At 39.7% G+C, this 1153433-nt stretch overlaps 1 protein-coding gene and 2 long non-coding RNA genes across 26 annotated transcripts; 1 reads left to right on the forward strand and 2 right to left on the reverse strand.

Annotated features, from left to right (window-relative positions):
- Window positions 1-32682: 32682 nt before the first annotated feature.
- Window positions 32683-768369, reverse strand: CELF2 (CUGBP Elav-like family member 2). Of its 20 annotated transcripts, XM_073229334.1 has the most exons (15): window positions 768109-768368; window positions 591836-591874; window positions 397034-397069; window positions 175912-176108; window positions 131865-131947; window positions 96672-96720; window positions 87902-88036; window positions 79782-79861; window positions 75644-75802; window positions 72031-72094; window positions 65145-65279; window positions 50429-50548; window positions 44948-45145; window positions 41287-41430; window positions 32683-38124 (listed from the first exon to the last, which is right to left on the reverse strand). In XM_073229334.1, exons 4-15 carry the CDS (start codon window positions 176087-176089, stop codon window positions 37997-37999), a joined length of 1473 nt encoding a protein of 490 aa, XP_073085435.1. In that variant the 5' UTR covers window positions 176090-176108; window positions 397034-397069; window positions 591836-591874; window positions 768109-768368; the 3' UTR covers window positions 32683-37996. The 20 variants fall into 20 exon arrangements, with proteins under 20 accessions (XP_073085435.1, XP_073085440.1, XP_036857130.2 ...); XM_073229339.1 differs by lacking the exon at window positions 131865-131947 and having other exon boundaries at window positions 768109-768369; XM_037001235.2 differs by lacking the exons at window positions 591836-591874; window positions 768109-768368 and adding an exon at window positions 506199-506402.
- LOC140847861 (uncharacterized) lies at window positions 459471-465189 on the reverse strand. The gene is made up of 2 exons (XR_012128114.1): window positions 463164-465189; window positions 459471-463076 (listed from the first exon to the last, which is right to left on the reverse strand). It is a non-coding gene; the product is annotated as an uncharacterized lncRNA (long non-coding RNA).
- On the forward strand, window positions 571592-601546 carry LOC140847860 (uncharacterized). 5 transcript variants are annotated; one of them, XR_012128113.1, is made up of 6 exons: window positions 571592-578345; window positions 587192-587308; window positions 596395-596519; window positions 596859-597399; window positions 598362-599888; window positions 600926-601546. It is a non-coding gene; the product is annotated as an uncharacterized lncRNA (long non-coding RNA). The 5 variants fall into 5 exon arrangements; XR_012128110.1 differs by having other exon boundaries at window positions 598362-599003; window positions 599707-601546; XR_012128112.1 differs by having other exon boundaries at window positions 598362-598436; window positions 599707-601546.
- Window positions 768370-1153433: the final 385064 nt, after the last annotated feature.

A 1153433-nucleotide genomic window follows, 5' to 3' on the forward strand; every position in this document is an offset into this window, starting at 1 on the left:
TTCACATATTTAGAAGCACCTGTATTGGGTGCATAAATTTTATAATGGTTATATTCTCTTGTTAGACTGATCCCTTTATCATAATGTAATGCCCTTCTTTGTTTCTTGTTAGTTTTTATTTTGAAATCTATATTGTCTGATACCAGTAGTGCTACTCCTGCATTTTTCTCCCTATTATTTGCATGTGATATCTTTCTCCATCCCTTCACTTTTAGTCTGTGTATGTCTTTAGGTTTGAAGTGAGTCTCTTGTAGGCAGAAAAGATGGATCTTGTTTGTTTATCTATCCTGTAACTCTATGTCTTTTGATTGGTGCATTCCACCCATTTACATTTAGGGTGATTATTGATAGATACATACTTATTGCCATTGCAGGCTTTAGATTCGTGGTTACCAAAGGTTCAAGAGCAGCTTGTTTACTATCTAATAGTCTAACTCGCTTATTATGCTATTTCAAATACAATCTAAAGGTTCTTTTTTTTCCCTCACTTCTTTTTCTTTCTCCTCCACTCTTTATTTATTACATATTGTATTCTGTACTCTTTGTGTGTCCCTCAATTGACTTTGTGGGTAGGTGATATAATTTTGCATTTGCTTAGTAATTAGTCTACTTCTTTTACTGTGGTTTTATTTTCTCTGGTGACAGCTAGTTAGCCTTTGGAGCACTTCCATCTAGAGCAGTGCCTCCAAAATTGGAGACAGTTTGTGGGATGTAAATTCCCTCAACTTTTGCTTATCTGGAAATTGTTCAATTCGTGCTTCAAATTTAAGTCATAATCTTTTGGGTAGAATATTCTTGGCTTGAAGCCCTTCTGTTTCATTACTTTAAATATATCATGCCACTCCCTTCTGGCCTGTAAGATTTCTGCTGAGAAGTCTGATGATAGCCTGATGGGCTTTCCTTTGTATGTGATCTTTTTTCTTTCTCTGGCTGCTTTTAATACTCTCTCCTTATCCTTGATCATTGCCATTTTAATTATATCTTGGTGTTGCCTTGCTAGGATCCCTTGTGTTGGGAGATCTCTGCACTTCCATGACCTGAGAGATTATTTCTTTCCCAAGGTCAGGGAAATTTTCAGAAATTATTTCCTCAAAGAAATTTTCTGTCTCTTTTTTTCCCTCTTCTTCTGGTATACCTATAATGTGAATATTGTTCTGCTTGGATTGGTCACACAATTCTCTTATTATTCTTTCATTCCTAGAGATCCTTTCTTCTCTCTGTGCCTCAGTTTCTTTGTTTTCCTGTTCTGTAATTTCTATTTCATTTACCATCTCTTCTACCTCAGGTATTCTACTTTTAAATCCCTCCATTGTATGTTTCATTTTAGATTATGTATTCTTTAAAGTTTCTATTTGTTCCCTGAAGTCCTCCCTAATATCTTTCACTATTTTTTTGTAGCTCCATGAGCATGTTTATGATTTTTATTTTGAAGTCTTTATCAAGAAGACTGGTGACTTCTGTTTCACTTAGCCTTCTTTCTAGTATTTGAATTCTTGTTTGTACAAAATTTTTTTGCAATTTCATTCTACTGATTCCTATGGAATAATAACTTTGTGTAGGTGGTTACCTCTCAGGCCCAGAAACTTTACTCTCTGGAGCTGCAGATCAATGGCAGGGGTCACAGGCAAGTGCTACCAGTGCCTGCTGAAAGGAAAGAGCTCTTTCTTGCTTTACTGCTGCAATGCCTGCCTCCACTGTCAGGTCCAGTGTGCAGAGCCTCTGTGTTATGCCCCTGTAGCTGCCAGAGGCATGGCCACCCTCTGGTTGACCTGGTGTGATGGTAGGGACATCAGATGTGCAGACCAGTGCCTGCTGAGAGGAAGAAGAGGCAGGACGTGTATCACAGTGGGGGCCCTCAGTGCTGCACTGCCAGCCAGGGGGATGGAGCATCTGAAGCTCCTGAAATTTCCTAACCTGCTAGGCTGAGTGTGCCAGGACTCTTTTGTCCATCTGTCCTTTCTCCTGAGGGGCCAGCTCTGTGTAATCTTTGCCCCTTTAGCACCCCTCTTGCTCTTGAGAAGTATTTCAAAATGCCTGCTTTTCTTTTGTCCTGGAGCAGCCAGTTATGCATACCTGTTCTCCACAGTGGCTGGAATCTCAGTCTCTCTGAGTATTCTACCTGTCTTTGCTTTCCAACCCCACTAATATCCAGAGCACCATGTAGTGTGGGTTTGTGCTCCCAGAGCAGATCTTCAGGGCTGGGTGTTTAGCATTCCTGGGCTTCTACTCCTTCCCTGCTCCATTTCTCTTCCTTCTGCCTATGAGCTGGGGTCAGGGGAGGGCTTGGGTTCCACCAATCGCAGCTTTGCTACTTTACTCTTTTCTGTGAGTCTTGTCTTTTCCCCAGATGTAGGCAGTCTGTTCTGCCATCTTTTGGTCTCTCTTTCAGGATTAGTTGTATTTGCTTTATTTTCATTTTATATATAGTTTTGGAAGGAGGTTTCTGCCTCACTTCTCTTGCCTTCTTCCCAGAGTCCTTCCTTCCTCTTCTTAAATATAATGGAAAGTCTGGAGGTAGACAGTCAGGGATGTTCTGTCTTCCTGTTCTGCCATGCTAGTGTATGACTTTGGTCTTCCTGATGAAGAGATGGCTGCTGCAGCTCCAGGATCTCATCTTATATTTCAGCTAGGAGGGAAGAAGAGTGAAGTTAAAGGTAGGAGCCAAAGACTCACTGATTTTGAGAACTGGCCTCTGTGTAGGTTCTGGAGGGGAGGGGGTGTGGAAGGGAATCCCTCTATGGTGTTGAACCTCCATTGCAATGACCAAACTGTCACATGACCAATCCTAGCCTTAAAGGAGGCTGGAATTGTAGTTATTTATAGATTCAATTGTAGAGAAAGACAAGGAAGAAGGCTTCTGGAATGGTATATAAACCATCCTCAGAGTTCATCTGCCACAGTGTATGTATGAATAGAGCTCTTGGAGAGATTCCTATAACTGGATTTTGTTTTAATTTCCAGGTGTTGTTCCTGGTATTCAAGGCTGATGATCTAGAGCCTTGTCTCATTCTTTCCTACATGACTCTCTTGGCTTAACACACCCAGTTTCCTGGTTCCCCATCCTCTCTGAGGCTCACCTCTGGCTTACACCTTCCTGAGGCATTCCCTGACCAACTCAGGTGGGCAAACATCTTTTTCCTAGATAATCTCTGCCATCCTCGCCACCAAATGGAGATCATGTTTTTGCTCAGTCCCCTTCCCCTCCCAGTCTTTCCTAGAATTATAGCCAGGGGTCTGTTTGCCTGAGTAAATAAGGAGGAAAAAAAAATCTGCAGAGAAAAGAGGATCATGGTCTCAGACTAGATTCAGAGACAAGGCCTGCCACTTGGAAACAGGTGGCACCTGTTTTCAATTAAGGCCTCACGGAATTGTGCCCACATTCTGGAAAAGGTGGGGCACAAGTTGAAGGTGGGGAAGCAATTTCGCTGAATCTCTGAAGGGCACTGGGAAACTAGGTGGCCTTGGGGGTGGTGAGAAACCTGTTCCATGCTGGTTCACTGCTGGACCTAGAGAAGCAGGGGAGAAAATCACCTGCAGGAGCCAGAGGCTGCTCATGCCAGTGGGCTGGCACATGGAGGTTTGTGAACAACAGTGACTTTGACACAAACACAGGAACCTTTGGCTGCAGCAGGAGTGGGAGTGCTAGGTAGAGAGTAACCAGTCAGTGGTGGCAGGAAGATGGCATTGCTAGAGGATGGCACTGCTGAGCTCCCAGGAGAGGTCAGAGGTCAGGGGTGGGATAGGGCAGGCGGGTGCTGGGTTGCGAAGGTCCTGGGATGCAAGGTGGGTGGAGCCAGAGAAATCCTGCTTTATAACTCATATGTTGACTCCTGCTTTAAATGAAAGGCTCAGAAGTTGTCCACAGGTCTAGACAGTAAGTCCCATGGGGCCTTACCCTGTGGTCCTCCTCACCAGCTCACTTGCCTTCCTTGTTACTTCACCTGCATTTTGTCCTGGAGTCAGTGCCAGTCTACAGGCACCTGGTTTGCATGGTCTGGAACCGTCATTTGAGTAGTTGTGCCTGCAGCTTTTTCCTTGCTGAAATGATTGCATTTCTGTTCTCTGGAGTGAAAATTTGGAGTTTCTGCATTATATCATATTCCAAATTATTTTCTAAGGAAAGTTGGCCTTTCTTTTTTCCCTGTTCCTGGTAATTTTTCTTCCCTCCTACCTCCTATTGTGCTGTCTTCCTTCCACAGGCATTTCTTGAGCACACAGTCATCAGGAGGGAAGGTGTCAGACTGGAAGCAGAGACTGGTTTCCCATTGACTAGGCGTCAACACTGGGGGGCTACTTTCCCTCTTTGTCCCTTGGTTGTCTCATCTGTTTTATAGGGGACAACAGTCATATCTGTCTCAGGGGATGCTAGCAGAATTAAATGGTTTACTACAACTACATGTGAAATGCTTAGAATTGGTGACTGTACACAGTAAATGGTAAATAACAACCCTGCTAGCTGTTACCGAGCATGGCCGGTATGGTGGTGAGGGCTAAGTGGGCATAATCAGCATGACCTCTGCCTTCATGGAGCTTACAGTCTGGTGCTTCAGGGTATGTCCTCAGTTCATCACCTTAGCTGATTGTGAGAATATAGGAGTCCTGCTTTACTGATACGTCAATGGCAGAACCCTAGGAAATGTAACTGTGAATTGACCACCATTTAATATATTTCGTGTGTGGCTGAGACACATTATATTTTTCGATCAATTATTTTATTTGAGTAAATCATGTACATACTCAAACAAGTTAATACTAGAAAGCTGAATCAGAAATAAAGGAGTCTTCTAGCCCCTATTTCCATTTTATCTCCCTCCCTAAAGAATACTTGTCATTCTTACTTTTTCCTAGTATTTAATGCCATACTCTTAAATAGTAAGTATTCTGTATAGTGATTCATCAGTTTTCTGGAAGATGAACATTTTTGCTTATGCCTATCTTTTTTTCTGTTTACCCACTATGGTTAAATCACACATTTTATTAGATCCCTTTTCCATATTTTCTATTATGACTCCATGAATATTGTTCATTGCAGACAGAGCAGGATTTGATCCCAGGCAGTCTCTTAATATACCAGTCAAGTAATATATCATGACAATGTCTTATTTCTTGTTCAACTTTTATTTTTCTTGGTATTAATAACTGCATTCTTTTGTTACCTGTTTAGATTTTTCTTTATGCAGTTGAGGATATCATATACAGACAGTTCTTTTTCCCCTAAGTTGTATTCATTGAAATTTCTGTTTTCCCCAACTTTTTTGTTTCTGTTTTTAAGTCTCAGGACACTAGGTGAATTTACATTGCTGCTACCATCAACACCATCCACCCGTACAATTTTCATCTTGCAAAACTGAAACTCTGTACCTGTTAAACACCTAGTTCCTCATGACCTGTCCACAGCCACTGGTAACCACTACTCTACTTTCTGTCTCTGTGAATTTGACTGCTTGAGATACCTTGTAAGTGGAATCAGACAATATGTGTCCTTTTGTGAGTGGCTTATTTCACATAGCATAGTGTCCTCAAAGCTCATCCATTTTGTAGCAGGTGGCAGAACGACCCTCCTTTTCTAGGTTGAATAATATCCCATTATACGGGTATACCACATCTTATTTAACCATTCATGTTTACACCTCTTGGCTGTTGTAAGTCCTGCTGCTGTGAGCATGTGTAAACACACATCTCTTCCTATGTTGTCCTTTTACAAGAACACATGCCTCTGTCTGTCCCCAACTCTTCATTAAGCAACCATTGATCTACTCTTTGTTTCTGTCATGTCATCTCAACAGTGTTGTATAAATGCAGTCATACAGCATATAACCTTTTGGGATTGGCTTGTTTCACTCTGTAGTTCCTTAGAGATTCATCCAGTGATTGTGGATACCAATAGCTTGCTTTTTTTTATTGCTGAGTAAGTCCGCTTTTTCCAGTACACACATTGGATCACCTTGTTCCATGGCTTACATGGCTCCAGCTTTGGAGCAAACCCTAACTTCCTGCCATGACTTGAGTCCTGTTGCAGTCTGGCCCCTGCCTGACTCTCCAATGTTGATGCTATCCATCCTCTGCCTTGCCTCTCTCCCTCTGCTTCAGTCACGTGGGTTTCTTGCTAGTCTGTGGAAACACAGAAGCTCTTCTGCCCATCATTTTTTCCTGTCACCCTGCCTTTGAGTTTACTGTTTCCTCTGCCTAGCATATAAATAATAGCAAACATTCATCTAGCCATCACCATGTGCCAGGCATAGTTCTGATTCATAGACATCAACCCACTTAATCCTCACTGCTTTCCTGTAAGGGTAACGACTGTTCTTAGGCTGTTTTAGATCAGAGGAAACTGAGGCACAGAGGGGTTATATAACTTGCCCAGGGTACACAGTGCTAAAGTGGCAGACAGAGTGGGATTTGATCCCAGGCAGTCTCTCAGTCTCAGGCTGTGAGCACCCAGTGCTCCTGCCCCTTCTTGCACGCAGCCCTTTCCTGACGTCCCTCATTTCCTCAGAAAGTCTTCTTAAACCATCAGGTCTAAACCAGTGCCATCTTTTATGTCACTGTTTTTCCTTTTCTTTCCACTCTGTTTTTTCTACAGTGCTACACATGTGGATTCATATATGTTATCTGTTCTTTTTCAGGTTTTTAAACTTGATGTAAATGGTATCTTACTATGTGTATCATTCTGCAGCTTGGTTTTTGCTCAACAGTGTTTGTGAAATTTGTATATGTTGAAGATGTTGATGTATTTATCTTAACCACTGAAGAGTATTTCATTTTATAATTACATACCCATAACCCATCTATTCTCTCATTTGTAAACATTTAGATTGTTCCTATTTTTTTCTGCTATAAAAATAAACAATATAATAATAATTTCTGCTATAATCATAATACTACTACTAGAATGAAGTCTTAGACATGTTTCCTTGGAGACGTGGGCAGAAGTATCTAGACTCAAGAAAGCAGTGCCTGGGTCTCAGGGCCTGAGGATATTCACTAGATACTACCAAGTTTCTCTCCAAGGAAGAGCCTACCAGTTTATTCTCCCACTGGCAATTTGGGAGTTTCTTTTCTCCACATAAAAGGATCAGATTTTTGTTCTGAAACAATCAGTCAGTCTGGTTGCAAAGTAAAGAGTGAGCTGGATGAGTCCTGGGGACCTGAGCACGTGGGAACCAAGAGCCAAGCCGGCCGAGTTTCCTCAGCTAAACTCCTGTAGTGGAGAACTTTGCACACCGCAGAGGCTCTGCTGCCTGTTCGCACTCTCCCTAGTATCATCGGGCTGGCATGCACAGAATGATCTGCTTCTCAAGTGTTATCAATCAAATAGCAAACTGTGTGGGCAACCAAACTGCTATTCTGTGTAGGAAATTATTATTTATTTTTTACTTAACAAAACTCAGGGCTGAGAGGATGCTCCATTGTGCCCTTCTGTGGTTTTCGTGTTTTCTCTGCTTTGGCTCAGCCTGGGTTGTTTATTATGCATGTGTTGCATTGCAAATGTGGAACAAATGAAGCTGAGATATCAAATTAATACTGTGATCTGTTTTTCTGTTTTGTTGCCATAACAATCTGTGGCTCCTGAAGCAAGGAGAAAATTAGAATTGTATTAAAGGTGTTTACACCATGTACACTCCATCCTGCATTATTATTTATTGCTATAATAAGTGTATTTAACATTTGCGTACCGAGGGTTAACTGCTACCTTTTTTTTGCCTGATGTTTTTCTGCTCATCCCTCCAACCTGGTTTTGCTTTTGACCTTGGCTTTTTCTGTAGATCTGAGCAAAAAGGAAGAGGGAGTTTTAGTCAGATGCCTAATAACCTCATGATTCCTTCTACTTAGCCCTCCTCTCCATTCCCCAAACCATGGAGTACTTTTAAGTCAAGAGTCTTAGAAACAAAACAGGAGCTGGAGTAAGCCTTCCTCCTTCTTTGCCCCATTCCTGTCCTGATCCTGAATAGGAGGTCCCACATCCTTCGGGAGAGATGAAGAGAAGCTGACAAATGGAAGAAGGGAGAATAGGGGGAATTTATGTCACAGGAGAAGTGGCATGAAAATCAGTACGGCAAATGGTGAATGAGGGTGCTGGGGCCCTAGGATCTCCCTCCATTTGTTTCTATTTCCAAGGCCAAGCACTCACCTGCTCAGAACCTTCTTTGACTAAGGTCCTTACTGCCCCAACCATCGCAGGCTATCATCTGCTGGGCCACAAGGTGGCTGAACTGGTGGGGCTGGTGTGGTGGAAGCCCCCCTACTAAGTAGACAAATTTGCCATGTGGATGCCATGGGACTATCTGGTGTTGTCTGGTCTCTAAAGGCAGGTGCTATTCCTGCTCCATTTATCAGCCTGTAATTCCTGAAATAATGCTGGGCACACATGAGGAACTAAAGAACTTCATTCACAATTGTTTGGGTCATTTTGGTAAAGTATCTAAAGAATATCCTGATATTTCAGGAAGATTATTTTAAAACACACAACACTGGCAAGTTATGCCCATTTTGGAGTGTCTGTGACTCCAGAGACAATAGAATGAAATGGAATACTTCTAACACTCCTTAGGAGAGTCCTCCAGGCTGTGTCTGTGCATCTGTTTTCTTCTCCATTGGGGAAGAACATGGACAGAGTGTGGGTGTGGGGAACCTCTGCCTAGTGACTCTCTATACAAGAAGATCAGAGCCACAGAGGCCCTAGGTGATGGCAGATTTTTAGAATGTCCTACTGTTGTCCTTTACTGATGAGGGGACCTTGAGTCAGGTCTAAAGCCCAGGGCAGATGCAGGCCCTTTCTTGTGTGAGTCTCCTTTTGAGCATAATAGGCTCAAACCTATGATGCTCCCTGGTTATGTCAGCAATACAGGCGAAAAAAGCCATTGGTGCTAAGAAATAGCAACCTTTCTCTCCAGGCCAAAGTTGTTTTTCTTACTTAAATTCTTGTATAGGGGTGCACCACCCCCATCCCCCCAAAAAAGAAAGGACAGAGTTCAAAAATGGGTTTGGAGGTCCAGGCTGGCGTGTGAGTGGTCACAGTATTATCACACAGGAGGCAGCTGCTTGTGACTGTGGCAGCTTTGATCCCGAGGGAGAGGTGTGGAATGGAAGGAATGCTCATCAGGGTGGTGGAGGGAAGATGCTGGGGAGAAGGAGTGGCCAAGTGGGAGAGGCGGGACGGCCTAAGATGGTGGGTAGGGTGGGCCCTGGATGTACCTTTGGAAAAAGCACTTCATCTTTTAGGTCTTCCCTGTCTTGCTGTGAGCCCCTCTTTTCTGCCCAGATGCCCATCCCAAGTCCTAGGGCAGAGGTCCCTCTAGAATGAGGGATGTGGTAGGCAAAAGACAAACGCGAGGCAAGGTGAGGTCATTCCCAAACACAGGCTTCTGCTTTTATGAATAACCTGTTTGGAAAGTTCATTGTAGCCTGAGTGACCACAGTTAATTTTTTTGTCTCAGTGGATTTATATTACTTAGAAAGTGTCATATGCACTACTTCAGTTCGGTCACCAATTCTGACTATAAGAGTTAGTATAACAGTGTGTTTATTTTCCTGCCAGGCCCTTCTCTGAGGTGAAGAGATGTGAAGTAACTTGTCCGGGTTCACCAAAGAGTAAACGGCTGACCTCAGAGCACTTTGCAGTTCTGCTTGCTCAAGCCAGCATCGTGTTTATGTGTGTGACAAGGGACCACTGGAGCCCTGCTGGATTTTATTTGGTTGAATGCCCTTGTGTCTACATGGTCTGAACGTCAGTGACTGAGACACAGCTTCAAGGCAGCAGGTTGCAGTAACTGTGCTTACAGGGACATTTGGTTCCTACCTTACATAATACATGAGGGTTTTATTTGTCCAAATACATTCCTGACAGTATCCATCTCCATGGCTTCCACTGATAAAATGCCTTATTATGCTTCCTTTTAAAACGTTCATGAAATGTGTGCATTTTTATTTGAGTGGGAAAATATTATGAAATATCAACAATCCCCCGCCACACAAGGACACACACACACACACACGCACACACACGCACACACTCACTTTTTACCCATGGCACTACCCTGATTGAGGGTACCAGAAAATAAGCCTCTGCTTTCCCGAGGTAGGATTGTCAGACTTAGCAAATAAATTTATGGGATGGGCAGTTAAATCTGAATCAGATAAACAAGAAATAATTTTTAGTGTTAAGTATATCCTATGCAGTGTTTGGGCCATATGTGTACTAAAAAAATTATTTGTCATTTATCTGACATTCAAATGTAACTGTCTTGTATTTTCTCTGGCAACCCTATCCCAAAAGGGAGTGAAATCAAAGAATGAAAGCAACAAATACTTGGCTTTTAAGTTTAAAAACTGTAGCCTAGTGCAAAATAGAAATACTAAGAAGACTACTATGCTGAGTCAGTTTTATTTTCTGTATGGGAAGGAAGCTCTGGCGTGGGGAGGGGGCGGAGGGCTGGGCAGAAAGAGGCAGTGCTGACTGCAGCCTTGTCCTGTGCCTGCTTTGCTCCTCAGACAGCCACAGCCCCCCCGACACCCGGGGGCCCAGGAGCCGCCCCTCCCGCGGGAAGGGCGCAGCTGTTCCCGGGAGCGGCGGCGTGCCGCACCCCTGCTGCGCACCCAGCCTGCTGCACGGTAGGAACCGGATGGCCTGGGGCTCCTGGGCTCCTCGAGGCCTGCAGGTAGGCCTGGCGGGGAGGAGGTGTGTGCCACCTCCAAGGTGGCCGCAGGCCCGGGGGCACCAACAGGGCTGCAGCCGGGGTCAGGGACCGACTATGGAGAAGGCCCACCAGGGTCCTGCGGACGCGGGGCTGGGCGCCTGCCGCAGGGAGCCTCCCTCCTGGCCTGCCACCAGGTAAGCCGGCGCCGTTGCACGTGGCTGCCTGGTACCTGCATTTGCCCGGAAAACCTCAAGCTGCCTACTTTCTAGGTGAAAAGGAGATCAAATGAGAGGTTGTGCGCAGAAAAAATAATTGCGGTTCGTGTGCACCAGAATTCTTGCTCGGGGACGTTGGTACCCCCTTACTGAGATGGCCGTGGGAACCATGCTGGCGTGAGGAGGCCAGAACGAGTTCATGCCTGCCAAGGGTTTCAGCGTCGCAAGGGTGTTTCAGGGGTGTTTGAGGCTGGGGTCTCGTGACGCGTAGGCCAAGGTAGGCAGATACATGGCCGTGGCCCCGGCCCCCAAACACACCACAGCAGTACTCCATTGCCCTTGACAGGGAACTGTGTCCCAGTGGCCGCCAGGGCTCCTCCAGTGGGCAGTGGGAATGAAACACACTTGTTCTCCGGATCCACGGTTTTACCACCTGTGTGTCCAGGTGGTGGTCAGGGAAACCACAGAGCATAATTATTGCATGGTTTACTGGCTGTTTGGCCTTAGACAAATACTTGGCAACTGAAACTCAGTTTACTTACCTATAAAATGGAACCAGACACGTTGGCAGGGCTGCAAGGCTGCAGGAGAGCAGAGCAGAGGCTGGAGTGGTGGCAGCGCCGAGGACAGAGGCCCACAGGATGGCTGTGCGGGACAACTGTGCAGAGAGGCCTGGAGGACGGCTGTGTGGAACAACTGTGCAGAGAGGCCCAGAGGATGGCTATGCAGACAGAGGAGCCCAGAGGCAGAGACTGGCTTGCTGCATGCAGACTCACTCTGAGTGAATGGGATTTTAGTGACTGACCTGCCACCTGGAAATAAACTTGGGTATAACCCTTTCACCCCGAGAACGTTTTGCTGTCAATTTCTTTGGTCACATTGAATCCATAGCGAACTTGCCAGGGGCTGAAACCCATGGGCAAGACAATAGCACAATGCTGGGAACTGGTCTGGGCCCTGCTCCTGGCATCAGGTGATGCTGTAGTGTCTCCATCAACTGACTGGGAGGTGCCTGGGTGCTAGGAGCTGGCATGCAAAACTCCAAACTGTGACCCTGTGGACTTTCAGGGTCATACTTTAGCAGATGTCTATTCTTGGCTGGGGCAATTAGCCTCAAAGTGGAGAGTCAGCAGGAAGAGAACAGGGCCTTCATGCAGGGAGCAGCAGGAGTGATGTGCATTTGGTGTAGTTTTCAGAACAAAGGCAGCTAATTGGATGAACTAATACTACCTGGGGATTCCTGCTGATCCAGGTGGGGCTTGAAGGAATCATAGCTCAAGACAGGAAATTTTGCTGTGGTGGTTTTGAGGGATCCCTTCTGACACAGGCATGGCAAAAAGAAAAAAAAGTGTTTTTATTCCCAAGTAATAGGCAGTCATTGCAACCCCTTAACCCTTCGTGAACTTAATCCTTACTTCTGAGCTTCATTCAGGGGTACACTTAAGCCAAGGATGGGATAAGGATATGAAGGCATCAGGCATAGGGTGAGAGGTTTTGAACATAATAGCCAGTAATAAAATGTTGAAAATGTATATAGGCTTATAAGTTTAGCTATGCCAGTATTTTCCTGGGTCAAGTAGCCAGACTTGCATGAATGAGCTTGGAGCTTTGCAATGACCAGGGGATTGGAAGAGGGAGAAGGTACTAAAACTGTGTCCATCTGATCAAAATTGCAGCTTCTGTCATCAAGTGGGGAGAAGAGGCAAAAGTGGGCTCTTGAATGGAATACAGCCTCAAGATGTCACCTCCCAGCCTTCTGAGACTACCCACACTGATCTCCTCTGGGAGAAGTAAAACCCTGTCCTGCCTCAGTCAGCGCAGGCTCTGTGCCCCCCTGTTGGCACTTGCATAGGCTGAGCCCAACCAGTCCCATGACGCTAATGCCTGCCCATTACTTACCTCTCCCACATCTGTTTCCCGCCTGAAATCAAGACCAGGAGAGATTTCACCTGATGTGAATCCATTATGTGAAAACCCAGTCCCGGGATGTGCTTCTAGTCCTCCTGAATCCACCTGAAGGAGAATTGCTATCTACATCAGTCTTTCTTATCCCTCGACTTGAATATTGTCCTGTTTTTTTATTGGCTTATTTTTTTTGCCACTTTTTAAAAATGTCACTCTGGATATCTTCTGCTATGTTTGAAATACTTTAAACCTGTTTTCCCCTTCTCTAGTCAGACTGCTCCCTTTTCTCTGCTTATCTGAACCATTATAACGTCCTTGAGTCTAGTGTTTTCCTCTTCTATTCACTTCCGCACTGATCCTCTGATCCTTCCCTGGTTGATTGGTTATTTTTAGTGGTTGTGCCCCTTAATTCCTGTAGAGGAAACCCCAAGGTCCCTAGTTGGGCATAACGGAACCTTAACAATTTAATGTCAACCTCATTTCCAGTCCATCCCCCCATCTTCCAACCACATTGCACTCTAGTCAAATCAGGCTACTCACTGTTTTCCAGCTAGCCCAGGGCTTTGCTGCTACCATTCTCCACTTTTGTGCTTAGTGAAATCCTACCTGTATGTTGAGATATCTGTCAGTTTGTAGATTCTTTCCTGAAACCTCCTTCACCATTAGAAACATTATTCCTTCCCTTCAGGACTTAATATATTGTGTGGTGATTATATACCACCTCTCCAACTAGTCTGTAATCACAGAGAGATGGGAGCCCCAGGATTCTGAAGGGCTAGATTCTCTATAGTGTTTCCCAAAGTGTGTCAAGAATACTGGTTCTGCTGGGTGTTAATCAACACTTAAATAGTGCTTCTGGTGTTATAAATACTGTTATAAATACTTTGCATGTAGGTGGGTACTGTTATTATTGTCATATCCACTTTATAGATGAGGAAACTAATAGAAACTAAGTGACAGAGCCAGCCAGGATTCAAATGCACACAATACTGTTCCAAAAGCCATGCTCTTAAAGGACGTGCCATATTGCCCCTCAGGTTAACAGTTTGTATATGATACAAAGTTTCAGGAAAGAATGCCCAATCTAATAAACACTGAATTAAACAAAATCAAATAGTTTTTGCTGAGGGGTGCAGAGACTTCTCAGAGCTTTTCATATGTTAATGCACATTGTGCATTTCCAAGGGTAGGGTATATGTCTTGCCAATGGGTTTCAGCCCCGGACAAGTTTGCTATGGATTCAATGTGACCAAAGATAACTGACAGCAGAATGCTCTTTGGGGTGAAAAGGTTATACCCAACTTTATTTCCAGGTGGCAGGTCAGTCACTAGAATCCCATTCACTCAGAGCAAGTCTGTATGCAGCAAGCCAGTCTCTGCTTCTGGGCCCGTCTGTCTGCACAGCTCTCCTCTGGGCTTCTCTGCACAGCCATCCCGGACAGCTGTCCTTTGGGCCTCTCTGCACAGTTGTCCTGGACAGCCGCCCTCTGGGCCTCTGTCCTCGGTGCTGTCACCACTACAGCCTCTGCTCTATTCTCCTGCAGCCTTGCAGCCCTGCCACTGTGTCGTGCCCAGAGTACTGGGCGGAGCTCTTTATATAGAGTCAACAGCCATGTATTGCCCACAGGTGTGCATGAGCTAGTCAACCAGGGCCAGGTGAGAATCCTGGCCACAGGAACTCTCATTTTATCCACAGTATACTTTACAGCATTTCTCACATCTTCTTGGCTATCAAATCCTATTTTTTCCCATAGATTATCTTACAGGTTAATAATGTCTGTGGAATATAATTTGGAAAACATTGCTTCAGATAAGTTTTTTCAAATTCATACCACACAATAAGTTAATAAGTGTTTCCAAATTCATACCACACAATAAGTTAATAAATTATCCAAATTTTAAACCAGATGGTTGTAATTATATATGTATGTATTTATATTTATTATATTCTTTTTCCCCAGTTTTTTTTAGATATAAGTGGCATATATCACTGTATAGGTTTAAGGTGTACAGCATGATGGTTTGACTTATGTATATTGTGCAATAGCTACCACAGTAGGTTTAGTTAGCATCCATCATTTCCTGTAGATACAATGACAAGTAAAAGCAAAACAAAAGAAAAAAATTTTTTTTCTTTGTGGTGAGAATTGTAAGGATTTTCTCTCAATGACTGTCCTATGTATTATGCCACAGTGTTAACTATATCACATCCCTAGTACTTGTTTATAACTGGAGGTTTGTATTTTTTGACCACCTTCCTCCAATCCTGCCTGCCCCAACCACAAATCTGATCTCTTTTTCCATAAAGCTGTTTTGTTTGTTTCCATATATAAGATCAGGCAGTACTTGTCTTTCTCTGATTTATTTCCCTTAGCATTATGCTCTTAAGGTCCATCCAGGTTGTTGCAAAAGGTAGGAGGATTTCCTTATTTTTATGGCTGAATAATTTTCCATTGTATATATACCATAACTTTTTAAACCATTCATCCACTGATGGACATTTAGGTTGTTACCAAGTCTTGATTATTGTAAATAATGCTGCAGTGAACATAGGGTTCCAGAAATCTTTCTGAGTTAGTGTTTTCATTTCCTTTGGATATAGTCCCAGGAGTGGAATTGCTTGATCAGATGGTAGTTCTATTTTAAGTTTTAGGATCCTACAAGCTGTTTTCTGCAGTGGCTATACCAGTTTACAATCCCACTAACAGTGCACAGGGTTCCCTTTTCTCCAGATACTTGCCATCATTTATCTCTTGCTTTTTTGATAAAAGCCATTCTAACAGTTGTTAGGTGATACCTCACTGTGGTTTTGATATGTATTTCCCTAATGACTAGTGATGTTTAGCATCTTTTTATGCACCTGTGGGCCATTAGTATGCTGTCTTCAGAAAAATGTCTGTTCAGGTCTTTTGCCCATTTTTAAGTATATTATTTGTTTCTTGCTGTGGAGTTGTATGAATGATGTATATATTTTGAATATTAACCCCTTATCAGATATATGGCTTGTAAATATATTTTCCCTTTCTGTAGGTTGCCTTTTGACTGTCATTTCTTTGTGTATGCAGAACCTGTTTACTTTGCTATAGTCCCACTTCTTTATTTTTTATTTTGTCGTGTGTGTTGTAGGTGTGAGGATATAGGAACTCATTGCCAAACCTTGTGTCAGGAAGCCTTTTTTCCTATGTTTCCTTCTAGGGGTTTCATGGCTTCAGGTCTTCACTTTTATTCTTTAATCCACTTTGAGTTAATTTTTGTAAGTGGTGTAAGATAGGCATCTAGTTTCACTCTTTTGCATATGAATATACAATTTTCCCAACACCATTTTATTGAAGAGACCATTTATCTCCTTTTCTCCATTGAGTATTCTTGCCTCCCTTATCAAATATTAGTTAACCCTATATGTGTTTATTTCTGATCTCTCAGTTCTGTTCCATATAGTTTTGATTTTTATAGCTCCAGAATATAGCTTGAAATCAGGAAATGTGATGTCTCTTGTTTTGTTCTTTCTCAGCATGGCTTTCACTATTTGGGGTCTTTTGAGGTGCCATATATATTTTAGGATTTTTTTTTCTGCTTCTCTAAAAAATGCCATTGGAGTTGAATGTATAGATGACTTTTGGTAGTATTGACATTTTTCCAATATTCTTCCAGTCACCTCTCCATTTATTTGTGTCTTCTATATCTTTCATCAATGTCTTGTAGGTTTTAAAGATTTTTCACTTCCTTAGTTAAGTTTATTCCTGAGTATTTTTGTTATTTCTGATGCTATTTTAAATGGTATTGTTTTCTTTGTTTCTTCTCAGATAATTTGTCATTAGTGTGTAGAAACGCTACTGATTTTCTTTAATTGGGATATAGTTTATATATAATATTGGTTTTAGATGAACAACTTAGTGATCCATCAATTATATACGTTACTAAATGCTCACCATGATAAATGTAGTTACCCTCTGTCACCAAAGATATTGCAGTATTAGCTGTATTCCCAATGCTATCCTTCATCCCTGTGACAAAATTATTTTATCTTTTGAAGTTTTTACCTCTTTATCCCCTTCATCTATTTCACCCCCAATGGTGACCAACTGTCTATTCTCTGTTCATGATTTTATTTCTGCTTTGTTTTGTTTTTCAGATTCCACATCTAAGTTGAGTACTTATATCAGTAAGTGATCAGACAGTACTCATCTTTTTTTGACTTATTTCAGTTAGCATAATAGCCTCTAGGTCCATCCATGTTGTCACAAATACCAGTTTTTTTAATGGCTAAATAATATTCCATTGTATATATGTACCACATTTTCTTTATCCATTCATTTGTTGGTTGACACTTTGGTTGCTTCCCCATTTTGGCTATTTAAATAATGATGCAGTAAGCAGGGGTACATATGTTTTTCCAATTAATGATTTTGTTTTCTTTTGGTAGATACCCATAAGTGGAATTGTTGGGTAATATTGTGTTCTATTTTTAGTTTTATGTGAAACCTCTACTGCTTTCCGTAGTGGCTGCACCAATTTGCAATCCCACCAACAGTGTACAAGGGTCCCCTTTTTACTGCATCCTTGCCAGCACATATTTCTTGTTTTGTTGATACTAGCCATTCTGACTGGTATGAGGTGATATCTCATTGTAGTTTTGATTAGCATTTCCCTGATTATTACTGATGTTGAGCATCTTTTCACATGTCTGTTGGCCATCTGTATGTCATCTTTGGAAAAATGTCTGTTCAGGTCCTCTGCCCATTTTGCAATTGGATTATTTGTTTTTTTCTTGGTGTCAAGTTGTATGAGTTCTTTATATGTGTTGAATGTTAGCTCCTTATTTGATATATCATTTGCAAATATATTCTTCCATACAGCAGGTTGCTTTTTCATTTTGTTGATAGTTTGCTGTGCAGAAGAAGCTTTTTAGTTTGATATAGTCCAATTGTTTGTTTTTTCTTTTGTTTACCTTGCCTGGGGAGACATACCAGAAAAAAGTTTCTAAGGTTGATGTTAGAGAATTACAGCCTATGTTTTCTTCTTGGAGTTTTATAGTTTCAGGCATAGGTCTTTAATCCATTTTGAGTTTATTTTTGTGTATGGTATAAGACAGTGATCAGTTTAATTCTTTTGCATGTACCTGTCCAGTTTTCCCAACATCATTTTTTGAAGAGACTGTCTTTTCCCCATTGTATATTCTTGCCTTCTTTGTCATATTAATTGACCATGTAGACATGGGTTTATTTGAGGGCTCTCTACTGTGTTTCATTAGTTTATGTATCTATTTTTGTTTTAATATCATACCGTTTTGATTACTCTAGCTTTGAGCTTGAAATCAGGGATCATGATACTTCCAGCTTTGTTCTTTCTCAAGATTATTTTGCCTATTTGGGGTCTTTTTGTTGTTCCATACAAATTTTCAGATTATTCTCTCTAGTTCAGTGAAAAATGGCATTGGTATTTTGATACGGATTTGCATTGAATCTGTAAATTGCTTTTGGCAGTATGGCCATTTTATGGATGTTAAATCTTCCTATCCATGAACGTGGAATAGCTTTCCATTTATTTGTGTTGTCTTCAGTTTCTTTCATCAGTGTTTTATAGTTTCCAGAGTATAGGCCTTTCACCTCCTTGGTTAAATTTATTCCTAGGTGTTTTAATTTTTTGATGCAATTATAAATGGATTGCTTTCTTATTTCTTTTTCTGCTTGTTCATTATTTGTGTATAAAAGTGCAACAATTTCTATACATTGATTTTGTATCCTGCAACTTAACTGAATTCATTTATTCTAATAGTTTTTATGATGGGATTTTTAGGCCTTTCTATGTATAGTATCATGTCATCTGCAAAGAGTGACAATTTTACTTCTTCCTTATTGATTTGGATTTTTCTTTTCCTGGTCTGATTGCTGTGGCTAGGACTTAAAAGGCTATGTTGAAAAAAAGTGTTGAAAGAGCAGGCATCCTTGTCTTGTTTCTGATCTTGGAGGGAAGGCTTTCAGCTTTTGCCATTGAGGGGTTCTAGACCACTGCGGTTACTCAATGGTGTTAGCTGTAAGTTTGTTATATGTGGCTTTGTTATGTTGAGGAATGTTCCACCTATATGCATCCACTTTGTTGAGAGTTTTTATTATGAATGGATGTTGAACTTTGTTAGATGCTTTTTCAGCATCTATTGAGGTGATCTTATGGTTTTATCCTTCCTTTTGTTAACGTGGTGTATCACATTGATTTGTGGATATTGAACTATCCTTGTATTCTGGGGATAAATCCTACTTGATCCTAGTAAATGATCTTTTGAATGTATTTTTGAATTCAGTTGGCTAATATTCTGTTGAGGATTTTTTTTGCATCTCATGAGGAATATTGTGTAATTTTCTTTTTTTGTAGTGTCCTTGACTGGTTTTGCTGCCAGGGTGATGCAAGTCTCATAGAATGGATTTGGAAGCTTTCCTTCCTCTTCAAGTTTTTGGAATAGTATGAGTAGGAAAGGTATCAACTCTTGGTTTGGTAAAATTCACCTGTGAAGCCATCTTGTCACAGGAGTTTGTTGGGAGGTTTTTGATCATTGATTCAATTTCATTACTAGCAATTGGTCTTTTCAGGTTTTCTATTTCTTCCTGGTTCAGTCTTGGATGATTGTGTTTCTAGGAATTTATCCATTTCTTCTAAGTTGTCCACTTTGTTGGCATATAGTTTTTCATAATACTCTTTTAAAATCATTTGTATTTCTATGATATCAGTTATAATCTCTCTTCTTTCATTTCTGATTTTATTGTTTGAGTCCTCTCTTTTTTTCTTGGAGTCTAGCTAAGGTTTATCAATTTTGGTAATTTTTTCAAAGAATCGGCTTTTAGTTTCATTGATCTTTTGTGTTTTTCAGTCTCTGTTTCACTTATTTCCCCTCTGATCTTTGCTGTTTCCTTTCTTCTACTAACTTGGGGCTTTGTTCTTTTTCTAGTTCCTTTAGGTGTCGAGCTGGATTGTTGGAGATGTTTTGTGCTCCTTGAGGTAGTCCTGTATTGCTGTAGACTTCCCTTTTAGGACTTTTCTTTCATCCCAAAGATTCTGGATGATTGTATTTCTATTTTCATAGGTTGTTTATTTGGGATCTTTGTTCATTCTTAATGTAGACATTTATAGGCATACCTTGGAGATATTGGGGGTTCTAGACCACTGCAGTAAAGTGATTATCACAATAAAGTGAGTTAAATGAGGTTTTTTTGGTTTCCCAGAGCATGTAATATTTATGTTCACACTACCTTAGTATGCAATAGCATTATTGTAGAAAAATAACATACATACCTTAATTAAAAGATACTTTATTGCTAAAAAATGATAACCATCATTTGCACTCTCAGTAAATAGTAATCTTTGCTGGTGGAAGGTCTTGCCTTAATGTTGATGGTTGCCGACTGATCAGACTGGTGGTTGCTGAAGCTGGGTGTGTGGCAATATCTTAAGCAATACAGCAATGACAGTTGCTACATTGATTGGCTCTTCCTTTCACAAATGATTCTCTATATTCTCTATAGCATGAAATACTGTTTGATAGCATTTTACCCACATTAGAACTTTTTTCAAAATTGGAGTCAGCTTTCTCAAATCCTGCCACTGCTTTATCAACTAAGTTTATATAATATTCTGAATCCTTTGTTGTCATATCAGCAATCTTCACAGCATCTTTACCAAGAGTAGATTCCATCTCAAGAAACTACTTCCTTTGCTGATCCATAAGAAGCAATTCCTTGTCTGTTAAAGTTTTATTATGAGATTGCAGCATTTCAGTCACATCACCTATTTCTAGTTGTCTTGCTGTTTTCACCACATATATGGTTACTTCCTCCATTGAAGTCTTGAGCCCCTGTAAGGGTTGGAAGCAACTTCTTCCAAACTCCTGTTCATGTTGGAATTTTGACCTCTTCTTAATGGCATTTAGAATAGTGAATCCTTTCCAGAAGATTTCAGTTTACTCTGCCGAGATCCATCAGAGAAATCACCATGACAGTCATAGCCTTATGGAGTGTATTTCTTAAATAACAAGACTTGAAAAGAATTACTCCTTGATCCATGGGCTGCAGAATGGATGCAGTGTTAGCAGGCATGAAAACAAAATGAATCTTGTTACACATCTGCATCAGAGCTCTTGAGTGACAAGGTGGGTTGTTATTGACAGTAGTATTTTGAAAGGGGTCCTTTTTTTCCTGAGCTGTAGGTCTCAAAAGTGTGCTTAAAATATTCATTAAAACATGTTATATACAGATGTGCCATCAGCCAGGCTTTGTTGTTCCATTTATGAAGCACAGGCAGAGTAGATGTGGCATAACTTTTAAGAATCACAGGACTTTTTGAATGGTAAATGAGCATTGGCTTAAAAAAAGGGGGGGTGGGTACCAGCTGCCATTAGCTTCTAACAAGAGAGTCAGAGTATCCTTTGAAACTTTGAAGCCAGGTGTTGACTTCTCCTCTCTAGCTATGAAAAGGCCAGGATGGCGTCTTCTTCCAATATAAAGCAGTTTTGTGTACTTTGAAAATCTGTTGTTTAGTGTAGCTATCTTTTATTAATGATCTTAGCTAGATCTGCTAGATGCCTTGCTGCAGCATCTACATCAGCACTTGTAGAAAAGGAGACAGCTTTTTCCCCTTAAACCTTATGAACCAGTCTATGCTAACTTAGAACATTTCTTTTGCAGCTTTTTTTTAGCTCTCAGCATTTATAGAATTGAAGAGAAGAAAGTTAGATCTTTGCTTTAGACTAGGCTTTGACTTAAGGGAATGCTGCAGCTGGTTTGATTGTCTATCCAGATCACTAAAACATTCTCCATATCAGCAAGAAAGCTATTTCATATTCTTATTCATGTGTTCATTGGAATGGCACTTACAGTTTCCTTCAGGAACTTTACCTTTGCAGTTAGCTAACTGGTGCAAGAGGCCTAGATTTTGGCTTACATCAGCCTTCAACATGCCTTCCTCACTGAGCTTAATCATTTCTAGCTTTTGATTTAAAGTGAGAGACGTGTGACTCGTCCTTTCACTTGAACACTTAGCGGACATTGTAGGATCATTAACTGGCTAATATTAATGTTGTCATGTCTCATGGAACAGGGAGGCCTGAGGAAAGGGAGAGAGGTGAAAAAGGTCAGTTGGTGCAGCAGTCAGAACACACACACGTTTATTAAGTTCGCTATCTTACATGGTTGTGGTTCCAGGTGCCCCAGTTACACTGGTAACATCAGAGATCACTGATCAAAGGTCACAATAAGAAGTATAATAATAATGAAAAAGTTTGAAATGTTGTGTGAATTACTGAAATGAGACAGAGACACAAAGTGGAAAATGCTGTTAGAAAAATGGTACCAATAAAACTTGCTCAAGGTAGGGTTGTCATAGACCTTCAATTTGTCACACATTGTTTGCAAAGTGCAGTAAAGCAAAGTGCAATAAATAAAGCAAAGTGCAATAAAATGAGGTATGCCTGTACTGCTATGACCTTCCTTCTTAGAACTGCTTTTTCTGCATCCCTTAAGTTCTGGTATATTGTGGTTGCTTTTTTGTTTTATTTCCCCTTTAATTTCTTCTGTGATCCATTGGTTTTTCAGGAGAGTTTAATTTCCATGTATTTGTGAATTTTCCAGTTTTGTTCTTGTTGACTATGTCATATCATTTTGGTCAGAGAAGATATTCAGTATGATTTCAGTGTTCTTGAATTTTCTGAGCTTGTTCTGTGGCCTAATATGTGGTCCATCCTAGAAAATGTTCTGTCTGCACTTGAGAAGCATATGTATTCTGTTGTGGTTAGATAGAATGTTCCGTATATGTCTGTTAGGTACACTTGGTCTGTAGCATTGTTCAAACCCACTGTTTCCATATTGCTTCTCTATCTGGATGATCTATCTATTGTTGAGAGTAGGATATTAAAGTCTCCAACTATTATTGTATTACTCTTCATTTTCCTTTAGCTCTTTTGGTTTTTGCTTTATGTATGTAGGTCCTCCGATATTGGGCATGCAAATATTTAAAGTTTTGTATCTTGTTGAAATATTGCTTCATTTATCATAATATAAAGACATTCTTTGTTTTGGCCACTTTTAAAGTCTATTTTGTCTGATAAAAGTATGGCTACACTTGCTTTTTATTTTGGTTACTATTTGATTGAAATATCTTTTTCCATCCATTCACTCTCAGTCTATGTTTGTCTTTAAGGTTAAAGTGAGACTTTTGTAGCCAGCATTATCTTGGATCTTTTTATCCACTCAGCCATTCTGTGTCTTTTGACAGACTTTTATGTGTTTATGTTTAAAATAATTATTGATACGTAAGGGCTTATTGTTGTCATTCTGTTATTTCTGTTGGTTCTGTTGATCAGTTGTTCCTTGTTTCATATCCTGCTGATGTGTGTGTGTGTGTGTTTTGATGTCTTGTGGTTTCAGTGTGCTTTGACTTCTTCGTCATGTTCTTTTGCATCATTACTACAGTTTTCTTTTCCCTTGCCATAACCATGAGGCTTTCATAAATATCTTAACATTATATACCTTATTTTTAACTAATAACTTCAATAGAATTCCTATGTTTCCCACATTTATTTCTCCATCCCTCTCACATTTTAGGTTATTGATGTTACAAGTTAACATTTTTTATATTTCATAACTTACAGCAGATTATTATAGTTATTTTTATTATGTTTGTTTTTTAACTTTTAAAGAGTTGTAAGTGAATTATGCATTGCCGTTATCATATTACAGAATCTAACTTTGACTATATATTTACCATTGCCGGTGAGCTTTACACTGCTGTCTTATGTTTTCATGATGTTAACTAGCCTTCTTCTGTTTGCACTCAAAGAACTACCTTTAGCATTTCTTACAAGGTAGGTTTCATGGTGAGGTTTTCCTTAGCTTTTGTTTGGGAAACTCTTTATCCCTTCTTCATTTCTGAAGGACAGCTTTGCCAGGTATAGTATTCTTGGCTAACAGTTTTTCTGTTAAGTGTTTTCCATATGTCATCCCATTATCTTCTGGGCTGAAAAGGTTCTGTTAAGAAACCTGCCAGTAGTCTTATGGGGGTTTCCATTTATGTAACTTCTCTCCTGCTGCTTTTAAAATTCTTTGTCATTGACTTCTGACAATTGAGTCCTTCATGTCTCTTGGATATGCATGTCTGTTATTCTCTCCATGCCTGGGAAGTTTTCAGCCATTATTGCTTTAAATCTACTTTGTGTTCTTTTCTCTTTCTCTTCTGCAATTCCCATAATGGGAATATTGTTTCTTGTCATTTTCTCCTGTAAGTCTTAGAATTTCTAAGTTCCATAGACTTTCTTCAGTTTTTTTTCATCCTTATTTCTTTTTTACTCCTTTAACTGGATAATTTCTAATGTCATATTTTTCAGGTCACTGATTCTTTCATCTGCATGGACAAGACTGCTTTTGAAGCTCTCTGTTGAATTATTTCGTTCATTTATTGTATTTTTTAGCCCTAGGATTTTGTTTCGATGGTTTCTATTTGTTGAACTTGTTTTGTTAATGCATTGTTTTCCTGATTTTGTTTAGTTGTCTGTGTTTTCTTGTAGTTTATTAAACTTCTTTAAGAGGATAATTCTGAATTCTTTGACAGTTCATAGATGTTCATTTCTTTAGAGTCACTTATTAGAGATCAATTAAGTTCCTTTGGTTGTTTTCTGTTTACCTTGTTTTTTGTGATCCTTGATTCGTTTTATTGTTATTTACGTATTTGAGTAAATGGTCTCTTCAATCAGGCTCTCCATCCAGGTTTGCTTTGGCAGAGATGGTTCTTCAGCAGTCACCAGTTTGGATTTCTGGGTGTGTCTGCTGGTAATGTCCTTGGGTATTTGGGGACTGCTGTTAGGGCCTGTTTTTGGGCACTGCAACTGCTTGAGCTCTGAGGTTAGGGATGGGGTGGGTGCCACTGGCTGAGAACAGCTGGATAGGACTGCTGGCATAGTTCTCTGCCCAGGTGAGGCTATAGTATGGGCAGCTGAGGCTCCCGTGAAGCAACTTGCAGTGCTGGGTGGGGGGGTTGGATGTTTCCTTTGGGCTCTCATAGGTTGTTTGTACTCTGTAGTCAGGCTTGCTGGATGTTAGGGATGGGGTACTATATGGAGCAGCGGTGGGGCTCTGAATTAGCCTCTGTGCTGTTTGGGAGCCAAATCAGGCAAGAGCACGCACTGAATATCCTGTTCAGGTGAGGCCACTGGTTTTGCTCTGTAGGCAGGGCTGTGCTTTCTGTTCAAGTGCCACTGTAAGCAGGGCTTTTGGATGGGCTGTGAGGCTTCTTGTGTGGACAAGCCAAAGGCTATATTCAGTAAGAAGTGGGACTACCAATTATTTTCCCTGCCTGGGATGGCAGGAGAAGCAGCTCCAAGGCCTCTACGGCTCTTTGTTTGTCTTGACTCAAGCCTACCCATGCCCTAGGTTTCTTGGCCAAACAGGGCTCCTGGCTTTGCTCTGGGGTGGTCAGCTCTGCCTATCCACCTCTCAGCTTTGAGTGTTGCTGTGTTATGCAGCAGCTTCCAGGTGTTCTCACCAGCTCTTCCTATCAGATAGGGGTTGGGTTCTTGCTTTGCACAGGTATGTCTGTGACTCAGCTCCCCTGCCTGGGTGGGACTGTGAGGCCCACTTTAGATAGCTCCCAAACCTTCGCAGACAGGCCTTTTGGTTGGGAAGAGCTTCATGTGCAGCAGGTAAAGCTGACTCAGCTCTTCTGCCAGGCTGTGAGAAGACCAGGCCCTAGGGCTGGCAGAACTTCTCATTGGAGGATCTGAATCAGGCAGACCTCCATCCCACACAAGTTCCCTGGTAAGATTGAGCCCGACTTGGTTCTGCAGATGAGCGAAATTGCTACTGAGAATACTGCTTGGACTCTGCAGGTAGGAACTCTGCCTGCCAAGATCTGAGTGCCAGTTGTGGCAAGCCCCTCCCTCCTTTGCCACAGGCAGATTACCAGTGGTCAAGTCCTTCAGATTTCCCTGTGTTCCTTGTGTGCGTGAAACCAGAGCAGAGGCTCCCATGAGGCACCTTGCAGTGCTGGGGCTGGCTGGGTGTCACCTTTGGGCTCTCCCCACTGGAGGAATTGTGGGCTCACAGGAGACTCCTTGGCCTGCTCTGTGCTGGCCTAGGGGAGAGGTGTGGTCAGTGTGTAGCCATTCCTCTGACCCTTCTCATATGGTCTGTCTTGGTTTCTGTGGTCCATCCAGGGTGGGTACCTCAGCCTCACACCCATGCTCTAGGATTCTCTCAGTGGTGTTTTGTCCACGAGGAGATGCTAGTTCTTGTGGGAGGGAGTGAAGTCAGGAATGACCTATGATGCCATCTTGGGGACAGTTAGTTCTCCCATCACATTCTTCCATGACACAGTCCCCAGCACTTTCTTTGTGGTTAGTTTTAGCCAACCCAAGGGGCCTTCCTTCCTCACTTTTTCTTCCCATGCACAGGGAAGCCAAATTGAAAAACTTGCCTTCTCTGATGTCTGCTCCATGGAGGGTGGGACACCAGGCAAAGCTGGCAGATGTGATCAACATTTTATTGCCGCTGGGCTGAAGTTTATACTAGGAATAGAGATGTACTTAGCCTTGTAGGGGAAACTGCATGGGGCACCTGGAGGGTGGAGTATACACAGTGGGACGGGAAGGTAGGCAGGGTGGGAAGTGGAGAGAGAGCAAGCTTGTGGATGCGGGTCTCTGGAGTTACAGGGGGATGGTGCCTGCACTGTCAGCTCTGCAGGATATCTTTTTGTGCCATAGCTCACATCCTTCAGTTCTGCTGAGGCTTTGTATCCCATTACCAGTCCCCTCCTAACCTCACTGTACTCTTTAATGGGAAGGCTCCCATGGGTTTCAGGTCATAGCATCTAAAGAGGTGAAGTCATTGGATGGAACACATTCTACCATTCATAGGAAGGTACCACAGTCAGCTAGTTGGGAAACACAACTCTTGAGCATGTAAGGCGTCTTTGCTCACCTCTCCCTTGGTAGGTGGCCCCATGTGGTAGAGGGCCCATTATGAATAGAGGGTATTTTGCCTGAACCATCCATACTTACTGGTTTGAAGGGTTTCTCCAATATGCTAATTATGGCAAAGCCCTAAAGGCAAGATCATGTATTACTTTGCACTCCCAGTCCCTACCAGAGTGCCTTGTAGAGGGTAGCTGCTAATACATGTCTTTTTAACAAAAGGATGATTCATGGATTATGCATTATCCCTGTGGTAGCTGTTGACAAGTTAGGACACATTACTGGATTCAAGTATATTTCCTGGATGTTGGGAGCTAAGCGGTATCCCAGCAGAAGCCTGGACTATTTGCTCTTCCAAGGCTGTTCTAAAAACAGTTGTACTCTACTGCTTGTGGGCTGTCTAGGTCCTGTCCTCCTGCACGTACTCAGTGTGGCTGGTACTCTCTCCTTGCAACTGGGAAAGAAGGTGAAAGAACTAACCTGCTTCTCAGGAATGTCTTAGAATTCATAGTTTTCTATTGATTTGTATTCCGTTCTTTGGCTTTTCTGGTCTCTTAGATGTCAAAAGTCTATCTACGGACAGTCCATAGATATAATATGTTCTTCAGAGGGTGCATAATTTAGCTGAAAAAGATGACAGACACCTAAGGTACATTGACCTAATTGCAGAAATGTCCTTCCATTCAAGGACCCTCATAGCTAATTAGCTCTGTGGTAATAAGGTAAAACCTGCATATTTGGGACTCAAAAGCAGAAGAGTGTTGTTCTTCATCTTTTCCTGTGTCCCATGCCTCCATAGTGGCTCCTGACTTTGGCCAAGAGACCTCATCCCAGACCAAAGTCAGACCTCTCTCCACAGGTATTTTCCAAGTTGTCCATTTAATAAGGAATGCTTTTCTCTAGCCCCAGCAATCCACCCTTCCACCCATCCATCCATTCTTCTACTCATCCATCCATTCACTTATCTATCCTTCTGTCCATCTGTCCACCCACCCACCCACCCAGCCACCCGCCCATCCAGCATTTTTGAACACTTGCTATGTGTGAGGCACTGGGAATGCAGTAATGAATGAGACACAGTCACTTCCTTCAGAGAGCTAAAGTCTAGCTAGGAAGACAGACATAAACAACATGTAAACAGTACATAATAAATAATGACCTAGGATGAATTGCAGACAAAGAACTGTGGAAATATGGAAGGGTAGATAGATATAAAGAAGAGAGAAAGAGAGAATGACTCTGAAGACAATAAATATTTGTCACAAGGCCTGGGTAATGATGGGTCTGTCACAGAGCTACCCTCTTCTAAAGCAGTGGTTTTAAATCTTTGTGCTTTTAGGAGCAAAATGGGTTTTCTAAGTAAAATTATACATGGATCACCAATAGATATGCAAAAGCAGAGCACCTTTGGCTGAATTTGGGGTGGGGTAAAGATGGGTGTGGAGGTCTAGAGAGAGCTCTGCTTGGCTACATGCAGATATCTGACCCCTGACCCCTGCTCTTCCCAGTGTGGTCAAAGACGTTTGGGGTTTGGGTTTGGCTGCTGCCGAGGGCCCAGCTTTGCCTTGGAAGGGCATGGGAGCTACAGGCTTGTTACGGGCACACCTCTAGGTGATTTGGTCATTCCCACCTAGGACCCAAGCTAGACAGCTAGGCTCTTGGGGAAGAGACTCCTAAATGTGGTACTTAGAGGTAGAGAGAGGTAGATTGAGTGAGGCATCAATTTCCTTTCCTGATCATGGCTTAGGGCATGGCTGTGCAGGTGTGCTATCCATTACGGCAAGCCCTCCTTTAGTGTAGTTTGTCAGGTGGTGGGAAATAGTCTGTTTTGGAACTTGTTTTTGCAGAGATCTCTTGCTGGAAACGCTATGGTTTCTGGTTGGACCTTGTCCATAGTTGTGCAGGCACCCTAGGGAGCTCCATGGGACCTTCTGGGGATGGCTGAGAGGATCCCTGGTAGGAAGTAGTACTAGCCTAGGCCAGCAGAGGGGAGCTTAGCTGACCATGTCACTAGATTCTACTGCCACCGCCACTAGCTCATTGGCCTGGGTTCTTACAGTGTGGTGGACCCTAGTCTGAGTGTTTTGCATGTGTTGGCTTACTTCTCATAACAACTCCATGCAACAGGTATTATTTGTATCTCTAGTTGCCAGTCAGGAAATTAAGCGCAGAGAGGCCACCTGGGTAATTAGAGGTAGAGCCAGCATTCAAAGGGAGTCGGCCAGGCTCCCCAGGGAGTCCTCAGTATTTCCTGCACCTTAAACACCAGCTTGGGGATTCATGTTTGGAGTTTTAACTAATTGACGAGTTGCAGAGCACAAGATGTCTTTTATATTTATGTATTTAGTATATATTTATACATTTACTGATTTTTTAAAAACATCCTCTGGATATAGCCTGTTCCTAAGTTGGTGGCTGGCTGCTTTGCTGCCCAGTAGAGAAAGGTTAAAAGAAATGTCACATTCCTCCAAAGCAGCTCCTGCCTGACAGCCCCTGAAGCTGTCACTCTAAGTTGGGTCTGTCCGCATGGCAGCTGCTGGCTGGTGTGGTGGGGCCTACTGAGTCCAGGGTGCGCACTGAGAGGGGATATGGTGGTTTTCATTCTCTCTTCCCTGATTGAAGCTCAGAGCTCTCCTACCTGCCTTGGATGCATTCTCTTTCAAAGGAAGCAGCTTTCTAGCTGTGTGACCTAGGATGAATTGCATGTGTGACTAATGCTCAAGGCAAAACTGGAGAAGCACTTCCAGGGCACCTCCCTGTGCGCGAGCACAGCTCCTTGAGACTCATGTTAAACTTCTGAAAAGCGGAGCCTCTCTCCTCAGCCCCAAACGGCACGGCTCCAGCCAGTGCAGTCTGTCTAGGCCCTTTGATTTTGTTACCCTTGGCTATTACTCTGATCCCTCACTTTCAGTAGTTTTGTTTTTGAGGACAAGCTTCTGAGGAGGTTTGGGTTGGAGGAGGCAGAGACTGGAGAAATAATTTTGGATTCTCTATGGATTTTTTTTCATGAACAATGTTCTGTCTGTCTCTCATTATCAGGGATAAGATTTGTTTTATAAAGGATTAGGATGCCTGTGCCATTTTGCAAGTAGAAATTTAGGCGTTTTTCATAGTTTTTTCTTGCTTGATATTTGATTCTAACATAAAATGCCATTCTGTTCAGACTAACAGCCTGTAGGAGAAATTTCAAAAGTATTCCTTCAAGAGGCCAAGCAGCAGGCTTCCACCTTTAAGGTTTGCAACTATTATAAGGTATCTCCCTCACATATTGCTTTGAAATTTTACCCTTCTCATCCTGAATGATCAAACACCTTCTCTTGGTTTCTCTCATTTTGAGAGAAAGGTCCTGAATGGAGCTGACATTGCTTCCAGCAGGCATAGTTTTAGTGTCACATCATTTGGAAATGCATCGCCACAGACCAGCATTCTCCTTGGAGCTGCCTTTTTTGTCCTCTTTCTTTTGGCCCTGAAGAGATCACATTCAGAAAGGCCTTTGGGTTTTCTAAGGTAGGACAGAAACTGGATGCTTTCCAGGGGTTCTTTTGGCAGGGAAGGGATTGTTCTCTTCTGTCCCCCCACAGAGCCCTGGGGGGGTTTGCCACGGTCACCTGGGAGGCCATGCTTTTCCAGATATCTTGCTGAAAGGCACTCAGAAGAACTCCCCCCACTCCATTTTGTTTCCAAAGGTAATTTATTGAATATTAAGTCATAAAGTCAGTGATATCATTTTAATGAAAAGTATCCTGTATCACTCAAGACTTGAACAGAAATACTTTAGAAACACTGCTTTGAAAAATAATCACATTAACTTTACACACAAGAGTCCTTTCTTAAGTTTTATTTAAGAAATCGAGTACTATATAGTTCAATATATATAAGACACATCCAGTATTGTGTTCCTGATAGCAAGTGCATAGATTTTGTTAAGATATCATTTTCACTTGATATAAACGTTTCATGGTCACATGAAGATAATATTCCCAGTGATTTTGCCCACGTATGAGAGAAGAAAACAGAACACAGCAAAAATAGTGAACTACAACAAAGATGAAAAACAAAAACAGCAAATTAGCAGAACAGTCGATTCCTGATAAGTGAATAAGCTGATTGTTTGCTCACAATGTTTTATTCACTTATCAGGAATGATTCACAGAACATTTAAGTTCACTGTTTCCTAGCCTGCCAGCTAAGAGTTCCAACCTGTGGATTGCTTTTAACTGCTGTGGGCTTGGGCAGATGTGTGGCTTCCATCAGCATGGTAAACATGATGGTTCTGTAATTCCCAAGGTGGTCTGTGAGTGGCAAACATACACCTTGCTGACACTGCAGCAGTGTTTTACAGAATCAAAGTGATCGGTGTGAATTTTAGCAGGGACAAACTTTACAGTTGTAAGTACTAAAGAAACTAGCATTTTTCTCCCCTTCTTTGAAGAATTATTGTTTTTCTAAAACAACAAAGAAGCTGGCTTTGTTGTTCCCTTCTTTTACATAGCATGACTATTTTGCTTTGTGCCAAATGGTGGATGTATATATGTGTGTATATGCTTATATTACTTTTTATTTTAAAAATAAATGCTTGCATCTTGGAAAGAACTGATCACTCTCTTTACCCTTTCTCCCCTCCCTAACATACCCCACCCCCTCCCAAAAAAGAGCAGTCACCCCCATAGCCATCTTTCCCCACTAATGTAAGCAGTGGATTTTCAGAGGCAAACCACTGGAGGCTATGTTGAGATGTAAAGTGTAAGAGTTGGCAGGCAGTCAGCCCCCTTCTGGGCAGGTGTGGAGCTGGTGGAAGTCACTTGACTGAGGGGGTTGGTCTGTGGGGAGAGTCCCCCGCTCCACCTCCCCAGGCTCCTTTGTCATTCAGTCTAAGGGCCAGAAGGGCTGCTGAAACCGGAGGGTGTAGGGCCTGAGCACCTGCAGGGAAAATCTCCCCAGCAGCCAGAGGAAGGCTGCGTGCTGCCGGGTGGCCTAGTCAGCAAAGCGTGTGCATCTGCAAAGTTGGAAGGAGAGAGGAGGGCGGCAAAACATCAATGGAATCGTTTAAGAGCACTTGGAAAGCAGTCAGATTCCTGAGCATCAGAGATGGGCAGAAAAGGGGGAGGGCCTAGGGCCTCTCTTTTAGAGAACTGGGGTTGGATAGTGGGAGACAAGGTTTTTAAAAAAATAAGTGTTCATTCAAGAGGGAGTGTGTGGACGTGTATGGCATTCTTGGCGTTCATTTGGAAAAGGATGTGTATTATGGATACGTGAGTAGGAGAAACTACCTCCCCCACTCCCGCCCCACCAGACTGAGCACCGCTTCCATTTGAGCACTTGGAAATACTTTTCCATTAGTTTTAATAATTAAAGCTCCTCCTGGATTCAATTAACTCTTAAATAATTTAAATCAGTTTTCTATACATATCTACTGATTGATGGCAACACATAAACGTAAGTTCAACCCTTTCATACTCCTGTTCAGGTAAGTTTATTTTTTCTTCTCTGTGAGAACTCACCTTTTACAAGTGTGGTTAGTTTCTAAGAGGAGGTTGGCTGTAACTAACAATATGCCTTCAGACTCATGGATAGACAAGAAACTTAACAAGTAGGAGCCAGCAGAGCAGCAGCCGTCTTTAGTCAGGAACTGCATCCCTCCATCCATGAGAGGAGTGAGCAGGAGAGGAGAGAAAGCGGGAGTTACTGGTGTGGCCAAAAGATCCTAACAGGTCCTTGTCAGCAGGTATGTAGCTGAACCATAGAAATGCATCTAAGTCTTGGACGCAGTGGTTAAAATGGGCTGCTGCTATACAGAAATCAGAGGTGGCTGGCTTGTGTTTTCCTCTTTTCCCAAATCAGATATTCACTTAGGTGGAATCGACTGTATCTTTTTACACAACATATAGAAAAAAAAAGATACGTGAAACAGTGAGGTGTGTAGATGTATCACCAACATATAATGACTACCAACAATACAACACGCAGAGAGAGAAACAAGTATTAGGAAAATGGTTTAATATTGGAGACAGAAGCAAAAAACTGCATCACACAATAACATACATTACAAAAATAAGTCTGACTGTTTCAACTACACGGTTATGTTCACAATGAGGACAGAAGAATCAGAAAAAACTTTGCTCTAAACAGCAAAAAAGCAAACCCCTAAAGTTTTAACTAATACATTTATCCACTTAAAGTGACTGAGTACTTCTAAATCTAATTACCTTATTGTGTAACTGCACAATACAGAATAAAAAGTGAAACTTACCGCTGTATTTTAAGACAAAATTCTAGTGCTAGATATAAGCAAAGGGAAAAAAGAAATCAAGCCAAAGTTTTTAATTCTTAAAAGAAAAGCAACTTTCTTTCTGTCAACCAGAAATCAAACTTGAAATCAGTCATTGTCATGGGGCCCACTAGAGTAAGCCACGAAAATTTCCATTTTTTTTAATCTCCAGTATAAAAAGTTCCACTGGTACAAAATGCGTTAAGTACAATCAGTTGTAGAAATAGGAAAGCCTGCATTTTTTTTTTTTGGCTCAAATTCCATCAAACAACAAAATCCAAATGCATCAATAAAACAAACAATACTCAAATGGTCTTACAGTTTCCACTAGGTTGCATTAACTTTGGCTTTTCTCAGACAATATTTAAAAACTATTTTGTAATTCTAAACAAAATGGTATTATTAATCTACAAACAACAATTCTCACAGCACAAAAAAACACAAATACATTTTTTTTGTATGACATTATTCAAAAAGGTAATGAAACTACAGGTTTTTTTAAAATTTTATTTCTTGTTAATTAGCACTTAAGATAATAAAAACAAACAGTAAAATGAGTCCAGAGTAGCACAAGCCAAAGAACTATAACCCCTATGGTGAAAGAAAGATGAACTTGTTACACCTTTGAGGACTGCCATTATATCGCAATTCTCTAATTTAGTTTAAAAATGACTATTCTCTACACTTGATTTTTTTTAAAAAAGCAGTTTCCCTGTGTGTTTTTTATTCTGGCACAGGCCCATTGCACCCTTGCAGCCTTTTCCTTTTGATATTAAAAGTTAAAGTGAATAAAAGGACAGCTGTCTCTGAGAAGGGTTAAACAATGAAATGTGAAAAAAAAAAAAAGGACTCCCCCATCCCCCACCGCCCACTGCATGGTCTTGGTTGCCTGCAAAATAAAACACTCAAAGTGCCCACCCAGAGCCTCTTGTCACCTGCACCCAGTTCCTCGGGGCAAGATGCCGGTGGCTGAAAGGAAAAGCGGACAGGAGGAGGGTGGTTTGCTTCAGTTTAGAAATCAGAAAAAATTGTTTTTGATGTATAATTGAGATTCTGAATGAAACAGTCTGAGAAATCCAAATGGTGTTCTTATGTACCTACACACCACCAAAAATACGTATGTGAGAGACATGTGCGAGAACTTTTGTTATTAAGTGAATTGCTGCAGGAAGTACAAAATAGCCCTCAAAGGATGAAGGAAGGCCCCAGCAGTAGTAAACACATGTGAGGATAATACAAATCATTTCATTGTTAAGTGCATGTGCTATAAGAAGGAAACTTTTTTTTTCTTTTTTTTGCATCCTTTAGAGGCTAGTCCTTTCCATCCCAGGGCTATCACATCCACACACATTAAACCAGACAGTGGTGAGCGGGAAGAGGAGGAAGGCAGGGAAGCCAGCAGTTTCTGAGCTCCGTTAGAGACAGGCAGGCTTCCAGGGCGGCAGGAGTTGTGTCGGGGCTGTAAGGATGACACAGGTTTGTCCAGACAGCAAGAGATCTGTTCACATGAAGTCAAAGTAACATGGCACTTTAAAAAGTGGCAGCAGGAACTGGTATTTGGTCAGTAACTGATGAAGAACTGAGTTTTACTTGTATGGTCAGTCACTTTTAATGTGTTCAATTAAAAAAAAAGAAAGGGAAAGGACATGAGCTTCTAACTCCAGACACCTTGCTTATTCAGAGGTATCTGCTGGGATCCTAAAATCCCCAGCACAATGGCTGATTAGAAACATTAATTAGGAGTATTTAAGAAATAAAAGCAAAAATCCCTCAAAAGGCTACCCTACTATAAAGTCGTTAAACTGGAAGGTATATGAAAATAGTCTAAATTGGAACATACCACTAAACCTCATCTCAAAAACATATAGAATATAAGTGCTGAATCTACCATTTCCCTTAGAAGGTTTAACCAATTAACTGTTCTTAATTAAAACTGAAGATGGAATTCCAGCAGCATATTAAGAATTCTTGAAAAAATGAATCTGAAAAAAGAAAAAAATAGGGGAAAAAATTTGGAGAGGCTAAAGTTATATTTTTTTTCATTTCGATATACCTTGTTTTTTTTTTTTTCCTCTTTTGGGTCTCAACCAAAGGATAAAAAAGTAGTAAAGACAAAACAACAACTCAGAGGATATGTGCAGAAATAAAATTCAAATTAGAAACATCCCAAAACAAGCTAAAATGATGACAGTATAAAAAGTAATCAACGTTCCAGATAGCTCTGGGTAGAAAGGGTTAAAAGTTCAAAACTTTCTCACCTTAGAGGTTTCCATATATTATGAAGAAAATACATTGTGAGGTTGCTGTCACAGCATTGATGTGCAGAGAGAGTGGTTAAAAAAGTGAGACATGGGCACTTATACAATGTCTTACAAAAAACATCATAGAGAAATAACAAACAATAACAATTTCAGGCAACAAGACCACAGGATAGCAAGTTAACAAACTTTTTAACCTCTTTTTTTTGTTTTTTGTTTTTTAAATATTAGGGATTTATACAAAACACATAATAAAATACCCATGGTATCAAATTACTTCTCACAAGAAACACACTGAAGCTCTAGGAAGGAAGTACCTTTGGAATTTGGCACTATATATTTTCACTTTTTTTCTTTAAAAGAAAAAAAAAATCACATTTTGCTGAACACAAACACATCTAAATAGTCCACGATAAAAAAGGAAAGACATCAATGCTTTACAAGCCAACACAAATCTTATTCTGGAATAGGTTTTTTTGTTTTTTTCCCCTCACATGAAAAATTTTTTTAAGCAAACTTTTTTTTGAAATTCTTTTTTGTTCTAAGTAAACCAATCCTAAACTTGTCTTATCAACAAAGAACATTAAGACCATAAGACTCATGATGAAACCACAACTTAATTCACAGAAGCACCAACATAACACAGTTTACAGTAACCTTTCTCCTGTACATTGAAACAGTATAAAATATAGGTAATTTCATGTGCATTAAACCATGGATTGTCTAACTGTGAGTCAGTTCAGCAAAAGGTGACACAAATAGGTAGCATTTGCCCCCAAAACAGGGTAAATATTTTTCTTATACTAATCTACAAAAAGTGGTTCTATATATATATCTTAATGAGAAAGTGAGCCACCTAAAATGGCCTTATCAAAAAACTTTACACTGCCTGAAAAATGTAAAAACTATTACAGACCTCTAGAGACTTAAAATCAGACAGTTTTTTTCTCAAACTGTTTTTGGAAGTAGTCTGTTAGAAACCAACATTCTGTGTCCCTGGACACATATTGCTATTGTTACCAGTGACCGGGAAGAATGCCAATCCCTGTATAATACTTTCAAGTCTGTTTTATGAAAAGAAAAAAAAAAATAAGAAACGTTTTTGCCACAGGTTTTTTTTTTTCTATAATTTGTCTAAGAATAAATTTCAGTCTTGCATGAATGCAGCAATGTTTTTCACATTGACTTCCCAGAATTCATAGCTAGATGAGGTCACATGCAAATTTCAAAGGTCAAACTAGATCAAAGGTCAGTAGGAGAACCAAATATGATGTGAGGTCAGAAAGACATCAGAAACAATGACGGGACGATGAAACTTTTTTTTTTTGAGACGCCACAGGGACATGCTAGGCAAACGGTGAGCTAACGGGCATGAAGATGTCTAGGGAGAAAACAAGGGAGAGTAAAAGGTTACACAGAGTCTACGAGCAGCAACACAATCACTGTTAAGGGCACAGATCTTAGGTGGTCAGGGAGCCTAGGAGCGGCCGCATTTCTGCATGTCTTACAATCGCTATCCACAGCACAATGGGCCCCAAGAGAATCCATCCAGAGAGAGAAAGGGGATGGATTCCGGGCTTTAGGGGTGGCGGCTGGCAAGGGACAGGGGAGAGGATCCAGTTTCAACGAATGTAACATATGGGGGAAGCCAGACGACTGAACTGTAAACTAGGTGATGGAAGTTACGAACAGAACCATCAGACATACAAACAACGAGGATAAAGCATGAACTTTAGGCCTAGGGTTCAACGGTGAGAAAAGCCCATTCCTAGAAGGATTCCTCTAGAGACTACTTCAGAAGGATCTAGCTAGCATAGAGAACTGCTCTTTAGGTACCCAATAAGTTAACAATAGGCAATAAATAACTTCCATTATTTCTGAGGCAGTAAAAATTTTGTACAAAAATAGAAATGCTTTTTTTACAAATAAAATTTACAGGCCTGTGGCTTTCTTTTTTATTTATGTATTATTTATGTATTTATTTACTTATTAAATTTATCTTTCAAGAAACATCAAGTATTTTCACTCATTTTTATTTTATTTTTAAACCCTGTAGCTTTAAGAAACAGATCTCTAAATCTTTTTTTTACATTAATCCTTTCTAAAAACTAAAATAAAACAGTAACAAAATAGACAACCAGTGTAATAATCTGACCAATAAATGTCATGTTTTTTTTGAACCCTAAAATAAAATCCTACTTATTAAAACAAACCAAATGTAGTGGAAAGACATTTTGTATTGTTTTAAGTGCTTCTCCTGGCTTCTCTCTTGTGCTAGGCCACCGCCTTAAGCTCTAAACAGCTGGTACCCTCCTAGGGGATGGGCGCCCACAGGAGGGGTGGATTTTCCAGGCAGTGCTCTCAGGGCACCAGGGGTCTCAGAGTTAGAATTGCACATTAGCCTTTGTTTGCCTTTTAAGTTCTCAAGATGTCATTTATTTGTGATGTGTGTTTTTCTTTAAAAAAGCAATAATGAAAACAACAAACTGAAATGAAAAAAGGTAAAAGGAGAGTCAAATTGCAAAACAAAGGAGAATACAGTGGCACAACTGGAGGAGTTGACTCGCTAGAAACAAGGTAGCCCAAGTTTTAATTATGGCGAACTGGGTGGGGGAGGGGGAAATGGAGGCCTTATTGTAAAAATAACTGTCTCTCTTGGTAAAAGTTGGCAATGTGGTCCTCCGTGCCTTTCCTGTTGAGAACAGGCTGGCATGTGGGACTTACCCTAAGAAAGCTAAAATAAGAGCAGGGAGCCTCGGGGGTTAGGATCAGTAGGGTTTGCTGTCGTTTTTGGAGCGCTTCAGCTGGACCTTCAAGCGTTTCATGCCAATCTGAAAGCCATTCATAGCCTGGATAGCAGCTTGCGCAGAGACTGGATTGTCGTAGCTAACAAAACCTGGAAAACACAAGGGGAAGGAGCGTGGGAATCAAGATGGGAGAAGCAGCAGAATGGACGGGGGGCCGGGCGTCATGGGAGGGCTGGGTGTGCAGTTGCGAAGAGTAGCAACGTGTGCCCATCCTGCAGGCTCAGTTCATTGGCTGTTTTAGGGACAACAGTGGACATGTCCACTGAGAAGCAGTGACAAAGCTGGCTGGATTGGTGATTTGGTATTATCAGAACAGCACCCCTCACAAAATGCTATAAATCTCAAACTCTGTTGTTTCAGTGAATTTTAGTATGTTTACTGATTTCAGTCAAATCCATTTGTATTCAAGAATCCCTCTGAAAGAACCGCCGGTACGTAAGTATGTGCTGCTCATATTAGTATATTAATGGTCTAAGTATGAGCTCATATCAGTGGCCTAAATATGACAGGGCTCGAGGGGCCACCAGAGGCTCACCTGTCTCAACAATGTGAGGTTGAAAGGGAGGCAAATTAAGGAGAGGTTGGTTACCAAGATCTGTTGCCCAGCACCCACCCTGCCTCTCATTTCAGTTCTCCATCTGTAGTCACAGAGCGCACACCTGTTCAGCTGTAGGATGGAGTCAGTGAATTAACTCTAGAATCATTTATACTTGATTTTTTTTTAACAGTTTGGAGTTATGACCGAGAGGAACCTAGGGATCCAGGAGAAACGCAGGGCCCTTCTCCTCGTATCAACTTCTATCTTCAAATCTCCACTGAATTGAACAGAATGGAAACTGCTACCTTGTGTTCTTTAGAGTTTTGGGGGATAGTCTGAACAGCTCAGGGCTTCACAGCTATCAGAACAGACTTCCCACTATTTTTCTCTGTACCAACACTCACCACTGAGTGGAGGTGATGGGAGGTCTGCTTGTTTAAAAGAACCAGTGGTGCTCTGTGAAGACACAGAAACAGAATTCTGGTCAGTATGATCTGACTTTGGGGGCTGGGGGAGGCACCCACAAAGCTTTCTTTCAGTTAATGCTGATGCAGGAGTGCTGAGCTCGTGCTGCCCCTCTTTACTTTGGATGTTGAAAGGAAGCTATTTTACTGCTTGAATATTAGTCCTGAACATCAGCTGTTTAGAAGGTTCTATACTAAGCTTCTCCATCTCTCTACTACTAAAGCATACAGCTGAAGTTCCTTTACAAACTAGAGGAGGAAGAAGAGATTGCAAATATACATGTACTTCTGCAGAGTTCCAGCTGATAAAAATGAGCATATGGTCTAAGGCAGAAGAGCTTCTCATAGGCAGGCTGTATTGTAAAATATTGTAAAATGGTGGGGTTTAAAGTTTTATGAAATCTGATTCTCAGTAAATATGATCTTGAGTCCAAGATTTTTCTACTTTCCTTCTAGGTCTTTATCCAGAAGTAGCAAGATGATTAAAGAATGGAATTGGGTCAAGGATGAAGTAGATAATGAAATCTAGACAAGTGGTTAGAATGAAAGAATGGGACACCACATTGCAACTAGTCATCTGGGACCCCAAGAAATTGGGTAGCTGAGAAATCAGGTATGGGTGCAACAGCTTCTAATAAAATTGAAAACACAGTACATAATGCTAAATACAATTGTGAGCTGATACCTCTTTTTGGGCAGTAAATACTTTATCAAAATCAAGGCACAATCCCTTTCCAACCTCCAAATAAGCCCAGGACATTGTGTAGCAATGAATAATCTGAAAGTCTGGCTCAAAACTTCGTACAAGGAAGCTCCCCACAGTAAGCTCACACTGCAACATGCACACCCTGTTAAACAACTTCCTTTCCATTTCACTCTCTCGGGAACCATTGCGAGGGGGTGGACTTGCCACAGCAGTCTCACAATGGGCTCATGCTGACAGCTTTTCCACTGGAGTGAAAACAGTGACTTTAAATGATTGACCTACTAATTCTCCTAACAACAGAGGCGTCAGACCTTCCTGGGTGATGGCACAGAAGTGAGAAAGTCGTTATGATAATGGAATTTTAGAAGCCAAAGCATTCTCTTCTGACTGGTTGCCCATTCTCAGTCAGCCAGATACAAAGTTTGGATTTCTGGCTGTTTGGGAACCACCCCTATCTTTGTACATACAATTCTTGTTCGTATTTCCTCTGGCCCATATCTATTTTGCTTATATTCTGTTTTGTATTACTATTACTACCTACTACCCACATGAATTATTAAACTGGAGGAGTGATTGAAGTGAATGTCCTGTCTCCACCTGGGTGGGAACCTGCCAAGAAAGTCATTTACCCTCTGAACATTCTACTTTGGGAACCAAAAGGCTTTGAAAAATGAAACAAAAATTGACTTAATGACTGCTGTCCTCCTGTTATCAAACAGCACGCAATGAGCATACCTTTTTCTCTCAGGTAGCAAAGCTCACCCTGGCAGTGCAGAGTCCCGACTGCTTGAGGAAGGAGGGCAGGACAGCTCTGCCACTGAGGAGCTGGATTTTCCACTGTCCTGAGAATACCTGCATCTTCTGAGCTCTCCATCCACTCAGGCAGGTCCTAGCTTCCCGCTTTCTGGCTCCTGAACCCCAGTGTAGTGCAGTGTTTGCTGAGACCATGAGGTGCATCCACCACCCGCCCCTGCGCTCATGTTAGCCTGGCCACACCATGGCTGAGAAGGTGACTGCATTTGTGACTACGTGTATGTAGAGCAAGGAGCTGAACAACAAGCCACTGACGCACTGTGCCGTCCACAGTCATAGTGTCTGAGTCATGTGGAACCTGGACGGGTATGGAATTCCTGGCAAAGTGCCTGCAGTGCCACCCTGTAATCAGGACAGCCTAAATCCCACTTCAGTCTGTTACCTACATTTCCCATCTGGTAAAGTTTGTGGTTCAAACTATAGGGCTTAAGTAAACTGCTGCTGCCCTACAATGGAAGATTATTAGATATATGTAGTCAGACACTTTAATAGTACAGTATGCAACATTATGTAATATATGGGCACCTAGTTTAGTTTCCCAGATCCTTCTTCCTATTTGGATCAAATGTCTTTGCCCAGTCTGCTTACATGGATCCAGAAGAGCAGGAAACACCCCTACACAGGAAAGGCCCTATCCTGATTTCTAAAATATTTGCCATTTACATTTTCCTTCCCACGATTCATCACTTGGAAATGTACTGTAATAGTCTAGCTTGGTTTCTTTGCATACCAAAGCACTTGCTCAGATTGGTCTGTTTGTCAATGAAGACTTTAGCAGAGATAACATTTCCAAAAGGCATGAACATCTGCAGAATGTCCTGGTCTCCAAACTCCTGTGGAAGGTGGTAAATAAAGAGATTTGCACCCTCTGGACCTAAAGAGGAGAAAAAAATCAAGAGTAAGGTATTCTTAGCTTCTTAGTTCCCAAAATCTCTTCTTAGGAATGCTTTAACACAAATAGGGTAAGCATCTGGCTTTCTCTCCCACTCAAAGAGAATGAAATATAGGTGGGTAAGTATCAAGTGCTTGTATGTCTTTTATGTCAGGAATCATCCTTCAGATTTTCCTGATTTTCAGTGGATTGCCAGTGGTAAGAATGGCTTCCTTTTCACTGATCATCTTCTGTGGGTCATATTTGCTCAAGCACATGAGCCCATTTTCAATCTCCTCTTCATGGGGGTGAAGGTACAGTCATGAATAAAATAGGGGAGGAATTGCAGGCGTGGGTTTTTCCTGAGTGTGTTTTTTTTTTTTGTAGAATGTATATACTACCTCTTGGAGGAGAGAATGTTCTGTGTATTCTAAGCAAATTGCAGCAGTTTGGAGTAATGGGTATAGCAGTAATGCTGCTTGGATTTCTCAATTATCCATCCAGTTTTGATTTGCCAAATCTCTTAATATGCAGTCTAATAATCATTTTTATTAGAAATGACTGGCAATGAATCAAGGTAGAGAAAAATAGGTAGTCAGAGTTTCAGAACTGTGATAGGAATTATGCCACTGGGAACTGGCCTTGGAAATGAATGCATGAGGTTCAGAGGCTAGTCAAAGACTAAGCTAAGCCAGGCTCTCCACTTTAAACCATCACTTTTCAGAAATACAAGAAACAAGGGCAAAAATAGGGAAGATCTTCCTAAGCTATACTGGTTGGAGAGGTAAGCTCTCTCACATTCTTCTCCATGTCATTTTCCTAGCTCTCTAGCCACCCTCATGAGAATTGTCTGAAGGTTGAAAATAGAAAGAAGGAAGGGATCCAAATGACCTGATGGAGGGTAATGATATGCTAATATGTTAACAGGCACAAACGCTTTCCAGGTCAAAGGGTGCTGGAGTGGGCCCAGGCCTAAATGCCTCTAGGATGTTCTATGTTCTGGGCATGTTGTGTGGGTGAGAAGAGAGTTCACAAAACTGGTGAAGTCACCTCTGCCGCTGGTTCATGGCACCTTAACTGGCATTCACAGAGGAGGGACTGGGGCTGCCTGCCCTGGGGGTAGGGGTACGTATCCCATACCTACACATGGGCAGGTTGAAGAAAAGTAAAACTGGGGTAAAAAAGAACTTTGTAGAAATGAGATAAAATACCTTTGCAAAGAAAAGTCAAATCAGATTTCTTCTCACAAAATATAAGTCTTCCTGAGGCAAATTTCTAAAGTCACAAAGATAGGAAGCATTTTTCCTTATTTAAGTACCAACACGACCACTTCAGCTTCCTATACCCCTCACAGTTTCCATGGACATACATGAATATTCCAGTGCAAGGGAGGCAGTGTGTATTTAAAGGGAACATAATTACAGGGCTTACATCGCCCAATGTTTCCTGGTTTAAAAAAAAAAAAAAACTTGAAAAACCCAAACTTAATATGAGTAGATGCAAAACCAACACATTGGAAATGGATGTTGTGAGTTGCTTCTGTGCCACGCACACCTTTTGCGGTATGTATATCAGGCAAATCTGGTACTACCCAGATTTATTCTTCCTTCTAAAGATATGGGACTCAATTTGAATTGTGAAGTCATTTCACCTCCTGAAGCCTGGGGAGAAAATGCAGTTTTAATGCACTATTACTGGTTATGCCTGGATGGCCATGGCATTCTAGAAGGCTGTATATTCTCAGTGTATCTGCGCCAGATAAGGGGACACAGAAAATATGAAGAAGAATTAAAATTAAGTTAGTTTTAAACTAATACTAAGATGGTGTAACTATTTGGAGAACATGCTGACTGGTCCAGAAGGTGATCAGAAGACAGGTATGAGAAGGTGGGAGATATTAAAGAACTGAGAAAACCAAAAACCACCAACATCAAAAATAATCTAACATTAAACCATGCTACTGGTAGCCCACATACCTAGAGAGAAATAATGTGGAGGTGTTACTAGTTATCTCAAACTCTTTCACATGAATCCCAGAGGGTTAATCACTTGAGAGCAATCCTTAGAGCTCAAGGCCTGGAGATGTAGGGCATTGGGCTGGGCTGAAAAATACTGTTCAGGGCCCAGACTTAATCCCTGAACCACTACGTTTGAGTCTGCTGGCGACTTTCCTCAGAGACACAGGTTACATGGTGTGGTCTATGGCCCTGCAGCAGGTGGCAGAGAAGCGAACACCATTCCCTGAAACACGTGCAGGAACTGGCTTGTAGGTCCCTTGTGAGGACGTCATGATCTTACAAGACCCCTCCTGTTGCCATTATTGGTCACCATGGTAGTCAGAACCCAGACAAAGGGACCTCAGTACAGGGAAGTCCTGGCATTTATGACAGAGGGTTTCCACATGTCTGGGAACACAGTCATCTGAACAGTTTCACATGTTTTAAAAATCTACATGAACAGCCACAGCTGAGAGTAAAGGGAAAGCTGGAATAATGAAAAATAAAAGTGAGACATACAAAAATCTAAGTTAATGATTTCTGTTATTTACATGAGTATTTTTAAAGTTGTGTTCCCTTTAAAGTTCACAACTTTACACATTCAAACTTTAAAACTACTGTATTTCTTATAAAACACTATCTTTAAAGTCAAAGTATTCTGACTGAAACAGTGTGGAACTACACAGTGATGGCAAGGAAATGAAAAGAAACTCCCAGCAGTACTTCCCTATTCTAGCTGCTTTTCCCGAGCTCTAAAGGAGAGGAGAGAGAACACCACGCTGCAGATTGTGCCTTACAGCAACTTCAATTGAGGAGGAAGAAAACAAAAGGAAGTGAGAAAAAGTCCCTTTTTGGATTAGCTCATGAACTATTTTGTAATCAGCTTTAATTTATTCTTAGCATTAACTTCCTGACACTTACTTCGCCTTATTGGCAGAGAAGCAGGGCAGTCAGTCACCTATTTGCTTCCCCAGAAGTCCCCCTATTAAACAAAGACCATGTCAACTCTACTGGTAGATTTCATCTTTAATCTTGAAATTGTTGCCTATTAAGAGGCAAGCCACACAATCACAGGGTATGTGGACTCCATGAAACCCGGGCCAGGCCAGAGAGCACTGCACCCACAGAAGCTCTGTCAAGTCCATCCCTTCACTAACAAGCGGTTCTCTGTAAGGGAAGAAGTCATAGATGCTCCATGCTGATGTGGCAAGAGGCAGGTAGGGGGGCTGGCAATTTTTTGATGGCAGCAACTACTAGTTGTAAGAGTGCAGAGGGTGAGAAATCCATCTTAAGAGGTAGATGAAAAATTAAAAGATAAATTTTAGACTGACTAGGAAAGAAGATTGAAACAAATGGCTTAAGCTGGTCAGGTTTCTTAAATAACACAACGTGCAAAGCAGAACTAAAACAATCACTGTCTCTTATGAAGCTGGCTCACTCCAGTTTCTCTGCAACCTGTGTTGAAGGTGAACGCTGCCCTTGGGCTGGCCGCAGCGGGCTGCCCTGGGCCGGGGCAGGCCTACCTTCCTTCTGGCTGCCCGCGGCGCTCTGCTGTTGCAGCAGGCTCTGGCTGTACAGCGTGGGCAGTGCCGCGGCCGCGTACTGTTGAATCCCTGAGTAGGCCTGGGTGAGGGCGTCCATGGTGCCCGCCGTGCCATTCGTCAAGCCTGTGGCGCCAAGTCCTCCATTCAGAGCCGCCATACCTGAGAGCATTTGAGCAACTTTACAAAAAACCCAACAATAGAGAAGAGAAATAGCACTTTTCATTAGTGCTTTCCAAAGGAAGTTAGAGAATCATTTGACACAAGTACAACAAATGCATGCAGCTAACACACCAATTAAACTGACATGGAATGAAAAACGAGACTATGAAGTAGTACATCATAATGGTGCACGTACAAACAACAACCAGAAACCCCTGAGCAATGATAACCCTCACTCCCTAGGCCAGTGATCAAAATTCCCTGAGACATACAGGTAGACAGTACATCTTAATTCCATGCAATATGCTACTGGCAAGGACTGTTATCTTTTTGAAATAAAAGCTTTCTGCGTAGAGCTTAGAAGCATGTAAAAAAAAACATTAGTGGCAGAGGCCTGTAACATCTGTATACTTAAACCCATTTTCTGGGCTCTCTGAGGAGCCATTGGATGGCTGAAGGGACTGAGGAGAAAGGATAAAACACAACTTTTCTCTCTTACTTTGGTAAGGAGATGGCAGAGAAGGCCAGCCGTACACTCAGTAACCCAGGGGATCAGCCGCCCCATTTCCCACAAACTGGCCTTCTTGCACAACTGAAGGATGAGTCAGGGACTAGGACCTCAGGACTAGCCTAGCTGATGAGGGTTTGAGGTGCGGGAGGAAATGCGGGCCTTTCCTCTAATTCCAGAGAACTGGATCTGTTTGTTCAGGATGAAAGGCTAGATGTGGAGAGGGGCCATTCTCAGCGCCAACAGTCAACACACGCGCGAGGAGCGGTCAGTGCCCAGATATGGGGAGTTTCTGCCGGTGAGAGTGCTCCACATATTCTTCAGTCAACTGATGTGACAGACAGCATGTGAGCGAGCTGGATCTCAGCTATTTGCTGATGTGAACTGGATGCTGGTCAGCACACTTTTTTGGCCTTTCCCTTGTATCCTGGCTGCTCTTTTGCTCTCATATGGTTGCTGACTGTGTCACATTTTCCCTTAGTACTGAGTCAAAACAAGCCATACTTTAAAAGTGTCGGTTTTCATCTGAACTCAGGAAATGGAAGAGGTGACATCATAATTGCTTTTGGTACCCTTTACGATTAAAACAATTAGCGAAAAAGATGTGTTTTGGGGAAGAATTTACTGAAGACATTAATGAAAATCTTGAAGGGAGTAGGGCTACTCATTAGGTGGGGATATTAAAATAGCAAACATGCTCTAACTGGAAAACATTGGTAAGAAGTCTAAAAGAGGACAGCTAAGACTGGGATGCTTAGGAACTGTGGAGGGGAATCAAAACCAGAAGTGCCTCAACCCTCCTATCACTGTCTTGCTTGCTGTGCACAGGAACTAGAGGAGGCGGGCAATGTTCTGCCTGTTCCATGCATGCTTCTGTTGTTTTACAGTGTTTGATCAGAAGCAGTACACACAAGGTGTGAAATAGACTGTGGCTTAACAGTAGAGGCATCTCAGTGCCTCAGGGCTGGTATTCTACCTGGGGACTTCGTGTGAAGTTATGGAGTATGGTCTCCCTGGGGCAGGGACAGGCCCGGGAAGCCTGGGGGCCAGGGGACTGCGGCCACAAGCCTCCTGAGAGAGGAAAGACTTCAAGCGGATGTGCACAGGTACAAACGGAAGCTGAGCAGGTGTTGGCCAGCAGAGGTCCTGCTGCCTCTGCTTTGTTTCTTATCATGAAGGGGTCTATTCTTTCATTTTTTTTGGTCATGCCCATAAGTGCTGTTAAATAGCTTGGAAATGGTGTGTGTCCACCTGACTGCACAGTCCCACAGGCCAGTGAGTTGCCGCACCTCACGCCTCTCTACTCCTCCTCTGTCCCTGGGGTTCAGCTGCTGACGGGGGAGAGGGCAGTCACTTCTTTTCCCTTCTTGGTCATATGTCATCGTCACCTCACAGTATTTTGAGAATGCAAAGAAACATCAGTGCTTCTTAGAGAGGTGAGAGGAAGCTGTGAAATCACTCGGGGAGAGCCAGGCACATTTGGTAAGTGCTGCTGGCTTCACTTTTGTCAGGCTGTTAATAGGGGCCAGGGATACAGGTGGTCTTGTTGTGGCTCAGCCTTCTGGAAAGTCGTGGTCCTGTGAGGGAAGAGCTTCTGGCTGGAGAGTGAGCAGTGCCTTGCCACTCTACTTATAGCCCCAGCGTAAGGTTCTAGGCACGTGGTGGCCTGCACAGCTGCTGGGGCCCAGCCTCCTGACAGAAGCAGCTCGCCGAAGAATGTCTCGGAATCACCCTGCCGCCAGCAGAGGGGGAGCACTGCATCTCTGTGCCCTGGTGCCTCGTCTGCTAAAGGCCTCGCCCAGATGGCCCCCTGGAGTGTCTTGTCAGCTGTAGCTTCCATCACCCGGCTTCCTGAGTGGGCTAGACACACAGGTGGTGGTCAATTGCTGTGGTTGTTGCTGCCCCTGACTTCCTTCCCTCTGCTACGTGGCCTTTCTCTATTGTCTAGGTCAGGAGAAGTCTCTTCTAGGTCTTCTGCCCCTTTTGCCAATTTTTGTTTTTCTCTTGAAACAGCAGCAGAATGAACTTCCTGCTCCCAGAAGACTGGCTGGCTGTTTCAGGACTGAGTCCTTGTGAGGCTCGCAGCTCTAGCAGGTGGCATTCCTCCATATCACCACATTCTGCCTGCCTGTGCATCACAGCAGTTGGCTGTGTTTTCGGATTAAGTCAGGGCAGATGCGCTTTCTGAAGGGTTCTGCTTTCTTCAGCTGGTCCCATGTCTGTGGGGAGACCATCGTGGCTGGCCTTTCCTCCCTCGGGTGGGGAGGGAGATGGTAGAAGAGGCTCCACATAAAGCAGGTGTTGATGCCAAAAGAGAGACTGGTCAGGGCCTCTCCAGCCAGGGCTTTCCTCCTCCATGGCCTAACCATCCTTTTAAGCACAAAATAAGGGTAAAGATTCTAATAGGTACAAGTACATTTAGAATATTTAAAACCAAAATGATCCTGAAAAGTCTGGGATGTGTGCTTGCCAAAGTCAAGGTAGAATAGGAACGGATTACCTGGTAGAAGTTGAAGAACCATCAAAGGAAGATTTCAACTCTTGAGAGTTATCCCTGTGAATTATCTAGTGGTAGTCTATATTAAATAATCATATCAAAGATAAAACTTGTCAGTTCATTTGATGGTATCTGGTTACATCTAAAAACTTTGGACAACAAAACAGAGCTTTGAAAAAGTTGAATTAAATGTTTCCCCTTGAAAGAATAGGGCTTTTGTGTGAAAAGGCTGAATGGATTGATCATTTAATCCCATTTAATCTAGATTCCCATGCATGCTATTTGGATGAGGAAGGCTGAAAGAAAATGACAGGTGTGACAAAATGCAAAAAAAGAAGGAATATCTTTTGTGCAAATGGTTTATCAGTAAGTCCGTTGTCCTTGCCAGAAGCAGAATTTGTGTAACACTGACCCCACACAAGAACTAGTCATGGGTTCCCTGCTACTCAACCAAATCTCTCTTCAGTCCCTCAAGAAAATGATGGGAAAATCCCAGCAAAGTACAACAGAATAGGAGGGAGAGAGACAAAACCACACACACAAGGGAACAGACAAAACACAGCAGTCATGAGCACGTGCTGAGGAGGACAGCCATTCCCACTGGCCTGTTACTTTGCAGACCAAGGACAGGCAGGCGATCAAATCAAAGTCCTTGTTTTAGGGGAACTAGGTCCTGGGGCAGGAGAAGCAGCATGAAGTGATGTGTGCAAACACACATAGCTGCAACCGAGGGGAAGGACAAGTGGGCTGGAGTGTCTGCAGAACCAGGTCAGAAACAGGAGTCAAGGCAATGGGAGCTTCTCCTGGGCTGCTGGAAAGTGGGGAGCTGGAGGCAGTGCTACTGGAAGAAAACATTCTGCTGTCAGATGGAGACCACCTCACACAGTGTTTGTTAATGAAGAGCCATCATATCTAGAAGGGACCATCTTTTTCCTTTCTTTTTTTTTTTTTGGCTTATGGTCAGGTAAAACTCAGTCCAAATTTTTGTTTTCCCAGAGCATCTGAATAGGATTTAATAAAACCGGAAAATGTTCTGAACCTCTAAATATAAGATTTATTGCATCAGGATTATAAAATTTAGTCTTCATTTGGATAATTTCTAGATCCTTTTATACCAAATAAATCGAAAGTATTCTCTTTGAGATTTTCAAGTATAGAATTATTAAGATTCATTGCTTTAAAAAACATGGTCTAATCATCCTTTAAAATTGTTGACTTACTGAATTATGGTTTACAATAAGGCAGTTTGCTGAAGACCCCTTTCTTAAAGCTTAAAATGGTCAGGTGTTGGGCTGCTTGAGCTGCATGGCAAGTAACTGGGTCCCCAAATCAGAATCTCTTTACATTGTCATGGGTGTGCTGGGCTTGGCTACTCCCAGGGACTTGGGGTGGGCGTGGGGACTGAACCAAGGGAGAGGCAAATAAGGCTTCCCCTCCATGGGCTGAGGATCACTTTCAGCCAGTGGAGGAATCGGGGGCAAGCATGAGCCTAAAATATGACTTATTCTCTGGCCAGGCATATTCTCCCACCTGTGATTAAAACTCCAAAAATGGGTAGGCTGTGTAGGAGAGAACCTACACTTGCTGGTGTGTTCCTAATCTCAGGATGAAGTAATTCTGTAAGCAACTTGCTGCACTCTGTGCTTGGCTGCCCTGGTGGGGCGATGCTGCTTGGGAGATGCACTGTGGTAGCCTGGCCCATGCCTACAGGCTCTTCTCCACTCTGCTTTAGTCCCTTCTAAGCCCTCATTTTTTCTCCTATATAATTGTCATGGGTCTTTGGATTTTAGAGCTGGGGGACACCTTTAAGGTTATCTGAGCTAAAATTTTCAATCTTCAAATGCGACTCTGAAGCCCAGGGTGGGGACAGTGACTTGCCTAAGATTTTTGCAGATTGGCAGCAGATTTGGAACAGGTCCCAGGCATCTTGATTTCTAGTCCATTACTTTTTCTGTTATAACACACTATCTCTCAGAAGAATGGAACAAAACCAGAAACAAACCAGACCAAAATCAAACCCCTCGAAACCTGTAAATATCTGTGAACCACAGAAATGTATGGATGAATACGCACCCCACAGATTAGAAAAGACTCTGGGGGTTGTGAGAATTGGCTATTTTTTAAGAGAAAATGAACGTAGGTAGCATTTGCCTGTTCTAGCACATGCTCCTCCATCCCATATTTTAATTTTCCCAGTTATATAGCCTTTTCAGATCATCCCTGGCTGACCATTTTCTGTGCAGAATTTGGGGGAAGGCTGTCCGCCAGAGCAGCAAATACTCACTGTTTATAGTACCTGCTAGTGCATTAATATTATTCAATCCAACAGTGGCTCCTGCCAATCCTTGCAGAGTCCCAAGAGAGGTCAAAGAATTCATGGCTGCACCAGCAGTGGAGTTGGGGGTTGAAGCAGCCACTAAAAACAAGGAAGACAGAGGAAGAGGGGAGAGAAAGCACAACATGAGTAAAACCAACTGGCCTGGAAAGTAATTGTCCTCAACATAGCAGGTAGAGCCAGAAGTCGTTCCTGTCATCTGAAATCTGGGAGCCCTGTGTATTTAGGTGTGAAAAACATATGGGATTGTATTTGTGTCAGTTTTGACAAGTAGTTTGGCGATTAAAAAAAAAATCATCACAGCTTTTTTTGCCAGCCAGAAAATACTACTAATTGCTGGTTTGCTGTAAATCGGAGGCCAGTGTCCTGGGCAGACCGCTCCTTCGTGAGCCCCATTCTAAGGACCAGGGCCTCAGTCCTCCACCTGCCTTCTCATCCAGGTGAAGGAATTCATGGCACAGAAAGGGGAAGCGTCGGGGAGTAACATGGCAAGGATTTATCATTTCAGCTTCAGGCTTAGCATTTTCTCAATGAAGTTTTGAAAAATAGTCATCCATCTCCCTGAGTGTGACAGGATGACTCAGGCTCCTAGTGGTGGTGGGGATAGAGGGGAGAGAAAACCCTCTACCCATTTAAAATCAAAGCTTTATTGGGATATAATTCATGTACTGTAAGATTTATCCTTCTAAAGTATACAGTTTGGTGGTTTTTAGTAATTGAGAGAGTTGTATAAGCAGCAGGACATTTTTATTACCTCTGAAATAAACCTATGCCCATTAGCACTCACTCCTCCCTCTTTCAATCTGGCAACCACTGAACATGTGTGTGTGTGTGTGTGTGTGTGTGTGTGTGTGTGTGTGTGTAGCAGGGAGAGGAGGGAAGGAAGGAGCTGATAGCTGTGACAGGCATCTAATACATAGTCCAATTCCATTTTACCTGCTGGTCATGATACCTGATATTCCTGGAGGGCTTACCATGTGCCCCTCACATGCAGTAGCACACTTAATCACTGATAATCATCCTGTGAAGTAAACTTAACAGGCAGTAGGTCACACAGCTCTCACTTGTAGATTGCATAGATTTCTAGCTCTATCCCTTCCAGCTGTAAGACATCAGGCAATTTACCCACCTTAGCTGAGGCTTAGTATTGATCTGCAAAATGGGAATAATGTGACTCTCCTTTGAGAGTGACATGATAATCAAAATGGTCAAGTGAGGTGACACTGACGTCTGCTACATAGCAGTTGATTGGCAAAAGCTGTTGACAGTGTCAATCCAAAGGATGAGAATCTGGTTATTCAGTCTTCCAAAAGAGGAATTACATTCTTTTCACATCATTTTTCTAACACTTGACATGAAGATTGAGCTTTTCCCCACCAGCGAGGCCTCTGCATAGGTGATGACTAATTCTGCAGCCTTTGGCATCAGCCTGGTGATAGGGACACTCAGTCTGTGTGCATACCTCTGAGAGTACGGGAAAGAGAGGGATCAGGCCAGAATGCTGAGTTGAGTCAGAAACAGTTGATGAAAAGGTGTAATTCAGCCTACAGAGGAGCAGACTAAAGGAAGAAACAGTCTGTGGTCTGGACATGTGGAAGATGTATTTTGTAGCTTAGGAGACCAGAATGAGGGTTGTGGGTGAGAGGTATAAGGAGGCAGCTTAGACATCAAGAGGATGGTCTACAGTTAGGAGTCTCCCAGAGGAAGCTGAGCTGTGTGTGCCAAAATGCAAGCAGGTCGCCAGAGAGTCAGGTGTTGGTTGGCTCTGCAGGGGGGCTCTAGACCCCAAGGCTAAGGGGGACTCTAGACCCCAAGGCTAGGCCTGACGGCCTCGGAGGCCCAAGGAACGAAGTTTTGAAAAGCTCTTTATTATTTCTACTAGTGCCAAGCACATGCTGGCTGCACCTCTGCCAGGGAGAATGAGGACCCCAAGAAGACAGAATCCTACTGGTTTCAGGCAGAACTCTGGGGAGGGTTCCCCTGTCACTGCCACAGCATGACTGTGACTGACAATGCCCAGCCTACGGCAGCCTGCAGCCAAAGGGACGTGCGCGAAGGCCAGCTCATCAGGCTTATGGCCTCCTCTGCCAGGAGCAGCAGCTGCCCCACGGAGCACTCCCGGCCCACATCTTAGGTGGCCAAATCATGAGAAAGTGACCACTAAGAGAAAGGCCTGGTATTTGTGGCATGAACTCCCTCTAGCTCTTGGCCCAGGGCTGCTGAGATGCTGTTGGCCGTTCGGTCAGTTCTGTTAGTCCGCACTGCCCTTGGAGGGCACAGTAACCATACACACGCTTAACAGAGAAGTCATTTAAAGTTTGTGTCTAGGATGTCCTGCATCAGAATCACCTGGAAGTTACCTTAGACACGCTGAACTGAAATCTCTGCCGTGGGGCTCAGGACTCTGCTTTAACACGCCCTCTAGGTGTGTGTGCTGCTCACTCAAGTCTGAGAACCACTGGTTGTTGGCACCTGAGTGTAGCAGCCCCAAATTCACTCCAGGCTGGGTATACAATTTAGTTTGGGGCATGAGAAGATAAAAGGTTATGGGCGGGAGTTGGGTGGGGGGGTAAGGCTTGGTTTGGGATAGGAAACGGGGACAGATGCTGGGAGGCAGGAACCCAGGAATAAAAAGTTTAAGAGTCCTGAGTCAGGTTCTGTCTTCCATAGAAAAATGCCCCCCAGGAGACAGGATTACTGAAGAACAGGAGTTCTGCATGTCCTATTTCCTAGAACTGTCGAGAGAAGCTGATATGCAGTAGGCATCCAAGAAGTATGTGCTGAGTGAATGAACAGATGACAGCCCCACTGAAGGTGGAGCCATGCATACTGGGCTTCAGATCCCATGCTGTCAGGACGAGGCCCACCTCAGGGCTGAAGGACTGGGTGAAAGCATTCCGTTCCACCTACGCTGCCACCTCAGAGGTCTCTCATCATGCACTGGAACCTATGATGTGATGGGACTTCGTGCTCATAAGCCAGAGGAGAGTGGGGTTTTAAAAAAAGAGCTTCTTCAAAGCTGGCTGCTGCCTTGGACATCAGGACAGGAGCAGAGATGCCTTAATTCCTCTGGGGAACAGACGCCAACTCTCGGTTTTCCAAGCTGTGATTTCTGTAGACTTCCTCTGCGGAGGCGGGAGCACATACTTGGCCAAGTTCAAGGGCTGGCCTTGATAACCTCACACCCGCCTTTCCCTTCACGTGGAATCAAGGTCACACAAGCTCATGCAGGTACTTTCTCAGTCCTTGTAGAGGGCAGGATGATGAACCAGAGTCCCTGCTAGGGGGCAGTTGGCTGAATGAAGGGAACTTGGCCATTCCCCATCTTCTCACAGATTCCACATACACCAAAAAAAGGAGAAAGACTGCCAATGAGGGTTTGGTAGTTACTACTTTTTCAACTCCATTTACCACTTCTCCACCTAAAACATTCTTCCTACATGGACACTGCCATGTTGCCCCCTCCTTGTCTTTGGTGTATTGGCAGGTCATGTCTAGTCTAAGTTTATCCAATATAAGAGTGCCTTCTAGGAACTGCATGCATCCGTTTCCTCATTTTAACCCTCCTCGCCTCTTTTCCTGGATATCAAGAGTTTTTTGTTTAAGTTACAATGAAACAAAACAAGAATCTGCCTTCACTGCATTCATTAAACACTTTGCATAGAACAATTAGATCACAAAAGCATCTAACTTTGTGGTTTAGGAAATAAAACAATTGCAGACACAAAGAAAATTGCCAGAATTGACCAAACATATTCAGAACACTGGAACCTGTGGTTGCTGTTCTGCCTCAAACCAGCTCATAAGTGGTATCCAGACAGTCTGGAAGACTGCAAGGGGCTAGAATAATTAAGCAGTGACACCCAGCACCATCATGATTAGCTAATCACACCCATCACACCCCTAGGGCATCAACAGAAGACAAGAGTGTCTCTTCTCCCATGGGGGTCTAATCATTCTACAATAACCACACCTCTTATTTTAACTTGTTCCCTAAAATAATTTTTGTGGGGGTGGGTGGGGAGAAAAGGTATGACAGGAAGAGGCTGTGTTAGAAAGAAAGTGGTGTTAAAAGGTTCAGAGGTGTTCCAGTCCTCTACTTGGCAACGTGTGACAGGCATGTCTTTAACCCCATCAACACCTGTAGTACTTTCTTCTTTGAATGCAACCACTTTCAACTCACAAGGAGACTAGATGACTACTTGGCTGGGGAGCACTGAGCCAGAGGAGGCCTTGCTGATTCTCCAGATGGGTAAGGGGAACCCTCAGAGTTTAAAGGATGAGATGAAGAAAGTTCCCTGTTTGTGCTCTGAACTGCTTCTGAGGCATGAGTCTATGAGAGGAGACCTTTTGGGAAGTGAGAAAGGGTGCAGAGGCTGATGTGGGCAGCAGTATACTTGGTGTGCAACTCGTCCAACTGTTTCCTTCCCATTATTTCTCATTTTCCAATGCTTGCTGGAGTTCTTGTTAGTTAACACTTCTAAGGAAGAAGTCTGCTTCATTAATTGTCAGTATACCTGGTGCCTTCTTACCTGCCTTATTTCTAGTACCTTCCCCATGCCCATGAAGACTGACACTTAAGACTGAAGATGTAATTTGGGGTCACCAGTTTGAAAAAGGCCACTTATATAAACTCGGTGGATATGGATCTAACAAGAACGGAGCACAGGAAAGAGCACTTTGAGCCTGTTCCCCGTCCCTGTAGTATTTTGCCTGTGACATACCATAATGAAAGGGCCTGTCTCCCCTAGCTGTCCCGGAGGTTTGTTTTCATAGATAGTCATGGACACAGATTGAAAAAGAAAGAAGGTGGCGACTTCCTTATAAAGCCGAGAACACTTGTAGGGAGCAAGTACATGGCAGCGGGAGGTTCCTGGAAGCCTGCCTACGGGCTGCTGAGTCCTTGGAAAGGGGGCAGGTTTGCCCTGATGGATCAGATACTTATTTCTAGGAGGCAGACCTTCCTTTGGGTAATAGGACACTGGCTGCCAAGGGTTGAGAACCCACCCAGCAGAGTCTAGCTTTGGAAAGCTGGGATCTGCAGCTGAGTCCGTGCTCAGCAGGACGCTGCCTTTGTAGGTAGCCGCCCAAGGAGCATAGATGCTGTATGTGGGGTGCCTGACAGGACCGACCCCCCATGCTTCAGTTCTTGACTCGAAGTGGTGACAGCTCCCAGGAAATGCAGCCCGCTCCCAGTCACTGTGCTCTGTGCTGTCCAGGTGTGTCATTTTGTCTTTGATAGTATGATGTGTGGGCTCTACGACCTCAAGTCAGAGCTGAGGTACTGTGGGAAACTCAGCAACAACTTGTTCAGCTGAGACTCAGAGCAGAAAGTAGGAGACAGTCTGCTCTCTGCTTTTATAGTCTATTATTTGAGGAAGGGTGAGAAGATACTCCTTTCCCAAAGGCAAGAGGTTCAGAGAAAAAATATCAGTGGATCTCATCCCAATTTTAACCTAGTTTTTTTTGTCCAGAGAACTTAGTATCCCTCCAAAAAAATTAAAATGTTTCCTATATGATACTTTACTGTTGTCTTAAAGAAAAAAGCAACAGTATGCATTATATATAGAGATTAACCTTGCTATTTCAATATGTAAAACTGAACAATTCTTTTTTAAAACCAAGAAAGCTAAGGATAGATCAGATGACCTGCTCCAAATCAGTCTTCCCACTCTTGGTTAAGATGGCCTCACATTCTAGAAAGAAAATGAAATTAAAATTCTTCTATTATATTCTCTAGATTATCAATTTTTTGTGTGTATGTCTGGCCCTAACTATGTAAGTTCTTGACCAATATGTGATGTAAATGTCTGTCTCAAAGTCTTTCCATCTTCATAAAATTCTTTCTGCTCATGTTTTGGGGGGAAGACATCTGTTTCTCAGCACATATGAGGGGTTAAGCTGCGTCACATGTGTTAGCACGTACACTGATGCTGGGGACCACGGCACAGCAGGGGGTGCTGCCCTTTTCCAGGCGGTAGGTGGCATGGGTTGGCCCTGCGTGCAGCAACGGCAACAAGAGGGTCATGCCCATCCCACCAACCTCTGACTTAAGTGGTCCAATTTTCAACTCTCCTTGGCCTCTTCTCCTTTGCTGTGGCTCCTTCTCTTTTGCCTAGAAATATGTTCTCTTTTTCAAAAATATCTTTTGCCTAAGAAATATTTTAAACTTACTCCTTCTATTGACCCTGCTACTTTTAATCAGGAAACTTCATGAAACTGGCGGATTTAAATCCAATATACAATTTTCACCTCTGGTCCTACATCCGCTCTGTCTACAGAACTATGAAATTCACCTCAACACTGTAGTTAACTGGCCACTCAGCCACCTCATTTTTGGCTAAATACAAATGCCTCTCCTCTGCTCTCACCTTTATCATCTCCCTGTTTGAAACTCTCCTGCTGGGCTTCCCTGTCACCATGTGACTTTGGCGGCTCCCTCTGCACTGCCTGGTTTGGCCTGTCAGTCCCACAAACAGTCATTAGTCATGGCTGTACACACCATCCCCTTCTCTGCTTTGTTTGGTGATTCTAGTTTAATGATCTTACCCATCCCCAAGCTTACATCAGCCGCGTTACCTCTGCCATTAGTTTTCAATCCGCTGTTCTAGCTCCATTCTCCCTGATAAAACTGATGGTCATGTATCCAACTGCTTGTTGGAGATATCTAAATGAAAGGCCTGTTTGCATGTGCTTCAGCTCACCATGAGCAAAATCAGGTCTCCTTCCACTAGGAGCTTCTCCTCTTGAACCCCCTCTCTGTGATGAAAACTCAGTGCCACTGGGCCCCCAAACTAAACATGCTTCTGCTTCTTCAGCCGCTTCCCTTTGTCCTTCCTTCCTTCCAGGGCGACCTGAGTCCCAATACTGACATTCATGTATTCTCGGTCTTTAAATGGCTCTTTACTGCCTGTGGGGAAGGTTCTGGCTCCCCAGCCATGGCTTTCAGGGCCCTCTTGGGTTACTGTTTTCCATACAAATCATGCTTGTGAAAAATGAGGTGAATTTTCATTTGCTAAATGCTTTTTCTTTATTTTCTCATGTTTGATGCATTTGTACATCTCCCATTCCATTTCTACTTCTCAAAATCCTACCTAGTCTCTAAATTTTGCCTCAATTGTCAGCTCATCTATTAAACATTTCTCCCATTTCCTCAAGATAGACTCTCTCCTGTCACTCGTACCTAGTACCTTATGACTTTCTGCTCTTCAACTAGACCATCTAGGTTGGTGTGTTTTGCTTATGTTTTGCCTGAGGCCACTGCATGGAGTTTATAGTTGTTCATGGGATTAGGCCATGATGTATTAACTAAACATTTCTGTTTTGTTGCTTTCAAGTCTTAAAACATGGACCTTAGATCATAAATCTCTAGGAATTTGTGACTAGAAAAAAGTTCTGTTGCTTCCCCATCTAATACAGAATGCAATTAAGTATTTAATCCATGCTTTCTACCAGCACTAGCAGTGATAACATGTCATCAGGCAGCAATATGGGTAATTTAGTGGGAGAAAATTTCACTGGGGGGTTGTGCTATACAGAAAACACACCACAGAGTGCATACGTACAGCACAAGGGGATGCGCTGTGGATTTGCCCCACAGTGTAGGAGACTGCAGAGCGACAGAGACTTACTAACACTTGGACAGCACAGACGGCAGAGCCACTAAAAGCACACACACAAAAGAACCAGAGCCAATATCTAAAAGTATTAAAAAGTGCACCCCAAACAAAGCAAGAACACAGCACTGAGTGGCGGCCCTAAGAACACATGGCAGGGTCTGCCTGCCCACTGGCGAGTGGGGCAACAAGCGGTGCTTAAGGAACAGGTAGAATCAGCCCAAGTGTGGGCTCTGTGGTGAACCGTAAGTATTGCTGCCCCCTCTGCTGGGCAGCTTTATTAAGCTTTAAATTAGTTAAGGACTATTAAAGAGATTCTGGTCTGCTCTAGGTCAGGGGCATCTCATGAACTGCACAGGCTGCCCATCCACCGTGCAAAGCCGTTCTGATGGCATGAGGTAAGAACACTCTGGCAGATCAGGACACTAGAATGAGTTAGAGAACTAGCTGTGGTTCTGACTATTTGGATGAGCACACTTCTCTTGTTCTTGATGATGAAATTCAAAGGCAATTCACATTAAAACATCTAATGCAGGAGCCATCAAACTCCCCTAACAGTTGGAAGATAACTGCATGCTTTTTTTTTCATAATCCTAGAAGCAGGATAATCAATGCCAAATAAAGAACCATTTACTAGACAGACCACTCTCCCCAGTATTTTTTTCAAAAATGTTTTAAATGCCAAAGAACTTTTGAAGTATTTGGTTTTATGAGATGCTTCTGTTGAGAAGCCATGTATACTACTTTTTTCTGATTTTCCACTTACCAAATTTACTGTAATGGTGACTACTACTCTCAGAGCTCTCTGCTGCATTAAATGTTTAGAAAAATGGTACAATTTACAGAAAGAGGAAGAAAGTTGACAAGATTCACTCCTCTCCCCACCTTAGCTTAATTCATAAAATTTTAACGTTGTTACACAAAAAAAATGGTTAAACTTTTTTCAAAGGGTGTAGAAGTTATAGTTTACATTTAAAGGCTAACCAAATCATTTACAATAATGGGCATTTAGCTAAATAGGTTTTTTAAAAAACTAATACTAGAATATAAACTATGTGAGAGCAAGGATTTTTGTCACCTTTGCCCAATGATGTGTTCCGATGCCTAGAACAGACTCAGGTATATAGTAGATGCTCAATGAATGTTTCATGACTGAATGAAAAAATATCAGGAAATTATAGGCACTATAGTGACATTTTATTGATGGAACATTTTACATAATGTTCAACTCCATTAACATTGATGAAAATAAACTTAAGCCCTACAATGTCAAGAACAAGTTAGCATGTGGGATCCTAGAAAATAAGCACAAAGTGTTGAAATTTATAGGAAATGAGCCAAGAATGAGACATCAGTTCTGTTTCTGTAGCAGTAGGTTGTAGAGCTGTTTGATTCAACCCCACAAATAGCTAATCTTAACAAGTGACTCGACTCTACCTAAAATGCTTGAAAATGTAGCTCATAAAGGAAAAAATGGACTATTTTGAGATTCACTTCTTTTTCTTGATATTAAGCAATGAAAAAACATAGACTTAAGGAGAAAATAGGAGGTTAACAGATCCAGGTAATCTTAAAAAAAATTTTTTTTTAATTAAAGTGTGGTTAATATACAATTTTATGTTGGTTTCAAATGTATATCACAGTGGTTCAACAGTCCTTGTGATCAACTTATAATATTGTGATTGCAAATTATTGTGCCCCTTTATTCCCCTTCCCCTCCCCTGCTGCACCTGTCCCAACCCCTCCTCCTTGGTAACCATTAGTCACTTCTCAGTGTCTATGAGTCTATGGCTGTTTTGTTCCATCTGTTTTGCTTTGTTTTTATTTTCTACAAATAAGTGAAATCATATGGTATTTGTCTTTCTTTGCCTGGCTTATTTCTCTGAGCATAATACCCTCTAGATCCATCCATGTTGTCACAAATGGCAGGATTTCTTTTCTTTTTATGGTTGAATAATATTGCATTGTGTATATGTAGTACCACATCTTCTTTATCCATTCGTCTACTGATAGACACTTAGGTTGCTTCTATATCTTGTCTTGGCTATTGTAAATAGTGCTGTGATAACCATAGGGGTACATATGTCTTTTTGAATCAGGGATTTTGGAGACCCAGATAATCTTGAGATGAGTAACTGATCACTCAGTTAATGCAACATTCAAGTACAGTATACTAGGAAGTACCCTGAAATGTTACGTGGGATCTTGTTTATCTAACCAGCGTAGGCCTATTGAGAACTACCTGGAGTTAGGAAAGCATGCATGATTACAGAGTGCTTACAAAAGCCTCCATTAGAGTAGATGGCTCTTTAGGAAATGAAATGCCTTTATTTGATATGAGACTCTTACTTATTCTATGTTACAACATGATAACCTTTTGAAAGTCAATCTTCATAAAATTATTGGAGTAAAACTGCTTTTTATGACTTTGTGCCAATGAAAGTTAGTACTGATTCATTCTTCAGAAACCTGTCAGACCTGAATAGTCACCTGTAAGGTGTGGCTATTTCTCAGAACCAAATCCTGGGTCATGAGTGGGTGTATTGATCCTGTCAGATGTTACCATAAGGAACTCTGGTGCCTTCTCAGAGGTGTTTGTGCACTGTACTGGGCTAAATAAATGGCTTTGGAACACTTAGAACATTTTCACTTTGCTATTCAGATGAATTAATAAGTAGCATTTGAAGGCCTGGATGTGAGGTATGGCTCCAAATGCAAGGGGATTACAAGTAAATGAGCTGTGCCTACTTTGAAAGAACTCACTGTAAGAACTCACTGTCTAGAAGATGAAAGACAGGGATGTGCCCACAAAGAACACATGTCAGGTGTCTCAGGAGAAGTATGAAGAATGTACTTTGGTAGAACAGAAGGGTAGATGTCGTTTATACAGTGCGACTTTCTTACTCGACGCTTCAGCTTTCCCTCTGTCTCTGCCCTTAAAGGCCTCTTGATAAAGCTCATTATAAAGAGTCTGCATTTGACCCAGGTTTAGAATTAGTTAAGTATTTATGTTAGAAATAGCATGTGGAAGTGATTAATTCTTCCCAGAAGGCTTCATGGTAGAAGTGGCATTTGTAGCAATTCTTAAAATATTAGAGTATTAAATGCAATTTATTAATTACTGTAAAACAATTTGACTGCAGTTTAATTTACAGAAGTAATAGAAACTATACTTTTTACAAGTGCATAAAAACACCAGTTGTATCTTGGCGCACTGATTTCCCCAAGCACTGGCTGAAATACTTTAGTGATAGAGGATTCTCAGGGGAGGAATTCAGGGTGAAGCACTGTGGGCAGGGAAGCCAGCGGGCGTGAAGGCATGAAGGCCTACAGGGTGTGGGGGGCGGGGGGTGCTGGGGCCGTGACAGCTCTGCGTGATGGGGAGCAGGGCAGGAGCACCCTGGGCACTGTGCTGAGCCCACATGGACCACAGGGCAAATAGCTGGGCGGGGCTGTCCTGTCTGCCAAAAGGGCAAACTGGACAGAGGGCAAGGGTGGAGCTGGAAGCTGATCTGCCGGTACAAAGGGGGTGAGGACATGGGCTTTGTTCAGGGCATTTGGAATGGGAAAAAGATGTTTCAGAGACAGAACCAGAAAGGCATGGTGTGGCTGACCTGCAGGGGGCTCTGGGCGGGGGGAGGGCAGAGTGGGAGGGGCGTGGGCCAGCGGCAGAAGAGGGCACGAGTAGGTGTGGGGACTTTACTGTCAGGGCTCAGGAGGCCTTGGGATCCCACGTCCCTTGTCTGTCTGTCTGTCTCTGTCCCTGGCCCCCTCACACTCCACCGGGCGTTACTGTCCCTTGCATGTGACAGCTTTCAAGAAGGCAGACAACATCTTGAAGATGGGGAAAAAAATATTGCCTAGAATTTAAAGTGAAAAGTATTTGAGGAGCTAAAGGCGGGAGTGGAAAAATGCTTCCTAGAATTTAAAATGCCTTACACTATCAAAAGAAATGATCCATTATCCTGAAGTGTGCACTTGATTGAGTGTACTTACAGAAGCATTTGGAGAATTCTAAAACACTAAAGAAAAAAAAAAGGAAAGTAGAGGAAGGTTGGTGGAATAATGTGGTACATGAACACAATACTATGCTTTAGAAAGAAACTGCCAAAGAAATGTTTGTATGAGGTAATAATAATGTGCCCTCCTAAGCTCTTAGAATTATGAGACAAACAAATCTACTAGCTGGGTAGGAGACAAATATTATCATCATGCTTTAAGACCCAGCTGCACACCCTATAGACAATTTTGCCCCTTTATACCAACACAGAGACACATTCCTCAAAAACAGGTTCAAAACTGGGTAAGAAGAAATGACCCAATAATTAATTAACTAAATAGAAGACTGAGGTAAACAAAGGAAGAGTTATTTTATCAAAAGACAAGAAACATGATTAAATGAAGCTTCAAAAGACCCACAAGGAACTCGTAAAAGGCATAATATGCATTTACCTGGTTTTTATTCTTTCATGATTTAATTTCTAATTTTATTCACTACCATCTGATAATTTCATGAAACACTTATTCTAACCATGGGCAATTTAAACTATTTTAATTTTTATTTCAAGGCCTTGAGACAAAGGAACCTATTTGTTGCCTAAGGGAGTTTTTTTTTTAACAAAAAATTAAAGCTTAATCTTTCATGTTTTAGAGCACAGACTGTTTAAAGTCATTTATAATAATGCTCTAGGGAGACTGTTCCTGGGTATGCAAAATTGAAATGATAAATTTACAATTATTAAGCAAAATTAATAGTTTGGGGGTATTGGATTGTTCCTTCCCTTTGTAGATGGATTTGTCTGAAGCAGAAGAGCCAGGGTGAGCCAGGGCCTAGCTGGGCACTGCCGTGTGTCTTCAGCGTGCTTCACGGTTTGACTGGACTTGATGATGATAGTAAGCCCTGTTTTTTATTATTTAAAAATTAATAATGGCATTGGCTGTGGGAACTGCTTTCTATTCCTTTATTTCATAGGAAGTTGCTCTGATGACATGGAGGGTCATGAATTTTACTAACTATGCTTTGTGACTTTGAAAAGTCCCTGATGGAAATTAGACAAATAATTTACTTACACTTAAATAGCAGATTTTTTAGTTATACTTAAGAAAAATAATTGAGATGTAGATTTAAATTGTTTCTGCTGCTGCACTTCAGGATTCTAATGAAATACATTCAGCCATTATGCAAAGCATCCCTCATTGGAGAAGAGAAAAATCACTTCCTGTGGTACCTCCATTATTAGCAGAACATGTGAAGGTCAGGATGCTGCTTCAGAACAAAGGGGAGGATGCTGCTGGTAGCGGGAGAAAGGAAGCAGCTCAGCACACACTTCCTCTTTCTCTAAGGTATCAGGGAAAACCTGAATGTGGCCAAATCTATTTAAAGTTCCTCAAATTCTTAGGCCATCTTCCTCAGTTGTTTGAGTACCTGGCATTTTAAAAAGGTCACGACATACTGGTGCTGGTGGCCGTCCAGGGCAGATGGGTGGGGGTTGCGGGCAGACCGCACTGCTTTGCACCTGGCTTTCCTGCTGGGGTGTCACTGCCACCCTCCTGCCTGGCTTGGCCGCACACTGCTGTGGCCCTGCCGAGGCCCCGTCACCCCTCTGGCTCCCTGCCTCACCCCCTCTGGCCTCTCTTCACAGCATTTGCCTGTCACATGAGGGACACACGCTGATTTCATGTCCTCCCAGTTCCTGTCCTAGATGGGGAGACTCCTGAGAGCAGGGAGCATGTCTGTCCTGTTCAAGCCTATGTCCCCAGCCTGGAGACGGCCACATGGTAAGTTTTATCCATCAGTTAGGTTGTCCACCTGATCAGCTCACGCCCTCACTGTCACTTAGCTTCTTAAACTGACAAGTCCCCTTTTAAAGGAGAGTGAAAGGTTTGACTTCTAATTCTGATGCCCTGGAACCAAGGAACATTCCAACCCAGGTCTCACAATGGATGAATGCATTTTAATAAAAAATAGTCACATGAAGCTTCAACAAGCAAACAGACCACATGCCTTTAACCAAGTGTTCATTTACAATAACAGTCTGCATTTGGAAGGGCAAAATAAATTTGATGCAACTGCAATATTAAATATTTTTGAAGACATTTTAGAGAATGAAGTCAGTGCTCCTATGTACTGTTGTTATGAGATTATTACACATTAAGGATAAATCCCCTGGCTTCTCCTAAATATCTCTTCAATTTCTCCCTCCAAAGTATCCAGAGGGAAATATATTAGATACCCAAATGTTTCATAAACAAACCAAGGCTACTTTTGAGCAGCCACAGGCTTCACTGCTCCCTGAAGTCAGACACCCTAAGAAAGTTGGGGTGTAGTGTGCTGATGCTTTCATTTTGCACTTTTCTGAAAGAAGATCCCCCACTATTACAGGAACATTTTTTCCAACACTTAGCCAATCTTTGGGCAATAGCTGATAGAGGGTGATGGAATTTTTAGTTAGAAAGGGGCTTGGAGACTGTCCAGGCCAAGTCCTCCATGCACCAGAGGAGGAGGTGAGGTCATCTATCAAGGTCTAGAAAATTCAGAAGGAAGACAAGCCAGCAAAACATCTTTTAAAAAACAAATCATGGTATCTAAGCAACCACATTATGTCTGGCATGAATGAAAAGAAAAAATGGCATCTGCTTTTGAATAAGGCAACAAAATTTCTGAGGAAAAAGACTTTAAATCACACAGTCCAGAACACGACCGCCAACTAAAAAAGTTGGTCCTCTCCAGACCAGGCATTTTAAAACCAAGCGTGAAGGGTGGAGCTGGTATCACATCCAGCACTGGAATAATTATGGATTTTAAGATTTCACAGAAAATTCTTAAATTGTGAAGGAAAAAGAGAATAAAAGCATGAGTAAGGGACAGACAGGTTTTTCATAATGGTGAAAACAACAAAACCTTTTCTCACTTTATCCTTGGAAAATACAAACACACATATTCAAACTTTACGTCTCTTTGCAAAAAGAGTGAAGTTCATACCCGTGCCCAGTACAAGTTCCCTGGCTCTGTGTGATAGCACCCCTTGCCCTTGGCCCCGGGCGCATGCCATCCCCCTTACCGGGACTTGTGAGGGCTCCCAGGGCACTGCTCGTGGTGGACAGAGGGTTTGCATTTGTTGTGGTGGCTGAGGTCTGGGCTGCGGCTGCAGCCGCAGCCAGAGTTGCCAGATTCTGCAACTGAAGAGCATTCATGCCTGTGGAGGGAAGAGAAACGCAACTTTAGCAACAGGCCCACTTGGCCAGGCTCCAACTTAGAGAGGGCAGAGGCCCCAGGCACTAGGCCCTGTGATGGCAGACCCGGCCCCAGCTGTCTCAGCGATTCATGTGCCACCCCGCTTCTTGGCAGAGTCACCTCGCTGTGTTGCTGTGTGCTCTCACCCCACATGCGCTTCCCACACGTCTCCTCTTGGGGCTGGAGAGGTCATCAGAAAAGGTAAGAGGGATTTCTGCGTGGACTGGCCACAGCAGGGCTCCCACCATGGAGGTCTGGGCACGGACCCTCTGGAGGAAGGGCCTCAGGGCAAACTGACTTCTAACTGTGCCAGCTGCACAGGAGGCACTACAGACGGAGTGACTTCACTGGCCGAGGCCTCCTGCTCTGATGTTGAGCTGATGGGGCTTCCTGGCTTGGCCATTGTGCCAGCTGGGCACTCTGGGCACATTACTTATCCTCTCCATTTCTTGCTTAGTGAGTGGCGGTGTTAACTGTCCCTTTGCTCATGAGGTTGTAATCAGATTACATAAGATGATGAATGCAAGTTACTTAGCTTAGTGACTAGTAAGATGTAAGTGCCCAATAATTGTCAGTACCTATTGTTACTGCTACCACTACTGAACTTCTCTCTCCAGATGTATTTTAACTGTGTGTGCTCTAAAATGTGTGCATAATAGGAATTCAAATACTATTTGATGAATAAAAGAATAAAAATGTCAGTGGTGTAACATTTTTACTTATATTTGCATTTTCAAGTTATTTGTATTTTAAAGAGGACTGCTGTTCACTACAATGAATCTCAGTTTAGTGAAAAGTAGGGAAAGAACAGCAGAGAGAAATGATGCTTGGCAAGGCCAGGAGGGAGCAGCAGAGATCTGGGGGCGATCTGTGGTGGGGAAGCAGGCGGTGCCTGAGTGGTGCTTGGGCCAGGAGTCTTTGCTGTCTGCTCCCTGCTTCGGTTTCCAGAAGTTCTCTGAAAATCCAGTCTTTCTCCATGATTCACGTCACACTAATGTACATTCAAGAAGAAGAAACAGTGGTTCTCTTCCTATATAAAATTCCTCATATAAGAAGATACTGGAGTTAAGTAGTTAGCTTAATTTTACCTTCTCATGTCTGAAATTCATGTACTTAATCCAGGTGTATTGAGCAAATTTAATCTGCTTTAGAGAGAGGCACCTGTTTACAGCCTCCATATGTTGGGGGAGGGAGTGGAGGGAGGGGCAGGAGAATGTTCTAGCAATACCTGCAAAAACTGCAGATACTGTGTGGCTCAGAGTACAGCTGCTAGGTTCACTTATGCTGCCCCTTTATCCTGGTTGCTTCCACCAGGACTTAACTTCTACTCAGAAAAAGAGTCCCTGATGCCTTTGCAGCAAAACAGCTTCTTATTTTGCTCAAAATGGTACTCTGTATTCCTCCACGGGACACCCAACACCGTTGGCTTAGGGTGAAGGACAAGCACCTGTTTTTCAAAATGTCGTAGTTCCTGGGGATGCTGAGAAGCAGGACACAAGTGTTTGTGGAGCCCTGTGAATTTCTATAAGAAAAGTGCTGACTTTGGCAACCGTGCTTTCTCCATCAAATGCAAGTGAACAGGCCTCCACATGTCCCAGCTGCCGCCTGACCTGGGGCAGTTGCCTTTTCCAGGATCAGCATGGCCCCCAGGGGCGATGATCAGTGTGACTGGCAGGCACATGCTGAGATATGCTGTATGACATCGAGTGTGCCACTTTTCTGTGCTTCTCTCTCATCGCATCCCCTGGCCACTGCCTCCCACATGGTGCGCATGGCATGGGCCCCAGGCTGCTGCCCTCAGTACTGCGGCACCAACAGGAGGCTTTCATCTGGGTGCTCCTCCCCTTCCAGCCAGGGGCAGTGATCTGGGTGGCTAGAAAGGCAAAACGCTGAGATACACTGTATGAAATCCAACATTGTGCCAAGATCAAGATGGCAAAGAGAGTCGGAATACCAGACTCAACTTCTCATCCATCACTTGGGTAAAGGAAAAACCTCAGAATGAAGAAATGATGTACCAAACAGATGCACAATATGCCTACTTGAAACTTAAGATTAAAAAAAAATTATTTCTAAGGAGAAGGGCATGAAAATTTAATTTAATGTTCACCTTAGGTAATTTTGTGTCTTATTGTTCATAGAAATTACCATAAATCTGCATATCAATAAGCGAGAACAGATGTCAGTTGTTACAAGTGCTTGCCAATCAGGTCTGTTAAAAAGTGACAGATGGGTGGTTATGGAACATTCTCATAAGGCCTATTAGCACATTCGCAGGAAGTGTCTGTAGTGCAGGGGCTGGGAGACTGAGCTTTAGGAAGGATGGGATCTTTGTGGGTCCACAATGTACACCTCATGACTCGAGTGTCTCCAAGGCAAGCTTCTGATGTACTTTTTGCAAGTATCTTCCCCGTTTTCCACTTGCTACAGACATTCTAAGACCATCTTCTGTGGGAATGAGCTGCAAATTGATGGAAGAATGGCTGGTTGTTTTAACCAAAATACTGGTGTTTTGCAATGTTATTGTTACTTTTAAAACTTGGACTGGAATTCTGGAAGAGAATTACCACCACCTTTACTGAGTATCAGAAGTGAAGTGAATCAGTTTTTGCATGTTTATCAACAGATAAAACTCTTCTTCATCATAGCTTCATAATCTCTGTAATTCCTTTTATTCCTCATTCAAGAAAAAAAAAATTCCCTGAACAAAAAGCAGCCCAGTCCTGATACATTTGAAATGAGGTCCAGAATGAAGCGAGGCAGTTTTCCTATGACGTCTCTGAATTGCTTCTTTTTGAACAGTTTTGGGGCACTCTCTGCATTGTTTATCCACAGGTTGGATTTGTTTGTGCTTTGTCAAGTTAGACTGCCTGTGTAGGCGAGTCAGGCAGCCCACGTTCATGCAGACAGAACTGCTTCGACCCTCCTGGGGTGCTGCTCTACAAGCTTCCTGGCAGCGGAGAGCTCAGGGGCTCGATACACTTGGAATTCAGACCTGCTACTTACCAGCTTAGCTACTTTGGCCAAGTTTGTTAATTACCTTCTCTAGCCTCAGTTGCATCACTGTAAAAACGGGATGCTGGTGGTCCCCACCTCACACAGTTGTGGTATCTAGGACTTCTGTATCTTGATCCATTCTGTGGCACTCACTGATGTGGCACTTTGGCATGGCAATTTAACCGCTTTGTGTGTCTGTTTTTCCAGTTGTAGCGTGGTAACAAAATGGTGGTTTTGTTCTTGATATGCTGTGAGTGTAAACTCCACGAGTATTCCAAGTAGCTTTTTTAAAAGCAAAACTGGAAAATACCCTAGTTTTTCTAACATGATGCTTTTTTTGAAATGATGACCATTTCAATATTAGAGATGACTGAAAAGCCACTTTTCCCTTATTCCTTTCTCTTCAGGAAAAAAATCCATATTCGTAGCTCAAAATCAGAGCCCAGGTTTCTCAGATTTCAGAAATTTGTGCAATGAATACCACAGTTGGGTGAGAAATGGAGTTTTTACTGGAAGTTTTAAGAGGGGAAAATAAAATCAGTCAACTTGAAGGATGCACAAAAAATGTAGACCTAAAAGCACTCATCTTATAAAGATTTGATCCTAATTTCTTCTGCTTTTATATTCCATATTTAGTAAAGGTCCATTTTATAAAGTCATTGAACACATTTGAAGTTATTTTTAGTTAAAAGGAAAATGTAAGTTTACTTGAAGAAATAAGTATAGTTGATGCCTCATTCTATTTTATTGGCGTAACTACTTAGGAACTTGTCACCTAAACTTTTCTTAGTGTTTCTTTTTTTTTTTTTGGCTTGATTTTCTCTTCAAACAGAAAGTGTTTTACTCCTTCAAATGAGACATTTTAGACTCTGGTGATAAATCTCAATCTCCTGAAGGATAGACCTTTGATTTGAGAGTTGTTTACAACAAGCTATCATTGGCTACAAAAATGATATTACCCCATCTCGGTGATGGTGTTCCAAGCTTGACTACCTGAATTTTTTACATAGAATTTATTATCTGGCACTGTAAGACACGCACACTGCCCCTGAACTCTGCAGGTGACCACTACCCTATGCCACAAACTCAGTCACCTGACAAGCATTTTAACTCAGGTGAGGTTTGCAAGGAATTTCCATATGTTGCTTCTACTCCATGTGCCGTGTGTTATGCGTTCTGCAGCATGTTTGATATTGTGCATGCTATTTCCAAATCCTCAGTACCTCTCCCATGAAGATACTGTCATTCATTTATATGTTTTTGGTGATGTAAGGCTAAAGTCATATTTCTTCACTAAAACACTGGGCCTCTAACTTAGGCTCCACTGGGAATGTATCCAAAACAAATTTGCATTTGATGATTTGTAAATGTATTCACCCATTCACTCAAACATACTCAGGAGCACCTCCTAGAGCACTGAGGACCGAGTTCACCGGCCCAGGCCGTGCCCTCTGGGAGCCCAGCTGACTGGGGAGTGTTCAGAGCCATGGGGGAGGGAGGTCGGGAGACTTTAGAGGTCCGTGGAAGAGGGGCATGGGCAGCCCTCCCCCAGGGGCAGGTGGGGAAGCTGCCTCTAGAGAGTTACCTCTGTTACCAATCCTCCAAGTCACATGTTAATACTTATTTAGATGGCTGGCGAAACAAAAGTTAAGCCCTACTTTGGGGAGAAAATGAGAGAGCAGGTGGTCACATAACTTGACTTTATTGGGAATAAAAATATCCCAAAACACAATGCTTTAAATACTCAGGAAAAGGAGACTTGATCATCTATTTGAATGAAGGGCAGCCTGTATGGAACTCGCCAGACAGAGCCTCGACCTCTGCATCCTTGACACTCTAAATATTCAAGGTGTGGGTAGTAATGGACCACTCAGCATTTGATTTTACAGCCTGGAGAGACTCAGTGTGCTGCATTTTGTGTTGAAGGTTCAAGAAAGGGGTATTTTGGAGAGCCCAGAGCACTTGCAGAAGGACTTTAAGTTAGCCACCTGCGCCATGCACCTTCTAAGGTGACCCTCAGAAACCCTAGTTTTTAAATGAGCATACAGAGCATGTCAGTGCTACCATTCTGACCTGTAGTTGGCAAGGTGGAGGAGCACACAGCCTAATGAAAACTGACAGGGCTCTCTGTCCACCTGGGCACGGGCACTGGAGGTAGCCCAGGGACCCAGGGACCTTCTCTGCATTATTCAGCTGTGGTAAGGGGAAAGCCTGGGGCTTCCTCTGAGGACAGACCTTAATTTGGGATCTGGGTGGGTTCACACTATTGGAAGGAAAACAAATCTTGCACTGGCTGAAAATATGACAAATGTTGGCACTTGTTTCAAAGCTTGCAATCTGCAGGTTTTCTCTTTATAAAACCCAGAAAATGCCCGGAATATTTTACTTATGTCTCCCCAATTCCCTTCACAGAACTAAAAGTATATTAACCATTCAATGTGATTCTTAGCTCCAATGCCAGCTTCCCAAACTGTATTCATAAAGGTATGACTGTATGATTTAACTACTTATCATTTTAACATATGTTTTTCCTAATAATCCAAAACCTATATTACAACAGGGCAAGCTGTCAGTGTCAGTAGATTTAAAGCCCAACAAATAATTCAGCAGTATTTTACCTTAGGCTAATATATCCTACCAGACAACAAGGTACCCTTAGCCCAGGAGGCCACACTGGAAGGTTGGGCTAATATCAGAACCCACAGGAGGGGAAACCTATGGATGATCATCAACAGTCTTTCCAGACCTAGTCAAAGTGAAACAAGAAAAATCCCTGAAGGATATGCATTTGGGAAAAAAAAGAAATGAGAAAAAAGGAGTTTTCATAGCAATAAGGAAGTCTGGCTGGCACTCCATACACTCAGGTTTCATTCATTGACTCAGGGTTTCCTTGATTAGAACAAATGGTGCTTGATGCCAATGTGCCAAAACTTGGTTCTTTTCCTTGCCTTCTCTCCCCTACCTTTTGGGAATCAAACAAGGAACAAACTTCCTCACTGTTCCTCAAGGCAGGCTCCTGGCACCTGTGCCCTCATGCATTGTGCCGGCTGCCTTTCCTCCCCCATGCTGGGTTAGGACATCAGCCTGGAGGGTGACATGCTAGGAGTGACCTTTTCCTAATCGTCACACCTCAGTTAGTACTGACACAGCTCATTATAGAAAGCAGTTCTCCATGAGCTGGCTTTCTTATCCAGCCACACTTTGATTTTCTTGAGAACAAAGATTATACTTCCACATGAAAGCTCCTGATGCACAATTCTGTCGACCACGGTACCAAAGCAAGGAAGGCACCCTGTTAATTGTCTGTGGTTATCAAGGGATGCAGACTGTATCAAAGACAGGCTTGCAATCTTGGCTTTCATTATGGAGGTCAGAACATTTTTATTGACAGCTGCTTATTAAAATTTTAGAGGAATGTCAATCATTCTGGCTGCCCTGGATACAGGAATCTTGTTGGGAATTCCCCAATAATCCATCCCATTAAAAAACAACTCTGGACTGGACTCTGCAGAAATTCTCAGCCCTCTCATATTATGACTGTTGGAAATGCCAGACACAGGGGAGCTACTTCCCAGTAACACCTCAGCCAGAAACTGAAGAGGAATGGCAATTACTCTTTGTTCTTCTTTTTCCCTGTTTCTTCTCTTTGCCCTCTGAACCCACCCCAAATTCAGAAAACAGCCTGGTCACAAGGAAAGATACGGCCCAAGACTTACCAGCCATTTGCTGGATGCCGCTGAATGCACCCAGGTTGCTGGAGGAGGTTGCCTGCTGCAGAAGCTGCAAAGGAAGGCAGAAGTATGCTGTCAGGGTGAGGCAGATGAGGACACGGGGACTCCGAACTCAACTGGGGCTCGGCCCAGTCCCTTTCCATTAGGTAGTTGGTTGCTGTGGCCTATTAATGGATTGAAGGTTCCCAGAGCTGGGCTGTAAATCCATATTAATGTCTAATCTCTGTTAAGGAACCCAGGCACTGGGGAAACTCAATAACATTGCTGCCTTAAAACAATCCATTTACTCTTTTTAACAACCAGGTGTTAAATCTATTGAAATCAACATGGCGTGACTAATGCTAGTTCTCTGTAGCCTAGTAGTTACTCATCTCTGCCAACCAAGGTCCATCCTCTCTCTCTTCCATGCCACAGCTCAGTTTCCTTGATCCTTTATGAGAAGCACATGGATTCACTGACTCTTGGGCCAACAGAGAAATCATCACAATAACTACAGATATAAATGTGTCTCTTCACAGATGCACACTTACAGATTTGAGTCGGTGACCAAGATATCAGTCAGCCATGTAAATATGGTCTTCACTGGCAGAAAGAAACATACTCTTTGTCAAGACTTAGTAGTGTCTGGTGTGGTGTACATTGATGTTGCACATTATAAATGTCAGCGTATTTTTAAAAAGAAATGAGCGTATTTATGAAAAGGTCTCTGCATTTTTCCCTAGAGCTTTTAAGAACACGTTTCCCCCCCACGTAGACTAAGTGGGTACCACAACACATAAAGGCCTGTGGTGACGGTCCTAGAGCCGTCCTTTAATTTGTCCATTTCAGCTGAATTACAGGTTAGCAGGTGCTGTACTCAGTGTTTGATGAGATTTATTGATGTTTTCTTTTTGGTAAGGTAAGTGAATAAAAACAAAGTTTGTATGTGAGTGCAAGCATATAGTTATCTCCTATATTCAGATGTATATGGATTCCAAAAAACATAGATTCACCAAATATACTATCGATAAGTTGTTATGATACTATGTGCTTAGGAGAAAAGATATATTTACTACTTAAAAAACAGCTCCCCAAATTTATTTGGCACTCTGCAAAACACAGAATAGAGCACTGTCATTCCTTTGGGCAAGTATGAGACTCTTCAATAAGAAAAGAACTCTATAATTGGATACGACTCAAAAATGGGCATTTATCAATTTACTTATAAGCACCAAGTGGGGTGGAGTATCAGTGGCTGATAAACTTAAGTCTTAGTTACAGTGATGTCACGGGGATGGACACTAACAGTTGCCAGAAAAATGTAGTGTTCATTTGTTCCTCTGGACTTGTTGGACTGACTGCACTACCTAGGTATTTTACACACACACACACACACACACACACACACAAATGAAGTGAGGAAGGGGGAAGAGAAGCTGGGGATTATACATTTTGATAAAGAGATATCCCCAATTTTGGTTTGATTTCTTGGGGTTCCCATTCTCATGGTTGTAAGTTCTGAATTCCTCTTCCTATTATCTATTAAAAAAAATTAAAGTAAGTTAAGTTAGCTTTGAAGATATTTTGAGGAATCATTAATACTTACTGAGGGAGATGGAAATACCTGAAATGTCATTAAACTATTACCAAGAATTCTTCCCACAGATAACACAGTCATTCTCTGGTGAGCCAGGGTCAGAATCTACTGAACACAGTGGCCTGGAATACCTTTAAGGCAAGAGCCCTTCACAGCAGTGGACTTTGAATTTAAAGGGGTAGAACCAACATTAGCTGAGAAAGAATGGAAGCCCACAGTAGGAAAAAAACATAGTTAAGAGCATAAAAAAGTGTGGTTTTATAAATGAGGCTGAGGTTAATTCTGTTTCAGGGTACAGAAATCATTTGCAGATGTGATCAAAGAAACATGTGCCAGAGATTTCTGTAAGCTGTGGGGCATGGGGGATGTGCCAGAAGATGGGACACATGTGTCTTCGGGTCCAGAAATGGTGGATTGGGAAGCTAGATTCTTAGAAATTATGAAAAGGTGAGCTTCACATCAATCTCTGATAACAAATGCTCATGTATACACAATTAGGCAGATGGTCTATGAACAACTGAAAAGCACAAAGTTGTAAAAAACAAATTACTAAGCTGGGCTCATCTCATTTTTCATAAAATTCTAGACTGACAGACCAAGAAAAAGGGTGGAGCTTATATAGTGTTTAACAAGACATCTGATAAAATGTCTCATGGTCTGTGTGGATGTGATAGAGAAATGGCTGCCTGGGGACAGTAAACTCAGGGCTGCCTGTAAAGACTCAGGTGAAGACAGGAGATGTGTGTTCCTCCTTCGTAAGAGACAGGTACTGAATAGCTGTTACATGGCAGACTGCACTGGGGAAGGGGGTAAAAGAGGAACAGGAGCCATATCTGCACACAGAGGCATAGCAACATGGGGGGCATGCCAAGGGCTGAAATCCTACCCAGCTGCCAGCAGCATGCCCCCGGGCACGCTTACAGAGCCTCCCTGGGCCTCCCTTTCTCCATCTGTACAGTGATCTCACTTTTTAAGGTCACAGTGGGGACTGTTTTTCAAAATAGTACAGGTTCTGTACAAGGTAAGGCTAATGGACCACGTAATCCCGAGGGGCTGTTAAAATGTCAAATGACAGAATTAGGCCCTGGCGTACATGTTCATGTGCACACACACACACACGCATGTGTGCATACACACTGACAGAAACTAGGATACAAAGCCCAAACACACAAGATGAAATTATAATAATACCTGTGAAATCCAGCATTTAAAGTCTCCAAAACAGAGGAATGGCACAGAGCAGTGTGGGTTAGAAGTTCAAGTAAAAATAAATGAACACTTACAGGCGTGTTGGTTGCCTCCATCTTGTGTGTGACGTGGTTAGTACTAATGGCACTCTAAGCTGCATTAAGATATTTTAAAGTCCACACTAGGGGTCACTGCTCTGTGCAGTTCACACCATCTGTGGGGAACTGCCTTTGGTTCTGGTCACTGCATTTGAATGAAGACACTGACAGAGTGAGGGTAGTTTAAAATAAAAACAAGGAAATTGAGAATCAGTGAAATGTAAAGGATAGCTCAGATACTTAGGTTTCTGTGGTCTGAAACCGGGTTGAGGTTTTTAAGTAGAAGAAACATTCGATTTTGTCAGCCTAGCTCCACTGGGAAGACAGGATCACTGGAAAGAAGTTCCAAGAGGATTTCATTTCCAAGCGAATGTGGAGTGGATTAACCCCTGGGTGGTGGACATTTCCAACCCCATCTGCCTCTGTATCATTAAACAGTCATCTATCAAGGGTACTGTGCCCCTTCTAAGGCAGGATATCATCATGTCTCTGAAACACACGGTAGAAATTTAGCCTTGTGGACTTTGCTCAGATGGTATCAGGCAAGAATTAAAGTCGAGTCCCTACACTAATCAATTTGAGAAAATATTCTCCATTAATGTGCATTTCAATAATGTCCTGAGCTTTAGAATGTCCCCCGAATGAATTCTTTAGTGTACTTAGGGGACAGGCAGGTTCTTGGAGTGACAGTGGGTGTCCTTCTGGCCTGGGGACCGCGCTGGTGCTCTGCACTTACCGCCAGGTACTGTGGGGTGAGGCCGCCCAGCCCCGTCAGGTTGCCCCAGGTGGCAGTGTTGAGCTGCTGCATCTGCTGTGCCAGCTGCTGTTGGAGGCGCCTTTGCTCTTTGTCCTTCTGGGTGTCAGCGAACTTCACCACGATGGGTGAAGAGCAGCCCTGTGGTCAGACACAGCGGAAAGTGGAGAGGGAGTTACAGCCTGTCAGACCCTCTCATGACCCTCATTCAGAATGGCATTTAGCTTTCTTAACTATCTTGTAGCACATGGAATGGTCTGGAATGGTTTTACAATGGTTTGATAGTCCTTCTTCGTCTCTGAATAGCACCATCCACAGAAAATTCCAGCTACTGTCATTGGTTTCTTTGGGGATCTGGTGGTCGGTGAAGCCGTTTGCTTTCTTGCTCTGCTTAGTAAACTGCCTCTCCTTCTCTCTTCATGTGTCTTCCTTCAACCTTCCCAGGACCTCCTCAGAGACAAGAGACCTTATCAATGCTCTTTAATCAAGCTTCATGGTTAGTGTGTCTGAAAGGCAGTCTTGCCTCTGTGTGTCTGCCTGTCTCCACATGTAAGCAGGGGATAGAGATGGGGATTAGCAGTAAGGGGATGAAAATGTCTCTCATTTATTTATTTTTTCACTCTTTCCAACGATCAGTTATACATTTTGGAACTTTGAGATTGTGGGAATCCTAATGACCCGACAGGGAGAAGGGGGCTTTGTTTTAGGAAGGTGGATGAAGGAAGGGGCTATTTAGAGGACAAAGGCATCGACCAGTGCAAAGCTCACATGCGTTCAGAGAGGCCTCTCTTCCTTCTGTGCGGCCTCTACTCTGCCCGCAACCCCAGAACTACTGCAACCCCATCAGAAGCATAAGCTGGTCAAGGGCGATGCATCCTATATGGCAAGAGGAGATTACTTGGCTTCTTTTCCTATTGAATCTCACCATTTTCCCAGCTTTCTTCCATTGTCATTTCCTTTAAAAGGCAGGGGTGGTGAGTGAGCAGTGGCCTAGGGTTATGTTATGTTTGAGAGAGAGAAAGTCCTCGGGGGACATGAGGCCCTGACACCTCAAGTAGGAAGCTCCCTTCCAGAGCCCCTGGAAACCCTGGCCCCCCAGGCGGGCCTCAGCAGAGTCCCCTGTCCCCTCCCTCCCCCCTCATTCTCCTTTTGGTGTGCCTTCCTATGCATTTCATCACAATCAAAGCTGTTAAATATTGCTGAGGTAAAAGGTAATTCTATCCAAGTGATTAAAAAAAACAAACTGTTACTGGAACTCGGTGTGTTTACAGACTGCTTTCTCCCCTCAGAAATTTTATCTTCTTATTTTCCCTACCCTTTGGGTCATGTTTCTTTCTCTACTAGAAAACAACCTTGCATTTTTTTCCTTATCACCTTGGGTAGTTTTGGGATGTGGCTAAGAATACATGAGGCTTTTGTGTCTGTTATTACCCAAAACACATGAGGGAAATGAGACGGCTGTTCCATGTTGACTTCAGCATGTCTACGGGTCTTCAGCTCGGGAGCCACAGTCACAGGACAGAATGTCTAGTGTCAGTCAATTGCATAAAAATAATATTTCCACCATTAAAAAATCTACACTTCATTTTTCTTCTTCTGCTCCATATTTCAGCACTTCATCTCTTTAAAGAGAGCAAAATACTCTGAAGATGGAAATTATACAGAGAAAGGGTTTTGCATGGAAAAGGGCTGTTACTGTTGCATCAAATTTGTTCCATAACAAATCAGAGCATCTCCTCCTAACAGTACATTTACTGTTGTTTTTTTCTTCCTTAAATACCAAAAAATGACATAAAAGCAGAAAATTAGGCCAATGGATTATAGCTCAGAAATAACTTGTTTAAATCACGACAGGGAAAAAGGGGATGGGGACAGATTGAAGGAATAGAAAGTACACTATAAAAATGAATTATTTTAAAGAATGTGCTCTCTTGAACTTCAACATTCACATCATTTTGAATTCTAATCTCTTAGATAATACATCTTGGTTAAAGATGTGAGCCAGAGTCCTGAAAATAATATGATTAGTTTAAAAAAACATATACCACACACGAGAAACTTCAGTTGTACCACTATAATGTGACCGCATAGTATATAGTCTTCCATTTGAATGACAATAGATTTGAACAAGAAATTTAAGTGTTTGAGGGCCCCTTTGTTGAGGCGTGGACGTCTAGATTTAAACACAAGTGCACCAAATTTGAATTTTCAGGAGAGATATTAATAAGAAAGGATCAGGGATATCCTAAGAATAAACATGCCTCCTCTCTCTAGCAGGTTCTTGTCCTGCTGAAAGCCTAGTATTCCTTGGTCCAGGTTCATACCCAGGCTGGCTCCATGTCCTCGCACTCTCCCCCCGCAGAAACAGGAGAGCGCAGACCCCACACCAGCACTCTGTGGCTCTACTGGGGGGCCCTGAGGGAAGGAATTGGGAGGCAGTGTTTCTAACAGATCTCAAAGAATTCAGGGTAAAACATTCAGGGTAAGGTGAGAACAATTTAGGTACCGATCACTAAATCACAGGAAATAAAAATAGCTAAAAATGAAACACATATATCAAAGATAATAAATACAGGCAAAGATTTTTTGGGTTAACATTTCTCCCACTTTAATCTCCAAACTGAAATGTGACTGGAAATCAGACTGACCCACAGTATTGGAGCAGCCTAAGTTAACAGGAAGGGGGACACAGGAGCACTTGTGTAACTGCATGTGGTACAAGACAGGACCCTAGATATGTCAAATCTTCCTAATTATCTCCTAGCATGGCCGATTTTCACCTGAGCTTGCCTTCAGGTAAAGGGGGTGTGTCTTAAAAATGCATTGCACTGAAAGGAAAACACAGTGATTATATTAAAGATATGTTAGGAATATCAAAGTCAAAATGAAGTTTGAGAAAGACAATAGACTTTGCAATGCTGATATCAAAACTCAGAGAAGTACAGTAAACACTTAGTGACAATGCCATGCACACCCCTTTCCACCCACCTTGGCTCACTATGAAAAAGTTGCCCACAAAACTGGACATGTAATGATTGCTTAGCTCCCAGCATGCTTTGGGAGATGCAGCATTGCAAAAAAAACAAAACAAACAAACAAAAAATAAAACCCCCAAAAATGGAGGCAAAAAAGCTCAATCAGTAAAGAAATATTTGCACATTAAATAAAATTGAAAATATTTTGTGTTTCAAAAAGTTGAAAACATAATTTCAGATAACACCAAGAGGCCACCTCCAGAAAAGATTACCCATACATAAAGATACAGTATACATAATACAGCAGAACATGCACTCCCAAATGATTCTATCAGACAATACAGGATAAGTAACAGCATATCACTCTTGGAATGCTTTTGTGCAAAATTCTGAAAGGCCATGACCCAAATCACAGACTAAATGTGCAGAGCCATCTATCTACATTTATGGGTGAACACCCACACCAGCATATTTATCTTCCCCTAAAGCCACTATCTCTCATTAGGAGAACAAATTTGAGCCTTTATGTTTCTTTTATTGTTCATTTTTTAGTAAGGAGACAAATCTAATTTTTCAGGGGACTCCCATATATTAACATTTGCACTGGGTAAATGAAGTGGGAGAACTATTAACTTTCTCCAACATTTTTGATGCAAAAACAATTCCATTAGGCTAGATTAAAGATAACTTGATCCCACATTTAAAAAAAAAGAATCCTGTGATTTAGCACAGGACAAGCTGAAGTTTGGAGTGGGGGCAGTTTACGCCCCCTCCATACCAGCCCTGGGTAGGGGAGCAAGCACCCTTGGTCCCTTCAGTAGAGGACGGTTCTTGTCTGTAATTGCATCGTGACTTTACATTGCATGACCTGGGCCACTGCAATAAAAGGCTCAAAAAATAATGTAGAGCAAGTGGAAGGTTTTACTAAATACATTTCCAGTCATTAGGGGAAAAATTCAGAGACAGAGAGAGAAAAAGAGAGGGAGGGGGAGAGAGGGAGAGAGAGAATGAATATGAATGAATGAAGAGGTGGTGAAAGAGTAAGTCTGTGATTGTCATGTGAACAGTCCGCACAGGAGAGAGCTGCTTTACCATTCCCCATCATTTGCACAAAGAAAACAAAGAAAGGGCAGATGATACAGTACCTCCATGGTCTGAGACTGATGCATGGCTTTGATTGCATTCTGTGCCATTGCCCTTGTAGAAAATGTGACAAACGCACAGCCTGTGGGAAACAAGGGGACAGGGAGCAGGAAAGACAAAAAACAACAAGACAAAAGGGTTGGACGCTTGTTAAACCAACACAGTCTACGAGAACCGCCACAAGACGACACTGTTCTCAGTAGTACAGAAGAGTCAACAACTTCGCTCTCTGGTTTTATCTTATTTTGCTTTTGACGCACAGTGCTGACTTGCTAATCTGACCAAAGCAGAAAGATTTATCGATTGATTAGTTTATTTTTTTAAATGGAGAGAAGGGGAAGTTGAGTACATTTTTTTTAGCCATGGGGGTTTGAAATTAGCAAGATCTAGTTTGCATTTTCTAAAATAAAAAGTTGCTATTTACATTTTTTCCTTGGCTGGTTATCTTTACTTAGGGCATCCATACATTTAGGGCTTTACATTTTGAATTTTTGCATTTCTAAGTAGCACATAAAATCCTCACAACAAGGGCAAATTAATTGTAGGAGTTTGAAATGTCAGCAAATAAATATATTTACTTGGGGGGGGTCTAAAATATATATCTGTAAATATACATTGAAACTATACAAATGCAAACAAATATACCATTATTCTATACAAACTATGTAGTAATTATCAATTATGAACAAAAACAAATGCCCTACCACTCTGAGAACATTCAACAGTGCATATAAAGTGAAATTTAAAGATTTGCATTGGATTCCTTATTTGTATAAAATCTTCATGACTTAGGATATCTATCATAGAGTGGACCTAAAGTCTGACATACACAAGACAATGTACATTTCTCTGAATGTCTCCTGTGAGACCCATCAAACTTTCTGTGGCGATTTTTTTCTTGGCTAGACCCTACAGTGACTATTCTGGCTTCTTGTGGCAGTGTTGCCACCATGCGGGTCACCGCTCCAAATACACAGCTCATTGCCCTTTTCACTAATAAAAACACTGCTTTCTGAAATTTACATTTTATTCATCATGCACCCTTGGGCTTCTCAGAGAAAAAGGCTGTGAAATTAATGCAGATTCAGGCTGATTTTATAATAATACCACAGCACACTAAAAGCTTAGCTAAAGCAATTCAGACTTATTTCACTTATGATCTCTAATGACTTTAAAAGTGCATTGATTTTCAGCTTCTTTAGCCTTGCACAGTTTGAACTTAGGTATCAGAGAATAATTCAGTGTTCCACTCAATTTCCTCAAAACATTATTATTACTACTTAAAAGATTTCCAAATGAAGCAGATCTAAACACTGAGAGGCTGCAGCCTGTTGTCATCTCAGAGTGAACACATAAAAGCAGAATTCTGGCATCAACAATGTGAGGTTTTTGTCCCTGTGGCCAGTAAGCCAAATGGAACGTCCTACATCCAAACAAGCAGCACATTGTTTGGTTTATGTAAATTGAGTTATGAGCCATAAAAGATACTTTCTTCTTTTGCTCTGAATGTGTACCTGGTGAGATTATCAAGTCAATACTGTAATGGCACCTTTTAATCAAACAGCAGTAAGAGAAAGAAACGCCTGCCCATCACCCCCAAAGCACAACACATCCAATCATGAAAATAAGTCAATGCATTTTTTTTTCATCAGGCTATAATTTTTAATACAAAAAAACTCTCAGTACATGGGAGATTCGTCTTACATTCACTTCTCAGTTAAGTTGGCCTTACGGGCTTTGCAGTCTAGCTCACTACAAATGTGGGCCTGTTCTGTCGAGTTCTCTTGACATCCCAGCAGCTAGTGAAGCTCACTGGTAATCACGCTGACTGTACCTGTACTGGCTGTAGCTTTTGTCTATATCAATAAAGGCAATTTGGCGGCCTTCTCTAAGGCATCTCACAATGGGTATAAGAGAGTGGGGGCAGAAGCCAGTACCTCTGCTGCTTCTGTACTGATACTCAGTTCTACAATGATAGTGTCCCGAAGTTACCAGCTATTTCAAAGTAATTTCTCTTCAAAGACACTGTGATTAGCACCAACATTATTAACAGAGGAAATAACATTAAGAGATTTTTTCTTCCATTTCTTGAGACTACAATGGAGGCAAAAGTAAATAATCAAATGGTAATATATGTGAAACCATGCAAAGCCTGGACTAACTCTGCTTTTAAACATCAAGATTGTTTCATTCACTCCATTTGCTATTATTAGCCAGGAATATGTGCCAACTGACAGTTTCCAAATGGAGGTTAAGAATGCATAAAAAACAAGTAAAATGTCAACAAAAATCAATAAGGCACACTTTATGCATTTACCACAATTTCAGAACAAGCAGAACTTTTGTAAATAACTTAGTGAGAAATATACAACAATTAACAGGTCTCAAAAGAAAAGTATTAGCAATAGAACAATAAAATGATCTCTCTATAAACTCGAACCATTGCCCTTCCCTCTTTGGAAGCTGCAATTAAAACTTGACTCATGAATCTAATTTACACAATCCTCCTCACATCCAAAAAATAGATCTGACAAATCTGTTGACTTCTTTAACCTTTCTACTCTATTGGCGGTGGTGCAGCAAGACAGAACTTGTCTCTTTAGGGGCTCTGTCAAGTTCTGTACTGTGTGCTGTGTTCAATTACTTAAGAAAGAAAATTACTGTCATTTATGAAGTAAGAGTGCATGTTGAAAAATTTCGCTCTGTGCCACTCTGAAGTTAAGCAACTTCAGAACCAAATGTTTCATGGATTGGTAGCTTGTTAACCTTTGCAATTTCTGTAAAACAAGAGGTCATGGTAGTCCTATGGCTAGATTTTAATTTTCTTTTTGACACCACTGAAAACTTCATGGTGGATTTTGGATTGGACCACAAACCTGTTTTCACCAATACAGGGTCACCTAAGTCCTTCTGGAGGTTGGCTGCCAAATTCTTTTACAAGCCCACCAGACGACTTCTCATTGGACAGAAATAACCTAGGTCAACTGTCTCCCTCTTTTACTAAAAGTGAGCTTCTGAGAGCAGTGGGGTTCACGGGGTCTTGACATGACAACCACTCTGACTTTGGAGGGTCAGCCCTTCACTGTTCTAGACTGCTGTATGTGCTGTCTCAGCAGTCAGTTCTCTGGCCACCGACCAACATGCAGGATGAAGTCTGCTGGGGGAAAAAGATACAGGTACCAAAAAATGAAGCTCTCTTTTTTGGAGGGAATTGGGGAGGGTTAGGTAAGACAGCCTTAAGGCCTCCAAATACGTAAGAGCAAATAAATAAATAAATAAAATAAAAGCCACCTGTAAATGTGGTCAACCTGTAATTTACCTTGCAATTATTTATCGTCTCTGCTTTCAGAATGTCAGAGATTGCTAAGAGAAATGAAAGAGGTTGAAACCTACTTATTTCAGTTAGGTTGCCCTAAAGCTGATAAGTGACTGACAGAGGAAAAGTTTCTCAAAGTAATTTCCTCCTACACACAGGATCTAAAGAATGCACGTAGCTCTGTCACAGAGAAGATTTTGGAACACATCTATTACACTTGTCATTTCAATTGAAAGGGTATCTTAACTCAGGCGTTCTACCTTTTCTCTCAGCTACGTGAGAATTTTGAGAGAGTTAGATGAATTCTTGCTCTGTACCACCCCTCTACCCCCCTCCAAAACAGGCACTCTCAAAAGCCGGTACAAAGCCAGCAAGGACCTCTTGTTTTTCTGCTGCTGCTTTGCCAGAGGAGCAGCCGTCTGCTACATTTCAAAGGAAGGAAGCATAATTTAAAATAACTTGAGCAGCACAAAAGAACTTTCAACCTACGGAAAACTTGTTTATACATTCCCATTTGGCAGCAGAAAGGTCTAAATGTAGCCCATTTTCCTTGTTGGGTCTTTCTAGCACTGGCAAGGCTTATTAAATGTATGCCATCAGTCTGATATTAGAGCATCACCATTAATACTATAATGAACCATCCTCCAGGACTGGGTTAGTTGATTTAAAATTGCCATGGGCAGATTATTTGTTTATGGCATGTGAGGCTAAGTGCAGACTAGGACTTAACAGGAGGCAGGATCTCACCCTTGAGAAGAGACCCCACACATCTGAATGTTTAGGCACTGTAGGCAAGACTAAAATGTCCTCACCAAAACTGAGTCCTCTCTGTATACATGATTTAAAAGTCAAAGCCCTATCCTAATATCCTGATCAGATATAACAAAAACAAATGAGGAGTTAATGGCTGAATCCAGTCTGTGCTCGCCAACATCCCTGAAAATATTGCCAATTCATTGTCAAGGGTTTTGGCAGAATGTTGGAACACCATAAACACAGCTGGGATATTCTTAAACAAGCGTAAAGTTACCTTAAATGGCAGTGAAGGTATGACTGCAAGTTCATGGAAAGAAAAATGAAATAAATTCCTTCATTGTCTCTGAGTTACAGATACTCAGTTCTCAGGTGGAGAACCCTACAGCCTGGACCCAGATCGTCCACTCTGACTGTGGGACTATGGGTAAGTAAGAACCTGTGTATCTTAGGGAAGCATCATGCCAAGGTGATCCTGAGAAATACTGCATTGGCTTAGAAGCCTCAAGCTTGGATTCTGACAGCAAACGTCTCACGTGACTTGCTATATGAGGGCTTGTGGTATCCTGCCTGCCTTCTCAGAGAAGGCTGATAGAAGTTGCTCTGTGATGGCAGAAGGACCAAGTATCAAAGGCTGGAAAGCATCTCAAACCAGGGTTTCCAAATCAGAAAAGAGGGCAGAATGGGTTGCTACCTCTGAAGGGGGGATGCACGTTTAGATGCATGTGGGCATATGTGCGAAGGAGACGGTCCTGATGGGTGCTGAGTGCTCGGCTTGCTTGGCAGGAGCTAGACCATGTCCAAGGACAATCATGAACTTCCTGGAATGGGGCTCTGCTCTGGATGCTGGAGTAACAATGGGACTTCTGAAGCTGTCTTTCTTGACAGTACATAGATCATGACTTTTTTTTAACTGCAAGTTGAGCAGCTCTTGAAAGGTATGCCATTGTGGGTCCTGACAGCACATGACCGACTCAGGGAGGGCAACTGAGTCAACCAGCCAGGAGAAACTTCATCTTAATGCCTATCAGAGACGACTTTACACACTGATGTGGCAGGGGAGCTGTGACTTAAGACACCTGTGGGGGAGGGGGTACTCTTGCTTCCTTCATCTGTACTCTTAGCTGAATGGGGCAAAAGCAAAAAAAGGAAAGGGAATCACCCATCATTCATCATAGTGAAATGGTGTATTTTTTTATTGACTAGCTTATACCCTGGTTTAGTATTAGCATGTACTTTTTTGAGCAGCCAAGCTTTTATTTCACTGAATTTTTATTTAGTTATTTTTAAGCAGCTGAGCCCATCAACAGGCATTGAGAGCAGAAACACTGAGCATCCTTCATCTGCAGGGCCACTAATGGGAGACACTTACTAATACTTGATTGAAAACTACAATTCTTTAATAAAAGAAAGCCAAACAGTAGCATGAAAGAGAATTGTTCTTTTAACAAATACACTGATTCAGGCGTAGCCCCCTGGATTTGGGGGTCTCTGGGTCTTGCTAATTGAAAAGCCTACCACTGTCTGGCTTTATGATTCAGGACAAATGGTTATAAAGGAGTATTTTCTTTTTTGCCAAAGGGAGTTCTCATCATTTCACCAGAAATTACTTTTCTGTTGGAAAAAAAAAAGGGGGGCAGGGTGGAGTGTCCTACTCCTCAACACTAAGCCAGCAGCTGCATTAAATACGACCAAGAGTGCTCCCCTAACTTGTTCCAGAAAGATGCTGCTTCTGGAGGCGTGTGCTTGGCTCTCCAAACGGCAGATCAAATTAGCCAAGTTCTCTTGCCAAGTACTGCATCCTGCCTTTCCTAGCAAAGTGTTGGCTGCTTCAAAGTCCTGTCAGCAGAAATAACGCACAGGCTCTCAAGAAGCACTAGCGGCTGCAGGCATAGTGCTCCTTGCACTGTCCCCCCACTGGACAGAGGGAGCAGGTGGGAGCGCGTCACTGTATGGTCAGTCCAGTGCAGTGGCGGGGGGCACGTCAAGCATTTCTACTTCAGCCAAGGTCTCTGCCTGACCACACAGATGGTGTGCTTGTCCCAAGACTCCACCACACCTATGAAATGAGCAGGGCAGGTGTCTGACTGCTGCCATTTATGAATGGGGCAACTGAGGGGCAGAGGCAGCCACACAGACTGACTCTGGTGACGGCTCATGTCAGAGTTCCGGGACTGGGCCTTGGAGTCACTAGCCTCTGAGCCATGGCACATTTCTTTATGACTGTGTTCAGGGCCTTTCTTTCTGTACTTTCTGTGGGCTGCCTTGGTGAATGAAAAATGCAATGCTAACTCAGAAGTGGGGCTGAGAGAAAGAGCAGAAGAGGGCAGGGGTTCTAATTACCAAAGTTGCAGAAAAGGGCTGCAAGATATTACCCTGGGTTTCCTCCATATGTTACTCCTCATGTAGCCACTCGCCGCTTCCCATGGTAGTCTCTCTTCGGCTCTGGCTGCCAACCTGGGCAAGTGGGTGTCACGACCGCAGCAGAATCAGACAGTGTGATTCGAGGCTCAGAGGGAGCTAGTGGGGAAATCCTAGTATCCCTCTGCTTGTGAGGTGGTAGAGGAGCAGAGGTTGTGAGGGTCACTAGAGCCATACCTTGAATGCTACTGGTAACAGCACATCAGGGAAGCTGCCCATCAGCCTGAGGCACTGGCTCTGCTCGTCAGGGTTCACACCCAGTGGCGAGTCTTGTTCAGCTTTCGGAAGGGCACATCTTTTGAGGAATGCTCCATCACGGAGCTTCAGAATTTCTGTGCCTCCCTCCTTCCCTTTTTAAAACCACCTTGGGAAGAAAACAGGGTGGCAAGCTTGGAGCATTTCTACCTCCTCCTGGTTTGCCTCCAGACTACCTCCACTTGGGGCTCTGGAGGCGGATGTAGGCGGAAGGCTTTGTTCTTTGTGCCTCCCACTCTAGCAGCTGTCATCATGAAGCTTTGTGTCTAAAGTCAAAGAACCAACATGCTTCCTTTACTTGGTGCTGAATTTAGGTAAAGCTAAGGAGATGGGTGGGAATTAGTGCTTTGATACTTCAGACCCAACCTTTCCTTTCAATGTGCAATCTGGGATGGCAGTGTTGCCCTGGAACCGGCCAGTGGGATGACCAGAAGTTTCTAATGAGTCCCAAGGAAATTACACTGAAAATTGCATAAACAGAATGGAATTTTCTTCATGTTGAAACATGTATTTCTTAGAAGAACTGAAAAATATGTTGTGCATATACATGTTCCCTCTGGCCTCCCTGGACTGAGTCAGGACACTGCCATCAGATAAGTGTTAACATTCGGTGACAATCCTTATAAGTGGTTTAAGGAAGGAGGCGTGTGGCACTGTCAAGGGGGAGGCAGATGGAGAGGGAACAGTCATTTCCAGCTGCTTTGGATAGCTCCTTGCAAAAATACTGGTTTTTATCAATGTGCGGAGAAACAGCCTTTGCCTCTTATTGTGGTGACAAAGAGGAGCCTAAAATTGTGTGGATGAAGTCATTTCTGTCACTTAATGGACTTCGTGGGCTCAGGCATCTAGGAGTTTTGTTCTTTGAAATAAAATCCTAATACCCCAAGACGGGCCCAGTTACTATGTGCCCCTGTCTGCTCTGCACTGTGTGGGGACATCGATGTTTTTCTTGGTTTGTATCACTGTCAGGAGCCCCATACCCTTACCATTTCTCTCAGGTACAAGCAGAAAGCCAGAACACTAGGAGGTAAACAACAGAGACTCTCACCCTCCAAGTATCTCTCACACCCCCACCCCAAAAAAGTCTACTCCAGTTTGAGACTGAAAAGGGATGTGTAACAACAGGGTGCCTGTTGGCTTCCCATCTGGCAATGATAACTTGAGCTAATATGTTGGCACCAAGACCTTCTGGACCTGAGAAATAAAAGGAGATCATTCAGCTATGGTGAAAAGTTCAGGCTGGAAAGCGCTGTCACATGGGATGCCTGACAGAGCAACCTCTTGCTCCGTACCATGCGGTGGCTGCATCTACCTCGCCTGTGATACAGAGCTCCGGTTAGCGCTTACGGGCAGAGACATTATAGATGGCGCCCTCACCTCGACTCAGCCCGTCGGGTCCCCGGAGAATCCGGCATTCTTCTATCTGGCCAAATGGAGAAAACATCACCCTGATATCATTCTCATTGCATTTCTTCGAAACCATTCCTATGAACAATTTTCTGTCTTCCACAGCTAGGAGATAAAAATAAGGAATGAGCAAAAGCTATTGTCTTTTTTCTTGTAATCAGTGCTTCATTCCCACACCAAACCAGGTCCTGGTCCCAAGACTGAGCCCTGGTCCGCAGGCTAAGTCTTCAGGCTTCCAGGCAGCCCTCCTCCTCCACACACACCACTTTGCCTCTGCTCTCCCACCTGGCCCTTCCTGAACAGGGCACCTCTCTGGGAGCTGCTGCTTCACAGGGTGCCATCCGCAGGGGACACGGAGCCAGCAAAGTCCTTGTCCCCCTTTGGAAGCTCACAGAGCTGTGTTTACCAATATGTTAAAGTTCTGTGTAATTGCTATACCCTACCATTCCACACAGATTTCTGGATGGAGATTTTAATTTGGGTATTTTTGGAGATGTTCTCTTAAGTTGAGCAACAGGGAAAGACAAAGGCCGGGAGAGGCAAAACAACAGGGAGATGTGGTGCAGGAGGGTACACAACTTAATAAGAAAGCATTCAGTGGGATGGAAGATTCTCCCCACCCAAATTCAAATAGCTTCTTTCACACTGATCCAGACAAGAATGAGAGAGAAGAGAGAGATGCCCGTGTCTCCGGCTGGCTGGAAACGACCTTCTCTCTGCAGCACAGGCTCTCTGGCCCTCACCAGGGCAGCACACAGTCTGTCTGCCAGACCAAAGTGGAAGGCAGTGTGGGGAGGGGAATGGACCTGCGGCTCCTGAGACTCACATCTGGATGGCCCGTGCTCTTGGAGACGCACACAGAAACAAAAGAACGAGGCAGGAACGGCGCTGTTCTACCCACTTGGTGTACGATTCTTGATGAACAGAAATTCATTTTGGGTATCATAACAGGCTAACTGAGCACCGGTCCCCACTCTAACTTGGAAACTGACAGGGGTGAAGATTAGAGAAGGTTTATTTGTGGTGACCTGGAGATTTTCCTCAAAACCTACCAGCCTGTGCTCTGTATAAATGGCTTACATTCAGCCTCAAAGGCACAATTATAACTGATTTCAGGATAGAGTTTGGAGCCTTTTTTAGGAGAGAGGAAAAGACCGTCATAGTAGCCTCTGGGGAGAAGTCTTGCTTATTTCCCATTTCTTCTCAATCCATTTCTTAGAATTATAAAAAAGGATAGCTGGCTGCACCAGTGCTCTGACAGTCCTGCTTAGGGGAAGGACCCTGCCATCCACATCTGTGCAGAGACCTGTGTTTTGTATCTGAATTATAATCTTGTCATTGTTATTTAATTGGCTTTTATACTTTCCCTGGACAGGACAGCTCTCATTTTCATTTAATGGATAAGTATGTATCCTAGACTTTCTAGGGCCAGTTGCTTTTGGAACCCAAGCCAAACTACATGGCCTGTGCCCTCTGGGAGCTGTTTGTGAAGCAGTCCTGCAGCACAGGGTGGTTCTCTCAGAAGTGATGCTGTCCAGGAGAACTCGGCAGGAAGGGAGAAGCTCTGTGATGTCCACTGCTGTTGCTAAGACCACATGTGGCTCCTGAGCTCTTGAAAAGTGGCTAGTGTGACGGAGAAAGTGAATCTTTACTGCTATTTAATTTCAACTAGTTTGAATTTTAAAAGCCACATGTGATTATTGTGTTAGACAGCTAAGCACTCCTAGTCATAGAAACTCCTACTGAAAGTGAGAGATGGGAAAGGGGTTTCATCCGACTCTAACACAGATCCTTAGGGACCGGTGTGGGCGAGGCGTTGTCCGAGGTCTTTCAGCAAACAGGAGCCTAACTTGGGCTCTTCTCACTTGACTGGGTTTCCTCCAAGTCCAGAGGAAGCAGAGAAGGCATGGGGAGGGAGCAACTCAGGATTCAGGAGACCGAGGTTCTAGTTCCAACTCTGATGTTAGTGACATGTGACCTTGGAGAATGAGCTGACCTATGTGGACTTCAGTCTTGTCATCTATAAAATGGAGGCTGAATTCTCTTCTCTTTCCTGATTCTCAACAGAGTGAAGGTGTCTCAGCTACAGGCTGGGGGAATGTGGGGGCAATACTGGAGCTCAGAGTCCCACCCTCTCTCCTCACTCATGACAGCTCTGCAGACGAGGCAGAGATGCTAGGCTATAAGGATGAAAATCACAACTCCACAACATTATAAGCTGTAAACTGTGCACAAAAGGGTTTAAGAAAGCTTGAAGGAAGTTGTGAGATGTAAGCCAGCCCTGAAAGCACAGACAGTGTCTAGACAGACTGGTAGCAGGATGGGGGGCACCGTGATAACTGGGTTGGGTACAGAGGAAGGAAACAAGGATACTCTGGGTACATGGAGGGAAGCAGCCTGACTTTAATATAAGGTGGACCATTTTCTGCTGTGCCTGTGGAGAGGGGTTTGAGGTCTAAGAAGAGGAACAGAGGGTCTGAGGCCACCATCCATGCTGAGACTCATTCACATGAGATGCGAGCAATGGGTGTTCCTAGTGTGAGGCAGTGGAGGACCTGCCTACCTCAAGTAGGTGAAAAAAAATTTAGATTTAAGTTCCTTTCTCTCCCATCAGAGAAGGTGAAGTTCTAGTGGTCTGCTGGGCACCGGTGGGAGCTGGTGCGTCTCCAACACCAGGCAGCCCCTGCGAGCTGGACCCCTTCCTGTGGGCTCTATCGTGGGTCTGAGAGGATGCGGCGCTCCCCCAGCGGAAGGAACTCACTGACTTGGGCGGGGGGAAGGCCGACTTCAGCTCTAGTTGTCTGTCTATGCTTTTCCTGTCATCTGGGATCCCCGCCCCAAGGAAACCATGGCAAATCTAGGGCCGTGACAAAGAATTCTTGTTGCAGTTCTTATCCTGAAGAGTTTGGTTTTGGCTCTTTTAAACAAGAGCAAATGATAAATTCCCAGTTGGTCCTTGGTTTCTCTGGCCCACTGGTAATTAGGGCAGTCAGTGCAAACACTTTGCAGGCTTTGAGCTTCAGGGCGATGCTGCAGTAAACTGAGTATGCTGCCCCTGAGTAAGCTAAAGCTGGATTTTTTCCTGAGGTGAAAAACGTAAAGTGGAAACTACTTATAAGGAAATTCTGACTTCCTAGGCATCATGAAGGGTAAACTCAGGCAGGAAGATGGAAGATAACTCTTACTTTTTTCAGTAACAAGTATTAGCTAAGAAAAAAATTTAGAACCTACACCATCCATATGCTACTCAAGATGCAGATTTCCTCGCACGTGCACTCGTGTGTGTGTGTGTGTTGGTGCATATGTGCACATATAAAGGCAGCTGATGTTGGTGAACTTTCGCTAGCTGAAGTAGCTGGGTGGTTTTGTCTATCTCTTTGGATGAGGCCCATCCACACTGGGTAGGGCAATCTGCTTTATTCATCCACTAATTAAAATTTAATCTCATCCAGAAACAACCTCACAGACACCCAGAAGTAGTGATTAACCAAATATCTGGGTACCCCATGACCCAATCAAGTTGACACATAAATTAACCATCATGAACAGTAAATTCTATGTTATGTATATTTTACCACAATAAAAAACAAATCCATGGGTTTAACTTCCAGTTCTGGTCAAAAGGTAGTAACTGGGACCAGATTATCCATCTGCTACCCCCTCCCCGCCACCAAAAAAACCCCCAAACCAGACAAATACATGAAACAATGATTTTTCAAGACACCAGACATAAGACAATAAAGGACAGTGATGCCTGAAAGATAGGACTGAGCTGGGTGCTGACGGTGCCACAGCCCATGTGAGGTGAGGTTTCCAGGCTGCAGCCTGGGGAGGGGAGGCGGGGCCCACAGACTGAGCTGAGGAGATGCAGCCTGGGGTCAGGGCGACCAGGGCAGCTAGTTCCTAGGACAGACCACCAGGGGAGAGCTCTGTGCCAGAGAGCTGCCCGGACGCGCCAGAGTGGGGGTGCCCATGGGAGGGACACCTGACCCCGGGAAAGAGCCACTGGGGCTGCATGCTTCACCAGCTGGGGCATGGCTGCTTCCATGGTGGCATGGGGGCACCTGCACAGAACAGCTGTCTTCTCCCTATGCTTTTCCTGCTGGACCAGTGAAAGTTTAGTCATAAAAGTTATTCCTGGGGTTCCCATTCTCAGGATTCCCAAAACACCTTTGTCAGCATTTTAAACAAACATACTTATTTTGAATTCATTTAACGTCTTCATCGACTTTTGATGAATTTCTTGAGGGGTTTTTCTAAGTATTCATAGGTAGTAAGAGTCTCATGTTTTTCAATCCACAAAAATGCCAATTGTTTAAACAAACCTGTGTGCCCATAGTATTCTGCTAAATGCTTTAGGGGAATTAAAAAAAAAAAGAAAAGACAGGGTTGCTGCCCTCTAGAAAATATCTGTGTTCCTTTAGGATAACCAGTGAAGGAGGAGAAACACGTTTTTATACAAAATGTGATACAGATGGGATTACCTCCATCACTTAGAATAATAGAACCAAAAGGTGTTGCATGCCAGCGACTGTTTCAAGTTCTTCCATGGTATGAGAAGGGGTTAATATTATAAATGGGGACTTTTTTAAGTTTGAGGAATAGAACCTTCATTTTTTAAAAATCTCAAATTGTAAGTCTGTGCTAACACCCTGGTCTACAATCTGTCAAAGTCACACCTGGATTTGGGGCAGACTGAATTAATTAACAACTTTTCAATGTGTTAGTGCTAACATATGGCATTTAATTACTGCCTCCAAATACGTGAGTCTTTCCGCTTGAATTTCAAAATTATTCATCTTCCAGTAAAGCAGAAAGTGACTGGCTGGGGATGTGCCATGACCCCTGTCTTTACTGGAGGCCTACAAGTCTGCACCCTACCCTGACAGTAATTAGTCAGCTCGACTCCTGTGAGCCCTGAACTTGACACATGGCCACTCAGGGTTTCAGACACCTTGAGAAAAGAGGGAGTTTAAAGGCATTTCTGGATTTGAGGCCTAGGACCCCAACAAGCTGTGGGGTCACAGGGCTAAAGCAGGCTGGATTTATGCTCTGCCTACAGAGTATATCAGCCCCCTTGACCTGGAGCATGGAGTGAGAGTCAACAGTGGCTCCAGCCACTGAGACCCTGAGTGCAGACCCAGAGCCAACCTCTCTGCTTGTCTCTACTGGACAACTTTAGATCCAGCAACTGCACTGGATTCTCAGTCTTGCACAGCTGGTACGATAGTGATGGAGATTAAAAGTTGGAAAACAGGCCCTCTGATGTAGATAGAATGGAAGCAACTATGTTTGTGCAAGCGTATGCTGGGACCTGAAGTCCACACCTCAAACACCCAGCCTGTGCCATCACTGAACTATATGCAATGGGAAAAATAACAAAAGAATTTAGATTCTGCTGAAATTCAGGTATTTATTCAGTGTGTTCTTCTTAAGGGCCCCAACATTTTACTGCTAATCCAGAGTGGGATTTTTTTTTCTTTTGTGTGACATGTGGCCCAGTAGGAGCCCCTGGGCAAGGGTGTTGTGCTGACTTTGCATGAATGTGCTAGAGGCTGTAGCTTGAATCCAAGCCGGCTGACAGGGTAGGCCACAGGGAGCCGTGCAGATTCCAGAAGCCTGTTCAGTGGAATACTGAAGTGCAGGGCGGATCTTAGAGCAGCCTAACACGTCTGGGCTCACCACAGAAGTTTCCTTTGTCAGAATCTTTAGATAGATTGCTTGCTTCTGAAGAGTGATTGCTTTTCAGGAATTCATTTGCCCATCACTAATTAGTTTGTGATTAGCAGCCCCTTCTTGCTCAGCAAATAGAAAGTTTTAGAACCCTGACCATAGCAACACTGAAGACTGCAGCAGTCTAACACAAGGAGCACTTTGTGCTGCCCATAAATGTCAGCAAGCTCACTAAGAGTGCAGCGAGAGCTTGCTACACTTCTTGCATAACCACAGGAACTATTCAGAGCATCTGAGTCAAAGAAATCTTTGTGCTCTTTGAGCTTTGGAAACTATGCTTACCTGTCAAAACTACCATGTGGAATAAGAAAAGGCTTATGACTTTTATCACTTGCTTTAGAAAATTATACTTTTCTCCCAATTCCTCAGATACAAGGAGAACCTCAAAACTGGTTCATGCCTTTGCCAGGTGAGGCTCATTTGAGCCTCCATAAAGAAGAGCACTATAAAGGAGCTTTCTGTCCATTTATACTTCTTGACATTTTTTACTGGAAATTCAGAAAATGAAGGTCAGTCTACCAAGCAAAGAAGAAATGACCCAACAAGAAGGTTTGGGGGGGGGGGGCCTTTCTTTCATGTGACCAGATCTGTGCTTTGGTATGAACAGCCCAGCCTCTGCTGCTCAAAATGTACCAAAGGGCTGCTGCAGCTGATCTGCACTGGGCCATAACTCAGCAGAGAGCCTGTCTACCATGTGCCAGGTCTCCTAAGTTTTTTGCAGAAGTCACCTTCTTCACTCCCCAGCCAGCCTTGTAAGGCAGGCGTTACAAGAGGAGTGCAGCTGACTGAGCATGGCTGCCCTCTCTTATAGATGGGCACAGAGGCTGGCGAGGCTGGGGAACCTGCCCAGGGACACGGCCAACAACCGTGGGGTCAGGGGTCAAGTCCGGGCTCCTCAAAATAGTTTTAACTGCTACCCCAAGTTGCTTCCTGAAAAATGGCATTTTAGATATTTTCTCATCTTAGTAATAAAGGGCTTAATCCTGCTTGGCTTTTGAAATTGTGTAAAACGGTATACTGAGGGCACTTTGGCCCTGTTGCTGCGGCTCTGGACCCAAAGCACACATCCCCCTCAGTGTTCAGTGTAGGCCCTGGACAGCAAGGGCAGCCCCCATTCTGAGACGTGCCACAGCTAGCCCATGGGGAGGCTCCACCAAGGTGGCTTTGTGCCTGCACAGTGGGAAATGCAAAAGACGACACCCTTTCATGGTTCCACTGTCTGGGTCCTTGGAGTCAAATGTTTCCAACTCAGTTCTCTAATTCACCACAGTTTTCTAACTATGACCTAAGGTTCAGAAATAAGACAAACCCTTCTCTACAGACTTTCATTCTGTGGACCTTGTCCTGACACAGTTTATAGAATTATGGGGCCAAAGGACAGGGAGCACATCTTAGTGGCCAGAAGCTCCAAAATGACCTTCACGGACAGGACCCATCCCTCTTCTCTCTTCTCTCCCACAAGGAACAGAACAGACTGCAGACATGCACTTCTTAGTCAAGAAAGCTCAAGGGATTGGTATAGTATGTGGCTTCTGCATGGGTAAACATGCTCAATGCAGAACCCTGGAAGGCCAGGGAAGAATCTGGCTGATAACAATCACCTATATTTTATAGAAGTGCTCTATCATTTACAAAGCATGGTTACAAATATTTTATATGAGTCTGAAAAGAAAAAAGTCAATGTATACAAGGCAGCTCTGATTATTCCCATTTTATGAAAAGGGGATTAAATTTTGTCTCAGTGACTACTATATGCAGTAGATCAGTAGACTGAATGTAAGTAGTTCCATGAGGGCAAGGCAGTGTCTTTTGTATTATTGCCTTCTTAAAATTCATTGCTGCAGCTCCAGCCCCTAGCAACATGTTGGCACACAGTAAGAAATCAATGACTACTTGCTGATTGCAGGAATCAAGTGACTTGGCCAAGGCCCTCCAACAAAGCAGCAGCAGGTCTTACACCCTCTGACACTGAATGCCACATCTGTGATAAAGCAGCGGAGGGGAGAGAGAATCAACTCTCAGGCTGTGTGGCTGATGAGCAGCTGGTGGACAGAGCACCCAAGGCTACTCCCCGCCAGACAAATAAGTGCCAGCACCACAACAGACTCAGAATTGTCTTCAAAACTTTCTAGTCTGTGAAGGAGCCAGAAAATGGGATGTGGCACAATTAGCAAAAAGTACCTTGTGGAGAGATTTAGAGCCCAATCATAATTTACATTTGCAGATATGCAGATCTCTCAGTGCATGGCTTCTGCCCTGATTACTAATTAATGAGGTGCCAAGCTGCCTGTGGAAGCAAACAGTACTGATTATGTCAGTCTTGTGGGACAGGGACGTCTGAGGTATGAGAAGGTAGAAAATCCCTTTAACACACATTTCACTAAAATTCAAAGAAAAAAACAGGAACAGAAGGCTGTTGAAAATGGAAGCAAAAACTTAAGAGAGAAATGTGGCTATCAACCCTCTTGTGTCTTAGAGAGGCAAATCTCGAATTATTTCATGGACCTCATCAAATGCATATTTTTGCACAGAGCGTACATTTATTTAATCAGCAGACTGAATTCTGAATGAACTGGGATGCAAATGCATCAGGACAACTTAGAGAAGAGTACAGTAAGCCAGTTTCCAGGCCAAAGAGGAAGAAACTGAAGGGAGAAAAAAGCCAGCCTGCTTCTTTGTGAGCAACCCCTCTTCCCCCAGCTTCTCTGTACCGTGGAAGGTCCCGCCTCCCCATCAGGAGTGCTGTGCTGCTCTGCAGGAGGCAGCAAACCAGAGCCTAAGCCACGGGGTCACCACACAGAGCAAGTCCCAAACAGACGGACACGGAAACCACATCTTGTAATATCTCCAAGAGACTCCCAGGCAGCAGAGTGAGGCCTGTGTAACTGGGAGCAGATCGCTCTGCCTTCCCAAGAGAAAGCGACTGGGCCTGGCTGCTCCTTCCCTCCCACTCGCACCTCTTCACTGAAATAAACAGTGTTAGATGAGACAGTTGATCAACACCTACCGTTGGACTTTTCACTGTCTGCAGGTTTCATCTGAATGGGATGATGCATCTAAAAACACAAAAGTGAGAAAGTAAAGGCAGATTGAACAACTGTAGGAACACTCAAAAATCCCAGACTAGTCAACATGAAAGTTACTAAAGCTGTTGTAAGGGCACACACGTAACAATCCCAGCTAAAAGTAACCACATTAAAATGACATCCTGGGCTTTATGTTCAGGAATAGAATCCTTTTAAGTCATGGGGCACTGTGACACAGCATCTAAAAGCCTGGCCTTTGCAGTCAGACCTGAGTTTGAAACCTGGTTCTGCTATTTAATATAGCTTCTGTCTTTATCTTACAGGTAGTTTGGGTTCTACCACTCGAGATAGCTATGTGATCCTGGGCAAATGTCTTAAATGCTCTGAGCTTCAGTTTTCTCATCTGCAAAATGGAGGTAACACCTGCATAGCAGGGCCTAGAGAATTAAATGAGAAAATGCAAGTGAAGTGCTTAGTTAACAGGGCATAGGATGTGGTAAAAAAATTCGCCTGTTATTATTTTGTATTATTACAAATTTCATTGCAGTCTGTCTGCGTCTCTTCTGGGCATTCTGTCTGCTGAACGGATTTTTTAGGTCTCAGAGTTATGAGTCATTTGAAGGTCTAATGATTGATTGATTTAGGCACCATTATGTAATCTTTGTTAAATATAAAATATGGAAATGGAATGCAGAGCTACTGAAATAATGGAGAGAGTTAGGGAGGGCAGGAGGGAAGCACAGACCTTATGACTGTGTTCGTTTAGCCCATGTGGAGTAGAAAGAACCTGCAAGAAAGTGGTGCCAAGACTCCGGATCACGGCAGAACTGGGGGCCTAAGGCTCATCAAGCAATGCCCATCACACCCCTGTGCCCAATCCACAGAGCTCACTCCAAGCACAGAATGCCGCCCCCTTTTCCAATTAAAATAAATTCCTCAAGCTACTTCCAAAGGTCCTCTTACTTCATATTTCATCATACCCCAAGGAACATGGAAGCCACAGGGTAGATAGAATCACTGGCTGTGCAAATGCTTTTATTATAATGGGTCCCGTTCTCTCTGAACCTTTAATTTCCCCAGTGGACTTCCATCACTTGCAGGCCACAGCTCTGGGCTTTATCTAATTTAAATGAAAGGGAAATGGTACTTGGCTCTGGCACTTATATGATGGGCAATTATTATCAGGCAGGCAGGACCACACTCAGCTCATGCTTGCCAGGGTCTCCAAAACACAAGAGGAAGAGGAAAGAGGGTGTACTGTCAAGGGACAAGAGGCTAAATAATTCAGAGCTGCTCCATTTGTTCTAAAAGGCAAGGTGCTCTTATGCATAGAACATAGGCCTTGAGATGTGGGATCTATGCATATTCCTATAACACTTACTGACAATCCAATTTTGGAGGAGAGACTGACAAAGGAGTATTGAGGGGTAAGTAGATCAGTCTTTTCAGAAAAGACTGGAATATATACCTAAAAAGCAGGCAGAAGTAAACTGGAAACTATGATGTGGACTAAGGAGTATTGCTTCTATCCTATAGGGAATGGAGGGAAGGATCCTGTTAGAGGGAGGTGGACCGAGTGCTGTGAGTACCTAGATGCCTTCATCACCTGTTTGCTGAGCATGAGGTGCTCACTGGGTCTCAGTGTCTGGCCAAAGGGTTTCAGCCCCAGACAAGTTCACTATGGGTTCAATATAACCAAAGAAATGACAGTAGAACATTCTTGGGGTGAAAGAACTCCCCTAACTTTATTTCCAACAGCGGCAGGTCAATTACTAGAATCTTATCCACTTAGAGTGAGTCTGCATGCAGCAAGCCGGTCCCTGCCTCTGGGCCTCTCTACCCCTGCAGCCATCTCAGTCTCTGTCCTCCATTCCAGCCTCTGCTCTGCTCTCTTGCAGCCTTGTAGCCACGCCACCATGTTCCCCAGAGCACTGGGAAGGGCTCTTTATATAGAGTTAATAATGACGTATTGCCCACACATGTGTAGTGAGCTAGGTGATCAGTGCCAGGTGAGAATCCTGGACACAGGAATCTTCACTGTATCCACACCCAGGCTTGAGGGAAAGATGTGGGGAACAAAGCTGAGAGAAGAAAGAGGATTCTAAAAAGGACAGAGCAAAGGGCAGTAGAGAAGCAGAGGCAGGAGCAGCCAGTCCCATAGAGCCACTTGGGGAGTTACAAAAACAGGTAGTGGTCAGATTAAGTGCTGTCAGATGCTGTGATGACAATACCCAAGTATCCTTCTTGATCAGCCACAAAAATGCTTTAGGGAATTTATCAAAGCAGTCTCTGTGCTGTGGTGGGGGCCAGATGGCAAATAGGAGAAAGTTGGGAGATAATAGGGAAGATGAATGTAGATACGGTAAGTGGAGATAACTATTTCATCAAGATGGCTGTAAGGGAAGAACTCCAGGGAGCTGATGAAGGAGCAGGTAGAGGGTGGGAGGTAGAGTCTCTTTTCTACACAGCAAAGGCTTATATAAGTTAATACGCTGAAACAACTCAGATGAGATTCACAGGCTACAGGTGCAGGAGGGAGGCGATGCCTACATGAGGTATGGATGTGAATGAAATGAACAGCACTCTTGCCCTCAGGGAGCTTGTGATCCATCACAGGGGCTGATGTGCACATATAATAAAGAAAAAACAGCACCCACATCAGAACAGGAGCATAGACAGAGCACTGTGAGCATTCAGATAATATGCAGTGTGCATGGAGCTATGGAGGAGGAAATCTGGGAGCTGTGACTCTGTGAGGACTCAGAATCGTTCTGCTCCAAGAAAGTCTGGGCCCTGGGAATCAGTCCAGTGTGCTCAATTTACAGGTCTGAAGGGAGTGGGTGACTTCACTGAGGATGCCTAACTGGTCAATGACAGAGTTGGGTTCAGAAATCTAAGCGCTGCACTCCTACTTTGGTGCTGAGTCCCCCAGTCACAATTCCTGTCTGCAAAATGCCCAACAGGAGACCTGGACATGGAACCACAAGTGGTGCCACTGACAGCACCTGCAGTATCCCGTCAGGTGAAAGTAATTTTCCTGCCTCCAAGCTCCACAAAAATTTGATCCATGCAGCTTATGACCAACATCATGCTAAGACTTGACTCTAGGTTTTCTGGCAGCTGCTGAGAGATTAGTGGTAACAGAGTGGCTACTGCCACTGTAGACTTGAACTTTGTTTTAGCCTTTCCCAGAGCTGGAGGGGAAAAGAGTCAGTTTCACAGAGCTCTGGACTGTGGGACCATGGAGAATTCTGAATGGGTGGTCACCCTACTTCAGGTATATTTGGAAGACAATTTAGACTGTATGTAAAGCACTGTGACCTTCTTGGAGAGAGGTGTTGACTCAGTACTATATTAAAAAATGGTTCATTATAACAAACAGTTCATTTGAGTTGACAAATTTCTGATCAGATACAGGCTGTAAATGTCAAGGAAGACCAAGAAAAAAGGTTTGGCAGAGTTGTTCTCATAATGTTGTTTCACTTTCTCAAAATCTCATGAGGCCAAAGACCTTTCTTTGGGAGATCTGCTGAATAGAGAAGTTATCACAAAGGAGTGAGCATTCTAACTAAAGTTTCAAATTGTAATAAGGGGATTTTTTTTCTTGAACAGAAAATGGTTGTGAAGACTTGGCCCAGGAGACTAGGACCTACTCGCTTACTCATTTCTGCTTTTACCAGACACTCTTAGATGCTGGGAATACAAGACTGGAAAGTAGTGGCAGAGACAGACACACTGCCACTTCCACAGCATGATGTGCACTGTGCCGACACACAGGAACTCAGAGATGCCCCACACATACCCCCGGGGCCAGGCTAGGGGGTCTGTGCCAGAGCAGTGTTGGTTCTGTCTTGAAGGAACTCTAATTATAAGCAGGACATGAGTGAAGGATGTTTCATAGACAAGAACAACATATTTGAAGGCAGAGAGTAAGAGAAAAGGGTCATACTGTGTCTTGCCAATGGGTTTCAGCCCCCAGCAAGTTTGCTATGGATTCAATGTGTCCAAAGAAAATGACAGCAAACATTCTTTGGGGTGAAAGGGTTTATTACCTGGCTTGTTCTCCCGGTGGTAGGTCAAGCACTAGTGACTCTGCCTCTGCCCAGGACACTGGGCCGAGCTCTCTATATAGTGCAATAACAGCTTTTGCCTAAAGGTGGGGAAGCAGTAGCTTAGCAACAGACCAGTTACATCACCAGGTGATTTAAGTTCAGTGAGGATTCTGGCCATAGGAAGCCTAACTTCCCCACACTCCACCCCTCCAGAATTCTCGCCTTACAATCTATACACTTTCAATCTTCTGCAATGGTCCCTGTGCGAGAACGCTGGAGTACTGCAACCAGATTCCACAACAGCAACAGAGGAAAACAACAACTTAGAGACAATAACAAGAATTTAGATACAACAAGATTTTGATACAAGTGACAAAAATTATAATAATCCTCAAGCCAGAGGAGGTTCCTAATAACAAAAATTATAATAATCCTCAAGCCAGAGGACATTCCCAATCCACAGAGACTGTAGGGACAATAAGATACACGTTTTAATGACACCAACATAGGCAAATCTTGTCCATCAGGTAGGATGCATTCAAGAAAGTGGTCCTGTGATAGGACTGTAGCAGGAAGGGGGTCCCTTCCAGGTCTAGTATACCATACTTTTACTCCTTTCCCCATGGGGATTACTGAAGGGCCTATATATAGTGCTACTAGAGGTGCATGCACTGGCCATAATGAAAAAACAAAATTCCCTGGGTAAGATGCTCCTACCTTCCTGCCATTCAGGGTATACTACTGTGACCTTTGGGGGCCACTCTGCTGTTATCCCAGGAATACAGAGGAGGCCAGCTTCCAGGTTTTGTCTCCAAGGTGCCAGGAGAGCCAGCCATGGTCGGTCCATGTGTTGAAAGGTCCAAGGCCACGTCCACTCAATGGAGTCTCCGGGGTTCAGTGCAGTTGGTGTTGGCAGCAAGATGTTATTCTGGTGGTCAAACCTCGGCTTCAGTGATTCTTCCTTGGTTTTTACTTGCAGTTGTATAGGGGAGGCAGCCATATGTGTTAACATGTCTATGGGGCTCAGGTCTCCCTTTCGGGGGCCTCTTGTTCAAATGCCGTAGCACGGTCCATAAGCGGACTGACCATCCCCACAGACTATCGGTATCTGACTTTAGTCCAGATTTTGACAAGCCACTGTGCCTCTCCATCATGCCTGCCGTGGTAGGATTGTAGGACACATGAAACTTCCATTTGATTCCCAGCTGTGGCACCCATTCTTGAAGTGTATGTCCAGTAAAATGGGCGCTCTGATCACTCTCAATTACCTGTGGTCAGCCATAGGTGGCAAAGATATGCTCCAGGCCTCTTTTGGTCATCTGCTGGTCTGCACAATGGGTAGGAAAAGCAACCAGAAGTCCAGTAGTTGTGTCCACACAAGTCATGGCATACTGATATCCTTCTGACACAGGTAGAGGCCCAATATAGTCTATGTGCCACCTGATGAGGGGTACAGGCCCCTTAGCTATTGTGCCATGTTTCTGTGGAACTCAGTGTAAGTCCCTTTTGGAGCACACAACACACTTCTGCCAGGCTCTACTAACTTCTTCAAAGTTCAAAGGCAAGCCCCACTGATGGGCTACAAACCACATTGTCTTTTGCACTGCATGCAACAAACGCTGATGTAGCCATTGGGCTATGTCAGACGCAGGCTTTCCTTCTAACCAACATATCTGGGCCAATTTATCTGCCTCATAATTTCCTGGGGATGCCAGTGGCAAATGACTTGTCACATGGCATACTATAATTATTTTAGTCTGACTATAGGTCCTTAAGTCTTGCCACAATTCTCACTCCCAAAGGACTCAGTGACAAACCAGCCAGTTGGCATGGTACCAGGTTGGTAGCCACAGGGTCAAGCCCCGAAAGACAGCCCAGCTGTCAGTGCAGACAACTATAGGGGAGGCCTCCTGGCTGATCACAGGCCACACAGCCTGTAACTCTGCCCATTGGCTGCTCTTCCCCTCACCATCTTCCATCCATATTGTCTCAGTCTTAGGATGGAAAGCTATGGCCCTCCATTTTGGGGGCTGCCCACGGCTGGAGCCATCTGTGTACCATGCATCTTCGGGTATAGGGGCTCTTCCCTCTGATAGGGACTCTCTGCTACTAATGGTTCAAAAGCAAGTTCTTCCTGCTTTTCACTGGTATATGTCACCAGCCTCAATAAGTGTTGGGAAATCTTCACTCACGGGGCTACTAGAGAGGGCACTACGCTGCTGTAGGTAAGCACCCCACTTGGCCAGTGTGGGCCTTTGTGCCACACCACTCCTTGGCTTTTGGGTCCACTCTTGTACCCACCCAAAGATGGGATAGATGGGTGGTTATTACCTTTACTGGGGCCATTCCAGTGATAGGTTCGGTAGCCAGCAAGGCGATACACGGCAGCCAGTTGTTTTTCTACCAAAGTGTATTGTACCTCTGCCCTTTTCCAGAGTTGTGATCAGAATCCAATAGGTTGGCAAGTTCATTCAAGCCGCTGCCAGAGACCCCAGCCATAACAGTTTTCAGTCATATGAACATTCAGCTCATAGGGCCTTGATGGGTCTATCACACTCAAGGCCTGCATGGCCTTGACTGTCCATTTTGCTGTAGTAAAGGCAGATGCACATGTCTCATCCCAGTCCCACCTGTCACCCTTTTGTACCAACCAGTCTAAAGGCTTCAGAATTTATGCCAAGTGTGGGATAAACACTCTCCAGTAGCCTAGAAGACCCAAAAGCTCCTGTAGCAATGCTACAGTTGTAGGGGTAGGAAAGGCTTGGATTTTATCTATAACTGCTTCTGGTATAACTTTGGTCTTACCCGACCAGAAGACCCCAAGAATTTGACAGACAAACCAGATCCCTGAACCTTGGTATTGTTCACAGCCCATCCTTTCTCCTGTAGATGTTGCAACAATCTAGGTGCTGCACCTTCTAGATCTGAAAGAGAATCGGATGTGAGCATGATATCATCAATATAATGGTACAGTTGCACCATTGGCAGTTTCTCCCATGTAGCCAAGACCTGGGCTACAAGTCCGTGACAGATGGTGGGGCTGTGGAGGTATTCCTGTGGAAGGATGGTGAAAGTCCATTGCCATCCTTCCCACATGAAGGCAAACTGTTCCTGACTTTCCTGCTCAATGTCAATGGAAAAGAAGGCATTACCAAGATCTACCACCTAATGGTATGTTCATGGGTCATGGCTGAGGGTATCCATCAGGCCTGCAATAGAGGGGACAGCAGCAGGCATAGGGGGTAATACACAGACACATTCTAGGAGCCATCTGCCTTTTTTACTGGCCACACTGCGGAATTGAAAGGACTATGGGTGGGCTTTATAATATCCACCTTTTCCAGCTCCCGGAGAGTTTCTCCAATCTCTCTGCCCTCCAGGCAGTTTGTATTGTTTGGTATTAGTCACCTGCAGAAGCACAGGCAAAGATATGGGCAGGTGCATACCATGTCACCTCAGAAGAGCCTTTTACCACACGTACTCTCAGTCTGAACTCACCTGCAGTAGTCTGCAACCATACACCCTGCAGGATATCAGTCTCCAAAATATACTTAGGGATAGGAGATATATACACAGTATATTCTTTTGGGGGTATTCCCAAAGGGTTTGGGCTTGTTTCACTCTGATAGACTTACCCCCGTATCCACCTATGATAGTGGGGGTCCCAGGGAACTGCTCAGGGTTTCCATGAATCAGTGAACATTCAGTCCCTGTGTCCACCAGAGCCAGGACACATTGTATTTTCACTGGGGACCAATGGATAGCTATTTCAACATGTGGCCTCTGGTCACCCCCCCTGTTCCCTCAGGGCAGATACCTCAACCTTCCCCTCAGTCAAACCATGTTCCCCAATCACCTTCCTGTGTGGGCTCGAGTGAGGTTGGCTCACTCTCCAGCAGGAAGTCTTACAAACACACAGGCCAGACTTGTGGCTCTGGCTCTGACCCTCTGCCTCTTTGGTCTTAATGGCTGGAACTGCTGCTCTGGTTTCAGTTGTTGCCATAGCTCTAGCAAAATCCTATTTGATGTCCCATCTAATTTGCTTCCATCTGGGTCCTCGTAACCTTCATGGGGCCCTTTAAAATCTTCTTGTGAGTAGCAGACCTTAATTCTTTCTGTGTTCTCATTGCTTCAGTCTCTCCTAAGTCTGCTACTGTACATGTCACCTTGCTTATGGGTTGCCCTAAGTGAGGGGAAAGAATGGCAACTAGAGACCCAGAGAGGGATGTGGGAGCCATTTGAAGCACAATATTTCTCATCCCAGTAGTGAAAATCTCTTCATCTGGGCCATAACTCTCTGGACTATTGATGGCATTTCTTATGCCCAGCTCTCGTAACACCTGTTAGAGCTCAGCATATGTCTGCCATCTAACAGGAGAGGATGGCAGATCACCACACAGAATGAAGTGTGGCAATAAGCCAATCAAGGAGGGAGTGATTCCCTGGGGTCTGATGTGCCCCTTGTAGATGCTGCCTCAAGGCAGGCTGAACCATCAGGGAAGCCAGCTTTCCCATCTCTCATCCCGACAGAACAATTCCATCCACCCCTAAGTCCCACAGATGCAGGAGCCAAGCTGATATTGACTCTGAGGGCTTCTGCCTAAACTGGGAACCCAAATCCACCAGCTCGGCATGAGTATAGGGGCAGACCTTAGAGGGCTCCACGACCTGGGGAGGGGGCTGCTCCTCTCCTTGGGGAACTCTTGGCTGCTGGGTCTTTATTTTCTTTACAACCATTGGTGGGTGCTTTCAATAGAGGAGGGGTCAGTGACTCCGGCACCACCCCTTCATCCTTCCCCAGCTCCTCCATTTCTGGGGCTGATGGCACCTTTCTCTCCCCTCCCCCGAGCGCCTCTTCTGCTACAACCTTTACTTTTTCTACCATGCCTTGCAGCAATACCAGCTCAGTCTTCAACAGCTCTCTTACCTTCACCTCAATGCTTCGCAGCTAGTGTTCTTGCCTGTGCTTCCCTCAGGAGTTCGTCTTTTTCCTTGAAGGTGTTTTCCTCCTTCAGAGCACTTGGCAGCACTGCCATCTCATTCTGTAAAGAATCGTTTACCTCCTCAATGGCACCTTGCTGCCAGCATTCTTGTACTGCCTCCTCTCGCATCAATGCCATTTCCTTCTTCAGGGAATCCACAGAAGTTTGCAGCTTGTGTTCTTGTGCCCTCATTTCTTGGGTCTTTTTCAGGAGCATGTCCTTCTCTTCTGTAGACTTTTTTAATACTGTGAGAAGCAGCCAACCCACAGTCCCTGCTGCCTCATGGGCACTCTGTCTCTCAAAAGACCTACTTACTATTCCAAGGGCTACCCCTACTGCCGCAGGTGTCACCTCCACCTGCCTCCAGTCCTGGGGTGGGGCCCAGTACTCTAGGAGGCAAGCCACCTCAGACCACATACCACTGGGGGACAATCCACTGTCTCCCCATTCACAGGGGCAGCCCGCAGAAGCATCCCTCCCAAGGGCAGCCTGTCTTTTTCCTTGGTCAATAATGAACCCTGCCAACTTCACCAATTGTTTTGCCAATGGGTTTCAGCCCCCCAGCAAGTTCAGTATGGATTCAATGTGACCAAAGAAAATGACAGCAAACTTTCTTTGGGGTGGAAGGGTTTATTACCCAGCTTGTTCTGGCAGTAGGTCAAGCACTAGGAGTCTCTGCCTCCACCCAGGGCTCTGGGCCGAGCTCTTTATATAGCACAATAATACCTTATTGCCAGAGGTGTGGACGCGGCAGCCCAGCAACAGGCCAGTTACAACATCAGGTGGTTTAAGTTCAGTGAGGATCCTGGCCATAGGAACCCCAACTTCTCCACACGCTGTTACCAAGTAATGTTGATATGACCCTTTAAAACCAACAGAGGAAGCTATAAAAGATGCCAAGCAAGATGGTCCAAATATAAAATACCTAAAGCTCAAGACTAACAGCGGAGACATATTCACGGATGGGAGAATTTCAAGTATGATGAAAACAATGTGCGTCTGTTCAACCCTGAATTAAAATTGTTCTAGAAACTAGACTCGGCACCCAGGAGCCACAAGAAGATGAGCCCCATGGTGTCAGCATTGCTGTTTCTACTTGAGCTACGGCCGCACAGCTGCCAGGGGTGGCAGTGGAGGCTGGAGCTCCCCACGGCGCACTGCCCTTGGAGGTCCCCATGGGCAGCAGCAACCAGAGGATGGGCCAGAGAACCTGGTGGCTACACTTTCCATCCCCGAGTCAGGGCTAGGGCTACTGCCCGGGGGGCTCCCTCCTCCTGTCTGTGGCCAGTGTGCACACTTCTAGAACTTTTGCAGGAAGTTTCCCAAAAGACATGTGCTACACTGAGGCCACATCGCCATAACCATATGCGCTGGCCGTGTCTGAAAAACCTGCAGGGGACTGCGTGGTCATGATGTGTCTGTGCAGCTGGAGGAGCCTAGGAATTCTGTCAACACCAGCCTGGGACATTCAAAGCGTGGTTCTCCTGCGGAAACAGTAGCAGCAAGTCTATTACTTGTTTTCAAGTCAGCTGCCCTTGGGGCAAACTCAGTCCACAGGAGGGTTCTGGCTGGGTTAAACCAGGCTCCCTGTTGGCAGGGGCTTGTCCCAGGGAAATGGCAAGATTTGGAAATAGATCGTGGTTTGTTGGCAGTAAATTTGATTTAACATATTTCATCAAGTTTCCATCTCTATGAACAATGCCTTCTAAATCCAGTTTTTGGAAGATTTCTTTGACTGAATATGAATTTATCATTATATTGCAGAACATTTTGCTTCACTATAAATTCAGGTATTGGTTAACATCCTAGTCTCTATTTCACCCTGTTTGTTTATAAACAAATGAAATCTAACAAAAGGGGAGATTTTAAGAGCTCTCTCCCTCCCTCCCTCCCTCCCTCCCTCCTGCAGGGAGAAGGGATTGGAGCCAAGTATGTTCCTTGGAAATTGGTTGTTTAATTTCTGTTACACCTATTTAGGAAGCATTACATCACATGCCCTGCAGGGCACTGGGCTGCCATTTCTTCTGGGTCTGATTAGGTTTTCAGTAGCTTGGAGCTTCTTGAGGACAAGCACCGTATCTCATGGTCTCTCTATACCAAACCCAAGCAGGGCCCCATGGTGACGTGAAGGCCACTGCTCTCGTGGGGCACAGGTGCTGCCATGTGCCTGCACTCCTGTGGGCAGCTGCTGTGTTGGAGCACGCTGGCCTCTGGAAGCCTCACCCTTTTTCCTGGTGAGTGGGCAGCATTTGACCCTCCCTCTTCTGACCCCCCACATCCACACACGGCCTCAGATGTGGGTTTTCAAATCCTGGCCTTCAGGATGGCACACCTGATGGAACCTGATGCTCTTCACTCCTGAATGTGTCACCCTGATCAGGCACAGAGGAGCCCAGCTCTGGGTCATCACAGTGGCAGTGAGGCCACAACCTTGGAGCAAAGCCATCACCAAAAGCTGTGGGGTAACTGCGTGTGCAGGGTACTGTGCATAACCCCGGTGACAGTTGTCACTGCCTGCTTTATGAGTCCTGCATTATGTGCAACAGTGACAGAGATGTGGCTGGGCTGCAAAGCACCAGCATTCTCTAACTGTACTCTGGAGCGCCTATCATATATGAAGTCGGTGTATGTCTCCAAACCTCTCTCCCTTACTCCTGTGCTGATTAAGGAGAAGATCCTGAGTTTAAGTAGCCAGTGTTAATGCAGGCTAAGTGTGGAAGACAGAGGACCTGGGGAAGGAAATGGACTGTGGGGAAGCTGAGTGGCTGGCTTCTCACACGTTGGGAGAACTCATGCTGAAACTTGTTTAACCCGACCCATCACCGGTTGATGAGGTAACCACCTTTAACATGAGATTCAATAAAACATGCCATTTTTAACCTGAAATGGGTTTTACAGAGTCGCTGTTATGCATTTCATTATTGAACCCATCCTGACCCATTGAGAGCATAGACGCGATGGTACATGTTATAAGCTTACTGCCCATAAAATATTTAAAGGGAGAAAAAGGGAGGGAAAGAAGGGAATTCACCAAAGAGCTATGTGCCAAATGAGAAAATTAAAGGATTCCAGCCAGTAAAGACAAACTGGAATTTTTTTTCACTCCATGGTGCACAAATATGATATGCATACAAAACACTTTCTATCTTGTACAGTAGACTATGAAATATCTAGATCACCTGTACTTTGAGTTTTTCTGAAGAAGTTTCATAAATGTCAAGAATAAGTTTCAAAAGAATTGCCACCAGCTGGAGGCATGCCACCCCCAACATGTGAGGGACTATGTGTATTTCAAGGGACCTTCTATTATACTCCTTTTATACTTCTATGTACTGTTATTATAATGAGGTGTCCCCAAAGCCACAGAGCCTTCCCCATCTCTTTAGCAGGCAGTTTTGCCATTTGAGTTCCTGTTATATGAGGCTCTGCAAAAGGGAGGCTGGGAAGAAACAAAGGTAACTTTAGGAATGCTGACTCATCCATCAGAAGAACTTTTTAAAATTTCTGATTAAAAAAAAAATAGTAACAGGATGGTAAACGTGCTAAGGTATCTTTAATAGAATGATTCCTCTGCGAGAATATAGATGACAAAAATAATCAGTCAAAACTAGCTTTTATCCTTGGGACAAAGTCAGGTTTGGAGCCCATAGCCTCGCTTGTTAAGTGCAGAATTTAGGTAATTGTGGAAATGTTGGAAATATTCCCTTGGCCCTCAATTTTCCAGTGGCAAGCACTGCTGTAGGCACTTTATGTCTGTTAACTGATTGAATTCTCCAGGAACCCTGAGAGAGGAATGAATGAGCGGCTGAGGGGAAGGGAGAGAAGGAGGTGTTAAGTAATTTGGCCAGCCATAGAACAGGCCAATGGGGAGCCGGGATGCAAACTTGAGATTCTTTCTGGCTGGAGCACAAGCCCCCTACCAGTCCTCTGAGGCATTCCCAGCATAAATTCTAACAGGCGTGGTGCAAGTGAATTTGGGGTCTCTAATAACCCATAAAATAACCATAATTCCCCTTTTCCACACTAGATATAAAGACTCATAAAGATTCCCTCAACCTGTAGGTTTCTTCCTAATTAGAAACATATGTGAATATGTGTAATAGCATGTGTATATGTACGTGTGTGTGTATATTTCACATGCTCATATAAAATGTTCTAAGTTAGCCTCAGAGCAAGAATTAATATCTGGGCTTTCTCCATGAAAAAGGCAGGGAAGAAAGCTTGGCAGACTGCAGTGACTGAGACACCATCGCCAGAGCCCTGCAGCCCGCTAGGAGAGAACAGCCTCAATGGACATGCATCTGACTGTGCAGGGACTAGGGGATGTCAGCCAGGGCTTCGATGCTAGGTTGTCTGCAGTCCCTTCAGGCCCTTCTGAATAAGGGCCTGAATAAGGGCCTGAATATACAAGATGGAATTAAGACTCAGGTTTGCTCCATGGGCCAAGCCATCTGAAATATTCCGTACCTATGTGGTGAAAAGCAAACTGATGATGAGTGAGATTAGCTATCTGTTACTCTGGGAGAGGAAAGTAATAGTTTTGAATCCCTGACGTTAACTGGTCCTATATTTTGTGCTTTCTTCAAAAACTGATGGTATAAGAAAGTTCATTGGAGTCCATCAAACAAACCAGTGTTTGTTGGATAAGCCACCATTTACACCAGAAGGCGCTGATATCTGACTCTATGTTAACTGATGGAATAATATAATGCCTGTTCATTTGAATACTCCTTTAGACATTCTGGAGAAAACAGAGTGCACAGGTGCCCTCTGAAGGGGCAGATTCCTTGGTGGAAGCAGAGTGAGTGGAATTCAACTAAACTTTGAGACACAGTGCTATTCCAAATTGCTGTTTTGTGCATGGCCATTAACTGAGTTAACACAGCAGGTGTGTAGAAAACTTTCAACCATTATTTGCTGACACAGATTTTATAAAAGTGACCTAAGCCACAGAGAAGGGAATCTGAGAATGATAACAAAGAAACCTAAGTTATCCTTCTCTTCCTGTGGCAAATCACAACCAGACGACAAAACCCATAGTAGAAATTAATTACTATTTCTAATAACCGCTGATATGTCTTAAGTGCTTCAAGCAATGACTGAATGATAAGTGCCAAATAAAGTTTTCATTATCATTGTTGTTTTATACAGTATAAGAGTTTCCTTGAGGGAAAGAGGAAAAGGTCTCATTTGAAAGCTAAGAGAACATACTAGAATGACCTTCACTGGCCAACTGGGAAGTACACAGCTAGTATTGTTCGCTCTCCCACTTCTTCAAAAATACTAATAATCCAGTGAGGGAGAAAAACCTAGAACCCTAATTATAGCAGGCTTCCAGGCAGCCCGTTTTGCTGTAATGATACTACCTATTTGAATTTCTGTTGCAATCATGTGGTTTACAAGAGGGGAAAACAAGCAGTGTAAACATTTAGCCCTGGCAAAAAATAAAAGAAAATTAAAAAGAAATAAAATATTGCAGGAAAATTAGATTACTCAGGGTGGAATTCTCCAAGGGAGTTTGGAGTCTGTTACGGTGATTACGTCGTCATTTCTGACAGATTACTCTAATCGGCTGTCAAGTAACATTCCATGATCCCATCTGTAACTTGGCGCCCCAGTTACTCAGCCTTTGTTGCCTTCTGTATATAAAATATATACAAATTGGAGGAGGTACAGCCTGGCATTTATTATACTCATTAGCTATGATTAGATTCTGTTTTCATGCTAAATAACACCACAAGCTTTCATTTTGCTTTATTTATTCTTAAAATTAGAAGAAAAATGAGAGGCTCAGAATGGGAGGAATGGCCTGTGAATGAAAAATATCTGTTCCCGCATAGTGCAGGTGTAATGCTTTTTGTAGCGTGGCTATTCAAGAAGAATGGTAATTCTTTCTTAGTTTAATTTTTCTTGGGACTATAATGGCATATTACTTAGAGAGGTAAATCTACAGGCCTTTTAACCCCTCTTATCACATGTGGTGCCTGGTGAGCTGTTACTTCAGTGGGAGGGATGGTCACTGTGGGTGGCAATGTCCTGGGACCAGGATGCAGTTTCTTCTCTGTTCTTCCCCTCTAGTACTGCATCTTTGGGATGTCAACAGCAATTCATCCAAGCAGCTGAGTTCCCAAGAAAATTTGGTGAAAAGCAAAGCAAAACTGGTTGTAACTGTGAGACTGTACCTAGGTTTGTCTAGAATTTGTTGTTTAGATGTGTGTGTGTGTTTTTTTTTTTTGAGAGGGCATCTCTCATATTTATGGATCAAATGGTTGTTAACAACAATAAAATTCAGTATAGGGGGGTCAATGCTCAATGTACAATCATTAATCCATCTCAAACCTAATTCTTGTCAGTCTCCAATCTTCTGAAGCATAACGAACAAGTTCTTACAATGGTGAACGAATTCTTACATAGTGAATAAATTCTTACACGGTGAACAGTACAAGGGCATTCATCACAGAAACTTTCGGTTTTGATCACGCATTATGACCTATAAACAATCAGGTCAAATATGAATATTCATTTTATTTTTGTACTTCATTTATATGTTGATCCCACATTTCTCCCTCTATTATTATTATTATTTTTATTTTTAATAAAATGCTGAAGTGGTAGGTAGATGCAAGATAAAGGTAGAAAACATAGTTTAGTGCTGTAAGAGGGCAAATGTAGATGATCAGGTGTGTGCCTATGGACTAAGTATTAATCCAGGCTAGACAAGGGCAGCAAGACATCCACGGATGCAGAAGATTTCTCTCAAAGCAGGGGGGGTGAGGTTCTGAGCCTCACCTCTGTTGATCCCCAAATTCTCACCTGATGGCCCCCCTGCGACTGTGCCTGTCTTAGGTTGTTCCTCCCTTGAGGAATCTTACCCGTCTCTGGCTAACCAGTCATCTTTCGGGGCCATACAGGGAAATGTAAAGTTGGTAAGTGAGAGAGAAGCCATATTGTTTGAAAAGGTTAGCTTTTTACTTCTTTGCAGATTTATGCCCTGGATGTGTGTGTTTTAATGACAAAAATACTGGAGGGGGTGAAAATTTGGAAACAGAGAGAGGTGGACAGACTTCACTAAGAAAAGGCTTGTAGGGTTACAGTGCTGCGGAAGCAATACTGTGATAGGATCACAGACAGAAGATCACATGAGGATTGTGTGGGACTGTTGGATGACCAGAGTCACTACTGATTAATGAGCCAACATTAAGAGAAAGGTAATAATTTGCCCTTATCACTAGGTGGGGAATATACAGATGTCCTTTCCAACCACGTTTGCTTTCTGACTGTGGAATTGTCTTCCCAGATCAACAGCGGATGCTCCCAAGTTGTTCTTCCAGATGTTACCCAGATGCTAAATTAGACATGCTGCCTCATTGAACCATGCAAGACACACACTGAAATCGTAATGCCAGCCTGGCCATTAAGGAGTGGTTAATGACCAGGTGGCTCATTTACGTTTCCAATACTATGATACTACATGCCACAACCCCAGTACGATTTCATATTTTAAGACCAATGAGTCTGGTATAAATTGTCCTTTGACATCAGCCTCTGCCTGAATGACCATCTTTGGGCTCAGTTCTCACACATCCTTGGGATAAAGGAGAACTGGCTGGCTAGGCTCGTGGCAGCTCCTTCCCCCAAAAGCTGTGCTCAGATTGCTCGCTCTTACACAGTTGAACCAGGTGAACCAGGCCCTTGTGCCAGTGAGCGGCTGGCCCTGTGCCTGCCCTGCTGCCCTCACACCATGTGGGGACACTGTTCTGCTGAACAGCCCCTTCTCCTGGGTCTGCAGTGCCTTTTCCTCCCTGGGGTCAGAGTCTGAGCCAGACTGGGAGCTCATCTCCTCCCCTGGACTGCCTGTGCCTTCTTCCAGGGCTCGACTCTGTTACTTATAATCCCTGGTATGGCTTCCCAGAATTAGCTTTACTCAGGCTACTTCAGCCACATGTTGCCTAATCTCCATAAAAAATGGCCTTTGGACAGTGAAACCTGCCTGTCTGCACTTGAATTCTGGTCCCTTCCTGGACACTTGCAGTGCTGGACTGAAGTGGCTACACATGGTGCATCAGCCTGGGAGGGTGTTTTCCCAGACCTCTCACCTAACACTCTGACATGGCCTTGAGCGTGCTTGGAATTCTCAGTTTAGATCTGTCTCCACCAAATTTCTTTTTTCTTTGATACTTCTATTTCTATTGCAGCTACCTATGTTAGTTCTGCCTTCCTGCTCACTCAGATTCCTGGAATGGCCAGCCCAACACTGCTGTGCCTTGCCTTCCAAACCACCTTGTACACCACTGCCTTGTGAATCTGTCTAGAAACTCAGGTCTAACAGTTTCTCTCCCCTGCTCCAACACTTGCAATTATCTGCCAGATTAAATTCCAGCTCCTTGGCCTGTCATCCAAAGAACTCCATGCTTTGACCTCCAATTACCTTTACAGGCTGGTTTCCCACATTGCTTTAGATTTTTCTTCCATTCTAGTCAAACTGGACAGCTTCTAATTGCAATTGCTGCCACATGCTCACCCAGAAAAGGGATAAGGATCCACTTGTGCATGAGAACACAGTATATCCTTTGCCAGGATAACTTATGTAATGCCCACATGTTAAGTCGAATCATATGAAATTGCCATTTTTGTAGATTAAATGGTTAAATAGTGGCAATTTCACGTGATGCCACCTCATACGCTGCATAGCAGAAGAACTGCATTACCTTCTTTTCAGATGATTCATAAAAAGCCCCCAAAGTTCAATTCATGTAGGCTTTCTCCTTGGCAAGGTTCAGAGAACAGTGCAGTAATTCATCGGCAATTTGTGCAAGCTGTATGAGTTAAATATTACCTCGGTGGGTACAAAACAATGCTACCTCTAAACCAGCCATGGAACCGATGGGGTTTTGTGTGCAATACAAGCAACCTTTACCCACTTGTTAGCGGTTTTGATGCTGTGTTAAGATTAGTGATGTTTTATCCAGTAATCTCCAGCTTCTTTTCAACTTCAAGGCAAACTAAAGCCACCGCAAGAGTACTCTTCAAACAAGCAAATCTTTAAAACCTCAAGCTCAGAACTAACTTGGAAAACTTAAGCCAACTGTATTTTATCTTGAACCTTCTGACAGGGTATAGGCATTTCATCAAATCAACAGAAGAGCACGACTGAATTTAGTATTCTAATGATCTTTCCAGAGCTGAACTTCTGAGTCCTGGATTATTGGAGTTGCTTTGCCAGTCACGCTTATTAATTAGTGTCTAACATTTCCATCTCTCTGCAAGTTGCAACCTCTCATAAAAAATGCATGATTTGATTGGCTTAGGAATGACGACTTCATTTACAACAGACAAATAAATAATATACCTCACCTAGCAGTCTTTTCCCATTTATTTATTTAACTATCTCCATGGTCTTTGGGACTTATACTAAGTGAATGAAAATAGGTAACTAGTGTAATTCTCCTTTCTTAATAGTGTTTAAGCAAAAACGATTAAATATTTTTTTTAAAAACGGTCTGGCTAAAAAAAAATTATCCTTTACTAAACATAGAGGGCAACTTTGAAAAAATGCCTTAAGGGTTATTTCATATTTCATATTACCCATGTTTAAAATGCAAATCCATTAAACATCTGAGCAAGCCATCTGATACTGTTTTGAGCCACTATATTTATTCATCTCATCTTCTGCAGTAGCACTAAACTTTGGTCCACATTTTGCCGGATGAAGATCTGTCTCCACTGCTGCTAATTCTTTATGAGTTTAATTTCATGGTCTCATTGTGATTTCCACATTCTCTAACGTGAGAGATCATTTACTAACTTTGGAAATTACTTGTTGGCAGAGCTTAGGGATATTATGATGGTTCAGTTTTTCTATAAATACCCTTACCCTGAATCTCAGTCTTCTAAAGATCAAATTCAAGGCTTGGGGCCTCCAAATATATGACACATAATCAAAATGTAAATGGCCAAGGTAAATTTAGAAAGGGGACACATGAGCCAAGAATATGGAGATCTTTATATTAAGGAAATAGAGAAAGACCCTCACTGATGGCACTTCACCTGCAAAGACAGATTTGCTATTCTGATGGTTTCTTACTTCTGTGATTTCGGTACTGGAAGGCTCCTTGGAAAACATGGGCTGCTTCCTGTTTTGTATGGAAAGAGCATCACAGAATCATAAGGTCTGGGTTTGAATCTCGCTTTGCTAGTTTCAAGGACTTGCAGTCAGTTACTTGACCTCTTCAAGCATTTGTAAAGTCATACTTCAAGTGAGCATCATATTAGAAGCTGCCCTGCATGGCAGTGAGGATCACATTGCATGGCATCTTTGTACCTAACACTGTAGGGCACTATGTAAGTTCTTATTTCCTTAATTTGTTTAGCTATTACAATTAGAGTAAAAAGTGCTTTGTGACCATACATGTTTGGGTCTCACCTTGTGCCTCTAGTTTGTAGAGTAGGGTCTACCTCACCAAAAGGACTGCAATGGGACATAAAAGTATTGAGACCATCCTCCCACCCCACCATTAAAGAGCTATGGAGATTTTTTATATGGAGGGAGCGTCTATGAACAAAACACTTGCTGAGCAGCAGCTCCTACGGTATGAGGCATCATGTTGGGCTCTGGGAATGTTTCTGCTCTTCAAGGAATCTGGAACTTAATATGGGAGGCCGAGCTGTGAATAACTGGGGGTAACAAAGTACAGCAGTGACAGGATGAATCTCAGCACATGACAGGGAATTAGGGGTTACAATGAAGGAACAGTCAACTCTGCCTTCCTGTAAGTGTGAGCCCGTGCAGTGTCCCATGGCTGGAATGAAGTGGGCAAGCATGTCACAGGAGATGGAGAGAAAGGAGGGGCCCTGGATAGAGGCTGGATATCATCCTGAAGATTCAGCAGCTGCATCCATTCTTTTCCGCCACTGGACACAACACAACCAGGCTCACACACTGCCACTGCATGCCGAGGGTGTAACGCCTGGGATCCTGACTGAAATTCCATGCCATCCTGACCCATCCAAGAATGCGCTGGGAAGACTAATGAGTGCTGTTATTACAGGGATAATTTCATAAATCCCCTAATCCCTTCTGTGCTTTTATTAGCTGGGATGACAACTGCAAGTCCCGGCTGATGAAGAGGCAGAATCCTGGGGATGCAACTAAGGGAAGAACACAGATTTCCTTACTGATCAGAAACAGGGGGTGAAGGGGAAGGGACAGGAAGAGGAAAGGCTGAGGATGATTTCTGGCTTTTTTCTTGGTTGGAACACCTGTCCGCTCCGACAACAATTCAGGAAGAGGCCTGCTTGGTGGTGGGAAGATGACTGCTTCACAGTGGGAATTTCCTGCACACCATTTGGCTAGACCTTTCCTGTAACAGGTATGGGATATCAGAAAGGCCTGATTTCAAGATCAGATCTGGGGGTCGGCAGCCCACAGGAGGTAGAGGAAGGCATGAGAATAAATGGCAGAGCCCTAGGGTAATCGTACAGCTGAGAACAAGGCAGAACCAAGTGGTGAAAGCAGACCCTGACAGCATACTGATGCCCAAGGCCTGGCTCTCTGCTTTCAGTCCTTGCAAAAATCTCACATTCCTTTTATTGGGAGGAAGTATGTGCTACTGTGGGGAAGCTGGGGTTCCTATGGCCTGAAACCCATTGGCAAGACAGTTATTAATTCCTTTTTGTTGTGTAATGAAGGCACTGAGAAGGCTCATGGCTCAAAATGTCTTTCCAGGGTCTCTGCACCCAGCTCTGCTCCGGCCTGGCTTCTGCAGCGTTCCAAGCCAGGGGCCAAATCCACCTTCTCTCTCCCACAGATAAATGCCAGGCCTGAGGAGATGGTAGATTTTTTCTCTCATACTGTAGAATTTTGTTAAAGTCTAAGATAGATTTTCTCTTTCCCAGTAAGGCTTTTGAGAGTTACCCCTGGGAACAGTTGATATCAACATTACCACAAAACTAGAACTGCATCTCCTGTTGAGAGAAGAGTCAAGAGAAAACACAAATGGACACACCCAGAGGATCTGCACTAACTTGTGTCCAGTCAAATGCTGCCAAAAGGACGGAGGTCGTGGCTCATATGACACTTGGGGATGCTCTTCTGGGAAGCAGGTTTGGGCACAGATGCCTTTGAGAGACCCACCTAACATGAGATCCCTGCCTTGTGTGCAAAGCATCCTTCCATTTTCCATTTCCCATCCATGATGTGAGTGGCTGTCATCTCCTGTGAAGCAAGTTACACAGAAATGTGACACAGGTGTGCCCTTAAATTCAGGACAGTGTGGACCTGCTTAGCCAGCGTCAGCAGGGCGCCTCTCAGGAGGTGTCAGCAAAGACTTCTATGAGGATGAGCTCCTGTGCTGATGGCGACCACTGGACCCTGTGGCCGCTGGAGTTGATTTCTGATTCTTTCCAAGACAGAGCGAGAGGGGGCTCAACTCTTATGACTCATGGGCACAGCAAGCAGGGCTTAAGAAACAGAATCTTCTTAATGCATAATTAAAAAACAGAAGCTACTTTTTAGTCCACATCTATGAATTTAGCTCTCATCAGATGCTGAAGTGTAGAAATGGGTAGAAAAATGTGTCAGCTGATACCTTCCATCCTCACAAATCTCTCAAGTGTCTGATTGAAGCCTGCTCTTCCCTCAGCACAAGGTAGAATCTGGTGGGGCTGTGAGTTGATGGTAATCTAGCAGGATGCAGCATGAGTGACGAAGCCAGACTTGCAAGGCGAATCCACAGGTCTCGTGGCACACTCCAGCTCGGCTGACAGGCTGATGTGACACCACGCACCTTCAAGAGGTCGTCATTTGGTTGTGATAAGCAAAACAGACACAAGTTGGAACGTGCTAAAGTTCCAAAGTTTCTCTCTCCTGTTCTGTGTACTCTTCCTGAATCCCTCTTTCCATTCAGACCCAACACCCCACCAGCAGGGATTTCTCCCTGAAGCTGTTCTCTCTGTATACACATCTCTCTCTTTCTGCCTCATTTGCTTCCTTTTCTGCCCGGTTCTTCTCACTTTCTGCTTCTTATTTGGTCAACTGGCTGCAGTCCTGCTTTGATGCTGGTCTGATAAGCAACAGCTGTGACTTAGGCAAATGACAGCCATGCTAAGTTTTAGTTTCAGGTGGCAACAAATGATTCTGTGCCTAGAGACTGCTACACAGAATGTTATGTTGTACTTCAATTAGGAGCAACCCAAAACGTGAAAAAAATCTCCAGATCCACAAGAAGTATGAATGGAAAGCAAGTTCAATTAGGAGCAACCCGAAATGTGACAAAAATCTCCAGATCCATAAGAAGTATGAATGGAAAGCAAGGACCCACTCAAGGGGAAATCTACTTAGGGCAGATGACATTCCTTTTCAGCCTTCCAAATTGCAGAAACGTATATAATTAAAACATCCTCTATTAGGAGATAGCATAATCTAGCCCAGCATTCAGATGGTAAATTTTCTTTGTCCACAGAAGCCTCTCTCAAGCTGTGGATATCAAGAGAAAACAGGATAAGAAGTGCTTTGCTTTCCTGGTAAGGAATTTCGAGTCTGTGAAAGTACATGCCTGGTTTCTGAAGGTGGGACTGGCTGCTGAGAATTACAGATTAACACTTTGTGCCAGAAAATTGTTCCTCTTGCTTAGTCTGGCCAGAAAAACTGTACTGAAGATAGATAGCATCAAGTCCATCCATACTCTTACAGACTGGGACGTATCAGCTCTATGTAATTAACATTCATGTGAGTTTCCAGCAGGTCTTACAGTGTTGATGGGACGGAATAATACAGCTGCCCATGTAAAGACACTGGAAGACATATGCACTTGTACCTCTGTACCTCCCTTCTTGACCTGCCCTGCTGGTCTGGCCACACCAGTGCACCTACCGAATGTTACAAGGAAGTCAGGGAAGACACAGCATCTCCAGCTATAGAGGGGCTCTGCCCTCTTGAGCACGTGGGTGAGGGAACACCCTGAAGTGCTGGTTTCCGCAGGTGTGGATGCACATACACGCAGAGCTGGGGTCAGGTGAACTGGGAGAGATCCTGGAGAAGGACCCGGGGAGGCCTGCTCCTCTGGGTGGGCGCACTACACTTACTGTGCACCTGTAGCTCCCAGGAGCTGAGACTCAGGTCTTGGGGGGTGTTGGAGAGTTGGCATTTCTGACATTCCTGGGCAATGCCAGAACTGCTGGTACAGGGACCACACTTTGAGTAGCTGCGGGAGGGTCATCAGCAGGCAAGGGCACGCCCGTGCATCCAGATGAACAGCAGAAGGAGACATGTTAATTGCTATCACCTGACCCTTGGGGTTGATGATTTGTTCTCCCAAAAGTAGTTCTCAAACTTGCCTGAAAACTGGAATCACTCAGGATGCTTTAAAAATACTGATGCCAGGCTTGTACCAGTATTTTTAATTTGCTGGAGAGCGGCCAGGGCATACGTTGTTCCTATAGCTCCCCAGGTGCGGCAGTCGTGCAGTCAGAGCTGTGAAGCGCTGCCCTGGCTGTCGCTGCAAATGGACTCAATATTGAGGTTTGTTTCTGTTTCTTCATCCATTCTTTATAAGCTGATTAACTTCACATACCATTTTGGGTAAATGTTATTTTAAGAAGAATGTTTCTGTTATCTATCTGGGTCTTTCTCAGAGAATGGAAGAGGCGCAGGGGCTCACCATGTCCCCCTGTCTCCCATCACAGAGTGTGATGCTGCAGACAGATGGCAAACGGGGCTCTGAATTTCTGATTCTATAAAACGACATGCTTGGCATAATCTTGTGGAGACACTGCAGGGGCATGATGTGCTCCAACAGCAACAGGCTCAAAGTTGGGTGACACAAGCTGTTCTGCCTTCATCATGAGGTGGCTGGGTGACCCACAGCACCTTATCCAACCTCTCTGGGCTTCAATGCCTCATCTATAATATGAGGGGGTCGGCCAGTATTATTTCTAAAAACATGCTCAGCCTCTGTGGCTGGTGCTCTGTGGTGAGCCCTGGCCTGTTTTCCTCCATCTGCCCTCTCTACCTCCGCTGATCCAGAGAACAACATTTGATTGAACAGAGACTTATAGAAATCAGTCATGGGATTTCCTAGTTTGTGACTCTTTTATTTAGTTTTTGTTAATGACCTCCAGGGATTTAATATCTGAGCAACTCCAGCTCAGGACAGATTTGTGGAACTTAGTGACTGAGATGAGTGACAATGAGTAAGTAACTCATTGTTATGAGGTTTTTTTTAAGGAGTTGTAACTTCAGCTAATGTCTCCAGCACTGGCAGAAGAAATGTAAAAAGACTTATCAAAATATATGCTAAAATTCCTCCTCCTATTTAAATGATAGCTTATAAATATTACTAAACCACAAATCAGATATTGGCAATGGATTAGGAGGATAGGGTGAAGTGAACCTGACTTGGTGAACAGATGCCTTTCATATCATATTTGTATTTAATTGGAGGAGGTCAATTATCAGCTGTAAGCTAATACAAACTCTCATTAGAGAGTTTCTCTACTAGTCATAGATACTTAACTCTCTTGGGCTTAGACTTCTAGTTGCAAACACAATCAGAGTGGGGAAACACATTATCACTATTTCATTATTTCCCTAGGATTTTGTCCTTTACTTGTGCTCCGGTTTATATATAACCCTTGGCACAGTGCTCAAGACAGAGTAAGTGCTCCAAAAATATTAACTATTAGTCTTAGTTCTACTAACTGAACATTTTTTGTTATTTGGTTAAAATTACCTAAATTCTGAAAGCACTGAAAAAAATCAGTCATGTAGACAAAATGTTTACAGAACCAGAATTTGCTAGAAACCTACTTTGCATGAAGTCCTGTCACTACCATCCTGCCTTCATGCTCAGTGTGTAACATACATGCAGGGACAGCGATTCATTGACTGCCTCCTGAACGGGACATGGTGACAGTTGTCTACTGTGTGCTGGACCCCACATACCACTTAATACAAAACACCTGACGCAGTTTCCTGGTATTTATTGAAACATAATAAACCTGAAGAAATTATAAAACTACATATGTGCAGGCAAGTGCATAAAGTGAGGGACTTCACAGACTGCAATATACCCTGATCAGCAGGCACTCGATTTGATCACCCAGGGGTGGAGGTGAGTTTCCAGGGAAACTTTTCTTCCCTTTTCCTTGATTCTTCCGTCCCTTAAGAAGGACAGTAATGTAGGAAGTGGTGGCCTAGAGATCACTGAGCTCCTGGTTTAAACCACTTGCCAGTGGCCACAGAACACCCCAGCACCTCATCCCATAGCCAAGACAGCGGCAGAGATGACACGAGTCTGTGCTGCTACAAATCCACCCATCTACACTCCCATCAGCACAGAAATCACACTGTGGTGACCAGACAGAATTAACCACACAACACACCCTGACATCCTACTCAGGGCTCAGCCTTCAGAGTGAATTCCCTTCTTGACACAGGGGGTGGGGAGAGCAGGTGGTGGCTGGATGGAGACAGAGAGAGAAGGAACACTTTATTTCCTGGACTCCAGGTAAAGCATCCCTGCCCACCCAGTCCCCTGCCCTTGACCTCATGGGGAAGAGCAGCAGTCGCTGTTTGGGGCAGCTGCAGAGGGGCTGGGTCCAAGGCTGTACGTGGTGTTTGCTGTGTGCTTCCCACTGCCCTAGTTTGTGGTGGGGGATTCTGGCCCCTCCTTCCCCGAAGCAGAGGATTCAAATCCTTAGATGGTCAAGCAGATGGTCACTGCCCTGACCCTAGTGTCCTCATCGATAAATAGGGGGGCAGACCTCATTCTCTAAAGGTCCTGCCCTCTTCAGGATAGTGGGGCAGGGTGGGTGCAGCATGGGCTGACTGCTGGTTTTCTTTCCAAACTCAGTCCACAGTGCAGCCTGCTTGTGGCCCTGCTGCTTCATCTTCCAAGATGAAGAGACGAGCCCCAGCCTCCAGCTCTCCCTCCCCTATGGACACAGAACTGAGAGATGGAATGGGGGCAGCTGCATGGAGATGGGACATTAGAATGCAGATGTGGACTGGGCCCAAGAGCCTGTGGATGCAGATCAAGAGAGGCACCCTAATAACATGAATGCTAATGAGATGACGTTGCTACAGCTCCACTCCTCTGCAGAGAGGTGTTGCATTTACAATCATTCTTGCAAAGCAGCTCCTCTTCATAATGACTGCCTTTGATCTGGAGCTTCCTCTTAGAGAACCTGGCATGACTGACCTTGTATCAATGTCCCAGGCAAACACCTGGCCTCACCCACCCAGTGTTTTCAGTGACTGCTGCCTGGGTCAGACAGCACAGCTTCCCATCTTGGAAAAAGCCGCATGCCACAGTGCGCCAAACTCATGTGGTAGCAGGACTGGCTCGTGGGGGAGGGTGCCAGCTGATTTCTAGGTAGGCCTACTTAGTGAAGCACCAGGGCTGGGATGCTCTGCCCCTCGGATGAGCTCACCATGTGATACCACTAAGTGGTAAATAATGCAAGAGCTGAGGATTCAGATCTATTTCAGGACAGCTAAAAGAGAGCAAACGTGGTCATTCTGAACTTATCAATGCAATGACTTGAGTACCAGAGGAGCGCTCCCTGCTGGAGGTCTGAAACGGGGCTAAGCAGTGGCTGGGACCTGCATTCTGCCCCTGACAGAGGAGTGGAAACGCCCAGGTGAAGCAGGCCTGGCTGGGAAGCTGGTTTCAACTTGACTGCCTGTCAACGCAGTGACCAGCTGTACAGCCCCGACAAGTCAGTCCTTTTGAGGTCAGCTTCCTCACTAGTACACGGGACTGTTCGACAACATGCCTTGTGGAGCTGTCATGACCATTCAGTGTGCTGTAGCCACAAGCCTCCAAATCGCCCCTGACTCACGGGCATTCAACGAACAGTCACTTTTGTGGTGATTTTTCCTGTGCACTGTCGTCTCCTGAGTCCTGCTCTCTGCTCCCTGAGATGCGGTGAACATCAGGCCAAAACCCTGTCAGGAGGCCACGCTGCTGGGGCTCCTCAGTCTAGTTCTGCCACTGCTTTGGTAGGGGAGGCCAGGGAAGTTAATTTAATCCCCCAAAGCCTCAGTGTTCTCCGTACAAGGTGAATGCTATCAATATATCACAATATTTTTAGAAGGGATAACAATATCATAAAGCCATCTACAAGCACAGGTGGCTCATTTATCCATGTTAACTGGGGACAGGAATCAAACAGATAGAAGAAATCCACCAATAATCCTGAAGCCTCATTAGCTGAAACTTGCCAAACCAAGACTACAAGCAAGGAATTAGACAGACTTGTTAAAGTTCCTCACCTTCCCATTCCTTTCATTGTTTCCTGGCAGAAAAATTCTGAGGACTAAGCTCTCCATTGGTTCTCAGTCAGAGGGGAGAGGGAAGCAGGTACCCAGAGAATCAAAGAACAGAGCCAAACCTTGGATGGTCCAGATTTGTCTACACAAAATACTCTACACATAACCAACCAGTAACAAGCACGTCACCTACTGGCTGCCTACATGTTTGTCATTAAATATGACATGGCTGTAGACAGTGCATGGAAATGAACAACAGTTTTTTAAGACTGAAAAGGATTCTAAAAATCATTTAGCCCAGCCACTTCACTTTTCAGGTGAGGGAAGGAAGGCCTTTCAAGTGCTAGTGGCGGGGGGATGACTGCAAATGTGTGTCCAGGGTACAGATGGGAAGTGGCAAAAGTCAGGAACAGTAAAGAAGAGACGAGAACATTGGTCAGCACTGGGCCTTGCAGTCTCCTGCAGGTGCGGGTTAGGGCTTACCCTTTCAGCTTCGTGGCTTGTGGGTACTGAGAGCATAATGATATGGCCCTAAAACATGGCTTTGTTCTCAAAACAACTTTAACAGCTTGTGTCATAATACTAATGAGATATCCTGAGCACCTGTGTACAGTGAGTCTATGGCTCAAACAGGCCAAGGACACAAGAGACTCCTTTTCCGCCTCCCCCACTTGCAGGGGCCCAGCTGCCTCCCTTGTACTCAGCCAGCCCAGATTGGGCACAGCAGGGATTTCTAAGGTTCCCTTCCCCCAGCTGAGCTGCTCTCTATTCTTGGTGGGTGGGGAAGAACCATGGGGCTCCCAGGAGCCTACCTACCCATACCTACCCATGTCATACACTTTTTTTGTGGCCGAGAGTTTGAGTCTATCAACTGGCCAGCCCACTTCTACAGGACATAGTCTCCTGGGCTGAGCCCAGCCCACTTGTGAAAAATACAAGTTCTGTCCAGTACAACACTACTATTTTCGGGTGATGAATTCTCATGGAGACTGAATACTCTAAAGACAGAATTTGGACTATTTTCCAACTAGAAAAATTTCCCCCTTTCCTTTGACTGTCAAAACCCCTTCCTCTGTAATTCTAACCAGACCATTAATCAAATTCATGTATTCCCCCCACCACTTCTTTTGGTATCTTACATCTCTTGGGAACTGAGATCTATACAACTGAACTTAATTTTCCCAATTTAATCTTGAGGAATCATAGAGAAATGATTCTCTCTGAAATCTGCTGCCTCATTTTGCCATTGTGCCATCCCACCATGCCCTCATGTGGTAACAATGTGATACCAGTATTGCTCAGTGGCACAGGGTGGTTTTGCACATCTGGCCAGGCATCTGTACTAGGCCCTCTGCACACATGCTCTCACAGGCCCCACAACACCCTTGTTAATTAGGTCTGTAGTTGACACTATGCTGTTTGCAAAGCACAGCAGAAGGCCCTCCACTGAATTCTATTACCAAAAAGTGCTGGAGCCACTCCTGGCTGAGCCCTGTGCTGGCTGGCCTGCTGAGCTCAGTCATTTTCAACTTTTCACCACCAAGCACCCCTCAATTTTCTCTCATAGACTTCCTTGAGTGGACCATATTTTTAAAGTAACTAGCTTTTCATTTTAATCAGTCATATGCCAGTAAGGGCCAATCAAAGTTACTAAACTGACTGCCAGACCAAAGCAAAAGGCTCCTCTACTTAGGTGGCATGTAAAACTTTATAGTGGGTGAAATAGACCATTTCCAGTGGCCTTTTATGAAGTATTAAAATATGCTTTCCCAGGCCCCTTGGGATTGACCTGTAGACTGTAGACACCAGGCCAGTTTCTTTCACCTTCCAACTTCCTCTGTCAGGTCTGAACTGATGAGCTGGCCACCAACGCTGCCACCTGCTGGGGGCCCACTTGCGGCAGGCTATCTGCCTGAAGCCCTTCTCCTCTCACTGGTGTGGCTCCTGGGGTGGGCAGGGCCTCCTGCATCCCCAGATGGGCTCCTCCACAGCCACACCATGGCATTCTTCACAGTCCTTTAAAAGTCATCTTAAAGAGATAACAAAAGGCCTTCCTTTCTGTTAAGCTTCTATTTCTGCAGGACTTTGTGTTATACTGAAACATGGGCAAAGGGAGGGCAGCTGTTTTGGGGCAGTCTTACAAGGCCAAAGATTTCTGCCCAAGCCCAATTCTGCGAATGTACAGCTGCAGAAGGTGTACGAACTGCATGTCCTGATTTGTACCTTCCACGGCAAGAACACTTTACATGCTGGGCTGCTACTCCTGAAGAGTTCACACCTACGGAAATTGTCAAGTAGAAACAATGCCCGATAAGAACATTTCTTCAGGGGCTCAGAAAACTTTACATCTATTATCTCATTCAGCACCTGCTCCTCTGTTAAGTAGGCGGCAGGCAAGGATTATCATCATTAAATGGCAGTTCTCAACTACCCTCGCACATGCACTGTCAATTAGCCATGATCCTGATTCAAGCAAACACCACCAAACAGACAAACAACCCTAAAACCATATAGTCCATGAAGACTGATGCAAGGAAGTGGACTACACAGTGATTAAGAGTATGTTGGCAGGTCAAACAGAAAATGGGACTTTAAGCCATATCTTCCTGTATGTATTTGACTGAAGTAATATCCACATGGGAATGTGTGTGAATGTCTGTCTATGCATAGGCATATAGAGATATACATAAATACGCGGGCCTGTGTATTTAAATTATTTCATTATACACCCTTGGGTAAAGCAAATTTACATTCACTTTATGTTTGGAGCACCTGGAATATTTATGGGCAAAATGATAATTTCTGGAATAAAATCTGTCTCCTCTGGAAATATTTGGGGCATTAAATAACCAAGAGCTATTTCTTGGACATTAACCATATACAGGCATGGTGGCTGGCTTTGTTTTTGGGTGATTCAGTTATAAAAAACCTGGTTGCTATGGTTTTCCCTGGTACCTAGAACAGTGCCTGATGAACAATAAAAATTCTATGAATATTTGTTGAATGAATATATGAATGTTCTGTGTGTTCTACATGACACATGATGCTGAGGACTCAAGCCTGTTTGTAGGGATGTTCTGGCTGTTTTCTCCTAAAAATTTTCAATAAAAGCCTTGGCCTAGCTAGGCTTTGATTCAAATAGGATGGTTTTGGGGGAAATTTCCATGATAGGATGAGAAGGGGTTTGAGAGATTTTGTGACAGACATAATAATGATTATGATAATGATAAGATAATCACCATGACTCTGAGAACAAAGGCATTAAATACATATTAATAACTAGAAGAGGTGGTTCAAAGGAAACAGAGTACCTCAAAATGCATTACAATGGGCAAACTGAATTTGGTCCCAGTGAGGTCCAAGCTGTTCAGCTGAAAGAATATTAAACCCTAGCATTCTACCCTTAAAGGACACAGGGGGACAATGCTACAGAGAGTTGTGTTCAAGGCCACCAGGGAGGAAAGTGCCTACCCATAAAGGTAACCTCTCTCTTCCCAGGCAGGCTGAGGGGATAGTCACCTCATGTGGGTGAACACACTCCCAGAAGGCCATGTTACAGGCAGCTGCTTCCCACCGGCTCCAGTTCATCTGCTCTGATATCCTGAGTCTACATTAGTCCTTTCTCACATCTTGTGCTATTTTAAAACACCTTTCAGTATGCCACCTTGAAAATGGAGTTCTCTAAACAAATGTTCTCTGAGTGAAATAACTCCTTAATATAAACTGCATTTAATAAAACTGGTAGTGATTCTAAGAAGAAAGGAGTAAGGCATATTCAGAGAAAATGTCTGGAAGAAATTTGCAATTAATATTTTACAAGACGTTTAGATTCCGATTCCTCCTTGCTATGAAAATGTAAGGGCTTTTTCCACACTGTATTCCTCTCTGTTATTACATCCTTAATTAAATTAATTTATACAGTGAATGCTCTGATGATACTGCAATCAAAATGCCTTACTGCTGGAGACAATATGTGTTCAGATCTTGAAGAAAGAATGGTGTAAGGCACAATGCCATCACGGGCAGAGGGATATTTGGCCTTGACAACTGATAATTGAAAAGATCGTGGTAGTTTTTCTGTGCCTCAATTAAGGTCTTTATTTTATTTTTTAATCATGCTAAATTAGGCCAGTGAAAATAAATTGAATCTTGCAGGTTGCTTTTACAAGGAATTTCTCTTTGGGAACTGCAGTGGCAGACGGTGACATTTGTATCGGGTAATTCTACCAGTTAGGTCATACCTACCTTAAACGCTAACAAAGGAGGCTATCTCTCAGCCTGATTTGCTGTATCGTCAGAGAAGAGACAAACAAAATTTGTCCAAGAACACAAATCATTCGGCTGTGGAAAAAGTTAGGCTCAACAATTTTGGACCAAGCTCAGTGACTCACCAAATAGCCCCTGCCTGAACAGACATGGCCCTGGTATTGTGTTCGGGCTGTGGAAGCATTACTCACCAGGGATCTCAAGCGTACATGTGTGTGTGCGTGACTACTGGGGCTTAGCGCTGGCACACAGTAGGCACTCAGTCATCATGAGTGACTTGTTGACCTAATGAAATATCAGTGATAAATGAGGCACTGTGCCTACGAGTGGATCTGTTGCTTAAGTGTCATGCTGCCATTCATAGAGGAGAACATGATCAAACCTGGGAAGCGACCCCAGATGCTCATTCCTTGCTCTCTTTATTGAGCTGTTGAATCTGCTCCCTTCTTTTCTAATACAGAGTCCCTAGGATTTATGTGGAGCATTTCAGAGGATGTAAGTGACGTTCTCAGTCACATGGTAGGAGACAGGTCTGAGAAATGTGTCCTTAATGACTTTGCACTGCTGAGAAAGGCCCTGGAACCCACCGCCCTCCTCACAAACAGACAAGTAATGTGGGTCACTATGATCCACAGGCGACATGAAGGGAAGGGTGCTTTTTCAATAAAAATCTAAATGCAGACATGTTCAACTACATAAAAGACACTCCCATTAGCATTTTTTAGCTCTTCCATGCTAACTAGGTTCCTTGTTTCTTTACAGAACAAAAGATCGTCCCTAAACATTAATACAGTTTGGTTGCATGATACAAGTTCCAAATGATACAAAACATCAACCGGAGAAGAAAATTAAATGGGAAAAAAAGCCACCTAGCATTATTTGATCTTGTTTGAAATGGAAAGTTTTGGACACTTTAGAAAAAAAGGCAGCAAGTATCTTTTTAATGGATTTTATCTGCAGGAAAAATTATTATAACCAGAAAAGCTTTTAAAGCATCAATCAGTTGGTGATGTATTTTTCCTTATCCCTTTTATTTTTATTCAGAAATAAATTGAAGGCATATGGCAAAGTGCATCATTAATTTCTTATTAATTTCATAATATGAAGGCAACCAGTTAAAATAGTAGTGCTACAACTTTAAATTACTGAACTCACTTGGTATTTAATGAGAGGTTTAGCACAGCAGGGTTTCTGTTAAATTAAGTTGTGCCTTCACATCACAGTGGGAAAACAGGTGTATATTGGTTTAGAATTATGGAAATGTTGACTAATTCCAAGGCTTGTAATCAAACAGCAAGCCACCCTGTAATATTTTCTCCCCACGAATATGCATTAATCTTTTATGTCTGGTCCCATTTCTTCCTGTTCCCCAAAAGCTCACACCTGAAATGAAACTACTTTCATGTTTCTTTCTGTAGCTGTTAGGGGTGATGTTTACCAGATAAAGCTTCACATGAATGCAAGATGTGGAATTCTATTCCCAGTTACCTAATCTGAAACAGCAAATGTAGCTACAGTGTGTGCACTGTGAGGGCTACCAGCCTACAAACCAGACCTGACTTCTCAAAGTTTTCATTTAAGCCTTGTCAAGTAAATGAGGGTACGAAATTGAACTGGAACAAAAGACAACCAAGAACAATCCACAAACCATCTCTTCCCACCCCAGAATTATTGTCTTTAGTAATCAGTCTCCAAAATCACCATCTTTGATTTCTACACAAGGAATGTTTTAAGAAGAGAGAGACACACGCAACAATTGCTTGTTTTAAATACAGAAGATGCTATTTTTTTCATAAGTGTGCTAAGAAAAGGGCCAGAGTAAGATGTTCCCAACAGAAGCACGCTTGTCAGCCACTTTCCAACGTGGCACATTCATCTTCTTGACTTGGGGGTTCTTGAGACTCTCCTCACGTAGGCAGATGGCATGTTGGGGGCTGTGTTTCCGGTGGGGGGTGGGGGGACAAATCCAAATTAACCAAGCTTGGCATGAATTTAAAACAGGATGTGGCTTGGCATCAATATGCCCTAAATGCTAAATAACAAGTTCAACATCTCAAGTATTTTTTTAAAAACATACCTAGAAGGGATTTTGTGTGCTAATTACTCTGAAGTATTTCTTTTTAAGAGGAAGAATACAAAGTGGTCTCTGGATTTGATTAGGAGCCTGGGAAATAAAACTTTTTTTTCCCCTATGGTTGGCAGAGCCCATACATCTTTGCTCTGGTTGCTTCATTTGATAATACTACTGAACTGTACTGTCCTAGCACTTACATTGGAAAAATTCTATTTACATGGAAAATGAAGCTGAAATAATGCTTTCTGCTTTAATTCATCGAGCAAAGCGCTCAGACCCACCAAAAGCTGTCTTAGTAACATCACCTTAAAAGTTTCAGGGAGAGCTAACTTGGGAGGGAGAATTCTGGTGCCACATGCTTGCTCTTCTGAACCTGGTCTTTGATAGGCTCAAAGGAACAGGGGAAAACCAAAGTGGTAGGATTCGAGACCAAGGTTCTCAATTCATTACTTTTGGGTGATTAAGAAGCTACTATTTTGAAAACGTTTTGTTGAGTATCTTGCCACTACAAATGGAAAATTTTCAATGGGTCTAATGTGAAAGAAACATATGCTATCTTTTCTGGGAGGGGTGGGGTATAAAATGTATGTGTGTGCATATGTTTGTGGGCACACACAGGTGTTCTGTGTACGCCCACAGCTAAATGTCCCAGTTAGAATTACACCATGAAAACATTAGGGGTGTTATCTTACATTTTCATCAAACCAGGTTTCAATTAAATCATTATCACCATACTGCTTACCGCAGGCTCTTCGTCGTAACCTATAACCGAGGCACATCATTATGACACTGAATTAACTCATCACTGATATTTGGGGTCAATGGGGAAAATATCCAAACAGCAAAGGGAAATTTATACCAGCATGCAGCACATAAGATAGCCCCCAAGCCCCAGAAATGATGTATTCTGATGAAGCAGCTGAATACGACATCAGTTCATTTCTAGTGAACTGTACTAATCATCAAATATCACTGGCAAGGAAATGGGGAGAAAATGGTAAACTTTGTATTTTCTGTTCTCTGTTAAGCCACAAATTGGGCATTAAAACATGGACTTTGTTAACCACCACTGACTGTTTAGAAACCATTAGGAGGTTTAATATTATGGCTATACAGGGTCCATTTTGTCCTTTCAAAAGAAAATCTAAAGACTAAATTTGAAAAGGGGCTCATGGTGAGTAAAAGCTTTTCCCTTTCCATTTGCTTCTCTTGAGTGTGTTGGGTTTTTTCCCCCCTTTAAAAATCTCAGCCCACCCAACACTGTTTGGCAGCTGCTGCTCCCCAGTGGGGTCACTGATTTGCCAGCCAGAGGATGTACTAGTTGAGAGCTCTTCCCATCAGCGCTAATGCCAGGGCTTCCTTCCAGGCCGGCCAGCTCAAGTGGCTGCTGCTGGGGAACAGAGGGTCAGCTCACGCTCCTCAAAGACCAAAGTAATTTTTGGCACTAACAGCCCATAACTAGAACCTTCAGTTGAAAGGACCATTTTCAAGCAATAAAGTGATTTTGGTACAAAAGTAAACCGACTCACCCCAGGTAAAGTTTTAATATTGTGCAGTGCATTCTGGGCCTCAAGTGCAGCTTTTCTTGTATAAAATGTTACGAAACAACAACCTACAGAGAGAAATGAAAAGGTTTTAGAAATTTCTGTGAATGCTTTGCTCAGATATAATGGAGACTGTGGCGAACAAATAATCTACTTAAAAGGATGCACAATTTAAAAATAATAAAGTGCATGAGAACAGCAATAACAACATCTCAAGCATTTACACAGCACCTTTCACCTTAAATCATACTTATTAGCTTTAACCCAATGGAGATCAGTTTATAACTGCACCAGCTACCTGGGATACAGCACTTCAGGACGGGTGGGAGAGGGTGGGTGAGCTGTTAATGGGACTTGCTTTATAGCAACTACATAAAGAGATGTGTTTAATCTCAATAACAATAGCAGAAACTCCCATTAACCATAATTTCTTTAAAAGAGATCTCTAGAACATCATGCTTTTAAAACACTTTCTAAACTCTGTGGTTTAGACAACCAGATAATGAGTTTCTTAAAAGCTTGAGAGCTTGAGGTAGTACTTATTCTTTTTTTCTCCACCATGGTATATAATGCAAAGGTCCATACATGAATACTCAGTATTTGTTTGCTGAAAGACTCTATTTTAATGGTTTAGAAATTAAGTTACAATACAGATGGGCACATGCCCAAACAGATGTTTGCACACTCCGTCCCATGTACAAAATATGGCTGTAGCTTATCAAATGGCAGCCTCTTGATTCCTTATTTCCAAGAGCTGATGAGAGTCTAGGCTGAATGCCCCTCTAGGAGAGACCAGCATGTACCCTCTTCCCAACTAACTCCCTCCCCCAAAGAAAAGGGTGTTGAAATCATAGGCCATTCCTTCTGCATTCTGAAGGATGGCCAACCCCTTCTTTAACCTGTAGCTAAAGACACTGGCTAACATATCTGGAAAGACACCTGTTAACCTGTTAATTAGCGTGCAGTTTTTTAGCATCACCAAGTTTGGATAAGGCGGGTGAACAAAACTTGAGACATTTAAAGAAAAAAGATGCTGCCTCTGACCTGGGCTGTCTTAGGTAAATAGGGCTGAGAAGAAAAACAAAGGTAGAGAGATGCACTCACAAGACTGTATATATTTAACCCTGAGTTTACTAGAGGATCCTAATGCCTGGAGCCAGAGAGCTGGGGAAAGCTTTGAGAAGTATGCATATATCCAACAGCAAGCAGCATTAGACAAATTCCTGGCACTCAGGCATTAATATCAGTTTTACTCAGGGGAGTGGTGTAAATAAGACCAAAAGCATTGAAGAGTGGTGCAGCTGGAGAGCAGGAAGCTGGCACCACGAGCCATGAGAGGTTTAGAGTCATAAAGCATTCCATCCCAAAATTCATTCAATGGAGTAGGGGAAAATAAAGTGCGATACCATTCAACGATTCTAATCTAAGAATCCTAATGTAAGGTTTAGAATCCTAATTCTAAACATCTACGATGCTTCTTTTTGTTTGGAAAAGAAATTTGGAAGCTTGTCACCTATTTGATTTTGTTGGATTCTACCAAGATTCAATGGGCCAAACCTTCACCTTTTGGACAGAGTATGCTCACAAATGGTCACACAATCACTTAAAAAACTCCATGCATCCAAGGATCAGAAACTCAAAGTATATCATTGGCATGATGGAAGAAATAGGAAACTAGAATGTTTTTTAAAGAGTCACAGATGGACAGACTGGCCATTTTCATATGGGCTTTTTACCTCGGCTACTTTGGTTTCTTTGACCAGAGTTCACCTGGCCATGCTGCTGGATGGTAGATTTTTTTTTAAAGAGCTCTTTTTAGCTTCCTTGGTGTAATGTATGTGCAAGAAAAGCTATAGGAATTACTTCAAATCAAGGAATAAGTTTAAATAGGAAAGTTAAGTCCCAACTTTCAGTAACCTATTATAATCCTCTTAGAAGAAGAAGAAGAAGAAAAAAAGGCCAGCTGCCCTCCTCTAGGCTTGGTATAGAAAGGAAAGCAGGAAAAGGCAATCTTTTCTAACAGACTCTCAGTAAGGTCCCTCCCCTCTCCTGGGCTTAGGGGGTCAGCATGAAGGGAAGGAAACGACAGGAAACACAGAACTTCAACCACAAGGACCAAACCTTGAAAAACAGGCAGAATCTGATACTTTCAAGCAGGTGGATTTTAGGGGTGTGATACTGAAAAGAAGATTCAGGGATGGAGCAGAAGTTACAGGCAGTTTGCTTGCCTGCAAAGAAGGCAGTCAAGGAAGATGGGAAACAAATGGCTGCCTGGCCATGCTCAGAGCTAAGAATGCAAAGGACAGCGGCATGACGGGAACTGCACATGGAGAGCAGACACAATGGTAAGGGAAAAGCGGCAAGGAGCGAGGATGATGGGCACTGAGGGCACTGTGGGCGAGGGGCCCGCCTGAAGAGCGGGGACCAGCACGCAGGGGTCTTCGGACTAAAGAAGGCCCTTCCCACTGTGAACATGGAAACCGAGTCCCTCCTGTTTGCCATGGCCTGGAATCCACTAGGAGGTGTTCATTTCCCATTTAAGTATGAAAATGCTACCCCTTGGGGATGGTAACATTTAATTGTTACTAGCTATTTACATCTTAGTATAAATTTGGCTAAAGCTTTCTGCTTGAACACCATTCTTCATGAATAGAAGGTTGTTTGTGTAGGGTGTTTTGTTTTGAGAAAGGGCAGGTTGAAGCTGATGTCTGAGCAGTGAAGATGGGAAAGGAATTAAGAGAAGCATTTAATGTACAGAAGGGGAGACAGGGACATACCCCACATCTCACTCTTCCCCATTTCCTCCAGGGTCCACTCTGTGCAACTAATATGGGGAAGGCAGGAATGTATCACTACAGAGCCTATTCCAACTACATGCTGCTCTTTACCCTTTACTCTATACCCATGTGAACAAGGTGTTTAGGCAGTATGCCCTGATAAGCTCCAGGTCTGGTTGTGATACAGAGAATTTCCTGGGTGACAGGGGTAACAAGCTTCACTCACTGCCTAGCAGCTTAGCTTCAAAGATGTTGTGCTTGGCAAGTAGACCCGGCACCTTTGCAAAGGTGTCACATGTGTGGTAGGGAAGGTCCCTGGATTGGTGAGTGGAGCCCAGGCTGAGTTTCTGCCTTGACTGTGGCCTCAGCTGGGCTCCCTCCTGCAGTGACCAACTGGCACAAACTTGGGAGTGCTGGGGAAGATGATCTGATTGGGAGTGTCACCCAGCACCGTCTTTTGGTTTCATATGCTTGATTCCTGAGTGGTTCAGGGGAAATGTCTTAGTTCCTTTGCACCTCAATTACTTCGGTTTCATCATCCCTAAATCAGTGAATAAGAACCATGTCTGCCTCAAATCCTTCCCCAAACTGCATGGATACATGTAACAAAAACATTTTATTTAGAATGCATGTTTAAAAAGTCAAAATTATTCTTCACTTTTCTTGGGCTAAAAATGCCTTGCACTTCCTTGAGCATGCATACTAATTCACTTAATAAAACTAGTATTTGATTAAGTTATCTTGAACTTTGCAGTATACATACAGAACTACAAATTTAAATGGTCACCTTGAATGCAGCAATTTGTCTTTCCCCTTCATGGGACTGTAGTCTCTACACTTCTGGGATAAGCATGTGTCCGAAGCCCTCTTTTTCCTGTGAGTGCTCTCCCAGCTAACAACCACAGCCAGTTTTAGCCATCTATCACTTAATGTGCTCACTTAAAATCTTAGATGAATTGACCTGCAGAGATTATCCCAAAAAAGTAAGGGAGGAATCTCATTATTTGTCCTGATATGGTAATTATCATGGCAAAAGGTCAGGGAACTACCAGAGATCCCAGAAAACCCATATTGAACCATGAAGTTTCAATGAGGTGGAATTTTCTTTCTTGCCTACCCTCACTGGAAGTGCAGCTGTTAAGGGAACCACTGGTCTCTTAGATTTCCCCGACCCAGCTGTAACAGGTCTGATATTTGCTGGATTGTTTTCAGGTCAGCCATAATACCAGATGGCTCAGCAATCTGACTAGGGCAGAGGCCCTCTCCTTCATCAGGTTCTGCTTCAAACATCCCTGTCAGGTGGGTGGTTAACCATCGGCAACATGCCCAGGTGCTCTTTGCTGGTCTGGCAGCACCAGGCCCTCAAGGACACACCTGCCTGGTGCAGTACCAGCCTTGGATGCCCTGCTGCCCATGGGGCGCACAGGAAGGTTCTGCTCCACGCTGAGATGGGACACGAGCTGCCTGGGGACCCCAGCAGAGTCAGGTGTCCCACAAGTCTCAGCTCTCGAATTTCTGCAGAATGCCACTAACTTCTGCTGCTTTACATTTTTCTATTTTGCCCATTTGACAACGTGTAAGCAGCACTTGCACTTTACTATTCTTGTCACTTTTATCCCTCATTCAGGAGTTTCTGCATGCCAGCAGCCAGCTTAGAAATGATAGACAACATGTTCCATACCCATGTTACTTTATGGCATCCCACTGCTCAGCGGTTTCAATGGTTCACTGTATCAATCAGAGCTCTGGGTTTTGGAGGAAAAATTAGAGATCCATCTTTTGCATGTCTAGTTTATTAATCCTAACCTATTACACCAGACCAAGGCTTCTTAAATCCATAGGTGACATAGGTTTGGTGGTAAAACTTGAGAGATGATTTTAGAAGCAAACAGCAGTCTCTCAGGCCTACACAGAACCTAACATGTCCCCTGTGGATGACTCCTCTACTGATCACCGAGAGCTACTTCTGTGTCTGTACATACCTTACCGGGCCACCCATGCAAGTGTACTGACCACTAACCCCTCCCTGTGAATTCATTTTGCTGCTTAACTTTGAACATTGAGCGTAACCCCTTAAAAAGGCAACAATAAGACCAATCAGATCATGTTGATAGTAGGGAAGGTCTACAGAGAAAGATCCTGGGATGCAGAGGCTGGCGTGAAGGCCAGCCAGTGCAGGGCCTCACTGTGAGCATGTCTGGGTGGTGAGCAAGCATCAAGTGGACACTGGGCCCAGAGGAAATGAGTCAGGGGTCTGAGACCCTTTGCCTAGATTCCCACAAGTTGGCGCACATGCAATCCAGTTGCATAGATTCAGTTTGTAAAGCCCTGTCATCAGCATTGCCATGGTGTGATACGATGTGACCATCTTGTACCAAAGTTGAGATTGGCAATTCCCAGGGAAGCTAAGGGCTATGTCCTCCAAATAGGTTGGCTTGTGTCTAACCATCTCTTCACAAGTAGTTTCTGTTGTCATAAAGAGTTCTCTCAGGTATTTGCCGGCTTAATTGCTGGATAATTTGAGACCCTGTTATGAGGTATTTGCTGTTTCTCTTGAAAATCTTTCCTTAGAAACTCTTGGTAATAATACAGGAAAAAAAAAGCACTGTGCACATACAGATGATCTGTTTCTATCAGGCTTACCCTTAGGCAGACAGCACTTTATTTACATTCTTCAGTGTGGAGGACAGTGTAGACAGGCCTAGAGAATGGTGCTAAAGATCAGATTTTGAAATCAGTTCTCAACTTAAGAAAACTGACTCCATGCTCTTAAAGAAACTTTGTCTGAGGTCTCTCAACCATACCAACTTGGTCTAGAAAGGGAACTGAAGTGTGATGTTGGAGACACCATTTAAAAGAAGAAGCTTTCTTTACATCTTTGATTCTAAAATATGGACAAGGCAGTTTTTACTCTGTGTGTTTCTTTTAAAGAATCCAGGTATAAAGATGGAGGTCAGTGACTTGGTGGTCTTCAATTTTTGAAATAGTCACTTGTCAGCTGTAGGGTAGAAATTTCAGACCATGTGCCAACATTTCATTCTCTCAATGGTGCAGGAAGCCAGCCCTGGGCGTGGCTGGTCTAGTGAGTCATTCCTCACGACTCTCCTGGGAGCACCAGCCTAGACGGAGGGTAGATTCTCCTGGGAAGGTGCTCTTATCAATGTGAGAATTGGCCTCTTTGGAATGTTCTAGTCCTAATTGCTAATTCTTTTTCTGATACTATCCTTCAGTAATACCTTAACGTGGGAAAGTGTAGGACATTTTCGGAAATACATGGTTTTCCCACAACTCCATGGCTAAGCTGGTAAATACAAGAATTTCAGGTTTGGAGCTTACAGTGTTGTGTATGTGTGTCCCCAGTGAACTCCCCACAGTGGGTTGTCCATGTCAAGGCCGTTCAACAACTTAAACGTAAGAAGTCTATGTTACTCTCTAAATTTCAGCAAATAAAATGCATGAAGACAGCCATATAATGATCATTTGGTGACTGACCTCCATATTTCTTTCTTTTAAAAACAAAGGCATAATCCTGGCAAATTCAATTCAAGATACATTTGAATTCAGGACATCAACAAAGTCATCATGTTGTGAACTGAAAATTCCTTTAAAGGCAGCCTTTGAATTCTAAAGGGCTGAAAGATCAAGGGACAGAGGCCCTGGAAGGCTAACTGAGCAAACCCACTATGGTTTTCTCTTTCTGTGAATGAAGCTCTCTTTTGTACGCACAACGCACATTTGCAAGCAAAGCAGGTGCCTGCTTTACACAAGTTGAATTGCAACTGGGATCTTGGCTTCTTGTCAAATCAGCAGCACACAGGCCAGTTTAAGTCAAAGAAGGACACACTCCTCATACAGATTCCCCATATAATCTATTTTCTCCCTCATCTTAGCCATTACACAGAGCATTTATGCTTTTTTCAGAGTCCAAAGGTTGTTGATCTAAGTGGTACATTTTGCACTTAAGTGAATCTCCGATACACGAAGGTTTTGACCATTAGTCACTGGCCTCGCCCCTGCGAATACCCTTGAGTTTCAGTTTCTACAAAGCAGTTAAGGGTTCAAAACTTCCCATCAAAAATCCTCTGAATTAAATTTTCAAAGAAAACTTAAAAAATTGACCTTAAAAAAGGCATTGACCTTAAAAAATAAGGAGTTTTCCAGTGGTCTAGAAGGTGTCCCTCAGCAACATGAGGAAAAAGACGATGACAAAATGCAGTTCTTCCAAAGTGCACAGCTGCTTCAGGAGGGAACTGCACCCTGGAGAGGCTGATGGACCCCTTCCTCAGGCCCAAGCCTGGAGGAGCTGGCTATGCCTGATAAAACTATAGCAGATGCACTATTATTAGCTCATGGTCTGCACAGTTCTGGGTGTTTATTCCTTCTACTGTGTCCTCAAAACATGGCTTGTTTTCCAGGAGCTCAAGGTGGGACTTCACAAGCAATGTTGCCGTTTTCACAAGCTACATTTAAAAGTCAGCCCCCTTGCTGTGGGACACCTTGATATGTCCCTGCATACGACTTCCTTAGGGTGGTTTCTCTGCGCCTGGAAGCAGCCATCCGTGGTGCAGTGACACTGCCTGAGAGACAGGAAGGGAAGGAAGGGGAAGGCGGAAATCCCGAGACCATCGGCCAGCTATGGGGAGCACCTGCAAGATGAAAGGCTTTGTACCTCCTGCTCTTTTTCTGCTTTAAACTCAAAACTAAGAAAAAATAAGCTAGAGAAAGTCACTGTTGCATAGCATTCTCTTGACTTCTGTGCCCCCTTGGGTAGAATCACAGAATTTTACAGTGAGTTTTATACCCCCTCCAATAGGACGTCAGCACACTGCATACCGCCACTTGAGCAGCTCGCAGCAAAGGCATAACATCACACTGACCAGGCATAACATTCCACCCAAGGCCTCCAGCCTCTCAGAACCAACACCTACCATAGGAGGACATGCCAAGAAAGCCTCCGACAGCTTCCACCAAACCCTGAGAGATCCCTGGAACTGCGTCAACCTCCTTTCATGTCACCAAAAACACCTTTTCATAACCTAAACCTCTCTTGTTCTAAATGTCTAATGGTCTCCTAAGACAAACATTTTTTTAAAATCTAGTTTTGGGATTTGCATTGCTACAGTAACAGCTACCAATACAAATGCCATATCCTGTAGAATCAACTTTTAATGAAACTGGATCCAATTAGCTCAGTTTTATAGAGTTTGATGTAATTGGCACCCTGATGTAAAAAGTATTAGCTTCTGGCCACTGGGTAGGAAGCAGAGACACAGTGCTGCCATTCTGCTCTCAGTGCCTGAATTACGTGGATGCCACTGCTTGGATTACCGTGTGCAACCCTCTGAGGGAATCCCCTGGGAATTTCACTGACAAAGCAGGAGGTACTCCCGGCTGCCTGGGGCCCTGATCCTCCATTGCTCTGAGAACCCTGAGAGTCATGTGCCCAGCTCGTATGCTGCAAATCTGAGCCAAGTTTCCAACCCAGGAGAGAACACTGGTCTCATGGCACTCCGGACAGCCCTGCACCTGATACCGTGGCCACCAGGCCTAGGCTGCTGCCTGTTTCCTGCTGCCCTGCGGACCGCTCTGCCAGGAACCATGTCCTGATACTTCCATAGCCCTGTCAAGACAGACATGCTTTCTAAATCTTCTGCCAGGAAAACTGAGTTTTGTTTCTTTTTCTTTTCCTTTTTATTGACCTAGATTAAATCTACTGCATTTTCTTTTCAGGCCTTTTGGGAGAGCAACTGGGGCTGAACATGCACAGCTCTGTGTGCAGGCAACACTTCCTCACCCATTGTTATGTAAATTCCAACAAGAGCAGGACACAGATAGAAGAGATATGGAGGGCAACACTGCTGATCCCCCTCCCTGGGCCTCAGAAATAAGCCACTTATGTTAAACTGTTTCAAATGTCTAATAGCTGTAAAAGTTTCTGAAGAATTTTAATGTCATCCTTTCCCCTGATAGGACAATCATTGCATTTAGCTGTTTCCTGAACATTCTCTCTCTGCTCTAAGCATCTGGAGGTGAGTTTATGGGAGACACACGAGTCTGTCAAGGAGCCACGGGGGAACAGAAGGAAGCCAGCAGTTTCCTTTGTTACAGAAAATGTCATTTGACCTTTGCAATGCAAGGCAATAAGCAAACTGTGGATTTGATTATGTTTTAATTTTCTAATACTAATTTTAGAGTTGGAAGGAAGACAAATATCTTTTCTCTAGAGGTAAGAACAAATAACTTTATTTTAGGTTGAACATGACAAGCCGACTGGAAAGCCAGGTTGGGCAGTTCCCCTAAAGGTGATGTGGCTGGCCCAACTGCCTGGGCTTCGCAGTCTCCAAGGACTGTTGGTGGCGAGGCAGAGATGGGCATGCAGGTGCCTAGGAGGCTGCTCCTGCTCTAAGGGCCCATCACCTCAAGCAGGGCTTCGGGCTGAGTTAGCCAAGGGTACGTCACATAGATTAAGGAAGGCATCCCAGAGTTAAATATGGTGGAAGGTAGTTCTATCTTGAATCCAATTAAAAAGGACTTAGTGTCTAATGTACTGAGGGACCTCATTAAAAGGAAGTTTCTATTATAAGGTTATTTCATAGTATGCATTCTCTTGGGGCTAGGACGGCATTGTAATTAGGAAACTCGTGGCAATGAGAGTAGGTTAAAATCATATCTTACTTTCCTATGATTCTCACTTCAGCACACTGAGCTGTTTGATGCTTCCCAGCCAGACCAGTCTTCACAGTCCTGCTTCAATAGTGTGGCAGCTTGCGTTCACCGAGGCTATGGATACAGGCCCTTTTTTGTCAGCCTGAATAAAACACAGCTCAGCTCTGTACCTGAGCACACAGCAGTGCCAACTTTTTTTTGGCCTGTTCTAGGTGGGGCTGAACTCTTGTATGAAGCAGTTCAATCCAGAGTAGAATTCCAGGTTTTTTCCTGGAATTGGAGTGAGGAAAGTCCTATCTATTTCCTCCCTCTGGTCTGCACAGTTTAGCGAAACGCTAAGGCAAACCCTTTGGCTACAGAAAATGAAGTGAAGATGTGTACCTGTCTCAGCCTGTTTCCTGTGGCGTCTGACTCTAGAGAGCTGATATTCATGGCCACCACAACCGCCTCGCCCCCTCCCATGACGATGGAGTCATCTTTCTTGTATATGTAGATCAGGAAGGCAGATCATTTTACAAATTGCCTGGAAAGGCCCCACTCATACAAGAAAGGCACTTTTGCAGCCAAGTGTACATTGACATTCAGGGATGCAAGGCGTGCAAGCATCCTCACAGCAGAGACCAAGACGGTTTTCCAGTGAGTTTGGGTATTTCCTGCTTCATTCATAAAGCTTCGTGGTGAGTAAAGGAGCCACCCGTCATTAGCATTTCAGGCCAACTCGGTGTCTGGCAAACCTCTTCACCTCTTTAACACTCTGTTTCGTCATTTATAAAATGGGGATAGTAATAGCAGCTAATATCACAGGATTACAATAATAAACAAGAGAGTTTATGAAAACGTGTAACACAGCTCCTGACATCTACACCAAAGTGCTTAACAAGTATTCACCTCAAATGTGTTATGTTCTCCCAAAAGGCTCCAAGCCCAAAGAGCCCCTGTGCACAGGAGGGACAGGCAACATGACCTGATGTGGTAACAAAAACAGGTAGGCCCAGGGGACGCCTGGCCACGCCCGGCACAGTATCGCACCCACCACTGCCTGCTGGTCTCTGGATGACGGGGTGGGGGTGGGGGTTGGGGAGGGAGATGGGGGAGCCTCTTTGGTAAGTGATGACCACTCACACTTTAATAGGGTTTGGAATTGATTTTGTTGTCTTGCTTTCTGAAGTAATTACTTGGAACTAGCTAAGTTCACCCATTTGCATGGCCTTTGAGTACTCTGAACATCCATTTACATGGCCTCTAAGCAGCCAATCAATTTTAATGGAATCATTTTGAAGACTTTCCTATTCAGGGTACAACAAAATTTTCCCCAATTGTATGCCTGATGGTACTCCCCCAAGAGGCAAAAATTCTCTAAAACAGTTATTTAAAATAAAACCTGTTGCTGTCTAATGAGCACACCTGGGTTTCACTGCTGTAAAAGGAGCTTAGCCACACATTTGTCACTTCCCTTTAATTCAGCAACAACAGAGGAGGGGAAAAAGCAGTCACCCTGGGCTTCAAATGAAGAGGTGGCACCCTCAATGTCTAGGACCAGAAGAAGGGAGGGAAATGTCAGGAGGGGGAGTGGGGTACATGCCCCCAAAGTGTCAAGGAACCCCCTGAAAAAAGGGGTCTCAGTGGCTGGATTTCATTTTGAGAGTTACTGTCACACAATGATAAGACAAAAAGCCATCACCGACTGCTGATAAATGGCTGTCTCTTATCTTAGTTCCACTTTTGCTTTATTATCATCATTCTATCTAAGGACCATCAAAGCTCTTTGAGGGCAGGGGCCATGTGAAAAAGCTCCTGTCTCCTTCACAGGCATTGCACAGTGCTAGGCATTTGGGTGCTTTTAAAATACTTATTGATTGTCTCCCATATGCTCGCCCCAGAGCACCACGGCTTTCTTTTGGACTCCATGAGCCACCAGCCTTTCTGGTTTGGGCTCCCTGTGGTGAAAACAGTCCGTGCAACCCTCCTTAGCCCATTTCCCAGGAAATGACTCTGGTAGAGCTGAGCAGTTCCTGGCCTCAGCTAGGTCTGGCTCAATGGTTAGTGAGAGATTTGATTCCATCTATTTGGTAAGATAATATATACACAGTGCCCGACTCAGCATCTGGCACACAAACCACTGGGTAAAGGGCAGCTTTTCTTCCTTTTACTGTATGAGGTGATTTTAGGGGTACCATGAAGACTCCTCCTTTATTCAAGGTGATCAAGCAGTCCATCATCTCAGTGGGGATGCTTTGGAAAGGGGAAAGGAGTAGCATCAGCAGTTATTCTGGGACGACAGACAAAAACCAGGGCCATCGCAGGCAAACCTGCACACACCCTTCTCCACCGTCTCCCCCCAGTCCTTACTCTCCTCCTCTGATCTTCATCCTTTTAGCTTGAAGCTCAGATTTATGATAACAAGTTCTCAGAAGAAATAACACTGTGATGTATTTTTCCAGTCATTTACACTGTAGTATAAATAAATCTAGGACTATAGGCTTTGATAAGAGTTTACACAGTGGGAATGTAGATGCTGGGGCATGGGGCAGTGTCACAAAAGAGTAAAAAAGGTCAGAACAGAATTGCTGGAGGGGAAAAAACTTCATTCATATCATAATTTAGCTGAGGGCTGGTTGTGCTGGGATCTTGACAGAGTTGACTCTGGTTACTGACAAAGCCCGGACCCCAAACCACTTACTCAGACTCCCTCTGCCAGACCACTGTGTTTCTTCACTGTTCTAAATTTCAACCCAGATATCTACTGAGCATGGCTTTCCATTTTTGAGGAAATAAGTGTAACTGCTTATAGAGACAAGAAAAATATAACACATGTCCTTACCCTTGATGTGTTTAATATTTAGCTTCAGAGTTAACTGCTCATTCTTTAGCAGGTGGAGAGAAGATTCATCTTTGCCACAGAATCTCTCCCTAGAAAACCTCAGAGGGAAAAATGAAACATTTCCTTGATCTTAAGACTACAGAAAATTCTACATGCTACATACTGATTAGCAGCCATTTGGTTTCAGCTGAGAACATGCCATCTATCAGCCTTCCTCACACTGCACGCACACACACAAGATTTGATCTAAAAACTTTCATTTTTCTCAATCACTGCCTATGATACTTCTTCTTCTGTTAAGCCTTTGGAAAAAAGAGAGAAGAAATACCCCATAGCCTCTCATTCCCTTAACAGATGACTGGATGAAGATAGACTGCCAAGTCTTTAGCGCTTCTGGACTTCAGGGCCACTGCTGGTTTGGATTTCAAACACACATATAGGATTATTAAGATGGGGATGGGAAGAAAGGCACATCGTAAAACACTGCAATGAGCGGAAAGGCTCTAGGCAGCAAAGACCATTTATATGGCAGAGCCTCTGCTGTACTCTATTGCTTCCTAATTGCACAGATAACAAATGATAATGATACTTCTTTGTAGTTAAAAGACATGTTCTCCCACCATAAAGCATCTCACAGTTAGTGCTAAATTTGATTCAATCACAAGAAGATCAATGACTCAGGTGATCTCAAACAGTGGACACTGTAAATACCTTTTCAGTGTCTCCTGGAGTACTTTTTCTGTTACTGAGAGGAAGAGTTACCTTCCTAAATATAATTATCTTAGGCTAATATTAAAGTTGGTCTGAATTCCCTGAGCACATTTCAATTTGTCCAGAGGGATGTGGTCTGTGCATCTTTAGGGTAGCACAGAGAAAGCAGCCTAGGATTCATATGTGCTGCGAAGGGCACTGAATGGAATTCCACACATCTCATGTCACTCTGCTATGCTCAGAAGGCCAGGAGGGGCATCTCTGTACCCTTCATTTTTGGACCGAGGTTACTGATAAATAATTCAACCACTCTTCATCTTATATATTTACGCTTTTCATTTCCATGATGGTAGCTATGTAAAGGATTCAACATTATGATAGGAGGGAGAAAAACTCCTTAGATTTCATTCCTGATCAATCTTTAGACTGATTGGTGTATGAAAGAGCTGTCTTAAGTGGATATATTCTAGGTATCTGAAGTCATAAAATAACCCTATGTCCACATGACTGGTAAAATTTAGTCAAGTAAATGAAGCAATCAACTGATTTAAAGAAAAATTTAGGTTTGGGCAGATGTAACAGTGTTACATGGTAGAGTCACACTATGATTGTGTCTCTACTATAAGGCCTGTAGTCAAATTCTAAGACTGAAGATAGTTAAACAGGGTGCCAGGAGATAAGATTTCATCCACTTACTTTGCCACCATTCCTTACAACATAGGATTCTCAGCAGAAAGTGGTAGCAAACATACAAACACCTTTCCACAATCTAATCACATCTTGAAACAATGTTTCTTAAACTTTCTTAAAGATGATAACCACAGATTCTCGGAACTAAGCAAGGGTCCTATTGTATCAGAACTTTTAGGGCAAAGGCCTGGCAATCTGTATAAGTGTCCAGAAATTCCTACCCTCTAGGAAGTCTGGGAATCAGTACAACAAAGGGCATCTGTGGCAGATACACCAGCTACCCACCCAAATCCGTCCTGTTGTCCCACGGTGCCTGGATTGCAGCAGTGCACATGTTGGCTAGCCTCTTGCCATGTGACTATATACAGTCTAAGGGAATGTGAGTGGAAATGAGATTTGCTGCTGTAGGGCTAGGGCTTTTAATAGAGCAGAAGAGTAACTTCTGTATTTTCCTTCCTTTTCTTCTAGATGGATGCAGGTGGCAGAAAAAAAAAGTCCTAGGGGGAGGCAGAGCCACAGGATTAAGAAGGCTGGGCCCCTGTGTTATCACATGGAAGAAAGCTGCCCATCAACCAAGAACCCCCCGAAGGATTATTGACATGGGCAAGAAAGAACCTTGTGCTGTGTTTGAAGTTTCTAACACATTTTTGGATCTATTTCTAACAGTTTAGCCTATCCTGATAACTACAACACCTTGTAGTTAAAAAACACAAAAAATGTACTAGGAATAATGACAAATGCCCCTCATCTGCAGGACATTTTTGGGGTACTGCCCAAATGGCTATACTACACACCAGAACGACCAAAGTAAATATATCTTGGAATTTGGTTTCAGAAAATTAGAAGTTGGTGGATGGCCACAGAGAAATCAGGCAGATAAAGTGAGTGATGCATTTAAATGCATATTTAACAGTTTTGTGGTGAGAATATCCTCTCTGTTTTAAACAAACCACTTGGTTTTGACTAGTTTGAGAAAAGGATGTAATTCTTGATGGGCAAATCTAACACTTCAATTCTCACTGATAATTCTTAATGTTCTTTGCTCATATGGTGGAATTGAATCCAAGTTAACATATTTCAAAGTGCTGATTCTGTAATTCAGGCTTATGGCTGCCCCTTCCTCTACAGCCCCTCTAACCTTTAGCATTTACCCATGAGTCTGGGGCCCAGCTGGAAGGCTGTGCTGGTGGCAAAGGAGAGAGGCATCATCCTGCACCATTTTCCCGGCAGTGGTGCCTTCAAGTGCTTTTGGTATCCAGGTAGTTCTGAAATTGTTTTCAATCCTCCCCAAGAATTCATGAAAATAAGCACATGCCCCAGTATAACAGAGTGCATGAGAACTCAAGGTGCTATGAAAAACTAGGGAACACGGATTTCAAACATATAATAAATTCACATCTTTTCTTTATCCTCCTTGACTGGGATTTCATGGAAACCCAAACGAGTAGGCAGAATACTAAGTAATTCTGCTCTAAGAAGATGCTGTTAGTCTCTTAGCAATGTGATATAGGATCAGAGAAAAATAAATATTTGGAATGAAGATAAGGGTCAGGTTGAATATGAGATACCCACGGACAAACGTGACCCCTAAACAGTTTGTAGACAGAATGGAAAACATACAGGATAACTTGTTCTGGCAAACTATTTGTAAAACTTCTATAGTGGCCTCCAAAGGTTATTACTTCCCTCCAATGTCTCATGACAGCTGGAAAGTCAGGTGAACTGGAACATTTTTTGTTCTCCAACCACACCTAGAAATCTGGAAGGCCTGTCAAAAATCTGTCCCTGGAAAATTCTGCCCTAAATTATATTCTCTCAAACACACCTCCCACGACCCAGTTTTCCGACATTGATGCTGGGGCATCTCTAGGTGCTGGCTGCACTGGAAAACTCCCGAGTGAGAAATTCAGGCCACACAATCAGGACACATCTAGGTTATCTCAAGCCTGAAGACTCTGACTGGTTTTATCTCATTAGTCTTCATCACTTCCCTTGTTCTATGTTAAGCCTCCTTCAGTACTGCTTTAGAGCAGCAATGAATATATTTCATAGGGAGTTTTAAAAAAATTCTAAATTCCCTGCCATCAAGGCTAACTTCTTGCCTGTCAGCAGCTTTTAAAATATTGATGGTTTTTTCCTCCTAACAGACAAGCTGAATGGAGTCCGGAGGGCCTGCTCTTAACTGCGACTAGAAATGGGCTCCATGTAATTAAATATATTTTTCAAGAGAAGGCAGACTCAGAAAGGGGGGGCAACATCCATCAATGCCCCCTTCTAGGCCTGATCTATCTAGTCTGGACTCCAGACAGTGTGATAATAAGTGGGCCTGCTCTGCTGAGCAGCCAGACATCTACTGACACACCTACTGGGGCAGCAGTATGAGCAGGGCCCGTGTTCAAGTAATGACACAAGTGTTTGGCTGGAGGGACAGAAGTCTGTTTGGAAGTAACTTCCTATATATTCAAGAGGGAAAGAAAAATGACTAGTCTCTGAATCAGAGTGTAAAATGTCACAGAAACAAATAGAAGAGCATCTCCTACTATCTTTTGAATCAAATGACTGCCCACTAGTCTCTAATTAATGATGTGGTGCCAGAGATCATGTCCCTGGGTCCTAATAAAACTATCATTTCTTTCTGGATAATCTCTCAGCTGTGAAAAATAATTGCACAACTGTATATCATCCTATGCCCAGCTCTACAAACCCCTGTTGATAGGCATCCCTCAGTACCCAATAGATAACCTCCTCTTGGTCCACAAGACAACTGCCCCATGATACAATTCATTACTTTCGTACTTCCTATGAATTGAACAAGTTACATTCTACTTGGAGGTCCAAAGCCAAGTTGTGAAATCTAATGCACAGACCCTTACACAAAAGATTTTATTCTGAGACTCGGGTCTTCCTTGAGATATCAGTAGGCCATCCATGATTATTGCTAATGTCTCTGTAAACAGGAACAGTGATCCCCAGAGACAACATAGTTTATGAAAAAAAACACATGATGCTTTTCCTCCAAACGAGCTTTGTAGGAAATGCTGAGGCTGAAGCAGACCAAATGACCTCGTCTTCCTTTCAGGCCTTTCTCAATAGCTGGCTATGAAAGGAGAATGTTAAAAAGTCAATACTGGTCTAGAATTTTTGGGTCAAATTCATATAACTTTAGTTATCTTTTGATTGCTTCCAGAACAAAAGAAAATGCTAAGCATCAGCACCCTTATTCCCAAGGGGCCTACTGATGTCCAGAGGAGCGGGTGAAAGTCTTGTCTAATAAAGTTTATCTAAAAACAGAAGATCAAAGGTAGAAAAAGACATTGACAACAGATTAAGTGTCCATCTTCCAGGCCTTGCCCTAGGCTTTCAGGCTCCTAGGAGGCCTGACCATCACAACTTGTGTGTTCCCTCTAAGAAGATAACAAAATAAAACTATCCAATTTGGGGAAAAGACTGCTGAATGCAGTTTTTATCACTTGCTGCATTCAGCTCCCACGTTTAAACTACAGCAGAGTAATTATTTTTGAGATCGTACACTGCCACACAGAATAAGCTATACCTCTAAGAGATAACTGACTGATTATACAGCCATCTTTTAAACATTTCAACAGTCTTAGAACAGCAGATAAAACAACTATTTCATGTGTACCAGCAGGTTCCAGATTAACCCTGCAGAGTTAAAAACTGTGGAACCAAATATGAGCTGATTCCAATTTAAAGCAGTAAGTCACTGGCAGTACTGACAGAGTTACATGGGCCCGGTTACCAGGTGCCATTTCCTGTACATTTTATTCCAACTTTCACATTAAAAAAAAAAAGAAGTATTTTGCAATGGCCTCAAAGCTGCAGCTACAATGCATTTTTAAAAGACTAATAAAAAACATAAAGAAATATCCTTAGTAAAACTGTCAGCTTCAGAAAAGATACAGAAAGTTCCTCAAAGACATGAATTATTATCAGCAGTAAATACACACCAATAAGCCAAGCATGCAGGATTTGGAACTAATTTTGTCCATATGCACCTAAATAGCAGATACCCATTTGGGAATAAAGATTTAAGAGATGCTTCTCCCTCCTGCGCCACTGGCCATGCAAGGCAGACAGAAGTGAGGTTCTCCTCGGCGTGTCAAGCACGGCTGTCCAAAGGCCGGTCTGTGTCAGTCCCACTGCTCACTGTTCAACAGTAAAGTGGCTCATTGAGGGATGGCCAGCCAATGCTGCCCTGCTTTCCTGGGGGTATTGGGCAACCTGGGCACTGAACTGTAGTCTGGACAGAACCAGAATTTTTGTTCCTTTTCCCTGGTGACATTTGATAAGGAGCCCTTTGTACCCCAACATCTGTTGATTTTGTGGGAACTGAAACTTGAGATGGGAGTCGATGCTACTGAAGCCACGAGGCCTTTCAGTCCCACATACGTGGGCAGGCAGGGTGCCCGCCCCACCCTGGAAGGACCTCGGATTGAGCAGTCCCCTTGGCGACCAGAAGGGCACTGGCCTGAGCCCTGGAGGGTGGCGTGGTCCCAGGTCTTCTGACATGGGTCACGGACCTCCTTCAACAGATTCCTGGTCCGTGTAGGATGAAGATGCTGCCCCAGGAGCCTGCGCACGGGACGGGGCGTGAGGGCGGCAGTGTGAAGGATCTGCAGCCAGACGCAGTGACCAAACAGGGCATCAGAACCCGAGGTGAGAGACCTGGACTGGCTGTGGCAGAAGCTGAGTGGCTTTTGGCAAAGTACTCTCATTTCCTCTCTTCCTCTAGGAAGAGGCTGACTGTGCTCATGGGCTTCACAGGCTTACTGTGGGATGACTGTCTAAAGGACTCAGAACTACATATTCATGGGTCTGTATGATAATTTAGCTCTAACCAATAAAACTAGGCCAACTATGAATTCAAACTATACAACAGTGTAGAGAAGTCATTTTCAAGGGGCTGATTTTTTCCCATGAGGTGCTGGTACCCCATGGGCGTGGATAAAAGGGTTCAAATGTAGACTGTTTTGCTGTGTTTAAGAAAGTGCTTTAATGTCTTATGTGACTGCATCTGTGAATGAAGACATTCAAAAAGCCATTATGTTTTCACCATAGGTTAATAATAAGGCTATTTTTCCACCCACTCTGTGGTACAGCTGTAATGTTCTTGGCCTCAAGTGGGAGGCAACGTGGAACAAGGCAACCGAAGATAAATGACACACAGCACGCCAGTGCCAGTTCACAGCAAATACTGCCAGATTGGAAATGGCTGTTTATTGTTTTAGTGACTAGGACTCCTTTTCCCCTTCTTTTGCAGCAAATGTAGTTGTGGCGCCAAGGCCTGTCGATAGAGCTTGGTTTACAATACCTAGCTAATGGTAGACTAATTTTTGTCCTAATTGCAATCAGATGCTAGCCAAAACTTTAAGCACAATTGATTTCCTGCCCTGTTTTCTTTGGTGACACTGCTTTCTGTAAGCATGGCTGCTGACCTGGATGTGACAGCTGAAGAAGCAAGTCTGTTGATTAGGGAAAGGTGAGGGGGAGAAAGAAATGATACTTGGGCAGGCCTATCAGGACTTAAAGATCCACAGTAGAAAATCATAGGCACCGGCATCAGGGAATGCCAATACGGACTCTGCCGTTCTGAACCAACTACTTGCTGCTCTCTAAATCTCCTCTTGGTGCCTGGTGGGTTTCTGTCCTCTCTAGTACAGAAAAATGAGCCAAATAGCAGTTATCACTCTCAGAGAGCACTTTGGGGACATTCTAGGAAGAGGACAGTAGAAGTGCCGAGTGTGACATTACTGTGCTATAGCAGAAGGAGAAATATTATCACACCTGAAGGTGTGATAGGAGGTGAGTTTAAGTTCATAGTGGAACACTGACAATAAACATAGATTTCTATAGCTTCCAAAAGGGCACTTCAGAAGCTCCTTCTGAACTACGCAAGGGAAAGCCAATATTGTCCGCATTATACTGAGAGGCGGCTAGGGCTCCAGGGTGCCTAAAAGTGGCCTGGTGAAGATTCTAATGGAGACCAGAGGCCATAGAGATCAAAGCTCACCTCCATTCTTTCCTGAGATTATGCCTTGTCCAGGGAACAGCCATCAGTATTTTGGAAACCTATATGGCACTATAAAACATGATGGTTTATTGTTTTCTGTGTACTAGACAGCAAATAAAAACCAAGTTGAACTTCTCCATGGTAAATAATACCTATGAGTATTTGCAACCAATGTCACTTTCTTCCAGGCTCAGAAACTGACTCTCTGAGTATTTCTTAAAATTTAACATTCTGTTCCTTGTAAAATAGCCTATGTTAACATGCCACTGGTCTTTGCTAATAAGAACAAAGGGTGGGGTTGGGAGAAGTTTACTTTACACTCCAGGCAGTTTCTCTCAATGTAGTTCGCATCCTTTTGCCCCCTGACCTTCTGTGATCAATCTGGACTTCGACTGTCCAGGGTACCCCTTACAGAAAATAACTTAATGATTCTAAAGAGCTAGATGAAGGCAAAGGTACAGGTATATTTTGGTTACAAAGGTCAATCCTCTCATTCCAAAAATCTCAATTTTTTCATTTCAAAATGAAAACAATTTAAAAATCTTTACTTTTTAATGTTCAGAGCAGGAAAGAATGTGACAAGTAATAAAATAGTGAAAGCACCAAAATGAGAGTCTTAAGGTCATGACTTTCGTCCCCAAATGAGCAAATTCCTAGCTATGTGACCGTTATTGAAACTGTAAATCTATGTTCTTAGCCACAAAATGAGGATGGCTAGAGCCCTCAGCTGCCTTCCTAGGACTGTACTGACAGCTAATACTTCATACATCTGTAAACATGGTGCCCCGGGTAGGCACATATTTGTAGCATTTCTTGGAAAAGCGATTCTATTAACAAAGTAATACAAACATGCCTACAATCTAACAGTGCCTTTAAAGATATTCTTTCAGCTAAAGCCAGATTATTTTTTTCTCTCAACAAAAACTATATTGGGTCCCAGAAGGTGTTATATTTCCCACTAAAAATTCACCATTTGGTGGTTTGATTCAGCCCACCCCGTGGGTCCAACACACAGGAGTGCTTTGCCAGACAGACCACATAGCACTAGCAGAACACAGAGCTGAATGTTAATTCAGTTATACTTCTCTGTAGAAAACCTTCTTTAGTTAATGCAGCAGTTTGTGTTGAAATTTCCTTCTGTGCTCATTTAAATATAATTACTGCACTTATCTTGTCACTGTGAAACTTTTGAGTTGTTCTCTTCTGTTCACACAAACCTGTGATTTCCTGAAGACCATCAGTTGTAAGATTTTGAGACTGAAATTAACTTCCTTATCGGTTAGAACTTTTCTCCTCCCCTCCCACTTCTGTTTGGCACCTGTCTCTCTGAAGGAGCCAAGAGGTTTACAACCAGGAAGCAATTATTGTCACCTGATGTCCAACACCCAGAAGGGCACCCTGGCTTCTCACAGTCCACTGTCAAATCACATTCTCCCAGGGAAAGGCTATTAGGATTTTCAATGGAAAAACCACTGCAAGCCCAGTGAAGGTCTCAAAATTTGAGGGTGTTCATATTCAGGGCACTGAACTAACAGGCCTAATTCACTCAAAGTGGCCTGTGGTGGGTGTTGAAAGCAATGTTAAGAAAAACAAAACAAGGTCATGAACAACTGTAATGCCTTTACATTAGCTGGGTTAAAATTCCTATACATCACCAAAAGGAGTGGAAAATATAATGACTATTACCAAACTAAGTGTATTCAGCGCCTTCACACGTTCTCTGAGTGTTCCTGTCTTGTCTCTCCTGGTCCTTCTGAGCTCTGGCTGCACATTTGAATCCTCCAAAGACCTTCAGCCAGCTGCCTGGGCCTCCTGCAGAGGCATCAGGTCAGCATTCCTGAGGGTGGAGACCAAGCACTGGTATTTTTGTTTTTACATTTTTCTTGGTGATTCTAATGCACAGACAGGGCTGGCAGCCACTGCATCTTGTTCCAATCTCATTAGCTTTGTGAACGGCACTCTGAGAGGGTGGGCAACGTACTCCTGCTCCCAGAGGAGATTATTCTAAGTCTGAACTAGAGCTCCAAGTCCCTGACTTCTTTTTCAAAATTACAGAGTCACCTGTAACAAACAGACATCACAGGGGCAGCTGTGCTGTCAGGGCTGGGTGGAGAGCAGAGACGACTTCATGGAATACCAGCTCCCCCAAACCTATTAGAGCTGACATAGTCTCCCCTCCAATGGTCTCTCGCACGGTGGCAGGGCCAGCAGGACTGCACAGCACTGCTGTCTCAAGGCTGCAAGCATGTGACAAATGCTTGCTAGGTATCAAAAAAAGCTGGTGCCCTGCACTGCCATTAGGGTAAAGGAAGCTTCATGGTTGGTGCTAAGTAATGGCATCATTTTGTCACCTCCAACCTTGCAGAGACAAGGGAGTCCTAGTCTAGGGGCTGGTGCTTCCTCAGTGCTGGAGGAGCCCCTCTAAGCCATGCCTGGGCTCTGGCACCCTGCTTAATGCCAGGGAATTTGACAAGAGCGCAGCCGTGGGGCTGCCCAGCTGTGCACATGGGCCAGCTGGCTTCCTCAATCTGATGGACGTGCTTACACGTGAGGCCAGAGACACGCAGATGACAATCCTTCACTGCTAATTGGCTCTTCTGGGCAAGGCCTGTCGATATGAAATGACGATGGCTCCAAACCTCCCCAGGAAAATTCCCTGCACTGCCAAGTTTCTAGGAAGTCAAAGCAGCACAGGGAATAGGAACCTGCACGTGGGAGGTGAGGGTGGGGGGAGCGATATAAACCAGGGTGACGGAATCTGCACACCCGCCCTCTCTACCTTCTTATTTGAGATATCTCTACATTCATACTTTGGGATAATCACTTTGCTTAGAAAACTAAACAGAAATGAAACCACCATTAACTTTTTTATTCACAAAAGAAGTCTGATGATTTGGAAAAGATCTAAGCTCAGAAAGCGAGGATGCTTAGGGGTTTATATCCTGGCCAGCCCACACCAAATGAAATATAGGGCAGGCAGAGGGTCACCCTAGTTCTCATTTCCCCTACTGTTCAGCGACTGAGATTTCAAGGCAGGGTTTCCATTTTGTGGCCCGTGATGGGTCACTTTCCAGAGACCAAGAGGTCCAGAGATCTCTGCCAGGGTGACAACAGGAACTGGAACACTTTGGGAGCCTCCCTGCAGATAGACACTTCCTAGGACTAGTCTCAGGGTTCCCGTGGTATGTTTTAGCCTCTTAAAAGCAGGAAGACAGGTTGAGCTAAGCTAAACACTGCTCTTTCCCGAGCCACCAATCTTGCCCCTTCACTCTCTAAGCCCACACCTGGGTGGGATTTTCAAAGTAAGAATACATTCACTTTACAGCTGAAATGGGAAGAACAGAATGGAGATTAATCAGTGCCCACTATGTTACAGGCACTGGGCCAGGTTCTTCTGAATATATTAGGCCCCATTTATAGATGAGAAAACAGGTTCAGAGAGGATAAGCAGCTTACCCAATGTCACACAGCTCTCAAGTATTGGCACTGGAACTGAAACCCAGATTTACCTGCATTCCGATTAACATGACCAGGACTTCAAAGGCTTTTCTTTTTTATTGTTGTAAAATACATAAATGTAATAAATGTATTTATAAATAAAAATAAATTTACCACTGCAACCATTTTGAAGAGTGCTGTGTTCAGCAGCATTAAGTACATTCACATTGTTGTAAAACCATCATCAACTAGAACTTTTCATCCTCCCAAAGTGAAACTCCACATCCATTAAGCTCAAATCTCTGTTTCTCCTCCCTCCAAGCCCGGGATCCCACCATCCTGCTTTCTGTCTCTCAGAATCTGAGTACACTAGGTGCCTCACATAAGAGGAATAGTTTCAGTGGATTTTTAAAAAGAAGGACAGAAAACCCAGGAACTCAGAATTTAGTTTTATGCTTTCTCCTTCCTTGAATGCTTTTGGTATTTCAGACAGATTTTGGAAGACAAAAGCTCTCCTTACCATATCACTGGTCCAGTCCACTTTGTGCTTTTTTTTTTTATTTTAAAGAATAATTTTTTGGAGAGGACCTCCAGTGGAGAGTTACCACTGTGATTAAAGAGCTATATCTGGAATCAGGTACAGTACTGGGATGTGGGAATAAAAAGACAGCAGTACAAAAATTCTTGCTTTTAGAATCATTCTAAGGGACAATGTCAGTTCCCATTTGCTAATTGAGGAACAGAGAATAAATAGGAGATGTATCAGCTAAGTCAGGCATAAGACTGAAATATCTGTAGACAATAATCTCTCTAGTGACTTCTGGTCTAGGATATTCTTTATCGTTGAGCTAAAATTTTATCATTATCTATTCAGTGTTGACTTCAAATAAATGTGTATGGAATGGATGTGTATGGTTGGCTTTAATATGTACATGTTCTATATTTCTAAGGGCATCTGAATGAGACATGAATACTGTCTTCCAGGTATTTATAGAGGAGCTAAGACATGTGCATGAATAAAATGATACATGGCAGAAGGGGATAGGTTTAATAAAAGAAGCACATGTAAGTCTTTATAGGAATTTGGAGAAAAGAAGTGATTGTAGGAAATGATAGGCCTTGAAGAAAGGAAGGCTGTTCAGAAATGGATGCAGTACAGGAATTGCATCTTACGAAACAGAGATCTAAAGAGATGGAGATTGTGAATGGGATTACAAGAAACAGAAGGTAAGTGGAAGATATGGAAAACATCTAACTGGACAATCTTACAGCCTGAAAATAGCTGACTGCCCTAATGGGCTTTCAGGCCATAGGATGGGGACAGGAAAGATGGGTGAAACCTGGCATACATTCTAAGGTGAGGATTTGGAGGCAGGAGAGTTGGAATTTGTAGAAAAGAGTCCTGGAGGGGAAAGAGCCACATAGAGAAAACCTCAGGGGGGAGGGTCCCTCTAGAGTATTTGGTAGAGTACTGATTGGTGCATGTGAGTAAAAAACTACCAAAAAACCAGGGGATGGTGGTGGGGTGGGGGTGGGGGGAAACCATCCAGAAGGAGTAAAGGCTAAGAATAATGTTGTTCCCACTAGTCAGACTAGAAAATGCCTAACTCATGGAACACTGGGTGAAGAACTCAGAAGGATCTTACCTTAGAAGTAGGAAATAAATAGCCCTAGACTGGGTACTGTTTCAGACCTGCCTAACACCTCAAAAGAGAAAGACTCAAAAAGACCAAACTGCTTGCAAGTATTTTAACTGAGTTGCTGAGCAAAGCTCAAAAAATTTTAGAGAAATACAAAAATGTTCAGCAGCTAAGATGAAATTCATAATATCTGGTATCTTGGTAATTAAGGTTTCAAGGCATGCAAGGAAGCAGGAAAACAGGGTCTATAGTGAGAAAAATCAACTGAAACCAACCCCAAACTAATACATATGTTAGAATTAGCAGACAAGGACATTAAAATAGTTATTATTTGTGTATTTAGTATGTTCCAAAAGGTAAGTATAGACTTGGAAGAAATAAAAAAGATCCCAAATGTACGTCTAGAGATTAAAAACTATAATGTCTGAGATGAAAAAGATAGTGGATGGATTAAGAGCTGATTCAATATTGCAAAAGTAAAGATTAGTAAACTGTGTTTCAAAATGAAACAGAAGTATTGAAAAATAAAAAAATTAAAAAAAAAGGAAGAAAAACACATTAGTGAGTCACAGGACAACTTCAAATGGCTGAATATGGGAGCAACTGGAGCCCTTGAAGTAGAGGAGAAAGGGACTGAAAAAAATACCTGAACAAAGTAAGGACTGAAAATTTTCCAGTTATGATAAAAACTATAAATGTAGATCCAAGAAGCTCAAAAAAGCCCAAGTACAAGAAATATGAAGAAAACAAAATCAAGATACTTTATAATCAAATTGCTCACACCCAGTAAATAAACAGAAAATCTTAAAAGCAGACTGAGGAAAAAAGACTCATATATGGAAAAACAAAGACAAGGATGACATCAAATTTCTTACTAGGAATAATACAAGTGAGAAGACAGTGCATCTTTACATACTGAAAGAAATAGACTCACAGATACAGAAAACAGATTGGTGGTTCCCAGAGGTTGGGACTACGGGGTAGGTCAAATGGGTAAAGAGGGTCAAAGATAAAAACTTCCAGTTATAAGACAAGTAAGTCCTGGAGATGTAATATACAGCATGGTGGCTATAGTTAATCATACTGTATTGCATATTTAAAAGTTGTTAAGAGCAAATCTTAAAAGTTCTTATCACAAGAAAAAAATTTGTAACTATGTGTGGTGATAGATCTTAGCTAGGCTTACAGTAGTGATCATTTCATAATATACACATATGTTAAATCATCATGTACATGTAAAACTAATACAATGCTATATGTCAATTAAACCTCAACAGAAAAAAATAAAAATAATACTGAAAAAAACCCCACATCAACCCAGAATTCTATATCCAGTGAAATTCTATATTTCAAACACAAAGACAAAATTAATGTTTTTAGACATACAAAAGGGTTAAAGAATTTACCAACAGATGACATATCCTATAAGATATATTAATGGAAGTCCTTCATCAGAAGGCAATTGATACCAGAAGGAAACAGGAGTCTGTACTGTACAAAGGAATGGAGGGCACCAGAAATAGTAACTACATGGGTAAATATGCAAGATATTTTTATTTAAATCTCTTTATAAGAAATCTGACCATCTAAGCAAAAATTAAAACTATGTATTGTGGGGTTTAAAACATATGTAACAGTTAAATGTATCACAATAATAGCATAAAATCTGGGAGGGGAAAAAATGGAAGTACACTATTGTAAGATTCTCAAGTTGTATATTACCGGGTAAATGGCAATAGGGTAAACATAATACTATAAACCCTAAGACAATACCTAGAATAACAAAACAAAGAGTTTTATAGCTAATAGGCCAACAAAGCAGATGATTAATCCTAAGAAGAGGCATAAATAGAAGAAAAAGAGAATAAAGAACAGATGGGAGAAATCAAAAGCTAACAGTGAAATGACAGTCCTACTTCCAAGTTTATCAACAATCACATTACATGTTAACTGTAAATACTTCAATTATAAGGTAGAACTCATCACAGAAACTTAAAAAGAAGCAAGGCCCAACTGTTTGCTGTCTACAAGAAATTCACTTTAAATATAAAAATATAAATAGTTTCAAGTGAAAGAATGGAAAAAGACATGCCATTTTTAACAGTAATTAAAAGAAAACTTGAGTGGCTATATTAACATCAGTCAAAGCAGATTAAAAAAAAAAGAATACCAGAAATAAAGAAGGTCATTTCAAAACAATAAAGAGGTCAGTTCAATAAGAGGGCATAAAAATCTAAACATTTATGCACTCAGTAACAGAACTTTAAAACACAGGAAGCAAAATATGGTAGAATGCAAGGATAAATAGCAAAATACACAATAATTGGAGATTAAAATAACCTTTCCCAACAATTGAGAACAAGTATATAGAAAACCAGTAATGATATAAAAGATTTGAATATTATCAGCCAAACTGACATTTGGAGAATACTCAGCCCAAGAACAGCAGGATATATATTTTCATGTACACACAGAACACTTACTAAAATAAGGCATATTATGGGGCATCAAAACTTTTCAATACATTTATAAGTCTTCAAGCCATTCAAAGTATGTCACGTTCCCTGATTATAACAAAATTAAATTATAAATCTAAAATAAAACAGTCTCTGAAAAATCTTCAAAATTTAGAAACTAAATGACACACTTTGAATAACCATGGATCAAAGAAGATATCAAAAGAGAAATTAGAAAGTATTTTGAACTGAATGAAAATGAAACCACAACATATCAAAATTTGTGGCATATAGGTAAAACAGTACTTAGGGGGAATATATACCATTAAATGCACTCATTAGGAAAGAAGAAAGATTTCACGTCAGTGACCTCAGCTTCCACCTTAAAAAACTAGAAAAATGAGAGCTTAAACCCAAAGAAAACAAAAGAGTAAAAAATCAAAATAGAAATCAATTAAATAGAGAAAACAAAAACAATAAAGAATCAATAAAGCCAAAGTCTAGTTCTTTGAACAAATAAAATCAGACACTTCCAGCCAGATGAAGGAAAAGAGAGAAAGCATAAATTATCCAAATGAGGAATGAAAGAAATGACATCACTAAAGAGGCTATAGATACTAAGAATAAAAGAAGAATATTATATATGGCTTTATGGCAATAAATTTGACAACTTAGATGAAACAGATATATTCTCTGCAGGAGAAAGTCAATAAGAAATATATCACCTGAAAAGACCTTTAGGTACATACAGAGGTGTGTGTGCATACAGTTTTATATGTACTAATGAAATTGAATTTGTGCTTTTAAAAAACCTTCTCACAAAGGAAACTCCAGCCCCACATGACATATATGATGAATTCTATGAACATTTAGGAAATAATAATACAAGTTAATATAAACTTTTCTAGGAAATTGAAGAGGAGGGAACAGTTCCCAACTCAATCATGAGGCCAGGATTACATTAAACTAAAATCAGCCAAAGAAATTAGAAGAAAGCTACATAACAATACTTCTGAAAACAGATGGAAAAATTCTAAATAAAACTTGAACACACAGAATCCAAAAACATAAGGACTGCACATCATGATAATGTGGGGTTTATCTCCCTTTAATACAAGGCTTCTTTACATTAAAAAATCAATGTGATTCATCCTATTTACAAACTAACAGAGGAAAGCATATGATCATAACAATAGATTCAGAAAAAGCATTTGACAAAACAATATACATTCTTGATAATAATTCTCAGCAAAATAGGAATAGCAAAAAAGGTTCTCAGATTGATAGAGGGCATCTGTGAAAAACCTACAGCTTACATCATACTTAATGGTAAAAGACAGAATGTTTCTAATATTTCTTCTGTGAAGAGCATGATAATGATGTCTACTCTTACCACTTTTATTCAACCTGGAGGTTTTAGCCACTGCAAGAAGGCAAGAAAAAAAAAGAAGCCTATATTGGAAAGAAAGTTAAAATTGTCTTTTCTTTGTGAATTAGGTTTTCTTCAATAGTAAACTAAAAAAGTCCAATCAGTAAAAGAACAAATTACTAAGACTTCATCAAAATTTAAAATATCTGCTTTTTGACAGACACTTGAAAGAATGGAAAAACAAGACTGGTAGCAAGTATTTGCACAACACACACCTGATAAAGGGCTTGCATATGCAGTAAGTACCTTAGGGATTCTCAAAACCCAATAAAAAGGAAAAGCTCCTTGCTGGAAGAAAGCCTGGAGGAGTTCCACTGACCTACAAGTGACCTTCAGGGGATTCCTAGCATCACACCCAAAGGTAAAACCTATCGGGTCCTTATCTCCCAGTTCTAAAACTGCACTCAGTGAAGCAGGCCTTTCATAGCCTCATAAAAAGGTTGTTTAAGTGTTGGCACTTGGTGCAGAAAGTGATGTATGAAAACTTGAAGGAAAAGACAATGTGCTTGACAGGCTCTAAGAAAAGAGAAATGGGTAAGACCCATGAAGTCATTTCTGTTTGCAGCCACACTCCCTGTGTGGTCCTGCCAGCACGGGTCTGTTCCTGAGGGCTGCAGCGTGCCTCTGCACTCCGGGGCCAAAGGAAACATCTGTAAGTCTGGCGGGGTTGCAGGTGAGCCTGCTGCTCAGAGGGCTCAGAGCCTTTACTGGCAGAGACTCCAACCATACGGCGAACTGCTTTTCTCCTTCCTTGTACTTTAAATGTCAAAGCTTTTCACACTATAGTGACACCCTAAAATGATTCTCTTACTTCCGTTGCTTCAGTTGAAACAATATTTTTTCAGGCTCCACAGAGTGTCCACCGGCTGATTCAAAACCAGAAATGCAATGGTGCTCTATTTCAACATGCCACAAAAATAAAAAGAAGACAAGAAGGTAGAAGAAGCTGGTGGGAAAAAACAGCCCTTTCTCCCGAGTGCTTTGCATTCACTCAGTCACTGTTTAGTACAGTTTGAAGGCACTGTGTGAAGTTCTCTGAGGTTCTATAAGGTGTACCAGTGGACTAAAATAGCCACAAAAGCTTCAAATCTGATAAGACCAGTGCCTGGCCAACTGTAGCATGGCCCAGAAATCACTGTGCATGGTGGGGGGACACGATGCCATAGGACTTTCAATGGAGTGGATATGATTCTTTGATGGGGTGTCCAGAAGTATCCTTTATGGAGGAAATAGCATTTGCATTAGACTTTGATAGGCCAGGATATTAACAATCAGAATTGGGAAGAAGAAAACACACACTGTGGTAAGTGGTAGGCACAGAGGTATCTGAGACAATGCACACTTCAGAGGCATATGCACTCTGAAAAGAACCAATGTCAGTGGAGTAACCATAAATGCTGGGGATGGAGAAGCCCCCAGAGGGCCACAGGAAGGCCAGGGCGGGCAGGGCCGGCTGGCGCAGGGATGCTTGAGACATTACTACTTACGTTCAAATTCCATGCCTGCCACTTCTTTAGATGTATTTATTTTCTAAGTTTCACTTTTCTCAGCTGTAAAATGGGTGTAAGAAATAGTATTTGCCTCATAGATGGTTCTAAGGATATATGTCTTAAGAAGATATCGTATATTAAGCCCTTAGTGTGGGACCTGGCATGTAGCAAGTGTTCTATAAATGTGGGCTGTTATTACTACTACTGAGAACTGACCCTGCCTTTACAGAAAGGCCCATTTGTTTCTGACATGCTGAAAGGCTGTATGCAGAGGTGCTGCTAGGAGATGAAGTTGTGGTAATAGCTCCTTAGCTCAGTTCCCTCACCCACAGTGAACTGGGAAAATAACGGCTTACTGCCTGCCAGACATGGTTCTCCGTGTTCTCTATAGACAACCTCACTGCATCTGTATAACAACCCCGTTCATTTTGCAGATGAGGACATTGTGGTGTGGAGATGTCCAGTAATTGCTTTAGGTCACAAGCAAGAAGGTTGGAGAGGCGGATCAGAAACAAGGCACTTCATTGCCCCAGCCTGTTCTTAGCCACACTGCCATTTGGTTCTGCCACCGTGCAATTCCGTCAGTGTTTTATGGGAAGCTGGCATTGTATTTGGTAGGCAAAGGGTCAACATGGCATGGAGATTACCCAAAACCAGGAAAAGCATGTACCTAAGTGTCACACCTCACCTTTGTATGGAGTTTAACAATGTATAAAATGCTTTCACACACTTGGACTATTTATTTTTTCCTCTGGGCTCAAATTACTGAGGACCTCAAACAGACTAATAGAGATTCGTGTTCGTGTAAGAAGATCTCACGTGCTGATGATGATGACTTGGGGAGTTAGCCTTGGGAAACTGAATGAAATCAGAAAAGTGCCCCCCTTGCGTACCCTACCCCCAAAAGACTCTGAGTACCCTGCAGACATGGGCCACACCTTTTGTCTTTGTATCTCTGGTACACTGCACACTGCCTGGCACCAGTAAGCCTCGCAAAACATATCCTAAGAGGGAATGAGCCTCTTTCTGCTTCTCAGCAGTAACTGTAACCGCAGGGACCACTTCATTAACTCAATCTGCAGCTGATTTTGAATGCCTATTCCAAGCCAGGCATGCCAGGCACTGAGCTAGGCACACGAATTTCAGAGACACAAAAGACACAGTCTTCTGGCAAGCCATTTAAGCTAGTTGTTCTAAAGGATACCTTTGAAAATAAGTGTTATAAATTCTAGAAGATTTTCAAAGTGTGCCTGGAGCTTTGATTTTTATAGTACAGTATTATGTCCCTTTTTTTATTTGAGTGAATGCCAGGAAAGTAAATGGGAGACCAAGTTGTCTTTTGAACTCCATAGACCATATTAAGGCTTAGACTTAAGGTCATATGGAACCCACATGCTGTAGGTATAAAAGAAGTTGAAGCATTATAAAAATTACTCTGAAGGATGTATTTGATTTTAGGACTAGATCAGCAATTTTCCCTGGCATTATCAGCTTTGCTCAAAGTATCACTTAATCTTTGTCTCAAGTTCCTCTTCTATAAAATGGGGGCAATTTTCCGGGGGGTGGGTGAAGGAAGGGGCTGGAGAGCAGGGGAGGATGTGATGTGGTTTAACGGCTTCCTCACTTTGAAGTGTTCTAAAAATACAGCATTTTCATTGCAAACATGCAATGGAATATGTGTCAACACAGCGTTTTGTGTTGCGAGGGCTGTCCAATCAATAGTGATGAACATGCTTATGCAGCTCTTCAGCTAATGCAGGAGGAGGGAAAGCCACAGAGAGGTAGGCTCTTCTCTTACCTTCTGAGCCGTCTGAGTATGACAGAGAATATGTGAAAACATGGGGCAGGCCCTCCAACTCCTGATCAGCCTGGGCCTCAGCAATCACACTCTGTCATCTGATGCAGACTCTTCCTTTGCCTCCTAAACTGCCACAGTTTTATTCGCCTTGGAGTTTAGTCTGTGGCATAAAAGCCTGACATGTCCCATTTAAAAACTGTGCGCCTAACTATAGATTAAAACCAATTAGGTGGAGAGAAAAACTCAAAAGACCTAAAAAAAATGTGTCTTTAATTTATTCATTACCTTTTCTTTAGTTTTCCTTCAAGGAGATTAGGGCCAAGCCCAGGTACTTGGGGCGCTGTGTCTTCAGGGACTGGTGGAAGAAGCCCATCAGTTTTCCACCTCAGAGTGGAACCCAACCCATATTGGACTTGCAAAACAGCTAAAACCCATCACCATCTGGCAGCTGTATGGTGGCCCATGTAAAATGAACTGGTGGTCACAGTCCAGTTCCCATTAGACAGATGTCCACTTCACAAAGAGAGCATCACACTCAGCAGCCTGCTTGGCAAAGAGGAGAGAGAACCGGGCCCGTTTGCGTGTGCCTGTTTTGCTGAACCATGTTGCTTACTCAGTGGTGCTTAAGCAAGCTGGAGGGATTAGGGCAGGTAGGGTGGCAGTGGGCCGAGAGGGCAGCTTTGTTAGTGATTCGTCTAACCCCTTCAAAACACCTCTCAGAGGCCTCTCATTTATCCTACTGAGAAGCAATGTTTTTCAAAATGTGGTTTTGGCTTTTAGAGCCTATTGTCTTCCAGGACCACCATCAGGACATACTGATTCCCCTTGGCACTGGATGAAGATTGTAACTGCCCAGAGATTCTCATGAACTTCTGTTGCTGTCTTTGGGGGATGCTTGGGCTCAGGGAAGACAGATGAAGGGCTGCTTTCACCTTTCCTGGGCTAATCAGTATTCTTGCCCCAAATGAACAAGTCACTGTGAAATCCTAAAGAGGATCGGGCAAAAGCAATGGTCCTTTATCTCAAAACGTCTCATCTACCTGGACAACTTGTGAACATATACAGGAGATTTAAAAAAACAAAAGCCCATCTGACTTAGTATTGAGTGAAACTAAGTTGGTCTGTTTCTTCCCAGTCTAACGGAATTGTGAAGGAAAGGGATGTCTCCAGCACAGCACAAATGTACAAATTAAAGCAAAGCTTTTCACTGATTTTTCTTGCCTAATGCAGTTTGGTTCACATCCTCTTTTTTGTAACTTAAAATTCTTTTCAAAATATTTACACACTGAAACATAAACAAAAAACAAACACCTAACTAAATAAGCACCAACTAACCTGACTTGAAGGAGAATCTTTGAGAAGCAACAGAAAGTGAAAAATGAGAAGTTTACCACCAAATTAGGTTACATTAACTGTGTAGTATGCTAAAAACACCTATTCAGAATTGGTATTAGTTACTACAATGTTTCCCTACTAAACACAATGTAAGTCCCGTGTAAGGAATGCCTTAGTAATAAAATTTTCTTAGGGAGCGATGTTAATGGGTATGAAAGTTAATGTTAATATACTTATTTCCTTTTCAAAGTTATGACTCTTCTAATAATTATCTTAAGTAGGATAGCCTAAGAACTAGCCTCTGTGAAAATGATCTTTTTGGAGATGGTTAGGTCAGGATGCCTTGAGATTCCTACAACAAAGGCAGACAGAATGCCACCATAGTGCCAATCAACCATCTTCAACACTGAGTGCAGCTGGTAGTGAGAGGTCAAATAAGAGAGTGAAGGATGGTGATAAGTGTGGAAAAATAATTCAGAAGTTACACGTTGGTAATTGTAGTTTAGTCGAAATGTCAAATTTGAACAAATCATACAGAAAAGCCTGTGTGCCAAAAACAAGACCAAATCAAACTTGAAAACCCTCAAACAGTAAGTCACAACAGCAAACAACAATGTACCAAGCAATATCATATAAGGTCTATAATTATTATACAATGTCCATGGAAATTTGGACCAAAGTAAGATAATCAGACATGTAATTATTCTGAAAGAGTCTGCTGTCTTTAAGACCAAGGACATTAGGATCAAGAATTCTGAATAATTACTTAGGTTTGGAATTTATAGGAGGCCCTCTATGGATTTGATTCTAAGTTCCAAATATTTGTTTTGCCAACTTTTATACTCTTTGCCCAGAGATCACTGATTTTTATTGAGTACCTTTCCCCTGCCTCATTCTACCATGTCCTTCTCCAAATAATGCTGATTTAAATTGTCTATAACAGTTTCTAGCAGACTAGTAGAGAAAGAAGCATTAGGTTTCCATGTAAAAGTTATTAAAAACCCTTACATATAGTTTACAAAATCAAGATCCCATTGCTGCTGCTATGTTTTCATCACTGCCTTCTACTCTATCCGCTATATACTACTCACTATCCTTCATTTAGTTCTCACCATATGTCTGGCACTGCATGAGGCAATTTACATTCAATATTCTACCAGTAATTTCTTCCTCAGGAGTCTACTGTATAGGCAATGACACACGCATTTGAAGGAAGGGTATTCAAAGAAATAAATGAACTTTGAGCTACCACAGTTTAAAACAAATGTGTGTGTGTCATACACATGTACAAACACATAAACACACAAATCTCCTGTAAGGGTCAAGGTTATTTGTCACTCTTCAGCATCAACTGGGTGTAGAACCATCAGGGAGGGGCCAGATGGTCTTGTCAAGGACCCTGTATAAACAGCGTTACCCAGAAAGAGGGTATGGAGAGCCATTAGATGCATGACCCACATCTCAGGTATCCCATCAGGATGACTGCATATGGCAAAGCCCTGGATTTGATGGAGAACCCTCAGAAAGCTGCTTTTAGTGCACCTTTAGACTCTTCTTGCCCTAAAATCCTTACAGGGAGGAGAGAAGAAGGAAAGTTAAAAATAAAGAGAAAGAAAGGGGAAGAAGAGATAAGGGCTATGTTATTGAAGAGAAAATGGTCAGACTCCTCCATCACATGCCCTTGGGATCCCATGCTCTCCCACTCCACCTTTATTCTAAGAACAGCACAGGGTTCTCTGCCACAGGACCTCTGGAGTGCATTTTCCAAAAGAAACAACATATGTACACATGTGCATATATACATGAACACACATACACACATACACATGTACATATACATGCACACATATACACATGCACAAAATGGACATCATACTCCAAAGCTGGCTCTATGTTTCCAAAGAATTTATGGCAGTCCTGTCTCTAATACCAGCCAATTCCTTCTCTCCTTTTGGGGAAAGGACATGGCCTGTTGACCTTTATATTCTCAGCACTAAATATAATGCTTTGCACACGATAGACACCAATAAATGTTGGCCGTGTGACTGGTACTTTGGTAAATATTTTGTTAGCTTTCCGGGCTACATCTCATATCTTTTCTATTCTACATTAATTTCAACAGAAAATGGGACCCAGGGCTTTCAAGACCCGAAATATTTGTTACAAAGAAGGTAGACATTAGCCCCATGAGAGCTCTGGACAGAGGTCCACTCCTGGGGAACTGTGAGCTAGCTGTCCCCATTATCTCCTGAATGTTCAGCATGTCCTCTAAGTTCACCACCTCTTCTGTGTCTAAGTTTGCCTTGAGCTCTACCCTTGGCCTGCCATTCTGACATTTTCAGTCTAAGCAGCAGAACCCTGGGGTTTAGCATTAATTCAAAGAGGAGCTTATGTCTATATAGCCTTGCTCTGCACTCTAGTGTCTTTAAAGCCTCAATCACATTCTTTTTTTTGAGAACACAATCCCCCCTTTTTTGTTTTGCTCTGTCCTTTCCCCCTTTTCCATTCTCATGACTCAATGCTCTCAGGTCTTTTAAGTTAACCTACTAGACCTTTCCGCATGGGCTCACCTTCCTGGGCCTGGGGACTCATGCTGCTCTCTGTTGGAATGCCTGCATCTCCTTGATCTATCTTCAATAACATTTCCTAACATTGGGCACAGTGGCCTATATAGGAGCAAAAAGGCTCTTTGTGGAAAGTGGTGAATTACCTGCTCCTTCACACTTGGTGTCTGGTGTCTTCATTGGTCATGTTTAGCATTTTGGGGGCCATTTTGACCATTAACTTGCTGGAGGCCTTCTTCCCTGTACCCCTCACCTTCCCTGTTATTTAATCTCTCTATGATCTATGATGCAGTTTCCATTACACTATAGGAGATTGGGAAGCTTTTTCCTGCCCCCCACCCCCACCCAGAACTAGAAAGAAGGCAACAGAGGAGCAGCAACTCATGGCCTTAGCTGGCCAGAGGCCCTGCCCACCGCCCCACAGGACACTGTGCAGGGCCCGGGCTCACTCCGCAGGCAGGGCAGGCTGCAGACCTGGGGCCACATGGACTTAAGGCCTAACACACCCCAAATATTTTATGATGACTGAATGCTGGGTCAATTAAACAGTGTGATGAGTGGCTCTTCTTTTTCAATCTTTTAATTCATTTCTCTAATTCCAATCTATGATCCTCTAATGGAAATAGAGAAGTTTTATTCCTTTATTCTTCCAAGTGATCACTGTCCAAAGTATATTTCCCCAATTGTGTTTCTCCAATTTGAATTAATGCCAGAACAGGGATACTGGATTAGGGGCATCTTTCTCAGTCATTTACATAGAGAGTGAAAAAATATTGATCCTAATATCAATTCCTGTGGTGTTTCAATTGCCATCCCATCCCTATTCTCCCAGATCCATTAGTTTTTACCACTATAAACTGCCCCTGTACAGCTAATGAGTTCCCTTTTCCATTTATAGCATAACCTGCCTCTTTGCTTGCGACCTATGTGTCTACATGACTCTGTGAAAAAGAGGTCTTGCAAAATCCATGCACATCATGACCCATCATGCCGCACGTGCCTTTTCCCTGTGTGCCTGCCTTTCTCCATCCCATGTACTCATCAAAGCAGATTTGAAAATATCCTCAGACATCTGAAGATCCTGATTCTTTAACTGGTCTACTTCACTGCAAATTACTCTAGTGTGATGCCTAAGGTATCATTGAGATACCTAATGCCTAACTGATTTTCTGCTGAATTTCACAGTATGGGTGAGAACATTTCCAAGACTCTTGACCAACTGTCCTGAAAGTCAATACACGAGCATCCCTCATTTCTGTTACCAGAGAACGGAAACCCTTAACAAGCTGAAGCTAAATAATCTTATTTAGCTTTTTCTCATTTGGCCAATTCTCTTTTTGCCCCTTTTTAGTTTCCAATGGTTTTGAAGATCTAAATGACTGTTCTGCACTTATTCATGGTGGCACATTCGGGCACACTTGTGTGTGAGAGAGTTGTTCTAAGAGGGGCTTTGGGGAAACAAAGCACAAGGATGGACAGTCTTGGGATCAGTGAAATTTGGACAGGGAATAAAGCTCCCAAGACTTTCTGCCTAAATCTTGTTAGCATCTGGGGCCATATGTCTGAGGATGAAAATTCTCTTTTTTAAGAATCTACAAACACAAGATAAGAAAAAGGGTACTCATTGTATTAGCAGCTTTGGGCATTTTATCATGGTTGGAATTATTAAATATAATAAACATTTTCACAAGGTATGGAATGGTTTTATTTATACTTTTAATGCTAGCATTCTGAACACTTCTAAAATATAACTATGGTTAATTTTGCATTTTAATTAGCAGCAAAGTGTGAAGGAGGAAGAAAGTAAAGCTGTCAACCTGACTGTCTAATTGCCTGGAATCTTTGGAGTAAAAATGGGTAGGAGAGGGTAGGTTATGTGAAACACACTCCCAGGTGATGAATATGGGTTTCAGAGTAACTAACAGCATTGTCCTATTGAAAGCACTTTTCTTTCTGGCTAGGAAACTGGACTTTTCATTTCCAAAGACTGGTTTCATAATGACCTACAGTATGGTAAGCCAGAATGGGACAATTGTGTAACTGATGTCAAAGCACCTCTAATATATAGCAATCTTGCTGGGTGTAAATAGGGCCTCTAGGCAGGCACACTGCAAATGCACTCAACACGAAATGCAAGCTAGCTAGACCTAGCTGCTTCAGGCTGCCTGTAACACATGTTGGAGGGCTTCCTGCGGATGTAAGCCATGAAATTTGCTCATGTCAAATTTCTTCTGAAAACATCCACTCTCCTTTTGTCCAAAGCCTATTTTCTTTATTCTTCTGCTACTTTAATTCCACATATGCAAATCTACTAGGGACTGGACAACTGGGGACCAACAGATATCCAGACAGTGAAGAAGAAAATAAAATAGACAGAAGCAGCATTAAGTAGCTTCCTTTCTTCTTGGATATTGGCCCTCTCTGTGTGTCCTCTGTATCTCTGTCTTTCCCTTCATCTTTTTCTATCCAGCAATGTAAGGATAAAAATGTGCCCAGGGTAGATATTATCTGCCAGGTAGAAGCTGCCCTTTGATATAAACCATGGAAGTTCAGTGCTGTGCTGCACAGCCCCAGTCCAGGTCTCAGCACCAGTAGGCAGGGTATTTAAAGGGGCTTCTGCTCACCATGACCTAAAGGAGGGCTTTATTTATTTAACACTTCTTTATTTAACATTATTTATTTAGTGCTTCTCTTGCTTATCTTGATCAGTTTTACGGGTAAGTCAAAATAATTAAAAACTCTGCTTCAAACAAAATGAATTGCTAAATCTTTTAATATAACTACACAACTAATGAATCCATCTCTCACAAGGATAAGGATTCCCACCTGCATGAATATAAACATTCGGACTGCATTTAATGTTTATCCTATAGAGCCTCAGCCAACAATGAAAGGAAGTCACAGTCAGTTATACAGTGACTTCTGTTAACATAAAACTAATTCAGAATGGAAGCATCCTTCCTGTGGGCCACTGAGGCAGCACCATCAAAACCAGGGCTGTCCCTGAAAATCCAGGGCAAAAACCCTCGTTTTCAAGAAATTTAGGGCAGAAATCCTGTCCCCTACTTGTGTACACTAAAATGTAAAACTGGCTCAATCTTCCTGTATTTTGAATTCTTTCTCAGTTACTGATTTCGAGATGACATCATGTAAACAGACTGGCTCCAAGTCCACTTCTGTTACTTAAGGGATGTTTCTGACAGTATTTCTAGGAAGAAAGGGAAGGTGTGAACATGGAATTGAACCTCTCAGCTGCCACACCACTCCTCTACTACAATCCCTTTGGTAAAAAGGTTGATGGTGTTATTTACGAACCCTTCACATCTTTAAGAAGAAATGAATAAAGTTTGTAAGACTGTCAACTCTCTTCAGCCTAAGCTAGCAGCATTCACTCAGGTTTTTTACTGAGGCAGGTACCATGGCCACCGTAGGGACCAGGCAGTGCAGTGTGTTCTCTAAGCTAGCTTGATAAATTCCAGTTGTGATCCTGGCCTGAGGTCAGCAGAGGAGGGTGACTGTCACATCACCCAGGATGAGCTGTTGTCCAGCCCAGCCCAGCCCCTGGCAGCCCCCTACCTACAACCTGACCATCAGGAAAGTGGAGTGGCCCCAGCATCACAACCGCCACGAACACTGCTCTTTTCAAATTTCCCTTCCTGGAGGAGCCACGGACTTGATTTCTGTTCCACCCAGAACACTCTGGGCTCTAAGCTGGATGGGCTGCTGCTGTGTGGCAGCTTTGCCATATGACCTTTGATCACATTTCAAGATAAAAGGAAGTTTTGTTCTTCAGGCCTGTGGCACACAGTGAGAGTCGACACAAGCCACTTCCCGTTTCTAGTTCTCTTTTGCCTGCAAAGTTGCCAAGAGAGAGAGACCATGAGATCAGTGAGGCACGGGGCTGGGACTCGGGGTCTGTCTCCACCTTCCTGTCGCAAATGCTAACTGGTTTCATTCTAGTCTAGCCCTTCCTCTGAAGCACTCTCTAGTCCTCCCAACCACCAGACCCAATGGCTGTCCTTGGCCTGCATCCTCATCCTTCCTGACTCTTGTGTGGCAACTTTGACTCAACACAATCAAACTGGACTTCATATTCCTCTCCGTCCTGTTCCCACCTGCTGACTGCTTCCCTATTTCTTCCAGTTAAGCCAAAACCTCCTGGTCTTCATGGCTCCACCTCCTTCTCCATGGTGGCGTGGTCATGTCGGCATCACTCGGTCCCCACCTTTGCCACTACAGCTCCGGGCACTTCAGCCAACACACTGCATGGTCTCCCGGCTTCTTGTCCTTTGGCTGAAAGACCCTTCACAAGCACTGACTTTCTAACATATAAAGTGCAAATATTTCAGCATGAGAGTCAAGGCTCTCTAAGAACCGGCCCTGGGCTGTATTTCTAGAACCCAGGAACTCCCTCTTCCAACTCATTCTATGTATTTTTGAATTTCCTCTGAGCCCTGGCAGAGTTCACAGATTCCAGAACCAGAATGTGCACTGCATTTGTTACCTCCATGCCTGAACCAGGCCAGTCTATCCACTTGTAATGTTCAACACTCTCTTTACTTACTGAACTCTAGTATTTTTCTTTCAAGATTTGGTAAAGATTCCATCTTTTCTATTTCCCCAGCTGCAAGCTAGTCATTCCCCCTCTGAACTTCCCAAGTTCACATATGCTCCTCTCTTTCATACTTACCTCATGTCATTCTGTATTATAGTTACTTGTGTACCAGCCTCATTATCCCTATTAGATTCCAAGTTCTTGGGGACAGTGATGTAATAATTGTAATACCAGCCACCACCACAACAAATGAGCTGCCCTGATATCCCAGCTCTGTGCAAAGCTTGGAACTCTACCCCAGCAACTTGATGACGACTATCTCTACTCTCAGATGGGTTCAGTGACATGCCCAAGGCCAATATCCAGGAAATGGTAGAGCCAGAAACTGAATTTAGACTTGCCTGACTTCAAAAGCCATGCTGTTATCTACAGTGTGGTATTTCTCACCATCCACACACTCAACCAATAACTGCTGCATAAAATGTCTTCTCCGTAAGTCCTAGAAGGTGCGATGGGTTTCTTAGCCAGGTTCCCCAGAGTTACAGAGCATCCTTGTTCAACATATACATTTATAGAGAGAAGAGCTGGGTGGCTTAGGCTCTAACTCTTAAAGGATGATTTCAAAAACAGAACTTTTTATGACTCAAGACTCAACAGAACATTAGATTCAAAGTGAGTGTAAACCCTGAGTCACCTGGATTAGGTATTAGCCTAATTTTGCCTCTTTCTTTGGACTCGCTGATGTTGTAAGGCAATGAATCAAGGTCACTTCAAAAATCTTATTTAGATAATTTAAACCATTTTTAGATAGATGGCCCAAAGCTCAGATTTTGAAGCTCTGACATCAGCCCTAGGAAAACATACTTGTACTCTGCTGACAGACAGGACCAATATAAATGTGAGGCTCTATTTTCTGTAGAAACAGGCAAACAGCACATGGCACACACAGGTATCCATGTAAAAGAAAGTGGTGGTTTCTGCTGCTCTACATGTAAGTGGCTAAGGGCTGTAATTCTCCGAGGGGAATGCCATTATACTGCTCAAATCCCATCACAACAAATACCCTTACAACAGAGATGTCTGTATAACAAAAACCCTTTCAAGCTTTGGCTGGCAGCCCACGTACTGCAAGCAATATTTGATGTGAGATTTGGAGTTCACAGTAATGGGAATTGACCTATATTTCCAAAGGTAAGATTTGAATGATTTCATCTGTAACTTCTATCCCATGATACCAGGAGTTGGAATGATGTACAATCTAAACCCGTGAGTATAAAAACTAAGCACAAAGACAGAAGCAAAATCAATCCTGCTCTTAAAGGGCAAAATGCCTTCCTTTTACTTGGGGGACACTCAGGGAAAGGAGAAGGCCAGCCCTGAAATGGGGCAGAAGAAGTATGGTTTTTGGCCTCATCTAACGGAGGGGCACGATGGTAGCATACAGGAAGAGAGATGGACTGTGCACAAATTTCTACTCTGCCACTTACCAGCGGGTAAACTGGGCTACACTTCTTAAATTTTTCTAAGCTTCAGTTTCCTTATGAGTAAAATGTGACTAGTACTACCCACATTCAGGATTTCAGCAAGAACTGAGACAGCATATGTAAAGCTCCTAATAATATAGGGACTGGTACATAGCATATATGTAAAAAATGTTGGCTCCCTCTTTGGGCCTCTGCTTCCCTCCAAGATTCTGGCCTTATGCAAATTATTATAATGAAGTTAGTTAGAAGACCTGGTGAGTAAAGTTAACAAAATGTATAAATGTATAGTCTCATATATAGCCTGGCAAAGGCACTGCTCAGAGGAACACCAGGGAAGATAAACTAGGAGAACTAGGGCTGTGCACAAGTATTTGCTTGACTGACAGAAAGGCCCTTTTGGTTAAGGCAACATATGTGTAATCAAAAGCTAAAATGCAAGTAATCAGGCAACATAAACGAGCCCCAGTTATTATGTCAGAGGTTATTCTGAAAAACGCTGAATAAACTGAAATTGGGAGGCACGTTTCCCTGGACAAGGGCACACCGTGGTTGCTGCTCTGAAGCACTAGTTTGCTGCCTCTGGCCTAGTTTTCTGTTCTAGTTGGTGGGAGGCCCTTACTGGGTGGTTCCTCAGTTCCGGTCCAGTGCCTCATATTCTCTTTACCTCGTAGGATAGTATGAAAATAAAGTATTAAAACAAATTCTGGTCTTCTCCTTTTGGGACATATGTAGGCAAATAGTTTAGGAATATGATCAATAAAGGTTTTCAACACTGCCCATGAGGGATGTTTTTAATCCTACTGATACATGGATATCTGAATTTCTGTTTTTCAAATTTTGGGACAATCAAGTTTGTGGGGACAAAATTCTATATAACTTCTTTAGAAAAGACTCTTGGCATGATGTAATATGTTCGGGATAGAAAATGAGAGTTTTATGAGCATAATCTTAAGGCATATTTGTTCACTTTAATAAAATGAGTATTAGCTAGGGGCTTTTATATTCCTTAAAAGGCTCCCAAAAGTCCTATCAGACCTCAGCAACTACAGGGAACAGGAGCAGGCCCACCATTTCTCAGTGTTGCAGAATGTCAGCATCTTAACAATTACTTAGCCCTATCTCTTCACCTGGACAGTAAGGAAGAGGCTGAGATAAAAGTATGTGCTGATGTGCATGTGCTCAGTGGACGTGTATGTAAAGGCAAATGATGAACTTGCAGGAGCTCTAGGTGAGCCAACAGAGAAATAAAATAACAGGCCAGACAGAAATACCAAAGTACAGAGAAAAAGAAGCAGAGATCCAAAGAAAGACAGGGAGCCCCGGGTAGAAAGACCAAGAGTTCAAGAACAGAGAAAAACCAAATGACTAAATCAAGGTTAAAACATCGACAGGGGCCAAGTGGTGGCCGTAGAGATATTTTAAATTCAGCCTGCAGGGAACTTAAAAAGGATGACTCCAATGCACAGAAGCTTCACCTGCTACAGAGGTTTCTGGCCTGTTTTAGTGACTGCACCCCACCCCCACTCCCATCACCCTCAAAATGGAGGCAGTAACACCACCAGATGGTACACTTGAATCTTACCACTGGCAAGGGGTAAGCCCCAAGCATCAGCGAAGTTGTGCTAACTATCTCAGGCCACTAGGGTGCTGCTTTCCCCAGCCCAGAAAAGGCACACTTCACGTACTGATCCCCGTTTAGACCCCAAGAACTGAGGACCCTTTTAGAAGTGAATCAACCCTCCATCCCCTATGCCAATGGTATCACATGAACAGTTTATAAGGCATTTCAGGATCTGCACAGGCTATGGATAAGTGAAATGCAATTGTAATTATACGGATAGTACTAGGAGAGCATGGGTATAAAGAGTAGGCTCCTGAAATGCAAGGCTGAGGAACGCTGTTCCTTGGAGAGGCAGCCACTGCGCCCAGGAGAGCCTGCGCCGCCTGGAAAGTGGCCTCGGAGAGTCATCTCGGCGGACAGGGCGCCGGCCCTCCCTCCCTGCGCCCCGCCCTTGCCGCTGCCTCACCAGCCGGTCCACCTGTCCCACGGCGGCGGGGTGCGGGGAGGGGCCGGCTGCGGGCACAGGGCAGGGCGCGGGCGCCCCACGCCCAGGGATGCCCGACCCCGCGTGCCCCGCGCTCTGTACCTTTACTCTGGGGAGGGTTCTGACTCCGGTCCCGGAGGACGTTGATCTGGTAGACGGCTCCGTAAGGCTCAAAAAGTTCTTTGAGCTCCTTTTCCGACCAGGACCGGGGGATCTGTCCGACAAACATCTTAATGGCATCTGGGTCTGGTTGGTCTGAGTGATCCAAAGCGCCGTTCATCTTGTTGGCTGTGCCGTTACTGTCAAAAAGGGAACCGGGAGCCAGAGTTAGGGCTGCGCGGTGAGCGACAGGAAGAAAAAAGCAGAGGGTGGGGGCGGGGAGGCGGAAGAGGAGGAAGAGGGGCGCGGGGCAAAGTGCCTAATGAGTCGTGGAAATTTGATGAACTAAAACAAAGCGCGGGCACCATTAGGTTGCTCCTCAGCCGCGGCTGCGGGCTCAATGCAGGCTGCTGTTCAGCATCGTCGCCTGAGCCCAGGGTAGCGCCCCGCTGGCTGTCACCCGGGGCGTGGACATCTTGAAACCCGGCTTGGGAGGCAGCTGCAAGTTAAGTGCAGGTCTCGCTCTGCAAGGCTGCCATCAATGCATCTGCAGCGTTATCAGCCCCGCACTGGCTCTCGTGTGCAAAGAAAGGCAGGGCTGGCTTTCTGCTGGATCTCCCCCTTCCTCTCCCTCCCCCCACATCCTCCCCGCCCTGCCTTTGGAGGTTTTTGGAAGAGAGGAGAGAGGTGGTAATAATAAAGTCACATGAAAAGAAAATGAAACACTTGGCAGTCCGTCAGATGACTAATGCAAGATGCTGGCGATGGATTCGCAGAGCGCGCGAGGCATCCATGTGTACATCAAATTAGTACGTTGTTGATGCTCAGAATGGAAAGTGCCCCAGCAATGCGGCTGGGTGCAGCCCATTGGCTGCCCACGCTGGAGCAAAGGGCTGGGCGGGGAGGGGGCTCCCGTTTAAAAAGCACATTGTTTATGGGCCCTGGCCACAAAGGCTTTAATTCAGAGAGGCAAAGGCGATCTTAGAATTGCCGGCTTTGTGCTGGGGGAAAAAAATGCAGCCCCAGAAAGTTGAGTTCCTGATAAAGGACACTGAATATTTCAAATCTTTCACACTCCATAAATTGCTCTCTGTATATCTGACTTCCAGATGTTGCACTTGAGTTCTAAACAATCACACGTTTGGGAGAGAAGAGAGGGAAGTCTGCCTTTCTTCTCCTAGCTTCAGTAAATATTTGGGGCTGATACAAAGAGCGAGACCATAAAGCTTTTACATTAATCGTCTTTAACACTGTTTTCCAAAACCCTTATTTGGATGAGAGAACACTTGTTTAGAACCTGCAATTCTAGTCCCCATAATGTAATATGATGATGAAAAAGGCATTCATTTTTCACTTGGATCCCCCTATTTCTTTTCAGCTATGGTAAATAATAAAGCAAAACCACATACTCTCTTCCTTCCCCCTCTTAATGTACCCTAAACCTACCTACTTGGCCAGGTGGCAAGGCTGAATGCCCTGAGCAGCATTCATTTGCATACTGTGCTCTTAGTTAAGCATCTAGCCTGTGAAAATAAAATGTACCTGAACAAGTATGAACTTGGTAGACAGAGCATCTACAGAGCCAAGTCCATAACTGTCCCCCAGCCCATGAGGCAGAAAGGTAAAAAATCGGCCGCAGGATCTCAAAGTTCACTACAACAGCAGGTGCCACTCACTGTAGCCTTGGGGTAATCAGAGAGTATTCAAATATTTCAGGCAGGATTCCTTATCTGGTTATAACAGTCAAAAAACACCAGAGCACCTTAAATCTGCTGTGGACTTAGGCTAGTCCTGAGTTCCTTGAAAGAAAAGGCAATGATGGCTAACCACCACCAGCAAACATATGAAAAGGAGAACTCATAAATTGAATTTAATCCAGAGAGGAGAGTGATGGCAAATACTCATCACTAGGTCCTGGCTTCAATTTCTGCTTCTTATCCATCTATTTTACCATTTTTAAAAAATCCTTGAGCTAAACAATCAGACTGACTTGAAGCATGTTCAGAGCTTTCTCTAATCAACCTTATTGTTATTAAAAAACACTGTACTGAATGAAATACTGAGCAGAAAATCTTTCAGCAATTTGGGAGTAATGTAATATGTGTTTATATTAGAGGTTGATCACTTGTCTTGTTCCTATGCACCTACACTTCTTCTCAAGTCACCCTCTGAGAATTCAAAAAACACTTTAACCTGTGGAGCTGACTTCGGCAGGGTGGAGGTGGCAAAGCCCCACACAAAACAGAATATAGTTTTCACAGCTTGTTGAGAGTTGAGAGTGTGGCAAGACTTATTTCTGTGACAGGAAGGACTTGTGGTTACTGCTCTTGACAATCAGCTAGAATGAAAAGAGGAAGGCATTGCCACAGGTCTCAGCTAACAGAAACGGAAGTTCAAAAAATGAGGCTGTGGCATGTTGCCTATACAGAGCATAATTAACACAATGGAGAAGTTAAGTGACAGTATACTCATCCTGATATCTAAACTGGGAATTCCAGAGCAAGCATTCCTTACTGCCTTCCCAAATGGGGGGACATTTTCTACTTTCTCAAAAACTACACACTCCCTGAAGCACATAAAGGTGGACTGAGATGAGGGCTTGTACCTTCTACCTGTGGTCTTTACATTGTGAGTGTGAGTCCATTTCTTCTCCCCTCAGCCATCCTTCACAGATGCCTTATCAGTTTATCATCCTGAAGCAGCAGGACATCAGAGCCCAGACTCTTATACCTCTACCTCCTAACTGGGCTGCTCTGGGTCTCAGACTCTTCATCTGTAAGGTGGGAATAAGAGACGCCATCTCACAGTGTCATGTGCTTGGTATAGGACAGGGCCCAGTCTAATAAATGTTAGTTATTTCTAGTGTTAATCTCTTCTTTACACTTGAAACTAGTGAGCATCATTAGTCTACTTTCCAATCCAAAATTTTTCATAGTATACACTTAATACAATTCATATCCTAAATAATAATAATGTGTCTTTTAGTGAGCACTTATTTATACACATACTGTGCTTTACATGTGTTATTTTTAATCCTTATTAACAATCCTATGAGAAAGTATTCTTTTCCAGACACAAAGATCTAAGAAATGAAGTTTCTTTCCTAAGATCATCAGCTCATAAACTGTAAAAGCAGAAATCAAACTTAGGCCCAGGGGGCTCCTAAGCACAAAACATTTCTAATTCATCATGTGGTGAAATGTCACATCGGGTCTGCCATGGGCTGAGGGTGAACAGCTCGTGGTAAATCTATGAGAAGACAAGGGTTCCTGGATGAACAAAAGGCAACACTGAGGGAACTGCACACACCTGTGCTCCACCTGTGGGAGGAGGGGGCAAAGTGCTGAACTTGAGAGTAGCTTTGGTCTTTGCTGTGGTGAGTACGTATTAATACTCCGTCTCCCATCAGCCATTCTTCACAGGTGCCCAGAGACCTCTTGCCATCCTGAGGGCATGATGTTAGGGCTCAGGGCCTGATAATACTTTTAAAATCCACATTTTCTCAATAATCACATAATGGTGTCTCCATGTCCACCAGTTCTCTTTCTCCTTATTCCCACAGGAGCACACCAGTGAACACCCCTCATCCACCTCTCTGTCCTTTTACCAAACACTTATCATTTTGGAAGCAACTGTTCCAAAGAGTTATATAAGGTCCTGTGCAGGGCAGGTGTCCTACCTCTCCAAACCCCCATGAGGCTGCATCCCTTGTCCCGGATCCTGATGATGCCCAAGACAGCCTGGTTAACTTCATTCCAATGCAAGCAAACTCCTCCTCCTTTGGACTCTCACCTTTCTTCCTGGCCAATGTTCATTTTTAGTGGAGACTTACTGATTTATTCTGTCCCCCTGGGGCTCTAAGTGATGATACCTCTAAGGAAGCCAGAAATCATGTGCACAATAGTCAAAACTCTCGGGGTACTTGCCAGAGGCCATGGAGAGCGAATGCCCTCTTCACAGAGGGTAATAATGGGAAGAAATACCCCAAATCTCAGTAAGATCTTCTGTTTACTAGAATTTGACCTCAGGTTTAGAAAACTAGTTAAGCATGCTCCTCTGCACTCCCAAGCTATCCTCGCACCCAGAGCAGTGCAGGAGTTAGATTCAAATTCAAATATTTATTGAGAGCCTGGTCTTTGCCAGGAAACTTTGCCAGATACTTGACATACAATATCACAACAGCTCCACAACTGAATTGAAATTATCATCCCCATTTTGGAAATGATGCCATGGAGAGTCATGGAGTAAAGTGACTTTCCCAGTGTCATGCTCCCAAGGAGAGGGGGCTGCAGAATCTGGATATGTTAAGATGTAAAGGCCAACTGTGGTTGCTTAATATTCCACAACTGGGTTTCTCTGGGGTGATGTTTCCCATGACCTCAGTTGTCACAGGCATGGGCACCCACCTCTCTGGCACTCCACTTACAAACTCCAATGAGATACCCAGTGCCAATTCAGCTTTCGCTCTTGGCAAGGAGCCAACGGTAAGGTTCCTCTAGGATAGATGCCATATGGAATCAGACCACAAGTTAGAGAGCACTATGCCAGCAGGCATTGGTGGGATCAGCCTCGCAGCCAAGACAAAAATACAATGTGACATTTGGAAAAACAATGATATGTTACTTTTGCTTTTAGCACAGGCACTGTCCTACTTCCTCACTCTATTTTTGAGTAAAGAGAACGATATCAACAGATAATAGGTGAAATCTTCTGAGGTTCCTCTAAGCAGTAAAATATAATAAGAGTTTTAATAATTGATTCTACGCACTATTATCATTGTTATTAATCCTGGGACAACACACTTTTGTAAGGACCACTCAATTGCAGATTTCCTTTTGGAGAAGGCAAACACAAGAACTGATATTTCTATTCTTTCATCTTGTCCTTTTGATAGCAACTTTCTGCATCCCATCTTTTTTATCTATATAGAAGGATAAGCAACCAACTTATAAAATGGGCTTGGGAAAAATCAAGTGGCTATAAGTAATTATATTAATCCTGGGGGTAAAAAGATATAAAATGCCACCTTCTGAAGTTGTACCAACCCAAAAACAACACAAAAAAGATGCCTAGTCTTGGAGAAATTTTTTGTTAAGATAGCTAATTTCCCTGGTAGTTTTCAGTAATCTTACTATTCCCATGCTTTGTATTTGTCTTACTTTTCTGGGTCCCTGGCATATCTTGCATCAGTGCATCCAACTTTGTGCTGCAGTGGAAATGCTGTGCACAATCCAACATGGTGGCCACTAGTCACAGGTGTCTGCCAAACACTTGAAATGGGGCTAGAGCAACTAAGAAACTCAATAAAAAATTTTATGTAATGTTAAATAATTGAAGCAAACGTAAATACGGATTTAAAAAAAATTGGAGTTGAGATTCACCAAAATGTATTATTTTGTCAGGAGGTTGTTTTGCAAAGACTTGAATGAGGGGCCAGGAACATGACCCTAATGCTTGAGTCACTCAGCAGCAAGCCAGGGGGACAGTGGGCAGCTTGACCTAGTTCTTGTCTTGGCTCAGCATTCAATTAACTGTGGGATCCCAGGCGAATCACGTAACTGCTTTGTACCTCAGTTTCCTCACTCATAAAACTAAGAGAACAGTTCTTATCCGGCCCTTAATTTCTCTAAGAGTGCAGGTCTGGTTTGGACCCTGGAGGTGAGGTAGGGGGAAGACAATTTAGATAATATGACCAGCTGCCCGAAGCCCTGGGGTGACTCCCTGTCTGTGCCCACTGGGGTGCCCCCGGGGCTTGCAGGTGGCTAAGGCATGGCTGGGGAGCTGATGGGGCATCATTTGCACTCAGGCTCAGGCAGAGCTGCTGCTCGGCTGGGGGCTGGGAACTGTAGCCAACACACCCCTCCCTACCATTTGTGCCAGTTTTTCCTAATATCCCATTGCTGTCCATCATTCCAGTCAGCTGAGAGGCCACTCTTTCCAGGGGCCCAGGAATCATTTTTTCAGATCACTTATACTTAAGTAATAGTACGTGAAGAAGTGAGCTTTGTCTGGTCATCAAAGGAAATTGTCCGAGACTAAACTGCATGAGGCGAGAGCCTGAAGTAGCTGGTGATGGGCCTGGTGCCTCCTGGTGAGCCACAGGTTGGGCGCCAGATTCAGGAATATCGACAATCTCCTGCACTGCCCACGTGGTTGTTGCTCACTATTTATGAACAGAATTCTCTCCTTAACAGGTGGGCAGTATGGTGCCAGTGCACAGTACCAGGTCTTTTTCACACCACCCTGGGGAGTTACCAGCCTCTACTTGAAGCTTACGGCAGCCTCTCAGTTTAGGAAAAGCAACCAGCTGTCACCCAACTGCCAGCATGGAAGCTGCATCTCTCTTTGAAAATCTGCCACTTCAGAGTCACCAGGCAGAAAACCGCCATTGCCTGTGACTGCCTTGTGACAAAGCATCTTCGTCATTGGCCTGACACAGCCCCATCTCAGCTGTAGCAGGATCGTGGGGGTGCTGAGTGATTCTGGTAAACTTAAACCTCTGGATATCAGTTTTCTTACTAAGAATAAGATGAACCCAGTGATACTCCTCTATTTACCTGGAAGGTATCATTACCCTTTATCACATGCAGCCACAGCTTTGGGAGTCATGGCCACACCAATCACAGCACAGAACCCCAAATCTCTGAAGGGAGACATCTGCACTTTGCTGAACTCAGAGAAGGGGCACTGGAGCAAATGAATACCCTAAGCAGCTGAAGGAGGCAAAGGGTCTAACTGTAAATGAATGTATGCTCTTCTGAAGAAAAGCTCAAGTCTCCTGTACGACATGTGATATGTTCATCCCAGTGCTTTAGGCAAATTTTGAAAAAAATATAATTTACTAAGAATGTAGAGCACATTGATTTCATTCAAAAGATGATTTCATTCAACAAAGAACACATCTGTGAGGGGCGTTCTGCTGAACTGCTGGCTGAATGGTATCTGGACAGAGGTTGAAAAGCTATCTGCTTGTTTACCAGGGTGAAATGTAACACTGACTTGTAGGAAACAATTTCTGCAGAAAAGGCCACACAACAGAGGCAGTTGGACTTGCCAAGTAAAAAGGGAACCTTATTACCTTATCTCAACTTGACTGCTAGTAAAACGCAGAAAGCCGGAAAACCCCCACAAAGAAGTAAATGTGGAGGCATGTTGGGGGTACATGGAGTCTGGATGTACTCTAACACTCGCTGGGGGGGCAGGGAGGTGCCCAGGGACTTGATTCATTCTACAATTTGTCAGAAGCAGCTGAGTGGCCTTCAGAGCAGGGCAGGAGGTGTGTGCACAGGGGGGGGCTTTCAGATGAACTTTCAGAAACGGCAACAGGGAAATCATAGGTGCAGAGAAGATTTATATTGGGCTTCACACTTTCAAAGTTCTGCAGGAGCTCAGATTAATTAATCCTGCCCCCACAGCTGAGATCAGATTACTGCCCCCCACTTCATAGATGAGGAAATAAGGGGGGTGGCTGGCTGTGGGTGCACACCCCTTTGGGGGCTCCCCTCCCTGCCCACGGCTCAATGCTGCAGAAGTCATCTGTTTGCTTGGGCAAGTAACTGTAAATGGCCCTTCTGGATGGTGGAAAATAAACTGGTTTGGACCCTATCAATTCACTGAGATGTGAATGGTTTTGAAATGGAGACTTATGGGGTGTGTGGGGAGCCAGTGCTGGTCCAAACTTCCCACAGTGAAGCCTGCTTTTTACAAACAATGTCTTCCTTACTCATATTCCAGCAGCAAATGATGAAAGTAAGGGAAGTTTGCCGAGATTGGCCAATGACAGGGACACAGTGCCTGGTAACTGGTACCTCGGTTTTAGAAACTGTGCTTCTCAAAGCAAGGGGCTCCTGCCCTCGCCACAAGCTAAACTACTCCGCCAGGACTTACTGCGGCAAAAGGAAGCCAGGAGCACACTCACAGCGCTCTCCGCTCCTCGGAGAAACACTCCCAGGCAGTAAGGGCGGACGTTGACACCCATGCCGGACTTCGGACCCACCTGAGGCTTATTCTCATGCCAAGTCCCCCGCCTTCCTCAGTATTACAGTTATTACAGACCCGCTTCATGTCAGGCACTGGGCTAGCTTTGAAGGAGAGAGGTAAAAATATACTTCATCCCTGCCCAGAAACCACTCGTAGCCATTGAGAAGAGAGAAGACTCATGCACAATAAAAAACCAAGGTTCAGAGAGGGAAGGCCCAGAGCAACGCGGGACGGAGGGGCCTGCGGGAAGTGGGCAGCAAGTAACCCATTCCACCATGGGAACTGGCACCCAGCATTCTGCTCCACATTCCATTCCTGTGGTCAAGTTTTAAAATGGAATCTGAAAAAATCAGAGGCAAAAGAGGATAAGCTGTACCATTTCCCTGAGTTGATGAGATTGCAGGAAAAGGCTGTAACAAGTGTGCTGAGACCTGCCTGAGAGCAGTCCCTCCCACCCAGGGCAGCCCCTGCTGTCTGCCTCTACCTGACGCTCTAGACCGAATGCTTGGAGGTTACCATGCTCTCACGTTTCTGCCGTTCGCTACCATGCAATGAAATCACTTTCCTGGTCTTGTTCATTCAACCCTCCCATCTGATGTAGAGCCACAGCCCACTCAGAAGGCTCTAGCATCACCTCAAACTTGGCACATCCACTGTCTTATTTACCCCCAGTTAGGTTTCATGTTGAACTTCCCAGTTTTCCTTACTGGCTCATACTGCCCCCACCCACTCCAAATCTGAAAACAGGAACAATGTCTGATACAGAACACACACTTATGGTATAGACTGACCAGGACCTCTCCCCTCCTCTGACTGCGGAGCCTACAAAACACAGTAATTAACTGAGCCCCTAATAGGACATGTGGTGAGACTGAGAAATTCTTGATGGCAGGGATGTCTAAATCATTAATTTAGTAACTATTTATGAAGTGGGCTCACCATCCAGGCATTATTCAAGGTGCTGGGCATACAGCAGTAAAAAAAATGAGGTAAAAATGTCTTGATGGAGCTTCTATTCTACAGAGGGGCATAAAATGAGCAAAATAAGTAAATCTGCTAAGAGCCTAGAAAGAGATCAGTTCAACGGAAAAATAAAGCAGGGTAGGGGAACAAAGCTGCAGTTCTAAACAAGGTGTCCCAAGAGGGCCTCATCTGGGAGGTGAGCACTGTACCTTGAATTCAGGCTCAGTATATCTTCAACACATTTTCTGAATGGATAGATTTAATATGGCGAGAAGTCTTCAAAGTTGTAAAAACTACCATGCACATATGCAATTAGTCACCACTATTACAATGAACCATGTGATGCCATCTGGCACTGTGCTATTGAATCCGAAGGTCGATACACCTATTACCAATGAGTGACTGAGTCAGGACTATTTTTTTCTAAATGCCCGCTGGGTCTACTTGTCCCAGCCCAGCCAATGTCCTGATTCTGGCTCTCCTGAGACAAATCATTGAAAACCATTCTGGGGCTCTCCAACTTTGGAAAGACAAAGACTTCACTGACCTTTGTGCTTGCCTGGCATTCAGAAGTCTATCTACTCTTCTGTTAAATATTGATTATTTGTCCATTCATTATTCATTTTATCATTTATCAATGGCAAAATTTAATCTCAGCCTGGTGCCTCCTCAGCCTGCTCTTGGCCTCCCTTCCTTGGTCATAAATGATGTGTAATCAAGGAATACAACTTAAATTGAACGCCAGCCTAGGGGATGCAGCCAGTAGTTTAAAGTTTGGTATAAACGCACTGGAGATTAGTAATGCCACTGTTTCCTTCCACTGATCTGGAAAATCAAAAGTTGACAGTAAATAGGGACTAATTATGTCATATTAATGACAGTAGTTTAGATCAGAAAGCAATCCATTTGTGAAACTAGATACGCATTTCTGTGGACTAGCAATTTATGAGGTTCAGATGATTTTTTTTCTGATAATACCTTCAAACCTATGTTTGTGAAATGCCAGCAATAGAATGAAGAATAAAAGGACCCTGTGAAGATATAATAATGTGGGTAACTGGTGAACCACTGTGCTGTATACTTGAAATCAATATAATATGCATTTCAACTATACTACAATTAAAGAGAAACACAAACAAAAAGGACCTCAAAGCAATCAAAACGTATGTCACAAAGTTCCTGCTCCAGGTTCATGCCATTTAAGCCCTTTGCAGAGCTTCTCAAATCCATTACTCAAAGACTTCTTTTTATGTTGGTTTTTCATGTCCTTGATCATCTGCCTTTCAAACCCATAGGAGATGACAAGTAGCAAATGAGAGGGTTTACAGTTGGTGGAGTGACCGTCCACAGACACGAGAACTGGAAAGCCCACTCCTAGTTGGGGCCAACAATCACCAGGAGTTCCCCAAGACAGCAGCAGAAAGAAGAGCACATTTGCATAATGACAATCTTGTGTCATCTAAAGGATCACATTATGCTCAATAAGATCTGTTTAAAAAGGCAGGGATATATATAATTTATTGTGAAGAATTCTTTCAAAATGAGACAATAAAGAAAATTAGTGCATTGAAGGGTAAACTTTCAACTCTACTGCAAGACTACCTAATAAGACTGACTCACTCCCTACCACCCCAGGTTCTGAGATTTTACTTTCTCATTCTAATACTACCATGAGCATCAAAATTCAAGATTTGTATACCATCTAATTTGCTGTCATTAAATCCAGCAGCTGATTTTGCTGAGATTCATCAGCATGTATGGGGTTAATTTTTACCATCTAAGTATTCTGCTCTATTTTTATCTGCCTGATTTATTGTTCTTTTGTTGTTTGGTTGGGAGAAGTGAGGGAGGTGGGTGGGGACCTGGGGAGAGATGAGTTGTTCCCTTTTGGGAATTTGTTTGTTCAAAGTAAATTCTGTTTGTTCACTGATCAAGAAGTAAACTCTAATTGTCTTCAAGACATCTCAGAAGATGATGTTTGAGGTCCGAAAACTGGAAATAAAAGGCTCATAATAGATAACTGTGATAGTATCCAAGGGACTAATCATGAATTTTCTAGAATCTTTCTGCCCCATCATAAGAGGCAAGGGGAGGTTCTACAGTGATCACATTAAATTCCTAGATAGCAATCCAAACATTTGCCTCTCTGATAGTTGGCTTAAAGAAATTTGCAAAAGTAATGGAAAAAGAACACTACCAAACTCATAGAATTACTCAAAGATGACTTCCAGAATTCTATGGATGTCACATCATGGTGTATGTTTCCCTATGATACAAACATGCTAGTCTGTCATGCAACAAAACTATATATCAAAAGGCAAAGTCCAAGTGACATTCTACTTTGCTAGTTTTTAAATCCCTAAATCTTAAGATGAAATCAATACCAAACAGTACATTTTGATTAGGCAATCTATAGTCCCTTTCTTTCTCTGCATGTCAGAAATTCCAGTTAGCATCTTAAATCACCAATTAAAATAAGCAAATTAAATGTCAAGGCCTATTTCCTAAAAACACACCATCAGATCTAACCCCCTAAACAAATAAGAATAAAAATAGGATTATGTGCTAAATTATAATGGCTGTTATTCTAAGAGGCTGAATATCATTATATCAAAATTTCCCATAGTTGATTTTTTTAAAGCCATTTCTTCATTTTTTGACACTACATCTGGCACAATGAATACAGATGATCATTTGTTTATATATCTGTCTAACTGCCTTTCCCAAACACAGCCAGATGGAGTCTTTCAGAATCAAATTAATTTCAGATTAATTCACTCTGGACCCACTCCAGTTTCATGGCTCTTCCCTTTGAGGCGCCAACCAAACTGATGGGAAGCCATGAACTTAAAAAGAGCACAGGTTCCTCAATATCAAGCAGGGGGAAGATCGTACAATTCTGTGGTTGTTCTCCTTGCCCAGAAAAGAATCCATTCAGGCACCATGAGTGACCAGTTTAAGTGTCCTAACATTTCAGTGTCCAAATCATCCAGGAAGAATTTTCTTTTGGATCCAAATAGGATCACAGTTAATTTTACATCCAATATTCATAATGCCTTGAGACGATTCCAGTAAAAATGAGTGACCTAATTACTAACACCAGAACCAAAGATGTTATGGTAAACCTGCCATACCCAGAGTCAGGAATAACACGTGACACAAGTGAGTTAATTCTAAACACCCAAAGTGCATCTTCTCTCTCTCTAGCTGTAGCTACTGAAGGAGCTATAAACAAAGTAACCAGGTTTTGCATGCTGTCATTCTCAGTGGATGCCTTTATTATCGTACTTGTTTCAATTGCAATTTGGGTTTCCATGGAGACACAACAGTCAGCTCTAGAAAATTATAAGATAAATGTCAGGTGGTGATAACGGTGTTAATGAAGCTTTGGTGACAAGCAGCTCTGTGCTTCAAATAATAAGCTTATTTCTATTAGCATATGCATAACCTGTCAAAAAACCTGGAAGAGAATATTAAAAATTAAATATCTATCTATCTATCTCTGTCTGAGAGAGAGGGGAGAGACCCTTCTGTTGTGGCTTAAATTTGGTAGGTCAACCTGAACAAGAAAAAAAAGTAATTGCTGGCTTCTTGGGTAGAGAAAGGCACCAACCATGGCTCTCAACAATGCTTTAACTGACATCCAGAAATGCCTAAGAATTCTCCCAGTAATGGATAATTCCTTTTTCTTGTAAGGTGGTTAAGATAATCTCATTTGTTTCTGGAAGATAAGAGCTCAATTCCCTAAGTCTGATCATGGCAGACTATTAGCTTTGGAGAAATAAATGCTACAGCCACCCATATGGTAACTGGATTTATGCAAACCACATCCTCTCTCTCTGAGTTGTTGGAAAACTATCATCAGATTGCTGGAATCCAGAATCTAGAACCACCCTTGTCTAGTGTACAGATAAATAGGAAACAGAATTTTTTTTTTACCAGGGTATCTGTTAGGTCAAAAAATGGACAGCTATGAATTGATGTAAGTTTGATGGATTCTGAATGCACAGGTTCAAAGTGTGGAATTGTGAAATACAGTGCCGGTCAAGAGAAGAATCTACAGAAAGAAATTCAAGAAAAAAACAAGTTTCTTATTATTTGGAAAAGATGATTTAGGAATGGAATAAAACTTCCGTTTTCATTGTGGATAGTTAAAAGGCTGAAAAGTTAAAAGGCTGATGATTCTGCCAAAGTCTCTCCAGAAAGGCAGGTCCACATGAACTCCTCCTTCACAGTTAAGGCTTTAACCTTGCCACAGTGACCATTACTAATTCATGTACTCCACCATATTTTTTCCTTCATTTAACAATTGTTTATTGAGTGCCAGGCACTCTGCTCAGAACACAATCATGAGTAGACACTGTCACTGCCCTTATATTTTTCATTGCTTAGTAGCTTACACAACAGAATATCCAAGGTCTTGAACAGGTGTCACAATGTTCCTTTTTTTTCTGTCCAAAGTGTGGTGCCTTTTAAGTGACTACTTGACTGTGTTTTTCTAGGGCAAGGCGATGCTTCTTGCTACACTCTGCAATGGGAACAGCTAGTGCTCAGATCGTCTTCCACCCATCCTTTGTCCAGATGATTGTAACAAAAATGCCATAAATTGGGTGGCTTATAAACAACAAACATTTATTTTTCACATCTGCAGAGACGGCTGCAGAGTTCAGAACTGCAGGGAATATATCCTTACCTCAACATGAAATAAAACGATACAAACCAACCCCCAAACTATCCCTACCCCCAATAGCCTGTGATATTATCCCATACTCTCATGCCCCCAGTCTCTTTCCCTGTTATCACCCATGGAAAAGGTCTGGAGGGAAAAACAATTCAAGAGCGCACAAAACCTGGGACACAAGCAATGCTGATTCACCGACAGAGGCAACGCGGTGCTCTGAATCCCGGGAACAAACAGCAAAAGTCATGAGGTGTAAGTTTAGTCACTCCACTTGGACTGTGGGATTTGGGATTAAAAACCTTCCAATTCTATAGCAAGCCCTCATACTATGCTACTAAGACTGAGCAAGGACTCATCTGTGGTTGTGGAAACCAAGAGATTATAAACAGCACGTCTTTGTCTAATTGGTTAGGTATCCTCACCCACTTAGGAGCTTCCTTTTGATCAGTCCTCCTCATTTAGAACTTTTCACAGTTTCACATCACCGTTGAAAGGTGTTGAGGAGTCAAATATTGAATCTGAAAAGTCATCTGCAATTGTTATTTTTAAATTATTGAAATAATTACTGTTATCTTTAATAACAATGACACAAAGCATATTAGGATAGTTCTTCAATTTTTAAATGACAGCTCCAAACTGGGGCAACCAAAATTACAATCATAATTTTCCAGAATTGACAATATTTGCTAAATAGACTCCTTGAAGAGAAGGAGGGTATACACGTGGGAAATAAATAAGAGACTATAATTTAAGTGTGGCACACTTTTAACGGTGCATTCAAAAATGAAAGCCGAAAACACACTGCTGCCTGGGTTGTTTTCTGCTTGTATGTCTAGAGGTTTGCTGACACTTAGGCAGCTCAGCCTCTGCTGACGTGCAAGCCAGGGTAGGCGCCATCACGATCTGAGCAGAAACGCCCCCTCTTTGAAACGCATTACAAATATCTTTCAGATTTTACGTCTGTATGTTTGTTTTTAATAGACAATGTTATTAAGTGCAATCACACCCAATAAACTGAGGAAGGATTCCCGCATCAATGGACTCATTAAGATTCAACTATGCGACATGCCCTTCCAAAATGATGCAGACTGGACTGTAAATCCTCTAGGGCCAGGAACGACGGGGGGGTCACTTTTATATGGAAAGGGTCACACTGAGTTCACTGCAAAGAGCAGCAGACAGTTCTACCTACGGCAAAAACAATAAAGGTATAAACTCCAGGAAGTGGGATACCTGTGAGCTTGCCTCTGGCTCTGGGTTTACTTTGAAAATTGCGGATCTTCTTGTTTTTCTAGATGGCTGACCGAGGGGACGCAAAACTACTTGGAAAGATTTATATCATATGTTATTGAAAACAGCAATGAAAAAGAAACACTGCCAATGATAAAACCCAAAAAGTCACCAAGGACAGGGTGTTAGAGAAATATTAAAAACAACAACCCAAATCGCTATGAAAATGATTTTAAATTCCCTCCCAAGGTCATATGGTATCAATTTTGGAAACCACATTTCCTCTGGGAAATATAAGTGGGTGAGGTTGATTGTGTCCACAGTATTATGAGTATATTTAACAGTAGAAAGGCATTTGGATTTTGGATGCCTGATGACTAGAGGGCACACCTGGGTGCATGAATCCCTTAGGACAACGTATATTCCTTTGGGAGAGAATCCAGGATCATGAGGTAATTTCCTAATCTCCTACCAATAATGACACACATCATTTGGGATCAGCCTGCTGTCAAGGTTTCCACACAGAAGTTTCATTAGCAACCCAAAGCACCATGATCTCTGTGGATAGCTTGGCAACCTTCCACCTTGGCACACAGGGACCATGAGTGCAGAGCACAAAAAGATCTAGAAATAACAGGAATGCCAGATGTGTCTGGAAGCCACACTAGAAAGTATAGCCCCTTGGTGTTTATTTCGGACATTGCTTCTGCAAGGTCCACCTTCTTTGGCCATGAGGCTTCTAGTCATGTGTATTATATTTACAGAAAGGATTTGTTCTTAGGGAATTTTCACCTAGATGACATAAACCTAAAGATCTGTGGGCTCAGCTGTGTGGGAAAAGCAAACTGCATCACATGCTGAAGGCAGGGGATCTCCTTAATACACACGTTAATAATTTAGTTATGGGAGGGGGGGATTGGGCGTAAATCAGTGAAAAGTTCCTCTCCTAAATGGGTTCCTCATGATAAATAGATTCTAGCTAAAGGCAGTTCACTTGTGAACCTGGAATGATGAGATTTACTGAGGCGATTTTTAATTCACTCGCTGGCCATTACTGACAGGCTCCTAGGGTTGTTTTTGGTTTGTTTTCAAGACAACAATCATGACAAGGGCACCTAGTTTGGCTGACTGGACGGAGGGATTGCCTTTTTTTTTTCCTCCTTAATTAACAATAACACTCAAAACCCTGACAGAGAATAATGGTGACATAAATTATGGAACCACTTATGTATGAAACTATACATTATTAAAACTACTCTGAATGGGTCCTTAATCTAAATAAAGATGGTCATTTTAGGAAGCCAAGCATCTCAAGAATTAGAAAGGACACACTGCTATCCTGACCCCAGATATAAAAGGTGCGTCACTTGGCCAGCCAGACAGAGCAGCCACTGTCCTTGATGTCTGTTAGAATCCCTATGTATCCCTACCACTGGATGGGCCTCCATTTATTTACAGCCCCATGTGCTGGTGGTTAAAGACAGGAGGGAGAAGCACAGTGAGCAAAGTTCACTGCTAAAATCTAGACTTTGCCTGTGCTAGGAAGCCAGCAACAGCAATCTGTCAGTTCTGTGCTGTGTAAAGCAACACACAGCACACCTTTGGCAAAATCTGAATGGTGCACAACCGTCACATCATAGTTTAGGATTCTCGGCTACAAATACCCATTTTCAGGTGGTTGGAATACCTTTTAGTCTACCAGTTTTAACACAAGGGATCTTAGTGAACAAAGGACAGTACAGGAGCCCCTGATTCCTGATTAAACCAAGATCTTGCCATACAGGTTCCATTTTCGCTGCTGTCTGGCTTACACAACAAACAAAAACATGGCTCTTCATGGTGTTACCAATGGTGCTATGCTCTAGAACTACCTCAATGTGAAGTTAACTTTAACCTAACATATGTATACTATTTCTGACACCATCAGGCCAACTGCCATTCTGATGTGTGGCTGCCCACAGGAGAGAGAACTCCCTTTGCTGCCACTGTGGCCACTGCCCCTACTGGGAGGAAGGAAATCTCACCATGTGGGAAACTGAGGCATGGCTCTCCTTGGCAGTTCTGCACACGTATGGTCAGGTCTGTTTATATGTCCATAAACAGGCATTTGTAAGTCACACAGTGACTTGAAATGTCTATTGCACGCCATGGAAATAATTATCAGAGCCATTTCGCCCTAATAAAATCAGCAAACAGTGATTATGTGTGTTTCTGTAACTTACAGGCTACATTTATTCAATCCAAGAGAAATCCACTCACCTCTCATCCATTGCCATGTGATTATGAAATGCTGAGCTCTGTCATTCTAACAGGCTTACCCTACTTAACAAAGACATCCTGGTTTGTATGCATGGGGGCCACACTCAGAAAGGCTTATGGGGACAAGCTTTGCACAAGCATTTTATTTTTTAATGACTACAGAAACTCTTGGGGCTTATATTAAAAGACACAAAAAAGGCAGGAAGGAGCAGTGGTTTTTAATTACTTCTACCTCTGAAGCTAACAATCTTAATATGAGAATTCTTTAAACATTCAGAAACCAACTAACTTGGCCATACGTCAACACCACTCCTGACATCACGACAGTTCCTCACTGAGAAGACATTCCAGAACAAATGGAAAGACGTTATTTCTCACAAAAACAGGTCTTGTCCTTCACTAAAATGAAAACTCCCAAATCCCAAGCACAAGTTCCACTTGAATCCATCACCTCCTGTCCATTCCGATAGTCATCAGCTTAGGGCATCTCTGTTTCTATGCAGAGAGCCTGGCACACACAGGGGTAGGTGGGACAGGGAGATAGATAAATAGGACACAGTAGTCTCAGTTCAGGGACTGACCTGAAATTCTAATGACTCCTCTTAACTATTATTAACGCACCATTCAATCTGAACACTGATTTGTAAAACTATATTCACCATTTTGGCTCCATCCTTTTCTTTTAAATAACCATCCATTGTGATCTACTTCTGTCCTGTGTGCCATGGTCTTGGGCTGGCTCCTCAACTGCCCATTCCTTCACCCAAGAGGTGTCAGGGAGATCAAAGGCAACACAGTGTGGTTGAGCACATGGGGACATGGCTCTGGGCTGTAAGTGGAAGATGAGCTATCCCATGACATGGCGAGTCAAGGTGCCTGGAGACTCAAAAACAATCCTGAAAAGATCTCGTGGGTGACAGGAGAGATTCCATTACTTAGGGATGTGGATAGCAGCAATTCACACACAGCATGTAAGCATGTGGCCATCAGGGAATGACGGAATGTGGTTCTGTGATCCACTGATATACTTCTCCAGTCCAATTTGCATGTGATTTCCTTCATCCAGCTAAGTATGAGTAGCCTCACTGGCCATACAAGGGATAATAAAAAAGCAGCAAAAGACACGGTTTTTTGCTTAGAAGTAACAAAAATGCCTCCTTTATTTTTTATTATGAAGGTTTGGTTGTTCAGACCACCTTGTACACCTTAAACTTACACAGTTAAAGGTCAATTATATGTCCATAAAGCTGGAAAAATAAAAGTTTTTTCAGACCTGAAACATAACTGTGTTTATTATTTTCCATGTAATTTTTTTTCACAGTATGTAGAGAGACACAGACACATTCCTTATGTTAAAAAAAGATACTCTTTTAAGAAGCTTGATCATTACGTTAAGTCACAGAAAACTTCATGTAAATGCATGTAAAATACTACTAACAAGGAACCATTATTTGAATCAATCACTTATTCATTCAGTATTTACTGAGTGTCTATAAAATACTACAAAGTATTTCCAGGAAGGGTAGCGAATGGAAAAGAAGAAGGTTTTGATGCTAGCCAGACCCTAGTTCAAATCCCAGCTTTGCTGTGGTCTTGCTATACAATCCTGGGCAAATTAGTCTTAAACCCTTTAGCTAGAGAACAGCACAAGGGGGCCTGTCTCTATGCTGCTGTGAGAATTAAATGAGATATTCTAAATGTCTCATGGCACTTGGCGAGAGAATAGGTGTTCTCACAGTATTCCTTGATATTTGAGTAAATAACCTCTGAAAACTGGGGAGGAAAGCTGCATAAATAAGGAAGGGAAACTGTCTCTCAAAAAAGATAAGCAGCAGTATATAAAAGCCACATTTTAAATGGAGGTCACATGGCCAAATGTGATCCCATGCACCTAGAATGTAAACAAAGCTTGCCTAATATTCATAATGATGCTAAGGGAAGAGAAGGAAATGAGGCCCCTTCTTCTGAAGCACAGAGGCTGGGCTGGATTTCCTGGTCCCTGCTTGGATAATGTGCAGTCTTTCTGCATTCGGGGTGAGGAAAGGCAGCTGCTCCCCACTGTCTCTGTAGGGCCACCACACACCCATCCACAGCTCACTCCCTTTAAATGCTCCCTGCCCCAGCATTTCTCACCCTTCTTCTGCAGCTGACTTAAGAACAAGATTCCCAGCAATTTGTTCTGTGCAGTTTTACCTGATTCTCATACTAAATGTAATCACTCACCGGGCACTCATGTTTCCAGACGTGGGACTCCTACACACAACCTGCTATTATTTGCTTGGTCAGCACAAAACACTTTCAGAGCTGCTTAAGAATCTTGATGTCCTGGCAAACCTAATGAAGTGCAGCCAGCTTTGTCAATGACACATAAAAGTATCTCTGTCACACAGATGCCTGAGACTCATTTATAGACCAATGGCAAGACTGGAGTAGCAGCAATGTTTTACATAGATTCTGTTTGTATTTTCAGCCCTGGCTTTTTCCTTTCATGGATTATGGTAAATACAACATTTGCTTCCAGAATGTGGGACTTGCTGGAATCATAAAGGAAAGTGCCTAACAAGCAGATTACCTTTCACTATTGCATTATAGGGATGCAGAGAGTCACGCTAAATGACTGCATTTAGTCATATTCAAATTCCCTTAAGCTGCCTTGCTTTCAATATCAAAATAAACAAGTGAGCCTTAGCGTGCGGTCTATTTTCAACTCCTGGACCCCAGTCAGCATATCCTGTGAGCACTTTGCTGTGGAGAAGGAGAAGGCTCTTTAAGATAAAAAAAAAAAATAGTCTGTTTCCGTAAATGTCTTCTTGAAGTTTCTTTATTAACATTTTGTGATCTGCTTTCTCAATATCAAGTTAACAAAGGAGTTTGGAGAGCAAAGTAAAAGCAGCCTTATAATTTCATCAGCAACTATATGCCATCCATTTTCTAGGGCCAAATATCAAACATTTTGCACATAGCACTCTGTTCTGTCCTGAGCAATGACATTCCTTATGACTTTATATATCCCATGGCTAAACCTATTAATACCACATCAAACTACAATTTGTATATTTTGCCTAATTGCCCATCTACACAAATCATTATGAGCATGAGGGACAGATATTTTTCCTTCTCTCACAAGCCTGCTGCTTTTCTGACCTTGTCATAAATTAGTGAGATACTGAGTTGTAAATGTAGAGCTGTGGATGTCTTTCAGAGGCAATTACCATGAAACTTTGTTCCAACATTATGAAATGTGGCATTTTCACTACATAATGTCCATATTAAACACAGCAACCAGAGGCCTAGAGAGTGAACCTGAAAACAAAAAGGAAATGTAGCATGGGGCCAACCATTAACTGTGGAAATGCTGCAAGATGCTCTCAGCCAAACAGGGGTGCGTGCCACAGACACACGGCAGGGCTGTGAATATATTATTTAAAGAGCTGTGTCCAGCAAGGCTGTGCATTTTACTTAATGGTTTCCCTTTTGGAGGAATAAAGTGAAGATATTTCATCTCACTGAAAAACAATTTTTTTTAAGGTCGGGTGTAAATGATGTCTGTGAAGCTTTGAAGAGAAATACATTTTAATAAATGATGACTGTAAGTGGAAAGAGACTGTCCTCATGGACAGAGATGTTTGGTAGAGCACTGAACAGGTTTCTGCAAGGCCTAGGCTAAGACAGGTGCCTTGGTAGGGATTTTGAGATGGGGAATAGACAGCATAAAATATTGCAGAGCATGTTAACCTGTGTGTGGGACTAAAGTCACCAATGTGAGGTATGCAAGGGAAGGAGAGAAAAACAATAACACGCATTAAAAAAAAGCCCAACTAATTCACCTGGGGGGGAATCATTCCCAATATTGTAGCAGCCAGAAATATCTGGCATGAGGGTAGGGAGGCCAGGCCAAGTCATAACATGACGTGCAAGGAAAACCAAGCCCTGAAATCTGCAGCTGCAGGGGCAGAGTCCTTGGGACCTACAGAGAAGTGAACATCTATTTTTCTGCAAATCTCTGGCCTTGTCATGGGTTTGAAGATTTTCAATATGTGGGAATCATGATTACTGAAGATCAGTAAAGATTTCCACAGGATCATGAAAAAGTGACAGAAGACCTTAGGAATTGGTGGGCTGAAGGGAGATACCATCTCAAACACCTAATGGGCTGTGGCATGCCAGTGTGACAGAGCCACTCAGAGCAGAACCCTCAGAAGCAAGGAAGAGGCTGCCTATTCTCCCAGGGGAGGGAGCCCTTGGCTTTACTGGAATCACTTCTAGCTGACTTGGCTTCACATCTCTCCTCTCCGCTCATTCCACGTACTATCCCTGAGTTCTTTCTTCTAAGCATGTATTTCTAAGGTCCTGTGGTCACCACTCTCTCCAGGGTAGCCTAAGAACTTTATATCTTAACATTCAAACTCTTCACTGTTGGTTCCAACTGGTGACTCCAGTTCCTTCCCTACATCCCCTACGAGAACCCTTGGGCTTAAGCCTTTATATCCTGTTTTCTGCCCCTGCATTTCTTCGATCATTTCTGTACCCTAGAATTAGCTTCCTACTTCATCAAGAAGCAAATTACCATTCAAGTACAGAGAGTGATTCTTTTCCAAACCAATAATTCTTGTCTATATAAGCCATGGGATAAGTAATCACATTTTGTGTAATCTCATATATTTTTATCTTTTAGTTACCTAACTGTTAAATTATTCAACAAGTAGGGCAGTGCAGTATAGTGGCAAGATCTCATGCCTAGGAGTCCAAAGACCTTGGCTGGAGTCGCAGCTCCATTGTGTACAAAGAGGACCACAGAACATGGATAAATCAGGGGTATAGTCTTTCATTAATAAAATGACAGCTGTACTAACATGATGTATCACAGTTGTTTTAAGGATCAAAAGAGATATTGTATATGAAAGTACTCTGCAAGCATTAATACACCATACACTATATGTTATGTTTTTATCTTTCTTCCCAATTAGACTCTAAATGTCTTGAGGTCAGATCTACCAGTCCTGTGGATTCTCAACATCATCTATCAAGATACATCAGGACCTATATAAATATACAAGGATTCATTATTTTGGACTTCAAAGTCAACAGCAGAGGGCCTGAGTAACAGGCCTGCTGCTTGTGTATTCCGTGCACTCGAGAGCTGTCTCATCTAGACCCCCTGATTCATTTTCCACAGGGCTCCCAGAGGAAACTTTCAAAAATGTAGACCTCCCTCTGTTGCTTCAACTCCTTTAGACAGCCTACAAACTTTTCAAGGTTTTTTTAGGAGCCAGCCTGAGGCTAATTTCATAGGCTCACTTTAATCACTTTGCCCTCATAGTCCCTGCTCCAGACTTACTGGTTCCAGAATGGATGGAACTCATTTTTACCCACCCTCCAGTGGGGTCCGCCTCCCAGCTCCATTCATTTGGCCACATCCTATGTGACCTCGAAACGCTCCTCGGGAGCTCTTCTCTCCCATGCCAGTCCCTAACTCCAGAATAGGCTGGGAAGCACCGTGCTGAGCACAGAAGCATCATAATGTGACTTAGATGGCAGGCTTCCTGACAGAGGGGTCATGCCTTCAGATTTTCATTCCTGGAGCCTGGCACAGTGGGCTGAGTGCTTAAAATCTGCACTGAAGGAATGACTCTACGGATGAATTGAAAAACAAAACAAAACAAAACAAAACACAAAGTTAGCAACTCTATTTTTAATACAAATAAATGATGGGCATTATTTCAGAAAATTATTGTATTTAACAAATGTGAAGACAAATCTCAAAGAGCTAAATTTATGAGCCAAACAGAACTCAGAATTTTTTTGTACACTTGTCAACATACAAACATATTTTTTTCATTATTAAAAGTATGTTCTGGTCAAATAAATGAATCTTGTCAGAGCAAATACAACCAGCAAAGAAGGGGTGCCTGAGGCTGAAAGGCAGAGCAGGCAGAATGGAAGATGATCCCACCTCCTCAGTATTTCAGAGACAAGCCCTGGCTGCAGCAGGCCACTTAACTATGAACAGATGACGTCTAAAAACAATTTCTGCCCTTTTGGGAGCCTGTAACTTGATGAGAGTGAAAAATCAACCAGCTAGATTTCTTTTAAGGCAAGTTTCATTACTGTTGGTGTTCTGATGATGCTTTCCAAGGTACAGTGTTGAGCTCACCATCCCATACAAACTGGAAATGCCCACTTTCATTTTGAAGTGAAATCCTAAGACGCTGTTTCAGACTTTACCCTCCAAGAAATAATGCAAAAGAAAAATTGAGAGGGTCAAGAGTGTGACAGTGATGCTGCACAGAAGTGACATAATTAGGGGCAAAACAGAGGGTTTTACTGAGTGTTGCATATATGATTCAAGCATGTATTTGCTGAACACAACATAACTGAATGTTGAGGCCTAATTTAGGGGTAGGGAAAGCACAGGTGTTTGAGGAACTAGAATTTATGGGATAAGTCAGGTAACTGGATGTGGGGGACAGGGGAAGAGAGATTGACAGGTTTTGTAGCCTAGAAGACCCAGAGGATTCCTCTAGTTCTCTGACAGAGTCATGCACCCAAAGGAAGAAACTAGAATAGCAGCAGGAAAACATATATATTAATTGAACTGAAGTACCTCACAAACTTTGGTGAGGGGAACTTCTCTATAGGTTTCACTTTTACATAAAATTCACATAAGCTGCATGAATGTTTCACCCCAAAAAGGACTGAAATATTTATAAGGAAATATTAATATAGCCCCTTTTAGCACATAATGCCGTTAATATTAATGTAGGATTTTTAGTCATTTAAAACATTCCTCAAAAAGTAGATCAATGGTTCAAAAACAGTCTTGAATTTTAACAGGATATCTTTTCTTACTCTTTTAAAACTATTTTAAGCTATATTTTACAAAGATAAGCCTTTTTAAAATATAGCTTTTATCATTGCATTTTTATCATTTAAAAATGTACAATTATAACTAACATGTGAAGATTCATAAAATATGTAAAAGGATTTAAAGATAACAACCTACACAATTCTGTTTTTTCCCCCCACTGTTTAAAACTAGTGATTTTAGTACAAACTCAGCATTTACTCATTTCAGTTTCTCTACAAACAATATACTTAAAAGCCCTACTGTTTCTATAGATACTGTATACAGAATGGTTGAGAAAGTCTCGATGTGATGATGGTAATTCATTTTCATGACTTAAGTAATTGAGCCTATCTTTAGAGTTATTAATTATAATTACATTATACTGTATTTCCAAAGGAAAACAGAATAAATGGAATATAATCACTACAACCACACTGTAAGAAACAGTAATTACATATTAACTCTCATCAGTTAAGTCACATACCACTGCGCTTAATGCCTTCAACACTTTCCAGGCTCAAGTTATGTGATAAGACCTGACTTTCTCTCCTAGACCTGTTAATTAAAGGCCTTTTCGAAGCACAGCACCAAAATTCTATCTTAAATCGTCATCAGCTGTTTAGAAGGGAGAACACAGCTCTGTTTAACATACTCAAGAGATAGTCTCCTATTGAACACAGGCCATGCATACTGGTGTCCTGGTTTCCTAAAAGGAAACAAGGTCGGACAGATGTTCTGCAAAGGCAGTTCATGACGCCTGCCCACACCTTGTTAGAAGTTTGGCAGCAGGAATTGAGGCTCATCTGTTAAGAGTATAAACTCTTTGAGGGTTAGGTTCGTTTTGGTGACCACCCAGCACAATTGTGCACATTCCCCAATCACATGTGGGCTCAGCAGGTTACAGTTGTGTTGCTTTTAACAGTGCTGGCTGCTCAGATGTTCCCTGTGCTTCAGCAGGATGTGGGGCCTGGGCAGTTCAGAGCCACAGGCAGAATGCTTCGGATATGCTGTCCAGCAGAGCCGGGTCCCCTCTGGGGCCTTGGGCCTTAGCTTTGGGGCAAAGGTAATTCTATCTTGTGTGTCAGTTTATTTTTTTTAGAAACATTCTAATATTTAATATGCAAACAGCTCCAAGAAACAAGAACTGCTGGGAAAATTCCATAATCATTACTGTCAATATTTCATTACTGCCAGTATTTTAAGGCCTCTTTTATGGGAATTGTCATAATCTGCTTCAGTACAGTTTCACATTGCACTAATTTTGTTCAAATTATTTTTGCCATCCTAAATTAAGCATATACCAGTTGGTATATATATGCACTATGAATTACTTAATAATGCATTTGTAAATTCCTACCATCCTTTGGGTATATATCACAAGGAAGCAATGTGAAGGATTCCAAGATTACAGACAATTGAAAGAATACAGATAATTCTATTAAGAAAAGTTTACCTATGTGTTGAAATACATGTAGAAATGGTTGCTGAAAAAGGCCACTAAGTTATTTTGAAGAGCATAATTCATCTTAATTTTTAGGGAAAGGCAAGTAAATAAATATATAGTGGGGTCCTCTAATAAACAATAATGATGATAATAAGCAGAGCTGTTTATTGAGAACTTATTTTATACCAAGTCTTTGGATAAGTGCTTAACATCTCTTAACTTGTTTAATATGTTCTATGTCCTTATTAGGTGAGCACTATTATTTGGGCCATTTTATAAATGAGGAAACTGAGTCTAGGAATTAAAAGTGAGAGTGTCAGGACATGAATACAAAGCTCTGGTGTCTAGCACTGTAGTGATGTGGCCTCCACCTTCTGGGATTTATAAGCATCCAATTCCCAAGAAATCCCAGGAGAGTTACTAGAGAGTCATACATTTCCAACCACGCTCAGCTATTGCCCTCTTCAAAGTTTCAAGAAGAGGATAATATTCCAGTCTTCTCTGTAAAGCCAACCTGCAGCAATCTCTAATATCTCAAATGACCAAAAAAGTTCCTATATCATAACTTTTAGTTGGATTACTATATTCTGGAATTGTTAATCATGTCTTCTTTTCCCTTAGATTTTTCATATATATGTGTAATATACATAGGTTTGTACACACACACTCATACATACATATGCTATATATGTGTATGTGTCTACATACAGACATGTCTTCAGACGAGGTAGCATTTTCAGAATGAAAAGAAATGCCTATTTTATCTGAATATACAGACATAATCAGGTAGCTAACCTTTGCATATATGGCTGGATGACACTAAGTGAGGAGAATGCTAGGCTCTTTGACACCGGAGGTGGCCTCTGTTTAAAATTTTCCAAATATTCTATAATGCAATGTGGGATATTTTATACATTCTACAATTTTAAAAAAATTCTATAAGTAGGATAAACTGAGCATAGCTATTATTTGTACACTCAGCAATTAATCATGTGGTAGACCTGGTTTTCCTGCTGTGGTACTGAATTATTTGACTCCTCTACTATTATACAACTTTTCCTGTACTATTTCCCCAACCAGACTCAAAGATCTTTGGAACCTGGGAAGCATGTTGTGTTCTCTATCATCTCAAGAGCTTGGCACAGTGCCTTTCTCCTAGGAACTGAATAAATACTGGTTAATTGGCTGATTGATTGAAAATGTCAGCCCCGGGTTTTCAGGCCTCTCTCTGAAGCTCACCATCCAAGGCTGAGTCACATTTCTGAACAAGGGTAAAGCGCACATTCACACTCCACATCTGTTATTGGGCATCTCTCCATTCCCAGCATCCAGTGAAGCACCTGTACATTACAGCCCATAGTAAGTATTTGTTCAATGGATGCAACTATTCTCAAAGGACCAAGAATCATCTGGAAGCTTGGCAGAAGTCCAGGATCCCAGGCTCCACCTACTGAGAGGCTGGTTCTGCTTGTTAAGGGAGAGGCCCTGGCATTTGCATTGCCTCCCTGTGGGGAGGAGGAGAGCACTGGCACTCCCAGACCTATGGCCACACTTTGACAAGCACAAACCTTACCCACCATCTGCCACCAGGACTCCTGGGCAAGGTCAGCAGCCCAGGCTACTTAACCAAAATGCCAAGGACAAGTACTGACACATTTTATAAAGGTAAGACAAAGGAGAAAAGTAGGAAGTGCACAGCAGCTAGGAGTATCTTTGTTTATGACCCAAAGTTTATCATCTCTTGAGAAGAAGAGAAAAATGAGGATTATGGAATATTTCTTAGAAAGGCAAGGACCTTTCTTATAGCATATTTTATCGGCATTGATAAAATTAGTTTCATTTTCAGAAAATCTGTTCACTAAGTCTTGAATTATAGTGGACACAAGTTAATGTATTTTTAATAGATGCGAGTTAAAATTTTTTTTTTAATGAACCCAAAGAAACCTAATGTACCAGCCACACACTTGGTCCTGACCTCCACTATTTCATGTCATGTACCAAAGAGAAAGACATATCAGGGAAGGGAGAAATTGCTACAAAGAGGTGTGCAGGTTAATATAGAGGCTGCATATAAATTATTTTAAAACAAGTACTGAGACATCCGTGGCACTGTGGGAGAAAAATGAGGCTGTATTTTAAGTGAAGAGAGGGCATAAAATAATGTCACAGTTCCTTGTACCAGAACCGGTTGGTGTAGGTGATTTCTTGTGAAAAGTGCATGGAAGTCAAGAAGTCAGGACCAGAGACCCCAGTCTTCCTTGCAATGTCACTCGCTTCCTAAAGCATGAGTTAATATAAACACCTAACAGTTGAGAACTCTGTACAGTGGCAGAAATTGGCATTTAAGGATTGAGTGAGAACCTAGGATTCCCAGCAGCACTGACGCTAGACACTGTGATTGGGTTCTGTCCCTTAATGCCACTGGTTAGAGCTGTTTCAATGTTTTAAAAGGAAAATATTTCAATTCAAATTACAGTTGACCTTGAACACCATGGGCTTGAAGTGCGCAGTCCATTTATATGCAGATTTTTTTGCCAATAAATACAGTGCAGCACTGTAAATGTATTTTTTCATCCTTATGATTTTCTCAACATTTCCTTTTCTCTAGATTTAGTGTAAGAATACAGTATATAATATATAACCTACAAAATATGTGTTAATTGACCATTTAATGTTATTGGTAAGGCTTCCAGTCCATGGTAGACTATTAGTTAAGTCCTGGGGAGTCAAAAAATCATATGCTCATTGTTGACTGTCCGGGTCTGTGCCCCTGATCCCCATGCTGGTCAGGGGTCAGCTGTATGAACATGGCCCTCGGGTTGCCTCCTCTGGCCAGCTGGGGCCTCCACCGAGAAAGCCAGCTGCCCAGGGATTCTGCTCTCCTCTGTCACATTCCAGGTCTTGCTGCCCAGGGGACAGTAACACTCAGACACAAGTTTTTGGGCTGTCAGTGCTCAGCAGGCACTCACTGCAGGTCTGTGACAGGTGGGCCCTCTGGTTTTGGGGAAGTGGAGGTACACAGTCCCTACCTGCAAGGAGTACTGGGCTCGCCCACAGGTAGGCCTGACAAGGGGGGTACGGGGAGGAAAAGTCCACGTTATGGCCAATTTAACCAAGTCGCCTACCTGCGACCAGGTAGAAACCGGCTCCAGTTACAGCCTTCCTTGTGGTTATCTCCAGTTCCCAGGGAGGTGCCTCTCTTGGGCGGACACCTGACCATCTGCTCTTTCATCCCTGGTGCCCTTAGAGCTTGCAGCAGCAAGTCCACCAGGCCTGCCAACTATGAACAAGCAGAACCGTGGGGTTGACATGGCTCTCTGAATAGTGACTTCAGACTCCCAGCAAAGCAGGTGAAGCACAGGTTTTGGTATGGAGCACCTATTCAGCTAGCTGCAATGTTTAGCTTCACTGCAATGTGCCTTCCTATTCAGGCAGGAGAGGAGAGGGCTGAGTTCCTCTCTCTTTAAAGAGTGTCATGACATCCTTAGAAGCACATATGCAAGTATTGCCATGCTAGTAATTCTACACTTTAAGGGATATATCCAATAGCAGACTATTCTAACCAAAAAATACACACAGAGAACATATTTGGGGTGGAGGAAAGGCTAATTGTGAAACATTGAAATCTGTTGCCCATATAGCATTCTTCAGCCTCTGTTTAACACTCTGTTTAACATTTAAAGAATACGAGCATTCTTTAAAGGTTTCAAAGGCCTTTGAAGGTTCATTCCTAAGGAATTACTACTTTTCTTCAACGAGGGTGCTGTGTCCTTTTACTTGGACTTCTAAGGAAAAGACTGGGCGAGGGAGACTGGAAAGTCGGTCAATGAGATTCTACAGGGTGGCAACCAGTGTCTGGCACAGGAGCTACTTGGCCCTTTTGAGATTCAGATTTTTTCCATAAAGCAAGATTAATGATACTTACTGGATTATAGTGAGGATTAAATAAGATGATATGAATGTGTCTTAGCTGAATGCACATTATTTCCCATTGGTTTGTAAAGAATGTTTGCCCTTTTTTTTTAAGACAATAACAACACATTCCCTGTGTTACACATACATGAACCAGACTTCCCTTCTACGATGGTCATTCCTGTTACTACCACTGTGTTATCACTGCACAAGCCTCTAAACTGGGAATTGTGAAGAACCCTGTATTTTTATTGTTCCTCTTGGTTCCAAAACCGAAGCTGTTGGATCAAAGAGCCAGTATTTCAATGGAAAGAAAGGTCAACATTTGAATGAGAGAATCAATATTTCAAAGGTGGGAATCAATATTTGAATGGGGTGCAATTAATGGTGCTAGCTTTCTTGATTCTGTTTAAAGAATCTTGATATGAGGTAAGAAATCCAGGTCCTTGACAGCAGTTGATTTGAGGCTCCACACTCCATTATTTTACCTGACTGCTCTTTCCTTTAATAACTTCCTGTGCTCTCAAGGATCTCTTTAGGAGAAACTAGGTGTGTTCTTTCCTAGACTTTTCCTATTTTCCTGTGTAATGATGGAAAGCTTGCTGGACTTCTAGAGTAGAATACTCATGCTGCCCAGCTTTCTTCTTCTGGCTGCTTATAGTTTTATACTTTCACGTGTAACAGCATTTTCATTATTCACATTTGGCCCAGCATTTCTGCCATCATTTTTACAATACTGTAGCTTTTGATACAAATAACCACTAGTACTGCTTCTTAGATGATTCCAGTCCTTACTTGTCTTGTTTTGAGGCTGAACACAGAAAATTTCCCCACACAAATGACCAGTGTGCTGGATGCATGATTAACAGGTCCAGTTGGTGGACCTGATCTTCCATATTTTGTAACACCCTTCGGACATGTGACCAGGTTACACCGTGTCAGTTTTTCTCCCAGGCAGGCATTTAGCACTGCTTTTCATTTAAGTCTTTGGTGGTGGAGTGATTTTGCTGTCAGACTGCATTATGGATATTAGATCTTGAATGAGCTGTAACTTTCTGCAATTGAAAATTTATAACACAAAGATGGTTTCTTTGGGCTTCTGTCACTGTTTAATCCACTGTCCCTTGAGTATTCAGGATCACGTGGGTTTCTAAGATACCACCACTACTGCCCACACTGGCTGACTTATGAAGGTGGCTAATTTTCATTCCTTGGTCAGACTCTTGAGCAGATTCGGCTTCACTGTGATGGAAGTATTTCCGTATTTTCTTTTCTTAGTATTCTACCCTCTTGAACATCAGGCTTTTGACCTCTTAAAAGCAAAACCAGCTAGTGAAACTGGTATGAATGAGAGATGAGATGATAATTTCAATCTGCCTGGAAGCTCATTTTAAATCTTTGCTCCTTAGTAAGAAGTAAATCTTTTGCAAGGAGCAACATGGGTGTATTTCTTTCCTCTTTCTTATTCTTGAGTATACATTGATGGGCATGATTAAATGGTAGTGAAATTTGTAAACAGTAAAGGAGGGAGGAAAGCAAGGGCTTCGGATAAAACAACAGGATAACCGGAGATCACTATAATGAACTCATGTTTACACACAGATATAAACTGTACCCTCTGTGAAAAAAACGTTTGAATGATCACAAGCCTTCCACTTGTTCTTAAAAATTAGTTTAATCGATGAATGCAAGACTTAAAACTCAATATCCACCAAAATATTATTCAAAATCTGCTATGAATTTTTCTATGAATTAGCAGAAAACCAAATTTTTTATTAAGACTGTAATTCACGAGTATTGGCTTTCACGTCTAACCAGCTGCAAAACTAGATCCCTGGGAAAATGTAAATGATCTCTCTTTCACCATGGATTCCTGTCTTTCACCAAAGAAATCATCAAGGCCATCTTACTACTGAACAGCAACTGGCTGCAAAGTGCATGATGTGCAGCACTTCGCCCTGTGTCAGCCTACTGGCTGCTTCACTGATGTAGCTTCACTGTAACACAGCACAGGGGAGGAGGCCAGGGCCTCTAGAACAGTAAAACATTCTTTATCACAAATGTGTGGCGGTTGCTATTTGGTATCTTTACAAACTGGTTATGAAGATTTGGGATCAAAACCAGCTTTCAGAACAGATCTATCAAGTCCAACAAAACTCCCAGGAGCTCACTGAAACCTTTCTCAGCCGAGATGATGAGTCTCAGGGCTGCAACTGGGCAATGGAAGTCCTGAAAAAACATCATTGCACTTTTTGTTTAGTGACCAACATACAATGTCCATTCTGAGCTGCAGGGGTTCTCTGCTTCTAGCTGCAGTGTATCCCCCACACAACCAAACGCATGCAAGCTGGCTTCCTTTACGATGGACTTCAAGGGCGCTGCAGTCTTAGAAACTGTCTTCTTGTCATTAGGCATGGTGTCTACATTATCTTTGGACTCACTGACTCACATACTGTCCAGCCGCATTTTTGAAGAAGTCAAATATTCAAACTTTCAAGCTATTTCATTGTGAACTGCTTACAGTAGAACTGCAATTTGATGCAAGTTACTTTATTTTATGGTATTTTGGGTTAAAAACCACAACTTTCATGAAACAATGGCTGAGTTTATCTTGGATGCTCAATGATCATGTCTGTTAATAAGTAAATACACCAAAATGCAGTTTTGTGTGGGGTGCCCATATTTCTAACCCTGGCCGGATCACCTTTCTCTGAGTTTCAACATGTAGTTGTGTATCAACGAGTAGAAAAAAGGCAGAGCAAGAAGAAAGAGAATCACCAACATTCAGTGGACTAGTAACAGGCGAGGCTCCAGTAACGCTCGTTCACCCGACCAGCATTTGTTTAGCGTTTACAGGTACAAATGCACCTTTACAGCTGCACACACATATACACAAATGCAGACATGCATGTGAATACACTGTTACAATGCAGGTACATATACAAACATGAAAGATTATGTTACAGGCTCTCTGAGGAATAAATACATTGTGCTCTCAAAAATATGTAGTCTGGTTGGAAATATGGAAAACATTTGTACTTAGGAAATCAGGGCCAGTAATATGAATATATATATGCACACACACACATTGCACTTCAGGTCTCAGTACTTTTAATTCAAAGAGAGTGATAAATGTCTTTGAAGAATAAAGTGCTATGGAACATCAGAGGAGGAAAACAAAAAACTTCACTGTAGCAGGGGAGGAGGTAAGAGGTGCCATCTCATGAGACAATTTTGTACCCCTATGGGTTTAGTATTAGGTAAGTTTTGGGCTGTAACAATGCTGGCATAAAGTAGGTGTTGAATGAATGGTTGAAGATACGAATAGCAGAGACTGACAGCGAGCATGTTTCTGGGGGTTTGTAATATACTGTGAAGGCAGAAGCTCTGATTATTACCAGGCAATAGGAAATATAGAATGTTAACCACTAGAAACAAGTATATCATGACATTTACCATATCAAAGACTCCCTCTATGTCCACAGAATTTGGCTGTCTTGTGTTCTTTTACCAATAGAGTACACTTTGTGTCTCGGTGGCATAGCTTTAGACACAAACTCTGGGAACAGTGTTCATTAGTGGCAACCAGAGTTACCCAAGAGAAAGGCAATTTTTAAAAAAACATACACCATCAATGCTTCAAAGTGTTTTAGAAAGGTGATCCATATATTTGATGTAACTACCAATACCTAAATACAGGTGTGTGTGTTGTCGTGTACGTATAATGCTATCACGGAAATTTCTGGAGCTATGTCAAGACTCCTTTCTTACTTGTACTTTGTTGAATCTTCTAATTCACTGTAAGGGCTGTACTGATATTCTTTTAAGTGAACTGGTCCCTGGTGAGAGAAAAAGCAAGAACTTCAGAGATTCAGGGGTGACATGGATTCTGAAGGATTCAAGATTTCTTGGTTATTATGGAAAAAGCTGTGAAAGATGCTGGAAATAAATAGGAAAAGGAGAATTGGAAACTTAGGTATAGGTATTGCTCTAAGACACTGGTCATCATGTATGAATCATCCTTATGTAGGAGTCACTGTTTCCTAGACAGCACATTCTGGTTACTCAAAGGAGCGTGAAGTGGATCAAGCCGCCAGTGTCACAGGTTTTAATATTTTCTGTCAAATGGACAGAAAGATCTTATTCTGAATGATGGAAAGAAAATGTGAAGAAATATACTGAAAATTTTAGGCGGGTGTTGACAGAGGAGTGAGATGGATGGTGTACATGGGTGGAAGACACAGAAACCCAAAGGCTGTGGTTTTAAAGACAGGAAATTAGAGTAAGCACAGAGTATTACTCTGTTTGAAAAATAGCAGACATATAAATTAAGTTGCCAAGAAAGACATCAAAAACAAACAGTATAAATGAGTTTTAGGAGACAAGTAGACACTTTAATGGGGGCAGAAGGGATTTAAGGCTGTAGTGACAAAGTAAGGAGGTGGAGCAGCGAAACTGAGAGGTGACAGGCAGTGTGACAAAACGTTACCATCACGATTTTAATAGCATCAGTTCCAGACCACTGTGCCAGCTCAGGGCGACTTAAAATGAAGAAGGCATATTATTAGGTAATAGATCATCAGTTTATTAAAAACAGGAGTGAATGAAGGAAGACTATTTTCAAAATTTTGTTGTGAAGGTTGAGTTATCCTTTCTGAGATATTTAGTTGTTGGTGTGAAACTCTCATTTTTTTAAACCAAATTTCCCATCCTTAGCCTGCCTCTCCATATCAATGTGTCACCCTCAAGAGCTTTTTTCTTATGGCCACATCACAAATAACACAGAATAACATTGAATCATCCCAATTCCTGGCTCACAGAAGTTTAGATTTATATCTAAGCAAATTAATTTTATAGCCAACAAGAGAAATGACTCTTCTTCTCTGCCCTGAGCCCAGATGTATGACTGCTCAGGAGCTGGGTTGGCACAGGACCTGCTGTTTAAGGAGCTGACCCTCAGCTGGGGCCCAGAGCCGCTACCATGACTTTGGTGTAAGTTCTTGGCCATTTCCGCCCCAGCTCAGGTCAATTTCAAGACAAAGCCTGGTGAACCCGAAATCATCATCCTTAATGGTCCAGCTAAGTGGGCACCATCAGAAGTGATTGAAGTAATTTGTAAGACAATGTCATGCATTGGGGGTTTTCATGTGCAAGAGAGAAAATCCTGTTGTGTGCCTATTTGTGATCTCCCTGTTGTTCTAAGAAAGTGTCAGTCAGTGTTTCCCCGCCATCCTCATCTACAAGAAGCCATTTCATGTTTTCTTTTAAAATGGGCATATGTGCATCAGAGTGAAATATTCTGTTGTCCACAAGAATTGTAATTATTAGAAGAATTTATGAATATATCCCAAAGAAATTTTCAATCTGCTGAACATCTTTTGAAAGTTCATGTATCATGACAAACTGTAAGCTCCATGAGGGGAAGATTCAGAATGTCATTATGCAAACCCAGAGCTTATCACAGTGCTGGCACAGAGCAGACGCCAGCAAAACAGAGGTTGAATAAATGATGATGCTGTATTAAACTTCCTATTTGTCGGATATAAATGAGCACTAAATTTTGAAAAATTTTAAACACTGCCATTTAATGTTACATCTGAAAATGCTGAATCAGGTATGAAAAACACCATGTGAATTAACATGCATATATGTATCACAATTATTTTCAACTGAGCAACCTTTATCCCAATCCATTTCCATCTTTATTAGGAATAAGGCTAAGTGATATTATCCTTTCTCAAACAGGCGCAAAACAATTGGAACCCATCTCATTTCACAGGAAAGTCATCTAGACAAGCATAGCCACATTAAGTGTGTATAGGTGTGTATATACATATAAATCTCTCATCTTTCAGCCCTGAGAGAGAGAGAGAGAAGAGAGATGGAGAGAAGGCACAGGTTGTGGTTGGGTGCAGGAGCTTTATAACTGTTCCTGGGTCTTCCAGCTTTGCGGAAGTCCTCACCAGAGTTTAAGCTCTGGTAGAAATACGTCCAGGCTGTGGTCTACCCATGTCCTCATCCCTGGAGAAGGCTGGCTGCTACGGCATGATACGAGCAGCTAATTCTTCCCCAGTGAAGGACAAGAATCCCACACTATTAAGGAATTGCTCCATATGTTTTCAGCATCAGAGACTTTACGTACATTACAAAGTCTCACCACCAAGCTCTTACCCTTTGCCACCTGCCAAAGTCCTAAGAACTGGGCTCCCCAAACACTACCAGGTGTTTTTAGACTTGCAGCTGAGTTTTCATGTGTCTATTACTCTGAACTTCCTTTTTTGACCTTAAAAACATTCTATAGTGGCTAAGTGACACGAATAGTTAGTGTTAGAAATGCTCCCCGTAAACACGGTTCACGAAGCCTGGGCAGTTTGTACAGTGGGGTGCGGCTATAGGATGTCTGCTTCACGTACCTGAAGGTGGTCTTTCAGCACGTCCTCAGAGACAAGGACACTTTGGAGACCACAGACCTTCCTGGTTGTGGAGGATGCCTCCTCCCTTCATTTCACAGAGCTGCAATGGGAGTCTGAGGGGCCAGGACAAAATGTGAGACTCCAGAGGGCAACTTCATCTGCCCCTGTTTTCCTCAGCCACTTGAGGGAGACTGATATTCAAAGTGGTAAATTCTGGCCCCAGATATTGCAAGTATGCTGCAAGGACTTGGGACAGATGCTGTCCCTGCACCTCCAGGGAGCTTACCTCTGTCCCCAGTCCCACCTTGCAGAGGACAGGGACCCCTGCTCCCAGTCCCATAGATCTGTTACTACTTCCAGGACAAACAATTCAGACTCTAAAATAGCTATCTGTATTCGTGTCCAAGATATTGTTTCCTGAGGACAAAAATTCTATTCTGTTAGTCACTGAATGTGGCCATCACCAGTTCTTGAAATACATCAGTAAGACTTTAGCAGATCTACAAGAGATAACTTTTTCCAATGACTTCTTGCTTTTTAGAGGCTCATTCTTCCTCATTTTAAAGGAGTGAATGTAACAGGAGGGAAAAGGGGGCTCACTCCCACACACACATATTATCAAGTGAGGAAGGTTTCAGATTACTATATAAGAAAGGATACTTTCTGAAGACCTTTGGAATGACCACCAATTGGTGGCTTTCTGCAGGCCCTCTTTGAAGGGCACAGCTGGTTGGAAACTGGCACACAGAGTCAATTGATTTTACCATCAGGTTTTTTTTGACTTTGTCTAACAGGCAGTTTCTGCACATCATAAAAGCCTTCTTAATTTGGCTTCATATTGTGTAAGGCAGATGTCCTCGGTTGCTAAATTGATTAGTAAGTGGTTTATATTATTCTAATGGTTGCCATCGTTATGGCCAAGAAAAAAATAGTTGAGTAAGGCTGCAAAGCAAGGCTGTTCGTTCTGCACAGTATCAGGGAGGACAGGATGTCAATATTCAGGAAGGACCAGGTATGCAGCCAAAAGGCCTCAGTGCACAGATCAAGTTCAGAAAGCACTGGTACAGCTGCTCAGCAGTGCTGTGCATTTAAAAAATGAATGCTCCTTTCAGTGGCTGCTTAAAAACTACGATGGACAGCAGGAGAGAAACCAAAGGTGCCATAACCACCTGAAGGATTTCACCCCAGATCTGGTACACCAGACCTTTTAAAAAGGGCTCATATTCAGCCATCATTCTAGGCTGTACAATTATCTGGCAGGTGGACAAGTTTCCCCCTGCCCCCATCATACCAGGCCTGCCTTAAGAAGTCAATTTCCTCATAAAATGCATGATAATTTCCATGAAAGACATAAGAATCTTTCCTCTCCTGTCTTCAGAGCACTTCTCTCGGCATACTGGTATGTACAGACTCAGAACAAGACTTCACGACAGACAGTATCAGCAAACAGCCCTGCAGGAGGAGCATTCTGCATTGAGAAATGCACAGCAAAACCATTTCCGCAAGTGAAAAGCTGAAGGTGGCCATGGAAGCCAAAGCCTTCTCAACACTGAGTGCATTTTCCTCATTGCACCAATCAAATCTATGTTTATTTTCGTGATTAGTGGGCTACTATCTGCTTCCTCTATTGGCCATCAACTCCAGGAGAGCATGAACCAGGTTTGTTTCTGTGGATTACTGTAGCCCTAGTATGACATGGAGTCTGGTACTCAGTAGGGCCTCAAATATTTATTGAGGAAGGAAGGGAAGCAAGAAGGGGAGGGGAGAGAGTGACAGCAAGTGGAGAGCAAGGAAATAAGAGTGATGCCAAAGAGACAATGCTGCTCAATGGTTTGGCATTACAAGGATTTGCTTAATTTCTTTCATGCAAATCAACCAGACATATAGAAACTCCAGCATCTTATATGTGCTATATATTTATAAGCTCTGAAGGAGGCTAGCCTCAGAAAACACTAAGATAAATCTTAAAATTTTGTATCATCTATGCAATTGGGCCCATCAAAGGAGAAATTGGTTTTCTATGCCTGGGAATTAGTGGGAATTTTATTATTTCTGAATTTGAAAACAGCATTCAGTGGAAAAGTCCAATCAACTTCTCAGGTGTGGGTCAGATCTGGGTCTAAGTTGGTGATGTACATACCTGACAGGAGCATGCCTTGGGGGCTGGGGCAGGGGGACCTCTATGCCCTGAGCTCATTGATAGTCTGCACATCCTCCTGCAAGTTCTCAATACCTCTGCAGATGGCCATGCTTGAAAGCTGTTGATTCGAGAGGCACTGGTCGGTCAATGAGAGCGCTCTTTGAACTGCAAGTGCAGTGATTCTGTACTTTAAGGACGGTAGGGTGCAGGCAGGAGACCCGGTGGAGTACCTGTGAGAGCCGCTGAGCTACCTCTAGTGCTCCTGCAGGTCTCCCTACGGCCCTTCGCCTCTTCCAGAGAGCCATCTAGGAAGTCAAGGGCCCCCAGCAAACACCACACCCCACCACACCCTGGAGGGGCTGGACAGGCTGGAGGATAAGTCAAGAGGCCCCAGATGCAAGAAAGTGAAAGCAAGCCTCCGCCAGAGTCTCAGGGCTGAAAGGAGCCTTCCCTTGCCCCTTCAGATTCCTGAAAAGCAAGAGGGCTCCGTGAGGGGAACGAAGCTGATACTTGGAGGTGGGTCTCTGGATAATGCTTGCTATTTATAGGAATTGCAATTTCAAAGATGGTTAGGGGGTTGGCCTGTCTTTACATCATATGAAGTAAGCTTTAAGTCTGGTTTCTTCTTCATAAATTTTCTTTTTCCACAATGATGCAAACAGTTGAAATGAGATCCTGTTAGAACATTAAGAACCTAGGAACAAATTGACTATTCAGGAACTATTTGCTCCCTGGTACTGACAAGCAGGTACCCTTGGTTTCTTCAGTGTGTAAATGAATAGCTAAATTTGCACACTTTCTGTCTGCATCTGCCTGTGCTTCCTAGTACAGAAGTTAGCTGAAGTCAGTATTCCCTGTAGCTGGCACACAACAGGTGCTCAGAGCATGTGTGCTGGCTAAAGTGAACCTCTCCCTTCACCCATAGAGTCAGGGCTGTATTTGCCTCCCACCAAGTTCCTGCAAGTGTCAGGAAAACTAAAAGGTGGGAAATTGAAGCATAAAAATGGAGCACAATAAATTGTGGTGGTGGTATGTAATTACCAAAATGCATCAAACTGTACACAGAAAGCAGAATTCTACTGTATGTAAATAGTAACTTAATAAACAAAAAAGACGAGGTATCCAATAACTAAGTTGCCATCAGGATTTGAACCCAGATATCTGCCCACCCTCTGCCCATTGGAATGCTTCAGTCCCTTTGATTGTTGTGGAGCAAGGCTACAGATACCTACATGTGTGTACTAGCAAGTTGTGGGTCTTCTGTAGAAAGCCTATTTGTATCCCTGACCCATTTCTTTATTGGGGTTTTGAACTTTAGAATATAATTTGAAAAAGATTTAAAAATATTAACATATATTAACTTTTTCAATAAAAAGAACATAAAGTGGTACCAACATGACATTTCTGAAAGAGACATTTCTCCTGAATTTTTTTTGATAGAGTGCGTTATTAAATGGTTACACTATGTTTAGAGGGAACCATAAATTTGGTGCAGGAATATAAATTTTTTCTCTTAAAAAGTTTTTTTAATGCTACCAAAGGGTCTGTGAAAGGAGTGCATGTCACATGCTTTAACAAGAAATTATGTTTGCTATCCTACATCAAAGGGAAATTCCTACTTGCTCTCAGGTAGTTGGCTGACACTCACTGTTGCTCAGCCAAGATGGATGATAGAAAAGTGAAATATAATCTTTAGGAAGCATGCCTACTGAATTTCACCAACTCAATTTATTGCTCTATTTTATCTAATCCTCCAAAATTTGTCTGCTCAAGTTTACTCAAGAAATCTAATGTTTTGGGGGGTGGAGGAAATCATGCATCTGGGCCATCACACCTTCATTAATGCAGGCAGACAGGTTAACACTGGCTTTCAGGCACACTTTCTTATTGAAAAGTCATCAGCCTTCATGAAGCCCCAGCCCAGTTTATGTATCTGGTCAACCTGATGGTGACTGGGAAGGTGCCTTCAGCTGTGCATCCTGAGCATCTCCACTCTCCTCTCCTTCTGAAGTCACCCTGTGACACAGGTAGGAAACCAGTTCCTCCATACTCATTTCATAGAGTGGCAGAGGAGTTAAGTGACTTGTGAAAGGTCAAACAACCAGTCATTGGTCAGGACCAAAATAGAATCAGGGTTTGCTGACCTCCTTGTCTCCTGCCTGGATGATTCAAGGACAGGAGAAGTGATTCCTGAGCTGTAAAATAACACTACAGCTATCTGCTTTTCTCATCCTTGAACAGGATGGGTGAAGGCCTATACCTGGCTTAACATTTCTCTTGGACATACAAACAAGAGGTGATAGGACTGGTAGGGAAAACTGAAGGCCAAGAATCCCAAAGTCAATAACTTCAGTGTTTCCAGTGAGTAGCTCTAACCTTATCCAAGGTATCTGAAGCTGCTGGGCCTCAGCTTTTCTCTCCATGAAATGGAGGCATTTTTAACTATGACTTGAATATACTAACCTTTCAATAGAAGTAAAATATCTTCAAATATTGTTACTCAGAGCTATAAATATGGTTTTTGATCAAGCCACTTATAATGGAAACAAGAATGAGGAGGAGGCGAGATCCTGAAAATACTACATTGCACACCGTGGATCAGGACCATGAGAACCGGGATGATGAATAAACATTTAACTGGAGTTTATTACATGCAATGGTGCAAGGAGCCCTCAATTTGGCACAAATGAAACATATCACCTTTGCTGTGCTAGTCAGGCTGACAGAGGGCCTTATTTAATTCACAGACATGCTTACACTGCTGCAAAACTGCAAAAAGAGCTTTTAATTACTATTTGTAGAGCATCTAAGACAATTAAATGCTTCTGATTACCCTTTTGTTTTTTAAAAACATAGAAGCCGAGGGTAAACATTGCTGCACAGCCATTAGCGCAAAGTGCCTTTTGAGACAGAATGCTTTGGCTACATTCTGCTTAGAGAAAAGTGTATAAGGGATGGCAGAGCGAATGGCTGTGAGGCGTGACATGGCCTTATCTGTTGTGCACGCATAAACTTTCACAAGATTAGACCCACAAGCTAAGATGAATGCTGTTCAGCATAAGCCTGAGGCTCTGGAAGTTCACATCACAATGCTGGGGGTCAGGGTCAGAGCCACTCAAAGGCACCCTCTCTGGAGCGTTATGCATTTCAAAAGCATTTGGGTGAGCATGTTATCATCTGGAGTGGACACTCTCTTCTTCAATGTGATGCAAACAGAGGTCAGGGGCAAGCTGTGATGCCATTCCACCTGTGGCTGCTGTTTTTATCCCAAATATTAAACAGTTAAACATAAACCCCGAATGGATAATACAGCATGACCCCGATCAGGTTAGATCCACGTCTAGACATGGTGTCCAGAGCACTTGCATGGAGGAATGGGAAGCTGGACCTGCAAGAAGACCGCAAGGCCCTTCTGGGCATTCGCATCATGCAGAGCCACTGGTCTCTCTGAATGATGCCTGACCAATTTCTCAAGTGTTGTACATTTTGCAGAACATTATGACTTTTGGGATATTGACAGGATTTATATCATTATACCCAACTGGCAATGAAAGCAACTCAGAAAGCCGACTCTTCTAAAGTCACACAGCTAGTAAATGTCAGAATTCAAAGACAGGTCTTTTAAACCAGCACACCTGGCATTGAACAAACTCAATGGCCTTAAAGGATGTGAGTGGGGAGACAGGATATGAAGGAATGAAATACATTAGGTTAGAGAGGCCCTTTATCACTGGCTGTCAATATGATTTACAAATTGTGCCTTGTATCACCTGGCACAGTGGTTTGAGCTGGGGTCGTGGGCCAACCACCCACATCCAGATCTGAGAGTTGACATGGCCAGCTGTGTGATCTGGACAGGTTGCTTACCTCTCTGTGCCTTAGAGTCCTTATCTTTAAAATGAGGGTGATAACAGAACTGACCTCATGTGATTATTATGCAGATCAAATGACTAAATATTGTGAAGCATTTAGAATAGTATCTGCCATTAATAAGTGCGTCATAAGCCTTGGTTAAATGAATGTGCAAGTCATCTCTTCTACTGTGACGCTGAGAATTGTTCTCCGACTGGCATAAACAACTTGCTGATGGATTTTTAATAAGTAGCCATCACCTCACTGATCATCTTAAAAGTGTCTTTTGACTGATCCTGATACTTTACCATGGCCAGTAGGAACAGAGGTGGGCCTTTTCTCTCACTGACTTTTAAAAACAAAGCACCCACTCCTGGACATCCAACCTCTCCCTGGGACTCCACTGGGTTACTCTTCTCTCCACGGCTGGAAAGCCACTGACTGATTTTACCAAATAATTACATGGATTGACCCAAGAAAGAAATGTGTTGAGCCAAAGGGGTACCACTCCCACCTGGACCACAGTGGCCCACAGCCCCGCCGGCCAGTGTTACGTCAGTCCCCAGGCCTCGAAGGGTGCACACGTACAGCACGTATGTGTGTGAACACAGACTTCTCCAGGAACATGCCCATAAACTCCTCAGAGGAAAACGCTGCCTCTTAAAAATCATTACGTCTAAAAAACAAAGTCAGAGAAGAGTGCTGAAAAGGATCTACTTTAGAGGCTCTACTTCGGGTAAGACCTGACCACTTACTGCTCATTATAAGCGCCTATGCCTTGGTCTTTTGATCTTCTGAATAATAATCTGTCAGTTTCTGTGGTTGAGAGTTCTCACAGAGAAGCAATTCAAATACATTAATTTATAGCATTAAAAGGTTTTTTCCTTAGAAATTACTAATACCATCCCACAGGATTATGGCCATTTAAAAGAGTCATTGGTATTTTTCTGCCTTTATCATTTGGAAACCAGGATATTCTAGCACCATGCGGGCCACTCTAGGGAGAAAGTCCTTCATGCTTTGCCTTCACATTCCAATGTCAAAGCATAAATGTCAGCTATGTTTCAAAGGAGGGTGGTACAAGATGTAAAAAGTCAACCAATTATTCGCTCCGTGATAGGGTGAAGAGACAAACATAAAATCGATTCCCGTGAAAATTATATTTTCATACCACTGACAACTACCAGCACCAAGATAGATTAGCAGGGGTGATGAGTAACTTGAACCTACCTACATTTTCATCCCACATTTCAGTATTTTGTTTCTCAGGTCTATTGTTTTTCCTCTGCAGCTCAGTCAAGTGTCATCTATGACTTTTTGAGTAGCTTTGAGTAATGGTATCAGCTAATGTTCTGTACATGAAGAAATTCCGTATCATTTGCTTCTCTAAAAATACTGTTGCCTGCCACTGGAGCCAATAAACAGTGATGAATAGCTAAAGTGACAAGTAGGTCTCTAAATTTATTTCCTATCTGATAGCCCTTCCACAGATATGGATAATGGATCCCTGTGACTCACAAATGTACCACCCTCCTACTACAAGCAAGCCCTTTCTTTGCCATGGAAGAAAGGGCACAATTCTTAATGACCCAATACATTCTTGCTTTCGCCTTTTCAACAACCCAACAAAAACTTGTTAAACTCTTATAGGATGATGTTCTATGCAGCTGCTGGGCTGGATATATGAGGGTGAACAAAATACAACTTTTAACCTATTAAAAATCCATTAATAGCAGCTTATGGATCTATCTAAATTAATGCTACAAATCAAAATGAAGCTAAAAAATTGAATTTGTATTTATATACATTCTACTGCTCTGCTCACTGACCTCTAGATACTCAAATGGTTAATGTGAGTGGGACAATTTGCAATAAGTAGACATCCACACATTTATATAGGGCCAATTTCATTCTCTAAGTGTAATTTGCATTCATCCATTCAACAACATTTATTAAGCAATAGTATGTGCTATACGCTACGTGTTCGGTACCTGGTGGTGATCAAACTGGACAGAAATGCATAAAGTCATTTACCTACTGAACAAAACATAATTTTGATTTGTTGGTTGTATGTTTTGGCTGATTAGAGTTTAATATGATATGATTATACTAAAATGATAACATTTTCTACTGTGGTGTTTACATAAGGCAAGGGTCTTTCCAGAGCACAAACATCTTTGTGAGGTCTAAGACCTTGGGATGCATTTAAATTTCTCAAGTTGAAAGAATTAAAGGGGCTTCATCATCCCATTATGACTAGATAATCAATAAATAAGACCCTTTGCTTTTCAAAATCCACCACTGTCAACCATTCACTTAACCTTGCACAAAGAGCACTGTTTGATTGTGTTGAAATTCCATCCATGCATCTTTCCTAACTTCAAGTTCTCTTTCGTTAGCCTCTATGAGAGAACAGCCAAGTCAGAGTGTTGGCTAATTTCAAATAGAGAAAGTTGCTTGTCACAAATCCATATTTGGTGTTATCCAAGGATCGGATATAATATCTAAAACTGTCCAGTTTTCTTCAACATAATGTATTTTTACTATCAGTTTTTCTCATTAATACCACACATGATCTGTTTTAACCTGACGTTTTACATAAATACTATTGGCCTAATATTTTTATGGATATTAAGAAATTATTATTTTCATGTTCAAACACTTTAAAGGTCTTTTTAATTATCATTCACTCTCATTGGATTTACTGTTTTTACTCTCAGTCTGTTCTAAGCACCAGGCCCTTTGCTAGGCTCTAGGATGAGAAAGACAAATGATAAATGGGGATTCTTTAATTGAGCTATTACAGCACTTAAAAAAAAAACTAAGCAGGAGAAATAGGGAGGAACATAATAATCAACGTGTAGAAGCATTTCCCAGAATTGGATTTGTTATGAGCTGTTTTTGCCCAATTACTACTTTAATGGAACCATCTATAATTCCTTCCACTTATATTTTTAGTCCAGAGGAAGCCAGATATAAGATGTTACACATGAAGCCATTTTCTGACAGCAGAGACTCCTGAAAGGCTACCAAAATCACTGGAAGAAAGAAAAAAATCAAGGAATGATGGTCCTAGAAAATGACACCCTGAAAACTCAGAGCCTTGACTTCATTTCTTATGATCCTGGGTTGGCTGCAAGGAGGGCAAGCCAGGATCCCAACTCAGGCACCTTTGCACTGGGGATCTACTAGAGAACCAGGTCAAGGCTGACTGGCATGGTTAATGAGGGAGGCTCAAGAAGCCAGCTCCACCAGGCTGGGAAGGGCCCTCTCCACTTCTGACAGAAGGAGCGCTGGCATCTGATCCAGGACATTTATAACGCATACAACGTGGCTCACCTACTTCAGCATTCCATGTGTATTTGTAGGTGCACATGGACAACAGCCTCTCCCGCCACAGCTGTCTCCACCACTCTATCTCCAGCATGATTTTAATTAATGAGAAAAAATCCATTGGATGTTACTATCTCCTTTCCTCTATCTTCTGATTCATTTCTATATTCTCATAACAGGCAATTAGTTAGAGCAATGCAGGAGAGCGGATCCTGTAACACTTGGTGCCCCCAATTCCCCAGGCACCATCTAGTGGTGATGAAAAATATATTAACTGTAATGATGCCGAGGATGGTGTTCTCAGTGAATTAGAACACCTAAAAAGGCCATCTTAATGGGAGTGGAATGGAATCTTGGTTTCTTTTTGGAAACATTTCCCAAAAAACACAAAGTGTTCTTATTACCTTGACAAGAATCACCATGGCCTCTAGGTTAGAATATAAGCTAAAGCCATCTGTATTTTAAAATGAGACAATATTGATTTACTGAGCAACTGAAAATTGCACTTCCCTGATTGTTGTTGGCTTTCTAAATACTGGCAGCAAGACAATGCAATGTTTTTGAAGTTGGGACATAAGCTTCAGAAATGGGCTTTACATGTGGGAATGCAAAGTTTTTACTTATTATCACTCAGTTTCAAACTACCTTTCATCATAGTTTCATTTTTACCTGCCATGTTTGTCTACAAATCATTTTTGTTAACTGAACTTCTCCTGCCCCACAGATGCCCATCTGAGAACTGATAATTATGGGTGCTTCCCCCTAAATAAATACTAGGGTCCCTAGCTTTTATTGCCACTTGAATTCCTTCTCCTTAAATAAACATAAAGGCATCTCTCTAGCTATTCACATCTATTTCTTCCCTTGTTAAGAAACACATGAACAACAACAACAACAAAAAAATCATAAATAAAGCCCAGTCTGAGTCCTTCACTTCCATTAGCACTTAGAGAATCAGTGAAGCAGTAGTGGTTCTGCCAACGGCTCCAGTTCCTCTCATTTAAACATGTGGGTATAAAATCACAGCAAGGGATGCACATGTGCATACATGTGATATAGAGGCACTTCACCAGGAATATCGACATGGCCTCATCTTTCTTGAACTCCCACAGTTTCTGATTCTATTTTCCATATCAAATAAGCCATAATCTCAAATTTTGTGTGTGTCCATACTTAAAGATCTGATCCTGCTTTCTACTTTCCGCAATACCTCTCAAAGACACAAAAGCTCACTATCCCCAAAGGCTGAGAGGAAGAATAACATAGAAAAGCCTACAAAGCAAGATTTTGTTGAAAAGACATGAGCAGCCAATATAAACGTGGCATGTAGAAGAGTGTCAGCTCAGAATCTGTACCAACAGAGGGCATTCTAAAGTTCTGCTTTAGTATTCCATGTCCATTCAAAGGCAAAAACATGGAAGAGGTCCCCTTGAGAGCCAAAAATGGATACAAGCAATAAACAGGGATGGGGACTTCACAAGTAGCTTCTCTGGGGCATCCCCCAGATTCTTAAGTGTGTTTCCTATTCAAAAACCAGGCCTATTGCACAGGCTGTGTTGACTCTTCTGTCAGAGACTAGGTATCTCCAACCTCAAATACTTGATTATTGTAAGTTAATCTTAACATGCAGCCTCCACTGCTTTATATGAGAGGTCTCTTTCTGAAATGTGTTACTGTCTGATGTATTGATTTGTGCTCAAATTGCTTGTGGAAACCCGCTGAGTTTCAATGTTTCCACCATAAACTCAGGGCATTTTGCCTGTATACAGACACACAGCACAGGAAGACTTAATCATATCATTTTCATCTATAACCTCTATGACATAAGGGCAAATTGCTTAGTTAAACAGAGAATGCTTTCACATCAGACAGACAAGCATTTAGAATTCTCTTCAATCCATAAACCAAGAACAGTTTCCCATTTAAAGAAAGAGGAAATAAATCCTCTTTATAATTGAAAATTGTTTTCCTCTACAACTCTGTTAGGCATTGCTGGGAAAAAAAAAAATTTAGTTTATGAGGCAGATTTCAATGAATGCGGATCAAAAAAACCACTAAGCTTATTCTTCCTATGAATCCATCTTAACTACATTGACAAATGCTCATCATTTACAAAAGTATTAAAATACTGCATCTACTCTCTGTAGCTACTTTCTTTTTGGGTATCACTAGGTGACTTTCTTAGCGGGTAAGTTGTTCAACAGTCATGTTTTTTGGTCACCGTGTCCATCTTTAACATGGATGTTTAAGAAATAAACAAAATACCTGACAGAAAGATGAAGATTAACATTAGGAGGCCCAGGAGGTTTTTGAGCCTGAGTAAAACAAAAAATAAATTCCATTAGTAGATGCTATGTATTATCATTTCATCAAAGGATTTCAACTCACTGCCAAATGACAGTTCCCCTTCAGAGGCGGACAGCAGCGTGAGAACGTGGAAGGGCACATGCTTCACACATGCTCCACAGGGGGGACAGGCTGGCTGACTGTCCTCCCAGGGGCCAGCACCTCTCCCAGCATGCCTTGCTGCACATACATGCTGTTACGCAGTTTTTAAAATATGTAAAACATAGGTTGTTGTGCTGCATTCCCAAGGGTTTTCCACCCTGTGGGTGCTGGTCATGTGTCCAAACTCTCAAGAGGTTGATGGTGAGGTGGTTAAGGTCAGGCTTGCAGAATCTAGACATTAGTGTGAATGGCCACTAGGTGGGCCTTCTTTGGCCGGCTTTGCTCTGATATTTCTGCAGTAGTGGCCCTGTGCTGGTGCACTGGGAATGGCAATGACCTCAGAGAACACCATCAAGGTCACATTGCCTGCCTGCCTCCCACACCAGACAGCAAACAAGCCACTATGCCTCCCTTCTTGTCTCTCATCTCTGATTCTCTGCCTTGGGATGCTGCCTCTGACTGAGGTCTTGTGCTTCATGAATGAATGTACTCATAAACTTAGCAGTGTCCTGACCAAGTCAAGCATTGATGCAGGAGGCCAGGCAGGACCTGGCCCAGACTGAGGTAGAAGATGGGAAAAGATGCAGGGGTTAGAATGGCTTCTTGAAACATAATTCCTTCCGTTCCCCAACACTTTTTTCTGTTCCACTCAATGAGAGAGAGAGAGAGAGAGAGAAAGAAAATGACAGGCAGGTTTTCACAGAGAGGAACATATCCTTGTAATGCATCTGAACATATCTTTGTAATGATATCTAAACACATCTTTGTGATGTAGCCATATAATGCATCAAGGAAGGAATAACGGTAGATTAATTTTTCTGGGACATGTATCAAAGTACAAAGCATCGAGACGCCATTCCTGTCATCTTGTTTTCCAGCCTGCCTTGACTCCCACCTACTTGCTAGACTGGTACCAATAAATTCCCCTTTGCTGCCAAGGGAGGAAGGGAGGAAGGGGAAAAGATAGGGCAGAAAAACACAAAACACCTGCACCCAGTAGTTAAGGAAAATAACGGGCCTAAATAGCAAAAAAAAGTTGATTACTGAAGTCACTACAAACCAACAAAACCATGACAGGCAAGAGCAGAAATGTGGCTGGCCACCACCCTGCTTTGCCCTGGAGAGGAGGCATCCTGTCTGTCTAGGGTAACTTGGAGAACCACGGTCTGCACTGGAGGAAACCTGGGTGCAGCCATGCATCTGTCTCTGGCATGCGACTCTGAGCCCTTCAATGTCTCTAAATCTCAGAACCCTCATGTAAAAATGAGAGCACAAAGTACATTATACTGAAAGACCTTTTCAGCTTTAAAATTCTGGATAGAAACTTCTGGAGTCCACTCACTAGGTATATGAGGCTCTAGGGGTCCCTGGTACCTAGGATGCCCAAGTCTGTTTGCTGTTCTAGAAATGGAAGCAGAGTCCTAAGACAGATCCATGGGTATGTGACAACTTGTTACATGATAAAGGAGGCAACACCATTTAGTAGGAAACAGATGGATTATTTAGAAGATATTATAAAAACTAGCTAGCTATGGAGAGAAAATGTTGGATCAACACCTCACCACCATAAAATCAAAACAAATCCTTGAAACCTCCACTTCAAGTGCTGTAAAGGTCTAAGTTTGAAGTATAACTATGAAGCTAACAGATATATTTATATATCCAATTTTTCTTTGTCTAAATATTTCTCATGCTTCACTGAAGGTAAACAGCGACCCACCATAAATATCATAACTTGGCTTTCTTACATTTTAGGAGAGGTTAAATTTAGGAGTCATTACATTTCACTTATTCAAACTTTAAAATACTCAATAACTTTAGCCTTCTGACCTCAGTAACAACATCATGTCTTAGAAGAGTTTTTATTTTAATCTCTGGGACTACCAAACTACTTTCATATGCAAATTCACCCACTTGTTATTTATTCATTGAATATAAACTGGGCTTCTACCAACCAGTTATGGGAACCCATAACCTTGAGGGAAAGACAAATAAAACCACCATCACAGATATGTGCCAGGCACAGTGTTTAATATGCCACATGCTCTACATAGCTTGTCTCAGGTAACTATTACAACCCTTTGAGAAATACCTATTATTCCCATTTTACAGCTGAGAAAAGTAAGGTTCAGAGAGTTAAAATAACTTGATTTTCATTGTTCATAGTGAAATCAGGTTTCAAACTCAGGTTTACCTGACTTAAAATCCTGTACTTTTAAAGAAAGCACTGGGCTACATTGCTTCCTATAAAATGTCAATGAAAATGTGCAGAAAAGGAATTCACTATAAGCAAATTGGATATCAATATGGATAACAATATCGTGGAAATAGATAAAGGGAAAAATTTAGCCCTGTATGTGCAGGAAGCCGTCGGGACATTCCATCTGAGTTGAATCTTGAATGTGGACTAGAAACTCAAAGATGGAAGCATGGTGTGGTTGGGCTGTGACCAGACATAGATATTTTCTAACACTGATACATGGTTTTGGACATCTGGGTTAAGAGCATATCCAAGCTGCTGACTGAAAGGCTGGAAAAAAGCAAGCTGGAGCCACACTGTGAGGCACCCTTAGGAAATGCTAAGAGGTTGAAACTTTGTCCCATAGGCAAAGGGGAGGCCCTGGAGAATTCCAAATAGGAGGTGACATGATGGGACATGGGTTTTAGGAAAATGAGTGACTCCAGTGTAGAGGCAGGGAGAGATGGTCTGTCGCTGCAAGATGAAGAGAAGGGTACTGGTTTTTAAAAAATGTATTTAGCAAGAAAAAAACAGGACTAGGGGTCTTATGGGCTGCGGGGTGAGGGAGAGAAGGGGTTAAGCATGATTTTGATGCATTGCTTGGGTGATTTTTGTTAAGACTTCCATGGAGAAGCAATGTTTAGAGGGTGGAGCTCCATTTTACATGGAATTTGGCTGCCTATGGGGCACTCAAGTAGAGAATTCCAACAGCAAAATTACTGAAATTCAAGAACAAAGTGGGGCTTGATATAAAGGATTGGAAGTCACCACAGTGTCGATGATGTCTAAAGGCACAGCAGGACTGAACTTGGTACTTGGGTGAGCTAAGTGGGCCCAGGGGGATCTAAGTTGTTTCAGGAAAAACACAGGGCCTCACAAAAGTTATAGGCCACCATCTCCTTAAAGCCAAAAGAGTATCCATGTATTTAAAATATTTGAAGACTCTTCAGCATAAAACCCAATTCAGAGTAAGAGCTGAACTTGCCAACAGAATCAAGAGTATATGCATTTGTTCTCTCTTTGACTACAGGAGAAATTGTTTATACAGGAAAGTAAAGTTACTTCATGAACTGAGAACTACTTAAATACTTAAATTTTTTGTGACCTCATACCCACAAAAAGAACCAGTTAGTGTTGTTTATTTTAAATTGGTGATTTTAAAAGAGGCATAGTGGGGAAAATATCTTGTAATCTATTAGAGCTCTATTTTTGTCATGGACTGTAAAGCTTAAGTAAACAGCAATTACTATTTCTATGAATTTATTTCCATTTATGCAGTGGATTCACTGGATTACAGCCTGACTAATAAATAGTAAGTGTCAGACGTGGACTGAAATTTCAGTGGGTTAAGTAAAACTGAGAGGGGACATTCTCTCTCTATTATCCAGCTACAGTAGCTCTATCAAGAACTCTATCATTATGATCAGTTCAATAAAGGACTCCCCTGCTTCTATGTAGATGAAAAAAACACCTTTAAAAATACATTTATTAAGCTTGGACTATACTTTATTATGGGAGTCTGATGCTTTCTCCCAGGAAACTGCTCTAAACCAGGATACCTCAGCAGTAATGACATTTTCCTATCATTACCCAAATTGTCAACAAAAGGGAAGATCATTATGATCCCATATAAGATAGAATGGAGCAATAAACTAGATACATTTCCCACAGGATGATATTAAAACAAAATTATACCAGGCAAGGGAGAAATGATGCTCGGTACATAGAGGTTGGAAGCTTTCTGTTGTGCCACAGAAAAGATACCAGTTAGCCATCAGAAGGGGTGAGTCTCTGCTGTTTAGAAAGCATAGCTGATTTGCTACAAAGAAGTTTGGATTATGCTGTTGCAACATCTGACTATGCCTGAATTAATGGAGAAAGCCACATGTTTTATCATCTAGGCTGTAAATTTCTCTGATCTTGAAATGCTCTCATGCATTGGTTTCTATGTTATATCCTATCCTGGAGCTTTCCCTACTTCATGGGCTACTCCCTCTGTATCTCTTATCAGCTCATGAGTCCATAAGCAATCTCATTCACACTCCTGACTGAAATTATTCCTATAACACACAGTCACAATTTATCTCTTCACCCAGGCCTTTCCTATGCAGTCCAAATCTGTACATCCAATTTTTTACTTGATGTTTTCACTTGGATATCTCAAAGTATTGCAGCTTGCTCTACATATCTAAACCCTAACAGTTCTGATCATTTTCCTCCAAACCTGGCTCCCTCCCAGGGACTAGCTTGCTACTGGACCACTGCAGCATTCATACAAGCACACAGGAAACCCTGAAACCATCGTTTATGTCTCTCTCCCACCCTCCATATACAATCCATTGCCATGTGCTATTGATTTCCCTATCTAAGTATCTTTCCAATGCCTAAAAAGAAATATAGGATTCAGAAATGAAATATTTTAGAAACAACCATCAGGTCTCAAGATCTAACTAGAGAGCACCAAAGGTATTTAGTGGAACAAGCTCCTTCTTTGCCTGGCATTTTGATATTTTGCCATCTGCATTTGAATGTGGATTTTTTTTTCATTGAAGAAGGCTTCCAGTTTATAAAAGAGAAGAAAACTAGACAGTTGATATAGGAGACCTCCCATTAAAACAGTGAAGGGCAGTTAGCTTTTTCTGCCTCCCCCAAAGTACCTGTTCACTGGGTTTGAATGCATATGTGTATGCTAGCAACTTTTACTCTCCAATGTCTCATGACATAAAATGCTATGGGACCTCTTTCTGGACAGGAACATTCATATTAATATATTCATGAACTTGATTTAATGTTTCACTGGGGTGGAATATAAAGAAGGAAAGACTGGGTTGACTGTCCTTCTTTCTTTCAGGTGTAAGAATGAGTTTCATGGACTTGTAGAAGTTTTCATTTTTTCCTTTCCTACATGGTCTAATCCATCTGTATTTATTAGAAACTCATGTGTGATGCTGCATGAGGGCCCCATGTCACTTATGAATAGTGTGTTTTGGGGAATGGAAAAGGGAGAAGAGAGTTCCTACAATTACCATCACCTTTGGCTGTTTTTCTCCAGCACCAAGTTGTTGGCCCTGAGTGATTAAGCAGTTTAAATATAAACTGTATTCATAAAAAGTACGGACAGGGAGTTTCCAGTAATTGGTGTAAATATATAGTACTAAGCTCAGAATTCTACCTCTAAAAATGGTAGCAAACTACTATTTTATAACAAAGACTATAATTTACAGAGCAGTGAATAGAAATAAAATATTCTACTAAGAAAAACCAAATATACAGGGGTACTAACAAAGGAATGTACTGAGAAATAATTTACCTGATCACAGGTAACACTGACTATAAAATTTCAGTAAAATTTAATTGATTATATTGGTATTAACTCCATCACCTCTAACCAAAAGCAGAAAGAAACCTAGAATCTTACACCCATGCGCTGGTTTTTTTACTCTGTCTCTGAAACGTATTTGTCTTAGCAGAAACCCAGTAAAACGTCAATGAACAGAAAAAAAAAATCAACCCCAAGACAATTTTAAACGAGAAATAAAATCTGAAGGGAAGTTATGCCAGAATTTATTGAAAAACAGATTTTTCTCCTTCAAAAATGTTATTAAAAAATACGCATGTTTTTGTGACTTATTGCCAAGTGCATTTTATAAGCTCTCTGCTACTCAAATGTATCTCCTGTACAGAGTGATGGATGGGGGCTATTCATCATTTTTCCTGAAGAGGGAGTGGCCTGTGCTGCATCCTGGTGCTGAATGGTGAGGGTGCTTGAGTTCGTTTGTTTCCTCATCAAGTCTCATTTCACATATTCTTGGTTTCAAGTAATTCCTCCATCTGACTCACTTACTCTGCATGTCCTGAAAGGTGAGCAGGCTGGTGGTCAAGGGTATCACACTGCTGAGGAGGACAGCCCTGATTCCCTGGCTAAACTTTCAGCTGAACCATCCTGCTTGGGAGGGCACAGCCCTATCTGCCTTTCTGTCCCTCACCTGCACATCAAACAGACGCGGTTTTGCGTGTTCCCTTCCTGGACTGCACTCAAGCTGAGCAGAGGACAAGCTCAGGGCAGCGCCATCAGCCCACAGAAACGAAACGCACTGATGCAGGACGGGAGGCCCCATCTACAGGAGGGAGATCACACAGACTACGGGCCGTGTGGCCCACGATATTTTCACAGAGGAACTACACACTCCTCATACACGTCTGTTCATGTCATGGATTATATATGTCTTAAACAGAAAAACACGAGAGGAAGCATATTATAAATAAGCTTTCTAAAGAGAAAGTGATTGCAGTGTGCATCGTCTCCTCCTTCACTCTCTACCAACCCACTGTATTCTCTCTCCTCCCCTAAGCCCTCCTTCTGCTGTAATTCCTTCCAAAGCCAGCATCTTCATTCTTCTCCAGCACACTGGGGTCTGTGCTGATGTCTGGCTCCCGCTGACCCGGGTCAGTGGGGCAGAGCAGATATGTCCCTCTACTTGCTAAGTAAGGCCCATACACCTGCCTCCACTGCTCCTGCTGAACCAGAGCCAACAACACATGGGACCCTGATCCTGCACAGGAGAAGGTGATGGCTCCTGAGGGCAGAGGACACCCTACTCACCAGCTTCTTTATCCCAGCCCTGCTTGGTTCAGTCAATCCAAAATATGGACATAGAAAAAAAACACTTCACCCTTCAGAAAGACAAAACTCTGTGCTTTCAAAGACTCTGACTTTCTTTGCATGATTATCTTGAATCTGCTTTCCTGGTTAGTGCCAGGACCTGTGCAGGCCACTGCCAAGACCATAAGGCCTCTGGTGACTGTCCACTGCTTGTCAGATTATAAGGCTTGAAGCACTTCCACAGTGCAGCCCTAGCTTTACATGACTCCCCGTGAATTCCATGCAGTTGGTGGCAGGATGGGTTAAATTGCAGGAGGCCAGAGCCTAGAGACCAACCTTTGCCAGCTGGGAAGGCCCTGATTATAGGTGATCATGGTGGCAGAGTTTCTCCACTGATGAGAGAGACCCACCACTTGGGGGTGTCCCTAGAAGTGAGAGCAGGTTTAGAAAACTGCACAGAAACTCAGGTACCCAGAAGAATCCTAGAAGCAGTAATAGAGACTACTGGGTGCCTAGTCACAACGGAAAGGGGCAGATTCATTCCAGAGTTGAGGCAGAAGGTCCAAGACAGACAGGAAAGGAGACTTGAGACCTCGCTACTGGATGGGAACACCAGACGCCTGAAATTCTCTAGTCCAGGAGTTCAGAGAAGAATAGAATCCTACTATAGTGGGAGACACATGTTTCCAGGTAAAGGAATTGAAGCAAGTAGGTTATTTTATTGGGTATTTTAACTTTCCAAGACCAGATTTCCATCTCCATTTCCATCTTTTATAAACCCTCCAACTCAGAAATTTACTTTAAAACCTTCTGAACTTTCTTTATATATATCAAGTGAGACAAAGCACTTGGAAAGCAAATGGAACAACTTTTATGGATTATCTAGTTAAAGCGAAGAGATGTAAATGTTTTTTTTTAAAGACAGGTTTCTTACATTAACAGTTCAATGAAATAGTTCTGCCTTCGCTTTCTGGATTTTTATTCCAATATCCACAGACACACCACGAAAATGAATGGGAAGGTCAGCTCTACTATCATTGGGATACTTAAGGGAAATATTAGAAATTACTAACTGGTACTAGATGGAAAAATATGTAAATTGTCATGGTAAAGCATGGTCAGGAGAATTTTGTGAGGAACAACAGTATTTCTCAGACCACGTTTTTTTGAACCAGTGATTAAAAATTTCATTGTTGACTTTAACATCTAGTAGATTGACATGCATTTGAAGACATAAGGAACTAGCATTAAGAAATACAAGGGGCAGAAGGAGGATTTGATTAGTAATAAGCTTATTTCAGACCTCTTCAGATTAAGGTCAAGTTTTAAATTCTCTCATTAGTTTCCAGTTTATTTAAATTTGGGCTGCAGTGATTTGAAAGTCACCTCCATCATTCCTGGCTAAGCGGGAAAGTATATGAGTAGGTAAGTCCACAGAGACTAACAGAAGGAGCTATCCCTAAGACTAAGAACCTAATCTTCTTCAGTTTTTGTTTTAAAAATCATTTTGTTCAAATTCTTTGAAAAGAGGTTCCATGGAGAGAAGCTTTTCCTACCCCACATTTGGCCGGCCCTCCAAATTGAGGCTGGCTTCAATTAGCGCATGAAACAGACTTGAGAGATGGCAGCATTTTCCCTCTTTGATTGTTAACTGCTTTTATTTTCCATTTTATTTAAGATACTTAATTTGTTTTTAGTGATTTACTCTTCTTTGTAATTAGATGTAGCGATTAGCGAGCATCTTTTCCTTGGCAAAGCAGTTTCCCTTGGACAGAAATGAGCTTAAGTCAACATTACAGTTGTCACTACCAAGTAAAAGGATTTGTAAAGAGGAAAATCACCAACCAGATTCCCTCTCTTCCGCTGAAGTAATGCAAATTGGAGGTAAGACAAAGAAAGAAGTAATTAGTAGGAGAGAGGCAACAAAATGGATATTTTAAATGCAGAATCCATTCATAACTGAACACTTCTCGAGAGAGCTGTTCTAATAGATTAACCTGCTGAAATGCATTATTTAAGCCTTAGTTGTTTAGAGCTAGAAATAAATGCATCTCCTCTGCATTTGGTGCATAATACCTTTTGAATAAATGCAGGTCAATATGAGGCTCCTTATTTGTCTTTGCAAAATTAGATCTGGTATCAGTACAAAAGCCAAAGGGGTGATTACTATCCAATAAATAAAATGAGGCAGATGTCTAAACATACTTCCATGATGACACAGAATAAATATGGCAAAATGTTACAACAAATTGTGAACTCCAAGGACATAGTAAAAAATAGTTTTTTACTCTACAAACTATTTTTTACTCTACAAACCAGCTAAAATAAATGCATCCTCTTCCACAAGGGAGTTGCACAAGGGGGACTCAGCACTTTCTTCCTGATTCTAAGGGCTGGTCTCCTATTTTGTAAGAGTTTCATTTCAAAGTCTGTCCTGTCGTTAATGATGAATGCTGGTGCCCTGCTACTCCTACTGGGGAGTATCACATGTCAGCCCCTGTCATTCTCTCTTCCTGGTCTCTGAACAAGAAGTCCACCACCACTTCTCTTGAGTCAAAAGGCAATAAGGCTTTTTCCCAAGCTGAGAAGCTGTTTCCAAGTGACAACTCCTTGTCACAGTTAAAATGAGAGCAGAAGACATGGAGGTTTACATGCCTCTGATAACCTCAGCCACCCTGACCCTCTGCAGGTCATGGATTAAAACATTCCCAGGGCTGCACCCTGGTTACAGGTAAACCATCACAGGCAAATGGAGCAAATAAGCCAAACACCGGAGAGCTGAAACATGGGTCTCTCTGGGTCAGCGCTGGAAGATTTCCTCCCAAGTGACATACTCTTGAATTATGCACAGACAACTGGACAGTTTGCTACCTCCAAACAAAGTGAGGATTCTCATTTTAATTAAGTCACAAACTCTGGTTACAAGGTCCATGTGCACAGGCTTCTCTTACAATAGGGATTCTCAAAGCATTTTGCTAACGAGCAATGGAAGAAAATTGGTTTTAAATTCCCTGCACAAAGTGTCATTGAGCAATGTGTCAGCGACAGTGCTATCTCAGTGCATTGTTAAAAAGAAAAAACAGGAACCCAACATAGCTACAATTAAAAAGGATGGATGATTGATAGGAATAATAAATAACTTGCAAGATCAAAAGCAAATCGAATCCAGTTATTACTCCACCAAAAATATCAAAATGTAATTATACTGTTTTCACACATCATTATTTGCCGTTTTGGGAAATGAGAATGGACACATTAATTAATGTACAGAATGATATTCAATTAAAACAAGTGCAGTGTACCCTTCCAGGGTTGCACGAGAATTCTTGCCAACATCCCCTACTGGAGTTTATACCAAGGAGTCTCACACATGTTTATCTGATGATTAAGGTCTATCTGCCAGGGACATATTCTTTCTCGTGAAGATTCAGAAACCAAATAACAGACACTCTGGCATGGACACAGTGGAGGCAAGCCTTTCCCACAGTGCTTGAAATGCTCCCTTCTTTACCTTTAAAAATAAATCAGCAAATGTATTTAACATAGAGATGTGGCTCTTGCTTTCCTTTTGCTCTTCTCCCTTACCCGAGAAAATGCTTTCAGGATAAGGCTGGTTGCTATGGAAGCTTTATTGTGGACCACTTCAGTATTAGAAGGTTGGAAAACATTCAACCATTTCAAGTCACCTGATCTACTAAACATTCCCAAGTTCATTATAATACGAATGAGGAAGAGACAGACAAGGTGATTTCAAAAAACAATGCAGCTCGCTGTGCCTAAATGGATTGCATAGCTTAGTAACTAGAATCCTGATAGCAGTGGCTGAGTCTGACACACTTTCCTTCCAAAGCTACTTTTACAAATGATGGCATTTTAGAAAAATAACAGATTCTCAGATTTCTAAAATAACACAGTCCTTGTCAATGTTATGTACTTAGTGTAAAGTTAATGCCTTGCAATTCAATTCAGTCAGGCAGCGAGGTCTCCAGCAAGATAATTTGCCATGAAGACACGTTTTCATAAACATGAGTACAAATACAGACTGGAATCCACAAAATGTCATTTCCCGAATCGCCTGAAAATGGAATGGCTTCCAATCTACCATGTGGACACCAGTCTCTGAGAACTCATGTAGACTGTCATGTGGTCGATAGGACCTCTTCCTAATACCATTAGCAGAAATGAACTGTAACCAATTGTAAGTGGCTACTAATTGCCCATGACAATGATGGAAAATACCAACTCAACCTCAGAAGAGTTAATTTAGTCTGAGTGGTAGAGATACAGTCAGAGGCTATCATAATTATATCATAAGTTGACCTCATTAATTAGCCATTCTGGGGTTCTAGCTGTAAAACAGAGATCTCATGTGAGTGGTAAGCTGTGATCACATAGACAATCTAGGACAAGTGAACTGAATTGACCGGCTGATTCAGGTGGAAAAAAGGGCTTGGAGAATGCAAGTTAAGAAAGCACTTGTACCCTGGTTCAATCCAAAATTGCTTGATTATTTTGTGTGTGTAGATTATTATTAGTATCATGTTTGTTTAAAGGTTTGCTTAACTTATCGGAACAGTTTCACTGTGATGCCCAATTTGATGACATTAAGGTAGAGATTCCCTCAAATTGTGAAACTGGGATGTGCATTGTGGCTATTGTTTTGATACTGTAACACCTCTCATACTCCTCTTCCCCAATGCCCCTCTCCACATCCCTAGTTTATAAGGCATGTATTTACTTTGAACACTGATATAAAATTGGTACTAGCTTGAATTTCACAGTACCTTTAAACAACGGGTTCAAATCAGTGGTTTTGAAGGTTAAAACAATGCTGGTCATCAGGACTTTGAAGACTATGCTCCAATCCTGGGAACTGTCCCCTGAAACCTGCACACCAACTAATCCCCAAACACCCAACTGTTGCCACATGATAAGCTCCCTCTGAAGAGGCACAGGCCAAGTGTCCCACAAAATGACTGACAGCAGCATTAACTCCTTCTTCTGTCAAGGAAATCAGCAGACAAGGGAGGCAAAAAAGCTACAGCAGACAATTACAAGTGACTGTGGCATTTTGCATCTATTGGCATGCTAATTCTCTGACAGAATAGGAAATTAAGACTGATGCCAATCACCAAGCACTGCCTCCTGTCACACCCACTGGAAGGGATGGACTGGGCTGGGCAGCAACCAAAATGCCAGGAAATGCGGCTCCTCTTCAACAGAGAAGTGCAAAGAAGAGGGATGTTGCAAATGCAGAGAAGCCTACAAAATACAGTGTCCAGGCCCTGCACAGGCAGCTGTGAGCTTGAGTATTCATTTATCAGTCCAAGATGCCATGGCCTGAAATTAGGGTGCAAAAGGATGAAGCAGCAGCCACAATATCCTCTTGCAAGAGCCAGGCTCTGGTCGTCACTGTTACCACCCCAGTGAAGGGAGCTGAAAGCTGTATTATGTTTCTTAAAACTTGTTGAAAAGTGTAGGAGAAAACATTTGAATATCGCGTGGTAGAAGAAAAAAATTGTCTAAAATTTACAAGTAAGACAGGTGGGGGGTAATACAGCATTTCTTTACATTGTAATGCTGGGCATTATTAAACAGGTCTGTCCAAGGATTAGTTAATTCTCCAGAATGTACCTAAACTTGCTATTCAGTATTTGATTAGAAGCTACAGGTTAACGTTTAGATAAATGTCCACTTGAACAGAGAACTCTAAAGATGGTTTAATCACTCTCTACGACATTAAGTAGTTTTATATAAAATCAAGAAATTTTATTCTAAAATTCTTTGCTAAATGCCTATAAATGCCCATTTCCTTAAATGATCTGGAAACCCATCTTGCCCCCTCAGGAGTTTCCCCACTGATGAATTAGATAAAACTTTGACACTTGCTCATTCTGTATTCGGCTGAGAGTCTCACTGGACTATTTCTGAGACAATGCTGACAGTGGGAAGCCCATTTTTGGTCACTGAGGAAATTCTATTGCTGACCTTCCTCCATGTTTCTCTGAGTTAAGTTTTTCTGCAGGATAAGTCTTACAAAATGAGTTCAGAAGCCACTGGGCTGATGGAAATAATTTTTAGGTTTTCTTCCATCTTTGATTTAATCTTTCCTCAAGTCACTCTGCCATCAGCGGAGAACACATTCATGTGACTGCAGACAACTGCACTCCAGTATTCTTCACAAGCACAGTTGGGCTACTTAAAAAAAAAAAAAGGCTAGGAAAGGCATTCAAAAAAAGGCAGAGCACATTAATGTTCTCAGAGGGGCTGTCTCATGTGTCCATGGCCTCATTTCTAGCACATCCTGGGCATGTGGGTCAGTATTCTCTCAAGGCCAAAACAGGCTGATTAACTTCTATAAAGGAGGCCATGATTCTCACAAATTCGTCATTCCTTCGCTGGAGAGTTCCCCAGGGACCTCTGCTTTACCCACCATCTCCCAAGCGGCAAGCAGTGTCTTGTCATGCCTTCAAGTGCCCTGACTCCACAGTCTACTTTCTTGTTCAAAAGATGAACCTTGAATCTGGAGGTGAGGGAAGGCATGTGCCCTGGAGCCACATTGCTTTAGGAGGCTAGTGGGACAGAAGGTAGAATCAGACATTCATACTGTGGGCTCAGTGCTTTTTATCTTTTCCCTAAGAAGTCATCCTATCTGTTAGGAATTAAGTTTCAGAAGGGAACTCAGGTGTTTGATAAAGTTTACACATGACCTTCCACATATTAACCATGGGTTATAAAACCAAGAATGATGTTGAATGTAACAATTACATTACATAAAATGTAGGTAATGAAAAGAAAACATATAGCCTCATTCTAACATAACCACCATTAGTGTTTTGATGTATTTACAGCCTGCTTGTAAAGTTTTTTACGTGTATACATGCATATGATTTTTCACTTAGATTATATCAATTTATCATCTGTAAATTGCTGAGAATAAAGCCTAACCCTCATAGAACTGTGAAGTTCTACTAGATCATTTATATTTTAGCCAAGTTCTGGCCAACAGAAAATAACAAATAATAGTCATTTTTCCTAATTCTCAGTCTGATTTCAAGTGGCTATAAAACATGTCATTAAATAGAGATGCCATAATGCCTTTGGCTCTTTTCTTATTGGATATTTAGGTGGTTCCTAATTTTTCATGCTCATATATAATGCTGTAACTTCATTACCTACATTTGTAAGTTACAGGTCCACCTTTTGGTATTCTCTGAGGTAAGCCTGTTAAGATATCTGAGTAATGTAAACTAGAAGATATTTCTTCTTTAATTATTAGATACCAAAACTAACACAAAAGTTCATTTCATCTTTTTTGTAACTGAAATGGGGGAAGAGAAATTTAGAAAGAGGAATATCCAGGATCGGACACGATTTGCTCTATATTCTCCAAAGGTCATGAACAGTAACTCTCTCCATCTGGAAAGAAAATGTTATTTATTCTTTTAAATACATACAGGTATAAAAATCTTCCCTTTATCCTGTTCAGCCTCTAAAATACCCCTCTTGCTCCTTTCTCCCTACTTCAGCAGAGGGAAATGTTCTTCAGTGCACCTTCGGCTGCTTCTGCCTTCTCACGGGCTCCCTGCTCCTCAAGCTTTAGCCATCTGATTTCCTTCTCTACGACTGAAACTACTCTTCTCAAGGTCACACTCCACCACTCTTTTTTAAAACTCTCCCTTCCTCCCCTTCCAGGACTATACTCTCCTGTGTCTCCTGCCCCCTGTCTGGGGCTCCTCCTCTTGCACCTCAAGACGTGGGTGCCTGGAAGAGCCACACTTGTCCTTGACCTCCTGGGTATGTGCCCACTTTCCTGAAACCTTTCACTCTCTCTCGATTGGCCTAGAATTCCTCTAATTTCAGTTACTATATCCTTTACACCTCCAAAGTCCTAGGGTACCTCAAACCCACCAAGTCCAAGACTTAGTTACCCTGCTGCTGCCAACGGCCAGCTCTACCGTGGCAGACTGTGTTTCCCCAAGGCAGCTGTAGTGCTCATCCCGGTCCCACACATTCTTCTGCAAAGTGACCTTGCCATGCACCCCCTCTTGAGGGTGGGAGTCCAGTTTTCTCCCCTTGAAACTGGGCTGGCATTAAGGATTCTCCTGTAACCAATATCATGAGGCAGATACAGCACCGCTGGACTCGTGAGGATGGTCAGACAGCAGATTCGCCAGGTTCTGCCAGAAGGGTCCCCCACAGAAGCTCCCTCTGGAAACCTGGCGGCTGCACTGCAAGAAACCCAACAGACAAGGAAAGACTGTGTATGTGCTCCACTCTCCAGCTCCGGCTGAGCCTGGTGTTCTAGAAATCCCATCCCAGCGTCAGATGACCCAGATCTCCCTTAACCAAACTTTAGCCGGGCTCCTCTGCACCCTTTCTCCTCTAGGCCTCACCTTGGCCTAAAATCTTAGAACTTACATGCTTTCTAACAGCTCCATCCTTAGGATAACCCTGGTCCCCCTCAAAGTATCTTCCTGGGAAAGGCTCAAGGCTGCCACAAGGATTTACCCTTTGTTCCAGCCAACACCTGAAGAGAGTCCCTGAGGGAGGGCAGAAGCCTAATTTCATAAGCGCCGGCTAAGAAACCGAGATGGGCTCATATGCACCAAACCCTCCTTCCTGGCCTGTGTAATTTTTCACTTTCCTGACTCTACTGAGCCCCCTTCCTCATTCTCCCTTTAAAATGCCCAGTACAAATCAAAGATGAGTTAGGTTCACACTGGATTCTTCCCTACTGAAGCAGTCTTATTACCGATTAAACTCTGTCCTGACCACTTTAACTGGTGCTGAGCAGTTTATCTGCTACACAGACGTCTGAGTAAGGAAGCTGCAGAGTACCCTGGTCCTCAGCCTGCTGACTCACTGCTAGTCATCTGAATCCTTCCGGCTGAGTACCCAGGTGTCATGGAGCAGTGACAAGCCATCATTGTTATACCCTGTCCCAATTCCTGACCCTCCATAATGATGCTATTGTTTTATGCCAAGAAGTTTGGGAGGATTTGTTATGCAGAAGGGGACAACCGCTACCCGCAACAAAACCACCAGTTCTTCCTGGTTCCCCCCCACACCCGCCCAAGCCATTTGTCTTCACATGTCCATCTGTGCACCTGAGGCAGACCATTTTAAGAGCCTAGGTGAGCAGAAATATGCACATTGGTTCTGCTTCTAGGCTCTTCCTCTGATAATTCAATCTGCATATTGCTGAATTAATCTTTTTAAGCCATAGGTCTAACCTGGTCATTCCCCTGCCACAAACCCTTTAAGAGATCTCCAATGCCTATGGAAAAAAGTCCAAACTTGTTAGCCTGGGATACAGAGTGCTCTATAATTTGGCTTATATTTGCACTCTTTGCCTTATCTTCCATTTTGCACTGCCCGTTCTAACCCAACTGGATCAGTCACGTCTCTCCAGACATGTCCACACTTTTCCCATGCCTCTGCCTTGCTCGTGCTGTCACTCTGCCTCAGCTATCTCTTCCTCTCATAGCCAGAGGCCTGCACTTCCTTTAACGCCCAGCTCTGCCTCACCTGACCATCCTCGGCACTTAAGTACCTTCATTGTGACATGCTCCACCTTTTGTCTTGTACAGATATGTGATTTTGCATCTTGTCTGCTCTACCAGACTAGCAACTCCTTAAGAACACAGATCGTGGCTGGGATGTCTTTCTGTCCCAATACACTGTCTTGCACATAAAGGGCATTCAGTGTTCTGTCATTGCTGAGAATGTATCAGACAGACAGACCTCATTATCTGGAAAAAAGTTCAATCACCTGGTCTGCAAATCCTTAACCTTAACATTTAATAAATATGAATGAAGCGCAAGGCCATGGGAAGGACCACCTTCAGGTCCTCCTCTGGACTTTCAGGGAAAGCAAAACTGCTGCATTCTAGGTAAAAAAGAGAAGCAGAGAGTGAAATTTTAACTTTGGGTGCCTGGAGAAGGGGGCCTGCTAAAGGACAGACTTTCACTAGTGCTGTGTAATAATGTAGCTGGCTTAAAAGGTGGGCATTAACCCTTGTCTAGCCTGGATTAATACTTAGTCCATAGGCACACACCTGATCATCTGATCATCTACATTTGCCTTCTTACAGCACTAAACTATGTTTTCTACCTTTATCTTGCATCTACCTACCACTTCAGCATTTTATTAAAAATAAAAATAATAATAATAATAGGAGAAATGTGGGATCAACATATAAATCAAGTACAAAAATCAAATGAATATTCATATTTGACCTGATGGTTTATAGGTCATATTGCATGATCAAAACCGAAAGTTTCTGTGATGAATGCCCTTGTACTGTTCACCATGTAAGAATTTATTCACTCTGTAAGAATTCGTTCACCATGTAAGAACTTGTTCGTTATGCTTCAGAAGATTGGAGACTGACGAGAATTAGGCTTGAGATGGATTAATGATTGTACATTGAGCATTGACCCCCCTATACTGAATTTTATTGTTGTTAACAACCATTTGATCAATAAATATGAGAGATGCCCTCTCAAAAAAAAAAAAAAAAAAAAAAAGGTGGGCATTAAAAGACCCTGTTTCTGTGGCTATGAGCTGTTGTGATAGGCCAATTATTCCTCCTGATGGAGTAATGTGGAGTCGAATTCGTGATGGTAAATGTGATGCATCTCATTCCGGGCACTGGCATTTGATAAAGTGATGATGGACAGGACGGCTTGCTGTTGTATGATAACAAAGCCATTTCCCATGTCAACTGTGATGCCTTTGGAAAGGCATCATTTAGGGAGGGAAGCTGGCTGCTAATTTCTTTCCCCTGGGCACCTTTAGTTAGCATGCTTTCCAACATTCAGCAGGACATGTGCTTCGGCCCTTGCAAAAGGAGCTGGGAATTTTTAGTTTAAGATAATGTAGTACCTACCACCTGTTCAAAACACACTTCTCCATATGCTATCCAGACATCTAGGAAACACATCTCATCACCTACAAACCCTTCTTTTGTTGTGAATTCATTGTTTGGTAGCTGGCATCTGAAGAGCATTCCAGAGGTAATCTACATATGCTGGGAAGAAAAATGAACTCACCAAACTGAGCAAAAATTCTGAACTCCAAATGCCAGCTTTATAGATACAAGATACCCCTGACATCCCAAAGTATTCTTCCTAAACTCCTAGAGACTGGAACTGCACAATTCTCTTGTCTCATGGGCCCCAAAGTCTCTCAAACCCACTTCACAACAACACAGTGACATGCAAGCCAGCCAGTGCTGCCAAGAAAATCAAACACACCTAATTCTTTTAAAAAACACAATCCTTGAGGATCAACTTCTCTTTCAGTCCATCTCCTCCTACTCCTTTATAAAAGGGCAGAAAACACCCTTCTCTGGAGTGGGTTTGAGGGACTTTGGGGCCCAGGAGACAACGGAATTGTGCAGTTCCAGTCTCTAGAGTTTAGAAATTTTATTTTGGTCTCACTATTCAGGAAGCGATTACCCGTCCGTTATCTTTATGTGCGTGATTAGGAATAATAGCTGATTTGTGAAGTTATCTATTACGTGAAATAATCAAGATTAATGAGCCCTGTGGCACTTGCTGAATGCCTCAGGAGATTTATTGCTCAGGCTGTGCATTTCTCCTGGTGGTTTTGGTGCTGTCAGTTTTCTCACAAATGCAAATGGAGACATGTATTAACTGCAGAAGAGGAAAAAGCTCTTTCAGTGTTATCAAGTACTGTGGACTGCTCAGTCCCACCCCTCCCAATGATGCTGTTTTATAGAATGATGTTGGCATCTAGTCCTCATCTTGCTTTAGACCCAGGTATGAAGTTTAGCTCACACCCTCTCTGGTAGGTCAACTCGCGAGTCCTTTCTCTAAGTCGAGACTTACGTTAGCTGGACAGAAAAATATGCTTGTTCTCGCAGCCACTGCCAACGGTGTTTCAATCACTCATTCAGCCCAGCGAGGGGCTGCCTTCTCTTCTGTGGAGCTGCCCTGCAGCTCTAGGGCTGCTGCAGAGAGTGAAGCCATGGCCGACGTGCAGATGTGCCTCTGCTCTGAGCGTCTGGCCTGATTCAGGGCAATGCTGCATCCTGTGTATCCCCGGAAACAGAACATGGCCCAGGGCTCAAATGAAAACTTTGCCACTAGTGCCTCTGAACTGTACCAACTGTGTAGTTAACATGAAATTCCAAAGAAGGCTTCTGACACAAGGCAGATGGGAAAGGGGGATAAAAAGCTCCTCAGGACCAGATCCCATTGGGGGAAGCCAAATAAGGAGCTGAGTATGGGCAAAGGGTTCTTTGCCTGACTGTGTTTGAGTGAAATTCTGCAAAGTCAAACTCCTTTCTCCCCTAATATGCAAACTTTTTGTACCTTAATGGCTCATCTGTAAACTGGGGAAAATAACAATGCTAATATCCCAAGGTTGTTGGGATGGGTTAAATGAATTAATACATGTACCAATGCTTAAGGAAACTGCATTAATGTGAGTTATTATTTTCTTAAATAACAATTTGTCAGTCGAAATGTACGTGCAATTTCTTGGGTTCCTCATCCGTGGTGTTCCAACATGTGGGTTCAAATCTGTAAATTCTCAGTTTTTTCAATGGACAAAATGAGGGTGTAATGGATGAACCCCAAACTAGGAGTTAAAAAGTCAGGTTTCTAGTTAAGTTGGCTAGGTCAAACACTAACCAATGGTATGACTTTGGTCGAGGATTTTTGTATCTTTGGGTTTAGTTTTCCTATTGAAAATTATAAATTTTTCTTGGATGTCTTCAAGGATGGTACTGCACAGACCTTGAGGTTCTTTCTGTTAATGCAGGAGGGAAACAGCACCAGGAGTGTATGTGAAACCAGGGCAACATGCCTGGAATTTGATAGGAATGAGCAGAAACCCTAACAAAGGTACATTTGAACACTTTGAAGATCGTTGTGTATAAATATCACAGGGCATTTATTTGTAGAAATTTGAAGAAGTCAAAGCCTCTAAAAATTACAGAAGACGGGAATAGCAAAGCATCCCAGTAGGATACTTTAATGTGCCTGTGCTTGCATTTCCATAATGGTATTAAAAGGACCGCTGGGTTTATTTAAAGGCATATATACTGATGACCTTAGCACTTAGACGATAATGGCCTTCTTGTTGAAGGGGTTTATACTCTCTAGACCAGAATTTTCACATTCTTTTGGCAGAACTTGGAAACTAATACTGGTTTGTTTTTTTCTCTTATCCTTTCCCCAGAGACTTAACTAATTATCAGGTAGAGACTGAGATTTCTACACCAATAGCAAATTGGCTAGTTTTGTAAGCAGCATGTTTATTTTCCATCACTTGTAAATTCAAGAGTCTGATTTCTTCCTTTCTTTGTCCCAATTCTACTCTTAACTCTGCCTGTTAACATACTGTGTTAGTGCCTGTTTTAGGCCCTAGTCAAATTCCAAGATGTCGTCTTCAGCATTTCCAAAATGATGCCCATTTCTCCCTTCTCAGTGCCTGCAAAGCCTCCTCCATTTCTGGTGTAGGATTTCCCACATCACCCACTGTGTGCTGCTGCATTCCATTACTCAGTCCAGAAAGGCCCTGCAGACAGGGCCACCTGTGATCTATATTTACTCAGAGATGCAGTCGGTCGTGTGTCTGCGCGCTCCTCTACCAGTCCCACATGATAAAAACTACAAGTGACTGTGTCTTAACTAATGTCTGTTTCCACCAGTTTCTGGTACATACCATCCTTAAAGCCACTGCTCAGTTTAACTTGTAGAATTAAATAATTTCACTTCTTGGGGTTATGGCCAATCAGAGAGCAAGAAAGTGCATTTTTCTGGATTATTCCCTTTTCTGGAGGGAAATGAATTCTCCAAGAGGTGGTTTCCTTTCTTTGCCAAAACATTATTTGCTCAGGCTACTGACAGTGTGGACTGGATCCTCACAGTGGGCTGGTAACTGCCATGAACTCCTGATTACTGGGTTCAGTCCACTGGATTGAAAGAATGGTAAAAAACAGTCTAAAACAGCCCATATGCTGGTGGCTGAGATTGGCAGTGGGAAGCATGGAGTGAAGATGTATATGTGACAAATCACAGGCTCTGTTCCAAAGCCCTCTCCAGCCATTCTCTGACTTAATCCTCCCTACCACTAAATGAGAAAAGCATTATTTACCCCCTTTTAAAGATGAAGAAACAGAGGCACAGAGGAGTTAAACGGCTTGCCCAATTAAGTGATGGAACCAAGATTCCAATCTGAGCTGACCCCAGAGTCCTCACTCTCAGCCACTGAATTCTGCTGGAGGAGTCAGATGACACACACATTTCTCACCTATGGCAGGAAAAGGGAATCAGGCCTATGGGAAGGAGAAGACGAGGAAAAACAGAGGCTGGAGCTGAGATTTTAGAGAGGGAGCAGGCCACTACCTCAGCGAAAGCTTCCATGGAAAGCCTGAGCTACCTGCCATCACTCAGTGGCTGGTCATGGGGCACAGGCTCACTCATGTCAACAGTAGGAAGAAATGTACCTGGTGGTCACCAAACTACCTGCAGCCCTGGTCTCCAGTGGCTTCCCCACCTCTGTTAAATTCAGTTACACCTAAGTTCAAGGCTTCCTACAAGCCACTCACAGAGCTAGTCAAGAAGTTGAAATACACATTTGTTTCCTATTATTAGGAATTTACCAGCTGGCATCGCCCCCCATAATGGGCATCTGTCAAAGTGATAACAGTCCTTGCACCAGCTCGATTCACTTTCCCAACAGAGGTGTCGGCTGTCAACAGATTCCGTGGTATGAACAGAAGGGTCATTATGACCTCTGACATCACTGCCAGTCAGGATGGAATAAAAATCACAGCTAAAGGAAATGATGCCTATTATAGGGGACTGGGGTCAGGAGCCATCCTCACAGGCTCTTCTGTGAAGGGAAAATAGGAATATTTTTTCCTCGCATAAATGAAATTCTTTATCTGGCATCTATTTGGAGATATTAGTATAATGTGAACCTCCTCCAGTTCTAGATAATATTAAGACACTAGAGATTTTGTAACAGCTAATTATTGCATGCAGAGGGACTGCTGACACATACCTGCTTAGTCTGAAGGACAGCAAAGCTCCAGTGGATCTGCTTGGAGGCTCTGGCTTCCTTCGCCATCTACACCAAGCACCTCAGAGTCAGGAGGCTCATTCCACCACGGAGGAGCCAACCGAGTCACAAACCGTGGAGCTCTTCATAGATATCCACATGCTTCAAGCCAAGAGTGGAAATCATGTTGTTTTCAGCTTAAATTTAGAAATGTGAAATACTGGTTCTAGAGGCTGGTAATCAGAAAATCACAGCCTTTTTAGCACTGGAAGGGATCTCAGAGCTCATCTCAGTAATCCCTTCATTTTACAGATGAGAGACTAGAAAGACAGGCAGGAGGAGTGATTGGTTTACAGTTACTCAGCTGCTGGCAGCAAAGTGCTCTCTGGAACCACGTTTCCTGACACCAAGGCCACCATGCTGCCCATGCGCAGGGAAACCCAGCACACTGTCTTGTCCGCATCAGCCACCAATGCTTTGCTGAATAAATAACTGAGTGATCTGGAAACCTAGAAAAGCTGGAGGGGATTGAGTTCAGAATGGAATATCACCACCTGGGCTAGGTCACGGGACACCTCTTTCCCTTGAATTCAACAAAACATATGAGCTCAGCCAGTGGCTGCGACTGGACAGATTTGCTTTAGGGTCGGTCCTCTGTTGGAAGGAGCTCAAGGCTGGATATTATTTTGGGGTGGCTGTGGCGGGTGGGCAGGGTTGGGAGGGAGGGGACAGGACTGGAGTCCCACGACTGTGTTACCTTCTTCACTCTTCTCCGCAGAACCCTGGCTGCAACTTGGAGCAAGGATCCCATGACCCCAGTCCCCAGCCCACTGGAATACTGACCATCCTGTAAAAAAATGGCCAAAGTTACAGGCAAATTTGAAAGTTCTTCTGGGAACTTAGAAAAAACTTCAGGCCAGGATGGTGTGACATTAGCCCCACAATAAAACTTGTTTTGTTTTCTTCTAAGTTAAAAAAGACCTTTGAGAAAAAGCAGCAATGGGAAAACTATTGTCCGGGGAAAATGCATCAGGAAATGACCAGGGTGCCCCCAAAGTCTTTTCTTTATAAGAAAAAGAATAAAACATGAGAAACTTTTTAGCAATACTGATTTACCAGAGTGGGCACGAATGTGTGACAAACACTTCAGAGAAAAAAATCCTTATCAAGCAAAATTCCCTAGTTCAAATTTTCATCTACTTCTGAATGAATCCATCTATAAGAACCTTTAGTGGTTCCAAAGTGTTAAGTTTAAGGGCTTCTCTTTTTTTCTATTTCATGTCTCCAGATTCTGGCTGGTATTTGAACCTGTGCTGCCAAAATAATAAAGCAGGGTCCTGACTTAGAATTTCCATCTTTCCTGGGCACAAATTCTATCAGAAATGCAAAGTCTCTTGTCCTGACATTTTTTTTGCCAGGTTTTAAAACTCAAATTGTTCTGGGTGTGACTCTGATGTAAATCCAGATAGTTAACCTGGCTGCTAATTAAACATGAAATTTCAAGAGGTACTCATTCAATCATGATATTGAGATTGGGACATATACCCTTGAGATTTCTTCTCCCTTTACCCCACTTGTCAACTTAGTAAACAGGATGTCACTTGATAAAAGTTAGCTTCTTCAAAGCATCCCACTTTCTAGCTGAGGCTACTAACATGAGACCAGGTCCCATTATGTGATAAGTCCTACCTGTAAAAAGAACAGGTCAATTAGTCATTCTTTACTTTCCTAAAGAATTTACTCCAAGTTGAAGATATCCCCTCCTCCAAAATAGGCACCTTTTCATTTAAGTAATGATTTAAAGTTTGATTTCTATGAAATGGATGCTCAAGCACCATTTTAGAAATTCAACAAACACCTATTTTCTCAAATATTAAACTAACTTAATCTACTTGGAAACTGAAAATGGAAGCAGCCGAAGCAGCTGTAGTCCACCTGCTACTAGGAACTGCAGCTGGCTAAATTAATTCATGACAATAGACATGGACCAAGTCACCATGCATACAATTTCCTTTTCATCAAGTGGACTTTTCCTCAATTAGGATTCTGATTCAGATTGAACACTGTCCAAGTGAACACTGTGCACCATTCTCCTCTATCTTCAGAATGTGCCTCCTCCTCCTTAACATGTAAGTTTTAAATTAAGCACAATGGAAAGACCCTTCAATATCTGACTCTGTGCTGTGTACAAATTATATTTTCACAAAATGAACATTTGACAGGAAGGTGATGGTTCATACATAAAGAAACTTTCAAGTAATGGTTCATACATATATAATCTTTCAAGTTTAATACTGGCTTTGCCTGAAATTTACTGAGTCTATACACTGATAGATGCCCATGTAGGCAGTGAATCCATTTTTTGAGTAATCTTGGGTAAGCTTCAAACTCAATGTTCCTTGCTTAATAGAGGAAATAATAATAGCCACATTCCACTAAGTGCACGCAATCATTCACTTACTCATTTCATGAACATGTACTAAGCCATCAGGATAGGCTAGTACTTGGGATTTGACTAAGTAATCCATTAGCGATGGTATAAGACTTCTCATTATGCACACTTATTTAAGCAAAGAGAGAAAAAGTAAGAGGACCTAACATTAATAGGGCCCCTACCTGAACCTTTTCTACATTACCCCTCTTAATTTTCATCATGAGCCTTTTACTTTTTAGAAGAAGAAATTAAGGCACTGAAAGGTTAAATGACTTGCTTAAGGTGACTCTTAGTAGCAAAGCAAGCATTGGAACTAGTGTCTGCCAAGTGCAAACCACTTTCCATTTGAACTACTAGCTCTAATATGGCTAAACCATTTACAAACCAGGGAGAAACTGATGGCAGTTTATAATCTTCATTATTCAGCCAGAATAAATTTTTCTTAGTGAGTCATACAAATGGGTAGTAACTAACAGATCCCAGAGTCATGTTTTTTATTACTAAATACTATTGCTGTCTGTACCGGTTTGTGGTAATTCTGATCACACACATTGATACAGCCTGGTGACAGCAAAAGCCAGCCCAAGAGAAAAGACTGAGTGACAGCTTCTCTTTCTATTTTCAAAAGCTAAATTCCATCCATCTGCTTTTTCCCATTTTTGTCGAGATGATAGCCATACATCAAGCCAAAAGCTGGATATATGCTAAAGCTAAGGTCTACAGATGGAATGTAAAGAAATTGTGAGAAAAGAGATCATTTAGTTGTTAGGGTTGTATTTTAAATAGGTCCTAAAAACTTTAAGAAATTGATATGCTTTTCAGATGTCACCCCCACTACCCCCAGTCCCTCTCACAAGTTTAAGAATGGTTTCACTTTTACTACTAGGCCAATAGATGCAAAGAGTACCTTTAAAATGATACAGAGGGCAGATAAAACAGAGGAGGGTGCTTGGTACAAAGCACATGAAGGACACACACTATTACACCTCAGCTGTATGCTCAGATGTAAACAGGAGCTGAAAGGAGTTGGCATTCTGCTCAAGTGGATTAATCAATCATAAAACTAATCTCTTTTGGTCCAAAAGTATGTGCTTACTTAATACTTTAATCATATCACATTTAAACCAAAGATGGGAGGAGATTCACTGAAGGAAATAGACATACCCAAGAGCTTCTTATCTACTCTGACAAGAGCAGTCAAGGGTTTGAGAATCTTTCCTGCAGAGGTCAAGAACAGGGACAAAAATGAAGACTTGCTGCCTTGGATGATTTTTGCAGTTTCTGTTGGTAATCCATGAAGAGACAGGCCCATCCACACTTCTGTGATCTGCCATAATTATTCATCCAGCCTTGAATGAGTGTATAATAACACTACATGGTGTTGCATTGGATGGAGGAAGCACATTTTCACTGAGCTTTGTGATACTAAGTTTGTAAAGGTGTATGGATAGATTTTGGAAGATGGAGGAATTGAAAAGGAAGAGGGTTCAAGATAAATGAAAGTGGCAATGCGAGAAATGGGTCAGGCACTAAAGTGAGGCCAGGGAAAAATACATTTAGGGAATCTTTCTCTTGCAGCACTTGGAACCAGGCTATTCTCTAAGGGCCCCTTTATTATGGGCAGAACTTGCTCAACTCTGGAAAAACGTTCCCTTTGTAACTCGTCCACTCTGTAATCATTTCCTCTGAACAAAGCTTAGGTTTACGAAAGGTGAAATTTGTAGCACCCAAGAGAGAAATGCTGGTGAACTCTGTTTCCCATTGCATACATTCTGCACAAACTGCTTTTAGGATAATACAATAAAGAGCAATTCTGTAGACACTGGAAGAGGAAGTTAAAATAAAATTTAGGCTGGATGTCTTCAAGAAGCACTCAAATGCCTCTGTTTGGCTGTGGAATTGCCCTCGAAGGTAACGCATTCCAAACTTAGATGAAACAAAGTCCTGCAAGGGAGAACAACCTTGAACTAGCAGAAGGTGGTCTGCTTTTGTCTACCTGAGTAGATCATTTCCCAAGACTAATTTGTACTCTTCATCTCCTTTGGTGTGCTTTTCTCAAGGATTATTGTGGGCTTTAGTCGCCAAACTCCAAATGTACTTTTTAACTATTACTTGTATCAAAATCCTGATGTAGTGTTTTGAAAATGAGACTATTGTCGTCCTCCTACATATTTTTCTTCTACTTATACAATTTCTAGAGCTACAGGACCAGACTCCATAAAAGGGAAATTAATTGCATGTTTATGTATGCTGTAGGGTTAAGAATATGGGTGAATCCTTCCTGATGTATCTGTTAAGAGCCTCACCCTATGCTTCACTGTATCGCAGAACATCAGAATGTTTAACATACCCAGCAATAATTAACTGACTTTGAAAATGATGACTTCCTAGTTTCAGTTCTAAATTTTACTAACAGAATTAATATTACATATTTTGATATGGTCCAGAACACCTGCATCATTTTCCAGGAGACAGAGGAACACATATTGAGACTGTTTTTGGAAGACAGATGTTTCTAATGCCAACAAGTTGATCTCTTCACTTTTGTTGTTCTGTTCGCATTTATGGCTTCAAGTCTCTAGTTATAAAAGCCTTGTAAGAACCCCTTAAAAACTGGACTAATGGGGACTAAACCACTTGGGCTTATTCAGTATTTTTTTACAGTGTGGTATTTCCCTACTTCATCTGCATTTGGCTTTAAGAAGAAAGAAGACAAGATTAGCAATCATAGTCATTATAAAAACTTGAATCAGAGCAGAACAAGAGAATGAGAAGCCTTTTGCTATGGTGTGTCCTGCCATGGGACACACCCCCTTTCACATACTGTTCCTACAACCACTGTGCAAACTGAAAATCTGGCATTTATAATGACAACCCCAGGTATTGTATGCACTACAGTCACCATGGAGACATTAACTTGTCTCAGAGTTAATGGTTTTTAAAACTGCAAAGGACTTCGGAAATTACTATTTTATAGGGGAGGAGATTGAGGCCCAAAAAAATAAACTCACTCACCTAAGGTCATTGAGCATTAAATGACAGAGTAAGGATTCCGAGCTGGATCTTACCTCCAGGTTTAATGCTTCTTCCCATAGCCTTTCTCCCTTACTATCCCATTTTCTGTAAAGCTACATGAGATCAATAGTTAAGTTAGATCTGCAAGGCAACCTTCTCCACTGGCCAATCCCCTTCTAAGCCCGAAATTCTACTATTGACTACCAATGCCTCGATGCGTACAGCTTCAACAGGTCACTTAAATGTTCCTCCAGCTTGAGAAGATGAAACAATAGTAAAGATAATGACCACAATCCAAGTGACACGTCTTGGCCCATTGACTTTTACGTAATGAATCCATATCATTTTAGGCTACACCAAGAGAGAGACCCACCACACTATTACAGCTGGAGCCAGTGCTTTTCAGAGAGAACGTTAGGTGCTCCATGTGACACTGCTAACAAACTCCCCTTGTTATCAATTACTACTTAGCTTAATTCTGGGTTGAAGAACATTCTTATAAGGTTCGCTTATGAAACATCCAGCAGAGAAAAGGAGCCCGATCTAGATCTGTCCACAGATAATAAAGCGAGCAGTGCACACTGAAAGCCCTCCTGCCACACCTGTTCCCCTCCTGCTTTTCACTACAAGTAGCCTACCTTCCTGCAATGCAAACGCTTCATCCCAGCACCTGCCTTTTCTTTTCACTGTCTAAAGGAAAACCCCTGTCCCTTTTTTGCTAAATCTTCAGTCTCTGACTATCACCTAGGATTCTAAGATAAAGGCCCCATAATGCATGCTCTTTAGGCTCCATGGGATTCCTCAATCAGGAGTAGTTTGCTTTACTTCAGTTTGGCATCTGTCCACCTATTGTTAACAAGCTTCCTCAGTCTAAGACAAAAACTTTTCATCTAAAACTTCTCTCTGCTTTTTTAAGTCTACCAGCAATCTCATGGACTTTTTTTTTTTTAAACAAGGGACCATGACTTAATGACTTTTATTTCTGAAGAGTTCAAACGATTAAAAAACCTACTAGTGTTCTAAAATAATCAGTGTTTCCTCCCCAAACGCTGTGCTGGTGTATCATTTTTAAAAAGCTTTCAACAAAAACAGGAAGAAAAAGAAAAGTTTTTTGATTTGATCAGTCTACATAATGTTAGCAGCAAATGAAAGATTTCAGTTAATTGAGACTTTGCTCTAATACTAGCAATTTTTTTCTTCCCTAAAAAGTTTCCAACCATCATTGCATAGTATTTCCTTGTCTGGGTCCTTTATGAATATCACTCTTCACTCCTAAGAATTCTTACAGCTTCTCACTCCCCTTCTCATTCTTGCCAATGGATGCCACCCGCTTTCCTGCAGATATTTTATCCCCCAAAAGACAGGTCTCCAGGAAATGCTAAACCAAATGGAAACAAAGGAGAGAGAACACAGATCCACTTTTTAGACCCTGGACACTTCAGTTAATTGACTATATTCCATAGCCACTTTCTTTTAAGCTTCTTTTAGGCCTTTAAATATAGAATAAAACACTTCCCATGTGCTGGTGTTGAGGATCAAATTACCATCTCTTGATCACATCTCTCCTATCTGTGTACTAGGACTCCACACTCTTGCTGCTATCTGTGTACTAGGTACTGTATGGAACCTAATCTTGTTACTGGGAAACTCCCACACTCATTTTCACCTACTTATTTCCTATTTTGAAAAAAGTGCGTGTGAGTTGTGCGTGTGTGAGTGATGAGCCAGCAGACAGCTGGAGGGCTGAGGAGGGCACCACGCTTCCACCATTTTGTAACAGAAATACAAACATGCCTTCAGACGACTTATGACATCCCTTACAAATGAAGATCCACACAGTGGGGGTTCCTCCGAGCCTCTGCCACTCAGAAATAGTTACAAAGGAGGGTGGGGACAATCACATGGCATTTGAAGAGAGCATTCACGTACAGGGCTGAGGGATCCAGGACAGAGGACCATCTTCCCACAGTTATGGCAGCATTATAGACTGTCAAAAACATTATTCTGTTTCAAAGACTTCTGAGTCTAAGAGGTTTTTTTTTAGCCCAATTGGGAATTTACATTTCAACTATGTTTATGAGAAAATGAGTTTCAAAATTCAAATATATGACTTAAAATGAACTTTTGCCTAAATTTTGTCAGGTATAGAGACCCTCAAATTGTTTTGCTTTAGATAGAAGAACATCAGAATAACCCACAGTTTCTGTGGCTTGGCAAGGTCACCACCAGTGAGTCTTTACTGGAGAAATGGATATTCTCCTAGGCAGAGGTTCAAACAGAACTTTCCCCACTTGATCATTCAGATGAGTAATGCATGGTTCTCACTTTTTGTGGAATTCAGAACTACCACTGCTCTTTCAATTGCATTTGATATATTTTTGGACCACAGTTTTTGTCTCTGCTTATACAGGTGTTGCCAATAACACATGTTTGGGTTTGAAAAGGGACTGCAGGTGATGGAGGGCATCTTTTAGCATGTTTCAAAGAATAATAGGTAATGTATTTCATGCTGAATAGTGATTAGGGAAACCAAAGACCAGCAACCACACATGTGCTAGAAATCTTTTCCTTTAATTCTAAGTGGCTTCCAAGGCAGTGCTAAGATATTTTGAGAATGGAGGTATTCATTTCAATGAAAAAATTTTACCTTAGAAGAAGCTGACATACTTTCTAAGACTGGAGAACTAGGCTAAAGGCAAAGTCATTATTTTCCAATCCTTGGCTATTTTTTAAAAACTCCCTTGAAAGTAACTTCCACTCTTTATGAAATCTTTTTTGATTTAGCCCCTCATGTGGTGATAATTGACCTTTTGGCACTGGATGACTGAGAATATATAAAGGAATACAGAGTTATGCTGAATTCAGTAATTTATTTCAAAAGTATATTTTACTGATCAAAACAGCAAAATAGACCCAACAAGTGTTATAACACACATGCCCACATATACTTATGTGAGTCATGTAAGTCCACAGCCAATGCCTGATGTGTTTAAGGATTTGAGGATCTCTGGCAGTAACTGCAGTCCCCTCAGGGGTCTCGGACATGAAGGCTGGAGGCAGTTTCTCTAAAACAGTTAGTTCCTCAAATCCCAAACTTTCAAGTTCTGGGTCTCTTATGAAAATATTCTATTACTTAGTTCACATTTGAAAACACTGTGAAAATATTTTATTTTTAAATAATTTGACAAAATAATGAATGTAAAGAATCCTGAAATCAGTCATAACTTTGCCTCACAAAACAATGTAATTCACACAAGTACACTTGTTTTCTTCATGCCACCACTCTACGTCTGTCACCAACTACCTACATGTAGGGCAGGTCCCGCTTCTTCTGCAAGGTGGGTGTTACTAAGATCAGCAGGATGCAAGGCTAAAGGCCATTTGCAGACCAGGACAATCACCCTAACCAGTGAGCCATAGCTGAGTCAAATATAAAAATCATTCCACTTGAGACCAAATAGTCTGCATATAAAGGGTTTAGGCACAGAGCCTGATATACATAGGCAGTGCCAGCAAATTTGGTTGGTCTTATAACCATCCCAAGCAAGTATCTCATTAAACTTGGATATTGTGAAAAACAAGATAAGCCCAGAATGGAATTGCTTATGCTAAGCCCTATGTCACCAAGTGGAGACTTGACTTAATTGTAGCTTTGGCTCTCCAGAAATGGAATCCGCAGCCAGTCGTTCAGGAATCACCTGGTGAGCCCTAGGTAGGGCATCTTCCTGACAGACCCCTGCCCCTCCTAAAGGAAAGCAACTGTGCAATAACCACCCTGCTTTTTTGTCTGGTATACTTCCTTGTTTCCATTCCTTCTGCTCCTAAGGGTCTTTCATTTTATATGGCTCCTTGGCGCTCCTGTCTATCAGTTAGATTGGACACTACCTGATTCACAAATTGTTGAATAAAGCCAACAAGCCCTTTAAAATTACTAAGTTGAATTTTGTTTAACAATATATACTAAATTCTAGAAAACTTCTCGTGCTGACACAGGTTGCAGAGATTCCTAAAAGCTCACTGGAATACTTCAGTTCCCTGCATCTAACTACTATACCACCATCCTAAAATAAATGTATCAATACTCCTAGTAACAGTTGTTTTATAAGACAAAATAATGAGAGGGGGGGGAACACCTCCCCCACAGAAAAAAACCTTCCTAGAGGAAAATGCTAGTTTGAGACAAAACGGTTAAAGCTCAAGGGATGGCTCTGTGCCCAGCGAGAGCAGTCCCTGAGGCACACTGAGTCACAGGGGGCGAGCCGTGTCCCATAGTCTACCTTTCAAGATTTTAAAATGTTTTATAGTTTAAGTGTTATGGCTATGATGTGGTATGTTTTAGTTAAGTATATTAATTATTTTTATTATAGAATATGTATATTTATATAACTAGTAAAATATATAACATAATCTATAATTTGTATATATTTTGTAGAATATATTGAGTACTATTATTCATATAATTTGTCTATGTATATTAATATAGTTTAGCATGACATTTTACTATATTTAAATTTTCTTCCCTACATTTTAAAATGAATTTTTATTTTAATACTGAATTTAATATTTCAGGGACATCTGCTTCCACCCCCAGTTAATTGGAAAGTGTAATTATAATGGGAAAACAAAATTCACCTAAAAGAATTATCAACCAAGTGGATAGTCCCATGCAACAGTGATCACCTGTGAACTCCCTCTGGGTAGAAAACCATCCTGTGTATCTATCTGTGTTAGGGACTGACTCTTTCCAGATCTTTGTTTTAATGATCAGGGGAAGGGCAGATCAGGCTCAGGAAGCAACATCCTGTGCATCCCGCCCCAAGACTGCACCGCTACCCAGGGTGGGGCTGGGAGGCTGGGAAGAAGGGCGGGGGGCTGTGGCTCTCCTCCAGCCTCCCAGGAGAGGGCAGGTGTTAGAAGTTTCTTTTCTGGTCATGTTCTGGGCAACCTGCGGGAAACAAAAGCCTAACCCTTAACATTTACTGTGGTGTGACACCAAAATCTCCCAGTCAGGACAAAGAAATACCATGTCACATGCACTTAGCAGAGGTTCTGTAAATGATGTTAGAGGGATGCTGAGAGGCAACCAAACTCTAGGAAAGAAAAATGCGCAATCTTTTCACAGTAGTGCCTTCCATCGCTGATGCTAGGTACTTAACAGGAACTTTGATCCTGAAGAAAAACCAGCAAAAGCGCAGAAGAATGCTACTGCTCTACTTTGCCTCCATCAACCCTTTCTTCCATTTTACCTGAAAACGGGTAACCCAGCTGGGTGCACCCTTGGTGGTGAGATCATAGCAATATAACGTGTGAGCCCACCTCGAAGCCCATGGCTGTCATATCCTCGCCATTTCTATTTCAATGCAGGCTCAGCATGCCATCATAATGACGCTGGTTATGGCTTATGTTCATTCGTGGTTTTCTTCGATAGATGTCAAAACATGTTACCAATATGACCCCATTTACTCAGGACTAAACAGGGGTGAGATGTGCCAGGATTTCAGACCAGGCGTTTTCCTACCTTGGGGTTGTAGATAAAGTGCTGAGATAATAGGCTCTGGAGTGTGAGGAAAGTGATCACAGATCCTATACCTTTACAGTTGCCAGAGACTTGGAGAGGTAAATTCATTTACTATTTTCACTCTTCAGAAGGACTAATTCCAGCACCACAGCAATGAACACGTGTGAGCAAACAGTGGGGAGGAAGGACTAATTTTGAGTTGGCTCTGTATCAACCTGTTGTATAAATACATTCCAAAGAACGATAGAAAGAACTCCACGAATCTGGGTTTTGCTTTGAAGAATCTCTTGTGAGAGGCAGTCTGTTACTGTAACTGAGAATGTTATCCTGGGAAGAAGACAAATCAGGAAATGGGCAGTGGGGTTTCAATCCTGGTGCTCCCTTTTCCTAGATATTTGATCATGGCAGGGAGTCATTCTGACCCTCAATTTCATCATCTGTGAAATGTACCAGCCTCATACGGATGTTCTGGGGAATGAGACTGAGATAACACGTTGGTCCAACAGAGCAGCATTCCTTTCACAGCATGAGGACAAGATGTTGCACATGCCCGGCCGGGAGCTAAAAAACAAAACCCCCCAAAGAGCCAGACGGAATTCAAAGAAACTCTTGACAACTCAAAAATATTACAGGCTTTCAAGGCCTTTAAGAAAGGTAGAACACTTTGATGTAAATTAGAGCAGAATCAGCCTTGATAAGTAAAAACTAAACAAGAATGCAAGGAATTAGTTCACAGTTGTATTTATCCTCTGGCCACTTGAGCCTGTCTGTCTTTTCTCTCTGCTCTCCTTCTAACATTCATATTTCTCAAAAGTTATCCCTGCTGCCCATTTCCTCACCTCCCACTCCATAGCTAGGTTTAAGTCGGCCTCGTAACTTCATCACTTTACTGAAGAAGCTCACTAAGGTTACCCAAAAACCTCAGTGTTGCTGAATTCAAAAACAACTTTTTAAAGTAGTTATTTGACCCTCTTATTTGACTCTCCAGCAGCAATCAGCGCTATGGACCCTCACTCACATGACATCCAACTGCTCTGTCTTCCTGCCTCCCTCATTAAGCACTGACCAGGTTTTCTTCTCTGCCGCTGTCCTCCCCTCTGTCTCCCTTATAAGTTCATCTTTCTCTTCAGGGCCAACATTACTGGCCACCCCAGAGACTGAGTCCTGGGTCTTTTCTCTTTAAATCCTCTCCTCTGGCTGATTCCACACTTGTCCAAGATTGTAATAACCAAAGATCTTTCACTGAAATAAATGTTGATGAATCACAATTTTAAATTTCCAACCCAGACATCTCTTATGAGATCCAGTCCCACGTGTCCAATTGCCTATTTGGTATCTCACCTTGGGTACTTCAAACATTACCTCAAATGCAACAATCTTTCTTTGAAATGCAAGTGTGATAAGGCTGGTCCTCTGCTTCAAAACCCTTGTTGGCTTCCCTTGCTCTAAGGATTAAGATAAAAGTCCTCAGCAGGCCTACAAAAGCATATACTAAAGTGCCCACTCTGTCCCTAGCCTCATTCCACAGCAGGCTCCCTGCTGTCCCTTATTCCAGCCAGAGGCACCAACATTAGGTCCTAAAACAAGCCATTCTTTCCTCCTACCAAAGGGCTTCAGCACATGCTGTTCCCTCCACCTGAGTTTCTCTTCCCACACACTTGGCCTGCTGACCCCCCTGTATTACAAAAAAAAAATCACCATTCAACATTGTGTCCAGTGGGCCCTTCACATTTTTAAAAAACTTTTTGAGAATGATTTTAATGAATAATACACAAATAAAGGGAGAGTAGAAACTTCATTATAATTGTTAATGAGAACTTAAACGGCAAACCAAATTTGTATTTCATATTTTCCTGGCTTTAAATGTACAGATACCAAAATGGCCAACACTCTTTTAATGACACTGAATGCTCAGCAGGGGTGTTGAATGAACCTGGAACATACGTGTCTGGCAAATGCTGATCCCAGGTTTCAAACAGACATCTCTGTGAAGTTGTAGTTCATCACTACTTTGGCCTCTTCTGACAGCTGCATCAGCAAAACACTGTATGATTGAACATTTTGATGGCTCATAATTTTGCTGATAAGAGGACAGTCATTTCATGTCTTAGCAACTGCAGAATGTTTTCATTTCTATATTTTATCATGCCCATGAATTGACGATCCAGTGATTTTTTTTTTCAATTTTACACCATCTATTTCTTCCGATCACCTTTGTGTACCCACCACATTGTCTACTTATCAACCATATGAAGTAAAGTTCTGGTGCATAAACATCTTAAAAGATGAAACAATACTGTCAAATATCCTTTCACCAAAGTGGAATGGTCTAAGTTTTTGTTGCAAAATGTATGATGAAATACTTCCTATTACTGGGTATGAATACCCCATGTCCTTTTTGTCCTTTGAAATGTATTGTTGATTCAAGGATCCCTGAGCTGGGGAAAAATTCATCTAGGATATCTTTACCTGAAGATTCAGCCTGAGATTTCACTTAGATAATCAATTTCACCATCATTAGAGTCTATAGAGTACTTCTATACATATCTTTTTGCATGTACCTTCTTAATTATGTCATAAGCATGAGATGCTTTCCTTTGTTGATCTTTTTCTCTTCACTACATGAGAGAAAATGTAAAATTCTGAATGCTCAACTATGTTCAATTAAAGATTCTTTAAAAATAGGTACAACGATGATGTCTCTAGACTTCTTTTAAATCTTCTTAGAGATGATGCTGAACTGTAGGTGATGCAATAAGAAAATTTAAGGATAATAGTGAGCATTTATCTCACCACTGTAGCATCTTATAGATGATTCCATCATCCTTTGCCTTTCCATTTTTACTATTTTAGTCTATTTTTTAGCGTGGTTGCAAATAATTGATGAGTCAGGATAAACTCATTCTCAGATGATGAAATAGCAACATGCTTCAAGATATAGGAAAGATAAGATCACTACAGCCCTATAAGGCATCTTAGACGTAGAAAAGTCAAGTGGAACATAGGGTAATGGTAAGATAGAATGAGTTTTCTGCTTTAAAATAGGTAGATTTACTCTTTGTTCCTTGGTAAACCTTTAAGAACGATGGAATTTATGAAGTAGCAAACTGTAAAAACAGTTAAGGCTGCTCAAAAAATAAATCCCCAAACCGAAATGGGATCTGATGGACTCCTGAGGGTACACTGAGGGTCGAGGGCACTTACTCACATTTAAGGTGTCAGTATCATTGCTATTTTGTTTGGGAAAAAGTTTCTGGAACTTCCTAAAAACATCAAATTGCCCTTATACACCTTAATGTCATTTTTCTCTTTCATAGCACTAAACACAGACCAAGGATATTGGTCTGATTAGTATGGATATTTTCTCAGTGTCTGCTCACAAAACTGTCAAGATTATGAAGGCAGAGACAATTCACAATTCTGATCCCCAGTGTATTCTCAGCCCCTGGAATTGGGCATGGCACATAGTAGGTTCTCAGGAAGGATCTTAGGGAAATGGGCCCAAATTCAGCTGTTTTTATCTCCATGCTATGTGTAATAACTGCAGTTGCCCATTATTGCTTTGTAATTTTTCCCCTTAAGATGACTGTATCTTTTCACCTCCCCTGCCCCCAGCAGCATGATCCTTGACAACAGTGAAGAAAATACATGTTAAGTGCCTAATGAGGCCAGGTGATTTACATTTATTGTTTTGGCTTTAAAGGCTTAAAATCATACAAAGTGAATATTATATTATTCTCATTTTGCAGATGAGAGATTGGGATTTTAAAAGGTTAACTAAGTTGCCCAAGGTCAGAGAACCAATAAACAGGAAAAATGAGATTCAGATTTGCGCTGGTATGACTCTGACCTGTGCTACTTCCATTCTATCACTGAAACATACATTGGGGAAATGTACCGTTCTGTTTTCTTTTTTTAAACAACTACCAGAAACATGGAGTTTCTGGTGTGAGAAACAATGGATAGGAGATGGTGTTGCCTAAAGAGAGAGGATTCATTTAAAGCAATATTAGGTGTGTGGTTTAATTGCATGGGTTTTTTGTTTTTAATTATTGGCCTTGCCTCGTGTGTGGTATCTTATTTGAAAGTGAACTATACGCCACACTGACACTGAGCAGCACTTTCGTTTTCCATGGAAAACAAAGTCGTCTCCGATGTATCGATACCAGCAATGTGCTCTCAATGCTACACATCCATGAGGAAGTTTTCCTCAGCAAATTCAGAGTTCCCCAGTGACAGATTTGCCTTTTATCAGCACCTCAAGAATGCATTTCCATTGGCTATCATAATGCTTATTTCCATAAAATATGATGACTTAAAGCCGGCCCACTGTTTTTGAACCTGTCAAGCACATAAACATTCACACACTCCTATGGGAGACTAATGGTTCCCTCCTCGGAACTCAGCTCCCTCACACATCTCTATTAGGCACTCAGGTTCTTCCTTCCAAGATGAAAAAACAAATTCAAATTCATGAGACATCATCGTTAGCAGCCATGAAAAGGTTAGAGTGACATAAAGTGACTAACATCTGGATGGAGGAGAGAACTGAGAGTGGAGCCACAGAGGTGAATTCACGTCCCTCACTGTAATTCCTGCCTGCAGGCAAGAGTCCCGATCATGCCATTGCAACGCGCACTGCAGCCCCAAGGACGCTGCCACCCTGCCTATTCTGCTTACAGCCCGGGGTTCATCTACACTGGGGACTCAGACGGCAGGGGTCCCAGCATCTGCGGGGTTCTCTGTGCCCTCAACTTCCAGGCACACAGGAGACTGTGCTAGAACAGGGAGGCTATAATTTGATAGAAGCCCGCTGACAACTGAGCCATGAGCACCGTGCCCCTTCCGCCTCGGCAGACACACGTGGGTCCACTGGGTGCAGCCCACGCGCACCTCAGCCCCTCCGTCGGCCAGCCGGGTCGCGGCTGAGACTCGGCCCCAGGGCCCCAGCCGGGCCCAGTGATGAGCAGCTTACCCCTGACAGCAAGTGTTAGCTATCCCTGTTATAATCTATGGAGAGGTAAAAATGAAGGAGAGTGTGTGCAGTTTCAGAAAAGAAACGAAATTTACAGGAACAAGAAGTGTTCACCAGCATCTGACGGGCCAAGACGCACGGGGAAGCTGCCGAGTCCTCCCACTGCTCAAACGCTCCAGCAGCTTCCTCCGCTGCTGAGTCAGGCCTAAAGCCTACGAGGCCCACCAGGCCCTGTGTGGTCTGGACATCTTCACCTCTGGGACCCGATCACCAGCTACTCCCCACCTCGGCCCTCCCACACTGGCCTCTGCCTCGTCCTCCCACCCGGCAGGTACACTGGCATTTCTGTCCGACGCACCTTCTGCCTGGATGCTGACCCCACACGCCACTTGGTGAAAGCCCTCATCTCCTTCCTATTTTGTCCCTGTACCTTCTTGAAGAAGCCCACCTTGACATCTAATTTAAAACTGCAACTCTAAAATAAACAAAAACAAAAACAAAAACAAACAAACAAAAAAGACAAAACAAAACAAAAAGCTGCGACCCTTCCCTGACTGGGTCTGACACGCCCAGATCCTGACTCTGCTTTCCCTTCCCTCACAGAACTCACCACCTCCTAAAACCACTGTTATACTCAGAACCTATTTTCTATTTCCCCCGGGGATTGTGTGCTTCAAAAGGGAGAGGGGGGCCGATCTGTCTTCTTCACCGATGCTCTATAAACATGTGTTGAACTTAATACTTTAGATTTCCTTTAACACTTTCCCCTTTGGTTCCAAGAGGAAAATCTCATTCTTGCCATTTCCTGCATTTTGCCAAGGAAACATAAAAAATGACCACTAAACCCCCTTAAGATAAAAATGAGCCATATAACATCTAACCATCACACCACCACATGTTCTCTGGGCAGTAAACTAACTTGTGTATTGAATTTATTTCTAGTTATCTCTTCCTAAAAAGAATTTGTGATTGTTTCATGGCAAGGAATTTGCCTTCCCTTCAGCCATACAGGAAGAAACCGGAAGTGAACAAAGCAATCCTCTCGTGTTTTTTTGCAAAAAAGAATTATTATGACTAAGAAAGAACACACTCGCACACACAACATAGGGCATTAGCTTCTGGGACAGGTACAGACGCTCTGGCAATGGCTGTTCACAAAGAACACACTCACACACACAACATAGGGCTTTAGCTTCTAGGACAGGAACAGACGCTCTGGCAATGGCTGTTAGCCTTGTGGACACCCCAAAATCCCAGCACACAGCGTCCCTCTCCACCGAGGAAGCCTTCTTTAATAGGTGTGGTTGCCAAGCTCTGAAGAGAAAACCAGCCTTAAAGTACATAAATGACTGAATTGTTCCATCCTTTGATACCAGGCACTTCACGCTAATAAAGATGAGCTTTAGAAGAATTACCAGGGATAGACCAGGTGACAAATTATACACATATCTTGAGAAAGAAATACTCCTGGAATGAGACCAGGCCTGCAATGCATTTACAGTATTTCTGTGCCGGGTATAAATTGAGTCAATTCGCTGACCACTGGAGAGCCTGCACTACGACAGATTTTCCCTGCTTCACACAACAGATTTTCATCTCTATGACTGCAGGTCACATTATCGCATGAATGAACTGCTATTTAGGTCAGCAAAGAGTCCCTGCTTAATTGAATGCGTGTTTTATCCCTGGTATACATGCTCTATATATCAAGATTTTAGATAGTTACTTGGTGGGTGGGGAAGAGATTAAATATTGGGATGATTATACTTGGTTTGAAGCTGACCAATTAAAAATACCTAAATAAGTTAAAAGTATTTCATTCTTGAATATTGCGTTTTCTTTTAAACTGAATCACTAGCATTTAATTCACATTACTTACTTACCTACGACTTCTTCCACAATATTAAAAACCTTTTTAAACTAAGAAATAATGCTTGATTCTAACTTCAATGCTTACGATTCCAGAAAAAAGCAGGGTACTACTCTTTGTTTCTTAATAACAGGCAAACAACAATGGTTGTATGACCCCCCTGAGCTCTGTGAGGTGCACACAGTAGGGAGTGATATGCTAAAATAGTGAACTGACCAAAATACCAAATGTGGCTGTGGAAAGACAAAATCCAGAAGTCAGAAAAAGCATCAGTCATGATGAAGTGACTCTGATGACCTAGGTCAGACCTGAGAATTAAGTTAAGTCTATCAATGGAATGAAATGATCCTGTTAGTGGTTATATTCAGACTTTGAAAAGGCTCAATAAATAACCTTTTGCCAAAACTAAGATATATAAACTCCAAGAGGGGATCAAGTCTCTCTCTAGCTGGTGCTGGAGATTGGCTGTCACACAGTAGACCCTTAAGGCATTTTTGGAGCAGACTCCTAAATGAAGAGTTTCCTGTAGTTCACTTGAGTGACTGTAACTCCACTGAATGAACTTTGTTCCTTGGCTACAATAGGTTGTCAATATACAATGCAAAAGGCACAAATCTTCTCCCCAGAACAAAAATGTTCAGGTTCCACTTTCCAGAAAATCTAAATTAATGGTTCAGAGTGGGACCCAAGCATCTCTGCTGTTAAAGAATCAGCCAGGTGATTCTACTGTGTAGCTGAAAATAAAAACTATAATCAAGTTCTCAAAATGTTCTCAAAACATTTTTATATGATGTTTGTCTATACTGACAAGCAAAAAAAAAAGTGTCTTTTAAAGACATCTGCTACACTCCTATAACACTTTGAAAGAATCTGAATATTTGAATTTAAAATGTGTATGTATATTCCAAGAATATTTTATTTCACATCCATCAAAAAAATAAACCTTATATCCCTGATACTTTAACTAAAATGTGATCCCCAGTTACTATGAAAAAGGAATGCTACACACAGTGCCTTGGACACAGTGGTGCTTTCCAATAAAAATTGGTAAGCAAAATTTTATAGTTTAAATATTGACATGTACCCATTTCTGAGCCTAGATTTTATAGATAAATCACAAGTCTTGTTGTAGCTTCTTGCCCATGTCAAATCAGCATTTTTCATTAGTGATTTCAGATCAGTTGACAAGACAGCAAATGGGGGGCAAATATATACAATCTTCTCCACTTAGCATGTTTCTAAATATTCTATCTCAAAGTACAAAGAAGGGTGGCCCTCCAACTCTAGAAGGGCAATGCAGAAAGCTCAAGGCAACAGATCTGAGGCTATGAAACGCAGAGAACATTATAAGACTAAGCACCTCCACTATATAAAATGCTACAAGTTGTACTTGTCCTGTACTTTCCTGACGGCAATGATCAAATCTGGCCTAGGGGTGCCTCCCTCCTCAGGAGGAGCACAAGGTCTTGTGGACCACAAGGCTCAGCTCACTCACTGCACGGGGTTCCCAGGGCAGCCACAGCCCATCCTGGAGCAGTTGTGAGCAAGGTCCACTCAGGACTTCCAGGCCAATTCAACCACAAGGGGTATGGGAAGATGGTAACCCCCCATGGTACCTCAGAGGTTCTGAGGCTGTTCAGTGACTGAGGCAAACTGCAATCTGGCTCCTCAAACACTGTGCTCTGTTCCTGGGCAGCCTAAAGCCCCCTATTCCCAAACTGGACTTGCTCTGTCCTCTTCCTCCTCCACTGTGAGCACAAACCTCTTAACACAAAAATGAGGGTTTCAGATAAGCTTTTAATGGAAGAGAATCCAAAAAACAGAACTATGGTCCCCTGTATCTCCTCCATACCAAGCATCTGAAGACTGAAACTCTACTTCAGCAGATAAACTCAATAATTATCTAAACTATTTAAATGCAAAGGTTCTATGCCCTCACTGAGGCATACTGTCAGAAGATGGAAACACTGCACTTTTGGAGTTTCTGATCTTCAGCGAACTGGGTTTGGAGGGCCTTAAAGAGTTTGAAGTTTCCAGAAGTGCCAGTACCACCCTGGTCCCACCCAGAGCCGGAGGCCCAGTTTCCCTCTGGCTGACACAATTCACCGCATGTTGCCTGCTCTGCCCTCGCTGCTGCTTTCTGCTTTGTGCGGCTACCTGCTCATGGCAGGTGCACACTCTTTTCTTTGGACTCCTTGCCTTCTCTTCAAGCTTTAAAATCCCTGATGCAGCAAACGAAAGCAGTCACGTGAGAGATGTTTTCACCAATACACCTGAATTCTCCTTCAAACAGGCTCAGCTCTGAGGACTTGCTGTGTAAACACTGCTTTTCCTCATGGTGTGCAAAGGACTCACTTTCCTGATGACCTGTTTAGTAAGGGCTCTTCATAAGTGCTTTCCACTTGGGTGAAATGGCTCAAACCTCCCCAAATTCTTATGAGGCAGGCCGAATTATTAAGCCCACTGTGAACACAACCTCAAGCTCTGTATCTGCATTCTGAAATAGACATCAGATGCAAATCAAACCAGGAAGTCAGGGACTAAGGATCAAAATACCTATTATTTTAGCTGACTCATTAAAACAGCATCATCATGCGGTGAAAAGCCACGTGATACAGGGAAAAAGTGGTAAGTGAGGATCTGGACACCCGTATCCTAGTGGGGTTTTTTTTTTTTGCTCGCTGGTGTCATACCCTGGAAGCATCATTTCACATGTATCTTCTTACATATAAAATATAGAAGGCAATACCTCACCCAACTGGCTCATTGGGGTAGTTGAAAAATAAGGGTTGATCCTTTAATACAACATAGTAAAGCACAGCTCACAAATACCATATGATTTTCCTTACATGTGGAATCTAAAAAAAAATAAACAAATGAAAAAACACAACAGAAACAGACTCATAAATACAGAGAACAAACTGGTAGTTGCCATAGGGGAGAGGGGATGGGGGGCATGAGTAAAATAGGTGGAGGGGATGAAGAGGTACAGGCTTTCAGTTATAAAATAAATCACGGGGATGAAAAGTAGAGCATAGGGAATATGGTCAGTAATCTTGTAATCATTTGGTATGGGGCCAGATGGTAACTATACTTAACTATGGTGAACATTTTGTAATGTATATAATTGTCAAATCACAATGTTATACACCTGAAACCAGTATTGTCTATCAACTGTACTTCAATAAAAAAAAGGAAAGCATTACACAATGAAAAATAGCGCTCTTATAGTCAGTAGAAGTGGGAAGCAAATAGAGTGTAACTCCTTGCAATGTCCTTTAAAATTTCTCATCAAAGAAACACAGAGGAGAGCAGCTGCAGATGAATGCACCCCACCAATAAACAGCACCCAAAATGTTATCACATGGCTGAGCATGACTGTTTGGACTGTCTTGGACTGTTTTATTTATCCTCTTTTGCAATACATTCAAATACCAAAACCTAACCGGGGCATGCCGAATTTTCCAGAGGCTCTAGGATAGAGGTTTTAACATTTGATTTTCCGTAGATAATATATTCCCATTTGGTTGGGAATGAAGTATTTTCATTTTGTGTGGCCTCCTTTTTATTTCCAGGCAATCTAGAACCTAGCCTCACAAGAAAAAAAAAAGGGAAAAATTTCATTTAATTTAACATGTGTCTTGCTAATGGTAAAAAGTAGAATGAGTCTCCCTACTTGTCACTGTTCCTTGTGGCAGGCTGCTAGCACATGTCAGAATCTTGTTGGGTGTAATATTTTAAGATGCATCTTTCCAATAACATGGTGGAAAGGAATGATACTGGGTTTGAGGAAAAAGGCTAAGCAAAACACTTTGTGTTTCCTGAATTCCCCATGTTAATATCCTGACAGTCACACTTAAAAGGAGCAATATAGTGGCTTTAAGTATATAATTAGTGTTTGTATCCATAAAGGCCGGGTATTCTTAGATTAATGCTCTACCCCCCAGGTCTGCTTGGGTTTCAGAGTTCCATGGTGAATAGTTGGTTATCATACTGTAATATGTTTTCCCTTTTCTGTCTTGTTCTCTCTATAGATTAACATTTAGCAAAATGAAAATTTCCTCCAGTAATCACCTGGCTGTGTTGCAAAGCATTCACGAAAATCACTGTTCCCCCTGGTAAAGGATCCTGTTCATAGAGCATCAGAATTAGGGCAGCACATTTGGAGCTCACTCTGCCTCACCTTCCCAGGCAGGTGGCCCTCGGCCACACCGTCCTAGGCCCAGGGCTTATTGCTCCTGTAGCAGAGTGCTCAAGAAGTGCTGGGACCACTTGTTCTTTCAGGGGCTGCATTTACTGCTTCTTGAGATGGACTTTCCATCAGGGCAGACTGCTTCCTATCATACAGATGGCTTCAGAGACTACTGGTGGTTGCTTGCTAATCACCCTCAGCCTCTACTAGGCATGCTGCACGGATTAGGTGAGGGCAGGGGACGGGGTTCCCACCCAGCTGGCTCTGACCCCGTCCTCCTGGGGGAGGCCCCCAGAGCATGTGGTGAGGAGTCTAGCCCTGGGACCGGAGTTTCCTCCTATGAGTTTCACTCTTCCCTGTGCATAAAATCCCCCTAGTCCTAGGATGTTGGGGATTTTGTCGGGGTTTCTGGTCTAAGTTTACAGAGTCATTTCTAAAGTTGGTGCCCTTTCAAATCTCTAATTTGTTTTCTTTAATTGGAATGCCCTGATGGATCAAAGTGATTGGCTTCTATCCCCTGCTTTTAGTGTCTTCCTCACTTCTTTTTATGAAAAGAAATGTTCCAACCCCATTTCTCCTCAGATGTTTTGTGATGCTTCTATTAAGAAATAAATCAGCACTCTTGGTAAACATTTCATTCTCATGCGTAAAATTTATAACCCTTGACCCTCTTCTTTTACAATTCAAATACCTTCTCTTCTTGCAAAAGGGATCCGCAAAGATCCAATTACATCCCCTTTCTCCCTCTCTGTGTCTGCCGTGCTCTCATTTTGCATCGTGAGTGCATTTTATGGAATTTATGCTTACAGTTGCATTCTATACTTCTCTTTATCTTGTACAGACATTGTCACAGGATCAAGAAGCTTGTACAAGTATAATAAACCATTATTCCTTGATTAATTACAAACTACACGGCATACTATCAGTCACCTATTCCTAGCTATGTGCATTAGGAAAGGCGGATCTAATCATTCATTCTAGCTATTCGCATCCTAAAGGAAGAGCAAACCCTCATCTTTGGAACAGCCCAAAAAAAAACATGGAGTGTGAAGGACATAAGCTATCCACAGGATGAATTATTTATATGGTTATAAAAAGCATTTTAAATAGTTTTAGAGGCTCAGGGAATATAAGGCACCACGGTGCACCTCTATTTCTACCTGTAACCAAAATCTCCAGTTTCCTTCAGAGATTTTATTTTTTAATCTGCATAAGAGCTCAGTATTCTCCATTTTCAATGGACGAATGTGCTGAAAGCAATTCTGCTTAAAACAAACAAAAACTCCTTCTAAATGCATTTCTTGGATTTAGGCCATTGTCACAAAATCACTCCTCTTCTGTGTGGCTCCCCTGGCTGCTTTTAAAGCTTTGTTTTCAAATACAAAAGCAGATTTGAGCATTGCTCCTAGTGAGTGCTGTAGATGGGATTTAAATAATACAGCAGTTGGGACTGAAAGGAACCTTTAGAAATGTCTAGATAGGGGATAGACCAGATGGGGAGAGGAAAGGAAGTAAACACTGAACACAAGAGCTTTCAAGATGGTGGTTGGTCTCTGCACTGGTGTCTGGAATCTGCCCTGCTTTCTAAGTATTACTAAGAGCATGGGTGAGCAACTGGGATCAAAACTAGATTACGTTTAGCAAAATAACTTTGTTTTTCCTCTTCAGAACCCATTCCACAGACTATCAGGGTTAGAACACATTTCAAAAACTGTCTAAGACCAGCACATCTTTCCCACTCGGGAGCATGTAAGGTATAAGGACATGTGGAGACAAAGAAAATTTTAGAAGGAGAAAATGCACTTACGTGAGCTGGAATTATCTGTATTTCTGTAAAAACTATTCTGTATAAACTGATTCTATGTTGTCAGGCAAATAATTCTCTTTATTGTTCTTTCTTTCAGTTCTTCTAATTCAGAAACTTGGTAGAAACAGGAGTTTGTCCTATTCACAAAGTGCTTGGTTTATGATGAAATTGTAGTACTAACAACAGAATAAGAATGGATATCAACTTGGACTTTTAAAGGCATTCTATAAATGTGTAGTCAACCTACCTGTTTAGTGTGAATGTGTGGGTGTCTTTAGCCACATTCCCTCTGCACTGAGAAATACATAGGGAGGTAAGAACAGATGAAATATGAATTAACACCTTTGCCCCTCATCATTTTTTTCCAGTTGTTTGGGCAACTGGAAATTTGCATAAATGATATATAAGACATGGAATAAAGATTATGGACCATATGGTAATATCCATAATTCAATCAATCAATGTTCACCATCTCCTACAAGCTAGCTCATGGGTTTATATTGCAGAATATGCTAGAAAATGGAGCTTACAGTCTTCCTTCAATAGCATCTTCACTCTCTTGTCTTGACCTTCATTTGACCTTTACTTTTCACCCAAGCAGTCCCTGTCCAGAGTTTCTTTCAGTCCACTGCGAAATGAGATCAAGAAGGACAACAAAGTAGACTTTTCTTAAATTCAAATTATTTGTTAAACATTAGTCCTATTACTACACACTGAAATTTTTTCCTGCTTCTTTTAAAAATTATGGTGAAAGCCAATGATAGATTTTTTTAATGTGCCTCCTAGTTAAAGTGCAGTCTTAGTACCTTATGCATGTCTCTTCAAGCCTAAGAATTACTCTCCTAAATATCAACCAGCTCTTCCTAACAACACTGCAGTAACTATGGGGTGGTAAAATAAGACAAGGAAAGATGAAGATCGAAGCACTGGTGAAGGAGAAGCATAGTGGAATGAAAGTCATGGCTGTGACCACCACTTTAAAAATATACACCAGCTTTGCAGGAATCATCACAGAGAGTGTTCACTGTGTACTGTCCACATGCCAGATTCTGCATCAATTGCTTTATGCACTTTATCTCAGCACTCCTTACAACTTGAGGACTTGAGCTCAAGAATCTGTTGCTTTCTAAAAATATTAGCCATTATACATCAAAATCAATTGTGACTACATTTGGGCAGTATCAAAGTGGGATATTTACTTTCATTGTCCAAATTATCCAATGTAGTTCCGTTATTTATAATAGCATCATTAGAAGGTACAAACAAAACTGCCATTTTATTCAAGATGAGCTAGTACAGAGACATCAGAGTATGTATGAATGCTCAAATAAATTGGTTCAGTCTCTTTTAAGCATGTGTTTCTTGGAACAAAAAGTGACAGAAATTTGTTGATGCAAAAGAAAAAAAAGTTATTTTCAACTGCAAATGGGAGAGAAAAAAGGAAAAGATAACAGCTTGAGATATTTCCTCCTAATCCAGCCACCACACAAAGTTGAAATTGATTTTGAATGTGTTTGAATGCATTTTCTTTCTCTGGATGTCTCTCAGGTGAAAGAAAAGACCAGCCACGATTTTAAGGAAAGGACCTGTGCACTAGAAAATCCTGAACAAGACCATAGCATCTTTTTGCTCAACTGAAGAGATGGTCTATTGGAGAAAAACTAATTAACAGTTTATCCAAGGAAAAAAAGAATGCTCTTGTGTGACATTTTGTTGGGGAAGTGACTGCAATAATAATAATAATAATAAATGTCCAGAGACTGTGTCACATAATTACAGTGTTTATAGTAGATAATTTAAAGGCACAGATGAACTGGAGTTTTCTGAAGGACTCCTCTAACCCCTGAGAATGCAACTTATTGTGCTATGACCTTGATTTTCCATAAAAGAAAAACCTTTGAAATAATGAACCCAATACTACAAATAATACTGACAAAGAAAATATACTTTTAGAAAATAAAAAGTATTTTATTTCCTCTGGCTCCAGTCAGGAGTAAAGTTAAATAGGATTACATGGGATTTCACTCTAAGGACAGTAACAAACTCTCCAGATTTAGCATGGAGCAGCTGTGTGTCGAGAAAAATACTAGATGTTGACGTTTTAAGACCTCTGCTATGTGATTTTGCCGGAGCTCCAGAATCCCCTGACTACTCCCCTGGGCTAGCGTTTCCTTCTGTAAATCCCACTGTAATAACAGGACTGTCAGATTCACAAGGTTATTGCTTGGGTCAAACAGATACAGGTCTACAGACCATCTTTAGCAAAGCAGAATGTACCACTAAATACACACACCAACATACACACCACACATGAGAACAAATCAACAGCCTAGGAAGCAGTTAGGGTCACTAAATTACAGTAGTCCTATATAGGTGGGGCACCCCCAATTAAATCAAATCCCTTGTGTATATACATCTTAAAATAGTTTGTAATTATATATTTGTATGATTCTTTGATATCTGTCTTCCTTTTGAGCGTAAGCTCCTTGGAAGCAGGCACACAGTTTGGCATTTGTCACTTAGGAGGTGTTTGATACACAATGAATGAATAAATCAAATGTAGTACCTGACTGGGGAGGCATTAGTGGGGCCTAAGAAACACACAGTGCTAAATTAGGTTATATGTTTTATCTAAGCCAGCTGAGCTGGAGAGGTAACCCCAAAGAATTCAGGCTAGGCTACTGACCCTGCCATATTTACTTATTTTCCATAAGTAACAAGAGGATCACTGAAAGCGAGCTGTATATGTTTCAATTGTTTTTAATATTTGAAATATAAGTGAGCATTTCATGCAAAATGCAATGAGAAAAGATGCTTTCAAGGTAGCATCCATATCATTGTATATCCAAGCCAATACAAGTTCTCTTCCAAGAATCTCAAAGGCTTTTTTAGGAATGACTAGAAACCAAAGACTATGCAGACTGAGCTCCAAGACCTTACACCTCCCCAGACCCCAGGCATGTAGGAATGTCCTGAGCTTTAAAGCAGATAGCACCCAATCCGTGTACTTGTCCAGCTCTGTCTGTCTAGAGCCAGCCGCTGAGAGCAGACAGAGGGCTGTGAAACAGGGAGGGGCTTTGTTTGGCTCCCCTCTCTCACCACTTGGAGCTTCATGCACAGGGAGTCCCCACCACAGAAGCAGTCAGGCCCAGCAGGGAGGCAGCAATGCTCGCTGGTCTGGTGGGGGAGGGGGCACTGACAGAGCTGAACTTGAGCGCCAGGGAAGGAGGGCAGCCCTACACTCTGACCCAGGTGCGGCCCTAACGGGATGGCCTGGATGGTGGCTCTGGCCATGATGGTGGAAGGCAGGAGGGGGAGCTGGGAGGGGCCCAAAGGTTGGGGCACAGGGTAGCCATGTTGGGACAGAGAAGTGAGGGCTGAGAGACCCAGAATCTGTGCAACCAAGTGCTCAACCCAATACAAAAGAAAAGACCAGCGGTGGGAGAGACCATGTGCCACCCGTCTGCCCAGAGCTAGGCTTTGGTGAGAATGGCCACCAGCAACTGATCCCTACCAGCAGAACCCTGGGCTCAAGGTGGGCCAAGTTCTGATAACACTAACGTCTCTTGTACGTCATAGCGTCTGCCTCTCCATAGTGTGAAGCTTCTCCTGAATGTCCTAGAAATACCTCAAACCCGAGATCACCATTATGACCAAACAATGGGCTGTAATGGTTTTTAAATGTTACATTTTAATTTACCATTCAGAAGAGATCCAACATAAGCAGGATGTGTTGAAGCCCGTTACACTGGATTTTCTCTCTGAAACCTGCAGGGATAAAGGGTTCGGGACAGGCAACCTGTTCTCTGATAACCACATTCTCTGTGGCTCATTAACTCCTCCCTTTGTCATTTGGTTCCCTACCCTTAGCAGGGGCCAGTCTGTCAGGCAACCCTGAGGCAGCCAGAGAACTGTATCCCCGACTGAGCTGCAGAGCCCGTGAAGCCTCTGTGGCCCTGGGACTCCTGCCCCACAGGGGGCATGCGGGACCAGCTCTGAGGTGGCCCAGGGCAGCCAAGACCAAGGGGAAATCACCAGTGCTCTATGTTAGTCACATTCTCCCCAGATCTGCTTAGGACAATCTTTTCTCCTCCCCACTGTGAGGAGAGCTGGTGGAGACTGTCACACGTAGCATTTTCTTCCTCTTCATATCCAGAGTGCATCTACCCTCTACCCTCTAATCAAAGTAAAAACCCAACCACTGGAAGGAGGCAGGCAGACGCTGCGAGGAGCAGAGTCTCTAAGGACCTTTCTATTCCACAACCCCTGAGTCCAAGGACATACTATAAATATGGGAAATATAAATATGCTTAAAAGGAGAGATGCAGAAACAAAATGATAAAGCAAGTCTTAATCATTTAGAATGAAGAGATCAGAGCTAAAGCAAAGGAGAGACAAAAGAAAAAAAAATCCATGGTGGAAGGAAAAAGGAAAGGGAATGAAAAGCACCAAATAAAGGCAATTTATTGAGTGATTCAGGCCAGGGAACATCAGAGGTCCAGCTCACAGTGTTTTCATAGACTGTGTCCTTAGCCTCCCCCTGTCTATTTTTGCCATAAAATCATTAGAAACAAGAAGGGCGTCCATGCCAGCATAATCCTGTTGACGTCAGGATGCAGTAGTGAAGCCACAATGGAACCCAGCATACTTGAACACACTGTAATCTTTCAAATAATAGAACTATTGCTAAAAGTCAAGATACTGAGACTCTTGGCCCAGGCTCACTTCTGTAATCCAACACTTAGGAAGTTGTAGGGGGAAAGAAAGCATACAAAGAAATGAGGTTCCAAAAAAATAAAAATGGTACACAAATAGGCACAGCTATCAAAAACAAGGCTCAAGTTGTTTTTTTGTTTTGTTTTTTCCCCCAGCAAGAAAGTGAAGACTTTTTACAAACAGAACAGTTTGTTCAAGGTTACATAAAAACATGCAGAAAACAAGACGTCATTTCCTTCTTGCCAATTTTTCATGGTAATAGGTTACACCCAAGATCACACTCAATTCTGTACATATTCTGCAGTTCCTTCTGGCTTCTAATACATGAAGGCAACATGTAGAGACAGAGGGCTGTAAAACACCTAATTTCTGTTTCCTGACAATTTCAATGATGTTGTGTTCCCTGTCATTCATTTAAATTAGGTATTTGTACTCAGAACATTAACACGCAACACGTTATGTGTGTGTGTGTTTTGGGGGTTTTAACCAACTAATTCATACACCTACACTTACAATTACAGTCAGTGAATAAGAACCAGATTGGCTAAAACAGAAAATGACAGTGCTCTGTAATATATTACATTAAAAAGTTTGGATTGCCCCTCAAGTAGAGGAAGAAAACAGTTTCTTAAATTCTACCTTCAATGTTTATGGAAGTGTTTTCACAGCTTAATGGATCTTAACAGGCATCACACCACTGTCAATGAGGGTGATCTAACTCCTTCCCAATGCCAATATTCCTCATGTAGTGGGTGGAGGTGGAATTAGAAAACGAGGCTTGGTCTGAAACACTCACCATCACAAATAACCACTCTGATCTAAAAGTCAAATTGCACAACGTAGCTGAGCATGCCCTGCCTTCAGAAAGCTAACAATCTCTTAGAAGGAGTGTCTGGTTTCATCTCTCACCGCTTTTTCATATGCAGTACTGAAACAGCTAAAAATGCATATTCTGTTGATTGCCGATTTTTAAAAAGTAGCAATAGCCCCAAAGCAGAAGGAAAGAAAAGTCAACTTTTCTATTGCCGGTAGTGCTAATAACCTACAGTTAGGACTCCACTCTCTCCTTTGACACTGACTCAGAGATTAATGGTGTCCAGCAACTCCAGCTACACTTCCTTGGCCTTTTCTGGTGGCTGGAGAAAAGCAACCTGAGCAGAGTATTGCTGACCCAAATACGGCCTTAGGGGTGGCGGCCGAGGGGAACCGGGAGAGCAAAGAATCTTGAAAGTGCAAACTCCCAGCAGCAATTCTGCCGTGGATACAGGCCTTCAAGGACTTGCTTAACTGATGAATCAATGAGTTTTAAATTAATATTAATTGAACTTTTCCCTAATTTTGAAAGCTGATATCTGTAAGGGGGAAAAAAAACACAACTTATGACCTTTCTGCAGCATTTCACCCTAAAAGTATATTTAGCAATAGAATGCTGAATTAGGTAGGGACATTCTGTCTAAATGGAAACAATAGAGAACAAAGATTTCTATATTCCAGAAAAATTTAACCAGAAACCAGCACTCAGGACAGACACTGAGGCCTTATATAATGACTCTTTAAATACTGAATTACTTATAATAATATATATATTAAGAAATACTTACTGATTTAAATCATGAGTTACTTAAATAGTGAATTACTGATAAACAGAATCTCTAGTACTTTAAATTTCCTAAAAAGAATTTTTTTCTGCTTCAAAAAGAACCAACATTGGTGGCAACTGCCTGCACAGGAAAGCACAGAATTCTCTATCCAGTGTCTCTGAGGCTTCTTTAGGAATCAAAGATGATGGTAGCAAGCAAGGATTTTTACACAGTTCCTCCCAATGTCTGTTTGCAGTGATACCACAAGATACTATGCCCAAAGATCCCCTGGACATGGACACTAAAGTAAACTCCCCTCCCTTCTATGTCCCCAGTGCCTAAGAGCCATACTAAAGATCCTGACAGTTCTGAATTAAAGAATTAAAGATACCACCTTAATTTTGTTTAAGCTATGTCTGTAAGCTTCCATATTTTTTTTTGGCCACCAAATCCTTGTCATCCATTCAACATCCTCCTGGTGTTCCATGGAACCTACTTTGGAAAAACCCTAATCTGAAAACTGAACTTATGTGTTGGCTGAGAGTCAAGAGTGAAAGTTATACTCAGAAACTCAATGGAAAAGATATTTAAAGCTCTTTTATACCTTGGCTTAGAAGGCTCCCTTGTAAGTGGCGAAGGGTCAGCGGAAACATTTTCTTTTTCTATCTTAATGAAGGAAAAAACACCACTTTTCTCTAAAATTTGTTGTTCAAATCAGAAGAGTTTAAAAGATGTGCAAAAACAACATCCCCACCCACTCCCCCAAGCCCTCTCCCACTAGCCAAATTCTTTTCTGGTGAAGAAATACTCAAGTGCTCACACTCAGAAAAATGTGAGGGAAATAAATCTGGCAACAAAGTTCCTCCAAACTATCCATCCGCTACAAGTGCAATTTGTTTTGTATCACTTTCCCATAAAATTTTTTCTTCTTTGGCATGACTCAATCAAATGTTGGCTTAGTGAAGGCAATTTCAATCAAATTTGAAATTTTAGAAAATTAAGCAATAAGCCAAGGGCTCTGGCTTCATGTTAATGCGGTGGAGAGACAGTGAAATGAAATTAATGCGTAGGGAGGTGTAAAAACTCTTTGGGAGGTACAAGAATCCTCATTCAACATTAGTCCTGAGGGTTCTGTTGGCTATTATTAGTCTTATGCCTAAAATGCATCAGGAAAGGAAGAGCGTGTAAAGACGACCTCGGAGTAGATGAAAATGACAGCACATGGGGGACACAGAAGCCATGAAAATTAGCACTGAGCCCACATACCCAGGACATAAAAGAAATCAGGACAGCCTTAATGAGAATCAGGCAGAGAGCCTAATGAGAACCTTAATATACTTTATCTTCCCTTTATATTTCATTTTGGTGTCATTAGACTCACTGAGTATGTACTCTGTGCTCAGCCCCGGGGCCTGTGCTCTGGGGAGATCTCAAATTGCATGCAGCAATGGTTTGCAATGTCTGATTTCCTGACCAGCAGTGGCAGAATCAACTGGGAATGCGTTAGAAATGTGTTCTCAGCCCCACCTTGTACCCACTGAATCAGAAAGCTGGGATAGGCCTGGCATTCAGGGTTTTCAGCAAGCCCTGCACTGACTCTGATGTGCAGTGATGTTTGAGAAGCACTGGCCTGCCGTCTAGTTGGACGCATGAGACCATTAAACAGCAGCTGATGACAACAGCAGTGGAAAAGTCTGTAGTGCTCAGCGAATTGCACTGAACACACAAAGTCTTTATGATCAAGTCATTGTCTTGAAAAACAAACCCAGGGCCTTTTAAATTGTATTTTCTTTCTCTCACCTCCACCCCCAGAGGCCTGGATGAAGAGAGGAAAGAATGTAAACTCTGACAGCAACAACTAAAGGACCACACAAGCTAATGGGTATTCTGAGCATCTTGGCCAGAATAAATGCTAGAGAAAGATAAATTTTTGTTCTTTTAATAGGCTAAACATGTATATGGTATCTTAAGGGGGTCTCTAGCTGCGTTATATTTGTTATTTTCAATGAGCTGAAGGAGATGCAGTTCTGCGGGAAAAAAAGCAACGGGAATATGGGTGCCTTTTTATTGGCTACTTAAAAGCCCTTTTACTCCTCTTTACCTGATGGCCATTCCAGCACCTCTTTGCTAAGAGCATGTTTTCTCACACAGTGCAGAAATGTTTTAAGAAAATAATAGTAGTGATAATTGCAGCTAACATTTCTTGAGAATTTTATTATGTGCTAGGTATGTGCTATGAATCAATTCATTCAAGCCACACCCAACCTGTAGTTATCTAGTCCACTGTACAGGTGGGGCAATAGAAGAGTAGAGAAAGTCTCACACAAAGAGTAAAGCTAAGATTCACATGCAGGTGAACCTGACTACAGAGAGTGAGTTCTTAATCACTGCATCATATTCTCTTGAATTATTTAGTGTACTGGAAGGCACCAGAATATGATCTCCACCTAAGTTAATATTAGTCTCTCTTATTTTTGGCAATTGAATAAAATTGGAGTAAACAGACAAGAGTCAGGTTGGAAGGCACTGGAACAATCTGGAGGTTTAGGTAACAATGTGCAACATAGCAAAGAATTAAACTGGGAATGTACAATGTAAATATATGGTCCTACTTTGCCAATAACCCTTTTGATAATGTATCTTATGTTTTGGATAACATTTTCAACAGCAGATTCTTACCCTTTGATATTTATTATAAAATTACTAGAGCTCTATGTGTATATAAGTGAGATCCTTATTAGAACCACAGTAATAAGATATTACTACATTACAATATTATATCCTTGGGTATTATAATACAAGGCTATTATCACGTACTTGGTAATAGGGTCCATACTGTTATAATGTATTAAAACCAAATTGAGTAATAAAAATGACAGTAGAATCATAATCTTTGGTACTTGGGGAAAAACAGTTTTCAGACAAGGTCTCAAAGCACCTGCCTAGCATTGTTGCAAATTTATATGTGCAGAAACTATGTCACAGGAATGCTTCAAAAAATGTATACATAAATATTCAGAAGTCTCTTGCAAACTGTAGGAAAGATTAAAAGCTTACCCAATACAGGTTGGCAGCAAAAAGATTCTGAGTGATGCCAGGAAGAGGCACCAAAGAACCTGCTCATTCACAGTAATTTACCAAGTGCCCAGCATGTGCTGAGCATGCCTAGGTGATGAGAAGACCTCAGTAAACGGAAGACACAAAGCCTCTGCTATCTGGGAGCTTACATCCCAGTAAATGAGTCAGAAAATAAGCAAATATATACTATATTGTCAAAGAGTGAGAAATGACCTGCAGGGAGATGAGGCAGGGTGAGAGCATAGCAAGCGATGGGGCTGCTGTTTTTGATAATGGGAGTCAGGAACAGTCTTCAAGCAGACATGTAAAGGAAGTAAGGGTGCAAGCCAGTGCAAACCATCCGGGGGAAGAAGGTTCTGGACAGACAGGACAGCAAGTGCAAAGTACCTCAGCAAAGAGTGGAGCAAGTGGGAACTGGCAAGAATAGGAATTGAGGGCAGGGCAGCCAGGGGATTCAGGACCATTAAGACAGATTTCTTTCTAGGTTTGAAAGCAATTGGGAGGTTTTCGCAGGAAACTGGCACATCTGAACTCCAGTGAGAGATGATGTCCAAGTGACATGATTAGGACTATGTCTTGGGTAGTGAGAAAGAAGTGGCCGAATAGGAGTGAGACCGTGATGAGCACAGAACCACAGGATCTGTGGATGGGCTGCATGTGGAGACTGAGAGGAGAAATTAAAAATTTACTGAGGTTTTTTTCCCTGAGAGGCAGCAGGCTGTGAGATGGGCACAGGAAGTAGGAAGGGATCAGAGTTTGGTTTGGGACAAGTAAATTTGAGATGCCTCAGATACATCCAACAGGAGACAGGCGAGGAGGCCTGGCTATTCAAGTGTGGTGTGGAGGGCAAAGGCTGAGGCTGAGACTCCTCATCGCCTAGGCATGCTCAGCACATGCTGGGCGCTTGGTAAATTACTGTGGAATGAGCAGGTTCTTTGGTGCCTCTTCCTGGCATCACCCAGAATCTTTTTGCTGTCGACCTGTATTGGGTGAGCTTTTAATTTTTCCTATAGTTTGCAAGAGACTTCTGCATATTCATGTATAAATTTGTGGAAGCATTTCTGTGGCACAGTTTCTTCACATATAAATTGGCAATAATAATGGTTGTACAACCTACTAAATACATGAAAATCCTAGAATTGTACACTTTAGGAGGGTGACTCTGATGGTGTCAGTTCTAGCTCAATTAAATAAAAAGCCAAAGAACTAAACTGATATTGGGGAGAAAGACTGCTAGTCAGTTTCTTGGATAAAAATGTCATCACAGGTCATGAAGAAATACCACACTCTCTTCTTATGATAATAGATAATTCCAGAACAATTTGTTTTTCATTTTTTTCTCACTCAGTTTCCTGGAAACACAGTGTGGCAGAAAGAACAGTGAGTGTGATCAGGAGACATGAACTCTATCCCTGGAACTCTGGGCTCACCTTCCAGACCCTCCCTTCTCACCTACAAGATAAACGTGACTGAGTACAATTCTGTGACAGACAATAACCAGGACTGGCGAGGATGTGGGGAAAGCGGCCAGGCAGCATGAGGCATTCGCTGTGGAAAACAGTTTGGCAGGTCCTCAAAAAGTTGAACATGGAATTACTGTAGGGCCCAGAAAATCTGCTCTGAAGCATGTGCCCAAGAGAACTAAAAACATGTTTACACAAATGCTTGTACAGGAATGTTCACAGCAACATCATTCATAACAGCCACAATAAACTAAAGGCCCCATCAACTGATGAATCAATTGTGGCGCATACATACAATGGCAAAACATTCATCCATGAAAAGGAAGGACTGACATACGCTGTCCTGGCATAATGAGGACATTATAAGCTAAAGAAGCCAGTCACAAAGGTCCACAGGCTGCATGGCTGCGTTTATGTGAAGTGTACAGAATAGGCAAAGCGAGAGACACTGAGAGTAGACAGTGGTTGCCCAGGGCTAGCGGAAAGGGAGGGAGGTTGGGAGGTGACACCTAAGGAGGTAGATGGGGCTGCTTTCCGGGATGATTAAACTGTTTTGAAAATAAAGAGTGATGATGGTTGTACAACTTAATACAGGAAAACCCCAGAACTGTATACCTTAGGAGGGTGACTATGACGGTGTCAATTCTACCTCAATTAAGTTAAAAGCCAAAGAACCTAGATGGATACTAGGGAGAAAGACTGATGGTCAGTTTCTCAGACAAAAAGAAAAGAAAACCAGGTTGGAAATCTGTCAGTAGGAGAAACATCAATGTGACTTCTGAGTCAGGCAGGGCTGTTCGATCATTTGCACGCTGGCATGGCCATGGTGCCTGCTGCTTGTGTTTGCATTTCCACCTTGACTGTGACCCTTGTTTCCGAAGGACTGAACCCTTGAGGGCCCGTTTAAAGACATCCAACTTAAAGCAATGCTGTCTGGCCTTAAAAAGGCTCTGAATTAAAATATAATGTCTACTATGGAATACTAACAGAAATATAAACGGAAAGGGGATAAATATAAAACTCCCTTTTTATTTTTCCCAACAGAAAACTGACTTCTTGATAATTTCCTGATATGTCAACATAGTGCTTTCTTGTACATTTCATTTTTACGAATGGGATTCTGATCATGCAAAAATAATTTGTCAAATATTCCAGTCTATCCCTACTGTACCCATCGCTAACTTTGTACCTGTAACTGTGTCCCCAGTGAGATCATAATATAATTTTAGTAAAATCCAGATACAAGATAATAGGACTACTCTCAGAAAGCTAGATTACACCAAATAGATGAAGATCCAAATAACTTTGACAGGATTCTTTTTATATATACTAACAGGACTGTGAACACTCAAATCTTTCAGCTTACACACTAAAATCTCCAGGATGTACTCAGTTCAAAAGGGATTACTGTTAGGTCCTGATGGAAGGGTTACAAGGATCCTACTGGGTTGACATCATGGAAAAGGCCCAGAGATATCTCTTTACATGAAGTAACTTTCTCAAGAAAATGAAAAAAATATATATATCAGAAAAATTTGTGTAACTTGACTGAGTAGAAGTTAAATGTGTGTTGAGAGAACCAAGAAGTCATATTTTTAATGAGTCTTATAATCTGGATACCACAGGTATCTGAAATTTTAATGTTTTTTTCTCAGCTTCATGAAGGAAGAGGGTTGGGCGCTTTCTCTGGTACTCCTCCCCAAGTTTGAAAGGAGAATCCTCAAGAGTGTGTGTCCAAAGTAAACCACTATTCTTCACGAGTGGGTCCTGATGTTATGCTGTCCTCTTCCTTCTGCAGTCCCACTTAAGAGTGTAGACTGTGGTTCCTCCATCTCTTTTGGGGTCTGCCTCTCTGCCTTGTTGGTATCACTCCCCGTTGTGGATGGAATGTTTGTGCCCCCCAGAATGCATATGGTGAAGCCCTAACCTCCGATGTGATGGTCCCTGGAGGTGGGACTTATGGGAGCTGACTAGGCTGACATGAGGTCATGAGGAGGGATCCCCATGATGGGATTAGTGCCCTCATAAGAGAACCAGATGTAGAAATTCAGCAAAAAGGCAGCTGTGTGCAAGCCAGGAAAGCAGGCTTCAACAAGAACCCAATCTGCCAGTACCTTGATCTTGGACTCCCAGACTCCAGAATTAAGATAAATAAATGTCTGTTCATGAAGCCCCCCATTCTGTGGTAAACTGTTATAGCAGCCCAGAGACAAGACACTATCCATGGCAAAAGACCAGAATAAGAGCAACTACATCACAGAGACGGAGCTCAGCAGCAGGTGTAATAAAGCTGGATCCTGGAAAACCCTAGAAGATAGAAGCTGAAATGGTTGGAGAACTCATGAAACAGGAGGCTAGTCAGAAAGTGGTCTTTCCTGTGAATAGGGGAAACAACTTTGAGGATATGGGAATTCCCCCAGCATCTACAGTACTAACTGGCATGCAGGCAGGCATTTAATAAATATTTGTACAATCAAGAAATAACCACTAAAATTGCTACATAGGAAATGGAAGAAACCAACCAGAGCAGGACTGTAAATAACTGTGACAAAATCAGTTCTTACATGGGACGAACAGCATAAACCAGGTCTCTCCAGGTGGCTCAGAGTTCTACTGCTCTGTAAGTAAAATTCCATTCAAGTCATACCTTTAAAGTTTCCATAAACTACTGTTACTTTCATTCTATGATATAATTTATCAGATGTCAAAATGTTGTTAAAGCAGATTAAAATCTTATCAAGTACTAAATATAAGTCAGTGTGTTGAAATAAGAAAATCTAATTTTATTTCTTCTCCAAAACACTGATTCTCAGTCTTGTGAATGCTTGTTTTGAATGATCTCTGTATTGTTGGAGGCAATTCACAGTGAGAATATAGCACAGACACAGTCAGATACACAAATGCCACCCTTTCCTCCTGCACTGACATGGGAATCCTTTCATTTCCTCCTGTCCCAGGTTCTCTGTGAATCATGTGGCCCCATTGTCACTGACATGAAAATGATACAATTTTTCAAAATTCACCTTTTTCTTGAGTCACTGAGCTCCCTGAAAGTGGGAAATCTTCAATTAAAAAATCAACTTGTTAATAACCCAAAAACATACTATCCACGCATTTTGTTCTTCTCCTTCCCTAGAATATTTTTGAAATGTGTTCTGTGGAGGTAACACCATATTATTAACTTGACAGAAGTGTAACAGAGATGGAAACACTGCTGCTGCCCCTACCCCCAGCCCCCAACATGTACTATGTTCCCAAGTCACTAGGAATTAAAAAACACAGCTGCACAGTTGAATTCCTTGGGCCCATGGTCTCCTCCAGGAGTACTGGCATTAAAGTCTAAAATGTAATGAATATGTAATTATCCCTTATTTTGTAATGAAACTAGCCTGAAAACCTGATACATACGTTCCTACTTTAATGTCCAAAGTTATGAAGCACACGTAACATTCATCTCTTGCTCAGTGACTTTCAATTAAGCTGTAAGAATAAACTTGTGACTCTCAACATTTTTCTTCAATAATGTACATTTAGAAGCTTATAAAGGTTCAGTAGGTATAAAATGTGTATGTGGGCAAACAGAGCAAGCACAGCAGTGTCCCTTGAGGCACATAATGAAGCCCATGGCTTAAGCACTGGAGTCCAGCTCAGGACACTGTCAGTCCGCCTGGGGCTGGGGTCCCCTGCCCTCAAGGTCTGAATGCAAATTCTTCTGGAGGCACTGCTGTTAGCATGAGGGCATGCTCTTTTGTCTTTGTGTCCTACAGCCTGGCATATGGTAGAGGCTCCATGAAAATCTGCTGGGTTCACCTCAAAATAAGCAATATTAGTTCTCAACTTTGCTTCCTCTCGTTTGATTTGATGTGCCTGCACCTACTCTGTGCCACATGGAGTGCTAGGTACTGTGGTTGGGAGACTCACTCAGTCTTGGATTCTGCTCTCAGGGGCCCTCAGTCTGACAGGGAGGCTGGCCACGCTGACATTGTGAAACACCCCTAGAGGGGTGGTTTATGGCTGCACATGCATACACAGGATGCTGGGCAGCATAGGGCACTTGGCGTGGTGTGGAGGCGGCAGGTGGGTGGGTGATGGATGGCATGAGAAGTTGAGGCAGTTGGCTTCCTACAAGAGAGTCCTACCCCTTCCTCCATTTCACAGATTTTGTAAAGCTTTCCACTTTTAATTCCGAAATCCTGTTTAATAAGCGAGTTTCACCAATGCCAGAAATGTTTTAATAAAAATGAACCCAACCAGTATAATTTAAAATAATCATAATGGTTTTCAGCCCATATACAGGGTTCCAAATATTAAAATAGTTTTATGTAGGGGTAGTTACACAAAACTTATAGTACATTTCAGAACCATAAACCTAAAGAGTGTTTAATCCCACCTCCATTTATAATTTATGTATGATACATAAATTTCTGTGTGTAACGTGTGAAGGCAGTGCCGCAATGGACATTGTAACTTTAACTCCAGAATTCATTTTTGTAACTGTGTTTGGCCTAATATTTGACTGGTCACAGCAATCCTGTCAGAATTCCTGCTGTCCCAGCACCATAACTGCCACTCTTTTAATGCATTTTGGGAGAAGAGTAATCACCTTCTAATAGGATTATCTTCACACCTTGCCTAAGTGGACAACCATCCTGTATCAATGACTTAATGAGCACAGCAGTTTGAAAGACACTCAATTTCACACACGACATACCTCTGCCAGCACAACTTGGTGATGTAATACAGGGCAAACCACCTCAGATGCATTCCTTCTTAGAAGAGAGGCATTTTTCTGTTCAGAATATAGGCCAGAGGCTCTGGAAGAGGATGCCACAAAACTGAAGCCCAGCTATAGGAGGGGAAGAGGGAAGCCATATCTCAGACAGGGCTGACATGCTCCCTGTGGGACCCCGACCCGTGATCATTGGGCTGGTGTGGCCAGTCCTGCCAGAGGCAGCCAGTTCCTGGGACAGAGGGACACAATGCCTGGATCCTCTGCTATCATTACTATCAGAGGTGGCTGATTTATAATTTTACAGGCTACCTACCTAGAGTTCTAGGCATTGGAGAGCATTTTTACAAAATTCAATAAAACCGTAAACAAAATTCACTTTGGTTTTGCTATAACCCTGAACTCCCCAATAGCTGTTAGGGATCTAAAGCTTTTCACTTTGCTGCCACTCATTAATTCAATATGCATTCTTATTCTTTCTTGCTTTCTACCTTTACGATTTTCTTTTAAAAATGCTGGGGCTATGGAACAGAAGTGCATTATGACACAAAAGCCAGGTACTGCACCAAACCCACTTGGAAGTGGAGCCTGGAATGTCAGTTAGAGACGGAATAGCCCAAGCTGGGCTTCATCTGGTGAAAGGCTGAATCTAATAAATAAATGAAGAAACAACTCTTATTGTTCTTGCAGTAAACTGCGAATGCTTCCTGAGGTTCATGATGCTCTTGATGAATTGTTGAAATGGGACTGCGGCCAACCCAAGGGCAATCAGGAAGCGGCCATCGCTGAGTGGACAGGCCCCACCCACCACCTCTCATGACGGGCTCAAGCCCCGGCTGGTGAGACAGAAACAGCTCACCAAAAACACATCCAGGTAGGAATTACACATCAAGCGTGGAGACACAGCTTTCCTGCCTCTGTCAGCCTAGACGGGGTAATAGGTAGGGAGAGTGTGTGAGCTTTCTGGGAAGGGATGTTGGAAAGGAGGAGCTGAACATCAGAGGGAGTGATGCTGGATGCCCGCATTCAGGAGTCAGAGCTGGGCACAGGGAGATGCCAGGGAGAGATGCGGAGAGTCAGAAAAGGACGAAGAACCACATTCCTGAGAGGCCGAGTGAGGAATTTTAAGGAGACAATTTCACCAAATATCCAGAAGACATGCAATGAATACTTAATGACATAAACACCAAGCCATAGTGATTGCTTCTCTCAGCCACCAATGAAGACTAAGGCTAATTTTACACCCCCAGAGAGGTTGAGGGGTAAAACTAGGAAAGGAACAGACCCAGGGTTACCATCTTCCCATCAGAAATTGATCTAAGGAGGCTAAGAGTGATCAAGACACCACCAGATGGCAACACAGAATCAAATATGATTCTCACTTATTTCTCTAAGATATATAACAACATTGGATCAAGGGAATGGCCAAATATATCACCAGAATGTCTACTTTTATGTTTAATAAAAGATAAGATTAGAGAAATAAAAATCAGTCCCCATAGAAAGGTAAATATTGAGACGAAGAAGCCTTTTGTCATTGTATAGAACAGACCCTCAATTAGTAACTGTACCTTTGCTGGGCAAATGGCAGGGGAAAGTAATTAACAATTAATAAAGGCTGCCCTCAATTTAAAGCCTCGAAGGGAAGTAAATTTAGTAGACACTGAAGCCTCTAAACAGATACATCATCAAATACAAAAGGAAACACAGATTTGAATAATAAATGCAAATTAGAAACAAGATTTGACTATAGAGTGAAATGATCCTAAAATTATTTTTCCTAAGAAATGCTCTGTTCATGAGACTAGTTTATGAGCCTATTTTAATCTAGGCCAAGATTTGATTTGAATCCTGGCTGATGTTCTTAAGCACAACCTTGCTATCACGATATTTATGCATACAGATCAGACAGCTTCCTGAGGTTTGAATTCGCTGTACAAGTACCTTTCATATCAATGCAGATACACCTGATATATACAGTGTCAACATCACTACCAGGGATGGAGATTGCAAACATTGCTCTGTTCATTGTTCATGAAATAAAATTGCCAAGCACAATTTGTGTAGCTCCAGAGGGTAAATTAATGCAAGCAGCACAGTAATCAGCAGTCTTTAGCCTGCGTCTCTAAGCTTCTAACAGAAACATTTAGGGAGCAGAAGCATTACATCTGGCTACAACTGCACATTACATGGTCCATTGAGACTCAGATGCTAATGGCTGAACTGAATAACAAACAGCTGGGTATAAAGGTAAAAATCAGGAATCAATTTCAGACACACATATTTCACAAACCCTCTGAAATCCCAGCCCTGAAGGAGAAAGAGCAATTAGCACTGGAAAGTGCAAAAGTATCCCCAGAGATTAAAACTCAGAAATATACCTGGGCACCCTGGTGTCATTGTACCCTGGCTAGACGCTTGCCTTACTGTTTCACAAAGGGCAGTGTGAGAACAAAGGCAGTATCATAGGATCTTTGCCCAGCTCAGGTCACGCTCCAGCTGAAACTTAACAGAAGTAACTGAGCTTCCTGTTTGAGCATTCCAGAATGGGGAAAAGTTACAAGCTCCACAGAATTGAATGGAACTGCTGACTTGAAAGTCTCACATCAGGTCCTCTAACAGGAACCCATGTACTAGGGGCAGGATTTCAGACAAAGCTGTAGACAGCAATTCCCAGGACAAGAGATTTTGGTCAGAAAGAAACTTAAGTGAATGAGATGGCACATCCCAAAGTGCCCAGTGGCATGCAAACACATTAGAAACACTGAATGTTTGTTAAATTTGGAATAACTTTTCCATTTGCAAGGATTTAGGTAAAGGAATGGGCCAGAAAAAGGTTATAATTTTTTTTTTTCTGAACGTTTAAAAGCATGGATAACTGTTCTTGTGGAAAGGTTTGGGTTAGTTTTGTGTGTAGACTTTTAAACGTTGGCAAACATATTTAAGAAAGCTAGACACAGGATCAGACACAAGAAGGGGGACCACATAATTTATCATCCAAACTGGGACACTTTTTAGAGTGAAAGGCACACATTATTAATGACAACAGGTATAAGCTGGGAGGATCCTGGCAGACCAGCACGCGTGTTCAGCTATACCTTGGGCGCCAGCAGCACTGAGAGGAGCCTGAGTCCTAACGGGGCTGCTATCCCATCAGTTTTCTTCACTGTGTCTACTTGTCCTCAAGAGTCTAGATCTAGTATACATCAAAATGTCTAAAGGAAGCTCAGGGGCAAAAGGGCAAACTAGGGAAGATCTAGATTTCTTTGCTTGTACAATTAATTTTGTGGGCTGCACAGGATCCCATTTGACATAGTGAGTAGGGCCCTGCTATTTCTGCAGCTTTTTTAGATAGAAAAAAACTGCAAGATTACCAGTTTTAATGATTACCAGTTGATTTCCTCTTATCTCTCAAACTACCTAGATTCTACAATCCAAATGGCCAAGATTATCAAAGTGTTTATTTACATGCATATGTCTGCCAAGAGACTATGTTTCTTCCACTGGGTTACTGGTAACAACATGTGAAGTATGATTTTTAAGGATGTTCAGGAGGATCTAGTTATAGCAAAATAATAATAATTTTTTTATTATTATTATAATAATTATAATAAAAAAAGGTATAATATTTACCTCACTTGACCTATAGGATGAAGAATGAAGGTCTTTGAAGAATGGAACAGTTAAATTATTTCCCAAAAAGAAAATCCTGTATTAATCCAACATAGCCCAAAACAAAACAAGTGCAGATCCTTCTTCATTTTAAGTCAGTGTTTCTCCAAAGAAGAAACACACAAAATCGACAGTGATGGACTACAGCCCAGAGTAACCAACATGTATCTTAAATAACTATTGTTAATACTTGATGAAATTTTGTTAACACCTAGAACAGGCAGCAACCATCTGGTAAAGTCCAGAGATGAGATATTTGTGTTGAGAATGATGCTTAAGATAAGCTTCAACTCTTGTTCACTGGCAGACATTTGAGAGTAAAAGGAAAAGAAAGGAATGTAGATTTCACTACAGAAGAACTGATCGATTCAGCCAAATAATAGGTCAGCTGTGACTCATCAATCTTAAACTCCTGAGCTGTCCCACTTAATTTTAACTATTTAAGTCTGCAGTACAAACTGTGTGACTGCCATGTACTCTCTGACTTGCTTGTATTTACTATACTGCAGTGGAATGAACTTGCTGCTGTAAAGACAAACAAGAAACCTCGAAAATTAGGTATTTTTAAAAGCTAATTTATTTTGGTTCTAGGTTAATTACATTTCTTAAAGTAAGTTTTGATGATGTGGTTAAGAATCCAAGCTATCAAAAACCCAGGCACTTAATTACATTTCTTAAAGTAAGTTTTGCTGATTGGTTAAGAATCTAAGCTATCAAAAACCAGGCACTTAGAGACATAAACACATAAACTGTCAAAAAAGTTCCCTGAATATAAAAGAGAGCATGTGTCTCTTGCCAATGGGTTTCATCCCCCAAAAGGGTTGCTATGGATTCAATGTGACCAAAGAAATGGCAGAAGAACGTTACTTTGGAATGAAAGGGTTTATTACCCGGCTTGTTCTCCCGGTGGTAGGTCAAGTACTAGCGTCTCTGCCTCTGCCCAGAGCACTGGGCTGAGCTCTCTATATGGTGCAATAATAGCTTATTGCCTAAAAGTGTGGAAGTGGTAACCTATCAACAGGCCAGTTACATCATTAAGGGGTTTAAGTTCAGTGAGGATCCTGGCCATAGGAACTTCAACTTCCCCACACTCCACCCCTCCAGGATTCTCACCTTACAATCTACATGCTCTCATTCTTCCTCAATGGTCCCTGTGAGAGAAAGCTGGAGGACTGTAACCAGATTCCACAATAGCTACAGAGGATGACAACTTAAGAGATAACAAGAATTTAGATACAACAAGATTTTGATATGGGTGACAAAAATTATAATAATTCTCAACTCAGAGGAGGTTCCTAATAACAAAAATTATAATAATCCTCAAGCCAGAGGAAGTTCCCAATCCACAGAGACCTTAGGGGTGATAAGATAGATGTTTTAATGACAACAACATAGGCAAATCTTGTCCATCAGGTAGGATGCATGCAAGAGAGTGGTCCTGTGATAGGACTGTAGCAGGAAGGGGGTCCCTTCCAGGTCTAGTATACCACACTTTTACTCCTTTCCCTGTGGGGGTTACTGAAGGGTCTATATATAGTGTTACTGGAGGTACATGTACTGGCCATAATGATAAAACAAAACTCCCCGGTAAGGTGCTCCTGTCTTCTGGCCATTCAGCATATATTATTGTGACCTTTGGGGGCCACTCTGCTCTTACTCCAGGAATACGCAGGAGGCCACTTTCAGGCCTTGTTCCCTAGGTGCCAGGAGAGCCAGCCATTGTTTGTCCATGTGTCAAAAGGTCCAAAGTCACATCCACTCAAATGGAGTCTCTGGGATTCAGTGCACTTGGTGCTGGCAGCAAGATATTATTCTGGTGGCTGAACCTCGGCTTCAGTGATTCTTCCCCGGTTTGTACTTGCAGTTGTATAAAGGAGGCAGCAATATGTGCTAACATGCCTATGGGGCTCAGGGCTCCCTTTCAGAGTCTCCCATTCAAACGCCGTAGCACGGTCCATAAGCAGACTGACCATCCCCACAGACTATCGGTATCCGACTTTAGTCCGGATTTTGACAAGCCACTGTGCCTCTCCATCATGCCTGCTGCGGTAGGATTGTATGACACATGAAACTTCCATACGATTCCCAGCTGTGGCACCCATTCTTGCAGTGCATGTCCAGTAAAATGGGTGCCCTGATCACTCTCAGTTACCTGTGGTCGGCCATAGGTGGCAAAGAGATGCTCTAGCCCTCTTTTGGTCGTCTTCTGGTCTGCACAATGGGTAGGAAGAGCAACCAGAAGTACAATGGCTGTGTCCACACAAGTCATGACATACTGATATTCTTCTGACACAGGTAGAGGCCCAATATAGTCTATCTGCTACCTGATGAGAGGTACAGGCCCCTTAGCTATTGTGCCATGTTTCTGTGGAACTCGATGTAAGTCCCTTTTGGAGCGCACGACACACTTCTGCCAGGCTCTATTAACTTCTTCAAAGGTCAAAGGCAAGCCCCACTGATGGGCTATAGCCCACATTGTTTTTTGCCCCATATGCAACAAACACTGATGTAACCATTGGGCTACATCAGAAGCAGGCTTTCCTTCTAACCAACATATCTGGGCCAATTTATCTGCTTCATCATTTCCTGGGGATGCCAGTAGCAAATGACCTGTCACATGGTATACTGTAATTATTTTAGTCTGACTACAGGCCCATAAGTCTTGCCACAATTCTTGCCCTCAAAGGGGTTGGTGACCAACCAGCCAGTTGGCATGGTACCAGATTGGTAGCCACAGGGTCAAGCCCCGAAAGACAGCCCAGCTGTCAGTGCAGACAACTATAGGGGAGGGCTCCCAGCTGATCACAAGCCACACAGCCTGCAACTCTGCCCATTGGCTGCTCTTCCCCTCACCATCTTACATTCATATTGTCTCAGTCTTAGGATGGAAAGCTATGGCCCTCCATTTTGGGGGCTGCTCTTGGCTGGAGCTGTCCATGTACCATGCATCTTCGGGTATAGGGGCTCTTCCCTCTGATAGGGCCTCTCTGCTACTAATGGTTCAAAAGCAAGTTCTTCCTGCTTTTCACTAGTATATGTCACTGGCCTCAATAAGTGTTGTAGTTCTTCAGTCAAGGGGTTACTAGAGAGGGCACTACGCTGCTGTAGGTAAGCACCCCACTTGGCCAGTGTGGGCATTTGTGCCACACCACTCCTTGGTTTTTGGGTCCACTCTTGTACCCACCCAAAGATGGGATATATAGGTGGTTATTACCTTTACTGGGGCCATTCCAGTGATAGGTTCAGTAGCCAGCAAGGCGATACACGGCAGCCAGTTGTTTATCTACCAAAGTGCATTGTACCTCTGCCGTTTTCCAGAGTTGTGACCAGAATCCAATAGGTTGGCAAGTTCATTCAAGCCGCTGCCAGAGACCCCAGCCATAACTGTCTTCTGTCACATGAACTTCCAGCTCACAGGGCCTTGATGGGTCTATCACACTCAAGGCCTGCATGGCCTTGACTGTCCATTTTGCTGTAGTAAAGGCAGATGCACATGTCTCATTCCAGTCCCACCTGATGCCCTTTTGTACCAACCAGTCTAAAGGCTCCAGAATTTATGCCAAGTGTGGTATAAACACTCTCCAGTTGCCTAGAAGACCCAAAAACTCCCCTAGCAATGCTACAGTTGTAGGGGTTGGAAAGGCCTGGACTTTATCTATAACTGCTTCTGGTATAACTTTGGTCTTACCCAACCCAACGACCCCCAAGAGTTTGACAGAAAAACCAGGTCCCTGAACCTTGGTACTGTTCATAGCCCATCCTTTCTCCTGTAGATGTTGCAGCAGTCTAGGTGCTGCACCTTCTGGATCTGAAAGAGAATTGAATGTGAGCATGATTGTCATCAATATAATGGTACAACTGCACTCTTGGTGGTTTCTCCCATGTAGCCAAGTCCTAGGCTACAAGTACATGACAGATGGTGGGGCTGTGGAGGTATCTCTGTGGAAGGATGGTAAAAGTCCATTGCCGTCCTTCCCATGTGAAGGCAAACTGTTCCTGACTTTCCTGCTCTATGTCAATGGAAAAGAAGACATTAGCAAGATCTACCACATAATGGTATGTTCCTAGTTCGTGGCTGAAGGTATCCATTAGGCCTGCAATAGAGAGGACAGCAGCATGCATAGGGGATATGACTTTATTCAATTCTCTGTAATCCACAGTCATATGCCAGGAGCCATCTGGCTTTTTTACTGGCCACACTATGGAATTGAAAGGACTATGGGTGGGCTTCATAATACCCACCTTTTCCCATTCCTGTAGGGTTTCTCTAATCTCTTTATACCCTCCAGGCAGGTTATATTGTTTGGTATTAATCACCCGCCAGGGCACAGGCAAAGTTATTGGCAGGTGCCAACCATGCCCTCTCAGAAAAGCCTTTACCACACGTACTCTCGGTCTGAACTCACCTGCAGTGGTCTGCAACCACACACCCTGCAGGATATCAATCTCCAAAATATACTTAGAGATAGGAGATAATATACACAGTATACTCTTTTGGGGGTATTCCCAAAGGGATTTGGGCTTGTTTCACTCTGACAGCCTTACCCCTGTATCCATCTATGATAGTGGGGAGCCCAGGGAACCGCTCAGGGTTACCATGAATCAGTGAAGATTCAGCTCCAGTGTCCACCAGAGCCAGGACACATTGTATGTTCACTGGGGACCAATGGGTAGCTATTTCAACATGGGGCCTCTGGTTCCCCCCTGTCCCTCAGGGAAGATACCTTGACCTTCCCCTTAGTCAAACTGTGCTCCCCAATCATCTTCCTGTGTGAGCTCAAGTGAGGTTGGCTCACTCTCCAGCAGGAAGTCTTGCAAACACACAGGCCGGACTTGTGGCTCTGGCTCTGATCTCTGCCTCTTTGGTCTTAATGGCTGGAACTGCTGCTCTGGTTTCAGTTGTTGTCATAGCTCTAGTAAAATCCTATTTAACTTCCCATCTAATTTCCTTACATCTGCTCCTGCCTGTATTAAATCAACCCACATCTGGGTCCTTGTAACCTTCATGGGGCCTTTAAGTTCTTCTTGTGAGTAGAAGACCTTATTTCTCTCCATGTTCCCGTTGCTTCAGCCTCTCCTAAGTCTGCTACTGTACATGTCACCTCGCTTATGGGCTGCCCTAAGGGGAAATAATGGCCAATAGAGACACAAAGAGGGACGCAGGAGATGTTTGAAGCACATTTCTCATCCCAGTAGTGAAAGGCTTTCCATCTGGACCATGATTCTCTGGACTATAGATGGCATTTCTTATGCCTAGCTCTCATAACACCTGTTGGAGCTCAGCATATGTCTGTCATCTAACAGGAGAAGATGGTATATCACCCTGATTGGGCCACAGCACAAAGTGCTGCCATAAGCCAATTGAGGAGGGAGTGACTCCCTGAGGTCCTATGTGCATTTTGTAATCGCTGCCTCAAGGTGGGCTGAACCATCAGGGAAGCCAGCTTTCCCATCTCTCATCCCGACAGAACAATTCCATCCACCCCTAAGTCCCACAGACACAGGAGCCAAGCTCATACTGACTCTGAGGGCTTCTGCCTAAACTGGGAGCCCAAATCCACCAGCTCAGCCTGAGTATAGGGGCAGAGCATAGAGTGCTCCACGACATGGGGAGGTGGCTGCTCCTCCCTTTGGGGTACTTTCAGCTGCTGGGTCTTTATTTTCTTTATAACCACTGGGCATGCTTTCAATACAGGAGCGGTCAGTGCCTCTGGCACCACCCCTTCATCCTTCCCCAGCTCCTCCATTTCTAGTGCTGATGGCACCTTTCTCTCCCCTCCCCCGAGCGCCTCTTCTGCTACAACCTTTACCTTTTCTACTGTGTCTTGCAGCAGTGCCAGCTCAGTCTTCAGCAGCTCTCTTACCTTTACCTCAGTGCTTCGCAGCTGGTGTTCTCATGCCACCTCCACCTGTGCTTCCCTCAGGAGTTCATCTTTTTCCTTGATGGCCTTTTCCTCCTTCAGAGCACCTGGCAGTGCTGTGGTCTCATTCTGTAAGGAATCTTTAACTCTTCAACAGCACCTTGCTGCCTCCTCTTGTATCAATGCCATTTCCTTCTTCAGTGAATCCACAGCAGTTTGCTGCTTGCATTCTCGTGCGCCATTTCTTGGGTCTTTTTCAGGATAATGTCCTTCTCTTCTGTAGACTTTTTTGATACTGTGAGAAGCAGTGAACCTACAGTCCCTTCTGCCTCATGGGCACTCTGTCTCTCAAAAGACCTACTTACTATACCAAGGGCTATCCTTACTGCCTCAGGTATTACCTCCACTTACCTCCAGTCCTGGGTGGGGCCCAGTCCTCTAGGAGGCAAGCCACCTCAGACCACATACCCACTGGGGATGATCCACTGTCTCCCCATTCACAGGGGCAGCCTGCTGAAGCACTCCTCCCATAAGGGCAGCCTGTCTTTTTCCTTGGTCAACAATGAACCCTGCCAACTACGCCAATTGTCTTGCCAATGGGTTTCAGATCCCAGCAAGGTTGCTATGGATTCAGTGTGACCAAAGAAATGACAGTAGAATGTTTCTTTGAGGTGAAGGGGTTTATTACCTGGCTTGTTCTCCCGGCAGTAGGTCAAGCACTAGCGTCTCTGCCTCTGCCCAGAGCACTAGGTGAGCTCTCTATGTACTGCAATAAAAGCTTATTGCCTAAAGGTGTGGAAGCGGTAGCCTAGCAATAGGCCAGTTACATCATCAAGTGGTTTAAGTTGAGTGAGGATCCTGGCCTAGGAACCCCAACTTCCCGACAATGTGAAATTCACAGAAAGAATTTAGGAAATACACAAACTGAGTTGCTCTCATTTATACCTTACCATTGGTAATTCTATTATGGAGACTGGCTCTGTCTCAGAATTTTCACTGAAGAGGTCTTGCATAAAAAGCTGCAACAATCCACTTGCATTTTTAAAAATGAAAGGAAAAAAAATCCACAGCTTTTGTTGATGTGTTGTATTAGGCAGAAACTATTTAACTTGAACCCCAAAGTCATCTAATTTCAGCTTGATGAATATTAAAAATACTGAATATAGTTGGAGGCTTTCATATTTTAGCATAAAGTGGCCTGTCCAAAATGCAACATACATTTGAGTTTATAATTTGTTAGAAAATGTATTATTACATGCATGGTGGGGAACATCCAATTCAGTAGGTATACACCAGACCTAAATGCCTTTCACCTGTTCACAGTTATGACCTGATACACACTTCTTGGTTTGGTGACATGTTTGTCTCACCTATCAGAGCAGGACTCAAAAGAAGCAGGACCTGTCTGTGGGTTTTCTGAGCAACCTTAATCAAATATTTGCTCTGCTCCCTTAGATGATTCTCAGATTCATCTAAGATGAAAGCATCACAGTGATTTTTCTTCAGTTTCTCAAAAAAAAGTTTGAAGTCTACAAGGGCCTGGAGAGTTAATTGTGACCCTGTGAACCATCATGTAAATGCAAATGTAGTACCTTAAAAACATAGTAACAATGTCATAACTTCTTCTTCCTATTTGCTTTCCATTTGAAACCAAAGGACATTTCTATTTCATTGGTTCCTTAGATTTTAAGATGCTAATCAACAATGGCAAAAACACTAAGATATATATACCATGTCAGGTTTCTTGAAATTCCAAGTGGTTTAACTTCTCACTGAATGTAGATAAAAGATCTTATTTTGTGTTTAGAAAAGTGAAATTGGCTTGGATGTTTTCCTGCCCTATGCCAGGTACTAAGACCAAGGGAAGAGCCTACCATGCAGTGGGTCCCCACAGAAGCAATCTTTTTTCTCTTTTTCCCAGTCACACTCTGGGTGGGAGGTGAGGCATCAAGACGATGACATAATGTCATGGGGATGTAAAAGTACTGGCCCCGGGCAGGCAGTAGTGTCTGTATGCCAACCAGCTCTCTCAACATGGCCCATCTGCTTAGATCTAAACCAAACTGTGCTTTCTGGTTTTACATCCTCCATGGAGAGGATTTGTGGGAGGAGGCGCCACAGCAACCAAGCTGCCAGTGGAGCCCACAAAGTGCTACAAGAGTAATAGCATTTTCTTCCAATTACATGATCGTCACTGGGAACCCAGCATCTTTGACAGTGTTCAAACATTAGAGAGTAAGGCCAGTGTCATGTAGTTGAGAGCCACAGTATTGGGCCTTATAGTCTGATTTCTGAAAGCCTTATAATGAGGGCGGAGTGGGTATACATTCCATTCTTTGGCTGTATTTTTGTTCAACAAAAGCCCACAATTTTCAGTCACTTGAAAATGTAATTATAGATAATGTTTGCATCAGTAGCAAGAATACAATAAGCACACGGGGCATGAAAACTCCATTCAAATCACATCCTCTTAGGTTGCGGTGCTTGTCTCCTGCCAAGAGTAAAGGCATTTCGACAAGCTAATATTCGGTATGAAATGGTTTGTGGGTTAGACCAACCCATGCATGAATTCTACTCTAACTTTTCTATTATCCACTTCTTTACATTGGGCATCTACACATGAAACAGAATCTATGATTTTCTGAAAACCCAGAATCCCATCAAATGTTTATGCACTTAAGCAAAAAGCTGTGGTGAGGTCAAAAGCACACTGGCACCTGAAACAGACTGGACACCATGCCTGAGCTGGTCACAACTGTCAATCATCTAAAATCCATTTGTTCAGAGACTGATTGTACACCTACTTTTCTGGCCCACTTATGAAGAAGAAGATAAAACTGCAGGTAACTACAGAAAGGACACTGCATAAAGTCATCATCAGCTGAGGGGGACAGAGAGGAACGAATGCCACCTGAGATGCTTCTTCTAATTCTCAAGGGGACAAACTTTGGGATGTCCCTGAGTAAGGCCATTGTTTACTTAATTTGGATGCAACAATCAAGAACTTGGAAGTGTGACAGGATGGTGGGGAAAGCCAGGTGTCTAATGAAATCCTCAAAAGGAGCCTCTTCATGGACTACAGCTATCTTGACAGAAGAATAAGGGTCCACCTTAACATTCAGTGTTAACTGCTTCTTCATCAGCAGTAAGTGAGAATCTGCCTCAAGCATTAAGAGATCTTGACATTGCTACGGTGACCTTTTCTACTGAGTCTCTTAACAATACTCTTGGCCTCCTGGACTCAGAAATTGGTCTGGCTATGAAATAAAATAAAAACCAAGCAATCAAAGTGAAAGAGCACATAAAAAGCAAGAGATTATTATTAGGTCATAGCTAAGAAACTGTATTTCATACTCAGAATCCACATATTCAGCTGCCAATTCACAAACATATCTACAAAGTCAGTCTGTTTAGGGTTATAGAAGGACCTACAAATCCGTCAAAAGACAAAAGCAACCTCCTGGGACAAAATGCAAGGTGGTACAACAGAAAGACTTTAGTCTTTGGAAATTGACAGATACAGACAAAATGTTCTATCACCTTTAGAAATGTTCATTTCCTCATTTGCAAAATAGGAACACTACAACTTTTTTTGCAAAATTTTTTTATGATTACTGATAATTTATATAAATCCCTTAGTCTAAATGGCTGGCCCTACACAGGTAACTAATATCTTAAAATATTTTAAGAAAATGTACCTACAGGAATGCTTTGAAGCATTTGTAATCAGAATTAGGAGGAATACACAAAAAAGAAGTATTTAGTTTGTCAAAGGGTTACAGTTTTGTTGACACCAGAAAACATTTTTTTGGCTTCTAGGTGGACATCATTTTATTAAACAGACAACTAGAAATCAATGTGGATCAAAGGTAACATGTTTTGAGCAGACCTGAAAAACAAGACCCAGAGGTAAGATAAAGGCCATCCCAGGGCTTTGGAGGCTGACACTAGTCCAATTTTGGTCACTTTTTATAATAGCTGGACACAAAATCTTGGCCCAACTGAAAGGCTGCCTCTAAAGTTAGACTTCTGAGACACTGAGAAAAGGAAAATGTGCTGATTACAAAGTATCAATTGATTTGAACAGAAACATTTGCAGTTATCTGTGTAGCAGACCTCCTCCTCTAAAGTTTGTGGGAGCTTTCAACCACAGATCTAGTTCTCCTTTCCTAAGAATCTGAGAATCAGCAAGTGCTGCCATTCCCACTGCCTGAGGGAAGTCCCTGATTCCCCCAGTGCAAAGTGGTCTGTTCAGCTGGGCAAGGGCATCTTAGCTCTGCAGGTCCCACTCATGGCCTGGGATGCTTCTCAGAGTCGACCCCACTCTCTCAGCCAGTGTTCCCTTGGCCCACTGTAGAGAACATTCACTAACCACTGGACTCAGACAGGTTTTAGGCTTCCCAACTGAATCTGATCATGTCTGATGTTAATGAATCAGGGAACATACTGTTAGGAGCAAACCTTCCCACCAGCTCTGGCCAGACTGGTCTCTTAAGACTTTAAGGACTCTATCAGCTCTGTCAGGAGAAGTAAGTGCCTGTTTATTGAAGCACAGAAACAGAGTAACTCTGATGCCTCCTGCAGCTGGGCACCACCTGGACACACACCCTATACCCATGTGTCACATCACAAAAGCAATTGATTCTTTCTCCAAGTCAATTTCTCCTTCAGAGATTCAGTTCTCTAGGCATTCTGTGGCCTGAACACCTAACCAGGTCACATTCCCTCCATATTCATATCCTTGAAATTGTCTTCTTAATGGCTGGGTTTCTGCTAAGGTTAGAAGTCCCATTATGTGAGCACCAGCCTTTGTATTGTGCAGCTGATTCTCTTCCCATAAAAAAAAATATATTTCAGCTGGTACAGAGATGGGCTTTTTCAGAATGCACCTATGAGGATACTGGAAGGAGAGACTGCCTTTTGCTTCACCCCATCCCACAATGGACTGTCTGACCACAAGTTCACAGTTGGAACATCAACTGCATTTTATTTTTCAGTCATCATGCAGGAAGAGGGAAAAGAAAAATCAGTCTTTGTAATGTTGTCCTGGGGACTGAGCATTTGCTCAGTTTATATGGGAGCAATACTGCTTTATGGGTCTGTGGCTGAGACTTTAAAGCATGAATGTTCTGAGGGAGAAAACATTAACTGCTCAGTTGTAATGAAGTTTTACTGTATTTGATTCTCCCAGGAAATGTGGGTGAACTTGTGGTCACTTTTAAGTACCACGAAGCTATAAAATATTTAGGTTGCCATCCCGTTAACTTCAGACTAATTCTGTGGGACAGGTAAGAAGCGTATCGTATTATCCTTATTTTCTAGGTGAGGAATCTTGACAAGTCACCTGAGACTTGAGGTGGGCATGGAACAAATAAGAAGGTGAACCAGGAGAATACACAAGACAGCTGTTTGGTAGAGGACGCTTAGCCTTGAAGAATGACCTTCTTCAAGCCTTCTTCAATGACCTTCCAGCCATTGCTGGAGAGACCCTAAAGCAATAAATACCCCTAGCGGTTCCATTCTCTGACACACAAGCAGACTTCCATGCAGAGCAAGTGTCGCTCACAAGCAGAATTGTTCAAAAGGAAGTTATTTCGAACTAAATATTAAAACCCACACACAGCCAATGCAATTAAAATGGTTACTATATGAAGAAAAATGTTTCCTAAATTCTTCCTTAGGGAAAATTAAATTCTGTGGCTAGTGTTCCATTAAGAGAGAGAGAGAAAAAAATGCTTCTCTTCTTAGTCTCCTCTGCAACCCAGTGTTTTATAAGGGACCCTTACAACAGCAGGAGTAAATAAAATGTGCCCCAGAGTGCCCTAAGAAATATGGCCCATCAGTAGGTGTTGGAAGCCACTTTTTGACATCTAAGTGTAAGAGATAAAGAGAAAAAAAGCCTGGAAAATGCAGGCTTTATGTGAAAAGAAAGAATCCTGACAGCATTATAATGTAAAATAAAGTTGACATAATATTAAAAAGTTTCTTTGCGTTAAAGCTGCCAGTAGTGTCAACCTGCATTGGGCTTCTCAAAGGACTTGTGTGTTGCCTTTAAATCCCGACACCAAGGGAGGACGGCTGGGTGGCCAGTGGGAGTCGGGAGGGAAGAGGCTACCAGCAGGGGCTGATGGGAGTAATTGCAGTTGCAGGCCTCCTGGTGACAATTTTGAGAACGCAAACACAGCTGCAGCAGAGCCAAATATAGCTGGCCAAACAATGACACCCATAAAGTTAATCACTGTGAAATATGCTACCCTTATGCTCCGCCAGAAAACTCAACACCCCTTCTATAATGTAGTGAGTCAAAATACAGTTGTGGGCACAGAAGCATCCAGCTGCTCCAGAGGATTTACTACGAGCGCTGACCAAGGTCTTTGCATTCTGCCTCCTCATGAGGCTCTGAGTCTGACGACTGCTGTCGTGGGCAGATGTGGCCCCTTCTCATGACAGTTAGGGAACTGCTGGGGAAACGAACAGTAAACGGGCTTAGAGAAGCCCTTTTAATCTCAGAGAAGATTCAAATGAAAGCTGAAAAGATGTAAATCAGGAAAACGTAAGACAGAGAAGCAAATTACAGAGGTCACTGTTGGTGACCGAAAGGAACCTAGACTGGGTACGGAGAATCCACAGTGAAGGTAAACAAAGCATGATGAAACGAATATACCCTCTACCTTCCTTAAGCTTTTTATCATCTTTCTCTCTTATTACTCCCCTAAGATGTTTCAAGGAGCAGACGAAATGTATATGCTTCACCTGCATAGGACCCAATGTCTTCGGAGATGCAAAGAGAAGACAGGGTGTGAGCACAGGCCTGCCTTGGCTTACACCCATTTCCTTCATCCCTTAGAGGCTCATGATCTCCTGTAACTTTATCCTTTTTAAGATGTTCAGTTTATGTGCTGGGCTCCCATTAGGCACCATCAGAATATCAAGTCTCCTCAGCATGGACAGGAAGCTGTGGGATGATGATATGGATGACATAAGACAGTGGCAGTGACCAAGAAGCACGAGGTGGGAATTTGGTCTGGCCAGTACCAGCTGTGTCTGCCCAAGAAACTACCACTGAGGGCCCCCTGTCTAGAATTTTCCGTGAAGAATTTTTCTTCCTGTTCTAAAAGATCTAAACAGCAGCAACCTCCCAATGGCAACTGAGGAACAGAGGGACAGAATGGGCCCCCAGGCCCAGGGACTTGGCAGCACAGAGAGGAAGGGCCGCTGAACTGAGCAGGCTGTCAGTTTCTCGCCCAGTCAGGGAGACAGGGTTATTGGAGTGAGCTTCTCATCATCTTTAATAGAAGCTAGTCTGAGGCTCTGGGACAAAGAGTCAGAACATAGTCCTGAGTCCTATTTCTAGGAGTATTACCAATTTGAAGTACATTCTGAGTCAAGGCATTAAACCTTTCTGAATCTTGAAGTTTTCAGCTATGAAAGTAATTATCTGTAAACACATGATGTTGTACAACAATTTCATAACTTTGGCAGCCAAAGATCATCCAGTTAAAGATATTTTAAGAGAAGAAGTATACCCCCAAAGATGGTTTTCCCTATGTATTTTTCACATATGTATGTGAATGTATGCATGTGTTCATGTGTACACACATGCATTTTATGCCTATTGACTATCACCAGGTAAACAACAAAATTTTGATCTTTTAGCCCAAAGGACCAACTGATTTTATTTGTGTCAGATATATGAGGTACCACTTTCCGACCACAGAAAGTAGGAGAAACAAAGATATGATTCATGGAAAAGGATATAAAACAGCATCTTAAAAGTTAATGAGCCTAAGTTATGAACTTTCTTTAGAAAAACCATGGAAATTAGGCTTTTCACCATTAAAAAAAAAAAAGCATTTAACATCCTTGTAGGGAAGTTAAAATCACTAGTATGGTACACAAAAAAGGTTTAAGCTGTCCAAAAGTTATGTTGAAATGTCAAATAAATCAGCTAAGATTAACGCATTCTTTCTAGGAGTGAGTCACCACCGTCATCCGTGCAAAGAGGAAATCTTCAGTCCTGTTTGAGCCTATAAATGTCAGACAAAGCAGCTGGCAGGTGGGGGAACTTGATTTCCGTGGTTAAGACAGAGACAGCCATAAGCAGTCTCACTGAAGAGACAAACCTCCTCCAGTGCTTTAACTATTAAGACTTAAGATCAAAACATTCCACAAATCCCATTTTAAAGCGCTCTTACCATTAGAGGAATCCTACTAGTGGGTCATCTATCCAAGGGACTCTCATCCTAACTGCTGTCCGAGAGGGAACACAGACCATTTTAAGTGAGAGTTCTTCAGAATAGATTTCTTTATTTAAAATCTGACCTCAAGTAAAAGGCCATTTGAAGCTGGTAGGAAAGTCCAGAATAATAAGCCAAAATGATATTTTAGTCTAAATGCAGCCTAAACTTAATTTACATAAATCTTTAGGAGGGGGGAAAAAGGGTCTAATAATTTGCTGGCAAATTGGCTCTGAGGCATTCATTCAAAGGGAGTAATTAAAATTTAACCAAAACCCGAATTTGTACTCATCTGTCATTTTGAGAGCTGTATGATTACATATTTATTAGCATTCCATTTTTAAGTATCAGCTGACTTTAAAGCATCTCTCAGTATCTGAACATAATATACAATCTGCAGTTCATAAAACAGACCGTTCATAAAACTCCAGGGGTAGCGCTGTGAAAGTGTAAATCTCAAATATGCTCACAAGGCATTTCAACCACATAACTGGAATTGTATTTCTATAAAACTAGTTGGAGTAATCACTTTCTGTCATGATTTAGAACAAATGGGGACAGTGAAGCTGTTCAAAATCTCCCTAAATGCTTCCCCCTTTCTTTTAAAAGTCCTTTCGGAAGAGACTAAAGCTCACAGTAAATGAAAAAGAAATTCCCAAGATGAGAGAGGGGTTTCCATCCCTTCACATCTAGATTCAGAGCATGAGAATGGTGGATGGCACAATTAAACAGTGATGATGCTAAAGGGGAATAATTATTTTACAATTACCTGCGAGCATCACAGTTACTGCGCTAATTAGTTTTTGTTTCCCACAAAGGTTTTTCCAGGAATGAGCAGCTCCATTTCTCTTAGGTTGAGCAAAAGCTTTTTCTTAGGGAAAAATAAAAATATATTTTCTGCACTGCTACACAAGTGGCACACCCCTGACGCTGGCTTCGTTCTATTACTGGTACCTCCTTGATAGTGGAAACAAACACCAGGGCATGGGAACTTGTAGGTGCTAATGAACTGGAAATCATTAGGCCTTTCCCAACCCTTCCATCTGCAGTTTTGCAGAACAAATATTACACTGGGAAATAGCTGACTCTTTGTGGTGGTCCCATTGGCCCACAAAAAGCAAAAATGTAAGCCTTCCATGAAAAAAACACAACCTCCGGTATTCATGCTCTAAGTTGGCAATGAAGACGTAGGTTCGGATGAAGTTCAGCACAGGAAGCGCAATACATCAATGACTTGCTAGTTTAGCCATGACCCATGATGAAAATATCAAGTTTTTCCACTGAAATGCTAATCAGGTGAGAACGCTTATGGCATTGTTCAACAGTTGTGAGGCTTGCTTAAAATGCACTACAAGGACATCAGGCCCCCGTAGATAAGTCTACATACAAGGCTCCCAGGAGCACCACTCCCAGTATTGGTACCACAGCCACATCACATCATGCATGACAGTCCTTTATCACATTATTTTGCATGCCAAAGCATTACTTGGCTTTTAATGAGAAATAAATCCTGTTTAACTTGTACGAAGCAAAACCACAAAAGGGGTGAGGAGAAATGGAAAAGATGGGGATTTATGTAAAAAGGGGAAGGAGATGGCAGGTTTTTAATCATAGGCCGAATATCTGGTTGTTATAACTTTTAGGAGGGGAAAACACCACCCTGAGGTGGAAAACAGACTAAATGCGCCAATGCAATCTTACTTACTAGGTTCATATCTGAAAATCTCATCTTCTTTTTATCTTATCTTGCAAGGGTCTTGCACCCTCCATGCAATGTGCCTCATCAACAGATGCCAGAGTAATCTCAATCAGCAAATTACAATTAAAATAATACCTCTAACATAGATCAAAGGTAACATGGGTGTTCTGAAATGCCAGCGTGGGATGAGATTTTGGCTTCCAGAAGCAGCTGATACTAAAATATGTACTGCTAACTGAGAGAAATCCCACCTGACAATATGTTTTTAAATTTTTCCTTAAAGTGCCATATGCAAAGCCCTTCTTTTAGAGTCTTGTCATTTTGATTTTCTTTCGGGACCATGCAGGAATCAGGTGATAAATCTCAGTTATTGTTGTATTGTATTATTTGTAATGGCAGTTTCCAAATGTACTTTAAATGCCACCTGGAGAAAAAAAGGGGACCCCAATACTTTTGACCTTCAATGCTGGTACTTGAGTAACCAAAAATATTTTTAATTAAAATAGGTTCTCTCTAGTTAATAAACATATAAAATAACAGTGTGAATTAGAATCATATTGGAGAGTCAGTCCTCAACAGGTGATATGTATTTATTTCCTGTAATGCTCAGTCATTTTCACATGGCACAATTTTGGTTTCCTGACAAAAATATATATCCTATTTTAACCCACAGTTCTCTGGTCTCTCCCCAACAACACGTGGACTTACATTTACATAACACACACACAAGTCAACCACAGCTTTGCTGTTAACGCTGACGCAGCTTGGTCAAGCACATAACCTCTGTAGGCATACCTGTAACATGGGTACAGTACGCTGCATCTCTACTGTGAAGGGTAGAGGTAGTATACATAAAGTGTCTTGGCAGATAGTAGGCATCCAATTAATGACTCATGTTTTCATCATTTTAGGTGAGAAGGGAGAACTAGTGATTGATTATATTGCCTCTCTGAGCTGGGAACAATGCCCCTCCAGAGATGGTCCAGAAAGTCCCTTTCAACTTGAACAATGAAGTCCTTAGAACCACATTTCAGTTTAATCAGACACTGACAGACATTTTTCCAGCTATCCTAACTTGGGAGAACATACTACACCAAAAGGTTAATTCACCAAGTTGACAAATTCACATTCACGGTACCTCTTCTTGTTTCAGTAAGGTTACCCACCCAATGTGGAAAAAAAATTTTCATTTAAATTTACTGGTAGCTTCTAACATCACAAATCTGAATGAATACTTTAAAAGCTGCATTTAGAGATTTTTTTCAACCTGCAATTTCTCATGTCCAACACATCATTTCTTAGATTTTTTTTGTTTAAAATGTCAAAATTTAAAAACACTAAATGTATATCATTAAAAAGGTGAAACTGAGGAAACAGTCATCTATACCCCCAATCCCAAACCAACTGCCCCAGTTTAAAATAGATTACAAAAAAATCAGGTCGTGTATTCACTGTGCTTTCTTGCAAATAATATTCTTTTGTAACACTAAGCCAACAAAACTTTAATAGTTAACATTATTTAAAATGTCCATTTCCATTTTCAGTTTTGATACTTAATGTTTAAAACCCAAGACTTTGAAGCATATGTCCTAACAATTCTTTGCTGCTATAGAGACTTAAATAATCTAGGCTGCTTAAACACTGCATGGCTCATAGGGCCATTAAGCAAAATAATTCATCTCAAGGGCTATTTGTTCATCTGTCTTGAGGACTCAAATGTATTACATCTTGCAAACTTCTCAAATATATTCTTATGGGGAAATGCCATTAAAAATATGTCCTACTGTTTTAGAAAATCAACAGCAGGAAAGCCCCTATGCTTTATTTGAGTTCCTTTTAGGAATAGGTCAACATCTACTGCTACAATTTAATCCAAATGGCAATATACCATACATGACAGCCAGTCCCCCAAACCATAAATCCACATAGCTATCTTTTTAGCTGTATGAATACGATGATAAAATATACTACTATCTGGGTTCCTAGCCTTTTCAACTTGTCATATGCCCTCTCACACAGCTCCATTCCCCAAAGATAGCCTCTAATGTGAGTTAATTACAGACTATTTTGGAACACATGCTATAGTATTCTCAGGGATAAGGAGACAGAATTGTTATCTAGGAAACAAAAAATATATATATAATTTACTAACCCTCTTTTTTTTTAAGTTCAATTAAGAGATCATTAACAGTTAGACTGAAAACAATTTGAATTTGATTTCAAAGGATATCATTTGGAAATTACATCTGGAAGAGAAGTGGGGTGGTCTTACAATGTGTATAGGAGACTCCGGCGCTAAGATACAAAGGTTCTATTTAGAGCAAATAGTTTGAACAAGCCACATTCAAACACCAAATGAAAAGGACAAATTAAACTTTCATAATTCATAATTTAACTGATAAAAGACAACATCTTTCAGAGGCCATTAACACATTAAATTTAAAGCATTCATTAGCTAGATATATTATGGTCAGTGACCATAAATTCAAAATCACGATCAAGCCGTTCCTTTGGTTCAGCCCTGACACTCCTCTAGAGAGGGAAAAACATACAAAACTTTCAATAGCTAATGTGCAAACATGTATATTAATACTGATATATCTTTTAAGGTGGACAGAATAGAGATCTTTCAAAATAAATATTATGGGAATGTTACTAACCAAGATTAATTTCGCAGAGAAAACTGCCAAAGGGAAATTCAATATTTTAATTTACATTATCTGCTTATATAGGCTGGGACAATGAACCTGACCACATGTACAAGCAAGTTAACATTCTTAATATCGACTGGAAGGACACAGTTCACATTTAATAGATTCTATCATCCCTTCCCCCCCCCTTTTTTTTAATCCTAGGGGCTCAAATAATTGGCCACTGCGGAGTTTCTCAAGAATCTTTCAACTCATAACATTTAACATACTAGAAAATGAATCTAGCACCGTAGGGGGAAGTTAGTTGCCAGGGAAATGGATCATAAAGCTTGGAATGGCCTGAAAAATTGCAAAGGGTACATTAGGTGCCAGAAAGAATAGATGTTAAGTCTTAGAAGTGTGTAGAATAGGAAACATTTTATATGTACTCTTACCAAGGATAGCAGTCCTTTTTACACTAGATTAATTGTAGCCTAGAGCCACTATCAAATTTCTTGCCTGACAAGAGGGAGTTTTATATATTCCAGGTCTAAAATGGGCAGAGACTTTTCAGACCCACGGTGGCAATCTTTTTAGGTTTTCTTTTCATAACACACCTGAAACACAAGTAGATTCTAGTGACCAGACAGAGCCTGAGTTGGTAACAGAAACTTTCCTATCAAGACTAACGAATCGGATAAAAATTAAACATACTTTCCTTTCCTTGAGAATCCCAGCTCTTTATTTCTCCCAATAAACTCTCCACCCGAGTTCGACACGTAAAACAACCAGACACACATGAATTATTAAATTATAGACTGCATATCAGACAAACCATGATTACGTAAAAAATTACCTCTAATTTCTGCAATAGCGTACACCTGACTATTTTACTGCTTTATAATTTTTCTCCCCTTTTTTTCTTCCTCTTCTCTCCTTCCACTCGCCCACCATAGAAAAGGAATCCTTGCGGATGATCAATTAAGCGAGCGGGTAATTTGGAAAGAAGGTATCTTGAAATGGGCCACGAGAGCTGCATCAGCCCGCATTTCAGATGACACGAGCGTGCACGCGCGCACCCCGCCCCGGGACCCCACCCCGGGACGCCGCGCCGCGCTCGCCGGTCCCCGCCGGCCGGACCCCGCGCCCAGACCGCGCACCGCGCTCGGTCCCGCGCCCGGGTCCCCGTTGGCGAGACCCCACGTCCAGACTTGCGGGCTCCGGCCCCGGCCAGGTCCCCGCCGCAAGTCCGGACACTCGCCCTCCTCCCGCGAGCGGCGCCCGCTCTCGTCTCCGGGGTACCCCAGGAGGCGCCCTGGCCGCGGCCGCCCGCACTCACATTCTGTCGGTAACTAGCAGGCGGCCCTCGACCATCATGTCCGGGAGGAAATCCAGCTTGAAGGCAGAAGTCATGGTCTCGGCGCGCGCGCGGCGCGGGGCGACGGGGGGCGGCGGTGCGCGCGTCCGAGCGACCGCGGGCGGCGCGAGACGGGCAGGGACAGGTGCGCGCGGCCTCCCGGCGGCCGCCCGAACCGGCGCTTGTCACATTCTCTCCCCGCCCGCTCTCCGCCAATCCCCTCCGAAAGCCGGGCTGAGGCGACGGGCTGCGGAGCGCCAGGTGCGGCGGGCGGAGGCGGAGCTCCGCGCCCGCCGCCGCCGCCGCCGCTTAACCCCTGCGGGTCCGCCCGGCCCCCGGCAGGACCCGCCCAGGCCGAGCGCGCCGCCCGCGCAGCCCCGGACTCGCCGAGCGCCCCACGCCGTGGAGGGGCCGGCTGGCGGGGCGCGCTGCCTCCGCCTGTTCCACCCCGTGCCCCATGGCCACGGCGCCTGGCACGAGGCCCGAGAACCGCACGGAGGAGGTGGAGGGCCCCTGTACTGCCAAAGCCCATCAAAGCCAGTCAAGCGAAGCCACAAGGCACGGACTGATCACGAGTGTTAGTTTTAAATGCTCCTCGGTGCGATCTGCTTGCCCGTGTATGAACTAACATAGCTGAAATCGCATTCGTGGTTTAGCCAAAGTCAATATAGGTCAATGGCCCAAGTGCTTTTTAAGGAACTTATCTCGGTGCTTTAAGGACAAAGATGAATCAATATCTGCACGGTATTTCCTTTTGTATCATCTTGAAAACATTCAGAAGTATAAGGGACTGGAGATAAAACAATAATACATCAAGTTTTCTTTTAAAAAGATAAATCATCAATTCGTCGTTTCCTAGTGTTTAATACAATGATTGAAAACCAACAGAGTGACTTCATGAAAGGGTGTGAGGTCTATGATGTAATGCCCATGAAGCTTAAATATCCACTTAAAGTTTGCAGCTGATTTACTAATAGGCATTGAGAAAAACGACAAAACTCTTACTAAGAAATAGAAGGAGGATGTTTGATTTTCCGAAGTGATTTGTGAACATTCTCTAAAGATAAGTATTTATATGCTGACATTCTATTTTTGCGTTCTCCTTGTTTTGTTGTTTGGTTATTTAGATGGAACCGAACTTTCCACACAGTCACAAGTATGTAAAACAATTTCATGTCACCTTTCATATTCTAAAGCAACATCAGAAATTGCGTATCAGCAGTTTATGGTTTGCCTCTTTTGGTAATCACTTTTATTTTGTAATAACATCACAACTGAGGATATAGTCACGGTAGCCAGAGGGTTAAACAACTAAGTCACATGTAGTTAAAATGTATCAGACTCCAAAATATGGAGAAAAGATATCTTTTCTCACCAATTTATTGTGTGATAATGAGAACTATCTTTAGAGGTTATGAAGGAGAACAGATCTTTATATACCAATTTTAAGTCCACATATCAATTTTAAATCCAGGCTTGATGCACTGAGCAATATGGAATAACAGGCCTGAGGTATTCAATTAAGTCCATACATAGTTAATGGACTTAATTACCTTCAGCTGAACAGTATATCTGCTTTTTAACCAACAAGAGTGCTAATCCCAAAACAAGTTAGATGTAGGACTAGGACTAACCTTTACTTTAAAATATTCCCTTTCTGAGGAGCTAGGTCTAGTTTGTAAGGAATTGAAAAACATACGCAATAAAATGGATTCTTATATCCAAAATGTCCAAGCTTTTCCTAATAATATTAAGCTACATTTATTCCCTTCCTCAGCTACTGCAGGCTGCCACTGAAATTATAAGAATTTTGTTGATTTTTCAATACTCTTAATAAAGTAATTAATTCCATAAATGAGACAAACCTGGACAGTTCTTGGCTTTCCATATATTATTTACCTAAATCACAAATGTATATAGTAAGCTTACTATAAAACAAAGTTATTTTAAGAACAAACAAACAGAACCAGCCTCTAGAACAGAAGCAAAACACAGAGTTAATGAAAAAGAAAAATATTTTCAAATCAGCCATGGAATAAAGTTCCATAAATATCTACATTCTGTAACACAGATAAAGCTTCATTAACATGTACACTTCAGAAATATTTTCTCTTTAATTGCATCTGAATTAGTTGGGAGAAGCTGTAGGGAAGCCCTCTTACGGACTTAAGCCTTCTCAGCAGTTTGTTAAATTCTAGCCTCAAATCCCTTGAGGCAATAGTGGATTCAAAGCAGCTTTTAATCATACTATAAGGAGAGAGGAGTAGTATGTAAGTAGGTCACAGAGAAAGAATTACAAGTGCATAGGTTACTGCCTTCTTTAACAACTACAGTGTACCAGAGTTTTCAAAACACATTTGCTTTTGCCATTTAAAATTAAAAGTAAAACCAGGATCAAAAATAAAAAACCTCATTCTTATGGGATACAGTGGCGATGTAAACCAAGAATACTTACAGTGTGCAGCTAAGTTTAAATAGTTTGGTTGCCAAATACATAAATAATGATTGCATAGGCACTTAATGTAGGTGCCAGAAACAGAGCACACGCACGCGCGCACACACACACACACACACACACACAGCATTTTGTTTCCATGATCGCAGTGCACATGCAATAGGCCTTTTAAAAAACACAAATTTCGAAAGCTTGAGCTTAAAAATGAAAAAAATACCAAACCAAATACCATGAGATGAAAAGCTTAAATTTCTCATTTCACTGCTTTGGCAGGAGGAAAAAAAAAATCTAAAAATGATTCAGTGGGGCCCCTTTTTTAATGTTCATGCATGAGCCATCAGGTATCATGTTTTGGCAGCTGGAGTTGCTTGGCAGACAGCTCCATTGGGCCGCTGCTGAAGACTCCGGTTCAGTGAAGCTATTTCATAGCCAAGGATCTTATCAACAGCAGAGAAAGGGGATGAGGCCATCACCGGGCCCCTCTTGTGGACAGGGCCTAGCTGGTGACACCCGTGTGTGCTGGCATCACTGGGGATGTGGCTCTTGAGAACAATGACATTTCCCCATAGTTTTAGCTTCGTTGTAGAAAAACCCTAGCTCTTCCCTAGGCCCATCCCCCAACCTTCCCTAATTGTCTATTTTTTTTTTAATCAACTTGCTATTCATTTCCCAAACAAAAGGCAATTCAAGAATTGGAAGCACTTCAAGGGAAAGTTCCTGAATGACCTCATTTTATATGAGGCCTTCCAAGGCAACCAGAGAGAGCCCTGTGCTGCTTCAGCAGCCTGTTTCCCCCCAAGCCTCCTCTCACACTGAGTCCTCTGCAACGGTCATTGTTTGAGCACTGAATTATCACTGGCATTAAAAACTAAACTCTCAATAGAAACAGAGTGGTAATAAATGCATTTGAACATAGAGTACACACTGTTTGAACTGGGAGAATCCTAGTCCTCTCACCCTACTCAATCAACCAGAATACAGTCTCTTGACTATAATTTTCAATGTTTTTTGCACAAAGTTCATATAAAACTTAAAACACTGGTGCCTGATATATATGGATCAATGTTTATAACCAGTTAATTTTCTCCCCCAACTGGTGTTATGTGACAAACTTCCATTCTTTATTCATTTGCATTACTTCACACATCACCATCTCTTTAAAAGCAATAGACAGCTACGCAACTAGAGATGTACCAGTTCTGTTCAGTCTACTCAAAAAGCCACCTTCACAAAAGGGGTCACCCCCACTTCTGGCTCATTCCTTGCAAACTAGAATCCAAAACATCTTTCCCCTGTCACATCTTCAAATTCAAATTTTAGTAACATAGCTGTTTTGATTTGAGAGAGAGAGAGAAAAAAAAACCCAATATGTGCTCAGAGCCATTTGGAGCAAGAAATACAGGCGCTATAAGGGGATTTCCCATCATTTCCAGCCAATAAATTTGAAATCCACATGAATTTTAAGTACCTGAGAGAGTATCTGACTTTGTGGCTATGTGTTTGTTCTTGGCTTACTCTGGTTTCATTAGCAACTTGCAAAAATAAACAATGGGGTTGTGTTATGTGCTTAAAAAAAACCCCAAACAGATCCTTAAGTGATACATTGCAAATATATCCTTTCTTAGCTCCATAAAGGTATCTCTTAAAAATACTTTTATCACCACTCATAAATTATAGTGATTAACTTATCACTACCCTTACCCCATCAAAGCCTCTGGAATGGCAAGTTTATCACATTCCTAAAATGACTTAAGTGAAATGCCAATAAAGATGAAATAGTTATTAAGCTCTTATTTTACATATTTACAAGCATTTTAAGTAGTCACTCTCCCTTGAGAACAGCTGCTACTGGCTTTTTGCAATCCCGTGTTTTTCTGAATCTGTTTTTAATAGAGCAAAAATACACAATGGTGAATTTATCTTTCTTGTGGAGAGGCCCTCACGCTGAAGATGGTTCTTTGTAAACATACCTTCGTGCTCGAAAACGAGATGCCCCTCTAGAGTTTTCAGCAGCCTTGGTTCCAAGGGGGTGAGATGCTAACTCGGTGGACCTGTCAGACCGAGAGCCCAGCCAGCTCATCAGGTCCCGCTCAGGCTTGCCTTTCCCCTTTTCCACTTTCTCCATTTTCCCCTGCCGCTGCCTTCCCTCACTTGGCTTTCTCTTTCTCTCTCCTCTTCTGCCTTTTCTCTCACAAATGGGAGCCAGACAGGGCCAGAAGCTGTCCTCCACAGCTGCTGGCTGAGGAGACAGGTGACCACCAAAGCAAGGGGTGCGGCCATGGGAGAAACCAAGTCTGCCTTGCCTTGACCCCGGCTGGTTTTGAACTAGGAACAGCTGTCTCTGGGGCCCGCCATGGGATTCCTTTCCAGACATGTCCAGGGGTCAGGAGTAGGGGATGTACAGCTGAATCCCATGAAGTGAGCAAGGATGTGAAGGTTCAGAAGGAGACGACTGGAGGAAGGGTGGGGAGGAGAAGGCATACCTGTGTTGCATGGCACTTTGCACACGAAGGCACTCAGGGAAAGCCCCTGCAGGAATGCTCCTGTGGCCCCTCGAGGATGCCAAGATTTGTCCAACTATACCAGGTACCCTTATCTGGTGCCAGCCTGGCGGCAGGAATATTTATCCTCTCTGAATGAGGTTTTTAGTTCCCTGGCAATCTGCCCTTCACCCCTCAACCCTCACAAAGTGTTTCCCCAATTGGCCAAAGTTCTCGTCTTACTGTCACATGTTGTAAAACTGAAAAAGGATAGACTGCTGCCTGACAAAATACAACAGCTGAGCAGCAACAGCTGGGTGGACACAGGAGCAGGCATGACATGAAGTCCAGGGAGCAAACAGCAACAGGTGTGGGGGAAGGAATGGGAAATACAAGTTTTAAGCCTTAGGGTGGGGCTGACTGAGCCAGACCACAACAGTCAAAATCTCGCTTGAGTGGGAACCTGGAGGCACGACAGCCCCATGTGCCTGAATGTCTCAACTTTCTCTGAAAAAACCCATCTTGAAGAGTGAGGATTAAGAAAGGAGAAGTCTGGGTTTCTGTGAAACAAAACACATGATGTACGTTACCCACAATGATGATGGATCCCATGAAAGAGCTTGTGGTTATAGGGATCAGAAGTCAACCAATCGGGTACATGCAGATCAGACTCTTTAAGGTAAATGCGACTTTCAAACTGAGTGACAGGATGATAAGATTAAGGAACCAAACCTGTTAGATTGTACATTTGATTCTGTCAAAGAATTGAATGACACTGAGAACGCATCATTTAATTTTCTGATTCATCAGCTAGACCAGCATATGCGTGGCTATCATTTCCTTGCAGGGATAATGGATGAAAAAACAAAATCTACCATGATCTTCAGATAAGAAGTACAATGTATTAACCTAATTATTATTTCAGAGATTATATAACCAAGCTATTAAAGTGACATGTAGGTTGAAAATACATTAAGGTTTTGAGCACAGGAAATTTATTTTTTCCCTATAATATGGTTCAAATCTCTAGCCATTTTTAGCTTATAAGAGAGGTTTTTGAAAATCCCAAATGACTTTTTATTTAAATTTGCTTTCGATGCTAATCATGAAATTCATTAGGGAAAAAAAACTTTTTTTTTCTTTCTTCCTCTTAATAGAACTACCTAAACTCTTCATGGGAAACGAAGCTTTCTCCCCAAGCTAGGTGGAATATGTTGGATCTTGTTTCGTCTCTATGCTGAGTTACCTTTGTTTCATCTCTATGCTGAGGAAACCTTTGTTACCTGATCCCTTAGTCTCTCAATACTCTCTGGAGGTTCATAGCTCCATTTGTCCTATTTCACAGGAACATGGCAAAGTTAAAGCAGAGGAAGGATGTGGATGACTTTGGGATCTGAAGGAGAAGATGGTGAAGCTGAGGATTTTATTCTGCTAATGGCAACGATGAGTCCAGAGAGTTCTCAGGATACCCTTCCCTCTCCTCCTCACTCATCCATCCTTCAAGACCTGATTCAGCATTCCCTCCTCTGCTTTACACCACCTGTTGCCTCTCTGCTCCATGCCTGTTGTGACCTTCCTGATGGCTGAGGCTGTCCTATATCAAGAGGACACAATATATATTAGTTGAATGATTGGTCATGATGCAGTAGGACATATTGTGGTCCTTTATACAGATAAAAAGAAAAGTCACATTTCAATTTCATAATGCTTTAAAAGCCTCTGTCCTTCTAACATCTGTTCCCATTATACAGATTAAAGCCTGAGAATAGTGAGGTCGAGAATGCTTTAATGCAAAGGCCTCATGAACAACAAAGTGAACAAGTGGGCATACAGAGGGAGTTGTTAGAACCCAAAAGGAAAGACTGCTGTACTTCTTTCTCTTCTTCTTCTTCTTCTTCATCTTTCCTTTCTTGTTGTATGGCTTCCTCAGTGGCAAAACTATGAGAGACACACAAATCAAGGTCCTCAGTGAAAATACAGCACCAGGGGGAGACATGACTGTAAGTGTCACATATTTGATACTTATACTGTCAAGCTGGCCAGGGAAGGAGTGTGGATGAATCCTGTGTTAGAATCATTCCACTCCAAGCTGTGGGTCTATGGACCTGTGACTTTACCTCTCTTGATCTCAGTTTTTCATCTTTAAAATGGGTATAACATAACTACCACTAACTCTTGGATATCTGTGAGGATTAAATTACAGTTGAGTTTTGAACAATGAGAGGGTTAGGGGCCCTGCCTGCCCAGTGCAGTCAAATTCTGCATACTTCCCCCAAACTTAACTACTAATAGCCTACTGTTCATTTTATGGTAGTAAATCATATATTATATATATATTTATATATATAAATTATATATATATATTTATATACTATAAATATAACTACATATATTTTATGAATTCATGAAATAATAACTTTTCTTTAACTTTTTTTCAGTATTTCTAGGCTACATGGTTTCCCTGGGAGTTTTTTTTAAATTGTTGCAAATCTCCAAAAAATGTTCTAATATATTTATTAGAAAAAATCCATGTATAAGTGGACCCATGCAGTTCAAACCTATGTTATTCAAGTGTCAGCTGCATATATAAGGTAAAAGAAACCACCCAGCATAGTGCCAGGCACAGAGCAGATTAATTACATTTTGATTTTATTCCTTACTTCCAATTACAGTACAGTCACTCCTGACTCCCCAGGACCTGCATCTTTGTTTAAACCTGGAGCTGGCAGGTAGAAAGGAAAAGAGCAAGCCAGTCCTAATCCTATCATTCTTGTTGCATTAAAGTTTTCACTGGCACTTGTACTTCTAAGGCCAGCAGCCAACCCCAGAGGGAAGAGGAAGGCTATGGTTTGTGGAGTGCAGACACCGGGCATCTGGGGCTTGGGATGAGGTCTCCATCCCTTTTTATCAAGTCAGTTTCCAAAGAGAAGGTCAAAATGAATTTTAATGGTGGCTACCAGGAATCTGAGCCATCTGCCCCCATGTCAGTGAGTTTTCATTTCCAAAGATGCTTCCTAAATCTCTGAATGCACAGGTAAGCCATCTCACAGAGCCCACAGGAGCACTGGCATCCCGGACAAGATATCAAAGAGAAGGCATGTAGCATGTAGAGATGATGCCTTTACAGGCACCCTGTGTTTCTGAGATGCACAGCTTTACAGGATGGCTGAGAAACACCTGATCCGCCTCAGGACAAGGCATAACTGCCCATTTTGGTCAGTCTACACAGCAGCTTGAAGCTAGCAATGCCATCCATAAGTTTCAATGCCCAGCTTTACTAATTGCAGCTGCAGCCTCTCTCAAGACAGGGATTTAAAATGCCATGGATCTTGTGGGTTTATCAGCATAATAACTTCAAACTTGAAGCTCTTCTTGACCAAGACAACAAAGTTTGTTGAAAGGAACAATTTACAGGAAAATCCTAGTTTTCATATTTCTGTAGGGGCATGTCAGCAAGTCCTGCTTCATAAACCCCGGTGATTCGTCGCAGTCTTGGGTGGGTCACCTTGGAGTGGGCTGAGGTGGCAGCTCAAGCTACCTTGGTCATACATACCACTCTGGGCCTGTGCCATCTTCTCCCCACAGATGCCAATATCTGTTAACTGTGGTGGTCTTGACATACAAGAAAATGTGTTGGGATCAGTCAGAGTGAGAAAAACTCACTAGGGAAGGTAATCATACCTGTATTTGATCTTCCCTAACAAAATGACATGAGGCAGAGGTTGAGAACAAGGTGTGCCTCATTCCACATCAGGGTTACCCAGCATGTTTCTGAGTTGAGTTCAAACACACACACGCACACACATATTCACACAGTCCTACATGTATGTCTCACTTCCATCTCAGTGCAATCTCTGCAGATTGGTGCCGTGTGATCCAAAGGGAGTTTCAGCTCTGGACACTTCATTCCCCTTCTTAGTGGGGTACAATATTAAAGCCTCACATACACTTTCCTTCCTCTGACTCCCTCTCTCCAATGTCAGTTAAGTAAAAATGCTGCATATTTTAATCGTCTCCAAACCACTGTCTCCTCCTTCCTACAGAATAAAAGTCACTATGAGTTCAGAAAAACTCCCAATGCCAATAACCATTAGAGAAGCAATCAATAGTTTTATGGAAGGAGAAATCTGCCCCCCTCAACAACTCCCGCAGGAATTACCAAAATGTACAGAGAAATTCAGTGAAGGCTAATAAAGTTGATCCAAAGCATTACTGCAATGGAATGGACTGTGCTTGTTATTGCTCGGAGAGGTGGCTATAAATGGTACAAGGCTGTGGAAGATACTGCTAAACGAACTGCATTCTCTTAATGACTGTTACAGAAATCTCCACGCAAGAAACTCAGTTGAAAATTGCTAATTTCCTCACTATGGCAATTATAATAAATTAGAGTGGTGTTTTTGCATCTACAAATTCTGACCCTTTCAATGACCATTCCCACACAACTCTCTTCCTTTTGGATTTAACCTTTCTTTTCATCCACCCAGGTGTTTCCAGGGCTGTGAGCAACGAACTTACCATGAGCTGCATTTTCACCTAACTCACCCCCCTGATGACAATAATTAGCATTAAGTCACTCTTTGAATGACTTCCTAGGTATTTGAGCACAATCCCCACTTGCTATAAACTTCTAGATATGAATATTAATCAAATGCTTTTTGTTCTCAGCCCAAAAGGGATATTTTGCAATGACATACACTCACATTAAGAAAAAAAAAAGCTGTGAGGTTTCACTGTAACAAATAACGGAAAATTAATACACTGAAGTTTCAGGGTTCATCTGTGGACTGCTGAGACATCTCCCAGGCTCATGTGTGAAGGCACACGGGGTGCCATCGTTACCCTGTTGAAAGAAGCCATTTTCCCAGTTTGAATCTTTTCCTGTTTCTTTTCTGCAAGTCTCAGCTCAGAATTAAAATTTGCTTTGACTTTTGTTTAGGTCACTATTCAGAGGGAGCATCACACAGAGAGGCTTGGTGGCAGGATACAGATCACATATCTTATTACTATTGCAGAAATAGATGGAGACAAGTTTGCCAGCTTTGGGAGATCTCACCCTTTCTCCATCAGGCTAAGGACTAGATATTTATCTGTATGTTGGCCACTGGAATGGGAGTGTCCAAATTCTGTAAGCTGATAATGGGTCAAATCACAGGAGAAACAAACAAAGTAAGGATTTCCCTTGTTCTTGGACCTAACTATGATGACCCAGGAATTAAAGTGAACAGACCACAGGTAAATTATTGTAATAGAGTAAAAAATTCGACAGGGAGGTTTCCTGGTTATTTCTTTATTTCATCAAGTTGCTGACAAGCAGCTAGGGAGCATGGAAAGCTGCTTTTCTCCCTAACCACAAACATGGCTTTGCAACCTTTGTTTTGGAACAAAAATTTCCCCTGAAAGCAGAATCTAGGTAACAGTGCTGGAAACAGTTGGTCAGCTTCAGATTCAGAGCTTTGCCAATTACCTTTTATGAGCTCATCCTAAAAGCAATTATCGACATACCCCACAGAACGAGCCATTCAGATCCCATTGGAAGTAGGAGAACATAATAAGTACGCATTTAAAATCAACTCTATCACAATGGATAACTCTTAAAATATTATTATAAAACTACAGATACATTTTGGGTCCACCCAGGCTCTGAATACATTGTCAGTAGAAAATCTACACTTGAGAAGACAATTTATTCAGCCTGTTACATTAATTTAAATAATTCTGAATATTTAAATAATTCTTAAATATTTCACAGCATTTCAACTAAAGTTTAAGAAACTGAAATGGCATGTCCAAAGTCTAAAAAATAGTTAATGTTTCATAACTGTTTTTATAAGGAATACATCTTGTTCCTTATTTACTGAGAACATCATTAATTTGAACCATAATAAAATCCAAGAGGAAATATTTGTAACTAAATATTTTTAACATTTTGCCCTTTAAAATTATTTCCCTTCTCTTTTAAAAAATTTTTCTCTATAAATTTACTAATATTTTTCAGTATATATTGCTCTGGCACAAACAGCTATTAAAGCAAATCCCGAAAATGTTAGATAAGATATATTCTTTATGGAAACCAACCTTACAAAGATGATTGTCACATAAATCAATTACCACTTAATATTCTAGGACCAATTCTTTTACATCTCATGTGAGAAGAAAATGGTTTCAATATTTGAGAAGTTTGAAATAGATTTTCCCATTTTCTCTTTTTGAACTCTGTCTATACCTTAGAGATCATTGCTTATCTTATAAAATGAAAGATCTTTGAAAACATGAGGAATGTTTGCCCTGCATAGAAATGTATTTTATGAGCATATAACCATATATCAAAATTCAATATATTCCATAGAGACTTTTACTCAACAACTTAATAGGCTATATAATAGTTTGTGACCCAAATTATAAGGGCAAAAGTTGCCACTTGAATTTGTTGCCCTTGAATTTCTAAACTGTTTATCTGCCTAGATGTGAGAAAGAAGGTAGAGGCAAGAAATTACAGTTTACTTAAACACTGGGAATGTTTCTCTTAACTTCTTTTCATACTATGGTCCGTAAGTCCATCAAACAGGCAAATTTTAAACCAAGTATTAAACACTGTAGAGGCATGTCTGATAACAAGGTATTTGCCAGAATGATAATGGTATTACAAGCAGTCTCAATCAATACATTTCCTTCTGTAGTTAACAGAGAAGTAAGCAATAAATCTCTAACTTAATCCAACCAACAGAGCTGCAAAATGCAAAAAGCACTATGAACGGGAGATAATAAATTTTTAAAAAGCACAAAACCGCAAACAAGCAGTTCTAGAAGCTCTCCATTCTGTATAGTTTATACAAACAAGATTAAGGCAGATAAAAAGAGTGTTGAGAAAGAAAGAAAAAAAAAAGCCCCAGACATGCATTAAGCTAGTTTGACAGCTCCATTGTTCACCCGGTCCCATTGTCAGACCCAAAGATGTATTCAGTGCTACAATGTCTGCTAGCAAATAAACAAAAGACTACATTTTTCAAAGCAGGATGCCAATTCTATCATAATTCTTTCTCTGCTTTCCAAAAGGTCAGTGGTGGCTCATTCTTGGTATGCGATGGAACCCTAACATAGACGCAGGAAACAAATATTTGCTTTCATTACATAGGGACCCAGGACGCCATGCATGAATAGAGGTCTTTATAAAACAGGTACACATTTTGGCAAACAGGATAAAGTGATCCAAACCTGGTAACACAGAAGGACTATTTAGGTAGGCTAAGTCCAGATTAGAGTGGTATTTAGAACGCAAGTCTAATATGGAGTCTCCTTAGCTCCTTTTTCGGTGATTATTCCATGCAGAGTACATGATAATAACAGAGGCTTAGATATTGCAAAGGAAAGGACAAACCAAGAGCCAGATTTAGAGCCTTTAAAATTACCTACTGGCCACTCACAAATAGCAGTGAGCAAACACAGATTTGCTTTCAAACGGCAACTAGTGCAAATATAACTCGCACACAGCTGTCCTTTTCCTTTCTCTTGCTTGCTCTTTCTCTCAATCTCTTGGTCTCGATTTCCTTTCCCCTCCTCTCTCTAGATTCTTTTTTTTCTCTTCTAAGATAAGGCAAGCTACTTGATTCAGAGCATGATTATTGTTTCAGCCAGCTCTAGAAACTAGCAAAGCAAAAATTAAAAACAAAGGACACAACATACCTTAAAAGCAGCTCCTCATTTCTCATAGTAACAGCGGATTTGGGACAGCGCATGCTTTCTACACTGATACACTGATAGTCTCAACAAAAGCCAGTTCAGAAGTACGCTCAAACATCAATGCCACAGTAGCTGTTCACTAATGCGCTCCCTCTCTCTCTCTCTCTTTCCCCACTCTCTTCTCTAGTCAAATTCTGAATGGTGGAGCAAAGGGGCTCCTGCAGATTCTCTAAGTAGAGATAATCCTCTCTGACAAGTTATGTTGTCTAGGCATATTTTTACATTAATACACTGTGCTGCCTATAGGGGTCTTGTTTGCATTCGCTCAAACCTGGCTGGTGTTAGTTCTCCTAATTACCTTAAAAAATTGGAAAGAAAAATAAGTAGCTCATTTACCTTTTTCTTATACATTTCATAGCAAAATCAGTTTCACATTTTCTTTTTGCTATTAACTATCATCAAGTCTTGCAGATGACTAACAGATTGAGATAGGTCAGTGTGCTAAAAAAGATTTCTGCTTCTCTTTTCTGGGAACTGAATTCACAGCTGGATTCATCTGTTCCTTGCTTCTTGTCCTCAGGAAGAGTGACAAGGTCAAGAACCTTAGCCCCACCCTGGGTCATGGATGCGGAGGACATATTTTAACTCTGTGTACACCAGAGATCTTGTAGATTTGAGCATAATTCACCTGAAACAGGACTTCTGAAGGAGGTAGGCGATGCAATGACTGGTTGTATTGAAGTTCTAATCTACACTGGAGCATCATCCTCAAAAGACCAATTAGATACTCTTTCCCAAAATAAGACAAATCTGCTTCCCTATACCATTATACTCACAGGGCTTAGCATATACAGTTAGCCAAGAAAATATGCATTGTACTGTGTTTACTGGATTTAGAATTCCATGCAGATTAGCCAACTAAAACAGCAAGTTAAACACATACAAGAGACAAAATGCTTTGGACAGAATAGTTGTCCAAAAGTGCAAACTAAGACATCTCTCCAGGAGATGTGTGTTGACAGGAAGCCAAGAATTCCCTCAGCTTGGATGGAACAAGGCAGAACACAGCCCAGCTCTGATCTGGATCACTGAATACTGGTTTCCTCACTGCAGGTACTTTCCCTGTTCTTCACCAGCACAGCCATGCAACTCAGTAATAATCTGGAGTGAAAACACTTGTGGGAGTAATGGTGGTATGGGGAAAGTAATGACATGCTCTGTTTCCCTCCTACTTGAAGATCTGGAATGGACCCCAATATCTTGCTAGATCTCTGGCCTCTGAACTTGGTTTTGGCTCAGACAGGGAAATGGAAATGTTCTGGAGGGTGATAAAGATTCTCTAATCTCTTCTGTACAGTAATCTTGCTTACTTTATCAGTTGAATTGAGGACAATAAACAATGGTGACTGGTAGCCACCACCATTCCAATAAAAAGACATGATGAATAAGTTGATGAAGGTCAAATAATGAGCCAAGAGCCCTGTCCTTAAAATGAGCATCCTTTTACATTCCCCTCTTTCATTAGAGCATATGAGTTACAGAGTGAATATTTAAAAATGAATTACCTTGCCAGAGAAAGACATTATAGAAAATCTAAGGTATTGTTTGGAAGCAAGATAAACATGTAAATGAGCTTGGAATCAGAGAGACTTTGGCGAGAGAGAGTTTGAGCCATTCCCCTGGTGACTTGTGGTGAGTGCTGAGGCAGAAGTTACTTAACCTTGCTGTGGCTCTTTGCCCCAGCAGTTAAATAGGGATGACAAATGCTAATTTGTTTTAAAGCACCTGAAGAGCTTGTAATGAAATTGGGTGTGTTTTGTCAGTACAAATATCAATAAAAAGTGGGAATAGTGGACTGGCATCAGCCATGGTTTTGTCTACTAGAGAAAGATATGCTGCTCAAAGTTTCACACATTTTCTTAATTAAAAAAACTTTTATTGAGGTATAATTGACATATATGTTATTAGTTTCTGGTGTACAAATTATGATTTGATATTTGCACATATTGTGAAATGACCACCACAATAAGTCGAGTTACCATCTGTCACCATACAGAGTCACAAAATTTTTGTGTGTGATGAGAACTTTTAAGTTTATTCTCTTAGCAACTTTCAAATACATAATACAGTATTGTTGACTATAGATGATGTGCTGTGCATTATATCTGCATGATTTATTTATTTTATAACTGGAAGTTTGTACTTACTGAACCCCTTCACCCATTTCACTCACCTCCTCCATCCCCACCCTCTGGCAATTACCAATCTGTTTTGCCTTTTTTTTTTGTATCCATGAGCTTGTTTTTTTTTTAAGATTCCACATACAAATGAGATCATATGGTTTTTGTCTTTCTCTGAGTTATGTCATTTAGCATAATTCCTTGAGATCCATCCATGTTACTGCAAATGGCAAGGTTTCATTATTTCTGATGGCTGAATAGTACTCCACCCACCACACACACACACACACACACACACACACAGACACACACTCTCCTCTTTATCCATTGTTGGATCATATGGTCATTCTATTTTTAATTTTTTGAGGAGGCTCCATACTGCTTTCCATAGTGGCTGCACTGACTTACATTCCAACAGTCCACAGGGGCTCCCTTTTCTGCACATCCTCATCAACACTGTTATTTCTTGTCTTTGGGTAATAATCATTCTAACAGGTGTGAGGTGGTCGCTCATTGTGGTTTTGATTTGCATTTCCCTGATGGTTGGTAATGTTGAGTATCTTTTCATGTGTCTATTAGCCATCTGCATGAATTCTTTTGAGAAATGTCTATTCAGATTCTCTGCCCATTTTTTAATCAGATTACTTTATTGCTAATGAGTTGTATGAGTTCTTTATATATTTTAGATATTAACAGATATGTGATTTATAAATATTTTCTCCCATTCAGTAGATGTGCATTTATGTTATAGGTAATTTATAGAACAAAAAGCTAAATTCCTAAATGAAGCATTAATGATTCCAACTTTTTTCTGCCTCCTATGCCTTCTCTTTTCATTCTGACATTAACATTACAAAATAATAGAAAATATCATTTCAATGAAAGTGTATAGTATAAAGTACTAGATATGTAGGACCAGGAAGTACAGATTCCTTCTTTGATGAAGGATGGGACACTACAAAAATCTAGCCTGCCTCCCAGATTCCCATCCTAAAAGAACAATCTTGGAATGTGGAGGCACTGAGGATGTTAAGTCTATTTAGTAGCTAGTTTCAGATACTGTCTTAGTCCATGCAGGCTGCTATAACTAAATACCACAGGTGGGTGGTTTATAAATGACAGATATTTATTTCTTACAGTCTGGAGGTAGGAAAGTCCAAGACCAAGATGCCAGCATGGTCATGTTCTAGTGAGGGCCCTCTTTCTGGCTTATAGCTGGCAACTTTGTACTATGTCCTCACCTGGTAGAAGGGGCAAGGGAGCTCTCTGGGGTCTCCTTATACAGGCACTAATCCAATTATGAAGGCTCTACCCCCATGACTTAATCACCTCCCAAAGACCCCACCATTCTCATACCATCACACAGGGCATTGGGAATTGAACATATGAATTTTGGGGGTGGACACAAACATTCAGAACACAGCAGATACCACAGAATTTCTGCCAGGTTTAAGTAAGATACATTCCATATTGTTATGAAAGCTGGAAAGTACAGAATTCAGAAAGTAAATATAAGGTCTTTTTAATCCACTTTTTCCAAGAAGTGGATTTCTAGCACACCTGCTGTGTGATACCTAGCAGGTGCTTAATAAAGCTAGTGGGTCTGTGTGTGAGTGGGTGATTTCTATCCAGAGGTGGTATAGAGCAGGAGGCCCACAGTTTCTCTGACCAGCTTTGTCAGCCTCAGAGGAAGGAATTTTTTAGGGGCAAAATGGGGACAAAGTGGTGACATCTGCATACAGGGACTTGTGAGCGCAGAGTGGCACTACGGAAGGCGCTGGAATGACTGGGACATGAGAAATCATGCTTTGCCAGACCCCACCCAGGTCTCCCTCTTGCCTTAAGGGGAAAACCTTCCAAAGCTAAAAGGATGTAGCACTCCCAAATCATTACCTGAAACATAACACTGATAGTTGGCTTCAAGTGAAGCCTCAGTAGTGAGGAAAGAAAGGGTTTTATGGTAATATGAACATCAAAGTAGCCTGAGTTCCTTGCACTGGAGCACAAGCACACAATACTTACCTCCAAGTCATGCTTTAGAAGCAGGAGGCCACTATCCCAGTAACAAACCCTAAGTCCCAGACAGACATTCCTTCTACAAGCCGTGGGACTACTCCCTCTTTTTTTAAACGGAGATGTTTGCTTGGAAGAGTCAGGCATGGGATGACTAATTAGCAAGAATAATTGTAAATCCCCTTAAAATTATAAAGTGTCATATTTACCAATAAGTAGGTGTAAATAATTAACAATAGTCTTTGTAGCTCTAAGAAGCCACTTGGAAATATGCACTACACGAATTTAAGAGGTATTATGACAAAGAGTACTAATATTTCTTGCTACAAAGGAAAAGGGCCATAGAAACAGTTACCCTAAGTGGGTTTGGAGAACTATTTCTGTGCAGGTAAGGAGAGGCCCATTGAAGACAAAGAGAAGAAAGCACAGGATTTCCCATGAAAACAGACTATTATACATAGCCTTGTTGATAAAGTCACTCATTACCCAGCAAATAAAAATAACATGTTCACAATTGAGTGGTAAATTTTGGCCTAAATTTTGCCCAAGGGCTATTTCTGGGCAAATGGGGAATATTGAGAGGGCCGCAGGTGAATGTATATAAGTTAAGCATTACCATTTACATGGAAAATGGACCAAGTTTATTATTGTTATTCTTAAGCAGACCCATGCACACACAGCCATCTTCCTGCCTGTTCTCCCTGCCATGTCAGAGAGCTTCTGTGACCTGGCCAGTACCCATGAGTCCTCAATGGACATGTATAGTTTGGTGCATTTGCGGACCTCTACTTCTTAGTGGTTTTGACCCTACTAGGAAGTAAAGAGCCCAGTGTAATGAAGGCCAAGAGTGGAGCAGGCAAGTCTTCCTTATGCGGTAGTGAGACCAAGACGGGAATTCACGTAATTATATGCAGTGAAGAAAGGGAAACCCAGATGGTCTGGGAAAAATGGTTTTGGAAAATTATAACACATTCGCAGCTATAGAATTTCAGAATACACAGGTACTTTAAATGTGACATTTCTTTATATATCACTCTCTGAAATTAAATGATCTACTTATTTACTTGTTTATTATCTGTTTCTCACATCTGAACCTGAGTTGCATGAAAGTGGGAACTTCCTCCTTTATCACCACATTAGAACAATGTGCAGCATATGGCAGATACTTAATAAGCATTTGTTCAATGGCTGGATTTCTCCGTGAAGCATTCTTCTCGTTAAGGGACCTAATCTCAGTGGTTTACTGCCATTTAACACAATTTGTGAAATACTTACCACACTCAACTATCAGCAGCCATTAGACTAGAACCTCTAATGGACAGAGAGATTAGAAAGGTCCTGTTCCTGATGTTAAGGACTTGATAGATTCATTGAGATAGAATGATAAGTTTCTTGTTTAAATAGTATTTTTGACTCTAAAGCATCATTTATATGGGAGCATAAAAAATAAAGTGGTAAATGGATACATTTCCCTTCTTACTTTCCATAACACTCAAGTTTGGGAGATGATGAATTGCAGGCAGGTAGGATGGACATTGAAGATGAAATAGGTAACCAAAAGTTTCAGAATAAGGGGCACTATGAACTGGAGCATGATTTTTGTGATGTCTTGAGAAAAAGCACGTGTCCTTATGGGCAAGGAACAAGAATCACAGGTCAATCTGATTTTGCTTCATTCGTTTGCAGGTGCAGATCTGCTCCACGTATTTAACTCTTTAGTGAACTGTGCCATAGCTCCAAAAGTCGGTGGGTTACTCCCTTTCTCTCAGTGGAGTTCTGCACTGCTTCCTCTCACCTTACTGGGGTCCCTGAGGATCTACAGCACATTATTTGATTAGTTCCATCTCTGCCTACTATTAAGAACAAAACAAAATGGAAAAAGCTATTAAATGCTACACACATTTCTTTAAGTTAGTTCCTAATGAGATGTATCCTCACTTACAAAAGTGCATTAATTTGATTTTGTTTTATACTGCAAGGGTAGACATTAAACATTAGTCTGATTTCTCTATTTCTGTATATATATATATATATATGTGTGTGTATTATTACAACATATGTGGTAAATGTTCTAAGAACATGATTAAGTCTTGATCTTCAAAGGAAAGCTCCTAGAGGCAAAAGGGATAATGGACATGAGGCAGAAAGTGGCACCCTGGGGCTGAGGGAGGAAGGATATTGCATCCCATACTAAAAACTGGCACTAGGAAGCCATGAAAAATGTCAGTGCAGCCCTGCCTCTCGAATGTTTACTCTGGCTTCAGCATGGTGCATGACCCAGGGACTGAGAGAAGTCTGGAGTCAGCGAGCAAGGTGGTGAGGCCACTGGACACGTAAGAGATGATGCAGCCTGCGAAGTAGTTTCCTCTATCTGAGAACCTATTTGTCAGGCTTATTTGAGACAGTCCACATAAGATGAAATCACTCAATTATCAGTACACTCTAGTAAATGGACATTATCATGCATACCACACAAATGAGGACGCTGGGGGCCTTGGCAACAGAGAATGGCTGAGCCGATGGATCCAGCAAGTGGCAGAGCTGGGAGTCAGGCTTGGCCTTTTTGCCCATCCACACTGTCTAGGCATAGCCCTCTAGGGGGCAGGAAGGGGATAAATGGTATCTTAGTGGACGATCATCATTTGGGCAACTGGATGGTGGAATGGAGAAGAGAGAGGAGTTGAAGATGATTTCTGTCTTTGACATGGTCATTGGTGAATGACAAGATCACTGAGACGGGAATCAGAGACCAAATGGGTGAACAGGGAAGAGGACCGAGCCTCGGTGATGGGCATACAGCAGGCGGTCTCGTGTGGAGAAGGCAGTCAGAGCTGGGGAGGTCTGGCAATTAGCCTGGTGCGGCCCCAGGGTGAGCACCGAGCAGACCTGAGGAGGAGGCAAAGGGAGGCTCCAGCGAAAGGGGCCAGACTCATCGGCAAAGGGCTTACGCTGCCTGCAGAGGGAACTGACACGAGCATGTGAGGCTCTGAGTGACTTCTGTGCATGAGAGCATGAACGGTTTGTTTGGACACTAAGTAAAAAAGCAGGGCAGTACAAATAAGAGGCAGGCATGTTCCAAAGTTTCAGGAATCAGGGTGATCAGTCTAGAAAGCAGCGTAGTCAGAAAAGGAAGCAGGCTATGTCCATATGTGCATTATTGCAGAAAGGGGAGGATGGGTAGGGGTGGGGGATGATATGAGAGGCCCCAGATGAAATCCTTGCTTGCTCTGGCCTGACTCAGCTGTCTGCCCTGATTCCTGAGATAGAAGCAAACGTAGCCTCTTGTCCTTCACCGGCTCCTTTAATGCATAACTAAAACCACAAGGAGGTGGGGGCTGGGCAGTGTTCCATCCTGCAGGACAGGAGAGCAGCGGTGTGCAACAAGCTCAGATGCTTCCAAGAGGCTGGTTGGATCCAAGAGATCAAAAAAGCAATAGCAAAAGTCATTTCTGAAGGTGTCTGTGAATTTTTCCAGATAAGGATCTCCAAAGTTATAAAGAATTTAACTCTAGACCTGTATGATATTTTGGGTCAGTTGCACTAAACGTCTTAGCATCACATGCTTAGAGAAAAATAGCTGTGAGTGTTCAGCTACCTGATCAATATACCTTGTGTCTGTTTACAATTCTATAAACCAAAGTGTGATTTGATGAATATAAATTTGTAGGAATTAGAATGCTTGGAAGTAAAAATTGCCCAAGAGACAATGAGAGTTAGTTGAACAGAACTTTCTCTGGAATCTACTCACACTTCTCCATTTGCACCATTCTAATTCCAGCCACCGCAGTTCATAAGGGGTCTCTGCATCTCTGGTTTCGCTGCTCCTGACCCATGTTACACACATTTCGGCAGTTATGTCTCTACTGTGGAAATATGGCCATAGCTGTGTTCTGCTTAGACCCTATCAGGGGTCCCCCTGAGCAGAAGATGAAGATCAGGCTACATCTATGGCTACAGTCCTACCCAAACCACCTACTTGACTTGAGGGTTTTCTCAGCGGGCACACTGGGCTGCTCTTTGCACTAGGAACTTCCTTCAGGTCCTCAAACAAATGACTTCTCTTGCCTCTGAACTTTTGTTCACACTGTTTCCTGTATGTGCTGAACTCTCCAAAGATTCCACCCCCTCACCAGGTTTATTTCTGCACATCCTTTGGGACATGGCTTAAACATAAGTGCTGAGCACAAAAATAGGCGTTCAAAAATACTTGCTGGCTGGCTGGCTGAATACATGAATAAGCTGAGGATATCGTCTCAGCAGCAAAGGAAATACAAAGATGTCATAATGTGGTCCCAGGTTAAAAAACAAAACAAAGCTGTGATGAAACCAATCGACCACACCTTTTGTTTCTGAGGAGCTCAATGTTAGTTGCCTAAAACTGAATTCAGAAGAGGTACTAGACATGGCCTCTGCCTCAAGGCTGTATTCTAATCATGCTAGAATACATGACTTACCTATTTGAAACAGGATAATACAGTGTCTAAAGTAATATTTTATGAGCCATGAGAGCTCCAAGGAAGGAGAGATGGTGAGAGTTGGCTACAGTAATCTGAGAGTCCTTCCTTAAGGGAATTTGGAGGGCATGTTGGTTCTGGGGAGCACATGGAAGGAAAGTGTGAGGACACCCAAGCAGGGGGGGGGGGCAATCTGAGGGTTATTTGTGTGGGGACAGTGGATAGACAGGCTGATAGTGACACATGTGGAGAACAACAGAAACTAGGATGAGTGAGGCCAGACTGTGCATCTTATAAAAGGGGCAAAGGAATCTGGATTCAACATATTAAGCACCGGAGATTCAACATAACCTGTGGATCAGTGGGTGAGACTCCTCTCCGCATATGCAAGTGAGAAAGTGTAAAACAGCTCCGGCAGCTGGCAGCTGACAGGTAGGCCATGATGTTCCCACAAAACATAAACAACACTCACAGAATACAGAAATCATCAGACTTTGAGGCCATGTGAAATAAGAGAAAGACAAAGACATTACAACCACACACACACATCAGCAGAACAAAAAGGCATTCCACAGTATATGGGAGAATGTATTTGTAAATGACATATCCAACAAGGGTTAACATCCAAAATACATAAAGAACTCACACACCTCAACACCCAAAAAGCACATAACCCTATTAAAAAATGGGTGGAGGATATGAACAGACACTTCTCCAAAGAAGAAATTCAGATGGCCAACAGGCAAATGAAAAGATGCTCCACATTGCTAATAATCAGGGAAATGCAAATTAAAACCACAATGAGATATCACTTCATACCAGTTAGGATGGCCAACATTGATTTCACTCATCTGTGGAGCATAAGAACAAAGCAAAAACTGAAGCAACAAAGTCAGCAGCAGACTCATAGCACCCAGGAATGGACTAACAGTTACCAAAGGGAAAGGGACTGGGGAGGGTGGGTGGGAAGGGAGGAAGAAGGGAAATAAGGGGCATTATGATTATCACACATAATGTAGGGGAGGGTACGAGGAAGGCAGTATAGCACAGAGAAGACAAGTAGTGACTCTATAGCATCATACTACACTGATGGACAGTGACTACAATGGGGTATGTGGGGGAGACTTGATAATGGGGGGAATCTAGTAACCACAATGCTGCCCATGTGATTTTATATTAATGATACCAAAATAAAAAAATAAAAAATAAAAGGAATGAAGATAAGGATGACTAAACATCTGGTATCTTTGAACTACACATAAGTCATGGATTTTTCATCCATAAAATCATAATGTGGCATGCACCCAAAGCAGGAAAAGAAATATGACTTATATATATCCCTACTGCAGAGAACAGACATTGATCCCTTAGAGGTGGGGGATCACCATGTTTTTGCAAATAAAGTTTTATTCGAACACCAAAAACAAAACTACACACAAAGAAGTATCCTCTCTTTCAACTGCTTCTTTACCAAAGATGACTAGCTCTGTGATAATTTCAGGCACTCTAGTTCAGAACTACCAAGATAAGATACCTGTATTAGTCTGCTTGTGTTGCTGCAACAAAATACCACAGATGGGGTAGCTTAAAGAACACAAACCCATTTTCTCACAGTTCTGGAGGCTGGAAGTCTAAGACCAAGGTACCTGCAGATTTGGTTTCTCCTGAGGCCTCCCACGGTGGCTTGTGGACAGCCACCTCTCTGTGCCCTCACATGACCTCTACTCTCTGCATGTACACCCGCAGTGTCTCTTCCTCTTCTTAGAAGGACACCAGCTCTTTTGGATCAGACCCTTAGGACCTCATCAACCTGATTACCTCCTTTAAGGCCCAGTCTTCAAATGCAGTCACGTTCTGAGATGGTGGCAGTCGGGATGTTCGTATATGGAGTTGGTTGCAGGTGAACACAGGGATTGGGGGGGCAAAATTCCATCCAAACACCACCCAACACTTCTTGAAAATACTCAGTCCAGACTTCTACTTCCTTAAATCCTCTATGGCCTGTGCACAAGCCCTATTTCTATACTAAGCCACTTCCAACTCCCTTTTCCTAAGATGCCCCATCATACCCTGGGTGCACCTTCTCCTTTGCTGCAGTTAAATAAATTCAGCTGTGACTACGGTTGTGTTACTGGAGGCTTTGGCTCTTGAGCTTACCGTTCTCATGTTCCATGCCTGCCTAAATTGCCATTCTTCCTTCCTGGTTAACTCCTGCCCACCCTTAAAGGTTCAGTTCAGATATGACTTTCCCTGACAGCATTTCCTAATGTATTCTTTCTCATAGCTAAATTAGATTTCCCTTGTGATGGCTCTGTAATGTGTCAATTCAGCTAGGCTGAACTACAGTGCCTGGATCTCACTTTTATTCTTTTTAGTGTGTTCGGTTAAGGCGAGCCACATGGAGGGGTTCTGGGAGATGTGAAGGATAGGAGGGGAGCAACAGTCATCCCACGGCTCACACACACTGTCCCTGGTGTGCTGACTCGCCTCCTGACTTGCCTGCCCTGCTCTGCTGCTCCCTGATGCTGCCTGGCCTCTGGGCTAGTGCATGTGCTGACTCCTAACACCAAGTTTCCCAAGGCAGAGGCAACCGGAGCTGACATGTGTTTCAATCTATCCACACAAACGTTCACTGTCTGTGGTTCTAACCTCTCCTCGGTCTTCCCCACCATACCTCCATTTTCCCTTTACCATGTGCATGGTACCTGTGCATGTCAAGTTCCAGCATCAGATGCAAAAAGACCTTACAGACTGCATAACCCTGCCACAGCTGTGTGATGTCAAATCCATACGACAACTGTGCATGGGTGTATCAATTTATTTATCTCTCTTCCATCATTTATCATCTGTCTTTCCATCTGCCATCCATTTGTCCATCTATCTTCTATTTGTCTACCTATCCATCAATCTTCTATCTGTCTGTTCATCCATCCATTCATCCATCCACCATCTATTACTATCCTTCTGCTTCTCTGATTAAACTCTGACTGATATATCCTTGACTGAGAGGTTTCTTGGTACTTCCTCTAAACCTTGGATATACATCTCTTGTGACATTTATCACACTTTATTAACATCATTCATGTGGTACATTAGATTGTCTTGCCAATTCTTCATGCCATCCCTTTATCATGTGACCTTGTAGTGTACTAGAGTGGGTGGAAGATGTCTCCTCACTCCATTGACATTGGCTTGACAATATAACCTGCCTCAGCTGTTAAAATGTTAGCAGGCATTATATTAAATGTGCTTGAGAGGTTTTGTTTGGGTTTCTACACTCTAAGACCTGTGTGAGGAAAGCATGCCCAGACAATCTGCAGCCCCTTCCCTCTGGGCCTCAGAACAAACACGTGTGGAGGAGATCTGAACCCAATCCACAGCCTAGAGCCAAGCACAGCTGCCTCACAGCCTGAATGAGAGCTTCCCAACCTAGACCTACCAAACTACAGTTGACCTGCAGGCTCATAAGAATTAATGTGTATTGCTGCAAGCTGCTGTATTGTGGAATCATTTGTCTGGAGCCTTATTGCAGTAATTGACTAGTAAATTAGTTTTCTTTTCTATGCCCCAATTAGAGGGTTGGTAACTTGAAACTAAGGACCATGATGATAATTTCCATACCTCCAATGCCTACAAAGATGCCTGGTACATGGTAGGTGCTCAGTAAATGTTTGTTGAATGCTATCATAAATAAACAAATGACCAAATGATCAAAGAGCCACAGTGGAGAGAGGCATGGCACAAGAGGTGTTAGGAAGGAGAGACTAATAGAGAGTGTGGGATGGAAATGAAGGAAATGAGTCTGGAAGCAAGTGTAAGCATAATGTGGTCCTGCATGATCATATCATAAAAAGTTATCTGCCTTTTATTTTCTTTTGATCAAAGGTTCAAAAGGCCACAGAGTTCCCATGTGATTCCAGAAATCTTCAAAGAGCATTTCCTTCTTCTCCTAACTCTCACTAACCTTTGGGGGCCTCTGGTAATAAAAGCTACAGAGCCGGTGTGCAGCCAGGTATATTATTAGGGAGATTCACAAAACAACCTCCTTCCCTCTAGAAATCAAGGAGACAAAGTTACTGGGAGGTAAAACTTTCCTACTCATCCTTCTCTCTGCATAATGATCTAATCTGATGTGGGCAGTTTATGGTCACCTTGACCTATGGATTATTTTTGTTGTTGAAATGATGCTGTGATGCCGCATCTGAAGCTCTTACCTTGGTCTATGCAGCTTGCTCTCCCTAGGGCAATACCGAAAGCAGGTCTCTGCAGCAGGAGTCTTCCCAACTGAGCTACTGTCACATTCCCTTAGAGTGTATGTCATGGACCTGTCATTAAAATTGCTCCTTATGAGACACAGCTTGAAGGATGCCAAATTCATTAGTGTCTGCAGCTGAACTTTTCAAACCCTTTTCTTACACTGAACAGCACACACACACACACATTCAACACCACCGATGCACACACACTTCACTGTGGTTTGGAGAACAATGAGATAGTCTGAATTTTGTTTGGTGTCAATCATAACTTGAGATTAAAGTTGCTGTTTTATGCATTCAAAGTTACACCTGCCAAGCTCATGCTTTCTCTGCCTAGGCTCTGAACTTCAAATGGAATACTTTGTAGGAAAATGCACACATATACACCCCACACCGAAACAACACACACAACACACAGGAATCTCAAAGAGATGCTGTAAGCACCATGAATGCTTTGCACTTCCCTTTCTTCAAATGAAGGCCTGCTGCCAGAACCTCTGCAAAGTCATTAGGGATGAGCAGAGCCAGGGGAACCACAAACTGCTCCCATGATACCCAAACCACATTGACATCTGTACAAAAGCTTCCTGTGTTTGTGAACAACTTACTGAATCCTACTTTCAGGTTGTTTCAGGCTGAAAAACTGGTTTTGTAACAATTAGTTAAGCAGAAATCACTGGAAGATAATTTCCTTTTCTTAGGCTGTAGTTAGTCTTGCTACAAATGAAACTTATCAATATAATATACTGAGTGACTTCCCATTGAGCTGCATCTGAAGTTAAACTTTAGATTAAAATTAAAACTTTACTGTTAAAATGTTCTTAATTTAGATGCCATTAACTCAGAGTTAGTGATAATTTGGACATAGAATGTGATTCTTTTAAAAATAACGATTAGTATTTTTAATGATTATAAAAGCAATTCACGTTCACACTGTTGCTTGGAAATAGAGATAAGCACAAAGAAGAAAAATGATCATCACCTAAATCTGACTAGAGAAAAATAATTATTTAACTTTCAGGACATTTCCTTTTAGTCATTTCTATTTATATATTTTGTCTTTTTATAAAAAATTGGGATTGTATGGATCATCTAGTTTTCAATTCTTTTTTTTCAACATGAGCCATTTTTTTCTCCTATAAGTAATGATTTTTGAAAATCTGTTTTCCAAGGATCACATTATTTCATTTTACTGATGTCCCATAATGTTTAACCACTTTCCTAAGGTGAGATAGTATGGGTATTTCTCAATCGTTACTTTCATGTGTAAAACTGAAATGACAATTCTTTTTTTTTTTTTTTGAGAGGGCATCTCTCATTATTTATTGATCAAATGGTTGTTAACAACAAAAAAATTCTGTATAGGGGACTCAATGCACAATCATTCATCAACCCCAAGCCTGATTCTCAACAGTCTTCAATCTTCTGAAGCATAACAAACAAGTTCTCACATGGTGAACAAGTTCTTACATAGTGAATAAGTTCTTACATGGTGAACAGTGCAAGGGCAGTTATCACAGAAACTTTCGGTTTTGATCACGCATTATGAACTATAGGCGATCAGGTCAAATATGAATATTCGTTTGATTTTTATACCTGATTTATATGTGAATCCCACATTTCTCTCTTATTTTTTTTTTAATAAAATGCTGAAGTAGGTAGATGCAAGATACAGGTAGAAAACATAATTTAGTGCTGTAAGAGGGCAAATGTAGATGATCAGGTCTGTGCCTATAGACTAAGTATTAATCCAAGCAGACAAGGGCAACAAAACATCCACGGATGCAGAAGATGAAATGACAATTCTTTAAAATGAATGTTTGCGGGCATTTCTGATCTTCTTTTGAGAGAAGAGAACTATGTTAAGTCTTAACGTATCTTACCACATTGCTCTATGGAAGATTTGTAATGGGGGGCTCTCCCTTCCGGGCAAGAGTGGATGATTTGACATTCTTTCAAACACACTCGTATTTAATCTTAAATTTGCAGTGTGATGGATGAAGCATGTTACTTCACTTTTTTATTTGCATTTCTTTCTAGTAGGGATCAATATTGTCTTCGATGTTTATTGTCATTTGTCTTCTTTTATGAAAGGTAAGTTTATGTGCCTTAGCCATAAACTAGTGATTTTTGAATTGAGTTGTACCAGTTCTTTACAGATTTCTATAATCTTTTTATAAAGGGATTTATAAATTTATATATTTTCCCCAGATCATTTACTTTTAACTGAAAAAAATTGGGGGGTACTGAATTTTAAAAATTTCATATAACTAAATATTTCAATAATTTCCCTTAAAATTTTATTTTTTACATAAAAGGTCTTGCCCATTCCAAAAGTAGATTAATCTACCTTTGCATTTTGCTGGTTTTTATTTTTACTATTTGATTCATCTAGAATTACTCTGGAGAGCAAACTTCAAGTTTTCCCACAATAGGCAGTTTGAACCAAATCATCTGTTATGTGATCTATTATTTTCCCAGTGGATTTGGAGGTATACTGTGTGTGTGTTAATATGTTAGATTATTAGATTCAGAGCTGCTAAATCTCTGTCATTTCTTACATTTGCACCTCATGTTTTAGGTAGGAAAACTTAGGTAGATCTGTTGTATAACAGCTGGTATGGTATGTACCCTAATTTCTACTCTTCCCTTGCAAAGGGAACCTCAAGTTTAGAATAATCTTGTTTATTCCAAAAAGTTTCTACTGAGATTTTGATTAGCATTTGAATTGAAACTTTAGATTTATTTGGGAAAATTTTACATCTTTATTATACTTGCTCTTCCAAAGGGGAAACACTGGCTGACTCTGAATTTACTAAAATCTTAATTTCACTTTTGGGAAAGACTTAATGTTTTCATCAAATAGTTTCCACATTTGTTACTACTGATTTTTAAGTAAAGTTATTGATTTAAAACACTTTTGTATTACACTTTCTTTAAATTCTTAGAGGTGTTTAATTATCTTGTTTTTTATGTTTATATTTATATCATGTGCAAATGATAAGTGTTTTTTAATCTTTATGTTTCTAATTAGTGTGTATTTCAGTTCCTTGTCTCATTGCTATGATCAGAGCTGCCAGAACATTATTTAATGAATGATTATAATTTCTACCCTTTGCTCCTCTTTCTTCCAATGATTGGTTTAAGATATCTGTTTTTTATTAAGCTTTAAAAGTTCCTCTGCATTCCTGGTTTTCTAAGATTGCCACCTTGCCCTGTTCCCCCAGAATAAGAGTTTAATTTTATTGAGTATCTTTTGAAATAATTTATTTTTTCTTACTGACCTACTGAGGTGATGTATTAACAGGTATTCTAAAACAAAACCATCTTTTTATTCCTGGCACACACTGTAATTGGCTGTGGAAGATGATTCTTTTCATGTACTCTTTCTTTGAATTATGTGAAGGACCATAAGTCAAAATACCATCTTAACTAGAAATCCCAAAGAATATGTAATTCTTTGAGTAAAATTTTGAGTAAAATTTAAAAAAGTAAATGATGGAATTTGATATTTTAAAGTTTAGGAAACATTTAATATAGCCCTGTTGTGACATGTTTTCTTTCCTTTAATATACTTCTTTCAACTAAGTACGATACATATGCTTTAGTTTAGCATAATATTTACACAAATCATTTATGCTTCGGAAATTCTTCAATTTTAGTTTTGAGTTAGGTTTCAGTGCACTACCAGGAAAAAAAAGCCTCTGTTTTCACTATTGATGGGCCAGTTATTTTAAAGTTTCAGCCATGTTGATGCCTGATTGCTTTTTGCAATCAAGATTTCTAGAGACTTGCCAATCTTAATTTCTTTCATTAATACCTTGAAACATGTTTCAAGTAGTGGAAGCAAATTGAGATGGCGGAATTTGCAGATTGAAGATCACCACTGCCAAGAAATCTGTCCATGGCTGACCTTCAGAGAATCTCTCAGTGACTCTTAACATCTTCCCATAAGATAAGCAATTTCTATACATCTACAGCATTCTCTTATCATTTCCATCAGTTACCCTTTAGATTCGTGACTTTCTATTACTGCTGAAAGTCCTCAGGAGGGGCCTTTTCTGATTACGACGTTCCCCTTTATTAATCTCATATATACCCTTAATATATAGCAATAGGAATGCATGACCATTGGGATTCTGGCTGGTATCACTTCACAAATTCCTCGCAGAGAGTCTGGCCACACTGCAGCAATAGGTATGGAGAGATCTGCTGTTGTGCCACAGTGTCTTGAAGTGTGGTTTGAACTCCTTTAGTTCATTAATTCAATTTAATTTTTAAAAAATCACTAAGAAGCTGTCTTATGCATGGTATAATAGAGTATAAAGATACTCAGTCTGATTATATGAGACTCCTTTCTCTTTCCTAGTTCAGTTGAAATTTTAATTTCTACTAATTGGGTTTCAATATCTAAATGGGTGATGCATTTATCTCACATGAAAACCTATAAAACCTGTAAGTTAAATAAAAGTAGAAAGATGTAGTAAAACAGATAAATCTTTGTGAGATAAATGAGACTCACATAAAACTTGACTATGTCCATATTATAAAATATCTTTCTTAGATGGTAGAAGGAAAAAACCCTATTGGTACTTTGACCTATCTCAGAGTCTAGCAAATGACATAGAAATCAATCTTTTGGGTTGTTTGCTTTTTTCAGAGTTTGAAATCTAGAGAACATATCCTTTGTTTTTTAAGGTTTATACTAAATGGATAAATCCCATTTTTATTGTGTGGTATATGGAAATGAAGAAAAGTGGGAATTTATCAGTTACTGCTGAAATTTTTAGTTCTACCTGAGGAACAAAAATAAATTAATGATTAGAATTCTCTCTCAAATGCAGTTATGTTTCTGATTTTGATCTCAACATAGAAAATGTTTTAACTGGAATTTCTAGAAGGCATGTCCACAAATTTCCTGGTGGAGGTGGGATGAAAAGAGTCCAAAATTTCTGAACACATACAGTCCACATTCTTTCTCCATGGTTTGACAGGATAAGGTTGATACCCACTGAGTGCCTGGGAATGGGGGCTGTGTCACGTGGCCATCACCACAGTAACATTGAGCCCCAGCCTCCTGACCACACAGCCATAGGTTTTTAGGGAGACAAAATGAAGGAAAGGAGAGAAAAGGAGGAAATGAGGAGCCTGGGCTTTCAAAGTGAAAAGCTTAACTCCTTTTTAAAAACTATGACTTAACTCCTTTTTAAACTGAAACTAAAACTTTAGTTTTAAACTAAAACTAAAACTTAACTCCTTTTTAAAAACTATAGCATGACAATGGTAAGGAGAGACATTTCAAGGCGGCTGCTGCTGATTCCCAGTCTCACCAAGGACACTATTTCTAGCATGAACCAAGCTCCCACACACATCATCAAAATCCTCACAAAAGGAGACTTGTAAAAGATGATTACCAAGCACATATATGGAGACAATGTGTGCTTTGTGATCACTTAAAATGCAAGAATAGTCTGCAGTGGGGCATCTCACAAAGAGGCCCTTTCTTCTCAGTATTTAAAAAAAGGCAGATCTATCAAACTCATGATAATGTATTGCCATGCTGATTTAATTGTCAATTACAAATTACTTAAGTGTGTTTTAATGATCTATATAAAGCCTTATTATTTTTTCCCTAACCTCTAACAGCTATTAATGGTTGTGAAAGAGAATGAAACCATTTTACTGGAAAGGAATGGGGGTCTATTAATAATAAGTTTTCAAAATGATAAAATAGTATCACAAAAGTGTGAACCCCTGTACATTATAATATTCCTGAATAGGTCAATCTTCATTCTACTGAAAGAACATTGCTTCCAAATTGCCCACAATTACAGTTTAAACATCTTCAGATAAATTATATATAGAATAAATTGTACTTAATTCCCAGTCAAAATGCTTCTTCCAGAAGTTGGGAGGAAAGTGGGGGCAACATATTATTACATTTCCTCCCAAAGTTTTGAAGATTTGAAATATTGGTCATTTGAGTAAACTTGGGGAACATACTCACACCCCTGTTTCTCTTCATCTCTGCACTGGTCCCTGTTTGCTTTCAAAATTATTTAAAGAATGAATGAGATCACATGAAGGAAGTGTCTTGGACTCTATGTAAGGACAAACATTTGATTGAATCAAGGTACAGATGTGCCCCACCTAACATAGATGTATTTCTAAAAAGAAGTATAATTCACATTCATATATTAAAATATTTTAAATATGCTAGAGGATCTTACTAATTAAATGAAATTTGTAGTGAATCCCTTTAAGAGAGAAGATTCACTTTGTAAGCAAGTCATTATTTCTTAGCTTATCTGTAAGCCTGACTTTTCTGAATGGAGTTTCTTTAAAGGCAGACATATCTGTCATCCTCTAAGGATTACTAAACATAAACACCTGAAGAAATCCTCAACTGTACTTTTCCATACCCTCTAGGATACCCACTAGACAAGGAGCTATTAGGAATATGAAATTAAATACAATTAGAGTCAGAACAGAACAGCATCAGGCTTATGTCCATATAACCTGAAGTAATTTAGAGACTGTACAATTATCTGTTTAACTTGTAACTATAGACAGTTAAATGAACCACACAGTCAAAGTAAAAAGAGCTATTTTAGATTTTTAATTATTCTATTTGGCTGCCTACACTGATCATGTTAAACAGCTATCAAAACTTTATTAAATTTTCTGTTTAATGATTGGATGTAAAGTATCCTGGAAAGATGATGGGTTTTAGAGTAAGATAGAGTTTAAGTCAAATTCTATCTCAGTGGCTGTCTGTGTTCCCTTGAGCAAGATTCTTATCCGAACCTATTTCATCATCTGTAAAGTGGGGATAATGCATACCTTCTGTGAAAGTTACAAAGATAAAATAATTAAACAGATGTCAAGAACCTGGCACATAATAGGTATTTCACAAGTGTTATTGTTCCTTATCATGATCTCTCTAACATGGATATATTTTTTAAAAAACCAGAAAGACTGGCAACTCACAGATGAGTCTTCTGTTCTCAACTTAGTTCAGTAACTGAACTTAGATGTTACATGCAAATTGACATGCTGGTTTTTAAATCATTAAGGCAAAATTCAAAAATTTACATATCAAGATCAAAATATGTATCTTCAGTAGTACCTACCACAGCACAAGGCTTTTATAGTCACTCAATAAAAACTATGGATTGATTGCATTGCTGAGGCTGGCAGAACTGTGTTGTATGTATTTGTTCCTTGGTTCTCAAGGCTAATTTCATTTTTTAACAGCCATAAATCAAGTCGGCCAAGTAAACTGTTGAGTTAGGAAGGATGTGTACAATCTAAGTACAGGTTACTTACTGACTACTGTCCCCCAAACACCTTTAGTTCATCTTACTATGATATGTCTACATAATGCTACATAGGAATGCATGGTATTTAAGTAAAAATGTCTAAAGTACATCATTCAAATGTATCACCAATTTTATTTAATACTTTCACTGCATGAGCCTATGAGTCTGAATTTGCCTTCTGAAAAGCTGGAAAAAAATAATGAAATAAGGGCTTAAGTAACTTAATGAAACTAGTACCTCAGCCAACCTGCTGAGTTATGATACATCCTTCAAGTCAGTGAAGGGTTAATAACCCACAAATACAGCAAACCGCTGGGGGAAGGGACTTCTTCAGCAATGATCCTGACACTATGCTTTTTGATAATTTGAAATCAATACACTGGGAAGCACAGTATTCCATACAATTTCAAACATGAAAAGTATTGAAGAAAGTTCTAGTAGACTCTAAGAAATGAAAGTGACTTCAAACCAAAAATTATTTTAGAAATTGAAACTTGGGTGGTTATGAACAAGAATAGGAGAACGGGCAAGTGCTTGGTAAATTAATCAGCTTTAAAATAGCTGTGGGAACAATATAATACTCAAGTTGCCCTGATAAAATGCCTCAAGTCATAACATGAAGCTGGTCTGGAGACGGAACCTACTTCTCCCCTTCAGAGCAAAGCTGAGAGTGCAGGGTAGTAAGCCAATGTGAGATATACTTTCTTCCCATCCTTGTACTTGAGGAGCTTGGTCCTGGAACTCATCCCTTCTTGCTCTGGCCTCCACTCCTTCCTGCTGGCCCCTAGCTTGGTGGAGCTCTGTTCTGTTCTCCCATCTCTTTTCCAAGGGGCCTGGAAGTTGCATGATTAACCTCCACTGTACCCCTAAGACAGCTAGGTTCATAAATTTCTGTAGCAGCTAACAATGCATTATCCAAGCTAGTCTGGAGGCTGGCTTTCATTTGTCAGTTTAGAAATATAATATTAGCGCTGTGCATTTGGGGGTTCAGGGTCATCATAAGGCCTCCCATACTTCTACCTATGATTTCTATGTGACTTCAGGGGCCAAAGAGTTTTTATTGTCAGGGTGCCAGGAAGAAGATAGGATGGTCTATGAAGCAGTTAGGAGCAGAGACTTAGAAATGTGACAAACCAAGGTTTAAATCTCAAGTAACTGTGTGGCTCCTCTAAGTTTCAGTTTTTTATTTCTAAGATGAGAATAATATAATTTTACTTACATTAATAGCATTAGATGAGGACATGCATGAAAAGGGCTTGGCCCAATTCCTAGCCCCTAGAGAGTGCACAAAAACATTAGCTTTTCTTATTATATCCATAGTATCTCAGAGGGAAAGGGTTACTATAAAATGTAATAAGATTAGTGAAGTCCTAGAAAGGCAAGTAGCTATGGCCAGTATTGTTCAAAATACCTATTTTTTCTAAGAGTCTTAGTGAAAATAATGCATGCATAAAAAACAGACCACTATATATGTATTTTTTATTTGTAAAGCAAGTATAGAAACTCATATTTTAAAAATATGGATGCCAACCTGTGAAGTACTGGTTAACTTGTGAAAACTGATGTAGGGGCAGATTCTCTACCCTTGAATCTGTTAGATTATATGCGGCCTCCTTTGTCTAGCTATTACTCTTCTGTGCTCTCAAAATGCAGCATAGACAGCGTAGTGCTAAGTGTGTGGTAAAAGCAAATCAGAGCTGTGACAGGTGGTGGGTCCAGTGTAGTGAACTTGTCCTCCACTCAGCCTTTGAACAAAATACATCGTTCTAACATCCACACTGACTAAAGAGAAAAGACGTTTATGACAGGTGTTTTATAGAAGTCTCTAATAAAGTGGGATCCAAACAAGAAAAAAGAAATAAAGCAAGTGGAAAACATTCATTCACTCGACATTGTTGATTGGGCACCTCATATATACCAGCTCTGGGTAGCCAGTTGTCGAGAGGTGGCTAATGTGCCTGCCACTAACCCATCCCCAGGCGCTAGTGGTCCAGGATTTTCTGACCATCTTTGTTGTTAAAACCTATGTGTAAGTAAACACAAATTACTAGGTGAGCTCATGAAGGTAAAATGAGAAGTAGCATTAAATGAAAATAGACAAGGTGGGCAAGCATGATGAGGGGGCATGGTAAGTTCATGGATAGGCCCCTTGTCAGTGGGGGAATATGCCTTACTGAGGGAGTGGTATTAGAGCAGATATTTGAATGCCTGTGTGTGTGTGTGTGTATGTGTGTCTGAGAGAGAAGGAGACAGACAGACATAGAGGGAGACTGCACAGGAGCCAAGAGAACAGCATTCCAGTTAGAGGGAAGAACACTCCTGAGGCCAGTTTTCAGACGAGCAAGATGATCAGTGGAGCTGAGCAGAGGGTGCTAAGGAGAGAGGGGTAAGAAGGAGCACTTGGCACAGAGAAGGTGGACTTCGTAAAACACAGTTAAAATAGAGATATACCAGAGTCTAAGAACCAAGAAGGGCTTTGGAGAGAATATTCCTTGTAAGATAAGATGTATGCTATCTTGAGGGGGAGAAGAAAAGAAAAAAACACAGTTTCTTTTAAAGAAACAGGCACATGTGTAAAGATAAAACTCAGTGATTTGGGAAGAGTAACTGTAATGCACAACCCAACAGAGCACCAGCAGAGGTGTTGGAAAAGGTAGCAAATAAAACTGAACCAAGGCCGGATGTGGTCCCATGTGTCTATTTTTGCTTTTGTTACCTGTGCTTTTGGTATCACATCTGTTTAACCATTGCCAAGACTAATGTCTTGAAGCTTTTTGCCTGTCTTCTTCTAGGAGTTTTGCTATTTCTGGTCCCACGTTTAAGTGTTTAATCCATTTTGTGATGGTTTTTGTGCACGGTGTAAGATAAAGGTCCAGAAACTTCTGCACAGGCAAGGGAACAATCAAAAGCAAAAGCCACCTATGGAATGGGAGAAAATACTCACAAACCTTATCTGATAAGGGGTTAATTTCCAAAATATATAAGGAACTCTTATAACTCCATGGTAAAACACCTAATAACCAAGATGGTCCACAGGTACAGGAAAACATGCTCAACATTACTGATCATGAGGGAAATGCACATCAAAACCGCAATGAGTTATTAGCTCATACTGGTCAGAATGGCTGTTATCAAAAGACGAGAAATAACAAGTGTTGGTGAGGATGTGGAGAAACAGGGACTCTTGTATCCTTCGGGTGGGAATGCAAAGAGGCCCAGTTGCTATGAAAAATAGTAGGGAGGCTCCTAAAAAACTTAAAAATAGAATTAATATCTGATCCAGCAATCCCACTTCTGAGTATATATTGAAAATTATTGAAATCAGGATCTCAAATAGCTCTTGGCACTCCCATGTTCACTGCAGCCTTAGTCACAATAGCCAAGATGTGGAAACAACATAAATGTCCACTGATAGACGAATAAAGAAAATGGGTATACACACACACACACAGTGAAATATTTTTCAGCTTTAGAATATTTTTCTTCTTAAAGAAGGAAATCCTGCAATGTATCACAATATGGATGAACCAGGAGGACATTATGCTAAGTGAAACAAGCCAGTCACAGAAGGGTAAATACTGCATGATTCCACAGAGATGAGGGATCTAAAATAGTCAAACTCATAGAAGCAGGGACTAGAATGGCAGTGGCCAGTGACTGGCAGGAGGAGGAAATGGTGAGTTGCTGACCAAAGGGTACAAAGCTTCAGTTCTGCAAGGTAAGTTCCGGAGATCTGCTGTACACCACTGTGCCTCGAGTTCACAATACTGTGCTGTACACCTAAAAATCTGTTAAGTGTAATCTGTGATTGCTCCTCTGTTGTTATTGTTCTTTGACATTTAAAGCTATTGAAATTTCTCTTTCTCTCTCCTATATCCTTCTTTCCTCTGTTTTTAGCAATCTACTACAAAAAAGAGTCAGATGTCTTTTAGTTGAATTATGGGGCCCAGAGTCCCAGCTTGCCAAGGGCTTACTTAACACTGCCTTATTTATAACCTTTTGCTCTTTCTCTATGAGTGCTGTTGACATTCTTTCTAAAAACAATGCCCTCTGACTTTCTTAAAACAACCATGTTAAGAAAAAATAATCTCTTTTCATCAAACAGGGACGAGAAACATAGTTACTAAAATCTTTGCCATTATAGAGTTTTCTTCTTAGAGTTCATAATTATCAATACTCCATTTTCCCCCATTTCAGAAGTTTTACCAAAGATGTTCTGATATAATTCTGCTCTTACAAGCATCATAAAGTTTGATTTGCTCTTTAGCTGAAGCACTTTGCAAATTGTAAAGTAGTAATCCAATGTGATTTTTATTATAATTGTGATTATCATTAGTGGTTATTTAAGCAATTCTCATGGCTCTTCCCTATCATGCTTTCTTGGATTTCAATTTGAAGTTTGCTCATCAGCGACTCTCTGGGCCTCACCTTATCAGGACAATTGGAAGGTATAGGCCTGAGACCAAGAGAATAGAAATTATACCATTCACTGCATGCAAAACTTGGTGGCAAGAGTGATCCAAGATACACTCCATCTCGGTCTTTCCTTGCTCTCAGGCTGCTGTGTTTCAATCACTTCTTCTGGGAAATGGTGGCCAAACCTGGGGCCAGAGAGTGTACAGAAGGACTCAAGGACAGAGAACTGGCTGGACCTTGGAAGTTGGAATATGGTTTCCTGGGTTTTGGAAATTAGAAGCCTGGAATTTTGGAAACAGGCTATGAGGTAACTACAAACTAAGTTTTGCCAAGGAGCTGAAACTTTCCAGTTATGGACTTCTCAAAAGGCATGAAACATGCTTAACATAAGACTCTCCTTGCTTATGGATATTTTTGTTAATTTTCTTCATATGCATCAGTACCTGTTATTGTTTGGATGCTGGGTTTTTGAAACCATCCCTTTCTGTTTTCATAACTCTCTCCTCTCTTCGTATTCAGTTTCCAGACTTGAGGTAATAGCTTACAGCCTAATTGGTAGCAATGAGTCTTGCAAATTTCTTTCTGCCCCTCTTCCTAGGCAATTGCTAGATATGGCTCTAGTATTTCATTCATAAGCTACTATTACATTCCAAATTGCTTTTATTGCATTCTTGGAATGTCTGGCCCAACTTCTGAGTTCGAATTCAGCCAAGTATTCTGGATGCTGACTAACTTGCAGTTAGTTGCCAATCTCCCATCACCTTTATGTCTTCAAAAACACAAACCACCTCAGAGACCTAAGAGCTATAAGGAAGGCTTCAGCTTCTGCCTTCTTAATTTGCCACCAGTTGAGGTCAGTAATAGATACATAAACACAACTCTTGAGCTAGCTAGCTTTTTTTTTTAAACATAGCTTTAAAAAGAAGCAATGCATGTCTGACTAACATTTGATTATATTCTCCCCAGGACTTACATTATCAGAACTGCAAGAACACAGGGAACTGGTTAAACTATGACAAAAGTGGACTTTGTAAAGCTTTAGGCTAAAATTGAATGTTTTATGAATAATTTAAAAATGGTGTAAAACCGGTGTCTTGAGAAGTATGGAAATGTTTTGAGAACAGTTATTCTGTTTTGATTTTTGAGTCATATAATATCAATATCAGTCAAATATGGTAACTTCATAGAAACATTTTTGTAAACTTATTATCAGCTTCAAAAAAAGAGTCATTGAGTGTTAACCATCTTTCTCTGAAAACAAAAAACAAACCCTTATACCTTCTTTAATGCATTTACTTGCACATAACAATAAAACAGTGGCTAGTATTTACTGAGCATTTACTGCACCAGGAACTGGTTTTAACTCTTTATAGATAAGACATGTACTGCTCACTACAATCCTGGGAACTAGGGAGTATCAATACTCCCATTTTACAGAGGAAGAACCTAATCCCTGTGTAGCTAGACTTTGTATTCAGGGCCATATAGCTGTGAAGCTGTAAGGCAGAATTTGAGCCTAATTCAATTCCAGGGCAAACAGTGAACTCCCAATTATTCAACGATGTACCTGAATAAACCCAGTGGAGAGAATGCACAAAATTCTTCCATTTTCCTTTGTAAAAAATTGCAAAAATATCCCCCCATAATTTTGGAAGGGGAAGACATTCTGAAAAAGTTCCTTTCCATTTCTGTGTTTCAGAATATCCAGATCAACTCACTCATCTTTACAATTTGTTCGTTTCACACCAGGAATGATTGTCAGAGAAGGGAACATTTTATTCCCGAATGACATTCTGGGTTTAACTATCTTCTGCAACAATTTTGTTTTGAAAGATCTCAGTGGCTGCATATGAACCAGCCAGATGTCAGCGATGAGTCTACCATGTACAATATTCCCCAGAGACTGAAAATACTCCTTGCTGACACAGTATTTAGAAATACCACACAAACACCATTGGACCTGCCACATCTCTAAGTGTCTGTGTAAATGTGTCTGAAACAACAGATGTTCTGGGCTCTTGCCGTTCCCTTTGAATAACAAAATGACTTGTGGGGAGCTGAGGTTCCCTTCACTTTCACACACCAGTTTCAGGAAGAATTTATGAGTTTTCATCATCACTGCAACTTCCAAATGGAATATTAGATGCTGTGCAGGTCCTGGCATTTACCTGTTGCTACCAGCAGGTTTCTGCAGGTGTTTGCCCATGGGAAGCTGTTAAAAGTTGGTCCAAATTAGGGCAATGCTCCCTGACAGAAGGAAATTAGCCAGCAGAAACTTTTTAGGTGCCAGAATAGCTTTCTGGGATAGAGATATGTAGGTGGAATATGCACTCAAAAATAACTCAGTGATGGGGCCAGCAATAAAGACTGGCTGCACAGTGTAGGCAGACAGTTACCTGGAAAACACCCAGTAAATGATGAAAACTGACACATCATATGGGGGTCCAGAGAGAGAGACCCAGGGTTGCAAATGAACATATTTTGGGTTCCCTCAGGGAAAAAAGGGGAAATTTCTAGAAGCCAGATCCTAACAGATAGGGGAAAATGACATGGAATATAAATGAATACAGAACTGTGGTTTGAACAAGGAAGCAGTGACACTGATGATCATCAATGCCTTTTGTATATAAGTGCTCTGCAATTTCCAAAGCCTCATTAGGTGCATCATTTGACTGATTAGAAACCTGGGATTAGCAAGTGGAACCAGGTCTTGAATCCAGAAAGGGAATAGAAGAAAAGGGAACAAAATTCAAGGTGATTTCAAGTTCTCCTCCCTGAAATGAAAGATATGTTTAAGAAGGAGGGTAAAACTGATTAAAGGAAAAAGAATCACCAAGAAATAAGATGTGTTCCTTTCATGGAGATAAACACAGAAACACTGCATCTGGGCACAGCCTTGCAATGCTCAGAAGAGACCTTACGTTGCAGCCAAAAGACCCATATTCTAGACTTGGCTCAATAAGTTACCAACCGTATAACTTTGGGAATGACATTTACCATACCCAAGCCCATACTTCCTTATCTGCAAAATGGGAGTAATAGGATTTGCCTTCTGCTATAAATGCAAATGCATTTATGGTATTGCTAGGCATTTAGGGGCATGCAAAATGTTGGCTTAAAATGATAATTACATTTCTCTTAGTCAATCACCTACAAATGTTTCTCAGTCTAACAAGTCAAGTCTAAGATCTCCATGAGTTCAATATTGTTCCCATTCTACAAGAAAGGAAAATTGAAATTGAGTGGTCAGTTTGTGGACCTGACATAAGTGATTAGGTCTTTGAACTTCTGATCCCTGGATCTTTTCATTGGGGAAAATAATTTGAATAATGTGGCTCAAGTCACACATCCAGAAAGGAGGAAAGAAACAGCATTTCACTACACATTTCACTACCCATGAAAACTAAAAACTGCTGGCTTTCTTCTTTACCTTCTACCTACTGGTCTTCACAAGTGACAATGACTCATTTCCAGATAAATATCTAGTGTTCTGTCAATATGGGAGGATAAATACCTGAGAGAGAACCCTGTAAAATACCATATGCTTTGCCTTTATGGTAAAAACAGAGCCTTGACTCTCCATCATGAACTGGAAATTGATTTCAGTCTTGGTTTATGAGAATGTGATGAGGCAGGGTCCAATGTTTCTTTAAGATGGTACATTCAATATAGTCACCATAGTTGAGAGGTGGGACAAGGGAAAAAAGCAATACAGCCAGCATTTCTTTTCCTTTCCCTGATAGTAAATTGCTTCTCTTAGCCAGGGGGCATAGCTTAGTGAACTAAGCTCCAGGTTTGCTATGCCTAGGATGTTTAAAGCCTCAAGTTCAAATCCCAGTGGAGTCTGTATGACTCTTCATCTCCTTGAGTTTGATCAATTACATTTCATAGGTTTTTATTATGTGAGAGACTCAAACAAAGCTTTATAACCCAAATCCAGTTTATCTTATGGAAAATCTAAATACCTCATACTTTTTATTTATCTAGGTATTGAATTTTAGGCTTACTGTCTCTAAGACCTTCCCAGCACTTAGGAAATTATGGGAAAACTTTTAATTAAGATGAGAATGTTTTGTGGAATCATGAGCTGCATTACTGATATATGTGATCTGCCAGTACTGGTGAAGGAATGGGTGTAGAAGTAAAGACACATGCAATATAATAAGTGACAGGGACCACATTTATTGAATGGCCATCATGTGCTTGGCACTTGATAAGAATGATCTCATTCTTCCCTATAAGGTAGAAAATTTTATACCCAGTTTATAGAGAATTCTAAATGCCCTGTCCAAAGTCATGGGAGCTGAAATAGGAGACCTGGGATTTAAGCGAAGGTATGTGACCCCCAAGTTCATGATGCTCCATTTATCTACGCTGCCCTACCATCGCTGTATGTCTTCCTAGCAAATAACAGTACAGTGTGCAGAGCACCAAAAATGGAGTTGTAAAGCAAAAGCCAACCTTTCACTTTATAGGAAGGTGGCAGGACCCAGGGACTCAAGAAGAAAACCAGGGTCAAACTGTCATAATTTTATAATCAAGACTGTAAAGAGCTGGCCACTGATCTTCCCGCCCATGCCATGCCTCATCCACATGGTGAGTGGGCAGGCTCAGAGGCCTGGTCTCCGGGAGAGCCCAGCAGGGGCGGGTGCAGGCTGTAAACATTGCAGACAAAGTCCTGGCGCTTGGAGCAGTGCCTGCTCTGCTGAGGTGTCGTGCCACGGGGAGCTGCGGCCCCAGGGCTCATGGCCCTGCCTGGGAGCCTGTTCTGTTGTCTTCAGCTCTGCCTCACCTTGTCCCTGGGCTTCTGGGTTCTTTGCCATTAAAGAGACGCTCCATTCTCCTTATGCAGTTCCCATTACATGACCATCCTGGGTGATGGTCTTGTGCACTGACTCAATGGGGAGTGAAGCCACAGGCACAATGGGTGAGACCCCACATTCCTGGTCAGGGGGATGCTTTGGCTGCCATTACCTGATACCATATATTCAGGCACAGACACAGGTCTAACATGAAGGTGGGAATGAAAAGAATCACATCAATTGGAGATACATGGCCTTGGAATTGCCTCAGGGGCATCCAGGTAAAAAACATACTTAGGAGCATCCAGGGGGAAGTGGGGGGTAGACAATTCCATATATGAGCCTGAAATGTGGAAGGTTCAGAACCAGAGACCTAGCCTGGGAATCATTAACACTTAGGAGGTACCACAGTGGGGATGAGCCTGCCCAAAAAGAGAATATACAGAAAGTAGAGTAGTGGGTCAAAGCAGAATGCTGGTAAACACTGAAAAGATAAAAAAGAGGAGAATTAGGAGGAGAGCCATGGGGATCAGGGAACCAGGAGAGAGTGGTGGTGGGGGAGTCAAGTTTGAAGGGCAGCATTTGCCACAGGGCATTCCTGGGTTTCTAGTAAGATGAGTTTTACAGGTTAAAGTAAAACTGGCTGCTAATTCGTATCGTGAATCTTTAAAGAGGATCGTAGTGCATAGAGCTTTCTGTATTCTTTGACCACAGGACTCTTCCTTTCACATAAAACCTCCTCATATCCCTCAAAACTACTGTTTCTTGGAGCACACTCTGGGAGAACCTAGAGTGAGTTTTGCTAAAGAAGAATTGTCTGTGATGACAGTGCCGCAGAGACAGCTGATACATGAGGACCTGACAAGGGCTCCATCCCAACAGCCCTTCTCAGTGCAGTCTCGGTGCAGCATTGAGGGCAGTGGCATGGTAGCAAAGATCGACCAGGTCAGAAGGGGGGAGGTGAGGACAGTGCATGGTCATGACTCTTCTGGGAGACTGGACTCTGAAAGGAAAGATGCACCGGATAGGCACGGAGAGGATGGAGCATCACAGGGCATTTGAGGATGAGAGAGTGCTGTGCAAACGTATAGGCTGAAAGGAAAACAGCAGGGAGGGAGGAAAACCAAAACTGTGCAGGGTGGCATGGTGGGCAGAAGGGGAAATGCCAGAGCAAGGTGGTGAGGATGTGGGAAGGGAGCGGAGGTGAGATGGGGTGTGAGGCATGCTCCCACAAAAACAAAGGGACCATCGGTGAGCAGGCAGGGGATGGGCAGCTCAGGTCTGCCTGGAGGACTGGACAAAGCTCCTTACATAAGCTGGCCCTGGGCTTGAGCCTGGAAAGAGAGCAGCAAAGAGGCATGAAGGAAATGAAAGCCATTGCAAAGGCACAGGAGCCAGGAGGAAAGGTGTGGAGTGCGCCCCGGGAAGGGAACTTGGGACTGGAGTCCTCGCACTTTGACTGTATGGCCAGCTCTTTTCACTGGTTGTCCCTGGTCCACAGCGCAGGATGTCTCGTTGACTACATCCTTAACAACTACATGCTTCATCCATCTGTTCATTTGTAATCTGGGGCCCTGTTTCATTATTTGAGTCCCCTGACATCTCAAGTTACACCACCCAGATTTTCTGTTTAAAGAGAGGGAGAATGAAGAAACACACAGTTCACTTTTGGTGCATTGAAGAGTGTCAGCAGACAAGCCAAGTCAAAACGGGCCAAAACCCCATGAGAGAAAAACCCCCAGATTCATTTTGCTAATCTGGAACTAAGAGTTCACTCAGGCAATTTATGCAGGACCCGAATCTGGAAAAGGAAGTGTGTAATAGAGCTGAACAAGATTTTTTCCACTTTGTTGGAATGACATCTTTTTCTAGACAAGAAGAAAATGGAAGTTGTTTTGGTGATTACTGTTACAGAAGTAATCAGTATTTTGGGAAATAACTTTAAAAACGATTATTTTAAGAGGTTTTCTTGCCTGTGAAATTCAAAGCAAGACCTCACTAGCTACCTCCTGTTTCTGGAGGAGGTGTGAATGCTGGGGCGTGGACATAGTCAGAAGACATTTCTACAAAACATTTTTGTTCTAAGTGGACTGCATAAACAGAACCTTCTCAGCTGTTTTCCTGTTACAATTCTTTAGCTAAAGTCATACTGAAAAATAGTAACAGAAATGGAAATTATTCCTTCTAAAGATGTTCTTTTAATGAGAAGCATGTGCTGCTCAGTTGCCTGATGAAGCTTCATTGTTAGTCTGTGTCAGCAGCTGGGGACAGGTGCTCCCCATCCCAAACCAAACAGGTATTTAAACAACAATGATTAAATGGCAAATTGGTAATCTATGACACCAGCATCAGCCAACATCCTATTGAAAACAGGACCATTAAATGTACATATCTTTAATTGCCACAGACAAGTAAGCTTATTTAAGGATAAGCATCTTCATTTCTACGGGGAAAGCTTATAAATAGACCTCAAGGAACTGCACAGACTTCAGATGTGTAAGTGTTCAGAGTGTATCTGTATTCTGAGCAAAGAACCACAGAGACCATTCCCTCCTTTTTGTATAGTGGGTAAGTGAATGCACGTGCCTAAGAGTGAGTGTGTGTGTATGAGAGAGACAGCAGGAAGACATAGCACAAAATACTGCAAGTGTTTTGTATTTGTAGCAAAATAGGAATGTTTGTAGTTTGTTCAGTATAATTATGTAACCTAAGGGGAAGGACTGGCTGATCAACAGGCACTTAATTGCCCTACTTAATGGCTAGCTTTCCATTTCACATAAGAAAATGTGCCTTCTTGGATTACTGGAAGCTTCTGCTCATCACTGTTCTTAGAGATACCTCACCTTTGCTGTGTCCCCTTACTACCCAGCTCTTACTGGAATTCTTGGCATGCTTTCTGGGGTTTGCCCAAGTCCCACAGTTTGAAACTGTTCTTGGATACTTCTGTCATAATTATTGGCTGTTCTTCCTTTCAGAAAAGCCAAGGTCTTTGTTAATCTCATTTGTGTCTTATTAGAACTAGTTGAGGTACTTTCATTCCGAACAATAAAAAAAAAGGTCTTTTCTTCTTACAGCCATTCTTATTATTCATTTTAAATCCAGTCATTAGAAGTGTGCCTCTTTAACCATCACAAATAGCAACTTTATCAGTAACCATAATGATCTGAACTTTGGTATACGTGTTCTTTACCAAGAAAAGTAATATTGAACATTGAGCAACTGTCCCACTCTGATGACTGAATGCCTTTTATCACTTTCAAAAGCAAAACCCACTGATTCATTGTCATTTTTGTGCAAAGGGGGCACGATTGCAATATAATGTGTGTGCATCATCAGTTAAGCTTTTCAAATTTTCTCAAAAAAAAAACAAAAAACATCTTGCTCCCTGTGTCCCCCTGCCTCTTACAAATCACATAAAATTTATAATACCTGTTGGGGTTTGGAAAACCACAGCTCCTCACTTCTCTGTTTCAACATGAGAAGAGACAGAAAGCAAATTATTTACATAATTTAAAATACAACATGATATATGTGTATTTCACTTTGGGAACATCGCTGGCTGGCAGCTGGTATTCTAAACATCATTATGCATTCCACCCAGTGGAATGGAACACAGATTATTTATAAAATGAAAAATTAGGTGTTCCACATTTAAAGGCCAAGATTTTTTTTCTAGGTCAAAAAAATGAAAATTCCAGTAATCTAGAAACAAAATGCACTGCTAATTCTTGTTTATTAAGCAGCGATTATTAAGTTAGTGTTTGTTTCCAGCCCTCCCTTCCCCCTACCCTCCTTTCTCCCTCTGGCTGCCAACTCCATGGCATTTTGTTGCCCTTTCATTAAGCACTGAGAGAAAAGTGAGGCCAGGCAGTTCATTTTGCTCCTCTTACCAGCTCTTAATACCAGTCCAGAGGGACAGATAGGCTGAGATTTTAGGCTTAAAGTAATATTTTCAGATCATGGTGGATTTTAATGACCTACACTTTCTACTTTCTAAGTACTAAAGATAATGAAACTTTTTTCTTTTCTTTTTACTTTAATAATGAATATCACAGCATTCCCAATCCCACGATGCTCTGGCTCTCAGTCTTTAAGGAGGAAACACTCCTCCCAAAACTCAGGCTCAGAGAGATGTAAACTGACGGGGTCCCGGCGGCATGCTCCGCAATCTGCCAGCACACTCGCTCCAGGCCACGCTGCCTCCGGCTGCTCACAGCCTCTGACCGAGCACGGAAGGAAGCAAAGGCAGGCCTGCTCCTGGAACACACAGGGTGGTTCTGGTGGTCAAGTTCTCTCGACGACTCCTTAGAGGCCTTGTGGAATTGTCCTCAGACTGCACTTGGGTCTGAGCTGCTTGCATGCAGCCACCTGTTCCTCAGGGTCAGAGGTGCACTGCAGTGTGGCCCTTTCCCAGCTCCTCCCCATTTTCCCTCACAGATATTTCCCCTGCTAAAATCCTTACACACTTATTTCCCTCTTGATGCCTATTCTTCAAATTGTGCAGACTCATACAGTCTGAAATTCTATGTGAAATCAGGTGTGGGAAAGTGTGAATCAGTAAGTGATGAAATCCATTTGGCATTAAACTGTGTGTGCTTGTGCTCTTCAGTCCCATGGCCCTGTGCTCACTGACCCAGCCGTGACAGAAAGACACACCAGTGTCCTCCATCTGGCTGACAAAAGGAGAAGGGCAAATGGAATAATGAGTCCACTGCAGTGGAGACAGGAATGTCACACAATGCCCTGGAGTAGACGTCACCTGGGTGTGCCAAAGAAAACACAAACGTATGCCCCAAACAGAACTTCCATCTCCTCCCTCCCTGTCCTCCCATCTGGGTACCTTGTTTATTTGGTGGTGATATAAAGCTGTAAATCCTAAAGCGTGCCCCTTAGGAACTGAGTATGAGGACCCATGGTACTTCTAGGACTACCTTTGGGTGCACTGTGAAGTAGGCATTTGTTGTGATTCTTACCACAATTATTTTTTGGCAAACACATTTTAGGCTCTGAATAACAGATTCCAAAGAAACTATGGAATATGATCCATTCATAAGTTGGGTAATAGCTGTGCTAATGATGTGCGATTTCCTCATTTATAAAGTCATTATTATAATTAATCAGTTAGAGCAACTCATTCATAGACTGATATATTTGGAGCTCAGCTTGGTTTCTTTTATGCCTTTTAACTTGTGGGTTTACAGTAAGTTCTTTGACTGCATTTGTTTCTATAAGTAATGTTGATTTGTGCTCTTAAATCCCAATTAAAAGTTGACAGAGATCTCAAAATATCCTCAAAATTTGGAGGAGACTTTGAATATTAATCTAATTGAATTATTCTCACAGTGTGGTCTCGGGATCAGTAGCGTCAGTGTTGCCTGAGGATTATTAGAAATATTCCTTGCTCCACACATCCTAAGTCAGCACCTCTGGGGACGTGGCCCAGAATAATTTTTTAACAGGCCCTCCAGGTGATCGTGATCCATGCCCAAGTTTGGGAACCACGAGTTTCCTGTATCTCCTATCTTTAGGCTAGCGATTATATCAACCATGGGTCTGCTCAAGCTGTCTTAAGCATCCTATCTGTAATAATCCCTGCAGAGAGTGCAAAAGAGCTCGAAGAATGAGTCATGTCTTTTAAAAGATTTTTAACTCAAGTTGGGGAAACTCACACACATGAAATTAATAGAAAACTGATAAGACAATAAGTTGCTCAAATCAAACTGTACAACAGGATATTCAAGAAAGAGGACCATATTCATTGGATGCTTGCTATTGGATATAACTCAACATTTCCCTTATAAATATATAATTAATCTTGGTGGAAAGGTGAGATTTTTCTTGTAAATGAGAAAGATGAGGCTAAAGCCTATTTTCCTGGACTCCAAGTACTGGGTTGGGGTAAATTTAATTGTTTCTCTTAATAGGCTGTGTTTTTATCTTCAAAGACAATGACTCCACAGCCTTGCTCAGTAAACATGCCAGTATTTTACCACTGTGGATGCTGAGTTTTTTCATACCCAGCTGAAATTTTTTCTTATTGACCAAATAAAAAAGCTCTTCAGAGCTAATTCATAATTAACACTGTGAGATAGTGGGATGGGAAAGCATTTTGTAAAGTTTAAAATGTTTTATGAAAATTAGATATTTTTTATTGTTATTTTTTTTGTTGTTTGATTTAAAGAGTTGCACTGCCTCTGTGTGAGAGGCTTAATGATTTTGTTGATTTTAAAATGACAGTATGAGAAGGGAAGTTTCACATTCAGTTTAAAATTTTAAAAAATCTATTTTCTTATTCCTTCTGTAGATGTGTCTGAAAATGTACAACAGACAAATAAATCAAAAGCCCCAGGCTTTCTTTTGCTCTCAAGATGCTATTTTTTAAAGTTGCTGAAGTGATGTAAAATCAAGTGCCTTGAAAGGTGAATGGGCTTACATATAATTCTACAGACCTGATCCTAAAACTAAAAAAGGGAATAATTTGCTCACTTTTGATAGTCATTAATTCTTTTAAGTTACAAAAGTACCATTTAGTAAATTACCTTTTTCAAGGCACTAAATGACATCTTAAAAATCTGAAAGTGTTCAATCACCTTCAAAAAGTGGTCAGTTTACTCTTTAATCACTGATAACATCAGCCCAAATAGCTTCAATTTCTTTAGTGCTAGATTCAGATAAACACAAAGCAGTTTTATAGACATTATCAAATTCACCTTTAGCACTGTAGTTAGTATGGGGGAAGGAGACCCTCCAAATAAGACTTAAGAATTTCCCTAGTAAGATAAAGGAATGCCATGGTGTCTTGTCAATGGTTTCCAGCCCCGGGCAAATTCACTATGGATCCAGTGAGACCAAGGAATGACAACAAAATGTTCTTGGGGTAAGGTTTATTACCCAGCTTGTTTTCCCAGAGATAGGTCAAGCACTAGAATTACATCTGCATCCAACAGTCTGCAGTTCTGTAATCCTCCTTCATCTCTGCCTCCACCCAGAGCACTGGGCAGAGATCTTTATATAATGACTCAGTCAATGATAGTTTATTGCCTGTGGATGTGGAAGCAGTAGCTTAGCATAGGCCAGTTACATCATCAAGTAGTTTAGGTTCAGGTGAGGATCCTGGCCATAGGAACTTCCATTTTCCCCACACATGGCTTTCAAACACTTTACTTATAAATTTGTCCAATAACTGAAAATAATATCCAAATGTTTTTTTTTTTTTTTACTGGCCATACTTATGATGCTAAGGAAGACATCTAGTCTAATATGTCCTTGATTCTAATTTATGCTTTTAGTCTGAGTGGGAGCATATGGTATTAGAAGAGAATCTTACTGAATTTTTTTAGGTAGCTGATTATGATGGGAACTCAATAACCTTGCTCATGAAGAGTCTCTAGGGGGTAAGTATGTACAGCAGAAGGAGAAAGGTTGAGAATTTATCACTCTATTTAGATTGGGTTAACACGGTCAGGCGGATGAAACCCTTTCTTCTCCTTAGATGGCCCCTTTCCCTATTCATGTGACCATCTCTCTGCCTTCGATTTGGTACTCTTGCCCAAAAGGTATAACTTAAGTCCAGTTCATGAACAACTTTATCATTTTCCAATAAACCAATGAGTCACAGCTCTCCTAAGAGTAATAATTCATCACAAAAATATATAGGACACAATGGACCTATCATTAGAGGTCCATACATAGAAGAACTATGTACAGATTTCACACTGTCAGGCAAAAGCTAGCCAGTGTATGCTTTCTTCAAATTCTTCACATATGTTTCTCCAGTTTTTAGCTTCATGGATGGCTGGCATATACATCTCTGACAGATTTCAAGAAAGAGCTCTAACCTTCCATGGCAAGAACTATTGAAGACCCACTAAATGGCAAAGTTAAAGGTGACAATCTTAAGTGTGGAGTAGAAGGAAATTTTTTTCCAGTGTTGACTAAAACAGAATGTACTTAAAAAGAAGGCTAATTAATCCATTTGACTCACCAAGGCAGAATTTCATATGTGATTAAGACATGACACGCAGAACACAGGGATGAGAAGGCCATGCAATAAAGCATCACCTACTTTAGCACCACTAAGGGTTGGGATGACCTTTGCAGGGCTTCGAAGAAAGAGTAAATTTTGTCTCCTACTTTTCCCCATTATCTCCCCTCTTCTTCCATCCATTGGCTTACTCTAGCTGTTGAAAAAGAGATTTCCCATTAGGGCATATTTTCTCTGTTACTTCAAGCATGAAAGCCTCTTATGGCAGAATTATGGTCTTATTCTATAACAAGTAGTGGTTCCAAGAGCTCTTCAAAGCCTTGTGTGTAATGCGGAAGCAAGAGGAAAAGGAAGGGCTGGAGGGTTGGTACCCAGCACTCAATTCTGCTCCTGCCAAAACCTCCATCACATGGTGCCATGGGGTATGTGGGTCAAAAATGGGAAAGAAATTAGCTTCTTCTAATTTTAGATTAGATTTTTGTTTTTCATCCATACTTGAATGGACAGAAAAGAGCGAAAAAGTATACATAGGAAGACAATGAAAGATCACTTAAAAAGCCCAAATTAATAGTGAGGAAAATTTCAAACATCTTTCTTCTTTAAATCTTCAGTGTCACTGGCATCACTTTCAATCAGTCAAATGAAGAAACTCGCCTAGATGGGAATGCCAAGCGCTTCTTTAAAATGGTAACATTTCACAATATATTTTTAGTTTTTCTCTTCAGGAAGTCAATACCACAAACTATTAATATGCAATGTAATCTTCTGCCAGGAAGGTGAGGTCAGCTTTCTTTTGGGTCTCCTTCAAAACCTGAGGTCATTATCTCCCTATTCTACGTCCCCTCACCTACTTATAGAACTTACCTCCTCTCTTCTTTTTAGGGAAAAGAACAGAGGCCTTTCAATTCCAAATTAACCCTTGGGCATTCCTCAAGCCTAAAAAAATTACATGTAAGAGGATCATATTGGAATTCAAAGTCCATTGAGCAGCTGGCGGCTGAGCTAAAGAAATAGGTAGAGATTTCAGAGCAATGAAAGAGATTCCCGTAGTCGTTATGTTCTCTAATCCCATTAGCTAAAGAGAATGCCATACTTTGAGAAATTTAGGAGCAAGCGTTGTCTGGCTAGGGGCATAACTGGTTACAGTACCTCCCTCTAAAATGTGCCTAGCATACTTAAATCTATAAAGCTAATGCCCAATTAAAAAGAAAAAGGATAAAGATTCTAACTCATACCTGTTAGGTTCACTATAAGAATAAGGATGATCTGACTGCCTTGAGCAGGACCACGAGCTGGATATAACAGGAGGTCTCTGCTATCCTGGCTTTGTTAGGAACTGGGATGTTGCATCAAATCAAATATTTTGTTTAATAGAGTATCATAAAAAATACCGGGCATGCATTACCAATTTGCAAGATATGGAATACAATAAAGATACTTAACACTGAAACAACACTGAACATAATCTTGCTCTGATGACTCAAGACATTTCAGAATATTTTATTGCCTCCAGGTCACCATTATGAACCTTAATATTCACTCTGCCCACTGAAGCATGGCACTATCAATTAATAGAGGCTTCCACTTGACAGCATGTTCTAACAACTAGCTTTAGTCGTATATTGGGTACTGGACGAGACAGGGTGGATTTTCTTCTGTTAGGATGGCAGCCTGTTGGTTTAGTGCCTGAAGGAGTATTGGCCCCAAGTGGTTTGAATGATGAAAGTTTGGGGAAAGAAGGCTCTCTGCCATGAAAGATGGGCAGGAATGAAGAGAGAAGTTCAAGTTGTTTCAACTCTTCCAGCACTGTTCTTGCAACACACTTAACAACTGTAAACATCTAATGCACCTAGAGCTCCAGTACCCTCAAGGAGGAGAATGCCACAGGGTTAAATATCTGCTAAGAAATTTACTATTTGGCTATACAATCCAAACTGAAGTTTAAAGTCATCCTGAGTGGTTGGAGTTGGAATCTGTAGCAGGAATCCTTTCAGCTTCATGTTATGTTGATCACCACTGTGCTGGAATAAGAGCGTGCTCATGCTAATCCTGTTTTCAGTTTGGTTCACACAAGGTGACAGCTGCTGGTGCTAATTGAAAAGGAAAACAATAATTCAATGCTATAACAGTTTACACCTACCTCATGCCTTTTCATCCAGAGGATTAAAAAAACTTTTCAGAAGGGAAAATATTCTAAGGTACCTTCTCCTGGGGCATGGGGTCATTCTCTGTCCATGAAAAGGCTGGGCAACACTTATGTGATGGCAGCAACTTCTATAGATGGACCAGAAATACCCAAGGAGGAAAGATGTAACATTCAGTCATAGGAAGATGGTAGAACCGCACAGAATACCCAGGCTGGAAACCCAAGAACATTCCTGTATTCCCAGCTTGGTTCTCCCAGGAGGACAAATCACCCAGTTGGAACCTTATCAGTCTCCCTTGTAAAATGCATGTAACAATTTTTAAAAAATATATTTTTCTTCTGAGCAAAACTCAAAGTGTTTAAAATGCTCAGTAAGTATTTATGACAGACAATCACAGCCTCCCATCTCCCATCCAAAATAAAATGCCAGGTAGGAACTGGTGGACCATAATGAAATTTTACCTTTGTTGATGACCGATATGCAGAAGGCCATAGTGGGAAGTGCTGCCAAAGGTATTTCCCTTATTCTGTTCAGGCTGCTATAACAAAAACACCTTGGACTAGATGGCTGAGACACAACCAGTCTACTGCACACACTGCCGAGGCTGGAAGTCTGAGATCAGGGTGCTCACACAGTCAGGTTCTTGGTGAGGACCCTTTCCTGGGCTGCAGACAGCCACTTTCCTGTTGTGTCCTCACGTGGCTGAAAGAGGTCACCTCTCTTCTGTCTCTTCTTACAAGGACACTAGTCATGGGGGCTCCAGCCTCATGACATAATTATCTCTGAAAGGCACCCCCTCCAAGTACCATCACACCAGGGATTAGGATTTGACATGTAAATCTGGGGGGCACAAACATGCAGTCCTTGGCTATATTACACTGGGACTTCTTGGGACTGGAAAGTTGTGTTTACGACCTGCCAACTGAGCACAGTGCACGCATACACAGTAGTCATATGTGGGCCTATTCTTTGTTTTCTAATATATTTGAAGGCAGAGCAATGAGAAGACACTTCGAAATGGAGGGCAGGGCATTGGCTTTCCTAATCAGACACTGCCTGACCCATTTTCGCCTGGAAGAGTACCTCCAATTAGGGTGCAGAGTATCTCAGGCAGATGGCTGGGTTTCTCACTTGCATCTCCCTGGTTCCACAGTGTGTTCTATTTCCCCCTTTTAAAAGGTGGTTTATTTTAGAAGCTGATGAACTGGTACACATAGTACTTCTGAGGCTATACCCCTAAATTCAGTTGCAAAGCCCAGGAGAAGCTCTATCTCTGGGAGGAAGCCAAGCACAGATTTCCATGAAACATCTCCCTCATGCTTGAAGAAGTTTTTCTTTTTTGTGGAAACTTGTTCAATTCCCTTTGTATACCCTACTCTCTAGACAGATGGACAAAGAGACAGAGACATGCTTATTTTCGTCTAAACATTTCTTTGATGAAGCATAGCTTTCATCCAGGCTCCATAACTCATGTATGAGAATCATTCACCTTGAATCTGTCTTCTGCATCCCAGCCTGCGGAACACTTCAGAAGCATTCCTGAATTCCTAACATTCCTCTGAAATGAGAACGGTGACACTCATAATACTTCACTAAATGATTTTCTTCTGAACAATTTCAAGTGATTCTAGCATTTAGTCTTGTATAACATCACATGGCATGATGTGAAGAAGGGGTGGTAGAGAATTTGATCCCGTATTCTCCAGGTAGGAGGTCACTTGCTGACCCTAACCTGTCTGCTGCTTTGTAGGAAGAGAGAGAGTCAGAGAGAGAGTGACAGAGACAGAGACAGAGGGAAATACACAGACAGAGAGACAGATAGACAGACAATCCACTAGGCAAATGCCTGAACGTTGTTTAAAGCAGAACCAGGTTAATTCCCCTGGGCTTCTTACAGCCTTAGCTCACATTGCCTCACAGGTGAATCAATTCATCCTTTTACACTCAAAAGGCATTCTGGGATAATCCTTTAGTGAGTGAATGGCTCCCCTAGGATACATATACACAAAAAGAATGCTAATTCTATCACAGCACTAATGGACCATTACTAGCAATATACTTCTTTCAATATATTTACCAGTACTTTAGGTCATAGCTAAATACATAAACCAGTTTGAGTGGACTAGTGGAAAAACCGGTTAAATGATAGAGTCTGAGAATTAGCCTATGTGGAAATGTCAGAAACTTCAGAGTGCTGAAGCAAAGAGGGGATTCTGGGGAGAGGCGGCTGCTTCTCAATACTTTGAGGGTTGCCCTGTGGAGGATTCTATGCTTGACACTGAGTGCTTAGAGAACAGCACTGGGGCTGGTCAGTCACCTAAGATGCAGGCAGGCGGAGTTCACTCATTCTAAGAGGATCTGAGATTTGAGGGGCATCTCTGATGCATGAGCCACTATGGTGGGATTACAGATGGTGGCTCACTGAACTGCCTGCCTCACCATCCTGTCTGGTAGATATTACTTAATGCCATGGTAGAGAAGTTAATGACAGGTTCAGAGATGTTAAGACACTTGTTTCAGGTCCCACCTCTTACAGGCAGCAGAACTAGGATTCGATCTAAGTCTGGGCGACTCCCAAGATTGTGCCCATATGACAGATGCCACCCAGGGGACATAACTGCAAAAAAGGGAGAGAAATAGAGAAGTAAACCTAACACCTGGAACATTTCCCACCTGTGACAGGAAAACAGTTTCTCTAAAAAGAAATTTAAAAACCCTAAAACTTTGATCATAGGCTTCTCTTGCAGAAATAGAGTGGACAGACCATACGCTCACATTCTTCTTTCTTTCACTTCTTATTAAGGGCAGTTTTGTGGCAGCAATAAAGTAAAATAACTCAATATCAAAGTTTGGTAAGCTCCCCATCAAAACAGAGAAAAAAAGGAAGAAGGATTTTGCTATAAAAATATCTGTCAAGTGATCCATCCACATAAGACCTCTCTAAAAGCCAGGGCAAATGGGTTCTCAATTCCCTTTCCTTTCCCATTTCTTTCTAACAAGTGCAATCTTTCCTAACTTCAGTCTGAACGATTCCAAATGATGACTTGATTTGCGGTGATGGACCTAGAAGGAAGCAGGGAGTGTTTAAACTATCGTCTTCCTTTGCCTCTCTGAGCTTTGGGTTCTTTGTAATATGAAGGGATCCCTGTAGTCCCTGTTACCTCCACCTACATGAACACCAGTGTGTCCCTACAAGGATACCCCAATGTCTTGAACTGTGATTGAAATTACCATATACAAGCACCATACAAGGCTAGGATAGGGCAAAATGGATGACAGTCTGAGAGTCAGGCTACTCGCCTTAAATCTGAGGCCCCAGCCCATTTCTAGTTGTGTGATCTGGGTAAAGTATTTAACCTCTCTCTCTAAGCCTGAGCTTCTGCATCTGTGAAATGGGGATACTGACTGTACCTATTTCATGGGGTTGTCTGGTGATTAAGTCAGTGCGTATGTGTGTGTGCCATTGTTACTCTTGTCGCATGGCAGTGGTTCTGAACCTCTGTGCATCATGTCATTCAAGGAGCTTTGGAAAGCCCGTGTGTAAAGGCTCTAGTCCACAGAGTTAGATCAATAGATGTGGGCTGGGGCCCAGGAAGCTGCACAGTCTGTGGGGAACCCTGCTGCCCAGCTGGAGGTGAGACCTCCATCTCATCAGTTCCCCTGTGGTGCTTAGAGGCAGGCAAGGAATATCTGCTTGGTATGGTTGAGGGAGAGGCACACAGCTTTAGACTCAGACAGACTTGGGTTCAAATAACTGGCTTTGAAATTTCTTAGCCACATGGTCCTGAGCAAGTTACTTATCTTCTCTTAAGTCTCAGTTTCCTCATCTGTACCAGGGAGACAGTGCCATCTTTCTGAAAGTGTTGCTGGGAGGTTTAAAGGGAGATCTGTGAAAGCTCCAGCAGGCAATCAATAAATGATGCTTTAAAAAAATGCATTACTTCTCCCACAGATGGCTCCAACTGGAAGGAAGGACAACAGAAATGGCAGAAGTGATGGCTATTTGGAGCCTTTGAAGCAAGCAGTTAATCTAAGAACTATGAATTATGATTTATCCTTTTTAAACCACAAATACATTTGTATGCTATTTCTTTCCCTTTTGAACAAAAACTTATGTACTTTATGCTACATAATTGCTTTTCTTTTCTAAAATTTAACAGTAGATTTTAGGGATTTTTCCAAACCAGTAAATAAAGAAGATCGTCATTTTTATTTTACAGAAACACAGTATTCCACTGGTTAAGGTACCATAATTTCACCAGTGTCCTATTGAGGGGCATTTAAGTTGTTTTCTGGCATTTTCTTTTGCAAAAAAATGCAAGAATGGATACATTTTAAATAAATATTTTCACACAAATGTATCTATAGGAGAAATTCTTAGAAGTTGGATTGTTGGATCAGAAGATTTGTACATTGCCCTCCTTAGAGTTTGTACCAATTTCTGCTCTGATTGGCAATGGGAGGGAGCCTGTTTCCCATGCCCTCATCTATACAATCTCTTGTCAGATTTTCTGATCTTTGAAAATCTGATAATCAAGATGAGGTGTCTCATGTAATTTAATTTGCATTATTTTATGATTACAGTCTTACATATTTTTATATGTTTTAGAACAACATAAATACCCTTTTCTGGGAAATGATTATTTATATCCTTTGCCTATTTCTCATCTGTTGGACTTTGTCATTTTGATTTATAGCAGCTCTTTACATACTTGAGACAGCAGGCCTTGCTCTGTGATATGAATTGTAAACTTTTTTTCTTAACTTGTCATTTATTTTTTGACTTTGGTTATTGGTGTTTTCTTCTGTATTTGTTAGTTTGCCACGCAGACTTTTTTTTCTTTTATGGAGTTGAATTTATCTAGTATTTCTTTATGGCTTTTGAATTTGGATCACGGTTTTAAAAAGGTTTTCCCTCTTTCATCAAAGAATTCTCTCATGGTCCCTTCAGATAAATTTATCCCTTTATATTTTACATTTAAATCATTGATCCATTGAAGTATATCTAATGTAGGTATAGGTCTAAATTTTTTTGAATTGGCTGAACTCTAGTTCTTATATTTAGAGAACAATTTATAAGAAACTATATGTACAGTAAGAAAAAAAAACAGCCTTGAAGATTTCAAGCAAAAATGAACAATTCTTGTTGTTAGGTTACTTCAACAGCTGACTTTTTTACCATTTTTGGTGTGAACACAAACTCAGTATTCTTCTCCTTCTTTTCAACAGTTGTCACTCATTTACTAAAAATATTAATCTTCACAGTGAATCAAATTAAAAATTACAGATGGTAACAGTGAGGGAAAACTTCTGAAGATAGCATTATTTCCCCCTTTCCAGTGATTCTTTTATCGTGGGCATCCTATCTCCTCTATCTTCAATGCTTTAAATGCCTCAGTGCAATAACAATATAATCATAAAAGCTAATTAGTAAAGATTTTGTGTCTTGTTAATGATGCACAATTGATTATGGCTCGAGGACAGAATGAGACTAACCATTCATCCGTGATGAGCATTGCATTTTATCTTCCTATAATACGTAGGTGATGGCATTTTTATTACTGTTTTTCTATTAGACATCTGAACGAACTCACTGGTCTATTTTTCTGTAGCATCATCTTTTATTGTTACCAAACCTGAGTCCTTTAAAAATCCAGAGATCATTCAGGATGCCTGATTACAGGAAGGAGGAGGATTAATTATACATGGACCAAATGGTGAACAATGGGCATCCTTTCTTTGCTTAATTTTTAAAACTATACTTTCCTTCTGTAAAGCCATGGGCCGTAATTATGTGCTACGAGTGCCTGATTAAAAATAACTTTAAAGCAGCCACTTAAAGAACTATCATCTTTTTTCTGGACATCTCATACTCATTAATTCTCTATAAATAAATAGATGGAGCTAGACATAGCTATAGAAAAGTGTTAAAATATTTATGTAGAGAAAGGAACAATATGGACTCTGGGACTCCCCAGTCAAGGTCACTTCCAGGGGTTTGTGCAGTACTCCCCTCCCCCAAGTCCAATTCCTGCCTGCCTTCTGTTAGCTGTTTCCTTCTCCACCTCAAGAGGCTCCCAGTCAGAAGCCATGTGCATCTGTAGCCACTTTCTTAGGGTGTGTGTGTGGCCCAGTACCCAACTTTTCAAAGGGATAGAACTTTGGCTCTTGCCCGAGTTGGTCTGGATTGCACAGCTGTGGTGAGAAAAGTACATAATAGGTGCAGAACTTCACCTGGTAAGGATTAAGAGCTTGTTATGACATGGCTCTTCCCTCAGATCGTAAAACCAAGGCAGTAAATCCAGCATAGTAATTCCCAATTGCTATTTCCTGACATTTGAAAATGTCCGAAGATATTCTCCTTGGATGCCTGCAGAGAAACTCTGGGGCCCTCACTCTGTGTCCGAGGGCAGCCGCACACCCTGTGTGACCCAGAAACCGGCTCTGGCTTGGTACTCTGACGCTGTGTGCGAACCACTCTCCTTCCTCATCTGGACTGTGGAGGCAGAGGGCCCTGTGGCCTGTGGAACAGCCCCAGAGCTCGCAAAGCAGGAGTCACGGGAGGAAGTGCTTGGCTGTCTGGAGAGAGGACTTTGACATCTCTCCCTGCTGGAAGCCTTTTCCCCTCTCATGTGGTCAAGGCTCCCTTCCATGTGGGCTGCTGGGCCAGAAGAGGGGGAGGATGTGGGGGGTCTCATGGGGGACAGAAGATGATCTCTGTATTTCCCCCTCTCACTAGGTGACTAGGGTGTGATTTCAACAGAAAAGCGTGAGCCGCCTGCTTTCCTCTTTGCCCAAGGGTACAGGGCTGGCTTGAAGGGGAAACCCTAGCTGAATCGGAAAGAGTGAACCCAGGCATGGAATTGGAGGGGGGTGTGGGGTTGTGGTCTGCAACCTCAAAACCAGTGTCTGGGAAGGATAGAGTGGCATGAGGTCATGCTCACCCACCCAGTCACCTCCCTTTGCTGGTGGTGAGTCACTGCACAGAAACAAATCCAAATCTGGACTGGACAATTTGGGACTGTGAGAAGGAGGACCCTGAAGATGAGTCCGTGGGAGGCTGTGGTAACTGGCTTCATGGACACCCAATGTCTAGTTAAACAGTACAGCAGAAAGGAGAGGGTCACTGATGGGACATGAGGTCTTCTCAGACGTCACCACAGTACCATCACCAGAGCATGGCTGCTGCTGTGTACACACCCCCAGCGCTAAATTCTGACCATTCTCAGACGTGACCTACAAGCTGTTTTTTGTGGAAATGCTGCTTTTGTTCAGTGCAGGCCCAGGCAGCGGGATGCTGTGCGTGACTTACCTTCCTAACAGGCATTGGATGGTACCTGTTTTAATATGTGCTGATAGTAGCTGCTGTTCTGACTCATATACTTTAACTGAACTTTTATGTTTTGTACTTGTGCCCTGAGGCAACTTAATCATGAGCATTGTAATTTTATATGCAAACATGATAAATAAGTAAATGGTGTCCAATTTCCAAAAGAGGTGGCAGCAGTGGGGAATCACAGAGATAGTCGCTCTTCATGTCTCCCTTGTGAAATCCCTACAACCCCTTGCACACTTCCCTGAACAGGAAAGTCCCTGCACAGCACATTATTAAAGGTATTGTACCTGGTCCCCTTCTGCACTGAGTAAGACGAACAGAATATTAAGGACATACCCATCTACCCCTGCGGTTGCTATTATTTATCATACTTTCCATGGTCCCTTTGCCCTTTGTCCAGGTCCCCATCTGGAATCCCGACTGGTTTAAGTCTCTTGCCCCATTGGCTCAGTTTCAGTGTCAGCTGGGACTATGGACAGAAGCAGGACAGAAGCAGATGACTGTACAGGGCTGCGAGCCACCATGCTGTCACCTGCAATGTCTTTCCTCTGGGGTTCCTCATACAATTTCCTCTGGGCCACTGGCAACCCAAAGATACAGAACACCCGCAGAATTACCCTGCAGATCGTGGTCCATCTCCAACTCAGATGCTAGCTCTGTTCAATGACACACTGCGAAGCAGAGGCACACAGAGTGTGCACACCAATTAAGATGCACAAGTGTGGCCAGAAGCCCCCCCAGCCCTCCCTCAGGGCAGAAGCTCCAGAGTCCAGGGAAGGAAGCACAATGAGGGATGGCTCCTTGCTAGTCACAGCAGCCAGGGAAACCCCTCAAGCTACCCAGGATCAGAAAGGGGCCAAAGCTCATGTGGCATAAAAAAGCCCCAAGTTCTGTCATCCTGAATTTCCACCTCTAGTATTGGTCTGGGCTGAGCAGGAGAGATGCTGGTGCTGGCACAGGGGCCCAGGCTGAGGCCATCACACCAGTGAGAAAGAAGTCACTGGGGTGACCCCACTGGTGGGGTGCAGGCTATGCTCCAAATCTGGGGTCCCTCTGGGGTGCTAGCAACACAGTCCTCTTACTGGGATGGAACTGAGGACCCAGAAAGCTCAGCGAGGAACCCAGGGACAGCTGAGGGAAACAGCTGCTAGAGAGGGTGCTGCTTTCTTACTCAAGCCTGAGACTCTTGCTCGGCAGAAACAGTCACCAGCTAATGGTCATTATTTTATATCTAGGCATTAGTGCTCTGACTCAGAACCATGGATTCTGCATTTTGCCAACATGTGAATTCTCTTCTTTCTTATGCCAAGGTAGGGCAAGCCAGACACAAAAATGAGAACAGAGAAAAACAACAATGTTGTTTATTTATTCAACATATATTGATTAAACACCTACTCTATGCCAGGTCCCATTCAAGGTCTTGGGGATATGATAGTGAAGAAGAGACAAAAATCAGTGCCTTAGTGGAGCTAACATTCCAGTGGGAAGAGATGGACCACAAAACACTCTAGTAACTACACAGCATGGTCAGGGGCAGCAGATGCTGCGGGATAATAACTGCTAATACTTATGGAGAGCTTTGACTACAGGGCAGTGTTCTAGGCATTTTATATATGTGAACCATTCTGTCCTTATTATATTTCCATTTTATGGATGAGAAAACTAAGGCTTCAAGGTTGTTATAACCAGCCCAAGGTCATGCATTTTGGTGGGATTTTGCTCCTGGGCATTAGGGCCCAGAGTCCATGCATTCAGTCTTCTCTAGATTGTAAGGGGAAGGGGGAAGGAGGAGGGGTGCTAGGGCAGGGTCCGGTGGGAGTGGCGACTCTCAGTAGGGAGGTCATGGGAAGCCGCACTGAGCAGGTGACACTGAGCAAAACCTTGCAAAGAGAGGACAGGAGACAGAAAGTCTGTCTGAGGGAATATCATTCAATTGCAAAAGCCCCATGGTGGGATGGAGGGAGGAACAAGGTGGCCAGAGGGGCTGGCCGAGCTGAGCGGAGTGACCAGCAGGAGACAGCAGTTGCCCGGGCAGAGCCTTATGGCCAGATGCAGCCAGGATGCTGGGAAGTGATGAGGCTTTGGGTCAGGCGAGCCGGGGGGAGGAGTGGCAGGGTCTGAGTTTTATATTAAAATCATTATTCTTGTTGCTTTCTTGGAGATAGACTGAGACTGAGGGGTTCTGGAATAGAAGCCAGGAAACCAGGCAGAGGACTGCTGAATTCTCAAACCCACCACTGTCACTGCTGTCGCTGCAGGAGGGATGGGCAGGCTTGGCAGTGTCCCCAGAAGCCCGAATGAATCTTGTGCTTGTGCCCCCGTGCTTTGCTGTCCTCACAGCCCTGTGGGCTTGCTGAAGAGGATGGGAGAGATTCTGGTCATCAGTGAGGAAACAGTAGTTTCCGTTCTTATCTGCCTTGTGCCCACAAACCAGTAATGACTGATACTCCCGTTGACTTACACACAAGCCATTCTCACATACCTCCGTCTCTCTCATTTTCCCTCAGGGCTCTGATTCATTCTCTCTCCCCATTACTTCTATGGCACAACTTTGAACTCCGCAACTCCAGCCAGTGCCCCTCTCCCTTCCAAGGGTGTAATTTACGATTCCCCATTTCCCACCCCACCAAACGTGACTCCAGGGCTTCCCTTGCATCCCAGCTCTTCCTCTCGATCGCCACCTCCCCTGGCTGAGTTTTAGTTGTGACTCAATCCTCCTTTGTTTTTTGCTTTCATCCAAATAATTCTGATTCCTATAAGGCATGCCTCTGAGCTGAGACCTTTTTTCTTTCTCTGTCCACTGCCACCATCTTCCTTCCAGATTCCACTGCTCTGGACAACTTCAGTAGCCTCCAGTCTGGCTGCTCTTCTGGGTTTGCCCCTCCCTGCAGACTCTGGTGAGCTCAACCTTGCCAGAGGTGAGCTTTGCTTCAGTATCTATACCTGTTCTCCCTGCCCGGTGTGCCAGACACAAATGCCCCTGTGTGCTGTCCACATCCCCATGATATGTCAGACTCTGTCTCCAGATCCGTTATTCCATGTACCTGCTGTTATCTAACACTTAAGATAGGTGGCTTGGGAATTTTTTACCATGTCCTGTGCTTTACTGCTTCATGCTCTTAGAGCCCCATGTGATCTCCATCAGCTTTCTCCAAAACCATCTTCATGAAGACTTTCTGAAGTCTTTTCTCTCTCATCTAAAATGCCATATATTTCTTATAAACTGATGCAGATGTGCCCTTTTGTCCTGTTATACTACTTGTGACCTTGAAAGCAGAAAGCTCAAGGTGTTATTGAATGTCTTCAAGTGTCTATCAGGGAGGACTCTAAGTGCTAGGTGCTAGGTACCCATTTATGCCTTAATTTCTTTATTTCACAAGCACTGAGAGCCAGGCATTATATAGCAAGATACTGTTCCCCTCTTCAATAGGCTTGTTAGGTATTCAACACAATAGGAAATAACTTACAAATGATGGAGTGGTAATCCGAGCATCTTCAGTTAACAATTATGTTCCATGCTACCTTCTACTCCCACCCTCATAAATCAAGGTAATTGCTTGGCAATCTGGTTAGGCCTTGTAAGGCAAAAGAGCTGTTCATGTCTTGTGTCAAATAGTGAGCAGGGAGGGGAGGAAAAGGGTAAATTACCCTGCTTCCCATCTGTGCCAGATCAGGTCTAAATTGCCAGGAAAAATGTGCTCAGTATCGCCAAAGAGACATCCTCCCAACTCTGCCTAAAAGTAGGGTTGTGAGTGTAGGTACGGGGCAGCTATAGGAAGTATGTAAGTACATCTCACACTTTGTGTTGATCTTTATGTTGGAGACTGAGGGTGTGCATTGCTAACAGATTTAAAAGGTTACCTTACCTCCCCTGTCTATACACAGAGAAAGCAGAGCAGGGCTCTGAAGGTCTGACTGGCACATGTGCTGCACATTTTAAAGATGCTGCATGAAGTGGAAGGCACTTCTGTCTGCCCAACCTCAAGTGTAATTCTGCCATCTTACAACCTTTAATGCAACAACCTCTAACATGCTGAGATTTGAAAATGTGTTTTTATCAGAAAAGAGACTCAGAGATGGGACAAACAAGTAGTTTAAATTTCCCGCAATACTGAAAATGAAGAAAATTTGTGAGTCGTCACTGGGTTGCAATGGTTAGGGGCCTCTGGAGCAAGTCTGCTCAGGCTGCTGGCTTAACTTGTTGTGTGACCTTGAATGAGTCACTTAACCTCCATATGTTTCACCTCTACATGGACATAACAACAAACCTCAGTAGTGTTACTGTGAAGACAAAGTGAATGAATATTTTTAAGATGCCTGGCACAGTGCCTGGCAATCATTAGCACCATAAAGTGTTAATTAAATTAAACACTTTTAGATTTCATCTTTTTCTTTAAAAAAGAACTTCATCTTCTGAGAAAAGACAAATAGAGCATGTAGGCCCATCAGAAACCTTCCACAGCATGGGGACCCTTTATGACCTCATCACAATTTGGAGCCAACTCTCAATTTCCAACAGTCTACTGAGCAGCCAACGTTATTATGTAGGAAAAGAAAAGGAGTACATTTTATTGTATACAGTAAATGTTTATACTTATGTTTCTCTTAAATGGAAGAAAAACATCCAAAGAGAAAAAAATATCTTTCCCAAATGATGCTTGAATAAATGAAAACTCTGTAGGTAATGTAGACCTCTGGCCGGGTGACCCATCGCTGATGGGTATCACGTGCTGTCCTGCAGGGAGAGAAACTCCCCAGGTGGCCCTCTTTATGCCCTGTTTCCTCCTTTCTGTGCAACTGCATTTTTTCTGGGGCCTGTATAAATCTCCCTCAGCTGGTATTATCTTCCCATTATGAGTGAGCGGCCATAACGACAGCCACCTGTTTTAATGACAGAGCCAGGATGTCACCATTTTCAGCAGAGTGTTGTTAATCTAAGTAACCTTTCCCTCTCAGAATGCCAACCCCACCCGCATGCAGTTATGAGCCATTTCCAGAGCACCTGTTCCCCCTCTGGTTTTAAAAGGTAAATTCCTCCCCAAGGGGGCCCCCTGCTCCTACTCCAATCCCCTGCCGTGCTATCTGTATAAATCTTGCACTTTTTGTCACTATGGTTTTCTTAATCAAACCAGCAGGGGAAAAAAGTGGAAGATGGGAACATATTGTTTGAGAAGGCACATTAACATACTGTAATAGCCCAGACAGAAATTTGTCAACATAGTTAACTGCCACCTTCCCGGGCTCCCATCCCAGAACAGTGGCTGGCGCTGTTGACAAGCCCTTGTGCCCCCTCCTGCTGGACGTCAGGTATGCGGCACTGACAGCTCCATGAGGTTTCATGCCAGTGACTGTCATGAACACTGGTTGCCACCAGGATACACACAGGGGCCCCTGGAGCCCTTGCCACCGCCGGTCAGCCTGACCACATGCCCAGGCTCACTGACACCCTGTCGTCAGCTGGGCACGGACTTGGCCAAGGTCAGAGCTGTCCTGGCAAGCCCAGCTGTGTCAAGCCTGTGTGGCTCTCGAGTTGCCCACAGTCCTTGAGACACAGCATGGTGCAAAGTGGGCACTCCACAGGCCTCGGGGGTGGGGGAGGGGTCTCCCCCCTTGCTGCTGAAAACTGCAGGCTCTCCTCGCCTTTGACGAAAGGCCACAGCATAGGGGCACACATGCTGGGGTCTTGTCAGGAAGGTTCTCAACACATGTTAACTGCTTTTCTTCCTCCCTGGGGCACTTGAGCCCTGGCCATCCTCCCAGGCCCAGGCTGAGTCCTTCAAACTCCATGAAGCCTTTTCTGACCTGCGGGCTGGTGAGACTCTCCTCCTGGCCACACCAGGGGTCCGTTTCCCCTTTCCCTTCTCCTGTCTGTGCTGCCTTGCACAACTCAGGCCCCTGCTGAGGCTCAGGTGTCTGGGCAGGAGTGGGACAGATGCTGTTAGCTGTCTCCGTCCTCCTCCCTCCAATCCTGTTCTTCTTGCCCTGCTGTCAGGCTCAGCAGCAGCCATGCTCCTGGGCTACCTTCCTACTGTTCCAGTTTATTCCTTGATTGAGCATCCAGTGATGCCTGGGTCCCACAAATAATCCAAATCCACACACACCTCTTCTCCCTCCATCCTGTGTAGATAAGGTGCTGCCTCACTTCACTTAATCCTCTACCTGTGCTCTGAGTCTTGATTCTCTTGCCTTCTCGGGGACTGTACCCCTCTCCTCATCATCTCTTCTGATTCCTTCCATGCATGTAAATATGTCTCTCCTGCTCTGAAAAACATCCTACCTCAAAGTCCACTATTTCCCACCAGCTACCACTACCTTTCTTTCATCCTCTTTGAAGCTGAGTTTCTTGAATGAGTCTTCTGGACTTGACCACTTCCAACTCACTTCTAAATCCATTCCAATTCAGCTACCCAACTACCTTCTTGCCTCTTGGTCAGTACTTCTGCGGGGTACCCCTTCACCTGTTCCCGGGGCACATGACCATGGAGTGCTGGCCCAGGCCCTCTGCACTTCATGTGCAAGACACCTTCCACAGGTCAAGATGCCCCCACACCACAAAGATAATTGTGGGTAACGACTTCCGAAATGGCGTCTACACTAAGGTAAGACGTGTTTCAAGAAGAAGGAAGTGGTCACCAGTATCAGATACTGTGAAGGGACCAAACAGCATTAGCACTGACATGGCTACCTATAGGTCTATTTAGTTTATTTAGCAATACGTGGGTCATGGGCAACCTCTGTAAGGCTTTGTGGTGGGGGTAGGAGCAAGTCTCTCATTTGCTGTCCAGCTACCTCAGCCCAGTGGGCAGAGACAGAGGCTCAGGGTCACACACCTACATAGATTCAGCACTAGAACAGGGTCTCTTGACTTCCGTTCCGTGTGTGCCCAGGACACACCATTTCTTTATGAGTCTAGATTGAGTTTTCCTTCTACTGTGCAGGTAGAACACTACCCTTTAGGTTGTGGCCAGCCCATGGATAGACAAGTTAGAGTCAACCCATGCAGGAGCAGGTGATGTAACTGTTGTTTTGAGAATAGGGTTTTGTTTTGGGCTCTGGAGTACTCCTGGGGTACTTTCCAGATCTAGCCCCACATTAGTTCCTTTGTTCCATCTTTCTGGCCCTGTCTTGTTCTTGCTGTTTTTTGCTACAGCAGAAGCCAGCTGTTCTACAGAGAGGCCCATATGGCAAGGAAGTGGGGGCGGCCCTATTCAACAGAAAACCAGGAACTGGTCCTCAGTGCAACAGGCTGAATCTTTCCAACAACTACATAAATGAGCTAGAAAGTGAATCCTTCCCCAGTTAAGTTTTCCTATGAGATTGTAGCCTAGATCAAAATCTGGACTATAGCTTTGTGTCAGATCTTGAAAGGCAACCCCTCAGCTAAACCATGCCTGGATTCCTGACTCAGAGAAACTGAGATAACAAATGTGTCTTGCTTTCAGCTGCTAAGTTTTGGGGTAATTTGTTATATAAAAACAGGTTCAGCATATGGAAGAAACACATCCAAGACAATTTTTTTTTTTCTGAGTTCTAAATCAAAATGAAGATAAGTATATTGCTGAAATTCAAACAGGATGACAAATGTGCTGTTGTGACTTTTGATTTCTTAGGTGAACTATTAAGAGGAAAATAATATTCCTATCCTTTGATTTCCACCATCCCCACAGAATAAGTAGAGGAGATAATTAGTTGTTGCTTGCTTGGTGTCACTTACTTGTTTTATGCAGCTGCTTTGGGCAGATGGAAAGTGAGTCTAGCATCCATGTGCAGTGTTAGCATTAATGAATTCCCAAAATATCCTTTTTTATCTGGGGGTAAATTTACTTTATAATTACCACCATTGCCAACCAAAAATTAAATCAATAAATCAGTATGAGGAGATTGTCAGGAGGATCTAGGAGTCTTGCTAGAAGAAAGCTAGTGGTTCTGGGCTGAATTCCCACACCACTGTGTAACTGGCCTGCACCCAGTTCTAGGGCCAAGGGAGGCCCAGAGAGAGCAAGACAGCATCAGGCCCTGGGGGCACGAACACACTTCAGTCCCTTGGATTCTCAGTGGCTCCTGAGTCTCTGTAGCACATTTCTCGACTCCTCCAGGAAAAAGACAGTCATTCTTGCTAAGCTCTCTCTTGTTGCTGGCAAGGAACATGTATTTCTGACTTACCACCCCTTTGCTGATGCTGTCGAATTTGTGCCTGTGAGGTGCCCCTTTTTCCTGGGGTGCAATTTGTCTAGTACAATATCACTCAGGCCTCAGGAAAGGGGACAGGAGAGCACCCTGACTATGAGCTATGAAGTTGCCACAGTTGTCAGAGTTAGAGCGGGTTGAGAAATGATCTTTGGTAGAGAAATGATCTTTTGAGGTTTTTACATTCCCTGAATCAAGCAGACAGTCATGAGTATAAAAAAAGTTACACATGATCAAAACTATAAGCCAAGGACCCCACTTATTTTTGGAAGGAATCCTTCCCGCTGACCTCCTCCCAACTTACACCCACAGTATACACACATAAATAAATATGTTCAGATCTGTGTTTGGTTAAAGAGAAACACTCTCAGGTGTTAACTATCCACATAATGAGAACTATCAGAATAATAAATGCAAGCAATCACACGCAATTTCTAGATTTTTCAGTGTTTAGTATCGTGTCTTTGAAATGTTGGTGTGATTTACTGAATGTTGTACTCTTCATTTAAATATGTTAGGAGAATGTAAACAAAGCCACTCCTGTTGCGCTAAACACCTTGCTGTCTGCAAACATCCAGGTACCCAATGAAATTTTTCCACTTTGGTCTGGATGCTGGATATTTGCTGTCCTTTCTTCAAACCTGTACACCTCAGGCCACCCCGTCTTTCCCCAAGGCCAAGAAGCAAGTCATTTTCTGTTTTCTTGGCCAGGGCTTGGAGTGGATAATCTGCACAGCTCTTCAATGATTCGCTAATCTGTCTGGGAAGTTGGGAACTCACATATTCTAAATAATCACAGATAACATACAGTTAATCTTTTTAAAGAGTAAGTAGATGTAATAACTATTGATCTCAAAAGTCAGAGTTCCCTGCTGCCCGCCTTGAGTTAAGGGAGTTGATACACAGAGCTATTTGCTCTGTCATGTGTACCCTTTCTTTTTCCATCCTCTCATGCATAATAAATCTGGCAAGCATAAAATTTAGATATTATCTTGGGGACTTAAGTCAAAAGTGAAATACCATTTTTAAAAACTCTCTCTCATCTTTGATCTGTCTGTGCTGTTGGCTGACGCATAGCCAAAGCTGGCTTTTCCAAACCTATTGATTCATGCATTTTTTTCTCCCTCCCCTCTCCTTCACCTCCCTCTTTTATTCATTGAATAAATATGTATTAAGCATCTGCCAAGTACCAGGTGCTACAAGGTACTGCGAATACAACAGTGACCCACAGATCCTGTTGATGCCCTGATTTATGGCCTTAGTTTGCCCAAGGGTTACTTGCAGATCCATGCCTGGAAGCCTATGGATTCCTGCCTCTTTCTGCCTTGCAGAGAGCACTTTCTCTGGACTTCAGAGTGTTTTCCCTGAGCATGGGGAAGACAGACGTGCCAAGAACGAAGGCCCCGGGAGTGAACTGAACTGTTGCAGGTAGCTTGCTTGCTTCACAGTGGGACAGTGTCCCCAGGATCCTTGGGAGCTTGAGTCCATGGTGCGCAGGCAGCGATGCACTCATGAACACGTTTCCTAGCAGCCTTGCCTTCCTGCCTCACTTCCCCTCTCCCTCATGTCCTTGGACTCCAACCCTTGCCTTAGGATCTGTGTTGGGGAAAACTCATTGAACTTACAAACTCACTGGGGAGACACAGAAAAATAACTCCAAATTGTCACAAAACTCTTTTTTTTCTGAGTGGTGAAACAGAACGCTATAATAATTCAAATCAAGAATCATCTAAACCTAAGTTGCCTGGTATGCTTGCAGTGGTATTTTAGCATATACCTAAGCATCATGCAAATCCATAAAGCATTCATTCAAATGACAGTTGAAGGGCATGGAAACACAGGTATGTCTTCTGAAAGAATTATCATGTGATGCCTTAAATATAATACACTATCATTTTTCATTCTCTAAATTCAAAGATAATCCTTTGATATTTGGGTCTTTGGACTAGCTGTACTGTTCAGCTTTTTGTTAAACCTAAATAACATTTCCTATTCTGCAAAATAGTATAATACCTTGAATCAACCCAATTCTATTTGGTAAACTTTACTTGTATGCTATTTTTCATCAGCATCGCATACCTATTAGAAAACAAAGAACAGCTGGCTTTTCACTAAAGTGATTATTTTTCGTTATTGAATTCTGAATATTCAGTGTTACCTCTCTCTCTCCCCTTATCTCTCTTGAGTCATTCCAAATTAGACTGCAATATCCAAGACACCTCAGTTTACTTTAATAAAGGGGAGAGGATACCTGAGAACAGAGGTACAAGGAGAGAAGTAATATTGTTTCTATAATACTTCTCAGTTTCATATGGAATGAATAAAACAAAGACAATTTTAACAGCACAGTCCATAAATGTCAGTTTCCAGTAATCAGCTATGTAGGCTGTGAACTGACTATGGTTTTGACGCTGATTCCTGAATATGACTATATATATATATTCATAGCACCATACCACCTGGACTTATATTGTCTACAATCACTGATACAGAGTGAGCATATCTAGGAACTTGATGACTTGCCACAGATAAAACTTCATATTTATGCAATAAAAAACTTTCTAATAGCCAAACTTCTGGTCTCTCTTTCAATGATAGCTACACATCACATACTAAGAATTGAAAATCACATCTTGATTGATATTGTATCCTAAATTCATATAGGCTCGACAATGCAACATTGCCTTTACAGAGTTCTTTTTCATCCACAGGTGTCTACCAGGTTGTCACAGTAACATGGAATTTGAAAAAAATAACTCCTACAGTGGCAGTTTTCAAAATGCTTTGTAGCATCTTCTCAAAATGTAAATAATAACAAGCCAACCAGAGATAAGGTAGAGTAATATAAATAAAAGCATTACGTTCCTGAAGATAAGGATACAGAACTTGGAAAGTGAAGGTTAACTTCTTTCAAACAAGATGTGCTGGCAGTTCTCCAGCCCCTTGCTGCTCATAGGGTGGTCCAAGGACCAGAGTCCTCAGGGCTCGCTCCTACAGAAGCTTGTTAGAAATGCCGACTTTCAGGTCTCACGCCAACCAACTGAATCACAACGCGCAGTTCAATAAAATCCTCTGGCTATTTACACATACACTAAAGTTTGAGAAACACTATTGTACAATGAGATATGACATGATAAAACAGAAATGCTGGAAGTGAAGATTTTTGTCCCCAGGGGCAGGTGGGGAATGGGGGGGATAGATGCTACCAAAGAAGTCTGGGGAAAAAGTATAGACAACTAGAAGGTAGTTAAAGGCATTCCTAAGTCTGTGGCCCCAAGAACAAGCCCCTAAAATGATGGTTGGACTCCATCCACCAAGCTATTGGTTTGCCCAGCAAGTCCAAATTGTGTGGCTCTGAAGATTTGCTTTCAATCCTCTGATGCTTATCTATTCATCAATAAAACAAGGAGATGACACACAATCAGTTGTTGAGCTTGAACAGCCTACCATTTGACATACAAAAAACAGCAGGCCAGGTGTAAAGTGGGGAGAACATGAACATAACAGAAGAATATTTGAATAATTCTTACACAGATTACTTTGTAACCTTGGACAATATTTATGTTAAATGTGATTATTGCTCCACTGAGAGTAACCATTATTTTAGGCAAAATATTTATGTTAAAAAATTTTTAAAAATATATTTTTATTAAGTGAGAGTAACCATTTCTTTGCCTTTGTTACTTCTAAAGGTCTCATTGCTTCTTTCTTCCTTATAAAAAGTCAGCTACAATGCACACATACATCAGAGAAGGAAGGGAATCCAGTGGGTGTGTAGGAAGAACAGAGAAGTGTGACACGTTTAAGAACTCCTTGTGGTCATTGGGTAGAGAATTCACAACAACCACTCTGACTTCATGTTGCCTTTCCAGTCCTTCGTTCTTTTCAAAGGGTCTCATTTTCCAATTCTAAACTAATAGAATCCTTCCCTTATCTGCAGGGAATGCATTCAAGACCCCCCAGTGGATGCCTGAAACAGCAGATGGTACAAAAACCCATATATTTTCCTATACACCCATACCTTTGATAAAGTTTAATTTGTAAATCAGGCACGGTAAGAGATTAACAGTCAATAAGATAAAACAACTGCAACAATATGCTGTAATAAAAGTGATCTGAATGTGCTCTCTCTCTCAAAATATCTTATTGTACTACCCTCACTCTTCTTCTTGTGATAATGTGAGATGATAAATGCCTATGAGATCAAGTAAGGTGAATGTTGTAGGCATTGTGATGTAGCATTAGGCTGCTACTGACCCTCTGCTGATACCTCAGAAGGCAGATCATCTGCTAATGGACCATAGATGATCAAGGGTAACTGAAACCGCAGATATGGGGGGACCACTTTAGTGTCCTTTACTGTAGCTAGAAACAGAAGCATGACATTTTCAGCCTCACAGACATCCCTGTACATTGTCTGAATGGTCACACCCATTAGCAAGCAAAATTTTAAACCAACATCATTTAACAACCCCTGGGCTGATGTGCTGTGTAAGCTACCAGGTAGCCACTTTATGATCTATTTTCCCTTCACTGTTACATGGAAGGTTGTCCCAAAGCATCCCCAAACTAATTCCTTTTTTTAGTCAAATTATTGTTAATACACAATCTTATATTGGCTTCAAATATACAACACAGTGGTTCAACAGTCACCCATGTTATTAAATCCTCACCCCCTCTAGTGTGGTTATTATCTGTTGACATAGGAAGATATTACAGAATCGTTGGTTATATTCTCCATGCTGTACTACCATCCCTGTGACCAAGTTTATATGATGATTGAGATTTTTGTGTCCTTTTATCCCCCCACCCCAACTTCTCCCCAGTGGTAACTACTAGTCCCTTCTCAGTATCTATGAGTTTACTGCTGTTTTGTTCATTCTGATTTGCTTTGTTTTTATATTCTACAAATAAGTGAAATCATATCGTATTTGTCTTTCTCCACCTGGCTTATTTCACTGAGCATAATACCCTCTAGATCTATGCATGTTGTTGTAAATGTCGGGATTTCCTTTTTTTCTTATGGCTGGATAATACTGCATTCTGTATATCCACATCTTCTTTATCCTTTCATCTACTGCTGGACACTTAGGTTGCTTCCATATCTTGGCTATTGTAAAATCTCTGCTCTTTCCTTGGAAATTTTAATTTATAACATTTATAAAATGAACAGCCAAAATGTCACATTAAACTTGGGTTTCACTTCACCCTGGCATTAAGAGAAATGGGAGTTGAACTTGGACAGGACTTTCTCAACAGAACACTGTGAAGTGCCAGAGCTTCAGGCAAGAGCCCAGAAAAGATGAAACTCCAGATATGATGGAATTAGCCAAGAAGTATGAGGCCAAGATGAGAAAGACCAAATGAGAGCAGGCAGCATGCACGATTCTGTTGCCGACAGAGCCCCTCTTACCGTGCCATGTGCCAAATTTTTAGAATGAGTATCAGGAACAAGATGGCAATTGAAAAGGGCAGTTAAAAGGGAAGTGTAGTCGATCTGTAAGTCATCCCAGAGAAATTGCCTGAATGAATTAGAAACCATTTGAGTATTACTATCTCTTCTTCAACATTATTTGTCCTCAAGGACTCCCCATCAAACGTGCTTCTTACCTCATTTGGCGAGGGATGCCACTATGAAAGACAACCACAAACACGGGTGTGTGTGCCCAGTGACTTCAGTTAAACTTCCATGCAAACAGCTCAAGATACTTTATTACTAAATGCTCAAAACTCCAGTTACACATCCTAAAGTGTTCTTCATCCCCACAGGAAGTGTTCATCTAGATATACTTGCAAAAAGGATCTCAAGTTCAATACAAAATCCCTTTTTCTAGCCCCACATTTCCCAGCAAGTTCTTCCACCAGCCCTCCCTGGGTTTTGTGATTCTATGACACCTCCAACCTGGAAACCTGGCAGTCACCTGGGCTGCTCTCCTTCTTCACCTGAGTTTAAGCAAGCAATATTGATTTCTTTTCCCCAATATTTTCTGCAACCAACCTTTGCTTTTTTTTTCTTTTTATAAAAATCAGTCTAGCTCATGTGTTTATTATCCTCATTTGATCTATTTAGAAAAATCCTTCTCTCCCATTTAGGCATTAATCCCTTTAGTGCATATTTGAGCACCTTCTTGGAACTGTAGGCACTGTTCTAGGTGCTGGGGGTTAAAATGTGAGCAGACTGGATTTGGTCCTAGCCCTCAGGGAGTTCGTGGGCTGGGGGAGCTCTTCCCGTTGTAACCCATTTTGCAGGACACCATCAGATTAATCTTGCTAACATGCTCTTGGAATTCTTTGCTCAAATACCTCCAATGGCCTGCTGAAAAGAAATAAAGTAAACCAAAAGGAAAACTTCCATCATTTGAAAGCATGTGAGCTGGCTTCTACCTACTTCTTCAATTTCATATTTCATTATTCTCTCAATGAACCATCTGGGTGAAACCAGCTGGCTGAATCTCCATTTCAGGACACTCTCTAGTCCCTGCTCTTCTCTTGGTTACTTCTGTTTCCTTTCCCAGAAGATCTGCCTTCTGCATTGTGGTATTTTTCTAACTGCCACACATAAAATATTCTCTCCTCTAAACTTAAATATTTGGTCACTTAATATGCTACTTGATATATTCAGTAAAAATGTTTCTGACTTTTGTCACTCATTGGGACAAACTTTGGGCTAGGTACTGGGATCTAAGGAAGAACATATTTCTCCCACTATAATTCAGATTTCTACTTTTCGAGTCCTTTGGTCTTAAAGAACAGGATCATCATACCTTGCATCCTCTGTAGGACCTCATATAGTTTCCTTTTCTTATGGATGCTTGATGATGCAACTAAGAATGATATTGCTAATATCAACAGATTCATTTTATTTATTAAGCATCTTCATTATTTATGAAATTAAAAAAAATTGTGAACTATCCAAAGGAAGGTACTTTTATAAAAAGCCTAATTTGGGAACGATTTCCTTTCACTTGGAAAGAGGAACCTGGTACACTATAATGAATTATGAGCCACCACGTGTCACTCTTGCAGATGCCAGCCTGAGTTCCCCAGGCCTGGATCTGGGTGAGGAAGGGTCTCAAATGCTGCACTGTGGTGGTAAAGCAGAACTTGCACTTCTGCAGTAGATAATCATGCTCCTGAAATGGATTTCTCTTTACACCTCTTTATGTAGCTCAGCATTACTCCTTAAAGTTACAACCACCATCCCCAAAAGCGCGACAAGTAGATGGTTGAGGATGTATTTAGTCAGGCTAAATTGTGGATTTATTTTCTCTGTTGGCATGTGTCACTGCCTCAATTTGGTTTTATATAATGTTATATGAGTTTAAGGTTGCTTATTTGAAAAATGAAAACAATGTGGGATGCTTGAGTGGTTTGGGTCCAAAAGGAAATCTGTATATTTGCCAGAAAGAAGGCAAAGGGAAATACATAATAGAAACATTCACAAAACCTAATCTGAAAAGAAAGGTTTACAAGGTTTAAGAATACATATGTATAAGTGAGAATGAATTTCATTAATTTATATGATCTTGGTAGCTAGAAAATCCCAAACATGAATGTAGGCAATGCTTAAGAAGGTATAAAAATCAAACCAACCCTGAGCATGAGAGAGGCTCTCCCACCTCATGTTTTGTCAAAGCTCAGTGGACAAGAAAAATCTGAAACCCTTCAGGGAAGCCAGAGAAGCTTTTCTCCTAATGTGCATATGCTCGAGACAACAAAGCAATATTAAGGAAATATGAGAAAATTGCATTGAACATGTAATTTTATCTTGGCAGTGTCCCTTTAAACACAAAAGAAAATGAACTGTGGAAGGTTATGAAACAAAATTATTTACCCAAGAGGCTACAGTGGCTTTTAGGATGCTCAGACCAGGAATTCTCCTTTATTCTGCATTGGCTCTTCCTCCTGCGGGGGGTGGAGGTGTGTGTGTGTGTGTGTGTGTATGTGTGTGTGTGTGTGTGTTCCCTTCAATCCTCTCAATAAGTAGAACTTTTACATAGCAAATAAGGAATTCTAATTGCAAAACCACATCGTCCATGGAAACCATTTCCTACCCCTTTTCTCTAGAAGCTGTGAAGATACAAATATTTCCACAAACAGAATGAATAAAGCTCTGATTCTCTACGGTGACAAATTCAAGAAATGACAGGTTTTATCTTAAAGGAGTTCAACAACTACACAAAAGCTCTCATGCACACATAATGGAATTCTCAAATTGGGATAAATGTGCTTTTAAGGATTTTTATTTTGATTACTTATTTCACATAACACTTGTGGATAATATAACATAACTTTCAATTACAGTGCAGATAAAAAATACCTAAAAGGAAAAAAAATTAGGGCAAGCCTTTATTAAATTTTAAAGTATGCCTTTGATACACTCTTATAAAGAGCCAAATAGGGGATCAACATCTCTGGAGATCACCAGTATAATTTCTTTATCATGTTCCATTTAAAATTTAATTATGCACTCTACAAGAAGAAGAATCTGAGTGGTTTAAATAGGTCATGCAGTGAGTAACTTAACATTCTAAAGTTTTCCTTGTAAAGATAGTTCCTTTGATAATCTGTTACACATCAGAACATTATGTTCTAAAACAAGTGTAATTTAATTCAGACACTATGGACTCGTATACATCTACAAAGAATGAAATGTTTTGATATAGATAACTTAGAGAATTAATGAAAACCATGTTCCTGACAGAGCTACCCAAGATAGTTGGGCAATATTTGAATATATGCTTTCCTTGGATAATCATTATTTTCATGTTTTATAGCAAGGTCAAAGGAGTTTTATATATATCATGGCAGGTATTTTGTTGTGAATCAGTAATCATTCATAGGAAGGCAAAAATCTTGCCATTGAATAATTAACATCTGAATTAGAGGTGTGTATAGCCTATGGCTCGAAAGTCCCTCATTCTCCACCTCAAATTTCAACTAGTATGCAACTCTAATATCCTTATAATAAATACAGTTTTGAGCACTTCACATGTATCACTTCATTTTATTCTCAGGACAATTGGTCCTATTATTACCCCCATTTTACAGGTAAAGAAATGAGGTACAGACAGGTAAAGAAATTTACCCGAGGTCACAGAACTAGTGAGTGACTCACATCGGATTCATGCTGGCATTTAGGTCCACAATGTATATGCCAAACCACTTTACTAGGCTGCCTATGATGCAAAAAGGCATCTCATCTTCTATATGGATACTACCCAAGTGTTGGCAAAAATATTAGCATAAAGCTATCTTTGAACAAACCACTATGATTGCTTCTGAGTATTGATTGGTTGTTGTGTGCCAGGCACCAAGCTAAACACTTTACACAGCTTATCTTCTCACAGTGACACAATAGACAGGTGTTACAGTTTTTTGCAAATTTGCAAATGAAGAATGAGAGATAGTAACTGGCTTGCTTGAGGTCACATGATTAGGAAGTGGCAGACCCATGATTCAGGTATATCTGAGTCTGAGGCCCCACCTCTTAACCTCTGTGGTAGCATACGCTGAACAGCAGTGGCTCTGAACAGTTTAACAGCGTTAAGTTTGTGTTCATAACTTTTTAGCCAATAAGACGAGCCAATAAGCCGTGTGAGGATATGGCAAGAAGGCAGCTGTCTGCAAACCAGGAAGAGGGTCCTCCTCAGACACTAAATCGGCCAGCTCCGTGATCTTGGACCTCCTAGCTTTCAGAACCTTGAGAAATAAAGGTTGGTTGTTTAAGCAATCCCATCTATGGTATCTTGTTATAGCAGCTCAAGCTGACTAAGACATTTCCTAATTCAAACTGCTATTCATTCGTTCAAAAATCTGACAGCCCAAGGATTATGTAAATATTTATTTAGAGCCTACTATGTTCCAGGCAGGGTTAGGCATTGAGGGTAAACAAAGAACAATTGTGGCATCTCAACATGTTTCCTGCTTCATAGAGAAGGTATAAAAGTCCTCTGTTAAACTGTATTATTAGCTAATACAAATGCTAGGACAAGGACTGGCACTTGCAGCTTTTGGAAACTAACAGATGGAGCATAGGACCCTTCAGGGCAGAGAACCTAATAGACATTTATAGAACTCTACACCCAAAAGCAACAGGATACACATTCTTCTCAAGTGAACATGGAACATTCTCCAGAATAGACCGCATGCTAGGCCACAAAAAGAGCCTCAGTAAACTCAAAAAGATTGAAATCCTACCAACCAACTTTTCAGACCACAAAGGCATAAAACTAGAAATAAATTGTACCAAGAAAGCAAAAAGGCTCACAAACAGATGGAGGCTTAACAACACTCTTCTAAATAGTCAATGGATCAATGACCAAATTAAAATGGAGATCCAGCAACATATGGAAATAAATGACAACAACAACACAAAGCCCCAACTTCTGTGGGACGCAGTGAAAGCAGTCTTAAGAGGAAAGTATATAGCAATCCAGGCATATTTAAAGAAGGAAGAACAAACCCAAATGAATAGTCTAATTTCACAATTATCAAAATTGGAAAAAGAAGAACAAATGAGGCCTAACGTCAGCAGAAGGAGGGACATAATAAAGATCAGAGAAGAAATAAACAAAATTGAGAAGAATAAAACAATAGAAAAAATCAATGAAAGCAAGAGCTGGTGCTTTGAGAAAATAAACAAAATAGATAAGCGTTTAGCCAGACTTATTAAGAGAAAAAGAGAATCAACACACATCAACAGAATCAGAAATGAGAAAGGAAACATCACGACGGACCCAACAGAAATACAAAGAATTATTAGAGACTACTATGAAAACCTATATGCCAACAAGCTGGAAAACCTAGAAGAAATGGACAACTTCCTAGAAAAATACAACCTTCCAAGACTGACCAAGGAAGAAACACAAAATCTAAATAAACCAATTACCACCAAAGAAATTGAAGCAGTAATGAAAAAACTACCCAAGGAAAAAACCCATGGGCCAGATGGAATTTCCTTGGAATTTTATCAGACATATAAAGAAGATATAATACCCATTCTCCTTAATGTTTTCCAAAAAATAGAAGAGGAGGGAATACTCCCAAACTCATTCTATGAAGCCAACATCACCCTAATACCCAAAACCAGGCAAAGACCCCACCAAAAAACAAAATTACAGACCAATATTCCTGATGAACGTAGATGCAAAAATACTTAATAAAATATTCGCAAACCGAATTCAAAAGTATATCAAAAGGATCATACACCGTGACCAAGTGGGATTCAACATCATCCACCACATCAACAAAAAGAAAGACAAAAACCACATGATCATCTCCATAGATGCTGAAAAAACATTTGACAAAATTCAACATGCATTCATGATAAAAACTCTCAGCAAAATGGGTATAGAGGGCAAGTACCTCAACATAATAAAGGCCATTTATGTTAAACCCACAGCCAATATCATACTTAACAGCGACAAGCTGAAAGCTTTTCCTCTGAGATCAGGAACAAGACAGGGATACCCACTCTCCCCACTGTTATTTAACATAGTACTGGAGGTCCTAGCCACAGCAATTAGACAAAACAGAGAAATACAAGGAATCCAGATTGGTAAAGAAGAAGTTAAACTGTCACTATTTGCAGATGACATGATATTGTATATAAAAAACCCTAAAGACTCCACTCCAAAACTACTAGAACTGATATTGGAATACAGTAAAGTTGCAGGATACAAAATTAGCACACAGAAATCTGTGGCTTTCCTATACACTAACAATGAACCAATAGAAAGAGAAATCAGGAAAACAATTCCATTCACAATTGCATCAAAAAGAATAAAATACTTAGGAATAAATCTAACCAAAGAAGTGAAAGACCTATACGCTGAAAATTATAAGACACTCTTAAGAGAAATTAAAGAGGACACTAACAAATGGAAACTCATCCCATGCTCTTGGCTAGGGAGAATTAATGTTGTCAAAATGGTCATCCTGCCCAAAGCAATATACAGATTTGATGCAATCCCTATCAAATTACCAACAACATTCTTCAACGAACTGGAACAAATAGTTCAAAAATTCATATGGAAACACCAAAGACCCTGAATAGCCAAAGCAATTCTGAGAAAGAAGAATAAAGTGGTGGGGATCTCACTCCCCAACTTCAAGCTCTACTACAAAGCCATAGTAATCAAGACAATTTGGTACTGGCACAAGAACAGAGCCACAGACCAGTGGAACAGATTAGAGACTCCAGACATTAACCCAAACATATATGGTCAATTAATATTTGATAAAGGAGCCATGGACATACAATGGGGAAATGACAGTCTCTTCAACAGATGGTGCTGGCAAAACTGGACAGCTACATGTAAAAGAATGAAACTGGATCACTGTCTAACCCCATACACAAAAGTAAATTCAAAATGGATCAAAGACCTGAATGTAAGTCATGAATCCATAAAACTCTTAGAAAAAAACATAGGCAAAAACTCTTGGACATAAACATTAGCAGCTTCTTCATGAACATATCTCCCCCTGCAAGGAAAACAAAAGCAGAAATGAACAAGTGGGACTATATCAAGCTGAAAAGCTTCTGTACAGCAAAGGACACCATCAATAGAACAAAAAGGTATCCTACAGTATGGGAGAATATATTCATAAATGATAGATCCAATAAAGGCTTGACATCCAAAATATATAAAGAGCTCACACACCTCAACAAACAAAAAGCAAATAATCCAATTAAAAAATGGACAGAGGAGCTGAACAGACAGTTCTCCAAAGAAGAAATTCAGCTGGCCAACAGACACATGAAAAGATGCTCCACATCGCTAGTTATCAGAGAAATGCAAATTAAAACCACAATGAGATATCACCTCACACTAGTAAGGATGGCTACCATCCAAAAGACAAACAACAACAAATGTTGGCGAGGTTGTGGAGAAAGGGGAACCCTCCTACATTGCTGGTGGGAATGTAAATTAGTTCAACCATTGTGGAAAGCAATATGGAGGTTCCTCAAAATGCTCAAAATAGACTTACCATTTTAGGAATTTACCCTAAGGATGCAGCACTCCAGTTTGAAAAAGACAGATGCACCCCTATGTTTATCGCAGCACTATTTACAATAGCCAAAAAATGGAAGCAACCTAAGTGCCCATCAGTAGATGAATGTATAAAGAAGATGTGGTACATATACAATTGGAATATTATTCAGCCATAAGAAGAAAACAAATCCTACCATTTGCAACAACATGGATGGAGCTAGAGGGTATTATGCTCAGTGAAATAAGCCAAGCAGAGAAAGACAAATACCAAATGATTTCACTCATCTGTGGAATATAAGAACAAAAGAAAAATGGAAGGAACAAAACAGCAGCAGAATCATAGAACCCAAAAATGGACTAACAGTTACCAAAGGGAAAGAGACTGGGGAGAATGGGAGGGTAGGGAGGGATAAGGGCAGGGAAGAAGAAAGAGGATATTATGATTAGCATGTATAATGTGGGGGGTGGGGTAAAGGGGAGGGCTTTGCAACACAGAGAAGACAAGTAGTGATTCTACAAGATCTTACTATGCTGATGGACAGTGACTGTGTGACTGTAATGGGGTTTGTGGGGGGGACTTGGAGTAGGGGAGAGCCTAGTAAACATAATGTTCTTCATGTAATTGTAGATTAATGATAAAAAAAAAAAATAAGAAAAAAAAAAAAGGAAAAGCCCACAGGTTGGATTTGGTCTGCGGGCTACGATTTTCTAACCCTCATCTAGAAGAATAAATGGGAGATAGCTTTGAAAGGAGAAAAAGAATGGAGAGATGACGGGATTTCCAAGTAGAAGGAGGAAGAAGGCAAAGACCTGGAGACCAAACCTCAATGCTGTGATCTGTAAACTGGGGGCTCCCACAGTCATTCAACAAATATCTGTTGACTGCCAGCTCTGGTCTGCATCCTGCAATGGGAGGAATGAACAAGAAAGGCAAAGAAGACAGTGTCTGGGAAAGAAATAAGGGGGACAGCTAATAGATAAATGGACAGCAAGTGAGCAGTTAACTACAGGTGTGTGTGGACAATGCCATATGGTAGCATGACATAACTGTGCTGGGGGGTTACTCAGCATAGGAGGTCGGAGGTGGGCTGAGGAAGTAGGAGGGAAGAAAGGGTAGTGTGTCAGGAACAAAGTAAAGGAGAGGGAAGGGAGAGGTAGAGAGAAGCAGTTCCCAGAGGCCTTTGGAAAGCAAAGTACACTGTTTTGACTTTATTGCAAGCAATAGGAAACCACTGCCCAGTTTGAAGCAAAAAACAATATGGTTGATTGATGATTTTTAAAGATCGTTTGGGCTGTGATGTGAGAATGAATTTTAAGAGTAAACTGGAAACCAGTTGGGGACATTTTAATAGTGTAGTTGGGAGTTTATGCTGTTTAGGAAAAGAAGGAGAAATTGGACAAATTAAAGAAAAATCTTAGAGGCTGAGCCAATAGGTTTTGCTGATAGATGGTCTACTAAGTGTGAGAAAAAGAAAGGCAATATAAATGACTCCAGTTTTCTCATTTGAGCAGTTGGGTGTATGGGGGTCAGGTGGAATGAAGGGGGTAGATTTCAAGGGGGTAGGATTCAAGAGTTCTCTCTGGATGACATCATGATCATATATCTAAGTAGAGATGTTAAATTGGCAACTCAGTATTCAGATTTGAAGCTCAAGAGAGAAGTTGTGGCTGGAATATAAATTGAGAACTAACTGCATAAAGATGACCTTGAAAACCACGGAACTAGATTAAATCTCTCTCCACATCCTCCGTATGAGTGATGAGAGAAATGGCCAAGGATGGGTACCTTACCATGGAGAGTCAACAGGGCAGGAAGAACAGGCAGGAAGGCTGGGAAGGGACAGTCAGAAGGGGAGGAAGAAAACTGGGAGAGTGTGCTGTCCTGGAAGCCAAGAAGGCATTTCATGGAGAAGGAAGAAGTCCCCATCTTCAATGCAGCCAACAGGCCAAATAAGAGCTAAATGGCCGCTGGGTTTAGCTAGAAGGAGGCTGCTACTGACTTTGTTCCATGCTAGCTTAGTGGAATGGAAGGTTCAGAATCTTAGCTGGAATAGGCTGAATTAAAAATGAGAGAAGAAGGCTGCTTGTGGCAGGTATCCTCCTACGTACATGCAAACCATTTCCCCCCTACCATGACCCTTACATTCCTCCTTCATGGCAGAATATGCCTCCCATTATAAAAGCTGCACATAGCAGAAACCCAATTTTTCCTCCCTAAGAGCTTAGGCATGGGCAAGAATTTGTTCCTTAAAACAGAGATATATGAGAATAAATGTCCTTCTTCCCTAGATGTGGTCATGTTCCCACATAATGGCTGGAGCTGTTGCAGCCATGTTGCAGGCACGAGGTACACCACACCTAAAATGCCAAGTATGGTAGAAGGGAAAGAGAATGTACTGGGGTACTGAATTAGCCTTGGGCCTTCTCTGACCTCTTGAACTACAGCTACAAACTCAAACTGCATTTTACAGCCTGATATAACTTCAGTGTCTTTTAAATGGATTCAACCTGAGAAAAATAATAAAGAAGGATATTGTTAAGACAAAGCTTTGTACAGGAAAGGTTTGTGCAGGAAAGTATTCACAGAGAGAATTGTATGAATGGGGATGCATTGGAAAAGGTTAGGAGGTGGGGTTCAGGGAAGAATAGGAGTGAGAATACATTTTATCAACTGAATTACAGCCTCAGAGTCAGTGTGTAGTATGATGGTTGAATGCTAGGAGGAGGAAATTGAGCAGTGTAAGGTTTAGAAACCAATCGGTTAGGCCAGTGGGCTTGTTTCTTGCTAGCCAAGTAATGAATCAGAGAGAGAGGGCTCTGGGAGTTGTAAAGTCTGGGGATACCGTGGGGTCCTATGTGGAGAACTTCATTTCTTTTGTCTTACCCCAAATCTATTCTATTGATTCACCCAGATGGCTCGTCTTAAGGAACTGCTTAGAACATTCCCTGGATAAATAGCATCAAAGAGAACAAAAGCACCTCAGATTGGTGTCTAAACCCTTCACATCAACCAGCCATCCCCCAAGCTCCTCTTCCCACCTGTGTGCTCCATCTAACAGGATGGCACCACTTCCTGTTTCCTGTGCACACTCCCAGCCCACCTTCCCTGGGTCTCAGGGATGGTGCTCCTTCTGTGTGGAGTGCACAGCTCCCTACCCTGCCACATGCTCAAACCTGACCCACGTGCTCAAGTGCTGCTCAGAAAGTTGATTCACGATGTTGTCCTTGCTTCCTCCAGTCAGAAGTGGCCCTTCTTGCTGCTGAAATCCCTTAGTGCCTATTGTTCACTTATATACTTTTCTGCTTTTCTTATGGCATTAAACACTTTCCACCTGGCACTGGGAATATATGCAGCTGCTGCCTAGATTGCTAAGGGGAAGAGGTAATGTTCTGATTGTTTCTACCGCAGAGCCTACAACTACCCTTGACATACTAGTCCTTGATGCACCTTGGTTGAATTAATGAATAAATGATGAATTTTGTAAATGTTAAACTACACCAGATGTGGGTCCCAGGAAAGTTGCAGGAATGACTCTTTCTCAGGAGTTATAAGGAAGTCAGGAAACATTGAGCTTGGCTAAAAAGTACCAACTTTTTTTCCCCCTATTCTTCTCAATCCCCAGATCCTGGCAACCACTTTTCTTCTCTATTCCTACGAGTTTGACTTTTTTAAAGATTCTGCCTACAAGTGATACTATGCACTAGTTGTCTTTCTGTCTGGCTTACTTCATTTAACACAATGCCCTCCAGGTCCACCCATGCTTTTGCAAATGGCAGAATTCCTTCCTTCTCATGGCTGAATAATAATGTACTATATCTTTCCTATCCCTTCATCTGCTGATGGGCGCTTACCTTGTTTTGTTTCCATGTTTTGAATATTGTATGTAATGCCACATGAATAGAGGAATGCAGATACCTCTTCCATATCCTGTTTCCATTTCCTTCGTGTATATACCCAGAAGTGGGATTGCCAGATAATATGGTAGTTCATTTTAAATTTCCTGAGGAATCTTCATACTCTTTTCTATGCTGGCTGCATCAGTTTACATTCCCACCAACCATGTAGGAGGGTTCTTTTCTTCTCCATATCCTCCCAACATTTGTTATCTCCTGTTTTTTGGTCATAGCCATTCCAGCAGGTGTGAGGAGATATTTCATTCTGGTTTTGATTTACATCTCCCTGACTAGTGATGTTGATGTTTTCATGAGCCTGTTGGCCATCTGTATGTCTTCTTTGAAAAAATGTCTATTTTGGTCCTCTGCCCATTTTAAAATTGGACTATTTGTATTTTTGTTATTGAGTTGTGTGAGTTCTTTATATATTTTGGATATTAAGCCCTTAATATATGACATGCAAGTATTTTCTTCCATTCCATAGGTTGCCTTTTCATTTTGCTGATGGTGTCCTTTGCCGTGCAAGAAGGTTTTTTCAGTTTGATGTGGTCCCACTTGTTTATTTTTGCTTGTGTTGCCTTTGCTTTTGGTATCACCAACGTTTTTATCTTCGAGTTTCTGAAGGTCTTTCAGAAGATAACATTTTGTACTGAGGACAGTGAATACTATGAGATTCTCTTACTGACCAAAGCCCTCTACAGGGCACTGAGCATTTAACTGAAACCTCTCTAGAGCTGCAAATGGCGAACGGGAGGCAGACCTTACCTGGGTTCTCTTGGCCCCCCTTTCCCCTTACTGCACCACAATGTACCATGTACAACCACTGCAACATTGTGCCTTTTATCCCTGATAACCACACGAACAGGCAGTGGACTTCAAATGATAATCCTACAGTATGTGCTGGTGTTCTAGGAACTGGGGCTTCATTACAACACAGTGACTACTTTTGTTCCCTAAACCCCTCAAAGAAGACATAGAAAAATGACCAAGTTACTGGGCTAAAATACAAGCAAAAGTCTAAGTTCTTTTTTCATTACTTTACTTTAAACCTTTGGCCCCTGCCTCCAATGGTTTATGCTAAAATCTTGTAAAAGATGGTGGCTGATTTATATACATAATTATTTTAAGCTTTATTTGCCTACATTTCATATTTCTCAAAGAGCACCCCAGCTTCTGGATGTTGCACTGTAAGAACGAACTTGTGAGTCTCTACTGTAGTACTTAAGATGCTTCTATTCAGGTCTCTTAAATCACTTATTTTCCATACTGTTTAGTTTATATTGAGAAACAGTGGACTATCTTAACAAGGGATTCAAATGTGCTCTCTCTTTCAAAAACAGCTACTAATAGCACAAGATTACAGTAAAATCTTTGTTAAAATTAACCTAGTTTATGCCTTTATTCTGCTAGCCAAAATGAATCATTATCTCTGTATAGGCATCATTTATACTAAAATCCCAGCTCATCATAACCAATTTAATGCCTCCATTCTATGTGGAAAACTGGGGTTTTCCTGTGATTTAATTAAATCACATCTACATAAACTAACACCTTTTGCCATTAAAACAGATATTGAAAGGTGCACTTGTAATGGGAAAAACAAGTTGTTCCTATTGTTAAGCTGTACTTTGCTACAGCAAAATAAAAACAAGAAGTTACATGTAAGATTAAAAATAATCATTTTCACAGTTTAAGAAATGGAGCAATGCACCCCAGTTCCAGGACACTTGAAGGTGGAGAGGACAGTAGCACATGCAGCCAGTTTAAATATTTGTTTTAATCCCAACAAGATCATTGAGTTTAATATTTATAATATAATTACAATGCTTAGCACATGTTGCTCATATGATCTAATTTTTTTCTGGAGACATATTATTACTAGGCCTTAATTTTAGCAATGGCAAGAATCCGAAAACACATTTAGGTCAAAATTAGCAATGAAACACCAACCTGGTACCTGTTCAAGCACCTGTGCACATAATTCATTTCAACTTCAAAGTGTTCTTAACTGCCAAGACACAATCCACTGCTCTGCAGAATATTATCAACCAGGGGCCAGCTACTTTCAATTAATGCCATGTAAGGCAATTAAAGTTGAAATACTCCACCCTTGTGCAATACGTGCAAATGACCTTTCAGAAAATTCCAAGATGGTCAAAGCCAATGAAAACCAAACCCTCAAAGTGCTATAAAATGCCACTGCCTTCCTTACCAGTCTCATAGTCACTAGTTAGCAGTTGCCTGGCTTTTCCAGTTTCTCTACATGTCGCAGCATAAGTATGCCTTTACGACAAAAAGGATAAAAACCCCTAAGTGTCATGTTCCACTAAGCATTAGCTGACAAACAAACAAAATAACTACAGGTGCCTTGTTGTAAGTAGCACCGAGGTGTTCCAGGGCTCATTTGCACTCTCCCAGTGACAGGCTGAAGAAACTTGAAACAAGGCTGAAAGCTGAACAACTGATGGGATTCTACAAGACTGTACAAACAAACAGATGCTGACAAGAGAAACTGGATGCTGAGAGAAGTATTCATCACCAAATTATTACATTATTTTGCAATAATATGAGGAAGGGAAATATTTGTCAATGGATATGTCCCAGCCTACCCTGGAGAAGGTCAGAACACCTGGGGCTCCCGCAAGAAACATAACTGAGGAGGAACTGATGGCTTCCTCATTGCCGTGTGTTATAATGACTGCAAATTGCTGTTAGGATGGGATTGTTGTCATGCTTCTTTTTAACATGATGCGACATTAGAATAATGAAAATCATAAAAAAGTAGGTTCATAACTAAAATATTTCCCACCAAATTCTGGGAGAGATCTGATTCTCTCTGAGTAATAAACCAGCCATAACAGAAGCTCACTTATCGTGAATACTGGGTGCTGCTCTTTGGTATTCACAATATAATGCCATGTAATAGAATTCAGGGTGTGCATCAGATTTCTCAGACATCTCAGTAATGTTTATCTGCACGATTATAGCTCTGCGTGGATCTCATCTGACAATGCAGGGGTGGTCTGCTCCTTAGCCATTCTAGAAAATTTGAAAGTCATTTTTCATTCCATTATTTTGGGATTAACTTCTTGGCCACAAACATGGGCAGATACACAACTCTCTCTCCTGGAACAGGAAGGATGCCTAGGTCTTCACGGGGGGCTTTCTATGAAAGCACAATGACAAACTCAGTGTGGATGCACATGCCAGGACACACATGTGCTTCTGATCCTGTCAACTGGCACACGGTTGAAATGTTTCTTTGGGACATTACCCAGAGAATTAAGACATATAGTAATTTAAATATTTGGATCACAGTAAACAGGTTTTTGGCAATATTCATCATGATCTAATAACCAAAGATTTTCTTTACATAAAAAAGTGACCAAACATGCTCATTTCTTGTAACAGACGGTAACTATATGTACTCCCCGCCCCCTCCTGCTCAGTAACACATTCTGTTTGCTTTTCTTCTCTTGTTCTTGAGAGTCTCTTCCATTTCCGCCAGCTCCCCAGCAATACCATAGGCCTCATTCATTCATGAATGGGCAGTGAGCACCTTCAGACTAGTATAAGATGCCAGGTGCTGCATGCAAAGTCCAGAAAAATGTCTCTTAGAATATTGCCACTCCCTTTTTTCTTTCTACTAATTAATAGTGGTGATTATTTCTGATGGCTTGTTGTCTATAATTTGCATCCCGTTAGTCATATCTTATTTCATGTAGTGACATAACGTATGAAAAACAGATGAAATACCTTGATCAGTTTATACATGGTTTCTTTTCCTAGTGAGATAGTATTGCTAAGTACTTATTTCAGTGACAATAAGACATAACAAATGTACTTCCATCACGATCAGCACTATGCTGTAAGTTCTTTAGGGAAGCTCAGGATTCTTTGATAAATGTATAAATCCCTGAATGCAAAATCAATAGTGGACATACTGAGGAAAAACTCAATTCCATGTGTCTTCGGATTGCTAATTCCTGAGATATAAGGCAGGAAACCGCATGTTTATGGTTCCTGTGAAGACTACAGCTCATATAGGCATCTCCAGATATAACCTCAAAGGAATGAGAATGATTTCTCTAAATCCTATGTGGACATGACCCTCATTACTTCTTGGCTACATCACTTATATGTGACTCATACACCAGTTTGGCACTTGCATAGTGAAATATGAGGTCTTACAGTTGGACATGAGAGAGAGAAAATGAAGAAGGCCTTTCAAAGAGGCCAGGGTATTTCTTTCATGGTGTATCAGAAATCACGCACAGAACAAGCAAAACCAGCCTGCTTACCTTGGTAGACTTCCAGCTAACTCTGTGGTGGTCTCTCTGGAGGAATAAAAGAAGATAAGTATAATTAGCTTATTTTGGTAAATTATAAAAATTTTGTTTAATGAAACCACAATATAATGAGCCAAGGCCCTGCAGTATCCTATGTGTGAAGAAGATACTGCCTATGCAGCTGTTTAGAAATTTAAAATTGACTAATCACATTTCTGATTAATTCCTATAAACGTTTCAATGGCTACTTTCAAAGCAAATTTTACACACATGCAAAATCTGTCTCTGCTTTCTGGTGGTAGAACTTAACTGAGTTTAAGACATTAACATTTGAAAGTACACAACATACAGAAGGAAAATAGGTGAGGAAACAAAATCCCAAACCACCTTATAGGCATTTTCCAGTTAAACAAAGCACCTGTATTCTTTCCAAGACTCATTTAGGAACAAATTCCTGTGAGGATGTGTTTTTGTGTTGATCACCTCTGTTAACTGAAGTTTATGAAGGAATACATACAACACAAAATCCAGTTCTTTTAGTAGCATATTGCTGTTTTTCATTTCTTTGTTATAATGTCCTACCAGGTGGGATGTTATGATGATTCAAATGGCATAAAAGTTGCTAACTGAAGGTGTTCTTGCATCTTAATAACAGCGACCAGAGACACATTTCAAAACTACCTTTTTCCTAATTGCCATATCTTATCTTTCAATCAGTGATGTATTCTTGGAAATAATGAGTATCCAGGAGCAAGAGGAGGTGATGGAGGCTTCAGGTTGAGATATTTTAAAAATGAAGGTGGGGTCAACTTTAGACTGAGGGATTGAAGGTATGATTCTTAATAACAGTAGTGCATAATCTTCTTTGGGTCATATAAGCTGGTTAAGAATCTCATTAAAGATATGAACACCTAATGAAGGAAAAAATAAATACCCATGCTGTACATATACACACAACACATGGCATACACTCATAGGCGGTTCATGAACTCCCAAAACTAAGGCTTCAACCTTGGGGTGGGAATCTCAGCTTTAATGTCACATAGTCCCTGCTCATCTTGCCAATACAAATAAAGGACTTCCTGCCCCATGAACCTCTCACCCTTCCAGCCTCTCAGCATTCCCTCCCACCTATTGTCTGCAAGTTAACTGGGCCCTGCAGGGACTCAGTGGTTCCCACAGAGCTGTACTGCCTTACATAAATAAGTGATGATAAATTCAGGTCCTATAGAAATGTCCTTTCTGAAATAACCATACACCATTAAACCTTTAGCTTTTATTGATATAGAAACTGGTTTTTGAAAGAAAGTTTTAATTTCTTCAGTGAAGACTACAGTTGAAAGCTTTTCCACTATATTGTTGAATGCTTCCCATGGACTCATTTTGTCTAAGAATTCGGTGCCTATATAAGGAATTTCTCTTTCCAAACTGAATCTGGAACTGTGGCTACCCCCTCCCCTTACAACATTTATCACAACAGAAATATGTTTAAAATTCTAATATGTTATTTGTCATTTTGTTACTTGAGAGCAACATATGGGAGTACTCAATAAATTCTTGGTCAGTTTGTAAGGAATGAATTAATGACCTTTTCTGACCTTCCTGTTGTCTTTGTGGGTTAGAAGCAAGCAGCATCCTAAGGCTAATGCACAACCACCTTCTCTTTTTTCTAATCTTTTAACCCTTTATTCGCACTTTCCAGAATATATGCATTTTAATATTACGAGTCCCCAGGTTTAAAAAAAAAACTATGTTGGACATATATTATAATAAATCCACTTAAATCACAGTAGTGCAGCATTTCTCGACCTTGTACTGGTATGGTATTTGGGGCCAGACACTTCTTTATTGTGAGGGGCTGTCCTGGGTATCCTACGATGTTTAGCGCCTCCTTGCCAGACATATGCCACCCCCCACCTTTGTGACAATCCAAATGCCTCCAGACCTTGCCAAACATCCCCTGGGCGTGAAACTGCCCTCAGCGGAGAACCACTGCAATAGAGCAATAGAAATGAAGCAGCTATAGTGATTTCTGTTTCAAGACCGCACTGGATCAACCAGCATTCTCCATCCCCAGGAACGGCAGCGCCTGGGCCGGCCCTCACTCTGGGTCCCGCCGCCTCCACCTGTGTGTGCACCGGAACTGTGGAGTGTTTGTTCCTGACCTATGTATGTTAGGGATACACATTCTAATTTTTAAATGTATTTAAATATGCTATTCAACCAATGAAAAAGGAGTGTGGGAAAAGTTCTTGTTTCTTCAAAAACTATGTTGAGTTCTTTAGAAAGATTCAAAGTGACAAGGAGCTTAAGAAAAACTGATGTTGAATTAGGTCTAGGGACAAGACAACTGGAAATACTGGGGGAAGAAAGACATGCTTTTAAGTGTCCTTAAGTTCTTGTTCCTCTTAAAAAATGAACTAGACATTCCTAGATGGTGAATTATGGGTGTGGTTTCTGCGTGAAAGACAGGGCAGAACTCCACTCAGGGTATCAGCACTCAAGGTGGTGGCCTTACCTTTACAGCAAAGGACAGGTGCCGGCGAAAAATTCATGCTCTCCACATCTAGCAGGGGGAAAATTATGTTTTAAACAACCCTGTATTCAAAAATTTACATTAGAATTATAATTGCTGCTTCATAGGAGAAGTGATTTTTGGTGAACATGAATACCTGGATAAGAGTGGCTTAAATCATGAGATGCCACCTAAAAACCTGATGATACCATGGTTTAGGAAAAAATGCAGAGACACTGTACCTGACTGCAGCAGTGCAGTGAGCACTCAGCACACAAGCACTGTTTTCAAGATCAGCAGGACACCAGCACTTCGAAAACAATGACTTAGTTATTTTTACATGCTCAGTATTGCTAGGAAATAATCTGAATTAGTCACATTTTCATGAATTTACAACTTCAGTAAAGAAACGCATGAGAAAATAAACAGCATAATATGTATGCTTCGTCTAGATAATGCTCCTTCATAAGCCCATAGAAGATGCCATACATAAAACGCTCAGGGTGATGAAGGTGTTCTATATGGTACTGTAATGGTGGATACATGTCCTTGTACCTTTGTCCAAGCCCACAGAATGGACACCACCTAGAGTGACTGACCCCCTAATGTAAACTATGGAGCCTGGGTGATGATGTGTCAGTGTAGGTTCATCAGTTGTAAGAAATGTCCCATCTTGGTGGGGGATGTTAACGATGGGGGAGGCTGTGTGTGTCTGAGGACAGGGAGTTAATGGGAAATCTGTACCTTCTCCGTAATTTTGCTGTGAACCTAACATTGCTCTAAAAAATATCTACTAAAAAAAGAAGGTCCCGTGCTTTTTTCAGTGAACTTGTATAGGTCACAATGTCCATTATAAACATTATTTTCTAAGCATAAATCATCCTCATCAACATATTAAAAGAAAACTTAGAATACATTCAGCACAAACTTTGTTGGATGCTTTCAGGGTCACCATGCTGAATTAGATCTTGACCCTTCTTTCCAAGTGGTTACATTCCAAGAAAGGATATTATATTAAGTGTAAAGTGGTGGAAATTTTGGAATTTTTCACTACTGAAAGACCCTCTAAGTCAAAGACTTCATCTGATTCAAAATTTTGAATGCTCACATGCCTGGCATATACCAAACACTCAGTAAGTATGAGTGAACCATGAGATATTTTCTACTTTCAGATAATTTCAGTCTCTCAAATTTGTTTTAAAAATACCTGTTGTATTAGAGCAATATTTGGAGTTTAATAGCACTAATTTCCTTTTTTAGTTATCATTACTAAGAGCATCTGATTCAAGAAGAGAGCAGAATGCTAAAAATTGAATGAAATGATGAAAAAAAATGACAAAGAGAAATGATATGTTTTGAGAAATGGAGTTGCCCTAGGGGCTACGAAGTAGACTGAAATGATGAAGGGTGCGTTTCTGATAGGTTGCATATCCTTGGGCAGTTGCTTCTGCCTTCTGGGGTCTCTAAGTCCCAGAATGTAATAATAATGCTGTCTTTTGATCTAGAGTTGTTGGATCAATCATCAACGTGAACAAACAGGAAAAGCTTTCTGCAAATTTGAAGCTGTGCTATAAATTCAATTTTATCAAAGGAAAAAAACAGACAAGTACCTTTCAAAAGAAGACAAGTAAGTATCCTGTGTTTATTATATAGTTTTTGTAGATTATGTAGCATCCCTTAAAAAAAACTTTTACATGTGTAGAACATTCGCCAGTGCGGAGTGATGCCAGCTTTTACCAGCTGTCCGAAATAGTGCTTTTCCTCATCATCTCCTATCCCTTCCCATTCCTGAACTATGCAAACAGTTCTTTTTTTAGGAAGTGTTGAAGCAAGAGCACACCATCTATTTCTGTGCAGCTAGCCAGTTTCCAAAATTAGCTGGCAACTATAAAACAGGACATGAGCCCCCATACTAATTGTGTGGCAGCATGGTAAATATTTTTAAGACCTGGAATGTTTCTCTCTGATGGTAACTTTGATTCTTCCAAAAGTACAAAGACTTTTAAAAAATGTTAAAATACATTTTAATTTTATTGCTTCTGCTGCAAATGATTTCATGTTCTGGTCATAGAAGGAGTGAGGCTTTCTTTATTTTAACTAAGGGTGCAAGTATTACAATGAGATTTTTTCTCCCTCCCTCCCTTCCTCTCTCCCTCCCTCCCTCCTTTTGTCCCTTCCTTCCTTCCTTCCTTTGTTCCTCTCTCTCTCTTTTTTTTCTGACCACCCAGCTTGGGGCAAACTTTAAAGTTTGGGTCTATTTCCAAATAATACACAGCCAGGAAAATTAGCTTAAAGTAAGAGTCCAGTAAGTGTGAGCTCATTACAAATCCATATATTAATTTAGGGCAGGTAACTTTTTTCTTGTATGGTGAACCTTAGCTCAGAGAAATCTGAAACACCTTAGAGATTGAAGTTTCTTGGTAAAGAAACCCAAGATCACTGCTTCTTCTTCTTAATCCAACTTTCCAATCATTTATTTGTCTTTATGTTCTCTTTTGGTGCATCTTTACTTCTTCTCTCTCACTTTTATTGCTTCTCAATTTTCACTCATATGATTTAAATATCAGCGTGTGTGTGCACATGTGTGTATGTCTATATATAGACACAAGCAATTATTCTCACATGGTGAAATCTATAGTTACACACACGAGCTCACAATTATTGGACTCTTACTTAATACCAGATACTATACAAGGCCATTTACATGTGTTATTCACTTCATCCATATAAAAGCCTCATGACGTTGTCATTGTGATTAAATCACAATAGAGATGAGGAAAATGACATTCAAAAATGTTAAGTACCTTCCCAAGGCCACATAGCTAGTGACAGAGCCAGGAGTTGAGCCCAGGCATGTGACTTCAGAGCCCGTGGTTTTGATCACCATGTTATACTGCTCATCAGTTACACAAGCAATGGAGACACTCTAGACAGATCTAAATCTAGCTATTTATTCATCGGTTCTGGGTTCTGTGGTACAGTAGAAAACGGCAGCAAAAAAAGGCCCCACTGTTAGGAGCTTTACAATCTAGAAGGGGGAGAGAGACAAACACATAAACAAATGACTATTTATGGCTACCGAACCTAGGGTAAGTTATGAGGAAAATGGGGAAGGGAGGGGGCTATAATTTTCTGTAAGAGCCTGGGTGAAGATGCTAACACATGAAACACGACCACACCTGCCCCCTTCCCGTCTATGCCCACCTCCCCTTGCCGCTGCCGCATCACCCTCTGTTGCCAGCCAGGATTCACCGAGTGCCCTCCACGCCAGGCAGGCAGTGCTAGGGCGGCTGTGGTTTAGAAGAACGATAGTCTGCATTTGTAGATTCAAACTGCTGAGAAGCTCAAAGGGGAGACGAGACCCTCAGCTAAACTCCGCCAGTCACTCAGAAAACGGCAGGTTTCGACAAGCGATGCTTCATATCCTGAGAGGCGGAGGCCCTTCTGTGCGAAACACTCACACCAGCGGGCCGCTCAGCAGCTACTCAAGAGGGACCGCGCCACCCCCGCTGCCGCCTGTGTCCGGGACTAGCTCTCCACACCTGTCCGTCAACAAACTCAGTCACAAGGTGGCGACGCTCTTTAAATAGATTTGGGCTGAGGGCTGCCTCCGTGGGGAGATAGAACTTCTGCCCATTATTCCCTCAGGAAACAGGGACTTCCTGGGGGGTGTTTCGAACTAGCAACTTGTACCAGGAACAGATGCAGTTCGGGCGGTCAGAGGACTGGCTGCATTCAGATTAATTTAATTTCATTGCTGACCTAGCCAGCCTCTTTCTGAATAAGTGGATCCTATGCGGAGTCCTTGCTAAAGTTTTGTTTGGTTCCAGGCATCTTCAGATTATGTCTTATAAAGCAGCCACAGATGCGCACCTCTGAGTTCCCGCGCTCCAATGCCTGGGAAATAAAGCCGCCCAAGTTTTCTCCTAATTAGCTTTGCAGCAGAGCCCACTGGTCATCACTGTCACCTGCGAGGGAGCCACTGTTCCAACAGCATTGCTGTCCCTTCATCATTACGAGATGGTGCTCAGGGCTTCTCCTTTCTTCCAAAAATGTCATCTTGACACTGAACTCAGGAATGTACCTGTGAAGAGCAGGCCCGACCTCAGCACTGCTGGTGGCCCCGGGGACAGGACTACGTCACCCTCCACACTCAGGTCTGCCTAGGAGTCATCACCTACCTTGAGCTCTGAGTCTACCATGGTGAAACAATGGGATTTAGTAGGACCTGAGCCACCATTAGTAACAATTCCTGCTCAGTAAAGCTCACTGTAGACCTCTGCAGTGGCCAATGTAGCCAGCCCTGGACAACCGTTGCAGAGTCTGGAGATGGCACATTACACTTCACTTACCATCTTGTACTCTCAGAGACAGAAAGCAAAAACAAAAGACAGTGTGCATGGGAGACTATGGGTATGGTGTGTGTGTGTGTGTGTGTGTTTGTGTGTGTGTGTATGTGTGTGTGTGTGTGTATTTTCTTCAAATACTATCCTTCTGCAAAGGGTGGGGTGTCAGATTACTAAAAGACCTCTGCATTTAATATTGCTGGATTATTGTGCTCTAAGCTTTACCTCAATTCATAAGTGGGCTTCTTAAGGGAAAATATCACTGATTGAAAATACATTTTTTCTTTGATAAATCAGTTTAAAAGGAGGCCAAGTTTGCAGCAATGCCTAATTTTTCTCTGTTAACTCCCAGAGACATAATAACACCAATAAGTCCTCTTACTGAGGGAAAATCATTCCCACTCCTGATAATTTCTGAATCAAAGAGGGAGGGATTTGCAAATACCAGCCTGCATCTTAATGTTTGACTAATGACCTAATCCATCAACCAACAAGTACTGGTACTGAGTTCATTAGCATTTATTATTAGCATTTATTTATTAATTTGCCCAACAATTATTTCTACAGATCCTACTATGTGTTGGGGATTGTATGGGAATCCATAAACACAGATCCCTCCCTCATAAGATATCTCCTCCCAGGATCTCTACCTAGTGGGGAAGGCATCTTGTGACCAACAATTATGCCAAGGAATGTCTAGGTGTAGGCAGCAGGATGAGAAGATTTTTATCTCCCCCTATGCTATGATGATCCCCTTCTGCAGAGGTTTTGGGAACACAAATCCAGAGAGCCTTCACTGGCATAACAAAGCCAAAGTCATGACAGATGAAACAGACTTCAGCAAGAGGAAGGACATTTTGTCTTAGAGATGCTGCACTTTCCAGGAATCTAAAGTACAGAAGCCCCTGCCCAGCCTGAGAGAGCTGTGGGAGCTTGTAGACCGAATGCACTGTTCTGGGATGGGCTCTGGCTGGAGTGGGAGGGTGGCGGGGAGGAGATGGGGGGAGGAGAAAGGGCCAAAGACACAGGGAGGATGAGTGGCAGGAGAGAAGAGAGAGAAGGCGGCTTCTGACAGGCACAGTCACATTCTATATGGGACAAAGTGACTTAATGGAAAAATGGGGAGACTGCTGCACCAGTTACTGGACTCCTGGTCTGTTCAGACTGCCTAAGAGTCCCCTTCACAGGCAAGAGCTGCAGGCTCTGACAGGTGTGGGGTACTGTAGGGCTTTGGGGAACACATCTGGAACTGAGGACTTTTGCCATTGTTTGGTGCCACCCAAAGTAAGGCATAGAGAGACTCCTATTTGGGGAATAGTGTAGCCGTGACCTTTGCCAAAAGGACAACCCCTCAAAGGGCTTCCTTCCATCCTCTGTTGTGGACCTGTCCTCCAACCTGCATTTGGGAATGGGACTCAGGCCAAGGCATTGAGGGCATCTCCTCAATGTTGAATAATTGGAACTTAATCATCTGAATGACTTATAAAAAAATATATACCAGAAATTCTGTCAAAGCTGGCTCCAGCTATGGGGTAGAAAGCTTGTACCTGCCGTCCATGGAGACTGAAAAGTAATACAGGTTGTTCTGAAATGATTTGCGGGAATCTTTTTTTTAACTTTTCAGAACAGTGGCTGTAAATACCATAAAATGCCCCTTTCTTCTGAAGCTAAAGAACTCACTTCTAAGAGTAAATTCATTAAAAAAAAAATCTACCCATTTACACAGGAACAGGATGATGCTATTAGTCCCCCATATCACTGATGAGTAAAGTGGGGCTACAGGAAGCTTAAGTATTTGTATACAACAGCCACGTCGGGGCCTCCAGCCCAGCCCTCTGATGGCAAAGGCAGGCTGGGCACTGGATGTCTGGGCAGAAGCACACACGTGACCTGAGTTCCAAGCACACAGAGAGAAGGAGAGAGAATTTCTCCCATTCATCTTTCACCCTTAAATTTACCCACTTGAAATAGCATGGCTCTGAGAGCTATCTCTGCAGAGGGGTAGTTAATGCTATTTTAGATCCTTCACATTTTCCAGATCGCTTCTTGGGCCCTGCTGGGTAAATTAAATGTGGTATTCATCACTACCTCTAAAAATTCAAATTTGTGTATTCAACCATGGTGGGTCACGTCCAAATCTTTCATTTAACAATTGCCAATATGTCTTTTTTGTGGCAATGAGAATTTTGAACCAACCCCTGGTGAAATCTCCAACCTTCAACAAATTCACAGATGACAATTATATCTCTACAGTCACAAAAAACAAAAACAAAAACCACAAACCAATAGAAATGGAATCAACAGCAAAAGAGCTAAATTATAGATAAGAGAATATTCATAAAACTATACCTCATCTCATGAATGTGGGTGCACTGTCTGTATGCCAGGATTTCTTTAGCCATTGGTGATATTCAGCATATTGCAATTGAGTGCAATTACAGTTAGCTATAATTAAGAACAATTACAGCTTTTATTTCTACTTGTTCTTTAAAAGCACATTTGTAATAAAACTTTTTTTTAAAAGGTGAAGAATATAATTATACATCCTTATAACGTCTCAAATAATTAGTTTGACTAAAGTTTCTTCTGGAACAATTTTCATTTTAACTGTCAGATCTGTCATTTATAGTCAATGGAACATACTTTTAAAAAAATTCCATCATTAACCTTTTTCACCCCATATAAGTGTATATGAATTATTGGTACAAACTGAAGCCTTCAGTATTTAAATCTCTAAGGCCTGCTGCAAGCTATAAAAAAACTTCTTTTTGGCTGTGTGTGTGTGCATGAATGCATAATGCATATGTGTGTGCATGTGTCTGTATAACCATGTGTTCTTAAAAAAATGCTCTGCTTGTAGAATATGTTTACTTGCTCAAGATTTTTGGAAACAAATGCTTGTGTTAGAAAGATGTGTTCTCTAGTTCTCTATTACAACACACTATCTCTTTGTTTACTTATGCCTATTTATGCAGTGCCCAAATTAAGAAATGCCTGGATTGTGACAAATCTCTCTCCCGGTTTAGTAACTTATGTAGCACATGGTCAGTATCAGTTGAATATGATCAGTGCCCAGTTAGGACCAGGGAAATGCTACCTTCTCCTGAATCTAGATGCCAGCTCAACTCCACAGTATCACTGTCTCCCTTACTGGACTGAAAAGTCCACAAGGGCAGGGATGGTCTCTCTGTCCATCTCTATCAGCAGCACCCAGACTAGAGAATGGTTATCATAAAATGCTCAATAAATTCAGTGTGCTAAATCCATGAAGAGGGCTTTTTTTCAGGTCTTTCCCAGTTATGTTGTTGAATAATTGGAACTTAATCATCTGAATGACTTTGAAGATAGAAGACAATTAGTTAATACAACTCTGGAAATTAGGAATAGTCTCACCACTCATCTGGTTGAATTAGCTGTCCTGGGAAATAAATTGTTAGGCAATGTCTGTGCACTTGAGAATGGGGTGGGGTTGGAACAGATCATCCTTAAAAACCCTTTACAATGTTGAGATTATCTAATTGCTTAGACCAAATATTAAAGGCAATTAACATAAACCTAAAAAAGGTGCGTGGAGTTGTACATGGTGGGATAAACAGCAATCTCACCCACAGAACAAAATATTAGTATCAGTGATGCTAATACATTGAGAAATTACTTTTTGTTAAAAATACCCTCAATATTTAAAATAGTAAAATAGATTTAGATACAATTTATATTGTGAAGTTTGTTTATTCAAAAACATCCATCAATTATTACATACTATGTTTTAATTGCTTTGCTTTACACTTTATATAAATTTGCCCTTTTTTTCCTTCACAACTGTTTGATAGTTATTATTATGCTCATTTTTCAGATAAGGAAACTGAAGCTCAGAGAAATCAAGTAAATTTGAATCCAGGCTTCCTGTCCAACTCTAAGATAAATGTTTAAAACAAGAAAAATGAAACAACACATAGCTAATTATGGTCAAAAGATGCAAAAATAGGATGATTATCTTGGTGGGTCTCTACAGCAATTTAATGGCCAAAATATGGAAAACAGCCACCTAAGAAAAATGTTTCACTCCCCCACTTTGCTTGTAGATTCATAAGCTTTTATCTTACTGGTTTTCAGACATAGGTATTTTCTATGAAAAAGCTCTGTATGTACTAGAGGTATTGAAATCAGATATGGGCACAACTGGTATTTCACAGGGTCAGGTCTAGCGTTAAGGGTTTAAAATGCTGGGATATCCACCCTTACCCATGTGCAAGAAGTCATTGACATGGCCATCCTTCATAGCACTGCCTGAACTGACACAATCTAAGTGTCTGGGAATGAGGGAATGGCTAGGAAAACTGTGCCACAGCCACACACTGGAATATCTGTGGAGCAGTTCAAGAAAGATGTCTTCTGTGTTCTAAAATGGGTAGAATCCCAAGGCATGGTGACTGACAGGAAGAAGAAGTTACACAAGAATATATTGGGTTTTGTGCTGTTGATGTTATAAACAGACACATGCAGAACAAGATGTTCTATGGGTACACGTGCATGTGGGCTGCATAGAAATAGGCCTGGAAGGACACTCAGCAGGATGATGACTGTAGCCTCTGAGGAAAGGGGAGTGGTAGGCATAGAAAATGTCATTCGTACACACAAAGCTTGCTTTTTTAAATGGCCTCCCAGCCAACCTGAGGGTCAAAAGGGCCATGTGTCCTTTCCAGGGCAAGGAGAGAAGGCCCAGTGCCCTCCCAAGGCATGGGCTCACTGTAGCATCTCCTGAAGGGTGGCAGGCTGGACACCAGCCCTCTGCCTGGCTTCCCAGAAGGGCTGCAGCTTTGGGGCCCAGATGTGCATGCAACCTGCTGCCTGTGGAGGGGACACTTACTGTGGCTGTGCTAGGTCCAGCCACAACACTAGTGGGTCGCTCATGGCATGGGGTGTGTGGGCCTGGGGCTCTGCCAGCTTAGGGAAGGACAATCACGAGCCCAGGTTGCCTCCCCAGAGGCTGTGCAGCAGGCCTCCTCTCCACTAGGGGTACTCAAGGTGCCCCAGCAGGCCAGCTTGGCAGCACGTGGGCGCAGCTTGAAACTGCTGGTCCAGGCCCAGCCTCCCCAAGGGTCACCAAGGGAGTTGGGGAGAGGCAGGGTGGATACCCACAACCAGAGGGGCCAAGCCAAAGAATGGCCAGTAGCTAATTCAAAAACTCATTTTGCTTGATCAGGCTGGTTTGAGGGTATTAAGACAAATTCCTGAAATGTGTACAAAGCCAACTTTTTAATGTATCCAATCCATTATAGATGCCCTCAAGGAGCTTTCCTATTTCAAGGACCCCTTTGGGGCTCTGTTTCCATAAGGAATGAGATCTTTCACTCATGTTATAAATTTGTATTTCCATATATCAGGTATATTTACTGGAAATCATAGTTAGCAGAATTTTCTGCAAGAGGTAAGTGGAAAGTAAGGAGGTATTTCTCCTAATTAAAAAATAAGTCCCAGATGACAACCGTGGCCTGAGTTCTAGACGTCATCATTTACCTTTTCATCTAACATCCTGAGAGCAGAAAGGTTAGCTTTTTCTGAGGTGGTAGACTGGTGGAGCCCTGATGTTCCACAAATATCACAGAGAAGTTGTAAAATGTAAAGGCCAATGGAACCATCTGAGCAAATATTTCAGAGGAAAATGTCACTTAGTTTATATTCACAGTCAGGGCCAGTCTTACTCAGATTAGGAAATGATTTTGGAAAGAGCTTCAAGGAAATTCTCACTTTCCTATCACTAAATGAAACTCCCAGAGCTGAAATTCCTTGCTTGCTTCACCCCTTTCCTCCTTTCCCCCTTCTCTCTTCTCTTTCCGCTCCTTCTCCTCCTTTAGGAAGAGTTCCTCTGGGCTTTACTAAGGCAGAGTGACATATAATGATCTGCATATACTTTGACTATAGGATTTGGTAAGATTTGATACAATGTATACACCCATGAAACCATTTCCACAAACAGGCCCTTGAACATACCCATCAACCCCCAGGTCCCATTCTTCCCTGTTGTAGTCCTTTCCTCCCATCCCCTCTCATCCCTAAGTAACCACTGATCTGGTTTCTGTCATTCTACCTTGGTTTCCATTTCCCAGAATTTTATATAAATAGAATCATACAGTGTTACTTTTTTTGATCTGGTTTCTTTTACTCAGCATTATCATTTTGTAATTCATACATGCTATATAGCCTGTATCAATAGCTCATTCTTTTTTTCATTGCTGAGTATGATTCTGTTATACAAATAAGCCAGGTTTGTATATCCATTCTCTTATCAGTGTACCCATGGGTTGTACATGACTTTGTGTGGACATTGTATGATTTCTTTTCTCTTGGGTAAACATGTAGGAGTGGAATGACTGCATCATATAGTAGGTGTATATTTAACTTCTTAAAAAACTGCCTATCTGTTTTTCTAGAGTGACTGTAACATATTTTGTTACCGTCATTGGTGAGAGCAACTGATCAGTACTTCTTCTCTCACCATGATTCCATATGGTCAGTCTTACTAATCTTAGCCATTCTAATATGTGGATAGTGTTAGCTCACTGCAGATTTAATCTGGATTTCTATAATAACTAACAGTGTTGACAATATTTTCATGTGCTTTTTTGACATCTGTGTATCTTCTTTGGTGAAATGCCTGTTCAAATCTATTGTCTAGTATTTTAAAAATTGGATTGTTTATTGTTGAGTTTTCAGGGTCTTTATCAGATCTATAATTTACAAATGTTTTCTCCTAGGCTGTGACTTGTCTTCATTCTCTCAAATTAAAAATTTCTCTCAAAGAGAATAATTTTTTTTTATGAAGTACAATTTACCAACTTTTGGATCACATCTTTTAGAATTGAAGCTAACAAATCTTTGCCTACCCAGTCACAAAATTTTTCTCCCATGTTTTCTTCTAGAAGTTTTATAGTTTTAAGTTTTATATTTAGTTCTCTCATAATTGGAGGTAATTCTTTTTATGTAGACAGGGATCAAGGTTTATTTATTTATTGTATGCAGTTGTGTAACTGGTTAATGGTCCAACACCATATGTTGAAAAACCTATCATTTCCTACTGAATTGCCTTTGCACCTTTGTTATAAACCAGTGGTCCACGAATGTATAGGTCTCTTTCTGGCCTATCCATTCTGTTTATTTATCTATTTATCTTTGCATCAATATCACACTGTTTTGGTTATTATAGTTTGATAGTAAGTCTTGAAATCACATAGTATTGGCCTTTGTTCTTTCTAAAGGTATTTTGGTTATTTTAGTCCCTTCATATTTCCATATGAATTTTAGTCAATTTCTTAAAAAAACAAAAAAAATTGCTGGGATTTTGATTGGTATTGCTTTAAATCTATAGATCCATTGGGAAAGAATTGATATCTTCACAATGTTGAGTCTTCTGACCCATGTTTTCATGTGTCTCTCAATTTATTTCTTTTCTAATTTCTCTCTGAAATGTTTTGTGATTTTCAGTGTATAGATTTTCACCTTTTGTCAGATTTATTACCAAACACTTAATATTTTGATGCCATCATAAATGGTAGTATACAGAAATACAATTTACTTTTATGTATAGATCTTATACCTTGTCTGTTTGTTAAGCTTATTTTTTAGTTCTAGCAGCTTTTTTGTAAATTCCATATAATTTTCTCCATAGATGATCATGCTGTTTTTGAAGAGACAGTTAGAATTCTTCTTTTTCAATATAGGTGTCTTTTATATTGCACTTTTAGATTGCAATCTCCCTGACTGTACTGGCTAGAACTTCTAGTATAATATTGAATATAAGGCATCATTGTCTTGTTCCTGATCTTAATTGCAGATCATTAAGTCTTTCACTATTAAGTATGTTAATAGCAGTGCATTTTTCATATCAGAGTGAGGAAGTTCCTGTCTATTCCTAGTTTGCTGAGACCTTTTTTTTTCAGGAATGGATGTTGAACTTTGGAAATCTATTTTCTGCATCTATTAAATGCTCATATGGTTTTTCTCTTTTAGTTTGTTAATATGATGAGTTACAGTAAGTGCTTTTCAAATGTTGCAACAAGTCTGCATTCCTGGCATAAGACCCACATGCTCCTCATGAATTTTTCTCTTTCTATGTTGTTGGATTATGCTAAATTTCTGTTTAGAAATATTGCATCTATGTTCACATGGATTTTGATCTGTCATTTTTTTGTAATGTCTGGTTTTTGAAATAGGGTGGTGCTGATCTCATAGAAGGAGTTGGGAAGTATTTCCTCCTTTTAGATTTTCTGGAAAAGTATGTGTAGAACTGTATTATTTCTGCCTTAAATTTTTGTAAGAATTTACCCAGAAAGCTCTGTGGGTCTAGAGTTTTCTTTGTGAGAAAGTTTTAAACTATAAATTTAATTTCTTAATAGATATAGGGCTATTCAGGTAATATATTTCTTCTTGAGTGAGCTTGAGTACTTTGTCTTCCAAGGAATTAGTCCATTTCACCTAAGTCAGCAGTTGGCCATAGCCTGCAAGCTGAGAATTTTCTTTTAAGATTTTTTAAAATTGAAAAAAAAAATGTGACATAGACCAAATGTGATCCTTAAAGCCTGAAATTTTTACTCTCTGGCCCTTTACAGAAAAAGCTTGTTGACCCCTATTCTAAGTTTCAAAGTGACTGGCATAAAGTTGTCCATAGTATCTCTTATCCTTTTAAATAGCTGTAGAAAGATGTCATATCTTTCATTTTTATTATTAGCACAACATGGTCTTTTTTCCTCTAATTGTGTCTAACTAGAGGTTTAGCAATTTTATTAATTTTTTTCAAAGAACCAGCATTTGGTTTCATTAATTTTTGTCTGTTGTTTTTCTGTTTTTTATGCCACTCTCATTTTTATCATTTCCTTACTTCTACATATTTTGTGCTTAATTAACTCTTCTTTTTGTAGTTTCTTGAGGTGGAAATTGAAGTTACTAATGTGAGATTTGTTTCTTCTATAGGGGTTTAGTTCTAAAATGTCCTCTGCAATTCTGCTTCCGTGGTATCCCACAAATAGTGATTAAGCTTTTTTTAGTTATTTTATTTTGGTTCCAAATATTTAGAGTTTCATTATTAATTTCTAATTCAATTGTATTTTTTTCAAAGAGTATATTTTTGTATCACTTGAATACTTTAAAATTCATTGAGACTTTTTATGGCTCTGAGTGTGGTCTGCTGTGTTAAATGTTCCGTATGCACTTGAAAAAGATATGAATTCTCTTGTTGGATGTAATGTTCTATAAATGGCAATTAGGTCAAGTTGGTTCAAGTGTTGTTCAAATCTTTTATACTCCTACTGATTTCCTACCCACTTAGTCTATCAATTATTGAGACAGGAGTGTTGAAATCTCTGTTGTGGAATTGTCTATTTCTCCTATCAGTTGTTGCTTCATGTGTTTTGAATCTCTGTTATTAGATGCATAAACATTTACCATTTCTGTATCTTCTTGAAAAATTGATGAATTGACCCCTTTATTGTTATCAAATGACACTCTTTTCCCTGGTAATATTATTTGCTTTCAAATTTGTCACTTTTAGTAGAGCTACTCCAACCTCCTTTTAATGATTAGTGTTATTATGGTGTATTATTTTCTTAGGGATGCTGTAACAAAACACTAGAAAATGGGTAGCTTTAAACAACAGAGATTTATTCTCTTACAATTCTGGAGATTACAAGTCCAAAATCAAGGTGTCAGGAGGGCCATAATCTCCCTGAGGACTCTGGGGAAGAAATTCTTCTTACCTCTTCTGAGCTTCTAATAGCCAGCAATCGTTGGTGTACCCTGGGTGGCAGCACATCACCCCAGTCTCTACCTCTACTGCCACATGTCCATGTGTGTCTGAGTCTTCTCTCTTCTTTTTATAAGGACACCAGTCATACTGGCTTTAGGGCCCAGTCTAGCCCAGTAAGCTCTCACATTCACTAATTGCATCTGCAAAGACCCTATTTCCCAATATGACCACATTCTGGGATTCTGGGTGGATGTGAATTTTGAGAGGACAGTGTTAAGCTCAATGCTCACAGTACAACTTTTTTATCTTTTTACTTTTAACCTATTTATATTTTTATATTGTCAGTACATTTCTCGTAGGCAGCATAGAGTTGGGTCTTGCTCAATTTATGGCTTATCATTCCCCATTATTAAGACCTTTCTATGTACTATGCCCATTGCCCTGTGAATCTTGAGGTTTTCCTGTCTGGCTGATGAGAACAGGCTCCATTTTTGCTATATGTGGGTGCCAGGCACCATTTCCTCCAACACTTCCACATGGTTCTTTCTCAGGCTCCTGTGTAGTTTTTCACATCCATAAGCTAATCAGTACCCAGATGAGTACTCAAGAGGGACCTTCTGGACATGACTGGTGTTTTTCGTCTGTGTAGCTCTCTGCTCTGCAGGACTCATGGGAGTTCCAACCACCTCGGTCTTCCTGAACTCAGCCTTGTCTCCTCAAGTCAGGGTGCCCACCAGGATCCTCCCACTTACCCTCACTCCTGAGATCTGAACCATGAGCTGGAAATTCTCTCAGGACAGGAAGCTGGGGGCAATTTTTAGCTCAGTTTCTTTGTTTTTCACTCTGAAGGATTACAGTCATTTGTGGTATGGTGTTCAGTGCTTGCAAACTGGTTCTTTTTTCAATACTATGTGTGATTTTTTACTATATTTGTAAAATATGTCTGGTCCATTTTTTATTGTTTCACCAAACAGGAAGGTAAATCTAGTCCCTGTTACCCCGTCTTGGTCAGAAGGAGAAATACCCCAGCTGACTTTATATGAATTGGAAAATAAGCTTTCAGTTTCACAATTACAGTTAAGATGAAAATGTGTAGGATGAGTAATAGCTGTTCAGTTAACACCAAGGTGACAAATGCCTTTCTTAGGACAACAGCTTTCCAGGGTGAGTCTGTGGCATTAGGAGGTGGTACACTGCTAGCCAAGAGTCCAACCACCTGGGTTCAGTCTTGGTTCTGTTTCCTCTCAGTATGTGACCTTGGGCAAGTCACTTCGGCAATGTCCTTGTCTATAAAATGTAGATAAATCTGGACTCTCATGAGGATTGAATGTGGTACCAGATACCAATGCATTCAGCACAGTGTCAGGCGCATAGCAACTAGCATCTAATTTGCTATAAACATTATCTGTGAGTACTCCTACTTCCCGGTATTGCTTGGAGACCATAGATGTGAGCAATGAAGGAGAAATTTAAATACAGCTTTGGGTTTGTCAATGGACAGACACTTTCCAGCTCATAAAGAGAGAGTATGAAATCATAGCAGATTTCCAGTGGATCCGTCATCAGAGTGGATTCACCATGGGGTGGCGCAGAGTAAGTTCAGGAATTGACTTAGTGCCATTTAAAAACAGTGCGCCTGGCAGGCTGCCTGTTTTTAATACAAATTTATTTTCCAGTTGGCACAGAGTTGATCACAGTAATTATTCTTTCTAGTTAATCATCCCTTTCCTAAGTTGAGACAAACTTTTATAACCAACTGCCTATAAACCAGACCTACTGGTGTGATTGAAAGTTGATATAAACCAGAAACTGTGAAGTCTCTATGCTGGAGGAATTTTCTCATTAACTTTTAAACTGCCCCACGTATCTGTGGCTTTCATAAAGAGGATCCATGTTAGAACAATAGCAGTGAAATCAAGTTACTCTTAGCATCTCACTATGTGGTCAGGCTACTTACAATATCAGAGCTTAGCAATTTTAGACATTCCATTAAAGTCATCATGTTGGTGCTACTGACTGGTCAGATGACTCATCTCGGGAAATTCAGGAACACGTTCCTGACTCTAATACTCAGACTACAATTTTATTCTATTTGGCTCTTTATAATCCATTTTAAAGCTCACATTATACCTCCTGTTGGAGCTGCAAGTTTTGGTCTCTGGCCCAAAGAGGTAAACTTCTGAGATTATCTCCAATTCCTTTTGGCTCCAAATTAAAAATCTATTACTTGGGACTATCTTTGCCCTATAAGAATCAGGTTAAAACATATTTTGTTAAAATTACCTTTAAGGTTCTGACTCACATTCATTTACTGCTACTGTTAACACAGTTGTTCTGGTCCAAGAACTTTGATTCTAGAAATTGCAAGTAGCAGTCAGTGTGGACCTTCTTACACTGGGCTCACCCCCGGAGCCTTAGGCCAGAGAACCAGGCAAGCCATGGTCTTAAGTCAAGCAACTGTGTGTCAGAACACAGTGGTGGCTCTGTACCCTCAAAAGTCTTGTGTTCTCTCCTTGCTTGTCTCCAAGGTTTATGCTGGTTGCTTCCAACCTCCTGGCAGTTGACATGGCAACCACTTGGCCTGCAGAGTAACTGTTGGATGCCTCTGATATCATGACATATCTATAATCTTAGGGCTCAAATAATTAAGATCTTTTTCTATGTGTAATTGCTTCCAAGCCTCTCAGTAACTTGCTGTGTGGCCTTGAGTGAGTAATTTACCCTCTCTTGTGTCTCTGTGTGAAATGCCCTGCATCTGTGAAATGAGAAGAATTTTACTGACCTCTCACTTTGGGATTTGGGCTGGCTTAATTTGTTGCTGTATTTAAAGGGCAGTTAATTCTAATTCTCACTTCAAAGCACAATGTTAGAATGTTCTGTTGTCATGCTATCCAGGATGCCCCAAAGGAGCCAGCATTAGCAAATAATCAAGAGGAAACCATGAAAGACAAGGACGATGAAAAATGATAACCATGATACCAAAAAAAAAAAAATGATATCCACATCTTGCTTTTTGGCTCTTCCTCTGTTATTCTTTTAAACACTGTTACCTGCGCCTGAAAGTAAGGTGTAACCAGACCTAAGAAGCTTCCTCTTCAAACACAGTATTTTGTCTTAGACAATGACGATACAATCATCTTTATGTGCTTTTCATCTTCTGTACTGCTACACAGGCCTTCCTTCATGATGGATCTACAAAATGGAATGGGGAGAGGGGCAGGTTTCTGGTCATTTGGGGCAATATGAAGAGCCCTACAGTGGCCCAGGGCAACAACTAGTTCACATTCTGCATGTGTACCCAGGTAGTTCAAGTCCCAAGGTAAACTTATTTTGCCATTATATTTAAGGCAAATAACAATAAAAACAAAAACCTCTTAATGAGATGGTTTGGGAAATGGACATTTGATAATTTGAAATTTCTATTTCCAGCCTTTGTGGCTGAAAATCTTTTAAAAATGAATCTGTTTACTATAAACAGCCTATTGGAACAGAAATGCATGACTTCTTGTATGAGTGGAGAGAGTGTGAGGAGGCCTCACTCTGAAAATCAGTGTGCACTTGTTATCAGGTTAAGGAGTGATGAGGTACAGAGAAAAATATGGGGGCTTTGGCAGAAAGAGCACCAGGAACCTGGGGTCCAGGCTTCTAGGTATGCAAGTGACTTTGGACAAGAGACCTGATGGCTCTGGTGTCTGGGGAAACTTCCTTCTTTAATACTGTCTGATTGTGACTCTAGAAATACCTTAGAAGCTGCTTGGATTTTCAACAATCCATGCCATTCTCTTCTTTTCTTAATAATTGTTTCTTGTTCTTAAAAGTAGAGTTTAAGAAAACAACAAAAATACCATGTAGATAATAGAGTTTCTGTTGATTTGGGTTCTAACTAAATAAAGGTTTTATTGTATATCATTGCTCATACTAGTTGACAATGTTCACATCTCAGAACAATGCAAACATATTTTTAAGAATATGCTTGGCAAACAATACCACTCAAGAGGGCATAGTAGTAAGGAGACCTTATCTCTGTCTAGCACTCAGTATGCATTATGTCATTTGTCCTCCCAACCATCCTATGAGGATCAAAGGTCTGATATTAACAACACTTCACTGATGAGACAACAGGTTGGAGTGATTAACAACCCCCTTCTAAGACCACAGAGGTAATAAGTGACAGAACTGAGATGTCAAGCCAGAGGTTATTTGACCTTAAGGCCTGTAGCTCTGACTCCATCCATTCAGCTTGTCTAGCTAATAAACACTGAAGCCACAGCACAGAGGCATGGGATGAAGGGGGGCTTGAAGGCGGATCTGGGTTGAAGTCCCAGCTCTGTCTCTTAAAAGCTGTCCAAGTCATGCCAATGATCTGAGTGCTATTTGTTCACTTGAAAAATGGAAAATGTGGTACCTACTTCTCAGAGTTGTTGCAAGGATGAAATTACATGAGCTAATGCATGTGAGTACTACTGCATTTGGCACATCGAAGAAATTCAGTAAAAGTTTATTATTATTATTATTATTATAGATGATGAAAGATAAAGCTTTTAGATTCTGTCACTCCCAGCTTTCAAATCCCAAAACTAATAGCTACTCTTTCAAGCTTTCTTCTGTGGAGTCTGACTGTCGGGACTAGGTGAGGGCTGCCTGCTCCCATCCAAGTGCCCTACTTTGGCTGAGGATTTATATCAGAGAGTTAATGCCACAAGCAATTCCTAGTTGCTCACACTAGTGTATAGGAAAGCAGTATGAATAATCCTAAACAGCTAACCCCAAAGTTATTTACATTTGTTCTGACTTAAAGCATGTATACCTAATCTTCTGGAAATAGTTTTCAACAAAAGAGGAAAACCTCTGAACATGGAGGTTCCCATATATGCTTTTTTCTTTGTTTTCCTCTCTCTTTTCTGTTGTGGAAATGGAAGATATACTGCTTTTCTCACTAATGTGGAAAGCAACCCAAACAAAACTTCCCCTCTTTCAGGAAACATTCTCCTTTCCAAGGCAGAGAGGGACTTAGTGTTTCAGAAGGCATTTTAAATGGACAAATAGTAAACAAAATTGCACTTATTTTAATTGGATTGGGTGGAAAAATCACTAAAATTATAAAGCATTATTTTCAAGGATTAGCTGTAATAATGAACACCTGGTTGCTATATTATGTCTTTTAGTTTACAAAGCACTTTATCCATGACAGCTTATGGAGCTCAGCTGGTCTGGTCAGTTGGTCTCGTATAATGCGGCCGGCAAGTGGCATAGAGGAGGTGCAGTTCCATGTCCTCAAATTCCTCACCTACAGTCCTTCCTCTCTACCTTATTCCCTGTGATGTAGACAAGTGGCCCTTGAACAATCCAGGCTTAGGTATAAAGCTCTATGGAAATACTACTGATTTCCAGAAATCTGGACAAGGGTTGATTGGATGCTGTTGTATCTTGGTATGTCACTATCTCATTCTCTTTGACAATTAATTTTACTTTCATTTCGAACCTGGACAGAAAAAAAGGTCAAGAGAATTAACCACATCCACAAGTCACTAAAATTCTATTAGCTGGGATTTGGAAAAAATAAACCCTTCTCTTTATTACCTTGACTCCATTCTCAGGAACCTGTATACTTCTGAGTTCAGGCTAGAAGATGGAGTCAACAGCTAATCAACATTTGGGTGGGGCTCTCTGAGGTGTAACATCCCCCAAATTTTATATCCATGCATGGGAGACTCTGCACTCTCTAAGGAATCGGTGAGGATTCCAGCTGGGCTGTTCACTTCTCTCAGAATCAGAACCAGAGTTTAAACTGTGTTACTCTCGGGGGCTGTGGATGGTCTGCTGTTCTGCAAGTTCAGAAGGGATGGGGGCGTATGGTTTCTTGGCCAGCAATCACATGGTCTGAAGTGGCAGAGCCAAGTTCTCCATGTTAGTATTCAAGCATAGGCTAGATCTGGACATTTGCCCACTACCTTTATTAGAAAGCAAAATTCAGACTGACATGGGCCAAAGCTCACAGATGTCTTGAAATGAAACTTATCATCTGGATCTTGTATCTCTGGTTATGAAAGATTCTCTGGTTCTACCAGAGCAGTGTAAAAACCTCTGGTTTTAATGAAGAAACCTTCACAATAGTACACACTTGCTTTGGGGATGGCAAACAAACAAACAAACAAAAAATGAAAGAAAGAAAGAAAAGAAAAGCATTACCTACCCTGATAAACATCAACTTGTTTATCACAGTTTTGTACCATGCTGCCTAGAGAAGAAAAATCCCAGGGCCCCGTAAGAAGAGTACAGTATATGATTTCTTTGAAACTTCATTACGTGTAGATTAACCCCTGCAAAATGCCTCCATCACATGGAATTACTGGGAAGAGGAGAAAACAACAAGAAAGCAAATCCATGGATTTCAGAATGAAAATCCCCTAGGCTTAGTTTCTTCTCTGTTGGATCTGTCCACATGAACATTTTATATTAGAGGATTTTAGGTTCTACAGCCTTATTCTGCTTATTCTGCTTTCTTCATCAGAGAAGATTTTACATTAAGAATTTTACATTCTTGGACTAGATAAGAAAGGAGGGTGATAGGCTATCCCTTTGGCTGGTGTTTCTTTGGGCACAAACACATTGAATAATTTAATATGCACTACTGAGAATCTGTGATGTGCTCAGGCAGATGAATGTCCCTGGTGGTGGTGGGGTCACACACTCCAAGAAGCTCACAACCTATGCGGAGGGTCAGGGGATGGGCCATGTCATAGATAAATAACAATGGATTGGCTACAAAAGAAGTGTGTACAACATGCTAGGGGATTTCAAGAAAGAGGTACTCTCTAATTATAATAGGCAGTGGTGAGGACTATTTGTTCTGGGTCTTAAAGGATTCGTGGGAGGTCACCACAAGAAAAACAGCTGCAGGCAGAGGGAATGTCTTAAGTAAAGGCATGAAGGCCTAAAAACTTTCAGGACTGGGGGATGTGGACTTGCCAGTGCGGCTTCAGTCAGGAGTGGATGGAACACAGAGAGCAGATGCTGGAGTAGGCCTCTAAAAGGAAAGGCTCTGCTGCCCACTTGTTACACTCATAAACATCAGTATTCATTGCTCTAACTGGTCCTTATGATTGCATGATGATCGACAACCAAATAATTTTTAGCTGTGCTTAAAGTTATGCCTTGAGATGGAACTCCACCCCCAGCATGTCCCCCAGCAGGCTTCAATTCACAGGAAAGCTTTCTTCATGCCCCTTAATACCCTGTGTGCACAATTAAATTTCCTTTAGAATGTTTCCAGTAAGCATGTCATGCCTTGAAGGAATGTTCTTTATGCTCCCATCAAACCCAAGGTGTTTTTTCACCATTTAAACCTCTTGTCATTTAAAATTCAGTAACCCAAGTTGTCTGCCATTTCATCCATAAATCTTATGCACATATACAACTTGACATGCTAAGCAGCCCCCACATACACAACTGAAACATCATGAGCTGACAAAGAACAACTATCTTTTCTCCAAGTACTTGCCTGGACAATTTTTTAATTTTTCAGCTTCGTGTTACAGCAGGAGCTTTGATAGACTAATTTCTAAGAAGAAAAATAAACAGATACCTAGAAAAACCTTTTCGAAGTATGTATAATACTCTGGAAGTGGTTCCAGAAAAATACATGAACAGCTAAACAGTCTAATCTCTGTCATGTGCATGTGGGTTTGAGCACTTCAAGTGCTTGTTATTCTCATTCTACAGAAGCTGAGCAAAATCAATGGAACAAGAGGCCTCGCTGATTCAATTGAACATTGCAAACTGCAACCCTGTCATAATAATATGCATTGAAATGCCTGCCCAAACTTCTTACATAACACAGCTCTTATCACAGGAGATTAATCAGTGGCCACATTTTTCTTAGTAGGCTGGAGCCCACTGAAGCCAATGGTGAGTGGGAGCTGTTAATCACTGCTGAACCTGTGTGCTATCTGTGATACCTTGTAAAGAGGAGACTGATAAAGATGCATACTGACACCAACTGTCAGAAATGCTTACAGGATGATGTGCTCATATCAGATGGCTTTGCAAGTTGGATTGGTATTAAATATTCCACAAGTGGAATTTAGAAAAAATAACAATGGTTACACATCTGGGAAGAAATCACTCTAGGCTTCTGCCAGTCCCCACTTATTTTAGACCTGGCAACAGGGGGTTTAGGCTTAAGTGAGGCAGCTGAGGCAACCGTTCTAAACTGCAATTTCAGGGAGCTGTGACACATAGACAAAAATATGTGCCCCCCTGTACACCCTCCCAGTCCCACCCTATCCAAAAGTGCAGTTCCTGTGACAGCTCCTCACTTGGCATGCCACAAACAGCTTATAAATAATGTTAACACATTACTCATTTACTTTTTAATGCACAGAGATGTTCAGCGCTCTATGGCTGTCAGACTTCTCCTTGTATATCCCTTTGCAATGGTCTTACCCATCAAGACGTGTAAGTATCAGGAGGGCAGCCCCTCTGCCAGCACTTTGCCAGCATTCTGGATTCTGAAGTGTTCAACATGTGCTCTAACATAATGGTGATTAAACTTATTTATGGAAGGGCTCATACAAGGAACTGCAAGTTGGGTGACAGCTGAATTCAATAGCTTTGTCTTGAAGGAATAGTCAAAGGGAGACAGATGGTTAAGTGACTTACGTTAGCACCACTTACCTGGGCTAAAAAAACAGTGCCTGATACTCAGCAGGGGCTCAATAAATACCTATAGAAAGTGGGGAAGGAAAGAAAATGACCCTGGATAGAACACTGATTTAAAAATATGAAAGACTATCTGTTCAGATCACTAGACTACCTGGGAAGTCTGAGTTCTTTCTGGTATCATGAGATGTGGTAGACAGAGTGGTGACCTCCAGAGATAACCATGTCCAATCTCCGGACCTGCGAATGTGCTACTTTTCATGCAAAAGGGACTTTGCAAATATGATTAAGGATTTTGAGGTGAGAAAATATCCTAGATTATCTGGGGGGCCCAAAATTATCACAAGGGTCCTTATAAGGAAAAGAGGGAGGCCAGAGAGTAGAGTCAGACTCAGAGAAGGTGATTGTCACTATGGAAGTGGAGGTTGGAAAGAAAATGATTTGAATATGCTGGTCTCCTGCCTTTGAAGAGGGAGGAAGGGCCCTGATGCAGGGATGTAGGTGGTCTCCAAGCTCTGGAAAGGACCAGGGAGCGGATTCCCTGTCCCCGAGCCCCAGCCTCCAGAGGGAGTTCTGACCTCCGGAACTGTAAGATAATAGAGTTGTGTTATTTTGTATCACTAAGTTTGTGTTGATTTGTTACAGCAACAATAGGAATGCGGTTTCTATTTTGCCTGCTGAGGGCTTAGGATGCTGTTTGGTGATTTTGAAAAATTGTTCTTTGATTTATGTCTGTTTCTTCTTCTTTCATGTAATTATTTTTGTAAATTTCAGAAAGGAAGTTGAGATTTTTTATGTAGTTAATCACCATACAATCCCTGCTTCTGCTTGTTTACTGCCAGTCCCAAGCTTAAATTCTAGATTCAGACTGGAACTGTATTTTTGACACTTTGTGCATAATTTTAAATAACAACTATCTACCAGTGATAACTTTATTTTTGCTGAATTTTTGTAGCACTCTTAGAAAACTTTTCCTTTAATATGCACCTTTGTGTGAAGCAGATACCTGAATATCATCTACAAAGACCTATTATTTAATGTTAAAGTCACTTACTTAGCACATCCCATGTGCCAGATACTATCCTATAGGCAGAGAATGCAACACAGAATAAACAATAGATGCATGTTTTAGAAATGGTAAGGGGTCAAGACATGGTTAAAGCACTGTGTGTGTGTGTGTGTGTGTGTGTGTGTGTGTGTGTAGGGACGGCTTGAGACTGTGGCTAGGCAACAGAGTAGAACATGTGAACACAAAAGAATGAGTAGCGTAAGTCCTGTTCATAGTCTTAAAAGTCATATTAAAGAATGAGGGCTTCACCCCAACTTCTGTGGGACACAGCAAAAGCAGTCTTAAGAGGAAAGTATATAGCAATCCAAGAATATTTAAAAAAGGAAGAACAATCACAAATGAAAGGTCTAATGTCACAATTATCGAAATTGGAAAAAGAAGAACAAATGAGGCCTAAGGTCAGCCGAAGAAGGGACATAATAAAGATCAGAGAAGAAATAAATAAAATTGAGAAGAATAAAACAATAGCAAAAATCAATGAAACCAAGAGCTGGTTCTTCAAGAAAATAAATAAAATAGACAAGCCTCTAGCCAGACTTAAGAGGAAAAGAGAGTCAACACACATCAACAGTATCAGAAACGAGAAAGGAAAAATCATGACGGACCCCACAGAAATACAAAGAATTATTAGAGAATACTATGAAAACCTATATGCTAACAAGCTGGGAAACCTAGGAGAAATGGACAACTTGCTAGAAAAATACAACCTTCCAAGACTGACCCAGAAAGAAACAGAAAATCTAAACAGACCAATTACCAGCAACAATATTGAAGCAGTAATCAAAAAACTACCAAAGAACAAAACCCCCAGGCCAGATGGATTTACCTCAGAATTTTATGACATACAGGGAAGACATAATACCCATTCTCCTTAAAGTTTTCCAAAAAATAGAAGAGGAGGGGATACTCCCAAACTTATTCTATGAAGCTAACATCACCCTAATACCAAAACCAGGCAAAGACCCTACCAAAAAAGAAAACTACAGACCAATATCCCTGATGAACATAGATGCAAAAATACTCAACAAAATATTAGCAAACCAAATTCAAAAATACATCAAAAGGATCATACACCATGACCAAGTGGGATTCATCCCAGGGATGCAAGGATGGCACAACATTCGAAAGTCCATCAACATCATCCACCACATCAACAAAAAGAAAGACAAAAACCACATGATCATCTCCATAGATGCTGAAAAAGCATTTGACAAAGATCAACATCCATTCATGATAAAAACTCTCAGCAAAATGGGAATAGAGGGCAAGTACCTCAACATAATAAAGGCCATCTATGAAAAACCGACAGCCAACATTATACTGAACAGTGAGAAGCTGAAAGCTTTTCCTCTGAGATCGGGAACTAGACAGGGATGCCCACTCTCCCCACTGTTATTTAACATAGTACTGGAGGTCCCAGCCACGGCAATCAGACAAAACAAAGAAATACAAGGAATCCAGATTGGTAAAGAAGAAGTTAAACTGTCACTATTTGCAGATGACATGATACTGTATATAAAAACCCTAAAGACTCCACCCCAAAACTACTAGAACTGATATCAGAATACAGCAAAGTTGCAGGATACAAAATTAACACACAGAAATATGTGGCTTTCCTATACACTAACAATGAACCAACAGAAAGAGAAATCAGGAAAACAACTCCATTCACAATTGCATAAAAAAAAAATACCTAGTAATAAACCTAACCAAAGAAGTGAAAGACTTATACTCTGAAAACTACAAGTCACTCTTAAGAGAAATTAAAGGGGACACTTAAAGATGGAAACGCATACCATGCTCGTGGCTAGGAAGAATTAATATCGTCAAAATGGCCTTCCTGCCCAAAGCAATATACAGATTTGATGCAATCCCTATGAAACTACCAGCAACATTCTTCAATGAACTGGAACAAATAATTCAAAAATTCATATGGAACCACCAAAGACCCTGAATAGCCAAAGCAATCCTGAGAAAGAAGAATAAAGTAGGGGGGAATCTCACTCCCCAACTTCAAGCTCTATTATAAAGCCATAGTAATCAAGGCAATTTGGTACTGGCGCAAGAACAGAGCCACAGACCAGTGGAACAGACTAGAGAATCCAGACATTAACCCAGACATATATGGTCAATTAATATTTGATAAAGGAGCCATGGACATACAATGGCAAAATGACAGTCTCTTCAACAGATGGTGCTGGCAAAACTGGACAGCTACATGTAGGAGAATGAAACTGGACCACTGTCTAACCCCATATACAAAAGTAAACTCAAAATGGATCAAAGACCTGAATGTAAGTCCTGAAACCATTAAACTCTTGGAAAAAAACATAGGCAAAAACCTCTTAGACATAAACATGAGTGACCTCTTCTTGAACATATCTCCCCGGGCAAGAAAAACAACAGCAAAAATGAACAAGTGGGACTATATTAAGCTGAAAAGCTTCTGTACAGCAAAGGACACCATCAATAGAACAAAAAGGTACCCTACAGTATGGGAGAATATATTTGAAAATGACACATCCGATAAAGGCTTGATGTCCAGAATATATAAAGAGCTCACACGCCTCAACAAACAAAAAACAAATAGCCCAATTAAAAAATGGGCAGAGGAATTGAACAGACGGTTCTCCAAAGAAGAAATTCAGATGGCCAACAGACACATGAAAAGATGCTCCACATCGCTACTTATCAGAGAAATGCAAATTAAAACTACAATGAGGTATCACCTCACACCAGTAAGGATGGCTGCCATCCAAAAGACAAACAACAACAAATGTTGGCGAGGCTGTGGAGAAAGGGGAACCCTCCTACATTGCTGGTGGGAATGTAAATTTGTTCAACCATTGTGGAAAGCAGTATGGAGGTACATCAAAATGCTCAAAATAGACTTACCATTTGACACAGGAATTGCACTCCTAGGAATTTACCCTAAGAATGCAGCAATCAAGTATGAGAAAGACCAATGCACCCTTATTTTTATCGCAGCACTATTTACAATAGCCAAGAAGTGGAAGCAACCTAAATGTCCATCGACAGATGAATGGATAAAGAAGAGGTGGTACATATACACAATGGACTACTACTCAGCCATAAGAAAAGGGCAAATCCTACCATTTGCAGCAACATGGATGGAGCTGGAGGGTATTATGTTCAGTGAAACAAGCCAAGCAGAGAAAAAGAAATACCAAATGATTCCACTCATCTGTGGAGTATAAGAACAAAGGAAAAACTGAAGGAACAAAATAGCAGCAGAATCACAGAACTCAAGAATGGACTAACAGGTACCAAAGGGAAAGGGACTGGGGAGGATGGGTGGGTAGGGAGGGATAAGGGGGGGAGAAGAAGAAGAGGGGTATTAAGATTAGCATGCATGGGGGGGGTGGGAGAAAAGGGAGGGCTGTACAACACAGAGAAGACAAGTAGTGATTCTACAACATTTTGCTATGCTGATGGACAGTGACTGTAAAGGGGTATATAGGGGGGACCTGATATAGGGGAGAGCCTAGTAAACAAAATAATGCGTCATGTAAGTGTAGATTAATGATAAATAAAAAAAAAAGCAGTTCCTGTGTGGTGACCTCCAATAAGTTCTACACAATGATACAAAGGGCATATAAAAGTGTAGGCAAAGGGTCTGTTTGTGTTTATACAGAGGATCAAAGCCTAATTTGGCTACCCCGAAAATGAACTAAGATACGATATGAAAAAGAACTTCCAACATCACCACTCTCAGGAAGACTCATGACAGAAGATGACCATCAAAAAACCCCAACAAAGATCCATGCACTGCTACAGGTGTAGATGCACTCATCCCACCAGTTCCTGGACTTGCCATGGGAATGAAGAAGGAGATATCTAAGCTGGCCTGTGCATACAGCAAAACAACAAATTTGACTGGATCTAAACTGTTGGAACTCAACCAAGAATTAGGAGAAGTGCAAATTGTAGCGCTCCAAAATCTTACAACTACAGACTATTTACTGTTAAAAGAACAAATGGGATGTGAACAGTCCCCAGGAATGGGTTGTTTTAATTTGTCTGATTTCTCTCAGACTGTTCAAGTTCAGTTGGACAATATTCACCATATTATAGATAAGTTTTCACAAATGCCTAAGGTGTCTAACTGGTTTTCTTGGTTTCACTGGAGATGGCTGGTAATTACAGGTATGCTTTGGTTACGTAACTGTACTCCTATTATGTTAATGTGTGTGTGCAATTTAATTAGTAGTTTAAAACCTATATATGCTGAAGTTACTCTACAAGAAGGTATGTCAAAGAAATAATCAATCTTCCCAGGTTTTCTTCTGCCTGCTACTTCTACAGCTTTTCTTCTTCCTTCCTAATTATAACCCTTAAATAGAATTCATGCCTCATATCAAATTTACCGAGTATCATAATTCTTCCAAGTGGTAAAGATGCCTCAAGACAAATGCTGGGCATAGAATCCACAGGGCATAAAATATGCAAAGAAGTAAAAAGCTAACCTTTTCAAACAATAAGGCTTCTCTCTCACTTAGCAACTTAACATTTCCCTGTATGGCCCCGGAAGATGACTGGTTAGCCAGAGACGGGTAAGATTCCTCAAGGAAGGAACAACCTAAGACAGGCACAGTCGCAGGGGGGCCATCAGGTGAGAAATTGGGGATCAACAAAGGTGAGGCTTAGAACCTCCCCCACCCCCCGTTCTGAGAGAAATCTTCTGCATCCGTGGATGTTTTAAGGCCCTTATCTAGCTTGGATTAACACAGTCTACAGGCACACACCTGATCATCTACATTTGCTCTCTTACAACACTAAACTATGTTTTCTACCTTTATCTTGTATCTACCTACTACTTCAGCATTTTATTAAAAATAATAATAATAAAGAGAGAAATGTGGTATCCACATATAAATCAAGTATAAAAATCAAATGAATATTCATATTTGAACTGACTGTTTATAGTTCATAATGCATGATCAAAACCAAAAGCCTCTGTGATGACTGCCCTTGTACTGTTCACCATGTAACTTATTCACTATGTAAGAATTTGTTCTCCAGGTAAGAACTTGTTCGTTATGCTTCAGAAGATTGGAGACTGATGAAAATTAGGCTTGGGGTAGATTAATGATTGTGCATTGAGCATTGGCCCCCCTATACAGAATTTTATTGTGGTTAACAACCATTTGATCAATAAGTATGAGAGATGCCCTCACACACACACACAAAAAAAGTACACACTTCCAATTGTAAAATAAATAAGTAACTGGGATCTAATGTATAGCATAAGGAATATAGTCAAAATATTGTAACAACTTGGTATGGTGATAGCTGGTACCTAGAATTATCATGTATATAAATGTTAAATCACTGTGTTGTACACCTAAAACTAATGTAATACTGTGTGTCAACTACCCTTCAATAAAAAAAAAAAAAAAAAAAAAGAATGAGGGCTTCACTTTGTACATAATTTGAAGTTAGGGAATTCTGAGGCCACACTGCCATTCAGGTTTGTGTGAAGGGAGACCTTGACCTTCCATATTCTGAAGCATCGCAGGATGAGCAAGGGATCGCACTTAAGTTCAGACTTGGGATGAGATGCTGTCAGTCGCCCTCTGGATCCCTGAATCACCCTTGCCCAGGGCAGGCGTGCACAGGCCCTGCTTTCCCAAAGCCAGCCACTGGGAAACCTGCTCTGACTCCCCATGGAATTGGTTCAGCTGGAGTTCTTCCTTGTGGAGTCCATGTCACAGCTCTGAAACTGGGAAAGGACCTGTGAGATGATCATTTCCTCAGCCTCGGCTGTTTTTCCAGTGTTGGTTAGTTAGGAGAGAAAGAGAGATTGTGAGCTTTCTTGCTAATTCTAAAGCATCTTCCCAGACAGTTCCTGACGAGAAGAGGACCAGGGGATCCAAGGAGTGCCTGGTGCTATCTCGTGAAGACTGGCAGCAGGAGGGGAACATGTTAGATTGAACCATGGGGAAGGGCTACTTTTGTATGTAAATGTGTCAAATACCAGCAGTTTGATGTGTTTTGGCCTGTCCTTCTGCTCCACTATGCATTCCTCCTTGAGATGAGCCTCCCCCAGATGCCCCAGGGATCAGCATCTTCTCAACCACATCGGACGGCCAGTGCCAGCCCAGCCAGCGCAGTCAGCGCTGGATGGGCTTCCTGTTGCCTCAGTGTCGCACCAGCCTATGAGGGACTCTCGTGAGGAGAAGCCCACAGCTCATGTTGGTAGCCTCTGAGCATGCTATTTCCAACAACTGCACCCATGAAGGCTAATGGTAACACACAGGACCAAAGAGCACCAGTTTGTACATGGAGCACATGTTTAAAATAGGAATCCTCACGAAGATGCCAGGGAATCTCAACACTGACGCTTGAATAAAACATTCGTTTTTCTACAATGCAGGAAACAAGATTTTGGAACATGAAAAATGCCATGTTTCTCAAATTTTATTTCTTAAATGTCTAATTTCTATAAGGAATTGTGAAACTAGGAATAAACACAATGAAGCTCAATTGACATGCAGTCTCATTGACTGTTGCGCAGCTCTGTTTTTATATATACATTTGCTCTCCTCAGTATTTAAATTTGCAAAGGCATTTTGCTTGCAAAGTGCAGATATGCAAGCTGTCCATGAAAGGCGGAATGTGCCTGTTACGAGGTTAGCAGAATGACTGAGTGTTGGTGGTTATCTTATGATGACCTATTAAAATGTAATAAAAAAATGAAAGTAAACTATGTTTTACTCCTGGTGCTATCTTATCTTAATTAAAAGTATGGAACCAACATTTCAACAGACAGGAAAAATGACAATTAGAACTTTTGCCATTGTCCAATACCCAGAGCTAATATACTAGGGGGAAAGTGAGCTTTACTATAGAGTCACAACTAAGATCAAATATATGCCAGGGTGGCTTAGCCTGATTTGTAATAATAGTTTGCAATTGAGGGGGCTTGCAAATGGTCCAAAGCTTAGTTTTGTCCCAAAACATGCAGATTTTTTTATTCAATGGTTTAAAACTTGGGGTACTAGAATAATAAAATCATAAGAGTAGAATAACAACATGCATTTTATTTATTTATCAAGGGCTCAAATCACAAGAAAACCTCTGGGGATAAAATTCACATAGGAAATCCTTGTCATTAAATACAATATTTTTTCTCAGTATGTTACAGAGTTTTTCCCATCAATGAAGGAATTGCTTTTTAGAGCAATAAAACCCTATGGAATAATTCAATTTGTTCATGTTAGCAGTGGATTTTCCAATAATGAATTGAATTTCATGAGAAAGAGAGGGTACATTTTCATAGCTGTGAATGAGGATTAAGCTAATATAAACTTCTTTCCCTGTTCAGGCAAGCAATTCAGTGACAAAAGAACACTTTCCCTTTGTGGTCAAGTAATGAGAGTGGAGGTGAATTTAAGAAAACAAAGTCTGAGGGAAACCACATTCCTATTTGGCAGTTCTGTGGTAACCCAAGCAGCACCACGGGCCTCCCTAGCAGGGGAGACAGCTTTTCTTCTTTTCTCCCATCCCTTCCTCCTGGACTTTCCCAACTTCCCTTTTCTTGCTAATGGTTTCATTTCGAAAGACAAGACTGAAAGTGAGGAGTAAGATGCAAGCCAGTCGCCATCTAACTGGTGTTGATGAGCATTCTGGAAGAACTGGAAATCCAGTCATTAATAAATGGATATGGTAACAATTACTGTATTCTTCAGAGTTATGAGGGGGATCTGCTAACTGTGCCAAGTTCACTTGTTTCTGCATGTTTCTCCTGCAGTGTCCTTTAGGACACATTAAAAAGCACAAAAGCGCAGTAGTATCAAGAAAGAAGAAAGCTATCAGTTGAAAATGTCACTAATCTTTGGGAGAAACTGCCCTAGTGGCAAAACAGGTGGATCACACTGAAGATGGAATAATATTCAGTCATGCCTACACTCCTGAAGCTTCATAAAGTAGAATCATACTGGATAACTGACTGTGGGGCAGTGGAAATACTGAGTGGCATATGTCCCATGACTTGCTATCAGGCTTTGGATTTGAGAAAAAGGGATTCTAGCAGCACCAGGGAGACTCTGAAAGGAGAAGAGTCTGTCAGCAGGCAAACACTGGGGAATAGAAAAATCTTTGTTTGAAAATCAGCGTAATATTTAATGTGCTGGCATTTGAAAAGAAGCACTAGGCTGAAAGGAGGGTCCTATGGTCCTGTAGATGCAATGGAAACATACCTTGCATGGCGCTGTAACCTTAATACCGTTTCATGGTTAAGAATGGGGGTTTGGAAGTCAAATTTCTGGCCTAAAATCCTAGGTTTTCCATCTACTAGTTGTTCAGTGTACTGGGACTCAGATTCCTCATCTATGAACCACGTGGTGTGAGGCTTACATGAATGAATTTACGTAATGCCTTCAATGAAATCAGCGCCCAGTGTTTACTGTCACTGGCATCATCCTCACCAGGACTATCGTCACTGCATGAACTATAGACTGTGGGACTCAGTGTGCTCTTAAAGGGCCAAGGAAGCATGGAATTCATGAATGTGATCACAAAATTAGATGGGAGGGGATCTGGGCAAGGTGTGAAAAGGCAACTGACAGAGAAGAAATTCATGTAAGAGCTAATACACGAACACCGGAGTAAATGAAAACATGCACTGAACAAACAGAACTGACAGTGTGTAGGGAAGCACACCGATGCTGGGAAAAAACTGTAGATCATTTCCAGGAAAACAGAAAACTAAGGAAAAAAGATCGAATTGAAAAACAGATAATCCTATGTATAGCAAGTCCACATTTCCAAGAAAGAAAACCAGAAATGAAAAAAAAAAATCCAGAAGAGATATGTAATACTACATCTCCTTGGTGCTAAGACAGTTTCCCCTCTCTCATACCACTATTAAAAAGTTGTAAAAGCAGGAGGTTATCTTCTCGTTGAGGTATGTATATTTGTATACATATATATACATAATGCATATATATACATATATACACATGTCTATGTATATAAACAACATGTAACATGTACATATATCTATATACACATACACATATGCATATATACTTACATAATTAAATCAACAATGTATATTATGATTAATAGCATCTTAAAATAGAAAGAGTAAATACTTCCTTGGACTAAGAAAAAGCAGTCACTGGGAAAAGATGGATGTGTTTTCCAGAAAAGAACATTAAGTGTAGAGAAACACATACACATACCTACACACATACTGGACTTTTAAAATGTCAAGACTAAAGTGAAATATTCTTATCAAAAGTGAGAGTGGAATTTAGTTAACTCCTGATGCTCTTTAAATACTTCTTTAAAAGAAGGAAATAGATTTGAGGTATATACAAGAAGATACTTCATGTTAAATCTGGATGGTGGGTTTACCTTTGTCTAATCTTATTAATCTTTGGACAGTGGCATAAATTTGATGTATGTCATATTTTAATAAAAGCAGGCATCCCTTGCTCAGATTTTTCTTTCTCAATTGTAAACTCCAGAAAAAAAAATGAAGTCAAACTTTTTTCTGAAGGAAATGATTGCTTATTCATGAACTCTGATATGCAGTTAGGTGGTTTTTAGATTTAAGGCAACAGAAAATCTTGCTTGGATGTGCAAGGTCTCTGAAAATGGATCATCCACGTACCAGTTCTAAAAATGTATGTAAATCTATTCCAGTTAAGCGTGAGAGGAATCAAAGGCCAGAAAAGGGGGAAGTCAGTTTGTGAAAGGGCTGTGGGGAACAATTTAACAAGTTAAACCCATAGAATCAAGTCATAGTAGTAAATAAAGTGGCAAAAGCAAATGTGAATGTTAAAAATAATTGAGGGAGAATCTGTTCAGGTAATGACTTACAAGTAATACAAATTATAAAGTAGTAATGATCAGGATCTGTAATTCTACATCACATAAATCCAAGCCAGAAGTTGGTAGGGAGAAGTAAACACACTCTGAAGTTCTCCTCAGACATAAGGAGGAATTAAAATAATGGCTCATGAGCCAGGTCATTAGAGTAAATAGAGCTTCTCTGCCTTCTAGAAATGTACCTTCCTCATCAATGGAAAAAGTAAAAGGGAAAAGGAAAATTATGGAAACAGGCATATAACATGGAATGTATAAAATAAAGTGATAGAAGTTAGTCTTAACATTTTGGTTAAGACAGGAAATCAAAAAAGTTTAAAAGCCCCTTTAAAAGTCAAAAAAGTTTAAAAGACTTTCTAAAAATGAAGACTCTTAGAATGTGTCTAAAAAATCCAATTACAAGCAACCTTACGTATCTACTGATTAATGAATGGATAGGGATGTGGTGTATATACACAATGGAGTGTTACTCAGCCACACAAAAGAATGAAATCCTGCCACTTGTGACAACATGGCTGGACTTAGAGGGTATTGTGTTAAATCAACTAAGTCAGTGGAAGACAGATACCATGTGATTTCATTTACATGTGGAATCTAGAAAGCAAAACAAATGAACAAATAAACAAAACCAACTCAACTATAAGGTGTTTTTAAGGGAAACAAAAGGACAGATAAATCTTAAAAATATTAAAAAAAAAGATAAGCTAGTACTTACATACAACTACAGATAAAAAGAAAGCAGAGATGGAAATAATAATTTAAGACAAATTTAAACTCAGGACAAAAAATGTTAAATGAGGAAGAGCATCATTTTCATTATTAAAAGTTAAAATTATTAGTGATCAAACACGTAGATGACAACTCAGGTAGTATTTCAATAAATAAACTTAGAAATAAAGAAATGGACAAAACAAAATTCTAAGAGAATTACATTTTTCTCAGTCTGACAGATGAACAATATAAAAAAAAAGGAAAAAAAGAAAGATCTGAGCATCACAAAATGGATAGAATTGAATAAATTCCTATCTAACTTTATGTTGTACAAAGCAGCCACCAAGGAACTGTTGCAAAACACCAATACAATAATAAGCTATCAAAAAAATTTTAAATTCCTTTAAAAAAGGGAATTGTAAGGCCATAGATTCTGGCCATATGCAATAAAACCAGAAATTAATAATGAAAATTCAAGCAAACATACCCAATCACTTGGAAACCCAAAGACAAAATAAAACAAAGTAAAACAAAAAATAAATCTCTGCTAAATAATTCAGATTAAAGAGAAAAAAAGCTTTATAAACTATTAGACAATTTAAGAAAAAGTTACAAACTATTACAGAATAAAATACAACATATAAAAATAACAAATGGGGTAGATTTATTAAACAGTGAGTAAAAACAAAAGCATTATACTTGAGAGTAAGAAGATGAGAAAACAGGACATAAAGATAATAGCAGAAATTATAGAGAAAACAAAAAAATTCAGAAATCAATTAAAAAACTGATTATTTAGAGGAAAGTAAGTCAAATCAAGAAAATTAAAACCATGAAGTCAATGAAAGAAAAAATAAACAAATGGGACATTAGACTAAAAAGCTTCTACACAGCAAAGGAGACCATCAATGGCAATATGCAAAAGAATGAAACCAGACACCTTTCTTACGCCATGCACAAAAACAATTCAAAAATGGATTCAAGACTTAAATTTAAGATCTGAAACCATAAAACTCCTAGAAGAAGACAGAGGGGGTAAGCTCCTTGACATTGATCTTAGAATGATTTTTTGGATTTGATACTATAAACAAAGTCAACAAAAGCAAAATAAACAAGTAGGACTGCATCAAACTAAAAAGCTTCTGCACAGCAAAGGAAACCATCAACAGAATGGAAAGGTATCCTATGGAATGGGAGAAAATGTTTGCAAATCATGTGCTTGATAAGGGGTTAATATCCAAACAAGAAATATATACAACACAGTAGCAAAAAAACAAAGCCCAACTGAAACATGGGAGAAGGATCTAAGTATACATTTGCCCAAAGAAGACATAGAAATAGCCATCAGGTCTATGAAATGTGCTCAACATCACTGACCATTGAGGAGATGTAAACCAACACGATCACCTCACACCCATTAGGATGGCTGTTATCAAAAAGAGAAGAGATAAGAAATGCTTGGTGAGCATGGAGAAAAGGGAACCCTTGTACGCTGTTGGTGCAGCCACTATGGAGAATTCTCAAGAAATTTAAACTAGAACTGCCATATGACTTGGCAATCTTATTTCTGGGTACATGTCCAAAGGAGACCAAATCATTACCTTGAGGAGATTATCTGTGCTCCCATTTTCTCTGCAGCATTATTCATAATAGCTAAGGTATGGACACAACCTAAATGGCCACGGACAGATGAATGGATAAACAAGAGGTGGTGAATCACTGTGTTGTACCCCTGAGACCAATATAATATTGTATATCAACTATATCTCAAATAGAGAAAGATGTGGTATATTCATACAATAGAATATTAGTAAGCCTTAAAAAAGAAGGACATCCTGTCATTTGTGACATTTGTTCCAGAGCATAGAAAAATGCAAAGCTAACGAGAATATTAGGTGAAAGTAGCAAAACTCTATTATCAAAATCTGAAATAAAAGGGGAAAAAATTAAAATACAGTTCCCTTATGAAGACATATGTGGAAATAGTCTAAGTGAAATCTCAAATTACACTTGATATACAGTAAAAGAATCGTAAGTTGAGAATTCATTGGGTTTGGTAACCTATTAATTGGTAGGTTACATAAAAAGGTATAAAGAAAAAAGTTTTAGGTAAAATGGGATGAAAAGTAATCTTCCTTAACATGATAAAACACATCTGTGTATCTTAAACCAATGATCATCACCCAGTTTAGGTAAAAACTTTGGAAGCACTGTGATTAAAATCAGTATTGTGCCAGAAAGGACAGCCACACAAACCTGTCACCCCAAAGACAGGCTGCTTTGCTTACATGTGGTGCCTGCCTGTCACCCTGCAGACAAGGAGACGTTACCCAGATCTGTGTTTGGTAGGGAGCCGATGTCATTTCCTCTCCCAAGGCATTTGTTTCCTCATGCCCCTCACGGAACAGAGAGACCTATTTCTACTTCTGTTGGCTTCAGCCAGGTCGCAGCTCCTCTGAGGGGTGGTAATGTTGGGGGATGTAAAATATTAGAGGGCTTCCTTGATTTCTTCCCCACCCTGCTCTGTGCTTCAGAAATTGTTCCCTGCGGTACAGTCCACATGCCTCACATAGTTTAGTAGTAGAGAGGGCAGCCACTGGCCTTCTCAGCCAGAACTCACTTGGGGACCCTTTAGGTTAGAGTCACAGTTTCCTAAAAGGATTGATAAGGAGACAGCTCCTTCCAATCCTTTAGCTCATCCTAGGGCATGAGGCCGAGAGTTTGTAGAGTACATTTATTACCTCTATTGTTTCTCTGCTTTGAGTGTTTAGGCCTGAAATGTAAGTACGCTCTTCCAGCCATTTATAAGCTGAAAGACTGCAGTGTGTGCCCCATCAACAGTAGACATGGAAGGAAACTTACCTCTTCCCAAACACAAATCTCAAGTCTATCCTCCCTGGAATGCCCAGCCCCTTGCTACCTCCACAGAACATGTAGAAACCAGTCTTTCCTCAACGTGCCAATCCCTCCTCAATGTGTAAGGAACAGCCGTCCCTTGTGCCACCCCAGCTCATTACTATGTTCTTGGATTTAGCTATTCACAGACTTAGCATTTATGGTCTTTGAAGATAGGGACCTTATCTTACTCTTCCTGACACCTATTAGATTGTACATTTTCTTCTACTTAGTAGGCTGAATAAATATTTGCTAAATGGATTTAAAAATGAAAATTGAACTGCTTGAGTTCACCTTGTGTCAAATTTCTCAGGAGGTTAGATGTCAGGTTTTCTAATTAGGCAGTTGGTCATCTCTGTGGTGCCACTACTGTCAGACTAGAAAAGAGAATCCACAAAATGTGTGTGTGGCAAGGGGTACGTGGGTGGGAGGCAGCAAAACTATTTGAAAATACTGTAATTATTCAACCTGGTGAGGAGAAGGCTTGGGAACAGGACTGCAGGTTGTGAAGGAGAGTTGAAGAGAGGCAGCATTTACTTCCACACAGAAGGCCAAATGGATACGAAGTAATGGGATTATGTTTGATTAGGAAAACATTCAGATCAGGCAGGAGGAGAGATTTCTGAAGACAGTGTCAAAGGATTTAGGTAGTTGCTCTGTAAACCCTTTTCTTAGAAAGCTTTTAAAAATAGCATTGCCACCTATCCATTCAGAATGGTTTAAAGGCAGGGCTTCCTGGGAGAGTATTGGTAAATTACACACCATATTTTATTTATAATTCTGAGGATCTATGATAGACATGATGTGAAGAATGAGTTCTGCAACAACTCAGCTCTAAACAATTTAATTTTCTTTTTAAATGCATAGCCAACGTGAAGTTCCAAATCAAGTTTCCAGTTTAACTAGATTGCATTTAAAAATATGAGCCAGCACTGCTTCTTGTATGCGTCAGAGAGGTGCTGAGGGGTGGATGCTTGGTGAGGGGCAGAGCAGCCAGCATCGCCATCGCTTTCCTGCCCTTGCTAGATGCAGGCATCAGATTTGTCAGGCCTTTTTTTTATATGTTCAACTGTGTTAGCAAAATGACACAGAGTTTACTTGCCATTCTGAGGATGTCCACAGCCAAGCTTGGAACTAACTGCTTTCATGTGATTACCTAATGGATACTACCTGGGGGTGCAATCATGCTGGTTATCCCCCTGGACACAGACAGGGAAAGAAAAGCCCCTTGTGCCCCCTGACATAAAACAATGTGGGGCAGCCCTGTGGAAAGTGAAGGAAAAAGTCTTGTCTCTGTTTCTAGACAATGCATTTGAGAGCAGTGGGAGGGGTAAAGCAGCCACAGCTCTTCATTTCCCCCTGATCCTGGCTTCACTGGGAGCCTGACGGGTGAGGAAGGCCTGGGACAATGCTGCATAGTACCCACTGCTCTCATCTGCCTCTTTGTGGGAAAGGAAGTCATGTTTTCTGTCATAAACCATGCTGTGCCCTCAATTCTAATTGGACACACACTCTTTCCTCCATAAGTAGTTATGTAGTGTAACTCAGAAAAGCCTCCAGTCACCCAAGGTAAGGAGGCTGGTCAGCACATACCACCATCGTGCGAGAACACTGGCTAAGCTGCAGGCATATGTACAACTGTGGAAGGTGCTTACAAGGCAGGGCCGCTGATCTGGGTCTGCCCATCTGGCCTTTCAAAAACTAGACCTTTATGTACCACCATCCTTGATGAGGGGACAGAAGCCCTGAATCTCAGGCTTGCGAAGTTGAGTGGACAGTGGTGTAGCCCCCAGAGCAGTGCAGACTCAAGGCTTTGTTAAAGGGCACTGGTTCCCACACATAGTGAGTGTCTGCTCAGGGTCCTTCTCTCCCTCCTGGGGAGTAATAGTGCTCAGACATGCACAGAAAGGTGTGTGTTGGTATCCCATCTGGGACCAGCCGCCACATTGCTGGGAGGATGAATCCTCAAGTAGCAAAGCAGAGGGTGGCTCTGGGGTCCACGATGACTGACACTGACACTGGAATTAATATTCTTCCTCTAGCTCAGGAATAAAGCATCTCGTTGGGGGTGTGGGGCCAGACGGTGTAGGAGGTGACAGTGATTTCTGTGTACAGTTGGGAAATCCCTGCGGGCGTGCCAGCAATCTCAAGCTTTGGGATGGCCTCAGCTTCCTACTACCTGCCGAATGTCTTTCCTATATCAGCCACCTCCCTTGGTCTATGAATTTTCTATCGTGGAAGAATGCATCTTCATTGGCATGTATTGATTCAGGCTGCTAGAAAATTATTCTGATTGAATGAATTAAAGAGGTGCATGCTGTCAGTTATGGGAGGCTGGAGGTGTGCTAATATAACATAAGAACAAAGTAGATTGATGAATTTATGACCAAATGAATGAGTGAATGAATGAATGGAGAACTTTGACTGCCACTAAGGATGGAAGTCAACTGGTTCCCTCCTATCCAACACTTCCATCTCACTTCTTATTTGCAGTGGCCTGTGCTTTGCCTATTCATCGTCTACACTTTTTGCTCACCTTACAGAGCCACATCTGAGCCTGTTGAGACAACTCTGGATTAGGACTCTCCTAAAAGGAATGTAAAGCTGCTAATGTTAAGAGTAGTGTAAATAAACAGATGCCATTCAGCTGAGGAAATGTGAGTTTAGGAATCTAAGGGAAAGACCTCAGTCTCTGTACATGTGCACAACTGAATACACACTGACCACACTGCTGTGCTTGAAAATGCCATCTCTCCTAATTTATATCTGAAATTTCCCCTGCATATAAAGGAAGGCATGATGATGATTCTCTCCTAGCAGCAAGCTTTAGTAGGAAGAAGGAAGCAGAGAGGAATCTAAGAGAAGCATTCCTTTAAGCTAGGAAGCACTCCATGGAGTAGAAACCCAGCATAGGTAGGGAGGGCTGGGGCAGTGAAGAGCCCCAGTGAACTTGTTTTCCAAGTCTGTCTTGCAACCATCAGGAAACCTAAGTGGTCAGACTGAGCTGAAACTGACCAGCTTTATCAAATGCAGCACTTTTTGCAACATCTCATTTTTGGTAGACCTGCTTGTCCATGTGTGTGAGTCCTCACTAGGGGAGAGGAAAGAGGCAGAGGGATCCCTGTTCTGCACCTCCATCTCCTCAGGGGCAGGGCTCTTCGAGGACTCAGTCTCTGAGCACATAACCAACTGTGAGGGCTGAATGCAACCTCACCAGACTGGCCCACTGGGAGAGCTTTTCTCCAAAAGTATCACCCCACTTCTTACCTGTTGGCATTTTTCCTACCTTATTACAGCAGAAGGCATTTCTCCAGTTGGCATTCAAATGGAGACTGACATTTGGGTCATTTCTTAGAGATTGATATATGCGAGGCATTTTTTATATGGCCCTTTGCTCAAACCTAGAGATTAAAATAAGCCCCAACATAAACCACAGGGAAGAGGCATAAAAATGATTTTAAACCTCACCTATGCCCAGCTGACACCTGTAAAACACAATTGTGTTTTAATGATAACCCTTTGTAATGGCTCAGGTAAATATAGTGCCATGTGCAAAGCTTTCAGATCCCCACAAATGACACCAGTGCTTATGATCCCTGTGGGTAGGTTTTCTCTTGCTGTGTTCAAGTTTGAATGGAATATAAATGCACCATTAAATCTGCCCTAGAAGTACAGAGAGTGGCTGTTGCATAGTTAAGTGAAAAAGGCAGCATTTTATGTCTAATAGAGCAGTCATCTTGTAAAGAGCAAATTGGTAGCGAAAGGCAGGGGGAAGAGATGTATGGAGAGTGGCCTCAACAGGATAGGCAGATGGAAGCCTGAATTCTTTTATAAATTCCTTTTAAATAACGTATTTTATTGAGTTTTTAGGAGAAAAATGCAGATTATTTCCCAAGGCCTAAAAATGAGGTGCCTGTCCCGAATCTCCCACTCCAGCATGCACACATCAAAGCCGTGATGATCACCACCTCCACTGATAGTAAGAAAGGTAACGAATAGAAACAGGAATAAAAGTTGTCTTCACTACAGCAAAGGCAGGCGAGCTTGTCACAGGTGATGATGAATGGCTACCTATCACTTTCCCAAGGAGAGAGAAACCAAAGATTGTGTATCAATTTTTATAATTTTAAGGCTGAAAGATAATAACTCTGCAGCAATGGAGCAGACTATATAAAAATCCCCTCTGAAAATGCGATTACACATAAAAATCCATAAAAATGTACAAAGTGATAGATGAACCAAAACTAAACAAATGCAGTTTTTTATTCTTTTGGAACAGAGCAGAAATAGCATATGTAGAACGAATTTGTGTTTTTAAAAGAAATATTTGGAACTTGATTGAATTATATTTCTGGTGGGAATTGAAATTTTCAGATGGAATACCAGGTTTTAAATTGAATTCTGTATTGAAGAGATGAGGAACGAACCATCAGTGAAATAATAGCAATAAACTTGTTACATTTCAATGAACAACTTAAAAAGCTGAGTATTGTATAAGCTAGTGCACTTTCTTCCCATACTCTACTACCCATCAAAGGGGCTATTAACTATTCTTGATGATTCTGATAAGGAAATCATCTTTTATCTAATTAAATTCAGTTTATATCTGATATTTATTTCCTGCAACTCTAAAAACAAATCAAAATTAAATCCTTTTTGTGTGGCTACCCTGCTAAATCTACTGCATGCCCCATACCTTTCAATTTCACATTATTAGTGAATCTGGACAAAACATGTGTTGAGATACCTGTCTTGCTTTCCTTATTTCTTAGATGTTATCAAGTTAATCCCAAATTCCACTCACCACATCTTACCAACATATATTATTTTTTATTTATTTAAAGTTATTTTGTTTGAGTTGAGCTGTCAGGGACTTCATGATATCTCCACTAGGCAAATTTTACCAACAGTACTGTATAATAAAATGTGCTTATGTTTTTTGCATTTAGAAATGACACCAATAATTTTTCTTTCTTTCATAATTATGGAAAAAAGTGGATTTTTCTCCTGTAAACCTTGAAAAGCTTGTGTCAGACCTCCCTAGAGGTCTGCTTATATATTTCAACTTAAACTTAACAACTAGTACAGACACTGTTGTGTAAGATGGATGAAGTATTTTCTCTGCGATCCAGGTAAAGAGTATTATAAGTACAGTGGTATGGTTTTTCATGTACAATTTCAATGTATTATTTAGTCTATTAGGTTTAGGGAATGTACAGAGGCTAGAGTGACATGCCAGTCAAACCTGTTTTAAAGGGCCATAAGGAAAAAGAATGTATTTGCTCCTAGTAAACTGTTGCCTCCCCACCCTCAGAAAGAAGGCTGGGAAAGGAGTGAGGATCTGAAAATCGACAGTGAGGACTCAGAGAAAGGAGAATTAGAAAGAGACCACAGGTTGGTAAAATCAACTCCAGAGCAAAGTAGAGAAATTAGCAAGCTTTTGGTTTACTGCTAATTTCTTTAATGTAAGATGATGACTCTATAACTTGGGTTAAAAACCCACTCTTCTTGTAGAAACTCCAGCACTCCACTGCCCCAATTCCTATGAAGAGAGACCTGGTGAACAGACAAGCTAGGAGCATGGGGGAACCTGTTATAAACAGTCTGAACCGCAATTCATCTTCCTAAACTCCTTGGACAGCATCCAGCTGGAGAATCAAAAAACACCTTGGAATACAAGATGTCGTCACTGAAGAAACCCTGTTTACTTATCAAAGAAAAGGCAACCAATTAATAGTTTTATTACTAATACTATTACCCTGAGGGCCAAAATTAGGTTTATTTATTTATTTTAAGTTCAACCTACTAAATTCCATGTTAACACACAACATGGTGCAGCTCATTTTACAAATGAATAACTTAATTAAAAAACATTGATTTTGCTCATTGACTGCTGCAAATTTTATTAAATATTAATGACAACATTTTGTATTTTTTATACTGGTCATGAAAGTTTTATGTGCTCTCTCCCCTACAGCAGCCTTAGATTTTATGACAAATCTTAGGCAGCTCAAAGTACAAACATAAATATTGCATCGGCCAGCTTGGTACAATTTATGTGTGTACATAAGGCAATGAGTGGATGAGTGCGCATTTACCCAAACAGGCAAAGAGTTAGGAAAGCACTCAACACAAGTGAGGCAGAAACCTGAAGGATTTAAGTCTGTGTTTTAATTACCTGGAATGGTCACCCAGAAACTTAGAACCACACTGGGTGAGGTAGGACCCCAGAACCTTATAACCAAGTATGTTCTCTCTGCAAATTCTCTATATACAAGCACAAGGCATTGCTCCAGAAATAATGTAATCTTACATGTTACAAACCCTCTGAGGCAAGAGGTTTGGCCTAAAGGAAAAAATTCTCCTCTTTCCCCACCCCACATTCCCCCAATGCCAAAAAAGCCTAGACTATGGGATAGCCTTTACAGTTTTGGTAAATTTGTTGTTTCTGTGGGTTTATTTTACATGTTTATGGTAAAGTCTGCAAAGCCTTGGTTTTTATCAGTCTAGTTGGACCAGAAGCAACCCTTATCTTGTTCCTCTAAGCTCCTAATGGGAACCATAAATGTTTGGAGTCAGCTGACAGCTGTGTGAAGTAAATCAGATGATACATCATTTGGAATGTTTTTCTGTTATTTGGAAAACTTCACTTAAAATTGTGTAAAACGTGTAGCAGAACACCACCACTTTGAACTTCTGAAGCAACTTCTCTCTGTATCTCAAAGTCATTTAGAAACAACTGAGAATTCAATTTGTTTACATCACTTCTTCAAATCACCTCAGAGGTCAGAGGAATAGGTCAGGTCTCAGAGTTACATAGTCTTTCCAAACCCAGCAGGCTTCCTCGGGAACACAGTCATAGCAACCCAGACTCGAAAACAAAGCTTGAGTATCATTAGTGTTTGTCAGGAAGGATCCAGTCATACTCGGCATAGTTAGCAAATGCCCTCACAGGGAAAGGTGAGACAGGAAAAAGGGGAGGAGGAATACTTTCCTAAAGCAAATACTTCACAGGAAAAGCATTAAGCATTTTCTAAAAGGAGGAATTAAGAGGCAGATCAAAAGATCTTTAAAACGAATGCTTCTTTGAAATGCAAAAATGTTTTTGTGAAATGACCATGGAAGGTAGTATGTGAAAATGTACTTATTTATTTTTGTAGATGTGACCCAGGTCTGTTTGGGCATTTCATCTGTGGAGCCCTTATTCTTTGTGGACCTGCCTCTTCTCTGCCCCCCACCCCACCCCAGTATCATGTCCCTCGGTCCAGGAGGTTGAGGCTAAAACTGCATCTTTTGGGGGCCTCTGACAGCCGGCTTCCTGTTGGCTTGGGCCAATGAGTGCAGCAGGAAAGCCAAGGATGGAGGGAGAGAAACGGAAGCATTTTTTCCTTGCCACTCCCTGCTTTGGGCCGAGTTATCAGTCACGTTTCTAGCGTGACTGCCTCCCTGGGAAAACTACTCCCTGTTCTTGCTCCTGGGGCCTCTTTGTGCTTCTGGCCTGTGGGTTCCTCCACATAACTTGCTGGCTGTACACCCAATATCAGGCCCCCATTAGAAGTCTTTGAAGCATCGAGTTAGAATTTCTTCCTTTTTTTTCCTGCTAGGACACTGACTACCAAGACCAAAGAAGCAGTAGCTCCTCTCAGGTGTCCCTTCCAGGTGTGTTACATAAAACAACAACTCCAGATATCAGGTCAACAGGGCGGGTTTAAAAAAAGAAGCTTTCTAAAGAAAGTACAAAGTTGAAAGAAAACACCTATCACCGGCATTAGAATGTGTGCATAGATTTTTTTGTGAACTTACAGACATGCAGAAAGCCACACAGTTCCATCAATATTACTTCCTTTTCTATTGTGGAATAAAGTTTCTTTCCCTAATGGTGAGTACTCAGGAAAAACAAAACAAAACAAAACAAAAATCCCCCAGCCATTCCTTGCAATGGAGTTCAGTACTAGACCCGAGGGCATGTGCTCTGTAAATGTGACACATTTTGAAAGGAACTAGTGTCCCCAACTCAGCTTGACTTTGAAGTGGGGTCTATATAGCCACCTTTAGTCCTTCCAGGGAATAAATTAAATCTGCATCTCTACTGTGTTGCCTGAAAGAGATTTTTAAATTATTTATGGTGCAATAGCAGGGAGTTGCTCTTCTCTGCAAGTTGGGGTGGGGTGGAGTGTACTCTGCATGTTGTCTACGCCAGGCCACTGCATTCCTAAGTCCAGTAATGTCTAGAGAAAAATGAGACCGGAGGCAACTGAGATGTATGAACAAAGAAGAGGCAGCAATTCACTTTCCACTGTCCGGAGACGGCTTTCAGGCTGGCATGGCAGCCACTTGGCTCTGCTTCTGCCTAGCAAGTGGCAGATGTGTGCTGGTGCCTGGCTGGGGAAGGCTGGGCAGGTGACAGGCTAAGGACCACATGGATTGCAGATTAAACTTTTAAAAATGGAAATGAAAGACTCGAAGCTTTGCAGAAGGGATTTTGCTAATTTGGAAGCTCTTGCTCCTGAGTTGGGATCCTAGTTCCTATATATATTCTGTGTCAAACCAGCTTTACACTGAGAATCAGAAGACCTGACTGGTTCACAGAGGGCTGGTTCAAGAATAGGTTCCTTCGGGCTTCTTAGTGATTTACTGGCATTTTGGAAATCACTGAAGCACAGAGCCCCACAGAGAGCCTTAGTGGCCTTTCCATTAGGGTGAATCTCTCCTGTGGACACATAACGCCTGGTGCCCTTATGCCCAGGTCGCTTTACCATGGAATTGTATTTGTGTCATCAAATTTGAGAATTACACAGAAGACTGAAATGCACGTGCCCTGGGACAGCTAATGCACTTACACATCAGGGTAAAATTATCTCAATGACTCAGAGCTGATTTTTTAAGAGCTCTGTTATGTAATAAGACATGACAGAGGAGTGCACGATGGAGGAGGGGTGCAGAGAAGCAAACATTCCCCTGAAGGAAATATCCGGGATGCCAGAGACTGCCTTGTTTGTATTTTTTCCTAAATCTTATCCTATTTGCCTGGAAAGAGAGAAATGCTATCCTGAAATGTATATGCAGGACCATATTTACTTTGACTTGTAAGGGATATTATTTAACTTTATTGGAACTACAGTAGGAATCTAGTATCTTATGGACATTTAGGACTTTCTCCTACTAGACTTCAAAGCCTTTCCTACACCTTATCTAATCTCTCCATTCCCAAGTTAAAAGGCTGGTTTACTATCTCATTTTATTATGAAAGTGAGCCATGGACAAAATGGCTTTATTATGAGAAAGTAAACCATGGAAGAAAATGGAAAAATTTTGCTTTCCTAGATAGATAGATGAATAGGCAGATAGGTGGTAGATATGAAGATGTGAGTGTGTGTATGGTAATTTTAGTTATCCTGATATTAGTATGTGCTACTATGTGAAATAAATCATTATTTTTCTTATCTAGAAAGAGGAGTCCTAAGTTTGGGGCAAAACTAACATTGATATTGCTAGCACAAAAATTCAGTGCATGGAGATGCACCCATTTGCTAGCAGTCAGCCACAAGTTCTTCCCTTTTTTCTACTATGTTTAAACTTTTTATTGAAGTATAATATACTCAGAGAAAAATACACAAATCATTAGTGATGAGTTCATTGATCACTATGTTTTTTTTTTTTTTTTAGAACAATATAGAGCTAAGAGCTTGCTTATAGCTTAAGGCAGGAGTGGGGCCAGTAGGAAGGAGGCAGATGAAAACCAGGAGTTTTCATAGTGGCAGATTGCAGATCATAGGTCCCGCAGATGGCTGCACTAACATCTCCCATCCCGTATGCTCCCCTGCAGAGTGACTGTGCTCCTCCTGTCTCATGAGACAGATGTTACTTCTCTACTCACTTGCACTGGGGTGGGCTCTGTGACTGATCTGAGCAAGAGAATGATACAGTAGACAGGACACTGTGTCATTTCTGGACACAACCTTTAGCTGGTTTAGCAGATGGTTCTTCCACCTGCTCTCGGCCATCAGGTTAAGAGAAGAGAAATCATATGATTGCCATTGATCTTGGATTGCAATTTCAAAGAGCAGAAGAGGACAGAAGAGAGAACAATGGAGCTGTGGATTCTGGTAGGTATGCACTGAAGCAATAGACCATGGATTTGCAGCCTGCATAAGGAAAGGGACTGAAGCTGAGACAGACTTGATAATAGAAATAAAAGAAAAGAAGATGCAGAGATTTTGGATCAAAAACATTAGCCATGTGCAAAGGGTTTGTTTGTGTTTATACAGAGGATCAAAGCCTAATTTGGCTACACAGAAAACGAATTAAGATACGATATGAAGAACTTCCAACATCATCCTGTGGAAGAGTCATTCCAGAAGATGAACATCAAAAAACTTCAACAAAGATCCTGGTGCTGCTGCAGTTGTAGCTGCAGTCATCCCACCGGTTCCTGGAATTGCCATTGGAATGAAGAAGGAGATATCTAAGCTGGCCTGTGCATACAGTAAAACAACAAATTTGACTGGATCTATACTGTCGAAACTCAACCAAGAATTAGGAGAAGTGCAAGGTGCAGTGCTCCAAAATTGTGCGACTATAGACTATCTAGTGTTAAAAGAACATATGGGATGTGAACAGTTCCCAGGAATGTGTTGTTTTAATTTGTCTGATTTTTCTCAAACTATTCAAATTCAGTTAGACAATATCCATCATATCATTGATAAGTTTTCATAAATGCCTAGGGTACCTAACTGGTTTTCTTGGTTTCACTGGATATGGCTGGTAATTGTAGGTCTGCTTTTGTTATGCAGCTGTATTCCTATTATGTTAATGTATGTGTGCAATTTAATTAGTAGTTTAAAACCTATACATGCTTATGTTACTCTACAAGAAGATATGTCAAAGAAATAATCAATCTTCCCATGTTTTCTTTCGCCTGCTACTTCTATAGCTTTTCTTCTTCCTTCCTAATTACAACCCTTTAGTAGAATTAGTGCCTCATACCGAAAATTATCGAGTATCGTAATTCTTCCAAGTGGTAAAGATACCTCAAGACAAATGCTGGGCATAGAAGCCACAGGGCATAAATCTGCAAAGAAGTAAAAAGCTAACCTTTTCAAACAATATTGCTTCTCTCTCACTTACCAACTTTACATTTCCCTGTATGGCCCCGGAAGATGACTGGTTAGCCAGAGACGGGTAAGATTCCTCAAGGGAGGAACAACCTAAGACAGGCACAGTCGCAGGGGGGCCATCAGGAAAGAAATTGGGGACCAACAGAGGGGAGGCTTAGAACCTCACCCGACCTGTTCTGAGAGAAATCTTCTGCATCCGTGGATGTTTTGTTGCCCTTGTCTAGCTTGGATTAATACTTAGTCTATAGGCACACACCTGGTCATCTACATTTGCCTTCTTACAGCACTAAATTATGTTTTCTACCTTTATCTTGCATCTACCTACCACTTCAGCATTTTATTAAAAAAATAATAATAATAATAAGGGAGAAATGTGGGATTCACATATAAATCATGTATAAAAATCAAACAAATAATCATATCTGACTTGATTGTTTATAGTTCATGACGCGTGATCAAAACCGAAAGTTTCTGTGATATGACTGCCCTTGCACTGTTCACCATGTAAGAACTTATTCACTGTGTAAGACCTTGTTCACCATGTAAGAACTTGTTTGTTATGCTTCAGAAGATTGGAGACTGTTGAGATATAGGCTTGAGGTTGATTAATGACTGTGCATTGAGTCCCCTATACAGAATTTTATTGTTGTTAACAACCATTTGATCAATAAATATGAAAGATGCCCTCTCAAAAAAAAAAAACATTAGCCATGTGTGAGAAGGGATTGAGAAAGCTGGACAAAGTTTTGACCCCAAAGTAGACTATTACTGAATCATTTGATGTGTTTGTAGTTTTTTTATAACTTCACTAGTAATTGAGAGTTTTATGTATAAAATATTTAAAGATTAATTTTTAAAGACTAATGAAAAAATATCCAAACCAGTTAATATTCTGACTTGTCAGTAACATCCCTGGATGGGATGAGGATTCACTGGAGGGTTGGGTGGAGGTTTTAGTTGCCATATGCAGGGATGAGCTGTAGCCAGTTCATGTCCATTTGAGAAAGCTGACTGTACATGCCTCCTAATCTGTGGACAGTGACATCACACTGGTAGCTTGAGATTGGCCATGGTGGGATATTTACACCACAGAAATCTGCAGACACTAAAAATTAGGGCTTTTGTTTCCCAGAGAAGTGGGTTGTTCAAATTTCCCAGCACACCCCTACCTGTTCCCTCCACATACCCTGTTTAAATCACAAGACAGAGAATTTAACTTTGTACATTTCTTACCAATGTGTATCCGTTAACTTAGGACTTATTCTGCAAAATATATGAGTGGAAGATTGTTTCACCACACTTTCATTAGCTTCATGATGTACAAATGTTGGATTCAAGATAAGTGATTTATTACATGTGAAGACACACTTCTCCCTCTTTCCTGTGCCAGAATATTCCAAGATGGAGGAGAAAGACAACAAGACAGGCTTAAGTAAGCAAAGCTCAGCTGTGTGAAGATGGAGGTCCCACAACTCCTATGTAATTGAAAAAAGGATTTACTATGAAGATTATTTTAAGGGGGAAAACTGGCATACTTTAGTCTCTTTTCCAGTGTGTGTGGTGAAGAGGGATTGAAGTCAGGAAAAGCATTCTCCTTGACCTGAGTGTATATATGCCCACCATGCGACTTGAAAGACACAGGACCAGAAATCCGCCCTGAAATGTCCATGTTTCTTCCACCTTGAGCTTGCAAACACTGCAATAACGGCACTGAAAAGAATGCTAAATAAACCAATCACTTAAAAACAATGATTAACCTCCCAATTTGACCAAAACAATAGCTGGTGTATTACAGTCTAGCAGCCAAACTGGTTCATACTCCAACTTCATCCTTTTGGCATTTTTTCAGTTTAGTTTCAAATACTGTTTGCCCTTTTCTTTCTCCCTCAGTTTGCTTTAGGACAGTAACAAAAATTAATGAGTTAGCACAATAGATAAAAAAGGTTGCTGAGTATGAATGAAAACAATCCTCAGAGGATTTTAACCTCATAGATTTGAAATAAGACACAAAATTTTTATCTACCAGGCAAAGTAAACCTGGGAATTCTGAGCTGCTACTTAGTATACTAAACTATATTAATATTTTTTCCATTCAGGCAATAAAAACATACTGAGAATGACTTAGATGAGAATATAAGGGTAATGAAGCTCTTTGTGACTCACTCTCAGAATTGCAGTATAGGCTTGAAAGGTTTCATTAAAATTAGAAGTATTTTAGGTTGTTCTGTTTCTATTAAACAAGAGCACATTAATGCATTTTATTTTGGGGAGAATTAGAAGAGATGAATATGTAATAACTGGTGTTGAGATGCAGAGTGATAGTTCTGAGGCAGAAGAAGAGCATTAACAAAACCTCTTGCCACTCGAACTCTGTTTTGTGACATTCTTTATCCAGGTGGCTTCCATCATAATCCCATCAGGCATTTGCAGGTGTTTTCTTTAGTCACTAAAACACTTCCTTCCATATTTTCCCTTGAATCCAATAGGAAACAGACCACATTTCCTACTGAGAACAGATGAAAAGTGAGGCACATGGTGAATTCTGCTTAATGGTTACTCTCTTTAGTGAATGAAAATGATCTAACAGGGAAAAATAATTTTCCTCATTTTTCCTTTCAAGGAAATCTTTAAAATGGATTTTTAAAATGAATATGCACTGATACAGCAAATTAAGCTTGCTATATCAAAACAAAAACACACTATGAGATTTTGAAAATAACCAAGTTTCTTTTATTTTATGTAAGAGGACACAACTATGTTGTGGATTTAATATGTTTTCATTACTTCTAGATGGTAGGATTTGGGGGCAAGAAGGGGCTTTAAAATTTTAGAAAGTTCTCCCTTAGGGGGTAAGTGACAGGTGAAGAGCTGTGGACATGGAGATTAAAGCTTGTCTGCTGTGGATCGAATGTTTGTTTCCCACCAAACTTCTTATGTTAAGGTTGTAACCCCTGATGTGATGGCCGCCTGCATAGTGTCTGCCCCCAAAGAACTCAGTCTAGAGGGGAAGAGAAGTACATGCCTGATTTCAATAAGCAGTGTGGCAAAAGTATGTGTCAGTGCAAATGCACTGCACTGAGAAATAACCAATTTTTTCTCTGAGATCTAATGGGTGATGCGGTGAAGAACCTGCCTAGATGTTCAAGGAATTTGCCCAGAGTCAAAAAGTGGTTGGTGGCAGAGCCAGAATAGTAACCAATATTGTGTTTGTGTGTGTGTAAATGCATTTTCTTTTATCCATTTACTCAGTTAATTTTTGCTGAATCCTTACTATGATGAATGTTGACACAGATATCTAATTGTATTCTCACAACCATCCTGGCCCCATTTAACAGGTGAGAAAACTGAGGTTTAGGGAGATTTAATAACTTGCCCAAGGTCACATAGCTGGTAAAATCAGGGCTAGGCTTGGAACCCAGATACTTGAAACATCAATGTTTTTGGAAGGTATGAAATGTAAAATGACTTGGAAGAAATTAAACTGCAAACAAAGCTGATCAGTAGACCACTAGCACCTTCTCACGTAGTGTGAGCATATATAATACACAAATGGTATAATTTTCTTAGCAGTAAAATTGGAGTAATGTCTTCCTCAGAGGAGAAGTGTGAGGACTAATGCGACTAATGAAAGTGTTTCTTTCTTTCTCTGTGTGGCCTAGTTGGGAGAAAGCTCCTTGCACATCTATATTCTTTCCAGACCATCGCCAAACCTCTGCAGAGTTGCAGCTCACGGCGTCTGGCTACACTGCAACTGGTGCCGTTATTCTCAGAACCCCATTTGCTGCCATCATTCGAAGGACCTTCAGAGTCCATGCAGATGACACATCTAACCCTGGCCCTCTGGCCTGGCTGGTCACTCCCTCTGCTGCCCCACACCATGGCCCTGCCATCAGGTCTGCAGTCACAAGCTCAGGCATCTTTTTCTCTAGTCACAACCCCTCTCCTTCTAGCTGGTTTGCCTAAAGAGCCCCATTGAAACTGTCCTTCAACGGAGAGAGAGCTATTTCCCCACACCAGGCACATTCTCTCCCAGCCTCTTGTCTTCCCTTGCCTGTGAACCCAGCTTAGATTCCATGGTGCCCTGGTGCCCAACGGCCTCGTTCTCATTGTCTTTCCCTCCTTGCTTCCTCATCTACATGGTGTAAGGAGACAGTTTCTTTCTTACGAAAGCCCTTCCTTGCCTAGGAGGAATCAAAATGGAATGTTTTGTTTTATAATAATTGGCTCTCAGGACCTTTGAGTGACCTGGAACACCAGACGTGCATGGACCTACCTGAAATCTTTCCATATAAGCAGTGAAGCATTTCAAAATTAACCCGGTACAGACCTTTGGTCTCATCCTAGTCTATCTAGAGTGCTAGTTTTTAATCCTTAATTAACAAAATCACTAGGTATTGTCCCACTCCCGATACTTCCTGACCTCTCACTTTTTCTTCCAACTACTCACAATCTTTCTTCACTGGTATGTTAATCCTGCCTGGAAGGTTAATAAAATTGGTTTTGCATCTTTTTTTAAAGCCCTGTGTTGTTTGTTGTTGTTTGACAATAGGAATCCCCCAATCTGGATAAGTTAAGTCTGTCTCCTTCTTGGGTCTTGATCTGAATAGCTGAAAATGCTGAAGAAAAATTGAAAAAAAGTCACATATTACCACTATGTATAATAAATACCACCCCATCTGGGTGGTTCCAGGGGATAGCACTACTGAAGTTGTCTCAAACTCCATGGATCATTTTCCTGTTTCTCAGTCACCAAGTCAGTGGCCTCTTAGTCCTCTCCAGCTGAAACGTTTCTTTGGATGCCATGATTCTCCCTGCCTTTCTTCTGAACTCTCCTTATTTCTCATTCTTTACTCACCCCTCAAACTAGAATTCCTCAAAGTTCCAGTCTAACAAATTTTCCTCTTCAAATGATGTCTTCTTTCCATGGATCTCAACTTTTATGAAAGCAGGTCTTACAACTTCCAATTTAGATCCCCATACAAGAACTTTCTTTTGATTTTTAGACCTAAGTTTTCAACTGTCTATTAGACAAACCCACAATGGCATTCTCTGAAGAAAGGCCAAGAACAGGCCATGCGCACCTGTGCAGGGAAGGGAGAGCGCAGGTGGTGAACAGGGAAGTGGTGGCCACGCTGGCCGTATAAAAGGATCATGCAGAGACTCAAGTTCATCATAAGGCCTTTGCTTTTTACCTGGGAAGTCTTGAAACTGACTGATGCTTTAAAAAGACAATGTCGCTGCCAAGGGTAGAAGCATGGAATCCAATTAGGAGTGATAGTAAATAATCCGGGCAAAAGGGAAAGGTGAAATTTTTATCTAAAATTCATACAATGTTTCATTTTCAAGCTTTTTCTTACGACTGACATAATTTTGGCATCTAAAATAAAAGACAAATATCCTATTGTCTTCATAAATTACTATGAATTTCAACTTCACTTTGTTCTGATTCTCAGTCCTCAGGTAGAATTTTCCATTTAAGTCACCCTAAATTCTCAGTAGTTAATCTGTCCTGGCTCTGGTTCAACTCTTGAACATTAGGCCAACCCAGTCCCCAAATCCCTTATTATTTATTTACTTTTCCACTTGTAGATGATGGACATTTTTAGCTTTGGAATCAGGCTTATGACCTCCCTCATTTATTGTCCACTACTGATGTGCTTGTAATTCCACATATACTTCTTTTTAGTTTCCTTCTCAGTCCCTTTTTACTTCTGCACAGAAAATGAGGTTATATTAGTTAACCCTTGTTGAGAATATAAAGTTTCCTCTTTAGGTTCATGTTTCCACCAAACAGAAAAGAGGAAAACAGTACTTCTCTCAATAGTTTCTTGACTCAAAGCTTATCTGGACAGTTTTTACTACAATAATACTTAATTTAACAGTAACTCTGTCATTGCCATAGCATTCTGCAGCTTTTAAGAAATCAAGTTTAGAATGAAAGGATTCTTAAGAATTTTTTTCTTAAAGAAGTTGCTTCCTTTACACAGTCTATAACACTTTCAACAGATTTAAAATAAGAATTTGGATAAAAATTATTTTCCTCTGATATTTTTAATTATAATAAAGATATAATGAACTTATTGATATTACATAGTCTTCATGGAGATTATTATTTTTTTATTTGAAAATATTAAGGCAGGTACTCTCAACCTTACATGGGCAGATTGTTTTTAAAGCATGTCTGCAAAGTATTAAATACTCCTTCCATTGAAAGGTAGGGTCCCACATCGAAAGATGTGCCCTCTTCATCTGGACTGACCCTAATGTAACCAATAGAATGCAGTGGAAGTATTGCCAAGTGACTTCTGAAGCTGGATCAGAAAACGCTGAGAAATTTCTGCCTAGTTCTCTTACTATGCTTGTTCTGGGGCAAACCAGCCAGGGGTCACATAAGTCTGAAATTGGGAAGTCCATGTATAAGCATTCTGATTGACAGCCTAGCTGAGTTCCAGCTGACAACCAGCATCAACTGTCAGGTAAATGAGTGAGCCAAATTGGATTTATACCCCAGCCTAGCCTTCAGATCATGTTGCAGCCCAGCCAGCATAAGAGAAAAACTGCACAGCCAAGTCCTTCCTGAATTTGACTTACAAAACTGTGAGCAAAACAAAATAATTTTTTTAGATTGCCAGGCTTGGTGATGATTTGTTCACAGCTAGTAACCAGAACACATGGATATTAGAACCATTACATGCTTGTATGTCCTCTATTCATTGGCATCTGATGTAACTTACAGCCTTGCAAAATACATATTAATATTTCCAAAGAAGTAGACTTTCATGGATAGAAGTCACATACTGATATGAAGAGCTAGCTTCATTTTCAATAAAGTCCCAAGAACCTTGACTGTAAGCTTTTTGGAGAGCTGGACACAATGAGAATAAAAAAGAAAATAGGTTCACTCTGCCAATTCCTTTTATGAGGCCTATTGTGCTGTAAAAATCATTTCTAATGATAAAATGATTAGGGAGTCAAAGACCTTTGTCTGCCTTTAAGCATATTAATTATCTTCTTAGTTTCACAGACTCAGGGATGTAATTTTTATCTGCCTCGATCATGTTTTCTCAGAGAATTGCAATTTTTAAGAGATTAACTTTGAACACTTTTCATTTTAAAATAAAAAATTTAAAAAATGATTTCTAAAGTAAGAAGTTCCAGTTCTTGCAAGATATTAGGAATTTATAGGTAAGGAGGGGGATTGGGAAAGTCCAGAGTTGTTCATTGGTGGCTGGAGTGGCTGGAGGCTAACTCTTCCAATGGATTTACCTACAGTAGTACCTTTCAAAGTGGAGAAATATTCTAGGGATCATTAATTTTTATAAGACCATGCAAATACATTTTTCTTTTATAAAAGTGTACCACTTTTATTATATAAAGTTTATCAACAGAATTCAAATCAGGTTTTGCTACAGAAACCAAAGGAATAAAATGTATTTTTTTCTCTTACACTTTTGATAATTTTTCATTCCTTTTTTACAAGTCATACAGTTACCATCAAGGAGAATCTGGTTGGAGGGAGAAGCTCTTTGAACTGGTTAGGGCAGACATTCTCAAAGTGTCGCCTGGGGATGCCTGTGGGTCCAGACACCCTTTTAGAAGGTCTGTGAAGTCAAACTATTTTCAAAATAATGTTAAGATTTTATTTGCTGTTTGTATCTCATGCTCTCAGGAGTGCACTCTGCTGTTTTCATGAGGCTGCATGGTATGTGATGTTGCAACAGACAGAATGTAGAACTATACATGAGAACCAAGTTGTCTTATTGTGTGAAATGTTAAAAAGGTCTGCAAAAACATAAAGTAATGCCACTTTTATCACTCCTTTTTATAAAATATAACTTTTATAAACATTAACAAATGTATTTTCTTAAAATTGTTAATATCCAATGGATTTATCATTATATTGAATGAATATTTTAAAATTTTCTCTTTTAATTTCTAATGTAAATATTGATAGAGTTAACACATATAAGCAAGCATTCTTTAGGATCCTCAAAATTTTTAAAAATTGTAAAGAAGGACTGAGATCAAAATACTTGGGAACTGCTGAGTTAGAAATTTACCTGAGGAAATAAACATTACTTTACTGACAATGACTAATAACATCTATACATCTAGGTAAGTCAAAACCTTAAACTTCTAAATTTGTGTTATGGTACAAATCTCAAAAATTCTGGTAAAAATGAGAAAAATCACCGTGTAATGTATGGCCTAGGTGATGCACCTGGATAGGTCAGACAGTTATTGGGAGCTCTCTGAATCAAAGATTCTGGCTTGTATAAGAAAAGAAGCTCTGTGTGTGTGTATGTGTGTGTGTAATTATTTGATAACAGATTAATAAGAAGAATGTTCCATTTGAAATACTATTAATTGAAGAATTAGGTTATCTTCTCTCTACATCTGTCACCTCTTCTTTTTTCAGATTATATCAGAGTCATCCTGTTGTGCCTAGTAATCATTTCCTTCTTTGCTTAGCAAAGTAGGGAATATGAAAAATAGGCAGATGCGTCTGTTCCAAAGGTTTGCTAACACTCATTCCATTTAGCCTCTTGCCTCTTAAGCAACAAAATGAGAAAATTGAATCACTTTTCTGAAGAAGTTCTGAAATTAGATTCTAATTAGGGTAATAAAAATTAACCAGCCTGACCAACCTGAGCCTTCAACCAAGCCTTGTTCTGATTATCAAGTTTTAGGGGAATGCGCTATTTGTTTCTTGTTGTTTAATGACCTGCTTTCTGGTCTTTAAAAATCACTTCTATAGTTAAAAGCAAGTGAATGAATGAATGATTGTGGCAAAAAAAGAAAAAAAAAGACATAATTTTCAAAAGATTTCTTAAAGAAATCCAGTTTTTACGGTGCCTGCTGATGATTTTAAATTTGCTCTCTGAAAGTCATTCCTTCATAGAAAAATAAATGTTTACTTATTATTATGTTAGTTATTGAGTACCTAGTGAGTATATAAAAATTGTACAAAAGACATTGTTCTAATATAATATGAAATCATACCTGTATACATAGTGCTTTAGCAAGAGTTGTGAGATAAAACTACATTCCTTCCTAGTTTATAAATTCTTCTAGTTTTCTGAATCTTTTAATTGAATTAAAGGAATAATGTTATTTAAATGTCCTACTGAAAAGTTAAGACTCTATGTCCTATGTACTTCATAGAAAAATATATTGATTCTTCCATTCTTTCAACTATTTATTGACCAAGAGCTGTGTGCCTGCACTGCAAATAAAATGTACTGGAAAAGAGAGAATGTCATGGAGTGACATTTTAGTTACTTATATTTTGATTCCTTCTAGGTGCGAGGGAGAAAAACAATATAGAGCATGATGGGATGTGGAAGGGAACTTATTTAGATAGGATGGTCAGCAAAGCTTCTCTGTTGGAGTGACTGAGTGGATTGCAAATGGCCACACATTTTTTCTATCTCATGTTTGCCTCTTTGCAACGGGACTTCACTGTTTCTTTCATTGAAAGATGGAATATACTTTTTCAGCCTTTGAATTTGGCCTAGGTCGTGTGATTTGCCATGCCAACGAGACATTAGAAAACGGAACATAAGCAGAGTCTTGAAAAGTAGTTGTACATGTAAATTTCCTTCTTTTGCTATGCCTTCTGCCAATTGTATAAGCCAGGGCTAGCCTACTAGATGATGAGAGACCAGGTAGAGAAAGGCCTTCAGGCATCCCTTCCATCCCTGCTTGACATTTATGAATTTCTTGGATCCGTGGATTTGTAGTGCTCATCATGTTTTGAAATTTTTAAGTCATTATTTCTTCTGTTGTAAGTCATATATTTATTCTGCTCTCATTCCCTCTGGGACTCCAAATTACATTTAAGGCCACTTAAATTTGGTTCATTGCTCAGTGGGGCTCTGTTTATTACCCCCAGGCCCCCACATTTATTCTTTCTGACTGGATAATTTCTACTGGTATGTCTTTAAGATCATGGTTACGTTCTTCCATAGTTTCTAATTTGATGTTAAACCCATTTAATGATCTTTAAAAAAACAGCAGAAAGTGTATTTTTCAATTCTAGAAATTCCCTATGGTTGTGTTTCACATATTTTATTTCTCTTCTCACTACATTCATTATTTTTCTTTTAGTCCTTGAGCATATTTATAATAGCTGTTTCAAAGTCCTTTCTTGCTAATTTCATTATCACTGTCAATCTGGGTCTTTTTCTACTGGCTTTTTTTCTTTTGACTATGGATTATATTTTCTTGCTTCTTGGTATATCTAGTAATTTTTGATAGGATGTTGGATATTTTTAATATTACATTATTGTCTTCCTTTAAAGTATGTTTTGGCAGGCAGTTCAGTTACTTTTAAAGCAGCTTGATCCTTCTGAGATTTGTTGTTTTATCTTTATTAGGCTTAGTGCACAGTAGTTTAGTTTAGTCCTAGTACTAAGAAGTCACTCTTTTGGGGTCTCTTAAATGGTTTGGCTCTTCATCAAGGTCTCTTTACTCTATCTGGTTGGAATTCAAACTTCTCTAAACTTTCTTAGTGTTCTGTGAATTTTTTATCTTGAAGGATCCCTGTTTGTTCTTTTCCCAGCCTTATGGCCATTCATCCAATGTACAAGAAACTTAGAATTCAGCCAAAGACTCAGATTTCTGAAGCTTTTTCTCTGCTAAGTTCCTTCTTTTCTGGTCCTCTTCCCGAAAACTTCGAGCTGCCTAAGCCTCTCCAAACTCAAATCTTTGCTGCTCAACTCACTGGCACTGCTGCTCCCTGTCTGGGTTCCCTTTTCTCGTGCGGCAGTCCAGAAAGTACCTTCAGGCAGAAATCTGGGATGATCATGGGCTTACTCAACTTGTTTCCTTTCCCTAAGGGATTAGACTCCTGTGATACCTGTTGTCCAATATTGAAACAAATGTGATTCATATATTTTGTCCAATTGTCTAATGTTTATGATGGTAGGGCAAGTCCAGTACTAATTTCCCCATCAGGTATAGAATCTGAAGTTCAGAAGATTATTATTTGTCTGTCTGAAGAAGGAAGGTATTATAGCAATGTTATATGCCAATGGGAATGATTTGGTTAAGGAGGGACATTTGGTGATGCTGAGAAAAATGATAACTCAGAAATAAATTATTTGAGGAAGTGAGAATGGGTGTATACCAGTGCATGAGTAGAGGTGCTGGCTTTAATAAGGAGAACAAGGATTTTATCTATTAACTCAGAGTTAAAGGTGCTAATAAGGTCAGAATAATACAATAAAAGTTAGTATGTAATGGAAAGACTATTTCCATTATTTATTGTTTAATCAGATGATTTGGGTGAGAAGAGCAGTGAATATGATGAAACATTGGTTCTTTTTCTTTGGCCAAAATGGAGTCATTTTTTCTTACCAAATTACAGACCTTTAAATATTTAATCTCATTGTTGCACTATGTGGATATTTTCTTTTGAGGGTCTCTATATCCAGAGGGATAAAATAAATTTAAAAAATACTATGTGAGCATGATTTGTGGATGAATTCTGGATTTTGGTGCTGGTCAATTGGTTGCTTTTAAAAATAAAATAAAAAATTTTATCATTTTTTAATTAGGAAAACCAATGCAATTCTGTATGTAAAATAGAATTAAAACCCTATTTGTGGGTACTATTTTATATATGTATCTATCTATATATAAAATAGGGTTAGTGTTAGAATTAAAATAAAATACAACTAATGTGCCAACCTTAGCTGTCACTGAAGTGCTAACTTCTTTCTTCTCTCCTCTTCAAGTAATAGAAGACCTGGCTCACATAGTTCTGTCTTTCACTTAGAAATTTTAAGTTCTCTGGAAATATTAACTAACTAGGAAGACAGTATTAGGTACCATCCACCAAAGAAGTCTAAGGAATTTAGTTTTTTCCTCTAAGTACACTTTCTAGAACCATTCTTAGATCCAGTTTCCCAAAACTGAGATATCTTTACACACCTTTCCCGATTTTTGTCTTCTGTCAACTGAGGGATCTGCAGGCCTAGAAACATGCCTAGCACATAGTAGGAACTCAGTGAATATAAAGTTGGAGTTAATGCTGAGTATTAGTGCCTGTTAATACTTTCAAGGGCCCTAACACTCTGTGGAACAAATCCTGGGAACTGCTGTCCTGGAGAATAATTCAGTTTAAGTTAACCACCCTGTCTCTTTTCCTCCCTGTTGAGACCTGAAGCACAATGAATGGGAAGCTTTCTTTCTTTGAGTCTGTCAGAAACAGGCTGTATCCTAAGTCTGGTAGCTAAATCTTTTAAAGTCACAATCTGTGTAGGATTTATGTGCCAGGGATACTGAAAGGATTAAATCCCCCTATGCTCGGCTAGTCTTTGGTGACAGGCGCTATATTTCCTGTTATCAGAGCGCCTGTCCATGGCTCTCATCCTGGTGCCAATGGATTTAGATGAGCAGGCTGCGTGCTGCTGTTGTCTATGCACTTGTTAGCTGCAGGAAGTCCATCCCAGGTGACAGCAGTGTCACTTTGGTATCACATCCTCTTTTACACCTGATCACACTTGCAGATGGGAATGCCAAAAGCATCCCTGAGTTACACGGCTAGAAGTGGCTGGGAGAAGAATGCCAACTGGACATCTTGACAGTCAGAGGGGGCCTGGAGACCCCACAGTGGGCACTGTGAAATACACAAACTGTGTACAGTTCCTTACTGTGACTAGAATCCAGCTGCACAAAGTAGTAATAATTTAGGAACCAGAGAGGGGCAGGTGGGCCTACACTTACGATCCAAAGATAAAGTTTCCTGGCAGGTAGATGGACTTGGACAGACTTTTGTCTGCTCAGCAGAGTTATGCCCTCTTTGTGCTGGTGATGTGAACTACTTACTTATCCATGCTAGACAGGTGGACACTGTCCCTAATTTTCCTCACCTGGGATCCACTTTCTGCCCACTCATGTATGATTAAATCCTGTGTAACATGGCCAAAATTATGATCAGTGAAAGGGCTCTTTATTCTTCTTGTCCTGCAAGTGCCCTAAGACCTTGAGCAGATCACTGCAATGAGCTAGGGGGTTTGACAAGATCAAAAACAATAAAGAGAGGAGTAGGGTTATCCTATTTGCATTCAGATGTTTTAATATTTATATAAGAAAAGGAAATCAATTGGCAGAAAGATGAAGGGTGAGCGTAGGTTTGGATTCAGAGTTGAAAGTCAGAGGAAGAGAGAGAATCTTCAGGTTTGCTATGTGGTGGAGATGTAGAGAAATGAGGAAAGGGGTTTTGAGAAATGTTGTGGGTTAGGAACTGAACACAACTGATTTCATCTTTTTGAGGGAAATGCAAATAAAACTGGCATTATTTTTTCCAGTAATTATTTTTGGTTCCCTGTGTTCTTTTGGATGAGTTATTGTGCCAAGAATTGGTCATGTGGACCCTGGGATTATTTGGGTTATGTTTGATAGGCCAATTTCTTACCTGTGGTCCTTTAGCTAAATGCAACCTGTACATGCATTTCTAGAGTAAAGTGCCATTCAGAAGAAACAGGTTTGGCACAACATCTTGTTAGTAGTCACAGCACATACATAATTTGATGCCTGATTCTGCCTTGTTCTGCAGTTTTTCATAGCCTAGGGCTGACAACACCAAAAACATGTACGCTGCCCCAAAATCATTCTATAGGCTGGGTCAGCTCCAGACAAAACTAGAGCAGACACAGCCTTTTTTTAAAATCCACAATCCAGGTTCTGTTCTCATGCTGATACAGAGCCCTCCCAAGTGTTCCCCAGACAAATCTGATATTAATATTAAGGTATTTGTGTCTTGGTGTTTTGCCTTTACCAGGAGAATTCTTATTTCAAATGGACTATCAAATGAGGGTTAATGCTTAACAGGAAATATTCCCTAATATTTTAGCAACTCCATAAAGAATGAATTTTGGGGGTAGAAAAATTGTCTTTCTAGTGCTCTTTAAATACCACACTCTAACTTCTGTATACATGTTAGTCTTGCTCTCCCTTTTAACATCCTTGTTGGAGCAGGCCATCATCCTCTGGTCAGCCAGCATTCATTTCTCCCTTCTGATGGCCTCTCAGTTTTCTCTAGGGGAACCACCCCTCCTACACTGGGGAAGTTTAGTGCAATGTTACATGCAGCTGTCTGCCCCTCACTGAAGGGACCAAGGTGGTCAGGTCCTCGCTCTCACTGTCTCTATCACCAGGAAGAGGGCATGTGATAGAAGTCCTGCAATGGAAGCACATTTTTGCAGAACTCTGGCCCATGAGCAAATGACATCATGACTTAAAAATGCTTGGAGCACATTCTTTCCAGGCACCCTGCCTCCCCAGCCACCTGTCCCCACCATGAGACCCCTCTTTCTGTGCTTCTGTCTCCTAGACTTCCAGGGCTGCTTTGTGTCTACTCATTCACAAAACTGGTTCTGTAGCCTTCCAGCAGATTCTCTGAGCCCCCTAAATCCTTATAATTATGACCCTCCTGTGCCAAATGTAATCCTGTCTTCCAGCAAAGGATACATCAAAATAAATTATGTCTCCTGTCCTGCTTTTGAAAACTGAAGACATGAATAAGGATATTTCATCTCATGCTGTTGTCTTGATATGCACGTGAATGTGTTTTTTTAAATTAAACTTTTCATTTTCAACACTATAGATTCATATCCAGTTGGAAGAACAAATAAAGAGATCCTTTGCCCTTGAACCATTTTTCCTTAATAGTAAAATCTTGTAAAACTTACAGTCGATATCACAACTGTATTGACATTGATACAACCCATGGATCTTATTCAGATTTCCCCAGGCTTTATACTCTCATTTACATATGTTCAGTTCACACCATTTTATTCCATATGTAGGGTTGTGGATCCATCACCACACTCAAGATTCAGAGCAGTTCCTACACTATAAGGATTGGTCATGCTGTCCTTTTATAATCACACACCTCTGTCATGCTCCCTTCCTGTCCTGAACTCTGGCAAATGACTAATCTGTTCTCCATTTCTATAATGTCATTATCTCAGAAATTTATATTAATGGAATCATAGAAGATATAGCCTTTAGAATTTTTTTTTTCATTCAGCATAATTCACTTAATCAATCCAAGCTGTTGTATAGATAAATTCTTTGTGTTGCTGAGAAGTGTTTCATGGTATGGATATACTACATCTGGTTTTAAACATTCACCTAGTGAAGGACATCCAGGGTGCTTCTTTGTGTTGCTGAGAAGTGTTTCATGGTATGGATATACTACATCTGGTTTTAAACATTCACCTAGTGAAGGACATCCAGGGTGCTTCCAGTTTGGGCCATTACAGATGAAGCTGCTACGAACTTTTAGGTACACACTTGGTAGAATTATAAATACCTTTCTCTTGAGCAAACACTTAGGAGAAGAACAGTTGCTTTGGATGGTAGCTATTTATTTAACTTGCAAACTACCAATGTGTTTTCTAAAGTGCCTATCATTTTGCAGTTTCTTTATATCTTCACCAACACTTGATATAGTCAGTTGTTTAACTGTAGCTATTCTAAGAGGCGTGCATGGGTAGCCCATTCTAGTTTTAATTTGCATTTCTCTTTTCTGGGCCAATTGGTCATTCACATACCTTCTTGGGGGATGTGCCTATTCAAATCTTTCACCTATTTTAAAAATTGGGTTGTTTTCTTATAGTTGAGCTTGAGGTTCCTTATATAATCTGGATGCACGGGGAAGGCAGTACAACACAGAGAAGACAAGCAGTGATTCTATAGCATCTTACTATGCTGATGGACAGTGACTGTAATGGGGTATGTGGGGGGGACTTGATAATGGAGGGAATCCAGTAACCACAATGTTGCTCATGTAATTGTATATTAATTATACCAAAATAAAAATAAAAAAATAAAAATAAAAAGAAATTAAAGAAAAAGCTGCTATGAACATTTATTGTGTGAACTTGAGCTTTCATTTCTCTGAGACAGATACCCAAGAATGCAATCGCTGAATTTTATTAAACACTATTTTCTAGTATATGTTTGAAAAAGGAAAATATATGGGTTAAGAACTTAGATGAATTTGGATTCTGCTTCTTCCTTATTAGTAATTTTGGGTAACTTTCTATTTCTGCCTCAGTTACCCTATTTATAAACTATGGAAAATCTACCACACTGGGTTGCTATGAGGATTCAATGTATTAAAAAGTGAAGAATTTAAAAGAATGCCCAGCATGTAAGGCATGATGAGTAATGTCAGTTACTATTTGTAAGCAGTGTTGTCACTCTTACCTTCTGGGACCATCCATTCTCTTGAACACCCTGCCTAAGTTTTGCTAATTTCTCACATTATGAGATCCCAGAAAGAAGCCAAGACTTGCATTCTCATCTTTCCTTGCCACTGGGGTAAATGCATATGACTCAGGTTCTACCAGTCAGGCCCGGCTATGAAGGCCTTGGGCTCAGAGGTGAGCAAGAAATGCAACACAGTCTTCCAAAAAGCTGAGGGCAGCCACAGCAGGACTCTAGAATTCAGTCCCAAGTGACATAGGCACCAGCAGTGAAGCACTGCTCTCCTTCCTGGAGAGAGCATTATCTTTTTTGGGGGGCTGTCTCTTTTTGTTGTGTAGCTTTTGAGTACATCTGTCTGGCCTTTTTTGGAGGTTATGTTACCTGATGTTATTTAATATTCCACCTGCCACTTAAATTAGCCAATTTTAAAAAGCTGTGTATATGTGAATGTCTTAAATAGATCAATTTTGTAGATGCATACATATATACACACAAAGTATTTTCAGCCACATATAAATAGATCAAGTATACATGTTTATATATAAAGGACATTATAGAGACATTTGGAGAACTTTGCATGAAGTGGATTGTATTGTAGTACTGTTTCACATCAAATTCCTCTTGTGATCATTGTACTGTGGTTATGTAAGAGAACATTTTTGCTTTTAGGAAACACACTGAAGAATTTAGGAGTAAAGGCATCAGCTCAAAACTTATTCTCAAATGATTCCAAAAAAAATTTGTATGGAAAGAATGATAAAGCAAATGTGGCAAAATGTTAGAGGAAATCTGGGAGAAGTGTATGTGGTATTCTTTATACTATTCTTGTGATTTTTCTGCAGGTTTGAAATTTTTACCAAAAAAGCTGAGAATAAAGGGTAAAAAAAATTAGCCCAAGTTGATATTGTTGTTTGTATTAAGAACTCTACTAATGCAAAGGAATAATGAAATGGTGAACCAAGACTAGAGACTACCTTAGTCAGCTTGGGCTGCTATAAACAGACTGGGTGGCTCATAAACAACAGAAATTTACTTCTCACCACTCTGGAGGCTGGAAGTCCCAGATCAAGGCGCTGGCAGATTCAGTGTCAGGTGGCAGCCTTTTCCTCCCATGGCTCCTTTCTCTGTGTCCTCACGTACTGGAGAGAGAGCAAGCTCTGGTCCCTTCCTTTCCTTGTAAGGACAATATTTCTATGATGGCGGCTCCACCCTCATGACCTCATTTGAACCTAATCACCTCCCAAAGGTCCCACCTCCAAATACCACATTGGAGATTAGGGTTTCAACATATGAATTTGGGGAGAGGGGGACACAAACATTCTGTCTAGAGCAGAGAGGGAGGCTGTTCTCACGAGGTTTTTCCTTCACTCCATATCAGGAAAGTCTCTCCTTGGGACCATGTGAGGGCAGTTGCAGTCATGGACTGGAGAACAGAAGTACTCCTTAAACATGGACTTGGATGCTACCTCAAACACTGTGGTGATCCCTACCCAACTCCTCCTAATAGCTTTGTGCTATTATCATCATTTTCTAGGTGGTTGAAGAGACTCAATAGAGACAAATGAATTGGCTTTTTCAATGTTCTTGACTCAGAGAGGCAGAAATGGGAACTTTTCCTTTTGATGTCTTTCTCTGTCTTCCCTCATTGGCTTGAGAGGAATCTCAGGTATATAAAGGCCAGAACAAACCCTTCTCCTCCTACTCTGAAGGGAGGAGACCAGCCAAATCCCAAAAACATGGTGGCAGCTTTCCTGAGAGAGGGAGAAAGTAGAACTCTTGCCATGGCTGGCCTTCTGTTATGTGTGGCTCTGAACTGCTCTTTTAAAGACTTCTGATTTAATCCCACTCATAAACGTCAGCCGAGTCCCATGAAGCATCTCCGATGAAAAGCAACATTCCTGATCAGCAGTTTCTAAGTTTCACATGTCACACTTTTAAAGAGTGTGATGCATAACATGATTCCACCTCAATCTCAAGGCAAGTTGCTGACTTTATGGCCTGCAGCACACAAAACGGAAAGGCATTGACATGAATGGTATGTGGACAAGATGGTCTCACTCTAACTCAAGAGCATTCAAACTTCTTCAGGACCACACTATTTTTAGTGCATAAAGAGGCACTGACAGATTCAGTAGAAGAGTTTTACCTAAAATGCACTTGTTTAAAAGGGCAACTTCATATAAGAAAAGGAAGTGAAATTTCCTCTACAGAGTTTAATCTGGACTGACACACACAATATTGCAGGAAATGGTAATCTCCAGTTATCTGATGGATGTGTATAACTGGAGGGTAAGAGAAAGGAGAGAGAGAAAGGACATGGAAAAGAGATCACACTATGTATGTGTTGTGATAGAATCCTGGGGAAAATTCAGTGCTTACAGTATGCTTGAATGTAGTCATTTGAATACAGCCACTTTACCTGGGTGTGTGTGAAATATTGTATCTTCAAATTCAGAGATTACACTATAAAATCTGGCTGCAATTAGAACCCCAATACCTGAGTCTCAACTGAGCCCCAGTGACTTAGATTCTCTGGACGCAGGGCCCACTTGAGTCTCTCGAACAATGAGGGTGAAACTGCTGCTTTAACATAGACACTGCTTTCTGCAATAAACACGCTCCTCAAAATGGAAACCTTTTGAAATCCACTAAAACTTGATATTGAAAGTCAGTTTATAATGGCACTTTTTCAACACCAAAGACATCCTTCCTTTTAGAAATGTGAAGCTGAATTTGTTTACATTGTATTTGTTTCAAATCATGGGAACATTTACAGAGAGAGAGAGATGCCTGTAGGAGAATGAATGTGCATTTCTTCACAAACACCCATCACTGGGACACCTGAACCTCACATCTACATTTTTTTCTCTAGAACATTTTCTCATTGGAGCCTAAAAAGTCAGTCAGATGGTTATCATTACTATTTCACGGATTGATGAGGAGCCAGGGAGAAGCAAATGACATTTTAAAATTATCTTTGTGGCAGGATTGGCATAGTTTTCTTTTACCCAGTGTACTGTATTCTTCTTCTCTTTCTCTTTCTATAAAGATATATATATATTAATATAATATTTATATTAAATATTAACAGAATTCCTTTTATGTAATATGTGCACATATAATGCATACTTATATTTTTATATATAATATATATTACATATTACATATTCCTGCCATTTGGGGTATTTGTTTATATATATGTTTATGTATATATAAAATAACTATGCATCTCCTCCATAAAAATATACTGAGGTACTGTTTCGTTTTTTAGACTGCCTTCTTCAAGGTTAATAATGGACTTAGCTATCAAAATCGTACATAAAACATGTAAGTAATAAAAGAAATCAAGTCAGATGCATCTTTCTTAACCTTAGGTGAGCAGGTATGGGGAAATTGCAAGAGGGAAATACAAGAGAAATCTCAAACCTGCAATCACTTGAAAGTGCTCACATCTTATTTAAACAGTATGTACAATAGTTTGGTGCCCAAACTCAATTTTTATTTTAGGAAAACAACTTTTCCTTAGATTGTTTTCAAGCCTCATTTCAGCAAAATAGAGCTTGATCTCAAGATTGATACATAACTGCACTCTGCTTGCAGGCATCCTTACAGGGGTGTCTTTCTGCTTTGTGTTCAGGGCAAAGTCAAGCTATGAAGCACTCATTATAGACTCGGACCACTGAGGGGTTCGCACTGGCTTTGCATGGTACACTCAACTCAGAAGGCCATTACTGCTTTCTCTGGCAACTTACGGATCCCTTCTAAATCTTTATCCCTGGGGACATAAAACTCACAATGAAGACAAGTTCCTGAAAAGAAACTGACAGGGAAACTATCTTCTGGGATTCTTCTGGGATCTGGGGGGAAGTTATTTGATTTTCTGAATGGTATTTGCCAAGATGAAAAGACACCAGCAGATTCCTCAGACTCTCATTGACCAGGCAGCAGCTGCTGTTCTTGCTGATACAGGGACATCTGTGAGGGATTCTGGGCAGTGAGTGGAAAGACTGCATTGTCAGCAAAAAAAGCTCTAGGAACAACCAGGTCCTGGAAAGCACGAACAAGCTGGGAAACAACACTGAAACCTTAGGATACAACGATGTGTACTATATGTAATTCATCATGAAAATGCTGGATCTGAGCAGAACGGGAGGAGGGAGAGATTCCTTGTTGTAAAAGATTATAAAAGGGAATGTCTGTTGCTATTAGAACACAGCGTGCATGGAAAGATCTGTTCAAATCACAAACACCTATAAAAGGGGCCTCACAGCTCAACAAACCATTTTACATATGGGGAAACTGAGACACAGAGAGGCACTTACATCCTGACTTATTCTATTGAATTAATGATTTGCTCACCACTGAACCAAATGGTTAGATAATATCTGGTTTTATATTCTGCTTTTAGAATTACTCTTTGATACCTCTTCCCAAGGTGCTTTCTAGGAAGAAATAACTCAGAGATGCATGGCAAGCTTTTAGTTTCTAATTGTGTGTATGTGTGTGTTTTGTTTCATGTATTATCTTAGCTTGTTTCAAAGTTTTAGGGAGTTATCATAAATGTCATTGAAATAACACAGGGTTGTTTGCAAAAACAACTCCCATTTTCTTTGCAGTAATGAGCTGAAGGCTAATGGAAGGACAACTGGGATTATGTTTTCTTTGTTCCTTTAAGAAAGCTAATTTTCACTTGGAATCATGTTTAAAAGAGATTTCTCATTTGAGGCCCTTGAAGAATAAATCTACCCTCTCAGAGACTCTAGTTATTCAACCAAGAAAATGGCCAAAGCTATTTCCCATCCATGATGGCAAAAGCCACTCATCACTAAGTAAAACACTTAAGCAGCAATTTAAATATTACAGGCTATGAAACCGCTTAGGCAGTGATCAGTAGCTGTCATTAGAAGACCAGTTCTGTCCTTAAGCAAATAATTAAAACCTTGCTGTTTCTTACTCTTGTCTATAAGAATGGTATGAAAATTTTGGTCATTCATCCATCTACCAGGAAGCTCTAGGAACTAATGACTAAGTACAAGGCTCTTTCTCAAAAGGAAGTCCTTGTAGGAGAGGTGAGCAATAAATAGCAACTGTGCTCTCTGGAGTTTCCAAGACAATTCTGATTGCAAATTTTCTGTCCCTTTGTTAGGTCATATGTTAGGCTTTATGCCAGATTTATCTGCTAAACATAATAAAATTCCCCTTCCTAATACACCTAAAACATACTTACAATTTCCTAAAGTAGAAGAATCCCAAGAAAAGTCAACAAAGAGTACCTAGAGGGGAAAGGTTTAGGAAATTCCTTCAGTGTGAGGCATAAGACACATGCTCATTGGCATGACTCATTTTCAGGTATCATAAAAAAAGTCAATTGTCAACATTTCCCCAGGTTCCTCATTTTTCTGAGGATAAAAGTGCAAATAGCTATAGAGCAGTCCTCCCTGGACTGTTTTCCCCCATTTGGCAGAATTTTCTGTAATACCCAAGTTTAGGCATCTTAAGGAGTTCCCTAAAAAAAATTTGCTTTTTTTTTTTGTACAGTTTTACTCCAGGAGACATCAGCCAGAGAATAACTACTTTGGCCAGGAGTATTGATCAAGACTCCTAATTTCCTCCAACTTTTTCAGACTCACCCCTTTGTCTGTTCACATTGGAGAGGATTGCTTTCTCCCTGGTTTGAAGGTTTTAAGATGGGCACTTCATACTGAAGGATGATCTAGGAAAAAACTAGAAAGATATTTGACCCACCAGTTCTCCCAATAAATATACTCTCATATATTGGTCAGCGGTCACAAATTAGGTTTTATTTAACAGATAACTTTTATTATTGGGGATAAAATTACCAGGACTTGAGGCAGGAACAACAATGGTAGTAAAAGAGGACATACATCAAGTAAAAAATGGATTCTTACTAGGAGAATCCAGAATCCCGGAGTTAGTAGACTCTTTGAAATCATATAACTCAATCTAGGCCTGATTCATGCTCTCCTCCACAAGTGGTTGTCTGGCTTATTTTTTTCATATCTCTAATGCCAGGGAATCTACTATAATCACTTTTCAAGGATACTTGATTTCATAATTCATGGAAAGACATTTGTGGTGGAGAGAATTTGGATATATAATGTTGGGGGTGATTTTGTTTCAAATTTCAAAACATAGTCCATGTTTCATTTCCCTGTGTCAGTAACTGATAGATCAAGAAGGCAGAAAATCACAAGGGTATGAATGATTTGAATAGCACTGTCAATCGATGTTATCTAATCGACATTATGGGATACTTCATCCAACAATTGAAGATATTTTCCTCTTAAGCTCAAATGGAATATTCACCACACCAGACCACATTCCGGGCTATAAAACACACCTTCACAAATTTAGATGTCACAAAGTGATATGAAGTATGTGTTCAGACTAGAATACAATTAAACCAAATCAATAACCAAAAAATAGACATAAAATGCCCAAAAACTCAGAAATCAAACATCCTTCTAAATTAGCTATGCATTGAATAAAAAGTCTCAAGATTGCTTTGAAATAATTTGATCTAAATGAAAATATACAAGTTAAGAAAACTTGTGGTGTGCAGCAAAAGCAGTATTCTTGGAGGTTTATAGCATTAAATGCAAATATTGGAAAAGAAGAAAGATTTAAAAGTCAATAACTGGTTCCAACTTTACAAAACTAAAGAAAGAAGATCAATTTAAGCTGAAAGCAAGGAAAATAAAAGAAATAATAATAAAAAATTAAGCCAGAAACAATGATTGAAGATAGGAATAAAGAAAATCAATGAAACCTAAAGCTGGTTCTTTGAAAAGATCAATAAAATTGATCAACTTCTAGCCATTTAAAAATAAAAGAGAGGGATGCATACTGCTAGTATCAGAAAGGAAAGATGGATCATCACTACTGATACCATGAATATTAAAAGGATAATAAAGGAATATTCAAACAATACTATGGCTATAAATCACATTACTTAGGTGAAATAAGCCAATTCCTTAAAAGACACAAACTACTGAAGCTCAGGAGAAATAGACAACCTAAATAGCCCTAAAGCTATTAAAGAAATTTAATCAATAATTAACCATCTTAAAAAAAGAAAAGAATCAGAACCAGGTGGCTCCATAGGTGAATTCTACCAAGCATTTATGGAAAACCAAACCAAACCAAACCAGCAATTCTCTACCTTACCTTCTGGGAAACAGAAGAAGAGAGAATATTTCCTAATTCATTCTAGGAGATCAGTGTTATCCTAATACCAAAGCCAAATAAACATATTATAAGAAAAGAAAACTGTAGATCATGAATATAAATGCAATGAATATAAATGCAAAAATCCTTAACAGAATATTAACACATTGAATTGAAGAATATATAAAAAATGATTATGTACCATAACCAAATGGATTTATTCCAGTGATGCAAGGCTAGTTCAACATTAAAAAATCAATGTATTCCACCATATCAACGAGCTAAAGCAGAAAAATTATATGATTGTATCAGTTAAAGCAGAAAAAGCATTTTAAAATTCTAATACCCATTCATGACTTAAAAAAAATCTTAAAAAACAGTAATAAAAGTAAACTTCAACTTGATAAAGAACATGTCCCAAAGTCCTACAGTTCTTATCATTCAAAACAGTGAAATACTGGACCCTTTCCCCCTAAGATTAGTAACAATCCAATTCAACTTCATACTGGAAGCCCTAAGTAAAAAAGACAATAAAAAGAAATAAAAGATACAGATTGGAAGGGAAACAATAGAACTGTCTTTACTTGCAGATGAGTTTGTCTACATAAAACTGTGCAAAGAATTTATAAAAATCTTCTGGAACTAATCAGTAGGTAAAGCAGATCACAGGATATAAGGTCAATAAACAAAAGTCAACTTTTTCCTATATAGCAACCATGAACACTTTAAATTCAGACCATTGGTAACAGCACCAAAGAAAATGAAATACTTAAGTATAAATCTAATAAAACATATATAGGATCGGTGTATACAGAAAACTATAAGAATAGTGATAAAAGAAATCAAAGTTTTAAATAAGTACAATCTATGTTCATGGTTTGAAAGTCTTGACATTGTTTAGATGCCAATTGTTCCCAATTTGACCTATAGATTTAATGCAATCTCAGTCAGAATCCCAGCAAGTTATTTTCTGGATATCAACATATTGATACTAAAATTTATACAGTAAGGCAAAGGACCTAGAACAACAGTAACAGTATGGAAGAAAAAAAACACAGCTGAAGGATTCCATAAGAATCCTAGTTCTTATGGAAAAACAAAAGGGTAGATAGTCAAGTAAGAAATTGGGTCTAAACTCCACAGTGTGTGTCCTTGGTATCTTAAGCCCTCCAGTTCTTGGCATTTTTTTGTAAAATGGAAATTATAGCTTGGTGTTACTGTGAGAACTGAAGTTCAGTAATGCACATAGCCAGGAAGGGGCATGGCACTCGCCACGTGGTACTGTGCATCCAGCCCACCCTCATCCTTTCTAATTCAGGTCTTTTCTGGTGCTTTCTATGATCTTTACATTTCAAAATCCACACCTATGTTCCTACTTAGTTTCAAGGGACAGTGTGAGAATAAATGAGATAATGCTGCTTGCTCTTGGTTTGGCCTCATCCTGGCCTTGGAGGTATCTTGGCAGCTTCTTTTTATTGTCAGTTGCTGTGTGCTGTGAAAAAGGAGCTCAAACTGAGTATCAGTCTAATAAACACAGTTGGTAAGGAAAATAGCATGTACATTCCAAAATCAAGCATAACCCCTTTTTAAAATTCTTTGTGGTTTTGAATTATGTCTGCTATTGCTTCATTTACATTAACCAGATTGACGAGAATGGGCTACATGCCACAATTCTGAAAAGACTTAATGCTCTTTGGAGAGAAGACAAACCATAAACAAAAGCCATTATCACAAAAGTCTTATGCTTGAGAACAGATCCTTACAACTATGAAGGGTAAAAAGTGGCTTCACTTTTTCTCCTTGCTAAAGATTCTGCTCCACAGAAATCACACTTAAAAATATTTATACCCTTCTGCATGTGCATTAGTCTCAAAAACTTTAAAGAATTGCCAGCTGATACACTTGGCATGGAAAACTCTACAATGGTGTCCTAGGGTGGTTCCTAGGTATAGCTGACAAAGGTAGACTGTAACAGAGGCATCTCTTCATCAGGTTTTAGTAATTGACTGAATTTGTTTTAGTTTTCACTCTCCTTCAATTCTAGTGCAACAGATGCATGCTCTTGGAGGTGGTGTTTTGTTTGTTTTCATTTTATAGTACTTCCACTTTAAAAACAAGGCACTGGGCAGGAGAGAAGTGACTTGGAAACTATTATCAGGGACCGAAGGAGAGGAGCCTGGGGTCAGGATGGTATTTGACTCTGAATTATGAACTCTGAAGTCCAGTGCTTCCTCACCCATGGTTTATTGAACTAATTCACCTGCACACTCATCAGAAAGCTCTAATAACTCCTAGAAAGGGTTACTGTCACTTTTGTTCTTGTTCTACTTTTAGAATGGCATTTCTCAAGAACTCAAGGTGCAGGGTGAAACTGCAAAAGATGACGCTGGATTGCTTTCTCACTTTTGAAAATGATCCTTGCGCTGTGGGCAATCCCATTTATCTTTCTGTCTGGCATCTTAGGAGAGGCCCCAAGGCTGTAACTCTGTGAGCAGCTCCAGATTTCCTGTGCTGAACCTATTTCTACAATGTTCCACAAAGTGTTCACACAGCAAATATGTATTAAATGCTTACCATGTTCCAGGTACTGTACTAGTTTTCCTCAGGGTTGGGACACTGATACAGGACAGATGCCTAGGTAAAGGTCAGGCTTCAAGTGCAATGTGAGGGTCCCAAATGTGCTTTTGTGAGTCAGGTGTCCCCTTGTGTATGTTGGAAAGAAGAGCTTTCTCATACTTCTACTTTGTGGATGGGATATGTCCAACAAAACTGAGGTTTTTGACATTCCATCCTCCTTTCAACACTTTACTTTAGGATTCACTGAATCATGTCTCCAGGTGGAGGGCCTTTGTAGAAAGCTGGTGCATGTCAGCCTGTACCAACAGCATGGCACGTGGAAGACGGAAGAGGCTGTGAACTCTGCTCTGAAGTGCCTTTGCTATTCTTTGTGTTAGCCATGACCCTCAGCTAACCCCGAGGAGGTAAACACCAGGGAATCTGGGATCCCATTCAAGTATCTCAGAATACTCATTACGCCATCAGAAGTCAACACTGGAGCAATTTGTTCTAGAATAATGCTAACATACTTGAAATTTGCAATTGGGAATTTAATTCATCTCAATATTTAATAACATTTCTTTCTTTGTTCTACTGGCTTCAGAAAATAAAGTTCTTCCAGTATACCACCACTGCCCATTTCTAGCACACTTGGTTTATTTTAGGCAGTTCTCTTGGGCAGCCTCAGGTAAGCCCAACATTTAAGCTATATCAGGGATCAAATATAGAGTTAAGCAAGGTTGGACTAATCAGAAATTTGGAATTTGATATGGTGATGTTTATCATTTTTAACACATTGAAAAACAAGTTAGGGGAGTCTCTTCATTGACAGATGTGTACAATTCTGATGAAAAAAGACTTTTGCAATTTATTTGTGTTCTGCAGCTAGGCAACCAAAAATGACTAACACACAGGAAACATGAACTTGTGTGCTTCTTCTAGCCAAATTATGGGAATTATAAATCTTTTATTTTTCTTTATGTGAATATTCTTTGTGTAAAAGAAAAAAATTTAAAGAAATAAACCCCTTGAGTTTAGAGGGCTTGTTTTCAACTGACTCTCTCCCACAGTCCCTTCATTTTCTCTCCTTTGTCTTTCCCACAGGGCATCAGGAGTGGGAGGTTTTCTAAAAAGAAAAGAAGGGAGTGGATTGTAAGCTATTAATTTCTTTTTAAACATCCTTCAAGGACCCAAGGAAGTATAACATTAAATGAGAGGAGTCAATATGGGCTTCATTATGGAGTGATGTATTACATGAACTATGTTACATGTTTTGTAAGCTTTCAGGAAATAGCCTGGCATTGAGATAGACCATTGCTATAAAATACTGTGGGTTGCATTGTAACTTAGGCTCTACCAATCTGCTGTAAATACTGTTTGTATTATTACTGTAATTCTACAATTCCTTCCCGTCGATTTTTTTTAATACATGACATTTAATAGCCTATACTTTGTATTGCCCTTTGGAAATATTTCACAGTCTAGGCCAAACAATTGTTTTTCTGTATCCAAGTGGGGAGACTTGCATTACTGTGTATCACCATTCATTTTAAAGAAAGGAGTCTTATAATACTTCTCAGAAGAAATTGCTATATCTTGACCCCCGACTAGCTATACAGTTCCATAACCTTTCCATGCTGATGCCAGGCAGGCAGAGAAGTAAATATGATAGAGTACCAAGTAAATGGTGGTGAGAGAAACAAACAGAACTGACCAACAGGTTACAGGTTGCTCCTGCTGCATTTTACAAAATGCAGCTGTATGTTGAAAATGAAAGTATGTAAATTCCAAAGATTAATCAATTACTCAGAATGTTGAAGAAGTCCATTCAATCACCTGCATCACATCTACAGAAGTCAACCTCTGTAGGGCCAACGATCAACTATTTCAGCTCTGCCAAGGACACTTTGTGCAGGTGACTCGTGTCCCACTCACCTCAGTCTCCCCCTTTCATTTCTTATTTCTGGGGAGGTTAGCTGCCCAAAGGCCTGGAAGCAGAAGAACCTTTTAAAGGGTTTCAGTAGGAAGGTACCAAGAAGAAATCCTTGTACCTTACACCAAAGCTTGCTATACCCACAAATCTAACAGCAGTTCTCCTGGATTAATTTCTGGTAAGGAAATTTCAAATACATGAAATGATTAAGGAATAAAAAACACTACATATGTATTTTTTATATATATATATATGTATTTTATATATATATATATATATATAAAATACATAAATTGATTAGAATTGATCAAAATTTCAAATTCATAAATTCACAGAAAGTCATCTTTGGAAAGAACCTTGTCCAGAATTCTAAAGACTCAGAAATCTTAAAATGAGTCACAGAGAGAATGTGATATATCCAATCAAGGTCTGCAGTTTGTTAGTGATTAGTTAGTGGAGGTTTCCTGACTCCTGGGTAAGGGATTGATTTTAAGTAAAAGTACTTTTAAACAATTCTGTTTTTAATAAGCAAACAATTATGACTTTTTATATAGTATGTCATTCTTGGCTTATTTTAGTTTTCATCAAAAATGAATCAAAAGTAGACAGCATGGGTAAGTTTGAAAGTCAATATTCAAGGTAAATGTAGTTAATATTACATTGATAACACCTAAGAAGATGAGATTTATTATAATTAACCATCTGTCAAAATAGACTATCTTATAGGTTTATTCTGTGTATTATGACTTGAAGATTCACACTGAAATTTTCTTCTTTCCATTTTTATCTCTTCTTCTAGATTCAGAGTTTCTTAGAGGCATGTGCTACCTTTCTTTTTGTGCCTCAGTGGATGGTAATGGGAAGCAATGAATATAATTCATTCAATCTCCTTTCCTCAGGCCCATGGTAGCTATTACTGACCAGGCTCTACATCCTTTCCAGTGAGTCTATACATTTCCTTATTTGATTCATTTCATTCCACAAATAGTTTTTGACTGTTCAATAAAATACCTCAGAATATCAGTCTTAGCCCTGGATATTCTTGGTTTAGCATCGTGTTTGGAACATACTAGAGGTTCAATAAATAGTGGTTTCATAAATGAGCAAATGACCAAATTAGCTATGTATTTAGCTGCACGCTTATTTTTAATTATGGTATGGTAAAAAATACATCACATAATATTTATACCTTAACCACTTTCAACTGACAGTTCAGTTGCATGGAATAAATTCATATTACTGTACAGTCAATCTCCAGAACTCTCTCATCTTATAAAACTGAAACTCTGTACCCATTGAACAAGTCATTCTCCTTTTCCCTTGGCAACCACCATTCTACTTTCTATGAATCTGACACAAGTACTTCATGTAAGTGACATCATACATTATCTGTTTTTTTGTGACTGCCTTATTTCACTTAGCATAATATCTTCAAAGTTCATTCATGTTTTAACATGTGTCAGAATTTCCTTTCTTTTTAAAGCTAAATATTCCATTGTGTTTCATAACTCACACTTCTCCACTCATGACTTAGATCTTTTGCTTTTATTATTTCATATTTTTAATAAAAACATGCATGCACATGCATTTACTCACACACACACACAAACACATGCAACAATGTTCTCTGCACACAGGAAAATGAAATCAATGCCAGATAATGACACAAGTACTTTTTAGAAGTGTTCTAAAGAGTAATTAGGATTCCCAAGTAAAATCCAGTTCTACTGTGATGCCTTAGACAACATGAATTATGTCCATGTCTAGAGGAAGGGCTAACATACCCACAGCCTATGGATCATTCTTGGTAGCTAGAGAGTCAAAGACATGATGAATTAATAAAATTTATGAATAAACCCTGTTTAGCTGTTTCTTGCAACATTTTTAATTCCCTAGTACTTTTCCAGAATAGTTGGTTCTCAGGTTGTAAAGATAAATGATTGACATATTTTCCCCTCTATCTTCAGGAGACATTATTGAGAGGTTACAGTGTTTGTTATGAAATAATTCTTAGCAAGTTAGTAAATGAGAGAGGAAGAGCAACAGTCCTTGGATAACCTACTGTTTGTTTAGCTCCTGAACACTCAAATGTGGACAATAATATCTGTTCACAGGAATATAAAATATTAATAAAATGGAGAAGAACATGCCCCTTGGGAGCCCTGGGATCTGAGTCAGGATAGTAGAGTTCCCTACTTAACTATCTACAAAACCAATCTGATCACAATGAAATTTCCAGGAAGCCAGAAGATTATTTAGTCCTGTCTGATCAGTCCTACACCAGCTGGAATGTTCCTTTCCTCCCCACTCCCTTAAAGGTCCTTGGGAAGGAAGTTAGGTCATTGTATTTAAGCCCCAGCTAGCTTTGACTCTGTGCATAGTTTGTGTCCTCACCTGTAAAACAAGGGGTCTGAATCTGTGGATTCTAAAGACTGCAGCTTCCCAACCCTGAAATTCTATAATTCTGCTTCTCTTGACTGCTTTCCATAAACTGCCCTGGTGCCTACAGCAGTGTGATTTCTAAACCCCAGAGGCAGACATCCAAGTAAGACCCCTACAACATACCAAGCATTACTTTCTAAGGCTACTTAGGTGCTCCTGGGGCTTTTCCCATTTTCACTCTTTTTGTTGCGTCCATTTCAGCATTTGGATTTTAAGCATCTCAGAGATAGGGCCTCCTGTTTATCCCAACACCTCTACCACAGCACAGCGATCTGGATTCTACCACAAAATTCTGTCATGGATTGGGTTGCCTATAGAAATATAGGATGTCCATTTCAATTTGAGTATCAGACAAATAACACATTGTTTTGAAAATGTATGTCCCATGCAATGTTTGGGATATACTTAATACTAAAAAATGGTTTGTTGATTATCTGAAATTCAAATTTAACTGGAGGCTGTATATTTTTATTAGCTAAATCTTGCAATCTGGAGAGCACGAACCTTGGGTGTAAAGCCCATTTTGGCCACATGTGAATGAGTAACTGAGCAGCCTACACAACCTTTATGCTTCTTGGTTTCCTTGCCTGTAGAATGTGGATAATCATCACCTTCCTTAAAGGAGGACAACTCAAGATAAATGGGACCCTGGAAAGACTAATGATTTTTTTCTCCCCATCCAATTAATATTCATCAAATATTTGCATGAAATTTGTTGAGTAAATGTAGGAGTTAGCTATTTTAATAAGCTAATTCTCAAATAAGAGAGTTTTTAATAATAAATTAATGCTTAAATGAAAGAGCTTTTACTTTCCTACTTTGAGGCCAAACCTCTTAAGGTTTGATTACTCTGGCACCTGTTTGGCTAGATAGTCCCTTAATCTGAATCTGGAAGGATTAATTGTAGAGATTGTGGTTCCCAGTATGGCTCTTAGCACAGAGTACGTGCTCATCAGATGTACATAACATTATTGTTATTCTTTAAATGTCTCTGTATGAATAACCTACCCCATAACCTGGAGATGGATTTACAAGCATCTTATGATCAGAGCTTTATATCTGAGAGATGCTCTAATCTAAATTTATCATTTTACAGATAAGGAAGCTGAAGCTTAGGGAGATGAGGTAGTTTATTGTCTCCTGGTCAGGTAGGGGCACAGGTTGTCCTCCGTGCCCTTTGCTGTTTTGTCATACGGTTTTGTGAGAGTGACACTAACGCTTTAGATTACTAGATAGCTGACATAATTCATGAAGGATTAACCCCTACAAAACAAAAATACCAGGCATATTTAAACTTATATGCAAATATTAACTGTGCCATTATGAACGTTTATAAGAACACATGAATTTTACTGTCACTGCTGGAGGTTTAAAACTCTGGCATCTTTCCCAAAAAAGACCACTGAAATCATACAGGGGAACACACCAGGGAGGTCAAAGTTAATGATCCTACTAGAGCCATCTCCAAATAAACACTAATTTCTAATTGTGAAACAGCTCAAATGAGTGTCCAAGTCTCTTTGGAAACTATTAAGATGCCTGTGCAGATTAAAATTACAAATGCTTATTAAAACAGTACGCCCAAGAAAGCAGGGAGGACAGACGGTGACACACGGAAAGGTCACTGCCTGGTGGAACATTTCCATTAGGTGGTCCAGTTCCATACTCTTTCCCTCATTTCCCCTCTTAATCTGAGGCGAGAAGAGATGTGTGTGAGTGCTGTAGTTAACTTTCCATGAGAGTCAAGTCCTTCATCTTGCAATTCATTGTTCCAAACATTTTCTTATGTTTTTTGGCAGCTCAAGCGTGCAGCCACATAGCTGACCTCCTTTGGCTGAGGTTTGCTCACAATCTGTTCAGCAGCGGAGACTAAATATTTCTGACACTGTTCAGGAAAGCAGTTATTTTAAGTGGGTTTACACTTTGCATTCTTATTATAAGGATGGCTTCACATTGATAATGTTAATGCTTCAGTTAGAGATGTGCATGATTGTTATCCCAAAGTCAAGTGGGGCTAAGGAAACAGGAATATTTGAGATGTGTGCAGAAGGCTGCTCAGATGGGGATTCCAAACAGCCTCAAATTTAGTTTACTTTTATTCTTTTCAGAGTTTTGATGGATTCCTTCAGGTTCCAAACATGCACTGGACACTTGGGAGTTTTCTCGATAAAACTGAGAGGTGAGAAATACTGTGAGATGAGACAAATGGAAAATTCTAGGAAACTGCCTTTGCTGGCCAAATAAATAAAATAGCAATCACAGTTAATAGCATTCCTCAGGGCAGCTGACACACACAACACAGCTCATTATTTAGATAAAACAAAGGGTTTCATAAAGCTCTTGCATAGATTTTAATTTGCTAGACTTTCTAGTTTTAAACTTTAGTAATGAAGATTATTTGTAAACCAGGAATGAACTGTAAATGGTATTTGAAGAGAAAATGAACTCTTATCTCTCAGTACTGGTGAGCTTCAATCCTGTCAGCCATAAGAGTATCCACCTCTATCTACATATATAATCATATATACACAAATGCATACATAAATAAGTAAATGTATTTGCTTAATGTAGTCATTGTTCATTTGCCAAAGGATCTGAAATCAGCATACATGCTAATGCTATGGGTTTGGGCAAGTTGTGCATCTTGCTTTTTCTCACCTGTAAAATGGGGATGATAATGTGATAATGGGAACTGCTCATAGGGTTTCAAGGATGAAATGATAAAATAGGAGTAAAACGTTCAGCATAGGACCTGGTGTATGATTATTTATTCAAAGAGCAAAGATTTATTATTAATACTATCATCTCCAAATTTAGTTTAGTATTTTTAGACAAATAAAATTGTTTTGATGGTTTTTATATATATTTTACACAACTTGGCAGCTCCACTTTTTTGTCCATAGGAAAACACACACCTGCACATATACACAAACAGTAGGTTTTCAAACTGAAAAAATGTTTATACACACACACACAGCTTGGTTAACAAAGTTGCTTACTTCATTCCTCTTGTCTGTAATTTAAAAAGCATTACATGCAGGGAAGAGGGAAATCTAAATTTGACAAGTCATAGCATGAGATGAATCATGACTCCTCATTCCTACTACCCAGATGGGGTTATAGTCTTCTAACCAATTTCCATCCCTCTGAGTGCTCTGACCCTTCCTCTTCCCCTCTCATCCCATAAGACTATGCTGGAAAGATCTGAAATGCACAATTAGTGCAACTAAAGTGCTTTGAGACACTGCTCAGATATTGGATTTTGACATAATAATATTTCGTTTCAACTACAGGCTCATTATACATTTACTTTTAACTAGAACTCTAGAGAGTACAGGCCATACCTATATATATATTTTCTCTCTGGTTCTATGTACCACCCCCCCACCCGCCACAAAAAAATAGACTTTAAAAAGTGCTATCTGATTGTGACTTTTTTCTACAAGGAAACAACAGAAGAACAGAATTACAAACACCATTTTTAAGGACCTTTTTGCTCCATTTCAAGAAAATATCTTATTTTAAAGAATCCACATACGTCTAGACTCTTCTCAAAAATAAGTAAATAATTTCTAAAAATTCCATTTTGGATTTATCTGCACTCATCATTGTGCTACAAGTGATAACCCTAGAAATGTACAGAAATTAGGGCCAGACTGCTGACATCCAATTGAGATGAAAAATAAACATTCTTAACAATAATCTAATTTCCTTTACTTCTAATGACTACGTTTCAAAACCTATTCAAAAATATGCTTGCTCTCTCCCTCTCTTCCATATGAAAAGACAGGCAAAGAATTGAAATTGGAGAAAAACAGTAAAACAGGAAATCAAATCTACACACAACACGAAGTAGAGAGAGTTAATTGCTTAAAAAGATATCTTTTCCCCTGAGCTTCTTCAAATTTAAATCTGAACTCTTTCTCACTGGACACATATGATTAATCAGTGGAATTTAATCCAATGGGGTTTTGAGGTTATTTTGAGTAAAAATAGCATGACAACTAGACCAGTAAAGCAACAATGACTGTTAACTTAAGAATACACGACCACATATGTGTTGTCATTATTCCTTCAAGAATTGTTTAAATAACTCCTCTCCTTTAGGGAGGAAGTGAAGGAGATCCCTTCACGTGAAGTAAAACGTGTCTCTGGGATAGATGGGAGGCAAACAGCTATATGTACATTTGTACAGAGGGAAACGAAAGTCAGATGGTACAGTGCTCCAAGATGCCATCTGCTTTCCAGGATCTAGAGATGCAAAGGTAATGGGGTCTGGGCCCCTCTATCAGAGGGCTTACTGCCCTTCCAGCCGGGGAGGAAACAAAGACTTGAGTATAGCTGCAGGACAGTGTGATTCTTGCTAGGCACACATATAAGCAGGGCAGGGTGCCCTGAACAGGAAGCCTAGAGGCTTGTGAGTAAGTGAGAAAGAAGATCACATCTATTGAAGAAGATGAAGTCAGCTGCCTGGTGGGAAGCTCTGGAGTTCTGAAGTTAATTGGCAGGGAGCCTGTGAGACTCCAACAGCATTCAAGACAGTAAAGACCTCAGTTACAGCAGGAACAGCAAGGAAGACAGAGGACCTTACCTCAGGAGGTGCTTCCAAGGAGAAAGTGAAAGTATCTAATGACAGTTGAATATGTGCAGCCAGGGGCAGGAGCGAGGCCCCCTGACAAGTCAGTCCTAGGCCCTGTTCTCCATCCATGCCAAGTCATGTATAGGCTATTGCCATGCCAACTGCCACAAATGCATTAAATTACCTCCTCTACACACATGAACTACAAGTAGATTCCTTAGCCATCTCTTTAGAATTCCAGATCCATAGAATTATCTCACTGCTTACAATGTCTTCTAGCTATATTAGAGGTATCTCAGACCCAAGAGGTCCAAAATCAACACCAAATCTGGTTCTTCTAAAGAATTCAATCTCAGTGAATGACACCCCATTATACCTGACACCCACGAGTCATCCTTGATCCATTCTTTTTTTTCACCCATGTATCCAAATGATTCTGAATCCTTAGATTTTACTTCCTAATTCTCATGCGATCTCTTCACTTAAGTCCAGTCCCATTGCTACTATCCCAGTCCAAACTGCTGTCATCTGTGGCCTGGACATCAAGAGCCTCCAAAAAAGTTCAGCCCACACCCATACTTGTTCTTTCCACCACTGTCTCATTAAGCTTTCAAAATGTAAATCTCTTCATGACACTCTTTCTGCTGAAGAATGTCAGTGGTCTCCATTGCTCTGTGGAGGATGGCCCAAAATGTGTCTTAACACCTTCTCCTGCTCTTTTTACTAGTGAAGGCCTACATTCCATTCTTATCTCAGCTTAACTAGGTCAGAACCCACATATAATTGTCATAGCCTTATGTACCTCTCTATTTACTCCTTAGCACAGGTGCAATTTTGTATTTATTTTTGTATTATCTCACTAATGTTTTTCTCTCTGACTAGACAGTATACTCCATGAGGTGAGGCCAGGTCTGTTTATGCCCATGTGGAATTCTCCTTCTCTACCACAAAGCCTGGTGCATATTAGGTATTCAATAAATGTTTGCATAAAAGCAGACTAAATGACTAAGTCTGTGGTTTCTAATGAGGAAGAACAGGGAGATGGATGCAGTCATTGGTCAAAGTGGAGAACAGAGTTGGGGACTGCAGAGAGCTGGGAGGACAAATCCAGTTTGAGACAAGTTGTGGGCTTTTTTTTAGATCTCCATAGGATAAAAATATTTTGTTTTTGGAGAACACAAGATACCTGTTGAAACTGGGAGTCGTCATGCACATGTACTTGAAACTTTGCAGTGCTGAGGGGTTAGCTACTGAGAAGAGCTGCAAGCTCGAATGTCCCCAGTGGCCACCCAGGAAAGGTGTATCTGTGAAATGGTGAAGGAGGCGACAAGTGGCAGAGTGTGAGCTGGAAGATGTGCGCTCTGCTGTCAGGCATGCAAAGTCAGATCAAAACAAAACACGTCTGTAACTTCTATTCAGCCCTTTTGGAGGAACTGTTTGATATCTTGGAGAATAGAGCACAAGAAGGTCAAAGATAAAAGTCTGCTGAGAAGAAGCCATAAAGGAGAGGAAGAAATAGTGGTCACAGAGTGAGAACCAGTGGAGTACGGTCTCCCAGAAGCCAAGAGAGGAAACTTCTCCAAGAGAAAGTGCTGATTCGCCACAGGGATTCTCCTGAGAGCTGAAGCACAGTGAGGATTAAAAGGAGGCCACTAGGATTTGGCATCAGTAACCTTGGCAAGAGCAGTTCCATGCTAAACTTATGCTAAAATTCATGCTTTCCAGCTCTCAAGCCATGTTGATTTCAGCACCTTTTACACAAATAGGGTTGCCCCAGAAACACTGTTTCTGACCTTAGTTCACTCAGGTTCTCTTTTGCTAAACACAATTATCTTATATGTTCCTTCAATGTTATTTTAAAAATTCAAATACAATTGAAAATACAACTATGACCAAATCAAAGCAAGGGTCATTTTAAATATGTTTCCTACTATCATAATTTGGATATCCAACAAGCTGGAGAGGTATACAGGGCAGATCTTACACCCCACTTCACAGGTGAGAAAACCAAAGTTCAGGGAGTTCAAGAACTATAAGCCTGAATCATAATTCACTCCAATCTGTGCTGGATGCTTCCTACAGTTAGTCTACTTGGCGATGTGTTATTACAGTATCAGCTAAGTAAACCTCACAGGAAACACACACGGCAAACCACACGGACTGCGCCTCAAGAGGTTCAACTTTCCACATGGAAGAAGTTATACTGCTTATTGTGACTGAGGGCTGGGACCTCCTTCAGACTCCAGGAAATAGGATGCTGGCTTTTTTCTTATCTGCCTTTGTAAGCAAGCAGCTTCTGTGATCTTAGCGTCTCTCTTAGACGCTAAACCTCATCTCCAGAGAGAAATCGTGTCTTGCAGAAGTGCTGCATTAGCGGTTGGGAGGCTGGACCTGCTTGAGTCCTCTACTCTTGGCACACACGTGATCAGCGACATGGCCGTCTCATTTCAGCAGAGCAGACGAGGGTCACTGAACGTGTTCCTACAGACTCAAGATGCTTATTAGCACAAACTAACGACATACGACTACCTCTTAAGATTTTGCTTGAAAGCTTCAAAATAATAGTTTCTGAGTAGATGCTGCCTAAGTGATCGTGTTTACCCCAAAGCAAATCCCAGTAAGATCAGAAGTGTTTGGCTTTATGTCTGAGTGATATTAATAGCAACACTAGCTTGCTTACTGAGTGAGGAGGAAGTCCTCTGTACCAGGGTTTCTAAAGATCACATGGGACCTTAGCAGCATCCTTCAAGGTAGGCAACTTCAGAGGGTCAACACTTGCTCAATGTCACACAGCTCTAAATGGCTGACTGTATTTGAACGCAGGTCTGTCTTGCTCCCACTAAGCATGAGGCCTCAGAACAAATTAGAACAAGAAATGCTGAGGAAAGCATCAGGCACATAACCTTATTATTTTGGTACATAATAGTGTTAATGCCCCAAATTCAGGACAAAGAGAGCCTAATTCAGACAGATGGGTGCATTCCTTCTCTTTTCTGACTCCTGTGAACATCGATTCTCCTCATGCGCTCTCTCCCTGTCCACTGCCTGCCATGTGTATTGTGTACCATCGGGAAACTTCCAGAACCAGTTTCCAAGTCACCTGTCTGAACAGCTGACACTATGTAACTGACCTATGGGCTTCCAGTTTTTTTTTCCAATTCCCAATTTTCTGTTTTAAGGAAGGGTCAGAATGGTGCATATTGACATATTTTATTTTTCCTATATGAGATATTTTCCTGGTGAAAACTCCAGTATGGCCTCTGGTAACATGCTGTCTTTTAAAATATCTTCTTAATTTTAATCCATTACCTGAATCTGGAATATACTAAACCTGATTGTTACATGGAGTCACCTGTGGAGAGTTTAATAGAAAAGTAAGGCAGCAAATTAGTACCATATGATTAGCTTGAATGATACTAAGTCTGTTTATCCCAGTCCCATCAGAAGAAGGGACCATATTTTTTAGAGACGACTTGTTATCCATATCTGCATGGAGGCTTGTCACTACTTAACTGGACATTTAGTACTCCACTTATTCATTTTCCCCCTTATAGATAGCTCTTTGGCTATTCAGTATGTGCATATGCAGAGAAAAATAATTATAGGGAAAGGAACACACAGAATGTCAAAGAGAATGTCAAAATTAAACCACATAGTTGCAAAATACACTCAATATACCTGAAACATCTTGATTGCTATAATCAGGTAGATTAGGTTTTCAGCAAATACTTTTGAAAACAGAGGTTTATCTGAAGTCAGAGGCAGAGAGGCTTCTCCCAGAATCACCTTATAACACAAAATTAACTAAATTTGCCTCCAATTTTTTTTAAATCAGACATAAAAGAGAAATCAAAATATAAATGATGGATTTGTGAAACATTAGGGCATCTTTCCTGAACTTCTAGAACAAGTTTATTTTTCCCTCATCTGAACTCTCATCAATAAAAGCCTCTGCATGTACCAATGGCAAATCCAGAAACTTAATGCCTCAAGATGTGGGTTAAACTTTTATTTTATGGCTTTAAGATTAAAGGTTAGAGCAAAATACAGTTGCAGGGGTCAATGAAAGTAAAAGATGTATTTGTAAGAATGGTGTGACCACAAGCTAAAAAGCATCACTTTTTTGTAAAGAATAAACATTGTCTCCCAATAAATAAGAAATGATCAAAAGGGATTTCTGTCAATTACCAGGGCAAAAAAAACCCAAAACAAGCTATGACATAGAGTCAAAGACTCCAAATCCTCTCACTCTTTTTTCTACTTTATGGTTTATATACAAAGTACTTCTCTCTGATCCCCATCCAACTAACAGGCTTGTTGAGGGTGCCGGAGATTCTGCTAATTTACTGAACGGTGGTGTGCAGAGATTAAGCAAAAGAAAAAGAAGCTAGTTTTATGGAAACAAAAAAATAACAAAAGAATTAAAGCTTAATATATCTTTATTCTCTAGAGAGCCTCAAACCATTTCTCTCTTCAGCGGCCTTCCCTAAGCCCTATTCTTATACAACTCTAGTTCTTGGACAAGGGAAACAGATACTTTTGATTTAGTAATTTAAAGATAACTTATTGTCAAGTGCCCATTCATTGAGAACATGCAAGAGTGGAGAGAGCTCTCATCACCAGGAAGGGACTCAACTCAAACTCTTGTGTTTCTGACTCAGGTCTTCTGGACAACCTATGGGGCTTAATTTCAGTGATGCAGAAAGCCTCATGCAACTTTTAATTCCTGAATTCTTTTGTCTCCAATCCGTGCTCCACTTTGCATAATTGTAAGTATGTCTTAAAATGTCAATTTCCCAGTGCCATACCCCAATGTCATATCATGTTGATGTAAATTCACAGTAAGCCATAACTGAAAGATCTCTCTGAAGAGTCTTACAATGGGGGAAGGAGCCAGAACAGTCATGTTTCTTCATTTGGCCCTGGAGCCAGTTCTTACTCTTCAATCTCTTCAGAAATACTATTTTTGTTTTGTAGTGATTGTGAAAAAGACCCATCACAGTGGGGGAAAAGAGGTACCTGTTTTAAGCTGGAAATGTGGGCTTCTATGAGATGCTAAATCTCTTTGCTATGGATCATGCATATATATTCAATCTAGCATTCAAGCCATGAATGAGCTTTATTTTTGTTTAATAATACCACGTGCAGCCACATCCTGAAGATGAGGTCAGGTTTGTAGTGATGAAGACAGCAACAGTGGGCGCACATTAAAGGCTCTGAGAGACAAATTCTACTTTCTCAGAAGTCATTTTCTGGCTCACTTGGGCTTTGGGTAGTAAGTTCTCCCAGTTGTCTTCCTCCCATGGATTCCTAATCCTTGTAGGACAGATTTTCCAAGGGTCTCCTTTTGTTTTCTTCCCTCCCTTTGCCGTATTTCATGATGGGCTGCCTTTCCCCATAGAGATGAGGTCCTGCTCTGCAGAGATGAGATTCGGGTCATTGTAAAGGACAGGTGGAAAGCCCTGAGTCTTCCTTAAAAGGGAAATGTGCTCTGCTTCCTTCCTCAATATGGCCAACAGGAAGGTGATCCTGGCTCTGAGAGAGTCCAGTCATCGTTCCCTCACTCCTTGTACACACTTCCCAGGGGCTAAAGTCCAGTTCTTAGGCCAGCTCATCACACAGTATGCAGGGAACCATTCTCTCTTGCTGCTCCTAATGCTATTCAGGCTGCCTTGGCCCCAAGGTCCACAACTCAGTGGAGCATATATGGTCCATCGGCTAACCTGGGAGCCTGTTTGTAAACAGCATTTTTTTTGGAATACCACCATGCCCATTCATTTCTATATTATCTCTGGCTGCTTTTGTGCTACAATGGCAGAGTTGAGTATTTGGGACATAGACCATATGGTTCATCAGCAAAGCCCAAAATATTTACTAACTGGCCCTTAAAGAAAAAGTATGCCAACCTTTTGTTTAGATTATTGTAAAATGGAGCTGAAATAGTCAATATTTGCTTACCTACACTGGAAACATTCCTGATAAATTGAAATTTCAATGTGAAACAGAGTGAGAGTATTTGGGACACTCTCGATGAGGAAAGAAACATGTCTTTTATACAGTTTAGCCCAACTTATTAGATTTATATATATTTAGAGTTTGAGCCAATGCTATATTTAATTATAAACTATTATTTTGCTTCAATTTGTCATTGCTTCTCTCACCATGAGGGCCTGGGCTTGGCAGAACTGGCAGTAGGGGAGGTCAGTTAAGTGTCATAGAATGTTCCAGCCCTGCATGTGCCCCCCTGAAATTCCCAAACAAATGGGTTTTCAGAATCTTCAGTTGAGAAACTGAGGTCCCATCCTGGTTCCTGCATCCTCAGTCTCTCTGGGAACTTTCACATGAGGGGCAGCTGTGGTCTGTATCAGGACCTAATATTCTCAGGTTCCCTGAGCATAATGACACTTAATAGCACTCGTACTTTTTGGCTGTGTATAAAAGAACTACATTTGCTAAGGCATTCAAATATGCAAACTTCAGAAACACCCACCATAGAGGGCCTTCTGATGGGGACATGGTTTCTGCTCTTAGCAAAGTTACTCTATAATCCAAAGGAATAGATAAGTAAATAAAAAACACATTCCATTCTGCACAGCAAAGGAAATCAGCAACAAAATAAAAAGGCAACCTACTGAATGAGAGAAAACAGTTGGAAATCATATACCTGATGAGGGGTTAATATCCAAAACTATAAAGAACTCATACAACTCAATAGCAAAACAAAGAAATAAAAACAACCCAACTTAAAAATGGACATATTATTGAATGGACATTTTACCAAAGAAGACATACAGGTGGTCAACAGGTACATGAAAAGGTATTCAACATCACTGATAATCAGGGAAATGCAAATCAAAACCACAATGAGATGTCACCTCGCACTGGTTAGAATGGTTACCATCAAAAAGACAAGAGCTAACAAGTGTTGGTGAGGATGTGGAGGAAAGGGGGTGCTGATATACTACTGGCAGGAATGAACGTTGGCACGGACACTAGGGAAAATAGTATGGAGGTTCCTCAAAAAGTTAAAAATAGAACTGCCAAATGATCCAGCAATTGTACTTCTGGGTATTTATCTGAAGAAAATGAAAATACCAACTCGAAAAGCTATATACACCCCCATGCATGAACATGCAGCATTGTCAACAATAGCCAATAAAAAAGAATGAAATCATGCTATTTATGACAACATGGATGAACGTGGGGCCTTACGCTATGTGAAATAATTCAGACAGAGAAAGACAAATACTGTATGATCTCACTTATATGTGGAATCTAAAAAAAACAAAACAGAAAAAAAACCAAAACTGAATTCAGATACAGAGAGGAATTGGTGGTTATTAGAGGCAGGAGGTGCAGGGTGGGTGAGATGGGTGAAGGTGGTCAAAAGGTACAAACTTCCAGTAAATCCTAGGAATCTAAGGTATAGTATGGTGACTATAGCTGATAATACCATATTGCATATTTGAAAGTTGCTAGGAGAGTTAAGAATTCTCATCACAAGAAAAAGAAATGTAACTATGTGTGATGATGGGTGGTAACTAGACTTACTGTGGTGATCATTTCACCATGTATACAAATCGAATCTTTATGTTGAACACCTGAAACTAAGATAATATTATATGCCAGTTACATCTGGAAAAAAACCCACCTTCCAAGTAATTAAACTGCATCTCTGTAGAGTGATAACTAAAAGTTGACAGACTTCTAGTGAGGCAAGTGGCTGATCTGAAAAGGGTTATCAGGCAAAGTTACATAAGGAGATCAGGTTAGAACAAACTTTTAGAACACAGGTGTTTCCACAGAGAAGAAGTGAAGAAGAGCATTCCGGTTTTTGGGTGCCCAATAGTGGTCATAGGGTCAGTAAGACAATAATAATAACAGGGAAAGGAATGTCCTATGCAAAGGCTCAGAAGAAACATTAAGTTCCATTTGTAATAACCCAACTTAAATGAGGGCTACATTTTCCCAGTTTACAAAACCTTTCACTTATCCACCAGGAAACCCGATAAAATACATAAAACTGCCGTTTCCACGGGCCTTTAACAATTCTTCCTGGCTTAGACACTTGTGCCTCTATAAGAATGAAAAACTAGTGCAATGAAAAACAAAATGGAGTTTCAAAGCTATGGTTAACTGGAACACCTGCAACCTGGATTGACTGCAATATTCAGCCCCACAGGACTCGTCATATGATAGCTAATGTCAGTGCGTGTCAGCAAAACTCATCCCTGGAACGGCTGATTTACATTATGGCCCTAGTTCAGACAGAGCATCTGAAAACAGGTTTGTAGTTTAGTCCATCAACTCTACAGAAGGATTGGGAATAAAAGAGCCTTGCCAGAAAATGAGGATCAATATAAAGAGAATTGCTTTGCCGTGAGAAAAAACTTGACAGTGTAGAGAAAGGATGCATGGTATGGCTCAGAGCTGGGACTCACGATCCTGTGGGAGGGGTTTCTTTGTTCCATCTCACATTGATCATATAATTTTATAGATGGGGATCCTTAGATATAATCTGGTTCAATCTCTCATTTTACAAATGAGGAATGTGCAGATGTTTGTTCAAAGACTGGCTCGGCAAAATGCAGTGTCTGGTCATACAAACATGCAGGTGGACACAGAAATGAATCAGACATGGACCTTATCTCTTTTCAAAGGGTAAATTGCCTACTAATGGTACTGAGATATACATAAATATTACAAAGCAGCAATATGCACTTTCATTTGAGGATATGAAGTGTAGCTTCAGTGCTATGAGCATTCAAGGTAGACAGCCTTCCTGCTGGGAGTGTGGTGGGATGGGAAGCAGGAAGGGAGGTTTAGTGAGAAGATCTCGGCTGAAATTTGGAATTATTGAATTGGGGTCAAGACTAGGCATTCCTGAAGAAACAGACAACCCATGTCCTCGTGAACAGTATGGTGTTTAGGGAGTGGAGATTTTTTCAACATAGACTTGAGGAGAAGAGACCAATCAGCTGATTTCTTGAAACACCTTCTCTTGTTGCCTTAAAATGGAGAAGGGGATAAATACAGGGACACTGCAGGAGAACAGAGGGGAAGCCTACGCACCGGATTGGTGCTTTCCTTCCAGAGCCCTCTAGGGCATATGATTCTAATATTCTGAGACTTTGAGGCTGAACACATATTTGGGGAGTGCAGGAAAGTGAGTGACACATTCTGCTTTCTGTTCCTAAATGGTAGAATAAAAGTGGTAGGTGGTTCTCTTCCATTTTGGGAAAGGAGATTCACAGGGGTCTCTGACCTTTGAAAGACATTACATGATTACACGAGGCATTTCTCTTGGGCCTCTCCTAACAGATTTCAAACAATCTGGATCTGTTGGCTTTGCCCTTGATTCTTTGCCTGCTTGGCCCACTAGGGAAACAGACCCACACAAGAGGGGAAAAAACAATTGTCAAGTGAATATTTTTCTGCTGATTATTTGTGTCAGTGGGGTGGAACCATCTCATGAGGGCTTTTGCATGTTGTTTTTTGTGAATGCAGGAATGAGATGAAAATGCAAGGGCGCCATCCCCACCAATAGGCATTGGGATTTCTCTACATTTTTATGTGAACTTAAAATAACTGTCATCATTTCTAGTTATGGCACATGCTACATTAGTCATGCTTTGTGAAAAACAGACTATTCTCCAATAACATAAGTTATTTAAAATGTCCAGTCTTGAATTCACTTCCGTAACATATAATTCATTCTGCCTAGAGAATTAGTACAGGAAGGTCTTTGTATTTTCACAGATTGCTCCCCCCAGCTCTGCATAGGGTTTTTTAAAAGTACTTGGTAGGAACTGGGTCACTATTCAGCAAATTTTCCTATGGGAAAAGGACAAATGAGGTGGGGCAGATATTTCCCATTGGAGGCATAGTTAAGGAAACTTAACTCACAAAGTTACCAATATACCAAGGAAAGGCGCTACGTCAGGGCACTCACTATATGGCTTCATTTTTTAAGGGCTCCGATTCAGAGTTGGCAGAGCCCGACACTACACTGCGGCATATGGGAGCAATAGCACTGCCACCTACTTCACAGTGTTGTTGGAAAGACTGCATGAGATATTAAACATAAAGCACTCAGCATCATGGCTGGCACAGAGGATGCATTCGTAATTCTCATATCATTTTCCAAGGAGCCTAATGCCTGGTCTTCAGATGGCCAGCCTACCCTCAATGGTCACCAGCACAGCTTCCATGCAATTTCTCCCCACTCTATGCATTTCTAAGATGACTTGTAATGAGAACCAAAGAGTATCTACATGTGGCATTCATTCAGAATTACACAGCATGCTTTCCTCTGTGAATTTAGAATTCATCTTGGGAGAGTTATCAGGCATGTGAAAGGGAAATGTCTACTAAATGAGCTAGAAAAAGCAATGAAAAGGGAAGAAACAAGGCCAAGCAGTGACTTAAAACATGTCAGGGTCTGGTCTGTTTTTTCCATCAACATGTGCTGTTCTCATTAATGGGAGTTTCTCACACACTCAGTAAGGGAACAGACAAAAATGTATTCTGTTATAGTGTTAAGGCTCATCCAAACATTTAAGGGATGTGGTAAGCCATAAATTTTCTCCAGACAATAATAATTGTCATGCGATCACATGCTCATGACCTGAAATATGTCTGACCTTAGAAATATCACCAAGACTCCATTAATTTTATTCCCAATGATAAAGTTTACAATTGTACTTTTTCACAAAAGATTTGAAAACATCTCTACAACTATCTGTCAAAACCACTTCTGTTTAAGAAGGGCCTCGAACCAAGACTACTGTATCCAGCATGATTATCATTTAAATATGAAAGAAGGATTAAACAATTCCCAGACAAGCAAAAGTTGAGGGAATTTGCCTCCCACAAACCACCTCTACAGGGCATCCTACAGGGACTGCTCTAGATGGGAGCACTCCTAAAAAGAGCACAGAACAAAACACCCAACATATGAAGAAGGGAGGAGGAGGAATAAGAAGGGAGAGAAATAAAGAATCATCAGACTGTGTCTATAATAGCTCAACAAGCGAGTTAAGGTAGACAGTAAGATAGTAAAGAAGCTAACCCTGAACCTTTGGTAACCACAAACTTAAAGCCTGCAATGGCAATAAGTACATACATTTCAATAATCACCCTAAATGTAAATGGACTGAATGCACCAATCAAAAGACACAGAGTAATAGAATGGATAAAAAAGCAAGATCCATCCATATGCTGCTTACAAGAGACTCACCTCAAACCCAAAGACATGCACAGACTTAAAGTCAAGGGATGGAAAAAGATATTTCATGCAAACAACAGAGAGAAGAAAGCAGGTGTTGCAATTCTGGTATCAGACAAAACAGACTTCAAAATAAAGAAAGTAACAAAAGATAAAGAAGGACATTACATAATGATAAAGGGCTCAGTCCAACAAGAGGATATAACCATTATAAATATATATGCACCCAATACAGGAGTACCAACATATCTGAAACAAATACTAACAGAACTAAAAGAGGAAATAGAATGCAATACATTCATTCTAGGAGACTTCAACACACCACTCACTGCAAAGGACAGATCCACCAGATTTGTAAGTAGGGACACAGAGGCACTGAACAACACACTAGAACAGATGGACCTAATAGACATCTACAGAACTCTGCATCCAAAAGCACCAGGATACACATTCTTCTCAAGTGCACATGGAACATTCTCCAGAATAGACCACATACTAGGCCACAAAAAGAGCCTCAGTAAATTCCAAAAGATTGAAATCCTACCAACCAACTTTTCAGACCACAAAGGCATAAAACTAGAAATAAACTGTACAAAGAAAGCAAAAAGGCTCACAAACACATGGAGGCTTAACAACACGCTCCTAAATAATCAATGGATCAATGACCAAATCAAAATGGAGATCCAGCAATATATGGAAACAAACGACAGCAACAACACAAAGCCCCAACTACTGTGGGACACAGCAAAAGCAGTCTTACGAGGAAAGTATATAGCAATCCAGGCATATTTAAAAAAGGAAGAACAATCCCAAATGAATGGTCTAATGTCACAATTATCGAAATTGGAAAAAAGAAGAACAAATGAGGCCTAAGGTCAGCAGAAGGAGGGACATAATAAAGATCAGAGAAGAAATAAATAAAATTGAGAAGAATAAAACAATAGCAAAAATCAATGAAACCAAGAGCTGGTTCTTCGAGAAAATAAACAAAATAGATAAGCCTCTAGCCAGACTTATTAAGAGCAAAAGAGAGTCAACACAAATCAACAGTATCAGAAACGAGAAAGGAAAAATCATGACGGACCCCACAGAAATACAAAGAATTATTAGAGAATACTATGAAAACCTATACGCTAACAAGCTGGGAAACCTAGGAGAAATGGACAACTTGCTAGAAAAATACAACCTTCCAAGACTGACCCAGAAAGAAACAGAAAATCTAAACAGACCAATTACCAGCAACGAAATTGAAGCGGTAATCAAAAAACTACCAAAGAACGAAACCCCCGGCCCAGATGGATTCACCTCGGAATTTTATCAGACATACAGGGAAGACATAATACCCACTCTCCTTAAAGTTTTCCAAAAAATAGAAGAGGAGGGGATACTCCCAAACTCATTCTATGAAGCCAACATCACCCTAATACCAAAACCAGGCAAAGAACCCACCAAAAAAGAAAACTACAGACCAATATCCCTGATGAACGTAGATGCAAAAATACTCAACAAAATATTAGCAAACCGAATTCAAAAATACACCAAAAGGATCGTACACCATGACCAAGTGGGATTCATCCCAGGGATGCAAGGATGGCACAACATTCGAAAGTCCATCAACATCATCCACCACATCAACAAAAAGAAAGACAAAAACCACATGATCATCTCCATAGATGCTGAAAAAGCATTTGACAAAGTTCAACATCCATTCATGATAAAAACTCTCAGCAAAATGGGAATAGAGGGCAAGTACCTCAACATAATAAAGGCCATTTATGATAAACCCACAGCCAACATTATATTGAACAGCGAGAAACTGAAAGCTTTTCCTCTGAGATCGGGAACTAGACAGGGATGCCCACTCTCCCCACTGTTATTTAACATAGTACTGGAGGTCCTAGCCATGGCAATCAGACAAAACAAAGAAATACAAGGAATCCAGATTGGTAAAGAAGAAGTTAAACTGTCACTATTTGCAGATGACATGATACTGTACATAAAAAACCCTAAAGACTCCACCCCAAAACTACTAGAACTGATATCAGAATACAGCAAAGTTGCAGGATACAAAATCAACACACAGAAATATGTGGCTTTCCTACACACTAACAATGAACTAACAGAAAGAGAAATCAGGAAAACAACTCCATTCACAATTGCATTAAAATAAATAAAATACCTAGGAATAAACCTAACCAAAGAAGTGAAAGACTTATACTCTGAAAACTACAAGTCACTCTTAAGAGAAATTAAAGGGGACAATAACAAATGGAAACTCATCCCATGCTCATGGCTAGGAAGAATTAATATCATCAAAATGGCCATCTTGCCCAAAGCAATATACAGATTTGATGCAATCCTTATCAAATTACCAGCAACATTCATCAATGAACTGTAACAAATAATTCAAAAATTCATATGGAAACACCAAAGACCCTGAATAGCCAAAGTAATCCTGAGAAAGAAGAATAAAGTAGGGGGGATCTCACTCCCCAACTTCAAGCTCTACTATAAAGCTATAGTAATCAAGACAATTTGGTAATGGCACAAGAACAGAGCCAGAGACCAGTGGAACAGACTAGAGAATCCAGACATTAACCCAGACATATATGGTCAATTAATATTTGATAAAGGAGCCATGGACATACAATGGGGAAATGACAGTCTCTTCAACAGACGGTGCTGGCAAAACTGGACAGCTACATGTAGGAGAATGAAACTGTACCATTGTCTAACCCCATATACAAAAGTAAACTCAAAATGGATCAAAGACCTGAATGTAAGTCCTGAAACCATTAAACTCTTGGAAAAAAACATAGGCAAAAACCTCTTAGACATAAACATGAGTGACCTCTTCTTGAACATATCTCCCCGGGCAAGGATAAACAACAGCAAAAATGAACAAGTGGGACTATATTAAGCTGAAAAGCTTCTGTACAGCAAAAGACACCATCAATAGAACAAAAAGGTACCCTACAGTATGGGAGAATATATTTGAAAATGACAGATCCGATAAAGGCTTGACGTCCAGAGTATATCAAGAGCTCACATGTCTCAACAAACAAAAAACAAATAACCCAATTAAAAAATGGGCAGAGGAACTGAACAGACAGTTCTCCAAAGAATAAATTCAGATGGCCAACAGACACATGAAAAGATGCTCCACATCACTAATTATCAGAGAAATGCAAATTAAAACTACAATGAGATATCACCTCACACCAGTAAGGATGGCTGCCATCCAAAAGACAAACAACAACAAATGTTGGCGAGGCTGTGGAGAAAGGGGAACCCTCCTACACTGCTGGTGGGAATGTAAATTAGTTCAACCATTGTGGAAAGCAGTATGGAGGTACATCAAAATGCTCAAAACAGACTTACCATTTGACCCAGGAATTCTACTCCTAGGAATTTACCCAAAAAATGCAGCAATCATGTTTGAGAAAGACAGATGAACCCCTATGTTTATTGCAGCGCTATTTACAATAGCCAAGAATTGGAAGCAACCTAAATGTCCATCGATAGATGAATGGATAAAGAAGATGTGGTACATATACACAATGGAATACTACTCAGCCATAAGAAGAGGGCAAATCCTACCATTTGCAGCAACATGGATGGAGCTGGAGGGTATTATGCTCAGTGAAATAAACCAAGCGGAGAAAGAGAAATACCAAATGATTTCACTCATCTGTGGAGTATAAGAACAAAGGAAAAACTGAAGGAACAAAACAGCAGCAGAATCACAGAACCCAAGAATGGACTGACAGCTACCAAAGGGAAAGGGACTGGGGAGGACGGGCGGGTAGGGAGGGATAAGGGGGGGGAGAAGAAGGGGAGTATTAAGATTAGCATGTATGGGGGTGTGGGAGAAAGGGGAGGGCTGTATAGCACAGAGAAGACAAGTAGTGATTCTACAACATTTTGCTATGCTGATGGACAGTGACTGTAAAGGAGTTTATAGGGGAACCTGGTATAGGGGAGAGCCTAGTAAACATAATATTCACCATGTAAGTGTAGATTAATGATAACAAAAAAAAAAGAAAGAAAGAAAAGGGAGATTACTCCCTGATAGGAGAAAACTAACTGTGAATCAACGATTAATGCATGCTTTAAATATCCTTAATTTTGACCACTTAAAGGGTGTCAGATGATCAGCTATGGAAGCACATTTTTCTGATAATATTCCTTTCTCTTAAAAAAAAAAAAAAGCAGTTCCTGTGTGGTGACCTCCAATGAGTTCTACACAATGGTATAAAGGGCATATAAAAGTGTAGGCAAAGGGTCTGTTTGTGTTTATACAGAGGATCAAAGCCTAATTTGGCTACCCAGAAAATGAACTAAGATACGATATGAAGAAGAACTTCCAACATCAGCACTCTCTGGAAGACTCATACCAGAAGATGATCATCAAAAAACCTCAACAAAGATCCAGGCACTGCTACAGCTGCAGCTGCATTCATCCCACTGGTTCCTGGACTTGCCATGGGAATGAAGAAGGAGATATCTAAGCTGGCCTGTGCATACAGTAAAACAAAAAATTTGACTCAACCAAGAATTAGGAGAAGTGCAAGTTGTAGCGCTCCAAAATCTTACAACTACAGACTATCTACTGTTAAAAGAACATATGGGATGTGAACAGTCCCCAGGAATGGGTTGTTTTAATTTGTCTGATTTCTCTCAGACTGTTCAAGTTCAGTTGGACAATATCCACCATATCACAGATAAGTTTTCACAAATGCCTAGGATGCCTAACTGGTTTTCTTGGTTTCACTGGAGATGGCTGGTAATTATAGGTCTGCTTTGATTATGTAACTGTACTCCTATTATGTTAATGTGTGTGTGCAATTTAATTAGTAGTTAAAACCTACACATGCTTAAGTTATTCTACAAGAATATATGTCCAAGAAATAATCAATCTTCCCATGTTTTCTTCTGCCTGCTACTTCTATAGCTTTTCTTCTTCCTTCCTAATTACAACCCTTAAATAGAATTCATGCCTCATATCGAATTTACCGAGTATCATAATTCCTCCAAGTGGTAAAGATACCTCAAGACAAATGCTGGGCATAGAAGCCACAGGGCATAAATCTGCAAAGAAGTAAAAAGCTAACCTTTTCAAGGAATATTGCTTCTCTCTCGCTTACCGACTTTACATTTCCCTGTATGGCCCTGGAAGATGACTGGTTAGCCAGAGACGGGTAAGATTCTTCAAGGGAGGAACAACCTAAGACAGGCACAGTCGCAGGGGGGCCATCAGGTGAGAAATTGGGGATCAACAGAGGTGAGGCTTAGAACCTCACCCGACCTGTTGTGAGAGCTGGTATTAGGGTGTAAACAAAATCTTCTGCATCCATGGATGTTTTATTGCCCCTGTCTAGCATGGATTAACACATAGTCTACAGGCACACACCTGATCATCTACATTTGCCCTCTTACAGTACTAAATTTTCTACCTTTATCTTGCATCTACCTACCACTTCAGCATTTTATTAAAAATAATAATAATAGAGAAATGTGGTATCCATATATAAATCAAGTATAAAAATCAAACGAATATTCATATTTGAACTGATTGTTTATAGTTCATAATGCATGATCAAAACCGAAAGTATCTGTGATGACTGCCCTTGTACTGTTCACCATGTAACTTATTCACTATGTAAGAATTTTTTCTCCATGTAAGAACTTGTTCGTTATGCTTCAGAAGATTGGAGACTGATGAAAATTAGGCTTGGGGTGGATTAATGGTTGTGCATTGAGCATTGACTCCCCTATACAGAATTTTATTGTTGTTAACAACCATTTGATCAATAAATACGAGAGATGCCCTCTCAAAAAAAAAAAAAAACCACTTCTGTTTAATGTTGGTCAAATCACTAGCCTAAATGACAGGTAGACCATGGTCCACAGGTAAAGCCAGCCCACTGCCTGTGTTGTCAGTGAAGTTTTATTGGATTTCCCCCAAGCTTCGTCATTTATGTGTTACCTATGGCTACTTTCATGCTTCAATGACAGTGGTGAGTAGGTGCAACCGATATTGTGCGGTCAGCGAAACCTAAAATATTTACTATCTGACCCATTATAGAAGATGTTTGCCAATCCCTGATCTAGATCATTCTCTTGTGTAGAAGGAATGTACTACACTTGAATAGTAGATGTCTCTCATATTCTCAGACCATCTAAAAATTTTCCTTGTTAGTAAATCTACTTTGCTGATTGGAACAGAAATAAGGAGCTAAAGACAGGATTACTAAACTGGCAGTTAGGAGTCATTCATTCATTCTATGTAACACTGACGTCACTGTAGTGAATACTGGTATTAGGGTGTAAACAAAATACAGAAAGGCCCCGGCATCATGGAGTTGAAAGTCAGTGACAGGGATACAACAGCAACCACTTCATTTGTTTATTCATTATCTATTATGTAGCAGGAAATAGTTTATGTATTGGGTATACCAGTTAATTATACAAATCATATATCCTAAATGGGGGAGAGAGAGAATAAATAAGTACATATGAAAATAGCAGGCCTTGGTAAGTGCTATGATGAGATGAATTGCATGATATGAAATTGAAATTTCTGTAGGCCAAAAATGGTTGAATATTTGCAATTTTATATGGTTCAACCTATCAGAGAGATAGGCTAGAGAGTGACTTTTGGAAGTCTTCAATGAGGAGGTGATGTTTGAACTAAGACTTGAATGACAAGCAGCACCCTGCCTTGCAAGGGGCTATGGAGATTTCCAGGCAGGGAGAGGGAGTAGCTTATGCAAATATCCTAAGGCCAAAATCAGCTTGGCTTGTTTGAGGAAAAGACCAGTGTGGCCAGGCACAGGGGCTGTGGGAGAGGAAGGAGAGTCAAGGGCTGGGTCAGAAGGCGTCTGGTAGGTTAGGACAGGAATTTATTGACTGTTACTTGAAGAAGCAAGGGATGCTTTTATATAGGAAAATTGAATGATCTGATTTATGGCTTTTGAAATGTTTTCATTCCTCTTGTGTAGAAAATAGATCATGAGAGCAAGAATTGAAGCAGGGAGACTGGTTACAGTGTCCTGAGCAGAACAAGACAACAGCAAAGAAAGACAGAGAAAAGGGGAGCGTCTGTTGATGTTAAGTTGAAGTCACCAGGAACTAGTGATAGTCTGAATGTAATTAAGAGAGAAAATGAGGGAACAGGGAGGAGACCTAGCTTTCCAACTGGAGTACCTGGCTGGATGGCTGTGTGATTCACAAGCCTGCTAGCACCAGAAAAGAACTGGGGCCTGGTAGAGGTCACAGGTGCAGTTTGCAACCTGTTGAGCTTGAGCCATCTGAAGACATACAATTGGCTACACTGAGGAGAAGTCTGGGAGCTCTGAGGGGAGGTCTGGGCTGAGCTACCTTAAATCATGGGAGGACAGATGATAGGAGGTGGTGAATAAAACTCCAGGGCAGCAAAGGTGGAGCTGGGAGAGAAGGGACATCAGCTTGTCCCATTGATTAATTCTGTGACCTCATCTAGTCATTTCATCGTCTGGGTTCAACTCTCTCTTCTCTAAATGAGCATGTTAAACTAGATTTGGGGTTTTCTAGACTCTTCCACAAAGGTGAGGCAGGGGCTGAGGCAGGGATTTAGGAGAGACCAGACGTTCGGAGCTCCAACCCATCAATTCCCCCTCACTGCCAACGTTTTTCTCCTCCAGTCATATTGAAGAACATCAAATCTTGTATTTGGTGGAAGTTAGGTGCCCTTTATGCCCCTTGAGGTAGACAGTAAATAAAACAGCAAACAGCACCATTCGCATCCTTCATTTTTCCATTTGACAAAACGGCCCCAGGATGGAGTACTGTCAAATACACAACGCTTGAGACAGATTATTACCTGAATTTGTATCTTAAACAGACACTAACTTGTGGTGTAAGCAGATTTACAAACTGTGTCTGGCAATCACTTTTCAGGAGCAACAGGTTTGGCGGAACTGTAGGCCACGAGCCTGCAGAGAACATCTGAAAGGATCACAGGCCATGCAGGCTGGAAGCCTCTTTGTCATTGTACACGGGGCCTGCAGCTCATGTCCTGAGCAGAGGAGGGCAATGGGAGCGTTCCCTCTCTTCGCAGTGATGGGCCGGCCGCTCACCTCTGGATTGCTAGAGCGTTTTATTGAAGCAGTTCATCTCACGCAGGATCTTGTATTGCATTAGCACATACAGCTTCATTCTCCAGCTAGATTATCCCTTTTATAAGGTCACTCCCACATACAATAGGCAGAGACTTATTGTTGCTGGGTTAAATGGCTCAATAAGCCAGAATTAGCCAAGGATGCCTTGCTGTAAACAATTGAGGGATTTGATGCAATTCGTAAACACTAACCCCTTCACAATTCCTTACCTCGGGAAAGGAATACATGCAGTTGAAAAGCTTATGGAATAATGCTTGCCACGAAGAGGTGGGACAGAATGAGCTTGGTGTGATCTATGTAAAAATGTGTCCCTTTCCTAGATCTGCAAGTTCAAGTTTGTGAAGCTTGACTTACACTAGCCATAACACCAACTTCACTTACATGAGGGAGACATTTGAAAGGCAACATTATCACTGATTTTTAAATAGGTTAAGACTCAGGATTGTTACCTAAAAAGGCCTTTCTTTGCAGGCTACATTTTCAAAATTTGTATTTGCAGTCTCCCACCTTAGAGTTAGGGCCCACCTTATCTACTTGTGCAATAATATTGAGTTAATCACCCCAAAACACTTTTTAGAAGCACTCCTTAGTGTTTTTCAATTTTAGAAATAGGTTGCTAATCCAGTTAAAGAAAAGGAGAATGAAATTTATTCCAACACCTGTATCCTAAAAACATTTACAGAAGTATTTTACCATCCCTTGATTAGAATTAAAATGTAAACCTATAAACAGAAGAAAATATCACTGATAGACCCATAAAAATGTTCATGCCTTTTCATTTAGGATTCCTGGGAATTATTAAATGAAAGTGAAAAGCGGTCTGCACAAAGATGTTCAGTAAGTTGTTGTTCACACAAATCAAGGATTGGAAACAATCTAAATTTTCAACCAATGGGGTAATATAGTAAAACAATGTACATTAATATCATGGTTAACTTAATCACTAAAATTATGGCTATGAAGGGTAAGCAGAGACATGGAAATTCGTTTGGTATCTAACTGGAAAAAGTAGATTTTGAAATGGTATATGCTATTTGATGTTCAATATGCACACATGTGAAGTTCGAAGAAGAAGCAAGAATTTAAAAAGGGGAAATAATTAAGGTGGATATTGACCATTTTTTTCCTTTGTTCTTTCCTACAGTGTTGTTTTTTTTTAAATAAATAAAATGAGACAAACACTAAGGCGGGGCCCATGAGTGGAAAATAAGGATTAATTTCTTTATACAAGATAAATGTCAGGGAAAAGAGGTCCCAGTAAACAAACACATTTCTACCTCTACTTGTTCTTTGGGTCTTGGTTTGGTTCCAACAGAGCCATGCTCTGAGGTATTTGGGACAACATGACATTGTGTAGACTCACTTTTAACAAAAATCCCTCAGTTTAACACTTTTTTGTGTTTTAAAAATTGCAGAAAGTGTTTTTTGCTGGGACCGATTCTTCAGCGTTAAATTAAACCCACAAATTCATTGGGAATCCTTCCAGAGGCGTCAGCTTGGACCCCGTGAGCGAATTGCATGAACTTTGGCTCTTGGAGCTCCTTGGGTTCTAACCTTTCTGGCCCTCTGACAGATAGAGAGATTCGAATCCACCCTTTTGGAGTATTCCACCCGCTCAGTGTTAAGGTCGGCTGAGATTTTATATGACGAGCTTTTCCAAAAGATCTGGAGAGGAGGAGAGGGCGTTAGAGGAACACACGTCTCCACAGACACTCTTAAAAATGCAGGAAGGTTTTCTGGAAAAAGTTTTTTATTTTACTTTATTATTATTTTTATGTGAAGTCCCTGAAAGTTTGCCACACGCCTTCCGTGCCCCACGCAAGGCAATAATACCTGCGAGCTGGTCCCTGCCAGCGAGTGGTGCCAGGAGCCCTTCCAGCAAGGCTGCCTGTCTCTTGGGGCCGCGCCCGCACCCCTCTCGCCCTGAAGCTGGGGGCTCCTCGGGCCTAGTCCGCACTTCGCTGTGCGTCCTTGCCAGGCAGGGGGCTCCCGCCGGCGGGTCTGGCGGTGCCCCACGGCACCACAGCATTCCCCCTCGCACCGAGCCCTGCTGCGGGGGCGGAACTTGGCCGCGAGCTCAAACAGCCCTGGGAGACAGAAAGAAACGCCGGCCTACCTTAAAACCTTCCAGTCTTTGAGTGGATCCAAGTCAGAGATTAGGGAAACCATTTCTACCAGGCGACTGAAGGCGAGTCCAGTCCGGGCGGAGGGTGAGCGCCGCCGGGGAGGAAGCGCCGGCTGGGGGCTCAGGCCCGGAGCCCCGGCGCCCGGCACAGCTCTTCCCACTTGTGGGATTGATAAGCACTTGTCCCGGCTTTTCTCCACCCCCCGAATCAATCTTGCGCTATATTACTTCCCAGCCCCGGCTCATTTCTCCACACCACCTTTTAAAGCCCTTGTAATCTGCTCCAACTGATCAAATTTGACCTTTTTGTAGCCCACTTTATTCCAAGCTCAGCTCTCAGTTAAATCTCTCTTTATTAACACCGTCCTGCTTGGCTTTCTTTTGGAACAAACACAGATCAAGCCTGAAGCCTCCAGACTTTACCGGCAATCATTTACAGATTACTGCGAGCTGCAGTTTTCTCCTCCGCTGGGGCAAGCTTCCCGCCTGGGAGATGCCGCTTTCACATTCCTGTCAGAAGACGGGTTAGCGAGCTGGCTTCCCTGCTTTTGTGGCTTGGGTTCTGGGGCACGAGCAGCGGGTTTAGTGCTTCCCTCTGAGGCTGTAACAACACGACTGCTAGGATTTGCTTTTTAAAAATAATTTGGAACTGGCCTGCTAACAGGCAAGAATTGACTGTGCGTTTTCCAGAAGAGATTTTGCTACACTGCCCGCTTTTTTTCCCTTCTTCTCCCTATTTTCTTGTATTTTTAAATAACATGAAGAGGGGAATGTAGAATCTCTGTAAACATGAAGGGAAAAGTGTGTGGGCTTTTCTCCCTCAATTTATATATCTTTGTCCCTTATTCAAAACCGAACAGCTTTTCAATAATCATCTCAAACCGTGCATAGCGGGTATTAGGAAAATATCACAAGCAGGATTGTTTTCCTCCGGTGTCCGTATTTGTCCCTGTGCAGCTATAGGTTCTTTGTGAGTGCACACGTTTCTTAGTTTCATAAGCACTGCCTGCTGAGCATGGTTCCCTGCTTTCCCGGGTTCTAGCTAAGACTCTACAGTCGAAGCTGTTCCTCGTGTCCCTGCAGGTTCCTGGCATTTGAAGACCTTAAAATCATCTAGTCCTGTGGTCTCCAGACCATGGTTGCTTGGGTCATCGAGATTTTCCTGCCAGCAGCATTGATATCCTCTCTTCCTATTATCAAATTTCTCCTTTTCTTATGTTTATCTTAAAAGCAATTTTAAGCTCATTACCATACGTGGAAAATCAGCTTTACTGGTCAATAAAACAATTATTATAGTACCTAGGCACACAATCCAGGGAAAGGTACCGAATCAGTCTTTTTTCTCTTGATTGAAAAGAGTTTAGCAGGTGTTACAGATAAGCTTGAACTGGCCCCAGACCTTCACCACCAGGAAGGGTAAAGATTTAAAGAGAACATGGTACAATTCAATGTTTTGTAATAATTTTACCACCTAAAATCATCAGCCAGGCAGAAGGGTTTCAATTTCTTGCCTTTAGGCAGAACCTACTAAGTAAGAGCATATCTGTTCTTTCGTGAGAGTATCTATAGGGAAAGATGTGACAGCTTTTGGAAACATGCTGCTTTTATTGTCAGGAAATTCTTCTAGTCAATTCCAAATGGCCCTCGCAGCATTTTAAATCCATTTCCTATTACCCTTTTCTCTAAGGACCCATCCTTAAAATATGCAGCAAACCCTCAGTTTAGATAAACTTTCTTATTTATAGTCATATATACTTTCCTAAATGGCTATAAACGATTCTCTTCAGACGTGCAACTGTCTTTATGCTAAAATTAAAGAAAATTTCCTACCTTTTACAAAAACCACTGCCTTTCTGGGGCTTCATGCTTCTTCTTGGGCTGTCTGTGCTGTCCCACTGTGGATCTTGGGCCACAGCATAATAATGTGTAAACGTTTACATAACACTCTAATCCCCAAGTAGTTCACCGAACGTGGGTGATGATAATGGCATTTGTGTGGAGTGTCCCTCCAAAGGGTTCCGAACGCGGAGATAATTAATAAAATGTTTCTCCTTTTGAGAAGTTAACAAGGGAAAACAAAAGATTGTAATGAAATAGTGCCTGTGACTACAATGACATCATCCTTATATCGTTAACCCACCCTGTCTCTGAATTCAGATGGAGGAAGGAAGGGGAAGGAGGCCTTAACCCTTGGGGTGCAGGGTTAATGGGTAATAGGAGGTGAGACTTGACTTTCAGCCACAGGACAGGACAAAAGCATGCTCATAAATCATGAAATAATGTTTCAAAGCAGCAGTCCTTCCAAAAAACTTTTAAAGGCAGTTGAAACTTTCCTTCGAATAAAATCTTCCAGCAAGTCCAAGTATAGAAACAAGTAACAGTGAAAATTTAGTACCAGGTACTAGAAAGTGTTCTAATTTTTTTGGTGTGTTGACTTGTGCAATCCTCCTAACTAATTTATTAATGAGGTAAGTTACCAGTAACACCCCCATTTTGTTGATGCAAATGAAGGCTTTTGGGCATGCAGAAAGTAAGCAAATGGCCTGAGCTTACAAAGCCCTTCAGCTGCAAGGGAAGGTGTGGGACCTGGAAGGTGAGCCTCGGATGTGGACCAAGCAGCCACTGAAAGCCCTCCCTGCAGAGGACTAGAAGTGATCCATTTGGGGGAAGGGCTGAGGCTGGGATCAGTTTAGGGGTGGGGAAGAGGGATTACATGAATCTTGCTTTCCACTCCTGAGCAGCCCTAGAGAAACCTTCCCATTCAGGAGGGCACCCTTTGAGACCACTTCCTGAAAGAGTTTGGTGATGAGGAAGATAAATGATCCTTTAAAGGTGGTGTTATGTCCATATGGGCTGAATATTTTTCTCTTTCTTAATTTTGAGGACTGCGTGTTTTCTTACATCCACTCTACATTAATTACACTTTATATATTGCACATTTCTTTCCCCCCTCCCAAACAATCTAGTCCTGATTCTGAATAGCTCACATCAAATCGATCCATTTGGTACTAATAAACAAGCCACTAGAATGATTCTTTTACTTTCAACCACAGGGCTGCTCGCTAATGAAATACCGTCTTATAAATGAAAATATCACCTTATTCAAAAGTGGACCAACTATTCATCTATAACTCAGGAAAAACAACGATAAACTCTCTATACATAAAACTCAAAGGTTATGTTTAGCCTTGAGCAACCTGGAACAAAAATATATACTATTTTCCACCATGTCACTGTATGGATTATAAGATTTAATTCTATTTGTGTTCTTTTTCTCATATTTTGATAAATTCACACGTTTAAAAAATCAAATTATTCTCTTCTTACTTACAATGAATCTTGTGAATGGCCCCTGTATATTAAAAAGGAATTCAATCCATACAAAGCAATGTTCGTGAATTGTCCTCCTATTACCAGCAACAAGACTAATATTCTCATTTTTCTATAACTAAAATTTTTATGATATCCCTTCCTTTTCCCAGGTACAAAAGCCAAAACCAAAAGCCAGATCCAAACAAAAAGCAGCCCCACTCTTTGCAGCTCTTCTATCCAAACAAGCAAACCCCAGGCTCCATGACTCAGTGGTGTCCACCTGTACTGGAATTAGGGTCACCTGGGAAGCAAACTGAAAGGCAGAACCCCAGTGAGAAGACAATAACAGGAGCCAATGAATTCACAGCAGACCCAGGCCCTCAGGGACACCCTGGGGACTACTGATGCTCAGCAGGCAGGAGATCGACCCTGTGTACAGCGTCCAGGTGGGCTTTGGTGGGGGCAAAGAGCACTGGGTCACGTGGGTTGTGCTTGTGGACCGTGTCATTGGAGCCGAAGGTGAAGCTCATCCTATGTTGTTGTAGAGCAGGAAGCCCGAGGTGGTGTGAATTAGCTGAGGAAAGAGAACACAAGCCTCCTCCATCAGCTGGAACTTAGACCAACTAAAGCTAAACATAAAACATCTAACTCCTTGAGAGTCAGGAATTAAAAAAGTAAAGAAAAGAAAAGAAAGTAGCAGCCTTGCTAAGGAAAAATTACAAAATCTTCTGTATGTTCTTTTTTTCATTCTCTTCCATTTCTGACTCTAGGAATCTGATTATCCTTTATTTTTCCTTTTAGAAAGTCTTGCTTCAAATGTATTTGTGCCTAATTCTGTTATTTCCTGATAAAGATTTCTTCCCCTTCTGTTTGTCCCAGACTTTTCTTTTTTCTTATTTGCCAGTTCTTACCTTCTCGTCAAGTGGGAAAGGCCTGCGTCTCCCTTTAAGAAACTGAAATGATCAATTGGAGATGCATTTTCCTTCTGTAAAAGAAGCCTTCCTAGTCTTACTGATGTGCCAGAGTTTTAAGTGGGCAGATGGAGTGAGCTCAGAAACCCCCGCACCTATTCTCGACCCTGGAAACAGGTCTCTGCGTGCCTTTCACAGCACACCGCAGCGCGGCAAGGGCCATAGACAAGGGTTGCCAGATAAAAGGAAGCACAGTATTAAAGTTGGATTTCAGAGAAACAATGAGTAGATTTTTAGTGTAAGTATATTGCAAATATTGCATTGGACATACTTATTCTAAACAATTATTTGCTTTTTACCTGAACTTCAACTTGTACCCTGTGTTTTTATGTGTTAATAAACCTGATAACTCCATGCTAGGTTGACTTCTAAATAAAAATAGCAACATCACTTTGATTATTATTTTTAATTTCTGAAGGTCTGGGAAAGGCACCCTGATGTCATTGACCAGGCATCAAAATGCACTTACCTAAATATGTTCTTACACTTTTTTTTATTGTATTAGTTATTAGAAGCCAAACATAAAAATGCCTATTTGGAGTTCCTTTTACAACAAAGCGGTGATGTGATTTAAAGTATGCCTGTATCTTCCAATATTGGAAATTAGGAAAAGTCATGCAGCCTTCTTGTTTTAAGAATGGCTCACTGAATACATTTTTAAGTAACATGGATATGTTTGGAAGTGCCAAAGCTGATGTGTGCAAAATCTGGGAGCATCTCTGAATCATATTTATAATATATTTATTCTTATAATTATTTATTTAGAATGATTTGGCAGTTAACACAGCTTCTTTGTTGTCTTGCTTTTGCAAAAAGCAACAGCTCCTACTGTAGGAAATCTGAACCTGAATAGTTAGCTGTTAATCTTCAGTTACATAAAATGTGTATTGTATGTATCTTCACTTTAACGACGTCTGTAGGGACAAACTTCCAAAGATGGCGGGTTCTTTTCTTTTTTTTAAAAAATAAATGAATGTAACTTTAAAGGAATTTCAAGTGCTTTCGTGTTTGGCTCACATCATCCCATACGATGAAAAGTCTATGAACAAAGATACATGTTTTGGTGCTTCGTCAGTGACTTTAGCACTGCTTTTATGGAAACTAAAAAAATTCTAAAGGGTCTCTAAAGAGATAGCTACAAAAGCTGCAAAGTCTAGGGAAAGACCAAGTGTGTTATTCAGGGTCTACATGTACTGAGTATTTTCTCCTGGTCCGAAGGCCTCTTCACAACTGGGAAGGAATGCTTTTTCATTTGGAGTCTAAGTGAGCTGAGCAGGAGGGCAGAATGGATTGAAGCAGGGGGAAGGCAGTGCTGGGTCTCTGCCAGGCGTTTTTTAAAAGTGAGAAAGCAAGAGGGGGAGGAGACTCACACCCAGCAGCTTCTTTTCATGCCATTCAAAGGAATCCCAGGGCCAAATTTGGTTCATAGAGTGGAAAAAAAAAAATTCGAGCTTTAACTCCTCTACTGCCAGAAGATGACTAATATTCTCCTTTTCCAAAACTGTATAATATCCTTCTTTTAATTTCTAGTGTGTCTTGTTAGTATTCAGGGCCTACATCAAGAGGGACAAATGAATGCCCAGTGGAAGGATGTATTTCTCAGACAGTCCCTATATCCCAGGCCAGGGAATAAAACCTGTAACATTGATCTTTTAATTTAGTTTAGTTTTGTTTTTCTTTAAATGGCAGTTTCAAATTACTCTGATGTTTGTGTGCTTAAAGACAGGACTCCTCACAGGTTTTCAAAAGGGAAATCTGGGTTTTAGAGGAAAGTCAAACACAATTGCAAGTTTCCTGTCAGTGAAACAATATCTGCATTGGCTCATGGCGAAGGGCTGCCTAACCAGGATGCTGCACTTGAATCACTAAGAGAGAAAGGGAAGTCTTTCATTCTTGTCCCTGAAGAAGAACCTGCAGACTGTGGAATGAAGGAGTGCAACAGATTCACTTGAAGTCACAGATTCAAATATGTAATAATTTGTTAATTTAATTCAAAGTGGTAATAACAAGCAAAACTATTGATTGATTGTATAAGGGTTTATTTGGTACTCAAATGATCCCTTAGCAAGTCAAGTCATTTTCCCCTTTTGTCTACTAGGTAAGGTGGTGTGCTTCCTCATCGTGATGGAGGATTACATTTCTTTTTAAATTTCCAGTACCTTGTAGATTTTTGTAAAATACAATAAAACTGAATTACTAGGAAAAAAATAGAGAAAGCAAATTCATACAAAGACTGATTTTTAAATTATTGGATTAATAGGCAGAATTACTCTGTAAAATTGCTATGCAAGTCTAAACTCTTACTCCTCATTGTTATGAGCTTGGTTTATGATTTGTTATAAACAAACTACAGATCTGCACTGGTTTGCTTTTGACACTGAGGAGTACTGATAAAAAATATTCAATAACAACAACAAAAAAATTTCTGGACAATTGTAAAGACTAGTTAAAGGATCTGTACTGAACTAAGCCCAATGTGATCTAAGGTTAATAGAAACTATATCCAATTATATTGTTGATGAAAAGAAAAAAAATAGATTTAACTATTCTAGTAAAAAACTAAAATTAAAATCAATTAACTTAATAGCTACCTGATACCAAGCATTCCTAAAGTCCCCATTTAATGAGAATTTCTAAAATAATTTATAATTATATTAATGCTTTAAAAATTAGACTCAAGTTCATTGAAAATAATTCTTTGTTGTCTGGCAGGTTTGGAAATTAGTAACTGCCCATAACATAGCTCCAACTGGTTCCTCTAATTCCTATTTTATTCTACATTAGAGAGAGGAAAATAAAACCCGGCTTCCAATTTGCCACAACTGAAGTTATCTCAATACATGAAAATCCAAGTGTACACCCCAAAAGATAATTTATTTGGATTACAAAATGTTTTGGAGGGTTCCTAATACATTTCATTTCCATGAGTGTGCCTAAACATTTTTTTAAGATCACTAAACAGTTGAGACATAGCTCTAGGTAGAACGACTTAGAAGTGGAAATCGAGGGAAATGTTACTGGTTTAACAAAACTTTAACACTAGGTATCAGGCACTGTTTTAAAGGCTTTACAACAATTTACTCACTAAATCCTCAACAACCTACATGGCAAACTCTAATTTTACCTCCACTTTATAGATGAGAAAACTCATGCACAGAGAGAGTAAATAAATGTTATGGTTAGTAGGGGGAAGAGGCAACATTTGAAACCAGTTGGTCTGGTGTTAGAGTCACTCTTGTTTCATACACAGCGGCATCTTTTAATTGACATTCAGAAAGAAGGGTAAAGCATTTTTCAAATCACAAATGCAATTCAACTGGACAATTAAATTAATAGGCATACTTTCCCATGAACATATTTAATTCTTAGAACAAAGCAGAAGGCAGACACCCTAAGTGAATTCTTACATCACTGAAGATTCATTGACCATCCATTCACCTTCCTTAAAAAAACCACTTCTCTCGATGTCCTTTCTGAGTAAGAAAGACAGTTACAGTAATATAATGACCATTCTCTTGCCTTCATACATTGCTCAGTAAACACCCACCCCTAATTGGTCCTTTATAGGAGAAAACAAGTCCTCTAACCTTCACATATGTATCCTTCACACACACTCTATCAGGGCTTACCAAAGGATTGACGGGCTTTGAGTGTGTAGGCAACAAAACCGTACAGGCACTTCTGGAGCCCAGAGGGGAATTACCATCTGCTGTATATAGATCAAAACTTACACAATTAAGTACAATTACAAAGGAGATATCCCCAAGGGGGAAAGAAAAATGAAGGGAAGAAGACATATCTAGACAAGTATTGTAGGATTCTGTTGGTCCAAATTTAATACATTCATCAATGAGACAGACTATGACCTACATGGTATTTATACTATTCCTTGAATAGGAAAACTAATAGAGGATAAAGAAAGCATAGCAGATAAAGGAGCTGGAATAATTCCTCAACTAACATTATTTGAAGAGTTGTGGGAACTCTAGGAGGTAAAAATATTAGATCCTCAGTTCATATCAGAAAGCAAAATACCAAACTGATGAAGTAAATGTAAAAAGTGAAATCATAGAAAATTAGAGGAAAATATAGGGGAGAAAATCTTTGTCCTCATAATTTCTCTGCTTTCAAGTAAAAGCAGTTATAAAGGAAAAATTTAAAAGCAACTATAAAAAAATGAGGAAAAGTTTTTATACATTTGAGTCCATAATAATCCATTTATCACAAACATCATATATAACGTTAAAATATGAGAGACAAATTAAGAAACACATACGAATCTATAGCAGAGCAAAACCCTTCACATTTTTGTTTTTAAGAAGATTTATGTAAAAGGATATTCCTTGCAGTACTAATTATATCGATGAGCAATTAGAAACAATGTAAATGTCCAACGATTTAAGATACATTAAAACTATATGTGCATACAATGTTATAACAATAAAATGGGATATTATGAAGCCATTAAAACCATGCTTTGATGGAATAAAATAAGTGAGAAAAGCAGGACATATTCTACATAATACACTATCAATATTTTGTATTGCTACTAGGGATTGTAAACTCAATTGCCGACAGTCCACAGAGGTAGTATAGTGAATAAGGCTGGCAAGAAAGATGCCTATAAATATGCAACTCTCTTCCTTTCTCCAGTTTTGCTGGAAACATTCAGCTTTCTTGGTCTAGCTTTCTCTTTTATAATTATCTTTCCTCCCCCACCCTCATCTTAATTTTTTCCCCACTCTTACGGAACATGAGGCACAGAAAAATATATGCCTAATATAAGAATGTGTAATTACAGGCAGTGGAAATTCAGCATCACCTTTAGGAGCAGCATGCAGAGAGGGGAGTGTGGCCAGCAGGAAAGAGGAGCCCTCTGAGGGCAAGAACCCCACCCAATCTGTTCCAGGAGCCCAAATTTGTCAGATCTTGTATTTTATTCAGGGATGACAAAAAACTTATTTTTTATGTGAATTCTGATTTTTAATTGTTGACTTAACATTATTTATATAAACTACACACACATACTCTGTGTATAAGATTTTATATACAGATATGTATATATATATATATAAATAATACACACACACACACACACACACACACACACACACACACACACACACACTGCTGTGAGGACCAAACAAAGAACTTCTAACCTTCATGCTTATGTGCATGAATGCAAAAACAACTAGAAAGAAATATACAAAAATGTAATTACTAGCATAATTTCAATCATTTAAATTTTATTTTCTTTACACCATTTCTTAGTTCTCCCATGCATATCTTTTCTTAAAAATTGAAGTGTAGATGACATACAGTATCATATTAGTTTCAGCTGTACAATATAGTGATCTGACAATTATATACATTATGAAATGCTCACTGTAAGTGTAGCTGTAGCCACACAAAGTTATTGCAATATCCCTAGGCTGTTGCTTTCATCCCCGTGACTTCTTTATTTAATCACCAGAAGTTTATACCTCTTTATCCCCTTCACATATTTTGCCCCCCATTCCCCTCTGTGTATCTTTTTATAGTTAGAAAACTATGACCTCCTCTCATATTATTTTATCTATTCAGTAGTCCTTTGAGGAGATAGAAAGTTTTTAAAAATGAAGTGTCCTATTTTGAGGTGTTTCTCTGATCTTATATTTCTGAATGTGTCCACATACCTACACAGTTATAGATCATATTCTTATTTATGAGACAGTTATTTCTAAGCCAAGGGAAGCTTCTTTGAAAAAAAGGGGTCTAAACATTATCTCATTTTTACTCCCATGTGGCTTACCCTCATCATTTTTGGCCTAATTTCAGCTGTGTCTTTTCTCCTTTAAATAATGTCCTCCCTTCCCAGTTATAACTAGATGATGTTAAGCAATTTTCTAACAAACTGGTAGAGACCATTGATGGCACAATCATGGCAGTTCACTGGCCAAACTGTCTTTTAATATTTAAAATATTAGGGCATTCCATGCTTTTGAAACAGAGAAGAAAACTTTACAGTTTGAGTTAGCACTTCCGTGCCATATCTCAGACACCTGCTTCTCTGGATGGCCACCTTAGAAAAGGTAATCCCCTTTTATTTCTTAATCCAGAAAAGAGAAAAATGTGGCCACCAAGAACAGTACTCAGTCTAGGAAAAAAGAATGTAACAGGCTCAGCTGATTGAGTGCTATGATAAAATAACTGGCAAAAACTGCAAAGCCCTCTCTTTATGCAGGGACAAAGAATGCTTTTCACAAAGTTCAAAACAAATTAATTACAGAATCACTGTTGCACACATACAATAATCTTCATATACCTGCTCCTCACTGCCCCCAACCCCTAAATCTGGGTGTCTTAATGTTTAAAGGGTAAGGCTTTGTAGAAACAAGTTTATTTGACCATTTTCCTTGTTTATAAATATTGTATTTTATATAATTTGGGAAAGCAGGGAAAAATCTGTATTTCATTCTTAACCAGCCATCATTTTTTCTAACTCCTCTATTTTTCTGGGAGCATATTGTGTTTTTAAAAGTATTAAATAACAAGAGGAAATGAAAACTGTTCAAATTATTATAGTGTAAAACCAGCTGTATCCTAGCCATTAGGCTGACATTATTGGATCAGGAAATAGCATAATTAATTTTCAAAGAAAGTCTTGATATAACCTTTAAAATGAGAACTGATTTTTTTTAAGTGTGTGATATCAAACCTTAAGGGCTTTCTTCCCACTAAAGCATTAAGAAGTGAGATTTCTGATTTCTTGTTGACAATGTTTAAGTGAATATGTCAGTTCATAATTACAAATACGACGGGGAACTTTTTATAGCTGAATGTTTAACACATATTAAAGTTACAACACAAATCACATAATGTTATTCTTGCCCCATTTTGTCCATGCTTTCTTTTGACCAAGTAGATATCTCAAATCACTCACTTTAAAACATGAAAATAGTTTTCTGAGATGACGAGTTTGCTGTTTAAGTAGGCATAGTTGATGATCTTTCCTTTAATATAGATGCATGTGTTTTTATAACACAATCCTTACAGGCAAAGATCAAAAGAAGTAGGTGAATATGTCCTATAGGAGAAGAGTTAAAATCACTATGTTTGTGATTTTCACTTTGCTTAGTTGTAGAATGCTTCTATTCCTATGGCACCTTTCTGTAAGACCACCCAATCTGTGTGGAAAAGCCTTCTCTCCTTACTTCCCTGTGACTTCCTGAAAGTAAGGTTAGGCCACTTATTTTCTGTTAACTTGATTTCTGTTGGCAGCCGCGCTCAGAAAATGGCGCCCAATGCAGGGCAGCCGGAAAGCCCCGAACTTCCTAGTGACAAAACATCCCACGCCACTAAACCACATGCTAATTGCGCCTTGGCATAAGGACCAATGAGACCCACCAAACTGTTATGCTAATGAAGTGTATGGAGCCGCACCAACCAGGTTAGAGCATGAGAACTATATAAGCAAGCCTCTCCTTCCCCTCTGGGTCCTGCCCAACTCATCTGTTTCACAAAGAGCTGAAGAATAAAGCTTTCTGCAGAAGAATCCTGCTGTTGTTGCGTGCTGTTCTTGCCGGCGAGGACGGGGTGCGCGACAAGTGGTGCCGAAACCCGGGAACCAGAACATCACCGGCACAGGGAGGACCCTTCAGACATCTGGAGAGGATTCAGAACTGCAGGACAGAAGAAAACCCGGAGGGGTAAGTTCCAAGAGACGCGCTTTTTAGGAGCATGTCAGAAACGGAACGGGAGACAGAGCGAGCTCGCGGCCAAAAAAAGGCCACAAAAACGAAAGTAAAGAAACCCCAGAGTGAGGGAGAAAGCCCGCCTAGGGCAAAAGCAAAAGAGCCCCGAGAAGCGAGTGACGATCGCCTCGGAGAAAATAGTCAAGGAGTGAGCGGGCATGGCTGGGATGGGCGTGTTCATGCTTGGAGGTCTCATGCTCCTACTCTGGTTGTTATGCAGGCTCCACAACCAACATAAGCGGGACAAAGTGGTCCTTGCTCAAGCCCTAATGGCGATAGACGTTGGCGCCTCTCCCCAAATATGGCTCAACATGCTTGAGAAGGAAGCCCGGCTTTAGCCTGAGGTTGCTCCTCACCCTGAGCCCAAGTGGCATTGCACCAGGTCCGAGGACCTCAGTGCTTGCTCGCAGCCTTCTCTAAGAAGCTCATGGTGCAAGAGGGTTGAGAAAAAAGGTCCAAACCCTTTGTACCAAGCGGTCCCAACGCCAGCCAGAGGATGCGAGGCAAAGCACTGCAAGAGGTCTTGGACCCCTCTGAGAGGCATGCCTGACTGCATAGGGGTAGATGCCCAGAACCCCTCTCCAAAAAGGGGGCATCAGGAAGTGTGATGGAGGTCAGGCCTCTGTCTCCGCCTCTGCTGGCAAGTTCTGCCTTGAGCTTCTATTAGACAAAAAAGGGGGAGATGTTGGCAGCCGCGCTCAGAAAATGGCGCCCAATGCAGGGCAGCCGGAAAGCCCCGAACTTCCTAGTGACAAAACATCCCACGCCACTAAACCACATGCTAATTGCGCCTTGGCATAAGGACCAATGAGACCCACCAAATTGTTATGCTAATGAAGCGTATGGAGCCGCACCAACGAGGTCAGAGCATGAGAACTATATAAGCAAGCCTCTCCTTCCCCTCTGGGTCCTGCCCAACTCATCTGTTTCACAAAGAGCTGAAGAATAAAGCTTTCTGCAGAAGAATCCTGCTGTTGTTGCGTGCTGTTCTTGCTGGCGAGGACGGGGCGCGCGACAGATTTCCATTCTTTGAGTTGAATCACATGGAAAAGAAAACTTGTCATAACAGATTGAGAAATAGTTCAAGTGCTCTGTAACTTCCTTTTAAGAGAATTAACCCTTTGTAGGTTTGGTTTTTCTCCCAGATGGATCACAAGATGTGACTTTAGACTTCTCATCTTCCGGATCTAAGTTTTATGATTGGCTAACTATGCGCCTCTGTAATGTGGTAGTTTAAGGTCATTTTTATTGCCTACTCTAAACATGTGATATGACCTGAAGTCCGTAAGTAGATAGTCCAAAGGAAATCTTATTCCTGATAACACTTCATATGGGCCAAGCATTTTACATGCATTATCTCTTTTAATGCTCATATAAACATTATGAGGTATGCACTATGATTGCCCTTGTTCCACAAATGAAGAAATGGCAGCAAGCCCAAAGTAGCCCAGCTATTTGGTGGTGGAACATGATTCCAGCTTACCTGTGGCTGACTCCAGAACCTCCATTTTACCCAGTGGTTCTGGGCTTTATCTTGGCTAGGAGATTTAAGACCCCAGGATCTCTCCGGATGAAACTGGAATGGAATCTATGAGGATGCCATCACCCAGATATCAGAATTTCATGAATTCTCAGGTGATGCTAACATGCAGGCTGGGTTGATACCATTGCCCAGCAGGGGCTTCTTTATTGATCACCAGGAAGAGTAAAGATGAGTGTGGGGAAGATGGAAATTCCTGTGGCCAGGATCTCATCTGAACCTAAACCATTTGATGATGTAACTTGTCTACTGCTAGGCTACTGCTTCCACACCTGCAGGCAATAAGCTGTTATTGACTGAGTCACTATGTAAAGAGCTCTGCCCTCTGGGTGAAGGAAGAGACAGAGGTGGATTATGGACTTGCAGACTGCTAGATGCAGACATGATTCTAGTGCTTGACCAACCACCATGAGAATAAAGCTGGGTATAAAACCTTTAACTCCAGGAACATTATGTTGTCATTCCTCTGTCTCTCTGAATCCATAGTGAACTTTCCCAGGGCTGAAATCCATTGGCAAGAGAATGAGGGTTGTTTGTCATTATTCAAATTTGAGTCAAGTGCTTAGAGAAGTTTTATGAATCTTCATTTAGATTTGAGAGTAATCCTTCATAATGGTTTCAGCATGCAAATCCAGTGGAATTTGACTTGAAAAACTCAAAATTATATAATTAAGCACCTCCAATATCAGTTGTTAAATTCCCATGCAGATGCGGGTCAGTATGAGATCTGGTGGTGGAGGTGGGTGCATGCGGAGGGCAGGTGCCCATACATCAGCCTCCCATATAGGTGAACTGGGTTCAAGTATATTTAACTAAGTATCTCAAGCCATCTAAACCTCAGAAACATTCCCAAAGGCAGCAACTTTGATATCATGATATTCAGTTCTTATTTTGCTTGAAAACAGTCCCTGCTGGAGATGGAGAAGATTCTTGCTTAGAACTTCAGCTGCAAGGCATTTCAGGCCTGCCAGAAATGATAATGTATTAGTTTCCTTGGGCTGCCATAATGAAATACCACAAACTGAGTACCTTAAACAACAGACACTTACTGTCTCAGTTCTGGAGGCTAGAAGTCTGAGATCAAAGTGTCAGCAAGGTTGGTTCCTTCTGATGGCTGTGAGGGGGAGTCTGTTCCAGGCCTCTCCCTCGCCTAGATTCTGGTAGCCTCAGGCATTTCTCAGCTCGTAGGTGGCGGTCTTCTTCCTGTGTCTTTAACTATCTTTCTCTTTACCTGTCTGTGCCTCTATGTCCAAATTCCCCCTTTGATAATGACACAGTCATACTGGGTTAGGGCCTACCCTAACAACCTCATCCTAACTTGATCACCTTCAAAGACTGTTTTCACAGATACTGGGAGTTAGGACTGCAGTATCTTTTAGGGAGACACAATTTAACCTGTAACAAATACTTCCTGCCAAATGAAAAAATTATCACTAACCAGAAATTGTGAAAATCCCTATGAAAATTCTTAATTTTTCTGAAAGAAGATAAGAAATATCCCTTAAATGTATGTATGATTTTAAAGCTCATAAAACATTCATAGACAGCTCATGATCCTCACAGTGGCCCTTTAACTTTATGAAATAAATTGAAAATTGGGGAGTTAAATTAAACATTTTTGGGCCACCAATTGGTAAGATGGGGGGTCAGTGGTTGCCGCTGAGTCACCCAACTCCACCCATGTATATTGCTGTCCCCAAAGTAGGGATCCATCCCAACTCATCACAGACCATGAGACTTAATGCTGGGACACCTCAGATTTATGGAGCTGACATCTCGAAGAGCGTGCATGATCTGGTCACGAGAAGGCAAAGGAAGGCAGATGTATTCTCCCTCAGAAAGTGCCACATCCTGAATGAGATCCTGAAGGGAAAAGGTAAACAAAGCTACTACTCAGTGAGCTTCCCATAAATTCTGCTTATGGGTAAGGGGAGGAGGATGCTGAAAGCTAGCTTTCTTGGTCAGCGGGTGCGTTTTCACAAAACACTTTCTTTGAGGAATTACTTGATTTCTCAGCATTTCTGTGATGACTCAAGAAGAGTAGAATGTTTTATCAACAAGGTGTATTGCTTCTGGGAACATACTGAGTCCTGAGTGGAACAGTTAGTCTGTACTAACCCAACTTACTACCCATTAACAAGTTATGCTAATCAGAGGTGGGTTCATGAATAAGATTCTAGGTAATGGTGTCACTCATAGAAACCCTTCAAATACTGGAGGTCACAGATATTTGAGCTCCTTAGCTTTTGAAGCATATCCCTCTGTTATCAAAACCACTTTCTTCGACCAAGAATGATAAAGCTCTTTAGAGTAACTGAGTTGAGCAGCTGATCTCTTACCACAAATGCCCACAGTAAGCACCTCCAAGTATCTTTTATTCTTATTATTGCCAGACATGCTTGCATAGAATTTGGGTGGGATTGGGAAACTCCTCCAAATGGTCATTTGACCCTAGATTCTATCTTAAATAAAATAAAAAATCAAAGATCCAGAGCTTATAGATCATATCAGATGTCTAAATACATGACTTAAAAGTCACTTTCCTCACAGAAAGTGTGGATTCTCTCTCTTGAGAATAACAAAAGAAAAATATCAGAATTGTCAGATGCAAGGTGGACAGAAAGGTTGTCTAAATCCACTCCTCCCCATCTCACCTGCAACTGGCTTCACCCCCTTGACCCCTGTAAGTCCCAATCCCAACCAAGCCTTTCCCCAGGGACCCACCAGGCTGGGCCTTTGGGAGGGACATCATACGCTGGGAAGTTGAAAGTCTTCTCAAATATCATTCATGCCACATTGGCTGCATTTTATGGAAAAAGAAATTGAAGTGTAGAGGGAGAGTTTAGGTCAGTGATACTCAACCCTGACAGCACTTAGAATCTCTTAAGGAAGCTTTTAGAAACCGATGTCCAGACTCACAGAATATCTGAATTTAAAGCTTTTGAGATAGAGCCATGAGCACCTTCTTAAAAAACATCTCAGTGCATCTGGTGAAAATTAAAGTGTGAGAACCATGGGGCTGGGTGGTTGTGATCATTCAGAGCTGGGACCAGTGCTTGAGAACAGAAAGTTTCCTGCTGCCACTGGAGCAAGGAGAGCAGAGGTGGGAGAAAGGACAGGGGAAGAGAAAGAAAGGAGCAAAACAGGAGAAGGAAGGAGAGACAGGAGTTTGTGAAGATGGAATGGAGGTGGCCAAAGAGTAAGGGAGCCCACTGCTCCTCAAGTCAGGCCCTAGCTTGAGTTAGGATTTTACATTTGCAAAGGACTTGGCCCCATTTTTATTCTTCATTCACGCTAGCCATAGATTGCAATTGCTTAATTGACTGTGTAGAAAAAGAACATGGCAGAGAAAACAGGACAAAACCAGCCTGAGAATTTCTGGCTCTTGAGTATTGAACCTGTTCTTAAACCTTAGCAATTTTCTATGACATGGGAGGGTCAACACACAGAACACAGTTTGTGAACTGTAACCTGAGGTAAAAATGGAAGTTATGGAGAGATGTCAGTGTTCAACAAAAGGTGAATGAAAGCACAGAGACCTGCAGTGGGTCAAATGCACACTATCCTGTTAGGTTCTTTCCAAGCGCTTCTTCCCAGGGTCCATACTCAGTGTCTTCCTTGATCTATCTTTTTGTGTTGACCCTCAGTGGAGAAATTGTGTATCCAAATATGAAGGGGTGATCTCATTAGCTAGGCCTGAGGTGGGATCCCACTGTTTGTTAAGACCTATTGTCTACCTTCACATCTAAACTCAAATGCCATCTCCTTCAGGAAGTCTTCCTGGACTCCCTCCAAGGATTTTAATTATTTCCTTTGGTGTTCCTTCTGCCTCATAAATGCACCTCCATTAGAAACCACAGCTCCATGGTTACTTAGATCCTTGCCTCTCTCCCCAGCAGACTGAGATGCTCAGAGCTCTTAACTATGACTCATTTTTGGCTATAAAACATCCATTCATTTATTTATTCTTCTCATACATATCATTATTGATCACCATTACTAGTCAGACTCTATTATTTGGGCAAGGCAGGGGATATAATACCATAAAGCACATATGGTCTAGTTAGACAAATAAAAGTAATAAATGCAGCAATATAAATCTCAGTTCATGGTTCAGATGTGTAAGAAATATGTTTTTATTGGTCTTGAACTCAGCTTTATGTTTTTTGAGCTTCCATGTCACCAGGGCAACTCAGCTGTCAGTTAATCTCAGTTAATTCACTATTTGTTTGCCTTTTCCTAGGCTTGGTTTAAGTTCTGAGACTTACAATTTACTTCTCCTGTTTTTGGAGGCAGGAGGGTCACCTAACACTTGAGCATGTGTCAATGCATATGTTTGCTTGGACACCTGTGCTGAATGAACCCGAGATACCCCACATTCTTGCCACCCTGACTCTTCCAGGTTGGATGGCTCCCTCTTTTGGGTCATTGTGTTTGTGTAAGACTCCTGTTGAATGGCACTAGATCCCACCTGTTACCATGCAAATAAAGTGGGATACATCCCTCTTGCCCCACACCCCACATGCCCTCTAGTCTCATAAGTGCAATCATAAATCTGCTATGCTAGACTCTTTCCAAAAACCGGGGAACGGGCTGCCTCTCTCTCTCTCCCAGAGGCAGCTAGGCCAAATTCTCTCATCAGGAGGCAAATCTTTTGTTTTCCTTTTTTGGTTGTGGTATAAATAGGAAGAGGGATGCTTTCTTTTCTATTTCCCTGAAAAATGTGGTCTTTGGTGCTCTGAGGAGAACATATGGGAGGGGAAACTAGGATTGCAGGTAGGGGATGAGTTTGGAGAACTCTTGCAGGAGGTAACCCTAGGCTGAGACCTGCAGTTGCCAAACAGAAAAGAGGTGTAACCCAAAGACAGCTGGTGGGCAGACAGAAGAGCTGGGGGTTGGGAGGAGGAGGGACTGTTCATTATGGTTGGGATGTGGAGTTCAGGCAGGGAGTGATAATGCATTTGGAGAGAAGGGTAGGCAGGAGCCAGATCATGGAGGGCTAGGGAGTCTTCTTCAGTATTTTGATTCATCCTTGAGGCAAAGTGGGCAGGGGTAGGGGTTCACTTACATATTTTAAGCAGAGGAATGCATCATCCATTTGTACTTTAGAAATGTCACCCTAAGACGAAGCAAGACCCAGGGCAGAGAGCCCAGTTAGGAAGTATGGCACTGATAGAGGCAAGAGATGCAGGATCAAACCTGGGCAGTTGCGGTGGGAGCAGGAGGAGGGATGAGTAGAACAGTGCTATGAAGGTAGAATTAGGCTGAACTGAGCAGCTCATGATGTGTTGAGGGTGAGGAGAGAGGAGTCAGGTGATGTCTCTGATTCTCACTCGAGCAACTTGTTAGATGGGGTGGTGTCTTGAGGACAGGAAGTGTAGGAAGAGGCACTGCTCTGGAGAGATGCTTAGGAAGTTGGTTTGGGATGCAGTGAATTTGTGGTCCCTGGTGACATCCACAGGAGGATGAACAGGGCCAACTGGACACACAGGCCCAGAGCTTGGGAAGGAGATCTGGGCTGAAGCTACGCTTGAGTGTCATTAGCACAGAGATAGAGTTAAAGTCTTGTGGAATAGAAGAGTACTCAAGATTACTAACCATTAAGAATAAGTGGAAAAGAGAATCTCACAAAAGGACGGAGGAGTCAGAGCAGATAGAGTAGAGGAACGACATTTTAGGGAGAGGGTGTCATGGAACTCAAGGGAAAAGATTTTAGGAAAAGGGATTGTGTGATGGGGCCAGACACCATGGAGCAGAAGTGAAGAGAGTGCAGTGGGCTTAGCCTCAAGGAGGGTGCAGTGTACAGCTCTCCACAATTGCCTATTCATTTATTTGTCTATATTTACTGTATGTTTCCCTATATGAAATGCAGCTCCTTGAAGTCAGGGATGCCTTCTACCATGTCTGAAATTATATTTCCTTCCATCACCTAAAACAGTGCCTGGTAAATGTTTCTTGGTTGACTGAAAAATGTTAACAACACATGAATTCTTTTCTTAGAAGTGACCAGGCAGTACTGAAGGCCAGGTTTAGATTTGGGACTGTGGATCTCTAAGTAGCACTGACCTTGGCTAGTTCTCCCCATGACAGTAGACAGCAGTGAGCATGGGACTGAACTGGAGGTGGGGGTTTGTTGTGAACCATGTGAGGAGGAGAATAGGAGATGGGCAGTGGGATCTGGGCCCTGTAGGGAAGGCAGTGAAGAGGCAAGCATCCACAGGTAAGATCAAAGTCCAGGATGGAGTATCATGGAAGGGAGGGTGGGGGCTAAGCTTTAAAAAGCATGTTGATGTCTATGCCCCACTTGATTCTCACATAGAGCCAGGGTTGGAAACCACTAAAATCAGAGAACAAATGTATCAGCTTAACTAAGTTAAAACTCATCACACTGTTCAAATAGTGAGACTCAAGTTTTTCCAGTGGCTTATTTTTACTGGTGTGGTATGCTAAGCTTTCAATCCAAGGAACAAACCCGTATCTGTATAAATGCCTACAGTAATTTTCAATGTCATAAATAAATCAAACCACCAAAAATAATGTTGGAACCTAAACTACAAAATGGAGCAGAAGGCTTTCAGTTGAAGTGTTTCAGTTTGAAAGGTTATAGGAGAATCTCTCCCTTTCAGGTTTTATACCTTCATCTGTGTATATGTTAATGCCTACAGTGATGGATGGACTTCTTAGAGAGACTTGCTTAGGTACACACATCACAAGCTACCTGAGAGTAGTCTTGAAATGTGGGAAGATATAAAAATGGGGTTATTTTTCCTTCCCTTGTTTCATATTCCTTTGATATCTACACCATATTTGGGTTTAAAAAGATGCTCTATATATGTTCCAGCAACTGGTAGATCCTGTTTATGAAATAAATACTAAGTCAGCGTGTGTCAGATAGTGTAAACTGCCTTATGCTATCTTCCCCATTCAAAACTGAATATAAATCTTCAAAGATAATGAAATGTTATTCATGCACTCAATTTTCTTCTACTGTATAGAAATTAAAAGCAACATTTCTCTGGCCCAGTGCTAACTTTTTATGACTCCCTTGGTACTGTCTTTTTTATCTTGATTTTTTAAGATGTTCAAATAAGTGAGTTTTCTTTTTACTTGACACATTTGCACATATGTTGCCTTGATCTTTCACATCTTTTACCCATATGGGAGACTTCCTAGGAAATAAAGGATCTGTGCTTAATTATCTCATGGGACAATTTAAAGGGAAATCTAAAGCTTCTCCTCTATAGCTCTGCCTTAAGGAGGAATAAGAAGCAATGGTGAGTTCCCAGCTTTTGGCTGTTGATAGAGATTGCTCACCGTTCTCTCTGTGATGGTGCTTATCCCACCTGTTCACTTGGGTGTATCCCAAGCTCACTGATTCAGACCTTACTTTGTGGATGGACTAGGCTGAAAGGCACCACATGTGTTTCACGAAGGTTTGCCCTGTACGTTAATAAAATATAAAAAAGATAAAAGACATAGCATTTGAATTGAGACCAGACTAATTTTATGTTTATATTTATATAATTCATATTTAATAATTTTAAGCCAGTTTTCAAAAATCTAGAATCACAGAGTTCACATTTGACAGTTGAAAATGGATTTAGAGAGCTCAGAGGAGTTATCCATGGTCACGTGTCTGGCTAGTGGCAAAACCAAGGTTAGCAGGCAAGTTCTGGACTCAGCACTGTGCCATACTTCTTTCCTATTTACTCATTAAAAGCGGATCCTCAGGAAATTTTTATGCTAGTTCCAGTCATCTTGTTCTTGAATATAATAATAACTTCTCATAAAATACATTCTACAGTCTAGCACTTTCCCTTTAGTGGTCAGTCACATTCATGAGGATCTATTATTCTATTGTGCTCTAGTAGAAGACCCGTAATCGTGAAAGCCTTTCCTTTCCATGCTGATAAGGGAACCCAGAGAAATGACCGGAAGTTGATGTACTTAGGAAGAATTTGCCTTGCATTTACATACTAATCGGGCTTTTCTCTGTTTCAAGTGACTGAAATTGATGTTTTTGGCTCCCATAGGCTGAGAAGAATATGGGGGAGGCACACAGGATTGAAGGAAGAATTTCAGGAACCACAATCAAGAACAGGAATAGGTACTCAAGAGTCATTGCTGCTTGCCTCTGCTTGGCTCCATTGTGTAGACAGACTCTCACTGACATCTGGGAAAATGACCATCAGTGGCTTGAGATACACCCAAGTAGCAAGACCAGCTTAAACAATGGCTTCCAAATACATTTCTGAGCTCAAAAAAAGGCTCTGATGGACTCTTCTTGGGTCACAAATCTCATTGTGCCCAGAGAAAGAGGACACCAGAGTTGCCTAGGTACAGCTAGTTGGATCAGGGGTGGACACACAACTGGAAGATGGGGTATAGAGATGCTTCAGAGAGAGACAAAAAGAGTAGCCACCAATGACATAGTGACATAAAGAAGAAGTTACTGATTTGAGGAGCTGGAAGAAGGCTCATCTGTTCATCAGTGGCCCTTTGGCTGATCTACCTCTTTGACGGAGGCACTTGTAAAAATTCAGAAGTCCAGTTTTCACCCCAGAGCTACTGAATCAAAATTTCTTAGGATGGCACCCAAGTGGATATAGCACCACAAAGGACTCTCCTGCATTCCTAGTTAAGACCCATTCTTTCGAGTAATTCTTGTCAGGAGTCTGTTTTCTGGGATGGATAACATACCAAGCATTCATTGGCCATTAATATCTTACCATGAATTAGTTCAACAGATTAGCCTAATTCATTTAGCTGGATTTCAAAAGCATGAGACACAGGATGAATACAATTTGATGAAGAAGAAAAGAGGAATTTGGGCTGGCACTAATGAGTCTGGGATGGAGGGCATGGAGATGGGCTGGGGCCCCATCCAGTTAAGGATGATCTTGAACTCATGTCCCATTTTCTGACCACAGTCTATTATTATTCTAGCTCCTTTGCATTCTCATTCCTATTATAACTTCTCTTCGGTCTCAAACTTCTAGTTCATGGTTTCTTAGTTTTTTCTGAATTCATATTGGCCTCATCTCCTCTCCAGCCAATGTGGAGAATGTAAGTGCCTCAACTATTCTGAAGCCTGTTCCTCTGAGGGCCCCAGCCCACCAGATGTCAGCCCTCAACCAGTCTTTATTTTGCTCTATTGGTCCTTCTTGCCAGCTGCTCTGCACCGTTGAGGAAACTGTATGATGACACTCCAAACTTTTTATTTATTTTGCTACCTCTTTATCCTATCATTATTAGAGACTAGACCATGCCTGCCCTGCTCTCATCAGTCCACCACTCAGCCCTTAGGGTCATGATGTCCCTCATCGCTTACTTCACTGAGAAAATTGGGGCCACGCTGCCTGCCCACATTTATTTGCATCTATGCTTGGACCCCTACTTATCTCTTCCTCTTTATTCTCAGAGAATGAAGTATTCCTTTTCTTGTTCATGGCCAGCATCTCTATTCTCTCCTGAGCTTCAAATGCTTCCTTGGGTCCTGTGCTCTCCCTCCACATATTCTCTCTTTCTTTTGGTGGGTTACTTCTTGTCTGCCCACTTCCTAAACACTGGAATTCATACTGGCCTCATCTCCTCCCAGCCAACTAGTTAAGATTATATTCATGGCCCATTCATCTCCTCCTTTTAGATAATTATCTTGGGTGACCTCACAAATTCTTATGTTTTTAACCACCAAATCCATACAGGTGATTCCCAAATATTTCCAGGCCTAGCTTCCTTCTAGACATTCTGTTGGATGCCCCATGGACTCCGTGTCAGTCTCAGCATATCCAGAACTTATCGAATCATCTTTTCTGCCAAACCGTTATCTCTTCTTATATTCTGAATCCAAGCGAATTGCACCACATTTTCTTAGAAATCCAAAGCAGAAACTTTCAAGTTACCCCACACATCTCTATTCACCTCAATCTCTATGTTTAATTGATTGTGAAATCTTGCTGATGTTACCACTCACATGCATCTCTAACTTACTCCTTCTTTACTAACTCTTCGCAACCATATTACTGGTTCAAACCTTCTTCATCCTTTGCTTGGACAACTGCAGTAGCACTGCAATGATCTTCCTGCTGCATAATCTGATCCTCTACTCTTCAGCCGGAGTGATGTATCTGAGAGGTAATTCTGATTGTTACTCTGTTTAAAATTTTGCAGTATATTGACATCATTGACTGAATAACCACCTGGTTCCTTATTATGATATGAAAGCTCTCCCCTCACTTACTAGTCATTAGTCAGTCACTGCATCACATTTTATGAACAAGTAGCAGAGTTGAATACAGTTCTCTCTGTGACCTGGGCTAGCCTCTGTGTCTTGGTCAGGGAATTCTCTCTCCCTGCAGTGCCTTTCCCATTGCTCTTTGTTGAACTAATTCCTACTGATCCTTGAAGACTCAGCTCAGGAGTCATCTTTTCCAGGAAAACTTGATTAGTCTTGCAGGTTGGAGAAGTGCCCCACTTTTGCAATGCCTTTCCTGACAGACTGTAAGCTTATCAGGACAAGGGTCACACCTTTAATCTCTACATTCTTATTCTGTAGCACAAATACCAACCTTGTAACAAGCTTATAATAAGTATCTATTGTACTGAGCTGAAGAGATCTTGGTGAGGCAATCCCAGCAGGATGAAAAGAATATAGAAAAATTAAGAGGAGAGAAGAAGGCAAAACTCCCTTTGCTTATTTTATAATTTTGTTTGTGGCAGAACATATTAATTTGGTGTGTGGATGGAAGGATGGAGGGGAGAGTGTGTCACTGCCACTGGAGATGACAGCTATGAGTACGAATATGGACTCTAGTAGAAAACAAAAATCAGGAAAGAAAAACTGGAATCCAGAGAAGGGAAATGACAGAGGTAGAATGAACCTGAATCACATAGGCACCCTGTTTTGGTACTCTTGACCTTACTGATTCCAGGGCCTTTGACCACTTGTTCCTGCCTAGCAGTTGCTACAGCAAACTCCTTATGAGCTCTAACCCAGTTCATGGAGCTTCAACTTGCCAGGACTTTGCCTCATGCCCCCACCACATTACCTCTTGTCCCCAGACACTGGAGCTTTTCCTTTGATGCTGAGGTATGAGATGCCCCTGTGTGTGCATCAAGATTCCACGATTCCCCCATGGGTCAAAGGACCTGTGCGTGTATAACCATGGGAGATTGTAAGCAACTGCTGTGTGGGGCAGATCTGTGTCCACCTGGACATGGGAATTGAAAGATGACTTCCTACCTCCTTCCTGCAGGTGTGTGATCTGAAGAGGAAACCTTCACACAGCCCTTTGGAAAATGCACCCATGAGACTGAATCACTGATCCCACTGATACCCACAACTGGTCTGTTTACCATCATATTCTCTTTTTCTTTGCCTGACTCCCTCTTTCTTTCATCTTGCTTCCCTTGCATTGTGCTCTCTAAAACATACAGTATTAACATATAATAGTAACATACAATTTTTTATAATTGCATTATTATTGTTTTAATCCCAGGCTCTGCTTTCTGGAGGATCCAGGATGAGACAGTTGTACCAGCTATGGCCCTTGAAAACATACCCTAAGGATGGCATTTTTAAAACTCATGATTTGGAATCAGGCCTAAGCAGATCCAGAATATATGAATATGCCACATGAACAGGTGGCTCAGTCTCCCTTCTCATCTACTTCCAAAGTACTAATGATACCTGTCCTTCAACTCACACCATAGCATCGTGGTGCTGCTGGTAGTGGAGGCGGGGAGAGGGGTCCTTTGATCGATTGTGTGTGTTAGGATGTTAGAAGTTCGTTTATGGTACTGGTGGCTGGATGCTTCCCCAGGGGAACTTGATTTTTCAGTGTTCCAGAGGCCACTAAAGCAGTTATTATAAATTGGTAGCTCAATTCTATCATGAGGAGATAGGAAGGTGGCTGCACAATGGCGCAGGAGTGGTATGTCTGCAACCCAGGAGTTTACTGACTGTCTCTTGGTGCTTTGGTGCTGAATGGTGATATGTAATGGGCAATGGCAGCCCAACAAGCAAAAGATAGCCAGTCCCTCAGCAGTGAAAGTCTGGGTCAGTCCTCCAGGTAAGGAGCGCAGACCAGTCACAGTGCCGGCTGAGCATGAGGAATCAGGAATGGTGGTGTGGGACAATCAGTCATGGCTTCAAGACCAGACGCAGGAGTGGGGTTGTAGTTTGCTTTACCCACCTGTTAGCTTTAAGTCATTCTCAGAGATTGAGGCTGGCAGCCCCCGTGAAGGGGTCAGTGGACTGACTGGCTTCATGTCCCTTCTCAAGGCATCTTGTTCTCATAGCAATGTATCCCAGATTTTAATATGGGACTCAATACAAGGCAAGAGCGCCTGTCTCTGGGTCTCTAGGCCACTGACTCTGACCTCACCACTATCATATGACCAGCCCTGCTTGGGTTCTTCCTGAATTTCCAGATTGGTGTAACCAGTCGGCACAACCCAGCAGCACCTTTTATCACCGCACCGAGCATTCTTGCCTCCTGCTCTAGGCATTCTATTTTCATTAGAACTGAAGCAAGAAAGGTGTTGATACCTGCTAAGGGCCACACTTGTACAATTCAGAAGTGTGGAGCGCTTATCTCATGAAGTGAAACGAATCAATGGGAAGTGAGGGCTGGCTTTAAATTCTTCCTTCCTCCTTCCCACGACACAAGGTCTGAAGTTACACTTGTTCATGTGGCCCCATGGTTATCACTCCCATGAGGTCAAGCATTCAGTGACACTTGATCCCCAAAGGCGGCCAGCTTGGTGATGACGACCTTGCCTTGTGACGAGTCTCACTCCTCTTTTCACTTAATTCTGCTTTTCTGGAATTGCACTTCCTCATAAAACACAACATGTAAGTGTTTGCCTCAGGCTTTGCTTTCTGGGGAGCCTAGCAAGGCAGAATTGAAGCAAGGGTGCAGAGATTTGAGGTAAAGTGAGTTTGCACAGCAGATCTAGAAGCACGTGGTTAACAGCCAGTGGTGGTGGGGAGACATGCCTGAAAAGTGCGGGGAACAGATTTTCTTCTTGATTGTGTTTTCCAATGTAAGGAAGTATTGGTAAATGGTTTATGACATTACTAAAAAGACCTTGGAAGAAGTGGAAAAGTAAGATTAAGATACATGTAAAAGGGGGACTAAATTATATGTGGTTTTTCTGACATTAACAGCCAGCCTGGTGCCTACCCCTCCAGAGACACTGTGTCCAGGCTCATTCCTCTTGGAATACTTGGCCCTGACTTGCCCCTCTATTGTTTGATTAGGTTTTCATAAGCAATTGTGCTGGAGTTTTGAAATATTCTGCCATAAGTGTGTTTGTTATGCTTCTTATGTACCTGGAAGCCCAGGTTAGGCAGGGGGAAGGCTGGGTGTGAAGGGAGGGGTATAGGACCCACGCCAATTTGCCAAATGGAATTTTTGTGGGAACTATGCCTTTTAAGAAAATCCTGTTCAAAGCAGTTTTGATTTGGACTTTTTAAAGGACACATGATTTCCCTTTCAAACATCAACTATTAGGGTTTTACTGTCAATGTGCACAATAAAGTGTGTCATAAACAGCCTCACAGCAAAACATGTTAATCCTCCCGAAGTGGCCCACTGACATCTACTTTCCTTTTCTTCCTTTTTGAATTTTTACATGACCCTAGAGTTGCTCTGTTGCTAATAGGAACAAATGGCTGAATGAGCACTAAAAGCATGGGCTGCTGCTTGACTGTGGGTTACCATTTAAGACTCTTTCAGACAGCAGCACAGCGTGAAATACTAATTCATTACATCTACAATACCATACCCATTAGTACTCTCTCATCCTGGAATTTAAATAGTCCAAAGCTCAGAGAGTCACTAAAGAGAGTAATTAATACGATAGCACAATTCTCCATGGTTCAGGTGATATGATGGACTAACTTACCTGTCACAAATAAATATTATAGGAGACAGTTTCCTTCTGTTTTGCATTCTAATTCTCCTCCTCCTTCTCCCTGTTCCAACATTCTCTTTCCATCTGGATTTTATATTTTTGCCTCGTGGAAATGCATTGACCTTCTGTTCCCATGCCTCATACTATTTAAGACAGCCACACCGTTTGAATAACCACACAATTGCAAAAACTATGCATCAAAGGGAAATGGTTTATATCTTTCAGTTTCGCTGGCTATTATCTATCTTTCCACCTCCTCTTCCTTGAAGGGGAGCAGAATTTGTCACCCTAAAATAGGCTTCTTTAGCATAAGGATTATTTTAGCCTGATTATTTTTTAAGAAACAGCAGACAGCAGGTGAAGCTCTGAAAATCAAGTAGAAGTTACCTTTTTGTTAGAGACATTTATAGAAGAGAAATCTCCATTTGAGAGGGCATCTCCCTCTCTGGGGAAGAGGATTCCCACATCCCTAGGAACTAATTCTTATCAATGCAGAAAGAATGACTCAGGTCTGCATGATAGCCTGACCCTTGTTAATTCTTGCTGTGCTCCCATTAACAGGCCTTGTCCCTGACCCTCAACATCTTTTTTCATCTGTTGCTGATGATGATCTTTAAGGTAATAGCTTCGGCTTTTGGGGGGAGCTACTCATTTTTCCTGGGTCTCTCCCATGTGTGCAGGAAGTATACATGTTATTAAACTTCTGCTTGTTTCTCCCCTGTTAATCTGTCATTTTATTACAGAGGGGTCTCAGCCAAGAACCTAGAAGGGTAGAAGGAAAATTATTTTTCCTCCCCTAAAACCCTCTTCTTCTTCCTTCCTATATAGGGCAGTTTCTACAGGAGGTACAAGATTTCTTACAAAAGCGCTATTCAGTCCTGAGACCATTTGGAGATGGTTTTCTTAACCTAGGAAGCCTGCCCAGGTAGTGTGAGCTGGAAGGCTTCCATTTCATAATTACAGACTTTGAGATTCTTTGCGATCCTAATTTCTAAGCCCATTATCAAATATATCTCATAAGCAACTTCACAAGGCTCACTTCAAGGCATATAGCTGCTTTTGTGAGCAGTAAATGGGGGCTTAAAAAGCTTTTGCAAACTGTTGGAGCTGCTCAAATGACTTCTTTTGCAGGGGAGAAAAGCAGTTGCCCCATAAATATAAATTTGACCAGCATTTTACACTTAGCAGCACACCTTCCTTCTCATACCTTATCTCATTTAATTCCTACAACTACCCGCTAAATTCAACAAGGCAAATACTCATGTATATTTTTAATAGACAAATGGAAGCTCTAATTTCTAACCTCAAGTCCTAATGCTAACCAGAAACTATAGCTCTAAAAACATAGTTATTTTTTCATGTCTGTCTCTGCTTTATCCTCCTGTAATTGTTTGTTTGAGAGGGTAAATGGTTGTACTTTTATAAAGCCCACTGGCATAGGCTGTGAATCCTATACTGGATGTGAATGCAATATTCTTGAGACCTGAGAATTTCCCCCAAAAGCTAGAGGTTAGGCTTTCCCAGGATATTCTGGAATGTGGTATCAGTTCCTGAGCACTAGTTTGAACTCTATGCACATGGAAAAATCTAGCACAGGTGACTCCCTCCCAGGACTCCAAGTGTCTCTTACACCAAATTCTCAGGAATTTCCTAATCAGCATCTCTATTTCCTCATTTCCATGTCATCTCTCGGATGACTTCCATTTGACTTCTGCTGGAATAATTCACTGTTAGCTGCTCTACAAGTGCTGACTTCCTTACTCCTCAGCTCAGAGGGCACCACCTGTCACTCTGTACACTCACAGCCACGTTCTCTCCTTCCTGCGGGCCTCTCCTCCTCCTTCCCACAATGCCCCAGCCCCCATCTCTCTGGGCACTCCTGCTCTGTCTCCCTTGTTGTGTCAGCCTTCTCTACCCAACCTCTAATGTGGAAATGCCTCAGAGCTCCGTTTTGGGATCTCTTCTCTCTCTTCCATCAGTTCCAGAGGATCCACGTACTATCTACATGCTCAGAATTCTCAAATTCATATCAGTACTCAGATACCTTTTGCATTAGTCAGGGTTAACCAGAGAAACAGGACCCAAAGGATGTGTATGTAAATACACACACACACACACAGATTTATTATAAGGAATTGGCTCATGTGATTATGGAATCTGAGATGTCTCACCATCTACAGCTGGGAACCTGGAGATCTTAGGAGAGCCAGTGGTTTAAGTGTTAGTCTAAAAGCCAACAGGCTCCAGACCTAAGAAGATCTGATGTTTGGTTCTAGTCCAACAGCAGGAGAGAGAGACCCATGTCCCAGTTCACTCAGGAGGAGGAGTTCCATCTTATTTACGGGAGGGTCAACCTTTTTATTCTACTCAGACCTTCAACTGACCGGATGAGGCATGTTCACATTTGGGAGTGCAATCTGCTTTACTTAGTTTACTAATTCAAATGTTTACCTCATCCAAAAACATGCTCAGACTCACCCAGAATAATGTTTGACCAAATATGTGGGCACTCCATGTCCCAGTCAACACATAAAATTAAACATCACCACTTTTTCAGAACTTACACCTCTGACTACCTACTTACCAGATTTACTTTGATTTCACAGAGATATCTCAAATTTAACCTGAAAAATTAATGTATAATCTTTTTCTTCAAATTTGTTCCTCTTCAAGTATTCCTAAAAACATGATTAAAATGATACCACTACCCATTCAACTACTTAGGTCAGAGCCTAAGAGCCATTTTTACACCCCCTTTTCCCACATTGCCCCAAATTATCAATTTCAGCCAATTCTAATTCTTAGTGTTTTTGAAGCTGTGTACTTCCCTGCATTTCTATTTTTAAATAGCTCAGGTATCATATTTTGTAAGAACTATTTACTTAACTAATGATCTGCAGGCTTCTAATCCCCACCACCCAAATGTGTACTCCATAAAACGGTGAGTGATCATTTAAAATGCTCATTATCTCAAGTTACCACCCAACTGAAAATTCTTCTACAGCTTCCCATTGCCCAGTTTTTCCTGGGTCTCTCCCAGGAAATCCAAATTCTTTAACAAGCCCCACAAAGTCTTGCATGATGTGACCTTTGCCAACGTCATTAGCCTTATCATGTTGATCTTTCTCATTCACTATGCCCTACCATGAGATTTTTCTCAGTTCCACCCACACATAGAGCTCTTTTCCTCCTCAACAATATTACAGATAACTGTTTTTTCTGCCAGAAACACTCTTGGCCTTTTACCACCTTTGCCTGCACAAGCCCTACACATCCTTTAGGACTCAGCTTACCTGTCACTTCCCAGGGAAGTTTTCCTGAGTCCCCTGATTAGGCATATGTGTGCTCACAGCAGCTCTGCTTGTCTGTCATCTAATCATAGGCATCCTTGATCCACTGCCTTTTTAATTATAGTTAATTCCCATCTCCTACAGTGGACTGTAAGATCTATCCATCCAAATTATTTGCATCTTGTGAATTAAGCAGGGCTCATACAAGGTATGAGTCACTTGCTGAATAAATGGATAATGATCTAGCAAGTAAATGAAAGAATCAGTCAAGGAAATGGCTGGCTCACCCAACACAGTCAGATGCCAAACCAAGTAACAGTAGCAGTCTCTACCCCATTCAAGGGCCAGTGTGGATCATGCAGAGAATCCAAAGGGCACTAGCAGACGACTTCTAGTGTTGCACATTTTCAGGGATAAATAGGATGTCTGGATGTCACAGGGCAGAAAAGATGTGACAGAACAATGGTAAAGAAGATAACCTGACCATTTTAGCTGTGATTTCTGTTAGGATAGTACTCTCCTTTCAAGAATGTAATCTGTCTTCCCTATAGTTTTCCAATAGGCATACATATCCAGGAAAATATGGCATTTGACACTGATAATCTGTATTTTGGTGAGAAGGGGAAGATGAACATTTAGACTTGTAAATCCCCTGTAAGAACCTTCTTTGGTGATGGCAGTTCTCTGCACTGTGAGGGCCACATAGCTCACCTTGGGAGGCAGTGGCTGGCTGCCGAAGAGGTCATTGAGTCCAGCACATATGCACTGACACCTGCTCTATGGGTGTGTGTGTGTTTGTGTGTGTGTGAGGCATGGCATTCCCATCTGTGTGTTCCTGGTCCATCTCTGTTCCATGAAGTATTATGCCTTTGGGATTGGTCTTAGATGATGAATCTATATGTTATATATACTCAGGCTTAGAGAATGAATGTGTTATAAAGTGATCAAAGATGAAAAATATCACTATGAAGCAGAGATCTATGCCAACTAAGGAGAACTTCAGCTTTTGGCAAGGTTAAAAACATTCTGAGGGCTGTCTGACAATTAGGAGACAGAGAAAGCTATTTGAGTAGCTTTGTCTAACAAAGGCAGCTTTAATCAAAAGACATATGAAATTGGAAGACACACTGTATTGATCTTAGGGAAACTGAGTGACACATATGTCAGGGGCATAAGAGATGTATGGAAGAAAAGAAGAAAAAGGAGAGGCATTTGATTTGGACTGGGTGGCATCTTTCATTCCACAATATTAAAACACACTCAAGTCTGTCAATTACACCATGGATGCTTCATTATAATTCTTTGTTTACTGACATGCAGTGTCTGAACTATCTTTTTCCAGTAAGGCACCAAGGTCAATGATACAGATAATTTACCAACTGATTTAGTGCATTAATTTCCCTTGAAGCTCTAGCAAGGGTCTCCCTTCCTAGCCTTGAAATTCCTATTCCACGCAGATAGCAGGGCAAAGGCTGGCTCCATGTGGGACACCACCATGGCTGGGGTGTTGTCTAGCAGCATTGTGTGTCTACTTAAATGATGATGAATGCTGTCTTTGTTCTGGGCAGGAGGATGTCATTATCCTGGCTCAGTTTGCTGATCTACTAGGGTCTCCCACTAAGTATTGCCAAAAGGTTGTGGTGCTGATAATTCCTTAGAGAGCTCTGAGGAGAATAGAGCAGAGAAGTAAAGCTGATGAAAATTGGATAAAGAACCTAATACACCCTCCAGCATAGGGCATGGCTGCTTTCTTTTCCCTTCTCTGGTTTTTCCCTTTCACAATTGCAGTCAGTGCTCCAGCTGTTATTTCTGCCCTCACAAACATTCTTCACTCTTCTATCTAGGCCTGTACTTCACCTATCAATAAAAAGAACTTGAAATATTTCAACACAGAGATATTATTTCTGCTTCAACTTATTTCAGGGTGCCACAGTTCAAAATGAAAATCTGCAGATTGCTGATAGCTCTGTCAGTATCACTCAGCTGCTAACAACACTTTATTTGTGGTACCAATAGATAAGAGTGTAGGCATCTGAACCCATCAAAAAATGGAGAGAAAGTCCTGGGGCTCAAACAAGTTGGTTCTGCAAGAGGCTCAGTTTACAAACTTTGCTTCTTCATTGCCAAAGAATTCTTCACACTTTCAAGCTACATAAAATTTAACTGTCTTGCAACCAGTTCAATGGCAGGATAACAAGGGCAAGAACTGTTACCTTCTCTTTCTCTCTACATTGCTTTTATTTTTGGCTAAAAATGAGAAATATTTTCCATTATGTATTATTGCTTCATATCACAGGTATATATTTAATCTTTTCAAACTATTAATTAAAGATAAGTAGCTTATTCCTATCTTTTCAGAAAATAGTTCACAATTGATTTCATTGTTAATACTTGATTTCATTGGCATTTCTTTTCATTATCAGGCTGTTGACTATCTTTTCATAGGTTTTTTTTCTTTTAATCACTTTTTTTTCTGTTTCAGTCATTTGCCTGTTTGGTTTTATGGCCTTTTATATATGTGTGTATGTGTGTATTGTAATTGTTGAATCTGATGACTTCAGAGAATTAAAAAAATTATGGATAGTGACCTTTTGCTCAGTGATTAACAAAATCAATTGATTCTTTAAATCAGTCTGTCTTAGAGAGTCTTGCTATTCACACTGTTTGAGGACAATGATTCCTAGGAAATTACTAATCATAAATGAATTTTAGTAAAGTGGTAATTCAAGAAAAGAAAAATAAAAGAATCAATAAAAAATATCATTATTTTCACCAGTTAATGTAATTGAATCAATGTAACAGCCATTAAAAGTCAACATATCAGAGAGACATACTCAATAGGAATCCACCTTCTTTAAGGTATCTCTAATGTTCAGTGAAAAATCACTAAACATATGTGAAATAAATCTGCATGACATATTATAGATTTTGTAAGTCAAGATCTAATATAATATAACTTTAGGAGAAGTGAGAGTAAATTCTCTAGTTGAAAACTATGAGAGTGCTTTTATTTTCAGGAGAAAAAAACTTCAACTCTACCCCAAACATCTATCCCAAATATCTTATAATGGGACTGTTAGATATTATGGGCTAATGCTTATAAGCAGACGTATTTTTCTTATTGCATGTCTTATTAATGCAATGATGAAAATGAAATTTCTTTAATACTCAATACTGTCATGGCAATAGTGAGAAATAGCTATCATTAGTAATCATTGAGTTAAATTTCTTCAACACTTTTAAATATAGACTGTGCAACTCTGAAAGGTCTGCTGCATCAGAATATTAAATTACCTTAGAAGTATAGCCTTGTTCCAAAAGAAAATATATAGAAGTGCAAAGAAACAGCATCAGTGTTTTTGGTGAATCACCATGTTCCTCGCAGTATTATTGTTGATGTTGTATCAAAATGGGCTCTTCCAAAATAATTAAACATTAATCAGTTTCCCCCAATAATATGTCTATGAAATTCTTGTGGGAAATGTCGACTCTTTGCTCAGGCAGTATTGTCTTTTTAACAAAGCCAACACTAACTAATACTGAAGAACAGAGATGATCATTAGGAGGGTATGCTTGGCTCTACTTGTGAAGATTTTTTCAAAAGCTGGAGTAGAGGTTGCCACTGGTTGCCAACCTAGCATCTATTCTCTCATTTCTTATTCCAAAAGAATCCTAGTTTTCTTAGAAAATCCTCTCACTCAGGTGTCTCAGGTGACTCTGAATCAACTCCCAGCTCTGCATGTGCTCGGTCCAGTTAGCGTGTGGGGGGAGTCACGTGATGTAACTTGGCACATTGGCACATGAACATCACGTGTAGGATCATCTTAGGAGAGTTCATCCTTGCTGTCCTGGGAAAGGTTACAAAAGGGCCCCTTTTTTGCCTCTGGACAATTTGTGTGTACACAGTGGGTGTGGAACTACTGTTGCATCTCAGGACCAACCCGAGGAGGCAGCTAGCAGACCCAGAAAGGCAGAACCAAGTGAGCTGTAGGAAAACGGAGCAGAGTCAGTAAAATAGGGCAAATCTGAGACCTGTCCTACTGCTGGATTTCCAGTATTTTAAGCCAATAAATACCCTTGCTGTGAGTTTTTAAAAGCCAGTTTGAGCTGAGTTTTCTGTTACTTGCAGCTGGAGTCCTCCTAAATAATATTGAATGTATTGGAATATTGGTATACTATGAAGAAGAGGCCATAAAAGATAAATATGAGGATGGAGGAAACACACACTCTTATTCCAACTCCAAATATCTAGTGTAAAGTGATAGTTGGGTCAATTATCTGTTAATTACTTATTAATTCTTCATGTTTCATAGTATGAAGATTTTTATGACATTTTGAAATTACAAGGCTGTGTTTTATCCCTCCTTATTTTTTCTTCTTTTCTCTTTTAAGTTTTCATCACAAGAGGGATCTTTTGTAGACATGACCTTGGAATAAATGTAAAGTTATGGATTAGTGTCATCTTCAAACCCAGTGGAGATGGTCTCTGCTCACAGAAACCACATAATCTATTTAGGGAAAGAAATCATCTAAACTTTAAAAAGCAATAGTAACTAACATAATATATAGAGTGTATTCTTACTGTCAACTGAGTGAAGCAGATAGTTCCTGCCTCTGGAATTCAAGAGCGTATTATCATTTAAGGCTTTGGGAACCAGGAGAGGCTTGGAAGTAACAGAGAGACTTGTCTGGGGCTTCAAAGAACATGTAGAATTAAGATCTGCAAAAAGGGCTCGGGCTGGAGTGTAGCAAGAGACTACCTTTGGCAAAAATGATTGAAGCCTAAGAAGAGAGGCCTAAAGAATCTGCACTTCAACCCATAAACAACAAAAATAGAGCTGGGGCTAACCGCCTTTATGTGGTCGTACTCTAAGACAGCAGAGTTCACTCCGAAGCCATATCTCATGGTCACATGCACTCATATTTATCATGTGAAGCTGATCTGTGTCTTCATTCCACCTCTAGTATCTTAAAGAATATGCATGAGTGCTCCTGCCTCATCATTGAAATGGTTAATTTAAAATGCTGTTCAAGTCAAATGTTAGAAAGAACATAAATTTCCAAACAACTTTATTTATATTTACTTTTAGTAAGCACAGTAAAACATGTCTCAACAAGCAGCAATTTAATTACCTCCATACATTTGATCTGATGAACACCCTCTTTACAAAAAACCCACACCTATAAATATACATTGAAAATATGAATAAAGGATCCATGTTAAGCAGTGTGGTCTGTTTTCTAGATGTCATACATTTTGCTCTGCAATTATTTGTGTAACTTCAGGAAGGCTCTGTGTTCTATGCATGGTCCATTGCCTAAACTTTAGTTTTAATTTGAGAAGGCAGGGTCATGTGACTATATTCCCAAGGTAGGGATATCACAAAGAATTCTATAGTTAGAAGTCAACTGCACATCCTAGGACTTCTTCTAAAGATGCGTGAATTTCTTTATATCCGGTACAGAAAGGCTACTCTTGTGTAGTAACCTAAGAATAAAGGCTACGATTAATCAATTGACATGGTATTGTTTCCCAATTCTTGATGACATTTCATTTTTGGCAATGGGTTCACATTTCATAGACACTATTCATTAGCATATTTCCATAATGTTACCTGTGAGCAAGAAAAGAGGATGTTTTACTTCATCTAAGTGGGTAGGATTGGAAATAATGTTGAAGACTATTGGAACTCTGTGGTATAAAATATTTAAGTATTTGTGAATTTCTCTTTCTTTTGCAGAATCACACACAAACACACATACAAATGCCTAAGTAGGAGCCCCCATAATCTCTCGTTCTTGTGCTTTGGAAATAAGAATTCATTTTTAGAGAGGAATTTTAAGAAGTGTGACCCTTTATTGTCAAAGGGATTTAAACTTCCTCCATTATTGGCCTAACATCCTCCTTCACATTGTGACATGGAAACCCACCAAATACATACAAGCTGAAACAAACGTCTCCCTAAGCCATACTTGTCTGTTTGATATGAGAGGTAACCAGATAATTTTTTATTCTATAGTATGTTTCATTTAAAAATGAAAAAGGGAAAGTTAAAACCCAAAACACTGATTTTACAACTCACTAATGGGTCACATCAGTTAAAAAGCACTGTGTTTAGGTACATTATGTAATGTTTGTGGACCACTGTAAAGTATGTAAACATTCTTACACATGTGGCTGTGTGAACTAGGATTCTCCTGACCCAGGGATTACCAAGAGAATAATGTTGAGACTCAGTATTTCATTTTGAATGCCTACCATGGTGGAAATATTTTCCCTACCAGCATTTTTCCTCCCAGAAAATATCAGTAAATTATTTAGCCTGAGTTATTTTAGAGCTCCAGAAGTATCTCAAGAAAATAAAGAAATACCAAAGCAGCTCACTTCTGCCATGTCATATTCTAGAGCCATCGTAATTTAAAAGCTCCAGCTGCCAAGATGCTCCTTCTGGCATCATAGAATGTGAGGAGAATTCCACAGTGTGATGGACAGATTAGCAATGGCTGATAGTGGCAGAAACATCTAGAAAGTATTTGTGGGCTGGATTACAGGCCAGACTCTCCCAGGAGGACCACAAGTCAACTGAAACCAGGATTTGGATTTAGCACATGCTTTCCTACTATGAATGCTGAAAAGAAATGCTTGCCCTGCACCTGCTTGAGTATTTTGAGTTAGAGCACCGGAGGGTTAGGTAAAGCCTCACCTTCGTCAATTCAATGATCTAGGTGAGTTATAATTTGCTGTTACTAGCACATCTTCTTGCAGCAATGATATTGGTCTACTTGATTTGGGAAGGCATTTTAAAGTTCAGTCAGAGAAGATGAGGTCAGGAGAGCTCAGCAAATGAATACATTAGTACTGGAAACCACACTTGCATATTTAACTTCTCTTTCACATTTTTTTAAGGTTTTCCACTCACAAATTGGAAATATGATATACTTCATAAATATACATAATTTTAAGTCATGAAGGCATAAATATTAAGCTTTTTTTTCCAAAAGCAGTATAAGATTTGTGCTGATATATCTCCATGCTCACCTTACTCCTCTGTGAGCAGGGGGTAACAATTAATAAAGCCTCACCATGAAATTTACAGCCCCAAAAGGGAGGGAATTTGACTGATAATTATTAAGACTGAATAGAATGCTTTGACTCAGCAGCATGAAGCTCTATTCAAAGAAACTGTGGAAGAAAAAGGCAAAAGACACCATGTAGACAGAACTACAGAATGGCTGACATAGAATGACTCTGTCAATGGTGGTCTATTTTGACCCTGTAGGAGTTAGAGTTCTGTTTCTCTCAGATGCAAACATGATTCTGTCTCAGACATGGATTTACATCTGAACTGGAGTTATGTTCCTTTGCCCTCCAGAAAGTTCCTTCCTCCACCTCCGGACTAGAGTCAGCCCACCCTGCTTTAAAGCAAACGTCCTCAGAGAACAGACTGGAGAGTCTCTCCATTTGTGCTATTGTTTGAAAGGCAATGACACTTATTTTTAAACAGAAGGACAGGAGGAGAGGCTACCAGAAAGTTTTGGTTTATAAACAGATGCCCTAACCCCCGCCCCACCAAACCAAGATTACAGAAAGATTTGCCACCAGCTCAAACACTCTAATACTTTTCAGAGAAGAAAATATTGTTAGCACAGTGAGATCCTAAACCTGAGAGATCCTATTAAGAGCACAGGGAATATTCAGAGGTTTCTAGATGACTCTGAAACATTTTGAAATCCCAAAAACAATTATTTTGAGAAGTGATGTTTGTTATTTTGGTAGGTATTTATATCTGCTCTAACAAAGGGATGTGGATTTTATAGATGCCAGTATCTAAATTGGAATGAGAATGGAACGGATTTAGTGACTCCGGAGACTTCACTATCTTTACCCATGGCAACTACATCAGAGCAGTGTCTCACCACTTCAGTTTCAAGGACGCCTTTACCAGCTGGGCTTTAATTAGTGATAAATCAACAGACAGACAGGTGACAACCATTATATTCTTCCACCTTATCACCAGGGCTAGAATTAGTGACAAAGTTTTAATTAAATTTTAACTTTATCTTACTCAATTAACTTTATGTGAGGATGAAAACACACATAGAAAACACATATTTGCATGTATGTGTGAGTTTGTTCAGTGATTAAGTTTTCCCATTTTCATGTGTTTCATCAGAGCGTTTAAAGGGAAAGGGTAGTATTTAATCCAAATGACTCCAGTATAAATTTAATATGCCCTGACTATCTTTCTCATATGCAAAATACTCAGAGTGCCTGACACATAAGAAGTGTGCAATAAATGTTAGGTACCAATAACAATTTTACATGGTATCTTATTTAAATCTTGTGTGTGTTTTCCCAAAGAGCCCTGTCCACATGGTACCCTGGCTGTAAGCAATAGAAGTACTGATCTTTGCAGTGACTTATGAGGGAGTGATGGGCAGGAATAGGCCTCTTTATCAAAGACCCATTCTACCCATTTCACTCAAAGATGGGTTCATAGCTATTTGTTCCTTCTGTTTCTTGCGGGCTCCCTCAGGGTCCCTTTTTCTTGACGGTAATTACCATCACCTGTAGGGTAGGTTCATTATAAAATATTTAAAAATACTAAAAAAGAATACAGAAAATATGAAAAATCACTTTAAAACTTATCAGCTATTGATAACTGTAATTGACATTTTTCCTAATTTCCTTCATCTTTTTTTAATGCATACATTACTGTCAGTCTTCAAAAAAAAAACCAAGACCATCCTATAAATGTGCTCTAGTAGCCTCTTTCCACTTTTAGACATTTAAAATATTATCTCATGCCCTTAAATATTTTATCAAATGTCACTAAATATTTTTCAAAACTATGATTTACAATGACTGCTTACCAATCCTTTATATGAATATCTCCTATTTAAACTTTCTGTGTTGCACATTTAGATTGTATCAATATTTTTCTATTATAAAAAAAGTGGTCTTCTTTGTGCCTAGATTGTTAGTAAACATTGCTGACTGATTCCTGTCACTCAGGTGACATTTAATCCACAGTTTGATGGATGGTATATATCTGTAATTTAGTTCCTCCTCTAGGGCACTTAGTAACTCTCAGCGTGTCATGATGTGTCTCAGGACATGGCCTAGGAGAGGGGCAGCAGAAGGCAATGTGCTTCCCAATAAAGCTGGCGCTCACAGTAGCTCTAAGTTGATTTTTATATCCAGTTCAAATTTGCACTAGATCCAGAATCACTTACCTGCTATCAGAACAGAACAGGGTACCCCACAGTAGGCATTAAATACCTACCTACACACTGACTACCCAAGTGTCTACTAAGACTGCTACGCATACCGAACCCAACATACCCACACCCTGAACCTTTAATAACTGCCAGCAATTTCCCATAACACAACAAAAAATCACGTCTTCCCCATCTTAGCAAATTGGGCCACAATTCACACATTTTGTCAAACCAGAAAGCTGGGAATCATCCTCGACACTCACTCCTCCTCACCCATACCACATGTCCCATTTACAGAACCGCACTTTCTTTACAAAACCACTTCCAACCCACCTTCTTCGCTCCATTGCCCTAGCCACCACCCAGGTCAAAGTCACCATCAGTGAGTCCTTTCAGATGTTCCCATTTACACTACTGACCTTTCCCAGACGTTTTCAACACTCTGGGATCATGCCCCTCCTTTTTTGAAAACACTACAGCACAGCCCTTTGCCCTCAGCATTTTAATAAAATGCAAACTCAGACTCCTTACCATGGCCTACAAGGCCCTGTCTGGGTCCCCTTGGCCAGAGGCCCTTTTGTAAGTTCTGTGACGATTCTGGGGTTCCTCCTCAGTATACACCCAGACCGCTGGTTTTGTTCTGCCTTCCCTGCTGCCCTTCCCCAAACCGCACGTAAGTAAGAGACATACTCTGTTTTACTTACAGCATTTTACTCAGTGCTTAGCACAAACAGTCAGAGGGACATAGCACACCTTCAGGAATGTTTGTTGAAAGAGACAAGACCCTAGGTCCCATCACCCAGGGGGAGGAAGTTATAGTAGGACAACCTCCATCTGTACGTCCACCAGCTCACAGGCTCCTGCAGGGTGGATCTTTTCCTACTTGGGCAATACTGACAACCATTTCAGTATTTTTTCAAAACTCCCTGAAAGAATTTTATCTCTGAAAAACCACTGTTTGCTGTTCAATAAATTCAACAAATAGTTTAAGCGCTTTCTTCAAGGTATAGCCCTAACCTAGGGAGGTGTTGCACTCTGATGCTACCCAGCTCTCTTTTAGAAATTAATGTCACCGTCTGCTGCTCTTGTACCTCCCCATCTCATGCACGGTGATACCACAGAGCAGAGGCTATGCTTGCAGAACTGGTAAGAAACACAATTCACTGGTGGCATGGCAGTTACCTCTTTTTGGTGTGCTTCAAATATGTAAATTACTATTTTAATAATGAATAATTTTATTTTTATTAACTCTGATTAACAATAGCAACTATAAAACCAATATCAACCAAATCTCCAATTTTGAGGTCTAAGAGATTTAGTAAAAGGTTTAAAAAAAAAATCAAGAAACTGCTTCACTGTGATTGTTGGTCTCTGTTCAGTGTGAAGCAGAGAGATGTCAGCAGGGTAGTGAGAATTCTCCCTCTCCCCTACAACAACATGCCCTGCAACTCATTTTTTTGGGTTTGGCCCCATTCAGAAGTTCAAGCTAAAATGATTTGCTTGAACTTCTAAAATTTTTGAATTAGAACTTATATCAGATGGTTAATCAATCCTAAATCTAGGTTGCTTTTTTTGGCTGAGCTTATCTGACGCAGAATCTTTCCAAGAACTGCCAGCACTAGTCAAATTCTTACATACTCCATACGCAAACCGGGTAATTATAGCATATTTTGCCAAATAAATGCATAATTGAATACTTAGCATTGGATTTTTAAAGTCTGTGTCAACATTGTCCACATTCTCCGTTACCCTAGTTTTCTGTAGATTTTACTTGTTGCCCTCAAAGAACAGCCACCATTCAGTTTACCTAATAATAAATCCTTCTGCCAGATTTACAGGCAAGATGGGGAAAGAAGGCAGTGGAAGGCAAGGCAGCTGGTTTGCTTTAGCTGAGTGGTTCAGATGTAGGTGACACAAGGATTCATGTTCTGGACTGGCCATCTAATTAAAATGAGACAGAAGCCAAGTAGTTTGGGAAATTAATAATCAGGTAAAAGTGCAAAATAGGGACACTATTTTTTACAATGTTCATTTCCATCTCTATGCCATCCAATCCAAATGACAGGCAGGAAAATAATATCAACACAATGCAGGCAACATTAAAAAGACGTCTTGCCCCTCTGATAGCATTAAATAGATGGGAAGACCAAATTTTCATCCCTCTTCAAGTACAGACATATTGAGAAATTCCCAAGGGTTGTGCGACTTACCCACAGAGACCTACATCAAGGTCAAAGATAGGGAGTATTGATGACAGGCTAGTTCCATGGTCCTTTTAGAGGGGACATCCTCCATTAGATAGAGACCAGCAGAAAAAAATCCATAAACAGTGAAGCAGAATAAAGATAGGTGGTCTTTGTGAGGATAGATATACCCACTGGAGTGAAACAGGACTGGTTTAAAATTATACTAACTACTGGCAAGCACCAGCTAGGAGGAGGTTAAATACAACACACACAACTCAGACCCCCAGGGGGAAGTATGCTGCTTTGCTGTGAAGGCTCTGCCAAGTTCTCCACTTCAAAGAGAGCTCAGTAGGGGTGCGGACAAAGAGAAGAATTTGGATGAACATGTGAAAATGTTTACATGGATCTAGGAGAAGAGATTGAGCAAATTCACAGGGACTAGAAAATTGCCTTGGAAACTATAAAAAGATGTATGAGTAAAGAAAGGGAAATAATTTAGTAAGAAATCAAGGTTGGCAAAGCAGTTGCTTTGACCAGTGGAGTGTTATTTTGTACATAAATTCTCACCCTGGTTCTGTAACTTTTCTCCTTGCTTGGTGAGTGATGATGGAAAAAAAAAAAAATAACAAGTAGGCCATGTCTGTAAAACAGGCCTCTTTGCAAATGTCTCTTCAGTTTTTATCAGAGCTTTTTTTATTTTTATTTTTTCCTATAGCTTTACAAGGCGTAGTTTTGACGGATTTGACAGCAAGCACATTCCACATCTTTTACGGAAGAAGCTTTTCCCAAAGGAATACACTAATATTCATGGCTCTGAGTGGGCTTTTCTGAGCCTTGATGCTCTGTTTATATCTTGGAAGTCTGGCTATGAATGGGCTGTTTGAGGGCCCCAAACACCAGGAAAGGTTGATAAATGGAAAGAGAAAAGGTTGCTAATTGGCTTCCAATTTTGGAAGGGAGAATTTTGGTAGGAAAAGATCTCTTCACAGAAAGCCTCTCTGTGACTCAAAAATCTTGATCCCATAGTCAGAGCATGAGTGAAAAAGAAATTTAATGACAGTATCAGTCAATTATATGTCAGACTCGGAGGGGCCCAACTCACAATGGGTACTCAGTACATGCTGTAAAAATAAAATAGGGGGCTCAATTTTACTAGAATAATATGCACAGTTATAAATGCACATTTTGAAGTAAAAAAATTGCCATGTATTACATAGGCATTTGGTAATTGACACAGAAGGTAGGGCATGCTTAGTTGGATGGGATCAGGTATGTGTGGTAGGCACAGTGGTGTTTAGTGGCTAGAGATGGCTGGCATGGCATAGGATCAATATAACCACATGCACAACTTTTCTTTAATTGGGAACAAGTAGATATCATATGGAGTTGGTTTGAAAAGTACTCTTTAAACACTTTGGAGATGCACTAATATAAATAAGTACTAAACTGCATGTACTATGACTACTAATTTATGTCCAAAGATTTCTTCTTGTTTCTTTCAAATGTGAATAATTACACCTAACATCTCCAGGCACTGAAATTACATGTGTTTGAATGATGTAGGATGCAAAATAACACTGATTTTTTTTAAACTCAAAGAGAGTAAAAATACATGTTTAGAAAAGAGTGTGGGTTTGAAATGATATTCCCAACATACAGGTGGTGGAGTGGGTTGATAACATTTGTGCTTATTTATATAAGCTTGAGGTTTTACAGTTTCTCTGAGCAAGTGTGGATCATTTTCAATACTTCGGATATTTGTAAAACAGTCTTGTCTGAATTATTTGGAGAAAAAAATCTATTTACAAACAAATAAGATTAAAAAAACCCTGTGCATAGAATACAATATGAAGAAAAGAGATGTTACTAAGAAAAAGTGCATGCCTACAATATCACATTCTGGAATTATCCTAGATGACCCAGGATGCTGAACTGGAATCATGTTACTCAAGGTAGTTCACCCTTACCCGTGGTTCGCCTTCCATGCTTCTAATTACCCAGGATCAACTGCAGAAGGTCTATGGAAGCCTGATGCTACATCGCAGTGCCTATGCCCTCCAGCTCACTGCATCTCCACACACAGGCATTTTATCATCTCATATCATCACAAGACGGAGTACAGAACAATAAGATATTTTGAGACACAAGAGACCACATTCACACTTTTATTTAAGTATATGCTATAATTGTTCTATTTTATTACTAGTGATAATCTCTTACTGTGCTTAATATACAAATTAAACTTGATCATAGATAAGTACATATGGGAAAGAATATATAGCGTATATAGGGTTTGGTATTCTGTGGTTTCAGGCATCCACAGGGGGTTTTGGGACTTACCCCCATGGATAAGGGGGGAACTACTGTATTTCAACATATTTATGCACCCAGAAATCTATTTTCTCCCTGATTTCTTACTGAAACATTTGATTTAAATAGTGTCCTTCAGAGTTTATATGGTGTGGCTAGGGCCCAACCAAAGGTAATAATCCTTCTTGTGTGACAGTCCAGTCATTTCCATAGCAACCACTTATGGGTTAGGGTGTCACAAGATGATTAGGGCTTCAGGTGTGTAATAAGCAACAGAAACAAAACATCATGAAGACAAAGATGCCACTTAACATTAAATAAATGAGTGGGGAATGGGAAAAATGGAACAGAAGTATTTTCTAATTAAGAAATTCATTGCACTTGTAAATCTCCTGCCAGTGAGGGAATCCTCAAATGTGAGTTTGGGCAGATGGTGTCTTCTCTTCAGGGGTGATAATGGCTAAAACAATATGTGCCATTTCGAGGTTAGAGCTATTCTTCATTTCTCAAAGGGCAGTCCTTTATCTAGCAGTGTAGTGTGAAACACTTTGCAGAAAAACTGTATTTTTGTGTGCACCTATAAGTTGTCATTTTGGTTTCATCAAAAATGCTCTGATTTCTTCTAGATCAAAGAAGCTTGCTTTTCCTCTCAAGACCACCTCTCATTCCAGGGGAGACAGCCAAGTGCACTCATAAACTACATCTGACAGGGCATCCTTGGGGTACTTTGCAAGTGTGGAGGGACTTTTCTGGGTAAAAATCAATACTAATATGGGATCAGAGGAATTGTAAGTTGTGGAAATACATTCTAAACTAGGAGGTAAATTCTATAGGAGCCAATACCATTTTCTTCATCATTTATCCAGAAATGGAAACATAGTGCTCAAAATGTATTTGTTGACACCCCAATGAACATAGCAATAAAGACCATGGAAGCAAAGTCAGAAATGTGTATTATACAACTTTGTGAAAGTTCACCACAAAGTCAAGATTTCAGCCTCAAGGAATACACACTTGGATCATCCCTTTGCAGCAACCTGCTTCTCTCCACTTTTGCTCATAGAGATCATAAATCTTGCCTCAATGTACATATTCAGTGAGGTACAATACCCTGCTCGGGTTGTGGAGAAATAAAAAGGTAAAAAGAAAGAAAGAAAAGAAAACAAGGTACAATTAAATTTTCTTCCATTTCTATGCCCCCATGTGGTATAGTTTTTGGGGGTTGTAATGATCATTGGCTAGCATTGGTATATCTAAACATTTGTAATTTTTGAATAAAATGACAACCAACTTAACAAATTTTTAATATTTAAATAATCATTGTCAAAAATTAGAAAATAAAAAAAAACATCTGCCTTCCTACTCTTACAGTGTTAATGTTCATTTGTCTGGATTTCTCTGCAGATATAGGTAGGCATGTATTAAAATATGGATATATGTGCAAAAAAGTAATTTTTGTTATAATTAGATCTCATTTGATGATGTTTTTTCAATTTAAATTAATAACAAATTCCGTGTAAGTGCATAGACACCTACAGCCTCATTTTACCCCCCCTTTTAAATAGACTAAGTTTTAGAAGTGTTTCAGATTTACAGAAAAAATTTAGAATAAAATACAGAGATTTTCCATATACTTCACACCAAGTTTCTCCTAGTAACAACTTGTACTAGTATGATACATGTGTTGTAATTAATGGACCAATTTGGATACATTAGTACTAACTAAAGTCCATACTTTATTCTAATATTTTAATTTATTTTACCTAATTTCCCTTTTCTGTTCCAAGATCCCATTTAGGTTGCCACAATGCCCTTGTCGTGTCTCCATAGGCTTGTCTACACTGTGGCAGTTTCTTAGGCTCAGTTTTGAAGACCTAGGCAGTTTTGAGGAGCACTAGTTAGGTTTTTTGTAGGCTGCCCCTCTGTTAACATCTGATGTTTTCCTCAAGAAAAGATTGGGGTAAAAGAGTTTTGGGAGGAAGACCTTGGATATAAAGTGCCATTTTCATAACATTGTATCAAGGCTATATACCATCAACATGAATTGTATCAGCAATGATCATCTGGCTGAGTTATTATTTATCAAGCTTCTCTACTGTAAAGTTACTCTTTTTTCCATTCTTCTGTACTCTTTAGAAGAAATCTCTATGCACAGCCCACATTTAAGGATACAGTCTATTTTAATGGCTTTTGAAATACGAACAAATTGCAGCATATTTAACCAATTTCTTTTTTGGTAGACATATATATTTAGGGTTTTCAACTTTTAATTACTATAAAGAACCTTGCAATGCATTCCAACCCAGAACATCTGTCTTTTTGTGTGTCACTAATTATTTCTTTGGGATAAAAAGCTAGAAGTGAATTTGCTGGGTCAAAAAGTATGTACAGCAAGGCTTTTGACACAACACTGCAAAAGAAATCCCCAGAATATCTGTGGCAATTTAGAGGACCAGCAGCATGCATCAGCTAGAGCGTGCTATTTCTTTACACCACCCATGCGTGGCGGGGGATAAGCAAGTGCGACACACAGGGTGTTGAACTGGTGGGCAGAGGCCCATCTGTGCCAGGTGGGCAGAGCTCGCCTTTTGTTCTCCGTGTAATGGGAAGCCATTGGAAGCTCATTAGCACCGGAGTGATCCGACCTGCTTAACGTGGTGTTTGCCACGTCTTCATTTCTTAAAATGGTCCGTTAGGTTATGGCTGCATGATTTGCTTTTGACCTTGGCTCTAGGTCATCAAAATAAAAAGGCAATGTGACAGATGATCTGCCATTCTCTTTATGCCAACCTAACTTGCCATCGAGTTGGGGAATGCAGAAATCAGGCCTGAAGAGAGAAGAGGGTGTGCCAAAATGATTTATTAGAGGGAGGGGTGGGTGGTGCACTGGATGGGGCAAAGAACCCAAAGAACCCCCCCACTGCTGAAACCTTTTTGAGTGACTGCTGATGACGGCAGCCTTGCCTGCTGTACAAAGGGCACTGCATTGAAATGAGGAGCAATGGGGAGATCAAAGTGACACCTTCCAGACAGCTGACAGTTTTCTGCTAGTTTTGAATCCCAGCAGCAAATACATTACCCAGGGTAAGGAGAACATGAGGGAGCATTGGAAAGAGCTGTCCAGAGATAATTCTGCATGAGATACAAGATCTGTCCTTTGGTGTAACTTTGTAATTCTTCATACAAAGATGTTTATCATAATTGGGATGACAAAGGGCTGATATAAAGTAAGAGAATCTCCTAAATTTTCATAGGTTTTCAAAAAATGAGTATTAAAGAGAATTACAAGAACAGTATATATGAGGCACTAACAGACCCCTCAGAAAAAATTTTAAATGTTTAGGGAATGGTTAGATAGGTCCAATAAACACATTAAAGGACAAAATGCTAAAAGATCTTGTACCTTTTCTCTCTAAAAGGTCTTACCACTGATGGGCACATATAAGCACCCAGGTTCTTTAAACATCTCAAGAACAACCAGATAGCACCTTTGTCATAGGGCCTACTGAGATTTAGAATTAATCTTTAATTACTTATTTATAATTAATAATTACACAGACGGGGCAGCTTCTCCCACTTGAGCAGTTTTCTCTGTGGGATTACACTGTGCCATCTGGAAGGCATGTTGACCCTTTCAATCCCTAGGATATTAGAAACTCACATGTCAGGACGCCATGCCATCATGATCAAAATTATCAGTCAATACTCACTGAAACTACTCAATAAATCGGTCTCAGTTTTGTCCTTAAAAAAAAAAATGAAATCATCTTACTAACTGAATCCTGCAAAATCGATGGCCATATTTTGGCCACTAAAAAAGACTGGATCTGATGTTTTCCTTTTCTATTTGTTTCCCAAACTTAATCATCTCACCATTGAAGTATGGCTTTGGAAGCCAAAACAAACAAGCAAGCAAACAAAAAACCCACTGTATTTCTCTCAAGTTGTATTATTTGTAACTACAGTATATTTTATTAGGTATGCATCTACAGACATTCAGATTTTGCCAATTTGACATACTTTAAATGAATAACAAATTTCGTATAAGTGCATAGACACCTACAGCCTCATTTTACCCCCCTTTTAAATAGACTAAGTTTTAGAAGTATTTCAGATTTACAGAAAAAATTAAGAATAAGATACAGAGATTTCCCATACACTTCACACCAAGTTTCTCCTAGTAACCAGATGTGCAAAACAGAAGATGGGCAAAATGAATAGCAGCAAGAAATTCTGAACTGGATGATAGACTACATGCCTAGAACCTTTATTTTAAAAGCAAGCAGGCTGTAATAAGCATGTATAGAAAACTAACAGAAGAGGCAAGGATAAAGCCCTGCCAGTATATTGGGCCCATCTTTTTTTACTGTTTTGTATCTTGTTTTGGCTGCCAGGAAGAATCCAGGAAAAAGAAATGAAAAAGTGGATTCTAAGATGGCAGAATTTCAGTGAGCAGACTCTGTGCTCAAGAAAATCTAGTCTAATTTCCTTATTTCAAAGATGAAAATGAGTAAGTCCATTGAGTTTGGTGATTTATCTAAATTCATGTGCTGAGCTATTAGCAGGCTTATTCATTTAGAAGATGTTTATTGACTATATATTGAGTATTATTATTATTATTGGAATTTAGATACTTGAAATACAGTGGCAAATAAGCTGTCATATACTTACCTTTAGGTTGTCACATGGCTTCTGTCATAAATGGTGAAAGGACACAATATTGTTTAACCTACACTAGGAAAGGCTAAGGCACAATCATTGTCTATGGGATATGAAATATTCTGAGCAAATGTCAACCATTTATTTAATTATCATAGGGATGCAAACAAGACTAATGGGTTCATGTTGCTGCAGAATAGAGTTCAGTTAAAAATAAGAAACACCTTCTTGGACACCATGATGATTAAGCATTGAAATTATCTAGGGAATCTGTTGATAGTAAAAAATGAAATAAATATTCATCAGTTTTCAACTCCAGTTTACTTACAAATTATTCATTTTGTTTCTACTAATTCCAAGGGTTTTAGTTACAAAGTTGTTTTGCTATAAAGCATATCATTGCTGCTCTCTCTGAGATGCTGAAATTCACTTAAAAACTTAGCAGTTATGCATCTGTGTTTATGGTGACTTTTTTTTTCCAAAACACTGTTGCATAGAATTAGTTCATGAAATATGATGTGGATGGGATTCTGAAAAGCTGACTGTAAAGTTAAATTCAGAATTTAACTTTTTAATTTTTTAATCACTAACTTCATCTCTAACTATTGAAGCCATATACACATGGAAATCATTTGGGTCTTGATGTTGATAATAGTTTGTAATAATAATTCCTGAAGGTTGAATTTCCACTTTGTGCAAGATAGTTAAATTTTTAAAAATGGAAATATAGCTGATATGCAATATTATACTGGTTTTACATATACACCATAGTGATTCAACAATTATATAATTACTAAATGCTCACCAGGGTAAGTGTGGTTTCTGTCTTATTCAAGATACTTCATACTTTTAAATTCATATAACCCTCTCAAGCAACCATATCTTATACCTGGTAATAGAGAAAGAAACTCAGAAGATAGAGTACATTGCCTACTATCACACTGTAATGACTGGCAGGACAAGGCTAGGAACCAGAATGAGGTTATCCATGAGGGTAGTGAAGTCTGAGCCTCAGGACCCATAGCTCACAGGGCCTGGGATGTGCCCTGGAAATGTGTTTACAAGATAAGGTGATCAAGTGACCTGGCTTGCCTGTGACTACAGGGTTTATTGGGAGGTAAGGATTTCAGAGCTAAAACTGGGATGATCCTAGCAAACTGGGGTGGTTGGCCACCCTTGATAAAGGGTCATATGTTTGTAGAAAATTTAAAAAGTCAGATCCTATGGTTATAATAGATTCAGACATCTGCCTTCTGTCACCTGTTTTCCCTTCTCCTTTGTCCTACCTCACTTCATGTTACTGGAACAGCCCTGCACACATTTGGGTCCTAGCTAAGGGGATGTTGAACTGAGATATATTTGTGAGGTTCACAGTTACTTCTGTGGACAGTTGTTTGCCAAAGATCGTGGATTAGGAACAGCTTCCAGGATGCTCCTACGCCCTCCTGGCCAGCCCACAGAGCACTGTGACATGATGGTGCTGGGACAGAGGTCCAACTGTGACATAAATACCTCCTAATAGCACCCTGTACCTGAACTAGGGGAGGCGCAGCGAACACAAGGTGTGGCATGTACAGATAAAGATGTCCTGCTGTAGAAAATTCTTCTAAATCTCCCACTCTTACAGGAAAGAAACATGAAGAGGTTCTCCTAAATATGTACATGCAAATCATGAAGTTGGAAATACAGTAATAATAATAATTCCCATAATCATTTTGGAAGACTGAATTATCTATTGTCTTTATAAAAAAGAACACAAGACTATAGTCATATCAAAAGATGATTAAAGACTGTGCAGCCAAAAAAATGTATAGGAGAAAGAGTATTATTGAGGTAAATAGTTATTAATAAATACATGCATGTTATTTTTCTCAGTTTTTTATGTTTTACAAAATGTGTAACTTCCTGCGACTTCTCATTTGAAAAAGATATTTCAAAGCTTATTTTGCTTTTGTGATTTTGTATCATTCTTAAAGACGGTCTTCCAAATTTAAGTTTTAGGTGCCACAAAGCCTGGGACCACCCCTGGAGGGACCTTAGGCCTCAGCTGAGACAGATCCGCAGGCTGTGCCCTTCTTGCTGCCTCCTCTGGGCACACTTCCCATTTCTTTCCATGCCAAAAGTTTATTTCTCTGAGGACTGCAGTTGAAACATTTTTCTCTAATGACAGAAGGAGGTAAGTTTTGAAGAAAAAAAATAATAAATTATAGATCTGCCACATGCAAATTCAAATGAGAATAGGAAGCTCTTAGAGAACCTGGAGGGTGGGCAGGCCTCGGCACTGCCTCTGCTTGTGGGCAGGCGAGCACAGGTGTGGAAGCATCATCAGGACTCTCCTTTCCCGAGAAGGCGGGTATCCATAGCTTGGTCGTTTAGTAGATTGTACTCTGAGGATCCTTTTTTAGATAAAGAAAGGGGGCTTATAGTTAATCTGCAGGAGATGACTACTCTATGCTATGTCAAATCCCTCACTGCTTGATATTCCCTTCTTCATTTCCATTGTTAGCTAATTGGCCCCCTCCACAAATTCTTTCTCTTGGTGGGGAGTTTGGGAGTGGGCTCCCCAAATACAGCTCCTTTTGCACAGTCTGGGGTTTACCTGTTTGTACTGGAGCATTCCTTGTTCTGTTCCTTGTGGGTCATCTTGGGGTCATAGATTTGAAGGGCTGAACATTGTACAGATACACTAGGTACACCATTTATTGAAAGCAGTGATGTTGGTGGCATGATTCTGAGGGGTAACCTTTCTAAGTGATTTTCTTTTTGGAAGTGCTATTTTGACAAGCAAAGATCCTCAAATATGGACTAACCACATTTTATCTCTTATTTTACATTTCACACTGCATTTAAAAATACCAGTTTCCATATTTCCAGAACAGATGCTGGAGAAGTTTTCTCTCCACAACTTCCAGAAGGGAATGTCATTTATGTTAGATCTTCATTTCCTCCCATTTTATGTGATTATGTCACTTTTTTCAATTAATTATATCGTGTATAATATAATGGGACCATCAATTGACTAACATGGAAATTCAAGAAAATAATATCTACCTGAATGATCATGGTAATCCAGCTACTTTTATCAGGTATGTTTTTAGCATCTAAGACCACCTTGGAAAGATTTTTCCTACTGGAAAAAAATCTTCAGGTGTGGAATATTGCACTATTTAATGTTCAGTCAAACTGCCCCTTTGGAAACGGGCAGGATATTGGAAACAAGGTCAAGATGGTTGTAAAGATGTATACTGTTCGGCATTTTAATAGGAGAAGAGATGTTCCTTGGAAAATATTAGCAGCCACTCTATTTTTGCCTATTGTACCTCCAGGATAATCTCAAGCAACTTAAAACAACAAAAGGTTATTTTTTAATCACTCGTGCATTATGGTGGCAGGTCAGCTGGGGATTCTGCTTATTATAATTAACCTGGAATTTAGGCTGACATTGCAGCTGGCACTGAAACTGAGCGGGGGAAATCATACTCTGCTGGGTCCAGCAGAGATGGTCCAGCCTTGTGGTGATTAGTTCTTACTGGGAACTGACCGGTGGAAGTTCCACTCGCATGGTGGGCACAGTGGAGGGGAAAAAAGAGGAGAGGATTGACGAGAGATTGGAGAAGTCCCTTTGCAAATCACTGATGCTGAAATGTTTCAATATTGTAAAATTTTTGGTATATGCCACTTTTCCAATTTTAATCTATAGGTAATGCTGAAGATCTGTAATTTTCTACTGCTTTCATTCTGTTACTCTGTCTCAGGCTTCAGTGTTGAAAAATGTTTGGGTCCCTCTATTTTTCCAGGTAGGGACGCTATAAGCGGAAGACCCTCTAGGAGTAAGCAATGCAGCTGGAGTATAAAAGGAAACTAATTTTCACTTACTTTATTATCCAAGTACTAATAAACAGCTTTTACAGTAAAAACAATAAGCTTATCATCAATGATTGTGTTGATTATCATCCCTACTTATCTTTAAGACTCTGTATAATTCCATGATGTTATTATCCTTAGGAATAATTAACCACAATTAGAAATATGTTGGAACCTGTGGCTTTTTGGCATGTTGCTTTCTAAGGAGAGAAACACAAGGTTCATTCTACTCAAAGAAGCCCTGGTGAGGAAGAACATGGCCTTGCCAGTCTCACCTAATCTACTGTACTCTTTCAGATCAGAGACATGAATTAAATATTTGATTGGCTTTCCTTCTTTGGTCAACACTAATCTACTTTATTTGGGTTTGAAAAAGTGAGGAACTTGTCAGTCCACTCGTCTGTTAAATAAAGGGCACAACTCAGTTCTCAGAACATTTGGTCAAAAGAGTGAATCTTCCTTTCCTGTGAAGACTGGTTTGTTTTACTGGTACTCTGAGTTTGTCTGCATAATTTTTTCCCCACAAATTGGTATTTAAACCTCAAAACCTTTAGCTAACTACATCTGTCATTGATGTTTTATTGTTTAATTTTCTTTTTATGGAGCCAAATTACATCTCTCCCAAATACAGCCAGCACTTTACATGTCTAATTTGTCGACATGTTCTATAATGATAATTTCATTGATTTAGAAAGTGACATTATGAGCAACATATGTTCAGTTTAGCAGTAGACCTTGTTATGGCAATCAATTTTTTTCCCCTCCAGAACTCAACTATATTCTACATTTAGAGGCAGCAAAATAACTTAGCTAGTTCATGTTCTTATGGTTAAAAAAAGAGAGAAAGAAATCTACATGTGGTATGTTTTTCTAATAGAATAAATTCTCACTTCGTGCAGTTTGCAATGTGCATATCTTAACAGTATGTACCAGAGGCAGGTGGAAAGAAATAAAGCAGTAAAAGCATTTACTAAAACATAGATATAAATGCAAAAAATAAATATTAAAGGACATAGAAGAAACATTTCATGAAAGTCCTTTCACTTTCTCCTACCCTCTCCTATTCACCATGCAACCTTGATCAACACCTCTATAAAGATCTGCTGAGACCCTTCAGAGCAGCAGGCTCTGAGACCCACTGAGCACTGGACTTCACTGGGTGCTTACATGCTCCTGTGTACTTGGGTGTCTTTTCTTTCCTACCCCTGTACTTATCTGAGACAAAGATCCTTCTCATATTTCAAGATCCAGCTCAAAGGTCACCTCTCCTCAGAGGTTCCCCTCAACATTCTCCTGACCCAGGTCAGCATCCAGCATGCCATCCCCACCTGTCTTCAGCAGGGTGCCCTCCTCCTCACTCCCCTGGAAGCAACCTGGGGGAGGATCCCATTCATTACTCTGTCCCCAGCAGCTCAGTGGCTGATTTATTGTAGTGCTCAATAAAAATGAACTGGATTAAGTAGCAAATATTTTCCATTTGACACAATTATTGTATTCCATAAAGGAATCTTTGAGATGGCATCCTGTTTTCCTTTAGAAAGCAATCAAACACAGGTGTTCTGTGTGGTTGATGATGAAGATTTATAAAGCTGGCTGGGTGTTTAGTTCAATATCAGTACGAAGTGGTGTGGTTTAGAAATGATCTGGGAAATGCTAGGAAGGAGGTATGAAAACCTCTAGTGAAGTTAGGATAGGTGGCTGCACTTAATAAGAAAAGTGGCATAGGAAAATGGAAGCAAACAGATTTAACTAATATAGGGACCTCATTTTTTCCTGAAAGTAATTTTTAGGATTTAACTTACAAGAGGGAATAATCTCTTACAGCATCTACATGTATACTATGCAGTTATGATAGTCAATGTGACATTATTCATAATTACAGAAGATTAAATTGTGTTTTCTATAGGATGATTATGAAGGTAGGAAGCTAGACAAATACTTTTGAAATATTTTCAAAATATTTTAGGCTATCTTAATAACAATAAAAATATTTTAGAAATATTTTTTCAAAAACTAGATTAAGACAGAAAATTTTTCTTGCAAGTTCATGACCAAGGTGGAGGAGACACATTTCTTTCCATTTCTCCTGCTAAGCACAGCTAAACATTCAAGACATTACATATATGAAGCAGACACAAGAAGACCCTGAAAGAGGGAGAGACAAAGGCGGCCCAGCCAGCCACCCAGGGACCGGATCACCAGCATGGAAGTGGGTGCCTTGGGCTTTCTTTGTGGCTTCAGTATCCCCAACTGGGGACTATAAAAGGTGATAACCCAAAATCTTCAATGGAAGTAAACCAAAAATTTCAGAAGAAAAGTCTGCTTTTTAGCCAAAGACCAGGAAAGGGGCTGTGGGGAAAATGGAAGTTCCTAAGGCCAGGATCCTCACCTGACCCTAAACTACTTGAAGATGTAACTGGCCTGCTGCTAGGCTATTGCTCCCACACCCTTAGGTAATAAGCTATTACTGACTGAGTCACTATATAAAGAGATCTGCCCTGTGCTGTGGGTGAGGCAGAGGTGGAGGTGGATTACCGACCTGCAGACTGCTGGAAGCAGACGTGATTCTAAGGCTCAAACTACCACCATGAGACTAAAAGCTGGGTATAAACCCTTTGTGTTCCATTTGTCAGTTCTTGTCTCACTGAATCCATAGTGAACTTGTCCAGGGCTGTAACCCTCAGGCAAGGGGCACATTAGCAAGACAGAAAACTTGTAAACAATAACGAGCCAAATATAATGGAAAAAACCCACAGCCCCACTATCAGCCCTGGATGCCAATTCTGTACTTTCCTCCATGAGAAATTACTGTGTGGAGTATGAAAGTACCCACTGGGCAGCCCAAATATTGTACATCACTTAATGGTTATAATGTCTGACCCAGAGAAGAATCATCACATCCTGCATTTGCCACATGGGCATAACTCTGCTCATAGGAGGTTGTGTTATTGGCACAAGTTGGCAAGCTCATAAGGAGAAGAAATCGAATTAGAGAACAGGGCCATCTGGCTCTAAGCCTGTACCTGTCCCATTTCAACACATTGTCTTAATGCTGCATCCATCATGGGAACACAAGTTACTAGAGGTGAAATTTATTACATGCAAGTTGGAATTTCTCTGGCAGTCTACGAGGACCACTCACAGTAGATATACATTCCATAAGGCAATAAATAAATCTCATTGTTTTTCACCCTTCAGTCCTGCACTGCTGTCAACTATTTAATAGTGACTACATTTCACCCCAGGTGATTGAATCGATCACTTTGATTCAGTTTGTTTTATCACCCTGTCAAACAGGAGAAGTACTCTATCCTCCTTGATAGAAAGAATATCCTGTATAAGTGTGAGTACTTACCAAGGTAGTTATTATTCCTGTTAGTGGTAATTAGAGTCACTTTTCAATTCATATCCAGAAACAAAAAAATGATTTTTCCATAATACAGAAAGAAAGCCACCCTTAGGGAAATAATAGTCAATAATTGAGCTAAGAACTGGGGTTCTGGTAAAAACAAAAGTAAACCTAAGGAACATTTACCGAACTGCTGAAATTGAACATGTTTTCAAAGCAGCATAAAATTGGGGTTGATAAGTTGTTACATGAATCAGGATGAAATGTTTTAAATAGAGCTGCCATCTTGAGTTTTTAAGGATTAAACTAAAATCATATTCCTTTCCGAGCTTTCAGAATTTATATCAAAATCACTGTCACTTATAAACATCTCCACAGACACAATCATGAAGTCAATTCCACAGGGCCATTTTGAGCCATTTCTATAGAACTCATGGTCTAGAAACAGGAGGCAAGGATTTCAGAGAAAGATTGGAACAATCAGTACCTTTCCAGTGTGAATGTCCTGCTGAAGAAAATAACCTACAGAATCCACATAATTTGGTTGTAATGTAACTTTGCATCTGTAAAGCACAAATGAGGGAAACAATTTTTGATGAAACTATAAATTCAACTTTTGTTTGAGGAAACTGAGGCCAACAGGGGTGGAATGACTCCTCCAAATTTGTATGACCTAGAAGAGATGGCCCCACAATCACTCAGTGTAACTACTATACAGGTGTTTTTATTTTTGCTTTTGATTCGTTTTCACTCAAAAGAAAATAACTTTTACTGACGAAACACAGAGATGAGGTGATTTAGCATGGGCACACAGTTCAAGGTGGGGGGCCTCGATTTTTCTGCAGCTCTAAGTCAGGTATCAGAGGGCCAGGCTTGGGACACACATGTGAGGGACTCAAATGTTCACTTTCTGAGTATATCAATACATTGATTCCAGATTGCTTTGATTTAGCAGATCTCTATGTAATGTGACTGGTATTTTAAAGATCAAATATTGGTTTTGCTTAAAAAAAAAACAAAAATGAACAACATTTAGTCTTCTTACTACTGTTAGAGTTTCCTCACATCTGACCAAGATGTGAAGAATACAGCCAGTGCATGTGGTTTTAAATAAATACAACAGATCATTTTCAAATGCACTGGCTGTTCTTGGAATATACACTATAGCTTTGAATTTTCCCCTCTGCTACACCACTCTCTTCCTTCCTCCCAGAATGGCACACAGGTGCTTCCAGGAGTTTTGTACACTTTTCCCTTCCTCATCGCTCACACCATCAATTCTCCTTCACATAACATAGTGTGGTTTTGTGATTTAATAAACAAGGAACTTTAGAAGATGATGTAGTGCATGTTAGGTAGTTTAAACAAGTTTCAAAAAGCTGACTCACGCTTCAAGGTAAATGCTAATTGGTGAACTGTTTGCAATTTCTGGAAGGATTCCCAGCAACTCAAACACTATTCAAATGATAATTAACTAGGAGCTGAAACATATTTGCAAAATGCTGAGGAGTCTTTACCATCCTCTGATAAAGTGTCTCTCTTATACTGTTTGAGCAGCTACTGATAATTTCCTTTCTAGGATGCTGGGGCCATTGCTATGAAGATCTTTTAGATAAAACCTCTTTTATTTCAGCTTACCAAAAGTCAAGAAACAGTTGGCCTTCCTTTGAGAGAGCTTTGCACACTTTATGTACTCATGGACAATGTTTCCCATTCCAGCAACAGCAGTCATACTGAGGTAAGCACAGACTTGGGTGCTTAGTCACATTAAAAATAAAGATGAATTTAGAAGATGTTTACTATTTCCAATTGACTACAACTGTGTCAAAGGTCCTGCTGCTCATAGATACCACTGAATTAAAATTCAGAGAAAAGACGACACATGAATGTCCTGGTACATAAAGATTTATGAGGAAGGAATCACTTTTGTGGTTGAGACTGTAACATTTCCTTCTAGAAGACTCAAAATTAGATTAGTATCAACATCTGAAGCTGAGAAAGAGCAGTTTCATTTCTTTGTCAAAACAGGAAGGGTTTTGCTTCATTACCTTTTCTTCCTTTGTCCCATCCCTAAATCTCACTACTTCTGCTGCCTGGCCCCAGTCAATAATCAAGATGGCTGCTGTGAAAGGAAATGTTAAAGCTTGCTTCTGGAAGTATCCTGAGGACTTCCAATGCATTCACACAAGTTCTTGCTTTTTCTGGTCACTGTGGATGACTAGTCATAGCAGGCCAGGTGTCATTCATGGCTCATATACAGCAGAATCTTTCCCTGTGCATACTTGTATGTTGATGCCGTTTAAGCACTAAGTTAAAAAATTCTATTGTTGGAAAAAATAGTTTGTAATTACAGAAATAATTTTGTTATGAATGCATGGCTGAGTCAGAGTTGAGAGGAGAAATGAAAAGGGCATTGCTTTGTTTTCAATTTTTCAATTCAGGCTTTAAGGAAACTATGCCAACTTATTTAATTTATTTTAAGGAACAAGGTTATTTAAGCTATGCAAAATTTTATGAGCCTACAGGTATTTCCTATCCTTCAACCTCTTTCAAATATTTCTTACCATGCACTATTCAAAGGCCTGCAATTTTAATAAGACTGTATGTTTACACACCATTTTACTATTTTTAAAATGCTTCCATCGACTATGCTTTGTTTAATCACTTAAACATCCTGTTCAATGGACAGGATGCACTCCATTATCCCCAGTATACATATGAGATGCTCATTAATTCATTCATCAAACCCTGAACCTACAGCACATGCGTGCTAGGCACTGTGTCACCTCAGAGACAACAGCATTCACCTAAAGTAATGTGATGACGAAGGAACCAGGATGGCAGGCTGCTCTTTGCTCTTACTGTGGGTAGTGATTCTGAAGAGGAGGAAGATATGCAGTGAGAGGTAGATGTACTATTCACTTATCTAGAGTGAATTTTGTAAAGGTGATACATCTGTCATCCAGGGGAAATGTAAACCCTTTACAGAAATTAAAGTTCAATTCAAGAAAATACTCATTGTGCTCCATTTGCAAAGAATAAAGCAGAGAAGGGTTAGAAGGATGTATTGATAAGCAGAGGAAGCATCAGCAAGTGTGGAACACTGATGTATTATTTTGTTCCAAAACTTCCACTTGGTAAACATTAATCAAGCAGAACAAATAATAGTTTTGAGTTCTACCGATTACTTTTCCTAAATAGACACTAAATATTTGATGGTTGGGTATAGATTGCTGTTAAATTTCAGGTGAGATTTCAGTGTAGATTAACAGGGGCAAAGGCATTAAGTAAGGGTAAACAGATTATTAATATTTCAAGCTAGATCTACTTGGCTACCTCTAAAGATTGACCTTACCCTACTTTAAAACCTCTGCCAAAACCCAGTGTTTGGCTTCTCTCTCCAAATGGTGCAGGAATAACTTTTCATCAAATGCAGTTGTATGTGACAGTACGGTTTTGAATTTAAAATTAGATATGCTTTTAAAAACTCATAAAATGCAAATGTTTATAGTCTCTAAGCAGAAGTTGCAATTCTGTGTGCGATTGCTTTACCCACACTAAATTGACTAAAACATTGCCTGTCTCATACAGCTTAATTATTTTACTAATCTGTGTTACTAGGTAGAACATTTTGTTTTACATCCAGCGGGGTTTTAAATGATAGTTGTAGTATCTGCATTCACTTTTTTCCCAATCGGTTTTCTTAAGATTTTATTTCTGCTTACTTTACTGTGCATTAGATGCTGAATTCAATTGTGGATGGGAGGGTAAAAGTAGGTTTGCAATCTGATCTCAGACTAGAACCCAGCCAGGGTACGTGCGACAGTTGCTTATCAAGATTACTTGGGTCCAACACCAGCTGCCCCACAGTGGAGGCTTTCTGGCACAGGGGAAGGGCCTGTGTTTCTGTGTCCAAGGATTGAATCCAGACTGTCCTCACCACTTTTGTGAGCTTAGGCAGACTATCCCACCTCTGTAAGTCTACTTCCTCATCTATAGACCACAGACAATGTTCCATCCCAAGTGTGGTGAGGAAACAGCATTTGAAAGAACCTCAGATGGCTCCCGGCTCAAGGTACGCTCTCAGTAAATTGTAACTAGTTTAAGAAACAACAAAAGAAAGAAAGATTACTAGGTTACCCGAGTCCACGTGAAATGACAGGATTCATGATTAACAGGGTTATTTGGGATAAAGAGGTTTAGATAGGCTGAATGATACTCAAAGCTTCTCATGTTATCTCCAAATTTCTCTGTTTTTATTTTTTTAACCAGTAACATCCAGTCAACATTTACTAAATCCTGTGATAATTGCATCTCTGGCACTGCTCTTGTCTCCTCGAAATCCATGTGGCCCTGATTCTGCACTGTCAGCTCCCCCTGCCCAGAGGAGAGTGTAGGCAGGGACAGGAATCAGGGAAGGAACCTGGTATCTAAAGGAACTGTCCTAGTACCTGTTGGCCGCTTTACACAGGTGAGCTCATGTAATCATTTCTGCTATTATTTCTTGGGGTTTCCAAGTGGTGGTGCTGGCAATGAGGGCTATCTCAAGGCACGGGGTGTTGACGGCCACTTCAGAAAAGCAACGAGGAAACAGGTGAATTAACTGCTGTTGGAGACCTGATATTGAAGATGGTAACAGTCCTTTATATTTGCCTGTTATTCTGTAGTTAATATGATCACATTTTAAACATTTGTTTAGTACACTAAATCCATGAGATGAGAATAATTTTGATCCGTATTTATAAATGAGCCACTTGCCATATGTCCTACCCAGTAAGCCAGACCTACACCCTGGCACTCATCATTGCGTTTTCTCACCTCATGTAATGAAAGAAGCTCGACTGGCTCTACTCAATTGTGATAAGTTATAACCCTTTAGGATTGAATGAGGCACCAAGAAATGACGAAATTCAGGCCCATGCACAGGTGAACAACAAGTCTGTACACTGTGATTAACTTGTGGCTGCCCCTGTACTGAAAACAGCTGCTTTTAAAATCCTTTCCAAATTAGGTTATTGATTGCTGTAGTCCCTCCACCTCCCCCACCCCACCACCAACATCAGAATCAATAGCTAGCATTTAGTGAGTGCTTACTATGTGCAGCATGCTCTACAATTTTACCTCTGTCAACACTCAGAATCCCCCTGTGGGTAGGTGCTACTTTAATTCCTCCTTTACAGATTACATGAGGCACAGAAAGGTCAAGGTCCTACAGCTAGACAATAAGTGGTCAGGTCAGGAAAGGAACCCAGATAATTTGGCTCTAGAGCCATTACCCAGTCCACAGAGCTAAAGGGGACACTCGGCCACTGCCATGCATCATGCAAATACAATATAAACTTCCAGTAATTAATTATTCTGAGAGGTTTAGTCAGGCTTCCTGAGAATCAATGGGAACAGTTAAATAATTATTTATCTTTGCTTCTTAAAATGTTTGGGGAAAAGAAAGAAAGAAGTCTGGGGCATTGGTACTGAGGGTAATCAGGTTCACTATGACAAATCAGTCACTGTGACAAAGGGTGACAAGTTCACTGCCACTTATGGGAAACCTGCTGGTCTGGCTCTTCTGCCAGGTGTGAGGACAGGAAAGCTGCACAAGATATGGGGTTTGGTGGCCTAACTTTCGTCAGGTTCCTGGAGGAGACCTTCTCGTGACACCTAGGTTTCAGCGAAGTCTTTAGCAGGAGTATGCTGTTTTTTCATTAAGTGAATTGAGGGAAGGAAAACAAACCCAACTCTTTCCACTGAGCAAGGAGCCACTGAGTTCTTGCATGACAATGGGGGTTGTTTGCAGCGGTGTGCTGTGTGCACTCCCATTCTGTTTGCGCATTTAGCATTGTGCTAATTGTGCAAACATGGTGCGTCAGAACTGCTCCTTCTCCACTTCTGAGGGCCCTGCAAACACCAGCAGCTGGAGTGCAGGGCTGTGGTATTGTTCCTGTCCCCACAGTGGCTGGGTCGGAGTGGCACCTCACTCTGAGACTAGCCCAGTGCAAGAGGGAGAAAGGTTAGTGGAATGAAGACAACATAAGCAGAAGGACCTCACAGGAATGTGATACTGATCAGCACCAGCCAGTGCAAGGCAGTTTGCAGGGAGCAGCTTCATGGTCAGTGCTGCTGGGCACTCAGTGCTTCTCAATCACATAAAAATGATTAGAAGAAATCTTGGACTTGTGGCTGGGGAAGTCACCAAAAAGGCAAAAGAGTAAACAGAATAGAAGCATCTTTGGTTCAAATTTACTAGTGTTCTTGTGCTTCCTGTTTAGAACAAGGTGGTGCCCACAGGTTCAGATTTGGCTCTCAAATGTGCTTATTTAAAACTTTAGGAACATGAAGAGAATTAGATTGGTTTGTTAGGCAAGAAAGCATTTCTAAGTGGCTTCTCCTTTGGAGATCTCATTGCCCATATTCTAGGGATAATAATTATCTCCTCTCCTTGTCTTTAATATCAAATATGAAGTCATATAATTTAAATGGATGCATCTTGTCACTGGAGGAAAATAATCATAGCTCATGAATTTGAGCTCACTGGGAAACAGCATTCTGCCATTATTTGAATTATTTATAATGGTTTAGGAACCCTGGGATGAAGAAGGAGTGAAGAAAGTTTTCTAAGCTAATTAATATTCACAAAGACACTAACAGAAGCCCATAAAATGGTGTGTCCTTTGGAGAGAATTGTGGAAAAATCTATTGGATAGAACATGCTTTGATGGATTAAATAGAAAGTATATCATTTCTGCCCTCTTCCCTCCAGTGACCCTGGTTCCTTTCACTCTGTTTTTGCTTTTTATTTCAATCATCACATGAGATCGTGACTCATTGTTTCTGCATTTTACTTCCTTTGGGTCAACATGACTTAAACAGTAGTGAAACCTCTTAATTCAGAAGGCAAGAGGTTAACTATTTTATACATAAAATGGTTCATTCCCATTTACATGAAAGGAGAAAACTAAATATAAATTTATTTTTCATATAATGGGATGAAATTTTCTTTCATGAATAAAAGTAATGGTCTATGAAGTAGTTTAAAAAGGCATTCAAGAGGTGTTTTGATTAGGCGACTATATCTGAGTAAGATACATTATTTTCTTAATAAGTTTCATTGCCTTTGATGACTCCTCTCTCAATGGGGGAAAAAAACCCAAACAACCCTAGTAAATTAAAGGTACAGGCTAGCACATTAAAAAAAGTTCCAGTGGCAGGACACAAATTATTTTATTACCACACCAACTGAGCCACCGATACTTCACAATTCATGAACAAATTTTCCATTACTATAGAGTCATGCTTTTATTGACTGTTATAAAATCACCATTTGTATCTTTTTTATCCTGCTGTGTTTCTATTTTATTGGAGAAGTCCTGTAACAGGTATAACATCAGCTCAGATTACCAAGAAATCTATAAAATAGCTTCCTGCTACTACCTTTGGTACAGATTGAAAAAGTACATTATGATCCCACTGAGTCTCTGATAAAAAACTGTGATTCGCATGTCCACGTGATCTATCCTTATCTGTTAGACAGCTAGGCCCTAGCTGCTCTATTAAATTATGAGAGCATTTCACTGGTATTGATTAGTCATGTTAGGCATAATTAAAGCCTCTGGGTCATGAAATTTAGGAACAAACGTTGGTAATAAAAGCAAAAAAAGCCAAAAATGCTGCAGTGAATAGGAAATTTCCAACAACATGTTATCTTTGTCAGTGTGTTGGTTGAAAGCGACCACTTTGATCCCTGATACTCAGAGAGGGTGACCACTTGGGTTAAAATGGAAACAGGGAGAAAAATAAGACAATAAACTGAAAGTAGCACTAATAGCCTCACTTAAAAAAAAAATTGCAACTCCTCCACAAAAAATAAAAGGAATTGGCTTTTAAATGATCAGTCTCAAAATTTTCATAAATAGTATGTATAACATGAGAGAACTTTCATGAATGACTGGAACTGTATCTTTTGAATGTTAGTTGAATATCATTGATCACAATTGCTGTTGAGTATCAGTGGTAACAGAATGTTTGTCCATGATCAGATCCACAGGCCAGCCGGGAAAATCAACTGGAGACATTCTTATTTCCTTCAACATGGTTTCTGCTGCTGTTCACATAGAACTTTTCTTACTAACGGGGAATGCAGTTTATTTTTAAAGTACAGAGTGAACCATATCTGGAGTATGTCAACTTTCATGACTTCAAAAGAACAGGACACGTGGCAGAGGTGGATACCATTTACCACAAAGGAGGACATGCCAGGAGGTTCAGTCTTCCCTGGGCCCCACGGAATGAATGGCTTTCTGATCATCTTTTGCTTATAAATGCAAATGACATCCTGGTGTTAAATATCACTACTTATAGTCTCTTTGTGTATAGCTATTTATTCTTCTCAGAGAGTTTTCAGATAGCTCGGCCTGTCTTATCCTTACAGCAACTGTCAAAAGCAAGCAGAGAGAAGAGTTACTTTACTGTTGAAGAGAACAGTGTTTATGTAATAGGACCAGAACTCAACCTCATGTCACAACACTTCTACTAGAGTTTTTGGCTAATGTATCAGGAATGTTTGGTTTCATAAAACAATGCTATGGAGATTGATACCCCCTATCTGAACCTACAATGAAATGGAATATAGATTTAAAAAGAGAACTGGTTTAAACATTTCTTTTCATTATAATGGTAGTAAACAATAAATATTGGAAAAGACACTTTCATAAAAGAATGGAAAATATCTTTTGACCAAGACAAAGTTCAGTAACTTAAAAGTCAAAGAAGGTTACTCAGCAGTGAGCAAAAGGGTTTTGATATATGAAAACGTATTTCATATATGCCATTTGATTGTCTAGCTTAAGGGTTGAGGCTAGACTGTTGAAAATTCCATGGAGATGGTGTGGAGCAAGGACATTTTTGTTCTAGTTACTAAAAAAGCACAGGGTCCACTTTCTCTCCTTCATGGCTCTTGATTAACTACCAATGTCCTGTTTTATATCACGTTTTTGTTCTTTAAAATGACCCATAAAGTTCTTAAAATGTTAACTTACTTTACTATTGACACATTTAAGATCTCAGAGATGCTTTGTTTTTATTTCTGATCACTCTTCAATTGGTTATGTCTTCTAGGATGTGCACTTTAAATTTCCTTCTTTCTGTCATCTAAGTCCAATAATAATCTCTAAACAAACACTTAAAAACACAAGAGAGCTCTCTGTAAAGTCTTCCAGTGATGCATCTTTTATATGGTGGAAATAAAACCCTTTGTAATATAAACTCTTTTCAATAAGTTAGATTTTTTGGAATATATAGCTTTTTAAGTGTTCTCATTTGTATGGTGTAGGGATGAGAAGAAGAGCATATTGTAGATCTAAGCCAATATAATTATTTGTCAATTACAATATAAGCATGCAGATGCAAAGAGAAGCAATTCAATATGCCCACTTTTATATTTTAGAGAAGTTATTTTCCCTATGATTAAAAGATATCTCTTGTAAGGAACTCATCAAAAATTCCCTGTCCTTCTAGCACTGAAATGATTGCAATTCTGTCAACATGTCGTAGGGGCATATATAACCTTCTTTTATTGTGTCTGCCTAGAGGCATCCTTGATCTCAATTGGTGTGAATTTCATTTAATTGCCGAACTGTGGAAAGATGCAAGGTAGATTCTGTGATTTTTCCCCCCTTGTTCACACTTTCTTTTCCTCTTGAAGCTGAACATGTCCAACCAGCAGAGCTCTCTTAATTCTGCTGGTAATCTCTAATTAGTTATAACTCAGCTCCCATTCTGTTTTATATTTCAGGTCAATATTAGCACTGCATGCTTTTTTTATTTTTCCAGATGGAAATTTCTTTACCAATGCTGCTGCTGCTGATGTTGGCCATAACAGTAATTATAGACAAACCAATACTGATATAAATGCAAAGAGTGAGCTTCAGAAAGTTGGCTAAATATAAAGGTTGCTCTTGAGGGAAATTTCATATTTTCTAGTGGCCAAAAGACGTTTGATATTGCAGGGAAGAAGTGCATTTTAAATCACCATCTGAACATTGCCTGAAAGCAGAGTTTTATATCGATCTCATTGGTCTGAAAGCATCTATACCCTTATTTCCTTTTGGTGCTAGTTAGATTCATTCATGATGATTCATCCTGGCCTTGATTAAACCACATGAGAATACTAGCGTCACTGGCTTGTAGAGGTAACCAGAATGTGGAAGCAGAGTGGCATGACATACCAGCATTGAGAGCAAGCTACGTGGAAATAGGAGTGCACCTGCTTAGTTCATCTTTGGACCTTAAGAACACTGAAGACTGATTTGAGATTGTCTTCAGACCTCAAGATGGATAAAGGCATTCTGGGGGTAGACAGGCCCATGATAGAGCCAAGCAGTTGGTTTATTAGACAGTGTTTACTTTATCATGCTTTCTTTCCCACTGTTTGGATTACGTCTAGGTAGCCTACCTATCAGTGTTTATTTAGCTTTTCTAAATTTTTTTCTAGCTGTCAGGCACTGTTCTAGGCTCTGGGGACACAACAATGAACAAAATATCATCACTGCCTACAAGGGGCTTGTGTTCTAGCCATGAGGGCAGACAACAGATATGTAACATGTAAGAAAGTTTTAGGAACATGCTATGATTAAGATGAAGAGGTGGATGTTCTCTTTGAATAGCAGGGTGGGGCTGCCTTTCAAGGCAGAACCACTGGAGCTGTGACTGTCGTGATGAGCAGAGCACCTCACAAGGATTTGGGGACTGAGTGCCATACACATGAGGAACAGCTAGCAACGGGGCCTTGTGAGCAAAACAAAGTGGTGTGTTACTTAACTGAAGTATGGGCAGCGTGACAACTGTGTTGAGTCAGGGCAGGATGATAGGAAGTGAGCGCCAGGTTTTAGAAGCCCTGCAGATGTTAATAAGAATTGGATTCTACCCCAAGTGTAACTAGGGAAGCAGAGGATTTAAAGTTTTAGAAATACTTTGTTGACAGTAACTATTCGAAGACTATTGCATTGATCCTGGGGAGAGAAGCCATTGGTTTGTGCTGGGATGTAAGAGTGGAGAAGGTGAGTAATGGCTGGGTTGGGAACATATTTTGGAGAGCTGGATATGTATGGGAAGCAAGGCAAGGATGATGCCCTGGGTATTTGGGAGAGGGTTAGGCGTGTGAGTAGACTAGCAGATAGAGGTGTGGTTGGAGAATCAGTGTCTGTACCTTGCCCATGTTAAGAAGCCCATTAGATATCCAGGTGAAGATGCCAAGCTGGAGTTGGATAAAAGAAGGCAGAAGGCAGTGGAGTGGTCCAGGCTGTGGAAATAGATCATTGCTACATGGACTGCATCAGAAAACAGAGGGGCTGGATCGGCTCAGACAGGAGGAGGAGGTGGTGTGAGGAGAGGAGAACTAAGGACAGGGTCCCATAAACCCTGAAATATTTATAGGTTTTGTAGAAGGAAAAATCTAGTAAAGAAGTTTAGGAAAAAAAAAAGGCCAGTGTTGCTAAAGTTCGAGGTAAGAACTGCCTGCTCTGAAACTCCCATCTCTTGTGAGGGAGCAGACCTTAGCTGATGGGCTCACCTGGGGGGTGATCTGTAGCATAAGGCTGAGTTGAGCCGTCCTTAAAAAGTGGCCAATGCCTCCCTTCCCTGTTCGCATAGATTCCAGCTCTCTGTGTTTAAATCTTACCAGTCTCCAGGCAACTTCCTAAGACCACAGCCGGGCTACAACCTTTTGAGATGAGAAAGTCAGAGAAGAAGGGCACCCAAACTGTTTTATAGTTCCAGCGTCTGTGACTTCTTGTTTTAACTTAGAGCATCTGACTGTTACAGCCAATTTGCTGTCTCAGGCAGAGGTGCCACTGGAGAAGGGGTAATGGTGTCCCCAGGGGACATTGGGCAATATCTGGAGACAGAGGCAGGCCTTCTAGGCTGTCACACTGGAGGTGGGGACAGGGCCACTGCTGACCATCCCACAACACACGGGGTAGTCCCCACAGCAGAGAATTATCTGACTGAAATGTCAGTGGCGTTGAAGTTGAGAAACTCTGACATATTCCTCAGCATTAGGCTGCATTTTAAGGTGCATTGAGAATACACTTGCGTTCATTCATTTGCCTGATGATTATACTATTACATAACAATATCCACGTCTCAGTTTTATAGCAGTTGTTTCACCTTTGAAAAAGAGAAAGTGAGAAAGGTATCCCACTAGAAGTACACAGAAATGCCCACCACTTTCTAAGGATTCTACTAAGGCATTTTAGCATTTTAGGTGAGGTTTTTGGGTTGCTGATATTGCAAATGGAACCCCTGCTGCTGCTGAGACAACATTTGACATTTAAAGTCATCCTCTGAGAGGAACAAAAATGAAAAAAAATATCAGATTTTAAGCTCACCAGGTAGTGGGTAGGCAATGTAATTGATTTTCAATCAAACAACTCTTCCCCTAATCTTATTATCAGATCAAAAACATACTTCTGCTTTATGGACTCATTATGCTTCTAAGACATGCAGCATATGCTTAATCTGTGCTTCTTTAATAAGCGATGCCCACTGATTAAATTGCATTTCCTACTTCCCTGTAATTATTCCGAATTGGAGATAGGAAATCCTGGTTTTAGGAAACTTTGGCCCAGGACCCTAATTATCCCCAGATGATGGTGTCTCTTATTTCAAATCCATTTCTTTACTCCACTTCTTGATTGTAACAACTTTAACCTGCTTGAAGATTTTTCTTTGAGAAATGGATTTTTTCCTCCCATTATTCTGCTTCAAATGTACCATTCCTCTGCCCCATACCCTTGAGAGGGAGACTGTTTTTCATTTGCTTTGTAAAGCCTTCTTTTAGTGCCACAGGAGTTTGAGTCTTTGCAGAGTGGAAGGCTGGGCTCCGTGAGTTTTCATGACCATTGTGGAATCCTCAGTCTAAACATTGTCACAGGGTCAAGGAATCCAGTACCCAGCCAGAAGCCACAGGAAAAGGAATGGACCAAACAAGTATTGTTCGCAGTGTTAGTCACCAAGTGCCAAGGCATTAGCTTCCCTGGGGGAGACTGCTCTTGCTTCCCGAACAGTGTGACTTGGAGGGGACATGGAGGACATTCTTACACATATCAAACAATCAAATTCTAAGCCAGTAAAAGGAATAAGAGAACACAGATTGATCCCAACTGATGGAAATAAAAACAAAAACAAAACAAAAAACCCTGAGTGCTTGATTTTAAAAAAATACTATAATAATAATAATTTATTTCTTGATGGATAGAACTGAGTCAGTTGGTTTCCTTTGGACATAAGATGTTCCACCATATTCATGCCCTTTTCCTATTAAACAAGTATCAATAGGACAAAAGAAAACAGCTCCCCTCCCCTCAGATACAAAGGAGTTTGGACAAGTGTTATTTTAAAAAGTGAGTATCTCAGAGGCCTTTCCACATTTCCATCAAGACACCCATCATTCCTGGTGCATAGTCACTTCCTTTTCCCTAACTTCTCCCAGAAAAGAAGGAGCTTTCCTTAAACACAGGAGTTTTTGCCAGCTTCCAAATTGAGGACAAGAGTTAAAAGTGAGGGCAGAGGAGAGATAAAAAATTGCAAAATCAGAATTTTCAGAGAAAAGAATGCTAAGAAATTTGGAAGGGATTTGGAAGAAGGAGAGGGGAAACTGGAGCTTTCTTTTCAAAGGAGTCCCCACACGCTGGGCCTACATTCCTTCTGAATATTAATTACAGTCTTTACCTTGGCATTTTGCTCTCATATCAGGGAAGCAATTACTGGCCTAATTCAAATTCATAGCAGCCATTAACAATGAACAAACAGATACATTATTTTAATTCCATTTGCTGCTTCCTTTCTGCTGATGTATTGACCCATGAAGCTTTGACTGGATGTCCTGTAATTGGCATTTGGCAAAGGTTGTTATCATCATCATCCTTTCCATATATGAGTATTTATTAAGCATATATTGCATATATAATACCTTGCAAAGGCAGGCAGCTTAAAGACCATAGGCCAGACATAACCTTTGCCTTTATAAAGTTTATGTAACAATGCCTTCAGCTTTCAGATAAAAATTCAGACTGTGTGTATGTGTGCGTTTGGGAGGGTCAAGCTGATACCAATATGCTAACCAATTTATTATTTCCTAATTTAAATATCATTCTCAACCATTCTCGATACATTATTTCAATCATACATGTTTGACTTTATTCTTGGCTCAATAATACCATTTATATCAGACTCCATGCAAGATCTCACAATGAGATATAGTTAATAAAAGAGAGGAAACGAGAAATATCTGTAAAATGGAATAATCTATAACCCTTTACCTATGATTTCCTCTTCTTTCTTGAGTCAATGACTTTTCTTATCATGAAGCTCTCTAATATTCTCTTCTTTCCTATTAGTTTTACACATGGACATGCCTTTTGTTATGTTTTCATTTGGAGGAATTTTTTATGTGCCAAGCCATTTGTTGGCTTTTCCCTTTTCAGGACTGTTTAATTGAATGCAATTGTCTTTTGTCCCAAGACATCAGCCCTTACTCAAATTAATTAGTTGGGCCAGAAACCATGCCCAGATCCCACAGCACCATGATAATGATAGTCCCATGAGCTGTAGGCTAGTCCCTCACCTTCGTGGATCTCAGTGTACTCCTCTGTAAAGCAAGATGATCTAATTCGAGAGTATCTTCCAGCTCTGGGATTTTATTTATAGATCTATTTAAAACATACATTCATTATAGTTTCTAAACATAATCCTATGTTTCTCACCTTGTGGACTGAGCCAGTGCTTTGAATGAAATACTGTGCAACAGAACAATTTTACTGAACAATGCCTTGATGTTTCCTCTTTCATGCCCTTTAATTTTGCTCCTTGCCTCAAACACTCAGTGTTTCATGACTTCTCTCCCTCAAATCAGCTCTGAAAGCACAAAATGTGAAATCCTACTTATTCTGTTGTTTGTGTGCATTTATTTAAGTTCATAAAAGTTAGGTCCACATCCCTGAAGTTCTCTGTATATAGAGTCGAGCAAAGTGCAAATTTAGATGCTTACTACTAGTTGATTTAAATAATCCAAGCCTTACTAAAATCAATTTATAAAGTCTGAAATGCACAACGCCGACTATTAAAAGGAAATCACTGATAAGGACATCATCTTGTTCAACCCTCTCACCCAGTGTGGGAATCCCATGTACACCACCCTTGACTGATGGTCATCCAGGCTGCTTCTGCTTCAACAGTGACCAGTTGCTCACAGATTCTTGTGAAGGGTCGTTCATATTGATGATCAACTCTGATGGGGAGAGATGGTTTTCTCTTTGTGAACCCAAAATCTGCCTCCTAGTACTTTACCAATTTTTTCTAATTTTGCCTCTAGATTAACAAGGAATGCATCTAATACTGTCATCATTCAAGTATTAAAAAAGTATTATTTCACCTTTATCTAACATTAACTTCATTTAATTGACCCATTTTTCTTACCGTAAATAAAGAAATATGTTTTTACCCTGCCTGACATAATCAAAAGCCCCCAATAGTATCAGATGGCTAAGCCTTTGCTGATATTTAATGAAGTGCCTGGAGATTGAGGGTACGCACTCTGTTGGAAAGTTTCTTAATCAAATTGTGCACTAATTATAGAGTCTGGCTTCCATAATTAGCACCCTAAAATTGGGTTATTATTTATATTTCCACTAGAACATTATATTCAAAGAGCCAGCATTTCAAATGAATTTGAATATTTAACCCAGATTGATACAGTGGAAGAAAGCCAATCACCTCAAAAGTCAGAGCTCATGATTTGAATGTTTACTCCAAGAACTGAAGTTTCATTGGAAAAACAGACTTGTTTTGGGAAGAGAAAAGTCTGAGCTGTAGGCCAGGCATTGTAGAATAGTTGTTTTCCTACTTAGGAAATTAAAAGCTTCCTGCACTTTGCTTGGTATTTTTGTCTGTTTCATCTGCTTATCTTCAAATCAGTAGAAGACACAGAGAGGAAGTCTTTAGGTGGCTGGTACATCTAACTGCATTAAGTCTAGGCAAAACAATATAAAGTTTAAAATTGTAAAAATCTATGTAAAGAAAGATCACTGGACTAGGTTTCTGGAAGATTAAATATTATTCTTAACTCTGCCACTAACTTCTGTGACCTTCGACAATTCACGTGAGTTCTTAGGATCTTAGTCTCCTAATCAAATCTGAGTGAATCTAGTTGAGTATTTGTACAATCCATTTATGCTTAACAATAATTTTCTCAAGGAAGGATTTTGAACTACTTGCAAAGTTTAATCTGTGTGTCCTTTTGCTTCCAGTTAGGAATAACTGAAGGTTGCTGCATTTGGTTGAGAACCTGCTAATACACCGTAGGTACCTTTTTTCCACAACAAACTGAAGCTCATGCCTTTTATTACTAAGGAAGTAGAGGCTGAGTGAGTGGTGAGTCCAGTACGAGGCTGACAGGCTGAGGGTGGTGATGGGTTGGCAATTTCTTTGAGATCTCGGTTATGTGATTGGCCCTGGGTAAGTCTGGGCTCAGTTTTCCTAAAACATGTAGTTGAGGCAGGAGCCTTGAGAAATATTCTCTCCACTATTTCTACAACTGGTTACATGGAAGGTACTCATACAATTTTGGCTGAACTGAATTCAGCTGAATTTAAGGTAAGTCTGACAAATGCTTTATCAGTTACTACTATTGTTCCTAAAGAGGTAATCCATTTAGACAAAGGCAATTTCAGTCATTTAGAACATTTAATGACTTACAAAATTCAACATATGCATGGATATCATAGAATTCTCCTGAGATTTTTAAAGTTGTGAGGGTTGAGCAAGCTAAATACACAAATCATTGAAGGAGAACAAAGGGGTGCAGGGTTTGCCATTCTAATAAAAAATAAGTGACCAGAAGGATACACACTGACTTCTAACTTGTGATAAATTACTCTTGCACTGCATCATGTTTAGGTAATACTTACAAGCAATTTGTGTAAATGAATGCAATTTGTGTTATGTCCACATAGCCAATCCAAGTTCCTCATTTGGATGGTTCTCTTAAATCTATAATCAGAGGCCTTGTCACTAATTTCTCTTGCTTCCCTAATTCCATGGGTTAGTTCCCCTTTTTTCCTTCCCATCTCCCCTCCATCAGTGTCATTTTTACTTTTTGGTACCCCCCCATCTGGCTCTTTGAAAAACTTGGGGTCTTGCTGTCATTTTATACTGTGAGGGCCCATGAATTCTATCATGTTCTCCTACTTGGCAGAGCCTTTTTATTTCTGCATTCCCTTTTCCTTCCCATCTTGCATGTTCTGAAGGCTGGAGGTCTTCCTCCATACAGTCAACACTGAGCTAATTAAGTGGAGGACATTGGAGGAGAACCCTAGGGTGGGCAGATGGGCTGGAAGAGTATCAGATGGGGGCAGTGGCCTCAACAGGTATGGGGAAAGATGTAAACTTCCCCTACATCACCAGCATCCACCCCTCATCCATTCACCCATTTTTTTCCCACTGAACACAAATTTGCTTTGTGCCAGTTTCCATGTTAGGTACCAGGGATGACGATGAATAAACAAACACAGCTCCTGCCCTCACAGAGCTTATGGTCTACATGGACGATCCCATCAAAGCAATATGATTAAGTAAGTACCACTGGGAGAAGTGCACATAGAAAGGACTGCAGCCCAGGCTTGGCTATCTGGTGGAATTGTCATCTATGCTGACACCTGAAAAAGAAGTCTGAAATAGCCAGGAGTTGGTGGGGAGGAATAGAGGAGAAAGGACAGTTCCAGAGGCAGAGACCCCTGGAAAAGCTGGCAAATTGAGGAAATTTAAAGCAGTTCAAAGTAATCCATCCTGATTCTCAGCAGGGGAATGACAGGGGAAATCCAAGAAACTTTTGGGGGAAGATATGGCCCCCAACCCATAGTCTTTTCTGATCTGCTAAGTGTTAAGTGAGTAAGTGAGAACTCTGAGGATCCACCTAAGAGTTTTGTGTATGATTTCCCATTTGTTGACTCTGTGATACTGTTAGTCCCCTGGCCCTGCCTGGACAGTCAAACAGAACCTTTTGTTACATAATAGGAATGAAATATTTTAAGTGCCAATGATTCAGAGAGTTTCTCCATTGCTAAGAAAAAGCTCCACCCTGAGCTTTTCCAGTTTTATATAGGGAAGGAGGTGGCCTTCTGTACTGTACTGTGTTCAGGGATGCTGAGCCAGGAGAAAAGACAGGAAAATGGGCTTTACACATTCACCCAGTTTGAGAGCTTCACAAATCTATCTGGTGACTTTCTGCTCATTCATGGAAGTCTGAAGGGTAGTGGGAATGGATAGTAGGGGAAAGAAAAGGGAAAAAAAAATTCTTCTACAAGCTTCTTCATGTATGCTGGGATGGTCTGGGGGGGTGCATTTTAATGGGAATGCTGATATTTTCTTTCCGTTAAATACTATGAACACCACTGAAACTTCTACTTCTGTGGTTAAGGGCATGTGGCATGCGCCAGGACCCAATAGACATGGTGTATCAGGACTTCAGTGCAGAGAAATAGCAAGATGAGGGAGAAAGCAGTGTGTCTGCCTGGGAGTTAACTAAGCCCAGATTTTCTAGCAAAAAAAGTCTCTAAGAGAAGCCAGAGAGTGTTCTGCTGCCACAGATACTATCACTGGCCTTTTAATTTTGTAGTTTGAAATAAAATACTCCTTATGTGTATTTGAGAATTAATTATTATATTATTGTTCATTATTTCTGAAAAGTAATAACACGTTTAATAAAATCTGAGCTACAATAATGAAAATCATTTAGATAATTTCGAACATTTCAACCTCCTGAGGACTTCAATTTGATTTCTAAAATAGAGTAGAAAGTTACTAATTCAGACTAATGACAGGGAGCCCCATTGTGAATTACCAAGTTTTGCAGATGAGTGGGTATGCAACAGACAGAAAAAAAAATCAAGGAAAGTAAATCACGCACTATTCTTTATCCATTTGTTTTGACAGTGGTAGTTCAGACTTAACAGTCTATGATAAAACTGCCCTGTATATCAATAAATGTATTGTCGCTTGTTTCACAAAGATAATGAAGTCCTGCTAATCAGAAATCTCACTATAGAACTCAGGTACTACATCTTTGCTCAGAGATAACTTGGGAGCTGTGGGGGTTTCAAATAATTATCCAGCTTACAGAGTACTGAAGTGAGAATGAGGGAAGTTTTACTGTAAACTCAAAGTGAGGAAGAGACGTAAAGAGATATTTTAATCCATTTTACGGTTGCCATTTAGCATTACTACAATATTTTTGCTCTGCAATCACAGACTTTTCAAGGCAGAAAGATCTCATATATATTCTCTTACTCAATCTCCTGCTCTATTAAACTGCTGGATTGATTAGGATCTTATGATTATTCCTTCCAGAAAGAATGAGGTCCAACTTAATTACATATAATTGTCCCTTATCTGAGAAAGGGCTACATATTTTTGTGTATGGAATGGGACCCAGACCCCAGGGTGATGTTGGGATTCAGAATCTCATGCACCTGGATTTTTATTACCCATTATTTTCTATCATGTCCTCCTCCTCTCCCTTCTATTAATCTTGATGAATGGTTCTCAGCCCTGGATGTACACTGAGCTACCTGGGGTGCTATTTGCACACACACTTCCGCATGTGCAGGTATCCTGCCTTAACTGATGATTGAGAGCCTTTGTGAGACCATTCATAGTTGATAGGACCCATGTTTAGCTATGTTTTGTGCTGAATCATCAGTATTATATTCTATGTCCTCAATATAGCCACATGGTGAGGATAAGGGTAGACCCCAGGGTAGGTGGTGGTACAGAATAGAAGCAAGAACCTTGGAATCAGCTGCTTGCTGGGTTTAAATTCTCACTCTACCATTTACTATCTGGGCTACAAGCTGAAATTTACTTCATGTGCCTTTACTCAGGTTTCCTCATCTGTAAAAATGTGGGTAATACAAGTATCCATCTATGCAGTGGTGATTCAATGAGTTCATACACATGAAAGGTTTAGAACAGTTCTCAGCAAGGGAAGAACTGCAAGCTTGCTAGTGCTATTCAAAGGGATCTAGAAGGTGTGGACAGAGGAAGCCAAGACTCTACTTGAGAATGACTGCCCATTCTGTCAAGGTTAGGTGGGGCCCGCAGGAGACAGCAGAACTGCCAAAAACTGTCGGGAAGAACAGGTAGACACCATCAATGGTTTTAAACAGTCAGTTTCATTCACTCTTTTATTTTGTACCTATTTTGGTGAAGAAAACTTATGTTAGACAATGGCCAGGAGAATAAAACTGCTTATATGTAAAGGGAGATACACCTGAGCTCTAATCACCAAAAATGAATCTGAACTAGTTATTAGAGGGATAGCTAGTTCTTAAAATTACCTATGGAAGGAACTGCTGTAGAAATATAGTAAGCTTGGTGAAGATGTCCCAAACTCTGACACAACTATAGTGATTCTTTTGGGTTGGTGGGATGGAGGCACCTCAGCAAGGCTAAGTTTCAGATTCATAGGCAAGAGTCACATAAAGGGGTGAACCAGTGAAAAGGACATTTCTGGCAAGAAAAAGAAGTTAAGCATCCCACCAATATTCCTCTCTATAAATAAACCTGGATTTATTGAGAATTTGTAAATTGTTAATTTGTGGATATTTCTCCTTCCAGGGGCAAAATTTACATTTTGGGACTCTTTATGCTGTTCCACATCTATTTGTTTTGAGCCAGGCAGGCTCATGGAGTAGAATGCAAGTTTAGTATTGGCTTAAGCTAAAACTAATCAGGGAAGCAAATCTGCTGCTCCCCACAAAAATCAAACATTGCATACCAGAATCAAGTCAAAACGACTTTTAGATTGTCTTTTACTTGGGAATATCTTACTGCAGCTCCTTCAATTACCAAGTCTAATTTGGAGTTAACTGCAAATTTTAAGCACTTTTAGCAGGTGTAGTTCATGAGTCATTCAGACTTAATCTAATTCATTTGTACAGTATTTCTTGGGCAAAGGTGGGTAGCTAGGGATTCGACTAAGTATGGAGAAGAGGAAAACTGCAGCATGAGGGAACTTTCTAAACATCTTGAAGGGAGGTGTAAAATCAGACGTGGCTCTCCTCGTCTCCGCCACATCCTTCTATGTGGTTTGCCTAAGTTACCTGCTAGCAATGTGTCACTGTTGCCCGCCCCTACGGCTCTCTCTGCACAAACACACAGAGGCTATTTGGGAAGGAAAAGCCTGGTTATAACAGTGCTTGCACATCTTATGTCTACATGTATCCCCATATCATGTACATCCTGTGGAAACCTGGTGACCGTGGAATGAGGATGTGATTGAAAGGGCACATGCTGATCTGGACCCTGTAACAGCACTGCAGCCATGATTTACGGTTGCAGATGGTTGACAACTCAGCTACTGAGTGAAAAGAGGGTGATGGGAATCTGATTTGATCCGATAACCCTTTCTGACATGTGAACAAAGAAACCTGCATATCTATTTTTAACCAGGCTCTGGAGAATCCAGTAATTGACATTTGGTGCTGAGGCTCACACTTGTCCCAGTTCCTGGGGACATTTGCATCTTTGTCTGATCTGGGGTTTCGTCTGTCTAACCTTCTGAGCAGGTTGGGATGTCTTGGCTCTGACAGAAGGCTCACAGAGAACTCCGCCACCACATACCCCTGTAGCCTGCCTTTGTCCTCTGGGCTGGGGCTTCAAACCTGGATTCTCATGTTTTCTATTCTAGGAAAAATGCAAACACTACTTTCAGCTTTCATGAGTTGCTGTATCTGAGCATCACTGATAAATCCAGCTTTGGATTTCATAGCTGTTAGTTATCAGAGCAGGAGAAAGGGAGACATCAAGATTGGATCCTTGAGTAGAGGCACAACAAACAGAAACAATAATAAAGCTGAAACTTGGTATCTGGGGGCTCCATGCAAACTTCTGTCATGCAGGTTGTGCTAAAAATAAATCATGAAGTCTATGATTTTGGTTTTGGGGCCTTCAATTTGTCTCCCTCTTCTCCTCCATTGTAATACTCATCTTGCCTTACCCACCTTCCTATCCTTGGGCTTTATTTTGTTTTTTCCTACCCAAAATCTCTCCCGATGAAAGGGTTCAATGACTGATCCATACTGAGGTATAATCCACTGATGGGGTTCATGTGCTACTTCTTAGAGTGTCTTTTTAAAGCATTTTAACAGGGATAAAGTCTTCAAGCCAAAGGTGTAAACTTTCTGTCCAGGAATTCCAGATATCTAGTGAGGGTCATATTTTCAGTTTAAGGTAAAGATTGGAGTTTTTTTCTCAGAATTATTCCAATGCCAACATTTAACTACTTGGATTCCATTTCTCTATAATAAGACCAGTCTTCCTCTATGGAAGGCAAGGATGTAGAATCTGGAAAATATTTTGAAGACATCATTTTTTTTTTCACAGTTGAATGATTGCCAGAGCAGTCATTCAGAAAACACCAGTCTCTTCACTCCAGCTGAAAGCCAGAAGCAGTTTATCATGGCTCTTAGAATAAAGACAAAATCCCTAAGACAGTCAGCGGGGCCCAGGAGATCTCAGCCTTCTCTGGCACTCCCGCTCTGGGTAGCTTCTTCCAGCTCCTCAACCATGCAAACTGTTCTGCCCCAGGCCCACCTCTTCCAAACCAGGACAGCTGCTGCTCCCCGGGTCTGGAAAGTACATCCTCACCTCTCACTTCCTCCCACCCCTACCCCACCTGTCTGTCTAGATAACTGCAAATCACCCTTCAGGTATTGCAAGAAACATCATTTTCTCAGGGAATATTTTGGTGATTGGATCCCATCCCCTTCCTTCCTCTATTTTTCCCCATTACAGCTCTGGAACTATTTGCAATTATACATCTATTTGTGCCATTACTTCCTAAATCTCTAAGTAACCATCTCTACAAGCACAAAAATGGCATATGAGTCGTTCGCTGCTGGCATCCCCATCTCTAGCATACTGCCTGGCTCACAGTGGGCAACAAAAAGCAGTTATGATATTAATGAGTTTATCTATGGGGCTGACAAATTATAGTGAAACCTGGAAGTTTTTTAGAAATTCTCTCTCCTTATGGAATAATGATTATCATGGTAGTTAATTTAGTGATCAGAAAGAAAGTGACTTAAATGGACATCTTCAAAACATGTATTAGGTTCTTTGGTGAATTTGGTCTGTATGTATGCATATTTATACATAAATAAATGTGCAAAATAATTGGGATAATATTTAATTTTTCAGAGGATCTTTTGCATCTTTTGTCATATTTGCTCATCAAAAAAATCTCTGTAAGGAATCTAAGGCATTTTATTGTTAAGAGATTAAGATATATATGTCTATATGTCTTATTGTAAGATATGTACATATTTTATAAGATATATGCATATCTTACAATAGTATACATCTATTATATATGTAGTATATTATATAGTAGATATATATTAGTGTATATAATACACCAGCATAAAGTGTATATAGTATATATACATTATATTACATATCTCATAATAGCATATATACTGTATATATAACTAATTTACTATTATATAATTGTATATTATATACACATAATAGATATTATGTATATGATGTATATACAAATTTACCAGCATATTATGTATACTTAGTTAAAGCCATACTTCAGGCTATTTGCAAAGACAGAATTCATTGCTGAATTTTATAGCCAAGAATGATGGTGCAGACAGTGCTAATTCTATGTGGGTGTTGTCGAGAAGACTGACCTAGAGAACCCTTCCTTCTGTGTTGGCGTGTGGAAAATGGCTCTTTAATTTTTGCCCTGTCTTTTGCTATTTGCTTATGATAATAAACAGATGGGTGTCATGAGAAGTCTTTCACTGCTGGCTTTTCTGTGAAGTGAGAGAATTAAAGCAGAAGTTAGTTGGGGAAACAGCTGAGCACATTTTGTCTGTTGCATAAGTGTGTGGGTTGGACCAGAGCCCCAGCCATGCCATTCACTGAGAAGGTTGCTCCACGGTCCACGTGGATTATTCTGAAAATCAGTGGGCATGTGATTTTAAGGAAGCATAAGACGTTTTTGTTTAAAAACCAGACCAGAGAAAAGGAAAGTTGCATATAAATAACTTCTACTTTGCATCTAGGACTTTGCTCAGCACTTTCATATTTTACCTTTGAGGTTTCACTCCCGCACATCCTGAGAGGTGTGGGCACTGTTATTGACATCCTACAGCCCAGAAGCTGGTTAATGTGTGTAGTGTCACAGGAGGAGTCTGATCTGTAGAACTCTGTGCCCCAGGAATCAATTCTGTTGGCTTAAGATCTTTGCCTAGAACCATTTTCCTGTTAAAGCGGATATTCCACAGTAGATTTACTGTGTTACTAGTTGAGTTTCTAGGATTTATGAAATGAAATGACTGGTATCATGTCAGGGCTTGGGGTTACTATGCCAGCCTTCACTGAGCTGTATACAGCTCTGAGTTCTTCCACCTCGCCTGAAGCAGTGCTTCAGAGCACTCTTAATGAGATGGGTTTTCTGTGGTCCTTCTTATTTGCAATGGACGGCTGTCATCTGAGAGGCACTTAGGTAATTTATCACCAATTCTCAACACCTCTGTCCCACTGGAAACATCCTGGAAAAAACCACTACCATGTTGGTACTTCCCAGGCTTCAGTGTTGGCTGGCACTCCTGGCTTGCTATTTATTAAGCTCAACAATCATGTTATACTCTACTTCCTCTGAAACGCCGATTGAATGCTTGCTCTAGGTGGACTGCTACTTTTGCCTTGTTCTAAGGAAGGATGTTGCCATAGCACGTCCCTGCCATGATAGCAAGCATCTTAAATATATATTCTATTATCTAATCTATAAAACCACACTGTGAGGCAGAAAATATTATGATCCTCCATTTTTGTGTGAGCAACAAAAAATTTCCTCGAGGACACACAGCCTGAAGGAGACTGAGCTGAGATTTTGCATCTAGGCACACTGTCTTCAAGGCCTGAATGACTGCTGACTGGTATACTGATGGGATGCTTGACGGGCACATGTGGGCTTCCTGACTTAGTTGTCTACTTTTATTTTGGAAAATCAGTATATATCATATGTAGTGCGCTGTTTGAGCAAAGATGTGGATAACTCTGAGTAAGATATGGAGACCACTTTAATAATACAGAACTGATAGACAGGAGACCTACATGTTTTATAGAACTCTAGTCTCAGGCAAAGGAATTTCAGACTGAAGTACATCATACCCTAGATGGTGAAGCCTGCAATCCAGACATTGCAATGAGCCAGTCAAAAGAAGAAAAGTTATGAAGTTCTGGAAATTGCAAGTATCAAGTAGGAGAATGTTCTGTCAGGGAGGAAATGCACATAAGTTTGGAGGGGGAAGAAGAGGAGAGTTCAGACTGTGGAGAAATGACAGAAGGAGAAAGCACATTAGTGACCAGAGGCTGGTAGCCCGTAGCAACTATGCGTGCATATCTCCTCTCAGCTCCACAGAGCTGGTCACTGTCTAAATTTTATTCTCAATCTTGTTTACTCCGACTCTAGCCACAAGTATCTGCCTGGAGCTTGGACTGTTATCAACCTGGGAAATGTTTTCTGTGGGATTTCATGTTTGATTTCAATAATATTTGACTTGAAATTCAGTGAAAAATGTTAATATAGAATTTTGTTAGAATATGTGTATTTTAATGAATCTGTAGCATAATGTGGAATTTCTGTTTAAAATCTTTGGCTGAATACAGGGCTTTCTTTGAGGAGGTTGAGGTACAAGTTATTTGCTAATCAGGGGTCTCTGGCAAAAATGCCATGGTGATGTACATGACTTCTTAGGTGTTTGCTTAGGTACAAATTCAGTGGCATAAAAAGCCTTGAGTAACTTCTGTTAATATCATTAGCCTGTGTGTTAAAAAAGATTTCACAGTAATATGAAGCATATTTAAATACTATTATTTTTTCATGCTATGATTTTGTTAAATATACTTTCTTTACCTGATATATTACAAAGGTGATACAAAATTATGGCACTCAGAAAGGATGCCATTTGTTGTCCTACAACCAATTAAAACATCAAGGAATAATCCTAAGTTATTGATTCAACTTTTAAGGAAACTAAATGCTATAAATCTCATAAAGATGCTATGATACTTAGTGATCAGGGAACACTGCACTGAAGTGTCTGTGTTGCACCCAGGATTTTCTCTGTACTGGACATGCAGCAAATATCCTACTAGCTTAGTCCATTGTGTTACAAGGTCACCTGTAAATCTGGTATTGAGTTAGCCACAAACAGGAGGAGTCTGGGCAGCATTTGGGCAGCACAGGAGAACAGGAATTATAACCTGTTTGCGTTTGTCTTTCTGAGTGTGGTCGTGGGAGTGGTGTCTTTGAAATCTCATGACACTGCTTCACTGCTCCATATATGAAAAAGCAGTTCAGGTTTGTTTATAAACAAGCATTTCATCTTCTATCTTACAGGGCTCTACAGAAAACGATATCTTGCTAATTCCATGCTGAAGGCACAAGACCTACAGTTTTCGTCTTGAAGCCAGAACACAGTGCCTCTGCTAACATGTTGAAATGAAAGGGATGCAGGTAAAATATCCAAAAATCATAAACTCCACAGTGACCATAACAAAGCAAATTCTACAACTCAGGGAATCATTTAATTGTTTTGATGAATATGTTCATGAGTTATAAATGTAGCTGCCACAGAGGCCCTTGATGGGCGTATGTGGATAGAAAGAACAGCTGTAAACGTTTTAGATGCTAGAATCACAAGTTAGAACAGAAGGAATGATTTTGCTATCTAGTATTTATGAAGGCCCATTGCTCCTCCTAGCAGAAATTCCCAGACTTCTGGCTGTTCTAATCATTTTCCCCCTCCTGTTTCAAGTGGCAAATTGACAATGTAGTGTAAAAGTTGGGGGAATAGAAAATATGTAAATGTTGCATCCTAGCAAGACAAATTTCAACCCCTTAAGGTCTTTTAAATAGCATCAATTATAGAAATTAGACACAAAATTTAACTTTTTCATGCTAATGATGATTTCATAAAGAAAAACTCATTAGTAAAGGTGACAAATATGAAATTCTATTGGACATTTAAATTCCAGAATCTCACTGAAGGCTCCAGGGAGATATTTACCCAGCCATGACTCTCTGATGTTATTAAGGAGTAATTTATTCAAGAAAGTCTCCATTCATGGGTTTACATAAGAACAATCGCTACTTTACAAAGGCTTGTGTTCTTAGTACAGCACATACCTAATTTACAATGATTTTTGGTTAAAGTTTTCATTAGGTTGGTTCAATAGTATTTGATAATTTTAATTTAGTTTTATGGGATCCCAGGTTCCCATTTATAGGAAGAGAAAATGAATGCAGAGGAAATAAATTTTTAAAGAGCAAATTTATCTCTCAAATGAGCTTGGCTAATTTCAGTAGTAAATCTCAGGTGGAGCAAAGTTAACCTTTAGTATTTCTATAGCAGACCTTTTGGGTATAGACTCTGGGCATCCATTAAAAAACAGCTCAGATTTACAGCATCAGTGCTTTGCAACTATGCTGATTTGTGTAGTGATTTTATAAGAGACTTTTATTGTGAAATACTGAGATGGAAAAGGGGCTTAAGCATAGGGTGTTTTCATGGGCCTGCAGAAAGGAAGGGAACAGTGGTCCTTAGGCATGACTCAGGTCTAGAAAAGCAGAACCAAAATAGATGAGAGGTGAGAGCTACAGTTTCCTGAAACAAGGGTTTAGTCAACAACTACCAGAGGTCAGGAATTTAGGTAGGAAAACTGACATTTAAGTTTCAGTTAAAATGTGAAATCAGGGCAGACTCTGAGTCCCAAATATAGATGATGAGAAAAGCACATCCTGAGATCAGTCACTAGAGGGTGGACCAACCCTGATGTGATGGGGGAGTCTGCCCTACTTGACAGGAGAAAGGATGAACTAACAAGAGGTTATGACACACACCCACACCCACACCCCCCACACACACACGCAGAAAATTAAGGTTTTATTCAGCATTTGCTTTTCCTGTTAAAGCTACTTGGTTTATACTCCACGGTGAAAACTTCGAACTGCTTTCCAGCTAATCTGCAAATAGCAAAGGCCCATGTAGAAGGAAACATTCCTCCTACCTGATCAACAGACTGAAAAGATCTGACGCTCTTTACCAACAAGGAAGTGCAGCTTCCTACAATATGGTCACCATGTGGACAGTGGAACTGTAAATAAAATTCCCCATCATATCACGCAACAGGGTCCTGAAACCGTAGCCATGGTTTGCGTGGTCTGCTGAGACAGCTGTGCATGAAAAAGAAAATTAAAGGCAACTACCCTCTGCTCTGCCATTACCATTCCAAGCTGGCCTCTTTTCTCGGACTCTTCAAGGCAAGGAAGCAATTGTGAAGTCAAGCTATGCAATTATTCAGTGAATTTGATTAATGTAGAAAACCAAACTAGATTATTTGGTCTTCTGATGTCAGTTTTTATTTACTAAAGTCCTACTTGTGTTTATTTTCTTGGCCTAGCTCATGCAAGTGCCCTTGGTCTATTAGGAAACAGACTGCTTCACACCTACATCTGGAACAGTCTTCTTTATCAATAGGAATCCTGGGCTGTAAACTCAGCCTCCTATTATTAAGTCAGGATTCATATGAACATGTCTTAATGTTTTAGGTCTTGGCCCCTGAGACATCATATAAAACCTTTGAAACCAAAGACAAAAGCCCTATGTCTTAGCTGCATATAGACTATATAGTCTGTCTAAAATTCATTCTGCTAAGTATTGGAAATGAATCTACAGAATACATTGTGCGATTGTCTCTGTCATTATAAGTTACAGCTCTGTATTTTATTGTATATAATGAAATGAGATGATAAAAGTGACATCAAGTTTTGGATTTCACTGTCTAAATCACCCATTTTATTCATCGTTTGGCAGTTAAATGTCTTTTTAACACTGCAAAGTTTTACGATTTAGTGTTTGCCTAAAGAACTTAAAGAATGTGTTAAGCTACGTTACTAAGTAGCATCAGAGTGTGCTATGTGAAACCGTCAGAAGACTGTAGTTCGCTGCAGTTTGCTGCAGTTTGCACCGGCCTCTTAGAAGAAGGGAGCAGGGCCAAAGTTTCATCTGATCTATCTACCCCTGGGCCCTCATTCCCGGAGGCACAGAGCAAATCAAAGGGTCACCTCTTTCCTGACACTACCTCTAACTTGCTCTGACGACCATTTCAAGCTCTTCTTTTCTCCCAAGAAACTGACATTTTGGTCTCTGGTGGTCATTTATGGTTAGCCTCCTGCCTTGGTAAGACTCACTGGACCAAAGAGAATTAAAGGCTGGTTAAAGTCTTGGTGAAGTAGCTTCCACGGCTATGATTTTAGGGCATCTGTGGGGGTCCCATTACTCCCTAGCATGTTTGCCCATCTGGCAGCTCATAGTAAAGCTGTTGCCATTTTCTGCCATCAGTGCACCCTCCCTGTGCCCCAAGGCATGGAGGCTGGGCACTGTGTGAAAAGTGTCACGTAAGTAACTCCCAAGACATTCTTAATTGTTTCTCAAGGTACAGGAAGTGTGTGATTGTTTTTTGTGGTAGTAAGAGGCCATGAGAGGAGCAGTTCTAAGTAAGAGTGGAGACAGGGGACCAAGAAAGAGGGAGAAAGCATAAAACAGCAAAAACCCAGGGATCCTGGGATGCTCTTGCCTGATGGTCTTTGCTCTTGGCTCCACTGACAAAACTCTAGGATCTAACATGCTTTTTTCACCCTCTTCATTAAAGAGGCCAATCCTAATATCAATAAACACTCCCAAGCAATAAGCATGTAAAATATCCTCTGTCTCAAATCCAAGCAGATCATACATGACCCAGATCACAACTGCTCTCCATGCAATGCATATGTATTTTAGGATTAAGTAACTTTTCCCTTTCCTATCTGTGCTCCAAATCTGTGCCATATGTCACCTAACAAGGTATTTTCCATTATTCTTCTATTCAGTTCACTGCCTTTTATTCCTCTTGTCCTTTGAAAATTAGCCTGTCTATAATCAGAAATCACCTCCACTCACAGTTCAGTGCATCTACTGCAGAGATGGCAAATGCTTATTTACAGGGCTGGTAATTGGATTAAAACATTGAAAAGAAACAGAAAAATGGAATGTATTGGAAAAAATGAAGAACACAAGCATGAAAATCAACAAAGCCAAAATGAATTAAAAAGCTCAAATGAATAAAATTGCTATTAATAGAAATCACTTATCAGTAACAATATTCCAGAGTTTGTGGTCCTCACTATTCAATTGCAATGATATTTAAAAGCTTAAGAGAAGGAGAAAGTTCTGAACAGCCCTTCCATGGTGATAACTTCAAAATTGTCGATTAGTTTCTGTGTATCTGCCAGGTTTCTGTGTATCTGCCTTAAAAAAATGGGCAACACATAAATCTTCTCTAGGTGTGGGTATAGTAATACTACTGTAGGGAAGGCACTCCTGCATTAATTGTTTAAGGAGAATGAATTATTCTTTTAAATTTCAGCCCTATTATTTTGATACTCAAATCACAGAAAAGAAAAAAACATAACTAAGATCTCCTTTTACAGAGTCTTGCTTAGTGGTACGAACAGGTGGAATGTGGCCTTGAGAGTCACTGGATGGTACACCGTTTTGTCAATTCAGGAATGATGGATTTGCCAGGTACTTGACCACTTCCAACCTCAAAACTATACCCAGAGGCCTCATTTTCTGAATATTCTTCTAATAACATTATTCAAAATGTTTTTGAAGAGAAGCTGATGTTTTAGAAAAACTAAATAAAACACCTTGCAACAAAATAAAACCAACAGTAGTGTAGGAATGTGAAATCAAATAGTCATAACAGGAATGCCAATATCCAGTACCAGGTCGGCTTTGATATCAATGTGATCCAAGTAAACAACGGATCGGAATCAAACGTAAACAAAATCCAGCACAGAAAAATCCAAAGAGAAACAACAGAAATGTTCACACATCAGAAAGCATAAAATCAGAAAATCGAATCCATGTAAGTAAGCCCACTATTAGCAGGCATCTGCAAGCTGTTCTGTGCCAGGTCTGCCGAAGAGGCAAGCTCTTACCTGCTTAGCCGGATCACTCCTTTCTCTAGCTCTGTAGACCTAAAGATAAAAAAAAAAAAAAAAAAAATAGAAGTAATTAGGTTCTGCCCTTTAGTTTGAGGAAGATATTCTATGCTAACATGTAATTTTTAAAAATTGCCCATTTTTTGTTAAAGAAAAAGTTGGAATGAAAACAATGTATGACAGTTAAGCAAGTGAGATGAATTTTGTGTTACTTTCTCTTGCAAATTGCTTACTGTGCTCATTGACCTAAAGTGAAGGCAGATGAGAAATTCAGTTGTGGGGCCGTAGTTCAGTCCTCATCCCTATGAAATTTTGGTGCTGTGTTGATTGATTTCTGATTTTTGTGACATCTGGGCTGATAGAATTTTTACTAGAGCTTATTGATACTATCTTGGGAATTTTGGTACCTGATGGTTACCTTTTATTTTATCCACATTAATTAAATTGAGAGGAAGGAAGAAAATTAATGCCCTTCTCTTGCCACAGAAATTCTATGGGCTTAATACCAGAGAATCATTATGGGAATCTGTGAAATCTTTTATTTACATTGTAAATTCTAGAACATTTGCTAGTTGTTCTGCTGCAATGCTTACTGAGATCTATTTCCTATATTTTTGTTTTTTGGCTAAGCAGTACCAACTGGGTTCTGAAATATTTTAGATATGTGACAGTTTATTTTGGTGAATTTCAGTGGTGTAAGATTGGTGAATTAGGAGCAGTGAGAAAACTTGCATCTAATTCTAGACCCCGTGAATTCACTGGCCTGGGCCAGGAGTTGGCAAACTTACAGCCTTTGAGCCAAATCCAGCATACTACCTGTTTTTATATGACTTGTGAGCTAAGAATGAGTTTTACCTTATTAAGTGGTTGAAAAAAACCAAAAGAAGGAGAATATCACATGGCATGTGAAAATTATAAACAATTCAAACTCCAGTGACCATAAATAAAGACACAATGGAGCACAGCCACACACATTTGTTTACATGTTGTCTATGGCTACTTTCATTCTATAACCACAGAGATAAGTAGTAGTTGGCACAGAGAAGATACGGCTTGCGAATCTTAAAATATTTAGTACCTGATTCTTAAGAGAAAAAATGTATTGACCCCTGGCTTATGCTGTAGTTGATTTCATCTTTGGTGAGGGAGTGAGTAATATGATGAGATCCTCGTAATTGAACTGATCAATACAGATAAGTGGTGATAGCTTTTAGACCATGGAAATAAAAAAAATGCATTTTGTTCTGGGGTCATGTAGGTGGCTCATGACAGACGGTGAAATGCACACTTATAAACAAATGTAATTCTGTTTGTGCAGGAAGTTCTAGGCTGGCTTCATGGCTGTAGTTAAGTTCCTTATCAAATTCATTTTTCATCTTATAATAAGACTCCAAAACTCTCCTTAACCTTTGAGAAGAATATCCAGAACATTAACTCAGTAAGGAATAACAAAAAACAACTCTAAAAGGAAACAAAACACAACATACATACATAAAATGATTTATATGAAGCATTTATATGACATTCAAAAACAGATACAACCAAACTATATTTTTAATGAAAAAATATATATGCATATTTTATATTGCATATATTGCATATATATATATATATATATATTCATGTCTGTGCAGTACAGGATTAACCTGGGGGTCCAGTGTAGCATCTAAAGCATTCAGCTACATAAAAGATGGCCATTCTGTCCTTAATCTTATTACTCAAGGACCATTGTCTATTTTTCATAAAGAAGTAAGTCACTTAGTTGTTCAAGGATCATAATCACAATTCTCATGATCATTTGATAGAATATTAATTTCAATTTGTTTTGTTTGCTATTTGATAGAGTGTTAGAAATTCTGTCCCATTTAGATATATATCTTGGAATGGAGTACATCATTTCTCTTGTTTGGATTTCATTGCAGCAGAATGAACTGCCCTCTGCCTAGGTTAGATCAAATAACCTTAAAATATCAGCTGCTTAGTAGCTTGTCAGCACCCACTCCAGTCCTGGGACTAATGTGTGCCTGAATAAATAATTTTGAACTGATTGGACTGTGGAGGATTTGAACCCACCAATAGTTAGTTTCCTGCATCCAGAGATCAATATGCAGACACGGTTTCTGGCCTTTGGCAGTCACTGCACGTCAACACAGCACATGCAATGTTGTCAAATGGAAAGACCACCATCTTCTGTGCAGGGGGAGCAGGCTGAGAAAAGCACATGATTCTCTACAGCCAGATCCCTGAATTTTTTTTAGTAATTGCCAGTGCTTCATGTCTGACAAAGCTGACTATATTCCCAAAACAAAGGTGTTGTATATGGAAGTAAGCTGAAACAATTTTAAGTATTCATTTAACTTCCTAAGGCATCAGATATAATTTATTGACCTTTAAAAATAACCTAAAAATAAAGTTTGAAAACATTTTTGCTATATGTTGGGAACATGGATACATCCTATCAAGTGATAGAATTATAGGCATCAGAGGGTGAAAGATGATAAAGTTGGCTGGTAATGAGATGAGTGGAATAGTCCACGTATGTCAAAGAAGCAGAGTTTTATCCCAGACCTCCATTAAGGGTCTGCTGTGACAGAGACACACATAGACCGAGGACAGGAACTCACTGGGTCATCTTATAAAGTGACTGCCTTTTTGAAGTCACCCAGATCGACTGTCACAAGTCAATTCCTGGTAATTGCATTACCTGGCTTCATCTGATTCCATTGTTCATGTGGCCCTAAATAATCAGGCCACCCTCATTGATTAGTAGCTTGTTCTGGCCAGCAGAACAACTCAATTAAATTGACCTTGTCGCAAAGTGTTTCATTGTTTAGCAGATAAGTAGTAAGGATTTATCCAAAGCCTGAGGTAGCCATACTTGGGCCATCTAAAGCATAAGCACAAGGCTGCTTGTGTAGAGTGCAGACCGCTGGGTGGCATCAGCAGTTCTCAACTTCTATTGTGTGTCACAGCTATTTAACGGAACGTGTGTAGACACTCTGATTCCTAGGTCCCACTCCAGAGATTCGGATTCAGCATTTTGTGTTGGGGCTCCAGGGATGTGCATTATCAAGAACTACCCACTTCCTTCTGACATTGACAATCTCAGGAACCTCAGAGAAACATGAAGTTTCTCTTTGGTAGCCCAACCCTAACCAGTCAGAGCTGCTTCTAAGCTTCTAAAAGGGGCAGTTGGTTTCAACTGTCACCACATAATTCATGTGGTTGACGCCAGGACCTTTTAGCAGCCACACATTCTGTGACCCAGTAGAATAAATTGCATCTAATGGTCTTGTCCACAAGTCCTAAGACTCCTTTGGCCATTGTACAAATGGCACTTACTCGGCTTCTATATAATTTTGGATGAAAAAGATATGACTCTCCAAATTATTTGTCCACATCATGTAAATGTATACTCTAATGTCCCAGAGAATGACCTTGGCAGATTTCTTTCCCTACACCATACATTGCCAGGGTCCTCATTACCTTAGAGCTGTCTGACAAGACCATGAGCAGCTGGCTTGAACTGCTTTGCTTTTTTATTTGCAGGGAATGAGGGGGGACTGTATTTAAAAACTTTATATTGTTAATAAATGGAGGTAATTAAAGGTTAAGTATTTTGCTCATCCAGCCCTTAGGATAATGGCTAATTACAAAGACAGTTCCAATTTAATTCCCCAAATTTAAATTTGGCATCATAGTTATTAAAATCTGAGCTAAACTACAAAAATCTATTTTATTTTTTGTCAATTTTTTAACAGATTTTGTTTGGTAAGTGACCCATCTTGTGTAATGGTGACAAGGCTGGCCAATCAGTAAGGGTGTTTTCATCTTCACTGGAAACTCAGCCTGGGGTGGAAAGTCAATTTGATTTTTATTCAATGATTGCGTGCTATGTCCAAAGCACATATTAGACTCAGTCCTTGCCTGCAAGAGGATGCAACCTTAAATATAATGTTATGAAAAATGGGTAGACTCTTTAAGAAGAGTTCAAGTTAAATTGTCTAAGGTTCAGAGGAAAGGGAGATTATGTCTTGTGAGGACACAAGATATAATAGCAATGGCAGTTAAGCATGGGTCATGTTGAGAAAAAACACACTCCACTCCGGTTTGGGTGGTCTGTGAATTGCCCTTGGGGAGTGAGAGCAGGTGATGGACCTGTTAATCCTTCCTGCATTTGGGTCCTGGCTCTTAGTAAGGTAGGATCAAGTAGCAAAGTAGGATCAAGATTTGCACAACTTCTTTAGACAGAATGTGCCATAAATTGTTTGGAAATAAGATAATGCTCTTCAGCTTTTGGCACTGTAGTCTGGTGAGCACCAACAAGATGGTGTTTTTTCCCTAGCTTTGTAAAGTCACTCTCTCTGTGTGTCTCAATTTTTCCACCCCTGCAATAGAATTCTTACAGTTCTTTCAGATCTCAAAGGAACGTCAGCATAACAAAAACTTTCATTTGATTAGGACTTCTCCCAAAACAACCCATATGTTATCTCTTTTGATTTATATAACCAGCCTTTCAGGAAATTTGGGCTGACATTTTAATCTTTATTTTGCAGATGAGGAAGCAAGCTGAGAGAAGAAAAGCTAGTTGTCCGAGGCCATGCTGCTTTCAGTGAGAGAGCCAGGATTCAGACCCACATTTACTGCCACTAACCCCCTACGTGGTGGCCATCTCCTCTCAGTAAGGAATGAGTAAGGGTGGATATAAAAAACACTTTGTAATAGAAACAATGGTAAAACTCTGTTAACTATAAGGCAACGAATTTTCATGCTCAAGGTACTAGATTATTGTACATGTAACTTCTGAGAAAAAAAATATATCATTAAAGCAAAGCAAAGAATAACATGACAACAACAAATAAAAGCTAGCATCAGAGAACATAAAATAGAAATAGTTGTAACAACCAGATATTAAGTGCCTTTGATGTGAACCAACATTTCATACACATGTTGCTTTTTTGCCAAAACTCCTCAACATGGATTCATCAGGCCTCTAAATATGCCTTCCACTTTATTATAGGAAACATGACAGATAGAGGACAAAGTTAAATGTCACCAAGAAGAAGCCACCCATCAAATCCAGAAGGTGGGACAACTTTCTTGGCTTCCTTAACAGATCAAGGTAATATATTGTAGGATAGGGTTGAAAAATGCAGTGGGTTGGGGTGGAGAGGGGAAGAATTAAAAAGAGACTTGAGGAGGATTTGGAGTGCTATCTTGATTGTGAGATGACCTAATGGAGGATCCCACATAACAAAACTTAACTAATTATACATTTAAAAATATGTACAGTTTACTGAATATCAGCTGTGCTTCAGTGAAACTGTTAAAAATGTTAATAGTGAAAGTGATTCAAAGGAGTACAGAAATGCCCATTCTAAAGCCTCTGGAATAACAATATCTCCCTCTAGGATGGTGTTTTGCCTGGACTGTCCATTTGATCTGTTTGAACAGAAAATGAAAAGACTGGTGTGGCTGAATCTGTGCCTCTTTGGGGCACAATATCTGAGCGGTGAATGTAGCCAAAAGGATCATGCTACTGATGTGCAGAGAATCACAGGGTAAGTTTTCAGAGTAAAAAGCCAAAATGAAGTGCCATCCTGAGATGCCTCAAAAATCCCAACTGGAAAATAGAATGGGCTGTGGTCCTAGCGACCCATTTCCATCTGTCCTCCTCGGGCTCCACCTTGTGCACACACCTCCCTCCACCCCACCCCCTGGGGTCTCATGCAGGGACACTCACAGTATGCCTTTGGAAAACTGAATTTGCATGAGCCCATGCAGTAGAGAGTGTTGAAAAGATCCATTAGTAAGTATAATATAACCCCTGCAGATCAAAATAAAATGGCCCCTTGAAATTTTGGGAACATATTCAATAACTCCATTGACATTGTTTAAGTTATAGGAAATATTTCAATGCTGATTTATAGTTGTGACCAGCTTGGCAACTATCCCAGTGGCCTCTTGTGCTTAAAAGCATCTCCATTTCAATATGCTGACACCTGAGAATACTAGCCACCATCACCAACACACATGCTGTCATTTGTTTGGAACGAGCTGAATGCAGGAATATGTTTTGAATATATATATATTTTTTTCTAAAACAATGCATGGTCAATTTTCACAACATCCAATCACTAGAGGCAGTCACTAAAAAAGGAAGCTGGCTCCAGACATTTTTCCTGATTCTATGACATATTGTTTCTAAAAAGTTAACTGTTTGGGTAATAATAAGCATAACAGCCATAGTCATAATATCACTGGGTTGATTCATTTATTCAAATAGCATGGTGCCTTCCAACCTGACATTCTAAAACATTTTCAGGTGAAATGGGGTTTCCCAGAAGGCCTATTTGTTATTATTGCCCTCTGGCATGTTCCTATCTGCCTTATTCTGGAGGGCCTTTGGCTTATAAATATATGCTGTGGTGTGTGTGCATGGGGTATGTGCCACTGACGACCCTGAGACCAGGCTACCAGGTGAATCAGTGTCTTCGTTACTGACAACAGCCTTCCTCCTCAGGTGGGAATCTTGGCTGTTTCTGAGACGAGTCACTTGGAGGCTCCTTCCCTCCTCATCTGCTGAACCCCTTACCGGGTGAGACTGTCTTGCTTTCCGGTATACGTGCAAAGGGCAGCACGGTGGGATGAGGAGGTCACACGTGGGTCGGAGGCAGAGCTGTCACCTGGGCTTGGCTTCCTGGGGCATGCAAGGCACTCAGCAGGGAGCTTTCCTCCCCTGACTCACTTTCCCTGGGAGACACCACGCCAGCCTGTCAGCCTGGAGCTGACTTGACTGGTGGGATCTACAAATGGCATAAACTCAGTCCCTGGGGCCTGACTTGGGCTCTGCACCTACAATAGGGGAAGGGTAGAGCTGGGAGGGTGCTGGACAGGAAGAATGGGTGTGTGCGTCAGGTTGAGGAGTAGACTCGGAAACCCAGGAAATGACTAGGAGAGAAACGCCAGCTAAAAGCCTGACAGCCCAGCCAGGGTGGCAATGGAGCCAGAGGAAGGATCTTTGCAAACAGAAAGAAGGGTGAAGCCAGCCGAAGAAGCCGCCTACCATCAGAATCATGGGGCCTGCAGGAGGCAAGAAATCCTATGATAGGATTTCCTGGACCTTCAGTCTCTGGGGATTGTATCAGCTCGCCTCACACAAATGGTTTGTGTAGGACAGTTTTTTTTCTTTCTTCTTCTTTAGAATTTTTGAGCTTTTTCTAGCAAATGAGCCTTTTGGGGACCTTAATATTTATGAATAATTTGCAGGATGTTGATGGACCCAACCCTAGCTTCCTGAGCAATTCTAAATCATAGTGTTTATTGATAAATGATTTGCAAAATGACAGCATCAGCCTTCTTTTAAAACCAACTTGTGATGCACTGAAATTAGGATTAAATAAAATATTTTCTTAGTTATATCAATATTATATTTATTTTCAGCTACAAAATGGGAGTTCATTAGTTACCAAAATTTTAAGGCCTAATGATGGGTCTATATATTGAGGGTTGGCATGGGACTTCCAAAGGGGCCTGCTCCCCATCGTCCTGAGGGCAAATGATTTAAGAGATCACTCAATGCAGATTACAATAAAAAATAGAAATGTATGTCTTGTTTAACATATGTTTGCATGTATGTGTAACATATTCACATGCATATTACGTGTTTGTAACACAGAGACATTGGGAAGCTGATTGCAGACGATTTTGCTACTTGCACAAATTTATGAGCATTATCTCTGTTTTTAATTATGATTTCTGTGGTCTTTTCCATGGGTGAACCTATTCCTTGGCCCTAGGAGCAGGTTTTGACCTTTTCAGCTCCTTTATTCAGTTTGACATTAATTTTCATCCTTTATTCTTAACAGGTTTTCATTGTACTTAGTGAACAATACAGGGGCCCTGGGGGCCAAAATAAACCCGTAAAGTGCCCATGGATTTTAACCAAAGACGGCAGCACTCCATGATTAAAAGCTTTAAATTCTCAAAGAGCAACATGAGTAATCCAGTACCACGGTGCTGAGTGGCCTCATACTGGCTTCATTTGTTGGTATTGTCATTTTCCTTAGTTATATTTGATTTGTTGGAATGATGATGATTTTAGTTTGTGCCATTAATGTGAAGCTGTCTCTGTACTGCAAAAGTGCCTTAGCCATTTCCATAATTTTTTAAACTACTCATATCTGACTTTGGGAGGCAAAAAAATGCAAGAATCAGGTATGAAGGTAGATTGACCTAAACCAGCCACCTGGGGCCTTCTACCATGAAGGCAAGTGTATCTGCAGAACGGGAGGTGGATGGTTCAGATGGTTTTCTATCCTGGTTTGTTTTCTACACAGCTATTTTTAAGATCTCTGGGACCCTAAAGTATTCCTCAATGGTCCATTCCAGTGTTACAATAAAAAAAGTACATGTGGCAATTTCTAGCTGAACTTTACTTCTGCACTTTCTCCTTTGCCCATTTTTACAAAAATAGAGAAAATCCACTTGGTATCTTCTCTGTAATAGTGCTTCAAATACCCAAGGGTTGCTAGAAAGGTAGTTTTTGGCTCTGTTTTTCCAGGTCAAAACACCCCTGTCTATTATCGTTAATCTTTCACCACAGAGCTTGTTGTATATCTTTATTGTGTTCAATTTCCATATTCATTTTTTAAAAACTTGAGCCCCCACACTGGTCGCAATGAAGAGTGTCACAACATGCATTTGAACTGAGGAGTTGCTTCACTTCTTGCCTCATATTATTCTGAAGAGAAGACTGTTGTTACTATCATTATATCCATATGGCTACCCTTTCCAGTTACTGAAGATAAATCTTCAGCGTGAAATGTGCTAGGACCACCACACCTGTATTTTCATGTTTTTGCCTACCTACCTTTTACCCAGATTGTGAATGGATTCATAACTTTCTGACATTAAGGGTGTTAGTAAACATCTACCTTCAGGGATTTTTATCCTTAACCTACTTATTTTGAGAGCTCAAAGTTCTTTGAGGTAAGCAGCAGAAGGCTAAGTAAATGTAAGTTTTCAAAGTCAGTATCTTTTTCAAAATGTCACTTATAACAAAATGGATTTCTTTTGTTCCAATAGGCTAACTACTGATAGCAAACTGAAGATGACACGCTGAAGAATCTATTTGTGCTCTAATTCCATAATAGGTCGCTACTGTTGAGAAAGAAATATAATATTTCTGCTACATGCTGTGATTCATCTCCGAGGGAAAGGATAGATATCCAGGGACAGGGACAAGAGTCTCTGATATCAGTAATAAATCATTTCAAACATGAAGTCAGTCTCAAGATTTTTTCCAGTGGGTCAGCCTATGGAGGCTTTGCTTACCATCCCACTGTGTAATTTCCTGTGTCCACACACCCTCTTTTCTGACAGCTGGGCATTATGTGAGAAATAATGAACTTAGCTATGTCTTCCTGTTTGTTTTCCTTTTGGTTCAATTACTGACATAGACGTTCTTTGGGACACAAGCTACGGGATTGGACAGTCTTAGGAGCCAGAGTCAATGCCATAGGACTTTAACAATGACCAACATTTAAAGACTTTTGATTTGAGTGTTTCCTGAAGATCACATCCTCATAATTAGTGTATGACTACCCTAGATTTTCTTGTTGTTGGTTTTTTTTTCTTTTGGAGAAACTGAGAAAGAGTTGTAACTTTTGAGACAATTTAACTTGTGGCTGCTTGCTATTGAACAACCACAGAGAAATAACCAAAGATTAATAAATGTTGCTCAATTTCATGGGTTGTTTTTTCTGAGCACGTTCTTCCTCAGTGTTTTGAGTGTACAGAGCAGCTGCAAGCTTAAAATGAAGTTTTTCAAGTTCACCTCTTAGCCCCTGTAATATTTCAGTTAAGCCTGCCTGAGGACTTCCTCCCTTTCTTTGATGGAAATAATAAACTATGATGAGTTCACACTAACAGCTCTCATTTCCACCACCATCTTATTTCTAAGAAGTGGAACAATAGCTCCTTATATTGCTGAAAAGAAGACCCTCCAGAACAGCAAGATCAGACTGAGAAGCTGGAATGGGGCTTTCTTCATACAAAATGCCACAGGGTCATGGAAAGACATTTTGACTTTGAGTTGCCATGGATGCATTAGGATGTTGCAGTGACATTCTTCTCTATCGGCAAGTGGTTAATGTACACCCCAATTAACACATCTGGAAGCAGAGTTACTGTTCTGAGATCACCTGGCAGCTCCTAAGTCCCCGTGCCTATCAATCCTTCCCCCACTGCTTTTCAGAAAGGAGATCACAATATTTTTTCCATGTTGTGACCTTTTCTTTTTCATTTTTATATCTGTTTCTGTCAATTTAGGATTAAAATATCCCTCAAGGAAAGACACCACTTGCTCAAAGACTGGGTCTACACACAAGAGGTCGGTTTTAGTGAGAAATGAGACTCCTTAGGCATAAGAATGTCTTTCCGGTACAAGTCATGTCCTTCCTCATACACCTGCCACCTCTGCAGGTCCTATGCATTTGTGCTGTCTTGTGGTGACTGGCGCACCAGGATGTTGGGGTGAACAGCTTCCACTAGGAGATAGGTCAGCACTCCAAGATCTCAGACAGCAGCCGCACTATCCCTGAAGTACAAGGTCACCAGGTAGAAGTTCAAAGGGGACAGCCACTACTGGCTTTTTACTTCTTGAGAGGTCATGCAGGTTTTGGGCAGGTATCTGTCATCTAGTTATCTGACCTGGGCTGTGGCTGTGAGCCTTTCAGAGTGATATCTGAGTGCATTTCTTTGTATGGATTGCTCTATCCTGGACAAATGCAGGTGCACTGTTGTGCGGAGAGACTCTCTATTCCAGTGGCTGGCCCATAGATTGGATACTGTTGGAGCCCCACCCAGATCGCCCTGACCAGGCTGATGCTCCCATCTGTGCAGTCGCTCTGAGTGTTGGTTGTGACTGGCTCTCAGCTGCTTTCCTCTCCAGGGACTTGTCTTGGTCCCTAAGAGCCACTGAACCCAAGATATACCTAGGAGGTTACTTCCTATGTGCAAACTCCACTGCCCTCGATGGGGCTGTGTTCAGCAAATTACAGTCTGAATGTCCAGCTCTCCTTCCTTAAGAGCGTTCTGTGGGATAAGGATGAGACAGGATTCAGCTGAAACCACATCTCCGCTTGGTGTCTTCCCTGCCTTTCCCTGCTCTCTCACCCTTAACAGGTTTTACCCACAAGTACTGTCTTAACAAATCACCTCCACAGGAATCCCCATCTCAGCTCTCCTGCAAGGGAACATGGTCCAAGACACATGGTAACTAAGTCTACTATTGTGATGCAATAACATTCACAGGACAATTCTAATAATTTACATATTTCATGAACATTCTAAAATTCAGGTGTATATAATACATCTGGTAAAATGCAGGTATGTATTTACAATGTGAACCAGTAATTATGCTCCTAGGTATTTACCTAAGAGAACTGAAAACATATGTCCACAAAAAGCTTTGGATAAGAACATTCATAGCAGGTTTATTCATAAAAGCCAAAGCCTGGAAACAACCCAGGTGTCCATCAGCAAAAGAACGGAGATATAAACTGTGGTGTGTTCCTAAAATGGAATCCAACTCAGCAGTAAAGAGAATGAGTTAGTGATACATGCAACCACACAGATGAATCTCAGAAATACTATGCTGAACGAAAGAAGCCAGACACGTGAAAGTATATACTGTATACCATGTAAGTGGAAGCCTGGAGTACACAGAACTGATGCAGAGTGATAGAAATCAGGTCAGTGGTTACTTTGAAGGGGGATGTGGAAGTGATAGAAATTTCTGGGGGATAGAAATGCTTTGCCTTGATATGCATTCATCAAGACTGATTGAAGAACACATGGAAGATCTAAGCATTTCACTGAATGTAAATTATACCTCAATTTTAAAAAAGCAGATGTGAGAAACATCTTTTTCTGAGTTTTGTTTATTTTGATCATACACTCATGTTGAACAGGGACTATGACAAAGGCTGCTCAGAGATGGACCAAAGGGTTTGGTTGCAGTATCTTTAGCACCCCAAAGCATCTGTTCCATGTGATCCATTTGGGTTCAATTTACTTCAGGTTTACTTTGGATTGAGAGAGAGAGACAGAATGAGACAGAGAGAGGAATATTGTTAATTCTCCAGATTGCTTTAAAAAAATGTACCAACCATAGGACATACTGCCACTTTATTTGCAACAATATAAAAAAAGTTTCATCATTTATTTTCTGCTATCAAACATTTCTAGTTTACTTACAGCTTGAAGGGACTGAATTAGATGCTAGGAATACAAAGGAAAATAAGCCATTTTCTCAGCTTTGAAGAATTTGTTGAAGGAGGGGGGCTTACAACTAGCATGGTGACAGGACATGGTGGGGGTGGTGGTAGAGCTGTGTCGTGTACCGGGCAAAGCAATCGCTGAGTGGAGAGGTCTGGAGACATCCATCTGGGGAGGCCAGGACAAGCTTCCTACAGGACGTGATACTTGAAACAAGCTTTTGGGTAGGAACTTTGCTCCAACTCACTCCACCACTTGGGGCAGTTTGCCTCTTCATTTCATTACTTCTAATCTGGGATAATAATACACTGCAGTGTTGTTACATCACCATACCTATCTATTATTATTAATATCTGGGAAAGGTGATCTACTTAAGATGTGATCATCTATTAACATATTTCTGGATCATATTAGTAACCCAGCCTAACAGCAAGCAAAAATCAGTAATGATGTGATTTTGGGGATTAAAGATCAAACTGTTCCCTTGGCTTTTCCAGTGTCTAGAGCCATCCTGTGTTTCCTGTCTCATGGCGCCTCCTGCATCTTCAAAGCCAGTGGTTCAGTGTCTTCAAATCTTTATCTCTGACCTCTGCTTCCATTACCACATCTCCTACTTTCTCTCTGTATTTGTCATCACATTGCCTTCTCTCCCTCCAACCCTCCTGTCTCCCTCTTATAAGGACCCTGTGATAACACTGAGGATTCCCGGGTAATCCAGGAAAATTTCCCCATCTCAAGATCCTTGCCCCTGCCAAGTCTCCCTTAACACAGAAAGTCATATACTCCAGGTTCTGGGGATTGAATGTAGCCATTGTAGGAGAAGAGGCATTATTCAGCCTGCTACAGAAAGCATGGGAGTTATTCTGACATCATTTGGGAGAATCTGAGCAGCTGAGAGGCAAGGCTGGTGGGGCCAAGAGGCAAGAGGCTGGCTGGGGCTGGGGGAAAGTCTTGCATGTCACTGGGAGGAAGTTGGCACTGATGCAGGGGGCACTGAACGAGCTTCCCATGGACAGGCTGAGATGTGGGCTTCGGGGAGCCAGTTCTGGTTCAGGTGGAAGATGGCTTGGGAGGGTCTGGGACCTGGTGGTGAGGCCAGAACTTTGGGAGTCATTGCAATGAGCCAGGTGAGATAGGAACTAGAAAGTTCTCATTTCTTACCCAACTGTCTTGCCCACATGGGCTCCATCCTTAATCACCATAAAGAGGGAGGATATTTGAAGAGAAGAAGATTACAGAAGGCAAGGAGGAGGGGAGGGAGAACATGGATTTCTTGTTTTCAGAGTTTTGACAGAATAGGTAATGGCTAAAGGAAAATAACTTTGATGGTACTTATTTGCAAGTACTCACTTTGAAATTCCATTAAATATTGCAACACTGAGGTCACTTTAGACTTGGAGACATAAATATTTTATTAAAAAGCAAACATTTCACTGACTAACTTGATTGGAAGAAGTTTTCCTCATTATGGAGACAGTGACAAATTATTTGTATACAGGGCACGATCTCCCTAATATGCTCCTGTTTTCTTTGTGAATTTAGGGATTAGACCGGTCAAGAAGATCTTAAAGAACAAAAACCCTTATTATTAAGCTCTTGAGGTCATTTTATATTCATAAAATAATTTGAACAACATTTTGACAACAAGAGACTAGGTAGCTTATGCTTGCTTTTTCTCATTATCACAAGTCAAACATGATTTTTCAGCATTCTTCTGGTGCATGTTGATTACTTTAAACACCTGAAGCAGTCAAGCAGACTGATATGTGAGTTCAGTGTCACCTCTAGGTGAGATGCTACAGAAGCTCCTCAAACCACAGAAAACACTCTCTTATCTCACTTGAAGATTCCACAATGCTCAAAAGACTTTAGCATTTTCTCTATATTATCCATTCAAGATGTACAAATTCCTAGAATTTGACACATGCTGGATAATAACCATCTAGATTCTGTGAAGAGCAAGTTCTACCAAGCCAGTTAAAATTTCAAATACTTGCCTTAGAAAACAATCAAAAAGAATTTATGTGGAATGTACTTGTACATTTAGAAATGGTCACACTATAGAATATTTTATAAGGTCAGATTTTCTGAATTTAAGTCTTTCTCTACTGCAGAAAATTTGAAAAATACAGAAAACTAGGTCTAAAACATTTTCAAAAATTGGCAAACAGGCCAAGATTTTGGTTTCCTGTGAAATGGATACACAAAGTTGCTTAGGTAGTCTGAAGGAGATCTGTTTCTAGATCCAGTATATACAGATTTTTATTGATTTTGTTAATAAAGACAGAGTGCACTTATTAAACAGTTTACTAGATGATAGCACTTATTAAAATGTCAATATTATCTTGAGTTTCAGGTTTGAAATTTAAGATCATCTCAAAAAGTGAAGATGTGGTCAAAAGAGAAAAGACTTAAATGATTGACAATCTATGATGGAACACACACATCAGCACTCTTAAGGCCCCAAGCAGCAGAAGATTGGGATAAGTAAATGAGCAAAAAAGACTGCAGTGATCCTGATGGTCCACAAGCTAACCATGTATTAGTTTTTTTGCTAAATTCACAATATTTGGATTTTAGAAAAGACGTCACCAGATAGGAATTTTTAAGTAATCATTCTCAACAGGGGAATAGTGATGATAACTTAAAACTTTAACATTGTATGGGGCAAGTGTGGGGATGTATTACTGATATCCTCCAAGTTTTAGAGTGGGATGTTAAGGGTACAACCAAAAAACATAGGAGATTTAACTTTTCTTTAATTTTACAACTCAGTGTAAACCTATTGGGAGCAGAAAATTACCAGTAGGGTAAAGGACATTCTAATAAAATTCAGCTGACCCTTTTGAATGTGGTTGTTGGCAATTATTATTATTTTTGCTACAAAATTGCTAAAAAAATTAAAAAGACGTAAAAGGTATTATAATGAATAACTTGTATTTTCAACTAAACTTAAGAAATGAAATTTTACAAATAGAATTGAAAACCTTGTGCAAATTTCCCTTCCCTTCCCCCATCTCTCCTTTATTACATATATGTGTATATATCTATATCTATATATCTATATGTATCTCCTTAATTAATGTAGTATTGTTTGATAAATATTTAAACTTTATGTAATTGCAACCATATATGCATCCTTCTGTTTTTCTCACTCAACATTATATTTTTTGTGTGGACAGATGTTTACATTTCTCTTGGGTATATACCTGGGAGCAGAATTGCTGGGTCATAGGATAACTCCATGATAAATGTTTTGAGGAACTCCCAAATGGTTTCCCAAAGTGACTGCACCATTTACATTCCCATCAGAATTGTATGAGGATTACAATTGCTCCACATCCTTGCCAACATTATTTTCCATCTTTTTTATTACACATTAGAGCATGTGAAACTGAAATAGTATTCAATTTTATTAAAGTATTCCATTCTCCTATGACTGGATATTTGGATTTTTACTTTCCTTTTTTTGCTCTTATAAACAATGCTGTATGTATATTTTTACATGAGTCTTTTTGTTGCACCTTGAGGAATATATTCAGGACTGGCATTTTGGGGTCATAAAGTATGCTTAATCTCCAAACTTTATGAAAAGTTATGATAACTATTTCTTAAATAAGAGTGAGCAAAATGAGTTGATTTAGTACTTGGATGTAAGAAGGATAGCGGAAGTCTGAATGGGCTCAATGAAAATAATTTTGATTCTCTCATATCTGTCTTGCTCTTGGCATGCTATTTCAACACAAGTGATTGCTCTGACCAAAAGCTCACAACAATGCTTTTCACAGGGGGTTTTTTGTTCTGTTTTGTTTGTTTGTTTTATTTTTGCTTTCAATTTCCTTTTATTGCTTCAAATTAAGGCTTTCATAAAATACTACTGAGGGACAAGGCTATACTTTGCATTGTTCTTTATTATTCCTTGGATTTAGGAACAGTATTTGCAGACCATTAAATCGCCTGAAAGTTTTCAGCAGATTGCAATGCAATTGGAGTTCTTGGAGCTAAGCCCACGTCTATCCACACAGAATGAGCAGATTATGTCAGGGCAGATATCTTTGTTGGGTTGTCTAAGGAATCGATCTAAATGGCCACTTAAATCATTTCCCCGCAGAGATCAATGTGGAGGTGGCAGAAGTGAGCAGCTGGGCTGCCACCATCCAGTGGAATCCGGACACGGATTCTCAGCACTGGAGTGTCCCTGAAAGCAAGTGGGCACAATCGGAAATTTTGTTTATCCCAACAGTTTGCTGGTCTTTCACAAGGTGGGGAAGTACGCAGTCAGGACCCAGAGTTTTGAGAACTCCAGAGATACCAGGAGCGATGGGGATCGGCTTACTTCTCTAAACGTGTGAATCATGACACCTAGATGCAAGTCTGCAAGTCTGTTCCACAAGTCTATTATTACACAGAAGTGATGTTTGTGAAGTTACACTGTCCTCTAAAACAAGCTACGTGGCTTCTTGTGCTATATCCCTTCCTATAGGATGTGTCTATATGTGAAACATACAATAATAACAACCTTGGGGATGGTCCAGCTCATTCTTTTCCCAGTGAACATAGTTGGTAGTATTGACCTGAGAAATATAAAAGAGAAAATGCATCCTTCCATCTACTTATAATAATCTCCAACCTTCCCAATAGAAAAATGGATCTACTTTTTTATTCTAAGGATGTGAAAGTGAGTATTTCTGAAAATGTAGTTAACTTTTACTTATTAGGTCACTTAGAAAAATGAAAGTCTTACCATTCTTGGCCATGAAGAGTGTGTAAATGTGTGTAGGATTATCTATGAGGATCCATGGTTCCACCAGAGTGAAAATATCAGAGGATAATGGTTTCTTTAGATATAGTTCCTCTTTCAAAGAGGAATTGATGGGAAATCACTTTTAGCCTAGCAGCTGAAAATCCAGCATGGAAATCTCAAGCCTTGAGAAGTTACAATACATCATAAGAAAATGTGAGGAAAATGTAACATTTCAATTCTAGCTCTCAGAGAGAAAGAGGTAGAGTAATCGGAAAACATAGCCTGTAAGCAGCCTGTCCCCCTCACTTGCACCTTATTTCAGTCATTGAATCAAATGGAAAGCAGTTACAGTAATATTTTTGAGAAGATCAAATTTCAAATATGATTGTTCTAATAGTTTGGGATAAATAACATGACATTTAAGGACGTCTTCCTTTGGGCTGCTGAGTAATTATGAAACCATAAAATATTTTTCAAAAGGCAGTAAAAGGAAATCAAAATGCACACCTGACCTATTTAAGCTATAGCCCATTCCTTCCAGAACGTTATATATCATCACATGCAGCAGAGCGGAAGGGCTGGAGACTGGCCTGGTTTAACATTGTGTATGTACTCATTGCTGCAGTTTTTCTTCAGTTTTGGCTTTTGGAGAAGCAGTATGTGTGTTTACCCACTCCAGTCCTCGCTACCCAGTTTTAGGGAAATAGGAAGCTAGTTTATTCATCTGGTAGATATGTATAGAAAGGCACATACAGTAGACCAGGTGCTGAGCTGAGTAAGGGGATGTACCAAGATGTAGAAGAGATGACCCCTGTGTCCAAGGACTTTATAGTATAGTAAAAAGAGGACAGATGTTTGGTAATAACGCCAATAAAGAGCGCCAGAGAGCTCTGATTTGTGGCTGTACTGGGAGACTGATGAGATTGGTTGCTGCGAGTGGCCGTAGTAGGGATGAGAGCTCAGGGCTAGGTGCTAGGTTTTAAGCAGAGGAAGTCAACGTGGGCATGAAAGACAGCAGTGCCTGGGCAAGTGGCAGTTTCTTTTGTTCTTTCTAGCAGCTGGTGATGGATAAAGGGCACAATTCCGTATGTCATTAAGCCAGGGCACTGAGGTTTCATAAAGGGCAAAGACATTTTTACATGAGGCTTGGAGTTGATACATATGGGTTTGAGTCCTGGCCTGTCACTAATCTGTGATCCAAGGAAGGGAGTCAAGCTGAGGGTCAATTTTTTCTCCCATTTCAGTGAATTAATAATAAATGTTTCACCTCTTTCACCCAGCAGTGAAGAGCATCAAGTTCAATGACACTGTGTTTTTCAAACTGGTATGTAGACCCATGGAATCTTTTTGGACTAGCATTTTTTTTACTTAGTGGTCAGTAATCTAAAACCTTTTAAAATGGGAAAGGAGCAGGCTTATAATGGAAGATAAAACATTAACATGAAGATTTAACAAAAAGCGAGAGATTTAAAATAGTTTATGCTTTGCCTACATTGTGTCAGGGAGGAAAAGTTTGTGAAATGCTGCTTATAGAGGCACTGGGTGAAATACAGAGCACTCTCCAAATGGCAGTCTTATTGATTTGGAATCATCATTTATTGATATGACATGCTCACTAAGCAAGAACTACACTTTGTCTATAGAAACACAGCTTTGGAATTCAGTGGCTAAATCTTACATTTATGCTTGTACTGACAAGTAGTTCTTAATTTGTTAAAAACACATAGAAGAGTTGAGATCAAATCAAAAGCAGCTTTTAGGTTAAGGTAGTGACAATGTGCATACACAAAAATGGGGTGGTGTCGGGAGTGGGTCCAAAGGACAGGAAACCTCAGGGACCAGGTTTAGTTAGCAAGAAAATCTTACAGCAGGTTACACTTCAAACAAGCCCTGAAGGAGACTTAGAGTTTGGATTAGAGGAGAAATGGGGCAAGGGCGGGAAGAGGCAAGGGTCTTCGAGGAGATATGGAAGGAGGGCTAGGTTGTCACACTTGAAAATCAGATGAGTCAAGAAGGAGGCAAAAGGCAGACATGTCCTTGTGGCCCTATTACAGAGTCACAGAGACTGCATGGCAGGAAATGTGTGTAAGCTTCAGTTCACTGTGGCTCACATGAGTTGGGGAGGCTGGAAGGGAAGAGGAATGGGCAGGTGTGTGTAGCTCCCTGCAGGGCCGGGAGAAACCACTAATGGGGGAGCAAACGCTCACCCTCTGGGCTCTACTTCTTCACTCAATGAAATAGCGGTGCTGAGGATGCAAGCACAAAACAAAGCTGACGTATTAGAGGGCCTCTTGGCAAACCAGTGCCATGTGAGTTCCACATAATGATGTGGCCCCTCATTGGCACCTATTTCTAGTCAGAACATCCTGGTTCAATATTTTATCACAGCTGGTCATAAATATTCCATGAAACAAAACTCGGGAAGTAATACTGGATTTAGATCATTTTTCCAGCCTCAGAAATCGTGGCGGTTAATTTTCATTTTCAAAACATCTAATCCATTTCTTAATTATGCATGAAGATGGATGTGACTGCTATAATATTTAACACTATCAAGGGTTGCAGCGATGGAAGAGCTTGGTTAAATAGAGAAGGGGCATGGTTAAGTGCTGAGTTACGACATGCAGGAAACCTATGGGTATGACAAATGACAGACCCATGCTTCATGGCAAAATTGTGGAATTAGCATCGATTCATTGCGGCTTTCTTTGCATGGATTTGTTAATTTTCACTATTTCTGGGAACATACTTCACCTATATTTGTGGATATTTACTGACTGGCCATTGGGGAAATTTTAAGTTTTTGGAATTTGGGAAGTTTGGGTTTGGTGATTTTCTACTTCTCTCTCTGACCTCACTCAGGATCCCCATACTCTTTGTGGCCCTTTATCTACAGGTGCTCAGAACTCCTAGACAGCCTCAGATTCCCTGTCTCAAAGGAAAAAAGGAGACCTAAAGCAGCCCAACAAATTGTTAGCAACTTCAGGTATTAGCCTTATCTGAGAATTTGCATATCCGAAGGGGAATAAGAGATCAGTCCTAAACTAAGGGACTGGATTAGAACATCTAGAAAGGTTTGAGGACACCCCCCCACCATCACATGAGAGTAAACTGAGTCCCCAGAGAGCTAGTGTCCTGACATTGGTCCCAGCCAGCAAGGCACAAAGAACTAGGACTCTCTCATGGAACCTCAGGCTGGAGTTGCTTCAAGAAGGGAAAGAAAGTTTCAGACAGGGACATCTTTGTATTCAATCATTCGTCCATTCCAGAAGAACTGTATCGAGTGCCTGTTCTCTGCCAGGCATCTGCTAGACAGCTGATAGATACACAATGAACAAGACGCCCTCCTAGCCTTCTGGAAGCTTATCCACTATCAGACAAATCATTCCTTAATCACAGTTGTGATGAGTGTCAGTCATGACTGGTGACTCTCTATTCCAAGGCAAGGGAATGGACCTTCTCCCTGAAGTAGCCATTCAACAAGAAGGGATTCAACAGCATTCAACAAGGGGGAATTCAAGCTTACAAGCCAATAAGATCTGATATCCACTTAACAGGTGAGCTACATGGTATCCTACTGTCCTGAAACAATCACTGTGCTTTCAAAAGAGGCCAGTATCCCCAGGAGATCATTCACAGTCCTGGCAGCATATTTCCATTTTTGGTTTGTTTTCACAGCTGTTGGTGGAGAGGAGCTGTCTCTTAGTGTATCAGCTAAATTTACCAAACAGTGCCCTGATGTACAGTTGTCCCACTTCATTTGCCTGTCACTAGGATTCTCAAAACGATGTGAAGAAGTTGAATTCCATCTGACATATTCAAAATCATTGTTGATTTGTTGGCATTCACCCAGTTGTCTGGGCGGCAGCTGCGAGGCGTTCCAAAGCACACAGTCAGAAGTGTTTGATGCAGAAGAGGGAGTCAGGAAAACAGGGGGACCCCCTTGGAAGCTTGGAGAGCTGGAAAAGGGGCTTTTGTTAGTTTTTTCAAGTAAAACAACTCTAAGAAGTCCTCAAACATCCCTTAATATGCAGACAGCTTCCTGCTTCCCCTACTTTGCTCAGATTGTGAGCAAAACTGTGAGACCCGATGAAGATTAGCTGATCAGCCTGCTTCACAGAGGTGGATGCCCTTCCAGCGTGCGGTTCACTATGATGGGCCGCTGGTTCCATCTGTTGCGGGCACTGAATCCATAAGAACAAAGCTGACACTGCTCTGTCACACAGCAGAAGCTCAGAAGTACACATACATACACACCTAGCTATGCAGTTTCCTAATTGAATCTAAAATGTAAGTGCTTTGTCGTTTTAAAGGACCTTGCTATCTTGATAAGAAAAACTAATGAGATGCCCTTTCCAGAGCTGGTCATGCAATAGCCCTTCTGACAAGGACTCCTATCAGGAAATAAAGCAGAAGATAAATGAGATTTTTCTAATATCCATTTCACCCACTGTTCACAGGTGTCAGGCAGTACAGATTCTATTTATCACGGGGCAGCAGAGGGGGATTTCGTAAAGAAACCCAAATTGCAGCATTGGATTTTCACCCAAGCTAGGCCCTGGCTTGTGGGGAGGGGATGATGTCCATATTCCTGCATTTTTACCTTGGGCTAAGCCAATATTAAAGAAATGATCTTTTGGAAAAGAGGGGAGAAAGAGATTATTTCTGACCATGGGCTATATGACTTTACTATTTATAACCCATTTAAACTGTAACTGTGTCAAATGTTAAAAATGCAAATGGTGACTAAGAAATTGTCATTTAAGACTGATGCCATTTAGAATTTTCATAAGCTATGTTAAGACACAGAGTGAAACAGTGAAGCTCAGCTTCAGATCTGGAAAAGGGTTGGGTGTTTTTACAGGAAACCCCTGGGTGGTCCCTTCTCTAGAAGGGTCTCCACAAGGATCAGTGTTTAGATGTTCCAAAACATCCATAATTAATACAAGAGTGCCGTAGACCAAAGGATTAGTATAAACAAAGAAAATATCTAAATCTCTGTGGTCCATCTTTTCAGAAATGTACATTTCCAAGTACTAGGTCACCTTCGGAAATCTGACCCTGCCAAGGGCTCAATCAAGTGAGCTGTGGAAATGCATACGAGTGCTCTCCTAGCACCGTTCAGCAGTATGGCAAATGTAGCCTTGTGATGGTTAAAACATTTGTTCATATTTCACATTTCAGGAGAAGTTCCTTATCTACAGAACTCAGAGGCTATGCCAGCTCCAGTCCACAACAGCTGCTGTTACCACGGACGCGGAGGAGGAACATCCTCGGCCTTTGAGAAGGGGTGGCAACTGCCAGGCTGGCTGAAGGGTGACGCCTGTGCAGTGAGAGCGCTGGACCAGGAGGCCCGCGAGGCCCGGGGGTCTTAACACAGGCGCGCGTCCCCCCGCCTCCGTCCTCTTCCGGTGGACGCCGGGGTTGGGGGAGGCAGCGCTGGTCCGCGTCCGTGCTGTCCAGAGCCCGTTGGGAAAAAGACGGATTTTGAGCCAATATTAATTTACTCTTTTGGGAACTTTCAGTATTCCTTTTACTATTTTTAGAGGAAGTATGCATTTTAAAAATAAGCACTTCCTCTCTAAAATTCTTATGTATTTTCATATTATTCGTGCCCTCTAACTTTGTAGTGGTAGGCGAGGTGGGGGGAGGACAACGCAAAAGCTGCTATCTTCTACCAGCTTTTCTTTTTCAAAAGAGCTAAAGAAATCAGAGCTAAAGAGTTCATTTGCATTTCAATAAACATTTTCTCTCCTTAGTTGTTTCATTTTTCCTATCTCGCTCCTAGCGAGAAAGACATCCTCAGTGTGGCTGTGACACTGTTATTTAGTGTAGACAACCCTGCGACACTCAAGACTATGGCAAATTGGGTAATGTGCATTTTAAGGTAATCTTAGTTTGGCTTTAGGACTATGCTAGACAAGTGATTCATAGAGTAGACTGGGTGGTGTCTCCTGTCCAAAGTCCCTTTTGCTCCCCCACTATAGTGACAAGATACTGGGCAATGCTGTGAGGGAGAAAAACTTGCCTCAAATGATACATAGAAGATCACTGTATTTCAAAGTCCTGTCAGTGCTGAGACTCTTATAAATATCCTTGTCAAGGCAAAGGGAATCACGCTTTTCTGATCCTCAGTCTATGTCAGGTATGCTTCCTGTTTTCTTTTTTTATTCCAGGATGGTCTTGATTGACTACTGAATAAATGAATGAATGAATCAATCATTTATTGACCATCTATTACTAGGTATCTACCAGGTACTCAGAATCAGAAGTAAAAGCAGTGTCTTTCCTCTCAAAGTGTTTATGATCTAGTTTGAAAGCTTATTTAAATAAACAGTGTGGAAAATTATATGATAGCAGAAAACACAGGATGCTTCAGGAGGACTGGAAGGGAGACCTAATCCAGCCTGAGGGTCACTGAGTCAAATCCTGCTATTTATTTTAACCCACTTTCATCTAAAAATGATAACAAGGGGTTGGGATGAGGCATGTGGGGTAAACTGATAATCAGATATCTGATTATCTTTAGCACCTTGCCAATAGGGAGAAGGAAGGGCGTACTTAGCATGTTCTAGACACTCTGCCAAGTATAGGTGAGCATTATGAAGTTTACTTCCTAAAAACAACATGACAAAGTGCTATATTATTTTCATTTTACAGAAATTACACAGAAGGTTAAGTAATTTGTCTAAGACCACACTATGAAGTGGAGTTATACAATTTAAACTTTAATCTGTCTGTATACAAAGTCTATAATGTTTTCTCACTACCACATGCTGCCTTCCAAATAAAAACATCATTACTGTTCTTGATGAGCTCAGACTAGGAGAAGTTGGGGAAGGTTTATATTTACCTAGAATATCCAGTGAGATATGCCTATGATCCATGTGCTGCAAGTTCTCCACAGTACAGTTTATATGCTAGGGGGAGGCTTTCCAACTTGTCTTTTTCCTTAAAGATATAATGTACTCACATAATCAACTCCCAGCCAGTCAGAATTTATTGGCTCCTCAAACCCAAGCAGACAGGACTAGGTGGCAGGCAGAGTGTATGAGAAAACAAAGGTGGGCCATCCATTGCCAAAAACGGGCCAACACACTTACACAATGAATAGCAGACATAAAAAGAAAATCAAAACAAGGATTTTGTAATTTGCGAAGTCAATTACATTTCTTTTCTTTCTTTTTCATTTTTAGAAAATAATTTAAGAATGATGGCAATATGAATTGATTTATCTGCCAGATTTCATTTTAACATCCATCCATCCATCCATCTGTTCTGCAAGTATTATATTGAGTGCCTATTGGCCTTTGAAATTCAGAAGTACAAGGAATGATTCCTGTCCTCAAGGAACTCACAAGGCTACTTAGGCCATTGTGTAAACAAGCCATTATAGAATCATACAGTCCCTGCCATGACCAAGGAAGACAGAATTCTATGGATGTGTGGAGGAGAGACCTAAATTTTTTCTGGTTGTTGGTGGAGGGAAAAGTGATATCTGGAAAAGGTTTAATGTGGATGCATGATAACTGGGGAAGTCTAATGCATGAATGAGAGATTTAGGTAGTGAAGGAGACAGGGCCTGGGAGAAGGCATCCCAGGCAGAGGGAGCAGACAGTACAAAGTCATATAGGTAAGAATGGGAAAGGTATCTTCACAGAATTGCAAAAATGATTGAGACCCATTATTTATTAAACACTTAGTGAGGTCAAAGTATTTGCTAGGGATACAAAGATGATAAAGTTTTCATTCCCAGAATATTTAATACCTCCTTGGACATACATTTATATAAAATGGCATAAATAAAGCAAATTAAGCAAAGGTATAAGGGAAATAGAATTACATAGGGGGTAGAAGCAGCATGTTGCTAGTGCAGATGGGGTAATTAAGGGGTTGGGAAAAGATTTTTAGAGTAGGTAACGCTTGAAATGGGACTTTAAAAATGAGCAAGCTTTGGTCAACAGACCACAGTGGAAGAAGGAATTACAGGTAGCAAAAAGAGCATGCCCAAAGACAGGAAGGCATGGCCCTTTCCAGGGGCGGAGACTATTCCTGTGGCCTGGAGCATGGTACACGTTGGAGGAGCAAGACTTGAGCCTGGCCGTGTTGATTCTATCTCCTCCTAGTCTTAGTTCCATTGACTGCTTGGTATAGTGAATCTTGTGCTTGGTATATACTACAGCAAAGTCCTCACATTTGAAAGTTTTAACTCCTGGAAAATTAGTTGCCAAAATAATGTAATTTATTTAAAAATTTGTTAATTATCTGTTCAACAAGAAATTGTACTAAACAAAAACATTATCAGATATTGACTGGTGACTGCTTAGAGCTCTTTCATCAATTCAATAACACTTTTGAAGGATTTTAAAGATATATATCAGGCCAATTAAAATCCACTTACTCTCAACTCTTTTGGAAAATGCGGTTGGAACAAAGTCCAAGTGGAAATGGTAAAAGTAAAGAGGAGTGAACTTATTACTTGCATCAGTGCTTTGTGAAAATAGTTATCTCGTCCAGCATTTATAAAAAAACCCCTACCTGTTTTTCATTTTATATTTCATTTTTCAAAAGATAGGAGCATTTTCAAAAAGGCACAAGTCATGTAAAACGCAATCACTATTTCAGGATCCAAAGAGGGAAATCTCAAGAGGTATAGTGCAGTTTGTAGAATAGTGCAGATGGAAAATATTTTATCATAATTAACAGCAACATATGCCACAAGCTGACAATAATATTAGCTATTAAAATACTCAAGACGCTTAGGGTATTCAATTACTTAGAAAGAATTTCACACTGCCCATGCAAATCACACAATCTAGAACAACTGCATATTTTTTTCTAGGATATATCTTAGTTTTCTTATGATCATAAAGTTGTAGCCAGAGTCTGATATTAAAAGCTCTCTTTTGGATTTTTTCAAAAAGAAAGAGCAAATCCAAGAACAGAATAGAATCTTAGAGGAAATGTTACTTAAAAGTATGCCACAATCCAAACTCTGGAGGTAAGGAAACAGGGTCTGGACCGGACAAGGCTTCTCTGATGGTGGGTCTACCAAAGCTCTTTTGTGAGGGTTTGTAATGGGATTTCTACTTTGCTAGTCAGGAAGAGGTTGGAAAGTTTGACAATTAAGGGACATTTAGCTTCAATTCACATATACACCAACTCTTCAGGGTCTTAAAGAGAGTTCTGCATTTGGAGAAAACATTTGGTCCAAAAAGAATGGAGATTTTGGTCCTTTGCCAGTAGGTCCGGACTTGCTCTGTAGCAGATGCTGTAATTGGGCACCTGAGCTCCTCCTCATCATTCTGATAGCCACTTCTTCAGTGAGCACCTGTTTCAGGACACTGTGTCGTAACAGCAAAGGACGTCCCCAAAATGTGTTAAATTCAACGATGACTCATCTCCAGCTAGGTTTTTCTTTAAAATGTTTCTTTGCCATTGATATCTCCAATAGAGGATCTGAAAGTAATGATATTCGTGATCTTCATGAATTTCCAGCAGATTGGTGCAGATTATTTGAGTGGTTCCAAGCTCCACAGTACGGCTTCTTCCCCCTTACTCATAAATGAATGAATGGATGGATGGATGAGTGAATGGTTTCATGTAGGAATCCATTAATGAAGGAAGCCTTTGCCGGTAAGATTACCTGCAGGCTTGGAGAAGAGAAAACTAACAGCAGAAGGTCAGATGCAGAAGCCGAGAGGACTCATGGATTTATTTAAGTGTGGGTCCTTCACTAATCAAGAGTGTCAACAATGCTTATCTGGTTGCATAAATTCATACAGTATAAATGAAAAAAAGTTAGATGTTGTTTTATTCTATGTGCCAGAAAGATACTGGCAACATCATTTATAATATTTAAAGATACTCCACTCCATCCATGCCAGTGCCCTTAATTAAAGTGAATTTTTCTCAAGGTTTTGGTTTTGATGAACTATTCATCAATTGAACTAAAGGTCTGGGAAACCATACACAAAAAACTTATTATTTTTCTTTTCTTTTCTTAAAGAGGCACACTTTTTAAGTATTTTTGAGCCTTGTAAATGTGATGCTTATTTTTAAGACCTCAGAAATTCTACTTAACCTCTATTGAGGATGTGGAATTTAGTGTAACAGCAACAAGGATGCTTCTGATGCAAAGGACCAAAAAGTGTCAACAATGTTTTATTTGGATTTATTTGAGCAGAGCAGAGATCCCAGGTCAAGTTCATTTCATTTGAGAGCCAGTGATAAATTGAAAGGCAAATTGGGATGGTTCAAATAACTGCTGTGATCACATGCCTGTCGAGGAAGAGCATGGTTTTCCCACAGTAGTATGCACGGCATTTCCCACTTCGAAGCACCGAAGTAATGATGCATCAGGGTTCTGAGAGCACTGTGTCCTCTTAACTTTGGTGTGACAGCTATCAGGTTCTCCTACCGCCTATTACTGTAGCTGGTGCTGACCTGGAATGTTTTTCTCAGATATATTTCTGTGGTGGTACAGGGAGTAGTACAGTGCTGGGGAAACTGCACTGGTCTGGGATCTAGGAAGACTGGGTGAGGTCCAAGTCCCAATCCTCACTGGGTAAATACAGTATCTTCTCCTGAATGTCTCTGTGTCTTGGATTCTGGGACATTACAGGATGTTTTCAGGTGACACAGTACATTCCTACAGGATACAGACTTTTCTCCAACATTTATAGCTCTCCTTTAATAATTTACCAGGGGATGCTCACTCATGTGAACCAAGGTGGGCCAGGGCACTGGGTTCCAATGGAAGAGCAACTGCCTACACATTATGACTCTGGGATCTCTCTGAGCTCCAGTTGCCTCATTGATGCAATTATCATGATTTTTAATGCACTTCCCACCTTGAAAGTCTTCTGACTTGCATGCTTTGTTGATGCTTCCATTTTTTTAAACTTACATCCTAATATGAAAATAGCACTTGTTTCTCCTTACCCCAGTAAGTTTCATGCCACATGTCAAATGTCTTATAAGTTGAGGTTTTCAGAATTTGGTGAACTGCTCTCCTTCACAATCCATCTTACAGATTATTTTCACATGGAAGGTCTTTTTTTGACAATAGACATACTTAATTTACTGATTTCATGATGTTAGGGTAAAGACTCTCAAACAATGGTGATTTCCATTATCTGAGAAATTAGAAAGAAACTGGCTTATTGGGTACCCACTTACTGGATTATTATTAGTTGGCTTGGATTTGATTCACATGTTGTGCTTGGTAATGTAGGGTAGGTTGAGGATACCATATTCCATAGAATTTTTTTCCCCATTTAAACTGCCCAATGTAGTGAACACACAATTACTGTGATGCAGCTCACTGACTTCCTCTGGAATGATATATTCTGCTCAAGCACGGAGCTATGACCATAACAGAAATGTGAATGTGATCTTATTGCTGAACTCAAGGCTACTTTAAAAAGTAGAAAGAAAAATGTTAATAAATGCAGCAGAAGGTATTTAAAATAAATTTCTGTCATTTATAGTTAAACTTGTGCTTCCCTGGTGTTAATTTTGGCACAATCAGAAGAGAATAGAGATGAAGGTATTTGTTGTAGGTTGAAAAGCCAAGTATTAGTTCTATTACAAAGTAAGTCAGTGAAGTAGCAATTATATATTGTTTTTATCATTCAGGGAGTTCTTTAAAACAGATTTTTTTTTGTGTATATATATTATTGATCAGAGGGGAATAATTCAAATAAAACTTTGACTAATTGGCCATTAAGATGGTATTTTGGAAGTGTTAAAAATTCATTCCTTTAGTTCTTTGATATATTAATGTGAAAAACTTCTGCCCAATAATCTTTTCTTCAGGACATTTGTCACACATATTTCTATTCAGATATACTCAGATGGGCCCAGGGAAGAAGAAAAGATTTTTCCAAATAGATAGTGAGCATTCTCAAGATAACATGAGCTGTCATAAATTATATTATCATAGTTCGCACACCATCCACTAAGAAGGAAGAACCTGGAGAGCACATGGATGGTATCTGTTTGCTAATCAATTTATTACCTTATTTTTAGATAAATTTGAAGAAAATAATGCCTAAAAATCTTTCCACAGGGTATAGCATCATTCTTCTCCCATGCCAATATTTTCAATTTTGCTAATTATTTAGAGGCAACCTGAATATGTTTATTTTTGATATGTTGTGGATTTTGAAGAAAGCAGATGGAGAAGGTAAAGAGATATTATGTAGACACATACATTAATTCCCTTTCTATACATATCTTTTAAAAACAAAGATTTTACCCAACCCTCAGTGATTAAAGGAAGAAGGTCTCTCTGCTCCTCCCAGAAATACAAAGTTAATCTATAATTAAAGAGCTAACATGTAGAAGAAAAATTCGGGGGATAAGCCCTGCCATGAGATACGATTAGGATGTGGAGGTGGCTTCCTGGAAGAAACAGTGATAAACTGGTTCTTGGGACCTTCCACAGAGCAAGGGAAATGGGTTTGGAACCATTCCTCCGATGTGTTTGAAAACTAGCATTTAATAAGGATTTGTTTTAGCAAGATTTGGAATGATTTTTTAAATCATTCACATTTAAATTTGTTTTACTTGCAGGATGATAAATAAAGGAGCTAATTCTGTTTAGGGCAATCGAACAATTTGCTAACTTGATCAAGGGAATTAAGGCACATTGCACTGTATCTGAATCACCTCTACTTCCAAGGATTACCCTCCCCTGCCTTTGGGATTTGAGTGTAGCCTTGTCACTTGCTTTAAACAATTAAATGTATTTGAAATGAAACAGTGCATTTACCTAACTGGATTTAATTGCTGATACCCCCACTCTCTGTCCATCTCTTCTGCTGCATGGCCTCCACTGAAACATACGCAAATATGGAGGTGCCTTAATGGTCACGCCACCTGGAATGTCAAACCAACACATGTAATATTGCTGCCCTGGAGAATCACCTGGACCCACAGCAGACTTTGGTTGGGCAAGAAATGAGCTTCTGTTATGCTAAACCTCTAAGAAGTTGGAGATGTTTAGTATTCAGCATAACCTAGCTTATCCTGATGAATAGAAGCTAATAACCAAATTAAGAAGGAATATTTGCAGTTGGTATGTTTTTTACTTGCAAAACACAGGGAATCAGCTGACGAACTACTATAAACACTATGAAAATTCAGTAAACTGATCAAAAATTAACATATAAAATGAGTAGCTTTCACATATATAGCCTATAATAAATATAAAACTATGGTAGAAGAAAAATTTCTATTTATATTCATACCCCAAAATTGAAAACATAACTAGGGATAAAAATAATGAGACATATGCATGATATATAAAAAAGAAAATTTGAAAACATTACTAAAAAACTGAAAACTTGAATGAATAGAAAAGCATGCCATATTCTTATATAGGAAGACACGGCATCATAAAGATTTAGGAATCTTATGTTAATAGGTGAATTTCATGCAATCCAATTAAAATACCAAGACAACCTTATTTGAGAGTACATATGATAAAATAAAAAGCAAGAAGTCCAGGAAAATTATAGAAAAGCAGAGAAAAGGGGAGTAGGCCAGCTTTAGCACCTACTAAAATGTGTCACAAAGCTACAGTTATTTACAACTGGTGATTCTGGTAGTTGAAAAGCAGACAGATAATTGGAATAGAGTAGAAATTTAGAAATAAGCCCAAATATGCACAAAAATTTAATATGATAAAAATAGTATGTTAAGTCTGTAAGAAAAGATATAATATGCAGGATAACAAATGGATATGTATCATGAAAATATTGCAGCTCTATTTCCTTACACATGTATACTTGATAGAAGAGTCAAATTTTTGAAATTTGAAAAAAACTAAAATCATTAAAATACTAGGAAAACCAATAATATCATAGTAAGAAAGGTCTTTCTAACATGACACAAAGCAGAGAAGATATAAAAGATGAAATTGAAAAATTTTGCTACATAAAAATAAAAACATTTTTTGTGTGACCAAAAAAAAGGTAAATGATAAATTATAAAGAATATTTGCAACTCATACAACAAAGAGTTATTTTCTTGATATAAGAAACATAAACCAATATAAACACCAACAGTCCAATAGACATGGCTAATGGCTAGGAAATAAAGCACAGTACAAGGGAATAAAAATTTCTAAAAGGATACCAAGGGGAAAAATGTAAGCAATCAACACTGAGAGATTATTTTCACAGATTAGCCAAGATCAAAGCAGCCTACACACAGTATTGATGAGGATGGAGGGGAACAGGAACTCAGCTGGATTTCTGATGGTGTAGCTGGTAAAACCTCTACGGGAGTAATTTGGCAATATCCATCTACCTTTCAAAAAAAATTCCCAGAATCTTTGAACCATTAGTTTAACTTCTGTAAGTTTATCCTACAGACATAATCACACAAGTCTGAAATGAGTGAGACCCAAGTAAAGCCCTCAAAATAATTTCTGTAATAATGACTAATAATAACAATAAAAATAAAGATCAAAGAATGACTTAAATAGTCATAAAAAAAGAACTAAGTTAAAGCACAGGATGGTAAGTCCATACAATGAAATGCTATGCAGTCTTTATAGATAATGATGCAGCTCTAAATGGTTAGTATCGAGTAAGCTATAAGGTATATTATTAAGTGAGAAATTCAGGGTTCAGGTGCAGATCCTAGTATTAGTGTGCATGTTTGTATTTTTGTGTGCACATAGTATTATTCTGGAAAAATAACCTAGAGCCTTGGCATTAATGGCTGCTTCTAGGGACAGGAATTGGAATATTCAGTTTAGAGGTAGGAAGAAGACTTCTCCTTTTCCACCTTATGAATTCATACTACATGTTTTCATCATCTACTAAAATAATTGAAATACTTTTTAAAGAAAGGATAGCAAATGCAAATAAGCAAAAGGAGAGTTTAGATTTTATGGAGAGTGCAGGTTTACTAGGTGTTCACAATTCTAACGGAACTAAAAAAGGAAAATCACATTTGAGGGTTGACTGCCTAAAATAAGCTCATTGCCAGATGCCAGCACACTTGCATTTTATTCTTGCCTTTCCTAGTATGTCTAGGTTATCTATTCTTCCATGTAGTAGAAGCTTATCCTTTGCCTTTTATTTAGGGGAAGACAGGAAATGGAGTTATGCTTGTACAATATACAATGTGGGACTTTTAGAACTACTTGTGAACATCAAAGAAATCACTGAGTAAGCCAGGTGATTACTTATAAGGTTAGACCACTAACATAAAACCATTCCATCTCTTGCTGTCCTCCACCCTCTGTATCTATGTCTCTAAGAGAGAAGAATGTGCCATCTGCCTTCAGTGCGTAGAAGATATGCATCAGATGTTACATCTTGAAATAAATTCAGAAATGATAGCTTCTTCACTTTGCTTTTAGTTATGAGAATATAGCCTAAAACATTTTGGCATTTAAAAATAAGGCAGAAGGGGAGAGCTGGAATGAGAATGGGTTGGTCTGTGGGAGCAAAGAGAACTAATAGGAACACCTGCTGTGTGGTGGGCATTATGCTAAGTATTTCAGAGAGATATTTCATTTGTTCTTCACAACAAAACTAAGAGGAATGTATTATTAATATCACTTTGTGCAAGAAGAGAAATGCAGTCTTGCAGCTGCTAAGAGGCAAACTAAGTTCCTAATCTTGCTATTTGCGCTGCACAGCAGTTTGGCCATAATGTGGTATCTCTGCTCAGTACTTTCCTACTTTCTTATCTCACATTCTGTAGGCCATTATTCTTCCTTGATGAGTGGGATTTCACCCATGCTAGGGAAAATTCTGATCCTAAGAACTTAGATGAGGAGCTCAAAGCCAAATGTGGATGCCTATCCAAAGAAGAGTTAAGTATAGTGAATCACTAAAATCCCATTCTAGGACTTTACAGCTTCCCCCCATCTTTTTCTGAAATAAAGTATGATTTTATGGTTCTTATTTTCAAGTACCTTCAGTCATTTTATTGTCAAGTTTTAAGTCATTTCTCAATGGAATCCTTGGTGCTTGGATGACTGTTTTTTATCCCTGCTTTTTGAGATTTTTGGGAATTTTCTAAAGCTAATATTCTCCAGAATGGCATGACCTCCAGAGGCAGATGTGAAGTATATTTCTGGGTTAGGCCCAAGCCCTTTGGGTCACCTCTGCATACACAGAAGAGCCTCATGTTACAATTTCCTACTATGGATACACATACTTCTGAACTAGCTTTTTCTTCATCTTTTGTCTAGTTAATTCTCACTCACCAACAGTTTGGCTTTGCTTCTCATAAGGAGAGGTGACTTGTTAATTCTAAAATCTTCTATTTAGAGACAAAGTTCCAAATGTCAGGCTGAACCTGGAAATGATTACTCATAGGAATAAAACATGGTAAGTACATGTTTGAATGAATGCTCACAGCTGTGTTTTTTATTAAAGAAATTGAGTGAGAAGAGTTTTAATGCATGTTATAGTTGAGAATCTTAAGGTGTACAACATTGGCAATTCCAAATTAGAGTTCCCCCGGCAACTGTCACTCTGTGACATCACAGTTTAGCTAATGAGACACAAAAATGTACAAGCTGTGCACTCCACAGCAAGTTCATGTGCAGGGGGAATAAGAGTTAAGGGGAGACTGGGAGCTGTCTCTTTGAAATCTTAGCTATAATGTTTCATTTACACAGTTTCTTTATTTGTAGCTGTATTTTCTGAAGTTCTCATGATTCTGTAATTCTAATACATGGCATATGCTGTAAGCATTATTATAAAAATGTTAGTCAATTCCTTTCCTATTCCACTTATCCCACCCCCATTAATTTCCCTTCTAATTCATAAGATCTTCTGGAGCTATTAACAGGTTCTATGTTTAGCTTGTCCAAGTCTCCCTCATTTTATGAACTTCTGTTTTAATGGCTTCAAAATGTGTTACAGCATCTAGTGACAATCTCTACTGAGTGGGTCTGGTTTCAGCTAGTCACTAGAGCCCTGTCACATTCACTCATGATTCTGGCTTCTGTCTTTCTATAGCCAAGGGATAAGTCACTGTTGAATAGAAATCCAAGTGGCCTCTGATCCACATGGTGGGTGTAGGGATTATCTCTCTTCACAGATGACAGGCAATTCATTGCCTAATATTTAGCACAACCCCAACTGAGCAAAAGAAAAAGTTGGTAAGGATGCCGAACTGCTGGATGGCCTTTATAATCACTACCTCTGAGTTTCAGTAGGTAACTCTGTGCTTGTGAATGCCCTTACATTCAAAATGTGAATTGAACAAAAGTTGATTCCACAATCCCTTCCCCAAGATGGAGCCACACAGATGAGCTGATTAAAATCACAGGTCTGTGTTAAAGGAAAATTATTGCTTTAGAGGAAGCATTTGGGGAAAGTGGGTGATGAGTTGGGGGAAAAAATAACAAACAAAAGCAGATGGAGTGTCTTGCTTGGCGAGATACCAGTCCATTATTCTTTTGTTATCTGACTTCTGAAATGGGAGAACATAGAATAATAGTAGGTACAGATTTGTCAGTAATAAAACATCAGGTAAAACCCCTTTAGGGACAAGACAACCAACAGGCTATTGTTTAATAGCTTTACAAAAGCTTGATTTTTTTGTCTTCATTTGTGTTTTGAATTGGTGCACTTATGCAAAGAGCTACTGCATACCATGACATCATGTGCAATGTACCCAGATTCCTAAAACAAATGTCTCCAACTGATATTTTGAAATGGAGTACACTGGGCACTCCAACATTCTCACTGGGAAGTGTTTCACTGGAAGGGCTCTGCTGTCTTTATGCATACTGGTTCTTTTGTTGGACAGATTCTTATTCCTGATATATCTTGGTTTATGCAAACCAAAAAGAATGTAGCTCAAGTAATGATGATTTTGAAGTTTATATTGCAGAAAGCATGATAGTTAGATGTTTATTCAAGATGCAAAGGGAGCCTTAATTAAACTTAAAGAAATCAAATTTTAAAAGGAGATCAAAAGCAGTTTGCAGATTTTCTAGGCAATATAAAGACCCTAACATTAAAGACCAAATGCACCCATTAGTTCCTGTGTAAACTGGATTCGAGGAATACAAGTGCCTTTGTGAGCACAGTTTCCTGCTAGAACATAGGGGGCTGGGAGGCTGAGGAGGGGGTGAGTGGATTATTGACCTGAGGCTACTTTCAGAGGGTGGGAAAATGAACCAGAGCAAGAGGACAAGGAAGATCAGCACCAAAGAAGGTTTGGGGTAAAGATCTAAAGTCAGGATGCTAGAGAAGTTTGGGGCAATTACCCACCAGAGTTCAAGAATAGGGAGATTCAGTGTTAACCAAATTTCTGCGGAGAAAGGAGTACCTTGTCTTCATATCACAGACTACTTTAAATGCCAGGGGATTAGAAGTATGAGTCCTCTGCTCTTTAGAAGTGTTAGGGTCTTAAAGTTACAAGGTGACTCACTTACATGTAGTTAGCTTCCTTTTCTGGGGATCCTCTTCTCGATAGCCGCAAATTGATGGGAAAGCCATCTGGTAAAGAGGATGCTCAGACACACAAGTATGGGTGTCTGTTACTTTTAACCCAGTGACTTGGATAAGCTACTTAACGTCTCTGAGACTTGATGATTCATCTCTGAAATGGAGATGATGCTCCCCATTTCATCCATTTTTTTGGAAGGTTGGTGAAATACATGCACACAGCAAGGATCTAGCATAGTGGCTGGCAGATGGCAGGTTCTCCAGAAGTGAGATTCTTTCCCCCACTGCCTTCTGCTTCCTTCTCTGGAATGGGAACAGTTTAGTCTATACCATAATAAAATACTGGTTCTATAGACCCAAGAATCCTGATTAGCTTTTTTTTACAATGCCATGTGGGATTTTCTGTTTTTAAGAGGTTAGGTAAGAACCAGACATCTAGAATGTCCCAAACAATATGCTGAACACCAGGAATATAATGATGAAGAAATTATACACATATGGTTCTACCATTTGGAGTTTATATCCTGGTAGAAAGTGAAAAAGAATCCCATATTTAAGAGGTTATACAGAACATTGTCTTCAAAGGGTAGAAGCTAAAGTGTTCTGAGACCTCAACAGACCCAGGAGGTGGGGGCAGTGTTGGGTCTGTTGGGTTCAGGGTGGGATCTGAGTTGTATGAGACACATCTCTCCTCTGCTGGCACTACCTAGTGCCCTTGAGCATGCTGCCCCAGTGTCACGCTTTCCTGATGACAATCGCCTGGAGGCAGGGGGTGAAGCTCAGACAAGGAACATCTGTCAAAGAGTTTTGGCATATATAAGTGCTAGACAAAAATGGGCATTTCAGTTATTTAGGGTTCTGCCTCATCTGGCTGCAGGCCCACACCCTAGGGAGTTGTGACTTGTAGGCTCTTATCCTGCTCTGCTCTCAGATGTGAAATGTCAGTATCTTGTTCTAATCACTCCAACAGACTGCTCCCCAACCCCGAAATCTATACTCTACCCCTTCCCTCTGAAGGGATATGCCCTTATTCCAAGGTTTTACTGGAAATATCTGAAGTTTTATAACTCTAGCTGTTCTTGCTGTGAGAGTAACTTTGTCCACCTCCTTTCAGGCATAAAATGAGGCTCTCTGGGGGGCTGTGGAGACCCCACATACATTTTTAGTGGATGACCCTGGGGCTCGGATTCCTCTGACAAATTCTTTGTTCAGTTACAACAGCCACTTACTCAGCAGTGACTTCTTAAATGCCAGAGACTGAGAGTTTGAAATTAGAGGGACCCTCCAATCACTTGTGCTGATTTCACGAAGTCCTGTGCAAGGGTTTAGGAAATGCTAAGAATAAATTAAGCAAACCCTCAAAACCCTCTGAAGCCTGTAACACTCGATATGGCATCAGTCTGTCAGGGGTGTTGACAGGGAGAAATACTGAACATCTTAAATTTCTATTGTAAACAGGTGATTAAGGATTGATTTTTCAGGATTTGAGGACTCCAAAATTAATATACAAGAGACAGCCTATTTTAATAAGCTGTCAATGAAGTACACCAAATAGAAAATATACTGCTGCCTGCTATCAGAGCTAGCCAGCTGAGGAATTATTCTGCTTCAACTCAATAATATAGGAACCATTAAAAGCATTAATTATGAAGTTCAAAAATGAGGGGAAAAATATAAAGAAGAAAATTCTATAGCAAAAAGACAAAACCCGAGAGGGAGAATTGAAGAAAATCTGTTTATTTGTGATCTTTCTCTTTTTTCTTTCCATCCCCTTATGAAGGCTTTGTTAGTAGCTTGATGGGTCTCACATGCATGAAGCCGTTAATCACATTTAGGAAATTTACATGCTGTTAACTGCATATGAAACTCACTTAAGTCAGGCAGATTTACTACCCGAGACCAGTCTTATTTCATTTACTCTGTACCTATTATGAAGACAAATTCATTCTTACATGAATATGTAGGTCTTGACAATAACCCTTGCCTTTCATATGAGTGACAGCCCTGATGCCATTCCCAAGCTGTTTGGAGAAGGTGTGATTCTATAGCTTCCAAACCAGGAGTATACTGTAAATCAAAGCACCTAACATGCTTTACAACTGGGTGCTGGCACACAAGAACACAATCTTAACAAAAGTTAAGTTCAAGGTGAGAAGAAGTCAACATTAGCTTTTTATCTTGGTTCAAGTTGGGAGCAAATGCCAAAATGTTTTTCTTTTTCTTGGTGAAAACATCTCACTGTTTTAAGCTGGAATCTTATCAGCAGACAACTTGGTATTTTTAGAGAAAAAAAAAAAAGTGACATGAAATAGATGCAAAGGCCAGGGCTAGCAAAGAAATAAATGAAGTGAATGAGAACACTGGTGTTGGCGCAGACACCCGAACACTTGCATCCGCTCTGTCCCTCAGGGCTTAAAGGTTGCTGTATGCCTTGTACCTTCTGCACTTCTTGAATAAAGAATGGATAAGAAGTCCAAACGGAGAGCTCAGGCTAAGGAGCAGAAGGAAGGATGCAGTGAAGTCAGGGAAGCTCAAGGAAGCTGGCCCTAGAAGGACAGTTTTGAAACCCAGCCTGAGTTATAAATGATCAGGGAGGTGTTTTCACTTTGGTCCTGAAGCTGTTTCATTAGGGGGAAACCTTGCTGTTCAGAGCTTCAGGATCTGAAGTTTTGAAACTTCTCCACATTTGCAGATGATCCAGCAAAATATGCTGTTCTTTGTTCTATGAAAATGTAGGACATTATTACTGTGCCTCTAACACACACAGTGTTACCCTGTGTGTAAAATGGGATTAATATTAGTACCTGCTAAAGTGCCTCACAAAAGGTCTCTGTGAGCATTAAATGAGTTGATTCATGATGGCGGCCTCACAGAGCACAAGGCCAGTGGACTTCAGCTGCTCTTACTGCTGCCCTTGTGGTTATTGTGGCCGTAATTCCATGGTAAGAATTACCCTCGTCATGATACTCAGACAGCAGGCAAACGACATAGCGAGTGGATTAAAGGCCAAATGGGGAAATTTTAAATTTGTGTCTTCTATCAATACTGTGTCTACAGGATTAGGGAAAATCTCTCACCTTCCCTACATTTTTACTCAGTTGCTATCTCATTAAACTGACAACTAATCATGAGAAACTGTATGGGAAAAAGAAGACACGTAAGAGCAGTCCTCATATGGAATTTTTAGCTATTTTGTTCATTTTATATACACATATTTACTTCTCAATATTCATTATATATATATATGGCAAACTTGAAGAAATATTTTACCTGCATAGACTTGGCAAAGGTGCTACTGGTAAGGGGCATTAGTGGATATATGTGTCTATGAGACACCTTATTTTATTATAAACAAAAAACATGGCAGAACCAAGGCCTTTACTCCTGTCTTCTGCCTCTTTGTGTCCTTGAATTTGTTCTTTCTCTCCTTATCCCCTGGAGGAAGAGGATTATTCACTGGTTATTTCAGAGGTGCAGAATTTCTCTCAAAAATCTTCATACTCATCTTACTTTGTCAAATTGCAGAAGAACATCTGAGTACAGTATTTTACTCACAGTTTTCTAGATCTATTGGGATTGGAGACTGTTTCCCAAGATTTTATGCATCAGGACCAGGTTTATGTGTTGAAAACATGGTGCAGCACCCATTCTGAGTCATTTTACAAGCCCTGATGCTTTGATTGACCGAATTAGCTAAATGTGATATTAAGTGATTAAAGTTGTGAGATTTACTAATTGTACTGAAACAAAATTCATTTTCATTGTGTAGATGCAGACCAAAAATTTTAAGTGACAAGAAGAATGCAGTGCATTATGGAGCTATCATGTGTGTGTGGTGGCTTAATACAGCTCATGTGCACTGGGACAAAGGTGACACGGTAAGGGTGCCAAGAGGCCTTTCTAGTGTAGAGTGATCTGGAGCAGGTTTCTGAGATGGAGTGTGGGCATTTGTACACAAGCTCATCTATGCTCCATGTCAGCTGTCACTAAGACAGAGGAGATGGTAAAACAAAGAAAGGTCCTGGAGAGAGGGATCTGTTTGTTGCTCATGGGAGTATTTTTTGCAATTCAGGCTGCCTAGTACATACTGTACATTCTCATTCTAACTCACAGAGATAAATAAAACAAAACCAAAAAGGTTAGGTAGTCCTTGGAAGTGCAGAGAGAAGAATACAATCTAGAAAGACTTGCCCAGTCTAGTTTTATCAGCATCTTATCAGATGGGCCGCCACCTTCCTGGGTGTGGGTTTAACATGTCACTGCAGGCAAAATATCCCTGGGTCCTGGGCCAAGCACGCCAAGTCCACTCAATAACAGACTGACCTTATCTCACTGAGTTGTGTCAAGCATTTGATAAGATAAACTTAGGTAAGGCCACTTAGTATAGTGTCTTGCATGCTATGAATCCTCAGTAAAAATAAGCTCATTTTTTCCTCCTCCTTTTTCTTGTTTCAGTATGTCTTCCCCCTTTATCATGTTTGGTTTGTCTTGGCTTTTCCTGTTTCTTAACACCTAGGTTCAGGTATGTTTTCTCTGAGACCCAGAAGCCACTGGTGCTGCTTTGCTGTTTCCAAGGGGAACTTCCTGTAGGGGAACCCAACTTCCTTTAGGTCATGCCGTGGCCTGGGAAAATGGAGCCACAGCCAGCTCTCCCCAAGGGGAAGAGGCTTGGTGCATGAAATATCACCAGCAGGACATAATTAGCATCTTTAAAGAGTCAGAATGCAGTATTAGTAGAGATAACTTGGAGTAAATTAAATGAGTACTCTGCATTGAACTTACAAACTGCCCTTTCCCCTCAGTAAAATGTGGAGCTCTTTTCTGGCATGTTCTTATGACACAGATTACCCACATCTGCTGCCCTTTGGAGACTAAGAGCCTCGTCTAGATACCCTGCAGATTGGTTTCAAATTCTGGCAAGTAAAGACAACAATGCTATTATTCACAGAAGCAGCTTCCATAGTTTGCACCTCCTGGGTGAGTGAAAGCATTTCATCAAGTTGTCATATTGTTTAAAGCAAGGTTGCTTATGGCCATAAAGAGGGCTCCAAGCAGCTACTTCCAAACAGGTACACAAACACACGTTCTGCCTGGAGTCCACTCTTTGGTCCTATTCCGAATGTTTATCTCAACTCTGAAATGCTTGTTTCTTTTCCCAATCCAGTAACTTTGGCATTTTTCAAGAATCAGTCCAACCTTTTGGATACTTAATCCTTCATGGAGCCACATTAAAAGTCTTACACAGCTAAGTCTCAAAACCAAAAACGTATTCATTTGAGACCCACTGTTATGATAATGTAAAGCAGAGGATGTGCCTTGGAACAACACGTGTGACTCTGCAGAGACGCCTGTGTCTCAGCCCTGGAGACTGTCTGGGTGGGGGGCAAGGCCTGAGGATGAGCACCTTCGGAAACCTCCACGGGGTTTACAAGGTGCAGTCAGCCGGTGAACCACTTGGTTTTTCGTGTCGCCACTTCAAGTGCCCTCAAGGTCCAATGTGAGGAACTCCTTTTAGAAGTTAAGGCTGAGGAAAACATTTTTTTTCTAATAAAGACTCAGCTTCCTTTCTTCTCCTAAATATAGAGTTGTATAACACATTTTATTTCTTATTTTACCTGGTAAAGGAAAATATTAGAGCAAATTTAAGGTTCAATCAGGAAAGCTGTCTTAGCTCTCATAGCAAGTATATTCCATCCTCTGTTTTTTGATTTAATTTTAATATCTCTCATGAATGTATTTGTTATATACTTCTTTCCTTAAATTCTTGGGGGAGTTGCTTCTTGTTTCTGCTCTTTAATATTCTCAAATATAAAATGAAGGCTGAAAATGGTCTAAATAATGAGTAGTATAATAGTAATAATAATAGTATGATTCCTGCTGTTGCTTCAGTGCTCCATGTACCAGCACTGTGCTGGGGGATCTGTATTATATAACCCATGCCAGTTGTCCTTTGCTCCCTCAGGAGCGGGGATAAATTTGGATTCATCACCCCTGCCCCTCCATAATCTACAGCCTGCTCAATTCTGGATCAGGAAATCCTCATTCTGAGCAAGAGACCCAGCTTCCACAGCCACAAAAATTATTTCTATTAATGAGAATATGCTGCTTTGCCCTACATGTGAAAACTCACCTCTTTTTTCAAACTTGCCATACAAAGTCCCCTTAAAAAAGGCTACATGAACCCAGAATTAAGGGTCCTGAGACATTCAATTGCATATTAGGCCTTGTGATTTGAAAAGTTCTCTTCAGCCCCTCTAACAAGGGGAGGGGTTGCCCACTGGCTGATTAGGGGTCAGCAAACCTCTTCTGCACAAACAAGGGCCAGAGAGTAACTATTGTAGGCTTTGTGGGCCATATGGTCTCTGTCACTGTTACTCAGCTCTGCCCTTAGAGCATGAAAGCAGCCATAGATGGTATGTAAACAGATGAACAATGAACGTGCCTGTATTCCATATAACTTCATTTACAAAAACAGTGGCAGCTCAGATTTGGCCTATGGATCACAAATTGCCCACCTTGCCCTAGATATTCTTTTTGATACTTTTCAGGTTCTTTCTCTCTTCTCTGTCTCTTTTCATCAGCCCCTTTCCCCATGTTTGTCATCACCAGCATCCCTAAATGACCTTTCTTCCTATGTAGAACAATGCTGTCCTTTTCTCCAGAACCTTGGCATCAGATGGCGCCTAAATTCCTACACTCAGTTTCCTACTCCAAACTCGCATGAAGATGTTTTCCCAAGCAAAGACAATTCTCCTATTAAGAGGGATTCTGGTATTGCTTAGATAATAACAGTGTTCCTCCTCACTAAATTCCTACACTGCACAACAATCCTGCAGATCGGTGGTCAAGAACTCTAAAGCCTTCAAGACCAGGCAGTGGTCAGGGAGGAGAGACCACAGGCCATGGAGGAGCAGGTAGGGAACTGGAGAGGCATGCAGTGTCTGAAGATAATTCATATCAATTCAGAAACAATGGTGTGCTCATCAACAAAACACACCTAAGGACTAAAGTTAGCCCAGTGACGCCAGTGTGAGCTCTTCTGCAAGGCTTGTAGATGTTGCTTCTGCACATTTGAAACTGAGACTCAAAGTCCAAGTGGTTTTTCCAGAGATAGTAAGTGTGGCAGAGCACTTCAGCAAATACTTACTGAAGTCTTATTATATGCCAAGCCCTGTGGGGGGCCTTAGGGATACTGTGACAGACCAAGGGGGAGCTTGCAGTCTAGTGGGGGTGAGAGGCCACTGCAGTATCATGGAAAGTGCCGTAATTCACCAGTTAGAAAAGAATGGGGCACCGGAGCTGGAATACTGATGTATAGACCTGTGCCTTTTTATGGCAATGACACTGTATTTTGGCTCATGGTAACTTACTCCCAGAAAAAAAAAAAAAAAGCCTTGTGCTTTGGCTCTCTCTCTGACTGGCCTTTCCTGTACTTTCTTCCCTATTTTGGACCTATCCTTCCTCTTTCCAAAGCTCAAGGCATTGTTGAGTCTCCTGTGCTTTCATGTTTCCTGACTATATCCAGCAGTTAAAGCCAAGAATCTGCAATTAGAAGATGGAGGCCCAAAACCCAGTCCCGCTGCACACTAGCTTTATGACCTTTGTTAAGTGACTTAACCACTTAGTGCTTCTCCTGCTTCACTTGAAAATGGGTGAACAGCAGTCTTCCACATTGTGTTGTGGAGAGTATTAAAGTGTGCCCAAGCCACACTGTGCCCAGCACAGATGATCGATCAGTAAATGCTAGCTCTTATTTTGGTATTCTGTGTTGGCCTGACTTTCTGAATCCCATTTTGTAAACCTTTACTCCCAAAGTTACCATTTCATTCAATCACCACCAAAACTTTCATTCTTTTAGGAGATATAGCTGCTAGAGATCTGAGAAACTATCTGATGGTTGTGAATTGAAATTGGCCAACGCAGGCTTTTTCCAATTTAAAAGAGAACTCTGGAGAAGAGGAAGCAATATTACTATTTTCTCCTCTTGGAGGACAGTGGGTAGATTACAAGGGGAAATTAGCTTGGATGCATCATGATTCTACCAGCATAGTATAATTTCTCATGTTAGCATTGTTATAGAATCCCATTTATTTAACGAATATTTATTAGGCCTTTCTATAGAACCTGACACACGGAAGCAACCTTGATGTAACCCCTTTATTTTATATACCAAGCTGTGCCCAGAAAGATGGAGAGATTTGCTGATGATCAACATCTATTTAATGGCAAAGTCATTTCTAGGACAGGAGGCCAAGGAATCTTCCCATTTCCTCTATACAATAAGTTCTGAATTTGCTTTGTGGAACTTACATACAATGGAGAAAAATACTTTGAGTCTATAGTACTTTTTACTTTCCAATATATACTTGATGTTTATTTGTGCAGTTATGTTCTATAAAAATCACTGCAAACACTGGGTTAGTGAGTTGTTCCTAGAGGAAATACAAGGTTAGGTTCCTACAAGACTCCGGTCACTACATTTTCATCAATCAAGCAATATATGACCTTGTTTTGTGTGTTTGAAGTTTAAAGACACCTGTGTTTCTGTCTAAAGACACTGAATTTAACATATATCATTGATTCATTAACATTGAACTCAGGGCCAACAGCACTATATAAGTCATGCCTAAACAAAGCTTGATCTGACACACATATTTTCTCAGTAAGGCATGTTACAGCCTTCATGCCCCTAGAAACACTAGATGGCACTTCAAGCACTATGCTTAGGGTCCATTTTAGATAGCAAAAGCACCAATGAAAAGAACAAAAATGTGGCACAAAATAGACTGGGAGAACACTTGTTTAAAGGGTAGGAACTAAAACAAGAAGGCCTTATTCAGCCTCAGCCGAGAACACATGCATCTGGCAACCCAGGTTCTTTTTTGTGGCTGCTGTATTGTGACTATGTAGGATTTGCCAAAGGACTGCAAATACTGCTTTTGGGGGTACAAATAAATTTTAGTGAGTAGGCCAGTTGACAAATATGGGATCAGTAAATAATGCGATGGACTGTACTTTGATACATATCTTATCTCCCTGATAACTGTGTTAATATTTTTTTATCACTACTTCAGGATTTCATAAATCACAGCAGAGAAGTGAGTAGGTCACACTGCTGTGTAACAGGGCCGAAACTTACTAGGCCTAATTTATTAATTGGAAGATGGCCCTCGGGGATGTGAGACAGGAGCCAGGTTGGCCAAATTGAAGCCTTATTTAACTGAGCCTATAGATACTGTCAAGCCCCTCACAGCTTTCCTCTTCATCAGTTCCCATCACTTAGTCACTACCTACCATGCTATGGTAGAAGCTCTATCTGGCTATGGCAGTGCCTTGGTTTGCTCCTTATGTCTGTTTCCTACAGGAAAGATTTTCCGTTTACTGACTGACCTTTGTCTGGGCTCTGGCCAACCCCAACAGAGAGAGAAAAGTCCTGAAATCACTATCCAACTTCCCATCAGTGGCTTATAAACCCAGGTAACCTGCTTTATCTTAGTGTGATAGCAACTGGCAAGGGCAATAACATGAAGATAAGGCTGGACTCCTATCTCTCTCTGTCAACAGGCCTGGCACCCCATTAATTTTTATTCTTAAATAAGTGATTCAATCAATTCCCCTTTGATGAGCTCCTTGTGGCAGCCTCTGTGAATTGGTGGGGAATGTTAATCACTCACTATCAGTTCTGGAGACAGTGGAATTTTATAACTTTTGCTTTGTTTTGTTTAAATAGAGTCATTTGCCATACAATAAATCTGCCTTTAAAACTGGAAAAACAACTTCTGTGGAGACTGCTTTATGGAGTTGCTGCTGCAGGGGCGGACATACCTCACATTGGTTTCATAGTGGGGACCTGTTTCCCTGGGATGGGGAATCACTTATTTGGTGGGAAGTGGGGTGGCAGAGGGGTTGTTCCTGTACTGTACCAGCAGAGTAGGAATGCTAACATATATCTGAGTGGTGCTGAAACCAAGGGCAGAATAAGAATTATTAAAATGACTGCAGGAGCAATGGGTGACATAGAATCCATGTGGCCAACCTAATCGATCCTAGAGATCAGTTAACCCAGATCCTCAAATCCAAATTATTCTAGAAACACAAGCTCAGTCTCCTTTCCACAAACAGTACTGTGGGTTACAGCGGATGCCCATGAATTCTATATTAGTTGGGGAGAGGGCCAGTGCATGTGTTTAATCCCCTCATTCTGATTTACCCTCTATTATACATGTGCTAGCACAAATAACGACATTTAAAAATTATGCACATTGAGTGTAATAAAAAAAGTCCAGCCCTTGTTTCCAAAACTGCTGATCACCTTACAGGAAGGAGCCATACATCTAAGGGACATCAGCAAGATGAGTAACCATTTCAGGCAGGTTATCGTACTCCAAAGCATCGTTTCTATTTTGCGCTGTGATTGTCTCACCATAATCATACCCCTGTGTTACATTATTGCTTATAATAAAAGTCCACATATTGGAGAGGAAAAGCTTTTTTTAAAAAAGCATTTTCAGGGAGGATTAGAAATTATTTGAAATCAGAGCAATCGCAAGCCTAACCAGGGCCCAACTCATATACTCTGCATGCAACTGTTTGAGAGCAGGCTAATCGTCATTAAGGGGAAAAGTCAGGAGTCTGCTACATTCTGCCATCTCCATAATTAAACAATAAAACTACTATATCGTCTCACACAGACATTGTAAATACCAAATTAAGAAGCCCTGATGAAATGTCAGAAGCATTTTCTTATGAGTTTATATCAGCCACGTGATTATCATATTGATTCTGCATGCCAATGAGGTAAAACTCCACTGTGTTTATTTTTCTCCCAATTGCCTTCCAGAAAGTAATAAAATTAAATCCAATATGATATTAAATGTAAATATGCATGGATATTATATGTAAATACCCATTTTAAACTCTCTTTGCTTTTTGATATTTTCTGAGCATAATGTTGTCAAGCAACAGTAATATTCTTTTCCTTCACGTGGGCCAGCCTCACTGTCAGTACCAAGAGAGAGAACATCCTTTGTAATTCCACTTGGCATTTGTTTCATGATTTGTGGGAAATAAAATGCCAAAAAAATAAAATAAAATAAATATATAAAACCCCTGCTTTTAAAAGTTACTGAGCTAAGAGTTTAAGAGTTTATAAGCTAAGAAAGTTTGATTTGTGTCCCGATGTTGATGCCTGAATAGGTGCTGGCTGGAGGCACGTCGTTATGTGGCTTTACTTCTCAATGTTAATTTTATTTTCCTCTAAATCTGTCACTGCATGTTAATTGGATCATTAAAGCAATTGCACTTCCATCTGACTGTTGATGGAAATGTCCAGCTAGGACTCTGTCCTTGGAACTCAAACCTCCACAGGACCTTTCTATTTGTAGAAAACAAGGCTTTTTATCAGGATGAGTGATCAGTCACCTTTGCTAAGTCAAGAGGACCCAATACAAGAATCTGGCTCTGAAAGTACATGTAAGTTGGTCAGGTGTGGTGGCCCCAAATAGGAGTAACAAAGGGCATCTCCCACAGGGTTAGTAAAGAAAAGGGTGCTTAGTACAACTCAGTTACTTTAAGGATGTTGTACCTGAGATCTGGAGGAGGTAAGAGGCTTGCTACTCATGGATGGACCTCCCTGGATCATCCTGTTAGTATTGTCTGTTGTAGAACTTCTATATCTTTGCACATGTTGTTCCCTCTGTCCAGGAAGAGAAGTTACTTGCTTCTACAGAGATTTGTCTCTGTTAATCAGACTGACTTATTTGCCCCTTTCTCTCTCTGGCTTGTATATCCCTGCATCTAGGAGAGTTCTTGGCATATAAAATTCTTAATAATTGTTTGGTGATAGGCTGGTTAAGGTCACACAGCTAATTAGCAACAGATCTGAGATCAGAACTCATTTATATGTATGTGTTTTCCCCCTATCCTCTTCGCACTATGGGAACGCTTACCATTCCATCATTTTCTGGGCAGAGTAGCCAAAAAGTGAAAGATCCAAGACATGAAAGATGAAATGTACAACTGGATTTGATTTACCCATGAAGCATTTTATTTTTTTTTAAAGACTTTATTTTTCAGAGCAGTTTTAGATTCACAATAAAACTGAGAAGGTACAGAAGTTTCCCACATAACCTCTAACCCCTATACACATGCAGCCTCCACTATTATTAACATCCCCCATCAGAGTGGTATATTTGTTATAATTGATAAAGATGTATGGACACATTACCATCCAAAGTCCATAGTTGACACTAGGGTTCACTCTTGGTGTTGTTCATTCTGTGGGCTTGGGCAAATTTATTGTGTGTGTGTATATAAAATAATTTTCATTTTATTACAACCACACAAACACATATCCACCGTACACCCACTATTACAGTATACAGAGCAGTTTTGCTGCCCTGAAAACCCTCTGTGCTCCACCTATTCATCCCTCCATCCCCCAAACCCTGGCAACAACTGATTTTTTTTTTTTTACTGTCTCCATAGTTTTGCCTTTTCTAGAATGTCATATAGTTCAAATCATACAGTATGTCAAATGGGGCCTTTTTGCAGTGATTTGTGTTACGGGAACACCACTGACAGACTTTGGATATGAGCTACTGCCACATTTTTATGGGTGGGTCTACCTAATACTGCAATAACTAGACTTGAAGGGGAATCTCCATTTTTCCAACTAACTGTTTCAGCGACACAATATCATAAAAAGTGGATAGGGTGATCCTTTTTTTCTTTTTCCTCAAATTAACTACACATTAGACTGAAACAAAAGCTCTCCTTGGAGTTATGTTGGATGTTTAGATAATACTACAGATGAATACAGAAGTCCTAACCCCTAGCATGATGGCTGTGCTCAATTTGTGCCTGGTCTGCCTCCTGACAAATAGCTTGACTTTACAGGATAGTTGGCTGGTCATAAAATAGACATATAAAAAGAGAATGAGAGACAGAGGAAGGGAGGGATATGCTTTTCTGTGTGTGTACATGCACACATGTGGTGTGCTTGAGTGTTTGTATATGATTAAAGGACCTATGTGTCTGTAGTTTTATTGTTATTATTCTATAACCAAAAAAGGAAATCAAATAGGATGTGGACAGAAATGACACTGATTTCAGGACCCTTTCAGGGAAAGGGCTTCAAAATCATGTTGGATTTCTAGGGGCAGTAATGGTAAGTGATCTCAGGTATGTTTTGTTACAGATATGCCTTATAACAACTGTATCTGCATTTCAAGTGTCTTTGGGTTCTAGAAGATATTACAACTGTAACAATGGTGTCACTTTTCAAGTGTTTTGCCAAGGTAACTTTATTGGAGGTGGCATTCTTGTGGCTCAGAGAGGAAAACTCAAAATGAAATGATGCACAGGTGTGCAAAGTTTCCTTAAAGTGACTCAGTGAAGGATGTTAGTATGAGTCAGTGAGTACAGGCCTCTCAGTGGGCCTCTGTTTACAACCATCGGGTCAGCCTCCAAAAGGACTTAGACGCTACGGAGATCTTCTCCTAGTAACTGTACAGTAAAGTAGGCACACAGACCTCTGGCTGCTTCCTGGCTCTGGCCTTGTCTATATGAGGCCAGGGATGGTGCCTTCCTCTTGCGCACAGTATGTCAGGGGTACAGAATAAGACACCTCACTTGACCCCTCAATAGGGTATTTCCAAACTCTCGCTGCCAATTCCCATCACAGTTGGATTATAGAAAATAAAATACAGCAAACATTGAGAAATACCCCCCTCCAAACTCATCGCCCTTAATGTCATTCTCCCATGTCCAACAGACAGACATAATACAGGCCTAATGTGGTCAGTCTGCTTCCAGCTTGCTTTGTTTGGATCAACACTGACTTGTAAAAACGTCTGTGTTGGCTCTGTATCAACTTCATTCTCTTTTCTCAACCCAGAATTGTACAATTCACTCCTCCCAATCCTGTAACTGGTCTAAAAGTGGGACATGAAGCCAATTAACTTGTTTTCTTCCTATCTACCAAAGTATGAGATTGATTACTTTTTATTGGTCTTTCTGAATCCACTGCTGGCTCTTTTGACATTGCAGAGGCAAAAACCTTTATTGGCTTTGAGGAACAGTTTCCTGTAAGTTAAGTGGAGTTGAGTCAAAGAAAAATTCCTTTTTCCAAACTTCCAACTTCCATTTCAAAGAACATGTAAGTTTGTCTAATGGTAAATTTAAGATTTTAAAGTTATCTCACATTAACAAAAACAACTTGGAGCAATAATCATTTGCATGAACTGTCAAAAAATGTCAACTCTAAAAAATTATTACCAGCCACTCACAGAATAAAGTCATATTCACACATATTCTAAAATTTAGAATGAAAAATTTGTTTGGCACTGTTTTAAAGAGGCATCGGGGAGAGGGAATATGGAGAAGCATTTTTACTTGTGTAGGAAGAATATTTTTATTTTTTTAAACCATGAATATTTTAAAGATACAGCTCTAATTAGTAATTCAGGGTGTTGTGGCATATTACATCAAGCTCATGGCATATTCATTTTTGATAGATCTTATTTAACTGGATGAAGAAAATCAAGGTTCATATTGCTGCTGCCTTTCCATTTTGATCTAATGTCAGAGGGTATTTCAGCCTGAACTAGTTCTCTTAGTTGATATGAGGCACAGCAAAATATACGACCCACATGAATAGGTTCCAGATCAACTGCCTTTTGAAAATAATATTTACATTTAGAAAGGACCTCAGAAACTCATTGAACCTAAAGGTTAAAATTAATTTTCCCTTAACAATAGGGATTAGTTGGGTTCCTTGCACCTTGAGTGGTTTTAAATTAATCCAAAGTCTCTGAGAGGCTTTGTGGTGTTGTTCCTTAAAGTGTGTCTTCAAGGCAAGTAGGTGCAGAGGATGGGAACCACCACTATTTTAGCACATTAGCAGATGGAGAGACCTGAGTCACAAGCCAGTTGGGTGATTTGGCTAAAACTAACAGTATCTACAGTGATTACTGCAATCCCAGAATAGAGTTCTCAACTCCTACCTCCCATCTGCTCTTTAGAAGACTTTGGGAGCTTATTATCTGTTCTTTTGTAAGAAGAATCTATTAATTCTATTAGGACAGATAGAGCTGGCCCCAGTAAAGTTTGCCTATATTTCCCCACACCTGCCCTCTTATTCTTCCTGCGCCCACCCCACTCCCCCCAACCACCCTCTTCACTTCCAACTACAAAATTCTCATCAGCTATGCAAAGCCTTCTGTTGTGACACTTGAGAGCTGAGTACACGGGTGATAAAAGGATGTTTGATAAAGCAAACATTAACCATTTTCTCTATTCCAAACACAGCTCTGGGTTCTGTGTATCATTTGTCATTCCAGGTTCACTAGGATTTATTAGAGTGGGGCCATACAATACTTCATAATGTACATGATAGATGCTGCATAAGAAACTGAGGATGGTGATGCTGGTGGTGACAAAGTGAGATTTTTGCTAAACTAGAAATAAAATAACTGGGTTCTGGTTTTGGCTGTTGCCATTAAGCCTGTGTGACTTTGGTGAATACATATTATTTCTCCTCTGGACTTAATTCTCTCACGAGAAATGTAGACAGTACACAGTAGATAAGATGAACACTCAGACTGTGCCAACACTAAAATGATAGGTTAATAAGATTGAAATTGTTCAATTATGGCAGGAAAGATCAATGGTTCTCTCAGGGGAGATCATATTTGCAAGAAGGCTGCTTTTCCATCATGGTTCCTTTTGGCCAGCATTCTGGACCCTGGCCATAAATCACAGTTTTCTCACATCCCAAAGCATTTGGAATTTCTAATACTAAGCCTACTGATTCAGGGCCCCTTCTGGGTACTTATTCTTATATTTGTAAAAAGATCCTGAGGTCTTTTTGATAAGTGTTTCTAGAAAGGTAGTTCTAATTAGGAATCACTGATGTATAGAGGAATTCTAGAAAATAGGGGAAGATACTTAGTAGAGAGTCAATGCTTTCCTGAGACTCCTTGATTCACACCACCTATTTGGTCTCAGTGTGAGCCTAGAACTGCCCATCAGGCAAGTGGTTGGGCTGGAGAGAGTTTGGGAAAGCTGGACACCTACTGACTGTAAGACACAAGGTGAGTGCCGTCTTTGAGGTCAGGCCTCATTGGCTTTTATTTCATCCAGAACTTTTTCCCTTGCCTCCAATTCAACCTGAAGAGAGTTTTAAATCTTTCCTTAAAGAATACCCATTAAGGATGATGAAATAGTCTGGCTTCCAGATCCATTCAACCCCTCAAGCTCTGTGATGAAATAACGGAGGCATCAGCAGTGTCTAATTTTGTCTTTGGAGCTAATTAAGTATCCCGTGGGATGCACTAAGTCCAGGATGTTATTTTGCCTAAAGTAATGGACAGTCACTGAGGATGAATGATTTTAGGTCCCCAGGGTAGTATTAATCTGGTCGTCTTCAGGTAAACACATCTGGTGTTCAAAAATGCTTTCACTCATCTAAATTAAACAGCTACTTTAATCTGAAATCCCCAAACCAAGTATCTTTTGTCTAATTCCTTGGATTTCTAGGATGTAACCAAGATTATGACAAATGCTTTTCCTTATTCAGCTGATATTTAGACATTTCCTTTGTTGGTGTCAAAGAAAACAGAATCTTGTGTTGTTTTAAAATGCCTGGACTCTCATTTTTGGTGATCTTGGACAAGCAGTTGAACCTAACTGAAAATGAGTCACCCCCTAGTTTTAAAGTATTCTGGCTTTATACTTACTCTCCTGATATCTTGCATCTGAGGAAGAAAATTTACCTAATGGTCTTATCTTAAAATTAACAGATAAAAAGTTATTAAATCTCCCCCCTGCCTTTCTTTACAATGTTTCTCTTTTGATACTTTTGTGTTTGGGGGGCTCCAAGTCAGGATGAATGGAAAATAACTGCTGCTTTTTTAGAAGAGGATTCTACTCAGGCTGGCTTTGAGATCGATCAAAGAATAAACCTGTACTTTCAATACTTGTAGTTTGAACCTACAAGTTACACAGGGAAGTCACAATTCCCATGGTAGGCCATTTAGTTAGGCTATCAGGTAGCTCATTTTGCTGCCGTTTCCTATTTTTAACATTCTCTTTACGTAAATAAAATGTAACACTATGAAGAATGAAACACCTGAACAAAAGTGTATGATGAGGTGCACCAAAGAGCACTCACATTATTCATTTCAGGTGATTGGTTGACATGCGATCTTCGCTGAATATCTCAGTGTTAGGGGTATTACTAAGGTTATAAATTGAGTAAGGAAATAAAATTGCTCTTGGTCAAGAATCATCTTCCAGCATTAAATAGCTTTTCAATATTTATGGGGAGCATGTAATACCATAGAGGTGTTTAAAGACAATATCAGTAATATTTTTCCTTTGATTAAAATAACCATGGAATTTCAGGTCCAGAAAGAACTTCAGAATAAGGTAAGGATAACCTTTCTCTAGTTTACATGGTTAATTCTTAACAGACCTGATCTAAAATGCAAATCTGTTATCTTCCAGTCTGACATCCTTCAGAGCCATGCATTTCGAGATAAATGAGAAGCCAGACTTTGCTGTCTTTGCTTCAGTTACCCCATCCCAATTTTACCAAATAAATGATTTCAATATTCTAATTTTACTCTAGCCATCCAAGAACTTTACCATACAGATCAAAAAGGGCCCAAGAGAATTTAGTTCACAAAATCTCAGTTGGTTAAAACATGTTACAAGAAACCAAGTTTGTTGATTTGAACCCCACACAATGCTAGTTAATTTTCTCTTTTGGAACCATAACAGATACCTATAACTTGTGAAAATAGATGTCAGCGACTTGGAGAGTAATCAGGGTGTCTGCGTCTGCTCAATTTATTATTAATAAATCATGTCCAATTCACAGCCCGTTCTCAGTTAACCATGGGTCGGAGGCACTATGTTGATTCATGAAGGGCATTCAGACTCAGAAAATTGACTTTAGTTTCAAGACTGGGACTAAAACTCAGGTCTTTTATTCTCTATCCAGTGGATTTTCCATCACAATCTAAATCCTCCCAAGGACTCGTGGAGGAGTGAAACCAGGCAACTCCCCCAAGTCACATTTTTCTAGCTAAAACACAGATATCTTGGGGTTGCAGATATTCCAGTAAATGTGTCTTAACTTGCAGAACCCAACACAGTCAGTGAATCCTAGAAGCCTCTTTGTTTACCTGTGAAAACCAAGGCTACGTCTACTTAGTTTAAAGGGGTGAGAAGGGCTGGGACAGAAAAGAATGGGAAGTAGCCCTCAGTACAACAAAACATGAGTGCTTTCCAACTCTGAGTCACACGCAGGGTTGTAAAATGACTAATAGCCCAGAAAATGTTGGCAGAACATTCCTCATAGATCATGCATTTCAGGCACATATGAATGCTTTTTGGCTCATGATTACGGGCTAATAATTTCTGAGGCTCTAGTGCTGTTCCAGATAATTCATTGTATTGGCTTTCTGAACTAAGTCCCTTGGACTGATTAAAGGAAACTTTCCAAAAGCATGCCTTCCCATCGCTGTATGACTTTGGTATTTCTCACATGGCTGGTGTGACCCCACACTCTTGCACAGAGTTTCACAAAATTTTGTTGAATGCACACGATCTCCCTTTCTTGGACTTTTCTCAGAGTAAGCATGCTTATACAATGTGCTCAAATTGGCTGGGGCACCAATGTTTTAAACTGAGTTGATGTTTGACTGTGTGGTAAACCACAGGATCCACCATGCACTCTGCTTTGACTAATAAGCCAAAAGAGTAATCATAATAAGGGTGAGTCAGCTGTAAAGACAGAGGTTTTCTTGACAATATGGAAAATCCAAAACTACATTCTATTGTATGAGGATGTGTTTTTATTTCTAACAATGTTCTTTGGTAGATGGTAATAAAAGAGTGGTATAAAATATAAGTATTCAAGGGATAGCCATCAAAAGTGTTTCTGTTTTTCATGCAAGGGTAAAGGTATCCTCATTTGTAATTATTAATTTGAACAAAATTGTTTGTATTAACAATTAAGAAGTTGCACATGTTAATCTGACTATTTTTTCCACCATTTGCTCAAGACTTCTATGCGGTTAACTGATTGGATGCTGGCTCGAACAGGTAGGTCTTTCTCGCCATATCTGTTGGAGTAACACTTTAGAAAGAACAGCCCAGTAAATTCATTGCATCTTTTTATTTTGTGCACATGTGTTTGTTTCTTGGCTTACTCACTAGAACTTATTAATAATTCAGTGAATTAGCTTTATTACTACTCCTACTATTTATTTGAAGAATCTTAGAGGTCATTTTACTATCTAGCAGAGGTCAACCCACTGAATCTAATAATTTCAACATTTTTTATCCTTTTGGTCAAGGCTTACACGTTTTTTTGGCCACAACATTTGATTCATTAATGCCCAGTGAACCACAGCAAAAATACTAAATACATAGTGCCTTAAAGCTAATTTTTTTAATATTATAAGAGTTAGCTATTTGTAAATCTTCTAAACAGTGTTTTAATTTTATCCCTTTCTGAAACATTCCAGCCTTTATCATTTATATCATGAAAATAGTATTTTCATAAGTTAAAGGTTTTCTTTTTAAGGATGATTTTTTTGTGTGTGTGGTGAAAATATCCTAGGCATTGTTTACTTACTTTGGTTTTTAGGCAATAAGAGAGCTGATCACTTTTTATAGTAACACTGAAGACTTGGAAGTTTTATTAGCAGACTATTAGAAAGAGACATTTATCTTCATTTTATTCAGAGGATGGATTTTTTTATAGTAAAATATTCTAAGTTTTTGTTTAAGTTACTGGTTCTATTCTGGTGATTAGATTAGCAGTGAAGTCCACTTCTGTGATAATTAGCCCCCTCTCTTTCCTCCCTACTCTCTGCAAATAAGAATTTAGATTGAAATGCATCCCGGGAGGCAGAAGACAGAGGCCCCAAGGTAAAAGCAATCTGAGCCTTCATCTCAGGTTTGCTCCCTAAACTGTTCATTCATTTTGCGGCTTGAATGGAGAATGCATGGCCTAGATTCGCAAAATATATGGAAAATAATTCTACTTCCAGTTCATTGTCCTCTTGACTATTTTTCTCATTTTGAAACTACATGGAACTATTTTGGGCCTTCCCAGTACACTTAACATTGCTTTAAAACAGATTTAAGTCTCCCTAAAAGACTGAATTTCCAAGTCGTCATCCAACAGCAGAACACTATTAGGAATCTACTAGGAGTTTCAGTATGCACACATTTATCTGATTCTCCTTTTAGTGAAATAATAGAAAATGAATTGAAGATTTATGGTTACAGTATGATTTGATGAAAATACTGGTGTAAAAGCAGCTTTATGACTACTTGGCAAAGATACAAATGAGATCCAAAGTATTTTTAAATGTAAGTGTATATTATCTCTTTGTGTACCTTTTTGATGTGCACAGTCTCCTGCTTAAAGATAATCCAATCCCCCTAAAATATCAGGCAGGTAAACAGGAAAAATTATCAGTGAATTATCTGCCTATGGTTTCCCCATTTTGTGGCTCATTTGTGACACGTTGAAGACGAAAGACAAGCTCCCTATTGCCCATGAAAGACACTTGTGCGATGCCTGCCTATTTTTTATAAATGGATATGAGCTCACCAAGTGTCAATCAAAAAAGAGCTGAAAATCATGTAAGGAAATAAGGTCCTCTTATCACCTTCCAGTTTTTGGGTGGGGGTCTTATTGTCCAAATTATGACATATTTAATTTTTGAAATCTCATCACCAAACCAAAAGTTTGGTACACAGTAGACACTCAACAAATATTTGTGACATGGAAATAAATTTACCTAAAAGGAAAGGATTTTCAAGTCATAGGGTTTATCCTGATCATAATACTACTCCAACCAATTTGGTTCTGTTCTATTTTTAAAGGTGACTGAATGCCAACTGTGCAGAAATGTGTGCTGTTTTTCCTTTTTTGTTGGTGGTGGGGGTGGGCACGTAAATGGACATGAGTGAGAATGAGAACCTGTATTTAAAGAGGCCAAACTCAGACCAGGGTTCGGTGGCTTTGTAAAACTGTACAAGGTTGTAGAGCTGAATTCATGTTTACAGTCCATTGCACTGGGTGCAGCCACCACTCCCAGGCCTTCCAACCCTGGTTCCACTCCCAGGTTCCCAAGAGCCCCAGTGCTGAAGCCTGACTGCTACTGAAGAAACACAAACATAGGAGCTAAGTTTGTTTTTTGGTTGTAATGGGAAGATAGCACAGATGGGCCATTCCTTAAATTTACAATGCAGCAAATTAGACTTTTAAAAGGTTAGAAACAGACTGTTTTGAAGAGCAACCAACTGCAGTGTAAATGTGCCACATTTCAGTATGGGATTTCTTGGCCCTCAGTTAAGGGAATGGTCTTTTTTACATACATCTAAAACATATATGTTTATATTTTTAAACATACATATTTATTGTACACTGTGGGTTCAGGTTATCAAAAGTCCTTCCTGCCTCCTGGTGAAATATTCCTGACAGGAGACACGCACGGTGCGCAGCCCCCGAAGCCCTTTCTCTCCTTTGCCGAGAGCCCCAGCACTGCTGCCTTCTCTGTCTGTTCTGTAGTGACTTTCTCTCCACTTCCCTCCATTCCACCTTGGAACCTTTTCTGAGATGCGGGCTGAAGCACACTGGAGAGCCGGGTTATCTTTCGCAGGGTTTCAGTGGGAAATTAAAACCCCACTGGTTGTGAAGAATGAAAGGAAACCAAGTTCTAAAAGCTAGAATTGTTGGCTAAGTTTTTGGAGCCAGCAGATCGCTGTTCTCTCTTGTTCTTCCCCATTTCTCCTTGTCTGGTGGCTGTTCTGGCCTCTTTAAGGCCCAATCTTCCTCCACAATATCTTCCCATGCCTTTCAAATCCTGGAGGCAGCCTCCATGGATCTGAATACTGTATCTATCCCTGACTAGCTGTGTGAACTTAGCCAGGTTACTTCACCTCTCTGTGCTTCAATTTGCTTGTCTGTGAAAAAAGCAAATACAGTTGACCCTTGAACAACCTGGAAGTTGGAGTGCTGACCTCCCTTACCAATGCAGTTGAAAATCCATGTATAACTTTCAACTCCCCCCAAATTTAACTACTAATAGCCTATTGTTGACCAGAAGCCTTACTTATAAAATAGTCAATTAACACATAGTTTGTATATTATATTGCACATATTATATTCTTCATATATATATATATATATACATGCACACACACAATATCATATGCTGTATTCTTATAGTAAAGTTAAAGAGAAGTAAAGGTTTTTAAATTGTTGCAAATTTCCTCCGAGTTTTCCAATAAATTTATTGAAAAAACCCATGTATAAATGGACCTGTGCAGTTCAAGCCCATGTTGCTCAAGGGTCAGTTGTATAAGGGTGTGATACTAATATTTAAACAAATGACCATCTTGAGTGCTTAAAAATGCTGCATAGTACGTCTTGCTAGTTTGCTCTCGTTCACTGATTTATTAACTTCACATAAAACCATCTGAGAAGAAGGACCTATGTCTAAAAAAAAAAGTTTGAAAATCCCTGCTCAGGTTTTGCCCCCACCCCAGCCCTCCCCTGCTCTGTGTGTCACATAAATATATTGTCCTTCTCCCCCTCTGACTATTAGGTTTGTCTCCTCCTCTGCTCATCGCCTGAGTGAAGGCTTTTCCTAACGGTCTGCACCCAGATTTTGTACTTCCTCTTCTACTTAGTGATTTTGTCCATTTCCATGGTTACAAATATCGCCACCATGCCAGCAATGTCCATGCCTCAGTTTTATCCAAATTATTTCTTTTAAAAATACTATATGAAAAATCCTTTTAATCCTTTTGATTAGAAGAGTACAAAATAGATGGCAGCTGCAGGTTATGAACATGCTATGGTCTCCAAAACGGCTTGAAGAAGTTTTAAAAGTAGATTTTGGTAATGGACTCCCTATGAATGCCAATTGAAAAAAAAAAACTTTTAAGTGAAAGCTTTCTATGCAAAATCCCAGATCTTCAACTCATAAACCGCCTCCTCTTTCCTCACATCCCCTCCTGGGATGCACAAATTACTCTGCACTTGCCCAGTAACAGAGTAGCGAGTGTTCAAGAGCCCCTGTCACATCAGCTGGTAAGAACCGTTAAGGATTTAATAATGTATTTGAACAGGTCACCAGTAAGGCAGAGAAAGAAAAGGGGGAAGGTCTAAACAACTGAGACAACAGCAAAAAATAAAAATGTGTCACTGCTGGTTTGGCAGTAGAGGGTGTTGTGATGATCTTTTATCCCCGTCAGGTAAAATGTTTTCCATTTCCGCCTTTGCTTGCCTACCAGTCTCAAAGCTAACGTTTCTCCTATTGACAACTTCCCACAGTTTCACAGTCTTGATATCAACTATAATTCACAAACAGGATAAATCCTTTATAATAGGACACTGCCTACTGCTAGAAACGTAAAGACTGCTAATATTTACTGAGGACATATTCTGAGCCAAGCACTTCGCTAAGTGCTTTGAATGCATCATCTCATTTAATCTTCTCAATGCCCCTACAGGGATATACTACCTTTAAATCCATTTTATGGAGAAGGAACTTGAATCTCAGGGAAGTTAAGAACAAGTGTGTGAGGGGTGGAGCCAAAATTTCAAGTCTTATCAAAAGCCATTGCTCTTAATGACTTCTTGTATTTTTGTCTTAGTACACTGGGGCTGCTATAACAAAATACCATAGTCGGGTCATCTTATAAAGAGCAGAAATTTATTGCTCACAGTTCTGGAGGCTGGAAGTCCAAGACTGGAGCCAGTATGACAGAATTCTGGGGAGAGCCGTCTTCTGGATTGTGGAATGCCAACGTCCTGAAACCTCATGTGGTGGGAGGGGTGAGGCAGTGGTCTGGAGTCACTTTTGTAAGGGCACTAATTGCATTCATGAGGGCTCTACCCTTACAACCTAATCACCTCTCAAATACTGCACCTTTAAATACCATCACCTTGGGGGTTAGGATTTCAACATATGAATTTCGGGGATATACAAATATTCAGACCATAGCAACTGCTGTTTCAGTTTATATTAGTTAATGGTATAGTAATCACTATACCAGTCAACTTAAAAATCAGGCCCACAGATGGGCACAGAGGGAAGGAAGAGAAGTAAAATGCTGAATTATGTGCAAATGAGAAAATCAGACCTTGATTTTTAAAGTTGCCAAAAGTCGACATAATTCTGTAGATTGCTCAGCATGCCTAAATTCTTTAGTGTCAGCTGAGTTATCAATCTTAAGATGTGTGTTCTGAATATCTATGCATTGTCACAGTAACTTACACAGATATGGATGCTCTCATCACTACACGTGCATGTACTGTGACTGTAACTGGAACCAGGTGGCCCCTGACCCATGCGCTGTTGGGTCAGAGACCCAAGCTGGTTTGCCACCCCAAGTGCATGAGGTGAGGCATTTGTTGCAGTGTCTCAGTTGTGTGTTTTGACACTGATTATTACAGCTGTCTGACATGAGTCATAGTCATGGTGTATAACCCATGGCCAGGTCCCTGAAGAACTGTGGTACAAGTAAAAAAATCTCTGAAAAGGATGATAAATGACATAAATCTATAAAGGCCTTTCCTGAGGAGGGACATCACCACAGCTTCACCATATGTAATAAATTTGTGCATACTTCATTCATGCCTATCTGAGATTCTAGGACACAATCTTTGGCTAGATCAGTATCCCATACTAAATATTCAGGTGGAATATAAGATTTGAAATGAAGTGCTCTAGAAGTGCTCCATTCATTAGGACCCCACTCTCTCTGGACACGAGGTTTCCATCAGCTTAAGAGAAAGTATTATTCAAAATTCCTTTTAGTCCAGGTACCAAGGGGCTCCCTTTTAACTAGAAAGCTCTATATTGATAAATGATATCCCCTTTGACTAAAAAGGTAGTCTCCTTAGGCAAGACTCATTAACATAAAGGGCTTATGCCTGGGCTTTATTGAGAAGTGTTATTTATGCATTAATCCTGAACACCATTTTCTTTTGGAATGCACTGGGGAATATTTAAGAAAATATGTTTAATTGGACAAATGTATTGCTTTATCTATAGTCAAGTGCCAGGGTCATTAGAACAAGCACTTGAGAAAGATTGGAAAACATTGAACATTGTGGTAAAAGAGGCCTCCAGATCAGGGCACTTGAAATGTGATTTTTGTTAATGTTGCTGCACTTCATTGCATTCATTTGTCCAATCTTACCATTAACTTGGAATCTACTACAAGGATTTTTTGAGGACTGCGCATCATACTCTGGTCCTTTAATGTTAATTAAAATTACTATGTAATACTGAAAGTTATTATGCAAAATGTTCCCTTGGTCTTTAGAGTTGGTTTTATCTGTGTCACAGTTGTTACTGCCTGGGAAGGATTTAGGAGCATGGTTTATCATTATTAGTCAATAAACCTAAAGTTTTCAGTACTCATTCCGCAGATGCTTATGTTTACTTTTGAGGAGCTTCTGATATATGAGACAAAAAGGAATTACATCCTCAAGTCTTATTTTAAAATATTTTTATTGTTCAGAATGGTATTTGCAAATGTGCCATCATCCCATGGGGACAATCACAAGTCAATGAATTTCCACATGCAAATCCTCTTACTCATTCGGCCCCTCATTCTCTTAGATTGAATCATCTATTGCCTTCCAAAATTTAAGTTAACTGGAGACATGTCTCTTTCTATCCTTGAATAGACTAAAGAAGCTCAGATTTTGTCTGAGGATAGGAGGGGGATTAAGTTTGATATTCTCATTTGAAGAGAGGGTGCTCTGGGGTGACCCAACAGGTGGCTGTGCTATGGGGAAGCCAGGGCTCAGCTGTGGTGTTCTGGCAGTAGGTGTCTGAGGTGAGTCAGTCTCCCGTGTGAACTTTGAGGGACCACTGTACATTAGTAGGCTGAGGAAGAAGAAATATCAGGGGGTGGGATCTGAGAGGATTTAGGAGGTAGCATAAGGCAGGAGTTCTGCACCCCTGTGATGCCGAAAACCCTCATCCCCGACTCCTTTGCCACCTCCACCCTTTCCAATGCTGTACTTCATCCTGAAGGGAGAAGGTGGGAAATGCTCAGGGGGAGGAAGAAAGGACAACGGAGACCATGGTTTTCCTCCCCTCTGAAAACTGGGTAAGGGATAGGCTGACAAACACATGTATGCAGAGGTATGGGCAGGAGCCCACAGCAGATAATGTCAATCTCTTTCAAACAGGAAGTTGTGAAATGGCCAAAATGGACTTAAACTCCATCCTCTATACTGCTGTTTGCTCAATAACACAGAACTGTCTGTTGCTGTTGGGACACCTACACTTTTTGCAGTGGCAGCTGGGTCTCCTCCTGCACAGACTGCAGCCCGCCCACCAGAGCAAGCGCACCCAAGCCTCATGCACACGATGTGCCCAAAAGGACGCCAGGCCACATGTGTGATTCTGAGACAATGGCAAAGGGTGGGTGGGCTGGTGGGTGGGCTGCCCTGCCCTGCCCTGCCCTGCCCTGGAATAATAATCTAAACCCAGGAAAGTGGAAATTCAGTTTCTTAAATGCCTCTTTCAAACCAAAAAGAATGAAGACATGTATTTGGTATTGTTCTTTTTTTAAACAGGTAGAAATTGCAATCCCTTCTCAAATTCCAAAATTCTTTGCTTTTTCACCAAGCTCAATCCTACTAGCTTCAGTTCCTATGACTCATCCTTTTATACATCGTTTAATTTTTTACTTCCTTATTCCTTCCTTGATACTCCTTTCCTAGCCCTTCCCCGTGGCTCTACAGGCTGGGTTAGGTAGATATTTCTCCAAACATTTTCTAAACTCTCTACCACCATGCTTACAAATAGTTTTTATAATGGCCTGCTCATGGGTCTACGTCCCTACTAGGTGACGGGGCTTTTGAAGACACAGTCTATGCTTTGTTCTCTTTCCCCAACTCCTCAACATCTAGCAGAGTGACTGACAATTTTCAATAGCCAATAAAGTGAAGGAAGGAAGGAAGGAAGGAAGGGAGAGAGGGAGTCTATAGCTAGCCAGGGAAAGACCTCTGGATCAGTAGATACTGATTTGTGTTGGCAGTCTTCAATTCAACTTTTATATATCTTTGTCTTATCTCAATACAGTATGAACTCACTAAGACAATCTATATGAACTACAGGCAAAGAGGGCTGTGAGCAGCCGGCAGAGTAGGTATCCTAGAGACTTCAACCATTTGGTTTGGATGATGGCCCAAAAGAGTGGAAGACAGCTAATTAGATCCAAGAAAGTAGGTCTGAGGTAGATTATTCAGCTTGTTCAAGTGTTCAAAATAGAAATCTGAATGTATTTTCTAACAGGTTTCCCATAACTGAGTAGAAAAGAGAAAAAACACTTTTTTCTTTCCTTTCTCCCTCCCAAACCTCCTAGTGCCATCATAAAACTCACCTGGAGACTGAGTTGATGAACTGACAGATAGTATCAAATGTCAGCCAGGGCTTCGCTTCCATCCTGAAGCTCATGGGAGCAGCATTTGAACAGATTGTTCCTGCCAGAGTATCTCATTATTTTAAGCAAATTGAATTTCTCATTGACTGTGTGGAAAGGTTGTACACTAGTTACAATTACCGGTTTTACTTAATTTCCTTTTATAAATAGGTCGGCTCTATACTTGAAAGTAGTATGTTGATTACTGATTTTTTTTCCCTCTCTTTTGGCCTCCGGGACTGTTTAGAGCAGAAACTGCTTACAGGAGGGTGTCGGTGTGGGAGCTCAGGCAGGCACACAGGTAAGCAGACACATGCCAGGCCACAGTCGTACGTCTGACAGTGAGGGCAGAGACTCCTCTAAGTTCCGGACGTCGGATCTGCCGGCAAAGGAGCAGCGCCTGGCACAGGGAGCTCAGAGGCTGGGAGATGCCCTTCTGCAGACTGGTCTCCTCGCTCGGAACTGCCAAAGATTCCTGCTAATGGAAACCCTCTGTCCCAGTGAAAGTCAGGTTTCTGAGAAAGTGGGAAAATTTTGTCTGGGAAGGGGAACAGAACAAAGGGCCAATTCTACAGTATTTTCTAATTAAAAAAAACATGTTTTTTTGTTTTTACTGATTATAAAAAAATAATGCTTTTTTTGTCAGAACATTTAGAAAATGAAATCTAAGGAGAAAAATAATAAAAATTATCTATAATTGCAGTATCTAGGGATACCCACTCAAAATTTCACATATTTTCTTTAAATATAGATGTGTAAATACATGTGCTTATACGCACAACTTTGTATCTTGCTCTTTTACTAATTAACTATTATTCCGTAGTGTGACATCTTTAACCATCCCATTATTAGTAAATATTTCATTCATCATTTCTGATATTATAAATAATATGATATTGAACAGTTCCATAATTAATCACTCTGCATATCTTTCACTATTTCTTTTGGGTAAATTCAAAAAATAAGATGCATCAGGGTTTGAGCTCCTTTATATCTTAATACAAATGATGAAATTTTTTTGAAACATTATGTCAGTTTATATTCACTTAGCAGTATATGAGAGTGCATGTTTTACCATATTCTTGTGAACACTAGGAATTAAATATTCTACAGTGCTGTCAGTGTGGTAAGTGAAAAAGTCTATCTCATTGTTTTCATTTGCATTTCTTTTGCTCTTAGTAGGGATAAAAAATTGTATTTGTCTACCACAGCAATTTAACTTCTGCATTTTGCTCTAGGAGGGAAGAGAATCTGAAAGGATGGAACACAAGTTTTGATGGAAAAAGGCAAGAGAAGAAAGAAATGTCCAGGGCTTAAATATCACTGCACAAAAGAATCCGTGGATGAATTTATGAAGATTTGGACTAACTGATTATGATGGGGCCAGGTCTTGGTATCTCCTGTGAGCTTTGCAAGCAGATCTAATGCAGAACTAGGGGTGGGACAGACCTGTACCAGGAAGAGCAGGCCTGCCGGGGCCACGGTAGGCGGCCGACAGGAGGAAGGTGGGGCACGAAGCCCCTGGAGTCCAGTGCAGCTTGAGGCAGTGACAGGGCAAGGGAGTTGCCAAAAGAGAATGACAGATGAAAACAGCCTGCCACTGTTCTGCCTTTCTCCCACTCAGTCTCGGCCTGGGGCTGATGACTCTCTATTGCTCTGGTTCCTGGTTTCTCTGGCCCCAGGGTGAGTTTTGGACACTTCCTTGCTCATCAGTGCCTCTGTGAAATGTTAACAAGTAATGGCTAAAAAGGAAGGCTGGGGATTATCTGTGGATTTCAAATAACTGATTTCTTTCTTGAGCCCTTTGCCATAAAAAAATAACAAATTAACTTTCAGAGCTTTTTCTTTCCGTTCCTCCATCCCAAATAGAGGAAGGGTGTGTGTGTGTGTGTGTGTGTGTGTGTGTGTGTGTGTGTGTGTGTGTGTGTGTGTGTGCATGTGTGCGGGTCCCTGGTATGTCATGCTTTGGGTCAGAGTGCCTCAATACTCCTCAAGGACTATAAACACACAGCACAGTGGCCACATATGTGTCACCTCTGCGGGAATGTGGAAAGTTTCCCTGCCACCCATGAAGAGACTTGCACAAAACTGCCTTCCTGTCAGGACTGAAAAGCTGCCTGGCTAGAAGCAGGACACCTCAAAAACTTTACTTTTACGATCCTAAGGACACTGCTCCTAGTGTCTGAGGGAGGTCTAGGACTTCAGCCAGTATTTTAGAAGCAGCAAAATGCAGTGAAAAGAATGTAAAGCTCTGAGTGAGAAAGCCTAGACTGTTGTCCTTCTTTCTGCCACCAACAGGCTAAATGACTTTTGAGAACTCACCTCATTTCTCTGGGTCTTACAGTTTTCTCACATGAACAATGAGGACAGAGGACTCTAGTGTGGTGGAAAGGACCATTCCCAATCAGGGAAGGTGCTAGTCGGTGGCCTGGAGTGCTTCCCAGGAAGCCACGAGTTTTGGTTCCACATCCTATTAAATGGGGGTTAAGAATCAGCTGCATCTCCCTGCCATAGATGGTGGGGTGTGTAGGGATCCAGTAAGGCAAGGTGCATGGAAGTACCAGGGACAGCGTCAATCAAGGAATCTGAAAGCCCCAGGGAGAGTAAACTGGCCTTTAATGTAGGGGGTGGTGCTTTGCTAATATGGCATCTGCACTAGCATGGGGTGAGGGATCTGTTTCAGAATCAGGTGACTTAAGCCTCCGATACCCTGAGAACAGCCAGAGGGTTTGCTGTTCCATTAATGGCTTTGCAGTAATATTACTCTGTCTTTTAAACTCAAGACCTCTTTGGATAGAATTATGTCTCAGGTGCTCCTTTAAGCTGTTTGAAATGTCAAAATATATTAACTGTGAAGACCAAACTTAAATCGTCTACAGTCCCCCGAAGAGCAGCTCCTTGCTAGCCCACCCCACCCCCACTGGCTATACTGAGCATGGCTGCTGCAAAGTAAATCCTGTGGCCACAGCCATGACTCCCGCTGATGCTTCTGGGTATCCCAGGATGGGGCAGTGGGGCATCTGGACCAAGCTTGAAATCACAGAATGCTGGAACTGAGAGGTTCATCTGAGGCTGAGAGGAGAACTATCAGGCATGGGGCTCCCATGCCTGCCAAGGCTCTCAGGGACAAAGACAGAGCCAGGGTCGTCTGTCACACTGACCTGCTGCTTACTTTTGGTGAAAAGCTTTCAATACCGAAGCAACTTCCTTCCTGTGGCTCCATGTTGCAGTTTCAATCTTCAACAGAGGGTCTCAAGTCTCCCTGGGATTTGGGGAAATGCATGGGTGATGGGGCCACCAGCTCAGGGGCGCAGGCTTGAACCCAGGCCCCAGGAGCCCATCGGTTTTAGTCTAAAAGCAGAGCAGGGGAAGCTATGTGGCCACTCCCATTGACCATTCACCCAGGGCTTTTCCTCAGGAGGCCCTGGGCTTGGTCTCGTTTGCCTTCCTGACACAGGGTCCCAGGTTCTGCCACCAAGGAGCTGTGGTCGGCATGAGAGCAGGGAACTCTTTCATCCTGGAATGTTCTAGGCTGCCTTAAGAGAAAATTTTGACTTGTCTCATAACCAGTTCTGTTGTACAGATAAGAAAGAGTCTTGATGAATAAGAAAGGCCACAGTCCCTCTCTGGTTTTGCTCACATTTTGTATTTTATTTGCATGATCCAGACTTCCTTCCTGAGGTCTCCTTCCTGTCCTCTGCATCTAATCCTTGGGCACATTTCCACATGGACATTTAGCATGGAAGAAAACAGTGAAGACTGCCAAACTCTCTAGCTGCCATACATCATGATTCACTGGGTTCTTTTGGGTGTGTAAAACCACTAGAGGAACTTGTTAAAAATTATAGATCCATGGGCCTCACTTCTTGGAAATTCTGACTTAGTTGTGCTGGGTGGGAGTCCAGGAGTTTGTATTTTAACAGACTCTAATGCATAGGCAATTTAGGAATCCACCATCTTAATTTCAAAGAAAAAGATATTATGTGATTTTCCCAAGTTTACCCAGCTGGTTAATTTCAGTTAGATTAGGTATCTGCACTGCTGAACTCCAATCGAGCAGTGTTCCCACTACACTACAGAGTTTTTAAAAGGGGGCAATGACAAAGTCTTTGGGATCAGCATCTTCCTAGTTTGTGACTGACATTAAATTGTAGGACTTAACTCTCAGATTTAAGGACTAGAGTACTGCTTAAAATCAATACAAGGAGAAGAGCGCACAAAGCACAAACATGTTAATTTCACCTGGGCAACACACCTATGCAGATTTCACTCTTGGCCTGATTTGGAGCAATTTCCAAGGGGGTGAACCATGGCCTTTTTTGTTATCCAAGGATATTTCAGAGAAAAAAGAAAAAAAATTTTTTTTAATACATGTTAACCAGATTTTAAGAATAGAAAACCTATTTTCCCTCTTGCAAGGTTACGGTCTCAAGGGAGAGATGGAATAAGTGTAAAGCATGCCTATTTCAGGAAAAGATTAAACACAGACAGACCTGCCTCAGAGTTGTTAGAGTGGAAACATTTGTTGTGGATAAGCTTAAAAGCATGTCTTATTTTTATTAGCAGCCATTTCTTTTACAGAAGGCTAATTGTAAAATTTATAGAGCTAATTATCTCTCTAGATTAATATTTATGAACATATAATAGCAAATGTGAGCTTCAAGTGTTGTATTAAGCATTGACTTTCCTCCCTTCACACATACGAGCAAACAACAGATAGCTCAAGGTGATGTTAATATTCTCTCTACAATGTATGTAAACAATCATGCTGAATTTTTCTTCCCCATTGCTGCAAATTGGTATTTACCCAGCAACTGAAAACTATTTTTAACAGTCAATACTGCTGAAATGTATGGAGACCTTTCTGCAATATGTCTAAGAGCTTGGAAAATCAATTGCATAAAGGCTCCCCTAATCAAACACCAAGGAGCAAGACTTCTTCTTATTGACTCATTTTAACCATGTTATAATCTTATAAGAGAAAGGAAAGATAATCTAAAGTACTTTGTTTTTCTTCCTGCACTTGGGATATTGAGCTAACGATTCCTTTGTTTCCAGAAACAGAACAAGGCTAAGTTTTGCAAAAAAACACTGCACTTTCAAATAAATCCAAGTGTGCTCACTCCAACCCACCCAGCTGAATTTCCAACATCATGTATATAAATCTTAGCCAGGTCTACTATCCATATAAAAGACGATGTTTACGTGACCCAGTGTAAAGAAAGACATACAGAGGACAGGACAGGGAGATAATAGATGCCAAGTTTGATGATAAATGAATGGCTTGGGGTCATCCTGAGGCTGTGTGTGTCAGTTTGCTTGCCTATGACTGAAAGGTGTTGTACTCTATCAGGAATTCCCAGTCAGGGAGTTGTGGTTTGGAAAGGGAACAGTGGATGAGCATTAGGGATTCTCTAACTCTCCTGCCTCAAAATCTCACAAAAATTTATCATATAAATTTCACATGCACTTTACTGACTGTAAATATCCCTTTCAACAATTCTCAAAAGGTTCCAGAACCTCAGAAAGGTTATGAGCTATTGCACCGGATGATCTCTAAGATCCCTTCCCATTGTAATTTTGTTTAATTTTTGCTGCATCCTTGCTCCAATCTCCAGTACTTTTGCTCCAACTGCCCACCTGCATTCCTATGCATCTCAAACTTGTTTCTAAGCTTCCTTCTTCTAAAACTGCACTGTTCATGTGGCAGCCTCTAGCCACACACGGCTATTTAAATTTAAATTAGTTAAAATGAACTAAACTTAGAAATTCATTTCCTTAGTCCCACCAACCACATTTGAAGTACACTATAGGTTCATGTACTGGAAAGCACAGAGATGGAACGTTTCCATCACCGCAGAAAGTTCTAGTAAAGAACGCCTCTTGAAAGACAGTGGTTTCTAAGCCTTCATCCCAAGAATCCAAATTTTTAATAAGCTCCTTAGGTGATCCTGATGCAGTGTCTATAGGTCGGACTTGGAAAAGCCGGGCAAAGGCTTGACACACGGAAGACCTAAGGACACCCTGAACCTTCCTTTCTCACTTGTTCTTAGATTTGTGGTGATGATTGTTATTATTGCCTGCTGACCAGTGTCTGTCACCAGCATCTCAGCTCCCTGTCCATGGTGAGTGGGTAACTTTAGACTCCCAGCCTTGGAGTTGGAAGGACTCTTTCAAGGTTATCTAGTCCAAACACTTGTTTGCTGCTTGAATCTAACAAGTACCCCTGGAATATACACTTCAACAGTAGCAGTTCAAACACTTGCAGATTAAATTAAATCACATTTAATCTGATAAGAGACACAATTTTTTTTACTAGTCTTCCTTGACTATGCAGCACCTTCCAGTGGCTTCTGTTTATCTGTCCCAGCTTTCTCTGGTCAGCTCTCAACCCTGCCATCAGATGTGAGGCTGATGCCGGTCCCATCCCTCTTCACTAGGAGTCATGCTCTATGAATCTATTTTATGGAAGTAAAGGTCTTGTGGAAAAGAGAAACTTTTGGTGAGCTACCTCAGCTGTGGTGGCAGAGCATCTGGTCTCTGGTTTTGCCCCAGGTCTTGGGCTTTACTGGGGGAGGGGACAGCCTCTTCATTTAGACCAACAAAGAAGCAAGTTCAGTCAAGCCTAAAGAGTCCATAGATTTTTGCATTTGGATGGTTTTGAAGCTGTGGGGAATGGAGAGACCACACCCTTGGCAGAGAAAGTGTCTGTATCAGCAGCATTGGTAGATGTGTCATTGGCAATGGAGGTGAGAGCAGGAGACAAATATGAGAGGACAAATGGTTGGTACTTAGAGAACAACCTGAAGACACACAGACACCAACAGGAATGATTCCAAAGGGTGGGAACCAACCCTGAAGTTGTAACAGTGAGAAGGGTCAGGTAAATAAAATCTGGGCACATCATATATGCCCTTGGGGTGGTGCTATTAGAGATACCCATGCTAGATTTACGTATAGGATCACAATCTTCTGTCACATAATTATACTATCAGACCTTCAATATTTGAAGACAGCTTTTATTATCCTCCTATATCCTTTCTCCTTTAGGTTCATTCTTCAATCTTTCTTTGTGCTACATAGTCTTGGAATTTTTCATTACTCTGTGAACACTTCTAGCTTGTCTCACTCTTCTTAAATTGAGGAGTTCAGGACTGAATGTTCTATTCCAGATGTGTTTTGCTCATCTTTGAATTGAATGAAGCTATCACTTCTTTCTAAATCCTACACATCTATTAACACAGATCTGAGATGTCACCACCACTCTTAGTTAAAGGCAGAGACTGGCAGAATTTAGAAGCTCATGAGCTGGTGGTCCCTGTTCCATTTATTTTACGTTGCTTTCTCATATTGTAGTGATTTTAGGGAAAATACCATGATGCAAATAGTTCTACTGCATCCTGTACATCAGCTAGCACAGCTCAGAGCATTGTGAGTAGTCAACAAAATGCTTATTGATTGCTTGAAAGTCTAAGGGGGCATATGGACAACTGAGGAAATGATGAAGTAAATACAACAACATGATCGTGGCCTGGAATTGGAAAGGATTAGGACAGATGATGGGTAAAACAGTTCTAGGTAATGGAGTTTGTTTTTCTATAAAGTAAGCCTGGACCTCATAATCACGAAGTTTCTGCCTAGCTTTAATTTGTTTCTATGAAAAAAAAATTTGTATCTCAGGAACTATTTCAGGCATTAGGAAAAATACCATCAGACTTTGCAATATCTTGGTTCCCTAGGAATGATTAAGAGCCTCACCAAAGACACATAACCCAAAGGTTTCCAATTGTGGTTTCCTCGATATATTTGAATTTTGATAAAACATTTAAAGTCTTGTAAGGGATTTGCTGCCAAAACAGTTACATCAACTAGTTAAAACATCTTCAGTACCTGAACTGGGATTCATGCAAGGTCAGAGGATTATGCAAGAGAACTAGGTCAAGCCGAAGTGAAATCTGATTGGAAAAGAACATTTATGGGGTTCTAAAAACCAGGGAAATGTTCACAGTTACTTTTGCTTCTGGCTAGTTGGAATATGGGGCTCTTTGATCCTTAAGGTAAATAGTGAGTGTTTGAGGGCATTTGCATAATTACCAAATCTTCATACTGGACATTTTCTTGCTTTTCAAAAGGATCTAGAGGTGGGCTTTGTAGAATTATTGTCTCTGAGATGCTCATGGCAGCTGATGTCAACTTTCTGTCTCCATCTCAATCTTCTTATTGAAGTCTCATGTGACTATTAATACCCTGTTGCCTGAATGTGGGAGGGAGACAGAGTGGTCTTTTTCTGTTACTTGTGTCAGTGTGTCAGCTTTTCTGAGTACTACTGATGCAATTTCCACCCTTGTCAAAGTCTTCTCATCACCTCTCATCTGGACTGTCATATCCTATTTGCAATGGTCAATTCAAGCTCAGCGCTTCAGGCTTCTCCATCTCAGTACCTTCTTGATAGTAAATGGGTCAAAATCGGCACTTTGTCTAGCTTAGCTTTTCTAGATTGTTCTTTGGTGTAAATAATTGGCTGTTTATAAGACTGTAACTAAAGATTATTTTAAACTAATATCTGGGGAATAACTATTAGCAAATTGAATGAATAGGGCCACATCCTTTTTTCAGTTTGTGAATAGCTACCCATTTGTCAGTTTGTAAATACCATATATCTTCCATAATAGTCATTATGTGCAAGCACTGACATGTGTTCCTTGTCAGGAGGTTCAAAATGTGTATAATTCACAACATTTAAAAAAATAGAAACACTCAAGCAATGGTGACCACACTAAGCTGAGTGGACCAACAAAGAGCTGTAGTCAAGGAAGTGTAATCATGACCTAAAAAACTTTGCTTCTCTAAAATTATAACCTTTGCACTATTATAAGGGAGATACATTTGCAAATGGAAATCATTCCCTGCCACTTGCACTATATTTTCAGATAACTTCATGGGTTTCCACAGGGCTTATACAGTCACTATGAGATCAATGCACCTGTTGACTCAATCCTACAATAAATATTTACTGATCCAATGGAATGGAGTTTGCTAAGCCATTTCTACTGCCATGTCTCTGACTCTCAGGAGAGAGAGTTGTCAAGAGGAGAAGGCTTAAAACTGGGAAATACACTGATCTAGATTCTATTTCCTCATGTGTATTATGACCTGTGCCAAGTATTAGATCCTTAAAATCAGAATTGAAGCACTGCCAAGGACTTTGAAAATTGTTAGTCTCAATAAATTAATTTAGCTTAAATATGAAGGAACTGAGGCACAGAGAAGTTAAGGAGCTTGCTCAGACTCACATGGTTGATTAGTGACAGGGGCAACTTGACCAGCCTAGTGGTCTTCTTAGTAAACCATACTACCATTTAAATGTGAAAAATGCAAATTGTCTTTACTTGAGAACAGGTTATAGCTTTGAAGATAAAAAAATAAAAAGAATTTCCTAAGGTCATTCCTGAGTGAACCCATGGAATAAATAAGACTTGAGTCTTCATTTCAATGAGTGGCACTAGATACTAGCATGGTTAAGAGATTAATAGCAAAATTAAAAATAAACTACTCCTTGCAAAGTGCATGGACAAATCTGGGAAAAAAAATGGATCTCTTTTCCCTCTCTCATTTTCCTACAAAAGGTTAATCCAATATTGATTAATCCAAGAATGATTACAGACTTCTCATATGGCTTAAACATGCCAATTCATTCTCTCATTTTTAAAGTTGATATGAAACATACTTTTATGATCAAGTATTTTAAGGGAATATCTTATTTAAATATATTTGTTTTGTGTGACAACTGTAGCTGCTGAGTAGAAGGAAATCATAATTACGGTAACCTTTTTTAACTTGTTCTTAAATTCTCAGATGTCAAACCCATATCTCACATCTTTGTTATCTCTTCCTACAATTCAAATCTCTTTTTTCCCCATTAGCAGTCTACTTAAAAGTCATTCCATCAATACGTCACTGTGTTTTGGCCATATCTTTTATAACTGTGCAGCTCCCACTCACAAACAATTTATTTGTTTCTCAGATATTTGGAACTTTAAAGTATCAGATAGTTGATGTTTCCCAGAGGAGATAAAAATTCCGTGGATGTATTCTGAAGGGAACAATATGGACCAAAGGATGACTATTCTCAATAGTCTAGGGCAGCATTCTCTGTTAAGAGACTGCCTATGTTGACCCTCTCAAAGGTTCTGGCCCTTCAAGGTGGGAAGAAGAGTCCATTCTAGGCTATATGCTTTCCTTTTAGCCTAATCCCAAAGCTATGCAACAGCCCCAGAGGTTCTGAAGTCAAAAACAAACACAACACAATGAAAAATTCATCTTAAATAGCCACCTAATAACCTATACGGATCTTTGAGAATCTACTCAGACCAAGCCAAAATAAAGCTTCTGTTTTCTTTTTACACCAAGGGTCCATCCCCTGGAGAAAGGCACTGACATGACTGAAGAGCCCTGACATACAGTGAACATGACAGCTCTTACATGTGTTTCTTCATGAGTTTAAATCAGGTATTTTCATCCTTTTCAACCCCAAACCCCAAATACAGAACACTCCCTTGAAGCATTTTGTTGGGATTTGAGTTTTCCTTGGTGTCTAGTTTGAAATTTTAAGAAATCAGAACATAGAAAAAACTTGACATCCTCTTACTGCACTGACATGTTCTTTCATATATTTGTTTCTTCAATTCTTTATCAAACAAAAATGTATGTTCTATTGTTTGTAGAGAACTAGCAGGCATTTTGAAGTTTTCAAAAGAAGGAAATACAATTCCTATGTCCTAGATTTGGAGATTATAGTGTATTGAAAAGCCAAGATGTGCATAAGATAAATGGCTAACAGATAAAAGTTATTAACCTTAACATCATATGAAAGTGTTAAATATTAGAATGAGCAGTGTAGAATGAGGTTATTCTTAGCTTTTATTGGAAGAATTAATATAAAGATTTGAATGCCTAAAGAGTGTCTGTACCCTGCAAGAAACCAAATAAATGCATGCAGCATGAGTAACTGAAGTCATCCTAGTGAAAGGTACAAATGAAATGAAACACAATCCAGAGATAAGTATATCTGGTTAAGACAATTATACTTTGTGCTTGGACTGTGTGCAAATGGTACTTTGTCCACTTTGTACATCAATATTCCACTTGAAATAGTCCTGTAGAGCAAGCTCTAGATATACACTTACATTGGATTATTTCTCTATGAAAATTGGAGCCCTCATGAAAATAAATTGATTTGCTGAGAACAATTTAACCCGAATTTCATGGAAAAAGCAACATACAGATTTTTACTGCGACTGAAAACACCTTGAGAGTTGACCAAGTGGTTTTTCCATCTCCAGTTCCTCTCTGCTAGGGAAAGAATCTCCCACGGCCATTGAGGCTCGGTGAATAGACCTAGTCCAGTCTAGATATTCTTCTGTGTGTCCTGCGATATTCTCATCATTCACTCTTGGCCGAGGTGGTTTGTTTCCTACGTTAGGGCCCCTGTTTTAGCCCCGCCTATGCACTTGCTCCACGTATAGCATCCTGCCTGAGTTTCTCTCTTCTGTGATCTGAGGCCTCTGCTTTAATGGCTGTCTTCTCCTTTTTCTTCTTGCTGTGGCAATGGAAACAGATTTGTCATCTCCTTCAGGGATAGAATAGCCTCTTCCTGTTTGGTTTCCAAAATGAAAATAGATCTCTCACTCACTATATTTCCTATACAACACAATTAAACATCCCACTGGGGGGAGCAACTCTAGTGTTAGTTTATTTACTTTAGGTATGCTATTCAGGATAATGTAGCATAAACTGTGTAAGAAACAGTTAAGTGGATGAGGAATGAGAGAAAGGATCAGAGTGAATAGAATTGGGTGAAAAAGAAAAAGCATCATGAAAGAGATGAATTTTATGACAAGTTTTATAGCTTGGTGGTTTATATATAGATGGTTAATGGATATTCCAAACAAGGGAAATAGCATTAGAAAAAGCATTAATAGTGGGAATATACAAGTCATCGCAAGAAAATTAAGGCAATTGCTAAAACGTAAGTATTACTGTGGCACTATCAAGTTTTCATTGTGACTTAAAGTAGGCTTTCAGAGTAACCACATGGCAGCTGCCACTTACTGAACACTTAGTAGGAGGACATCACTGAGTAACTGCATTAGCGCATTAGCTCATTTCACTTTCACAACTCTCTGGAGAAGCCACTATTTTTATTTACAGTGTACAGACAGGGGACTGGGAACCAAGGCTTACGGTGTTTAAACAATTTGCTCCAGTTCACACATTCCTAAGTAGCGGATCTACTGCACAAACCCAGGTAGTTTGACTCAAGGGACACCATGAACTTGTTTTGAAGACACACTGCCTCCCTCACCTATCCACTCATGAATTCATAGTTAATAATACATTTTCTAGCTAACTAAGAACAATTGAGAAGCCTGTTCTGGGGTTAATTTGTTCATTCATGAGTACATAAAGTGTCAAAACATGGGCCTGAGAAAGCAAATACTTGGGTTCATCTTGCATCTTACTGAAGAAAAGAACCTAAAAATTCTTCTATTCATCTGGGCCATCTCTTATGCTTTTGGTAACTGTGAACTTCAGAGAAAGGTGTGATGGGTAGGAAACCTCAGTGAACTGTACTCAGTCATCTGTCCCTCCAAGTCCGTAAGGTTCTCTTATGGCTTCCCGTTCCTGATCTGGTCTCTGTGTCCCTATGAGACATGGCTCTTGGAGATCTAGCCACGTAAGAAACAGAAAACCCTGGCATACACAGAAGCAGGTAGATGTTTGTTAATGTTGTACTTTTCAGATATTGGAGAGGATTAAAAATGCACAACTTTTTATATTAGTCCATGGGACTGATAAAATGTCCACTTTGACTTGATTTAAAGTCTACTTTGATGTGATTTACTCTTCCAGATCTAGTGGACATAATGCCTGTTCGTGATTCCTGACAAGGTAGGATTCCTTTCATGCTATCCTAAAAAAAATGTTTTTTGAATGGCTGAATTTTACTTAAAAGCACCCAATACTCCCAGAACAAACCAATAGTAAATTTTCATCCCTTATTTGCATAACTTAAGACAAGTGAATATCTTGTCCTTTGTAAAGCTTCCATCTTTTATTGTCTATTCTGTAATGAACCTGTTTTAATTGGATGTGTTGACCTAAAAAATTAAACACAAGACTTAGTAGCCAGAGGAAACCTAGGCTTTCAATTCTTGCAACAGACTGTAGCTATTTGATGTTAGATCAGACAGAGACATCCCATAGTGAGAAAGCATTCCTTCTGCGTGGCGGTAGAATGGATCCTATATTGGAAAATAAAAAAATCCTGACATGATACATAAAACACTCAGCAAAGAAAATCTTTCTGAATTAGATACTTGAAAACAGAAATTTCTTTACATTTCCAAAAGAATGAATGTCCAATGTGAAGCAAGTTTTGTCACTACTTTAATCTATATGAAACACCAATTAACCAAGGGCAATAATTTTTGTTAATAAGGCAAAATAAGAAGAGCAGTATAATCTAAACACAAAGCATAGATTTGCTGAGATTTCTTCCATGATTTGTACCTTATTCTACATCAGGCTTTTTACTTTTTCTCTTTACTCAGTGTCTAATACCTATCAAGAATGAGTTAATGAGCAACATGTACTCTTGTGTTTGTTAATTCATGTTTGTGTTGCCATTATCAGGGGCAACTGGCTCAGTGAAACACTGTATGCCTGGCATGGTGATCAGTTGTGCATCTATTTATGCTTCCACTGTTAAAGCACTTTTTAAAAGTTATTAGATGTATTGGCATTTCTAAGAAGAACAACAAAATTAAAAGCCATTTGCTTGAAATAAAACATTAACACACACACTGCCAGCCATTCAATTTTGGATTGCTTGTACGTATTATTCTTCACAAAGAGAAGGATACTTAGTTTGAGCTCAAACAATTTCTTTCCTATTATACACTACTTTCATGAGAAATACCATAATTTTCTCAAGCTGAGCTCTTGTTTTACCCTTTTGAATCTGATTTATTCCTTTATGTCACTTCCCATTGTTATAATTAGTAACAAAATCTGATGGTCGATCACATCTTTCTCATTCAGCCAGTAATTCTTCACTTCTCTCCTTACCTCTGGAGTGGGCCTATCTCCTCATGCCTAGGGCTCAGGTCTTCATGCCCCCATTGTCTCACTTACATAATCCTTCTTGAACTTTGTCTACAGTGGGTCCCACCCCACTGCCCCCCGCCACAACATCATTTGTCTTCCTTGAAACCTTCCACTGGCTCAACATGCCTGTGGTGGTAATATCCTTGGCATTTGAAACCCTTCTGCATGTAATCAATTTTTCCCTTTGCTACTATACAAACACCCTTTATTTAAGGAAGTGGATTCTGTGATATATTCCTTCTTACATATGTTTCCAAATTTTCATTTAAGCCATTTTTAACCTTCCGTTTTTAAAATACAGAATCTCTCTGAGATTCTCTTTGAACCAGTCAGACCACATTGATCCTTTTCTACTCTGAACATGCAGAGCAATTTTTAAAATAGTCTGAATAATATTTCTATCTGACATTTATTATGTATCATCTTTTATAAAATTTATGTACTTAAAAATACATAAAGTGAAATCTGAAAACTGCAGATATTCTCTTATACTTCTTTGTATCCCCTGTGATACTGAAAACATCACCCTAAATGTGCAATAAATATTTTGCTTGACTTTTAAATCATGTGAGATCTAAAATACTTGGTTAGTCAGAATGTTCTATTCCTTGTTTAATCTGAGCCTTATTTAAACATTTAAATTGTATTTTAGACTTTATATACTTTAGGATGTTTATATATTTTATTTAAAATCAATATATAATCAATATAAGTAACAAAAATACAAGTGTATGCACTCATAATAATGTATTTCCTGCTGTTTTTTTAATTTGGGCTGTGGATTCCTTGATAAAGAGACTTCTAGATCTCTTTGTAGGGATTACTTCCCTGAAGAATAATATATCATTCCATACATTCCTTGGAGACTCATGGAATTATAAAGCAATGCAAACAAAAAGCAAAAATGCAATAAAGCAATAAAAACCCTTCCCAGAATCCTAAAATTAAGTAATAGATTTACTCTAGACACATCCAGAAAGAACATGGGAACTCAATAGACATTAAACTGCCTTTCGTGATAAAAAACAAATTTCCAGATTCCTTTACATCTCATTTAAGCTTTGCAAGTAGGAACTCTTAAAAGACTCATTCTGCAGTGTGGTTCATTGTCTGACACTCTTTCTTAAGAACTCACACTCTATTTGTCATTACTGTCTTCACTTAAGTGTAAAATAGAACATCACACTCTCAAGAGCGGCTCCTCATGGCCACACCCAAGTTCTTCTAAGACACTGCACTCTACCAGGCTATTGCGCCCCTTCTCCTCCATATTACCATCGTTTACAGATCACACTGCCACTCTCTTCACTCATCAAAGATGAGAACTCCGACTCTCTGCCTTCCCCTCATTTCCACTCCCATCTCATTCTGAGGAATGGTAGAATTGTCACTTCCTGTATCACTACTAAGTCGTTTTTCTCTGCCTCACCTCATAACTCATGCTCATGGTTACTCTTGCAGAACAATGCCTCTGAAACCAACTGCAAGGATCTGCTCTTCGACACATCCATACAGCCTCTCCTCCCAGTATCCTGACTGCAACATTTCCTCGACCTCCTCAGATCTTCTAATGATGCCACCATCTTTGAACTATTAACAATTGCCCCAAAGCCTCCACTTTCTTTATAATTCCTTTTATAGCTTGTGGTCCACCATTATTTTTATTCACTGACACACATGATCACCAACCTGGCCTCCCTTGCCAGATCTTGCCAGGTCTGCTTAATTTGCCTAGATTTTGGAGAAAAAAACATTATTTGGGTGACTAGATTTACTTTATTGCTAGTTTTACTGTCAATAGTGAATAACATTTAGCAACATTTTCATGAGTATCTTGCTGTTTTTTCTTTTATCCCTTGCTAATTGGAGATGTTCACTTTTTATTCTTGCTGGTATACATTCTTTAATAATAGTTACAGTAAAGGTCTGTGGGTGGTAAACACTCTATGCTGTTGAGTGTCTGAACATTTTGTTTTGCTGCCATTAAAAAAAATATAGTTAATCTAGACATAGAATTCTTAATGCCATTTCTGCTTTTTCAGTCCTCTAAAACTAGCATGATATTTATTTTTCAAAACATATTATTGCTAAAAGAGGGTAGTTGTCTATCTCTTTTAAGTCATCTTTCTTTTTTCTCTAGAAGCTCTTAAAATTTTAACATTATCCTTGATGAGCTTTTATTTAATTATAACTCATCTCTGTTATTTTTTGTTTTTGTTTTTTCAATTTGAGCTGCTTAGTATTCACAGTGCACTTTCAATCTAATAAAAATGACTTGTTTTTTCTTTTTACAAAAATACCAGAAATATCTCTCCACATAGTGTTTATCATTATTCCTGGCATTTTCATTTTTTGAAAATCCTTTTTGATGTATGTCAAAGCACCTGAAATGATCTTCCACATCTCCTCACTTCTTGTTCATGTTTTCAATATCTCTATTGCTGTTTCAGGTGTATTTCTCGGTGTTATGTTCCAATTTACTAATTCTCTCTTTAAATACAATAATTTTGTATTTATGACACCTATTTATTTTTTTAAAATTAGTAACTATATTTCAACTAATAGATTTTAAGTTTCTCTTTCATATTCACCTATTTTCAGTCAATTTTTCTTTCTCAAATTATTATTCTTTTAAAATTGATATTATTATCCTTTCATTTATCTCTTCAAACTCCTAAGCACTTTATAAAGCTAACTTTGTCTAGGGTTAATTTGTATTTTAATGACTGATGATGTTGCTAATTTTCTTAGAATAAATTCAGTGTTTAGGTTCATTTTAAGTTGACATTTTCTGTTTTCTGTCTCTCACTTTCTTGTCACCAATTACAATCTAGCAGTTGCCTTTACCCTGCTTCCTGGATACAAAAGTTAGAACTAAGTCTTAGATGGTGTTCTGGGGCTTATCAAACCATTCACTGATCAAGGGGTGATCTGACTCAGTTTCTAGTCCTGAGGCCTTTGCCCTCCAACTGGGCACCCCAAAAGAACCACAGTTCTTTATAACGCAAGATGCTAGGCCTCAGGTCAGCAACCCTTTCATGTCTTGATACTTTATCGCTGTGGATACTAGACTGCTTTCTGCTATTTGTTCTCACTTTTATCTGAAGTGGTTGGAAAGCTATAAACTCTTTCTCAGGTGTGGTTTAGATTCTGCCAGTTAAGTACATCCATGCTAGATTTGAAAATTGCAAGTCAGGTAGAGGCAGTCTTCCTGAAGCCTCTGTCTATCTCTGCTGGGAATCAGGGGCAATTTTCCTGAGGCATTTGTGGCTGAACACTCTCCTGATGTCCAGGGTCTGGTGCAGCTGCCAGCTTAGGACAGTTCCTGATGCTGCTGACGTTGTCACCTGCTAGTAGAACACCTGGTTCCATGGTGTTGTGAAGGTCATTGCAAGATGTCCAGCATAGAACTTCCTTCTTCAATCCTGTGATTCAATCAGGTGATTCTGTAAGCACCTGAGTCTCTGCACTAGGTTCTTCTATGCTTCAGATTTCTAGAGTGCTTTACATTTCTTCTACTGAGTCTGACAGATATGCACACCCTAACCCTAGCTTTAAGAGTGATCCTGAAATTAAACCTATCTTACCCCTTACCGGAACCCAAATACTGAGTATCAATATCTGATTCTGGACCAGTTACCAACAGACTCATAACTTCAACTATACTTACTGCCTTATTTTTTTGCTTTGTTTTGGGCAAATGGAGATGATTATCTTCTTTTTAAACTCAGCCATATCTTTTTTCTTTACTCATTTTATGTTTTATTTTTCACTGCTACAGGTTGCTGGAGAGGGAGTGATGTCAAAGCCTAAATTTATTACAGCATTCTAACTAGTAGTCCCTTCTTTAAATTGAGTCTATTAAAAATTTATGGCCACAGGCCCCAGTGGGGACTCAGAACCACCTCTTTTAATTCTATTACAATTCTATAGTAAATTAGCTTTTATTATTTTCCAAAGGAAGAACTTCAAAACCTCTCATCTCTTCTCAGATACTTTCAACTCCTCCCTTCACACTACTTTGTCACCAAGAAAATGAAAGCCATCAGCATGGAACTCCTTTGTCTTCTTCATCACCAAGTCCACAAATGCACCTGCCTCATGTGGATCTTCTTTGACTTTCCCCCAAGAAGGGCCCCTGATCCATCCGAGGGGGAACCTCCTCACATTTGCACTGGATTCCATTCCACCTTGCCTGCTCTAAACCAGGGGTCACAGACTTGTTTAGTAAAGATCCAGATAGCAAAAATTTTAGGGTTTGTGCACCATAACTTCTCTGGCACAGCTACTCAAGGAAGGTTTGATCCTGTAGCATGAAAGCAGCCATAGACAAAATAAGTAGCCAAGTGGGTGGGTGGGTACTGTGTAAAACTTTTTTTTTTTTTTTTTTTTTTACAGAAACAGGTGCTGGGTGGATTTTCGGGCCCTTATTTGCTGACTCCTGACCTGGGTGATTGCTCCTTCAGTGATCTTTTCTCTCCTGACTCATCCTTCCTTCCCTCTCTAGTCATCTGCCTTGCAAACATCTTAAGAAAACATCAGAAACCTTTTCGGACACCATGTCCTCCTGCAACTATGGTCCCATTTCTCTCTTTCACTCCATAGTCAGTGTTTTCATGTGAATTGTTGGCTCTCCTTCTTTCTTCCACCTCATCTTCTAGTCGTTCTATGGTCCTTTCACTTGAAAGGGTTCTATTTGAAGCAGCCTCTCTCCTGTTAATCCCTATGTCATCACTCTATTTTCTATATAGTAATAACACTCCAACTATTTCATTTGTTTGTTTTCTTTTTGTAAACCCCCTTCCTCATCCTCCAGAGGGAAAGTTCTATGAGCATCAGGACCGGGTCTGCTCTGTTAATCACTTGATCACCGGGCACCCTAGTTGCTGATTGTAGGGCTTTTGTACATATCTGTTGGAGAAATTAGTGAGTGGGTTGAGTGTACTATTTCAGACACCCATGTGCTGAGATCCCCTTTTCCAGAATTTATTTCCCCTAAGACTGAGAGTGCTGCTGGTAGATGGCTCTCGGCTCCTGCCTCTGCTGAAGGGAACCACACTGCCTGAAGTCACGGCCCTTCCTGGGAGGCCCTATCCTAGGAATAATCAGTGTGGGTGCCACAAACGCTGGGTCCCTTCACTGAAACCCAGGACTGCTCTGCAGGCTCTTCCAGCTTCAGAGTTCCTTGTTCAGCTTCGGGAAGCCTCCACTGAGACTGTAGAAAAGCTCAGCTTCTCTCCCCACCCTGTCCTGCTCCCATCTTTTCCTTTCCCTTCTCTGGGTGTTCATCCCGAGTGTGCTCTCAGGTCGATCTCCTGTACACCTATCTCTGTTTTAGATTCAGCTTCCCCGGAACTCACTGGTAGCACTTGGTGAAGTTCAGTTGATCTGTAAATGGCAACTTGGGATTCAGACTAATTTCTACTGAACTTTAAGGAGAATGCTCTTTCCTTGTCGGTTTGTTGGAAGTCTTATGTGATTCTTTAGTATTAAAATAAATCCCTTTCCCTTCTCTTGCTAAGTTAAAACTGACTTAGAGCAATAGTGGCAATGTTTCTACTCATCAAATCTATTTGCATCTATTATTTAGTTTAGAATAAATCTGTCTAGAAATTTTAATCTTTCATGTATCATTAACATGCTTTTTTCTTAGACCACTGTCTTTCAATCCTCCTCACTCTTAAATATGTGACTAACAGTTAAGTGTGTATATTTATGCAAAAATATATTTAAATATGTATACCTCTGAAAGCCAAAATGACATGTATGTTCTTTGGCTATAGTGCATATAATCTGAGAAAAACCTAAAAATTTCAGTAGGGATATATAAAAGGGACACATTCTAAAAGATCTAATTATTTCCAAGAAGCCAAGTCAATTTCCAGGAGTGTTTTTTAAAACATTTCAAAATAATATCCTTGGGAAATCTAAAGCCTTCTGGACTCAACTCAGAATTCAGTGATAATCCACTTATGTAAGTTATGGATAAAACCAACCTGAAAGTTCACAAAATGTGATTGCTTAATCTTCTTTTTCTGAAAGTTAAAATTCTCAAGTGCCTTTATCTTATGCTCTTATAGAAGGTCTTAGAAGAGCTTGGCACAATCAAAGGAAATTGAGACACATTTTTTCCTATGTGTTTTGTTTTCTGTATACATGAGTGGAAGTCCTGCAAAATCCTCAGGTCCTTGGGCCTTTAGCTTATGATCACATCTCTATATAGATCACCTTTTCCTTGGGGCCTTCTTTTTAAATGATGTCTGTTAAAGTCTTACATGTATGTCCAGTTCCTTGAGCATAGAGACCATGCACTGCTCTGTTTTGTATACTCAGGTGCTGAATACATGCTTTTTATATAAATACAGGGTGACTTTGTGTCAGGACACAGTTCCGTGCCTCTTCCAAAGTGCTCTTTCAAATAGCTTGTAAAGTGGAGGAAAAGAAAATGATGCAAAGTTACAACTATGCTTAATTTTTGCTAACTAAGACATAATGTCAAGTATGGTAACCTCAACTGCCACCTTAATTGCTGACCCTTCATTAAAGGGATCATATATCATTCAGGACTGAGCCTGAGTAAATGCAAAATTAGATAAGCATATGTATTACCTTAATATGAAGTTAATGTATCTCCTATTGAATGAGTACACAAACAGGCTCCCATGCTGAAGATAACTGATATTTGCATTGACTACCATGCTTGTTAAAAAGAAACCTTGAAGTCCATGATTCATCCTTTCAGGGAAAAAAAACAATATGCATAAACTCTTCCAGGGTTTTGTATATTCTTGGACCAGAAACAGCCAAGAATGGCCCACATAGTCTTCTCATGGGGGCCTTTTACACCTCTAAGCCAGATCTTGCAGAAGGTAGAATCAAGAGCTGCTTTTCTCATCCAACATATCTGCTTAGGGCTTGACAGAATGAGGGTAATTGGATTATACCATCCAATATTCTCTTTTGGGCAAACCCCTCTCCCTGTTCATTTTAAAGCATTTGTGTTTTGTTTGTTTCCCTTCTGTCTTCCTTTTGCTCTGTCCCTGTGGGTTTATGGTTAACATTTCTGCTTAGCGTTTCAAAACTCTCACCTATTGGTTATTTCACAGTTTCCTGTTACATAACCCAGGAAAACAGGTTAACATTACTATTTACATTTCCCAGAAGGATGCAGGAACAAGGCTGCAAAGACTTGTTTAGAATTTGTGCACAGGGCCTCTAGGAGCCCAGGTAATAGCCTGGACATCTTGACTCCACTCCTCTCCCACTGTTCCTTCTTTCAAACCAGAGTGGGAAAAGAAGTGCCTTTAGCAATTAACTCAAGAGCATGGACTCTGGAGCCAGGCCAATTTGGGTTATAAATCCCAATTTTGATACATTTGACTGCATGAAGTTAGGCAAATGTCTTTATCTCTCTGAGCATCTTAATTTGTCCAGTGGTGAAAATACTGCATGTTGCAGGGACTCAACAAGAGGGATACTCCAGCTCTGTGTGTTCCGTTGACTACTTAGTTGTTGTGGGTGCATTTTCACCGCACCTTCTGTTTGTGCTTCTTGGTGGGAGGTAGGAAGGGCAGAGAGATTGCGTAGAGCATGTATTTCTGCTCTATTTAGATTTTTACTTTGGCACTCTACTCATTCCTCTAGAATTTATGTCTCTTGTATGGAGAAAGGACAAGGCATAAGGACTAAAGAGTCAGGAACAGATGAAAGGGATAAAGGGGTGATGGAAATTATGGTAAGCACTTGTCTTCATCCCTGGCTACTTTCACATCCATGCAATTCAAATGATTTGCTGCAAGAAATTATATCTTCAGGTGTGATGGATCAATATAAAGAGACGACAAAATCAATATTGCACAAAGAAATCAAAAGAACTGATTATATTTTTTATTATTATTAATTTCTTACACCCAGCATCCGTGAGACCTGCCTAGCCTGGCTTTTTCTGACAAATGTGTTGGTGTATAGCCATTTCAGCTGGTGCATTTTTAAGCAGAACTGCAGGGGGATGTCATGTGTTCAGTAATTGCCATGGAAACCATTGTTGTGGAATGAATAGAGAGGTTTTAAATCCTTGGTAATGAGCCTGAGAAACTAAGTAGGTCTTCAAGTTTAACTTGCTTGGAAGTGGTTCATATTTTGCACAGTGATATGGAGGTAAAGGTTGAGGGGCAAGGATGGGAGAAATATTTTTAAAAATTGCAAAAAAAAAAAAAAAAAGAAAGAAATAGATAGCCTAAGAGCATGTTATACTTCTACTAGCAGTTTTTAGTGAAAAAGAAAAAAAAAACCGAGAAGCCTAGCACCAAGTCCCAAGCCTTAAACAACACTCTCGTCTGTTGAACAAAGTGTAATTCTGATGCCATTTTCTCTGAAATCAACACTTTCAATTCTGTTTTCAAGGCAATAATTAAGAAGTTTATCTGGATTGCAAAATCCTTGAAGGGGAGGGTTGAGTTTTTCCATCTTTGTATGACCCCGAGGTGGATAAGCTATGGATTCTAAAGACTCTACTTTCATAGAATATAGCCTCAGTATGTGTCTTATATTTGAATGGCAATCTAGGAATGACCAGTGACCAAGGGAGCCCACCCCTGCCTTCTGCAGGTCCTCAGGAGCTCTCTTCTCCCTCCCCTTTCATGGTGTCTGTGATCCTGGCCCCTCCTCTCCCTCCCCCAAACCCTTCCAGGCTGCGTGTCCTGTTGGCAGAACTGGTGAAAGCAACCTTGGGAGAGACAAAGGTGAGAGATAAAAGGCCAGAAGGTAAGCTTCTCCTTCCTCCACTGGCCAGTGGGTCCCCCATCCAGCTTCTCCCTCATCCACAGACACTGGGTATTTAGTTAGAAGCTGCTTTCTGGACATTTATATGAAGGGGATCCAGACATGCCATCCCAAATATGCCATCTGGGCTTAAGAAGGATTCTGATTATGAGCTAAAGGCATTTGAGTTCCTGAAATCCCTTGTCTTAAAAGCAGAGCTCCCCAAAGAATTCGATTATTGTAACCACCCCCCACTGTCCCCCACCACCAGGCAGGCAGCTCTGATCTCTTTGGGCACCACACTGGGACATGGACATTACCACACACTATTAGCTCTTCCATCTAACCTCCTCAGGACCCACTTATTTTCCTAAAATCCATTTGCTTTTCCTTAAGTGCCCTTCTCCCCCTACCCTTCCCCTACTGAGTTAGTATACAGACCCCAAGTCTGACCCTCCTGCTGAGCTACCCATTCTTGGTACCATGTGAGTGCAGGATGCACAGGTAGTAAACTTCTGTTTGTTTTTCTCTTGTCAGTCTGCATTTCATCAGTCCAATCTACAGGCCTCAGCTGGAGAACCTAGGAGGGTAGAAGGAAAAATAGTTCTTTTCCTCCCTCCCCTACGGAGGTAACTTTGTCTTTCTTACCAGGATTTAAGACAGAAAGGAGAAGATGGTGAGGAAGCAGGACCCTAGGAAGAAGTCTTTACATTCGGTCTCTTTATCTTTGTTGCTCGTGTTTAGAGAAAGCACCAGGAAGACTTCCTGAAGGCTCTGTGCTGCCCAGAGAAGTAGCCATTGGTCTATGGAGAGCGGGAAAGAGAGCGTCCTCGGCTGGAAGAAAAATAATGGCAGTGAAGGGCAAAGACGTGAAGTCAACAGCTGACCCCCACTCTAAAGGGAGGAAACACTTGGGAAGAGAAAAGAAAGGAGAGAAAGAACAAGGCCATGGCACCCGGAAGGATCAGAGCTTGCGAGGGTAACCTAACCAATGAGAACCTTTCAAGTTGCCACATTCAAGCAAACCCGGGCAACATACTGCATAGTCTCTAAAACGAATGCTCTTAGAGCTGCTGTTACTGGATGCTTGTAAATTCATGACCTCAGGTTGCTGCTTCCTCAAATTCAGGAAGTGGGTAATTTTTATACATATATGTAGCAAAATTATGGTGAAGATTAAATAAGATGATAAATGTACATATTTAGAGAAGTCCTAAAACACAGGACCTTCAATAAAAAGTGAGTGATCAATAAAAGTAAGTTATTAATGCTCTTTTTCCCTAATTGCATGGAACTGCTCTGTTTTCATCCTTCACTGCACTGAAAACCCAGGCCTGGCTCCCAGGAGTCATTCACAGTTTTATATTGGGAATCTGATCTCCTGTCTCATATCCCACAAGGGAGACAGAGAGAGGAGGGATGCCAGAGGATGAAAGTGTTGTTTTTGTGCTATTTTAGAGTGCTTACAGCTGGAGATCCAGCAATTCTAAAATCCTGCCCTGATAATGACCTCTACATCTGAGGAAATGTCCAAGGAGATTCTAGGCAATGAACAGAGAGTTGATTGGGCACGTTGGTAGGAATGGAGCCTTCTGGTAAATGCTGGAATTGGAGCACATGACTTAGATTTTCTTTGCAGAATTTAGTGTTGAGACTGTATCCCTCTCTACCCAGTCTCATGAAGGAATAAAGTCAGGAGAAGGTGGGTGCAAGAGGCTGCAGAGGTAGCCAGATCCTGGGTCAGAATGCCACCTTCTTGGTGACGTGGGCCTCATCTGTCCTGCCTTAAAATGCAACACTAGAACTCCCCCATTTTCTGGCTTTTTCTCCTTAGTCATCTTAGATGATCAGTGTTTTGATGATTTATCCTGATAATGAGATCATTCCAAGTGAAAATGTAAATTCCATGAATAAAAGGATTTTGTCTGTTTTGTTTACTGCTTTATTTCAGTAACTGAAACAGATCTTGGGATAAAGAGGCACTCAACACAGATTTCTTGAATGAATGATGTGGGTGAAAGGACATGTCTATATACCTCTTAACACATAGCAGCCTATGCAGGTCAATAATTGTCCTAGGATGCTATCCTATCAGATCAGCAGATCTTTCACTGGGATCTGGCTGCAATGTACCTGGGAAGGGGAGTGAGAATATGGACATGGGTTTGTTGGAGAGAGGAGGCTGAAAATTTCTTTACAATGGGGAAAACAGGTGAGGGAACCAAAGAAGAGTGCAATGGATGACAGAACATCACCCCCACCCCACCTGGGCAGAAGGGACTACATGTTGGTTTAACTTCAAGTTGTGGACCCCCTTTTCCACAGGAACATTAGGGAATTAGGCTCTCTCTAATAGTTAAATGTGTTTGGAGGCATGCACAATATTATAGCAATGTGCAAACAAAACACAAATTCCATGTTTCAATATATATAAGCATATATGATTTGGTATGCCTTCATTTGATTTATGCCTACCTATCCTTTTTGGGATGAGAAAAGGAAAAAGAGACCTACACACCTTAGAAAGAATGGATGCAGAATAAAATCCCTTTTGCAGAGGCTGTAGGCTACTATTAAGTGACAGCTACTCTTGGAAAGTGGACCTGAGTTTTGACTAGGCTGTCCAGAGTCATAATAGATATATATCAGATTGAAGATTTCATGACATTAAGCCTTCACTCAAGGTCTTCATTTCGATTTGGTTAATTGGTCTGTAAGCCAACCTAAAGCACTGTGAAGCTGGCCTTGTATGATAATTTTTAGAAGCACAGAGAGCTCTCAGAGACTTCTAAAGCTTCATTGAATAGTAAATTTGTATCCAATAACTATTTCAGCGCATATTTTTATATTTCCAGAGCTGGAAGTTTATATAGAACCCAAGGTCAAGGTTAAGGATGTGAAGACCTTCACCATACAGAGAGAATGTGGCAGACAATAGAGAGTGGTCCATATCTGAGCAAAGGGGGACCACCTTGTTCATTTCCCTTATTATGCCACTGGCATAAAATGCTACCTTGGAATTTCCAGGTAGGTCATTTACATGGTTTGGAGATTTATATACTTTGTAATTAATAAAGAATTCAGAGAGCCCTTACTGAGTAGTACTTTGTTGGTGGGACCCTTCCTTCCATCTGCCTCAATATATTATTTTCACAATGTATTATGACCTCTGGTGCTGCTTGAGTTGACAAGGAGACAGTAATGGGGAATTGGAGCTGTATTACCCACCTGCTACCATGTGTACGTGATTCAAAACAAACAAAATAATTGGTATTACTTCTGGGCAGCTAGTATATGTCAAAAACTGAGCTAAGTACTTTGCATTCATTATCCTTAATACTTTTAACAACCTATGGGGCGTTTAATTGATGAGGAACTTAATAACTTGTCCCGCACCATACAGCTAGTGAGTACTAGATTCAAGGGCAGATTTTTCTGGCTTCCAGTCTCATTCTATTCTGCTGTACTTCCTATTTCCCAGAGGAAACTGCATTCCCAAATCACTGATGACATGGTCAGATACACTCCACAGTGGTGGGGAAGGGATTTGAATTTCATGGTATTTTTTACAACCTGTTATAAGATGATGAGGATTTATTTTAATTGCCCTCAGCAACATATGTATTTTAAAATTTTCAAGTAGTCACATTAAAAAATAAAAAGAAACAGAGCTAATTCTTAAAATGTATGTAATTTAATCTATCTAAAATATCATTACTTCAGCATATAATCAACACAAACATTATCAATGAGATATTTTATATTATTTTTGCACTAAGTCTTAGAGATACCCAGTGTGCATTTTACACTTACAGTGTATCTCAATCAATTCAGACCAGCCACATGTAAAGTGCTCAGTTAGCTGCATGTGGCCGGTGACTACCACCTGGGACAGCAACTGTGGAGAGCCAGGAAAGGCCCTCATTCAGAGGGGGAAGATATTTGTTGTAGTTTACTGAACCTTACTTTAAAATCCTGAATGACCAGTGTTTGTAAGACGGGTAGAAGAGGTGTGTGTCTGTGTGTGTGTCTGTGTGTGTCTGTGTACTCACATGGAGAGTGGAGGGGGTGTGGAATTTAACTTCTTTGATGTATTAAATGCTACTGGGTATTCTAAGTACCAAACACTGTGAGCTATTTACAGGAGCCACAATCTGGGTCATTCACAACACAAATTGCTAATACATGAGTTCTATTTACAGCCGAGCAAATCCATTTGGTGTTACACTAGAGTGACTCCATGAGTTAAAAAAGGATCCATGCTTCTGCTTCCCCCCACCCCCCCCAGTACATCAGTCATATATTAACCAATAGGCCCAAGCTTTTTTGGTAAGAGGCATTCCATATATCATATGGAGACTGAACGGCTATCACAGATTGATATAAACTTGAGGTGGAAATTATTTTAACTTTATCATAAATAAAGCAAAAGCCAGAATAACTTTACCATAGATAAAGCAGAAAACTCATGCTTCTCTCTGCTATTTTCCAATTATTTTTATAATAATTTTATAATTATTCCTTGTGAGCCTTCCTTTTACCTCTCTAAGTGCTAAGAACATCTGATATAACTTACCTAATCTTTGGGAGGTAGCCTTCCTTATCTCTGTGCTGCAGGGTGTCACCCCACGGCTTGCCTTTGGCAAAGTCTGAAGCAAGTCCATCTTTAGAAGGGTCCGCTTTTTTGTTTTCTAACCCTTTCATTCCATGACCTTCTCCCTGTGACTTTTTTTAGGGCTCCTCTAACCCTCCCCCCCCTCACTGCATCCTGTTCTTACACTACATTCATACATTCTGCTCTCTGGGGGAAAAAAACATGCCCTATGTATAATTCATTTTGTAAAGTCTGCCAGGATACTTTGCACCTAAAGCCTTCTATTTCATTGGCCAAGGAAGTGAATGAGCTTCAGGCATTCATAAGTGGTTGGAAGGGATGATTTCTGGACTTAGTAACTTTGAAACCTGCATGAAATAGGTCAGTCCAGGCAAACAGAGGGAACTGAATTCAGGCAACTAGTTATGCAAATGATGGAAGGGATTAGAAGCCAAATAGGGGACAGTGAGGTAACTCAGAGAATGGTAACTCTAGAATACTGCTATGGCCCTTCATCTGGGGTAGTAATAGGGAGAAGTAACCTTCCTGGAGTGCAGGGCTGGGGCCATTCCAGGGCCGCTGGAAGCAAGGCAGACCTGCCCTGCCACAGCTGGAACCCCAGAGAACACGGCTGGAGACAGAGGCACCTGGCTTCTTCCCTCTTCCTGCCCCGTATTCTATAGTACCTCCCAACTGCCAACCCAGCCAGAGTGGGCCAGCAGAACTAACGCTGCACGGCCCAACCTGTCTGTAATTAGAGCAGAGCAGAGGGGCAGGGAAGAGGTCCGGAGCACGCAGGCCAGGGCCCAACGAGTCATGGGAAATACGTGCAGCTGTCATACAGGAGGCCTACCCTGCCACTCCATAAAGAGAAGATGGGACTATGTCTCGAGGTATTGCCAGTTTGAACGAGAAGGGACAGAGAAAGCTGGATGTAATGACAGAAGGCTGTGGGACTTCTTGATTCTCTAAAACATGACCATAAAGCTAATCAGCTGTAAACATGTGCTATCCTTCAAGAAAGGTAAGAATGAATCGAAAGGTAAGGCAGAGATGGCCAGGACGAGCACTCCCATCTCAAGCCCAGGGAGCAGGCTGGTTCCTTCTTGGTTTCAGAGGGTGGGTGCCTCTCTGGGTTTGGTGGCTCAGCACCTTGAGGGGAGCTGCCCTCTGTGGATTGCTGCAGGGTGGTGCCAAAGGGGAAGGGCCTCTCCTCTGAGCCATGGTAGGGGTGCTGGCACCCCAGTGGACCAGGAACCAAAGAGCATTATTCTCAAGACTTAAGATGTAGCAGAATTTGCCTTGCTGACTTTGGCTTACTTGGCACCTGTCACCCCTTCCTTTTTTCCTCTTTCCTCCTTTTGGAATGGGGATGCCTATGCATTGAGCTTTGGAAGCACATAATGTGCCTGATTCCATACGGTCACAGCTCCAGAGGATTCTGCCTGAGGATGAATCACACTTCTAGGCTCAGTGACTTCCAGGGTACACAGGATTTGGATGAGACTTTGGAGTTCTGAGTTGATACTGGAATGATTTAACACTTTGGGGGCTGTTTGGGTGAAATGCATGCATTTTGCCTGTGAAAAGGATGTGAATTTTGGGGGGCAAGGTGTGGAATGCTATGGACTGAATCGTGCCCCTCCAAATTTGTACGCTGAAGCCTAACCCACAACGTGATTAGGAGGTGAGTGTTTGGGAGGTGCTTCAGTTTATATGAGCTCAGTTGGGTGAGGGCCTCATGACGGGATCAGCGCCTCCTGAGAAAGGGCACCAGAGAGCTTGCTTCCCAGGTGCCTCTGCCATGTAGGGACTCCCTGAGAAGGTGGCTCTCACCAGGAACGGGATCTGCGGGTACCTGGATCTTGGAGTCCAGCCTCTGGTCTGGGAGATATATATATGTTGTTTAAGTCACTGAGCCTGTGGCTTTTGTTACGGTCTGAAGCCACTGACAGAAGGCACTCTGTAGATGAGGTATGAGTGCGTGCACAGTGTCAGAAACGCACTTGGGGCCCAAGGAGACAGTCGCTAACCTGGGACGTGTCTCTCATGCTTGGTTTACTTAATGTGAAGGCACCTCCTCTCCTCTGTCCACTCCGCACGCCTTGAATCCATTTTACGCCACCCACACAACTCTCAGAAGGCGCATCTGAGGTCAGAACGAACTGTTTCATTTCACCGCCTGAAGCATTTTGCATCTTTATCCTTCCCACACAGTGGGTGTGAGTTTACACCTGGAAATAGGATCCACCTCCAGGCGGTCCTGAAGGACAGGACACATGAGGGTTTTTTTGTTCTCTTCAAGAGAACAAATATATCAGGCAAATCCCCATTTATTTTCTGCTAGCCTTCATTAGGAAAAGCTGCAGACAAGCAGAATACTCTGTATTTCTCTCACTTCCATACAATGACCTGCTTTACTTAAAATTCTTTATTTGCTGCCATCCATTCATTGCTAGGCTACATTATCTGAACAATGGGCTGCCATTTCATTTCTCTCTCTCTGAGCCTAACTGTTCCTCAACCCAAGGACTCGCTGCCGTGAAGTATTATTTTACAGTTGGGAGAGGCACGTGGCTCTCCCAAACGGACTTCCGTTTGCACTGATCAACAGCAACAGAAGCCTCATGTCAGAGATACAAGGCAACCTCTTTGTCTGAAACCACCCACTCCTCTTTTGTCTTCTTCCAGGGCTCAGCGTGCATTATGCTCTATGTACTCTCCTCCGTGCCTCTGCAGATGTGAGACTTAAATGCAGGGTATTTAAAAATAAAAAGGAAAAAAAAAACTCCAGCCATGAACATTACAGAGCTTTGTAATGGAGCAGAATGCAGCTCCCTAAAGAGCTCTGTTTATCAAGAGGTCGGATGGCTTCTATATTGTCAATTTGAGCTATGTAGGGAAGGAAGAGGGTTGGAGGGGGAGGAAGTGAAACGTCAACACTGGAAAGTACCTGGAAGCCAGCTTTCCCAGACCCCATTCCTATAAGGCAGAAATATGTGAAGTGGAGTCATTGGGGAGGCCAGTACGTCCCACTGTTGGAGGGTCTTGCTGATAAGGAAGAGTCCTATGGGCATGAACAGACTGGGGTCTCAATGCAGCTCCTACTGCATTCCAGGCACTAAGGATTAATACATATGCTTATCTCAGTCAGTCACATCTAAAATCTATAAAATGGTGAATTGGTGTTTATCTGTCCAGAGGAAGCTGGGGGGATACTGCCCTGCTCCCCACTTTCAGGATCAAGGTACTCAAACCACTGAGCTACCAGGCTGAACGTTCACACAACAACCTCCAGCCTGTGGGAGTCTCGTGGTAGAGGATATGCTACCTTCCCTTCCCTGGGGGTGCCCCTTTCCCAGGGCATCTGGTCAGTGTCATGGTATAGCACTCCTGCCTGAATTGGGACTGTCCTAGCTCCAGAGTGCTCTGTGGGATCAGCTGGGGCCTCTGTTCCTACTCTACGATGGTCAGCTTCTCCCAGGTCCTGTGCTGCTTCCCTTACTCCTTTATGGGATTTGTTCCTGAGACTTTCCATCCTCCCAATAAATCTGCTGACTGCAGATAGCCATCTCGGAATTCCCAGGGAACCTACCTGCTGTGTGTTGTGTTCCCCTAAAATTCATATGCTAAAGCCTCCACTCCCGGAATGTGAATGCCTTAGGAGATAAGGTGTCTAAAGAGGAGATGAAGTTAAAATCAGCTCTTCTGGGTGGGCTCTAATCCAATATGACCAGTGTCCTTACAAGAACAGGAAAGTTCCTGTAAATGTCAGTTCTTGAAAGTCAGAGGTACCAGACGTGTGCATGCAGAGAAACAACCAGGATGACACAGAGAGGAGGCAGCTGTTTGCAAGCCAAGGAGAGGGACCTCAGAAGAACCTAACCCTGCTCACACCTAGATCTTGGACTTCCAGTCTCCAGAACTGGGAGAAAATAAATCTCTGCTGTTTAAGGCACCCAGTCTGTGTTATTTTGTTTTGGCGGCCCTAGCAAATTATTAACACCACCTAGGACATCTTTAACTCCTTCCCATTCTCCATTTCACAAATGAGAACCTGAGGGTCTGAGAGGTTAAATAATTTGCCTAAGGCCACAGGCGTTACAGAGCCAGAAAATAAAAGAGTCCCAATTCAAAGTCCATGCCTTTCTGTTGGATGAGATGAAATCTAAACTTCCTATTGCCCCCTGCTTATCCGTTGGCACCTACTATTAACCCACATACAGATACAAGCATCTAAGTTAATATTCAATATCATTTGAGCCCTGTCCAGAATGAAGACTCCTTCTAATTGGGGTCTATCAAGAACAAGCTACAAATTCCTATTTGTTTGCTTTACTACTAATAAAAAATAGCATGTTCCCGCAATCCCAAACATACTTATAAAATTCAAAGCAATATATGGCATGAAACATAATTATGGGATGCAAAACAGATACTTATTTATGAAAGCTATAACTTAAAACCAATCTCAAAAGAGATTAAGAAAGCCTTGATGAATTTTCTAAGAAAAAGGAAATCATGATCTAATTTTAGTCAAGGGAAAAGTATTGATCAACCCTGAAAGATAAACACTATTTATATGTAATTTTGCAAAATACTGTGATTCCCTTAACTATAAAATAATAACTTCACCTTGAATCATCACAGCTCAAAAATGTCAAACACCACATTTGGGTCTGCTCTCACAATGTTTATGAGAATATATGTCATAATTAAAAATAAAGCCTTCTAGAATGGCTTAAAGGTTCATCTCTCCAACACTCATTACTCTGTACTTGTCAAGAAAAGCTGAATGGCTTTCTTGGTGTTTATGGAGCGCAAGGTTGAAGTCTGAAGTTGGGACTATGACAAAGCCCCTTCAAGAAGAAACCATCAGCAAATGCATGCCTGCAGGAGTCATTATAAACAGGGAGCTCAACACTGATGTAGGATTGCATGTGAGGTACGCAGGAATCTTGGCGACTCTGGAGTCCATGTAATAGACATGGAGCAAATGGGGCCCAGAAAGATTGAACCATGTGTCCACAGCTGCAGGCACATTAGTACTGGAGCCAGGACTGGAACCAGCGGCCGCTGGCTGCTCATCCAGGCTTCTCTTCCCTGCCACTTGCTACCTTTCCTTTTCCATAGAAGCTTAACTTAAAATAAAAAGGCAACCATATCAAATGATCCAAAAATAACCTTTAAAACAGAGCCACACCTTTTGTGAATGTTATTTATCTTTGCATGTTGTAAATGGGATTAATCTGTGCACTGTGCTTACATCCTATGTCCCACAGTAGAATACTAGTTCTTTGAAGGTGGGAAGATAGATGTTTTACATAGAACAGAGCAAAGCTTGCTCAACAATAAAGATTAGAAAACAACAGGCCTGTTAATTTCACCTATTTGATGAATCAGATGTTCACAAAAATGGACTTTAAAAGAAATTATTGCTGAAGTGACAAAAAGAAAAGTCTTTGCACTAAAAGGCTACTTGCACTTCTTGGGTGTTCTAAGAATAAAACAGTGATATTTCATATGAGAAGAGAATTGCAGTGGTGAGATTTCCACAGAAATCTTGCATGTGGCTCACAATTGGGTAAGTGACTCCTGGTAACAAAAGAGGCAACTGCTGTGCATATGTAAGGAATAAATCTCATATCGAAAGACAGACATAAGGCACCGGACCACCTGCTTCTGTGCTTTGCTTGTGTATGTCCGGTGTTGTCCGTTTGTGAGACAAGCCAACATTTATCTGCTGTTAACTCTTGCTGGGAAAGTAACTGGAAATGAAATCCTCTGCAGTCCAAAACATATTTCTGACAGTCATAAAGCCAATTAAAGTCATTACTGTGTGGAAATCCAGCAGGCAGCTTGGCTGGTCAGCCTCAGGTTGGTCTGCAGCCTCGGCACCATGAAAACAACCACAAGCTCGCAGTGGATGTTTCTTGCTCTGCAAGTATTTGGGTCAGTCAGGAATCAAAACACTTGTGTCTCCAAAATTCCTTCCCAACTCACAGACACACAAAATCATTTTTAGTCACAGGTGCTTCCTTAAAAATCAAGTTTCAGGGAACCATTAAGGGGAAAAAAAATGTTTATTAGACATTTGTCCCTCCCTTCACCTCACTTTTTTTTTTTTTGGTAGGGGAAGGAGTGTGTCAAGTGTTCTTTCATGACAAAAGTCAGGAAAATAATTTACTTACAACACAGATCGTCTGAATGTCTCCTGTTTGTGGCTGGAGAGTAATTATGGCCTGTAAGTGGGCAGGCTGGCTCATGACCCTAAAGCACATATCCCCGGGGAGGAGAAGTGGGGCATGCTTGGACTCACTCAAATACTTACAACCAGCTTACTTATGATGGGGTAGTTTGCCATTAAAAATACAGCGTTCATCTGTCTAAGTGTCCTGGACTCACCGATGACCGTCAATACTGTCTCCCTGCAACCTACACGGGCTGCTCCAAATGAACCCAGGTCAGAGTGAGCTCCTGGAAGAGATACCTACCCCACCACTGCAAGCAAAAGCATCTGTTACGGTCTTACAGATACTTAATCAAAATTTGGTGGGTACAATGATCCATACAGAGATTATTTGGCAATGACTAACATCATCCTGCACTGTGTGTATCTGCGTTAACACCAGCTACAAGGCAATCTGGGTTTAGTGGTGAAAGGCAATTTGGGAGATATCTGCCATGGGATATATAGCTCCAGTGCTTCTAAAGCTATTTTGAATGGATTATTGGTGCCAGATACCTTAGGAATGGATAATTTTAGAACTGCTTGTCAAATTCCCTTCCCTGATTGTTATCGGTGTCATCCTATATCCTGAGGGCTCTTCAGCTTGTTGTCTGTCATCTGAACTTCTCACCAGATTGTTCCCTTTCTCCAGGAGCACGGCCAATGCCGCACACCTCCTCTGTGGATGTATCTCACTTGTCTTGGTGCCTTTAACCACAGCTACAGCCTTATTTTTATATGCTCTTCGTGGAATGGCTGCTCCTGCCAGAATTTGTGCATCTTGCAGCTGTTATTTCTCAGTGCACCGCAAAATGCCTCTGCCAGTGGCCAGGATGTTACTTTGCTCATCCTAAAATAACTGAACTTTATAAAAAAATCATCTTCTATTTGAAGATTTACTCCTTAACATAACAGGACTACATATAAATACATATTTTTTCTATTCTGAGGATAATATCAATCCCAAAAAGAAATTATGATTAAAGAAATGTAACAAAAACATTGTTTTATCTGTGACTTTGTGTTTTATTTACTTTCAGGCTCATTGTTGAAAATACTGCAATGGATGGTCAATCAACTGATTAAGATGATAGGACATCTCTTGCATTAATTAAAACATCATTTTTCTTATTTAGAGAAACTTATTTGGCATCATTTCTTTTTAAGAGGGCATTGTTTCGGTGTCTTTTGATTGCAGCAGAAATCCACTTAATCCAGTTACAGGATTACTAGCCATACTAGGTTAAGTGGAATGTTTATATCTAAGAATAACCACTGTAACCAGAGTGGGAATGTATAATTGCTTTTCTTTATACACACACACACACACACTCACACCTGCCTACACGCATCTCCATAGATCATGCCTGGCTTTCAAAGTAAATCACAAAAGAATACTTTAAGGTAGAAATGGGCCTCCTTATGTTAAAATAGAAAGCATAATCTTACAGGTTTTATTGCAGCCTTTCATTTTTATTCATCAAGCATTCAAGAAGAGCCAAGGAGTTGTGTGGGCTGATTGCCGAGTTTTGTGTGTGTATCAAAGAGCAACAGAAAACCCATTGAGATGTGTGCATTACAGTGATTAGGAATCCTGGAGCTTCAGGTTTAAGAATCTTAAAGATGACTTTGGACAAAATATTTTCTTTTAGATGTAGAAACCTCGACATTCATTCAAGTGTCCTGGAAAGGCTGCTGAGTTTATTTTGTCACTTTTCACCCATCTAATATTAGATTAGGAAACTATTTCACACATGCTATTGGAAGGGATGTTCAGATTGGTTTCCATACTGGTTGCTGAGCAATCTCTTAAACTCCTGTTTCTGTTACCTATGTGGCTTCTTAAAGGAAAATGCTCTCCTCTATTCATAGCCATAGTTAACAGTGAGAAGGGTTCACACAATTTTAGGCTTGTTCTTTTCTTCTTCTTTTAATTTTCCATGCATTTTTCTTGTATGCAGCCATTATTTTGGTGTACAGTACTAGTAAGATTATACTAGTTTTCTATGGAGAATATTTTAATTTTACTTTAAAATACTTCATATGCTTATATACAAATCTATCCAAAAATGTCACACATATATTGACTATGTAATTCTGTCAGGTATAAGGTCCACTGAAGCCTAGAGAGGGAAGCAATTTGCAGAGTAACTCCTCTAAGTAGTAACTGGCTCAGTCCAGAACCCAGATTCCTCAAAGGGCATACCACCCTTGCTGAGCTGCATTTAACAGGTTATTCCTTACTCTGCTCTCCTACCTCTGATCCCAAGTTGCTCCCCCTGCTGTGGGGTTTAAGTAAGACCACTGCCATAGCCAAACACTCACGCCTTCATCAGTATTCCTCCTAGTTGCCAATGGGGGATGTGCTTCTGTGTTTGTGCTTGCCCTGTAGCTGGAAGGAGTGACTGTTGAATTTTGTGTTAGACTCCAATTTGAACACTGGTCACTGGCATTTGGTACATCAGAACATTCACAGATAGAATGCTGGCATCCCTTGAATCCAGAATTGTACTTCTTTAATGTTTTTAGGACATACATCTGTAGTCATTGTGGGTACATAATTGACTCAGGTCCCCAAATGCAAGCATATTAACTTTCATATTAACTTTGTGTTAGAAAGAGGCAATGAAATCACAGCTAGAGCCCTATCTCATTAGGGGCTTATGTATTTCTCTAGGAAAAACTTACTGGATACTTAGTTGAATTTGTTTATCATTTGCTCAAGTCAGTGAAAAAGTGGTATTCACACCAAAGACTGTAGGACTCTCTGAAGGCAAGGGCATTGCATTCTAGGTTTTTTTTTTTATCATAATGAACACATAATTGGTTCAATAAAAATTTATTGCCAAGATGTATTGTTTATATATTAGTTTCTCTGGGATATGCATGGTTCTCTTGAAAATAGAAGCATCTGTTAATGTAACAAACGGTTGTAGGTTGCTATACATGTCACCAGCTACTCAATGGGCCTCAGTCTTGGGGTCAAGCAAGTTGGCCAGGTTGGTTAACCTCCAGTTCACCTGTGGTAATTTCGAGGCCTGTGTTTGAGCTTTGAGACAGAGGAAATGGAAAGAGAATATTCTCCCTTCCTTCTTTACCAGACCTTGGCCAACCCGTTATGTTTTCTCTCGGGGTATGACCAGAGACATGACCAACAGTTTCTCTGCCCCACCAGGCAGATATTATAGTGTAGGAGAGGTCAGCACTAGGGAACATATCACACATCCATTTGCCAGAAATCAAGCTTTAACCTAATTCATAAATCTGCTTCAGTGAAAGAATCTGCTATTTCCAGAGGAAGTCCTATTTCCATGCTGGGGGCCAGCTAACATTTCCAGGAGATTCCTCACCTTGAGAAACTGAATATACCAACTGGCAATGACCAGACCATATATAAAAATAGAACTCCTACCCACTGTCTGCATCACCTGGTCCAGGACATCTACATTAACTTCTGTAACTAATTCAGGAAGTCAGCTATCTGTTAAGTCAGAGCACTGTTTCTAGTAAATAGTCCAGGAAGCCAAACAATAACCCTTATAACCATTGGCCTAAAACGACCAGGACTTAAACAATCATTGACAGCTTTCCTAATTTTTGTCTCTGCTTTCAATTTAGGAGTAACCAGGGAAAGCCAAACATGCCCTGATAACACATTCCATAGGGTGGCTCATTTCCAGTCAGCCTGCCTACAGCTTCCCATACCCACAGCCTCCATCAGGGTACCTCTATTTTCCTCTGTAAAGCCTTCCCCACTCTCTCCCAGCATTTGAGTCTCAGCCAAAACACAAGAGATGGTGGCTATTCTTTTGCTACAGCAAACTCTGAATAAACAGCCTTTGTCTTGTCTCTTTTGCTTGATCTTCACCTATTTCCACATGGCCCCAAACTTTTTCCATCATGTTGTACAGCAGCGGAGTTATGGGGCTTTAAGCCACACGCCCCTGTGTTCAAATATAAGCACCAACACATGCTGTATGTCATTCGGTAGGTTACTTATCCTGTGTGTCAGTTCTGCATCTCTAAAATGGGGATGACAGCTGCATTTGCTTTGTAAGATAAATGCGAACGAGATGGCACAATGACCACTACAGCATATGGAACACTATCTGTTGTCCTTAGCACTAGTTTCCAGGATATCAGCCCTGTTGGAGTTAAGTCAACCTACCATTGCTCCTTCCTTTGATCTGCATTAGCAGGTAGAAATCCTAATATGAGGTAAATCCTATCTGGGAGAGGCAGCACTTGAAACTATGGACATTTACTCACAAATTAACCTGCATTAGTATAGAAGATTTATTAACCTAGGAAGCACCTTGAAATTTGGTATCAGCAAGGCTTGAGAAAGGCTTTACATGGGTGGTCTCCTGGGCAGTGAGGTGGAGAGAACTTCAGTGGGTGACAAGGAACTTCAGAGGACAGTGGATGAACACCGAAGAGGCAGGATCAGTTAAGAAGAGACTGAATTCTTTAGGATGTGTAGAATGTGGTCGTGGGGGAGGACACATGACAGTGGGTGCTGGCACCAGGAAATCCATCCACTTAATGAGCCCGGGTTTCCACCGTGAACACAGATGCGTGGCCTCATATGTTTTAATTACTGGTGGAAGTAGACAGCCTTCCCTGGAGGGGACACAAGGCTCTCTGTGCAGGTTTTCTGTTTCTCTGCATCATGAAGCCATCTGAAGAATGCACCGCTTGTGCCATTCGTCAGTTTGGACTGAAGATCAACCTTTCCCTCCTGCTGCTCTGCAACCTCTTGGTTAGTAATGAATCACTGTGTGGGTAGGCAGGCCATCTAGAGTTCCCCAGTTTAAAGAAAAGCCCTTTTTTGCTCTGTCAAAAGGCAAACCCAGCTTAGATGTTTTGCTGGAAAATAGGCAAGCCATGAGATTTCTCTTGATGACTATTGTGAACAGCCCCCAAAGAAAAAAGTTCCTGAAAAGATCTCAGTTTGGAGCCATGTGCCCAGAACTGTGTGCACAAGAGAAGGGTGATGTGGGTGTTAAAAGCCAGAAGCGTGCAGCTCTTTGTCTCTTGCTAAACTGAATCTGTTCCTTGGGTTATGCCGTGTGTGCTGCAATGCTTCCAGACTTTGCAATGAAACAGTCTGGACTGAGTCAGAGAATTAAAACTTCACCTTGAAGTCCTGCTTCACCTAATTGAGGAAGGTTGCCTCCAGCAAGAGAAGTTGCAGGGCTCTTTATAGCAACCCTGCTGTTCAAAATTGAGACAGTGGAGTAAGAGGAGTTATTATTGCCTCAATGTTTTTTAGAAAGAGTTGGAGTGTATTTTCTTTTTTAAATAAGGAAGCCAGAGCTGTCTAGTTCTCCCTTTACCTCTATTGAAATAATCTGTTTCCTAAAATTTGCTAGAACTCCACCTGGCAGTCTTCCCTGAGTACCCCAGGGAAAAGAAATAAAAATCTAGAAAGATTCCCTGGTTTAGCCAGGCTTATTTTCTTACTTTCTGCTTCGAGTAGCCAAGTCATTTACTCTGAAAGCTTCTGTAGCTGAACATGTGTATTTGCTGAGCTATTTCAAATGTCCTCTATTACGCCTCAGCCTTTTTCAATGATGGACTTTGCACATAGTTCTAATGCTTGGTGGTACACTTTCCAACTGGGAGCGTTCTCAGTGCAAGCTAAGTAAAAGCAGCTCAGTTTAGGAATGAAAATAATCTCCGAAAAGTTGGAGTTCTAGAGTTTTCTGTTTAGTACCAGCAGCCGAGTACACATGGACCTGGTTCAGGGACAGGGTCCTACTGTCTGTTGCCTGCCTTTGCCATCTGCATAGTGGAGCAAAATAATCTGTCCCATCTTCTTTTGTTGCAATCGCAATGAATGAAATCCTAATGGGTAAGTGAATTCCTGAGTGGCACAGAGAGACAGGGTTCTGGTTCTCTGGAAGCCATAGAGAGAGATCCCCTCTAAAGGCAGTCAAGTGAAGGGCCACCTTCTGCACTGGCCATCCCCACAGAGACCCAGGGCAAACACTAAACGAAGTCCCCAATGGTGACACATGAGGACTGAGTTAAGTCCTCCGACATGTATTCTCTCTTTTGATATTTACCGAAACACTATAGAATAGGTACTGTTATGCTTTCTTTTTATAGGTGAGAGGCTCAGAGAGACTAAGAAATCTGTTCCACAAATCTCACAGCTACTCTGTAATTCTAGGATCTCTAATCTTAATGAGTTCATCAGAGATTCTCAAGAATGACTTTAGGGCCAACTCACAGAAATCTGGAATGTGGACCAGAAATAGGCATTTTATAGCTTCAGAGGGTGGTTTAGATTCAGTTGCTCAAGCGAGCTGGGATATGTGGGCTGGGTGGTCCAGACTTGGGCAGCAAGACGCCCTCCGCAGGTATTAGTGAGCTGGAGTGGGAAGAAAAGTGAGGGATTGTGGGCTCTCTCCACACCAGCAATTTCCATGAAACTCCAGGAGTTCCAGAATTATAAATTCATAGCCAGCCTCCAGGTCGTCATGAAGTCATATTTGCAAAGGTAAGAGGATAGTAGAGCGTATCGCATTGTTTGCGTAATGTATGACTTCTAAATGTACAGACATGTGGCAGGTGGTCTCCATGTGTGCTCCTGCCGCGGGCCTCACAAATGTTCAGGATGGGCCGGGTGCCTCCCTCCCCTTGCAGTCCCTGGGGCTGGTCACGATGTCTTGCTACTTTCCCTCAATGTCACCCCGACTTCCTAAATATTCCTGTGCTGGTTATAAAGCTGCTGCCTTTCAGCCTCACAACTCACCCTCCCGTACATTTTTTTGGGACACAGCACCTGGTTTTCATCTCTGCAAGGCCAACCAGCTCTTGGCTAGGTCTTCTGTGCTGGTGGGGATGCAAGCCTAGAGGGAAGAAGAGGTTTCCTCCTCCTCTTTACTACTTACTCCTGTCAGCATTATGGCCACGCTGTGGTTTCATTCTGGCGATGGCCTTTTGTTTCAGTAACAGCTGCCACTGAATCCAGTTTGGCTAATTTGCTGTTTGTTTTTCAAAATTTATAGAACCAGGCCCTTCCTTCCCCCTGAGAGCCAACAGCAGCTGCCACTGGAGTCCCTTCTCTGAGCTCTGTTTCCAGCCCCATGGGGATCTTTCTCTGATCTTCCACATTTAATAGTTCCAATTGCCTCCGACCATCCCCCAGTCCAAGCTGCTTCCTGTGCCTTATTTACCCTCTACAATTATTAGTGCTGCTTTTTACCCTTTCAGGAACCCAGTGGCCTTATGTTAAACTCTCTGTGAAAATGACTGGGGTCGTTTGTCTGAGGGGCATTCACTGGCAAACTCCTGTGATCGGCCCTGCTTGAGTGTGCTGTGCGCTACCCGCTGGGACCCTGAATGATGCCCTTGGCCAAGAGAAAAACCAGGCCTTCTGTTCCTGGAGTCCCAGTCGGAGCAAAAAGTGACTGTTGCCTGGCACAGAACTGATGTGTCATTTAATAAGTGGCTTGGGATCCTTAATCCTCCTCTGTGAGGGATACTTCCTGGAAAAAGAAAGTAATACATGCATACAGAGCAGATGCTGTGTCAAAATAGACAGACCCACCACCTGAGGAGGTCTTCATGGGACCAGTTCTTTTTGGTGGTTCTTTCGAACTGCATGTGTAGAAACACATAAGATATCTATAAATTACTTCTTTAAGACTCCAAATGCTTTCCTGAAGCTACCCCTCTCCTAGCAAAATGCTCAGGTTACTGCAAATTTAGCCCACCTGAATTATAATGTGATGATTCATGATCCACATGTGCTCATGTCATGGGTGTGGTACAAAGCAAAAAGGTGAGGTGGCTGTTATGTGCTGCCTGGACATTTGGTGAAACAGGGAGGACCTTGAGTGGCTTAGCCACCCCTCCCCTCCCCATTCTGCTCCCGTGCATGAGGTCCCCTAGCCAAGCAGTGCTCTGCGGCAAAGGGACCAGGCACAATTCTTTCTCATCTCTGAGAGGTGCACTCTGGTTCCCTGGAGGCGTGAAGATTCACTCAAGTGAGCCAATCACATCCTCCCAGAAAACAAGGGGCTCCTCACATCTTTGATACGACAAAGCCTTCTGCAGTCCCTGGTCGTGTGCTCTGTTCCCAGATGCAAACACCTGTGGCCCTATGGCATGCAGTGCTCCCCACCCCAAGCTGTGAATATGTGTGGCCACTGAACTGCAGTTGACGTCATCAGTGTTGGTGGTCATGTGTTCAGAGTCACCATCATAACCCTGGGACAGGGTCCTTCCCTCACCAATGAGTGAACAGGAGATTTAAAGGCAGGTAAAGTAGTATTGCTCCATATATATATATACTAGGGCTGATATAATGGGATTCGGTTTACAGAAAATACATTAACTTTTTTCTTTTCTGCAAACTTTTCTCAGCATAGAATTCTGTGGCATTAAATTAGTTTATTATATGTGCATACATAGTCACAGATTTGTTTTAGCATTATATTGTTTATAAAGAAGATCCTGAAAGGTCTCTTCCAGTATTAAGAATTCTACATCTTCCCAGTCCCACAATGGGGAAGAATTAAGCTGTCTCCATTTTCTTGGTACAACAATTTTTTCAGACCATAACGATGTATCTGGATGACCTCTTGATTCTAAGAAGTACCTTGGTAGCCTGAAGTCAAGCATTTCTTAAAAATGAATAGGCTCTTCTCTTCCCAAAGATAGGATTTTACTTGATATCTGGTAAGTGGTGGGGGAGACACCACAGAACAACAGGGAAATGAGGAAAGATAAATTGAGTTGGAGCATGGGGTCCACGTTTTCAGTTTAGCGAACCCTCATGAAATGTATCTGACTCTCTCCTTTTCCTTTCTCCCTTTGGCACAAAGAAGATTCTCTCTTTTCCAAGGCTAATCTAACTCTGTGTCCCTTATTTTCTCCTTGGTTCACTGGAAACGTGCTCCATCAATTTCACTTTCTCTCTGAGTTCTTTGCCCCACCAACAAATGTGCTCTAGTTTCCCAACTTTAAAAGTAGTTCTCTGGATGGCCTTAAATCATTTTGCTACTTTTTCTCTCTTCTTTTACCCTAAACTTCTTAACAGTGTGTCTATAGTGCCTGTTTTTCTTCTTGCACTTAACTCCTAGCTTCTTGCATTTTATTTTTCTAGTCCTGATCTTTTTTGACGACTCTGAAGCACTTAGTCTTGGAGAGTAGCTTCTCCTATTCAAACATGCTGTGAAATGATGGTATCTTGACTTTTGTCCTATTTTTTACATTGTCCTTTCTTGGCATCGTTCATTACCACTGATCTTTCAAATTTCCAAGGATATCCTTAGTGTTTTTTTTTTCATTGTACTCTTTCCTTTGGTGATCTCATTTACTTTCACAAGTTCAAATATCATCTGTCCATGACTTCCTAGTAAGTCTACATCTGCATGTTCCAGCTCTCTCCTGGCCCCTAATAATTACTGCCATATATCTTTCCCTGGGTTCACCAGCATCTCAGACCCAACATACGTAGACCCTAATAACTTGGTTATTTCCTCAAAGAGATCTCCCTCTCTAGGCATAGTCTTTATCTCATTATCTAGGATTTCTATTTCTCCCTCATTTGTGAATCTTCCTTCTCTATCAAAGTGGTTAGATCATTTGCCCAAGGTCACACAGCTAGTAATCTGTGAAATCAAGATTCAAGCCATAGTTCATCTGACTCCAGGACGTTTTTTCCTTTATAAGTTACTCTGAGATGAAGACAATTAAAAAGGGCCTATAATAAAGTTCAGTGATGAACCTTATTAGGTACTTCAAAATTGTTATTGTACCTTCCAACCTCCCCATAAGAATCAGTAAAGGCTTTTGTCATGATTCTAAGAAAATTCTGTTCTACTTCTTGCAAAATATATATGTTCTGAATATTGGACTCTATGCTCCTTCCCACTGCCCCTTAAAACTATTCCCATTAAAAGACAAAACAAAGTCTGTTTGATCAACATTTATAGTTAATAAATGACAACCTGAAATCAAAACACATCTCTGTATTTAATCCCATGCTGTAAATCATACTCTCCCCACTCAAATGTACTCTAATTAATTTCAGGTGTTTAAGGCTATATTATGGTAAGTTGTCATGGTTTCAAACAAGTGAGCATAATTTAGCCATCTGCACTATTTCTTCTCAGTTACAAATCCAGCATTCTGAAATAAGATGGATTTAAATCTGCAGAGACAGCATTCAGTGAAAGAACAAAGCCAGAAATGCTAAGTTCATGAAAATTCCCATCAGCCTAAATCTCCCGCCAATATTTGGAGTGTGTCTGATTGAGTGTGGCTGCACTACATTTATGTTTTATTTTGACTGATTTCTTTCTTCAAGAAAATGATAGCTCCATTTCAAATTTTTCTTCTTGTATCATTGCAGCATCTAATCTCCCAATGATTTACCAAGATAGCTCAGGAAGCTCCCAGATCTCTAGGGAGTAAATGGATTTTTAAAAAAATACGAATATGTGTTACCTACAGGAGATATAAAATGCACTAACAGAGAAATATCAACATTTAACAAGCAATATCTTACACTGCCTTTAAAGTTGGTTGTATCCCATTTAGATATGAAAACTGCAGCAATTGAACAATGCTCTGATACTATTAACTCATGTGGTACTGCTTACAGTTTCCTGAGTATAATCACAGAAAACTTTTTCACAGGAGAGTATGCCTTTCTCCTTAATTTGTGACTTGTGCTTAAGCTGTTAGGATTTCAACTTTGCAAATAAAAGGGCTGTTTTGGTAACAGCTTGTTGAGAGAACTCCATGTTTCCCCAGAATGTACTTGAAGAAGATTAACACGTCCTCCATATATGCCAAGTCAATCTGTTCCTCCCTGTCAATCACTATCCCAAGAACAAGGCTCTTTTTCTCTGCTGTAATGTTTTTAAACAGATGTGTGGCTTAAATTTTAATTAATCATTGGAAAAAATGATTACTGAAGACTTTCCAAATGCATGGCTGAGGAGTTTTACAGTAGTCTCATCTGGACTTCATAGAGAAGACCTGTTCACCCCAGCACTTCTTCTCAACCACAGCCATGACAGTGAGGGTTAAAGAGCAATTGCCTGCCTTTTGAAGAACTTGAGTATCTTTTACCATAGTGGATATTAGGCAAATTCAGAATATTTAAGACCTAAAATACTTAGCCATCGTCAGCTATGGATCTCTAGATGGTCAGTCAATTCTGCCTGCTTCCCGACATTGATAGCCATTAATGCACCTGCCATGCCGCAAGAGGTGTTGGAGTGCTGTGACATGCTGGAGTCTTCTGTGAGCACCAGCTGTTTCTGGCTCCACACAGGGCCAGTGGGTGTCAACTATCATCCCCATTGATAGAGCCAGTTCTTTCAAAAGTGATGAATTTCCAATTAAACACTATCTGTAAGGAAACTTTAATACAGATGATTAATTCTGATTAAAAACAGATTTAATAAAGAAGTGAGAAGAGAAACTAAACAAAAGGGACTTAAACACCATTTTCTCCCTCCTGCAGAATTCACCAGTGAAATTTCATCCCTAAGTGAAGCACATACCCTGCCTAGAGCCCCATGGACTGTGCAGAGCTGGCTTGGTGTGGAAGAGTCAAGAGTGGCCAGTGTCAAAGTCCAAAGCTGGCTCAAGAGGAACCAAAAAAAGTTACTTAGAATAAGATGTGAGATCAGGATCTGGAGTATGTGGTCAGGTATCAGAGTCTGGTGCCTGGTAGTTTCCTTTCATGAGACTGTGCTGGTTATTTTATTATCATAAAGATAATACAAGACTTTGGTCATCATTCTATTGTGTTTTGAAGAGTGATTCTTAAACATGGGGTCGGTCAACGTCACCTGGCAGACATTGGTAAAATGCAGATTCTTGAAACCAAACCCAGTAAGTCCAGAGTGAGGTCAAAGAATTTAGTTTAAAAAGATCACATGTCTGTGATCCTCATGTCCTACTTTAAGAGACTGTGGTTTCAAGAGATACTAGTTTAGACAGATACACTGTTTGACCCTAAGTGAATGCCAAGTCAAATGCATTTCTTCAGAAGAGGCATCTAGCTTTTTTTGGGAAAGACTTCGTGTTGAAACCATTGTCTTTAGCTTGCTGATACTGTACAGGGTAAAAGCACACAGAGACACACCATGATTTTCTGTGCTAATTATCAGCAGAAAACTACCACTTGACCATGATCTTAATTAGCTATTTTGCATTATAAATACTTCTGGCAGTCATCAGCTGCAGGTGTAGGGCCACCCTCTGGTTTATTCCTGTGTAATTTGTAGACACGACATTAAAGAGACCATTCTGTCCTGCATCTAGGATGAAAGAACAGTACCAATTCAATAGTGAAAATAGTTTTTAATAGGAATTAGTGAACAGAATGCTGAATTTACTGCTTCAGAACCTTTCTTCATTTAATATACCCAGCCCATCTCAGCACTCACTGTTTTCAAACAACTTTGTAGGCAACCAGGTATCAATATTGGATAGCTATATAACAAATGAGAAGGGTCCTCTCCCTATCTGCCCTTCCCTTCCCCAAATTCTCAGCCTGCAGGGAAGAGAGGGTTCCTAGACATCCAGAGAAAGAGTTTCCTGGATTGGATGTGTGTAGCTAGCTGTGTGTGGGTGTTGAAGGAGGGTGGCAAGTAGGAGAAGAAAATAGACATCCCTCTCATCTCCCATCAAGGCAGAAGAATCCCTCTAGAATTTGTGCAGCCTCTGTAAGGCTTGCACATTGTCTGGAGAATGGACAGTCCTTAAACACTAGATAAACCACAGTCAGCAAATGTTGGCACTGCCCTGGAGTCTGGTTTACAGCCAATGGTTCAGAGACTCTGGGGCAGAGTGCCTTTGTTGGGCTCACCTTAATTAAAGACATGTTAATAAAAATAAGGGGTCTCCAAAATGCCTAGCAAACAGTTTACTAATCTTTAAAGTGCTGCACAAAATAAGCATGATGGCTGCTTACTATTTTATGCAACAAGCCCTGATGTGGAAGAGTGACCGAATTCCACCCACTGGAAAGAACACACCAGGTTACTGTACATGTATGTCTGATGTTACAGGGGAGAAATAAATTATATGTCTACTAAATACCACTCATCAGTAGTATTATACTCTGTTCAGAAGGGCAATATGGACTAAATTGGTTATCATGCTAATTTATATTGCCACTAATGAACATACATATTTTCACTCATAGACAAAGAAGTGCTACTGTATATCTAGCTTCTTTCTCTCCCACTAAGGCTGATAAGACAGTCTCCAGACAATTCCAATTATGGGTAATTTGTAATAATAATAATAGTTGCTTTTTATTAGATGTAGTAAAAATCAATTCTTCATTCAATTACCATGGCTGTGCTATGACAGATATTCTTGGGTAAGTGCTAGTGTCAAAATAAAACGAATAATAATGATAAAGTTTTGCAGGACAAAATTCTCCTTTGAAGATAAAAATATATTCCTTTCTTTAAGTCTTTCCCACACCAATTAGTCATGAATGAAGTATTGATATCCTTATTTCACTTGTGATAAAGGATCTCAAACAAATGTTACCATGTGCAAATGCACAAGTCTCTTCAGGAGTGTGACACCATAGTAATTATTATTACTGAGTAAATAAAGAGGAAGGGCTCACCATGAGTGTGGACTGAACATCAGTTCAGCCCTGACACAGGCCAGCACTGAAGACAGACCTTTGAGTGGGGTACATGTTATGGGACTCCTCATCACCAAAGTCTCCTGCTAATTCAGAGGAGGCAGATTAGCATATTAATTTCTTAGGCTCAAGAGTCAGTTCTCTAAGCTTGAAACTTCCTTCTTGTTTTGTAGATACTGTTTGTTTCACATACTGTTTGTTTCACAGGAAACCTTCTGCACTAATACTGAATGACAACCTCAACTAGTGGTCCTCATGACAGTGAGGAAGGCTGAAGGTGTTTGCTGTCCCAGGAGCATCTTTCGAAGCCTTCACACCTGCGTTCTTTCTGTCCTGTAGGCACTTTGTGCCTTTTGTTCTTTATGTCTTCCATCTTAATCGTCATCTATTCCCAGAGTTTGGTGAATTCACTTACCCCTTCCTGGTTTTGCTTTGTGACAATAAAAAAGGGGGTTATATGTCAAATTGTGGAAATTCAGGCACCTGTGAATGAAATAGAATCCAGTGAGTGGTTTGGTTAGGAAAGTTGCACAATGAGCTAGATGTGTAGGCTTGGGTTCTGATTTGAGAGCATCCACTGTGTGATCTTGGGAAAGTCATTTAAATTTTCTGGGGACTGAATGAGACAATGTATGAAAAAATCCTGCTAAACTAAGTGAAGAAAAGCTTTGTGTATGTATCAGAGTTTTGCTGCCTTCCCTGAAATGAAAGCTTTTCTTGAGTGAGGATTATAGATATAAGTGAAAGAAGTGTATGCTACTTGGGGTTCTTTGTAGTGACTCCTGTATGATAGTTTGGCCCTACCCATGCACTTACTCCCGAAGGTATCAAACCGTCAGAGAATACCTTTGTAATCAACAGGCCTGTTCTTCCTGTAAAGAACTACTGTCATGCATTGGAAGCACTAATTGGTTTTTCAATCACTATTCAAGATTCCTTGGATCTTAGCCAGAATACCCCCTAGTATCCCAACCATGTGAGAAGTAAAAGACCAATAAAGAAATACAAGCATCATTTAGAAGAACTCAAGTACTGGAATCCCCTGAAGAGTCAAATAAATGCCACACATTTTATGGTATATGATATCTTTAAAAGGAGCATCATACATGAACACATTAGTCTACCCTGTGGCCTAGTTAATTAAGATCAAGACAAAGTCACAGCCTCAAGCATCATTAGAGTGTGACATTACTGCATACTTCAGTGGCACAAGGTGGTTAGCCAATTATTAACCAACTTGCTTTCCTTCTATGTACGCATGTGTGTGAAGAAGCACATCGAGACCTTTTCTGCTTGTGTTAAAACCATAACATTTTGCTTGGATGCTTCAAAAGAGAAAGCCAGTGATAATTTATAAACTGAGGTACAAGTGTAATACCTATTCCTTTGGCCCTAACCTAGGATCTGCTTCTTTGCTCAGGTGGCCAGAAATCTAGCTCCCAAGTGCTTGTTTGTCAAGTCAGAAAAAGTAGAACCAACTCTATTCAAGAGGATCTATCCAACTTAAGATCTCATTGAATATAGAAGTACTTGTCTTCCATGTGACATTCATGGAATGAATTATTGAATATCACTTACTCATTTATTCAATAAGAATTTATTGGATCAAAAAGAATAGGAAGTGGCAAAGAGTAAGATTAGTAGGTGATGAGCCCAGCACAGACCTGCAGATTCAGAGAGGTCTTTTGGTCATCTAAATGGAGATGTCCATCAGGCAGCTGGATGTACATGTTTGGATCTAAGGGCTGGTTTAGAAGCCATCAGTATCTGCTGTGTATGAAGTCACCCTGAAAGATTATGGGGGTGGTAAATGATGACAGAGGGAAGCCTATCAAACAGCAACACCTAAAGGTATACAGATATCACTAAGAAGATGTCATCAGAACGGTAAGAAGACCAGTCCCCTTTGCTCTTTTGTAACATTACTTGTGATGTTTCTACATATAACTTTTTCTGAAGTTTTAATCCAGAAAAGAGATCTTTAGGGATATTTTTATGTATTGAATCACTGATTTTTGGTCAGAATATTGTTTTCCATGTGACAGTCTATTATTTTTGATTCTATGTCTTTGCAGATAGTTGGAGGAGAAAAGGGTATATACATGGCTAGTAACCAGACTAAACACCTAACAAGTCCATGAAGCAAATCTTTCAAAGAATTTTTTTAAAAGAGCTGAGCAACTTAGAAATACAGCACCATTTCAAACCCTCTATTATTAGGTCTGAGACAACGACTCCCTCAGAAACATATGCACATGTTACATACATATATATATATATATATATATATATATATATATATATATATATACACACACACATGAGGACTTAATATCCACTATCCATATCAGAGATCCAGACCTCCAGGCTCTAGTGGTTGGTACTGCCCCACTCCTCAAGAAGAAACACACAGCCTGTATTCCTAAACAAGCACTCTTAAATTTCGTCCAAAGTTTCAGAACTGCCTTGGCAATTTATTAGCTCAAATGAATATGCTTGCATTCTCAAACAGAATAGGAGGCATCATTTAAGTAGTGCTGTGATAGAAAACAGAAGACAGTGTCTGAAATCTCTTCACAAAACCGCTTACCCATTCCTGAGGGTATCAGTGAGAAAAACTCCATCGCTTCTAAAGACTGTCACCTAAATTATTATTTTTGAAAGCAAAATATCCTTTGAAGCAATTTAAAATTAAAGCGATGGGTTGCTTTCAGTGCACTTGGCAGTTGCATATACTAATAGTACACAGATGGCAGCAGTCCCTGGCTCTCAATCCTGTGTTAATAATGATTGAGCATCTATCTAAGAGTCTGCCCATCTTGAGTTACTAAGCAGGACTGATTGCAGCTTTAAGATCTCTGGATTTCCTAGGAGATTATTTTTCTTTTAGATTTATTTCCACACATACAGAGAGAGACACACACACATACCCATTCAGAAGGAACATACTCTTTCAAACCTATGAGATTAACTTTGCCCCCAAGAAACATATTTAGCTCAAGAAGAAAATGTCTCTTAAGGGTCCCTATATATATTGCCACCCTAGTTCTTTCTTATTCCTTCCATTTTATTTTGTTTTGATCTTTCCACATTTCTTATTATTATAAGTAGCAAATGTCTATAGAAAACTTCATTCATAGAAAACTTTTCCTGCTAAATAGGAGCATAGAGATCACATATCTCTCTGTACAACTTCTATTTGCCTGTGCAAAATTTAAACTAAATCTGCCTTAATCCTTAACACACATAGTTTATCTACAGAAATTCAGGTTTGAGGAATTTGCTGGCTAAGGACTTGCACTGGAAGCAGAATGGTGCCAGGTATAGGTTTAAGATGCTGTTGTTGTTTTGTGTGACCAACCAGATTGAATTATGAACCATTTCACTTACTAAGTGGAAATCATGGGTGATTCCTGGGCTGCAGGCTTCCTGAGGCTTGGGTCTCTCCCTTGCATACTATAGAAATGGCACCTAGACATCAGCTCTGTGAGGGCAGATGTCTACTTTGATTGTTGCACCCCTGGCGTTAATGCAGAATTGTGTTCAGTAAGTATTTGTTAAGTGAATGCATACTGCAGAGAGGTCTAGACCAGCCATAAGGATCAACTTCTTGTTTTGATTCTGGGAAATGGCAGCTTTGGTGGTACAGGCTAAAGAGGTCTCCTATGCTGGTTTAGTACTAGCTAAATTAATAGGGTTTCACCAGCTCCCCAGCAAGATACGGTTAAATGTATACAGCACTATAGTAAAATGTCTCCAAAATGTGGGGATGAGTCAACTTCTGACTGTTTAATAATAGTTGAAGTATAGTGGATATAAGCAGCTATCTACAGACTAAACCATTCTACAAATGGTTTAAATGCATACAGCTAAGGCATTTAAAAATGTTCCCAGATAATGATTGAGATTGATATGTGTGTGTGTGTGTGTGTATATATATATGTACATACACATACACACACACACACATACACACACACACATAGATATAAAATAATCCAGCTCAGATTACTAAAAAATGTTGTAACCTAATAAATTGCATTACAACTCAATGGCCTGAAGTAATTGCATGGTGCATATAAAAATGGACATTGGACAATAGGAATCTGTCAGGGTTTATATGTCATTGCTGGCTGCCAGCTCCTCCCTGCCTCATCTCCCACGGGTGGACGGTTTGTCTTTCCACAAGAAGGCTTTATTCTGCACAAGCCTCTAGAACCTATCCTTACTCTCAGCAGGAGACAGAGAAAGGTTTCCAACCCATTAAACCTGACCTCAACATTGAGCATCTTTTCTGTTTGCTTGACTCTGTGCTAAACTTAATCCTGGTCTGGCCATTGTTCTGTCATTCAAGGAAGAAACACACTGAGCATGATTAATAATAACCTCTGGTTCCCTAGCAGGAATGTGCTGTTGACCTTTCAAAAGCATAGACTGTGGAGTACCCTATCAGATAGTGCAGTTCTATGGGGAGATGGTTACAATGATTCCAAAGTTTGGGAAATGCTATATATTATATTCAGTTTATACTGACTTACAAATCGAATTTGCATGTCAGTTTGAAATGTAATGAGGTAAAGAAACCTAGTTTGCCTGTTTGAATCCAACATTTTCCAATGTTTGTTGAATGAATGAATGAATAAAAATCAACCAGGAGGAAGCTCTGTTCCTGGGTCTATCTTCATCAAGCATCTTACTGACAGCTAATTTGTTGCCCTGGATGCCTTGATACCAGAAGAATTATCCCATAGAGTACTTGTAAGCATTCTGAAAAACAGAATCTTCTGCTGTGTGTGGAGAAGGACTCTTGAGACCCCAGATGGGCCTGAATAGAAAGACTCCTGGGATTAGTTAGCAATATTTGCCAAGGGTACAGCAAATGTGAGGGACTTACTCATTTTTGTCATCCCTGCCCCAGATAAAAGTGACCTCACCAAAATGCTGCCACCTTGTGAGAGCCTGGCTGAACTGTGGCCATTCTCTTTCTTAATTGCAGCGAAGTGTGGACCACAGCTGCCCACTTGGCCTGTTCATTCCTTCTTCCTTATATGGAGAAGGATGTGACAAGTCTGCAGAGCCTAAGATTGTCTCTTTGTTAAAGCAGCACATCTGCTTATGGCTTTAAAAAAAAAGTAGTATGGCCATCTTGGCAGAACCCTGGGAATTACATGGAGATGACAAATCACATATATAAATTAAATCTCATATACTTTGCTTTAACTAACGAATCAAAGATGTTGTATAGATCATGCAGTTTAGGATGAGCAAATGAACAGATAAATGCAGCCACTTCCCTTTCTTACACCATTTCTGCTCCACCTCATTGGATCATTTACATGATAGAGCTGAGGAGACCCAGGGAAGTTAAGAGTATAAAACATAGATCACAACAGTACCTAACTTATCAGGTGTTTGAGAATAACAAATTTAAAAATACATGTAAAATATTTAGCACAGTAGGGATATAAATTATTTTAACTGTTTTTAACCTGAAAACTGAAGGCACAGAGCCTTATCTTAACTTCCCAGGCCTTTGCCTCCCCACCTGCAGTTTCCCAGCTCCATCCTACGCTTCTACTTTTGCCTTTTTTGGTCAAGTGTTTGTCATTTTTATAGAGACATGGTGGCTGTTTTGGAATGTGGCCTCTCCCCAAGCTCTTGTCCACCTGTGGTCTCTTTGCAGGTTGAGTTTTCCATACTTCGGTGCAAGCTTGGTTCAAGTGGATGGTTCTCTCTCTCTTCAACTCCCCCATGACACGGAGGGCACCTCTGCTCCTCTGCCACAGTCACCGCTCCTGTTTGCAGCTGCTTCTTACCTCGTCTTGCTCACTCTGCCTCCAACTTAGCCTCCTGACATCTTTCCACTCCTTCAACAGAATTTGTAATATGAACGGGTACTTTGCAAGCTAGTTTTGTTACCATGGCACTGTGGCTCTTCTGGGGGCCTGATGTGAAACCATCTAGCTTGACTAAGTAGTTACTAATCTGTTTGGTTTCCATTTAAACTTCCCCCCAACCCCCACCCCACGTGCTCATTACTGTGGTTTATTTTCAGCTTCTGATGATAGCTAACCATTTTTGTGAAGCCTAGAGCATAATAGGTATTAAAAGCTCAAGCCTTCTGATGCATCTGCTATTTGTTTTCCCTCCCTACTAATTAGCGGGTCTACATTCTCCTTTGTCTTGTTCCTAATGTATTTGTGAAATATTGTCTGGCTGCCCTTTGTTTCTCTTGCTAGTTGCATCTCATATTGTGCTTTGGCTTTCTGGCTGCTGTTCCCATGTTACAAATGCCTTACTCTCTTACCCTGCCTGTAGCAGTGTGCCCTCATTTCCCCTTGCATGTCATTTTATCCCGGCAACTTAAAACTCAGTGTAGGTTTTGCTTTCCATGGGTGAAATCTTGAGAACGTGTTCTTAAGCACTGGAGAAGAACATACGGCTGTATGATATCTGGTGCTGAGCACAAAAATCTAAACCATTCCAGTATGTTCTGGAAAGTCGACCTACCCTGACCCAGCAGCCCGGACAGCTTGATTGTGGCAGATGTTTTGTGGAAGCCTTTGTTGACTTGAGTGAAAGCAGGACCAGGTACCAGGTGTGAATGGGGCTCTCCAGCCAGCAACTCTTGCCCTTTTCTACACAGAATTTGGGTTTCTCTACAGGTCTTTAAATAAATGCTTACAAACTTGTCTGGGGACAACATTTATCTTGTTTTTGTTGTTTTTCAAATGTGAAATGAGCTCAGATCTTGTGTCCATTGACTGGGCTGCTGAACTGAAACATTTAGCAGACCCAGTTATGATGTGAACAAAAGAACGAGGACCTCAGTCACTGGGGGGCAGATTTCCTCAGCTGGGAATAAGAGGAGGGCCCCAAAGGGCAGCCACGGTCCCCTTCCTGCCTAACTCTACTACATGCAGTAAGCAGCCAGGGGGTCTGCACTCATGTAGACCGAAGCACTTCTCACGTCCCTCAGCTGTGACGACTGTCTTGGGGACTCTGGACCAAAGAGGGTGGCAGAGAGCCCCACCTACTCACCCAGGTCTCACGTGTGTCTCTTGAACTGAGTGTCCATGGTTCAACAATAAACAGAAGTGAAGGCAACCTAACCGGGTCCAGCACTCCATTCTCACCAGTCTTTGAGGCTGGGACTGGCTCACTCAGCTTCTGGGAGGTGGTTTTTATAAATAGAACAACCTGGAATTGCTCACCTAAAAGAAGGCTTTCTTGAGGAGAATGGAATCTGATAGGAACATTCCAGGCAGTCTTTAATTTTCCGCACTTTCCTTTCATGGGATACATCTGTCAAGATTATTCTTCTTTTCTTTTTCTACTACTCGAAGTCAAATGAGCTGTTGACTTGTGAAGTTCTGAAACTTCTATTATGCTATCCTAAGTGGTAATAATGCAGACATATCTTACACACTATGACAAAAACTGTCAAAAGGAATGTTGTGGGTCATTTCATTCATTAAAATTATGACTCATGCACTCATGGTCTGAATGAATTTTTTAGAAATTTTGCCTAATTTTAGGCTATAATAATTTGCTTAGAGGTAGTCATATGTCCCTATTTTAATAGGACTTCCAGAGATCAGTAGAGGCCATCCTTCATGAGCACATAGAACCCACCCCCACAAAGAGCTAAATAACTTACCCAACTCCGATTCGACACTTTATCAAATCCTGCTGTGCTAAATTCTGGTCCTAACCTGCCATTTGGCCTACCTCCCCCAAATCCATGCCACGCAGCTTTCAGATGGGTATTCATATCAAGCTTCAGGTCATCCTATTTTGTGTTATTTTATCTTTTGGTTGACTCCCTGGAATTTTGCTTATTTTTTCTAAACTTGGCTCCTCCTCTTCCCCTTCCTGACTCTCTTTGGACTGAACGCCTAACAAACTTGTCCACTTGGAAAGCTCTGCTGGGTTCACCTCAGATGCTCAGCTGCCAGCAATAGGCTTCTCCATCCACATGGTAAAACTGATTTTCTTCACCAGTGGCCTCTTAGCTAACCTGTCCTCTTCTGCACTTTTGAAGCTGGGGTTGTCAATAGGATGGTCCTTAAAAGAGACTTCCTCTCTTTGGACTTTGGAGTTGTTTGTCTCTCACCATTTTGTCTGCTGTATCTACTCTGATATCCACCAAATAAAAGTATATGCTAACATTAGGTGCAAACATTTAGCTTCTTTTAGTTTCTGTACGTTGCATTTACCATTTAATTAAGAATTTTCCTGAGTTTTGGTTACTACACTACAACTCAACATAGTAAGATAATAAGAGAGAATCCTACTCTTGCATATAATCCTGTTCTTATACTAAAAGAGTCTATAAATGCCCTCCAGTACAATCCCTTACTAATTATCCGTAAGAAGCCCAGAGCCCAGAGAGGTTAGTGATTTTTCTGATGTCCCCCAGTGGCAGACCAAGAAGTGGAAACCTGATTTCTTGCTTTGTATCGTATTTTATTCTTTTATCACAGTTTCAGTTTCAGTCAGACATAAATAATGCACACATATCAGTGTGAAACCTGTGCTCAAGAAAGCCCACAATTGGTTCATTTGGCCATTCTGGTGCTGGGCATAGGAAAATAAATATATTCTCACACTGCTCACAGACTGGAGAGAGAGGTAAAGAAGTGACAAGGGGAAGCATCATTTGCAGGGTGATGGCAGTGGTTGGGCTGGTGCCATTGCCAAGAGGCCACCCTGGTCCTCTAGTGAGGTGAGGCTGGGCTCCCTGTGACTGATGTGTGCAGAAAGCTAGGTGGGTTTCAAGGAAATAGTGAGTGGTGAGGACATGGATTGTCATTTTTTTCAATGGAAATGAAATACAACAGTGCCAGCATGGTCGTTGCATGTGTTAGGTAGAAAGACAGAGATGATCAGCAGGGAAGGGGAAGAAAAGGCTCAAAGAAGGAGCTGCCCAGATAGAATTCAAGGGAAAAGCTACTCAGTCTTCCCAGGTAGGGGGTCCCACGTGAAGACAACAAAGGATTTGCAGGGAGATAATTTCTGCCTATCAGGCCAAATCAGTCCCAACCAGGTTCCAGTGGTGGTGCAGTGGAACAAAACTAAGGGCTACCCAAACCATACCTCATCATCTCTAAAATAAAATTCTGGTTTTGCCCTCCTCCTCCTGGGCTTTTCTGTGTGCATTCGGGGAAAAGACACGTGCACCAAGAGGAATGGTTGTATAACTAAAGCTGTCAATCAAATGACCTCACCTTGTCAGTCAAAGAAGTACCTCCTAGCTAGGTGGTAATAAATAGACACCCCCCTAAAAGTTCAGGGCTTTTGTCTACCTTGACTCTGGCCTGCTCCTCCCTTGCAGTGTATTCAGATAAAACTTTCCCTCTGCTTTGCTATTGTGTGTCTTCCTTTCAATTCTTTGCTGTGGTAGGGATAAGGACAGAGGAGAACAAACTCAGGAAGTAACACATTTATACAAGAAACTGGCACACCCCAGGTGTGGGTGGCTGGAAAGTCAGGAAAAGAAATGCCATTTTATAAAGGATTTTCAAGCACATTAACCACATAATTCCTCAGCAGGATTGCAAGCTCTGTGCAAAGTGCAGACCTCTCCCACATAATTGCCATAGTGATTTTGGGAAAGCTTCAAAGCTTTTTTGAGTGAGGGCAGCATTTCAGCACCTAGTGAGACTCTGCCCTCACTGCTACTTTTGTCACTTATCTTTGCAATGCTGCCAATCAAAATCACTTTCTAAAACTGGGCTAATTTCATGAAACAATCTGACATTAGCCCTTGCCTGTATCTTCAAGGCACTTGACTAAGGGATCCAGGCTTCAAATATAAAATACGGCTCTGAGTGTTAGCCTAAATTCCAGGAGAGTCACATGTCAAAATATCCTATTTCTTATTATGTAAGGTGGGCTGACCAAGGTCAGGACTATAAAGGGTTGACAGCCTTCCCATATGTCTTCTATGCTCACCTTTCCTCCTTCATGCCCTGAATTCTCATTCTGGGAAGGCACAAATGAGAAAATTGGCTAAAAGTGTGGTCTCAAGGGTCAGGCAGACTGGGTTTGGATGGAAACTGGCTCCACCTCTTAATCCTTCAGGCCAGTTACCACTCAGCCTGGGACACCCACATCTTCACTTAGTTTTCCCAAGCTGTAGCCAAATTCAGTGACAGAATTATGAATACTCCCAATAATCTCTACCTTTGACCACAGTGACTATGAGGCTTGGCTGAGATCAATGGCATAGAGTAAACTCTCAATAAATGTTAGACAGTATGTAACTGGCCCTTGCTTAATAGGAAAAAAATAATTAATTTACAAATGTTTCCATGCATTTGTCTCAGTTTTGAGCATTAAGCAGTGAGTGGTGAATGAAAATCCTAGGCTGAGACATTGCTTCTAAGATGAGTAGGGTGTGGCAAAACTAATGATTTATTCAGGACCAGGGTCGGCATCTGTCCCCCAGCAAACTTCAGAGGAGTCAGGGGAAAGAATGCAAACTCAGCAGAGGTGAATTTTGAAGTTTTTTTAAGCTACTGAATATTTATTTTCTGCCACCTTTTCTCTCCAGATCTATGGACATAATTTACACAGGACCCTGAGGGTAATTAAGCCAGCAATTCCTTTGCCAGTAAAATGAGAAAATCCAGCTCTCAGTAAATTCTGAATTCCACTATGGATGTTGCAGAAACAGAACTAAAAACAGCTGTAGTTTATCTGTGCTGCAGAATTGGCTATAATTTGCTGCTCCCCTCACCCTTACCACATAGCAATCAGTGTACAGAAGTACAGAATTTTGAGATGATGAATGTTTTATTTCTTAAAATAAACAGTAGCAATTTAGAAACACATTTATGTATTTTACATTTTTTTGTATAGTAAAAGTATATTGGAAACTTCCTTAGTGTCAAAATCCTTACATGCACTTGTCAAAAATATCAAGATGACAAGCTCATATAGAATTCAGATTTAAATAAGACTTTTTAGATATACTCCAAAACATTTCCATGGTTTTGTCTCCATTGACCAAACAATGGTTATTATTTACTTGTGGCTCGGTGTCTTAAGGGTTTCAAATTTAATGGTCCCACATTCCCAAAGTTAGTGCTAGATTAATGTGTGAGGCTTTTTAAAAAGTTAACTTTCCATCCACCAGTAAAATCCAGTCACTGAGCAACCTTCTTTGGTTGGAGTGACTTCCCCAGGTAATAATCCACATATATATATATACTTCTCACATTTGTGCCCTCTCACAAATTCTCATCAGAGCTACTTATTATCACTGTCCTTACCAAATCAAAGATGCATGGACTTTAAGACACACCATTATTTCAGTTACCACTAAACAAGAAAAATATGCTACCATAATATGCTTACTACTTACCACTAAAGTACAATCCACCATAGGTTGTTAAGAGGTTTCCCCTTTCAGTGATGTTCAGTGAGAAAAAAAAGTAACCTTAGAGTCCACGAAACATGGCATTTCCTCTTTTCAGAGAAGAAAACTAGTAGTGTGACCCATCAAAGTTCACATAGCTGTTAAGTGGCAAAAACAGGAGACACACTTGTTACAGCCTAAGATTGTCTAGCATTGTGACCTTGAGTAATCAGGAATGCTCTGCTGCTTTTTTGTCCTTCTTTGTTTAAAGTGAAGTTAACAGTGATAACAGAGTACTAGTGAGGCACAGTGGGATGCAGGCTGAAAAGGATTCCCTGAATTCAAATGATTCTCTTGCTCCCTTCAAGGTCACCTGATTTCTCTTTAACCAGATGGAATGATGTTTACTGTTTCCCAATTATTGAGTATAAATGTTCAACTACAATGTATTAGTATTTGGAAATGGTGTAGTAGTAGAAGGGAGTTCAGCTCAAATGAGTGACCTTTCCTCACAGCAATTAAGACAATAAATGATTCAACTTCAATGGAGGATTTGGAAAGATCTCACTGTATGAACATGACTGGTTTTAGTACATGTCACAATTGTGTGATTTCATGGGTTCATACAGCCAGCGCAGGCCAGATTCATTACACACATGGCATCAGTTGTGAGAAGGTGGCACGTGTGTAAGTGTGATCAGACGCTTTTGCATTGCTCAGCATCCCTACAGGTGGCTCAGAGGCGCTGTCTGTGCTCAACACCCTCTGTTCTTAGTAGCTCTTAGCATACTTGGTGGCTTTTTGTGGTACTTTTTGAATTTTCAGATGTCTTTTCAGGTCAAAATGCCAAGGGCAGAGCATTGTTGTCCTTACTGCTATTACACATTCATATAGCCTGTTTTATAACTTTGTGTTTGTCATTAATGTTAATTAGCAGTGCTTTGCAAGGCATCCAGAGGCTATTCTGATTTTGCTGGTGAGAAATGGGAGTAAGATTTATTTGGGGGCAATAATTTGAATCACACCAAACGGTAATGCAGTGGCAGTTTCTGGACGTAGTGCTCATGTTCTTGATTGGTTAGTTCTCTGTTTAAGCTGTGGATTAAGGGATCTCTAGCTATTAGTTTTCTTTGGAACAGGACCCAGAAACTCTCTCTCTTGCTAATGCAGCTCCCCCAACCTCTCAACTCTGCCCAGCCACACCCACTGCTCTCCTCACTGCGCGGTGAATCCACATGTTCACCCTGCTCTCTCTCCTCTTGGGCTTCTTAACTTGGCCAGAGCTCAAGGCACTGTCCTCAGGAAGCTCTCTGGGCTGTGAAGTTTCCAGCACTTGATCATCCTCTCTGCCTTGTGCTTATTGCTTCACGTGTTACTGTTTTTCAAGTAGATTCCTGAGGAGCAGGGACCATGTCTTTTGTTATTTCTTTACCTTCTACCTCGCCTAGATTACTATGACCATGCAGATGGTGGCTATTAATTTGTAACAAAATGAATATTTGATTCATTTGCTCATTGTCCATTGGTAGGTCAGTTGTACACTTGTCCAGCCAATTGAAAATTGGATTAGTCTGCAGTGATAGTCTAGGGCCATTGCTTTCTATAAACTCCCATTTCCACTATTCCAAACTGAGTTTTACCATTTCTCATTCCAGAATATTTGAAATCAAGACTTTGTATTTGCATACATCCCCTGAGGACCTAGGGATAACATCTTCTAAAGCCTTCAGGGGTTCTGTGTGCTTGGCAAAGAATACCAATGAGCCTGTCAGGATGGCAACCATCAGGATAGCCTCAGGGTGTTTGAATCAGTGATGCAAAGTGGGAGGTATGCTGGCAAGAGAAGGAATCTAGGCTTTGTTACACATATTACTTTTGCCCTTTGTAGCTAATTAGAAGGTGTAGCAGGGTCTGTAGCAAAGTACAATCTGAGTGTAATTTTAAAATTAAGTCTTTAAAGAAAGTAATTGCTTTATGAGTTAGATTTATGATATATCTTCTAGGTTAAGTGATACTACATTTAGCTGTTTCACTGTCATTTGAACTTTGTATTATGTATGGGTACTCTGCTACAATTGTCTTAAAACTACAGGGTAAGTTAAGGCTTCTGTATTACTCTTATTTTTGGTATTCATGTTTTTTTCTCTCTCACTTTATACTGAATCAAAAAGGGTTTCACTTCATCAGATGAAAATATTTGCTCTTAATGATTGATAGACTTCATCTTCCTCTTTAAAAAGCTTTGAAACTGAAAGTAGCAGAGGAAAATCTTCTGACCTAGTAAGCTGTTCATACCAGAATAAAGGAAATGCTATTTTAACAAACCAGGACAAAGAGGACTAGTTATGAGGATGATCTGGTTGTGACATCCACCACCCTTTGATTGTGGGAGTTGGTAGGGCGATGCTATTCCTAAAGCATGTTGTAGTAAATTCATGACAAAAACAAAATGGGACAAAAATCTCCAGTGCCCAAGGAGCTGTTAAGGTACACAGCATTTAGTCTGTTACTAATGTTGAAGCTGAATCATTTAATGGATACTCACTATTTTTATTGTGCCATCCTCAGAAGAGCAGGAGTGAATGCCCCAGAGGACCTTATGTATCTTCAGAAAACAACCCCTTTTGCACTTTTTTCATCATGTCAGATGAATCACTGAACTGTTGAGCTTCAGTATTAGACCACAAGCAGCTTCTTATAAAAGAGTAGGCTAAAATCATCACAAAACTATCTTTTAAGCCTGGGATGACGGTCAGAGTGTTAGTTTGATCACCCACTAAGACTGATAGCTGATCTTTCCTTCTTCTGATGCCAAAGGAAATTCAAAAAAGGAACTAAAGAAATGACTGTGGTTTATAAAGAGGGTAGGGACTACCAAACAGCAGAAACCAAAACGGCTCTAATTGTTCCCATTAAGAGTTCCTGGAGATGTCTACACTGGACACTCAGGAGAACTGCCTCATGTTAAATGTTCATCGGTTGTAGAGAAATCGTTCTTTGCTGTTGTCATGGTATGGGGCAACTGACATGGTATGGCAAGTGACGGGGCATTCCAAATCCTGTCACTGTCGATGTTGCTTCAGAAGCACAAATATTTACTGAGTTGCTACTCTAGGAATAAACAGTGAAGTGAAGGCATGCTGTTTGATCACAGAAACTTCCTAAGTTGCTTATTTCATCTATATACTGGAGAAAGGAGCTTGTTAGTTTATAAAAAATTGAGTAACTAGAAAGAAAAATATGGCTAACTTTGCCAGATTCCTATGGTCCTTTAGGAATATGCCCCTTTAGGTATCCCTGTGATTGGGGGTTTCCATCATTCCATTCAACAGATATCTATCTACTGAAGGTCCAGTATTTACAATCTCTTGTTGGCTTTATAAAAAACTAGTCAGAAGGAAAAAACATGGTTCCTGCATTATACATCTTTTCATCTTTTTGAAAAGAGAAACTATGAGTGCAAAGCATGAGCCTGAGTCCAGAAAATAATAACAGCAAGCCTTCACATGGTTCTTACTCTGTGCAGAGACTGTTCTAAGTGGTTTACTTGTTATTTACTCATTTGTTTCTGACAATACCCTAGATGTTTTTGTTATTACTCACATTTTATAGATGAGGGAACTGAGGCACAGACAGGATGAAATACCTTCCCCAAGGTCTCATGATGGAGCCAGCCTCCCAGCCCAGGACAGCAGCTCCAGGTCTGTGTTGATGACCACTACACACACTGTGCTGGGAACAAAAAGCCTGTGCTACAGGGAACTTCAGATGCTGAGTTTATTTACTTTAAAAGTATCTGTCTTTTGTTGTTTCTACTTTTCTCCTTTATAATCTATCCTCCAAACACAGAGTCACATATTTAAAAAAACAAAACAAAACCGATTATATGATACTCTGCTTCAAACCCTTGCTTTGCTTCCCATCTCATGCAGAACCCAATCCAAATTCCCTTGCTGCCCTGCGGGGCCCCTCTGAGCTTTCTCTCCTCCTCTCTCCCTTCTCCAGCTCCCCTTGGTGCTGCTGGCCTTTCTATTCTGGGAATGTCACATTTCAAGCCATTTGCATTTGCTCTCCTCTCTGCCTAGCAGGCCCACACCCCAGCTCTGTGCATGGCTTTCTCCTTTCTTCTTCATATTCCTGCTCAGATCTCACCTTCTTGGACATAACCTACAATGGTCATGCCCTTCGCCTAGCACTCTGCATTCCCTCCCAACTTCAGATATTTCTTTTGTGACACTTATCACTGCCTGACAATTCAGACAGTATGTATTTGAATACTGTCTGTTCCTGCTATGAGAATATAATCCCTGAGAGGGGAGGTTTACACCCGTTTTGTTCAGTGTTGCCGTCCGCAGTGACAGGAACACAGCCCAAAGCATTATCAATGCCCATCTAAGTATTAAAGGAATTGAATGAAGGAATAAATGAACACACTGACAGAATAATACCTTGGTGAAAATCATCTTTTTGTCAGGGTGAAATTAAGGTCAAGAACTTTTGATGTTTTATCTCCCTCTCCATTCATTCTCATGGTTTTCAGCCCCACACCTTTAAACAGCTCAACCTAAAAGAAGCCTGCTAAGAGCTTCCTCTACTAAATCGATAATCACACAAGGGATGGAAGCTGCTGCCTTTCTGAGTCAAGTATTAAGGGGTGACTTTTCATCAGTGAAAATGCCTAATTGTCCATCAGGATAATATCATTTAAATGTTTTCTAATAGGATGCAAATTCACAATGAAATGGACATACAAAGGGATCATCACTAAAATGAAGCCTCAACCAAGAAAGGTCCAATAAATTAGTATCAAAGGCAACTATGGTTCAGGTAAGTTGATTTCTTTTCCATAACAGGGGGAATAACATCCAGTAGTGTAATGAGTGGGCAAGGACAGGCAGGCTCCCAAGCCAGATTCTCCTTTGCTCATGTAGAAAGGCCTATGAAGATGCTAGACCTCAGTTGTAGAGATAGCACAAGTCAAGTCCATTGACAAGGGCAATGCAGGGCCACTGTTGTCCCCTCCACTCTTACCTCTTAAAGCCCTGTTGTATATGGTGATGGGGAAACTGAAAACACCACCCAATTCTTTGAGTCCTCTAGGAATGTATTTCTAAGATATCACGGAGCTCCCCAGCAGTGGGCCTGCAGTGGGCGCTGTCCCACCTTTCCCAGACTGCACCAAAGTTGAAATACTGATTTGGTGGCACATGTGGTTAATGTCAAAGGAACTCTGTCTAAGAATGACAGGGGAGTCTCTGAGATTATTCTCTAGAGTGAAGGCTTTCCCCTGGGACAGGCTGGGAGTTTTTCTGTAGTAGAACGTCACAAGCAGACATGATAGAACTAGGACAGTTTAATCAAAGAAGAGTGAATGAAGCCACCCCTTTCCATCTCAGCACAACCACCTCCTAAAACTTCCAGTACTGGAGGCTATTTATGGAAAGGGAATGAAACATGCAGGCAAAACAGTAAAAATAAAGTTAAACAGAGCTTCTAATCCTTGAGTGTGTCTCCTTCTGAGGAACTACATATTTCTTAGTGAAAGAATGTTCTAAGCTTATTCAACCATATTCCCACCTTAGGAGTCAACATGTTTGACCATTATTATTTCATTAATTGAAAATATGCTTCTCTTCCTTGTAATAAATTGGGTGAGGGAAATATTTAAACCATAAGCAATTAGACCTAAACACAACAAATATCCCTCACTGACATACCTCACAATGGAATATTGGGAAATCTCCCTGAATAATTCTTCATTGGAGCCATGGTTCAGATAAATCCGACAGTACATTAAGGAGGTTCTGGGCAGTTCAAGAGCATTCTGAGGCTCTCTGATCCTGGTTATTTGGCTTAAGGATTTGAGGAAGCAAAGAGAAGCAGCTGCACTAAGGCTTTTCTGCAATTAGGTTCATGCAGATTCTGGAAGTTGCTTATTAGGTCTGTCACTTTCAATCTATCTGGTACTTACATGTTCAAGAAGCACTGTGAGTTGCTCGGTGGGGTCACTGCTTTTCCTTTTACCTGCTAGACAGCATAGCGCAACCCTAGAAGCTTATCTGCTGGAGGCAGGATGCAGTATTTGGCTCCTGATTGCAGAGCACATGAATTTCCAATTTGTTTGTGTAGACACAACATACATACCTCAAAGGATCCCCAGTTTGGACCAGTTCAATGCTTAGGTAGTATTCCCAAATTGTTCTGGGCTTATTTCTTTTTATTGCTATTTTTACTTTTTGCAAGTATTCTTTCCTCTGGTTCCCTATGTAGCATATAAAACCAAAGGTAAATGCTATGGAATGCTAGTTATTTCCACTTTCTTCACCTGCCTAGTATTGATTTGAAAGCTATAGGCTAAATTAAGTGGTATCCCTGGAGCAGGGCTTGACTCACTCAAACTTCTGTTAAATTTGAGGGTCTAAACATTAAAGATCTTATCTGATTTCTGAGAATGTGCTAGTTCTTAGCACTATTCTTCTTCTACCTTTCTCCCCAAAGTGCTATTTTATACTGTCAGCCTTCATTACAATGAAAGAAAATTGAATGCTAAGACATTCAGAATAATTCCACATTGATATTGCATATGCCTCCCTTCCCACAACTTCCTCTCTTTCTTACTCTAGTCCATCAGTTGGTCTCAGATTTTCAGTGCGGATTCGGAGATGGACTTATCTGGAAATTTTGTCTTTCCTATCTTCTAGGTCATGGGGTCATGCTAAATCATACTATATCCTCCGGATAATGCGGTTATGGAAGTGTTCACCTCTCAGTCCTAGTCCCTAATATTTGTGTACTCTTCTTGCATTTGCATCTGACCTCTTGAGATTTTAAGGACAGTGTTTTCCAATTAGGCCGAGAGGGGACCTAGGCTAGAGTTTATTGGTTTCCCCCAGCTTGTTTTATTTGTGTTATTTTATTTATCCTCAGAGTCTAAATTTGCCAAAAAGATGATAACCAGAAAAGCTCTGGGTTTCTTATAATACACACTAAAATAGTGTTGCACCAGGAACAAGGATTGCTTTAGGAAGATGAAATGACTGCTTATTCTCTTTCATCTTGGCAGTTGTGAAGTGGGTCCTGCAAAGCATACAATGTCTGGCACATGCATTTTGCCAGATGGTTTTCATGCTCTCCTTCCCAACAGGGGTGGGGATGCATGGGGTAAGGGAGAGGAGGGCAGAGGAAGTGACTCCCTTACTTAGCAAAATGCTGCTTGGAAAGAAATAAAACAAATAAACCTGTGCAACTGATGGTAGTATCAGTGAAAAGTTGGTATATATTTGCTTATCAAAATTGTCATTTCCCTAAAGTATTTCTGGATGTTAGTAGGAGATATGCTTAGATGTTGCCTTTCATGTTCTTGACTTAGAGTGCTGCAGAATCAGGAACTAACTACAGCCAGGTAATTGCCAAAATGATAATAATAAAGAAAATAGTTAATTTTAATGTAATGTTGAAGTCCTTGAAGTTGAAGCAGGAGCAGCTTAAGTAAGGAAGTGAATTCCTTCTGTCCAATGCTATGACCTGAGAAACAAACACCCAAAAATCTCCATCATCTGGTCTACAAAGCACTATCTGGATCTCCACTAAGGAATATGACAAAGATTCTGTGTGCATCTCCACTATGGAACATGACTTGAATCTGCACAGGACATTGAGTGGTATGGTGAATGACAGGTGCACTATGCATGTATTTCTGCAGAGCCCAAGCTTAGAACTTATGCTTCCCAAGATTAAATTCCATCAAGTGCTGGAGCCTTCTTAATGGAAATTAGAATGGGACTGAGAATGGGTTCGTAAGTATGTGGATGTCTCTGAAATTCAAGCTACACAAAATGCTTTCTGTAGCAACTTTGGTGTTATTTGAAAAACATCAAATATTTGAAGAGCATTTGGTATTATTTGAAGAATCTTCTCATTCTTTGCAAAATTAGTTGGTTGCAGAGATACAGTATGAATCAGAACTTTTTACCATCAGACATATAAACACATACACACACAAGAATGCACCCACCCAATGTGAGCATCCTGAGGGTTTGATAAGAGTTGGGTGAAAAGCAAAAAAAGAACGAACTCAAGGGTAAAAAACTGATGATCTCTTACTGAAATGGACAACCTGAGGAATTTTTGTTTTGATTTTACTGTTATAAGAGGTATAACAATTGATAAGTAAAATATCATTTAAAAACTAGTTAATACTGATTTCTGTTTCTGGAAAGATGGAATAGATACACTTTTTCTTATTCCTCTTATTGGAATCCCTAGACAGCATATATAAAACAAACATAGAATACTCTGATAGAACAACTAGACAGAAAATCAGCAAGGATATAGAAGAATTCAACAACACCATCAACCAATAGGCGTCTAATAGAACATTACACTCAACAACAGCAGAATATCAGTTCTTTTCAAGGGCCTGTGGAATGTACACCATGATAGTTCATATCTTTGGATAAAAGAAATCTCAATAAATTTAAAAGAACTGAAATTATATAGACTGTTTTCTTGAATCACAGTGCAATCAAACTATAATCAATTTCAGAAAGATGACAGGAAAATATCTATGTATGTTGAAACTAAACAGCCTACTTCTAAATAATCTATAGGCCATGAAGGAGTCTCAAAGGAAATAAGAAAAAATATTGACTGAATGATACTTAGTATACAACATATAAAAATTTGGGGGACACAGCTAAAGCAGTGCTGAGAGGGAAATCCATAGCACTAAACAAATATATTAGAAAAGAAGAAAAGTCTTATATCAATAATTCAACTTCTCAACTCAAGAACCTAGAAATAGCAGAGCAAAATAAACCCAGAGCAAGGAAAAGGAAGGAAATAATAAAGATAAGAGCAGAACACACTGAAATTAGAAAAAGAACACTAGTTTTTCTAATTAATAAAAATGACAAATATCTAGTAAGACTGACAAAGAAAAAAAGAGTATGCAAATTATCAATATAGGAATGAAACAGGGGACATCACTTCAGATACTGAAGAAATCAAAAGGACAATGAAAATATTATGAGCAACTTTACACTCACATATCTGACAGCTTACATGAAATGGACCACTTCCTCAAAAAATAAACTATCATAATTCACCCACATGAAATGGTTTAAATAGCCCTAAACTACTGAGAACATGAATTCATAATTTTATAATTCTTGAAAGAGAAATCTCAAGGCTGAGATGGCTTCACTGGAGAATATGGAACCTTGATATTGGGAAAGCAAATATATAAAAAGAGAATTAATACTAATTCTACACAGTCTTTTCCAAAAAACTTATAATTCTTTCCATGAAGTTAGTATTACCATGATATCTAAATCAGAATAAGACAGTTCGCAAAAGAAAAACTGCAAACCAATATCCCTTATGAATATAGACATTAAAAACTTCAAATATTAACAAACAGAATTCAGCAACATGTAAAAAGTATGCTAACACCAAGGAGAGCTCATTCCAGGTTGCAATGTGGTTCAATATTTGAAAATCAGTTTGTGTAATCCAACATATCAGATAGCAAAAGAAGAAAAATCATGCCAATTGATGCAGGAAAAGCATTTGTCAATCATGTATAGTAAAAACTCTTGGAAAAACAGGAATAGGAGGGGGCAGAGCCAACATGGCAGTGTGAGTAGGACAGTGGGAATCTCCTCCCAAAAACATATATTTATGAAAATACAACAAATACAACTAATCCTAAAAGAGGGACCAGAAGACACAGGACAACAGCCAGACAACATCCACACATGTGAGAGCCCAGCACCTGGTGAAAGGGGTAAGATACAACCTCTGGTCTGGGGGCACCCGATCACGCCTCTCCCCAGCTCCTGGCGGAAGGAGAGGTATCAAAGCGGGGAGGGAGAGGGAGCCCAGGATTGCTAAACACCCAGACCCAGCCATCCGCACCAGAGCGCAGACACAGTGCATGCGTGGAGGGCTGGAAAATAGGGAAACAGGGCAGCAAGACCTCTGAGCAGGTTCCGAAGCTGATGCCCCTGTGACAAAGAAAAGCGAGTGCTTTTTGAAAGTCTTAAAGGAACAGGGATGCAACAGCTTGACGGAAACAACACAGATCACATCCCAGTGGCTAGAAATTACAGGGAAAACCAGGCGCACTAACCCCCTGGGCAACACCTCTGAGACCCCTCACAGAGGTAAACAGCCAAACAGCACCCCCATCCATTACCCCTCTGGGTGCTGTGAAAGCAGAGAAGCCTAAGGCAGGCCCCGCCCTCAGAAAGGGAGCTTCCTCCATACCAGCTGGGCAAGACACAAAGACCCAGTCTACACGCAATTACCCAACACAAGCCACTAGGGGTCGCAGTTGTCCCAGTAAAGAAAGGCCAGTAGCAAGTGAAAAGTTTGGCCCCCCCAGCTGACAGTCAACAGCACCTGTCAACATGAAAAGACAAAAAAATATGATCCAGACAAGACTAACCCAGACAGCTTCAGCATCTGCTACATCTTCCCCTGAGAAGGAACCTGGGGAGATAGATTTAACCAGTCTTCCTGAAAAAGAATTCAAAACAAAAGTCATAACCATGCTGATGGACTTGCAGAGAAATAGGCAAGAACTAAGGAAGGAGAATACAGAAATAAAACAAGCTCTGGAAGGACTTCAGAACAGAATGGACAAGATGCAAGAGACCATTAATGGACTAGAAAACAGAGAACAGGAACACAGGGAAGCTGATGCAGAGAGAGATAAAAGGATCTCCAGGAATGAAAGAATTCTAAGAGAGCTGAGTGACCAATCAAAACGGAACAATACCCGCATTATAGGGGTACCAGAAGAAGAAGAGAGAGAAAAAGGGACAGAAAGTGTCTTTGAAGAAATAATTGCTGAAAACTTCCCCAAACTAGGGGAAGAAATGGCCTCTCAGACCACAGAGGTACACAGAACTCCCATGACAAGTGATCCAAGGAGGGCAACACCAAGAGACATAATAATTAAAATGGCAAAGATCAAAGACAAGGACAAAGTATTAAAGGCAGCAAGAGAGAAAAAAAAGGTAAGCTACAAAGGAAAACCAATCAGGCTATCATCAGACTTCTCAACAGAAACCCTACAGGCCAGAAGAGAATGGCATGATATACTTAATGCAATGAAAAAGAAGGGCCTCGAACCAAGACTACTGTATCCAGCATGATTATCATTTAAATATGAAGGAGGGATTGAACAATTCCCAGACAAGCAAAAGTTGAGGGAATTTGCCTCCCACAAACCACCTCTACAGGGCATCCTACAGGGACTGCTCTAGATGGGAGCACTCCTAAAAAGAGAACAGAACAAAACACCCAACATATGAAGAAGGGAGGAGGAGGAATAAGAAGGGAGAGAAATAAAGAATCATCAGACTGTGTTTATAATAGCTCAACAAGCGAGTTAAGGTAGACAGTAAGATAGTAAAGAAGCTAACCCTGAAGCTTTGGTAACCACAAACTAAAAGCCTGCAATGGCAATAAGTACATACCTTTCAACAATCACCCTAAATGTAAATGGACTGAATGCACCAATCAAAAGACACAGAGTAATAGAATGGATAAAAAAGCAAGATCCATCCATATGCTGCTTACAAGAGACTCACCTCAAACCCAAAGACATGCACAGACTTAAAGTCAAGGGATGGAAAAAGATATTTCATGCAAACAACAGAGAGAAGAAAGCAGGTGTTGCAATTCTGGTATCAGACAAGACAGACTTCAAAATAAAGAAAGTAACAAAAGATAAAGAAGGACATTTCATAATGATAAAGGGCTCAGTCCAACAAGAGGATATAACCATTATAAACATATATGCACCCAATACAGGAGCACCAACATATCTGAAACAAATACTAACAGAACTAAAGGAGGAAATAGAATGCAATGCATTCATTCTAGGAGACTTCAACACACCACTCACTCCAAAGGACAGATCCACCAGACAGAAAATAAGTAAGGACACAAAGGCACTGAACAACACACTAGAACAGATGGACCTAATAGACATCTACAGAACTCTACATCCAAAAGCAACAGGATACACATTCTTCTCAAGTGCACATGGAACATTCTCCAGAATAGACCACATAGTAGGCCACAAAAAGAGCCTCAGTAAGTTCCAAAAGATTGAAATCCTACCAACCAACTTTTCAGACCACAAAGGCATAAAACTAGAAATAAACTGTACAAAGAAAGCAAAAAGGCTCACAAACACATGGAGGCTTAACAACACACTCCTAAATAATCAATGGATCAATGACCAAATCAAAATGGAGATCCAGCAATATATGGAAACAAACAACAACAACAATACAAAGCCCCAACTACTGTGGGACACAGCAAAAGCAGTCTTAAGAGGAAAGTATATAGCAATCCAGGCATATTTAAAAAAGGAAGAACAATCCCAAATGAATAGTCTAATGTCACAATTATTGAAATTGGAAAAAGAAGAACAAATGAGGCCTAAGGTCAGCAGAAGGAGGGACATAATAAAGATCAGAGAAGAAATAAATAAAATTGAGAAGAATAAAACAATAGCAAAAATCAATGAAACCAAGAGCTGGTTCTTCGAGAAAAAAAACAAAATAGATAAGCCTCTAGCCAGACTTATTAAGAGGAAAAGAGAGTCAACACAAATCAGAATCAGAAACGAGAAAGGAAAAATCACGACGGACCCCACAGAAACACAAAGAATTATTAGAGAGTACTATGTAAACCTATATGCTAACAAGCTGGGAAATCTAGGAAAAATGGACAACTTCCTAGAAAAATACAACCTTCCAAGACTGACCCAGAAAGAAACAGAAAATCTAAACAGACCAATTACCAGCAACGAAAATGAAGTGGTAATCAAAAACCTACCAAAGAACAAAACCCCGGGCCAGATGGATTCACCTCGGAATTTTATCAGACATACAGGGAAGACATAATACCCATTCTCCTTAAAGTTTTCCAAAAAATAGAAGAGGAGGGGATACTCCCAAACTCATTCTATGAAGCCAACATCACCCTAATACCAAAACCAGGCAAAGACCCCACCAAAAAAGAAAACTACAGACCAATAACCCTGATGAACGTAGATGCAAAAATACTCAACAAAATATTAGCAAACCGAATTCAAAAACACATCAAAAGGATCGTACACCATGACCAAGTGGGATTCATCCCAGGGATGCAAGGATGGCACAATGTTCGAAAGTCCATCAACATCATCCACCACATCAACAAAAAGAAAGACAAAAACCACATGATCATCTCCGTAGATGCTGAAAAAGCATTTGACAAAGTTCAACATCCATTCATGATAAAAACTCTCAGCAAAATGGGAATAGAGGGCAAGTACCTCAACATAATAAAGGCCATTTATGAAAAACCGACAGCCAACATTATATTGAACAGCGAGAAGCTGAAAGCTTTTCCTCTGAGATCGGGAACTAGACAGGGATGCCCACTCTCCCCACTGTTATTTAATATAGTACTGGAGGTCCTAGCCACGGCAATCAGACAAAACAAAAAAATACAAGGAATCTAGATTGGTAAAGAAGTTAAACTGTCACTATTTGCAGATGACATGATACTGTACATAAAAAAACCCTAAAGACTCCACCCCAAAACTACTAGAACTGATATCGGAATACAGCAAAGTTGCAGGATACAAAATTAAGACACAGAAATCTGTGGCTTTCCTATACACTAACAATGAACCAACAGAAAGAGAAATCAGGAAAACAACTCCATTCACAATTGCATCAAAAAAAAAATACCTAGAAATAAACCTAACCAAAGAAGTGAAAGACTTATACTCTGAAAACTACAAGTCACTCTTAAGAGAAATTAAAGGGGACACTAACAAATGGAAACTCATTCCATGCTCGTGGCTAGGAAGAATTAATATCGTCAAAATGGACATCTTGCCCAAAGCAATATACAGATTTGATGCAATCCCTATGAAACTACCAGCAACATTCTTCAATGAACTGGAACATATAATTCAAAAATTCATATGGAACCACCAAAGACCCTGAATAGCCAAAGCAATCCTGAGAAAGAAGTATAAAGTAGGGGGGATCTCACTTCCCAACTTCAACTATAAAGCCATAGTAATCAAGACAATTTGGTTACTGGCACAAGAACAGAGCCACAGACCAATGGAACAGACTAGAGAATCCAGACATTAACCCAGACATATATGGTCAATGAATATTTGATAAAGGAGCCATGGACATACAATGGCGAAATGACAGTCTCTTCAACAGATGGTGCTGTCAAAACTGGACAGCTACATGTAGGAGAATGAAACTGGACCATTGTCTAACCCCATATACAAAAGTAAACTCAAAATGGATCAGAGACCTGAATGTAAGTCATGAAACCATTAAACTGTTGGAAAAAAACATAGGCAAAAACCTCTTAGACATAAACATGAGTGACATCTTCTTGAACATATCTCCCTGGGCAAGGAAAACAACAGCAAAAATGAACAAGTGGGACTATATTAAGCTGTAAAGCTTCTGTACAGCAAAAGACACCATCAATAGAACAAAAAGGAACCCTACAGTATGGGAGAATATATTTGAAAATGACAGATCCAATAAAGGCTTGACGTCCAGAATATATAAAGAGCTCACATGCCTCAACAAACAAAAATCAAATAACCCAATTAAAAAATGGGCAGAGGAACTGCACAGACAGTTCTCCAAAAAAGAAATACAGATGGCCAACAGACACATGAAAAGATGCTCTACATCGCTAATTATCAGAGAAATGCAAATTAAAACTACAATGAGGTATCACCTCACACCAGTAAGGATAGCTGCCATCCAAAAGACAAACAACAACAAATGTTGGCGAGGCTGTGGAGAAAGGGGAACCCTCCTACACTGCTGGTGGGAATGTAAATTAGTTCAACCATTGTGGAAAGCAGTATGGAGGTACATCAAAATGCTCAAAACAGACTTACCAATTGACCCAGGAATTCCACTCCTAGGAATTTACCCTAAGAACACTGCAATCAAGTTTGAGAAAGACAGATGCACCCCTATGTTTATCACAGCACTATTTACAATAGCCAAGAATTGGAAGCAACCTAAATGTCCATCGATAGATGAATGGATAAAGAAGATGTGGTACGTATACACAATGGAATACTACTCATCCATAAGAAGATGGCAAATCCTACCATTTGCAGCAACATGGATGGCACTGGAGGGTATTATGCTCAGTGAAACAAGCCAAGCAGAGAAAGAGAAATACCAAATGATTTCACTCATCTGTGGAGTATAAGAACAAAGGAACAACTGAAGGAACAAAACAGCAGCAGAATCATAGAACCCAAGAATGGACTAACAGGTACCAAAGGGAAAGGGACTGGGGAGAATGGGTGGGTAGTGACGGATAAGGGGGGGAAGAAGAAGAGGGTATTAAGATTAGCATGAATGGGGGGGGAGAACGGGGAGGGCTGTACAAGACAGAGAAGACAAGTAGTGATTCTACAACATTTTGCTATGCTGATGGACAGTGACTGTAAAGGGGTTTATAGGGGGGACCTGGTATAGGGGAGAGCCTAGTAAACATAATATTCTTCATGTAAGTGTAGATTAAAGATAACAAAAAAAAAAAGAAAGAAAAAGAAGGGGGATTACTCCCTGATATGATAAACCTAACTGTAAATGAACGATTAATGCATGCTTTAAATATCCTTAATTTTGATCACTTAAAGGGTGTCAGATGATCTGCTATGGAGGTACATTTTTCTTATAATATTCTTTTTCTTAAGAAAAAAAAAAAAGCAGTTCCTTTGTGGTGACCTCCAATGAGTTCTACACAATGGTATAAAGGGCATATAAAAGTGAAGGCAAAGGGTCTGTTTGTTTTTATACAGAGGATTAAAGCCTAATCTGGCTACCCAGAAAATGAACTAAGATACGATATGAAGAAGAACTTCCAACATCAGCACTCTCTGGAAGACTCATACCAGAAGATGATCATCAAAAAAACCTCAACAAAGATCCAGGCGCTGCCACAGATGTAGCTGCATTCATCCCAATGGTTCCTGGACTTGCCACTGGAATCAAGAAGGAGATATCTAAGCTGGCCTGTGCATACAGGAAAACAACAAATTTGACTGGATCTATACTGTTGGAACTCAACCAAGAATTAGGAGAAGTGCAAGTTGTAGCGCTCCAAAATCTTACAACTACAGACTATCTACTGTTAAAAGAACATATGGGATGTGAACAGTCCCCAGGAATGGGTTGTTTTAATTTGTCTGATTTCTCTCAGACTGTTCAAGTTCAGTTGGACAATATCCACCATATCATAGATAAGTTTTCACAAATGCCTAAGGTGCCTAACTGGTTTTCTTGGTTTCACTGGAGATTTGTGGTAATTATAGGCCTGCTTTGGTTATGTAACTGTACTCCTATTATGTTAATGTGTGGGTGCAATTTAATTAGTAGTTTAAGACCTATACATGCTGAAGTTACTCTACAAGAAGATATGTCAAAGAAATAATCAATCTTCCCATGTTTTCTTCTGCCTGCTACTTCTATAGCTTTTCTTCTTCCTTCCTAATTACAACCCTTAAATAGAATTTGTGCCTCATATGGAATTTACCGAGTATCATAATTCCTCCAAGTGGTAAAGATACTTCAAGACAAATGCTGGGCATAGAAGCCACAGGGCATAAGTATGAAAAGAAGTAAAAAGCTAACCTTTTCAAACAATATGGCTTCTCTCTCACTTACCAATTTTACATTTCCCTGTATGGCCCTGGAAGATGACTGGTTAGCCAGAGACGGGTAAGATTCCTCAAGGGAGGAACAACCTAAGACAGGCACAGTCACAGGGGGGCCATCAGGTGAGGAATTGGGGATCAACAGATGTGAGGCTTAGAACCTCACACCCCTGTTCTGAGAGAAATCTGCTGCATCCGTGGATGTTTTATTGCCCTTGTCTGGCTTGGATTAACACATAGTCTACAGGCACACACCTGATCATCTACATTTGCTCTCTTACAACACTAAACTGTGTTTTCTACCTTTATCTTGCATCTACCTACCACTTCAGCATTTTATTAAAAATAATAATAATAAAGAGAGAAATGTGGTATCCACATATAAATCAAGTATAAAAATCAAACAAATATTCATATTTGAACTGATTGTTTATAGTTCATAATGCGTGATCAAAACTGAAAGTTTCTGTGATGACTGCCCTTGTACTGTTCACCATGTAAGAACTTATTCACTATGTAAGAATTTGTTCTCCATGTAAGAACTTGTTTGTTATGCTTCAGAAGATTGGAGTCTGATGAAAATTAGGCTTGGGGTGGATTAAAGATTGTGCATTGAGCATTGACTCCCCTATACAGAATTTTATTGTTGTTAACAACCATTTGATCAATAAATATGAGAGATATCCTCTCAAAAAAAAAAATAAAACAAAATAAAACAAAAAAAAAGTACAGACTTCCAATTGTAAAATAAATAAGTAACCGGGATGTAATGTATAGCATAAGGAATATAGTCAAAATGTTGTAACAACTTTGTATGGTGATAGCTGGGAGCTAGAATTATCATGTATATAAATGTTGAATCATTGTGTTGTACACCTGAAACTAATGTAATACTGTATGTCAACTACCCTTCAATAAAAAAGAATTATCGCCAAAAAAAAAAAAAGAAAGGAAACAGGAATAGAAGGTAAATTCCTTACTTGATAAAGACCATTACAAAAAACCTACAGCAAACATTATGTTCAATCATTAAAGATTGAATGACTTCCTCCAAAGGTCAGCAGCAAGGCAGATGTCTTCTCTTCATTGTTACTCAACATAGTGTGAAAAATTTTACCAGTTCATTAGAGCAAGAAAAGCAAGTAAAAGACATACAGATCAGAATGAAAGAAATAAAAGTATCCTATTTGCAGATGACTGATCATCTACACAGAAAATCTTAAAGAATCTACAAATCTCCTAGAACCATTGAGTTAAGCAAGGTTTCAAGATACAAAATAAATATGTAATAATCAATTATATTTGTATACACTAACAATAAACATGTGGGAACCAAAATTAAAAATACAATACCATTTATAATTGCAAACAAAAAACAAAAAGAAATCTGTAAATACTTAGATGTGGATCTAATGAAACATGGGTGGGACTTACACACTGAAAACTGTATAGTGCTGATGAATGAATTCAAGGAAGATCTAAATACACAGACAAACATATCCTGTTCAAGAACTGGATGTGTCAACATAGTGAGACGTCAGTTCCCGCAAGTTGGTATGTATGCAATTCTCAAAACCTCAGGTTGTTTTTTTTAATATAAAGGTAATATTATTCTAAAATTTATGTGGAAAAGAAAACAATATCTAAAATTACTCTCAAAAAGGAGAATTCAGTGGGAAGAATGAGACTGATTATAAAAAATTGTATAACTTAGGTAGTGAAGACTAAGTAATACTGGTAAGTAACATAGATCAATGGTACAATGTAGAGAACTAGAAATAGACCCACACAAATATGTCCAATAGGCTTTTGAAAAAAAATGCAAAAGAATTCAATGGAACAAAGATATGTTTTTCAACAAATTGTTAGAGCAATTGGACATCTAAAGGCAAAAAGTTGGGCCTGGACCTAAGTCTCACAACTTGTATAAAAAGTAACTCAAAATAGATCACAGACTTACATATAATACTATAAAAGTTTATAAACTATAAAACTTTCAAAGGAAAACATAGAATATCTTCAGGCGCTAGGGCTAGGCAAAGAATTCTGAAGAACTGACACCTTAAAGAGAAAACTTGAGACATTGGACTTTATCAAAATTAAAAGCTTTTGTTTTGCAAAAGATGTTGTTAAGAGGATGAAAAGGTGAACTACAGAGTGGGAGAAATCTTTGTAAACTACCTATCTGTCTAAGAAATATTATCTAGGGTATATAAAGAATTCTCAAAACTCAATAATAAAAAATGATGAAAAATTTGAAAGTGGGCAAAAACATGAAGAACATGTTTTATAGAAGAGGGCACAAAAATATCAAATAAGCACATGAAAGGAAGTTCAACATCATTACCTAGTAGGAAAATGTAAATTAAACCACAAGGGATATCACTACACACCTATCAAAATGACTGAAATAAAAATGATGACAAAAAAAATGTTGGCAAGGAGGCAAAGAAACTGGATCGCTCATACATTGCTGGTGGGAATGTAAAATGGTTCAGCAATTTGGAAAAGTTAGGCTGTTTTTTAAAAGAAAAGCTAACCATGTAAATTTCATAAAACACTGGAGTTGCACTCCTGGGCTTTTATCAGAGGGAAATGAAGACTATGTCACACAAAAACCTGTGCAGAAATGCTTACAGTAGCTTTATCCATTAACAGTCCTAAGTAGGAAACAACCCAGATGTTCTTTAGTGGGTGAATGGTTCAAAAAACTGTAATACAGTTTGGTACACAGCATAGAATACTATACAGGAATAAAAGGGTTGAACTATTGATACATGCAACAACTAAAAGAATCTCTGGAGAATTATGCAATTAATAAAAAAGCTAATCCCAAAAGGTCATGTACTGTGTGATTCCATTTACATAAGATTGTTTAAAATGACAATATTATAGAAATGGAGAAGAGATTAGTGGTTGTCAGAGGTCAAGGAGGAGACAGAGGGGAGTGGATATGGCTCTAAAAGGGCATCATGAGAGATTCCAGGGTGATGGAAATGTCAGTGTCTCCACTGTGATATTATACTATCGTTTTGCAAGATGTTATCTTTGGGGGAATGTATGTAAAGGAAACATGGGATCTCTCTGTATTATTTCTTATGACTGTATGTGAGTCTACAACAATTGCACTTCAAATTCAGTTAAACGACAAAATACTAAGCGAGTATAGTAAGTAATAATGCTTCAGGCGACAAAGTGAAACAAATCCTACCCCAAATGCCACATCATTAATATGAGATAGTCAGAAGCTTCAATGTACAGGTTTTGTTCCCATGACTCATGTAAATGTGATTGAAACACTGTTCTTATTCTAGTTTACATGGTGAGGTTATTATTCACCCTCATGTTTCATGGAGTCTATATTTAGCAAAAGTGAGAAAAAGACTGACTTGGCCTATCCTCCATGTATGTCTCTCTTGCCCTAGGTCATGGTTTCTGGCTCTTGGCATCACCATTTGGGTTCAAGAATTGCCATTTCTGCATAGCCTCATCCCAGCTGGTTCCTTTAAAATACCCATGGTACCAATCTTTCCCTCTGTTCCCACTATTTGCCCCAACTTGACCTGCCAATCTTAGCTACTAAGCAAATTCGTCATAGTGGCACATAATCAGGTTTTGAATCACCAGTAAGTTTAACCCTCCTTCTGGATGTCCTGTATTTTTAAAGAAACAAAAATAAGTATCTCTCCGATTGATAAGATGCTTGGCGAAGATCCAGTTGTTCACATGGGGTGGTGGCTGTAATGGGCCGCGAAATGGAAACTGCTGCCTCCTGTTGGCTTCTCCCATCTGCACTTTAGTGAAGGAGAATGAGGCAGGGCTAGACAAATCCCCAAGCATATGCTTGTACATCCCTTCTTTCTGTCTCCAACTCTCTCCCACCTCCCTGTGGTCCTTCTCTAATTTGTGAGTAAATATTTTAATGAGACCATTACTTGTGTTACATTATTTTGTGTGTAAATGTCCTTTTTAATGAAATGAGCTCATCAAGTTTTAGCTGCAGATCCCTACCTCCTAATTTTCCATGGATTTAATGCTGGTTGCTACACAGTGTTTTCCAGCAATGTGCCTCTGTGTTAGCTCTTCGCTCTATAGCGGGGAAGAGGCTGCAGGGAGGTGAAGCTGGATCATACTCTGCAAAACAAGTCTTGCCTCAGAGGCAGTGTCTCATGAATTGAGAAGGCATTACACACTGTATTTCACCAGCTGCAGCCTTCAGATGCTCTGCTTTCCTTATCATTCTTGCTCTTCTCTCAATGGCTGGCAGCCAGAGCTCAGCCCCTAGTAAATGATCTCAAATTGTTCTCTCCCAATCAAACCCCAGCGACCTGGCCCAGTTGCATCACTGTTTGGTGATCTGATCTGCAGCTTATGGCCCGAGCACCCTCCTCCTTGCTTAGGACACTGTTCCTCCCTGACTTCATGAATGCTGTCCTCCCTGGTTTCCATAACGTGGGGCAGCACATCACCTGATCATAATCAGCCTCAGGACTGGTCACTGGCATTTCTCTCTTCACGTGCCCATAACCAAGCTGCAGATAATGCCACAAACCTGCTCCTGCTGCTGCCCCTGTTTCAGTTCACAGCAACTTCCCCCTTCTCCTTGTTAACGCCCAACATGGTCGTAAGACCTGGCCCATCCTCACAGGGTCTTTAAACAAAACCTGCTGGCTTTACTCAAAATATGTCTCAAATTTGAGCATTTCTTCCACCTCTGCTCCCACCAGCCTTTTGCTTGGACTGTCATAGTTGCCTCCTTCTTGGTCTCTGCTCCTGCCCCTGCCCCTCATCTGTTTACTTGACTTTTTACTGTTTTACATAGTAGATATTTGACTTAATCTTACTGAGTGCCTTTGTCTTCTTACTAGGCTGTAAGTTCAATGGGCAAGCACTTTTCATGGCTCTGTTTTCAGCACTTAGTACAGGCCTCTGACTGTAGTTAGGGGTGCGATACATCTGGATCCTGCAGGGCAGGAAGAGCAAGACAACAGCTGGCATGTACACAGACACAATTTCAGTTTATCATAAAGACCTTTCTTTCGCCTCCATCTTGGGTTATAAGAACAAATGCGTGTGTTCTCTTTGCTTTCACCTGGTAAACTTCTTAGGGGCAAGAACTATACATTGTTCCTGTTTGTATTCTTTCATCCTTCCTTTCATCTATCCATCTGTGCATACATTCACCCAGAGATTCACTGAGCACCCATTATGTGCCAGGTCCTGTGCTAAGGCTCTGGGAATGTCAAGGTTAGATAAAAACTGGGCATACAAACAACCAGAGGACTTTGAAGGTTTCAAGTTATAAAGGTCAGGGATACAGCTAAGAAGAGACCAATTATGAGACTAATATGGTAGTATAAGTGAGAAACTAAGGTGGCTTCTAAAGGAAAAGTTGGAGGGGTGGAAACAAGTAGCTAGACGTGAGAGCTAACCAATAAGACTTACCCCAAAAAGTCTTTCAACAGTATTTACTGAAAATGAATCAAGCAACTTTGGCAAACAGGAAAGGAGTAGCTTGCAAGAACTCAGGATTTGCAGCTGCACAGAGCTGAGTTTAAATCCCTCCAGGCTCTTCTCTTTACTAGCTGTATGGCTTTGGGAAAACTACTTAACTGCTCCAAAACTCAGTTTCCTTAGTTTTAAAGTGGTGAGGTGGGAAAAATCTACCTCTTAGGGTTTTTTCAAGGATGAGAAGAGGCAATGCATATAAAGTGAAAAATACAAGGTCTGGCACAAACTAAGCCATCAGTAATATACTTTACATTATAAATAAATATTATATGTTACTTAAAGAGTGACAAATAGATACTTTCAGTAGGTTGAAATATCACTCTATTAAATAAATACTTTATTTTGATTAAATTACTGTCCACTCTTTCTGGTACATGTGGCTATAAGGAGAAAATATCTATGGTCCTCAGAAAGTAAATCAAGTGCAAGATCCCTGCTGAACATGGTAAATAGAAGTGTCCAAATTTCAGTCTCTCTCACAGGGTCCATGTTGCTTTAAACTGTGAACCAAAAAGGTCACTTAGAGTCAAGTTACCTGTAGTATTGCCAGATAGCAGCAGAGAAATATGTTCTCTGCTAGACATTTTGATTTCTTTTTTAAAGGAAGGGGAGAATGCAGGAGGTTCAGAGTGGAGCAATTCCAGTCATCTGTGGATCCTGCCACCTGCTCAAGGACAGGAAACATGCATTAAAATGTGGATGATTTTCAAGGCACCTGTTAGGTCTTTAAGAGATAATACCTACTTGGGTAACCTGAAGTTTTCTACTATTTCTTAGTTAAGGGGATATTTTGAGATACAGTGGAAAGGGTAATGTTCCTTTTAATAGCCAGCAATAGTAAGGCCACACAGCTGTTTACTAATATGGGCCACAGTGATCCAATATCCCATACATAACATGAAGTTTGATGTTTAGTTTCTCATTTACAAAGAAATACATCTTTTATGGGGACAAGGTGGACTTGGAATGCAATCCATGATTGCTTATAGACTAATATTACCTTAAGAATCATTCAAGCAGATGCTATCCTAATTCTCCCTGGCTTGATTTTCTCTATTGTTGTTCAGCTAAATTTATATACTGTTGTATATCGAGATTCATGTTAACATTTGTCTGGATATCAAAAGCCTAAGTTTAATCAACATTTTTTGCCTTTCATTGATGCCTTTGATAGTGATTGTGATATTTGGATTATGGGAACATGGACTTTGAGAACAGGGACTGTGCCTTTACATCTGTTATGTACCTTTCCCTCATGTACCCACTGTCAATTACAGGGCCCAGAACATAATAAGTGCTCAGCAAAGCCTCATTGATCAGCTTAGTGTTTATGACAATGACTTTACTGAAGAATATCATGATGAACAAGCTTGATATTTGTATAAAATTATGGGCTGAAGAAGAAAATGTCAAATATATCTATCATATCTATTGCTTTCTTTTTATGTCAGAACAAACATCAGATTTCCTATGTATTGATCTTCCTATTTGTAAGATGACTAATTGGAAAGTAACTAGTATCAAGAGAACTTGGAATGTATGTGGCATCTCAGAATGTCCATTTCTTTGACTTGGAATGGATAAAGACATTGGATTATGACCTATTGCCATTTTATCCATCAGTAACAAAATCTACCAAAAGAAAATGTCCATATAGTGTTAGGAAAGTGCTTATACCAACACAATTCAATGTTAAAAGAAAATATTCTTAATTACAATATTTCAAAATCCTTCTCCATTTATCTTGTGGTAGCTACTTTTTTATTCCTTTCCTTTAAAGGAAAAATAGTAAACTGGGCATAAGATGATTTTTACAGGATATTTTACATGGTACAAGACTGAAATTCATTCATTCATTCAGTGTATGTGAAGGACCAGCCCTGTGCCAGGCAAAAACTACTCTGCTTTTGAAGAATTCACCTTGGAGGAGATAGTAGGCCAAATCTCTTAGAGATTTACTGCAATAATGCTGTAGGGCCCATGAGGACAAAGAACCATTGTGCCCCAATGGAGACAGCAATATATTCTGCCTTATATTGTCAGGGAAAGGTCAGAGGTAGCCTATGGCTTGGTAAGGAATTGGGGCTGTATGCTAAATGAAGTGACATTTGACTTATTGTGGTAAAATACACATAACCTAAAATTTACCATTTTAGCCATTTTTAACTGTACAGTTTAGTGACATAAAGTACATTCACATTGTTGTGCAACCATCACCATCTTCATCTCCAGAATCTTTTCATCTTGTGAAACCAACACTCTGTATCCATTAAACAATGAGTATTTCTCCTTTACTCTAGCTTCTGGAAATCACCATTCTATTTTCTGTATTTTACGAACTTTACTAATCTGGGTTCCTTGGATAAGTGGAATCGTGCATTATTTGTCCTTTTATAATTGACTTATTTCACATAGCACAATGTATTCAGGATTCACCCATGTCATAGCATGTGCCAGAATATTCTTCCTTTTACAGGGTGATTAATATTCTATTATGTACATAGCAAGTTTGTTTGACCATTCTTATGAGATAGACTCAGACTGTTCCCAACTTTTGGTTATTATGAGTAATGCTGCTGTGAACATGGGAGTATGGATATTGCTGAGAGAGCATATACTCACAAGTGACACTGCTGTATGATATGACAATTCCATGTTTAATTTTGGGAGGAACTGCCTTACTGTTGACCACAGCAGCTGCGCAGTTTTACATGCCCAAATGCGGTTTGACTTTTTAACGAGTTTTAAGCAAGCAAGAGACTGAAGTTTGACTTTGAGAGCTTGCTGCCTGCTCTGTGCAGAATGGATGAGAGGCAGCAAAGACGGAGCTGGGATGTTAGACTCCCAGCTCAGAGATGAGGAGGATGTGAACCCAGGCTGGCCCTGTGTAGATGAGGACAAATGATGAGTTGCTGAGATTTTTGAGATGTGTGGTCAAGTGCTTAATGAAGTTATGTCATAAACCAATAGTTAGTTTCTGCTATGGGGGGTAGGATTTAAGGGAAATAATAAATCTTAAGTAATGAATGAGTTACCTGGAGAAGGGTAGAGAATGGAATTGCACAAGAAGGGAGGGAGAAGGGGATAAGAAAAGGAGGAGGAAAGAATGGGATGAGGAAATCCAAAGAAGGCAGGGAAAAAAGACCAGAAGAAAATAGCCCTATGGTTATGTTAATGAAAATAGGATGATGTGTTCTTATATGGAATAGAACATTTTAGAAAATCTTAAGATGTACTGGAGAAGTGGTAGGCAAAGCAAGAGACAAGAGAAGTGTATGTTTCTCAAATCAGAATGAGGTAGTTCTAGGACAGCCCAGCTAGACCTGCTTTGATCATAGTGGCTTAAGTGAATTGCTTATTTAACTCAGCAAAAAGATCACACTGGTTTTGCATGTGAATGTAAACGACACTTTTGTTTCAGAGATTAAAGATAGGAATGCACATTCCAAAAGGATTCATACTCTGTCATGAAAGTGAGAAAGCAGAATAAATCGTTTAAGGCAATGGACTTCTTATAGTTCCGCTGAGAAAATCCTAAGATTAGAAAGATAGTCCAGTTGCCACCCATACTGAGGGAAACACAGGGCCGTCAGCTGATGTTTTTAAGAGTGATTAGAATGAAGATTATCTTCCTGAAGATACTGAAGAGCAGAGCAAAAGAGCACCAGATGAATTTGAAACTATTTCTAGTGCAGACGCTGCTGGAAACCTCATTTAGTCATATTTTAGAATAGATATGCTATGCAAACAAGTATAATTTCTGTGCGAGACAATTCTACATTTATTGAATATGTCTGGATGAAGTTTTTGAAACACATTGAATAAAATATATTGAATAGATTTTAATGCTAGTTCAAAGGGGATGGATTGAGGTGCAGAGACACATTTATTTGTTCTACTGGGGAAGCCTGTTGCCAAGCAAGTGCCTCCAACTTTGACCTAGGGAGATAACCTGGCTCAGAGAAGGAAGAATCAAGTGGTTTTCTGGCTGCGATGAGATTTAGGTTTTCCTTAGCCTGTCCCCTACAGAAATTTAAATAGTATTGATCTTACTCTAGTCACCAAGGAGAAAATAATGACTAATCTTACAAAACTTTCATACCATCTGCCCAACTAATGCTGTATTTTTACGTGATCTTCACATTTTCAGCTTGGTAGGTCATCTTTCGGAGGGGAAATGTGTTGGATTCTAAAACTCTTCCGGTTGAATTGAAGTTTATCTTCCCTCCCAAGTACCTTTTTGTGGGGTAAATTGCATAATTTCCAGAATCTCCTGCCTGGCCTTAGTCCATTTACTTATCAATGGGTGTTTACTGCAGCCAACTCGAGTCTAGGGATGAAGGGCTAATGACCATTCTCTTCCCCTCTGCTCCTGGCATGTAATTGGTCAGGTGGCTGCCAGTCACCCAGGACCTGCCCAGGGAGTTGCTCACAGAAGGGGCGGGTGGAGAGGGCAGAGCCTGAGTGGCTGGAGACCATTGTGTTGGGACCTTGCTAGTGAATTCCAGCAAGCTGTAATAAAAAGTCTTTTCTCCCAACCTACTTTTTTCCTTGACTTATTTCAGTTCCATTGGCTTATCATACCAGGCTGGGACCACCCTTTCATGTAGAGCTACACCTTTCTTTATTAATTCCCCTGGGCAAGTTGTGTCAATTTCTGCTTCTGGGTTTCCACCTGCCGATAAGCATAGTTACCAAACAGGATTCAGAGAGAGGAGAGAATGATCATTCTCAGCCCAAAGCTTTTCACTAATTCACAATCTACCCATACATTCCTAATATCCTTCCCATTCTCCTCCTCCTTACTATTCTTTATTCCATGTACGATAGCTTTTGTTCCTTCTATATTAATGTGTGTGTATGTGTATGTGCATGTGTATGTGTGAATAATTCCCAAATTATTGTGTAGATGCTCCTACCCTGAACAGTTAGATTATAGGTTATAATTTCTGGGATGACAGAGATGGTTTTTAATTCTTTAAAAATGTTTTTTCTTCTCCAAAATAATTGAAGACAGGTTTGACCCATTACTCCATCTGGTTGAATGAAGTCCAAAAAAGTAACCACAGTAAAACTTTCTAGCACAGACAAGGACATTTTCCAGAAAATAGTCATGTTATAATAACTGGCAGATGTTATGTGACAAGCGTAAGGATGGTATCTGCTCATGGCAATTTTACAAGTCTTAAAACCAAACCCCAAATTTCCAATTATAACTTTTTTTTTCTTTCCCAAACCTTTTAATGATAGGATTGTTCCCAATTTAGGCCAAAGTGACCTACTCTACACTATGGTAATTAGGCAAGCCAAAAGGCTCATGTTACCTATGTCTTTCTATCAAATGGACATTGGTCTAAGAAATGAACAATTTATTTAAATTCAAGGGTTTTAATAGCTTTTGGGTTTTGGTAATACGGCAGTAGTGAGTTTTTCCCATGACATGCCTGAGAATTTTATTGAAAGGGTTATCAAATATAATTTTTCAGATAACTAATAAAGGTTTTTAAGATGTTAATCATGCCATGAAACACTCTAAAGAGATACAAAAATGAGTATTCCTTCTAAATAATAGCAAGAGGCCAATATGCATATAAAGATGAGTTTGCCAACCTTTCCCTCAAATCTGGGATATACTCATGTAAACTAAAATTTTTTTAATTAAGGAAAATGAGTGAAAGGAATGAGTGATTTTGCTGAAATTTTAGAGTTTATGAGGTTATTTAATTGAAATCATCAACTTTACTCCTGAAATCTTGCCATTTTGCTGATCCCACATTTAGCTTTTAAGGACAGGCCACAGAAAACTTACTAGCACAAATTGCTCTCAAATAATTCATGGATTGTTTTGTGATAAAATTTTTTTAGAGTATTGAAAATTCCAAGCATTGCCAAAAAATTGGCACTGAAATTTTTTATCTCTTCTGTTTCTTCATTTTGGCAATGAAGAAAGTTTTTCTCTTGTGGTTAGATGATAATCTTCAACTACAGTTATTTTTAGTTGACTGGCTTATACAAAAATAAGAATATAATGAAATCGAGGCCATTTCTAATAAATTATATTCATCAAATTATGTGAATGTTTGGGAGGCCCTAATTGAAATGATTAAATAATGTGAATTAACACATGAGTAAAGAAACATGAAAACCAAAATATAATTGGATGCTGTGAAAACAATAAATGCTGGACTGACCTGACATTGAAAAATGTGTCTAATATGTAAATGATCAGTGATGAGGATTCTTAGACTGCCTCGACCATTCTAATTAAAATTCTGAAATTCTAGGGCTATTTGTCACTTAGGATAAAGAATATGACAGGACTAACATACCTGGATTCTTTATAAGAAAAGTGCTTTATAGAGCTGAGGTGTGAGTCTTATCAGGCTAAATTATTAGTATCTTTAATATTTATGGTCCATGGTATGTAGGAGTTATGTGAAAAAGTTGGTTTGGAAATCAGTCAGTCATCAGTGAGATGTTCTGGGGATCCTGGAAGGCATTTTACAGGGCTGGGTATTTGAGGTACATACAGAGCTATGTTCTCCCATGACTAAGTGAAGGTTTGATAGAAAATGTTCCATAGCTTTGCTGGAAGCTTTTACAGTCACCATTCCTTACTCTCAATTTTGCCACTTCCAGTAGGGGAAGAGATTCATCTTTTTCATCTGAGTCTTTGTTGGGGACTTAGACTCTAGACCCTTTTTCTCTCTACTATGTGGTTTTGCCAAGCCTTAAAGGAGAAGGATTGAAAGATTAAACACAATCCTTATTTAACAGCTACATTAGTTGCTAGTTCAAATTAATATTACCTATTTCTGAGAATTTACCGGTTCAGTTTCTTTGTACTGTACTCTTGTAGAAGTAAATCTCTATGTTGAGAAACAGAGGAAAAACAAATAATAGAAATGTAGAAATACAATAATAATAATAATACCTGCCATTTATTGTGCAATTAATCTCTTAGTGCTTCAGTTTCTTATCCATAAAATGGATATTAGTAACTATGTGATGATTAAATGAGAGAGTAGATATAAGATGCCTATATACGGTCAAGGACTCAAGACAAGTTCAATAAATCTAGACACCAGGCACCAGCTAAGCATCCTCCACAAATCATCTCATTGGCTTCTTATCACAAGTCTATGAGGCAAGTATTTTTATCTCCTTTCTTACAAATTAGGAAACTGAGGCAGTGGAGAGTTAAATAATCTGACCGGGTCACACAGAGAATGAATAACACTCCTAGAATTTGAAATACAGTTTCTCTGACTCTAGGGCAATGTTTTTCAATAACTCAATTAGGTTAGTCATTTGTTTTGGTTGTGGTGTGATGCCTTCAGAAGGAGCAGAAGGATTACCACCTCTCTTGTAATGGTAGGCAATATAATAAGGGAATACTATCAAATGTTCTTAAAAATAAACAATAAACTAAGGTGCTTTACCAAAAATGAATGTTCATAACAGTAAAATATAAGAAGTTTATTTCTACTTTGGGGGTTTTGTCTCCCCACAAACTATTTATTAGAATTTGCTTATTTAATTAATAATATACTTGTTTTCATGGTTATTTAAAAAGAAATGCCATGAAAAGCAGTTAAACAAAAATAGAGTCCTAAACATATTATAAATAAATTTGCAATCTTTGTATTACAAATGCAACTTACTTAACTTCAATTTCTCATTCTTATGTTGAACTATTTGCTACAAATATAACTATGTACAATTGAAACGGTTAGGCATAGAGACCATCATTACTAATTCATTTGTATTCATTATAAGACCTTTAATCATGATGTATTAATTTGGTAAAAATGTGGATAAAATATTTAATTTCTAAATTATTCCATTATAATTTACCAGTTAAATAGTCTATTGTTATTTCAATATCTTCTTAAATAGGCATCAAAGTATAAATGTTTTGTCTCTTTATGAAACGTCCAAAGTTAAGGGAGGAACCAAAGCATTCTGCTTTTTTTCAGAGAGATGCAGTCGCACAGTATCCAAGAGAGGGATAAAATCATTGAAATCATGAAAAAGCCAGTCTAAAACTACCCACATTGAATAGCACAAACAAATGTACTGTGGTGTGTTTGATTTGAGCTTTCTGGAGGTCAGTGTACAAACCTTCAGAACCACTCCAATCCATGAGAGACCAAATCCATCAGGCTGCAGACTGGCTTTTTAAATAACCGACACATAAGAGAGGGAAGCTTTTGACTATCCACCAGGTGTCTCTGACACAGTTACGTGGTCCTTTATAATTTAGATTTTACACTTGAGCAGTGAGTGAAGCACTGGCAACCCACTTATAAGAATAATAAAGAAACTGAGAATATAAACGAAGAAGATGTGTTTAAAAGGACAGAGAAGACGTCGAAGCCTCCTGCATGCTGTTTTGAGCACCACTGCAGAAATCATGGGAGAAATCACCTCTGCTTCAGTCTCTCCCTAGGTCTCCAACTCTAAGAAGCTTATACATTGTCTAGTTGAATGAAAAATACCCCCAGACAAATACTATGGAAAGGGAAATTTCATTTTGTCTCAGGAAAATAAGGAAAGGGAGGGGCAGAAAAACACAGTCAGTCCATTCATCAGCTTGATGCTTTGAGTTCTTTATAATTATAAATTTGTCTCTGTTCCATCTATGACCCTCAGTTGACTAATTCTTCACTACTCTTCTGTTTTTAACCTCCTAGGAACAGCTTCCTAAGTTAATGTACCAACTCCAGGACAACAAGCCTGGGGGTGTTTGCCTAGATTACTTTTTAAAAATAAAACAGCATACAGATAGCAAACAATAAATAAAGTAGTATGCAATGGCATGAAATGTGTATATTATTCTTCTAAAGAAGACAAAAAATACAAATTGTTATGAAAGACTCATCCGAGCACTGAAGTTGAGTAGTTGCTGTCTCTGTACTGCAGATAACTAAACCATTAAAAGGTCACCATAGGGGCCAGTATCTAAGTTTTTCTGTGTGCCTGTGTATGTGTTTGTGTGTGTCTGTGTGTGTTTAATTGATCAGTAAAGAAAGGGGAAGTCTGGGTTTTTGCTTCCCCATTACCTTCTCTTCCACATGCTCTTACAGTCTTTGACTTTTCAGGAGGGAAAAAAAGGGTAATCCTACATAAGCTGTAAGATTCCTTCAATTTCCAGGTGCTGTTGCTCTGCATTCTATGATTCTGATTCTGCTCCATGATCTAATGGATTCAATGAACTCATTTTAAAATGGTGTCTTTCTTCCTATGACTGCCAAGTATAGAATCTCAAAGATTCTGGGCCCCTATACACTGATGAGTATGTGGGTGGTTTCACCTGCTTGCCTGTGCTTCTCTACATTGGAATCTCCAGATTTTATTTACAGTTTTACAGAAATAACTTTCCTATTCATCTTGATTCTGTTGAGCCTCTGGAATTCAGCTTTGCACATTCATGCCTCTTTGGAGATGGACAGGAGAGAGAGAGTTAACTTTCATGACAATCACTGCACCACTTCTGGGAGTATTCTGAGAAGAGTTGCTGTATAAATACAAAGTACTCTGCTAAGATGTTCGTATTCATCCTCAAACCATCTCATGAGGTTGGTGCACTGTGCAAACTGTTGATACAAAGCTGCCAGTGCCACAGATAGAACAGAGGTGATTTTCTCTCACTGCATGAGCAATGGCAACTTTTTCCTCACACTTCTTAAGGGGAATTATCCATTGGATTACTTTGTGAAGGCAAGCCCATATGTATTGGTCTGATCACTCAAAAATGTTGCCTAAAGACTTATTTGGATAAAAAGCAATATCCCAAGCTTCAAAGTTTATATATATATATATATATATATGCAGGTACTTTCCACTGCAACCCAAATTAGAAAAGATTAATATGGTATACAGAAATAAAAATGTGCAGAACTGTTTATAGGGAAGAGCATCTGTTGAACAAGGAAACAAATACATGGTCCCTCCGGACATTCATACCTTATAAATGCAGGTTCTTAGCATTACTCATTATTGCTTTCAATATTTTAATAAAGATTTTGTTGTAACAACATGAATTTTATCTGGCAGCAAGGCTCGGAAATGGCAGTCAATGTAATTAAAACTATTGTCAATGGCTAAATGAGGAGTTGACTTATGTGAGGCCAATTCCCTTAGCAGGCCATGTTCAAATTATCACTCAAATGCCCCAGTGAAATGTCATAGTGTCCCTGGAGGGCAGTTCCTGGTAGCATCAGGAAGAGCACACAAAGAGAGATAAGTGCAGGCTGCTCATGAAGCATCATCAAGAAGCTTTCGAAAAAGAGAAATTCAACAAAAGGGATCTATTTCCATTGGAAAATACCCTCTTCCTCATGACTGCTTTGGAATGCAGGATTTTAAAGTAAAACCCATATATGGAAAAATGATATAATGCCTGCCTAATTATTAGGTGTACTAATTAAGAATGACATGATTCATGATAGTATTTCATTTGGTATGTTTAAATTTTAGATAATTCACCTGTTGGAAGTTGAGTTAATTCTGACCACTGAAATGTGCAAACATGGCTAGTTGCCATAGACAGGAGGATGATTTGTATTCCTAACCCACTGAAATGTCACAGGTACCTTAGTTGAAAGTTATCTAAGAAGAATAACATTTTATAACTTGTAGAGTTGAATAAATTTTTACTTCATAGAATACTTTGAATTGGTTAATTTGCTACATGGAGTTCTGCTCTCAGTCTCTCTTTGGAAAGACACAAGTCTCAGGGCTAAACTAGTAGATGCAATGCATAAAAAATGAGATTGCTCTTAGGAAGATTTGACTTCTAGTTTCATTCAGTACCAAACTAAGGTGAAGCAAAACCACAGACAAAGAGGGCAATCTTAAAATCATCTTTGCCAAACTGACTAATTGTACTTACAGACAAATAAATATGACTTCTTCATACCTTGAGGGTAATAACTGGTTAACATAAAATTTTACACACTCTTGGGTATGGGCATTCCTCTATTTGTATACTGAATTTATGTATATACATAGACACTGAACTCCTGTCTGTTAACAGGCACTGTATTTTACATATCTTATCTTATTAAATCTTCAAAGTACTCTCTGAGGGATTATTTCTATCCTCCCCATTTTACAAATGAGGACATAGGTACCTGGAGAAGTTATGCCATCATATTTTAGGTAGTAAGAAACAGAGCTTGCTCTGAAACCATGTTTGACTCCAATGTTGACTTTATATTCTTTTTTATACTACCAGTGTTGACTAAACTACATCTTGATTGTACCTGCAGGATTTTAATTTATAGAGGTGAGTGAGTAATGACATAGAGGGGTCAATGCCAGTGAAGGGAGTTTTTATTACTTATAGTTTCCAAGAGAAGAGGGCCCACCAGGCCATGCAGGGCTACCTGGGGAAACACCAGGCTTGGTCAGAAGGCAGAAGGGGTGAGAGGAATGCATGTTCAGAGCCTTTGCTGTGCTTTCCACAGGAAGGAAGGTTAAGCAGTGGCACAGCCCTAGGATTGGATGGTTTGAATAATTTCAGTGGGCGCCAGATTTGGGGGTGGTCCCTACCTGTCCAGTACCTGGCTCTGGGGTGATTTGGGGTAGGGGAAATATTGTCCTTGCTTTGTAAAAGTTAGAAAAGGGATGTAGTTAAGGGTATAGACTTGGGATTGGTTGATTTGCACATGAAAAGTGTGTTTGTAGACATTATATTCTGAATGCTTGTGTTCCCTCAAAATTAGCATGTTGAAATCCTAACTCCCAATGCAATGGTAGGGCATTTGGAGATGCTGAAGTCATTCATGAGGGGAGCCTTCAGGAATGGGATTAGTGCCCCTATAAGAGCTCTCCTGCCCCTTCCAGGGTGTGAGGCCAGAGGGAGAACTCGCCAGCTCTGAGGCAGGAATAGGGCCCTCACCAGAATAGGACCATACTGGTGCTTTGATCTTGGGCTTCCAGCCTCCAGAACTGTGAGCAATAAATTTTTGTTGATTATAAGCCACCTGATCTGTGGTATTTTGTTATGGCAGCCCAAGCAGTAAAGATGGTTGGAAAGTTTACTTTAGGAATTACCTAACTCTGGGAGGGGAGGCTGTCAAGGATTAGCAAGGCCCCTCAGATGTCAAAGCCTCATAAAATACAGAAACAAAACAAAACACTGCCCTTTGAAAAAGAAAATGGTCTTTGGTGTGAATTTGGTCTATCATGCAAACTTTATACTTTGCTTGAATATTCACAATGCCTATTAGCATATTTAGGTTTGCATGAAGTTCTAGGTAAAGTAACTTTTTAACCCAGAGTTCTTTAAATTATTTGACTCTTTGCAGCTAACACCTATAACATTTAGCAGAACATTAATGTTACAAAACCACAGTTTATAAACAAAGCTTTTTCATATTTTGAATTGGGTGATTTTTATAAGTCTGTTGTGAAACATTGATCAGAATGTAAATTTCACACACATTGTGTACTGACAATAACTTATAATGTTCTGAAAAAGTTAACATAGGCACGGGGATATTTTAGAACAATTATCCTTCTATACAGAAATTTTCTCCATGCAATGAAAGGTATGAATATAACCAAGAATTTCTGAAATAGAATAGTCTCCTCAAAGACATTTACCATGCAAACCATTTATTATAATTTGTTGTAAATTCAGAGACAGTGAGCATATGTGCAAATCAATATTGCTCACCCACTTTGAGCAATTCCTGTATGCTAACCCCTCTGTCTGTTTTAAAAAAATGATTCTTAACATTAATAAATTTAAGAACACCCAAAACATAGCCATTGAGGATTTAGAATCATGCATTGCTAGAAATAACTTCTGCCTAAATTGGACCTCCTCCATATGCAATGAGACCTGATTCTATATCATTTCATGTACTGTTAAGCCTGTGTTTCTGCCAGTGAATAATTATTTTGAGTTATTAGAAGGAAAATGAAGCATAACATTTGCATGATTTCCTCCTTACTACAGAAGTGAGTCGACAATTTACAATTAGAAGAAAAAATCATCACACAAATCTGGAGCTCTGAAAACAAAGAATGATCTTGTTTCCCTTTTTCATCTTCCCAAGTCTTGCTGACCCAATTATAAATTTTCCAGTACTATCATATGTAACCAAAATGGTAAAACTTTTAGTTCTTTCAGAGCATCTGTGACTGGGATGATCTCTTTGAGTCTAAAGTGGCCCAACTAAAAAGTGGGGGAAATGGAGAGTGGGAAAGTTGTTTATCTCAGCTTTAGAGTTAAATTGTTGTGGAGAAAAGTTTTCCTTTGTCTTCCCTTTCTGATCCTAAAGAATTCTCTTGTGATAGTCATAAGAAAGGGCTTACTTAACGAATTCATGCATTATTCATTCAATAAATATTTATTATGAGTCAAAATGGACTCAACTCACATTTGAAGGAAGGCAGAGCCTCTGTGCTCATGGAGTAAATTCTATAAGTAGAAACAACTAATAAGCAAACACAAAATTAAGTTCATAAATAAATAAATATGAACTATATAGAAATAAGTAGAATGCATAAAATTAAGTTTGATGTGAAGGTAAATGACTTGCTGGCTACTCTGAATTCAGTGGTCAAGGGAAGACTCTTTAAGGAGACAATAATTTAAGTTAAATGACAAGAAGGGGCCAAGGAAAAGCATTCCATTCATCTTTCTCCTTTCAAAATACAAGGGGAAAGATTCTTCATCATCTGGATAATATGAGGTGTAAACAATGAAAAAAATTAATGGTATCTAGAGATTAAGCATAAACCAATGGAATGCTCAGAAAACAGTTCTCAAAAGAACCGTTTATTGGAATGTAGTGACTCTTTTTCCACTTTGAGTTTTCTTTAAAATATATAGGTTTTAGTTTTTCTTTTTCTCATTTTCAAAGGCAGGTGTTAAACAGCCATCTTCAAATGCTTCAGTTCTATACAGAGTGAGTCTGTTCCCATCAGTGTGGGAGTTGGGAAACTGTGACCATCTTGTCCTTTCCAGATTCTCCAATGGGGTAGCATCTCGATCACTTGGGGAGTTTATTAAACGGTGAACACTTCATCTATACCTCCAGTGATTTTAATAAAGACTACATCCCAGCATTGTTCAGACTTACCTGCAAACTGAGGGGCAGCAGGCTGGCCCAGCAGAGCTTGGGTTGTAAGTATCTGCATGCAGGGAAAGGGTGAGTTGGACAATGGGGGAGCTGACCTCCAGTGGACATGGACATTGAGCCAAGTTCAGGGAGACTCACTACACCAGTGATTTTCCTAAAGGGATGCAAGGAAGTCTGGGGTCGCTCAGACATTGCTCAGAGTTCTGTAGGATGAAGCTTTGGGCCTCACTGCTCTATAAACTGGAACTCCTCATTTGACTGTTTTACATATTGGGGGTACATATGTAACTCCACATGACTTTTCATTTGGAAAGAGGTTTCTAATACATTAAACACCATTGAACTGTGCAGTGGAGAAAGAGCTGGGAATTACATTTCCATAGACTAGGCAAAGCCCAGTATCCACAAGAGTCTAGGAACCAGAAATTAGAGGTGAAATCCTGGGAACCAGGCCAGATCTATAGGTCAAGCTTGATAATGTGTGATTAAGATGTTTCATGCACAGTTATTTTTTCTTTGTACAGAAAAAGGAGAACAGGGTTAAACTGTGAGTAATAATAATAATATTTTCCATTTATTAAGGAGTCATTATGGACAGGATCGTACATTTTAGGTCATTTATTCTGTATCATGAATCATTGAGGAAGGTGCTAATATTCCCATTTTCCAAGTGAATGAACTGAAGCTTGGAGATATTAAACAACTTGCCCTAGGTTACCTGACAGAACTAGAACTTAAATTTGGGTCTGCTTGCTCTCATAGATCATGTTCTTAATCACAACTCCCAACTAGATAAAACCTTTGAGTAAGCAGGGCTTTCCTTATTTTTAGTGGTGAGAATTACAGCCAAGTCGATGAAATGGTCTTGATAGTTATCTCATTCCCACCATGAATTTATGCAGTTTGGAAATCAATCTAGATGAACCATCTCTAAGAAGGGCCGAGGGAAAGGTAGAAATAGTGCACCTTTTTACTTCTCTCTCTATTTCAGAATGTGAGAGGTAGTCCTTGCTTGAGAAGAAAGGGAGCTATGTGAAAAATCAGACCTGCAAAAGTGACTTGCCAATGAAATAATGGAGAGACAGGAGTAACAGGGTAAGTCACATAGACTAAAGAAAGATGAAGAAATCCTTCCAGTTTTACCAAACCACACCAAACAAAACCAATCACTTTAACCTATTCTTTGTTCCCAAGCCAGATAAAATACTCTGTTGCTGCCTGTGATTCACACTTCAATTGCAATTACACTGTGCCAGTAACTACACTCTGAATGCTTTTAAAGGTGAAATTGTCCAAACCAGAAATGATGGAGGCACGTTTCCAGAAATGTCTGGGCTTAACCAAAGGCATGGTCAATTGTGTGCATGAGTTACTAAGTTATGGCCACAGTCCCTGACTGGCAGCTATTTCTGTCAGTCTGATTAAATAATTTATTTAGAACTCTCTCTCAAGCACTATATTCATGGCAAGTCCAAATAAAATCTAAAAATCATTTTCCTCCAATGACTACATAACTCTACTTTTTAGATTTGGGAAAATTTAGAGAGGGTTTTATATTCTATAACTGATTTTTTTCTAACCTAAAATTAGATGTAATATCAATGCCCCGACCACATTGGATGCTATAAAGAGAGTTGTGTACATTAGGTCCTTCCTTCTAAATTAGGAATTTTCTGGTAAATGTCTGAATCTCAGTAGGCACAAATCAAATGTACCAAATGTGGAATATACTTTATGATGAAAAAGTATGACTGGGGTTGTAAGCTTCAAAAAATAAAACAGCCTAACATTGGCAAGATTTCAGTGTTTGCTTGGTGGAAACCCATAATGTGATTGAGAACTAAATAGCGCTGGGGTCTGCAGTTTTTCCCATCCAAGTCCTGGCTTACGTGCTGACAAAAGCCATTTATGCACCACAGAACATAATCTTCTATCAGACCAAAAGATAGAAACGCTGATAGTCATCTTTTTCCTTGAAAGGTAGGTAAGGAAAAAGTACTCATAATGAAACTGGAATCTGAGTGATATTTTTAATTGGTGTTTGTCAATGACTCACCTTAAGAAGACAGAATCAAAATGCCCTCCAGAACATTCTTATGTCTATAGCATTAAATTTTCTTACAGATACTGTCAGGACAGAAATAACCTACCACTTTATATGCAGACTCCTTGGGGAAGTTACTGATATTCTTACTAAAATAATAGCAGGATGGTACAGATTCAATGCTAGAAAGTTGAAGATATTGTAAATCTTATAGTCAGGTGTCAGCAAACTTTCTATCAAGAGTGAGATTTTAACTATTTTAGGTGCTGTGGGTCACAACACGGTTTCTGTCTCATATTTTTTTTTCTCATTCCTCCTCCCTTTTCCAGTTCTCCGTCCTTCCTCCTTTCCCTTCTCTTTTTTATCTTTTTAAACAACTCTTATAAAAGTAAAAACATTCTTAGCTCAAGGGGCATACAAACACATGCTATGGGTCTGTTAGTCATACCTACTTTTTTAGGGATATGACAAAATGATAATCCTCTGCCTAAAAAATAGCTAAGTCAAAAAGATAGGATATGGTAGGGATACAAATGTGATTGATAAGGTTTTTAATTAAGAAAAGATTACCTCCAAAATTGTGGATGTCCAAATGCCCACCAGTTATTTGCATTTCTTAGCCATGAATCTGACTTGGGCAAATCGGAGAGACTAGGCATTTCTAGGTCCACCTAGAACATAAATTTTGTACATCCAGACAAAGGAATATTATTCATCACTAAAAAGAAATGAGTTATCAAGTCGTGAAATGATTTGAGAAATCTTGAATGACTTTTACTAAGTGAGAGGCATCAATCAGAAAAGACTACATACTATATGATTCCATCTCTATGATACTCTGGAAAAGACAAAATTATGGCAACAATGAGAACAGTATAGTTTACCATTTTAAAGTAGAACATGAAGGTTAACAATTAAATTACTTAGTTCTCCAGTCTCCTGCATTTGTGCAGATATTTAGGCTGCCTGTTATAGAAATTAAATAAAAATAATATGTGTTTGAATTACTTAAACTTCTACAGTTTCTTCATTTTTTGAGAGAATAATTACATTACTTTGTAATTACATTACATTGTTTATCCTTACAATATTCTTGACTTACTAAAGGACTATGCATTAAAAAAAATATTGGTCACCAATGGGTCATCCAAAAAGAATGGATAACACATACCTGTTAACATGGCCTAAGAGTTTGAACATGAAAGGCTGAAATGGGGAAGCACTGATAGTTTACTAACCACATAAGCAAGAATGTGGGGACTATAGCAAATCAAAGCTGTGAAAAAAACCAAAAACAGTATGATAGAAGAAAATCCAGATTCTCGTTAAAAAAAATATTCTGTAATCTGTTAATGTTCAATTGAGGGATAAATTTATACCTTCCCACCATTTAGCTTGTCATGTTCTTTGGCATTGACATTAGAGCACCAGCAAGATGGGATTCCTTTGATAACCCCTCTTCCTGGTTTCTGGAGAAAATCATTTCCCATATGAGATATTTATAGATGTCTCTGTTAATATTCTCAACTTGGTAATGAGAGACAGCATTTCTATTCATTAGTCCTTGGACTCAACATCAAACTTACTTCTTAAATACCTTCTTGATAGTAACCATAAAGTTGAAAAATTCCTGCCATTATTGACTGGTAGGGACTCAACATCCTCTCTGAGTAACCTATGTGGGGTGGGGTGACTCGACCTGTGTGGAGTGAGTCAGAGGGGAGAAGGCTGTAAGACTAAATTAGTTCAGAAAGTAGAGCTGTATGGTAATTAAGAAAAGAAAATCGTCCTTTGTAAACATGAGTGGTATGACACTGAAACAAGGTGAAATCATGAGATTTTGCCAAGAGTGATCTCAAGTTTGCGAAAACTTCCCAAGTAATTTTTTCAATTGCTTCTTACTTATCTCTGTTAACCAACTCTTTGCCTTGGAATAGGTACTCAAGATGGCACAAAACCCCAGAAGGCTCCATTGGAAATCAGGACTGTAGAACCAGGTGCCAAAGGGACTTAGAAGTGACAGTATACGAAATAAAAAGGAATTATTTAGATCCTGTCTGTATCTTTTTTTTATGCATAAGAAAGTTTAACTTCTAAAACAGTGAAATCTTGAACTCTTAATTTTCAGCAATTAAGATCAGGGAGTGCCTTTTTCTTTGAGTGGACAGACATTTTCTTCCTTTTCCTCCTTTGTATATTCCACCTTTAAGCTGTTTAGCTGAACAGACAATGCATATTGAGCATATGGTTTGGGGGCAAAGTGTTTTAATTATGGAACATTGGGTTCTTTGTCCTCTTTCCACTGGTGGATTGAATTACACTTGTTCCCCAGAAAGAGGCCCTCTCAAATTATATAATCGCATTTTCATTTTTTTCTTAGATAATGATGCCACCCGGAAAAGTTGATCTGGAAGCAGAAAGAGAAAAACACTTTGTTGTTTTTTTTCTCTGAGTGGCCAAATATAAGACCTTGAATAATTCTGCTAATAATTGCTTATGACATTGATAATTCAATACAGTTGCCTTTTTTGCACATCTATATCCATCAGAATGAGGAACAGGATGACCGGTGTGGTAGAAAGGGCCCTCTCTGTTCAAGGAGTCAGAGACCATGGGACTAGAGGGCTATAGGATTAGACCATCAAGCACCCAGTGTGTGCTTCTGGGCAGGCCCTGTAATCCCTTTGTGCCCAGCTGCTTCATGTTCTGAGTGGACATAACAACTCTGCTCTACCCAAATCAGAAAGATGTGTAGGGTAGTCATTACATGTGTGCTCACAGAAAACTGTTCTAGAAACAAAACTGTAGGGAGTTGTTCAGTTCATCGGTATCCTTCCCAATACGAAAGCTCCTGAATGGGCGTTGAAACACTACTTTGGATATTCTGACCCTGAAACCTTCTCCATCTTCCTCTTATCCATCTTTCCTATTGTCCTCATCTATGTTTGGGGATGCCAGTTCATCAGCAAACTCTTTCAGATCTGCTTTTAAATTATGGCTGCCCCCGTTCACCATGTCCAGAGCTGACACTCTAGTCTTGGCCTCCTCATCTCTTACAAAACTAACCTCGCTATTCTCCTTTTTGCCATGTCTTCCTTCAACAGTCTGTTCTGCAGAGGACAGTCACAGTGATCCTTTAAAATAAAAATCGGATCTCATCACTCCTCAGTTCCAAACACTCCTGATGACTTCCTCTTACACAGATAATTAAAATAAAGATCAGATCTCATCACTCCTCAGTTCCAAACACTCTTACACAGATTATTTTATCCTATGTCCCCACCACATCCTACAAAGACCTATAGTAGGGGGTGTAAACCACTGTTCATATACAGCCTGTGAATTAAGAACGATCTCAACATTTCAAAATGGTTGTCACATGGACATTATACATAAATCAAATTTCAGTATCCATAAATAAAGTTTTATTGGAACACAACCATGTTTATTCATTTACATACTGTCTATGGCATTTTCATTCATCTACAGTGCAGATTTGAGTCGTTACTACAAAAACATTATGGCTCACAAAGCCTAAAATGTTCATTATCTAGTTCTTTGCAGAAAAAGTTTGCCAACCTCTGCCCATAGCATTGACGTCTCTTCTTTCCTACCATTCTTCTCATTGCTATTCTCCTCCAGTCATGCTGATAGGTTATCTTTCACCCTTGCTCTTGCTACACTGCAATTTTATATGCTGTTTCCTTTTGCCCTTGGATATTGTATTTTTGGGTATCTTATGATTTCCTCCAGAATCTATTACTTTTCATAAAGTGATCTTTCTTGACAACCTCATAGAAAATAGCACTGTTATAAAATTAAAAATAGCACATAAGAAACTTGTTTTTAAGATATATTCCCTGGTTTGCCTGAGTTCACACTCCCTTTCAGATGTGAAATTTTTTAGTTGCTAAGAATCAGTGTTAAATATCAGATATTTAATATTCAGCAGCTCAGTTTAGAGGACAAAGTAGGAGTGAAAAATAACATGTTTCTCTTTTTCCTTCTTTTTTTCAGCTCTTCCAAGAGCTTCATATGTGTCTCTGGACAAATAATTTAACATAAAGAGCCTTAGTTCTCCCTTTAATGACTTAATGATTATTCCTCCTGATGGGCAAACATAGGCATATAACCATTATATTTTAAAAAATGTCTTAAGAACAGCAAGACCAACCAACCATCTCTCCAACATATTATGGCATATACCATCCTCACCTCAAAAATTTTCCTTAGAAAAGTGACTTTCTTTACAACTGACTATCTTTATTTAAACTGCAAAGTACATATCTAGAAATGGCACCTTCATTAGTTTCCTAAGTCCAGGATAAAAAAGTATCACAAACTGGGTGGCTAAAATAACACAGATTTACTGGCTTACAGTTTTGGAGGCTAGAGGTTCAAAATCTGAAGTTCAAAAGCAAGATGTTGGCAGGGCCATGCTTCTTCTGAGACCTGTGGGGAGCTCTCTCCTGCCGTGCAACTTCTGGTGGGTCACCAGCCATATTTGATGTTGCTTGGCTTGCAGCTGCATGATTCCAATCTCTGCCTTCATGTCATGGGGTCTTCTCTCATGTGTCTCTGTCTTCACCTGGCTATCTTCTTAAGACTTCAGTCATACTGGATTAGAGGGCCACCTTATGCCAGTATAATCTCATCTTAACTTTACTAATTCCATCTTTAGTGGCTCTCTTTCTAATAGGTCACATTGTGAGGGACTGGGGATTAAAACTTCAACATACCTTTGGCGGGAGGTGCAGAGTACAACCTGCAGCAGCACCCAAAATGCAGTGTTAAGAATATTCACTCTAATACATGTCTTCATGAACAACAGCACCCTGCTTACTCTCTCCAATGCATATGCTTTCATGTGCATTTTCTAATTATCACTGGAAATAGAATTTTTTGGTGGGGAGAGAAAATCAACACATTGGTTCTGTGATTGCCCAGCTTCTCACAGTGGTTTTTGCTTTCCTCTCATACAAGTTGAATAGTGAGAAAGAACAAACGATGACTTAAAATTGTCTTGTTTACCTACAATATGATGCTAATACACTTATGACCATCACTTAAAGCCTCATATCATCTACAAGTAGACCTTGAAGTTGTTAGATCAGTGGTCTGAAATCTTGCAATTTTTCATGAAGTAGGAAAGAAAACCTCATGAAATGCTGTCCCTTCACAGATTTTTAATAAAATTCAATGTTTCTAATTCCTAAAATGAATGAGATGTGAATGTATTGACCATTTAATAAGAGAGTGTAGTGTAATGACCACAGGGCAGGTTTAGAATTGACATACATGAAAAAGTCAAAAAATTTATTCTTTGGACTAGTTTCTCACTCTTCAAGAAGCTTCTGTGACATGTCAGACAAATAAAATACATCAATATGCCTATGAAAGGAACTCACAGAGATGGTAGTGGAGGTAAGTGGTTATGCTAAATTTTCCACAGATAATAATTATAAAAATTGGGTAAATCATAAAAAGACTGTAACAGTTAAAGATACTAGGATGTATACAAAAGTAGATAATAGCTCAGGAGAGTTTATTCTTGAAAAAAAACATAATTGCAAAGGGTAAGAATTGTGAGGTATTTCCTACTACCTATGAATATGGCAGAGGAATGATGGTGGAAAAACACAGACTTGCCAACAAATGTTTACAGATATCAGATTTCAGGGCAGAAAAGACAGTTGGAAATTTAAAGATGAAGTCCTGAGAGCAAGACAATCACAGAGGAATGAAATAAAAAATCCATAGTGTCTGGCTGACAGATAAACTATGCAAGGTAAAGGGAAATTCTATAGGGCTTGGAAACAAAGCAGGAAGAGGTCAGAGAGGAATCTACTCTTAAAAGATAAAAGATGTGTGAGTCAAGATACATAATTTTGTTACTTTTAAAGCTGAATACATTTTCTAGTTGCATGAAATATAGCCAGCAGAAGGCTGAAACCTCAGGGATTTGAAGTCTCAGAAGTGAGATCCTAAGGATATGACAGAAGGAAATTTCTAGCAGCAAGGAACCATAGAAAGGGTCATCCCCAAAATATGAGTAAGATCTTTTCCAAAATTCCTAGTTGCTAAATTACACAGGGTTAGGTCAGACTTCCAGGAGGCTGTACTAATAAAAGTAGCATTTGAAAGCTACAGTGCTACTACATACTACAAAATAAGTCAGACATTGGGTTCATGTCCAGACAAATCAACTGAATATTGGAATAAAAGAGTACAATTCTCAGAACACTATAGAATCCACTGTCACAACAATATACTATCTTAAATGTCTAGTTTACAACCAAAAATTACTAGACATGCAAAGACAGGAAAGTGTGGCACATAAACAGGAAAAAAGCCAACAGAAAGTGACTCCCAAGGGCCCCAGGTATTGGAGTTTGCAGATAAAAACTGTAAGGCAGTGATTATAAATATGTTCAAATAATTAAAGAACAAGTATGTCAATAAGTGAGAAGAAAATCTCAAAATAGAATAAATCTACTGGAAAAAATAGAAAATTGATAATTGAAAAATTCAACTAACTTTAAAAACTAACTAGATAGGCTCAAAGGAATATTGGAGATGGTAGAATAAATTATCAGTAAACTTGGATATTGATCCATACACATTACCCAATTTGAAGAATAGAGAAAAAGACTGAAGGAAAATGAATAGAGCTTGAGAGACCTGTGGAAGCGTGTCAATTAGTCTATCATGCATGAAACTGGAGATCCCAAAAGAGAGAAGGAGAAACGATCAGGAAAAAAAATCCAGTAAACAATGGAAGAATCTTCCCCAAATTTGGTGGAAAACATTAAATTCAAATACAAGAAACTTAATATAGGATTGAAACAAGTGAAAACATTTCTAAATATACTGTCATTAAACTTCTGAAATCCAAAGATAACAAACACAATCTTAAACTCATCCAGAAAAAACCATATCCATTAATAACTGGAATATCTGAGTGGAGTCTGGTCTCCTTATATGAGTCCTTAAAAGTGTAGAACCATTCCCAGGTGGGTTAAAAACGATGAGATGGAAGAAGGAAGGGAGATTTGAAGTGTGAGAGAGACTCGCCCCACCCCTTTTGGTCATGAAGATTGAAGAAGGAGTCCACAAACCAAGGAATGTATGTGACTTTCAGGAGCTGGAATGGACCTCAATTAACCAGCAAGGAAGCAGGGATCTGAGTCCTACAACTCCAAGGAATTGACTTTTGCCAACAATCCAAATGAGTGAGGAAATGGGTACTCCTTGGGAACCTTCTGGAAGGAATGTGGCTTTGTTGACCCTTTGATTGTGACCTGAGGGACTTTGTGCTAGGCTTCTGATATAAAGAAGTATAAAGTAACCTTGTATTGTTTAAGCCATTAAATTTGTGGCTATTTGCTATGGCAAAAGTAGAAAACTAATAGACTGTTTTTTGTTTTTTGTTTTTTAAGAGAAAACACAAGCTCCTCATTTTAAGAAAGATAAAGGAGATACTACCACTGACCCTATATATATTCAGAGAAGGGAATATGTGAACATTTTATGGAAATAATGGTGATAACTCAGATAAAATATAAAAATTCTTTGAATAGCACACATGGCCAAAGCTAATAAAAGAGGAAACAGAAAATTTAAATAGCTCTATATCTATAAATGAAATTAAATTTTTACCTTAAAGTTTTCCCACAGAGAAAACTCCAGGCTGAGACAGCTTATTGAGAAATTTTATCAAACAGTTGAGGAAGAAAAAAATCTAATCCTACATAAAATCTTTCAGAAAACCAAGGAGAAAAGAATACTTCCCAACCTATTTTATGATTTCAGTATTACTCTGAGAGCATAGTAGATTAAGACATTGCAAGAACAGAAAGTGTCAACCAGTATTCCTCATGAACTGAGACACAAAAATCCTTACTAAAATATTAGCTAATCAAGTCTTCAGTACATAAAAGGACAACATCTTTTCATTGTGAAACCTCTCAGCTAGGAGACTTCCTTATGTGGTAAAGGATATGCATGGCAAACCCTTAGTTAAAAATCATACTTTGTGTTGAAAGACTGAATGTTTCCCTCCTAAGACTGGGAACAAGTCTCATCATTTCTACTCAATATTTTATTGGAAATACTATTTCAGTCAGTTAAGAAAAGGGATAAAAGTAATACAGATTGGAAAAGATGAAGTGTTCTGATTAAAGAGTTGATAGTGTATTTGGAAAATCCTAAGAAATATATATGTAAAAAATACCCACTAAGAATTATAAGTGAATTTGTCAAGATAGCAATATAGGAGGTCATTATGCAAAAGCCAGTAGTATTTTTATGTAATAGCAGGAAGAGTCAGAAAGTGAAATAAATAATACAATTCCACTTCAATAACATCCAAAAATATTATATACTTATGGACAAATGTAACAAAAATGGTGAAATACCTGTATACTCAAAATTGCAATCCATTCCTGAAATTAAAGAGTAATGAAATAAATGGAGAACTGAACAAATGTTTATGGATAGGAGACTCAATGTAGTTAAAATGTCAGTTCTACAAATTGAACTATATATTCAATGCAAGCCCAATAAAAATTTCAGCAGTCTTCTTATTTGGGGGAAAATTTACAAGCTGATTCTAAAATTTATGAACAACTTAGAACAGTCAAAGCAATTCTGTAAAAGGAAAACAACATGGAGGAACTTACACTACCTGTTTTCAAGACGTATATAAAGCTCAGGTAATCAGTGCAGTGTGGAAATAGTGAGACCATAGATACATAACTCAATAGTACAGAATAGAGTTTCCAGAAAATATCCAACACAAAACACATATGTTCAACTGATTTTTGACAAATGGTCCAAAATAATTAAATGCAGGAAAGAGTAAATTTTTTGGTAATGATGCTGGAACGACTGGGTATCTATGGGTATGTTTGTGTGTGTGTGTGTGTGTGTGTATAAATGAAACCTTTAGTTTTTACTATATCAAACATAAAAATTAAAATGGATCATAGATCTATATGTAAAAACTAAAGTTATGAAACTTATGGAGGAAACAGAAGAAAAATTTTTGTCATCTTCTAAGAAGCAAAGATTTCTTAGAGAAAATGCAGGAAGTAAGAACCATAAAGGAAAGTACCGGTACCCTGGTTACATAGTAGGTTGCTCCTTGAAAAAGAGCATTAATAAATTTAGAAAGAAAAGTCATGTACTGGGAGAAAATATTTTCCACAAAGATATTCAAAGAAGACTTTTATCCAAAATAAGAAAAGAACTCCTACAACCCAATATTAGGAGAACACACAGCACAATAAAACAAAAATCAATGGAATATTTGAACAGACACTTTCTCAATGAGCATATGAAAAGATGCTCAACATCATTGCTTCTCAGGGGAATGCTGCTTAAAACCACAGTGAGATACCACTACATACCCATTAGAACGACTAAAATTGGAAAGGTTGGTGATACCACCTTCTGGTAAAGATGTCCAGCAACTGGAAGTCTCAATATTCCTGGTGGAAGCATAACATTTTACAACACTGTGAAAAACTTCTTGGTTTTTCCTTATAAAGTTAAACATACACCTATCATAAGACTTTTCAGTAGCTATTTTCACTTTAGCTATTTACCTGAGAGAAATGAACACCTAGTGCCACAAAAAGGCTTGTATATGAATGTTCATATAGCTTTGCTCATAATAGCTCCCAAATGGAAATGACCCAAATGTCCATCAACAGGTGGATGGATAAACAAAATGTAGTATATTCATACAATGGAATTCTAGTCAGCAATAAAACATCCACTGATGTATGTAACAATACATAAGAATCTCAAAAGCATTATGCTGAGTGAATGAAGCCAGACACAAAAGAGTGCATACCGTATGATTCCATTTACATAGCATTTTATAAAATGTAAAATAATCTATAGTGACACAAAGCAAATCAGGCATTGCCTGAAGGTGAGGTGTGCAGGATGGGATTGACTGCAAAGGGACATGAGGGGACTTTTGTACAGATGGAAACATTCTGTATCATGATTGCTGTGCTTGTCTTACAGCTGATGAAAACTCATCAAATTGTACACTGAACATAGATGGAGTTTATTATGTATATATTACATATCAATTCAGTTGATTAAAATCCATACACAGTATCATTCAAAATGAGAGCAGTATTTTGGGGATTCATCCCCAACACTTCAATTAAGTAGGTCAACTAGATAATAGGCTTAGCATAAGAACATATTCAGAAAATCATACATCTTCAAAGTATCCCCTTGCCAACAAAGCATGCCATCACACCTTTATCTTCTTATAATAACCATTATAAAGATGACTATTCAGAGAGCATTATTCCCCTATAACACTGCAGAACACAGGGCTATTTTAATACACAAATATGGTAGAATCAAAGATGAACAAAACAACTTGTTTTGCTCATTTTTCTGTGGCTTGCTTACATCATCCTATAACTAGTAGATTCTCAGGAATGCTGTTTGTACTGCTCAAGAGCTACTTTAAAAAGTACACAGAAAATGTCAGATTGAATGATGTGGCTACAAAAACAACTTTAGTAAACTATTTCCCAATTCCTTCTAACTTTACTTTCTTTTAAATGACTATAACTTATTAGATTGGCTCATTAACACTGTCCCTTAACACTCTTTTAGAGATCAGAGCAAAGCCAGAGTTACAGTGTAAGAAAAATCTAACTTATTCCAGATGATCCGGCCCACATTCTAGTAGATCCGGCACATAATAGAACATCAGGAATCTTTGCTACTGCGCCCACTTGCCATCCGTCTTAGGAAACTGCACCCACTTGCCATCCGTCTTAGGAAACCTACTTGTTGCATCTTGTCACCTCTGATCATGTCTTATGCCTCCACTTCTTTGTGTATTCATCTTCATCCTTGTATCTGATTCTGATGTGGATCTCTATTTTAGTTTTTTCCTTCTGTTTCTGAACCTTTCTGAACCTCCCTGACTCATTCCCCAAATCTCTGAGCTAGTTTCCTCCACTTCTGCACTCAGAGCCACTTCTGGAACCCAGCCTGGAACATAGCCCTACAACTACTGGGTAGGATGTTACTGACATTTTTATGACATCCAACATTTGTTAAACAAATATTTATTGAGCACCTCTATGTGCCAGGTATATCTAGATGCTAGGGAGTCAGCTGTAAACAAAATAGACCAAAATGTCTGCCTTCATGAAATATCCATTTTAATTCAGAGTCCAACAGTAAACAAATTACAAAATATATAATATATTACATTAGAAGGTGGTAGGTTCTCTGGAGAGAAATAAAGCAGCCAAAGAGGATAGGGAAGGGGAGGGTGAGTTGAACATATAAATCCGGTCCTGGAGTTAGACACAGAACAGGTGTGTACTGTCTCTAACTCCACAAATGTGGCTGGAGTCCAGGGGCAGTAAAGAGGAGGGTGAGTCAGGAAGATGTATCGGGTTAGGCAAATCCTTATAGGCCCAACCAACTCTATTTTATGCTAGTTCTCCATGGTAGTTATTAATATTATTGCCTTCTATTCTCAAAAGTGCCCAAGTTTAAATGAAAGATTATATACTCACCCTAGTATAGACTTTATAAAGGCCCTTATAATGAACTGACTTTTATTTTGAATGAGATGGAAGTATTTGAGACATTCTTGTAAAATGTCAATTAAACTAAAATTATTTATGTAATCAAATTGACAATGCATGAATATGATACAAAAATTCAAAAGGGTGCTAAAGGGTATACAGTCAATGCAAACCTTCTTCTCAATCCTGTGCCCCAGACATTGAGTTTCCCTTCCTGGAGGCAACTGCTGTTATGGGCTTCTAATTATATTTTTATTGCAGTGTTTTCAACAGTGAAGTGACATAATCTGACTTCCATTTCTAATGGGCTACTCAGGCCGTGGTGCTGAGAAGAGTGTGGTGGAAGCCGGGGACCAGGTTAGTACTACAATGATCCAGGTTAGCAAAGAACTTCCTCAGCTCTCTACCCAAAGGTCTGGGGATATAGAAGCGTGTACTTTACTTTTAGGAAGAGCTAGTGTCCATACCTTTGAGCTAGAACAGCTTTTCCCTGAGCCCAAAAGCTGTAACTCGTCTACACTCTTTCTACTGCAGCGTTTGAACTTGTCCATTGTAGCGCTGAGCACCATGGTAATTACACATTCTGTGTTCATTGTTTAAAAATGTCGTATAGCTCAGGCTTCTTGAGGACAGAAACCATATCTGTTTCTTTACCCAGGGTATATCATGTCTTTTACAGAGTAGACATTTAGAACAAATTCTGAATGAATGAAGAAATCACAAGTCCTTCTGTCTTGATACTCCTCCAACTAACAACAACTGGTCTTCTCTCGGCCTCCTTCCATCAAACATAATTAATCATAAAAGATTAATATTTGGATGGGAATAAAGGAAAAACATTTAAACTAGTTTCTCATATATCTATATCCCATGTATCTCTCCATCTTTATTTTTGTAAAAACAATAGGTAACCAGAGAGTCAGGAAGAAAACAAAAAGATTATGAGATTTAGTATAACTTAACATTTATACATTTACTCAGGAATTATGATATATTAGAAGATTTTCACAAATAGGCATTAGAAAATATCCTAATTCTGTATTTATAACATATTTTACATTATTAATACATAACTTGTAAACTATGACTATTTTGAATTATTACTCTCAAGTGTTAAGGATAGGTACTAATACATGCAAAAGAATATTTCTTTGTGTTTAAGAAAAATATTGGCACACATTTTAGCTTTAAGGAGAGAGCTTCTCCTTTCCATGGTCACACAGAGAGAGCGCTGCCGGAGATGGCTGAACACTCTTCTTTATGTGCGCTCATTATTCTGTTGCACAGGTTCCCTCTAGTCTGGGGTATTACCATGAAAAAAAAAGAAGAGGGACTGAGTAACGTGAACTCAGCACAAAGCAGAGGCTAGGACTTTAAGCCTGTTAATCGAAAATTCCCTTCTATTTTGTTTAAACCACTGGGCCACAGTACCACCCATAAATGACATTTATCTTTCTCTCCATGAAAATTACTCATCTTCAACTAGGCAGAATGGAAACATTTTACTTTTGGATGGGGCCACGTCCCCTTTGTAAAGAGCAGAGGACAGAGCCCAGGAAGATCAGGTGACAAAGTTGGTGGGTAATTAGGATGAGGATCGATATCTCCTGATGCCAGGTTTAGTGCCTCATGCTCTTCTTATAGTGAAAAAAATACAGATATTAAGACTGTATGTAGCAATAATAATTATTTTCAAAACACACACGAAATAGAAAACACATATTTAGCTATAAAGAAGGGAAGCAGATGTGGAAAGGGAAGGTTATGCCAGTTCCAGGAAGTCAGAAACAATATGCTACAATTTTTCATGATCCCAAGAGCCTCTCAGTATATACTAACTTTCTCATAGGCTAATTAATCACATTACACTTTCTGGTCTACCAGTTAAACTTCTACATTGTTAAGTCTTTTGATGACCAAGAGATGGCTTTTTCATTTTTCAGTTTCCATAGATCCTAACAGAGTTGCTGCTCAGTAAACATTTATAATGAATTGAGCAAATGTCAAATGTCATATTTTCTGAAAGCTTACTTATACTTTTATACTGCCTTTATATTTTCATTCCAGCATCACATATAATTTTATGCTTGTATGTCTATGTGTAAAACAATAGAGTTTACTCTCTCTAGAAAGTATTTTCTATTTCAGCACCTGTGCAATTATAAGGTGAAACTATTCTCAAAAGCTACAAAAGCTAAATGGCAAATACAGAACTATTGTTAAAGAATTTTGCTCTTGAAATTGTAATGTCATAGCACTTCAGCAAGGGAAGAAGAAAAGACATTGTGATATTATATATGCTTAGATACCAAGATGTGGGGTTATTACTGGCTCTTTTGCTATTGAAAAAATAGGGTAAAATCTAACTAAAGTAATTTCAGTGTTATTCAATATTTTATTAATGGGGAAAGCATTTTAACTGTAGCAATCTATAAAATTATGGACTGATTACTAGCTCAAATGACAGAGTCCTACAGTGAAACCCATAATTTTACATTACATTCTGCAAGAGATGATAGCAGTTCTTCACATATAATGGTATTGCTAGCCTAGAATCTTGTTAACACTCCTAGTCTGAGAGGTTGTGCTTATCCTCTCTCATTCTTATTTTGAATCTGAAAGAAATTTTTTTTCAAAAGTCTACTAGTCTTTATTCTTCACATGCCACATTTTGGTCAATTAGAAATTTTCATAGAAGAGGCACCTTGAGTAAAAAATTTAAGAATTTAAGTAGAAAGGTAAAATTATAGGGAAATGAATCTTTGAAAAAAAATAAACGCAAGCACTATGGTTTGACTTGCATTTAGCTCTTTGTAGCTATTTCTAGTCACTGATTCTATGGAAAGTAGCTTCAGAGTTAGTTGCTTGTTACTGGGCAACAATTTATTCCAATTATAACTGAAATGCTTCTAATAGACAGTTACTGGTAGATAAAAACAGATTTTAAAAATGAACTGTTAAATCCATAGTATTTTTCTCTTGTTATAAGAAGCAGAAATTATTCTAACAATTGACATTTTCTAATGTTCTGAGGTCTTTTTAGACATTTCAAGTGATCTAGGGGCCATTGGTGAGGACCCAAGGGGTGACAGGGTTCAGAGCTGTTAAATGTAGAAATGACAAAATTAGACAGAATAGCTACAGAGACTAGGAACCACATGTTACCACTGCATGGAATTCCACATTCTCTATCAGATGCAAATGGCATGCAATCCTCAAACTTTAGCAGGAGAGTTTCTCTTTAGAAAAAAATGTCTTAATGGGCATTTAGTAACTGCATTCTTTTTTTTTTTTTGTACTCTCCCTATTACATTTTTACTTACCTATTAAAACCAAAACCTAAATCAAAATACTGCAGTTTACAAACAACACTGGATCACAGCAGAAAATATTCCCTGATATTTTATATGTGTTTTTAAAGACAAAGAGGAAAATCTTTATTCCTAAATTTCTTGACTCAAATCCAAGCAGACTCACTGACAAGCCTAAATCTTTCCATGTATCTTCCAGCTTCTGAGGCTAGGTTCTGGGTCATTTCTAAGAAAGTGTGCCACACGGCTCTGTTCTCAAATGACATATTTCGTTTGCAAGAAAGGTTTTTATATATTTTCCTTCTTTTTAATAATAAAATATAGCCTAAAATGTACTGACCATAGTTGCATATTGACATAAAAGTTGCACAGAAGGAACAGAAGTACATTTATTGGAGGAGATTTAGCCTTAGAACGAACATTGTATCTCAAAGTTAACAGTCATGCATTTTGAAAAGTGTCTTGAATGATCTGACCAGTTCTAAAGGTTGCAAAAGTAACTGGTTGCTGAAAATTTACACCATCTAGCTTGTTTCTCTCCGTAACACAGTAATAGGCAAGACTATTCTCAGTTCCAATCTGTGGCAGAAGTATATAGAAAAACTTGTTGAATTTAACTGAGTTGAATTAAAATTTGTCTTTTTAAAAAATAAAGCGGGCATCTCAAGTCAAGGCCCCCAAATGATCTAGGCCCTCTGCAGTTGACTGTCTAAGGAACTCCTGACCAGTTAAAGATGAAAGGGATTAAAATAACTTTGCTCAGCACTCATTTTAGTCCGTTCCATTATCTGGAGGAAGTCTACGATAATTGCAATGTTACTTAACAAAAGTTTCATCATTATACTTCCTGTTGAGTGAGTAAACAACACAACAGTTTTTTGTTCTGTAACGGACCTATTAAAACCCATGACACCCCTGCAAGCCAGTAACTTGGAGAACTTGAGTTCTCCCCAACAGGACACCGAAAAGCCAGCCCTAAACCATCAACAACTCATTGCCATAGTGCGACAGTCTCAGCCCTATTGCAACTGGGCGACTAGTCAATTCACAGAGAGAAGCATCATCGGGTACATAGGAGTGCTGTTACTACCCATTATAAGTATGACGCGAAGGTCACATATCAGGCAATTACACCTTTTCATTACATGCTAACCCCTCACGGCAGGGAAGCCACGCTTATGGCTGCATTAGACAGACAAAGCTTTCAGCTCTTTTTTTTTTAAAAAAAGGGAAAAGCAAAAAAAAAGAAAAGATTAAAAAAAATAAATTCGTTTTCTTACCAGCACGTTGCAGCACCAACTCGCTCACAGGAATGTTGCCTTTACAGGTTTCCCTTTTAATTATCCTGGAAGCAGGGAGACAAAAAAAAAAAAAAAAAAAAAAAAAGGCAAAGAAGAAGCAGGGTGGTTAAATTAGCGTGCTGGAATCTTTTCAGTTTGTCGCAGAGTAGAAAAATAAAAAAGGAAAAAACGGCTCAGTAATTTAAATTTGCTCTCAGTTCAGGCTGCATCGTTGGGTCCCGCCCCTCCTTCCCGCTGGGTTCCACTACCTGCAAGGCTGGAATTGACAGCTACTGTGCAAACAGAAAAGGCAACAAGCATGCTGGGACCATTCTGTCTGCTCTTTGGGTCTCACTTGTCCTGACAACTAAAAATCATCAGTGGAAAGGTATTCTGCATTTTCTGTTTGAGGCATTTGCATGTAATTCCCTTTCATTTTAACTGATACACCACGGCTTATGAGGACGAGGTTTGATTGCTATTATTTTTTTCCCTTTTTTCTTTTTTTTAATAGATATAATAAGTTACCATTATTATTTATATTTCTTCTATTATTATCTGTTTAGTGAGATCTTTGCATCCCTTACTGCCCTGTCCTCTTCTATAAGACCCGTTCTCTCCCACCTTTTCCTTTAACTCATCAACACTGAAATTTCTAGGACTGATAGAAATACCAAGATTACTAGGGCTTCCACCTCTCCTTTGATGCCTTTTGTATTTTTTTATTTTTTAGCATGTAGGGCTGGTAATAATGGAAGGACAGAACGACCTAGGAAAAAAGACTCCATAAGCACCAGAAACTTCTAAGAAGGATGAACTATTAATGCAAAAAGTCTCCACAAACAAATCCAAAAACTTCATTTTCATATTTCTGAACCAGGCAGATAGCTAAAAATCATTGGGATAAATTTGGTGTACATTGCAAATGTAACCTAAGGTGTCTCCTACAGAAAAGAACAACAAAACTTTTAATGGCAATAAAATTAAATTTCGCAACAAAAATAAAATGGTTACCTAATGTGCAGCATATTGTCAGTTGGTAGCTGAGGAATTGTGAAAGATAATAAAGCCCACCCATCTCATGTCAAAATGCAAATAGCCAAACCAGAACTTACAATAAGGGCTTTTGTTGTTTTTTTTCTGAATATTCTTTTCAGATGATCCTATTACAGAGTACTTGGTATTGAAACTATCACAAGCCTGCATGTAGTATGGTTTACCTACACGTTTGCCTCTTGATCTGAAGCACTGCTTCTGTAATAGGATATAGGATTGGTTCTGCTAGTAAAGTATGGATTTTCCTCAGATCATCCTATTACTCTAACTGCAGTACCACACTATTTGATGTGTCATGTCACATAGTGGGGGACAGGGTGGTTAAGGAATAAAAGATAAAATGTACATGGTTGCCACTGGCTGAAAATATAATCTTTACTCTTATTGACATGACAGTATTAATCTACTTATTTTTGCTATTGCTAGATTTTGTATTCTTAAAGACATTTTTCCCTTATCCCTACCTCAAGCCATTTAAGTGGACTTCACTATTTCTATATTACTTGTAGAATCCTTGAAAGCCAAGAATGGGCTTGATGATGGACTTAAATGCACTTCACTTTAGATTTTCAAAAGAGAAATGATGAACAATATAAATTAAATCATTAAAAACGATTTATCTTTCTAGATTGGTAAAAATTTAGCTGAATGCCAGATATACATGCTGTCATTTGAGGTCCAATCATAAAACCTAAGCAATTAAAAATGAAAGGAGCTGAGGAGGCAAAAAGCAAAACTACATATTTTTCTTGTATTATACTCTTATAAGGATTATTTTTCTGTCAGCAATGAACACCTTTGCCTGATTCCCATGAGCAGGTATAGTGTAGAAAAATAAGACAGGTCAAGTACTCAAGAAGCCATGATAACTTCCCAGGTAGTCAGGCAATCAGCTTTAATGAAACAGTGGTAAATTACACCAACGTAGTAATTATGGTATTTTGTCACAGCATAAAATGCAGTAATACCAACCCATGCCTTGGTTTGGGAAGTGTTATGCACAGATTTAAAAAAAAATTTAATTGAAAGAGATTTTATTTTCCTGAAATGTTCTGTAATTTCAAGGGGCTTTCCTCAATCATTTCTTTTTAAAGAAGAGTTCTAGAAAGATATGCAGAGTTGAAAATATGTAGAAGAAAAAATATGTAAAGCTGAAAAAAAGCAGTGATAATGGCTTTTTAAAATTGTTATCTTTATAGCTATAGTTTTTATGACTAAAATGCCAATATTAAATATGTTGGTATCACTGTGAATAACATAACACACTTCGAACTTGTTAGATAATATAAAAATATGCACAGAGAAGCACATATTGGTCTATATTCTGAATATTTGTTTTAAATGAAGAAGGAAGACTATTTTTATGGTTGTCAGTGCTAACTGAGTGGAATGAACACAATATTAGTTTTAATTAAATAAAAATTCCTGCAATGAACTTCAGAGAAGGAACAGACTTTAGGAAAAATATGAGCCCCATTGTTCCATTAGGGGCTTAACCTGTTACTTCAGAAGTGTCTACTTGGTGTTGGGGGTTCAAGCATTGCTTTATTGAATATGTCTTGGAAAAAAAAATCCCTGGGGAACAAGCCACTTCAAAAATAAATATCTGGTTAAATTGCTAGGGAAGTCTGTGTAGGATACACATTTATATGGCTTTCAAATCATGGAAATGTGTCTTATAGAAATACACTATAGAAGTTTATTGGAAATGTGTTCGAAAGAAATGCTTTGCATAGTTTGAATGGCATATACAATTTAAATGTTTATGCTCACAGAACCTAGCATCAGTGTAGGAGATGCTAGTTCATTTTTTAAAAGTGTGTTAAAATAATACATTTTTTATCTTCTCAATTATGTTTGACAATGAAATACTTTTTTTCAAACTTACTGAATATTTTTAAATTATTTTATTACTTTTTGATAAATGTGTCCCTCATTCTGAATCACCTGTCATCAGTGTGATTTTACTGTTTTTTCTTTGGGCCAGCAAAACACAGCCTAATGAATAATGTACTGTGACCCTAATGTCTTAATGACTATAATTGCCAAGTGCAATGTTTTTTTTTTAATTTCAAAAGAATTCCGAGAGATTGCTCACATTTATAACACTTAGCTACCCCTTTAAACCTGAATAACCAGAAAATAGTCACTGCTGACATAAAAATCATCTACTACTCTTCAGTTGTCTTTTGAACCATGTTTCCATTATTGAAGCAATTTTATGAAGTTCATGTTTGAGTTTTCAAACATACACATACATAGAATTCCTGATTTTAAGGAGATTTTCACAATAATTTCTTTGGGACCAAGTTCATAGAGTTGTGGAAGCTTAGTCTGGATGTTTAGATTAAAAAAGAATGAACTTAGAAATCACTATTTGGCCTAAGACAAAACAAAGACCATAGGGATGCCTTAAACTCTTGTAGGCCATTTCTGTTTTGCTGACATGTTCTTACATAAGCAGGCAAACACATCACAAAGGAACTAGGCTTTTAGACTGAATTCAGTTCTGAACTGTAAGAGCATATGAGAGTGGGCATAAATGGCTACACACAATTAATGTCCTATTACCAGTGGTGCCGGGAACATGTGATACATGAAGAATCATGGCATTTTACAGTGGGAAACAATACCAATTTTTATTCCTAAACCAAAGTATACAATGCTCATCTGGTAGGCACAGTAAACACATGAAGTGTAAGCAGACAACACTGTAAACAGAGAACACCCAAGTTAGACACATCAAGAACGGGAGCATTTTACAGAAATGCACTTTAACTGATTTAGCTGGTTGCTAGAATTTTGCATAGCATACCTGAAGAAGCAAGGCTTCCTTACAAATCAGTCAGAGAGACTGTATTTTGAGAAAGTTTAAGTGATGGTGAACTCTCAGGGAAATTCCAATCCTTCCACTAACCAAATGAGAAAAGAATGACAGAGGGCTTAGAAAACAGGATTAGGGAACACATTCAGTGCTCAAAAGGAGGGGTGACTTCTCCCTTGGATAACAAAGCACACAGGAGCACAATTAATTCCATGGGGGATGCAGGGAGGTACATGTTTTGCACTGCAAGTGATGGTAATATCAATATGGAATATATTCCTTCAAGAACTCAGTTGGACAAAATAAAGGAGATGGCCAGTATCTGGGTCTAGCTCTCAGGAAGTGACCCATGGAGAGACAAAACCACGTAATGATGAGCTCTTCAAGAGAAAGCCCAAAGATAAGAGAAGAAATACATGATGGCACAGGGAAAAGAGCTCAAGTGACAGACTAACAGGTGCCATGACAGGTGAGAAGGAACATGGGATAAGATGGCACAAAGAATTCAATAAAAATGGTTTGGACTACTCTAGGACATCAAATTCTGCCAAGATTTCTAATATCTGTAATCAGGATTAGAATAGATTAAAAATTATTAGTAAGAAAATAGCAAGTGAAGGCTGCTGGCAAAGCAATGTCATTGTCATGGTGGGGTCACTTACCAGAGAACCTTGGTAAAATTTCAGGCAGTCAACCACAACACAAGTAAGCTGAATTAGTGCTTGTTAACCATCTCACTGTGGTCCTATCTGGCAATGTAGTTTAGTTTAATTTAGGGTTTAGATAGATAGTAAGGGATACTAATAACTAGACTCTAAGGTTCCTATTCTCAATCTATTTTGAATATTTGACAATTTGGAATATAAACAAATGCACTTTAAGCTGTATGTTAGAAATCCTTCTGTCTTATGTAGAGAAAATTCTGATATGACAAAGAAGACAAATAATGTAAATTCATTTAATATATAACTCTCTCTCTCTCACCAATATATGGCATTTGATTTGGCAGTGACTATGTATATACAGAATTTCAAAGGAGATGATTTTACAGCACATCTGACAGGTCAAGGAAATGTTAGTTGGATAACCAAGTCTATAAATATGAAGTACAGTCTGATGCACCTTATATTCAGACAAACATTCCAGAAATCACACTAGTATAAATGTATAATGTCACTTCAAATGGTACACTATGTAATTGATCACACTGGTCTGAACTGGGATTAATCTATCCTTGATTCAGGCCTTTTTAGTAAATGCCTATATGTTTTCTTAAGTTAGATTCTTTATTAATTGACTTGTAAGGCAGTTTAACCTTTGCATCTCACAGATGCTCTGCAAAATGCTCTTTGACATACTTCTACGTACTGATACTGTTAAGAAGGTAGAATCAAATGACTTACTATTTTGGCAAAAGAATATAGCATTTCATGACAAAACTCATAATTTCTTCTCAAGCCATGGTCAGAAATTCCTTTTCAGGGCAGAGTTATTTTTCCCAAACCATGTTTTACGTATTTGCCAGAATTGACACAATCCCTCTTAAATATAGGAAGAAAAACAAGGGGTGACAAAGTTGAGAAGATCAGATTTCAGTCCCGAAAATATTTTTGAATATTTTTCCTGAAATAATTTGCCCATTTCATTTAATTAAAAGGCACTTCAAACTTGGGGATTGCAGGTAGTTTTCCTGGAGTTGGAGTTAACTTACACATAGCAGTTTCCAACATAGGGCATGGCATGCTAAGATTTTTATCATTTATATAGACACCAGTGCAACAATTGCTACATCTTCATGCTCTCTTTTGCTCCCTCTCAGTTTTCTGCTACATGACATAAAGTTTTAGTTTCCATTTCTTGCCAAATACAGACCAATATGTATCACTGCGGAAAAAAAAAAACCTAAAATAAAATGAACGAACAAGAATAAAATTAAGTATCCCCAAGTTCTCTATTGTGAGAAGAAAATGTTTTATCATTTTGATGGAAAGATAAGCCAGCATATTATCATAGGCATGTATTTGTATGTTTTATTTTCCAAATGGTTCAGTCAAATGCTGACATGAGTTGCTTGAATGATCATATATTAAGATTGCCCTGAGAAAAGGTGCCTTGAAGATCCGTGTGCAACTTTCTAAGTTTATGTCTCATCTTAGATGCAATGGGAAGTCACTGGAACATTTTAAGCAGGATGAAGACATAATTCTATGTGTATTGCTGAAAGACAAATCTGCTAGCAGCATTTAAAATAGGTTGAAGTGGGAACATTTTTCAATAATGTATTACCTTGATAACATTTTACTTTGCTTGGTTGGAACATTTACAGAGAAAGATATAGTTCAACAATATAAAATACAGTTTAATAATACCAAGGAGAGGGAAAAAATAAGGATACAAATACAAAAAAAATACCAGAAATTAATGAACAAAATGATACTATAAATTTGTACGCCCTTGGTAGAAGTAAGTTGCAATTTTAGTTCAAAGCTTCCCAAAAAATGTGAACTAGAGAACAGAATCAGCTTCATGTTTCATATTGTCCATTAGGTAAAAACAAACCAGTTGCTTAGGAGAAATACAATCTTTCATATGAGAAATTAAACAAGCATTTCTCTCATAGGTTCTCACAGGATGGTTCCAGAAGAACTGAATCAAACAACTTTCTCAACACAAACATTGATATTTTATATACAAGGGCCTGATTGTGGTCACAAATGGGCCAAACTTATTCTATCAAAGCTCAATGTGATTACAATTTTAGGCTGAAAAAACAAATAATCATGTTCTCCACCTTAAGCCTAAAACAGACAAGGAAGACCTAGTAAGAAATCAACTAATCAATTAAATAAATATTGAATACCTGACGTGCGCCAAACACTGATCTAGTCACAAGGGATACAAGTGGGAATGAGATCCGGTATTTGCTCACAGACAGTGGGGTGAAGACACGTTAGCAACTGCGACAGAAAGTGAGTGTAAGGATGGGGAAAGGGCAGCCTGATAGGGGGATGTCACAGGGAGGATGGTTCCAGCTGAGGCTGGAGGAAGCAGAGATGGTTTCTCAAGGGAAGTGACGTCTCCATACCATCCCGAGAAGAAAGAAGTAACGTTAAGTAAAGAAGGGACTTGAAATGAAAATTGATAAAATTGTCACACTTAAAAGGGACAGAGAAGTGGGCAACCTTCCTCAAATGAATTAACAGTGCCTACAATAGAACAATCTTAGCAAATTATAAATAAATTCATAAGTAACATAATCTCTTAACAAATGTGGATAGAGTAGCACTTGCTTAATACAGTTAATGCTATTTACCTGAAACTTACGACAAGCATTGTATTTAATATTGAAACTCAGAAGTATTTCCATTAGAAAAAGAAACAAGAGTGACTTCTATTATCCATCTAATTCAACATTTCCTTGAAGATTCTAGGCAATGTAATAAGAGGAAAAAATAAGCAATATGTATTTTGAGAAGGAAGAGACAAACTTAGCTTGTTTCTTCTTTGTTCACATGATGTATTTATTTATACAGAAAACTCAAAAGATGCTATAAATAAATGGTTATAATTAATAGGAGATCATTGAGTTTACTGATGCAAAATAAGTATATGAAATTAAGAATATTTCTATATTCCAACAATAATCATAAAATTTAGTGGAAAACATAGCCCTCTGTATACTGGAAACAAAACTGTAAAGTCTTGAGGAACAGATTTAACAAAGGATGTGCAGGGTCTTCTTGGACAATATTATAAAATATTATTGAAATGTGCAACACAGGGTATGAATATCTGAGTTACACAATGTCATAGAGAGCCAGTTTTCCTCAAATTCATCTATAAATGCAAAGTAATTTCAATCAAAATCTGACACATTAGAACCAAGGGAAGAGTCAAAATCCATTGCTTGGACACAGTCTCTTCTATAAAATAGAGATTTCAACTCCAGAATCTTTAAATCACTGAGTCACATTTAAATGAATTAAGGGGAAAAACAAAATGAGCATGTTAATAGATAAGTAAAATTACCAAGACTCAGTTTAAACAGTGTCAAAATTTATTTAAAAATAGAGTACTACGGGGCCGAGCCAGGATGACGGCGTGAGTAGAGCAGTGGAAATCTCCTCCCAAAAACACAGAGCTATGAAAATATAACAAAGAAAGCTCTTCCTAAAATAGAGACCAGAGGACACAGGACAACATCCAGACCACATCCACACCTGCAAGAACCCAGCGCCTTGCGAAGGGGGTAAGATACAAGCCCCGGCACGGTGGGACGCGAGAGCCCCTCCCCCCGGCTCCTGGCAGGTGGAAAGAAACCGGAGCGGTTTTTTTTTGGCGAGTGCTTTCTGGAAGCCTTAAAGGGACAGGGGCCCCGTTGCTAGGGAGGCAGGGCGGCGGGACCAGTGAGCGGGTGCCTGGGACTGGTGCCTGAGGACAAAGATTATCGCGTGTTTTTCCCTACGGGACTGGTGGGTGGGTGCCTAAGACCGGCGCCTAGGGACGGAGGAAATCGCGCATTTCCCCCCCTTTTTTTTTCTCTTTTTGGCGAGTGCTTTTTGGAAGCCTTAAAGGGACAGGGACCCCGGTGCTAGGGAGGCAGAGCAGCAGGACCGGTGAGCAGGTGCCTGGGACTGGTGCCTGAGGACAAAGAATATCGCGCGTCTTTCCTTGTGGGACCGGTGGGCGGGTGCCTGAGACTGGCGCCTGAGGACGGAGGAAATCGTGTGTTTTTCCCCCCCTTTTTTTTTTTTTCTCTTTTTGGTGAGTGCTTTTTGGAAGCCTTAAAGGGACAGGGACCCTGGTGCTAGGGAGGCAGAGCAGCAGGACCGGTGACTGGGTGCCTGGGACCGGTGCCTGAGGAGAAAGAATATCGCGAGTTTTTCCCTGCGGGACCGATGGGCGAGTGCCTGAGACCAGCGCCTGAGGACGGAGGAAATCGTGCATTTCCCCCCCCTTTTTTTTTTCTCTTTTTGGCGAGTGCTTTTTGGAAGCCTTGGAGGGACGGGGACCCTGGTGCTAGGGAGGCAGGGCAGCAGGACCAGTGAGCGGATGCCTGGGACCGGCGCCTGAGGGAAAAAAAAAAAATCGCGTGTTTTTTCTTTTTTTTTTTTTTTTTCTGTTCCCTCTCTCATTGTTGCTGTTGTTGTTTTGGTTTGGAGAGTGCTTTTTGGAAGTCTTAAAGGGGCAGTACAGGACACTTAGACCAGAGGCAGGGAATCTGGGGATCTCTGGGTACTCTAAACCCCTGGGCAACAGGGAGCACAGAGGCCCCTTACAGAGATAAATAGCCTCCCGGCCACTCCCCCTCCAACTGGGCTCCACCACTTTGGAGGAGCAGCCCCAGCCAGGCCACGCCCACGGCAACAGGGGAGATAAACTCCATAGCAAATGGGCAGGTAGCAGAAGCCCTGTCTGCGCACAGCTGACAAGCATAAGCCACTAGAGGTCGCTATTCTCCCAGGAGCGGGAGGCCACAAACCAACAAAAAGGGAAGCTCTTCCAGCGGTCACTCGTACCAGGTCTGCAAACTATCTCTATCACCATGAAAAGGCAAAACTACAGGCAGACAAAGATCACAGAGACAACACCTGAGAAGGAGACAGACCTAACCAGTCTGCCTGAAAAAGAATTCAAAATAAAAATCATGAACATGCTGACAGAGATGCAGAGAAAAATGCAAGAGCAATGGGATGAAGTCCGGAGAGAGATCACAGATGTCAGGAAGGAGATCACAGAAGTGAAACAATCCCTGGAAGGATTTATAAGCAGAATGGATAAGATGCAAGAGGCCATTGAAGGAATAGAAGCCAGAGAACAGGAACGTATAGAAGCTGACATAGAGAGAGATAAAAGGATCTCCAGGAATGAAACAACACTAAGAGAACTATGTGACCAAGCCAAAAGGAATAATATTCGTATTATAGGGGTACCAGAAGAAGAAGAAAGAGGAAAAGGGATAGAAAGTCTCTTTGAAGAAATAATTGCTGAAAACTTTGGGAGGAAATAATCGAACAGACCATGGAATTACACAGAACCCCCAACAGAAATGATACAAGGAGGACAACACCAAGACACATAGTAATTAAAATGGCAACGATCAAGGACAAGGAAAGAGTCTTAAAGGCAGCTAGAGAGAAAAAGGTCACCTATAAAGGAAAACCCATCAGGCTAACATCAGACTTCTCGACAGAAACCCTACAGGCCAGAAGAGAATGGCATGATATACTTAATGCAATGAAACAGAAGGGCCTTGAACCAAGGATACTGTATCCAGCACGACTATCATTTAAATATGATGGCGGGATTAAACAATTCCCAGACAAGCAAAAGCTGAGGGATTTTGCTTCCCACAAACCACCTCTACAGGGCATCCTACAGGGACTGCTCTAGATGGGAGCACTCCTAAAAAGAGCACAGAACAAAACACACAACATATGAAGAATGGAGGAGGAGGAATAAGAAGGGAGAGAAGAAAAGAATCTCCACACAGTGTATATAACAGTTCAATAAGTGAGCTAAGTTAGGCAGTAAGATACTAAAGAAGCTAACTTTGAACCTTTGGTAACCACGAATCTAAAGCCTGCAATGGCAATAAGTACATATCTCTCAATAGTTACCCTAAATGTAAATGGACTTAATGCACCAATCAAAAGACACAGAGTAATAGAATGGATAAAAAAGGAAGACCCATCTATATGCTGCTTACAAGAAACTCACCTTAAACCCAAAGAAAAGCATAGACTAAAAGTCAAGGCATGGAAAAACATATTTCAGGCAAACAACAGTGAGAAGAAAGCAGGGGTGGCAGTACTAATATCAGACAAAATAGACTTCAAAACAAAGAAAGTAACAAGAGATAAAGAAGGATACTACATAATGATAAAGGGCTCAGTCCAACAAGAGGATATAACCATTCTAAATATATATGCACCCAATACAGGAGCACCAGCATATGTGAAGCAAATACTAACAGAACTAAAGAGGGAAATAGACTGCAACGCATTCATTTTAGGAGACTTCAACACACCACTCACCCCAAAGGATAGATCCACCAGGCAGAAAATAAGTAAGGACACACAGGCACTGAACAACACACTAGAACAGATGGACCTAATAGACATCTATAGAACTCTACAGCCAAAAGCAACAGGATATAAATTCTTCTCAAGTGCACATGGAACATTCTCCAGAATAGACCACATACTAGCTCACAAAAAGAGCCTCAGTAAACTCAAAAAGATTGAAATCCTACCAACCAATTTTTCAGACCACAAAGGTATAAAAGTAGAAATAAATTCTACAAAGAAAACAAAAAGGCTCACAAACACATGGAGGCTTAACAACATGTTACTAAATAATCAATGGATCAATGAACAAATCAAAATAGAGATCAAGGAATATATAGAAACAAATGACAACAACAACACAAAGCCCCAACTTCTGTGGGACGCAGTGAAAGCAGTCTTAAGAGGAAAGTATATAGGTATCCAGGCACACTTGAAGAAGGAAGAACAATCCCAAATGAATAGTCTAACATCACAATTATTGAAACTGGAAAAAGAAGAACAAGTGAGGCCTAAACTCAGCAGAAGGAGGGACATAATAAAGATCAGAGAAGAAATAAACAAAATTGAGAAGAAAAAAACAATAGCAAAAATCAACGAAACCAAGAGCTGGTTCTTTGAGAAAAGAAACAAAATAGATAAGCCTCTAGCCAAACTTATTAAGAGAAAAAGAGAATCAATGCAAATCGACATAATCAGAAATGAGAATGGAAAAATCATGACAGACTCCACAGAAATACAAAGAATTATTAAAGACTACTATGAAAACCTATATGCCAACAAGCTGGAAAACCTAGAAGAAATGGACAACTTCCTAGAAAAATACAACCTCCCAAGACTGACCAAGGAAGAAACACAAAAGTTAAACAAACCAATTACGAGCAAAGAAATTGAAATGGTAATCAAAAAACTACCCAAGAACAAAACCCCGGGGCCGGACGGATTTACCTCAGAATTTTATCAGACACACAGAGAAGACATAATACCCATTCTCCTTAAAGTGTTCCAAAAAATAGAAGAAGAGGGAATACTCCCAAACTCATTCTATGAAGCCAACATCACCCTAATACCAAAACGAGGCAAAGACCCCACCAAAAAAGAAAATTACAGACCAATATCCCTGATGAATGTAGAGGCAAAAATACTCAATAAAATATTAGCAAACAGAATTCAACAGTATATCAAAGGATCATACACCATGACCAAGTGGGATTCATCCCAGGGATGCAAGGTTGGTACAACATTCGAAAATCCATCAACATCATCCACCACATCAACAAAAAGAAAGACAAAAACCACATGATCATTTCCATAGATGCTGAAAAAGCATTTGACAAAATTCAACATCCATTCATGATCATCAAAAAGCCTCCACAGGGATCCGGGCGATGCTGCGGTTGTGGCTGCGTCCACCCCACCATTTCCTGGACTTGCCATTGGAATGAGGAGGGAGATGTCTAGGCTGGCATGTGCATACAGTGAGACAACGAATTTGACCGGATCTGTACTGTTGAAACTCAACCAGGAGTTGGGAGGGGTGCAAGTTGTAGCACTCCAAAATCTCATGATTATAGACTATCTACAGTTAAAAGAACATATGGGATGTGAACAGATCCCAGAAATGGGCTGCTTTAATTTGTCTGATTTTTCTCAGACTTTTCAAGTACAGTTGGACAATATCCATCATATCATAGACAAATTTTCACAAATGCCTAGGGTGCCTAAATGGTTTTCTTGGCTTCACTGGAGATGGATGGTAATTATAGATTTGCTTTGTTTATGTCACCGTATTCTTATTATGTTAATATGTGTGTGCCAATTAGTTAGTAGTTTAAAACCTATACATACTTAAGGTACTCTACAAGAAGATATGTCAAAGAAATAATCAATCCTCCCATGTTTTCTTCCATCTGCTACCTCTATAGCTTTTCTTCTTCCTTCCGAATTACAACCCTTAAATAGAATTCGTGCCTCATATCGAATTTACCGAGTATCGTAATTCCTCCCGGTGGTAAAGATACCTCGAGACAAGTGCTGGGCATAGAACCCACAGGGCATAAATCTGCAAAGAAGTAAAAAGCTAACTTTTTCAAACAATATGGCTTCTCTCTCACTTACCAAGTTTACATTTCCCTGTATGGTCCCGGAAAATGGCTGGTTAGCCAGAGATGGGTAAGATTCCTCAAGGGAGGAACAACCTAAGACAGGCACAGTCGCAGGGGGGCCATCAGGTGAGAAATTGGGGATCAACAGAGGTGAGGCTCAGAACCTCATCCCCCCTGCTTTGGGAGAAATCTTCTGCATCCATGGATGTTTCGCTGCCCTTGCCGGCTTGGATTAATACTTAGTCCATAGGCACACACCTGATCAAGTACATTTGCCCTCTTACAGCACTAAACTATGTTTTCTACCTTTATCTTGCATCTACCTACCACTTCAGCATTTTATTAAAAAGAAAAATAATAATAATAATAAAGGGAGAAATGTGGGATCAACATATAAATCAAGTATAAAAATCAAACGAATATTCATATTTGACCTGATTGTTTATAGTTCATAATGCGTGATCAAAACCGAAAGTTTCTGTGATGAATGCCCTTGTACTGTTCACCATGTAATAATTTATTCACTATGTAAGAATTCGTTCACCATGTAAGAACTTGTTCGTTATGCTTCAGAAGATTGGAGACTGACGAGAATTAGACTTGAGATGGATTAAGGATTGTACATTGAGCATTGACCCCCCTATACTGAATTTTATTGTTGTTAACAACCATTTGATCAATAAATATGAGAGATGCCCTCTCAAAAAAAAATAGAGTACTATGAGAAATATAGTAAACATTTAAATAAATATATTCAAAACTATAGCATAGTATAAGAAAATATGAGGTTATCCCTTACAATAGCCAAACATCTGCATATTTCCCCTTCTCAGGAGTATTGCTCTGTCTGAGCAAAGATCAGATTCTTGAGATTTAAAATTTAAATTCTTCAGATTTGAAAACTGAAGCCACGGATAGTGCAGGTCTTCAATTCACCCCTGAAAATGTATCTCCTCTTTGGAATTTGACTCCCTTTTGTCCTTATTGCTTCCACAGCTGTATGGTGTGTTTAGATATTTTATTTTTATAATGTATCTGGCTCTTCACATTTTTCTCTATGGGAGGTTGGCATACTGTGAACACCTCCATCTTATTCTTCCAAAAATACATGTTATTTCTGCTTATTTTGGGGTTTTAGATAAATGATGTCATGCTGTATCTGGTCTACTAAAATATGTTGTTTAATTGAGTATTTAATTTCCAATAAGCATGTACTCATAGTTGTTGATAATGAGTAGTCACTCATATAGAATATTCCATTGTTAACATAAATTATTTTTCCACTCTTCCATTGATAGATATTTGGGTTGTTTCTAGATTCTTATTTGCTTTTGATTACTATAAAAAGTGCATATAGCATATGTAATCTGTTGCACATTTCTACTTATTTTGCTGCTCTGAAGAGCACACACTCTCTTTTACATATTTCTTTAGGTTGTTAAACAGCGTATGAAAGGATTAGATCATATTGTTGGCTTATAAGATACATGTCTCTTAAGTATGTACTTCCATGCCCACAATAGAGTAAACAGACAATGGCAGCAAGCAAACCAAGACAAGCACAAGGCAACATAAGCCCCAGGCCCCTTGGGGAAGAAAATACTGGTGCTGCTCACCTAGCAGGGAAATACTGGTTGAAGGTAGGACATTTTGACATACATATATACACATATGTATAAGAGCTCCAGAAGATGAGGACAGAGGCAATGAGGGGTGATATTTGGAGAGATAATAGTTGAAAATTTCTCAGCTATTTCATGATGAGAAATATGAAACTACAGCTTCAGGAAACATCCAAAGAAAATGAATAAAAAGAAAGGTTTCTTTCATCATAAATTTCTAAAAAGAACATGGCTTGGTCCAGCAGTCAATAAAAGTTAGATATCTCTGGAGATGGGATGATTTAATTACTGATGCTGATTTTTCTCTTACTCTGCCTTTTTCCATTACAGAGGTGAATATAATACTTAGCATTTTAAGTAAACTTTTAAATTTTGGATAAAAACTCAGGAAGTTTTAGGACCAGAGTTTATAAAATAATCAGTCCTTTGAGTGATTTATAATTATGCTGATGTCTGCCATTATTTCATGTTGTCTTAAAATTCTTTTTCATTGGTTTCTTATCTTGCTGTTTAAAGCTAAGAGCATTATTTCAATAGGCATAAACCTGAAGGGTGATTTTTTGAAATAGGAGTTGAGCGTGGTCATCACCTAATCATTTTTTAGTCTAAGAATCACTACATGTAATTGTACATATACATACAAAGAGCTGTATAAGTTTTTGGTGTAATGTGGCTTTATCTATCCTGAACTGTATGTCTCAGGGGCTTATTTTTCTCTTGGGTAATTTGACTCCCACATTAGGTAATGTAAATTCATTACTTATTTGCCTAAGTATGATCTTCATTTCTTTATTTGTAGAGAGGAAAAAGAGGACCTGGTTGTATCTTTTCTAATTCCCATTACTGAGAGTTTGTTCTCTCTTCTGTCAGCTTCTTTCCTCTTCTCACAGTTTCTCTTGCCAGAGAATGAGACTCCTGTCATTTTAGTGATAAATAAGTGAGATTATAAATCTTAATTCTTTCCCAGTGTTTTGCCAATGGATTAATTTATTTCTGCCATGATGTAAGGGGGTGTCATGCAATGTCTATCCAGTCAAATATCTGGTATTAAATTCACTGCAGAGTTTTTTCCTTGAAAAACAAAATTCTCCATGTTTTAAGACATTTGTATTGTGGTCATCTTGATTAATCTTTAAAAAAAAAAGGACTGGAAAAGCAATTGGATTAAAGAAAGCACAACTATTACTTCTCTTTCTTCTTCTTGGGCTCATGTTGTTAAGAACTTGGTATCTTCCATTTTAGAAGTAAAACAAAACAACACTTTTCTCTACAACTAATAATGAGCCTTCAATGCAAAAGGTGATATTATCAGTTCTCCAACACACTCAAGTTAACAAAAACCTTGCTGAATGACGTGGTTAGAACAGAAGTAGTTTGTGTTCCTTCTAACTTAAAACTAAGTACAGATCTGGCAGAAGTTTCTCCAACATTCTTGTATTACCATTATACTTTTTCTTGCTTATAACATGGGCCTAAAGTCATGCTTTTGCATCATTCAGGAATATCTGTGACAAGGAAACTTACCTAGAATGGCTTTGAAGACTCTAAGAAGGAAATAGTGCTATGCAAAACTTCTTATCTCTAGAAAAAAAAAATCTCAGTTTGGGCATACTTAAGTCCCCTGTGACATAAATCAGTAGAAGAAACCAGTTTCGAATACAAAAGAGAGAAGAGATAACTAAAAGAAAATATGAATTTGTGATGAATTAAAATAGGATATAGTGTTTCTTAGTGGAAAACTCTCTAGAGTTTTCTAGTTAAAATCAGGGTCTCAGAATTTTTAAGTCATTTGTTAGCTGAGTGATATTAAAAAGTAAAGCCAGCTTTCACCTATGTAAAATTAAGAAATTGGGCAAGATGATTGTCAGGGTCCTGTTCTGACATATGCTGTTCCTTTCACTATATTAATGCCCCTGGAGGCTGTGTTCCATTGTCAGGATATTTAAATACCTTAGTCACCTTTGAGATTTTCTTGTTGGCACACATGAAGTAGACTGCTTTGGTTCTAAAGGAGATGACTTAGAGAAACATGTTATGAATTTCAGCCTATGCAATTCCCTAAAGTTCTTTGGAAATCTTGTCCTAATAATATTCTTTGAAGCCATGGCATCAAATTATAAATCATTATTTTAGCATAAAACTTTATCTTCTCTGATATAAGGAGAGAGATAAGCTCTGAAGCTCTCAAGAAATGCTAGTGGAACTAACAAGACACTCAGGCCTGTAATTCCTGTATATTTTGCATTTCTAATAGACCTACTTCATTCAAACATAGCCCTTTAGGAACATAGCTTATTGTCATGCATTTTCAGACATAGCCAACAGGGCATGTACAAAACCATAAGGAAACTGTTTACTGAATTAAATGGGGGTAGTTTTAGCTGCTTAAACAAGTAACCCATAAATCTACAGTCGTTCAACCCTGCTGAGACTTACTGCTTGCTCATATAACAGTGGAACATGGATGTCCCTGGACTGCAAACTTTCCTCCATGGTGTGATGCAGGGAACTACGCTTCTTCTGCCTTGTGGCTCCAGTGAGGGTGATAGATTTCCCTGCTTCCTGCCACTACTCTGGGGGGAAGAGCATGGAGAAAGGACACTGCTTCATAACCCCCCTGGGTGCTGAATGAGCCTGCAATGAAATCACTTGTGTTCTCCTTCTGGTCTTAGTGCAAGGGTGGCTGGAAGCACAGTTATTTTCCAGAGTCCCTTTGTCCTGTGAAGGGAAGCACGAATGTCCAGAGCTACCTCTGCCTCACTTGACGGACAAGTTAGTGAAGGAGGCTTGTGTTAGGTTTGTCTTTACTGCTTAGGCCACCATGTTTCTTTTTTAAATGACCACCCACACCTGAGTTTTTACCAACTTCGTTAAAGTACAAATTGAATTTTTTGGCTCAGTTCTGTCCCAAGATTGACAACAGTACTCCTCCATCATGACTTGAATGACTTTTATTACATTTATTACCAAAATAGGAAGGCATGCCAGAAACAAAGCAGTTAGTTAGAGAAAGCAGTCCTGGATGAATTAATATAGAGACAGTCTTTCCCAGCAGATTATTTCCCTGTTTGATTATTAACTCAAAGTTCCTGTTTCATAATAGAAAGAAGGGCATTATCCTTGTCATGAGGAGACCTGGCACTAACCCTCCCCTCTGTTGTCCTTTATTTCCTCATTGCAAGATGAAGAGTTGAGATGGAAATATCTCCAACTTCTCTTCATGACCTAAAATCTCTATAGAGTTTGATGGAAACCTATCACATGGCTTGCATACCTTAGGCCTTAGAAAATCTGCTCTCTTGTCTCATGGTCACTCACACTGATGTTTTTATTCAGGTTGGTTCTCTTTGCCAAGGGTGATATGTCAACCACTTCCTAGCTCTGTTGTAGTTTCTGATCATGAGGAACATCCTTGCCTGCCACTATTTCGATATCTGGAATCTGGCCCATGTGCTCAAATGCATAATCACTGTCTTGAAGCTTTATGTCCGAGCTTATGATGACGAAGCTACTTAACCCTTTAGAACATATTCCCCAGGTGGATATCACTCTTTTCTTTTTGAATCTAATTTAATGCCCATGAACGTGATCCATTTGATGGGACCATCTGTTTTTTTTCTTCTGCCAAAGACAGTCTGCACGTTTTGGCAGCTTCCCTACATGTACTCAGTAATTCATGCCATGTACAGTTGGAATGCTTTGTGAGTCCAAACTCTGAAAATGACTGAACCAAGCAGTGTTCATCTTAAACTGATTACTGATTTGTGCTGAGTCAAAGTAGCCCTGGCCTACACATCTCAAGGTGTGGAAGAGCAAAAGGGTTCATTAATGGGGTAACTACCCCCAACTGCCAATGTAAAAGTAACTTAAATTTGTGGAAGAGTTGAGTTTATGAGATTTTATTCCCAGAGGTCTACACCTCAATTTCAGGATTTACAGCCTCCATCTGCATAAATCCTACTGTGATCCCTTTGGTGGGCATAACCCTGTGCACACAGGGCCATCGCTGATTGGTCAGAGTGGGTACCTGACTCACGCTGGTTTCACCTCAGCCCTCTGGGAGGTAGGTGGGTTTAGAACCCAGATGGTACTGAAATGAAAAACAGCTTGGGTGTTACCTGTCATCATGACTTTCCTCATACAGATAAGAAAAAGAAAGGTAGCCTGCCTTGGATGAGAGAGAGGGTGGGAAGGGAGGGAGAGAAGGAAAACGAGAAGAAAGAAAAGCTGAGATGAAGACAGTATTCTATCATTTGTGCTTCTGTTTTTTCCTGAGCCCAGCCACATTTCTCTTCTTAAATTCTATGAGATATCAGACTGTTTTAAAAATAAACTCCCTCCCTCTCTTCTTTGTATAAGCAAGTGATGTCACTTGCAAACTAACTAAATATACATACATGCATATATATACATGACAAAAAATTTTAGTATCTTTCAGCCAATTTGAGGCTTGATTCATATATTAATTATTGCCAAGGATTCAGATTAAAAAATGGAATTTGAATCATCTGGAGGTTTGCTCTTTATTTAGGATCAGTTATTCAAATGATGGCAGTTTTCTTAGTTTACCTGTTACTAAACAGTAGAGATTTTCCATATACCCAGATTCTAGAGGCTTAATCATGGCAACTGTTTATACCTTTAAACTTGACTTTTAACATTTCCCTGGATAAAACACTGGGATGCAATGATTTTTTTTTCTGTTTTAATATTAAACTATCTTAAAAGAATCTTACAAGTCTTACAAGGTACTTTTACTCAAAAGACTTATTACAGTTGTCATTTGTATAATACAAAAGCCTACCGTGAAACTCAGCATGAAATGCAAAGAGTGTTTTGATAAATAAGCTTAAAATAAGCCATAGTGATTTTTTATGCCCTCATTCAATTTGTTCAGACTATAGAAAAGAATGAGTTAACCAAAGAGGGAAGCATCATTACTTATTTCTATCATCAAAAATTCACATAATATGAGTGACAAAGTCTTTTAAAACTTTATTAGTCATATATGTGTATATATATATATCCTTAAAGAAAACTAAACAGAATACTAAAATACTACCAGGGTCTTGCTGTTAACATCCAGGAAAAAGCAAACCAGACTAGGTGCAAATGTGGCTTCTGTCCTCATCATTTTCTGATTAGTGGTTTTATAAACACTGATAAATGTTCCAGTTTTAGTGAACTTGTTAATATTACATTTTCATTGTTTTTTGTTTTTGTTGTTGCTCCATTAACCTTGCCGTGTTTTAAACTGTAGTGCACTTCTATGGAACGTTGCCTTTTCCAGGTGAGGTAACCCAGGATCCCATCCATTGTGATGCAATGAGGAGTCCAGCTTTTGACAAGGAGCTCTGTTTGGAATTCTGGTTTCAGAAATTTCTAGTTATTTGTCTTTGGGTATGTCCTTTAGCTTCTCCAAATCTTATTTTGCCTAACTCTAGCTTGATGATTATAAAACTGGACCAGAAAGCTGACTGCAGAATTAAAGACAAGGGCATGAAACACTAGGTACTCAATAGACAGTAAATAAACAATTGCAATTATTACTTACCTGTGCCCTTAACCAGGATAGGAATTCTCTTTGGCCCCACAAGTTTTCATAAATGAAATGGTTTATTCTATTCTTGATATTTAAGAGCATTCCTCCTTCAGTGCAGATGGAAGACAGTTTTTTCTTCTTTCCCAAATATGTCCACGGAACCAGTGATTTGCATATGAGTGCAGCTCCAGGGTCCTGGGATGTTCACCGTCCACTCGGAGAGCAGAGGATGCCACAAGATGGAGCCTTTCTTGACATGGTGACACTAAAGAAGGCCCAGTGGAAGAGGTTCTCAACTTCTGGGTTCCTGTAGAGATTTGCTGGGAATCATCTCAATACTTGGCTTTCTTTTAATAACGTACTCTCTCAGCAGGTGTGAATTCTTCAATTTATCATCTGTTTTGATCTTCTATTACTACATCTGTTAATTAGGAAGTGACTTAATCCATCCAGGCTATTATAGACTAGCACAGATGGGTGGTTTACAAATAACAAATTGATTTCTCATGGTTCTTGAGGCCAGAGTCTGAGATCAAAGCTCTGTAGATTTGGTGTCTGAAGGGAGCCCACCTCCTGGCTCACAGACCATTGTTTGTTCACAGTGTCTCACATGGCAGAAGGTCTGGGGTAGGAGGTGGGGAGGGGATCTGCGGGGTCTCTTTCATAAGGGCACCAATACCAGTCACAGGGCTCTGCTCTCATCACCTAGTCACCTCCCCAAAGCCCCACTTTCTAATAGCACCACTTTGAAGCATTGGGATTTCCACATATGAATTTTGAGAGGACACAAACATTCAGTCTATAGTAGGAAGGAAACAAGATAGAAGTAGTTAGCTTCCCCCACACACACCCAAAGAATGAAAGATATAAAAAACAGCATATTTTCATTTGGTCAAACAGAGGTAGAACAATGTGTATGAAATTTTAAAGATTTTTCTATTCTCTCCTTTATCTTGCCAGAAAAAAAAAAGTGATGTTAAAAAGAAAAGTGCATTCCAAGTTAATGAATGAAAATAGCCTTTGAATGATGGATTAGAAAATGCATTGCATTTGTTCCATAAAGAAGTCTCATGATAGAAAATAAATTTTCTCAATACCAAGGTTTTCAATTATTATTGAATAAAACATTTGAGTCATATTTCAGTATTAAAGTCAAGGAAGGCAGCAGTATCCTGTTTGTTGGGATTCATAGTGAGTTTAGCAGATTCATGATGGCTAGCTTTATTCAAATTTATCATAGAGCATTCAAAAGCAATTTTGAAAAAAATTTTCTATTTCTTATGATATAAATCAGTACAAACCATCATGATTTTTAAAGGCTTAAACATTTGTTATAAATATCCATACTATGTGCGTTCTAATTTTGTTATTCCTTGGAGAGTAAAACCCTATGTTACTTACTAGGGGCATGCCAGTCTAGGACAGCAGCAGGTACACAGTAAGCACTCAAAACTATTTCTTGAGTTAAATTTATTGTTATCCCAGAAGTATATACTTGGGACTTTGGCATTTGAAAATACGTTTTATCTCTACATAGTTCACCAATTGGTTCGACTATAATTATTTATTCCTCTGTTTCCCTAATTTCCAACCAAGTGTGCAGAGCGCAAAAGTTAGATGCAACTAAGAGACAGAGAATGTGAATAGGTTTGCATATTATTTCTCCAGTAATACACATGAGTGGTAAAATACCATGGAATCTTATTTTTTCTAGTCATTTAATGTATCAAATTTTATCAGGTGAATCATTTACTGGACTTAAAAAAAATTAATCTCAACCATGTTGCATGATGGTAAGATGCATATAGCACTTATTTCTTCCTCATGTACCCAACCAAGCTACTCTCATGCCTCACTGAGCTTTCCCTTTCTTCATTCCTTTTTGATGGTTTACTTATACAACTTCAGATCATGTTTCATTTAGTTTTTAAGAAGACCTCTCTCCTCCAACAGTTTAAAGATCTTGTGGCTATCAACCATGCTCCAGTAAACCTTACCAATAATTGGTTTATTTAACATTGGTAATTCTTTTGTGTATTATTATAGCAATGTGGAGAAATGAAAAAAGTAAAATTCTAAAAGCCAGCTCTTTGTTATTATGGGGGCTCTGTAAGTGCATAGTCACATGGACACTTTTCCCTTTGCCCCCTTGCTTAGAGCTTTAGGGCACTAACAAAAGTAGCTAAAAGCAGCAGAGATCAGTTTATGTGGTTTCCAGGGGAGAGGCACTGTCCTTGAAAGTTATTCATTCTTATCAGAAGTTCAAGGACAGGGTAATTTGTCCCTTTTAGTATATGCTGATGGAGGTACAGTGGACATGGTAGGGAAGGTAGGTGGGTCTAGGGAAACCAGGCTGCTCAGTGACCAGAGCTGTGGTTCTTAACTTTCATAACTCTTATATCAACCAATCACTATATCAAAGAATCTCTGTCCCACCATGATAGAAACCTAAGTTTTCACTTTTTAGATTAGCATAATTGTATATATGTGTGATTTTGTTAATGCCTCAATAATGGTTTGTAAATTCTGTCATTCCTAGTTGCTTTTGTTTAATGTTATCAGCCCTATTCCAAGATTGGAGACACACTATCAAGCGATATACTGAGTCCTTAAGGACTGAGTATCCTAAACTCCACTTTGATTAAGCCAACTGATAAACAGCATGAAAAGAACTGAGAAAGGAGATGTAAATGAGATCACATAAAGCATTAATTCAATGTGATGAAGTGAGGACCACCACAGATTGATGCAGTGTACCAAAAGTGTGAGAGGGTGAAATAATGACTTAGGTTTTAAGCCACAAACAAATGCCTTCTAATCAGCCATCCAAACATAAAGAGACAGATGGAGGTGGTAGGCACATCGATAATCCCAGCACAGCAATAACTGCTAAAACAGAAGCCCTCGGCATTAGGTGGCTTATATTACATATTATAATATTATTATATTATAGTTTATGATAATATATGATGATTATTATATTATATTATATTATATTATATTATATTATATTATATTATATTATATTATATTAATATCTATATTATAAGGGCTTAGAGAATTCAGAATATTTTTTATAGCCAGGATCTTTCTGGAAACCCTATGACAAGAAAACAGCTGACAGGGTGGAGGCTGGAGGAAGCCGAGACCGTGACATGGACAAAGGCTCTCTCCCACTCAGAGCAACAGACTTATGGACCTTCAGAATGTGTAACAGGCAATTCAATGAGAGTCGTATCTATGAATTTGAGTTCAAATTTAGTTTTTAGTAAGACTGTATGTGCCTTTGGAGTGTTCACTTTTTTTTTCTTATCTATGTCTCTGCCAAATAGTACTTTAAAAATGTCCATTTCTGAGTCAGAATATGAATGACTGAAATTAGATCGATTCAACTGGTTACATGGTGATGATCCAGGAACTTGAGCAGCTTCTGCTTTATCAGATCTTCAGGCCATAGTCACGGGCACCTGGTAGAGCTGCAACAAGGAGTTTTTGGGCATAGGTCTTATTATGTACCTTGTCTAATGCTGCTAGAGATACATGCACGCAGAGAAACTGTGCTGGGTTGTTGTTTTTTTTTTTTTTTTGCATGAATTCGTATTATTTCATGGAGAACCACACTACACACACACACAGACTTCTCTGCATCACTACTCACTGAAAGCATTTCTCCTCCCACTTCGTTTATGCTCCTCTTCACAAGAGAAAAATTACCATGCAGGATAATGTAACACTGTTTGTCAATCTCTTTCTAAATTTGGAAACAGTCCAAAAAGCACAGGAGGAAGTTCAACTCAGCCAGTTAATCTGAAGAAAACCCTCCCCATGTGACTTCCCCCACCCTTGTCACTGCTGGTCTTTTAATGCATTCTTTATAAAGAATCCATTGAACTTTAATTAATATGAAGAATTCAGGTTTTCATCTGATTTAAAAGTGGCTGACATCGTGCTGCTGCTAAAAGCAGAACAAAGCAGAAGCAGGTGAGAACACAATGTCAAGCCTGGTGCTGCCACAGGGTTATTTTCTCACTGCCACATGACTTCTAGAGTTTCCATGAGGCACGACAGAGACACACTGATAGCATTTTCCAGGAATCTTGATGTCCATACCTATAAACAGGGATACATTTGAAAAATGTCTAGACATAGGGAAGGGCATAATTCAATATCTGTCAAATGAATCAGCTGTCTTAAGTTCCAAATGTCCAAGTTAAAAATGATGGAAGTTACCCAGTTACAGGTATATGATTCCAAAGGGTCAGTGAGTAAAAGGGAGAAGAAAGTCTTTAGAAGGGAAAACACACACACATACCTGACATCCGTCTGCCCCCTTGGTACTTATAAGCACTTCCTCCCTGGATTCTGTGAATTGTTCAAAGTAGGCACAAATGTTTTATTGAAAGGATGCTGAATAGCCCGGGGTGCCTTCCTCTCTGAGCCTCTCTCCTTACCCCTGCCATCATGGCCTGTTGGGAGGCCCCTTCTTTGCTATGTCTTCTCACAAGACTTTCTCCATCAGACAACTTCTGGCCAAGAAAGGAAAGCAGAAGCATCCCATTTCCCTTGGATTTGAATGAAAACTGGTGATGAAATCAAGTATAACTCCAAAGGGGACATTGGAGAAGAAGCTAAGTGGGTCCCTAAGGAATCCCGCATGTGAAGGCTCACATATTTATGATGTATCAAGGTCACAGACATCTTACCATAAACTGAAAAAGTCACCATTAGCTGGACAACTGAACATTTTCTTTTGGGAAAATAAGGACTTTCTCTTTGTTTTTATGCCTCTTTGCTAGTAGGTTAGTTCAGTAATAAATATGTGAGATCTTTTGTTTGAGAAAAAAATAGTATTTAGAAGTAAGACTTTGTTTCAATGCTGCCTATTGGCTTGGTCAAATAGTTCTATGTACATCTACCTCTATTTCCCAGTTTTGTAGACTGGGTCATCTCTTACCATATAAATGCAATTACAGAGCATTTGAATTCTGGGAGACTAGATACATTTTAAAATTCTGAGAGGGTAAATCTCATAAAAACATCTGAAATTCTGGTCAGTTTATTAAAAATTTGAAGTATCTCAACTTATTTTCAGTGCAGTATCATTTTTTCCCTCTCTTGTAACCTCTGATAAGCAAAGAAAAGGAACTTCTCAATCCATGTGCACATGTATACAAACATGCATACACACATATAAGGCTCTTAAAAAATCACAGTACAAAAATGCAGCATTGAAATAGTTTGATTTTAGTGGAAACTTGTTTAAAGGACTATAGTGTTGGCAAAACTGGGCAGCAACATGCAAGAGAATGAAACTGAATTATTGTCTAACCCCATACACAAAAGTACACTCAAAATGGATCAAGGACCTGAATGTAAGTCATGAAACCATAAAACTCTTGGAAGACAACATAGGCAAAAATCTCCTGAATATAAACATGAGCAACTTCTTCCTGAATGCATCTGCTCGAGCAAGGGAAACAAAAGCAAAAATGAACTCATGGGACTATATCAAACTAAAAAGCTTCTGTACAGCAAAGGACACCATCAACAGAACAAAAAGGCATCCTACAGTATGGGAGAATATATTTGTAAATGAAATGCACTGAAATGATATTGCACTGAAAATATCCAACAAGGGGTTAACATCCAAATATATAAAGAACTTACATGCCTCAACACCCAAAAAGCAAATAACTTGATTAACAAATGGACAGAGGATATGAAGAGACAGTTCTCCAGAGAAGAAATTCAGATGGCCAACAGACACATGAAAAGATGCTCCACATCATTAATCATCAGGGAAATGCAAATTAAAGCCATAATGAGATATCACCTCACACCAGTAAGGATGGCCAGCATCAAAAAGACTAAGAACAACAAATGCTGGCAAGGATGTGGAGAAAGGGGAACCCTCCTATACTGCTGGTGGGAATGTAAGCTAGTTCAACCATTGTGGAAAGCAATATGGAGGTTCCTCAAAAAACTAAAAATAGAAATATCATTTGACCCAGGAATCCTACTCCTTGGAATTTACCCAAAGAAAACAACTTCTCAGACTCAAAAGACATATGTACCCCTATGTTTATTGCAGCACTTTTTACAATAGCCAAGATATGGAAGCAACCTAAGTGTCCATCAGTAGATAAATGGGTAAAGAAGATGTGGTACATATACACAATGGAATACTATTCAGCCATAAGAAGAAAGAAATCCTACCATTTGCAATAACATGGATGGAGCTGGAGGACATTATGCTCAGTGAAATAAGCCAGGCGGAGCAAGACAAATGCCAAATGATTTCCCTCATTTGTGGAGTATAACAACAAAGCAAAACTGAAGGAACAAAATTGCAGCAGACTCAGAGACTCCAAGAAGGAACTAGTGGTTACCAAAGGGGAGGGGTGTGGGAGGGTGGGTGGGGAGGGAGGGAGAAGGGGACTGAGGGGTATTATGTTTCATATACATGGTGTGGGGGATATCGGGAAGAACAGTGTAGCACAGAGAAGGGACATAGTGGATCTGTGGCATCTTGCTGCACTGATAGACAGTGACTGCATTGGGGTATGCGTGGGGACTTGATAGTATGGGCAAATGTAGTAACCACATTGTTTTTTTCATGTGAAACCCTCATAAGAGTGTATATCAATAACACCTTAATAAAAAATCTAGAAAAAAAAGGACTATAGTTCCAGAGATGGGATTAAAAGAAGCTAATGCCCATCTGTGCTGTTGGGTAACTGGAGTCTTGAATTAAAAAGATACTGAGTGTTTCTGCCCATTCCCTAGGTTTTTTTTTCATTCCTGTTTTGGTAAATTCTGTGAACATGTAAGTGTGGTTAAACCCTGTATTTCTATCAAAGCAAGCAAGACCTACAAGCACATGGGTATAATTTAGGAAGCTGAGGGTGGCAGACACTTCTCCATGAGTGTCCAGCATTCCTGCACATCTTACAGATAGAGACAGTGTCTAATCTGTTCAAGGATGTTTGTATGGTGAACAGTCTTGGGAAAAGAGACAGTGTCTGTCTCTAGAGCAAAGGGCAGGTATACTTACTGTCTAATAAATGTTAATGTGTCTCACTAGGGCAAATGTCAGACAGGCTTATTGCCCATTATAAAAGATTCATGTTCACTAAGCTCAGTGTTTTTTCCTTATAATGCAATCCACTGTGTGTACAGTTATCACCTGGCTCCTTTTGTGTTGCCCTGTGAGAATTAAGGATTGGGGAACTGGCATAAGAAATGCTGATGCTCTGACTCTGCCATTACCAGGAGTAATAAATTCTTCTTTGTTTCAGACCCAGAAATCTTGTGCCTTATGCCAACATCCTTGAAACTGTGGAAGGCTAACTTACTCATTTGCAAGTAAAGTAAAATCCCAGACCCTTTACTATTCTTGACAGCTGTGTACTAGCCTAGGAATGCCAAATTCATACTCATTATAATATCATTTCTATGAATATCAGATACAGAAATATGTTCTTTGAACTGGTACATCTGTAAGCTTATGCTATAGGCCAGGGACTGGTAAACTGCTGCCCACTTATAGGCCAAATCTGGCTTGCCACCTGTTTTTTAAACAAAGTTTTATTTGAACATAGCCATGTACATCATTTACATGTTGTCTGTGGTTACTTTCATCCTACAACAGCAGAGCTGAGTAGTTTCAACATACATTGTATGGTTTGAAAAGGCTAAAATTACTTACTATCTGGCTCTTTAGAGAAAAAGCTTGCTGACATTTGTTATAGAACAAAGAAGGCAACCAAAAATTCAGGACATCATCAGATGATTTAGGAATATTTGGAGTAGAGAGATGAAAATAAAACAGATATTGCATGACAGCATGAAAAGGAGCTTAATAGTTAACGAGAGATAAACTCACTGACTATATATACTGCACTTCTGCAATGCATTCAACAAATGTGCAAGCTACAGTCACATATCCAAGTCTTTTAAGACTCAGCCCACCCTCTAAGAAGCTGACCCTGATTCTGTATTGGGAAATCTATTTTTTCTTCACAGAGCCCCCAAACCTATTTATCTAAATATCTCCTATAACCATTTTCTGTCTACACACATGACTTCTCCTACTAGACTATACACTTAAGAGTGGAATCTACATCTTTAAACAGTTTAACAAACTATTATTTTCATGATCTAACTTTGGGGATAATGACCACCTTTAGGGACCTAAAAATTGATTTGAATGAATCCTTTTTAAAGAAGTAGGAATCATTAAAATGGGATTTTCTTTTTCTGTTGTTAGTCTAAAGAGCGAATTATGCCCTTAGATTAAAAAATCAAATATGTCCTCATACACTGTCTTTGTAGAAGATTTCCTTTTCTAATTATACTTCTTAAAGTATAATTGCATTTTAATTTAATGGTTTCAGCTTAATAAAGGAGGAGGGTGGCAGAGAATAGAATCAGTCCTGTCGGCAGGGGAAAGCATGTATACATAATGATCCTTCTTAGAGAAGGTGATGTTGGATGAGATACAGAAGATGTTGCTCTACAACAGTCATAACCACCTCTTGGAAACAGAGAAAAAGAGTGAGCCATAACTACCCGAATCTGGCTAGCCAGATTTGGGTAGTTATGAGTGGCACGCCATAGGAGTGGCAGATCGACCCACAGAAGCAAGTTCTTGGAGAAGGAAGTTTCACCCATGCATCCAGGGTTATTAAGCTGAATTACCAGGGGAACCATTTCATGAAGAGATGGCTTCACACCCTATAAGAAATTTAAGATCTAGTGACAAATGAAGTTTGATTTAGTTTCAAACCATCTCACTCCAGGGCACTAACATTTAGGCACTATGTTAGTAATTTTATTCCTCTGCCTTCAGATGGGCAAAGCTAGGATTAGGCCATACTGCTCCAATGAAGGAAAACCTTACTTGACCATAGGTCTACTGATTAAGATGGGGTGTTGAAATAAAGGGGTTGGTCTATACAGTTTCAGGTCTGATTTACATCTGAAGCTCACTTAGACCCCCTGAGACATGTCCCCTGTTCTCAGGTCAGCCATCAGGGAGTAGCCATTCCTAGTCCCCAAACAATCCCATTTGAGGATTATGGCACCACATAAACCCCAGGTTCAAAGGTTCTTCTAACAATCTATTTCTGTGGCATTCACACTTGCAGGAAGAGTATTCTGTTCTTATTGCAGGCCAGACCATTAACATATTTAACAGTTTAGAATAAGGGAGGCAAACCTTGATCTAAATCTTTAAGATGTGCTAATAATAATTTTTCAGGCAAATCTCATTATTTCTCAATGCTCTCAGAACAGCCCATCTCTAAAGTAATTATGATATATACCAGCTGCTGGTCCAGAGCTCCAGGGTTTCAAACAAAGGCTGGAACCTCTTCAGAGAAACCAGCAGCTTGAAGGATGACAAAAAGCATGATGGCAGGAGAGCTCTCCATAACTGGCATTCATCCTGGTTTTATCTTTTCAGTTTGAATCATTAAGTTTCACTGTGACCTTAAAAACATTTAACTAAAAGAAAAGTAAAACTGTTATAATCCAACAGGATAAGGAGGTGAAAAAGTTTGAGCAAACAGAGAGAAAGAGAGAGAGAGAGAGAGAGAGAGAGACAATCTCAAGTAGAAATTCAAGAATAGTGAAGAAATTAGGAGAGAAATGACAGGGTTTCAGGTAGAGTGAACTTGTCAAGTCTTGTGTGTTTGTGCAGAGACCTAAGAACAGTCAGATGCTAGAAGAGTCCATATTAGAGATTACTGTTGAAACTCAGAATATATACCCACAAGGCTGAAACTTGACTTTTTATTTTTGCAAAGGCTACCATCAACTTTATGAAGAACAACTGCAAAGATGAGGAAACAAGCTTGCCTGTGTTTGTTCATATCTGATAGTGACAAGGTTTATTTTTGACTTTCTAGCCAATACTTAATAGCCTCCAAATTCTAACAGAGTAAAGCTATTTTCAAGGGAGGAGCAAAGGCAATACATATTTTATAAGGTTTCTAGCATTTCAAATTTACATAAATAATGTGGTATCAAAGACACTTATGAGAGAAATTAAAGAAGATAACAATAAATGGAAACACATCCTGTGCTCATGGATAGGAAGAATTACTGTTGTCAAAATGGCCATCCTGAATAAAGCAATCTACACATTCAATGCAATCCCTATCAAAATACCAACAGCATTCTTCAACAAACTAGAACAAATAGTTCAAAAATTCATATGGAACCACAAAAGACCCCGAATAGCCAAAACAATCCTGAGAAGGAAGATAAATCAGGGGTGATTACACTCCCTGACTTCAATCTCTACTAAAAAGCCACAGTAATCAAGACAATTTGGTAATGGTACAAGAACAGACCCATAGATCAATGGAATAGACTAGAGAGCCCAGATATAAACCCAAGCATATATGGTCAATTAATATATGATAAAGGAGCCATGGATATACAATGGAGAAATGACAGCCTCTTCAACAATTGGTGTTGGCAAAACTGGACAGCTACATGCAAGAGAATGAAACTGGATTATTGTCTAACCCCATACACAAAAGTAAACTCGAAATGGATCAAAGACCTGAATGTAAGTCATGAAACCATAAAACTCTTAGAAGAAAACATAGGGAAAAATCTCTTGGATATAAACGTGAGCAACTTTTTCCTGAATGCATCTCCCTAGGCAAGGGAAAGAAAATAATAAATGAATAAATGGGCCTACATCAAGCTAAAAAGCTTCTGTACAGTAAAGGACACCATCAGCAGAACAAAAAGGCATCTTACAGTATGGAAGAATATATGTGTAAATGGCATATCCAACAAGGGGTTAACTTCCAAAATATGTAAAGAACTCACACACCTCAACACCCAAAAAGCAAATAACCCAATTAAAAATGGGTGGAGGTTATGAACAGACACTTCTCCAAAGAAGAAATTCAGATGGCCAGGTGGTGAAATAATTATCACTAATTATCAGGGAAATGCAAATTAATACCACAATGAGATGTCACCTTACACCAGTTAGGATGCCCAATATCCAAAAGACAAGGAACAACAAATGCTGGTGAGGATGCTGAGAAATGGGAACCCTCCTACAGTGCTGGTGGGAATGTAAACTAGTTCAATCATTGTGGAAAGCAATACGGAAGTTCCTCAAAAAACTAAAAATAGAAATATCATTTGACCCAGGAATTCCACTCCCAGGTATTTGCCCAAAGAAAACAACTTCTCAGATTCAAAAAGACATATGTACCCCTATGTTTATTGCAGCACTTTTTACAATAGCCAAGATATGTTTGCAACCTAAGTGTCCATCAGTAGATGAATGGATAAAGAAGTGGTACATATACACAGTGGAATACTATTCAGCCATAAGAAAGAACAAATCCTACCATTTGCAACAACATGGATGGAGCTAGAGGTTATTATGCTTAGTGAAATAAGTCAGGCAGAGAAATTCAAATACCAAATGATTTCCCTCATTTGTGGAGTATAACAGTGAAGCAAAACCAAAGGAACAAAACAGCAGGAGACTCACAGACTCCAAGAAGGGACTAGTGGTTACCAAAGGGGAGGGGTGGGGCAGGGCAGGTGGGGAGGGAGAGAGAAGGGGATTGTGGGGTATCTTGATTGGTGCACATGGTTTGTGTGGGAGTCACAGGGAAGACAGTGTAGCTCAAAGAAGACAAGTAGGGACTCTGTGGCATCATGCTACACTAATGGACAGTGACTGCAATCGGGTATGGGTGTGAGAATTGATAAGAAGGGTGAATGTAATAACCACATTGTTTTCCTTGTGAAACCTTCATAAGTATGTATATCAATATCTTATTAAAAAAATAATGTGATGTCAAATGGGAAGCCAATGATTATATTTATTTCTGACAACCTTAATTAAACTGTGAGTCACTTAAGGTCCCAGACTATGTCTTCGTGTTTTTCACCCCCTTTAAAAGTACCTATAACAGTCATTAGTATATCATAGGATGCCATTAAATACTTACCAAGTCAGTTGCATGACTTTTATAAGCTATATGGATTGATGCACCTATGATAATAAATACTCATAAAACTATGGGCCAGATAAACATCATTCTGTTTTTCTCCTATACCTACTACTCTATATAATAGCCAGAAGGTAGAGTCAATTAACTGCATTTTTATTACTTTCAGATGTTGTGTATACCCCACTAGGAAGTCAACAGCAGATTGATAAATGGATGCTAGTTCTGACCAGGAAATTGTCACTGGGTTGTTGCCAATTCTTGTTTGAAAACTATTCGCAGAGCCAATAGTTTTGTTAGGAAGTTGGCATAATTTATTTTGTTAATCAAACAATTAATACCCCAAATTAAGCACCAACTTCCTCCTGAAACTGGATCCCCCCATGTTGCAGATTTCAGCTGCATCTCCCACTTTACAAGAGTGAAATCTGAGTCATTTTAGATGCCTACCTCCCCTTTGCTATTCTACTCTGAATTCTATGGATTTCACCTTCATTAAATTTTTGAATCAACTATCTCTTTTTTATTTCCTCTACCACTAATCTGATTCAGCCATTTTTATTTCTGATTTGAGTCATTACATATAGTTTCAATTGGCCTCCTGAGTCTAGACTCTGCCCTTCCTAAAACAACTTAACAATTTTGCCAGACACCTCTTATGTATAAGCTCCTTGTCCATAAACAATTAAATGGATCTTGATTGCCTAGTAAATAAAGTCCATTCTTCACATATTTTTAAGACAGACTGTCTAAAAATTAATTTTACTTTTACCCAGTAACATGCCTAGTGATCATGATCAAGCCCCATCACCTCTCAGGGTCCCATTCCTTGACTTTTTAAAAATGAAGGGGGTGAAACTGTTTCCTTTTTGGCTTACTTATCATAGGGCAAAATGTGAATTGCATGTTTAACTCAAATTTGTTATTCCCAGAACATGATCTATACCAGAGGGTTCCTAAACATTTTTAGGATAAAGACCCCTTATGAGATTTTGATGAACCTGGAGGCCCTCCCACAGATGAAATTACATGCAGAATTTCATGGGATAGGTGTGTGGAGCCTCTTATGGTCCAGGAAATTACCCTACACCTCTGTCCTTTAATGTATTTTTCACACCATCCTATGATCTTATTTTCCAACATACCCCAGGTAACATTTTAAGATGTAATCAAAATATAACATCTTCAGTGTTTTCTTTAATTTCATAAGTTGGACACAAATGACCCGTTCTCTCAACCCTCACGGCATTTCCATGCACTCTTCCCCACAGTACATATGACATTCAGCTCTTGTGTCATTTTTGGTATTCTACTCTAATTCTATTATGTTGCAAAAGCCTTGCAAGTGACCCTTCAATCCTCTCCCAACACTCTGATATAGACCTTGAACATCAAAGATATTCAGTGAATACCACTGAATCAATGAATAAATGAAGAGTTAGGGCAGCAGTTTAAAGAGCTCTAAGCTTAACTTTTTATTTACTTGTGTATTTATTTGTTCTTTAGTAAAAGTAACTTATAAAATATCCTAATAATAACTACCTGGAAACAAAAGGTGAAGCTGGATCATCTGGCAGTAGAACAGCTATAGAATTTCATGGACTATTTCTGAGAGAGGCTAGATTTTGTCCAGATTTGGTAGTAATGTTATTCCCTATGAGACCAACATTGATTTTCACAACCATGAATCTGTGCCATATTTGTAATTTAAAATTTTCAACCTTGAAGGACATTTTTTTTAACTTGAAGAAAACAAAATTCATGCCCTCTGTTCCTAAAAGTGATACCCCATTCCTTCCTCTTAGATTACACTCTTATTCCCAATATAGCCATCTAAAAGTTAAGTTCTTGATTATATGACAATAGTGTCCCTGATTTCTTAATCTACGCACTACGATTTCCTTGGGAACTGGATACATCTCACTTTACAGACTCTCTGTTTTGAGCTCTTCTAAATTAGCTTGTCCATATGTCCATAACCTTAGGAATCCAGCAATCTACACTGAGTAGGAGTCTTAGCTAAAACTCCTAATCCTACATGGCTTTTAACAAGACGAAAATGGTATTCATTACCTGACTCATTCATGCAATCTCAAATCTATTCACTCCCAGCATATATTCTTTAGACTTTCTGATAGAACTTTTTAGAAGTATATTTTTGTACTAAATTAATGTGGAGGAATAATCGAGACACTCCCCTTTAATTAGGGATGGGGTAGGAATGAAGGTGAAACATATTTGGAATAAAAAATAATCAGAGCTCATACTTTCAAATCCGAGTCAAGGAAAAAGCCATTGTCAGCCATGTGGTGGTTCTTTCAATGTGAAGACAGGCCCAGAAAGAATCAATGCTCCTTAGAACAATACCGTTGTATTTCTGTTTTGCAGAAGCTGAAGTCATGCTAACAGGAGGGGTAGATTTGTTTCAAGTGAGACCAGGCTGTCTCAGGGGAAATCTGTCACTGGCTGTGCTGACAGGCACTGGCTGCCTAGGCCAACTGACAAGTTAAATCAGCACCAGGATTGCTGTGGGGAAACTTGAATTGGATTTGGAAAGCACACAGGAGCTCTGAACTATGTGAAACAGAGGCTGGAGGGGCAGAGAGGGAAAGGGTCTGGTGGAGAGGAGGAGCATTTCTGAACACTCTTTTTAGGATCTAAGAAAGGAACACCTTTCTTTGAAAGCCTGACTCTGTATGACTCCCTTCTGTTGCTTGGTATAAGGGAAGAATAAGCTAAATGCAGCTTCATTGGCTATAAAAATTTTAACTATTGTTATGGACTGGCTGTTTACCCCTAAAATTCATATGGGGAAATCTAACCCCAAAGGTGATGATGTTAGGAGGTGGGGCCTTTGAGAAATAATTAAGTCATGAGGGTCTAATGGAATTAGCACCCTGATAGGAGATCCTGGAATGCTCCCTCATCCTCTTTCTGCTGTGTGAATACACATGAGCAGACAACCACCAGCAACCCAGACAGGGTCCTGAACAGTCTTGATCTCAGACTTCCAGCCACTAGAACTGTGAGAAATAAATGTCTGTTGTTTATAAACCACCCAGTCTGCATTCTCCTCCCCTGGAAGGGGAGGGCCCTAACCCAAACCCATTAGGAAGAGGGTCTGGAGCTGGTTCAATCACAAGTGCTTACAGTGTGGGGTGGCGGCTTATGGTCAAGGCAACTTCCTCTCCTTGAAAAATGCTCCATCCTCCTACCTCCTTTCCCAGCCACAGCACAGCACAGCCCTCACGTGGGAGAAACAGTCAGTTGGGGACCTTCACTCAGCCACATGCTGGCTTATTCAATGGGACTGAGGGGGTTTAGCTATATGGCCCCAGTCAGTGACTGAGTAATTCTGACCACGAAAGACAGACCCCTTTCCCTACTCCTTGGCCAGGAACTGGTGAGCTCCCTTGGGTCAAGTATAAAAATTAGGAGCTGTTGGGTAGGAAGGGCAGTGGACCTGTGTAAGGTGTTCAGAACCCCCAGTTTCCCTGCCCTGGTTGACATCTGTGACATTTTCACTTAGCTGAAAAGTTGCCTGGGTTTAAAGAGAGGTAGTGCCTGAATGAACCATAATTGCAGGTTGACAGGTGTTGAAATTTGCATGAGGCCATCCTTTATTTAGCTTGCTAGTTAAATAAATAATAAATAAATGAATGGAATCAGACATGCAAGTATTTTTCTTTTTCCACTTAAAATTCTTCATTTTGCAACAGGATCCTCTGAAATTAGAACTCAGCATTCCTGAAAATCTGAAGGGTAGAAAAAGGAACAAAGTATTTTTCAAAACTGCTGTAATGGTGGATGAAGGGCCCCCACCAGTAAGATGGCGAACTTCTGGCTTCTCTTCCAGGTCCTCAGTTCCCGACGGCGCCACCTGAAGACCAATCACCTCTCACCCCCCTCCCACTCCCAGCACCTAGCCAATAGCCACTAGCCCCGTAGAAGTAACACCACAATTACCCCATGCCCGCCCCTTCCTATATAACCCAGCACCTTTCCCCAGTAAAGCGGATTTCTCCGGTGAATTGCTGCTGTGTGTCGCTCCTTTCCTTTCATTGATGCCAAAACCCGGGAGACGGGACACCCCAACTGGGCCCCGTCTTCCCCCGACACCAGCAGCAGCTTGCCCTCGTCCTCTTTTTCCGGCACTGGCTCATCACACTCACCACTCCTCTCTGGCCTTTAGGTAACTTTTCCCCCGGAGTGGGCCACTCTTCTCCGAGCTATCGCAGTGCCATTGACCGTGATCGTCCGGCAAGGCCCTGACGCTCGGGGACGAGGAGGGAACTCTCCCTGCCTCAGGCTTTCACGGCTGCGGCGGACCATCAGGCCCCCCCTCCAACAGCCATAAACGAGGTGACTCCTTTGTGGATGAGAACGCTCCCCTTTCCCCCCTCCTCCTTGTGTTCTGTCTGCCGAAAATTCCTAGTACTAGGTACCTCGTGACTCCAGCACTCTGCCTTCTTAGGGAAGTCTGGGTGACGACCCACACTTTCTAAGAAATTCCGACTCATATACGAGTTTCCGCAGACCACCAAGGATCATCGGGGATGCCCTTTGTCTCCTTGCAGTCTGCTCCCAGTCCGAGGATCTCCGTTTGTCTTCCCCTGTTTGTCTCCTTCTCTGTCCTTCAGCCATGGGAGCCTCCTCATCCCTCCCTGAAAGTTCACCTCTTGAATGCCTGCTCAAGCATCTAGCTACCCTCTCCCTGACACCTGATATAAAACCAAAACTTCCCCGTAAATACCGCTCCCAAGATTGGCCGACATACCCCCTGGACAATAACAACCAATGGCCCACAGGGGGAACTCTTGATCCTAACATCACTCACGATCTTTTTAACTACTGCCAGCGCCTGAAAAAATGGAAGGAGATTCCCTATATCAAAGCTTTTTGCCTCCTAGCTCAAAATCCCAGCCTCTGCACCACCTGTTCCCCACCCCAAGTTCTCCTAGCCTGCAAGCCATCTCCCTTCCCTCCCCACACTCCCAGTCCCTCTTCAATTACCTTTGACCTGGACGACGAGCCTCTGCCATACAGGCTTCCCCCTTTGGCCCCTCCCCCTCCTACAACCCCTCCGCCCTCCACCGCTGTCGCTGCTGCCTCCCGTCCTCTCCCTTCCCCTTCCTCTACCACTGCCGCCGCTGCCTCCACCCCCGCAGAAGCCTCCCGTCCTCTCCCTTCTCCCTCCTCTCCTTCCTCTACCACCATCTCCTCCCCCACCTCACCCCCTCTGCCTCCATCCCCCTCACCTTCCCCCCTCTGGCAGATCGAACATGAGCCTTTCAGCCCCCCTCTAACTAAGTCCCAAGAGCCTCCTCCATCTTTGCCCCCTCAGACTTGGTACTGAGGGCCTCCCAAAATTATCACGTCTTTGCCCCCATCACCTGTTTCCCCCCCACAGACTGAGCCAGAACCCTTCAGTCCCCCTCAGATTCGGTCCCGAGGGCCTCCCAAAATTATTGCCCCCCTCCGGGAAGTAGCAGGATCCAAAGGCATCGTACGTGTTCATGTCCCTTTCTCTTTAGGAGATTTAGTCCAACTTGAGAAATGCCTAGGTTCCTTTTCCACTGATCCCACGACATACATCAAAGAGTTTCAATGGACCCTCCAGTCGCACAGCCTCACACATCATGACATTTTCATGCTCCTGGCCAATACTCTCCTCCCTGAAGAGCGTAGACGAGTTTGGAACTTCACCCAAATGCACACTACCGAAACCCACAGGACTGACCCCACCTACACCCCTGGCCCCACCGCTGTCCCCGAAGAAGACCCACTCTGGGATTACAACACTGCCATGGGTCTGGTCTCCGCTCTCGAGATATTTTTGCCTCCTGCTTAATAGCAGGTCTGAAAAAGGCAGCTCGTAAAGTAGTCAATTTTCAAAAGCTTCAAGACATAATTCAAAAGAGGGATGAAACTCCCTCCGAGTTCTTAGACAGACTCACTCAAGCCCTATTACAGTATACCAGCCTAGACCCAGAAACGCCTGATGGAAGACATGTCCTTATGACATACTTCCTAGCTCAAAGCTACCCCGACATTAAAGCTAAACTCAAAAAGTTAGAACAGGGCCCCACTACCCCACAGACTGAGATGGCCTTTAAAGTCTTCCATAACTGGGAGGAGGAGAAAGAGCACCATAAACAAAAGGCTGATCAGGCCAATTTCCAAATGTTGGCCCAGCTTATAAAACCACAACCTGGGTGCCCCTCTACAAACAAGCCCCCCCCCCCCAGGAGCTTGTTTCAAGTGCAGAAAAGAGGGACATTGGTCAAGGGCATGCCCCTCCCCCAGATCTCCTACCACCCCATGCCCCAGATGCCACAAAAAGGGCCACTGGGGGTCTGATTGCCCAACCACCCTAAGGGGAGGCTGGACGAACAACCCCCATCCTAAGCCCGCTGTAGTGGGGCTGGCAGAGGAAGATTGACGGGGCCCAGGGGCTTCTCGCCTGACCATTTCCATCACCAAACAGGAGCCTAGGGTTACTTTAATAGTAGACGGTCGCCCCATCTCCTTCCTCCTAGATACAGGAGCCACCTTCTCGGTCTTGCGAGAATACCGGGGCCCTACCATGCCTGCCATTACTCCTATAGTCGGGGTAGGAGGTAAACAAATTTTCCCATTAAACCCCCCACCTTTTATGCACAATCCAAGACAATCCCATACCTTTCTCCCACTCCTTCCTGGTTATGCCCCAGTGTCCCATCCCTTTACTAGGATGGGACATCCTTTCTCTCCTCCACGTTTCCATAACTATATCTACTCCCACAGCCCCCAGTACTCCCTTTCTGATGGCCCTCATAGCCGATGACCCCCCTCTACCCAATGAAAGCTCCGGTTCCACCCTCATACACCCTGTAAATCCTAAAGTTTGGGACATTTCAAGCCCCTCTGTGGCTCTATGTCCTCCTGCCTCTATCAAATTACATGACCCCTCTTAGTATATCTGTCAGGCCCAATACCCCCTAACCACTTCAGCCCTCATAGGCCTCCAGCCCATCATTCAAGATCTCTTAAACAAACATTACCTCAGACCCACTCACTTCCCATTTAATACTCCCATATTAGCTGTTAAAAAAACCAATGGATCTTTCCGCCTTGTCCAAGACCTTCGCCTCATCGACATGGCTGTTATCCCTATCCATCCCTTAGTTCCAAATCCATACACCCTTTTATCGCAGATCCCTGCCTCAGCATCCCACTTCTCAGTCCTAGATCTCAAGGACGCATTTTTTTCTATCCCTCTGGACCCCTCCTCCCAAGATTTTTTTCGCCTTCACCTGGACAGACCCATACACAAGGCATTCCAAACAACTCACTTGGACAGTTTTGCCACAAGGCTTCTGAGATAGTCCCCATATTTTTGGACAGGTCCTAGCTCAGGACCTCAAACAGTTTCATCATGATCACTCCAAGTTCACCTTATTACAATATGTAGACGATCTTCTACTCTGCAGTCCCTCGTGGGAACAGTCTCAACTTGACACTGCCTCCCTACTTAACCTTCTAGCTTCCAGAGGTTACTGAGTATCCCCCATCAAAGCTCAAATCTCTTCTCCTTCTGTCACTTACCTCGGATTCCTTCTGTCTTAACAAAGAAAGTCCAATACCTTAGACAGAAAATTACTCCTCTCTGACCTCCCTGTTCCCAAAACCAAGACAGAAATCCTTTCCTTTCTAGGCCTGGCTGGGTATTTTAGAGCGTGGATCCCTAACTTCTCCCTGTTAGCAAAACCCCTATACGACCTCAGCAAGGGCCCCCCCTGAAGGACCATTATCCTCCTCACCCCAACACTCCTTCATTAAGCTCCGTCAAGCCCTTGTGGAAGCCCCAGCTCTCCATCTTCCTGATTTGTCGAAGCCCTTCTCATTATACATTCATGAGAGGTCCAGTCAAGCTCTAGGAGTCCTAGGCCAATATTATGGCCCATCCTTTGCCCCAGTAGCTTATCTCTCCAAGCAATTAGACCCCACAGTTCAGGGATGGGCCCCCTGCTTATGGGCATTAGCCGCTGGACAGCTCTTGCAGAAAGAAGCTCATAAACTAACATTTGGGGTACCCCTTACCATTCTGTCCCCACATCACCTAAAAGATCTCTTAACCTACAGAAATTTACAGACTCTCCCTCCCTCCAGACTCCTGACCTTACTGTCCTCTTTCCTCCAAAATCCAGACATTTCTTTCCTCCCTTGCCAACCCTTGAATCCGGCCGCTCTTCTTCCTCTACCCCACTCTCCTCATACTCCCTCACATGATTGCCTGGAAGCCCTTCACAACTTCCTTCCGTACCACTCCACGATCTCCAAAGGAGCCCTCTCACACTCCGACCTCATCTGGTTTACTAATGGGTCCTCCTTTAAACATGAGGGCACCCACTACGCAGGATATGCAGTAGTCTCCCTCGAAGATGTCATTGAGGCACGAGCCCTACCCCCCGGTACAACCAATCAACAGGCCGAACTCATTGCAGCCACCAGAGCTTGCACTCTGGTCCAGGACATGTCTCTCACACTGTACACTGACTCCAAATACGTACTCCACATTCTCTTGTCTCACACGGCAGTATGGAAAGAACGAGGCCTCCTCACCACAAAAGGAAATTCCATAACTAATTCAGCCTTAATTACTAAACTTCTAGAGGCTTCACAACTCCCACACCGACTAGGCATAGTCCACTGCAAATCACATCAAAAGGATGACTCCCCCATTGCAAGAGGTAACAACAAAGCTGACAGAGTAGCCCGGTCAGTTGCCCTATCAGAAGACACACCAGACAACAATCGTCTGCCCTTGCAGTTTTAGCCTTATCACAAGACACCCTCTGTTCCCAGGACAGAGTCTCTCTTCCGCTTCTTACATGATCTGTTCCATCCCAGCCCCCAATCCTTGATCCATTTTTTACAATCCTTTTTTTCTTTCTCTCCTGAAGATAAAACCCTACTTGACCAAATCACCCGCTAGTGCACCATCTGCCAACGCACTAACCCTAATACACCCCTCAAGGCTGGACCCTTCCCGGCTCATCAAGCAAGGGGCAATGTCCCCACTGCAGATTGGCAAATAGACTTCACTAACATGCCCCCCGTACGGTGTACCAGATACCTACTCATGTTAGTAGATACATTTTCAGGATGGGTCGAAGCTTTCCCCACCACTAACAAACGAGCATCCGCGGTTGCCTCTATCCTCCTCACCCAGATCTTTCCTAGGTTTGGGATGCCCACTTCCCTCCAATCAGATAATGGCCCTGAGTTCACTGCCCAAATTATCCAGAACCTCTCCAAGTCGCTCTTGTTACCCTGGCATTTACATTGTACTTATCAACCACAGGCTTCGGGAAAAGTAGAAAGAACCAATAGGACTCTAAAGGACATCCTGACCAAACTATCTCTAGAACTACACCTTGACTGGGTTCGCTTACTTCCCTTAGCTCTACTCCGCATTCGAGCCCTCCCAAAGAAACCTTCCTTCTTGTCGCCCTTTGAGATCATGTACAGCCGCCCGATTCTACCCCCGGGGCTCCCTTCCCACAAAGGACCAATTCCTCCCAATATAGCCCTTCCGCTACTCTCTCTCCTCCGCACTGAATTGTGGAAATATCACGATTGGCTCCTTCCTGATCCATCCGCCTCCCAAAATCCTCCTGTCTTACAGCCCAGCCAACTAGTGTTTTATAAGCTGCCAGAGGATTGGCCCTCTCTTACCCCAAAATGGGAGGGTCCACACCCAGTTATTCTCTGCACCCCCTCGGCCGCCAAGCTCTTACTGCCTGATAACTCTGTCACCCCTTGGATTCATATCTCCAGGTTGAAACCAAATACCCAGGACCCACCTTCTCTGGATACCCAAGACCCATCAGTCACAATCCAGAGTCCTTCAGATACAGCCCAAGACGCTGTCTACTCTACCACGCCTCATCCCTCTGATCCCTTAAAACTCCGCATCTCCCGTTCACCCCTTTTGCCATCCATACCTGAATCATGACTTTTTCCTCCTTTACTGCTCTCGCTTTTTTTCCTCATTCCTATTGTCTTCTCCGCCACCCCAGTCTCCTTTGTATGGCGATTCAAAGTCAGACAAACTTACACACAGCATAAAACAAAAGTTACTGCCCTCATTGCCACATCAGACTGCCCTCTGGAAGGCTGCTCTAAGCCTTTATACCTCCACTTTCCTCCCTCCACTGAAGTGTTCACTAGCAGCTACCTTTATTCTCCCTACCTCTGCTTCCTCTATGACCAAAGACAAGCCTATTGCAGGCGATGGCAAGACACCTACGGGGGATGTCCCTGCTGGTCTTGTGCCATTCACTACATGGGTAACTCCCGGTACCCACAGTATTACTCCTCCAACCGCTTCATGAAATATCCTAACAGCTCATTCTCCTTATCAATCCCAGATCCCTGGGACTCTTGATGAGCCTCCAGAGTCACAGCCTCAGTTTACTATGGGGGGTCCTCGACCCCCCATGGTACCCTTCATATCTCTTGAGAGTATGTTCCCTCTCACTCCCAGATCTCTCAAGTTGCATCAGATATCAGACATTCCGAAAAAGTCATTATCCAAACTCTCGACAGCACCTCTTCATCTTCTTATTCCTCCTACTCTTGGTTACAGCTCATTCAAGACACCACCATCTTTCTCAACCACACCCTCAACATCGCCAGTTGTTTCTTGTGCGCAACACTCCAGCGCCCACTGCTGGTCGCTGTGCCCCTTGATATTTCCAACTACTCCTTCCATGTAGAAGGACAACCCCTCCATCCCCTGGCAGACATACCCCTATGGGAACCAGAATATGCAGATAATCTCACCATCCACCACTGTGTAGGCCCAACTCCACCCTCCTCCAGCACACTTCACTGCCTCTCTATCTACACCCCTACCTCTGGCTCTAAGACTTTTACGCAACCAGGACACTTCTTTTCGTGTAATGGCAGTCTTTTCAACTCACTGCCTCCCAACTCCAATACACCCTGCATTCTCGTCACCCTAATCTCACAGCTTACACTTTACAGCATGCAGAATTTCTTGAGCTCCAACCTCCTTTGCCCTTGTGCACAAAAAGGGCTGCTTTCCTTCCCATCATGGTCGGTATCTCTTTGACCACCTCAGCCATTGGGGCAGGGTTTTCGGGAGGAGCCTTGGGTCACTCTCTATGGTCAATTAAAGATCTTAACACCAAACTTGAGGGAGCCCTGACATCTACTGCAGATTCCCTAGCCTCTCTCCAAAGACAGGTCACTTTGCTAGCTAAGGTCACCCTTCAAAACCGGTGGGCCTTAGATCTGCTTACAGCCAAAAAGGGCGGCACCTGCATCTTCCTTCAAGAGGAGTGCTGCTATTACATCAACGAATCCAGCATTGTAGAAACTGACTCACTGACCTTGCCTCCAGCCTCCATTCTGCTTCCAATTCCAACCCATTCTCTTCAATACTAACAAACCCCCTCCTTACCTGGCTCTGGCCCATTGCAGGCCCCATAATAATCATTCTTCTCGCCTGTCTCTTCTTACCCTGTATAATAAAGTTCATCAAATCCCAAGTTGGAAAAATCTCTAATCAAACTTTCAACCAGCTTTTACTCAGGAACTATCAGCTTCTGGCCACAGAAGATCCCTCACCCTCATGTAACCTCCTCACCACATGCTGAGATGGACCCGTCTCTCCACTGGAAATTGTTCCTGGAAACAATGGCCGCAGATGCCTGGCTTCTGGCACCCGTATCCTCCTGGCACCACCATTAGAATCAACAAGTCCTCGACCTATAATTACAGGGAACCTTCATTGATTTCCAACCTGAAGAAGTCCACATCTACTCATCCTTACTGTGGGGAGTCCTATCAACCCTTTCCTCCCAATCCTCAAGCCCGCACTCCCTTCTCTTCCCCCATTCAGCAGGAAGCAGTCAGAGAGAAAGCAATGTCCATAACCCCATAGAGGAGAAAGGGGGGAATGAAGGGCCCCCACCAGTAAGATGGCAAACTTCCGGCTTCTCTGCTGGATCCTCAGTTCTCCACGGCGCCACCTGAAGACCAATCACCTCTCTCCCCACTCCCACTCCCAGCACCTAGCCAATAGCCACCAGCCCTGTAGAAGTAGCACCACAATCACCCCATGCCCCTTCCTATATAACCCAGCACCTTTCCCCAATAAAGCGGATTTCTCCGGTGAATTGCTGCTGTGTGTCGCTCCTTTCCTTTCAGTGGGTCTCACTGCTCTGTGGATAGTAGTGGCCATCTCTTACAGGTTGACTTTTGGGTCTGACAAAAGTGGTTTTGATGGACCCTCATGGTCAAAATACACAAGACAAGTACCCACTTATTTTCCTAGAATGAGCTCTAGATATTGGCAAAGTAATGTAAAGGAAAATACTTTAGACTGGGAAGTCAATTATTTTATTTATTTATGTGAAAGTATCTTGCATGGCGGGGTTAGAGCAGTGGTTCTCACAACAGAATGAAAATTAATGTGATAAGTTCTAGTTTGTCACCTTTATGGGAATGGAATTACCCTTCTCTCCCCACTAGAAGCATATAGGAACATCTCTATTAGATTTCCAAGTGCTTTAAGGAACACATTATATACCAGATGAGGGCCCTGCTGATACTATCCCCATGCTTTTGAACCAGCTACTTTCACATTTACTGTATTTCTGAGAAGACTGAAATGAACATAAAATCCCATGAAATGTAACACTGATATTATCAAATGCTCTGCCTTATTCAACTCTCTAGGCCAGAATAATTGCTCTCCTTTTTGAGTGGCTCTAAACCCTCAACTGGTATTTTGTATTTGCATCGTTTTATGTGCATGCTTTCCCTTAGCAACCAAATTGTAATTCAGATCAATCCAATCCCATTCAGTTTAAAATATTTATTCCATACCTATTCCATATGAGGGAGTGTGCCAGGTGCTGGTGATAAATATCCAAGCCATGGTCCCTGGCTTCTAGTAAACAGTTTACTATACAGATCGGGAGGTTGGCACATGATCTAAATATCATGGAATAAATGCAACCACAGAAGTATGGCCAGAATAACAGGCAGCAGGGTGAGAAGGCACAGGGCTGGAGGCAGAGGTGTTAGAAATGGTCCTTAGAGGTGTGATGGCTGTGATAGGCTCAGAGATAAGCTGGTGCTCCTTATGCAAAGGCAGGAGAAGGAAAATTGTATTTCAGACAGAAGGGAAGCATGTGCAAAGGATTGAAATATGTAACATCTGACCCATTTGGGGAAATTAAAGCAGTTCAGCACCTGCTTTAAAATATAAAATATAAAATAGTGATCAATAGGAAACGATACTTGAACTCAGAAGATTTATATATTATGCTAAAGAGCTTGGATTTTTATCCCAAGTTCAAAGGAAGTTATATAATAATTTAACAGATTAGCAACAGGAATCATTATTTCTTGGTGAAATGTGCAGAATGGATTTGTACAGGATGAAGGGTGTATGCTGTAGACTGAATGTCTGTGTCCCTGCAGAATTCCTATATTGGAATCCTAGCACCCAAAGTGATGGTATCAGGAGGTGGCGACTTTGGTAGGTCATGAAATCATGAAGGTGGAGCCCTCACAATAGATGACTTTCTGAGAGACCCCCGAGAGCTCCCTTGCCTCTTCTGCCAAAGGACGATATGGCAAGAAGATGCCTTGGAACCTCATCAGACAGAGAATCTGCTGGTGCCTTGATCTTGGGCTTCCCAGATTTCAGAATTCTTGACAAATAAATGTTTGTTATTTAAGCCACTCAGTCTATGGTTTGTTAGAGCATCTTGAATGGGTTAGGACAGTGTATGTTTGCAGAAAATTCCATGAGAAATTACTAAGCAGCCCGCAGTTGGGCATAAAGAAGACTGTTTAGGTGCCAAAACCTAAGACACTTGGTGAATGAGAGGGGCAGGGGTGGGGCAGCATCTAGGATCATCCCCAAGTTTCTACCCTGACCCCTTGGTGATTGCTGGTGCCAGGGAAAGGAATTAAGTAGGAGGGGGAAAACCTTTTTGGAAAGGGAAATAAGAAGTGTGTTTGGACTATTTATAGTTCTGCATATTTCTACTCATGGGACCATGTGAGGCAAGAGCACTGTAGACATTTAGTAGTGTATATCTAGAGCTCCAGGAAGAAGGGCTGGATGTGTGCCCCGTCGTCTGTGTCCCTGGAGCCCACCACCTGGTCCTGGCGCTACAGCTTCTTTGATGATGGTAGTACTTACGGTGCTAATGATGATGAATCTTTTATCAGATGTGTACTTTATCAGAATATGACATAATTTAGGCAAGGCTGAATTTTTTTTTTGAGGTTGGGCATGAAATAATTTGGATGGCTCCATTACATTATTCTCCTCTCTGTTGTGTCATTTCCTTTGATGTGTCCTTTGTTTATAGCAGGAGACTTGACTGTTGTCTCCCGGGAACCACAGGGTCCAGGAAGTGATCAAATGCTGCCCACAGGGTATCACAGCTCCAGCTGTTGCCATGAGAAAAACAGCTGTCTACAGAGCATTTGGGTGGTAAATTCTCTCAAGACTGAGGGAAAGAAAATGTTGCTTTAAACATCATCATCTACTAACATTAATCATCCTTTGCCTCAGGCACTCTACCAGGTATTGTGTTATTTATTTGTTTATTTATTCTCTATTCCAGCAGACCAGTGACACATCCAGTTCAAAATTTAAAACCTCCAATAATCATGTTTACGTACATGTGCTGAAAAATGAAAGAATTAACTTTGAAGGATAAACATAAGAAAATTGGTTCAAATTACTCTCAATGTAAATGCCAAATTGTATTTCAAAGAGACCGTTCTTATTGATAAACAATCAACTGAGTTCCCCAAATTAGAGAGTAGTATCTAGAACTGCTTTTCAGTCAGGTGGCTGTCAAAATTTTTAAAAAGTCTGCCTCATTGTAAGTAGCCAGGAAATGTCTTTTGTTTCATGGCGCACTGGTTTGTTATTCAGGGCTAAGGGCACTAAGCTTTGTGGTTGGGGGTGGATGATAAGATAAGAGCATAGATTTCTGGGGGGTCCAACATAACCACAGTCAGGCTTAACTCTGAGTGTCATCAGCCTATACTAGGTAGGTGGTGAATGGCGGGGAAAGCAGAACTCAGTACCACGGAGTGGAAGTTGGAAGCCAAACAAGGAACATTAGAAACACAGGAGAGAGAGAAGAGCTGGATATAGAGAAGGTGCAACGACTAGGAACTCCCTTTACCTGATGGATCGTATGGTGCCCTTATTGCATTTGTCAGCTTTGCTTTGCTTATTTTCTTTTGTTGGGATTTTTGTTTGTTTTTGTCTTCCTTACTCCCTATATTCTTTTGGCTATTTTTCATTCCCTAGAAAATGATGGTGATCTTACAGAGTAGGTAAATTGTCTTTAACTTTTTAAGTATTTATTAAATGCAGCTCAAATTTTAAGTGACTGCACAAGGTAATGTGCATTATCTCTGCCCTGGATGGAATTTATAATCTAGTGTGGAAGATAAAATATACATATAAATAACTATACCATCAAGTGGAGTGGAAAAGGCCTAATGTCTGAGAAGTAGAATTGAAGCTCAGAAGCAGAAGGAATGACTCCATGAGCAAAACTAGAAAAGACTTCAAAGGCATGTCAACATCTCTTGCTGGGCAGTGAATTGTTGCTAGAGCTGCAAAGGCAGAGGTATACGGGGAAAAACATAAACCAAGACCCAGCAGTGGCAAAGCAAATAGCAGAGTCAAAGAGATCCCCTCACAACTGGTAAAATAATCTGGCAATCCTCCAGTTAAATTGTTTTCTTGCATGAGAATTTCATTTTATCATTCCCATTTTCTCAGCAAATACTAAGACCCTAAAACTAAAACTCTAAAAATTTAGTTATTATACAAACCCCAGCTAATATCACTTTCAAATATTTTTTTTGAGAGGGCATTTCACATATTTATTGATCAAATGGTTGTTAACAACACTAAAATTCTGTATAGGGGAGTCAATGCTCAATGTACAGTCATTAATCTACCCCCAGCCTAATTCTCATGAGTCTCCAATCTTCTGAAGCATAATGAACAAGTTCTTACATGGTGAACAAATTCTTACATAGTGAATAAGCTCTTACATGGTGAACAGTGCAAGGGCAGTCATCACAAAAACTCTTGGTTTTGATCACTCATTATGAACTATAAACAATCAGTTCAAATATGAATATTTGTTTGATATTTATACTTAATTTATATGTGGATACCACATTTCTCCCTTTATTATTATTATTTTTTTTTAATAAAATGCTGAAGTGGTAGGTAGATACAAGATAAAGGTAGAAAACATAGTTTAGTGTTGTAAGAGAGCAATTGTAGATGATCAGGTGTGTGCCTGTAGACTATGTGTTAATCCAAGCTAGACAAGGGCAATAAAACATCCACGGATGCAGAAGATTTCTCTCAAAACAGGGGGGGGCGGTGAGGTTCTAAACCTCACCTCTGTTGATTCCCAGTTTCTTACCTGATGGCCCCCCTGCAACTGTGCCTGTCTTAGGTTGTTCCTCCCTTGAGGAATCTTACCCGTCTCTGGCTAATCAGTCATCTTCCGGGGCCATACAGGGAAATGTAAAGTTGATAAGTGAGAGAGAAGCCATATTGTTTGAAAAGGTTAGCTTTTTACTTCTTTGCAGATTTATGTCCTGTGGCTTCAATGCCCAGCATTTGTCTTGAGGTATCTTTAACACTTGGAGGAATTATGATACTCGGTGAATTTGATATGAGGCACGAATTCTATTTAAGGGTTGTAATTAGGAAGGAAGAGAAAAGCTATAGAGGTAGCAGATGGAAGAAAACATGGGAAGATTGATTATTTCTTTGACATATCTTCTTGTAGAGTAACTTAAGCAGCATGTATAGGTTTTAACTGCTAATTAAATTGTGCACACACATTAATATACTAGGAATACAGTTACATAACCAAAGCAGATCTATAATTACCAGCCATCTCCAGTGAAGCCAAGAAAACCAGTTAGGCACCCTAGGCATTTGTAAAAATTTGTCTATTATATAATGGATATTGTCCAACTGTATTTGAAGAGTCTGAGAGAAATCAGACAAATTAAAACAACCCATTCCTGGGAACTGTTCACATCCCATGTGTTCTTTTAACAGTAGATAGTCTGTAGTTGTAAGATTTTGGAGCGCTACAACTTGCATTTCTCCTAATTCTTGGTTGAGTTACAACAGTATAGATCCAGTCAAATTTGTTGTTTTACTGTATGCACAGGCCAGCTTAGATATCTCCTTCTTCATTCCAATGGCAAGTCCAGGAACTGGTGGGAGGAATGCAGCTACAACTGCAGCATTGCCTGGATCTTTGTTGAGGTTTTTGATGATCATCTTCTGGTATGACTCTTCCAGAGAGTGCTGATGTTGGAAGTTCTTCTTCACATCGTATCTTAGTTTATTTTCTGGGTAGCCAAATTAGGCTTTGATCCTCTGTATAAACACAAACAGACCTTTTGCCCACACTTTGATATGCCCTTTATACCATTGTGTAGAACTCATTGGAGGTCACCACACAGGAACTGCTTTTTTTTTTTTTTTAAGAATAAGGAATATTATCAGAAAAGTGTACCTCCATAGCCAATTATCTGACACCCTTTAAGTGATCAAAATTAAGGATATTTAAAGCATGCATTAATAATTGATTTACAGTTAGTTTTATCCTATCAGTGAGTAATCCCCCTTTTCTTTCTTTATTTTTCTTTCTTTCTTTCTTTCTTTCTTTCTTTCTTTCTTTCTTTCTTTCTTTCTTTCTTTCTTTCTTTCTTTCTTTCTTTTTCTTTCTTTCTTTCTCTTTCTTGTTATATTTAATCTACACTTACATGAAGAATATTATGTTTACTAGGCTCTCCCCTATATCGGGTCCCCCCTATAAACACCTTTACAGTCACTGTCCATCAGCATAGCAAAATGTTGTAGAATCACTACTTGTCTTCTCTGTCTTGTACAGCCCTCCCCTTTCTCCCACTCCCCCATGCATGCTAATCTTATTACTGCTCTTCTTCTTCCTCCCACCCTTTTCCCTCCCTACTCACCCATCCTCCCCATTCCCTTTCCCTTTGATACCTGCTAGTCCATTCTTGGGTTCTGTAATTCCGTTGCTGTTTTGTTCCTTCAGTTTTTCCTTTGTTCTTATACTCCACAGATGAGTGAAATCATTTGGTATTTCTTTCTCTGCTTGGCTTATTTCACTGAGCATAATACCCTCCAGCTCCATCCATGTTGCTGCAAATGGTAGGATTTGTCCTTTTCTTATGGCTGAGTAGTATTCCATTGTGTATATGTACCACATCTTCTTTATCCATTCATATATCGATGGACATTTAGGTTGTTTCCAATTTTTGGCTATTGTAAATAGTGCTGCGATATACATGGGGTGCATCTGTCTTTCTCAAACTTGATTGCTGTGTTCTTAGGGTAAATTCCTAGGAATGGAATTCCTGGGTCAAATGGTAAGTCTGTTTTGAGCATTTTGATGAACCTCCATACTTCTTTCCACAATGGTTGAACTAATTTACATTCCCACCAGCAGTGTAGGAGGGTTCCCCTTTCTCCACAGCCTCGCCAACATTTGTTGTTGTTTGTCTTTTGGATGGCAGCCATCCTTACTGGTGTGAGGTGATACCTCATTGTAGTTTTAATTTGCATTTCTCTGATAATAAGCGATGTGGAGCATCTTTTCATGTGTCTGTTGGCCATCTGTATTTCTTTTTTGAAGAACTGTCTGTTCAGTTCCTCTGCCCATTTTTTAATTGGGTTATTTGTTTTTTGTTTGTTGAGGTGTGTGAGCTCTTTATACATTCTGGACGTCAAGCCTTTATCGGATCTGTCAGTTACAAATATATTCTCCCATACTGTAGGGTTCCTTTTTGTTCTATTGATGGTGTCTTTTGCTGTACAGAAGCTTTTCAGCTTAATATAGTCCCACTTGTTCATTTTTGCTGTTGTTTTCCTTGCCCGGGGAGATATGTTCAAGAAGATGTCACTCATGTTTATGTCTAAGAGGTTTTTGCCTATGTTTTTTTCCAACAGTTTAATGGTTTCATGACTTACATTCAGGTCTTTGATCCATTTTGAATTTACTTTTGTATATGGGATTAGACAATGGTCCAGTTTCATTCTCCTGCATGTAGCTGTCCAGTTTTGCCAGCACCATCTGTTGAAAAGACTGTCATTTCACCATTGTATGTCCATGGTTCCTTTATCAAATATTAATTGACCATATATGTTTGGGTTAATGTCTGGAGTCTCTAGTCTGTTCCACTGGTCTGTGGCTCTGTTCTTGTGCCAGTACCAAATTGTCTTGATTACTATGGCTTTGTAGTAGAGCTTGAAGTTGGGGAGTGAGATCCCCCCTACTTTATTCTTCTTTTTCAGGATTTCTTTGTCTATTCAGGGTCTTTGGTGTTTCCATATGAATTCTTGAATTATTTGTTCCAGTTCATTGAAGAATGTTGCTGGTAATTTGAGAGGGATTGCATCAAATCTGTATATTGCTTTGGGCAGGATGGCCATTTTGATGATATTGATTCTTCCTAGCCACGAGCATGGGATGAGTTTCCATTTGTTAGTATCCCCTTTAATTTCTCTTAAGAGTGACTTGTAGTTTTCAGAGTATAGGTCATTCACTTCTTTGGTTAGATTTATTCCTAGGTATTTTATTCTCTTTGATGCAATTGTGAATGGAATTGTTTTCGTGATTTCACTTTCTGTTGGTTCATTGTTAGTGTATAGGAAAGCCATAGATTTCTGTGTGTTAATTTTGTATCCTGCAACTGTGCTGTATTCCGATATCAGCTCTAGTAGTTTTGGGGTGGAGTCTTTAGGGTTTTATATGTACAATATCATGTCATCTACAAATAGTGACAGTTTAACTTCTGGATTCCTTGTATTTCTTTGTTTTGTATGATTGCTGTGGCTAGGACCTCCAGTACTATGTTAAATACACGTGAGGAGAGTGGGCATCGCTGTCTAGTTCCCAATCTCAGAGGAAAAGCTTTCAGCTTCTCGCTTTTCAGTATAATGTTGGCTGTGGGTTTATGATATATGGCCTTTATTATGTTGAGGTACTTGCCCTCTATTCCCATTTTGCTGAGAGTTTTTGTCATGAATAGATGTTGAATTTTGTCAAATGCTTTTTCATCATCTATGGCGATGATCATGTGGTTTTTGTCTTTCTTTTTGTTGATATGGTGGATGATGTTGTTGGATTTTCGAATGTTGTACCATCTTTGCATCACTGGGATGAATCCCACTTGGTCATGGTGTATGGTCCTTTTGATATACTTTTGAATTTATTTTGCTAATATTTTATTAAGTATTTTTGTGTCTGCATTCATCAGGCATATTGGTCTGTAATTTTATTTTTTGGTGGGGTCTTTGCCTCGTTTTGGCATTAGGGTGATGTTGGCTTCATAGAATGAGTTTGGGAGTATTCCCTCTTCTTCTATTTTTTGGAACACTTTAAGGAGAATGGGTATTATGTCTTCTCTGTGTGTCTGATAAAATTCCGAGGCAAATCCGTCCGGCCTGGGTGCTTTGTTCTTGGGTAGTTTTTTGATTACCATTTCAATTTCTTTGCTCGTAATTGGTTTTTTTAACTTTTGTGTTTCTTCCTTGGTCAGTCTTGGAACATTGTATTTTTCTAGGAAGTTGTCCATTTCTTCTAGGTTTTCCAGCTTGTTGGCATATAGGTTTTCATAGTAGTCTTTAATAATTCTTTGTATCTCTGTGGAGTCTGCCTTGATTATTCTGTTCTCATTTCTGATGCTGTTGATTTGTGTTGATTCTCTTTTTCTCTTAATAAGTTTGGCTAGAGGCTTATCCATTTTGTTTATTTTCTCAAAGAAACAGCTCTTGGTTTCATTGATTTTTGCTATTGTTTTATTCTTCTCAATTTTATTTATTTCTTCTCTGATCTTTATTATGTCCCTCCTATGAGTTTAGGCCTCATTTGTTATTCTTTTTCCAGTTTTGATAATTGTGATGTTAGACTATTCATTTGGGATTGTTCTTCCTTCTTCAAGTGTGCCAGGATCGCTATATACTTTCCTCTTAGGACTGCTTTCGCTGCGTCCCACAGAAGTTGGGGCTTTGTGTTGTTGTTGTCATTTGTCTCTATATATTCCTTGATCTCTATTTTAATTTATTCATTGATCCATTGATTATTTAGGAGCATGTTCTTAAGCCTCCATGTGTTTGTGAGCCTTTTTGTTTTCTTTGTAGAATTTATTTCTAATTTTATACCTTTGTGGTCTGAAAAATTGGTTAGGAGAATTTCAATATTTTGGATTTTGCTGAGGCTCTTTTGTGGGCTAGTATGTGGTCTATTCTGGAGAATGTCCCATGTGCACTTGAGAAGAATGTATATCCTGTTGCTTTTGGATGTAGAGTTTTATAGATGTCTAGTAGGTCCATCTGCTCTACTGTGTTGTTCAGTGCTTCCGTGTCCTTACTTATTTTCTGCCTGGTGGATCTATCCTTTGGTGTGAGTGGTGTGTTGAAGTCTCCTAAAATGAATGCATTACAATCTATTTCCCCCTTTAATTTTGTTAGTATTTGTTTCACAAGTGCTGGTGCTCCTGTGTTGGTTACATATATATATTTAGAATGGTTATATACTCTTGTTGGACTGAGCCCTTTATCATTATGTAGTGTCCTTCTTTATCTCTTGTTCCTTTCTTTGTTTTGAAGTCTATTTTGTCTGATATTAGTACTGCAACCCCTGCTTTCTTCTCGCTGTTGTTTGCCTGAAATATGTTTTTCCATCCCTTGACTTTTAGTCTGTACATGTGTTTGGGTTTGAGGTGAGTTTCTTGTAAGCAGCATATAGATGGGTCTTGCTTTTTTATCCATTTTATTACTCTGTGTCTTTTGATTGGTGCATTCAGTCCATTTACATTTAGGGTGACTATTGAAAGATATGTACTTATTGCCATTGCAGGCTTTAAATTCGTGGTTACCAAACGTTCAAGGTTAGCCTCTTTAGTACCTTACCACCTTACTTAGCTCGCTTATTGAGCTGTCTGGAGATTCTTTTCTTCTCTCCCTTCTTATTCCTCCTCCTCCATTCTTCATATGTTGGGTATTTTGTTCTGTGCTCATTTTAGGAGTGCTCCCATCTAGAGCAGTCCCTGTAGGATGCCCTGTAGAGGTGGTTTGTGGGAGGAAAGTTCCCTCAACTTTTGCTTGTCTGGGAATTGTTAAATCCCTCCTTCATATTTAAATGATAATCATGCTGGATACAGTAGTCTTGGTTCGAGGCCCTTCTGTTTCATTGCATTAAATATATCATGCCATTCTCTTCTGGCCTGTAGGGTTTCTGTTGAGAAGTCTGATGTTAGCCTGATGGGTTTTCCTTTATAGGTGACCTTTTTCTCTCTAGCTGCCTTTAAAACTCTTTCCTTGTCCTTGATCTTTGCCATTTTAATTATTATGTGTCTTGGTGTTGTCCTCCTTGGATCCTTTCTGTTGGGGGTTCTGTGTATTTCTGTGGTCTGTTCAATTGTTTCCTCCCCCAGTTTGGTGAAGTTTTCAGCAATTATTTCTTCCAAGATACTTTCCGTCCCTTTTTCTCTCTCTTCTTCCTCTGGTACCCCTATAATGTAGATATTGTTCCTTTTGGATTGGTCACACAGCTCTCTTAATATTGTTTCATTCCTGGAGATCCTTTTATCTCTCTCTCTGTCAGCATCTATGCATTCCTGTTCTCTGGTTTCAATTTCATCAATGGTCTCTTGCATCTTATCCATTCTTCTTATAAATCCTTCCAGAGTTTCTTTCACTTCTGTAATCTCCTTTCTGGCATCTGTGATCTCCCTCCGGACTTCATCCCATTTCTCTTGCATATTTCTCTGCATCTTTGTCATTATGTTTATGATTTTTATTTTGAATTCTTTGTTAGGAAGACTGGTTAGGTCTGTCTCCTTCTCTGGTGTCTCTGTGATCTTGGTTTGCCTGTAATTTTGTCTTTTCATGGTGATAGGAATAGTTTGCAGAGCTGGTACTAGTGACAGCTTGAAGAACTTCCCTTCTTGTTGGTTTGTGGCCTTCCTCTCCTGGGAGAATAGCAACCTCTAGTGACTTGTGCTGGGTAGCTGCGTGCAGACAGGCCTTCTGCTTCCTGCCTGGCTGCAATGGAGTTATCTCTGCTGTTGCTGTGGACGTGGCCTGGCTCAGGCTGCTGCTCCAAAGTGGTGGCGTTGCATTGGAGGGGGAGCGGCTGGGAGGCTATTTATCTCCGTAAAGGGCCTCTGTGCTCCCTGCAGCCCAGGGGATTTGAGTGCCTAGAGATCCCCAGATTCCCTACCTCTGGACTAAGTGTCCTGCCGTGCCCCTTTAAGACTTCCAAAAAGCTCCTGCGAAAACAAAACAACGACCACAAAAAAAAAAAAAAAATGTCCGCTCATTTTTCTTTATTCTCTGGCGCCGGCCTCTGATACCCACTCGCTGGTCTTGCTGCCCTGTTTCCCTAGTATTGGGGTCCCTGTCTCTTTAAGACTTCCAAAAAGCACTCGCCACAACAAAACAACAACAACAAAAAGATGGCTGTTCGCTTTTCTTTTGTCCTCTGGTGCCAGCCTCCAGTACCCGCTCACCGTTCTTGCTGCCCTGTTTCCCTAGTATCCAGGGCCCCATGCTTGCACTCTGTCTGCACTCTGGTCTGGATTTCTGGGGCTGGGTGTTCAGCAGTCCTGGGCTCCTTCTCCCTCCCGCTCTGACTCCTCTCTTCCCGCCGGGAGCTGGGGGAAGGGGCGCTCAGGACCCGCCAGGCCGGGGTTTGTATCTTACCCCCTTTGCGAGGCACTGGGTTCTCGCAGGTGTTGATATGATCTGGATGTTGTCCTCTGTCCTCTGGTCTCTATTTTAGGAAGAGTTGTCTTTGTTATATTTCCATAGATATATGTGGTTTTGGGAGGAGATTTCCGCTGCTCTACTCATGCCGCCATCTTGGCTCTGCCTCAAATATTTTTTAATCTCCTTAAGTAAAATACAGACTCAAGTGGTATTTGATTGACTTTGGATAATTGCAGCCATATGTGTATTCTTTTGCCATATCAATTGAGATTTATTAGGTATGGTTTCTCCATTGTTTATTGAGGAATCTGCTATAATGGCAACATGATATTAGGAATTCACCAGATTAAAATGACTCAATGTAAAAATAACTTTATATCATCCAAGTCATAGATTGTCATACTGGTGAGTGAAACTGAGGAGCATATCAGAGATGAGGCATATGTATGCATATTTATCTGAGTCTGCCATTCCATAAACACACTGATCATTTGGGATCCCTTTTTGTGACGTTCCTGTTCAGTCTTTTACCTACGTTTATGCTGGGTCATCTGCCATTTTCTTACTGTTTTATAAGACTTCTTTGTATATTTTTTATATGAGAATTCTCTAATTCTTATAATTATGTTTTATAAAGTTACTGTGAACTGAATTAGTGAATACAAAGCCATTGCTACTAGGGAAAATACAAGATTAGTTTCCTTCAAGTCACAACATTTTTGTTAACTAATCAATATATCACCTTACTTTATGTGTTTTCTGCTTGGATACATCTCATTTGTTACATATTGTTGATTCATTAGCATTAAACTCATGGCCAACAGTACTGTAACTCAGGCCTATGAAACTTCAACACTCATATTTTCTGTGTGAGGCACAGAATATGGCCTTCTTGCACTCAGGACCACGAAACAGCCCTGTCACACTATGCTTGGGGTTCATCTGGGATAGAATAGCATGATAATAACAAAAAAGCTCAAAAGGGGAAAACTATAGTACTACATACTTCAAAAAGGATACCTGCTTACAATATGACAACTGAAACCTTAAGGTAGAGTGTCACTTTGTTTCCCGTCAGCTGGGAACATGCAAGTTGGATGACTCAAATTTTGTGCAACCCTGCACATGTGTGTAGATGATCACGAAAGCCCTGGGAGTACTGATTTTGAGGTTACAAATCAATTTCAGTGTTAAGCAAACTTACAAATGTGAAATCCATGAATAGTAAGGATTACCTATACTTCCTTCACTCACTCTTTAGTTTGCTATTTCACTCCTATTGCTGTCCTTGTAACAGAAGCTTTTAATTGTAAAATAGTCCTACTCATCAAATTACCTCCCTTCATGATTAATGCTGTATGTGTCCCATTTAAGGAACCTTTGCCTACCTCAGGATTTTGAAGAGATTCTTCCATATTTTCTTCTAGAATTTTAATATTTAACCTTTCACATTCAGATGCATAATCCACCTGGAACTGATATTTTTACATAGCAGGAGGCAGGGCTCATGATGCTTTTCCCACAGACCTAATTGGCTCATACATTACTGTGAAGATTATCTTTTCCCCACCACACTGCAGTGTCAATTTTGCCATAAATCAATTGAATATATATGTGTGTCTTCTTGTGGACTTTCTGCTCTGTTCCATTTGCCTCGGTATCTGCCCTTGTCCCAGTAAGGATGCTGTACTTTAACTAACAGCAGTTAAAAATAAGTTTTGGAAGTTGTAAGTATAAAACTGTCCTGTTTGTGTTTATAAAAAATAAAAATTATAATTATTTTATAAAATACATATTTATCCAAAAATGAAAATGTAATCACATTTTAAAACATATCTAATAATTCAGTTATTTAATTAAAATGATAATTATTTTAAATTACTTTTATTATCTGTCTGCCTTAGTAGTATACTATATTTCAATTCCTGTAATTAAAAACATATGTATTGGCAGCTGTTAGTAGAAAACTTTCCTATTAGTTTTTCTTCTTTAAGATTGTCTTAGCAATGTTTTGGCTCTTTGTATTTCCACACAAATTTTAGAATATACTTCTCAATTTTCACATTATAGCAAAAAAGAAAGTAAGAGATAAAAGGAAGGTAAATGTGGCTGATTGGGATTGCACTGAATCTATAGATTAATGAGGGAAGAATTTGCAATATTGAGCCAGCCAATCCACAAATATGGTACTGGAGAAATATATTTGGATTTCCTTGAGTTGGACTCAGTAATGTTTTGCAATTTTAGTGAAGAATTCTCACATATTTTGGGTTCATATGGCTTTTTTGGAAACTATTATAAATTGAATCTTTAAAACATTTATTTTTTGTGTTTTGCTGGTATATGAAAATACAATTAATTGTTGTATTTAGGCTTTGTATCCAATAACCTTGCCAATTATTCATCCTAATAGTAATCCTAATTTTTATTTGTTAACCCCAATATTTCATTTGTAGATCTTTGTATTTTTTACATATATAATTTATGATATGCAAAAATATTATATTCCCTTTTTTCCCCCATCACCATATTTGTATTTCTCTTTCTTGCCTTACTGCACTTGCTGAAACCTAAAATATAACAATGAATACAATTGGTGATAAAGGCCATCTCTGTCTCACTTCCAACCCTTGATATATCTGCTCCAGGAATTTTCCAGATTCTCTACATCTGATTGAGGAACTCTTGTTTCTATTATTTTCATCTACTGAAAGAGATAATGATTTTTCTCCTTTTTTTCTCCCATCAATTTGGTAAATTATATCAACTGTATTCAGTGTTGAACAGCTAACTGTGAATTCCTGAAATAAACTCAACTTGGTACAGATATGTTCATCCCCCTTACATATTGCTGGGATCTATTTTCTTAAATTTTACTTAGGGCTTTTACATCTATACTCATGAGAAGTAATGGCTTCTTATCGTTAGAACATCAGAAGTGATACTTCTTTCTTATGTGATTTTCAAGTTTTGATATCAAGACTTGCTTTAGATTGGATTTTTCAGGAAAAAGGTTCCAAGATAGAGAATTGCATGCAGATGAAGAACTCCTATGGGGAGTGAGGAAAGGAGGGATGAGGAGAAGGAGTCGTACTGTGAAACAGCCACCATAGGGCCTCAGCAATCCCAGGGAGTCCATGAGGCAGGATGACCGTTCATCCACTGCAGCTCTGCTGGCCTCATACGATGAAATGGAGGTGTTATTTGTTTTTACAGTCTCTAGAAAACTTTGGTGTTATTTCTCCCATTAGTGTTTGGGAGAATTCACTGGTTCATATACCTAAACTTGGGGAGGACTTATATTACAGATTTACTCTCTTTAATATAGACATAGTCTACTCAGATATTCTATTTTTTTGTGCCAATTTTATCAGCTGGGTTTTCAAGAAATTGGAACATATATTTTCCTATTTAGATTAATAAAGTACTTCAAAATTTATTTTCTTATTCATTTTTCATTCTTTTACAATTCTTTAAGTAGCAAATAATATGTCAGTAAATGGCTGGCAGCTTCTAGGAGCTGAGTCCCCCAGTCCTGCAAATACAAGAAACTGAATTCTTCTAAAAACAATGGGTTTAAAAGAAGACTCGAGGCCTCAGATCTTAGCTCTGGCCACAATGATTTCAGCCTGAGAGGAGAATCCAGTAATACCTGGTGGACTCCTGATCCATGGAAACTGTGAAATGATCACTTTGTGCTTTAAGCCCCTTTGTGCTTTATGCTGATTTGTTATTCAGGAATCGTAAACCAATACGTACAGTGACTTACATTTTCAAGTTTAGTGCACATTTATTTTCTCACATTTTAAAATCAATGAACATTTTTACTTTCAGCCATATCATGCAACTTTAACACTTTTCAAACTTTTAATAAAGCTTGGGTCTATTTTGCTGTATTTTTAGTGTCATGAGACATTATGGTTTTCATGGTTTATACTGTCAATTTGCTTCCTGAAAATCTCTTCTCTTTATCATTCCCTCCTTTTTAAAAGCTAGTTTTGTCTAGTACAGAATTCTAGATGAACTGTTTTTTAGCACTTTGAAACTATGACCCCAAAAACTTATGATTTTCATTGTTGCTGTCGTAAAGTCAGCTAGAGATCCAATTTTTAAGTCCTTTTCCTACGAATGCATATTCTTTTCCTTTATTGCTGCTTCTTTTCTCTTTTAAGGACTCATCTCATTATGTCAGCACACTCATCCCCCATCCAAGGTAATCTTCCTTCTGAGCAATGCAAAGTCAAATGATTAAGAACTTTTATTACATCTGCAAACCCTTTTTGCCATATGAGGTGATATAATCATGGGAGTGATACACCACCACATCCACAAATTCCACTGACTTCCAAGGGGAGGGAGCTTTCAAAGACAAGAGTAATTGGTGTCATCTTAGAAGTCTGCCTATAACACTAAAGGAACTGAAAAAAAGTTGGTTCTTTAAAAAGAAAGTAAAATTCCAACTCAGTGACAGTAGAAAGTGGAAAAAAAGAAAAAAGAAAAAATGCTCAACAAATATAAAGGAAAAAAGGAAAAAAGGAAATACTGAACATGTGTGAGAGAAACAAACTACAGACAATTTCAAACGTACCATTAACTATTAAATGGCATGAATTGAATGACATAATAAAAGAAAACCACAGGTTCTTCAGGCTGGAAAACAAAACAATAGTAAAAATCTGACTATAGGTTCCTTACAGCAGACATACCTCAAATGCACAGAAAGTTTGAAATAAATGCATAGAGAAAGATATACTAGATTAATTCTTTCCAAAAGAAACTTCTTGTAGGCAAATGAATTATTAAGTATAAAAGGATTAGTTCATAGTGAAGAAAAGTCCAATACACCAGAAAACTATAAATTTGTAGGCTTCTAAAACATGGACTTCTAATCTATGAAACAAAAATAGACAGCACTACAAAGTTAAAAAGAGAAATTCACTGTCACAATTTGAGATTTTAATACAATTCTCTTGGCACTTGACAGAACAAGTAGATAAAAAATAAGCAAGAATGCAGAACACTTAAATATCATAATTATCAAACTTGATCTAGTGACTTAAAGTTTTGCACCCTAAAACTGCATCAAACACATTCTTTTCAAGTTCACATAAAAGATGTACAGAATTTTATTCTATGCTAGGTTCTAAAGCAAGTCTCAACAAATTTCAAAGTAATGAAATAAAATAGAGCATATTTCCTGACCTCAGTGTTATTAAGTAGAGATCTAAAGAATAATAGAAAGACTTTATGTTTGGAAATTGAGAGATACACATATAAGTAACTCATGGGGCATAGAAAAAATCATATTGAAAGTTAGAAAATATTTTCAAATTAACAGTAATAAAATGCCACATATAAAACTTTTAGAAATAAAAACACTTTTGTTACAGAAAGGAAAGATTAAAAATCACTAAGTCTCAATCTCAGGAAGGTAGAATAGCAAAATGAGTGCAAACTGAAACAAATAAAAAGCACTGAAGGTGTAGAACTGATCAAGGATCAACAAAGAAAAAGATTTATTCTTTGAAAAGAAATGAAAAAATAAAACCAGAAGGGACAAGGCGGAAATAAAAGACAAAATTATTCTCTAGAGATTACGGAAACACTGAAAAATAGGATTATATAATAAAAAATTGTATTCCAATACATTTGAAAATTAGATGAATTGGATCATTTCCAGGAAATAGATATTTGGTTGGATATAGTGATGTGACAGTCATTGGTCATAGGGATAAGAGAAGTTTGAGTGGTGTGGTAAGAGATCTTGACTCAAAGGAGTTGAAGGGAGATTATAAGAGAGGAATTGGAGTTAAGATGACGCTTTTGAATAGTTTTGTGGCAAAGGGAAACAGGGAACTTCAAAAGTAGATTGAGGGAGAAATGAAGTCAAGAGAAGGTTTTTTTTTAAGATGGCAGATATAGCATCGTATTTGTACACTGACAGAAATAATCTGGTAGTGATATTAAAGAAAAGGATAGAATTGATGGAGAGATGCTTGATAAGGCAAAAGAGAGGATAATGTGGGCAAGATTGGTTTACTTGGGATCATGGATTGTTCATCTATAGCAGCACAGAAAGCACATGGATGCAGACGTCAGTAGGGGCAGAGATGCACTGTTTGAAATCTATGGAAATTCTCTTCTGATTACACGGTAATAGATAGGAACACTAAATAACATATAGGTGTAAATTCACTACAAATTATTCTATAATTTAAACATAAGTCCACTCCTAGGAATTTACCCAAAGAAAATAAGCTCCCTGATTTAAAGACACGTATACCCCTATGTTTATCGCAGCACTATTTACAATAGCCAAGATACGGAAGTAACCTAAGTGTCCATGAGTAGCTGAATGGATAAAGAAGATGTGGTACATGTACACAGTGAAATATTATTCAGCCATAAGGAGAAAACAAATCCTATCATTAGCAACAGCATGGATAGAGCTAGAGGGTATTATGCTTAGTGAAATAAACCAGGCAAAGGCAGAGAAAGTACCAAATGATTTCACTCATTTGTGGAGTATAACAACAAAGCACTGAAGGAACAAAACAGCAGCAGAATCACAGACTCCAAGAAGGGACTAGAGGTTACCAAAGGAAAGGGGTTTGGGAGGTGGGTGGTGAGGGAGGGAGAGGAGGATTAAGAGGCATTTTAATTAGCATTCACAATATAGATAGGTCACGGGGAAGGCAGTAAGCCTGGAGAAGACAAGTAATGAGTCTATAGCATTTTAGTACGCTGATAGACAGTGACTGCAATGGTGGGGGTGAGGACTTGATAATATGGGTGAATGTTGAAACCACAGTATTGTTCATGTGAAACCTTCATAAGATTGTATATCAATGATATTTTAATAAAAATATTAAAATAAAAAATAAATTAATGTAACTTAAGGTAAAACTCCTATAGAGTTTTAGTGGAATTTGACCATTTGATCCTAAATGTACTTGACAAAACAAATACCAGCCAATTTTGAAGAATAGAAAGGTGCATGTATGTGAGTGTGAGGGGATATTAGTACCAAATAGCAAGATTTATTTTAAAGATACTGTAATTAAGATAGTTTGGTGTTAGTACTGGAGTAGAAAATAGACAAATGTCATTCAGTAGAAAGCCCAGAAATGGACCCAAGAATATATAGAAACCCAGTATGAGAGAGGTACTATTGTGCATTACTGGGAAAAGAAAGTCATTTAATAAATGATTTGAGATAGATGGTTACCTATATAAAATTTAAAAAATAGATTCCTATGCTTAGCTCCCACAAGAACATGCCACATGCTTCAAAGCAGAATTTAAGACTTACAGAAGAAATAGAGCTATACCTATTTTCTAAAGTCTTCACATGTACACATTTTTTCCCAGCAACTCTCTCATCCTCTGAGCTTCCATTACTTAGGCCTTAAATCAGTTTGAATAATGTACCTCTCTCACTCTAATCTCACTGATGAAAAATAGTAGTCAGTGGCTAATTGGCAAGAAAAAATTTATAGTGGCTTTCTCTATTATCCTTTCTGCTCCTATCCTATTTTTTTTTTCTGAAAGAAGAACATAAGTATTTTATTTATTCTGTATATGTTTCCTGATCATGTATATCTGTATCTTATATATAATATAGTTTCTTTATAAACATGTTTATGAATATATGATGTTTATACCAGCTACATTAGCACATGTGGGCCAGAAGGAAGAGGCACTCTTTTGTACTAGAATTCATCTACAGAAATTTTCTTTTTGCCGTGCTTGGATGTTCTTTCTTCCTGTCTTTAGTCCATCCCTTGCCTGGGTCCATGACCCACAGAGGTGATCTAACCCCGGAGAATCTTTGAAATCAATGGGAGCTCTGCAGGGGAGTAGGAGAAGCTGAGAAATGGTACCTTTGTAATTCTTGCCTCTGCACCTTGCAGCATTTGTCAAAATTTTTAAAATAGAGATCCAAACACTTTGCTTTGAATTATGTGAGCTTCTTAGATCTCTACCACAGACATTCTTGTTAAAGTACTTCCAGCCAGATAATGATCTCTTGAGACACCTGCCTGCTCCAAGGCCACCTATGCCTCAGTGGGACTTGTTGGAATGTGCTGTGTGCTTGATCTTTATTTCTGAGACTGAAGTTCCAGCTAAGAAATAGTAAGGCCACCTAATTAGCATGAGATGCACACAGCAGCTTCCATTCCACTTTTTCCTTCTACATAATTTTAATCCAAAGTTACCTCACTTAAGGAGAAAAGTTGTAATTTTAAATTAAAACAATGAGATTGGGCTTTCTATAATCACTTTAGACATTATTCATGCAGCTGGTCAGCTGATGTACCATTTCTATCCTTCTCCTTTGTGGCCCTCAATATCCTTGCTGAATATTTCTTTAAAGTTTTTCTTTGTTTATAAATTATTAAAAGGCTAACAACAAGAGTGGTCAGCAAAAGGCCTTGAGTTTCTTGCTCAGATCCAGGAGTTGGGGCAATCTTACTTCGGATTATAGTGTCAAGGACTATAAATTTGAATCCTCAAATAAGATAAATCCAAAAAAGGTCAAGTCACTAACTGGGGATAAGGATTTGGGGTGGAGCAATTCAGTTTTTATGAATAACAGCAGCAAACAGTTGAGTGTTTAGGGAGAAGAACACAGGGAACTAACAACTAGAAGTATTGAGATTTAAGCTGTACCCTTGAAATATGGTAGAGAACACTATCTGTTGGTTTTAATAGTTGGGAGCAACTATCAGTAGCTTATCCTAAACAAAACACGCAGGATAACCCTTGTTTGTGGAGTATATGTTCTCTCATAAAAATTCACCCTACTTGTAAAGGGAATTAAGTTAATATAAATTATTGTCATTTTAATACTATCAGTTCTTTCATTTCTCTTATAAGAGTTAATTGGAAAGATGGTGCCATGAGTAGGGTGGTGGAAATCTCCTCCCACAACCATATATATTTTGAAAATATAGTGAATACAACTATTCCTGAAAGAGTGACCAGAAGTAATAATACACCAGCCAGTCTACATCTGTGAGAAATCAACATCTCACAGAAAAGGGTAAAGTACAAAGCCATGACCTGGCAGGACCCAAGCACTCCCCCAACCCCAGCTCACCAGCAGGAGGAAAAGAATCAGAGCAGGGAGGGAGTGGAAGCACAGGACTGCTAAATAACCAGCCATAGTAATCTGCCTCAGGAGCACAGACACACAATGATTGCATGGTGCTCTGGATATTAGAGGAGCTGAAAAGCAAAGTCCGAGACTAAGATTGTGAACAGGTTCCCACAGCCGACAGCCCCGGGACAAAAGAAAAGCAGGTGCTTTAAAAGTCTTAAAGGGACAACAGTTTAATACATGGACAAAATCATCCTGGCACACAGTCCAGCAGTCTGAGAACTTTAAGGAGCTTCAGGCATCCTATTCCCCTGGTTGGAAATACAGCTCTGATGCCCCTCACCATGATAAGGAGCCTGCTGTGCCTTCCTCCATGCTGGCATGTGCGTGCAAACCTGCTGTCCACGCCATTGCTGAAGACCAGCCGGAGAGGAGCACCGCCTACAGCAACTACACAATTTAACACAGGGGCTTCTCCCTGTGTGTGGCTAAGTGGCCCAGACCCGGAGGCTGCTCCCTGTGCATGGTTGACTGGCACAGACAGTGGATGCAGGCACAGAGACCAGGAGGCAAGAAGGGGTGTTGTTCTTGTGGCAGAACATGCGCCGCTCACCTGCGATCCATGCCAGTGGCCTAGGCCATGAGAGGGCCACCTCACCCACGGCAGTTTAGGGGATTAACCTAGAGGCCACTCCCTGTGCAGTTAACTGGCACAGACAGTGGAGACAGGGAAGGTGACCAACAAGCAGGAAGGGACTTTGTTCTCTTAGCTGACACACGCAAAACTCGCCAGTGACCATTCCCATTTCTCCAGGACCATGAAAAGGCAGAAGAAACTTGTTCAATCCAAAATCCATCAAACACCAAAAAGAGGGCTTGGTGAGACTGAAATCACTAATCTTCCTGAAAAAAAATTCAAAATAAATGCCTAAGCATGCTGATGGAGCTACAGAAAATAGTCAAGAGCTAAGGGATGAATTCAGGAGGGAGATAACAGAAAGGAAACAAACAATGGAAGGATTTAAAAGCAGACTGGAAGAAGTGGAAGACACTGTTAATGGAATAGCAATCAGAGAACAGGAACACAGAGAAACTTAGGGAGAGACAGAAAAAAGGATCACTAGGAATGAAAGAATATTAAGAGAACTGTGTGACCAATCCAAATGGAACACTATTTGCATTATAGGGGTACCAGAAGAAGAAGAAGAGAGAAAAAGATAAAGAAAGTGTCTTTGAAGAAATAATTGCTGTAAACTTCCTCAAACTGGGAAAGGAAATAGTATCTCAGACCATAGAAGTCCACAGATCTCCTAACACATGGGACACAAAGAGGACAACACCAAGACATTTAATAATTAAAAGGGCGAAGATCAAAGACAAGGACAGGGTACTAAAAGCAGCCAGAGAGAGAAAAAAGATCACCTACAAAGGAAAACCCATCAGACAATCATCAGATTTCTCAGCAAAAGCCTTACAGGCCAGAAGGGAGTGACATGATATAGTCCATGCAATGAAGCAGAAGGGCCTGGAACCAAGAACACTCTGTCCTACAAGATTATCATTTAAATTTGAAGGAAGGATTAAACAATTCCCAGATAAGCAAAAGTTGAGGGAATTTACCTCCCACAAACCATCTCTACAGTGTATTTCAAAGGGACTGCACTAGATGGAAGTGTGCCTAAGTCTAAATAGCTGTCACCAGAGAAAATAAAGCCACAGCAAAGGAAGTAGACCACCTAATACTAACTAAATGCAAAATTAAATCAGCTACCCACAATGTCACTCAACTGATACACAAAGAGTACAAAATAAGACCCCTAACATATAAAGAGTGGAGGAAGAGAAAAAAGAAGGGAGAGAAAAAAGAATCATCTGACTTTGTTTATAATAGCATAATAAGTGAGTAAAGTTAGACTGTTAGATAGTAAAGAACCTGCCCTTGAGCCTTTGGTAACCATGAATCCAAAGGCTGCAAGGGCAAAAAGTACATATCTATCGCCAATCACCATAAATGTAAATGGACTGAATGCACCAATCAAAAGACACAGTTACAGAATGAGTAAAAAAGCAACACCCATCTATATGCTGCATACAAGAAACTCACTTCAAACCCAAACACATACACAGACTAAAGGTGAAGGGATGGAAAAAGATATTTCATGTAAACACTAGGGAGAAAGAAGCAGGTGCTATAGTACTTGAATCAGACAAAATAGACTTTAAAACAGAAAGTAGCAAGAGGCAAAGAAGGACATTACATAATGATAAAGGGGTCAGTCCAACAAGAGGATATAACCATTATAAATATCTATGCACCCAACACAGGAGCACCTACATATGTGAAACAAATACTAACAGAATTAAATGAGGAAATAGAATGCAATGCATACATTTTAGGAGACTTAAACACACCACTCACTCTAAAGGACAGAGCAACCAGACAGAAAATAAATAAGGACACAGAGGCACTGAACAACACGTTAGAACAGATATACCTAACATACATCTATAGAACATTCTACCCAAAAGCGTCAGGATAGACATTCTTCTCAAGTGCACATGGAACATTTTCCAGAATAGACCACATACTAGGCTGCAAAAAGACCATCAGCAAATTCAGAAAGATTGAAATTGAATCAACCAACTTCTCAGATCACAAAGGTATAAAACTAGAAATAAATTGTACAAGAAAACAAAAAGGATCACAAACACATGGAGGCCTAACTCATGCTCCTAAATAATCAACAGATCAATGACCAAATTAAAAAAGAGATTAAGCAATATATGGAGAAAAATGAAAAACTGCTCAATGCGTTAACTTCTATGGGATGTAGCTAAGGCAGTTCTAAGAGGAAAGTATATAGCAATCCAAGCCTACTTAAAGAAGGAAGAACAATCCCAAATGAATAGTCTAAATTCACAATTATTGACAGTGGAAAAAGAAGAACAAATGAGGCCCAAGGTCATCAGAAGGAGGGACATAATAAACATAAATAAAGAGAAGAAATAAATAAAATTGAGAAGAATAAAACAATAGAAAAAATTAATGAAACCCAGAGCTGGTACTTTGAAAAAATAAACAAAATACATAAACCCCTAGCCAGATTTACTAAGACAAAAAAGAGAATCTACACAGATAAACAGAATCAGAAATGAGAAAGGAAAAAAATCACTATGGATACCACAGAAATACAAAGAATTATCAGAGAATACCATGAAAATCTATATGCTAACAAACTGGATAACCTGGAAGAAATGGACAACTTTCTAGAAAAGCACAAACTTACAAGATTGACCCAGGAAGAAACAAAAAATCTGAACAGACCAATGACCAGCAATGAAATGGAATCAGTAATGAAAAAATTACCCAAGAACAAAACCTACAGATCAGAGGGCTTCACTGCTAATTTTTTCAGATACTTAGAGAAGACATAATACCCATTCTCCTTAAAGTTTTCCAAAAAAACAGAAGAGGAGGGAGTACTTCCAAACTCATTCTATGAAGCCAGCATCACTCTAATACCAAAAACAGGCAAAGCACCACAAAAAAAGAAAACTACAGACCAATATCCCTGATGAACATAGATGCAAAAATACTCAACAAAATATTAGCAAACCGAATTCAAAAATACATCAAGAGGATCATACATAATGATGAAGTGGGATTTATCCCAGAGATGGAAGGATGGTACAACATTTGAAAATCCATCAACATCATCCACTGTATCAATAAAAATAAGGACAAAAAACATATGATCATCTCCACAGATGCTGAAAAAGCATTTGACAGAATTCAACACCCATTCATAATAAAAACTCTCAACAAAATGGGTACAGAGGGCAAGTACCTCAACAGAATAAAGGCCATATACGACAAACCCACAGCCAACATACATAACAGTGAAAAGCTGAAAGCTTTTCCTCTAAGATCAGGAACAAGACCAGGATGCCCACTCTCCCTGCTTTTATTCAGCATAGTACTGGAGGTCTTAACTACAGAAATCAGACAACACAAAGAAATAAAAGGCATCCAGACTAGCAAGGAAGACGTTAAATTGCCCCTGTCTGCAGATGACATGATATTGTACATAAAATACCCTAAAGAATCCACTCTAAAGCTACTAGAACTAGTACTTGAATTCAGCAAAGTTGCAGGATACAAAATTAACACACATAAATCTGCTGCATTATTATACACTAATGATGAACTAGCAGAAAGAGAAATCAGGAAAACAATTCCATTCACAATTGCATCAAAAAGAATAAAATACCTAGGAATAAACTTAACTAAGGAAGTGAAAGACCTATGCTTTGAACACCACAAGACACTCTTAAGCAAAATTAAAGAGGACAATAATAAGTGGAAATTCATCCCATGCTCTTAGTTAGGAAGAATTAATATTGTCAAAATGGCCATCCTGCCTAAAGCAATCTGCAGGTTCAATGCAATCCCTATCAAAATACTGACAGCATTCTTCAACAAACTGGAACAATAGTTCTAAAATTTATATGGAACCACAAAAGACCCCGAATAGCCAAAATAATCCTGAGAAGGAAGAAAAAGCAGGGGGGATCTCACTTTCCAACTTCAAGCTCTACTACAAAGCCACAGTAATCAAGACAATTTGGTAATGGCACAAGAACAGACCCATAGACCAGTGGAACAGAATAGAGAGTCCAGATATTAACCCAGGCATATATGGTCAATTAATATATGATAAAGGAGCCATGGATACACAATGGGGAAACAGCCTCTTCAACAGCTGGTGTTGGCAAAACTGGACAGCTACATGCAAGAGAATGAAACTGGATTATTGTCTAACCCCATACACAAAAGCAAACTCGAAATGGATTAAAGACCTGAATGTAAGTCATGAAACCATAAAACTCTTGGAATAAAACATAGGGAAAAATATCTTGATTATAAACATTAGCAAATTTTTCATGAACATATCTCCCTGAGCAAGGGAAACAAAAGCAAATATGAACAAGTGAGACTACATCAAGTTTAAAAGTTTCTGTACTGCAAAGGACACCATCAGTAGAACAAAAAGGCATCCAGCAGTACAGGAGAATATATGTATAAGTGACATATCTGATAAAGGGTTGATACCCAAAATATATAAAGAGCTCACATGCTTCAACAAAAAAAGCAAACAATCTAATTAAAAAATGGGCAGAAGATCTGAACAGACACTTCTCCAAAGAAGAAATTCAGATGGCCAACAGACACATGAAAAGATGCTCCACATCACTAACTATCAGAGAAATGCAAATTAAAACTACAATGAGATATCACCTCACACCAATAAGGACTGCCACCATCCAAAAGACAAACAACAACAAGTGTTGGCAAGATTGTGGAGAAAGGGGAACCCTCCCACACTGCTGGTGGGAATGTAAATGAGTTCAACCATTGTGGAAAGCAGTATGGAGGTTCCTCAAAAAACTCAAAATAGAAATACCATTTGACCCAGGAATTCCACTTCTAGGAATTTACCCAAAGAGTGCAGGATCCAAGAGTCAGTAAGACATATGCACCCCTATGTTTATTGCAGCACTATTTACAATAGCCAAGATATGGAAGCAACCTAAGTGTACATCAGAAGATGAATGGATAAAGATGTGGTACATACACACAATGAAATATTATTCATCCATAAGCAGAAAATAAATTCTACCATTTGCAACAACATGGATAGAGCTAGAGGGTATTATGCTCAGTGAAATAAGTCAGGCAGAGAAAGACAAGTACCAAATGATTTCACTTATCTGTGGGATGTAAGAACAAAGCAAAAACTGAAGGAACAAAACAGCAGCAGACTCACAGAGCCCAAAAATGGACTAACAGTTACTAAAGGGAAAGGGACTGGGGAGGGTGGATGGGAAGAGAGGGATTAAGGGATTAAGGGGCATTATGATTAGCACATATAATGTGTGTGTGGGCGGAAGGCAGTATAGCACAGAGAAGACAATTAATGACTCTATAGCCTCTTATTATGCTGATGGACAGTGACTAATGGGATATGTAGTGGGGACTTGATAAGGGGGGTAATCTAGTAACCACAATGTTGCTCATGTGATTGTATATTAATGATATCATATTAAAAAAAGGAAATAAAGGGTTTATTGCAAAGAAATATGCTGTTCTGTGGATATTTAATCATCTAAAATCTGGAGCTGTCAAACCATAAAATTTATAGCCTCATCAGGTCGTGATGTCCCAATCACTGAGGTTAAGTAGAAGCCAAATTGCCAACCATCAATGAATTTTTGCATTGGTAGAAAATTAAGCCAGTACTATCAGTTATCATTTCTATGAGCCAACCATGTATGAAAATATTATATTTGTTAAAACTATCACAGCAGGATTGTTTTGTAATTCTACTAGTTCAACTAGTTGCTAATTAAGCAGCTTGTATTGACCTGAAATTATATATAGAATGAACTTGATGCTAGAAGGAAACAAAATCTAACAGAGAACATAACTGTAGTTAATACCATGTAAACAGAGTTTCTAAACAACTATAATATCTCATTCCAAATAATTTTGCATTTGAACTTATAACACTTCTGCTACCTGAAATACAGCAGTGCAGAGGTTGTTAATGTTAAGTTATAGGCTAAGTTTTATATATATATATACACACACACACACACACACCACACACACACACACTAAAAAATATGAGAAAATGTGGGGCTAACTTGAAGATATATGCTATAAGTACAACAGTAAAGCCTTTACCTTCTGCTACTGTTGTTTTTGTCTACTATTCTTTGGGTTCTCATAATACAAATTTTTACTTCTAAGTTTTTACTCAAGTTCTAAATTCACTCACAAAAAAGGATTTAATGTTACAGGATTGTTGTTAGTGAATAGATCCCACACTTAGGACAACCATTTACCCTAGAATTTCTGGGACAGGCTTCAATTCAAATATCCTATTTTATTATTATGTTAAAAATTAGAATATCACTAAAACTCCAACTTGTTGACATAGTCACTGCCTTTTTTAGACTACCTATATTCAACCTTAAATGGAACAAATACTGTTATCAGGTCATGTGTTTTAACACAGAATTTATAGTTTAAATCATAATTGAATGGTGTTAAGAACTTTTTTTCTAAATCCTGTGTTAAAACACATGACCTGGTAACAGTTTGTGAATACATCAAACAAAGAAGCTTCTGGCATAGCAAGAGAAACCACCAACAAAATGTAAGGGGTTAATATCCAAAATACATAAAGAACTCATACAACTCAACAGCAGAAAAACAAAACATTCCAACTCAAAAAATTGGCAGAAATCTGAACAGACATTTTTCCAAAGAAGACATACAAATGGCAAATCGGTTCATAAAAAGATATTCAACATCATTAATCTTCTGGGAAATGCAAATCAAAACCATAATGACATCATTTTACATCTGTTATTATAGCTATTATCTAAAAGACAATAGAAGTGTTGGTGAGGATGTGGAGAAAGGCATTTCTTATGTACTCTTGGTGGGAATATAATCTGGTGAAGCCACTGTGGAAAACAGATTGAAGATTCCTCAAAAATTTTAAATAGAAATACCATATGATCCAACAATTCCATTTCTGGGTATTTATCCAATGGAAATGAAAACACTAACTCCTATAGATATTTGCACCTACATGTCCACTGTAGCATTATTTACAATAGCCAAGACATGGAAGCAATGTACCTATCCACTGTTAGATGAATGGATAAAGAATATGTGGCATATTTAGAACAGAATATTATACAGCCATAAGAAGAAGGAAATCCCAACATTTGCAACAACATGCATAGACCTTGCAAGCATTATGCGAAGTGAAATAAGTGAACCAGAGAAATGAAAATACCATATGACCTCACTTATATGTGGAATCTGAAAAAAATGAACTCACAGATATGGAGAAAAGATTTGTGGTTACCAGAGTTGGGAAACAGGGGGAGCAAATTGTTGAAGGTGGTCAAAAGGTCCTAATGTCTGATTATAAGATAAGTAAGTCCTGGGCTATAAAGTACAGCATGCTGACTATGGTTAATAATTCTGCATAATAGTTTGCAGATGACATAATATAGTACATAAAAAACCCAAAGAATCTACCCAAAACTACTATATCTAATATCTGAATTCAGCAAAGTTGCAGGATGCAAAATTAATACACAGAAATCTGTTGCATTCCTATATACTAACACTGAACTAGAAGAAAGAGAAATCAGTAAAACAATTCCATTTACAATTGAATCAGAAAGATAAAATACTTAAGAATAATCCTAACCAAGGAGGTGAAAGAACTATACCCTCAAAACTACAAGAAACTCATGAGAGAAATTAACAAAGACATGAATAAATGGAAATACATCCTGTGCTCATGGATAGGAAGAATTAATATTGTCAAAATGGCCATCCTGCCTAAAGAAATCTACAGATCCAATGCAATCCCTATTAAAATAACAACAGCATTCTTCAATGAACCAGAACGCATAGTTCCAAAACTCATATGAAACCACAAAAGACCCCAAATAGCAAAAAAGTTCCTGAGAAGAATGTAACTGGTGGGATTATGGTCCCCAACTTCAAACTCTACTACACAGTCACAGTACTCAAAACAACTTGGTACTGGCACAGGAACAGATGCATAGATCAATGGAATAGAATAGAGAGCCAAGATATAAACACACACATATATGGCCAGTCACTATATAATAAAGGAGCCATGGATATACAATGGGGAAATGACGGCCTCTACAACAACTGCTGTAGGCAAAACTGGACAGTTACATGTAAGAGAATGAAACTGGATTATTGTCTAACTCCATACATAAAAGTAAACACAAATGGATCAAAGACCTGAATGTAAGTCATAAAAGCTTACATTCGTAGAAGAAAAAATAGGCAAAAATATCTAACATAAACATGAGCAACTTTTTGAACACTTCTCCTCTGGAAAGGGAAACAAAATAAAACAATGAACAAGTGGGACTACATTAAACTAAAAAGCTTCTGTACAGCAAAGAACACCATCAGCAGAACAAAAATTCATCCTACAGAAGGGGAAAATATATTCACAAATGACATATCTGATAAGGGGTTAACATCCAAAATATATAAAGAGCTCACATTCCTCAACAGCCAAAAAGCAAATGATCCATTAAAAAATGGGCAGAGGATCTGAACATTTCTCCAGAGAAGAAATTCAGATGGCCAACAAGCACATGAAAAGATGCTCCACATTGCTAATTATCAGGGAAATGCAAATTAAAATCACAATGAGATATCACCTCACACCAGTTAGGATAGCCAACATAGAAAAGACTAGGATGTGGAGAAAGGGGAACCCTCCTACACTGCTGGTGGAAATGTAAACTAGTTCAATCATTGTGAAAAGCAATATGGAGGGTCCTCAAAAAACTACAAATAGAAATACCATTTGACCCAGGAATTTACCCAAAGAAAACAAGATCCCTGATTCAAAAAGACATATGCACCCCTATGTTTATCACAGCACTGTTTACAATAGCCAAGAAATGGATGCAACCTAAGTGTCCATCAGTAGATGAATGTGGTAAAGAAGAGGTGGTATATATACCCAATGGGATATTATTCAGCGATAAGAAAACAAATCCTATCATTTGCAACAACATGGATGGAGCTCAGTGAAATAATCCAGGCAGAGAAAGACAAGTACCAAATGATTTCACTCATTTGTGGAGCATAACAACAAAGCAAAACCAAAGGAACAAACAGCAAAAGACTCACAGACTCTAAGAAGGGACTAGCGGTTATCAAAGGGGAGGGGTGGGGGAGGAAGGGAGAAGAGGATTAAGGGGCATTATAATTAGCACTCACAATATAGGTAGGTCACTGGGAAGGCAGTACAGCACAGAAAAGACAAGTAATTAGTCTATCGCATCTTACTAAGCTGATAGATAGTGACTGCAATTGGGGGGGCACTTGATAATATGGGTGAATATTGAAACCACGATGTTGGTCATGTGAAACCATAAAACTGTAGAGCAATGATACCATAATTTAAAAAAATTGTCAAATCTAAAATTAAATAAGTAATCCTGTATGTATATTTGAAGGTTAAATTCTATGAATTCTAGAAAACAAGAAGAGGATATGGCAAATAGTGGCTTGGAATTAAACCAGGTAAGACTTTGACCTTTATAAGTAGATTCTTGTTGTTTAGGGTATCATGTCCATGGAACTCAGAAATACTTATTTTTCTTTTCATTTGTTTCCCATTAATTGTCTTGACAAGTATATTTTACATGTGGACTATATAAAAATTGCCCTGCTGAGCACTGTGGGAGACACAAGGCTTGTAGAAAAAAGCTTGTAGTGTTTTGTAGAAAAATATCTTCATAACAGGCACTGTTCTAAGTTCTTCTCATCTGCTTTCCCCTTCAGTCCTTATAGGAACCCTATGAGCTTAGCACTATTTTGATCCCATCTTACAAATGAAAAAAAAAAAAAGTCTGAGGCACAGAAATCTTTACCCCATTTTGTATAACCAATTAGTGGGAAAACCTGAGGGCTAATTACTACATGATTCTATTATAGAAGACATGTATGTGTCTCTGTGTGTGTGTGACATAATATAATGACAAATATTCATCACAACCATTCAAATTAATAGCTGAATTGCACAACTATTGTATTCTGGAGTTGTAAATTCATTAATCAATCAGAGTTGGTGAGCAAAATGCATATGACTACAAGACATGCATCCAATGCATACAGACAAAACTGGGGGTTTGCCTCTGAGCCCTACACATGTGTATACAATTTCTCATGGGGCCAAATTATTGCATGTCCCACAGGAATCTCAATTTTACCATCTCTGAAACCCACTACATCTAGACCTGTGCTTCCTTCTGTAACCATACTTCAGTGTACATGTCATCCATGCAAAATCCTGAATTGTCTTTGAATTATCCTCCTGACTTATTTTATGTCCTGCTATTAAAATTCCCTGTCAGTTCTATCTTCCAATTATTTCTCAAATACCTGTGGCCATTGCATTTTTCTTAGAAGTAGGTGCTGAGCTGGAGACACAAGTGCAAGCAGTTTATTTAATGATTTCACCTGTGAAAGATAAGGATGAAAAGAAACAGAATTGGATAGGAAGAGCCACTGTGTTGTATTTCAGATCTGACACCCATGAAAAAAAAAAAAGGCAGAGGAAACATGATTGTGCAGGAGTTTCAGACCACAAGGCAGAACTTGCAAAATCTGAGTCAACCCAGGAGGGAACCCAGCACTAGGGATTGGCCAATAGAAGTCACATATTGGGTAGAAATGGCCAAATCCTAATGCTGTAGCCACACAGGTCACTCTCTGGTGCCCTTCAGGATGAGTGTGATCTCAGTGCAAATGCTGCAGCAGTTCTTAGAGACCTTATAAATATGGGAAGTTGGCTAACTGCACTGCTTGCAGCTCAACACCAAGTTCTTTCCTGATGACAAATCCAGGTAGTACCTCTAAGCTGCCACACACACCCTCTTCTTTCTGTTTCTACTACTCCTGATTTGATTTAGATGCTCATGATTTTCACTCAGTTGACTGCAATGGTTTCCTAATTTTCCCCTTGATTCTATTCTTCCTCATCCCCAATCTATAGTCATAATGCCACCGAAGTCATTTTTCCAAAGAGCAAATGTGAAAAAGTAATTCTCCTCTGAAAATACATCACATTATTATAGCTTCACAGCATGGAATGCAAGGTACTTCATGATACTTACCCTCTTGGCTTTACCCACTCCGGCTTCCCCCTCAGCTCCATCCTCCCCCTCAAGAGGTCATTCCAACATCATCTGTTTCCAGGAAATTCTCCCTGACTTCTTCAGGTGTGAACTTCGTCTTTGCTCCCGTTTTCCTCTTAGACTGTAGATTCATCATAGTCAGGAACCACATCGTTCATCTCTGTAGCTCATGCTGAGCTCACTGCCTGCAACTTATACTTTAATACATATTTATTGAATGAAGTAAATAATATGGTTGAAAGTGATATTAAATTGCAAATGAATTCTTGAGAGAATTGACATATTCTATAATTTGTTTCATAATTAAAAATAAAAATTACTGAATCTACCCCATGATTAGTAATAATTACAATAAAAAAATTAGTGCTATATAATTAAAGACATGAAAAATGTTTGCTTACATTTAAGGTGGGAAATATATTTGGGAATTTTAAAATCCTATGCTTAATTATCCATGTTTTGGAGAATGCTTGATAATTCACTTAGACTTATTCTGTAAGTGCCTTTCAGTTTTATTTTAGTGACCTAAACTATGGGCATCATGTCTGAGGAAAATCAATATCAGACTTCTAAAGAGATGGTATATGTCATAGATGCAATAAAAAGTTTTTTTTAACTAGTATGTTTATAAATCTCAGGTCAATAATTTAAGATTCTCCTTTCTTACATTATTTCTGTGTATAAACTTATATTCATGTATGTTCTCACTATAAGTTAGAAAAAATTCTTTACATTTAGATATTTTTCCACAAACTTTGTCTTTTAGCAGGAAGAAAATAAAGATACTTATTTTCTTTCCATCCATTCTTCCCCCTCCCTTTTTCCCTCCCTCCCTTCTTTATTTTTCTTCTGCATAAGAGTTCTACCACTGCTATTTTCAGTTGCACTTGACTAATGATTTGTGTGTGTGGAGAAAATGAAGGTTCCTATGGCCAGGATTCTCACCTGGCCCTGGTCGGCTTGCTCACTACACACATGTGGGTAATACATTGTTATTGACTCGATAAAAGAGCTCCGCCCAGTGCTCTGGGCTGCTGCACAGCTACAGGGCTGCAAGGCTGAAGGAGAACAGAGACTGCAGTGGTGGTAGCACTGAGGACAGAGACTGAGACGGCTGCGGGGGTAGAGAGACCCAGAGGCAGAGACCGGCTGCTGCATGCAGACTCACTCTAAGTGGATGGAATTCTAGTGATCGACCTGCCACCGTGGGAATAAAGTTGAATATAAACCCTTTCCACTGTCATTTTTTCAGTCTCACTGAATCCAGAGTGAACTTGTCCAGGGCTGAAACTTATTGGCAAGACAATTGGCTATGTTAGCAGGATTCATTGTAGACTAAAGAATGGAACAGGCTGCCCCTATGGACACGGAGACCTTCAAGTGTCCCCCAGTGGACATGTGGTCCAGTGTGGCTTGCCTCCTAGAGGACTGGGCCCCACTCCAAGACTGGGAAGGGATGGAGGCAACACCTGAGGTAGTAAAGTCAGCCCTCAGTGAATAAGAAATTCCTTAAAGAAACAGAGGGCCCATAAGGCAGTGGGAACTGTGGGGAGTTTTTTTCTCACAATATTGGGAAAGGCCATAAGGAGAAAGATATCCTCCTGCAGGAAGCACGAGAAGAGGCAGCATGAGAATGTGAGCTGCAAGGTGCCATTGAGGAGGTAAAAAAATTTGTTGATGATTGAAATGCTGCCATGAGGTGCTATGGGAATGGTAAAGGACATCATAGCAGCCTGAGAAGTGGTAGCTGGAGAAGCAGCAGCCCCAGAAGCAGCAGCCTGAGAATGCAGGCTGCAAAGTGCTGTGGGGCAGGTGAAGGATGTAGTGGTGCCATCAGCCCCAGAAATGGAGGAGCTGAGGTTTTATGAACAGGCAGGTGTGGAGGCCCTGCCAGTGCCAGAGGCTTCGGCCCCTCCTCAGTTGAAACCCCACCTGGTTGAAAGTTGGTGGAAAGTCTGAAATAAAGTAAAGATTCGGCCACTGTGGATTCCTCCAGGAAAGGTGCAGCCCCTTTCCCAGGTCATGGAGCACTCCATGCTCTGCTCCTATACTCAGGCTCAAGCAATGAAAGGGCTAAAGGAAATATGGTCTGCTTCTTGAAGGAAGTATTTAAAGGGCCCTGTGAAGGTCACAAGGACCCAGATGTGGGCAGATTTGATAAAGGCAGGAGCAGACAGAAGGAAATTGGATGGAAAGTCAAATAGACTCTTACTGGATCTGTGGCAACAATTGAAACTGGAGCAGTGGTTCCGGCCGCTGATGACAAAGAGGCAGAAGTCAAAGAGACAAAGCAACAGGGCCAACCTGTGTGTCTGCAAGACTTTTTGCTGGAGAGGCTGGAGAAGGTATTGTAAGGCTGTTTTATGAATGGGTTTCAGAACTGGGCAAGTTCACTACGGATTCAATATAACCAAATAAATGACAGTAGAACATTCTTGGGATGAAAGGGTTATACCCAACTTTATTTCCACAGTGGCAGGTCAATCACTAGAATCTTGTCCACTCCGAGCAAGTCTGCATGCAGCAAGCTGGTCTCTGCCTCCGGGTCTCTCTACCTGCAGAGCTGTCTCAGTCTCTGTCCTCGGTGCTGCCACCACTCCAACCACTCCTGTCTCGTCTCTGCTCTCTTGCAGCCTTGCAGCTGTGCCACTGTGTTGCCCAGAGCACTGGGCAGGGCTCTTTATATAGATTCAGTAACAACACATTGTTCACATATGTGCAGTGAGCCAGCCAACCAGGGCCAGGTGAGAATCCTGGTCACAGGAACCTTCACTTTACCCACAAAGGCCCACCCATGGTCCTTTTGGTTAACTCATTTGAGTAGAACTGGTTTGAATACAGCCAGGATGACTACTTGGTGGCAATGAATCTTCTCAGGCTTGAGGGTTATTAAAATTTGTCATAATTTCTATTTGTATATTGTCCTAGCCTCTGTTGTTATTGTGGAATTTGGTTACAGTGTTCCAGCTTTCTCACACAGGGACTATAGCAGAAGATTGAGGGCATGTAGATTGAGAGGTGAGAATCCTGGAGGGGTGGGGTGTGGAGAAAATGAAGATTTCTATGGCCGGGATTCTCATCTGGCCCTGTTGGCTAGCTCACCACACACATGTGGGCAGTAAGTTGTTACTGAACTCTATATAAAGAACTCATCCCAGTGCTCTGGGCTGCTGCACAGTGGCAGGAGAGCAGAGACTGGGGTGGTGGCAGCACTGAGGACGGAAACAGAGGCAGTTGCAGTGGGGGCAGAGAGACCCAGAGGCAGAGACCAGCTTGCTGCAAGCAGACTTGCTCTAAGTGGATGGGATTCTAGTGATTGACCTGCCACCATGGAAATAAAGTTGGATATAAACCCTTTTACCCCAAGAACTTTCCATTGTCATTTTTTCAGTCTCACTGAATCCATAGTGAACTTGTCCAGGGCTGAAACCCATTGTCAAGACAGTGTGTTACTCTGGATCTTAGGGTAATACAGAATAGGAAAATGTAAGAGGAATTACATCTAGGAGACTGAGACATGGGGTGTCCACAAGATTCAGGGTAAAATTATCCCAGCTCATCAGAATGGTACTGGAAGTTCTGAGAAGAAATGGCATTCTGGAGAGGCTATCCCTGGAGTCAGAGAAAGCATGGAGAGAAGTCACCACACCTCCTATAGCCACAGCAGGTCCACCTAGTACTTTTACTTTTTTTTGTAATGCAAATGCCTGGCTTGAGCTTTGATTGCCCAGGCATCCATTTCAAAGAGGTGTCCCCTTAACAAAGGCAGTTTCTAATAAACAATTTACTGGCTACTAGATTAATACCAGGGCTGCCTCCAGCCCTGAGACTCCTTTATTTTGAAGAACTTGGTTGAATTCCGTAACTGTCCGTTTGGGCCATTTCGTTTTATTCCTTTCTTCCCTTCAAACACCTGCTCTTATGTTTTAAATTCTGCAAAAAAGAGTGAGGCCTGAAACCCTAGGTCTCACCCTCAACCCCAATAAAAGCAGAACCCCAGGACAGTGTGCAAACTCACTCTACCTCTTCCTCCTCATCCTGTGTGGCCCCAGATGTGCTGTGTAATGTCCAGGTCTTGTAAGTAATAGCCTTTATTATTTTCTGGTGTTGCTGCTTGTTGGTTGATGCTGAAGGGTGTCATGCATAGTGAGAAGTACAACGGTAGGTGCAGCCATAACTTTGGTATGGAAAGGGGAGATGTCCACAAGCTCACAGGAAGCCAGGTGAGTGCCTCCACACATTTCTAGCCATAGCAGAACTCTCCACAGGCTGAGACCAGCACAAATATGACAGCTCTCTGCCACTGAGGGCTGCATCTCCTAATATTGCTCCTCTTGGCAATTCTTCTGCCTCAAGATTTTCATGGAAATCCCACTGCCACATTCCTTTATTCTCTCTCCCTCTACCCTGTTCTCACCTCCAGCTGTTGACCTTGACCTTGTAGCCCTATCAGTTTTTCAGTTTTCTACTAAATAGCTCTGGCATTTGGGCTCCTGTTCAGACTTAGGCAATCCTGCTCATTCAACCAATATTTATGACAATCTATTAAGTGTCTAGGTCTGTGTAACTCTGGGAAGAGGAAATTCTGGAGCAAAATACCTCTAAAATGGAAATCAGTCAAAGGGAGAAATAAAGTTTAAAACCAATTTATTGCTTATAAACTGCAGTCCAATGCCATCTCTTTCCTGCTTGGGCAGAAGCAAGCAAGACCTCTCCCTAACCTCTCAGGTTCAGATAAGCCCTCAGTTGTTCAGGTAATTACCCACTGATAATGGAGATGAACTATGGTTTTCCACCCCTGAGGAACACCGGTTGATATGCAGATGCACTAAAGTCAGGTGAGATATTCTTGAAATATTACAGTTCTACCCACAGTCTGCTTGGATACAAAGATAAATAGGATGTACCCCTGCACTCAAGAAGTTCAAAACCTTGACCCATTTGTAAGAACAAATTCAAATAATGGGCACATTTTAAAAGAATGCTTATCACCAAGAGTGCATTTTAGACAAAAGTTAAATTTCATAGAGAATCTCATACTCATTTAAATACAAGTAGAGAAAATTAGATCCAAATATATTTTTACTCCGAGGCAACATAGTTTATAAGTCCACAATATGCCACTTGGCATTAAAAAGCCAAAATGAGATGGAGAGGTGTTATTATTTATACAAGGAGTGTGCGTTGACCATCTGATGTATGTAAATAAATAAGCAAATGCCCAATAAACAATAGTCTCCCTTGTGTATGCCATAGAAACAAACTTTTATTTTGATGATGTTCGGCTATATACACTTTGATATCTGACCAACCTTAGTAAAATGGTGATTTTTACCTGAAATGGATTTCAAACTAATATGCCTATTATGCCATGTCTAATATAGTATGTCCTTCTCTTATATGAAATACAGTAAGACAGGATTATATTCACAGAAGTCAGGTAATTTGCTTATGTTCTGTAATGCTCTTTGTGATTACAGAAACATATCTGCCATGTCTTAAGGACTATTATTTTTATATAAAAGTGGTGCTATTTCAATGGCAGAAGATAAGCACAGTGGTAATTATAATATGCCAAGCAAGAATTCGGGTTAAAATATAAGTGATTGAGTACTTTAATATAGGATTGTTCTAGGTTTCTTATACTGTCTGACAAAAATATCACTGATATCACAGAGATGTAATTATACATTACAGTAAAAGCAATAGATATTATATATACTGCTAACTTTTGGTTTTATGACTTTTCAATATGATAAATGGAAATGTGCCCAGAATTGTCATTTACATCACTGACTCTCTGAATGCCATCTCCTGGCACTGGCAGATGCAGCACCTTTGTGGTGTCCACAGTTGTTCTGAGCATGACTTAACTACTCTATCTACAAATTAAAGACAGAGTTATGAATAATAATCTGTGCTGAGCAGTAGAGGTGACATGAAGAAAACAACAGCATCGCCTTGATTGCTAGAATGTGTGTGAAGAACAGATAGAGATTATAGTTTGTTTTCAAAGACTGCTCATATCTCTTTTTTACAGTCTCTCATCTTTGTTTATCTGTGTGCTTGGGTTTCCCTAGTTTGTGGTGGTTTTTGTCCTAATAGAAGCATATTAGAAACACTTTCCAGAGTGAGAACCTTGTCTCTATTTTGAGATCACCCTGTGGACTCCGGGGTGCTGATGCTTACATGAACTGAGCTGTCTTTTGGTATGCCTTCCTTCAGATATTCCCTGAGATCTGATAATTCTAAATATATTAACTGCTGTTGTGTCCACCAGGGTCTCTAATGCATCACCTTGTCATGGTTTCTGATAAAGAAGTGATCTTTATCCCTGCGTGTTGATGTGGAATCAGCAATATTAATTTACCAAATAGCTCCAGGATTCCTCTTACAGTGAGAACCATTTCTGTTAAAAAAATAAAAAAGCCTGATACACTTAGATGTGACAGTGGGAGGCTGTGGGGCACTATTTGAAAGGTGACTGGGACAGTGCTAGTAAATATATTTTCTACAATAAATTAACAGGATTTTAAAATCAAGAAAAAAAGGAGAAAAAAGAGGGAACTGAGCCATGAATTAAAGAGGAGCAAGCAGGGGTCTGTGGAGACATGTGGTCAGAGATCTGATTCCAAGCGTCAAGAGGCCACATCACTTTTAAGAATAAAGATAGTCTAACATCAGTTTTCAGTTATTGAAAATATTCTAATATAAAACGCCCCATTATCCAAAAATATCTGTAAACACTTATCATTTATATAGCATTGTATTAGTCACATGTTAGAGAATAAATAATTGAAGTAGTGTTCAGAAGGGACATTGAGTAGGACTACAAAGGGACAGCCAATCTAAAATCTTAACTGGGCATAAATAGGAACTCAAAGACATTATGAACCCATCTCCTACTCCTGGCTTGTTCTGGATCATGAGAGTCAACTGTTAAATTTTCAGGAATTTTATAAGTTTCTTATTAATTACAGTAGCAATTATATAAACATAAATCAATTATATTTATAATAGAAGTAATACCCCAAATATAACTTCCTAATGATTTTACTGATTTTTAATATTATCTAAGCACTTCAGGCTAGGAGGTCTATTGTATCTGTGTGGTGGAAATACAATATAATGGTGTGCATCTCCCATCTCTCCCCTACTCTAGATTCAGTAATAGAATTTTGGCAGCTTGAGATTGGCCGTGGTGGGACACTGGCAAATGCTGTAAATCAGCCAGGTTGTTCAATATTTACCAGTAACTACTGCCCACTTCCCAGTTCATGTGTAAGACTTTCAAAAGTCCAGGAGGTAAATTAGGTGACCCAGGCATGTTGGTGAAGAAATTAACGAAAAAAAAAATCTCAAGGGACTGGGTAACACCCATAAGAGCTGAGCTGCTCTTGAGTTTCATGGCTTCACTTTGCACTCTAGTCCATGGCTCCTGAATGGTGGGTGCAGGGCTCCAGAACTGTGCTCTTAGAACCCTACAAATCCAAGCCCAAAGGCTTCCATTCTACTGAAAAGACCTTATTTCTAATCTTTACTGCTACTGTGGAACTAAAACGACATAGATATTTTTTATCCCTCCCTGAGTCACTTCAGTAATGCTAAGATAAACTATACTTCTGACAAAGGGGATGATAAATCTCTAAAATGACATTATTTTTAAGGTATTTAAAAACTTTCTACTAGATTCATAATTTTTTTTTACTTTTCTAATGCTTTTATTATTTTGTAAGTTTTTGTTGTTAGTAATTTGGAGTTATTTATCTATTTTTTATTAAGGTATCATTGATATACACTCTTATGAAGGTTTCACAAGAAAAACAATGTGGTTATTACAACCACCCTTATTATTGAGGCCCCCCACACCCCATTGCAGTCACTGTCCATCAGTGGAGTAAGACGCCACAGAGTCCTTATTGGCCTTCTCTGTGCTACACTGTTTTCCCCATGACCTCCCCACACACACACCATGTCCACCAATCATGATACACCACAATACCCTTCTCCATCCCTCCCCACACGTCTTCCCACACCCCTCCCCTTTGGTAACCACTAGTCCCTTCTTGGAGTCTGTGAGTCTCCTGCTGTTTTTTTTCCTTTAGTTTTACTTATTGTTATACTCCACAAATGAGGGAAATCACTTGATATTTATCTTTCTATGCCTGACTTATTTCACTGAGCATAATACCCTCTAGCTAATATCCATGTTGTTGCAAATGGTAGGATTTGTTCTTTCTTATGGCTGAATTGTGTATATGTATCATATCTTCTTTATCCATTCATCTACTGATGGCCACTTAGGTTGCTTCCATATCTTGGCTATTGTAAACAGTGCTATGATAAACATAGTGGTGCATATGTCTTTTTGAATCTGAGAAGTTGTTTTCTTTGGGTAAATTCCTAGGAGTGGAATTCCTGGGTCAAATAGTATTTCTACTTTTAGTTTTTTGAGGAACCTCCATATTGCTTTCCACAATGGCTGAACTAGTTTACATTCCCACCAGCAGTGTAGGTGGGTTCCCCTTTCTCTGCATCCTCACCAGCATTTGTTGTTCCTTGTCTTTTGGATATTGGGCATCCTAACTGGTGTGAGGTGATATTTTATTGTGGTTTTAATTTGCATTTCCCTGATAATTAGTGATAATTATTTCACCACCTGGCCATCTGAATTTCTTCTTTGGAGAAGTGTCTGTTCATATCCTCCACCCATTTTTAATTGGGTTATTTGCTTTTTGGGTGTTGAGGTGTGTGAGTTCTTTACATATTTTGGAAGTTAACCCCTTGTCGGATATGCCATTTACAAATATATTCTTCCATACTGTAGGATACCTTTTTGTTCTGCTGATGGTGTCCTTTACTGTACAGAATCTTTTTAGCTTGATGTAGGCCCATTTGTTCATTTATTATTTTGTTTCCCTTGCCCAGGGAGATGCGTTCAGGAAAAAGTTGCTCACGTTTATATCCAAGAGATTTTTCCCTATGTTTTCTTCTAAGAGTTTTATGGTTTCATGACTTACATTCAGGTCTTTGATCCATTTCGAGTTTACCTTTGTGCATGGGGTTAGATAATAATCCAGTTTCATTCTCTTGCATGTAGCTGTCCAGTTTTGCCAACACCAGTTGTTGAAGAGGCTGTCATTTCCCCATTGTATATCCATGGCTCCTTTATCATATATTAATTGACCATATATGCTTGGGTTTATATCTGGGCTCTCTAGTCTGTTCCATTGATCTATGTGCCATTCTTGTGCACATAGTCTGTTCTTCTGCCATTACCAAATTGTCTTGATTACTGTGGCTTTGTAGTAGAGATTGAAGTCAGGGAGTGTAATCACCCCTGATTTATCTTCCTTCTCAGGATTGCTTTGGCTATTCAGGGTCTTTTGTGGTTCCATATGAATTTTAGAACTATTTGTTCTAGTTTGTTGAAGAATGCTGTTGGTATTTTGATAGGGATTGTATTGAATGTGTAGATTGCTTTATGCAGGATGGCCATTTTGACAACAGTAATTCTTCCTATCTATGAGCACAGGATGTCTTTCCATTTATTGGTATTTTCTTTAATTTATCTCATGAGTGTCTTGTAGTTTTCGGAGTATAGTTCTTTTACCTCCTTGTTTACACTTATTCCTAAGTATTTTATCTTTGATGCAATTGTAAATAGAATTGTTTTCCTGATTTCTCTTTCTGCTAGCTCATCATTAGTGTAGGAATGCAACCAATTTCTGTTTATAATTTTGTATCCTGCAACTTTGAATTCAGATATTAGATTTAGTAGTTTTGGAGTGGATTCTTTAGGATTTTTTAATGTACAATATCATGTCATCTGCAGACAGGGACAATTTAACTTCTTCCTTTCTAGTCTGGGTGCCTTTTATTTCTTTGTGTTGTCTGATTGCCATGGCTAGGACCTCCAGAACTAAGTTGAATAGAAGTGGGGAGAGTGGGCATCCTTGTCTTGTTCCCAATCTTAAAGGAAAAGCTTTCAGCTTCTCGCTGTTAAGTATGATGTTGGCTGTGGGTTTGTCATGTATGGACTTTATTATGTTGAGGTACTTGCCCTCTATACCCATTTTGTTCAGAGTTTTTATCATGAATGGATGTTGAATTTTGTCAAATGTTTCTTCAGCATCTATTGAGATAATCATGCGGTTTTCATCCTTTTTTTTGATGTGATGGATGATGTTGATGGATTTTCGAATGTAGTACCATCCTTGCATCCCTGGAATAATAGATTCATAATTGTTATCATTTTCTGGTTTATATAAAATAAAATCAAGTTTATTGACTTTATCCTTATTGATAGTGCTAGTTTAATTGCTGGAGCAGTTGTGTACTCCCTATATCATTTCCTCATATCCAATTTTCCCAGTTTACCATGGCTGACATCACTGATAAGTTGCAAGTTTCAGCTTGCACTGTTTTCTGACCCTTGGTGGAATCATGAGAGCAGCTCCAGCCTCCTGATGTAATTATATGCTGAATGAATCTCATGGTTTTGTGAAGTGATGGTAGTGAAGGGTATGGGAGAGGGCTCTGATGCCAGACTGCCTGGATTCCAATCCTTGTCCTGTCACTTGGCAGCAAGGTAATCTTGGGCATTTCTCTCTCAACATTTTTGATACTTCATTTGCTCATCTGTAAAATGAGGACAATGGTGGTTTCCACTTCATAAGTATATTAGTTTCCTATGGCTGTTTTAACAAATCCTCACATACCTCGTGCCATAAAACAACAGAAATTTATTTCCTCAAAGTTGTGAAGGCCAGAAGCCCAAAATCCAGGTGTCAGAAGGGACACACTCCTTTTAGCCTATGGAAGATTATGTTTCTTGATTTTTCTAGCTTCTGATGGTTATTGGCATTTCTTGGTTTATGGCTGCATCACTCAATCTCAGCCTCCATTGTTGCATTGCCTCCTCCTCTCTGCCTCCTTTGTACATCCCTTAAAAGGTCACTTGTCATTGGATTCAGGGCCCACTGCATCATCTGGGACTCATCCCCAAATCCTTAGCTTAATTACATCTGCAAAGATATTTTTTCCAAATAAGATAATATTCACAGGTTCTGTGGATTAGACCATAATATATCTTTTTTGTGTGTGTTTGGGGGGAGCACCATTCAATACTCTAGAATGGGCTTGTGAAGATTCAATGTGAATACAGCTAAAATGCTTAGAATGGTTTCATCCACTGAATAAAGGATCACTAAATATTTCTCCTCCTCTTCCTCTTCTCCTACTCTTTTTCTCCTCTCTCTACATCTTTTCTTCCTCTTTTTGAGGCCTTATAATCATTAAATTTCCATTTTCAATTCTAAGTCTCAGGATTCAGTTTCCACTGAGGTCCATTTATTTTCCTAGACAAAGCTAAGGTCAGTTTTGGTGTTCAGGTTTCTGGATCTGTCCTTGCTATAGAGCATTTGCCTGATAGCCTGCATAAGAACACCTGACTCCTACAGTTTGGTTGTCTTGCTCTTTCTAGGTCTACTTTCCAGTCTACTTTCCAGGTCCTGGAAAGCTATCCCCGACCCTCAACCATATGAGCCATATTCTGAGTGCTTCCAGCAATGATCATGATGTGAAACAACTGCATACTTTGCATTGTGCACACTTACTCTTCTGGTTCTGTTTGCCAGAACCCAGCTTCCAGATGTTTCAGCTTGCCTTATAAGAGACACAAGTGATGATCATCTGAGACAACTGTAGACACGCATTATGTATTTTGCCCTCCTGGCTTTTCTGCTGTCAGTTACAAAAGGAGCAATGACTAATTTAGTTCCTCACTCATGCTAGTAGGTGAGCCTGGGGAACCCTGGCTTCTCTGTCTCACTTCCTACCTAGGGACACAGTGCAAGTGGGCCTAGACAAACTTGAGATCACTGGCCTATTAGCAGGTAGGCTATTTTGCAGAGAGCATTTTGAATGAAATAGTCCAATATTTTCTTAACATTTGTGCATATGTGTTGGGGGTTATATTGACATATGAGAAGCAGAAAAGAAATGGTTTGTAAATGAGAATATCTGAATGTCTAGTTTTTTAGAGAGTTACCATTGTGTTAAATTGGAAAGCATGCTGATTTTTGAGGTACGTTAAATGTGACAATTCCCAGATTCAAAGAATAAGAACTCCCCTCTCTCCACTCAACTTAAGAGCACACCATTCTTTTTCAAAGACATGGGAAATATACACATTGCTGACCTCAGAATGCTCCCAGCATTGTGTAACCTATTTATGAATCTGGAAAGAATCCTGGTGCCTTTATTGTTTTATGCTTTCACTAGTTGTTGATTTCACACACTGAGAATTTACCTTTTCTGACTTTTCAGGGATTATCTAGATAATTTACCTACATTCATCTTGCTTAAAAAAGAAAAAAAAAAGACCTGCAATCAAGTTTCCTCAAGAGATTACACGCTGCAATACAGAAATGATTTTCCTTTAAAACAAAAGGTACATTATCTGAGAACTAAAATGCATTAAAAGGGAGTGTAGTAACAAGAAAAACATCAAGTAGGATTAGCTCACAATAATGCCACATTACACAGTATTTTCAAGTTCTGTCATATTATTCTATGTTGAATTTTTCAGTTTATTGATTTTCTGTACATTCTTGTTAAGGGTGTAATGGCTGTTTTCAAAAGCTCTGAATTACAAAACTAAAGCTAGGAAAGTAACTTCTAAAGTTCTATTAATTAAATGTCTTTTCACTGGGAGGTAGTTTCCTCCATTCTGTATTAATTTTCTGGTCTTTTAGGAAGTTAATACAACTTGTTTAATGAACAGAGAGGTGCGATTCACTTCTTGCATCTGGAAGACAGCTTCAAGGAATCTTTCCAACTTATACTGTCAGGGTATCAGCAGGAATTTTCTTTTTCCCCGTGATAGTAATAGCATCCTCAGAGTCCTGCCAGGATTTCAGAAATTACAACATAATGTTTATCCTCTCCTCCTGAAGCCATACCCTAGTGTGATATCCTTATATATTATGTTCATACTATCAGCATTCTCCCAGAAACTCAGATTTGAAATACAGACTTTATCTTTCATCATTGTAACATTAAAGATATGGTCAGCTACAAATAACCCAAATCCTCAAAACACAGTAGCTAAAAGCAATTAAAGTTTATTTTTCTCTCATTTTCTAGAAATCTGTATTCAGGAAATGCAGGGGTAGAATGGCATTCCATGGTGTTAGGAACCAGGGCTCCTTCCATCTTTTGTATCTCCACTATCCTCAGCATATAGCTTTTGCTTCACAGTCTCAGTTAGTGACTCATGTTCCAGCCATCAAGTCTGCATTCCTAGAAGAAGAAAGATGCTAAGAAGACATGCCCCAGTTTCTAGTTCTGCAAATAAGGAGCCTGAAAGTTACCATCCTGTTCTGTCTACAGCTGAAATAACTGAAAAATCAACAACTCTTCTTGAATTTGTAAGACAGGACTGGACACAGGCAGAGCCACTGGACCGAATTTAATACTGGAGAGACAGATAGGGAGTTGTAGCTTACCCAAGCAGTGACTAGTGAGCAAAAACTACTGTAGGGACCTGTGCCAGGAAAAAAAAATGAACTGTAATTGACAAGTTACTAGATGCTCAACAGGGACAAGTCTGAGAGTTAAAAAATCCTGGGTGGTCCAGTGATGGGCAGAGGGGTGCTCTACAATATCATGAGATTTATCTCCAAGAGCTTAACCAGGTTCTCACAGTGAATATCAGAGGAAAATGCCCTCATGCTTCCATGAGGGCTGTTGTGCGGAAAGGAACCACCTTGGAATACACGTGAGGATCTAGTCTTCTAACAGGCTATGCCTTCAGAGGAAGCTAGTTCTCTGGAGCCTAATGGACCCTGGGAAGGGAAGAGCCAATCTACAGCCCACCCTAGTCATCCTGTCCCACCTAAGGGAGGGTAAAAAAAAAAAGGAATGCTTGTGAAATTCCCAGTCCAGAGGCATAGGCTCACTAAAACACTGAGAAGTAATCATAAGTTATCAAGAAAAAATGACAAGGTATATTAAAGTAAAAAACAAACAAACCAAGAAACCCACAAATTGAAGAGAGAGCATCAGAACTAGACATGTCAGGTGGTTGGGATTATTAGACTGTGAATGTAAAACAACTCTGATTAACATAATGACTAATATGCTGAGAGCTCTGATGGATAAAACAGACAATGCAAGGAGAGATGGGCACTGTAAGCAGAGAGATGGAAAGCCTAATAAAGAACCAAAAAGAAGTGCCGGAGATCAAAGCAACTGTAACAGAGTGGAAGAGTACCTTTGATGGGCTCAGTAATAGACTGGATGTGGATGAGGAAAGAATGTCTGACTCAGAAAATAAATCAACAGGATCCTCTAACACCAAAAAGAGAATATTGATTGAAAAACAAAACAAAACAGACTATTCAAGGTCGGTAGTACAACTGCAATAGGGGTCACCTTACAAATACAGGAATACCAGAAAGAGAACAGAGAAAGGGACACAAGAAATATTTGAAACAATAATGACTGAGAGTTTCCCCAAACTACTGCTAGACACCAAACTACAGATTCAGGAAGCTCAGAGAATCCTAAGCAGGATAACTGCCAAAAAACTACATCTAGACACACAATTTTCCAACTACAGAAAATCAGAGATAAAGTACTGAGGATAAAAACGCATTACATAGAGAGGAGCAAAGATACGAATTATATCCAAGTTATCCTCAGAAACCATGCAAGCAAGAAAAGAGTGAAATATGCAATTATTGTAAGAAACACAACCCACCACAGATTTTTAAGGCAGTGAAAATACTTTCTGATGTCATAATAATGTTATTATACATTTGTCCAAACCAGGAGAATGGATAGCACCATAAATGAACCAAATGTAAACTGTGGACTTTGGGTGATGATGTGTGTCAAGGGTATGGGCATCACTTGGATCGCTGTGGCACTGGATGTTGATAATGGGGGAGGCGTGTGTGGGCAGGGGGAATGTGGGAACTTGTTACACTCTCTCAATTTTTCTGTGAACCTGAAACAGTTCTAAAAATATAAAATTTTATATATAAAAAAAGGAAGACATGCTCCTGTCCCTTTAAACATACTCAATGGAAGGCTGTTATTACATTTTTATATTTACATCGCCTGTAATTACATTTCCTTGACCAGATTTTGTGCACATGATGATAATTCCTTGCAAAGGGTACTGGGAAATAGAGTTTTCATTATTGCCAACTGTGCCCTCAGTTTATCCTTATCCTTGATTTAGATCAATTTTTAAAAGTTGTATTTTATTGGTGCAATGTAAAAGTAAAATCATTATTCAGTAAATAATATAAGAATCACAAAATAGATACTGAAATTCTCTTAAAATTCTTCCCCATAAAGAAACACAGGGCAGTGTGTAGGGTACATACTTTCAACTTCTCATCTATGTAATACATGTAAAAAACAAAATATCTGGGATTCTTTTCCTTTGTCAGTGTGTGTGTGTGTGTGTGTGTGTGTGTGTATAGACACACATATATAGGCACCATATTGATTATGTTATCCAATCTTGGTATCAACATAAGGCAGGAAAAGAAATAGGTCTTGTTTGGGCCTTATAATCATGAAATACTTCAGATTTGAAGGACGTGACAACATGAATAGTCAAATATAGGTTGTGAAATATATTCTAAGACCAATTCAAATTTATAACCATCATCCTCATCAGAGACATATTTTATAGTTTGTTTTGCCCCTTTAATGCTGAGAGTAAAAGCCACCTGTAAAATAATTTGTTCCTGAGTTTACCACACTAACGAAGATTTAGATTTGGATTTTTTCTTCCTCCTTTATTTGACCCAAATATTTTGTATCACCAAAATATTCCTCTAACCTCTCCAGCCCCCACACTCACATTTGAATGATCTTGTTTGTTGAATTTTTCTTTTTCTAGAACTTCAGGTTTCCATAACTCGGGCATATATTTATTTAGACCAGTTTACCCATCTCCTACAGAATTCACATGTAGCAGAGTTCCCCCTGCCCCCCACTATCTGAGATTTACTGGGTTCTTCTAAAGTAACAGTTCTCAAAGTGTGGTCCCCAGACCAACAACAAGAACATCACCAGGACATTTGTTTGAAATGCAAAGTGCAGACCTACACTTTGAGGAACTCTGGAGTAACCTGAGTTTTAACGAGCTTTCTAGGTGATTTGAAGCACATCAACCTTTGAGAACCACTCTCTAAATCAAAGGATCTCTGCCTTGTTCACACACTGGAATTACCCAGGGAGCTTTAAAAAAATATTGAAGGCTGGGTCTTAACCCCAGAAATTCTGAATTAATTAGTCTGAGTTGAGGCCAGAGATTTGGGGATTTTACTAGCTCCCTAGGTGATTATAAAGTGCAACCAAGGTTGAAAACCACTGCTCTAAATAATTTATAACTTCACATTATATTTGCCAACTCCAGGTTCTTTGAGCTTTTATTCTTTCCCTAAGGATCTATGCCATATGAGGATACAGTGAGGCTACAGTGAATTAGATATTACCTTCCTGTGAGTAGATTGAGATATTAAATGAAATGTGACATTGCATCTAATCATTTCCTTTGGTTTTGTTCAACATACATGATGAGCCTTTGAACTTGAAGCTAAGTTAATTTAATGCAATGTTTCCTTTTGAATCTATTAGATTCTGTGTGCATTGGGGTGACATGCAAAACAAACATCTAAGTGCTTTTCCTGTGATCTTTGGGAAAAGCACCAGAGGAGAAAGAGTGTCCACGGTACATTAACCATGTAAAGTGAGTTTAATCAGATGGAATTGATTTGTTTAAGTTATACATACAAAAAGAAATGTTCTAGACTAAATAAATTCAGTATTAAAATTGCCTTCACACTCCATACCTAACCCATTTTATCACCATATACACTACCAGTTAGATGCTACTTGGGGAAGTAACATGCCTCTTCAGCTAGCAAATGAAGAGAGATAGCAAGAAGTAACTTCTTCACGGCTTCAGTGGGGAGGAATATGTTAAATACCTTTCTCTTCCTTATGCCAGACATGGATTAGAAGCACTCCCAAATCATTTTGTAATAGACAATGAATCACTTTCTTCACACTCAGTCAAGTATTTTAACCTTGTCTTTGTAAAACAAAAATCAGCCAGTGATAATTTCTTTTTATTTTCCATCTCATTTTATATGTGGAGAAAGCTTATTGGTCGATCCTTTGTAAATCAGAAACTGAACTTTCTAGTGTCTTTGAGATAAGAGGATTTTAGAATAGTGGAGGCCAAATGACAGCATTTAACCACAGCAGGTAAGGTGGATATAATTACTGAAACATGCAGCAAAGCCAGAATTGTAACTCGGGAGTCTTGACTTGCAAAGGTCTGTGGTCTGAGATTGACAGGCCAGCAGCAAAGGTATTACTGGGTTATATAACGATGAAGACAAGAAATTGAGAGCAAGGAAACAGAAGGCAGATGTCAACTGTTGCAATGGAAAATCGTGATCCCTTCCTCCCATTCCAGCGATGAGCAAATTCTCAGACTCAGAGCCCATATACTGTGCAGAGCTATGCGTCTCATGTCAGTGCTAAGCGAAGAACTTCCATTCCAGAGAAAGGGCTGAAAACTAGTTGTACAGGATGTCTCATCCAGTAGACACCAGCAGGCCTCTGCCCTTGCTTCGCCCCATTCTCCCACAAAGAAAGGAGTTACCACAGAGGAGATGGAAGCTATGCAGAGTCTAACTGCCATTAACTCCATCTCACTGAGCTCATGCTAGCTACTACTGAAAGCTGCTCTCTCGACAATCCCTCAAGCAGATGATGCAGCCACTTGCTGGCAAGCTGGTAACATTAAACACCTTCCATCCTTCTTTCATTCATTCTTAGGGGAGTCATACATTTCTCAAGTGTGGATGTTGCTTCCTTGCCTTCAGTGCCTCATTGGACAACACGGTCAGAGTGCTGCGAGGATCCACTTCACAGCAAAGTGTGACAGAGGGCACATGGCTTTGGGAGCCACGAGTCCTCCTGTAAGTCACATCACAGGAACTGGACAGCCTGCTGGAGCACTGAGGCAACCTTTTTAAAAATAGAACTAAGCACAGCATGGAGATGACACCTTGCAAATTGGGGTGCCATCCTTCAGGAGGCCATCATATGGTGCTGTGTCACTAAGTAGGTGGAAGTAGGAGTTGTTCACTCTCATTATTAATCCTAATCAATTCTCTTGAGACTTTGTGCTGTCCATTGGTGAAACTCAAGATTTTGCTGGATTGGAGATCCTGGTTCCTGGTAGGAAGGGAATATTTCTTTTAGAGGACACAAAAAGGATTCCATTAAACCTAAATCAATAACTTCCATGTAGTCATTTTGGGCTCCGCATGCAAAAATAGAAAAATCTGTATCAGCAGGAGTAATTGATCCTGATTATCACAAAGATATGGGTCACTCCTATATGAGGAAGACAGGGACAAGAATGTCTAGAAACAGAGGAGTAACTGGGGAAACTCCTGGTGCTTCCACGTCTGGTGACAGTGATGAGTGGCCCACTGAAAAAGCCACAGCTCAAAAATACACAGTAACCAGGGGCTCAGACCTCTCACAAATAAGTCTGGGTTACCCTATGGGGCAGACAGCCTGGACCAGCAGAAGTTCAGCTGAAGGTGAGAGCCAAGCGGACTGGGTAATAGTGAAGGAAGATGATGAGTATCAATTACGGCTTTGTTGTGCCATAGCTTGTCTCATGAAGTCTACAGCTATAAAGGGTTGTAGTTTTATTTCTGTTTATTATCAGAAATGGTGATGGGCTACCACTTCAAAGCAACAGAAATGGACCATTAGGACAATGTGAACTTAACATGGAGCATAGGATTATAAATCAATAAATAAGCTTACTTTGTGGAAAATAAGTGTGTATAATAAAAATTTGCCTTTAGAAAACATGTAGCTTGTGTCCTTATCTTTCAAATTACTATGAAACAGACTTGAAATGTTACCTTGCTTACTATTCAGAAAAGTCTAAACATAAGATATCCTGATAGGTAAGAAACCATGTGCTTTTATATGTCCTCCTTTTTACTGCTCAATAATATTGTTGATTGAGTTGAGAAACTTTCACCGAATCTTAAATCTTAGATCCTACCTAAATTCCCACTGTGAGCTACACTAGCTCAACAGTTGATTAGTATTCATTTTATTTTCACTCTGTATTTGTATACCAAATACTGGACTATCTTCTGTTGTGCCTAGTAAATAAATAATCTTAATTACTAAGCAAAAATGAAAAGACAGTGGATTTTGTTCTAGGATTTCTAAGTCCATGTCTCTATTACTGATCTAGATGGCTTTTGGAGCTTAGAAAGTAGGATTTAAAAAAAGCTTCTTATAAGTTTTCAGATATTTATTTTTACAGGCACTGCCCTTGGCATATAGTCTCTTCTGAATTCTGACAGCAACCCAACTGCTGATTTTATTGACCTGAGTTTCATCTGTTTAAAATCCAGCCTCCAGACTAGTATCAAAATGCACTCTTAAAATGGAAATTTGATGATACTGATTTTCTGCTATAAACTTTAAGAGGATCCTCCATCATTCTGCAAATCTCTGTGTTTTGGCCCCTAAAAATCCTTGCCAGCCTCTTCTCTTGCTGCAGTTTACTTCTCCTTTTCATGTCTAATAATGTACTCAAAATCACAAAGTATCATATCTGTGCCACATCCATATATGCCAAATATATTGTAATTAATTGTCTATCTGCCTTGTATACTTCTCAAAGACAATTTCCCAATTTCTTTGATGAATAGTAATTGTTTGTGCAATGGACTGGGCCATGCCTTGGAAAGATGCTAGTTGCTATAAACAAAACTAATTCAAAATGTATTAAAGACATCTATATAAGACCTGAAATGATAAAACTCCTAGAAGAAAATATAGCTGGATTTTTTCATCAGGCTCTTTGACATCCATTTCAGCAATGATTTTTTTTTTTTTGGATCTGGCTCCAAAAGTAAACAACAACAAAAGCAAAAATAAATAAGCCAGACCACATCAAACTACAAAGCTTCACAGCAAAGCAAATCATCAACAAAATCAAAAGGCAACCTACTGAATGGGAGAAAATATTTGCAAATCACATATCTGATAAGAGGTTAATATCCAAAATGCATAAAGAACTCATACAACTCAACAGCAAAAGGCCAAACATTCAAATTAAAAAATAGGTAGAGGATCTGAATTTTTCCAAAGAAGACATACAAATAGCCAACAGGTACATGAAAAGATGACTAGTAAATCATGAGGGAAGTGCACATCAAAACCACAATGAGATATCACCTTGCAACTGTTAGAATGGCTATTATCAAAAAGATAAATAGCAAGTGTTAGTGGGAATGTGCAGAAAAGGGAAGAGTTGTACACTGTTGGAGGGAATATACATTATTGCATCCACTATGGAAAATGATATGGAGTTCCCTCAAAAAATTAAAAATAGAACTAGTATATGACCTAGCAATTGCACTTCTGGGTATTATCTGAATAAAACAGAAACACTAATTCATAAAGATATGTACACCCCCATGTTCACTGCAGTACTGTTTATAATAGCTAAGACATGGGAAAAACCTAAGTGTCCACTGATGGATGGATGAATAATGAAAATATGGTATGTGTGTGTGTGTGTGTGTGTGTGTGTGTGTGTGTGTGTGTGTAAATGTAAGATATCCTGATAGGTAAGAAATATATATATATAATGGAATATTATTCAGGCACAAAAAAGAATGAAACCTTGCTTTTTGCAACAACATGGATAGACCCTGAAGATACTGACGAAGTGAAATAAGTCAGAGAGAGAAAGGCAAATACCATAGCATAGTACATAAATGTGGGATATAAAACAAAACCAAAACAAAAGAAGCTCATAAAGGGAACAGATTGGTGGTTGTCAGAGGCCAGGAGTGGGGAGGTGAGCAAAATGGGTGAAGGGGTCAAAAGGAAAAAACTTCCAGCAATAAAATAATTAGGTCACAGGATGTAATGTACACAATGATGACTATAGTTCATAATACTTTATTAGATATGTGAAAGTTGTTAAGAGAATAGATCTTAAAAATCCTCATCACAATCTAACCCCATACACAAAAGTAAATTCGAAATGGATCAAAGACCTGAATGTAAGTCATAAAACCATAAAACTCTGAAAAAAACATAGGAAAAAATCTCTTGGACAGAAACATGAGTGATTTCTTCATGAACATATCTCCCCGGGCAAGGGAAACAAAAGCAAAAATGAACAAGTGGGACTATATCAAGCTGAAAAGCTTTTGTACAGCAAAGGACACCATCAATAGAACAAAAAGGTATCCTACAGTATGGGAGAACATATTCATAAATGACAGATCCGATAAAGGGTTGACATCCAAAATATATAAAGAGCACATGCACCTCAACAAACAAAAAGCAAATAATCCAATTACAAAATGAGCAGAGGAGCTGAACAGACAGTTCTCCAAAGAAGAAATTCAGGTGGCCAACAGACACATGAAAAGATGCTCCACATTGCTAGTCATCAGAGAAATGCAAATTAAAACCACAATGAGATATCACCTCACACCAGTAAGGATGGCCACCATCCAAAAGACAAACAACAGCAAATGTCGGCGAGGTTGTGGAGGAAGGGGAACCCTCATACACTGTTGGTGGGAATGTAAATTAGTTCAAACACTGTGGAAAGCAATATGGAGGTTCCTCAAAAAGCCCATTTGACCCAGGAATTCCACTTCTAAGAATTTACCCTAATGATGCAGCACTCCAATTTGAAAACAGATGTACTCCTATGTTTATCGCAGCACTATTTACAATAGCCAAGAAAGGGAAGCAACCTAAGTGTTCATCAGTAGATGAATGGATAAAGAAGATGTGGTACATATACACAATGGAATATTATTCAGCCATAAGCAGAAAACAAATCCTGCCATTTACAACAACATGGATGGAGCTAGAGGGTATTATGCTCAGTGAAATAAGCCAGGCAGAGAGAGACAAGTACCGAATGATTTCACTCATTTGTGGAGTATAAGAACAAAGAAAAACTGAAGGAACAAAACAGCAGCAGAATCACAGAACCCAAGAATGGATTAACAGTTACCAAAGGGAAAGGGACTAGGGAGGATGGGTGGGAAGGGAGGGATAAGGGCAGGGAAAAAGAAAGGGGGCATTATGATTAGCATGTATAATGTGGGGGGCGAGCACAGGGAGGGCTGTGCAACACAGAGAAGACAAGTAGTGATTCTACAGCATCTTACTATGCTGCTGGACAGTGACTGTAATGGGGTTTGTGGGGGGGACTTAGTGAAGGGGGAAGCCTAGTAAACATAATGTTCTTCACATAATTGTAGATTAATGATACCAAAAAAAAGTCCTCATCACAAGAAATTATTTGTAACTAGGCATGGTGATGTACACTGACTTATTGTGATTATACTATACATATGTGTATATGTGATATTTTTGGAGTTTGGTATATTAGATGAAAACACACCTGATACTTTTAACCAGTTTGCATGTCCATTAATTTTGATTTTTATCAAGAGAAAAATGCTTAGAGTACTAGCCATTCCTTGGGCAAGACACTGTGGGGTTCCCAGATCTATAGGTAAATGACCAACCTCCCTGGATGGGTTCAGTCCCCTGCAGCTGCCATGTCAGCACTTATTGTGATTATACTATACATAAACATATATGTGTGTGTATAAATAGATCTCAAATCATTTTATGCTGCAACATGAAACTAATATAATGTTATACTTCAATAAAAGTTACAATTGTGAAGAATAGATTTATGACCACAAGCATAGCCTGTACTGTTGTGGTAGACTCAATTAATTAAGATGTAGGAAAATCTAATACACGTTCATTAACTGGGTGATACAAAGAGCCAAGAGACCATAGACAGAAGTGGGAAATTGAAAAAGAGTTTTCAGAAATCTACTCCTGAGGAGGAATTCTTGTTATTCTTCACCCACTCTTTATGTAAGAATGTGCAAAATCTCATACAAGTAGTGGGGAAAGACAGAAAAAGGAGCAATGAGAGAAATGAGGAGGCATATGTCTTGAGATACCTGATGCTGTGCCAAGTGGATTAAATCACATCTTCAAAGGCCAGAATATTCAACAAAATCCCCTAAAAAATCCTCAGGAATCAATAAGCACAGTAACAAAGGCAGTGAAAATGATATTTTTGGAGTTTGGTATATTAGATGAAAACACACCTGATACTTTTAACCAGTTTGTATGTCCATTGATTTTGATTTTTGTCAAGAGAAAAATGCTTAGAGTACTAGTCATTCCTTGGCCAAAGATGCTGTGGGGTTCCCAGATCTGTAGGTAAATGACCAACCTCCCTGGATGGGTTCAGTCCCCTGCAGCTGCCATGTCAGCACAGTTGGCCATTGACAAAGTGGTGGGGATTTGTTGCAAGTTTGTTTATCTTTCAATAGAACCATCTGCCTGGAGCTGAATTGTCTGGGCTATAAATAGAGAAATATTGCCAACAGATTAGTTTTACCATTAAAGAGAAGAGTATTAGATGGGGGACAGGGAAGAGGAAATTTCCATTTCACTGCTTTATAGGAACTTGGGTAGGGTCTTGTATATTGACTTCTAAAACCACTCATTAGTTTTCAGAGTGTTTCTGATGATTCTGCAGAACTTTTTAATATGCCTTATTACAACTTATTACACTTATTACTCTAGGAGTCCCAGTACAATGAATAGGAGTATTAAGAAGACACTTTGTCATGTTCAAAATCTTAGGGGAAATTATTCATTATTTCACTGTTAAGCATATTAACTATAGATTTTCTTAAAAACAGATGTCCTTTCTCAGGTGAAGGAAATTCCCTTCTACTTCTGCGTTGCTGGTAGATTTTTGGAATTTACTGAGATGATCATGTTCTGGTTTGTTTTGTTTTTCTTAAGTCTATTATTATAGTAAGTGACATTGATTTTCAATTGTTAAATCAGAATTATTTTTCAACTTCATTTTTTTCCTTTTCTAAAATTGGGAGATTATATATATATGTAATTATGTATTTATATATGTTATGAATATAGTATATATATTCATATATATTTAGCATTTATAAAGTGTAGCTTACAATCAATTAATTTAATCTGTACATTCTTAAAAATACCTAGTCCTGTCTCTCATCTATCCAAACTTGCCCTGTGTTTGATCCTACAAGTGCTTATTATTCATTTGCATACTAATTAATCCTTTCAATGTGCATTTATTGAACATACATTATAAAATCTCTAGTAAGTGTGAAGTGGGCTTTCTCTTGAATCAGAGGCACATCCCTTCACCAATGTCATCAATCCTCTGGCTGGGATAAGGCCTCTCTGCCTCTCCTCTGTCATCTAAAAGGGGAGGCTGTAGAAGGACATCCTAGTTTGGGTGCTGGATTCTAAAGCAAAGAGTCTACAACAGAGACAATGAGTTGGCTGTCCCTTTAGCCATTTAGAAGTTAGAGAATAGCCAGCCTTCAGTAATAAGAAGAGAAGGAACATACATACCCCTGAGGGAAGGGGATGGAGAACCTGGGACCCTCAGAACCTGGAGGGTTTCCAGTGCCTACAGGATCCAGTTGAACTTCACTTCCTTAGGCTCACTGTATGACTTTCTCACAAATTTAACTTTTCATCCAAGCTAGTTAGGGACTTTTCATTAGAGCTAGTTGGAACTGTTTTTGATTCTTGAAGCGAAAAGAGCCTTGATTGTACTAGATACAGTAAAGGGTTGAACAACAGACCACTGGGACAACGTGGGATGGATTGTGGCATCAAGGTGGGGTAGAGCTGGTGAGAGCCAGCTGGTGATAGGTGAACCAAGGTTCTGATCTTCCCTATGTTCTAAACCATGAATAACAAGTACTCTACCTTTTAGAATGCCCTTTACTCTAGACTATAAGCAAGCAATCCACATTTAATTTCCTTCCCAAATATTTGCTTCCTGCTTCATATCTCCTTTACTCTTTCAATCAGGTTCAGAAAACTTTCTGTAGAGAGCCAGACAGCAAATATTTTAAGCCTTGTGGGCTGTGTGTTGTGACTACTCAACTCGGCTTTGTGGTCTGAAAGCAGCCATGGCAATACATAAACAGATGAACATGCAGTGTTCCAATAAAACTTTATTTACTGACACTGAAATTTGAGTATCATATTTTCAACATGTGAAGAAATGGTCTTTCAATTTTTTTAAACCATTTAGAAATCCTTAGCTCATAGCGTTACACAACAACAGGCAGGCCATAGTTTGCCAATTTCTGTTTTAGGGGCTTAACAAGGACTCTATTTTCATGCCCTCAGAAAGTATTCTCTCTCTCTGCTTAAGAATCCATCTTTGTACTTCTGATTAGTTTTCCTGTGCCATGACTGACTTTCAAACCCAGAAGTCTAAGGTTCATAACCAGTGGGCTCTTCTCCTTGGTCCTCATATTCTGCTCTTTGCCCACTCCCGCCATGTCTCCTTGGACTATATGCAAATTCATCCTAATTCTTTAGCTCTAACTTCTTCCTGACTCCAGCTTTCTTATACCTGTTTTATAGCAACTTCTTCAAAGCTGAATTCCCCTCTTCTAAGTGACTCCTGACCCATTGCTAAATCTTTCTTCTGCAGCCTGCCACATGCACAAATCTCCTTTTTCCTTTCTTGCCTTTGGCCTCTGTATTTCAATTCCATTTTACATAAAAAAAAAACCATTTAAAAAACAATATGCAGTATAGGCAACATCAATGATAGTTATCTTAGAGTAGCAGATAATTTAGGAAATTTGAAAATATAGGCATACTATTATCTGTTGGGCTTCGTTAGTGTGTTAAAACTTTTTGGTGAAAAGATTTCCATGAGAATATTATTAATAGTTAAATAATAACTATAAATATAATATTTAAGTACATATTGAAATAAAATTATTATTCCATAACAACAAACACAATGTGAACTATATTTAATCAATCACCTACTTTTAGACATTTGGGTAATGGTTTTTTCATCTTTACTAATGGTGATTGTTAAAAACCCTAGTGACTGTATCTTTTTACACATCCATGATTATATAATTTATTTATTTAGAATATGTTCCTACAGGTGTCACTACTATATCAAAATTTTTTGTATTTTAAAGTCTGCCTATGCATATTCAAAAATTACTTTACAGAAGTGCTTTAACAATTTTTATCTCCTGGAGTAATGTATTGAACAATCTGCTTCATGGGCAAACCAATGCTGGGCATTACTAATTTTTTTTAATTGCTAGAGTAATAGGTGAGAAAATCTTATGCACTAAAAAATATTAAGGGCTTTAAATCTTTTCCTAACATACATTTTCCAATTATTTTTCCAGTTCATGGAACCCTTTTCAATTTTATGACTTATGTTACGAAGTTTTAAAAATTTTCATGGACCTGAGTATTTCATTTGTCAACATTGTTCTTCTTCAGTTTTATGGCTTAGGTGTCATGTTAGAATGCCTTTTTTTTTTTTCCCTCATATTAACTTTCTACCTGTACTTGTCTGGATTTTGTTGTTTGTATATTCTATACTGAAATATTTAATTGAAGAATATATTAAGCTAGTTGGTCAGCAATACTTATTGAACAATATTCCATTTCTTATTGATTTGAAATGCTCTTTCTTATAATAAAAACATTATTTTGGGAATATACTGTACTTTTTCTTTTTCTATTGGAATATTTCTGCATATTCCTATAATATTCTTTTAAAACATTCTAAATACATATTTCAGTATCTAAAGGTAACTTTCCATATTATTCTACCTTTGTTTGGCTTTACTTTATATATTCATATTTATAGATTCACTTATATATAAGTCTAGATGGGTTCTAGGTCAACTTATTGCCCAGAGAGTCTCATCAGGTATCCAGAAATGGAGTCACTGAAATCCTGGATTTAAGTTCTCTCTCTGTTTTCTACAGCAACCTCACTGCGCTGCCGGATCTTCTTGTTACCTCCGCACTAGAAAGTCAGTGTCTGGAGGTCAGCTCCCTGTTTCACCAGTTCCTGGTTCCTATGGGGCTGGCTTTGGGCTGGTACTTCACCCACGTCCGTCATCGAATGAGGGCGGGACATTGCCCAAAGCCACTCTGCGAGCGAGTAAGCAGAGGGAGGGTTAGTTCCAAGGCTCTTGACTTCCATTTCAATGGATTTTTTTACTTACCTCTGTAGGTGTCGCATTTCTACGGCTTCTTCAACTACCGAAGAAGATAAAAGGAGAAATATTGATTTCCTCAGATTGATTATCACTATAAATGCTAAGATTTCTGATTTTGCTTACCCATCACATAGTTGATTTTTTTCAAGGAATAAACTAGCCTAATTTAAATGATCTAGGGACTGAAATGTTTTTACCATAAAGTAAGTTTTTAGTGATATTATACTGTTAGGTATAGATACGGTTTTTAAGTGTTATTGTAGATCAAGATTATTACTCCATTTTAAGGTTAAGTTTCACCAAACTGAATCTCTTGGGATTCACCTCTGAACCTATACATGTCTCATACAAAATACAGTTCAATAAATGGAGTTAAACTGAACTCTCATTATCCCATCATATAACTGCTTTGGTTTTTCTTTTTTGTCACACACACACATACACACACACACACACACACACACAAACTGATTTCTAAGTACATAATGGATATTCCTTGTTGTATTTGTTCAATGTTAGCTCAGTTGCCTATAGAATCATTTTTTTCTTTTGTTTTTAGACAAAACTGTCCTGTAGCATAAGCCTTATCCTGTAATATGTGATGTAGACATTCTCTCCCATAGTCTCCCCCTCCCCACCCTCCTCCAAATCTTCTTTGATGTCTTTAGGCTGTTAGTGGATCCTTCTCTGTTCTTTGATACCATCCTGGCAGGAATAATTTTACATATTTTGCATAATTATCTGGTATACAACTATTACTTGCTCTAGATTACCAATCTAGCCCAAATTCTAAATTTAGAAAGTTGTTATAAATATCTGTCAATGAATAAATATATGTGCATGGTGTTTGATTTAGAGCCACCCTTGGACTTAGGCAGATATGTGGTTTACCAATGATTTTCAGATCTGAAATCTATTAAAAAAAACAAAACCTGAGATTTTTATAAAATTTAATAAACAGCTGAAGCATAAATATTGTGTTTAGTATGTTTTTTAATCATCTTTTAAAATAATGAGATCAATTCTCTTTTTGCAAAATACGTATAGTTCATCTTTACAAAACTAAATGCCAAGACCCAGGTCTAACACAACCTGTCTGTCTCTATGTGGGGATGACAGTACAGAAGAGCTACTAGAGAGTATGTCCCAGTCTCCTGGACATAAGGTCACCCTAAGTATATGGTCTTCTATATACAGAGGCATATATCAGAAGAATAGAAATGTACTTAGAAATGTTCATGTTCTTTCTTAATATATAAAATGTTGGTTACCATAGCAACAACAGATATAGATTCACTTATTCTCTTTTTATTCTAAGAAAAATAAGCAGAAGCTGAAATATTTTACAATAAACTTTTCCATAGATGTCTAGAAGAATATTTTTGCATTCATCTACAAGATTTGAAAGAGTATGTTAAAATGGAAGTGGGAGATTCTTTCCTCATAAAAACTCATTGAACTATTCACCAAAAAGCCATCAACTGATACATACTTTCAAATAATATGAAACCTTCCAGAGCAGGATGAATAATATTTTGTTTTTGCTATTTGGATCTGAAACTGAGTCAGATTTATTTTAAGGGAACACTATCTGAAACTTAGGAATATGAGTATTACCTGCTGAATGTTGAATGCTTTCATTTTTATAAATAATATCCAGTTACAAATGAGGATGTTGTAGATTTTTAATAAATAAGAAGTCAATGACCAAAAATAACCTCATTGCAAAATATATTAACCATTGAAAAAAATAAGAAAAAAGAAAAAAAAACTCTCCAGGAGCCATAAGAATGACAGCTGTTGAAATGATAACCATATCCTTATTATATTAGTTTGGATGGAGAGTGTAAAGTGGTTTCTAAAACACTGAATTAAAACATGCAGATAATAAATTAGGAGCATCACCAAAGAATGGTGTGTTAAAAATGTCCTAAAACTGTAGTCTAACCAAATGATTTCACTCATCTGTGGAGTATAAGAACAAAGGAAAAACTGAAGGAACAAAACAGCAGCAGAATCACAGAACTCAAGAACGGACTAACAGGTACCAAAGGGAAAGGGACTGGAGAGGATGGGTGGGTAGGGAGGGATAAGGGGGGGAAGAAGAAAGTGGGTATTAAGATTAGCATGCATGGGGGGAGGGAGAAAGGGGAGGGCTGTACAACACAGAGAAGACAAGTAGTGATTCTACAACATTTTGCTATGCTGATGGACAGTGACTGTAAAGGGGTTTATAGGGGGGACCTGGTTATACAGAGGATCAAAGCCTAAGTTGGCTACCCCAAAAATGAACTAAGATACAATATGAAAAAGAACTTCTAACATCAGCACTCTCTGGAAGACTCATGCCAGAAGATGATCATCAAAAAATCCCAACAAAGATCCACGCACTGCTACAGGTGTAGATGCACTCATCCCACCGGTTCCTGGACTTGCCATGGGAATGAAGAAGGAAATATCTAAGCTGGCCTGTGCATACAGTAAAACAACAAATTTGACTGGATCTATACTGTTGGAACTCAACCAAGAATTAGGAGAAGTGCAAACTGTAGAGCTCCAAAATCTTACAACTACAGACTATTTACTGTTGAAAGAACATATGGGATGTGAACAGTCCCCAGGAATGGGCTGTTTTAATTTGTCCGATTTCTCTCAGACTGTTCAAGTACAGTTGGACAATATCCATTATAACATAGACAAATTTTCACAAATGCTTAGGGTGCCTAACTGGTTTTCTTGGTTTCACTGGAGATGGCTGGTAATTATAGGTCTGCTTTGGTTATCTAACTGTACTCCTATTATGTTAATGTGTGTGTGCAATTTAATTAGTAGTTTAAAACCTATACATGCTTATGTTACTCTACAAGAAGATATGTCAAAGAAATAATCAATCTTCCCATGTTTTCTTCCGCCTGCTACTTCTATAGCTTTTCTTCTTCCTTCCTAACTACAACCCTTAAATAGAATTCATGCCTCATATCGAATTTACCATGTATCATAATTCTTCCAAGTGGCAAAGATACCTCAAGAGAAATGCTGGGCATAGAAGCCATAGGGCATAAATATGCAAAGAAGTAAAAAACTAACCTTTTCAAACAATATGGCTTCTCTCTCACTTACCAGCTTTACATTTCCCTGTATGGCTCCGGAAGATGACTGGTTAGCCAGAGACGGGTAAGATTCCTCAAGGGAGGAACAACCTAAGACAGGCACAGTCGCAGGGGGCCATCAGGTGAGAAATTGGGGATCAACGGAGGTGAGGCTTAGAACTTCTCCCCACATGTTCTGAGAGAAATCTGGTGCATTCGTGGATGTTTTATTGCCCCTGTCTAGCTTGGATTAACACTTAGTCTACAGGCACACACCTGATCATCTACATTTGCCCTCTTACAACACTAAACTATGTTTTCTACCTTTATCTTGCATCTACCTACCACTTCAGTATTTTATTAAAAATAATAATAATAAAGAGAGAAATGTGGTATCCACATATAAATCAAGTATAAAAATCAAATGAATATTCATATTTGGACTGATTGTTTATAGTTAATAATGCATGATCAAAACTGAAAGTTTCTGTGATGACTGCCCTTGTACTGTTCACCATGTAACTTATTCACTATGTAAGAATTTGTTCTCCATGTAAGACCTTGTTCGTTATGCTTCAGAAGATTGGAGACTGACGAAAATTAGGCTTGGCATGGATTAAAGATTGTGCATTGAGCATTGACTCCCCTATACAGAATTTTATTGTTGTTAACAACCATTTGATCAATAAATAGGAGAGGTGCCCTCACACACACACAAAAAAAATGTACACACCTCCAATTGTAAAATAAGTAAGTAACCGGGATGTAATGTATAGCATAAGGAATATAGTCAAAATATTGTGACAACTTGGTATGGTGATAGCTGGTACCTAGAATTATCATGTATATAAATGTTGAATCACTGTGTTGTACACCTGAAACTAATGTAATACTGTGTGTCAACCACCCTTCAATAAAAAATAGTTATCTACAAAACAAAACAAAAAAACTGTAGCCTAGGGCAGTATCCCCCAAAGGGCCTTAACCTGGGCCAGCTTACACCGTCTCCCTCAGGACTATCTTCTCACTCCTTTAAAACCATCCAACAAACCTCCAGCTCATGATGAATTTGCCTCCTAGTTATTTCCTGAATCTGTTGCCCTGTCTTCTTTCTGACTACAGCTGTCCCACTACAGCCCTCAGTCCCCCTGTCTGGGTGGCTGGGGTACTGTCCCTGCTGGTCGGTGTCCCTGTCTCTTTCTCTCTGCCTCTGGTCTTGGGTCCTTCATGCTCATCCTCCTCAGAGCCACAGCAGGTCAACACTGATTTTAACAAGAAACGTCCATTCTCTTGTTTTCTCACCCAAACCCCTTAAACAGCCCCGCTGAGCAAAGATAGAGTCAAAACCCCTGCACATGGCATCTCCTGGCTGCTGCCTTCCCCACCACCCCCTCTCCTCCATTCTCCAACAGCTGCCATCCTCTGGTGATTCCAAGCTGCTTGACATTCACTGTCGCGACTGTCCTTTGCACCTCTGCACCTTTGCTTGTGTAATTCCTCTCTCCTAGAACTTCCTTCCCCACATTATCTGACATATAACTACACATCCTTTTAATAGGCAGGCGAGATCCCTTCCAGGAAGCATCCCGGGCACCCCCAGGCTGATTTCCTTTCTTCCTGCTTCTGGAGGGACTATTACTAACCCACAGAAGTACCCACCGCCCCACTGAATCTACCCTTTTTGCCTTCATGCTGCTGTAACCATCCTTAGGTCAATAGCAGATCTTTCTCCTCTTTGTACCCTTAGTTACTGGCATCAAACTTCTCTGAGGAGAAGAGGCCAGGCTTTTCACAGGCTTAAATATCGGGCAGTTCAACTTAAGGTTATCAATATGATATTATTACTTCTGGTGTAATTGCCTGCCAACTCTTTTTAAATGAAGGAGCTACATTTTTCTAAAATTCTTAATTAGACATCTCATTTTGAACCAAACTTGAAACAAAACAAAGCTAACAGAATTCTGGAATGACTTGAAAAGAGAAGAAGAATGCTACCAGCCTTTGTGTGTGTGCATTCCTGGGTGGAAGAATCACATGCTGGGTGGGCACACTGAGCCCCAGAACCACACAGCATTAATAGAAAACACTATTTTCAGTGTTAAGGAAAGAAAACACCTCCAGGATCTGTTATCTCCAGGATAAACTTGCTGTTTGCTAGACTGTTCTCGGTTCAAGGAAGTACATTCCATTACTACTACATTCCACTGGGCACCATTTAGCGTTTGAGGAGACATGGCCAGATGTACTGGGTAAGTTTCGCTCCAGAAGCAGGAAGGTACTAAATTGAATTCTAATGGCTCATGAGTAAGTATGCCAAACACCTCTCTTACCACTTAGAAATGACTCAGGCACTGGGGATCCCTCTGTTCATTAACCAATATGGGTTAAGCACTTGTATGGGAACCTGTGGGCTAACATATTCTGCATCTATTCAGACAATGGTTTCCCAAAGGCAACATATCTTACTTAACCTTTGAAAAGAGACCGTGAGATTCTTAATTTGAGTAGGAGTTACGTTTATTTATCACAGCCTTCCATATGCTGGCTGGAAAAATGTATCAGTTTGTGTGCTGTAAGCAGGACACATGACCAGATATTTAACGTGACCACCACTTGTGCTTTGCAAAGGCAACTTGAAAAGAGGTGTTCAAGAGAGCTCGTCTCTATGATGGTCTTGTAAATATCAAAGATGATATTTCCATTAAAAATGGTCCAAATACTTTCATTGCATTTTAAGACGCACAGACTACAGACTGGGAAGCAGGATGCCTTCAAGTCTGCTTCAATTGCCCAGCAGTCACTGTTAAAGGCAAACATCAAAATGGCTGCAAGATGTGATATGATTCTATAGATTCCAACTGTTGATTAGAGAAATGTAGTTCTCATTATGTGGAATACTTTCGTCTGCCTGAAAATGAATATATGCATATATATTCTCCTGTGTATTAGTACATTGCAGATTTTTAGAAGCATTAGTACTGTGAGTTATCCCTGCTACTAATAGTAATAAAAATAATTTGCATTTACATAGCATTTCATGCTTCTGAAAGCACTTTGTCATTTTCTGATTTGATCCTTACAAAGAGTCTGAAATAAAGCAGTGACTACAACACTCCTATTATTTTACAGAATGGGAAACTGGAGAGAAGGGTGATCGAGTTTAGAATTTACACCGAATCTTATGATACTCAATGATTATTTAGTTTTGAGAGTTATGGGCCTCTGAAATAGGCAAAAATTTGGGACAGCTTTAGTTTAAAAACAAAACTATGAATTATTAAAAAATCTCCTACATATATTCTGCCCAGAGTTGGCTAAGGAAGTCACAATTTGACATCTAGGATATATGACAAGGGAAACATGGTATGGTTGATCACAAGGGTTGAGTGAACTATTTTGAAGTTTAAAATAAACACTTCAGCTCAGGTATTGGTCATGGGTAATAAACACATCTAGCTGCTGAGATTGAGGATGAATGTAAAATTGCAACAAAGAAGCTAGGGCAGGGTGGCCAGGCACATACTGCTCAGTGGTAACCTGGTGCAAAAGGCCAGAGGGACTGGAGTTTTGTGGGATTTTGGTAACCTTGGGACTGTGCTAAAGCTGTGGTCAGAATTATGATCAGGGAGAGCAAAGAGAAAAATTAATAGGTGCTTAAAATCATGAAGAGATACAAGGTGGGATCTGGGCCTGGTTTTTCAAAGCACTGCTTCTCATACTTCAGTGTGCATATGAAGCATGCATAGGTCTTGCCAAAATGCACTAGTCTGAGGGAGACCTGGGCTTTTGCATTTTTAACAAAAAAATTAAGTTTACTCCCAAGTAATGCCAATGCTGCTCGTCCGCATACCATCTCGGAGTAACAAGGTTATAAAGAACCAATCCAGAAACCCAGCTTTTTTCCAGCTCACTCATCTCTGCATCTCAGTTTACAGATCAGCTTATAGTTAATACTTGAGGAGACACAGCTTGATGGGCTGGTTGCAGTATATTCCACTGCTATGCACACCAGGAGTGACGGTGGGGGGCAGGAATAAAGTTATCACTACTATTTGATCCCACCACTTAGTTACCTTCTTTCTAAAGAAAATATATTTTAATATCTCTTACTCAAATGCCATTAGAATCTATTGCAAAGTAAGAGAAATATAAACTCTAAGTGTTCAGATTGTATATCTAGGAATTAAAGTATCTTCCTGCAATCCCAAATGAGGAGTCAATACACATCGGTATTTCTTGGATATAAAAGCTCATTCAACACATGTAGATAGTTGACCAGAGTATTTCATTTTCTCTCTTTGATTTGTAGGGATAGAGACATGGCCTGTGTTGGCAGTGGAACAACCTCTGTGTGGGAGTCCCCTGACCTGGACTGTACTCCTCCCAAACCATCCACTAATCCTGTGCTTGTTTGAACAACTTCCTACTTTTTATTCCAGATTCTGTATTTGCAAACTCACCTACTCAAACTTATTTGAACCTCCAAATCAATGGCAGTGCTTTCGCAGTCACCTGGGGACATGCACAGAACAGCAAAAGATGTGAGTCGCCAGATGCACACGTTCCCAACTGAAGGTGGACAAGGTAGCACGCTGCCTTGTCTCAGCTCCCGTGATGTAAGGAAGTTTCCTTTCGGGGGCCTATTTAATGCCATGTTTTCCATGATTGTGTACCTTTTTGGGTGATTTTCCTGCTTAAACTGGCCCCCAGGCAGTACTGAAGTGCTAACTAGTGCCCTCAAGCATTCGACAACTAGGACGTGCCTCACACAGAAATTGGTTTGCTAGATAAGCTTCATTCAAGCATGTATTACAGTGCTGTTGGCCCTGAGTTCAATGTTAATAAATCAATGGTTTGTATTCAGTGAAGTGTCTTTAAACAGCAACATACATAATCAAAAAGGGGCTATGTTAATGAAGATGTTGTGACCAGAGGCTCAAAGGAACTCAGCCCTATGTATCCCCTAGGAGCATTAGCTCCTTGCTAACTCAGTGCTTGTGGTGACATTACAGAAATAACTACTGTGGATAATGAGACTTGGCTATAGTTGTACATATTACAAACAAGTAACCAATGATTAAGCATGTGAGCTCTAGAGCAAGATTATATGAGTTCAAATCCCACTCTACAACGTTCCACATGGGAGAGTTTGGGCTTCAATTTCCTCTCTTGTGAAAGGACCTCATTGGTAAGATCATGGTGAGGTTTAAAGGAATTGGTGCACCCACACATACTTACATGGAAAACACTTAAATAATACCTGGCAGACAGCAATTACTCAACAATATTAGCTGTCACCATTGTTTATTACCTTCTGGGGCATGCAACCCCAGAAAGCTCCAGAAAAGTGTATAATATCATGTAGTAAGTGGCCAAGCTGACATAGGAACCAAGTTCTTCTGAGTCTAACACCCAGCTCACAGGAGAAGCTATTCAAAAGAGTAAGAAGTGCTTGCAGCCTGTATGTATGGCTGGTCATCACCCTAAATATAGAGTTGTGGGCTGTGTATTGAAAGGCACAATGGGATGGGGTCAATCAGCAAGAGACCGGAAAAGGGGTGCCTTTGAGTGATTGAAGCCATTTCAGGTGTCAGATCTCGGACCCCTCAGTTTTGCAGCTTTTTATAGCATGCCTGTGGTAACATAATGGCAGACAGGGGTGACTGCAGTTCAGCATTTCAGACATAACATCTTTTCTCTGTAGTGCTGCAGGGGTTATGCTACAAATTGAAAGATCCAGCTACATGAAAAGGAACTGACACATCGAGCCAGAAAGTCTTTTCTTGTGCAGAAAGCTCTGATCTTCAAGTTAGCCAATCTGGAAGGGGTGTATTTGACAAGAACAATTTCAAATTCTGCACCTGCAGACCCTGCAAGCATAATAGGGAAGTTGGGACCACATCTGGGATTGATGGGGGGGAAAGATCCAAATGTAGAACTGGGATAAGGATGCCAAAACTGGACACAGAACACCCTTGGTGCTTCACTACCCCACCAGTAGGGTAACTTCTCACTTGGAGTCAGCAGTGGGCTCTCTGGGGTTAGTGGGGCTCAGAAGACACCCTTCAGTGTCCACTCCCTGCACCAGGGCAAAACATGCTCTCCTCACAGCCTGCCATTGTACCCAGGAAGGAGAGATACTCCTTCACTTTTAAAAGCAGCTTATTAAAAAGATTCTTCCAGCTTTGTAAGGTAGGAGCTGATGAGCATGTCTCTTGTCTTCCAGCATTCTAAGATTTTTGGTATTGAGGAAACAGATTTCCTTAAGGATCAGATAGGAAAGAGAGATCCTTTTTGAGAAAGTACGATGATAGGAGATTACGAGTAAGTGTTTTAGGCACATGATGGGGAGTTAAAAATAAAAAGAAGAATCATGAACATTTTAGAAATCACCATGCTAACCAAGAAGGAGAGAAAATCATATTACTGTGAGGTGAGTACTGTGCTGGATGCCACAAATCCTTTTGCTTGGTTAATGACCCTCGAAGCCCCCAGAGGCTATGATTCTCCTATGATTCTCCTCATTTTACTAGAAGGAAATCAGGCTCTGAATTTTTAAAGCCTATTCAAGGTTACATAGGCAGTAAATGGCAGAGAGAAGATCCAAACACGTATCTGTGTTATTGTGAAACTTGAATTCTTTGCAATCCCAAAAAACCTGCTGAACAGTAATAGAAGCTCATATTTATGGAGCATTTTCTAAATGCCACACACTGTTCTACAGATTGAGCACGCATTAACTAATTGAATCCTCATGGCAATCTTGATTTATGTACAATTGTACCCTTTTCAGAGATGTAGAAACCAAGGGTTAGAGAAGTTAACTTGCCTAAGATCTCATAGCTATTCATTGGTAGAGCTCTGAAGGAAGACACATCAGAGGAAAGCTTTGCCAGAGCTTTAGGCAGATTCTTTCCAACATTTGAATTGTATTTAAGCAAAGCTCCAGTGTGCACGGGTAGAGCCGGGTAGTGACCCAGCTGTAGACAATCAACCTTGGCTGGTGTTAGGAGAGAAAATGAAGAAGGAGGTCACCCAGAGCAGAAAGGCCAGGAACAACCTTCAATAAAGGAAGCAAGAAAGATGAGGATAGAGGAATAGGATGAGGGGGAAGTGAAAAGGTGAGGAGGGGGAAACACATTATCTCAGCCTGCTGAGTGGCTCAGCTAAGTGGCACTAAGTAGGACTTTGGCATCAGCCAGATGAAGAACAAAAGCTGAGCTCCTGGAGGGAGTTCCGGGGAAGTCATCTGCCTGTGAAGCCAAATCATGGACCTGAGGCTTAATCAGAAAAGGACCCCATTTTTCCAGAACCTAAGGTCAGGAAGAAGAGTTCCCCAGCCAGCCTGGAGCTGGCAATACTTTCAGCAGACGCATGGCCTTGAGGACTGGGCCTCAGGACTCTGAAGTTAAGCACAACAGGAGGGCTTGGAAGAGCTCATGCACAGAATTAAAACCGTGCTTAGCCGAGGAGCAGCATGGCACGGGCATGTGACACTCCACTGTTTGTCCTCCCTCCTGAGAGTGGCCACCCAGCCTGGCTGCGTGCTGGACCAATGGGCTGGTGGTAGAAGAGGCACCTGCCTTGGAGGACGGGAAAGGGCAGGACTCCCCTGGTCACTGTGCAAATGCTAGCAGCAGAGAGAGAGAGAGAGAGAGAGAGAGAGAGAGAAAGCCTCGCTTTCCCCCTGCATAGTGACAGACAGAATTTAATCCTTGTTGCTCCCCCGAAACAAGATGTTTTTACTTCATTACTTTACCTTGAACATCTCTGTTTGCAAGTGTCAATGCATGAATCAGAATGATATCTGTGGTGAAACAATGTATCCTTCTATGCATCTACACAGTTGAATATATTTCTGTAAGTAAGCAAGTCCTTTTCCTCTATAGCACTCTAAGCCTGGAGCTCACTTTTCTCTGTCTCTCTGCTCCTGGTAGAGGTGCTTCTTCTCCTGATGGAGCCATGCAACTCCAAGTACAATTTATTGTAAGAGAAAATTGCCCACCTTTTAGAGTAAATAAAGTTTAGAGCAGAGCTGAGCAACTTCATTTCCACTTCCTCATATAGCAACTGAAGAGCAAGCTACCTTCAGCTTCAATTGCTCTTCTCAGGAAGTTTTTATTTAGCTTACTAGAAGACAGCAGTTTCTAAACCAAAGAGGAAGAAAATAAGACAAAGGGAGGCCAGTAGGTAAAAGACACTCCAGCTTGGACTTTCTTTAAAAAAGAAAGATCTCCCTATCTTTCTCAGTTTTGTTTGTAATTATCAATGGTAGTATATAATCTGAAGCATTACTATAATAGGTAAAGGCGTGGTATATAAATGACAAAAGGAAGGAAGAGGGATGGAACAGAATGAACAGAAATATACATTCAAAGCCATTGCTGTAGATAATATATCTTATAAGAAACGTCCCCAGGGGAGCCAGTATATAAATAGAACCACAGTGTGAAATAAGGATCATGCCTTATTTTCTGTAGAAGCTGCTGTTTCTGAGCCAGTAAGCAAAGATGCTAACAAAAGAAAGCCCACAGCAGTGCCCTTTAGATGTATGTCCTTCTTGTGGCATATAATGTATGCTGTGTAAAGAGCAATGGCATAAGGACTCCCTTTGCCCACCTACATGCTTTTGTGTAAGGATTAAAGGACACCATCCTACATGGAGCTGTCAGGCGACAACGATCGATGGGGGCTGGTATAACGCACAGTGAATGACACCCAAGTGGGCTTAATCTGCAGAGGAAGTGAAGATACTCTGCTTCCAAGAACTTTAAATAATGGCATATAAATTATTTATTTCCAAGGCTGTGATTCAAATAACCAGGGGAAAATAAAAAAATAAAAGACTGTGCATTGTAATTTGTGCAGTATAGGTGTCTCAACCTAATGAGTCGCCTGGATCCTAGTTTGCTTCTGAATATCACCAGGGGTGATTATAGCTTGCAACAGCAGACCAGAAAAAAGGCATGCCTTCCTATGTCTTGGGCTGTAATTAAAGCCACAAGCCATCAGATAGCAAAGAGGCCAGCTGCAGCCCTTCAAACCTTTAGTACCCTTGCATTAAAAATAGATTACAGCAAAAATATATACCAAAAATAATTCCAATAAAAAATCTGCACATTTGATTACTGTAATTGATTTTTTTTCTTCTAGATATGAATAAATGACCCAGGCTAAATGCCAGTTCCTTGCAAAGAATTTCATTTAAGCTTCATTGAATTGAAAAGGCTCAACCAGACTCAACATTTCCAACTTCCTAGCAAGTAGCAGAAAATCTACCTGACAGTTGCTATGGAAACACGAACAGGAAGAGTGAACCACCAGCCTATAAATCCACAGAGAAACCTTTCTTAATTGGAAGGCCTTTAACCCACACATTTTTCTCATAGCTGCAGAGCTTATTTCTAAAGAGATTATTAAATTCCTCAATTGACTTATGAAGGATGCTTCCCACTATATTACTGTGCTTTGGGTGCTCGTTCTTTATATCTGTTTCCAAAATTACAAAGCAGACCAGGGATAATAAAAGTTAACACAGATGTTTCAGCGAAAAATCCATATGATGTTCCAAAAATAACTTTGGTTGCAATGCTGAACAAAAAGGATTCCAATACAAGAGCCAAGGTGGTGCAGACATGTTTGTTTCAAAGTTACGCCTGTCACCAAACTTCTTCACCTCCTTCCCAACCAACCCAACAGATAAGTGCAGGTAGGAAATCCTGACAGCATTTCCCAACATTTAAGAACAGTGATCAAATCAGAAAAATAAATAAATAAGGTGGTGGACCTGTTAATTTTATGCTCACTCTTGATTTTTTAAAAATTCTCTTTACATTTGAAAGTAAATACTAACTAGTATGTGGCTGACTAAACAAGAAGCAAACAGACACAACTCAATGTCCGCATGAATCTCAGTTGCCCCGTGGTAGCTTTTGTTGGTTAGTTCATAACTTGATTGAATTTCATGGTACAATCTACATGAGTTGTAGGAGTTAAGACAGGAAGTGCAGAATATATAAATCTACCCATATTCTTCCTTCCTGCTATATTAAAGAGCCATCCTTCCTCCCCACCCAAGCCAATGCTCCACATGAATTCAGCTCCCACCGTCTTCAGCTCCCTTAGACACCTTTTTATAGGTATCATGGCTGCAAAGCAACAAAGTCGCCAAGTCCACGTTCCACTCTTTTACTGCTGTTTCTCTCTCTTCTCCTTTCAGCCCATATTTGAATGATTTTTCTCCCCTCTCTGCCTCTGCATTCCTACTTTCTGTTCTCTCTTGAGCTCCCTGCGAGATGGCACCCACTCCATCACCGCGCTCAGCCATTAAGGTCCCTGACTTCTCCTCTGATGAGGCGGGCCAGCCACATCTTCTCTGCGTGACCTTTCCCCCCATGCACATCATGTGGCACCCTCCTCGGGTTTCTCCCATCCTTCCAGTTGTTCCTTCTTTGCCTGCTCCTCAGGAACCTTCCTCAGCCCTCTTCTGCTTCCACTTTCTGCCTCCATTTGGCAACCTCAGGCCCTTCCATGACTTCTCTTACCAGCAACACACTAACAACTCACAAATGTTTAATTCCAAACTCTCTGTAAAAAGAAGAATAAAAAAATATCTACCACATCAGGCTGTTGAGAGCACTGGAGACATTTAAAACTTGTCTGACGCATTATCAGCACTCTGTGGAAGTGTTAGCTATTATTAGTGTGTATTTCAGACACTTTACAGACAGCATGTGCAAAAACTTTCTCCTTGTAGTGTTTCTCCCTTCTGGTTGCTTCTGAGTAAATCTCCTGCTTGTCCTTTCAGCCCATTTTCATCACCAGCTCCACCAATAAGACCCCGTTGTCCTTCTTGCATCAGGGGCCCCTAATGTGGGCTAGCAAAGAATGCTGCATTATCAACAGTCATATCCTACTGAACTGCAATTGCCTATTTACTAGTTTCTACACATTTTGAGGGGACAAAACTGTGTGGTTTTATTTACTATTTTATCTTCAACAAATATTTATTGAGCCATGAGTGAAGGAAACTGGATCAGTCTATAACATAAACTATTAACTAGTCATCCTTAACCTATTCCTTCATGGTTATCCCGTGAGGTATTTCACAGTTCTCACAGTTTCGTCCACCCTCAATCTCTTTTTTATGAAACTCTAGTCACTGCCAATGAAACTTAAGGAGGCATCCAGCATTATTTTGATTTCAAAATTACACTGATGACAAGAACTCTTCATGTAATAGAGGGCAGGGGTGAGGTAACAAAGTGTGGGTGAAAGATCCTGTGGAAAGGTTAAGGGTATGGTGCAAGCAAATCTATACTCCTCTGCACAGGGAGGGTTTTCCCAGTATTCAACTGAAATCTCCCCCTCCACTGAAAAATGTACCTGGTGTCTGTTCTAACTATTAATCATCTGCAGAAAATAATCTTCTTCAAGATCATCTGTTTAAGGCTGTGAACAAAACTTTCCTTTGGCTAATGTGCTCAGGAGACATTCTCAGACCACTGCTGACTTTGGGGAGCTGCATAGAGACTCAGGATTTTCAGTCAAAGTGTTCAGGTAGCAGCTAGGGGAAAAAAGTTGGGGGATGGGGTGTATGTAGCTTCCATCTAACAGTTGCCATGGAAGCAAAAACACCTGAGGTCAAGGTCAATATACATACCTGTTTCACAAACAAAGCACGGATCATAGCCAAAACACGGAGGCTGGAAGTTGTACTGATTTACGGTTGCCCACACATGAGCACTCACACACGCACTCCCTGGGTGACGCCACTCTGTGGCTTACTTGGTCATCCAAAGATGCCCTTTGTGTTCTGTTCCATGTACTTTCACTTAGAAAACTTTGGAAGGCCAGGGTGGAACAGTTGGAACAAACAGTATGTGTTACTTTGATTCCTTACCCAACATAGAAATTCCTATGACCTTCAATTTTGGGATGATGCACACAATGGGGAGCTTTGATGTTTAAGAGATCTGGTTCTGAATCTAGCTCTGCCTCTCACTGGCAGTGTGACTTTGGGAAAACTTAGTGAACCTCAACTGCCTCTCTTGTGAAGAAGAGAAAATAGTACCAGCCTTAGAGGATTGATGACAGAATTCTATGAAGTTCTACGGATGAGATAGCTTAGGTTAGTAAATTTCAGTAAAACATAGCTTAAGAAGAGGGGTGCCATGTAGTGCCAATCTACAAGAGGTCATCTCACATGAACACCGCTGCTAAACCTTCCAGTGCTTTGATCAAAAAGAGGATGGATGAATCTGCCCTTGGATTGTTTTACCACCTGGATTTGAACACTAATAACTTGCAGCTATCTGTAGTCACGACCCTTGATGGAAAACATAATTTCAAAAATAACTTTTGAAACAGTAGGTATTCAACCTGCTCTTTAAAATTTATAAATAGAAATTGAACTTTTTTATTGAAATACATAGAGTGCTAAAATAATGTTAGTAATATATGTATCATGCAGGACAATATATATATTGGACAAAAAAGCAATTCTGTATAGACAGTAGAGCCAAATGTTTTTCTGGTTCTACTTTTCTTTAAAAAGGAAAAACAAAGTACCCAAAGCATACATGTATTTAAACAAGAGTGAATTTGGAAATTTAGCTCACTGGTTTGAATCATTAACCTGTATTTTACCTTTTGAGAGTTCACCATGTGATATACTAAGGGCACATATTTTCACATTAGTTCACTAATTGAATGCTTATAATAACATTGAAATTTACATTGGTTTTTGAGTATCATTCCTATTTTTACATATGAGAAAACTAAAACTCAGAGAAGTTAAGCAGTTTCTATAATCACCCCAAGAATTAGACATAATCAAGATTCACACTCAGTTGTCTGATAACAAAGACTCTTGTTTTTCTTTAACATAGCATTGTCTCATGATATAATGACACTTCAGCTTTTGATATTAGAGTTGTTTCAGAATCCCATTGTTCCCTATACTTTATGCCTTTACCTCCCTACCTCCTTCCCTAGTTTTTGCACATGTATATTTCTCCTGCCTGAAGTACCTTTCTTTCTACTCAATATTCAGTAATTTGTTTAGTATACTGTTTGTCTGGAAAGACATTTGAGAGGTACCATTGCTGTTTTCTTTCTCTAATGAGTGGGGGTAATCCTCTCCTGTAGTACATTGGCGCCATCACTTCAGGACTCCCTGTCAAGGTCCCATTACCTTTTTCTGCCTAAATTTATGCAGAAATCCTAACTGCAACTGTAGGAACTTACATGCTTTGTTCTCACATTTTCAATTCTAGTTTCCTGTTTACTTTCTGTGAAGGTACATAAATAAAACCATGTACTAGGAGACCTCAAAATTTTAGGAATGTGCATTTCATCACATATCCAAAACTTGGATTTTAAGCTTCAACACCCAACATTCTGCAAGCAGAATGTTCTCCTAGTAGTAAATAGGATTAATGCATGTGCAGTGCTGTTAAAATTATTTTCCAGTAGTTGACCATGTAGCTAACTCAAGGGAACACATTAAGAGGACTAAAAAGTATCACAATACACAGGTTGGAAAATGAGTTTTTGAGTAAAAGAAGAGTCACATGGCATACTCGTTGCTGAACATGCCTCCTCCAAAATACATCAGCACAGAAAAATAACTGTCTTTTTTTTTGTTTTGTTATCATTAATCTACAATTACATGCAGAACATTATGTTTACTAGGCTCCTCCCTTCACCAAGCTCCCCCCACAATCCCCATTACAGTCACTGTCCATCAGCATAGTAAGATGTTGCAGAGTCACTACTTGTCTTCTCTGTGTTGCACAGCCCTCCCTGTGTCCCGACCCCCACATTATACATGCCAATTGTAATGCCCCCTTTCTTTTTCCCTGCCCTTATCCCTCTCTTCCTACCCATCCTCCCCAGTTGCTTTCCTTTTGGTAACTGTTAGTCCATTCTTGGGTTCTGTGATTCTGCTGCTGTTTTGTTCCTTCAGTTTTTCTTTGTTCTTATACTCCACATATGAGTGAAATCATTTGGTAGTTATCTTTCTCTGCCAGGCTTATTTCACTGAGCATAATACCCTCTAGCTCCATCCATGTTGTTGCAAATGGTAGGATTTGTTTTCTTCTTATGGCTGAATAATATTCCATTAAAACTGTTAGAAAAAAACAGGCAAAAATCTCTTGGACATAAACATGAGTGACTTCTTCATGAACATATCTCCCCAGGAAAGGGAAACAAAAGCAAAAATGAACAAATGGGACTATATCAAGCTGAAAAGCTTCTGTACAGCAAGGGACACCATCAATAGAAAAAGGTATCCTACAGTATGGGAGAATATATTCATAAATGACAGATCCGATAAAGGGTTGACATCCAAAATATGTAAAGAGCTCATGCACCTCAACAAACAAAAAGCAAATAATCCAATTACAAAATGAGCAGAGGAGCTGAACAGACAGTTCTCCAAAGAAGAAATTCAGATATCCAACAGACACATGAAAAGATGCTCCACATCACTAGTCATCAGAGAAATGCAAATTAAATCCACAATGAGATATCACCTCACACCAGTTAGGATTGCTACCATCCAAAAGAAAAACAACAACATATGTTGGCCAGGTTATGGAGAAAGGGGAACCCTCCTACACTGCTGATGGGCATGTAAATTAGTTCAACCATTGTGGAAAGCAGTATGGAGATTCCTCAAAAAGCTCAAAATATAAACTGTCTTTTTTATTAAACCTTCACTGACATAGTTATCTCTGTGGCTTATGCTTTCCCCCAAATCCACCAATTTCTATTTCTCTCTCTTATTTCTCAAAGAGGACTTAATGAAGATGAAAGCAGATATGCCAGCAGTGTCACCTTTACTTGATGTTACAAATTATTGTGGAAGGCAGCTATTGCCTTGATCTCTCTTTCACTCCCCTTTCCCAAGAAGGAGGCAAAGTCAAGAGCAAGGAATGAGAAATGAGTAAGGCTACACATTATTACTTATGGAATTTAGTGGATCAGATTATTCCAGGGCTTATGCCTCTCTAACTTGATTTAGGCAACTTGGGGAGCTATATTAACTCTTAGAGCTTCCTTCTCCCCAATAGTATTTATACTGCTTTAAAATATTAAATTCAGTCTTCTCTAGTTGAGAGACAGGATAAGAAATTTATGTTTTTTGAGAATAACAGCATTTCAGGGAAAGGAGCCATTTTTATAGACAAAGCACCTGCAGCCCACAGATATAATCCAAATTAGAACATTGATTCAAAGCCAGATATTTCCACTATATCATTCTACTTCTGTTACATTACAAATATAATGCATTTCTTTAAATAAAAATGAACTCACGTCTAAAAATATATTTTGGGTTCTTATTTTCAACAATTGTAGAGTAACCCATATTGGACTAGTTTTCCCACTGATAAAAATTATACTCCTGAAAGGTGTTTGATGGTATTGGAGAGTGACTGAAATCAGAAGACATGGAGGGGGTTCCACTCTTGGAAACCACAGTGGGTGAGAACTAGATGATATAGCTTTACCTCTGAAGGGAATCCGCAATCCTCCTAGCCAGGGATGAATATGATCAAGCAGGAAGATAGAGTTTGATTAGCCTGATGGGAAAGAAGATACAATTTAGGGAAACAGAGTGGCTGGGAATTGAGAGATTACAGGAATCCCAAAAAGAATGAAATCACAGAGGGAAAAGCCCTCAAATTGTCATATAAAGTTTCTTCAAATACTTCAAACCTTGAATGGTGCGTATTTAAGACTGGGCATCAGGGAACTCCAGAGGATAATAGAAGTTTCAGTTGAGAGGGTTGACAGAGAGGTCAGTAGCTGCATACTGCATAGAAGATTGAATTAGGAATTTGGGTCTCATCCCTGACGTTAAAGGGACTTTTCAATATTTTGGATTTTTCACTGATGGACAAAAAGGGTTAGGAGTACCACCCAAGGATGAAGACATTTGCATTAGGATAAAGGAAAAAACTAAAATGGACTCATCTAAACAAAATTGAAAATCAAGTTCCTACCAGTTCAAGTTTATTCGCAGCAAGAATAAACTTTTTAGACCCCTCAGAGAAAGATGACAGAATTCAGTCTCAACAAGATATTACCCATTTTTTCTTAAAGGAGATCTACATATAGAGAAAAATCAGACTACAAAAATAGACCTAATATTAATATGTGAATATTAGCAGGCAGGGATTTTAAAAAGTATGATAAATAATTTATAAGAATTATATATAATATATAGTATTTTGCATTAATATGATTATATACATATGATTATACATTATATGTATATATCTATAGGTGTAGTATATATTATTGTATATACATATTATATAAAATATACATATATTATATATACATATATATTATACACATATAATACATATACATATATATTATACAATATATATAATATATACATATTCTGTATTTCCCAAAGAAACTGTATTTTAAAATGATACAAAGCAGTTTGCATAAAATGCTAATAAAGGAATTGGAATGAATTACTAAAAGACATTTGATAAGCCAATATAAGAAAAATGAGGAATAAAGGAACAAAAATCAGAGAGGACAATGAGAAAAGAAGATGGTAGATTTAAACCATGCCATGTTAATAATCACACTAAATGTAAATGGACTAAAATATGCCTTTTACTTATAATGAGCTTTTCCAAATGTTTCAAAGGATATTTGGCAATAATTACCACAGGTTTGATATTTTTAGTACCAACTTTACTTATAGTAAAGATCAACTTATAAAATGTATGAATGAATGAACACTGAGAAAGTTACCAATTTAAGTTGTTGATAGAATAGCTGTAAAGAGGTACCAAGCAACCCTCATCTTCACACTGGACAAGAAAACTAGGTTAATCCTAACAAGATGAAATAAACTACAGCACTGGGGAGACTTAGATTAATAGTAATTGATAAATGAAAAAGACTATAAGGTCAATCTAGTCTAATAGGAAGTGTAACAGATAACAATAGCAAATGCCAACTGCAGAAGTAGAATTGGGTAAGGGATTCCAGATCAATGGAATCAGGCTTTGGACACCACATAGATACAGCACATGTGCAGTATTGCACTCAATTGTGTTTGAAGGGGGAATATTGGAATTAGAATACAGTAAGAAGAGGACAAATAAGATAGTAAAAATTTTGCAAATAATGTCCATCAATGATAAACCTGTACAAAAAAAGAATAATTAAGCTGAAGAAGAAGGGTCTGAGGGAGGTGTACAGTTGATGTACGATCATGATGAAAATGTATTTGTTTCCATGTAGCTCCAAATGGCTCCTGCCTCCTGTTTTCATAACATCATGTACACAGTGTGATATTAGTGTCACATTGTGTGGCGTACCACACTGGAAGAAAGATTTTGTTCAGGCATCAGTCAATAAGATATGCAGCTTGACCTGTTCTTTCTGGTAACAGAATCTTGACTGCTCCATAACCATCATTCTTTCATGCTGGCCTTGTACATGACTATTAGATAATTAATGTTGTCAAATATTCAATACATTTTTCAATCAATATAATCTCTATATATTGTGTGTGTATGTGCATGAGATGTATGCATATACATCCTACTTTATCTCTAGCAGTCAACTGACACAATCATTTGATAGATGTGACTATGATTATTGTCTATGGTCCTATTCCATCCAGCTTCTTTTTCCCTCAAATTCTACTTCAAGGCTCATCTGTGGATTCCAGAGAAACTGTCCTCATATAATTGTTCAAACTTCTAACTATAGAATCTGTATTTATTTAGTTCTATATATTGTTTTCTATTTTGTTTTTGCCTAGGTAGCAGATTTCAAGCAAATTTCAAGCAAATGACATTTCCTTTTAATGAAACTCCCAGGGTAAAGGGGATGGCATGGTGGCAGAGAGCACAGACTCAAGGAATCCTGGTCCAGCTATATGCCAGCTGTGGGACACAGGGCATGTTACTTAGCCCTTTTGTTTCCTGCTACCGACCTCACCAGGTTATGTCAGTATTAAATAATTTAGCACTGTAAATTCCTTAGAACAGTGCCTTTCATATAATAAAGACTGTTATTATTTGTATTCCTCTGTGATACATCTGGAATGTCACCTGGTAGAAGTTTCTACCTCACGTACTAGTCATCACTCAGTGTGCCACTGGAAGTAATGTATTTAGGCAACCCCATGGACTTAGAGTACAGACCTCTGCTTTTAATCATTTAATTCTTGGTAAATATAAATGTCATAATTACTTGTTTCATGTGTTTTCTCTACAAACTTAAGATATTCCTAAAGTCAGGGACAAGGCCTTAACATTAACTAGAATAGAACTAAAATGTGTCAATAAAATATTTTTGGACAAACACTTTTTTGAAGTTAGAGGAAGGTACCATTCACTTAATTTAAGGAAGAAGTAACAGTACAAGTTGCCCAAGAATATGGCTTCCATTTTATTAAATGTGAAAGCATGGAAGCCATATATGAAGGATATTATAACTAGATTCCAACACAATTAGAAATTTTAAAATTACTCCCTTTTATCCCTAAGATTCTATTGCTATCTCCTCTATTCTTGAGCATACATTTCTTGAGCATTTATAATTAACCAAGCATTGTACTAAGTAGAGAAAACTAATATTCACAGGGAACTTTCTAGACTGAAGACAAACAAATGAACAATGAACATAAATAGTTACAACTTTAATAGAGGTAATTACAGACTGTTATATAGGATCAGTTCATATGGGAAGTCACCTGCAAGTCAGTCATGAAGGATGAGGGGCAGCCCGGTGAAGTGACCAGGCTGGAGTAGGTCTAGTAGGCAGAAGCATTAGAAAATTCAATCTAATAATATTTTAGGTGAGGGAAGCTTTGATTAATAACTGCATTTAACAGAAAGAAAACTAAGATATGGAAAAGTAAAAGGGATGCCTTGTTCTAATCATTATTAATGATAGAATCAGGAAAAATATCCAAACTTTAAAAGTTCCACCTCCATTCTAAAGCGTTGTGTCTAATCATAAGACATGGTAATTTTAGAGCTGATTTTGTACCCCTTCTAAGATTCAACTATTTTGTATTGATTAGTCCTCATAATAATGAACAGTAATATATATTACAACTGACGTTCTTAATAAAACAAAAGCAATTTAAGTAATCCCTTCAGGCAGACAGAAACATTTTAAAGTTCTGCATCTAACCGCCATTCATGTCTTAGTATTTGGTTGCTTTTCCAAAGGACAGTCGTTGGAATGCCCAGACATTTGAGTAGAGCCTTCCCTTTTATTTCTTCTTTTGGTCTAGCTCAGTGGATATTAATCCTAGGATTCTTAAGAACTCCACACTAGTCTTATACACAAACACATATGCCACACACTGCATTACATTTTATAGGCATTTAAAAAATTTTCAAGGATAATTTGACTACATATAATTTTTACTTTATGAGCTAACTAGAATGAAACCCTGTCCTGGGTTTCCACTGTCCCATTGTTTCAAATATTAGCTGTTTTTATTATAATCAGCAAGCTTGTCTGATGCTGTTTACCTCTCTATTTCTATTATAAAGTTGATTCCTTTCATTTAATATTAAAATGATAGAGAAATTCCCATCGGTTATAGGGATGATCCTTCATGCCTCTCCCGCCCCCGTTTTCTGTGCCCAAATATGCTCTCCTACAAATACCTCTGAAAGGGCCTCCCCTCGTATGTGGTCAGGTCTATTTCCCCCTAGCCATTTCCTTCCCTCAAGCTATGTCAGTTTCATTCTTTGTTCCTTAGAATCATGCTCTGTAAGATCGGGACCATCAGGATTTTCAAGGGCAGGTTGGCAGATACTATGAATTGCTCATTCATTATGCACTGTGATGGCCTTCTAGCACCCAGAACCTGATGAGCTAAATACTCCTTATTTTCCTTGTTCTCTAGGGTTCCCAGGCCTGTGTTAGGTCCTGCCAGTGAGATTCTTTCCTTTGAGTCCTGGATTTGAAGTTATCAAATGAGAACAGTGGCAGGACCTGGGGTGTGCAGTTAGAGCAGACTGTGGCAGAGCCAGTGTCCCCCTGGATCTAGAAGGTTTTCTGACATTTTCCTGATTCTGCAGCTTTCTAACTGTGGTAGAAGCAAAAGCACTCTGGGGTGACCCACTTCTGCAATGTGGCTTTGAGAGTCATTCCTGGAAACTCAGCCTAGAGTTTGTTTTGTTTACCCTCTGAACTAGTTTTAAATTATTTAATACCATTTCTCCTCAAACTTCATTAAATAGTAAATTTCTTTCTGTTTAAACTACTTAAACTGGATTTTTTTTTTCTTTCAGAAACTGAATCATTCCTAACATATTCTGAGAGGGGCATTAAAGCAGATCCTAAACTGAGAATTTCTGAAGGGAAATGGTTCTGAAAATCTCTGTGTTCTCTGATTGTAAATTTAGCATTAGCATGTGGTCCTTCTGCTTTTGTGAGTCCTAGATACTTTCATTTAGATCTGAATTTACATAAGATGAGGATGGCTTATAGGCTTGGTGAAGAGTTATATGTTGCTGGAAGAGAGCACTTTAAGTAGTGAAATAGTTCACTGACATCCAACTTTGTAGGACTTAGGGTAGAATGAGACTCTTGCCCTCAAGAAAGATGCTGGAGAAGACAAAAATCCCTTTTTCCAATCAAGACCACACCTTAGCAAGCTCACTGTTGCTTAATATTCTGAAAGGTTTCTTCCTCACACATGCAGTTCAGGTGTACTACACATTAGCAGGTGAACATACTTTTTTAAATGATTGAAGGGATGATACATTATTTTTTAAATCTCTCAATAGCTTTCCTTTACAATTTACCTCATTATTATTTCAGTTGGGCAGTTAGTTCTAAATACCCTTGATGCAATTTTATGTTCATTCATTCTTATCCAGAACTCATTAATATAACCTTAGGTGATCTGAATTGTGTATGTCATTTAAATTTGCATAACGAGCCCCAGTGCCTCTCTCTCTCTCATGAACTAAGAACTAAGGAAAAATTTGACTGCTTTGGGAGAGCCATAAAATTGGTTCCTTTGGTGGAAGGATCCTTTATAATCTTTAATCAGGGTCTGAAGACAATATGCTAAAGTGTCAATGACCTTTGATTAGAATTGTGCAAAAGTTCACTCCGGGAGGGACAAGATGTCACCTTTGTATTGAAAAATACAATTTTTCTTTCTATTACATATGATCTTTGAAGGGCCAGTAAGATACATTCCACATAGAGCTCTAAGAGGGAAAGATTTCTAGTGCACTCTCCAGGTAGGAAAGAAAGCTGATCTAAAAATGAGGGAATAAGCCCAAAGAAAAAGACATCCCTGATCAGACCAATTGCTACAGAAATTCTATAGTTCATTTTTTTTTTAGAAATTTTGTACAATTCTCCATTTTCCATAATTAACATATAATAATCACACTGCCCTGTGTAAATTACATTCATTACTTTATTTGACCCTCACAGAATTCTATGGAGTTGATGTTATTATTGCTATCACCTTACAAATTATGAAATCAAGGCTTAGAAATATTTATAACCAGGTTTACAACATAGGTATTCTAATTCCAGTTTTCTGACTAGTATGTCATACACTGTACTTAAGTCCTACCATTTAGGGTACCCACGGAACTCTCTACGGATAATCTGATCATTGAGCTACTAATCTTGGCAGACAGACCAACACACAAACATGACATGGTAAACCGTGTCAAAAGGACAACAGCAAAGCAACTCACAAAAGTATGTCACAGGTGGGCCATTCCATCAAAGGGTATGGTGTGTACTGATGAATGATTCAGCTGCTTCTTCTGAGATGCTGAAAAACTATTTGAGAACATGTAGACCATTATTTACCTCTTTTTATTATACTTTAATATATAATGGTCATATTGCTTTAAAGTGCAGTCAGCTAAAACTGGTAAGGGGATATTTCCAAGCTTCAAGGACTGTGAGTTCAGTCAAAGGGAAACTAAAAGAATCACACCTGAGGTAATCTGGAACTTTCTGCTATTGAAACAATCGGTCATATGTTGTGTTAAAAGGATGATGTCATCATGATTCTCTGATTGCAATATAGCATGATGCAGTTGAAAGAGTAATTTTTATAACTAGGCAATCCTGTGTTTAAATGTTTCCCAGCTTGGTGAACTTTAGTTAAATCACCAGAAGTCTCTGAACTTCAATTTCCTCAACTTTAAAATACTGAGAGAACAATACTGATAGGGGGTTTCCTAGTAAAAAGAATTAGAGATAAATGTATCATGATCTACTTGCATGCTGGTAAAGTACTACACTTAAGAGGTGCTCAACAAAGGGTCAGCTAACAAATTAGAAGACTAAGTTTTGCATTATCTCCTGGCTGAAGAGGTCATAAGGAATGGGAAGAGTTGGGGGGTATTTTCCTTTTTGTACCCCCTAAAATGTATCTATGTTTTGTTTTTTGAGTTATGAGGTCTTTGACTTCAAATTGTTACTATCAACTTGTTCCTGGCTGGCCAAAAACAGACGGCTGTTACCCAAAAGGCTACCTCCATCCAGACTTCTATTTTTGAAAAAAAATTAAATTGTAAGAGATAGATGGGGACCAACTGTAGGAAGAACATTCCCTCCATGGCAAGGTTTGTCAGTTCTAGCCCTCATAGGGACTACAGGTGCCCCAGGATGCAGCAGGACTTCAGACACAGATGGGCACAGAGGCTCTGGGAGCAAGAAGGTGAGCTTCTGCAGTGCGGAAGCCTGGCAGGGAGGCTTACTCTCCAATACAGCAGCTATATCAGGCAGACAGTAGATCAGGTGTCTCATGCAATACTGATGACATTGGCAATGCTGTCCATGTCATGTAATGTACGCCCAAGATTCTTGTCTCATACAAAGGAAGGAATAAAGGCACCTTGATAATGACAGAGAATGCATTTCTTTTTTTCTCAGCCAAGAAAGTAGAGTTCCAGAGTAGATTAAATTTGGTGTAAAAAAAAAAAAAAAAAAGAAAAGGAATATCACATTCTTCCACTTCCATATTGTGTAATAATGTTATCTTGCCAGAGGGTTTTAGCCCTGGGCAAGTTCACTCTGGTTTTAGTGAGACTGAAAAATGACAATGGGATGTTTTGGGGGTAAAAGGGATTACCCACCTTTATTCTCATGGTGGCAGGCCAAGCTCTAGAATCCCATCTGCCTCAGGGCAAGTCTGCATGCAGCAAACCAATCTCTGCCTCCAAGTCTCTCTTTCTACCTTGCAGACCGAAAGCACTGGGCAGAAGTCTTTATAGAGTCTGTAATGACTTCTTGTTCACACATGTGCAAGCTTGTGCCTGTGAGCATTGCACATGCACAGTAGGCAAGCAGACCAGGATCAGGTAAGAATTCTGACCATGAAACTTACATTTCCTTACACTCTACTCCTCCAGGATTCTTGCCTCACAATCTATGCACTCTCAGTCTTCTCCAATAGTCCCTGTGTGAGAAAGCTGGAGCATTGTAACTAAATTTCATGATGACAGCAGAGGCTACAATGATATACAAATAACACAAAAATTATGATACAGATAACAACAGAAATTATGATAATCCTCAAGTCTGAGGAGATGGATTGCTACCAAGTGATTATTCCAGCTGTATTCAAACAAGTTCTACTCAGATGAGTTAATGACTCATTTTCCATGCACACCCAGCAAGCAGCAGTTTTGCTAGGGTGTGTGTCCAGTTCACACAGATGTTAGAGGAGATTAACCTTAAGGGCAAGAAGACACGTTTTAGTGACACCAACATAGGCAAATCTTGTCCGTCAGGTAGGATGCATGTAAGAGAGTGGTCCTATGATAGGACAGTGTCAGGAAGGGGGTACTTTCCAGGTCTAGTATATCATACATTTACCTATCTCCCTGTGAGGGCTACCAAGGGGTCTATGTATAGTGCTACTGTAGGCACATGCACTGGCCATAATGATAAAGCAAAACTCCCTGGTAAGATGTTCTTACTTTCTGGTCATTAGGGTACACTACCATGTCTTTGAGGGCTACTCTGCTGTTACTCCAGGAGGCCAGTCTCAAGGCCTTGTCCCCAAAGTACCAGGAGGGCCAGCCATCACTGGTTCATGTGTGAAAAGACCAAAGGTCATATCTGCTGAATGGAGTCTCCAGGGTTTACGCCAGTTAGTGACAGCAGTAAGATATTATCTGAAGGCCAAATCCCAGATTCAATGACATCCTTGGTTTGTATTTGCAATTTTATAAGGAGGCAGCAATGTGTGTTAGCATGTCTTTGGAGCTCAATGTCACTTTCAAGGGCTTTTCATTCAAATGCCATATCACTGTTCATAAGTGGACTGACCATCCCACTAGATTATTGGTGTCTGACTTCAGGCTCGGTTTTCACAAACCATTGTACTTTTCTATGCCTGCCCTAGTAGGATTATATGTTATGTGAAACTTCCACTTTATTCCTAATTTTTGTACCCATTCTTTTAGTGCATGTCCAATAAAATGGGTGCCTTGATCACTCTTAATTACCTGCAATCAGCCACAGGCTTAAAAGAGACACTTCAAGCCTCTTTTGGTGGTTTGCTGGACTGCACAATGCACAGAAAAAGCAACCAGAAGTCCAGTAGCTGTGTCCACACCAGTCATGACATATCAATACCCCTCTGACATAGGCAGAGGCCCAATATAGTCTATCTGCCACCTGATGAGGGCTATCAGCCCCTTACCTATTGTCCCATGTTCCTCTGGGGCTCAGTATAAGTCCCTTTTAGAGCACACAATGCACTCTTGCCAGCCTCTGCTGACTTCTTCAAAGATTCAAGTCAGGCCCCATCAACGGGTTATAGTCCACATGATGGTCTTCCCTGCATGCAACAAACATTGATGTAACCATAGGACCACATCAGAGGAAAGTTTTCCTTCTAGCCAGCATACCTGGGCCAATTCATCTGCTTGATCATTTCCTGGGAATGCCAGTGGCAAATGACCTACACTCTTTCCCAGAGTTGTGACCAGAATCCAAGAGGTTGGCAAGTTCATTCAAGCCGCTGCCAGAGGCCCCAGCCATAACCATCTTCAGTCACATGGACATCCAGTTCACAGGTCCTTTATGCGTCTGTCTCACTCAAAGCCTGCATAGACTTGACTGTCCATTTTGCAACAGTGACAGCAAATACACGTTTCATCCCAGTCCCACCTGACACCCTTTTATACCAAATGGTTTATGGGCCTGAGAACTTGTGTCAAGTGCAGAATAAACACTCTCCAATAACCTAAAAGACCTAAAACCTCTTACAATACCACCACATTTGTCTGTAAGAGAATCAGAAGTCAGCATAACATCATACACAGTATTAGATACCCTATTCCTAATGGGATTTGGGCTGGTTTCCTTCTGACAGCTTCACCCCAGCATCCATCTATAACAGTGGGGATTCTGGGAAACTGCTCAGGATTGCCATAAATCAGAGAACATTCAGCTCCTGTGTCCACCTGAGCCAGGATATGTTGCACATTCATTGGGAACCAATGAACTGATATTTCAACATGTGGTTTCCGGTCCTCATCTGGTCCCCAAGGCAGGTGCCTTGACCCGCCCCTCAATCAAACCGTATCACCCAATCATCTTCCTGGGATAGTTCAGGTGTGGTTGGATCATCTCCAGCAGAAAGTCCTGCAGTCATGTGGGCTGAACTTGTGGCTGTATCTCCAGCTTCCATTTCTTGGTCCTTACTTTAGCTGACTATTGAAACTGCTGCTCAGGCTTCAGTTGTTGCCGCAGCTACAGTAAGTTTTTATTTGACTTTCCAATCAGTTTCTCTCTGTCTGCTCCTGCCTTTATCAATTCAACCTATATCTGGGTCCTCATGACCTTCACAGGGCCCTTTAAACTCTTCCTCTGGGTAGCAGACTGTATTTCCTTCTGTGCTCTCATTGTTTCAGCCTATCCCAAGTCTGCTACTGTATGTGAAACCTAATTTATGGACTTCCCTATGTGAGGGGCAAGAATGGCCACTAGGGGCCCCAAGAAGGATGGGGGAGCCATTTGAAGCACCACATTTCTCATCCCCGCAGTGAAAGGTTCCTCATCTGGACCCTAATTCACTGGGCTATAAATGGCATTTCTCATGCCTTAGTCCTGTAACACCTGGTAGAACTAGGCATACATCTGCCATCTAGTTGGAGAAGATGGTAAGTCACCCTGATTAGGACATACAGTGTGAGGCCTGGCCATAATCCAATCGAGGAGGGAATAACTTTCTGGGGTTTGATGTGCATTTTGCAGTCACTGTGGCAAGGCAGGATGAGCTGTCAGGGAAGCCAGCTTTCACATCTCTGATCCATACAAAATGATCATTTCCACCCCTACATCCCAAAGATGCAGGAGCCAAACTGATATCAATCCTGAGAGCTTCTGCCAAAACTGGGAGCCCACATCCACCAGCTCAGCCTGTGCATACTGTCAGGGCACAGAGTGCTCTATGAACTGGGGAGGGGGCTGCACCTCTCCCTGAGGAACCCACAGTTGCTGCAACTTTATTTTCTTAACTGCAGCCAGGTGGGCTTTCAGCTGGCACCACCCCCACCCCCTTGTCAAATGCCGGCTCTTCCTCCATTTCCAGGGCTGTTGGCAGCTTTCCAGCCAGTTCCCCACATGCCTCCTCCACTACACCCGTTACCTTTTCTACATAACTCATAGCTGGCATTCTCATGCTGACTCTCTTGTGCTTCTCGCAGGAGTAAGTCCTTCTCTTTCATGGCTTTTGCCTCTTCCACAGCACCTCATAGCCTGCATTCCTGTGCTGCTTTTCTTGTGCTACCATTACATCCTTTACCATCTCCACAGTGCCTCACAGTGACACCATCTCACTCATCAACCTCCCCTATGTCACCTCACAGCTTGTGTCCTTGTGCTGCCTCTTCTCATGCTTCTCACGAGAGTACATCCTTCTCCTTTAAGGTCTTTCTTAACACTGTGAGAAAAAGCCAACGCAGAGTTCCCACTCCTCATGGACACTGTTTCTTTAAGGAATTCCCTGTTTTGCTGAGGGCCAACTCCACTGCCTCAGGCATCACTTTCATCTCTCCCAACTTCTGGGAAGGGGTCAAATCCTCTAGGAGGCAAGCCACCTTGGTCCACATGTCCACTGGGGGAATACCACAGGGGGCAGCCCACTGAAGTACCCCCCCATGAGGTCAGCTTACACCAATTTTTTCAGTCTGCAACGAATCTTGCCAATGTTGCTGATTGTCTTGTCTGAGGGTTTCAGCCCTGGGCAGGTTCACTCTGGATTCTGTGAAACTGAAAAATGACAATGGAATGTTCTTGGGGTAAAGGGTTTATATCCAGCTTTAGTCTCATGGTAGCAGGTCAAGCACTAGAATCCCATCCGCCTCAGGGCAAGTCTGCATTCAGCAGGCCAGCCCCTGGCTCTGAGTCATTCCATTGCCTCACATCCCCAGAGCATCAGGCTGAGCTCTTTATACAGAGTCAGTAACAACTTACTGTCTACACATGTGTGAGCCTGCGCCTGTGAGCATTTCACATGTGCAGTGGGCAAACAGACCAGAGTCAGGTGAGAATCCTGGCCATGGAACTTCCATTTTCCTTCCAAATGTTTTTGATTATTATAGCACCCCGGCATAGTATACATGGTGTTAAAAAGGCATAGGCTACTTAAAAAGTGCTTAACATTGAGTACTCATTCTCTTTTAGAATTGGAAAATACTATGCCCCCCATCAAAAGTAATGAATAAAGCATTTACTAAAAGAGATTAAGTTGGCTAAAGAAGATGAGGAACTGAATCACGAATAGTTTAGATAAGCTTTCTGTCTATAGGAATGAAGGCTAACTCCTAGAAATTAAAGCAGGAAGAATACTAGGAAAGGAGAAAGAAGTAACAGTCAAATACCCTACTATGTGCCTGGCAGTCTGCTATGTGTTAAGGGACATAGATATTATGACCTCCACTTTTGTAGACGTGGAGAGTCTTACAGGATTTTAAAAATTTGTCTATGTTCATGCAGCTCATAAGCTGAAAAATGAGGTTCGTACAATACCTTTTCTTACTGTGAACTAGTGTCCTTTCTGCTGTTCCTACTTGTTTCTCAAAAGTATCTAGTGCTCCCTCAGGGGAATCAATTATGAGGTAAATGTGACATACTTCAAGTGACCTCACTGAAATTTTTTATCACCTGCCTTTTAGCAGGGTAACTAATTTTAAATGAGTTGAAGGAGTTTTTCAAAACACAAATTTTTAGCTATGAGACTAAATTTTTAGGGATAAGAAACATAAGTGATTGGAACTAGGGATCATCCTAAAATGCCTCTGTAGGCCTGACAGCAGCCTCGTGCCCTGGGGCAAATTGTCTTGGGAAATAGTCATGCTGAAGTTTAGATTTTTCCTCTCAGCTCACCTGCTCATGCTGTTCACACCTGTGACTGAGGGCAGGGCCACTCCTTTCCCTAAATTTGGATGATAGCAAATGGTTTTAATTTTGGGGGGCAAGGATAAATTACCAGAAGACAATCCAGCTGTTTTAAATTATATAAGTTCCCTATAGATACAGGAAGTCCTATTGTTTACCTTCATCAGAAGTTTCTTTTATTTTCTTTGAAAAAGAACCTGTACCAAATCAGCCACCAGACACGTCCTTCTCTGTGAAGGAATTTAACCAAAGAGCACATGGAAACTGGGCATCTTACCAGTGCATCAGGAAGAATGGGCTATATTTATGTCTTGAAGATTCTTTTTTATTAAGGTATCATTGATGTACACTCTTATAAAGGTTTCACATGAAAAACACTGTGGTTACTACATTCACCCATATTATCAAGTCCCCCCCAAACCCCACTGAAGTCACTGTCCATCAGTGTAGTAAGATGCCACAGAGCCACTGCTTGTCTTGAAGATGTTTTTTATGATAACATTTCAAACATTAAGGAAAAAAAGCAGAACAAATGCAAATTTGAAAAATGCTTGCCAAACAAGTATAATCATTCTTGAAATGCCCAGAGAAGCTAGGTGAAAATTCAGAATGCTTATGTATGAAGAAAAAAACAGCATTATTAGTTTTAGGATGTAAATCTCTTTTCCTTCTCCTTTTCCCCATGTTCAGTAAGCAATATTTTCAAGAGACAAGTTAAGTACAAACAATACCTAAGCAGATGAAATAAACGAGATGAGGCGGACAGTTTGGACTTGGGAGGGCAGCGAGAGCCCCATTCTACTTTTCCACCTCTTCTGTGCCGCAGCCAGAGCATGAAACAGATCAGCAAGAATCACCATTATACAGAGAAGGGTGGCTGAGCAGCACATGTAAATCACATGCAGAAAGCCCTACAGTGTTCCTAGTTTAAGGGTGTGTTCTTCCTCAAAAGTCATTAAGATGCTAAAGAATATTTTTTGACATAAAATATCTTTCTTTGAGACACATTCATCTTTTTCTCTCTCTTTTCCATAAAAAATTTGACCTCAGGTGTATTAAGACACTAGTTTCACTATTACTTATCATCTTATTTTCTAATTTTTACCAGGATAATTGGTTTAAAATGATAACTATTGTTTTTAAGTTGTGTTGGTTTCTATTATAGTAAAGCATATCTTATAATTCTAGGCCATCTGGTTTCTCCTTCTATGAATTCTGTCATTAATGCCCTTTTCATACGTGTCTTCATTACCTTTCTTGCGGATCTGAAGAAGTTTCAAATTGTAGAATCTATATATTAACTTCCTTTTTTATTTCATATATTGGAAATATTTTGTCCCAATCAGTCACTCACTTGTGTTCTTTATTGAAAGGAAAGCTTTAGTTTAGATGCGGCAAAACCCACTATTTGGTTCCAGGTATTCCGCCTGAAGAAATAGTGCTGTTAGCCACTATTGTGTAACCCAATATATGTGCATTTCCAGTTATTAGTCATTATTTTCACTATAGCTGACAATCCCTGTGGGCAAATAGGAATTACGATACTTAAGTGCACATTCTAATTAGGGGAACTCCTTGACTATGTCTGAATTCTATTGGGCCAGTCCTACAAACCCCCAGAGGACTGACAACACTACAGGTTCCTTGAGCCTGTTTTACTCATCCAGTCAAATGTTTTGGCTTCCCTCCATTGAGAGGCAATTCTTCATGGGTCTCTTGTGCTTCTATATGTTTTGGGAACAGAGGACTTTGTTACGGACTTTGCAAGGATGGCTGTGGAGCATATCATCTTGGAAGACAGAGATAGTGTCTTTCTTTAGAGCAAAGAACATGCATGCTTACTGCGCAGTGAGCATGATTTGGATAACCTAAGCTCAGGACTCTTATCCTGTGGGCACAGCATCATCCGCCCTCTTCTCACTGACCTGTGGGAGTTGGGGGCATGGAGAACTGAGACAGGAGTGATCGTGGTGCTCCTCTCTGTTGAAGTCTCCAGTGTTCTGTTAGCATGCATGAAACTGGGCTAGGGGGACTTGTTAGGTTGTATTTAAGACCTCACTACCTATGCAGGTACTGACACCCTTCTTAGGAGTTACAGATCTACTTCTTACCTGGTCATTGTCCATGCTTCTGCTCTCATGACTAAACCCTTGCCCCTGAAACTGTCCTTTGTATTTTCTTAGTCTCATATTCTTAAATCATTATCTTCCTTGGTATTTATGATATCACATTCCCTTGAAACTTACTTTTATCCGTATGGATTTTGCTTTTTAACTTGTCCATGAAGTCTCTCTCCCAGACCTGAACCTTTAAATGACTCCTATGCTTAAATGTCCTATGCTTTATGCCCCAGGGGCATAAAGACACAAACCCTTTTTTTGTCTTCTTCTGCATTTTCTGGATAGGAAATGACCTTATCCACAATTACTAATGTAATTACTATCATGATTCATGATTTTACCAGTTCTATACCCCTAAATCTTTCCTGTGGGCTACACACCCAAGTAGATTACTGCCTACTTAACATTTTCATCTGGATATCTCACAGGAACTTAAACTCAACAAATCTAAAACAGGACCAATGACTATTCCCCACAAACCCACTTCTGTAGGTTTCCTGTCTAGGTAACTGAGTCATCCTAGTGATTCAAGCCAGAGATTGGTATACCCACATTTAATCAATCATAAGGTACTACTGAGGGTATCACTTAAACATCTTTTAAAGCAGCTTGCTTTTCTCCATGCCCATTTTCCCACCCTATTCTAAGAAACCAGTATTCCTCTCCCATTTGATCGTAGTACATTCCTAAACGGTGTTTCTAGCACAAGCTCAGCTCCCTGCCAAACCATTTTCCATTCTAGCCATTGTGACCTATCAAAAGTAAAAACCTATTTTTTTAACCACCTTACCTAAAATCCTTGAATGGCCTCCTCACATATTGTTTATCTAAGGTCCCACACAATCAGTGAGGCCCGAGTGGCTGTGGTTTCTGGGCCGGCCTCATCCCACCGACTCTTTTCCTCAAACATAACATGCTTTGTCCCTCCTTAGAACCCAGGCAGATGCCCTTGGTTCTACCTTGAAAGCTACCTTCCTCGCCATAGGTAAAGATGTCACAATTTTTTTTCTCTTTATTCCTTCTAGAGGCATAATTTATTTTCCCTTCCTTTGAAACTGCTGACTTGTAAATGCTTTAAACCATCTGAGATTGCTGTGGGGCTAAACTATAAGAAAACCTGTTAACTTTTTCTTTTTGTGGTTTTGGGAGTCTTGAGCTACCTTCTAAGTTAAGACTGCCTTCCTGGAGGGGCCATGTGGAAATTCCAAATGAAGAATCGAGACTTTGAAGCTGCATGGGGAGAGAGAGAAGCACCTGAGGGCAGCAGACCCCAGTCTTCACCCGGGAGACAGACAGCTTAGATACCCCAGCCTTGTGGAGATGCCCAGTGACTGCAGTACCAACTGAAACTACATGGAACAGAAGCATTGCCCATTTGGGCAGTAATCAAACAATCATGAGAGACAATAAATGATTATTTTGTTAAGCCATGGAGTGTGGAAGTGGTTTGTCAGCCAGCAATAGAGTTGCCTTGTCAGAAGCGGGGAGTGCTATGATGGTTAGGGCATTCTGTAGATCCACAGAGGGTGATTTTGGCAGAAATACACATAGCATGTAAGGCAAAGTCACATCTAGAGTAAGTGACTACTAGTGAAAAAAAACAATTTCCCCTTCCATGAGGGAAGCAGTCGAATGTAATCATCCTGCTTTAGGTGGCTGGCTGGTGGCCACAGGGAACAGTACCATATTGGACATTCAGTTTTAGTCCCTGCTGTTGCCAAGTTTGACACTCAGAGGAGGCTCTATCCAGATCAGTTTTGGAGAGTTAAAGCTCATACTGCTGGGCCTGCCTACCACCATGACCATTCTGTGTACAAGCCCACTGGGCAGGGACAGAGGAGGCTGGCAAAAGTTTGGCTTTCAAGAAGAAATTGGCTCGTTACTATATAATGTGGGCAGGGAAGGATATGTTTGGAATTCAGATTGTCTGCAGTGCCTAAATTATTTCAACCCCCGCCCCCCCCCACCGCCCCAGTATGATTTCAGGATATGTAGAATACACTAGTCTCCTTGGCTGTGGTAATAGTCTACTTTATAAAAACAAGAATAAGTTACTTCCATCAAGAATAATGCCTATGGTTAGATTCCAAAGGACAAATATCTCAAGAGAACCTTTGTTTTTTTAAAAGAGAATTAGACTTGGAAATTGAGTCTGGGCCTAACTACTTAGTAGCTCTGTTGGGTATAATTCATAGGGTTAGCTAATTTTCACTGGTTAAAGGATAAAATAGACAACACTCTACATGGCAAGGCACTGGCATGTGACCCAAAAATAAAGGACGACACCTGGACTAAAGGGAAACTGCCTGGTAGGGAAACCAAAGATAAACAATGCAAACTGACCATAAATCAAGCATGGTTTGCATGTTACCAAAATGTATGCAAGAATTAGGGATGTGGATTTAATACACATTGCTTTTTTCTTCCCCAACTCCTTTTTCATTGACATCAACTCCCTCTTCTGTGAGTACTATGGAGTGAAGGCACAAAACTAACATGAGATTACAGGTAGTGTATTTATTAAGGGGGGCCTCAATAAGTATTATCCAATTTCAAGGAAAGAGATTGTTGGAACTATATTATATCATAATCTCTTCCTTGTTCTTGGAAGTCTGGCAGATAAAATAGCTGAGATTTTAATACCTCACTTTCTATGTCTTATCCATAATTCCAAGAAGGTCATGTTTGTTTATCTAAATAAGAAGAATCTGGAACTAAAACAATGAAACTTAATTTCTTAAGTCTCAGTTTCTCTACATGCTATGTTAGGATTATACTACTTTTATTTACAGAGAAATGGTGAAGATTAAATGAGATAATGTCTAACTGGCATTTACCACAGTGTCAATTTAAAAATATATATATTGAAGAGAGAAAATAATGAACAACTATCTATCAGGCACTTAATGTGTTATTCAATGAAAACAGAGAACTTGAACAGACTCCAATTTCATTAAATTTGGAAAACTACCTATTACATACAGATTACATACAGTAATCTATGGATTCATCAGCTTGATAAGTAATAATCATATGCTGGCCAAAGAAGATCCTGTAGGTTGATTAAGGTCTTTCTTGTACAAATGTATTGGCTGAATCTACATACCTGCTGTAAAATATTTAAAACAAAAAGTTTAAACAATTCTAGAACAAGGCATCTTAAAAGTAGAAATTAAATCTAGGGGCTTTTTCTAAAGACTGTACATCTCATTTAAATAAAGCAAACATTTTACCTCCACATTAGACATTTAAATGGGAGCCTAATGAATCAATTAATTTTCTAATTTGTTTCAGACATCATTAAAGTATTCAGCTATCATCTGGCATACCTACATTTGGGATGATTGGTTCTAGAGAATTCTTAACTTTTAAATAAAAAAGATGATCAATTCATATTCTAAATTCAGCCTTCGGAATTCTTTTTATTTCCAGAGTTTTTCTTGGGCAGGAAATGTTTTTTACCCCCTTTCACATGGAAATTATTTCTACAATATGCACCATCAATATTCATCAAGTATCACACCAATTAACAAACCGTGAATAATCTGGAGCAAAAATTTAATGCATGAAAACCCACAAACATATAGGTGGCTGTTAATAAGGCTATGTTGATGTAATCACACACAAATTTAATTTTAAATATACTTCCCTTAAGGAAGGGGTATCAATGTTAATTTAAGAATTTAATTTGTATGGTGTTTTAATAAAATGCTTTCAAGGAATGTGCAAAAACGTCATGCCAGGAACTTTGCTTATCAGCCATTTAATTTTCTTTTATGGAATGGAAATAAACTATTTCCTTTATATTTCTATAATTTTATATAAATCCTTTGAGGAGTTAACATAATCTTATAGTATCTTAGTATCAGACAAGTCTACTTTTTGAATACAAATTGTTTGAATATATACCTCATAAAACAATTATGAAATTAGTAGTAAAAAGACATTTTTAAACAGTATTAAAGTTCGTTCAAGGTACTCTGAGGTTAATCATTTCTGTATGTGAGCTCACACTGATTCTTAAATTTATACACATTCTATTTGGCTTTCCAAACTGAGTGTTTTAAACTGGCAACTATCAATCCCACATAACTTCATAATATTTATCTTTTCTTGTCTAAACTTGATGACATAGAAAGAAGGGAGGGAAATCTCTTCTATATACAATGTGAATACTAAGGCCCAGGAGATTTTTATTTTTCCAAAAACTAGTGAGCAACAGAACGGCAGAGCTAGGACTAGACATCTCCCTATCCTTACTAAGCTTTTTTTCCTCTCAGTAAAAGCATAAAGTAAAGCCAACAAAAGTTGAGGGGAGAAAATTATAAAGACACAAGCAGAAGTTAATTACATTAAAATAAAAATATGATAGAAAGGATCAACAAGAAGAAAGCTAATTCTTACAAAGACTAATAAAGTAGATAAATCTTTGGCATGACAAATCAATGATCAAAAAGCTGCACACATCAAGAATATTATGAATGTACAGGAGGGTTAATTAGAGCTAAGATCAATGATAACAGAAGGTTTAGCTATTACAAAATACAAAATATATCTTCATGACAAATTTGAAAATAGACAAAAATCTCTATTTCCTAGAAAATGTAATTTACCAAAGCATACTGAAGAAATAGAAAAGCTGAAGAGATGTCTCATGATCAAAGATGCTCAATCCACATGTAAAAATTTATCCTTCAGCAACAACAAAAAGCAATAAAAACATTATAGGCCTGCATGACTTTTTGGGTATCTCCTACCAAATATTTAAGGGAGAGATAATTCCAATATTATGCAAACTCTCAAGAGAAGAGTAAAAAAGGTGGGGGGTGGGGTAGCATATCCTTATCCCATTTTAGGAGGCTAATATAACTGTTGGCAAAACCAGGTAAGAAGAGCATGAAGAAAGAAAACTACATTCTAGTAGTATTACTCATGAACATAAATGAAAGCCCTAAATAAGTATTAGCAAACGAAATTTCACAATGTACGACTGGAAATATCAATTAGCTATATTTTTAATCTGTTCAGAGGATCTTTGTCTTTTCCCTAGAGCATTCAATCCTTTGCATGTATTTAATATCTTTATTTATACACCATTGTGTTAAATAGCTCCTCCTTGGCCTGATTTTTCCTTTTTCTTTGTTCTTCTTTTCTCTTTTGATTGAATGAATTTTGTCTTCCTAAATGTTTTTCATTAACTTGTCCTATTTTTTCTGTTCCTTTTTCTCACTTTCTTTCTTGCTGTCTTTCACACTTATTTTTTTCAATTTTCCCTTTCTTTATGTGTTTGGAAGTTGGAGGCAGTGATTTTTCTACTGATGGTAACATGGTCTAAACTTCGTAAGTATCGTCAATCCTCTTTCAACTAGTTCAAGCACGTTAGAAATCTTTAGCTCCTATCGACTCCCTTCCTGATTGATACAATATTGCTGTCCAATATGTTAGTTCTATCTTGCTTTTCTTTTCCCTCTAAAGTTTTATTGTTTGATACAATGTTTATTCTGATTTCCTTACAAATTTCCCAACATCCTTGGTCACCATTCTTTTTTGTGTTTCAGACTTTTCATTTGAAAAGTTTTTCTCTGAGCCTGAAATGTTTTCTTTTTGATTCCCTTTACTGAAGTGGAAGGTCTGCAAGTAGTATCTCTCAGCTTTTGTTTGAAATGACCTTTGCTTCACTCTCATTCTGAAAATATATTCTGATGGGTATAGAAATCAAAGGACACAGTTATCTTCTGCATTCATTCTGCAGAAATTGAAGATAATGCTCAACTGTCTTCCAGCTTCCACTGGGGCTGTTGGGTACTCACCGGTCAGTCTGAAGTTCTTTCAAAGTGATCAGAAAAATCTCTGTTACTGCTCTTCATTCACACCTTCTCTCTGCCTTCCTCCTTTCTCCCTTCTTTCTTCCTTTCCTCCTTTTCTTTCTTCTTGATTTTGTTGAGATTCCAAGATTTGAAGATTTGTGATTTCAACAATCCTATGCAAATTTTTAGCTACTGTATTTTAGATATTGCTTTGTCCCCTTCTCTTTCAAATTACCTCTGGAGTACTGATTAAATATTCATTAACTTTTTCTTTTTCTAACTTTTTGTGTTTTAACCTCTTTTTCTTTTTTTTATCTTTTTGTTTTCCTAGACTGTTTTTAGGCATGCTCTTTTTGGGTTCTATCCTTCAGTTTACTAATTCTTTTGTCATATGTGTTTATCTAGAATTTAATCCAGCCATTGAGGTATTTCATTTTATTTATTCTTTATTCTAGAGAGTTTCATTTGTTGCTTTTAAAATAGTTTCATAATCTTTATAGATTTTACCTTTTTCAGTCGTGTTTACAGACTCTGTTATATCTTTATACACACACACAACGCTATAAATACACAAATGTAGTTATAACTACACATACATTTTCTTTTTCAAAATATTCTGTTTCTGAATGTTTGTTGGAATTTATAGATATGTCCTATGTGTCTCTTTTTCTTTTATGCTTTATGTTTACTATATAGGAAATGTGCTACATTCTGGGAAAATACTTTTTTGCCATTTTAGCTCTTTGATCAGTTTTATTACTGTTTCTTTTCAGCAATTCAACAGATTTTCATTTTGAAAACATGTTTAAATTCCCATATTTCATACAAATTTCAGAGGAATATTAGCTAAACTTATTTTGAGGCACTCAATTTGCAGTAAAAGCATAGTTTTCTTGGGTGCCAGTTTATTATGCCCTCTTTAATGGTATTTGGGGTTTTTTTGGTTCTTAGTTTACCATGCTGTATTTCTCGGTGCGATCTGCTTCAGCAGGCTTAGCTGAGGTTGGCTCTGATGACAAAAGCCTGCATCTGGTGATGGTGATGGAGAGCCTGCCTTGGACATAAAGCTCCCTCTCCTTCCTTGGGATCTGGAGTGCCTGGACATGCTTCCCCTCTGCACGCAAGAGTCACAGTGGGTGATTGGTCGTGGGAGGACACATTGCCCCCTGCTCGGTCCAAATGGGTCAAGGCTGAACAAATCAATAGTTCACTGTCAGCCTGCATTTCCCCTTCTAGTCTCTCCTGCCTCTGCTCTAGATAATTCTGAGCACTGAGCTCCCTAAAACTGCTACTAATTCACTGTGGCCTCTGCCAACATGAGTTTTGGATTTTCATTTCCTTTATTTTTGCTTCTCTGTGATTCTGATATCATTTCATTTCTAACTCTCAGGAATTCTCAGAAATTTTCTTCCTTCCACCAATGTCTTTTCCTTGTTTTCCAGTAGAGTCATGACTTTATTTTCTTAAATGCAATTCACTGCCTGATATTTTATAGAAATTTTGTTTGGAAAGGAAATTAGGTACTTGTGTTCACTTTGCCATTTTTCTCCAATCCCATCCTCTGACTTTTCTATTTTGATTCTCTCATTTGCTTAGATAAAATTATCATTTTAATGGTTCCAGAGCATTTGATATGTCACTACATCTTGGTTTAAACATTTCCTATCATTTGATACCTCAAATGTTTTATTAATGTAAACAACACTAGAGCAGAAAGATGTGCATTTTTATGAATCCACACTTTTTTCCATAGAAGCATGCTGCAAATAAAATTGCTATCTAATACCCTTAAAAAAATGATAAACAAATGGAGACAGCTGGTTTTACAGTGGCCAGTGGATGTCAAATGAGAAGTTTAAGATCATGCTGTGAGGTGTTGCTCAGTCCCTTCTAAAGAGACACAGGAGGCTCAATTTGGGGGGTTATTCCTGTCAGCCTCTCTGTGATGCTGATTCATAACAAATGACTGCTTTCACCATGCTAAGTCTAACTAAAGTTCACACTAAGAAGAAAAAGCAACACTTCTGCCAGCTGTTCCAAAAACAGCTTATGTGTGATATGTAAGTAAGAGTGAAAGGAGATGTTATCACTTCTATTTTTATATCTGATTCCACTAATGCTATTTCTATAAACTAGTGAAATAAGTAGAATATATAATCAACATGTGTGTGTGTATATATATGTATGTATATCTTTATATGCATGTTTATATATATATGTATACATAATGGAGTGAATGCTTATGTCCCCCCAAAATGTTATATTGAAGCCTTAATCTCTAATGTGATTGCATATGGAGGTGGGGCCTCTGGGAGGCGATCAGGTTTAGATAAATCATAAGGATGGGCACTCATGATGGAATTAGTATCTTACAAAAAGACGAAGAGGCACCAGAAGTGCTTTCTCTCTTTCCATCACAGTGAGCAGGTAGCCTCTGTGGGCTATTAGACCCCATTCATGATGGCAACTTGAACTTGGACCTTCAAGCTTCCAGAAAAGGGGGGAATAAATTTCTGTTGTTCAAACTACCCAGTCTGTGAAATTTTGTTGTGGCAGCCCAAGAAGACCAATACAGTATATACACATACATATGCTTTTTTTTTCTTTGTCTCAAAATGGAAAACTTTTAACAGAGGCAACCTGAAGAATATTATCCAAACATTTAATATTACAACTCAAGGATTCTTTCCTTCAGACCTCTAAGAAAACTAGAAAAATTGTCTCTTTTTTCTTGATTCAGTTCCTGGGCTTTGGTAGCTCCAATATTTCTAGACAAATATTTCTATCAAATAATTTAGCCTGCCCAAGATTATTCATAGAATTAAGTCCCGCCTTTAGATTAGGACCTAAGTGATAACTTTACACTTCTTTTGCTCTATTTTCTGTTAGTATTATGAGAAGTCTCAGAATTTTGGTGACCTAATATTATACTTTTATCCTTGTCCAATGAGAATATTATTATTTGTTAAAGAGATTTTTGGCCAACATGGAAGATTTCCACACCCGTGGCCAGCCCTCCTTCACTATTTGCAGAAAGTGGGTTTTTTTTTAACTGAAATGAATGGGATGAATAGATCTGTAAATATAATGCTATCTCCAGTCATTGTGCTGTATAAATGTTGTGTTATACTAGAATTTATAAAGAAACAAATAAACACGATTCCAGCAGGAAGATTTTTTTGAGATGAAATCACAAGCACAGAAGACATGCAGCTTATACTGGGGCAGAAGGTTAAGTATAGAATTTGGAACCCGGATCTCAGCTGGACTTTTGCATCTGTAATGTTCTAGCTTTGGAACTGTGAATGAGATACTGCCTTTTCCTGACTTTAATTTTGTAACCTTAGAATGGGAATAATAATAATACCATTCCTTAGGGTCATTTAAGAAGATAAACATACTTGATGTGAATCCCTAGATTGCTTCCTGGTCCTAACTGGCAATGCCGCAGCACTTGTTTTTATTACTGTTCCTGCTTGTGTTACTGTTGTCATCAGTTTTCTTCTCTACCCCCAGTCCTTCGATCCATTGCTCACTTGCACTGAGTGTCATTAATTGCACAGGGTTTTCAGTCATGCAGAATTGGGCTATTTTCTTGTTTCTTTCATGCTTTGACCATGTGACTAAAGATCTGGCTGACCTCAGTGGGTCAATTTCTTCATTAAAAACTGGGAACAATAACAACTGCTTTTTAAGTCACTGTGAGGACTAAATACGATAATATATGTATGTAAGTGTACATGAAATCTGGAGAAAAGTTGTCTTCAAAGTAAAAGTTTACAATAAACTATAGTGTATATTAGTAATACCTGATATCATTGCCTTTATGATAAACCCAAAAAGAACAAAAGCAGGAATACCTGGCAAAACACATATAAGATACTTAAAACTTCTCCTGATTTGTCCCATACCCATTCCTATCACCACGTTTTTTTCTCTCATATCCAAACCCCAAATTATTTTCTTTGTTTGCTTTATGAGGGAGAGATGTTATAGGGAGGAAATCAAGCAAATGATGCAGCTAGAAAAGCTGTTAAAATGCACACCCCTGAACACAGTTTAAAAAGAGATACTAAATAACCCATTGTCCCCAAAGAAAGAAAAACAAACAGATAAGATCACAACAAACCCCATGAAAAAAATCCCAAAGTGAAAAGGTAGTTATATAAAGAGCTGGTGAACAATATAAGTACTATAAATACATATGTAATTTCATTGTCTGCTGTTTCTCTGTTAAATGTACTCCCTTTCAGATTATTCTCACACATCTGTTCAAGACAAAGCCACTGGGTCTCTTAAATTACTCACAGCTCTTAAAAACATACACTTTGTGTTGCAATTTTTCAAGTATTTAAATTTTATTTAAATGTGTTTAAAGACAGTTTTATGTCCCTGGATTTGGAAGGGAATAATATATTTCCCATAACCAAACCACTTAAACATTTAAGAACTTCACTCAATGCTAATTAAACCCGGAAAACATGTTGGAAAAATTTGAATTCCAGGCTTATTTAAACCATACCTTCTAAGGTACTTGAACAGAAAATGAAGATCTAGCAGGTACCAGTGATATATTAACTAGTGGGGTTTTTTATTTTGTATTCATTTGTTATGTCTTCTTATTCCCAAAGGTTCTGTATTATTAATTTATCCAAGGTATTTTATCATTTCATCTCTGGGACTATATTACATAAGTATTAACTGACCATCATATGGGTCATCATATCATGGGATCTTGAAAACTGTTCTTTGCAATTCAAAAGAATACTCCAGCAAAGTATTCATATACATCAAGTCTGTTCTAGATATTTCTTCACATGATCATTCCTCAGAGTTATGCATGATATTTTCCATTTTTAATAAAGCAAGTCTATTATTTTGTGTACAAATTATTTTGGGTTTAATCACTTTTAAAATACGTAAGGGAGAAAATTGGTTCCAAGTTTTGGCCAAAAACCTGGTTAATAGAATAAAAAACTATTTGGAACAATAGACTACATGGTATGTGTTTTTCAGTAATCTGCGGAAAAGAGGCCTTAATGAGGACCATATGTCATGAAGGATGACCTCTTTAGTAGACTTGTTTTGTAAGGGAACACTCCATTGATTACGATAGACCACCATGAGGAAATCAACTCCACAGATACAATTCTGCATTTTTCTATTTTTCAGCCAGAAACAAGGGAAACATTGACTTTTTTTCTAAGGAATAGAAAGAAAACAGAGATGGGATACAGGAGATTGTTCCTAAAAGCAGAAAACCAGTCTTACATGCCTTCTCAAATTTGTGTGGAAAATGACTACAGAGATCGTTAGAAATGCCAAGGATGAAAATTAATGTCTTCTTTCAGACAAAATGCACTCTTAATAATCTACTGAAACCTTATGTTGGCCAGAAATAGAAAGAACTTGACAGAGTAAGACAAGGGCACAGTCAGAAAGCTCAGAGCCTGAGGGAATGTTGTAAGGATGTCTCTGATAACCGGAAGGGGGCAAGCACACACACGGCATTCCCTTAAACACCCATCTTCTAGCTATATAATTGTGATTTTGCTCTTAAAATGACAACATATTTTTAATTAATGCATTCTAATCAATATATAAGCAACTGAATCATGTGCTAGATTGGACTCTGTCTGATATTCACATTTAGTCAAAGAGGTTAGACTGAGCATCTTCAAAGCTGACAGCTCATCATTTGGGGGCAAGACCCTGAATTTAAAGCAGTCTAAGAAAAATTTGCTTCTGAAACTAATATCCTGAAATAGGTAACTTCTGGGTGGGGAACACTAGCATTTACGTCACTAACTTTAATTATCCAACAAATCTACTACACTGTTCACAATGGGGACTTTCTTTTTAAGGCATAAACCTCAAATATTGCCTGAAATATGGGCCTATAAAAAAGACTTTGGAAAACAAAGGGACTGTTTTAAAAGACTGACATGATGGGAATATTGCTGCTGGCACTGTGGAGTGTGCTATTCTTTATTGCACTAGAGAAGTAGAATGAAAATGAACACCTCCAGGCACAGTCAAGAGAATCTGGGAAAGGAATTCTATGATTGACATAAAATAATCTCTTTTAGCTCCAAGTTATGATTCAAGTTGATTTCTTATCTTTGCCAAATCTCTTATATGAATATGAGGACACTGAGAGGAAAAGATGGTGCCTGAAAATGGGAATGAAGATGATTAAGGTGAATTCAGAATGAATCTCAGTACCCTGTGCCCCCTAAAAATCCATGGAAGTGTTCCTCCCTAGAAGATACTGCCCCTCCTCCTCTTCTGGGGGAAGGAGCTTCTCTGAGAGTGCGGATACCATAATCCTTACCTCACAAGGGTATATTTATGCCCCAAAGGTCCACAATCACTGTCCCTTGTCTTCACACTCGTGCTGGAATCAGACCCACCCTAACCCCAGGGAGACAAGCACCAAGTCTGACCTGGGAGGAGCCAACTTACACAATGAAAAAATTGTAAAACAGATTTATATCAAGAGAAACTAATAGATATGTGCAGAAATGGACTGTAGGTGTATTTGCCCCGGTGGAAGGAAAAACAAGATTGAAATGGCCAAATGTATCAATATGGATATACTTTCAAGGGTTTTCATCCCGTATGTTAGCTTCAGCAACTTGGAAAGGCCCTGGCAATTAGCCCACATAGTAGACTAAAACCAGAGGTCATTTTCATTTTGGTTTTATTGATTGATTTATTTTAATGTTCATTAAATGAAGTTGAAACATGCCATTTCCTTGCTGTAATATAGAGGAGTAAATCCAATGACTTAGGAAAAAAAGGAAAGCTGGAGTGGTATTCTAACATGTTACTGAGCCCTCCACCTCCTAGGGGGGCACACAGGACATGCTTTTCACAGAAGCACAGAGCAATGTCTGCGGAGGTGAGCACTGCCATTCGTGGAAATCTCTGCAGACATGCTCAGTAGGACGGGACAGCAGCAGGGCCTTGTAAGGAAGGACCCTCCTCTGCTGTCACAGTGTGTACTGTTAGTCCTCCTCTATTCTTCCTCAAGGGGCCTGGAGCCATTAGCATGAACAACTCCACCTATCAGAAAGAGATGTAGGAATATTTGGGGTTACAGGACCCAGCTCTGAGCCAGCACTAATTCTGAGGATGTCTGTAAGTCCAGGTGGGGGTTTCTGAGAACTGGGTGATACATAGGCTTCTGGCTTGTTTCCCAAGGTATCCAGTGGGTCCACAAATTTATCTGTAGTTTCATTTCCCATTTTTGAATATCAGACAATACTTGACAAATGGCACAATCTCCTCATTGGTTTACAGACCTATCCCCTTATCTAAAGTTGCCTGAAAATATATCCGTGTTCACAATGACCTTTCTTCCTCTTTTCAAAAGGGAAGCCTACATTCCACCCATACCTCTTCTTATGACAGCACCCTTAGCTGTATTACAGAGTTTCTAGGGCAGTCAAAAAACCCTAAGTATTGGTCTGGGGTGAAGACGTCTTAGCCCACGGACCTTCCTGTCTTTTCTAATCTTAATCATATTCTTTCAGGGCCAAAGTTAAACTCATAATAAATATTCTGAATTTAAAATAAATGAAAACAGTAGAGCATAGTGACAGCGTTTTATCTAAAAACAATTAGAATGTTCTCGTGAACTACTTTTTAAAATCTCTTCACATTGGGTAAGACCAACAAATACATTCTATGTGATTTCTTTAAATTGGGTGTGCATGGCTCAATAATAGTTAGAACACGGTTCACAAGTTATGTCACAAAATATTCCAATTACTTATCCATCCTAAATGTATGTAATATTACAAACCATCTCTTAAAAATAACATGTAATGCCATATTAGAAAATTTAAATATGCATGAGAACACACCTAGATTTTCAGAATTCCAAAAATGAGTATGGAAACAGAACTTTTACACTTTCAGATGACATCATTATGCAGAAGGTTGAAATGCAAACAGTAATGGACAGCAAGTATTGAAAGTTCACTCACCAGTTTGGTAATTGTGCATTCAGTTATTTTAGTACATTACTGGCATGTGTATCAAATGAATTAACATCTTAAGTTGGTTTTTTGTTTACCCTTTTTATCCCAGCCTATTTCTGAGTGAGATAATCTGGAATGCATGAAAGAATCTGGGGGTAGGGAAAATGAGGAGGAAGGGATAAGAGCAGAGGAGCTGGCATGAGCAACCATCCCTATAGGCCAGCTTTAATGTGGACATAACTGGCTAAATGACAGAGTGTCCAGCGTCTGTCTGTGGATACCATACCTTCTCAGCTTCCTTCAAAGCTTGCAGAAAGAGCAAAGGTTAGTCAGAGGATTATAAGGTGGTGACATCCGTTCAAGTTTTTCTGACATAATCTGAGTTTAAGTCAAAATGGCATAAATAGAAGGTAAACAGTATATCAGAATTATTACCAACTGAAACTGGAATGAAGTGTTTTCAGGATCAATAATATAAGACACTGTATTATTTTAACATACATAATGCATCATGTCATGAAAGCTAGACATGCAATGAACCATAAAAAAGTTTCAAGGAAGGTTAATTTTATAAATAGGTGGGAAACACTTGTTGTAGGAACATAACAATCTATAAGATGTATATCTGATATAGGGACACACAAAAACCATGTCCACCTAGAAAATGTCTCTGTGGGACATACAATCTCAGGTCAGGTAGACCCTAGCCCATCATGACATTTATGATCATTCGAAACTTGAGGTGATGCTGTGGATACACTATAAGCAGATCGATGATGTCATTTTAAAGTCTGACATGATTTCCATCACTTTAGGATACAAACCTTCAATGCAGTTTGTAAAGCCCTATGCATTTTTGCCCCAACTGATTTTCTAGCACCACTTGTTATTTCTCTGTTATCTCTACCTTCTAGTAGAGCTCTTCGAAAAGTCCATCCTCTTCTCACCATAAGACATCCCACATGCTGTCCCATCTGCTGGAAAACTAAGACAATTCTACTTATCTTTCAAATTGCAATTACATGTTATTCCTTGGCGGGATTTCTTCCTCTCTCCTAGCCTTAATCAGTCACCACTGATAAACTTACTGTCAGGTTCACAATGCTTGAATACTGTACCATGATAATGTGTAACCATTTAACCCTAGAATAAAGGTTAACAGGTCAAAATATAAAAAATGCCAGTAGCTTAAACAGTTTGTTAATGGATACACAATTTAAAAAAATGTAAATGGAGTCACCAAAAATATAAAAGGGGAAGTAAAAAGGAAGAGTGTTTATATGTCATCAAAGTTAAATTGGTATCAACTTTAAATAGACTGCTACATCTATAAGATATTTTATATAAACTCCATGAGAATCACAAAGCAAAAATCTATACAGATGCACAAAAGATAAAGAAAAGAGAAACAAAACATAACATATGGAAAATCATGAATTTACAAAGGAAGGCAGCAAGAAAGAAAGATTCAAAGTGAAGAAATGGCAGAAGATACTCCATGCAAGTGGCAACCACAAGAGAACAGGGGAAGCTAAACTAAGGGACAAAATAGACTTTAAGCCAAAAATGGTAAAAAGAGACAGAGAAGGCATTATATAATAAGAAAGTCAATTCCTCAAGAATAAATAGCAATCAAAAGTATATATGCATCCAACATCAGAGCACCTGAATCTATTAAGCAAATACAGATCTGACATGAGAAATAGACAATAAAATAGCAAAACACTTCAATATGCCATTTTCAACAATAGATCATCCAGACAGAAAATAAATAAGGAAACATAGGACTGGAAACATATTTTAGGCAACTGGGCCTAATAAACATATACAGACCATTCCATCCACCAGTAAAAGAATACACATTTTTTGTAAGTGTACAAGGTACATTCTATAGGATGGATCACTGTGTGGATCACTGACAGGTCACAAAACAAATCTTAGCAAATTTAAGAAGATTAAAATCATCCTAAGTATCTTTTCCAACCAGAATAGTATGAAAGTAGAAATCAGTAATAGAAGGAAAGCTGCAAAGTGAACAAATATGTGGGACTAAACATCATGCCCTTGAATAACCAATGGGTGAAAGGAGAAATCAAAAGGAAAATCAAGAAATATCTTGAAACAACTGAAAAATGGAAGCACAACAAAGCAAAGCATTTGGGATGCAGCACAAGCAGTTCTAAGAAGGAAGTTTATAGTTACAAATGAGTACGTTAAGAAATAAGACCTCAAATAAACCACCTTATTTTATACCTCAAGGAACCAGATCAAGGGAATAGAATTGGGAGGCCAGCCATATACCCCACATATATGGTCAATTAAAATTTGACAAGGGAACCAAGAATATTCAATGGATAAAAGATAGTCTCTTCAACAAATGGTATTGGGAAAAATAGATATTCACATGCAAAGAAATGAAACTAGACCCCTATCTTACACTGCTCACAAAAATTAACTCAAAATGGATTTAAGACTTAAAACCTGAAATCATAAAACTCCTAGAAGAAAACATATGATAAAATCTCCCTGACATGGGTCTTGACGATGATTGTTTAGATATGACTCCTAAAGTAAACAAAACAAAAAATAAACAAGTGAGACTACTTCAAACTAAAAAGGTCTGCAGAGCAAAATAAATGATCAACAAAATGAAAGAAACTGTGGAGTGGGAAAAAAATTCACAAATCATATGATATCAGTTTATATATATATTATGATAGCTACAACTCAATAGCATTTAATTCAAATAATCCAATTTAAAATGGACAAAATAACTAAAAAGCATTTTTCCAAAGAAGATATACAAATTGCCAGTAGATGCATGACAAGGTGCTCAATATCACTAACCATTAGGGGAATGCAAATCAAAATCACAATGAGATATCATCTCACCCTGTTAGAATAGCTATCATCAAAATACATGAGATAAATGCTGGTGAGGATATGGAGAGAAGGAAACCCTTGTGCACTGTTGGTGGGAATGTAAACTGGTGCACCAACCATGGAAAACAGTATGGAGGATCCTCAAAAAATTAAAAATAGAACTACCATGTGATCCAGCAATTCAACTTCTGTGTATTAATCTGAAGGGAATGAAAACACTATGTGAAGGAGGTATCTGTACACCCACATGTGTAGCCGCATTATTTTCAACAGCTAAGACCTGGAAATATCCTGTGTCTATAAATGGATGAATGGATAAAGAAAACATGGTACATATACTATATTACATTATTTATTTTATTATTTTATGTATTATGTATTGTTATATATTTATTAATATGTTATTTATTATAATATGGAATATTATTTAGTATTATTCAGTCATAAAAAATAAGGAAATTTCACCATTTGCAACAACATGGATGAAACTTGAGGGGATTATTCTAAATAAAATAAGACAGAGAAAGACAAATGCTATTTGTGCAATTAAAAAATATTATTTGTCAATTAAAAAAAACCAAACTCACAGAAAGATATCACATTGTGGTTAGCAGTGGTGGGAGGAGGGGAGTTAGGTGAACTGGATGAAGGTCCAAAGGTACAAACATACACTTATAAGATCAGTAAATACTGCAATGTAATATACAACATGATGACTATAGTTAACACTGCTGTATGGAATATATATGGAAGTTTTTAAGACAGTAAATAGCTAAGCATTCTCATTCAAGGAAACATTAAACATTTTTCTTCATTTTTTTTGGTATCTATATGAGGTGATGGATATTAACTTCCTGTGGCAATCATTTCACAATATTTTAAAGCCAAGCTATCATGCTGTACACCTTAAACTTATACAGTACTGTATGCCAATTATGCCTCAATAAAACAGAAAAAAATGAATCTGAAAACAAACCTACAATGCACAATTGATACATATCCTGCTGTAATAGAAACGTAACAGAACATGTAACTTACATAATAGAAAGATGATGCACATTGGAAGATTAGTCAATATCATTGCTTCCGAAGTTTCCTGAAGGCATTCCTTACATCCCTGGCTCAGTTACCTTATATTATGATTAGTCAATTCTTCTTATTATGATAGGATACAAGCAGTTGTAATTGGTAGTACAAATAGTAAAGTTTATTTTTTTGCTCCTCCTTTACCTCCTCCTCCTTTTTAAAGTACACCTCTCTCTTTTTCCATTGCTATCTATTCATTTTATGCAAACAAAAGCCTTGCTGCTTTGGTTCAACCTTGAGGCCCCATTGCCTTGGCATTGTCTGTCACTCAAACATATTTGCTTAAATGGTATCCTGATTTTGTACACTTGTTTGTTACAGAGAATGCTTTATTCTTTACAGACTTCTTAAAATTGAGCTATAATTTATATACTGTAAATTGTACAGTCTCAAGGTTACAATTTGATGAATTTTGACAAATGAGTATATCAGGTAACTGTAAACAGAATCAAAAGATAGAACATTCCCATTACCATGGAGAGTCTCTTCATATCCTTTCCACTCATTCCTCCTACACCAAGAACCACGAACCACTATCACTACTTCTACTACCATACCTTAGATTTACCTGTTTATATTTTTAACTTCCTATAAAGGGAAACACACCCACTCTTGCTCAATTTAAGGTTTTGGCATTCCTTAAATGTGTCAATATTTTGTTCCTTTTTTGTTGCTGAGTCATATCCCATTTTATGACTATAATACAATGTATTTCCTGTTGTCTTGGTGATGAACATTTACTTCTAGTTTTTCTTTAATTTATGTAAAGGTGTTATACAAGTCCTTGTACAAATCTTTTTGTGTACATGTGACCTTATTTCTTCTGGGCACAGAGACCTGAGTTTTAAATTGCTGGGTAGGAGAAGAGATGTTCTGTAAACTTTATTAGAAATTTCCCAGCAGTTTTCTGAAGGGCTTGTACCATTTTACATTTATACCAGCCATGTATAAGGTTATATTTCTCTATATCCTTGCTAACACTTGATACTGTTGGGTGTTTTTTTTAAGCCATTCTTATATATTGTGGTTTTATTTTGCATTTCCATATTTAAAAGGTTGATCAGCTTTTAAAGTGATTGTTATGGAGTGTGTATTCAAACACTTTGCTTAAATTTTTAAAATTAATTGATTTGTATTATGTTCTCATTTAAACAAATGTGACTTCTTTGTATTATGAATGCGTTATTGTAAATAATACTGTAACAAAATCCTTGAAAATATTTTACAGTTTTAAGATACATTTACAAGAGATTCAAGTCAGAAAGTATAGACAATTATATATATATAAATACACACACACACACACATGCACACACTATAAAGAATAGTACATTTAAATAATGCCTCTTCCCCACACTTCAGGTCCTATATAAACATATATTAGAGAACTCAAACTAGGTCTATGGAAATTGGATTTTAATTCTACATTCCACTAATTATCGTTTTCAGATACAAACTATGATTTTTCCCTCTCCTGTTACACTTTAACCATATTTTTGATCTTTTAAAAAAAGAGTCCTCCCAAATGTAATGTAGAAGAAAAAGAATAAATGTTTATGAAGAACATACTATGTGAGAGGCACAGAACTCTCCTCTGGATATCCATGATCTCATTTGATGTGCAGATCAAACAGAAAGTCCTATTCTCATTTCAGTTCATTTATTCTCATTCTTCATAAGCCATCCAAGGATATGCAAACAGTAAATGTTAGAGACAGGATTAAAATCAGGTGGTCTGCCTCGAACTCTCAATAACTTCTCCATTCAACAGGCTCCCTCTAATACAATTCCCCAAAACAGTGTAACAAAATAGATATGAAAACACAATGCAAGTTCCATTTTTCTAGTTCCACATTTAAGGAGCGTGGAAGTATCCACTCCATCCTAACAAGTAAAAACTGAACACATACTGAAAAATCAACGACTCTTCTTGGATACATATCACTGGGGAGGGCACTGAGCAAACTTGCCTCCAAGGCAGGAGAGACAGAGAGGTGAGACCAGGTCTGCACGGCTCACTTGAGCAGGCTCAGGGCAGGAAATGAGGCAGGGAGGTAAACATGAGCTGTAAACGTGGACGTGCTGGAGTGGAGGCTCAGCGCAGACCCGTCGGAGACTTAAAACTCCAGGTGGACCCATAGTGGGCCCAGTAATATTGAGAGACTTACCGTTAGGAGCTTGAGCAGGTTTCCTACAGTAAATACCAGAGAAAAATCGTCTCAGGCTCCTGGCAGGGAAGCAGGTAAGAAGCCATTTTGCACTGTCCAGAGCACCTCTTCTTGGCAAGCCTTGTCCCCAGCAGAAGCTAATTAACGCAGCCTAACTTGCCGCTGCTATCAGAGCAGAGTTAACACCTGGGAAAGGGAAACACCCAACTCCACCCACTCCAAGCCATCTTGTACTTCCCAAGAGGGGGAAGAAAATGAGAAACGCTTGGGAAGTCCACAGACCTGAGGCACGGGCCTGCTAAAAGCCTGGGACCTGATCATAGGACTATAGAATGATCCTCACTCAGCCCATACACCCAAAATCACATGCTAAAGGCCTGTTTACCGCAGCATCTTTTACCCGGTGCATCGTATCTGGCTATCAAGGGAAAAATTATGAGACCTACCTAGCCCAAAGAGAAAAAAACACAAATTGAAGAGACAGAGTATGCATCAGAACTAGACTCAGACATAGCAGGGAAACGACAATCATTAGCCGGGAATTTAAAACAACTTTGATTGATATACTAAGGGCTCTGATGGAGAAAGCAGACTGCATGCAAGACCAGCTGGGCACTGTAAGCAGAGAGATGGAAACCCTATGAAAGAATCAAAATGAAATTCTAGATACAAAAATAACTACAATAGAAATGAAGAGTAACTTTCATTATTGGTAAACTGGACATAGTTTATGAAAGACTCTCAGCTAGAAGAGACATGAATGGAATCATCAGAAAGCAAAGAAACCAAAAGCAAGTTATTTGAAAAGATGAGTAAAGTAAAACTGATGAGGCTCTTTTAGAAGAGGGTAACCACATCAAAGTGACAGTCATATTTTTATGTTCCATTACAATGTTTCCAAAGTGCATATGTGTCCTGGTAGTGTGAGGGATTTTTAGTTGTCAAGATTTCAAACACTGAATTTTGAGATCCTGTACAGATTAAGTAAAGAGGTGGAGAGAAGGAGGGATGGTTTTGAGGCAGAAGGACAGAAGCTGACTAAAGCCAGTTTCAGATCTTAAAGAAAGAAACCTTAGGCATTTTCCTGATAGGTTTAGTAATTTATGGGTTAAATTTTGGTAACTTTTATGTTTTCAAAAGTGACGTGTCTCTGAAAGTAATACTTTTTTTAAAAAACATTTAGGTTGACCCAAAGAGAGCTCCTGCCCATGATGTTTCCATGAGAAAAATCAGATGGAATTATCTTGGAAGATTTCAATAGTTTCATGTTATCTCAGACCATATGTTCATTTGCCGCTACTAAATGCAATGTGAATAAAACTGACATGTGCAAAATACACTCTCTGTAATTGTTGCATCTTCCTATCATGGGATTTAGAAAACTATATTTTAAACAGCTCTCATTTTTCAGTACAATTTATATAGTTAGGCAATTTTTAAAATAGAGTTTATTTTTAAGAACAGTGTTATATTTATTAAAAAATTAAGATTATACAGAGAGTTCTCATTTACTTTGTGTACAGTTTCCCTGCATCAGCTGGCAGGGACTCACTGTCCATGGGGAACTGATCCCCACTGCTGAAGCTGATTTTGCTATCTCCTCTCTGTGTGTGTATTTTTCCATCCAGTGCTTGACTATGTTGTGTTTCCTTGGTGACTGATACCAAAATGCAGCGGGCAGCAGTGCTCAGACTTTTGCTCCTGATAAGAGGCCCAGATACCACTTGCACATCATTGTTCTTATTTTGCAAGATTCTTTAGCTATCTGGGGTCCCTTCAGATTCCATATGAATTTTAGGATGGGTTATTCTGTTTCTGCAAAAAATGCCATTGGAATTTTGGTGTGGATTAAATTAAACTGATAAATGTAGATTGCTTTGAGTAGTATCGACATCTTAACAATATTAACTCTCCCAATCAATGATCATGGAATTTTTTCCATTTCTTTGTATCTTTATTTCAGAAATCTTTTATAGTTTTTAGTATACAAGTCTTTTATCTTCTTAAGTTTATTCCTACATATTTCATTCTTTTTGATGCTCTACTAAATGGAATTATAGGCTTAATTTTTTTTGGGGGGGATGAGTCATTGTTAGTATATAGAAATAATTTTTGTGTCTTGACTGTGTTTTGCACTTTTGCTGCATTAATTTATTTGCTACAAAAGGTTTTTTGGGGGGATATCGGGAGTAAATTTTTAGGATCATGTCATATATATGGTCATGTCAACGGTGAATAGAGATCATTTTACTTCTTTCCAGTTGGGGTGTCTTTGATCTCTTTTTCTTGCCTAATTTTTCCAGCTATTGTTGAATTTTAAGAATTGTTTGGATATGAGTCCCTTAACAAGTGTTCTGCAAGTATTTTCTCTTAGTCTGTGGCTTGTTTATTATTCTCTTAACAGTGCATTTTTTAAAACAGAAGTTAATTACATCCAATTTATAAATATTTTTCTTTTAAGAATTGTGATTTGGGTTTTATATCTAAAAAATGCATCATCTAGTTGAGCGAATCCAGGATCAACTAGATTTTCTCCTATCTTTTCTTCCAGAAGTGTCATAGTTTTGCATTACAAACTTAGGTCTATGGTCCATTTTGAGTTAATTTTCGTAACAATTATCAGATTTTTTTTCTAGATTCACTTTTTTTTTTTTGCATATGAATGCCCAGTTGTTCCAGCTCCATTTGTTGAAAAGATGACCTTTCTTACACTGAATTTCCTTGGCTCCTTTTTCAAAGATCAGTTGACTATATTTGAGTGGATTTTTTTCTGGACTCTTTACTTTCTACCATTGATCTATGTGTCTGTTCTTTCACTACCTTGATTGTAAGTTTCTAGCAAGTCTTTAAGTTGAGGAGTGTCAGTTTTCCAACTTTGTTGTTCTTTTTCAGGATTGTATTGACCACTCTGTGTCTTTTGACATTCCATATAATGTTTATAATTAGGAATTTTCTGTGAAATAGTTTCAGGGATTCTATTTGAGATTGCTTTGAATTTAGCTATTCATGGAATTCTAAAGCTAAAATGTCCCTGGTAAACTTTTCCTAGGAGGTGCTCTCATTTACAGATAACTAAACTAAAAATCAGAGAGGTTAAGTGACTTGCCCAATGTGAAGCAACTGATTAAGACCAGATTTCTGATCTCTTTATTCCAAGCCTATTATTTCCCACCCTATACTGCATGTGTTTTTCCTTCTGAGGACACTATTTTAGGCCCTGAGAATAAAATAATCTTTCTACATAATGATGTCAAACATAGGACACAGACCTATCAATTGTTTTTACCACACATAAAGTTTAATGCTTATAAAAAGCATGCAGTGCATTAATCAGCTAAGTTATGCTCTTGTAAGAAGCCTCCCTCACATTTCAGGGGCTTACAACAAAGAATACTTCTCTAACGTTAGAAGTTTATCATGGGTTATCTTTGACTCTTCATTCCAGAACCTATCTTAGGATAAAGAAGCATACCCTAAGAAATTCTTATGTCCAGAAGAGGGGAAAATAAGAGTAAAAGGAGAAACCACATGATGGTTCTTAAATCTGCTCAGAGGTGGTGCCTATCATTTCTAGTCATTTAATTGGACAGAGCAAGTCAGGTGACCAAATGGGACTTTAATGAAGTGAGAAATATAATCCTGCTACAGGTAGGGAAGGACAGTGAATATTTTGATAACAATGAAACCTACCCTAAATAGTATTGCCTAATGGTTAAGACTGCAGATTGTGGAGTTTATCTGCCCAGCTTTAAATCTTACCTCTACTAGTTATAGTTAGGTAACCTCAGGCAAATTACTGAACATCTTTGTATATCATTTTCTTCATTTTTAAGATTATGATAATTTTATTAGCTCTTTCTTAGAGTTGTTCTAAGAATTAATTGAGATAATACATATAAAAAATTTAGCAATGTCTCTGCCTTATGGTATATTATATGTGTTCACAAGTCAATGCAACACTTTTTGTTCAGTTGTTCATTCCTTAAATATTCTCCCAGGGCTTGTTAATTGGCAGATAGCTGTCCTTTGTTCTTTTCCCTGAAGTTGTTTCTTCCTCTCTCTTTAAAGTGATTAAGTTTATTTTTTTTAACCCAGTAAGATTTATCCTTAATCACAAATTTATGGCATATACATAAAAAGCAATGGAAGGAAGACTTGGTAACAGAGTCATATCATTTAGCTGTTAAAAATTTCATAGATTTCTTTCACTGCCTATTAACTCAAAGAGTTGAAAATGGGAAGATTCATTCAATCAAATACTCTTTGACTGCCTAGTCTGTGCAGTGAACTGGGAATATTTAGGGTGAAATACTATTGTCTTTGATGTTTTTATTGTCTAGTGAGGGAGACAAAATATTCACATGAAATGCAAAGCATTCCATGTTGGGTAGGAAAAGGAAAGAGAGGAGGGAAGGAGAAGCATAAATCAGATGTGGAGAGATCATCATGAATATGGTTCAAAACGAAATTTAATGCCCAATTGCAACCAAGGCAGAACATCTATTTAATTGAAGAAACTACTTGGTACAGTGAATACATGATTTTGAGGCTAAAAAGTTAGCACAAACTCTATGGTGTTGGAAACAATGAAGGAACAATTGCTTTGGTTAACTTATTTTCTCATGTAATAATGATTTTTTTAAATTCCCCTTATTATTTTACAATTAGCTTCACTGATTATGGCTTTTATAAGTGGTCTCTAGTATGAGGCTTCTGAGTTGGCAGCTTGAGTACAGGGAGAACAGCAGGGAGTGACTCCAGACTCTCTAACTACAGGACTTAAATAAATCACATAATACTGGGGTCCTCAAGAAACATAGGACCTATTTTTTTAGGACTGGATATTCCAAAAGCAGAACAGATTTTATTCCTTTTGCTCCCTTTGAGGTTGGATATGCCAATAAGGAAGTGGGTTTATAACATACCTATCAAATGAGAGGTCCCTACTCTCTCTGGAGTATAATTTGTATCCTGATATCCAAATGAGACCCTAATTTCTGGACACCAAGAGGCAGAGATCTGTCAAAGAGTTTAATATGTCCTAGATTCCCTAGAAAATGCAAAATCAAACAATTCAAAATAGATCCCATATTAGAACTAGCTACATAATTTTTTGGTCCCAGAGAAAACTATAAATGCAGGACCTTTTGTTTGTAAACTATTATCATTTTAAAATGCTGATGGCTGAGCATTACACCTTCCATGGGACTATTCTAAGTACAGATTCCTGTGTCTTGACACAGTTGACACCCTCTTGAAGCCGGTCCTGCCCAAGTTCACTGCCGGAAGGTGGGATTTCTCAATTCTCACATGGCTTGTGAGCACAATGATGACATTTTTCTCAGATAATGGAGGTGAATGGCAGAATTGGCCATGATTCACAGCAATCCCTATAATTCTATCCAAGCCACTATTTGAAATTTGGGGCTTAGAAAGGCACTGGGGACCTTTTTATAGAAATGCAAAGAAATAAGCAAGCATGATTTCTTTTAAAGAGTACATTAATTGGAAGAAATTTACGGACTTTCATGTTTCTTTCATTGTTTAAATCTTGAATGATACAAGACAAAAACTGCATGCCTTATTTAGAAAATAATTAGAATCTGTTGATTTCATCTTGTTCTAATGATCAGAAAAAAATTCTTTAATTATAATGTATTAGTCAGTATAGGTCGGATTATGCTACAGAAACAAACCAATCCTGTATTGTAAGAGCTAAGTACAATAAAATCTCATTTCTCTTTAACCCAGAGTAGTTACAGGTGACTCTCCAGGGTAACTGTTCTTTATGTAACAACTAAGTTTAGTGCTTACTTCAAAAATATATACAAAGGAAATTCACAAACTGCCTATGAATTTCTCCACAACTGTAGATTATGTACATTTGAGAGTCTTGCACTCAAACACATGTTCACTGTCTCCATAATAGTAAACTAGATCCAGTGTACAACATTTAGTAATGTAATTTAGTTCATACTTTTTTACAATTGTGTATTTTCATCCCAAATATGAAAAAGCTACCCTAAGTTTTATAAGAACGCACAATTTCATTTCTCGTGGAAACATGCACTGAAATTTTGCATCAGAAAAAGTGCAAGTATATCCCATATACTCTTGTAACCCAGAGAATCTACTCATGCTTTCTTTTCTCAAGCAAAATCAACACAGAAACCAGATAATACATTTCATTTCAATCAAGAGTTTCACAGAGCCTTAGAAACACAAATAAGATTTATGGCTTTTCAGAAGCTACAGTGTATAAAATCAAAATTACTCCAAAAACTCTATTTTCTTGACATTAAATGCAAATCAAATAGGACCTAATCTATTTAGTATTTATCTAGTGCAACTTGCTATAGTATCTAGAAATTTAATATGATGATTTAGCATTTATATGGCACTTTCTTTTTGCTGTTTTTAAAAATCACTCTGCTAAATCATTTTTAATCTACCCTACAAGGTTTGACAGGCCAATTGGTCCCATTTTACAGCTGAGGGTACTAGAAAGTTTTGAAGTTCCTGTGGTGTCATATGGACCTCAGTGCTTGAACTTGTAAATCTGCTAAGAATAGGAGGCTTCCTCCTGCCAAAGACAGTCACTAGGCTTCCACAGGAGCTAAATCTTGGATATGCCTCAAACTTTCTTTAGTTAATCAATTGGTATCAGACATCTTCAACTTTTTTTTCCCCTTCACTTGGTATCTGCTTGAAAAAAGATCATTTCTACTGGCAGAATGTTGGGTAAATGACAGAACTTCCAGAATCTCCCACCTGGACTTAGTCCATCTACATATCAATAGGTGTTTACCACTGCAGAGCCTCCTGTCCAGCTAGGGCAAGGAGTGGAGGGAAAATAACCATTCTCTCTTCCCCTCCATTCCTGGTATGTAATTGGTCTGGTGTCTGCCAGTCACCAAGGGCCTGACATTGGAGTCCTCCAGGAAGGGGCAGGTGGGAAGTAAGGAGATTGCTGTGTGGCAAAGCAAGAACCACTGACAGAGGGGATGGACAGTGCCAAGGCTGGCCAGTAAATCTGAGCAAGCTGTGAGCAATAAAAACAGTTTCTCCCAACCTCTTCTTTCCCTTGATCTATTTTGGTTTCACCAGTTTCTTAGGGGATTAATCCCAGGCCAGGAACACCCTTCTCCCTGGAGCTACACCTATACATGCACTTTGGTTGCATAAAATTAGCTGAGGTTTCTAAATAAATAATTTGCCAATTATGTGCAATTCACAGAAACCTGGCTGTATCTTTACTCCTTCCCTGCAACTGGTTGGGAATCACTGTTGTAGGTTGGCATCATAGTGTAGAGATTCCATGAGACACTGAGATCAAGGTCATAACTGATTCTAGCTTGGGAGCATCACATTACTGCATTTCTTACAGACTGCACACATGGCCATGATGCTCAATTTACAAAAAGTATAATCTTTTCTAAGTTGGTCCTGGACTGTTGTGATCAGTTCAGTCCATCATTGGGACAATTCTGTCACTATTCTTGAGTAAACAACTCAAGCTACATGAATAGAAATCCTCACTTTCTCTAAGAAACTTTTGAAATTCTTGATAAAATTCTTGCTCTTTCCATCATGAGATTATAACTCTTTTGAACCTGCACATAACTGCTATCACAGACTTTTTCAGATACAGACTTTATTCCTGTGTGTGTACATCTCCTTTGTTCAAATATAAAGTACCCTGGGGTTGTGCTCTTTAAACACATTCACACATTTGTAATATAGGATTTTTGCACATAAGTTTCCAAATCATGTATGTTAAATATAATTTAATAAAATCAATTTTTATTTCAGAGTTCCTGAGGAGGTCTCCATTTTCTGCTATTAGTAGACCTGTGTGTAGGTGTGGTTACTTATACTAAAAATGCTTTTGAAGCAATTCTCTGACCAATTTATTTAAAAAATTCTGGATTAGAAATTTTACAGGACTTCTGGGGGAAAAGATGGCAGCATGAGAAGTGAGGCAGAAACCTCCTCCAAAAACCATGTATAACACATGAAAATAGAGAAAATACAACTAATCCTGAAAGAGTGACATGAAGACTGCAAAAGACTGCCTACATCTAGAGAAAAGAGAAAAGGATAAAGTAGCAAAGCATGATCCAGCAGGAACCAAGCCCTTCCTGTCACCCCAGCTCACAGGCGGGAGGAGGAAAAATGAAGCAGGGAGGGAGTAGAAGCCCAGGACTGCTAAACACCCAGCCATAGAGGTCTGCTTCAGGAGCACAAACCCATATTACATGGTGCTCTGGAAATTACAGAGGTTGGAAAACAAAGACAGGCAGAATACGCAGAGAGACTGAGATTACAGCCATTTGTGGAGAACAAGTATCCACAACCAGCCACTCCAAAATAAAAGAAAGGTGAGCACTTTGAAAGACTCTCCAACAGTGAGAGAGGTGTTAAAAGGACACAGATTACAAGGAGCTTTCTGCTCAGGGGAAAGGACAGGTGGACAAAATCAGCTTGGCACATTCAGCCAGCAGGTTGGAAACTTTCAGGAGCTTCAGATGCTCCATCCCTCTGGTTGCAACCCAGCACCAAGGCATCCCACTACATATGCAGCCTGCTACTCCTTCCTCCCAGCAGGCACCAATCTGCATACCTGCTGCCCCCACCAATGTGCCAGGCTAGCCAGAGGGTGGCCCTGTCTATGGCACCTACAGGGGTGAAACACAGAGCCTCCTCCCTGTGTGCTCCACCCACTGGACCAGGCAGTGGAGGTAGGCACTGCACCTGGGAAGCAGGAAAGAGCTCTTTCCTCTCAGCAGGCACCAGTGTCACTCGGCTGTGACCCCTGCCATCGCTCCAGGTGCTAGGCAGCTCCAGAGAGTAGAGCTTCTGGGCACCAGAGGGTGCTGTCTACACAAACTTATTATTCAACACTAATCACTAGAAATATGAAATGGCAAAACAATCTTGGAAAAACCAGATTCCTTCAAACACCAGAAAGAGGGCCAAGTGAAACTGAAATAACCAATCTTCTTAATAAGATTTCAAAATAAAAATCATAAACATGTTCATGGACCTACAGAAAAAATATTCAAGATCTCAGGGAGGACTCCAAGAAAGAAATAGAAACCTTCAAAAATGCAGTATCTGAAATGAAATATACAAAGAGGGATTTAAAAGCAGATTAGATGACACAGAGGAGACATTAAATGAGATAGAAGCTGAGGAACAGAGAGAAAAAGAGCTCTCTGGGAATGAAAGAAAAATAAGGGAACTGTGAGACCAATCCAAATGGAACAATATTTGCATCACAGGGATACCAGAAGAAGAGAGATAAAAGGGGATAGAAAGTCTCCTTGAGGAAATAATTGCTGAAAACCTCCTCTATCTGGGGAAGGAAAGAATCTCTCAGGTCATGGAAGTATATAGATTTCCCAACACAAGGGACCCTAGGAAGACAACACCAAGACATATAAAAATTAAAATGGCAAAGATCAAGGACAAGAGGAGAGTATTAAAAAGAGCCAGAGAGAGAAAAAAGTTCACGTACAAAGGAAAGCCCATCAGACTGCTTAGCAGAAACATTGCAGGCCAGAAGGAAGCAGCATGATATATTTAAAGCAATGAAGCAGAAGGGCCTCTGACCAAGAACACTCTATCCAGGATGATTATCATTTCAATTTGAAGCAGGGATTAAATGATTTCCAGATAAGAAAAGTTGAGGGAATTTACCTCCCACAAACTGTCTCTCTAGTATATTTTGGAGGGACTGCTATGGATGGAAGTGCTCCTAAGGCTAAATAGCTGTCACCAGAGAAAATAAAACCACAGTAAAGGAAGTAGACCAATTAATTACTAATAAAATGCAAAATTAAATCAACTACCCACAAAGATATTCAAGGGTTACACAAAGAGTACAGAATATGACACCTAATATATAAAGAGAGAAGGAGGAAGAAAGGGAAGGGAGGGAAAAAAGAAGAACCTTTAGACTGTGTTTGAAATAGCACAGTAAGCAAATTAAGTAAGACTGTTAGACAGTAAAGAAGCTGGTCTTGAACCTTTGGTAACCATGAATCTAAAGCCTGCAATGGCAGTAAGTACATATCTATCGAAAATCACCCTAAATATAAATGGACAGAATACACCAATCAAAAGATGAAGAGTCACTGAATGAATAAAAAAACTAGACCCAGCTATATGCTGCCTATAGAGACTCATTTCAAACCCAAGGACATACATAGAATAAAAGTCAAAGGATTTAAATATATATTTCATGAAAATAATAGGGAGAAAAAAGCAGGAGTTGCAGTACTTATATCAGAGAAATCAGATTCAAAACAGAAATGTAACAAGAGATAAAGGAGGAGGACATTATATTATGATAAAGAAGTAAGCCCAACAAGAGGATATAACTATGATAAATATCTATGCACCCAACATAAAAGCAAGTAAATATGTGAAACAAATATAACAGAAGTAAAGGGGGAAATAGAATGCAATGTATTCATTTTAGGAGACTTCAACATACCACTCTCTCCAAAGAACAGATCAACCAGACAGAAAATAAGTAAGAAGAGAGAGGCACTGAAGAACATATCAGAACAGTTGGACCTAAAAGACATCTATAGAACATTCCACCCAAAAGCAGCAGAATACACATTCTTCTCAAGTGCACATGGAACATTTTCCAGAAAAGATCACATACAAGGCCAGAAAAAGAGCCTCAGTAAATACAGAAGGACTGAAATTGCACAAAACAGCTTCTCAAATCACAAAGGTATGAAATTAGAAATAAATTATGCATAGAAAACAAAAAAGCCCACAAACACACAGAGGCTTAACAACATGCTCCAAAATAATCAATGCATCAATGCCAAATAAAAACAGAGATCAAGCAATATATGGAGACAAATGAAAACAACAACTGAATACCCAAGACCTGTGGGATGCAGCAAAAGAAGTTCTAAGAGAAAAGTATACTGCAATACAGGTTTACCTCAGGAAAAACAATCCTAAATGAACAGTCTAAACTCACAATTAATCAAACTAGAAAAAAAAGAAGAAATGAGGCCCAAAGTCAGTAGAATGAGCAACATAATAAAGATCAGAGCAGAAATAAATAAAAATGAGAAGAATAAAACAATAGAAAGAATCAATGAAATCAGGAGTTGGTTCTTTGAGAAAATAAACTAATTAGATAAACCCCTAGCTAAACTTATCAGGAAGAAAAGAGAGTGTACACATACAACAGAATCAGAAATGAGAAAGGAAAAATCACTATGGACACCATGGAAATACAAAGAAGTATTAGAAAATAACATAAAACATTTTAAGCTAAAAACTGGATAACCTAGAAGAAATGCAAAACTTTCTAGAAAAACACAACCTTTCATGACTAACCCAGAAAGAAACAGAAAATCTGAACAGACCACTTACCAGCAATGAAATTGAATTAATAATCAAAAACTACCTAAGAACAAAACCTCTGTACCAGATGGCTTCACTGCTGAATTTTATCAAACATTTAGAGAAGACCTAATACCCATCCTCCTTAAAGTTTTCCAAAAAGTAGAAGAGGATGGAATACTTCCAAACTCACTCTCTGAGGCCAGCATCACTTTAATACCAAAACCAGGCAAAGACACCACAAAAATAGAAAATTACAGACCAATATCCCTGATGAACATAGATGCAAGTATACTCAACAAAATATTAGCAAACGTAGTTAAAAAATACATCAAAATGATCATCCATCATGATCAAGTAGGATTTATTCCAGGGATGCAAGGATAGTACAATATTTGAAAATCCATCAACATCATATACCATATCAACAAAAAGAATGCCAAAATCACATGAACATCTCTATAGATGCTGAAAAAGCATTTGACAAAATTCAACATACATTCATGATAAAAACACTCAACAAAATGGGTTCAGAGAGCAGGTACCTCAATATAATAAAGGCCATATATGAGAAACTCACAGCCAAAATCATACTGAACAGCAAAAAGCTGAAAGTTTTTCCATTAAGACCAGGAACAAGGCAAGGATGCCCACTCTTCCCACTTTTATTCCACATAGTTCTGGAGGTCCTCACCACAGCAGTCAGACAACACAAAGAAATAAAAGGCATCCAGGTTGGTAAGGAAGAAGTTAAACTGTCCCTGGTTACAGATGACATGATATTGTACATAAAAAACCTAGAGAATCCAGCCCAAAACTCCTAGATCTAATGTCTGAATTCAGTAAAGTTACAGGGTACAAAATTAATACACAGAAATCTGTTTCATTTCTATGCACTAATGGTGAACAAGCAGAAAGAGAAATCAGGAGAACAATTCCATTCACAATTGCATCAATAAGAATAAAATACCCAGGAATAAACCTAACCAAGGAGGTGAATGATCTATACCCTGGAAACTACAAGACACTTGAGATAGAAATTTATGAAGACACCAGTAATTGGAAATACTTGCCATGCTCATGGATAGGAAGAATTGATATTGTCAAAATGGCTATCCTGCCTAAGACAATCTACAGATTCAATGGAATCCCTATCAAAATACTGACAGTATTCGTCAACAAACTAGAACTAATAGTCCTAAAATTCATATGGTACCACAAAAGACCCCAAATAGCTAAAGCAAACCTTAGAAGGAAGAATAAAGCTGGGAGGTTACACCCCTCAACTTCAAGCTCTACTAGAGAGCTACAGTAATCAAAACAATTTGGTACTGGCACAAGAACAGACCCATAGACCAATGGAACAGAATAGAGAGCTCTGATATAAATCCATACATATGTGGTCAATTAATATATGATAAAGCAGCCATGGATGTACAGTGGGGAGATGACAGCCTCTTCAAGAACTGGAAAAACTGGACAGCTGCATGTAAGAGAATGAAACTGGATTATTGTCTAACTCCATACACAAAAGTAAACATGAAATTGATAAAAGACCTAAATATAAATCATGAAACCATAAAACTCTTAGAAGAACACATAGGCAAAAATCTCTTGAATATAAACATGAGCAACTTCTTCCTGAACACATCTCTTTGCAATGGAATCAAAAGCAAAGTGAATAAATGGGACTATATATCAAACTAAAAAGCTTCTGTACAACAAAGGTCACCACCAGCAGAACAAAAAGGCATCCTACAGTATGGGAGAGTATATTCATAAATGATTATCTGATAAGGGGTTAACAACTAAAGTATATAAAGAACTCACACACCCAAAAAACAAATAGCCCATATTAAAATATGGGCAGAAGATCTGAACAGACACTTCTCCAAAGAAGAAATTTAGATGGCCAAGAAGCACATGAAAAGATGCTCCACATTGCTAATTATCAGGGAAATGCAAATTAAAACCACAATGAGATATTACCTCACACCAGTTAGGATGGCCAATGTCCAAAAGACAAGCAACAACAAATGCTGGCGAGGATGCGGGGAAAGGGGACCCTCCTACTCCACTGGTTGGAATGTAAATTAGTTCAACCATTGTGGAAACCAGTATGGAGGTTCCTCAAAAAACTAAAAATAGAAATACCATTTGACCTAGCAATTCCCTTTGTAGAAATTTTCTCAAAGAAAACAAGATACCTGATTCAAAAAAGACAAATGCACCCCTATGTTTATCACAGCACTATTTACATTAGCCAAGATATGGAAGCAACCTAAGTGCCCCTAAGTAGAAGAATGAATAAGGAAGATGTGGTACATATACACAATGGAATACTATTCAGCCATAAGAAGAAAACAAAGCCTACCATTTTTAACATCATGGGTGGAGCTAGAGGGTATTATGCTTAGTGAAATAGGTGGAGAAAGACAAGAACCAAATGATTTCACTCATTGTGGAGTATAACAAAGCAAAACTGAAGGAACAAAACAGCAGAAGACTCACAGATCCCAAGAAGGGACTAGTGGTTTCCAAAGGGAAGGGTTTGGGAAGGGCAGGTGGGGAAGGAGGGAGAAGAGGATTGAGGAGCATTATGATTAGCACACATAATGTAGGTTGGAACGTTGAAGTCCGTATAGCATGGAGAAGACAAGTAGTGACTCTATACATCTTACTATGCTGATGGACAGTGACTGCAATGGGGCAGGTATGGGGGCCTTGATAATATGGGTGAATGTTGTAACCACAATGTTGCTCATGTGAAACCTTCACAAGATTGTATATGAATGATACCTGAATTGAAAAAAAATATTTTTTTATCAGTACACAGAAATGCATATATGACACTCTAAACCTGAGGTTAGAATCAAATAGAGACTAAAAACCATACTTTGCTGCAGTTCTTTGTGACTCAATTTGTGTCATCTCATTTAAGAAGCTTCTGCAGGTTTTCCTTTATAGAGTGAGGAATGCCTGAATTGTTACCTTTCTGGCTTACTTTGAACTCTGCTGGAATTATAGCATGTGGTATGCTGTGTGACATTTGTTTATTTATGTAACTGCTTCTAAAAACAGAATATAAATTCCCTGATGGGGAGAGACTGTTTTATCACTTAACCCTAGTGTCTTGCACAAAGCAGTGTTTATAATGATACTCAATATATTTTCATTTCACATAAATCGCTTAAACTTTGGGTTGTAGAGATTGGCACAGATAACTTCTAAGTCTTCTTAAGGTCTCTTACAGAATGCTCATATTGTATGGACTAAAACAGACTTTATGTAAGGCAACCACAAAATCAGATAGTTTCCTGGTATTTGGAATGGGAGAAGGAAACCTGATTAAGCACAGGGACTATAACAATGATGTCTACTCCAGAATTCTCAATAGGTTTGAAAGCAAGGTTTTTTGAGCAAATATACTGATTCCAAGGTTAATATGCATTAATTTCCTTAAGCAAGATTTCTTTGAATTTCTAATAGCTGCATGGCTAAGTAGTGTGGAATTTCCTGATAACTATGGGGTTGTGTTGTATGGATATTACAGGCATACCTCAGAAATATTGCAGATTCAATTTTAGACCACTGTAATATAGCATGTATCACAATAAAGCAAGCCAATGAATTTTTGCTTTCCCAATGCATATAAAAGTTATGTTTACACTATGCCATAGTCTAGTAAGTGTGCAGTAACATTATGTCTACAAAACAATGTACATACCTTAATTAAAATCACTTCAAAAGATGCTAACCATCACCTGATGGTTCAGGAAGTCATCATCTTTTGATGGTGGAGGGTCTAGCCTATTCATAGCTGCTGCCTGATCAGGGCTGCTAAAGGTTAGGGAGGCTGTGGCAATTTCTCAAAATAAAACAACAGTGTTTGCCACATGAACTGACCCCTTTCATGAATGATTTCTCTGTAGCGCAGGATGCTGTTAGGTATCTAGTAGAGCTTGTTTCAAATTGGATTAATTCTCTCAAACTTTGTGATGCTTTGTCAAGTAAGCTTATTAATATTCTCAATTGTTGTTGCTATTTCAACAGTCATCACAGAATCTTAACCAGGAGTAGATTCCATCTCAAGAAACCACATTCTTTGCTCATTCATAAGATGCAGCTCCCTATCAGTTCAGGTTGTGTCATGCGAAGGCAGTAATTCAGTCACATCTTCAGGCTCCACTTCTAATTCTGGTTCTCTTGATGTTTCCACCACAGCTGAAGTTACTTTGTCCACTGAAGTCTTGAACCCCTCAAAGTCATCCATGAGGGCTGGAATCAACTTCTTCCAAATTCCTGTGAATGTTGATACTTGGCTCTCTTCCCATGAATCACAGATCTTCTTAATTGGCATCTAAAATGGTGAATCTTTTCGCAAAGGTTTCCAATTTACTCTGCCCATATCCATCAAAGGGATCACTATCAAAGGCAGCTATAAGCTTACAAAATATATTTATTAAGTAGTAAGACTTGAAAGTAAATTTATTTCCGGGGCGGAGCCAAGATGGCGGCGTGAGTAGAGCAGTGGAAATCTCCTCCCAAAAACACATAGAGCTATGAAAATATAACAAAGAAAAATCTTCCTAAAATAGAGACCACAGGACACAGGACAACATCCAGACCACATCCACACCTGCAAGAACCCAGCGCCTTGTGAAGGGGGAAAAGGCTACAAACCAACAAGAAGGGAAGCTCTTCCAGCGGTCACTTGTACCAGCTCTGCAAACTATCTCTATCACCATGAAAAGGCAAAACTACAGGCAGACAAAGATCACAGAGACAACACCTGAGAAGGAGACAGACCTAACTAGTCTTCCTGAAAAAGAATTCAAAATAAAAATCATGAACATGCTGACAGAGATGCAGAAAAAAATGCAAGAGCAATGGGATGAGATGCAGAGAAAAATGCAAGAGCAGTGGGATGAAGTCCGGAAGGAGATCACAGATGTCAGGAAAGAGATCACAGAAGTGAAACAATCCCTGGAAGGATTTATAAGCAGAATGGATAAGATGCAAGAGGCCATTGAAGGAATAGAAGCCAGAGAACAGGAACGTATAGAAGCTGACATAGAGAGAGATAAAAGGATCTCCAGGAATGAAACAACACTAAGAGAAATATGTGACCAATACAAAAGGAAAAACATTCGTATTATAGGGATACCAGAAGAGGAAGAAAGAGGAAAAGGGATAGAAAGTGTCTTTGAAGAAATAATTGCTGAAAACTTCCCCAAACTGGGGGAGGAAATAATCGAACAGACCATGGAATTATACAGAACCCCCAACAGAAAGGATCCAAGGAGGACAACACCAAGACACATAATAATTAAAATGGCAAGGATCAAGGACAAGGAAAGAGTTTTAAAGGCAGCTAGAGAGAAAAAGGTCACCTATAAAGGAAAACCAATCAGGCTAACATCAGACTTCTCAACAGAAACCCTACAGGCCAGAAGAGAATGGCATGATATACTTAATGCAATGAAACAGAAGGGCCTTGAACCAAGGATACTGTATCCAGCACGACTATCATTTAAATATGATGGTGGGATCAAACTATTCCCAGACAAGCAAAAGCTGAGGGAATTTGCTTCCCACAAACCACCTCTACAGGGCATCCTACAGGGACTGCTCTAGATGGGAGCACCCCTAAAAAGAGCACAGAACAAAACACACAACATATGAAGAATGGAGGAGGAGGAATAAGAAGGGAGAGAAGAAAACAATCTCCAGACAGTGTATATAACAGCTCAATAAGCGAGCTAAGTTAGGCAGTAAGATACTAAAGAAGCTAACCTTGAACCTTTGGTAACCACGAATCTAAAGCCTGCAATGGCAATAAGTACATATCTTTCAATAGTCACCCTAAATGTAAATGGACTTAATGCACCAATCAAAAGACATAGAGTAATAGAATGGATAAAAAAGCAAGACCCATCTATATGCTGCTTACAAGAAACTCACCTTAAACCCAAAGATAAGCATAGACTAAAAGTCAAGGGATGGAAAAACATATTTCAGGCAAACAACAGTGAGAAGAAAGCAGGGGTTGCAGTACTAATATCAGACAAAATAGACTTCAAAACAAAGAAAGTAACAAGAGATAAAGAAGGCCACTACATAATGATAAAGGGCTTAGTCCAACAAGAGGATATAACCATTCTAAATATATATGCACCCAATACAGGAGCACCAGCATATGTGAAGCAAATACTAACAGAACTAAAGAGGGAAATAGACTGCAATGCATTCATTGTAGGAGACTTCAACACACCACTCACCCCAAAGGATAGATCCACCGGGCAGAAAATAAGTAAAGACACACAGGCACTGAACAACACACTAGAACAGATGGACCTAATAGACATCTATAGAACTTTACATCCAAAAGCAACAGGATATACATTCTTCTCAAGTGCACATGGAACATTCTCCAGAATAGACCACATACTAGCTCACAAAAAGAGCCTCAGTAAATTCCACAATATTGAAATTCTACCAACCAATTTTTCAGACCACAAAGGTATGAAAGTAGAAATAAATTCTACAAAGAAAACAAAAAGGCTCACAAACACATGGAGGCTTAACAACATGCTACTAAATAATCAATGGATCAATGAACAAATCAAAATAGAGATCAAGGAATATATAGAAACAAATGACAACAACAACACTAAGCCCCAACTTCTGTGGGATGCAGCGAAAGCAGTCTTAAGAGGAAAGTATATAGCAATCCAGGCACACTTGAAGAAGGAAGAACAATCCCAAATGAATAGTCTAACATCACAATTATTAAAACTGGAAAAAGAAGAACAAATGAGGCCTAAAGTCAGCAGAAGGAGGGACATAATAAAGATCAGAGAAGAAATAAACAAAATTGAGAAGAATAAAACAATAGCAAAAATCAACGAAACCAAGAGCTGGTTCTTTGAGAAAATAAACAAAATAGATAAGCCTCTAGCCCAACTTATTAAGAGAAAAAGAGAGTCAACACAAATCAACATAATCAGAAATGAGAATGGAAAAATCACGACAGACTCCACAGAAATACAAAGAATTATTAAAGACTACTATGAAAACCTATATGCCAACAAGCTGGAAAACCTAGAAGAAATGGACAACTTCCTAGAAAAATACAACCTCCCAAGACTGACCAAGGAAGAAACGCAAAAGTTAAACAAACCAATTACAAGCAAAGAAATTGAAACAGTAATCAAAAAACTACCCAAGAACAAAACCCCGGGGCCGGACGGATTTACCTCGGAATTTTATCAGACACACAGAGAAGACATAATACCCATTCTCCTTAAAGTGTTCCACAAAATAGAAGAAGAGGGAATACTCCCAAACTCATTCTATGAAGCCAACATCACCCTAATACCAAAACCAGGAAAAGACCCCACCAAAAAAGAAAATTACAGACCAATATCCCTGATGAATGTAGATGCAAAAATACTCAATAAAATATTAGCAAACAGAATTCAACAGTATATCAAAAGGATCATACACCATGACCAAGTGGGGTTCATCCCAGGGATGCAAGGATGGTACAACATTCGAAAATCCATCAACATCATCCACCACATCAACAAAAAGAAAGACAAAAACCACATGATCATCTCCATAGATGCTGAAAAAGCATTTGACAAAATTCAACATCCATTCATGATAAAAACTCTCAGCAAAATGGGAATAGAGGGCAAGTACCTCAACATAATAAAGGCCATATATGATAAACCCACAGCCAGCATTATACTGAACAGTGAGAAGCTGAAAGCATTTCCACTGAGATCGGGAACCAGACAGGGATGCCCACTCTCCCCACTGTTATTTAACATAGTACTGGAGGTCCTAGCCACGGCAATCACACAAAACAAAGAAATACAAGGAATCCAGATTGGTAAAGAAGAAGTTAAACTGTCACTATTTGCAGATGATATGATACTGTACATAAAAAACCCTAAAGACTCCACTCCAAAACTACTAGAACTGATATCGGAATACAGCAAAGTTGCAGGATACAAAATCAACACACAGAAATCTGTAGCTTTCCTATACACTAACAACGAATCAATAGAAAGAGAAATCAGGAAAACAATTCCATTCACCATTGCATCAAAAAGAATAAAATACCTAGGAATAAACCTAACCAAGGAAGTGAAAGACTTATACTCTGAAAACTACAAGTCACTCTTAAGAGAAATTAAAGGGGACACTAATAAATGGAAACTCATCCCATGCTCATGGCTAGGAAGAATTAATATCGTCAAAATGGCCATCCTGCCGAAAGCAATATACAAATTTGATGCAATCCCTCTCAAATTACCAGCAACATTCTTCAATGAATTGGAACAAATAATTCAAAAATTCATATGGAAACACCAAAGACCCCGAATAGCCAAAGCAATCCTGAAAAAGAAGAATAAAGTAGGGGGGATCTCACTCCCCAACTTCAAGCTCTACTACAAAGCCATAGTAATCAAGACAATTTGGTACTGGCACAAGAACAGAGCCACAGACCAGTGGAACAGATTAGAGACCCCAGAAATTAACCCAAACATATATGGTCAATTAATATTTGATAAAGGAGCCATGGACATACAATGGCAAAATGACAGTCTCTTCAACAGATGGTGCTGGCAAAACTGGACAGCTACATGTAGGAGAATGAAACTGGACCATTGTCTAACCCCATATACAAAGGTAAACTCAAAATGGATCAAAGACCTGAATGTAAGTCACGAAACCATTAAACTCTTGGAAAAAAACATAGGCAAAAACCTCTTAGACATAAACATGAGTGATCTCTTCTTGAACATATCTCCCCGGGCAAGGAAAACAACAGCAAAAATGAGCAAGTGGGACTACATTAAGCTGAAAAGCTTCTGTACAGCGAAAGACACCATCAATAGAACAAAAAGGAACCCTACAGTATGGGAGAATATATTTGAAAATGACAGATCTGATAAAGGCTTGACGTCCAGAATATATAAAGAGCTCACACGCCTCAACAAACAAAAAACAAATAACCCAATTAAAAAATGGGCAGAGGAACTGAACAGACAGTTCTCCAAAAAAGAAATACAGATGGCCAAGAGACACATGAAAAGATGCTCCACATCGCTAATTATCAGAGAAATGCAAATTAAAACTACAATGAGGTATCACCTCACACCAGTAAGGATAGCTGCCATCCAAAAGACAAACAACAACAAATGTTGGCGAGGCTGTGGAGAAAGGGGAACCCTCCTACACTGCTGGTGGGAATGTAAATTAGTTCAACCATTGTGGAAAGCAGTATGGAGGTGCATCAAAATGCTCAAAACAGACCTACCATTTGACCCAGGAATTCCACTCCTAGGAATTTACCCTAAGAACGCAGCAATCAAGTTTGAGAAAGACAGATGCACTCCTATGTTTATCGCAGCACTACTTACAATAGCCAAGAATTGGAAGCAACCTAAATGTCCATCTGTAGATGAATGGATAAAGAAGATGTGGTACATATACACAATGGAATACTACTCAGCCATAAGAAGTGGAAAAATCCAACCATTTGCAGCAACATGGATGGAGCTGGAGAGTATTATGCTCAGTGAAATAAGCCAAGCGGAGAAAGAGAAATACCAAATGATTTCACTCATCTGAGGAGTATAGGAACAAAGGAAAAACTGAAGGAACAAAACAGCAGCAGAATTACAGAACCCAAAAATGGACTAACAGGTACCAAAGGGAAAGGAACTGGGGAGGATGGGTGGGCAGGGAGGGATAAGGGGGGGGAAGAAGAAGGGGGGTATTAAGATTAGCATGCATGGGGGGGAGGGAGAAAGGGGAGGGTGGGCTGCACAACACAGAGAGGACAAGTAGTGACTCTACCACATTTTGCTAAGCTGATGGACAGTAACCGTAATGTGGTTGTTAGGGGGGACCTGATATAGGGGAGAGCATAGTAAACATAGTATTCTTCAGGTAAGTGTAGATTAAAAATTTTTAAAAAAAAAGAAAGAAAGATAGAAAAGGGGTATTACTCCTTAACAGGATAAAACTATTGGTAAATCAAAGATCAACGCATGCTTTAAATATCCTTAATGTTGATCACTTAAAGGGTGTCAGATGATCAGCTATGGAGGTACTCTTTTCTGATAATATTCCTTTCTCTTAATTAAAAAAAAAAAAAAAAAAGCAGTTACTGTGTGCTGACCTCCAATGAGTTCCGCACAGTGGTATAGAGGGCATGTCAAAGTGTGGGCAAAGGGTCTGTTTGTTTCTACGCAGAAGATCAAGGCCTAGCTTGGATACCCAGAAAATGAACTAAGATACGATATGAGGAGGAGCTTCCGGCATCAGCACTCTCTGGAGGACTTATGCCAGGGGGATGATCATCAAAAAGCCTCCACAGGGATCCGGACGATGCTGCGGTTGTGGCTGCATCCAGCCCACCATCTCCTGGACTTGCCATAAGAAGGAGGAGGGAGATGTCTAGGCTGGCATGTGCATACAGTGAGACAACGAATTTGACCGGATCTGTACTGTTGGAACTCAACCAGGAGTTGGGAGGGGTGCAAGTTGTAGCACCCCAAAATCTCATGACTATAGACTATCTATGGTTAAAAGAACATATGGGATGTGAACAGATCCCAGAAATGGGCTGCTTTAATTTGTCTGATGGTTCAAGTACAGTTGGAAAATATCCATCATATCATAGATAAATTTTCACAAATGCCTAGGGTGCCTAAATGGTTTTCTTGGCTTCACTGGAGATGGCTGGTAATTATAGATTTGCTTTGTTTATGTCACCGTATTCCTATTATGTTAATATGTGTGTGCAAATTAGTTAGTAGTTTAAAACCTATACATACTTAAGGTACTATACAAGAAGATATGTCAAAGAAATAATCAATCCTCCCAAGTTTCCTTCATATGCTACATCTATAGCTTTTCTTCTTCCTTCCTAATTACAAACCTTAAATAGAATTCATGCCTCATATCGAATTTACCGAGTATCATAATTCCTCCAGGTGGTAAAGATACCTCGAGACAAGTGCTGGGCATAGAAGCCACAGGGCATAAATCTGCAAAGAAGTAAAAAGCTAACCTTTGAAAACAATATGGCTTCTCTCTCACTTACCAACTTTACATTTCCCTGTATGGCCCCGGAAGATGACTGGTTAGCCAGAGACGGGTAAGATTCCTCAAGGGAGGAACAACCTAAGACAGGCACAGTCGCAGGGGGGCCATCAGGTGAGAATTTGGGGATCAACAGAGGTGAGGCTCAGAACCTCACCCCCCCTGCTTTGAGAGAAATCTTCTGCATCCGTGGATGTCTTGCTGCCCTTGTCTAGCCTGGATTAATACTTAGTCCATAGGCACACACCTGATCATCTGATCATCTACATTTGCCTTCTTACAGCACTAAACTATGTTTTCTACCTTTATCTTGCATCTACCTACCACTTCAGCATTTTATTAAAAATAAAAATAATAATAATAATAGGAGAAATGTGGGATCAACATATAAATCAAGTACAAAAATCAAATGAATATTCATATTTGACCTGATGGTTTATAGGTCATATTGCATGATCAAAACCGAAAGTTTCTGTGATGAATGCCCTTGTACTGTTCACCATGTAAGAATTTATTCACTCTGTAAGAATTCGTTCACCATGTAAGAACTTGTTCGTTATGCTTCAGAAGATTGGAGACTGACGAGAATTAGGCTTGAGATGGATTAATGATTGTACATTGAGCATTGACCCCCCTATACTGAATTTTATTGTTGTTAACAACCATTTGATCAATAAATATGAGAGATGCCCTCTCAAAAAAAAAAAAAAAAAAAAAGAGAAAAAAAAATTTATTTCCTCAATCTGTGGTTTGCAGAGTAGATTTTGTGTTAGCATGCATGAAAACAATATTAAATTCATTGTACATATCCATGAGAGCTCTTGCGTAACCAGGTGCATTGTTGAAGAGTAGTGTCTTGAAAGGAATCTTTTCTTTGGTGTAGTAAGTCTGAACAATGGCTTCATATATTCAGTAAACCATCTTGAAAACCAATGTGCTGTCATCCAGGCTTTGTTGTTCCATTTACAGAGCACAGGCAGAGTAGATTTAGCATAATTCTTAAGGGCCTTAGTATTTTCAGAATGGTAAATGAGAACTGACTTCAATTTAAATTCATCAGCTGCATATGCCCTAATAAGAGGGTCAGCTTGTCCTGTGAGGCTTTGAAGCCAGGCATTGACTTCTCCTCTCTAGTTATGAAAGTCTCAGATGGCATCTTCATCCAATAGAGGGCTGTTTCATCCACAATGAGAATCTGTTGTTTTTGTAGCCATATTCATTAACGATCTAAGCTAAATCTTCTAGATGACTTGCTGCAGCTTCTACACCAGCTCTTCCACTTCTACGTTATAGAGATGGATTCTTTCCTTAATTCCATGAAATGGCCTCTGGTAGCTTCAAATTTTATTCTACAGCTCCCTGTCCTCTCTCAGCCTTCATAGAATTAAAGGGAGTGAGGGCCTTACTGTGGATTAGGTTTTGGCTTAAGGGAAGGCTGTGGCTGGTGTAATCATCTCCCCAGACCACTCAAATTTTATCCATATCAGTAATATGGCTATTTCACTTTCTTATCATTCATGTACTCACTAGAGCAGCACTTTTAATTTCCTTCAAGAAATTTTCTTTTGCATTCACCACTTGGGAACTGTTGGGTGCAGAAGGTCTTGTTTCAGCCTATTACAGCTTTCAACATGTCTTCCTCACTAAGCTTAATTATTTCTAGATTTTGATTTAAAGTTAAAAATGTGTGACTCCTTTCATTTGAACATTTAGAGGCTAGTGCAGGGTTATTAACTGGCCTAATTTCAGTATTGTTGTTTCTCAGGGAATAGGGAGGCCCAAAGACAGAGAAAGGAGGGTGGTGGGGGAGGGAAGGCTAGTCAGTGAAGCAGTCAGCACACACTGTTCATAGATTAAATTCACCTTCTTACGTGGGTGTGATTCGTGGTGCCCCAAAACAATTACAATAGTAATATCAAAGATTACTGACCACTGAGGACCATAAACGAATATAATAATAATGGAAAGGCTTGAAATATGGCCAGAATTACCAAAGTATGACAGAGACACAAAGCAAACAAATGCTAATGGGAAAATGGCACCAATCGACTTGTTCTGATGCAGGGTTGCCACAAACCTTCAACTTGTAAAAAACACAGTATCTGTGAAATGCAATAAAGCAAAGGGCAGTTAAATGAGGTAAGCCTGTATAGCAGTGGATGGTGATGGCATGAATATAACTGATGCAATTTCAGTGATGCCACCAGAGAAGCTTTAGGGAACTACTTTTTATCTCCTTTTTCTCATCTCTCATTTGGGTGAGAAGTGATGAATTAAAAAAACAAGCTAAGCTGCTTCTTAATGTTTTTCCTCTTCTCATTGGTTATGGCCTAGTTTTGTCCCCTGCTAATGGAGAACTCTAAATTGGACTGATGTTTAATACTTAATTTAATTAAACTTTAAATGGCAATCTGCTTACTCCATCTTCCTTTCAATTTGCATCAATAACCACCTGCCAAAAGAATATTCAGAAGCATTTTGGTTGAAAGTTTGTTTTAGTAATTACCATGTCAACCTTAGCCTTTCATGTTTTTCTTTTTTTATATCTTCTCCACCACAATGCTTCCTATATGTTAAAGTATCTTTGATTTTAAGAGCTAACATAAATATAAAAAAGTTTTGCAAGAAGAAAAAAGAAACATTACTTCTATTGTAAGACACATTTTGATTTAAGTAAACATACAAAGAAAAGAGTGAATCTACAAACAATGTTCAGAGTCTCACTCGTACTGTATCTGGGATGCTTTAATGACCTACCACAGCTACCTTTACTTTTTCTTTCAAATAATCTGGCAATTCTCCAATTCACTGAGAGTGTTTCCAGATACAGCAGGTTATGGCTACTCCCTCCATTTAGTGATAGAGAAAAAAATGCTGTTTTTATCTAACTTCAACACTTGTCTCTTGAACACTGTTGAACTATGATCTGAGTTATTCACTTATCTCTTAGTCGTCTAGATCCCCCTGTCTCTCACTGAAATCCTTCTGCTTTCGCCTTCACCCCCTACCAATTCAGGACACGGGATAAATTCAGCCATCTAGTACTTTGTTTCTGCTTCAAGGATGCTGAATTTCAATCCTGAAAAACGTATTTCATTCTTTATTGTCTGTTGGCCCCTCTAAATCCATTCTGCCCATCCCTGCCTTCCTGGAGACTGGCTTCCTTAGATTGGTCACCCAGTCCCACTGTGTGCCACAGACTGGCTCCCACTGAATGGCTGTCTCTTAAGCTCCAGATCTCACTGCATCTCACCAATAGTCTCTCTTACCCACTCAGCCAACCTACCCCTCTGTGGTTCTACGTTGTCATCCCTGGGGTGTTTCACCAATTCTCCTTGACTTCTCTCTACCCTGCCAACAGCTCTGTAAGTGAACCTTTATTAAACTTGCCTCAGTTACCAAATTTGAGTAGTGTGCCAAATTTTTCCTGCCATGACCCTTAGAATATATTACCACACATACACATCCACACTCACATATATAAATTGATAGTTAAAAAGATACAGTAATACAAAGATCATTTATTTTTTAGTACGGTACTCTTATACATTTTCAATGTGAATTATCTGTTAGTAAATATGTCTGTTAGTAATAAACACAATAAAGTCAGGTGATCCAGCATTAGCTTTGCCCAAGATGCTGCCAGCTAATACTGTTGTCATTCCTAGTTAATTCCCTCATCCATTCCTTAGTCTGAATATTCTCTAATTGTCCTTGAATGCCCAACCACCCTATTCTCCCTCCTTTCCACTGATGGAGCTTCAATTTCAATGAAGCAAATACAACTGATATGAATTACTCCAATTTTGTTTCATTATTACTTCAAAACTCAATAACTTCAATAACACTGTCTTTTTTCCTATCTCCAAGAAATTGGAAGCCATTTTCCTTTCCAAGTTTTAACCTGCACCTGAACTCTTATTCCATTCCATAGGTCTTATCTTCATGAACTATTTCTTTGATCTCTTCAACCTTTAGGCTTATCCTTTCCACTGATTTTTTATGACCTATAAGAATCCTCCATCCTCTGCCTTTACTTTATTTTTCTTTTTTTTTCCACATTACTATTATTATTATTATTATTATTAGTTTTAATTTTTTATTTTGGTATCCTTAATCTATAATTACATGAAGAACATTATGTTTACTAGGCTCCCCCTTCACCAAGTCCCCCCCACATACCCCTTCACAGTCACTGTCCATCAGCATAGTAAGATGCTGTAAAATCACTACTTGTCTGCTCTGTGTTGCACAGCCCTCCCCATACCCCCCAACACTATGCATGCTAATCGTAATGCCCCCTTTCTTTTTCCCTACCCTTGTCCCTCCCTTCCCACCCATCCTCCCCAGTCCCTTTCCCTTTGGTAACTATTAGTCCATTCGTGGGTTCTGTGATTCTGCTGCTGTTTTGTTCCTTCAGTTTTCCTTTGTTCTTATACTCCACATATGAGTGAAATCATTTGGTACTTGTCTCTCTCTGCCTGGCTTATTCCACTGAGCATAATACCCTCTAGCTCCATCCATGTTGTTGCAAATGGTAGGATCTGTTTTTTTCTTATGGCTGAATAATATTCCATTGTGTATATGTACCACATCTTCTTTATCCATTCATCTACTGATGGATACTTAGGTTGCTTCCATATCTTTTAAGATGAAAATGCCTATTCTCTATGGTGCTTATCCTTCTGCCCCTTACTGTTTCCTCTGCTCCCTGTTGTCTGTTTTGTTTTCTCATTCTCTCTTTGGCAACTGTGCTATTGAAGGTCATAAATGCCTTATATTTTTCAAATGCCAATGGCTTAACCCTCAACTGTGGCAACTGAAAGTTCTGAGAATCTTTTCTCCTGAATATCTTTTTCCCTGGCTTCAGCAAACTCCATGCACCTTGTTCTTTTAGTTTCCCTCTGGCTAGTCTTTCTTGGGTTCCTTTACTGACTCTTCCTCTTTATCTCCTATTTTTCTACAAGCTTTTTCTTTTTGCCTCAACCCTCATTTCTTCTGATTTTACATACTTTTGGGACTAGGACCATATTATTTAATTTAATAACTAAAGGTTATTTTTTTAGTTCCTTTCATACCTACACAAATTCTCAGTTATTTGTCAATGTCTACATATAAGAAACATGAAATCTGAATTTTGTTCTCAATGGACTGCTTCATCTCTGGGCTTCTCTGATGCAGTCTTAAAAGCAGACCTTTACATTACCAAGTTAAGGCTGTGGCAGATAACCCTGATGATTCTCCATCCCTGACCCTAGCCTCGCTCTAATCTCAAGCTCTTCTCCATGTTTGAGGCCATTCTAAGTCTCACTCTGAAGCTCTTCCAAAATCATATATCTCATTATATCATGCCTCTTCTTAAATATACCCAGATGCTCTCATTTTCTTCAGAATGAATTCTAAACTTCACAGTATGGCACCCTAAGAGGCTCATTTAATACATGCTATTTTTCAATATTGCCTCTGGTTATTTACTTTTTTTGTACCTTGTTACCCAACAGTGGTGAACTACTTGGCAGTTTTTGAATATATCATTCACTTTAATGCTTTCTTTTTATCGTGTTCCCCTTGGAATATATTTTTTCCCATCTCTTACTGAAATGGTACTCATTCCTAAAGTCCAACTTAAATCGTACTGGTGAGAATGCAATGCTCTCTTTTTCACACTACCATAATATTTAGTTTTGCAATCATATTCCATGCATATTTGTAGGTAGCATGCCTTCATTACAATATGAGCCATTATTTCTTCACACTTTAATGGAAAATGAAAATGAAATTTTAGGATCGTATTATAGCCAAGTTCTAAAATGGAGATGGGGAAAGGGAAAAAAATTAATGTCTATGACTAATATTTTATTAGTTTATTTTATACAAAGAATTACTTTATTTAATGTATAGTTGTACCAATAGGTAGTTTACTTGGAGAACTTTCAGTTCTTATTTTTAAGTATTTACTCAAAAGCTTTTAACTGCATGTACTTCTTAGATATATTCTTCTAATATTTCTGTTCACCCTTTGAATTTGCTTAGCAAACTTCTTCCCATACAATACATATATAATCTTTAGAAGTATGTCTCTCTATATTGCACCAAATTCTAAAATAAGTGTCTAGATAAATGAGGATTTGTTACAGATTAAAACATTTTCTTTTCATTTTTATGGTACTCCAATATTTCTAAGGTCTTTGTAAGCACTAATTATTTTTATGCTCTGATATTGTTATGAGCTAGGGAGAAGAGGAACATTATTTTCCTCAGGAATAAGTATAAACAAAGAAGGAGAAGACAGTGTCAAGTAATTTGTTAAAATCACTAATGAGACAGAGATAAGTCATGAACCCAGTTTTCCAACCTAGGCTGCTGTGCTTTGCCTTTACAAAGACTGCTTTCATGTTGTTTCCCACTCCACTGAATAACTTTTGGATTTTAAAATATTCCAGTTTAACCACTAATTGTACTGATCTTTGTCAATATTTTCAAAAGAAATATTAAACCATCATAGAAAACTGCTGAACTCATGTGGTTTCTGGGTTAGAGGAGGATTGTTTTTCCCAGGTTCCTTTTTTTTATAAAATAATCTCTCTTCTATCTGGTCCAAAAGTGGACTTTGGTTTTCTAAGCTTGCTTTTTACCTGAAATGAAAGCATATGTAACCCAAGAAAACCTAAAACCATGTGAGTGGTGCATTATTAATTGAGGATCTTCGCATAGACCCGAGTATCTAGTAATAGTATTTTCAAACCTGGAAAAACCTGGGCAATACTCTTAATTCAACTTCTCCATGTGGATTTATATTTTTTTCTCAAGAAATAGAGAGCAGCCCATTCATCACTCCTTATTGTTTAGATTATGTGGAATCTCATTTGCCTTAGCTGACCAGACTTTTAGGATAAGACTTAATCCTTTAAAGTGGAGGGTTCAATAGAACAAGCCAATGGGGATAGCCAAGTAAATTTCAGAACTCTGGGAATAGAAAGGAAATAGACAAGAGAACATAATTCCCTGGAGGTTCTTTTATCTGAAAGGCCAGCCCAAGATTTGAAACCCACCCAGTTAGTGGCAACCAGCCCAGAAAAGTGAGGCAAGTGACTCTCGTTAGCCAAGAATCTCTGAATGGGAGAGAAAGGTAAGTGAAGAAAAAGAGCCACAATCTAACAGCACAGATGGCCACTGCCATCCCTGCAGAATGGCTCCCCAGGTCTGACAAAGGGGGCAGGTGATCAAACAGACTAAGACTGAAATGACTGTTCTAAATAGTACTGGAAAGTGTGACAGGGAAGGGGGAGACGGATGGAAGCAGAAATAGTCAATTTATGGAAAAATGATTGCTTTCTCCACCTGGCAGCTGTCCTTTCGACATCTGCCTTCCTGGGGCTCTTGGATTATCTCAGACCTGGCAAGCGGAGATCAGGTGCTTGGGCAGATGATATACTTAGTTCCTGCTGGGATGGAGGCTGGGTCCCTGTGCTTTGTCAGTTCCATCCTGATGATTGATGGGCTGGTGGGAGAGTCACCACTCCATTGGCCAAACAGAGTTATTCCTTCCCATCAGAGAACCATTCTCACAAACAAAAGTGGATGGCATTCAAGAGTTACAAAGCGGTGGGGAAAGAAGAGATGCCACTGAAAATACAGGGGTCAGCTCATAACATGGGACCTTCCCTATAAAAAAATGATCAGTGTATGCTAGTTCTCTCTGCTCTGCTTTTGCTTTCTATCAGAATTTCTACCTCAGTAATTTCTTTTTTGCATTCATCCACTCTTCCCCATTTCAACCTAATGCTCTTCACATTTCTATATATGGGTAACATATAGAGTGGGTCTTTTTAGAAACAGAACTATGAAATACACCCTCTGCCCTATTTAGTCTAATCCACAAAATAATTGGAAAACTTCACATAGGATTGATAGTCCAATTTCCCAAGTTTATCTTTTTGAACTAGTTAAAACTTTCACAGGCTATTTGTCTTTCCTTTTTTGAAAGGCTTCCTTGAGAAAGAGTGAAATACAATGGTTCTGCTAAAATGCTACTGTTGAAGTGTCAATGCATATAACATTTCTGGAAGCCCTTTGAACATAGGTGAAACATCCTCAGAGTGTTGAAAAAAAAACAACAAAAAACTAAATTTAGAGTGTTAAAAAGAAAAAGAGCCTGAATTCAACTGAGTAAATGTGAAGATGTAACTGGCTTTGTGTAGTGATTCATGAATTGGGTAGCATCCTGTCCAATAAGTAGAAAAATGCTCCAAGGAGTTGTACAAAAGAGAAGGTTTTCTAGGCAGGAATGTGGGGCAACAAGTTATTAGCAAAAGAAAAGGGGGTTGTTTCAGGGCAGGACATCTTTTTGGGGGGAAGGGAATGGCAGGCTTTTTATCATACAGATCACCTTATTAGTCCTAAGCAGGAAGTTCCAGACTGTTAAAAGGTCTCTTTTCTGGGATAGATTGAAACCATAAATCTTAGTTTGGTGTTGTGTGGGTCAAATGACTCCATTTGGAGCCTGTTTGTTTTCTAATAGGCATATATATATACATGCCCTTTGTCCCAGGAGCTCATTATCTAGATATTTTCTCTAAGAGGATAATCAGAGATGGCACAATGATTTATAGATCAGGATACTCATTGAAACATTAGACATAACTTTAAATTCAATAGGATATTTATTAAACTAACTATGATATAATTATTCAGTGGGCTTCTAAAAAGACTCAGCCATTAAAAGTAATGTTGTTGATGAACATTAAATTATAGCATTATCAGTCAATATGTTCTAAGTTACACTGTGGTAACAACAAACTCTTAAATCTTAGTGGATGGTAGAAATCTAGATTTGTAAATTGCCCCATCAAAGGCCCATGGGAGTGGACTGGGAGTTCAGCTCCATTTTTCTTCATAGTGATATACAGCCTGTGATAGGTTAAATCATGACCCCCAGTGGTACCTGGATTCAAATCTCTGGAATCTGTGAATGTTACTGTTAGAGTAGGTAGACAACTAGAGATAAGGAGGGAGAGGGAGGGGGATTTCAGTCGGATGCTTGCTTACATTTTACACATTCTGTGTAAACTGTTCCTGCAGGATGTAGAGGGAGACTATAGATAACAGATGGGCCAAAATTGGCTAGTTCCAACATGGAGAAGAAATTGACCCAAACTTCACCCCAAAAAATCCATCACCATAGTAAAAACCATGCCCCTTCATCATTAGCATAGTAAAAAAACTCATACCTCCCCATGCAGTCCCCACGGGAACCAAATACAGTCAAGGAGACCTCCCTTGAGCAATAGAGAATGGATCAACCTCCAACTCCAGGAAGACTCCACCTGTCCCTTTTGAAACCTAATCTCACTTAGTGAATATTCATCTCCCTTCATAAAAAAAAGGCTCCCTCCCTATTGTTCCCTGCATGACCCCCTTTGGGTCTGCTTGCACTCCAACTCTCCAGGCATGTACCCTTGTCTTCTTCTGAACTTTATTTTCCAAATAAATTCTTAATGCTCAACAGCCTTTCTGTGTTTATTCTTGAAATCTTTCTCATAATGAGACCAAGGACACGTCTCCAGTAACATCACCATGTAGACGAGGATCTTTGTAGATGCGATTAATTTAAGGATCTTGAAATGGGGAAATTGATAATCCAGGTGGGTCCTACATGTAATCACAAATATAAGAAGGAATAAAGGGAGATTTGACTACAGGCCGAGGAGAAGAAAGCTGTATGACAGAAGCAGAGGTAAGCAGAGTTGGAGAGAGAAGACACTTTGCTGATGGTCTTAAAGGGGGAAGAAGGAGCCGTGAGTCAAGGAATGCAGCTACAGATGCTAGAAAGCAAATAAATGAGGCCACCCCAGGGTTCCAGAGGGAGCCTGACAACATTTTGATTCTAGTCCTATAATCATTTTGAACTTCCGGCCTCCATGACTGTAAGAGGATAAATTTGTGTTGCTTAAAGCCATCAAATTTACAGTGATTTGTTACAGGAGCAATACAAATTGAATACACAGGCTAATAGAAAAGACACTGCCTTGATCCTTCCAGTGCCATGGCAGAAACTGGTGGTTTATACTCTGGAAATTAAATTATCTTTCCCAAAAGTAACACAAGTTGCTTCTTCTTCCGCTTCATGGGCCAAACTAAACTTAGGGCCCTTGCTGAATCTTAGAGCTCAGAATCCTACCATTGATCTGAAATTAGCAGAACCAGAAATATTAGGTAAACAGCACTAATGACTGTACATCATGCTAAAAAAATATGGGTAATACAGTAGTGAATATGAGGTTATAAATCACTACTGTAAAAGAGTTGTGCTACCAATATGGTACTAAGTTAAAAATGTTAGCAAGTAAAAGAAAAATGTACCCATATTTTAAATACTGAAAATGGCCTGAAATGAATACTGTAGTTTTTTCCTGGGAAGTGACAGTACAGATGACTTTTCTTTTTCTCCTCTTTTAAGGGTCTTCAGTTTTTCTTCAATGAATATGTATTTTTATAAGCAGCAAGAAAATACACTCGTCTAAGTAGACTAGCAGGTAATGCCATAGCAGAATAGTGTACAAACCCCAAAGTAACTACTAAAACACAATATTCATTTGTGAAAAATGTAAAGTCATAAGTTGGAGACTACTACAGCTTGAGTGAAAAATGTAAAGTCATAAGTTGGAGACTACTACAGCTTGAAGTCTGAGGAGAGGAAACTGAAGCCCAAAGAGATGACAAAGTTTATCTAAGACATAACAGTTATGCAATACTAGTCTGGGCAAAACTCTAGCTTTCCTGAATTGAAGGGTTGTGTTTTTTCAACCAGTTTGAAATCCAATCTTTCACTTATTTATTAAATTGGTAATTCCATATTGTTTTCCATTTTCCTTTTATATTCCACAATTTTAATGATGATTTTTGGAATGGGTTCTTGAATATACTTGATTCATTCTCCCCTCACCTACCTTCTTCAGGAGGGAGATGGCAGGTTCTGGTAATGGTAACATAGCACCATTTTTTTCCTATGCATGGCAGTCACGTATGTGCATGCTTAACACAGAGGCATCTTTCAAATAATGCCAATAATTTAAATCAAAGACAAAGTGGTGGCTTTGGATACAGTGCTTGCGAGGTTGTGATTTTTAAGAAGTATATATATATGTATAAATATTTGGTTGTTCAGATGATCAGAATACATACCTCACAGGTACTTGTTCTTCATTCACAGTTCCTGTTCATGGGTCCCCAAAGCCTCAGAATTTCTTGATAAGAGCAATGGGAGCATTTCTCGTTGTAATACTTGGTCTCTGACCCTCAGTTCCTGAGAAGTGAAATGGGTGTCTTGTTACTTGCAGGAAGCCTTTTCCATCACAGCTGGGTTTGTTAATGAAGGTGACTTTTGAAAGGACCCTAAGGATGGTCTCTGGTTGTCAGGGAACTGACCAAGAATAGAGGTTGGAATTTTGAATCCCAGCCTTGTTTTCCAGGGAGGGAAGAGGAGCTGGAGGGTGGTGAATCAATCATCAATGGCCATTGATTTAATCAGCAACGAAGTCTCCATAAAAACCCAAATGGAGTGAGTTTGGAGAGCTTCCATGTGCCACTGTGCTGGGTCCCAAGCCTCTCAAGGACAGAAGCTCTTTTGTTGGGGACTTCAATCTATGTATCTCTTCAACTGACTGTTGATTTGTATTCTTTTATATCCTTTGTAATAAATTGCTTATCTAGTGAGTAAATGGGTTTTCTTGAGTGCTGTGAGCCATTCTAGCAAATTAATCCAACTCAAGGTTTCATGGAGACCTCTGATTTATTGCTAGTTGGTCAGAAGTATAGGAAAAAACCTGGGCTTGTGATGGGCATCCTGAGTTGAAGGGGTTCCTTGGAACCTGCACTTTGTAGCTGGTCAGTCAAAGCAGAGGTAACACCCTGGTGATGTGACTGGCATCTGAAGTGGAGGGCAGTTTTTGGGACTGGACCCTTTACCTAGGTAATCTTATTCTATCGCCCATTAAATAGTGTCAGAACTGAGTTTAATTCCCAGACACACTTGTGAAAACCTGCGTGCACACACACACACACACACACACACACACGAGCATGTGCATTAAAATTGGGTCTAGGGACTTAATTTAGCATCCTTCTTGGGAATTTCGATCTATTAGTTTGCTAGGGCTGCCATAACACAGTACCACAGACTGAGTGGCTTAAACAATAGAAATTCATTTTCTCACAATTCTCACAATTCCAAGATCAAGGTATCAGCAAGATTGGTTTCTTCTGAGGTCTTTCCTTGGATTATAGATGGCTATCTTCTATCATCATATGTTCTTTTATATACATGTATCTTTGTCCCAGTCTCTTCTTATAAGGACACCAGTCATATTGGATTAGTGCCCATTCTACTAGCCTCATGTTAACTCATCTATCTCTCTAATGACCCTTTATCCAAATATAGTCACATTCTGAGACACTGGGGTATTAGGACTTCAGCATATGAATTTGGGACACATACAACTAAGCCCATGACATCAGGTTTTTGTGGAACACTGTTTGCTGACAAACAAGGAGACTTTTTTTTTAATTGACAGAAATGCTACATCCAAGAGAATATGCTGTCCAGCAGAGCTAAATATTATTTGGCCTAGCCATTCAAGGTCATCCTTGATGACCAGAATCTTCTTGGAAGAGTGCAAGGATAGACATATATGTATATTTAAGTGTGTAAACACATTCTGCAGGCCTCTTCTTTTTGTAAGAGATCTGCACCCAAGCACATTGATCTTTACAGTGCCTCTCCTTCAATGCAACATTTGTAGAAGGCAGAGGCTTCCAAGAGAAGGCAATTTACTTCATCCCCTGCTGTAACACACAGCAGGTGTTAATCAGTTTGTTATTTCAATTGATCAAAATGCCCCTACTGCCACAATGACTCTGGGCACACTTACTGATGTTATTTCTCCTCCATTTATTTAAAAAGCCTGCCTTGAGTGTTTATTTGTTCAGCCAAAATTCTGTGTTCCAAATTGTTACTGGCTCATTCTTACCAGAATATAAAATGAATTCCCAAAGTTGGCCCTCAGATATAGGTATCTGACACCAATTGCAATGAGACTGTAAGGAGGAGTTAATGTTTATTCTACTTGAGGACAAAAATCATTTATGAGTCCCTAGAACTTGCCCCCCATATAAAAGGCTGGTGTCATTTTGCCAGTCTGTGGGTACAGATGTAAGTGCTTCAGTTTCCTAAACAACACTTGTGCACATGTGTGCGTATGTGTGTGTGTGTGTCCCATTCAGATGCTTACCAAATAGAGTTAAGTTGAGGTCCCTCAAGATGTGTGTAATGTAATGAGTAAACAATAGTTCGTGGGGCCAACTGCTCACTATACTAGGGGAGGCCAGAGCTGCTTTTATCCACTGGACAAAATGATTCTGGATTGGTATTTTATCCACTTTAATCTTAAGAAAGATCAAAAGAAACTGTGAAAATTCTGTTTGTCCTTTGAATATAAAGCAATTAAGTTCAGGTAGTAAACAAAAGGTGGTCTTGGAAACAGAGAGTCTAGGTTTGAATAACCTTCTATCTGACTCTTAACATCTAGTAAATCCTATTGTCATTCTGAGCCACAATTGTTTCATCTGTCCAATAATGATCAGATATCACCTGATAGCTACACATGCATTATAGTTTAGAAAACATAACATCTGATGCTCATAGTAATCAGCACCAGAGATAGGGAAAGCTGATTAGTGCTATCATTTACCATACGAAGACCCGAAGGCTCAGCAATGTGACTTGCCCATGGTTCTGCAGCCGCTGAGTAGGGAAAGAGCACTTGGTTCCTGTAGGTAGCCAAATAAGCCAGATGTGCTTTTGATATCTCCTCCTGCTCCATGATCTATGGCTTTATTAAAAAATAAAGCCAACTTTTGGAAAGTTTGCAATAACCTAGCAAAAAATACTAAAGCCAAATACCATTTACCCATACTAAAGAGATCCAAGGATAACATAAATAATTTATATCTCCAGGCAATACAAATCCTATTTTGCTTCTACATAATTTCATTTGAACAAACAAAATAATATGTGTGAAATCATCCGCAGTGTCTAGTTTCTATTAGATACTCAATATATGTTGGCTGAATCTGAAACTATTAAACCTATTTTTTCTCATAAGTTTTTGTTCTATTTATGTTTGTGTTTCCTCCAGAGCTGTTCTTTTAGCATGCTCCATGAATCACTGGTCCAGGATCTATCAGGTCCCAGGAATGGAAACAGGTTTTGGTAGAACCTGTTTTTCAGGACAAGGATAAGAAATAGCTTCAAGAGCTATGTTTAGAACCTTCTCTGTTTCCAAGAAATCTTACCAAAAGCCTAGACAGAGATCTTAGGGTTCAGAATAAGCAAATACCATATGAGTGACAGCCATGAATGAATTATCCTATGAAATCTCATTGCTTTTGGTTTCTTAATATATTCAGTTACATTTTTCTATATACTGTTTTGTAATTATTCTTAAGTATCTTATGTGCTTTCTTGTATGCAATTTTAAGATAGGATCCATTAATTACTGTTTTTCTTTAATTCTCACTAATGCATTTGGCAAGGAGAAGTGCAGCAGCCACATAAAGAAATAAAATGGGCCTTAGAGTTAAAAGACTTGAATTTGAGTACTAGATCCTTAAATGATCAGGTATGTGACCATGGGCAATTCATACATCCACCAAACCTCTTATTCTGTTTCCAGAAATAATTCACAGGATTTCGACTCATTTATAATCCAATGAGTCAAAGCAGATGCAAAAGATCTGTAAAGGTCCAAGAACTATACAAATATAAGTTCCTGCATCGAACAAACCTCAAGTAGTTTATCTTTAAAACTGTCTATTTTCCTTTTAGGTACACATCTATGTTGTATTTCATTCTTTGCAGTTTGGTATGGCTGTTATGACCAAAGGAAAGGACAGAAAGTTGACAGATAGTACTTTCAGGTCTAACTCATAAAAATATCCCATATAAGCTTCTCTCTAAGTCAGCTGGTTAGATGTTGAAGCCCATAGGAACCTTGGAAGCTATGTACTAAAAAATGGCACAGCAGTCAACAGCCTGGGTACCTAAGGAACCCCATGGAACAGGTCCCTATCCCATCCTGCTACCAGATGACTTTACATAAGTAGGAATTAAATCTGTTTTGTGTTGATTAATGCATTATTATATTTTAGTTTTCTGGCTTAGCAGCTATCATAGTCCTAACCAGTAAATTATTATTGTTGGCCAATATTTTTTTCCAATATCTGTGGTTATTTTCAGCCTTCATGTGTTGGCAGCACACTTTTAAATACTGGAGACTGTAGTATTTGTAGCACACTGAAAAAATTAAAAGATGCTGAGATTGAAAAGCCATGGGACACACACGCAGGGCATCTGATGTGGGATTGGAAGCCCAGCAGTGCTGGCGACTTCAAGGCCTGGACCACAAACCACAGCAGAGGTGGCCAGCAAAGCTCTCCTAATTCATCCCACACCACACAGATCAAAAGACTATCCATCCTAGCTCTGCCCAGCAGGTTTAGTTTGCAGTTGCTTTCATAGTTTCTTTGAGCCTCTATCTTTTATCTTTTATCATATTTTTGTGCCTGTTTCTTTTATCTCGAATACTTTACTTATGGCACCTAATTCCCATTTATCTCTGTCATGCCTTGTACAGATCTGGACAAATTAGGAGCTCAACAAAGGTTGATCTGTTATCTTCTGATGGGAATATAGCAAGAATTGCCACCCCTTGGCACCTGAGCCAGGGTCTAAAGCATATCCACATACCTTACCCTCCATAACTCTGGGAAATCAGACAGGCAAGATTTCCATGCACACATGAGGGAACATAAGCTAAGAAAGATGAATCACTTTTGATGTTCTAGTGACAACTAAGTGGCAGGTCTGAAACTAGCTTCTTTCTTTCCTAATTTCCAATCTAGTGTTTATTTTACTGAATCACACACACCAATTACAACATTCAAGGTGTTCTGGTCATGATAATAGTGATGATAGGTAAGGAGGTAGTCTTTATCCTGAAGGGGCCACAGTTATAATAGTATCTTACAAAATATCCTCAAGAATGAAAATGGTAAAGAAAAAGGAGAACTAAGGCTTTTCCCCTAAAGGCCTCTTTTGAGCATTTTTAAGTGAGTACTATTTCTGAATGAACCAGATTTTCTGGAGTCACTTGATCAAACAAATGCAATTGTTGGCCCTGATGAGCAAAGTAGCAGTGGTTGTTGGAATCAGAGTCACAGCTTTTTAACCCAGGTGTTTAAATGAGGCTTCATATATGTACAGAAAGATGTTTGGAATCTGTCTAAAACTGAGAAGAATAAGATGGAAGGGGATCCTAACTGAAAGAACTTGGGAGTACTGAAGATTCTATAGTAGCTGGCTCCTTCTTTGGGCCTGAATCTAGACCATATCTCCAAGTCTTCCCAGCAGTTAGATGTGTTCATATGAATGAGAGCCCTTGCATGGGATGTAGCAAGAATGGTGTGAGCCGCTTCTAGGTCTGACGCATAAAAACACAGATTGTGGACCACCAGGAATTTTTTCCATAGGAGTGGCCATAAGAGGTAAGGAGTTTAGAACCATATTATTTCACCCTGGCTTATTCTAATATGAGCAGTCAATAGAAGTGTATCAAATAGTAATGAAGATGGGGAAAAAAGAACTGAGGCAATTACTGTTTCTCCTGAAGGACAAAGCCACAGAAAAATAAAAAAATTTTCAAAAGGAAATTGGTTGTTAAAAAAAAAAGAAATCAGGAGATTCCTATGTTATTCATTTTTTTGAAGAGTGAAACATTACTGTTTATCATCTAGGCAAGTGGCTGATTTTAAAGAAAAAAGAGATTGGAATTTTAATTTTCCCAAATATCTCAACATTTGGCTTAAACATTTGGCCTATACTACACCAGAGTATAAAAAGCATTATCCAAAAGTAATGATCATGACCTCTTATGACTAACCTGGGAGATTAGGAACTTATGGTATTTATAAAAGCATCAGTTTAATTTTGAAGTTGAATACATTACATATCATATCTCCCACATCTACTTTGTTCCACAAATATTCTAGTTAGCTGGCTGGCTAGTTACACACCTACCTTCCTACATACCTACCTCTTCTGGGCTCTAAAATCAGGCTATGTGTGTTAAAATCCATCTGCATCACTCATCAGCTGTATGACTTTGGGTAAGTGGTGTAACTTTGGTTTGTAATCTGTTGTGAAATTGAGTTAGTGCCTGTGGCTGCATGCATATGCATCACTCAGATATCCACTGCAAGGAACATAATTGATGAGCCAAGCTGCTGACTTCCTGGATCTACGCCTGTGTTCAACAAAGACACCAATGCAGACCCAGTGCCTGCAAGACAAGGGGCACCTTTGATGGACAGTTTTGGCCTAAGGACTCCCTTCATCTGAGCTGGAGCTTTCTTAGGACTGCCCTACAATTTGAGACTCTTCTACCCAACCTCCTGGGTCACTGGCTAAAGTTCTCCTTGTTTTCTTTGGCTCTTTCCTCTTGCTACCTGACAACTCTTTTCTCAATAAATCTCTTACATGTCTAATTCTATCTTGGATGGCCTAGAGTAATACAGGGTGTGTGAAGGGCTTAGCACAGAGTAAGGGCTCGATTCATATGGACTATTATTGTTCATATTCTTTTTACTTATAAAATAGGAGACTCCATTAGCACAGTGGTAAAATGGCAACCTTAGGGGTATGGAGAACTCAGAGTACACATTCAAGATAAGGAAAAAAACAAGTACAACTTTAGTAACTTGACTCTCAGACTGAATATGATGACATTGTTACTTAAAAATAATATGGAATGTAAAAAGCAACAAAAACAACAGATAAGGGCTGATTTATAATCCCTAGTTGGGATTGATTTACATATATAAATTTAAAATCCTAATTTTAGAGATGTGGAGAAAACAAGCTGAAGGATTAAAGGAAAAAGAACTCTGGCTTATCATGTACTGAACATCTGAATTTTATAAAGCTACAACTAACCTCTTTCCCATATATTTTGTAGGTCCTGAGAAAAAGGAGACAAGATGAAAATAGTCTGAGCAAAAAAATGACTCGAATGAACAAAGAAAATAGAGCATACTTTTCCATTTGTGAATTCCTAATAGCAAACGGACAATTATCCCCATGTTTACTGAACATTGACCACAGTCTAAAGCTATGTGACTAGGGGGCAGATTTTGGGGCAGAGGTCAAAGATGAAAGTTTATGATTCCTGTCATTGGGCTACTTAAGGCATAATGAATCTCCATATTGAGTATTTTATTAAAGAACAGTACTGAAGTGCAACCCCTATAGAGAAGTGCTATAAAAAACTTGGATAAAAAGGCTAGTTCAACAATAAAAACAATAATAGTTGTCAGTACCACTTCTTGAACCATGTGTCAGGCATTTTACCTAAGTTTTTCCATCAAATCCTCTTAACAATGCTGTGAAGGCTTCTCTATTTTATGGGTGAGAAAGTTGAGGCAGACTAAACAGGAGATTCAGGATTTTAACCCAGGTTTAACTGGGGTCAGGCCTTTGTTCTTAACCAATGGAGCATTGGGGGTCCACAGCGGGCACCGCCTGTTATCAATCAAAATGACTTGTCAGGAGAGACACTTGGAGGGAGGCAAATTCTGAGTAGTGACTGTCATAGCTTTCACTGAAGGTAATAGAGGAAAAAGCTTTCCAAGTACGGGCTAGAGAAGAGCGAAGACACAATGGCAACGAGCCTGGCAAGTACACGAGAGAGCAGAGCCTCGCCTGCCTGAGTTGGGCGCTCCTTTGGGGAGTTATGGCGGATGAGGCAGTGGAGGCAGAGGTGGTAGGCAACTGATGAATGGCCTGAAGGCACAGGAGGCAGATCCATGCCTGCTGTTAAAGGGACTCTGTCCCGGTGCTTGTGGGTCCTGGCGTAGTGGATGTCCTGGGCCTGGAATCCTGGCATGAGGGTCTGAGGGTCTGGGTTAGGGTCAAAACTCTGGAAATGGAAAGTGTGGAGTGAATTGGGAAAAAAAGCCAAAGTTTCCAGAGGAAGCACTAGGCGTAGTAACTAGGCGACATCCTGTGAAGGCTATGTGAGGACGGAAGGCAGCACCAGGCCTCTGTCAGGCACCAGTTCCCCTGCTGGTCACGGGCGTTGTGATACTGGCGAGTCGGGAATGTGGTTACCGCAGAAGCCGTGACTGTGAAACTCTACAGCCAGGCTTTCCAGTTTGTCAAAGTCTTTGGGAGGTCCATGTGCAGTCAGTCCTGCCTGTGGGATAGGAGGCTGGCTGGGTGGTCTCTTAGGACCCTGTCCTGGTGTAGAATTTCTGCCTCAGTGAATACTACAAAGGGATCGATCACAGCTCAAATCAGAGCTGAAGAGAATGCAACAATTGGGCGCCTACAAAGCCTGTCCGAATTTTGTAATCACTCTATACCCCATCGTTTCTGAGAGCAAGAGCTAATCCTCCATGAAAAATACCGGAGCCACCTTCTTGGGCATCACTGTATTTTTCTGCAGCTCAAGTCAGCGTCAGCACTTGCAGCTAACAGTCGGCTGTGAAGCACGCTGCTGTCCTGCCACCCGGCTAGCTAAATCAGTGCTATTACGCTGTGGAAAGCTGCACTGATGTGCCCCTTAGAATTTTACCACTGACACACCTACCATCTGACACCGTACAATTAGCCCTGTGTTCTCAGAGCCCATGGTAGTGGCAATATTACCATATCAGAGAAATCATTATTTGAGATTCAGAGCAGCTCATGTACATGCAGAGTTCCTATGTCCTTGTAGGGAAAAGGATTGAGAATGTTGTTCTTTACATTGTCAAAAAGTGTTAATTTTCCAGAGCATTTTCTCTTAAGAAAACCACTGTGCTATAGTGTCATCTGATCCATTATGACTTACCCCACTGGGAAATGTTACCCCTTCTCTAGACAGAAAAATAGAACCTTGCTGAGGACTTCTTTATGTGTTGGACTGAGGAAGAATACCTGTTGGGGAGCTCTGTGACATTTCACTCCACCTGAGAATCAGATAGAAAACCTCCATAACAACTCCATGTGTTTTGCATTCTCTTATGTCATCTCCAGTCCAATGCCCCCACTCCCTGCCACATGCACACAGACACAGGCATGCAAGCAAATACACAGATACACAGACATGTACCATTCACACACCCAGACATTCACTCACATATAGAGACCAGACTCAAATCCATTTGAAAATCAGACAGACAGGCCACTACTATAAAGGGAAATTACCAGAGAAAAACTTATACTTGAACATTTATGAAGCATTCAAAAAGCAGGCAAAGAACTGGGTATAAATACCATGAATACAATTCTAAGAATAAAAAAAACTCAGGGCTGATGACATACCATGTACAAATACACTTTGAACAGTGAGGACAGAGTACTAAAAACTTGGATTCTTAGAATATTCAGATATATAATTGTCAGGGGCATGGAGAACAGCCAGGGGGCAGGAAGGCTGGGACAGGAGGCTTCCTAGCTGGGCATGCGCACGGAGCCACTGTGCGTCCTCGGGCAGGACGCTTCGTGGAGGAGGAAACGTGTTTGGGGGCCCTGCTTGACGCACTGCCTGCTCCGTGCAGCGATGCAAGGGCGCTGGTGAGGGTATCCGGGAGGCAGGAGCAGGAATGAAAGGCTTAAAGATAATGTGAAACATTCCCCTTTTTGCTGGTTTTATAACCGGGAAATAAGTAGGTTTCTACCTTTCTCCAGGTCTGTTTGTATCCATCTGTTGTCTCAGGCACTGAGAGAGCTCCCCTGCTGCCACTTAAAAAAAAAGGTGGGGGTTGGGGGAAGCTGACCCTTAGGTACCATAGCATGTCAAAAGCTGTTTTTGTTATTGCTACTTTGGTCGTGGTAGGTCCCCTATTCTTTTTTTCTACTTCAGCTCCTGTTCTGAAATCCGCAGCGTTTCTCAGGAAGTGCCAAGAGAACAGTTTTTGCTGAATTTCCAGCTGGAACTTTTAGGAATTAAAATGTCCCAGTCTGCCAGTACTCATGCTATTTCTAGCCATGTTTTGAATAAAATTTGACTAAGAATATGGACTTCCCAATTCTGGCAAAAAAAAAAAAAAAAGTCTTTACCTTGAAATATTTTGAAGGATTTCCAAATAATTACGTATTTATCTGGGGTGGGAGGTGGTGGTACTGGTCAGATAAAAGCTGAAATATTTTGTTACAAAAGTGTTCCTTGTTTGAGTGCGGCTTCAGAAGTCATACCTTCTGATCCCCTGGGTATCAGTGGCTTACGTTTATGTATTAGATTACCTAAAGCACAGGGAATTTATTTTATTATATCACAGATTCCTCATGGGCAGGTAAAACAAGGTTGGAGAAAATAATAGAATGTGAAGACCTGAAATCAATGCCAGCACATCTTCTAATGAGCTACAACCACAGTGAGCTGCTATCCCAAGGAGGCCACCTGCTCCAGGCAGACAGATGGAGACCCTATGGGGGTCATGGCTCCCCTTGTAAGGAAAGCTGGAGTCACATATGTGCACAGTTTTGGAAGAAAAAAAGAGACCAAGGCATTGACACATCACAGAAGGCAGTAGTGATTTTGTTTAAAAAAATGCCAGTACCCTCCACTTCCCAGGCCCTCTGTTCCCTACTATCTTAAGGGGCAGGGCAGCCACATCCTTTCCTAAGAACAGTTCACTAAGAATAGGATGAGAAATTATCATTCCCTGAGGCTCCAGCAATCATGCAAATGGAACAAGCTGAATAGTTTGGGAACAAAAATAAAACAAGAGCAGTGCTTCTATTTGGATCCACCTCTCCTAAAAGCAACCATATAGTAATGTTAGATTTTGGATGATGGTACGTAGTACTGAAAAGGGGGCATGGAGGGAGGGTTAGACAGGAAAGAAAGGGTCACACTGGTAGGAATTCTATCCTTATTTCAGCGTATGGGTGAGGTATGCTATGATAAGATTCTTAGGGAGATAAACACAGGACAAAAATTTGTAATTTGCGTTGATTGAAAATATGCTTCTGTCTTCCAGTGAACAAATTCTCAAATTCACATAATGTGACTATAGAAGGTGGTAAAGGAGATGGATTACCTCTTTGTTCTTAACAGGTATGACTTTATTTTTATATTAGTGTTTGAGACTTAAAGACTTTACCATCCCTTTTCCTTTGTTCTGGAAGTCATATTTTCCATTATTAGAAAATATTGGTTGCATTTAAACAATGGATAGATAAATCCATTCATTCACTCATTTTTCCACTGTGGAACACTATCTTGCAGGCCATTTAGATCTACTGGTTCCCACCAACTAAATGCCTTTTTTCCAGTCACTGATATAACCGAACAAGAAAATAAACAGAAACAAAATCCCCCACCCATTTCCAAATGTTCTGGAGGAGAAAGAACAATTTCTTGGCCTCGTTCCAGGTCGAGAAGTGTTGAAGAAAGTTATGGATATAAAATGAAAAAATCATATGGCTCCTAACTCCAAAAAATGAACAGTCTGGTGGGGAAATAGATATGCAAGTATAATCATTTTATCGATGTCTTGCCACATGGTCCTGTCATTCTTAAATCTTCTGTGTCACGATGATTTTAGAGCCCGGCTCCTTTCTCCCAGGAGTGCAGCCTGCAGCCATGAGCCCTGAGCCTTGGCGTGAAGGCCAGGGGATGTGCCAGACAGCTGGGGTGTGGCAGTGGCCCCCTGATTAGTCACCTCTGCTGGTCTGGCTGGTGCCATCTGGTACTGATGGCCTCTCTGCAGGATCATTTCCAGGTAGGTGGTGTGTGTGATTTTGGGGCACAGAAGCTCACCCTCACTCTGTGTCTCTATTGCTGAGCAACTCCTCTTTAGAGAAGTGACACTGACTTGCTTCAGCCCTGCCTGCAGCTCTTGTCCTAGTTTGTCGTCTAGGCCTTGGTTCTCTGTCATCTGGCAAAGCAGCAATATGAGCATGCCAACAGCTCATGCTCACCTCTACTTCTGGGCTCCCCATAAGGAGCCATGGGAACGAATGAGACTTCTTGTTCACCCTTTGAGGACTGCTAGGTACTGGGGTGGGGTAGGAGGTGTCCCTTGTCAGATCCAGAATACCACAGTTCCTTTGGGCTCTGTATCATGAGTACTAAAACAGATTTCCCACATTCAGAAGTCTGCAGATCAGAAGAGGATCACCTTGTATCACAAGTATACTCCTCAGTTTCAGGACACATATGTCGAACACCACAGAGGGATTAAGGGCACCAAGCAAGACCACTGGACCTTGTCCTGAGCTCCTCAAATGATCTCTCCAACTAATCCCTGCTGAGAAGCAGCACCACGGTGAGTCTGCAGGTTCCGTAACTCAGCAAACATGTATCCAGAGGAAAAGCACTTAATCTCACTTACATTGAGCCATAGTAATCAGAAAACTCCTCTGACAATGATTCCAACATACACTATTTACCTAACAGGACATCCAGGGGTAGCAGACTCAAAAATATCACCAAGCAACTAGATATCTTTTATCACTTTTTTTTCTTAGAGATCTTGCTTTTGTCTTTGCAATTGTCACCTCGCAGTTCAAGACTCAGGATGAGGCATTGTGTTCTCACAAAACAGTGCCCGCTGGGAGCAGTCAGCAAGAGAAGGGCGCCAAAGGGCGTTCTGCTTGTGCTGTGGTCAGTTTTTCCAGGCAGTCCTGAGAGCCCCACAGAGAGCTCACAGTCACAGGACCGCACAGAGCAGCCACTGGCAGAGGGGAAGGAGATGCCAAACCCATCTAGACCTGGCATGACTCATACTCAGGGGAGGAGCACATAAGCACAAAAGCCTAAATAAAACCAGGATAGGACACTTTTAGGGAGAAAGAGGTGGGATGTGCTGGGAAAGCACCCAAAGAGAAGCCAACACTCTCTCTTCTTTGAGGAACACCTGGGTATCCTGAGGGCTCCCCTCTGACTTCCCTTCTCTTGACTTCAGGGAGAGAAAATGGAATATCCAGGAAGAAAGGAAACATATTTAAATGCTCTCATAATTCTGACTACTTCCCTCCTTCTTTTCAGGGTTCTTTCACTGACTGGAAGTTTAGGTACTAGACAAGTTAGGGCTGCTCTGGCAACTTTTAGTAACACCTGTGGGAGCATGCCTGCTCCTGGGCGCTATCAAATCTTTGGAGATCTTTTGATTTGAAATGAAGGGCACTTTGGTCCTCAAAATTTTTAGTACAACTTTCCTGCACAGTAGAAAATTCTGACAGAATATCCCATTAGACCTAAAAATACTATGAAAAATATTGATTGCCATATGGAAACACTTTGAAGTTAAGGGTAACACAAATAGTACATAGAAATTCTGAGATGGAATGCCACAAATCTGGAGTAAAGAGTTCAAGGACTAAATTTCATTTCCCAATAAAATGAACAAACACTTCTTGGAGAAAAGGATGGTTCTAGGGCTAGGATAGGGAGTGCATAAGATGAGCCTGGGGTGTCCATCACACCAGAAATCCACGGGATGGAGCCATGTTACAGGGGCACCTCGGCCCACCATACAGCGCCCCTCATGGCCAAGGATGGAACAACTGGAGAGCAAACTAATAAATGGTACTAGATTATAACCCACAGTACGAAACAAATATACACGTGTTCATACTAACATAAATGAAGAATTCTAAATACTATTTGAACTTTCTTCCCCCTCCAGGAGACACAGTTTAACAAAGTCTTTCCCCCAAACACCTGAGTGTGTGCAGGCTCACTTCCAAAGAGTATAGAAAGGGAAAAATAGTAACCTTCTGGGAAGAAACCTGACTAACACTACCTTGTCTTGACCAAGTCACCAAGGTTAACTAAGTCATGTTGACATCACATACCCCCAGGTATGATGAGACGAGAGAGACAATTCACTCTGTGGTGCCCTTCCCCCAAACCTGTAACCTCTATCTCTTCAAATAAACCCAAATGAAGAGCCATTCTCCAAAATACCTGAGTAGTACTCAAAACTGACTGGGAAACTGTCACAGGCCAGAAGTGACTAATGAGACATAGTGACACAATGCAGTGTAGTATTTTGGAGTCCTGGCACAGAAAAATAACATTAGGTAAAACCTGAATTCAGATTGACTTTTAGTACAATCTGAATAAAACGTGGAGTTTAGTTAGTGATCATGTACCAATGTTGGCTTCCTAGTTTTGTTAACTATTCCATGGTAAGGAAAGATGTTTGCCTTAGGGGAAACTGGGTGAGGGGATCTGTGAGAATGTGCAGTAGAATCACAGCAACTTTTATGTCAATCTAAAATTATTTCAAAAGAAAAGTATCTTTAAAAAAAAAAACAAGGAAAGAATGGGACAAAGTTTAGCTCAACAACAGGGTTATGGCCTAATCAGAAAAGATTTCGTCATGTGAGAGACACTTGAAGAATTTTGATCAGAAGAGAAACCTGGTCAGGTTTTTAATCAAGGATAATTGAATTGACAGCAGCATGGAGGAAGGGATTCACAGTTTGCTGAGGGCAAGAGGCATCAAGGGTGGTATGCTGGGTTTAAATACAGAGTTTTAATAGGAAGGTTAGTGCAACAGTTGGAGAGAGAAATCCAGGAAGCCTACGCCAGAGCATATGTGTGCGCATGTACACCTGATGGCAGATGGTATCAGAACAGAGGTATTTCTTATTAAATGCTGACAAGGGCAGTATTACATTTTGTAATAAAATAAACAGGTCACTGCTTCTATTTGGTTGCATTAGGTCTAACAGGATCCTTACTGCTCTTTAAAAAAACAAAGGAAACAGCATCATCCGGTTTGAAAATAACGTTGTAGATTCAGAATTTTTAAAAAAAGAATCCAAGATACTGGTCCTCTTATCAGCTCTTTGTCATGTAATCTTGGTCTCATCACTTCAGTAGGATGCTTTTTTTCCCATTCCTAAAACAAGAAGATTGAAACAGAATTCCTTTGATTTCTCAGGAGGCTATCAGAGATGCTGCAATGAAATGGCTACATTTGGAAAATTATTGGATTAGACGATGATTAATCAGTTTCCTCCCAGGCCTAAGGAGAGAATTAATATTTGTTGAGTGCTTAGTATTCTAAAAATATATTTTATCATTAATGATTTTTTTTAACCTATAAAGGTAAAATGAATATGTTGGCTTAATACTTCATTAACACATGTCAAACTTTTCTGGCTTACAAAATTTCTATGAATTTCAATATGAAGATCCATGACTTCAGCATTTCCAAGCAATGAAACTTGTTTGTAAATATGTGTTTACAGTTTAAAAATTGTTCATAAAAATACTTTTAATGCTTTCAGACTTCTGAAAAAGAAATTACCCAAGAAAAAGTTAAACAGCCTGCTCTGCGATGGATGTTCACAGATTGAAAATGGTCCAAATGTTGATGAAATTTTATGTGCCTGCATGCATTTTTTTTGTGAGTATGAACTATTACTAATAAAATAAGACAAAAAGGCAAAAGTGAAGAATTCAGCACATTTAAGAAAATTTCAAAACTGAGAAATTTGATTTCATTGTGACAGGACACCAAGGAAATTAAACTTATCCAATATTTAATTACACCCATTTCATTTTTTTTCCTGAAGGAGACAGTAGCAAACATGTAAATCATAAAGTTTAAACTTCTATGATACATCAATGTCCTATTACCTCTAGTTCCTAAATTATTTCAGATTAGAGTTTCTTTTGACATTACCAAATAACCTCTTTTGGAATTAGAAAACAGAGCCTCATAAATATTTTACTTTTTATAATATGTAGTGTTGCACTGCTGAAACTCTTATTGACAATTTATATTATATTTATACAATAGATTTCTTCCCTACAACATATACACTTGAAGTCACACCAGAATCTTACTCTGGTTCCTTTAAAATAAAAACTCATTATCAGCCCAGGACACATAAATGTATGTGATTGCAACTGACTTTAATTATATTTTAGGGTCACAAAAGAGGTCTTCAAAAGTAACAGAAAGGAAATCTTTGCAAGATGAATATGGCAGTTTTGTAAACAATTTCTACTATACAGAGAAATTGTTGGAAGGAGAGAATGTTTTGGCCTTGTCTTATAAATTAGAGTAGTAAATCTAACTTATCTGTTTGAAACTCCTGTAGCTCATTTCTACTCAGTATTTATTTGGCTCTATTTCAATTTATACCTTCATTGAATAGTTTCTTCACTTTTAATTTCATGAAATTTAGAATGTTGAATGCCCACATCAAGCATGAAAGAGAAAAAAATTGTGTATAATTACAGATATAACTCAGCAGAACACAGTAAAATTACATATGATATGAAAAGGGAATTTGATATTTGAAAGACTACTCTGACACATTTTGAGGACTATACAAGTAAATGGGCATCTTGATTGGGGCATATCCTCATACCCCATTTTAAGTTAGTATTATATAAATAGCTCCATAGCTTCAGTTTTGTAATAACCCATGCTCTTACCACAGCTTTCTGAGACTTCTCCCTTAATTGCATCCTGTTCCTTCTATTACACTAATACTTACTTTTCAACTCTTTCGAGAATCTTCCAGGTGTTAATCAAACATGAAGGAAGCTGCTGTCTCTGCAAGACCCATCTCTACACGTTCCTATGGTATCTTTCAGGCACTGGGACAGCCTTGACTTTCACTTTTGTATCCATGACCCATACGATAAGTGGCACCTGAACAGTAACAACAAAAAAACAACAAAGAATAAATTGAACACAATATTAAAGAAGCATTTTAAAGGTATCTAAAAAGCCCAAGAAATACTTGTTTTTGTTTTTTTTCAATATAACATCAGAACTGAGTCCTTGATCTTCCTATCCTGTTATTTCAGACCACTGAGCCATGCTGCCTCTCTGAATAAATGGACAAAGTCAGAAATGCCTCTGCAGTGTGAGATCATTTTGGAAAATACATTGTATCTAGAATAACGAAGCAATGGTGCCTTTCTAATTGATTTTGTTACCGTCACTTCTTAGATCTTAGGTCCACTGGTTTCGGATTGTTGAAAGACTGTGCAGATCCATTTCTAATGCTGGTAGAGCATAAAGATGCAGCTGGTTGCAAAAATAAAGCATAAAATTCCTGATCTGATTTGTACATATACCCTAAGTGCAGAAGAAAGTTTCATTTCAAAATTAATGCAATGAGTGATTCCTCAAAGATTTTCAAATGATTGAGAATGAATAACTTGTGAATACGAAAAATAAATTAGTGTAAAAACAATAGCACTCATATAATTACTTTTAATATATTAAAAAAATTTTTTTGGCAAATTTGGTGGGTGCTCAAGTCTTCCCTCTGACTTTCTAGGAGTATCAGTTTCTTTAATAAAATGAAGAAAAAAGAACATTAAAAATCAGACATTGTGACTTTCCTGAGTTTGAAATAAAGAACCCCAACCTTGGAGTCTGCATTTTCCAAAGAGTAAAAGCACTGGGCTTGAGTACTTGTGAACGCTTAGTAAACCAAGGCGTCACCCCTTAGTTTCAATTCTCTTACCCGCGGTAGATGTAATTCTTTGCTACCCTCAAAACATTCCTTAGCACATATATTGACATTATGGTGAAAGTGTTTATATGTGATTTTGTGGGAAAGATGGATCATACTCATTCTATAGAGGTTTTGATGGTGTACTCTTGTAAACAAATGTATACCTCGAGTAACTAGATTCCATATTTATTGTCAAAATCTATGATGGTATAAGCCATAAGATTAAACATTAAAGGAGGAAATAATTTTGTTATCACTTCAAATGTACATATTGTTGCAAATAAGCCTGTGATTTACTTTCTTTTGATCTCTGTATGATAATGATATTATAGATAATCAAATATGTATCCTTCCTATATAAAGCACTTATCTAAACTAGATTTCTGTCAATTTTAGCAACAGTTTTTGTAAAGTTTGGGATACCTATTTTTCTATTACTGTTCAAAGAATAGAATAGCCAAAATTAGAATATGCTTTGGTAATTTTTGATGTTGAATAACAGTGGAGACTGAAGAAAAGATTATAGGGTATTCTTGTTAGTAGACCAAATGTGCAATATGCTTTCTGTCCATGTGTTTCACTACCTGGATGCTGTCTGCGACTTCATTTGGAATTGAACAACATTCAAGTATGAAATAAAGTGGTAAGAATTATAGTTCAAAGCATGCAAAAGAGTTTAATAAAGTTTAAAACTTTCATTTACAAACCCTCCAGAAAAAAAGCAAACAGTAATTTTGTTCAGAAGTCATTGCTAGGTGAAACAAAGCATCGCCTCAGTTGAACTCACATTTAGAGATAAAAGAAAGTGTTACGTATTATACAGACTAACAGGCTTATCTAAAATAAAGTTGCTGTGATAACACTGCAGACCTGAAACTGCCCGGACCACAGAGGTTGTCATGGTGCCCTAAGAGTGCTCAGTAAATTGGTGAGTTTTTATCTTTGCAGACACACGAGATTGCACTTCTCTGATCCCTTGAGGGTAAGTGATCATGTGACTGGTTTTCACAATGAGATGTGAGCGCTGATGAATAATTACCCATCCTTCTCTTCTCCTGGATCAGAGACTGTGCATGCATGCACATGTGAACATGGAGGAATGGTGGGGAGACACCACATGGAGGCCCCTGTCCTGGAGACGAGGCATGAGATAGGAGAGTAAAAGCAAGAAATGTTTTCACTGTTTTGACCCACTGAGATTTTGAGGCTGTTCCTTAGTACAACATACCAAGTTACTCTGATGGATATATTTTCTTTGCTTTAAATTTACATCTTTAAAAATAAAATGGGTTTGGTAGTTTTGTATTATGCAGATCAAGCAAATATCTATTATGTCAACCTGTGAAGTTAATTAAGTTAATTCTCAAAAAGGAATGGGTTCTCTTTTCATCTTCTACAATGGTACCAAAAAATATTCACGAGGACACTGGTAACAGAGAAATGGGTTTCTTTCTGGTTCATAGAAGCCACAAAACAATTTACTGTTATTTCACTAATATACATTTCAAGGATTTTTCAAATCAATATTACAGTAATTTCTCTGTTTTCTCTCTCTTTCTTTCTCTCTTTTGATCTTCTCTCAGGAGTTTGGATAAGCCTATTGGGATGAATTACTGTAACTCTGGAGTAGTATATACAGGATTCAAGTATCCACTTGAGGATCATTAGAAGAAGACAAAGATGGGAAAACTGATAGATTTACCACACAATAAAGATCTACATGGATGATGATAGTTTTAGAACCAGAAGAAAAGGTTTTCATTTGCAAATAAAAGCCTACAGAAGTCCTGTAAAATAACACAAGGGAAACCTTTCGTTTCTTTCAAAGCTTTGTCTCTACTGTATTTAATCCACACAATACTTGAATCTAGAAATGATTCCTGCATTTTGGCAGATCAAGGTATTGTGGCAGAGAATTTTTCCAACCAGTTCATACTGGCAGTAAACAGAAGAGCTGGATTTCAAACTCAAGGCTGACCTGAAATCTCTAAGCTGTATAAATAGAAGTAATCATCTAGCCCCAACTACCTGCCCACACAAGATAGCTACTGAGTGGGCTTAAGGGGTCCTCTTAAACCCTTGAGGGTTTCTGAATAACTTTACAAAATTAATTTATTAGAAACTCCAATTTCAATAATTAATATACAATTTTAGAGCTCATCCCACTACTCCTCATGAATGAAATTATAGGTTAATGAATCTAAACAGGCTATTATTAATGGGTCAAATGATTTTACAGATGCCTCCATGGGAAAATTTATCAAGTGACTATTATTTCCCAAATTGTTTTCTTTTTTTTTATATCATTAATGTACACTTACTTGAACAACATATGGTTACTAGACACCCCCTATTTTCAAGTGCCCCCCACATACTCCATTATAGTCACTGTCCATCAGCGTAGTAAGATGTTATAGAATCATTACTTATCTTCTCTGTATATACTGCCTTCCCCATGTCCCCACACCCCTACATTATGTGTGCTAATCATAATGCCCCATTTTCCCCCTTATCCCTACCTTCCCATCCATCCTCCCCAATCCCTTTGGTAACTGTTAGTCCATTCTTGGGTTCTGTGAGTCTGCTGCTATTTTGTTTCTTCAGTTTTTTCTTTGTTGTTATACTCCACAGATGAGTGAAATCATTTAATACTTGTCTTTCTCTGCCTGGCTTATTTCACTGAGTATAATACCCTCCAGCTCCATCCATGTTGTTGCAAATGGTAGGATTTGTTTTCTTCTTATGGCTGAATAATATTCCATTGGGTATATGTACCACATCTTCTTTATCCATTCATTTACTGATAGACACTTAGGTTGCTTCCATTTCTTGGCTATTGTAAACAGTGCTCCAATAAACATTGGAGTGCATATGATTTTTAAACTGGGCTGCTGCATTCTTAGGGTAAATTCCTAGAAGTGGAATTCCTGGGTCAAATGGTATTTCTATTTTGAACTTTTTGAGGAACCTCCATACTGCTTTCCACAATGGTTGAACTAGTTTACATTCCCACCAGCAGCGTAGGAGGGTTCCCCTTTCTCCGCAACCTTGCCAACTTTTGTTGTTGTTTTTCTTTCGGATGGTAGCCATCCTTACTGGTGTGAGGTGATATCTCATTGTGGTTTTAATTTGCATTTTCTTGATGATTAGTGATGTGGAGTACCTTTCATATGTCTGTTGGCCATCTGAATTTTTTCTTTGGAGAAGTGTCTGTTCAGACCCTGTGCCCAATTTTTTATTGGATTATTTGCTTTTTGTCTGTTGAGGTGTGTGAGCTCTTTATATATTTTGGATGTCAACCCTTTATCAGATCTGTCATTTATGAATATATTCTCCCATACTGTTCCTACTTTTTGTTCTACTGATGGTATCCTTTGCTGTACAGAAGCTTTTTAGTTTGATATAGTCCCACTTGTTCATTTTTGCTTTTGTTTCCTTTGCCCGGGAAGATATGTTCATGAAGAAGTCACTCATGTTTATGTCCAAAAGATTTTTGTCTAAATTTTTTTCTAAGAGTTTTATGGTTTCATGACTTACACTCAGGTATTTGATCCATTTTGAGTTTACTTTTGTGTATGGGGTTAGACAATAATCTGGTTTCATTCTTTTACATGTAGCTGTCCAGTTTTGCCAACACCAGCTGTTGAAGAGGCTGTCATTTCTCTATTGTATATTCATGGCTCCTTTATCATATATTAATTGACCATATTTGTTTGGGTTTATATCTGGACTCTCTAGTCTATTCCACTGGTCTGTGGGTCTGTTCTTGTGCCAGTACCAAATTGTCCCATATTGTTTTTTATCATTGAAAATAGAATTTGTTTCTATAGTCATATGAAAGTTATTTTGGGATGCATTACCATTCAAAGTAAGTGTAGGGTTGTATTATCAACAACTCCACTCCCATAAAGCACCTTTTCAAGCAGCACCAGGCAGGGCACTGAGGTCAGTGTGTAGAGTTAGCCACTGCCATCCCATTTTCATGGGCTCCACCAAAATCAGGTGGAGAAATAATCAGTGCAGTCCCCAGGAAGTGCTTGAAAATACAGATGCAATTGAATTCTAATAATAATTAGTCACAATTTTTCTCTTCATAACCTCAACTATCTGCAGGACAACCACTCCCATTTCCACTAAAAACCTAACCTAAAGCCAAAAATACTTCCTCCTGAGAACCTCCCTCAAAAGGAATGAATCAGTCACAGTCCTGAATATATATTCTACCTCTCTGTATGAACCCCCATTCATAATATATCCAAATGTCTATATATACACACACATATAATATACAATATATGATGTATATACCTGCATATACACATATATAATACAATGTGTACACACATACTTATATATGAGGGTGGGAGATAGAAAGAGACAGACACACACATACACACTTCAATTAGGAAAAAAATGGATGCTGGAGGATAATGCAATGAGGTTACTGAAGCTCAAAAATGAAAAATGAAACCAGTCATCCCAGATCTTTATATCCAGCAAAAATGTCTTTCACATATGAGTGTGAAATACATAAGTTTTTAGATGAATAAAAGCTGAAATAATGTCACTAACAGGCTTCACTATAAGAATGCTAAAGGAAGTTATTCTAGTTAAAATAAAATGATAATAGAGGAAACCTTGATTAACATAATGGAATAAAAAACACCTGAAATGGCAAATATATGAGTAAATATTAAAACTGACTTTTCTTAGCTTTGTCAAAAACAATAAACTCTGAAAAACAGTATCACATTATAATGTATTACATACACAGTAGTAAACTGTAAGACAAAAATAGCACAAAGGATTGGGAGTAATTGAAATTATACTGTCATATAGTTCTGATGTGGTAGAATACTAAATCCATGTGTATTGTAATAATGTAAGGTTGTATTTGTTAGTTCCTAGAGCCACCACTAAAAATAAACACAAATACAAATAGAGGAAATAAAGATGGATGCTTAAAAACAGTCAACTGTCTCCTAGAAGGAAGGAACAGGAGCACAAAGGAAAATAATGATGGAACAAATAGAAAAGAGAAGGTACAACAGTAGGTATAAATTCAACCATGTCAATTAGTACAGCTAACAATTCAATTACAAGGTAGAAATTTTCAGATTGGAGAAACAAGCAAGTCCGAACTATACCTTTTTTCTGAAATTAGTTTTTCAGAAATTAGCTTTTTAGAAATTAATTTGTGAATGTGAAAGTCTGATGTTCTCTCAGTTTGTCTGGAAATGCCTTTATGATTTTTTTCTCATCTTTGAATAAGGATTCATCTAGGACACAATTCTAGTCAACAGGTTCGCCCCCTTCCCCACCACGTATTTAGAGGAAGAAGCAGTGCACATTGTCATGGATGAGATGGTGAAGAAACGTTACCTGGATAAAGTTTTAAGGTTCTGTTTCACGGAATTCTCACATGTAAGTGACAGAAGAAAGAAGAGTGGTCTACGAAGGAGACTGGGAAAAGAGGAGGACGAGGATCCTGTGGTTCTTGCATTGCCCTGCATATTAACATTAGAAAGAGCTGATCTGGTGACACGTGCTGATGGGGTAGTAGATGGGGATTCCAGGAAGGATATTAACTGTAGTATTATAGTTGAAATGTGTTTAATGACAGGAAGGATACAGTCAGAGTGGGAAAGTATGGCATTAAAGAACAGAAAGGGCTTCACCAATACTATACACATACTAGACCACACAAGATGAAATCCTAAGAAGCAGGTTGTAGGTGGAATGCTTTGTTTACTAAGCATGTGACAATTTGGCATTTACTACACAGAGGGAAGAAAATGTAGGAACAATGATGCCTAAAAACCTGGGACTGGAGTGGTAAATAAGATGGTTGGAATCTTTTTCTTCCTCTCTATGGGAAGACAGAAGGGGCATCAACAGATCTTATTCTAAGTATAAACGAAGCATATTAAAAACAGATGGTTGTCAGAAAATGGAATGTATGATTTTCTGACTTCTGTGATAAAAAGGCTTACAGGTTTGCTTTGGGAAGGGATATCTTAAATAAAGTAAGGGAGAGTATTTTGGCATGACGAGGTAGATAGATGTTTAGGCTGGACAGGAAGAGGGATCTTGAGCTTCAAAGGAGCAAAGATTTGTTAAAGAACATGAGAGGAAATGCTGGGATTCAACAGTCCCACTAGACATTGCGATTTGGGCCCTTGGAAGGATGGGTGTCTCTAGGAGTGGGGTACGGCAGAGGAGGGATGGCTGTGCAGAGGGCTGGGCTTCAGGCCAGGGGGTGTAATCAAGTTCTGTGGGAGACCCATAAATCAGTTATGGGATTCCATAAGACGTGTTGGAACGATCTGAGAATGATGGGGGGTAGATACTTTTTATAGTGTATATTATCTCTGCTCACCCGGTGGGAATGATTGCCCAGGAAAGTATGACTGACCCGCAGGGTGGAGTTGGGGGGGTCTTCCTTTTTTTCATATTGACTAAGAGGATGAATGATATGAGGCATGTTCAAGACTAGCTGACCTCTAGGTTGTGGGGTAAAACCCTAGACCAGTGGTTCTCAGTGTGTGGTCACCAGGACAGCTGCCCTGTATCGACTCTGAATTTGTTAGAAAGACAAACTGTTGAGTCCCACCCCCTATCTGCTGAAGCAGAAACTCTGGGACTGGGGCCCGGGTAGCCTCTTTGACAAGCCCTCCAGGTGATTCTGATGCACAGTCATGTTTAAGAACCACTGGCCTCTGCGATCCCAGGGTGAATAGGAAGGGGGACACTAGGATCTCTTGATTTGTTTGTAGTTGTGAAACACACTCTGAAGAATAGTCCAGGCATCAGGTCAGGAGACAAAATAGTGGATTTCCTTATGATCTTCAAGCAATACATATTAAAACATGGTATAAAATATCATCTGTGTGAAAAACCTTGCTGACATCCACAATTTTGTTCAGCAGTAAATCTGCACACTCATCTAATTAAAGTACCACTGTCACAGATTGAAAGGCTGATAGCTGTGGTGCACAAAACACTTTGGGTTGACACAAAATATCCATTCATTTATTCAAAATATATTTGAGGACATACTAATGTCAGACATCAGCAGCAAGCACTGGACATTTAACAATATGTCAATAGAAAAAACGCTTAACTTTCTAAGGTAGAAAAAGAATCATAAGCAAGTTATGACAATGCAATAGCAGGGTTAACTGCTATTTTTAAAAGAGTACATTGTAAGGAGAGATCAGTGTAAGGTGGCTGGCAGAGTCATACTGGTTTTTTACATAGTAGGTTACCATTGAGTTATATCTTAATGAGCAAACATTTTCCAAGTAGAAAAGCTGAGGAGAATCAGGTAAAACTTCCTGTTGAACACCCATATGGTATGATATGGGTTGGAGAGTAAGATATGTGGGTTTGATGTTTTAAAAAGTAGATGGTGCCGTTATATGTACTTAACACATCAGGCTTCAGAGTCACGGAAACCATCTGCCCCCACCCCTGCTTCCGAATACTTCAGTTGTATTTTCTGCAAACGAAGATATCCTCCTGAAAATACCACCAAAACCATCAGGAAGTTAATAGTAACACGTTAGTGCCATCTGATCCTCAGAGCCCATCCAAATTTTGTCAATGCCTTGACAGCAAAGGGACCATGTCCAGGTTAGTGGCCATTTCTTTTTAGATTCTTTCTTCTGCAATGGTTCTTTAGCATTTCCTCCATTTTCTAGACCTTAACACATTTGAAGACTGCAGGCCAGTTGTTGCACCAAATGTTTCTCTCTGATCTCTCTTTGACTATTGTCCAGTTATGCATCTTGGGCAGGAATTTCACTTAACTTATATGGTTCTTTTCATTGCATCTTACAAAGGGGCACATGTGATTTTCATATGTCCTCAAATTGGCAAATTTGGAACACCTCATTTAGGTGGCATCTGCTAAGCTTTTTACTGTAAAGTTACTGTGTCATTCTTTAGGATACCATGTCTGTAGAAATGTATTCATATTTCCCATTCTCTATCAAATTTTAACTTGTTTCTGGATCCTATCTATATTATGCAGTTTTATTCAATGGGTTATAGTTTCTTACTATTACTTATATTGATGCTAAGATTAGCCTATATTTAACCAGTGGGAGCCCTTATGGGCTGGCCACTGTGTCTGTGTAATAATTGTTCCTGCCATTCCCTGAGTACACGCCTCCTTAGTTTTAGAAACAAGATATTTGGAGATCATCCTAAAATTTCCCTTCCCCATGCCTGGAGTCAACCTGGCTCCTCTTAAGGGAGAATATTTCTTAGCTGAGATCCAAGCACTAGATTTGCTCATTGCTGCTGGGGCATCACTGCTCCTGTGCCCTCTCAGTGGACAAACTAGGAGACACTTGTAGAAATCTATCTGTGCATGTGGGTGGGCACACACACACACACACACACACACAAACACACACACACACACACACACACACATTCACATGCATTTACTTCTTTATTCTGGATCTCCATGTGTGTGTTGGATTCACATCAACATCCCTAATTCCAAATCAGCACCACAGGCTTATTGTTTTGTTTTTTTCTCTTCTTTTTCCCTGTTTCTCTACTTATAATTTTATTCTGTGAGACTGATGAACAGGGCTCTCATTATCCTTATGGATTTATTTGATTAATCTTTCTGTATGCTCGAATTTCCTGTGCCACTAAATTGCCCCCAGCACCCCACTGTACCGTCCTGCACCCTGCTCTGGCCCTGCATGGGCCCTACCATCCATGAGCATGACATCCTATTCGCCTTGCCAGGTAGGGCTGGGCCCTGATAAGAAAGCCCCCATCACCCTCCTTCAGCTCCAAATTTCATGGTGGGCAGCCTCCCAGGGGCACCTTCCTCACCTTGTTCCAACTTTGGGTAACAGCATCTCTCCTCACCCCCAGCCCGCTCAGATTCTCTCCCCACCTTGCCTTGGCTGGCACATCTCAGCCCGGATCCCTCTCCCCTGACCCTGCATGGACACCTTCCTCACCATGCTGGGCTCTAACGTCCCAGCAGGCTGCTCCACAGCACCAACAAGGCCCTTCCCCGCTCAGCCTCCTGTGTCCTCTCATCCACCTCAGTGTCGTTCTGTGCCCCAGGCCTCTTCACATTTCTGGCTCCACCTCATGGCTTTAGGAATGAATTTTCAAGAAGACAAGCACAGGTAAATGGGCAGAAGAAGAAGAAAGCAGGGAGAAGGAGCGGTCAGTGTTTGTAAATGGAGGAAATGATATGTTGGGTTTGAATGTTAGAGGGATGCATTCAGAAACAGTAACAGGCTGGTTTCAAAGCTGTAAGGTTAGTGAGATATGTTATGAGAAATTTATATTACTGTGGTACATCAGATGATGCTGATATGGGTCTGAAAAGCACCATGACAGCAGGATTTTTGAAAAAGAAACAAGGAAACCGTTTTCAGGCTGAAGGAAACAGATTATTAATTAGGTAATCTGGAAGGAAGGGAAATGAAGGGGTTAATACAGACACTAGCTACAGCATGGGAATTGGCAGAATGTGATATTCAACAATTTGGGGACCTTCTCCAGGTCTGTAATCCTTTCTTTCTCCTTCTCTGTTGCCTCTAACCTTCCTAACAGTATTCCTTTCAATTTGTGTTCTTTTTTTGGACTCACAGTTTTCAGGTGTCTCTTTTAAATTTTAGTATGTCTTTGAAATTTCTCACTATAGAATTCTCTGATCAGTAAATAGTTGTTAGACATCTATCTTCTCAAATGAGAAGCCAAATCTTTCATTTTGTTCTTAGGGACCTTATATTTTGTCATATTTCTTTCTTTACTATCACAGTAAATGATAAAACAGAGAAAGTAGACAGAGTACATGTTTACCTGACTTGATAGTATTAGAAGCATGAATCACCCACAGGTCATAACAGCAATAGAAAGCTGGGAAAGTAACACAGCTAAAGAGTTATTTAAATTGCAGCTGAGACAGCAACAATGAACTTGAACGCTTTTCAAGCTACTATACTAAGCATTTCTCCACAAGAAAATGGCTCTTATCCAATTAAAAAATGGCTGGAATGAACATGAAAGAATGAAACAGAAAACAAAAAACAGCCCCAGTTTTGTAATCAAAGTTTTAAAACATGCAAGGGGAGGTAACCTTGGTCAGTTTTTGGAAACTGAACTCTGAGTCATCAATTTCTTTCTCAGTTATTGTTCCTATTCCAATATCCATAAGTTATTATCAGCAGAGGCACAGCCAAAACCTCTCAGTCATGGATGACTCCCCCTCACTGGAAGTAATAAGACACATTCAATCCCTTCCCCCGTGATGGTACCTTAAAATGGAGGTGCCTTAAAATTAGTTAATACATTTTGGACAGGGGAATCTATAGAATCTAGAGAAAGCTTGGGAAAAAGAAATTGAGTATTTGGAACTTCCTGAGCTATAACTTTGGCCTGCAATATCACTAGACATGTTTCCACATTGCCTCATTGTTCCTTAGTTTATTTTCAATTTTCTCCCATTTAATTTTGATTTCCTAAGCCAAATTATTGTACCTGACATATATGAAGTGCTTCCTTAAGCATCTGTTCCTTAAACAAATTCGGCATAGTTTCTGCCCTTTTATTAAATTGTCTCAAAGGCAGTATAAAATTCCATTAATATCAAGATACACATACTATGGTGGGCCTTTCCTTATGAAGTTGTTTATTTATTAAGAGAACTTACTGACAATCAGCTATCTTTAAAGCACTGAGCACAAATTTAGATGAGGATAAAAGGACTGATTATTAAGGGCTCTATATTAAAAGAACATTTAATATCATAGAAATGATAAGACATGGAAATCAGCCTCTGTATTAGGACTACGTAAATGTTAGACATTTCTATTATGATGTAGAAAAGGAAGAGAGAAACTAGTAGAAGTTAAACTGACATGAAAAGAATCATTACTGAGTGATAATCACTTTAAAATACCTGTATTTGCTGATTTGGATTTCCAAAATAAGAAGTAGCAGGCTCACATATTCATGTGCTCTACATATAATTCTTTCTTAGACTTGATTGCTATATGAATATTTTTCGACCTTGCTATCATTAAGTAATTTTAGTCAACAATGCTGTATGACAGCTAGAAACTCCATGGAGTACCCAAAAGAGAAATATCAGTAAAAAAATATCCATTTGTGGCGTTCAAGGCCTTACATAATTTCCATCCATCCTGCTTTTCTAGTTCTATCATTATTCTCTGTGGCAGAGAGAACACTTTGTGTTCAATATACTATTTGCTTTTACTCTTGGTCATACAGTAAACTGTCATTTACCATAGTTCCTGGTATCTAGGTGGTACCTAATGTGCTAAGTTCTAATCAGTGGAATGTGGTCAGAAATTATATACAGTAAGTACATCCAGTCCTGCCATCTAAAACTTTATGAATGACATCCTTTACATTTTAATCTCTTTGCTTATAGGCCAGTTGAACTCTTTGCAGAGATTCCAGAAGAGGATGTCATATCAAAATGGAAAGACCCAGTATTCCTGAGCTATCATGTGTAACACTGCTTGCAAAACAATCCATGGAACTGTGATGTGAGTAAAGTTTGTTAGGCCACTGAGATGTGCAATTTGCTGTAAAAACTGAAATGGATTAGCCTATTACATGTTATGCATGCACTGGACTTCATTCAGTTAATGAGACATACCTCAGGTATCTCTAGTCCCACCTACTCATGTGATGTTTAATCAGGGTTACATCCCCCACCATGTCCATGTCCCAATAGTCTGTACATATTTCAAGACCCAAATCAAATATGACTTTCCCATACATTCTTTCTCCCTCATGTCCAACTACATGAAATCTCACACTCCATTAATCTTTTATAATCTTTCTTCTAGCACTTAGAGTAAAATTTGCCACATGCTGCTTATATACATATTGCCCCAGATTCTAAATCTGTTTCATGATGTGCATTCCATGTTATACAATTTGTTCTGCATTTCTCTAGGGATTATTGCAAATAGGTCCTGAAATGCAAGTATTCTTTGAATTAGTACACAGTATTTTTTACTTAAAAATATAATAAAATGGGGACCCTTATGGTTTTGGCCATATCAAGCAAAGTTAAGATATTCAGGCTACTGAATAACTGTATTTCTGGTTGTAAAAATATTAGAATCTTTTTTAAAGCATCTCCTTATAACAAAACTAGTGAAGCAAGACTAGATCTCACTGGTTGTTTGCAAATAATATGAAGGATATGAAAACTATTGCCATAATCAGAGGGCTATATCACAAAATTTATAGGGAAATGGAAACATACCTCAGAGACACACAAAATGCTAAGAGAATATTGAGTAATTCCAACACTAGGACCAGGGTGGGTGAAGCTGCCGTTTTCAGTAATAGGAAGCTTCAATTTTTAAATAACTGTTTTATTTTTAGACTTAAAATTTGGATTTGTTGCTTTTAGCAAAGTCTTTCTTTTAGGCCAATCCTTGGTGCTACCCTGAAATTATTTCCTGAAAGTGTCTTACGTGCCACTAAGTCCTGATTTCTGTTCACTGGCTAAGCTTTAACTCTACCCATGGACATTTCTGACCCAGGCCCATCTGAGCATTTTCTTGTTCAGCAGCTATTATTCAATTCATTTTCTTGATAATCTCACCTGATTTTTTTCTGGTGGATAATTTTTACCCTTGATTAATCAATTCTATTCTCTATTAAATTCATCTGAGAGAAGATATCATTTTCTAATTGACATTTCAGCTCATAAAAAAATACTTAAACACACTGGCTATACTGTCTTGCAGCAGGAGTAGTTCAGGCCTTTATGAGCAAAGCAGTGGGTCGAGAACAGGAGGGCCTTCTCCTTTCCTCTGCAGCAGACGGAACACAGAAGGGAGACCAGTGTCTGAGGTAAGAGGTCAACACAGGGCACAGGTGCACTCCTGAATACTTATCAGCTGCTTGCAACTTAGAATGCAAATACCATACCTGGTTTTATTGTGCTTCACTTTATTCCTCTTTTCAGATGTTGTGTTTTTTACGGATTGAAGCTTTGGGGCAACCCTTGTGAAGCAAGTCTATTGGCACCAGTTTTCCAGCAGCATTTGCTCACTTTGTGTCTCTGCGTCACATTTTGGCAATTATCACAATATTTCAAACTTTTTAATTATTGTGTTTTTTGTTATGTCATCTATAATCAGTGATTATGATTCACTGAAAGCTCCGAAGATTGTTAGCACTTTTTAGCAATAGGCATTTTTTAAATTAAGGTATGTACATTATTTTTTAGACAATGCTGTTGCAGACTTAATTAGACTTCAGTATGGTATCAACAGAACTTTCACATGTATTGGGAAACCAAAATATTCATTTGACTCCTTTTATTGCAAGATCTGTTTTATTGCAAAGGTCTGGAACTGAATCCACAATATTCTCAAGATATGCCTGTACAATTGATGAGGTGCCACATTCCTTTAAATGCATATTTTCCCAGAGTGGTAAAATGAAAGAATTTATGCTTGTCAAAAGAATTGCAAATAACAATGTGGAGAAAGGTAGAGTATCTAAGCAAAGAGGATCCCCTCTTAGAATCCCTGCCATATAAAAACAGGGAGCAACCAAATTTTTAGGTTCTCCATTAATGCAGACATTTGTATCCAAGTACTATTTTATGTTTACAACGAGTAGCATCTCACATTAATAGCAAAGACAGTGTCCATGAGCTTTGTAATAGCATGTTTGTATTACATTTAGATGTTATGTTTTTACTTTGACTATAAAGAAAAATCTTTTCATATTTCTAAGTTGGTATTCTTGCATTCAAAAATAACTTTAGTGGATTTCATTGTCACTGCAAGAGAAATGCAACAACTCTTAACTTATATGAGTTCTAAACACTGATGATGAAGGTTAAAACATGAAATATATTTTTTTCCATAAAAGGACTGAGAATAAACTGCTATGGATTGATCTCAGTAAAGCAATTTCAAATGTTTACAATAGCTCTAAATACCTCATCTTAAAGAATTCCAAGTGCCTTAAATTAAAAAGGCCATTTCCATTTCAGAAGAGAAGAGGCACAGAAATTCACATTAGTTTCTGAATTCTGAGGAAATGTGGAAATCAACAGAACATTGTCTCATTAGCAAAGAGTTCACTGTTAACTCTATGTTTAGGGTCACAAGCACCATACATAACTACAGCCCTAAGATGGATTCTTACCTTAAATATTTCACTCTCTCTATTTATTAGTGTCAGGACACCCAAAGGCTTGGTTTGGTTATGAGGAACCTAATTTAATTTGAGAGAGAATTCTACATCAAGAATAAAATACTAAAGAAATATAGCCAAGTATTTAAGAACTAAGGTTCCCAAGTAAGAGATCTGGGCTGGAATTAAGATGTGTCCATTTTCTGTATAACCTTGATCACGTTGCTTTGTGCCCTTCGGTAAATTGTTTGATTTCTCTGAGGATATGTTCTCAGCTAAAATGTGAAGTATCTTCCTCTCAAGTTATTATCAGAATTAAAATGGTACACCTGGACATTTACTTCTAGCTAGGATATAGAATTTTGTAGTATAAAAAAATTTCCACAGAAACAACTTGAAAAGTCAGATAAAATACAACAGTCATCTGTGTAGTCATCACTGAACTGTGGAAGTAATGAGGACCCGAGGGACCAAATCTACAGAGCGGTGAGAACCTCTGAAAGGCAAACTGAGGGAATAGAGCTGGTTTCCTTCTGATGCATTTCCTGATTCTCTATGTGGACGAGAGTTTGAGAATCTACATTTATTTGTAAGACAATGGCTAATATTTAAAGACCACAAGGAACTCCAATGTTCCACTTATTGATTGCTATTTAACAATCCACCCTATATCTTAGTGGTTTAACATTTCTCAAAAACAACTTATTGTACACACTAATCTGCAATAGGAACAGAGTATAATAGAAATTACTTATCTCTGTGTCACACAGTGTCACCTTGGGTAGCTCACCCTGGCCTGGAGGATCTGCTCCAAAGCTAGCTTTCTCATGTGTATGGCAGGTAGAACTGATAATTAGGTGGGAATTCAGAAGTAACAGTTGGTTGGAAGTCTTGATTACACATGGGCTTCCCCACAGAGCTGTTTGGAAGCATAACATGGTTGCTAGCCTGTAAGAGTGTTAGAAGAGGTCTAGGAAGGAGAATTTTTGATGACCTAATCTTGAGAGTACCAGAATGTTACTTTCATCAGCCTCTACTGATCAAGCAAGTCACTAAGGCCAGTCTGAATTCAAAGAGAAGGAAATTGAATTCTAATTCTCAGTGGGATAAATAACAATAACAAAAACTGATTGTCTTTAATCCACCACATTAAGAAAGAAGACCATATGACTGAAAAAGCACACAAAGGGAATAGACCAATAGATGATACAGGTATTGAAGTAAAGGGATAAGAATCTTAAAATGACTATTATTAATATATTGAAGACAATAGAGGAAAAGATAGAAAACACAACAAAATATTTGACTTGCCCAAGATAATTTGAACATTTTTTAATAAGTCAAGTGGAAATCTTAGAAGTACAATGATATTAAGAAAGTAATGGGTAACTTTAATAGACTATCACATACCCCAGAAAACAAAACTGGTGAACAAGAAAACAAGTAATAGAAGATAAGCAAACTAAGTGCACAAGAACTAAAAATAATGAAACTCACACATAGGCAAATTTTAGTAAAACTATTGAGAAGAAAAAACGAAGATAAAATTTCAAAACCACCAGACAAGGGAAAAACTCACCTCAAATAGAATAGTTTCTGACTTATCAACATAAATTTTGGAAATCCAGAAGATAATGGAGAGACATCTTTTAGTAGTGAAGAAAACAACTGAAAATACAGACTTCTACACTGAAGAAAAATATTTTATAAAAAATGAAGGTGAAATAAAGATGCCTTAGGAAAATGAAAACTCAAGGACTTCATCAACAACATACTTGCACTGAAAGAAATACTAGTGGAAGTTACTTAGACTGAAATGTGGTAATGAAGGATAAAAGGAACTGTAAGCATACAATAAATATAAGTGAATGTGATGGCACAAAATAATATTGTATCACATGAAATTTTAAATTTTGTAAAATCTGAATGACAACTGCCAAACAATAAACAGAAAGGGGTAAATAGAATTAATGTATTCTAAGGTTCTATCGTGACTAGAAAAATGTAAAAATATATTTTTAGAATGTACTATGTGAAGGACATATGTTATAATCTCTAAGTGCTAACAGAATGGTCCAAAAGTATGTAGTGAATAAAGGAAAAATAAAATATTTTTAAAAGTTTCATTAGTCCAAGGAAAGTATTAAAAGATAAAAGAAATGTAAAGCTAGTGCGTCAAATTAAACAAGCAAAAACAAACACTGACATGACAGATACAAATCCAACTATCTCAGTAATTACATTTAATTAAATAGAATAAATTTTCCAAGGAAAAGAACAATTTTTTCAGACTAGATTAAAAAGCAAAATTAAGTTTTGTACCAATCATAATTTAGCAACCATGCATATAAATCTGAGAAATGTTGAAAGTGAAAGGGCAGAATAGAAATATGGCACAAAAAAATAACCAAAAGAAAACACACACACACACACACACACACACACACACACACACACACACACACACACACATCAAAAATGTAGTAGATGTTCAGGAAAAAAATGTACTAGATTAAACAGAAATATTTCCACAATTATTAAAAAAAATCAACCAACAGAGGATATTTCATAATTCAAAATCATTCACCAATGACATTGTTTCAAATATATTTAACAGAAGTTTGGTGAAATAAAGAAACGGACAAACTTCTAATCAAACACGTCTCCAAATCATGGAGATTTGCATATGCCATTGGCAAGGGCTAAAAGAAAAAGGGGAAAAATATCAGAATGAATAAAGTGCTGAGAAATATAAGTCAAAGTATTTACCTAATTGACAATTATGGAACCTTGCACTCTACATAGAGTATAATTTCTTTCCAGCATATGGAATGTTTACTAAAGAGGACTATATGCTGGATCATAAAGCAAACTTCAACTAATGTTAAAAGATATAAAAAATTCAAGGTGGAGCCAGGTGGCGGCGTGAGTAGAGCAGTGGAAATCTCCTCCCAAAAACACATAGAGCTATGAAAATATATCAAAGAAAACTCTTCCTAAAATAGAGACCAGAGGACACAGGACAATATCCAGACCACATCCACACCTGCAAGAACCCAGCGCCTCCCAAAAGGGGGTAAGATTCAAGCCCCGGCCCGGCGGGACCCAAGAGACCCTCCCCGGCTCCCGGCGGGTGGAAAGAAACTGGAGCGGTTTTTTTTTTTTTTTGGCAAGTGATTTTTGGAAGCCTTAAAGGGACAGGGACCCCATTGCTAGGGAGGCAGGGCGGCGGGACCGGTGAGCGGGTGCCTGGGACCGGCACCTGAGGACAAAGATTATCGCGCTTTTTTCCCTACAGGACCGGTGGGCGGGTGCCTGAGACCGGCGCCTGAGGACAGAGGAAATCGCGTGATTTCCCCCTTTTTATCCCCCTCTTTTTGGAGAGTGCTTTTTGGAAGCCTTAAAGGGACAGGGACCCTGGTGCTAGGGAGGCAGGGCAGCAGGACCGGTGAGCAGGTGCCTGGGACTGGCGCCTGAAGACAAAGAAAATTGCGCGTTTTTTCCTGCGGGACAGGTGGGCGGGTGTTTTTTGGAAGCCTTGAAGGGACAGGAACCCTGGTGCTAGGGAGGCAGGGCAGCAGGAACAGTGAGCAGGTGCCTGAAACCGGCGCCTGAGGAAAAAAAAAAAAGATAGCATGTTTTTTCCTTTTTTTTTTTTTTTTTTTCTGTTCCCTCTCTCATTGTTGCTGTTGTTGTTTTGGTTTGGAGAGTGCTTTTTGGAAGTCTTAAAGGGGCAGTACAGGACACTTAGACCAGAGGCAGGGAATCTGGGGATCTCTGGGCACTCTAACCCCCTGGGCAACAGGGAGCACAGAGGCCCCTTACGGAGATAAATAGCCTCCCGGCCGCTCCCCCTCCAACGGGACTCTACCACTTTGGAGGAGCAGCCCCAGCCAGGCCACGCTCACAGCAACAGCTGAGATAAACTCCATAGCAAACGGGAAGGTAGCAGAAGCCCTGTCTGCGCACAGCTGACAAGCACAAGACACTACAGGGCGCTATTCTCCCAGGAGAGGAAGGCCACAAAGCAACAAGAAGGGAAGTTCTTCCAGTGACCGCTTGTACCAGTTCTGCAAACTATCTCTATCACCATGAAAAGGCAAAACTACAGGCAGACAAAGATCACAGAGACAACACCTGAGAAGGAGACAGACCTAACCAGTCCTCCTGAAAAAGAATTCAAAATAAAAATCATGAACATGCTGACAGAGATGCAGAGAAAAATGCAAGAGCATTGGGATGAGATGCAGAGAAAAATGCAAGAGCAGTGGGATGAAGTCCGGAGGGAGATCACAGATGTCAGGAAGGAGATCACAGAAGTGAAACAATCCCTGGAAGGATTTATAAGCAGAATGGATAAGATGCAAGAGGCCATTGAAGGGATAGAAGCCAGAGAACAGGAAAATATAGAAGCTGACATAGAGAGAGATAAAAGGATCTCCAGGAATGAAACAACACTAGGAGAACTATGTGATCAAGCCAAAAGGAATAATATTTGTATTATAAGGGTACCAGAAGAAGAAGAAAGAGGAAAAGGGATAGAAAGTCTCTTTGAAGAAATAATTGCTGAAAACTTCCCCAAACTGGAGGAGGAAATAATCGAACAGACCATGGAATTACACAGAACCCCCAACAGAAAGGATCCAAGGAGGACAACACCAAGACACACAGTAATTAAAATGGCAAGGATCAAGGACAAGGAAAGAGTTTTAAAGGCAGCTAGAGAGAAAAAGGTGACCTATAAAGGAAAACCCATCAGGCTAACATCAGACTTCTCGACAGAAACCCTACAGGCCAGAAGAGAATGGCATGATATACTTAATGCAATGAAACAGAAGGGCCTTGAACCAAGGATACTGTATCCAGCACGACTATCATTTAAATATGATGGCGGGATTAAACAATTCCCAGACAAACAAAAGCTGAGGGATTTTGCTTCCCACAAACCACCTCTACAGGGCATTCTACAGGGACTGCTCTAGATGGGAGTACTCCTAAAAAGAGAACAGAACAAAACACACAACATATGAACAAGGGAGGAGGAGGAATAAGAAAGGAGGGAAGAAAAAAATCTCCACACAGTATATATAACAGCTCAATAAGCGAGCTAAGTTAGGCAGTAAGATACTAAAGAAGCTAACCTTGAACCTTTGGTAACCACGAATCTAAAGCCTGCAATGGCAATAAGTACATATCTCTCAATAGTCACCCTAAATGTAAATGGACTTAATACACCAATCAAAAGACACAGAGTAATAGAATGGATAAAAAAGCAAGACCCATCTATATGCTGCTTACAAGAAACTCACCTTAAACCCCAAGACAAGCATAGACTAAAAGTCAAGGGATGGAAAAACATATTTCAGGCAAACAACAGTGAGAAGAAAGCAGTGGTTGCAGTACTAATATCAGACAAAATAGACTTCAAAACAAAGAAAGTAACAAGAGATAAAGAAGGATACTACATAATGATAAAGGGCTCAGTCCAACAAGAGGATATAACCATTCTAAATATATATGCACCCAATACAGGAGCACCAGCATATGTGAAGCAAATACTAACAGAACTAAAGAGGGAAATAGACTGCAATCCATTCACTGTAGGAGACTTCAACACACCACTCAACCCAAAGGATAGATCCACCAGGCAGAAAATAAGTAAGGACACACAGGCACTGAACAACACACTAGAACAGCTGTACCTAATAGACATCTATAGAACTCTACATCCAAAAGCAACAGGATATACATTCTTCTCAAGTGCACATGGAACATTCTCCAGAATAGACCACATACTAGCCCACAAAAAGAGCCTCAGTAAATTCCAAAATATTGAAATTCTACCAACCAATATTCAGACCACAAAGGTATAAAAGTAGAAATAAATTCTACAAAGAAAACAAAAAGGCTCACAAACACATGGAGGCTTAACAACATGCTTCTAAATAATCAATGGATCAATGAACAAATCAAAATAGAGATCAAGGAATATATAGAAACAAATGACAACAACACTAAGCCCCAACTTCTGTGGGACGCAGTGAAAGCAGTCTTAAGAGGAAAGTATATAGGAATCCAGGCAGACTTGAAGAAGGAAGAACAATCCCAAATGAATAGTCTAACATCACAATTATCGAAACTGGAAAAAGAAGAACAAGTGAGGCCTAAACTCAGCAGAAGGAGGGACATAATAAAGATCAGAGAAGAAATAAACAAAATTGAGAAGAATAAAACAAAATAGCAAAAATCAACGAAAACAAGAGCTGTTTCTTTAGAAAATAAACAAAATAGATAAGCCTCTAGCCAAACTTATTAAGAGAAAAAGAGAATCAACACAAATCAACATAATCAGAAATGAGAATGGAAAAATCATGACAGACTCCACAGAAATACAAAGAATTATTAAAGACTACTATGAAAACCTATATGCCAACAAGCTGGAAAACCTAGAAGAAATGGATAATCTCCTAGAAAAATACAACCTCCCAAGACTGACCAAGGAAGAAACACAAAAGTTAAACAAACCAATTGCGAGCAAAGAAATTGAAATGGTAATCAAAAAACTACCCAAGAACAAAACCCCGGGGCCGGACGGATTTACCTCGGAATTTAATCAGACACACAGAGAAGACATAATACCCATTCTCCTTAAAGTGTTCCAAAAAATAGAAGAAGAGGGAATACTCCCAAACTCATTCTATGAAGCCAACATCACCCTAATACCAAAACGAGGCAAAGACCAATATCAGACCAATATCCCTGATGAATGTAGAGGCAAAAATACTCAATAAAATATTAGCAAACAGAATTCAACAGTATATCAAAGGATCATACACCATGACCAAGTGGGATTCATCCCAGGGATGCAAGGTTGGTACAACATTCGAAAATCCATCAACATCATCCACCACATCAACAAAAAGAAAGACAAAAACCACATGATCATTTCCATAGATGCTGAAAAAGCATTTGACAAAATTCAACATCCATTCATGATCATCAAAAAGCCTCCACAGGGATCCGGGCGATGCTGCGGTTGTGGCTGCGTCCACCCCACCATTTCCTGGACTTGCCATTGGAATGAGGAGGGAGATGTCTAGGCTGGCATGTGCATACAGTGAGACAACGAATTTGACCAGATCTGTACTGTTGAAACTCAACCAGGAGTTGGGAGGGGTGCAAGTTGTAGCACTCCAAAACCTTATGACTATAGACTATCTACGGTTAAAAGAACATATGGGATGTGAACAGATCCCAGAAATGGGCTGCTTTAATTTGTCTGATTTCTCGCAGTCTGTTCAAGTACAGTGGGACAACATCCATCATATCATAGACAAATTTTCACAAATGCCTAGGGTGCCTAAATGGTTTTCTTGGCTTCACTGGAGATGGATGGTAATTATAGATTTGCTTTGTTTATGTCACCGTATTCCTATTATGTTAATATGTGTGTGCCAATTAGTTAGTAGTTTAAAACCTATACATACTTAAGGTACTCTACAAGAAGATATGTCAAAGAAATAATCAATCATCCCATGTTTTCTTCCATATGCTACCTCTATAGCTTTTCTTCTTCCTTCCAAATTACAACCCTTAAATAGAATTCGTGCCTCATATCGAATTTACCGAGTATCGTAATTCCTCCCGGTGGTAAAGATACCTCGAGACAAGTGCTGGGCATAGAACCCACAGGGCATAAATCTGCAAAGAAGTAAAAAGCTAACTTTTTCAAACAATATGGCTTCTCTCTCACTTACCAAGTTTACATTTCCCTGTATGGCCCCGGAAGATGGCTGGTTAGCCAGAGATGGGTAAGATTCCTCAAGGGAGGAACAACCTACGACAGGCACAGTCGCAGGGGGGCCATCAGGTGAGAAATTGGGGATCAACAGAGGTGAGGCTCAGAACCTCATCCCCCCCTGCTTTGGGAGAAATCTTCTGCATCCATGGATGTTTCGCTGCCCTTGTCAGCTTGGATTAATACTTAGTCCATAGGCACACACCTGATCATCTACATTTGCCCTCTTACAGCACTAAACTATGTTTTCTACCTTTATCTTGCATCTACCTACCACTTCAGCATTTTATTAAAAAGAAAAATAATAATAATAATAAAGGGAGAAATGTGGGATCAACATATATAAATCAAGTATAAAAATCAAACGAATATTCATATTTGACCTGATTGTTTATAGTTCATAATGCGTGATCAAAACCGAAAGTTTCTGTGATGAATGCCCTTGTACTGTTCACCATGTAAGAACTTATTCACTATGTAAGAATTCGTTCACCATGTAAGAACTTGTTCGTTATGCTTCAGAAGATTGGAGACTGACGAGAATTAGGCTTGAGATGGATTAATGATTGTACATTGAGCATTGACCCCCCTATACTGAATTTTATTGTTGTTAACAACCATTTGATCAATAAATATGAGAGATGCCCTCTCAAAAAAAAAAAAGATATAAAAATTCAGATTACATTCTCTTACTTTGGTGAAATTGAGTTAAAAATTATTAATAAGAGAAAGTATGAATGTAGATATTCCTCAATTACTTGGACATTAAGCAACATACTTTTAAATAACTCACTGATTACAGTGATTTTACAAAGAAAATTGAAAAATATTATGAAGTGATGATAAAGAAAAATATATCAATCTTCTTAGAGGAATTTATAGCCTCATATTCGTATGTTAGAAACAGTGACAGTCTGAAAAACCAATGATCTAAGTTTCTATCTCATGAAGCTAACTAAGAGAACAGCAAATGAACACCAAAGAAAGTAGAAATAAGGAGATAAAATGAGACAGGAATGAAATAATAAATAAATGTATAACTGAGAAAACCAACAAAACCAAACATTAGTTGTTGAAAAATATTGAGAAAAATAAATAGCCCCTTAATAAAACTGACCAAATCAGGGTGGGGGTGTAACAAATTAGCAATGATAGGTTAAAAAAATGGGGGAGCGTATATAACCAGGAATGAAAAACTGAGCATCACATCATAAGACATTAAACAGATAATAAAATGATACCACAGATGATTTTATTTTAATTAACTTGAAAATTAAGGATGAAAGTTAGAAATTGTCTTAGCAAACACAACTAGCCATAGCTGAAACAAGAAGAAATCAAAATTTTGAATACTACAAAATCTGTTAGAGGAATGGAATCTGTTACTTACAATCTTTTCATAATGGTAATCCACTGTCTAGATGACTTTTCCTGTCATTTCCCCCCTGTGTTTACAGAAAATGTAAGCCCGAAGTAAGCCCGGTTCTTTCAGGGCAGAGATGGGTCAGTTTGGGTCTCATAAAAAGCAGTTTTGGGGATAATTTAGCTTGCCCTGTGACTGATGGATCTAAAAAAAGGAATTGTTTCTGTTTTAGTTTTTGCTTTTAGCCTTTTTCTTGTGTGAGGATGGAAGTGATGACTTGCAAGTTCATCACATGTCACACTGGAAACTGGAAGTTGCTGTATTTTTAACTGTGTGAGCAAACACATAATAAATACACTTATGCACAGATATGTAAAATGTATATATAATAAAAGGACCTCTTTAATAATTCTGAACCAATACAATTGAACCTAGGCAGAAATGAATTTTAATATCCCTTTTATTTTAAACACATGAAGCCAAATTATTTCCGTTTTTATGATAATGCTTACATGGAAATTATTTTCTCCTAACTCACGCTAAATATTTCTCTGTTTATAATCAATCAGAGCATTGTAGGGATAACTATTTTTCTCCCTACAATGTTAATATGATTTTATGCACTTTGTTCTTCCTAAATCCATTGTTCTTCTCCCCCAAATCTACTCCTGTCTGAAAAACTGTGTTAGCTTGCTAAGCTCCACCCCCCTACAAAATAAAGTTAAGATGCCTACCTTGCTAGATCCAGCCCTCCAAGAAAAGTCAGATATATTTTTCTTCCAAGATCCACTATCAAATCTGAAACCCCAGTGTCAAACAGAAACTCCAATACCTTCCATTCATATCAAGAACTTCAGGGTTTCCAGAAGTGCCAAAGGTGGCCTTTTCCTTCTGATTTAATTCTGAAGTCTAAAAAATACACTGGCTCTGCCTCCATAGTTCCAGCAAAATGGCTTTCCTTTGAGCATCTCAGTTCTATCTGTTCTGCTGTTTTTTCTATTAAAAAATATCTCGTGGTGCTGTTTGTCATTCTACATTCATATATATTCAGATATTTTTGTGTCATGCATTGCAGAGGGGACACCATTTTAATCTAATTATATTGACAAGACTGATCAAATAAATTAACACAGTTATTTCAACTAACTGATCTGACAGAAAGTAAATACACATACCAGTGTGGATGTTGACCCAAGTAACCTCATTCTCTCAATATGGAGAGGTATCATTGTGCTTTAGTGTTAATAAGCTGGAAGAAGTAGTATTTTCTTTGTATTTTTCTTGTGTGAAGTTATTTTTCTTAGCTCTGTTCTTGATATTCCCTGAAACACAATGTTTTAAAATTTGCAAAGGTGCAAACAGCCATCCCGTATTCATCTTGTCTGTAGGTTATGAGAAATTGTAGGTAAATGGAATTCCACTGCTCCGACTGAGGGAAACAGTTGAGTTTGGGATGTAAGCTTTAGCAGATGTATAGGTGTTCTGAACAGATGCTGAGCTTTCAGGTCTTTTTTCAACAAAGGTCAGTGATAAGATGTAATGGTCACATGATCTTAATTGCATGTGCTTTATTTACTTCAATCTAAAATTTTTCAACATTGAAAAATTTCAATTATCACAAATTTCAAAAAAAGCAAACTTTATTTTTATTTACTGGAAGAATTGAGAAATAGAACTTTTTAAAATTATTATTATCACCTTAATGTTTAGGGGTTCAAAATAGAAATGAGGTCAGAATGCAGGAAGAATAAAGAGGCAGAAAAATGCTTTTTAATTTGTCACATTTTGTATAGACTTTGAGCTCTTCAAAGACAGAGATTATGTTTTATTCATCTTTAGAACCCCAACCCAGTCCAGTTAGCACAGATAAAACGTTGTTGAGGGCAAACACTGTAGCACATTTATGCTCTATTCACACATGGCAGCTAGATGAGCATTTTATGGAAAGCCTAATGCTACCTGGCCAGGATAAACACATCATGTGTCCCTTGTAATCCCTTCCATAGCCATACTTTGTTCTGCTGGAGGGGCAGTGAGGATAGGGTAGAAGGCAGAGTTCAGGATACAGTTGCTAGGGCTCGAGTCCCAGCTCTGTTATTTATAATCTGTTTTACCCTGGATATATTACTTATTATTTTTGTGCCTTTACTTCCTCATCTGTAAAACTGAAATTATAAGAATAGTGCCTCTCTAATATGGTTGTAAAAATAATAAATTTTTGCATGTAAATCACTTCACACTTTTCCTGGCACATAAAAATACTCAATAAGAATCAACTATTATAAATTCCCAGATCATTAAGTCTCCCAGCGAGCCAAGAGCCATATGTTAATAATTCATCAGCAATTTATCAACTGTCAGTGACATAACAGAAATTTTGCTAGGCATTAGAATAAATAAGAAGGCAATTAAGCAACAAAGTGTCAGGAATTCTATGATAAGGAAAACAATAGGAAGCTATGAAAAAAAGTACAAGTACTTAGCTTTCCATAAGGGTCAAGGAACTGTTCCTGAGAAATTTTATTATGAATAAGTGCTAACTGTTGTCAATTTTTTTTCCTGTATTAATTATGATGTATTTTTATTAGATTTTTGGAATAAATTACATTAATTGATTTTCATTATTGAACCACCATGAATTTTTCACTTAGTCATGATATATTATTTTCTCTACATAAGGCTTGATTTGCTAAAATTTTAAGAAAATCATAAAGGACATTTTCTGCTCTTGTCTTTCAATGTCTTCATATGATTTTGATATCAAGATAATGCTGGCTTCATAAATTGAGTTGGGTAGTGTTCTTTTTAGTTTTCATGAAGAAAATTTCATGGTTTAGAATTGCTATTCCTCCTTTAATATTCAGTAGAATTTACAAGTGAAGCCATCTAGTCCATCCTTCTTGGGAAAATATTTTAATCTATCAATTCCATTCATCGAACAGACACAAAATTTTGCAAGTATGTATTGCTTTTTGCATGAGCATTGGTAGTTAGATTTTCCAAGGTTGTCCATATTATCTGAGTTGTTAGATTTACTGAAATTAAGTTATTCATTATATTCTCTTACTAATTAAAAGGAAAACTGTATTTCCTCTGCTCACAACACTTCTGACACCAAATGTGGGACTATTTTTTTCTACATCAACCAATTTCCCAACTCTCTGGCTACCAACTGTGTGTCTTATAATTCAGTTTTATGTGCTAACTACCCAGGTTTAGTAAAAACCCCACAAGTTAAGGGTTCAATCTTACAAGACTGATCCCCTCCCCCTTCAGATGGTGGCCACAAGTCCCAGGTTGTCTCCTGTACTTCTGACCAACTGGCTATAAATTGGGGGTTTCAACACCCCAATCTAAGGGTTCAGGAATTTGGTATAAAGGCTCTCAGAACTTGAGGGAACACTTACTTACACTTACTAGCTTGTTACAGAGGATATCATAAAGAATACAGATAAACAGGCAGATGAAGAAATACAAAAGGCAAAGCGTAGAAGAGTCCTGAGTTCAAGAGCTTCTGTCCCTGTAGAATTGGTGTATGCAACCCTCCTGGCACACAGATTTGTTCAACAATCCAGAGGCTCTCCAAACACCATAGTTTAGGGATTCTTTTATGGAGGCTTTATCTCATATGCATGATCTATTATTAACTCAATATCCAGCCCCTCTCCCCTCCCTGGAGGATGGGGGGTGGGACTGAAAGTTCCAAGCTTCTTCTAATCATAGCATGGTCTTTCTGATGCCATTTCCCATTCTGAAGCTATCTAGGAGACCTCATCTCATTAGCATATATAAAGACATTATTATTACCCCAGAGATTCTAGCTTAGTTCTTGTGTCAGGGACCAGAAGCAAAGATCAAATGTTTATAACAACACATGCTCCTAGCACCCCTAACCTGAAGGAAATTACAAGGGTTTTAGGAGCTCTATGCTAGAAACTGGGAATAAGACCAAATATATTTCTTGTTATACCACACTAATATTTACAGAAAGGAGTAGAGCTATCACTTTTCTCACTCCTGTTACTTTTAACTCATGAATTTTCTTCTTTTGCTGCTGATAAGTCTCACTAGACATTAATCAATTTTATTGATCTTAAGGGAAAGTTTTGTCTTATTAACTTTTCTATTTTTTCCTTTTATTTCTTATTTATTTTTATTCTACTTACTTTGGACTTAATTTTGTTTATCTAGTTACCTAATGTGGGCATTAACTTGAGACCCTTCTTCTTATATGAGCATTTTACCATATAAATTTCCCTATAAGTACCATGTCAGTTTTATTCCCCCAAATATTGATATGCCATATTTTCAATTTATGTCAGTTCAAAATGTATTAGACTTTACTTTTTGAATTTTTTTTGATCCATGGATTATATAGTAGTGAACTTCAGCTCTAGTAGGCTGCAAATTCTCTACATTCATCTTTCTTGAAACTAGAGACAGAATTTTGCCCAGTGCCCTATTTCTTTAGTGAATCTAACAAGACTTGCTGATTTTCACTTCATTTAGCTTTATTCGTATTTTGAGGATTGGCAGACTTCCAAGCTCATTACATATCAGACCAGAAAAAATCTAGTTCCACTTAATTGATTTATTCTCATCTTCCTTAAGTGTCATTTTTTAAAAATTTCTCTTCTTCCTTGTTAATTTATTAATAGATGACGGACATTGTGGATTTTTCATTATTGAATTCTGGATAATTTTGTATTTAAAAAATATTCTTGGACATTGGTAAGTTACTTGCAAACAACTTGACCTTTTTGATGTTTGCTTCTAAGCTTTATAAAATGAACCAGAGAGGATATTAGTTTTCAGACTAACTTTGCTCCATTATTGCATCACTACTTAAAGTACTATGCCTGTGTATTGGGTGTTATTTAACTCTTGATTGAGGTCCATTGTAAATGCCTTTGTGAAAACCCACTCCTTCCAGATGCTTCTGATCCCATCCTAATATAGTTTCCTTAAAAACAAACTGATCGCTCCTTATCTGAATGCTTGAAGTCTGCGTCTGCATCTCCAGAGCTCACCTGCACCTTGCTCCTCGCCGGGACTGCCTTGCCTTCTATACCTTCCTTGCCGGTCTGAATTCCCAATTTTATGTCTTCAACTCAGGGACGGTGATGAGATTTGCTTCAGAAACCCCCTCCCTGTGCTGATGCCTGGACCTCATTTCAGGAATAATTAATTCTAATAATGTCTCTACTGTTCTTCTTTAGGAAACCTGACATTTCTTTTCCGCCCTCTCAATATGTCAAATTTTTAATGATTTTTCTTCGTCTATAGTGCTGGCTAGATTTTTCCAGTACAATATTGAAAACATTGGTAATAGGAGGCATCTTCATGTTATCCAGTTTTAAAAGAGAATGTTTTTCTATTGCTTCACGGTTAAACTTGATGTTTGTTGTATATTTTTATATTGTCATTACCAATTGAAGTAATTCCTTTTGCATTCTATATTTGCTAAGAAATTTTAACAAGGATCTGAGTTTAGTTTTATGTACAAGTTTGTATGAATAGGAGCATATAGTTTTACTCCTTCAGTCTCTTAGTATTAAACCCTTCCAATATTCCTTTTATGAAATTGACATAGTTATGATATAGTATTATTATTTGTAGAATGTTGACTGTAGGTGAAGATTTCATTCTTATCTCTGCATACCCCATCATATGTATAAGAATGCCTTGCATAATGGATACCAAAGGAGTTTAATGAATTAAATTCATTTGAATTTGTTATTTGAAGTCTCGAAGTAGCATATAAAATTCAAAACAATTTTACAAGCTCTTCCAATTCCTATTGTCTATCTTACTTAATTACAGTCTTGAGTATCTGCCATATGTCAGATAGGAAAAAAAACATTTTGAATGAAAGAAGCTAAATGGAGGTAAATATTGTTCATGGAATCACTGAAGCATACACAAGATGTCATCCCAGCTGCTAAGTTTTGGTTCAACAAATGTAATTTTCATGGGTCAGTTAGTTGGGCCTAACTAGAATCTACTATAACTATGGAACATTTCATTAGCTTCAGAACACCAGTTGGTGGTTCATGTATGGGGCTACATGATGATGCTTTTAAACCTTAAATTTTATACAACAACATGATTACTTTCACAAGAGTTCAAACACACATAAACCACAGTTTTCCAAGAATAAGTGAATCAGTAGGTGCGGTGTCTTTTATACAGATGTTGAAAGCCAAAATTGTCCCTGGTTAATCTCTTTTTTGCCTAATTTTGCTTTGTTGATTTTGTATCTTAGATGGATTCTCCCGTATTCACTTTGTACTGCCTTGTTCCTGAATGATAACATTTGTCTATGCTCTTAACCAGTTCATGGAAATACTGGGAGTGGTGGTGTCAGGGTTGTGATGGAGGATTAGATCTTCAGGAAAAGGGATCAATTCTAAAGAAACCAGGCCTTTACATTTTTTATGAGACCTGTCTCTAAGCTTGAGCTGATCTCAAGAAGTCATGAAGAAAATGAGTTGGATGGTAGCATATTTAATAAATTAACACATTATTCAATATTCAAGTAAAAACTCTTTATAAAGCAAGAGTTAGAAGCATTATTCACAAAGCACCACAATGTATAACAGAACTCACCAAAGGCTTACTTCATGACAGTGTTACCTGATTCCCCTCACTGATCTTCCAAATATGGTGATGGCACATTGCACTACTTACACTTCACCAACAAAGAAAATGAAAAAAAGGGAAGCTTAAGCAACCAACCTGCCCATACTCAAAAAAACAGGTGACTGAGCAGTTATTGAAATAAAGATCAGTCTCATTCTAATGTAAATGCCAATATGTAATTACTAAAATAAATTCCTAAATACATACTTTACAATATGAAAATTTTAAAATACTCTCTTAGATAGATGTGGTCTTTGAACAGTTGAAGTATTTTTCATAGTGGAAATACAAATAATTTTAGCTTTTTTTTAAATCATTCCTTGGATTTTGTTTTCCTAGTACTGTGGTCCTTGTCATTTTTAAAGCTGTTTTTGCACAATAGTAGCTTAAACCAGTGGCTCTTACAATAACTCTGCCTCTCTTTGCACTGATTGTAGATGCCCTGCTGGCATTTCCAATTTGTTCTTCAAACTACAAAGGTCAACATACTGGGATGACTGTTAGAGATTTGGGGCTCACTCTTCATTCTGCAATGAATCATTTTCTGTGATTGTTCATTTTTTTATTAAAGGAACTTTATTCTTATATCTGCATATGACTTTATTCCCTTTTCACTCCTATGCACTTAAAATGCTTTCCTGTAAAATCACACATTTCTCCCACTCAGTTCATGTACTTTTTCTCTGAGTCATTTTCCTTGCACCCACTTGTCTTCCACATACAATTCAGACTTCTTAAGCTTACCCTTGGTAATCCACCTCACTTGTTATTTACTTCTATAAAATTTGTTTTAATTTTTTCCATCTAGTCTATCACTTCAGTGCTTCCTTGCTTTTTATCCCCCAAATTTATTTTCATGCCCCTTTATCCCCTGAATTCCAACACAAAAATCATTGGTAAAACCCTGAGTAGCCTAAAATCTAAAAAACTAAGGTTCCTTTACTCCCTGTGTTTTTCCTGCTTAGTGTAAGACATGTAAAAAATGTAAAAAAGTTGCCAAAAATGTATGTCCCTGGATCTGATCAGATTCAGTTTAACACTACATATGTGTATATGTGTGAATGCACATAATAAAGACTTCTCTAAGTTCTCTGCTGGTTGTTAATTCTGTTTCCTTAAATATCTTGTGTTTATATCCCAGGGCAATGCAAAAGCTAAGTGATATAGTATATAATATAGTAAGTTCTACTCACATATCAACAGATTGGTGTTTGGTAAATAGGAGGGAGCCAATTCAGTGAGTTCTATTGGAGTAGAGGAAACAGAGATAATTAACTTGGACTATGGTGCAAGATAGCTTCATTTTAACAGTAAGAATGGTAGGAATGAAAATAAATATAATGAACTGGGCTGTACTTAAATGCCAAAAAGAAATGAACAAATAGATATAAGCATTTAGGTGAGGGAAGACTCCCGAATAGCAGTGGATATCAGGGAAGGTTATATGTGGGTGGGAACATCAGGGCTGTACCTCGAATGATAGTAAGATTCTGATTTTCAGAGAAAGCATGGAGTACAAAAGCATGATAATATACAGAGTCTAGAAAACATGGGATATATTTAGGGAACAGTGACTGGAGCCGTATGTCATTGGCATATATATTGTAGTGTGGGAGGTAAGCTTAAAGGGTAAGACAAAACCATAGGAAAAGGAGCTTTAAATGAGAGACCAAGTTTCCCCTTTCAATTGGTAAATAATAGCTGCGGCAATTAAAACTGTTCTCAAATTTGAATGAAGATTATATCTTGTTTCATTTCTTCTCCTTCTGGCACAAAATAGAGAAAGTTTTAATAAGAATCCAAAAAGTGTCAGTCATTTTTGACTGAGAGGGAAAATGAAGACCAACCTTTTTGACATGTTTCAGTCTCTCTGTGAGCTGAGCAATAGGAGAAGCTGACACATACATAAACTGTGTTCTGTAGGTGTCCAGGGAGAGAAAAACACATAAAAAACTAGATTTGTAGGAATAGGAGAGAGTCTGTCTTCCAACCTGAGTTTAGGATCTCTTGTGTACTTCCAGAATTTAGAACTGAAAGTCACTAGAAAAGATTCTGGAATTACATGTGTATATGTTTGTGTAATATTTTTATGTATTCCAATATGTTTATCATCTACCATTTGGGATCACCCAAACTATGTACCACCATGACTTTGTCACCACCTGGTGTCAGGTTGCTAAAATTCTACATCTGTTTATTATGCATTCATTTAAAAGAATTGTATGTAAAACTGGAAAACAGCATCTCATATATGACAATGGAATCTGAAATCTGTGGACCAGGTGTTTGTTACCGATAGAACACGCAGGAAGAGGGAGCATGATTTAACATGACACCCTTTCTACATCTCTGATTCCATTTTCCATTATTCAAATTCCATTATACTATTAAAATTTTGCAAGGCAAAAATTTGGGTTAGAATGAAGCAGAGGTATTATTTCTTCTCATAAGCAATTAGCTAACCACTTACAAAGATCGGGTCTTTACATAAAAGATAAATACAGAATGTTGTGATACTGAAAACGATTATTGTTAAAAAGAGATCACTACAATTGGCACAGGTAATAAAAATTACACAGAAATGGTAAGACCTAAGTTGGCCTTTGAAGCAGTAGAACTAAGACAAGTTTAGGCCATTTCAAGGGAGCATGAATGATAAACTCATGGATGCAGAGGTGGACATCTGTAACAGGACAAAATGTGTCAATGTGACTATGTTAATAATTGTATGAAAAAAACACCTTACAGATTCCCAGTATATGATCTGAAGCCCAGCAGAAGAGTCATGTATAAAGCAAAAGACACCTTTCATAAATGCAGTGCATGTACGCTTTAGGACCAACGGTGAATAACACCAACTTTCCACTCAAAAACCCTGTAAATCACAATGTAAGTAGTTCCCTTCCTCCCTCCTTAAAGCTTCATACTGTAATAAAGTATACTGGGAGAGACGAAGAATAGCAAATAAGGACTTTGCAAGCATTTGTACCAACATTCTGAATACTTACTTTAAAGTTAAAGTTGAACCTTGCTTTCATAGTTTAAATTTTATTAAAAGAGTTATACTTATTAGTGGGAAAATTTGATTGCAAAATTTCTGCATAAGTTGGACACTTTGTTTGGATTAGGACTGCAAGCTTCATCTTGGAGCAGTCAGCCCTTCCAGTCAACCCTAACCCCATCTGAGAGTCTCTACCAGGTCTTCCAGAAGGAGCTTTGCAGGAAGAGCTAATTTCATTTGACTCCACTTACCTTCTCTTTCTCAGGGGTAGAGAGGGTGAAGAGGAGAGTCAATTCATGCATTTTATATGAATTACGTATGGGGCATTCTTCAGGAGGAAAGATACTCTATTCATCAGTCTCTGGGTTTCTAGAACACCAACTCTCCAAGCTACCCGCATGAACTTCTACTGGTGTTTTTATTTTTACCGTCACAATCGAAAAATAATTTCAACCACAAAGTGAACAAAAGCCTGTTGTTTCAAAAATAAGTTTGCTCTTCAATTGAATGTTACTGCATAACCATTACTTGTCCACTGAGGATCTGAAAGCCTTTATTAAGTTTAATTCATTGGCCCTCAAACCAAACAGTTGAAGCATAGTCGCTTATTTTTAAGTCTAAAGACAAGTTCAATCCTTACTCTTTTAGAATTTTTTTCCTCAATAATAAAAGTAGGAAAATGCAGTCTTTCAACTAAGTTTTCTTAATGTATTTTGTGCCTCACAAAATATATAAATTATATAAAAAATTTAATTCCTTCATAGAAAACAATTAGGAAGAGTAATAGAATTGCCTACAATTTTTATCCTTTAAGAATAAAAGCAACAAAAAACAGATTCCAAAATGAAACAGAATACCATGTAGGATATTTTCTTTGTTGTTTCCCACACATCTATGATTTCCACTAAGTGTGAAAATAATCAAGATTTGGTATTAGATATTGGATAGGTGGCATTAAATGTCACATATTATAAAGACATCTTTTTTTCACGCAAAACATTGTTTGCGTGAATAACAAAGTCATTCACCAAGAGAGACCTTGAAGGGGGTAAAAGAGCTAAAGATAGCTGAGAACCTCGCAGATAGTGGTGGGTGGACACCCTAAATGTGCAGACCACATCAAAACTCCCCAGTTTTGACCATTTCATAGATCTGCCTCTCCTAGCAAAAAACATAGTTAATAAAAATAAAGTTTTGACTAATATTAATCTTAATATCCTTGTAGATTATTATGAATATAATTCACATGCTAATTTCAGCTTATAATTAATGGGAAAAGGGGGAAAAAGTATAATAGTTGTTCCTGTAGGTAAAGAGATTTCTGTCTCCTGGTGATAGTGATACATTGGGTATATGATGTAGAAACCATGCTATTTTAATAAATATAGAGCCAGTGTCTTCATTTGTTTTGAGATTGACTGCTAATTGTTTACTTAGATCTGTGGGATGGAAAACTTTCCAGAAAGTTCTGAGTATAACTTTTAAACTGAGATTCCATTATACAACTTGAGCTTCACATACAAATTTAAAACAGTTACAAGAAACAAAGATAATTTTGGTAGAATCTTGAAAAGCATGAACTGCACAATATAATGGAAAGAAAATCAACTTTTTGTAACATTAATGTATGAAATATAAAACCAGTTTCCATCAATAGGCACTAATTAAAAACTGGTGGAATTGTTAATGAAAATACACTCCACTTATTAAAACTCTATTATCTAATAATCCTAAGTATAGTTTTGTCTAACATATGAGAACAAGCTGTAGCCATTATCAGAGCATATTTCATCCCATAAACAAATTCATCTATAGTGTCTGATCTCCACAGTTATCAGGGAAATGAATTAACAGAAATTTCTTCTTCTAACAGTAAGTGAAAGCACACTGATGACTAATATTAAAAGCCCATGTACTGAAATGTTTGTTACCATCATGCATAATTCCAAGAAGACTTAAAAACCTTACTGATCCAGGGTCTTGTCTGATCGACTTCCCAGAGCCTTTCCAGTGCAATCATCGGTATCTGCACAGACCTGCCTTTCATCCATTTCCTTCCTCTCTCTGTGCTGACCAACACTTAAAGATTCAGATATATCTTAGTTCTTGTAATCAATTTGGTTCTTAATAAAGGGACCATAAAGACATTAACCTTCCAGTGGAGAATGGCCCATCAAAATTTTTTAACTAAGTTCTTGTACAGATTGACTCCATGTTGATTGTTTTGACCTTTATTTAACACTTCGATTCCCTTGCAAGTGATAACCATGACCTTACAAGTAAGTCACTGCTTCTTAACTTTTTCCATTGCCTTTTCAAAATCTGAAATCCAAGCTGCACCTCTACTACACGATGCTGACTCTGATTGGCTTTGCTTGTGGCAGGGCAGTTAATTATGGCCCATGTTATTAAACTTGGACACAGACCTGCCCACTGAGACTCAACTTGTAATTTTATTCACATTTCTCTCACACCACACTTTTTCTTCCTCTTTACTAATCGTACTGTTTTTATAGTGGTGTATGTTCTGTGAACCTCAGTGGCCCATTTTGTCCCTAAATCTCAATCATGCTTAATTTGGCACATTTACCTCTGATAAAAGAGCTGTGCTAATGGCTAGTATCATCAGAAATATGGCCAGAAACTGAGAGCAGCATTATGATAGTATCAATAAATTCTTTGACCTATTTTGTTTCAACAGCAATTCCAAACAAACAACAGGCTATGTCATATCATTTACAGCATCAGGATTTTGATATTCAGTAAGTTCTTCACTTTTCTTCCAGCAACAATATAGTTAGCATTAGTAATTTGGGTAGCCTTTCTAAAAAATATTAAGACATTGTAAATCATAAGGCAGAAGTTGTGTTAAGTGTACTTTTCTGATTTTCAGATAAAAATGGAAGGTTTTAAATCAGACAGCATTAAAATTTTCATTCTAATGAAGTATGTTAATAAAGAAACCCTATTTCCTTGTATATGTGTTAAAATTGTACTCCTTTTATTATGTCTGTGGATGCCCCTATCATACCCATGGATGCTATATATACATATACATATTAACAAACTACAGTTTAACTAAGAATCAGAAGGGAAAATATATTCCACCACCACAGAATAATGATGCACTTCTTGGAGATGAAAGAATGATGCTTAAGAAAAGGAGATGACTAATAGGAATATCAGGTCGTGAGAGGCTAAACACATAAAAATACTTTCAGAATGGTCTTTATAAAGGATGTATTTTTGTTTTTGACAATATGATATATTCTATAAACTGAGAAAACTCAATTATAATGAAAAGAGAAATTCTGAATAAATGTAAACCTTCATTAAGATGAATATTTAAGTTCCCGTGAAAGTAAGGGAAATCTTCTGGGGTAAAAAATTGAAGGAAGAGTAACAAAATGGGTTGATGAAAAGGTTTTACAATGGAAGATTCCAGGTTTTGATAACCAATGAGTCAGAATTTGAATGGCCATCGGTAACAAAAGATGAGTACTTGATCCTAGATTAGGTGAAGTTGACATTTAGATGATGCCACACAAAGCAGGGTTTGGGCTATACCATCAATGAGAAGACACACTAGAAAGCTTTCCACCAACCCAGCAGATAAAGACCACAGGGGTCCTGACCATCTTGGCCTGCTACCTTAGTGGGAATAATATGGTCTATCCTGAGAATTTGTGGTGTTAGACCTACCATCAAATAGTTTAGGGTTCCAATGTGTGCTACCTGCAATTTATATGATTTCTTGGGCTGGAAATTAATGTTAGTGAGTGGTCCCAGTCTGACAATATCTTTGAATTAATTGATAGAAGCAAATAAAACTTTTCATCAGAGAAATATTCAACCAAATTGCTAAAATTGATCTCATGTAAGAACCAACATGATTATACCTCAAGAACATATATGTGACCATTAGATAAAGATGATAAGTGTAAAGATTATTTAAAAATATGTTAAATGGCAAAGACATAAAATATGAAAATATGTGGGAAAACAACCCACTTACCAAAAGAGCAAAATTATTTCAGAAAAGAGCACATTGATATAAAGAAATGAAAATTTTAGTCAAAATTAAAACCTTGATGAGTAATTATATAATAGAGACGAAATATTGAAAAATCAATTAGAAAAATAGAGCTAGCTGACAGAGCCATCGAGAATACAGATGGCAACAAAGTTCTAGTATACAGAGGAAAAAAAATGTAGAACTCACTGAAGGAATAGGACCCTTTCTCTTCACCAACACTGCAGACTTTCTAGTGATGTCACAGGACATATCTACAAGTTCAAATGTCCCCAGAGAAGTTCAGTCAGTTTTCCCATGTAAGGTGCTTAAACACTGACAGTATTCAATCTAATCTGGCAGTAACATTAGTTCTTGAAGTGATGTTTAGCCTCGGGAGATATCCACTTAATGTAATTCTTATCACTCCTATTTTGATATATATAACTGAAATTCTAAACAGACATTAAGAGGTGAGAAAAGAGAATATATGATAAAGGAAAGACCATTTCTTAGGGTTTGGGGTCATTTTTTAACAGGGTGTAACTTGCAAGGCCTCTATGTCTTGATATCTTGAAGGATGTATCCATGAATATACAACTTAGCAAATGGCCATGTTAGTCTATCTTAGTATTAATGCCATTTACTTTTTTCCACCAATAAATAGAGCAAATTTGTACATTATAATTTCTTATAATGGCAGTAATGCTGAAGTAGAAAATCTCATATTGGTGCTGTTGGGATGGGTGGGTGGGGAGAGGGATAAAGGGGCACAAAATTTCTCAATCATATAAGTTGGGCACAAGGATGATAGTACAGCATGGAGAATATAGGCAATGATTCTGTAACATCTTTCTGTGTGACAGATAGTAACTGCACCAGTTGGGTGAGGGTTTAATAATGTGGGTGGCTGGTGAACCACTGTGCTGTATACTTGAAACCAATATAAGATTGTATATCAACTATACTTCAATAAAAAAAAATTAAAAGGAAGAAAATGAACTTATGAAAAAAAAACTCATTATTCTTTACCTCCTTGGCATAAATTACAAATTCCCAGAGGTTAAGTCTCATAGCCTATGGGATAAAAAGGGATATGTCATTTGCTGTGAATCTGTGATAAACATATTCCCTGTTGGCCCAGTTACTCACCGAGACGTACATTGACATGGATTCCTCTACTTTAACATGTTCCCTTGGAACAGAATAGACATTTCCAAAAAAACAATGACCAAAGGCTAATGTTTTTCTTGGTGCAATCATGATTTTTGTATCAAAATTAAAATTGAGTTAAGTTTCTGAGGATGGTTTTAATTACAAAGAAATACCCTGACTTTCCTCATCCCTCTGATCTAGCCAAACTGATGCCATGTGCCACAAGCAAATTGTCTTCTCCCCCAGATTTATTGAGGTGTAATTGGCAAAGTGTAAGATATGTACAGTGTATAATGTGATGATTTTATATACAGATGCATGTGAAAGAATTCCCCCCATTTAGTTAATTAACACCTCATACCACATAGCTACCTTTTTTGTGTGTGAGAACATTTGAGTTCTACTCTATTAGCAAATTTCATTTATACAATACAGTATTTTCAACTCTAGCTACCATGTTACACATTAGATCCTCAGACCTTATCTATGTTAAAACTGAAAGTTTGTACCTTTTACCAGCCTTAGTTTATTTCTCCCACCTCCCATCTCTTGGCAACCACCATTTTACTTTGTTTCTATAGGTTTAACTTTTTTATTTACTTATTTTTTTGGATTCCACCTAAGTGATAAAATAGACTAACTGGTTTATTTCACTTAGCTTGATATCCTCCAGGTTTATCTGTGTTGTCAGATGGATCTCCTTCTTTTAATGATATTCAATTAAAAAACAGGCAGAGGACCCAAACAGACATTTTCTAAAGAACATATACAAAAGGTCAGCAAGGACCTGAGAAGATGCTCAATATCACTAATCATCAGGAAAATTCAAATCAAAACTACAATGAGATATGACTTCACATGTGTTAAATGGCTATTATCAAAAAGACAAGAGATAATAAGCATTGACAAGGGTATGGAGAGAAGGGAACTTTCACATACTGTTGGTAGAAATGTAAATTGGTGCAGCCACTATGGAAAACAGTACGGAGGTTCCTCAAGAAATTAAAAATAGAAACACCTTATGATCCAACAATCCCCTTTCTGGATATATGCCCAATGGAAATGAAATCAGGATCTCAAAGAGATATTTGTATAGCAGCATTATTCACAATAGCTAAAGTATGGAAACAACCTAAGTGTCTGCAGACAAAATGAATGGATAAATAAGTATCCATGGTCTTGACAGAGCTACTCTATTTCAGAACTTTGTGAATTATATTAATTAGTGAAAAAACAATATAGAGATATCAAATGTCTTGCTTCATGAGGCTTCATCTAATAAATATGGTAGGGTAACAATTTCTAACATGAAGCACTAGAAGTTCTATCCATCCAAACTGAACTCTGATTTCTTGGTTTCTTCTCTGTACTCAGCAGCAATGTTCTTTGGGTTATTCATATTTCTTTATGTACAAGAAAATAAGGGTTGGGAGAGATATGACACACTGAACAGGCCTGGGAAGGAAGGATTTCAGGGAGTTAGAAGAGAGGTCTATGGCTATGAAAGAGATTTCAGGTTGTTTGCTCTTAGTTACGTAGCATCTTCTGAGAGTTTCAAAAACAAAATTAAGGCATTTACTGAATTTCATCCAATCTAACTGGCCATTGACTAAAAGATATAATATTACATATCACTTAAAAAATCAAATGCTGTCCTTTAAAATATGACACACTATTCATTGATTTTAAGAGATGTCTGAATGTGGGAAAATATGTGTCTTAGAGTCAAAACTCTTCAAGTTAACTGGAACTTGCTTTTTGATTGTTATATTGTGTTTCTTTCATAAGAACATCATTTTGGAAGTTGGCCACACAGAAAGTGGCCTCATTTTCTATATTTCATAACCTTTGGTAAATCTATTCTCCTCAGAAGGTGCAGAATTGCCATGAGAGTGGTAAATTACCTAAAGATATCCAGGAGGAATTCTCAGGAAAAACAAAACACAATACTTCCTAAAAAAAGCAATACTCCCTAAGGAGCCACAGTCAGGATTCTGGAAAAGCAAGGTGGGTGGACAGTACTTTTGCCTAAGGACTTGATGCAAAGTAGGTAGTGATGAGTGGGAAAGGTATTTTGAAGTTTTAGTGGGTCAAGGGGTCTATGGACTGTGGGAGTGAAGCAGGAGGAGATGAGAGAAATATTGTTAAGGGCTATGCTTTGGATTCCTTAATACCATTCAAGAAAAGTAACTGAATTGTAGAATTCCTTAAAATTATTTTGTGTGTGTTCTTGGACTGTGCTTTTTAAAATGGGATCTTGTTTTCTAGTTTTCTATTTTGAAATCATATTACAAAAAATGCAACCTATTGCCTCCACCAATATATATATGTAACCCCAGAAATAGGATAGAATGGTCACAGAATATACTCTTAGTTCTGGCTAGTCATCTTGCAAGTTTGCAAATACTGCTCCACCTAACAAAAACCAAAAACAAAAAGAAACATTCATTCTGGATTAATCAGAATCAAGGACAGGCTTGCCACAATTAAAAATTTAACAGAAAATAAGGCAAACTTGGAAATGAGTTTGTGAAAAAGAGGCAGAAAACAGAAAGTGAGATAAAGATATACAGGTTGCCAGATTAGGTTTTCAATCCCCAAACACATGAGCTCACAGGCTCCACAATCAGGAAGGCAAAGTGCAAGAAGAGTAAACAATGTCTGGAGATCTCAAATCTGACAGTGATGCAGCTAAAAATCCAGTAAAAGAACATCGGGTTCGAAGTTAGATGGAACCAAGTTCAAATTCTGGCTCTATTGCTTATCAGCTACGTGATGTGGGACAAGTTACGAAAGTATTCCTTGCCACAGTGTCTTGTTTTGGTAATGGAGTAATGCTGTCCTCAGAGTGAGTTAGGAGGTATTCCCTCTGAGCCCACATTCAGAGATTGCAGGAAACTGTCATAATATCTTCCTTAAATAATTCTGCAGAATTCACCGGGGAACCCATCTGGGCCCAGTGCTTTCTGTTATGGGAGGCTATTAATTGAAAACTCAATTTCCTTAGTAGTTATAGGCCTATTCAGATTGCCTATTTCTTGTTTGATTCTTGGCAGATTGTGTCTTTCAAAGACTTGGTCCGTTTCATACAGGTTAGCAAATATGTGGGCAGGGAGTGGTTCAAAATGTTGCTTTTTCATCCTTTTGATGTCCATGGAATCTGTATCAATGTTCCTTCCTTCATTTCTGAGGGGCAATTTTTCATCTTACTTTCTAAAAGTTTATTGCTTTCATTGATCTTTTCATAGAACCAGCTTTTGGTTTTGTTGATTTTTCTACTGATTTCTTTGATTTGAGCTCTAATTTTTATTATTGATTTTTTTCTTCCTATTTTGGATTTTAATTTGCTCTTTTCTCTAGTGTCCTAAAGTGGAAGCTTAGATTGTTAATTTTAGATGTTTCTCCCTTTGAAATAAACATATTCATTTCTATATATTTCCCTGTAAGCACTGCTTTTTTTGCAAATTTTCAGTTCTACATTGTTCTTACTGATTTTCTGCCTTCTGTATCTGTTCATTTCTGATAGGGAGATGTTGATGTCTCCAATTATAATAGTGGGTTCACTTATTTGAATATTTAATGCTCTGTTTTTAGTTACATAACAGACTTAAGATCATTAAGTTTTCCTAGGAAACTGACCCCTTTGTCATTATATAATTCTCTCTTTATCCGTGAGAAATTTCCTTACTCTGAAATCTAAAGCAGCAATTCCTGCACCTACTGATTAGTATTAGCATGTAAAATTTTTTCATCCCTTTACTTTTAAACTACATGTGTCTTCATATTTAAAGTAGGTTTCTTGTAGACACCATGTTGTTGGGTCTTGGTTTTTGACTGACTCTGACAATCTGTCCTTGAATTGATGTATTCATACCACTGACATGAAAGTGATTAATAAGCATTATCTACCACAGTTATTACCATTTTCTTTTTTTTGCCATTTTTCTTCCTTTTATTTTTGTCTAACACACATTTTCTACCTTTGTAGTTTTTATTGAACATTTCATATGGTTCTATTTTCTATTTTTTTCCCTTAGCTTAGTGGTTAAACTAAAATTTGCAATATACATTTACAACTAATTCAAGTCCACTTTCAAATACATTATACTGCTTCACAGGTAGTGCAAATACTTTATAATTACAAATATATTCCTCATTCACATCCCTTGTAGCATTGCTGTCATCCATTTCACTTATACATAAGCATTCATAAGTGTGCATATATACGCATGTGTATGTACATAAGCATACATAATTGAATGCATTGTTGCTATTCTTAATGTGAAGAAACTGTTATCTGTTAAATCAATTAACAATTTGAAAAATAATGACCTTCACTTATTCTTCTCCAGTATTTTTCCTTTATATAGATCTGAGTTTCTGATCTACATCAGTTTTATTTGCAACAAATTTCCTCAGTTCTTTGTTTGTCTAGGAGTCTTTATTTCTCCTTCACTTTTGGAGAATAATTTTGCAGGCTAAACAATAGGCTGGTGCTTTTTTTTCTCTTTCTTTTAACATTTCAAATATTTCACTTCATTCTCTTGTTTGCATACATTCTGAGAAGTTAAATGTAATTCTTATATTTACTCCTTGATATGTAAGGTTTTCTTTTCTTCTAGCTTACTTCTGGATTTTTTTCACTCTTTATCTTTGATTTTCTGCAGTTTGAATATGATATGCCTAGGTGTTAGTTTTTTGTTTTGCTTTTTTAAATTTATCCTGCTTGGTATTGTCTGAGCTTCTTGGACCTGTGGTTAGGTATCTGGCAGTATTTAGAGGAAATTCTCAGTCAATCTGCTTCAATTTTTTTCTGTTCCTTTTTCTTTCTTTTTCTAGTATTCCCATTAAACACATGTTTTACCTTTGATAGATATGTAATGATTTATGGATATTTGTTCTGTTTCATTTTTTTTCTTTCATTTTTTTTCCCCTTTCCATTTTGGAAGTTTCTATTGACATATCTTCAAGTTCAGAGATTTTTTTTCTCAGCCACACCCAGTTTACTAATATGATCTATCAAAGGCATTCTTCATTTCTGTTGCAGTTTTTGACCTCTACCATTTCTTTTGGATACTTTCTTAGAATTTTCACCTTTTTGCTTATGTTGTCCACTTCTTTTTGCATGTTGTATACTTTTTCAATTAGAATTCTGACCATATTAATTATAGCTTTTTAAATTCCTGGTCTGTTAATTCCATATTCCTTCCATATCTGAGTTTGATTTTGATACCTTCTTTACCAATTAAGAAAAATTTGCTGAAACGTCTTGATCTATTCTCCATAGAAATAGATTACTCTTTCATATTTCTAATTTTATTTTATTTCAGCTGGATTATGGGTAGGTCTTCCAACTCATGAATACTTTCTTTTGCAGAATTAATTTCATTTTTAATTTCAAAGACTACAGTTTTCATTTTTAATATATGAAATAGGTTTTAAGAAAAATATTCTTTTATCACTTTTTGTTTTTGTTCAATCATCTATGCTTATTTTTAAAGAACAAAAATATTATTTTATACATAATTATTTATTTTAAAGAATTATTTCATTTATCACTTTGAGCATTAAATCCTATTTAAAGTTATTTTTCAAATTCTGAAAAAAAAATCCTGTATCTGAAATTATAACTATATCTAAGATTCATTCTGTAATGTTATATTTTTTCAATTATTTGACATTTTGTCTTAATGACTCATTTTAAATGGAAAACTTAATGTTTTGAATTGTGTTTGTCTGTTTTATTTCCCTTCCCTATTCTAAAATTTTGGACATTTCCTCCATCTGATTTCCTGTAGTCCCCAGATAAGAACTAATTTTTGTCCTTCTCTACAATGATATTGGGATAGTTACACATCTTCTCACATAGTTATTTTGTCCCACTTTCTTGCTACTGGAATTTATCTGTCTTCCAGGCTACCAAGGCCCAGAGGTTGCTGTGAAGTCATGGGCTTATGCATGGCAGCTATTCCAGCCTTCTTGGGTACTGTTAAGGAACATGGCCTTAAGGATAGGTCTTCATATAGTTTGCCATCTTGCATGCAATACTTGAGTTTTGCTCCCCAATGAGAACTGCTTCTGCCTGTTGTTCTTATAGCTTTCAGTTTCCTGCACTCTTTGCATGCACAGAAATGCCTATCTTCTTTATGAGGCTAGAGATCCTCTGACCAACTCATGTAGATTGTACCTATTATTGTTCTACATTTATATTATTTGGAAGAAAGAGTATGCCAAAGCATAAAAGCATGAATTTATTATGTCATATTTACAAGAAATAATTTTTAATAAATTATTAATCTCACAATATTCCCTACCTCTAAAAATTTTTTAAGCTGATGAATTGACTGATCTAAACTTCCTTGCCACAAATTCACAAATTTTCCTTTTTATGGTTACCTCACTAACACCCATGTGCCTTTCAAAAATAATCTGTTATCAGTAAAAGAATTGTAAATGTCTTACTAGATGTTAACCAGCTCTCTGTTTCCTTTAGAAAATATTCTTTAGAAAAAATAATAAATCCAAAAAAAAAGAAAGAATAGAAGAAAGCTCCAATTTCTGAATGCAGCAATTCTGAAGAACCATCCAGCTTGTTAAAATGGGATCATAGCATTGCTATTCATTTTCCAGACTTGCAACTTTTATTGTCATCATCCTCAGTAAATAGCATATAATTGAGTGTTCTTTGGTATTTGGCACTGTTCTAGGTGTTTTAGTATTTAGCTAAGGAATTAATGAACAGTGGAAGCAAATCAGTACATGAGGGTTTTATCTCTCCAACAAATAGCCAAAATACACCCAGGGCAGCTTTTTGGAATTCAGACAGTCCAATACAATATAAAATATTGTTAGCACCATCACCTCTCTGGTAATTATTGCAGTATGATAATAGTGCATTCTGCAGTGTTTAGATTGATCATTTATTGAATAAGTAATTCAACAAATGCTTAGTGATCACCTATTTGGGGACAAGCACTCTACCAGATGGAGAGACAAATTATTCCATATCAATATCTCTGATATATGTCTTTGCAATCACTCTTAATATTATACCTAGCTTATGTTAAGTGCTTAGCAGATGTTTGTTAAAATTAATGAGTGAATTAATAGGTGACTATAATTAAATGCCTTTAGAGGAGAAAAGTGATACAATTGTAATATGTAGCTTTGTTCTTCTAACATAATTATATTAACCTCTTAAATTTTTAGCCAAAGTCATCATATACCCACTGGGATAAATTAACTTAGCTATTCATTGTCCCATATGGCCCAGCCTGTTTACTGATCACCAAACTCACTTTCTATTTTCCTATGATACACAGTACAACCACATTCCTAAGCCTCCTGTGCTCTTAGGTAGTTGCAACTAAAGCAATATGAGCAGAAATGATGTGATGTGCAGAAGTGGCTAATCACACAAGAGTCATTATGCCTTTGTTTTTCCAGTCACCTAGAATAGTAAGAAGGTGTTCCAGGGAACCATTCATTGAAGAAGATGGAACCACAAGTTAGAGTGAGAGGATTCCCCAAATACCTACTTGTAGAGGAACCATTCATGTGGAAAGGCTTACATTGGCCTGTTTAGTGCACCAGAAACAGATTTTTATGGTGGAAAGCAACTGAGATTTTAGACTTGATCTGCTATAGCTATTAGTGATACTTTAATGAATCAGCTCGTTTCTCAAGAACAAGCTCACATGGCAGTGTAAGAATTTAACCTTATGATTTCTTCATTATTGTATGTAGGTATATTATAGCACAGTTTAGTAAATAATGATGAATTTTTAATATACTTTTTCTTATTTCTCTTATAACATCTACCTACCAGAGAGTGAATTCAAAAGAAAATTCAGAGGAAGGGCGCAGAAAGAGAAGATAGATTTGACAGTTTTATCAAGTTACATGGACTGGTGATTATATATTGCTTTTTTCTTTAAAAAAATATAAAACAAAGCATTACTGATCTGTCATAGGGAAGATTGTGGTACTATAATAGTGCTTGCCACCAAATAAAAGCTGAAGACATTTTAGTGCATCATTACCATTCATTAATTAAGGCAATGAAAATACTCTGTATGATAGTACAATGGAAAATATATCCTCATACATTTATTCAGACCCATGGAACATGAAGAGTGAATCCTAAGGTAAGCTATGGGCTTTGGTGATTACATGTGTCAGTTCAGGCTCATCCTTTGTTAAAATGTTCCATTCTGGTAAGTGATATTGTTAAGAGAGGGGGATATGCATGTCTATGGGCAGGGGGCATAGGTTATCTCTGTAAACTTCCTCTCAATTTTGTTATAAACCTAAGAATGCTCTAAAAACAATTTATTTAAAAAAACAGAAAACAAGAAAAAAGATAGAGGGAAGTATTTTCTGTGTTGAATTATTTCCATATGAACAAGATGAATTAGAGAGTGGACTGAATCTACTTTAAGAAATCTAATCTTAGGGCCTTAAAGATGGCAGCATGAGAAGTGAGACAGAAATCTCTCAAAACCATGCATAATAAGAAAATATAGCAAATACAACTAATCCTGAAAGAGCAACAGGAAAGAAGACTGTGACAGACTGTCTACATCTGAGGAAAAGAGAAGACCTTATGGAAAAGGGTAAAGTAACAAAGCTGTGATCTGGCAGGACCCAAGTCATTCCTCCACCCAAGCTCACCAGAGGGAGGAAGAGAAATGGAGTGGGGAAGGGGTGAAGGCCTAGAACTGCTGAACACCCAGCCTTGGAAATCAGCTCTGGGAGCATAAACCTACATTACATGTTGTTCTGGAGATTAGTGGGATTGGAAGCTAAAACAAGTGAAATACTTGGAGAGACAGAGATTCCAGCCACTTGTGGAGAACAAGTACCCACAATCGGATGCTCTGGGACAAAAGAAAGGCAGGAACTCTGACAGACTTCTCAACAGTGAGAGGGCTGCTGAAGAGGCAAGAGTTACACAGAGCTTGCTTCACAAAAGAAAGGACAAGTGGACAAAACTGTCCCAGTGCACTCAGCCCAGCAGGGTGGGAACTTTTGGGAGCTTCAGGCACTCCATCTTCCTAGCTGGCAATGCAGCACCAAGGCCCACCATGATACACAGCCTGCCACTCCTTCCTCCCAGCCTGCACTGGCTCACAAACCTGCTACAAGGCTATTATGCCAGGCTGGTCACAGGGCAGCCCCATGTATGGCAACTACAGGGGCAAAGAATAGAGGTTCCTGCCTGTGAACTTGGTCCACTGTCCCTGGCAATGGAGACAGGTACTGAAGCTGGGAGCAGAAAAAAAGCTATTTCTTCCTGGCAGGCATGAGACAGAAAATAAGTAAGGAGACAGGCACTGAACAACACATTAGACCAGATGGACCTAACAGACATTTACAGAACACTCTACCCAAAAGCAGCAGGGTGCACATTCTTCTCAAGTGCATATGGAACATTTTCCAGAATAGATAACATACTAGGTGCCAAAAAGAGCTTCAGTAAATTCAGAAGAATTGAAATTGTGCCAACCAGCTTCTCAGATTACAAAAGTATGAAGTTAGAAGTAAATTATTCAAACAAAACAAAAAAGCCCACAAACACACAGAGGCTTAACAACAAACTCCTAAAATAACCAATGGATCAATGACCAAATAAAAACAGGTCAAGCAATATATGGAGACAAATGAAAACATCAACTCAACACACCAAAATCTGTGGGATGCAGTGAAGGCAGTTCTAAGATGAAAGTTTATTACAATACAGGCCTACCTCAAGAAAGAAGAACAATCCCAAATACACAGTCTAAACTCACAATTTATGAAACTAGAAAAAGAACAAATGAGGCCCAAAGTCAGTAGAAGAAGTGATATAATAAAGATCAGAGCACAGAGAAGAAATAAATAACATGGAGAAAAATAAGACAATTAAGAAAGAATCAGTGAAACCAGGAGCTGGTTCTTTGAGACAATAAACAAAATAGATAAAGTTTATCAAGAAGAAAAGAGAGTACAACCAACAACAGAATCAAAAATGAGAAAAGAAAAACCACTACAGACACCACAGAAATACAATGAATTATTAGAGAATACTATGAAAAATTATATGTTAACAAATTGGGTAACCTAGAAGAAATGGACAACTTTCTAGAAAAATACAATCTTCCAAGTCTGACCCAGGAAGAAACAGAAAATATGAACTGACCAATTACCAGCAATGACATTCAATTGGTAATCAAAAATTACCTGAGAACAAAACACCTGAACCAAATAGCTATAATGCTGAATTTTATCAAAAATTTAGAGCAGACCTAATACCCATTCTCCTTAAAGTTTTCCAAAAAGTTTAAGAGGAGGGAATATTTCCAAACTCATTCTATGAGTCCAAAATCAATCTAATACCAAAACCAGGCAAAGACAAAACAAAAAAAGAAAATTACAGACCAATATCCCTAATGAACATAGATGAAAAATACTCAATAAAATATTAGCAAACCAAATTCAAAAATACATCAGAAAGATCATCCAACATGATCAAGTATTCCAGGGATTCAAGGATGGTATAATATTGGAAAATCCATCAATATCATACACCACATCAACAAAAAGGACAAAAATCACATGATCATGTAGAAGGATGCCAAAAAGCATTTGAAAAAATTCAACATCCATTCATGATAAAAATTCTCAACAAAATGGGTACAGAGTGCTATAGAGGGCAAGTACCACAACATAATTAAGGCCATATATGATAAATCCAGAGCCAACATCATATTTAACAGAGAAAAGCTGAAAGCTTTTCTTTTAAGATTGGGAACAACACATGGATGCCCACTCTCCCAAATTTTATTCAACATACTACTGGACTTCCTAGCCACACAAAGAGACAACACAAAGAAATAGAAGGCATCTAGATAAAATAAAAGGAAGAAGTTAAACTGTGACTGTTTTCAGATGACATGATATTGTACATAAGAAAACCCTAAAGAATCCATCCCCAAACTACTAGAACTAATAACTGAATTCAGCAAAGTCGCAGGATACAAAATTAATACACAGAAATCTGTTGCATTCCTATATACTAACAGTGAAGTAGCAGAAAGAGAAATCAAGAAAGCAATTCCATTCACAATTGCATCATAAAGAAAAAAATACCTAGGAGTAAACCTAACCAAGGAGATGAAATACCGATATCCTGATAACAGCTCATGAAAGAAATTAAAGAAAACATCAATAAATGGAATTACATCCCATGCTCATGGATACAAAGACTTAATATTGTTAAAATGGCCATCCTGCCTAAAACAATCTACAAATTCAATGCAATCCCTATCAAAATACAGACATCATTACTCAATGAACTAGAACAAATAGTTCTAAAATTCATATGGAACCACAAAGACCCTGAATAGCCAAAGCAATCTTGAGAAGGGAGACTAAAATTGAAGGATTATGCTCCTTGACTTCAAGCACTACTACAAAGCCACAGAATCAAGACAATTTGGTACTGGCACAATATTAGACCCATAGACCAATGGAAAAGAATAGAGAGCCCAGATATAAATCCAAGCATATACAGTCAATTAATATTTAATAAAGGAGCCATGGATATACAATGGGGAAATGATAGTCTCTTCAACAACTGGTGTTGGCAAAACTGCACAGGTACATGTAAGACAATGCAATGGGATTATTATCCTACTCTATACACAAAAGTAAAATTTATATGGATCAAAGACCTGAATTTAAGTTATGAAACCATAAAACTATTAGAATATAAGCATTTTATATACTATATATATATATATATATATATATATATATATATATACACATATTATATAATACACATATATATAAGACATGAGCTGTTATCAGGATATCGGTATTTCATCTCCTTGGTTAGGTTTACTCCTAGGTATTTTTTTCTTTATGATGCAATTGTGAATGGAATTGCTTTCTTGATTTCTCTTTCTGCTACTTCACTGTTAGTATATAGGAATGCAACAGATTTCTGTGTATTAATTTTGTATCCTGCGACTTTGCTGAATTCAGTTATTAGTTCTAGTAGTTTGGGGATGGATTCTTTAGGGTTTTCTTATGTACATATATATATATATATATATATATATACATACTTATATAATACACATATTATATAAGACAAAAATCCCTTGAATCTAAACATGAGCAACTTTTTTCTGAACATGTCTCCTCAGGCAAGGAAAAGAAAAGCAAAAATGAACAAATAGGACTACATCAACCTAAAAAGCTTCTGTACAGCAAAGGACACCATCAGTAAAACAGAAAGGCACCCTACAATATTGGAGAATATATTCATAAATGACATATCCAACAAGGGGTTAACATACAAAATATATAAAGAACTCACACACCTCAACACCCAAAAAACAAATAACCCAGTTTAAAAATGGGTAAAGGATCTGAACAGACACTTCTACAAAGAAAATATTCAGATGTCCAACAGGCACATGAAAAGATGCTCCACATTGCTAATTATCATGGAAATGCAAATTAAAACCACTATGAGGTATCACTTCACACCATTTAGGGTGGTCAACATACAAAAGACAAGCAACAACAAATGCTGGCAAGGATGTGGAGAAAGGGGAACCTTCCTACACTGCTGGTAGGAATGTAAATTAGTTCAACCACTGTGGAAAGCAATATGGAGGTTCCTCAAAAAACTAAAAATAGAAATATCATTTGACCCCAGAATTCCTCTCCTAAGAATTTACCCAAAGAAAACAAGATCCCTGATTCAAGAAGACATACACACACCTATGTTTATCACAGCACTATTTACAATAGCCAAGATACAGAAGCAACCTAAGTGTCCATCAGTAGATGAATGAAGAAGAGGTGGTTACATGTACACAATGGAATACTATTCAGCCATAAAAAGAAAACAAATCCTACCATTTGCTACAACATGAATAGAGCAAGAGGGTATTATGCTCATTAAAAAAAGCCAGGTGGAGAAAAACAAGTACGAAATTATTTCATTCATTTGTGAAGTATAACAACAAAGCAAAACTAAAGAAACACAACAGCAGCAGATACGGACTCCCAGAAGGGATTAGTGGTTAGCAAAGGAGAGGGCTGAGGGAAGTCAGGTGGGGAGTGAGGGAGAAGGGGATTGAAGGGCATTATGATTGGCACACATGGTGTGTGTGTGGCTGGGTCACTGGGAAGACAATGCAGTACAGCGAAGATAAGTGACTATAGCATCTTACTATGCTGATGGACAGTGACTGCAAGGGGGTGTGTTGGGACCTGATAATATGGGTGATTGTAGTAACCACAATGTTGCTCAGGTGACACCTTTGTAAGAGTGAATATCAATGATATCTTAATGAAAAAAAGACAGAAAAGAAAGAAGAAAGGAAGGAAGGAAGGAAGGAAGGAAGGAAGGAAGGAAGGAAGGAAGGAAGGAGAGAGAGGGAGAGAGAGAAAGAAAAATAAAAAAGAAGCAAAGAAAGAAATCTAATCTTAACCTTTTTTTATGCACTGATTGCTCTCAAAAACAGAAAGACAAGAGGGTAAGAATTTTATTGTTGTTTTAAAAACTATTCCAAAATAGTTTTACTTTGTTTCTGTTTTGGAGAGGAAAGCACTGAACAAAGCTTTGGACACTGTGATGGGTGGGATGTCTTAGGTATAAGCATTTCTCTTTAAATGAGTTGACTGCTGGTATATTCTCTTGGATTATTAGTGGCATTAAAATACATTATGTTGAAGATGGATATAAAGAGAGCCTCACTGATACCAAGTAAGAAAGAATGGAAGCCAACTCACTTCTGAAACAGGCAATGGGTGGCAGACCTTAAAATTTTTGCAGATCAAATTTGTGTGTGGTGGTGTTACATATTGTTTACTATGTGATCACTTCCTACCTCCCTTGCTGTTTGTTGCTTAATTGAAGTTAGTATATTTTTCCTTGCCTCAAACATTTTGTGGGTCTACAGGATTACTGTGGCTGCTCCCTTAAGTGACAGAATCTGCTCAGGACCATAACCATAATGCATTCATGTAGCCTCAGGACAGTGACTGAAGCATAAATACAGTAGGTTTTGAGGGTAAGTTTGTCTGGACCTTAGTCTCAGCATTCCCAAAGATGACAGGAATTATTAGCTGATGAGGATAAGACTAGTCAAGAGAAGAAATTTAGCTAGAAGTTACCAAACATATCCTCCTGAAATGCCATTGCTCCTTTCTTCTTGTAGAGAAATCTTTTCTTTTAAAGGCCATCCAAAAATATAGCCCCCTCTGTGAAGCCCTCCTTGATTTCCCCATGCGAAAGTCCTTACTCCCTCTATTCTCTCTCCTATACTACCAAAGCTACAATTTAAAAATTGTTATATAACATAGATTTTAATAAAATATATGGTTATACTTTGTAGTCCTAAATAAACATACAATTCTTAAGAACATATACTTCAGAAAAGCTTCTTCAGCTATTGTGCTTAGATAGGTGACTATGCCTGACCAGCTATTGCCATTCAGTAAACATTAATACTGCTATCATTTTCCTATATCTGCCTAACTTCATAGCTTATAGCTAGGAATATCAAGGATTTCATTGGTAAAATGGGACAAAATTATCTTTTCTACTTACCTTATTGAGTTGTATTATAAATGGGCTGAAATGTCAATTCCTGATTGAAATTATAGAAAATGTTTATTTAAAAATCACTCTGCCTTTAAGAATCACTAACTCATGAACATACAATGGGGATATGACAGTCTGTTCAACAGCTGGTGTTGGCAAAACTGGACAGCTACATGCAAGAGAATGAAACTAGTTTACTGTCTAACTCCATATACAAAAGTACACTCAAAAAGGATCAAAGACCTGAATGCAAGTCATGAAACCATAAAACTCTTCAAAGAAAACATAGGCAAAACTCTCTTGAATATAAACATGAGCAACTTCTTCATGAACATGTCTCCCTGGACAAGGGAATCAAAAGCAAAAATGAACAAGTGGGACTATATCAAACTCAAAAGCTTGTGTACAGCAAAGGACACCATCAGAATATATTCATAAATGACATATACGATAAGGGGTTGACACTCAAAATACATAAGGAGCTCACATGCCTCAACAAACAAAAAGCAAATAATCCAATTTAAAAAATGGGCAGATGATCTGAACAGACACTTCTCCAAAGAAGAAATTCAGATGGCCAACAGACACATGAAAAGATGCTCCACATCGCTAGTTACCAGAGAAATGCAAATTAAAACCACAATGAGATATCACCTCACACCAGTTAGGATGGCCAACATTCAAAAGTCAAACAACAACAAATGCTGGTGAGGATGTGGAGAAAGGAGAACCCTCCTACACTACTGGTGGGAATGTAAATTAGTTCAACCACTGTGGAAAGCAATATGGAGGTTCCTCAAAAAACTGAAAATAGAAACACCATTTGGCCCAGAAATTCCACTCCTAGCAATTTAACCTAAGAATGCAGGATCCCAGATTCAAAAAGACATATGCACCCCTATGTTTATTGCAGCACTATTTACAATAGCCAAGAAATGGAAGCAATCTAAGTGTCCATCAGTAGATGAATGGATAAAGAAGAGGTGGTACATATACACAATGGAATATTATTCAGACATAAGAAGAAAACAAATAGTACCATTTGCAACAACATGGATGGAGCTAGAGGGTATTATGCTCAGTAAAATAAACCAGGCAGAGAAAGACAATTACCAAATGATTTCACTAATAAGTGAAGTATAACAACAAAGCAAAATCTGAAGGAACAAAACAGCAGCAGACTCACAGAACCTAAGAATGGACTAATAGTTACCAAAGGGAAAGGGACTGGGGAGGGTTGGGGGGAAGGGGATTAAGGAGATTAAGGGGCCATATGACTAGCACACATAATGTAGGGGTTTACAGGGAGGCACAGGGAAAGCAATATAGCACAGAGAAGACAAGTAGCATCTTACTACTCTGATGGACAGTGACTATAATAGGGTATGTGGTGGGGACTTGATAATGGGGGGAATCTAGTAACCACAATGTTGCTCATGTGATTATATATTAATGATACCGTGATAATAAACGAATAAAAAGAAATTAAAAAGAAATCACTAACTTAAGTAAAGTGTTGCTAAATCACAGAATGATAATAGCACTCACATACTTACATGTGATAGGCCTCCTAAAGACTTCCAATTTTAACCCACCTAAACCTCACCATGGCTTTGAAACAGTTCCTATTATCACTTCCATTTTGTACCTTAGAAAACTACAACATAAAGATTCAAGCCACCTGTTTAAACTAGCAGGCAGTAGTCAAAGTCACTCCAGGCATCCAATATTAGACACCCAGCACTTCCCACCATGGCACAACATCCTTCTGTTAGCCTAACGGAGTGGAGGGGAGGTGATGCTGCTTCCCAGCAGTAATGTTAGGAGAGCTGATCCTTACCACCAAATGGGGCTTCTGGGCACCAGCCAATTCTGCCCCCAAAAACTCAGGAAATCAAGAATGTACATTGCCATCCCCAGAGGGACATGATTTGAATCAACACATAAGGGACTATTCAGAAAACTATCAGAAAAACAGTGGCTTAACTTTGCATGAGAGAGAGGGGGCTGGCAGAGGCTTTTAGGGTGGGAGCCGCGTGAGTCACTGGAAGTAAAAAACTAGCAGAGGTGAGTCAGGGCCTCCTTGAAGAATCTATTGTTACTGTAGGTGACACCAAGAAGCCTGAGTTTGTGTTGTCACAGCAAGTTGGATAGATTTTTAAATTGCAGTTTGTTTTGCGGAAAAGATGTATAATCATAGAATACTAATGCTGGTAGTGACCTGAGCTTCTAGGTGAGCAGCTTCATCAGAAAGAGTCTATGCATGGAGGGACAAGGCATCTTTTCATATAAATGCAGGCTTTCATTTTTACAATAAAAGCATGTGGTGGAAGTTTACAGTATCTTGGGCTTCACCACTTTGAAAACTTTGTAGTGTGCAAATTAACTACAACATACTTTCTCTTATGTGCTGTCATTGTAATGGCCACTTGGTGCATGTTCAGCAAATTTGGCTTTTTAATTAAATAATAACAAACATCGGGAGCAGATATGAGGGGAATACAGGCCACTGTTTTCAGTGGAGTGATAGAGGGTAGGGACTGGGGAGATATAAAGGGAATTTGGCTTCAGAGTGACTAACTTTTACTCCAGAAATACTGCCATGGTTCTATCTTTGTAATTTCTCTATTGAGCTAATGTGGATTAAGATAAAAATATCCTATGCCATATGCGTGAGACATGCAGTATTTTAGAAATCTCAAATGATATAGGTTTGCCTGTCAAATGAGTGATAGAAGGACTTCTAATTGGCACAAGAAAGCAGTCTTTCCCTTAAATTTTCTCCTCCAGCTTGAACACATATGCTCAGAACTAGTCACATGTGTCTTATGCCTTTCTCTGCCCTAGCAGTTCTTGAGACTTTGAGCTTTCTGCTTGGATGGCGCACAGTCCTTGTTCCTTATCAGCTTGGCAGCTGAGTCCCACTGCCATCCCCGGAAAGCAGAGCCAGAGCTGCTCTCGTTGCCTTCACCCCTCCTCCTGGAAGATATCACCAAAGCTGATCAGGAGCTTCTTATAGTCACATCAGGAGCTTACATCATAACCACTGATAAAGGAAAGTAATGAAAATGGAGATGGTTTTCTGCAGGGCTAACAAAAAGAGAAGGAATTTCTAAAGATGATGGCAAGTTTCCCCTGTCAAAGCTAAATGAGTCATTGTCTGAGTTCATAACATTGGCTCCTTACAAATGGACAAAGGCAGTTCTAAAATGGAAATCTAAAATGTTTACCTGGTTTTAGTTAATAGACAATACTTTCCTGAAGGAGGAAGACTCCTAGAAAGAGAATGTCTTTATAATTCACAGGAAAGAAACAAATGTCAAAAAAATACTACTTAGACATGATGTTTTCAACATCAAACCAAGTCTCATCTCAGAATCATCAAGAGGTTCCCACTGACATCACACGGTAAAGGTCACTTCCTGGAACTCAAAGATCAAGCATGTTAGTACCACACAACCTTTTCGACTATTTTCTTCAATATTATATAGTTCATAGTGGTAAAGTAACTTGCCCAAGGCCGTATATTTAGGAAATGGCAGAAATAAGAGAACTGTCATTCATGACTTTGGTCCTGGGTCTTTGAACAATACACTTCTGCCTTTTGGTCAAATTAAAAATCCAAAGCCAAGACATAATTGTCTCAAAGAAATCATCATTTACTTAGCGATATGTGTGTAAACTATATTTGATGTCATTTTAGAAGCAGGATGTGAGAACTGCCCTCTTCAGATACCCCTGTAAATTTTGTCTCATGTCCCAGGATCAGTGGGACTTGCCTCTAGGATGTTTTCATGTTTTCTGACCCTTTTAGAGACACCAGGAAATACATTTAATTCCCTAAGGTGAATGGTAAAAATCCCAGACTTTTAACATCTGTCATGTGGCCCAGGGCATGTCAAATGCACATACCATGGCGGCATGCAGAGTTCATCATTTCAACAAGAAATTGCCATAAATCAGTGTATGCTGAAATGGTGATTTACTCAGTAGGACCTCTACATCTCACAAAATGTGTGGTTTGATTGGCCAGAAAGTGGTACCTGCAGAACAATCCACATGCATTGAGAATAAAACTCAGAATTGATGTGTCTTTTATATTTTCAAAGCCTCTCACAATCATGCATTATTTAGATTCAGGCTGAGCTTAGAAGCTGACACCCCATGCTGAGCACTCTTTTGGGAAGTATGAAAGCCAATAATAACACATAGCAGAGTTGTGGGGGGTCCCAGCATTCCTGCTCCGTCCAGGCCTTGGATTCCACAGGGGCCTTCGCCTATTCCAGACTTGATTAACTTATTTATTCCCTGAGTAACATGCTCTGATATGGGAGAGTCACTATTCTTGAAGCTGGGGATTCAGTGGTGAAAGTAAAACAAATAAGGTCACAGACAAGGTCTTTGACTTCATGATGGTTATATTCTGGATGGGAAGAGCAGGTAATAAGCATTTAAATACCTCTGTAAAATAAATTCAGATAGTAAGAGGGATGCAAAGAAGACATGTGAGTTAGGAGATAGAGTGTGATTGATGGGAATGGACAGGAAAAGCCACTTTCCTTAAATTGGGTAGCAGAGGAAGGCCACTTTGAGGACATGACGTTTAAGGTGGGTCATGTATGATGAGGAGAAGCCAGCCATAGAAACATCTATAGAACAGAGTCTCCAATGGGGATTTTAAGAGAAGGAGTTTGGAATCTTCCAGGAAGGGAAGATGGTGATCATTGTGACTGTTGCAGAGTAAGAGGGTAGAGTGAACATTGGCTAATTTTCCACAGCCTTCTTTCTGCCATTTAAATTACACCTCACACAGTCTGGTGGGAAGTGGATTTTATCTCCTGCTCTTTAGAAAATAAGATCTGAATTTTTTTGCTTTTGCAGCTTTTCTATGCCAACACCAAATAAGGTGGTGAAGGTCATGAATATGTGTGCTAGATCAGACCAATTGGACATACTTTGAATTTGGAGCTAGCAACATTTAACACAGATCTAGTAGGGAAGTGAGTGCTTGCAGGAGCCTCTGAGATCTAAGCTGGGAGCAGCCACAGAGCAAGCCCTGGAATCCTGTGCTTAGGAAAGGCAGCTGATGTGTCCCATGAGAACTGACCTGGGTATTATTTTCGTCTAGAGTCTGTTTCCCACGGTTTTCTCTGCCTGATTCTCCAGAATCCCCAACAAGTCTGTGAATACCCTAATAACCTTTCAAAACCCTTCTTTTCTTCCTGATCCAACCAGACTTGGTTTGGTTGCTAGCCACTAAAACCCTTCTCTTGATGACATAGAAATTGTGTCTAGGAGTGATTAGACATAACAAACCACCATGGAGAAGAGCTGGAATTGGTGTTCTGGTTTGGTTAGAGTTGAAAGCAATAAAAATCAGCTAGTATTAGGGAATCTGACCTTAGTACTTCATGAAGAAGTGGTGAAGAAACAAATTTAATTATCACCTGTGGTCACCTACAGTGGAGTGCCATTGAAGGCACAGCTTTGTGGAACTGAGTGGACTCTCCCAGGAAGGCTGGCTGAATGCAAGGACTGGGAATATGGGTGACTGTTTCTCACAATGCCAGGAAGCTGAAGAAAAAGGCTTGCCAATCTGAAGTTCCTACATCCTCCACACAAGTTATAGAATGATTTTCTGTGAGCTAAAAGGGTTTTCTTTTTATGATTATGTTAAAAGAATCTCTCATTTTGTGCCGCATGGAGGCTGAGCTTTTATTTTTTCTTCTTGTACCAGAAGGCTGATTCAATGACTTCATGATTATCAGCTCACTTAAACTGACAGTCTTGAAATAACTCCTATGGAAACTTTAGGACACACTAGGCAAGTGCATGGCCTTGAAAGCTGGAATGCTATTCTGAGGGAGCTTGAGAAAATCCAGAGTCCCCTGTCTTCATCCTTGGTGGCACCAAACACTCATTAGTTCTCTTCATGAAATGAGATGCCTCCTTTCTCTTGAGTGACTTACCTACCTCCCCAAAACCTAGGCATGACCTTATTCATGGCCACCTGTAAGGGAAAGCCAATTCTCCACATTCTCTGGGTGGTAAGCACGTCTCATTATTTCAAGACTATTGATTAGAACCAGAACCAGTGGTTTACCAATATAGATGCATTGATCAGGAATTCTTGACTGAATGTGTTAACTGGTGTAGACAGAGCTGATTCTACATGTTTGCATAGTTCATTGAATGAATCCTGGATATTTCTGAAAGGCTTTCAATACATAGCTCCAGATTCCCTGACCAGATTAAGAAATGCCTTAGAAAGGAAGCAAAGGGTGAAGATAGAGGTGAATACATCACCTATCTCGATACATCACCTACTGATAGGGACTCGTAGAAAACACAATTTTAGGTCCATTAGTCAGTACCCTTGCTAATACAGAAGCCCAGACTTGAGAAACTTATTCACATAATCACAGGAGTGCTGAACCAGGAAAGACTAATACAAATTTTCCCCATCCACACTTCCTCCCTAAGCTAGGAATTAATCACTTAAAATTACAACCCTGCTCATTTTCACTATGGTGCTCACATTCTAGCCACATAAGCTAACTTAAGAATAGCAAAAACTGTTTTTCTCATTCCTAATGCCTAAAAGGCTTATAAAACCTTATCTTTATACACACCTACACACACACACATACACTTCTTGACTTAGAACATCTGCCTTTTGACACTGATCTGTGACTGTGTTTTGTAGCAGCCCAAGAACCTTTGCTTAAATCTCTTCTTGTGAAGAAATAAACATTTACTTTTGGAATAAAAAGTGTAGTCAGCCCCTGAGCTGAAGATACCCATGGCTGATTTAAAGCTTCTGACCCAAACTCAGCAGTTTAAAGTCAACTGCAGAACTATAAGAAGCTGCTGGTCTTGCTGTGCATCTGCCCACACCCAAAAGCATCCAGCCCAACATCATAGAATCCTGCTCCATCAAAACTGTATCCTTTCTGTATTCTGTCAGCCCAAATTCCACTCTCTTTAAAAATATCAAGACAATATGCTAGAAATGTTTTCAACTACAATAGGAGAAATGATCCAAACACCTGCAGAGAAAGGAGTGCTGGCATTGATTTATCACTGCCTACACTCCCACACCTGACGCCCATCCATGGCCCCTGGGAGGACCTGGAAGAGGGAACCACTCCAATGTCTTGAGAAATCATACTCATGGGAGGAGAGGATGGTGAGCCAGCACTTTGGGAAGAACCCCATGGCTGTATGTGGCAGCTCAGGGCCGCTGCTCAGTGAAGACCTTGCTGGTGAAATGGACTCCCAGACCTTCAGAGTGAACAGCAAAATCCTGGGTATGGGAGGCAGAAAACTGGCAGAGCCAAGGGAGGCAGTGACCATGACAGGCAGCAGTCCTGCTCCTCCCCACCTCTGACCACAGGCTCATGGATCCACAGGAGCAGATGGAAGAAACACTGCAACTTTTCTATAAGATTTACAGGAAGATAAAATTCCAGATTGGCCAAAGAACAGCCTGGTGTAACAGACCTCACTGAAGACATGACTCCTCAATTCACTCTCTGACGTGAGTCCCTTTACAAACCCCAAATACAGGAAGAGGGTGCTGGCTATTTCAGGAAGGGTTCTGAAGTATGTGTGAGTGATACCCAGTATTACTGGATACTGGGTTGAGAAAAATATCCAGCTGGAGCTTTCTGTGTGTCTCTTAAGAAATGACTAGCTGCTACTATGACCTACAGACCAGGGTAAGACTAAAGGGAGTCATTTAATAAAGTTTGGACCTGAGTCATCCTCACAATAGGGTCAGGGCCTCTCAGCCCCTTCCCATGTTTATTTCCTGCATTTCAGTGTGTAGTGTGGGAGGGTTGCCTTCAGCAATGGCTTTCTGACCTCTTCAGCAAGAAGTTCTGACAGGAAGAGACAAAAAATGAGGGAGCTGCTGAGGGCAGGGTGGCTAAACCATCACGGCCCCACTGACCCTGGTTTAATTGGTGCACAACACAAACAGGTTGAGAGACACATGCAATTATGGTTCATTCAATTAGGTCATTATTCTCATCCTAGGTACTTTTCTAGATATGTCTCTTCATCACGATACATCAGGAGATGCCCGGGAATTTAGTATTCATTCCTCATGTCAGTTCAGGTCAGGCTCTGCTGCCAAAGGAGTTCATTTTAAGAGGTCATTTATTTATTTATTATTTTATTTCATGACGGCAGATAAAAACCCTCTTGCAATTTACCCAGTTACCTGGTTATTTCTTCTCATCCTCATTGAAAGACATTACCTCCTGCTGCGCTTTAAATGCTATCATGTCCCAGTGCTGAATTCTAAATCCATTTCTAACTAAATGTACTCACCTTGGGTATTTTTATCCATTCCTCTAGATTCAATTTCTATCTGACTTTCATGAATTCCAAGTCTCTATCTCCTGTCCAAGTATCTCCCATGAACACTAGCTCCATATACCTGATGGAATTCCATTTAACTTCACTACAGACAGGCCAACCTCTTCATATTTAAAATTAAACCTGTAATCTTCCACTCCAAACCTTCTTTATCTTACTAAATAGCACACATATTCACACCACAACAATCCCTCCAGCCAGAATACAAAGACGCAAGGCTACCTATTCAGAATGAGGAAGCCTGGGGCTTGGGTGTCTACTTTGCCTGTAAATTTAGGCATGAGATCTTGGGCAAGCCACTTAACATTCTTGGACTTAAACTGTATCACCTATGACATGTGGTATTTTTAATTGGAAGGCCTAGGTTTCAGACCTGGCTTTACCACTTATTAAATATATGACTTTGGTCAGGTAGAGGTCATGCATCATGACTGACACCTCAGAGGCATTGGATATTCAGGCCAGAAAGAAAGGCTCTTTGGCTCTTAACTGGTTTCAGACCTGCAGTGAAGCTTTGTTCGTACCCAGTTTAATGCAGCACCAGCTCCCTGGGAAATTATTAGAAGCATTTTTGAAAGTTAAGTGTGCAAGGAGAGCTTCCTGGACAGGCACCCCCTTTATCAACCCCCTTCCTCCTCTTTAAGGTTTTCAGAAAGTGCAGCAATTCCTTTTTTTAAATTTCCTTAAAGTCTTTCTTTTCATCTCTACCAGTCAAACACTTGTCTCACTATAATTTCACTTATTTCTGTGAAAGAAACCTGACAGCTACAGAACATTTAAGGGGAAAGTGGGAGGCAGGTGGGCATGTGGGAGAGTGGAAAGCAGGGAGAGGAGAGAAAGGGATGCACCGTGGCTGGGAGTCCTCAGTGAACTTCCGGGAAGGCCTGCTCTCAGCCGTGTGGTGGCACAGGGCTGTGACATTATTTTCAGAAGGCATCTAGAGCAGTAGTAAAAACAGGATGAAATCATCGCAGCTTAAGTAGGACAGAAATAGCTCAGTTTCCCCCTAAATCATCTCAGTACTTAGCTCTTTCAGAGGGAGGCTTACGATGACGTTGGCATCTCTACCTCCATCTGTGTTCAAGCAACCCATGATGCATGTTCTTGTTACAGGCAGCAAGTTCCTGTGGATTGAAGTAGTTCATTTACTTCTCAACTCATTCCAAAAAGTGATTTAAAGGGTGTTATGGACTGCATGCCTGTGTTTCTTCCCCACCTCAATCCATACACTGAAATGCTAACTCCCAAGGTGATGGTACCAGGAGGTCTGGGCTTTGGGGAGGGATTAGGTCATGAAGGGGGAGCCCTCATAAATGGAACTAGTGCCCTCATGAGAAGTGGCCAGAGGGCTTGCTCACCCTCTCCACAGAGTGAGGAGACACTGTGAGGTCAGCAGTCTGTAACTGGGGAAGGGTTCCCCTCAGAAACCGCCATGCTGGTACTCTGATCTCAGACTTCCAGCCTCCAGGACTGGGAGAAATAAAATTCTGTTGTTAAAAGCCACCCATTCTATGGCACTTGGTTATAGCAGCCTGAACTAAGACAAAGAAAAACACATTTCCACTGCTTTTTATATAGCTGGTCTTCCCTAGTGGAGAGTTTCAAGTATGACAGGTTCATCAAAACCAGCTTCCTATGAAAATAGAGAACAAAGAACAGCAAACAGGTTTTTTCAATACTCATAATATATTGCACTATTTCAGCAAACTTATGGTCTTCATATTCTCTGTGACCCTACCTACCATTTAAACTCTAGTAATCATAGTATATAAATCTTTTTGTAGACTTAGTAGATTGTAATTAATCCCAAGCCTGTTCTGATCATCATAATTAACATGAAATATGAGTATAATTTTCAAATAAAAACTGTTGCTTACTAATTTGTCAAATATTTGAGGACTGGCTTAAAAATATAATCTAGGTGATTTTCCTTGTGTTACTATTACCAATGCAGCATAACACAAGTTTTCCATGTGCTTAGAAGTAAAACAGAAAGGAACATATGTTCTTGTACATGTGTGGATAAAAGCATTTACCCGTGACTCATGGTTTTTCTTTAACCTCTATTAGCTTCCATAAAGTTACCTAAAGATAAACTCTCTTGAATGAACAGTGTATTTCCCATTATAATTTTCATTTCTTTAAAATGGCTGTGAACCATTTTTTCTGATAAATTCTAAAATGGGAAGAAAAGGGTCTGACAGCTGCAATCAGGAAGCAGGCGTCGGCCCTCAGGCCTGGGAACAGCCCAGACGACACGAATGATGGTTCACCACCTCCAACAGATTCAACAGGGATGATTTGATCCGCGTACATTTTTAATTGTTATTCATTCCAAAAGGAAAAGTCTACGCAGGTTCAGGTTTATAATATTTGAAATCACTATTTTTTTCCCCTACCTTGTCTTTGCGAGTCTTATCAGTACTCTTGTCTCCTCGGTTCTTTTAAGAATTATAATTGGTATGATTATCATTGCCATGAGAATAATTAGCTACAGCTTTTGACACTCTAAATTGGGAATACAGAATTTTAAAGCAGTGGGGACTGAACAGCTAACCCATTCCACTTTGCAACTGAAAAAGGCTCTGCCGACTGGATTCAGGTACAAAGAGTCTGAGTGTTTGCAGTTTTTACTTAATAAGGCAGAGGGAAGAAGTAAAGCAGTTCGCATTTCCTCAGGAGAAACTGAATAGAAATCTCCTTAATGGGCTAATTGCTTGTTATGACCAATAAATAAAATGAAGTGGGAGATCAGTACATTGAGAACCAGATTGTTCCTCTTTGGAAAATGAACACAATGTTTTAAAATGCAGACAGAAAGGTATAGTCACAACAGCAGCCTTAAACATTTGCATCGCCCTTTCTCTCTTCTACCATTAGTACCTTCCAATATTTGAATGAAATGGGATTTTTGTTCTGTGTATAGATAAGTTGAGGAAGCTCTGAAATACCCAGAGGGAGAGCACAATCATTTACATAGTCATAAGGTCATATTTACGTGTATTGTGATAACCTAGCATAGTCAATTTTACTTTTCCCAACATTAAGATAGCTTTTATCTGAATCCAAAAACTATTTGGGAGCATTGTAAAAAATAGTCAAACAGTGAAGAAATTATGAAGATGAAAATAAAATTTATCTGAAATTCTTTCTTCCAGAGATTACCGAAATTTGCACTGTGGTTAATATCCTTCTGCAAATGAGGTCAAGCTGTACATGATTTATAAACTGTTTCTGCATTCAGGGATGAATGACAGTTAGTAGATACTGTTTAGTCACTATAAATAACGTGTTTATTCCAATATCATATGCCATAATTTGTTTATTCAATCTTCTATTGATGGATAGTTAATGTTTGGCCTTATGGAAAATCCTTGAGAGAACACACTCAGAACACACTCTTCGGGGCATTTTCTGATTATCCTCATAAGGTGTAACCATGGACTGTTAGAACTAGCTGGGAGTTTAGAAATCCAGTCCAAAAGCGTTCAAGAGTTTTAAAAAGTTGCTCGCGGTTATAAGCTCAGTGACAGAACCAGAACAATCAATTTACCAAATGCAAAAATGAGTGTCCCAGTATTATAACGAGAACTATGTTGAACAAAATGCTAAATCAAGGTAAGAGCCTCAAACTTGTCATTTGGAATTTAAAAAAGCTGTAGCATATAAACTGCAAGCAATGTAAAAGCAGCTTAATAACTACGTGGTTATTAGGAAATCTCACTTGATAACAACATTTACATGTGTCGTAAGTACTTCTGCTCTCTTTCTATGTCCATCCAGTGTGCATCCCACTGTTATCAGTTTAAGAATCAAAGCTCTTTGTATCACATTTTTGTGTAATCCATTATCTTTGCAATTACCAATAACCTAAAATGATGCCAGACACAAAATTAGTACACCTTGCTGAAAGAATTATGGGTAAATTAAAAGTTTAGATACCATATAATAGGAGCTTCAAGCTGTTATTTTTATTGAGTAGATTAGAAATTATTTAGAATGAATTTGCCTTTAGAAATTATAAATGTAATGATGTGCAAGGTAAAAACAGAAGCAACCTCGGGCTAGGCTAATTTTTGTGGAACGGGTGAGGAAGGACGAGACCCCTGGAATATGCCAGAACTCAGCTGGGAGAGAAGGAGAAGGAAGTTTGAAACAATACTGCAGTGATGATTCTGGGGACCTGAAAAGAAATTTTCTTCTTTTACAAATTATGAAAGCTGAGCAAGGGAAGTGCTTAGAGTGAGAACAGATGATTTTTCATTCCATTCTTTCTTAGAAACTCAAATTCAACCTGTGTATTGGGCAAAGGATTCCCTGACTTCTGAAGGTAGGATGCCATGAAAGCCCTTGGCAAGCATAAAGATGAAACCATGATACTTTCTGCAATTCTGAGACTTTATTTAGAGACTATCAAACTCAGAAAAAAAGCATTTGGCATCCACATAAGTAAACATATATCTAGACTATTGGCTGTTTAACAGATATGTCAATCTATTTGGGTAATAATTTATCTTAATTTTACTAATGATGTTGTTTACCCATTTAGAATTTATTTTTGGAATTTATATGTGCTATTCCATAAATTATGTTTAGAACTGCATCTAGCATATAGTAAGTGCCAAATATATTATAGCTATTTATAAATTTGTTCTACAAATATTTGTTGAACACTTGTTATGGATGAAATGAGCACATATAATAAGTGCCCAATATGTTGAAGCTACTTATGAATTCAATGTTTTCCTTTTCCTTCACCATCTTCCTCCCTTTGACTTGGATGTGAATTTGACTTGAACTCTAAGTAAAAAACCCCATCTAACCACAGGGACTTTGCATCTTCCTCCCTGTCTGTTTGAACTGCTCCTCCCTGGACAGCTGCAGGAGGCACCCCTCCCATTCTTCATGTTTCTGCTTAGCTGTCACTGTCATGGAGGGCACTTCCCTAATCACCTATAAAAACAGCTGTGTACCTTATACTAACACTTAGCATGTTGATTCCTTTGTCTTACTTTATTCATTTTCACCACCTGACATACTATATTTATATTTATATTTATATTTATATTTATATTTATATATTTATATATAATATTACTTACTTATTTTGTTTATGGCCCCTGCCCCCTTTCCACCTAGAGCATGGACTTTGTCTATTGAAGCTATTGTCATTTACCTGGCTCCCAACACCCAACTGTAAAGATACACTCAGTAATTATCTGTTGAAAGAATGAATGAAGGAGCAGAAAAAGAATACTTACCATCTATTAATTGTCGGGTGTGTAAGGCAGTATGCTAAGCACTTTGCTTACCTGTTTCATTACTACTCAGAACAACCCTATGATAAAGGCTTTAAAACTTGAAGAAATGACTGTTACAGCTCCAGTAAACATGGGGAGAGTACCCCCACTTCTGCTCAGGAGGCAGGCATCATTCTCAAGGGGGAACTTCTTAGTAAAATTGGAACAATGAGAACTTTGCAATTTGTGTAAGTGTGAGTTCAATGCAAAAAGATCTCACCACACTCCCGTGGGATGCTTTTGTGCTGGAGCCTACACAGGCTTCCCTAATGTGATTTGGCTTGAATTATATACTTATTAGTCAATTGGAACTTGCACATTTCATCTGGTGCTTTGCCATATAAATAACTCTGTCTTTACTTGACACAAGATTATGTACTAGCCTGCCTGCCCTTTTAAATTAAACACTACAAAATTAATGAGGTGTCACTAAGGATACCCTGCCTGAATGAAAAAAAAATCATAAAAATCCTTTTTTTGGTTCTATATGTATGTAGGGTGGGATGGGGAGTAGATGTTTGGAGCTACCAGATTGCATAGGCTGTGTTCTTATTCTCTACACTGTTGGACATATTGATGAGTCACCCCAGAATGGCGGAGTAGGTCTGACATGAATAGCTCAGCTTTCTCTATTACTATAAAAACATCCATTAAAATATGTCAAAAATAAATCAAAGATAGGAAAGTTAAGCAAAAGTGAGAGGGAAAAAAAACCCCTCCAATCTGTTTAATAAATGAAATCCAGATAAATCATGGACATAATGTGCCTTTTCTGTAAGTTATAAGCATCCTGGAGTCTCTTTGTCCATGTAGAAGTTTCTTTTCTAATGTAGAGTGAGCAAGGCAGCTCTTCCTTACAGGGGTTGGATATTTGTCTTTATACATATTTTGGAAGGGAGATCTCTGGTTAAAGCAATTTTATATATATAAATACTTTCAAATGAAAAGACCCTAATTGGGCAATACTGTGTCATACAACAAGTATGACCACACAGGCCCTTGGAATCCTTTGAATGGCTGAAGGGGTACTGTATTAGCAGTCAGTACCAGAATAGAGACTATGATGTAATTTCATTACTGTGTGTCCTTATACATGTTTGCATATGTACACATGTTCACATGGATATATATGCATACATAAGTATATATGTGTGTGTACATGCACACATGTATATACACATGTACACACATACATCAGTAGTACTGTGAACAAGGAGACTACATGCTGCTATTGCTGATTCTCAAACACCATTGTACACTAAAATATATTATTTTTTCGAATTCTGGGACTCTGTTTAAATATCAAAGTATCACTCTCAAGGTTGATGGGCTAAGTAAGGAAAGAGATCATGACATGAGAGAAATAAATGAGCAAAATAAATGAACAGAAGTTATAATGCCTTGCAAATGGCCAGAGAAGGAAAAAAATTGATTTTGTTTTGGTATAATTTACAAGTAATTACCAGCACCAACAAGACTATAACCAACTATGGGCAACATACACTATGAATGAATGTCAGAAAGAAGATGGACACTAAAATTTACAAAGTTGTTCAAGAATTGAACAGATAAGTATTTGCATGTGGACAGGCTTACCATATACCAGCTGGGTAGAGACCTCAGGACTAACATCAATTAGTGGAATTAAAGCCCAGTGCTAGAAGTTTTATGTGTTTTTTTAATGCTTTATAATTATTAGAACATTATTGTTTCATTTTCATTGTTGCAGAAATAAATAAAAAATTATGTATTTTAACCCTAAGAATATAGCAGCCCAGTTTGAAAAAGATCTCCTATGTTTATTGTAGCACTATTTACAATAGCCAAGAAATGGAAGCAACCTAGGTGTCCACCAGTAGATGAATGGATAAAGAGGTGGTACATATATACAATGGAATATTATTCAGTCATAAGAAGAAAACAAATCCTACCATTTGCAACAACACGGATGGAGCTAGAGGGTATTATGGACAGTGAAATAAGCCAGGCAGAGAAAGACAAGTGTCAAATGATTTCAGTTATCTGTGGAAGTATAAGAACAAGGCAAAAACTGAAGGAACAAAACAGCAGCAGACTCACAGAACCCAAGAATGGACTAACAGTTACCAAAGGGAAAGAGACTGGGGAGGATGGGTGGGAAGGGAGAGATAAGGGGGAAAATGGGGCATTAGGATTAGCTAATGGGGGAACATGGGAAAGGCAGTATATACAGAGAAGATAAGTAGTGATTCTATAGCATCTTACTACACTGATGGACAGTGACTGTAATGGGGTGTGTGGTGGGGACTTGATAGTGGGGAAAGTCTAGTAACCATAATCTTGTTCAAGTAATTTTACATTAATGATATCAAAATAAAAACATTAAAAAAGTTATGTATTTCATATATGTGTCTAAAAAGATCAAGAATCTATCTTCTAAAGATCCTGGAGCTCTTCAACTCGAAATTCTGCCTACAATTAGGACACACTATGCAATTCGTGGATTCTCTTTCTTTGGCTCTAATGTGAAGGTAATCTCTAATGACCCTTCCAATTTAACACTCTTTGATCCAGTAATTCTGTTTCTGTGCAGTGGGTCCAAATGAATAGTAAAGCCTGAGAAACATTACATGGGAGAGAAAATGGATATGAATTAAGGAATCTGAGAAAAAAAGAAAATGGAAACATCCCAAGACGAATCCCTTGGATGGGTCAGGAATGGGTTAAGGATGGATAATCCTATTAGGTATTTCCTGAATCCAATCATATTCACAAATATCCTACTCTATGTCCCTAGAAGAGATTAATAACAACTGATACCACTCCTTAGAAAGATTTGGGGAATTTGTGGAGAATTTTACTGTGTCATTGTTTCTGGTGGATGCTATTTGTGGTACATAGATAATGCAGTAATGCCAAATGTCCTAAAATATATGGTTTTTGACATCACACAAGAACTTCTCAGGTTCTCCTAGATATTTATGTAGATGCAAAGCCATTTATAATTGAGAACCTAACTCCATTTATGTGTAAATACTGTATTACTGTATGTTTTCCATGTACACCAAACTTTACAAGAATACAATTAACATGTAAATTGAGAAAAATACATATTATTTTCCTTTGGAACTTGATCAAGAATTGTTCTTCACGTTTAGAAAATTGTATGAGCTATGACAATTACCCTCGTGGCACTTAAGTAACCAAGATGACAAACGTGTTTTTGCCTGCTACCACATTTCTGGTTATTTTACACACAGGTGCAAGCAATCTGAATACTTTTCTGGAGTTACCATAGTAGTCCCGCTTAAGCATTTATATGTGGAAACATGTACTTTATTATATTTCACTATTCTTCTTAATTGCTACTTTATATTATTTGAATTTTAAAACAGATATAGGTAGGTTCAAAATCTATGGATTTCATCTCATCTCAGTGTAGTAATGTAGGCATTACAAAATAGTTGTTATTTAAAAGGGAGTGTTGGGTAGAACAGGACTGAGAATCACTGTTCTGGAATATTCTCTTTCTATCTGCCTATCACAATTATCTTCTTTCCATTATTTCTTCCAGCTACCAAAACACATGTCAAAGATTAGAAATACTGCTCTCATCTAAAATCTCCAAGTCAACATATGTCAAACTGCATGTGGGACCTCATCCCTCAATTGAGTGTAGCTCTAAACTGCACATTTCTTTCCTTCCTATTTAGACTCAGACCTCTCCATACATCTTTGAATTTCCCCTTTTCCCCTTTGATTTACATGTCTGAGTCTCTAATAGGGGTTGCAGTTCAGACCCTCTGTATTCTATCTTTTGTGCTAGTAAATACAGTACTGACACTGATAGATATCAAAGACACTGGCTGGGAATTGTTAAGGACAGAAGGAGCAGTTCATTAGAGAGGGCAGAACTGCTCATGTTGAAGAGACACCTTAGAAAAGACTTGTATTTATCACCATTACGGAAATACCGAACCAAGTTAAAATCATTCTTCAACTTCAGTTTCTGGACTTCCATAGATTTCTTGGATATGTCATGCTTAGACTAAGACAAATGTTTGTGATTTTGTTCTTCTTTTTGCCCACCTTCCCACTGAACATTTTATTTCATGTAATACCATCTCTGGAGTTCTGAAGGCCTGACCCACCCCAACTGGTCATGCTTCTCTCCTCACTTTACAAGTTAATTTCTTTTATATGAAACTGGAACCACTGAGATATAGCTGTGGTCAGTGCTGGCTAACTCAGAAGCTATACCAGTTTTCTCAAAATATACTACCTCAGCTTCCATGTCTTCAAAAAATATTTTGGCCTGGTTTCTGAGGACATCAATAATCTTGTGCTACTACATCTAACTGATTTATTTTACTCTATATAAAGTATACTTACTTTATATAAATACTACCTTATTTTTTCTATGTGAGGCTTAATTAATACATTTTAAGTGCTGGGAAGGTTTATACTTTTTTTTCATGTTCTCTTAGTTGGCATAGAACCGGTATTTAGTTAACTTTTGAATAAATAAGTTATTGCTAAAATGTGTAGTATTTAAATTATCTGAGAGTCAGAAAAATAAACTCAATCTTGATGAAATTAGGAATTCCTTCCTAAAAGCAAGCTTTTAGGAAGTAATTGAAAATCTGAGAAATGACAGACCATGCTTGAGGAAGTTTATGTTCTTGATGCAGGGACAGGTTTATTTGAGGGAATTAGGTGTCCAAGATGTTTGAAAGTCTGGGGACATGAAGGTCAAGGAAATCCATTACTAGCTTTAAGGCAATCAAAAGATTGCAACAATATGGGAAAAATCAGGAATCAACTGCCTTCAGCACTGAGGTGCATGACTGTAAAAGAAAGCCAGGGGACCACTGGCTGAACGTTATATTTGTCTGCCATGACGACTGCAGCTTCTTTTCCACTTCCAGAACTTGGCCATGTGGCTCTTATTGGTGGAATCTAAATTAGAATACTGTTAGTATAGATTTCTGGAACATGTAGTTTCCAGGCAGCTTCCAGTCCCTTGTAGCAGAGAAAAGCACCCAGGAAGAACTCAGACGAACACTGGTTGCCATTGTATATGTGTGCGTGTATCACAGCAGTTAAACGTAAGTATCTGCAGGGGAAGCTAAAATATGGAAAATGAAATATAAGCAGAAATGAAAAATTGAGGCAATCATTTACTAAAGCAAAATATTATAAATATGTAAGTAGTAAAACACAGGAAGAAAACAATGATATGAGACTTAAAATACCTGACAAAAGAGGAAGTTGATATTTACTAAATGTCAAATATAACATATCAATTCCCGTTACTTTGAAATTTTTCTCAGAAAAACATTTTAAAGATTTAAAAGGTTTTGTATTTGGGAAATGGAAGAATGGAAGGGCAGAAACAAGAGACTAATTTTTTAAGAATATATAACCTTTTGATGCTAAACTTAAATAAATTAACCTTTACTTATGTTAGATTTGCATGTAATGCTTTGATAAAAATAAACTTAAGGGAGAAAATTAGTGAAATGAGAAGTCAAAATCATACTAAAATATAGAAAAAAATAAACAGAGGGAATGAGTTTTAGAAGTTTAAGAAGGAAAGAGTTAGGGAGACATTAGTTGAAGATATGTTGGATAAACAGATTTAATTTGTCAGGGAAAAGTAAGAATAAACCTGAGTGTCTACAGTTGGCAATTCTCAACACTTACCCTTTCAGAACCTACTTAACTTACTCTTTCAGAACTTCAGTGAGAGTAAGATTTCTCAAGGTAATGGGGATGTCAGATTTCTCTGCAGTAGAATTGAGTTTAGAAAGCTCATGTTCAATAGCCCTCATGAAGCGATTCTGCAGTAAGATTTACCAAGCCACCCATCTCTTGCAAACAGTAAATACTGTGATTTTTTTGCCCTAAATCATTATGCATTTATAGAAAAAGAGCATTGTACTCTAAGACGGAATTACTTTGACACGTTCAACTTTTAAAATTTATAGCCAAAGGGAATATTCTTCTAGCTTGTGCGATGGTTCATCTTACAAGAAAAATACAAGTCTAAATATTTATTTAGTATCAGTTAGGCTCAATTCTTCAATGGCTTTCCAATGCTCTTGGGTAGAGACTCTGAAGTACAGAACGACCTCAAGGTCCTATGTTACCTGGCTCTGACCCATCTCGTGTGTCCCTTTTCCTTATAAGCCAGCAATGCTCTTTTTTACCTTCAGTTTTAACATAACTTTCAGGGAACACTACCTAGGCCAACCTCCCTACTCGTCACTGGACAAGATCAGGCCTCCTGATGCTTATGTTCCTAGAACACCCTGTCCTTTTTCTTCAAAACACTGAAATAATTTATTATAATACATTTCTGTCAGTATGTGATTAATATCTTCCAATGTCAAGCCACTACAATGCATTGCTTAGTTGTCTGCTTTATCCTGCCCATGTCCTTGAGTCTAGTACCAGAGACAGCATTTAATAGGTGTTCAACAGTATTTTAGAAATGAATGAATGAATGAAGGAAGGCATGAAAATCTAGGTTTTAGGTTGAAAATTGCTTAATAAGATAGGACTGAGTAAATAGGTTTTATAATCATTTCATTATTTGAAAGGAATCATTATCCCTAAGATATGTATTTGATTAAAAAAGACAAGGATCATGGAGTCATAAGATTTGAAAGAGAGCAAATCACTCAGATTTTTTTTTCTTTTCCTATAAGGGATAATACCTAATCTTCAACTCAAGACAGAAAAGTAAGCACTTGAAATACAGTTGTACTTCTGAAATACTAAAAGTACATCTTACTAATACGGTTAACTTCCTTTACTATCTAGTTTAGACCAAATTTCAAGAAGGTAATAATGGACTTTCAATTAAGACACTCTAAAAAATACAAAAGAAGGAAAAAGCAAATTATTTTACTAAAATCTCTGTGTCATGTTACAACTGATGGTGGACATTTAAATGACATTTCTTTCCATAAAAAGAGAAAAAATCCATAAGCAAAGTCTCTTAGTTGTTGATTCTAAAAATGCATGGCAACTTGTCTAATACTGCAGCTGAAAACTTCTATGAAATAAAGTGGGTTTATGACTTAGCTACATAGGGTGCTTGATAAACTTCTATGCTAGTTCCATTTTCCTTCAGTGATTCACTATAAATACCGTAGAGCAAGAAAGACAAGGGGAGAAACAATGGAAAACTTTATGAACAAATATATCTCTTCCTCTTGATGTTTCATTTGTTTATCCATGATTTCATTTAATGTTGAATATGTACCAGGAATGTTTGAATCTCTGTTTTTTTCACAACCTACCAAATTAAAGGCCTCATTTATTCATCACCCTCTACTACTTAGCAGAGCATAAGTAGTAAAAAAAAAACCTGAAACCAAAAAATACTTTGTTAGTAGAAAAGTCTTCATCCAACTATCAACTGTGTATGTTTGGTCAATGTACTGATCCTACCCAACTTTAGTTTCCTCATAAGTAAAACATTGTAAAGATTATCTACCTCATGAATTTTTCTTGAAAATTAAATACTACATGAAAGTACTAGATAAATAGTAAAGGGAAGCATTTTGGAAAACTTTCATATTATAGTTGAACTTTGAACATGAAAGGTTAACATTAAGAGTTACCTAACCTCTTCTAGTCTCTGAGTGGTATAATTTGATAACATCTTTCCTCAGTGCTTAAATATAAAGATTTCTTCAGAGGGTCAGATATAATCAATATGGCATCTCTTAATTAATTGCTATTTAAATTCAATAATAAAGCTGAGAACATCTGCATTTTTGTTCTATAAACAGTATCTTATTTTAATGAACAATACACACTGTACCCAATTTTTCTGATTTTCTTGAATGCTGTTTTAAAAGCTATTTCAAAGCTGTGGTCAACAACAAAAGAAATGGTTTGTCACCAGCTGTGTTCAATAGCCAGGCCATTAAAATTCTCCTGATAAAATTCTCCTTTGGTGTATAAGGTAATGCATTTGTCAGACTGACGGATATAGATATAATTTATAGATTTCTAAGGAAGCAAACAAAGAACATGCATAATTATAGATCTCTACAGAAAGAAGACAAGAACCAATGAGCAGATATATTTCCAATAGACACTTGTAATATTTGGATGTCTTCTTGGCTACGTTTAATTTGACATAGACTTTTAGCTTTTAGAGGGAATGTTTCTCATTGACTTCTAAAATTAACCACAAGTTGGAGAAAGCAAAGACGTAATAAACAGCCTCTGATTCACAAAGCTGCTTGGTGGATGAAAACTTGAAAAGTTTAAGACTGGAGACCCTCTGTATAGACATATTATACACAGACACATACACCCCAATTTTAGGGATAATTAAATCCACAAGTCTTTTGAAACTCAGCCACTTTTCAAGAGGGAAAAGTTTTGATATTTATCATTTGTTAAAGTTTATTTTAGTGTCTGATAATTGTTTTGGTGTAAATATGCAAATATAGGTGCAAGATAACCAGTCAAATCAACTAGAAAACTGAAACTTGACTGGAGTGAAAAGGGACTCTGAGAAATAATAAAGAAATACTTGTATACAAAAGGCAAGCTGCAGATGAGGAATATATCTTGCTAATTTAAGCAAAAACAATTTTTGAACTATTTCTTTTTTATGATCTTGGAATATCAAATAACAGGGGGAATTTTAAGACTGAATAATGCTTTGAATTTTTTTCATTGTGCATGTATCTGTGAGATATTCCTGCAGGAATCTAAAACTAGTCTGTGCCCTAGCAATTGAAAGAAGGTATAGAAAAGCATCTAAAATAAATCTCCTCTATTTTTGTGTTAAAATGCAAATCTACTAGGGACAGCTTTATCATTATCATATATCATTATAACTCAGCACCACTATAACAACATCCCCTAAATAATATGATGAAAGAGAAAGAGAAAGGAAGGAAAGAATGAAGGAAGGAAGGAAAATAATGAATCTATTAAGTAGAACTGGTTGGAAGTGGAGTTGCTTGGCAATCAAAACACTCTTAAGAATTGATTGTTATTCTTAATTAATCTAGAGTCTATTAATAGAAAGAGTGTTGTGGATTGTTTTTTATATTTTAATTATTGGGAGATATTTATGGATATTGACTTTCTGATTACTGAACTCTCCTCCTCTATTAACTTTTAAGTCCAATGAAAATGTGAATATTGACCAAGAAGTTTAAAAATTTAAGGTAAAAATTTTGGAATTATTTGTTTCCTGTATACCAAAACAAAACTTAAAAAATTATTAGAATTGTTATGGTAAAGAAAAATTATATGTCAAAATATAAATATTAGCAACAAAAGCAATTTTTAGTACCAGAGAGTGTGAAAGTTCTTGCAAAGGGCCTCAAAACTCACTGCTTTGTGTTCAGAGAAGAATTTATTTTAAAAGTCCCATCCAAAGAAACTAACATATCCTTCAGTAAAGCTTACAGCACTTCACAATCCTACCGGGAAATTTTTTCAGAATATTTCATATGAAAGGAGAAAAAATAACAAGTGCTTGAATTTTTGCTTTAAATGTTTTAACAGACATATATAAGTGCTCATTTTAAAAAGAGTGGATGTCTGGATTGTAGCTATTATAATTGGAAAGTTAAGTATGCTCAGATGTTGCATTTATAAAATTTCAATTTTTTTTCTGTTTATATCAGTATTAAACTCAATGAAGCCTTAGCCAACACAATTAAATGGAATGTCAGAAACACATGTGAATTGGCTTTAAAAATAAAAGATACACATTTTTTCCAACCCAGATGGACTCATAGGCCAGAATTTACCTTCCCACAAAGATATCCAGAAAAAAAAAGACAAAATGTAAGGAAAACATAACTAATTTTAAAGAAATTGAGAAACTGGATTTTAGGCAACAGAGGAAAGTAATTCATGTGAATCAAGATACAAATGAGATGAGCTCTTGCATTCCTCAGTTTATTGCCAAGTGAGTTTCCAGGCCATGGCATTAGGTGGGGAACTGTGGAAATGCCCAGAGTTCTCTTAGATGAAACAAAGTTGGAATTCTGGTTATGAAAGATGTCTAAAATTCACAGGATAGAATGAGAGGAGACTGGACACAGAGAGAAACCTCTGAGGATCCCCTCAAGTCTTCAGCTGAATGCTGATCAGTTAAGGCATGTGAAACATGAATTGCGACTGGAAAAACACCATTACAAGGACTGGAAGGAACAATCTTTAAGGCTTAAACATGGCTGAGAATAATTCCTTTTCCTGCCAGCCAGACTGAGAAACCTCATAATTCACAGAGTATCATATAGAGCACTCAGAAAAGCTTTGTCTCGCTAGTGAGATAAAGTTAACCATGGATAAATACAGTTCTGGTCCCTCATAACTGATTTGAAAAAGCAAGACCTGAGAGGCTCAACTTCCTAGCAGTTTAACTGAGTCACACTAAAAATTCCCAGGAATATTCACAGCACTAAAAAATTAGCTAGCAAACCATATGTAAAACCCAAGAAAAAATTACTAGGCATGCAAAGAAGCTAAAACCGATTTTTCATAATTAAGAGACATAACAGTCCATTAAAACCAACTCAAGAATAGCACAAATGATACAGTAAGTAGACAAGGATATCAAAATCGTTAATAAAAGATTCAAGATGGCGGCGGGAGAGGGTACCATGGATTCTTCAATTGGGGAATTTACCATGACCTTCAAAAACTCCATAGTATACCATTCTGCACCTTTTTGTAATTCATTCACTTTATCTTCACAAAACAAATAATTTATTTTACATATATTAAGTAAAAAAAAAACATTCTTGTTTAAACATTAACTCATGATTTTAGCAGTTTTCCTTTAAAATTATTTTTTACCAAAAGTTATTAAAATTGAATATTTAAATCTGTAGCCATTACATTATAATTTGAATATATATTGTGCATATGCCTTATTTGTCCTAATAAATTATAAACACTGATTTGGGATATTTTGTTTAATTCATCTTTGGATTTGCCATAGTACCAAGCACAATGGCTGCACAGGGTATATACTAAGCAAATATCTTTGGGATATTGAAGTAATCAAGTATTTATATTATAAGATTACCAGCTGTTAAGTGATACTATTTTTTGTTTTTGTTTCTTTTCTGATATTTGAGCTAATGTGTATGGTTTTATTTGTAATTTTTATTAAATATTAATCCTCCTTATCCTCTTGTTTGTGTACTTATCAACCACACGACTTACTGGTTTTACACACTTAATTTTACTTTTCTTTAAAAATTTAGTAAATAAAATTATAATGCAAAAAAAAGTAGTTATTATAACTGTACTTAAAATGGTAAACAGAAAAAAAAACAACTAGGAAAATTATTATGTGAAATAGAGGCATGGAAGATAAAGAAGAAAATGACCCAAATTTGAGAGGGGTTACAGTGTATGTTGCAGTAGGTAAGATTAGTAAACTTGAAGATATAGTAATTAAAACTGTACAAAATAGGAAAATTACTGAACAGAACACCATGATTTGTGAGACAACTTTAAGGCACTTGATTAGAGTCTATGAAGGAAAGAGTTCTAAGAAAAATACTTTAAGTAATGATGCCTCAAATTTCCAAATTTAACAAAACAATCATCCCAAAGATTAAAAGAAGTTCAGTGCTACAAAAAGCAAATCTCAGATCAACAGCAGACTTTTCATCAGAAACAATTTATGTTAACGACAGTGGAGCAACAAATTCAAAATACTGAAATGATAAAAGTAACAAAATGCCACCAACTTAGATTTGTATACCAATGAAATATCTTTCATAAATAATGGCAAAATAAAGACATAGAAAAGCTGAATGTACTCAGTGCCAGTAGAGGTATACTGTTAAAGATTACTTACAAAAGGTTAAAGGTAGAAAAAAAATGATATGAGATGAAAATACAAATCTACACAAAGAATGAAAAGTGCTAGAATTGGCAATTATACTGATAAACATAAAAGGCTATATTTATGATTATTTAATTTCTTTTAAAGAGAATGAACCAAGAGAATGAGAAGATAAATCAACAGACACCTCACAAAAAAAATTTACAGATGACAAATAATCATACAAAAAGATGCTCCACACCATATACCACAGGGAATTACAAATTAGAACAATGAGGTAGACACTGATGCACACCTATTAGAATGGTTAAAATATAAAAACAGTGAAAACACTAAAATCAGGCAGCAATGTGGAATAACAAATTTTTATTTATTGCTGTGGAATTGAAAAATGATATAGCCATTCTGGAAGACAGTTTGGCAGTATCTTTCAAAATTAAACATAATCTTACTGTGTATCTCTGGTATTTATCCAAATGAGTTAGAAATTCATGTTTATACAAATACCTACACATGGATGTTTATAGCAGCTTTATTCATGAAGTTGGAAGCAACCAAAATGTCCTTCAGTAAGTGAATGGATATATAAACTGGTATATATCCAGACAACTGAATATTATTCAGTGATAAAATAAGTGAGCTATCAGACCATAAAAAGACATGGAGGAAAGTTAAATGCATATTGCTAAGTGAAAGAAGCCAATCTGAAAGGCTACATACTATATGAGTCCAATTATATGGCATTCTGGAAAAGCCAAAACTGTGGAGACAGTAAAAAGATTAGTAGTTTCCAGTGGGTAATGTGGAGGGAAGGATGAATAAGCAGAACATTGAATATTTTTAGGGCAATGGAACTATTCTGTACAATGGTGGGTACACATCATCATGCATTTGTCAGAACTAGAATGTACAACCCTAAGATAAACTATGGCTTTGTGTGATAATGGCATGTCAGTGTAGGCTCACTGACCGTCACAATCATATCACTCTGGTGCAGAATATTAAGAGTGGGGGAAGCTGTGTATGTGGGGAGGCCTGGGGCATATGGAAACTCTCTGTACTTTATGATCATTTTTCTCTGCACTTAAAACTGCTCTAAAAAGTAAAGCTAATTAAGAAAAGAGAGAGAATGGATGATTCAATGCAAAAATAAGAATTGCCTGATGTATAACATACGCATAAGTAAATATATGGCAAAATTAGTTTCAAAGAATGGAAGAACAAAAATAGAACTATATTGTCATAGGAGTATTATGTGGACTGATTATGATATCACTGGAATGCAGAATGTGATGACTCAATGACACCAAATATAAACCCAAAAGTTGCCACTAACACAGCACACTAAACGAATAATCTTTTCATATGATTGTTATTCTGTATATTTTCTTCAGTGAGGTGTCTGTTCAAATCTTTTGCCCAAATATATATATATTCCAGATGGCTTCTCTTATTCTTTTGGTTCATTCTCTTTAAAAGAGATTAAATAATGAAATATTTATATAATTAAATAAATTAATTATGGCTAATGTGGCAAAAAATGAAATAAAATGTAATTACAATACTCAGAAAGAAAGCCAACAAAATGGGGGAAATGTTCAAACAAAACTTAAATCCATCTTTGTCAATAATCATAATGTATGATATTGTCCTTATATACTAAATAAATGGCAGAAATAATAATTTTGCCTAAAAAATCTAGAGCCTATGAAAAATTGACTTTAAACATAAAAGGACAGATAAGTTAAAAGTAAAGGAGTAAGAAAAATATGCCAGGAAAAAACACTCATGAAATGAAAGCAGGACTGGCTCTTTTAGTATCAGAGAAAGTAGATCTCAGTGTAAATAATATTGCTAAGAGTAAATATGGCTATTTCATAATGACAAAGGAATCAATTTACCTAGAGGACCCACAAAACCTAAATGATTACATAATTGATATACAGAGGTTCACAAGTCATGAAGTGAAATGACAGAACTATAAGGAGAAAGAGACAAATCTACACTATACTGAGGAATTTTAATAACCAACTCTCAATTATTGATAAAGAAAGTATACAAATATATGAGGCTTGTACAATAATTAAGGTGACCTAGTTGTTTTCAGAATAGTCCATTCAAAAACAGCAGAATTGATGAATGCAAGAATCAATATAGTTTTTTTTACAAATGAATGCGGGACATTCACTAAAAACAAAGTTATCTGGTCCATAAGATCAGTTTCAGTAAATGTAAAAGTACTCAAATCATATAAAATATGTCATCTGACCACAATAAAATTAAACTAAAATAAATAACAGAAACAAAAAAATTGAAATATTTGGAAGCTAAATAACATACTCCTAAATACTTTAGAAGTCAAAAAATCAAAATTGCATTTAGAATGTATTTTGAAGCCAATAAAAATAAGACTAAACACATTTAGTAAAAAACAAAAAAATTCAAAGCAATATCCTCAGCTTCTTCCTGACAGCAAATTAGAACCAAAAATAAAGATAAATTAAATCCCATGTAAGGAGAAGAAGGAAATAGTAAACATCAGGGCAAGAGTCAATTAAATAGAAAACAGGAAAACAATAGAGAAAATGAATGAAACCAAAATCTGGTTATTTGATAAGATTAATAAAGAAAATCAACTTGTGTATGGGAAACAGAATAGACAAATTATCAGTATCAGGACTGAGTGATGATATCACTAAAGAATAATTATGTAATTATGAAATACATAAAAAAGTCTATGGTAATAACTTTTATAACACAGATGAAATTTCATGAAATCTTTGAAATTTGAAAGCTCTTATCATGGTAGTTCCACATGTAACAAAAAAGTTGAATTTGTATTTCAAGTCCTTTCCAAATGAGAAAATTGCAGGCTCAGATGGTTTCACCTGTGAATTCTACTAAATTTCTAAGGAAAAATATAACAGTAGTTCTGTACAAATGCGGGAACTGAGCAATCAGGGAAAATAGAACTAAAACTTATAACACACATAGAGAAAATTAAGGGTCAACTGTGACAAGACTGCTTGGTATACCAGACTTTCAAAAAAGGTAGACAATACAGGACATTTACAATGGCAAATTTTTGGAAGTAAATGTTTAAGGAAAGGGAAGATAGGCCTATAGACAGGAAGAAATCTGTTTAAAATTTAGTCAAGCTGAGGGAAACATTAAGGCCCTCTTGTGGACAGCTGTATGCAAGAGAATGAAACTGGATTAATCCCTAACACCATATACAAAGTAAACTAGAAATGCATTAAAGACTTAACTATAAGACATGAAACCATAAAATTCTTAGATGAAAACAGGCAAAAATCTCGTGAACATAAGCATGAGTAATTTTTTCTGGACATGTCTCCACAGACAAGGGAAACAAAAGCAAAAATAACCAAGTTGGACTACATCAAACTAAAAAAAAAGAGCATCTGTACAGCAAAACAAAAACCATCAACAAAACAAAAAGATGACCTATACTATGGGAAAATACATTTGTTAATGATGTATCTGATAAGGAATTAACTTCCAAAATATATAAAGAACTCATAGGACTCAACACCAAAAAAATAATAACCTGATAAAAAAAACGGACAGAGGACTCAAATAGATATTTTTTCAAAGAAGGGATACAGATGGCCAACAGGCACATAAAAAGATGTTCCACATTGTTAATCATCAGGCAACACAAATCAAAACCACAATGAGATACGACCTCACACCAGTCAAAACGGCCACTATCCAAAAGACACAAAACAAGTATTGGTGAGGATATGGAGGAAAGGGAACCCTTTTACACTGTTGGTGGGAATATCAGTTGGTGCAGCCACTACGGAAAGCAGTCTGGAGATTCCTTAAAAAAATAAAAATAAAAATACATTACAACCCAGTAACTCTACTTCTAGGAATCTAACAAAAGGAAACAAAATCCCTGATTTGAAAAGATACATGCACCTCTATGTTTATCACTGCATTATTTACAACAGCCAAGATATGGAAATAAACAGAATGTCCATCAATAGGTGAATGGATAAAGATGTTGTGGTACATATACACAATCAAATATTATTCAGCCATAAAAAAGAAATCCTGCCATATGTTACAACACGAATGGACCTAGAAGGTCCATTGCTCAGTGAAATAAGGGAGGCAGACAAATACCATTTTTGAAAATGGTGAAAAACACATGATTTCACTTACATGTTGAACCTAAAAACAAATCAAAACAAAATGAACAAAACAGCAATAGACTGATAGACACTAAGAAGTGACTGGTGGTTACCATGAGGTAAGGATTGGGGCAGGTGGGTGAAACAGGTGAAGGAGATAAAAAGGTACAAAATCTCAATCATAACATAGATTAGTCAGGAGATGAAACTACAGTATAGATAATATAGTCAATAGTTCTGTAGCATCTTTCTATATTAACAGATAGTAATTACACTAGTTGGGGTCAGGATTTAATAAAATATATAACTGTCAAATCACTAAGTTGTATACTTGAAACCAATATAGTATTGTCTATCAACTGTACCTCAGTAAAAAAAATTAATTACAATGCCAAAAAATTTAAAAAGTCCTCTTGGTCACTGGCTAAAACATTTCTATCCACCATTCACTTTTCCCACTTCACAAAGATCAATGTCTTGTGCATACTTAGTGCTCAGTAAACATTCATTAGAACAACAAAATCTTAAAAATGCAAAGGCTTTTATGAAACATCCGATCCAATCTCCTCATTATATATACATCTCACATATATGAATTACAAATTGCTATAAACAAATTACTACACATATACTATGAAAGCTAGATATGATAATTTCTAAGCAATGCCTTTGAGCTAAGAAAAGTCTGTTAGATATTTAAGAGACTATTAAAAAATTGGAACACAGGCTTTGATCCTACTGGTTTTCCTTTAGATCTTGAAAGACAGTAGTTGCTAACAGTGTTAATCAACTTGAAAGATAAATATCTTTTAAGGGTCCTGCTCTGCCCTGTGTTATCCCCATGCGTATTTCTCTTTAAAGCACAAAAATTCTTTCTTCTTTCTTCTTTCCTAAATTCTGTTTTCTTTCAGAAATGGTATTTTCAGTTGGTTACATCAAAGACAAATTTATCTCTCTCTTTTAAGAATGGGGACATTGCAATAAGTTCTTTGAAAACAGGAATATATAATTTTCCTGGTTTCTTTTTCCAGATCACATTACTTCCCCCCAGTCAAGTGAGTTCTATTAAATAGTCTTGCTCTATGAGCCTAACAATTATACGTTAGAAATTGTTTCCAAATCTATACAAACCTTCTGTTTATCAAGTACTTTTTAAGTGAAAAGGTAAGTCAATAGTATATTAAAGATCTATTTATTGTAGCCTTTAAAAAAAAACTCCACCTTTAATATTAACATAAAAAATGAATCACGCAAACTAACTCAACTTTGCAATATTTGTAACACAAAGATTTCTGTCAAAAAAACAGTTGGAAATAACATGCTGTTTGCGATGTAATTGTTACTATTCACTATAGCAGAAAAGGCAAATGCAGAGAACTAAAAGGCTGACAGCCCAGTCATTTAAAACTACAGGTTGTCTCAGGAATGACAATGGTTTCGAAATTCAGCTCAACCCATGCAAGGAGTTGCTAGCTCTAGATATTAGGGAATATTTAACACTTTAGTTGAATAAGTTCTTCTCTTTCTTTTTCCCTCAGAACATTTCAAATAACCAAGGAAATCTTAGCCTTAAAAAAAAAAAAACTATATGAAATATTCAAATGAGCTCTGGTCTTCTCGGCTAAGAGTTTCTGGAATCTGAATTTTGAATAAACACTTTTGTTGAAATGTGTATGATCAACGGAGCTGTAAAGCCCACAATTCTTTTCTACTGCTGGGGAAAAAACAAACAGAAATACACAGCTATATGTTTGCTTTGTATAATTGTTCGTATTTGCTTAGGTTTTTTTTTTTTTTCATATTGTTAAAACAACTTCAGTCTCTTGTTCTGAAGTTGGAATCTCCCTCCCTGGGTTGTGTGACCTGAGTGGTTCTGGTGCTTCTCTGTGTCCTTCTGTGCCCTGCTTGTCACTGACAAAGGCAAAGACATGCTCCCTGGGCAAGTTCCAGTCAGCGTCACTGGGCCCTCTTCTCCACTAGGCCTGCCCAGCCTTGCAGGGCCTGCATAGTGGAAGAATCCTGTTTCTCAGGACCTGTTGGGTACAATTAGCAAGAATTCCCCTTGGTATCTCCTCTTAGTCATTTCCCATCGACCCACCCTTTCACACTGTCCCTTTGCTATAAATCCACACTGGTTTTTGTTGTGCTTAGAACTGAGCTCCGTTCTGTATCGACATTGCTGTTCCCCTAGAGCATCAGTTCCTGACTGAAGTCTGGTTTACCATGTTAACTACCACAGGTCTGGTTTTCATTAACACCAGTGCTGGCAGTGTTACCTTGAGTGAATTTGGCTTCTTTGGACACCCCCACTCGTGTTGTAGTTGCTACAGGTATCTTCACAAACAAGAAGGTCTGAATTGTTAGCCAGCCCATCTTTAGTTCATTTCTGCTTGACTTTGGGGTCTTCTGGTTACACACAAGGGAAAGAGCAAGACATTGAGATAGGGCAAGGACATGGGACAAGCATCAGGATTAACTTTTACCATGTATGATGAAAAATGCTGAGATATAAACAGTATAGTAAGAACAGGAAGGACCCCATCTTAAGGCTAAGCTTCCATTTTAACAAGTAGAGAATTGAAAAGTAAAATTCCTCACATATTCTCTGGTAATCAGACAATAACCCACCAGCCTACCTTAAAGCAGGGCCAGCAGTCTTAACTGATATGTCCCCACTGCTTGAGGGTAACCACTATCTTGGAGAACAGGATAAATAAATCCCTTGTGTTGGGTTTATTTAGCAGAATTAGCTGGAGGACTGATAATAAAGGAAGGGAGACATGGTGTCTCTCTCCAGTGGTAAGCACCTTGAGACCACAAGTCAAGTCTATGCCCAACAACCCCCCTGCCCTTTGCCCCATTCTTGAAAGCCTTAAAAGACAGAATCCCCACACTTTCAGTGTGCCTCCTATCTGAGGACACCTGTACTTTCCTTTCTTTAAGAGCTTACTTTCAAATGAAGTTTTATCACTGCTCAAATTATTGTGTTTTGTCTCTTTGCTATTTCATTTTATTTCCAAGTCTTCACTTGGTCTCCACTTTACTCCTGATAAGTAGGAAGGGGCTGCTAGGAGCTCTGATTTGGGCCCAAAAGTTTCCATTGTCTGGGTGACCTGGACAAAACTGCAGCTGTGCTATGTGCTCTCAGAAGCCTGTCTGAAAATCTCCTTTCTTTGGGGAGTTCTCAAAACATAGTATCACTCCATCCTGTGCTCCATGGCTCCTCCAAATCCTGGAGTGGTAGGGGTTAGTCCCCAAGTGGACATAGGATGCCAGGTGACCCTGGCTTCAGGAGTTGGCAAGGGAATCTGCTCTAGGCTGAGAACTTTCCCTCTTTCCCTCTGCATTTTCCTGTTCTCTGCTGCCTGCAAGGCAGCTGCCATTCCCTGCTTCTCTTGCTTTAATGAATACCTTTCTTACCTACACTCATCTGCCCTGTTCAAGAATTCTTTCTCGCCCAGAGTCAAGAATCCTCCTCCATCCACGTCAAGATTTCTCCTAGTGCTTCAGCTAGTGCACAGGGAGAGACCTGCCCAGATGCAACTGCCCAATCACCAATATCATTGTCCACTCTGTGTTGTGTCTCTGTGGCCCTTCTCCGTCCTAACCTTTGAGCTCATAGGTCCTCAGTAACCAGGAGATAAGCCTACTGACCACTTCCTCCCATAATTTGTATTAGTCTGAATTTAAAGGTACATTAGATAACATCCAATCCACGTCCATTTTACAAACAATTAGACTGAAGCTCAAGGTTTTGTATTTCTGCTAACTGGCAGAATTAGGATTAGAAACCAATTCCTTTGAACTTCAATTTAGGGTTCTTTCAACTAGAGTATATTGCCTCATAAAATTGGCATTTTCTACTGATTAAATGTTTTTGTTTTGTTAATATTTAGTCCATTGTCAATGTACTGAATTACTTTCAACAATGTAACATTTCTCAAGCCTAGTATTCCTTTTCCAGGGATACTAAAATAGAGCCCATGATGTCCAATACGTGTGAGTTCAAGACCTGCTCTTCCACCTACGTGTGATCTCTCACCCACTCAATTTTTATTACATAAACGAGATACGAGATATTAATGGATAGTAGTTAATTATTTTCATGAGTTATAAATGTGATATTGTGATATTCCTACATGAATCATTATAGAAATCTTTGAATTAATTACTTTGTATTTTAAACTTCAGACCTCATCAAAATACTTACAAAAAACTTATAAAGACAATCATGAATATATACTTTGGAGATGGAAAGAGTCTGAGTAGCACAATATGTACTGGCTGATTACTCCTAGTAAAATCTCCCTTGAAAGTGACTGAATTGCTGTATTTTGGAGTTCTAACTTAATGGAACATGGTAGCGACAATTTCTTTAGCACAAAAAAGCTCAGCATACTAATCAAATCAAAGACAGTGCAAGCTAGCTGTTACCCTTGTTTTTTTTTCTATGTATACAGTAATTTATAGAAACCTGAATTTTGTTCTATTACTATGATGGGATATTTTTGCATTTTATAATGGCAAATTGTGTTATGTGATGAAACTCTTATTATTATTCTTTTTTTTTCAGGGAAAAACTCATCTTTAAATAGCACTCAAAATGATTGACATTGTTTTACAGATTAACATGAGTAACTACTACCCTATGGAATTTATCTGAGATTTAAAATTTCTCCTTATTGCAAGCACTGTTATTTATTCTTTTTTCTTTTTTTGTATACATCTTGCCTTCAGCTAGTAATTCTCCTTTGAAATGCCATGGAAACAAGCAAATATGCCTCATTAAACTTTCCTTGCAGGAGAAAAATTGAAAGAATTTTTAAATTGTAGAATAGATAAAAATAAAACACATTTCCTTTAGGGGTGATTAGACAGTGCTTTTAAATGCTTTAAAGAAAGGTACCAGAGTTTGAAGGGAAAAAAAAGATCCCATGTTTTCAACTGGTTAAATTGTGACAATTTTAAAAAATGGATGTTTTATTGTATTTCTTGAAGAAATGTTAAAAAATAAACATTCTCAATTATATTTCATATTTAGTACTACATAACAGTTCAGATATATTGTGAAAGCAAACTAACTATTCCTGATAATGCATTCACATAATTATAAGTCACATTAAAGAACTCCTCTATTAAAAAGTTGTATTTGCAAAACACTTTTGGTTAAGGAGAAGGGGCTTAACAGTAAAAAGGCCTCCTTATTTAGTTTTGTTCTACAGTATCCCATGAGGTAGTGAATGGGCATATTTCTCTGACAGGTGAGACCAGAACCAGGTAGGGTGGTGAACAGTTTCATAACAGCAGCTTTGCTCACAATATGATTCAGGGACTAATTGGATTTCCTGGTCTCTCAGTGGCCAAAAAATAAAGAAGACCCTATCGTCTTAAGGACATTTTGATTAGTCCCCAAAGTTGAAACTAAAATTGACAAATTCATTTCATATTAAGAGTTGGCATTGGCATATGGTTCAGAATTTGGGAGTGAATGAAAATGTTAGCTTTCAGTAGGATTCATTTTTTAATTCACTATCAGAATAAGGCTAAAGAAAGGGTCTCAGAATGCACAAATAGGATGGACAGCTAGTTAGAATTTACCTCTCTTTGTTTGTCCCCTTATATTGTATACTCTTAACTAAGGCAGCAACTATTAGGAATGTGTCCTGAATTAAACATCTAGTCAATCTTTGAAGAACTGAATGATGTTTTTAAAGGCACACTGTGGAGTGAAAGGCATTATTGATTTTTGTTGAGTTAGAGTTTTGTACATTGAAATCCACTTTAACAACAGAAATCAATATACAACTCTTTCAGATTATTGTTTTGGAATTGTTAACTTTGTATTTTACTAAACCATGGATGTAATTCATTTAGCGACATGTTAATTTCCTATCTGTTTGTACTGAAAGATTTGTTAGTGATGTATTAGTGGAGGAACCTAAAGGGAATTAAACAAACACAATTAAACATTAAACAAACATTACAGTGCTTTGAGGAATTACATGACAGGTCCAAAATATGATTTCTATACAGCATCTAATCATCTAAAACTAGACAATGTTATTCTACTTCAGCAACTGTTGGCTACTTCCTGGGGGTTGGGGATCTGACCTTCATTCTCTTCCTTATGAAAGGGCCATGAGGAAGTAGGAAGTCATCATTAACTTTGCAGAGTTAGGTATCAGATCTGTCCAAGCACTTGACTGATGATAATGGTCCCAACTCACATAGATTGCATTTATGTCTCAATAACCAAAATCTTAAATTTGATTAAACTGAATAAGGTAATATTGAGAGGGACTTCTAATGCCTGGAATATGTAAGCCATTCCCCCAAAATTCAAATTTTCTTCCTGTTTCTCTAACATAGTTTTCTTGTTTGCCTTGTTACCTAGTGTCTATTCACTTGGGCTCTGAAATCCCTTTGCTTGGCTACAATGTTCCTTGCTAAGTGGCAATACAATGCTATAATATAACCATTATTAGTTACATTACAAGTATTATTATACATGATAGTTTTTCTTCACTAATGATCAAAGGTATATTGCTCTTCTTTTTTTCTTTCTATTCAGCCACATTTCATTTCTTTCTAACTCTTGATAACAGAAGCAAAAACAGGTACTGATTCTGCTTGTTATTTGTTTGAAACTTGTAAGCATTTTCATCCTCCATTTGAAATCTAATGCCCAAGGGAGAACATTAGAACATTTTTTGTAATATAGTGCTCAACACTGCACACTGCAAATCCACTTCACTTTATAATTACTTTCTCTCTCTCTTTTTTTTTGCCATTTGTAAATGTAACAAGAGTACCGGGATTTTCAGAAGAGGAAAATTAATTTTCACATCTATATGTGTATATTAATGTCCTATATTGTGGTAAATAATGTCCTATACTAATTTTGATATATCCTTATTTGCATAACAAGATTTACAGAATTGTTCAGGTTCTTTCTATGGTATTTCACTTTATTTGTTCACTGAAATACATACCCACCATGCACATGCTGTGTGATGAGTTTAATTCATTTTTATTATCCACATTTTACTGGCTTTACAAAAAAACAAATTCTTGGATTGACTCTGGATCTTGAGCAGTAGTATATAAACTGGGAAAAGCAGCATGAAGAACCGAGAGAGCTTAGAGAGAGATGATGGTGATCAGCAGAGGCTTTCTGAAGAAAGTGGTGCCCTAGCTAAGTGAGGAAGGAATTACCTATGCAATTAGGAAGAGAAACTGATGAGAAAATCGAGCGATGTAGTTAGACAGAAAAGGCAAGAGGGCATAACAGAGTACAACCAGGGAGAGAACGGTGGTTGGGACTGATCATAGGTGAGCTAGCGGGACTGCCAGGCAAGATGGGGAAAGAAATTCTAAGGTGCTTGGATTCGGAGATTGGCCTCTTCCAAGAAGTCCTGGTCACCACTTTCCTGTCTGTCAAAACAGCTATAAGGTCATATCCTCTGTAGTCCTCTAGAGTTTAAGTCTATCCTCTGAGCCCCTGTGTGTTTGTGCTATTTGTTCTTATTGTTCATACTTACAGCATAATATAGTAGGAAAAAAAATCACCCAGAATGTATTGAATCTGACCTGTTGCACATTGAATTATTTGCCCTTGAGATCTTTTCATGTCTATACATAAAAATCTACTTCACTCTTTAACACAGTTGCCTAGCATTCCATAATGTGGATTAATTTCCACAAAATTTCATTTACTCTCCACTTTTGCAAACGTTTATGTATTTGCCAGTTGATACTTTTTTTTGTTTTTGCATTTCCTTAGTAATTAGTTAGCTTGAAAATTCTTTATGATATTTTTATTATCTCATCTGTTATCTGCTTCACATATATTTATCCTATCTTCTTATGTGATATTTAGCACATTTATTAATTTACATTATCTTTCATATATATTTTAACCAATATAGATTTATTAATTTACATATTTACAATGTTTCACCTTGTTTTATATGCAAATATTTTCTCCCAGCTTGTTTCTTGTATTTTAATTTTATTTATGGCATCTTTTAGATGGTTATGTTTTAACACCATCAAATATATCAGACTGATTAGGAATGAAAAAATTATCAATCTTTTCCTTATGAATTTCATATTGTGGATATCCTATATTATCTTCATAATGTACAATTTCATAGTTTTATTTTTCTTATATGTTATAGCATATTTTTAAATTTCAGACTAAATGGGATATGATTTTGCTTTAAGAAAGAAAAGACTTAAAATTAGATTATTATCTCACATGAAATGGCCAATTGTCCTAATTCCCTTTGACTAGGTTATTCTTCTTTAGTAATTTGTAATGCCATCATTTTTACATTTTAAATTCCTATATAAAATGCATCTACTTGTGGATTATCTGCTTTGGTCCAGCAATATCCTTGTCTATATCTACACAAATATTATATATTTCTATTACACACAGTTTTATTATGATACTTTTTCATACTGATAAAGCAAGCATTTCCCTTTTTCCCCTAAATTTTTTCTAGTTCACATTTAATATTCCATGCAAATTTCAGAGTCAGCTTTTCAAGTTCATGAAAATTTTTTTTGAAATTTCTGAATTACATTGCATCACATTCCCCAATTAATTAAGCTGAAAAAACAAAATTGTTTAAGTATCAGCTCTTCCAATCCATGAGCATTCTCTCTTTCTACATACTCTATAATTCTTTCATATTCTCTAGTCATAGTACATATTTTTGTAAAGGTCTTGCATATTTTCTGATATGCTTATCCTTAAATATTTTATAATTTGTTACTGTTGTGAATAATGTGCTCTTTTTACTATCATATGTAATAGATTTGCTGTTACTTATTTATTTTTAATTTAGCCCAATTTTTTTTCTTTATTAAGGTATCATTAATATACAATATTATGAAGGTTTCACATGAACAACATTGTGGTTACTATATTCACCCATATTAACAAGTCCTCTCATACACACCCTATTTCAGTCACTGCCCATCAGCATAGTAAGATGTTATAGAGTCATAAATGGTCTTCTCTGTACTATATATTGCCTTTCCCATGATCCTGTACATTATGTGTGCTAATCATAATGCCTCTTTATCCCCTTCCCCATCCTACCCCACCCACCCTCCCCAACTCCTCCCCTTTGGTAACCACTAGCCCTTCTCAGAGTCTGTGAGTCTGCTGTTGTTTTGTTCCTTCAGTTTTGCTTTGCTGTTACACTCCACAAATGAGGGAAATCATTTGGTACTTGTCTTTCTCTGCCTGGCTTATTTCATTGAGCATAATATCCTTTAGCTCCATCCATGTTGTTGCAAATGATAGGATTTGTTTCTTTCTTATGGCTGAATAATATTCCATTGTATATATGTACCACATCTTCTTTATCCATTCATCTACTACTGATGGACACTTAGTTTGCTTCCATATCTTGGCTATTGCAAATAGTGCAGTGATAAACTTAGGTGTATGTACATGTCCTTTTGTATCTGGGACCTTGTTTTCTTTAGGTAAATTCCTAGGAGTGGAATTCCTGGGTCAAATGTTATTTCTATTTTTAGTTTTCTGAAGAACCTCTATATTTATTTACACAATGGTTGAACTAATTTACATTTCCACCAACAGTGTAGGAGGGTCCCCCTTTCTCTACATTCTCTCCAGCATTTGTTGTTCCTTGTCTTTTGGATGTTGGGCATCCTAACTGGTGTGAGGTGATAACTCATTGTGGTTTAAATTTGCATTTCTTGATGGTTAGTGATGTGGAGTATCTTTTCATGTGCCTGTTGGCCATCTGAATTTCTTCTTTGGAGAAGTGTTTGTTCAGATTAGGAGCTATTGATTATTTTATGTTGATCTTGTATGTAGTCACCTTACAGAATTCTCTTTGTGAACATCTTGTCTAATAGAGAATTTTCTTTATGTATACACTCATAGAAATGCCAGTGTTATCTCTAAAATTACCTTTTTTTTTTTTGAGAGGGCATCTCTCATATTTATTGATCAAATGGTTGTTAACAACAATAAAATTCAGTATAGGGGGGTCAATGCTCAATGTACAATCATTAATCCATCTCAAGCCTAATTCTTGTCAGTCTCCAATCTTCTGAAGCATAACGAACAAGTTCTTACATGGTGAACGAATTCTTACATAGTGAATAAATTCTTACATGGTGAACAGTACAAGGGCATTCATCACAGAAACTTTCGGTTTTGATCACGCATTATGACCCATAAACAATCAGGTCAAATATGAATATTCATTTGATTTTTGTACTTGATTTATATGTTGATCCCACATTTCTCCCTCTATTATTATTATTATTTTTATTTTTAATAAAATGCTGAAGTGGTAGGTAGATGAAAGATGAAGGTAGAAAACATAGTTTAGTGCTATAAGAGGGCAAATGTAGATGATCAGATGATCAGGTGTGTGCCTATGGACTAAGTATTAATCCAGGCTAGACAAGGGCAGCAAGACATCCACGGATGCAGAAGATTTCTCTCAAAGCAGGGGGGGTGAGGTTCTGAGCCTCACCTCTGTTGATCCCCAAATTCTCACCTGATGGCCCCCATGGGACTGTGCCTGTCTTAGGTTGTTCCTCCCTTGAGGAATCTTACCCATCTCTGGCTAACCAGCCATCTTCCGGGGCCATACAGGGAAATGTAAAATTGGTAAGTGAGAGAGAAGCCATATTGTTTGAAAAGGTTAGCTTTTTACTTCTTTGCAGATTTATGCCCTGTGGCTTCTATGCCCAGCACTTGTCTCGAGGTATCTTTACCACCTGGAGGAATTATGATACTCGGTAAATTCGATATGAGGCACGAATTCTATTTAAGGGTTGTAATTCGGAAGGAAGAAGAAAAGCTATAGAGGTAGCAGATGGAAGGAAACATGGGAGGATTGATTATTTCTTTGACATATCTTCTTGTAGAGTACCTTAAGTATGTATAGGTTTTAAACTACTAACTAATTTGCACACACATATTAACATAATAGGAATACGGTGACATAAACAAAGCAAATCTATAATTACCATCCATCTCCAGTGAAGCCAAGAAAACCATTTAGGCACCCTAGGCATTTGTGAAAATTTATCTATGATATGATGGATATTGTCCAACTGTACTTGAACCATCAGACAAATTAAAGCAGCCCATTTCTGGGATCTGTTCACATCCCATATGTTCTTTTAACCGTAGCTAGTCTATAGTCATGAGATTTTGGAGTGCTACAACTTGCACCCCTCCCAGCTCCTGGTAGAGTTCCAACAGTACAGATCCGGTCAAATTCATTGTCTCACTGTATGCACATGCCAGCCTAGACATCTCCCTCCTCATTCCTATGGCAAGTCCAGGAGACGGTGGGCTGGATGCAGCCACAACCGCAGCATCGTCAGGATCCCTGTGGAGGCTTTTTGATGATCATCCCCCTGGCACAAGTCCTCCAGAGAGTGCTGATGCCAGAAGCTCCTCCTCATACCGTATCTTAGTTCATAAAATTACCTTTTAAAATCTCATTTTCATTTTTGTAACATTTCGTAAATTGTAAGCATAATGTATATTAACTATGGTGAAAACAGGCATCCTGTTCCTGTTCCTGACTGTAATGTGAAGGTTATGGTTTATATGATAAGAGTGCTGCTTCACATTTCTGGTAAGGCCAATTTGCTGTGTACTCTTTACTCTTTTCATTCTGCGGTAGAGTTGAGGAAAAATGTTTACATCCTTTAATCATTCTTCCTTAAATAAAGGGATACTTATTGGATGTTGGGCTAAAAAAAAGTCAGTGCCAGAGATTGAGGATGATTTCGTTTATTGCTGTTGTAGAAAGTTCGGGATGCTTTATAAGTACATTAAAGGAAGACCACTTTCTGACTATTTTCAGCACCATGTACCTCTGATATGTCTTTCTTCATGATCTTAAGCCCAAGGAAAAGGAGCAAAGGTTAGTGGTTTAAAACATAGTGAACAGGCAGCATATTTTTAAAGACACTAGAACGAAACTATGCTACTTGGGCTTTATCATGTAGTGTAGAGTGGAAATAGGAAGGCTTCTTTAATTGAAGGTAGAACTGTTGATGTATTTTTACTTCCATATTCAAACTAGATACACATCTATATAGATCACAAAACTTAACATAACCATAAATTCAAATTTACTTAGATCATTCAAATTATTTTGCATTTCAATCATTTTCTCCACAAATATGTTATCTGATATTCCTAAACTGGATTCATTTTTGACAAAGAAGAAGAAAACTGCTTGTGTGTTTTACATCTAGAGCTCAAATGGAAAAGGTAATGCATGTCAGACTATTCTAATGCCTGGAGGAATTCATCTCTGCAAGTGACTCTTCCTTGGGTTTCCTTGATGGATGGGAGGGAGCACAAAGAGACCAGTGCAAGACAAGCAACACTGACAACAGCAAAGTGAGAGCTCGTGTGAGGAAAAGGGGGAAACACTTCCAGAATATTTCATTTGATGACTTGAGTTGCTAGAGAATAAATATCCAACTTTTATGACACATGGTACAAGAAAAACCTGGACTCCAGAGAAACCAAAGCGTGCATTTCAGCTTGTGGGCATGAGGTAGGTGAGTAGGGAAGCACCTGTGGTGGGGACAGCATCTGTCAAGAGAACATGGTCTGAGTCAAATTGCTTAAGAACTTATTTTTTTCAGAAACAACCAGTAAATTAATAATATTTTAGATGGAATTCGACTTTAGAATTCTCCCAAGAAGATGAACTGCCTGACCGGAAACAAAAAGTACTGGGCTTCTTAACTCCAAGAAAATACTAATATTATATTTTCTACTCTCAGCAAAGATCTGACTGCTAAGAAAATAATCTGAAAATGTTCTTAGCCTGATGGAAAATTAACAAGACAAAGTACTCTAGGGGAAAGGGCACAGGGTTTTTATCTCTTCTCACACAAATTGGCATAATGACTTGGATATTTTATAATTCCCTTTATTTCTGTGTCCCTCGGTTTTTTAAACTACAAAATGAATTAACCGCAAAGTGATAAAAAGTACAGGAATTTTGTAATGCAAACCAAGCATGAAACAAACCAAATGTCTGATATACCTAAACTCCTACTTAGTTTGGGGATAGTAGTGAGGAAGATCTACTTTCTTCCAGCTTTGGTGCATTTCTAAATAAACTACAGGTCCCTTTAGTTCTCACATTCTGTGATTTTGAGTTATGGGCCCTGTTGAGAGCAGACTCCTACCTCGAATGTTCTCTTACAATAGTTGTTCTTTAAATGATGGTTCAGTACAAGGCTTTCACTGATGCTGCCTTATTAGACTGGGCAGTCCCGGGATCACCTTTTCCAGCAGCCTTGCAATTCGGGGTCCTTCAAGCTGCATGATGCTGGACCCTGGCTGGAAATTTTTTACTGTGGACTCTTGAAATTTAGCCCATTTTTGATGCTCTGGGAAAAACAAGACAAAACAAAAACATTAATATCAAAAGAGAAATATTTTAAGATGTCCCTGACCCTTAAAACCCTTTAGAGAAATCCCTTCTCTTAGTGCTAATAAGTGAGCATTAGCTATCTACTTTTAAAGTTAAATGATATAATCCCTAAGAAAAGATAACATATGTACTGCCCTCATCATTCAAAAAATATATTTATTTATTTAAAATGTTTTAAACCACTTTATTGAGATATGATGGACATACAAAAAGCTTTTTTATTACCATTATACATATGTTAATATTGTATTATATATGGAGCTCCATATTTAATGTATGCCTTTATATTTAATGTACACCTTTTCTCCTTTCTCTTCGTATTTTGTGGTAGGAATACAGAAGATCTAACTTCTTAGCAAATTTTTAAGAATATAATACAGTATACTGTAGGAATTATGCTGTACAGTAAATCTCTAGGATTTATTCATGTTGCAAAGCTGAAATCTTGTTGCCTTTGACTAATACCTCTTCATTTCTCCCTTCTCCCATCTTCTGGCAACTACCATTCTATTCTCTTACGAGTTTACCTATTTTAAATTCCTCATATAAATGACATCATGTGGTAGTTATTGTGTGATGTCTGGCTTTGTCAATTAGAATTATGGCCTCCAAGTTTGTTCATATTTTTGCAAATGCAGAACAAAATGGAATTTAAGTCAAAACTGTCACAAGAGACAAAGAAGGTCATACAAAATGATAAAAGAATCAATTTATCAACTGATATCACAATTATAAACATACATGCACCCAATATCAGAGCACTTAAAAATACAAAATAAACATTGACAAATCTTAAGGAAGAAATAGACAGCAAAACAATAGTAGTAGGGGATTTGACTACTTCATTTTCAGTAATGGGTAGATAATTCAGACAGAAGATCAGGAAGCAGCAGACTGGAATACAATGCACCTCATCAGCCTGACAGACACATACTTTGCATTCTCACCAACAGCCAAACACACATTCTTCTCAAGCGCACATGGAACATTCTTCAAGACAGATCCTATGCTAGGTCACAAAGCAACTCTTACTAAATTGAAATAATTCCAAGTATCTTTTCAAACCACAGTGGAGAAAAATAATAACAAAAGGACAATGGGAAATTAAACACACTATTGAACAATACCTGGGTTAAAGAAAATTTTGAAAAGGACAAACAAACCAAACACAACATTGCAAAACTTATGATGTACAGCAAAAGCAGTACTAGGAGAGAAGTTCATAGTGATGAATGCTGATATCAGAAGCCTCCAATACCCCAAAGAAGTAGAAAAAGAATAAGCCAAACCCAAATTTAAAAGAAGGAAGGAAATAGTAAAATTAGAGCAGAAATAAATGAAATAGAGAACAGAAAAGTGACAGAAAACAATCAGTGAAACTAAGAGATGGCTTTTTGTAAAGATAAACCAAATTGGCAAAACCTTAGCTAGACTAACACAGCAAAAATGAGAGGAGACTCAAATAAATATAATCAGAAATGAAAGAGGATGTGTTACAACTAATGCCACAGAAATAAAAAAGATTATAAGGGGTGAGTATGTTCAATTATATGCCAAAAAACTGGGCAACCTAGAAGAAATGAATAAATTCCTAGAAACATACAACCTCCCAAAACTGGATCAACAATAAATAGAACATGAAGAGACCAATAGCAAATAAAGAGATTGAATCAGTAATCAAGTCTCCTAACAAAGTAAACCTCAAGACCAAATGGCGTTACAAATGAGTTCTATGAAACATTTAAAGAATTAATAGCAATCCTTCTCTAACTCTTCCAAAAAATAGAATAAGGAAGAATACTTCCAAACTCAGTTTTGTACATGCAGCCTTACTAATCCAAAGCCAGACAACATACACAAGAAAACTATCTCTTCCTTGTTATTTTCATCCTAATAATTATCTTTTTCTTCTTCTTTTTAAGGACCCATTATTCAGAAGGTCATAAAAGCTGGTCATATGTAATGCAACCTCATTATTCTCTCTAGTTGCAAGAAACTACAGTATGTGTTGTACAAAAATACTGTTTAACTGACTGAAGGTGTTATCTGCTCTGCTCCCCATCTCTGACACAGTTGACTGGACCAGGAATGACAGCTGGCCAGAGGTATAAATTGCAGCGTCTTGGGTAACCTGATTTGAAAAGTCAATTCATGCTAATCAGATTCTCGCTTTCAGGAATAGAAATTTAGAATACACTTATGAGCTGTGGGTTGTCGGGCCACACTCAGTCATGGTTATGAACAGTGACAGAAGTTTGTCATTAAAGAGAGGTGAGAAGGGAAGCAAGGGAGATTATTGGAAGGCAGGCAGAGATGATTTACTCACATTGGAAAAAACACCAAAATGTTTCTGTTTGTAAAAAGTTTGCAGTGTAATCTGTTAGAAAGTAACATTGAAATACACTGCAAGAATGGACTTGAACCTTTATCGAACATCATATACAAGAATTAACTGGAAATGGATCAAAGATCGAAATGTAAGATCTAGACCTATAAATGTTAGGAAAAAAACATAGGGAAAAGCTTCATAACACTGGATTTGGCAGTGATTTCATATATATGATACCAAAGGCATAGAAAACAAAAGAAAAAACAGACAAATTAGACTTCATGACAATTTTTTAATATGTGTCAAAAAACAGCATTAATAAATTAATAAGGCAACCCACAGAATGGGAGAATGGGATAAATATGAAGAATTTATAGAGACTTCTTATAATTCAACAATAAAAGATAAACAACCCAATTCAAAATGGGCAAAGGACTTGAATAGACATTTTTTCCAAAGAAGATATACAAATAGACAATAAGCACATGAAAATATGTCCAACATAGGGAAATGCAAATCAGGAATACAATATTATACCACCTCATAACCATAAGGATGGCTACTAAAAAACAAACAAAAACAGCAAGTGTTGTTAAGGATGTGGAAAAACTATGACCCTTGCGCATTGGTGGCAGGAATGTAAAATGGGCTAGCCACTATACAAAACAGGACAGCAATTCCTCCAAAAGTTAAACATAGAATTACATATGATCTGGCATTTCCACTTCTGGGTATATGCCCAGCATAATTGAAAGCAGAGTCTCAAAGAGATTACTGCACATTCATGTTCATAGCAGCATTATTCACAGCAGCTAAAATGTGGAAGCAACCCATGTGTCCATTGTTGGATGAATGCACAGACAAAACATGGTAAAAACATAACACAAATACTGTTCAGCCTTAGAAAGAGAATTCTGCAATATGCTACAACATGGTTGGAATTTAAGGATATTATACTAAGTGAAGTAAGCTAGTCATAAAAGGACAACTACTATATGTTTTCACTTATATAAAGTACTCAGTATATTCAAATTCATGGACACGAAAATAGAATTATGGTTCTCAGGGCCTGGGGGAAGGTAAATGGGGCATTATTATTTAATGGGTATACAGTTTCAGTTTTACAGGATGAAAAGAGTTATGAAGATGGATGGTTGTAAAACATTATGAATGTATTTAATACAACTGAACACTGAAAAATGGTTACAATGGTAAATTTTATGTTATGTTTATTATACCACAATGAAAAAACTGGGAAAATCTGACAATGTAGTATGACACTAAGATCAAGTGATAGCAATATGCAAATGGGACATTTTAATCAAAAGGGAGATATGAAATAGGTTGCACCAGCCCTGAAGAAATTTAGCCCTACATCCCACTGTAGGCTAAGTGAGGTTTACCTATGCTGTGTTTCTACAAATACTACATGGCAATAATTGTTGACTCCAGAAGAACTGTCAATCAGAGAAGAATATACTTCTAATACTTGTCTTATTCACCAGAGATTAATGAGGTCATATTACATGTGACCTGCTTCATGACTCTTGGTGTGGGGGTTTCCTTTAATAAAATGAACAGCTGGGAGCATGAAACTTTATTGGTCATTTACTCTAATGCCCTCACTTTACAAAGGAAGGTATGAGCTCAGGAAAATTAAGTCATTTAGTCAAGGATACATGTGCTCTTTGACAGGTGGATGTGTGAAGCCAACTCTACCCCTGGGTCTACACAGATTCTGTAGATATGGCGCATACAGTACAGGACAGGCAGCTAGATGTTCCTTTTAGACACAAGCTGTACTTGTAGGTTATATCTGAGAGCAAATCTTGATGATATCTATGACTGCCATTGATGTATCTAGGAATTATCAAATTAATGGATCAAGTCTGACAAATGTAAAGTGTTGGTCTTGATGGAGTAATGTTAAATAAGTGTAGGAGTCAAGTTAGTGTGGTGAAAAATAGGGGCTCTCTGAACAGTGACTTACGACATCACGGTGCACATGAAATGACATAATCAATTTCTCTGCTCACTAGTCTATAGGTCACCCTCCCAAGCCATCATTGAATGACATGTTCTGCTCTCTGATTCCATCTACTTCTCAAAATGTTACTGACATTAAAGTAAGACCCTAGCTTTTCATAAAGGGCCTCTATAAAACTGATTCACTTTTACTCACATATGAGCAAATATTCTATTCTTCTAGAAGAGACAAGTCATTTAAAAATCTTAAATAGATTCTGCTGTAAAACCAGACTTGCTGCTTCAGGATATATCTCAGTCTTTGATATTATTACTTGTGTAGAGAATGCATTTTTCATAAAATATCACAGAGTAGAGCTGGTTTTTGTCTGTCCCTGAAATAACAGAGAGCACATGAGTTATAGTTGATATAATAACAATGCATGTATTAATATGTGAGTATAGTAAGCTTCATCAAAATTTAACACACTATTCTTTAAAAGCCCAATCAAAGAAAATGGGAAATAGAGATAAGGTAGCAAAAAGAATAAAAGAGAAAAAAATTTACCAAGATTCTGGATGATTTTGTCAGTTATTAAATATAGAAAAAACCTGATATTTCTCTTTGTCTCTGTTCATCTTTCCCTTATTCTCCATGTAGCTTGTATCTCCTGCTACTGCTGTATTCATGGATAGGGTGTACTGGAATAATATAGGCTTGAGGAATAACAATGCTAGTAAGAGTCAGAGGGAAGATTTGTACAAAGCATACAGATAATAAGGATGAAATGGGTTTTGTAGGGGTGGAGAGAGTAAGGAGGGAAAGAAAGGGTATGGACAGAGAGACAGAAGAGAGAGAGAGAAGTAGAGAGTGAAAGAGAGAAAGAGAAAGAGTATGTGTACATGAAGACAGACAGAGACAGAGAAGAGAATATGCAGTTGGTCATGTTTATCTTCTGTAATCTAATCCCCATGTAAGTCTTTGAAGTGGGGAGAATCTTAATTACCAGAAACTAAGATGTATAGAAAAAGGAGAAGATATTCTCCAGGAACACTGACATTATTTTAACTTATTTACTTTGGGACTACTTTTAATTTAAGTAATATTAACTGTTTGAATTCATAAGCTGAGGAAAAATTCAAATGCAAGTAAGGGATAGTAATGTATAACAATGAGTTTATGTCATTTTGGACCTGAAAAAAACATTCATCATTTCTGTGATTTCAGAAGAGAAAGAACTGCCATAAGCTTTGAAAAAAGCCAAAAAAAAAAAAAACCCCCACTAAACATATATTTGTGTTTCATGTTTATGCAATACATTTCACAGATGTAGCAAAATATTTAGCAGTGCAAAATCTGAGCATTTTAAGTGCTCAGGGTCAATCTACAATTCCTCTTGTTGAAACAGACTTATATTTCCTAGTTACTTTAGCTTCAAGTCCATCATTTTAAAGTCATGAATTTTTTTTTCAACAAATACATATTTACCTATCATTTGTCTACCATTTGCCATGTATTTTTCTAAGTCTGGCATAAAGTAGATTTCTGTACAGAACCTGTCCTTACTCCTGTGGGCTGTATAATGTAGGAAGATGCAGGCCATCTAAATACTTACTATATACAATATATCCTACATGGTATAGAATTAAAATAGAATCATAAATTATATAATATCATCTTTATCAGTAATCTCTTTGAACTTCACACTAGAATTGGTTTTAGATTATTCTTTACAAATGGTTACCATGTTTCTGCTTAAATATATTAAGTAATAGGTAGGTCACTAATTTGCAGTTGGCCTATTATTTCTTATTCAGGTCAGTTTAGAAGATACTTCTCTCTGTATGTATTTATGGCAGACTGTTGGTTACCCTAATATCTATTGTCCTCTAATTTCACTGGAATAGGGACAACTGATACATGGCATATAACTGAATACTACATTTCTTAGTTTCAGTCTCAGCAAGGCATATCCATGTTCTAGGCAAAGGAATATAGAATGAGTGAGATAAGCTATGTCCATGCCTTGCCATTAAATCAATTGGGTGTGTATTGTCCTATACCCTTTTCTCCTTCCTGTTGGCTAGAGATGTCAAGGATTGAAGGAATGATTTAAACTCTGGGATTGAAGCCATTTTTCCAAAATGGCAGGGTTGTTCCTTCATTCCTGGAGCCTTAAGGTGATAGAGAAATGAACTTATTTCTTATTCAATCTACTGTGTTTTAAAATGTCTTTGTTACAGCAATTTAGAGTTCACCCCAACAAACACAATAATCACCTTGTGACAGTATGGAGAGACTGATTTCCTTTCACTGGCTAGCCTTTTAAATATTTTACAACAGCTATAAAATTCTCTATTTATTTAAAAAATTTAACAAGTTTTTACTGGATGCCCACTACTGCAGGGCACCAAGTTAGGAACCAAGAAGAGGATAGGTAAAAAGACACTGACTCTAACTCTGAGCAAGTCTCAGGCTGATCGGAGAGAGCCTGACGTAGAGAGAGCCCATCAGAGGAGCCCTATGGTTGGCAGAGGCGGCCAGCCTCACGTGCCCCTGACATATTCACGCACTGGCTGGGAGCTTGGCCTCAGCGGGGACAGCCTGACCTCAGTGTGAAAGCTTTGGTGGATTTCAAGGCTAACTAGTTCCTCATAACAGGCTTTCTTTTTTCTAGAAGGGAGATCTGAACAGCATTCTTCTATGACTTCTACATGAGTGGATTACATTAATAATGTAAGTAGCAGTCTAGGATATACTCTGACACTCGAGAAGTTTGAATGCCTTTTTCCTAGAATTTTTATTTCATTATAATCAAATAGTAAATTAATTAGGTAACTGCTATGAAAAGCGAGAGAGCTGTAGAAGCGTGACACACAATCCTTGCCTCAAGCTTACATTTTAGACAATGAAAAATGTATGCACATTAAAAGCTATAAAATTTGTATCAACTTATTGGCAGAAATATGCTATATTCAGATAACGAGGGTAACAATCACAAATGAAAGGAGGTTAAGAAATGATGGGAACACAGTGAGTGCAAACATGGAGATAGAAATTACTAGAAAAGTTTTGGAATAACAGATAGACCAGGACTTTTGGCGGCAATGAAGTGGTTCCCTCCCCACTATAAACACAGGAAATGATGGATAAACTATGACCACAGAGTTAAAAACATAGCTAAGATATAAGAAAAGGCAAAGACCAGAACAAAGAGGGAACTCAGATACCACAGAGTAAGCTTGAATTGAAACCCTGGACATCTAGAGGTAGACAAGATTTAGATACACGTTGAAGGGACCGGTGGCTGCAGTGTTACCACAAAGAGTTGAACTAAATATTTTATGAAGCTGGAAACCTCAAAGTGTTCAGTTGGCCGTGAAAAGCAAGTTAGAAAATACCTCCCATTAGCCCAGAGAAACAGCAACAATGCTTGCTACTAACTTTGGATTTGCACAAAAATAACAGTGAACAGTTTTACAATATGACTTCATGTGAACAGAAATCCCCAGCCTATGGGGGCTGCAGTGATCTTACCTTTATGATATTTACCATGGCATGGGAATCCCAAGTCAATAGTTAACATCCATCATTTGAAACAATGTCATATGTAAGGCCCTATTAGGAATAAACCAAAATCATTGTGGATATACATTTGTAACCTAGAGCATGGGCAAGTTTCAGAAAATATTAGTCCCTATTAAAGATAAGCTTACAACAAGATTATGAACCTTGTAAGAAAAACATCCACTAGGAAAGAGAATGAGCAGACGTAGTAAATGAGAGACTTTGAATCCAAAGACCTAGCAATACTAGAATATCTGAAGGAGAATAAAAAAAAATTGCAATTGTCAGAGGTCCCTAAAAAGGGATAGAAATCATAATGAAAGAATGAAGGATTTTTTTTTGAAAAGTCATATATGAAAAAGAATCAGAGATTCAAGAAATGAGTAGTCATTGAAGTTTTAAAATGAATAGATTACTTAGAGACGAGAGTAGACAAAGCAGAAGGAGTTAGTGAGCTTGAAGACCAAACTAAGCAAAATACTGAGAATAATCATAGAAATATAAAGGGATGGAAAACACAGAAATGTGGTTAAGAAATAGGCAGGTTGAAATAAGAGCAACAGGTTTTATGTAAGAGTTCTGAAGGAGGAAACAGAAAGAATACCAGTAATATTTAAAGGGATTAGATTTTTCCAGAACTAAATCTGGCAAAATATTTTCTTTAATATAAAATATAGAGTTCTTACAGAAATTTATTCAGATATTAGGAAAACATACAATGTAATTGACCACATTAGCAGGTCACATGGGAAGTATCTGATCATGTAAACAGACACAGAAAAATTATTTGATAAAATGAATAATTATGAAAATCAGACTCTTGCACACTAGGAAAAAAGAGTAATCTCACCCTGTAGAGTCTGTCTCTCAGAATCATCCCTACTTGTGAAACGGTAGAAGCCATCAGACCAAGTAAGTACAGAAATAAGTCAGAGATTATTTCTATCACTATGTTTATTCAACAATTTGCTGAAGGTCTGAGACAATAAAATTAGAGAAAAATGTGAAGGGAGTAAAAGGCTGAAGAATTTGAAAGGTATATTAAACTGTTATTACTTACAGAGGATTGTCTTGATAGAAAATTTGAAAGAATATCATAAAACATAGAGCTAATAAGAGTTCAGTAAGCTTGCTGGGTAAAGATCAGCCTGCACAAATCGTGTTCTAATATTTCAGCACAACGAACTTAAAAATGGACATCAAGAAATCCCTTCCAATAACACAGAAACCTAAAAAGCACACATCTAACTTAAATAATCCACGTGCTTATGAAAAAAATATTCAAAATACTTCAAGAATGGGAAGATTCTATGTCATAAAGATGATGATTCTTTCCAAGTTTTTAAGTATGATTCAATGTGAATTAATATTAAAAAGTTTACTTTCCTGAAACTTGACAAACTTTTTAAGATGTATGTGAAAGATTGGTGCACACAAACAGCTAAGTTTTATTATGAGTTACTAGACATATGATTTATTGTAAAGCTATCATATTTGAAACAGTTTGATGCTGCTCTAGGGATAGGTAAATAGGCAGGTGGGACAGAACAGTGGATTCAGAAACAGATCCATACCTTGAAACATCTCTGCATTACACATAAACCTTGTTGGCCTTCTAGGAATCCCTTGACTCTTTCTCTTTTTTTCTCTCAGTTTCTCTCAGAGGCACAATGGCACCCTCTCCCCATCAGTTTGGCTTTTCAGAGCTGGGATATGCACCCTGCTGTGGAGCATGGAATATGGTTTCCTGAGAGGGAGCTGAGGGCTTGGAAATATAACCCAGATAAGCAGGGGGATTTAACTCACTGGGTGGGGTGTGAGCTCTGACCAATGGACCACCAACGGGAGAAGGGAAGCAGACCAGCAGACATATTTCCCCTCTGCCCTGACTCCTGCGGACAACTCTAAGGTCATCAGACTGCAGGCTCTCCAGAGGAGCCTGGAGGGAGCCGTGGGTCTTAGCAGTTCATTTGGGAGCAGCATTAGCTGAAATAGCAATGCGTCATGTGGCCTTGCTTCACATCTTTCCTTGCCGAACTTTCATTTTGTCCTCACCCTGTACCTCAGCTTGTATTTTGCAAAGTGTTGACATTAACCCTGGCCCAGGGTTTGCTTTCTAGAGGACCTCACCGAAGAAGTTACAGATGGTGTTACTATGCAGAATTTTAAGAATAAACAATTCAATAAATGTGTTTGGGAGAACCGTGGATCCTTATTTCACATCAAACCAAAAAAAAAAAGTTTTAAATTGTCTAGACACATTATTATGAAAGACATTTAAAGTACAAAGAGTAAAAATTGGAAAACATCTTTCATTAAATCAGATTAAGGGCTATTTCTTGAATAAGCCACAAAAGCCAAAGCTTAAGGGAATATACAGACACATTTGATTCCATTAAGAATATATATATATATAAAAATATAGATAGGTAAAGAGAGAGAATGAAGCATTTGCATAAAAAAGATTACACAGGATTGTTGTTACATAGGATACAAAGAGAAGTTCTTTAAATCAAACAAGTAAGTGCCCATTTAGTGTGTTAGCACTGGAAATACTGAGAAGAGGTCAGATTCCACATGTCTTCTGATAGTAGAGTTAAAAGGATTTCATCAAGGACTGGATGTGGTGTAAAATAAAGAGACAAGTCAAACATGACTGTGAGATTTTTGGCCTGAGTAACTGAAAAGGTGGTTTCAAAAGGCACTCAGTGGAGCAAACATGGGTGATGGACACTATGGGTGTGGGCACATCAAATGAAGGATCTAAGAGGAGATGCCAAGTATACACTTGGACACCTGGTTGGAACTACCGTGGAGCAGTCTGAGGTGTACCTATCCATCTGACAGTTGTTAAATGACTGATATTTTAAAGCATGCAAGGGGCCGAGTGCACCAAAGACACACCCAGGAAGTGATCAGCTGTTCAGATGCACTGATTTATTAAGAAAGATGACAAATGAGAACTGACTCCTGGGATCCCACAGTAAAAGAATGACTGATCTCACCAAGAACACTTTCAGTGTGATAATAAGCATGAAAGCCTGACTAGAGTGGGTTTTGGAGACAATCAGAGAAGGGGAATTAGAGGCAGTAGGAACAGACAGCTCTTCTAAGAATTTTGCTTCAAATGGGTAGCAAGGAAATGGTGGTATTAGATGGAGGTAAAAATGGAATCAAGACAAGTGGTTTTCAATGAGAGGAAATAATAGTATGGTTACATGCACACAGGAAAGATCTGGCAGGCAGCAGAAAAATCAGTGACATAGAGATGTACTAGAGTTCTCCACAGAAACTGAACCACTGGGATATAAATTAAAGTTATATATATATATATATATATATATATATATATATATATATATACACACACACATATAGTTATATATACACACACACACACACATATATATATATAGAGAGAGAGAGAGAGAGAGAAAGAGAGAGAGAAAGATTTTTTTATGTGGTAAGAAGTATACATGGATCTTTTAAAAAAATATGAATATCCAATTTTTCCAGTACTATTGTTGAAAAGACTTTGCTTTCCACACCAAATTATTGTATCCCTTTGTCAAAAATGAATTGACTCCATGTGTAGGTATATGTCTACACTCAAATCTGTTTCATTAATCTATTTGTCAGTCTTGATGCCAAGAGTACATAATAACTCTTAAAGTTATCCACTTTTTTTGAAGTCACATGGGCTGTTTTTAAGTCCTTTGCATTTTCATATATTAGAATAATCTTGTCAATTTGGATTTTTATTGGGATTGCATTGAATTAATAGACCAATTTGGGGGGACTGATATAAATAATATTGATTTTTCCATTTGATAAAACTATATATTGTTCAATTTATATCTTTTTTAGTTTCCTTCAGCTATGTTTTATAATTTTCAGTGCCCAGATCTTGTGTATCTTTTGACAAATTTTTTTTCAAAGTAGTACATAGTTTGATACTATTATAAGTATTTTTATGTAATATTAATTTTATTTTCAAAATGAGTTCCTCTGATTGAGAAAGCCCATATTTTTTTCTTAGAAAGGGAGAAATATAACCATTTAAAATAGATTTCAAGTAATCCATTAGCATTAATATATTTTTTTTCTAAAAGAATTCTTAATGTGAGAGCTACCCCAGAAGTGGTAATGTTTTTCAATTCAATTTCCAATGGTTCCTAACTGGTATATAGAAATACAATTGACTTTGTATATTGATCTTGAATCCTGCAGTTTTTCTAAATCCACTAATTAGTTCTGGTACTATTTTTCCAGATTACATAGGATGTTCTATATATACCATCCTATGTCTTGAAACCACAAGAACTCTTGTTCCCTTCTCATCTGAATGCCTTTTATTTTTTCTTGATTTACTGAACATGCTACAAACATTCTACAATGTTGAACAAAAGTGGTGAGGATAGGCATCTTTCCCTGCTCCTGATTTTAGAAGGAAAACACTCATCCTTGGCCATTAAGCATGTTGCTAGCTGTAGGTTTACTGCAGATGTCTTTTGTCAGGTTAAAAAATTTCCTGTTTATTCCTAGTTTGCTGAGAGATTTTGTTAGGGATCAGTGTTAAATGTTATCAAATGCATTTATTGCTTTTGATGATGCTCATATGCTTTTTTTTCTTATTAATCCCTTAATGTAGTTAATTATATCAATTTTTAAACATTAAGTAAATCTTGTATTTCTGGGTTAAACACTTATAATGTATTTTTTTATATATATTCTTGGATTCTACTTGCTAAAATTTTGTTAAGAATTTTCCTACCTTGGCACAAGGGATATCGGCCTGCAGTTCTCTTTTCTCATAATGTTTTTGTCTCATTTTGGTCTCAGAGTAATATGAACCTAATTTTGGGGAAGTGTTCACTTCTCTTCAGAATTCTGTAAGAATGTCTGTAGAATTGATATTATTTCTTCCTTTTAAGTTTATTAGCTTTTACCATTGATGCCTTCTGGGCATGAAGTTTAAGTTGTGATGGTTTCAGAAAATAAATTTATTTAATAGAAGAAGGGCTAATCAGCTTAGCTATTCTTTTCTTCAGTGAATACATCAACATCTTTCAAGGAATTTGTTCATTTCACCTAATTTGTGGAATTTATTGGCAAAAACTCTTTATAATATTCCTTATTACCCTTTTAATCTCTGTAGAGGCTTTTGGCATGTCCCCTATCTGATCGCTGGTACTAATGATCTGTGTTTCCACCTTTATTGTCTTGACTAGTCTGGTAAGAGGTTCACCAATTTTGAGTCTTTAAAAGAATCAGCATTTGGTTTCACTTATCTTTTCTGTTGTTTTCCATATCATTGATTTCTTCTCTGATTTGCATTACTTCCATTTTTCTGATCATGTGAGGCTTCATTTGTAATTTTCTTCTAATTTTTAAGGTGGAAACTGTAGTCATTGATTTGAAACCTTTTCCTTTTCCTAATGTGTAGACTTTTTAAAGTGATGTATTTCCCTCTTAGCACTTCTGCAGCTGCATCTCACAAATTTTATATTTTGCTTCCATTTTCACTCAGTTAAAAGTAACTTCTAATTTCCTTTGGAATTTCTCCTTTGATCCAGGGATGATTACTAAGAAGTGGGTTATTTAGTTATTGTGTTATTTGGGAATATCCCGGATATCTTCCTGTAAATTATTTCTAATGTATTTGTATTGTGGTCAGAGAACATACAATGTATGACTTGGTGTTCTATCCATTTTTTTTCTTTATGGAGTTTGAAGCTTTACTATCAAATTCTTGCAAGTTTAGGATTATTATTTCCTCTTGGTAAATTGATATTTCTGTCATTATTAAAAGATCCTCTTTTTTCCTGTTCTGTTCTAAAAGCTGACACAAATATATTATAATATATATATAGATATTAATGTGGTCACACTTACTTTTAAACAGTATTAGTTTAGTATATCTTTTCTGTCCTTTAATTTTAACCTATTTGTGTCTTTATACTTAATGTGAATTTCTTACAGGCAGGATTTAGTTGGGTCTGGCTTTTTTTGGTGTTTTATTTAACTTCAATTTTTCAATGTTTGACTGTAATTGGGATACTTAGACTATTTATATTTAATGTGATTATTGTTCTAATTGGGTTAAATATTCCATCTTGATCTTTGACTTATATTTGTCCCATCTGCCCTTTGTTCCCTTTTTTCTTTTGCCATGTTTCATATTATTTGAATGTTTTTTGTGATCCTTTGCATCTCTTTTGTTGTATTATTAGATACAACTCTTTCTTCCATGGCATATTAGTAGTTGCTCAAGGTATATAGTGTGCATTTTCAACTTAAGAAAGTCTACCTAATGTAATGTTATACCACTTCAGATATAGTATTAGGAACCCTTCTTATTTGTCTATTTAACCTTTGTGCTACATTTTACTTTTGCACATTTTTAACCCCAAAAACATATGAGTATTTGTTTTAAACAGTAAATTTTCTTTTTAAAACATTCACTTAATAAGAAAAAGTATTTTCATATTTACCTGTGAAGTAACACTTTCTAGTTCTTTACATTCTTTTATGTAAGACACATTTCCCTCTGGTATCATTTTCCTCCTGCCTAAAAGAACTCCTTTAATATTTCTTGTGATGCAGGTCTGCCAGTGATTAATTCTATGAACTTTTCTATGTCTGAGGAAATTTATATTTCATCTTCATTATTCTGAAGAACCTTTTGCTAGGTATAGAATTCTAGGCTATTTTAGTACCTTAAAGATGTTGTTCTATTTTTTTTCCTGTTTGCATTGTTTCCAAAGATAAATCTGATGTCATCTTTCCCTTGTTCTTTTGTAATAATATGTCCATTTTCTCTTGTTGCTGTTATGTTTTTCTTTTACCACTGCAGGTAAGTAATTTGATTACCATGTGGCTGAACTTTTCTTCAGGTTTCAAGAACTTGAGATTTGTTGAGCTCTGATTCAGTGATTTTTTTTTCTTTTTCTTTCTTTGGTTCATTATACTCTTCATTTTAGGTAGTCTTGTTATTTCAAATACGGAGTCAGAATTAAAATATATAGAAACATATATATATAGTAATATATAGTAAATATATGCTTGACATATTTTATACAAAATTATTACCCTGAATAATAATTAACCCTTTAGTCTCACCATTTTTATCTTGCCTTATGTCAAAATTTGTAATATTCTGAAGAAATATTTCACAGGACAGATGTAGTGACTGTCTTGATACTAATATTTAATGCAAACTTTCATTGTTAGGTAAAGATGAGCTTTATGTTTTATACCTGTTAACAATATTTATAAATGAGCATTGGGCTCCTAGATATACAATGATATAATCTATCGTGAACAGGATAATCCTGAGAATGGGATTATCAGGCAGAAGAACAGAGCTGGAGGAGGATATAATCAGAGGTGGAAAAGCTTCAGTAATATAAGTGAATAATTAGTCACATGTGTAAGATGGCCCTATACAACATAACTGTATTATTTGAAAGTCTTCAGGACATACTTCTAAAGCCAAGGATCTGAAAACTCTTTGAAAGCTACCAGGCTTTGTTTTGTTTTGTTTTTGTGAATGGGTATTGGAGTGGCACAAGGAATAGAAAATGCCTGACAATAATTTGTAGAAAAGGGTTCAATGAACTTCCATCTTTATCTTTAATGAAATGGCCATGAAAGGCTCAATTATAGTCTTTTTAGGTTCCTAAGTCCTGAAAAAAGTGCTCATTTCATTTCCTTTTTCTCCTCATTACCAATGAGACTTAGTTGAACACAACTTCTCTTAAAATGATGAGCAATACCAAGTCTACTACCTTATCAGTAGGATTGATGGAACAAAAGGATTTAGTGAAAGGCACTATTTTTCTGGTGGGAAAAACCTTAGGGTCAGTGATATTGCCTCCTATTGAGAATGAACATACTGTCATGGCTCACTCATATTTCAAAAATACCAACCCAAATTCTCAGATGATAATTCTGTTTTTTCCCTCAAGCTTGTAATAATGAGTCTAAAATGTAGCCTTTTGGCTCACATTTATACTTAGAGGCTAAATTATATCATAATCACATTGTAATAAAGCCTAATAAGCATCTCTCATGGGAACTTAGACTGAGCTCTTAGGTCAGAGCTCTAAAGTTGCTGAATAATTATCTCATGTATTTAGACAGTATAATCAGTACTTGAGGAAGAAATCCATAGGAAATAACATATTAAGTGTGCCTTTTCTGTGACTTTGTCTCATGGAATCCTTGGTAAGTTTCTTTTAACTCAGTTTTTTTCTCCCCTCCAAGTGACCATTGATATCTGTTATATGATGGTCCCAAATATAACCTGAGATACCAGAGAGTTTAGATGTATTTTCTACCTGACATAAATCCTTAGACTGTAGAGGGTCTTGGACATTTAAATGGTTTTGCCCATGTTAAAGCCACAATTGTTCCTGCATAGCAGTTGAACTGTCTGAGAATCATTACACAGATACTGAAATACATCATATGCAGTAATGATCCATCATACAATCTCCCAGTTAGACTTCACTTAAATGTACACTTAATCTTAAGACAGTAGATTACACCATATTCAGCAAAGTGTACTTACAATATCATACAGTATTCTAGCTGGACTGTCTGAGAGTGATTCTGACTTTAGTTATTTTTTATTATTACCATTTATTCAGCAATAATCATTTTTCTGATATGGTGATATGTACTTTATAGTATTACCTCATTTAATTCTCAAAGGAACATGATGAGTTAGGTACTGTTATCCTACACAAATATAAGAAAATTGAAGTGTTTAAAAGTTAAGTAACTTTTCTAGGCCTGTTAGCTTTAAATCATGCTGCTCAAAAATACAACATATTGTTTCTTGCCAAACCTACTTTCATAAAGCTAATTTATAATAATACATAGCATGTAAACAAGGAGAATCTTCAATATATTTTGGTAGCTTCTATCAACTTCTGGAGTCATACATTAAGAAGGACAGTCTATCTTCTGAAATTTTATAGTCTTTAGAAAATTTATAGACAGTATGAAATTTTTCTTTTTAAGACTCAGAAGAAGAGTATTGGGCTTACATATCTATACAATTATAATAACTATTTAATAAGGGGAAAAATTTCAGAGGATATTTTGTAATTGACCAGGACATGATTCATTTTGAGCTAACCTGGTTCCCAAACATGTGCAAACTAATCTGGCAGCTTGCAAAGGGATTTCATGTCAAAGGATAAACTAAATATATTGGTGAGATAAATAGAAAAAAATAATCATAAAATGCTGAGAATGAGTGAAATGAATATATTATGACAAAATCTTCTTTAGTGTTGGAAGACAAATAAAAATGTGTTGGGATAGATTTTACAATAATCACTTTATGTAGAATTCATAATATAGAGTCAAGTTTTTGTTACTATAACCATACTTGTTTCATAAAATTGATCACTCTCTCTCTAACATGCACACACAGAACCATTCTCCAAGAATGTAAATCTCACATAATGGTTATAAAAATAATAAATAGGGAGAATTTTTTTGCATATATGTAATTAGAATGAAATCTTTTGAGAAAAGGTGAGGGAAAACAAAAATAGAAAATGTTAGCTTATGGAAAAGTCAATGAAAAGACATTTAAATTTGAGCATGCTACCAAAAATGTAGCTGTGTTTTAGTACAGTATGCATAAACCCTCCAACAAGTTGCAGGAGAATAGTTGCTTCTGGATCAATGCACAGTCATTTAGTGGGTCTGTCAAGCTGACAGTGAGAATACCAAGCTTGATACACATGAATGCCCAAGAAGAGTGTCTCTGGATGTCAGCTTTGTGTATATCAATGAAACAAAGAGTACAGGAGTATCAAAGCACACTAACAAAGCTCTGGCAAGCTTGTTTCTGCTGCAAACACAAAACGAAAAGCTAACTACAATCTATTCTTGGAAACTTGTCCTATAGCACCAGTGGCCTTTCAGGCACTGACCCACACGCATACTGAAATAGTAGGAAAAGTAAGAATCTGAGACATGCACAGGAGTTTGTCTTGCATCTGAAAAAATGTAAAACTCATTTGGATAGTCCCAGTAACCTAACTTTTAGCTTATTTCTGTGTTTCTGTGACGGTATTTGTGTATTTGCGATGGCCATTTGGCACTTAAATGACCTAAGCTTTAGAGCATTTTGTGACATTTAGTCATCTTTATTATGAAGTCGTCCAAAAGGTTGTGCTTTCCATAGTGATGATTTGTCATAGATATAAGCTAAATATTTCAGGTTCAGTGATTTATAGGAATATTTAGAATACTTACTTTATAAAATCCTTTAGTTTATACAGAGAAAACAATTCCTTTTTATCTATTTAGAAAACTAGTTTGTATGTTGAAGCTATGGAATAAATGAAGTTTTCATCTTCATTTCATTCTTATGTACTGAATAAGTAACATATTATACTTTAAAGTACAGACCAAACATAGCATTCCATTATGTGGTAGTATTTAAATATATCTATTCTAAAGATCAAACTGCCTCCTCTGAACTGTCAGTAGTCCATATAGAAAAATCTGCTGTAACAGATCCACCTGCAAGACCATAAGCATTATTCTTGTTCCCTAAAACTAGCATTGTGAAAGGTTAATTGTTTTCTAGAAAGGCTTATAATTGCCAGCACTAACATATTATTTATATTCTTAGAATTTTGATCAAGAAATATTCAAACAATATTTCAATGGTCTGAGCAGTGTTAGGAATATACTATTAGTGCCTAAAAAAATACCTGACATAAATCCTTAGACTGTAGAGGGTCTTGGACATTTAAATGGTTTTGCCCATGTTAAAGCCACAATTGTTCCTGCATAGCAGTTGAACTGTCTGAGAATCATTACACAAATACTGAAATACATCATATGCAGTAATGATTTGAATGGAAATAGCTCACTCTTTAGCAAATGGCATAGTCTTTATTTTCTACCCACTGTATGAGCAAGCTGATAGTTTTTTGCCATTCTTTTTAGTTGAGAAATATAAAATATGATAGGATCCATAAAAATAGTCACCCCTTTGTGCTAATAATACCACTTTGGAGGATTTTAAGAACATAAATCAGCCTAAGAAAAACCTCATTTGTATAGAAATACTTAAATATATATGTAGTGAAGATTACATGTGTGTGAATGTATATACATATAAAAATGTCTAACAGGGGAATTTACATAATCAGTTAAGATGTATAAGCCAGCTAAACTATTAAGCATTTCCTTAAATTTATTCTTATGAAGACTATAAAGAAGTTGAAGACTGCATATGCCATCTTTAGTAAAAACAGCAGGATGTGAAATGTTATGCATAACACCTATACAAAAATGCCCAGATAGTTTTCTTTTAAAACTACTGGGCTCTTAAGTCAAGTTATTTAGATATGAATCCTGGATTGTAAATTGACTCCCTATGGGATCTTGGACAAATTACACATACTCCCTGTGCTCCAATTTTTTCAGCTGCATAAAGGAAGTTAGTACTGAATAGTACAATATGTTGTTATCAGGGTTAAATAAGATAAGCCTACAAAGCACTTGGTGGAATAACTATCATAAAGCCAACACACTTATTACCTCTTCAAAGATGAGGGTCATGTATGGTAGAAGAGTGGCTCTCCCATTCCTCACTGAGGTACCATGAAAGGAAATACAAAGGAAAGCGTGAAAGTTTGAATTCTGTGCAGGGAAATTGTCAAATGTGTGAGGGTTCTTCTTGCACAGGTCTGCATTACTTGAAGGAAACAGGATCGAAGAATTGAAAGACATATTAAATCTGAGCAAAATAAATAATTAATTCATGGCATTAAAAGAAGAATATGACCCCAATACATTCTGTTTACTTGTTTAATGCTACCATCCAACAGAATTTATGTAGAAAGTGGAAATTATAACATAAACGTTTGAAGGTAATAAACTTGCAATTGTCTCCCCTGACGTTTTCTCAGTGTCCACTATAAATGTACTTGAGTGATTTCCACTGCCTTTAGGAAGCACATGGTTTTAAAGGTTCGTCAAGCATGATAAAGGGAAAATGTGTAGGAGTTTGGGATGCTTCCAAGAGATGCCAATAAATTTCTGCATCTGCTCTATTATCTCAATTGTACCAAGAAACATTCTTCCGATTAATTAACTTTAAGAACAAACCAAATTAGTTTAAAATGCAATTTAAATGCAAGCCTATAAATTGTAATTAAAACTGCATACTGTTGATATAAATTTTTCAAAATATTTAAGGAGGGTGAATTTCAAAAGGACACATGTTTTATGGGAGATGGATAAATAGAGGCAAATTTATCAAATGGCAGAATTTAAAAATAATATTATAATTAGCCCTTTAGTCACAAGATTTAGAATTCTAGATAAGAAAATAGTATCTACTCTTTATAGATGATTAATATGAGATTTCCTCATGTATGCCTCAAAGTCAATAAAAGTCTTTCTTTATAATAAACTGACTCATTGATTAATAAAAATAAAATACACATTGATTAAGAATTAAAGACTCCTAATTGCTGACAATACTAGTTTATAAACTCCTATGAGGTGAGTGATAATGTTTTTCTCTAACATCATTATCAATAACAATATTTAGTATTCATAAGTAGCACTGTTAATATTAAAATTTTTTCAGCTTGATCTTGTGTGTATGTCGAGGACAGGAGCTTATTGAAATGCATTTATTAATTGTAAGTCAAATTAATGGCTTTATTCTTACTAGTCATCTGTCATTAACAAACAAATGCCTCATTAATCAAATGAAACCTGGAAAAGTTGTCTTTTTCTTTTTCTTAAAGGAGGGACTTTCAAAAGATGAGAGTATTTTTTTTTTTTAATCTAGAGTGGAATGCTTGTAATTTTAGGCAAGGCATGAGCTAAATTGGATTCCTTTAAGAATTATGGTACTTTAGGTCAATCAAACTTTTTTGATTTATCTTATTATCCTTTAGAGCTAGAAGGGGCATCGAAGGGATTTAGGGTACTGGTGGAATTTGGTATTAAAATGATTTTATCAAAAGGTTCTTCCTTATGTCTTTGCTGAATCTCCTTCCTTTTGCCACATACAACTGATTTTTTCCTTGTTCTGTCATCCACATCATTAGAGAACAGATGGAGATCAACATATTCAACTTAGATTGAAGAAATTTATTAAGTCATCCATGAGGTTTTCTTTCTTCAGATAAAGTTTCTTCACTTCTTAATAGATAAGTGATAAGATTTCTAAAAGGTTGAATATGATAAAATTTAGTAAAAATCTCTGGAATTTCTCATTAATTTAATCTTTCAAATTTTCTTCATATGCTTCATATGCTTTACAAAAGGGAGATAGATAGATCTTTTTAATCTGATAGTTTTTATTTTAATTGCTAGTATCAATTTGCTCCTAGAAAATCAATATCACTTTATATATGACACATTACTTGTTCCATCTATATAACACTAAAGAACTAATGGAAAGGGAGTTTCTTAAAAATTTTTAAAAAGCAAAATGGTAGACACTTAGAGATGGTATAATAAGGAAAGGAGGTAAGGGTTTTCCTGGGATCTATGGGGTCTTCTTATTAAAAAGTGTTAAATAGTATTCCTGCCCCAGAGTGACTGCCTAGAAGGTAGCTTTACAGGGTCCCTGCTTGTCAAACATATTATTAGATCAGACACAAAAGACTTCTTTAGAAAGTTATAGAGAAGCTCCCTTTTATAGATGCTTCCTAAACTTCTCTTACCATTACATAATCTTTCCCCACCTCTGTCACCACCACTAAATCCCTGCTAGAGAAATGTTTGTCTCTGGAATTATTTTGCAGCTGGTTCCAAATGATAATACTTAAAGTTACTTCCTATTTGCTGCATCAGCTTAAGGCTTAGTATTTCTTAAGGATTGGACTTGGAGCTGGTTAACTTTTTGTCTGATGTACAGACTGGATCTCATAAAAAGATATTTTTATTTTGGAAAAAAAATCCAAATACACCATATCCTTATGCAAACAAGACATATTCAAAACATGTGAATTGAGAACACAGACATTACACATTATATAAAGGATGGTACACAGTATTAAATAAAGACATGACATGTACCTTTCATGCATCTAAAAGTAGCTCATTTTGATTAGAGTGTCAGTTTTGGGATGAAGAGGTAGGCAAATCTTAGCCCCAAAAAGGCTATGTACGGCCAAACTGCTCTAAAAACTTGTGTTCCTCCCATGAGCTGCATGTACAAGAAGTCAGTTTTATATTTGTTCCTTGTTCATAACATCTCCCCTATTTATCTGCACAACTAATAGCATTTCTCAAAATCCCAAATTTTTATATTCAAGAAAATCAGGATAAAGAACCATTCTGTAGCACAAAAATCTTCTTCAGGCTACCCTTTTGTTGTGCATTCCTCTGAACTCTAATGCTTGACAGTCACAGTACATTCTGCATCGCCATAGTTTTAAAACCCATGAGACACTGTTGTTCTTGCTTACACAGTCAATATTTATTTATAAGTAGCCACATATTGACCCTTTTCATTTTACTTATTTTTCTAAGATAGTTACCTTCTGCCTAAAGAACAATTTTTACTATTTTTTTTAATGCATGTAGAGGTGACCATTGTTTTAATTTGGCTGAGATTGTTTTTTAAAATTTTTTGTTTTGTTTTGCCTTCACTATTAAAGGATTTTTTTTCTGATGTATAATTAGAAGATAGCAGTCAGTTGTTTTTCATATTTTAAAGATATTCTATTGTTTTCTGGGTTTCATTCTTTTGGTTGAGCAGTCAGATGTTAGTCTAAATACTATTCCTCTGAAAGCAATGTGCCCTTTTCTCCAGTTGTTTTTAAGATTTCTCTTTGTGTTTGAGTTTTATTAGCTTCACTAAAATCTGCATAAAGGTGTTTTCTTTTCTGTTTTCATTCTTGTGTGCTCTCTAGGCCTCATCTTTTTTATATATATATATGCATATATTTTTTTATTTTGGTATCATTGATCTACAATTACAGAAAGAACATTATGTTTACTAGGTTCCACCCTTCACCAAGTCCCCCCGACATACCCCTTCACAGTCACTGTCCATCTGCGTAGTAAGATGCTGTAAAATCACTACTTGTCTTCTCTGTGTTGCGCAGTCCTGCCCTTTTCTCCCATGCACTATACATGCTAATCATAATGCCCTCTTTCTTTTTCCCTGCCTTTATCCCTCCCTTCCCACCCATCGTCCCCAGTCCCTTTCCCTTGGTAACTATTAGTCCATTCTTGAGTTCTGTGATTCTGCTGCTGTTTTGTTCCTTCAGTTTTCCTTTGTTCTTATACTCCACATATGAGTGAAATCATTTGGTACTTGTCCTTCTCCACTTGGCTTATTTCACAGAACATAATACCCTCTAGCTCCATCCATGTTGTTGCAAATGGTAGGATCTGTTTTTTTCTTATGGCTGCATAATATTCCATTGTGTATATGTACCACATCTTCTTTATCCATTCATCTACTGATGGACATTTAGGTTGCTTCCATATCTTGGCTATTGTAAACAGTGCAATGATAAACATAGGGGTGCATCTGTCTTTTTCAAACTGGAGTGCTGCATTTTTAGGGTAAATTCCTAGAAGTGGAATTCCTGGGTCAAATGGTATTTCTATTTTGAGCATTCTAAGGAACCTCCATATGTTTTCCACAATGGTTGAACTAGTTTACATTCCCACCAGCAGTGTAGGAGGGTTCCCCTTTCTCCATGACCTCGCCAACATTTGTTGTTGTTTGTCTTTGCAATGATGGCGATCCCTACTGGTATGAGGTGATATCTCATTGTGGTTTTAATTTGCATTTCTCTGATGATTAGCGATGTGGAGCATCTTTTCATGGATTTCTTCTTTAGAGAACTTTCTATTCAGGTCCTTTGCCCATTTTTTAATTGGATTATTTGCTTTTTATTTGTTGAGGCATGTGAGCTCTTTATATATTTTGGATGTCAATCCTTTATTGGATCTATCATTTATGAATATGTTCTCCCATACTGTAGGATAACTTTTTGTTCGATTGGTGGTGTCCTTTGCTGTACAGAAGCTTTTCATCTTGATATAGTCCCACTTGTCAATTTTTGCCTTGGTTTCCCTTGCCCGGGGAGATATGTTCATGAAGAAGTCACTCATGTTTATGTCCATGAGATTTTTGCCTATGTTTTTTTCTAAGAGTTTTATGGTTTCATGGCTTACATTCAGGTCTTTGATCCATTTGGAGTTTACTTTTGTGAATGGGTTTAGACAGTGATCCAGTTTCATTCTCTTACATGTAGCTGTCCAGTTTTGCCAGCACCATGTGTTGAAGAGACTGTCATTTCCCCATTGTATGTCCATGGCTCCTTTATCAAATATTAATTGGCCATATATGTTTGGGTTAATGTCTGGAGTCTCTATTCTGTTCCACTGGTCTGTGGCTCTGTTCTTGTGCCAGTACCAAATTGTCTTGACTACTGTGGCTTTGTAGTAGAGCTTGAAGTTGGGGAGTGAGATCCCCCCCACTTTATTCTTCCTCCTCAGGATTGCATTGGCTCTTTGGGGTCTTTGACGGTTCCATATGAATTTTTGAACTATTTGATCCAGTTCATTGAAGAATGCTGTTGGTAATTTGATAGGGATTGCATCAAATCTGTATATTGCTTTGGGCAGGATGGACATTTTGATGATATTAATTCTTCCCAGCCAGGAGCATGGGATGAGTTTCCATTTGTTAGTGACCTCTTTAATTTCTCTTAAGAGTGTCTTGTAGTTTTCAGGGTATAGGTCTTTCACTTCCTTGGTTAGGTTTGTTCCTAGGTATTTTATTCTTTTTGATGCTATTGTGAATGGAATGGTTTTCCTGATTTCTCTATTAGTTCATTGTTAGTGTATAGGAAAGCTACAGATTTCTGTGTGTTAATTTTGTATCGTGCAACTTGGTTGAATTCAGATATTAGTTCTAGTAGTTTTGGAGTGGAGTCTTTAGAGTTTTTTATGTACAATATCATGTCATCTGCAAATAGTGACAGTTTGACTTCTTCTTTACCAATCTGGATTCCTTGTATTTCTTTGTTTTGTCTGATTGCCGTGGCTAGGACCTCCAGTACCATGTTGAATAACAGTAGGGACGTGGGCATCCCTGTCTTGTTCCCGATCTCAGAGGAAAAGCTTTCAGCCTCTCGCTGTTCAGTATGATGTTAGCTGTGGGTTTATCATATATGGCATTTATTATGTTGAGGTACTTGCCCTCTACTCCCATTTTGTTGAGAGTTTTTATCATGAATGGATGTGGAATTTTGTCGAATGATTTTTCAGCATCTATGGAGATGATCGTGTGGTTTTTATCCTTCTTTTTGTTTATGTGGTGGATGTTGTTGATGGATTTTCGAATGTTGTACCATCCTTGCATTCCTGGGATGAATCCCACTTGGTCATGGTGTATGATCCTCTTGATGTGTTTTTGAATTCAGTTTGCTAATATTTTGTTGAGTAGTTTTGCATCTATGTTCATCAGGGATACTGGTCTGTAGTTTTCTTTTTTGCTGGGGTCTTTGCCTGGTTTTGATATTAGGGTGATGTTGGTGTCATAGAATGAGTTTGGGAGTATTCCCTCCTCTTCTATTTTTTGGAAAACTGTAAGGAGAATGGGTGTTATGTCTTCTCTGTATGTTTGATAAAATTCCGAGGTAAATCCATCTGGCCCAGGGCTTTGTTCTTTGGTAGTTTTTTGATTACTGATTCAATTTCATTGCTGTTAATTGGTCTGTTTAGATTATCTGTTTCTTTCTGGGTCAGTCTTGGAAGGTGTATTTTTCTGAGAAGTTGTCCATTTCCCCCAGGTTTTGCAACTTGTTATCATATAGGTTTTCATAGTATTCTCTAATAATTCTTTGTATTTCTGTGGGTCCGTCGTGATTTTTCCTTTCTCATTTCTAATTCTGTTGATGTGTGTTGACTCTCTTTTTCTCTTAATAAGTCTGGCTAGAGGCTTATCTATTTTGTTTATTTTCTTGAAGAACCAAACTTTGGTTTCATTGATTTTTTCTATTGTTTTCTTCTTCTCAATTTTATTTATTTCTTCTCTGACCTTTATTATGTCCCTTTGTCTGCTGAACTTAGGCCTCATTTGTTCTTTTTTTTCCAATTTTGATAATTGTGACATTAGACTATTCATTTGGGATTGTTCTTCCTTCTTTAAATATGCCTGGATCGCTATATATTTTCCTCTTAAGACTGCTTTTGCAGCATCCCACGGAAGTTGGGGCTTTGTGTTATTGTTGTCATTTATTTCCATATATTGTAGGATGTCCATTTTAATTTGATCATTGATCCATTGATTATTTAGGAGCATGTTGTTAAGCCTTCATGTGTTTGTGAGCCTTTTTGCTTTCTTTGTACAATTTATTTCTAGTTTTATAACTTTGTGGTCTGAAAAGTTGGTTGGTAGGATTTCAATCTTTTGGAATTTACTGAGGTTCTTTTTGTGGCCTAGTATGTGGTCTATTCTGGAGAATGTTCCATGTGCACTTGAGAAGAATGTGTATCCTGTTGCTTTTGGATGTAGAGTTCTAGAGACGTCTATTAGGTCCATCTGTTCTAGTGTGTTGTTCAGTGCCTCTTTGTCCTTACTTATTTTCTGTCTGGTGGATCTGTCCTTTGGGGTGAGTGGTGTGTTAAAGTCTCCCAAAATGAATGCATTGCATTCTATTTCCTCGTTTAATTCTGTTAGTATTTGTTTCACATATATTGGTGCTCCTGTATTGGGTGCATATATGTTTATAATGGTTATATCCTCTTGTTGGACTGAGCCCTTTATCATTATGTAATGTCCTTCTTTATCTCTTGTTACTTTCTTTATTTTGAGGTCTATTTTGTCTGATACTAGTATTGCAACACCTGCTTTTTTCTCTGTGTTGTTTGCATGAAATATCTTTCTCCAACCCGTGACTTTTAATCTGTGCATGTCTTTGGGTTTGAGGTGAGTGTCTTGTAAGCAGCATATAAGTGGGTCTTGCTTTTTTATCCATTCTATTACTCTGTGTCTTTTGACTGGTGCATTCAGTCCATTTACATTTAGGGTGACTATTGAGAGATATGTACTTATTGCCATTGCAAGCTTTAGATTTGTTGTTACCAAAGGTTCAAGGTTAGCTTGTTTACTACCTTACTGTTCGACTTCATTCACTTATTGAGCTGTTATAAACACAGTCTGATGATCATTTCTTTCCCTTCTTTTTCCTCCTCCTCCGTTCTTCATATGTTGGGTGTTTTGTTCTGTGCTCTTTTTAGGAGTGCTCCCATCTAGAGCAGTCCCTCTAAGATACCCTGTAGAGGTGGTTTGTGGGAGGCAAATTCCCTCAACTTTTGCTTGTCTGGGAATTGTTTAATCCCTCCTTCATATTTAAATGATAATCGTGCTGGATACAGTAGTCTTGGTTCAAGGCCCTTCTGTTTCATTGCATTAAGTATATCATGCCATTCTCTTCTGGCCTGTAGAGTTTCTGTTGAGAAGTGTTTTGATAGCCTGATGGGTTTTCCTTTGTAGGTAACCTTTTTTTTTCTCTCTGGCTGCCTTTAATACTTTGTCCTTGTCTTTGATCTTTGCCATTTTAATTATTATGTGTCTTGGTGTTGCCCTCCTTGGATCCCTTGTCATGGGATTTCTGTGTACCTCTCTGGTCTGAGAGGCCATTTATTCCCCTAGTTTGGGGAAGTTCTCGGCAATTATTTCTTCAAAGACAATTTCTATCCCTTTTTCTCCCTCTTCTTCCTCTGGTACCCCTATAATGCATATATTGTTTCTTTTTGATTGATCACTCAGCTCTCTTAGAATTCTTTCATTCCTGGAGATCCTTTTATCTCTCTCTGCATCAGCTTCTATATGTTCCTGTTCTCTGGTTTCTATTCCATCAATGGCCTCTTGCATCTTATCCATTCTGCTTATAAATCCTTCCAGAGTTTGTTTCACTTCTATAATCTCCCTCCGGACATCTGTGATCTCCCTCCGGATGTCTGTAATCTCCCTCTGGACTTCATCCCTTAGCTCTTGCATATTTCTCTGCAGCTCTGTCAGCATGTTTATGATTTTTATTTTGAATTCTTTTTCAGGGAGACTGGTTAGGTCTGCCTCTGCAGGTCCTTTCTCAGGTGTAACTATCTTGGTCTGGACCAGATTTTTTTGCCTTTTCATGGTGATTGCAGTGTCTGTAGGCAGGTTGCAGTTGTGTCAGCTGGGAGAAGAAAGTCCTTTCCTGCTTTCTGGATGCCTTGCCCTTTTCCATTGCCTGTGATGGCTACCTGCACTCCTGGAGCAGCCACCGGGTTAATCTCCTAAACTGCTGTGGGTGGGGTGTCTGTCAGAGCAGCGCAGAGCCCTGCGGGGAGTGGCAGGCATGCCAGGTGCCCTCCTCCATGCTAGCGGCAACCCTGCCAGGCAGCTGTGTGGCAGCAGTGGCCTTTGGGTCTGACCTGGGTGGCTGTGCGTTAGGCTGGGATTCCGGTCAGCTCCTGGGAGCGCACCTGCTCCCTCTGACTCCGCTGCCAGTGCACGCGGGGTTTTTCCACACAGGCTTCTTCCGGGCTCTGGCTTCACTGCCACTGGTGCATGCACGCCGTGCCCAGGCTGTTCAGTTGTGCTGCTGCAGGCTAGCCCTGCGGTGCATGGTTCTGCTCTTGGTTCCTTCTAGCGCTTCCTTCCCCGGCACATGCTCCCACTCTCCTGCTACTGGGCCCGTGTGTCAGAGTCCACACCAGTTGGGGGAATGACTGGCAGGCTGCCTAGTCCTGTGAGGGGCTTCAGAAGTGCACTGCCTCCATTTAGAGCACCTACATTTCCCTGGTATTTCCAGCTGCCAGGACAACTTCATCCAGCTATGGGGTCCCTGTCTCTTTAAGACTTGCAGAAAGCACTTGTTTTTCTTTTGCCTCAGGGGCACTGGTTGCAGGGACCTGCCCACAGGTTTTGCTTTTCTGTTTCTCTAATATTCAGCACCCCGTGCACCTTGTGTCTGTGTTCCAAGTGCGGATTTTTAGAGCTGGTTGTTTAGCAGTCCTGGGCTTTCACTCCCTCCCCATTCTAACTCCTTTCTTCCTGCTGGGTTTTGGGGTGGGGGAACATTTGGGTCCCGCCTGGCCACAGCTTGTATCTTACCCCTTCGTGTGATGCTGAGTTCTCGCAGATGTAAATGTATCCTGGCTGTTGTACTGCATCCACTGGTGTTATACTCTAAACTGAAGATGAAACACTTCCTCTTTCACTTTCACTTCCTCTTTTAGGAATAGTTGTATTTATTGCATTTTCATAAATATATATGTTTTGGAGAGGAGATTTCCTCTGAACTACTCATGCCACCATCTTCCCGTGATCCCCCTCTATGCCTCATCTTAAATAAGTTTATTGATCTATCTTCAGTACACTAATTCTCTCCTACTTCTTATCTGCTTTAAACTAACGTTATTTAGTTTTAAATCTAAATATACTACATTTAAATTTTTTGCTTTAAATTAATTAAATGGCATCCTAATTCTCTGGAGAAATTATCCATCTTAGCAGTTTTTGTGTTTGGATCTGCTGTGCATTTACTTTCCTTAACTGGTCTTTCTTTTGTTCCTCATTCTTGGTATACCAGGTCATTTTCAATTTTGTGAAAGATATCATTTATATCTGATAAATTGTAGGTTTGGATGCTTTTTCCTTCTTCTGAAAGAGTATTTAATCTTGTGATGGAATGTAGATTCAGGATATACCAGTTTAATATCATCAAGGAGTAATCTGATTCAGGACCAGATTAGTTTTGGAAGGCTTTGTTTCATCTTCAGTTTAGAGTATAATCTCCAGGAATTTCAAATGAGAGCATGAAGTGATCATTAGGCTCTTATCCACATCTTAACAGAAGGTGGTGGACTCAATACTTTTGTTTATTTTACACCTTAAGACTATAAATATCTCTAATCTTATCTGGCATCTTCCTCTTTCACTTATGTGTATTTTATGAATATGGCAAACTTCACATCCAAAATCTATCACACACAGAATCCATGCAATAGGACTTCCTTTCTTATCAGGATTTAGTCTCTCAAGTCCTAACTGTCCTGACGATCATCATCAAGTTTGTCTTCTGTCTCCTTGACATGGTCAATAACAGTGCTGGCTCAGTGTCTTCACAGAATTCAGGTAACCCTTGACTTTTGAATTCTAGCCACCTGCATCCCCAGCAAAAATCATCAGTTGCTCTCAGAGGCAACATGGCTCTAAGCATGTAGGCTTATTTTTGTCTAATGCTCTGGTCAAAATGCATATTTCTGGGGATTGATGAGTCTCACTTGACTTTCATGCCCATCATTGGTCAAGCAAAGTCAGAGTCCCTTACTGAAAGCTCCAAAAAGAATAGAGCAGGACCTCAGCTTCTGACTGTTGTAGGCCCTCAAGTCTTATTGCTTCAACAGATCTCTGTGATGCTTTCAAATTTTTTTATGCTGTTTGGCTCTTTATATTTTGTATTAGTTTCTGTCTTACTGCAAATGGGAGTCTTCCCTAAGATATTACACAATTGTCTAATGCTGAAGTCAAGCTTTTGCATAGTTGTTGAGACTATCAATATGGGGCCCTGACTTTTTTGGCCAATATGAGCAAAGGAAGTAAGTGAGACACATCAAATCCAAGAAATATAAATATGATCAGCATATTAAAAAGTTTAAGGGAAGTTTAAACTGGGCAACAACACGAATAGATGGCTACTTCATTACTGCTACTCAAATAGCTAACCAATTCTTGTGAATTCTAAGGTATTTTGGTTGTGGTTTATCTCCTTAATAGATAATGAAAATTATCCCAAATTATTCATGTATGTGCCCACATTACCCCAAGTCAGTTTCTACTGCTGACATCCAAGGGACCTAACCAGTTTATTGGCACACTTACATGTATGTTATCATATGTCTGCACAAGATTATTAGACTTCAAAAGCAGAAAACATTTTTAAAAATTTCTTTGTCTATAACACATTTTTGAAGCTTGAATAATATTTTCACTAAATATGTGTGTTGAATTAAATTGGATTGTATATTTTATTTTGGAACCAAATTAAAATAGCTAATATTAATAAAATATTAAATCATCCAAAGTAAATCAAAAGTGAAATTCAAATGATCTTATAATGTAAACCATGGAAACAAAAGAAAAAATAAAAAACGTTGACATAATGTGATTATTTATGGACATGATTATGATTCATCCTAAAACACTGCCTTTCTGATACTAGTAGTCAAAATTAATTATAGTATGAAGATGTTAACTGGTTTATATGTGTTCAAAATTATATTTTGACAAAAAATGTGAGTAAAACAGGAAAAGCAGTGACCACTTTTATTTTAAGAATTAGTACTAACTTGGAATTTAAAATCTGTTTCTAATGCTGTGTATATTTCATGCACATAGCACTGGAATAGACTGCTGAAATAAAAGTAGAGACTTCTATAAACATAATAGGCTGTATTAAGCCAGCCATTATGTTGGATACGATTTCCATTTAATGTCAGAAATTGGCTTTTTAAGATGGCACTCTAAAAATCAAAGCTTTCAATTTTTGCTGCTACTGAATTGATTAGAGTAGAAAAGAAGTGTTAAAGAAACATTTGGGGAATACAGTCATTCAAATTTTATATTTTGAGAGATGGGGGCAGGTAGTGCTTTGTTTTTATTACACAAGCAAAGGAAAAGGAATGATTGGAACCAGCAATAAAAAGATAAGTATGTCAGGGAGGGAAAAGTATTCACATCAGAGCTCTCTACTCCTTCACTATTAGAATATAAATGCTATATCTTGAAATAAACTAGAAAATGAAGGACTGTATCTTTCTCTTTAAAGTGCCAGATAAGGAGAGGAGAGCTTTTCTCTGAGAATCAGAAGAGTTGCCTTCTGAGGTTTCTGTGATCAAAAACGGGGAAAGACTGTTTGAATCTCACATAACTGATTTTCAGCACCAGTAGTGAGTGTTCATAGAAAGGGTATTAGAAGCTCCAGGACCATATAACCATTCATACAGTGAATTTTTTGCAAGGACAGCTGGTAAAATCTAATTCTAAACTTACACAGTATCTCTATTCAGTGATATTTCTACTACATGAATATACTTTATTTCCATAATTTTTTGGCTTTATTAAAGCAATAAGGGAGCATTGTTATTTAGAGCAAATTGGGGGTGAGAAAAAGTAACAATTTGTGCCCACGGAATAGTTCAGTTTATGTATGGGAAGTTTTTCTCCTGCTGGCATTATTGTTACTTCTTAAAGAGAACATCTCAGTGGTAGGAACTCTGCTTTATTCCAAATGCATCACCGAAGAAAAGAACTAGGAATATAGAGCTCAGGCAGAAAATTAGCAAAGCCGTTTGCTCCAAACTATGGTCAAGGTCTGACAGATCTTTGGGACTTTTTCATCAATTATTTCAACTTAATTATAGTTGCCCCAAGTACAAAATTGTATTGAGAAACTCGTTTAGTCTTTCTGTCATACTTTTCATTTAAAAAAACCTAGTGACAAATGCTTAGAATAAATTTCATAATTATTAAATATTTATTAAATTAAGTCACCATTCTAGTCCAAATCTGTTTGAACACCAGTAGACTGCCATAAATTAGGCCCAGGTCCGGATTCTATAGATCAATTAAGAACATCATGTACTGGTATACGACCTTTACATTGAACCATTTACTTAATGTAACTTAATTTCAGTTTTATCTTCTATAAAATGACATGATTGTCCTGCAAATTATGACATCACATCTCTGAAAGGTCTTTCATAGAGCCTAACACATCATATGCTGTTATTATTTTGATCATTATTATCAACATTTGCACATGACAGATGAGACATCATCTCACAAATTTATGGAATTGTCTTTCCTCTTCACTCAGTGTCTTAATAAATGATCATTCACAGGAAGCCAAACTTCAAAGTTCCAAATCACTGTTGGTCAATTTCAAATGGCACTTTTGTTTCTTTGGTCAATTTTTTTCCCCCAGGCTGTGCATGCAACTTCACTAATTATGTCTATCAGTTTTATAGGGTTTCCCATAATTTCTGGGACACTAATCTTTCTCTTGTCAAATATCAATCATAATGTTCTGAGGAGAGGGGCCTGATTTGCAAACTGCTTTCTTATTACTAAAGCTTTTGTTTGCTTCCTATAAACAGGGTGCTCAAATGCTCAAGAAAAGGTGATGAATATTATAATGGGGATGGTAGTTTTACTAGTTCTAGCAATTGACAAGACAGATATTTTCAAGGACTGTTCAAGAGCACATTTATTCATTCATACTTACGGCATTTTGTTGCAGCTACTAAATACATAAAAACCAGTTTAAAGATAAAGCTAGACTTATACTATGGAACCCACAAAGAACATCTGCTCTTCTGACTTAGTGGGGTTCTTATTTAAAGTGACTTTATTTTTTGTGGTGTTTTAATATGATGGCAATGTGAAAGGCCACTCATTTCACCTCAGTTTCAGCTGCTTAATAGTGAAACATTTATTATCTTTGAGAAGCTAATGAGAGCCCTACAAGAAAAAAATTTAAGTATATTGTAGTCTGTAATTTAAGACAGAATACTCCAAATACAACATCTGAAAATGGCAACACCAAAAAGAACCACCATTTAAGTCTGATATGTAACAAACAAATACATATCAGTTTCATTTTATTATGTTTCATTATTAAGTTTCATTTTATATGAAAATATTATTTACATGTTAGAAGTGAAAAGGGACTTTGAATGTTTGAAGAAACTCACTCTAAAATCCTAAGGATTTGATGGAAACTCTCTTTAACTATCATGAAGCAAGAAAAATATACTGCAATTGAAAAATAGCTTTCATCTACTTAGAGTCCTGTGAAACACTCATTATTTGTATTTCCCTTTTGATAATGTTATTATAAGGTCTGACCTTTCACTTAGAGATGAGAAAATTGAATCATGAGTTTATATTCCATCATATTTCTATTAAAGTATTGCCTGAAGAGGGAGACTATATAAGCAATTTTAAAATTATGGAATTTGACCTTTTTCATTGCTGCGTTTGAATGTTGAGGCTGCACCCACATAGGCAACACTCAAAGTGCTACTTCGGGACAAATAGATCAGTGTGTTTCATGTCCATGTTCATTAGCTAAGATCAATTGAGTTATCCTGCAATAGTAAAGGATTCCAAATTCTCTAGACCTTAAAACAACGGTAGTTAATTCTTTTTACAGGCAAAGTATCCTGTGGGCTGAAGTCGCCTGCCAGGACTGCTGACCTCCATGTGATGGCTTCTCCATGCTCCTAACATTACTTCTTGCTGCCATAGGCATTCTTGATGGCCACATCAATAAAAGAGAGGCGGAGAGTGTGTGCCGCACTGCAGTGCTTCTGTCCTGAAGTGACGTACATCATTTCAACTTAGAGTTTTTGAACAAAGCTAGATGCATAGCTTTAATTTCAAGGTCAGGATGTGGACAGGGATGTGGAAGTACAAGCCTACAGTACACTGGAGAAAAGTGAGGCAGAGGTGAATGGTTGTAGCATCTCCCATTCTGTACAATTGTGATTTGCCAAAACCAGAAGTATTCATCATTAGTACACAAATACAGGCTGCCTTGACTCAATGTACACATTCCATAGGGTTGAGCCACCTAGGTTCCATATGTGTGGCTTCTGTGTGTTAACATGTCTAACTTAGATGGAGACCAAAGGGAATGACAATCAGGCATTGTGCTCTGTGAGTCTCCTGAGAACACGACCTTGACTTTCTTTCCCACGAAAAACACATACATGGAAAAAACCTGAAAGTGACTATTCCCTTCAGTTACCTAGTACAAATGAAAAAGCATTGATTTGAGGGGGGGGGAAATACTGAATTTTAATTCTTGCTTTTTGGAGTAACAGGTAGCTTTCATACAGAATATACCAGAAAAGTGCCCATTTCAGTGATGGAGAAACTGAAGTACCAAAAAGAGGACACAAACTTGTCTAATAGATACAATGGTAGAAATAAGAACCTATATCAGCCTGACTGTTTCCTCATTTTAATTGAGGATCATCACTGTTTTTTAAACAGCTTAACTCAGACAAAGGTCTCAACCTTTGGTATGAAGTAATCCATGTAAATAATATATATATTAATAACATTAACTATAAAACATACCACAGAAAAGGAAATATGGATGATTAAGTATGTTTTTAGAAAGTAAAATATTTTATGGCTAAAATGTGTATCCAAAATGTATGAGAATATAGCATATCTTTCAGAAAACAAGTTATATGTATATACTGGTAGCAACTTCTGCACTGAAAGTATTAAGACAACTTTTAATGCAGCATATTAATGACATGCCAAAATTAGTAGGTAGGTTGGCATAACTGAGCATGAATTTCTATCACCTAGTGAATCACTGAAGTCCCTCCTTTCACAAAGCATTATCCACCCTGTGATTCTGAACAAAACAATTTTTCTACTGTCAACTTTTCTTCACATGTGTTAAATATTTTATTTTGTGAAGTGATAAAATCGGGTCAAAAGCTGCTCTCCCACTGCAAAGATTTACAGATTAGAAAAAAGTATGTTTCACATTGTGCTAATGGATTTAGACCTGGAGTTGTTCTGAGCCTACCCTGAACTGTATTTACAAATTACATGTATTTACCTGTCTTTCATTTCCCATAATGGTGATGGAATTGTTTTATCTATTAAGTTTTTAACTTCGGGTCATGACACACTTTGCAGACTCACAAATTTGTTCTTATGACATATTCCTGAAGCTTAAGTTATTTTGGTGAATGAACAACCACTAGCTTTAAAAGATTGTCTCAGTAAAATGATCAGATAGTTTACAGTAAAAATGAAGGGTTTACATTTTTCCTTTCATGACAGAACTATCAAGGAATTTTTTAATTAGAAAAAACTTTTATAAACACTAAGAATTACCCACTTTGGGGTCTACTTTAACTGAGATGAAGGCAGATAAGGTAAACGCAGCTCCTTATTGAGCTGTTATTTTTATTCAGATCCAAATACTGCTTGCTGGTTTGTAAATGTTTCTACCACGGTTCTTACACTCAAACATGCACACAACTGTACTCATAGGTAAAATTAAAATTCAGGATTTGCTTCTCTTCAAAGTCCATGTTTTCACAATGCTTCAGCAGTAGGAGGGACTAGCCTGCTCACAGTGCCATGATGAGCACAGCCACAGCTCCTACCATTTCAACAGCCAACCACTATGGAAACATTAGAATTGAAACTGCTGAGCTCTTACTGAATTTCAGGCAATAATCTTTAATGTTATTATTTCCTTTAATCCTCATGAGTCTATTAGCTAAGTATCACTACCATTTTACCGATTTTACAAATGAGGAATTGTGATTTAGAGAGTTTGAGGTATTTGCCCAAAGTTACGCAGCAAGTAACTAAGTTCATGGTGGATCAGGAATCAAAACCCGAGTTCATTTGATATCAAAGCTAAAATTCTATACCATTGCTCAGCAAAACTCCATTAAATCTGACATGTCTTCATTTTCTCACTTTCATAGTCACATGTGACTGAAAAATATTTGTTCATTTGAACTGAGGCAGCTATTTTGGAGGCTTCTATGAATAGAAAGAAGGTGTGCAGTCCCCAATTTTGATTATCTGAATGATAAGCAGAAATTCCTAATATCACGAATAATTACTACTGAAAGGGAAAAGGACCATCAGACTAATTTGCAGGCTTTTTCAGGATCTTTTATGGCTCATTAGCTTTTCTCATCCCTTTCACTTTTGGTTGACTTCTCTGTGAACATTGTTCACAGTTAATCAAGATGTCCAGTGGCAAGGTCAGGGAGCACACCTGAGTTGACACAAACCTATGAGCTCTCCTGCTAAAAACAACCCAATGCTCTTGTCCTGCTGATGAGTGGGTTAGGAGAATCTCTGCTCCACATGAGGCTGGCATTTTGCACTTTGGTATTGTGCACAGGGTTGTCTCTTATTACCTGTCCTCATCCAGAGAGGAGGTGGCTTGATCCTGTCCTCTTAATTGCAGAGTCTCCTGAAATTTCCTCTCTGGTTGCAACCTCTCTGGTTGTAGCCATTTGTTGCACCCTGTAGCAGGTGTTGCTTGTGCCCCGCCCATATCCTTCAGGCCCTACCAGTCAGTGTTCTCTACAGAAGACAAACTGCAGTATCTGTAGCTCAGACCTGAGGGGTTTTCCCCTATTACTACAGGGCCGGCCTTCTGCCCACAGGCACTGAAGGCCAGAGGTGCCAGGGAACTCACACTCTAGGAGTAACCCTCAACCAGTGAATATTGGGAATTGCTATATAAAATCCCAGTTCACACACCCATGAGTAAGTATATTCTGATGGGTGTGCTAAAGTTCCCTGTAGAATTAAACTTGTATTGCCTGTTGTGAAAACTGGCTTAACAACACAACTGTGGCTACCCTCCAGTTTCTCATTTCCTTCCCGACTCCCCCAGTGGTGTCCCTTATATCTTTCAAATAAAGCACTTGTACTTGAACCTCTATTTCAAGGTCTGATTGGTGGAATCCCACAGTAAAAAACAAAAACTGATGTGCTTAAATGAGCCAGTATCATGAGAGAGAGAGAGTGCAACAATGAGGAAGACACTCCGTACCTCCTACTTAGGGGACTATGTAGTCAGGAAGAGAAAGTCAGATCCAAAAACATGCAGGAAGCTGCATTGATGAATGAGAATGGGTTGAGTGAATTTAATGGAAAGGCATTCTAGGCAGAGGCGATGGCATGAGCAAAAGCATGGCTCTTTCTCAGAGCAGGATGCATCATATACTCCCCTCCTGTCCAGCATTCAAGTTCAATCCATTTCTCATCTTGCTGAGGAGTTACTTTTCTAAAGGAACAACTGATCAAGGAGAACAAATGTAACAGAAGAGGTCTGAAGGATAACTGTAAGACCTGAAAACTTATTAAAGTATTTCCTTGATATTCATCAGATTTAACTCAAGATCTTCCTTGATCACAAATTCACATATTTCACTAAAGCAAATATGATTCTTAGCCCCTAACTGGAAGCAATAATACTCATCTTCCATTAAAGCTTTGCTGAGAGATCGGATCCAATACCACTGCCTACTCACCTGTTACTAAAATCAGTGTCTTATGAAAGTCACATCTACTTTGGACCATGGACCTTTGAGGCTGCTCTAGAAACTTGTAAACACAGATTTGTACATCCTAACCATTTTCAAGTCCTCTTGCTCTCATTCAAGGCAATCTTGAGGATGTTATTTCACCTCTCATTCTTAGTTTCTCCAAATGTGATATTGCAGGAAAGAAATCAGATTTTGTTAACAATACAGGTTCTGGGAACATTGTCAAACTGTGGCACCACAGTGATAGCCCTCCAGAACCCAATAACTAACTGTAAATGCCTCAGTCTGGCATTCAAAAACACTGATTATATTCCCCCAATCTACTGATGCACCTTTGCAGCCAGCATTTACTGAAAGACAACAGAAGAGAATTCACCCTACCCCAACCCCTAACCTACCCCTAACCCAAATCCTAACTCTAACCCCAACCTAATCCTAACACTAACCCTTACCCTAACCCAAATCCTAACCCCTAATACTAATACTAACCCTAACCCTAAACCTAATCCTAACCCTAACAACCCTAAACCTGACCCTGACCCTGACCCTGACCCTGACACTGACCCCGACACTGACGCAGACCCCGAACCCAAACCCAACCCTAACCCAAATCCTAATGCTAACCCTAACTCTATACCTGGCTCTTGGACCAGACACCTACTATCACCATCAATGTCACCCATGCCTCACTGTAACACTGTAGCTCAATCTTGCTGTTGCACTCACGTCATAGCCAGATCCTAAATGTAACCATACCCCTATCATGTCCGTACACCTTCCTGAACACCAAACCCTAATCATTGCCCTGGCCACTCGACCTGACCCTTCACCATAACCATCAACAACACACATGCTTCACTGTAAAACTGAAGTTCATACTCATACTTGCCCTCACATCACAGATGGACCCTTACTCTAACTAACTCTATCCTCCCCAAACACCTTCTGGAACACCTAACTGTAACCCTAGCCCTGACCCTTAGACCTGACACGTCAGGGTCTACATTGACATCACCCACAACTAACCATAAACCTGTAGCTCAATCTCGCCCTCACCCTCACATCAGAGCCAGATCCTCACTGTAACCGCAAACCTATCTGGCCTGTACACATTACCAAACACTTAAGCCTAACCCTAGCCCTGGCCCCTGGACCTGACTCCTCACCGCAACCATCAATGCACCCCACACCTCACCATAAACCTGAACCTCATTCTCGCCCTTGTCCTCATATCACAGCCTGACCCTAACAGTACCCACAACCCTGCCCACCTTGTACACCTTACCAAACACCTAACAATAACAATACCCCTGAACTCGCTCCAGACCCCTCGTGGTTACCATGGACATCACCAATGCCTCACCATAACTCTGAGGCTCAATCTCACCCTGCCCCTCACGTCAGAACCGGATCCTAATGTTAACCGGAATACTACGCTGCCTGTACATCTAACCAAAATCCTAATCCTAACCCTAGATCTGGCCTTTGGACCTGACTTCTCATGATCATCATTGAGATCACACATACCTCACAATATACCTGCAGCCCAATCTCATCCTTGCCCTGACATCAGACCTGGATTCTAACTGTAACCATAACCCTATCCTGCCTGTACACATTACCTAACACAAAACCTAACCCTAGCCATGGCCTTTGGACCTGACCCCTCACAGTCACCATCAACATCACCCACACCTCACCATAAACCTGAAGCTCAATATCGTCTCCATCCTCAATTCAGAGCCGGATCCTCACAGTAACCGTAAACATATCCTGTCCTTACAGCTTACAGAACACCTAAACATAAACCCGAGCCCTGTCCACTGGATCTGAACTCTCATCGTCAGCATCAATGTCACCCATGCCTCCCCGCAACCCTGAAAGTCAGTGTCACTATCGCCCACATATTAGAGATGGACGCTGACTCTATCAGTAACCCTATTCTTCCAGTACACCTTAACAGACACTTAAACCTATCCCTAGCACTGGCTGCTGGCCTTGACCCCTCACCATCATTTTCAATGTCACCCCCATGTAAACATAAACGTGAAACACAATCTCACACTCACCCTCACATTACATCTGGACCACGACTCTAACAGAAACCCTATCACCCTGTACACCTTCATGAAAACCTAACCCTATCTATAGCCATGGCTCTTGGACCAGACTCCTAGTGTCACCATAGATGTCACCAATGCCCCACTGTAACAGAGTAGCTGAATCTTGCTGTCACCCTCACATCAGAACTGGATCCTAAATGTAACTGCAACCCTACACTGCCCATACACCTTCCCAAACACCTAACCCTAACCCTAGCCCTGGCTAGTGGACCAGACCCTTCCCATCACCATTGATGTCACCCATGCTTTGGTGAAAGCCCGAAGTTTTATCTCTCTCGTGCACTCAGATCAGAGGCTGATGCTAAGTGTGACCGAAATCCTCTCCTCCCAGTACACCTTATGGAACACCTAACCCTAACCCTAGCCCTGCCCTTGCACCTTATCCCTAATGGTCAACATTGATGTCCACCACACCTCCTTGCCATCCTGAAACTCAATCTCACCCTCACACTCACATTAGAGCCAGTTCCTGACTGTAACCATAACACAATCCTGACAGTACACCATATTGAACATCCGAGCCCTAACCCTAGCCCTGGAACTTGGACCTCATCCCTCACAGTCACCATCGACATCACCAATGCCTCACAGTAACACTGAATCTCAATCTCGCCCTCACATCAGAACCAGATCCTAACTGTAACCATAAACTTATACTCCCTGTACACCTTTCCGAAAACATAACCATAACCCAAGCTCTGGATAGTGGTCCAGACGCCTACTGTCAACATCGATGTGAACGACAATTCACTGAAAGCCTGAAGTTCAATCTTTCCCTCACCCTCACATCAGAGCCTGACCCTAAATGTAACCGAAACCATTTCCTCCCAGTACACCTAACGGAATACCTAACCATAACCCTAGCCCTGCCCTTGCATCTTATCCCTAAAGGTCAACATTGATGTCCACCATGCCTCCTTGCCATCCTGAACCTCAATCTTGCACTCACCCTCACATTAGAGCTGGTTCCTGACTGTAACTGTAACACAATCCTGAACATATACCTTACCAAACTCCAATACCTAACCCTAGCCCTGGAACTTGGACCTCATCTCTCACAGTCACCATTGACATCACCAATGCCTCACAGTAACACTGAACCTCAATCTCACCCTCGCCCTCACATCAGAGCTCGATCCTAACAGTAACCGTAAAACTATCCGCCCGTACATATTTCTGAAAACCTAACCCTAGCCCTAGCCCTGGCTTGTGGTCCAGACCCCTACTGTCAACATTGACGTGACCGACAATTCACTGTAAGCCTGAAGTTCAATATTTCCCTTGCCCTCACATCAGAGCCTGACCCTAAATGTAACTGAAACCCTTTCCTCCCAGTACACCTTACCAAACACCTAACGCTAACCATAGCCCTGCCTTTGCACCTGACCCCACATGGTCACGTTTGATGTTCACCATGCCTTCCAGTAAATCTGAACCTCAATCTCCCCTTCAGCTTCACATCAGAGCTAGTTCCTAACTGTAACTGTAACACAAACATGCCCGTACACCTTACTGAACCCCTAAACCTAACCCTAAACTGGTTCCTGTACCTAACCCATCACCGTCACCATCAAAAACACCCATGCTTCACCGTAACCCTGATGTTCATACTCGCTCTTGCACTCACATCAGAGATGGGCCCTTACTCTAACTGTAACTCTATCCTCCCAATCACCTTCTGCAACACCTAACCCTAGCTCTTGCCCTGGCCCTTGGACCTGACCCCTCACGGTCAACATCGACATCACCCACAACTCACTGTAAACCTGTAGCTCCATCTGGCTCTCACTCGCAGATCAAAATCAGATCCTCAGTGTAACTGTAACCCTATACTGCCTGTGCACATTACCGAACAATTAAGCCAAACCCTTGCCCTGGCGCCTGGAACTCACTACTCACCATAACCATCAACACACCCATCACCTCACCATAAACCTGAACATCATTCTCTCCCTCGTTCTCATGTCACAGCCAGATCCTAACTCTAATAGAAACCCTATGACCCTGTAAACCTTCACGAACAACTATCCATAACCATAGCCATGGCTCTGGGCCAAACCCCTACCATCACCATCGACATCGCACATGCCTCACTGTAAAACTGTAGCTCAATCTTGCTCTTGCGCTCACATCAGAGCAAGATTCTCACTATAACTATAACCCTATCCTGCCTCTCCAAATTATGGAACACTAAAACCTAAACCTAGCACAGTGCCCCTGGAATTGACACTTGACCAACACCATCAATATCACCGACACCTCATGATAAACCTGAACATCACCCTTGTCCTCATATCAGAGGCAGATCCTAGCTCTAAATGCAACCCTATCCACCCTGTACACATTACCGAACACCTAAACCTTACCCTAGACCTGGATAGTGGACCAGACCCCTCCCATCACCGTCAACGCCACCCATGCTTCAGTGTAAGCCTGAAGTACAATCTCTCCCTCACCCTCACATCAGAGCCTGATGCTAAGTGTAATCAAAATCCTTTCCTCCCAGTACACCTTGCAGAACATCTAACCCTAACCCTAGCCATGCCATTGCACCTTATCCCTAAAGGTCAACATCAATGTGCACCACAGGTACTTGCCATCCTGAACCTCGATCTCACACTCACCCTCACATTAGAGCCGGGCCCTGAATGTAACCCTAACACAATCCTGACAGTAAACCTTATCGAACTCCAAGCCCTAACCCTAGCCCTGGTACTTGGACCTCATCCCTCACAGCAACCATCGACATAACCAGTGCCTCACAGTAACACTGAACCTTAATCTCACCCTCGCCCTCACATCAGGGCTGAATCCTAACTGCAACCATAAACCTATCCTCCCCATACAACTTTCTGAAAACCTAACCATAACCATAGAGCTGGCTCTTGGTACAGACCCCTACTGTCACCATTGACATCACCCATGCCTCACAGTAACAATGTTGCTCAATCTCGCTGTTGCCATCACATCAGAGCTGGATCCTAAATGTAACCATAAACCTATCCTTCCCATACCCCTTACCAAACACCTAACCCTAAACATAGCCCTGGCCACTCGACCTGACCCCTCACCATCAAAATTGACAACACCCACGCTTCACTGTAGCCCTGAAGTTCATACCTGCACTCGCAATCGCATCAGAAGTGCACAGTGACACTAACCATTATGCAATCCTCCCCATACAATTTCTGGAAAACCTAACTCTAATCCTGGCCCGGCCTTTGGACCTGACCCCTCACGGTCAACATCAACATGACCCATCCTCACCATGAACCTGAAGCCCAATATTGCTGTCAACCTGACATCTGAGCCTGATCCTCAGTGGAACCATAAACCTATCCTTCCCATGTACATTACCTAGCACTAAACCTAACCCTAGCCCAGGGACCCTGGACCTGACACCTGATCAACATCATCCATGTCCCCCATGCCTCACCATAAACCTCAACCTCAGTCTCACAATCATCATCACATCAGAGCTGCATCTTAACTCTAACCGCAACCCTATCCACCTTGTACACCTTCCGGAACACCTAACCTTAATCGTAGCCATACCTTAGCACCTTATTCCTTAAGGTCCACATCAGTGTCAACCATGCCTGCCCATATTCCTGAACCTCAATCTTGCCCTTACTCACATTAGAGCTGGTTCCTAACTGTAACCACAATAGTATCCTGACCATACACCTTATCGAACTCCAAACCCTAAACCTAGCCCTGGATCTTGGACCTTATCCCCCACAGTCAACATCGAAATCACCAATGTCTCACAATAACACTGAAGCTCAATCTTGCCCTCGCCCTCACATCAGAGCTGGGTACTAACTATAACCATAAACCTATCCATCCCGTACACATTTCTGAAAACCTAACCATAACTCTAGCCCTTGCTTATTGTCCAGATCCCTAATGACACCATCAACATGACCCATGCTTCACTATAAGCCTGACATTCAATCTCTACCTCGACCTCTTGTAAGAGCCTGAACCTATATGTAACTGAAACCCTTTCCTCCAAGTACACCTTCCCGAACACCTAACCATAACCCTAGCCGTGGCTCTTTTGGCAGACCTCTACCAACAACATCGATGTCACCCCTGCCTCACTGTAACACTGTAGCTCAATCTAGCTCTTGCCCTAACATCAGAGCTGGATCCTAAATGAAACCACAACCCTATCCTGCCCGTACACCTTACCGAACTCCAACCCTGTCCCTAGTCTTGGTATCATCACCTATACACTCAAGTCACCATTGACAACACCCACTATTCACTGTAACCCTGAAGTTCATACCCAAACTTGCCCTCACATCAGAGCCAGACCCTTACATTAACCATGACTCTATCCTCCACACACACCTTCTGGAACACCTAAATGTAACTCTAGCCCTGGCCCTTGGAACTGACACCTCAGGGTCTACATTGACATCACCCACAAGTCACCATAAACCTGTAGCTCAATCTACCTCTCACCCTCACATCGGAGCCAGATCCTTACTGTAACCATAACCCTGTCCTGCCTGTCCACATTACCAAACACTAAAGCTAAACCTAGACCTGGGCACCTAGACCTGACACTTGACCAACAACATCGATGTCCCCCACACCTCACGATAAACCTGAAACTCAGTCTCACCCTCGTCCTCACATCAGAGGCAAATCTCACTTCTAACTGCAACCATATACACCCTGTACACATTACCAAACAGCTAACCCTAACCCTATACTGGTTAGTGGACCAGACCTCTCCCATCACCGTCAACGTCACCCATGCTTCAGTGTAAGCCTGAAAGTTCAATCTTTTCCTCACCCTCACATCAGAGCCCAACACTAAGTGGAATCGAAATCCTTTCCTCCCAGTACACCTTAAGGAACACCTAACCCTAACCCTAGCCCTATAATTGCACCTTATCCCTAATGGTCAACATTGATGTCCACCACAGGTCCTTGTTATCCTGATCCTCAATCTCTCACTCACCCTCACATTAGAGCCGGGTCCTGAATGTAACCATAACACAATCCAGACCATACACCTTATCGAACTCCAAGCCCTAACCCTAGCCCTGGAACTTGGACTTCGTCCCTCACAGTCACTATCAACATAACCAGTGCCTCACTGTAACACTGTAGCTCAGTCTCACTCTCGTCTTCACATCAGAGCTGGATCCTAACTTTAACCGTAAATCTATCCTACCTGTACACCTTTCCAAAAACCTAACCCTAACCTAAGCATTGGCTCATGGTCCAGACCCCTTCTGTCATCATCGACATCACCCATGCCTCACTGTAACACTGTTGCTCTATTGTGCTGTCGCCCTCTCATTAGAGCTGGATCCTAAATGTAACCATAACCTTATCCTGACCATACCCCTTACCAAACACCTAACCCTAACCCTAGTCCTGGCCACTCGATGTGACGCTTCACCATCACCATCGACAACACCCATGCTTCACTGTAGCCCTGAACTTCATACCCGCACTTGCAATCATATCGGAAGCTGATTCTAACTCTAACTGTAATGCTATACTTCCCGTAGATCTTCAGGAAAACCTGACTCTAAACCTTGCCCTGCCCTTGGACCTGTCCCCTCAAGTTCAACATCCACATGACCCACACCTCACCATGAACCTGAAGCACAATCTCGCTGTCACCCTGACTTCTGAGCTGGATCCTCAGTGTAACGATAAATCTATCCTGCCCGTACACATTACTTAACACTAAACCTAATCCTAGCCCAGGAACCCTGGACCTGACACCTGACCGACATCATCGACGTCCCTCATGCCTCACCATAAACCTCAACCTCAGACTCACAATCATTGTCACATCAGAGCCACATCCTAAGTCTAACCGCAAACCTATCCACCCTGTACACATTGAGGAACACCTAACCCTAATCATAGCCCTGCCATTGCACCTTATCCCTAATGGTCAACATCAATGTCCATCACAGCTCCTTTTTATCCTGAACCTCAATTTCGCACTAACCCTCACATTAGAGTGGGGTCCTGAATGTAACTGTAACACAATCCTGACTGTATACCTTATCAAACTCCAAGCCCTAACCCTAGCCCTGGAACTTGGACCTCATCCCTCACAGTCACTATCGACATCACCAATGCTTCACATTAACACTGAACCTCAATCTGGCCCACACCCTCACATCAGAGCTGGATCCTAATTGTAACCATAAACCTACCCTCCATGTACACCTTTCCGTAAACCTAATCCTAACCCTAGCACTGGCTCGTGGTTAAGACCCCTACTGTCACCATTGACATTACCCATGCCTCACTGTAACACTGTTGCTCTACCGTGCTATTGCCCTTAGATCACGATCCTAGGTGTAACCATAAAGCTATCTGTCCCATACACATTTCCAAAAACGTAACCCTTACTCTAGCCCTGGCTCAGTGTCCAGACCCATACTGTCACCATTGACGTGACGCACGTTTCACTGTAGTCCTGAGGTTCAATCTCTACTTTGCCCTCACATCAGAGCCTAAATGTAACTGAAACCCTTACCTACAAGTACACCTTCCCAAAAACCTAACCATAACCTGAGCCCTGGCTCTTTTAGCAGACCTCTACCATCAACATCGATGTCACCCATGCCTCACTGTAACACTGTAGCTCAATCTTGCTCTCGTCCTCACATCAGAGTCGATCCTAAATGTAACCATCACACTAGCCTGCCCATACTCATTACCAAACTCCAACCCTATACCTAGCCCTGGTATCACGACCTACCTCCTCAAAGTCACTGTTGACAACACCCATGATTCATGGTAACCCTGAAGTTCATATCTGCACTTACCCTCACACCAGAGCAGGACCCTTACTCGAACCGTGACTCTATCGTCCACAAACACCTTCTGGAACACCTAACCATAATGCTACCCTTGGCCCTTGGACTTGACACTTCAGGGTCTACATCAACATCACTGACAACTCACCACAAACCTGTAGCTCAATATTGCCCTCATCCTCACATCAGAGCCAGATCCTCACTGTTACTGTAACCCTATCCTGCCTGTCCACATTACTGAACACTAAACCTAAACCTAGCCAAGTGCTCCTGGACCTGACACTTGACCAACACCATCGATGTCCCTCACACCTCAAGATAAACCTGAACATCAGTCTCACCCTCATCCTAACATCAGAGCCAGATCCTAACTCTAACTGCAACCCTATCCTCCCTGTACACATTCCGGAACACCTAACCCTAATCCTAGCCTTACCCTGGCACTTTATCCTTAATGGTCAACATCGATGTCACCCATGCATGCCCATAATCCTGAACCTCAGTCTTTCCCTTACACTCACATTAGAGCTGGTTCCTTACTGTAACCATAATAGTATCCTGACCATACACCATATCAGACTTCTGACCCTAACCCTAGCCCTGGATTTGGACCCCATCCCCCACAGTCAACATCAAAATCATCAAATGCCTCACATTAACACTGAAGCTCAATCTCGCGTTGTCCTCACATCAGTGCCTGATGCTAAGTGTAATCGAAATCCATTCCTCCCAGTACACCTTACGGAACACGTAATACTAATCCTAGCTCTGCCATAGCAACTTACCTGTAATGGTCAACATCGATGTCCACCAAAGGTCGTTGTTATACTGATCATAAATCTCGCACTCACCATCACATTAGAGACGTGTCCTGAATGTAAACATAACACAAACCTGACCATACACCTTATCAGACTCCAAGCCATAACCCTAGCCCTGGAATTTCGACCTCATCCCTCACAGTTACCATCGACATAACCAATGCCTCACAGTAACACTGAACCTCAATCTCGCCCTCACCCTGACATCACAGCTGGATCCTAAGTGTAACTGTAAACCTATCCTCCCCATATACATTCCCAAAAACCTTACCCTAACCCTAGCGCTGGCTCATGGTCAGACCGATACTGTCCAAATTGAGAGCACCCATGCCTCACTGTAACACTGTTGCTCAATCTAGCTGTCACCCTCACATCAGAGCAGATATTAAATGTAATCATAACCCTATCCTGCCCATATACTTTACCAAACAACTAATGCTAACCCTTGCCCTGGCCGCTGGACCTGACCCCTCACCACAACCATCGACAACACGCAAGCTTCACTGTAACCCTGAAGTTCATACCGCACTTGCAATCACATCAGAAGATGACCCTAACTCTAACCATAATGCTATCCTTCCCGTACACCTTCTAGAAAGCATAACTCTAAAACTTGCCCTGCCCTTGGACCTGACCCTTCACAGTCAACATCAACATGACCCACACCTCACCATAAACCTGCAGCTTAAATCCACAATCACCCTGACATCAGAGCCAGATCCTCGGTGTAACCGTAAACCTATACTGCCCACACACATCACCTAAAACTAAAGTGAACCCTGGCCCAGGGACCCTAGATCTGACACCTCCCTGACACGATCGACTTCCCTCATGCCTCACCATAAACCTCAACCGCAATCTCACAATCATTATCACATCAGAGCAACATCCTAACTGTAACCACAACCCATCCACCCTGTACAACTTACGGAATACCTAACCCTAACCCTAGCCATACCCTGGCACTTTACCCTTAATGGTCAACATCAATGTCAACCACGCCTGCCATAATCCTGAACCTCAGTGTTTCCCTTACACTCACATTAGAGCCAGTTCCTTACTGTAATCATAATAGTATCCTGACCGTACACCTTATCGAACACCTAACCCTAAACCTAGCCTTGGATCTTGGACATCATCCCTCACAGTCACCATCGAAAAGACCAACACCTCACAGTAACACTGAAGCTCAAACTTGCCCTGGCTCTAACATCTGAGTTGGATCCCAACAGTAACCCAAAACACATCCACCTCGTACACATTTCCGAATACCTCACCTTTACTCTAGCCCTGGCCCATTGTTCATACCACTATAATCAACATTGATGTGACCCACACTTCACTGAAAGCCTGAAGTTCAATCTCTACCTTGCCTGCACATCAGAGCCTGACCCTAAATGTAACCAAAACCCTTTCCTCCAAGTACACCTTCCTGAACACCTAACCATAACCATAGCCCTGGCCCTTGAACCACACCACTACCATCAACATCAATGTCACCCATGCCTCACTGTAACACTGTAGCTCAATATCGCTCTTGCCCTCACATCGGAGCTGGATCCTCAATGTAACCATAACCCTATCCTGCATGTACACCTTTCTGAACATCTAACCCTATCCCTATCCCTGGTCTCTTGACCTAATCCCTCAATGTCACCATCGACAACATCCATTCTTCACTGTAACCCTGAAGTTCATATCCACACCTGCCCTCACATCATAGCCAGACACTAACTTTAACCATGACTCTATCCTCCCCAAACACCTTCTGGAACATGTAACCACAACCCTTGCCCTGGCCTTTTGACCTGAACCCTCAGGAATACCTCGAAATTACCCACAACTCACCATAAACCTGTAGCTCAATCTCTCCCTCACCCACACATCAGAGCCAGATCCTCACTGTAACCATGACCCTATCACACTGTCCACATTATCAAACACTAAGCCTAAATCTAGCGCAGGGCCCCGGGACCTGACATTTGACCAACACCATTGATTTCCCCATGTCTCACAGTAAACCTGAACCTCAGTCTCACTCTCACTCTCACCCTCACACCAGAGCCGGATCCTAACTGTAACCACAAACCAATCTGTCCCGTACACATTTCCGAAAACCTAATCCTAACTCTAGCCCTGGCACATTGTCCAGACCCCTACCATCACCATTGACGTGACCCACGCTTAACTATAAGCCTGAAGTTCAATCTCTACCTCTCCCTCACTTCATAACCTGAGCCTAACTGTAACTGAAATCCTTTACTCCAAGTACACCTTTCTGAAAACCTAACACTAACCCTATCCCTAGCCCCATCACTTGGACCAGACGCCTACCATCCACATCGGCTTCACCCATGCCTCACTGTAACACTGTAGCTCAATCTCACTGTTGCCCTCACATCAGAGCTGGATCCTAAATGTAACCATAAATCTACCCTGCCCATACACCTTACCGGACTCCCAACCCTAACCCTATCCCTGGCCACTGGACCCCACCCCTCACCGTCACCATCAACAAAACCCACGCTTCACTGTAACCCTGAAGTTCATACCCACACTCGTCCTCACATTACAGCCAGACACTTAAACTAACCATAACTCTATACTCCCTACATTCTGAAACACATAACCCCGACCCTAGCCCTGGCCCTTGTACTGGACCCCTCACGGTTAACATCAATATCACCCAGAAACCACCCTAAACCTGTGGCTCATTTTCTCCCTCACCCATACATCAGAGCCAGATTTTCACTGTAACCATAACCCTGTCCTGCCCACACACACAACTGAACACTTAAACCTAAACTGATCTCTGGGCCCTGGACCTGACCCTCACCATCAGTTAAAGTGTCACCTCTGCCATAACATAAACCTGGAACACAATCTCGCACTCTCCCTCATATCACAGTTGGACCCTAACTCTAAACGCAATCCTATTCCCTCCATATACCTTCCCGAATACCTAAATCTAACCCAAACCCTTGCTCGTGGACAAGACACCTCCCATCACCATTGACGTCACACATGCCCACCCATGCCTCACTGTAGCACTGTAGCTCAATCTCACTCTCGCCCTCACATCAGAGCCGGATCCTAAATGTAACCATACCCCTATCCTGCCCGTACACCTTACCAGACACCTAATCCTAAGGCTAGCCCTGACCTTTGTACCTGAACCCTCAAAGTCTGCATCGACATCAACCACAACTCACCATAAACCTGTAGCTCAATCTCGCCCTCACCATCTGATCACAGCCAAATCCTCACTGTTACCGTGACCCTATCCTGCCCATACACATTACCAAACACTTAGCCCTAAGCCTAGGCCTGGCCCCTGGAACTGACCACTCACCATCAGTTTCTAAGTCACCCCTGCCAAATTGCAAACCAGAAACACAATCTCGCAATCACCCTCACATCACAGCCGGACCCTAACTCTGAGCGAAACTCTATCCCCCCTATTTACCTTCCTGAACACCTAACCCTAACCCTAGCCTTCGGTCCTGTAGCAGACCCCTACCAAAACCATCAACCCCACCCGCTACTCACTGTAGCATTGTAGCTCAATCTCGCTGTTGCCCTCACATCAGAGCCAGATCCTAAATATAACCATAATCCTACCCTGAATGTACATCTTACCAGACTCCCAACCCTAATCTTCTCCCTGGATACTTGACCTTACCCCTCACCATCACCATCGACAACACGCAAGCTTCACTGTAACCCTAAAGTTCATACTGCACTTGCAATCACATCAGAAGATGACCCTAACTCTAACCGTAATGCTCTCCTTCCTGTACACCTTCCAGAAAGCATAATCTAAAACTTGCCCTGCCCTTCACAGTCAACATCAACATGACCCACACCTCACCATAAACCTGCAGCTCAATCCCACCATCAGCCTGACATCAGAGCCAGATCCTCGGTGTAACTGTAAACCTATACTGCCCACACACGTCACCTAAAACTAAAGCGAACCCTGGCCCAGGAACCCTAGACCTGACACCTGCCCGACATCATTGACGTCCCTCATGCCTCACCATAAACCTCAAACTCAATCTCACAATCGTTATCACATCAGAGCCACATCCTAACTGCAACAACAACCCTATCCACCCTGTACAACTTACGGAACACCTAACCCTAACCCTAGCCATACTCGGGCACTTTATCCTTAGTGATGACCATCAATGTCAACCGTGCCTGCCCATAATCCTGAACTTCAGTGTTTCCCTTACACTCATATTAGAGCCAGTTCCAAACTGTAACCATAATAGTATCCTGACCATACACCTTATCGAACTCCTAACCCTAAACCTAGCCTTGGATCTTGGACCTCATCCCTCACAGTCACCATCGAAATGACCAACGCCTCACAGTAACACAGAAGCTTAATCTTGCCCTTGTACTCACATCTGAGTCAGATTCCAACTGTAACCCAAAACACATCCACATTGTACACATTCCTGAAAACCTCACCTTAACTCTAGCCCTGGCCCATTGTTCATACCACTACAATCAACATTGAAGTGACCCACACTTCACTGAAAGCCTGAAGTTCAATCTCTACCTCGCCCTCACATCAGAGCCTGACCCTAAATGTAACAAAAGCCCTTTCCTCCAAGTACACCTTCCTGAACACCTAACCATAACCATAGCCCTGGATCTTGAACCACACCACTACCACCAACATCAATGTCACCCATGCCTCACTGTAACACTGTAGCTCCATATCACTCTTGCTTCACATCAGACCTGGATCCTCAATGTAACCATAACCCTATCCTGCAATGTACACCTTTCCAAACATCTAACCCTATCCCTATCCCTGGTCTCTTGACCTAATCCCTCAATGTCACCATCGACAACATCCACTCTTCACTGTAACCCTGAAGTTCATATCCACACCTGCCCTCACATCAGAGCCAGACACCAACTTTAACCATGAATCTATCCTCCCCAAACACCTTCTGGAACATGTAACCACAAGTGTAGCCCTGGCCCTTTGACCTGACCCCTCATGTATACCTCGATATTACCCACAACTCACCATAAACCTGTAGCTCAATCTCTCCCTCACCCACACATCAGAGTCAGATACTCACTGTAACCATAACCCTATCATGACCGTCCACATTACCAAACACTAAGCCTAAACCTAGCCCAGGGCCCTGGGACCTGACACTTGACCAACACCATCAATTTCCCCACATCTCACAGTAAACCTGAACCTCAGTCTCACCCTCACCCTCACACCAGAGCCAGATCCTAACTGTAACCACAAACCAATCTGTCCCGTACACATTTCTGAAAACCTAATCCTAACTCTAGCCCTGGCTCATTGTCCAGACCCCTACCATAACCATTGACGTGACCCACGCTTCACTGTAAACCTGAAGTTCAGTCTCTACCTCTCCCTCACTTCATAACCTGAGCCTAACTGTAACTGACATCCTTTACTCCAAGTTCACCTTTCTGAAAACCTAACCCTATCCCTAGCCCTGTCACTTGGAGCAGACCCCTACCATTAACATCGACTTCACCCATGCCTCACTGTAACACTGTAGCTCAATCTCACTCTCGCCCTCACATCAGAGCCGAATCCTAAATGTGACCATAAACATACCCTCCCCATACACCTTACCAGACTCCCAACCCTCAACCTATCCCTAGCCACTGGACCCCACCCCTCACCATCCCCATCGACAACACCCACACTTCACTATAACCCAGAAGTTCATACCCACACTCGTCCTCACATTACAGCCAGACACTTAAACTAACCATAACTCTATACTCCCTACATTCTGAAACACATAACCCCGACCCTAGCCCAGGCCCTTGTACTGGACCCCTCACGGTTAACATCAATATCACCCAGAAACCACCCTAAACCTGTGGATTATTTTTCACCCTCAACCTCACATCAGAGCCAGACTTTCAGTGTAACAATAACCCTTTCCTGCACACACACACTATTGAACACTTAACCCTAAACTGAGCTCTGGCCCCTGTACCTGACCCCTCACCATCAGTTTCAGTGTCACTGCTGCCAAAATCATAAACCTGGAACACAATCTCGCACTCTCCCTCACACAACAGCCGGACCCTAACTCTAACCGCAATCCTATTTCCTCCATATACCTTCCCGAATACCTAAATGTACCCAAACCCTTGCTCGTGGACAAGACACCTCCCATCACCATTGACATCACACATGCCCACCCATGCCTCACTGTAGCACTGTAGCTCAATCTCACTCTCGCCCTCACATCAGAGCCGGATCCTGCCCATACACCTTACCAGACACCTAATCCTAAGTCTAGCCCTGACCTTTGGACCTGACCCCTCACAGTCAACAATGACATCAACCACAACTCACCAGAAACCTGTAGCTCAATCTCGCCCTTACCATCACATCAGAGCCAAATCCTCACTGTTACCAATAACCTATTCTGTCCGTACACATTACTGAACACTTAAATCCTAACCCTAGGCCTGACACCTGGAACTGACCACTCACCATCAGTTTCAATGTCACCCCCACCAAATTGTAAACCTGAAACACAGTCTTGCAAGCACCCCATCACAGCTGGACCCTAACTCTAACTGAAACTCTATCCCTCTCATTCACCTTCCCAAACACCAAACCCTAAACCTAGCCTTGGCTCCTAGAGCAGACACCTACCGTAACCATCAACCCCACCCGTTTCTCACTGTGACATTGTAGCTTAATCTCACCCTCACCGTCACATCAGAGCCAGATCCTCATCCTCACTGTAACCGTAACCCTATCCTGCCCATACACATTACTGAACACTAAACCCTAACCCTTGCCCTGGCTGCTGGATCAGATCCCTCACCGTCAGTTTCAATGTCATCCCCCATACCGTAAACCTGAAACACAATCTCAACCTCACATCACAGCCAGTCCCTAACTCTAACCCAAACCCTATCCCCCCATACTCCTTCCTGAACACCTATCCCTAACCCTAGCCCTGCCTCCTGGACCAGACCCCTACCATCACCATTGACTTCACCCATGCCTCACTGTAACACTGTAGCTCAATCTCGCTGTTGCCCTCACGTTAGAGGGAACAAATCTCAGTTCTTTCCCAGATAATAAACGAACATACCATTTTATGTTCATTACCTTCAATAAAATCATAATATGATTTACACAGCAGAGCTCAGTACAGAAAAACAGCTCAATGCATGGAAGCAGGTCTTATTAAAAGTATCTTCATATTTGTTTTCCAATTGTTGAACAATATTTGCTACCTACACTAAAGATTCCTTGCTTTCTTGTTTTCTATAGATGTCATCTGTATTTCCTTCATAAGTATATTCTAGAAAGTTATTGCTGATCCTCTTGATAGGATATTGGGAATGAAGGTTTACAGTTTTCAAAGTATTTAAAGATCCATGTTTAAAAAATCTTTCCTAATTTCTGGTTTCCAGTGTAGCATGTAAGAAACTTGGAAATTGCCACTCCATCTTAACAAGTAAAAAGCTGGACCAACTGAAAATCAAACAACTCTTCTTAGATCTTTTAGAGAAATAGGATCACAGGACAACCTGATGCCACAAAATTGGGGAGACAGCAGATACAAAGAATCACAAGTTACTGGAGCAGAAACCCATGAGTAAAAACCTCCATGGGAACAAGTGCTGGGGTAGTAAAACCTGCTGGACAAGTCTGAGAGTTAAAAATGCCAGGGGAACCTAGACATAGGGGGCTTTTACTCTTTTGTGAATTTTATCTCCAGGAGCTTTACATGGTCCTCACAGTGAGTATCACAGAAAAATCATTTTGTGCTCCTGGCCAGAGGTGGGGAAAGGGAGCGCATTTGAAATACAGCAGGTATTCTGTTATTCTCAAGACAATAACAGAAACTGTAAACTAGAGTCTTTAGGAGAAACTGTTAAACCAATTTCTCCTAACATGGTGAGGTTTTATCAGAGCTTAACTGACCTGGATAAAGGGAAATACAAAGCTCCAGCCCACTCCAGCCATCCTGTCTCACTCACCAGGGGATGAGAAGCACTGGTGGAGTTCACAGCCCAGGGCCATGGCTTCATCAAAAAAACAGACCCAATCATAGGACCACAGAATGCTTCTCCTCCACACAACTTTAACATCACATTACTAAAGGCCTATTCAGTACAGTTCCTTTTACCCACTACATCATGTCTATCTTTCAAAAAAATTACAAAGGTATACTAAAAGACAAAAAAGATGCATCAGTTTAAGAGACTGAATAAGCACAAGAGCCAGTCCGATATTACAGGAAGGTTGGAATTATCAGATTAGAAATTTGAAATAACAATAATTAATATGCTAGGAGCTTTAATGAAAAAACAGACAACATAAAAGAACATATGGGTAATTTAATTATATGTAAATTTCAAAGAAAGAACCAAAATTGAATGATAGATATCAGAAACACTGTAACCAAAATGAAGGATGCTTTTGATGAGCTCATGAGTAGACTACAGATAGCTGAGGAAAGAATCTCTGAGTGAGAGGGTACATGATAGAAACTTCCAAAGCTGACAAGCAAGGAGAAAAAGACTGAAAAAGCAGAAAAGATCATCCAAGACCTTTAGGACAACTACAAAATGTGTAACATATATGTAAATGGTAATAGCAGAAGAAAAGAAAGGGACAAGGCAATATGTGAAACAATAATGACTTTTAATAATGATAATGTCCTCAAATTAATGTCAGATACCAAAACAGAGACCCAGGAAGCCCAGAGAACACCAAGCAGGATATATACCAAAAAACTACCTAGGACATAATATTCAAGTTTCAGATAATCAAATAAAAATTAAAAAAATCTTGAAAGAAGCCAGAGAAGGGGAAAAAATGAAATATTGATAGAGAAACAAAGATGAGAATTACATTTGACTTCTCTTTAGAGGTCATGCAAGCAAGAAGAGAGCAGTGTAAAATATTTAAAGTGTTTACAGGAAAAAAAAGGAAAACATAAAAACAAAATACCAACCTAGAATTTTGTATTCTGCAAAATTATCCTTCAAAATTGAAAGATAAATAAAGGCTTTCACAAGCAATTAAAAAAGAAAAAACTGAGAGAATTTGTTCCCAGTACACCTGCCTTACAAGCAATGTTAAAAGAAATACTTCAGAAAGAAAGAAAAGTTTATAGGTCAGAAAAATCATAGCTACATAAAAAAAGGAAGAACAATCGAGAATGAATAAGTGAAGGTAAAGTACAACTTATTTTGATTATTCTTAATTGGTTGAACAGATAATCTGCTCAAAACAATAGTAACAACAATGTATTTGACTTTGTATATTCATTTCTGTGTGCTTATGTATAAATGAAATGGACGACAGCAGTGATACAAGGGATGGGGTGGGGGAGAAATTAGTAGTATTTTGTAACTATAAGTACTTGGATTTCCTGTGAAGTGTTGTAGTGTTATTTCAATGTGGACTTGGATTAGTTGTAAGTGTATTGCAAATTTTAAGGCTACTAAGAAAAAAGTATAACATATGCTAAGAAAGGGGAAAAATACAATTATATAAAACGCTCAATTAAAACCAGAAAAATGTGTAGAAGATGAAATAGGAACAAAGAAAAAGGGCAAAAAAGAATAAACAGTAGCAATCTTGGTAGATATTAATACTATTATATCTGCAAAGGGAATAGATAAATTCACTGTTACAGATGGAGACTTTAACACTCTTCTTTCAGAAACAGATCCAGCAGACAGAAAAGCAGTAAGCACAGAGTTGAACTCTCACTAAAGTATCATCGATCAACTGAATGTAGCAAATATATATAGACCACTTCATCCAAAAGAGCAGGACACACCCAAAATAACAGAAAACATAAAACCTGCTCATGGATGTTTATAACAGTTTTATTTATCATTGCCAAACTTGGAAGCAACTAAGTTGTCCCTCAGTAGGTGAATGGATAAACAGTGATACATCCAGGAATGGAATATTATTTAGCACTAAAAAGAAATGAACTATCTGCCATGACAATACATGGAAGAAACTTAAATGTATATTGCCAAGTGATAGAAGCCAATTTGAAAAAGCTACATACTGTGTGATTCAACTGTTTGACATTGTGGAAAAGGTCAGACTATAGAGACATTTAAAAAGATTAGTGGTTGGCAGTGTTTAGAAAGGAAAGAAGAAAACAGGCAGAGCACAGAGGATTTTTAAAGCAGTGAAATTAGTCCATTTGATACAACAATGATGGAAATATCTCATTATAAATTTGTTAAAAACAGTGGAATATACAGCACCAGAAATGAATGTTAGTACAAACTGTGAACAATGAATGTAGATTCATTGATTGTAACAGAATGTACCTCTAGTGTGGGATGAATGTGGATGAAGGTTGTGCATTAATGGGTACAGGGTGTATTATGCGAACTCTATATTTGCCAACAATTTTACTGTGACCTTAAAACTGCTCTAATAAATAAAGGTTATTAATTTAAAAAACTGTTTTAGCACCTCAAATCGTTGCCATTTGTGGTGAATTTAATTGCTGTGGTTTAAATCTTGCCTTCAAAATATCTTAAGAAAATGAAAATATGCTATTTGTGATAAAAGCCAATCATCACAAAATTAACATCCTTCAATAAATAGAGATTGACTTTTATTCTGTCATATGATTGAAATGAGTCCTATCCAAGTTTAAGGGATTGGAGTTAATAATCCATAAGGAAATAAACTTCTGTTTTTCATAAGGAAGAACAGCTTGTAATGATAAGATTTAAACACAATGCCATCCATATTTAAATTTTCAGTATTATTAAAATTTTAAAGTTATTTAGCAAGCTAATGAAAATCCGCATATTATTCACATTTGGAATTCTATTTATATGTTTGTTAGAGAGTAGGAGCTTTGAGTCCAATTGTACATGTTTAATTGACAAGCTAGAGTTTTAATATATATTCTCGTATGTCACTAAATAAAGGTGTTAGGTATTTTAAGAGCTCAAGTTTTTATCTTCATTGCTCCAACAGTTTGATTTAGGCTACTTTTACATCAAAGAAGAGAAATTCATTAAAATTATCAACAAATAGTTTCTAAGAACATTCAGTCTTTCTTCTAAAGCTTAAAAAGAATTGGACAAGGAAAAATTTAACCAAAATATTAAAACAAATGCTTTTGTTTTAATTTTCACTCAGAAGGTGTATATTTCACTCTGAAGGTGTATGTAATAATATTAAGGGAGTATTTCAGTGTGCAGTACATACACCACTTCTTTGAAGAATGTATTTTCAGATGATCCTGTGTACAGGTAAAAGCCTACTACATAAATCATGTATAATTTTATATGTGAACATTAAAATAATATGATTTAAAATGTATTCAAATATTCAATAAAGAGGTAAGTATATGTTGCTTTTACTGAAGTGGTATTTTTTCATTAAATGGTGTTGAAAATAATTCACAGTGTGGGTTTAAAAAAGTGAAAAGTATGCCAGCAAAGAAATATAACTGAGTAATATTTGGCACTTACATTGTCTAATATTTCATTTCTCATCAAGGAAAAAATTTAAGCTATACTATTGACCAAAAGGGAAGAAGTTTTCAAGATTACTGGGCACATCAAAATATATTCTTTACTGAAAACATGTTAATAGCTGAAAAGGCAAATACATTTACTTAATTAGTTAGAGAAAGAGAAGTGTTAGATGTAAGTCCAAAAAAGGTTGAAAGCATGAAAAAAAAATATCACTTTGAGAGAAAAATTAAAGTAAGAGATATCTGTGTATAAAGGAGTTGAAAAGAAGATGGAAAAATACTGGAACTTGATACTGCAAAGAATCTGACCTCTCAAATTACTGAATTGTATTATTTCTATAGCTTTGGATGACATACTTACTAGGGTGTTAAAGGACTAACTAATAAACTAACTGGAACACTGGCAATTACTTTTGAGAACTCTCCCAGAATTAGAAAGATGATATGTTGGAACACTACAGAAAAACAATCAATTTTTTATTCTGGTATTCAAAAAGCACAAGAGCAATAATCCATAAGCTCATTGTCCAGCTAGTTCAACTTCAATCTTATATGAAAAGGAAACAAAGAAAACCAATATAATTCTACAAACTTAAAAATAACAACAATAATATTTTTATAAAAAGTAATTTCTGACAGCAAACTGCAGAGAGGGGAAAAATGGCAGTGTTTTGAAAAGTGAGGCAGGAACCTCCTCCAAAAACCACATATAACATGAAAATACAGCAAATACAACTGATCATGAAAGAGTGACACAAGGCTGCAACAGACTGCTTATATCTGGGGAAAAAAGAAGACCTCAAAGAAAAGGGTAGAGCAAAGCTTTCATCAGGTGGACACAAGGACTCCCCAACCTCAGCTCACAGACAGGAGGAAGAGGAATGGATTGGGGAGGAATTAGAAGCCCAGGACTGCTAAACACCCATCACTGGATATCTGCTCTGGAACAATGAACCCACATTGCATGGTGCTCTAAAGATTAGAGGGGTTGGAAAGGAAAGACAGGCAGAATAACCAGAGAGACTTATACTCTAGCTGTTTGTGGGGAACAGGTACCCACAACTGGCTACTCTAGGGCAAAAGAAAGGTGGGCACTTTGGAAGACTTCCCAACAGTGAGAAGGGTGCTAAAAGGGCAAGGATTACATAGAGCTTGCTGCTCAGGAGAAAGGACAAGTGGATTAAATTGTCCCAGCACACTCAGCCCAGCTGGCTAGGAGCTTTCAGGAGATTCAGAGGCTCCATTCCCCTGGCTGGCAAAGCAGTGTCAAGGCCCCTCATGGCAATACACAGCCTGTAACTCCTTCTTACTGGCAGGCAACGGTCTGCACACCTGCTGCTCCCACCATTGTGCCATGCCAGCAGGAGGGCAGCCCTGCCTATGGAAGCTACAAGGACATAACACAGAGGCTCATCCCTGTGTGCTCAGCCCATTGGACCTGGCAGTGGAGCAGGCAGTGCATCCAGGAAGCAAGAAAGAGATTTTTACTTCCAGTAGGTGCAGGCACTGCATGCTAGCGACTCCACCATCATAACAGGTGCTGGGCAGCTCCAGAAGGTAGAGCTTCTGGCCAATAGGAGGCATCACCTACACAAAGCTATTATTCCATACCAATCATTAAAAACACAAAAAGGCAAAAAAGTTATGTACAAACCAGAATCCCTCAAACACCAGTAAGAGAGCTAAGTGAAACTAAAATCACCAATCTTTTTGATAAAGATTACAAAATAAAAATCATAAACATGCTCACAGAGCTACAGGAAAATATTCAAGATCTCATGGAGGACTTCAAGAAAGAGATAAACTGAAAAATACATTGAAAAAACTGTGAAAAAGAATCTGAAATGAAACACACAATGGAGGGATTTAGAAGCAGAATAGATGAAGTAGAGGAGACGGTAAATGAAACAGAAATTAGAGAACAGGAAAACAAAGAAGTTGAGATAGAGAGAGAAAAAAGGATCTCTAGGAATGAAAGAATATTAAAAGTACAGTGCAACCAATCCAAATAAAACAATATTCACTTTATAGGGGTACCATAAGAAGAAGAGAGAGAAAAAGGGATAGAAAGTCTGTTTGAGGAAATAGTTGCTAAAAACTTCTACAGTCTGAGGAAAGCAATAGTCTCTCAGGTAATAGAAGTACACAGGTATCCCAACACAAGGGACCATAGGAAGAAAACAACAAGACATATAATAATTGAAATGGCAAAGATCAAGGACAAGGAGAGAGTATTAAAAGCAGCCAGAGAGAGAAAAAATATCACCTACAAAAGAAAACCCACCAGCCTATCATCAGACTGCTCAGGACAGAAATGAATGACATGATATATTTAATGCAATGAAACAGAAGGGCCTCCATAAAAGAGTACTTTACCTGGCAAGATTATCATTTTTTATTAAGATATTACTGATATACACTCTTATGAATGTTTCACATGAAAAACAATGTGGTTACTACATTCACCCATATTATCAAGTCCCCACCCATACCCCATTACAGTCACTGTCCATCATTGTAGTAAGATGCCACAGATTTGCTATTGCCTTCTCTGTGCTACACTGTCTTCCCCGTGACACCCCATAACATGTGTACTAAGCATAAAAACCCTTAATCTTTTTCTCTCTCTCTCCTCACTGGCCCTCCTACACCCCTCCCCTTTGGTAACCTCTAGTCTCTTCATGGAGTCTGTGAGTTTGCTGCTGTTTTGTTCCTTCATTGTTTTACTCCACAAATGAGTGAAATCATTTGGTTCTTGTCTTTCTCTGCCTGGTTTATTTTACTGAGCATAATATCCTCCAGCTCCATCTATGTTGTTGCAAATGGTAGGATTTGTTTCTTTCTTATGGCTGAATAGTATTCCATTGTGTATATGTACCACATCTTCTCTATCTATTCATCTACTGATGGACACTTCAGTTGCTTCCATATCTTGGCTATTGTAAATAGTGCTATGATAAACATAGGGGTGCATATGTCTTTCTGAATCTTAGAACTTGTATTTTTTGAGTAAATTTATAGGAGTGGAATTCCGGAGTCAAATGATATTTCTATTTTCAGTTTATGAGGAACCTCCATATTGCTTTCCACAATGGTTGAACTAGCTTACATTCCTACCAGCAGTGTATGAGGGTTCGCTTTCTTTGCATTCTCACCAGCATTTGTTGTTGTTTGACTTTTGAATGTTGACCATCCTAACTGGTGTGAGGTAATATCTCATTGTGGTTTTAATTTGTATTTCCCTGATGGTTAGTGATGTGAAGCATCTTTTCATGTGTTTGTTGGCCATCTGAATTTCTTTTTTTGGAGAATTGTCTCTTCATATCCTTCACCCATTTTTAATTGGGTTATTTGCTTTTGGGTGTTGAAATGTGTAAGTTCTTTATATATTTTGGATGTTAAGCCCTTATAGGATATGTTGTTTACAAATATATACTCCAATGCTGAAGGATGACTTTTTGTTCCGTTGATGGTGTCCTTTGCCATACAGAAGTAGTCCCATGTGTTTATTTTTGCGTTTCTTTCCCTTGCTTGAGGAGATGCATTCAGGAAGAAGTGGATCATGTTCATATTCAGGAGATTTTTCCTTATGTTGTCTTCTAAGAGTTTTATGGTTTCATGACTTACATTCAGGTCTTTGATCCATTAAGAGTTTACTTTTGTGTATGGGGTTAAACAATAATCCAGCTTCATTCTCTTGCATGTAGTTGTCCAGTTTTGCCAAAAACCAATTGTTAAAGAGGCTGTCATTTCCCCATTGCATGTCCACAGCTCCTTTATCATATATTAATTGACCATATATGGTTGGGTTTATATCTGGACTCTCTAGTCTGTTCTATTGTTCTATTGTTCTGTTCTTGTACCAGTACCAAATTGTCTTGATTACTGTGGCTTTGTAGTAGAGCTTGAAGTTGGGGAGCATAGTCCCCCCACTTTATTCTTCTTTCTCAGAATTGTTTTGGCTATTCGGGGTCTTATGTGGTTTCATATGAATTTTAGAATGATTTGATCTAGTTCATTGAAGGATGCTGCTGACATTTTGATAGGAATTGCACTGAATCTGTAGATTGCTTTAGGCAGGATGGCCATTTTAGCAATATTAATTCTTATTATCCATGAGCACAAGATGTGTTTCCATTTATTGGTATCTTCTTTAATATCTCTCATGAGTGTCTTTTAGTTTTCAGAATATAGGTCTTTCACTTCATTGATTATGTTTATTCCTAGATATTTTATTCTTTTTGATGCAATTGTGAATGAAATTGCTTATCTGATTTCTCTTTCTGCTAATTTATCATTACTGTATAGAAACGCAACAGATTTCTGTGTATTAATTTTATATCCTACAACTTTGCTGAATTAAGTTATTAGTTCTAGTACTCTTGGACTGGATTCTTTAGGGTTTTTACGTACAATATCATGTCATCTGCAAACAGGGACAGTTTAACTTCTTCCCTAACAATCTGGATGTCCTCTATTTCTTTGCATTGTCTAATTGCTGTGGTTAGAACCTCCAGAACTATGTTGAATAAAAGTGGAGAGAGTGAGCATCCTTGTCTTGTTCCCTATGTTAAATAAAGGCTTTCAGTTTCTCGCTGTTAGGTATGATGCTGGCTGTGGGTTTGTCATATATGGCCTTTACTATGTTAAGGTCCTTGCCCTCTATACCCATTTGTAGAGAGTTTTTATCATGAATGGATGTTGAATTTTGTCAAATGCTTTTTCAGCATCTCTGGAGATGATCATGTGGTTTTTGTCCTTCTTTTTGTTGATGTGGTGGATGATGTTGATGGACTTTCAAATGTTGTACCATCCTTGCATCCATGGGATGAATCCCACTTGGTCATGGTGTACGATCCTTTTGATGTATTTTTGGATTCAGTTTGCTAATATTTTGTTGAGTATTTTTGCATCTACGTTCATCAGGTATATTGGTCTGTAGTTTTCTTTTTTGGTGGGGTCTTTGCCTGGTTTTGGTATTAGGGTGATGTTAGCTTCATAGAATGAGTTTGGGAGCATCCCCTCCTCTTCCATTTTTTGGAAAACTTTAAGGAGAATGGGTATTATGTCTTCCCTGTATGTCTGATAAAATTCTGAGGTGAATCCATCTCGCCCGGGGGTTTTGTTCTTTGGTAGTTTTTTGATTACCGCTTCAATTTCGTTGCTGCTAATTGGTCTGTTTCGATTTTCTGTTTCTTTCTGGGTCAGTCTTGGAAGGTTGTATTTTTCTAGGAAGTTGTCCATTTCTCCTAGGTTTCCAAGCTTGTTAGAATATAGGTTTTCAGAGTAGTCACTAATGATTCTTTGTAATTTTGTGGGGTCCGTCGTGATTTTTCCTTTCTCGTTTCTGACACTGTTGATTTGTGTTGACTCTCTTTTCCTCTTAATAAGTCTGGCTAGAGGCTTATCTATTTTGTTTATTTTCTCGAAGAACCAGCCCTTGGTTTCATTCATTTTTGCTATTGTTTTTTTCTTCTCAATTTTATTTATTTCTTCTCTGATCTTTATTATGTCCCTCCTTCTGCTGACCTTAGGCCTCATTTGTTCTTCTTTTTCCAATTTCAATAATTTTGACATTAGACCATATTTGGTATTGTTCTTCCTTTTTTAAATATGACTGGATTGCTATATACTTTCCTCCTAAGACTGCTTTTGCTGTGTCCCACAGTAGCTGGGGCTTTGTGTTGTTGTCGTCATTTGTTTCCATATATTGCTGGATCTCCATTTTGATTTGGTCATTGATCCATTGATTATTTAGGAGCGTGTTGTTAAGCCTCCATGTGTTTGTTAGCCTTTTTGTTTTCTTTGTATAGTTTATTTCCAGTTTTATGCCTTTGTGGTCTGAAAAGTTGGTTGGTAGGATTTTAATCTTTTGGAATTTACTGAGGCTCTTTTTGTGGCCTAGTATGTGGTCTATTCTGGAGAATGTTCCATGTGTACTTGAGAAGAATGTGTATCCTGTTGCTTTTGGACGTAGAGTTCTGTAGATGTCTATTAGGTCCATCTGTTCTAGTGTGTTGTTCAGTGCCTCTGTATCCTTACTTATTTTCTGTCTGGTGGATCTGTCCTTTGGAGTGAGTGGTGTGTTGAAGTCTCCTACAATGAATGCATTGCATTCTATTTCCTCCTTTAGTTCTGTTAGTATTTGTTTCAGGTATGTTGGTGCTCATGTATTTTGTGCATATATATTTATAATGGTTATATCCTCTTGTTGGACTGAGCCCTTTATCATTATGTAATGTCCTTCTTTGTCTTTTGTTACTTTCTTTATTTTGAAGTCTGTTTTGTCTGATACCAGAATTGCAACACCTGCTTTCTTCTCTCTGTTGTTTGCATGAAATATCTTTTTCCATCCCTTGACTTTAAGTCTGTGCATGTCTTGGGTTTGAGGTGAGTCTCTTGTAAGCAGCATATGAATGGATCTTGCTTTTTTATCCATTCTATTACTCTGTGTCTTTTGATTGGTGCTTCAGTCCATTTACATTTAGGGTGATTATTGAGACGTATGAACTTTTTTCCATTGCAGGCTTTAAGTTTGTGGTTACCAAAGGTTCCAGGTTAGCTTCTTTACTATCTTACTGTCTAACATAACTCGCTTGTTGAACTATTATAAACGTGGTCTGATGATTCTTTATTTCTCTCTCTTCTTATTCCTCCTCCTCCCTTCTTCATATGTTGTGTGTTCTGTTCTGTGCTCTTTCTTAGGAGTGCTTCTATCTAGAGCAGTCCCTGTAGGATGCCCTGTAGAGGTGATTTGTGGGAGGCAAATTCCCTCAACTTTTGCTTGTCTGGGAATTGTTTAATCCCTTCTTCATATTTAAATGATAATCGTGCTGGATACAGTAGTCTTTGTTTGAGGCCCTTCTGTTTCATTGCATTAAGTATATCATGGAGAGTATATATATGGAGAGTATATCATTCTCTTCGGGCCTGTATGGTTTCTGTTGAGAAGTCTGATGATAGCCTGATGGGTTTCCTTTGTAGGTAACCTTTTTTTTTTCTCTCTGGGTGTCTTTAATACTTTGTCCTTGTCTTTGATCTTTGCCATTTTAATTATTATGTGTCTTGGTGTTGCCCTTCTTGGATCCCTTGTCATTGGAGTTCTCTGTACCTCTCTGGTCTGAGAGGCCATTTCTTCCCCTAGTTTGGGGAAGTTTTTGGCAATTATTCCTTCAAAGAAACTTTCTATCCCTTTTTCTCTCTCTTTTTCTTCTGCTACCCCTATAATGCGGATATTGTTCCATTTCAATTGGTCACTCAGCTCTCTTAGAATTCTTCCATTCCTGGAGATCCTTTTATCTCTCTCTGCATCAGCTTCTCTGTGTTCCTGTTCTCTGTTTTCCAGTCCATTAATGGTCTCTTGCATCTCGTCCATTCTGTTTTGAAGTCCTTCCAGAGCTTGTTTTATTTCTGTATTCTCCTTTCTTAGTTCTTGCATATTTCTCTGCAAGTCCATCAGCATGGTTATGACTTTTGTTTTGAAGTCTTTTTCAGGAAGACTGGCTAAATCTATCTCCCCAGGTTCCTTCTCAGGGGAAGATATAGCAGATGCCGAAGCTGTCTTGGTTAGTCTCGTCTGGATCATATTTTTTTGCCTTTTCATGTTGACAGGTGCTATTGACTGTCAGCTGGGAGGGCCAAACTTTTCACTTGCTACTGGCCTTTCTTTACTGGGACAACTGCGACCCCCAGTGGCTCGTGTTGGATAATTGCGCATACGCTGGGTCTTTGTGTCTTGCCCGGGCGATATGGAGAAAACTCCCTTTCTTAGGGGGCTGGGCCTGCCTTAGGCTGCTTCTCTGCTTTCGCAGCGCCTGGAGGGGTAATGGACGGGGGGGTTGTTTGTCTGTTTACCTCCATGAGGGGTCTCAGAGCTGTTGCCCAGGGGGTTAGTGTGCCCAATTTTCCCTGTAATTTCCAGCCACTGGAGTGTGACCTTTGTTGTTTCCATCCAGCTGTTATGTCTCTGTCCCTTTAAGACTTTCAAAAAGCACTCGTTTTTCTTTGTCACAGGGGCATCAGCTTTGGAAACTGCTCAGAGATCTTGCTGCCCTATTTCCCTAGTTTCCTCCCCTCCATGCATGCACTGTGTCTGCGGTCTGGTGCGGGTGGCTGGGGCTGGGTGTTTAGCAGTCCTGGGCTCCCTCTCCCTCCCACTGGGAGCTGGGGGGAGGTGTGCTCGGGTCCTGCTGGGCCGGGGCTTGTATCTTACCCCTTTCACCAAGTGCTGGGCCCTCGCATGAGTGGATGTAGTCTGGCTGTTGTCCTGTGTCTTCTGGTCTCTCTTTTAGGATTAGTTGTATTTGTTGTATTTTCAGAAACATATATGTTTTTGGGAGGAGATTCCCACTGTCCTACTCACGCCGCCAGTTTGGCTCTGCCCTCTCCAAAAGCAGTTCTAAGAGGGAAGTATATTGCAATACAAGCTTATCTCAGGAAAGAAGAACAATCCCAAGTGAACAGTCTAAACTTATAATTAATGAAACTAGGAAAAGAAGAACAAATTAGGCCCAACATCAGTAGAAGTAGGGACATAATAAAGATCAAAGTAGAAATAAATAAAATTGAGAAGTATAAAATAATTGAGAAAGAATCAGTGAAACCAGGACCTGGTTCTCAAGAAAATAAACAAGATAGATAAATCCCTAGACAGGAGTAACAAGAAAAAAATGTGTACTTACATCAACAGAATCAAAAATGAGGAAGGAAAAATTACAAGGGACACCACAGAAATACAAAAAATTATTAGGAGTACTATGAAAAACTATATGCTAACACACTGGGTAACCTCGAAGAAATGCACACCTTTCTAGAAAATACAACCTTCCATGACTAACCCAGGAAACAAACAGAAAATATAAGTAGACAATTTATCAACAATGAAATTGAATTAGTAATCAAAAACTACCTCAGAATAAAATTTCCAGACTGGATGGCTTAGCCATGGAATTTATCAAACACTTAGGGAAGACCTAATACCTATCCTCCCAAAAGTCTTCCAAAAAGTAGAAGATGAGGGAATACTTCCATCTCACTCCAAGAGGCCAGCATCACTCTAATATGAAAACCAGGCAAAGACACCACAAAAAAAGAAAGTTACAGACCAATATCCCTGATGAACATAGGTACAAAAATACTCAACAAAATATTAACAAACTGAATTCAAAAATATATCTAGAGGATCGTCCATCATGATCAAGAAGGATTTATTCCAGGGATGCAAGGATGGTACAATATTTGAAAGTCCATCAACGTCATACATCACATCAACAAAAAGAAGGACAAATCTCAAATGATCATCATCAATTAGCATCTATTGACATCAATAGATGCTAATAAAGCATTTGACAAAATTCAACATCCATTCATGATAAAAACTCTCAAAAAAATGCATATAGAGGGCAAGTACCTCAACATAAGAAAGGCTGTATAGGACAAACCCACAGCCAACATCATAGTTAACAGTGGAAAGCTAAAAGCTTTTCCTCCATGATTATGATAAGACAAGTATGCCCACTTTCACCACGTTTTTCAACATAGTACTGGATGTCCTAGATACAGCAATCAGACAACACAAAGAAATAAAAGTCATCCAGATTGGCAAGGGAGAAGTTAAACTGTCACTCTTTGCAGATGACATGATATTGTATATAATAAACCCTAAATAATCCCCCCAACAATTACTAGAACTAATAACTGGTTTTCAGCAAAGTTGTGTAATACAAAATTGATACACAGAAATATGTTGCATCCCTACATACTAATGATGAATTTTCAGAAAGATAAATCAGGAAAACAATTTCATTTACAATTCCATCAAAAAGAATGAAATACCTAGGAATAAACCTAACCAAGGAGGTGAAAGGCCTATACCCTGAAAACTACAAGACACTCATGAGAGAAGTTAAGGAAGACACCAAGGAATAGAAATACATCCCGTGCTCATGGATAGGAAGAATTAATATTGTCAAAATGGCCATCCTGCTTAAAGCAATCTACAGATTCAATGGAATCCCTATCAAAACACCAACAGCATTCTTCAGTGAACTGGAGCAAATAGTTCTAAAACTGATATGGAACCTCAAAAGACCCCGAATATTCAAAACAATCCTGAAAAGGAAGAATAAAGCTGGCAGAATTACATTCCCTGGCTTTAAGCTCGACTACAAAGCCACAGTAGTCAAAATAATTTGGTACTGGCACAAAAACAGACCCATAGACAAATGGAAAAAAATAGAGAGCCCAGATATAAATCCACACATATATGGCCAACTAATACACAATAAAGGAGCCATGGATATACAATGGGGAAATGACAGTCTCTTCAACAACTGGTGTTCTCAAAAATGGACAGTTACATGTAAGAGAATAAAATTGGATTATTGTCTAACTCCATACACAAAAGTAAACTAGAAATGGATTAAAGACCTGAATATAAGTCATGAAACCATAAAACTCTTAGAAGAAAACATAAGCAAAAATCTCTTGAAAATAAACATGAGCAACTTTTTCCTGAACACATTTCTTTGGGTAAGCGGAAAAACAGCAAAAATGAGCACATAGGACTACATCAAACTAAGAAGCTTCTGTACAGCAAAAGACACCATCAGCAGAACAAAAAGGTATTCTACTGTATTGGAGAATATATTTGTAAATAATATATTCCATAAGGGGTTAAAATTCAAAATACATGAAGAGCTACACACCTCCATACCCAAAATGCAAATAACCCCATCAAAAAATTGGTGGAGTATCTGAACAAACACTTCTCCAAAAAAGAAATTTAGAAGCCAACGGACACATGAAAAGATGCTCCACATTGCTAATTACCAGAGAAATGGATGGCCAACATTGAAAAGACAAGTAACAACAAATGCTGGTGAGGTTTTGGAGAAAGGGGAGCCCTCTTCACTGTTGGTGTGATTGTAAATTAGTTCAACCATTGTGGTTGCAATGGAGATTTCTCAAAAATCTAAAAATACAAATATCATTTCACTCAGTAATTCCACTCCTAGGAATTTACCTAAAAAAAACAAGGTCGCAGATACAAAAAGACATATGCACCCTTATGTTTATCACAGCACTATTTACAATAGCCACGATATGTAAGCAACCTAAGTGTCCATTATTAAATGAATGCATAAATAAGTTGTGGTATATATACACTATGGAATATTATTCAGCCATAGAGTAAAACATATCCTGCTATTTGCAACAACATGGATGGAGCTGGAGGGTATTATGTCAAGCAAAATAAGCCACGCAGAGAAAGACAAGTACCAAATGATGTCTCTCATCTGTGGAGTATAACAACCAAGCAAAACTGAAGGAACAAAACAGCAGTAGACTCACAGAGTCCAAGAAGGGACTAGTGGTTACTAAAGGGAAGAGGATGGAGTGGATGCATGGGGAAGGAGGGAGACGGGGATTGAGGGGCATCATGATCAGCACACATAATGTAGGAGGGTCACAGGGAATGCAGTATAGCACGGAGAATACAAGTACTGACTTGATAATATGGGTGAATGCTGTAACCACAATGTTGCTCATGTGAAACCTTCATAAGATTGTATAACAATGATGCCTTAATAAAAAAAGGAATTTCTTACAGCAATCTGGGTCAAGGTAGAGAAGTAGGGATACAGAATGGGGAATTTTTGTTTCCACACAGATTAAGAATTTAATGGAGTCAAGGATAAAGGCATTGGGTCAGATAATGGGGAGATGATATTTTATTATACCTTAAGGTATAATATAATGCTGTCTTAAACTAATTGAAGTGGTTTGCATTCACGTTTGTTTAGGCACCAGCACTGCTTCCTTAGTTCAGGAGTATTAAAGCATTTAGGACAAAGGAAAATGATAAATGACATGGCATCATTTCAAGTGGGAAGGGTAAGATTAGGGGAACTGTAAAGATTGGTGTGAGTCCTGTTTGAATGTTCAAATGATCCAAGCGTGAGTAGAAGCCAAATATTAATAATAGCTGCAGATGATATGTGAGAGAAGGTGTTATAAACACTAATCAGGACTAAGGTAAAATAGAAATTCTTTTAAGGCCCATGAAGAAAGGAAAACTAGACAAGGCATAACAAATGAGGCCCAGCTTGGAAAATATGATATGTCAGAAGAAAAACATTCTGGAGCAAGTTGAAGTCAGAGCTATAGAAGAGTATTTCTGCTACAGAACATTTTTAAACGCTGCATGCCTTCAGAGATGCATGCTACTTCTAGGTAGCCCAGTGGGAAATCCCCACTGTGTGTACAGCTCATGTTAATCAAAACTTGGCAATATTTTAACAGTTATTCCCAGAAAAGGGTGACAAGGAGAGTTTATTATATTAAAGATAAAGATACTGTGCACAAACAGTTGGATTGGTTGTTTCAGGGTTTCGCACTTTTCTCCATTACTTGGAAGATGTCCTATGCTGTTAAGATAAAACATAGCTGAAGAAGGAGTGAGGTAACCCACCCAACACAATTAACTGAGTATATAATAGTACTGAGGATTGTTGGTGATTACAACACAGACCCTAAGTTCAAGAAGCTAAAACCATTTACCGGTATATAGTGGAAACCGGGGTGGGGTGCAGGGGAGATACCAGTGACATGCGTCAACCTATCTCTGCCAACTGGTGGCTAACTCTTCGATTTAGATGCATGGATGTGAAGGATCCCTACTTTATAGATGCATGGGTTAATTTACCTAATCTGCGAGCATGAAATGAGCCCAATACAATATCAAAATTAGAAGCACAGAGGATAGTTCCATGGGATCATAAAATGGTTAGGGTGAATATCTGCAGATCAGTCAGGGTAACAAAAAAAATCATACTCTATCCTCAACTCCAAAAGCCTGTGTTATTTTCACAGTTTCTAAATAAGATCAAAAGTACCTCAGAGAGAATGGCTGTATTAAATTTACTTAATATGGATTAACTGAAGGGGAAGTATTCAAAGTTGCTACACCTCAGTAAACTAGCTGAGTGGGTACAAAGCTGTGTGAACACTGTAGGAGCCTTACATTTGAAGTTTGGGAGTCCTCTTTGTAAAAAGGGAATAATGTGTGCTCATTTTGCTAAGGTATCATTCTTCTTCTGCAAATAAACCTGGCAATTTCCCAAATGTACAATCACACACTCTGGAAATCTGGCATTATTCAGACTGTAAGAGCCAAAATGAGCATTCTCCATTTGGTCAGCAAACTGCCCTTCCTTCTCACACCCATGGAAACATGTATTTAGCTGATAAATTTCTGCTTTTATTAAATTTACTCCTGAGCATTTGGAAGTCAGGGTCAGATGACACTGTGGGATAATCAGACATTTCCCAGGGGTCATTTGGCAACATTTCATTTTATTTCCTCAATCAAGCATGCATAGAATGGATTTTGTATATGCAAATATTCTATGAGTTTTGTATTATTAAAATAAGACTGTGGGGAAACAGGTGCAGAGAGAATACAGTCTGGGAGATGTGTATACCAGGAAAAGGCTGTGTACAAAATCAAAATGGTTAAGTATTGAATTTATGTCCCAGCACTAGAAATGGTACATTGAGTTTTTAATGGACATTATCAATTTGACCATTTTGACATACATGCATTCTGGAACCACTTCTTTACTGTATTGACATATATTTGTTGAGGATGTCATTATGAATGGAGCTCTGTGTTAGGTGCCTGGGGTCAGGATGGGGAGGAAAAATCTAAGACAAATACAAACAGTCGATGTCTTAAGCTCATCATGTAGTGGGTAAGACAGGCAGTACAAATAAAAACTGTAACACTTAGTAATAATGATAATACTTATATTTTTCTCTCATAAGTTGCACAACAGGCATTAACCAAGTGTTACAGGTACACAAAGGAAGCAGGAATGAAGTCCCACTGTAGATGCTAGAAGTTAGAGAATCTCAGATGGGACCCTTGTTTCAGCAGTGAAGAGTACACACATTTTTTTAAACAGGAAAAAAAATATTAAGGAAGGCACTCAAAAAATCTAAACAACACAGAAATAGCAGACATAGGAAGAACTCATTATTGCTAGGGTTTGGGCAGATTACCTTAGGCAGGAAAGGACAAATCTATGAGAATCCTTGCTACCCCTGGACTGAGATACAGACCTTCATTGACATGGGGAAGCTGAGGCCCACTAGGTGACAGAGAAGCTCCTTGAGGTGCCACTTCAGCAGAGATCATTGCAAAGCCACTCTCCAGAATGCCAGAGTGAACCATCCATGTGGAGAAGAGTGCATGGGACGTCAATTTGAAACTCAAATGGTTATGGAAAGCTACCACCATTTCTGTTTATATAATATAATCACAGTGAAAAGAGCATAGGGCTTAAAATTAAAAGGTTTATGTTCAGATCTTCTCTGCTTCTTAATAGCTGGCACAGATAAACTTTCTCTAAATCCTGGGCTCCTCATCTCTAAATAATGCCACCCTACTCTAATCTCACAGTGCTATGAGGCTTAAATGTCAGAACATCTGCAAATGTGCTATTGATAAAGTTCTACATAAATATGAATAATAAAAGAATGGTAAACTGTGAAACTCAGCAAATCTTCACCACAGCCTTCACACTCTGAGGCAAACCACATCTTCCATGTTCTTCTTAGTAGGGAGAAGACCTCACTTTTCAATTTCTTAGGTCTTGCATTCATTTCAGGAGGACCTCACTGCTTCCTTCCTCAGTTCTCATGCCACCTCACTGAGCCTTGCACACACTCTACGCTCAAGCAGGAGAAATGGATGGACAGCTCACTGGCCCAGTGCAATCTGAGCACAAGCTTGCATTGTTTAACTAAGTGCCCATAATAACAAGAGCTAACATTTGTTCAGGATTTCCTATGTGCTATGAACACTTCTCAGAACTTTCTAAGTCTTTACTCACTTGAGAGTCATAGTAGCCTTTTAAATATTATTATTACCATTTTCATTTTACATATGAGAAAACTATAGGTTAGAGTTGTTCAGCTATCTGCCCAAGATTCCACTGCCAGTAAGTTGTACAGTTAGAAATCAAACCTGGGTTTGGCTTCAGACACAATGTTCTATCTGTAAGCTGCTCCCAAATCTGTCTCTCACATCCACCATGGATTTTGCATACTCTATGAACCTGTTAGCCTGTATTCTTAAACCTTGGACAGATTTTGTAATCTCCCACCCCACCCCGAGTTAAAGCCAGACAACAGCTGACACCTTCCAATGAAGAAGCCTCTCCATGATGAACCACCTGAACTTCTGCAGAAGTCAATCCTATCCAATAAGCCCAACTGTCTCCCGCACAACCTCAGTTATTTCCACAGCTTCAGTCTGACCCTAGGGGTTGGATGGGATTGGGTATTTTGACTGTAAAAGCAGGGAAGTGCAGCATGCCAGCATCCTTGTTCTTCTAGCCCAGGATCCAAACCTGAAATCCAGAATTATCTGTCCAATCTCAAACTCTTCTCATTCTGACTGTGTTTCTCCTTTCCTTCCCCAAACTTGCACTATTCTATCCCCACCTCCAGCTTTTCTCCCTTGTTCACTAATTTACTCCTTTCCATCCTTTCTCTCTCCAGTAAACATCCTTGTCACATCTTAGTGTTGCTGTAACATGGCTCACTGCACAGGACAGAAGTAACAGACACTTCTTAGGGTCTGGCTTAAGGACTCCTCACCGTCCGCCTCCACTTCTAGATTTTGTCTCCCCGATCCTTCTGTAAAGTATCCTGCTCTTCCGCAGTCTGCACCATTAGGCATGCTGTCCTTCATTCCTTTTCACTGCTGCAATTTGAAGACTTTGGTCACTGTCCCTAATTTACTAAAGACTGAGACGCCAGCTTTCTGGTTTTCCTTCTACATCCTGCCTACCTTTCCTTCTGTCATTATCCCAAGACGATCCAGTATCTTTCCAACCCTTGGGGTCTCCTACAACTTTCTTCTCTTCAATTTGCGCTGGCCACTCTCTCCCATGGCCACTGAGCTGAACCCGCTGTCACTCAGTGCAGCCAACTGTCCCCAAAGAGTGATCATTTCTATTGTGGAAAGCTTAGAGTCAAACAATGAGAAGAAAAAGAGCTTTAGCTCGATAGAACAGAAGAGGTTTCTTTCTTTGAAAGAAGGACAATCTAATTGTCAAACGAAGGGTCAGTAAAATATAGAAAGCTTTTCTTTTCCACCCTGGAGGTTACTTCAGGGAGCATAAAGGAGTAACATGATTATGCCCATGCATTTTTCCTTAAACAGGAGATCAAAAACAATGATGACTTCTTACACTTCCATGTTACATCTGATCCTGCTTAGAAACATAGTCACTCTCCAGCAAGAGCTCTTAAAGAATGGAAGATAAACTAGGATTAAGTGTGTAAGGTACAGGCACAATGACCATGTGATTCTCATTTAATATGGGACAATTTTGAGAGAGAGAGAGGAGGCATTATGAAGTTTAGTTCTGACTAAAGGTGGAAAGTAGAACTGTCCTGAGAAAACTGGGACATATGGGCCAGTGATTTTTCTTTGTCAAGATAATAATTATGTATGTATTATGACCCTGAAACATCTCAAGGTGCTTACCCCTTCCCACTGGACACCCCAGGGACTGTGAACTTTGACCACTTCATTCTCTCATGAATCACTGGCTCACCTATCTTCGTATTAGTCCTTTACTGCAAATTGGGTCACTTTAGTGCATTCCTTAAAATCCTTCAATAGTTTCTCATTCCCCAATTGTCAACATGGCTTACAACACCCCTCCCAAAAATCCTCACCTATACAATAAAAATAATAATAATAATAATAATGATAATAATGTTATTATAATCACTCTTAGCCTAACACACTATACTCAAGCTATACTGAAGAGCCTACAGTTCTAAAACCTTTGCTTTTCATTTTATCTCTTAGTTTGTTTTACATGTTTTTCCATCTACTTCGGACTCTTAATTTATCTCCTCTCACTTGGTCAATTCATCGTCCATCAAATCTCCCCTTAAACATCACTTCTGCCAGGAACGGCCCCTGGATCCCCATTTGCACAGTCTGTTATCTTGTCAACAGTCCCCCAGCACTGTCAGGGAACCAGCACTCTACTGATATTGCATAATTAATTTGTTGTCCTCTTCATTATGAAGAAAATTGTATAAGGTCAGAGGAATTTTGTTTCTCCAGCACCACACACAAGGAGAAGGCTTTGAAAGATTAAATATATGAAGCACATATTTAATAGAGCACTTACTATGTATCAGACATTTAATCTTCAAACTGGTCCTATAAAAGAAGTATTCTTATCATGCCCATTTGAAAAGTGAGGAAATAAAGGCAGGGGGCATCTTAAAAGTTACCCAGGTTTACACAGGTAGTAGGCAGAGGAGCCAAAATGCAAACCCCGGCATCTCTTCAAACACTTGAAAGTTTCTATGTATGCATGTATTGCCTTAATTTGTGTTTGAAGAGGTTTAATTAGAACTCTACAGTATAACTTACTTTGAAATGAGGCATAAGTAAAATCAGTTCAATATAAAATGGAACCTTCCAAAATTTAATTAAGAAAGGTGCTTTGCCATGCCAAGTAGTGAGTGCCCCATTATTGGCAGAGCTTAAATAAAGGCTGGTCAGCCTTTTGTCAGGGATGTCTAGAGAACATTCCAGAATTTGTTAGAAAGATAGCAAGTTGACCTAGTAGGACTCTGAGAGTCCATGAAAATAATTGTGTGGCACTTAAAGGGCAATTGAATGGCTACTCAGTTCAGAGATGAAGCAGTCTCAGAAATGACCTGCAGTTTTAGCACTTATCAACAATCTACAGTCTCCGAAAATCCTACCCAATCAGCTGGCATCATGCATCTTCTTTCCAGTTAGTTTTGCCGACATCCAAACTTAATTGGACCCTAAATGTTTTCCCTGTAGAGCTCTTATCTTGTGAACCAACTGCTTAATCTATTTTGGCAGATCCAGGATTCATAGCTCTTCAGGGAGCTGTAAAATACCTTTTTAAAAAAGTCAGACTACTCCAGTGGGACAGCCTAGTGACACACTTCATTTTCTATTCTGAAATTGTCCTTTTGCATAGTTATTATATTATTATGCAATGCTTTCTAGTGTTTTGGAGTTTTAATGCCATTTTATGATGTTTGAACATTCAGGCTATTTTTCTAATTGTCTAGTTAATCTAATCAACAAAGTATATTAATGGCTTTTAAAAACTATACAATATATTACAATATTATTGTTTTTTCAAGTGAGATGAAATATGTTTAGCCTTCAACCATGTGGACTAATGGTAGAATTTCAGAGTGAGAAAGACTTTCCTTAAATCTCACTTCCTGTCACAGATTCATTGGCTGGAAAGAAATTCTTGGCAGGCCAAATACAGTATACTGTTCAATGTGCCAGGATTGATTTTACTAGAAATAACTTATTGCTCATCTGATATTTCTGCTTAGATTTTAGTACTTTTTTTTTAAGGGAAAAGACTTATTTTTGTTATTCCTTGAGTCATGACTTTTGGATTTGAAACATATTCTTCTCTCTAGGTACTTTAAATCTGTCAGGAGGTTATCATTCATATAAAGCTTTCTCTTTCAGAAAGAAACCATAAAAAGTTTAGAAAGTTAAAATCTATGGACAGGAAACAGAAAAAAACATTTGACATGAAGCAAAGTAAATGTGAATTTTTTTAAGATTAGAAATTGTATGTTTTTTTGTTGTTTATAAAAGTACTTCATGGTATGACTAAGTGGGTGGCATGGATAAACAATATAAACTATATCTGAAACATAAGTACATATAGCAAAGTTATGATATAATCTGCATTGCACAGTCCTAATGAACACTAGGTTGGCTCTTTTTTTATTGTTTACTAGTACTTTGGAAATAATTGTTGAGTCAAGAAATGATTATTCTTTTTATGGTGCCTCAATCTCTTTGCTTTAATCAACAGTGTAAATTTTGAAGAAAGACACTCATGCTCAAGTTTAACATGAATGTATTCCATAAAATAAAACATATGCAATGTTTCTAAAATTTAGTGGTCATATACAGTTTCAAAAATAATTCTGTTTTTCTTCCTATCAGCATTGTTTATTAGAATAAATTAAGGTGATGGTCGAATAATAAAAAATTTAAATATGGGGAAAAAGTTGATTACAAGTTGAAACAAGCATATTCTTACTAAAATTATTATTTAAAAGCAAACGGAGAAAAGTAATCTGTATTCAGAAGGTTTAGTCCTCCCATAACCCACAAAACAAAAGACATCCTATTTGAATTCCAGTGGGGAACTTCATCCATTCATTTTTTTCTCATTCTCCCAAACCTGGTGTCTGCTAATGAATCACTGTTGAGGAGAACCACAGAAACGGTTTTTAGGAATGGGTCATAAAACTCCACCCTAACAGGAAAATAAGATTATCAGAAAGTGTTGAAAATTTCAGTCAGGATAAAATATGCTAAAATCTAGAGACCATTGAGAAGGAATAAAACAAGGGATTTATAGTATCCCATTGAAGTATGCATCTCTGCTTCTCTCCTATAAATGTTGTAGACTAATTACCTTTTGTGGACCCTTAGGCAAGCCAAGTTTTATATATGAGCATTGGGAAAAAAAATTTTTCAGTTCATCAAGAAACAGCATGGGTTGGAGGGGTGAAATGTTACGGAAGGACTATGACAGTGGTCCTTCCCCAAGGCATCTGTGGAAGAATTCATGCAGGATCAGTTTTTATCATTATTATAAGAAATAAACGGCATCAGCACAGAACTGAGAGGCCTCCACTCTACTCTCCAGCATATTGTAATAACCTCCAGATCTGACAGCTCTTCTAGGACTCTTTGCTCAGGGGTGCACTGCACTTATTCAGAGGAACCATAAACGTAAGTTTCCAAGCAGCAAAGCAGGCTGACCTATAGCCACAGGGTTGCAGGAAAGCACGAAGGAGGCTCAGAGGAAGAAGGACGGGGTGAGTAAAGGAGCAAAAGCACTGTTATCTTAGAAAGCAACCATGCACAATACCATGAAGATGAATTTCATGTAAATGTTATGCAAGAATCTCTATAAGCCTCATGGTACTAAGCAAACAAACACAACAGAAAGACAAAAAACCTCTCTGCTTTGTACATTGCTTGCCTAACCTAATTACTCGCAGTGCCCAGAGATTACCATTGCTGATAATCCTGTTGGATCTTGTAAAATAGGAAAAAGACAGTAACAATGAATGTAAATAGTAGTTTATATTCCAACCAAATTTTGTAGACTATCATTCATAAATGAAGGCTTAATGAGACTGAATAATGAACTTATCTTCTATGAATAGGAATACATTTGTAAGGTAGAACTGAAGACTAGACTGCTGAATGCATGGGATGAGAAAGGAGGAACTGTCACATTTGAATGCCTCTTTCCTAGCCTGGGCATTTGGGTGAATATTGAGTTCTCACTGGAGAGAACATGATGTGCTGACTTCAAAAACATAGTAAGAGCATGAAACCTTCCTGAGGCTAGTCAATTTTTACCTGGTTCTCCTGTCACAAAAGTTAGCCACAGTTGAGATACTTTATCACCAATTACAAAGAAACTTTCCAAAATGTTAAGGAGCACTGAGTATTGTCATCCCAGTGACTAAAAATCATTCTTCTGAGCAATGACCTTTCACATTATGTTGAATGACCTTTTACCTTATGGCCAACCTTAGATATAAAATACCAGCTGATACTCTTGCTCACTACCTGGGCTCTCACTGAGTTCTCACCATGCACAAGATCTATGTAGAAAGGAATATTAGTAATTTAGTAATTAAAAATAAACCAAAACCAATTAGAAAAAAATGAGATTCTATCTTCTACAAATACACTAAAAATTTCCACTAGTGTCTAAATGGCCACACCTTTATTATATATACTGGTGATATGTCAATTTGGGAATTAAAATCTGTTAGGCTCAACAAGCAATTATGGCACCATGTATTCATCCCTGAAATATTGTTCAGTGGTTGTTCAGAATTGTCCAAACATAACTTAAGAATATTAATCATGGCATTCAATTGGATGTCTGCAACACTGACCTCCAGTTTATATTTTTTTGTTGCAGAAATTTAGTTGTAATTTTCCAGTTTATCATATGCAATTTTATAAACCTCCAAAAATCCTTTGTTGGAAAAAGAAAGTGAATAAATAATAAATATAATTTAGCCATCACTTTAGTATTTCAGACCAAACCCAGAGCTAGAACCACAGCAAATATCTAGATCTTCGTAAAAAGATTTTTCTATTTTTTAAAATTCGAGTCCTCATGTGGGAAATTTATGTCTAAATAACAACCATATGCTAAAACATCTGGAGCCACTAGTTCTACCAGAAGATTTGATATCTGAATG

Source organism: Manis javanica, chromosome 2 (assembly GCF_040802235.1).
Source record: "Manis javanica isolate MJ-LG chromosome 2, MJ_LKY, whole genome shotgun sequence".
NCBI lineage: Eukaryota > Metazoa > Chordata > Mammalia > Pholidota > Manidae > Manis > Manis javanica.

Excerpts from the sequence above, each read along its gene's own strand:
- CELF2 (XM_037001228.2), bottom strand. The coding sequence starts at position 504,412 with ATGGTTTCCCTAATCTCTGACTTGGATCCACTCAAAGACTGGAAGGTT. Across the intron at positions 88,037-96,671 it reads AGACAGTGAAAAGTCCAACG|CTGTGGAAGACAGAAAATTG; the intron begins GTAGGTGTTGAT and ends TTTATCTCCTAG. Across the intron at positions 45,146-50,428 it reads TAATATTAATGCACTAGCAG|TTGCTCAAATGCTCTCAGGT; the intron begins GTACTATAAACA and ends TTTTTTGTAAAG.